This window comes from Caretta caretta, chromosome 3 (assembly GCF_965140235.1).
Source record: "Caretta caretta isolate rCarCar2 chromosome 3, rCarCar1.hap1, whole genome shotgun sequence".
NCBI lineage: Eukaryota > Metazoa > Chordata > Testudines > Cheloniidae > Caretta > Caretta caretta.
In genome coordinates, this window is record NC_134208.1 from 130,176,848 (window position 1) to 131,300,598 (window position 1,123,751).

General features: G+C 42.7%; 16 protein-coding genes and 2 long non-coding RNA genes across 54 annotated transcripts; 9 read left to right on the forward strand and 9 right to left on the reverse strand.

Moving 5' to 3' along the window:
* The first annotated feature begins 171,085 nt into the window (after positions 1 to 171,085).
* Positions 171,086 to 224,098, forward strand: LOC142071589 (uncharacterized). 2 transcript variants are annotated; one of them, XR_012667712.1, is made up of 3 exons: positions 171,086 to 171,316; positions 207,973 to 208,070; positions 222,180 to 224,098. It is a non-coding gene; the product is annotated as an uncharacterized LOC142071589 (long non-coding RNA). The 2 variants fall into 2 exon arrangements; XR_012667711.1 differs by lacking the exon at positions 222,180 to 224,098 and adding an exon at positions 216,517 to 216,854.
* A 25,953-nt stretch (positions 224,099 to 250,051) lies between these two features.
* Positions 250,052 to 260,053, reverse strand: DLL1 (delta like canonical Notch ligand 1). The gene is made up of 11 exons (XM_048843955.2): positions 258,977 to 260,053; positions 258,323 to 258,637; positions 257,421 to 257,481; positions 256,763 to 257,020; positions 254,179 to 254,239; positions 253,553 to 253,683; positions 253,244 to 253,413; positions 252,916 to 253,132; positions 251,320 to 252,112; positions 251,084 to 251,198; positions 250,052 to 250,658 (listed from the first exon to the last, which is right to left on the reverse strand). The coding sequence occupies exons 1-11, from the start codon at positions 259,034 to 259,036 to the stop codon at positions 250,653 to 250,655; spliced, it is 2,187 nt and encodes a 728-aa protein (XP_048699912.1). The 5' UTR covers positions 259,037 to 260,053; the 3' UTR covers positions 250,052 to 250,652.
* Positions 260,054 to 269,159: 9,106 nt separating this feature from the next.
* On the forward strand, positions 269,160 to 461,888 carry FAM120B (family with sequence similarity 120 member B). 18 transcript variants are annotated; one of them, XM_075126882.1, is made up of 11 exons: positions 269,160 to 269,230; positions 277,557 to 278,612; positions 281,562 to 281,742; positions 290,118 to 290,219; positions 299,075 to 299,247; positions 305,198 to 305,290; positions 342,501 to 342,707; positions 347,399 to 347,507; positions 348,881 to 349,021; positions 353,743 to 353,806; positions 452,805 to 452,823. In XM_075126882.1, exons 2-11 carry the CDS (start codon positions 277,593 to 277,595, stop codon positions 452,806 to 452,808), a joined length of 2,094 nt encoding a protein of 697 aa, XP_074982983.1. In that variant the 5' UTR covers positions 269,160 to 269,230; positions 277,557 to 277,592; the 3' UTR covers positions 452,809 to 452,823. The 18 variants fall into 18 exon arrangements, with proteins under 18 accessions (XP_074982983.1, XP_074982982.1, XP_074982975.1 ...); XM_075126881.1 differs by lacking the exon at positions 452,805 to 452,823 and adding an exon at positions 394,150 to 394,171; XM_075126874.1 differs by lacking the exon at positions 452,805 to 452,823 and adding an exon at positions 378,903 to 379,069.
* A 6,040-nt stretch (positions 461,889 to 467,928) lies between these two features.
* Positions 467,929 to 474,258, reverse strand: PSMB1 (proteasome 20S subunit beta 1). The gene is made up of 6 exons (XM_048843943.2): positions 474,086 to 474,258; positions 472,242 to 472,349; positions 470,800 to 470,881; positions 470,121 to 470,250; positions 468,946 to 469,052; positions 467,929 to 468,230 (listed from the first exon to the last, which is right to left on the reverse strand). The coding sequence occupies exons 1-6, from the start codon at positions 474,184 to 474,186 to the stop codon at positions 468,045 to 468,047; spliced, it is 714 nt and encodes a 237-aa protein (XP_048699900.1). The 5' UTR covers positions 474,187 to 474,258; the 3' UTR covers positions 467,929 to 468,044.
* A 105-nt stretch (positions 474,259 to 474,363) lies between these two features.
* Positions 474,364 to 504,813, forward strand: TBP (TATA-box binding protein). 4 transcript variants are annotated; one of them, XM_048843938.2, is made up of 9 exons: positions 474,364 to 474,539; positions 475,271 to 475,385; positions 490,456 to 490,698; positions 492,568 to 492,893; positions 494,307 to 494,394; positions 500,284 to 500,375; positions 502,768 to 502,935; positions 503,282 to 503,376; positions 503,943 to 504,813. In XM_048843938.2, the coding sequence occupies exons 3-9, from the start codon at positions 490,645 to 490,647 to the stop codon at positions 504,020 to 504,022; spliced, it is 903 nt and encodes a 300-aa protein (XP_048699895.1). In that variant the 5' UTR covers positions 474,364 to 474,539; positions 475,271 to 475,385; positions 490,456 to 490,644; the 3' UTR covers positions 504,023 to 504,813. The 4 variants fall into 4 exon arrangements, with proteins under 4 accessions (XP_048699895.1, XP_074982995.1, XP_048699896.1 ...); XM_075126894.1 differs by lacking the exons at positions 474,364 to 474,539; positions 475,271 to 475,385 and adding an exon at positions 486,433 to 486,454; XM_048843939.2 differs by lacking the exons at positions 474,364 to 474,539; positions 475,271 to 475,385 and adding an exon at positions 487,660 to 487,748.
* A 2,733-nt stretch (positions 504,814 to 507,546) lies between these two features.
* PDCD2 (programmed cell death 2) lies at positions 507,547 to 523,902 on the reverse strand. Of its 2 annotated transcripts, none has more exons than XM_048843936.2 (6): positions 523,272 to 523,902; positions 522,636 to 522,878; positions 519,473 to 519,634; positions 512,662 to 512,777; positions 510,577 to 510,693; positions 507,547 to 507,899 (listed from the first exon to the last, which is right to left on the reverse strand). In XM_048843936.2, exons 1-6 carry the CDS (start codon positions 523,888 to 523,890, stop codon positions 507,738 to 507,740), a joined length of 1,419 nt encoding a protein of 472 aa, XP_048699893.2. In that variant the 5' UTR covers positions 523,891 to 523,902; the 3' UTR covers positions 507,547 to 507,737. The 2 variants fall into 2 exon arrangements, with proteins under 2 accessions (XP_048699893.2, XP_048699894.2); XM_048843937.2 differs by having other exon boundaries at positions 522,636 to 522,871; positions 523,272 to 523,681.
* A 1,319-nt stretch (positions 523,903 to 525,221) lies between these two features.
* Positions 525,222 to 563,892, reverse strand: GNPAT (glyceronephosphate O-acyltransferase). Of its 2 annotated transcripts, none has more exons than XM_048843935.2 (16): positions 563,203 to 563,892; positions 553,495 to 553,683; positions 549,260 to 549,436; positions 547,573 to 547,702; positions 545,027 to 545,154; positions 544,661 to 544,736; positions 543,698 to 543,849; positions 543,475 to 543,605; positions 541,194 to 541,417; positions 534,643 to 534,888; positions 533,515 to 533,594; positions 530,811 to 530,951; positions 528,167 to 528,266; positions 527,970 to 528,063; positions 526,239 to 526,300; positions 525,222 to 525,972 (listed from the first exon to the last, which is right to left on the reverse strand). In XM_048843935.2, exons 1-16 carry the CDS (start codon positions 563,785 to 563,787, stop codon positions 525,929 to 525,931), a joined length of 2,559 nt encoding a protein of 852 aa, XP_048699892.2. In that variant the 5' UTR covers positions 563,788 to 563,892; the 3' UTR covers positions 525,222 to 525,928. The 2 variants fall into 2 exon arrangements, with proteins under 2 accessions (XP_048699892.2, XP_048699891.2); XM_048843934.2 differs by having other exon boundaries at positions 553,495 to 553,686.
* FSAF1 (40S small subunit processome assembly factor 1) lies at positions 563,503 to 578,557 on the forward strand. The gene is made up of 7 exons (XM_048843942.2): positions 563,503 to 563,615; positions 564,700 to 565,057; positions 572,741 to 572,797; positions 573,399 to 573,494; positions 574,786 to 574,872; positions 577,106 to 577,158; positions 578,154 to 578,557. Exons 2-7 carry the CDS (start codon positions 564,767 to 564,769, stop codon positions 578,281 to 578,283), a joined length of 714 nt encoding a protein of 237 aa, XP_048699899.2. The 5' UTR covers positions 563,503 to 563,615; positions 564,700 to 564,766; the 3' UTR covers positions 578,284 to 578,557.
* A 478-nt stretch (positions 578,558 to 579,035) lies between these two features.
* On the forward strand, positions 579,036 to 589,173 carry LOC142071590 (endogenous retroviral envelope protein HEMO-like). The gene is made up of 2 exons (XM_075126896.1): positions 579,036 to 579,906; positions 587,139 to 589,173. Exons 1-2 carry the CDS (start codon positions 579,896 to 579,898, stop codon positions 588,040 to 588,042), a joined length of 915 nt encoding a protein of 304 aa, XP_074982997.1. The 5' UTR covers positions 579,036 to 579,895; the 3' UTR covers positions 588,043 to 589,173.
* A 3,842-nt stretch (positions 589,174 to 593,015) lies between these two features.
* Positions 593,016 to 652,822, reverse strand: TRIM67 (tripartite motif containing 67). 7 transcript variants are annotated; one of them, XM_048843926.2, is made up of 11 exons: positions 651,830 to 652,822; positions 643,870 to 643,965; positions 633,923 to 634,045; positions 632,430 to 632,540; positions 627,201 to 627,354; positions 618,092 to 618,237; positions 614,454 to 614,592; positions 612,629 to 612,932; positions 602,771 to 602,933; positions 599,489 to 599,524; positions 593,016 to 598,716 (listed from the first exon to the last, which is right to left on the reverse strand). In XM_048843926.2, the coding sequence occupies exons 1-11, from the start codon at positions 652,688 to 652,690 to the stop codon at positions 598,645 to 598,647; spliced, it is 2,205 nt and encodes a 734-aa protein (XP_048699883.1). In that variant the 5' UTR covers positions 652,691 to 652,822; the 3' UTR covers positions 593,016 to 598,644. The 7 variants fall into 7 exon arrangements, with proteins under 7 accessions (XP_048699883.1, XP_048699881.1, XP_048699882.1 ...); XM_048843924.2 differs by having other exon boundaries at positions 618,092 to 618,249; XM_048843925.2 differs by having other exon boundaries at positions 627,195 to 627,354.
* On the forward strand, positions 651,834 to 705,140 carry LOC125633931 (protein FAM89A). 5 transcript variants are annotated; one of them, XR_012667715.1, is made up of 5 exons: positions 651,834 to 651,968; positions 655,594 to 655,741; positions 660,292 to 660,575; positions 675,446 to 675,562; positions 702,591 to 702,709. XR_012667715.1 is itself a non-coding variant. In XM_048843932.2 (2 exons), the coding sequence occupies exons 1-2, from the start codon at positions 695,947 to 695,949 to the stop codon at positions 702,747 to 702,749; spliced, it is 399 nt and encodes a 132-aa protein (XP_048699889.1). In that variant the 5' UTR covers positions 695,775 to 695,946; the 3' UTR covers positions 702,750 to 705,140. The 5 variants fall into 5 exon arrangements, 1 of the variants encoding a protein (XP_048699889.1); XR_012667714.1 differs by lacking the exon at positions 651,834 to 651,968 and adding an exon at positions 652,842 to 652,994; XR_012667716.1 differs by lacking the exon at positions 651,834 to 651,968 and adding an exon at positions 654,762 to 654,902.
* On the reverse strand, positions 663,502 to 695,709 carry LOC142071591 (uncharacterized). Its single transcript, XR_012667717.1, has 3 exons — positions 695,503 to 695,709; positions 671,688 to 671,786; positions 663,502 to 664,011 (listed from the first exon to the last, which is right to left on the reverse strand). It is a non-coding gene; the product is annotated as an uncharacterized LOC142071591 (long non-coding RNA).
* A 14,211-nt stretch (positions 705,141 to 719,351) lies between the features above and the next one.
* ARV1 (ARV1 fatty acid homeostasis modulator) lies at positions 719,352 to 732,969 on the reverse strand. Its single transcript, XM_048843931.2, has 5 exons — positions 732,794 to 732,969; positions 726,233 to 726,352; positions 722,784 to 722,937; positions 720,681 to 720,905; positions 719,352 to 720,106 (listed from the first exon to the last, which is right to left on the reverse strand). The coding sequence occupies exons 1-5, from the start codon at positions 732,899 to 732,901 to the stop codon at positions 720,000 to 720,002; spliced, it is 714 nt and encodes a 237-aa protein (XP_048699888.1). The 5' UTR covers positions 732,902 to 732,969; the 3' UTR covers positions 719,352 to 719,999.
* Positions 732,970 to 733,108: 139 nt separating this feature from the next.
* Positions 733,109 to 828,372, forward strand: TTC13 (tetratricopeptide repeat domain 13). Of its 3 annotated transcripts, none has more exons than XM_048843919.2 (23): positions 733,109 to 733,390; positions 739,962 to 740,056; positions 753,262 to 753,337; positions 757,836 to 757,906; positions 759,878 to 759,943; positions 762,887 to 762,979; positions 772,292 to 772,408; positions 774,068 to 774,178; positions 776,291 to 776,373; positions 781,722 to 781,863; positions 783,367 to 783,541; positions 783,964 to 784,120; positions 785,320 to 785,450; positions 786,054 to 786,186; positions 794,872 to 794,964; positions 799,649 to 799,732; positions 813,945 to 814,029; positions 816,206 to 816,315; positions 819,651 to 819,786; positions 820,853 to 820,932; positions 821,399 to 821,477; positions 826,492 to 826,571; positions 827,664 to 828,372. In XM_048843919.2, exons 1-23 carry the CDS (start codon positions 733,180 to 733,182, stop codon positions 827,785 to 827,787), a joined length of 2,532 nt encoding a protein of 843 aa, XP_048699876.2. In that variant the 5' UTR covers positions 733,109 to 733,179; the 3' UTR covers positions 827,788 to 828,372. The 3 variants fall into 3 exon arrangements, 2 of the variants coding, with proteins under 2 accessions (XP_048699876.2, XP_048699877.2); XM_048843920.2 differs by having other exon boundaries at positions 816,209 to 816,315; XR_007355731.2 differs by lacking the exon at positions 821,399 to 821,477 and having other exon boundaries at positions 827,664 to 827,816.
* Positions 828,373 to 834,544: 6,172 nt separating this feature from the next.
* On the forward strand, positions 834,545 to 866,200 carry C3H1orf198 (chromosome 3 C1orf198 homolog). Its single transcript, XM_048843918.2, has 4 exons — positions 834,545 to 835,000; positions 842,769 to 842,819; positions 859,813 to 860,355; positions 863,545 to 866,200. The coding sequence occupies exons 1-4, from the start codon at positions 834,656 to 834,658 to the stop codon at positions 863,599 to 863,601; spliced, it is 996 nt and encodes a 331-aa protein (XP_048699875.1). The 5' UTR covers positions 834,545 to 834,655; the 3' UTR covers positions 863,602 to 866,200.
* A 43,551-nt stretch (positions 866,201 to 909,751) lies between these two features.
* CAPN9 (calpain 9) lies at positions 909,752 to 958,306 on the reverse strand. Its single transcript, XM_048843916.2, has 20 exons — positions 957,967 to 958,306; positions 945,061 to 945,130; positions 942,560 to 942,678; positions 940,294 to 940,427; positions 939,315 to 939,483; positions 938,039 to 938,122; positions 936,982 to 937,067; positions 934,935 to 935,012; positions 930,136 to 930,296; positions 929,240 to 929,397; positions 928,545 to 928,753; positions 927,477 to 927,513; positions 925,631 to 925,711; positions 924,438 to 924,495; positions 920,957 to 921,021; positions 917,935 to 918,003; positions 914,860 to 914,938; positions 914,393 to 914,509; positions 912,167 to 912,225; positions 909,752 to 911,033 (listed from the first exon to the last, which is right to left on the reverse strand). The coding sequence occupies exons 1-20, from the start codon at positions 958,177 to 958,179 to the stop codon at positions 911,007 to 911,009; spliced, it is 2,073 nt and encodes a 690-aa protein (XP_048699873.2). The 5' UTR covers positions 958,180 to 958,306; the 3' UTR covers positions 909,752 to 911,006.
* A 19,842-nt stretch (positions 958,307 to 978,148) lies between these two features.
* On the forward strand, positions 978,149 to 993,941 carry AGT (angiotensinogen). The gene is made up of 5 exons (XM_048843914.2): positions 978,149 to 978,283; positions 981,720 to 982,536; positions 990,418 to 990,685; positions 991,451 to 991,595; positions 993,353 to 993,941. Exons 2-5 carry the CDS (start codon positions 981,744 to 981,746, stop codon positions 993,539 to 993,541), a joined length of 1,395 nt encoding a protein of 464 aa, XP_048699871.2. The 5' UTR covers positions 978,149 to 978,283; positions 981,720 to 981,743; the 3' UTR covers positions 993,542 to 993,941.
* A 9,869-nt stretch (positions 993,942 to 1,003,810) lies between these two features.
* Positions 1,003,811 to 1,048,501, reverse strand: COG2 (component of oligomeric golgi complex 2). Of its 2 annotated transcripts, XM_048843907.2 has the most exons (18): positions 1,048,325 to 1,048,500; positions 1,041,953 to 1,042,114; positions 1,040,995 to 1,041,060; positions 1,038,678 to 1,038,758; positions 1,036,563 to 1,036,666; positions 1,035,065 to 1,035,173; positions 1,032,988 to 1,033,167; positions 1,027,864 to 1,027,988; positions 1,025,627 to 1,025,753; positions 1,019,426 to 1,019,565; positions 1,017,539 to 1,017,600; positions 1,015,997 to 1,016,148; positions 1,014,928 to 1,015,125; positions 1,013,987 to 1,014,059; positions 1,013,310 to 1,013,452; positions 1,009,556 to 1,009,695; positions 1,008,706 to 1,008,886; positions 1,003,811 to 1,004,255 (listed from the first exon to the last, which is right to left on the reverse strand). In XM_048843907.2, the coding sequence occupies exons 1-18, from the start codon at positions 1,048,490 to 1,048,492 to the stop codon at positions 1,004,154 to 1,004,156; spliced, it is 2,313 nt and encodes a 770-aa protein (XP_048699864.1). In that variant the 5' UTR covers positions 1,048,493 to 1,048,500; the 3' UTR covers positions 1,003,811 to 1,004,153. The 2 variants fall into 2 exon arrangements, with proteins under 2 accessions (XP_048699864.1, XP_048699865.1); XM_048843908.2 differs by lacking the exon at positions 1,032,988 to 1,033,167 and having other exon boundaries at positions 1,048,325 to 1,048,501.
* Between the last annotated feature and the right edge of the window lie 75,250 nt (positions 1,048,502 to 1,123,751).

The following is a 1,123,751-nucleotide window of genomic DNA, read 5'->3' on the forward strand; positions in this document are numbered from 1 at the left end:
TGCAGTCTGTGGAACAAATAAATACCACAGAACAACCTCTCAATAAAGGGAAGTGAACTTGCCAGCACAATTGCTTAAATGTGAAAGTCACGTACTTTTGAGGACGGTGTGAATCAGGGGAGGGGTAAAGTTAAAAAAATTTTGCTCAGGGAATTTTTTTTTTCATTCCTGTGGAGAATTATCTTGTTTTGAAATATGACTAAGCTGTCACGTTCTCCTGGCATCTCAACAGGAGAACTACCACTTCCCTTTGAACAGGAAACTGACATTGCCATCTGAAAAATATGCCCTGGAAATTGAAATTTCAAAATGTAGCCTTGTCAATTCATCCAAAAATTCCTCCAAGCCACTGTCAAGTAGAAGCCCTTGAGAAAGTCTTCTCATAGCTTAATGCCATTACTGTTTAGCCAGCTGTCAGCACAGGATGGTATTGGTTTCCTTAAACCCTTATTTTTGATACTGTTGACATAAGAATTCAGATGATAAAACATTTCTCGTTAAATCAACTAAAAAATGGACTAGAAAGCTCATTTACCCTCACCCTAACCTATAGACAGGAGCCATTGCTTCAATGTCTGTTTCTTCTTTCTGGCCAAAAGATGTATACTGGGAAATCCATACTCCATACATCAGAGATAAACAGTTTAGACCAGGGGTGGGCAAACTTTTTGGCCCGAGGGCCATATCTGGGTATGGAAATTGTATGGCAGGCCATGAATGCTCATGAAATTGGGGGTTGAGGTGTGGGAGGGGGTGAGGGCTCTGGCTGGGGGTGTGGGTTCTGGGGTGGGGCCAGAAATGAGGAGTTCAGGGTGCAGGAGGGTACTTCGGGTTGGGACTGAGGGATCAGGGCTGGGGGTTGGGGCACGGGACGATGTCGGGGTGCAGGCTCCAGGTGGTGCTTACCTCAAGCAGCTCCCAGAAGCAGCAGAATGTCCCCCCTCTGGCTCCTACGCGGAGGTACAGCCAGGTGGCTCTGCGTGCTGCCCTGTCCGCAGGCACCACCCCTGCAGCTCCCGTTGTCTGTGGTTCCCAGCCAGTGGGAGCTGCGGGGGCAGCGCTTGGGGTGGGGACAGCATGTGGAGCCCCCTGGCTGCCCCTATGCGTAGGAGCTGGAGGAGGGACATGCCACTGCTTTCGGGAGCCACGCATAGTCAGGCAAGCCCCTGACCCCACTCCCCGGCGGGAGCTCAAGGGCTGGATTAAAATGTCTGGAGAGCCGGATGCGGCCCCCAGACCGTAGTTTGCCCACCTCTGGTTTAGACAAACACCTATCAGAGGTGGTCTAGATAATACTTAATCCTGCCTTATTGCAGGGGACTGGACTAGATTACCTATCAAGGTTCCTTCCAGGCCTATGATTCTATGATTCAGTGGTTGTATTTCAAATAACTTTTATTCTACTCCATACTAGACATTTTCCAAATCTGATGTCTTCTCAGAATAAATAAATAATCAGAAGTGGTTCAAAATTAACAGAAGACTAACCTAGGATATTGTTGTTATCTTAGTACCCTCATCACTCACTGTGGACATACCTTAGCTGTAGTAGAGGCTTAAAAGGAATTGTGTAGTGGTCTGATGATAAAGCCACTGGAGTTGTGCAATTTAATGGGGGGATGAAGAGCAGGTGAACATAAATGAGAAACGTATAGAGGTTGTTGGGTGAGGGTTTGCAGGTGAAGTAAAAGCTGAAATTGGAAACAGAGACAAGCTGATCTTTATTTCTTTGTTCTGCAATCCGCCTTGCCCACAAACTGCCTGCTTAGATGGCCAGCACAAAGAGCTATGAGAAGAGGACCTGCACTACTTACCATTAAGCACCTTTTCAGACTCCCAACTATTTTAGAAGAAACATTAATCAGAGCTTGTGTCTGAGACCTCAAAGCCCATAGCCACAGGCATGTGTGTGTGTGTGTGTGTCAGAGAGAGAGAGAGGTAAGTTTCAGGTCCTTTTCCTTGAAAAGATACTCTGAGAAACAGTCATATAAACCAATGTAGACTGACTGCCAGAGTGAAAGGAACACTGCATATTCTCAAATGACCATTTTCACGGGCCAGCACTATACTTGGGCAAGCATTCAGAAGACCTGCACTAGAGCCGTGCTATCAGCAGAGTAAACTAGTAATCCCAAAGTTATTACAATAGTTCGATTTCCCCATGAGTATTAAAAGATATGTAAGTTGTTCCTGTCTTGTGCTGAGACATGTTCTCACAGCTCATCACGCAGGAGTTCCTTCTGTGAGGGTGACTGTCTGAAGAGCCTGCCCAGAGGCTCTGGTTCACAGAGTTCAGCTGGGGCACACAGAGCTCATGGCCTGGGGCTCTCACCTGCAATCTTGCCATGAATTAAGTCTCAGATACAAAAGCCTTTCTCAAAATCCCCAGTTTACCTCTATTCAATCATCCATCTAAAGATGCCTATATTTCTTAAGGAGAAGAATGATGGGGGAAAAAAATAAACTTTTTTCAAGCAAGGTGAACTCATCAATTGAAGTCTTCTAATGGGCTTGTCTACACTGGCAAATTGCTTTCTGTCATTGTATCCCACTACGGTACCATACCACATAGCAGATACAAAGGGAGACGATGTAAGGTTTTGGGGGCTAGAAGGTCTGGCTAAAGGTAAACAAACTTTCTGTGTCTGCCACAGTTTATATTTAACAGAATGGCTGTTCTGTTGTAACTCTACAGTTAAAGTACTTTGCACTGTATTGTCTGGAGCATGCTGTTGGACAGATTATACATGAAGAGTGACTGGAAAAGGCTTGTAACATGGCCTTAGGCAGATTTAAAACTGTTACCTTCCACCCCAAGCCAACCCACTCCCAGAGAAATTTAACTTAAATAAACATCCTTGTGCAACTCAATCCTTCCTCCTTCCAAGGAAGAAAAAATGAGTTTCATGCAGTTTGTCACAAGTGGGTGTTTTGAATGGACTTTAATAATTAGAGCTTTTTTGTAAGAGAAGAGAGAGAGAAGAGGTTTGCACTGGTGTCCAAGGCTAACAATTTATTTTTATGCCCTAATCCAGTGCAGGCTTTTGTGTGTCGTTTGGTTGATGTTCTCCATCCCAGAGGAGGCTGCATTTTAGAGCTGTTGTAAACAGATCTCAGAGTAACAGCCGTGTTAGTCTGTCTTCGCAAAAAGAAAAGGAGTACTTGTGGCACCTTAGAGACTAACCAATTTATTTGAGCATGAACTTTCGTGAGCTACAGTTCACTTCATAGGATGCATACCGTGGAAACTGCAGAAGACATTATATACACACAGAGACCATGAAACAATACCTCCTCCCACCCCACTGTCCTGCTGGTAATAGCTTATCTAAAGTGATCATCAAGTTGGGCCATTTCCAGCACAAATCCAGGTTTTCTCACCCTCCGCCCCAAACTCACTCTCCTGCTGGTAATAACCCATCCAAAGTGACCACTCTCTTCACAATGTGTGTGATAATCAATGTGTGTGATAAACAATGTGTGTGATAATGCTGAATTGGAATTCATTTGCAAATTGGATACTATTAATTTAGGCTTAAATAGAGACTGGGAGTGGCTAAGTCATTATGCAAGGTAGCCTATTTCCCCCTGTTTTTTCCTACCCCCTCCCCCCAGACGTTCTGGTTAAACTTGGATTTAAACTTAGAGAGTGGTCAGTTTGGATGAGCTATTGCCAGCAGGAGTGTGAGTTTGTGTGTTTCCGGGGGGGGGGGGGTGAGAAAGCCTGGATTTGTGCTGGAAATGGCCCAACTTGATGATCACTTTAGATAAGCTATTACCAGCAGGAGAGTGAGTGAGTGTGTGTATGTATGGGGGCGGGGGTGAGAAAACCTGGATTTGTGCTGGAAATGGCCCACCTTGATTATCATGCACATTGTAGGGAGAGTGGTCACTTTGGATAAGCTATTACCAGCAGGAGAGTGAGTTTGTGTGTGTGGTTTTTGGAGGGGGGTGAGGGAGTGAGAGAACCTGGATTTGTGCAGGAAATGGCCCACCTTGGTTATCACACACATTGTGAAGAGAGTGGTCACTTTGGATGGGCTATTACCAGCAGGAGAGTGAGTTTGTGTGGGGGGGGGGGCGGAGGGTGAGAAAACCTGGATTTGTGCTGGAAATGGCCCAACTTGATGATCACTTTAGATAAGCTATTACCAGCAGGAGAGTGGGGTGGGAGGAGGTATTGTTTCATGGTCTCTGTGTGTATATAATGTCTTCTGCAGTTTCCACGGTATGCATCCGATGAAGTGAGCTGTAGCTCACGAAAGCTCATGCTCAAATAAATTGGTTAGTCTCTAAGGTGCCACAAGTACTCCTTTTCTTTTTGTAAACAGATTGTTTGCAAGTTATTTAGGGGTCATATGGAGTGAGAGGTGCTACGTAATTATAAAACATTCTTTTAAACTTTTAGTTCATGTGTTGTCCAGATCGCTCTCAGTTTAGATTCTGTCAACAAGCACAAGTAAGAAATGAGTCTTTCTCTCTCTCCCTTTTTCATCTGTCAGGCTAAACTAGATCTCTGTGCTGCAACCAGGCTATAAAAGGCGCTCCAATTCAGGCAGGGCAGGTGACTCAAAACAAAAGGCCTTGATTGAAGTGGCTACAATACACAGAACCACTAATGTTATTCTGGGGGTATTCAGCATGGTTTAGAGCATTGTACAACAACAAACAAAGATGAAACTAAACGTGTTCAGCGATTCACGCTTTATTTATTTATTTATGTATTATTTTCTCTCACTTCACATTTAAAGAATATATTTTAAAGGTTTAGAACATTTCTTTGACTTGTGTTTCCCTGGACCATTTTTCTCTCCCCAAAGCCCCCTTTATCAAAGATATCTTTGTAAATAATCTCTTTCTTTCTGTGTGCTTGGTTATCCTGCCAAATTAGCTGTGCTGCCATGGAGACGTGGCATCAGCAATCCGTGTTTTTTTTCTATAGGATTTCACTAGGCCCTTGTCTCAGGCCTTGAGTGACTTAGGAAAATAATGAGATATTGAATGTAAATGTTATACAATTAGCATTGTTGGTGATGGTGACATAAATGTCATAAGATTTTATTTGTAATATTTATTTTATTTTATTTTATGGAATGTTTCTTAGTTTTTCTTTGAATACATATGTCTGTTTTGGTTCACCCCACATTATATATATATATATATATATATATATATTTTCATCCAAACAAAAAGACAGGAAAATAGTTAAACCCTTTTAGGTAGTCTTTATGATTCCTTGATTTAATGTTCTCTTTAAAGCAGGAAAGCTAATATGTCTGTTCTATCTACTAATTGAAAGGATATGCTCATAAGACTAGCTAACTGCACCTGTTAGCTAAATATGCAAGAAAAGAGGATATTTTAATATTTGCAAAACCAATCTTTGCTTTATGATGATATTATTTAATATTAAGTGTGTGCATACCCCAGAAATAAATGAATAAATAATAATAATTAATAATAGCTACAATTGTGGCATCTTGAATGTCCGAGTAACATCAATACAGTCCCAGAAATACCCAGGCAAGTAGAGACTTAACCAATTATAATGGTTCCAGTGTGGTGTCAGGGGTTCACTATTGTGCACCTTGCACATTACCACAGCTCAGAGTTTCTGCTTAAGAACTATGAGCTTTCAGGTAAGGCAAAAAATCCCTTTCCTCTAGATTTGTCAATAGACCCTGGCATGTGGGAAGCTTGTCTTATCTGGCAATTTCTGTCTCTTGCCATGTTTTATACAAGTTGTTCATACTTAGCCTAACTCAGCTGTTTTGTGCAGTGTGACAGGGTGTACAGGTTTGTTTGGCAACTCCTAGAAGGGACCCTGAAGTCCTGCTCCACCCAACCCCAGTGACATACCTAGAAGGAGATCTCATCAAGTCAGCCAATTGCCTAGTAATTCAGGAATTAATTCCTATGCAGGGTTCAGAGGCAGCTCAGGGATGCATTCCTAGCTGAAAGCTAATTAGGCGTTGCTGGGTTATTTATGCTCAACCACTCAAAAGAAGAGAATGCACTTCTCAAAAGAGGTAGACAAGAAAATTCTATTAAATGGAAGCCAGGGCAGGGAGTTCTGGGGAAATGGAGCTACCCTGTATTTGTAGTTTTAAAAGTATATATTTATTTTTTGTTTTGTTTTATTGTATTTTTGAGTTTATTGCTGGTTAACAACACAGAAGGAAATGCTGATAGACACTTTAACCAAGTAGATGTCAATCTGGATTAAATCAGAACCCCGAAGTAAAACTCAGCCCAGAAAGAGAGACGTGTTCAAACCTGAGTCTCTAGTGTAGATTCTCTCTTACCATTCCATCCCTCTCTCTGCTATTACTTGAAACCAGTGAAGAGGGAAGAGAGAGGGGTCTCAATAGCAGCCGAGCAGCAGTTTCAGCAGGTTCAGAAAACACAAGAATAGCAGGTGCTGTTCCAAGAGCTATTGCTTCAGAGACATATCACCCAATGCCCAAATCACAGCTCCAATTGTGAGTCCGAGCTCCACGCCATATAAGCTGAGGCCTAAGTGGCACCTTTCTTGATAAGTGAAGCCCAAGCTGCCCAGAAGGCCCTAGATAATCAATCTGCCAAGAATTAGGCATGGCTGGAGGCAGTAGTATTGGATCAACTAGGGTTATCCCCTGAGAGCTCTTCACACAAATCCTGGTCAAAACTCTTCCTACCCAGGTCCTCAACCCAGGCCATAGGTTAGTGTTTCAAAGGATGAGCTCCTTGGTCTCCAGCCTGAGACTCATGCAGTTAAAGACTTATTAGACTACTTTATCCTGGAAAAAGTATCTGGATGTCCTGCCACCCACTTTGCACTGATGTCAGTGACTGCACAAGGTACACAGCAAGGGGGAATCAGGCCCTGAGGAGAAAGATGGAGGAACTGCAGATTAGTGGATTCCTTTGAAATTTAGGCCTTGCCTTCCCTGTGTCTTCACCTTATCCCTCTGTGAAATTTATATACGGCAACCGTTATAGATTTCCTACAGCACTTATCACCATAGTATCTAAGTGCTTCCCAGGTAAATTACACTTGCATGGGCAGAACTCCAGTAGACTTCATAAAGTTTTATGCACTTCTCCCTCTCTGGTTAAGGTGGTTCTCCTCAGAGATCCCATATCTGTAATGAAATTATCATGATCATTCCCACGATGGTGGGAATGCTTTCTCAAAGTGGACGGTCCTGTAGCATGCCCATCATGCGGTCAGACTCTGGGTTAGTCTGACGCTGATGGGCATATTACCCATTTCACAAGGATGTTGTAAGGCTTACTTTATTAGTGAGAAAAACTTCAAGATTGTCAGATGAAAGGTGTAAAGCATCAATGCATCAGTTTTAATACACATGTGGAAAGTCCCAGAGCACCAAGAGATTGGGCAGTTTATTCAGCTACTGAAAAAGACAACATTTCACTTTCAGTGTTGAAATGCAGGAGTGTTTGACTATAACTCAAAATGAGACTGATCCTGGCAGAAGATCACTTGGGGATCCAGGAAATGCAACTAAGAAATTATTTGTGTAAGTGAATTTGACATGGTAAATGCATAATTCATCAAGTTCTAGGAATGAGGAAGATGGAGTCTAGAGACCTTGGGAAATTTCAAGGCACAGAGACCATTCATTGAACTTGTTACAACATTGTCTTTCAAAGAAGTGATGCATATTAGGAAGATTTTCTGATTGTATTCAGATTTTTTGCTACATTGTACAACAGACAATGAAAATTAACTTGCAAATCAAATAACAGAGCAGTCTGCAGGATTGTTATAATGTTTTTTAGTTTTTAACCATTAGTGAATCTCCCTTGTGTGACCCCCTCTGTTTGTGCTAACACAAAGGAGAACTAAATTATACACACATATCTTTAACATCTTTTTTGAATGCTGATGAAATGCTTAGTGCTTGGGAGAATGCTTAGTGCTTAGAATCTAAATAAGTGGAATCAGAATTAAGATAATTATGGGCTGGGTTTTGGAAAGAAATGAGTATATCAAGTTTCTTCTAAAGATGGTTTCTTCTAAAGATGGAGGTGATTACTTATTATCGACAAGTTACCTAGCATCCAGTTACCTAGAGTTCTTATCCAACCTCCAAAGTGCGGGGAACTTTAATTACTAGTATCTGAACCTGCCATAGAAGATTAATCACAGCTTTTCATAAGGGGGAGCATTTCTGTTTTAGTAAATTAATTCCCTGGTATCTATTTGTTACTCTGTCACTCGCCTAGCACCCAAAATGCCTCATTAGTCCATTTGGATTTTAATGACGTTGATGCCTAGTAGTCACTGAATGAGCTTCCTGTTCTGGGGAGGATGGATGATTTAATTGCAGGAAGGGGGGTCACTTGATGAGGTCTCAAGAGACCTGGGTTCAGTTCTCAGCTCAGCCACAGAGTTCCCATATGTCCTTAGTCAAGTCACTTCATCTACTTATCTCTAAAATGGGGCTAATATTTCCCTGTGCCACAGGGTTTTTGTGAGGATAAAATCTCTTAATGATTGTGAGGCAGCTGGTACCATGGTGTCGGTGAGGCCTATGTAAGGAGTGTTTCTCCTAAATATATCTAATTGGTATGTCTACACAACAAAGAAAAACCCGCAGCTGAGCTGGGCTCGTGAGGCTCGGGTGACAGGGCTGTTCCATTGCTGTGTAGACTTCCAGGCTTGGACTAGAACCCAGTGTCCCAGAGCCCGAGCTCCACTCTGAGCCCCAAAGTATATACAGCAATGAAACAGCCCCTCAGCTGGCTGGCACAGGCCAGCCACAGGGTTTTCTTTGCTGTGTAGACATACCCATTGTTGGAGTGCCCTGTCACTTTAAGACCACCGCATCATGCAGGACATGCTTCCCCTACAGCGTATGGGTACGGTTAAAGAAGGGCCTTGTGCAAGATTTCATTCCCACATTAGTGTGGTAGCCAAATAGTCCCCTCGGCTACATATTTTAAAGATTCGGACATCCCAGCTTTAGGCGGGCAGCAATTATTATTTGTCATGTTCTTCCATGTGCTTTGTTTTCTGTGTGTAATTTGTACATCTACACTGCATGCCACTAAGAACGTTTAAGTTACCCCAGTGCATTATTTGACTTTACCTCTTCATGGGACCATCTCCTATGAAGAGTTCAGTACACTTGACTCCCAGTGAAATCCTAGCGGATCTTAAACATAAAAAAGAAGCTTACAAGAAGTGGAAGATTGGACATATGACCAGGGAAGAGTATAAAAATATTGCTCGGGCATGTAGGAATGAAATCAGGAGGGCCAAATCGCACCTGGAGCTGCAGCTAGCGAAAGATGTCAAGAGTAACAAGAAGGGTTTCTTCAGGTATGTTGGCAACAAGAAGAAAGCCAAGGAAAGTGTGGGCCCCTTAATGAATGAGGGAGGCAACCTAGTGACAGAGGATGTGGAAAAAGCTAATGTACTCAATGCTTTTTTTGCTCTGTCTTCACTAACAAGGTCAGCTCCCAGACTGCTGCGCTGGGCATCACAACATGGGGAATAGATGGCCAGCCCTCTGTGGAGAAAGAGGTGGTTAGGGACTATTTAGAAAAGCTGGACATGCACAAGTCCATGGGGCCGGACGAGTTGCATCCGAGAGTGCTAAAGGAATTGGCGGCTGTGATTGCAGAGCCATTGGCCATTATCTTTGAAAACTCGTGGCGAACGGGGGAAGTCCCGGATGACTGGAAAAAGGCTAATGTAGTGCCAATCTTTAAAAAAGGGAAGAAGGAGGATCCTGGGAACTACAGGCCAGTCTGCCTCACCTCAGTCCCTGGAAAAATCATGGAGCAGGTCCTCAAAGAATCAATCCTGAAGCACTTACATGAGAGGAAAGTGATCAGGAACAGTCAGCATGGATTCACCAAAGGAAGGTCATGCCTGACTAATCTAATCGCCTTCTGTGATGAGATTACTGGTTCTGTGGATGAAGGGAAATCAGTGGATGTATTGTTTCTTGACTTTAGCAAAGCTTTTGACACGGTCTCCCACAGTATTCTTGTCAGCAAGTTAAAGAAGTATGGGCTGGATGAATGCACTATAAGGTGGGTAGAAAGTTGGCTAGATTGTCGGGCTCAACGGGTAGTGATCAATGGCTCCATGTCTAGTTGGCAGCCGGTGTCAAGTGGAGAATGAGGGGGGATTTGATAGCTGCTTTCAACTACCTGAGAGGGGGTTCCAAAGAAGATGGCTCTAGACTGTTCTCAATGGTAGCAGATGACAGAACGAGGAGTAATGGTCTCAAGTTGCAGTGGGGGAGGTTTAGGTTGGATATTAGGAAAAACTTTTTCACTAGGAGGGTGGTGAAACACTGGAATGCGTTACCTAGGGAGGTGGTAGAATCTCCTTCCTTAGAAGTTTTTAAGGTCAGGCTTGACAAAGCCCTGGCTGGGACGATTTAATTGGGGATTGGTCCTGCTTTGAGCAGGGGGTTGGACTAGATGACCTCCTGAGGTCCCTTCCAACCCTGATATTCTATGATTCTATGATTCTAAATCAATGGAAATTGAAGGCACTCAGGGTCAGATTTTTAAAGATCAATGGGAGTTAGGCACCTACGCCCCTTTTGAAAATCCCACTAGGTGCCTATCTGTATCATTAGGTGCCTAAATACCTTTGGTATTGGTGGTAAGTGTGGCTTATTTTAGTTGCACCACTATTTTTATATGCACTGCTTGATGAGAGTTTGTATGTTTCATGCGTCTGTTTTCATGAAAAGACACAATATTGGTAACAACAACTTACATCCATATACATATATTTTACATCTTAAAATCCCAAAGCACTTTAGAGACTGGGAATGAAACCTTGGCCTCACTGAAGGCAATGGCAAAACTCCTATTCACTTAAGTGGGGCCAGGATTTCACCCTGTCTGTCTATGTCTGGGTCTAACTTTATACCAGCAGCCTTACCACCTTGAGCTACAAGCCTAACAGATCTCAATACCTAAATCAAGTATTACTAATAGTCTCTAGGAGGCCTCATGATGGACCAGAACACCATTGCACTAGATGCTGTAAAAACATAGAATAAAAAGATAATCCCTGCCCCCAAAGAGCTTACAATCCAAACTGAGGCTATCTAGTACAGGAAACTCTCTGTTATCTGGCCCTGTACCAATCAGAAAACTCTATAAATCAGCATTTCTAATCTTCATAGAAAGTCTGGTTTATAGTCTGGTTGGTGGAGGTCGGCAGGCTCCCTACGTGGCTCTGTGTGGCTCCCCGGAAGCGGCGACCTGTCCCTGCTGCTCCTAGGCAAGGCATGGCTAGGCGGCTCTGCGCACTGCCTCCACCAACAGGCACCACCCCTGCAGCTCCCATTGGCTGGGAATCATGGCCAAAGGGAGCTGCGGGGGTGGCACCCGGGGGCGGAGGCAGCTCGCAGAGTCACCTAACCGTGCCTCTGCCTAGGAGCAGCAGGGACCGGTCGCCAGTTGCGGGAAGTCATCCGAGGTGAGCGCTGCCTGGATCTGATACCCCGAAACCCCTCAAACCCCACAAAGCTGAAAACAATTATGAGCCAGATCAGCTGGGGTGGGGGAGAATTTACTCAGAGAAATGTGAATGATAATTGGGAATTGTTTAAGAACATTTTACTAGATACACCAAAAGCCACAATCCCACAATTGAGGAAGAAGGCTGTGTTTGTTAAAAAACTGACCTGCTTTAGACAGGAACTGAAGGCAGTTATTATATATTTATATGAGTAACAAATGGAACAAATAGGAAGTTCATAGTAATGAATGTAAATGAGAAGCTGGGATTTTAGAAAATGCATAAAGGGAAGCAAGGGGACATAAATAAAAGTCTATGGCCAAATGAGTTAAGGACAGTAAGAAGGAGGTTTTTAAGTATATTAGGGACAAAAAGAATCCTGACAATGGTACTGGTTCATTATTAGATGGAAATAGTAGAATTATTATTAATAATAATAATGCAGAAAATGCTGAAGTGTTCAATAAATATTTCTGATCTGTATTTGGCAAAAACAGATGATGTTGTCTTATCACATGATGATACTAACATTCTTTCCATTCCGCTAATATCTAAAAAGGATGTTAAACAGCTGCTACTAAAATCAGCAGGTCCAGATTACTTGCATCCAAGAGTTTTAAAAGAGCTGACTGAGGACATCACTGGACTGCTAATATTGATTTTCATTAAGGCTATGTCTACACAATCGCTCTTGTCGGTATAACTTATGTCACTCAGGGGTGTGAAATAAACACCCCTTGAGCAACATAAGTTACATCGACAGAAGCTCCGGTGTGGAGCTTCTCCCACTGACATAACTACTGCCGCTTGTGGTGGTGGTTTCATTATGTTGATGGGAGAACTCTCTCCCATCAGCATAGAGTGACTACGTGAGTGATCTTACAGCAGCGCAACTGCATCGGTACAGCTGTGCCACTATAAGCTCGCAAGTGTAGACATGGCCTAAGGCTTGGAACAGTGGGGCTTTTCTAGAAGACTGGAAGAAAGCTATGTTGTGCTAATATTTAAAAAGGATAAGCAGGATGACCCAGGTAATTACATCTGTGTCATGATGACATTGATCCTGGGCAAGATAATGGAATGGCTCCTATAGGATTTAATCAATAGAGAAATAAAGGCGGGTAATGTAATTCATGAAAATCAGAATGGGTTTATGGAGAATATCTCCTATCAAATTAACTTGATGTATCTTTTAAGATGTGATTAAAAGGTTGGTTGATAAAGGTAATAGTGTTGATGTAATATACTTAAACTTCTTTAAGGCGTTTGAATTGGTACCACATGACATTTTGATTAAAAAACTAATAGACTGATATAAAATTAACATGGCACATATTAAATGGATGAAAAGTTGGCTAACTGACAGGTCTCAGATGTAACTGTAAACAGGGAATCATCATCAAGCAGATGTGTTTCTAGTGGCATCCCACAGGGATTGGTTCTTGGCCCTACGCTATTTAACATTTTTATTAATGACTTGGAAGAAAACCTAAAATCATCATTTATGACATCTGCACATGACACAAAAATTGATAAATAATGAAGAGGATAGGTCACTGCTATAGAGCGATTTGTAAGCTGGGAGCAAGCCAACAACACATTGTAACACAGCTAAATATAAATGAATACATCTAGGAACAAAAAATGTAGGTCATACTTACAGGCTGGGAGAACTCTATTTTGGAAGCAGTGACTCTGAAAAAGATTTGGGGGTCGTGGTGGATAACCAACTGAACCTGAGCTCCGAGTGTGACATTGTGGCCAACAGGGCTAATGAGATCCTTGGATGCACATACAGTGAATCTTGAGTAAGAGTAGAAAGATTATTTTACAGCTGGGTTTGGCACTGGTGTGACTGCTGCTGGACTACTGTGTCCAGCTGTGGTGCCCACAATTCAAGAAGGATGTTAAAAAATTAGAGAGAATTCAGAAAAGAGCCACAAGAATTATTAAAGGATTAGACAACCTACCTTACAGTTATAGACTCAAGCAGCTCAATCTATTTAGCTTAACAAAAAGAAGGTTAAGGAGTGATTTGATTACAGATTGTAAGTACCTAAATGGAGAACATATATTTAATAATGGGTTCTTCAGTCTAACAATAAAAGTATAACACAACCCAATGGTGGAAGTTGAAGCTAGACAAATTCAGACTGGAAATAAGGTGTAAATTTTTAACAGTCAGAGTAATTAACCATTGGAACAATTTGCCAAGGGTCTTGGTGAATTCATCATCACTGGTAATTTTTAAATCAAGTTTGGATATTTCTCTATACTCTAGGAAAAATTCTGGGCGGGGGGAAGTTCTATGGCCAGTATTGTACAGGAGGTCAGACTCGATGATCACAGTGGTCCCTTCTGGCCTTGGAATCTATGAATCTATGGACCATTGCAGGTGGGTGTAGTTGGGAGGGTGCAAGGAGACTTTCCCCTTCGTTGCATATTCTGCACAAGGACCAGGAATAATCACAGTCTATTTCCTCCCTGTGCCCCAAAGAGGATGCAGCCATGTCCCCGAGCCCCTGTGCCAGCCAGCAAAGTTGACTGACTGCAGAGAGGGGAGCACACTGCTCCATCCCAAGGGGTGGGTTTGTGTATGCCCTGCATGTCAGGGAATTTGGGGAGGGATTGTGCCTTCTGGCTTTATTGCTTTTTGAACAACTCCCTTTGGAGCAGTGTGACTCTTCCTCAGTGGCCTATTGTCAGTAAAGATCTCATGGCACTTTTGGCCGGAATAGATGGATTAGTCTGGTGACCTGGACAAATTCTTTCTCAAGTACTCGCAGAGGCAGCCTGTTTCTTGGATGGGTCACAGGACGGGGAGGCAGGAGACCTCCAAGCTCCTCCTCTGCCTTGCTGTGTGACCTTCAGCAAACTAACCTCTCTCTGCCTTATTTTCCCATAGGTGAAATGAAGATGATGATACTCAAAGTGCTTTGACACTTACTGATGCAAATGCTATAAGTGCTACGTGATATTAGCCTGCCTACCTCAACATTGTCATGGTGGTGTCACTCATAAAAGCTTTTCTTCCCCCAGGTGTTCCTTAGGGCTCTCTCTCTGAAGTCCAGTGAGATACCAGGGCCAACTCTGCTCACTTTGAGCTCTCACATGATCACAACCTCAGGTGGTATTAGGAGGTTGAGGTGTTAAATTAAAGTCTTAGCTAGCATATACTGTGGCTCTCTTTGTCACAGAAAGAGAAATGATATAATGTGTCGGTGCTTCAGGCCAAACTTATCCCTGGTCATTCATCCTTTCATAGACTTCAATGAAATTTCTTCAGGGGTGAATTTAGCTCCCAAATCTCCACTGTCCTCTATCCAGACTTTTCTCCTAGGATCAATTCAGTGCATGCTTCCCATTTTACCCTATTCATACTATTTAGTTTTATACAACTTTATGAAGAAATTCTCACTGCATTTTGCCCAGTAATTTTGTTGTCTTTTGGATAACGTTTGTGTATGCATGTGTTGTTTTTACCTATTCATGAAAACAAATCCAACCTAAACTACTCTGTTTGGGGGCCAACTTTTTGATTTACAGACAAAATAATTTCAAAATGTATTTTTAAACCACAGCTCCAAATGGTCCATAAATATGAGATAAACAGTTGTATCTAAACAGAGGGCAGAAGAAAAAGAGCATGAATGAATTAAAACACAGGTTAGTGAACACATCACTTTGATGTGCTCTCTTGATCCATAAAGATACCTTCTCTTTTCCTCAAATGGTAAAATTGGCTGCCAAATTAGGCAACCAGCTAATCTGATAACCTCTCTTTAGCAGGGTCTCTTTTTCCATGCAGCTGGCCATGTCAGGATGACATCTTCTGCAGTACTTGTTTCTAAACGTTAGCATGCCACAAAAAGAACATGAAAAGAGAGAAAAGATGTCTAAGAGACTGTGACTTAGGAGATCTGGATTTGATTCCAGACTCTGTAACAGATTTTCCATGAGACTTTGGCCAAGTCACTTGGTGTCTCTGTGCCCCAATTCCTCACCTGTAATATGGGAATAATAACACTTCTTTTCACCTACCTTGTGTATTTAGATGATAAGCTCTCTGGGGCACAGACAGCCTCTTACTATGTATTTACACAATGCCTAGCACAATGGAGCCCCAATCTCAGTTGGAGAATTTGACCACTACTTTAATACAAAGAATAAATTATAATAATAAGGAAGAGTGATGCACACAATTTGGGAAAAGACTCTACTATTTTTTCCTTTAAAGTCCCTCACTGTTGGCAGGGCATTTTAATCCTGCCAGGAAATTTTACAAATGTCGGTGTCTGCAATTCTGCACAACATGAGTTAACTCCCAAATGGACACACATATCCCTGGCAATTCTGCACAGCATGAGTTAACTCCCAAATGGACACACATATCCCTGGCATACTTCTGAGTGGCTGGATGGCAACAAGGACTGAAAAGTAATCCTAGGAAGTAGTCATTTACAGAACTTGAAAGACTTGTTTATGTTTTTAGCCAGGACTGCCATTCTGCCAATCCACCTGGCTATCATCCATCAGCTACAGACAGTCAATCAACTTTGGATGAGAAACTTCTTTGGCATTGCTTACTACGTTGCTTTGGAGTGCCTCAGACCTATTTTGTTTTTATTAATCTTGTCAAAATGTCAAAGTCAGGTTCCCTGTTTACAAGCTCTGAATTGCTCAAAGTACATCGTCCATACAGTCTCTCACCCGTCCAGTGTTGGCAATGCAAATGCAACAGCCTGTACTTTTCCCCTTAAACATGGTCCTTCAACACAAGAAGTTAGATGAGTTGGTTATGAGTCCCCCAGGGGTTCGGAGGGATTAGGAGATGGAGATGCCTGTGTTTTATATGGCTTTGATAAATGTTCTAAGTGAAAGAAGTTTGTCAGAAGTGAGCTAGTTTTGCAATCTAAATACCCGTGACCCTTTAAACATGAAAGTTTATAGCGTCAGTTTTTCCCTAGATGCTACAGTATATCTGGTGCTTTCCAAATAACCTTGTTTTGGGTTGACAGGCCCAATCCTGCATGGTGTTTATCACCTTAAATTCCCATGGGATGCTCCAGATCTTAAAATATCAGATCCTAAGACTGATCTTTGCATCTTTTTTTTTCTTGATTAAAAAATACAATTTCTGGTTCCAGCAAAGCAATACAGCTTAATTATCTGTGATATTAGTCTTCTCAGCTTACAAGAGATGTTCTATATCCATGAAAGGGCCACTTTTTCTTGCTTAGGAATGCCACACTCCATCATGTTTGGGGACTAATTGATGGCGGCACAGAGTCATGTCAATCATTCTCACAGAAAATCTTGCAGAAGGGAAAAACTCATTTTGCAAAACTTGACATGTTTCAACTGTCCTCTGTCCTGGGAAGCTGTGACTCTGAAAAAGATCGGGGGGTCATGGTGGATAATCAGCTGAACATGAGCTTCCAGTGTGACGCTGTGGCCACAAGAGCTAATGTGATCCTGGGACGCATAAACAGGGGGATCTGGCTTAGAGGGGTTATTTTACCTCTGTATCTGGCACTGGAATACTGTGTCCAGCTCTGGTGCCAACAATTCAAAAAGCTGTTAATAAATTGGATAGGGTTTAAAGAAGAACTATGAGAATGATTAAAGGGATGGAAAACCTGCCTTATAGTAATAGACTCAAGGAGCTCAATCTATTTACCTTAATAAGAGATGGTTAAGGGGCGGACTTGATTATAGTCTGTAAGTACCTATATGGGGAACAAATATTTAATATTGGGCTCTTCAATCTAGCAAGAAAGGTATAACACAATTCAATGGCTAGAAGCTAAAGCTAGACAAATTCAGACTGGAAATAAGGTGTAAATATTTTAGCAGTGAGAGTTAACCACTGGAACAATTTGCCCAGGGTCATGGTGGATTCCCAATCAGGTGACAATTTTTAAATCAAGATTGAATGTTTTTCTAATAGATCTTCTCTGGGAATTATTTTTGGGAAGTTCTATGGCCTGTGCTATACAGGAGGTCAGACTAGATGATCACAGTGGTCTCTTCTGGCCACAGAATCTATAAATCCATGAACATGTGGAAAACATGGTGTGACCAGATATTTGGAAAGCAAACCCTGAGATACCTGCCACCATAAATGGGATTGAAGTGAGAGCTGGGGGTGGGCAAGTATTTTTCTTCTACCATAATGTCCCAGTCTTTTTTCCCAAATCCAAACTTTTCTTCTCCATCTCACTCTCCCAGTTACTTCTCCGTCCCACATAACGTACCTATTCCCCACTCCTCCCACCTTAAAAGACTACTAGGCTAGCTACTGGCTTCAGAGTGGTAGCCATGTTAGTCTGTATCAGCAAAAAGGACGAGGAGTACTTGCGGCACCTTAGAGACTAACAAATTTACTTAAGGTGCCACAAGTACTCCTCGTTCTTTAGGCTAGCTACTGTGGCTGTTTTGCTATGGTTTTTGCTGATGTCATTGCAACATCTCACTCATTTTCTGCTGTTTCTGGGGCTGGCTGGGCCTATGCTGGGCCCCAATGAACTGTCAATCTGCCTGCTGCTTTTTCTTTACACTTACAACTCTGCCATGCTCTGCATTGCTGGGCCTCCCAGGTTGCACTAGTAATCCGCAGTATGCGAGCCAGCCCAGTGCAGTGAAGAAGAGGTCAACAGGGAGAGAAGCAGAGCATTCAGACTCAATCCAGGCATAGCTGGTACCAAAATACGCAGAGAATTAATGGAAAGTTACAGCTGCAACAGAAGTGGGTGAGTGAAGGATGGAGTAGGGCATATGCAGAGGGTAACCAGACACCTCACCAGATCTACTGAAACTGAAACAAGTCCCTGGTGTCATTAAAACAATCAGATGCACTGAAACTATCCCCCAAAAGTGGGACATCATGGTTGCACCAGGAAAACCTAAGACATTACCATGTTGTTTGTGTGTGTGTGCCAGGAAACTGTTGATATAATTGAATAGTCACTGTCAAGAATACACCCAAATATTAATAGGGTATTGTCCTATTAAACCAATATGTTTCTACTCCCAGGCACTAGGCAAGAAAAATAAATTCAGCTGTTCCAGTTGTCAAAAATGTCAATGCTCCCAAAATCCACCCCTATTTGGGGGTGGGGGGTAGAGGGGTTATTATCCCACTTTTTTCCTTTTAAATCCATTTTTATACAAAGAATGATGTGCCTATTTTTTCGCTACACTACGGGAAGGAGGGAAGATTGCTAACAAAGTGTCCAAGAAACTCTGCCTTTAGAATGAGAGTTTGAAATAAAAACCCCAAAACAAAAGGCCAAATGCATTATATGTCTTTAGTTCTACTTTTTTATTTTTAAAAAAGTGTGTCTGGCCTTTTATGTGTTTTCTCAATTCTGTGTACGTACTTTAAACAGATGGTCTGAGCACAGTCAAAGTAGAAGATGCTTTAATGAGTTGTAGCCTGCCGATTATATATAATGGAAACAGGGCATATTTCTTTGCAAAAGTTACCTAGACTACCTTCAGGTTGGTTTCTCTTTGCCATATTAGAATGGCTATAAGATGAAAAGCTTTAAAAGCTGCCTTCAAATTATCATGACAAAGGAACAATAAACATAGGGCATATTTCATATCTCTCCCTGCCTGTTTTTCATTAGGCAGAGAAGATTTTTTCAACAGTCATTTTGCAAACCTTTGCTTTTCCTTGTAACCAAGCAGCAAGGGCAAAATACATGTAGTTTGTAATGTTTCACCCAGGCAACTTTAAATCTTGTTCACATGAGACCTGTATGTAGAAACATGAGTCAAGTAGATCCTTTTCTTAAAAAGATAATGAACTGCTATCATTCAGCCTTTGTATTTCCCTGATTACTGCTTATTATGCTTTAGTGAGAGCCTGAGTTCTTCCTCAATATTTTTATCTCATAATAATGTGAATGTTAGGCATACTGGGCTGGATCTACCTGAGCACCTGCAACTCCCATTGACTTCACTGGGAACTGCAGATGCTCAGCACCTCTCAGGCCTGTTATGATAGAAATACGAATACTCATTTTAGCTAAAATAAAATCCCTGACTGTGCAGGCAGACACCATGCTGCAGCAGCAACATCCACAGGCTGGGAACCAGGGAAAACGCCTGCTGCCGGGGAAACCCACTTCTGATCAACCTGCAGGGGTCTTTGCCGTGTTGCAAATGTTACGTCCTGCCCCAAGGCTCCAAGGTTTTCCCTAGAGGTCCTATCTGGCTGTAAGATAGGAAACTGAGGCATGACTTCACCCAATTGAGCCTTAATCAGTTTTCACCTTTATTTATTAATTTTCACTCACAATCATTGTCACTTACAGTTTCTGATTATATACATATGATAGATAATAAAATAGATAAGATGGAACAGATAGAGGCCCAAGTTACCTTATTCCAGGATAGTGGGAAGCTTTTCTCCACTTCATGATGGTTGTCTCCAGACAGGTATTCTCCAACTCTAGTCCAGCAGTTCCTTGAGACTGACACGAGGAGTCTGAGGACTTGAGACTGGCTAGGTGATGAGAGTGAGACTGGGATGGGGAGTTGGGGTGGAGAAAATACAGGCTTGGAGTGGACCAGGGACAGGTTGAAGCAGAAGAGGTCACTTGGAGAGGTGGGGGAAATGGGCAGAAGAGTCTGTGCCCATTACAGAACATTTCCATCCAGCACCTGGAATAGAACCCAAGATTGCTGAGTCTCGCCATTCCTCTACTGTCTGCAAGTATCTGTGAAACCCACAGGCAAATCGAGTGTCTCTTTCCCCTCTAGTGCTGGTCCGCAAACAAAGATGACAACCGACTAGTGCTATCACGTGCCACTCCATTAGCTTAGGTGGTAGAAGTCTGTGTGATGGATCTAAAGGTTACAGTCTTTAATTCCATGATCATATATTATTTTCTTTCACAGGGTCCCTGCTTCGTTCAGTGCACTAGATGGACCTGCTATGAGGGAGAATCACAATTAAGTAGCACAAGAGATTTGTGTGTAGGATCCCTGTTGCAGAAGCTAAAAGACATGTAATGAATGAGGCAGGGAACTGCAGGAAGAGAAAGGATGGATTCATCATTAAGGCAGTTGAACACTGTCCTGGAGAATGAGATTCTATCCCTGCCTCTGCCACAGAATTCCTATGTGTTGCTAGTCAAGTCACCTAACCAGAGTTTTCATACATGGTCATTAATTATGTATACCTTGTTTTCTGGGTGCCTGATTTGAGATTGTGGGGTCCGAATTGCAGAAGTGCTGAGCACTCACAACCACAACTGAAGTCAATGGGAGCAGTGCTTTACACCCCTGAAGTAGTATATAATGCTAAGTACTCTGAAAAATCAGTTTGTGGGCATCTTACATTGGACACACAACATGAGTGAATATTTTTTACCTTAATTTTTCTGTGCCTCAGTTCCTCATCTGTAAAATGGGGATATCACCCCCTCATCTCACAGAGGCCTTGTGAAAATAAGTTAATGAATGCTTGAGAAGCTTTCAGATACTATCATGATGATCTCCATAGAAAAGTCCACAAGGAACTTAATTCTGTCTTCAGGGCAGGGCTGGAATAGTGTGCAGTGAATAAGGCCTGGGGCCACACATTGAACAATGAGGAGAAGACAAAATATTGAATAGCTGCTCATTCAGTGAGCATGGTCCATTCTGTACACTGAATGAGGCAGGGTGCTGTGGACAAAATACTATATGACCATATAATAATAATGTATATGGCACAAGAGCATCAAATTAAGGTTATACAGGCAACCTTAATTCTGCATTTCCTAACTTTTGAGTGCTTGCTTGACTTTGCAACATTAATAATGACCGTTTAATGTTATTTTTTGTGTGTGGCAAATAGATATTATATATTCTAGTTAAAGTCTCCTTACAATATTGCTTTGATTAACTATCTCAACCATGATGTTTGTAGCTATGTAGTTAACTATGACAGCAGGACTGAAATCAGGTAACTTTTAGGAGGTGCTCTAGAATCTGAAACTTCTCAGGTTTGGGGTCCATTTAAAAGAAAGAAAGAAGTCTTGAAACTTCTACAAATTTACTCCTACTCTTCTTTCCACCACTCACTAGGTCCCCTCACTCCCCCCACCCCACCCCCACCCCCACCCCCACTCCCACTCCATGTAAGGCTATTCATGGTGTTTCCCATATATTTCCCATACACTTCTCATTTGAGGCTTGATCGTGCACCATGCAGGCATGGTGCTGCACATGAGTACAAACTGAAAAGTGATGAGCGGGTAAAGAGGTACAGGGGAACCCAATTCTGCATCAGTGAGAATGCTTCTCTGCAGCAGTCAAGTTACTTCTGCCTAGTGGAAATAGGAGTAAGCCTGAAGCATGGAACACAAAGCTTAATTCCTCATTAGCATGATCAGGATTGCACTTAAGCACTCATCTCCTCAGACATGCCCATTATCCACTCATACTCTCCTCTCTAGAGCTGTTCAGAGTTTTTCCTTGATGGTACTAGATGCCTCACCTCTGAATGATGGGAAGCACCCTCCTCTCACCTTGACCACAGAGCCGAGAGCTCTAGTTCCAGTGCTCTCTTAACACCTGTCAGCCTAGAAAGTGATAGACGAGATTCCAGAACAAGAACTACGAGGAGCCTGAGATCATTTCCCTATTTAAGCCTACCTAGAGTTTGGAAAAAATTATATGAAAAGCTGCAACTGTATCTCAGTGAGGCAGCCAAGCAACCTTTTGAAAACATCTGTACTTCAAACTAATGTAACATGTTCATTTCATCATCATTTTTCAAGTCTCCACAACAAACTACAAGGCCTTTCCTTTATTTCCCCAATTCCTTCCCTCGCAGCAAACAGACTAGTGCCAAGACATTTGGCCGGACGAACACCGCAGCTGAGTAGAAAAATTGAGACAATCATTTTAGACTCGGACAATTTACCTCAGTGTCACTGGTGTAATCTCAAAGAGAGTGGGATTTAATCTATTCTTCAGTATCGCCTCTTTCCAGATTACCTTAAAAGGCAAAGATATCTGCACATACTTGAGTCAGATCACAAAGTCCAGTTAACGCACAGTGAAGAGCCAGAATGTCACAAGCTACCATACAAATTACTTTAAGCTCTACAGGAACAGCTATCGACTATCATGCTATAGACATCACCTTAAATAAACTCCCTCTGCATTTGGCTAATTCCAAATAAAAATCATCTAAATGTAGGCTCTCCTGCTTGATTCTAGTAGCAGATAAATGGAATTCATCTGAGCTCAGTGCTGTTCACATTTTGCAGATGGAGGTACGGCACCAGTAGTGTCTCTAAACCTTACAGTAGGGGTTGTCTCCCACTGTTAAAGCCTTCCTTAAATATAACCATATTTAGAGATAGAGTAATTACACTGCAAAACTTCCCTTGTACCTTAACTGGCTACATGATTCCTAACTCCATGTCCATTACAGTGTGCTGTCCAACAGTTAGGGTGCTTGACCTCACCCCGGAGAAGGATGTATGTGAGTGATGCTTGTAGCAAGTTGTAGGTACATAGTTATAAAATACACCCCATGTTGTGCGAAAATTTTATCAGCATGAGTTGTGAATATTTGCAGTGCACATGATTTTGGATCAAAGTTGGTATTTAAATGTAAATCATTATCAGCAGATTCAATTCTCACTTTTAATTGGGGAAAGAAATTGTTTCTTTTCACACATTAGTTCCTGCCAATCTGCAGCAAAGACAGGTGATTGATTCCCTTGCTACCCGGTTCCTGCCCACTTTGGATGATTCAGATGAGGGATGCTATCAACAGCTGTTGATGGACAATTATGTGAATCGGAAAAAATGAAATATCAGGGCAGAGACAGGCACTCTGAGTAATAAAAGAGGTTTCCCTTGCTGAGGAAATTACTCCCTTTCCATGCACATCTTTGGAACGGACATTGTTAATTTGTCACTGCCTGAGGAACAAGGAGTACATCCCCCCTCTCCCCATGCCAATAGGAAAAAGCAGGTGGATAGTATCCAAAGGAGAAGCATAATGTTCTATTTCAAACTGAAGAGAAAAGAACACTATTTACAGGGAGGTTTCTCCACAATTTTTGTCAGGATGTGTTTTTAACTTGATCCAGCTGTCCAGCTACTTTGGACTTTAGAGAGCTGAGGAGAGTAAAGAAATAAGAATTTTGTTTTTAGGCTCTTAAGGGCCAAATTCTTTTTGTTTTTTTGCTTCTTAAGGGCCCTGACTCTTCCTGTGTTGGGCTACCGAGGCAGCACAAAGCAGGCAGAAAAGGTGCCTTAAAGGGGCAGCCACGTATTCCCCCGACAGAGGGCAATCATTAGGTAGAGCTGGTTAGGTTGGCTCACCTAAGTTTGCTTAAAAGAAAACTTTCCCCTATTGTGTTTACTCCAAAAGCCTGAACATCCAGAAGATAATTGAACCATCTCTTACTGTGTCCAGTATGAACAGAAAAGGGGATCTGAAATCTTAATTATATTGGGATTTCTGAGCCTCTTGCTGGAGGCAGACATATTGGTGGGAAGGCAGACATATTGGCACCATATTTGACATCAACAGGAGGTCTGAAGACCCTATAGCAGGGAAGGGGCAGCGGCTAACTCACCATGACATTAGGGTAAACATTAACATAAAAACCTCAGTACTTAAGGAAAGCATTTAAACTGGAAATGTTTAAACTGACCTTATTAGGACTGTTAACCCTTTGGAGACAGTGGGCCGAATTCAGTCCTGAATAAGAAGAAAGCCAGCCAGAATGTTTTAAGCACCTAGCCAGAGACCGATCCAGGTGGCACTCACTCTGCAAGGAGGCTACGTCCATTTGGGTTTTGCCTCGATGATAAGAAGGCATGCCCCTTCGGTGGAGCTACACTTATTTACATCACGGCTGAATGTGAGTGTGCGGGTGTCTGTCTAACTAATTTATCCCTATTCAGTCATCTGGCTGATAGCTTGGGAAGAACCAGCAGTGCAAGAGTTAAGCCAGTATTAAAAGGACTGGGACTTTCTTACAGTCCCTCACTATCCTGTGGACTCCCCAGAGAGTTGGATGATGTCACTCTTTTGGCAACTCCGCAACTTGCACTGCACAAGGGGGATCCAGCCAGCAGCTCTCCTATTTATACCTTGCGTGGGCTCCCCAGCTGCTTTCTGCATGGGAGTTAGATAACCATGCAGTACAAAAGGAATCTAAAAAGGGAATTCTCAACGTCACTGTTGAGCTAAGGGATGAAGTCAGAGGGCCCAGGACAGTACAACAGCAGCCCCTACCCTCACTAGCCCTGCTACAGTTACACAGCTGCCCGGATATCCAGCAGGGGAGTTGGCCAAGAGAGCTACGGTAGATGAACTTAACAAAGATGTACAGCAGTAGTGAACCCAGGTGTACAATGACCATCTGTTGCAATGACACTCTCTAGTCTTGCAGTTGCCAGTCGCACTCTAACAGAGTTTGCAATTGAGAATGATGCATCCGGGCACATGACCCTGTCCCTTATTGCCAATTATACTAACTGACAACCTGTTCATGTACAATTGCACTGCTAGTTAGAACAGCCAAAAAAGCATCTGGAGCAGCTTAAAGGAAAATTGCACCTCTCTGTTTCTGTGCCATATTCTGACCATTTACTGGTAAAATGCATTTCTGGCTCTATGACAACTGGAATTCTTTTCATTCAAAAATGCAAAATATAGATTTGAACTTTCAGTCTGTATGGGTAAAAAGACTGTACTGATAGCACTGAAAATTGAAGTAGAGTTTATCATTTAAAAGAAGAGGTTGCCCGGACACAAGGATTGGCCATCAGGAAATCCCGTTTCAATGCCTAGCTTTGCTACATATTTGCTGTGTGACCTTGGGCAAATCACTTAGCCCCAGCTTCTGACCTGGGAAGTAGGGATAATGATCCTTTGTAGAGTACTTTTGAGGTTAACAGCTGGATAAGTACTAAGAATTATAATTATGACTCTCTCTGGCTAAGCCCTCTATACATAACAGCCAGCATGGCAGCATGCTGTTATTCTCTATTATTTCTCTCCTGATGAGCAACTACAAGGACTAATACTAGTGTTCCCTAAAAGTTCTTAGGTGTCTCTTTTATCTCCTGCAGCTTCTGTTGTGCACGCTCCACTTTTGGAACGTAGACCTGTTTGGAAGAGCGTTTGCATTTTGCTCTGATTGTTTGACTGACAGTCCTGGAGACTGAAGTCCTCTCTCCACAGAACAGGTATTCCCCAGCAGTAACAGGGCAGGTTTCCCTATACTGCCTTGCCAGCTTGTCTCCACCCCTGATGTGGAGGGGTCACCTTTACAAATGGCAGCGTAGTTAGTCCAGCCTCCATGTCCATTGCCTATTCCATCCTGCACCTCTGCTGAGATTGCCAGCAATATTGCCAGTTGAGATAATAGTTTCTGTGCTGTGGAAACCGGTCCACTGGACTGAGTTAGCCTAAGGATTTTGGGTCACTACTGGATTTGGCCAAGTGACTTAAATGTAAAAGACTCTGTCACTCCTTACCAATTCCCTCAGCCATTCAGAGGTCCGTATTTACTGCTTATGTGGGTTTTCAAGTGGTGGATTGATAACTTACCATATATCGTGCACACAGGCACAGCAGTGGTTTTTATGCTTCCTGCAATAGGACTAGTGCTGTTCCCTTGCTCTAGCAATATTTTGGCTATTTATTGCCTATATAATAACACAAAGCACCCAGAAGAACAGAGCTTGCTGGATTTAGCCTCCTCTGATTTAACCCTGCCAGGGGAGACAGGCTTGGTGAGCAGAGCTCCTCAGACCTATGCTTTTGTCTTCTTTAAAATAAGGTTTCTGTCACCATTCAACACAGTGAACAGCAGAACACTGACTTATGCACTGCAGGCCTGTTTTCCTTGAGTTGGAATAATGGGTGAGCCATTAATGAATACTAACAGCAGGGCTGTTCTGTTTATACAGTTGGCAGAGCTGTGACTTGTGAGTGACAGAGCCCTACCTCAAATGGAAATTACCTACATTCTGCAGTTGAAATACTGCATTATGTGCGAAGGCTGCAGTGCTTGTTCCATGTCTCAAAACAAACAAACTGCTGAACAATGACTCATGTGCTGGGTTGCGAATGGCTGGCTTCTTAGGGGGGCTATTTTTTGGGCAGCACACAGTATGGGAAAGCAGGATCACAGGATTTGCCATGCCAGGTAAGACCATTGGCCTATCAATTTAAGTATCCTGGGCCAGATCATCAGCTGGTGTAAAGTGGTATTGTTGACTTGGAATGGAATTATGCTAGCTGCGGAGATGAAGCCTTGCTTCCCATAGTGGCCAGTACTTTAGGGGAAGTCAAAATAACTCCATAATGCACCTAACTAATTATGCGGTGCTGCATATGGAAGAAAATTACAGTCACTAAGGCTACATCTGCACTATGCACCACTGGCGATGGCAAGTAAGGTATATGTAGCTTCATGCTGCAGTAAAAAGCAGGCTGCATCCTCACTGTGGTGTGTAGCTACATATCAGTGACAGACTCCAGTGGCTGGGAGGCAGCAGGAAGAGTCTTCTGCAGCTCCCTGCTGCTAGAGCCTTTCACTGCAGTGAGGAAAGGCTCTGGCAGTGGTGAGGCTGTGGGGAAATCTCCCTGCCAGAGCTTTTCCCCACTGCCATAGACTTTCCCTGCTGTGTGGGGATAGGCTCTGCAGTAGGGAACTACCCAAGCTTTTCCCATTGCCACCCGCCTGCCAGAGCCTTTCCCTGCTCCAGCAGCAGGGAGCTGGTAGAAACTTTCCCTACTGCCTGGGTCTTTCCCTATGGTGGAGCTAGGCTCTGCAGCAGGGAGCTACCCATGATTTTCCCATTGCCACCCCCTTGCCAGAGCCTTTCCCCACTGAGGGAGTCTTTTCCTACAGCAGGGAAAAGCTCCAGCAGCAGGGAGGCAGTGGAACACTGTACTGCTAAACACAGCAGTGTAGACTGGGGTGATTTAACTGATGATTTAACTGGGATTTGGTCCTGCTTCGAGCAGGGGGTTGGACTAGATGACCTTCTGGGGTCCCTTCCAACCCTTATATTCTATGATTCTATGATTCTATGAGACGGGGAGACATGGCTTGGGCGAGAAGAGAGCCGTGTAGGGTCTGTACTCAGGTGCATACATACAAAGGTGGCCATAGTCTAAGCCATCTATTCACTTTCTCAGATCATGGAGCTGAACCAGCCCCTGGCTCAGTTTAGAGCTGCTTAGTGCCTGTTCTAATTTCTGCTGGCTTTAATGGTGTCCCAAGGGCAATTACACTGATGAGGAGAGCAGAACGCACTGTGTCAGGCACTGCCTCCTTATAATCAGGCCTAGCGGTTGGAACGTGGGTCACGGCGAGGTGTAGGGTTGGGCCTGGCCCAAGGGAATCAAGATCCAGGAGTAGGCCAAGGTCAAAACTGAGATCAGAGTTCATAGACAGGGGAATCCTTAGCTGCCCTGATAGGTAGCGTCAAGGCAACGTGCGGCTCTCTGCTGACAGTGCCCATTTCAGTAGGCCTTAGCAAAAAACAATTCATACCAGTGTTCTGACAGCACATTGAATTACAACATATTCAACCAATGAAACACGAGACAGACTCCTCACATCATCAAAACAAATAACCTTTGGTTAATCAGAGCCCAGGAGCACCAGACACATACCTGACACTGTGACTTTTTCACCTTTTTTTTTCCTGTGGAAAACTTTCATAGAATCATAGGGTTAGAAGGGACCTCAAGGGAATCTTGACCCATTTATCTCATAACACTTTAAAATCCCACCTCTGGTTTCATCTTGGGGACCAAAAGGAAGGACTCCAGGGACCACCTGTGTTCCATGGACATTAGTTTGAAAATGACTAGTCTAGCAATTCTTCCTTTGTGGCTTTTACAAATTAAGCCTTTCTTGGTGTCACATAAGCTATAGCAGGGAATCTCTTCCATACCTGTGATGAACAGCAGAGGAAGGATGCTGTCCTATGGTCCTGGTTTCAACAATGAGGAGCCCTCTGCTACCCTTACGGAGTACGGGAGGGTGGGGGTGGAGCGCAGAAGTTCCCTGAGAATGGGAGTGACTCCTTGCAAACACATAAATATTGTGTATTATTATTATTATTCTAGTCCTAGGTCTGTGGTGACTTCCAGAGGCTGTGTAACTTGAATGGGGGAGAGACATACCAGTTTAGTATTGATCTTTAATATTTGGATGCAAACTTTTTTTTCAAGTTTAACACTTGGGTTTTCTGTTCTTTTGCTTTAAACTTGGCCCAACCTTTCCTACAATCCCAAAAGGCAACTCCAAGAAACATCACTGAACTATGATATCATATGGAAGCCCTGTGGCCTTGCTTCTTTATATGTGAATTTTTGGGATCCAACCAATTTAGTGTGGCATAAAAAAGTCCTGTAGGTTGTGGTGATATTTCTTTTCTGATAGGTTAACTAACATAAAGCAACCAAACAAACAGGATGTGTTCTTCAACAGATTACAAGGGAAACTTGCCCACAGGGGAAGTTTTGTCCTAACCCCCTATTGGCTAGAGGTGGTTTTATGCCCCAAAGCACCAGGGTTTCTCCCTTCCAAACTTTAAACAAGCAAAAAGTGCTGCTAGAAATAACTTGGATTACAACACCACCATACCAAGTGAAAAGCTCAGGGCACTCTTTCCCCAGTACCTAAAGAAAAGAAGAAGAAGAAAAATCCTGTCTGGATGCAAGGTCACAAATTCAAAATTCTGATTTCAGGATGATTAAACCTGTACCTAATCAAAAGCCCTTAAGTCAGATATGAAAGCAACATGTAGCTCGCTTTTCCTGTACAATACTGTAGCTGCCTTTTGATGCTGTTTTCGGGAACTTGCCAGTTCATTTTTGAATGTATTTGTGAGGCATCAACAGCCTCAAATTACAGCAGTCTGAACAGCACAGTAAATATTTACACAAACCTGCTTGTGATGGTTTGAGCTGACATGCGTTACCTTTTGTGCTGGAAAGGGAGTCTGTATTTACAGCCAACCAGCTAATGAACATGATCCCAGCCATGCCTTAATACAGACGGCTCTTTCAATGTTTGTGGCTTTCAAGTTACAGGGAGCATAAACTTTAATAGCCTTTGTTAGGAGGGTCACCTTCAATCCCCTCGATTTTGTTTACAATCAGTCTGTCTTTGAGCAGTAAATGGTCAACTAGCATTCAGCTGTTTGGCCTCCAGAAATGTGTCCTTGTAGGTTGTTTTGTTTTTGTTTTAAACAGCCATTTTTATTTTAAGTTTACAGTAAAGGCAATTCTGTGATATGGATTTTTTTAGTTCGGGTGACATTTCTCTAGCCCCCCCAGCCCTTCCAGCTACCTGACTGGCCTGTAGTCTGAGGTGCAGCTGACATGAAGACAGGCAAGAATGAAGAAGCACTGTAGTGGAATGAGAACAGCAGAGATGCTGTTGAGGACAGGAGTCACTCTGTAGACTAATGAAAAGGCACTGGTCCAAATGCAGCACAGACCAACCTTAAGACCAGGTTTCCAGTCTGATTGATAGATCTGACTGGATTCCAGTTACTCAAAGGAAGAATACTGTAGAACTGGTGAATATTTTACAGATAGCCTTGTAGACCATTATGCAAATCTTCTGTGCTTAGCCAACAGTTAAATAGCTTCTAGTTGCCCCCCTCCTTTTGTGTGCTAACCTTGGCATACAAATAACTTGTGATAAATGAAGCTGAAGTGGACAAGTTAGAACATCAGTGGTTAAAATTTTGCTGATCAGTTATAACATGGAGAATTTTTGAAGTCCTGTGTCATGGCTGTAGTGGAAGCCTAGAAAGCTTTTTTCTTCTCCATCATAGCAACTATGAACTCCCAATTAGAGGTAACGCTCCAAGTTATAAGCAGCCTGGTGAATCATAGAATCATAGAATCATAGAATCTAAGGGTTGGAAGGGACCCCAGAAGGTCATCTAGTCCAACCCCCTGCTCAAAGCAGGACCAATTCCCAGTTAAATCATCCCAGCCAAGGCTTTGTCAAGCCTGACCTTAAAAACCTCTAAGGAAGGAGATTCTACCACCTCCCTAGGTAATGCATTCCAGTGTTTCACCACCCTCCTAGTGAAAAAGTTTTTCCTAATATCCAATTTAAACCTCCCCCACTGTAACTTGAGACCATTACTCCTCGTTCTGTCATCTGATACCATTGAGAACAGTCTAGAGCCATCCTCTTTGGAACCCCCTTTCAGGTAGTTGAAAACAGCTATCAAATCCCCCCTCATTCTTCTCTTCTGCAGGCTAAACAATCCCAGCTCCCTCAGCCTCTCCTCATAACTCATATGTTCCAGACCCCTAATCATTTTTGTTGCCCTTCGCTGGACTCTCTCCAATTTATCCACATCCTTCTTGAAGTGTGGGGCCCAAAACTGGACACAGTACTCCAGATGAGGCCTCACCAATGTCGAATAGAGGGGAACGATCACGTCCCTCGATCTGCTGGCTATGCCCCTACTTATACATCCCAAAATGCCATTGGCCTTCTTGGCAACAAGGGCACACTGCTGACTCATATCCAGCTTCTCGTCCACTGTCACCCCTAGGTCCTTTTCCGCAGAACTGCTGCCTAGCCATTCGGTCCCTAGTCTGTAGCTGTGCATTGGGTTCTTCCGTCCTAAGTGCAGGACCCTGCACTTATCCTTATTGAACCTCATCAGATTTCTTTTGGCCCAATCCTCCAATTTGTCTAGGTCCTTCTGTATCCTATCCCTCCCCTCCAGCGTATCTACCACTCCTCCCAGTTTAGTATCATCCGCAAATCAGGACTACCTCTACTCAGAGACAGAATCCACACTTTCTCACTGTGAGCAATATTTCCCCTCCATCACGGATGCAAAGGTCAGGTTTAGATTAGATTGTGCAGCTCCATGGTAGTAAAGCCTGTGTCAGGTGGAACCAAACACTGCATCTTTCCTAGATACATTTTCTATGGTTTTCTTCACTGAGATTCTGAAGATATTAGGAGTTCTGGGGCCTAGAGCCTTTGAGGTAGACCCATCTCCCTCACAACTAGTAAAATCCAGGCAGGTTTGTGTGTGGCTGGGCTAGGGGCAGTGATGGAAATTATTGACTTCCTACAAAAGGCAAAGTTGCCAGGTACTCAGGCTGTTCTTCGTCTCCTCAAGAAACAATCTCCTGACACTGAAAATCTCACCATTTACCGCCTTTTGTACTAGGCATTATACAAACTAGAGCTAAAAGACAATCCCTGCCCCATGTCTAACCTTCCATTTTGGGGAAGGGTATAAATATGTTTGCGACAACGCAGGTCTGGTATGAATTTAATTTCTCTGATTTCCTTAGTCTTTTTCAACCTGGCTTTTGGTCTGCGTATGCTCAGGGGACTGTGAGGGTCTAGCTGGTTGAAGATCTACTGATGGACTAAAGTCAGGTATCCATGTTGATTTATTTGCTCCTTCCAATCTCTCCCCAAGTTCCACATCTGCTGTAATGGCTATGAGGTGTCACTGGCAGAGCGGAGAGGTTGAGGTGGCAGAAGGGGACTATATGGCAAGATATTTTTTTTTTCCTTTTTCTAAATGACTCTCTTTATGTTGGGGGGTTTCCTTTGGTTCACCTTGAAAACTTGCAACTGACTTTTATTTTTGAAGGCCCAGTTTGCGAAATCCCTGATATCTCAGCCTTCTCCGACTCTTGTTATTTTATGAGACTTTAGCGGAAGTTCAGTGGTGATCGAAAGATCAGAAAACATCAACTCTCCCTGCCATGGAATGCTTGTCAGTAACCCAGGCAGGCCCAGGCAGGCCTGCAGACATGTACCTGGGAGTTCTCCAAAGCTCTACTCAGCCCCCTTGCTCAGCCTCTCCCTCAGATTCATTCTTTTTTTATAGTTGTAGCGAGAGACATAAAAGGACCTCCCTGTTAATAGGAAATTCCCTTCCTGCCTCTATATAGAGTTATTACCCATGCACTGCTCTTACTGTTCCTGGCCTGTGGCTAAACAGAGATTTCCGTTTTTGTTTTTTTTTTTTTTAGACCATTCTAAAAGGAGATCTAGTTATAGAGATATTGGGCCCAATTCTGATTTATACTCAGGCCCCTTTATGCCACTCTGGCAATGTTAAAGGTCTTTAAAAGGGACAGATATTACCCTCTGAAAATGCTCCCTGTGTAGGGACCCCTGAGTTAGTGTAGAACTGGCCTAGCAGCTCTATACCAGCTCTGCTCCCAGCCCCCCAAGTTGGGGGGCAGGGAATGAGGTCTGAGCATGCTACATCATGTTATTCTGTTGTCCAGGGCCCATAATGGGTCATGGGAAGCTGACCATAAGTTAAAGCAGCCCTGAAGCTGCTCTCATTTACACCAGATGCCAGGCAGGGGCCTTGCTGCCCCAGATTATAAAGAGCAAAAAGGTGGAGAATCAGGTTAATATTTATTTACTAATTATTAAGATATGAGCTAGGTATTATTATTATTATTGCTATTACTTCTTAATATAATTGTTCAATGTATTACAAGCACTGGGAAGGAATCTACGTTAGGGCTGGGTTCTGCTTTCATTTAAGATAGTGTAAATTGGAAATAACTCAAGTACAATCAATGTTAAACTAGACAAGAGAGATAAGAATTGGTCTCAAATATCATGGACTCTTAAAACACTAGCCCAACTTTGAAGAAGATCAAGTTTTTTGGACTCCTTTAAATAATCTTCTGTATAAATCAGGAAAGAATTGCTCACAGAGTTTCTCCTACCCTTCTATCCAGCATCACCATGAAATTAGAAATTAGCCCCAATGGAGTAAACATTCTGAATCACTACAATGAAAATGCTGTGTTGATAGAGGTAGATTAGATAACATTCATGTCCCAATGTCTACTGCAGTTTCCACGGTATGCATCTGATGAAGTGAGCTGTAGCTCACGAAAGCTCATGCTCAAATAAATTGGTTAGTCTCTAACTATTGGTTAGTGCCACAAATACTCCTTTTCTTTATTCATGTCCCAGATGGCTTCAGATAAAAATAATATATTCTGATTAAGGCGCAATGAGACCATTTTTTGGACATTTGGATAACTTTTGTAGATTTACAATGTAGATGCTCTTCCTTAAAAGCATCTGCTACTCAATTCCATATTTTATATATATAATCATACAGCCTGGATAGAGTGGTGGAGCTTGTATAATGCTATAAAACAATCACTCCCTTTTGGTTTTATGCAAACTTTGTGCCTAATTCTGCCTCTTTACATTGAATAGTACTTGTGCTGTGGAGGTTAGAGAGGGTCAGAGTGCAATCCTCATTCCCCTGAAGATCTGGAAGAGAGAAGATGTCACTGAGTCCCCTTTCTTTAGAAAGGGTGGATGGATTTCTCTCACTACTGTAAACAGTAGCGGGCTTAGGATGAGGAGCTCAACTATGTCCGGGAGAGAGAGACCTCATAATACTGTACCTGGATAGGCCATCTGTGTCTTGTCTCTGAAGGACCCCTGAGGAGGTATAAGAATTGAAACACTTTTGGTGCTCAGTCTCTGACAGGATTAGGCCCTCGACTGCCATTACAGTCAATGGAAGTTAAGAGCACTCTGCAGCTCACTGTGGGGGTCAGCAGCATCTCACACGATTGGGCTCATCAGCACATAAGGTTTAAGAAATCAAAAAAACCCAGATCTTATGTGCTTGGTGAGAACCCCAAAATGACCAAGTTTAGAGATCAGCACTTTAAATTATCAAATCAAACTGGAGACCTAAGTGGAGACCTGAATTTTCTTGATTTTCAGCTATTTGAAAGAAGTCAAGAGAACCCCACACTGAGAATACTTCTGAACACAGAGCTGGGAAAAACATGAGTAAAGGGGGTAAATTGAACTCAGGACTGCACTTCAGAACAGCCGCTTGCAGCCATGCTGAATTATGTAACTCCAGGAAGGGATGTCACTTAAAATGGTGTTTTGGAGAGTGTTGTCACAGCAGTTCCATCACTTCTGAATGGCTGATGCACTGATACTATGTATGTAATATGACTTTTACAAAGCACTGATTTTATAATACCTTGGGCAACAAGGGTGCTACATAATATCAACATTTATTCCATGCCATTCCTGGGATTATTACCATTGTAGAGGCCATTCTTCATGCATTGCCATTACAACATAGCAGCTCCTCTGTGTCTGGTTGGCATGCAAGTTAGCCAAGTATTGGGGGAACCAACAGGTAACCAGGCAACTCAAATATTTCAATATCTTGGCAATAATGCTTATCTGTTACATAGCACTTCTCATTCGTAGATCTCAAAGAATTTTAGAAAGACAGGTAAATGTTGTCTTACCTCTTTTGGAGAAGAGGCAAATGACTTACCTTGTCCCTGTCCCAGCTCTAGCTCTACATGGAGTACTAGTACCCACACAACAGTAAATGATGTCTAAGTCAGCTTGCTGCTTCTCTCCCTGGCATAGGAGCAAGGGCTTGTGTTTAAGATGCTTGTCTGAACCTTAGAGAAGCTGGATTCAGTTCCCAGCTCCTCTGTGGACTTCTTCTATGATGCTATGCAAATCACATAGGGCCTGATTCTGCCAGCTCTACGTGAGGGTGATCATGCAGCAGATCAGTTCCACAGCTCCTGGTGGGGGTCCTGGGCTGACCACAGTGGCCTGGGCTCCCTGGACAGCTCTCAATACTGCCCAATTCTGGCTTCGCCAGGGGGCAGGGACGCAGGGGACAGAGAAGGAGCAGGGGACAGGGCCATGTAGCAAGGAGGGGAGGCTTAAGTGCCACCCCTTAAGTGCTGCCCCTGAGCCTTGGGCAGGTGCAAAGCAGTGCTGCAGGGAAGTCATTCAGCCCAGCATGAGGACTTGAACTCTGCATTTCAGGATTGTCCCACCCAATTTGGGGTGGTGGTCATACAAGTTTGAGGTGGATCCTCCTACCACACATGGTCATATGAAAGACCATATCCATGTATTTAAAATTGCCATAGTATGTTGCTTATCTTAAGAGAAGAAATATTAACAATATTAGTCCCTTTGCTGTAAGAGTCACACAGAAAACCATGCCAGCAGCTGTATTCAATCAGCTCATCAGTCTGACAGGCTGATTTTTTAAAAAAAATCCCTACAGTGAATATTATTGCATTGCCTGAAAATCATTCAGATGATCAAACAATGTATATTTAATGCAAGTGCAGAGATCAAATGGTACCCAATTCCACAGTATAATTGGAGCCTGGGAAGATTCAGTGTTATTCCTCCAAAAACACTGTTTGTCCCTGTCCCAGTTCTAGCTCTACATGGAGTACTAGTACCCACACAACAGTAAATGATGTCTAAGTCAGCTTGCTGCTTCTCTCCCTGGCATAGGAGGAAGGGCTTGTGTTTAAGATGCTTGTCTGAACCTTAGAGAAGCTGGATTCAGTTCCCAGCTCCTCTGTGGACTTCTTCTATGATGCTATGCAAATCACGTAGGGCCTGATTCTGCCAGCCCTACGGCTGAGTAGTTGATTACTCTGTGCGTAACTCTACCGACAGCAGAGAGCGTTCCTGCAGAGCAAAGTACTATTCAGTATGAGTGAGGGTGACCAAACTGGCCCTAAACCTCATTGGTCCTTAGCTGTAAAATTGGATCACTAATACTTCCCTATCTACAAGTGTCACTGAGGATAAACTGATTCATATTTTGGAGGTGATGTGCACTGTTGAAAAGCCATTAGCTTCCCCAGCTCCAGGTCCTTGCAACCCCACCTGTTACAGCTCATGTGATCATTCAAATGGTGCCTGACTACTCAACCCAAAAAACTAGATGGATACTACTTTTAGAAGGCAGCATCTTATAGACCGTGGAACCTGCAGATAGGTGTTAGGGAGGAGGATTTTCCAGACGTGAGTGCATACTGGCAGCTGGGGCCACTGAGGGTATGTCTACACTGCAATTAAACACCCCTGGCTGGCCTGTGTCAGCTGGCTTGGGCTTGCACTGATGGGCTGTTTAACTGAGGTGTAGACATTTGGGCTGGAGCCAAGTTCTGGGACCTTCCCACCTCACAGGGTCCCAGAGCCCAGGCTCCAGCCCAAGTCTGAATGTCTACACCACAGTTAAGCAGCCCTTGAGCCCAAGCCTTGTGAGCCCAAGTCAACTGACACGGGCCAGCCGTGGATTTTTAATTTCAGTGTAGACATGAAGGGCCAGGGCAGTTGCAACCCATTGCTTGTGCCAAGAATGGCCTTGTGAGAGTTTATAGTTAGAGCTGTGCTTACCCTTTCCTCTCCCAGGCTGCAGGAGTTTGGTTTGTTTGGGGTATTTGAAGCAGCTCTTGCAGTATTTTCCCAGGTATTTGAATTAGGGGTGCTTAGACCAGGAAAGTTAATCTCCATAGTATTTCATTTGTTGGTTTGTGAAACTGAGAGCTTCTGACCATTGGCTTGGTCTCCTTTCAGTTGTTTTATTAAAGGGATGGTCTCCCTAGGATGCAGGGGATTGGTGAGGAGGAGAAGAATAATCTTGTGGGTAAGGCACTAGAGGGGGGCTTAAGTGATCTGCATTTAGTTCCTGACTCCTTGTGTGACTTCAGCAAAGTCATTTAACCTGCCTGTGCCTCAGTTTGCAGTCTGTGAGATAGGAATAATGATACTTCCTTTGTCCTGTCATGTCTATGTAGACTGGGGTAAGCTCTTTGGGGCACAAATGGTCTCTTACTGTTTGTGCAGCATCTGGCACAATGGAGGACAATGTCAGAGGGGCTGTCTGGGTGCTATTGCAACACAAATAATTAATAACTGGCTCAGTGTGGCAGACCTTTGCCCGGAGAATGATACTGCCTGAACTCCAGTATTGTAGTGCAGTGAACCACTCTGAGTTATAGATGAAAGGAGCAATCCAGTTCCCACTAAAGTTAATGGGATTATTTCCATTGACTTCAATGGAAGTGGGATCAGGAACTTGCTGAGCACAGGGGATTCCCTTCCTTTCCTGTCCCTCCCTCCCCCTTTTGACTTAGCCAGCAAAAATGCATTTTTATGATTTGGAAAAGTCCCAAGGCAGCACACTCTCCAGCTCTCCTACTGCCCTTGTAGCTCAGTGTACCATACTGGGGGAGGAAGAGGTCACTGTGCTGAGGGTGCCCTGGGCTGCTGACACATAAACCTCTGCAAATTTCCATCTGCACTCAGATCACAGAAAGGAACTTTGTAAAACAGGAAGTTAAGCAATGTGTGGAAATCTGCTTCCCCCACCCTCCTCCTCTACGGCTCTGGATAGTTTTGTTTCATTTATTCTCTGTGACCTCTCATTATTTCCTCAGAGAAACAACAGTATATGTGAAAATCCTTATGTTGGCCAGATGATATTCTGCCCTCAAATGGGAAGCAACAATGTGAGAGAGATGGTGGGCTTGATTCACATCTCACACCAGTTTTACGTTGTTGTAGTTGCATTCGTTCAGTGGAGTTACTCCCAGTTTACACTGGGGTAGGTGCCAGCAGAATCTAGTGCAGGCTTTTTCTTTAACTCATTGCCACTCCCCCTTGTACAGGCCTGTGAAGTCACCCACTCTTTTAGGGTCTATTTAGGGCCGGAATGTGACCCGAGGGCAGGCAGAGGGGACGGGAGAGTCCCGCCCTGCTCATTGTAGAGCCATGTTCACACTTCCTGCATCATGGTTGTGGTGCTGGGGGAGATCAGGGACTGCATGCCCAGTACTCCCACCAAAGCAAGTGGCCAGAAAGGGCTGGGAAATGAGGGGAGCCTTGGCTCTGAATCCCTAGTATGCTGGTCAGAAGAGTAAACTGCACCTGGAAAAGGACATAAATAAGTTACTTATCTCTGGGAGCAAAGAAAGAAACACTCTCTGAGGGTATGTCTACACTGCAATTAGACAACCGCAGCCAGCCCATGCCAGCTGACAGGCTAAGGGACTCAGGTTGAGGGGCTGCTTAATTGCAGTGTAGATGTTTGGGCTCGGGCTGAAACCTGGGCTCTAGGATCCTGTGAGGTGGGAGGATCCCAGAGCTCAGGCTGCAGCCTGAGCCTGAATGTCTACATCGCAATTAAACAGCCCTGCAAGTCTGAACCCCATGAGCCCAAATTAGCTGGCACAGGCCAGCCGCAGTGTCTAATTGCAGTGTAGACACCCTGAGTTCCCTCTCCATGATCCTCCTAGGGCAGCACAGCTGTGCACTATCCCATGTATAAGCTAACTCCAAAGGTGCCTGCTAGTTTTTGGTGTCTGGATGGATGCCCTGTGTCTGGCCCTGGTTTGGATTTATAGTTGAGCACTCGTTGAGATTGAGTTGGAAGTTTGGGTGCAGAGTAAATTTGAGGCCTGTTCAGATAAGGTCTTTTTTTAAACTGAACCAGTTCCCCCATTTTTCCTGTATACCCATAAAAGAAAGAGGGAATGGAAGGGAAAGCATCTCCCTGTAGCTGTCTCTGGATACAGATAACTTACTTGATGAGTTAAAGATACCGTAGGGGTTTGATTCCCCCACTGCCTTGCCCCTGGTGTGGTCATTCATACCTGTGCAGGGTGTAAAACGGTATACGTGACTGGAGAATTCTGATCTGATGGCAATTTATCTCAACTCTGAAGGAGGACCAATCACTACACAAGGTGCAAGTCAGACTTTAGATCTCCTAGCTAGAATGCGAAGTCATAGAAGCCCCTCTCCAGAGGACCAGTGACCGGGATCACTCAATGCCACTCTCACAGAGGGGATCGGGACTTCGAAGGTGAATCAGCCAGTTAGAAATCAGAAAATGTTTTCAGGAGCATTAGCTAAAGGGAGATGAAAGCTATTGTGAACATTGCCCTAGCTAGGAATACTGATAACCTCTTCTGGCCTTAAGAGAGCTCATCTCCATCCTAAAACATTCCTAGCAACAACTGAGTTTTTTCCATAGAGAGAGTCAGAGGATGACACACAAGAGGAAAGCAAACAAAAGATCAGGAAATGCTACATGTTAAATCAGGGATGTAGGAAAGGTGAGTCTAGAAAGGAAATAACTGAAGGGAAGAGGGACAAGCATCGAACTGTACGGACAGGGATAGACTGAACAGAAGAAGCAAAGAATGAAAGGGACAAAATAGGAAGAGCAAGAAATAAAATACAAGAGGGGGAAACATGATGAGAGCTTTGAGCAGCTGCACTGGAGCAGTAGAGGATTGTTTGGGAACAGTGATAAAATGCCAGGTGTGATGTCTGTGGGGAAACAGATGAAGCTGCTCAACATAAATACGGGTTTAATATAAATGATAACGCTAGCAGTTAGCAGAGTTATTAGTCAAATGTGCAAGACAACTAGTCCATTGGGGGGAAGATTCAGGTTGTGTGTCTGGTAGTGGGTATAGAGAGGACAGCATCAGCTTCAGCAGAGGGTATCATTGGCTAAACCATTGGTTATAATAGGCGTGTTATTTCTGAAAGTTTGCTTTCCAAATTCTATCCCACTTTAACTGTCAGTGCAGCAGGATTATTAGTTCACACCTAGACTAAGGCAGCTTTTCAAAATATTGAAGATGGGATGCTAATCAGAACCCAGTGCACAGGGCCCTGTTGGAACTGGAGGCTTGTGTATCCATGAAAGGAGAAAGGCACGAAAACAAAACACAAGACAGCCTCATTCTCTAGTGCCCTGCACCTTGTGTGGTCATTTGCACCAGGGCAAAATAAGTGTAAAACTCTACCATGCTGATTCAGCTGTGTTTTACACCCACTGTTCACTCACTTTGCACTGGTGTAAATTACTGCACTAGAAGCAGAATAGTGGAGAATCAGACCCACATATCCTTTATTTTTAAAGCCTAGTGTCTCCTTCACGAATCCCAAATACATATCCTCATGCTGCTGGTATCCTCAGTAGAATCTTCCACTAGAGATTTTCCTCATGCTCTCTTAATCCCATAGCAAATATTTTGCTAGCTAATCATTGCACACAGAACTACTGCCTAATATTTTGTAACTAATAAAACTCATTTTCACAGCTGTGCAACAGATGGGATTTAAATGAAGAGCGCAATTGCAGCATATGGCCACAGCCCTATGTTGGAGACAGAGCCCAGACCCACCATGCCGACGGGAGTTCTGGGAAACATTATGTTCCAGGCAGTGTTGAGATCCGTGTGCTCTGCTGTCTTTGGAGAGGATGCAGCATCTGCTCCCTGCTGCACCCGCCAGTTCTGATGGCCAAGGGGTGTGTGTGCATTTGGAAGGAGCAGCAGCTCATGTAGTCCATAACAGCAGCAGCACATTCACCACGGTCTGACATTGGTCAGAAGTGAGGAGCTATGAAATCTGCTTTCCTGCTCAACACTGACTGTTATCTCACCCTCCCAACACACCACTGCGCCATTTGTCTGCTTCATCCACTTGTCACATCCTGCCTGACGCAAAGAGTCAGCTCCTCAGCTGGTGCAAATCACCACAGCTGCATTGAAGTCAATTGAGCTAAGTCAATTTGCACTAGCTGAGGATCAGACCCCCCTCCCAACGGGATTGTCTCTGAGACTTGCAGGGGCCACTTTAGCTACATGCAGGCCTAGGCGGAGGGCAGCAGATTGGTGGTGGCAATGTTGGATGAGGTCGGGGAGGGGCGGGGCTGCCCAAAGAAGGGGAAGGCTGCCAGCTAGAGCTATCAGAACCAGGAAACATCCTCCTGGGCTGCCAGGGAAGTCCTTCTACCCCTTCCCCAGTTGCTCCCACCCCTGCTGCAAATACGTTTGCGGCCACAGCTTAGGCACTGAGCGGCTCAGGGCTGCTCCTGGCAGCACCACAAGCGCTGCGCCCCACCCGCTCCATGTCATCGCCCAGCCTGCACCTGCTGCTCTGTGCCCAGCCCCCACAGCCCGGATGTCTGGGCAGCCCTTGGCCCCTGCCCTGGCTGCTACATCACTGCTGCCACTTCCACTCCACCGTGTCTGGGCCCGGGACGCAGTGCCATTATGTGAGCTCCGAGCCTGACAACGAGGCGCTCGTTCAGAATGGTGCGAGGGTTGCTGGGGGGCCAGGCTGGAGGAGCAGAGTGTGGGGGGCTGGGTGGTGAGTGGGTGGGCTGGTATTGCTTAGTGCGGGGGGATGGTCATGTGGCGTGGGCTGTGGGTGCTGAGTGCAAGGGGCTGGGCAGGGGTTGTGGGCTGGGATGGGCTGGAGTTGCTTAGCGTGGGGGGCTGAGCAGGGGGTGCAGACTGTGGCTGCTGAATTCGGAGCCTGGCAAGGGGTGTGACCTGGGCTGAACTGGGGGTGCAGAGTGGGGAGGGTGGAGAGCAGGGAGCTGGGCAGGGGACAGGTGACGTGTGGCTGGACTGGGGGAGCCACATATATGGCTAGGCCAGGGATGCAGGGACTGAAGAGACCACACCCCACACACACTCTGTCCAGTGGGAAGCCTGCCACTCCCTGAGTGAAGGGGATCAGCCCCCACCCCCTGCAGCCCAAGTGACTTCATGCAGGGCATCAGGGGACCAGTCTGTCATTGAATCCACCATCCCACTGGTGGGAAGCTGAGTATGGGAACCACTACAGTCTCATATTCAGGGCCTGAGTCTGTGGTCTTTACCTCACGCAAAAACCCTTTTGACTCTTATGCAAGGTTTGCAACCTTTTGTGCTAGGACTGCAACATTGTAGCCTCACTACTATTTTTAATTAAGTGCCTTTCACACTTTGGGTATGTCTACACTAAAAACGTAAGTCGACCTACCCTCCTTGGGTAAGTGGAGTGCGTCCTCACCAAGAGCTGTAGTATAGACACTGACATAGACAAGCAGCCTTACGTTGACCTAACTGTGAAGTGGAGACCAGGCCTTAGACGAAAGTGATGTAAATTTCCTAGCAGAGATGTGTCCAAGCCACAAAGTTCAGATCTGGATCCAAATTTTCAACAAGGTCAGTGTGTTTGAATTTGGGGTTGTGGGCCAGACCCAGTCCTATTTCACTTACAACTAATAATAGCCACTGATTACTTTCTTATGCTAAAGGCCAGACTGGGGGCTATTATTTAATCTCATTTTTCACAGTCTTAGGCCTGGTCTACACTGGCGGGGGGGGGGAGCGATCTAAGATACGCAACTTCAGCTACGAGAATAGCATAGCTGAAGGCAACGTATCTCAGATCGACTTAGAATCACTTACTTTGCATCCTCGCAGCGTGGGATCAACGGCCGCTGCTGCCCCGTCGATTCTGCTTCTGCCTCTCACCTTGGTGGAGTTCTAGAGTCGACAGCAGAGTGATCGGGGATCAATTTATCGTGTCTACACTAGACACGATAAATCGATCCCTGATAGATCGAGCAATACCCGCCGATCCGGTGGGTAGTGTAGACGTGGCCTTAGTTCCCTCTGATCTTTGTAGCTTTTCAGTGGGTGAAGTTGCAGAGCCATTAGGCTCTTACTCCATTGAAGCCCCCAGTGTCTCGCGCATCACAACATTGTGATTCAAATCTTACAACACAAACATAACTTTAATTTATGCTCCCAAACAGGCTTAATCCATCCCAGACATAGTTCATTGCTTACTTGCGCAGATCTCTGTGGACCACCCATTATGTGCCACTGTTTGCATGCAGTCTAAGCTATGCGTCAGTGTGGAAGTTTAATCAGAACTTCAGTAACATGGGCAGATCAAGAAGAACTAGCTGGAAGCTTCTTTCTGTCTTTCCAGAAGAGTTGCCAAGTGTTGAATTTTGTATTAATAGTAACTACCTCCTTGACACTTGAACTCAGCCTGCTTTACACTGTACTTGTTTTAAACTGAAAGGCTGTATCTGTTTCCGGCCCAAGGCCCACAAGGTCTGTTAGGGTATGTCTACACTATGAAATTATGTCAAATTTATAGAAGTTGGTTTTTTAGAAATCATTTTTATATACTCGATTGTGTGTGTCCCCACACAAAATGCTCTAAGTGCATTCAGTGCATTAACTCGGCGGAGTGCTTCCACAGTACCGAGGCTAGCATCGACTTCCAGAGTGTTGCACTGTGGGTAGCTATCCCACAGTTCCCGCAGTCTCCGCTGCCTATTGGAATTCTGGGTTGAGATCCCAATGTCTGATGGGGCAAAAAACATTGTCACGGGTGGTTCTGCGTACATGTCATCAGGCCCTCCCTCCCTCTCTCCCTCTGTGAAAGCAACAGCAGACAATCGTTTCACACCTTTTTCCCTGAGTTACCTGTGCAGACGCCACACCATGGCAAGCATGGAGCCTGCTCAGATCACTTTGCCAATTAGGAGCACATTAAACACCACGTGCATTATCCAGCAGTATATGCAGCACCAGAACCTGGCAAAGTGAAACCGGGCGAGTAGGCGACGTCAGTGCAGTGATGAGAGTGATGAGGACATGGACACAGACTTCTCTCAAAGCACGGGCCCTGGCAATGTGGGCATCATGGTGCTAATAGGGCAGGTTCATGTGGTGGAACGCTGATTCTGGGCCCGGGAAAGAAGCACAGACTGGTGGGACCGCATAGTGTTGCAGGTCTGGGACGATTCCCAGTGGCTGCAAAACTTTCACATGCGTAAGGGCACTTTCATGGAACTTTGTGACTCGCTTTCCCCTGCCCTGAAGTGCATAAATACCAAGATGAGAGCAGCCCTCACAGTTGAGAAGCGAGTGGCGATAGCCCTGTGGAAGCTTGCAATGCCAGACAGCTACCGGTCAGTCGGGAATCAATTTGGAGTGGGCAAATCTACTGTGGGGGCTGCTGTGATGCAAGTAGCCCACGCAATCAAAGATCTGCTGCTATCAAGGGTAGTGACCCTGGGAAATGTGCAGGTCATAGTGGATGGCTTTGCTGCAATGGGATTCCCTAACTGTGGTGGGGCCATAGACGGAACCCATATCCCTATCTTGGCACCGCAGCACCAAGCCGGCGAATACATAAACCGCAAGGGGTACTTTTCAATAGTGCTGCAAGCTCTGGTGGATCACAAGGGGTGTTTCACCAACATCAACGTGGGATGGCCGGGAAAGGTACACGACGCTCGCATCTTCAGGAACTCTGGTCTGTTTCAAAAGCTGCAGGAAGGGACTTTATTCCCAGACCAGAAAATAACTGTTGGGGATGTTGAAATGCCTATATGTATTCTTGGGGACCCAGCCTACCCCTTAATGCCATGGCTCATGAAGCCGTACACAGGCAGCCTGGACAGTGGTCAGGAGCTGTTCAACTATAGGCTGAGCAAGTGCAGAATGGTGGTAGAATGTGCATTTGGACCTTTAAAGGGTCGCTGGCACAGTTTACTGACTCGGTTAGACCTCAGCGAAACCAATATTCCGATGAAGTGAGCTGTAGCTCACGAAAGCTCATGCTCAAATAAATTGGTTAGTCTCTAAGGTGCCACAAGTACTCCTTTTCTTTTTGCAATATTCCCATTGTTATTACTGCTTGCTGTGTGCTCCAGAATATCTGAGAGTAAGACATAGACAAGCAGCCTTATGTTGAGAAGTAAGGGAGACGTTTATGGCGGGGTGGGAGGTTGAGGCAAAATCGCCTGGCCACTGGTTACGTACAGCCAGACACCAGGGCAGTTAGAAGAGCACAGGAGGGCGCGGTGTGCGTCAGAGAAGCTTTGAAAACCAGTTTCATGACTGGCCAGGGTACTGTGTGACACTTTTGTTTATTTCTCCTTGATGAAACCCCTCGCCCCTTGGTTCACTCTGCTTCCCTGTAAGCTAACCACCCTCCCCTCCTCCCTTCGATCACCGTTTGCAGAGGCAATGAAGTCATTGTTGCTTCACATTCATGCATTCTTTATTAATTCATCACACAAATAGGGGGATAACTGCCAAGGTAACCCGGGAGGGGTGGTGAAGGAGAGAAGCACCAGGTGGGGTGGTAGAGGAGGGAAGGACAAGGCCACACAGCACTTTAAAAGTTTAAAACTTTAAAACTTATTGAACGCCGGCCTTCTGTTGCTTGGGCAATCCTCTAGGGTGGAGTGGCTGGAGGCCCCCCCACCGCGTTCTTGGGCGTCTGGGTGAGGAGGCCATGGGACTTGGGGAGGAGGGCGGTTGGTTACACAGGGGCTGTAGCGGCGGTCTGTGCTCATGCTGCCTTTCCTGCAGCTCAACCATATGCTGGAGCGTATGAGTTTGATCCTCCAGCAGCCTCAGCATTGAATCCTGCCTCCTCTCATCACGCTGCCGCCACCTTTCAGCTTCAGCCCTCTCTTCAGCCCGCCACTTACTCTCCTCAGCCCGCCACCTCTCCTCCCTGTCATTTTGTGCTTTCCTGCACTCTGACATTGTCTGCCTCCATGCATTCGTCTGTGCTCTGTCAGTGTGGGAGGACAGCATGAGCTCAGAGAACATTTCATCGCAAGTGCATTTTTTCGCCTTCTAATCTTCACTAGCCTCTGGGAAGAAGAAGATCCTGTGATCCTTGAAACACATGCAGCTGGTGGAGAAAGAAAAAGGGACAGTGGTATTTAAAAAGACACATTTTACAGAACAATGGGTACACTCTTTCATGGTAAACCTTGCTGTTAACATTACATACATAGCACATGTGCTTTCGCTCCAAGGTCGCATTTTGCCTCCCCCCACCACATGGCTAGCCCCTCACCTCTCCGCCCTCCCCGTGGCTAACAGGGGGGAACATTTCTGTTCAGCCACAGGCAAACAGCCCAGCAGGAACGGGCACCTCTGAATGTCCCCTTAAGAAAAGCACCCTATTTCAACCAGGTGACCATGAATGATATCACTCTCCTGAGGATAACACAGAGAGATAAAGAACGATGTTGTTTGAATGCCAGCAAACATACACTGCAATGCTTTGTTGTACAATGATTCCTGAGTACGTGCTACTGGCCTGGTGTGGTAAAGTGTCCTACCATCGTGGACGGAATAAGGCTGCCCTCCCCAGAAACCTTTTTGGGAGTACATCCAGGAGAGCCGCAAATGCCAGGGCAAATTAATCATTAAACATGCTTGCTTTTAAACCATGTATAGTATTTTAAAAGGTACACTCCCCAGAGGTCCCTTCTCCACCTGGCGGGTCCGGGAGGCAGCCTTGGGTGGGTTCGGGGGGTACTGGCTCCAGGTCCAGGGTGAGAAACAGCTCCTGGCTGTCGGGAAAACAGGTTTCTCCGCTTGCTTGCTGTGAGCTATCTACAACTTCATCATCATCATCTTCCTCATCCCCAAAACTTGCTTTCGTGTTGCCTCCATCTTCATTGAAGGAGTCAAACAACACGGCTCGGGTAGTGGTGGCTGAACCCCCTAAAATGGCATGCAGCTCATCATAGAAGTAGCATGTTTGGGGCTCTGACCTGGAGCAGTCGTTTGCCTCTCTGGTTTTCCGGTAGGCTTGCCTCAGCTCCTTAAGTTTCACACGGCACTGCTTCGGGTCCCTGTTATGGCCTCTGTCCTTCATGCCCTGGGAGATTTTGACAAATGTTTTGGCATTTCGAAAACTGGAACGGAGTTCTGATAGCACGGATTCCTCTTCCCATCCAGCGATCAGATCCTGTACCTCCCGTTCGGTCCATGCTGGAGCTCTTTTGCGATTCTGGGACTCCATCATGGTCACCTCTGCTGATGAGCTCTGCACTCACCTGCAGCTTGACACGCTGGCCAAATTTAAATTCAAAAGTTCGCTGACCTTTTCCTGTCTACCTGGCCAGTGCATCTGATTTGAGAGTGCTGTCCAGAGCGGTCACAATGGAGCACTCTGGGATAGCCCCCAGAGTCCAATACTGTCTAATTGCGTCCACGGTACCCCAAATTCGACCTGGCAAGGCCAATTTCAGCGCTAATCCCTTTGTCGGGGGTGGAGTAAGGAAATCGATTTTAAGAGCCCTTTAAGTCGAAAAAGGGCTTCGTCGTGCGGACGGGTGCAGGGTTAAATCGATTTAACACTGCTAAATTCGACCTCAACTCCTAGTGTAGACCAGGGCTTAGTCACACTGGTCAGTCCAAAACTGACCACTGGCAAAGGTGTCACTGTCTTTGTTCCTAGGCTCCTAGGGGTCAGCTCATGTCAATGACGTTCCTTGCTGCATTGAAAAATTATTTCAAAGTTGAACTGGGGAATCATTATTGGGTGTCAGGGAGCCAAAGGCATAATTAGTAGGCTTCAAATTCTGAGCTGAGATCCCTGGTATGAGTGACTGACAGTACAGAACAACAGTACAGCCCATGATGGGACAGCACAGTACAGTGACGCAACAGTACAGCAGTAAGCCAGTGATGGGACACTAGATGGGGAGGGCTCTGAGTTACTACAGAGAATTCTTTCCCAGGTGTCTAGCTGGTGGGTCTTGTGGACATGCTCAGGGTCTAACTTGCCATATTTGGGGTCGGGAAGGAGTTTTCCCCAGGTCAGATTGGCAGAGATCCTGGGTGTTTTATGCCTTCCTCTGCAAGATGGGGCACTTGCTCGTTTAAACTAGAATGGTGAAACTCTGTAACTGGACATTTTTAAATCATGATTTGAAGACTTCAGGAATTTAGCCAGAGGTTAGGGGTCTATTACAGGAAGGAGTTGGTCAGGTTCTGTGGCAGGAGGTCAGACTAGATGGTCTTAAAATCTACGAGAATGTATCTCACGAGTAATGAATAACCTTTAAAACATAAGTGAGGGCAAGTATCTGTTATTTTAATCCATTGTTTCAATCCCTTCCCAGCAGGGTATGTGGTTCCAGGCAGAACAGTGTTTTAGAAGTAAGTATTTATCCTTCACCCCACACTTCTTTTGTTGTTTGTCCTTTGTGCTAATTACAAATAAAATCATTAAGATCAGTCCTCCTATCCATACTCTTGTGCACTGCCCATTCCATTTGTGGGGAGAGGCAGAAATCAGATTACACAGTAAAGATCACAAAGATCAGATTAACAGGGAATCTATCTCTGCTAATATTTAAATCAACAAGCATTACAAAGCAAGTAATTAAAAACACAGAAAACCCTTCCAGCCATCTTAATCACAGCAGCTATAAAAGTCATTCTGCAGGACTGGAAGGATTCCTCCCAACTAAATATTGATCCCTGGACACATTCCATACTTAAGGCATTCAAATTTGAAAAAGTATATGGTTTGAAAAAACAAGAAGCCGAACATTTTTATACATTTCGACTACATGGTGGTCTGATTATGACTTTTTGAATGAAACAATATCCACTTCATACTGCAAGTATATGTTGTAGTATACGGCTGTGTGGCCCAATCCTATCTGGTGTGTATGTGTAGTACACATATTAAACAGGCAATAGATGATGGGAAGGTAATAAAGGTTTTATTGGTGAGTCTGGAAGGGCCACATTACCCTAGAGAGGCTGTGACATGACACCCTACAAATATTGTCCTGTAAATATGTTGTTTCGTCTACAACAGAAACAAAAAATGTGTTTCAACAACAAAGTGCTGGCACACTGCGGGCTGTATTATTCAGACTAAGTAATTGTAGCACAGTAGCACCTAGAAGTCCCCGACCCATTTTGCTGGGCACCTTCCACACACATAAGAAAAAGACAGTCCCTGCCCCAAAGAACCTGTGTATATGGACCCTTAGGTCTGTGGATGATCTGGGCAAAAACAGGCTGAGGAGTAGTTTTGCATAGATCATTAAAAAAAATTCTGTTTCACACAGTTTTGCAGCTAAACAAGCTAAAACTCAGGGGTTCTGACTGAGTTTTGTTCTGAGATCAAATATCAGTAGAATAACAATATTTAATCTCAAAACTTAATTGTCTATTCAGTAAATTTGTGTTTAAGTCTTAGGGGTCATCTTGTGAACAATATGTTTGAGTGCTGCAAAGCTACCAATGACATAGATTGGTTAATTTTACTTCAATAATAGGTTTGTGCAGGTAAAGCACTCTCTCTGCATATAAAAGCATGAATGATTTCAATGTATCCATTCAGTACAAGTGCTCAGGACATTCATTAAGGAAATCCTAAGAGCTGCACTGACAGTGGGAATTGAAGAATGTGATTATGGGCCTCCAGGAATATCTGGTGTTTGATTTGACATCAGCATTTGGGATTGCCAATGTTAGTTTGTATGTGCAATTGCCTATGGAGATGGAAGAATGTCAATGTCAATGTTCTTGGGCAATCATTGAATCACAGAAATGTAGGGCTGGAAGGGATCTTGAGGGGTCATCTAGTCCAGCCCCCCTGCACTGAGGCAGGACCAAGTATGTAGACAATGCCTGGCAAGTGTTCTTAAAAACTTCCAATGATGTGGATACTACAACCTCCCTTGGAAACCTGTTCCAGTGATTAGCTATCCTTATAGTTAGAAAACGTTTCCTAATATCTAACCTAAATCTCCTTTGCTGCAGATTAAGCCCATTACTTTTTGTCCTACCTTCGGTGGCCAGGGAGAATAATTGACCACCATCCTCTTCATAACAGCCCTTAATATATTTGAAGACTGTCATCAAGTCACCTCTCAGTCTTCTTTTCTCAAGACTACACATGACCAATTTTTAAACCTTTCCTCACAGGTCAGGTTTTCTAAATTTTTATCATTTGTGTAGCTCTCCTCTGGACACTCTCCAAGCTGTCCACATCTTTCTTAAAGTGTGGCGAACAGAACGGGACACTACTCCAGCTGACACCTCACCGGTGCTGAGTACAGTGAGACAATTACCTCACGTATCTGAGGCCTGGTCTACACTACGAGGTTAGGTCGAATTTAGCCGTGTTAGGTCAATTTTATAATGAATGCATCTACACAACCAACACCATTCCGCTGACCTAAAGGGCTCTTAAAATTGACTGCTGTACTCCTCCCCGATGAGGGGAGTAGCACTAAAATCGACCTTCCTGAGTCAAATTTGGGATAGTGTAGATGCAGCGCTGTGCAATTCGATGGTATTGGCCTATGTGACCGCTCTGGACAGCACTTTCAACTCCGATGCACTAGCCAGGTACACAGGAAAAACCCTAGGAACTTTTGAATTTCATTTCCTGTTTGGTCAGCGTGCTGAGCTCAGCAGCACAGGTGACCATGCAGTCCCCCCAGAATTGCAAACGGGAGACACTGGATCGGATTGCTGTGTGGGGAGAAGAATCAGTGCAGGCAGAACTCCGATCCAACAGAAAAAATGCTGATATATATGCCAAAATCGCACAGGACATGGGTGGAGAGAGGCTACACCAGGGACACACAGCAGTGCCACGTGGAAGTCAAGGAGCTGAGGCAAGCCTACCAAAAGACAAAGGAGGCAAACGGTCACTCCGGATCAGAGCCCCATACATGCCGCTTCTATGATCAGCTACATGGCATTCTACGGAGGCACCCGACCACTACCCCACCACTGTCTGTGAACACCTGCAAGGGGGGAGTCTCACACAACACGGAGGAGGATTTTGTGAATGAGGAAGAGGAGAGGAGGAGGAGGAAGAGGAGAATGCTCAGCAGGCAAGCGGGGAATCCGTTCTCCCCAGCAGCCAGGACCTTTTCCTCATCCCAGAGATAATACCCTCCCAGGGCCTAGTGTTCCCTGACCCTGAAGGCAGAGAAGGCACCTCTGGTGAGTGCACATTTGCAATGACACTACAGCAATGGTGTTAAATGTTTAATTTACCCTGAACAATTGGGATGCATTCGCGGCCAGTACAGCTAATGGAAAAGTCTGTTAACGTGTCTGGGGATGGAGCAGGAATCCTCCAGGGACCTCTCCGTGAAGCTCTCCTGGAGGTACTCTGAAAGCCTTTGCAGAAGGTTTCTGGGGAGGGCTGCCTTATTTCGTCCTCCAGGGTAGGACACTTTACCACGCCAAGCCAGTAGCAAGTGGTCTGGAATCATTGCAGCATGAAGCATAGCAGCAAATGGTCCTGGGTTTTGGTCGCTTTCATGCAACATTCAGTCTTTATCTTTCTGTGTCAGCCTCAGGAGAGTGATATCATTCATGGTCACCTGGTTGAAACAGGGAAAGTTTTGTAACGGAACAGTAATCCCCTCTGTTTGGTGATCCCCGACACATTAGACCACGGGCATGCTGGGCTGTTTTCACTTGGCTAAAAGGGATCATCCTGGAGAATAGCCACGCGGGGGAGGTAGGGGTGTGTTACATATCCACCCCAAAACCGCAGCCCCTCCTTTTAAATGGCAAACACAACCGGCATTGGTTGCTAGGGGAAAGGAGGGCACTGCAGTTTGAAACCATTCCCACATGCTGTTGTGCCTTTAATAATGTCTCTTTGAGAAACTGTTAATGCTCCTGAACTCCTTTTCTCCTAGATATTCTTCCGATGGGACCTTACCTACTAGTTTTCTGTGTTTGCTAAAGTCTGTTTTTTCAAAAATCCATTGTCCTTATTCTGCTGCTCTCGTTCCTTCCTTTAATTAGAATAATTAAATCTAGTATTTCATGTTCACTTTCACCCAAATTGCCTTCAACTCCTGTTAGTCAGAATCAAGTTTAAATGGCTGTTCCCCTGGTTACTGCCACACCTTTTGACACAGCAATTCTTGCTGGAATCACATTGCATGGTCAAGGAAACCAAAGCCCTCCCATCAATGTTATCTGCAGAGCTATGCATTCATCTCCAGGATGCGTGTGTTCCTGCTTGGATCCTTACCTTCAACAGGGAAATTCCACCAGTTGGTTATCTTTTACTATTCAGATTGTCTTTCCTCTCACATTTATAAACTCTTCTTCCCAATTTAGGCCCGCTGGCTTGTCTGAACTGATATTGCAAAGGAATTCTAGTAGAACTGGGTTTACAATCCCTCTTGCATGAAATCACATTTTTCAGTGCTCAACCCTAAAATTGTAGTCCTTGCTAATAAATACATGGATCTATCTTAATTATTTGTGTATGCAAAATCCAATTCCTTTGGCCTTATGCTTGATAATTCCTCATACGAATGCCAAAGTTGGAGGTGGTATCAACCAAAACCAAGACCTGAAAAAAAAATTTCAGGAAGTTTGGATCCAGGTTTGGTTCTAAAATATTTGACTTGGATCCTCTCTATTGACCGTTGTTTGAGCTGATCATTACTGAGGGTCAAAGATAGTAACTGCATTGCCACTGATGACCTACAATAGGCATTGTTCAATTCTCTCTTAGTGGCACAATGACTAGCTGAATGTTCCAATGCCTCTTTTTGAAAGAAAGATGTTGCTTCAAGCCAAAGTGATAAAGATCCCTCCATTGCTGTTGGTAAAGGGAAACATCTTTGATTATTTTTCAGATTAAGCCTTTATAAAAATGTAATGTCTCCATAGCCTGGATAAGCCCTTGCAAATGTTTAGATACTTATAATCAGAACTGTATTTGAAAATACCTGACTCTTCTAAGGTCTTCTATCTTACTTCTGTTCCCCTATTTACCATGTCCCATCTTTCCAGCTAGAGTGCTCTCCCTTTTCCCAACCCCATTTACTACAACACTCTTTCATCCAAAATAGTACAGGACCTCAAAATCAGGTTTGGGATAAAGGGGAGTGTTACTGGGTATGTGATTCACATCGAACAATGTTTTAGAGGGAGTTGACCATTGAAATAGTTTGGATACACATGTGTTTTTCTGCATTTCTCTTCCTCAGCTCCCCAATCTGCTCCTCACATCCATTCCCCTGTCTTCTACAAGTATTGCTAGATGGATCCTCCTGGTGAGGAGTGGGTATCTTCCATTTGCCATTCCTCCACCTATTCTGCTTCCCTTTCTCCTTCCCACAACAATCTTCCCCCTCCTCAGCTGTTAATGGAAAGAATTACCTGTGTATAAGGTACTCTTCAAATCTCACCCTCTCTGTCTTCCTTCCTTCTGGAACATTTGTTTTTCCTGCCCTTAGCAATCAGGCTCCCTACATGCAGAACAGGGTTTTATAAATATTTAGCAGGTGATGTGTTAGAGTGCAGTGTATTTACCAACCTAGGAGCTAGCAGTGAATTTGTAATAGTCACTGCTGCAGGTGCTATGTAGGAGCAGGTTCACAGTATTGAATTCCAGCACAACTCTCTTCTAGGGGGTTTGCTTGTTCTCCTCAAATCTGTTTGTATGAGAAAAAGGCCATCTGTGAATTTTGGCACATATTGAGTTCAGGCCTTGATTCCTTTCTGCATGGAGGTTTTATCCAACCCAACGCAATAAATAACTGTCAGATTAAGCACGGCCGTGCAAATGTTACTGTACTTGCATTGTAAAAGCTCCCTTTTATGTGGGCGTCCTCTGAAATAAGGCAACCATTCCTTGGCCCTCAGTTACGCTCAGCCCTGTTCTAATCACCCTGTTTCGGATGTACAGCTTGCTGTGAAAAACAAATGACTGGAGCTATTAAATGAAGTCGTCTTGTGAGTGTGCCCAGCGGTCATATTGTAATAGCTATTACATTACACACAGTGGTTTGCCATAGACTGAGGAGGCAGGAACAGCAGATTTTTGACAAAAACACAAGCCCTGCACCTGCAACTCAGCCTAATATCATTTGTAGCTAGGAAATTCTTTCAAAAATGTTTGTAATGGTCTCCCAGGTGACTAGGCCCAGATTACCAGCTATGTGTGTGTGTGTCACCTTCCCCTGGGACATTAGAGGTCTGAAAATATTTCAGCGGCTTCTAATGCTGGAACAATCACTCAGTTCATACAGATGAGTCAGGGTGCAGCTGGTACACACGTGCACCAACCAAAATGTAGTCCTCTTGTTCCTCTGAGTATATCTACAGCCATCCTAGGAAGTTACATACAATTGGATCACTAAATTGGATGTTACATACAATGTGATCACTAAAAAGGCAGGCACAGTTAGACATCTATGAGTTATACTGGCATATTTTCACGTATAAGTGAGCCTGTCTAAACTGCATGCTTTGGTTCTGTGCACCAGTCACTGTAATGGTGAATGTAGATGTGCCTTGTAAATGGTCACCTCCATACATGGCTGGTGTGATTTTGTGTACAACTTAGACGCACAAATCTGTGTGCAATTTATGTGCATTCCTAAAGCTGAGATTTGCAAAGAAGCCCAAGGAATTTGGACACATAGCTCCTGTTAAATTCCTTAGTCAGGTCTGAAAATCTTACCCTTGCATTTCTGAAAATCAATCCCACAGTGTCTGGCAAGGTGTTAGTCGGAAGCCTTACTGGGGAGCAAAGAATCCCTGCCAATAACCCTTAGAAATGATGATAAGAAATCCAATGGAGCGGGTATTCACCCATGAAAGCTTGTGCTCCAATACCTCTGTTAGTCTATAAGGTGCCACAGGACTCGTTGCCGCTTTTACAGACCCAGACTAACACGGCTACCCCTCTGATACAAGAAATTAGATGTTGCACAGGCTCACCAACCCCCCCGATCTGAGTAATCGCAAGCTGATGCCCCCATCCCAGCTCAGATAAAAAACAATAAACCAAAATACCTGTGTTGCAACTCAGGCGCAGCTTGAATTAGGTTGTAAATAACGTTCTAGTCATAATCCGTCATGGGTGGCTAGAGAGGCAAGCTGGTGCGACTCCCGGGGCATTACAATGAAAGCTACATTGCTTATTGCTGTGAGCCGGATCCTGCAAGTTGCTGAGCACGTCCTGAGGGTGCTGAGCACGTCCTCAGCTTCCTTTGAGACTTCAGTGTGCTCAGCACCAGGCCTCATCTCTGCACCATACAACATCAAGTTCATTTTAGGGTCATCATAGGAACCCAGAGATTTAATCTCAGGAAGCCCGTGGCCCCTGGCTGTCTTGTGTAGCAAGGCTGCTGCTGTCACAGAGCTAAATAAATGAACAACCAAAGCAATGGTACCACATTAGGGAATAAAATTATGAAAATCCAGTGTCTGTAAAATAAAGAAAAATAAACTGTTGTCTAGATTTTAAAGAGGTCATAGATTTGTAACAGTGTTGTCTTCAAAATGGCTACAAATGCCTTGCTAATCATTCAATAGGGTTTTGAATGGGAAATGAATTAAATTGTTATCAGCCAAATTCTGATCTAGGTTAAACTGGTGTAAGTCTGGAGTAACTCCATTGCTTTCAGTGCAGTTACTCTGAACTCACATTTTCATAACAGAAACACAAGAAATGTAACATGTTCATCTCGGTTTGTATAATACATAGTTAAGAACATAAGAACAGTCATACTACATCAGACCAAAGGTCCATCTAGCCCAGTATTCTGTCATCCAACAGTGGCCAGTGCCAGGTGCCCCAGAGGGATTGAACAGAACAGGTAATCATCAAGTGATCCATCCCCTCTTGCCCATTCCCAGCTTCTGGCAAACAGAGGCTAGGGACACCGTCCCTCTCCATCCTGACTAATAGCCATTAATGGACCTATCCTCCATGAACTTATCTATTTCTTTTTTTAACACTATTATAGTCGTGGCCATCACAACATCCTCTGGCAAGGAGTTCCACAGATTGCCTGTGATTGTATGAAAAAAATACTTCCTTTTGTTTGTTTTAAACCTGCTGCCTATTAATTTCATTTGGTGACCCCTAGTTCTTGTGTTATGAGTCTGTTAGTTGTCTGTACATAGTTCACGAAACTGTGTTGCAATTGGTTATTAACAAGGTGTTGTGTTTTATTTTTGTGATTTATGGTCAATTTCTCAGATGGAATAAATTGGGGGTAGCACCATTGCAGTCAATGGGACTACGTCAATTTATACCAGCTGAGAATCTGCCCTTCTGATTGGCTGTTCTGATAAAAAAGAATTTGTTACTTTAAAACAATCTGCCTCAGTGTCTCCTATTTTAAAAAAGACACTTTCATACGTATACAGCAAGAGAGATGATGTAAATACCTACAAAGACAGATGGCTGTTATAAAGAGGACAGTGATTAATTGTTCCCCATGTCCACTGGAGATAGGACAAGAAGTAATGGGCTTGAGCTCCAGTGCTAAAATAGGGATATGCGTTCCGTCTATGGCCCCACCACAGTTAGGGAATCCCATTGCAGCAAAGCCATCCACTATGACCTGCACATTTCCCAGGGTCACTACCCTTGATAGCAGCAGATCTTTGATTGCGTGGGCTACTTGCATCACAGCAGCCCCCACAGTAGATTTGCCCACTCCAAATTGATTCCCGACTGACCGGTAGCTGTCTGGCATTGCAAGCTTCCACAGGGCTATTGCCACTCGCTTCTCAACTGTGAGGGCTGCTCTCATCTTGGTATTTATGCACTTCAGGGCAGGGGAAAGCGAGTCACAAAGTTCCATGAAAGTGCACTTACGTATGCGAAAGTTTCGCAGCCACTGGAAATCGTCCCAGACCTGCAACACTATGCGGTCCCACCAGTCTGTGTTTCTTTCCCGGGCCCAGAATCGGCGTTCCACCGCATGAACCTGCCCCATTAGCACCATGATGCCCACATTGCCAGGGCCCGTGCTTTGAGAGAAGTCTGTGTCCATGTCCTCATCACTCTCGTCACCGCGCTGACGTCGCCTACTCGCCCGGTATCGCTTTGCCAGGTTCTGGTGCTGCATATACTGCTGGATAATGCGTGTAGTGTTTAATGTGCTCCTAATTGCCAAAGTGATCTGAGCGGGCTCCATGCTTGCCATGGTATGGCGTCTGCACAGAAAAAAGGCGCGGAACAATTGTCTGCCGTTGCCCTGACGGAGGGAGGGGCGACTGACGACATGGCTTGCAGGGTTGGCTTACAGGGAATTAAAATCAACAAAGGGGGTGGCTTTACATCAAGGAGAAACAAAAACAACTGTCACACAGAATGGCCCTCTCAAGGATTGCACTCAAAACTCTGGGTTTAGCAGGCTAATGCTCAACCCACTAAGCTATCCCTCCCTCTTGTATTTCAGGCAGAACTTCATGGGGGGGGGGGGGTGAGCAAATGAATACAAAACAAATCTGATCTATATCTTGTTTTGATCCACTCCCTCTATTTTTTACATCTTTGGCTGGCAGCAGATGGTGCAGAAGGACTGCAAGCCAACCACATCTCTTGGCTGCTCGGCAGAAGATGGTACAATAGGACTGCTAGCCATCCTCATCTCCTGCCTGCCTGGCAAAAAATGGTACAATAGGACTGCTAGCCATCCACATCTCCTGCCTGCTCACCATAAAATGGTACAATAGGACTGCCTGCAGGACTAAAGAGAGTGACCTGGTCGAGTCACTCCTAATGTAGTCCCTGCACCCATGTCTGCCCAGGCGCTCCTGACCGATGCGGCCAGGAGCACCTCGGACATGACGATGACGGCTACCAGTCCTATTGTACCGTCTGCTGCCACAAGGCAATGGGTTGCTGCTGCTGTGTAGCAATGCAGTACCACGTCTGCCAGCACCCAAGAGACATACGGTAACAGTGAGCTGAGCGGGCTCCAGCCTTGCCGTGGTATGGTGTCTGCACAGGTAACTCAGGAAAAAAGGCGCGAAATGATTGTCTGCCGTTGCTTTCACAGAGGGAGGGAGAGAGGGAGGGAGGGCCTGATGACATGTACCCAGAACCACCCGCGACAATGTTTTTTGCCCCATCAGGCATTGGGATCTCAACCCAGAATTCCAATGGGCAGCGGAGACTGCGGGAACTGTGGGATAGCTACCCACAGTGCAACACTCCAGAAGTCGACGCTAGCCTCGGTACTGTGGAAGCACCCTGCCGAGTTAATGCACTTAATGCACTTAGAGCATTTTGTGTGGGGACACACACAATCGACTATTTAAAAACGATTTCTGCAAAACCGACTTCTATAAATTTGACCTAATTTCGTAGTGTAGACATACCTTAAGACACTCCAACCGGTCAGCTTTTTAGAAGCACGTACTTTATTGGCGTTACCCAGCACTGACTGATTTATAAGTGACACCAAGTAAAAGAGATAAACATAGAGATACTTACAAGCAAATACAAGTGAAAACACGCTTATAAAAATCTAAAATTTAATCTAGCAAGATACAGTCATTGTTCAAGATAGTTTCTCTCTCCTACAGTCTCCTTTCCAGCTTTTACTGGCCAGGACCCATCACAGAGATGAAATCACTTGTTTTCTTTGTCTCCTAAGGTGAAGAATAAAGATGGAGTCTTTCTCTGTTCCTTATATCCCCAAAGGGATGCCTTTGTCTTTCAAGTCAGGAAGGCCTCCTGGGGATTCAGTCTCCTGTGTCTCTCTGGGGTGCAGGAGCCATGTTACTTCTTTGTCTCTGGAGTTCAGTACCAGGATAACCCCTGCTGGTTGAGCTCAGTGGCTTTGCTTACTGCTAATATGTAAATTGAGGTAAATCTGTATTCCTTTGTCAAGGACAGACATGTTTATCACCTTTACCTAAGCTAGGCTGTCTTGTCTTAAACGTGTTCCAGCAACGTCATACAGAGGGAATTCATAACTTCACATATAAGGTTAACACATGCATTTTATAATGATACTAATAACCAGCATGGTATTAGCTTTCATACGATACCTTACACACTGACTTTTGGATAAATAATGTGACAACAGAGTGTTGGGTGCAGTCACTGGTGGATTAGCCAGTGGGCCAATGGGGCCTGTGCACAGGGGCCCCAGCCAATTAGGGACCCCCAGAAAAATGGGCGCTCCCTCGCCTGGACGTGTTCTGCCCACATGCCTGGTGCTCCTACCAGAGGGTTGCCCCACTCCGCGTGCCCAGCTCTCCTGCTGAGGAGCGGAGGAAGCCCCCACGCCCTAACCCAGCTCCCCGGCAGGAGTGCCGTGGGGAGCGGGGGGGAAGCTCCTGCACCCTGACCCCATTTCCCCGGCAGGAGTGCCAGGTGGGTGGGAGAAGCCCCCACATCCCAATCCTACTCCCCAGCAGGAGTGCTGGGCAGGTGGATCTGTGTGGGGCAAGCCCCCATGCCCCAACCCCATTTCCTCGGCAGGAGTACTGCGGGGGAGGCGGCAGGGGGACTACAGGCAGAAGGGGTGGGAAGGGGTCCCACTTGCTCTGGTCCAGGGCCCCAGAAACCCCTAATTCCCCTCAGGGTGCAGTAAATTGGTTGGGTCGGATAAGAGACAATGTACCCTATGCCAGTGGGCATTAGGGTTCTTGGGATCAAAGGGAGCTCATTTCCAAAGCATTGGCTATTGGAGCTTTTAGGTTGCTAATTCTGATCTCAGTGGATCATCAAAGATGCATGGGACAGATTCTGCCACTCTTATATGGGATACCGCCTTACTCCTATAGTAGTTCTGTTGTAATGAATTAGACTACTTTAGGCAGAAAGTGCTACTCACTGCGAGTAAGCGTGGCAGAATCTGGTCTAAAGTTATTTTAAATGCTATCTGACGTCAAGAACTAGGACTAGCAAGTATCTTAAAAGTACCTAGTCAAACTTTTAACATTTAAAGAGAATTTGATTGTAATCGAATATGCATCTTAAAACAGGCGTGATGTGTTCAGTCTTTTAGGTCCTGCTGTAAGAATATGGGTGGCTGCATTCTCCAAAAAATATAATTAACCCTGCATTATGATCATCGAGCTATTGACAAATAAAAGCATTTATAAGTCATTCCAAGGACTTCTTGTTAAGCGAAAGCTTGCAGTCTGACAATATTTTAGGACATGGAAGAAAGATGTCAATATACTTGGTCAATGGTCAATTTATATTTTATATTAGGAGACCTATTCAAGGAAATTCTCTTTCTTTTTCTCTATCATCTGCTTATATGACCTCCTCAATGAGCACTTTGAACCACCTGGCAGAATGTGTTTTATTTGGATTTAATATCAAGAAATTATGTGACACTTAAAACCAGATGTCCTGGGCCAGATTCTTAGCTGGCAGAAATCACCAGAGCGCAGTTTCTGCCAGCTGAAGATCTGGCTCTGTTTAATCAGTTAATCAGTGCAATCGTTTTGATGGAAATGTGAGGTGGATTTGGGTTTTGCAAGTATGAGGCATTTAGCTTGGATGCCTGGCTACATGATTTAATGGTGACATGTAAATGAAGGATAAAGGTATTTGTAGTGTCTTGAAGTAATCACATGATTCAGGATATATACTGGTTTCCCAAATGTGTCAGGGAAGAATCTTTTTTCCTCCACGTACATCATTGCATAATTGGTAAAAAGCATTTTAGAAGATTTTCATCTCTTTGAAGCATTGGGTATTGTCCCTAAATTCTTAATCATGTGGCTGTGTAACCAAGACACAATCTGGGTTTCTTGCAGGAGCAGCAATGGCTTCATCAGAAGAGCTATAGAGGAAATCTTTACTGCTGGTCAGGTTCTGCTTTTTCTCAGCTAGAAGCTGCTTTTCCAAGATCACTGTCTTTCTCTATCAAACCACCAAGAGCTCCAAATCCTGACTTAAGAGTGACCTACGTAGCAAAACACCAAACACAAATGGTTTGTGCCCTGTCTTACATATACATGAGGTATAAAGATGGACTCACACATTTTTTAAACACTCACCTGCTTATCCTTACTGGAGGAACTTGGCAAGATCTTTGGAGGGCTTGATAGTGTAGCCCGAGCTGTAGCTTTACTTCCTTTCGATTATGGTAAGTAGGGCGAGTAGGGGATGTTGATTCGTAGGTTATGTAGACTTTGATGGTGTCTTGGCTATGCTGGTAGATACACAGGAAATGCAGGGTATCCAGTCACATGATTAGGGCTTTGTCAGTTGGCTAATGCCCAGATTTCACAAAGCACTTGAGGATGTGCTTAACTTTAAGTATGTTTCCTTCTCAATGACTTCATGTGCAATCCAGGTTTCCTCTGGTCACACTTTCCCAGTCTCTAGATGATGCCTGAGTCAAATCCAGGAGTAGAGTCTCCGATGGAGCTTCCCTCACATAAATTGCCTCTCTTTACCAAAGGGCCTCTGGAAGGATGTGGTAGGGATAAGCTGGGGTATGAGGCCACCCTGAGGCATCCATCATAGAGTAGCCACCAGACTACAGATCTTGGACAAAGGCTTCTGAAGGGGAACCAATGTACAGGATCCTCAGGCCTACACCCGCATGTCCGGTTCTAATTGACCCCTGCCTAACCAATGCTGCAACCACTTTGTCACATTTAGGGGAGCTGGCTCCAGTTTGTTTAAGTTACTGATGATTTATTTAATTTGTTGATTATATATGGCTTAGCCGAATTTTAATAAAGTGCCACATCATTCAAGAAACAGTCTGGCAACTACATTCTGTCACAGTTCTGCACTGGTCAGAGATATCATTTATTTCCTAGAGTTTCCAGGTGGTGGCACCAGGCACTAATTGAACTCAGGGACACCAAGGCCATAGTTCTAGTCCCTGTAATGTTTGGTTTCAGAGTAGCAGCCGTGTTACCCTGTAATGTCATACCTTGGATTTGAGGGTGGTTAGTTACACATGACTCCCTGGGGCTTAAGTACTGTGTTGAGTAGGGATGATCTTAAGCATGCACTGAAAGTTAAGTGTGTGCTTAAATGCTTTGGTGAATTAGGGTCTAAATCCACAACCCTTGGTTGATAGGCACCACAGTGCAAATCTTAACAGAATAAAGCACATATACAAAGATAAACAGACAGTTGAAGGATCAGCATCCCCTCTGCCATACTCCTGATTATAGCCTAATGCAACATCTCTATTCAAGTCTTCCAAAGATTTTGCCAAAGTCCTCCTGCAAAGAAGGAAGTGAGATCCTGGTACTTCTAATGTAAAAAAAATAAGCCAAAAAGCTGTATTATTCATTATGTGTTTAAAATATTGAGACTCCTTATACATAAAAAGATACAGTGATGCAGACAAAATATTTGTGGTTGGCAGTTCACTTTTCAGGGTGTGTTTACATTGCAATCAGAGGTGTCACTGCAGTACATGTAGACCTACCCAACCTAGCTTTAATCTAGGTAGCTCCAATAATAATAGTAGTAGTGAAGCTACAGTTACACTGCTATTGTTAGGTTTCAGAGTAGCAGACGTGTTAGTCTGTATTCGCAAAAAGAAAAGGAGTACTTGTGGCACCTTAGAGACTAACCAATTTATTTGAGCATAAGCTTTCGTGAGCTACAGCTCACTTCATCGGATGCATACTGTGGAAAGTGTAGAAGATCTTTTTATATACACACAAAGCATAGATAAGCTATTACCAGCAGGAGAGTGGGGTGGGAGGAGGTATTTTTTCATGCTTTGTGTGTATATAAAAAGATCTTCTACACTTTCCACAGTATGCATCCGATGAAGTGAGCTGTAGCTCACGAAAGCTTATGCTCAAATAAATTGGTTAGTCTCTAAGGTGCCACAAGTACTCCTTTTCTTACTGCTATTGTTGTTCAGACTAACTGGATGAATGTGGTTACAAGTGCCACAGTCGCACCTATGATTGCAGGGTAGACATCATCCTGAGCGTATGTCTATCTAGCACCTAGACACCCACGGCTGGCCCATGCCAGCTGATTCAGGCTCGCGGGGCTCAGGTTCCGGGGCTGTTTCACTGCTGTGTAGACTTTAGGGCTTGGACTGGAGGCCGAGCTCTGGGGTCCTCCCACCTCACAAGGTCCTAGAGCCCGAGCTCCAGCCCAAGCCTGAAAATCTACACAGCAGTGAAACAGCCCGACAGCGCAAACTCCATGAATCTGAGTCGGCTGGCACGGGCCAGCCACAGGCTTTTCTTTGCTGTGTAGACATACCCTAAGAATGCAATATTGATCCCGACACACCCTATTTTACCTGGGTTTTACAAAGGTATCAACAAAGAGAGAGATCTTACATTCCAAATCATATGTCCTGCATTAACTCGGCATAATATGGTGAGTGAAGGATAGAATAGTAAGCTCAGGGCTTACCTGTATCCCCATGCTTTTCGTCAGACCTTGAATATTGTCTGAATGTAGCATTTTATGGAACAATTTCTTTGTGCATATGTGTGCGAGAGAGAGAAATCATGGAAAAGGGTGTTAAAAGGAAGAACGTAAACTGCAGTGGCTATTACAGGTCCTTAGTGCGTAATGTGTAAATTGATCCTTATAATAATATTTAAAATTATTATTTACCAATTACTTACATGATGATGGTGTTTATAATATAAGCGATGCATTCAGCTGTTGTTGTACATAAACCCTTACGGATTAAAATAATTTATCTAAGATTAACAATGGAGGTTCAGGCCTCTGCCTACTGATTAATAACCATCTGAGAGGAGCTGATGGCCCAAGGTGCAGCCAAGGACCATTAACCTCGGATTGTCATTAATCGCAGGAAGAATGTCCTGTACCAAGGTCATTATTGCTGTTATAAGATGCAAATGAAAAATAACATAGGTGTATGGATTTTTTTTTTTTTTTTTTTGGTTATAGCTGATGCACATTCAATCGATGTGCATGGGGCATGACTAGAGAATTAATGACCTGTCCTGCATACGAACCAATCAGCTGGAGATTAAATCATCTTTCAACATTCCATTTAGTTTACACTCTAAATTAAATGAATGCTTGAGGCACTTTAAATAAAGTGCTTCTGTAATATCCAAACAAAACAGACAAGTGTTAATATTGTGTCAAGTAAATTTGACTTTCAGTGTTGAATTTGAGAAGTTTCTCAGTATTTCTTATGGAAAATATCAAATTTAAAAGTTATTTTATTTCTTTGCAGACTCTTGTGTCTCAATTTAAAAGTTGCCCTGTTTGCTTAGCATCATAAGGTACATGTAACCAGGAAGGATAAGATAGACACACCTAGCCAGCAAAATATAAACCAGCATAAGAGGGAAAACTAAATTTAAGAAATAACGGATATGTTTTTTTAAAAGACAGGATATACGCAAACAAACAGAAAAACGTTTCAAAAGCAGCTTCAAATATTAAAGAGGAGGTAAGAGATTCCACATCATTCTTACAAGATTATCCCACGGGAACGATATGCAATATATATGGGTGTGTATATATGTTAAAGTCTGGAGTGCATCTACTGACTGGTATTTTATAAAGGTGTTGTTAGCCACTCCCTAGTTAAAGCTGCATTCATTATTTAGTCAAAATAGGGGTTAAATTCCTTTCTTAGGCATGAAAAGAAATGTTGATTAAAACCAAAATTCACCATTTATTCTCGACAGTAAAAGTTTAATTTTGTGGAAACTACAAATTTGTAGTTTAGGAGTCCAAAGGATCTTAAAATTCCTCCTCTTTGAAATTCAGGACAGGAGTCTAACATATGAAATGTACTATTTCATGTTCAACTTACTGTAATACTGAGATGGACTACTTATTCTTTTACAGTGTTCACACAACCTTATAATGCTCCAGAATGTTTGCAGACAATGTGGAATAGACACTTTTCATAGAATCATAGAATATAAGGGTTGGAAGGGACCCCAGAAGGTCATCTAGTCCAACCCCCTGCTCAAAGCAGGACCAATTCCCAGTTAAATCATCCCAGCCAGGGCTTTGTCAAGCCTGACCTTAAAAACCTCTAAGGAAGGAGATTCTACCACCTCCCTAGGTAACGCATTCCAGTGTTTCACCACCCTCATAGTGAAAAAGTTTTTCCTAATATCCAATCTAAACCTCCCCCACTGCAGCTTGAGACCATTACTCCTCGTTCTGTCATCTGATACCATTGAGAACAGTCTAGAGCCATCCTCTTTGGAACCCCCTTTCAGGTAGTTGAAAACAGCTATCAAATCCCCCCTCATTCTTCTCTTCTGCAGGCTAAACAATCCCAGCTCCCTCAGCCTCTCCTCATAACTCATGTGTTCCAGACCCCTAATCATTTTTGTTGCCCTTCGCTGGACTCTCTCCAATTTATCCACATCCTTCTTGAAGTGTGGGGCCCAAAACTGGACACAGTACTCCAGATGAGGCCTCACCAATGTCGAATAGAGGGGAACGATCACGTCCCTCGATCTGCTCGCTATGCCCCTACTTATACATCCCAAAATGCCATTGGCCTTCTTGGCAACAAGGGCACACTGCTGACTCATATCCAGCTTCTCGTCCACTGTCACCCCTAGGTCCTTTTCCGCAGTGTGTGTCTGTCTTGTCTGCTTATCTGCTTCATAAGTGTGTGTCTGTCTTGTCTGCTTATCTGCTTCTACCTGAATCAGAGGCTGGCAGCTGGAGAGACTGCCTCATCTCCAGAAGTGGGGCCCCTGAGTCCCTGATTTTCCTGTGTGTTTCTCTAGATTATGAACTAGATGCTAGAAGTTACAACAAGCAGAATCAGGTGACCATCCAGCACCTCAGTATGTACCCACTGAAGGTGTGTAAATGAGAGCTGAGGACTGTCCAACACTACAGGGTCCATGGGTATAGACCAAATAATTCTCCACGCAGACAGACTAGCTTCTCAACCTTCTATTGTCCTGAGGGTCATCCGGGCACTGCTTTTCTCCATCAGCTGCTCCCACACAACTGCTAGAGAGGTTCCTTATATTTGGGAAACAATATCTGCAGGAGCCTTGAATGCTGAGCTAGCCTCTTTCCCAGTCCCAGCGGGGTGCTGTTGTGTCACCCCAGCCTGACAATCTCATCCTGCAAAGGGGTCCTGCAGTTTCAAAGCTGGTGCTGCTGCCACAAATCTCAAACTACCTCTCTGCACCCACCCACCCACCCCCCACCTTTTCTTTAGTTGACAAGAGTAAATGAATATTTCTGACGGTTTTTGGATTCTTTAAGATCTATGCCAGGCTGGGTCCACATCTGGACCACCCCTGGGATCTCTATGACATGCAGCACCTCTAACTTTGTCTTTAGTTCTCCCTCACAGAAACCAACATGACTATGTAAAAAATGTGACTATGTAAAAAATGTGCTAGCAACTGACTTCCATGGACCTATCTCTGCCCTTGAGCTGCAGAATGGGACCCAGTTTCTTAGCCAGGCACCCCTATTATATTTTTACCCTTTGGCCCCATCAATTCTGACCCACATTTGTTGACCAGGTCCAAATACTCACCAGGGTCAAGCAGCCTATCTAGCCTACACTGCTACAGTTTCAATAGCCTGTGGTGAACCAATTGCCTCTTCCCTACTGCAATATCGCTCTGTTGATTGGCACTCTATAAATATGACACACAGACCAGGAAGCTCTGTACTTGAAGCTACAAGCAGCAATGAGTAGTACCCTCCCCAGATCCTTGATGTTGGCCATGTAGTAGGTGCATAAAACTAAAGAAATACTCTGATTATGCATCCAGAGGAGATGTAGCGCAATCAGTACTTACACTGTTGGGATAAACTTCATTGCACCAGCTACATAAAATCACGATGGAAGGCAGTGTTTTCCCAGAAGACTTGTCTACATAATTTATTTTCTTTGATTGTATTTATTTTTACAATCCAGTAACTTTAAGTAGTGGGGTCACTCTCCTGCACTGCTCTCATAGAATCATAGAATATCAGGGTTGGAAGGGACCTCAGGAGGTCATCTAGTCCAACCCCCTGCTCAAAGCAGGACCAATCCCCAGCTTTTTGGCCCAGATCCCTAAATGGCCCCCTTAAGGATTCGACTCACAACCCTGGGTTTAGCAAGCCAATGCACAAACCACTGAGTTATCCCTCCCTGAGGGATGTGAATGGTGTTCTGGTTAGGTTACAGATAAAATTTTCAAAAGCATATGAGTGACTTAGGAGCTGATGTCCCATTTTCAAAAGTGACTGAGGCACTTAGGAGCTTAGGTCTATGAAAGTCAATGGGAGTAGGCTCCCACATAACTTAGGCACTTTGGAAATATTTACCATATGATGTTACTCTACGTACAAGACAAAGTCATTGTAGAATTTAGAACAGCCTAGTACTGCCTTCTGAAGGATAAATGAGATAAGATTTAAGAATGGTCTGACTGGCGTAAAAAGGAAAAACATTGTCCTTTCACCTCTGATATTCCCTCCCAGCTTGATTCCAACTTATAGTTCTACATGAAATACTGTAGGTTAAGTGGTTTCAAATCCATCTCTTGTCAGCAGTAAAGGCCACACCACAAATCAACCACATGCTTCTCTTACACAGCTTCTCTTACACATCTGCTCCCAGTCGTTTGAACGCCAGTCTGAGTTTACAATCCCCATTTTTGGAGGCAGGGAGAGTGGGATTGTTTCTTAGGGCTCAGAATTAGTAGGTTAGTTACTGAACAAACTATTGCAACTGTAATGTGACCCATGTACAATATTTTTAGATCTCTATAGGTCTCCCCAGGAAGCTTTTTGTTTGAGGTCACCTTCTTATAGTTTTATATGTTGTGTTTCCTGGTTTGGTGGATGAATGGTGGACTGGGCGCTGGTGGTAGATTAAGCTTTTATAATTTACTGTGATGGTGGGTCCAAATAGAATTTGTGTCAAAGTTATCAGTGCCAGCTTTATAGAGCGTAACTGAGACAGAAGCTCACAATCCATCTCTTATTGTTCACATATGTTATAGAACTAAATCCAGGTCCATTCCTCTGGTGTGATTTCAAGTGGTCTGATCCTTTGCATCACAGCTATACGGTAAAGATCTGGAGTCCATACATATCAATATAAGACTACCTGAAATTTTTAGTCAAATACATTCCAGTTTTCAAATGTCTGCTTAAGTTTCAGTATTCCATATTGGAAGGTTCAGACCAATACACATGGTAGGCACTGAAATACCTATTTTAAATAAATACCCAAATGAATGGCAGGTATGCAAGTGCGTGGGCACCTCAATGCATTTCAGATCAGTCTACATAATTAAAAAAAAATCTGAACGACCAAAGGCAGAGGTGGGCCCCTGAGTTTGAAAACTGACTCACAAGACCAAATTCTGCCCTAATATGCATGCATGCAGCTCACATTGCACATGAAATGGAGGGCAGAATCTGGTCCATCATGTCTGACGGGGTATGTGTGTGTCTCTGTGTGTGTGTGTGTGTGTATATGTGTGTCTGTGTGTGTGTTAGTCCTGTTACTTGACTTATAACTAAGACCTGGTTCCATTAAAAAGTCTTAGATTATGCCCCAGTTGTCTTTTATTATTACAGTGATGATCTGCTAAACAGGGGACTACAACTCCCATCAGGCCCCTCCTCACCACATTCTCCTTTCCTCTGGCCAGGTAATGGGAAGGTCCTAAGTACCAGGAAGTAGCTAGGCTCTACTTGTGAGGCAGCAGCTGCATGGCAAGCTAGGAGCTGCAGATAAGCTGGAAGCAAAGAGGAATCGCACCCCCACCCCACCCCTGAAACCGTATGTAAAGCAGCGTGTGGAACAGGCTGTGGCTACTGGACGTTACAGATGGGTGCAGGTCTGCACGGAGCTTATGGGGGAACACCAGCAGTTGCGCAGGGAGCTAGAGCAGAGGGGCCCCAAAGAGAGACACTAACTGAACCTGGCGTGGAAATCTGCAAGTGCCTATTTACTTAAATAGAGACTAGACTAGAGAAGGCATCACGGGCATGAGCCCTTTAAAAGCCGTGACACTCAGTTAGACTGTTCCAGGGGCCCAAATGGAACTGCTTTGCTCACGTGAACTGTAATTGTTTAAGCCTCTGTGCCCAGGGTATCTGCCACCTTTCCTTCCCCTGCCACCCTAATAATATATCCTTTCACTTAGCCATGTGTCTGAGTGGTTATTGGGACCCACCAGGGCCTGTGCCTACAAGCCCTAGGCATGCTACTGGCACCTTAGGGCTTTCGTGTACTCCAGTCCAGAGCAACCCCAACAGTTACATTATTATTATTAAAATACATTACCTGCAAACATTCTGGAGCATTATAAGGTTGTGTGAACACAAAAAATGCATTGAGATGAGGCACCAGTTATCACATGTATCTCAGATATACAAACCAACATAGGGACAAATTCCCTGCTGGTGTAAATTGTCAGCACTCCGATGGAGTCAATGGAGCTGAGCCAATTTACACTAGCAGAGAATTTAGCTCATAGTATTTCAACATATGTTTATATTACAAGCATTATTAACTAAGCATCACACCTCCCTTTAAGGCAGATAATGGATATACTGAGATTGCATCCCCCGCTGCTGAAACTCAGCCATATCTGGCGCTGAACACAGCAGCTGTTCAATAGTGCACAGCAAAATTCCTCAAGAGCTGGTAGGGAAAAAAATCAATTTTTTAAAATTTCAACAAAAATTCTTAATAAAAACATGTTGCTGGTTTTTTCAGCAAGCTTATAGATGGTTGAAATGTTTTGAAAATTCAAAAAATTTCATTACAATTTTTCAGCATTTGTTGACCAAAGGCTGCTAAAGACTAATGTTCGGGTTCTGAATTACATACTTCCATGCCCAAGGTGAATTTTACCCATTCTAAAACAAGCGTTTGATATTGTTTTGTGAATTTGAGAAGATCAAAGACTTTTTACACTACAAGTATACAGAGTATTGCCTGTAACAGTGTGTGTGGGGGGGGGGGGGGGGCGGTAATTTTAATTGTCTGTTTACTGGGTTTTTTTCTATATCAAGTACAGAATATAAAAATAATACTTTGACTTCTATAGTGCATGTGCCTAACAACACCTGTATGAGATGTGTAAATATTTATTATCCCTGTGTGAGACAATGTAGACCCTGCCAGAGGTTGATATGGGTGAATCCTCTCCATCTGGCTAGAAGAAAGACCATTGCTGCCTACCCTGAATACAAGGATTTACAGGGGAGTTGCACTGGCACAGCTGTGGGAAATTAATTTCCCCATCGTACCATGAGAGGACTGTACTGGTAAGAGTCATGGTTGAGTCTGGCAGTGAGAATCAGGCTCTCTAAGAAAGGGGCTAGGATGAGCCATGTGAGCCTTGAAACAAGCCACTCTTTAGACTTTCATTTTGAGCTTTGCCTAAGGGAAGAAACCCTGTTGTGTCTCATCCATAAAGAGGCAGGATGTTCTCTACCGTCAGAGACATGCAGAATCCGTTCCTGGTCTGTTTAGCTTGTCACAATCCTTGTTTGGAAAATTGAGTCACAGAGAGGCTAAGTGACTTATCCTTTGTTACACTGCCAGTCAGGGATGGACATGGGGATTCCGACTCTCCATTACCCTGTCCTCATGGAGTCCTTTACACTGGTGCAAAGTGGGTGTAGGATGCTACCATTCTGATGTGCACTTAGCTCTCCTTTTTTGCTTGTGTAAATAACCACCTGAGGTGCAAGGCAATGGAGAATCAGGCCAACAATCTCCTGGCTCGCACTCATTTCTGTAAGCACTAGAAGAAGCTATCTTCAATGACCCATAGAACTCTTGTATATAAATTACTTAAAATTGTATATGTAGCTATCTACAGGCATAGTCCAAAGCCTACTGAAGTCAGGAGGCATCCTTCCATTGATTTCAATGACCTTTGGATCAGGCCCTAACTGTATGGTATGAAGATGCAAACTCTCTGTTAACAAAAAGAAAAGGAGTACTTGTGGCACCTTAGAGACTAACCAATTTATTTGAGCACTAAAGCAACCTAATATATAACATTTGTGTGAGCTCTCTGAGTGTAATCTTTGTTTGTTACAATAGTCCATGCTCAGTTTGTCCTGGTAGGTGGGCAGAGCACAAGGCATTCAACTCTCCTAAATGTTTCTTTCACATTAAGGCACCATTTTTTAACTCAGCACTGTTCTTGTTTTACAGGATTTTCCTCTTCTAAATATTTGGCTGCACTTTTTCATGAACAGAAAGATATCTCCTTTTTTTAACCAAGTTAAAAAAAGTCTGATTCGTTCAGCAAAACTCGTCTTTCCCCTGTCGCTCCCTCCAGCCACATGCCCCACCCCCACTAATTAAATATCTCAGCTCCCAGAGCCTTAGGACCTCAATGGTTCAATAACAGCCTGAGTCAATGTGTTACAAAGCTGCTTTTTAATTCATTCTTCATGCAAATGATATACAATTAGACCTGGTTAATCTGCATTCCTTTTGCAAACTCTATTGTTAATAGGATTTAAAAAAAAAAAAAAGACCTTCAGATTAGCAAATCAATGGTACATACATGCTATCAGATCGGTTACTGCTTAAACCTTTTGGACGGCCAGACATATGGCTGAAGCAAGCAGGGATTATAACAAGGCTTTGAGAAGTGTACATTTTGATTCTTGGGACAACTGACTTTAGAAGCTTTTCACCCTGTTTTCCTACTGGCATTGCTTGCACCTCCTTAGAAAAAGAAGGGGGGGAATTTCAGCTTGGGCCTCTTCGGCAGTGTAGGGGAAGGATGAAGACTTTAGGCTTTTGTGAGAGTGGTGGTGGGAGAGGGGGTTACACATGGGCATTCTTTCTGAGCTGAACTGGATTTTTAAACAAGTGAATGGACTGAAAATGGCAGATTGGAATGGGTAAAAATAAAGAACACGAATGAGATACATGGAAAAACAAATTCCCTGCTCAGGAATGCAGGACTTAATGGTGTACTACTATCTTCTGTATCACGAAGCAAACTAGAGTATATTGAAACAGATGTTTAAGCTTTGTTTCTCAGTAATGTGCTATGATAAGTCTTTTAGGGAAAAATGCTCTTCCTGATTCTTAAGAGTGAATGGAATAGAAGGGCTCTGAGGCGTCCAGCTTCTTGGAGTGGTGGGAGAGAGGACCACATGGCATCCTTTTGAAGATTCCTCATGCTAGATTACTAAGAAAAGGTTGATGGGATTCTCCCTCCAGTTGGTACCACGAGAGGCTGTGGCAACTCCTTGGGAGATTCTTACCACTGGGTGGCGACAGTGTTAGAGTAATGAGACCATGGAAAGATCGATCAGAGGAAGGAGTATCATCCATGTACCCACATTCACTGTTGTCCTTCCTCTTTGATTTTCCAGTGCCCATTGTTTGTGAGAGGTGCCAGATTGACAAAGCTGGGGTTTGAAATCCTTTATCCACAGGACAGCAGCAAGGCAAGGTACTTCGACCTTTCCCTCTGTTCATTCAATGTGAGTCCATGCTCCCTGGCCACTTAGCTTTTAGCCCTTTTGTCAACAAGGGTGCCAGTTGTGGTGATGGCTTTTGTCCACTAGGAACTGGAATGAGATCACCAACTCTGTTCATTTGGGCCACCAGATGATATTGACTTTCAATCACTGCCAACCATGGCTAAATTTGCACCAGTGGCCAGGAGGCAAAACAGGTTCTGTATCCCAGTGTGAATGGCGCTGAGCAGTCCAGTCCCATTTTGCCACACCCGTCCAAATAAATACCCATGATTTAAGCACTAGCATATAACAGCCTTCTGCAGTTGAAAAGTGTTCTCTTAAAACAGGCATGGACCTTCCAGTGCTACATGACGGCTGCTGAGATGCCTTGACAGCTCCTCTCGCTTTGCCATTCCCCTGGTGTGATGCATAGCGATGAGAAGCACGCTCACAGGGAAGAGTTTGCATAAAATGTGATAACATGGAAATATGCCGGCATTCCTGAAAAGCATTCAGGCTGCATCAGCCAACAGAAATGGCTGCAGGCTTAGAAAGAGCACGCAGTGCTTCTCAGGTCTCATGGATTTGGCAGTCGTGTCTCGATCACACAGGGAGAACTCTGCTGTCTTGTGAATTGCTTGGTTTTCCCTTTTCCCCCCTTCCTTCTTTTAGCTCTCCGGTTAAAAGGTATAAAAGGGGTAGGACTGACAGTGTGTTTCTGTTGATATGATCCCTTAATTATATGGAAAGATGTTAAGTTTAAAAATACAGCCATCTTAAGAACATAAGAACAGCCATACTGCTCAGACCAATAGTCCCATCTAGTCCAGTATCCTGTCTTCCAACAGTGGACAGTGCCGGATGGTTCAGAAGGAATGAACAGAACAGGGCAATTATTGAGTGATCCATCCCCTGTGGTCCAGTCCCAGTATCTGGTAGTCAGAGGCTTAGGGTCACCCAGAGTGTGGAATTACATCCCTGACTTACTGCTTTAAGTACAGGGGTGAGTTTCCATCCCACCAAGCGTACCCTGGTTGCTGCTTAATGCTGCACGGCACTGCCAGCCACTGAAATGACACACCAGCCTGGGGCAGAGCCAGAGACCAGCCTATCACCTCGGACATCACAGCAGTATTATTAGCAGCGGTAACAGAATTAACAGCAGCACCTACATGGCCCAACCAAGATCAGGACTCATTATGCTTGGTACTGTATAAATGTCCCTGCCCTGGAGAATTTACAGCCTAAATAGGAAACACAGACAAAGGATGGGGAAAGGAACAGAGGCACCTAGAGAGCAAGTGATTTACCCAAGCTTACAATAGGATAGCGACAGAACTAGGAATAGAGCCCATGTTTCCTGACTCCCCATGTTGTACCCTAACCACTAGACAATGCTACCGCTCAGTGGGCCCCATGGCTTCCCCCCCTCCATCTCAGGCAGCACCTTTCCCTGCCCATTCACTCCCCATACTGTTCATTTTTGCATGAAATACAGCATGCTGGATTTATTTTTTAAAATGTAATTTCTTAAGCCATGTATACCCTTGAAGCCCAATCCTGCTGCCTTTGGAGTCAGTGGGAAAACTGCCCTTCATAGACAGAGTACCAAAGTCTGAAGAACATAAAAACGGCCAGACTGGGTCAGCCCAATGGTCCATCTAGCCCATATCCTGTCCCACCTATTTCCCCCACATGAAACAATGATATTTAAAGCACATGGCAGGAACCAGCACATTTTACATACATATCTATTAATATACTCAGCATAAATCTTGAGTCATCAAGGCCAGCACAGGAAACTTGATAGGAGCCCCAGGTCCACATCTAACTTCCTTATAAAATTACATTGTTCTAACATAGATAGATAGATAGATAGATAGATTAGATAGATAGAGCACACAAACATTAACATATTTTAAAAATTATTAGAAACTGATAGTTTGACTAGCTGCATTTGATCAGCCTTGTGCTCGTGTTGCAGTTATAACATGAAAGTGTCAGGTCCTCAGTTGGTGTCTGTGCTGATATATACCCGATGAGACTCTGGCCCCAAAGCTGTATTTTAAGACTCCCCAGACTCATCTAATGCTCAGGCTGCCATTTTGATACCTCAGGTACAAGTGTATTACATCATATGATGTATTAAAATAATGAACATTTTACACTTTGATAACGTGTAAAACGTATCACGCACACAGTCAGCTAGACACCTGGGTGCTTCGATCCTGCACTAATAGTGCCTGAGGCATGCCACTGATAGATAAATAGGGGCTGTTTCTTCCTGTGAGTCTGCACAGGTCATAGCCCAGTGCAGCCCTAAGCTCAGGTGGGACCTCTAGATGCTATTGTAATACGAAGAATGAATAGTAAAAGAACTCTACTTTAAATATATGTGGGTCTGGAATCTCATCCTGTATCTCAGCTCCTACAGGTGTATCCTTAGACTGTGGGCTGCATTGGCTGCAACTTGTACAGGAGTCAAAAGTGTGATGGCAGAATTCAGCCCAGCCAGATATACCGTATGTAGTTCCAATAACTAGTAATTGCAAGGTCAAAAAATTTCTGCCCTAAATTACAAACCTTATGTATAAATCCAGAGTAATTCCACTAAAAAAAAGTGGAACTACTTTTGATTGTAACTGGAAGCAGAATCTGACTTATTCGTTCTAGTTACAATCAATAACATCAGCCACACTATCAGAGGCTCGTTCACCTGCACATCCACCAATGTGATATATGCCATCATGTGCCAGCAATGCCCCTCTGCCATGTACATTGGTCAAACTGGACAGTCTCTACGTAAAAGAATAAATGGACACAAATCAGATGTCAAGAATTATAACATTCATAAACCAGTCGGAGAACACTTCAATCTCTCTGGTCACGCAATCACAGACATGAAGGTCGCTATCTTAAAACAAAAAAACTTCAAATCCAGACTCCAGCGAGAAACTGCTGAATTGGAATTCATTTGCAAATTGGATACTATTAATTTAGGCTTAAATAGAGACTGGGAGTGGCTAAGTCATTATGCAAGGTAGCCTGTTTCCTCTTGTTTTTTCCTACCCCCCCCCCCCCAGATGTTCTGGTTTAACTTGGATTTAAACTTGGAGAGTGGTCAGTTTAGATGAGCTATTACCAGCAGGAGAGTGAGTTTGTGTGTGTATGCGGGTGGGGGGGATGTGAGAAAACCTTGATCTATGCAGGAAATAGCCCGACTTGATTATGCAAAGAGTTGTCACTTTGGATGGGCTAGCACCAGCAGGAGAGTGAATTTGTGTGGGGGGTGGAGGGTGAGAAAACCTGGATTTGTGCTGGAAATGGCCCACCTGTTGATCACTTTAGATAAGCTATTACCAGCAGGACAGTGGGGTGGGAGGAGGTATTGTTTCATATTCTCTGTGTGTATATAAAGTCTGCTGCAGTTTCCACGGTAAACATCTGATGAAGTGAGCTGTAGCTCACGAAAGCTCATGCTCAAATAAATTGGTTAGTCTCTAAGGTGCCACAAGTACTCCTTTTCTTTTTGCGAATACAGACTAACACGGCTGTTCCTCTGAAACCAATCACAAAGTTGATTCTCTAGATGTCCTAACCTTGTAACAAGACAGTGAAGCCTGAGGGTGCATGAGCAGAGATCTGAACTGTTTGAAATGTATTAATGCAAAGGTCAAGTAGGGTTATCTGAGGAGCTCAGAGGAATCAAGGATGTGTGAGGGCTTACATTACCTGGGGTGTGAATATTCCAGTATTCATAAAACCTGATTAACTTCTCGTCCACACCAGTTTTACATGAGTATAACTCCATTGCCTTTACTAGAGCTACTCCTGATCTATTGGTGTGAGAGGAGAATCAGGCCAATAAGGGTTATTTAAAAAACCCTTCAGATATAGAGAAAGGAGAATCCCATTATAGGTCTCTCCACCTCTCACTGCTTCTTGGGCCACATTTATGGCACTTAATGTCATTTTGGCTCGGAAATGCCAATCCACGATTTTCATTATGTTACATGCATTTTCAGTGCCATGGTTGTTAGGGAATGATGGGAAAGCTGTGTCCTCTCTCACTTCCTCTATAATATCAGATGGGCAGTGCAGTTCATGAAGTTGAGATAATTGGTAACAAAAATACAAAAGCTTTATGTATAATGATGGTGAAAGAGTAGTAATAATAGATAGCCTGGATTAGTGGTGGCAGAACCTCAAAAGGTTCGGAGGTTCAGTTCAGATTACTTAGCATTTCACGAGCTTGACTAAGTATCTCAGGTCTGCAAGCTTTGCTTGGGTATCTCATGTGAACAGGTTTTCTTCTGAGATGTTCATTATTTCTACAATAATTAATTCAAGCTCCTTTTCTTCACTTGCAACACTCTGTACAACTCTGTCCGAGTTCACATCTGGTTTTATTTCTGCATATTTATCCCTCCTCCTGAACATCTCTCCTCCTGGAAGTCAATTGGATTAGTTATGGGAGTAACTTATTAGTATGTTTATGTCACTTCCACTCTTGCCACATGCACATGCTTAGGTCTTTAATAATAATAATAATAATAATAATAATTAATAATATTTAATACATTTTTTACCTATTTTAGTTCCAGGTAGAAATGTTGCAAAACAGTCCTTGTTAAGAAATCTCAACCGTCCCAGCCAGAACCCCCAAGTGCAGAAACAGACAAAAATAGCAAATAATTATTTGGAAAAAGTACGACAAACTTTGTAGACCCTCAGAAAAGGTTGGGTTTGGGTTTGAATTTGGGGTGAAGTTTCAGATTGATGTTTGGCTTTATCTATATCAATTCACCAGTCCCTATTGAGGAAGGCTTTCCAGAGTCCAGAATGCCTGTTTTTATGAAGGTGGCACTTAGAAATGACTTTCCAGTATAATTCCAGATCAAGTTAGAAAATACCCATTTGGAGTCCAAATCTCCCTGCTGCAGATGCTGTGCTCCTCTTGCACCTCTGGTCTCTCTTTTGTCCTTATCTTTATTTACCACTGATCCTGCAATCCTTGACTCCAAACTCCAAAACTCTCATTGACCTTTATAAGATTTTTGCCTGAGCAAGGACATCAGGATCTGGCCCATACTGTGACAAAACAGAGCTGCTCAGTTCGCAACATAAAGAATGGGAGGGCTGGAAATGGATCATTAGTGGAAACCAATCTTGCAGCCAGACGCGACCTGAAATCATTCTTGCATGGGAATGTCTCCCAGAGCCCATCTCCTGCAATGTGTGCGCCATGCATGTCATCAGCTCTGTCACTTTTCTGCAGGGAATTACTAATGGGCTGGGATCTCTTCTTCTCCCCTCACTGCCCTTTCAAGCTGGTCACGGCCATCCTCATAAATCTGCCAGGATGCTGACAGCCAGACTGCAGGCTCACAGGGGCTCAGGGGACTTTGAGTGATATTCCTTCTGTTTCAGCTCTTCGCGAGACAGCCATTGATTTAGGAGGAAGAGTTTCCTTTTACTTGCTTGAATTAAACAAAACAAAAAAGGGGCAAGGGAGGAGGTCGGACAGTGCCACCATCGTCTTCTGTGTTGAAACTTCGGCAAGTGCAGGAGGCTTCCCTGGAGAACGATACATTCTCTACACTGAAAGGAGCAAGCAAAGACCAAAGGGAGAAATATACCAGAGCACTCCACTATTTTCCCCTGGATTTGATGGCATGTGACACTGACTAAAAGCTTTGCCTTCATACAATGTCTTGCAAGGGAAGAACAATGTATTTAATTCAGACACATGTCCATAATGAACAGTCATAGCAGGTAAAGAAGTCTCAAGTCAAAACAAATTTTCTGTTGACCTTGGTCCTCTGAGGTTAATTTCAGCTAGGAATATCTGTAGCACTCTTACTGCACCATTGAGCCCTAATCGTTCAAGCATCCATAAGACATTATATCCGTTATATGGATGTTTTTAATGGCACTGTCTTATGCCGAAGGAAGGCAGCTTGATCTTATCTGAGGAACTATGGTAGGGCTGCTACGATAAAGCTGGGCTGAGCAAAAATGTTATGTACTGTTGAACACACATTACCTGGAAATCATAAATTGGGGTATCTGTAGGTGCTCCTTAACTCATTTCAGCTTGGAGATCCAAATATATTAATCCTAAGGGAAGCTGAGAAGATCAGTGGAATTGCAATGAGCTGTAGCTCACGAAAGCTTATGCTCAAATAAATTGGTTAGTCTCTAAGGTGCCACAAGTACTCCTTTTCTTTTTGCGAATACAGACTAACACGGCTGCTACTCTGAAACATATCCTGCTTTGTCATTCATAATAAGGGAGAGACAAAGTAGGTGAGGTATCGGAGTAGCAGCCATGTTAGTCTGTATTCGCAAAAAGAAAAGGAGTACTTGTGGCACCTTAGAGACTAACCAATTTATTTGAGCATAAGCTTTCGTGCTGTAGCTCATGCAAGCTTATGCTCAAATAAATTGGTTAGTCTCTAAGGTGCCACAAGTACTCCTTTTCTTTAGGTGAGGTAGTATCTTTTACTGGACCAACTTCTGTTGGTGGAAGGTACAAGCTTTCAAGCTACCCAGAACTCTTCTTCAGGTCTGGGGAACGAAGCAGAGCATCTGAGCTAAATACAAGTTGGAACAGACTGTTAAGCAGAAGAGGTAACCCATGTTGGAGGTAGTCACTTGACATGAAGTGGGCAATTGGGGGTTAGATTGTTATGCACAAAGTGTTTGAAGTGGGCAGTTAAGGGTAGCAGGCAGTGTCATATGTTACAAATTATTGTAATGAACCATAAAACTAGCGTCCCTGTTAAGTCCATGGTTTTGGTATCTAGCAGAGTTATGAATTTAAGTCCCCAGGCTCTGCTTTGGAAAGTATTGTACAGGTTTCCTTTGAGGAGAAGTACTGAAAGATCAGATAGGGAGTGAAGCATCAGAGGGGTAACCGTGTTCATCTGGATCTGTAAAAGCGGCAAAGAGTCCTGTGGCACCTTACAGACTAACAGACGAAGTGGGTATTCACCCACGAAAGCTCATGCTCTAATACGTCTGTTAGTCTATAAGGTGCCACAGGACTCTTCGCTGCTTTTACAGATAGGGAGTGATCGCTTTATGAAAAGTGTTGTCAACAGGTAATAGGGTGTTTTTGTCTTTTATCAGTTTTCTATGTCAGTTCATTTGAGAGCATAGTGAGTGCCTGGTTTCATGCACACAGTTGTGTGTACTAGATGAGTGCACTAGATGTAGTGCACTAGATGAGGTACATCACACATTCTGATAGGCATGTGCAGGACCCAGGGATCTTGAAAGGTGTGTTGTAGAGGGTATTGATCATTGTAGCAGTGGAGATATTTCTGCAGGTTTTGCATCTGTTGTTCTGGCAGGGTCTGGTTCTGCTTTGAGTTGGTGTGTCCTGGTCTGTGAGGAGCTGACATCAGATGATGAAATTAGCAAGGTTGGGGGTGTGAGGGGACTGTTTGAAGGCCAGAAGAGGAAGTTTGGGGGAAATTTCTTTTAGGATGTGGTTCCCATTAAATATAGATTGTAATTGTTTGATGTTACACTGTATGGATTCCAGTGTGGGGTGGTAGGTGACAACAAGAGGTGTGTGGTCAGTGTGTTGGGGGTTGGGTTTTTTTCAAATATTGAAGCAGGTTCTCCTGGGGTATTTGGGTGGCCCATTCCATGATGTGATCTACTTCTCTGGTGAAATGTCCTTGTTTCGTGAAGGCAGTTTTAAGTGTGTTTAAGTGAGTATTCTGGACTTTCTGTTTGGAGCAAATTCTGTGGTATCTGAGTGTTTGGCTGTAATTAGCAGATGTTCTCGTGTGTCTGGGGTAGTTGCTGGATCGGTGGAGGTAAGTGTGGGTTTCTTGTATATAGCTGTTTATAGGGTTTCATTGTTTAAGCTAATCATGGTGTCCAGGAAGTTGATGCTGGTATGGGAGTACTCTAAAGAAAGTTTGATGGATGGGTGGTAGTTGCTGAAATTGTGATAGAAATCCATGAGGGAGTTTAAATCTTCTGTCCAGAAGATGAAAATATCATCAATGTCTCTCAGGTATATAATTGGTTTGGTGGTGTATTTTTCCAGAAATTCTTCAAGGTGGCTGACGAAGAAGTTGGCATATTGAGGAGATATCCTAGTACCCATGGTTGTTCCCATGGTTTGGACAAAGTGTTTGTTATTAAATGTGAAGTTGTAGTAGGTGAGGATGAAATGGTTGAGTTTGGGGATCTGTTTTGGATGGATTTCCAGGAGTTGTGGATTATCTAGTATCTATTTGAGGCATGCAGCCATACTGTCATGGTGAAGGATGTTGATTTATAGGGAGGTGACATCCATGGTGCCCAAGATGGCGTTCTGGGGGAGGTTACTAATGTTGTGGCGGTTCTGAAGGAAGTTGGTATTGTCTTGGAGGAAGCTGGCCCTTTGTGTGGTGAGTGGTTTAATGGTGGTTTCTATGAATCCTGATATTCCTTCAATAAAATTGTTGTGGCCAGACATTATGGGTCTGCTTGGGTTCCCTTGTTTGTGTATCTGGGGAAGTATGCTGAAGAGCCCTGGGGTGGCTTCATGGGGGTTGAAGTTCTAGAGTTTTTTGGGAAAGGTATCTTTAAATTCTTGTGTGAATTTTGGTATATGGTCTTCTTTGACTTCTTTATAGTAGGTGGTGTCAGAAAGTTGTGTGTTGGCTTCACTGATGTAGTCATCATGATTAAGGACTACAATAGTGCTCCCTTTGTCTGCAGGCTTGGTCACTATCTGGTAATTGGATTTCAGGGACTATATAGCTATCCTCTCAGTGGTAGAGAGATTGTGGTGGATTAAGTGTTTATTCAGGATTTCATAGTCAATTTTTTCCTGAAGCAATCTATGTAATGATCCAGTGCGTAGTTTCATCCACTGGGGGGTGTCCAGTCAGATTATTCTTTTTTTCTTATGACTGTTGGTGGGGATGTGATGGCTGTGCGTGGTATTGTCTTTGTTGTACAAGAATTCCCGGAGGCGAAGTTGGCGGAAGAATTCATCTAGTTCTCCACATGTTAGTATGGTATCAGGTTCTGTGGTGCAGCAGAAGTTCAGTTCCTTGGAGATACAGACACTTCAGTTCTGGTCAGGTCTAGTTTTGATAGGTTGAGGACACTGGCATGTCTTGTAGTGTCTGTGTGGTGGCTGAGGGTGTCTTGGTTTCTCCTGGGGGTAGTGTTCTGTTGGTTGTGGAGCTGTTGTAGTTGGTTCCACTTTTTATTTTTGTGTTGGATGGCTGTCATCAGGCATTTTTTATAGGTTTTTGAGTTTCCTGAATGATCTCTAGATAGGTTTCTTAATTTTTTTCCAGTGTGTGGAGCATGTGGTGATCTCTTGTTTGAGTATATAAGGTGTGGGAGACTGTTCCTCAGGTTTTCTGAGGTCCTTCTGCAGAGCTGTTCAGCATAGTATGAATTGTATGTAGTGGTCAGAGGGTTATAGATGGTAAGTCCTCTGGGGATGATGTTGTGTTTCTTGTATTTGCTCAGGAAGTAGATGTCACTGTTCAGTCTGGCTTCCTTCTTCTTCATGTTGTGAAGTTTGCATTCATAATAAGGGACATGCTGGATGAATCTCAGAAGGTTTGGAGGTTCCATTTGGATGGATGCTATCTGAATATCTCTCGGAATGCAAAATTTGGATGGAAATTGTGCAACAACTTGATGATAGAAAATACCTTAGAAACTGCCTATACCGCAGTGCTGAGAGCTTGAGTAATAAACAAGGGGAGTTGGAATTGTTCATTTATGGTCATAGATTGGACCAGGTTGATCTAACAGGAAACTATTAGGAAGATTCACATGAATGGAATGTTAAAATCAATGGCTCTAATCTATTTAGGAAGGATCCCTCACAAAAAGGGAGGGGAAAGGGCACTCTATGTCAAAAATGGCTTTATCTGTTTCCAAAGTACTGACAGCTCAGAAACAAGTGATTTTGAATGCTTAGGGATCAATTTCCTAATAGATAAAGCCCATTATGGGGTACTAATGGATGTCTGCTATAGACCACCACAGCACACTTGAGAACAGGAGGACCGCCTCCTTAAGTATCTGTCTATAATGGGTAGGAAAAAGAGTTGTGAGATCATGGGGAACTTCTATCTAAATGACATATGCTGGAGGTCTCTTGCTGTCAGTACTAAAACATACTCAAAATTTCTAAATATTATAGATGACAATTTCCTAACTCAAAAGTGTTACATTCAACATGTGGGTGGGAATTCTTCATTAGGCCTTGTCTTGACAGATAAGAGGAATTGATCATAGCACTAAAAATAAGTAGTTGTTTAGGTGCAAGTGATCATGACTTGTTACATACAAACGGAATAAAGTCCAAACCAGTTTATACGCACACAGAGAGAGAGAGAGAGAGAGTTTTAAAAGGGGCAGTTCCACCAGGCTGAAAACAATTATCATCCAAATAATCTGGGAGGAGCAATTTAAACAGAAAAATGTGAATGACTGTTGGGAACTGTTTAAGAATATGTTACTAACTGCCCAGAAAGCCACAATCAAGAAAGAAAGCTACATTGTTTCGTAATCCAACCTGGTTTAGAGGAGATGGGAAAGCAACTATAACATTTAAAAAAAAAACGTATTTAACTGTAACAGGGTGACCTGTCCCTTCAAGGGCCAGAGGCCTGAAGTTGGCCAGCTCCCTCCAATTAGCCCTACCTGCCACACCTGGGATGGAGCTTGCAGGTTTCATTAGTAGAATAAACTGGATATGGAGAAGCTAATTCCGCTATAAAGAGCAGCAGGAAGCTGCAGAGAGGGAGAGAGAGGCAGCCAGAGTGAAGCTGAAGTGAGAGACTTTAGCAGGGAATGGCTGCTGGGAGTGAGTAGGCTCCAGCAGGGAATCCCGAGTCTTCAGGGGAAAGGGCTGCAGACAGGGAAGGCCTGGAGGACCCCCACCAGGAAAGACAGGGAGTTTGGATTTGATGAACATTTAGGAACTTTATTTTAGGAATAATTTTGTTATTTTAATTAATCCAGTCCCAAGGAGGGGTGTTGCTGAACCAGAGAAGAGTTTGTGTTGGTAGTTTGATTGAGAAAGCATTGAAAAGTGGGGAAACTGAGGTAGGGCACCTGCAGAACAACCTCAGGCTAAGAGGGATGCTCAGGTGGTGACTGACCTGTTACAGTAACAAATGGGAAAACGACAACTTGATAGTGGTTAACATAAATTACAAGTTTGGAAGAAGATTGATAAGGGAAGCAAGAGGATACTCCTGGAATATTTTGTCCAGTTCTGGTGTTCACAAATCAAGAAGGATGAAAAAAAGGAGAGGGTTGAAAGAAGAGCAAGGAGAATTATTAGAAGTTGGAAAATATGCCTTATAGCCAGGGGTGCTGGAGCAATCTGTATAGTGGGGGTGCTGAGAACGATTGAACCAAACTGTAAACCCTGTATATGATGGAAACCACTTCAAGCTGGTGGAATGCCAGCACCTATGCTTATAGCAAAAGACTCAAGGAACTCAATCTATTTAGCTTATCAAAGAGAAGATTAAGGAGTGACTTGATCACAGTCTATAATTACCTACATCAGGAACAGAAATTGAAAATAGAGGGGGTCTTCAATCTAGCAGACAAAGGTATAACAAGATCCAATGGCTGGAAGTTGAACTAGACAAATGCAAATTCAAAATAGATTTTTAACAGTGAGGGTACTTAAAGTAACCATTTGAACAACTTTCCAAGGTTGTGGTGAATTCTCCATAACTGGAAATCTTTAAATCATAGTGGATGTTTTTCTAAAAGATATGCTCCAGTTCAAACAGAAATTAATTCAGCGAAGTCCTATGGCCTATAAAGGAAGTCAGACTAGATGATCACAATGGTTCCTTCTGGCCTTGGGATTTTGTAATCTCTAAAATATGCTGATTGATCAAGAGATTGATGTCTGGTACCTCCTGCTTCTTGTTAGACTGAAAATACAGTGAGAAAAGCCTGAGCTCAAGAATTGCAAAAATAAATAAAAATGAAAAAGAATGGCATAGGATTTAGAGGAAGGACAGTCTTGTGATTAAGGCCCTGGACTGGAAGTCAAAAGATTTGGGTTCAATTTTTACAGATTTAGGTAAGTCACCTAAATCGTCTCTGCCTCAGTTCTCCATTGTTAAAATGTCAATAATAACACTGCCTTTGTCTTTCTTTCTTAACGAGACCATAGTCTATTTTGGGCAGGAATGCTCTCCTACTATGTGTTTGTACAGCACCAAGCACAATGAGGTCCTGCTCATGGTTGGGCCCTATAGGTGCTCTGTAATACTGCTACTACTAATAAAGTCTTTCCCTCCAGCCATGTGATGTTAAGATAGAAGTGGAAGAAAACACCCCGTGGGAATTTCAGTAGTTATTGAACAGATCCAAGATTATGACTTACGGGTTTGCAAAACTCTTGTAGTTGCAACTGAAGAAAGGGTTAAGTAATATAAAATGTGTCACAACACATAAAGCTTCATGACTTCATTTTGCTTCATTGTGCAGTTTGACTGCAGGTGGATACAAACTTCAGTTTTAGCAAGAATGCAAGGAAGTTAAACGTTTTCACCAAATTCTGACAATCCTGGCTTTTGGGAAAATATGTGAAATTCCATTACACTCAGTAATTTACAGGGACATAACTTTTAAAGACGTTTATTTTCTTGGTTGTGGAAGAGAAAGTGTGTGGGAATTCCTGACACTCACTAACATCCATTACATGGGAACACAACTGGAAGGATGCCACATTATATCAGCTTGCGGGGGTTCTACATGAGCAAAAGAGTTAACACAAATAGTTGCTGGAAAAGAAAATTAAAGGTAACCACTGTGTTTTGAGTGTGATACGTGCTCTTAGGCTAAATTCTATCACCCTCACACATGTTGAAAGGTAGTTTACTCTGTCCCATTGACACCAATAGGTCTACTCATGGAGTAAGTTACTGTTCAACATGAGCAGAGGAAAAGTGGCAAAGGCTGACCCTTAGAATCAAAGAATTGTTTTGGCTGGAAAGGGCTGCAGTTATATGATGGTCCAAGGGTTAAAGTTCCATGCAAGTGCAGCACGAAAGGAAAGGAAACTGGGGAAAGGCCAGCAACAGCACAATCCAAAACAGCAGCTTTTTATAAGGGTGTGCGCAAAACACCCAGGAAGGGCAGAATCTGGGTGTCCCTCCTTTTGATCCTATTCTCAAATGACAACATGATTAAAGACAAGAGTGAAAGAAAAGCCCTCCTGCAGGGGGCAAAGGGGAATCAAGCCACTAATGGAAACTGTCACAGAGGAGATAGAAAGTTTAAAGAAAACATGCCCCGCTCTCCCACGGGGGGTAGGGACTGCTGGTGAACCCAGTGCCAACAGAGACTGAACACAAAAACAGAGCTATAAAACAAGAAATAGAACAGAAGTTAAAAATAAGTGACACCTCCTCCTTTCGTAGCCATATGTACTGGGAAACCAAATAATACAAATCGGCAGCTCTGGGTAGGATTGTCACCAAAACCCCACAGGATTCTCCCAGGGATGATCCTGATTTTCATGGGTTAAAGAACCCTCAACTTATTTTAGGTATCATGTCATCGTAATATCATGGTGAAGCCACTGGAAGTAAGGCATGATTCTATCACCCTTACACTGAGCTGTGCCTCACTCTGAGAGAAGTCACATTAACTGCAGTGAGAGTATTTGCAGAGTACAGTATTATTGAATATGAGTAAGGGTAGTAGAATCACTAAGGTCCATACTGATGTGTCTTCACTCTGGGCTAGAGTCTGCCACACTCACTCACACTGAGTAGTATCTTACTCCATGATTATTGCAGTTGATTCCAGTGTTATTCGTCATGGAGCAAGGAACTACTGAGTGCGTGTGAATGTGATGGAAGCTTAACCTTCACAATTTCATTGCCGCAGTATGGAATAATATTGCAGCGCAAAGTGAGGATTCAACATCAGGGCAGGAAGATACAAATGTTGTGTTATGCCATGACATCATTGTGCCATGACACGACCACACAGGGGGAATATAAAGACATGGTAGACTAAGATCTGGAAGACCCTACAGTACAAAGCTTCTCCTTTTAGATATTTTGAGTATAGGGGGTCTATATCAGCTTCTGTCTTCTCTTTCAGAGATGGGTGACATGATAAAAGCACCTTAATGCTATATATAATGGCAGTAACATTAGCAATGCCTTCCACAGTAACAGCACTTACTCTCCTCTTTACCTCTCTTAGCACATAGGGCTGATGCTGAGATATGAAAAGAAGGACAAGTTTGGTGTGTTAGCCAGAGAAAGCGATAGGGAGGGAACACTGCTGTTAAAATATACAAGCTGTAATTACTTAATACTTCTTTTCTGTGTCCATAACTTCTCTTTATCGTATGTTCTCTTTTCCTTTTCTCATCTCCCATTTCCTTCTCTGTCCTTTCCTTCTGTTCTCCATCTCCACATTTGCTCTCTCTTCTTTTCCTTCCATACTCAACACACTTCACTATTTCCCCTCCCTCCTTTGCTTATCCCTTCAATACCCAAAATGTTTCATTGATTTTAGGTCTTCTTGATGTTGGATCCGACATCAAGACGTTGCAGTAGTTGCAATGACTTGAAAAAATCCTTTCCATTTCCCTGAACAGGACTTTTGAACAGCTGAGATACAGAAAACCACTGAAGGATCCATCTCAGGTTCTACACAAGAACAAATGTGTCCTGGGACATGATATTTAGGCCAATATTTCCAAGTGTCTACTAATTTGGGGTCTCCAACTTGACACACCTTAAAGTGTCTCAAAGTGGGCACCTAAAAATGAAGGTACCCAAATGTAATAGACACTTGAAAATGTTGGGCTTGGAGTATTTTTCAGTTCTGTGTACATCTCCAGTAGAACTGGATGTATTTGTTGAAGTTACTAGAACTGAATTTCAGAGCCAAATTCTTCCCAGTTATACTCCACTGAGCCCAATCGCAATGAATGTAAACTAGGGCCTAGGACCTTAGAGTGTTAGTCTCCCAGTATTGGAGGCCCAGTTCTCTGATAATGCAATGCTATGCTAACTTGTTTTTTTCTTCAGTGGCTGGAAGGATCAGCTTGACCCAGATATCAGTGACAGCAGCAGCAATGACTAATACAGTGTGTTGATTTAAAAATCAGAGGAAATCTTCATTAAAGATGGAAGCAGTTTAAGATGGGAAATCAATACTTATGTTTATAAATTTAACAACATTCTCACCTGTTGGGTCCCTATGGCTGCCTCGTCCTGCTCTTTCCCTTTCTGTAGAAGCAGGTTTGGAGAAGGAGGGGAAGGAGGTCATTTTGTAGCTCCTATATTTGATCTCTCTTTGCTGCTCTCCCTTTTTTCTCTTCTTACACTCTTCTTACCCTGGTCTCCCCCACACTCCACTTTACTGTCCCTTAGCATTCCTCCTCCTTCAACAAAAAGAAGGAATGTCCAGCTTTTTAATCACAGTATATAATATATGTATCAGCTGAGATTTCCAGAGCTATCTAAGGGATTTGGACATCCAGTTCCCATTAATTCAGTGTGTCCAAACCCCTAGGCAGCATTGAAAATAACTATTATTCTTACTTTATATCATAGCATCTAGGAGCCTGTCATAGACCAGGACCCCAGCACAGGGCACTGCACAAACAGAACAAAAAGACAGTCTCTGGCCCAAAGAGCTTGCAATCTAAGTTTTAGCCTCACAGTATAAAATATAAGGAGGACAATCGATTAGAATGGCCAAACAGTTTTTGGCCATCCTTAGAGAATGCCTATTTCATTTTTTGTTCTGGGCTGCCTGTGCAACCTCCATAATAGCTCGGTTCTTTCCGTGCATTTCTCAGAGAAGTCTCCACACATCACAGAGCCCTTAGCATCATTTCCATAAAACGTAGCAGTCTCAGTGCATATGACAAGCACTGAGTGACTGCAGAGGCTGACCTATGCTCTCACCACTGGAATGGTCTGTCTGATCAAGTTTGAGGCATACTGGCAGGGGGCTGCGTGAGAATTCCTGAGCTTCCTAACCTGTGGGCTAGCAGGATTAAACAGAGGACTTCTGTCTCCTGAGCTGTCAGCCCGGCACTTTTTACAAGCACCAAAGTCAGAGTTTAAAAAAAACAACTAAAAAGATGCTGCAATAAGCTGAATTTGAACTTTGACTGCTCTTACTCACGATACACCTCTCTCGCCTGTGATGCAGCACACCCCTCTATTTTTCAGCCAGGAGAAAGCAGCTTTCTGTGGTGAAAAAAGCACTCTGGGGTTGGTTCTCTCCTTTTCAGAGCTCTTACACCACTCTCGAATTTTCAGGCCCTCTGTATTTACAACTCTTCTCCAAACCCCTTTGTGACAGCCTTCTCAGACCTGCCTCTCACAGCAGTTTCCATAGAGACTCTCGAGATCTTTTGCCAAAGGGATTTAAATAGTGTCAACAAGTTGTCTTTTATTTTTAAGGCACTTTAGAAATGGAAGAAATATGGACCCACGAAAACAGGTATTTCTAGAATACCCAGTGTAGGTGGATAGATTTCCTGGCATTGTCTCTCAGATAGAAGTGTCAGTTCTTCCAACTGCAGAACACAGGAAAGTGTAAAGGTCTCATTTTGACTGGTGTTTCCTTCCATAAGGTGCTGTGAATAGGATTCTCTAGTTTCTAGCACACATTGAGTACTTGTGGCATTGGAGTTTGGCATCAACACCGAGCTATATGAAGTGATATTTGCCTCACTAATACCTTTTGGAGGTTGTTTTATTATTTCCTAAGCTCTTCAGTGAGAGCTTGCCTCTAAGGACATATGCATCAGAACCCACCCACCCCCTCTGGTAAATAATGAGACCTTCCATTGACAGGTGTGACCCTGTGGGTTGCTTTAACATATTTTTCAGCAATACAAAGAAGGGTGCGGCTGACTTGATGACAAAGGGGCAGGAGCAGTACATTGCATAAAGCCTGGGGAGCAAATTTGGACTTGCTCAGCAATTCACTAGTTGCACTTCAGAGCCATCTTACATGGTGCAGCCCTGTGTGCTCATGGTGAGAAGTTGCATAGGTATTAGACTAACCCCTCCACATACCCTCAGTTGTTTCATAGAAGAGACATGATGACCGCTAGAGTTGAGCAAATTTGTTTTAGTAAACAATGTATTTGACACATTTCGCTTTTATTTCTCTTCAATTGTTCCTGCACCCACTTTGTGTTTTATGACTGTGTCTGTTATTCAAAGTTACCTGGTGAATGTTTCAGGCAAACAAATTTCAGCCCTTACATGGCTGGGAACTATATTCATTGCATGTATTCACTGTTGGTTGGTTGTTATAACTGCTTGCATGATTGGCTGCTACAGTCACACAGTATATTCCCAAATTGGATGAATGTATTAGTAATAAATAAGGAAGTGTGTGGTCAAATTAGTGGATCTTCCATTCTCTCAGGTAAGAGGATAGGAGCAGTCTGGGGTGTTAGGAGGAGCAAGGCTAGCAGACCATGCTGGGGATATCGTAGGCTAGTGGGACATTGTAGGCCGAAGTCAGAATTAAAATTAATTTTCCCTCATCACATTCACACTGATGTGGCATGTGCATACATGGTCCCAAAGACAAAAGATTCAGCCATATCCTTGTCTGGCTTTTAAAATTGTCACTGTAGCAGAGATCTGGCCAGAGGGCTTGCACAGACTTAGCTGCAAAGGGTGGGGTCACATACCTTTGGTCATTTTATTTACCTGCACCAGTATCAGGACTGTGGCCTGGGGCTTGGGAACACAGTCCCTCCCTTTGGTGCTGTACTATTGTTAAGCAGGGTACAAATGTATTTCAGATGTCTACAAAGTGCATTTATTGAATGTACTGGTCTTGGCAGTTTTTTTCCACCCATGAACATTCCCCCATCATTATTGTAGATGATTATTGTAGAATAAATTCCTTTTAGATACACATATGTTACAATTATCTAAGTCACAAAGCAGAAACGAAAACCCTTTAGGTCTGATTTTTTTTTTTAGAGGGATCTTGATCAGTGTTTCTTTTTAATAACTGTGTCCGCATGTTTGCACCTACTGTTAATTGTGGACAACTGGGATTGAACTTGAAAGGTACCTTAGCAAAACCCCCAATTCCTTCATGCAAGATTGGCCAGGAAAAAACTCCACTGAATAAAATTATTTTTAAAGTACAGATTATTGCAAAATCCTACAAAAACCTGTTAATTCATCTTGTTTTCATTCTTCTTTCTGCCCTTCTCTTGAACTTTACATGGCTTTTTTTCCTCCACTTTTGTCAGTGATGGGAAATTTCTAATCTAGCATGCTGGATTCATCCCTATTTGAAAATGAAAAGGAAACACATTTGCACTGAGATACACTTAGAGGCATTTGTTACAGCCAAGACAGAGTATCAAAGTTCATCCCCCAGCAGAGAGACTTGTGGCGAGAGGTAACTGCATTTGTCCCCTTTCTCCTGGCTGCTAATTATGGCTGAGCAGGTCAAAGCTGTCAAATGTTGCCACATTTGCTTGAGCGGGAGCTACAAAAAACACCCCATACTTGGATTCAAGGGCAGCGCATCCCTTGTGTATTGTCTGAGTTGACCCTTTCACAAAATAACAGACATTGTGAAGTGAGGTCAGAAAGGTATCGAGCCAGCTGCTAGACACCCTTTAAACTGTGTAATGCTGTCTGGAGAAAGAGAAGTTATTTAAAGAATATGATAACATTTCAAATAAAGCTTCAAAATCTGGGCCGTCTTCTGGTCTGAGATCAGTTTTTCTGCTACTGTAACTCCATTGACTTCAATGAAATTGTTCCTGATTTTCATTTGAGCAAGTGAGAGCAAAATCAGACTTGGTGCATTTAGATTGAGTGTGCCGGATCTCCACTGGTGTTAATCAGCACAGCTCCATTGATTTCAATCAGAATATTCCTCAGAATAACTGTCTTGTTGAATTTGCATTTCATGCATGTTTGAGAAACTTAATTTGAAGTGTTGCTGAAGTGAACTTTGGGGGGCAAATTGTGTCTAGTGGCGCTAGCCTGTTCAAAGAAGGCACAGAAGATATAGGGCCGTGGTCCTGCCCTTTTCTGCACCAACCAGCCGGACGGGACCCTCTTTAAGGGCGGTATGGTAACTGTACTGACTGGGAGTTCTCAAGGGCAAGGTGCCTCATGTGTAGGACTCTGCCTCTTGGCTACCAGCTGGCTCTTCCAGAGCTCCTGCAAGGCGGTAAGAGGTGTGCACTTATAGACAGCATCCAATGTGAGCCTTTGGCTACAGGTCACAATTACTCCCTTTGATGGCAGAACTTGGTAAATGTGAAATTAGTGTGATAAGAATATACAACAAGGTGAAAAACTACTGAAAGAGCAGCTTTCAGAAGGAGATTGTGCTACTTGTATATTAGCTGGTCTTGCAAGGTTTCAGGATTCTTCCTCCAGCATTTTGTAAACCAGCCTTCCTAGTTCCAAATCCCAAAGTCCTTTGCAGAAATCCCATTTCTGTTGGCAGGGCAGGGGAGTGTTTTATTAATTTACCTTATCCTCTTTAGTTTTGCTGAACTAGTGAGGGACCTGAGACAAAGAGCACCACAAATCCTGCCCCATGTACATGGTATGGTGTCATTTATGTCATGTCAAAAATCTAATGTTGGAATTTAGGATGCAGCTCCATTCCACTACCTTAGATTCCAGTAGAGAGGCAGCGAGAAGGCAAGTGCTGTGCTAAGTATACAGCAGTTATTTCTATAGGTTTTCGCCTTTTGGTGTTAAAAATGCCTGGAAGTTTTCCATATAAGCATAGCAGATAAGGGATTAAACTATATTTTACTCACATGCACACCACATAGAATCAGAGAACATAGAAGATTAGGATTGGAAGAGACCTCAGGAGGTCATCTAGTTCAACCCCCTGCTCAAAGCAGGACCAACCCCAACTAAATCATCCCAGCCAGGACTTTGTCAAGCTGGGCCTTAAAAACTCCTAAGGATGGAGATTCCACCTCCTCCCTAGGTAACACATTCCAGTGCTTCATCACCCTCCTAGTGAAATAGTTTTTCCTAATATCCAACCTAGACCTCCCCTACTGCAACCTGAGAACATTGCTCCTTGTTCTGTCGTCTGCCACCACTGAGAACAGCCAAGCTCCATCCTCTTTGGAACCCTCCTTCAGGAAGTTGAAGGCTGCTATCAAATCCCACCTCACTCTTCTCTTCTGCAGACTAAATAACTCCAGTTCCCTCGGCCTCTCCTCATAAGTCATGTTCCCCAGACCCCTAATCATTTTTGTTGCCCTCCACTGGACTCTCTCCAATTTATCCACATCCTTTCTGTAGTGGGGGTACCAAAACTGGACACAATACTCCAGATGTGGCCTCACCAGTGCTGAAAAGAGCGGAATAATCACTTCCCTCCATCTGTTGGCAATACTCCTACTAATGCAGCCTGTAGTGGGGCAGCTGCCTCACTCCAGTAAAACAGGGGTTAAAAGCAGCCATGCTAGGCTGATTGGGGAAGTTGCCACAGTTGTGGCCAGCTTAATTAGGGCCCAGTTGGCCCTGATAAGAGGGCTGTGGGCCAGAAGTTGGCGGAGTCTCCCTCTAGCCCTGGAGTGGGAAGGGCTAGCTGCCTGAGAGGAAGGTACCTGACCTAGAGCAGTGTTGGGGAATAGGGCAAGGGAGCTGGAGAGCTCCAGCCTGGTAAAATCCTTGGTGAAGGCCTAAAGAAGGTAATGGGGCTGCAGAGGTACAGTCTGGGGTTAGGCAGAGGAAGCTGGTCCGACCCCCTTGCCAGTGATGAGGGGCCATTACACTGCAGTTTGTCCCAGTGAGCGGGGGCTAGATGACGACTGGCAATAGCCACTGAGGCAATGTGGGGGTAGAGGGTTGGGGGTTCCCTTGGGAGGGGAGACCCAGACTGTGGGGTACTGCGGTGGGCACAACCCCAGGGTAAGGGGCACCGGGGTCCGGGAGGGACACGGGGGCTGTAAGGCAGGCAAGACACTGGCCTGTAGAGGGCGCGCTGGGCTGGAAGAGCTAATTCCCAAGATGACCGGCAGGAGGCGCCGCACCGCGGAGTCTCACTTCACTACACAGCCTAATACACCGTAAGCCTTCTTGGCAACAAGGGCACACTGTTGACTCATATCCAGCTTCTCATCCACTGTCACCCCTAGGTCCTTTTCTGCAGTGCTGCCACTTAGCCAGTCGGTCCCCAGCCTGTAGCGGTGCATGGGATTCTTCTGTCCTAAGTGCAGGACTCTGCACTTGTCTTTGTTGAACCTCATCAGATTTCTTTTGGCTCAATCCTCCAATTTGTCTAGGTCACTCTGGACCTTATCCCTACCCTCCAGCATATCTACCTCTCTCCCCAGCTTAGTATCATCTGCAAACTTGCTGAGGGTGAAATCCATCCCATCATCCAGATCATTCATGAAGATGTTGAACAAAACCGGCCCCAGGACAGACCCCTGGGGCACTCTGCTTGATACTGGCTGCCAACTAGACATTGAACCATTGATCACTACCCGTTGAGCCCGACGATCTAGCCAGCTTTCTATCCACCTTATAGTGCATTCATCCAGCCCATACTACTTTAACTGGCTGGCAAGAATACTGTGGGAGACCATATCAAAAGCTTTGCTAAAGTCAAGGTATATCACATCCAGCACTTTCCCCATATCCACAGAGCCAGTTATCTCATCATCAGGGTCGGCTCCAGGCACCAGCTTTCCAAGCAGGTGCCTGGGGCAGCATTCAGAACGAGGCGGCAGTCCGTGTCCCGCGGCGGCTTTTGGGCGGCAGCTCCGCCACTCTTCTGGGGGCGGCGGCAATTCGGTGGTGCTCCAGTGCTGTTGCGGTGGTGGCAATTCAGCGGTGACTGCTTGGGGCGGCAAAATTGGTAGAGCCGCCCCTGCTCATCGTAGAAGGCAATCAGGTTGGTCATGCGTGACTTGCCCTTGGTGAATCCATTTTGACTGTTCTTGATCACCTTCCTCTCCTCCAAGTGCTTCAAAATGGATTCCTTGAGGACCTGCTCCATGATTTTTCTGGGGACTGAGGTGAGGATGACCAGTCTGTAGTTCCCCAGATTCTCCTTCTTCTCTTTTTTTAAAGATGGGCACTACATTAGCCTTTTTCCAGTCATCTGGAACCTCCCCCGATCACCACGAGTTGTCAAAGATAATGGCCAATGGTTCTGCAATCACATCAGCCAGTTCCCTCAGCACCCTCGGATACATTAGATCTGGACCCATGGACTTGTGCATGTCCAGCTTTTCTAAACAGTCCTTAACCTGTTCTTTCACCACTGAGGGCTGCTCACCTCCTCCCCAAACTGTGCTGCCCCCCAGTGCAGCAGTCTGGGAGCTGACCTTTTCTGTGAAGACTGAGGCAAAAAAAGCATTGAGTACATCAGCTTTTTCCACATCATCTGTCACTAGGTTGCCTCCCCCATTCAGTAAGGGGCCCACACTTTCTCTGACCACCTTCTTGTTGCTAACATACCTGTAGAAACCCTTCTTCTTACCCTTCACATCCCTTGCTAGCTCCAATGCCAATTGTGCTTTGGCCTTCATGCTTACACCCCTGCATGCTCAAGCAATATTTTTGTACTCTTCCCTAGTCATCTGTCCGAATTGCCACTTCTTGTAAGCTTCCTTTTTGTGTTTAAACTCACCAAAGATTTCTCTGTTAAGCCAAGTTGGTCACCTGCCATATTTGCTATTCTTTCTGCACATCGGGATGGTTTGTTCCTGTGCCTTCAATAAGGCTTCTTTAAAATACAGCCAGCTCTCCTGGACTCCTTTCCCCCCCTCATATTAGCCTCCCAGGGGATCCCGCCCATCAGTTCCCTGAGGGAGTCAAAGTTTGCTTTTTCTGAAGTCCAGGGTCCGTATTCTGCTGCTCTTCTTTCTTCCTTTTGTCACGATCCTGAACTAGACCATCTCATGGTCACATACACACACTTTTCAGTGGCAGATATCACCATGGCATTCGTGACCACAAATGATACACTTTGACCAGTCAGCGGGCTAAGCTATGTACCATTAAATGTATATTGAGTCTTTCATCCATTGGTGGGAATTCGATACAAAGTTGTTTTGTTAACTAACAAGAATAAGGAATTTTAAACATGTTTTATTGTCAGCAGAAATAATGGATCTTTTAGTAAGGAAAAATATTTTGTAAAGAACTATTCAAACTGGATTTTGGAGCCATGTGGACCTCTTGCAATGGAACCACTTGAAGCATGGCCCAGGCTCACCAGGCTTGCAAAGCATTCACAATAAACACATATAATAAACATGAATGCTTGGTAAGGGTTCTGACTCCACGCCCTGCTAAGGCAGGTGAATTCGGCCAAGTTGTACAGTCAATCCTGATAATAATGTGGAAAACGTTAGCCCTAATCTCTCCCTATCCCCCACCTCACTATTTGCATCTCCCATCTGATCCCAATATATGAGGAACAAAGTTCTGGAGTGTAATTGATTACAGTCTTTTGCCAGATTAAATGATACACAGGAGCCTCTTGCAATGGGATGTTAATAGGGAAGTGACTTCCCATATGCGATGGCACATAAAGCTTTTAACTAAATCAGTGACTGAACTGCAAAAGCTGTCATTTAGAGATACCAAGTGGATTTGGGACACTCCCAGGAGGATTTAGGGACTACACACTAATTAAGGGATGGATTTTGCTGGCCATTGTGAGGGTGTGCAATGGGAGCCTACCGTTTTGCCTCACCCCTACCCTCCATGTAAAGGCCAGACAGAACTGCAGGTGAGCACAGGACTATTCTGTCCCTGTGCTCCCCTGTCATTTGGGATTGGGGCAGAGATGGAGCCATGGCTCCAAGACCCCTATACCAGCAGACTGACAGACAGCTGCACAAGAAAGGGGACATTTACCCCAAGCCTAGCAGTTCTAAACTCATCTAAGCCTCTTTGATCAAGAAATCTTGTCAGATGTGCTTTTGTATGCGATTTCCAGTTCTTCCTGGCATTGATGAGGGTCAGTAATAATGCAAGTATAGCCTTTGACATAGTATGTCACTGCTTCCACTTCCCTGGCTGAGACCAGAAAGTCTGAAGACTTATTGAAAAAAGTCAATGAACTTTTTCAGACCTCATCAAAAGTTCTGTTCAAGTCTGTTCCAAAGTTTGGGAGGAGGTTTGGGTTGGTTTTCATTTTATCTGAACCAATTGGGGAATCCGTAGTTAGACAAACTCAATATCTGACAAGTTACTTGGGTTTGTTTCTGTCCAGTGCCAGGAAATCCTATGAGATGATGGTGTGGGGGGTGTTCTCTTGGTGTTTTCCACTTACCCTTGCACAGCTCTTTCTGTTTTTCTATATGAATTGGGTGACAGTAACAGAGAAAATAGCTTGAGAACTCCCATGAGATTTCCCAAGGCAATCACATCTGTCGCTAAACACTCGGTGCCATTCTCTACAGGGATCTGCAGGGGAGGCTAAAGCAGCATGACTGGTCTGAGAAGTTGGCCTGGAAAGTTCCCAGACCTCAGTATATCTTTTTTTCAAAAGTAGCTTCTCTCCTTGATAAGAAAGGACATTCCCTTTGCTCTGGACTGCTGCTCAGATACTGCAGGTGACTTGCAGGTATTGGAGAACTCAGCAGCTGCAACAGGGCTTTCAAAACAGGATCCGATCAGATATTCACCTCGCTGGATCTTGTCATCTAAAGGGCCCAACTGTAAGCCGCTTTGAACATGTGTTTACCTTTCTAGTCAAGCTATGTTCACACAGGGCCAATTCCAGAGGTGCCAAGCTTTTTACATTGCGTAAAACTTTCAAAAACACTTCAGTGCCTGAAGAGCCTAAAGTCCCATTTTCTACAGAGACTTGGGCACTTTGGAAGAGAAAGAGAGGCTATTTCAGTCTCCTCAGAAGAATAAGTTCAAAGAGCCAAATCCTCAGGTCTTTTCTCAGTTTCTACTCAGGCCTTCTGCACTTTTGCTTAATTGAGAAAGGCCTCAGGATTTTCTCCCTTCAGCATCTGTATCTCTTCCAAAGTTAAAAACAAAATCCCAGGCTGCAGATTCCTTCATTGTTTTCTGACCAGCTTCTATTTTGCCTACCCAATTATACAACCAGCAGGGCTGAAGCGTATTTTAAAAAACATCCTCAGCTGTTTATGCTCACAGATTCCATCCTGTGCAAATAAAGTTTTCTTTGGCCTGGTTTTTAATTTGTTGTGTTTCTTTCTCCCTTTGGAAGGAATGAGGCACAAAAATGAGTTGTCTGTGTGTAGCGGAGAGCAGAATGCAGGCAGCCTATTTTTTTAAAAAAAGTCCTATTGGGGAGGCCCCATTGGTTAAAGGCTACGGCACAGTCACTCTGAAGTGAGGGTTTAATGAAGTAGCCTGTGAGAGAATGGAGGGGATGGTCCCCGCTGCACAGATGGCTCTTTGTCACCGCTGACACCTGCCATCTGCTTGTTTGTCTAAATGATGTCGGAGGGGGCATCGTGAGCTCCCAATCTGCTACACTGCCTCCACCAGCTTCCAGTGACCCCCTGACCCCTGTGTCAGACAGGTCCAGAGAGTTTGTTCTTTCAGCTCAGTGGGTTCTTCCTTCTCCATGTTTACAGCCTCTTCCCAGCCGCTGACATTCACAGCAGCACAGTTCTGCCAGTAACAGCAGCAGCTGCCTTTGGCCTGCACTAGTTTGGTTTCCCCATACACCAGGGTCCAGTTTATAGATCGCTGATCTATAAATCTCATCTTCATGCATATGAAAAGAGCGGGACAGAGAGAGATTAACCTTTACAGACAAGAAAGAGGTACAGAAGTTTACATTGCCAAACAGCAAATTAAATCTTTAAGGAATATTATTTACAAGCCTATTTTCCCTCCCAAGTTTACAGCTTTTTCCAATGAAATTAGAAAGCCAAATTATCTCTGGTGTAATTCCACTGATATCAATAGAGTTAGACCAGGGATGATTTTGGCCTCAGATACTTAACACTGGTTTTGAATTTCATCTGGTGTGAATGTGGGTGGCTTTTTAACGATATATCAGCTGTAGTATTAGGAGAGCTAAGAGAGAGATTTTTTTAAAGGCACAAATAGGAGTTCAGGATCTAACTCTCAGTGATATGGGTGCCTAATGGCCTTTTGTCCCTTTAAAATCACCCTCTTAAATAAAACATAGTAATATTTGTAATGGCGTTTTTCAAAATATCTTTGCACAGGACTATCTTTTTAATATCTGATAAGCCGTTGGATTTGCATACATCTGTGAACGATATTCTACCTTTCAGATAATTTTTGGAACAATAAACATACCCTATATATTTAACACAGTTCTGTAATACATAAAAGAACGTCACAGTTTAGCATCAGATGAACAAATCTTTGTTGGCTGATAATCATATTTTCCTGAGTTTACAAAAAAGTGATATGCTTTTTATTTTCACCTCAAATAGTTTGAACAAGTCAGAGGCAGAATTTACAGAAAGAACAACATTGTTTTGCCCTGGAAATGTCCTGTTTCTGGTTTGGACAAATTCACCCACATTTATGATTTTGCCCTACGGAAAAAAATGAAGTTTTATTGCTTCTCATTCAAAAGAAACTAAGTTTGCTGTTATAAATGTTGAGAGTTTGGGAAGAGAAATAATACATCATAACCGCAATAATTAATATTCATTATGTGCTTAAGGGGACTTACGCACATAACCGTATGTTACACATGAACACTCATGAAGTGAAAAAATAGTCATTTTGCACAGCTTTAATGAAGTCAAGAACAGAGATGCAAAGTACTGTAGGTTCAAAGTGGTCCTGAATGAGAGGAGTTTAGAATGGGATTGGGGGCTGATGTTTCTATGTGCTTTACTTGGCCCCCTGTTTTTAATTCCTCTTTAAAACTACAAATGGCTTTCCCTCAGGTGTGTAGTTTTTGCAGGTCACCTTTGTTTTCTGTTCTGGGAGCTGGTAGAAAAAATGCATGGTAACAAAACAAAACAAAAAAGGCTGACAAAAACTACTGCAGTCAATTTCTAAATCTGTTCTAAAAAAATCAAAGTCTAAATTTCAAGAGGTTTCAGATCACAAAAAAGATTAAAGACCTGAAAGATTTAAAGTTAACAAAATGTTTCTAGTCAGTTTGGTGCTGATGAAAAGTATCAGATGGGCAGCTCTGGAGACTGTCCCCACCCCCCACTATCTATAGATACATTTATTCCCAAGGCACATTACCCTGTCACTGTGCCTCACTCCTGGCACAACAACAGCAATGGGCCAGAGGATATTTCACTCTCCAAGCCAGTTTTAGATCTTGGCCTCTCTGCCAACAAATTTGCCAATTAGTGCCAGCTGTGATGGAGTTTTTGTGATGCAGACACCTGTTCACTGGGAACGGGACTGAGATGAAACGTTTGACTTGTAAAATTAAGTCAAATCCAAGGTGCCATTGAATTTAGCATTAAAAAGCATCTAAATCTTATAAAAATCTGCATTGTGATGCCCTCTCTCTCTTAGAAACAAATTAACTGATTTGATTATTTTTAGGGGCGGGGGAATGATGAGCCCTGTCCTGTAGGCCTTATTCTAGCCGAACTTCTATTAATTTGACTTTGAAATTTGCCGGAGTAAAATGCAAAAGTAACTTAATGGTTTCTGGGATTCTGTAAACCAGTATCAGACCGAGGTAACGGAGAAAAAGCTGAGGTATAGATCCTTAGCACTAGGGGCTTATCGTGCAAATGCCAACAGACCCTTAACCAGAGCAGTGCTATACAGGACAGGAGCTGCTAAAATATTGGACTGTTTTCTACTTTTTTTCCACTAGGTGCTACATATGTATGTCACTGGCCTTTGACCCTCTCTCCCCCTGCCCCCTTTATAACTTCACGGCTTGAGAGCTCCCAAAGCACAGTCACTACAATTCCTGACAAAGGACAGCATAGCATTCCCTTCAGAAGCCACTGGTGCCACAGTCATACTCTGCCTAAGGGAGTCACAGTTGAGCAAAGTGAGATGCTCCCAGCTCTTCCCCCAGAGAAGCTGAGCACACTGTCTCCTCAGTGTCTTTAATAACACTGAAAGGTAGTGGGCTATGCAAGAGCAAACAGAGCATGGGGAATCCTAAGCAGCCTGGGAAATTTTCCAAAGGCCATCAGAGATACATGGGATGAAATCCTCTCCTCAGTGAAGTCAGTGGGAGTTTGGCCACAGACTTCAATGGGGGCAGGATTTCACCCACACTGTATCGTTGTAAAAGGGAAACATTACCTGACAGGACATTGGTGAGTCAGTGCATGAAGAAACTCCTTTTTCATGTATGTATTTTGTTCAACTGTCAGGGCTGTAGCTAGCCATTTAAAATCTATACATCCTCAGGCTGATCTGTCATCTCACTCTGCAATGGATCTGTACTCTTCTAATGTAGGCAAACAGTCTGATCACTCTTATAGCTAACACAGCAGGTGCAGCTAGCCAGAGAGAGCTAGCACTGGGCTAATAAAAGGCCTGTTGTAAAACAAAAGAAACCCATAAGTGTTGTATCTTTTATTTTTTCCTCTGGACGCTAACATTTTTGTGTCATGATGTAGCTGACATCTGCCTGCCTAAACCAAACCTGCAAGGCAGCAAAGGGACTCAGAACTGTGTGGCAATGCAAGGACCCTTCAAACAAATGCTGTCCTAGCACCAGAGGAATAAGTTGCACTTACCATGCACAGTAAGTGACAGTAAATTCCAGCTACCTCTGCCTCAGTGGGGTGAAGTATACCTTCCCTTAATTCTTCTCTAACAGAACCTGTGTTCGTTGTCGAATTGCATGCTGTTTTGTTTCTTATGATTTCTTGGCCAAAGAATGGCTTTTAATCTTTTCACTGTAAGTGGGAAAACTACAGAAAGATAAATCCCCCTATCTTGCATCCAGCAGCAGGCCGCTGTGGTTTCCCATTTAAGAGTTGAGAGGTTTGAAAAATATAATGCCAATCTTATGGTAATGGAGCTGGCATTTGAAAATCAGTTATATCATCTAGCCAGCATCCATTTTGGCCGGCATGAAAAATCAGCTGTAGGACAGGTGTCAGTCAAACACTAATGGAACATGCTCTCTCACCCCCCAAATCACGGTTAAGCCCAAGGAAGTGAAATAAACAAATATTCTGGAATCAGAGACCACCCACTGACAGGGCACGTGATGACAAGTCACACGATTTTTCTACATCAACCAAAGTAATAGTTCACACTGAGAGATTTTGGGTCCAACTTAACACTGCTATGTGCCTTATGTAGTCATTCATACCGACGCCAAGCAGCTGTGAATTACTACCTAACTGGAAGGATGGTGTTTTCCACCCACTTTGCTGTGCTGTAATTGACTACCCAAGGAGCAGGGCAATGGTGAATCAGGCCCCTTTTGGTCAAATTCCGGCCTGGAACTCAGGAGACTTGCATTCAATTCCTAGCTCTGTCACAGAAGGGCTGTGGCCATATTGCCAACCCCAACATTCAAAAATCATGAGATTGGTCCCAAAAAACTCATGAGATTGACTTGAAACAACCTAAACAATTTTAAAATGACCAAGTTGAGATTCTTTTTGTCTTTTGGATTTTGAAACTTGGGCCACTTTTTCAAGCTTTTCTCCACAACCATAAGGGCTAGAAATTTTGTTTCAAAATGAAAACTGAGATTCTCAACAGAATCTCTTCTCTCCAGGAGTTGGGGCTTTAATTAAAACACCAAATATCATGAAACAGGAGACAACACTATGAGAAATGGCAACACTAAGTGTGACCTTCAGTAAGTCACATGGAGCCAGCTGTTCAAAAGAGATCAGAACCCAGCCTCTCCCATGTAAGCGCCTAAATGAAAGGGCCAGGTTTTCAAAAGTGCTTCACACTCAGTGCTCTCTGTGTAATAATATTGTCAGTGGCAGTAGATAGGTTGCTGAGCACCCTGAAAGCCCAGCAGTTTCACTTAGGTGCCTAAATGGGAGATACTGAGTGCTGAATTCTTTTGAAAATCTGGCCTTTTCATCTTACTGTGTCTCAGTTTCCTAAAACCAGTAGCACAAAGCTGCCATAGGTGGTCTGAGGTGGGAGGAGGGGCCACACTGTATGTATGTAAGTAAAAAGCCTCCTTACTTATTAAAGTATACATGAAGTCTATTGTATCAATAGCTTAGAGTGCCAATCCTGCCAATGTGATGCACTAGGATACATATTCCTGTGCTTGTACTGAGCACCACTGATTGTGCTCAGTACAAGCACAGGAATATGTATCCTAGTGCACAGAGGTTACTACATATGTCCTATGAAACTGTCTACCCTATAGTGCCTGATGATTCAGCTAATCTGTGTGGGCCATGATAGAGTCTCTTCTTATTTTTGTTTTACAGAGCAGAACAGTTCATGTGCCCATCCCTCTCTGTCCCTCTCACCACTTCTTGCACTGTGCTCACCAGGATATGTTTAAATTTAAAAAGGAATTGAATACATATTTTAAGCCCTTTTCAGTCTTGCTAAGATGATAAGAAGTGAATTACAGAAGTATCTTGTGATAGCATGAAATACTTCATGACTGGGAATTTTTGTGAACCTGAACTCACAAAGCCATGTGATTTCCCCGTGAAATGATTTGATGGGGATTTTTGCTGTTGTTGTTGTTCTTTAGAGTGACACCCTTTCTGAGCTTGATTTGAAAATGTTTAGAATAAAAAATTAAAGGAAACTGAAGATGCTAACATAAGTGGGGAGGTTTCATTATGGTTAATGTCAGTTAGTAAAGGCTCACCACCACTGTTAGTAAAGACTCACCAACACTTTACAATCAGTTAATTTCTTTAGCCACTCCTCTAGCTCTGTCTCCACCGCTCCACCCAGGACTCATTGACGCTGAATGAAAAGGCATTGTAACAAACCATTGGTCAGTACTATTGTTACTGCTATTATTACTATTAGTTTCAAAAGTGCTTAAGTAACTTAGGAGCCCACGTCTTATTTTTAAAAATGATTTAAGTACTTAGGAGCCTACGTCTCATTAAAAGTCAATGGGATTTAGGCTCCTAAGTAACAGGTGTTTTTGAAAATTATGCACGTCTTTCAACACTCTAATAATCTCCTTTGATTGATGGCCCTTAAGGAAAAAATACTGTCCCTTAATTTAATTATGTCACATTGTTCTCATATTATAGAATTATAGAAATGTAGGGTGGGAAGGGACCTCAAGAGGTCAGCTAATCCTACCCCCGCCCCCCCACACACTGAGGCAGGACCAAGTAAACCTAGCTCATCCCTGACAAATGTTTGTCTAACCTGCCCTTAAAAACCGCCAGTGATGGGGATTCCACAACTGCCCTAAGTAACTTGTTCCAGTGTTTATGAGACAGGGTAAAAAAAATAAGGATTGATGAGTTTTCACAGTGCCCTTCATAATTTTGGTAATTAAAGAGACTCAAGTCTCTTTAATCTTTTCCTAAATACTCTTAGCTTTTGCAAACAGTGTTTAGCTATTTTTGAAAATGGAAAACATTTTGATTTCCTGGATAGTGTCCAATTTTTGATGAAGATGTTTCTCTCATTTTCCATACATCAAGCTTTGGATTTTATTTATCATTTTTACTTGTTGGGGTTTTTTTCTCCCCTTCTTTGGTTTTGTTTGTCACTTTTTGGAGGGTTGGGGGTTTTTTCCTCTGCCAGTTGTGATTGGTTTCTCTTTGTCATCCGCTGGTATTTTTTCAAAACTGGATGTTTTTGAAAATGAAATGTTCTAATTTTGAAATGAACCAGTTTCATTTTCTGAAAAGGAAAAAAGTCAATTAAAAAACTTCAGCAGAAAAATCAGACCATTTAATCCACGAGAATAACAAAATCATCTTCAAAAATTTTATTAAAATAATGTTTTAAAAGATCAACCAGCTCTAATCATTTGTACATTGGTCGAGTTGTGTGTTGGTTAGATATGGTCCAGTAGTTAGGCTCCTATCCTGGGACTTAGGAGAGCTGCATTCAATTTCACGCTCTGCCACACATTTCCTGGGTGACCTTAGGCAAGTCAGTAAATTTCTCTGGCCCAAATTTTCAAAGGTATGCAAGTGCCTAAAGATGCAGATAGGTGCCTTGAAATCACTGGGAGTGAGGTATCTAACCGTCTTATGTGCTTTTGAAAATCCTAGTAGGCACCTATCTGTATCTCTAGGCCCCTACATGCCTTTGAAAATCTGGTCCTTTATGGCTCAGTTCCCCATCTGTCACCTCACAGAATGTAAGTAACCTTCAGAGATTGTGAAATGCTCAGATACTATGGCAATGAGGGCCATACACATACCTGAAAGTCAATTTCCATCTCAATTAATATGTGCTTTCATCTATGCATTGGTAGGTTTACATTGTAGCAGATCTTGAATTTAGGTTTACTGATAATTTGTTAATCCGCAGGATTTGTGGGGATTTTTATTATTTAATTGTTTTCTTTTTAAATTAACATAAAACAAACAATAGTTACTATGATATTTTTTTTTATCCGAGCTAATCTCAGAGCCAATGACATGAGTTTACTGCATTATGAATATGTCAAATATACAACATATTTGTGTGGTTTATTCAAAAATCAATGACAGGGTAAATTGTAGGTTGTATTATTCTACCTTTCTTAGAATATATTTTTGCACTAAAAAATACTACTTTAAGAAACATATTGCTGAGTTGTGTTTGTATCACTACTACGTTAGTGCCTCTCCCTGAATTCCCAAAGCGAAACCAGACCATTGTGAAAGAAACACACTGGGCCATATGTTCCACAAATTCTAATGCACAATGGCATCTAAAATGCTGTGGATGCGGGAGTAAAATTTCATTGTTATTGGGATAGATCGTCTCTTGGAGATCTGTGTGCAGAGACGTCCTCTGTGCAAGGATGTCCCATTTCCACGCCAATCTCTGAGGCACAACGAGGCTCTAAGTTATTGGGGCAGACCCTCTGCTGGTATAAACTGGTGCCGCGCTATCGGCTTCAATGGAATTACATCAGTTTATATCTGTTAAGAATCTGGCTCATTATTTTTATTATCTGTTTTATCACAGGCATTTTTGCAGCACCCATCACTAGAGTAAGTTGTTATTATTTATTTTTCATTTGTATTACTATGATGCCCGGGAGCCTTAGTCAAGGACCAGGATCTCCTAGTGCTCCGTGCTGCACAAACGGCTGATCCCTGCCCCAAAAGACTTACAATCTAAATATAAGACAATAGACAACAGAGGGATACACACAGACAGAAGAGCAAAAGGAAACTAAGAGACAATGTTGGTCAGCATGATAAATAGTGGTCTCAACACACAACAGCCTAATTGTTGTCAAGTCGTTTGTAGGCATCACGACAAAGGAGAGTTTTAAGGAGGGCATTGAAGGAGAAAAATGAAGTGGCTTTGGGGAAGTTTATGAGGCGCTCCTTCCTCCCAAGTGTACAAGGCAATGTGGAAGAAAGCATAAAGGTGCTTATTTGAAAATTTAACCAGTGGCCAATGGAAGCTGGCATCATGGGCTGATTGGAGGTGGGAGACGACATCTCAACAGTGAATGAAAGATGATAGGTGGAGTTGGGATAGGCTATGAAATGCCTTGAAGGTGACCACAAGAGGCTTATGTTTGATGTGATAGAGAAGGGGGAGCCAGGGAGGGATGAAAAGAGAGGGGTGACATGGTCAAAGCAACGGGCCAGGAAAACGACGTTTGCAGCACTATTCTGAATGGCTGAGAGTGGGGCAAGACGGCATTTGTCAAAGCTGGAGAAAAGGATAATTGAAACGCAGGATGATCAGAGCCTGAACAAGAGATTCAGCAATGTAGATGGATAGGAAGGTGCTCTGCAGGGAGAATGTGCAAGAGATAGACAAAGTCTGAATGTGAAGGCATAGAGAGAGGTCTGAGCTGAAGATGATGCCCAGGTTTTGGGTCTGAGCAACAGGCAGGATGGCAGTGTTGTCCACAGTGATCCAGAAAGGAGGTAAATACAGAAGTGCACGTCACATAGTTTAAGTTACAAATGCCCTAAAACAAGATTTCCCAAGCTTAGGGCCATATTGTGAACCCTGTGCTCACACTTTGTAGCTTACTCCACAACTAGGTCCATTCCCTTCAGTGGGACTAGTCCTGTAAATACTATTCTAATGTAAGAGAGAGGGAAATCCTCATAATGCCTGAAGCCCCGGCAACTTTAGAGGACAGAGAAGAGAAAAATATTGCAATTAGGCAGGCTGGCCCTAGAGCCAAAAGTCAGTTACAGACAATGAAGTGCAACTTATCGTACTTTGTGCATATGGCCAGCCAGGTGCCCAGACATATTTCTGGTGGGAGGAATTCCAGGGGTGAGCACTTGCGACTGAGAACACCCTGCCCTCGTCTCCAGCAAGTCCTGCCTTTGGGGAAGTTAGCTTATGTGGTCTGGACAAATGTAGTTCCTGTAGTGGGTCAGAAGGAAAGAGAAATGGTCTCTGAAGTAGCTTGGCCATTCTGAGCCTGGTAGCTGGTTGGCAGCCTACACAGAGTAGAAATCACTGATATAATTTAATGTCTCTGGCATTAAAATTAATGTCTGCTGGCCCACAGCAGAAGGTGTAATTTAAGTTCTCTGCAGAAGCCTGTCCACAAAATGTGGTGTTTTCAGATGAAGCCACTAAGCTCCTTATTAATTAGCACTTTTCCTCCATTGAGCTCAAAGCACGTCCCAAAGGCAGGCAAACCCAAATTCCCCCTTTTTACAGATGTGGAAACTGAAGTACAGAGGGGTGAAGTGTGTCTTGACTCCTGCTCCCATGCCTTATCTTCTAGCCCACCCACCCAGCCTCATCGTAAGGGCTTAATACAACAAGTCACTTGGCAACTGCCTGGCACATGAAAAATGTGACATCCACCCATGATTTGCCTCATCTTTCTCATGCCGTCTTCTCGTTGAGTTCTGTTATAAATCTTTCCCACATTTCCCTCATCGCCAAGGTTGGAGTTGCCATCCTGGACCGTTAATTGGCTAGGATTTCAGTCATGTGGCGAGGCACACACATATGTCCTATAACATGAACCATCTGCACATGCTTAATTAACAGATCTCAAGCGTCTCTTGCTTCCATTGAATAGAACTTCCCCCACCCTCCTCAGCAAGCCTGTCCTATACAACTCTTATGGCTCCCCTCCCACCCTGAAATTCTTAACCACAGCTATAAAGTGTAGACCCCCCAGCTCTTCACAGCAGCATTGGTGCAGGCCTCTGTAGTGAGCGAAAAAGCAGCTGAACAGGGCTCCTTCCAAATGTTTATGGCAATAAGGACCTACAGGATAGGTTCCATTTGCAATATATAACAGGGGCTTGTTTTTGCATAGACCAGATTTTATTGTCTTTCATGTTATAGCATCTGAAACAATCTCGTAGAATCTTTCTATCTATCTGCACAGAGATACATACACACAAGCAAGTACCTATCTACACTGCAGCAAGACCTGCTCCTTCCTGAGCCTTGCTTAGTTCTCTAGCTGCATGCATGTTTCCCCTTTCACTACTTGAAGGCCAAAGGCATTCTGTTCCCTGTCTTCCCCAAACATTTTCACTGAGAAACATGCTACTTTAAACCAGAAGTTGGCTGTAGGGGTAGCACTTCAGCGAAGCTACACGGATTGACACTAGCTGAGAATTTGGCCTAATGCGATTGCACTAGCATAAAACTGGTGTACCACAGGGGTAAGCCAGGCCTTATATTCTCATTGCTCTCCTAGGGTATGATTCTCCTCTCGCACTAGTTTTATATTTGAATGGAGTTGCTCTTTCAGTGGCATTATTTGAATTAACTCCTGTTGTAGGAGGGGAATGAGACACCTAACATCGAAAAAAAAAAATTGGGATCTAGATGAAGGTGAGCTGTGTTTGCTAACACAAGATGGCATCTGGAAGAATGGATTAAAGTGGTGTCTGCACCAGCTATTGTTTGTGGGTGTAAAACTCATTTTCAGCAAAACTGTACGCTGCCCACCAGCTGGCCTAGAGGAGGGACGTTTGCACTGGTGTCTCGACATCAGTGTAGTAACACATGTGCTCCATACTGTACCAGCACAAAACAGGGCTCTTACCGGTGTGACTTACCTTGTTCTAAGTTGCTTAAGGTAAGTTGCACCAGTGAAGGCATTTCCAGTCAAACTTTATGTGCCAGAGCCTCAGCTGGTGTAAATGACCATAGCTCCACTGAATTCATTTACTCTGGTTTACAGCAGGTGAGATCTGACCCTCTGTGCCAGTTTCTGCTTCCAGTTATGGTGGTGTAAATCTGGAGTAGATGACGTTACCCTGAATTTTGACTTGTGTAAATTAGAGCAGAATTTGGCCTTCCGTGCCCGGGGAAGGACTTTCTCACTGGAAGGCATACACCTTTGGAACTCACTCCCCTGTAGAGCCCAAGACTAGTGGCCTACAGGACATGATGCAAGAGGCAGTTCTTAGCTTTTTACTAACAGTTTTATTGTGTTTCTATTTTTATGTTTTAAAATCTCTCTCTAAAGTGCCCACTTTACCAGGCAATAGACCTTATTCCTCTTATGTTTAATTTGCCTTGCTTTACAATGGGTGTATAATTAATTGTTTGGTGCTAAAGGGGCACCCAGTCCTTCCCACCACTAGCAATGGAGCATGCCCCATAAAAACCCTAGTTGTCATGCAATAGACTAACACAACCCTTGTTCTATAGTTATAGGAAAACTGATAGAATCCACTGCAAAGCTTCATGCAAAGGCACACTTATACCATTTTAAAGGTTGGATCCTGCAGACCTTTTTTGTGTAAAAATCCCACTGACTTCAATGCACAAAAGAACTACAGGATGGGGTCCAAGACTGTATAAATCTGTATTTTGACTGGGTTTTGAGTTTTATTTTATTTTACAAGTGGATTTTTTTAACCTCATAAACCATAATGCATTGATCTTGAGTGTAATGCCTCAGATGTTCAGATGCAGATCTTTAAATTGTAACCAGGCTTAATTCCAGATGTGCAGCTTCAAATTGCAAATTGCAAAAGGCGCTACTTGCAAGATGCTTCTTCTGCAAACCATGGTGACCCTGCAAGTAAGTCAGCTTGTGAGTGAAATGTACCATTGCGCAGCTGCTTCCTATCCCCCCCCGCCCCGACATCACAACCAACAAAATTCACTTCTTACTGCATTTCATGTACATTATATACATGTTTTTATCACATGTTCCTAGCTACAGGAACTGCTACAGAATTTTGATTCTGTAGGCCAACACATCCTATCCCTATGGAAGGTTAGGTGGACTAGAGTATTGTACCATTTCCTATGGCTATAATATAATTAAATCCTGTACAGACTAAACATGAACCTCTGTGTTGAATTTATTTTCCTGCCATACCAGGAATGGAAATGTGACTCTGCATTGAAATACTTAGGACCTCATTCTGCTTTCCCAGTGGTTTTACCCAGGAGTAACTCCATTGACTTGAACAGAGTTACTTCTGATTTGCATCAGTTTCAGATCAGGATCAGGACCTTAATAAGCATGAGCATAAGACCTGATACCTCAGCATAATGCCATTCTTTATATAGGTCACACTTTAGCTGGATGTTATCATCCAAATATAGATGTGTATTTTTAACAACTGAGAAGCAGGGCTCAGTGGCGCAGTGGATTAATACACAGTTTAACTACTCGTGACTTTGGGCCTCACATAAGAGTTGGCACAAGTGCCAATGCAGGGACAGAGCTAACCCTATTCAGGGGTTGCTAGTTTGGCCCATGGCTCAGGATAAGGCAGCCCCACGCACACATGCCCATCGCAGAATGCCTCCCTGGCTGGGAACTCCTGTGGGGGAGGAGAGAGCAGAAGGAACGCTGTGTTGCTTGCAGAGGGCCAGGATATTCCCAGGGGGACCCAATAGATTGTTTTGTGATGGTCCTCATCAAATGATCAGAGCTTTCCCACTCTTCAGGAAAACTCGCATCTGGTGGTTGGGATTTGGGTGCACCCCTACTCTGCAGCTCTTCGGTCCGATAACCGTAGTGTTGCCAGCTCCTGCAAATTTTATCAGGAGTCTATCAATATTTGGTGTTTTTCATAAAGCCCCAGCTCCTGGAGTCCTGTGATTAGATGAGTATCTCAGCTTTCAAAGAAAAGTATGTTTATAGCCCTACCAATTGCAGAGAAAAGCTTGAAAATGTGTCCCAAGTGCACCCCAAAGGTGCAGAAACCAGACAGCAAATAAAAAGATCCCCAAAATATTACTTTTTAAAAAAAAAACTCATGATTTGTAAACCAACCTCAGAATTTGGGATAAGGGGCTGATATATGATTTTTGAATGCTTGGAGCTGACAATACTGAAAGTGGTCTAGAAATCTCTTGAAAACAAGCTCCTTCAAGGTGTGTCCAGTAGAGAAGAACCTCAGTAATTCACTTGACTGAGAGGGAGGCCTGTTGCAAAGGCACTGGTGTTTGCAAATTAACTTTGAAGCAAAGAAACCCAGCTGAAACAGCAATCATCAAGCATCCCAGAATGTGCTTCACACATTAGCTTAGTTCTGATTATTCATGATAATCCTTTATAGGCTAATAAGAAATGCTCCATAATATCTATGTTGATAGAAATCATGAAATCTCAGTAAGACTGAGCCCTCACCTGAGCACAGTGAGATTAAACCTCTGCAGAGTTGGAGGGAGAGACTCTCCTTTTGTGTGTGTGGGGGGGAGAAGTTGGGCTGGGTTGGGTGAGCAAAGTGCAAAGGAGTGGGCTTCTCCTGAACGCCCTGTTTTACTCTGTGGCTGAAATACCGCAGCATTTCTGCTTCCAGCACTCACTGAAGCCAGGAGCCACTGACAATAAAGTGGGAGGAGGGGAAAGCCTGTAAACTCAAAGAAGCCTGGGACTTTAGAGTTAGTTCAGTGAGTTTTCGGTGAAGATCTGCTCCACTTCGCCTATCCCTACCTCAAAAGCTGCAACGCCTGGCAACACTGATGCAATTGCCCAACAATTGTTGTACACAAAGCCATCTGAGAGGGGCCAGCGTCCTCAGCTCCCATTGACTTCAGTGGGAGAGGAGAGCGCTCAGCACCTGGCAGGATCAGACCCTGTCATGTTGTGATTGTCTACCATCATTATACAGCACAAACAGCTGGCGCTTTACCAGATGAGCTGGGGTGCCAAGCAAATGCTTTCAGCTGGTTAAACCTGCTGTAAAAAGAGTCCCTTTGAAATTTACTGTAGCATTAAAAGGGGGTTTAGTCTAGCATGCCTTTGGAAACTGCTCAGCTGCAGAGTTTATGCTTTTCAGCAGCTCCCTGGCATTTAAACAGGAATGAACTCTTGAAAGAAGAAGAGTCAATAATTTGCCAACTTTCATCACAGGAGTTACACTTATATATCTCCACACTCCTGCCCCATGCGTGTAGGCACCTGCCTGCTTGGCACTGCGCCATTGCTTACAATGGATCTAGGTGCAGCTACAGAAAAGATCCTTGAAATAACAAGTGGCTTTAACCCCTAAAGGAAGCTAAGCTAAGACGCAAAGGTAGATGGTTCATTTGCCGATTAATTCCACACATCCTCTCTCCATGCAGCATATCACTCCAGTTGGTGCTTTTAAACTAAATTCTCCTGTTGGATGCATTTGCAGGGCTGAAGTCAATGAGAGCCCTGCACTCATTTTGCCCTAATTAATGTATAAACATTCTACTCAGAAACCTGAGTCCCTAGGTCCCGGTCTGGTAAACACAGGATACATTCTGAAAATCACCATTTACAGTCATCCTGCAGCTGAGTTTTTGTGTCTAGTGCTCTCTCTCCAGTGAGGTTTCAAGGGCGACACAGAAATCTGGAGTGAAGCAGAAGATTTGTTTTAAAATAAATGCTTTGTTTTGCTCGGTGTTCCTTGTAATTCCCCAATCTGCATGCGCAGAAGCTGTGCCTTATTGTCAAAGGTGCCTCTGATTTATAACCCCTACTGAAAACTAGAGCAACTCAGCATCATGGTTCCCCATGTCAGCCTGTATGTTGGGAGAGATTCATTGGATTGAGAACATGAGTCTGGTAATCCCTCGTGTCCGCTCTCCATTTTATTTGGATGTTTTTTGTCATATTTGACCCTGGTGTTGGCTCTAGGGTTTTTATAGGTTTGTGCAAACTGAGCTAACCCAGGAGATAATTATTGAGGCACACAGCTGAGCAGGATTCTAACCAGGAATAGACATTGATATGCATAATAAAAATATCCTCAATTCCACTAGCCAGGATAAAAGCTTATGAAGATCGTATGCTAATTATAGCACTGAGCTGCAGCCCAAAGATCTAGTTCTGTGGGCTGTACATCCCCTGAAAATGCTCACTGGGGGCACCAGTTCAGCAAACTGGGAAGCACAGGTTTAGCTTTAGGCATATGCTTAGGTCCCATTGAGTGGCACCTGCTTGAAGTTAAGCATATGCTTAAGTGCTCTGCTGAATGAAGGGTTTGGAACAATGCTGGGAGCTAGCAATGAATGTGTTCTAATTTAAGCACAGTTCCAATTGATCATTGCCTAGCTTATAATTTAAGGCACAGCCCCAGTTAAGGAGCAATACTGAGTCACGCCGTGCCAGAGGACACTGGGGAGTCTTCCAGAACTCCCCAGCATGCAAGAGCTTGCCTGCTACTATACTCCAGTATGGGTTACCACTTATTCCTCCTGCCACACTGGTCCTGCTCCATGGGCTGGTGAGGATAGCAGCAGGTCTGTGCGCCCAATTCTTCCCTTCCCCTTTTGGGATACCATGCACAACTGAGGGAGCAGTTTGTGCTGGGACTGCAGTTCTCTCAGGCCTGTAGGCAGGCTGGACAAAGTGTGTGCAAGGACACTTCTTTTAGCCATCCCCTGTGGTGCACAGGCAGAATCAGGACCATTAATGGCCCTCAAAGGGCATTTGCTAGGGGTTCCTAGCTCAGATGGCACTGAGTGTGGTGAAGGGTAGATATGGCCCCAAGGAATCTCAACTTTTACCCTAATCAGTAATTCAGCACCGAGAGGGAATGTACCTGCCTGATCTAGAATGAAACAGTTAACAGCAAATAGATGAGAAACCCACCAAGGCAGGACACAGTGTTATTTATTTCTACTGGAAGGAACAGGGCATAATTTTGGCCATGGTAAAATAATAAAGAATAATACTTGTGACATTTTGTTATTTCAATACGCAATATGTGTTATGTAGCAGAAAACACAAAAAATAGCAGCAGAGCCAAATATTAGCTGATGTATTAAACTACAAAACCAGCAAGAACATTACATGTACAAGATGGGCTTGTCCTAAGGCATGAATTCATCTCTCTTATAAGCTCACTGAAGTCAGTGAAGATACAATGTAGAAAACTTGGCCCTAATTATCCCAGACTTTTTGTAATATGAAAGATAATGTGTCCTAGTGAATTGTGCCTGCATCTGAAAGCCAGGAAACTGGTATTCTCATGCCAGGTTGGCCACTGACATTGGCTTTCAGCAAGTCACTTAACTGCTCAGTTTCTTCATCTGTAAACACAGAATTAAGGTACTTGCATCCCAAGGGCCAAATCCTCAGCTAGCATAAACTAGCATAGGTCCAATGGAGCTACGCTAATTTGCACCAGGTGAAGATTGCTGCCTGTGAGGCTTCATTAGTTTATGTTTGCAGAGTGCTAGGGAGCATTGTTACATGGGAGAAATCTGAAGAGCTCTGTGAAAATGTGTCCACATATTTGTCCTCCAAAGTTCTCACTGAATGTCCGTCAGCTTCTCTGCCTTGTCCTTCCTCAGGAAAACATCTTCCTCGTAATAAATCATGTAAAGGTTTAGCCCTTCCCTCCACACTCCTGTTCCAACTTTCACCCTCCCTTCCCATTCCTCAAAAAAAAAAAAAACCTGCCGGAAACATTAAAACCCATTTTAAATCATTATTTACTTTCCCAAGCAAGAGAAACACGATCAAATTAAGAGGACAGGAACAGAAAGGCAGGACAGGAGCCCCAAAGGAAATAATTTTCTTACTCTTTGCCTCTCCCGGATCTCTCCAAAAAGCACTGCATAAACTTTCAATCTAAGCAGCCAGCTTTCCTCTCTGATGCATATGCCATTCAGGTTTATTCTATACAGGAATTACAGTATTTAGATAGAGAGATACACAGAGAGAAATATAAACAATTTGTGACAGACAGATAGATATTTAACAATAGGAATTTCATTTCATTTCATTGTACACATTTAATTTCATTATATAATTAATTAAGCCAGTCAAATATTTGAAAACTATGTAATTCATGCAAAGGAGCCACATCTGTTTAACAAAACAACCCTGACACACCACCAGTTATTGCTCTGTTACAAAACCCTTTTGATTTTTTTTATGCTGATGTGCAAATGACCCAGCAGCACCCAGTAGCTAATTATAGTTATCACAAGATGAAACTGTGATTAGCTCAAAGTACCTTTTTTTGTCAATCCCAAAGGGGACAGGGACACATTTGCAGTAGAAATGATGCCCCTGGAGTGACAAGAGTGGTTGGTGTAATTCAACTGAGCATGCTCCTAGAAAACACTTGCTGTCAGTACATCGCTCTCATGCACACACCAGCTGTCTCCATTTGGAAAGGACAGTCCTCATTTTTTAAAAGCAAAATATTGACAAGTGTTCCAATCTGTCCCCCCCAAAAAGCTCTCCTCTGCCTGTGTGCTTTAATGCCACTAAAATGTGTGACTCTGATGCTCCCTCCAAATGTCTCCGTGAATAGCTGTCAAATGTTGGCATGTATTGCTGTCTATGCTCTAAGAAGCAGACTAACACCAGGCACTTCCATTGATTGACTTTAAAGTCAAACACACATGGTTCCGTATTAGGGTTTTGCTGGAGGCCTGTCTCGCACAGCTCAGCATCCAACAACTTGGATGTGCTGTCTGAAGCTTCTTGGAACTACGCAGTTTTCTTGAAGAAATAAAAATGTACATCTCAAGAGAACAGGCTTCCCAGCCCTTCTTGGTGTCTGTCAAGGCCAACATCCTTGCTCTGGGTATTAGGATGCAATAGTCCTGACTCTTTGCTTTTTTCCCATGGATGTGATTCCAGTGACTTCAGCAGAGTTACTCTTGGGTTATACTCATGCACAGGAGGGGAGAACTGGACCCACTGAGTTTCACTTCTGGCTGGATACCAATTAAAACCACAACTTATACCAAACATTTCAGAGCTTTAAAAAGTTTCCTTTGAAATTCAAGTTCTGGAAACGAGGAAAGGATTTGGGAGCAAGAGGATTTCTCCTAATCAGTTTGCCCAGTCCTTGTTTCAAATACAAGTGCCTATGCTTTACCAAGAATTTCCTGGCAATGACTCATGATGCTTATAACCTGCTCTATCAATTTGCTTCTGTTCTGTCCTCAGGCCATTTGTGGCTGACTCCCACTTTTCCATGTCTTGCATAAACTGTCATTGTTATTTGTTATTTTCCTATTTACAAAAAGTTTCACTCATCTATTCAGGGAGCAGACACAATGCTATGTTGACCAATCATGTACCACAAACAATGAACTGTTTCAGAGTAGCAGCCATGTTAGTCTGTATCCTCAAAAAGAACAGGAGAACTTGTGGCACCTCAGAGACTAACAAATTTATTTGAGCATAAGCTTTCGTAGGCTAAAACCCACTTCATCAGATGCATGCAGTGGAAAATACAGTAGGAAGATATATATATATATATATATATATATATACAGAGAACATGAAACAATGAGTGTTATCATACACACTATAATGACAGTGATCAGTTAAGGTGAGCTATTACCAGCAGGAGAGAGAGAGAAAAAAACAAAAAAAACCCAACCTTTTGTAGTAATAATCAAGATGGGCCATTTCCAACAGTTGACAAGAACGTGTGAGGAACAGTAGGGGAAAAAATAAACATGGGGAAATAGTTTTACTTTGTGTAATGACACATCCACTCCCAGTCTTTATTCAAGCCTAAGTTAATGGTGTCCAGTTTGCAAATTAATTCCAATTCAGCAGTCTCTTGCTGGAGTCTGTTTTTGAAGGGGTTTTTTTGTAATATTGCCACTTTTAGGTCTGTAATCGAGTGACCAGGGAGGCTGAAGTGTTCTCCGACTGGTTTTTGAATGTTATAATTCTTGACGTCTGATTTGTGTCCATTTATTCTTTTACGTAGAGACTGTCCGGTTTGGCCAATGTACATGGCAGAGGGGCATGCTAATCCTGAAGTGGCTAAGAGATCAAGTTGCATCTATGCCATAAACTGAAATGTTGTCACATAATCTGCTTAGGTGAGAACTTGCAAATAATGAACACATGAGCAGAAATCAGGATTGGCTGGTGAACGAGTCACAAACATAAAAAATAAACAAAAATGTCCCTAGATATTTGCAGTGAATAATTTGACCAGCCCCACTGTCATCTGCAATAAGGAAGGTGCTTCTGTCTTGCTGGAGCTGTACATTCTCAGATTCGCCCCTTACTGCTAGCAAAAAAGGAAACCCAGAGAGAGGAGAATTTGACAATGTTGAATGAGCACATATGACAGTGCATTGTTATGTGTAAGGAAAGGCTGAATTGTAGACCCCACACTGAATCTGGCAGGCATGAGCTGCTCTATTTGCATTGCAAAAGCTGCCAGGATTTCAGGGAAATGGAGCCCATTTGAGTATATGACTACCCACAAGCTACTGACAAAAGCCAGTGGTTCACCAACATCGCTATAGAGGAATACAAATAAGCCTTTTCTCCTTCAAGATGGAATATAAACCCAGACCAGTAAGGACCTCAGAGAGAGAAGAGGAGCTGAAGAGGAACAAATGGGGGTATCCTCCTTTGCTCTGTATGGGGAACATGTCTGCAGAAGGCTCTTTTGTACTTTGAGTTCAGGCTGCCCAAGGAAAACCTTTCAATGGCAGTTTGGAGAGTGAAAGGGTCTGAAGAAGTGCAGGACATTTTTTATATCTAAATATTGGCCTGAACCAGAGCCTACAGTCTCTGGACATTTTGGATCACGTTTTTTGATCCAGGATCATTTCTTGTTTTATTGTAATCTGGTAGAAATGGCGCACACCTCCCTGGCACCTGAACTGCTCCCTAGCTGTGCATACTCCTTTGTCCAGCTACCATTGCTAAGTACTGTCCCAGTACTTTGTAATTTTATGGTGGTCTGTGTTCTGGTCTCCTGGTGGCATAAACAGGCTGGAAAACAGCCATTTCTGGCCAGTTTAGCATTCCCCCAGCATGGGAGTGAGCTTAGTTCACATAAAGCTGTCAAACTGGCTTTTATGCCAGCCCTTCCCACACAGCATCAGGTGCATGTCAGGGGCAAGAAGGGGGTGTGGCTGCACTTTGGCAGTAGCTCCAGCTGGTGGACAACTCCTTCGGGACTGTGGCCAGGTGGCATAATTTAGAACAGCCCCAAGGTCTTCAAACCTACACCACACCAGAACTCGGGCTGAGGCCAGTGTCGATGTACAGTGATAATACAGGAATCATAACCAGCTTCTTTACACCTCTCCTGCTCTCCTGTGCCAACCAGATCTCCACACAGATGGGAATTTGGGCCTTCATTACTGCATTTTTATAAAAGATCAACAGAATTGTTGACAGAAACAATTATTGTCTTACAAAACTATTACAAAGAGTGTGAAAAATACAGACACTACAGGAATAGAGCAGAACCGGGCCCTGAAATAACTCTGATGTTCGTTTTTTAACCTCAGATCAGAAGCGTTTCAACTAAACTAACAAATCATCCCAGGGGCTTGGAACAATATAATGCTGGTCAGAATGGGGCAGCTCCTCAGCTGGCAGGAACTGACATCGTTCTGTGGAAGTAGGTGGAGCTCTGACAATTGACGCCAGCTAAAGGTCTTCCCCCAGTGAGCAATCCAAGGTCCCCTCAGGGTGGAGAATCCTAGAGGAAAATTGCGACTAGCAATTTTTGCACACCAGTCTCGCAAAACAAAAGAGACACAAAATTCACAGCGAGATGCCGGCAGCGAAGTCATGCACAGAGCATCCTCTTCACAGCTTTGTAATTTTATATGCGATATGGTGACTTGGAGAGGAAAAGCAAGTAAGTGGGATACTCTTCCCTTCCCCCATGTATACGAAGCTCCCATTAGCAGGGATAAGGCTCTCTGTGTCCATGCAAAGGAGAAGAATGGAGCCTATAAAAGCATATTGTGTAACTACTGAACTTACTGGTTTTCACATGCAAAGTGAAATGAGACAGAATTTGCTTCATAAATCTGAAATGAATTTTCTATTCTATTTTATTTTAATCATGCCACCAGGAAGAACTCTTGCTGGCTTGCTCGCTCACTGTCTTTTCAGAGGTGTCCCAGATGCAAGCAGACAGCATAAGAAGTCTTCACGATAAGGCTGTCAATCATAACATCACCACACGCATACATAAAAAAAAGTTACAGTATTTCTTCCAATAACTACTCATGGAAGAGTAGTTACTGGAAGAAGATCCTTTATATACCCTCAAGGCACCACCCTTTATTAAATTAATTTTGTCCCTTTGTATCTCTTTTTTTATTACCCTTTTAAAAAAACAAATCCTAATTATTCTTTAGTGCTAAAAGGACTAAACTAGTTCTTGCCAGTTCTTTTACAAGAAGGTCTAAGCTTTAATTTTTTGACAATTATGATAGTTCCCCATAACACTTAGGCCCTGACTGTAACTTGCAATTTAGCACATGGCATTTGTCTCAGATCGTAGGCTGTATGTCAGACAGGATTCTATCTAAATATATTCCATACAAAATGTATTATATACATAGCTCTATATAAAGACATCTACAGTACAGACAGTTCACTATATCTGCTGAATTGTGTATATATGTAAAGTCCTTGGTCAGGAATTAATCAGCTTCTTTCAGAGAGGACAGAATGATCTAAATGTACCTTCCTGATCTTCAGAAAGGAAGCCCTGGGTGGAGACTTAATCACATGTCATTGTATGTTATGCATTCATAAAAAAGATGAACAATTATGGCACTTGAAGGAAACCTATCATCAACTGAGAGGAAAAGACTATTTTTCTGAAGCATTTTAATTCAGTCTTTTATAACTAAATGACTACTTAAATCTTAAAACTCTAATCATTGCCATTTGCTTCCTAAAATACCCTTCTCCCTTTATCCATATTTAGAACAGAAAACATGATGCTCTCGAAATGTTTCTGGTTCTCTGCAAGGGTAAAGGTATTTTTTCCCCTTATATCCCAAGTGTACACTGTGAATGTAAAACAGCTCCTCTCCTCTTTTAACTCCTTCAGGGCTGCCAGCCCACATGTCCTACATTCATTTTCATCCAGTTTATTCATTTATTTTTTATTTATTGTCTTTGGACCAATGCCACCAATCATCTTACACAACCTGATCTCAAAAATGGGAAGACCCTGTCCCTGCTGGGGATCAGGGAGTAATGAGATAGGGGTTGTCAAGAGTAAGAAAGCAGGAAATTAGGAAATCTAGGGAAATTACTTCTTTTTTTTTCTTCCTATCTTTGTTTCGATAGGGTGGGTGAAACCCCTCTTTAAGGGCTGCAGCTGTACTATGCCATCCAAATCATTATCCCTTCCCAATAGCATTGTCTTCTTCCTGTCTACATTGCGCATCAGCCACTCAATCTGATCCGAAGCCTAGTCTCAGCTAGGAAGAGGGCAAGCTGAGATGCCACATCTTTTCATTCTAATGAAAAAGTGAGACATACATCTGAGTATCGTCCGCATCAAGGTGACACCACAGCCAAGTCACCTCACTTTCTCACCTCGCTATCTTTTCATTCATGCTGAATAGGACGGATGAGTCTGACAAAGCAGAGTCTTGGGGAATTCTGCACAAGACATCCCTCCAGCAAATAAGCAATTGCTCAGAACAGCCCTTTGTAATCTCAGAAGAAAGAACAGAACAGCAATGACATCCATTCTGCTAGGGACCTTAGGCAAGACGCCAAAACCGTGCAATCAACAGATTATAGATGTGTCTAAACACAGGCACATCTTTAAAGACATGCACCCTACGTTATTCTTACGTATCTGTATTGTGGTAGAGCCTAGAGGATCCAACTGAGAAAGGGCCCCATTGTGCAAGGCAGCGTCAGAGACAGTCCCCCCTGCCCCAAAGAGTGCACAGTCTAAATTGAGAACACAGACAATGGGTGCAAAGGGAAAGAGAGTCCCAGTGAGATGAAGTGACTTGCCTGAGTAGATATACCCGTATCAATCTATTAGAAATAAACATTCGGGGCTAGATTCACCAGGGGTACTGGGATGTCTAACTGCCCCTTTACGTACCAAAGGCCAATATTTAGGCAATACTGGCTCTCCCAAAACCACTGCTCAGTTGCCCCTTTACCCTAGGCACCGACATTCCATAAGTGCTTACATTTCCTCCAATAAAGTCCCCAGGCACCTACCTTTCTGCTGGAGGGCATGTGCAAATCCACCTAAGTCTTGACGATGAGGACAAGCTACTCAGCACCTAACTCACACCTACGCCATGGCTGGTTTCACAAGCTAGGCACTTCCCTGCTGATCTCACCCCTGGGACCTGATCTGGGGATTCACCTAACTCCAGGAGAGGGTTCGTGGCTGCGAATCCCAAGAGGAAGGGGGGGACTCACTCCCACGGAAGGGCGGTGCTTAGGCCGCACCCCACTCCGCAGCATTTCCTATTGGCTAGCTTAGCAGGTTGGTTCCTGCAAATCCATTTTTAGGCCCCTAACTCTACCCACGCATTGTACATTGAGCCTGGGTTCCTAACCTGGAGCTGTGAATTTCTCTAGGCAGTAGGGCGTATAGATGTTAGACACTGCAACATCTAAGGGTATGTCTACACTGCAGTTAAAAACTCGCAGCTGGCCCGTGCCAGCTGACTCAGGCTCGTGGGGTTCAAGATAAGGGGCTGTTTAATTGTGGTGTAGACGTTCAGAGCTAGGCTGGAGCCAGGGCTCTAGGATCGTGAGAGATGGGAGGGTCCCAGAGTTCAGACTACAGCTTGAGCCCAAATGTCTACACCGTAATTAAACAGCTCCTTAGCCCAAGACCCGTGAGCCCGGCACAGGCCAGCTGTGGATGTCTAATTGCAGTGTAGACAAACCCCAATCCCCCTTGAATCCAGCCCAAGGTGCAAAATGCTAATCCTTCTCTGGATTTTTAATAGCCCAAATTTCAGGGATGTTTGGGCATGTAGTGCTGGTTTGGCACATTCTGAGAGAGAGAGAGACCACTTGCAAAATTCAGGTCCAGATTTCAAACACCCTGGAAGTTCAGAGGTCTTGGCATCTGGAGTTTTGTTTGGAACCGTTTATTATACATACACATGTTCATAGTGGGAAGAAGCTACCACTGCAGCCAGTCATGGACTCAGCATAATGTCTGAATAGAGAAACTAGCTGCCCCTTACTCCTGAAGAATGTGACAGAATTCCTGACTTGTGTGAAAGACCCCATCAAGATAATGTAAAAGATTCTGCAGTAGCTAAACATTGGTTGAATCTGAATTTAAGGAACGAGGTTTACTGCTTCACGTCCGTCTTTGCTTCACCCCCTGGCCCTGTGCCATGGGATTTCTCCTGGGGGACAGGAGGACAGTATGTGCCATGGAACAACTCGGTGCCAACCAGACGGAAAAGGCTGCTCTGCTGAACTCAGGCCTGAGGGCACTCATGATGAGACTCTGTTGGCTTTAGGACACTGAAACAACAGCTCTGTCCAGAACCCAAGCTTCCCACTCACCCCCGGCACCAAACCATCAAAAACAACTTCTGTATCCTTTGATCAGTCTCCCGCTTTGATGTAAAGGGCCAGATCTTCAGTCCTGGCCCTGCTGCATGAAGTGCTGCTAAGGTACGGAGAGGGGAGGAGAGTGTGTGAAAGCAGCTTTTATGAGTCCCCAGGGTTGCCAGATCCCAGGCTGACAATGAGGCACAAATTAAAGCAGCCTCAGTGCTGCATTAGACCTGCATCAGCCAGGGATTGCTACTCCCCCCAACACCAGTCTTATGCCTCCTAGAGATCTCCCATGCCAGGGGAGTCCTCAGGTAGCAGAGAAAGCCAGCTTTCCAGCTGCATCATGCTGCCAGAGTAGCACAACGTATCCACCGCAGGGGCTAGGACTTGGCCCATAGACTGTGGCTTATGAAAGATTTTGGTAGCATTAAGTTAAAACAACAACTGCAGCTACAGCAAACTTTAATGCACAGCGTGTGAATGAACAGATCCCATGTACAAGAATGGGGTCTCCTTTGATGTGAATTCAGTTCATAAAATGAAGGGGCTTTGATCCATATCTCTGTATGGATCTGTTCACTGGCCAGCTTAAGGAGCAGTATTGCTGAGCATAAGAACCTCTCTCTCCACACACTCCAGCTAATAGTTTGGATCCTCTATGTGCCACAGACCCTGCAGTTCAAAACACAGAGAAATCAAAATGAGCTCTGTCTTCTTGCCCATCTAAGGTTGTTTTTTCATCCAGGTTAAGGTTCCCCTTCTGGTCTGGCACAGCCAAAGCTAACCTGACGACCACCTTCCCAGCTGAGCAAGGGGAAAATGTCTCTCCCAGCCTGTCCCTGAAGAGTTAATGCTCAGTTTAAGATTGGAAGGCAGGGCTCAGGAGGATATGGGTGGGATACCGTGGCAGTGAGGAAACCCTTGGTCGCAGCTTATTCAAAGAGGAAATGGGCACAGATTCTAAGGAAATTGGTTTGTGTTCCTGAGTAATGGGGGAGCGGGGGACACCACTGACGGTCCAGCCCTTTCCCATGGTTACAAGCCACCTTTGCTGCTGCAGCAGCTAAATCAGGAGAGAGAAGCAGTGACTGAGCTATTTCCAGGTTCCATCATTTCTAAATCTTCATATTTATTGAAATCAAAACTAAAATGGAGCTGGGACATTTCCTGTTAGGGGAAGGGAGGTTCAGGAAATCCATCACACTCACTGGAAGCTGTTTGGGGCAGGGAGTGCTGGCCAAAACTACTGACTTTTAGCAATTTGAGGCAACAACTATTTAGGGAAGGGGGCAAGGAGATTTTTAAAAAGTACGACTACTACTTGACCCTTTTCATTTCAGATCACTTTACAAAGGAAAATGTTGCTGACTCCATTTTACACACAGGTAAACTGAGGCACCGGTCTTGGAAGCCAAGCCTCCTGACTGGCCTCATGAGCAACCTAGCCACTGACCAAAGTACACAATCTGGCCCTATGTGATGATTGCATATTCTTAATGGATATGTCTGACTCATTTTAAGGGATTAAATGTAACCTGCAAATTCTTGGAACAGGGCAGGGAAGAGGCCTGGAGCTCCCAAGGAAATATTTTGCTGAAAACAAAACTCTCAAAGCCTTTCAAGTGCAGAGCACTGAAAATAGATTTCAGCCCCAAAGGGAGGGGAATGAGAAGAGTTGGGAGGTGGGAGAGAGAGAGATCAAACAATTGACAACAGCCCTGGGGAGAAAGGGGGCACAAAGGTTGCCAAAGATTTTTCAAATCCATTTCCTGCAGGAACAGGAGAGCCAATTTGTTGCAGCGGAGTCTGAGCAGGGAGCTCTGCTCTGCAAGAGATACTCCAAACACAGCCCTTCGTTACCTACTGCTGCAGCCTTCAAAACAGGAAGTGTTGCCAGAGCATTAATGTATCTCTTAATTGCTGTCCTTCGGTTGCCATGAAAAATGTTTAGGACTAGATTTAATTCTCCCCACCCCCACCACCTCTGTTTGCAAACGAGATTTGGGGTTGATTTGTTTTTTAACTTTCAGATCAGTTAACTCCTTCCCTACTTTAATGAAAGATCTGTGTGCTGCCGAAAGGGCCCTGCCTCTGGCCCAGAGTGGGAGTGGAATTCTTTGGGATTTCTCCTTGTCGTTATTCTCCCTTGCTCTCGTTATTGTGTTCAGTGTCTCAAGTTCTCCTCCCCACCCTCAGTTTACTTTAACCAGATGTCTTTCTTGTTCATAACAAGCTGCATGTTTGCCCTGGCAGAGGGATCTTGTATTGTATTTTGTTTTGCCTTTTTGTAAAAAAAATGTGTTTTAAAATTTTTTAAAGAGCCTGAGAAACAATAGCAGATGTGATGAAGTTACAATTAACTGGATAATTCATTTAATTCACGTATTGCATTTTAGTTTTGAATTTCTTTGCAATGCATCGTGTGCATATGTGAGCAGGATGGGTATGAACTGAGGGAAAGATGCTGAGAAAGCAAAATACCAGTTTGAGGCGGGATGACAGGGAATGTCAAGCAATACAAGGACAAAGCTTGTGAAATGTTAGCGGATCTCCTGGCCAGTAGGGTGGGAGGGTAAGAGGGGCTAGCTTGTTTTAGCCAGGGCAAACTGTGCACGGTGATTTATACAGCAGTTAGGGTTAATCACTGCCGTGGGATTCTCTTTCACTGAGTGCAGTAGAAGATGGAGGCTTTTGAGGCTTTGGGATAGGACACTGGGTGGGAAGCCAGGAGACTTGGTTCTTCTCCTGGCTTTGCTGTGTGGCCTCAGGAAAGTCACTTCACCTTTTTGTGCCTATATTTCCCCTCCCATCCTTTGTCAGCCTTGTCTATTTGAGGCCAGACTGTGATGGCCCGTTTTTCACTGGCTACCCCTCTACAGAATTGCTGTGTTTTCCCTGCCTTGGCAAAACCTCAAAACCTGCCCCCTGTGCTGGAGCTGTGGAGGAGGACATCCCCAGCATCACTCCTCAGGAACCTCACTGCTATATACTGGGTCTTAGACGTTGCCATCACAACCCAGGCAAACCTGCCATTTCTGGCTGTGATTATTGTGCCATGGGCATGGAGCCCATCCAAGCTGCAAAATACTGGCAGAGCTCTGTGCCCACTGAGCAGGAGGGTCAGAATCAGGCCCTTACTGTTTACAGTACTCTGCCTCTGAGCTAAACAGGGCCTGAAGGTCTTCTGGTTTATAACAGCCCTGGCTGTTATCATTTTTGTGTGAAGAAGCTCCCCCCTGTCTTCAGTGGAAGTTCAGCTTGCAGACCAATGATGTGATATGGGCCATTTAAAATATATGTTGCATGTATATATGGCGTCTTCCGTCTAGGCATTTCAAAGGATTTTGCAAAGGCTAGTGAACTGAGCTCCCCAACACCCTCAAAACAGGTACAGACCATCAAAGGCTTGTCTACATGATGCCTTGGTATGCACTGGAGGGGTGTAAATTCTAATGTGCTGTAGCCTGTCATTCGGTAACTGGCCCATGTATGTGGACCCAGCTGGCACGTTCTGTGCATGTTAATGTAGAACTGTTTGAAATGGGACTACGTTAAAGCACACCATCGAACTTGTAGTGAGTGCCAGCAGGGTCTGCATGGGCCAATTAGTGCACAACACACGAGAGTGCTTAAGAATTTACACCCCTGCTAGTGCAGACTAAGGAACCATGTAGATAAGCCCTTAGTGAACAAAATATTAAGAACAGCAAAATATTTAGGGATGATTTTCATAAACTGGCTTTATTTTTGATCAGAGCAAATAACTTCCGGGGTAATTTTATGCCTGTATTTATGTGTTTTTATGAGCTTGGTTTGCACATTTAACTGAGGATTTAGGTGTCTAAAAGACCTTAATTGTGGGCTCAAATAAATGTGGATGCACAACTGTTTGTTCCTGCAATTTTCCACCCACAAAAATGGAGTTACTGTTAAAGCTAATTGAGAATCTGGCTCCTAGCAGCTTTTTGACCCACCACCACAGACATAAATAAACCTTAGAGCAGGTTGGAAACTCTGGGACAAGTTGGACCTGATGCAGTTGGGAGTTCCATGCAGGCAGTCCCCTGCATCTGCATCAAGCCCCATTGACTTCTGTACTAGGCCAGGAGGCTGCCCACAGAGAGCTCCGGATCGGGGCCTTGGCTCTCAATTGTTCCAATGTAAACAAGAGCAGGATTTGGCTGTCTATTCTGAAGGCATTTTGGAAGAAACGTGAGCTGAATTGCCTTTAGTGAATTCCTACCAGGAGAGCTGCTTATCTTTTGTGCACCGTGGTTCCTAGCTATTTAAAACACGTCCAAAAATCTTTGCATGGTAAAAATGGAGGTTTTGCTTTAAATCTGCACTTCAAATCCATACTCCCAAATCATTAATCCAACACTTCCATTCCCCAAGAATTAGAATAAATGATATTGCTAATTACAGTGTACTGCAGAGTATATTTTAACTCTAAAACTATTCTAAACTGAAATGTCATCTGGAATGACACAGTCAGTCATCATCACCCAAGGCAAGGTTTTGAAGCCAGACTTAGAAGGATCCAAATTTCCTACTTTTTTCTTTTCTTTTCTTTTTCTTTAGCAGCAGCAGAGGGGAGAGAATTGAACTATTTAGTCTTGAAGACTGCTGGGGATGGGAACCCACGGAGATTCTGGTTCATGCTTGACTAAAAGATTATGGTCAAAATGCAACATCACTAGTAGAACTCCATGAAGGAAATTAAACCAATAATAAAGTCTTTAAAAAGATGTTTAAAAGAAAAATGCATCAAATCTAAAAACCAAATGAAGATTAACACCACATTCTTCTGTTTATTTCTCTTCCCTTTTCATCAGTATTCAGTTTCTTTTCTCATTTTCTCCCAAATTGGGGACCACAGTGCTGCCAAATTTTGCGATTTTTATCATAAATCTTGAAACATTTGGAGCATTTCTTGATACCACAGCCCCTAGAGTCATGTGATTAGTGGAGAATATCTGCATGTATTTTTTTAAAAAGTAAGTTTCTAGCCCTCAGGATTGTGGAGAAAAGCTTGGAGACATGAATTGAGGGCACCCTACAGGTTCAAAACCCAAAGGAAAGTTATTTTTTAAAGATCTCATGATTTTTAAGCCAATCTCTTGATTTTGGGGACCTGACTCAGGATTTTTGAATGATTGGGGTTGGCAATACTGGGATCATTAGACTTAGCCAGAATTGAGTTACTTAATCTTCTGATATGTGTGCAAGGTGTCTCTCAACCGAATATAGGATTCAACTAGAAGCAGGGCCCACTCTAGGCACCAGCAAAACAAGCAGGTGTTTGGGGCAGTACATTTCTAGGGGCAGCATTCCGGCGCCGGCCATGCCGCCCCTAGGAATGTGCCCCCGCTGCCCCAGCTCGCCTCCGCCTGCTCCCCTGAGTGCACTGCCGCCTCTCCACTTCTCCCTCCCTGCCTCCCAGGCTTGCCGCACGCCAAACAGTTGTTTGGCGTGGCAAGCCTGAGAGGGAGGGAGGGAGGAGAAGCCGAGTGGCGGTGCGCTCGGGGGAGGCGGCAGTGGTGGAGCGGAGGTGAGGTGGGGCGGGGAGCAGTTCCTCTACCCCCCCCCAGTTACTTCCTGTGCCTTCCCTCCCTGCTCACCTCCGCTCCGCCTGCTCCCCTGAACGCGCTGCCTCTCCCTCGCCTGAGAGGGAGGGGGGAGAAGCCAAGCGGCGGCATGTTCAGGGGAGCAGGCGGAGTGGAGGTGAGGTAGGGCTGGGGGTTGCGAGGGGGGGAGCCACAGGAACCAGTGTGGCGGGGGAAATGCAGCACACAGAGGGAAGGAGGCGGGGCCGGGGATTTGGGGAAAGGGCACGGAAAAAAAAGCGGGCGCGGCCCAAAAAATTTTTGCTTGGGGCGGCAAAAATCCTAGAATGGGCCCTGACTAGAAGCCAATGTAACACTAAGATTAGGGGTATTGTGTTTACAAAACACCCAGAAGTATCACTTTGAAAACAGCAGTGCTCTTGGGAGAGTGGCACTGCATTACGAGTAATCGATACTGACCAATGCTAGGTGGTCAATCCCCCAAACTGCTGCTTTGGACAAGAGTGTTTTCAGGAACTGATATTATTGTAGCTAACACAATGTAGGGCTCTGAGTATAAAAAATGTGTCCTACCCTGAAGTCCGTAGTCGAAACAATGGCACCTGAACATTTCCAAACTGGTTTTCTTCATCTCTATGGACAACCTTCCTTAAATGTTAAAAAGGCCACAGGGTACCAGTAGAACAAGCATCCATTCCTCTAGTATTTACAGACAGGCCGAGTAAAACCATTCTTAAGTGACCTAGGGAAGGAGAAAAAGCAGTTGCCTAATTGAGGTGGCTTTCTAATAAAGGAGCAGGTGTGTACTCGGTGCATTTGAGGATACTTTGTGATGGTTTCTTAAGGTGGAAGGGTGTCTAATGTTACTAAGATAACAGACTTTAAAATCATGATGTTTTAGGTACAGAAAAGTTATTTTAGATCATTTATAGAGCTTTTATGGCTTCCCCTGAGCCCCATACAATTAGACTTGTGGTAACTGTGGGTATGTCTACACTGCAATTAAACACCCACAGGTGGCCCATGTCAGCTGACTCGGGCTTGAGCTACTGGGTTGTAAAATTTCAGATTAGACATTTTGTCTCATTTCCGCAAGGGGGGGAAGATCCATGAGCCCAGGCTTCAGCCTGAGCCCAAATGTTTACACTGCAATTTTACAGCCCCGCAGCCGAAGCCCCACGAGCCTGAGTCAGCTGACACAAGCCAACTGCAGGTGTTTAATTGCAGTGTGGACATACCCTAAAGCACCTGGCTTTACAGTCAGAAGGATATGAAAAATAGTCCCCAAATGTTTTTTCAAAAACCTCTCTAAACATCTCTAAATTAGTTTTTCTGTCAAATCTGTAGCATATGTAGAATACACAATAATGGGGCATAAGGGTTTTATTGGCATGGATTTGGTATGGCTGCATTACTGAAAAGTTGCAAAGGTTTCAGACCTTAAACCTGTCCCTGTTCCAGGACTGAATACTGCCCCTCTGACAACCCAAGCTGGCGAAATTCCATGCTTGGGAAGAAAGAAGGAAACATTTCCTCTGACAGGTTGATTTACAAAAAAAAAATAAAAGAATGGCAGCTGTTTGAAGATGAGCAGAGTTTTGGACTGTTCAAAGCAGTCCTATTAGAAATGCCTAAGCAAGTAGAGTGCAGCTAATGCTGGCCAAAGATGCATTATAGATGCAATCATCACAAGGTTATCACTTTCACATATATGCTGTGTATATGTATGAGATGTCACACACAAATACAAAGGGGCCAAATTTTACTCTCATTTACATGCTTTTGGAGCCCCACTGATAGAGCCCTGCAAATCTGCGGATATCCGCGGACCACGTTTGGGGATCGCAGATCAGATATGAATACAAATTTCGTATCTGCGCAGGGCTCTACCCTTTGAAATCATTAGTGCTATGCACATGTAACTGCAAGAAAAAATGACCTGGTATGCATCTATTTCAAAATTTAAACTCTTGGGTGTAGGGACCAAGTCTTCTTTTGTACAGCTTGGAGAACCCAGTTGGCACTCAATAAATAATAAGTAACAACATATTCTATATATTTATAATGTGCACAGATAACCAGATATGATTATTTCATGGATACAGCAATATATTTAATTTCTTGTCTGGGTATTTTTTTTACTTTCCAGACAGTCTGAATTCTCTCAGGCATTTTCCTCTCTAAGCCCTGCTGTGTTGAGGATGTTTCAGTGAGCTGAGTCAATAAGGATGGTACCATCAGAAAGGATGGCAATGTCCCAGAAACCCCCCTCTCTAAAATGAAATCTCTATTTATTATCATTGCCAGTTAAATATTCCTGTTTTCCATCAGCAAGTGATAGCAGCATGAGGTTCCCTTTGAGCTCTGGGACAAAACCGTCATGGGAAGTGTCAACCTGGGACAAGGCAGTGATCTAAGATGGCTGGTTTTCCTTCCTTCTCCTCCCCCTTGCCCTGAAAAATCATTCTAGTCTCATCTCACAAAAGCTTTGCAGCTGTGAGCTGTCCTAGAGTTTGCTTGAATTTTCAGGGACAGTCAATCCACTTCTTAAACAATTTTTCAGGTTCCCAGGACCTCCTTGTTTTATTTAAAAGGCTGCTTTTTATTACTTGAAAGAAAATAAAAATCGTTTCAAATCCCCTGACCTGTGAAGTTAAGAAAAAGGTTAAAACCTACTGTTCCTCCATCCTCTATTTCAATCCATTAGAGGAGGAGGGGGTCCATGGCTATTTGACCTTTCAGGAAATTGAAGTATCTTTTCTGCCGACTCTTTCATTGGTCCCAGAGGGTCATTGATGAGATCAGGCTTAAAACAAGGGAGCAAAGAAAAGTTATGATTTTTTTATAGGAGGAGATGGGGGAGGGAGACAGAAAACAGAACAGCAGTATCTTGGAGCTCTAGGATTGCCAGCATTAATATAACCTATACTGATGTATCCTCTGAAGGCCAATGGGGCAAGATCCTCAGCCAGTGCAAATCAGGGCATCTCCACTGAAGTTGATGGATCTATGTCAATTTAGCTGACAATCCAGCCCTAAACATGAAGATCTGGTCTTTTTTTGTGGGGCGGGGGGGGGAATATTACCTGCAAAAGGCAGGATCGAGGCAAAGACAGGAAGCAAAATAATAAAGATGTGGCAATATTCTTTGAGGACCAGATTCTTTACTCAGACTGAATAGCATCTTGCTTGGGGTTTGACTGTGACTTTAGGTACAGCCTTGAGCAAGGGGTGGTGCATCAACTGCACCAACCAGGAGCAGCCCCAGGAGGCATTTTGACACACCTGATTTATAGTTTCTTCCCTGAGTCTTCCTTGTACCAGCAGGGTGATAACTTACTTCTGGACTATACCATCGATACATTACTCCTTACCCAGTACTACCTCAGCTATTCTTAGCCAGTGAGAAGGCGGTGGAGCCAACGCTCTGCCTATTTGCTGCCCCTCCCTCTCCACTCCTCACCCACTTTCTCCAAGAGGAGAAGAAGTAATTGTCTACGGGTCTGCTCCTAAGATCGATGCAGTCCATGCAGAGATCAAGGGGAATTCTTGTCCCCTCTTTTCCCTAGCATGGGTGTGTAATCTGAGTCCTAATCTAACCCCCCAGGACTAGTGCCATTGGTCTCAAAGGGCTGTTCCTGAAAGAAGATATTATTCAGAGTGAGGAAGGGGTTTTCCATCTGGCCCCACAATAGTAAAAAATAGGGGTCAGATTTTCCCAATGTTTCAGGGGTAGTCCCATTTTCTCCCAGGGAACGATTGCCATGGTAAGGTCCTACACACCAGGAGAAAAGAGTATCAAAATTTGACCATCAGTAACGTGTGGGTCAGAAATGTGTAAAGATGCCACCTAATCTGGTGAAATAAGTACTACCACTGAGACCAGAGAGATACAGGGGAAGACTCTGTTCAAAGAGCGACAATACCTGAAGCATTATTAAATATTATTATTATGAAATGTTGAGAAAGTCTCTGCCCCCAAAGAACTTATAGTCTGTATAACAACACCTAATCTGCCAAGTGCATTCCTGTAGCATCTAAACCATCTCACTTTAATGTTGCAGTTCTTCTTCTCCCATGATCTTTCCTCTTGTCTAGACTTTACAAATATTGTGGCTCTGACTCTGGACTATGATTGCCTTCTACTGGCTGAGTGGGCCTGATAAATCAATTTTGATGGCCCAGTGAGAACCACCATTGATTTGGAGTCTTTTAGTTTCTGGGATGATGGGCATGGGAGTGGTTGGTAATGGTTTGTCCCCCTCTTCTCCTTTGTCAGTTGAATACAAGAATTTCTCTCCAGTCACAGCATGATCATGAAGGTGGCTACTTGAAGCAGACGGGTAAATGGCTATGGTTATATAACCAGACAGGATGTTTTTTAGCTGCATTTGACAGTCTTCTTTAAATGGAAGAATCTTAACAGCCCAATTGACTTGGAATTCCTAACAACAGCTCCTCCTCCGCCTTCTCCTAGGTAAAGATTGAATCCAAAAGCAAGTGTAATTAGCAATGGCCATGGCAGTTCTGTGGATTTATTTATTGGGGAGTGTCAAGCTGATGTACAAGTCCTTGTGCTGGAGTCACATCATTTTTAATCTACTCAATTCACTGTAATTTCCACTGGCCTGGATCCCAGGGACATAACTCCATTCCGGAAATCAGGCTTCCTGGAGCTACAGCCTTTTGTAGCGCTACCATGTTCCTGCACCATTAATAAAGGCCTCTTTTTTGAGAAAATGTAACAGAAATACAGAGGGGTAACCTTACAATTCTGCTGGCCACCTGTGGGGCATGATTGTTTGCAAAATGGTGATGCTAGCCGTGTGGAAATGAGTTGTCTTGGGCAAATATTTTGGGAGGAGCATGTCTGTTGTGAAGGACTGGCTAGCAATGAAAATGGAAACATTTGAAATTGTGCACATTCCAAAGCAAATTGCACTTCCATCTGCACTTGTGCACTATGCTTCCCTGCATTCACACGACTAGATATGCACACGCCCATACCCAGTTGGCTAGTTTATCCGTATTATTGCGTGTCCAAACAGTATCTTTTTGGGTGGTTTTTTTCCTTCAACTTAATTTGATTTTTTCCTCCAAAATCCAAACCAGAAATCCAGCGAGCAATGCACACCACACTACTGCTGGGATGGAAATGTGTTTGCCCATCCTGTGAGAATATTCAAGATTAAAAAAAAAATCCTTCCCAAATGGGAACAAAAAGTCAAACTTTTGGAAATGTTCATGAACCAACAAAATGAAAAAGAAATCATTTGGGTAAATGAAAATGTTTGTTTTTTTTTTCATTATTTGGAAACATTTTGTTTCAATTTTGACCTTTTAAATCCTTTTTTTAGTCTTCACTTACTAAAATTTCCAAATGAAAAACCATTTTAACTTGAATATTCAAATCTTTCCGGTTTGAAAATGTTGAAATGGAATGTTTTCATGATCTCCAGACTTTTTTCCCAAGACATTTTCCAGCTCAGGAGATTTGTCTAAGCCAAATCTGTTTCACAAATAGTTTTGGTTTCAACAAATTGGCAAAAGAACAGTTTGTCTGAAAATTTCCGACCCACCCTAGTACACAATAACATGTCAAACACAGAGGCACGTTAGAAAAAAATGAGCTGCAATTCCCTGGGAAGTCACTAGGTGGCGTGTGGCTATGAACTATAAGGATGTTCTAGTTGGAATGAATACAATAGAGAGAAGTCAATACCAAAGAAATAATAACATTTATCTATTGCCAGTATAACATTTCATTCTACTAATCCATTTGAGTGGACACCACAGAAAGAATTAGGACTCTGTAAAATTCTTTCCACCCTGCAAAGTGAATTCAATTGAATAACAATGAGTTCCTGTAAAAAGGACCCTCCCTTTTTTGCGGGACAGAAGGATTTTAAAGAGCCAGGACTGTTCATCACACACCTTGATCTGTAAGACTGTCTGAAAAAAAACTGTTTACTTCTCCTGCTCTCCCAGTTAGGAGCTCAGTACTCTTGTTTTTCCTTGGCATCCCTCTCCACAACTTAGAACTCACTTCAGATCTTCCAATAAAAAAGGTCCTCTGCCACCCACCAGTGCAACATTATCAGTGCAGGTAGAAAAATGTCTGTCAAAAATATATTTGGCGTAAAAACAGAAAAACACAGTTTGCAAAAATGTTTGCAATTTGTCTTGCATGTTTTGGTCAGCTCTAACCATGGCACGGTGTGGTGCCGTCCACTGAAGTGAATGGTAAAACTCCCACTGACGTCAGTGCAAGCAGAGTTAGGCCACAGTAATTATTATGAAAATTCCACACTATAAATACAGTAGGAGAGGTGAGTTACTAAGAGTGAGAGACAAACTTATTTACTCCAGCTGTATCATTAAAAAGTTGTTCAGGCCTGGTACCAAGCACATTAATAACTATCCCAGATTCCCAAAGCCTTCTGTCCTCTCGCTGTCTCCCCCTCTAGCCTGCTCCCCTGCCTGAACTCTTCTGTCAGCAATTGCCCCACCCCGCATATTTAAAGCTCCTTTCCCCAGATATGACAAGGCACTATGGGGCACACAAAAACCTGGAGTGTCCCAGGATCATGTTATCTGATGTGCAGAGCAATTCTCTATTTCTCTCCCTCTCTCAAACATATGAGTGGATTTTAATGTCCAAAGAGTCAGCAGTTCACAGACAGTCTGAATGGTGCTTATGTGAATTTATGGGAACCTCTCTGGTTTGGAAATTTTGCTGGGCCAGGCTTTCTCATGAGTATACCACACTTTCAGTTTAGTTGAAAATACCACAAGAATAACCTTTCTCATGGTATTTCAGTATTTATATTCTGGTTCCTGTCCAACCCTAAATCAGGAAGTGCAGAAGCGTGAGAAAATTTTATAAAAAGAAAAAAAAAGTTTAATGATGGTTTTTGCTTCTCAGAAAAGTTTCTGTTCGGTTCAAGCCTGAGGCAAAGATTTGGGCCTGTTTCTAGTTATTCCAACAGGTTCACCCATTCTTAGTTACTACCAGGTGGAAGTGCCATACAGTTGCTAGAGCACAAGTGTGCAAGTCAGGAGAACGCTTGCTGTTGACTCCTGCTCTGCCAATACTTGTGCGACTTTGGTTAAGTCTCTTAACGACTCTGTGCCTCAGTGTGTAAATGAATATAATACTATTTACCCTCCTTTGGAAAAAGCTTTGAGATTCTATTTACCCTCCTTTGGAAAAAGCTTTGAGAAAGATGCCGTGCAAGAGCAAAGTATTGTAGTAATTAGTACACAATACAATGTATTTTGACACTAAAAAGTGAGTGTAAGTTCGTGTATATGTGTTTCTTTAAACAGCGGAACACATTTTCAGTGATTTAGGATCTGATGTAATGACCACGCAGTGTTAACAGGAATAAAACACTTTAATCAGTAGAATGAAGCAATGTAACTCATAACACACACGGCAAGAAGATCTGTTGCATGAGACGGTGCCATTTTGGGGTACCACAACCACAGTTTTAACTACAGAAATTAAATCACAAATGCTTTAAAAATACAGCATTTCAACTTTTCAAATTGGTTACACCAGTGAACATGCAGTGGAAGGGAACAGACGTGCATGGGTGTCCCTGAGAGCATAAAGTGTCCTGCAGTACCAATATCACAGGGGATAATATGGGAGAAGACAAAAGCCTAGGCTGAGTTCGCATGGCTGGCAGATAGAAAAAATAGCTTTTTACTTGTGACCCAAACACATCGGAGATGGAAATTATTGAGAGACAATAAGCATGGAGCCCCATAATGCTATTTTTACAGCCCAGTGTTAGAGTACAGCCACACTTTAAAAGACGCAGTCATCTATCTAAACGTTTGAGAGTATCTGATCTAAATGACTTTTTATAAAGGGGACTTGAGCAGGGTAGTATACTGTTCTCAGAACTCCAAGGCACTGCGTTTACAACTCAGTGGGCCAGATACCCCAGTCTGCTACCCCGATTGTGCTACTACACAGTGACCCACTCAAATGAATGTGCCTTGCTTGCACTCCAGGGTATGTCTGCACTGCAATCAGAGGGGTGACTGCAGCACACGTAGAGAGACTCAAGCTAGCTTTGATCTAACTAGCTCAAATAAGAATAGCAGCACAAGTGGCAGCATGGGCTGTACAGTCCTGTCCAGGACCCTGGATATGTATTCAAGCAGCTAGACCATGCTGCCACAGCTTTGCTGCTATTATTACTCAAGCTAGCTAGATCAAAGCTAACTGGGGTATGTCTATATGTGCTGCGGTCACATTACTGACTGCAGTGTAGACGTAACTCCAGGGCCTGTACCTTGCCATGATGTTGTTTAATTACAAGCCTAATTAAACAGGTGCATTAAAAAGTTATGGTCTTTTTGTTCCTCGTTGCCTTATTTTCTATGGCAGTTTGTAAAAAGTCGCTTGTAAAAAGAAATGTAACTTGTTACAGTAACCTCATGCCATTCAGTACGTTATTGCACAAATTTCTTACAATTGGAGATTTGCTCCCTGACATGCATAGGTAAGGATTGCAATACAACATGTGCCTATGTCCAGCTAAAAGCTTGTTTCTTAGATATAGGATTCACAAACCCCATATGAAGAATTTGGGGGGGGGGTGGAATTAATTTAGCATAAATTAATTAATTACAAATAATAAAGGAAAGTTGTCAATCTTTTATGTGCACTTTAATGGGAAGACCTACCCATTCAGGTGGCTAGCCTAGATGAATACAATTCTTCTCATTCTAGCTGGTGAACTAAATGCTGATTCACTTGAAAGAGAACTTGCTTAACTTTCTACTGTTTACATAGCAGTGGACTGACAGGTTGAACGTGCTTCCAAATCCCTTCTGTAGAAAACCATGTTGAACAAACTACTAAGGACTGACAGCCACGAGAGTGACTTCTTCTACGTGTTATTTATTATTTGTATTTCAGTACAGCCTAGAGTCCAGTGCCCCAGGGTGCAAAGCACTGTACAAACACCTAACAGAGATGATCCCTGATGAGCTTTCTATCTTAGAAAGAAAAGGAGTACTTGTGGCACCTTAGAGACTAACCAATTTATTTGAGCATAAGCTTTCGTGAGCTACAGCTCACTTCATTGGATGCACTGAAAAAAGGAAAGGGTGCTGCAAAAACTGATACTCAAGCTAGCCAGCTTATGCTCAAATAAATTGGTTAGTCTCTAAGGTGCCACAAGTACTCCTTTTCTTTTTGCGAATACAAACTAACACGGCTGTTACTCTGAAACCTTTCTATCTTAGATGTGATTAGTTCAGTTCTCTTCATCCCCCACTCCCAGTTCAGCAAAGCATTTAAGCACATGCTTAACTTCAAACAAGTGCTTGAGTTCCAAGGACTTCAAAGGAATTTATGCACATGCTCAAAGTTAAGCATGTGATTCAGTGCTTTGCTGAATAAGGATGGACTGCTGAACAGGGGGCCATCATCAGTTCTGTGTCCCACAGCCACTTAACTTTTCAAACATCCACTTGAACTGCAAGATTTGGCCCAACATTTGAAAACCAACGAGGGTTCTGCGTACAAAGTGGTGACTTGTTCTGGTTAGCTTTCTCTTTCCCCGTTACATTTCATTTTACCCACTTCCGCTTTCCTTGTTTCAGCCAGTTCTGGAAATAGAAGTGCTGGAGCACCCTGAGAGAGGCTGTATTCTACCCCAACCCAGCTGGCAGCAGTAACGACTGAAAAACCTCACAAAAAGGGTGGCTTTGGAGCAGTTTCCAGTGAATGTCTCAGACTCACGAGGTTCCAATATTACAGAGAAGCACCTATTTTGGATGCCTATCTGAACTGAACATCAGCATTTTTTGAATGCCTCATTAAGATCAGCTGGCTAGCTTGAGTATCACAGTTTTTGCAGCACCCTTTCCTTTTTTCAGTTCATTTGGGGCCAGCTAGAGGAGATTTTACACTGGTGAGTTGACTTCAAAGGGACTATTCCCATGAGTAAATGCTCACCAGCATGGACGCTACAATTTGGCCCTTGTTGTTTCCTGGGTGTTTCATTAGGACTTGTTAAATCACAGTAGAAACACTAAGTTTGCCAACATTCTAATTTCTGAAAACCAGACCCTGCCTCCACCCCCTCTTTCCTGAGGCCCTGTCCCTCCTCTTTCCCCGAGGCCCATCCCCTGCTCCGCCTCCTTCCTGGAGGTCAGGCCCCCCCACTCACTCTTCTTCCCCATTTCCCCCATTGCTCCCTGCTCTCCCCCCTTCCTCATTACTCAATCCTTTCCACCTCCTTCCCCGCCAGCTGGGCTCCCTCTGCTCCGGGGCTCGGATGCGAACTACTGCCTGACATGCAGCCTGCTGCCAGCCTGCCCAAGAGATCCAGGTAGTAGGTTGCCCTGGCTGAGCAGGGTCTGGCACAGGGTTGATGACTCAGCACCTTTCCTCCCTCTCCCGCCGCCTGTGGTAACCCGATTTTTTGTGTCCAGTTTCCCTTTCAACCAGACTTTCTAGTCGAAAACCAGACACCTGGCAACCCTAAGAAACACTCAGGACAAAACAATGTGGGACCAGTCAAATATTTTCTTTTTTATGAAGAACATTTCCCAATAAGGGAGACCAAGGATCTTCACAACAGTGAGACCCTTAACCTCGTAACACTTTATTTTCGGTAGTAGCTTTAAATGTCTTTTCTCACAACTTCTTACCAATGCTTTGTAGAGCAATAGGAAACTAACAAGCCATAAGGAATGCGTAAGGCCAGTCCTTGGCCCATCCTGTACCCTAACAATACAGCCTGATTCCTGCAGTGGTTATTTTAGTACCAGACGATGAACTACTTCCTCAAGATGAAAAGACTCAAATACCAGTACCCTCATAAACAGGATCTTGGTATATGGAGAATAATCAGACAATTTAGACTGCATGAGGCTCATGCAGACACAGACAAAAACACACACAAACACGTCGGCTAGTGAGATAAACAACACAGTTCTTAAGAGAAATTACCCAATTGAGATTTTTCTTTCATGGAAAAAAAAGGTGACGATTTCCTCTGGGCTTCTTGCTCTGTACTGTATTCGCAAAATACTCTGTACTGTATTTCCACGGTATGCATCCGATGAAGTGAGCTGTAGCTCACGAAAGCTCATGCTCAAATAAATTGGTTAGTCTCTAAGGTGCCACAAGTCCTCCTTTTCTTTTTGCTCTGTACTGTCACCAGCTTTATCAGTTGGAACATGTCCTACCAACCTTTCTAACCTGCAGAGTAAAGGTATATCTACACTGCAATTAAAAACCCACATCTGGCCCCGTGCCAGCTGACTCAGGCTTATTGGGCTCCGGCTAAGGGGCTGTTTAACTGCTGTGTAGAACATTCGCACTCAGACTGGAGCCCAGTCTCTAGAGGACTCTGCGAGGTGCGGGGGTCCCAGAGCTCAGGCTACAGCCTGAACTGGAACATCTTCACTGCAATTAAACAGCCCCTTAACCTGAGCCTTGTAAGCCCAAGTCAGCTGGCATGGGCCAGCCCCAGGTTTTTAATGTAGATATATCCTAAGAATGCAGATAAACATGGCAAGAGATTATGTAGCTTCTGACGTCAGCACCTGATGCTTTGCTTGCTTTGTACCTTGAAGGTTGGTCTGCCTTATATATAAAGGTGGGGGGCGGGGTGGAGGGGGACACAGAGAGAGAAGGAGTGTGAGTCACAAAGAAGTGCAATGATGCATGTTTGAATAGTGAAAAGGATAAAATGTGTACTTTTTAGGAATTTAGACATTACTTCTTAAACATTCCCTTTGCTGCTGCCTAGAGTCAGTGCTCCACTCTCTTTATTATACCCAGTGATTACTAGAAATATTTTTAGACATATAGGTCCAGCTCCTCAAAAGTATTTAGGTGCCTAACTGCCACAATAAAAGTTATAAGAGTGGGTCCCAGCTCCCTACAAGTATGTAGTCTGGATTTTGAATGGCCGAATTTGTATGCAACAGGGACCCAAACAAATTTGAAATCTGTGGCAAATCACCATCTGAGAGCTCATTTCACTGATCAGGGTGTCCTGATCTGACAGTAATATCACAGACACCCGCTCTTTCAACAGGCCCTGTGCCTGGCCCTTCAAAACTGACTGCTTCCAGATCTCTGTTAGATGTGACGCAGTGCTAAAACTGCTTACTAACTGGGCAAATGACACCTTGGCCATCCCTAGTTCTTGTGGCATTGACGTACTCTGCTAAGTTCAACTTTTGAGAGCCTAGAAATGACATCAGAAAACATCAAGAATCTTAAATTATACCTAAAGATGAGGGAAAATACAGAACTATAGGACTGCACTCTCTGGAGAAGAGACTGTAAGAGGCCTGGTGCTTATCAAGATACAAAAGGGGACAGTGAGAGTTCCCACATGAACACTCTCTTTTAGCCATTTAAGACACCCCAGCACTCAGGGCCCCCTAGGAAGAAGTCCCAGTTAATAAGAGAATCTGGAGGAGCAGAACATGCAGTTGTTTTTATTCATAACTAAGGGCAGCAGTAGAGGCAAATAGCAAAGCCATATTACAAGCAGAAAATGGAGCCAAATTCATCTGTGGTTTAACACCACTGGAGTCATTTGAGATACTCCAAGAATGAATTTGGCCCAAGATCTGTGTCAGAAAGGGAAATTATTACTGGTGGGTATAGCCATGACTTTGGTGTTGGGTTGGATAATGCTCTTCTCATTAGTCATGGACAAAGCTCAAAAGCTTTGGAGATTTGGATCAGTTTGGATAAGCACCCAAAACCTAGGAACTAGCCACACCACTTCAGTTTGCAGAATTGGGTTGGAAATCTCCCAGGACCATTCTTTCTTGTGTTTACTTAGGTATTTTAGCCTTTCTGATTCTAGGGCAGAGAAACAATCATGAAAATAACAAAAAAAAACAAACCAACAAACAAAAGACATTTTCAGTGCTTTCTCAAGCCTCAGGAAAGGGTCAGGTCAAGTTTATTTTGTGCTTTGGCTGAAGGTTTGAGTTGGGCAGGGATGGGGACTTATTTCTTATTTTATCCAAACAATTTTTTTTCTGGACTTCTTTTTCATGTGCCTGTTGTCTTTAGAGTGCTATCATTCCATCCTGATGTATTTCTCATTGACCAAGGGGTCATCACACCAGACTTCCTCCAAGTTACAATTGCCATTCACGCTACAACCCGTCCTCAATGAGAGCTAGCTTGATCAATTATCAGTAATCAACCATTCTTTGAAGCGTTCCCCCCCACCACCACCACCCAGATCCAAACTATGTATGAGAAGCTGGAAAACTAATGGATGTGGTCTAGCTATCGCAGTTCTTGGTTGTGTTTTTCCCATAAATGCAAAGCAAAAATTTAATTCTTACGCTATGGAACTTTTTTCAGAAGAAAGAAAGAAAGAATAGGATGTCCACATGACACAGAACAGAGACTCACTGTGACAGTCTGCATGTGAATTAAAACATGGAAAGGCAGCTGCCCCTGTAGTAGGCAGAAAGGGCCAGATTCATTGTCGCCCTGTGTCCCCTGGCATCCTCCCTCGTTGAACGACACCTGCACAGGGTGTCTTTGCACCACCCCTACAGAAGCCCGTAGCACAGCCGGCATTCTATGGAGAGCCAGGAGCATGCAGAAATGTGACTGGAGCAGTCCTGGGCTTTGGCAATTCCCTACCACCACAAAGGCACATGGGGGCTATAGTAGTGGAGGTTGGGGCACAACTAGCCTCCAACGAAGGCTGAACTGACCCACACCAGTCCTGGAAGTTAGAGGCACAAGCCATCTCCCCACAGTCCCAGCACCAGCCCTAGCATTGGTTCAGGGAAGAATTCCCAAGAGGGACTCTGCATTTAACAGTGCAGCGCATGCAAAACAAAATGGCATTTCTTTCAGTTACATAACTGCATACACCACAAATATAGGAAACAAACCGTCCGTGGTGCCACTCTGGTAACCAAGCAAAAGCTTAGATGCCTTTATCCAGAGACAACCCATACCTGCTGATAGTGTGGGGGGGGACAGAGTAAGGGCAGTGGCTTCAGCAGATGTTACTGAGCATGCTCAGTCCGTGTGAGCATGCTCAGTCCAAGCCAAGCAGCAAACCGAGGGAGGGCATGTCACCCCCGCATACCACTCCCACCGCATCACCTCTGCCTTTATCATTCTCCTGAGCTTGATTTCTCACCGTGTTGACTAGAAAATGCCTGCCATGTTCTAAAGATTTCATTTGATCTGAATATAGCCTGGCATTGCCAGCAGTATTTGTGTGCAAGCTGCTAGCCTACCATATGCAACCTCACTCTGTCATCAATAACAGCAGTGGCCCTGTGGATAAAATAATATGTGATCCATGTAATTAAGGACTATATTATAATGCATCTCACAAAGGGCCCAAATTAATGTTGCACAGTCAACATCAATTCTGGCATTTTCTAACTTCTGAGTGCTTGATTTTGCAACCTTAATAGTGTTTGTTGCTGTAGCATGTTGTGTATATTATATATAACTTATTATTTCAGAGGAAGCTTCTAACTAGGCTGGTAAAAAATACATTCCTGCATATGCAGTGTTGTTTTGTAAGAGCAAGACACAGTCAGCTCCCATTCTGCAGAATGTCCTACAAGCCTCCCTCTGTCTTGTGTATGTTTGAGCTGGATAGCTTGCCCTTGCCCTTCCCTGCCAGCAAAAACTCTGTTCTCCACTTCTGTGTTCTCTCACTCTCTGTGTCTTAGCCAATAATTAGCAAAGAAAAACAATAAAAATATAGAGAGTGCTTTTCTGATTCTTCCAACAGCCCCTGGCAGCCACACTCCCAGCTTACACACTAGACACTCCCCATGGTGCCACCCAAACCACGCATCTTGGCTTCTCCTTCTGCTCCCCCACCCACTCTCCATGCACAACTCTGATGAAACAAAGCTAAAGGCAGGAGCACATGCAACTTTCCTCTCCTGCGATATGTGTGAAGCTTATAAACTGGGTAGTGCTGCATTTCCCTCTTGGCAGAGACAGGAAGTCTGCAAACCGTCCGTGGTGTCACAGTGTCTAACAACATAGGAGCCTGCCTAGCAGGATTTATGACTTTGTTTGCCCTCTCCAGAAGAGTTGCAAGTCAGTGAAGACTGGAAATGTTCATCAATTTATGTTTTCTTCTTTGTGGGTTGTTAGGGCAGGGTTTGATGGGGGATTTTGCAGTAAATTTAGTGCTTGTGAATGAAGCAACTTTAATAACCCTGAAGGTTCAAGGACTTTGGCCACAGAACAGATATGACATGGGCAGCGGCAGTATAAGCTTCTTCACTGCCCCACACATGACCTGGAAGGACCAGTTCTAGAGTTAAGAAGGTAGCTCAGTCTCTATCTTCTCTCAGTCCTTTGCCTCTCTGGTGAGACTGACTACAAAGGGGTCAATGGGTGCAATTATAACGGTGGCTACAGAGATCCTGTCCAAGAAGAACCAGCTGAGACATCAATTCACTGTACATATATTACCAAGCAACAATCAGCTGGTAATGACTTTTGGTCAGTCCTCAGCTAGGCCAGATATAAACCAGTGCTCCAAGTGGCCCTAGAGAGAAAGGCTCCATACTATATTACCAACCTGTGAACACTGAGCCCTCTGATTGGATGGTTTTACTGATGTTATATGCCTCTTGTGTATAATGTCCCTGCCCCATGACATCAGAAGGCAAATATGTGTAATGCGTGAGAAGTCATAATAGGAAAACATGTCTAGATGTCAAGCCTGCATTTTCATGAGGACAGGATTTATGGAACCTCCTGGTTATAGACAGGTTAGAGATAGTATCACCATGAGAATTGCTTTTATTATTATTATTATTATTAATAATAATAATAATATTTGTGTTACTGTACAGCCTAGGAGCCCTAGTCATGGACCAGGACCCCATTGTGCAAGGTGCTGTACAAACTTAGCAGCATTTTATTTCAGCTTCTGGTCCTGGCCAGGGTTTGTGAGCATTGATAGCTGTGCCGGGGGAGGGAAATAGTTACCAAACTTTCTGGAACTCCAGAAAGATTCAGCTACAGTTTTGCAAGAAGGCTTGGATCATTCCTTATTTTATCTAAACTGCTTTGCCATCCCTAATGTACAATATAGCATACCTTCACCAAGCTGCTACGCATTTCTCTCATGTTACTGCCATATCCTTATCAGATTAGCAAGATCAAACTTGCTTGAGAGCTGCATTGCAACTCAGCTACTCTCACCGTGAACACTGGTAATATTAACCCCTCAAATGCCATCCACTTGATTCTTCACTTCATTGTTTTGCTTCCATTCTGGGGGAGGCAGGGATAGATCTCTGCTTTGAAATACAGTTTTAAATTATTTGTTCTTTCCTACTTCTTATTTTTGAAACAGAACATTTATCAGTAAAAAATGGAAGAATCTGTCCACGCCATCAGGAAGCTCAGTGTCTCCTGCTAGTTGTTTTTAGGATTTTAAAACACTCATCTCTAGAATCCTTATAATGGTTCTTGCACAATATGTCCAAGTATGAATTGAATTCTTAACAAACTAAGGGACAAACCCACACACCAGTGCTCAACTTGAATACCTGGGTTGAGTGATGGGGGAGGAACTCTCCCCATGCTGCAGAATAGCTGAAGAACTCTGTGAAGGCTGCTTTGGCCTGCTGGCTGACCTAGCTCTCTGTACCCCCACCACAGCGTGGAAGACAGGAATATCCATGCAGTGATGGATCCTCTGGCATCACGCTGGTCCATTCTCCCGCCCTATTGACCTCTTAAGCAATGCTGCACAGGGAGACAATGTGGAATAGAGTTCTGTATTATGCAAGGAGCACATGTCCCCTCCAGCCCACCCTTGGCCACTGAAACCAAACTAGCTCTGCTGCCAGCCAACCCTCCACAGCTCTTTCAGCAGGGACAGAATTTGCCTTGATATGACGTTTCAAAGACAACTGTCCAGGGACAATGGCTCTCAGACTGTGGGCCATAGGCCAGTAGGAGTTCACAGGGCCTTTTCTAGTAATCCACAAGACCATGAGAATAAGCACAGACCACCACATGGAAGGGGGAGGACTGGGAGATGGGAAGGTGAGCTGTTCAACTAGAGATCTCTTTCCAATAAATGATCCAGTAAATGCAGTGTCTGAGGACCAGTGACCTGGTCATCATCTGGTGAAAATCAACAAAACACCAGTGAACCTACACTGATTTACACCAACTCAAGATTTGGCCCTCAGGTTTAGGAGAATAAATGTTTACTTTACATTCAAATTTTGGAGTGTATTACAACTACAGAAGGGAGAATAAACCAGCAGCCATACGTACCCACAGGGGGAACAAATATTTGATAACGGGCTCTTCATTCTAGCAGACAAAGGTATAACAAGACCCAATGGTTAGAAGCTGAAGCTAGACAAATTCAAACTGGAAATAAGGCATACATTTTTAACAGGGAGGTAATTAACCACCAGAACAATTTGCAAAGTATCATGGTGGATTCTCTATCACTGGCAATTTTTAAATCAAGATTCAATGTTTTTCTAAAAGACATGCTGTAGGAATGATTTGTGGGGAAGCTCTCTGGCCTGTGCTAAGCAGGAGCTAAGACTGGATGATCACAATGGTCACTCCTGGCCATGGAATCCATGAATCTAGATGTTGCCTTCCATAACTACACCCCAAGAGGCGTCACTCGGAGTTCCATGCTTGAAGTAGGGCATATTAAGGTTTGGTTGCATCTCTTTATCTTGGTTGCAGAACAGCACTGAGCAGAAAAGGTAAGTGGGGGGACTAGTTCTGATAAGTAAGAACTGACCCAAATTTTCACCTGAACTCAAACTCATTCTTTTCTGTGGTCCAGAAAAATTCCTTTATTATTTCATTTCAGTATTTTTGTCTTCTCCTGCACATCCTGGTTTCAACAGGGACAGGAAATGAAGTACCAAAACACCGCAACAGAGGCTATTCTCATGGTCCTGTATTTCCAATCTGGCCAGAACCAGGGACTATTGGGATTCCTGTCCTCACGTGATTTCTGACCTGGTTTCAAGCAGATTCACCTAATATGCTTTAGATGGTTTATTTAAACGCTCCTGAGGTTTGCTCATCACTAGCTATGAGCTGGCGTGACTCTCCCTAGATGACTTAAAGCACCTCAAAGCCAGAAAGGTCATATTTGCTGTGTACTATTTAATACAGTCCTGCTTGGTTTCTCATGACTGTATTCTAAATTGCCAGAATGAAAGAAATCTGGAGTGAAATGAAAGGACACGTTTATTTTTTATATTTATGACAGCAATAAATTCCCCTAAGGTAATGCCCTTTGCAATTAATATAGAGAGTACCAAGTGTGGCCGGGTAATGGATATTTTATGAATGCAGCTTGCCTTGAGCGACTGATTGCTTAATTATGATGTAAAAGATTGAAGCATATAAAGGAGTTATGGTAAGAAAGTACAGAAATCATTAAGGGCCATGAGCGGTGTATGATTATATGTCCGTTTCAATAAGCTAGCAGCTAAACGATAATGGCTTGCATCTTCTGTGCACAGCCTCTTGCTTAAAAGCACAATTCCATAAAATTTCTTATTGTATCACATTTTCTGCTTATCCAGGACAAAAGGAGCCCTGTGCGCTACTTTGTAGTTTATCTTTAGGCCAGACCAGGGGTTTTTTTTGGTCTTTGTATATTTCTGTTTCCGCGGATAATATTTTTCTTGCTGGAAGAAGGTAAAGGGTGTATGCAGGGAACTGTTTCCTCTAGGTCCTAGTGCACTTCCGATGTTAACCTCCTGTCGGCCTTTCAGCCATGAGAAAAAGGCAGTCGAGCTGCAATTTCACAATGGGAAAGTGCCAACACCGTGTTTTCTTTCTCCTGCTACTTTCCAGCCCTGCCTTGCTTTGTCTGATTCAGTGTGACCACATATCTTAAATGAAAGGAATTAATAAACAAGAAGCAAAAAGAAAATGAAATGGATGGGTCAGTTACTACTTAGTGATGTTTCCCTGGGTGTTCATATTTAGCTACTCACTCCACTGTTATCAATAATAAATGTACACATCATCTCAGTGCTTCAAGGAAAATGTTCTCACGCTGGCCTGTTGTGTGCCCGATCCTTAAACAGCCAAAACTCCCATGGAGAACTGGGACTAAAAGGCTAAATTCATCCTTGGTGTAAACAGTACTGAAATCAATGAAGTCATACAAGGGATGACTCTGAGCGCAGGCACGAGATCCTCAACTTGTGTAAATAGACATAGCTCCATTTAATTTCTGGGCCTGCATGGTTTTCTCCATGAAAGATACCATGGTTAGCCTCTTCAATCAAGGAAACTAATAATTTACTCACAGATACTATAGGCCTCATTCTTATTTACTTTAAGGCTATTTTACACCCCTCTGGCAATGATATGGGGCCTCGAAGTGGGTGTAAATGTCATTTGTACCCACCTGAGGGCCTCTTTACACTGCCAAAGAGACATAAAGTGGCCTTAGTGAAAATGAGAATCAGGCTCCAAGAAATAACAGTCGGGGGAAATTGTATCCTTGAAACATTCTTTATATTATAGGGAAAGTACCTACCCCTTTGCCCATATATACCATGTTTCTGACATGCTTTGCATGGATGGTAATCGCTAGTATTTGCAGCTTGATTTTAAGACAGCGCTGTTGATACTTAAAACCCTTATCATAGAGGGACATGACAGTATGGAAAATCTTATTGGGTCTGGGTCTCTGCTGCCTTGCCCTTATGTAGCCATTTAAACTAGCATGTAGTGGGCATATAATGCTGCCATGATCCGGCAGCATTTTACATCTATTTTGCACTCCCTTTGCACAGTTGCAAATGACTGCATAAGATCCAGGGTCACGGGAATCATAGAATTTTAGGACAGGAAGGAACCCCATTCCCTTTCAACCTGGCAGACATCTACTTTCCGATGCCAGCCACCAGGAGTGGGGAAGAGGCAGGACTGGGTCATGGATAGATTGGACCAGGAGTGGTGGAAGCTCCCTAAAAGTGTGGGGGGGGTCACCGGCACCTCCCCGCCCCCACACTGCCCCTTCCCCCTGAGGCCCTGCCCTCACGCCACCCCTTCTCCGCGAGGCCTCGCCCTCATACCGCACATTCCCACCGAGGCCCCACCCCCAGTCACTCCTCTCCGCCTCCTCCCCACATCGCTTGCCCTGTTCTGGCGCCCCTGGGCCGGGAGGTGACAGTGTTATACAGACAAAACAGCACAATATTGTTTCAGGGGACAAGACAAGATGTCACATTTATTATAACACAATTTGATTTATGACCAATAACTAATATCTAATACCTATGCATATACACACACACACACCAAATGTTCTGCAGCTGCTGTATAGTTACCAGTCCTGAAAGTAGCTTGAGTTCGTGGCTTGGGTTCGTAGCTTGTGGTGGCTAACTGGCCAGGAAAGCCGGGCACAAGGAAGAGCTGGGTCTCTGTTGGGCATGCACCGATGCGCTTCCATGTTGGCAGCAGAATGCTACCTTTCAGAGTCTTCCATCTCACCCATCCTTTTTGTAGGCTTTAGTTTGAATCCAGAGTCTGTAGGTCTTGCTGTTTCACGCTGCCTCTGGGTCCGGTGTGATTGATCACCCTTCCATTGCATACATGACTTTCAGCCTGGGACCTGGCTTTGATGTTTCTTCAATTGTACTTTTGTTCTTTTCTTTTTAGGGTGGACTCTTCTTGCTTTGTCCAGGCTGTTGTCTGCATCTTCAGCCGTTGGTGTTTACACTTTATTTCATCAGGACAGGCTGGGGCTGGACGTTGATTCCATCATCCATGCATACCTCATTCACAAATCTAAACTAACCTAATAAGATTACAGCAGGATTTTGCAAAACTGAAGGTTGCAGCAAGCTTTTACAAAATGGAGTGAGCATTTTAAAATGGAGTTTGGAACAAGTTAAAATGGAGTTTGAGTTACAATATGGACAAGTGTAAGGAATGACAAACAGTGAGCAGAAGTTACAATGTTGAAACAGTGTAAATTTCAGCCATTTAAGCAGGAATTGGATTGAAAGTGAAACTCAATTAGCCAGTTATTGGGGTAACCGGTTTTATGAATGAATGTTGTTTCATTCATAAAATTTTGCTTTTGAAGTTATATTGATAAAGTGAACAATTATAAACCATTTCATTGATCAGTTCTACAACAGAAGGGTCACACTTGAGGGGAATGGTCAGGGGAGTCTGTGTCCGCTACAGCACATTCCTCTCCTGAGCCTGGACTGGAACCCAAGATTCCTGGGTCTCACCATTCTTCTGGTGTCAGCAAATATCACACTAGCTATGTGTGGGTCTCATCCCACTCTAGTGCGAGTCTACCACTACTGCTATGAGTTACTCCATTAGGTCAAGTGGCAGAGGGCTGTGTGTGGATCTAAAGGTTGAGGTCTCAGCATGATGCCACATGAGGGAATTTCTGTTTATCTGTTTGCTTTTTAGAGCCCTAGGAAATTACACTCCAATAAAACTACATGGGAAGAAAATTATTAATGTTGCAAAGTCAAGCCCTTAGAAGTCCGGAAATGCAGAATTAAGGTTGCCTGTGCAACCTTTATCCAGCCTGTTTGTGCATCTTTAATTACATGATCACATCCTATTTATCTTATTAATTGTTCAGCCCTGCTGCATCATGGCAAATATGATTGTGACAGAGTCCAGAAGACCTCCTTGTTTTCCAGCCAGCAAGGAGTCAATTCCCTGCTTAGACCTCAAGATGTGTACATGGTGGAGTAACAAGTCGGGGCAGAGGATTGATGGCTAGTTGGACTCTCAGAGAGGAAACTATAATAATCACTCTCTAGAAAGGAAGAAGGCCTTGATAAAGGTTTGCTCTGCATGCAGGTAGCAAAGAGCTGATCTATACACCATTCTGGGAATTTCTGTCTGCTTTCTACCTGTTATGTAGAACCATTCTTTTGATTTTCTTACAATCAATGCACTCTAAAATCTCAAGAATCCAACCTAGAAGAGGGCAGCTTGCTGAGTGGAAAGCTCTTCCTTCGCTATTGAACCAGTTGATCCATTACACCCACTTATACTGTTTGTTTTTATTTTTATATCTCCCTAGTATTTATTTTTCTTGAGGCAAGATTTTGGTGGGGATTTGTTTCATTACACTCCCATTGTAGCAAAGTCATAGTCAACCTCAAACCCTTATGGCATCTAATATTATATTATCAGGTTGTCAGAAATAGATGATACATGTCTCTGTTGACATTACTGGTGTCCACTCCATTAAGCTGTCTCTTTTCTGTCTAGCTTTTTGCATGGCCATACAAAGGAGCAGATGGCAGTGGGCATTCCCCTTTTTGTGGCTATGTCTCATTATATGCTCTCTTAATACCCAAGGGTGTAGGTGAGTGATGCGCACAGAGGCATTGGAACGTGTAAATGTATGACTCATCCAGAACCCCTTATCTGGGCTAGCACCTCCCAAGAAGACTCATGTTTCCAATCATTTCACTGGTCTCACTGAGATGAGACGAGCATTCGTTCAACATAACATAAGACCATAAGCATGGCCACACTGGGTCAGACCAAAGGTCCATCTAGCCCAGTATCCTGTCTTCTGACAGTGGCCAATGCCAGGTGCCCCAGAGGGAATGAACAGAACAGGTGATCATCAAATTATCCATCCCCTGTGAATGCTTCATCTAGGTCTTCTATGGGTGACCTAGATAAAGCTGCGGGACTAAAATCTTTCCAAATATTGCTAGATATATTACACAGACTTCTTTCAGCGACATTTGCCAGAGGTGTTTATATCTGTGACACTGTATTAGATGAGTCTTATGTCCAGAAGGGAGTTCTCCCTGTCCCACTGAACTGCAGTCTGCTCGAGATGTTTTCTAGGATCCCAGGTACAGCAACATTTCACTAAAGTTGTGACAACTGGGCCAAAGTTTATTCAACTAAAGAAGAGGCAGAAGCATGCTGTTCCCAGACAGGGGATGGGAGAAATATGGCACTACTGTACTAAGGAATAAATGGTGAGAGGCAGCAATGCATGCTTGATTTGTTTTAAAATAGTACACAGGACTTACTTGACCTTGTGTCAATTTCTAAAAATGGGTCTGGCTGATGCTGCAGATTTCCGGAGTGGATGTGGAAATAAAGGAACTGTCCTATACACATTATCAGGGTTTCCAAAGGCTCAGGACTGATTTATTTATTTTGGGCTAAGCGTTCAATTTTGTAAATCTAGTGGTAATGAAAGAGATCACAGAAATTCCAGTGTTTGCTCCCTGGGTGTAGACAGAGGAGCTGTCAGTTCTGCAGCGGGGAAAAAATAGCTAGACTTTGCAACTTTATCTGAATCCTGTTGAGAGACACTGAGAGGTTAGATAGATGGGCAGCTATTTAAGGAATGGAAGAGCTTATGGCCGCAAATGTTATATCTAAAAGGCTAATTTACAGGGACAAGAGACAGGCTGACGGATCCAGTGAAATATGGGATCCATTTCTAAGAAAGATGAAGGGTACATAGTATAAAACCATTTAGGGGGACAGAACAGTTTATTTAGGGAGAGTAATCATATGTTAGTAAGAAACAGGCACCATCAAAGTCTCAGTCACATTAACTGTGGCCAGCCAAGTTGCGTACAAAAATGAACTGAATGCTGACCTGTTACAAACTTATAACTTGCATTGTGAACAGATCTGAATATAGGGAGCCAATTTCTAGTCTTAAGGTATCTCTACACTGCAAAGTAAGACCAGGGTTAGTGGGGCTTGAGTCAGCTGACTGGTGTTAGAGAACCTGGGGCTTGAGCCTCTACACAAATTCTAAACTCTACATTAACAGTTTTCTAACCTGGACTTGAACCTGGGGCTTTGGCACCCACACTGTTGCATGCAGACCCAAGTCAAACCAACCATACTGCCCTCCTGAAATGTGGTTGCTCTAGCCCTTTGAACATGATGCACTGTGGGAAAACTTTACTGCCCACTCTGCACGTTAGAGGAAGTTTGAACTGCCTGCCAACACAGCTGGCCGGGGAGTCATTTAAGTCTGCGCACTTCCAGCTACTGGAGCCAGCAACATGGAGGAGGTGCCTTTTGAAGAACTTGCTTGCACTTTCACACTTGTGTCAGAAAATGGACAGCGCTTCCGTGAGACGTTGAGCTCTGTTCTCCTCCCTTAGCCACTGTTCCTGTTCCAAGTGCCAGTTCCCTCACTGAAACCCTGTCCTCCAGCTGTGTGCCACGTGCCAGCCTTTCCTCCTGCCTCTCAGCATGCCATTGCTCCAGCCTTATATCCCTCTGCTGCTGGTACTGAACGTGCTGGTCTGCTCTGGACCACAACTTCTTCACCGAAATGCTTCCTCTTGGAATGGTCTGGGAAGATACGTTGGGGCAGGGGTCAAGTTCTGGATGTACAGCAGCCAGTGGAGGTCGAGGGGCCTGCAGTAGGAAAAGAAACAGGATTATTGTCCAAAATAGCTCAGTGGAGGAGCACAGAATTAATTCTTGTGGAATCTCAAGGACATAAAACATTACATTTCAAAACTGAACCAAAATATATTGTGATAGGGATGCTTCAGTCCAGAGAGGGCCCCTGGACGCAGCCTGGTTAATCACAGCTATAGAAGTGCAGAAACAATGGTAAGTTTAAAATTATAAGCTTTTTCTGTTTTATAAAAATTGCGTAACTACTTGGGGCGGGAGTGGTGGGGGAGCGGTGAGTGCTACAAGAGGCTTTTTCTATCATTTCAGGCCTTTCACATTTTGGAGGACATAACTGTTCTGCTGGTGCCCTATTGGCAAAGGGGGGTGTTACTCCAAGCTGCCATGGGAAACCTCCAGTGTATGCAACTGAAGCATTCCAATGGATAGTGACTGCACAGCACATCTATGAGTGGAGTGGGCTGGTCAGCTACCGAAGTGGCCCCGGAAAATATACCCTTCCCTGCAATGTGACTACCTATCTGGAGTTCCAGCTTCAGGAAAAGTTTGCAGCTATCACCTGGGATTGGAAATGAACAGGATGTTGTGTTAGCATCCACATGGTTTACCCTGTTATGGCCACATGCAAACACGCGGAAATCCAGAGCCTTCCTGCTCCCCACCCACAGCACATTTCTGGACAAAAGCTGACATCCCAGTCATACTTGGGACAAATGATTTTGTCACCTGTGGACTGTCTGGACTACCTGTAACTGAAAGAGACCAGATTTGGAAATGGAACACATTTTCCCAAATACACACACTGAGTTCACTCCATGGACTGTTGAGTGATTACAGAGCGGCAAACTGAAAGCCATTTTATTTGAGCATAAGCTTTCGTGAGCTACAGCTCACTTCATCGGATGCATAAATTGGTTAGTCTCTAAGGTGCCACAAGTACTCCTTTTCTATTTGCGAATACAGACTAACACGGCTGCCACTCTGAAAACTGAAAGCCATTATTACTTTAAGGAAAACAGGAATGACTCTAGCAAACATCTGTGCCTTGTCAGTAAAAATATTCTTTAAAACTGTTCTTTATTGTTTGCAATTCTCCATCACCATCTTGAACTTGACGTGGTGAAGAAGAGAGGGGATGCCACAATCCACCATTAGCTGATGCATGCAGGTAGCCGGGGTTTCTCATAACTTTTGCATTGGTTCTTAAAGCGGAAACCCCTCCTATTACTGTAGTAACAAACTTTACACTGGAGACAGAAACTTACCGGGCTCAGAGGAGGTTTCTGGTTGGGTTTTTTGCAGGCTTGGTGCAGAGTGTTCCTTGGGCAGGGCATCAAACAACTCCTCTGAGTATGGACCCAGGATTTGCTGTTGATCCTGTTCCACAACATGCTCTAGGACCAATTTTGGAAGCAGAGTCACTTCATACTCCTCATGTGCAGCCTGCTGCTGGCTCCCATCATTCCTCATTCTGGATTCAGGGGACAGCAGGGCACCATCCCAGCTGACCAGGTCGTCATGCATCATGGATGGCTCTGTGCTGGGTGCAGTGCCTGGCACCTGGTCAAACTCCTCATAAAACGGGCATGAAGTCAGCCCAAGATGCAGTTCTGGTCCCTGGTCTTCCAGTACTTGTTTTTCAGCCTCCTATTCCACTCCCTGCACAGGTCACCAGTCAAGAAAATTTGCAGCACTGCCAGCTATCTACTGGTACACATAGTCATCCTGGGTACTTTTGCTAAAGTCCACAGTTCTACTGGTTTTGCACCAGAGAGTCACCAAAACTTGGCTGTGCTTCTGTGACCATGAAGAAGCACACTTTGCCAAAAGCGTGTTCTCTTTGGTCTTGATTTCAACCACAGGAGGCTCTCTGATGTGCGTTTGCAGATCAATAGTCAGAAGACACAGGAAGGATTAACGCTGGCTCACTGAGCTGCTGCTGTACACCAACGGGGAGATAGGAGGTTTCCGTTTTTAGTTGAGTAGATTGGAGATTTTTGGGAGAGAGAGACAAAGGATGTTGGCCCATGGGATGGTGGGATACTTTTGGTGGACTCCCAGGACATGAGTTAAGTAGGGCTGTGTCTATACTACTGTGTCTACACTGTATATACAGCATAGTGTATATTTGCAGTGTCTCTACTGCAAAGCAATATAGTACGGCAACATCAGCACTCTGCTGGCAAGAAGAAAAGGCTGTGGTGGCTTGTGTACAGATCAAACCACCAATGAGAACTCTTGACATGTGTATAGTCTTCCTCACGCCACTGGCTCATTTCAACCAATAGAGATGAAGCATGCAAATTAACTGGAGAGGAAGGGTAATGATTGGTTGAGTTATCAGATGTCACAATGATGCAGCTTCAACCTTAATGATTACTCTTAAGAGCTACCTGAGCTAATGACATGGCCCTGACTCTAATCATAACAGTTAGGTAGAGCAGTCATTGATAGTTTATTTTAACTATAATCTAATTTATTCAGATGCAGCCTACGTGTGAGATTACACTGAGATTCAATTATATATGGGAAGTGTAAAGAGTCTGTGCAATTTTTTTATTAAGATCAAGGCACAATAAATGATGAGACATGTGCTGAATTCAGAAAGCGATCATTTGCAAATGTTTATTCGGGAAAAGTAAGAAAGTATTTCATCCAGCAAATGACCTAGAAAATCCGTTTGTCCCCTGAAGAACAGTTGATAAATTGGTTAGTCTCTAAGGTGCCACAAGTACTCCTTTTCTTTACAGGAAGTTTAGTCCTCCTGCCCGAAGTGCAAATCTCAACTCAGCCTCAACTGTGGAGGTACCACTGGCCAAATACACCACTTCATTGAGTTGAAATATTACTTTGGGGGAGGATGCTTCCTTTAAGATCCTTTGGTTTTGACTGTTTTCCTGCTGTTGTGCCCCTTTCCCCACATCACCAAGCAAGGGCCCCACATCTCAGCAAACAATCTTATGGCAAGGAACTCCAGAGGAACTCTCTCAGAAGCCTGCCACTGCCTCTCGCTCATGTAGCCAGAAGTTATTACTTGATTCATTACAGGAAATTTCTTTCCCTTTGGGCTGTTCCTGCTGGATCCACAGCCCTTCCTGCCCGTGCTAGTCCTGCAAGCAAAGAACTGATTTTAAGATTAAAACTCAGACGTTCACGAATGGCAGCCATGTCGTGCCACAGCTTCTGAGGTCTGCCAAGTTCATATACTCTGACATGAAGTATATAGTTAGGAATTCTTCATTCAAGCCGTGTCTACACTATGGGGACTAGAGCTGCATACCTTTGGCACCGTAGCTCTGCTGGCATCACACCGTAGTGCAGATGCAGTCTACAGCAACGGAAGGGGTTTTTTTCTGCCAGCATAGGAACACCTCCACAAGCAACAGTAGCTAGGTCAATGGACACATTCGGCCGCCAGCCTAGCTGTGTCTACACTGGGCGTTAGTTGGGAATAGCTACCGCGCTTGAGGTGAAGATTATGTTGACCTAAATGTTAAGCGCACACCAGGTCTAAGTCGCCTTCACGGATGACTCGTTGACATAGCCTTGCCATGGATATAACATGGCTGTGCCTCAAAGCTTAGAAGGGCTGAAATATGTGATGGTTTGAAGGCAGGATTGGAGAAAGTGCTGGCAGTTCAAGATATTACTCTACAAGACTCACACGATCCACTTCAGCTACCTTACCACTGTGTTTCAGTGCAGAAAGAGCTCTCCCACATGAAGCAGGAGTTGAGGATTGCAATGTGCCCAAGGATGGCAGATGGAACCTCCAACAGACTAACGCGAATGCCTGGCTCACCGGCAGAGTTCTGCTGATGTTGTGTGCAGATGAATTACAAGCACCCACATGAATTTCCTTAACAAACAGACACCCTTTTTATCAAATGTAGAAGAGATTTCACAGTGTGAGCAATCCAAACAGCAGCCAACATGCCTCTCATTAGCTGCTCAAAGACTGCTCTATTACATAGCACTAAATCTAGCTGATTTGACTGAAGTCGGGCGCAGGCTGGAATATTAGTTGCCACAAATGTATCATCTTTTACTGATCCCAGACTCGGCCATTCAGAACACAGCCACTCACCTGGACTGCAGTTTAGCCCATATACTGTGATGCAATTAACCCTTTAATTGCTGCGACTCACCCATCTAAATCCTTCCCCAATCAGGATTGCAGCAAGAAGTTTTAAAAGCTCTCCATTTAGGGTACAAAACAGCCTAAACATCAATGATTATATTCTTCCCAGAAGGACATTCTGGCTATTTCTGAATGGCTGCCTTAGCAGCATGAGGTGAAACCATAGTAGAAATGTGGGCACAACTGCCTGATGTTATTGATTCCAGTCAACAAACGGAGCAGTGTAATCTGTCTGCTTTTGTTCCGTTCACTTGGTGGTGTGTTCTCATTAGCCCCCCATGGATAGTCAACCTGTCAGGAGGTCTGCACTCCAACTGCCTGACCTCTGACTTCAACTCATTCTTCCACAAATTAATTTCCCAAATTGACAAATTAAAGTGCACAGAATGCCCAAGGTCGCTAAATCACACTGGGTTCTGGTAAATGTCAACCAGCATTGGAAGAAAAAGAGGAGGGTCTGGGGTCGAGGAGGGGGGGTAGAAAGAAAAACAAAATGCATTAATTGGAAAGAAATGAAAGAAAAATTGACATCTATATCTCTGATTTGAAGACCTCACTGTTGGTTTGTCTCATTAAAAATAGATTTTGACAAATCAAAGCAAATGGACCAGGACAAAGCTAATTCCCGCTTGGGAAGGATGTCTTGAGAAGTGGGCATGACTGTGCAGTTTACCTTGTCCTTGGACAATGATGGGCCCTATGCGTAAGGGCTGAAGCACTAGGGAACAAATGCTTCTCCTAGGGCCCCTGCTTCTATGTGGTTGGTTAGGGTTTATAGATTGGAAGAGTTAAGTGAGAAAATTTGGACTAGATTCTTGTACAGTTCCTCACACTGCCTAGTATCTTACTTCTGTGAATACACCATTTGAGATCAATGGGACTACTTATAGAGTGAGATACTACACAGCCAGAGTATCAGGATCTAGTCACAGAATCATACGGTTGGAAGGGACCTCAGGAGGTCATCTAGTCCCACCCCCTGCTCAAAGCAGGACCAAGCCCCAATTTTTGCCCCAGACCCCTAAATGGCCCCCTCAAGGATCGAACTCACAACCCTGGGTTTAGCAGGCCAATGCTCAAACCACTGAGCTATCCCTCCCCCAGAAGTCCCAGAGCACACTACAGGGTGGCATATAGCTGTAACACCCCAGGAGCACCCCCCAGAAGGTATGGTGGCTCTGTGAACCACAGTTCTCTCTCTGCTTCCCCTTTGCCTCAAGTCAGTTATAATATACTTCTGGGCTAGACCAGCAGTAAATTGGTACTTCTGTGCTCTGGCCAGTGAATGGGGGGAGGTAGAGTCAAGGCTCTGCCCATTCCCCACCTCTCTCCAATCACCTGCTCTGGGGAAGGAGCTAGTAAATGAGCAGCTCCATCTATTCCTTCAGAGCCAAATGTAGTAGGAAGAGAGCCTAGGACGTAAGCCCTTGTATCAGAGGCCTGGTATGAGATGGGACCTGCTCACAGAATCTGGCAAGAACAGGGCTGATATTGCAGAAATACACATTCCTAAGAAGTGCTAAGCACAGAGGACTCACACAAACACATCCTGATATTAAGTGGTGCCAGAACATCCCAAAATCAAGGATGGTACAAAAACATTCCCCAAGGAACACACTGACCCCTCCTAAAAGATAAGGTCAGGATGTCAGTACGTAATAGAGATGTTTTGATTGAACTGACATGTACAAGGTGATAACTAGCCATGTCAGGGGGCAGTAACTAACTATGTCAGAGGCAGTACATAACTTGTTTGTATCAGGGTATAAAGATATATCTCAGAGAGAGTATCTTTGTCCAGCTGAGGGGGGAATGGAAAGTCCCACCATTAGAACATAAGACTGGCCATACTGGGTCAGACCAAAGGTCCATCCAGCCCAGTATCCTGTGTACCGACAGTGGCCAATGCCAGGTGCCCCAGAGGGAGTGAACCTATCAGGTAATGATCAAGAGATCTCTCTCCTGCCATCCATCTCCACCCTCTGACAAACAGAGGCTAGGGATACCATTCCTTACCCATCCTGGCTAATAACCATTAAAGGACTTAACCTCCATGAATTTATCCAGTTCTCTTTTAAACCCTGTTATAGTCCTAGCCTTCACAACCTCCTCAGGCAAGCAGTTCCACAGGTTGACTGTGTGCTATGTGAAGAAGAACTTCCTTTTATTTGTTTTAAACCTGCTGCCCATTAATTTCATTTGGTGACCCCTAGTTCTTATATTATGGGAACAAGTAAATAACTTTTCCTTATTCACTTTCTCCACACCACTCATGATTTTATATACCTCTATCATATTCCGCCTTAGTCTCCACTTTTCCAAACTGAAAAGTCCTAGCCTCTTTAATCTCTCCTCATATGTGACCGGTTCCAAACCCCTAATCATTTTAGTTGCTCGTCTCTGAACCTTTTCTAATGCCAGTATATCTTTTTTGAGATGAGGAGACCACATCTGTACACAGTATTCAAGATGTGGGCATATCATGGATTTATATAATGGTAATAAGATATTCTTCATCTTATTCTCTATCCCTTTTTTCTTTTCACAGAGCTGCGTCCATTGTCATGGGCATACATGTCTTACTGTCCTCGTAGAGTCTGCCAGATGCTATTACTGTGCTTTGTCGACAATAAACCTGGCCTGACGCCTTCGTACCTTAACAGATCTTGTGGTCAATGGGCAGTTCACTCGAGGTCTGCTGTGCCAGCTGTCTGCACAGAGCTGGGGCAGCACACAGGGAGAACACACACATGCAGCCAAACATCTGACCACACCAAGATCCAGATGGCACATGTAGGAGTGTGAGGAAGTGGGGATTTGTGCTCCCCAGACAGATGTGTAATGCAAGTAACAGTGTAGCACAGGGGATCAAATTCTGCCACCCTTATGCATGTACTCAGCATGAGTAAGGGTCATAAAATCTGACCCAGAATTGATGAAGACGACACAAGCAATGGAGATGGAAACCCCTGGACAGGCATGGTTGTACAATGATCAGCTCAATATGGGACTTTTTTAAAATTGTGAAATTCATTTCCATGCAACTGATTAGTTTTACATAGTGTTAGCTGGCACTATGGGGCCAGACTGGGTTCAATATAATATCATTTACCCACTGGCACTTCCTGGTGTCACAAAATACCCCCACAGGAAATCATGTATCCTGAGCTGCCTGATGTCACAGAAAGTGCAAGGACCTGATTCTTATCTCCGTTACATACATATAAATCAGAAGTAAATAGTGTAACACACAAGTGTACTGACAGTGCAAGTGAGATCAGATTCAGGTCCCAAAATTCAGAGATGCATAGGTTTTAAGGCCAGAAGAAACCGTTACGATCATCTCCTGAATCATGCAGGCCATGGAATTTCACCCAGTGATTCCTGCATCAAGCCCATAACTTCTGGCTCAACAAGTGTGGATGGTGGGTTCAATATATGGACTAATTTAATTTAAAATGTCTTGTCAAGGCTGGACAACATGGGTGATGCTCATCCCTCATTTACTCCCACTGGCTTTAACTGAATTGCACCAAGGATTAATTTTGCCCTACATAGCTTATTAATACTCTGCATCAGTAACACTGCATAAAAGCAAAGCACATCTGGGACATCAGAAAGATAAAGATGAACAAGAGCAATGGGAATTTAAAAATGCACTGAGACAGAACTTGGTTTTATATTGTAATGATGATACTCAGGGTATCACAAGGGTATTTAATATAGCACTGAATCATGATGGAAGTGCAATGACTGCTGACACACATGAAAGTGCAGTGTTATCTGCTAAGCAGTACCTTTTGCCTGGGCAGCCGCCACAGAGGGAAAGTCTTAGTTTATGCCTTTTTGAAGGAGTAGCATGGTACAGTATCATCAGTCTTCCCACACTCCTGCCCCCCGTGCAGTTCTGAAGTGACAGCATTTGACACAATATGGGTCCAAGCCCAAGAATGGTACTGTGATGTTGCACTCTATATGATTTTATAAAACTATGCCTATGAGTGTGAATATAATGTAACTAGAATATGCTTCATGCAAAAGGTCTCTTGTAAGGTATCATTACAAAGCTTATAATCTACTGAGTGTGGTCATCCTATTTGTATAAATGTATCACTCTTGTATCTGAAACTAGAAATATGAAATAAAACTCTGAGGTCCTATCGTAGTTATGCAAAGTGTGGGCCATTAATGGTGGTTTGGACCCCATTGGGAGTTGGGCATCTGAGTGTCAAAGGCAGGAACACTTCTTCAGTTACTTTCAGCTAAGTCTGCAGCTTTGGGGCACATGGTTCAGACCCCGGGTCTGTGTTGGAACAGGCTGGTGTGTCTGGCTGAGCAAGACAGGGTGCTGGAGTCCCAGGCTGGCAGGGAAAGCAGGGGCAGAAGTAGTCTTGGCACATCAGTTGGCAGTCCCAAGGGGGTTTCTGTGAGCCAACCCGTCACAGGTACCTGGTCTTGAACTGACAGGGCTATTAACTACTGGTGTCTACTGTTTCTTAATTAAGGGCTAGAATGTGGCTTTGCCACAAACTCTCTATATGTAGCAATGCCACCCCAGAGGAAGCACAGGGAAAGTGTCTAAAAGGCATAATTCCCTCTCTGCTTCCCTTTTGCTCCAGGAAAGTAGTAATCTGCTGCTTATCTATATCAACAGCACCTCTGTACCTGCTTATCTGTACTGGCGGGTGCCTAGTGGATGAACCCAAGGGATGATGCCCACATACCTTGTGCAGGGGGAGGAGCAGTCTATGTACAATGCTCACCTTACTCCTGTGCACCCAGATCCAAGGACAGGGTGGCCTCCACATTACCATAAGAGGGATTCTTCCTGACAGCAGATTGAGTCATAGGTAGTCAGGCCCAGTGGTTGGAGTGGGAGTCAGGCCCAGTGGTTGGCGTGGGAATCATGCCTAGTAGTTGGAATCCAAATGCCAGAGCCAAGAGTTGAGGCAGAGTCTGAGTCAGGAGTCAGAGCTGAAGGTTGGAACCAAAATATGGGGTGGATCTTCAGGGACTTCGGTAATTGCAATGTTACCAGGTTGATTCATTTCTCAGTCTTGAAAGGGCCCAGATATTGGTGGTCCAGTATGGCCAAGAGGTGAGTAGATTTCAGATTATGGGTGGACAGCCAGACATTGTCTCCTATGGCAAGGTCGAGGGCAGCCTGGTGGTCCCAGTCAGAATGACGTTTATACACTTCCTTGGCTGCTTGTAAGTGCTCTTCGAGTTCCTGGTGAACCTGGTGGAGATGGGTAGCTATGTCAGTGACAACTGGTACTGGATAGTTTGTGAGGATATCCGGAAGAAAGCAAGGGTAAAAACTGTAGTTGGCAAAAACTGGCATTGCTGGGTAGAGACAATTGTGAATGAGTAGAGGCAATGAGTGGCATTATTGTAAGCAAATGGAACACATGGGAGCAGAGACAACCAGTTGTCCTGGTAATAGTTCAAGAAGCAGTGCAAATATTGTTCAAGAATCCGGTTGACCTGCTCCGCCTCTCCATTAGTGTGTGGATGGTAGGCAGTTGAGAGGAGGGGCTCAATCTTCAGAAGTTTTACAAATGCCTGCCAGAACCGGGAAACAAACTGACACCACGGTCTGACAAGATGCCTGATGGCAATCCCTGGAGCTGAAAAATGTTTTCCAGAAAGAGACAAGCCATTTCCTGAGCAGTAGGGATGGTACGGCAGGGAACAAAGTGTGACATTTTGGTTAAGAGGTCAACCACAACTAGGATTGTTGTATATCCCTGGGAAGGCAGCAGCTCCACAGTAAAGTTAATGGAAATGGTAGCCGATGGTTGAGGTGGAATGGGCATGGGCTGGAGAAGGCCAAACAGTTTTGAGCAGAGACATTTGGTCCAGGCACACGAGTCACAGGATCTTATGTAGCTCCTAACTGAAGTGCGCAAGCCTGACCACCAGAAACTTCTTGTGATTAGGCTCCAGGTCTTGAGGTGGCCAAAGTTCAGCCTTGGTTACCCCTTTGGGACATAGATACAGTCCTTATGGTAGAGGACTCCTCTTGGAACCTACACCTGGGGGCATCAGGGTTCTCCAGAGTCTGGTGGATCTGAGCAGCTAAGGGGTCATTGGGTCCATTAGGCTGTTGTCTATTGTCCCTGTAGGGGAGCGACCTGTACCTGCAGTGTAATGACCGATATTGATGGCAGGGGAATATTGGCTGGGGAGGAATCCATACTAGCCACTGATCTGGACCCCTTGTCAGCCTAGTTCCCCTCTGTTTACTTTGGGCTGCTCAAACTGTCAGTGGACTGGGTCATAGACAGTCAAGCTAGTGGCTGGAGTGGGAGTCAGACCTAGAGGCCGGAGTCCAAGGCTGAGTCAGAGTCAGGAGTCAGAGCCAAGGATTGGAACTAGATTACCAGGAGTGAGGAAAGGCAGAAGTAGGGCTGGTTCTGAGGCAGGGGCAAGGCTGGAACAGGATGGGAACAAGGCTGGGTGCAGGGCAGAATCTGAGCTAGAGCAGTGGAAGAGCAGAGCAGGAGCAGGGTTTGGAGAGATGAGCACAAGGAGGCAGAGTCTGTGGGCATGTGTATTGAGCAGCCAGCAAGCTATTGCTGCTGTAAGGTTTAAAAACCAGCCTGCTGGCTTCTTCAGCCAGTCAGGCAGGGGATCCATCAGGCGGCCTCGCTGGCTGCTTAGGGCACCAGAAGTACTCAGCAGGCACAGCTGAGGGCCTTACTCCTGACACTTCCTTCCCTTTATTCCCGCCTCGCACATATAGCTCAAATCAGAATTTAATCCTCAACTGGGAAGGAGAGAGGTGAGGACTGTAACATTAGCTTTAATAGGGTGTGGCCAGATTCTGTCACTTTTACTCACACTAAGTCACACCTTACTCTCCCAATAGCCCCATTGAAAAGAATGGCATTATTCATGGAGTGAGGTGCTACTCCTGGTTAAAGTTGCAGAACTGGGTTTAGTGGTTGCAATCTGCAATTGGATTACAGATCTGAGCTTGTTATTTTATCAATATAACATTATATCACCATGTAACACATACATGACAGAGGCCTACAAATAGGAAAAGTTAATCTACCTTTGTTGCTTATAAGAACATCCTTCCAATGAGTTATGTCTTCACTGGATTGCAATGTAGTGCTATTCTCTAGTCATTGGCAAGCAGGGAATTGAAGTTTAACTCCTTCCTGCATTAAGATAAAAATATACTTTTGTTTAATGTGGGTTTGTATTCCCACTAATCTTCTCAGTCCTACTTTATCACAGAAGAGCTAGGGAAGGTACTTACTAGCTAAGGGGACTAGAAATGAGATAGAGTCTTGTATCTTTAGGTTCCCGGTTTATATTTAACCCAGGTTTGTAGTTACCCAAAAGTTACCATCTGATGGCTGTGGTGTGACATTTGTTTGGTGGTCCAGCTCAGCCTGAAGCGAACAGATGTCTACATCATGAAAAAGCATAGCACACTTGGCTATGTTGACACGTTGTCAGTCTAAGCAGGGAGGCCGAAGAGACCGTCTGAGCTGCCTTCTCTCTCTCCTCAAGATACTCATCACAGGTCAGGGTTCAGGTAGCACACTGGAGAAATTAGCATTGTCCCGCTGCACACTATACCTCTGTTGTGGCTAAATGCAGGCCTTAAGCCTCCAAGATAGCACCATTCACCAGTGTTAAAATCACTTTGGACCACACTCTGTAGCTTTATTCACACAACTCATGCAGAATAGTACCTTACTCCACAAATAGCCCCATTGAAGTCAATGGGAGCACTCAAGGAGTGTGGTGCTAAGAAACCACAGTAAAGGTGTCAGAATGTGGGCCTTTAAATCATAACTGACTAGATTATGATATTAAGCCCAGCCCTGAGCAAAGGGTGGTGCATCAGCTGTGCCAACCCAAGGGTGGCTCAAGGAGTCACTGTGACCCACAGACATACCTCTGGGTCACTATTCCTCCTTGGCTGCCTTCTTGCTCACAGAGGAGTAGTTATTTATTGCTGCCCTATACCAACAGTAAATTACTACACCACCCACTCCACCGTACTGACTCAGCTACTCTGGCCAGCGAGTAAGGGGATGGAGCCAAGACACCACCCATTCCCTGCCCGTCCCCCACTCCAGGGAAGTAGTAAAACAGGGAAATAGTCCCTCTTACTCTTATATGCCTGGACCTAAGCTCTGGGTAGCCCACGTAGTCACATAAGGGGAATTCTTACTCCCTTTCACAGGCATGTAGTCTGAGTCACGATCGAGTCCAAAGTAAATATCTAGGTAACCCTTTGTGGTAGGATAATTTAGATATGAAATGGTGCATATCTCCTTTAAACCGTTTGCTTTATTTTCCCTCCCTGTTCCCAATAGGTAGAATACAGCACTACAGCAAAGTATTGTTCTGAGTGTTTTCTTATTTTTTTCCACCTAACATTTCGTGTTATACCCTGCATTAATTATCCAGTACCTCCAACATCCAGCATTTCAGCTCACAAAATTTGCTCCTCCAAAATAATCATGTCAACAAAAATGTCTTAATGTTACTTTTTAGACCACTAATTGATTCTGCTACCCTGATATCCACTTGCAAGGCATTCCAGAGCCTAGGAACATTAACAAGCAAATGCTCTGGCACCAGCTGTCTTAAGCCTAACTCTAGTCTCCACCAAAAGGCTGGCATTAGATGTCTTCTCATTTTACATGTTTTCATTTTTACAACATTCCATAGTTTTGAAGCTACTGTAGGTCGGGTAAAGAGTGGATCTGGTGACCTAAAAATTGAATCTTACTTCAGTCTCTTCTTTTTGGGAGAAGGCGGGAGGTGACAATGATGGAGAAAAATTCTTTAATATGAAATTATATGCATAAGCTTCTGTAGAGTACAATGGGTACATGACATGGATTCATCTCACAAGATGTGTATGAATCACTGGGGTAACAAGATTTATTTCCTTCCCCCAGGACTCTGTCTAAACTAGGAAAATAAGGTATGTTTAGCTAACATAGTAGCTAAAATATATTAATTAACATTTATAAACACTACTTAGCACCGAGTATAGACAAAGACAGAGGTGTTTAAAAACATGATAGCTAAAGTTGATTAGACCAGATAACATGTTTTTAAGCACCACTTTCTTCATCATAAGTGTTAATCAGTGTCTAATCATATTAGCTAGCACATTTGCTAAACTCGTCTAATTGTCCCAGGCTAGAAGGGCCCAAGAGGGCCTAGAATAGCAGTGCAATTTTTAAAGCATTGCACTGACCATTCTGAAACATGCATTCAAAACACTAACCCTTAATTTTAACATGTAATTCTTCCACGGTTTCCTTGCTGTGTTAGGTTGTAGCAGTAGTCTCATGAGTGCCAGTGTTCCCTCGGAGTGTACCTGATACATTGGTAAGGATTTCAGATGAGTGTTTTGCACCAAGTATTTGGTATGTTACCAAAGTTGTTAAACAAACACAATTGAAACTCCCAGTGCCACTATCTAGCACTCACATGTAATTCCTCATTACATTCAGTGACTTCAAATAGAAATTCGTCCCCACTCTACAACCCTGTGTTTTTTTATGTAAAGCATGTAGTTTTCACATTAAGGTAAATACTACAAACCACAAAGAGAAATAAGAAAAATTCCCTAGTTCACATTATTGGCTAGATCCTAGATACTGTAATTTATACCAATATAAATCTGGCGTAACCCCATTAGCTTCTGGGTGCTACTCCAGATTTTATACTGGTGTAAATGAGATCAGAATCACTTTAGAGCAGACTGCCAGTCACAATCTCTAATGTATGTTACATGTGGGATATACTGTTTTCAGGGCCATAAACTAAACAATAAAAATCAAGTCAAAAAAAAAAAAAAAAAACCACCAGAAAGTTAGAAAAGAAGGAAACGTCATTTACATTAACCAAAGATTTGTACTTCAAGTAACCCAGCAAATTTGTCAGTCTTACATGCATAGCCAAGAAAATCAACCGTAGACCCCAGAAATTATGCTACATATCATATAACCCACTGGCATGTTAATACCCTTTCCTTTTTAAATCTTTGGTCTCCCTTTGGAGTCTACCCTTTAAGTGAGGATCAGACTGACATGTTGCAGGCTCAGCTTTCTTTCGGAGCTGGCAAGTCATCCAGGAAGGAATGGGTAGGATGTCAATCTTAGGGGGATATGCAGAAAATCCCAAACCGGAATCTGCACATCGTCTCTTTACAGTGAGATATAATAAATTAATATCTCACACTCACAGGGCAAGATCCTCATTGATTTCAGTGGCGATATGCTAAAGAGCTATGTTGATTTATATGAGGCGAGGTTCTAGTCCATAATACTGAAGACTTAGGCCCTGACTAACTCTGGACCAGATTCTTTCTTTCTTTCTTTCTTTCTTTCTTTCTTTCTTTCTTTCTTTCTTTCTTTCTTTCTTTCAGCAGCGATCATCATAGTACCTAAGTGCCAAAGTCAACAGTATTACTCTGGGTTTACACCAGTATAACAGATCACAATCTGCCCTATATGCACAGCAATTAGTACTGAACAACCTCTTCATACTCTTTGCAAAAGTGCAAACCCAGAGAAACTTGCTAAAGGGACAGTCACTTCCAGACATGACTATTTCTCTGTCCCCCTGAGTCCATTGTGTACCTGTTTGTAAATCGTAAGTACGTGAATTATTTCACATGAATCCAGTAACGGCAAATAACTTCTTAAAAGACAATCTGCAAAAACCTCACTGTAAAATTCAGTGGAGAAAAATAATCAGAAATCAACAGAACATGGGAAAGGAGGTGGCTGCTTCAATGGACATGTTAGGGCTGGTCTAAACAGGGAAATTTACCAGTATAATTATACCACTGTAGTTATAGAGGTATAATTCCCCATGGGGACACTTATGGGCTTTGGAAATGGTATAAGCTAAACTGGAAAAAGGCATTCTTAGTCCAGAATCAGAGCATCCACACAGGGAGTTATACCCTTATAACTATAGTGGTATAATTGTGTTGGTATAATTATGCTGGTAAATTCTCCTGTGTAGACCAACCCTTAGCACAGAAGCCTGGGACTGGAGGGGTTTGAAGAATTAATTACCCTCTCCCATCTAGAAGTGGTTGGTCTAGCTCAGAGCTGAGACATACTGGTAGTGCAGTATGGAGAACCTTGCACCATCACTTGACCATGCTATTGTTGTTCTGTAGATGAATACAGAGCTTTGATCTTCAGTCCTGTATCACTGACATGCACTAAATTCATTCAAGAAAAACTACCAATAAGTTAACAGGGTCTGATTAAACTGAATCAGGCTATTAGGAGTTGACCCGGCAGTCCTTCATTACCCAAAACCTCTATCATAACATATCAATTACATTGAGTTTGCCATTAGTCCTAAGCTTAAGCCACTATCATGGCCTGAATAGCCACAGCAGTACTAGAGGGATGTGAAGTGCACAGCAAGAATGGCAGCGGCTGGAGACATTCTGCCTGCAGAGGGAGGCAGAATGTCTCCTGCCGTGGAGGGGAACATCTTTTGCACCTCTTGAGTTTGAGGTGTAGCATACACTGCAATCTGGGTTGATTGCTTTCCATAAAGTGGTGCAGAAAGGGATGGGGGCATGGCTTTGTCATGCTCCAAACCCCTCTGGATTTTTTGTCCCACTGATGACACAAGCATGTTAACACCCCTCTTCCCACCCTCACACTTCCCCATAAAGCCTGCCACAATATGGATCTTAGTGACTTACACAGCAATGATGTAATTGCAATGACAAATGCTAGTTTTGCAAGGGGTTAACCTTATAAGGTTAATAAAAAGTGGAGAATCTGGGAAACTACCTACCTCCTATGTTTATGTCATGATCTGTTTATACATGCATCCAAGCTCTTTTCACTGTAAACTGACAGGAAAAGTAGCCTATCGCTGACACTTTGCTGGAAAGGAACACAAGCACTACGAACTGTGGATAGCTTTAAATTAACAGGGCAGACAAGGGGGTGTGGAAAATTGTGTGGGACAGGCTCTTCTCTCTTCCCCAAATCTTGGCTGACAAAAGTCATTTCTCTTAAATAACTGTCTGCATCACTTACTCTATTTGGGTATTTTACTCGGACACTGAGGGCCTCGTTGTCCCATTTGGGGAGCAATGCACATGTGTTCATCACAGTACAAGGGTGCACCCAGCCTTCTCAAAGCCGAAGGTCAAACTTACACAAAGATATACTCCTGTGCTTCCATTATGAACAAGGCAGTGGTGGAAGAAAAGGTGTGAAGATCCATGGGCGGAGTTGTTGACTTTTTTACTCCACAGAAGAAATGGAGGTGGCCTCTTATCAATGAGACATGACCAAAGCCTAATCCCTTCCTCAGTATCCTCCCCTCCAGAAAGCAGAAAGTGAGCAGTTATAACTCTGATACGTGACTTTAACTTGTACCTTTTCCCCTCTAAGCATGGGGCCATGAGGTATTTTCCAACAAGCCCAGTCTCTTGCTAAATGATGGAGAGCTCTGCTGCTTCCAATCAACAAGTCCCAAAGGCCCTGTCAATATCAGGTCTCAAAGTGTATTTGCTGAAGAGGGTTGAAACACTTTTATGTCACAGGTATTGTTTCATATTCTCTGTGTGTATATAAAGTCTGCTGCAGTTTCCACGGTATGCATCTGATGAAGTGAGCTGTAGCTCATGAAAGCTCATGCTCAAATAAATTGGTTAGTCTCTAAGGTGCCACAGGTACTCCTTTTCTTTTTGCGAATACAGACTAACACGGCTGTTACTCTGAGACATCTATCCCTGCCACCTTACCAGGGTTGGACCTGTGTTAGCCTGAACCATTTTAAAGCCACATATAAAACCACTTCAGCAACCATAGCCCACCGCTACCACAGTGATTAAAAACAATAGATAGATAGATAGATAGATAGATAGATAGATAGATAGATAGATAGATAGATAGATAGATAGATAGATTCAAGCAACGGTTGAAATGTCTTCTTCCATTCACTAGAGGTTTCTTCATCAAACACACACAACCCCCCTGTACTTGAAATCTCATTAAAGGATTATGTTTTTCCAAATAACACATAAATGAATACTAAAAATGTTTACCTAAACCTCTTCTACTTGTGACTTGGGCCCACATTGTCCTTTCCCTTTACAGACACAGAGGGATGCTGACCAGGCAGATTTAACTAGGGGGCACAAAAGATTATGAGGAATCCCCACATCCATAGCATTGTTTCCCCACTCCATGGATCTCTGGAAGATCTTCTGAGGGAGGAAGCTTGTGGAGTTCACTTGTAAAGTGAGGTACCACTTTGGTCGCAGCTTAGATGGCGTGGAGCTAGGACTCACAAGCGGAGCAACAATTGGAACAGGAGGTGATAAGCCTCTGAAGCACTAGCTCTTGGAACAGCAGCTGCTGTTGTATTTTCTAAGACAGCTGAAACAGCTGGTAAGCTGTGAACTGGGCTTGTTGCTATTAAAACAGCCATATCAAGAAGACCCCTATCTTCCCTCTCTTGTGCAGAAGTGGCCACCAGTGATTTCAAGTTTTAGCAGAACCAGGGAGGAATGGTAAGAGAGAAAAAGCTTTGAGAAATTGCACTTCTGTGGGTTTCAGGGTGGATGAACCAAGAGTGGAGCCATTTTCTGAGGTATACGCTGCTCCCTGAGAAGCATGCTTCAGTTATTGTTGACTGAAAAGCTCTCAAGAGCCATTTTGCCATTGATAAGTCACCCCATGCCTGCAGAAAATCTGCCTGTTTGAAAGGTACACTGGATATATAGTTCCTGCTAGGGAGGCGCTCCTGATGTGAGGGTGTACAGAGAAGTTGCATTGTGGGGTAATCCTGCCATGGGACAGGAGAGTCCCTCACATCAAATTGCACCCTGCTTCTTCCATCCCTCTCCAAATTCCTTCCTCTTGAGAAGATTGTCAGGAGACATGAGATCCGCCGGTAGTTTCCTGGGCTCCATGCACCCTTTCTTGGGGTGTTTTCACTGGGGGGAGGGCGACGGACAATCTGGTCCATGGTACTTTTTTGTGCTGTGAGCCCAATCAGTGTTGATTTGTGTTTGTGAAGAGCTTCAGATTTCAATCAGGAAATTTTCATTTTCAGAGTTTATTAGGGATGGCTCTGGGACACATGCCTCATCGTAAAAAGAAAAGAAAAGCTTGGGGTGGGGTGGAGATGAGTCCCCCCGATGCTTAGAAATCTGCACTGTTTTGATTTTTAAAACAAATGTTTAACAAATGTAACTGTGATAATTAGGAACATGTCAAATGCTCATGTTTCCTGTTCAAATTTCCGTTTTTATTTCTGAAGTTCAAGTACATCTTGATTGCAGTAGATAAAAGTAAGCAAGTACAAAAGAGGTGTAAGGAGGAGAGATGGGGAGAGCACAGAACAGAACTGAAAACTAGCATCACTGCAAAACGTAGTGGGGCTCTGTTAAATAATGGGGCTGACTCGACAGCTCCCCCTTCCCCAGGAGAAACTGATTACGTTTAAGAACCTGGTTCCCATTTACACTATCAGGCCATTTTGCACTGCTCTGGCAGCCCCAGGTTGCAGTCACTTTTTAATGGATTAATTTCTGATTGCTAGGAGGATGATGAGTATTTTCATGGCCCTGCCTCAACTCTCCACTTCCCTCCCCCTCCCCAGTTGTACTTAACAAGGATATTATTTTTATTCAAGCATTAAATAATACAAAAACTAGAGCTTGCTGTAAGTCACAGCTTGCAAATGTCTGCTTTGCCCCCTGGCCTGCAGGTCTCTGCAGCCACATGCCACTATGACAACTGCTCCACACAGGGGCTGCGAGAGGCAGCTAATCAGTCCTGCCTCTCCCCTCTCTTCTATTCACAAAGGAGGAAGTTTGTGTGTGGAAGCGAACTACTTGCACACAAAGTGGTGTGTGCACAACACCCTAACACACCAGCTTCGCCACCACTCACAGCGACATAATTACACGTGTAGGAGGATGTCGTTCTAACCCCTTCGCACCCTGTCGGAAATGGCAAGCCACAATACAGTTAGTTGCAGTTTGTCAATCCGGGGTTTGTTCAGCTGTTCCTCTGTGTAGCTGAGAGTAGCCAGCCATATGGAACGAAAGGAACATACTGACTAGTTAATCTAATGTTATTTTATTCCCTGGAAAGCAACTGGAGTTTGTGAATTGGTTCAATTAACCCAACCTGACTATCCAGAGAGAGCCTGTTTGTTTGTTTGTTTGTTTATGGGGGTTGTGAACATGTTTAACCTGAGAGAGAGAGACCATCTCTGCAAAATGTAAGTATAGAAATTATGAGAAACATAAAAATCCCCCAAAAGAGAAGTTAATTATCTAGTGTTACAAGATACCACTTTAGAGGTTTCAGAAATGTGGCTACCTTTCTTTCTGTGATGACTGGTATGTGTGTTGCATTCCTGATTATTGCTTCCTGCTCCCTGTTCCTTCCTGGTTCCTGCTCCCTGAACTCAGTGGTCCAGTTCCTGTGTGTATGTGTACACAGGGTTGGGTGTTTGCAGTTACTCAGGGTGTGCTTTTACATACCTGCCATTTGGACTGTTTTGTTCAGTCTGTTGCTGATTTAACTGGTTCATGGTTATTACACGTTTTGATTGACCACCTACCTGCATTTCTGCCTTTGAATTTCCTTGTGTTTTGGGATTGCTGTTCTGGGAGGCATTGGAGTGTAACATTATAGCAATGAGTGCTTCGATTCTGTACCCCATGCTGACTTCATATCCTTCAGCTGTTGACTGACAATATTTGATTCAGAATTTTCAGAAATATGTACAGATCATGCAACTCTCTGATGCTGCTAGGTTACCCTTGCTGCTGAACTGCTTGGGCTGTGATGGCATTGATATTTGTGATGGCCTTCAGTAGCCCAAGTCCTTCTTTGTTGGAGCTGTGCAGCACCTCATCAAGTATTTTGGGACTGGAGTTTCTCTTCTGCTTAAGAGGAAAACATTTTTTCAAGCTTGCCATCAGTCCAACAAAGCCATGAGTTTGCATGTCGTTTTCAGCAGCTGGCCCAGGACTGTGAATTTGGGGATGGAATGATGATCATGCTCAGGGATGTTTTTGTGACTGGCATAGCCAATGACCACCTGGGCGAACGGTTACTGGCTGAAGTTGCTAGAACTCTAACTTCGGGTGCCGCGGTTGCTAAGAGTGAGGCATTTGCGAGGGCTCGGCTGAAAGGGGTTCTGTATCCCAGACTGCTGCTACCTTTGTAGCTACACTTACACTGTCAATTACTGCTCCTGCTTCCATCACCCAGAGTCACGTGACACAACCTACTCCCGCTCTACAGCCTCAGCAGCAAAAGTTGCCAGCTCCTCACTCTTTCCGCTGTGGTAGTTTGGGTCACTGTCTACCCAACTAGAACTGTAAGGTACCAAGCTTGTGGGAAGGAAGAACCCTTGAAGTTAGTGGGCCACAGTACACTGGTTCACCATGATGAGAGGCCTGAATGTTAAGCCTTTAAATGTGGAGCCGCATGAGATTACCCTTAGATGCTGATGTTTCCTTTAGTACAATAGTCTCATGTGGCGAGATGCTGGAACTGGTATCCTGTATCGTAGACATTAATGGTACACTGCTGAAATGCATGGTAGATACATGTGCTGAGGGTAACGTTCTCCCTTCTGGGTTTGTTCATAATCTGGACATTTGCCCAGCTGCAGTGATTATACAAGATTGGAATTTGTAAGCTTTGCAGACAGTGGGTGAAGCTGTATGCTCTTTGCTCTACAAAGGCATAGCCTTGACTACAAAGTTTGACATTGTTAAAGGTGCCGCTGCGAATGCTGTTCCATTATTGTCCTACAATCTGTGCTTACAGCTTGATATTATGCATGAATTCACACCAGATACCTCAGATGTGATTATGTCAACAGATCATTCGGAGACACCATTATTTATTTAATGGTGATGGTGTCTGCACATGAAATGTGTATACTCTCTGCAATTGGATTCAAACACCAAACTCTTTGCACTGTCTGCCTGTTGTGTACCTCCTGCATCAGTGGATAAGATCCAAGAAGAACTGGTATCATTTGGGTGGTGGAAGAGTATCATTGGGTGGATAATGGTATCATCTGGGTGGTGGAAGGGCCTACATATTGGAGCTCTCCCCCCGCCCACTGATCATACACAAGACGAATGGTGACATTTGGCTGTGCACAGATTTTAGAGCACTGAATAAATATGTGAAATGTGAGCAGTTTCAGTTGCCAACCTTCAAAGAGGTGACATGCCAGGTAAGTGGAGCCCAGCTTTTCTGTGTGTTGGATTACCGATCCGGTTATTGGCAAATACCTGTGGCAGAAAGTTCTCTGTTTTTACTGACTTTCAGCTAGCCATTTGGGAGGTACTGCTATCAATGACTCCCCTTTGGGTTAGTTTCTGCTCCTGAGGTATTTCAGAGGGTGATCTCTCAGCTCCTTGATAATATCCAGGGTGCATTTTGCTATTTGGGTGACATTCTGATCTTTGCAAGGACCCTTCCTGAGCATAATACTATTCTGGACCAGATGCCAACCTGACTCTAACAAGCTGGCATAAAGTTGAATGCAGCCAAGTGCAGTTTTGCAAAAGATGTTGTAGCATTTCTAGGGCATTCTCTGTTGGTTGATAGTATGAAACTGACACCTGAATTACGATCGCCTCTCCATCCTCCACACAGAGGTTGGCGCACATAGCTCAGAGGGATTCTATGGTGAACATAGGAACTGGCGTAATGGATCAGACTAATGGTTCCTTTAACCCTGATTTCACTGGGGCTGTGAGTGCTCGGCATCTCTGAAAATCAAGCCACTTGTATATGTCTAAATATGGATTTAGATACCTAACCCAAGTTTGGAAATTTTATCCCTTCGGGGTACGTCTACATTGTGAAGAAAAACGCATGGTGCCGAGTCTCAGAGCCCAGGTCAATTGACTTGGGTTCATGGGGCTCAGGCTGTGGGGCTAAAAATAGCAGTGTAGACATTCAGGTTCAGGCGGGAGCCTGGACTCTGAAACTGGGCAAAGGGGGAGGGTCTTGGAGCTCAGGCTTCAGCCCATGAAGGAACATCTACACTGCTATTTTAAGCCCCACAGCCCAAGACTCGAGAGTCTAACTCTGCGACTCAGTTCTGTGGGTTTGTCTGTGCGGTGCAGACATACTCTAAGATGCAAACATTTAAACTGTCTAAAAAACCCCCAAAACCTTGGAATAATCTTATCCTACAAGGCACGACAAAACATTTTCTCCAGGATATCCTAATACTATATGGTAAATAACTAAAGAGAGCACTCAGGTGTTCCCCAGAGAATGACTTGAAAAACTGACTCCATATTGAGCTAGAAGAAGGACTAAAGAGAACTGGTCCTGAAACAAAACTGTGGAATCACAACAATGGGCCATTAAAACCTGGAATCTAATTTTGTGACTTGAGCCTATCACCATTAAAAATGGATTTTTCCTTGTCAACTCTTTTAAACCTACAATATTACTACTAATGATAATTGATTAATGTACTAATGACAATAAATTTAATAATAATCTAGCAAGGTTTTTCTGGGAAAAAAAAGGAAGGGAAAGGTAGAAAAATGTCAGAAAATATCAATTTCCAAGAGTGAGAATAATGCAGATTTGTTATTCATTTTATTCTAGAAAGCTCAGTTCAGATGCTGCAGCATTTGGTTTTCAGTGGAGACGCCTGCTGCTTGTTGCCTAAAATTGAGCTGACAGGAGATCAAGTGTCTCGCCCAAGAGCACCCAACAAGCCAGTGGCTCAGATGGGATTACAGCAATTCAAGATACTTTGTGGCTCATAGTCCATTCTTGTAAGCACCAGACCACATGGCTCCCCATCAAAATATGATCTGGTGGGATAAAAATATCCACTATTATTTAATTCTAGACCAACTGGAATACGGTCTACTAATAACTAAGGCTGTTTTTGCCATATCCACTGCAGTAGGTCATACAGGCCTTCTGTCATGCCATTGATAAATTTCTACATGCTGATTCTAGAAAACATTGGAGCTGTTGCTATACAAAATAGTTAAAGATCAAAACTTGCAGGGTAAGCAAACGCTTAGATAACCCTACATCACCATGCAATCAGCACATTCAATAATGTGAAACAGACCAATCATTCCAGTTCTAATCATACAACTAATCTTCTACTCTACAAACATTATGAGCAAATGTACACAACTCTAACGAGCTTGATGTATTCTGGGATTACATTCCTTAAAAACAAATTTTATACAAATTTAATAAACAATATATGAAATCAACAGTGTGCATTCAGTAGTGTGTTTTTATTGCAGAACAAAGCAAGTGGGTAAAGTTAAGTTTGGGTAGATGACATAAACTGAGTGAGAATGAAGGAGGATTTTAAGGCACTTGCAAACCAATCAGTTCCTTTAACTAGAATTTTTAAAATGTGTGTACATGGGGTGGTCTTTTGTTTTGTTTTGCCTTGTTTTTCTTAATACATAGAACTTTAGTAAAGGAATTGTCTTTGTTGTTGTTGAAGTAGACTTCACTAACACATATTTTTAGACTGAACTCTTCCATAAAGTCTTTTGTCTGGAACTAAAATATTAAATGCCATGAAGGACTAGTGAGGTATTCATTAACTTTACAATGCAGTTACTGCATCTTCAGCAAGCAGTCTTCATTGTTGATGTGCCATTGTTTAATATCCAGGGTTCAGTAGCATTCGGATTTAAAGGAAAGCAAAAGTCTAGGGACAGAACTCTGGTGTGCCGAAAGTACTGTGTCCTCAGTACTTGACCACAGAAACAACTGATGTCATGACGTTTATATATATTTCACAAAGATCTTTAAAATGTGCATTGATCATAACTGTAATGCACCCCACATATCACGGCAGTGACTTTCTGGAAATCATGGATAGTCATGTCAACAAGAAGGTTAAAAAAATTAAAAAGGTATCATCCTGTCCAGAGGGATTTTACAGGAAATGTGCATTATGGAAGCAGGAATGAGTGAACCTCCTTCACTGGAGCTGAGGGTGCTCATGATCTCTGAAAATCAAGCCACTTACTTAGCTGCCCGAATATGGATTTATGAATGGAATTTTCAAAGGTGCCTAGGGGAATTAGGAGCAAACGGCCACTTGACTTTCAGCTTTCTTAGGCACTTTTGAAAATGCCACACTAGGAGCCCAACTTTAGGTGTCCCCTTTTCTCTCTGTGCTTCAATTTCCTTGTCCAAAGAGGAACGACAATACTTGCATGCTTCACAGGGGTTGTTGGGAGGGTAGCTTCAAGTTTGTAAAGAAATTTGAGATCCTCAGATGGAAGGTGATATAGAAGCGCAAAGCATTATTAATTATTATTATTATTCCTGGGGTGAGGGTATTGTCCATCACATGAATAAAATCCTGCACTTTTCAGGTGTCGCTGCTTGAACATATTATGCAATTTGGGATTGTCCGTTCTTTCGGATTTAAGTTAAGGTATTATTGATGAGGTTTTCAAAGGCATTCTCATCATGGAAGAATTACATACAACACATACACACATTAACAGAAGCTGTGATTGCATATAGTGCCCTGCACGCCAGGAAGAAAATCTACCTTATTATGTCATCACCTTAGACATGAGATTAAAGTAGTTTGGTGTTCAAACATGGAAGCCATCGATTTCTTTCGCCCCATCAAAGTTCCACACACTCCAGTGACAGGGAAGATATGTGATGTGCAAAATGTCATAACTGGGCCTTCATTAGCTTCATTTTGCTGACAGCACTCCCTGGGCTTTCGTGTTCGATGCAGTTTGGAAGTTGTTGTTGCTAACATAACAAAGTGGTATAAGCATATAAATAAAATATATGCACAAACTAAATGTGCACAGAAACAGTGGGGAATATGTACACATACAGAAGGGACATTGAATGATTCAGACACTAGGGCATTCAAGAAAGCGAAATGTAGTGTGTTGGGTGAAGGACACTGCTGGGAACTTTGCTACACAAAAATGTCATGTACCGTTACATACCCTTCCAGTACCTTCAAACCCTATGATGTCATTCGTAGGTGTTCTAGCAAAGTTCTGGGTTCCTACGTGCCTGAAAACAGGTTGGGGTGTAGTATTGCTAACAGAATGCAGGCAGCAATATCTGTTAAAGTGTAGGTGTCTTGGCATTTAACCACCAATCCCATGAGGCGGTGTGCCTCAGTTTCCTCTTCCACACAGCAGTGTATGACTGTTATGCTTTTGCTGCTGTGCCAAGCTCTAAGCCTGTTTACAGGTATTAGCTGAGAAGCATCAAGTTTGTGGTACTGTCTTGTTACCACCACGAGCGTGTACAAAAGTTTTTTTCACAAATCAGGTATGTCACACATCTTCAAAGCATTTGTTATTAACATCAACTCCTTTGTCTTGACCCATAGATGAAGCAGCAAAAGACACAAGAGTAACAGCCAACAGGGAGACTACAGCGGGTCATACTGAAAGGTGAACTGTCAGGCTGGAGGGAGGTTACCAGTGGAGTTCCTCAGGGATCGGTTTATGGGACCAATCTTATTTAATCTTTCTATTACTGACCTCGGCACAAAAAGTGGGAGTGTGCTAATAAAGTTTGCGGATGATACAAAGCTGGGAGTTATTGCCAATTTAGAGAAGGACCGGGATATCATACAGGAGGATCTGGATGACCTTGTAAACTGGAGTAATAGTAACAGGATGAGAAGTGTAAGGTCATGCATTTAGGGATTAATAACAAGAATTTTAGTTATAAACTGGGGACGCATCAATTATAAGTAACAGAGGAGGAGAAGGACCTTGGAGTATTGGTTGATCACAGGTTTCAGAGGAACAGCCGTGTTAGTCTGTATTCGCAAAAAGAAAAGGAGTACTTGTGGCACCTTAGAGACTAACCAATTTATTTGAGCATATGCTCAAATAAATTGATTAGTCTCTAAGGTGCCACAAGTACTCCTTTTCTTTTTGGTTGATCACAGGATGACGATATCTGGCTGGTGAGTCTTGCCCATATGCTCAGCATTCAGCTGATTGCCATATTTGGAGTCAGGAAGGAATTTTCCTCCAGGGCAGATTGGAAGAGGCCCTGGGGGTTTTTCTCCTTCCTCTGCAGCGTGGGGCACGGGTCACTTGCTGGAGGATTCTCTGCACCTTGAAGCAGTGATGAGCTGCCAAAATCTTAACAACGGGTTCCCTCCTCACTCCACGAGGGGATCGTTGCCCACTCCCACCCCCCAGGACTCCTGCCCCATCCAACCCCCTGAGTTCCTTTAAGCCCCCCTCCAAGATCCCTGCCCCATCCACCCCCCTCCCCTGTCCCCTGACTGCCCCCAGAACCGGGCAGGAGGGTCTCGTGGGCCACCGTAGTGGGTGCCCACCCCACCCCTAAGAGCCAGAGGCACCTGCTGGGGGGCAAGGTGGGGAGTCCCGGCGGTGCTTACCTGGGGCAGCTCCCAGGAAGCATCCGGCAAGTCCCTCTGGCTCCTAGGGGCGGGGGAGCATAGCTGGGGGGGAGCAGGGGAGCAGCCGCTCCCCCACTGATCACATCAAAAGTGGCACCTTAGGTGCCGACTCCCTGGGTGATCCTGGGCTAGAGCACCCATGGGGAAAATTTGGTGGGTGCAGAGCACCCACAGGCAGCTCCCTCAGCCCGGCCCCAGCTCACCTCCACTCCGCCTCCTCCCCTGAACCCATCACCCCGCTCTGCTTCTCTGCACCCCCCTCCCCCGGCTTCCTGCAAATCAGCTGTTCAGCAGGAAGCCTGGGAGGGCTAAAAAGCAGGCTGCGGCTTCCCGCTCAGGCCAAGGGTGGCGGAGGTGAGCTGGGGCGGGGAGCGGTTCCTCTGCACGCCCCCTCCCCCCCCCCCGGGTTATCTGCTGCCGCACGGGCGGCCCTCCTCGCGCCCCAGCTCACCTCCGCCTCCCTGGGCCTGAGTGGGAAGCCGTCGCTTGCTTCTCAGCCTGGCCCGGCTTCCCGTGCGAACAGCTGATTCGCAGGAAGCCGGAGGGGGACAGGGGGGCAGAGAAGCAGGGTGGGGCGGCGCGTTCAGGGGAGGAGGCGGAGGCGGACCGGAAGCGAGCTGGGGCTGGGGGTGGGGCGGAGAGCTGCCGATGGTGCTCTGCACCCACCAAATTTTCCCCTTGGGTGCTCCAGGGCTGGAGCACCCATGGAGTCGGCGCCTAAGGCATCACTTTTGGCCAGTTAAATTTAGAAGCCCTTTTAGAACTGGTTCTCCCTCGCGGAACAACTGGTTCTAAAAGGGCTTCTAAATTTAACAACCGGTTCTAGCCAACTGGCTCCAGCTCACCACTGCCTTGAAGTCTTTAAACCATGATTTGAGGACTTCAGTAGCTCAGACATAGGGGAGAGGTTTATCGCAGGAGTGGGTGGGTGAGATTCTGTGGCCTGCGTTGTGCAGGAGGTCGGACTAGATGATCATGATGGTCCCTTCTGACCTTAGAATCTATGAATCACGGACAGACTTTGTTCACACAGCCTGGCTTGCCCAGTGTCCACTGCATTTCCCAGTCCCTTTGTGTACCATGGTAGGTGCTCAGACACAGGTTCTTCTGCCTTTTTGGAGCAGGCTCTCAATTCAGGCATGTGCTTGAGGATTTGGCGAGGAACGGGTGCTCTACAACCATGCCTGCCCTCGGCCCCTCCCTCTGGACTCTCTTTGTATTGGGCCCCACTCGCTTGCGAAGCTTCCCAAATGCAAAGTTTTTCTTCCTGCTGCCTTGAAAAGAGAGTTTTATCGCTTACAAGCATAGCGGGAACAACATCTTTTAATGGAGTGCCTTGGACTGGTAAAACCCCCTCGGCCACCCCACTCTCTGTTTCCAAAAGGTCAGCTAGGTGGACTCTCCCCTCCAGGAGATCTGATCCCCAGTCTTCCCTTAAAACCTGATCCACAGGTGAGGGGTCTGGCATTTCAGATGCAGATCCTTCACTCTCCTCCTGGGGAAAAGCCTTCCTACAAAAGGTGGGCAGACCCTCCTGTCCCCCCTCACCTTCCGCCTGGACTTCCCTCTCTGGGCTTCCCTTTGAGGCAGACACTCCTATGTCCTCCAAAAGGGAATGTGACCCTGATCTAGTTGTGGGCTCACAGCTACCAGCTATGACAGACCCTTCACTGGCCGGCAAAATCCCCCTGCTTTCCCTCAGGTTGGGCTTGCTTCCAGCTACAGAGTCCTTGGGGTCTGTTCCCACCACAGCAGTTACCAGGACCCCAACTTCCACCTTCAGGATACACGTCTCTGTGCACCTCTTCCACTCCATTACAGCCAGTTCATGCTTTTGAGTCTCAATCTGTGCTTGTCCCTGGGCCTCAATTTCTTTGTCTTTTAAGTCCAAGGTTTGCTGGTGGGCAGCCTTTTGTGGTTCAATTTGAGCCTGTTTCTGGGCCTCAAGTTCTTTGTTTTTTAAGTCCAGGGCTTGCTGGCTCCCTCTTTCCTTCTTAGCAATTTGCAACCTGTGCAGTTCTAGCTTCTTTTGAGCTTCACTCTCACCTATTTTGCTAATTTTCTGCCTCCATTTTTCTTACCCAAAATAAGCAAAAAGAAAATAACAAACCAGTAACCACTTTGTCTGTTCTCCAGCCACCACACTCAAAACTCACTTAAAATCATTACCAGTGTTTCAAAGCAAACAGCTGTTCACAGATCCTGCCAACTATGGCACTGTGACAGCTTTGGACACAGAGACCCCCTTGGGACTGTCACCTGATGTGCTGGAATTACCTCTGAGCCCGTTTTCCACTGCCAGCTTGGGACTCTAGAACACAGCCTTGTTGAGCCAGACACACTAGCCTGCTACAACACAGACCCTGGTCTGGTCCACGCCCCCAAAGCTGCAGGCTTTAACCAAAAACTGCTCAGCAAGTTACTTATTTCCAGCACCCAGACACCCAATTCCCAATGGGATCCAAATCCCAAATAAATCCATTTTACTCTGTATAAAGCTTATACAGGGTAAACTCAAACTGTCTGCCCTCTATAACACTGATAGAGAGATATGCACAGCTGTTTGCCCCCCCCCCCCCAGGTATTAATCACTTACTCTGGGTTTGTTAATAAACAAAAGTGATTTTATTAAGTATAAAAAGTAGGATTTAAGTGGTTTCAAGTGATAACAGACAGAACAAAGTAAGTTATCAAGCAAAATAAAACAAAACACGCAAGTCTAAGCCTAATACATTTAAGAAACTGAATACAGGTAAATCTCACCCTCAGAGATGTTCCAATAAAGTTCTTTCACAGACTAGACTCTTTCTTAGCCTGGGCCCAATCCTTTCCCCTGTTACAGTCCTTGTGAGTTCCAGCTCAGGTGGTAAGTAGGGGATATCTCATGACTGGGAGCCCCCTTTGTTCTGTTCCACCCCCCTTTTATATCTTTAGCACAAGGCGTGAATCCTTTGTCTTTCTCTGGGTTCACACCCTTCCTTCTAAATGGAAAAGCACCAGGCTTAAAATGGATTCCAGTATTATGTGACATGTTCACATATTCTGTGAGACTTCTTTACTCACTGGCTGGCACCCACATATACAGGAAGGTTTACAAGTAAACAGAGCCATTTACAACCAATTGTCCTAATTAATGGGAGCCATCAAGATTCCAAGCCACTATTAATGGCCCACACTTTGCATAGTTACAATAGGACTTCAGAGTAATACTTCATATTTCTAGCTTCAGATACAATAATTATACATTCATACAAATAGCATGAACACACTCAGTAGATTATAAGCTTTGTAATGGTACCTTACAAGAGACCTTTTCCATAAAGCATATTCCAGTTACATTATTATTTACACTCATAAGCATATTTCCATAAACATATGGAGTGCAACATCACAACAGTATTGTTGTATTAAAGCAAGTTCCATTAAAGAAAAGTCTGGCTCAAAGACTTTAATGGCAATGAGAACCACTTTAATTCCTAGAGTAGGGCTTGGGAAAGTGGGCACCAGATATCTGAGCCAGATCCTTAGCTGCTGGAAATCAGTGTTGCTCTCTCTAAGTCAGCTGATTTACACCAGCCGAGGATGCCACCAGGATTTCAAACCACCCTCCTCACTTCAACCACAAAAGGTCAGAACCGGCAGGACTACAGAGAGCCTCTCTCCAGTCCCCATGCTTTCCCTGATGATAAAGTCATCCTTTTTTTATGTATTTCAGGAACCCATTAAGTAATTATAGACACACTCTGATGTTAAACTAAACAAATGGCCATTAACTGCCTTTTCTGAATACCAAGAAAAATAAGGGTTGGGGAACAATTGACGGAAGTGCACCAAACAGAAACTCTTGCATTAATTATCATCATTCATTCTGGGGTAGACGAAGAGAGGGGAACAACTACACTTTAAAAATGGACACCCTCCCTCCTTCCCCTCCTCCCCCACACACACACTTTAAGGTCTTATCCTACTGCTATTGTTCTCATTGGGAGCTTTGCCATTGACTTCAGTTGGAGCAGGATCGGGCCTTTAATTCCCATTTCCTCTTGGCTGAATGAACTGCAGCATATGCCAATGAGAGCTAAATGAAGGACTCCTGTTTCCAGAGCACTGGCAGCAGCTTTTAACTCATAAACTCGAGGTAATTGACATTACAAACAGGCTTTGCCCACGGGGACCCTGAATTAGTCAATGATTGTGCTTTAATGAGTAGGAAGAGAGGAAAAAATCCTTCAAAACTGCTGTAGAACAGTCTCAGAAAAGCTCTTTCCCTTTTCCAGGCAGGCAGTGATTAAAGTCTATGCACGAAAAACAGCAAGGAAGGATGTCTTGCTGAAAATGCTTTTCTTCCTGACTTTGCGGTGAAAAAGATAAGCAGAAAGAAAAACAAAATGGTCATTGACACCTGCAAAGGATGGCACCAGCCGAATTACAGATTTTCCCAATAAAAAGCGAAGCCACTCTTCAGTGAAATAGGTTAAGATTCCATATTTGTTAAGTGTTTATGTACACAAAAAACACATGTATAGCCAACTGGGGGCCTGAGGGCGAGCGTTTAATGCAACCGAGGGGCAGGGACTGCAGTAAATGTTCGAGCGCTAATGTTATATAAGGGAAGATTGATGAGGTTGGGGGTTCATTTGACATAGTCTCACCCCTCCTACTCCTTCTCCCAGCATACATGAGAGAAGAAATGCAGATTTCCAAAGGGATTCTGATTGGGCAGGTCCTTCTTTTGAAAACCAAATAGAGGGCTGCAGACCCTGAAATCAGTTGGATTTGTGCACATGCATTGGATGGGGAAATAAGACTTTTAGCCATATATTGAGAGGAGAATAGAGCCATTTAAAAATAAGCTTGTGTTCATTTTTATAAAGAGCTAGTTTATTTATTTATTTGTTTGTATTGCTGTAGCCTAGAAGCCCCAGTCTTGGACCAGCACCCCATTGTGCTAGGTGCTGTACAAGCACAATAAAACGACAGTCTCTGTCCCAAAGAGTTTACGTTATAAGACAGGAGACAACGGGTGGATACAGACAGTCAGTCCGTATTGGTCTGACTGATAAGCTGAGGTCTCAGCGCACCTGCAATCTAACTGTTGTCAAGTTTGTCTATTTAGATCATAAACTCTTTGGCTGGAGACTGTCTCTTGGTACATGTTGGTACAGCACCTAACACAATGGGGCCCTGATCTTGTCTGAGACATATGGGTGCTATACTAACAATAAATAATACCATCAAAGAAGGAGAAGACCAGTGAGAGCCTGGAATAAAGCTGGAAAAGGAATGTGGGTGAGTGCGTGAAAGAGAGAGAAGCAGTGCAATGAATCTCATGTCACAGTTATAAAGTGCAACACTGTAATGGTATGGTATAATGCTATATAGCTATTCCTAACCATTTTTATCTTGAATAATCCCTGCCATATCTCAGTGCATCTCATTCATGGTGACGGCGACACTGGCTGGGAGAAACACGCTTGTATGTGCCTCAGGCACTCTCATAACTGATGCCTGTCTAATGATGGCTCCTGATCAATAGCATGCGGAAAGTCAGTGAGGCCAGGGTTACATCTAATCTAGCTTTCCTGTCTGGTGGGGTTTAACAGTTCTCATCACTGAGGGCAAGCCCTTGGCCAAATCAGGCCAGAGCCAGAAGTCACATCATCAATTTGAGTCTCTAACGCTACATAACCTGGCCACATTGGGGGCAGGAGAACATTAAAACATTGTGCCCTAGTGTTCCAAGGTATTGCACAAACTGCCCTGGGATTCACACTGTTTGCTGTTCATGGTGAAACAGTGAAAAACATTTAAGTACATGGGGCCCTATCCTGCACCCATTGAAATTAATAGCAAAATTCACATTGACTTCAATAGGAAGAGAATCAGCCCCATCTTTTTAGGGTAGTCGTTGAGCTCGTATAGAAGTATAGCTATTCTGCGGCACTGGAAACAGAAGGCCTCTATTGTACACACAAGACAGTCACTGAGTGTAGTCGGTCACAGTGCCAACTCTAGACTTTGTGGCAGAACTGCCCTGTTCATTTGAGGTAATAGGGACCAATTTAACATCATATCCTTGGTAGCATTGTTCAGATTCTGAGAAGTGTGTTGAACTTGCGTGTGGCAAGGAAGGGGAGAATTTAACAAATCATGGAATATTGTCTGCTAAATATTGCACTTGCTTGAACAGAAACCTTAACATCATTTTGCTTGGGACCACAAGCTGACCTCAGACCTTATTCCTAAATGTGAAAAATCAATGCCTTAACCACTAAGCCACCCAGCTGACTAGAATATCTTCTCCATCTTAATGCAAAAGGAAAGCTAAAACCAGACTGCTCTGGGAGATATGCCAGATCAGAACATACCACATGTATTCCACAACGGGCAGGGTAACGTGCCACACCGGTGACTGGCAGTTACAGGCAGGCACTGATATTTACAAACTATGCTTCAGTGACAGGAGTCTTTGTGCTGACAGCATTTTTGGAGGGTAAACTGAAGGTGTGTTTCCAGCATTGTTACTTGTCACACAGCCGGTGCCTTTATGCTCCCTATTGAGAGGGGAAGGCAGAGACTAAGAATTTCCAGTCTAAATTATTTTGCAGCAGAAGCATTTGTAAGTCAGCCACTGAAATGTTGGACACCCATCTTGTTGATTTACTCTCCCTTATTTTTCACCAAGAGCTGTGTCATTAGAGAAGTAAACTGAAAATGACAGCCATACAGACACAGATTTTTTTCCAATCGTATTTCTATTGCTCTCTTCAGAGTCTATGATCACTGCAGTCCCATGAGAAGCGGTGAAATTGCATGTGTTCTGAGATAGGAGTTTTCAGTTAGTTGATGCCAGAATCCACACACTGGAAGTCTTCACTAGCACATTCTATCCAAGGATCTAGCAGGGGGTTGTGCTAAGGCTTCATTGTCTTGTTCCTGAACAAGCCATGGGGCCATGTCCTGCCCTTAATCTGAAAACTCCCCATTGATCTCAACAGGAATTGTGTCACTGTCTGGCTGTAGTATACTGCAAGTAGGATGTTGTCAGTGGTACTAATTCTTTTGGTTATTGGCTGAAAGTCTGCACAATTTTTGAGAGAAATGGCTTATTGAGAGGACAGGAAGGATGGTCTCATGCTTAACACTCAGGCTGGAAACTTAGGAGACCTGTGTTCTATTTCTGGTTCTGCCATGGATTTACAACGTGAGGGTTGGCAAATCATATGGTAACTCCTCTGAGTCTCAGGTTCCTAATCTGTAAAATGGGGTTAATAATGTTTATCTACCTCAGTGTTAGGTCTTGTGAGGATTAATTCCCTTAATGTATGCATAGTGGTTTGAGACCCTCACATGACTAATAGACATGGAAAGTAGCATTACTAAGGGGGAAATATTAGGCCCTCCCCCCAGTGCAACATAAGTAGGGTGACCAGATGTCCCGATTTTATAGGGACAGTCCCGATATTTGGGGCTTTTTTCTTATATAGGCACCTATTACCCCCCACCCCTGTCCCAACTTTCACACTTTCTATCTGGTCACGCTAAACATAAGGATCACATGACAGTAGGCAAAAGTCAGCAGCCATCTTACCTTTGGTGACTAGCTGGGGAACAGTCTGAAAAGTTGTGATTCATTAAAAATGTGTTTCAGAAAGACTATGTGGTCCTCTGCTTAAAGATGACTGAGCACATCAAAGAAGCCGTCTCTATGGGCGTGAGTCTCCCAAACTCCTGTTTCAGAAGAGACAGACTGGTGCAGTTCTAAGCTATATCTGCAAGCACCCCAAAGTTAAATAATCATAGAGCTGAAGTGTTATCATGCCTGAATGTCCTTGTGCCCATAAGCATAGCATAACGCTTGGCTAAGGATAGGGGGCCCAGCTGAAAATGAGCTCCTCACTTGTTGCATCAGGGCCCATCAGGTGGGTGCTGTGACCGAACGGTCAGAGCCCAGAGTAAAGTCCGGGTCATGGTAATGAATTGAGCCAAGGGCCACAGCCAGAGTCGGAGTCAGACGCCTCACCAAGGGTACACCAGTGCTGGAGTCAGAGTTGTGCTAGTGATCAGGCCACAGTCAGAGCTAGAAGCTACTCCAAGAGCTAAACCGGAGTCAGAGCCAGAAGTCACAACGGAGTCAGAGTCGATAACTGGAGTTTAGGGCATGGGAGCAGGAACAAGGCATCACAGCAGGAATGAGGAGCAAGCACCTGGTGAGGAGGCAGGAGCTTGGTCTCAAAGGTCTGGCCAGCAACAGGTCTAGTAACTAGTTACTCAGACAGGGAGTGTGGCGAGAACAGAAAGTTTTGTGCTAAAAGGCATCCAATCAACAATCTGCTGCTAGTCAGCTGATCCTGCTGAGTCAGTGGGTGTAGCCCTTGTTTAAGGGATCTCAGTAGGTGCAGTTTCCTTGCCTGATCTTGCAGCTTGGCAACACAGACGGTAATACTCTTTGTTGGCAACCCTGTGGGCCTGGGTTTGGGAGCAGTGGCCTCTGAGAGGTCATACAGTTCTTTCTCTGGGGATTTGTGCATCAGCAAACGATTACATCAGCAAATTTTTAAAAATGAAATGAGCCACCCAATAAGAAGGAGGGAGGCCACCAGCAGTAGGCCGAAAGGCACAGAATGGAGCAGTTAGCTTTCTGATTCCACAGTCCCGGGAATGTTGTAAATACCTACCTAGATAACATGAGAGAAAGAGACCAGGTCAGATTGCAGAGAATACTATAGTGCTGTTATGTTTGCATATAATAAATCAGTTTTATATTTATATAGTGCCATTCATCCCAGAGTACTTGAAAGTTATACACAGTACCAGACACAGCACATCTGGAATTGCAGCTGCCCCCCACCTACACACACACAAGGTGGAGAGCAGCAGCCAAATTGTGCACACCACACCACACAAGTTCAGGGAAAGGGAAATCTGACCAGAAACAAACATCTATTTTTGATAAGACGTGCCATGGGATCTTTGACTGCACTGCAGACAGCACCTGTAGGGTCTCTTCTGAAAAACCTGCAACATTCTCAGAATAATGAATGGCAAGAGTCAACTTTGCCAGGATGTGGCACCAGGGTACACCGAACTAACCCATCCCCTAACCCTAACCCATCCCCTCAGCTGATTACTAGGTTTCTGGGTTTTTTTAAACCATTAAGCACAAATGATTAGAGGAAAAATGAGGGCACTAACTGAAAGGACAGAAAAGTAAACTTTCAGAGACAGTTAAAAGGAAAAACCACTAAGTGGTTAGTGTCATTACTCTAATATTTATGGGTTATATGAAAATGTAAAGGTCACAAATCTAGGCTAGAATTTCTAAACATGGGAAGCTAAAGTTAGGCACCAAAAGCCATATTTAGTCACCTAAAGAATAGTCGGATTTTCCAGAGCTACCATGTGACCTCAGCCTCAGCTGAAGTCAATGGGAGGTGTATGGGCTCAGCACCTCTGAAAATCAGGCAATTTATTTCATATGGTTTTAGGCCTGAGTATGGTTTTAGGTGCCCAGCTTTAGACATCCAAGTTTGGAAATGTTATTTTTCCCCTGGTATTCAGAGAACTAAAAGGAGAGGCAAATAGAAAGTAAGAGGGAGTTTGAGCGGTTTGACCCTTGGTTCCCGGCCTGGAGATGGTTTATCAGTAATACAGAGTGTAAAAAAATGATACAGACACTAGAGAAAAAGAGAGCAGCTTAAACAAAGAACCTTCTGCTCAATTAGCCAAGCCAATGTGACCATATTATCCAGCCGTTACATCAGCCAGGACATGCATGTGCTGCCTGCTAAAATAACTACTGTTCTGAAAGATGAAATGAATAATTCCTTTGTCCATAACAAAAGGCCAAGTGTCTATTTTTTTTAAACAAAGTGACCTGTTGAGAGTTTAGGATTCACCTCTGAACACTCCGGGGAAAGGGAGTTGGATTTAACCAAACCAGCTAACGAATAGAATTATCCCCAAAAAAGGGTTTAGGCTTATTTTGTCAAACACAGTGGTTTGAATGATTTTTCGTCTTGGCATAAGGACATGGGCAGCTTGGAGAGTGCTGGTGTAACCCACATACCTCCTGGGTGTGTGGTGCTCTGTCCCCTCTAGTGGCACTGAGACCAGTTAGAGCTTAATAAATCTGCTACAGCCTTACCTAAGAGTCATGTGCTCTTTAGCTCATGCAGTAGAAGCTCGCTGCATTGAGGCCTCGGGTTCAATCCTGCCTGCCACCAACTAGGGTCTGTTGGCATTACACTGGTGCTAAAAAACAGTATAACACCGGCTTTTCATTGGTTCCACAGAAAGTAAACAATACAAATTGTGTTTCAGGAACTTGACAATATCAAGTTGCTGTTTTACACTAGGATCAAACTTTGGTTAGTTAATTAATTACTCATATTTATTTGTAATGTCCAAGGTGGTGCAGGAGACAGACAGACATGTACAAGCAATCCTATATCTGAGAGCATTGTTCACTTTCTAATTTTCACTCTGTACCTCTCTAAACACAATCTGTATGAAACATACTATATAAAAAAGGGGCCCAGCCTTGCAGCTCTTACACATGGGAGCAGATTATGTGTAATAGTTAGGGCTACACAAACTGTATATTTATATCTAAGGATATTTTATTAGTTTGTTATTATCTGCTTGTATTACGGTAGCACCTAGAGACTTCAACCAAGTTCAAAGTCCCATTGTGCTATACACTGTACAAATGCAGTAAGAGACCGTCCTAACCCCAAAGCACAAGCTAAGCAGACAAAGGAAGTGTCATTATCCTTTTACAGATAGAGATCTGATGCCCAGGGCTAGTATGTGACTTACCCAAGGTTGTATAGGAAGTCTGTGGCACAGCCAGGAAGTGATCCAGGATATCTTGACTCCCAGTCCAGTGCCTTAATTACAAGACCATCCTTCCTTTTATGAGGATTCTTCTAATGTTACCCAAACCATATTGTGCTGAGTGCCTTCCACTCCTGTGCCTCCTGTGGGAGTTGGTGGGTGCTCAGAACCCCGCAGGATTGGGCCCCTGGATTTAATCCTCCTCTTCCTCCACCCAGGGCAAACACACACATTTCTGTCTGACGGCATTCAAGCCAGAAAGCTTTGAAGTGTTCTCTTGTGATCAGTTTCATTTTTAGTTCTGCTCTAGGACAGCACAAGCAGAATCTTTCCCAGGAACCCTCAGTGGGAGATGCAGGATTGACGCAGCGTGACAGTGAACAGTTCCAGGAGCGGCATACCTTCATCTTGTCTCAGAAAGAAATAATCCCTCACACATTGACAAGCCATTAAGATTTCTTTTACTTTCAACTCTTTTTCTTACTCCAAAAATATTAGAGTGCTAAAAGGGGCCTTCTAATTAATTGTTCTACACATTACTATGGTCTGCAATTTTCAAAAGAGCCTAAGGGAGTTAGATACCTAAATACCTTTGAAATGGAATGGAAAGTAGGAACTTATCTCCTTTGGAGCCTTTGTGAATCCCAGCCATGGGGCTTGTGATGTAAAAAGCTGAATGAAAATTTGGGTAGATCAATCAGCTCACTGAGTTCTACCCTCAGTAAAGCTAGAGCAGATACAAGGGATTTGCTTTTAAGTGTTGGACATTTGTTTGGTAGGGTTTAGGGAAGATTCCTAGGGTCCATGGATATTAGATTTCCCTAGATTTTCCCATATACTTTTACAGCATAAGTCCCATGCCCCCAGTTGTAGCTCTGGCCCAGGGGTGGACTGCCATGCTGTATTTGGTGTTCCTCTCCTGTCACTGGGAAAGTTACAATTGTTGCACTATTTAGGAGGCTGTCCTTGGTTTGCGGTCACAGCAGTTCTGAGGGGAGAATAGTGACCAGTTCTGGAGAAGGTTTCTACCAGCATGACCAGTGCTGAGCCAGTCTTCCCACTGGAGATGCAGGGCTGTTATCTTTACTAGTGCTTCTTCTTGTCAGAAGCCCTGGCTGCCATTGAGCAGAGGCTTGTTATCATGGCCTCAGGAACTGTTGTTCAGAATTTGACTGGTGCTGGTGCTTTACTTTGTGACATTCTGTTTCTCCCCCAAATTCCCTATTGGGACACTGCTCTTCAGAGGTGTTCCCGTGTTTTCCTGAGGTAGAGAATTGGTCTCAGGGAAATGGGGAAGAAATGCTTTCTAACGCATGGCACTTGTGTCTGCCTTGACCATCCAACTCTGAGTGGATGTAGAAGAGCAGAGCCCAGTAGCACAAATATCCCACGCAGTATATATCTGTGACACTGGAGAAGATGGAAATGGGAACCACTTCAGTGACCAAAGCTTTCAACGTAAAATGATTTTCTTCTCCCCTGATTCTCATGTCTAGCAGTGAACATTAAGGGGTATTTACCTTAAAGCATAGGTACTGGTCGTTCACAGAGAGCAGATACCAGAGTTACGAGATTACATGGATTAATGGTCTCAGGCAGCATGGCAAATGGTGTCTTCCCCCATGGCAGTAACAAAAGCTAAGGCAGGGTGGTTGTTCTCAGATCAGGGAAAGGTCACATACGGTCTGACCCTGCCAGGTGCTGAGCTTCCTCAACTCCCATTGAAGTTAAATACTTTGCCACTTCAGACCACACTGAGCCAGCACCACTTTTCACCAGGCAAATTGAAACTTTTCTAAAATGAAATGTTTCACAGTATCTTCTCAGATATAATGTTTGAGTATTGCTCCTTATGGTTCCTACAGTGCTACACCTGCTTCTTATTTACATGATTTAATCTTTTAAATACTTCTGATTTACTGTGATCACATGATGTTCAATTCATAATTTGTTGCTTCATCATGCCTTTCTTTTTGTGTTTTCTCGTGCCTTTGCCCTTGCAGCCCCTCTCGGGTGGAGTGGTGCCTCTCCAGACGAATATTCACGTGGCCAGCTCTGTGCATGTTGTTTTAAATTCAAACTGAAGACTTAGCCCTTTGATCGTTAAATTTGTTTTGGCTTTGTTACCCTGCCACCTGATTTTAGACTCAGCTCTCCTTGCACAGTGCTCAGCTAAGTAAGGAATGGAGCTCTGTACATAACTACATTAAAAATGAGAATCGTGCATGTCATTTAAAGTTTTGAAACAGAGATAATTCAGAGAAATAAATAATTAGAAGGGAAAAAAATCAGTCCAGACATAATGCCAAAGGGAAAAGACACAAAAATAATTGTCCTTCGAGCTGAGCTGGAATTTGGCAAACGTCATCTTTCAAGCCGGCTGCGCTTTGTCTTCTCTTAAGATCTCTGTTAAGGTCTGATTGTCAACTTCCTAATTCCCTTGTCATTTCTCATAATTTATTATGACAAGCTGGGGGGGTTAAACTGGACACCAAGCTATGATGAATTAAGTTTGCATCTTTCAAGCCTTAGTGGAAGAAAATGGAGACTAATTGGTGCTCCTTCGCAATATACTCTGTAGCTCCCAGCAGTCTAAGTATGATGTAACACACTAATCCACCCACCCACCCGCCCCCTGCAATGCATGTCTGTGCAATATCAATGCTATCACGTATTTGGTTTTCACAGCTGCTTGACTATGCTGAATAACAGCACTCCAATGATTATACCGTGTATGGTAACATCAGACTCTCGAAAATTAAAGTAGAAACTATTCATAGCAGAAGTCCTTTTTTCATTGAGTTCCAAAGTATCGTCTATTGTAGCTTGCCCTCTTGAATGGTTGGAATGGCAAAGGAAAAGCAAGTATCATGATAGTTTGGTGCAGTAGTTTAATGAGTGTGCCCAAGTTGGTCAGATTTTCAAAAGTGTTCAGTACTCATCAGCTCCCACTGAGAACAATGGGAATTGGTGGGTGCTAAGCACTTCTTGGAAATCCTATTATATTTATGCAGAACTAATCACTGGAGTAGCTAGGCACTGAGATATGGACTACTTTCTTAGCTATAAGGCTTCGTAACTCTCAGGTCAGGTACTTGAAACTCCTCTACAAAATATCCAAGCAAAGGGTTGGCTTAATTGATTGGAACTCTGCGTTTCCTCTTTGCAGAAAAGACAGGCGTGTCTATGCAGTCGAAGGGTGAATAGGACCATTCAAGGGTTCCACTGTCAGTCTGAGTCGGTAGGGAGTTATTTTCAACACTAATTAAATTAAATATTTATTTTGGTGGAAAGACAGTAAAGAATAAAAAAAATGCGGAGAGGCTTTCTATCACACCGCATGGCATGTGGACCAACTGCACCTGTCTCTGGGTGGCTGCTCATCACTCAGAGATAAAAAGTTTTACAAACTGATTTCCTCCAGTCAGAAACCAGCTGGCTATCAAACTATGATACAGGCTAAATTATACAGTGCAATCAATCCGACCCCCACTGAAGCCACTGTTCACTTAGGGATAGATTTTTAAAGGTATTTAGGCACCTAAAGATCCAGATACATTCCTCATGGGATTTTCAAAAGCACTGACATGCTTAACTCCTATTGAAACCAATGGGAATGATGTACTTAGGTGCCTATTGGGATTTTCAAAAGCCTCTCTCTGCATCTTCAGGTGCTTAAATACCTTTAAAAATCTGGTCCCTAGGGCCTGATGTAAAGCCCAAGGAAGTCAATGGAAAGACTTCCAACTCCCATTGACTTCCATGTGCTTTGGATTGGGACCTTAATGAGAGCACAACTGATCCCAGTTAAGAATAACCATAGATCAAAATATTCCCTTTGTTACTCTTGTGCACCCCTTTGAAGTCAGTGTGGTTGCAGGTCTGTAACGGAGGACCATCACAAATCTATCTTCTAAATGAGTCAGAATACAGCCAGTCAGTAATGATGGGAAAGCCAGTTTTTAGATTGGGATAACCAGAGTGTCCTCAAACCAACTCTTAGATTAGTAAAATGCATATTTAGTTACTTAATTGCCCGCGTGTCCAAATATAGCATTTGGGCATCTGACACAGTACCCACATTTGAAAATTGGGCCCACAGTGAGCAACTATGGCTCTCTTGAACCAGAATCCCTCAGTTTACTTTGCACCTATTATAGTCTATTATAACTACTTTTAAATCCACTATAATCTTCCAGAAAGTGATGCAACAGAACTTTGCCACAGGGTTAATGTCTTGTGAAGCAAAAAATACACAGGACCTCTCTAACTGAAAAGCCAATCCCAAACTGCAGGGTTATATTTATGGACATATACTGATTGGCTGGAGGATTTTTCTAGTAAAAAGAACTCATGTCTCTTTATGTGTTGAATAATTCCCAGGTCCAGTAGCTGAATGATGCTGGGGCAGGGTGCACCAGCATTACTTGGTCCCCAGTACACAAAAAATTAACATCTTAATTCTGTCCTCATGTACAACTTCACTTGCACAGGTACTCAGGAAAAATATTATATGAAGGGCTGCTGGACAGATATATGGAGGTGAGGGCAATACCTATGGAAAGGCAGGGCTTAGTGCTCAAGTGCTCAGGGCTCGGTGAATATATTTTTTATATCAGTTTTGATTATGGTCACTCATTTTAATTTATGCTGGTTGGGACTTGCTCTTGCGGATTGCTGTGCTGTTATTTCTGATGAGTTACCCCAGAATCTTATAGACTTGCCCTCATTCTACAAAAGCTTATATTGTATATTTATTTAGATTCATAAACCACAGAAAACAGAAACTCAGACCTCAAGCTCCGGGTGTCCTTTATAAAAACTGAAATTCACAAAAATCACATTAACTTGCTTGGATCTCCTGCCCAGACAATCATCCTCAGATCTGGCCCCAAAGTTATATTATACCATGCCAATAAATAACTACAGCCAAGCCTCATCTCAATCTTCTCCCAAAGGCCTGAGAAAATGGATGAGATTTTCAACAGATGTCCAGAAGGTTAACAAACCTGGACTCTGTGGGTACATCTACACAGCAAAAAGAACCCCGTGGCTGCAAATCTTAGCGCCTGGGACAAGTTACTCAGGCTTGCAGGGTGCAAGCTGCAAGGCTGAAAATAGCAGTGTAGATGCTCAGGCTGGAGCCCAGGCTCTGAAACTTGGCAAGGTGGGAAGGTCTTGGAGCCTGAAGTCCAGCTCTGGCCTAAATGTCTACACTGATATTTTTAGCCCTGCAGCTCAAGCCATGCAAGCCCAAGTCAGTTGACCAGGGCTCTGAGACTTGCTGTCACAGGGTTTTTGTTTTTGTTTTTTTGCTGTGTAGACATACCCTGGCAGACCAAGGTGAGGAAAGCAAATTTCAGAGTCAAGAGACCTTCATGGGAAACACTCTGGACTAGGTTAGGCTTCTGAATGGTCTCAAGGCATGCTACCGATTTAGGCCATTGCAGGGATTTACCCTGGGGATGACAGAGACCTGAATAAACAAAGCAAAGACCACATCTGACACAAAAGGGCACAGTCTCCTAACTGAGCACAAAGGGCAAAGAGTGCTCTTCAACACAGTTGCTCCCTGGGAATTCAATAGTGCCCTGGTGTCTAATAACATCTTTCAAACCTCATTCACAAACAATGGCTGCATGCACACCATAACTGGTGGAAGTGATATAATTCTACCCTATTCCTCTGATTGTGACCTGCAACCTGTTGTCATCATCTCTGTTTTGTCTGGAGTGAGCCTCAGCCAGACAGCCCTCATCCAAGCCCAAGTCTCATGAAGACATTAGGTCATCTATTCCACTGTACTAGCAGGATTGGCTGCAGTGGAAATACACAGCTATCACCTATATCTCCTGACTAACCCTCCTATCAAACAAGAGAGGGGACAGAGTGGAACTTTGTGGTACCCAGCATGAGAGACCTGGGAGTGGATAAACAGTTGCCCATAATCGTGCTCTGGTCCATGGTTTCAGGTTTCCTCATGAACATTTTGCATGGCCCTAGTTCTTATAGCTTGTTTTTATTAAAAATCCCACTGCTAAAAATCACAGTAGGGCTGTTAGCCTCAGTGCCTAGGCCATATTTCAATGTGGGTTATTATTATTCTGCCTATGTGTCCACTAACTGTCGGGGCACCTTTTTGTGGCTGCATCTGGGGATTAGCTGCACTCAGGTCCAGCGCTCCTTTCCACACCCCTTGTGTCTCTCTCTCTCTTTCTGCAACTCAGGGTGCTCTATGTTCGTGACTTGGCCCTCCAGCCAGGTCACTATAGTCCTCCCCTTCCGGGGTCCCAAAGTTACACTGGACGACCATCCTAGGCACGCCTCTGCTCCACTGCCAGGTCTGTGCCACTTCTCCCAGTGGCTGGTGGAGGAACCTGGGCCTATCCACTACTCTCAGTTCCAGCCCAGGAATCCTACAACCAGCAGCCAAGAATTGCACAGTCCCAAACCTTGCTGCAGTTTCCCTGAACTGCTCCTATTTTGTCTCAATCAGGCTCTTTCTCCACCCTCCTCTGGATGTGCCCTTTCCTCAAGGCCAGGAGCCCAGGGTTTCCATTCTACCCCTGGTTTCTTCCTGTCCCTCTCTACAGCTACAGAGTGAAGGCAGGCCTCCATTCTGCATCCCCCTTCTGCTACCAGCTTCCTGGCTTTATCATAGCCCTGCCTGTTCCTTTTCAGCAGGGATCTATTCCCAGTCAGGGTTTGCCAAGAGGCCTTTTGCTGATTTCATAGCCCACTGGATCTGCCAGTTGGTCTCACTCTTACCATTAATTATATTTTGTAAAATTTATCTTTAAAGTTTCCATTTTCTACTTCTCAACAAAACCTAACTTTTCTGCTTTGGAGGTGGCAGTCAGGGAGTGGGTTGTAGCTCCTTGACTCTCAGGATCTATTCCATTCTAAACCCCATCGCTGGTTACAGTAGCCTGGGGACTTCTCTAATTTACACCAGCAAACTATGGTACCTAAAGAGCCATACACCAACTGAGCACAGCATGCTCCACCCATGCCTCTTCCTACCCTGATATGCCCCATATACCAGGGCCTAGTGGGGGTGACATAGAGCCCAGCTATGCCTGAGGAATTCTCATCTGGTCAGATCAGGATGTTTTCCAGCTCACCATGTACATTTCTAATGAATATTGGAAAATAGAAATAAATAAATACCCCTTAACTGGTCACAAAGAGAGGCAGCTAAGAGGGGAGTTTTAAAGCTAAATAAATGTTAACAGTGAGGGTAATTAACCAATGCAACAACTGCCAAGGGTTGTGGTAGAGTCTCCATCAGTGGCAACATTTAAATCAAGATGGGATGTTTTTCTAAAAGATCTGCTCTAGCTCAAACAGGAATTATTCTGGGGATGTTCTCTGGCCTATGTAATACAGAAGGTCAGACTAGATAATCACATTGGTCCCTTCTGGCCTTGAACTCTATGAATCAATGAACTGTATAGAACATGTAATACTTAGTCTTTCATGTTTTTTAACCTTATGGCTCTATATAAAATGTTATTGCCCACCTATTTCATTTTCCTTTTTTATTTCTTCTTCTTTTTTTTTTTTTTTAATTTTTGCTATTGCATTAGCTTCTCCCTTTAAAAAAAACCTCTGGAACCTGACCAAACTCCTTCAAAGTGTTTATAGCATTAGAAACCAGGAGGATGAGTTCAGTTTTAGAAACTCATGTGCTCAAAGCAGGTAATGTATGTATGTGTTTGTGTGTGTGTGTGTGTGTGTGTGAGAGAGAGAGAGAAAGAGAATGTGTGTGTCCTTAGTTTAATTAGAAAATTTAATTGGATGGAGGTTGGGTCATTTTTTCCCCCGTTAGAGCTGGCTGCAATAAACAGACTTTTCTCTTTCCCTTTCATCCTTCACTAGTTTGTAGTTCTGCATCTGCTCTGCTGGCATTGTCTCCACTAACGGCCATACTGATCAGGAAGCCAGAGCCAGGAGGCAAATGAAGGGACTGCATTGATACCACTGATCACTCAGCCCCGCATAACTGGCAACTGTTTCTTTCTTTTACCTCTGGAGATGAGCTGAACAGATTGTGTAAAATTTGGTTGCTTCCAATAAACAAGGATACTGTACCATTGTGAGCCTTTTGCTACCTGATACCAATGGGGTAGATTAGGATTACATATTTACCACACCAAACAAAGGCAAAAATTTCCATGGAAGCGAACAAATTCATTTATTTCAAGGAACATTTGTGTGAGAGAACTACAGATTAAATACACTATTCCTCTCTCTCTCTCTCTCTCTCTCTCTCTCTCTCTCTCTGAGGGTGGGGATAGCAGGCATACGTACCAGTACTGTACATCTCCCAACCTATTGTCCAGTGTTCCAGGTGGCAAGAGAGTGGTCAAATCTATGTAAATTGCACAATTCCCCTAGGACAATCCTTACATTGGAAGCTCCTCAGAACAGAGACCATTCCGCTTCCGTGTTTGGAAAGTGCACGACTGTTAATAATAATAAGTCAGACATTCCGAAGACAGGGAGACGGGATGCTTCTCCTGCGCCTGTTGCCCCGAGCCCAGTGCTGTGTCTCCGATGCTCCCAGCACACAAGCCACTGTAATGAAGGAGGCATAGACACCCACATCCAGGAAGAGTGGCCAGAAGGAAACTGACCTCAGTTGGCTAATCCCCTCCAAAAAGCATGAGTGCTGAGTGAGCATACGTTAAAGCATCTCCCAGCAGTTTTAACTTAAAGTGCACAACAGTGCATTGTGTCCAGACCCCTTATCAAGGAAATGGTACATTCCGGGGTGGGGGGGAGGTGCCTGTGGGTGTGTGAGCTTGCACATACGTGTGTGCATCAATGTGCATGCACTTACAGGAGATGGGTGTAGAGGAGAGTATCTGCGGAATACTTCTGCACATCATTCCACCTTGCTGATGATTTGTTATTCTCCTGAGATGTGCCAGTCACCTACTGGTGACATTTGTCATATCCACAATACAATGTTATGCATCTTTTCCTTTCTGGATTAGCACAGGGTGCTGTGGTGCCTTCCTCAATAGGCCTTGTTACTGAGTTCTGTACTATTTCCTCCTGTAACCACTGAGTCTGCCCCGTTTGCATAGCCTTTTAGAATGTTTCCGATATCATCCATATACTCCTATATAGGTGAGCTAAACACTGGGGATGATGAAAAAGTGAACACTACATCCCTGCACATTCTAATATAAATTATTTCCCTATGTGAATTTTTAAGGTGAAGGGGACAACTAGGCCCCCAACATATAATTTTTCTTGCACCCAGGTGGATCAGATACAGGCACAAGCATTTCATGCTCAGCATATCCTTCAATCTCTCTCTCTCTCCCTTACAACATTACAGAGTCAGCCTGCGATCAAGTTCAGCTAACTTGAATGTATATCATTTCCAAGTTGAAGTCTAATCCACAGCCTTGTCCCCAGTGAGATGCTCAGTTTACCAACCCTGTAACTAAAGCTCATTGTTACAGCCATAATAATCAAATGTATCATTATTCTAATGGATACTTTTGGTCAACATTTCCCATTTTTGAAAAAGCCCTTCCTAAACCAGGGCTTAAATGCAGCTGGAGCTGCCAGGAGCAGAGCGCCAGTAAATATTTTCAAACCCACAGGGCAGAATGCCCAAGCCCCAGTGCCACCCATGGGGCTGAAGTCCCAAGCCCTGGCACCCCCAGGGGGACTGAAGCCATGAACTTTGGTGCCTCCTGCAGGGCAGAAACCCTGAGCCCCTGGACTCTGCGGAATACTGTGGAGAATTTAAGACCTGCCTTAAACCTTCTGTATTTGTTAGGTGACAATCAGGCTTCCTATGCCATTCAGCCTTTATTAGAGCTTTTTGGGCTCCATACAGATGTGGGGGCAATTGAATTATATTTCCCCTGGCAAGATTAAAAACCTGTGCACGTCTATGAAAGAGTAATATCCTGAATGGTGAACTAAAGATCAATGTTATCCAGATCAGCATTTACATGGAAAATGCTTCACATGAAAAATCTACTGTCCTTTCTACAGATAATGGGAACATCCTGTTACATTTGATAGAACAATTTATGTCGATAGATATACAGCTATATAGGTAGATATACACATGGGATATAAACCCTCATGGTTCAGGCATAAGACAGCTACTGACTAACGTGATTTAAGAAGCTTCCTCTGTGGATAGTTATTCCATAATTGTCCATTATGAGGTTTCTAACACCTTCCTCTGAAGCATTGGACACTGGCCATTGTCAGAAACAGGATACTGGATTAGATGGACCACCAGTCTGATCCAATGTGGCAACTCCTATGTTCTTTTAGTAACAGTTTTAACCTAATTGTTTAGTAGTAATAATGTCCCATACCATCCTGTGGCCTCATCATTCTCTTAGTTTTACCCCTGACTGAAATGTTGGGCCTGATTCTCCATTGCCCTGCGCTTTGTGGAGTCATTTACACCTGTGCAAAGTGAGTACAAAACATTACCATTCTGATCCGGTAGCATTTCAGACATAGTTGGCACTCACTTTGCAGTGATAGAAATGACTCCACAAGGTTCAGGGCAATGGAGAGAATCAGGCCCACTGTTTCTGTCTCTTCAGCCACATTTATTTAATTGGCATTATAGAGATTTTTCTATAGTGAGGGACAGATACAGTCTTCAAAGCCATGGCGGACTCAGCTCCCATTAACATCAATAATAATATTTTCCCACTCACCTTATGTACCTGCACAGGGAAGCAAGCTTCTGGGATACTGCACACAGTCATAATTCCTGTGCCAGCCCCATCAATCTTTCCAGAAGTGGACCAAATGGGGAGATAACTTGTCACCCAACCTCCCCTCCTAGCACCTTGGTGCCTGGTCCTCCATTTAGTGTTTGAAATTCCACCAGAATTTTCCACATCGTGAAAGAAGGGCTAAGTCACTGGATGGGGACTCAGGAGACATGTGGTTTAATACCTGGCTAAGCCACAGGCTTCTAAGTGACTTTGACTGAGTCATTTAATCTCTCTGTGCCTCAGCTTCCAATTCTGTAAAATCGGGCTAACAACATTTCTGTCCGTGTCGCCCATCATTATAGCATCTGAGCACCTCACAGTCTTTAAGGGATTTACTTTCACAATACCCAGGAGAGGTAGGGAAGTGTTATTATCTCCATTGTATAGATAGGGAAGTGAGACACGGGCCGATTGTATGACTTGCCCGCACAGGAAGTCTGCGGTCGAGCAGGAAATTGAGCCCTGATCCCTGGAAGCCCAGGCTGGTGCCCAAACTACTGCCTGATGCTTCCTCTCTTCCCAAGCTCACAGGCATGTAGTGAGACTGAATTCATAAATGTGCACCTGGTGCTAAAATACTGTGGTTCTGGGGGCCACAGAAGCAGGGGCTTCATTTGCTATTGGGCAAGGGGAGCAGTTGCCTTGGTTCCCTTCACCAGCCTTTTCATAGGTCTGTATGCTCCACTTCTGCCACACCCCGACTTTGCAGGACATAACATGATCACATATAATGTTCTATCTGCTGACACACCTTGCCCTCCCCCCACTGAGAATTTTTCTGAAATAATGCCCCTGCATAGAGATACACCGCATTTGTATCACTGTCAGATTTTGCACACGAGGATGTTCCTCACAAGAGCATTTATTTAACAGCCAGTGTGGCATCATCACTGCATGTGCACTCATTAAATTTTCAAAAAGGATACTATGTTACTTGCAGGTCACTGGCATAATTGCAGTAAAAGCTTTCCCCTGGACTCCACTCACAAATAGTTCTGCTTCATTTGTCATTGCTCCATAGACAGAATGAGCCCCCTGTTTCAACCTACAGGATGATAACCAGCCATATCCGTGTATTACAGTTGGAGGATTCTCTCCTTCCCTCCTCAAAGGACCTACATGGCAACTTGCAACTTTCACTCTGGTTAGCAGGAATGGCTGAGGGTGCCTCTCCTGTTCCTTCAATCAGCCAAAATAATGACAATGCATGGCTGTTCTAGGGGCTGAGGCTGCACCGCTTATTTGAATCAAGCCTTTAAAAAAATTTGTATATAGCTCTCAAAGCACTTTACAAATAATGTAAATTTTACAGAGGGAGAAAAGATCACACAGCAACTCAATAGCAGAACACTGGTCTCCTGATTCTCTGTCCACTGCTTCATTCAGTGCACCACATTTCCTGCTTCCAATTATGCTTACAGCAATAAGACAACGTGGTAGTAAATACAGCTGAGTTCTGTCTACACTACTGCTCCTCCGTTGCTACCACAGGTGGGAGGGGCCCTCCATAGGTGCTACCACAGGTGGTAAATTGCAGGTTCTCATTCTGCACCTGAAAAGGCAGGTATGTAGTGCTCTCCAAGATCTCAAAGCAAGACCAGGAGTTCAGATACAATGCCTGAGAGCTGAAGCTTTTGGGGGGTTGATCCAAAGCCTGATGAAGTCAATGGAAATCTTTCCATTGACTTCAATGGGCTTTGGATTGGGTCCTTGGAAAATAAACAGGGAACTTCTATCTCTGAAGCTGTCAATCCAACACCTTTCATCAGCACTAAATTAATTTAAACCTAATTTACTAAGGAAACATTGATCTAACCTTGTACCGATTATTTAGTTTACACAACACTGTATATATAGTGTCATGTTAGTTAGCATTTACAGGCACACAATATAGGTGCTAGAATGTACACGGTGATTGTTACACAGATAACAGGTCACACTTTATATTCAGGTTCACAATTTATAAATAGTTAATAAATGACTAGAAGACGTACTGATAAATGGTTACTCAGTTGTTATAGATTAGCATAGAGTGCAATGGTTCAACAAGTTGCTTATAACCTTAAGTTATAAACATCAATTACACCTTCTACTGATGTGCTTGTAACTCGTACTATTCATGTGTGGAGCATACACATAACATTTCTTAACTATTTATAAAGCATTCATAAGTGGAACCTTAATATACATAGTGTAACTCCTTAAAATCCATATCTGCTTTCCTCTTTCATTTAATCTAGTCAAGGCAGTCTTGATTCTGTCACTGTATCCATGATTTTGATGGGGTTTTCTATAGATATTAAAATGCCATCTAGAGTTTGGAGTCGTTAATTAATTTAGCTCTACAACCTGAGGTTCCTATTGGTCCATGCTTTTTCTCTTTTAAACTATTGTTTGGTTGCAAGATTTGTTAACATCGCACACTGCCAAAAGAGTGGAGTCACATGACTGATTGATTTATTTTCCTAGACTTCTTGAGCAGGTCTTTAATAGCTGCCCATGATTCAGAATGCAGCTAGCAGAGGACTTGCTTTCTCCAGATGTTTCTAAAGTCAGCCAAAATGGCAACACAGGGCCAGATGCTAGGTAGCTGAAGTCAGTGTGAGTCTTTTCTTTGACTTCAGCAGGCTTTGGATCAAGTCCACGGTCCCCTGACTCCACTGGTTGAGGAACTCACTACCAATTGCAATGAAGAGTAGTCCAGTGTTTGAGTCTCTGTAATGCAGAATTAAAAGTTGCTCATTCTGTAAAGCAATTTTTAAATTTCATTTAGAAACTTGCTAGTTTTGATTTGTAACAACAGTAAAGCAGTCTCGGCTGCTTGCAAGAAGAGTGCTATAGAAAATAAAGATTATATTGTATTGCTTCTATGACATATTTACCTTCATTACAAGTGTGAAATGCTCATTATCACAATTATTTTAAGTTTGAATGAAAGATGTGCCAAAATGCTTGGCAGACAGTAAGCTAACGTGTATATGAGCATAGGCCACCTGTTCACTCTAAGGGGAGCAGGTATTTGGAACCTGAATGTTAATTAAGTGCAACATTTCAGGTACTTCACCTTCAAGTTTTTGTGAGCCAGTAAGTTTCCTCCATATCTTTTGTTCTTTAAGGAAAGTAGGGCAACTTTGCCATGTTATGTTGCAGACCTGAGTTTAAAAAGGATCTCTCAGAAACTCCTGCTCCCTTATACAATGAGGACCAAAGGAAAGATGTGGAAATGAAAATATTAGTCTCCAGAAAGGAGAATCCCAGCATGCAGCCTGCTCTGCCCATATATTAGGAAGGGCACAGAGAAATAAGAAAGGTATAGCATATGTTGCTGCTAACAACGGGGCATGAGATGGTGGGTGAAGATGGGGGCTGGAGACGGAGAAAAACAATCTAAAAGGAAGAAAGGACTTACGAAAGGTTTTTAGATATGCATCAGACATTTTCCAAGTGGACTGGTATCGGCATTATGGATTGGACACCGAAACTGTCTTATTACCTAGAAACAGAAATGAACAGAAGGTATTCAAACTCAGCAATCCATAAACAGAAATGGATAAAACTTGAGGTTTTATTTCTCTCTAAAGCTTAGGAAAAAATTGAACAGCTCAGTAGTATTGTATTTAAATTATTCAAATTATTGAAATTTTCTCTCATGTTTTTATTAGTAGTAGTAGTAGTAGTAGTAGTATTTACTTAAAGGCTTGGATGAAAACTGAGATCCAATTAACTGAGGAATATTTATCAGAACTATTTTATTAATTTTTCTGATCAGATTACTTGGCCACTTTACCTATGTTTCAGTTAATATTGATTGATGTTTAAGTTAATTCAGCTTCAATACTTTGCATTAAAAATGTGTGGCACCAGAGTTTAATGTAATTTCCATTTTCAACACAGAGCTTAACCTTTTTGTATCCACTGAGTCCTTTAATCTTTGTCGTCTCAAAAGTAATAACTATCTAGTCTATCAAACTAGAGTCCTTGATATTGTTTACCTAAAGCAAAGGGACATTTTATATTTAAGAGTATGAAATCTTTCCGCATTGCACACACAATTTTAAACACTCAAATAAGGAAATTAAATATTGAGTGGTATAGAATAGATTTAACCTTATTAATCTAACAGCAATTGAAATACAGGACTTCCCCTGAGGCCCTGGATTAATGACAAGCTAGGTGGAGCTGGTGACATAAAGCACAGCCAAATGCCATTAACCCCAGCCAGTCATTATTTAATCCTGTAGGAAATGTCCTGTGCAAAATTCGTTACTGCTTTTACAAAATGAAAAGAAATAACAGACATATGGAGTTGGTGTGTGGATTACACCATGTCAGCTGGTATGTGTAGGGTATTTTTAAAGAATTAATGCCCTGTATATTAGCCAATCAGATTGCCTGCATCACCTCACAACATTCCACTCATCTTACAACCTCTCCTACAATCGAAGCTGACCGGTGGACACATAATTAAAATGAATTAATGATCTGAAGCAGAAACTGTGTTTAATGAAGCCTCTCTCAGGCTTCTGAGCTGATGCCAAGGCTGTTTGCCTACAAACATTTACCAACCTTTTGTGCATAAAGGGCTTGGCCACCTGTTCTGTCCTCTCTTTAATTTCCCCTTCGCCCCCCACTCCCTCAACCCAAGCCTAAAGGTAGCAATATCAGGTTAGACCTGCAGTTTCTGCACTGCTCAGACTTCTTGAAAGGGTTGCTTAGTTCTAACAGAGATTAGACCGATCTGCCAGTTAGTATTTGTTTCAAGCTCTCTCTTTTTTAACTTCAGCAGTTGTTCACTTCCTGGATGTAAACTCATAACTAAAGCCTGCTGCCCTTTTTATCATGAGAAGTAATTTCCCAGTTCAAGTTTCCCGCCAAAACCCTTTCCATTTGTTCAGTCAAAAACTGTAGATCCTGTAAGCCACCTATATTGCTTTCAGCTACAAATAGATGCTCCAAAAACCCCAGGAATGAGCAATAATAATAATAATAATAATAACAACAACAATAATTAATAAAGTAAGGGACTTCTTGTGCTCTCATTGAAGTCAATGGGAGTTTTTTGATTTACTTCAGTGGAGACAGGGTAAGACCTTAAAAAGACAAGTGTTAGCATAAAAAAGAGAGAAAATAAAGGAAAATAGGGAAAGATTGCAGAGCTATAAAGGAAATCAACAGGCAAAGGTTAAATAGCAAACAAACACATGCACACACAAATATAGCACCAGTTTGTGGAGCCCTTACTCACACTGGTAGTCCCAATGCCTCTACTCCTATGAGTAAGTGTTCGCCAATGTGAGTAAGGGCTCCAAAATCTGGCCCTTTGGAAAGAATGAAGAAAATGCCTCACATTTCATCTCCCCCCACTCCGTTGTTTATACCTTATCTAATACTGAACCTAGTCCCGTGAGGTGCTGAGCATCCCATGCTAGGTGCCTCTCCCTTCCCAGCCCTACATGCCCATTCCCCACGAATGAATCTTGGACCCTCTGGGATTCTGGGAAGGAAAGGATGGTGCTAAGTATGTGAGTGAGTCCTCTCCTCCACAAGGTCTGGTGCAGTTATGCATGGAGGGCCCCTCAGTGGGCAAATTTGGAAGAACTACTGTGGCTTTAACATGTGATTCTCTAATTTGTAGTAGGTGGAGTTTAAGTTAATGGAACATATAGTTGTAACATTTGATATGCCACGAAAGTTCCTATATAAGGACCCAGTTCTGCAATCCGTGGGATGTATTTGCACTACAGAGACTATACCAGCATAGGTACATTGTTGTAGCTATGCCAGCATAACCCCATAGTGAAGACACAGCCTACACTCACAGAAGGGATTTTTCCGTCACTGTAGGAATGCCACCTCCCTGAGCAATGGTTGCTATGTCAACAGAAGCATTCTTCCATTGACTCAGCTGAGTCTACATGAGGGGTTAGGATGGGATAGCTACATCTGTCGGGGTGAGGGTTTTTCACTTTTCACTGCCAAGCCTTACACTGAGTAGCAGTTGGTACTTGATATGCAAGTAAGGCCTGCTGGAGCAGGTCCTGTAACTGACATACATGAATTCTGCATTGCTGGTGATGGAGGAGGCCCTAAAACAGGCCCAATTGCTCTTTTCTATCTCTGCCTTCTATGATTCTACAGTCAGCTGTAAAGCATTTAGTTGTACTTTTCTGGGAATGGCATGACACAAAGCAAAACGGCATGGTATTACAAGGTTAAAACATGCCCATCTAACCGTACCCAAACATTCACAACTGATTGTTCTTTTGTAGATAGACTGCTTCTTCTGACTCTGACATGTACAATGTTTTTTGGCCTCCCACCCAATGAAGCACAGGGTGAGATAGGGTGACCAGACAGCAAATGTGAAAATTGGGACAGGGGTGGGGGGTAATAGGAGCCTATATAAGAAAAAGCCCCAAATTTCGGGACTGTCCCTATAAAATCAGAACATCTGATCACCCTAGGGTGAGAGGATGTACATCCAAAAGCTAGAATACATTTGAAAATCTCAGTTACAGGCTGTAATAGAGCTGAACTGAATATCAACATGTACAGGAAAGAATCGTGTACAACTGAACTAGGGGGAAGGTGGGTGGGTAACATAAACATTCACGCGTGAACATATTAGATGACTCTCTCATTTCACAGTGTCTTGAATGCAAAGTATTTATACGATCATTTCCATTTATTTTCCCAAGAGGGTGCTGGGACTGGCATGGTTGTCAGAGGAGTGTGAGAAGATGCCAGCACAGGCAAGCAGTTTCCAAGGCAGAACTACAGCAATGCTTAATATTGTATTAATGTGAGTGCTGGCCATCTGGCCATTAGGGAAAAGCTGCTGCCAGGGTGTCTCTCTTTTTCCATCTCATTTCAGGAGCTCTGGAGCCTAGGACAGAGACCCCCAGGGAGATTCTGGCTAAAGATCACTCCAGCATCCACTCAGATGTCTTAGAGAAAAGGACACAGAACTGATAAGGAAGGAGAATGTGCTCACACCCACACAGAGAAAAACAAGAGAGAGCATAACACTCAAACAGGGGGTTAGAGACAGAAAGAAAATGAGAGCAGCTGAATAAGGGAATGGTTTAAATAAATAAGGGGGAGGAAATGGGCAAAGAAAAAGAAAAACAAGAGACACAGCACATGATTCAAAGAAGTAAAGAGGCTGAATTGAGAAGGAACAGGGAAAAAAAGGAGAGACAATAAAGGCTTCAGTGAGAATAAACTATGAAAATTAAGGATGAGTGTCAAAGACAAGAGGCTGAATTCGTTAAGAGAGGATTGTGGTAGACTGTGAACCTTACTCTGTGAATATTACTCATGTTGAATAGCACCTTATACTATGCGTCCACTGAAGTCAAAAGGTTTACATATGAAGTAAGGTACTACTCAATGTGAGTAAGGGTGCCACAATCTGACCCTTGCTAATTAAACGCCATTCCTTTTTCATTATTCATAAAGGATGTTTAGCATAATGCCTGGGATTTTTTTTTAATCTATAGAAAACTCATAGAAGGTATAAAAATAGAGTCACACTTTTGTGTAGTTATGAGCAGCTTTCCAGAAATACCGGCAAATGTAAAAGTTCACTGATCTATCTGAAAACTGGAAAGAAGACAGAGGGTTTCCAATTTTTCTGTAAAGGAAATATAAACTATCTACCTATTATTCTGTTCCTAAATCTAGTCTAATGAGGAAGAAAATCTCAGGGGAGAGAGAGAGAGTTTTAACAAAATCACAGCTCTTGTGATCTCATTCCCTGTGTAAATTGCTCAAGAACTGGCACAACATAATACATTGCATAAACATTATTATTTTCCCATATTCTGACTACAATGCTTTCCTGCACAGGCCAGCTTCCCACTGGTGCAAATTACTTCAGCCACCTCAGGATGCCAATATGCCTTGAGGCACAGCCTTGCCATGGGTTTAGGAAAAATCAGAATCAGGTAAGAAAACTGACCCCATGGCAGAGTGAGTATGTTGGTAGTTTGGGTGTACATCTATGTACATTGGGCGTCCAGAATTTGGAGCATTATCTAAATGATGACTGGTGTTAGGTGAACCTCAACAGGTTAGGAGTCTCATTTCAGTTTAGATAAAGTTTCAATATTTACATATAGCTTATCTGGACTTGGATGAACCTTTTTGATCTGCAAACTGATCTGGAAGTCTAATGAGAATAGGATTTCTCTGTATATTTCTCAGACTTCCTGGTTTTACCTAATGTGTGTCTGATTATAGTTGAGCATTGTTTTAGAAAGAGATGGGTCTGAAACAAAACACTGGACCTTCACCTCAAACTTAACAGTCCAGCCCATTTCTGTACCAGGCCAAACTGGAAGTCCAAGCCTGAATACCACTGAAATTTGGGGAATTTCAGATTTGGATGGCGAAACTTGTCTGAACTCCATAGGTTGCACTCATCTCTATCTTCAAACCATGTGGATTCCAAAACTCTTTCCATAAACTGATCTGTGCAACCACACATTTTATAATACCAAATGGCAGACTAATGGGAAATCTCAGCATCCATCTTTACACAATGATACTTACTAAAACAGGCAATACGTGTACAGAAGGCCAAACGACCAGAATATATGGAGGAACCTTTAAGCAATAGTGCCAGAGAAACCAATTATTCTAAGCTTTATCAGCGGGTGGAGGTGGAGAGAATTCTGTTTATATCCCAAGTACCAATTAAATATAGGACAGCAGAAATGTCTAATGTCCGTAATTAATTACATCCAACTGCTAATTAAGAAATGTCATAGAGTTACTCTGGATATACTCCATTGTAACCAAGATCAGAAGCTAGGGTTGAATCCTGCATTTGTCACACAAGTAGACCTTATTCACTCTAGCAGTCTCATTGAAGTCAATGGGGTTGCTTGCACAAATAAGAGTGACTTCCCTGGGCAGGGCTCTGTAGGATTGTGTCCCTAATGATGTTCTTTGTGGTTTTTTAGAAACGATTTTAGCTATTCCTAGAAAAGCGGCACTATCATAGCTCTCCATAACAGTGATGTTGTCTGCATATAACACGTACTGTATTATGCAAAAGAATGCTGAAGCATTACAAAGTCTGGGGCAGGCAGCAGGACAGGTCATCTCTCAGGGATATCCAAGAGTTACTGAACCTAGGGAGATGGTCTGACAAATCCCAAACTATGTGGGGGAGGAGAGCTGTGATGGTGAGTAACCCTCTGGTGTACATGAAGTGCACATATGTGCTGTATCACACTTTTTTTTTCATCCTTACATTTAAATGAGATTGTGTTACACTTTGCTTCCAAGAATCAGTGTGCACATTCTTTAAAAATACCCAGTCAAGTAGTGAAACTGAGGTTTCACTGAGAAAAAAATACCAAAACATGATAATACCTATATTAATGTGGTTATGAGCTTAATAATTTCAGCGGAAAGAGGTTTATTTGTATTTAAACAGTCCCCTTGCTGTGTTGGGAACTGCAGCACAGTAACATTGTGCTGGTGCTTGAGAACAAGAAAGTGAAGCATGCATAGGCATTCAGATACTACAGAGATGAGTGTGCCATGAAATCGTAGACAGATAAGAGAAGAGAGAGAGAGAAACTGACAAAGGCAAAATTAATCAGTCTGGTTTCACTGTGCTGGAATAATAATTTTTTTAATGATGAAAAGGAAATTAGAATTTTTCAAGCTTTAATAATCTAAAGTGGGATTGGTAACATTGGTGAAGATTTGTATTAAATCTATATGATTTCTGTTATGAAAGAGTTTCTATAAGACTAGTTAGGCAAAGCAAGTGAGAAAATACTGTAGGAAGGGGAACAATCCTGCATTCTCTCCTCAGGGAAGAACAAGATTACCTAAAATGTCTTTTCAATTTCTGATTTCTAAGATTCATCCTCTCTTTCTTACATCTTTCAAGCAGAGCTGGCCCCAAAATTGAATAGAAATGTGTATTGAAATGTTTTTTGAAATAATTGTAGAAAGCTTATGTTTACCAAAAAAATAGTTTTAAGTAATAAACAGTTTTTAGTAAATAAAAAAAATTCAAAAACAATTTGGGTAAAAATATTAGAGAACATTTGGCAAAATAATAGAAAATTTGAATAGTGATACATTTTTGCAAAAAAAATTTTTTTTATTTTAAAAAAGGCCATTTTTAATTAAATTAACTTTTAGTGTGAACATTTTTGACCTGCCCTTAGGGTTTTGGTTTGGGGCAGGAAATGTCTGTCTTAGCTGCATCTTCATGCAAGGATTTGACAGCTCATATATGATGACATCTTAGTTCCCTGCTATCTCAAACAACCATGTATCAGGAAACAATTTGCTAAGGGGGAGGGATATTAGTTATGAACTAGGTGTCAGCATGTCTTTTTGAGTGTTCTCACCACATTGGATTACAGAGACCAGGGAAGCTGTTTCATATACTGATGTATGAGACATTAGAGTTCTTAGAAGAATACCCTGTGCAAGAGGCCAGCACAAGGCCTATGTTACCACTTGAGCTCTCAGAATAGAGTGTAAGTGGGAATCAAATGGTGCAAGGACCTTGTGTGCTGGGCCCTCTGCACAGGGAGGAATTTCACCCAATGAGACTAGAGGTGGCAGAATTAAGTCCAAAAGAAATGATCAAATTAAATAACATAGGGTCAAATTCAGGCCAGCCCCTACTCAGATGGATAAGGGAAGAGAAGGCAAAGTGTTTCTTTCTCAATGCTGTGCAGAGACCGATCAGGATCATGTAAGGGATTACAGTTTGTTTTCCCTCATGGTGCCCCCGTGTATGCTAGCTCTTCAAAAAAGGGATGGAGCTGGCAGAGTCATGACCCTACCCCCACCCTCTCACCTCCATATTGCACCCCAGAGCAGGCCTGGAGCAGAGAGCACACTGCACTGCACCCTCTCCTTGAGTGGCAGACTACTGCTCTGGAGTGCACACCCCAGGAGGAATTCTCATTATCCAGTCAGAATTCTTCCCGAGGGCTCCAGCCACAATACAGTCCCCACTGCATTCTCTCCAGCACGTCTGAGGGCACCACGGGTAGAGTGTGGCTCATGAAATGTAAGAACTCAATCACGCAGTTGTCTCCAATATATAGTTACTTTCATCATACAGCAGCTTGTGTTCTCTTAGATTAGATGGGTAGATACATCTCCTACAATATTTGAAGTTTAGCCTAAAGAAAAAAGGCATTGAGGTGAAAGCACAAGAAGTAGAACAGAGAGGAGGAAGCAGGGGGTTAAATAAGGGCATGAGCCTGCTTCTGTAGAAATGGACGGTTTGCAACTTTCTGTGTAGGTTCCTTGACACAGAAGTTAAAACAAAAGAACTTCCTATTGGGTGGAAAGATTGATCCTAGACCTAGCAGGAAAACAAATGTAGGGGATTTAAAAGTCACCTTCTGTAGCTGGAAATTACTGGCTTGCCCTGAAGACATTACTCAGGAGGACAGTGAAGTCAATAGGACTTTTCCATGAATAAGCACTGTAGCATTTGGCCCCAAATAGAAACCAAGAGCCCAGTCCTGCTCCCAGTGAAATCAGTGGCAAAGCTCCCTTTGATTTCAGTGATGCCAGGTCAGGCTCACGACTTCTGGGACAATTCTGGATAATTTCTGCAGTAAACTTTCACATTGAAATCCGTACCAAGGCTACCACTCTCTAGATTCACTCTATGTACTCTGTGATTCTGATTTCCACTGTTCAGAAAAAGAAGAAAAGAGGAGAGATGGATGATAGAGGCAGACACATCATTTTGTGTTCTTTTGTTAAGGAGGAAAGGTATTCTTATTGGATTTAGTGTCATATAATATGTTTTGTACCAAAAAAAATCAATCCAAGATTTAAACATAAATAAGACCTTATATGTAAAATGCGCTTTGATAGTAGGGGCCCAATTTTGTCATGTGATGAGTGTTTTCTGAGAGTCTGAGTTCAATGGGAGCTGAAGGTTCTCATTACCTTGCTAGATCAGCCTTTGCCTAGGTTTCTGCTTAAAGTTACTAGGGAGCTTTCTCCCCTTTTAGGTTTGTTTTTGTTTTTTAACCAAGTGCCAATTAGACGGGTTTTAAGTAAGGCTGGAGTACTTTTTGTTCAAATGAGAAATTTTTAGTCCCTTGAAGTGTAATGGATTTTAAACAGAAATTCTCTCCTGCTGTGCATTGATCAGCTATTGATTAGTGAGGGTTTGAACTAAATTATCACTCCAAATAAAAGGCCTTCAGGATGAAGGAACTGAGCTGAGTGCAGTGTTATATGAAAAGTAAGCCAACCTTTTGTGGTGGGATCGAAAGGCCCTGGTCACTCTTGAGGGAAAAAAATGTTAATTGAAAAATTCCTTAAATAGGTAACAGCTCTGGAAGTCTGCTTTACATAAAAGGTATGAAATCCCAATCAGCCGATAGGAGAGAAAAGGAACCTTCAGTTCAAGTGGGAGTTTTCTCTCTCTAATGGTGCTGATTAATTTCCCATTCATGGATGACATAGAGTGATGGAAAGGAGTCTGTTCAGAAGAAAGGACTAATGACAACTGGACCTGTGTAACCTGAGGGAAGTTTGAATTAATTGGCTCCTTGACACAGAAAGTTAAAACAAAAGAACTTCCTATTGGGTGGAAAGATTTATCCCAGACCTAGCAGGAAAACAAATATATTGGCTTGATTCAGCTTCAAAAGCCTGGCTCATTTTTTATTTTACACTTTCAGATCACTGCTCCAAACTCTACAAAATGGGCAGTGCAACATAACTGAAATATGTTGACCACATTCCAAAAGCTATTAATAAAAAAAAATAAATGTTCTCAAACAATTCTTTTTCTTTCCAACCTGGAAATGAAAACTATGGTTGATGTTTTATTTTCAGAGGAGGGCCTAATACAGGTGCCCCAGTCCATATTTAAGAATTTAAATCAGTGGCCTGATCTGTGGAGGTGCTGAGCACCTGCAGGTATCATTGACTTCAATGTGAGTTGCAGTTGCTTAGTACCTCTGAAAATCAGGCCAGAGCTTTTAGGTGACTGACTTTAGACGACCACGTTTGAAAAGTTTGGCCCATGTCTAATACAAATAGTGATTAAATGCCCAGGAAATAAATTTGAAAGTGAGATGATTGAAGTGTGTAAGGACTTTCATGGGGAGAAAATACTGGGTACTAAAGGACTCTTTAATCTAGCCCAGTGGCTCCCAGATTTAACAACGTGTGAATCCCTTTCACTAAAATGTCAAGTCTCGCGAATCCCCACCTCAAAATGAATATTTCCAGGGATTTTCTCCTTTACCTGAATATAAATTATAACAGCAGTGATCTTGGAAATATAAAATGTGTTTTATGACATGCTTATTACCCACTATTAATTATTATTTATCATGACCGTATTTTTATTACATCATGAAAACAGCAACACGCTTCCAAGATCTCACTTCCGTAGCTTGTATCACTTTGAATAAGCCTGTTCTAAGACAAGGCTCTTACGTTTCATCAAGGAGTATCAGATGTGAAACAGCATGAAGGTTTTTAAGAAGCCAACTCAAAGAGTCCCTCCTACACAAGCATTCAGGTCTTGAGCAGTCCAGGCAAACAACGCATGTTACAACAAAGCTTAAACTTGTTCTTCATAATAATTTTAAAAACAATGCTAGCTGCCTATTTAATTTTAAAAACAGCAAAAAATATCCACCTCCCTTTCCATTTCTTATAAGGAGTCTTGAATTTAAATCTCCTCAGTCTGCTAGATATGCTTGCTTTGATCAGCTTAACTCTTGGAAGTCCAGGGGCTCTGGGCTGCTGGCCCCGTGCTGCCTGGGGTCCCTAGGAACAGCTCTGTCCGCCATTAGGGAATTTTTTCCCTGAGAACCCCCTGTAACATTTTGTGAACACCCAGGAGTTCACGAACCCCAGTTTGGGAACCACTGATCTAGCATAAAAAGGCCTAGTAAGAATCAATGGCTGGAAGTTACAGACAGACAAATTCAAATTTGAAATAAGGCACACATTTTTATCAGTGAGGGTGATTAACCATTGGAACAAATTACTGAGGGAGGTGCTGAATTATCCATCTCTTGATGTCTTCAGATCAAGGCTGGATGCCTTTCTGGAAGACATGCTCCAGTCAAACACAAATTATTGAACTCAACTTGGGATAACTGGGTGCAATTTAATGGCCTGTATTATACAGGAGATTAGATTAGATGATTGAATGGTCCCTTCTGGCCTTAAATGCTAAGAATCTGTGTTGTTTAAAGAAGCATGTCCTTTCATTTATTTTAGGCTTTTTGCCTTTTAGTTTAGAGTATCCCTCCTTTAATGTATTCTGAGCAGGGTAAATATTTAGGAGCATTAAACTGGTGTATTCTCCTTTTGAAGCACATGCATCTATTTCTGTTAGATCATTACGTACAAGAATAAACTGGAGAAGAGCAGCCCAATCTTGCTCCCACTAAAGTCAATAGGAATCAATTGGGTTGTATCAGGCCCTGGACCCTGAAAACTATGACTCTGACAGTGCAGAAGATAACAATCTGGAAAAAAAAGAAAATAAACACTCGAAAAAGGACTGACAATACTTTTCACCCACTCCCAAAATATCTGCTTCATTTCTGCCTGTCGAGGTTTATTTCTCCAACAAGCAGATTAACAAATTAGCTACTGTATTTCTAATCTCTAGTTTATCCTTGGAGTACGATAAACCCAAAATCTTTAGTCAGTGATGACAAGGACCAATTTTAGAATAAGAACCAAAAGAAAAAGCTCCTAGAGTTGGTTTAAAACTCTGTCAGCCACACAGCAAATTAAGAGTCAAGAAACTACTATCTGAGATCATGTCTACTGCTGTGATTATGGAATGTGGTTTTAAAGATAAAAATTGGACTAGTGTGTGGGATTTCCTGCCAGCTCTGTAGCCAACCAGGATTTTGTGGGGCAGAGAGGTCTACTCCTCCTGTCTGCCCATCCCCTAACCACTCAGGTCTCTGGGACAGTGCTGGCCTTCACATCACTGCTGATGACATGAGGAATGGGGCTCCATGCAAAGTCTAAGAGCAGAGTCTGAAGAAAGACTGAGTGCAAGGTAGACAGGCTGGTCTGAGTCCATGACTAGAGGGCGAGAAGCAGGAGAAGCTGTCTGTAGCGGGCTATCTTTTGGGTAGTGGATGAGCAACAACGGCATCTTCTGCAAAGAGGTGCAAACAACCTAACAAACCTTTCCGTAGGAACTTCCCCAGGACACAAAATAAGAAGCTGCATTATAAATAATATTGTGTGTTAGCTAATGATAACTTAGGTACCAAGCCACGCTTACATCATATATGAGGACATATGAGAAGTGCCTATCAGGACATGAATTGATCAGGAGAGCAGCCACCAAACAATCGATTTATAAGAAGAACAAGGGATGCAAGAAGTTGTGCCATGCAAAGGCACGTGTTTAATAGGGATATGGCCAGCTCTACTTAGTTATTTTAAATGGTCCCCAAGACACTTGGGCAGAATACTTTTCCCCCTTGAGGAGAGGGGAAGTCCCCTGTGTCCCTTTCAGAGCCCTAACAGGCCCTATATCTTATATATCAAAGCCTACATCGTGACCACCTTCCCTTCAAACTTCAGAGCCTGTCAACTTCACTCCTCACTGCGCAACTAGTGGAGAGATTCAAAGCACTTTCCAAACAAGCAGAGCACAATTTCGCCCAGACTGTTTATGCCTCACAACACCCATGTGAGGTAGGTATGGTAACACTATCTCTATTTTACAGATGGCGAACCTAAGGCACAGAGAGGGTAAATAACCTGCCCAAGGTCAGCAAGTCAGTGTCACAACCAAGACTAGAAGCCAGGCCCCCAATTCCCATTCCATTGTCCCACCCACCAGAAAATGCTGCCTCTCTAGGATCAGTAAAAAGAAAAGGAGTACTAGTGGCACCTTAGAGACTAACCAATTTATTTGAGCATAAGCTTTCGTGAGCTACAGCTCACTTCATTGGTTAGTCTCCAAGGTGCCACTAGTACTCCTTTTCCTTTTGCGAATATAGACTAACACGGCTGCCACTCTGAAATCTAGGATCAGTATTATTGCACTTTGATGATGATCCCTTCTACCAAATATGCTGGCATTTTAGAAATGGCAATGAGAATGTCTTTTTCATTTTTGAAAAATGAAAGCGAGAATATTGAAGTGTCCTCCCACAAAAGGATCTTTGTCTAACTGGAGCCAAAGATTTGGTCCCACTCAAGACAAAATGAAGGACCCTCACACAAAACACACGTCTGAAAAGGAGTAGGTTATGTCACTCTTTAAAATATATTGTTCATTTATGTCCCTTAATGGTTTTATTGAATTAGACCAAATTCACTGTGTAATGTACATAAGAGAGCTCATTCTAGCTTTTTTTTTTTTTTTTTTTAATCCAGGGGAGCAGTTTTATTCACATCAGGATTTCCTTCTGGGCCCTTAAGATGGCATAAAGATGGGAACTATAAGATAAATGTCCTAAGCAATAAATGGAAGATGAAAGGTGACAAAATATGTTCAAGCCAATAATAAACAGAGAGCATTTGTCTAGTAAGTGAAAACAACCCACTGGGCACAATTGTGTGACAGAGTCTGCAGTCATTTTCAACTGAGACTTTCTAAATTTCCTGTTCAGGATTGGCTGGCTTATTAATTATTTAAACACAAATTTAATTAACAAAATATTCAACATATGTCCTTTTAAAGTCTCTTAAATCTAACAGCATCACACGGGAGATCTGTGCGGCCGTGTTCTTTGAAGTGGGAAGGGGAGGGGAGGTATTGGGATGACTGGGTAAGTAAAACATAACCTGAAGGTGGTCGATTTAAAGCTGTGTTAGTGGCCTGAACTTTCAATTCCCAAAGGGAAAGGATGATTAATGCCACTACCAAATGTATACCCATACCTGACCCTGATCTCATCAAATCCTGCTGCCACCATCTGCTGTTTTTAATTCCTCTGCAATATTTGTATTTGCTACCTCCCTCCTACAAAGAAAGGGAGAAAAATGTCCCCTTCTTATGAATGGTGTGATCTGGTTGTACTGGCTGAACACTGGCCAGGAGGCATCTGTTGCTTATAGTCCTGACAGCATCTGCTACTATTTCTCACTTTTCCCAGCATGCTGTGAGATATGGTTTCTCCCAAAGGTGGCCTTTGTATGCACCATTGTCAATTCCATCATTGTCTGCCACAGCCTGTTCCCACGATGCAGTGGTAGTTATTACCACACTGCAAAACCTTTCTTGCTGGCTATCCGTAATCTAAGATATTGTGTGATTGAGTTATGCAGTTAACCCTTTGCCTATGCATCAAGCCACTAAAATAAAAAAGAAATTGGACAGACCATTTTGGAAAGAAAATTTGGGGGGCTGACGATTGATGGAAACATGAAACAGATTTTGTTTTTAAAATAATGATGGTTTGGCATTAGTAAAGTCCATGTTTTAAAATAAATAAATAAATAAATAAAGCAAAAATGTTCTAACTAGCTGTTTTAATTCATTAAAAAAAAATCCTATAAAGGATGCATTGTTTTTTTTTTTTACTGATTCCTGATACGGCTATTAAGCATTGTAACAAAATGTGTGTGAATGCTATTATTTATGTGTCTGATCTTTAAATACCCTCTGCTAGTGGGATACAGACTGAGGCTTCTGATGGACATAGGCGTCCCAAGCTGTCATCTTGCCTTGTCCTTCTGTCAAACAGTTAGTGTGTCAAGCGCTTCTCCTGGGAACTTTTAGACTAAGAGACTGTAAGTGCAGAAAGGCCCAGTCTCCAGAGAGCTACTTTTAACTCATGACAATATCCTTGGTGTCAGCTCAGAATAGCCCACTATGGGGCAGGAAGAAAGAAGGCACAACAGATGTTACTAGTAAAACCACATTCACAGATCTGTAAAGTTATTGCCCCTATGCACCTACTGACCAAAAAGCTACTGAAAAGATGACCAGATTCCTAGAACTTCAATTTTAGTCAATTTTGTTCACATAAATCTCATTACATAGAATCAGTACAATTAAAATTGACATCACATCTTTCACATGGGTATGCCCCTCCCACTCCTTCTGGTTCAGTTGTTATAGTTTGTCCTTTGAAGAGATATATCATTCCCTTTAAAAATATTTATTCCTAAAATAGGAAGTACATAAGAGTGAGGTTTGACCTCCCCAAACTCTATCTTATGCCCTCTCTCCTTTTTTTAAAAAAAGTAATTACACAGGGCCAGACTGTGAGCCACTTATAGACTCATACCTTCCTTCACAAATACTCCCAGAGATTTCAATTAGAACTACTTGTGCAATAAAATACTACTTAGAGTGAGCAAGGGGTTGATGCTATGGTGCCTAATTATTGTTGGGTGATTTTCTCCACTCTATAAAATCCTTAAACAGGAAATATCATGGGGCATGTCTAAAATGCTTCAGAACCAACAAAAAGAAATATAAGAGTTGTGAGAAATGTTACAAAATTAAACCCTCCTTGAACTTGCACTGGGACCCAGTTCATCCCTTCTCATGCTTGATTTCTGATTGTCACTGAGGAGCATCAAAAGGTGCACGCAGGGCACAGTCTGAAAGGAGAAAAGTCACCACAGGATTCAAAATACCTCATCTTGCTACAATATACATAGGACAGGACCCCGGGTATTTCCACTGCTGGTCTCATCTGAGGTATATATATTTGGTTCCTTGGGAAAGGACCTGAGGTTTTTGGTTGCAACTTGCTTCATGTCTTGTGATTCCTGTTTTCAGCAGGAACCTGTATTTTTTTTATTTTTTTTTTACTGTGTTTTCATCCCCAGATGACAACAGCAGTGCAGCCACTTTGGAAACCTGATGAGGACCAAGGGCGAGAATGCATGAGACCTGCAGCCAAACTGAGGGTGACATAAACAGGGTAGTAAAGAGTTGGGGGTGGAAGTAGGCTTCCTTCACTCTCATAATGCCTGCACTGGTGTCACAATAAAAGGTGTATGTGTGGGCAAAGATTATAAAGGAGAGTTACTGTACAAACACACTATACTCTTTGGTTCTGATTCTTCATTACCTCACATCATGGACAGTCATTTAAACCTGTGCAAAGTGAGTGTAAAACATTACCACCGACGTAAGCAAGTGGGGAATTCTAATTTGGTACCATTTTACACTCAAGCTGCACAGCTGTAAGGCTGTGGAAAATCAGGCCCTTCATAGACTGAATTGAATATACAGAGACAAGTTCCTCTCATGATATTAGATAAAAATTCTTCTATTGAGCTGCTATTGGTTCAGGCCAGTAATGTTAAATTACTAAATCTCAGAGTGGGTTCCCTCTCTGTTCTCCAAAACCATCCCTGAGGTGTTGCCAGAGACAGTGGCTCGTAGGAGGGAAACCGATAGTAGTATGGCTCAGTTGAAGCCATACTACCATTGAGGCATGGTGGGATGGGAAAATTAGGATGCAACACAGAGTCCAAGGAGTCAGTCCTCTGGGCAGGAGACCCTCAGCCCCTTGTAGATACCTAAGATTCATGTAGAGATTGAGTGGGATCCACAAATTCCAAGAAACTGAGCACCTGGGCAAGAGTGTAAACAGTGCCTCAGTAGAATTGTAGAAACGTGGTAACGTAACCCACTTTTGTAAAACACCTAAGGCTCCAGGTGAAAAGTGGATTCACAGACAAAAAGGTGCTAGGTGCTAAGATTAACCCACCCAGGGGACAAACTGACCCTTGACAGATCTCTTGAGGTGGGTCAGGCTGTCCAAATGACCCAAGCTGTTGCGTTGAAGCTGAAGATTCCTCTGGAGTTTGGTGTGCAGATCCAATTGCTAACAACCTGCCTGCTTTTTCTGAGATGACTGCTCACTGATGCCACACAGAGTGCACTGAATCAATTTCCACTCTAGTGTGGATAGTATTCCTGGGTTTTTATATTGACATTTTTTCATAGACAATACTGACCTTTTCCTATCCATTTTGTATGCAGTGAGGCAGAGGCCAGATAAATGAATGCTACTGCGAAAGGGTTTGTTTGGTTACTGAACTATCATTGAGGATACAATTGATGGGCCAGACTCAGACCTGGAGTAAGGAAGCACAACTGCACTGACTTCAATAGAGAGATGTATGCTCACACCAGGTCTGAATTTTTCCCTTTGAGTGGTGACAGCCTCTACTAGACAGTTTTTCTTTAGTCCATCTCAGACTAATATTCTAAGCATTATGGGCCAGATTCTGCTACCTTTCCTCACTTTGAATAGCACTCATTTCCCCATGTAGTCCTACTGAAGTCAATGGAACAGCTCATGGAGTTCATAGTAGGCAGGATTTGGCCCTATGATGGTAACAGGCCCAATCCACAAAAGCATTTAAGCACATAATTAACTTTCAGTATGTGAGTAGCCTCACTGAAATCAATGGAGCTATTCATATGCTCAGTGCTAAGCACATGCACAAATGTTTTGCTCAATCAGGGCCTACAAGAGTATATTTCACAGCAAGCAGCAATGTAATATTTTTGTGTTTTGTTTGGCAGTAGAAACAGATATAGACAAGATACTGTTGACACAGGTTACACCTTTCTTTCAAGGCAATTTGGACCGAGGTCTGCTGAGTATTCCTCTCACTCGGACATTGTTTTCAGCAGCTCCATGCTCTAGCCAGACAAAAATCCTACAAACGTGTGCATGTAGCGTTCAGTTACAAATGTGACCGGGAGCTGTTTTAGATCAAGCATTGCACTGAAAAGAAAAGGATGTACAAAGAGCTTTTCGCAAAATTGTTAAGGCTCCCATTGTACAAAAGTGAAATTACCATAAAACTACATTGCGGCGTGAGTGGCGTTTATTTCCGTCAGGAAGCTAGTTCAGCCACACACACAAGAGAAGGCTGAGCATGATGGCTGAAGGCAAAGTGTTATGGTTTACCCAGGGTCAGGCCAGGGGAGAGAGTCTGCATGAAGGACAGTGAAACGTCACCAGACTAATTCAACAGTATTATCTTCTTTTTTTTTGCTGCAGAAGTCGACCATTACTAAGTACGCTCTCTTTCTCTCTTTCTCTCGTTAACAGGAAACTTTAACCTGATCGTGTGCCATGATGGTTTTCCCCCAACTGGGGAATTTTCACAAGACAATGCTGGGTGTCAGGCATTGTTAGCAAGCCAAGCACTGTTTGCGGAACAAAAACAGACTCTTCGGGATTTAGTGAATTTTTGTCCTTTGGCAGTTTTCTTTACCTCTGAGAACTTTTTATTATTATTGTTCTGTTTCCTGCTAAGGAAGCAGCATGTGGTCTTCATCAGACCTGGCCTCAGGTCCTTAGCACTGCAGTGACCCTCCTTTGTCATTCCTTTGCATTTTTAATTGTGCTGATTTTCTCTCCCACCCCGCACACACTTCCCCCACCATCCCCCTTCAGGGGTGGGGGTGCTGGGAGAAGAGAAAGAGTTTTGCTAGGTTGTTGTTTTTCCCAGGGCTTCCCCGGCAACAACTCAAACATGGTCTCAGCCAATCAGAAAGGTTTTCAAAGGTCAGGTTGAATCAGGAAAGGAGGGGGTGGGGCTCATGCATTGTGCTCTATGGCAGGTGACCACTATGTGAGAACAAAGAATGGGTCAGGGCTGGAGCCAGATCCCTTTTCTCAGGCCCATGTTCTCCACTCCTCACAATCTGTCTAAATTTAACTTGCCATTGAGTGCCTCGGCTGCAGAAAACAGCTTTATGTCGACTAATCCAGGCAGAAGTAAGAGTAGACACAGAGACAGGTTTGAAGGCGGGGAAACTGCTATTCTGCTCCTTTTTTTTTTTTTTTTTTTTAGTTCCCCTCTGCCTCCAATGAAAAGTTTTCTGAACAAAAAAAAATTGGTGACAAGATTAATCAGCCCGTGGAGCTGAAACACATGCTTGACTTAAACAACCTCTTTGCTGTTATTAACAACTGCTCTAGCTTTTCTCTTGTTATGCTAATGTTACAGATTAGAGTAAAATCTATTCCTTCTCTGCTGAACAGGCCGATTGATAGAGGCTGATCTATTTTTTTCTCCCCTTTTAATTCTTTTTTCTTTTTTTCCTCCAGGCGCAAGTGTTTTCGGCAGCAAGAACAACAGAAGGTGTAAAAACAAAACTGCACACAAAAGTGACTAGCCCTCACGTACACCAAAATCCCTAATACATACAAATATATATCAGGCTCAGCTATTGCCTTGAAATAATGTTCTGGGTGTTGTAACACAGGCTGGCAACAAAAGACAGGAAATGCAGAGTAGCAGCCAATGTCCTACCTTTAACTCATTTATTTAACCTGCAGACACACAACAGTAAATGGGTTAAAGGAAACCTGCCGGGATTCGCTTTAATAACTCAGCTGAATGAAAACGTGTTGAAGAACTCAGCATTGTTTTAGGGCTCTATCTAGTGCAATGTACTAGAGACCAACATATGTTTCCGGGCTCTTAAGAGTTAGGGATGAAGGAGCTGATCCGGCTCCCAATTAAATCAATAGGACATTCTGCTCACTGGGAGCAGGATTGGTCCCAAAGCCAGGGCTTTGAATTTTGTCTTTTGTTAGTTTCTGTCACAACCCTGATGTTATTTAAATGTTACTTTTTTATTTAATTTCCTCTGTCTTTTCCTTCAACCAAAAAGGAAAGGAAAGAGAGAAATATTTTATGGATAGCTACGAAACTTGGATTTTTTTTTAACCTAAGAGACCATAACATTGAGTAGTATTTTGTAGTGTTGCCAACCCTCCAGGATGGGCCTGGAGTCTCCAGGAATTAAAGATTAACCTTTCATTAAAGATTATGTTATGTGATGAAATCTCCGGAATACATCCAACCAAAATTGGCAACCCTCGTATTTTGGCTTTTTCAAAACCATGATGTGTGTGACACGTTTATTAATTTATATGTACAGCATGCATACATTTGCACTTTCACATACCCTCCACACCAGAATTGCTCTGACAGAAATAAGTGGAAACATAAAGGGCCCGATCCTGCAAACACTTTCTTACATAAGGAGCCCATAATCAAACACATTCTCAGCCTGCTCCTGTTGACTTCTAAGTGAATATGTTTCAGTAGAGCAGGAGCAGGTCCAATCATATAATCTCAATGACATCAGTGGGACTGAGTAAGAATACTCATAAAAGGGTTGCACTCATCTAGCCCTGTATTACCAAGCATACCATACCATTAAAATGCCTATAATGTACTGCAATTGGTTATATTATACGTACTATATTATTCAGCTATGTGGCTGTCAAGATAACATTGATTGATTTATGTCAATGGACTTTAAGCACATGTTTCAATTTGACCATATGCACGCACACACACACACAAAAGAGCTTTGAAAGTCAGGAAGGTCATGATCAGGTTGCACAAATAATCTTAATCCTGAGCCTATGATAATGCCCAGTGATATACCTATAATTCCTTTCCATCCAAGTACTGTATCGCCAAACTACCTTTCCTCACCCACATCCAGATGAGGCTATAGAACCTCAGCTACCAAACCCAATATAAAGAATCATAGCTACCTCCATGTCAGAAGTACATTGTTTTGGCTTTAGATGATCCTGAAAATACCATCAAACTACCATATGCAGCTCTATAAATCTCATCTCCGTTACATATGGGCCACGAATCCCAGCACAAATTCTCCTGTTGATCGCAAAAATAAATCAACAGTTAGCCTTATGACCCTGCACACACAGACTGAAATAGACCCATAGCAAGTTAAGCATCTCGACATGGCACTCCTTAAAGGAAAATTGCATTTATTAGTTAAAATATTTTAGTTGGCTAAATAAATAGTTATCAGATAGCATAGCTCTCAACATCCTAAACAGCCACTGTGATACAATGCAGAAAAAATGTCTAAAATGTGTGACACATTTTGTGTATAAAATGAAGCCTTATTTGTCAATCAAACTACCTAGGTTCTTATAACTGTTGTAGCAGAGTGCCTAATAAAGTGATTAACTTCCCATGTCTCCTGGTTTTTCTTCTGTATTTCCCCTCCTCTTTTTCCTTGTATATAGGAACATAGGACTTGCCAGACTGGGTCAAACCCAAGGTCCATCTAGCCCAAAAACCTGTCTCTGATATTGGCTTCCACCAGATGTTTCAGAGGATGGTGCACAAGACCATGAAGTAGGCAGTCATGACACAATCTGTCGTCCCCCCATGACATCTCCTCCTAACCCCCAATAACTGGAAATTAGTTTAAGACATGACACATGGTGGTTTATATAGAAGTGTGGTGACTTAGCCCTCTGCTACATTTGTTCCCAACAGCTGGTACATATACCAATCATTTGTAACTGGCATCCTAGGCTTCTCTTTACCTTAACAATGATCCCTTTCGCTGGGTCACATTACAATACATCATAATGGCTAGGCCACTTCAACCTGCTCCAGTCTTGCAATTCTCAACACTGGAGAAGCTTAGATTGCAATGACTTTTGGAGCACACACAGTTAAATGGGTGTCAATAATGGAGGGTAGGACAGCCTGGATCTTAGGGCTGGTCTACCCTTAACAATTAGATCACCTAGCTATGTTTGCTCAGGGCTGTGAAAATATTCATGCCCTGAGCTCTGTAGTTAGTTCAACTTAACCCCTGGTGTAGATGTGGCTAGGTCAATGAAGAATTCTTCTGTCAACCTAGCTACCACCTCTTGGAGAGATGGACTAACTACAACCATGGAAAAACCCCTTCTGTCAATGCAGGAGGGATCTAACTACAGGTGTTTCAGATAAATTGGTTGCCCAAAAATGATTGGGAGCAACTCTTCCACAATATCTATGACTTCATTAATGAGCAGTGGGAGTGCTGTCACATTATAGACTGATCAGTTGCTCAGATGCCACTCCCATGCACAGACACAAGAGTGCCCTTGGACTCGGTCAGATGTCATCAGCATAGGCCACTTTCCCTACATGGCACATGTAAGATGGCATTACTTCTTGTACCAGTTTAGCCATGGGGATGGAGGATGTTGGAAGATGTTGCCAAATCTCTGAGTCTAAACTCTGTGAGAACAGTGCCCCAAGATCAGGATTAGGTGCTGTGGGAACCAATATCGATAAAACCCTACAGAGATTTGGTGCCAAAAGATTTAGTGAAAATACTGCCCAAACAGATGAACCAATGAGTTTTTAAAGAGAGTCACCACATTATTTGATAACCACTAATGTTGACAATTAATCCAATAACTATAATACCTAAAGGAGTGTAGTACAAAGGGCAGAAGCCAACTATTCTCATAAGCCAAGGATGATAGAACAAAAAATGGATTTACAATGCATCAGAGAATATCAAAAACTATTTAGACAAAATATTAATAAAATTTTTGTGGACCTGACCTACTGCAATTCACTGCTGTGTTACTCCAGTGTTACGTGGTGTAACTACTGAACTGAATGGTGTTACATCATTGTACAACTGGAATAGTGTAGTAGTGAATCAGGGCCATTAGGCATCAGAATATTTAAGCAACAGAACAGATTATTAAAGGAGATAATGAAATCATTTAATTAGTGATATGCAAGCTGGCTGATTGAGACTCTTGTTTCAGTTCCCAAGGATTAATAAGATTCTTTTTTCTTTTCTTTTTTTTTGGTTCATATAATGTTTTGACATCATGTAGTGTCTTTGTTTTGTGTAGGTATAGCCTTAGGCAGCAGTTACACCTAAGAAATGACTCAGTCAGAGAGACTTAACGCAAACATAAACCGATTTTGCTGATGATATGAGCAGTTTCTGAGAAGACTTGCACCACACCTAACAATAAGCCTTTCTCCAAGTTTTAACTAATAACACACTGGCCTTACTGTCATGCTCTGCCTCTGCTGTCACCCCTCTACTAAGTGTTGGTAGATTTTTGGGTCCTTCCAAGTCAATTTCCTGTTGGTGGAGAAATCAATGACAGAGAGTCTGGATATTTTTGTAGTGTAGCTTGTTTCATTTACACTATATACACCAGTCCTTAAACAGAGGTGCTCAAGCAGCACGGAGGCAAACCCTCTTTCAGGAGTCTCAGCAAAAACATCATTGCCCAATTCCCAGGGAGTAATTCTGTCTCAAGAGTTGACTTTAGTTAGGCAGATTAAAGCAGAGAACAAATTCTCTTGATGCTTGCAGTAGCTCTCCCCAGTAAGATATCCATCACAGAAAAAACACTGCAGTATTTCTTCAGAGACTAAATAGTGCTCACATACTAAGGAAAAGGACTTGTAATATTATGTCTAAGAACACCTTCCGGAAACCCTGACCATAACCATATTAAAGAATCTAACCTATGAGAAAAAACAGTATGAGCTAGCAGTCCCAGAACAGAGTGGGAGTCAGGAACTCCTAATTTCTGATACCAGTTGTAACAAGGACTTTCTTCATGGTATCAGGCACCCATACCCAACTAATCTCCCCTCCTTTACAGCACAGTTGTAATGATTGTTTAGAAAGGGCTAGATCATGACTGGTTCTACCTTGAAGCACAAGAATATGGGCAACCACAGCACCGGAGCAGGCCTGTAAAATATTGTCGGCCAGAAAGACCAATTATTGTTCACCACCCTTGTGCACAGGGCCTGCCTAAGGATCTGGGGGAAGGTTCATGAGATGATTTTATGGGATACACCCCAAGCTTAACTGACTTATTCTACAGAGAGAGTGTGGAAGCGGAGTTCAGACGCTTGTCCCTTTCAACCCTAAAGTATGCTGGTTTGGGTTATCGAGGATATCAACATAAGGAAAAGAGCTAAAAGCCTATTTCCTCTTAAAATGAAAGCTCATAGGGCCCAAAGGCTGTCTCTGGTAGCAATGTGCCCACCATAGCCTATTCCAGCTCTTCTGTGGTAAGAGCTGTAGGATCAGGCCTTGTATCTGCAGTCTTTGAAGGGTTAAATGAAAGACTCATATTGTTAAGATGCACTGTATATAGATCTGATTGCAGATTTGGTTCCTCCCACTGGCTGCTTCTGATCTTCCACCATAGCCCATGCGTTGGCAGTGCAACTCTGGCCGACATTACAAAGAAGCAATTATCTCAAAGAAATTAGTTATTACTAGCAATTCATATGGTAATGATAGTGGTGAGGATGATGATGACACCCAAGTGTATTACCGTTCTAACTGTAGTAATAATGATACTAATCTATGTTTCAGGGGAAGGATTACAGGTTTAATCATAATGAAACGTTTATCATGGATAATGAATTTCCAAAATTGTGTCTGAAGGAGAATACAGTCCCTTGGAAAATGCATTATTCTGAATGTTTGACAATTACATTGATTTAAGTGGTTGAGCACCATATTTGCACTATTCATCTAGGAGCAGGGGGAAATGTACCACTTTTATTTAAAGAACAGGAGTACTTGTGGCACCTTAGAGACTACGGTGCCACAAGTATTCCTGTTCTTTTTGCGGATACAGACTAACACGGCTGCTACTCTGAAACCACTTTTATTTAGATATTCTTTAATACCTTTAAAAAAAATGGGGTGGATTTAGCAGTCCTGAAAGTGAGAGACATCACAGAGTCCTCAATAGTTTTTAACCTGTGAAAGGACATAAGAGGTTACTCCTGGATTTAATTAGTTTAATTTTAGTTTTGCTTGTGAGAGAAAAAAGGGAAAATGTCCTGTTATTAAAGAGGAACTAAAGGAACTAAAGTCATCTTGGCAAACTAATTCAGGATAGCACTTAAACACATGCTTAACTTTAACCTTATGTTTAAGTCCCATTGACTTCCATTGGATTTAACCACAAATGCAAATGCTGTGCAGAATAGGGAGGCTTCAATGAATAAAAGCCCAAATGAAGATGACCTGGTATAGTATGTTATCACTAAAACGTTCATGAAACGTAGTACATTTTTCTAAGCAAGAGTTAAAAGTTTAATTTAATTCTTATAGAGACAGGCTGGAAAAAAAAGGAGAAGGGATGTGATGGGGGAGAGGAAATAGAAGAGCTGCCCAGATGGGTATAGAAATTTTAATATTTTGAAGTCTGAAAAATATAGCATCCCCAAAAGAAGAAATAGGTAAGTGCTACAAATATATCTCTACTACTATGCTTAAAACTTTTCCTTCTGTTCATTGAGTGTTCAAATACCAGTGAGACATTCCTGGTCTTGTTGATGCTCATATGCTTTTTGGATTGATTTAAAAGCAGACTCTGCTTTGCTTCACAAGGTCCCCTCCAAAATCTATCAGGCTGCAGAAAGGCTGAAGTCAATACATGCCGTTGAAAGATAAATCTTTTGTAACACAAAGGAGAGAGTGACTAATAGATTACTGGGGCCATAACAAAAACTCAACTGACCCCCATATGGTGCATTGCAATTAAAAGAGCAGGGGATGGATTGATAATTTTTTGGGAGGGGGAAAAAGAACAAGAACTTTAGACAAGGAAATGAGTAAAGTGGAGACAGAAGTGATGTGTGACCATACACAAAATAGAACTCATCCCCTCTGAGCCATTAATCTCTGGGTCACTGTTTCCAGTAACCCAGGTGGACTGTGAACAAAAATCATTTTCACCCAATAGCTGTTTGCTGGCCTATGTGAAATGAGCTGGTCATATTAGTCCACTTCCCAGTTAATAACTGTCCCCATCATCCAGACCATCACTACAAGTGGCAATTACCAAACTACCCTCTCATCCTCTTGAACTGATACCTCTAGTTATGTGTTGAGGGACCAATGTAAGGACACTATGGGGAATCTTGCACTGTCATTGCCCATGCTATATCTGCTCTGTGGACAATCAAAGAACTTCAGAGGTCCAAAGAAGTCAGTCTAGAACCTCTCATAGCAAAATGCTGGCAAATGTCTTGCAGAAAAAATAAAACCTAAGACCTCAATCCTGCCATTGGCTTGGTGAGAGTGGACTCTTATGCCTGTTTGCACTCCCATTGGTCAATGGAGCTCTATGTAAGCACAGAAGTCTGTCTATATAAAGTAACTTGTGGGATCAGGGCCTACCATTATAATTCTGCCTATAAAATATGAGCAAAGAGGACCAAATCCAACTTCTATTAAAGTCAATGGAATGACTCCCATCCAAGCTAAAAAAAAAAAAGAACATTTAATAGTATTTTCAGCCAGTTTCATTTTTAATGAAACAGGCTCATGGGGGGAAAAAAGGCCACTGCCTGAGAAAGCAAGTAGAGTCTAGATGTTCATATAATAGAGGAAGAAATAAAAGATGCGTTTGGAGAGGTTAATAAAGGTTGATGCCCTGGAGAGGACAGCTTTAATTATGAATTTTATCAAAGTTTCCAGAAGCAGCTGATACCTTCCCTATTAGAGACTCTCCATTATTTGTTAAGAGTCAGGCACCCTGCCCCCATCAACAGACACATAGGAGTGTAGATATTGCCATGCTGGGTCAAGCCAAAGGTTCATCTAGCCTAGTATCCTGTCTTTGACAGTAGTCAGTACCAGATGCCTCAGCCAAAGGTGCAAGAACCTAGGCTCAGTCTTAACCCTATAGCTGAAAACAACAAGGAAAGGGCCACTGTTGGGTGAAAGCTATAGGATCCAGATGGGTAACTGTGGAGTGGCATCTCACAAGCTGGGAAATTTCAGCCATTCTGGGATGCACCTGGAAGTGCAACTGAGTAACATCCTATCAAGGAGTCACAAAACTGAGAAACCTATGCAGCAACTGGATCTCCTGACACTGGGTGGGTGCAGATAGCTCCAGCATTTACATGAAAAAGCCTCTTTCCACAGCCCAACCCAAGTAAACCTAAAGTTTGGGAGATGGGGTGTTATGGGCTACAGCTTGAGCACCTCCCTTCTCATTGGGGCCTAGAGGCAGAGGCAAGGAAAAAACAAGTGGTTCTGTGAAACAGCAGATCCTTGATCCCACCCATAAGTGCTTAAATTGGTCTGAAAAAAGGTGGGGTGGTGGAGTCTATAATAATCGGGAAGCAGATGCTTTGGTAAAACAGTGCTTAAAGTCCACCCCTCAATGTCCCAGGTCAGTTTTGGGGGGTCAGGTCTGCAGTCCCCACCCCTACCCTGACCACCACCACACACCGCACACCACACTTTAAGCACTGTCCAGCCATTCCTTTCATTATTATTATTATTTGTCTTATGGTAGCACCTAGCGGCCCCAGCTGAGCTCAGGGGCCCTGTGTGCTAGGCAGCACCATACAAAGACACAGTAAAAGGCAGTCACAGCCCCAAACTGCTTACAATCTAAATAGACAAGACAGTCTAATGGTAAGAGGGGAAACAGAAGCACAGAGAGGGGAAGTGAATTAACAAGGTCACACAACAGGTCAAGAACCAAGGACAGAACCCTAATTGCCTTAGTCCCAGTTCATTGCCTAGCCACTGGACCATAGACCCTCTCTCTTGGCCCATTTCTCTAAGCTACTAAATTTGGGGGGAAATCTGATATTTCTATATAGAAGAAACATCGTTTAGATTTCCTTTGACAAGGGTGATCACCCAGCTCATTGTCAGGGGAAGGATTTCTGTATCTACTTGGAAACCTTGAGTAGCTTTTATACAGACCTTAACTAGTACCAGTGTTAGATTCGTGCTTTGTGAAGACAAGATTACATTTTAGCCCAGTATCTGAAGGGACAATAAATGTTCAGAATATATTCAAATCTTTAAATCTGGAGGGGAGTTGCCATGTTCCCACTGGCTAAAAAGGCCAGTAAACAGATACAGAGGTATACACTGTTGCAAGTAAGGTTCCAGCCTAGACCTGAGTTTAAGTATTCAGGTGAGCGGACAGAACTGTACAGAAGAGCAGTTTGAAAACTGCTAGTGAGAAACATTATGACCAATAGACTGGTTAGGATTTTGTTTGTCTTTCTCACTCTTTGAAATCTTCCTTCTATATTTAATCAGAGGGAAGCATTTTTAAGGTGCTCCAAATGGGTACTTGCTTGCAATTCTTCAGTACACAGCACTCCTATGGAAGTGAATGTCAAATGCAAGTCCTTTCTCTCCTTTTATGTGCGGCTCTCTTAAAAGTTCCAAACAAATCCTGAGCCAGTATTTCGGGCTAACTAATGTTCCTGTTCTTCTGTAGGTGACTGTGCTGCTTACTGTGATTCCTTCTTGTTCAGAAAGATACTTTGATTCAGTATCATATCTAACACCAATATGAAACACAGGGCTGTTAATGATCAATAGACAGAAAGTCACAATCAGGAAAACCCACTGAAATTAAAATGCCACAAATGTAAAAGTGATAAAAAGAAAAACTTTTTACACCAATATGAAATTGGTCTGTGGAACTCACTGCCACATGATTTTATGGAACAAAAATCTTAGGAGTCAGGGAAGGATTATAAATTCTATTAATAATAGGAATAGCATTCATGTGAATAATAAGAATATCATCTGTGATTACAGTAACTAAGATACAGATTTATAAGATATATCAACCTTCATCCTTTAGGATACAAGTCAAAAACTGATTACCCAGATCAGGCAGAAACCATCACCAGATGAGAGTAAATGTCCATTATTACAGTATTATTATCATTGTTGTTGTAGTAGTGCGTAGGAGCCCTAGTCAAGGACCAAGACCATATTGTGCTGGGTGCTGTACAAACATAGAACAAAAGGACAGTCCCTGCCCCAAAATGATTACAAGCATTTTGGAGATTTTACACCATCTTCTGAATCATTGGTATTGGTCCCTGTCAGTGATGCCTGGACCACAGGCAGAAGTGCCCAGTCTCAGTTAGAAACAGAAGAATTTCCATACTGGATCAGACTGATGATCCATCTAATCCAGTATCCCATCTCCAACAGGGGTCACTACCAGATGATTTAGAGGAAGGCGTGAAGCCCTCATAAAAGATAATTATGCAGTAACATGTCTAGAGAGGATTTTTTTTCCCCAGCCACTGGTAATTACTGTGACACTTTGAACTGTACAGAATTTGAGTGAGTCACAATAAATTTTTGTGACTTTTAAGTTACAGCTTTTTTCTAATTAGGATTTACATGAGACCACCTAGTTCATTAAAACAAAACGAAAGCCAGATTCAAACCCAGGCTTTCCGAGGAAACAATGCATGAATTCACTGTCTCTATACTTAAAGTCTTCAAAGACTTTTACGTAAAATCCTTTTCCGCTCTGGAGCTCAGCATGAGTCTGGCTGCAGGGAGCTTTTGTGTGGTGGCCTGTCAGCTTACATCTCAAACAGTGATATTCAACTAATTGTAAGTGTGCATTCCTCCAGTTGTATGCTGTGCACTGCTACTCAGGCAATGCACACTTCACACTGGCTGCATGATTCCGCCCACCTATTACAAAATACAATATCTATTTTTGGTTACTTGCAATTTTTGAGAAATGACAGACCAGGGCAAGGAGGCTTACCTCTATTCCTGATGCATCTAGGAGGACTTTGGTACAAAAAGTTTTAGTTCACCCTCACCTACTGCATATGTGCCAGAAATAGCAGAAATCATTTGACTGTACCTCCTTCAATAAAGAGAACTAATCTGAGAGCGCAGTATGAGGAATATATTTGCCTGCTGACTTTGATTTTATGTGCTGTAGATAACTATGCCATCAAGCCATGTTATGTGCATCTGAATATCAGAATCAGCTAGAAAAAAAGGAATAGGAACAAAAAAGAGGAATAACTCATATTTAAAGGCCCTATCTGACCCAAAATAGCCTCTGTTAGTGCTAATCCTCAGAAGCTTGTTGGGCTTTGAAAGGTCAATAGCCAGGCAAGCTTAATGTATTCATTATGCAAAACTGTTTGACTTACACTTTTCATGATTGTATTTGAACTACAAATTGTTGTTCATAGCAAGTATTCAACTGATTATTCAGAAGTCACAATCTGAGCTTTATGACTGTTCAACATCGCATGATTTATCTTCTGTTCCCTGATTGGATGAGCAAGCCTTATCAATTACTTCTGTTTCCACCCAAAATGAATTTTGTTTTATCACTAAATTGAATTAGTTTCTTTGTTAAACTAACATTGGTTAAGCTCAACTGTCTGTCCGTACAAACATTTGTATGAGCAAAATATCGGTTGCATGAATGTTTGCAAATATGTTGAATCAAAAATCATATTCTAATTCAGTGAACTGTTCATGAACACGCTTATAAGCTTTTCAGATAGCATTGATGCAAAGCACTGCAGCTCCAGAGCTGCAGTACAAAGGCAGCACAGGTTGTAATGCTTGAAATCATTGCCACCTGAAAGTGGTTTGGTTGGCCTATGTGACAAGAGACCATATCCCAATCCATCTTCAAAAACAGCATCTCTGTTGGCTATCTAAACAGAGAGACTAATGATGTGATGGCTATAGAGACTAAACTGCCCTCTTTTGGAGGTAATCCCTCTAGTACAGGGTTAGCCTCTACTTAGATCACCAACAAGGATGCAAATTGTGAAGGTAGTGAGGGAGAAGACTTCGGTCTCAGGGCTGTGATTCTGTCATGCTTAAAAATTCAGAGAAAAAAAAACCCTGAACTTATCAGTTCATAATTTCATATTGATCCCTTTGAACTTCAAATCCCTCCTTAAGACTCACCTCTACCATAATACCTACAAAATAATGACATCAGACGATGGCTAGGCAGATGGTGATCTGAGACGTCTATTATAATTCAGAAAAAACATGCTCATTCTGTCATCTGCCCACACCCAACCCCATCCTCTTCCCCCACTCCCCAGCATTTGTCATCTACCTATTGTGTCTTCTCACAACTGTAGACTGAAAGCTCTTTGCAGCAGAGACTAACTCACCAGTACTTGCAGTCTGGGGTTTTCTCTCTCCTTTCAGGACTCACAATATGGCCAGCCCCAAAAAGACAAAATCATAAGTCAGACCTCAAAAAATCATGAAATTGGCTTAAAAATCACAAGATTTTTTTTAAATAAAAAAATGTCATCTCTTTTTATTTGCCTTCTGACTTCTGAATCTTTAGGATTTATGTTTTCAACCTTTTATCTGTAACCATGAGGGCTAGAAATTAATTCTTTTTTTTTTTAATGGAAGCTGAGATTCTCACATAATCACATGACTCCAAGAATGGGACTTTGTGAAAACCATCAAATATTACAAATCTTGCAATAAAGTTGTAACAGTAGGCTACACTAGATTTTCCCACTGTTCTGTGACCAGAAATTCAACATACTCCATTTGCTTAAGCAGAGAACTGAACTAGAGACTGACCTCCTACCTGGAAGTCACACACTCTTACTCCTATAACATATCCTGGTCCACTCTGGGAACTGGCTGACCTATGTGTTTAACTTATCTCCAAAGAGACTATGTTTTTACTGTGTATTTGTACAGTGCTTTGCACAATGTGGCCCTGATCCTTGATGGGGATTTGTAGGTGCTACCGTTATGTAAATAATATCAATGAAAATAATAATTGGTTAGTCACTAGCACATCTGTCAGACTGGTATTCACCTACAGAGTCTGCAGTCTCCAGCTAACTAGATGGATATTGAATAGGGTGACCAGATGTCCCGTTTTTAAAGGGACAGTCCCGGTTTTGGGGACTTTTTCTTATATAGGTGCCTATTACCCCACCCCCAACCCCCCACCCCCTCTCTTGTTTTTCCACAGTTGCTATCTGGTCACCCTAATACTGAATAACCTTCTAGTGGTGACCAACCTGTTTTTAAGAACTCCCGTGCAGGCAGAAATGTTTCTGTTCCTTCAGATCCACTGCTGGCCCTCCTTGCGGATTCAGCCAGTATCGCCCAGTGTATCAACAACTAAGGTGCCACAAGTCCTCCTTTTCTTTCTGCGAATACAGACTAACACGGCTGCTACTCTGAAACCTGGTATCAACAGTGTTTCAATAAGGTGGAAATCATACTGGAAGAGAACAACAATTTAAATAAACAGTTCTGCCTGCTCCCAAAGAATTCATTGCCCATAAGACTTTTAAGCTCCCTGGAAACAGACCCTGCAACTTACTCTGCCCTGATCATGCAACACATTTTTTCAAAGCCCCTTCATTTGAAGTCACTGACCATGCTGGATGTTGTAGATTGTGTGATCCCTTAAGTAGGGTGCGTAACATGGATTAAGTTTCCACTCTCAAGAGCTCAGAGTGTAACTGTGATCCTGCTACTACAACCATATAGTAGGTTTTGGAGGCAGTGGTGTTTGGGATTCAAAAACAGAAACAGTTCCAGGACTAAATGTGGTCCTCATTCCTGGCCCCCATTTTGACCCCAGTCCAAAGTCCACTGAAGTCAATGGAAAGACTCCCCTTGATTCCAGTGGGCTTTGGATCAGGTCTTCTCTGTGGGAGGAAAGTGTCACCTGAACTGCTGCCCTTCACTCCATAATTCTAACTTGCCAATCCATGGTGGTAGTATCCAAACTATACTTGCAGGAGAATTTGATGGAAGGAGGCCCAGTTGCCCCTGTTAAATAAAAAAATGAAATATATATCTCTGAGAGAGGGTGAGTATTGGAAGAGCACAGAATGGAAGTATTGTTAAGAATACTTTGCACTTACATGGGACCTTTCATCAAAGGATCTGAAAGCAATATACAGATATTGATTAATTAAGCATCACAACAGCCCACAAAGTAGGAAAGTGTTATTAAACCTATTTTACAGATGGGGAAACTGTAGTTAAGCAAGATACCCAAAATCTCACAGTCATTCATTGACAACACTGGGAATGGAATCCAGGAGTCTCAGCTCCCAGTCCCCTGCTCTAACTACTAGACCACATTTCCCTATTGGTAAATGTTTATAGTTTGTACCCAGAGTAAACTTTTACTGTAGCTATTTTAGGCATTGATATGATACAAGTAAGAGTAGTCCTCATAACTATCTACAGAAATGATCATAGAGTAGAAATTCTTTTTCACTGAATGAAACATTATCATCGATCTTCAGCCTAGCTGATTAAGGAGGGAAGGGACAGAAAGATGCTATATCTTCTGTCCTTTCATAGTAGCCGTGTAACAGTCTCATGAGTTTTGCTGCTACATTAAATTATATACTTTATTGTATGGTGTTTTTATAAATTAAGGGATTGATCCAAAGCCCATTGAAGACAAGGAGACCATGGCTAGGCCCTTCTGATGTTGTTTCAAAATGTATTGAACTTTTCTGATCAGGTAAATATCCCCTTTGTGCAGAGGGCCAGTACAATCTCAATGCACCACTTCAGTGCCAATGAAGCCCTGTTTTGAGGACTCAAATGGTACATCGGCCTTGTGCTAGTCTTCTGCAAGGGGATGATACCCACCTTTACAAAGGTATGTGCAATGCTGTAGCAAATTGAAGATGACTAGGGTAAAGACACCTTCAGCTCTCCTACATTTGCCTTGAACAGCTCAGCCTTTTTTACATTCCCATTTCCTAGTAAAGATTATTAAAATTAGCTAATGCTAGATTACAGCGACTCAGATGGATCCTGACCCTGTGTTCTGGAGAGGGTTTGTGTTTCTGAAAATGGCATCTTCAGGAAAGGTAAGGCCCCCTTGCTTCAGCAGAGAGTCTAGGCTTATTCTACCTTAGGTGGTGGTCCCATCGCACCCTGTGCATCAAGAAACCTCATGTGCATGCAGCCAGTCTCTAATAGCACTGCCATATGAACCATGATGGTTTGGTGGGAGGGAATTACGAGTGGAGAAGGAACTGAAGGGCGTCAATACTGAGTGATAAGGGAAATGGATGGGTTCTCCCATCTTTCTTTACATAGGGTCTCATTAAACCTAAGGCGGGCCTGCAGTTCTTCCAAATTTCTAGCAGCTGCCATACCTTAGTCCTGTTCCAATGCATAGGAAGGCCCAAGTTTCAAACCACTGCCACCACACAGACCTCTACTTCAATGCAAAGGAACCCCAAATTTTTGACTGCCAACAACCTCTAGCATGAAAGGCTCTTCAATCTTCTGGCTACCTGCAGCTGTACTGATGCTCTGAAGTGAAGGACTCCCCAAATTTCTGACTTTAACCATTACTACCATCTGTCTCCATGACCAAAGACCTGTATTTCTCCTTGATCACAGCCACAACTAGCTTCAGAACATTCTTGATAATAGGACAAAGTAATATCTCCAAGAAGGCTATTTACCTTGTCTATACCCCCCGTGCAGTAATTGAAATCTACTATAAGTGCACAGCAGAAAAAAGTAATATTCTATATAAGTTCACAACACCAAGGGACTGATTTTCCTGTCATTTACACCTGTTTATCTCAGGAGTTGAGTTACATGATGTAAAGCTAGCACGACTAGAGAATCATGCTCCAAATATCTACCTGTGCACTCAAACTGTACATGCTTAAGTAACATGCTCTATAGGCCGGATTCTCAGGTGGGGCGAAGTGGCGTAACTCTATGAGTTATAACAATTTAAGAACAAAAAAACTGCCATGCTGGGTCAGACCAATGGTCCATCAAGCCCAGTATCCTGTCTCTGACAGTAGCCAATACCAGAGCTTCGGAGGAAGTGTACAGAACGGGGCAATTTTGGAGAGATCCACCCTTGTCTTCCCCTCTTGGGTTCTGGCAGTCAGAAGTTTAGGATCACCCCAAGCATGAAGTTTTGTCCCTGACCATCTTGGCTAATAGCTGTTGATGAACCTATCCTCCATCACAGGTTAAATGTGCATTGTGTGACAAAGTACTTCCTCTTGTTTGTATTAAACTGCTGCCTACTAATTTCATCAGGTGACCCCAGTTCTTGTATTCTGAGAAAGGGTAGATAACACTTCTCTATTCACTTTCTCCACACCATTCATGATTTCATAGCGCTCTATCATATCCCCCCTTAATCATCTCTTTTCTAAGATGAACAGCCCTAGCGGTTTAGTCCTCTCATATGGAAGTCATTCTATACCCTTGATCACCTTTGTTCCCCTTCTTTGAACTTTTTCCAGTTCCACTGTATCCTTTTTGAGATGGGGTGACCAGAACTGAACACAGTATTCAAGGTGTGGGTGCAGCATGGATTTGCATAGTGGCATTATAATATTTTCTGCCTTATTTTCTATCCCTTTCCTAATAGTTCCTAACATTCTGTTAGCCTTTCTGACTACTGCTGCACACTGAGGTAAAGTTTTCAGAGAACTATCCACGAAGACTCTAAGATCTCTTTCTTGAGTGGTTACAGCTAATTTAGAACCCATCATTATATATGGTTTTTAATATATTTTATATGTTTTAGGATATATTGGTTTTTCCAATGTGCATTATTTTGCACCCTCATCTTCCTCCCTGCAGTGCCTGAGGCACTGCACAAGCACATTAAAACACAGTACAGTTAAAAACAACAGTGATTAATAAAGCAATGCAATATTATTAGCAAATGCACAAAAAGTACAATAAAGATGGGAAAAGTTGAAAATATAAAATAGGGAGATTAAACAGAGATGTATAAGTCAAAAAAGAAAAAAATAGCTAAAGGGCTTAGGTAGGCATCACACATTTTAGCAATTTAATAGCCTCAGGGTCAGCAGTATGGAGCCTGGAAAGTCCTCCTGACTGATGATCACAAGATGAGCAGCCATTTCAGTAGGTGTGCAGCATCCTCATCCACACTGCAGCTACACAGAGGGCTGCAGGAGCTATTAGTCTGAGGTGCAGCACAAGGCCATTAACCCTCAGCCCCTCCTTAATCGCCCAGAAATGACCTCGCTGAGGTCATTATTGCTATTAAGATGGAAAGCGTTGTGTAAGAGCTAAGTATTATTATGAGATGAGAACTAAAAGAGGGAAAGTGTGAAGATTTTTTTGGTTGTAAATAGGTGACTCTGTTTGATCTATTTCTTAAAGATTCCACATTCCAGGTGAATGAACACTGAGTTGTTTTAAACCACTTCTCCCCCTGCTACAATCAGAAGTCGCTGATTTTGCAACTTGATTTGCACAGGGATTTTTTTTTTCTTTCTGAATACTGTTTATTTAAGTAATTGTCGGCTCTTTTCCTGTCCTTTTTTGACCCCAGGAAACAACTTTTTTTTTTTTTTTTTTTTTTTTAATATGTTTCCATTCTGGGACTTCTATTATCTACTGAATAGAGCTGCATGTACTTCCGTGGAAAGACCCAGAAGAGAGAGAGTTGAATTTACTCTTGAACTAAAGTCAACTTACCTTCCATTATAGACCCCAAAAAGTCAGCTCTTAAAGCAACGCATTTAAAAGACAGTTAAAAAATCTTCCCTTAAACCATCGGAATAAAACCAGAATGGAATTAATTAAATTAAAGGAAGGGATTTTACAATTTGGAGGAAAGAATTCATGCCATTGTTTTCTGACATTTACTCAACATGATTTACCTAAAAAAGGAAGGAGGGGGAAAGGAAGAGAGGAGGGCAAACCAGAGCAGAAGGGAAAAAATCTTTAGGGGCAGTAAAACACTGCTGCGCAGGATGAAGGAACAAAAGGAGGGCTTTATGCCTGTCTTTTGATATTTTCCGACTCAGCAAAAAAATCCATTGTGTGGCATGAAAAAAAATAAGTTAGAGGCTTCGTGTGTGAAAGCAACTGCTTATCCATTGTTTAATAGGGGCTAATGAAATGTCACCATTTCCCCATTATGTAAGGTGTCATTTTTGTTACAGTCACCTTGGTCAAAGTTCTCATTTTCACTTTTCAAAAGAGGGGAATACTGGTAGATGGTGTTTCTCGTTACCCCCACTGTCTACCCATACCGAAACAAATACTTCTGTTAGGAAATATCAGTGCTGACCAGATGTCACTGACTTTTTTTCTTGTCCTACTGCATGTGTCCCTTAACAGCTGGCAAGAATATCAGCTCAAATTATTCCCCACAAGCACAGTCTTTCTGTTTGTCTCCAGATAAAGGGATTTGAAATCCTCCTTGTCAGAAAGGGATGCTGAAAACTGTGGAATGGATTGCCGCTGACAAAAGAAATACTTCTTTAATATAATTAACTAATCTGCAATAATCGCCATAGTGATCAGAAGTAATTAATGGCAAAAACAGCCAGGGGATCGGTTTGACATCTAATGTCCCCAGGAAATTTCTTAGCCAAGAACATTCTCTTAGATCCACTGTTGAGGGGCTCACTAATAGAGCTAACAAATCCTTAATCATACAAATACTTTTGATTTTGGTCACGTCACCTGAAAAGAAAAATCTTGGACGCGCTTACAGATAAGGGATGTTGTGGAAGCAGTGGTGAGGATAGAATGCATTGGCATAAGTCATGATCTTCTGTTGCTATGGTGCTTACCCATGTGTTTATACCCCCTTGTGCTGTAATCTCTTTAGATATCACAGGTGAAGCAAGGTCAGGCCTACTCTATACTTGAATAGAAGCCCTCCAAGGAAAGCCCAGGTGTTACAGGCTGCCTGACGTGACACTGGTGATTGAATATGTGGCACTGTTCCCACTGAGCCAATGTTGGAACTGAGCTGCTGGAGATACCATCTTATGCATTATGCATAACAGAATCCCTGGCTGTTTGTGGTTATTAAAGATCTTATAGTTCTTGTCACAAATTTCAGCTTCAGTCATTAAATTCTGCCTACCTATATTCCCACTGTACTTACAATTATATATGTTGTTCTCCACTTCCTCTCCTCCAAACTGTTGTGTAATACTAGTGGTGCAGAATGACAGCTGTGTTCTTCCCCAGAGACAGCTGCATTTCAATGGTGGGTACGTTATCCTTCTACAGACAAAGAGTTTTGGGAGGTCTCTTTGGTTATTACTACTATTATTATCATATTAATGAAAAATTAAGATTCATCTAGAGATGGGCTTGGATCTGAAAACTCCCAGTCTTTGGGGAAGTCAGCCTGAAGTCTTCTGCTCAGTCCTATCTCGGAGTGGTATCAGATCAATGGTTCATCTAATACAATATCCTGTCTTTGACAATGGTCAGTATTAGATGCTTCAGAGGAAGGTGCAAGGAACTCCATTATGAATTACTATGTAGTAACCTACCCATGGTATATAAATTAACACATATAACATGCTCCACGTAGTCAGTGGCTGGTTTATGTCCTGACATAGGAAGGTCTACATTCCTTTATATTTTTTTTATCCTCACTAATGTAACTGTAGCCATGCTCATTATCAATATAAACATCTAATCCTTTTATAAACCCTGCTAAGGTCTTAGAATTATATCCATGATATTCTGAGGCAGTAAATGGCCCAGGTTAGTTAATAACGCATTGTGTAAAGAACTATTTCCACTTTAAAAGAATTGCCTTTCAATTTTATTTAATTTCCCCTTATTTTTTGTACAGTATTATGAGACGATAAATAGGAGCACCCTATTCTCTGTACCATTCATTGTTTAATTTACCATTACCATGTTCCCTCTTATTTGTGACCTCTCAGTACCAAGCAGTCCCAGTCTTTTCAATTTCTATTCATACAGAAGTCTTTCCACACCTGTGTTCATTTGCATTGCCCACCTCTCGACCTCTTCAGCTAGATATTTTTTGAAATGCAGAAAGCAGAACTGACAATGGTATGCCACCAATTTAGAGAGGTAGAACAGTGTAGTGGATAAGACTCTGAACTAAGAGCCGGGAGACCTCTGCTCTGTGTGACTTTGAGCAAGTTACCTAACCTCTCCGGGTATGGCTAGATTATAATCAGAAGTGTGATTGCAGCTTGGCTAGGCAGACTAGTGCTAGCTTTAATCCAACCAGCATAGCTAAAAATCTCAGTGAAGACAGTGGCACGAGTAGCACATGAATACCTATCCTGGGTACTAAAGCTTGTACCACTACATCTTCGCTGCTATTTTTAGCCACATGACCTAAACTAAAGCTTGATCACATTTTCGATTGCACTGTTGACATGCCCTCTGGATGAATTCCTGGACCCACTGAAGTCAGTCAGAGTTTTGACATTGATTTCAGTAGGGCTAGGATTTCACCCTCTGTGTCTCAGTTTTTCCACTCGTAAAAAAATGGTGATGGTGATACTTGCCCTCTTTTGTAAAGTAGTTTAAGCTTTATATATAGATGAAAAGTGCTAGATAAAGACTAATTTGAATTATTATCCTATTTTCAGTATTATTTTCTGTTCCATTCTTTATACACACCACCATTTTGTTTGCTTCTTTGCCATCTTCTGGACACTGAGTAGATATTTTTACTGAGCTGTCCTAGATTAATTATTAAAAATGAATAAATCACTGAAAAACAGCACTGGTTCACTGCATTGCCAGCTTTTTACCCTGATATTTAATCTTGTCATTTTTGCACCCACACCTGCATGTTGGGTCGCTAGTTGTATCACAACCAATATGTCATAATAGAACCTCTAAAGGAGGTGAGATGGAATACTGTTTCTTTAAAATCCAAAGAAACATGGTCATGTGCATAAAATCTGAGTTCAGAACATTTAGATTTTGCTAAAGTTTTGCTGCCCTGAACCCCAAATGTTAATTCGGCATAGCAATTTTGACTTAGAAATACTAACTGATTTCTTCATTAAAAAACTAGTAAAACACATTCCCTGAATATCTGACAATGGAACACTACTGAAAACTTTTTGATTCCCCCAACAGAAAACCTACTTAAAAAAAGAAGAGTCATGAATCAGTAACAGCTGCTCCCAGCACCTGTTATTTATTCCCGTCACTAACACTTCCTATAACATTTCTGAAAGAAATGGGTATCTTTCCCATATGAATGCACCAAGTTCTTTGGTACATCAATGGCATTTGGTGGTTAAATTTGATCTACAAGGTGCATTTACAGACTGCCACTTGGTGGAATTTTGCAGTTATTTTGCAAATAAGATTCCTTCCCTCTCATCCCTGGATTATTTTTCTCTTCATCTAAAAACACCTTTAAAACAAGGAGACACCATACCTCTTGTTATACATGTATAATGTACCTATTTCTGAATGTGTACTTGCAACTAAGTCTTAAAGACATACACACTAATTGTATATAGAATATACATGAGTCTAAAAGGCCTTGCAATGTGTCAGATTAAGAGAAGGAGGGCGGTCCAGTGGTTAGAGAACTATCCTGGGACATGGGAGACCCACATATAATTACTGGTGCTGCCACAGACCCTGTGTGGGACCATAAGTAATTCATTTAGGGCCAGATTTGTTTAATCTATTTATTTATTTAGGAAGTGTTAGCAGATCATTGCAACAGGGAGCATAAATTTATCAGAGCTTGAGCTTTCGTGAGCTACAGCTCACTTCATCGGATGCATGTAGTGTTGCACGTAGTATAGTACATTAATATAATCCTCAGATCTCACTATTTAACAGAGAGTCACCATATTGCAGAGGGAGCCTCTTTACACTACCCAGGATATGCTGAAAGGTTTTTAGGCACCTCACCTCTGTGAGATAGCAGAGTGCTGTTATCTCCATTGTTCAGATAGGAATCTGAGGCACAGAGAGACTAAGGGACAGGTTTTTTTAAAGGATGCAGAGAGTTGCCTAGTGAAATTTTCAAAAGTTCCTAGCATCTAAGGTTCTTCTGGAAATCTCACTGGGCACCTCTCTGTGCCTTTAGGCACAAAGGACCTTTAAAAATATGGCCCTTTGTCTCACTATGCCTCAATTCCCTAACTGTAAAATGAAGATAATAGCACTTTGCTACCTCACAGGGGATTTGTGAGGATAAATACATTAAAGATATTGAGGTGCTCAGATACTATAGTGATGGTGGCCATAAAATTACCTTAGAGAGATAGATATCACATGCTGATAAGTGTGCGGGAGAGGTTATATCCATGTGATAAATTGCAGGGCCATGAGCTAAATGTATAATGTGCGATTGATTGCCTCAGCAACACTAATTCATCACTCCCCACCCTGCCCCTTCTGAGAGATATTCTAATTTTCTAAACCTATTAGCAACTTCTGATAACGACCAGCTTTTATATTCAGCCTGTCACAAGAATGTTTCATTCTTTTGTCCCAATGAGGAATTCCACCCCCTCCAAAATAATAATATAATAATAATGTTATTATGCTGGTCAGAGGCATAGGGAGCTAACATTCAGTCCTAGACCAGTCCTAGGTTTAAGGTCTGATAGCTTGTCACCAGGATGGGTCAGGAATGAGAGCTTTATACCCTTAAGAAAGAGAGACTCACAGCTTTCAATGGGACACAAAGTATTTTCTTCTAGCCCCGGAAGGTCATGAGATATAAGATTTAAAAGCTGTGAGATAAAATCATAGAATCATAGAACTCGAAAGAACCTCGAGACGTCATCTAGTCCAGTCCCCTGCATTCATAGCAAGACTAAGTATTATCTAGACCATTCCTGACAGGTATTTGTCTAACCTGCTCTTAATGTTCATGTCTAGAAAAACTATAGGTCATTTCTAGAGGTTTTTTTAATGTGCTTGTTATTTTGCCTTCCCTCTGACCCCCATAGTGTTCAGTTCATGCTAACTACCTATATAACTCAAGGTTAAACAAAGTAATCTGAAAACCTGGGGAATACTTTAAAGTGATTGCCTATTGGAGATGGTCCTTGTTCAAGTTTCACTGTATATATATCATTTTTATATGTAAGCCTACATTTCAGAAACACATGAATCTGCTCAACTCTTAACAATCTTGTGTCTGTCATTTGAATTCATTCCAATTTGATTAAACAGATGCTGCCAACTTAAACGTCGTATGTCGCAAACAAATATCTTTACATATATTACTAATGAAATGCTAGATTATTAAAAGTGAGAGAATTTTAAACAGTCAGTATCTTGTCATTATTTATGTACTTCATTTACTTTTTCCATTTCTCTGAGCTTGGATAATGGATCAAGGCTGTGTTTATTGTCAGTTTCACTTTCAGATCTGGAGTCGGTTTCAAACATTGCAAGGTAATGTTTATTTATTTTAAAACAACTGTTTTCACTGATATTTTTTTAAGCTTGTGGAAACATTTCCTCTAGTCTTAGGTTTTATAAAAACTTGTTTTTACAAAATATTTACCTCAGGCCAAATTTAAGAGGACATTGTGCCTTTAATATAGACAGTTAAACAATGCTATGTAGGGCATTTATCAGAAGGAAATGTCAGCAAAACTTGATAGTATGGTAATTAGATAACCCAGATAAATCTGCTGAGTTCTGGATGCTCACAACTGCTAGCCTAGATAACACTTCCTGAAGAGAATTAGAAGGACCCTTACACAGCATGATACATTTGGTATAATTCAGGTTCCATTGCTTTTGCTTTCCTTGGACTTGCAGAGGGAAGGGAAACTAAGATCCAGGCTAGCACAAGCATTCTGTGAAGTGTTTCCCTATTGCTTGCTGCTCTGAACAGAGCAGCTAATTTTCACTGAGAACATCGGCTATCCACTTTTTTCAAAGAAGCTCAGAATCAGATCAGCAGCTGTGCCAAATTGTCACAGTTACTGGACAATGAACAATTCCACAATCACTTTGATTTAAAATAAATTAAGGTAAAAGCAGTCTGTAACAAAAAGTCTGAGGGGATAACATCTGTCAGTCAGGTGACCTTTGTAAACAGATGTATTGTATATAGGAGCAATCTCTTAAAGGAGTCTCGAAAAGGAAAATATTGAAGTGAGAGCCAGGTTATTTTGTGATAAGTAGCTTTAAGGCCTGATTCTCAGTTTGACTAAAGCCCCTCTACACAGTTCTGGCAAGAGTTTTAGTGTAAATGAGAATCAGGCCCTTTGACTTTCATGGTTGCTGAAGAAGACCTGAAGGGGTTGTTAATAATAAAACATGGGCCTGGTTCAAGGGGTCTGATTCTCTATGGCCTTGGTAATCATTTATACCAGTGCAAAGTGGATATAAAACATTACCGGTTAGTTGCACCCATTTTGCACAAGTATAAATAGAGCTGGTCAAAACAAGGAACACATTTTTCTTGAAATTTGTGTGAAAAAATGTGTCCTTTTTTCATCCAAAAATTTTGAAACTGGAAATGTTTTGACCAATTTTAGGTGTAAATGATTGCACGAGGTGCAAGGTAAGGGAGAATCAGAAACAAGGACAACTCTGCTGCTAGGGAAGAATAAAAAAATATGGCATTATTGGCCACAGTGTTTGGCTCAAATGGCAGCCTATGCTGGAGGGTGGCCCTTGCCACTGGGTTTGAGGAAATTGGCTAGAAAGTTGATATTACCAGTGCTCACTAAGCGTGACCTATGGGTAAAGTGGAGACAATTCAGTATTGCCAGCTTTTGTGATTTCATCATGAGTCTCACAAGATTGGTGAGGGGCAGGGAAGGTTAATGTTTCATGATGACCTCCCTATTCCTGGCTTCAAAACTCATGAAATTTCTCTTATTCAAAATGGCCACCATCTCTCATTACTTTCAATATGTCTGAAACCAACCTTCCCTCAGCCAATATGATCACCATTCCCTACAAGCTTTGCATGTAGATCTGAGACTGCCCCTAGCAAAGAGGGTGCAAGTGATTAGGAGATGATAATGAAAGCAGCCAGTGAGGATGCCCTCATTTTTGCAGATGCATTTCAGGTTGAACTTGGAACCTGAAATTCTCACACACAATGAAAGTAGGCAGCTTCCCCCAAAGGCTCAAAAAACAAAAGGTAATTTATTAGATAGATAGATAGATAGATAGATAGATAGATAGATAGATAGATAGATAGATCAGTGCAATTTGTACCAATATAACTGCTCCCACAGTAGAGGTTGTACCAGCATAACTGTTAGTAAAAACTCACACCTCTAACTAACACTAATGCTGGTACAAATACTGCATAAACCGCACCTTCATGTAGACAATAACATGTGTTTTGCATAGCTCCTCCCAGTTGGCAGGATGATAAATACTATAGGCCTTGCCTACACTAGATTGTGTTTAAATTGTGCTAGTTAAGGCATTGTGACAATACAAGATTTGCTAATGCAGACAAACAATCAGTGGGATTGCCAGTGTCTTTCAGTTTAGAATTAATGTTTGTGTACTTTCCGAATCTTTTACTTTTTCTTTCACTTTTTGTCCCAAACCAAGATCAGTCTGTATCTCTGCCTGCAGGATGCATTCTAAATAGAACAACAGTATTCTTGGAGGGGAGTCTGCTATAATCACATTGTGCACTTATTTGACAGTATATTGTATGTATATCCTCTGCAGAATGATGTATGCTTCCATTTTGTCATGGAATGTTATTCCATCCAAGAACCATGAAGTGATTTGCAAAGGCAGGTTGTCATCTTGCAGATGGGCAAATTGAAATACAGGGCTTTTTTTATGTTCCCCCACACCATAGCATCAGAGCACCTCCCAAACATCCATACAACTATCCTCACAACACTACTATGAGGTAGGGAAGTATTATTATCCCCCATTTTACTGAGGCAGAGCGAGATTAAGTGACACAGGTCCAAGGTCCCTCAGGAAGTCTGAGGGGAGAGCTGGAAATAGAATGCAGTTCTTCTGAATCCCACTGCAGTGCCTTCACCACACGACCATACTTCCCCTCCCAAGGTTGCACATGAAGTCTGTGGTAGAGCCAAGAATAGAACCCCAGTTTCCTGACGCCCAGACCATCCTCCCTCCCTGTGTGCAACGTAAACACAATCCCTCTTTAAACAACTTTTAAAACTATTTTTTGCAATTAAAACTAGGACACACTCTCCATGCCCAAGACTTAATATATTTTCTATTGCTGTTGATGCTCACTGTTTACAAAATCTCTTAAACTAACAAGGTGGTGCATACTTCTCTGCTAATTAATCATATTGTGTCAGTGCCCTTCACTTTTGAACACTTTTGAACTTATTAGTACTAACCCTGTTAAATATGTAGGGGGGTGAGGCCCCTGAATATCACCATGTCTCATAAAGAAATTGCATCTAGAGTCACCCAAGCTGGTACATAAAGTAAAATATACCTTCCTGCACTAACTAATCCCTCAGGGGAAATTAATCCTGAGAGAGGGCAGTTAAACTTGCTTCCACTTATCTCTCCTTTCAGCTTTGTCACCTGGCGGGAGCAGCTTTATGTTGTTGTGGTCCATAGGCGCCATGCAGATGGAGGCAGATCAGTCGATATGCTGATTAAGGAGGGTCTTGATTCTATGCCACATTAAAATCAATTTCTATCAATTTCAATGGGCATTGGATCAGGCCCTGAATTCCCAGCTGTTCTAGCTACATATCGTTCTTGAGCCTGTGCCTCTCACCTTGTAGGCAGAAGTGAGCCCTTTGAACCCCAAGTGGAGAGGAGGTTTCTCCCACTTTCTGGAAAAGGAACTTTATGTTTTATCAATAGGGCACATAAAGATACATTAAAATAATTCTCATCAGCCTCCCTTTAAGGACGTATGGTTTATCACTCCACCAGCAATGATGGTAAGAAATGATGACACTTCTTTTTGTGAGCATTCATTAATTATTACTATTGGTATTAAGATAGCACCTAGAGGCCCCAACAGTTTGAGGCCCCTGCTCTCAGTGTGTTTGGTGCTATACAAACCCACAGTGAGAGAGACAATTCCCATCCTAAAGATCTTAGGGTGGGAAGGGAAACAGAGGCACAAAGAGGTGAAGTGACTGGCCCAAGGTCTTACAGAAGGATAGCTGTGACTAGAACCCAGGTTTTCTAATTGCCAGTTCAGCGTCTGAGCCATGAGACTACACTGCCTCGAGCCAGCCTGTCTCCATACATTCAGTCAGTGGTGAGTCAAATTAATAACAGATTAATTTTGTCATTAGTAGAGTTCCATGTATGTTATTGCTTTAGTAGAAGCCATGTTCCTCACACTGACATTTGCAGACTGCTTTTCTGTTGTGATATATTACTCATCTCAGGAAAAACTCCAATGAAATGGATTATATGTGGGAATCAATCTACTTAAAGTTAAGTCAAAGTATTTCATTTAATGATAGGTTTGGAGAGGAGGCTTCATAATTTAGTGTTACAGATCACCACTTGCAATGATACTTTGACTATTTGTGTTCTGGACATGTTCTTATTTGCAGATAGGGCCTGATCCGATCCCATTGAAGTCAATGGGAGTATCTCCATTGTCTTCAGTGGACTTTGTATCAGGCCAGTAATGATCAGCCACATTCTGTTATAAAAGATCGGAATGGAAATGGTTTCTTAGATTTTTCAAAAGTACATTGCAGCTTGTAGGCATGCCAGTTAGTACAAACTGTAACTCAGTTAAGATGCCTTGGCATTAAAGGCCAAATTCACCACTGGCACAATGTGGGTTTGACGCCACTGTGCTCAGATATCATAGTGATAGGTATAGTGCAAGTATTTTGAGACAATAATAGATTTGATAGGTAGACATACATTAAAGTCATTGGCGTAGCAATTACGTATACCATCAATGGATTTAGTCTCATATGCCTAATAGGACTCCCTCTTCTTCTAAGATAGAAGTTTTGCTTTTATTCAGGTTTAATTTGGGAAGCTCACTTTTTATGGCTACACATGAAGGATTTGGCCACAGATGCCCATTCTGGCATGCCTGGTACACCCAAAATTCCCATTGACTCCAAGGAGAATTTGGGGATGTAAGAAATGACAACCTGAGTCCTTAAAGGTTCCATGTATCAAACAGGAGGATGCTTGAATTGATCCTTCTAAGAGAATTACACAGTATTTTTTTATATACACTACAAAATGACTGTACAGATATTACTCAGACATTCCAGAGAAGTTCACTTTTGGGATAAGACAAGCATATGTTGTGTCAACCCCGAAGGTCAATCATTCAGAAAGTTAAGAGGGAATGAAAAGTGTAAGGAGGGATTTACATCAGAGAAGTTCTTTTCCATCCTTTCTTGCAACTTTGAGCCCTATTCCTGCTCCCCCTAATTGCCTACTGAAGTATGTCAGATTTTTGATTGGCCATTGATGGCAAAATTGGATCATATTGTTTTGGAGAGTAAAGATATCTTTTTCATTATCATTAATAATATTTATTTTGGAAAAATATTTTAAAAATGAATTTCTTCATTAACAAAACAGTAAAAAAAACTCAAATAACATTTGCACAATATTCCATAAATACATTTATATACAAAAAAATATAGTCACATAGACCCGAAGTGCCTTTGTACATATTTACCAAAAAAATTAAATTATAAAAAAATGAACGTCACAAAATACTCAAGCTTTACAATTATCATGAAAATATTTTTACAGATTCAAAAAAATAACACACTTTTTTTCACCTAGTAAAAACACATTTTAGTATCAAAAAAGACATGAAAGGCAGTGTTTGTGTCTCTAATTCAAGAAAAGACTGGCTCGTAAGAATCCAAAATATACACTTCACGCAGTGCATGCTTCTTATGTAGTAATTAAGTCCCTTCATTTAAATATATATAGAAAAGCAACTGACCATAGTGCAATGATAAAATTCATAAAGGCAGTGCAACAGTTATTCTTGAACACAGATCCTTGCCTCGTGTCCATCTTGTTTTTTTTGCAGTCACTTTGCTAACTTCAGTAGAGAACCAGCTCAGCCTGAATTTAGTTTCTCAGCAGCAGTCAGTGAAGGAATCTATCTCCCTTTCCTCTTTCAGCAGCATTCATTGGGGCATATCTCCTTTGAAATTGTTTTGAACAACAACTTTGTCATATCACTTCCGTTTTACACCTGTAGAGAGTTGAGAGAAGCCAAGAACAGACAGAAGCAGAATTTAGTAAAACATATAGAGGGTCTCAGTGATTAAGAGATGGACAGAGATCAAGGAGTCCATCGGTGTGCTAGGGCAGAAGAGACTCCACAAATAAGGAATAACGCATAAATTACAATGATACTACAGCTGTGTCCCAATCCTGCCAGCTCTCTGTGTGTGGAACTCCCATTGAAGCGAATCATTTGCAGGATTGGGCTTTATCTCAAAAAAAGCTATCAGTTTTACAACCTCCACATGAAAATAAACCTACAGGGCCAGATCTCACCGAGTGTAAATTGGTATAGCTCCATGAAAGGCAGCGGTGCTGTGCTGATCTACACTAGCTCAAGATCTGGCTCAATTATTTTTATTTTCTTTTACAACCATTAGGCACTGTACTAACCTCAGTTGCTATAATGCATTCATCTTTCTCCTCTGATATGACATACACCGACTGGTACTTTGTGTCCTTTGAAGTGGAATACACTGATTCTGGTCGTTTTCTTTCAGAAGTATCACTATTGAAGATAAAACCAACAAAAATAAAAACAAATCAGATGGCTGATACTAGTACCAACAAGGAAACATATACACCCTTTACAGTAAACTGTTCCCCCAGAGCTATTATCTGAACCGTACCTCTTTAGTGGTACTGCACTTTTCTCCTCTGCCTCTGAATTGTATGTTTCACACTTGGCTTCGCATTTGCTGTGTTCCTCTTTAACAGAGTCCTCATTCTTAAGTTCATGCACCAAATTGTAATCCACTGATAGGTATCTAACTTTGTAGCCATTTTTATCAGAGTTATCACTGTGAAAGTCTACTTTCTTATTTGTGTTTTTAATCTGAGTGGCACCAATGACACTTATTGAAATGTCCTTTTCGCGTTGGCAGTTGGCCAAGTTGTTCATGGTCTCTGTTTCACTCCTGCATGCATCAGGCTGATGGTGCCTCTTTTGCATTTTGAGTCTGACACAAACAACAATAGCAGCGCACCCCAGCAATAGCATCAGGACCAGAATAATCCCAGCACATACTGCAATCCAAGGAAACTGTGCATTCTGACCTTCGGTGTACTTCTCAGTGAAGTCAACAATTACAGGTCCCTGAGACTGTTCAGGGAGCAAAAACTGACAGTTGAGTCCACCATATCCCCGAGCACACTCACACACATAACGGTTGTTTCTTTCATGGCAAGTAGCCCCATTGTGACAAGGGTTGTGTTCACATTTGCTGACTGGAGCACTACAGTTCTTTCCATTGTATCCTGGGGGGCAGGTGCAAGAAAAGTCATTAATTCCATCTTGGCAGGTTCCACCATTCAAACAAGGAAAGGAGGCACAGTCATCCACATTATCATCACAGTGTCTTCCAGTAAAACCAGCCTGGCATTGGCATATGTAGGAATTTCCAAGATCAACACACTGGGCTCCTGCAACATTAAATATGACAAATAATAGGTAAGTGTTTTTATAATATCAAGTAACAACTCTTCAGCTTCACAGTGTACTTAAAATGATGAAAATCAAGGCCAAGACTTTCAAAAACTGGATGCCTAGAGACAAATATGGAATTAGAATCCCATTTCTGAAAATCCTAGCTCACTCTTAAAGTTTTTATCTCTGTTACCAGTAGCAAAACTTTCATTAATTTTCTAAACCTTATTTACTTTTCACCACTTATTCTGTTTACTTTTTTGTGTTTTACTCAGCTTCATTGGTGAAACTAGACTGAATCAATTTCACACCTTGGTTTTTACGCATTGGCACAATGTTGTGGAGTTTGGATTGCAACCAGCGTGGAGGAATGTTTTTAAAAAACACTTTTTTTAAATGAAGACAGCTTTACTACTGCTAAATAATAAAAAATATTTAGCATTTTGATGGCATATTTCATCCATAGAGCTCAAAGCAATTTTATAAAGGCATTTTTAAAGGATTGCTATCCCCATTTTACAAATGTGGAACAAGGAGGCCAAATGCCAGACCCAAGGTCACATTGAAAGACAATACTATTGATATTGTGGAGCCATATCATGCCATCACCTTTTAAGCAGAACTCCTCAGTTTAGTCAATGGGGGAGTTCTAGATAAAAACTAATGACACAACTCGGCAGGGAGTTCTGATTAAAAATAATGGATTGACCTGGCCTATGCTTTGTAATTTTATTTTATACAAACCCTCAATTACATGACAGCGTCCCTTTAAGAGACAAAGGTATATAGTTTGCCTTACCGTTAGCACAAGGACTGGAGCTGCAATAATCAATTTTCTTTTCACAGTTAAACCCAGAGTAACCCAATGGGCAACGACAGCTGTATCCACCATCAGGGTTGTCTGTGCATCGCCCTCCATTGAAGCATGGGCCATCAGCGCAAGTCATAGCACTCAGCTCACAGTTTTTACCATAGAAGCCAGGTGGACAGGTACAGGAATAGCTGTTTTCAAGATCCTGTCGAAAAGAAAAGATTTAGTCAACTTAAATTATTTAAAAATCAAAATAACTGTAAAACTGTCTTTAGGTGATCAGATTTTTAAAATGTCATTAACTCCTTTAACTTACGGTGCAGCTTCCACCATTCTTGCAGGGGTTGGCATCACATTCATTGATTTCAATCTCACAGTTGGAACCAGTGTACCCAGGACGGCAAGAACAAGTGTAGCTGCCCTGGCCAGTATTGGTGCAAGTGGCACCATTCTTGCAAGGCTTATGATGGGTACAGTAATTAAGATCTGAAAAAGATTTAAAAGGAGAGACAGATCCATAAAGATATGTGCTAGTTTCCAATTGTTGCATGGCTTGAATGGGGGGTACTCTAGAAAATGGTGTTATTTTCTAAAAGACAATCATAAGCAATGATAGACAACTTACCTTGGTTACAGAAAAGGCCACCCCAGCCTTCCTGACAGTTGCATTGCCACGGTTGTTGACAGGTACCATGAAGGCAGCCTGGGTATCGGATGCACTCATCACAATAACGCCCTTGCCACCCAACCCTACATCTGAAAAACAAACAAAGGATTGTAAGATTTGTACTTCCAACAATTAGAAATCCTATCTCAAACTCTGCAAACACACTGAAGCAAAAACCAGGAATCAAGTTTCCTAAAAAGCCTTCCGTGATCCTTCATGTGGGAAAGTCACTGAGTCTAACTGAAGCATCAGCTTTCATCAGTCCCAGCTACCTCTTTCATTGCCTTAAACAGAGCTATTGTTCTAGGTACTTATTTTGTTTACTATCATAACAAACCGCTAACCTTCCATATACTACTGGAAACTCATTAAGTTAATATTAATGACACTGATGTTTGACTTCTAGATTAATACTTTTGATCTGGTATTATCTGGATTTCTCAGGTTACCATCTCCTATGAGGAAAAACACTTAAACTAACCCTCAAATGACAAATGTTTTATCTAAGTCTAGAGCATCAATTTGACATTACGGACCAAAAAGAAAAAAGAAAAAAAAAATAGGAAAAACCTCTGAAAACTTACTTGCATTCTCCAGGTTTGTCACAAAACCCATGTTGTTCATCACATCCAGGCAAGCAAATTGCTGCAGACAAATAAAAGATATAGATACATAAGCTCCTGGGTCAAATACATCCCTTCTGAAAATACAGTTTTGAAGTGTCTTCTGGGTTGGGACAAACCCTCTTTCACTAGTTCAGTCAGTTAATAGCAGCTGAGTTAATCTCTGAAGGCTGGTGGAGTATTGATCTTGCTTAGTAACTGGGTATTTTACTTATCACTAGGGATGAGCATTCTTCTTAATACAGTTGCACACAGACAAAAGAGGACTCACAATTGCTCCCTTCCCTACAGCCCCTCACCCCCCTTTCCTTCCCAGTGAGGGTCAGAAGTCCTTTTTTCCAATTCTATGCACACAGCTCCACCTCTTAATATCCCCAGAAAGTGTGTGTGTAGATAAGAGTGGACAGCTGGTGTGCAGGGTGCCAGTGCAGGACAGCTGCTCTATTGTCTATTCTCTCCCAGCAGCTGCCCCACTGCAACAATACCCCCAACCCCTTGCAGCCAATTGGGGCTAAGACATGCTTCCCCAGCAGCCTATCCCTGCCCAGATCTAATCTATGGCACGCGCGTGATTTCTCTGCAAAAACTTTTTTTCTTATTCAAATAAATAAGTCTAAAGTTCTTCCTCCCCCCTGCAAAAAAAGGGGGCGGGTGGGCACAAACATAGTAAAGAGGTAAGCGGGCCAGAAGGAGGGAGGGTGGGGAAAAAAGAGACTTCTGCTCATTATTTCGCCTGGTTATGGAACTCATTAAGCAGGCACTGCAAAGTTTTAATTCAACAAAGCTAGCTGGAGACAATGACATGCGAAAGAAAGAAAGAAAGAAAGAAAGAAAGAAAGAAAGAAAGAAAGAAAGAAAGAAAGAAAGAAAGAAAGAAAGAAAGAAAGTGCTGATAATCAGATTGTCTCACAACTGGAATGAAAGGAGATGAGAAAGGGTATAAGGGAAGCAATCTGGAGCATGGAAACCTCGCTTGCTAACCAGAAAACATTCTTTTGCATAAGCACACACAGCCTACTGCCTAATAAACATATTATTTCATATATTTTAGCTGATTTTTCATAAGACTCGAAGTACACTGTACTGCATGCACACACAATGATTCAGAAAAGAGGGGAAATATTCTGCTTGGTTACTGAAGAAGCAGCAATATACAAATATCAAAAGGTGCTGACATCCCTAAACAGTTCATCAAAGAAATGTTTCCTCTCCCTCCACCCCCTAACATGTCTGCAATAGAAACCTTTAATCCAGGGGCACTACAACCATTTAAAGCCTTTACAGGGGAAATTCAAGCCCCCAGTTTACTATGCAAAATTGTGTCACATAGGGCTGTAATCACCTTACTAGTCCCTAACAATAAGAATAAACTGGGGCTGTTTAATATTAGTCCGTTTGAATTCACAATTTAGCTCATTTGTTTTTACAAGGCAAACAGATAGGCTGCCTTGCACACTACAACATTCAAATTGTTTTCTTCCTGTTACTCATCTTGATTTGTGAGGTTTGGAGGGGGATATTCAGATGGTGAGTTATCTGCCAATATATTATTATAGACATACACACAAATTAGAATATTAGTATATACTAGAGTGTATAGTAGAGTGGGGGGTGCACTAAATTAATCTTCAATTTATCTGATTTCTTTGACCACCTCAGCTGCAATCTGCTCCATCTCTGCCAGGACTATGTCTAACATTCCAAATCTGGCAGTAGGGTCAAGCTCAGCCCTCATTTAAAGCTTTCATGTAATACAAAACAAAACCACAGCCTGCCTCCATAATGTTTCCTAGTTTCCCACTAATGTGTTTTTTTCTCCTCACAGATTACACTGATCTGGGGTACAGGGAGGGCAATGTTCAGACCTCAACCTGTGTCAGATTTAGGATCAAGTATCTCATGATCTTCCAGGATTAGAAATATGTTCTTTATATCACTAAAGAGTATCTTGGACTCCTCCTTTCCAATGGGTGACACCACTTGTTTCAAGCCCTGTTAGGTTACAAGATTGCAAGATATCAAACCGTACAATCTTGATTTTATGATTGATGGATAAGCTATTTCAGCATTGTAGAAGTTCTATTAGTTATAATTCCTCTTTCTAAGGCCTGTACCTCTTGACTCATGGTGTGAAGATACCCTGACTTCCTGGTAGAAGGATACCATAAATAGCCCCCATATGTTTTCTTTTAAACTTCCTAAAACATTTCTAGAATAATTTTTCTATATAATTTTTGGTGTAAACAAAATATGTGATGGTATAATATGGCATCAAGATGTCATTGGTGTAAGATTTCAGGTAACTCACTTATGGTTTTGGTACTTCTGAGTAATGAGGTCATCCCATGGTTCATGCCAATAAAACCTTTACACAGCAGCACCATACCATCATATATTCCTTCTACGTTGGTTTTTATTCTCATCTGGGACCTGAATCAATGCACAGTGAAATCAATGGAATGTCTTCCATTGACTTCAGTGGCCATCATAATGCATGTGACTGTAGCCAGGAGAGATTCAATAGTCTTTCTTTGTGGACACTCACGTTCGGTGCAGTACTGGCCCTTCCAGCCTGCATTGCAGACCTTCTCTCCACGCTCTCCGCAAGTGAAGTGGCCAAAGGCATCATCCCTGGGCCGGCAGAAGACAGAGCATCCCTCTCCATAGTAGTGTTCATCACACACAAAGCGGTAGGAGTACTTGAGGTCAGTGCGGCCACTGCTGTGCAGGTCCTGGGACCACTCCTCCCCCACTGTCAAATGCCTCTGTGTGGCCAGCCGACTGATAAGGCGCTCTGGGTTCTCTGAAAGGAGAGGGAAGGAAGAAATGCAATTAACTAACTGTGAGTCATGAGGGTGCAATGGGAATAAATGCAATAGATTACCTAGAGGAGTTCACAGGAGGGGAGAATTGTAAGTGCAGAAATGTTAAAGCCATGGGCTGACAGGGCTCTCTTTCTTATAACACTTATGAAGAACAGTAGAGTGAGAAAGGGCAGGGAGTGGCTACATTAACTGAGAAATTGTTTCAGAGTAGCAGCCGTGTTAGTCTGTATTCGCAACAAGAAAAGGAGTACTTTTTAGTCTCTAAGGTGCCACAAGTACTCCTTTTCTTTTTATTAATTGAGAGAGTAAGGAAAGTGAGCCTGAGAAGTAGCAGGTTTGGATTTAATCCTGGGAAAGGATTTGCACCAGGGTATTTACCTGGGTTGAGGTCATCAGGAGAATCTGTATGAAGAGCTTCAATGATGAGAGAGAAAGTGCCCTGGAAAATTAAAATAAAAAAAATGCACACAAAATGAGAATGAAAATCTAAAGTCAGCAAAAAATGTGATCACAGGCAGCAAAGCAGCACCAGGAATATATGTGCCCAGTCAGTGCAACCCTCTAACCCCTCACTTCAGCCTGTTTTCACTTTTCTCAAGGGATTGGAAGAGTTTTTGAAGAGTTGTTTCCTGGCCTGTTTTTTCAGCCTGTTAGTACAGGATATGGTGTAAAAAAGGGGAGAGTCAGGGTAGGATGTGAGGGCAGTTGCCATTAATCTTCACACTTAATTTCCCCAGTTTCACACATTGGGAGGATGGCTGGAAGGTCCTTTGGGAATTTCACGCAGGGCTGACGGTTTCTACAGCCCGCTCCGGGGCACAGAAGCGGGCAATCGGGCGGGGGGGGGGGGGGAGAATCAGGACTTCCCCCACACTGCGGGGACCATAGGTATGTTGGCAAGAGACGGGAGCGGGGGAACCGCACAAAATCAAAACACACTCAACCTCTCCCACCGCCGTCCGTGCATCTGCCCGGCTCACCGGATCCACAGCGAGACACAATCCCGCTGCAGCACGAGCCTCCCTCCGACCCGCCGTCCAGAGGCAGGCAGTACCTGCTGCCCCCGCCCCAGCCCGCTGCCTGCGCTCCGGGCACCCCACCCCTGAGCCGCACCCCCCCCCTCCCGTGCTGCTGTGGCGCACCCAGGCCAGCCCGTCCTTTGGCCACAGACCCTTAGCCGCGCCGCACCCCCCTCCCAGCCACGCGCGCGCTCCTCCGCGCTCCCCGGGTCCCTGGCGCGTGGCGGGGCCGGCGCGGGAGCCGCCCGCGGTGGAACTTACTGGCCAGGTGAAGCCGAAGGGGAAGCGGATGGGGTTGCTGAAGGCGGGCTCGGCGCCGCCGGCGCTGTCGGGCACGCTGAAGGAGTTGGCTCCCAGCACCGGGGTGATGGCGCTGCCGTAGGTGCAGGGCGGCTCGGGGGACACGCTGGCCTGATAGTGCTTGAGGCACACGCGGAAGAAGGTCTTGCAGTCGCACTGCTGCAGCCCGGCGCCGGGGCCGCCGCTCCCCCCGCCGCAGCAGTTGCGGTTCCCCAGCAGCCCCTTCTTATTGACAAACTCCTGCAGCTTCAGCTCGAAGACCCCGGAGCACCGCACCTGCGGGGGACAAGGAGCCATTCAAAAGGCGCCCGCCAACCCGGGGGGGGGGGCAAAGCGGGTGCAGCAGCTGCCCTGCTGGGCCAAGCCCGGAGACCCCACACGCTCCGGCTCAGCTCCCCTAGGAGCCACGCGCCCAGAGCCAGGGCCAGCTGCCCCCGGGGCTGGAGGACAAGCCTCCGCCAGAGAGGAGGCTCAACAGTTTGCCTGTCTTTGCAGCATCTCTCCCAGCGTTTCCCTTTGCAACAGAGCCCCCCCCCCCCCCCCAGGTTAGCTTGGCAGTTGTTATTAGCAGTTGCACTGAACAGCGCCTGGAATACAGACCCCAGATCCACTTACCTGGCAATGGCAAAGCAGCACAGAGAGGATGGCAAGGGCCAGCATGGACTGACCTCCCATTTTGAAGAGTAGGGTTTCTTTTCTTCTTGCCACTTTTTTCCTTTCTTTCTTTCACAGGCAAAAAAAAAAAGTGTCTCTCAAGAAGCCTGGGCAGGAGAAGCCTCTTCTCCTAGTGGAGTTAGTGTTAAAGTTTACCTCTTTCAAGAGTCTCTCTCTCTCTCTTTTCTGGTGCTGCTTTTAGGGACGCCCTTCGGGGGACTGACAGCTCTTCTGGGTGGCAAAAAAGGGGACAGACTGTTTTTCAGACTGATATTCTAAACAACTTTTTTCTCCCTGTCTCTTCCAATCCACGATTTTTCTCCTTTCGCCTAAAGCTTCTTCCCCCAGCAGCCAAAACGGAAAAAAAGCCACTTAATTCCCAACAGAGGCAGAGAAAAGGCTTCCCGTGGAAGATTAAAAATCAGCGATCTGGAAATCCCTGTAGACTAGGAGGAGGAAGCGATAATTCCCGTTACCTTCGAATGAGCAGAGCGAGAGAGGGGGTTTGTGTGTTATCTGCGTGTGTGGAGCTGGCCCCTCGCAGATCAGGAGCTGGGAAGTGTCAAACAGCAGCAGCAATTTGCAGATCACGTTGGACTCTTATCCCCTTCTCGCAAGATGCAAAGATCGGTCTCGTTATTTCTCGTGGTCTTTTTTTTTAAGGAATCCAAGCCAATAATAATAATAATAATAATAATAGTAATAAACAGATAATGTCTTAGTGGAAGCGAACTGAGCGCGCCCGTGTGTGCTCCTGGGTCTCTCCGTGCGCGTGTATGATCTTTGCTGTGCCTCTCTCCGATTGTAAAGCACTATGGATCTGCCTCTCATCAGGCGCCTGCCTCCCTTATATCCCGCCGGCCGCCTGCATGGCTAATGAGATGCAAATGAGCAGCCCCCCAATCTGGCTAGAGCTGTCACAAAGGAGCCACTTTTCCAAACCCTCCTCTCAATGGATCGCCAAATGGTCAGTGAGCTGTAAAATGTGCAATCCTCCTCCTCCTTCTCTACCCCTTTCCCCTCCTGCTCTCACCAAACGCGCTCATTTACATTCCTGCAAATTTGGTAACCGCAAGAATCCCCCTTCTGCTCTGGGGAGATGGTAACACCCTCTCGCAACATGCACAGAAAGAGAGAGAGCAACACACCCCAGCAAGAAAACGAGCTCCACGCACTGAGATCTATAATTACCTCTTGAAATGTGTAAAGCACCACTCTGCCCCCAAAAAGTAAGTTGTTGGTGATAATGTACATTTCCAGGGATATCCTTTAGCTTAAAGGGGGAAGAGGGGGCAGCTTGACACACACGAGAAATCTGATCCCTTTAAATTCACACCATCTTCCCCATGGATCATTTATTTTAAAAAAAAAAAAAAAAAAAAAAAAAAGCTCACGAATATATTTGTGGGACCAGAGAAGGGCTTTGGTGTTTTCCTTCCGGTTTCTTAAAACCAGGCTACATTCGGGGAATATGTTAAAGGTGCTAAAATAATCCTACCGGAGCAGGGGGAGAGAATCTGGCGTTTCAGAGTTGGCAAACTGCAAGGGGCAGGATGCTTACGGACTGATCATTATTCTGGATACACGACAGAGATTTCGTAGCGAAGAAAAACTGGAAGAGCCATGCGTTAAGTTTCAGGGGGTGGGGAGACATTTGGGCTTTTTAAAAAAATATGTATCTCCTCGCTGAGAACGGTTTGCGAACTGCTGAAGGAAGCAGTTAGCAAAGCCCATTTGAGTCCCATATCCTTATATTATTATGATCAGCCTCCTCATCAGCCTCTCTCCCTTTTTTCCCCCCTCCTTCAGCTTAGTAAAAAGTGAGTTTGGTGTGTGTCGTTCGCGTGGCTGTCATTAAGGCCGTTTGTTATTGTGTGAGGGCTGAATCAGTTGGCTCTTTGTGCTCTCAGCTGTATGGTAATGTAGACAGCACCTGCTCGCTGCACAATGCAAGGGAGAGAAAGAGCTCCCCTCGGCGCACGCTACTGCCTCTACAACAATGTCCGCACATTTTTAAAAAAGAAATCCCGTCCAGCACCGCCCCCCCCCATTCAAAAAAACAACAACTTTACACCAACAGCCAACTCCTTGTTTTTTTACACATCCATCGGACACTAGAACTTTTGTTTCGATTTTAAAAACACGGCCAGGAGTTTACTGGGGGTAGAAGGGCCTCTCACTGAGAAATTTCTTAATTATGGCTGAAAGTGGAAGATAAAAAGTTTGCAGGCGACTTTGGGATATAACTTGGAGATGGGTTTTCACTTTGTTTTGGGCCCTTTTCAAGCACCTAGATAGGCGCAGGCGGATTTATTAGGATGCAAGGTGTAACTGTCTGTGTAAATGTCATTTTAATTGTAACACAGCATTTCAGCGCAGATTAAGCTTGTGTGCAAAAGAGAGGATTTGGCTACAATAACCTCACTGTAGGTATGCCGTGCTAAAAGCCTTATTATGGCTACTTCATTGGGTTGAAACGTGCATTTGCATGGCAAAATGTGACTTCCATTGAAGCAGATGTCTTGATCACAAATTATCTTACAATGCACTGGAAAAAAATTCTCAAACACTTCTTAAAGCAAAATCACTAGTTAATACCAATTAAAAGAAAATCACTAATGAGTCCATTCAGCCTCGCACATCCTGGCTATGACACGACTGTAACTGTATCCTTCCCGGTGCAGCATAGCCTTTTTTCCTCTGCTGGCACCAAAACTTTCCAAGTATCTGTGTCATTTAAACAAGTATCAAAATATTCGCACCCTTTCACCTTTTAAAGCTCCTTTGTTTAAATATAACTTTGGTCAAACATATCATTTTTACCCAAATATTCCTCCCCCCCCCCCCCGATTATAAAATCTTATGTCCACAGGAATGTTTGCTTTTAAACTACAGGTACTTCTGGGATAATCAGTTTTAAAGGTAGGGTCTCATCCTGCAGCCTCCCATTAACATCCGTGGAAATTTTGCCTGAGTAAAGACGGCCGGATCGGGCCCATTAAGCATGTTCATGCCTAAAGACTAAAAATCCACCTACACTTTCACCTCCTTTAAGTAAGGAACATGTGGCTATCTTAACAGAGGATATCGGAGAGCAGCGCTAGATTTAACTTGTAAATTACTCTTGCCACCTAGCGTCAACATATTTTTTAATGACTTGCCACTGCTTCTGAAACTTTACTGCAGCCTCTTTTCCCTCGGAAAGCAAATCTGGTTTATACAAGTTTTCTGGGCACGTGGGAGGGGAAAATATGTTTAAAGTTGGGGTCGTCTATAGACTGAGGTTAGAAGTGATATATCACCACAAATCTTTTAATCTGGGAGAGATAGAAAGTTCTTTCATTTGCATCGCTGTTTAAAAAACTGTAAATAAAAAGTTACACGCGCAAGGGCTTAAACCTACAAAAAAAAAACTTGCCCCAAATCTTTAACATCACCCTTCAGTATCAAGTATTTGTTAAATTGACGTGGCACAGATTTCTCGATTACTGCTGCAAAGCGTAACTGAAAGGCGTCGTAAAATCCATCAGAATCCTGACCAATGCACTTATTCTTTTCCAACTTAATTTATGCCACGCGATTCTGTGTTGGGGAAATCAAGCAGAAAGCTCCTTTTTTGCTTTTTTCCCCCCTCTCCCTCTCTCTTTCAGATGCTGGGCTAACGGGGAGACTGTTTAACTTAAGTGTTTCTATAGGAGGCTGTTGTAGTTTAACTCCTGCCCACCAGTAGCTGGGACGAACAAAGGAGGGACTCGAGGTCTAGCTATTCATCCTTTCTCTGCACTTTAATTTTCATTGATTTTAAAGACAAGGGGAGCCCTTAGGGATTCGAGCTGAAGGGGGATGACACGCCTTTAGACGCGATCAACCCCCTAGCCAGCCATCTGCTCCTAACCAAATGGCGTTTTTTCACTCCTAACTGCATGTCTCTATACTCCTCTCACACTTACATACCCGAACCAGAGCCCCCCAAATGCAGAGGCAGCTTACGTTGAAGTATGTTAAGCAGACTATCGGTGGCATGGCCACAGCAGCCAAAGTCCTGAGGTTGGAGGGAGGTAATAAATCCTCACCTTTCTCGTTAAGAAAATGCTGAAACCCGCTTTTAAATACTTTTTGATAACTCAGCAAATATACAGTACAAAGTCAGGCTCATTAAGGAGCGGAAGACAGCCCAGACACTGGCAATGGGGATGGAAGGAAAAATTTCCCTGAGAACAGGATTTTGGTAATTCAAGAGAATCACGTGTAGGCACCTTGCTTTTTCGAATGACTTGTTCGAAATCAAATTCAATAAGGGAGAGAACAGAATGCATTTACGCGGTCTAAACATGTAGGACTAAAAGGTTGAGCCTTATCGTTAAACAATTCTCTAGAGCGGAGATCTTGCACTGTCTCAGGCGGACTGAATACTGTATATTTTAATTTATAGCATCCTGTAATGCCAGGCTCCCTCTTCCCTTGCAAGAATTACAGCCCAACCACAGAACAAAAAAGCTGAAAACTTCCAATCAGTCAAATCATCTTTTATTTATAACCATGCCAGATTATAGATATAGTCATTACATGATGTCTATTAATTAGGGTTAGTAACACGCATTAGTTTCTACAAGATACTGCTTATTCACCCTCTACTGGCTTGTATTTTTCTATAAATGTATAAAGCATAGCCATCTGGTGCATGTCGACAGATGCATGCATACGTGTATGTGTGTAGTTATGTGACGCTGATTGGGTATAATATTTTAATTGGGTATATATTATTTACCTAAGTGTGTGTCACTGATATCCGCTGCCATGCTAATACACAGAAATATTTAACATGCAAGTATATTTATAATGCATCTGAAGGTCTAGAATGGTTAGGTGCGGTGAAGCAGATGATCGTATTCATACTTTATGGCAACGGGGGTAAGGGTAAGTGAATGTGATTGGAAATAGTCCCACATAAACCACTGGCCTCAAAGTAGTTCGATGGTGCCTTTTCTGACACGGTAATCAGGACGTGATGAGTATTATATCTATCCTTCTACTGTACACTTTTCTGATCTGGAAAACTTAAACTCAGCCGCCTCCTCACTAGGAAGTGGCAGACCAAGCGCTGGTGTGGGAAAAGATTGTTTTCCCCCTGAGTGTTACGCAATGTAAGCTTTTCCTGTAACCCAGTCCTGTATAAAAAATAGGGCTGGTGGTGAGAGGGGAGGCGAAGGAGGGAATGTATTACAATAAAGCAATTATGGGGGTAATATGATTGCTCTGTATTTTCTGATGGATATTCGCATGTTTTTATGTGTGAGGGGGATTAAGAAGTTTAGCATGAAGGTTTGTAGAAAGTTGCAAAGGCATGTGCTGATTAGAATAAGAAAGGGCAGTCGCGTGGCTCAGCTGGCACACAGAGAAGCCAGATGATAGATAAGCAGCTCGGTGGCTTCTCCCCCTCCTCCCCCATCCCCCTTTTTCAAATCGCAAATCATCTGCTCTAGCCCTACCCTAGCCCCTCATTTTCATAACAAAGGTTGTGTGTTTACCTGTGATCCTAGAACCGACGGGGCATTCCTTTGTCTCCAGATCAGATTACTGCAGCCAGCTGCTCTTCAGCCCTTTCCTGTGAAAATCTGAAAGTGGCCCCTACATATGTTTTACTGACTGAACATGGGGGAAAACCTTTTCCCTTTGCTCTGGCTGTTTGTTTGGTTGTTGGCTTGCGTCCGACTCTATTTTGGCTGTGGGAAACTGTGATGAGGAAAGTTGATGACTATTCTTTGTGTGTGTGTGTGTGTGTGTGTGTGTGTGTGTGTGTGTGTGTGTGTGTGTGTGTGTGCGTGCGTGCTGTTGCTGTTATTTCAAAATGGAAAGGATTATTGGTTGAATATTCTTGCAAGGGTTGAGGTCAGTCGCGTGCCGATGTCTGCCACGGGAACATCTGCCCGTTCCTGAGGGCAAATTTAGCAAATGTGGTGTGCTCAGGATTACAGATACCTCCAGGCCATAGAAGGAACAAAACCAAACACACACAAAAAGGCACGACAATGGACTGGCCCATCTCCCCCACCAACAGATTGCCATCGATCCCCCAAAAAGAGAAGCCAGTGTGACCTGCTCCGACCATCTAACTCTCTCTCTCTCTCTCTCTCTCTCTCTCTCTCTCTCTCTCTCTCTCTCTCTCTCTCTCTCTCTCTGTGAGAGAGAGCGTAGCTGCACATTCCATATCTTTTGAGGCTAAACTCCAGAATCTCATAATCGTTTTAGATCTCAGATTGCCTTTCTAAATTAAAAATAAAATGTAAAATGTACCCAAAGGCGTCTGTGTATATTATATATGCATCCCAATATAACTATATAAAGCACACATGCTCTTATAGAATACATCTCTTACATTTTCCTTTGTAAAAAAAGAAAAGAAAAAAAAAGGAATACTTGTGGCACCTTAGAGACTAACCAATTTATTTGAGCATAAGCTTTCGTGAGCTACAGCTCACTTCATCGGATGCTTATGCTCAAATAAATTTGTTAGTCTCTATTGTGCCACAAGTCCTCCTTTTCTTTTTGTGAATACAGACTAACTCGGCTGCTATCTGAAACCTGTCATTTTCCTTTGTGTCCATGTATTTTATGCAATTTTAGTAAAAATTCTAGTTGTTAATGATAACTCAATACCAGATGAGAGAGAATTTTACTGGGAAAGACAAATATGGACACAAATTCTTTTTGGCAATTCAATTATATTGTTGTTTTGGTTTGGTTTTGCTTAGCGCCTTTTCTTTTGATTTCTTTTTTAAACGACTAGGTCAATGGTTACAAATTATGTAAAAGGATTCTACAAAAAAGTTTGATAACTTCAGTGACCCATAATACTTATCAATAATGGCCCAAGTTTTACAGTCCTTACTCAGGAAATCATAGGGAGTTTTGACGAAGTAAAAGACTCTAAAGTTTGATCCATCGGATAGTTCTCCAATTCTTCTTTCGAGAGACTACAAGAAAGAGGAAAAGGTTAAAAGTTTCTCCTCCCCCTCCCTACTTCTTTTTAATTGACTCTAAAAATCTCATCTATTTTACTCTCTAAGGCTTACTGTAAATAAAAAAACTTTATGAAAGTAGTTTCATCTTGGAAGAACTGCGGGTGGGCTCATTTTATCTGATTATAACATTGGTAGGCTGTATGCACCAAAATCTCCAGTTACAGATCAAGTAGCCTACAAGAAACGCTTGGTAATTACAAATGTCATGGTTTTAGCGCTATTTTTGGGTGGACTCAAACCATTAAAATAATTGAAATTATGTTTTCCCTTTCCGTTTTAGCTCCGCATTTGACTTCATGAGCACGATCATTACTTAACAAATTCTGATAGAAATAGCCTCTATTCTCGGACAAATCTTGCTCTCCTTACTCATGCAACACTCCCATTCACTTGAAAGGGAGTTCTGCGTGAATAAAAAGAGCAAAGTTAGGATTCCTATCAATGACTTTTTTGCCATAGATCTCAGTGTGAAGTCATGGAATGTGTTAAATCCTAAAGTGGTCATGATTATGGACCGGACACTGCATGCCCAGTGGCATCGACTTCAGTAGGTACATGAATGTGAATCTAGACATTCTAGTAAGATAAGACCATTCTCTTTTTCTATCACAGTGGCTGGATCCATGGAGGGAGAGTCAGGAAAACCTTCTGTTCCTGTTTGTTTGTTTGTTTGTTTGTTTGTTTGTTTGTTTTTTGCTTGAGCAAAAAGTGCAAAATCCAGCCCATACTTACTTCAGTCTAATCTGTCTACTTGGCACATGAAGAAATCCAGAGATTGTGGCTACTTGTTAGTTTCAATATGTTCTAGAAAAATATGAGTTATTCACTGGTTATGAATTTTCAGAGAGTGGATATAAATATTCCCATCACTGTAACCCAGATTTTAGTAACAATGTCATCTGTGTTCACTCGCTACTATAGGGAAAGTGACCTCTTCCATGTTCCAAGTTTAATTATTCACTGGCATAAACCCCAACATTTTAAACTCCAAATAATAGCTTCATATATTATTTCTTTATTACTGTAATTATAGCAGTTTATACTATACTATACTAAGCTTGAGAATAGTCTTTTCCTGTTATACGTATGGCCTAGTAAAACAACCAGTTTTACACTGCAGTTTCAAAACCTAGAAATTATAATGCTTTGGGGTTTGGGGCTGGTTTGTTTTCTTTGCACTTGGGCTTTCAAAACTTCCTCCAGTTTCCATGAGGTTATTTTTATTTTCTTTGTGGATCTCTATACGTATCTCATACACACACACACACACACACACACACAAAGCAACTACTTTGCAGAAGGTGATTGTGAAAAGAGGATGGATTTGGACGGGGTGGATCGGAGCTTTTGGAAATGCTCTCCCCTTTTCTGTGAGCATCTGCCTGGAGAAGAACAGATGTGGGCACCTGCGGTGACAGGCTGCATATGTTCCATCCTATTCACAGGCATTCAGACGTGGCCACAATGGTAAGCCTTTGTGTATGCAGAGTCACTAAATATATTAATCTGTACTCCCTCGAGCACTGCTCTGTTTAATTTTTCACTGGCAATAACATCTGATCTAATCCTGAAATCGGTTTCCCGAAGTCCCTTCTTCCCCCCTGAAAACATGTGAAGTTATTTAAGCTTCCACCTGTTGCCTATGGGATGGAGTAGGTTATGTGAGCATCTTGTGGTTGAGAGAGGAGAGCATTAGTGTTAGTATGCTGTTTGCACACACAAAGAGGGCCCTGGCATTTTTATAACAATGATATTATGTGTGGTGACTGCTAGGAGAATAACCTGATAGAAACATATGAAATATGGAATGTATATGTAAAATGTATGCAAGCACAAAACAATAACTATTAAATAAAACAACCAATACCCCACCATTTCTACTCAGTGTCTTTAAAAATGGCACATAAAGTTCCCATGTATCGCTTTGTTTATTAAACTCTAGTGGTTATTATAAACATCGGTCAATAGGCCACGCAGCCAATAGGTAACATAAATCTCAAATGTAAGACTTAGATTTTTTGAACAATTTTGTTGCATGACTCTTTTATCTTATCATCTCTTATTCTATTTTGATTTGTTTTCGACCACAATGAGTCCTTTAGTCCCATTGTAGCCAGCACAATACGCATGGATATCAGGCTGTGAATGAAGACAGAAGCAGTTTAAACAAACCAGGCTCTTTCTTTCCTCTCTGCCCATTGTAATATGAATGGGCCTTCTGCATTCTGCTGCTAGGAAACGCTTTTTTTAAAGCCCAAGTCCAATAAATGGACATAGAAAAAGAGACCCCAATAAAAAACCTAAAGTGTTAGTAAAGGGGGAAGACATGTTTAAGCAAGTCCTTTTCACTTCAGCAGATTCTGAAATCCTAAAATGTCCAAGAAAACAAATACATCTTTTATAACGTTACCCCTTCCCTCTGCACCACTCATGTGAGGGGTACAGCAAGCAAACAGGATCAGTAGTAAGAACTGTTTTGAAACACAGTGCTGCCTTTCAGAAGAAAGAGAGACGTGCACACTGGGGTTTTATAATTTGGGGATAACAGTAAGATATATTTGGGGGGGTACAATTGGGGATAACAGTGGGACAACAGAAAAATAATTAAAGATATCTTTATGATACGGTTACCGCGAGAAGGTAATGTACCGATCTGGGGTAATAGACATACTGGCAGTGGGACGCAGTGGGACGCAGTATATATATAACTGGGGAGGACATAGTGAGATGTAACAGATTAGCGCTAAGAGGTATACTGTATCGGAGTACCATGTATATACGAAATAACACAGACACTGCGATGTACCGTAAACACCCCAGGGCAGGTGCTCTGGCATGTCTGAACAGCACCAGGTGCAATGATGCTATATATGCATAAATATTGGCGTCACATGGTAGCAATAGGTGGGATTTACACTGGGGGAGGAGGTGCCTTGCGCTTTACAAAGCGTGTCTGGCTGTTTCTCCGCATGCGTGTGGGAGCCCCCGGACTATCTGCGGCTCTGGGGAGGCGGGGCCCGAGCACCTGGCTGGTGGGAGAGTCACGTGCCGCTCCGCTGCACTTTCCTCTGTCAATCAGCGGCGAGGTACGTGCAAGCGGCGCGGCGGAGGCAGTGCGCGTGCGCAGTCCCGCCTTCTGGGCGGAAGCGGAAGCTCGTGTGGTGCGCGGTGGGGGTCGCCGGTGTGTCGCTAGGTAGGGCCTTGGGCGCAGGTGTCCCTCCTCCTCCCCCTCTCCCACCCCGTCCTAGCGGGCCTCTCCACAGCCGGCGGGGGGCGGGGGAGAGTCCGTCCTGCCGCTGTAGGGGGCAGGGACCCCATCCCCGGAGCGGGCAGGGAGCCGTACCGGCGGCGGCGGGGGGGTCTCCCACCGCCCCCGGGGCCAGCCAGGGCCAAGAACCCCACCACACACACACACACAGTCTCTCTTACGGCCCGTGCTCTCGCCGCGGAGAGGGCTGGCAGCGCTTCCACCCTGCCCCCGCCTGCCCCCATAGCGCCCCGCCAGCCCCGCCCGCGCGGAGGACAGAGAAACGCTCGCTACCTGGTGCGCGTTTCCTGGCCGCTGCGCCCGGGGACCAGCCCCAGGCACCTGGCGACAGGTGTGTTTAGATACAGTGATGCGGGTCCGTGTGTAGACGCTCTCATTTCAGGGGTTCATCGTGGTTTGGCTTTGGCTGGAACAAGACTGTCTACGTACAGGCTCGCACCGGCTCAGCTAGACTGGTGTAAAAACACATACTTTGCGTGAAACCAGTGCCAGTGTGAGCACTGCTGATACCACAGTTCAGGGAACAGCAAGAAACAGCTGGGGCCTGATTCTCTGTTTTGCTGCGTCTGACTAGTCATTAATTAAGTGCAAACTGAAGTAAGAATGGTTATGGTTTACACCTATTTTTTGCTAGTGTAAATGACCACACAATGCGCAGGACAGCGTAGACCGGCTGCCTATTCCCTCAGGCCTAATCTGCGCTTAAAATGTAGATCAACATAAGTGTCACTCCGCGGCTGGTGGGGGAGTGAAAGATTCATGCTTCCAAGTGCTCTGGCTATCCCAACCTAACCGCTGGTGTCGATGTGGTTAGGTTGATGGAAGACCACTCGGACCTGGGTTACCTACAGCAGTGGTTCTCAGCTTTTCCAGACTACTGCATCCCTTTCAGGAGTCTGATTTGTCTTACATACCGCAAGTTTCACTTCACTGAAAAACTTGGGCTTTGGCTTCGGCTTCAGCCCCATGCTGCAAGGCTCAGGCTTCAGCTTTCTGCCCTGGGCTCCAGTGAATCTAACACTGGCCCTGAGGACCCCATTAAAACAAACTTGCCCACAGTTTGAGAACTGCTGATACAGTATATAGAACAGTATAAACAAATCATTGTCCATATGACATTTTAGTTTGTACTGAAAAAAGAAAAGGAGTACTTGTGGCACCATAGAGACTAACAAATGTGTTTGACCATAAGCTTTCATGAACTACAGTTCACTTCATCGGATGCATACAGTGGAAAATACAGTAGGGGGATTTTATATATACAGAGAACATGAAACAATGGGTGTTACCATAATCATTGTAAAGAGAGTGATCAGGTAAGGTGAGCTATTACCAGCAGGAGAGAAAAAAAACCTTTTGTGATTATCAAGGTGGACCATTTCCAGCAGTTGACAAGAAGGTGTGAGGAACAGTATGGGAGGGGGAGGGGGGGAATAAACATGGGGAAATATGTAATGACACATCCACTCCCAGTCTTTATTCAAGCATAATTTAATGGTGTCCAGTTTGCCAATTAACTCCAATTCAGCAGTCTCTCGTTGGAGTCTGTTTATGAAGGGTTTTTTTGGTAATATTGCCACTTTTAGGTCTGTAATCGAGTGACCAGACAGATTGAAGTGTTTTGCGACTGGTTTTTGAATGTTATAATTCTTGACATCTGATTTGTGTCCATTTATTCTTTTACGTAGAGACTGTCCAGTTTGGCCAATGTATATGGCAGAGGGGCATTGCTGGCACATGATGGCATATATCACATTGGTAGATGTGCAGGTGAACAAGCCTCTGATAGTGTGGCTGATGTTATTAGGTCCTGTGATGGTGTCCCCTGAATAGATATGTGGACAGAGTTGGCAACGGGCTTTGTTGCAAGGATAGGTTCCTGGGTTAGTGTTTTTGTTGTGTGATGTGTGGTTGCTGGTGAGTATTTGCTTCAGGTTGGGGGGCTGTCCGTAAGCAAGAACTGGCCTGTCTCCCAAGATCTGTGAGAGTGATGGGTCGTCCTTCAGGATAGGTTGTAGATCCTTGATGATGCGCTGGAGAGGTTTTAGTTGGGGGCTGAAGGTGGCAGCTACTGGCGTTCTGTTATTTTCTTTGTTAGGCCTGTCCTATAGTAGGTAACTTCTGGGTACACTTCTGGCTCTGTCAGTCTGTTTCTTCATTTCAGCAGGTGGGTATTGTAGTTGTAAGAACGCTTGATAGAGATCTTGTAGGTGTTTGTCTCTGTCTGAGAGGTTGGAGCAAATGCGGTTGTATCGCAGAGCTTGGCTGTAGACAATGGATCGTGTGGTGTGGTCTGGACGAAAGCTGGAGGCATGTAGGTAGGTATAGCGATCAGTAGGTTTCCGGTATAGGGTGGTGTTTATGTGACCATCCCTTATTAGCACTGTAGTGTCCAGGAAGTGGATTTCTTGTGTGGACTGGTCCAGGCTGAGGTTGATGGTGGGATGGAAATTGTTGAAATCGTGGTGGAATTCCTCAAGGGCTTCTTTTCCATGGGTCCAGATGATGATGATGATGTCATCAATGTAGTGCAAGTAGAGTAGGGATATTGGGGGACGAGAGCTGAGGAAGCGTTGTTCTAAGTCAGCCATAAAAATGTTAGCATACTGTGGGGCCATGCGGGTACCCATAGCAGTGCCGCTGATTTGAAGGTATACATTGTCCCCAAATGTAAAACAGTTAGGGGTGAGGACAAAGTCCAGCCACCAGGTCTGCTGTGACATTATCGGGGATACTGTTTCTAATGGCTTGTAGTCCATCTTTGTCTGGAATGTGTAGAGGGCTTCTACAGCCATAGTTGCTAGGATGGTGTTTTCAGTAGGTCACTGATGGATTGTAGTTTCCTCAGGAAGTCAGTGGTGTCTCGAAGATAGCTGGGAGTGCTGGTAGCGTAGGGCCTGAGGAGGGAGTCTACATAGCCAGACAATCCTGCTGTCAAGGTGCCAATGCCTGAGATAATGGGGCGTCCAGGATTTCCAGGTTTATGGATCTTGGGTAGCAGATAGAATACCTCTGCTCGGCGTTCTAGGGGTGTCTCTGTGCGGATTTGCTCTTGTGCTTTTTCAGGGAGTTTCTTGAGCAGATGGTGTAGTTTCTTTTGGTAACCCTGAGTGGGATCAGAGGGTAATGGCTTGTGGAATGTGGTGTTGGAGAGCTGCCTAGCAGCCTCTTGTTCACATTCTGACCTATTCATGATGACGACAGCACCTCCTTTGTCAGCCTTTTTGATTATGATGTCAAAGTTGTTTCTGAGGCAGTGGATGGCACTGTGTTCTGCACGGCTGAGGTTATGTGGCAAGTGGTGTTGCTTTTCCACAATTTCAGCCCATGCACGTCAGCGGAAGCATTCTATGTAGAAGTCCAGTCTGTTGTTTCGACCTTCAGGAGGAGTCCACCCAGAATCCTTCTTCTTGGAGTGTTGGTAGGAAGGTCTCTGTGCTGTTCAGAGGTGTGTTGGAAATATTCCTTGAGTCGGAGACGTTGAAAATATTATTCTAGGTCACCACAGAACTGTATCATGTTTGTGGGGGTGGAGGGACAGAAGGAGAGGCCCCGAGATACGACAGATTTTTCTGCTGGGTTTAGAGTATAGCTATAGCTGGATAGATTAACAATATTGCTGGGTGGGTTAAGGGAACCACTGTTGTGGCCCCTTGTGGCATGTAATAGTTTAGAAAGTTTAGTGTCCTTTTTCTTTTGTAGAGAAGCAAAGTGTGTGTTGTAAATGGCTTGTCTAGTTTTTGTATGGAAGGTTGGTTTTTTATGAGAGTATCCGGTTTTGAGAACTCATTCTTAATCTTTCCCTGTTTGCTGTATAGGATGTTGATCAGGTAGTTCCGCAGTTTCTTTGAGAGAGTGTGGCAGAATCTGTCAGCATAGTCTGTGTGGTATGTAGATTGTAATGGATTTTTTACCTTCAGTCCTTTTGGTATGATCTCCATCTGTTTGCATTTGGAAGGGAAGATGAGTTCGCTAGTGCTTTTTATGTAGCCTGTTGTAAAGAACGGCAAATATCTAGATGAGTTGATGTATCCCCTGGAAGACCTCTGCGAACTCCCAGGGGCACATATACCCCTGGTTCAGAACCACTGACCTACAGTGGTGGAAAAACCCATTCCATCACTGTAAGAAGAGTCTATGCTGTGAGACTATAAAGGCATAGCTGCCGTAGTGCCCATAGTGTAGACAAGGCTTCATTCTGTGTGCCTTGAATGGAGGAGTCTGATGGGGGCTGGAAATACTTATTTTAAATATTTTTGCCATCTAGCGGCATAATGTCTAGTTGTTGAATGGCAGGCTTTTCTCAGCTACTGACAGACTGCACTTTAGCTATGAGTCTAATAAAATTTGCGTAATGATAGGTTTGCTGTTTGGTGCTGACATACATGTAAGTTATATCTGACTGATGATTTGCCACCATTCCAAAATAAGGGTGGGCCATGCACATCTGTATCTATATACAAAACATGAAGCAAAAAATAGTTCTGATTATATTGCTCCTTGGAGAATAGGAGAGCTTCCATGCAGGTGTACACACTTGATATTTTGGTATTCAGGACACCATGATAGGCTGAACGTTGTATTTTCTATAGCAGTTAACTTGTTAATTACCTGAGGAAATAATGTTAAAAATAAATGTTTAGATTTATTTTGTGTTCGATGTAAACAAATGATATTTGTGTATGTATTTTCTGTTGTTGAGGATGAAAAGGCTGTTAGAAATCTACCCAGAATTTTAGAACAAAGCATTTGTGGCCCAATTTTGCTACATTTATTCAGGTTAAGTAGTCTTGAAATCAATGGGTCTGCTTGTATAATAATCTGCTACTGAACCTGAATAACTGACAGATTCAGGATCCGTTTTCTTGTTTTTTAGGGGGACTAGTGGCTCACAAGATTGGCTATAGAATATAGAAACATTCATCTCTTAGTTGTAAGTTAGCCTAGGTCATTAATGTTCAAAAATTATTTAAAAGTGAGGGCCATCTGAACCACATAAAGTAATTTAGTGGTCTCAGCCCAGATCCCACAAGCCTCAGAAAAAACCATCATATTTAACACTTAAGTTTTTTGTCTACATTACAAAATGTTACATTTAAACATGATTGTAAATGATTGAGTTAGATTTTGACTATAATTTAGTGTTTAATGTAGCCCAGGAAAAAACAGGTTCAGTATCTTCTTATTTGACATGAAGCTGAGCATGATTTGTCCTGGTCTACACTGATGACTTAGTCATGGTCATTATCATATCTTATTTTATCGTTCACAGTTGTGTTTAAACATGATCAGATTTTGTTATGTGGACCATCGCTTCTCAACCAGGGGTCTGCGAGGCCCCATGACTGAAGCCCGGAGCTGTGGGGCTGAAGCCCGGAAACATGAGCCCTGGTGCTCCTGTGGGGCAGAAGCCTGGAGCCACGAGGCTGAAACCCAGAGTCCCAAGCCCCAGAATCCTCCCCCTCCCCCCAAAAGCCAGAAGCTCTGAGCCTCATTGCCCCCTGTGGGGCTGAAATCCAGAGCCACAAGCCCTGGTGTCCTACAGGTCAGAAGCCCTGAGCTCTGGTGAGAATCTCTGATGTAGACAACCCCAAATTGGTACCCTTGTCAGTCTCAGCAGGGAGTTTGAGGACTGAATGCACCTGGAGACTGAACTGTCTTACCTCTTAGAGGTTTCAGAGTAGCAGCCATGTTAGTCTGTATTCGCAAAAAGAAAAGGAGTATTTGTGGCACCTTAGAGACTAACAGATTTATTAGAGGTGATCTGTCAGGTCATGGTTAAGGCCCATTGTAGAGGTGGGGCAATGCAGGAAGCTTGCACTGCTGCTGTTGCTCAGGCTGTGTCTGTTCTGTGGTTAAAAAGAAGACTTAAACCTCCGGTACTGTCTGTTATCTTTCAACAGCACTAAAATTAATGCACAAAAATAGCATTGTGTTGATTACATCTGCTTTGAGTATGGTTAAATGATAGTGCTGAAAATACTGATGACAGCCAGCAGTCTGTCTACACTAGGTTCCCAAGCATTGCTGTTATTGATGTTACTGAACTAGTACAGGCAATAGTGGGAAGTTTTGTGAAAATGTCCCTAGTATAGTTTGGCCTTAGTTATGTGAGAGAATGTTTCAGATATTGATATAGCCATGAAGGCTGGAGAGTATTTGCATCACCTTTAGATAGTGCTGCTTCTAAATTATTTAGTGCAGCTTCTTCCTTCAGCACCTGATTGGGGAGAGAGTGTCTCCTTTTACTGGATCTTCATAGCTAAAACTGTTGCTTGGACCCAGTGCATTTCTGCAGAAACCATGTGGGTTCCTTTCAAAAACCCTGTGGCAGACCTCACCACATCACTTGGTGTAACTGCAAACAACAGTACCTAGGTGGTGGAGGGGTTCTCTCAGTTCACAAGTCCAACTGTTGCTGGGTCTCCATAGAAATGTGATAACTTCCTTTTAAGGAACTCTTTATGGTGCATTTGTATACACCAGTCCTCAATCTAAAGAGATGTGTGACTCCTCTCGTGATCACAGGTGCAACGGAGTGAAAACCTCTGGTTTATGACACAAACAGCTGGAATTTGAAGGACACCCACATGGCCCTAGAAATAGTGCTTGGGAAAGCAACCCTGTACCATATACACCTGTGTGGTAGTGACGGGGATAATATTTCTATTTTTACAAAAGGTAATATCCACAGTGTAGTTCTAGATTGCTTTAAACATTTCATCTCACTTCACACTGAAGAAGGTGTTTGAAAACTGCATGTGAAGGGTGTTACAACTCTGAGGAGGAAGAAAGGCTCATAGGCACCTTTCAGAGTTGTAAATTCATGATACTTTTCGTATTCAATTCCTTTTTTTAAACACTCCTGAGGTAGTTTGTAATTAAAATGTGAGAAATGAGCAGTGTGAAAGACAGGAATACTTGTACTTGCTTAATTAAAACAGGCAGTGAATTTCCTCACTGTTTGTGTGAGAAAGGAGGGGACAATTTTGAATAAAGTCAAAGTAAAAAGAAAAACGAGCTTGTCTCGCTGCATAAAAAATTCTGTATTGCCACCAGCAGGTTTTGGTAGAAAATCCTTTGAAATAAAAAGCCTTTGTATTAGTAGAAAAAGACAGCTATCATTAAAGCTATGTAAATCATTTAATATGAGCAGGGATTTCTGTCAACAAAAATGGAGGTGGTTGAAGGTTTTAATTTTAACTCTTCTCCCATACTTATTTTCACAATATATAACTTGGGTTCCTTTGCATGTTTTTAAACACAGAAAATGATGGGGGAATTCATATTTCTATTATCATTTGGCAGTTTTTTAATACAGAAAAATCTGATTTAATCCCTTCCTTGTATTAAGATTGTAGTCAGTATGTATCATTTTTTCTATTTAGATTAATTGATTCAAAATGACCACGCACTATAGTGACCACTTAAAAGTGTTAATCCTTTTAACAGTCAAGTTATCATAAACTTACTACATATAACTAGGGACATAATTATTTAAATGTGTTCTGAAATTTAGCTTTTGAGTCTTGAAAATACATGATAGTAAAATGCATAAGATTTTAAAATCAAAATACAATGGAAGCAACTAAAACAGCATGCAAAAATATGGGTCTCAGTCTTGCAGTTGGATTCATGAGGATGGACCATTGACTATACTGAAGCTTCAAGTAGGCATGGAGGATTGCCTGCGTGGATCCAATTGCAGGATCAAGGCTGTGGGCTGATTTTAATAGTTGTTGAGCCCCTGTTTCCACTGACTTCAGTTAGAGTTGTGAGTGCTGAGGGCCCCTGAAAGTTAAGCTAGTAGTCTCTATGTTGTAAACCCCCTTGGCACGGGAAAAGTTACACACTTTTTACTCTCAATATCTGTTTGAGTCCCTATAAACAAACACACTGAATTTTTAAAGTAGACTTTGTGTTTTTGTATTAAAAATAAATCCGTTTATTTGAGCTTTGTTCATCTTGATTTTTTAAAATAATACTTTTAGCATAGATTATAATGTTTTGTGCTGATATAGTGAGAACTAAAGATGGAAGGCAGAATGCATCACAAAGTTTTTATCCCGAGTTTAAAGATGGAAAAACAGGTTCAGAGAGCTAAGGCCTAAGATAACACAAGGAATCATGAGCAAAACTAGAAACAGAACCCCATTCGTTGAACTCCCAGTTCCCTTGTCTAACCATTGAACATTGCTTCTCTCTTAATATTGTGGTTTAGAACATTTTTGTTTTGTTTTTCCTTTTTCAGATTGCTCAGAGAATTCGGCTTAAAAAGAGATCAACTATGGGCATTAAAGGTTTGCAGTGGTTTGTGGCAAACACTTGCCCTGATGCATGTACAATGGTAAATCTGAAGGAAATGGCAGAAAAACATCACATCAATCATCCTGACTCCCCTCCTGTAATTGTGGTAGATGCCATGGGCTGTATTCGACACTGGTACACACCAGAATCCTGGGTCTGTGGTGGCCAGTGGCAAGAGTACCTTGCTAATTTGCAGGATTTTATTAAAGCTTTTATGGCAGCTGATATCAAGCTGGTGTTCTGCTTTGATGGTGTGGTAGAGCAGAAAAAGAGAGATGAATGGGTCAAACGAAGATTGAAGAACAACAAAGAAATAGCCAGAATCTTCCAGTTCCTCAAGTCCTATAGACAACAACCAGGGAGAGGGATGTTCTTTATTCCTTCAGGGTTGGCAACTTTTACACGCTTTGCCTTAAAGTCTCTTGGTCAAGAAACAATATGTTCATTGCAAGAGGCGGACTATGAGGTGGCCTCTTATGGGCTGCAAAATAATTGCATGGGAATTCTTGGACAAGATACCGACTACCTCATCTATAACACCTCTTCCTATTTTTCTATTGATAAGCTCTCCTTGGACAGGATGGTCACTGTTATGTACTCTAGAGAGAACCTCTGTCATGCACTGGGCCTCAACATAACAGACCTCCCTCTTTTTGCTTGCCTGCTTGGGAATGATATAGTTCCAGAAGACATTTTGGAGGGTTTCTGGCAGAAATGTGTAGCTTCATGTCCTCCAAAGAGCCAGAGCTATGACAAAAGGGCTAACACAATTCTAGCTGTAGCAAGCTACATATCAAGAGTTCCATGCTGTTATGGTAGCCTGAAAGACTTGGAAGAAATGCTACCTTTGGCATCTGACAAGAAATTGCTTTATAGGGGAGTGGAGTCCTATATCTTGCCTGGCCAACAGTCTCCATGGCTTCCTCCCGGTGTATCAAATTCTCAAATACACCTGGTCAAGCAAGAAACAGCCATATGTCCAGATCAGGAGATCTTTCAGGTATCTCATCTCTTAAAGCTTCGCCATCACCCTTTTGCTGTAAACGTTTACTGACACATGATAATGAGTGGACTCATGTATGTCTTTTTTTTCCGAGCAAAATATTATTTTCCTTACTGAATGTTAAGGCTGATCCTGAAATGGTTTGGAATTTTACAGGCAATGGTACTTCAGGATCAAGCTAAGAATAGTCTTTTACCTTGAATGAACCAAGTCTTTTTTTTTTTGGTAACCAGAAACACAGAGATTTGTTAATTCTCTAATATATTTTGTAAGACTTTTCATTTACATGACAATGTTAAATCTATGACAATGTATTAAGAGAGAACTTTGAGACTTCAAGAAAATGCCCCTTTAGAAATTGTGTGTAGGATCTAATTTAAGAGCCATATTTTGTTAGGTGCCCATAGGCTTTGAACATAGGATCTCTCTTTCTACCTCTCTTAGTTATCTTAAAAAAAGTCTCTCTGAGTATAATTTGAAAGTATATTTATATTTACATTATGATTTCCATCTCAAAAGATTCCAAACTTACAAACTGAAATAAAAACTACACAGTATTCACTTAGTCCACCTTTAAAATGCAGCCATCACTGAGTTAAAATATAGCAACTGTTTAAAGATACACATCCACATATAATTGATTGTAATGACTCCTGTTAGAGTGGTAAAGTCAAAATGAAGAAGAATACTGTTTCTGATTGAAAACGTGAAGGAAATTTAGGTAGGTAAAATTTAATTATCTAGGGCTATGTCTACACTGCAACCTATGTCGACAATACTTATGTCGCTCAGATGGTGTGAATATTCCACCCCTCTGAGCGACATAAGTTACACCGATATAAAGCATTCATGTGCACAGTGCTATTTTGGCAGGAGAATCTCTCTCCCGCTTGCGGAGGTGATTTTTTTTTATGCCAGCAGGAGAGCTCTTTCCCATCAGCATAGAACGTCTTCACCAGATGCGCTGCAGCGGCGCAGCTGCATTGATACATCTGTGCCTCTGTAGTGCTGTACATATAGACATACCCTAAGTTGGAATATGGCCAGGACATCAGAGTTAACATTCCTTCTCTTATGGAACATACCGTGAATCATAGAAGTGTAGGGCTGGAAGGGACCTTGAGATGTCATCATGATCATTACCTCGGTTTGATCTTTAATGCGAAAGGATGTAGTTTCCTAAGATGATGAGGTAATGTAATAAAATCAGTTAATAAATGATAATGTCTGGAAGCTCAGCTTAAGATTGTGGCCCTGTTGTACTTGTTTCTTTATAAACCCTAAGTAAAGAAGTCCCTGCCCCAAAAAAACGTACCGTCTAATTTGTAGATAAATGGTTTGTTTTTCCATGCTTGAACATTGACAAAGCAAATACAACTGTTCACATTTTGGAATGAACAGAACTCTGCTATCTTAAATGCAAACAAGTCCACATAAACAAGTCCACTTCAATTCCAGCCTGGGTACATTGTCTCCCAATGCTGCTTGTCTTGAAAAGTTTGCACCTCTTGTGTCTGCCTATTTATATACAGTGGAAACATTTTTCAGGATGCAGTGTCAATTACACTTGTGTCCATGGTTAGTATGGAGCCCAGCTTGTGTTTTTACTTTTCAGTGTATTGTAAATCATGGATTTCTGGTACATTGTGGCAACCAAACTTGCAATTTCACAAAATTTGTGAACTCATGTCTATGCAAACTATATGCCTAAAATGAAATGAAGTATATTATTAGTGTAGCATATTTTGTATCCATTAGTGTGCCAATTTTGTAGCATCTAAAATGGGCTATTGGAATAAAATTTATTACTTCATTGAGGATATAAATTGGTAAAATAGCTGTAAACACCTCTTCTGGAGTAGCCATCAGCACTATGCTAATGAGTGCTGCAGCTAACTGCTAGAGCAATGAGTGCTATAAAAAACCTGATACAAGCCCTTCATTTATTGACTTAATATAGAGTTGATTTTGTAAACTGAAGCCCTGTTTACTTTATTTGGACAGTAAAGATTTTTATGTCCTTTTATGCTTAGCCAAAATTTTTCCTTCCCCACTGTTGTGCCGCGTGCTCTGCACTGATTGATTGCCAGGGTGTTCCCTTTAGATAGCTGCATTTCAGTGGTGGTATGTGGATCCTTTGGGATGAAAGATGCTATATAAATGTGAAATATTGCTACTGATATTGTGGCATCTATGGCCTTGTAATTTACATAGCTATTTTCTGAGTGTACAAATCAGGGAAAAACCTGAAATGGTTTTTGTAAAACAAGCTATGCTCGTCCCTTAGTCTAGCATCAGCAAAGCTTGCTTCCAAATGTGGGTCCCTGAGCTCCTAGGCTTTTAGAGATTGGAAGTGTTGCAGTGTTGCTTGGCCCCTTGTAGTATGTTGCTTTCCAGTGACAGTCTTTAGGCCTTGTCTTCTCTGCTAAAAAAGGTGAGGTCAGTACTGTTCCCCTGCCTGGGGTTGACCTCACCCAGTTTACTGCACAGTAAAACTAAAGTGCTTTGTCTTCTCTGAGTTTTCACCTTGGGATAGCTCACACATTAGTTCCCCCAAATTAAAAAAATACACATTTTTAGCAGTGAAGACAAGGCCTCAGCTGACGAAAGAGTGGTACTGATTTTCTCTGATGGGAGTTACTGGTAGCAAAGACATTGGCACTAATTGCCATGGAGAGTGGGGGAATAATAGGAAGAGAATGACGGAATTTTTGTGGACTCGTCCTCTCCACAAAAAAATGACACACCAATGAGATTATATTATTTCCTTTTTCCTTAAAGCAAAATGTAGGATTCTGATATTTTGAAATATCAGTTGTTTCCTTCTTGGGCATCATTTTACCGAGATCAGAGGAAATATTTATTTCATAAATAAGTTAATTTTGCCATTTTTTGTTTTCTTAATTTTAAAGTAGAAAATAAATGACTTCTTCCCCATTTGAACAGCTAGCTAAAGAACAACACGTCAGAGCTGAAAATTATATGGTGTACAATGTCCTCAGTAATGGAGAGGTTGAATGCAGCAATACATTGGAAGATGAACTTGATACAGAACTTCCTGGACAGGCACTTATCTACCGTCCTGTTCGACAACATATTTATTCTGTTCTGCTGGAGTCCGGAAAAGGTAAGGGTTATCCCTGCATTCATTGCACAGTGTCAGAGACAGGTAATTTTAGAGCATGCAGGTTGGACCACATACTTGAATTATTTAAGAGACATGGTGAGTGAGATAATATCTTTTATTGGACCAACTTCTGTTGGTGAGAGGGTCAAGCTTTTGAGCCACAGAGAGCTCTTCTTCAGGTCTGGGAAAGGTGCTTCCAGACTCACAGCAAAATGCAAGGCGGAACAGATTGTTTAGCATAAGTAGTTCGCACATATTGTAAGGGACTATTCAAAGTAGAGTGGCTTATTAACACCTCTGCAGTTATAGAACAAAAAGAGCGGGTTAGTGGGTTACAGATTGTTGTAATAAGTCATAAATTTAGTGTCGCTGTTCAGTCCATGATTTTTAGTGTCTAGCAGAGTTATGAATTTAAGCTCCCAGGCGTGTGTTTTGAAAATGTTGTGCAGATTTCCTTTGAGGATGAGGACTGATCGGTCAGAAACAGCGTGATTGCTTTGCAAGAAGTGTTCACCCACAGATGATAGGGTGTTTTTGTCTTTTATCATTTTCCTGTGTATGTTCATTTCAGAGCGTAGTGACAGTTGTTATTGTTATTGTTATCTCTAGTGAAGTGTCCTTGTTTGGTGAAGGCAGTTTTGAGTATGCTAAGGTGTATATCCCGGACTTTCATCTTGGAGCATATTCTGTGGTGTGTGAGTGCCTGGATGTAGATAACAGATTTCTTGATGAGTTTGGGCAGATTACTGGACCTATGAAGGTAGGTGTGGTGATCCGTGGGTTTCTTTTATATGGTTTTATATAAGCTTATGCTCAAATAAATTGGTTAGTCTCTAAGGTGCCACAAGTACTCCTTTTCTTTTTATATGGTTGCCTCTAGGGTTCCATTGTTGAAGCTGATCGTGATGTCTAGGAAGTTGATGCTAGTGTGGGAATGTTCCAGAGAGAGTTTGATGGACAGGTGGTAGTTGTTGAAGTTGTGGTGGAAATCTATGAGGAATTTAAAGCTGTCTGTCCAGAGAATGAAAATATCATCCATGTATCTCGGGTTTTGTGGTGCATTAGTCCAGCAGTTCTTCTTTAGGGTGACTCATGAAGAGGCTGGTATATTGGGCAGCCAATTGATTAATTAAATTAAATTAACAAGCAGCAGGTTTAAAGCAAAAAGAAGAAGTACTTCTTCACAGAATGTACAGTCAACCTGTGGAACTTGTTGCTGGGGATGTTGTGAAGGCCAAAACTATAATGGGTTTCAAAAAGAACAGGGGGACAGGTCCACCAATGACTATTAACCAAGATGAAGAGTGATGCAACCTCATTCTCGAGTGTCCCTAAGCTCAGATTGCCAGAAGCTGGGAGTGGGTGACAGAGGATCACTCGATGATTGCCTGTTCTGTTCATTCCTTCTGAAGTATCTGGCATTGGCCACTGTCGTAAGACAGGATACTGGGCTAGATGGACCACTGGTCTGACCTAGTATGGCCATTCTTATATTCTTATGTTCTTATTAATACCTTTCCCAGACGTGAAGAAAAGCTCTGTGTGGTTTGAATGCTTCTCTCTCCCACCAACAGAAGTTGGTCCAATAAAAGATGTTATCTCACCCACTTTGTCTTTCTAATGTCCTGGGACCGACAATGCTACAACTACACTTAATTATTTGAGGACATTTAAAATTATATTTTGGAAATCTAAATTCTTTAATTCCAAGTTTCAGTGGCTCACATCTGTATCACATTTAGGATAAATACTGTGGGCAATATACATGTAATTAGTGAGGAATCAATCAGAAATCATGAAAATTAGAATGTTGTAATGTTTCTACATACTGTTGAATTTTAGTACCTTTTACGTTTTTTAAGTTTAAAAAAATAACTGAATGTTTTTTCGTTTATTGTTAAAAGAATACATGTGAAAGTTATTAGTGATCAGAAGACGAAGCAATACCATTTAAGTTTTGAATGTTCTGGTTAAGAAATATGGGAACGTTCTTTTGCTTCCACGACAGTCCTAGGTCTTAATACAAGGCTTCTTCAGAGGTTAAAGTAACTATCATTTATGTACTTTTAAAAAAATAAGTTATAAAATTGAATAATTTTACTGTGATTTTTTGTTTGCAAATAAAAGGAAGGTTTAGGCAATTCTTGTTATTGAGCTAACTATAAATAAAAATAAATGGAAGCACTTTTGAGAATTGTATTTCTTTTATCCAGTTGTGAGTAAGAAAATATCATTTCTTTCCCCCCTGATTTGGACCCAATTCTGTAACTGGATTTGCTTATGTGGAATCCAGTTGAACTCAGTGAGACTCTGCACGAGTGCAAGAGTCTATTTGTACAGATCTGAGTGGAAAATTCATGATCTTAAGTCTTCTGTTTCATAACTGTTGTATTTTTATGTGTCTTTTGCCTCAAGCTTCAAAAGGTTTTTAGACAATGGATTGAAAATGAAAAACTGTTGTTGCACTTTTATTATGTTTTGTAATATGTTTTCTCGTCCTATTTACTTTGTATGGTTAGCCATGAAAGTTCGACATCAATTAAACGAATGTTTTTATTACAGACTGAGAAATCGCGTAATTGGGCACCTGACTTCCTTTGTCTAGTAAAGATTGAAGTCTTACAGTAAAAGGGAAAAAAATAGGAAAAAGAGACTCAGAGTTTAAAAGGCATATGGAGAGAACAACATAGGTTTCAGCAAAAATAATGCGCAACAGCCATTTTTCAGCCCATCATTTCTCAGTTTTTGAGGACAACAGCCTGGTTGGCTTTTGTTTACTCCTCTGAGGAGCAGGACTTCAGTGATGTCTGCAGGATCACACACAATTAAGGTCTTGTCTACACTGGCACTTTACAGCGCTGCAACTTTCTCGTTCAGGGGTGTGAAAAAACACACCCCTGAGCGCTGCAAGTTTCAGCGCTGTAACGTGCCAGTCTTGGATCTCTTTCCCCAAACCCCTGCCCCAGCCCTGCCTCTTCCCCGAGCACGCCACGTTCCCCCTCCTCCCCCCTCCCTCCCAGCCACCCGAAACAGCTGTTTTGCAGCGCAAGCACTGGGAGCTAGGGGGATAAAGTGGGCACGTGGCGCACTCAGGGGAGGAGGCAAGGCGGAGGTGAGTTGGGGGGGGAGCGGCGGGGAGCTGCCGGTGGGTGCAGAGCACCAACCAATTTTTCCCCGTGGATGCTCCAGCCCTTGAGCACCCATGGAGTTGGCGCCTATGGTGAAACCTATGTTGCTCTGAGGGGTGTTTTTTCACACCTCTGAGGGACAAGTTTTGCTGACAAAAGTGGTAGTGTAAACAAGGCCTAAGTCAAGTCCTATTGAACCAAAATAAAAATTTTAAAGGGGTATGTCTTCTGAGGTTCTTAAGCATATGCCTACTACTAACTACTTTGGGCAAGTAATTCCATGTTTGTTTGTTAAAGTTTTCTTGCATCTTCTGCTAATATATCTGGTTCTAGCTTTTGTTGTAGATGGGATACTAGACAAGATAGACCACTCGTCAAATTTGAGGCTAATCTACACTAGAAGCTCTACATTGGCACAGTTGCACTGTGCTGCTGCAGTGTGTCTGGTGAAGACTGTTTATGCTGATGAGAGAGTTTTCTCCTATCAGTGTAATAAATCCATCTCCCACTGACATACCACTGTCCACACCAGCGCTTCGGTCGCCGGTGTAACTTACGTTGCTCAGGGGCGTGGCTTATTCACACCACTGGTTGACATAAGTTTTACCAATATAAGTCATAACTGTGTACAAGCTGTTGGTGTGGCAATTCATAATTAAAATAAGAATATAAGCACGGCTATAGTGGGTCAGACCAAAGGTATATCTAGCCCAATATCCTGTCTTTCAACAGTGACCGGTGCCCCAGGGGGAATGAACAGAACAGGTAATCATCAAGTGATCCATCCCCTGTTGCCCATTCCCAGCTTCTGGCAAACAGAGGCTAGGGACACCATCCCTGTCCATCCAGGCTAATAGCCATTGATGGACCTATCATCCATGAATTTATCTAGTTCTTTTTTGAACCTTGTTATAGACAGTACTGCATTGTTTTTCCAGAAATTATTTTTAGAGTTTTAAGGAGGATTGTTGGTGTTCATCACTTTCCAATTTCTCCCTCAAACAATGCCGTCAGGTGGCCTGTTCTGTTCTGTAATCATGATTTTTCTTAAAACCTCTCAGTTTAAAAAGAGAATTGGGAGGGGAGCAAGTGAAATCATTTAGCTAGTGTTATATTGTTTTATTAAATATTGTACTTAATTTTTTTGAATCCTTAAAGTCCATCAGTTTGACGTTCCTGTTGTAGAAATTGGCCTCTTCTTTTTGCAGTCATCTGACATACCCTGGTTTCTTTTAGTTGCTTGAAGAAAAGGAGTATTTGTGCCACAAGTACTCCTTTTCTTTTTGTGGATACAGACTAACACAGCTACTACTCTGAAACCTTTTTGTTGCTTGATATTTTTTTAAAAAACAGTTAGCTCAGAATAGATGAAAATGTCACACAAACTGCTGCCTCAGGGTCCCTCCCCCCCAGAAGCTCCTCAGGATTGAGAATTTAGGCTGTTTTTTTCAAAGGTGCCTAAGGGAATTGAGAATTCAGTAGGCGTTGGGGGCCTAGCTACCTTTAGATCCTTTAATCTCCACCATAGTAAACCATGATGTTTTTCCCTCAGGCTCTGATCTTGCAAACACTTAAGCATGTGTGCACCTTTACTAATGTGGCTGCTCATGAGTAAAGTCAGTCACACAAGTCCTGACGTGTTTGCAAGATAGAGGCCATATTTTGAGACTCATTAAAAAGTACAGGCTTGATTGTGGTCTTGCCCATGACAGCAGGTACTGGCTAAATTTTTAAAATAAAGGTAGTTCATTTGGCTTCATTAGTTACTTAAATATAATTTAGCAGACATACTACCTATACAGCATTGAGCTTCTATCATCTTTCTTTTAATAATACTACTGGTAAAAGTATTTTAGATAGAGAAAAAGTTAATAGTGGATAATGCTTCTGTTAACCCCACCTCGATAACCCAAACAGATTATTTTTTGTAATAATTCTGAACAAAGCTGGCAGTTATGTTTTAGAATTCACTCATTACATGGAAACGTCTGCACCTGTATTGCTGTTGCTAATTTAAAAAGTATGTAATGTATCATAAATACTTGGCTGACTCCTAGAGATCATGGAATTACTCCCAGTTCTAAGATTAGCCTGCCAAACTGCTTTGACACTGCCAAAAGACATCCTGTGTGGAGGATTCTGTGCTCCTTGTCACCAGTGTGCACTCTGTAGAGCTGAAGTGTTCACAGATGTGGAGGAGTATATGTAACATAACATAATTTATAGAAGTCTAAAGTTATGCATGTTGCTGCACACAGGGGTCCTATCCAATTTGGAATTTTTGTTTATACTAATAGACAACAGTAATTCACAGATCGTTCACAAAAATGTTTATTTTTTTTTTAAAATAGCTGCCATTTTCCACTCCAGATGTGTCTGGATTTCAGTATACATAGTGCAGAAGCATTTTGAAAATGTAGTCTGGGATTATCAAAAGTTTCTAAGGGAGTTAGGAATTTAATGGGATCCCTCAGGATCAAAGGTGCAGCCATTTTAGATTATGGTATAAGATTTGGGGTGAATATGAGGTCACCCAATATTCACATTAAGTTTTTCCAAGAAAATCTCTTTTTATTAATTCTTAACTTGGTGTATTTTGGAATCATACCCAAAAGAGAAGCACTAATGCACAATTTCAGTGGACATTTTACTTGATCAAAGAGAAATCAGCAGGGTGGTTTTTTCCTTCAAATGTCACTCAGGTGTTACATTTTGATCTTTGAATGGTAAAGAATTTAAAATATATTCCTTTGAATGGCTCACTTCCTGGCACCCTGGGAGTCATGCTGCTTAAAAAGATTTGTCATCAATGTTTTGCCAGGATATGTAGTGGATGTGAACAAAGGTAATACGAATGTCTTGTTGGCAAGCAGAGGCTTTCAGTCTTGTGGCATTTAAGGAGTTTCAGTCTAATTAGTGCAGCAGGTTTTATTATGCCACCGGAGCAGTAGCCAGGATGAACCCTTATTTCCAGTACTGGGGAGAGACTGAATTCAGCGTTCACATCCCTGTCCTGTTCTTGTTGCATTTCTGTGTTGTCAGTTGTGCAGAATCGTGCTTTTAACAGTCATTGTTTGTTTGACTACCTCACTTGAATAATCGTGTATTTATATAATTGATGGATTATCATCACCAAGATGTTTGATGTTTTGTAAATATATATAAACACATACACATGTATACATAAATATAATAATAATAAAGGTTTACTATGACTACTCTCTCCTTTTTGGTATGTTAGTGCTTGAGCAGCATAAGTACCAGAAAAATGTTCAGTGTAAAAATGGTTTTTTACCCAAATTTAGAACCCAATGACAGTTTATAATCTTAATTATAACATTTTTATAACCCAGCATCTCATTTTTTATTGAAGTATCCTGACTTGCTCATAAGTCTTTTTTTTAAAGATAAATACAAATTGCAGAACTCTTTTCAAAAAGTGACACTAGAATTCTAAGTTAGACATTCCTGTTAATGAAAGATTATCAATCCAATAATTATCAATTATTATTCCAAAACAAGATGTTAGACTGTTCAGCAATTCAATTGCTATACAATCTCAGGGTATCTTTTTAATGTAGGATTTTTTTTATCCTCTAGCATCTGCTTGGAGATTGACAAATCTGTTTTCTTCATATTGCAACACAGAAGTGAAAATTCAGGACATGCTCCACTGAGCTGTATGAGATGGTTGTGATGCAAGCAGATTCTGGACCGAAAGGGAGAGTACCATGTACAAGGGGAATAATACTAATTTTAGTATTTTTTCACAATGATGGGAGGTGATCCGGAAAAGTTTCTATAAATCAAATTACAACATGAAGATGATGTGTTGAATACACCAAATAGAATTAGGATACTTTTCTAAATACCTAGTTATTGTATTGTTTTTAAAAAAAAAACTTCAAGTAGCTAGAACATAAAAATAGCAAATGTAACATTTAAATACTTTTAGGGAAAAAATGGTTATAACTATTTCCATATCAGAAAAAAAGGGCAAGCCTGTCAGGTAATAATAACTAATAAATCTAGTTAAATATGTAGGAATGTGTGCTGAGCAAAAGAGGTTTCTGCGACCTCCAACAACATCAGGAAAGCATGGACATGCCCAATACTACTAAGGTAAAAAATAAGGAAGAAAAAAAACTTTATTTTGGGGGGACCAGGAGACTTTTCAGACCTTCTTTATACAACATAATTTAAAAAGGACAAATGGCCATTTTCCTCCCTTCCCCCCCCCCCCCCCCCCGTCACAAATGGTTTGCCTTTAAACTGGGATTTGCAAAGGATCCTGAGAGAATTAGGCACCCAGCTCCCATTAGATTTCAATGGGAGCTGGGCATGAAAGTCAATGGGAAATGGGGGCCCTAATTCCCTTAGCCCATTTTTGAAAATCTCAGCCTAAATTGCTAGCTACCTCAATCATCACATCAAGCATTTTTCAAAAATATACTTTGGGATGAGATCCGCAGCCCCCATGCTGGTTCCTTTACACCAGGTGAGAGGGCTGGAGTGGTGTAAAGGGGCCCTAAAAGACCCGGTTCTAGCCATAGGAGGATTCCACTGGTGCAGATAGCTGTATAGGCTGCCCTGTAATGACCCCTTGCAAGACCTGACACAGCATGTGTGCCACGGTCAGGTCTGGGAGCAGGCAGGGAACATTAGGGGCAGGGCTGGAGCATGCAGCACTGTGGAGAGTCTGGGCTGCGTTGTGGTCTTTCAGGCAGCCTCGGGAGGCTGACATAACATAAAAAGAAAAGGAGTACTTGTGGCACCTCAGAGACTAACAAATTTATTTGAGCATAAGCTTTCGTGAGCTACAGCTCACTTCATCGGATGCTTTTTGCAGATACAGAGTAACACGGCTGCTACTCTGAAACCTGACACAACATAGGTTCCAAAGACTGGCTAAGTTACACCGAAGGGCAGCCCAGGATGAGAAGGGCACAAAAAGCTAACTTAGCCCTTCCTCCTCATTGCCACATGCACAGCTCAAAATTTTGCCTTGAGTTTTCAGTTGCGATTCCAACACTGAACTCTTGTCATAATGTATAACTAAACCTGTAGCCATTTGTTCTGATCATTTGTGAAAAGATGCTCTAAACTGTTTCTTGTATTTTTAAAGGATCTGAGCAACCAGCTTGTAATCTAGTGCTTACTAATGCTTTGCAGTCCCCTCCCACCACTCTTCTTAACCCTTATGTAAACTTGTACTTCGTTTATTGATCAAATTGTCTATTCCTTTAGACACCTGCGGAGCCTATCCTATAGTAAAGGAATGGTTTGTGTACTTTGGGAATCCAATGGAGCAACCAGACCTCGTACAACCTATGCAGCTTGACATCCCAGGTAGAATAAAATCTCATCTTTATATTTAATTCCCAACCGATTAATGATATTATTTGAATATTTGGTTACAAATCTGTTTAGAAAATCTTTCATCAGATATTTGGTGGTGCAGTCAAAGAGGACTATGAAAGACCACTTGTTAAAATGTTAGTGCTGTATCTCCATAGCTGCTTGGAATTGCACTGTGTGTTTAACAGTTTTAATCTCAGAATTTCATATTAATACTGTATTAAATTAAAATCTCACACCGTTTTTGAGAAATTGACATTTGAAGCAGATGTGAACAATTATTTAAAGAGTTTGAAAGGTATATTGCATTTGAGGACAAGGAAGTGAAAAGAGGCTGGTTTACCAAACCATACATAAATCCAAAAATTGTCCCATTTTTCAAAAAAATATAATTGGACTTCCTATGTGGTGCGTGTGAATTCTTTTCTACTATTTGTGGCCCATACACTGTCTGCTTTCGATGTTTGCACTACTTTGTTTCTTCTCTGTCTTTATTTTGCTTTAAGAAAAGGGAGACATTGCACCACCAGCATTTCAGCTATCTCATTGTGATTGTAATATTAAGAGAACCGTTTTACATTTATAACACATTTTTCACTACATGATTGGTCACACTGTATATGAATTGCCTGTCTACCACTGCAGTGCAGTCACCCCTGGGATTGAGTGTGACATCTTTTTAATGGCACACAGCTGCACTCTGATAGTTTAGGATAGGAAGTGAACAATACCATATCCAGTTGCACTCTCAAAGGGAATTCAGATTGGCCAAAAGCAGTTACCTAGCTGAAATTTATCCAAAATATTTTTAGTGTAACACCTTTACCCTTATCACAAGTGTGTCAGGAGCTCAATTTTATCTCTCACTCAAAATATGGCATCTCCATTAGCGCAGCACCCCCTAATAAAATACCAAACTTTGGTCCCAACCTCCAATCCTTTGGCACTGAGCTATGTACAAAGGGACCCCTGCAGAGCTCATTACATGGCTGGGGCCTTTGTTGTAACAATAAAGTTGTGACAAAAATGACCAGATACTAGTAAATTGGCCTTTTGGTCCAGTTTCCAACCTGGAATGAGCAGGTGGAATTCCCATTGACTTTAATGGGAGTTGTGTCTGCTTACCTCATGGATAATTTGGTCCTTAATTTTTAGTTCACATAGTGGAGGGAAAAAATGCACAGCCATCATGAGTTAAAGGGGGATTATGAGTCATTGACTAACCTGCCATTTTTTTCTACTTGTGTCATTATTTTAAAACACAGAATATTTATAATAGTTATCCTGCCTTGCCTCTTTCTGGAAGTAGCAAGTGCTCCCATGAACTGTTTGGCACCAAATACTGCTGTTACTTTTCTTACTGCATATATGTAATTGGTTGTGTTTATTTTTTCTATTTTGGTTCTTTTTAAAATAAATAGGATATAGAAATGTGCCTCTGAGCTTACTTGACTATCACACAATCCAGTAAAGGAAATAACTGGTAAGACCTACCTTCTTCCTTGACCCCTCAAGTCTTTTAAGATGAAATAAGAAGATGCCCATTAAAGCTGGTGACCTTTCTACTTGTTCCAGCACCCCTAGTCCCAAATTCACATTTTCCCTACTGTCAGTGCACTCCAAAACATGCAGAATTTGAAAAGCATGTGCTACTTATATGCCCTTCTTCTTCACAGTATCTGGGCACCTCAAAATCATGAATGTATTTTATTCTTGCAAAACACTAGTGAGGTAGCAACATATCCCAATTTACAGGTGGGTAATTGAGGCAAAGGATATTAAATGACTTGCCCAAGGTCATAAAGGAAGTTTGTAGTTAAGCTATGAACTGAACCCAGGTTTCCTGAGCCCAAATCCAGTATTCTGTCCCAGAGACTGTCCTTCCTTCTCTAGGAATCTAGTGATGTAATGATTGCACATTCAAATACAGATGTTAGGGGAATTCAGGAGACAGGCAGCTGGCTGGGGAATGAGATGGATCTGGAGATGCTTAGGATAATATGAAGCCATGGTATAAAAATCTGTTGGTCTGTCTTATACAGCTTTCACTTTATTTCATTTGAGTATGCATTTACAGAGCACCACACCTTCATGTATTGTTTTTTTTTAATTTTTTTTTTAAAGTTGGGGGAGGTAAAATCTTAGCCCCAAATCTGCCCTGAACACTCAGTCTGAGTACTATGGTTAAATCTTCCCTTCCAGGTGGTAGAGTCGGAGAAGGACTTACATAAATGGCAGGTGCTCTGGCTACACCATTTATCTTCGTGTTGAGAATAACCATGAAGAATTCAAGTCCAAAATATAGTTTTAAAAGTATGTGCAACCTAAAAGTGGAAGTTTATTCATCCCTAATAAGTACTAACTCAGTAATAAAAAGCTGATCTACTCACAGAGCAGACTATTACAGAAAGGGAGGATGACTTCTGGTGTTTATTTTTAGTGCTCTGTTTTCATTCCTTCAGAGAACAAATATTTTTCTGAATTTTTTGCTGTCCATATTTGTATGACTTAAATTCCCTCATGCAGCTTTTATTTTCCACTGCATGACTCTGATTCACCAAATAAGGATGTCAGCAGCACATCACAGTTTTCAAATGGGAATCTTATTTGGAGATAAATTTAAAGATGATGTTATAGGAAGTTAGAATTCAAATCTGTCAGTCAAAGTCAGACCAACAAAAAAGAGGAATCTTGATAGAAGGTATTATTTGAACCACAGGCATTTGTAATATGTGTGATGGGTTTTTGTTTTTTGTTTGTGTGGCTTTGGTTTTCTGCTGCAGATTCTGATAAAAATATGTGTCTTTTTGGAAAATTTTATATTATATAAACATTTCATCACTTTCTCTCAAAGAAGAGTACTAAGAGATTATGGATGAAATCATGGCCCTGTTGAAATCGGTGTGAGTTTTGCTATTGACTTCACTAGGTATAAGTTTTCACCTATATCTTTTCAGGTTTCTTAATTTGTTGAAGTGGTTAAAGAAAAAGCTAATATTTTGACATATGTTTTAAACTTTAATCTGGATCATTGCAGATATCAGAAATCTTAAAAAAAAAAAAAAAAAACAAACCAAAAACAAAAAAAAAACACCCAGGAAAAAGACTACTAAAATATACTTGTTATAGGACATAAGACAGTAAGATTATCTGAAAATCTTACAGCTGATGGAAGATGCAATATTAGGTTATAAAATAACTGGTGTTAAGGCTTCAAGAACAATAATTTAAGATATAGTGTGTGTGCCTGTATACATACGTATCCTTATATGACCCAGCCCTCTGAAGGAGTCCCGTCTGAAATTTTGGAGTTTTCCCTTCCATTTGAATGACTAGGGTATGGATTTTCCCTTACTCTCCCGCACACATCTTAACAGACCAAAATTAAATTTAAACCCTTAGATGACTTTTGTTTTCTTTAATTTAATGGTTGAGCAAAGATGGCCATAAAAACGTAAAAGACCTATTAGGCTATCTTGTCCATCCCCCATGCTATTGATGGGGATATACTAGGGTGACCAGGTGTCCAGTTTTCGACCGGAACACCACTGACTGGGCCGTTGACTGTCCAGTTGGCGGTGCCTCGCAGTGGGGCTGGCAGCTCCCTGCTAGCCTCTGCACCGTGCTGCTCCCAGGAAGCAGCCGTCATGTCCCCCTTCCGGCTCCTATGCGTAGGGGCAGCCAGTGGGGCCCCACATGTTGCCCCTGGCCCAAATGCTGCCCCTACAGTTCCATTGGCTGGGAACTATGGCCAATAGAAGCTGGGGGGGGGGGAGGCGGTGCCTGTTGACGGAGCAGCACACATAGCCTCCTGGTTGCGCCTCCACGTAGGAGCTGGATGGGGCACATGCCACTGCTTCCGGGAGCTGCTTGAGGTAAGCACCCCCTGGAGGCTGCATCCCTGACTCCATCCCACACTGCAACCCTCTGCCCCAGCCCTGATCCCCATCCTGCCCTCGAACCCCTCGATCCCAGCCCGGAGCACCCCAAAGCCCTCATCCCTAGCGCCACCCCAGAGCCTGCATCCCCCAGCTGGAGCCCTCACTCCCCCCTGTACCCCAACCCCCTGCCCCAGCCCTGATCCCCCTCCCGCCCTCCGAACCCCTCGGTCACAGCCTGGAGTCTGCATCCCAGCCAGAGCCCTCACCCCCCTCCTGCACCCCAGCCCCCTGAGCCAGCCTGGTGAAAAAGAGTGAGTAAGGGTGGGGAGAGTGAGTGACAGAGGGAGGGGGGATGGAGTGAGTGGGGGACAGGGCCTTGGAGGAGGGGCAGGGCAAGGGTGTTCGGTTTTGTGCAAGTAGAAAGTTGGCAACCCTAGGATACATAATTCTGTTTAAGGAAAATGCATGTAGATTTAATCAATATGTTCTGTCTTCCAGAAATAATCTAGCAAATAAAATGCTGATAAAATATTTCTAAAGGAAATTAGATTTGATAACAGAAACGTGAAGTGTATTAGGAATGTACCATTTAATGAGTTTGAAAACGTTCTTATCTCCTAAAGATAGCCGATCCATTTGCTGTATTCAGGGTCTGTATTTTACTACTGATTAAAGAGATATTTGGCAGCCTCAGCTGTCACAAACATATTCTGATACTGCTTTTCATTTTGTTGCCAAAAGTATCTCAGATACTGTTGGTGAATTTAAATATCAGTCACTTCGTATTGGAGGAGTCTGGATGTACTTTCATTGTTCCAATCATTGGTTACTACAGGCATATGTAATGGATATAGCTGGTTTCAGAAGAGGGTAATTGAAAGATTTATTTTTAAGAGTCATATTTAACAAGTGTTCTGGCTTGCAGTAGTAAACCTTTGAAAGTGGCCAAGACTATTGACAGGTTAATGTTAAGCATTCCTGATAAGCAGTCTTCTAAAACCCTTCTTATAGTTGTTTTTTCATATACATGTAAAAGAGCTAAAATGTTTGTTTTATTATATTTTTATAATTTTATTTATTTCATTCTTTACTATAAAGCCACATCTCAGCTCTCATTATTTATTTCTTCAGGTTGGGAAGCTGTATTTTTTATTTTAAACTGTGCGGCTTGTATATTACACATGCAGTGCATGTACCATGTGGTGACCTGACTTAGGTTGGTGTAAATTTATACAGCAGCTTCATGTAAACCTAGAGTTTAATGACACTGAGGTGTTAATGCATTCCACCAGTTTGTGTCTGAATGCATTACTTGCTTATTATAAATCAATTATTGAAGCTCAGCCAACCAAAATAAAGACTTACTATGCATGTGAGGTTGTCTTGTTTTTTATTCATACATGATCACATTTCAATACAACATTTATTCTAGCACATGAATTAAAAGGAAAAATTAATTTGATCAATGATCTTTTCACAATATTGACTAAAAGGTATCTTTCTTGTTAGATTTCAGAGGAACAGCCGTGTTAGTCTGTATTCGCAAAAAGAAAAGGAGTACTTGTGGCACCTTAGAGACTAACCAATTTATTTGAGCATGAGCTTTCGTGAGCTACAGCTCACTGATGAAGTGAGCTGTAGCTCACGAAAGCTCATGCTCAAATAAATTGGTTAGTCTCTAAGGTGCCACAAGTACTCTTTTTCTTGTTAGAAACATATCAACTCATATCCCTGAGGTGACCAGGCCACTCATCTTGGTGATAGTCTCACTCTAGGAATGCACAAGGAGTATAAGCATGAGTACTCCTAAATTTAGCTCTTCACACAATTTTATTGCATAATAAAGGAAGACTGAAAATGACAAAAATCATGTAAAGTTATAGGGCATCTTTCTTTGATTTACATAAACTTGTAATTGTTAAATCTCGGATAGGACCGTTAATTTTCCCTTGAATAATCCTTCTAGTAGCAACTGCTCAAGCAGCAATTATGAATTTTTTCCCATTTTGTTTCTTAAATATTTTTTTCAAAAGTGAATCAGCGGATTTGTCTACATGGCACTGCAGTCTGAATTACAGGAGTGTGAATTGTAGAGCTCTCTATATGTTGAATTCTAACTGTCCAATCTGGATCCTGCTGGCACAAACTGAAAGGTACCTAGTTCGTGTTGCTGTAGTCCCATTTCTAACATGTTGGGCTCTAAGTGCCCCAAGTAGATCCTGCTGGGACAGATTAAAAGGTACCTCGTGCACACTAATGTAGTCCTTTTTCAAATGGGACGACATCAACGCAAACTAGATACCATTTAGTTCACACTAGCAGGGTCTACATGGGGCAGTTGGAGCATAATACGTTAGAGTGCACTATAGTTCACACTCTTGTAATTCAGACTGTGGTGCCGTGTAGATAAGCCCTAAATAAGAATATCCAGAAGTATTAGAAGAAAAATGTATTTTTCTTTCATATCCAAGTAAACCCCTCTCTTTCCTCAGGAATGTATTATAGTTATTGTTAAATCTAGCAGAGAGACAGTGTAGTTTAGTGGTTAGAACAAAGAACTGAAAATCAGGACTTCAATGTACTAATCTTGGCTTTGCCATAAACTGTTGGTGAGACCTTGGGTAAGTCATTAAACTTTGCTGCATTTCAATTTACTTGTCTGTCAAATGAGGGTTATATAATAGCTAACTCCTAAGACCATTGTGAGTTTAATTACTTGTAAAATGCTTGGAGATCCTTGGATGGAAGTGTTGTTATTGGTTGGTAGGTTCAATTAGAAGATAGAATTATGTTTCCTTTACAAGTACAAATAATTTGTAATTCACAAGTCCATCTTCTTCCCACTGCACATGTGGATTTTAATTAACGATGGAATCAGCAATCTTTTACAGGGGAGATCTATTGATTTTTCTGCTGAGATTTTTCAGCACACCTGCATGCTTGTACATTGTACTTGTTCAAGGAGTGTATTTTGGAGGAATCAATCCTTGGATCTTCATTTCTGTTTCATATAACATGATTTCCATTATCACTGCAGTTGTTAAGCAGTGTTGTTTTGAAGATAGTAAAATATTATCTACGCTCTTGAAATAAAATTCACTTATAAAATCTTAGAAATTAGAGATGAAAGAGATTATTTTCTAACAACTGACTCTTGGAGTGTATCTGCCTATCCAGAGGCCAGCTGCATAACTATTTTATCTTTATTTCCCCCCCACACACCCAAGTTACTCTCTCTGGTTGCTCTTCTGAACTCTTTCCAGTTTGTTGACTTTTTTCTGATGCAGCGATTCCCATAATTGGATTCAATATTCTAGGTCTCATCAGTACTGTATAAAGTGACACTATCACTTCTGTTGTCTGTGGTGGTATTAGTCTGTATTTTTAGCAGAAATTATTCTTTTTGCTAATTAATGTCAAATGATTAATGTTTTCCTGAAGAGTATGCATATTTTTCCTGCAAAGTGATTTGAAGACTGAAAAATCACCATTTATTTGGTATGGTAAAAGCAAAGAACTTTGTCAGGGTTGCATGAACAGTTATTGTTGCTATGATTGACATCTGTTGATGGGAACCATAGTCTTGAGAATATTAAAGTAAACATTCTGGAGGGTGAGGGAGGAAAATATTTAAGGATTTGCTTTTTAACTTCTCTCTCTCTAGGCACAGTACCATTTGGTTAATGGCTTTCTTTGCTAAATAAACACGTCAGCCATCTAGATCTCAGCACCTTGACACTTTAATCACTTGTTGTTGCCAAGTGGCTCTAATTGTAGAATGCAGCTGCTGCTCATCATAAAGGAAGATGTGTTACCAAATGTAGCTTTGTCCAGTCTTAAAACTAGCACCTCTCTGCTTATTCAACAACAAAAGCAACATTGCTTTACAGTAGGTGTGTATCTTTAATTGGGATTTTTCGGTGCAGATGTCTAGATATCCACCTGGCATTTCACTCACAATATTTATGTTGACAGTGGATTAAATATAATGTAAGTGGAGAGCTTCAAAGTTCCATTGAAAATAATAGGAGTTAGGAGCCTAACTACCTTTGTGGATCTCCCTAGTTACCATACTGAAGAGTCCACTAAAAATGCCTAGATTGATATAACATGAAACATAGTTAGTCTCATAACGCGTGTGTGTTCATTAGTAGTGACATTATCATACTGTAGTCTAGGAGAATAAATAGGCCTTGGTGGGTTTGATTTAGCTCTGGACTATGCCACTGGACTTAATGTAGGGGGCTGACAGTAGTGGGGTGCTCAAGAGGAGTTGCCGTGACAGAAGTTACCTGCAACCACTACTCTGCCAGGGGAATACCAGTGTCATTCCTAAAAGTAGGTGCTGGCCCAGAGAGGGGCATGACCACGGTTCCCAAGGACGCACTGATTTACCACCTGGGGGATATGCTGATTCCTATCAAACCTCTGTTTCAGGTTAATATTGACCTCTCCTTGTACACTGGAGCTCTTGCGGGAAGGGCAGTAGTGAAGACAAAGCCTGCTGTCTCAAGGGATGAATCCCCTTTGTCTCAGAGTTGCCTACACTAGCCCCGGTATAAAAGTGTAGCTCTCTTCAATGAAACTTGTTTAGATTGCAGCCTTTTTGTTTGTTTGTTTTTTTCAAAACCAAACTTTGCTACAAATGTAAATTCAGTTAATTTTCACATTTTGTTCCTTGCAAACTTAAAGGGCAGAACAAGTGTTTCCTCTTAAAGTTTAATTCAGTGGTTCTCAGCCCATGGGCCACTTGCGGCACAGTCAGCACACAGCTGCGGCCCATGTGACATCTTCAGGCTCATATGGGTAGTATATATATTGTGTGGACGTGGTCCACATAGCACACAGAGAGCTGCATATGTGTCCCACAGTGGTAAATAGATTGAGAACCACTGGTTTAATTTAATAGGCAAAACTTGTCTTGTCTTCCTATTGCAAAGATAAAATAATGGATTTCTTTTGTAGGTGGAACACCTAGTTTGAGAACATTGTGGCTCACTAAAGGACAAGAGGTGCAAACACTGCGGTATAGGACATTTCTGGCATGCTTTCACCTTCAGGACATGGTGGAGGAGTTCCAGTTACTGGACCCATCTGTTGCGGCTGTCTGCTGTCTGCTGATTTACCTTACTCTGCAGGTAAAGTGAATGGTTACTATGTAACCAGCTCTTGCAGCTCACACTTGTGTCAATGTATCTCTTCATCTTTAGCTCAAGCATAGTTGATTACATTAATAGTACTATATTACAGTATTTTTTATTACTCCAGTTAACTCGTGTCATCCTGTCTGAGAAAATACTGTGTTTCCTAAATTATACATCTTAATTTTTGAATGCCTCTGGCAAAAGACCTTTGCGCATCTTAACAAAAAATAACTAACTAAAAATGTAATCTTAGGATTTTCCCCCTGTACCTGGCTCATTTGTAAATTGTGGCTGTTCTTTTTGTGTTTCTTTCATGTCATGATTTTTGAAAAAAGGAAAAGAAAAAAACCCTCTCTGCTAACAGAGACTGTCTGTTCCTATGGCTACTCTAGGCCTTCTCATCAGCTCCCATGACTTCTTCACACCACCCCTTGTCAGCTCCCCCAGTTCAAAGCCACGATGAGTGGCCATAGCAATTCTCACATTCAAATACGAATTCTTATCTGACTGTAATAAGAAGTCATGTACGTATTTCTGCTGTTACTCTAAAATATTCACTGCTTATGTACCTAAAACAATGAAAACCAAAAGAAATTTAGGACTGAATATGATATTAATTAATTGGTTCCATTTCTAAGAGATTTTTAACACATTCTTCACAATTTTAGTCACCTTTTAAAAGAGTGAACTCACAAATATATCTTGTTTTATTAGTGCAACGAAAAAATATTTCCTTCATCTAATTTGATTAGCTTTTTGTATTTCCTGTTTCTATGAACTCTTTTTTGATTAAAATATAATTTGTTTTCTCTGACTCTTGTTTTCTCAGTAGTGGGTTTTTATTTGTATGTGAAAATAGGATCTTCCTAATTTTCTCTTACTCTTCTTAGCCACGTGAATTAACCCAAACTAAGATTTCTGTGCTTGGAAAGTACATGTGGGAATTGTACAACTGTGTACAGTAATCACTTTTTCCCTCCCTTTAAGTGGTTGCATTTACAGCACAGATTCTTAATGAGAAAGTACAAAGGCACATGCTTAAGTGCTTTGCTGAATTGTGGCTGACATGATTTTGACAGTGTTAACTATGTATCACTTTATCCTGGATACCCTTCATACATTGCATACTAATATCTGTAGGGTTTTTGGGGGGGTAGGACTGAGGGAAGGGATAGCAAAATAATCTCTGAAGAAACTTGGGCTCCCCTCCCGCTTGGTCAGGAAACACAATTAAAAAAAAAATCCTGTGTCACAATTTCGGTGTTAACTGCACCTTTGAGCCCACCCCACCTCTGGGTCTTCTTTGAGGGCAGCCTCTTTAGGTTTCCAGGTCCCAGCTGTTCACCTCTTTTGGGCAGAGACCTGTGTCTCCTTCCCTCCAGACTGAAGGTTTAGGCTTATAGTCATTCTGCACTTCACTATGGTTTCCCCACCAGGTGTAACTGAGGCCTGGCACCTGTGGTTAACCTCTCTCCAGGGGCTAGAACAGTATATACAGTTTATCAAAAAACCTTCAGAAAGCAAGCACATTTATTCTTAAAGTAAAAGTATTACAGAGAAAACACCAAAAAAAAAGTTCCCATGCACATGCTAAAAACTTATCAGAGGTCATCTGTCATTTATGGGGCCCTACTAGACCAAAGTCTAAGGGTTGGGGCCCTTGGATAGGAGGTCCTGTCCGTTTGCTGGATCAGAAAGAAGCCCTGAGTCAGTGTTAACCCAGCTTTTTATCCAAAAGTCTTTTCTTTGTCTGATGGTCTCTAGGCAGTTCAGTTTGAACCAGTATATGTGAACCTCCCCAGATGGTGGTATCTCTCTGGAGGTGTTATAACCTGAGTGATTTATCTTAATCACCTCCCAGTGTTTTTGGTTTCTGGAGAAGTTGTAACCTTCTCCCCATAGTTGCATACACATACAATCCCTAACTCATAGTGATACATAAACGTAAGAGGTTTCAGAGTAGCAGCCATGTTAGTTTGTATTTGCAAAAAGAAAAGGAGGACTTGTGGCACCTTAGAGACTAACCAATTTATTTGAGCATAAGCTTTTGTGAGCTACTGCTCACTTATAGAATAGAATCATAGAATATCAGGGGTGGAAGGGACCCCAGAAGGTCATCTAGTCCAACCCCCTGCTCGAAGCAGGACCAATTCCCAGTTAAATCATCCCAGCCAGGGCTTTGTCAAGCCTGACCTTAAAAATCTCTAAGGAAGGAGATTCTACCACCTCCCTAGGTAACGCATTCCAGTGTTTCACCACCCTCATAGTGAAAAAGTTTTTCCTAATATCCAATCTAAACCTCCCCCACTGCAACTTGAGACCATTACTCCTCGTTCTGTCATCTGCTACCATTGAGAACAGTCTAGAGCCATCCTCTTTGGAACCCCCTTTCAGGTAGTTGAAAGCAGCTATCAAATCCCCCCTCATTCTTCTCTTCTGCAGACTAAACAATCCCAGCTCCCTCAGCCTCTCCTCATAAGTCATGTGTTCTAGACCCCTAATCATTTTTGTTGCCTTTCGCTGGACTCTCTCCAATTTATCCACATCCTTCTTGTAGTGTGGGGCCCAAAACTGGACACAGTACTCCAGATGAGGCCTCACCAATGTCGAATGGGGGGAACGATCACGTCCCTCGATCTGCTGGCAATGCCCCTACTTATACATCCCAAAATGCCATTGGCCTTCTTGGCAACAAGGGCACACTGCTGACTTCATCGGATGCAGTGAGCTGTAGCTCACGAAAGCTTATGCTCAAATAAATTGGTTAGTCGCTAAGGTGCCACAAGTCCTCCTTTTCTTTTTATAAACTTAATAGAATGTTGTGTGCCTCTGGGTTTGCAATATCTGTCACATCTCCCTTATAAGAGGTTTGTGTAACTGGGCTGCTTGACCAGCATCCTAGGGAAACACATGGACTTATTCCTTGGATGGCATTTCTGCCATTACCTTGCCTAATTTCATTTTTCAACTATTCATATAATAAACATTCTGCTGACAAGCCAGTATACATCATTCATAAATCTATGTAGTCATTTGACAACCATATCATATATTTTGTTTCTTTGGAACCTATGGGGCAGTTCTATAGGTGGAACTCTCTCACACACCTGTTTACCTCTGTCACCCCAAAACCTGGTCCTCCCACTCCCACCTCCTGTCTGGTTTCTAGGGGGTAGCTCCCATAAAAGGGAGCTCTTCCCCCCTACCCCCCCCACCACTTCATTTAACACACAGACAAAAACACCATATCACTTGTGGGTGAACACGGTTCTCAGAACATTCACTCCAAATCTGACCTCTCAGTCCTCACCCTCAAAGAAAATTTGCACAACACCTTCAAAAGACAAGCCTGGGAACTTAAATTCGTAACTTTGCTAGACACTAAAAATCATGGACTCAATAAAGACACTGGATTTAAGGCTCATTACAAAAATCTGTAATCCACTAACCCCTCCCGCCTTCGTCCTAGGACTGCAGAGGTGTTAACCGCCCATTTCACCTTGAATGGTTTATTGCAACATGTATTAACTCATTATGCTAAACAATCTGTTCCACCTTGTATTTAGCTGTGACACTAGTACCTTTCCCAAATCTGAAGAGCTCTGTGTAAACTCAAAAGTTTGTCTCTTTCACCAACAAAAGTTGGCCCAATAAAATATATTACGTGACCCACCTTGTCTCTCTAAATCAATGGAACCAGTTTAGAAAGCAAAATGCAGCACTCCTCTGAGTGTGAGCATCAATTAAATGTCTCTGAATTAAGAATAAAATGTTAAAAGATAAAGATCCAAGTGATAAATCTACTCTTAAAAATCTGAATAGGACAAATGGGATGAAGTCATGAACGGTCTTTGGGGTAGGTGAAGCCAGACTTATCTTTTGAGGCTATTAAGAAATTATAAATGCTCTGATAATGGGTGTGTGATAAATGCTTGATCAAATCAGGAAGAAATGCTAAATAAAGTGTTTCTTAGAAATGAGTATTTTGACATTTTAATAAGCTCTTAAATTCTTTGGATGATTGTGTGTAGCACAATAAAAAATACAGACACCAAAAAGCAAAATATAGAGGTTTGCTGAGGAGGCTCCGTCTTTTAGAACAAAATTCTGGAAACATTAATAAATGTTCTGAGGTTAAAATCACTCTTTTTGTTGGCCACACATACTAGGGTTTTCAGGTTTAGTAATTTTCTCTTGCTGCCATTTACACAAAGGTATCACCTGCCTTGAAAATAAAAATAGGGGAGGGTGAATTTGAGGTTGGTAAGATTATTGTCAAATTTTAGCAGGCAATCAATAATTCATGCTTCGGTGGAGTTAATGAATGGCAGGAGTACTTTGCAATGTTACACTATTCTGATATCTATTACCCAATCCTGCTTTGTGCAAAGTTTAAAAGACCTTCCAAAGAAAGAGGGTTTTCAACGAGGGAAAGGGGGGTTGAGCAGAAGTCCCTAATGTAAAGTCTTCCAGTTTTATGATGGTGTCATTTTTATCTAGGGTGGGTGGATTAAATGTTTTTTTTATCATCTAAGAAGAGTAAATGAAGTTACAGTAGATGGCTTCTCTCTGTGTTTCTCCTCTTCCCTGGTTCTTTCCCATTGACCTACCTGCCTTTTTCCCCTCCTCCACTTCGCTCTGAAATTTAATAAAACAGTGTTAATTCCATAAACAAACTCTTTGTTTAAAATGGATTGTGGTTGGATAAGTGTAACATCCCCTCGCCCCCAAAGAAAACCCTTAAAAGCAAGGAAATGCCAAATTGTGGAACACCTCTTAACTGTACCTGAACCCCTACACAACATGTTTGCATTGACAATGCAGATTCCATATATTCACAAAACACTTCCTTCTGTTTCCAGCTGATAAGGAAACACACTGTACACACTGCATGGATCTCCTTCAGAGTATAATTCAAAACCTTATTACAATCTCAGCAATATTAGCAAATATTCAGCATTGACATATATGCACAGGTTAAGTGTGCAGTCTTTTTGGGGGAGAAGTAAGAGATCATAACTTAGTTGGATCCATGCTGCAGAAAGAGCACAGAGGGTGTGGGGGAGCAGTTGCTGGTGCAAAAACATAGGTCTGCCACACAGATGTCCCTTTTTCTCTGTCAGATCCCAGAGACCCATGGATTTCAGGGAGTCAGACCGTCTGTTTCTTCCACAGGGGCAGACCCCATCTCTCGTTCCCTTACAGAAGCATCTGAAGAAAACAATTAGATGAAACTCAGAGTTTTCCTCTGTCGTTTGGGTTGTTCTTCATAAGAGGGTGATTTTCCCCAATTTTCTTCAAAAATTTAAATTCCTCCCACAAAAAAAGAGCCAACCCTGCCCCTCCCTCCCCACAAAAACAACAACCAAGTATTAATGTAATCTGGAAATTTACTTTGAAGTAAGAAATTTTTGTTCTAAATTATCTTGTCATTTTTACTGACACACCCATTTTTTAATGATGTAGCTAATTTTTTATATCTTTCTACTGATGGTCAGTAGAGCATTTGTACTGGAGATAAATCATAATAGCCATCAACTATGGCTGCTTCAATTAGTCTTCATTTTGGGACCATAGTTGTAGATTGATTTTTTTACTGTAAAGATATTTTATACCTCTGAAGTAGCCTTCATATTGTGGTTACTGATAGATATCCTGTTGGTACTACTTATAAAGGTCCTAAAAGAGAAAGAAGAGGGAGAATGTGAAAGTTAGCTGTTGGGGAGAGTGGAGTTAATACAAAGCTACACAAATGGAGTTGTGAAATTAAGTACCATGTTCTTTTTCTTTATCCAGATTCTTTATCTAAGTTGTTGGAATGTCACTCCTTCACCACTGCCATACTCATTTTGTATGTATGTCTTCACACAGTGATAAAGACCAATTTGCAGAAAGGTTTTTCTTCCATAGCTCCTAGCTCAGATTTTTTTTATCTCTGTTTCAGGTGGACAGTCTCTCTCTGGAGGACTTGAATGCGTTTGTGGCTCACACTCTGTGCCTTCAGGGGAAGTCAGCTGCTCAGCTAGCAGGTTTGCAGGTAAAGACATGACTGATCTGCTAACATAAGGCTGATAACTAGGGTAAACAAAGTTTGGCTTTCTTTTTGAGCATTCTGCTCTTACAGTTACTCACTCAAGGTTTGGGAATTGAGCGTCAGTGTAACGTTTATGACAGGTTTCAGAGTAACAGCCGTGTTAGTCTGTATTCGCAAAAAGAAAAGGAGTACTTGTGGCTCCTTAGAGACTAACCAATTTATTTGAGCATAAGCTTTCGTGAGCTACAGCTCACTTCATCGGATGCAACAAAGCTTATGCTCAAATAAATTGGTTAGTCTCTAAGGTGCCACAAGTACTCCTTTTCTTTTTAGTGTAACATTTACAGGCATTTCATTTTCTATAATTTGTCTGGTTCATTTGTGTTCATTAATGACATACAGTGTTAAACGTAAAAGGGGGCATTTTCTCGAGATTTGAAACCAGGACTGGGCATCTGAAGATCTAGATTTTGTTCCTGGCTCTGCCACTGATTTGCCATTTGATCTTAGGCACGTGACTTAACCTCTTTTAATTTACCCATCTTAGGCCTTGTCTGCACTACAGAGTTTTGTTGACAGAAGTTATTTCAACACTCAAAAAGCGCTGTAATAAAAATCGGTAATGCATGTTCACACTCCCTCCCTCAGTCAGCAGAGCATGTCCACACTTGGGGCACTAACATCGACAGTGTGAGCAATGCACTGTGGGTACCTATCCCACAGTCCAGCTCGACACCTTCTGTCACTAGGTGTTGTGAGAAGGTGGAGCAGATCGCGACGCATCTTGGGACAGGGCTCAATGTCCCATGATGCATTCATAGAATCATAGAATATCAGGGTTGGAAGGGACCTCAGGAGGTCATCTAGTCCAACCCCCTGCTCCAAGCAGGACCAGTCCCCAACTAAATCATCCCAGCCAGGGCTTTGTCAAGTCTGACATTGAAAATATCTAAGGAAGGAGATTCCACCACCTCCCTAGGTAACGCATTCCAGTGTTTCACCACCCTCCTAGTGAAAAAGTTTTTCCTAATATCCAACCTAAACCTCCCCCACTGCAACTTGAGACCATTACTCCTTGTTCTATCATCAGCTACCACTGAGAACAGTCTAGATCCATCGTCTTTGGAACCCCCTTTCAGGTAGTTGAAAGCAGCTATCAAATCCCCCCTCATTCTTCTCTTCCGCAGACTAAACAATCCCAGTTCCCTCAGCCTCTCCTCATAAATCATGTGTTATCATTTTTGTAGCCCTCTGCTGGACTCTTTCCAATTTTTCCACATCCTTCTTGTAGTGTGAGGACCAAAACTGGACACAGTACTCAAGATGAGGCCTCACCAATGTCTAGTAGCGGGGAACGATCACGTCCCTCGATCTGCTGGCAATGCCCCTACATATACATCCCAAAATGCCATTGGCCTTCTTGGCAACAAGGGCACACTGTTGACTTATATCCAGCTTCTCATCCACTGTAACCCCTAGGTCCTTTTCCACAGAACTGCTGCCTAGCCATTCGGTCCCTAGTCTGTAGCGGTGCCTGGGATTCTTCCGTCCTAAGTGCAGGACACTGCACTTGTCCTTGTTGAACCTCATCAGATTTCTTTTGGCCCAATCCTCCAATTTGTCTAGGTCCCTCTGTATCCTATCCCTATCCTCCAGCATATCTACCTCTCCTCCCAGTTTAGTGTCATCTGCAAACTTGCTGAGAGTGCAATCCACACCATCCTCCAGATCATTTATGAAGATATTGAACAAAACCGGCCAGAGGACCGACCCTTGGGGCACTCCACTTGATACCGGCTGCCAACTAGACATGGAGCCATTGATCACTACCCGTTGAGCCCGACAATCTAGCCAACTTTCTATCCACCTTATAGTCCATTCATCCAGCCCATCCTTCTTTAACTTGCTGGCAAGAATACTGTGGGAGACCGTGTCAAAAGCTTTGCTAAAGTCAAGGAATAACACGTCCACTGCTTTCCCGTCATCCACAGAGACAGTTATCTCGTCATAGAAGGCAATTAGATTAGTCAGGCATGACTTGCCCTTGGTGAATCCATGCTGACTGTTCCTGATCACTTTCCTCTCCTCTAAGTGCTTCAGAATTGATTCCTTGAGGACCTGATACATGATTTTTCCAGGGACTAAGGTGAGGCTGACTGGCCTGTAGTTCCCAGGATCTTCCTTCTTCCCTTTTTTAAAGATGGGCACTACATTAGCCTTTTTCCAGTTATCTGGGACTTCCCCCGATCGCCATGAGTTTTCAAAGATGATGGCCAATGGCTCTGCCAACCATATCCGCCAACTCCTTTAGCACTCTCGGATGCAGCGCATCTGGCCTCATGGACTTGTGCTCGTCCAGCTTTTCTAAATAGTCCCGAACCACTTCTTTCTCCACAGAGGGCTGGTCACCTCCTCCCCATGATGTGCTGCCCAGTGCAGTAGTCTGGGAGCTGACCTTGTTCGTAAAGACAGAGGCAAAAAAAGCATTGAGTACATTAGCTTTTTCCACATCCTCTGTCACTAGGTTGCCTCCCTCATTCAGTAAGGGGCCCACGCTTTCCTTGACTTTCTTCTTGTTGCTAACATACCTGAAGAAACCCTTCTTGTTACTCTTAACATCTCTTGCTAGGTGCAACTCCAGGTGTGATTTGGCTTTCTGTCTCAGCATTCTATGGGCTTCTGGCTTGCTGTCGTGGCATTTTTTGATGCCCCTTCTTTGCTGTGCGCACTGGCATTTTTATGAGAGGGAATGGCTCCTGCTCTGCTATCCAGTGCTCTAACTGTCATGAAGACATCGCGGATGACAGTGCAGTTAATTGCGAAGTTCCTAACTGAAGAAGACTCCCAGTTGCTTGACATGCTGTGTGATATGGATAGGAGCAACTTTAAATTGCTTTTGGCATTCACAGAAGAGCTGCAGAGAGTGGACTGTTGCTTTTGGGCTTGGGAAACAGGCACTGAATTGTGGGATGGTATCGTCATGCAGGTTACAGGAATACATCAAAAGGAAGGGGTACTTCTCCATGGTGTTGCAGGTGTTTATATATCACCATAGATGTTTCACTGACGTCAACGCGGGGTGGTCCAGGAAGGTGCATGATGCACGCATCTTCAGGAACACTCGCTTATATTGAAAGCTACAAGCAGGAACTTTCTTTCCAGACCAGAAGATTACAGTGGGGGATGTTGAAATGCACATAGTGATTCTGGGAGACCCAGCATACCCCTTATAGCTGTGGCTCATGAAACCTTACACGGGAAACCTGGACGGCAGATTAAAGGCACGCTGGTGATGCCTTTATGGCAGGTTAGACCTCAGTGAGGATAATATTCCCATGGTCATATGCACATGTTGTACATTGCGTAATCTTTGTGAAGCTAAGGGTGAAAGGTTTGCTCAGGGTGGAGTGTTGAGGCAGACCGCTTGTTTTCTGATTTTGAGCAGCCAGATTCCAGGGCTAATAGAGGGGCACCCAGATGAGGGTAATTCAAATCAGGAAGGCTTTGAGGCAACACTTTGAAAATGAGAACCAGTAATGTATATCACTGTGTTTGGTCCTGCAATGTTACATTACATGTAGTTTTCCTAGGACGCAATGGTGACATTTGGGGCCTTATATTCCAGTAAGCAAATTATTAAACTTCCTGTGTATGTACTGGTAATGCCTGTTATCTCAATTTGTAGGAAACAAATAAAGATGAGTTACTGTTCAAAAACTTTGCTTTTATTGCACAAGAAACCACACACACACACGCTTGCTGGGAAAGGAGGTACCAGGGAAGGGCAGGCTTTCAGAGCTGTGTGTAGGTTCAGCTATCATTTTGAAAGTTGTCCGAGGGAGTGGAGTGAAGGGGAAACTGAGAAGTCCCGGAAAGCGGAAAGGAATGTGTGGGTGGAGTTTGGTGGGGGGCCTGGAAAAGAGTTCTGAATGTGCTGTAGGAGAGGGTGGGCACACATTTGCTCAGTCTGCAGCATTATTAAGGACTTTGGTATCTGCGTTTGCTCCTCCACGACTGTAATCATCCATTCAGTAGCATCCTTAACAAACTCCTGATTTTCTTTTCTGTCCTGCCTTTCGTCTTCCTTCCACTCCTTAAATTCCCTTTTCTCTGCATTGGAGAAATGCAGTACTTCCCGGAACATGTCGTCTTTGCTCCATCTTGGACGCTTTTTTATCTGGTGGAAACTCTTGGCTGGTGTGTGTGGGGTGTTCCTGAAGTCCACATCTGTCGAAGCAGAGGCATGATTATTAAATTCATGAACAGCATTGAAACATTTCAGTAAAATACACCTCTGGTAACACAACAATCACTTTCTCACTGACCCTTGGCAAGCACACATCTCTGCGAACACCCAAAGCAAGGTGAGTGTTGGCTGGGAGGATGGGGGGCGCTCTACATGATGGAAAAGAGCACTCTGCAAGGGTTGCGGTGCAGCCGACTAGGGAAAAAATTATAAAATTCTCCCACACTTTTCGACAGGCAGGGGTCATTGTAGCAGATATCTCACTGCTGAGGGTAAGCAGGGAAGCGAGGGTACATCTACTACACACTTGTGGCTTCTTCTCTGGTCCCTGTGCTACTCACCTCTGTGCCGCTTTGGTACCTGCACAAGTGATTGCTGAATGGTGTGGGAAAGTTTTTCTTACAATGGGGGGAGGAACAAAACAGCTCTGCCAAGGAACCTTCGGCAGAGGATTGCAGAGTACCTCCAGGAAACGTTCCTAGAGATCTCTCTGGAAGATTCCTGTGAGATTTGGCGTGCATCAACACTTTGTTCTGCCATACTGATTAGCTACACAGGGAAATGTCCAGCATACAGAAACACAGCCAGCCTTGTACATTTCTTACCCTGAACCCACCTCTGCACTACACAAACTGCAGCCACTTACCAGGCATCTCCTCTCCTGCTTCTTGCTCACCAGAGAGTAACTTCTGAGACTGGCTAGACACCTCTGGACTGGTGAACAGTTCCTGGCTGCCTGCCCCACCGGGTGACCCTGCTGGGAGCTCCACATCATTGTCCACCTCTTCTTCAGTGACTTCATCCTCTGGGTTAGGTCCTTTTTCTGCCATCCCCAGGCCTTCTGAAGTATCCACGGGGCTCTTGGTGGTGGAGGTGGGGTCACCACCGAGGATCGCATCCAGCTCCTTATAAAATTGGCAGGTCTTAGGTGCAGCACCAGAGCGACGGTTTGCCTCCCTCGCCTTGTGGTCCGCCTGCCTCAGCTCCTTTATCTTCTCTTTGCAGCGTGTTCCAATCACAGCCCTTTTCACACAAGCCTCAAGAAATCTGCCCGTAGGTATCAAAATTCCTACGGCTCAAGCACAGCTGGTACCGTACAGCCTCCTCTCCCCATATCCTGAGTAGCTCCAGCGGCTCCGCAGTCATCCAAGCTGGAGATCATTTGCTCTGATAGCCTGCCATGGTCACCTGGGAAGATGTGATGAGACCTCTCCACACCGAGCAAACAAGAAATGGAATTTCAAACATTCCCTGGGCTTCTAAGGGGGGAGGGGCGGATGGTTGTTTACCTGGCTGCAGGGCAGTGGAGTTCAAACTGCTGACCAGGGTGGTCACGATTGGCATTGTGAGACACCTCCTGGAGGCCAATTAAAGTGATAAAATCAAGTATGGTGTCTACACTGGCACTTTGTCGACAAAAATTTTGCACAAAAAGACTTGTCTCTCGTTGGGCTGATTTTATTTTGTCTCCAAAACAAATTTTTGCTGCCAAAAGTTGCATTGCAGTGTGTACGCTGTTTTGATGACAAAAAACTTTGTAGTGTAGACAAGGCCTAAAAGATAGTGCTAATACATATCTGTTTCACATGGATGTTGCAAGGGTACTGTAATTAAATAACAATGGCAAAATAGTTGGAGATAATTGGATGAAAGGTATTAGATAAGTGCCAAGTATCATCATAGCCAGTGCTGCAGTTAAGATTGAATTGTTTCCATAATAGTCCCACTTTTCCAGTTGCTCATAGCTTTCTCAAAAAAGTTCCTTTCAGGTTGAAATTTTCCATGCTGGGTCTAAGTATAAAGATGAATTTGGTTGACTAGTGCAGGAGGAGGGGTGAACATGTGCAGTCAGTTGCAGGATTGGGGGCCTTTGTATGGAATTTTGAAAAAAATCAGCTGAGTTTTTATGAGATACTCGAGATGAAAAATAAAATCACTCTTCCCATAAGTTCCAGTCAGAAATTGGTAAGTTCCCTTTCTATACTTTGAATTGGGGATGATAGTGTCTAGTCTATTTCAGATCATGTTAGACAGAAACTTGTTTAATTCCACATGCCATGTTCAAAAATTATTTTTTTAATGTGTAAAGGAAATGTTTGAATGTACATTCCTGTCTAACGAGAGAGTCTATTTTTCTGAGAACTCTTAACACATTTGAGAATACAAATTGTTTGAAAGACACAGTACAAAATAATGCGTCGTTACACCATTTGTACTAAAGTGTTAGCCTACTTGTAAAGAATCACATGTTGTTTTACATTTTCCAGTGTTGTAAAGACCCTCTTTGGGGATCCAATACTGCAGTATCTAGGGACACAAGACAGTGTTTAAGGTGTTGTGGAATCCTTTAGACACAAGTTCTCTTTTTGTGATATGTGGGCAAGGCCTTTAATATAATCAGAAAGATCCACAAAAGTGGTTTACAGTACTTGTTTGACTTTATTATTTAAAATTTGGAAGAGAGAATGAAAGTATAAACTAAATAACATTGAAAATATGTCCTGTAATGATGGATTTTTTTATGGAATCAGCCTGAGATGTAGATTGTGTCTGTATGGAACAGTTAACCAATGTTAGATGAAGTACTGAGGTCAAATAGTCTATTATTAGCAGAGTAATAGCAGTTCCTATAGTTAAGATTTCCTAATATTTATAGAGGTGACTGTCAGGATCAGAGGCCTGTTATGCTAAGCACTACAAACATATGAAGTATGGATGATAGTCTAGAATTTTGTGTTGAAATATTGGTTTGATATCATGTGGTAGGATGATCAAATAGGAAAAACAGTCAGTCATATACAGTATATATTGCAAGGAACTGGGTGGGAAATGTATGGATTTTCGGGTTCCTTTCTCAGCTGTGCCACTGATTACTTGTGCCATTTCTGTATTGTATCAACCATGGCTTGTCTTCACTTTCAAGGCCCTTCATAGCCTGTCCCCACTCTGCCTATCATCTCTCATTTAGTAGTGAAAGGTTGAGACCTGCCTCCAGTTGGTCAGTTGGCCTGTGATGTCAGCCTCTATCACCCTCTTGTTAAATTTTCAAACAAGCACCTTTGTGCTGTCTATAGTGCTGTCCCTTACACTTGGGAGGGTACTCCCTGTAAACATCTGCAAAGCCATTTCATTGTTTTCCTTCAGATCCCTCCTTTAAACTCCTTTGCAGTGATGTCTACAAAAAATTTGACAGAAGTTAGACTGCTGGTTTGTTAAGACCACAGCTTATCTTGCTGACCAATATTATCTCATTGTTTCCTTGTACTAGTCTGCCTGTCTATCCCTCTTTGTTTCTCATACTGTACTTAAACTGTAAGTTTTTTGGTGCAGGGACCAACCTTTTGTTCTATGTTTGTACAGCACCTTGCACATGGTGGTGTCCTGGCTTATAGACCCTATGGTAACAGAAATAATAAATAATTTTGTGCAAGTCATTTAATGGCTCTATGCCTCAGTTTCCCCATTTGCAAAATGATTGTCACAATATTTATTTAACTGAGAATTACCAAAAGAAACTACACCATCTGCTCAAGAATCTCCCTGAAAAAGCAAAGGAACAAATCTGCACAGACATACCCCTAGAACCGCAACCAGGGATATTCTGTCTGTTACCCAAGATCTATAAACCTGGAAATCCTGGGCGCCCCATCATCTCAGGCATTGGCACCTTGACAGCAGGATTGTCTGGCTATGTAGACTCTCTCCTCAGGCCCTACGCTACCAGCGCTCCTAGCTATCTTCGAGACACCACTGACTTCCTGAGGAAACTACAATCCATTGGTAATCTTCCAGAAAACACCACCCTGGCCAATATGGATGTAGAAGCTCTCTACACCAACATTCCACACAAAGATGGACTACAAGCCATCAGGAACAGTATCCCCAATAATGTCATGGCAAACCTGGTGGCTGAACTTTGTGACTTTGTCCTTACCCACAACTATTTCACATTTGGGGACAACGTATACCTTCAAGTCAGCTGCACTGCTATGGGTACCCACATGGCCCCACAGTATGCCAACATTTTTATGGCTGACTTAGAACAACGCTTCCTCAGGTCTTGTCCCCTAATGCCCCTACTCGTGCTACATTGATGACATCTTCACCATCTGGACCCTTGTTGAATTCCACCATGATTTCAACAATTTCCATCCCACCATCAACCTCAGCCTGGTCCAGTCCACACAAGAGATCCACTTCCTGGACACTACAGTGCTAATAAGCGATGGTCACATAAACACCACCCTATACCGGAAACCTACTGACCGTTACAGTTACCTACATGCCTCCAGCTTTCATCCAAACCACACCACACGATCCATTGTCTACGGCCAAGCTCTAAGATACAATCACTTTTGCTCCAACCCCTCAGACAGAGACAAACACCTACAAGATCTCTATCAAGCGTTCTTACAACTACAATACCCATTGACTGAAGTGAAGAAACAGATTGACAGAGCCAGAAGAGTACCCAGAAGTCACCTACTACAAGACAGGCCTGACAAAGAAAGTAACAGAACACCACTAGCTGTCACCTTCAGCCCCCAACTAAAACCTCTCCAGCGCATCATCAAGGATCTACAACCTATCCTGAAGGACGACCCATCACTCTCACAGATCTTGGGAGACAGGCCAGTCCTTGCTTACAGACAGCCCCCCAACCTGAAGCAAGTACTCACCAGCTACCACACACAATGCAACAAAAACGCTAACCCAGAAACCTATCCTTGCAACAAACCCCGTTGCCAACTGTGTCCACATATCTATTCATGGGACACCATCATAGGGCCTAATCACATCAGTCACCCTATCAGAGGCTCATTCACCTGCACATCTACCAATGTGATATATGCCATCATGTGCCAGCAGTGCCCGTCTGCCAAGTACATTGGCCAAACTGGACAGTTTCTACGTAAAAGAATAAATGGACACAAATCAGATGTCAAGTATTATAACATTCAAAAACCAGTTGGAGAACATTTCAACCTCCCTGGACACTCAATTACAGACCTAAAAGTCACACTTCTTCAACAAAAAAACTTCAAAAACAGTCTCCAACGAGAAACTGCAGAACTGAAATTAATTTGCAAACTGGACACCATTAAATTAGGCTTGAATAAAGATTGGGAGTGGATGTGTCATTACACAAACTAAAAACTATTTCCCCATGCTAATTTTTCCCTGCTGTTACTCATACCTTCTTATCAGCTGTTTGAAATGGGCCATCCTGATTATCACTACAAACATTTTTTCCACTTGCTGATAATAGTTCACCTTAATTGATTAGTCTCGTTAGAGTTGGTATGGCAACACCCATTTTTTCATGTTCTCTCTCTCTCTCTATATATATATATACTGTATTTTCCACTGCATGCATCTGATGAAGTGGGTTTTAGGCCACAAAAGCTTATGCCCAGATAAATTTGTTAGTCTCTAAGGTGCCACAAGTACTCCTTGTTCTTTTTGCTGATACAGACTAACATGGCTACCACTCTGAAACTGAGTTTTGGTGGCTCAAGTGAGCTGTTAAGAATCGAATCAATAACACTTATGAAACCTGTAACTTGGATTCACTGTGACATTCTTTATAAAAGCAAATATGTAACTTTTATTCTTTCTCATATTTTTGAATCAACGTATAAAAACAATTTACCAGATGTTAACCTTTGATATATTGTAATAGAGGAACATGAACTATGCCTCTTTCATATGTGAGATACAAGGTGGGTGAGGTAATATCTTTTATAGGACTAGCTTCTGTTGGTGAAGGAGACATCCATTTGAGCTACACAGAGTTCTTCTTCAGGTCTCTTTCATTTGTGATAATGTAAGAACTTTAAAGCTAATTATAATGCCACAAGTACTCCTTTTTTTTTTTTTTTAAAGAATTTTAAAGGTACTTGATGTTGTAACATGCCCTGTGGCACAGTCAGAATATATGTGTCTGTTATTTTCTAATCACTCTGGAGTCTGGGTTTTATTTAGAGGTAAACAGGGTGTGTATTGGGTCTGCCTATTTATTTAACCTATTTAAGAGGTTTGGATACAGATAAAATGCAAGGGGAGGAGGCATGGGAGTGGGTGGAGCCTTATTCCAGATCCTGATAATCTATTCACACACCTGTGGAATGCTTTGTTACTTAGAACAGGCCAGGGCACACTTTTGAAAACACCTTCTCTTGATAACAAAGTAAATGAGCCACTTGTGTGTAGTGTTCCTTGTGTCATTGCCCATTGATCACTGGTGTATTTGAATTGGAATTCCAAAAATGCTCAGTTTGCCCTGTATCCTGTCATTTCTTGTCTTGTCCTAACTGCTGAAATCCAAACTTTAAAAAATTTATTTCTGCTGAGTTCATCAAGGAATTGTTGTATTGTAGAGCAAACATTAAATCTGCATAACGTAAGAGAGAAAGCATACATTGAGTTGAAAGCAATGTGGCTCCTAGCAAAAATAAAGCGTTTACTCCCATACAGAAATCCTGTTACATATAGTATAGTACTTAACATCTGGAATTTTTATGTGCTCTGAAGCCTAATATTATCTATCACAGTCATTCAATAAAAACATAAAGCAAATAGAGCATGAACATAAAGTGTTGAGTTTTTCATGTTTATGAGGATGCTTAGGTGTACTTTTATGTACTTTTGTAAACTGCTGTCACATTACTTCCGTTTGAATTAGATGTTACTTTGTGTAAGCAGTTTAATCTTTTGGGACAAATACTGCTCTTGGATGTTGTACATGGCTCCCATTGTGGTCAGGACACAGGGAAGAATTTTGTCATTTTGCTATGGAACCACACAGTGCAGCAGCACCGTTCTATCTTGATGTTTGGAGCCATGACTGAGAAAATCTTAATTCCTACAGAGACTGAACATGGGACGAGTTTATAAATGTATTGTCTTGTGCTCCTACAAGTGTACTTAAAAATATATACTTGATCAGTAGTAATAAGTCAGCACTATGTCCCAATTCTTTCTTTTCTTTCCCTTCCCCCATCTTAATACAGAGAATGGTCTGTGGTTACAAACATTGTTCCACTGTGAGAGGCACCCTCTGCTCAAAATAAGAGGGGTCTGGAATTTTCATCTGGAATTTGATTATGGAAGAGTTTTTTCCTCTTCCCTTGGGAACTGCAGAGCTGAACAGAATCCGGAAAACCCTGCCAACTCTGAGGCCTGGTCTACACTAGGAAATTATATCAACATCCCTCAGGGTGTGAAAAACCCACATCCCTGAGCAACTCAATTAAGCTGACCTAACTCCCAGTGTAAACAGAGCTAGGTCCACAGGACAGTTCTATTGACCTAGCTACTGCCTCTTGGAGAGGTGGATTATCTATTCCAATGGGAGAATCCCTCCCATCAGCATCGGTAGCGTCTTCACTGAAGCACTACGGCAGCACACCACTGCCGCGTTTCACTGTAGACAGGCCCTGAGCATTGTGACATTGAAATTAAATTTTTCTCCTACATATGTGAGTCCTTAACCAACAGTCTTGCTGTTAGACAAATGGCTGAAGTCTTGAGCACTAATGATATACAGTCCTCCTTTATTAGCAGCTACCATATACAGATATGTTGCCTTGCATGTTTAAATCCTTGCCAGACTAACAGCCAATTAATAGTTCTCATGTATCATTTTAAAACAGTGTCCTTTTGCCCTAATCTTGTGCTGGACTTGGACTTTTCTTAAATTGGAAGCTGCTGGAATGTTCCTCCATTTCTTCTAGCATCCTCAGGCTCTGCATATTCCTGCTTGTGGGATGCACCAGCCATTGCAGCTTCAATGATGTGACCATCTCAAAGCAGTGCCTGTTAGAGTACTTACTCATCCCTCCTACCTCTACCCTCTGTGTTCCTGAATGTTCTGAAGGTGAGGGTGTAAAAGGTGGAGCCACTGCTGTCTCAGTTCTTTGTTCTAACCATAGCAGCAGCTGGCTGTAAATCTCTCTCTCTCTCTCTCTCTCTCTCTCTCTGGTTCTTCCTTGATAATCCTGCCATCCTTTTTTCCTTTAATACCGTCCCCCCTCACAGACTGTAACTCTCTCCGTCAATCACAAACCTCTTACAGAAAAAACCCTCTTTTTACGTATGATTGTGTCGCATTATACTGGATGAATGTGGTCTTGGTCTTTGTGTGTTTAGATGCCAGACCTGCTTAGCCTTGCTTTACTAAATCTTCTATTTAAAATACTCATGAAATAACATTCTTTTTCACTCAGGTGGACCACAGCTATAGCGTAATTGTTAAAAGTGGTACTTCTGACATAAAGTCATAATCTATGGATTGACGTGTGAGAGAGGAAGTGTAGTATTGTGCACTGTATTGGGACTCAGGTGATCTGGGTTCAGTTCCTGACTGTCCCAAATTTCCTGTGTGAACTTAGGAATGTCAGTTAATCTCCCTGTGCCTCAATTCTCTATCTGTAAAATGAGGCTACAAATACAAAGCTGGTGTGAAGATAAACTCATTAATTTTTGTGAATTGCTCAAATACTGTGGTGATGGAGGCCATGTTCGTACCAAGATAGATAGAATAATTTAGAATCAGTTTTGAAGTATTCATAATTGTCGGTAACATGAGCATTCTGGGAATTGTAGTTCAAGTGACTTTCATGTTAAAAGAAAAGGAGTACTTGTGGCACCTTAGAGACTAAGCAATTTATTTGAGCATAAACTTTCGTGAGCTACAGCTCACTTCATCGGATGCATACGATGAAGTGAGCTGTAGCTCATGAAAGCTTATGCTCAAATAAATTGGCTAGTCTCTAAGGTGCCACAAGTACTCCTTTTCTTTTTGCGAATACAGACTAACACGGCTGTTACTCTGAAACCTTTCATGTTAAAGCACTTTACTTTGAGAGTAACTGCAATTGTTTTTCTAATATATTAATGTAATAGTTTCACTACATTTTAATGTAGCTCTTGCACTAATAAGTTAATTTTAAATATTTTATAAATTAAAATCAGGTGGTGGCTTCAAAAGCAATGAATATACCACACTGTCTAAAATGGAAGTAATTTGAATTTAAGGTTTTGGTAACAAGATACACCATGGGAGCAGAGCTCAAGTGTTTTATCATAGTGACATAACTTCAGTGGAAAAGCAAAAGTTAAATATGGACTCTAGAACACAACGAAGAGCCTTCTAAGAACTGAAGCCAAACTTAACTTCCTTCAGCTCATAGGAAATTTTATGAGAATGCTATAGAATCATTTAGTACAGCGTTTCTCAAACTGGGGTCCGTGGACCCCTGGGAGTCTGCGAGGGTACTCCTGGGGGTCTGCAGGCCCTGCTGATCAACTCCTCGCCTTCCCTCCCATTGCCTCCTGCAGGCTGGGGAACATTTTCCCCAGCCTGCAGGAGGCGCTGGAAGGGAGGGAGAGGAGTGGGGATGAGGCGTGCTCAGGGGAGGGGGTAGAATTGTGTCTGGGGCCACTGGCCCCAGTGATCAACTCCTTTCCCTCCCTCCCAGTGCCTCCTGCATGCCAGGGAGCAGCTGTTAAGTGGTGTGATGGAGGAGCTGGAGAAGGGATGGGGCATGCTCGGGGGAGGGGGCAGAAAGAGGAGGGGCAGGGATGGGGTGGGGGTGGAGCCTGCGCTGAGCATGGGAGGGGGGCTTGGGGATCCGGGAAAATTTTAAAATCAAAATGGGGGTCCTCGGGTTGCTGAAGTTTGAGAACCGTTGATTTAGGGCTTGTCTACACTGGCAGTTTAAAGCACTGCAACTTTCTCACTTAGGGGTGTGAAAAAACACCCCCCTGAGTGCAGCAAGTTTCAGCGCTATAACCCCGAGCCAATGTAAACAGTGCACCAGCGCTGGTAGCTACGCCTCTCGTGGAGGTGGTTTATTTAGAGCGCTGGGAGAGCTCTCTCCCAGCGCTCTGCCGTGACTACACACGCCACGTTAAAGCACTGCCAGTGTAGACTAGTCCTAAGTATGTCAAAGCTTTATATCTGTGATGCCAGTATTTTAATACACATTTTTGTGACTAATCACATGTATTTAATTCATCAAAATCATTTACCTGGGGATTAGTTTATGAGCAACTTGTATCCTCTGTACAAAATCATTTGGCCCAATTCTGAAGGCTCAGAAGTGCAAGAGTCTCAGTCCATTATTTGTAGTAGAAGAAAACCCTTTGTTAAGCACTGGAGTAAGTAAGCAGGCTACATCTTTGATATGATAAATATATGTTCTCAACTCCCACCCTGAATTTGCTTATTATGCTAATAGGTCATCTATATTTAATTAGAGTAATAACGCTATAGATTTATGTAATGTAGCTGTGGTTTGAATAAAATAAGTTAAATCCAGTCAAAATATAGTTTGTCTGAAGTTGAGAGAAACCAGGCTGTGGATACGGAACTAACACACACATTAAATTGTTACTTTCTTAGAACTAATGGAATGTTTATAAGTGCTCATTTGATTATTTTTCGTGATTGATGGCTTCAAAATACTGAAAAGTGCTCTTTATATGCAGGATTTTTTTATTCATTCTTTTTCCATAAGATTGTTCCAGCTTCCCCCTTTCCCCTTTTATGGTATATAAACATTATGTTTTGCGCAGGCCTCCCATGGAGCTGTACATAAGGTCAGAATTAAGATTTTGGACCCCAGGTTGCCTATTTCCATTCTTTCTATTTTAATCTGATGTGTGGTTTTGGCAAAGAGCCCAGAGAGCCAACATCACAAGTTTGCAGGCATTGCAGAGAAAGAGAGGCACCAGCAGTCATGTTTGCAGTGTCCTTTCTAACACTGTGCCATTCACAGTTGTTTTGCAGTAAGTGCAGCCATAATTTATCTTTCACACAATGTATGTAGAATACTGTCCAAACAATAGTGGCTGTAATAAGTTGTAAAAAGGGGCACCCTATAATACTGTCCCTTCAAGCTGAAAGGCAGTTCTTGTAAGATTTCTGTAAAGTACAGGAGTGGAAAGATTCACACTGGAGACAAAAAGCTTCTTAAAGTTGAGGTTAAAAATCAGTAGAGGAAATCTAGTACTATGTTCAAAGTAAATATGCTTGGGCTGACATTTGAGTCCTATGCAATGTGCAGAATGTGTTTTAAAGTGAACAGCATGCAAGCAAGTATGAATTAGATTTGACAGACGAATCTCAGCACTCTCTTGTGTTCTGCTTTTTTCTCACTTTTAGAGCAAGTTTGTTTTAGTACAATGTCTGATTTCTTGCAGAAATATACAACAATTGGGATGAATTTAAGTATTATAACAGGAGCAGATGGCATATGTAGAAATACACAGTACTTATAGTGGCACCATTTCCAACATTAATATTTTTCAGAGCTTTATAACTGTTGTTAAAAAAAAAATCCCATCAAATTATCTGCTTTGGAACAATATGCCTTTTTTGACCAATGTTAAAATGCTCAGTTTGGCTATTTAGATGTACAAGCAAGTAAAACACTGAAATGTACTTGTTTGAATATACTTTTGTTTTGAGAGCTCTTGTTGAAAACAATTACATATTGACATGAAATAATTCAATTTGGTACAGTTATTTTAGAATATTATGCTAAAAAGTGTGAAAAAATAAATACAACAAATGGAATTATAAAAGCTGCTTTCAGCTCAGCTCCATAGGTAGTCAGATAAAAACTCTTTTTTAGCAAATAATTAATTGCTTTATCACCTCTTGGAAGAGAATATTTTCTTACATGATAAGAAAATGTAATCACAACAACAGTTGCAATTTATCTGGGTGTTCCCAGAATTCTGTACCATACAGAGCCATGGATGTTGTTAAATGAATTTGTGTACTTGTGATAGGTTGGTAATACCATAACATCAACTTAAAACCACATTTTTTTTTCTGTGAATCTATTTCTAGGACATGCCTTGTTGATCCTACCAATATCCACATAAATCAAGTGATATGTAACAGCTTGTAGTGTGTGTGTTTGTAGATGAGAAAAGTGGCCTGAGTTAGGTGATTGGCTTCAAATATCAGGCAAGGCAAAATACTGTAGAGTACAGAATACTCTCCTTTTGAGCTCCACTACATTTCCCCCCCTACATTCAACCAGAAAAGGAAGGAAAAAATAGCTAATTCTGAACATACCAGAACTTCAGAGTCCTTTGACCCGTTTGGCAAATCAAAACTTCATCTGTCAATTCTCTTAGACGTAATGTTTTTCTGACAGATTCCAAGCAGCCTCTGTGAACTAGCTACATTATTCAAAATAAAATTAATTGCGGTTCAAAAATTTACTCCCCACCCATGGAAAATAAACAAAGCTCTTTGTTGACTCTGCCTATGTGACTCTTCTTGTTACTAATAAAATTTTGCCTGAAGCCTGAACAAAACAAAAAAAATAAAATAAAATGCAAAGAAAAATGTAAGATTTCCTGGGTAAGCTTTTATTGCTCACTTAGGACCTGGTTCAGTAAAGCACTTAAGCATTGACTGCAATGGGATTTAAGCATATTCTTATGCTCCAGCTAGGTTTGGTTCTGCCAAAAATCTTCTAAAACCTGTGAGCAAAACTGCAAATATGAGGGAGCAGGAAGGATTTAGTGGTCTTGTGATCCTTGCCCCTCAGTCTGTTCTCTCATCTGTGGTCTTTAGTCTTTCTCAATGCTTTGAACTAACTGGACCAAAAGTGGTGATAACACCCCATGGGGGTGAGATAGCTTCACACCGCTCCATGTCCTCAGAAGCTTAGATGTCTCTACCTTTTCTTGAGATGGCCCAAAGTGAATTACAGTATCCCCCAAATTGTCCAAGTCCTAATGGATATAAAGTAAGAATAAAAAAGTGAGTCAAACCAACCTTAAATTATTTATGAAGAATAAATTATATCAACACATTTAGTTCTGAGGGCATTTGGTCTTGCCAAAGTAGGTCTAAACCTTTGGAGTTACACTGCAGAAAACCAGAGAATTAAAAGGATTCTCTTTAGGTATCCTGATTAATAGCCTGGTAGATTTAATATATATAATGTCAGTTTCTGTCTCTCTGACAAGCTGTGTCTCTCAATTCAGCATGCCCACTTCCATGTGTCTCTTTTGTACTGCAGGACTGTTTATATTCTAGTCTGGGGACTTTTAAGTGGTCAGGTATGATGTCCCTATGTCATTATTAGCCATGGCATCCTGTGTTGTACTTACATAGATAAAATGATGTTTGCACAGGTGCCATAGCTTAGGAACTGAAATTACCTATTGTTTACTATATTTAACAACGAAAACCTTCTAGAACTGTAGCCATTTTTCTGATTTTATCTTTTGCCCCCTAGTATTTAAAAATCTCCTTTGATCCTGTTGCATAGACAATCACTTGCCTTCCCCAAACAGCACCTTCCCCAGCTGACAATGGCCCATTAACATGTAAATATTCTTTAGCCCAATCTGATACATCAATCTTTAAAGGTAGATTAGCATTCTCTCTCTCCACCTTGTTGCTTTCTGTCAGATGCCTCTGCATTTTCTGATTTAATTATTAGTGTAATCAGAGTATGTCATCTCCACACATTCTTATATAATTTATTTATAGATATAAAATATTGTAATTTCTTGATAGACAGTATTCATTCTGTTATAGGTCCAGATATCAGCACTGAAATATTTATATTCCCGGGAAGCACAGGTACAAATCTTAGCAGGGTGGACTCAGCCATTCATCATTTTGAGGTAGATGCATTTAGTTCTGTGCAGTGTACTAGTGTGCAAATTTTTCGAGCAAGTCCTTAAAAGTGAGGATTTGGCTTCCCTTTGTGGACCTTAAATATATTTTTGTATTTTTCATAGGGGAATGAGTTTTCCCTGAAATCATGGGCCAAAATATTTTCTTCCTCTGCTATGGTATAGCTGCTTGTTTACTGATTGTTCACCTGGCTAATAGCAGCAGCATTTCAGTTGTGAGGTATTTCCATTCTGTGAATAATTTGGTAAATGCTTTTTAGGATCTTTCAGGATAAAGGACATGGAAATGTTAGATAGGATAATTATTGCTACTTTCACGTGGATGCAAGCCATAATCTATAACAGTATGGAAGGTTTTATATATAGGAAAAGCCTTCCTGATTCCTGCTGGCAAAGCAGCAGAGAAAGGAGAATAAAACCCCTCCCAAAAGGTTGATTAACAGAAACTGACAACTATAGAAGTGACAAAGTGGGTGAGGTAATATTTTTTATTGGACCAGCTTCTGTTTGTGAGAGAGATTAGCTTTTGAGCTTACACAGAGCTGCTCTTGTCTTAGAAGAAGAGCTCTGTATCATCTTGAAAGCTTGTCTCTCTTACCAGCAAAAGTTGGTCCAATAAAAGATATTACTTCACCCACCTTGTGTCTCTCATATCCTGCACCAACATGGCTACAACGTCACCGAATACAACTGTAAAAGAATCAGGGGTAATTTTTAACATGCAAGGGAAATACTAATTTCTAGTGTGGACTGACATGATCCAGCCAGTTTTATGTTGATCATAGTCTACATTTGTTCATAATAAGAAAGAGTTCTCCTTTCTGTTGTTGTCTTGAAAGGTGATTGTTAAAGGAGAGGATAAATGTATGAAGGTTGGAGATAACGTGTTTGCCTGGCTGAGATGTGGCTGCACTCCATCACGTGTAAGAGCTGACCTGTGTCCTTAAGTGGCACGTGTTGCCCAGAGGGCGGGGCCTCTCAAGGAGAAGGGAGCCTGTGTTAAGTAAGCAGTGGCATGCGCACCTGCCTGTCATCTGCTTTTCCTTGCACCCGTCAGCATGTCCATTGTTTTGCATGACCAGGAGTGCTAGTTTCACATCTGCCCAGGATTTCACTGCAAAAGCAGGTGGTTGTGTGAAGCTGAAGAGAGCTAAAAATGTTTTGCGTAATCATCCTAACAAGTCATTTGTAGGTGGATGGCAAAGATAAAATAAACCTTCAGGCATACGGTTGCAGTGCTTTGTAGGATGTGCTGGAATGTGTTTAATGGAATTGTTACCTTAAAGATGTCAAAAGACAGCCAGGATAACAATGAACATCTTTGCTCACCTTTTCTCTGTGAAAAATGTTGCTAGTTGGGAGTATTGTTTACTAGGTAAGAGTACAGAACTGGGAGACAAAACTTTTATGTTCTGTTCCTGTTTTTGACTTGATTTGTGACTTTGGGGAAGTCATTTAACTTCTCTTTTCCTCTGTTTGCCCATTTGAAATGGTTAAAATATTTATTGGTATTATTTATTAATTAATAATAATGTGATCTTGGACTTGAAAGATGCCATTAAATGCGAAGTATTATTAATATTAAATTAATAAATTTTAAAGGGGTTTTCTTTACATTGCTATTTTCCCGCTCTTTATTTTCTGACTGTTTTGTTTGATGTTTGCCTGTACTATGGCACTTTGGTTTTGCAAAAAGAGTAAAATGGTTCTTTTCATATACGAGTATGAAAACTGAAATTGTCTATCTATTTTACATACTTATATGCTCCCCCCCTTGCCATAGTATCTGAGTCCCTGACAATCTTTAATGTATTTATCCCCACACGACTTCTGGGAGATAGGGAAATAGTATTATGAGGCACAGAGAGAATAAGGGCATGGCTACACTGGAGACTTCAAAGCGCTGTCGGGGGAGTGCTCCTGTGGCAGAGCTTTGAAGTGCGAGCTCTCCCAGAGCTCGGAACCTGTTTACACAAGCGCTTTAAAGTGCTTTGATTGCTGCTCTCAGGGGGGTGATTTTTCACACCCCTGAGCCTGCAGGTTAGAGTGCGATAAAATGTAAGTGTAGACAAGCCCTAAGTTACTTGTCCAAGATCACACAGGAAATCTGTGTCAGAGAAGGGACTCAAACCTTGGTCTCCCAAGTCTTAGGCTAGTGCTCTAACCACTGGGCCATCCTTCTTAGGGGTGTCGTCTCTTCCAATGATCCATGGCCACATCTACATTACAGTTAACAGCTTAATTGAGCTTGACATTGGTTTTTTTTATCAGACATCATTACAGTGAACACAATTCAGCACCTCCACATAATGATGCATTTTTAAGTTATAGCAAGGTCACCTAATGTGTGGATAGGCATTCTTTCTAGCATATGTTATAAATATATAACAGTTTCCCCAGGACACCTGTGTATAATCAGTCAAGCAATTCCTTAGGCTTGAATGTAGGTGAGACACCTAGATTTTAGGTGTACACCAACCCTAGGTCAACCTAGCTAAGTCACTCAGTTAAGCCAACCCTGTACCCCAGTATAGACACCGCTGCAGCGATGGAAGAATTCTTCCATCAACTTGGCTACCACCTCTTGCGTGGGTAGATTTACTATAGTGGTAGAAAAACCCCTTCTGTTGCTATAGCAAGTGTCTACACTACAGTGCTAGAGTGGTATAGCTGCAGCGCAACTGTAGTGCGTCTATAGTACTTGTAGTGTGGACATAGCCTTATTTCCTCAGCAAAGTTCCTAAGGAGCCAAACACTGGCTCAAAATTCCACCCATTGCCGTGTGGTTTTGCTTTGAAGAGCCATCCCAGTCCATGTTAAGGTAAGTCTTTAAAATTGTGAATGAGGAAGAAGTCCAAGTTAACCTCTTTCCTATTTGCACTTGTATTTTCAGCTCATACTAACATACTGGTGACATTGCAGAACATTAAAAAAATGCCACATTTAAATCACAGCATTAATTTCCTTGCATTTTCTGTTTATGGTCACTCCTCTGAGAGCTGATGTAGTCTTCCTTACTCCAAACATCCTATGTGGAGTTTTTTTCTCCAGTTCCTTGCCCCAAAGAGGTGAGGGTTTGCCAATATGATTGTTTTAGATGTTTAATTGAAGTATATACATAAACACACACACACAGACCAATATTCATTCCTAAATTTGCTACTTTTCCATCAATATTGGGCTGTATAGCATATGTATCATACATTCAATATAATTCATTTTTGTAGAAGGCACACATGAATCATTTTACACTGAGAATAAACTAGAGAGTGAACTCTGTATTGAGTAAGGTACAGCAATTTATACATGCACAAAAGGACAATAAGTACAGAGACAGAGAAAAAGAAGAGACATTTTACAATGGCAGTATTATAAGTAAGCAATAGTTCATGCTACTTCCAGGAAGAAAAGAATGAATGGAAGCAGTAAATATTTGCTTCAAGATTTGCATAGAGAGAGTGATTCATGGGGCAGCAGAGAGTTCATTACAGAGCAACACAAGAGAGGCAACAACTTCTAGCTATAGGAAATATCTGAGGAGATGATGTTGTAGAGGAGAAAGTGGTATATGAGGTCAGCAATGTAGGTGGAAGCAAGACTGTGGAGAAATAATAAAAACTAAGATGCAGTTATGAATTGAATTCAGCAACAGGAATTCAGAGCATAGAGGTGCTGTAGCTCTTTTGCCAAAAGGTAGGAGATTTTGCAAGTAGGTTTCCCTTTGGAGGAGAAATTGGTGATATGGAGTCAGGTGTTTTCTGTTGTAATTTGTTTATTTACAAAAAGTACACAAGTCTTGATTTCTTGAACAGAGGTGGCCAAAAGCTGTACACAGGCAACTTCCTTTTGCAGACACCAGTGCCCTGTCTCAAGGAGGAGTTGTCTTGGGCCTCTAGACTCTCCTGGAATCTGGGATCTCACAGCATGAACACAACTCATGGACATGTCTTCTGGGAAATCAGCTAGCCCAAAGCTGCTAATTTTGGACAACAGAGCCTAGAAAGGTGAGCCTGGGTGTCAACGCTCCTTTTGTGTAGCTGCTTTGCAATACAAACAAACTTCAGAAAAAGTTTGACATCCTAGGCAAGGGGTGCGTTACCTCATACAATCCCTTTCACAACTGGTTGGGTGCAAGGAGGGTTTCAGCTTGAGAGCTTATACATCAGCCATTTCATAACACACATGACATTAACACCAGTTGCCAAACAATATGGTTCAGTTTTCTGGAGCTGTAGATCTTTCTGGATGTCCAGTTAGTGTTTGATCCAGCTCCCTTTGAAGTCAAGTGGTGCTGCAGCCTTAGAAAGTAGATCTTTAAAAGCATAGAAAAGAGAATTGTAATCTGTTGAGACACTTAATCATAAGCATAAGTAGGCATGAGAGAAACTATAGCTTGCTAGGTTCCAGTCTTGATTACATATTATTACCTGATCTAAACTTGAAAGTTTTATCAGCAAATCCCAAACTCCCACAATTCCCTGAAAGCACTGATGGCATCCCACAATGCATGGCAGCAGCCCCACTATGCACTGCAAAAATTTCCCACAACTAGGTGCACCAGATAGTGGTCCTGGGGGACACTTGGGATGCATACCCACAGGGCCATGTTTTTTCCCAATATGATGATGTAAGGTCATACTGTACCATTAAAAACAGCCAAGTTTGAACATCCAAATAGCTATGCCAATAGAACTGCTGCTGGTAAAATATTCTAGTGTAGACAAGGCCTATGATTGAGCAAGACAAAAACTGTTAAAATAAGGCATGAATAAGAATTTCAGAAGGGGAGGAAGGGTCAAGATACAATACTGGCACGTGCAGCCTCTAATTTTAGAGGTGATGAGATACAGTCTTGAATACAAGGGAGATGATGAAGAAAACAAAATTTTCAGTATAAAAGATGACTGCAGGGTCTCCAAGGCCTTTATGATGAAAGTTGTGGTTTGAATTAAGGAGTGTGATACCTGTGTTTGGAAGGTATAGCAAAGAAAATACTTTACTTTGAGAGAAGAATGTTAGTCTTTGAAGCATGTAGTAGGAAGTTATTGGAACTGAAAAAAGAGGAGATAGTAGATGTTTTTATAGTAGGAAAAGGAGTGTAGTGTTTTGTTTTTGTTTCTCCCGTGTTTTCATGGCTCAGAAAGGGACAAATGAATTTTTTTGCAGTTAAAACAAAACAGAACCAAACTTTGGGCTGAAACCAAGCATTGAAAAAGGAAAAAAAATAATAACATATAGAACATGGCGTGGGGATGGTTATAATGAAAGCCCCAGTAAAATATCAACTGTAATTTTTATTAGCAAGCAGGTGTAATAAAGTGAGTATAGTGGGTGAGAGTGTTCCATGACAAGCTGTCAGAAGGTACAGAAGAGTGCCCATTGAGAGAGTGAGTAAAACTAAATACAGAGTGAATCTGCTTTTTTATGGGTTTTATGGGTATAGCTGTGACAGTTAAACAGATGGTTTGCCTATTTAAGTTATCTGTGAAAGTTTATGCAAATATTATGTAGATGTGTTTTGAACTGTCACTAACCCAATACAAATTCTGGATCAGAGCTGAGCAAGATTTGATTCTACAATTGTAATAAAGTGGAAAAGGAAAAGAAAAAGAACCCGTACTTATATCTTTTCTGATATAAGCTCTGAAAGCAATGATATTTTCCATTTCATTACATAACTATATTATCACTTTGAGTTTCTAGAGTTGAACTGGGTACTAGCAAACATCTGCCTTTTTCAACTGCAGTAAATCCTATTTATAATAAGTACTTATGGTCTATCTGAGAGGGAGCTCTCTGAGGAAGATGCATTTTTGAGCATGAAATCAGAAACTACAAGCAAACTTTTTTTGAACTCTAGAAGTAATTTTAACTGGTTGTTTTTAATAAACAGTACCATATTTGTAGTGTGTTTCTTGCTTTGTTTTGATATTCATTTTTTATAGAACACCCAAAGGTAAAGCAATATTTGAAGCTTTGTTTAGGTTCACTTCTGTGTTTTTTTGGCTTAATGTAAATAGCAGTTTTACTCAACAGAAGTATCCGTTTATACCAACCTGCCAGTAAAACCCAGTAAATAAACCTTCCTTAGCATATAAACACCAAACAGTTGGGCTGTTTACTGTTAAATATTTACTGGGAAGTATTAGGAACATTTAAGAACTGGTTTTTCTAGTTTTCTGTCCTACCAGATGCCTGCACAGGGACCTCCTTCTCTTTTCAGTCACATTGCCTTTGCACCCACCTTGTCTAAGCAGGAAGAGCTTAGCTTAATCTGACGCTGTAGTCCTTTATCAGAGTACACCATAAGCGTGTTTTCAAAATACTGACTTTTTTCACTCAGACAAGCCAAGGAAGCAGGTGAAATATAACTCTTTCAACAAGCTGTTGCATCAAGCTGATTGATGCCAACTAAAGTTACCACCTTGATTAAGCTGTCTGTACACTAAAATTTCCCGCCATTGCTATCCCTAGTTCAGTGCTCCCACTGGTATAGACTCGGCTCCAGGCAGCTATTGGTGTTTAAAGTGCCATGGGCTAGATCCTCAGCTGATGTAATTCCATTGAATTCAATGGAATGATGCCAGTTTACATCAGTTGAGGACTTGGCCTTGGGTCATCAGACTCTGCTCAGACTAGCTTTACATGTCATGGTATTTTAAGTTCTGGTGGCCACCAGAGTCTTGTCTGCATCTAGTGCTCCTACTGTGGAGCTGATCCAATGGAAACAACAGTTGGATATCTTAACCAAAAATAAATAAATAAAATAAACAACCTTGTGTAGATAAGGCCCTAGATACTTAGATCTGAAGTTCCCTTGTGCCATCTTTATCTCCATTACCAAGGGATTTGCAGTTTGCAGTAGAATTCTTTCAGGTGGAGGGTGTCTTCTTGACTCTCTCTCATCCCTGTCTATGTGGAATTTCAGCCATAGGTTGCCAGCCAGTAGTGTAACACAGCATTGATGCAAACCCCTAGTGTAGATAGGGCAAACCGCCATACACACCATTGTAGCTTATCTCTGCTTGAAAACAAGGTGAGTTGCCCCACCACAGGTGTTGGTTATTTCAGCTATGCCAGTCTACACTAGGGATTTGTGATGATGGAAACTAGGATGAATTCCAAGTGCAAATAAAGCCTCTGTCAGGGGAAGATTAACTTCATATTGACACTCATAAAATTTGTTCTCTGTGGTGTTTTCCAGTGTTGAGACTTTAACTATAGTAAGGGTTGTCTCTTTGGTATCAGTTGGTAGAGTTTGTGTATCTGTACTTCAAACACGATTTGTGTTTATCCCTCCCAGCAATTTCCATGAAGAGTGAAGCTAAGGTTTGCTTTTCTTTAATGCAAGCTTTAAGATATGATCTACTTCGGTGTATTTGCCTAAGCATATTTTCACTACAGTTAATATAGAATGACTTAATATAGAATGACTTATGTTCGAGATGGGAAACGTAGGATATGTGGTAATCTTTCATAAGTGGCAAAATAGAATGAAAACTCTAGTACAGTGGTTTTCAGCCTTGTTTCATTTGTGGAACAATTTCATTTTTTAATTTCTAAAAAAAATTTGAATGGAAATTCAGACCCCTTTGGAAATCTTAGACATAGTCTGTGGATCCCCAGGGGTCCACAGACCACAAGTTGAAAATCAGTGCTCTAATAGTATACTGGTCCAGCTCAGATTAATCTAAAAGAACCAGTTTGTTTAGAAAAGCGATAGCTTCAGATTCTGATCACCATCATTTGGTTTGAGTTCCAGCAGTTTAAGTTACTTGGATCAGATTTCATTTGTTTTAATTACTTCTCTTGCATTGATTGAGTGAATCAGGAATTAGCAAGTACTAACCTGTCCTGGAATCTTTTTGAATGATGTCTTTTGTTGAATTTTGTTCTATATATAGACAGAAGCATGCTGCTTTATGGGCAATGCTTTCATGTCCGTAAAAATGTGAATAAAAACTATAGACTATTCAGGTAATTTTGTAATCTCTTGTTTATTTAAGTGTATATTTAATTTTAAAAATTAAAGCCAAGAGGAAGAAAACACAAAGATAAGGAAAAGATAAATGCACAAGATCAAATGCTACACCTCTGCTTGTTGCAGTGTAGAAAATAAACCATAATTTATTTTTATACCACCATGATGGGTATAGTATAAACCTGAATAGAATAAAATGTTAAAACCCCATTAAAGTAGCCAATCAACATGCACAATTGCATAATATTAATATGTATGCAATGAAGTTCTGTTAAACAGTTAATTAAGTCAGGTAAATGAATGTAAAATCATTAAATATTCCCATCATATCTTCTTGGTCTCAGCTAGGACTCTATCTAGCCTCCACTTGCGTGATCATACATGCAGCCACATTGTGCATGTTCAAACACTTGCCCTTGCACTATAAAAATGCTAAAATCTGCACACGCATGTGTTAGAATTTGCATCCACAGAACCCATTAAAGTAAATGCTTTTTGTGAGTTCATATTCTGTCACTTGAATGCACACGTATAGTACAGTTTTTGAACTGCATGGGCAAGAATATGGTTGCGTATGTCCATGTAAGAAGAAGCTGAGAGCTGAAAATCTGGCCCTAAAAATCTTAAGACATGTTTGCATCCTCAAAATCTGAACAAGAAAATATTGACTACCATCTAAAAATTACTTTTAACTTGGCTGGATGAAAATATTGCTATGTCTGCACTAAATTTAATAAACTTAATTCTGTTTTGTTCCTTAATTGAGTTGATCTAGACATGTCAGTCACAGATGGATGAATTTCCCTACACATGTGACTATTTTTTCTGAGCTAGAACTTGAAAAGTAATGAGTTCCACATTGATCAACAGATTTCGGTCCCCTCCCCCAGACAATCTCGTTATCAGTAGTTACCTCTGTGACACTAGTACTTGGTTCAGGAATTCAATAGTCTGATACAGTTTGAATTGGAAGTATACATTCCGAATCAAAGACTCTCCCTTCCTCCCCAAACAGATTGGGCAAATCAGCCAAAAAATTTTTAGAATAACTTCAGAAAGATCTACAATCGATGGCTCTCCTCCCACAAACTGCTCAATGTGAGCGCCCCTGCTCCTAGGCAGATCCCAATTCTGAGGTCAGTGGTGCTCCAGGTGGACACAGGTATCTGCCCACACCAACAATTTGCAGGATCAAGGCTTGTGTCTGTAGAGCAGAAAAAGATCTGAGATGGCGACAGAGATCAGATTTCTCAAGTTGACCAAATGAGTGTTCCATCTTACTGATTCTGGATACCATAATATTTTTGTATCTCTTTTTAAAATTAGATTATATATACAGCATGGCTCAGGAGTAGGCCTCCTAAGAGTAGTGTCAACAACCTCAATTACAGTGATAAAAAAAGTGAGTGAACTCTAAGTTCACTTTTAAATCTTCAATTAATGTTGGTAAATTGGGAAAATAATCTTTTCCCCAAAATGTTAAGGGTTGGGAACGTGCTGTTGGTAAGAGCAGTGACAAGAGTACAGCACAAGCAGGTGGAACGGTTCTCACACACTTCCCCTCTTCTTCCTACAAATGTTATCAGTTGGTGGTAGGCGCAGCAGCAGAATCCTAGTACTCTATCTCACATCATGTGTGGGAGTCCTGTGTTTATAAAAATAATAAAAAGGACAAATGCAATTTCCAATAAGAAGTAATCTGTAGGGTGTAATGCCCTCAAAGGCAAGCCTGTCTTTTCTTTTGGAATTTTCCGTTTATCCTCGTTGTGACATCTTTGCATTGCTGACACCAAGCAGCTGTGAGCTTTCCCATGGGTTTGCCATGTGTGTTGACTCATTGCAGGCTCACTGTGCTTTCATTTTATTTGTTAGTTTCCAGACATGGGGGAAAAAAACCCTACTCTTCAGCGAATGCATTTCCTGCTTATTAAAATAAAGGACTCACTGTGCTAACTGTAGTCCTCATTCTTATCAATAGTGATTTCCATTTGTAATTTAAAAACAAAAAAAAGCCGCAAACAATTATTTTTAACGTGCAAGAAAGGTACTGGATTGGCATCCCTTGAGAGTGAAGTCCTTTACCTTCAAAACAGGAGCACCAGCATCAACAGCAGCATGAACTTCCTTTAACCTTTCCAACAGTGTGTCTGAGCCATGGTGAGGACGGGTTCAGCTAGGTTACAAGGTAGTTCTGTCATTCTTAGATTCCAAGGCCAGGAGGGACCTTTGTGATAATCTAGTCTGACGTCTTGTGTAACATAAGCCATAGAATTTCCCCAAAATAATTTCTAGAGAAGATCTTTTAGAAAAACATCCAATCTTGATTTTAAAATTGCTGGTGATGGAGAATCCACCAACACCCTTGGTAACTTGTTCCAATGATTAATTACTCTCTCTGTTAAAAATGTGTGCCTTATTTCCCGTCTAAATTTGCCTAACTTCAGCTTCCAGACATTGGATGATGTTATAGCTAGACTGAAGAGCCCATTATTTAATATTGTTTCTCATGTAGGTACTTATAGACTGTAATCAAATCACCCCTTAACCATCCTCCTTTGCTAAGCTAAATAGATTGAGCTAATTAAGTCTATCACTCTAAGACATGTTTTCTAATCCTTTAATCATTCTCGTGGCGTTTTGCTGGACCCTTTCCAATTTATCAACATCCTTCTTGAATTTTGGACACCCAAACTGGATACAGTATCCAGCAGTGGTCGCACCAGTGCCAAATACAAAAATAACCTCTCTACTCCTACTTGAGATTCATCTGTTTGTGTATCCAAAGATTGCATTAATCCTTTTGGCCACAGCATCACACTGGGAGCTCATGTCCAGCTGATTATCCACCAGGACCCCCAAATCTTTTTCAGTCCCTACTTCCCAGGATAAAGTCCCCCATCGTGTGAGTATGGCCAACTTTCTTTGTTCCTACATACATACATTTACTTTTATCCATATTAAAACCCATATGATTTGCTTGAGTCCATCTTGTGAAGCAGTGCAGATTGCTTTGTATCAGTGATCTGTCCTCTTCACTGTTTACCACTCCTCCAATTTTGTGTCATCTGCAAACTTGATACTTGTGCAGTCCTTGGTGCCTCTCTGAGACTGTCAACACTGCTGTCAGTAATGATGATGGTTCTCCGTTCCCAAACTGATGACACAATAAGTCTCTTTACTTGTTGTCCTCTATGTACAGTGACGTCCAAGATTTATACTATTGAGAAATAAATTTAAAACTGAAGGGTTTTTTTCCTGACATAATCTGGTGGTCTGCTTTCTACCTTGACTGAGACCCAAAATCTTAGTTATTAGTTATTAATCTTTTAAATATTGAAAGCCAATCTGTAGTTTTATCAAATAGGTAATATTGCAGCACCATTAATTCAGGGATCTGAAAGCATTTTACAGACACTGATTCTCACAACATCCTTCTGAGAAGGATGCGTAGTAGTTGTATACATTTTGCAGATGGGTTAACTGAAGCACAGCATGACTTGCTATATGTCACAGTGGCAGAATTGGAAATAGAATTCAGAAGTCTGAATATCAAGAGCAGGGGGCTTAGGAGCCAACAAACAGAGCTGAAAACAGAGGAGTTTGGGTGGAGAGCTGTTGGAGGAGAAGGGAGCAAGCCCCTGTTCCTTAGGGACAGTAAACAGGAGCTGAGGATGGAAGGCTATGACAGCTACAGAGGCAGCAGTGGTTGTGACCTGAGGAATGGAAGAGACAATGAAGATGACTGGACGCGGAAGCTGCAGGATGTACGTTATTCTGGAGAGATTGCCTGACAGGTACTTCATTTGTCTGAAGTGTCGCCTGATAGATCTGATGGAAGAGAAGATCCAAGATTTGGAGAGGCAGCTACAAATTACAGTTGAGTTATGATGGGGATTTGAGTGGATGATAGCAGGGGAGGCGAAGGGAAACCTCAAGACTTGCAGAAACATGCCTTAAAGTAATCCAAGCTTCCTTCACAGTCATATCCTTGAGTTCTTCAGTTCAGTCCACTTCCCTAACTAATTCCCTTAATTTCTTAAAGTTTGACCTTTTGAAATTAAGGACTTTAGTTGTAGGCCTATTTTTGTTTATCCTTCCCTTAGTTTAAACCGAATTAACTCATGATCACTTGAGCCAAGGTTGTCCTCTACAACCAGATATTCTATGAGGTCCTTCTGCTTACAAATACTAAATCTAAAATGGCATCACCTCTTGCTGGTTTGGTGACTTTGGCAAAGGAATTTATGCGCTATCACATCCAGAAATATCTGAGCTCTACCCTTATTGTCTTCCAATCTGTATCTAGGAAATGAAAGTCCACCACAAATCACACAATTCCCAGTAGTATTTATTTCATTAAAATATTAAAAAGAGGTCTCTAGCCATATGCAGATCAGACCATGGGGGTCTGCAGTAGACCCCAAACACTATCCCAGTGGAGCCTTTGTAACCTTTCTTCCCAGAAGTGATTTTGACTGAAATAGATTTCCTTGTATTCATTCCATCACTTCTAATTTGCAGTCAACCTTGTTATTAATATACAGTGCTACCCCACTACCTTTACCTTTATTTCTGTCTTTCCTGAAAGCAAATACCATTCAATATCTGTATTTCAGTCATGACTACTATTCCAACATGTTTCTGTTATCCCTGTAATATCTGGTTTCACTTCCTGCACCAGTAGTTTTAGTGCCTCCATTTTGTTCCCCGGGTACCTTTACACTGGTGTGCAAAGATCTTTGATTCTACTTGGCTTCACCCAGCTTCCTCGCCCAGTTAGGTACTGTCATTTTACTGCCACTGTCACATACCTGACTGTTAGTGTCATTAGTATTGGCACTACCTTTCCTCTTGATGTCCATTCTCCTATCCTCTGTTGTTACTTTCTCCATTGTTGTATCTTCTCTTACTTGATTTTCCTCCCACCTAATATTAGAATTACATGAGACTCTCCCCACCATCTACCCTGGATTCCTAGTTTAAAGTTCTTTCAATCAATTGTGCCATCCTCCATCTCAGAAGTCTATTTCCCTGCCCTCTCAGGTGGAGTCCATCCCATGACAACAGTGCTTTGTCCGTGAATGCCTCCGAAAGCCCTACTTATAGCACCATAGCCTGACCCACCTGTTGATCACCATAATACTGTCTCACCTTCACTCTTCTCCTCTAGGGAGGTATAGAATCCCACTGAAGATCATCTGTGCTTACAATCTGTGCAGAAACAATCTGAAGCCTACATCCCAAGAAAGGGGGGGAAATTGTAGGGAACTGCAGACCAAACTGAATGAACAAGCATCTCAAACAGGTTATTAAGAGAAAGGAGAAAGCCTACAAGGAATGGAAGAAGGGATGGATCAGCAAGGAATGCTACCTCTTTGAGGTCAGAAGGTGTAGGGAGAAAAGTGAGAATTGCCAAAAGCCAAGCAGAATTGGATCTTCCAAAGGAAATTGAAACTAATGGTAAAAGGTTCTTTAGCCATATAAATAAAAATAAAACAAAGAAAGAAGAAGTGGGACCACTAAGCATTGAGGATGGATGGAGATTAAAGATAATCTAGATATGGCCCAACATGTAAATGAATGCTTTGCCTCAGTTGTTAAGAAGGGTAATGATGAGCCTGGGGTCATTGGTAGGGTAGCTAATGGGAAGAAGGATATGGAAGTAGAAGGTGGAAGCCAAAGTCAAACAGCTTAATGGGACCAAATCAACAAGCCTGGATAATCTCCATCTAAAAATCTTAAGAACCAGCACATGAAATTGCAAGCCCACTGGCAAGGATTTTTAATGAATCCATAAACTTGAGGGTTGTACCCTATGAACTGGAGAATTGCAAATATAATACCTGTATTTAAGAATGGAGGGAAAAAAAGTGATCCAAGAAAGTACGGTTTGACCTACAGTTTGACTCCATTAATTTGACCTCTGCTGTATTCAAGGTCTTAGAACAAGTTTTGAAAGAGAAAGTAGTTGAGGACATAGAGGTAAACAATAATTAGAATAAAATACAACATGGTTTTACAAAAGGCAGATTTTTCCTCCTGATCTCTTCCTTTGAGACGATAACCGATTTTCTCGAAAAAGGAAATGCAGTCAGTATAGTCGACCTGGATTTCAGTAAAGAATTTGATACAGTTCCACATGGAAAATTATTAGTTAAATTGGAGAAAGTGAGGATTAATAAATGAACTGAAAGGTGGGTAAGGAACTGGTTAATGCGGAAACTTCAATGGGTCATGCTGAAGGATGAACTGTCAGGCTGAAGGGAGATTATTAGTAGAATTCCTTAAGAATCAGTCTTGGGACCAGTCTTATTTAACGTTTTCATTAATGATCTTGGTACAAAAAGTGGGAGTGTGCTAATAAAATTTGTGGATGGCATAAAGTTGGGAGGTACTGCTACTATGGAGAAAGACTGGAATATTATACAAGACGATTTGTGCAACCTTAAAAACGAGTTACAGAAATGGGATGGAATTTAATAGTGCCAAGTGCAGGGTCATGCACTTAGGGACTAACAAGAAGAATTTTTGTTATAAACTGGGAACATATCAGTTGGAAGTGACAGAAGAGGAGAAAGACCTAAGTGTGTTGGTTGATCACAAGATGTCTGTGAACTGCAAATGTGATGTGGCCATGTAAAAGGCTAATGCAATCCTAGGATGCATCAGCTGAGGTATTTCCAGTAGAGATATGGAAGTTTTACTACCATTTTACAAGGCACTGGTGAGATCTCATTTGGAATATTGAGTGCAGTTCCAGTCCCCCATTTTAAGAAAGATTAATTCAAACTGGAATGGGAGAACGGCAACGAGGATGATCAGAACCTACAGTACGAGAGGAGACACAAGGAGCTTGACTTGTTTCACCTAACAAAATGAAGGATGAGGGGAGAGATGATTGCTTTCTATAAGTACATCAGAGGGGGAAAACACCAGGGAGCGAGAGGAGTTATTTAAGTTAAGGACAGTGTAGGCACAAGAAGAAATGGATACAAATTGGTCATCAATAAGTTTAGACTTGAAATTAGATGACGGTTTCTAGCCATCAGAGGAGTGAAGTTCTGGAACAGCCTTCCAAGGGGAGCAGTGGGGGTGAAAAACCTAACTTATTTTAAGACTGACCTTGTTAAGTTTATGGAGGGGATGGTGTGATGAGATTGTCTTCTATGGCATATGGCCTATCAGTGACTTAGCAAATCTATCCAATGGCCAGAGATGGAACACTAACTGGGGAGGGCTCTGAGTTTCCCAGGTGTCTGGCTGGTGGGTCTTGCCCACATGCTCAGGATCTAACTGATTGCCATATTTGGGGTCAAGAAGGAATTTGGCAGAGGTCCTAGGGGTTTTTTGCCTTCCTCTGCAGCATAAGGCATTGGTCACTTGCTGATTTGAACATGAATAAATGGTGGATTCTGTGTAATATAAAGTTTTAAAATCAAGATTTGAGGACTTCAGTAACTCAGCCAGAGGTTAGGGGGTCTATTACAGGAGTGGGTAGGTGAGATTCTATGGCCTGCAGTGTACAGGAGGTCAGACTAGATGATTGTGATGGTCCGTTCTGACCTTAAAATCTCTGAGTCTATCTATCCTAATCACTAGATTTAGATTGTAAGCGCTTTGGTGAAGGGCAGTCTTTTAGTTATGCACAATGGGATTCTGGTCCATGACTGAGATAATACAAATAACTAATAATAATTATTAATCATAATAATTAATGATTCACTGCTTCTGGTGCAATAAATACATTATAAACATTTGCTCAGTCTTCAGGTTAGTGAAGTTCTAATTTTATTCTCCTCTCCGTGTCTGTAAAACGGACAAAATAGGAGAGTTGGATTAGGAAGGGAAAAGAGAGTTCTTTGAGAGCAATGGATGTGAATGAATCACACTAGAAAAACAGTAAGTATGCTGCAGGTACCCCATTTTAGTTCAGAAAATGAACTAAGAAAATCTCAGACGTAAAATCCTCATACAATAAAGATCACATTTACTTTAATATAGGATACTTTCTTATTACTAAGATTGTAAACTGCTGGTTTAGAGTGAGAATCATGGACAGGTATTAAAGGCAGGGGAAGGTTAAGCCTCCCCAAACAGTCTTGCATGGTCCTGCCCAGGCCCATGCATGCTTCCCGGCGCTGTTCTATGCGGGGCTCTTCCCCCTGTGGCTGGGGCCCCAGGCTGGGGCTGGGGCTAATGGGGGCCAGCCTGCAGTTGTGGGAGGGCGAGCCTACACTGCCTGCCCACCCACTGCTCGGGGGAAAGGGGTTGTGCTGCCCGCCCAGCACACTTGGGGTGGAGCCTGCTCGATGCTCCAGGGCACACCACCCACTCACCCACATGGAGCTAGGGGAGGAGAGCCATGCCCAGCACTCTGGGGCTTCTGGGCTTTGGTGGGAGGGGTGGGGCCTCAGGCAGAAGGGGCAGGGCCAGGGGTGAGAACAATGGGCAAATTGTAGATCAGTTCTGCTTTTGGTATGGCGAAATTTGTGTACCAGTGATGGTGGAGACATGTCCCCAGTTCTTGATTACAAAAGTGTGGTTATACTCTGGAAAATGAACATACATACACACAGAATTGTGGGGTGAAGATTTTTATTCTAACAGTGAGTGCTAAAAACTCAGCCTGGGACCTCAAAGTCAGTCTGTGCTCTTTCTGACTTGTGCATCATCAACAGTCATAAAGAATCTCCAATTTAAGTTTATGCTCCAATCCTGCAAACATTTAAACATGTGCTTAACTTTTAGTCACATAGGTAGTTACATTGAACTCCCACATGCCTAAAAGATAACACATGCTTAAAACTTTGTGGGATCAAGACCTTAAATATGTATTCTGTCAATGAAACATGAGCCAAAATGGAATCCAGCTCTCATACTGTACTAATAATATTCCCTAGTAGCTGTTCTAGCTCTTCAGTGCTAATAGGAGTAAAAATCAATAACAGTATATTTTGATAAGTAAATTAAGCAGATATGAATCAGAATCCACACAGGAGCAGATCTGTTGAGTAAGAAGATGACAGATTGTCCCTCACATATGACAGTGTTTACTATTATTATTTTGAGTTGAGCCAAGTTAAACCTGTCCTGCTTGGGTCTAAACAAGAAGTTTACTTCTTTGATCTGTTTAGTTTATTGAAGGCTATTTTCATGTGTTCTACAATTAAATTCCTGAACATTAGTACTGGGAAGTCCTCTAGGGAAGATGGCATTTCAGAATCTGTCTGAAATATACTGTCTTTTTTTTTCCCCCCCCTCATTAATCTAAAATTAATAGAACAACAGTGAAGGGCATGCATCATTATAAATTTTGGTAATGCTATTGTAGTTGGTTGGAGTATAGTGTATTACAATGTTAGCCTTTGGGATTCTGCTAATTTGGTTCAATATTCCCATTCTGTTTATAACTCGGATGCTAGGAACTTGATTTATGCTCACACATCGCATACTGTAATACAAAATAATTGTATTTAAGGGGCTTAAAAGCTTGTTGAAGGATGGTAGAATTCTGAGAGGTTCCCCCAGCAGGAATTATGTTGACCCCAGAGGGAGTCCTGAAGATTCCCATCAATGTTTTTGCTCTGTTTGTACTCCCTCTTACTAAATCTTATTTCATAATCACAAACCAAGCAGATTTCATTTTGAAGATGACAAGATGCATCTTATTAAGTACAATTACTGTATATATCATTCAAAAAAATTACAAGGAGCTATACTCATTTCCTTGGCATGTCACTGAGACAACTTTAGTTCTAAATGATACAGGTTTGTTTGTATGTTTGTTTGTTTTTCTTCATCTTGAGTACGGTATTAGAATGGGGTAAACTTCTATTTCATCTAAATGAATTACACAACATCCTTCAGTTTAGTGAAGAATAATAATAGGGATTACTTAGAAATCCTTCACCCTAGGGAGCTAGATACATTATGTTCCTTATACTTTACTGTGTGTTGATCCTTTGGATGAGACCTTAAAATCTGAGGCCTGGTTTGCCCCAAGTGACCGGTAAAGAGTCCATGCCTCTTTGGTTTTGCTATGCTGTCCCTTGGCAAAAATCGAATGTGGTTCAGTGTGCTGTATACTGTTTTCTTCACTCTGTAGGTGTTTTTCAGAGGTGTTGTATGTACATAGTTTCTGAATCTCTAGTCTTTGGGATCCTTCAAGCTGTAAGCTGCTATTATTGTTAGTGATAATGACTGAGATTCTGTGTTGCACCTTAAGCAGAGAACTCGCAGCCGTGTGGAATAGAAGGTAGACAAAAGGGGCTTTAAGCCACCTTTCTGCCCTCCGTAATATGGGCTACTCTCAGAGCCAGTGCAGCCCCTGATTTAACTTATGCAGCCGGGGCAATTGCTTTAAGTTATGGCAACCTCCAGGGGCTGTTCTGTCAATGGTGGCATTGCCAAGAATGAAGCCCTCCTGCCCCTGGCAGACTCCTGTGCCAGTGCCTGTGGAGGTGGCATTACTCAGAAGGCAGCCTCCACCTGCCCATCCAACGCCTACGTCAGGGAAATTGTCCCCTTGCTGGCTCCAGAGCTTTTATGGCTTTTGTACTCTGGCACAGCAGCTGGTTAAATCCCTCACCACAACTTTATCCTGGCTGCAAGGTTTTAGGTTAATTTTGTATTTCTTAGATGATGTCGCTACCATTCCAGTATTTCTTCTGAATAAATCCACATTGAAGAGAAATTATTTGATCTTTTGACTGCTGGCAGAGGAAGTCTTACAGTGTTTAAAATATTTCTACAGTTTGAACACAATTAACCCTGTTCCTTCAAATCTTATAGCTTGTATGGTCTCCATCAAGTGTGGTAACATTTCTCATTTGACCCAATTATGAAAAATTTATGAATCAATTAATCATTTCAGTTAAAGTTTTAAATTACACTAAAAGAATCCCTGGGGGAACTGCTAGTATTTAAGGAGTATTGTAGAGATTATAATTAACTTTACTCATTTCTTTGGTCTTTCACTGAGCCAATTTTTAGTTTTAAGTGTATCAAGTTTTTAAACTTGAGTGTGGTATTGAACTCCTAATTTCTTGTAAACAAATCTCACAAATTCCTTTATTTCAGTGAATTAAAACCTCAATATACTAATAAACATGATGATGCTACAAAGCTCTTTAGCACCTGTGGGGGTAGAGGACCGCAATATCAGAGTTCCCCTGGCCTAGAGCCAGCATCAAGAGTCATTGTTATTGTTTGGTGCAGAAGTGGCCTCTGCCTGGTATAGTCTGTGTTATGGTGGAATCATCACTCAGTTCATTTGGATCCTCTGTTGTCTGTGTTTTTAATTTCAACAGCTTGCCCAGGTTGATTCCAGAGCTGTACAGCTTGGTTCTCTCTTCATTCGTGGGCTTACAACTTTGATTATGGCCAATAGTTCCCTTGGCTTTCCAATGAATATGAATGATTTGATGCCCTGGAAGGTGTTTGATGGAAAACTTTTTCAAGAGAAATATCAGCAGTCACACAGAGGCTGTTCTTTGGAGGAGCTTTTGGAGGGCAATGTGAGTATATACGTCCCTTGCAAAAGTCATACATTCTTACCTGAAAAACTGTAACCATCAACTACAAACATTGTTTTATTTTAAAATAGAGGGTTTCACTGGTCTCATTTCATCCTTTTCCCTGCCCCTCCCTTCCCCAGCTGACCTCCCCTGCCTGTGGCCCCCCATACAAGTAAAATTAATGTTGAGGCTATTGGGGAGGTTACAGTTTTACTGTTATAGTTTTTTGCTGCTTCAAAAACAATAACAAATACAAAATTGGTCATCTGTTTAAAAAAAATGAGAATTACAAAATGTGTTGCCGTTTCTAATATTAAAGTGTTTCTGAGAACTTCTGCCATAAACATTTCAGAGGAATTCATAAAGGTTCCTTAAAGTAACATAGTGGATAAAATTTTGAAAACGCCTTTTGGCCAGATTTTTAAAGGTATTTAGGTGCCTAAAGATGCAGATAGGCATCTAGTAGGATTTCCAAAAGGCATCTAGGCACCCAACTTCCATTGAAATCCATGGGAGTTAGACACCAGGTGCTTTTGAAAATCCCAGTAGGTGCCTATCTGCATCTTTAGGCACATTGTAAATCTGACCCTAAGTAATTTAAGAGCCCAAATCACATTTTCAGAAGTGATTTGGGCACTTGGGAGGCTGTCTCAGTGAAAGTTAGTGTAATTTAGGCTCCTAATTGCCTGTCACTTTTGAATGTGGGACTTACATTTCTAAATCACTTAGGAGCTTTTGAAAATATTACCCATCATCCACTTAAAAATCACACTTCTATTTGAAATGTTTTACCTGATGTTATTGCAAGTATCACGTAAGATCACAATAACTAAAAGATATTAGAGAAATTATTTTACTGCTTTTTCAGTTTGCTGACTTAGTACATTTGACAGGATTTTGTGTATAATTCATAGAATCATAGAATATCAGGGTTGGAAGGGACCTCAGGAGGTCATCTAGTCCAACCCCCTGCTCAAAAGCAGGACCAATCCCCAATTAAATCATCCCAGCCAGTGCTTTGTCAAGCCTGACCTTAAAAACTTCTAAGGAAGGAGATTCCACCACCTCCCTAGGCAACGCATTCCAGTGTTTCACCACCCTCCTAGTGAAAAAGTTTTTCCTAATATCCAACCTAAACCTCCCCCACTGCAACTTGAGACCATTACTCCTTGTCCTGTCCTCTTCTACCACTGAGAATCGTCTAGAACCATCCTCTCTGGAACCACCTCTCAGGTAGTTGAAAGCAGCTATCAAATCCCCCCTCATTCTTCTCTTCTGCAGATTAAACAATCCCAGTTCCCTCAGCCTCTCCTCATAAGTCATGTGTTCCAGACCCCTAATCATTTTTGTTGCCCTTCGCTGGACTCTTTCCAATTTATCCACATCCTTCTTGTAGTGTGGGGCCCAAAACTCGACACAGTACTCCAGATGAGGCCTCACCAATGTCGAATAGGGGGGAACGATCACGTCCCTCGATCTGCTCGCTATGCCCCTATTTATACATCCCAAAATGCCATTGGCCTTCTTGGCAACAAGGGCACACTGCTGACTCATATCCAGCTTCTCGTCCACTGTCACCCCTAGGTCCTTTTCCGCAGAACTGCTGCCTAGCCATTCGGTCCCTAGTCTGTAGCTGTGCATTGGGTTCTTCCATGCTAAGTGCAGGACCCTGCACTTATCTTTATTGAACCTCATCAGATTTCTTTTGGCCCAGTTGGTTTCATTGTTTTTCCTTTGTAGCCAATTAGGCCCCAATCCTGGAATTTATTATGTGGGTGGACCCCCATGGGCATGATCCCATACAGGCGTAGGGATTTGCCCAAGCTGAGTCAGTTGCAGGTTGGGTCTACACAGCCTTATCCAAATCGGCCACTGAAGTCAATGAGAATTGTTCTTTTTATTTCAATGGGTTTTGGATTAGGCTGATAGTTTCTCCTGTTGTTTGCATGCACCTTTCCCACAGCAACAGGGGAGATTAAAAAAATACATTTATATTTTCCTGTTTAATTTAAAACCACAAAAAATTGGCAAGAGGTCACAGACAGGTGGTGGATCTGAAACTACTTGTTAACTAATGTTTTTCTTTTGGGAAACTTAGTAGATTCCAAGTTGCTGATGACTCTTGCAAACAATATCTAGACTAGGATAAAGGGTTGGGGTTTTGTTTTGTGTTTTTAAAACATGTTAGGTAACATGTTTTAACTAACATTTTAAACCCCTAGTGTAGATAGGGCAAGTTGTATTTTAACAAGTTTAACTGAGTCAACCCGAGAAGGGAGTTCAAGGTTCACCTTGGCCAACTAACATATCTACAGTAGGGCTTTTTTTTTTTAAGCCACCCTTTATCATAGTCTAAACCTTCCCTAAGTGAACAGTTCTGTTGTAGAAAAATAGTCAGTCTAGACTCTTGAATATTTAGAGTAGTTTGAATATCTTTTTCTTTTTTTAGTTAGGGTTTTATGCTACATATATGGCAGAAAGAGCTCCCAGACTAATGAAATAGTTTTCCAACTTTTCAGTTTGAAAGGCAAGGATCTGTTTTCAGATGCATTCCCTAGAGATGCCAGTTTAGCTGCGGACATTGGCAACGCAACAAACTTATGTGATTGGTTGTTGCTGCTATTAGAAAGTTAGCTTTATAGATACAATTGGTACTTATTTCCTGGCACAACTTGATGTAGTGCTGGGAGCCAAGATCTTTCAGTATTTATTTCTTAGCAGTCTTCCTATAAACATCGTAAATATGATCTACTGAGAGCTACCATATTGTATTCAGAAAAGTTACTCTATGGATGATGATCTGCTATTGAAAAGTTGAAAAAATTGCTCTTTTCACTGTTGCTCTCTATCTCTACACTCTTAGGTATCACTTCTCTACTGGTGCTTTGGAGTGGGTCCATGTAACTTCAGTGAGTTAGGAGATGCAGTCTCAGAGTTGTTTTAATCATAAAGATATAATTAAGTACAAGAAACAGCTTTAAGTAAACTATAATAGAGGTACTTTATCTGGTCCAGTCATAGCACAGGTTAGCAACTTTCTGCACATTCTAAGGGCCAGTCCACACAGAGACGTGCACCAAAACAGAAAAAGGTAGGAATTAAAACCAGTTTAGTTATTTTAGTGCAATTTTGTGTAGACCAGCTGTAAATGATATCAACAGCCACTATGGATAGCAATGGAAGGACAAGACTTGGGCTTCTGTTACAGATGAAAACAGTTATTGATTTTTTTTATAAATTAAACTTATGTTGGGCCTCTGTTTTCTTTAGCAGTAATCCAGTTAGTTTGTTTATCCACACAGAAACTGGATATAATAACTTCATAAAACAGAGAAGCGATGATATTATCATTTAATTGACTTTTTATTGTTTCTCTCACTAATAAAATATGTTCATGCTTTATTTTTAAATTAAAAATAAGTTAACTGACAGACTCAACGTAAATTATATGTTTTGTCCTCTTTTGTGTTGCTGCCTTTCAATCTGTCTTCTTCATAAGTACTTTCTGAGCGTCTTCTCCCAAGAATGCAAGGGGAGTATTTTAGTATTAATGGGATCTATCCACAGAAACTTGTCAGCATAGATAGAAAAATAAAGCTACAAATTGTGAACAAAACTGTATTGATAATCAGGTTTGCCAAATTAGAAACGTTGTTAGGAAAATTCACTGAAACTTTGAGTGAGTTGAACTCCACCAGGAGCTAGTTAAACCTCTCTAGTTAGTTAGTGGCTATCTTGTCAACCTTTCAACTTTATCAAGTAGCCATTTGGGTCTCCTCTTAGTTACTGACGGAATTGTTGTCCCAATGAAAATCAGTTCGGCTTTGTGAAAATCAGCAGACTAGCTTGTAGTCAGGCAGAGAATCCCCAGCCTTGCATACTCGCCTAACCTCTACCAGCATTCCAAAAATAAAAAAAAATGGATAAGTTATTGGGACCTGATCATGTCAAGGTAATTAGTGTCTGCAAATCCCATTTGAATCAGTGGAAGTTCAGGAAATGCAGCACCTTGCTGTATTGGGACCTTAGTTAAATTAGTTCTATTTGTCCTCTGGACAACTGGATTTTTCCATCAAAACAGGATTCCATAGGATCAAAACAAATCAAGTCTTTTGTCTTATATCCCTCCTTTCATCTTTAGTCTAGGTTATATTCTATCAATCAACAAATATCTAAAATATGGCTGAAGTTATTCTGCCAAGTGTTTCTTGGGGTATATGAAGTAAAATGTGCAGACTTGTTTCTCACTGATTCAGTTTCCATCACTGTAATACTGTAATAAACACAGGCATCTATGCATCAGTCCTTATCAAGTTGCCTTAGCCATCATTGCCTAAGGTAATGGTTAGGTAGGTCTAGTCAGGTCTGTTTGTAGCGGCAGGTCAGTGTAATAGAAAGCAAGGGGTGCAAAGCAATTTACAGAGATGAATGGAGCAAGAAAAGCAAACTTTATCAAGAAAGGAGGAGGAACAAATACCCCATCTCCTCCCCTCCTCTCCCCTCCCCCCCCCGAATCCTCTTTCATTATGGAATATTTTTAGCTTTGGGTCTTGAGGAAGACAAACCAAAAGATACTATGAGGCAGGACTTGCCAAATTCTTTTGATTGCTATTTAGGTGTTATAGTGGTGCTACTCTTGAAAAGAGAAAAAGAACGTACAACAGTCATTGATTTAAGCCCACTGTCTGCAGGGATCTTTGCACATGCAGTTCCAGAATCTGAAGTCATTCATTTGCGAGGCTTGCATGGTAAAGAAAAGAACAATTCAGAGCAGACGGCGAGGGAACGGATTTATCACAGGTTGGCATCATGTTAATTTTACAGTAAAGCCACTATATTGATGATATCTATTACCTTTCAACAATTCCCCCAGGGAATTTGTCAATTAAGTAAATCCTGGGAGAACTTGCTGACACTAACTGAAGGAAGAATTTGAGTCAAAGCTTCCTGATTTTAGAAAATTTAATGATTTCCCAAACTTAGGTGAAATAATATTTCCCTCCAGTTACGCAGCTAATAAAATGTATGTATGCAATAAATACAATAATGATTACTGTCAGACTAATAACTCTTCTTGTACTTAGTGACTAAAGCTATTTTTGTTCCTTAGCAATTAGATGACTCAGGATTTCCCATTCTGCTTTCAGGAAGTGTTCTTCAGGGTTAACAACATTGAAGGGGTTTGAACACACATTTATATTTTTTCACAGCTCAGTCTGTGAATGCTGATGCTTCAAAATCCTTTGTAATTATTCTCAATTTAAAGCTTGAGTCAGCATGAGTTCTAATGACAATTGATGCATTTTAAAATACTGTTACTGCACAATTACTTAGCCTTTGTGCCTATTTGTTGATGAAATGCAGATAATAGAAATGGGCATGGTTCTCTTAATCTTATATGTTATCCAGACAGCAAGAGGAAAGATTTAATCAAGTCTCAGGCTTTTGATCATATTTATACACAAATGTAAGAAGAATCCTTTCTTTCCCTCCCCACTCTTTGTTTTGTGTTGTTTATATAAGTGGATGGAAGCTTCTTGATAACCTTGATAAGTGTATGGAGTCTTAAGATATATGTCATGTCCTCTGTATTCGGTACTTTGGTTTTTTTATTGGTACATCTCTTTTTTCCATTGCCACATTGTTTGGCATTTGGGGGTACATGCTTTTTGAAGAACTGATACTAGATATACAAAAAAAGATGCATAAAAATGGAGTAAGGTGTCCCTATAAGATCCTCTCATCAATGGCACATCAAACCACATTAGCATCTACCATGACTTGTGGATTCATGTTTAACTGTTTCCAGTATGATTTAAGGCTCCAATGTGGACAAAGATTTTTTTTTTAAACATAGCTGTGTTAACCAAAACTGTACCATTGACTACCACCATAATAGAGTTTCAGCATGGTTTCTAAGCACTCTTATACGGCTTGTAACCATGATGAGTGTGGATAGAAACTGAGCTATAAGCACATGCACAGATCCGTAGTTAATTATGTTACCTGTGAGAGGGAGGGTGCTAATTAGTTTGGAGGAATCAAAGTCGCACATGAATACTGTGGCACTTGTCTTATAAAATGTTATTTCCAAAAAATGCAGAATATGATTTATCTTTTGTTCATAAAATTGTGTATATAATCAATATCAACTGATAAATATTGTTCCTTAGAAATGCAAGAAGGAGGAAGGGAACGTAGCTTCCAGCAAGCATACACAACTTCTTTTGTTCCACCATATCATAGTCAGAACAGGGGATTCCAGTGGAGAGGCTCTCAACCTTACTTTTATGGGTCTGAGGCACAACCTTCAGGTAAAAAATCAATATAAAAAAATAGATTTGACACTGCCAAAGGTATATGACTGTGTCTGTGCCTAAACGTACATCATGTATTTGTACATTATGGTTATGATCTTGCACCCATAGTCATAAATGGCAAAACTCCATTGCATCAGTGAGATTTGTGTATTAGTATTAGCTGAAGCTAAACCTGCAAGTTACATATAGAGCTCCATTATGACCCAGTGTTTTCACTCATTTGTAACTTTTGGAAAAATTCTTCGGTGGGTCTGAAAATTCTCATTTTGGTCTCAGTTGAATAGTTTTAGAAAGTTTTAGTAGTTTTCAATTACCACAGTAGCATAGAAATGTCTAGCTAATGCCTTTAGTTTCAGATCCTAACTCATACCACAATCGAGAAAAGCACTTGAGCACATGCTTAATGTTAAGATTTAAAGGCAAGCTGTGCTCTTTCTTGGTGAGAGTTGACCATAAATCACTCACCAGCAACACCTGTTGGTAGAACAGAAGAGACATTTAAAGGAAGCTAAGGTCAATGCCCCTGGTAGGAAACAGGTTGTGGTGACATTACAAGAAGGAGGGAAAATGTTGCCAGGGTCAGGAGGCATCTGTGTGGAGTTTAGAGGAACCAAGCATAGGAAGAAGGAGAATCATCCAAAACAGACTAAATATTTTCTTGGGGCTGCAGTACAGCAATGTAACCCTGAGTTTCTTCTACATTTTTAGTTTTGCTTTCTAAAGAAGTTTGGTGAAGTGATTGGTTAAAAAAAAAAAAACGTTTAAAACGTTTGTGGGCACAGGATAGACAATGTGATACCTATTATTAGACCCACAAGTAAAATTGTTTGGCATGGCCTGTGTGGATGAGGCCAAAACATACGACCTTGCTGAGTAACTTGGTTATAAACAGAGTCAAAACTGACCCTCTGTCTTAATGATTCTGTTCTAGGAAGCATCTAGTTCAGGGTCCAGCCACACAGAGATCTTATTGCAAAATGTATTCTTAATAACAGCACTGGGTCATGTAAAAACATGATGCAGTAGTTTTATTAAAACCCAGTTTGGCCTTTTCTATAGAGGTGAAACCAAACCATGTTCTAACACTCCCAGGAGACTGTAATAACATGATTTTCCAATGTGATCAAATTTCCTATGTATATATAAAATAGGTTTACTAGAGAAATGAGTGAGGGGTCCTATGGAAAAAATGGTTTGAGATCATGTAAATAAAGACTCAAAATGCATGTTCAAAGGTGGGGTGGTGGGAGCAGAATTAAGGTTGCATATTTCCTGACTTTCAAGTTTGCAACTTTTAGAGTGTGTGTATGTGTGTGTGTCATGTCATAGTTTTTTTAAAAAACTGCAAACAACAAAAATTCCATCATGTGGCATCATATAGACACCCACATGGGTCATCAGCAGAGTTGGAACCTTTAGTTCCACCACTCACACCCCTGCCTCTTGAGCTAATGGAATATCTGATAGCAAGAGGAAGTTGTCATTCTCTGTGTGGAACAGCACTAGGGGGATGAGGTATACATTTTGCCAGTGGGTTTCACAGATGTTTGCTGACAGCAGGGAAATGGTGAGACTCAGGAGTGTTGGGTGCCATTCCAGGCTCTGGAGGGAAGGGAGAGTGCTCCTGTTCCTTCTCCATCCAGGCTGCTTGTCCCATTCGCCTTACCTACCCAGTCCCAGTCCTCAGGTTCTTTTCCCTGTCTTTTTGCCTAGCCAGTTCTAGTCTTCCTCTTCAAGCTCTGTATCTGAGTCCATATCTCCCCCTCACTTCCAGTCTTTTCACCTCCCATTACCATGGAGCCTGGGTTTGAACCCAGATCTCCCAAAGGCACAGGCTAGCATCCAAACCACAGTACCATCTTTCCTCTATATAATACCTAATGAATCCATTCAGGCTCTCTTCCTACACGTGTAGGGGTTTTCCCTACAGTACATGTTCTGTTGTATTGTCCAGTCTAGTTTTAAATCCCATATTTGCAAATTTGTTTTGGCCATACAGTTATACAATATGTATAATTCAGGTGCATCTCACAGGATATGTCTACACAGCAATTAAGCATCCGCAGTTGGCCTGTGCCAGCTGACTCAGGATCACAGGACTTGGGCTTCAGAGATGTTTCATTGCTGTGTAGACTTCTGTGCCTGGGCTGGAGCCCAAGCTCTGGGACCGTCCGACCTCAAAGGATCCTATAGCCTGGGCTCTAGTCAGAGCCCAAAGGTTACACAGCAATGAAACAGCCCCACAGCCTCAGTCCCACAAGCCCAAGTTGGCTGACATGGGCCAGCAGCCAGTGTCTAATTGCAGTGTAGACATACCCATAGAGTCCTGAACTGAAGGTAGCTTTCTAGCCTCCTCTTTAATTTAGAGATGTAGCTAATGGAGACTATGGGTCCCAGCAAGCAATGCGCCAGCCTGATCTGAGGGCAATCACTCAGATTAAGACAGAATGTTGCATGATGGTAGTAATAGTCTCGGTGGGTCACACCTCCATACTAAAGTCAGCCACAGGTTTTTCACATATTTGGTGTGAGCTGCAGGCTCCCAAGGTGTACACAAAGCAGTACTTAGTTGAACAAATCTTGGGCACCCTAGATATGGTCTCCATCTACTCTTGGTTGGGAATTGTGCTACCTATATTGTGTTGTTGTTGTTGTTTACTGTTTAAAAAACACACCATTTAAAACTGAAGCTGTTGCTAAATTTGCTTTAAACATAGTTTGACCCCATTCAACTAAGTTAGCATAAACCAGTTTAGGTAACAGAGTTGCTAGCTTTATGTAGACAGGGCCACATGGCATATTTCCAAACAAAACTTCATTAATTGTTAAGATTGCAAATGTGATTCAAAACAGGACACGCTGTACCTTTCCACACATCACTAAAAATAAACAAAACACTGAGAACTATAGAAATCACAAGCGAAGGATACATCAACAATTCTGTCATTAACCTCAGTACTCACACTAATAAACAGAAAAATTCTCATTGATCAGTATACAAACCACTTTCCAAACAACCTTAATTCTATCCCTGTGCAAAACACAATTAACAAAATCTAAATCAAACTTATCCGTCCATTACTCAACTCTTTTATAACAGCATATAAAATCTTCAGTAGCTTCCTTTTATTCATATGAGGGTTATACACAGTCTGATCTTTTATGCAGTCACAACAGTTTTCTGTGTTGTTTGTGTCTGGCCCTGACTATACAATTTCATTATGTATAGTGACTCTTGCGCTGGTATTGGGAAGCTTGTCTAAAGAAACAGAAAAGGCCAGTGCCTCAGTGAGCCAAAGATGTGGGAAAGGGAATTGAGAGTAGAGCTGGCCAACATTTTTCGCCTCAATAGTTTATTCTCTAAAAATGTAGTTTCAGGTCAACCAAAGGAATTCTTTGCAAATTTGTCTTAAGTTCATCAAATAGTTTTGACCTAACCAAAAACATCAAAACTTTTTGTTAATGTTGAAAAATTTTGCTGTGACTGTCGGATGTTTTGACAAAAGCAAGCCAAGGATCACAAAATGAGGAAGTGCCCACTTCCCTCATAAGCTTTAGCCCAGTGGTTATTAACCAGCACTCACCTGGGATGTGGGAGACCCAGGTACAGTTCCCCCCTCTGCCTGCTGTGGAGAAGGAATTTGAACTTGGGTCTTTCCCCATTGTAGGAGAATGTTGTAACCACTGAGCTATGGGATATTCTGGCATGGACCTTTCTCATTCTCTCCTCTTGAAGCTGTTCCACTTTTTATAAATAATTAAGTAGTCTTTGGAGCAGGGACTTGAACTGGGGTCTACCACATCCTAGGTGAATGACTGAATTGTTACTGTGAACGACAGTGGATCGTCATTGGGCCAGGGAAAAAGAGTGAGAATGAGTCTATAGCCTGGTAGTTAAGATACTCACCTGTGCAAACTCAACAAATCACATTCCAGAACATGCAACAGCTGTACTGCAGGGCCTTAGTTTATAGCATGATTTTGTAAAATGTTTTATGACATAGTTAGATCTTGTCAACACAGCCAAGGCCACCACCATGGTAATGTCTTGCTCACAAGAATTATTTAAACATTGTTCTGGCTAACACAGGTTGAACTGTAGTGTTGACCAGATCTGATTATGCTTCATTATTGAAGTAAGGGCTGGTCTTCACATTGTTTTTATACTGTTTTGCCTATAGAAACCTATATAGTTAAAGCAGTACAATCCCCTACAGTGAATGCAGTTGTACTGATATAAGGGTGCTTCTTATGTCACTATTACTCACATTTAGGATAAAATTAAGATGTAGATTAAAGGAATACAAAAAATAGTGTAGATAAGTCCTAAGTATCACATTGTCCTTTCCCTAACTGGTACAACCTGGTCTGCGGACCATACTGTATGTCCATCAGCTGCAAGTAATTGGCTGTACTAGTATTAAAAGTGAAGATTTATGCAGATAGCTGGCATAGTGTCTTTAAGAAGAGCAAGTCCACCATTAACTTTAGCCACCTAAATTTAAAAAATATTGGCCTTCATTGAATACCAACTGAATTATTTTGAAATGGATGTAGAATAAGAAATAGTGAGGGGTTGTGGCAGTAACAAAGGGGAAATGTTCTTTTTTCAAAATACACCTCAGTGGGTTGTTTCTTAAATACTATCATCAATAAGTTATTCTCCTGTTTGAATGTTAAGAGGAAAATATTTTATTTCCCCTTCCACACTCCAGGTAAAGGACATCGAGACCAGAGGAGACATCAAGGTCAGAGGAGAAGGTTCCAGCTTGCTCCCCGGTAAATAATAGAACTACAAAGATTACAGGAGGTCTACAATGGGTTTGAATGAAAGGATAATATTCCTCCCACAGATAGCATCTTTACTTACAAAAGCCAGGATTCAAGGGGCAGGGGTGGCAGGTTTGTAGAAATTTTGGTGGTGCCCAGAACCCTCCCCCTCCCAAACTCTACCCCTCAACTCCGCCCCCCACCTGCCTAAGACTCTGGGAGGGAGTTTGGGTGAGGGGAGGAGGTCTGGGGTGCAGGCCCTGGGCTGGGGCAGGGGATTGGGGTTGAGGAGGGGAGCAGGCTCGGGGAGGGAGTTTGGGTGCAGAAGGGGTGAGAGGTTGGGCTCTGGGAGGGAGTTTGGGGGTGGGAGGTGGTGTGTGGGAAGAGGGAGGGGGTCCAGGCTCTGGGAGGGAGTTTGGGGATGGGAGGGGGTGCAGGGGTGAAGGCTGTGGAATGGAGGATGAGGGGTTTGGTGTGTGGGAGGGGGGAGGCTGGGGGTGCAGGATCTGGGGTGGGGTGGGACTGGGGATGAGGAGTGTGGGGTGCAGGCAGGCTGCCCCGGGGCTGGGGCTAGAGAGGAGGACTCCCCCCAGCCCTCTCCCCGCTGGCAGCAGTGAGTTCTGGGGGAAGGGCCCCCTTCTCGCCCCGGCAGCACACTCACCCCCACCACTGTCACTCCATGTGCTCCTAGGGCCCCTCTCAGGTCCAGGAAGCCCCCTCACCTGCCCTGTGGTGGGTGCCGGGAGAGGGGGGGGCTCCATCAGATGCATGCCTCCTCCCCTGCTGCTGCCCCTCACTGTAGCCTCACTGGGGGTGGGGGATGGGCTGCCCCTTGCCCAGCGTGGGGCAGGAGCGGTGACTGTGGGTGGGGGGGCCCCTGTGCTGGTGGAGGATCCTGCTGGAAAAGGGAAGGGTCTGAGGGGGAAGGGCAGGGTCAGGGCAGCCTGCCCTGGCAGTAATGGTTGGGGCACTAGGACCCTGCAGCGGCAGTTGATGCTGAAAGCCAGCAGAGCGGAGTCAGCGTGGAGCTGCAGGGGAGAGGCAGGGTCCCTCTGCTCCAGCAGGCTGGGGAGGTGCGTGGGGGCAGGAGGAACACTCAGTGGAGGTGTGGGGGGGCGGCAGGCAGGGCTGGGGGAGAGACCGGCCCCAAACATTGGTGGAGCTGGGCCCCCAGGCCCTGAATATTCCTGGAGCCTGGGCACCACAGGCCCATACAACTCGCCACTCTTGTCAAGGGGCTTTATTATTTCATGTAGCTTCCAATTATTTCATGCAGAGCTGTTGGTGCTCAGCCCATTATGTCCTTTCCACACTAAGATTGAGCTAACTTTATGTGGGGAATGGTTTCACTAACTGCTGTAAAACCAGTGTCGGGGGATCTGGTTACTGCTTGGCACTATCCAGTTATGGTTAAAAAAACACACATTCCCATTTATACAGGAAAGTCCAAATCAAGTTTTAACGGTGCTAGAGCACTCATATAATGTAACTAGAACTTCCCAATATTGTTTTACATTGCAGACGAGAACTTAGTGTGCCCATTAAAAACAGTGTACAGTACATATGCTGTGTCAGTTCTTGAATTAGGAGGCTACTGTTGGTTATGCCATACTCTTCTTACTGTAGCCTGATGAAAAAATTGGAAGATGACATCACTTTTTTTTAAACTTCACTTACCAGTGAAACATTGGTACTTCCCTGCTGGAATGCAGTGCTGATTTATAAGTGCCAACAGCACTTCATTGCAGTTTAGGAGGGGAATAACTCTGCACATCGAGGCTATTTCTAAATCTTATCATGTCTCCCTCCTAAGTATTTCTGAGATCTAACTTATTAAAATATTCTCTAACGTGTTCTTTCCCTGTTCTGGCTTGTGTTCCTTCCCCATTGTTGTTGTTAATTGTGTTAGGCGTCCGGTCACAATTAACCTTTTTAGTAAACATTGAAGCAAAATAGGCTTTAAACACCTCAACCTCCTTGGATTTGTTAGCTCTCCTTCCACTAAATAATGCTCCTTCACTTTCCTTTATCTTTTTTTTGCTCCTTATGTACTTAAAGAACCTCTTCAGATTGCCTTTTATGTCCCTTGCCAGGTGCAACTCATTTTGTACCTTAACCTTTCTGATTTTGTCCTTTTGTGTTCTTTTTTCCTCATCTTTAGCAATTTGTCCATGTCTTCAATTTTTATAGGATTCCTTTTTCATTTTCAGGTCATTAAAGAGCTACTGATAGAGCTATATTGGCCTCTTCTTCCCATCTTTCCTTTGCTTTGGGATAGTTTGCTGTTGTGTCTTTACTAATGTCTCTTGGGAAGCTGCCTGAACTCCTTTTCCCCTTAGATTTTCTTCCCATAGGACCTTACCTACCAGTTCTCTGAATTTGTTAGACTGTTTTTTTGAAGTTCATTGTACTTATTCTACTGCTCTCACTCCTTCATTTCTTTAGAATAATAAAATCTGTAGTTTCATGATCACTTTCAGCCAAATGGCCTTCAATCATCAGATCCTCAACCAATTCCTCTGTTAGACAGAATCAAGTCTAAAATGGCTGTCCCCCAGTTACTTCCTCACTCTTCTAAAACATGACGTTGTCCCCAGCACATTCCAAAAATTCGTGTATTACTGTATGTTTTCCAACAGAACTCTGGTTAGTCAAAATTCTCCATTACTACAAGGTCTTGTGTTTTGGATATTTCTGTTACTTGTTCTAGAAATGCCTCAGCCACCTCCTGATTGGATGGTCTGCAGTAGACCCCCCCTACCATGACATTGCCCCCATTTTTCCCCCTTTTATCTTGACCCAGAGACTTTCAACGGGTCTGTTTTAAAGCAAAAGAAATGATAATATCCAGCAAGTATGATAGCAATGAGAGCAACATTTTCCTACGGATGTTTGAAAAATCTTTGGGAAGTTATAGAACATCCTGAATCCTTTGTTGTTGTTGTTTGTTGTTAATAATATTATTTATATTTTAAGTCCCATAGACTGTCACTAAAATCCAGGCAATAATTCCATAAAACTGATTACCTAACATGACTTTTACATTAGTCATATAATGCTTGTTGGTACTGGAGAGACTTATGCTTCTCTTTTCCTTTCTCCAAATATACTAGTTTATTTAAAACAGTTTGAGGGAATCAAGGTAAATACTATTCAGCCATTAGATGCTTTTCTGATTACATGTGGCCTTGTCATCTTCTTTTATGAAAACCTCTCTATATAATGTCATCACTGAAGGATGAGTAAAAATATTAAACTCATAGTCAGACTAATGATTCTATCATAGATGTCAGTAAAAACTGCCGCAAGGAATCTTACATTCATCCACTCCAGTCTGTAAATACTGTAGATGGTATTTCAAGGAAACGGCCCAGCTGCGTGCTAAAGGCCACCCAGTCACCTATCCAGAGCTCTGCGCCTGGGCCCACTCTATGGAGGGGTCTCTGGGTGGGAGGTGTTGGGTATAAGGGTCTGGGGGGCAGCGGGGGGGGAGTTAGAGGGGAACGTGCTGTGGTTTTCAACCTGCGGCCCAGGTAACAGTTGAGAACCACTGCACTAGTGGGATTTTTAAATCCTATATGCTTCTTTAAGCACCTAAGTACCTTTGAAAATCTGGGTCCAAAACCCTTTATGCTACAGCTGTGCCACTGTAGCGCTTCACTGTAGACACTACCTATGCCAATGGGAGGGATTCTCCCATTGACAGAGAGGTGATAGGTAGGTCGGTGAAAGAAGTCTTCAGTCAACCTAGCCCTGGCTACACGTGGATTTAGGTTGGCTTAACAACGCAACTCAGTGGGGTGGGTTTTTCATACCCATGACTGACTTAGTTAAACTACCTAATTTTCTTGTATAGACCAGGCCTTGAGCTCCTAAGCCTTTTTGAAAAATTTACCCTAAATACTCTTTGAAGTTTTAAACACACTTTTATTCATTTTGTATGGCCACAGGAGCCATTTGTCTGCTATATCTTTTCACAGGGATTTTTATTATTTGAAATTGTTTACATGTTGATACTTGAGTGTCTTGCTTAGCCCATCACAGGCTGTTTGTATTTTAGATGGCCCAGATGACTTTGTCCTTGACTGGAACTGAATGAAAAGTGATAAGAAGGCAAGATATGTTTTTATAAAGTACTATACATTGAATATAATAAAAATCATTTCAGTATTTCTATTGTACCATCAAGAAAATGTCAAATTGAATACACATTTTAAAATTGGTGGTGGGAAGGATTTAGTTACAAACACATTACCCTGACTTCACTCGGTATTTCCAATCCCATTTCATTTTGTACCTCTGATACTTCTTTTTCATTGCTAATGTAATGTTTATAAGAGTATGTGTTTGTTCTGAGGCAAATTTTGAATTATTTACCACAGTGATGGCACTTTACAAAAGCCTAAGGCAGACAGTTATGAAATCTAATAGTAAAGGAAATGTGTACAGAAACAGAGGACACTTTTATGTGGTGAAGGAGATAGAGGAAATCTAAAGTGGTAAAGACGTGAGTGAGCTTAAGAGTATGTCTACACTGCACTTAGACACCTGCAGCTGGCCTTTGCCAGCTGACTTGGGCATGGGCTAAGGGCTGTTTAACTGTGCTCTAGACATGTGGACTTCCACCTCACAGGCTCAATCCCAAGCCCAAACGTCCACACTGCTATTAAACAGCCCTTAGCCCAAGCCTTGTGAGCCCACATCACCTGGCACGGGCCAGCTGTGGGGTTTTAATTGCAGTGTAGACATACCCTAAGAAGTCATCCCAATCAAGTGCAGATAAACCTTTATGCCACATATACACACATTCTATGTAATGCCACATCTTTTACAGAAAAAGTATTTTAGAAGTATTTCAGATAGCTTTAAATACAAAAGCTGTGTTTTTTAAGTATCTACCTGTAAAGTCAGGTGGCTTAGTTACATGAGACCATCTATGCAAGGCTCAAAGGAAGAAGAAAAGTATAGCTAAAACATTTTAGAAATCTTTAAAAATACCCTTAAGCTCACTTATGTTTTTTCTAGACGCAAAACTGCTCACAGCTTTAAAGTCTCATTCTTAGATCTTCCAGAGCAAAAGGAGAGCTGTGTTCCCTATTGGGAAACCAAGTATTTCCCTTTTCAGTAGTGTAATGGTCCCATTTCTAGCCCTTTGCAGTATTATACATCAAACCTTAAACCGGTCATTGGCTGAGAAGAAAATATTGCTCATCCTGGGCCTTGGGCCTCTGTAGTTTGGGGGGACATTCCAAATGGGGGTAAGGAGACAAAACAAATATTTCTCTCATAAATTCATTTTTTTTTGTCAGCAATTTGAAGCACAACAGTTGAAATGATTGTACCACGTGTGTAGAATGCTCAAAATGATACAGATTAGTGGACAGTGCACAGGTGTGGCAACCAATCATGTACCATAAATTAATTTCTCACAGGCCTACAATTTGTCATACGGATTTCCCTATTACATGTAGGGTAGTGTGTATAGAATGTGTGGGCATATATTGTAGATTAAATCTGTGTGTACAAATTTTTGGCATGAAGAAAATACATAAATTCTTCTTGTGTCTCAAAGAATAGGTTTATTTCTAATGTTAAGGATTATTAACAAATGAATTCCATAGCCACTGTAGAAGCTTGATTTATCGTTATGGTACAATGATTACATATTAGTAGTTGCTGGTTTTTCATTAATTCTGGTACTAGTTAGCTCGGTTGCTCTCACGCCTTAGGTCTTGTGCAGATGTCCACTTTTGAGCCAACTATCCATCGAGTTTTTCCCATCTAATCTCTGAATTCTCTAAACATAAACATGCTGTCATTTGTACATAATGTGGTACTATGATTTTCTCATATGTATTTTTATTGTCTGAAATACAATACATGTACTGTGACATAAATACAAAGCTACAACGCAGCTAAATAAATAATTGACAGTAGCCCAGCATTTTTAATTCTATTAAAAAAAAAACTGGTGCTGATTTCACTTTGTTTAAATAGGACACTATTTTTGTCTGATTTGCTTTCTGAGGATGATACGAGTATGGGTGGGGTAGTCCTGCCATATTTTCCTACCAGCTATTCACTTTATGTGTAAATGTACTAGCTGCTATTTATTCAAACTTTTTGGGAGAACGTAGAAATGTGGGCTTATTCAAAGACCACTAGTTTCAGAAACCTCATTATATGCAATGGTGCTTTAAAAAAATTCTAATTGTGCGTCAGCATTTTGTAGCTTGTCTAACATCAGGGTCTTCCGGGACTTCTCGTGGCCTCAATACATGAAGTGGTAGTAAACTAAAATTAAATATGAATTTAGTGGGAGCTTTTGCTGTGCTAGGATTGGGCACTTTTTAAGAATTGCCAATGAGATGTAAAGGCACTCTCTGTTGACATTTTTCATAGGTTCATAGATATTTAGGTCAGACATTTTTCTTCTTATGCTGGACCATAGCCAGAAGCTGCTAATTATCCAGACTTCTAAGCAAAAAATTATTTTCTCCTTAGAAATCATGGGTTTGGATCAGGAGTTCCATGCAGGTGCTGTGCTCCTGTCCAAAGAGTATTAGCTTGTGTTAGAGTGCTTTGTTTCTGTCCTCCTGGCCAAGGCTAGTCATAGCTATGTGAGGCCTATGGACAAGAAAAGGTAATCACACAAGGAAAAAATGGCCTTCCTGAAGATGCACATTCGACTGGGCCCCTCAGTGCCTGGATTTTGTAACCTGACAGTGTTGCCCCACCTGGGATGCCTTGAGCCTTGGGAGGAAGAAGGAGCTGTACCACAGGTGAAAGACATAGAATCGAAGAAATATAGGACTGGAAGGGACCTCAGTAGGTCATCTAATCCAGTGCCCTGCCCTGACACAAGACTAAATATTGTCTAGACCATCCCTGACATAGCAGTTTTGAGCTGGAATTGAGGAGGCGTAATTCTGGAGGAGAAAAATATAAGGAAAAAAATTCTTATTCCACAAACTGTTAAATTGCTAATTACTTCAACAAGTCTAAAATATGCAGCTGTATTTTAAGAAATAAACAAATCATTCACTGATATTGTTTTCTTATATGTCTACTGTACTTTTAGTGGTAAATGGGAGAAGAATATACTACTGATCATCAGTGATTGAGTCAGCTTGTACCTGTGTAATCTTTAATAGAGAGGAGGTCTTGTCATTGATAATGACAGACAGACAAACTGTCATGAATTCATTGGCCATCGCTTACTTTACCTAGGTGATTTCTATTTTATTACATTACTTTGCACATGTATAGCACCGTCAAAGTAGGAATCTGAGTGTTGTAAAACATTGAGTTAGCCCTCACCCCACCATTGTCCATTTTACAAATTGTGAAACTCCCACTCAGAGATATGAAGCACCTATGGTAACACTGGAAAAGAGCTAAGAATAGACCCAGATCTGATTCCCAGTCACACAATTCAGCACCAAGTTCATCTTAACTTGAGGTTGCTCAACTTATTAACGTTACTGCTGTTAAGGAGGTAAATAACTAAATAGTTACCATAATTTACCTTCACTCAAAATACAAGCATTTTAAAAGCTTTTGTTTGTTGGTGGCCCATCATAAACTATTGGCATTTGAATATTCTTAAGCACCAGCAGATGGCACCCAGTTTATTTGTGTGTCAGGGGTTCTCAAACTTCATTGCACTGTGACCCCCTTTTGACAACAAAAATTACTACACAACCCTGGGAGGGGGGGATCGAAGCCTGAGCCCCGCTACCCTGGGCCTGGGGGCGCCTGAGCCCAGCTACCCTGGGCCCAGCGGGTGCCCAAGCCCCACTGCCCTGGGCAGGGGGGGGCAAAGCTGAAGCCCAAGGGCTTCAGCTCTAGGCAGGGGGCCTGTAACCTGAGCCCTGCCACCCAGATCTGAAGCTCTTGGGCTCTGGCCCCAGTCAGTGTGGCTTGGGCTTCGGCTTCAGCCCTGGTTGTGGGGCTTCGGTTTTGGCCCCAGGTGCCCGCAAGTCTAATGCCAGCCCTGGCAACATGTTATTGAGAAGGGTCCATTTTTAAAATTAATTTTTCATCTTGACTTCAAGCAGTTTAAGATTTTTTTCATCATAATGAAGATTCTGTGATCTGTAAGGCTTCCTACTCCTCTCTCTCACTCCTCTGTGTAGCAAATTGGATAGATTGGGCCTGATGCACCAAAGCTTTTCTCCAGTTTTATACCAGTTCAGTGGAGTTATACCAGCATAAAAATGGTCTAACCCAGTGGTGACTTGGGTCCATTAGGTATAAGGAGAGTAGGCATTTAGGACCCAATTCTGCAACTGATAGCATGTGTGTGGACTGCTGCACTAGTGCTATATCAATTGCACAGTAAGAGCCCTGGTTTTGCTGGGTAGGTTCGCCTTCTTTAAGGCAGTGTTGCCTAGTAGATAGGGCACTAGGCTGTGACTCAGGAGATTTGGGTTCAATTCCTGGCTCTGCCACTACTTTGCTAGATGACCTTAGGCAAGTCACTTTCCTCCTAGTGCCTATTTCCCCATCTGTAAAATGTGGATAATGAATCTGTCCACCTTTGTAAAGCACTTTGAGATTGATGGATGAAAACACTATAGAAGAGCTAGATACTACTGTCATGCTGTCTCTGTATTTATTCATCAACAATTTCTGCTGCCTCTAAAACCATGGAAGGTTTTTTGTCACAGATGGCCACTCGTACCTCATCAGTTACTATCCACAGCAAGTGTTCTTGCACCTTCATATCAAGCAGTTTTTCATAGTTACCTTCAGCCCCACCCCTATTAGTCATTTACTCATAAAATTATACATCTTATGCACATATTCAACAAGAGTGATTTTGTCAAACTTCTTAAGATTTTTATACTTCAATCAATAGGACTTGGGTAATCTTAAACCTTTTCAGTACATTTCCTTTAACTATCTTGTACACCTTAGCATCACTCTCCACCATATCATTAAAAACTTGTCTTGCCTTCCCAGTTAATCTGGTCAGAAGGATTCACATCCACTTATCCTCTGGAATCTTGTAGCCCCCACATGGTCTCTCAAAGGTCTCTTACAATACAATCAGTCTCTTGATAAATGGGGCAAGCTTTCTCCCACTCCCTTGTGCTGGGTGGGGGTGGACTCACTGGTTGAGGCTGCTGCAGTATTTGAGCTGCAATGCGTGATTTCTCTCATCAGCCACTAGTTGTTCCATGCATCTTTGGTGCTGTGGGCTTTCTCCTCCATGTCAGCCTTGGCTTTGACTGCTGCCATATGTTCCATGCATCATTGGTTGGCTCTCTCCTCAGCCTCAGTTCCCAGAACCACAGCTGCACCATCATTATTTCACGTTCACATTCTTTCTGGGCTTCCAGGTGTTCCAGTCTGGCCAGTTTCCTTGCAATGTCTGGGGCTGCAGGGCCTTTGGATGCTTGGTCAAAGCTTATGAGCAAAGCTCTCAGTTCCTGATCTGGGGTTTGCCTTTTAAAGGATAGTCCCCTGTGTGAGCACAAATGCTCCAGGTCTTTTGTATCAAGACCCTCATATGATTGTGATTCACTCATTGGGACTAACATTTAACCCTTAAAAACGTTCACTATCAAATCTCTGCTTTAACAGCTCTGGGGTTATGCAGTATAAACCCAACTGACCGTGAATCCTGCCAAGGCTACATCAATTGTCTGGAATGGCTTTATGACAGTGAGTGCCTACCTCAGGGCAGACTATCAGAAACATGCCAGACACCCCAAACTGGTGGTATGTACTGTAATTAGATTTCACCAAGCCAATAACAATGTGAACTCCTGGATCACTATAACAGTCTTACCATGGAGTCACAGACAGTTCCCTTAGATTCTCCAGTCTATCTTGCTACCTAGGCAAGCTGTTCTTAGTGACAAATGGTCCCTTACACCAAAAAATCACAAAATATTCAGGTTGCTTCCAGTCCCAAGAGATCAGTTTACTTATCCCAGATCAATTGGTGCCATAGTTCTTAGCATCATAGAATATCAGGGTTGGAAGGGACCTCAGGAGATCATCTAGTCCAACCCCCTGCTCAAAGAAGGACCAATCCCCAATTTTTGCCCCCGATCTTACACCAAAGACTACGCCTGTAGCCAGTCCTGGCTAAACATTCATATGCCCCTTCATGCTTCATCCGCCATTCCAGAGGACATGCTAATGACGCTCGTTTAAAAAATAATATGTTAATTACATTTGTGACTGAACTCCTTGGGGGAAAATTCTGTGTCTCCTGCTCTGTGGTTTTACCCACATTCTGCCATGTATTTTGTGTTAGGACAGTCTCAGATGACGATCCAGCACATGTTGTTCAATTTAAGAACATTTTCACTGCAGATTTGACAAAATGCAAAGAAGGTACCAATATGAGATTTCTAAAGATTGCTACAGCACTTGACCCAAGGTTTAAGAATCTGAAGTGCCTTCCAAAATCTGAGAGGGACGAGGTTTGGAACATGCTGTCAGAAGTCTTAAAAGAGCAATACTCTGATGCAGAAACTACAGAACCTAAACCACCAAAAAAGAAAATCATCTGTTGGTGGCATCTGACCCAGATGTTGAAAATGAACGTGCGTCGGTCCGCACTGCTTTGGATCGTTATCAAGCAGAACCCGTCATCAGCATGGATGCATGTCCTCTGGAATGGTGGTCGAAGCATGAAGTGACATACAAATGTTTAGCATATCTGGCACGTAAATATCTTGCAACACCAGCTACAACAGTGCTGTGCGAACACCTGTTTTCACTTTCAAGTGACATAAATAAGAAGAGGGCAGCATTATCTCCTGCAAATGTAAACAAACTTGGTTGTCTTAGTAATTGTCTGAACAAGAAGTAGGACTGAGTGGACTTGTAGGCTCTTTGAGTGCAGTTATATAAAAAAAATTAATAATTCTACAATTGTAATTTGCACTTTCATGATAGAGATTACACTACAGTACTTGTATGAGGTGAATTGAAAAATACTATTTCTTTTGTTTATCTTTTTACAGTCAAAATATTTGTAATAAAAATAATATAAAGTGAACACTGTACACTTTATATTCTGTGTTGTAACTGAAATCAATATATTTGAAAATGGAGAAAACATCCAAAAATATTTAAATAAATGGTATTCTATTATTGTTTAACAGTGCGATTAAAATGGCCATTAATTGTGATTAACTTGTGACTAATTGTAATTTTTTAAAATTGTTTGACAGTCCTAATTTCAAAAATTATGTTTAGAAAGATACAGTGCTGTTAGTTTATTGCTAATATTTCCCCAAGCCCTGAAAAAGGTCCATTGCATCTAAATCTCACTGCAATTGAACCTGTTAACTATGACTGTCTCTAAACTCTTGGATTTATTCAATTTTACATAAATAAGATTTCTTTGAATAAGACAAACTTTTCTCTTGCTCTCTAATATCACTCCCTGTGTTTGGAATGAGCTTCCCTGCCATTGGTGGAGCAGGTGTGCAATCTAAGAGACTGGTTGGACTCGCAGCTACAGATAGATCAGTTTTTTTTCCTCTCTGTATGGCCAGGAGATTGCATTTATCTCTTTCAGATATGGAGTGTGCAGCTGTCATCCACATCTTTGTCACCTCCAGATTAGGCTACTGAAGTGCACTCTATGTGGGGTTACACTTTAAATCTATCGAGAAACTGAAGGAACTGAAATGTTACAGGGTACATCTTTTGGAGATACCATTAAACTAGTGCTTTTGGTTCTGTACTGGCTGCCTATTAATTCTCAGGCCTGCTCTACACCTAAAACTTAGGTCAACCTAACTAAGTCAAATTCACACTCACACCCCTCGAGAGATGTGGTTAAACCGACCTAAGCTGGGGTGTAGGCACCACTAGGTCTATCAGAGAATTCTTCCGTTGACTTAGCTACAACCTCTTGAGGGGATGGATTAACTACAGCAATGGAAAACCCCTTTCCAGCACTGTAGCAAGCATCTACACTACAGTACAGGGGTGCTGGAACAATTTATATAGTAGGGGTGTGCTGAAAGCCATTGAACCAAACAGTAAATCCTGTATATGATGGAAACCACTTCAAGCCAGGAGGTGCTGCTGCACCCCCAGTACCCCTAGTTCCAGCCTCTGTGCTACAATAACGTGGTTGTAATGCTGTAGCTGTGATGCAGTAGCATAGACATACTTTCAGGATATGTCTACGCTACGGACTTTGCAGACACAAGTTACATGGGTATAAAACCTCCACAGTGAGTATGTCACGTGTGTGCGTGTATACTTTGTTCCTTGCTTTGGTGCTGTACCAGTAGTGCTTGTTTTGATGCACAGTGCAGTGCACCATGGATAAGTATCCCAGTGTGCAACTCATCACCATCCAGCATACTGCCTTTTTGGAAATTTTGGCAATGTGTGATGGGGCAGAAATGAGTTGTGCTGGGACTGTGAGGTCAAGTTACCATCATGCAACTTTCTCCACCCCATAATGCCATCCCTACCCCATAATTTTTGCACCTATTTTTAAAATCCCATGAACTCATGCAAGACATGTTGCTGTCTGCCATCTCTGACAAAAGCATGGAACCCACACAGCTATGCATTATTGTCATGAGCATTGCAAGCACAGGACACACAGTCCTCTAGTATGTGCAGAGCTGCAAGAAGAGCCGTGGGGAATATGACGATTTCCTGGAGGGAGATTGCTGTGGGACATAGGGAGAAACAATTCAAGTTGTTGGTGGTGTTTCCGGAGCAGCTGCAAATGGTAGAGCTCTGCTTCTGGGCCCGGGAAATGACCACTGAGTGGTGGGATCACATTGTAATGCAAGGTTGGGATGACGAGCAGTGTATGCAGAACTTTTGGATGCACAAGGCCATGTTCCTGGATCTGTGTACGTAGCTCTCCCTAGCCCTCCAGCACAGGGACAACAAAATGATTGCTGCATGATTGCATGACAGTGGAAAAGCAAGTGGCAATTATACTGTGGAAACTTGCAACACCAGATTGCTACTGGTTATTTTGGAGTTGAAAAATCCACTGTGGGAGTCATTATCATGCAAGTGTGCAGGGTCAGTAATCGTTTCCTGTTATGCAGGACTTGTGACTCTCAGCAATGTGCCAGACATAATGGATAGATTTGCAGCAATGGGGTTCCTAAGATATGGTGGAGCAATAGATAGCACGCATAGCTCTATTTTGGCACCAGACCACCTCGCCACAGAGTACGTCAACAGAAATAACTACTTTTCTATATTTGTGAAGCGTTGGTGACTCAGAGGGAATGCTGGCCAACATCAGTGTTGGCTGCTCAGGGAAAGTGCATGACGTGCATCTTTAAGAACACAGGACTGTTTAGAAAGCTGCAAGCAGGGACTTTCTTTCCCAGCCGGCAGATTACCACTGGCAATGTTGACATGCCAGTAGTGACCCTGGGGCACCCAGCCTACCCCTTGCTCCCTTGGCTCATGAAGCCGTACAACAATCAGCTCGACAGCACCAAGGAAAGATTCAACTACTGTCTGAGCAGGTGCAGAATGACAGTTGAATGTGCTTTTGATAGATTGAAGGGATGCTGCTGGCGTTGTTTACTCACAAGATTGGAGTTCTGAACCAAAGCTGCCCAGGCCCATATCTTGCTAGCCTGGGTACTGTAATGGTACCTGCTGAAGTTATTGCTGACTGGCATGGGAAATTGTCTTACCACAGAGGAAGAAATAAGGCTGTCATCCATAGAAACCTTTGGGAGAGGACTACAGAGTACTTCCATGAAAGTTTCATCAAGATCTCTCAGAAGCATTCAAGGGACAGCCCTGTGTACATAAATATACTGCTCCATATGCCCATCCGCCCCCCCACCCTGCCCCCTCCAGCCTAACTCCACAGGGGAATGAAAAGCAGATAACACTACCTCTCTTTGTTGTACAGCTACCTCTTCTAGTACAAGTAAAGTAATGAAAACTGTCCTGCAGGCATCATCAGTACATCACTGTAATGGGAAATACAATAACACACTTACCAGAGGGACCTTCCCCTGCATCAGGCTCTCCCATGCTCGACAGCTGGGACTGACTGGACTGCACTGGAATCTCAAACAAGTCTGGGATCATGGCATAGCTGCAGTCCACAGTCGCATGTCCCCCATCCTCCTCCTTGCTGTTCACGGCAAGGGCCTGAGACTCTGACTCCTCAGAGGTATCGATGGTGGTCTGTGGGGTGGTGGGGCCTCTGCCAAGTACGGTATGCAGCTGTTTGTAACAGCGGCAGGTCTGCGGCTTGGCGGTGGATCGACCGTTGGCCTCCCTGGCCTTCTTTGCTTTTATGCGGCACTGCTGCTGATCCCTGTCATACCCCTTCTCCTGCATACTCTGTGCAATCTGCTCACAGGTACCCATGTTGCTGTGGCTGGTCCATAGCTGCTCTTGCACTGCCTCTTCTCCCCACAGGCCCAGGAGATCCAATATGTCCTGTCCAGGCTGGAGAGCATCTGGAACATGTAGCCACCATGGTGAGCTGGGTAGTTGTACACAACAGTGGAGAGCTGCTAGGTGTGCTCCCCAACATGGACAATCGGGAAAAAGCATTTCAAAAATTCACAGGAGGTTTTAAAGTTGGGGTTTGCTTCCTGTCTCCGTGACCCATGGGCAGTGGAATTCACAATTGTGACCAGAGCTGTCACTGTCGGGCATTGTGGGACAGCTGCTGTTAAGGTAGCCATAGGTAGGATCTTCTACATTTGCACCTCAGTACATCAACCATGGCTCAATGCTGCTCTGGGAAGCGGTGTTACTATGTCAGTGTAGTGGAGAGCTTACATCAAATTTAAGTGTAGATACATGCATAACTAGGTCAATGCAAGGCAGCTTACATCGACCTACGTTGGTAGTGTTGACCAGAACCCAGGTAGAACATAAGGTGTTGGTTTTGACCTATATCCCTAAACAGCCTGGAACCTACTTATCTAGAAGACTACCTGTCTTCCTGGACCCTACTGCCACAATTATTATCAGCAGGGGGATGTGTGCTGGAGTCCCACTTGTATAAGAGAGGGTGGCCGCTACCAGGACATTCTCTGTGAGCTTTGGAGACTAAATTGGTTAGTCTCTAAGGTGCCACAAGTACTCCTTTTCTTTTTGCGAATACAGATTAGCACGGCTGCTACTCTGAAATCTGTGAGCTTTGTAACTCGCTCCCTGCTGGTGTGAAATAGTCCTGCCTTACTGACTTTCAGGGCATATTGCAAGGCCTGTTTGTTTTCCCTGGCTGTGTGGGATTATGAGGACTCTGGTGAGAGGCCATAAAGATCTTCAGTACGCGTTTTGCTCTATGTAAATAATTGAGCAAAGTGCTGTTATTGGAGTAGTTTGTTTTTATAACTGTATTTTTTAATTTTTTAATTATAACTGTATTTTATAACTGTATTTTTTAATTATTTTTTAATGAGTGAAGGAATACCCAGAGTAAAGGACAGGTGGTTTCTTTTTATGAAATGAGAGTATACATCAAAGTAAATGAATGAGCAATAAATATATCTTTGTCTAGTTTACACAGGTAAAACCAGATGCTTGCTCTGATCCTGCAGTGAGCTCCACATGAGTGCAGGGATCTGCCTGCACAGAACTCATTGCGAGAGTAGAGTCTGTGTTATAACATGGTTAGAGCACAACAGTGTTATGACTAGGTACTCTAACATGATTGCAGTTGTAGTGTGGAGAGGACCTCAATTGTAGTAATCTCAACTTCTGTTTTATGCTTTGTTTATATCAATATGCTACAAACATTGCAGGAAATGGGAAGATAGTGTGTTCCCCTGTACAGGATTGAGTATCTCTGATGGTAAAGCTAGAACCTAAACTGACTATTTAGGTTTGGTATTAGTCACGTTTCACTAGTCGGCAAGATGCGTTTTGTATAAACATCATCAATAAAATCTCATCTCCTCTTTTACTGTTAGCATATAATACTTGTTTTGCAGTACCACCTGAAGGTGCCATCAGGGCTGGAGACTCATTGTGCTAGGCCTGTACACATATAGAAGGGTATGGTCCCTGATCTGAAGAGCATACAGTTTAAAGAGAAAAGAGGAATTCAAAGGGGATGAGGGTAGGGATACATACAATTTTTATGTACATTTCCTCTTTTGTATTGTTGTCAGTTATTTCCATCTGCCCATAATTAGCAATTACCCCATTAATTGGCTGATTTTGTATTAAAGCTATCAGTACTACATCCGATGAAGTGAGCTGTAGCTCACGAAAGCTTGTGCTCAAATAAATTGGTTAGTCTCTAAGGTGCCACAAGTACTCCTTTTCTTTTTGCGAATACAGACTAACACGGCTGTTACTCTGAAAACTGTTCACAAAGGAGCAGAGCAAATAAAATACCATTTTAAGGGAGTCTGATTCAGTATGTTAGTACTGAATAGGTGTGAATCATCACATAAAATACAGTTGGTTTTATTTCCAGACCAGCCATTTGAACTTCAGTCAAAGTTGATATTTAAAATGTATGGATCTCCATTTCTCTCTGCTAGGTTACACAGGAAACACCCCTCTGGCTTGTGAAAAATGTAAAACACAAAAAGCAGCTTGGATACATGCCATTTGGCAATGCACAGTGATCAAACGCTTTTGGATGTCTAGAAGATTATGGAGGCAGCACCCAGCATCCAACTGCTGACTGACCTTTTGACTCTTTTACTAGGAGATCAAAACTGGAATGTAAAAGCAGCGTTACCCCCAGTTGTGACTTTAAAATATTATGTTATAGGTGGCTCAGCACTGCATAATATCTTAATATTTTGGTAAAATCATCCCTAATTTTTAAAACTCTGCTATGAAATGTTGCTGCTCTTTATCCCCTTTTGAACACTGATGGTTGAACTCAAAGTAACCGGGGGGGAGTTAAGTTTATCAGATCTGAACTCCTTTTATTCAGGAGTCCCAGCTGGCTCTGTATTTACATTGAGGACATTTAATTTTCATTTGTGTTTAAGATGCAGCTCATCTAGTAGGATTTAAATGTAGACGATGATGTCTTTTGATATTCATCGTTGCCTTCTGGTTTAATTGCCCATTGATTCCTTTCTTTATCATCTGATCTACATTCCACTCTGGGTGGGGGGGAGGTGTTGTTTTTTGTAAAGTTTATTCAGTGTTTGAGGTATGCCTATATTACAACTGTACCTACATTGTATATTTATACAGAAAAAACATCAGGTATAATTAAACAGCTTGCTGAGCACAATAATAAGACTGACACAGTCTGACCATCTTGAGGAAATGTTGCATGGCCTTCCCCTCTGAGAAAGCCTTTCCACCCTGAGTGACACTTGCAATTAAAACACTCCTTTTACTCCCTACCTGCCTCCCCAAAAAATCCCCCCCAGCCTACGCAGAGTTTTCATCCCATAAAGCAATGCCAGAGACTCTGAAATCCACTAGGAACTTTGTTATTGTATTTATTTTATATGGAAGGCATCAGATAGTATGGTGATGAGCAGCAGTATACAACTTTAAGACAGATAAATAATAAGCTTAGGCCAAGGTTTCCATATTTCAAAAATAATTCAGGAATCTTTCAAGATCTACTGACTATCAGAAGTTTTACAATATATTTGCTCCAATCATTCTTTCTGTGTTGACCCTTAGGTTTATTAAATATGATTTCACAAGTAAAACTAGAACATTAAATGATATTATGTGTTTAACTCCTTTGCTAAGTTTTGCTTGCTTTCCTAAAGTGGCTGCTTTAGTTTACACTTTTCACTGAAGTTACATTTTGATTATTTCTACAGATGGCCAAACAAACAAACAAACTATTGGAGCATTTTTAGAACATGAGGGAAATAAAATCCTCCAAATTCACCAGGCTTAGCAAGGCTCAGACAGGCTTCTATTGCGTTCCATCATTGAGTGATGTATCAGTTTCTGGCTTTGGATATGGTGGTGTGAAACTACTGCTTCTGGTAAGTTTAAAAAAAAAATCAAAGAGAAAAAATATTAAGTACTTATAAGAGCCATCGTGAGTTTCATAAAACTGGCTAAGTGAGAACAGAAAAATATTCACCAATTTGTGGTCATGGATTTATAGATATGAATATTTTACTGCTTTCTGAATGTACCTCTCTTTCTCCCTGTCTGGTGATCATCTTCATCTCCATCTTCTCTGATATTTTATGGTCTCATCCAAAGCCCAAGGGAGTCTTTTTGTTGACTTCAGTGGCCTTTGGGAAAGGAAGAAAGGCAACTTGAGCTTCAGTAAATTCGTGCGGAATAGAAATCAGTTGGAAAAGCGTTTCAATTGTTATGCAAGAAAGGGAATGAGAGGACATAGGGCCATGGTCATATAGAAAATAGAAATCAGGAGCTCTATATTTTGCACGATGGTAGGGGAGTTATCTGCAAAACTCTAATGTTAACCACTTCCTTCATACTAGCAATGAGGAGCTAGAAAATGAACCCAGGCCTCCTGACTTCCAGTCAGTTCCCTACCTGCCAGACCACAGATGTCCTGACACAATGTATCTAGCACGCTAGGCAGCAGAAAATGATTAATGGAAAATCTTTTGCTTGACCTCTGATGTTCACCTCATCTGCTCCTTTACTTCCTGCACAGGCCAAACACCTACGACTTCCATATAGGGTTGCCAACAGTCCCTTACTACAAGGAACGTCCCTTATTTTTTCATCTCTGCACATAGGTGCTGGAACTAAGGGTGCTGCCACGCCCCCTGGCTTGAAGTGGTTTCCATCATATATAGGGTTTACAGTTGAGTTCAATGGCTCTCAGCACCCCCACTATAAAAATTCTTCCAGCACCCCTATGACTCTGTACAACAAGATTGGGAGGAGTTGAGTGCTGCAAAAAGCTGCAATAAATATCCCTGGCAACTGTAGGTCGGTACTGTGTATTATTATTAATATTAATAATGATAATAATAATAATGGGAGGTGGGGTGGGATGGGAGTTCTAAGAAAAGAGTCCCTTCTATTTTAAATACAGTTTTGGCAACCCTAGGAGTTTCCCTTTCTAAAGACTTGAGAGATTCCTATATTTCTACACTTGTTTTCTGAAATGTATGTTGCTTCATTCCTACATTCAGCATAAATATCTTTCAAGTGACACCAGGCCAAGTTTTTTGAATTGAGTTGTGATTTTGGGTACCTAAACTGAGATGCCTTAAAAGGGGGTCGTAGTTCTTAAAAATTGCTGAGCATCTGCCCCCTGAAAATCAGGCACCTTTAAAGCATTTCAAGTTGGGCACCCCAAAATTGAGCAACCCAAAATTACTAGTGCCTTTTGAAAACCTCAGCCCCAGTTTTCAGGGAGGTGCTGAAGCAGTGCACCTTAGAAAGCAGGCTTTAAAAATCAGCACATACAGTAACATAATCAGCTGAGATTAGAAATCTTAACAATGACCTGTTAATTTCTGACTGCTTAAAAGCAGGCCTGGGGAAGTGCTCTGCTTAGAAATTCTGAAATCCCTTTTGCAGCCCTGGAAAGTGCAGCTGGCCCTTGGGCTTTATTTTGAAAAGCAAAGGATCATTCCCATTTTGCAGTAACTCTGCCATTTACTGGGCCCTTCCAGTAGCAATTTGCAACAATGGTGGGAGGGGCTACCATTTGACCTAGAATGCAATTTTCAACTAATTAATAAAGTGACCATTAGTGCCTGAGGGGATAATAACAGGAATAAGAACAAATTACTGTGGGGTGCGAAGGAGACACAGGCATTGTATTGCAAATTTCTTATGCCACTATTCTTTTTTTCACTGATACTTTTAAAGTACCCCTACTCAACACTTGCTTCTTCTAGGATCCTTGCAAGCCACATAAGAATTAGCCCTTCAAAGATCAATCAGGATCTGATTGTTGTTAACAAAGTGCCACCTGGAGAGAAATGTTACAATATACCTTCATTACAAAGCATTCAATCTCTCTCATGCTCACAAGCCCTGCCTACACTAGAGGGGAAAAAAGCAGTTGTCAGCACTGGGCCAGGCACCTGCAATTGCTTATAAAACTCTCCATCTCCATGCACAAATGTGCTCCTAATAATTTCAGGGGACAACAAATGAAAAACAGGGATGGGAGTGAGGGTCACAGGTATAAAGTCAAGGGATTCAGAGCGGGACACTGAGCAGAGAATCCTGGACAGTGCCCACTGTCCTCGAAAGTGTACAGGGAATGCATCCGATGAAGTGAGCTGTAGCTCACGAAAGCTTATGCTCAAATAAATTGGTTAGTCTCTAAGGTGCCACTAGTAGTCCTTTTCTTTCAGAGAAGCAGTGGACATGGCCCAGAGGAACTCTGCCCGGAGATGTAACTTGAGGGAGGATCAGAAATAGGCCCTGCAGTTGCAGAGCACTCCCCCTACCCCCATCCAGCTTCCTCCTCTTGATACGGTGGAAGGCTACCTTGTGCTCCTAATGTTGCATGTGCATCCCTAGTTCCATTATGATTGTGCTGTGTCCAAGCACATCTTGACAGTGCCCCCACTCACAGGAGTTTGATTAATACCATTACAGCTGTAATAGTGATAGGGGTTGCAGGCAAAGCAGCTGCACCAATGCAGTGAGCTCTCCCAGCTTGGTCCTGTCGTGCTTCAGGAACTGCTCTGAACAAGGATCCCACTCTGTTTTCTACCCTCTGCCCTTAGAAGCCCATGGGGCAAATGCTCAGGAAGTCCCTGAATTGTCTTTACTAATTATGGCTGTATCTGTGCTGGGATTTTATCCCATGGTGTAGCTGCACTGGTGTAAATTGTTCTGCCTGATGTAAATCATATCTACGCAAGGTCTGTACATCAGTTCAGCTGCACTGGCTACAATCCTTCTGCAAACAAGGCCTGTGTCTCCCGGTCACCGACATCAATTTCCATGAGATCGTTGAGATAACCCTCCAAACGTGAATGAAGCACTATTTGCCAGCATACAGAGTCAGTCGGCAGGGTCATCATTGTCAGCATTGCCATTGCCAGCTGCATCATTGGCAAAGTAATAGCAGAGGGCATGCTGCTAATGCTAGCTTACCTAGTAGTGGCAGCAGCTGAGATATACTGGACCCCGAAAGTTTCTGTTTGCTAATATGTTCCCTTCTGCACTCACTCTACAAGCAAGCAGAACACTGGAACAACACATTGAACTGATGTTCATCGCTATTGGTGTATAGACACAGCCTCTGGGGCAGATGAAGGAGGTGTTTCCTGCTCAATTATTTCCAGAGTCTCAGTGAGGACAGACACCCCTTTAATATATACTGAACTTTGCCCATTCCCTTCACTGATTCTGTGAGGCCAGGGATTCAGTCAGATATTTGGTTTCATTAGTAGATCTCGGAGTGCTTTACAAAGGAATTCAGTATCATTATCCCCATTTTACAGATGGGGAAACTGAGGGACAGTGGTGACATGACCTGCCCAACGTCATGTAAAATGGTGGCAATTCCTGGGGGATTCTAGGATAGTCACAGCCATCTCACAGAACACTCTTCTAATCCCGCAATACTGTGCAAAATTTCCTATAAGCCCCACACTGAATAGATGTGCTGAGAAATGTAGAATCGGTGCCTCAATCACATGTCCCACAACATGCTAGCACAGCAGTGGCTGGTGGGAGTGCACGAATATTGGTCAGATTTGCAGAAGTGGAAAAGGTGGTGTGCCAGCTCTACCGGCTCCCTTCAAGCTCTGCTAATATGAATAGTTCATATATATATGTAAGGTGGGCCCAAGCAAATGTGTTGTGAGAACTATAACTTTGTATTTCCTGACATTTTTGTGTGTCAGCCATAACATATCATGAAGTAGCTTATTGCATTTTGGAGGGATAAATCTTAGTTTCTCAGAGTTGGAACCATAGGAAAGAGTCCCCTCCTCCCCCTGACCTGGTAGCTCAAGATACCCCCACAGTGAGCAGACGTGGACCTAAGATACAAAACACAGTTCAGGATCACTGCAGCCAATGGGAGCTGCAGGGGCGGTGCCTGCAGGCAGGGGTGGTGCCTGCAGGCAGGGGCAGTACGTGGAGCCCCTCCCCCACCCAGGGGCCGCAGGGATGTGCTGGCTGCTTCTGGGAGTGGCATGGGGCTAGGGCAGGCAGGGAGCCTGTCTTAGCCCTGCTGCGCCGCTGCCCGAGGTAAATGCTGCCTTGCCAGAGCCCGCACCCCTTACCCCCTCCTTTGCCCCAACCCCCTGCCCCAGCCTGAGCCCCATCCCACACCCAGTCTCCCTCCCAGAGCCCGCAACCCCTCCTGCATCCCAACCCCCTACCCCAGTCCTGAGTCCCCTCCTGCACCCAATCTCCCTCCCAGAGCCTGCACCCCTCACCCCCTCCCACACCCCAATGCCTTGCCCCAGCCCTGAGCCAACTCCCAGAGCCCACACCCCCTCCAACACCCCAACCCTCTGTCCCAGCCCTGAGCCCCCTCTAGCATCCAAACTCCCTCCCAGAGTTTGCACCCCACACCCCCTCCTGCACCCCAACTCCCTGCCCCAGGCTGAGCCTGGAGCCTCCTCCCATACTCCAAACACCTCAGCCCAGAGCCTGCACCCCTGCCCCAGCCCAGTGAAAGTGAGTGTGGGTGGGGGGATGGAATGAGTGGGGCAGGGCCTCGGAAAAAGGGAAGAACAGAGGTGGGGTAAGGGTGTTTGGGTTTGTGTGATTAGACAGTTGACAACCCTAGCCATGCACCACCTACCTCCCTCCCCCAGCACCAGCTGCAGTCCTGGGCCATGCTCCACTGCCACTCCAGCGGTGCCCCCAGGCTGCCCCTTGCCTCAGAGCACTCACGGTGCCCTCAGAGCTCCCCCTCCAGAGCACCCATAGCACCCCCAGAGCCCACCCTGCATAGCACCCAAGATTCAATCAGGGGTATATAGTACAAGTCATGGACAGGTCACAGCTGTGAATTTTTGTTTACTGCTCGTGACCTGTCCATGACTTTTACTAAAAATACCCATGACTAAATCTTAGCCTTACCCATCAGTTCCTTCTACACCAGTGGTTTTCAACCTTTTTTCATTTGTGGACCTCTAAAAAATTTCAAATGGAAGTGCAGGCCCCTTTGGAAATCTCAGACATAGTCTGCGGACCCCCAGAGATCTGTGGACCACACTGCGCTAGACCACAAAAGCAATATGTGTGTGGCTGAACATGAAGCTGTGGAGTGTGAGGAAGGCTGCTGTTTAAAAGATAAATGTTTATTGGAACCTTCAAACTCCCCTGTGGTTTAAACAAAGCTTGGAAAATGGTCATGAAAATGTATCAGCCTGGACACAAATCTCCTTGTCTGTTCTTTACTATGGCCTGGTCTACAGTACGAGTTTATGTGGGATTTAGCAGCGTTAAATCCGAATTAACCCTGCACCCATCCACACCACAAAATCATTTTTTCTACATAAAGGGCTCTTAAAACCGATATCTGTACTCCTCCCCAACGAGGGGCTTAGTGCTGAAATCGACATCACCATTTCGAATTAGGATTAGTGTGGACGCAATTTGAAAGTATTGGCCTCCGGGAGCTATCCCACAGTGCACCATTGTGACCTCTGGACAGCACTCTGAATTCGGATGCACTGGCCAGGTGTACAGGAAAAGCCCTGGGAACTTTTGAATCTCATTTCCTGTTTGGCCAGGCAAGCTCATCAGCACACGTCACCATGAAGTCCCAGAATCGAAAAAGAGCTCCAGCATGGACTGAACGGGAGGTACTGGATCTGATCACTGTATGGGGAGAGGAATCCGTGCTATCAGAACTACGTTCCAAAAGACAAAATACCAAAACATTTCAAAAAATCTCAGAGGCCATGAGGGACAGAGACTACATCAGGGACACAACACAGTGCCGCGTGAAACTTAAGGAGCTCAGATGAGCGTACCAGAAAACCAAAGAATCAAACAGACGCTCTGGGACAGAGCCCCAGATATGCCGCTTCTACGCTGAGCTGCATGCAATTCTGGGGGGGCCGCCACCACTACCCCACCTCTGTCTGTGGACTCCGATGATGGGGTACTCTCTGCCATGCCTGAGGATTTTGCGGATGGGGAAGATGAGGAGGAGGAGGACGAGCTTGGGGAGTGCACACAATACACCGTTCTCCCCGACAGCCAGGATCTTTTTATCACCCTGATTGAAATACCCTCCCAACCTAACGAAGCCGGAGAAGGGCCCTCTGGTGTGTGTACCTTTTTAATATAATACATGTTATAAAAGCAAGCGTTTTTAATGATTAAGTAGCCCTGAGGACTTGGGATGCATTTGTGGCCGGTACAGCTACTGGAAATGTCTGTTAACGTGTCTCGGGATGGAGCGGAAATCCTCCAGGGACATCTCCATGAAGCTCTCCTGGAGGTACTCTAAAAGCCTTTGCAGAAGGTTTCTGGGGCGAGCAGCCTTATTCCGTCCTTCATGGTAGGACACTTTACCACGCCATGCTAGTAGCAAGTAATCTGGTGTCATTGTATGACAAAGCCTGGCAGCGTATGGTCCCAGTGTTTGCTGGCATTCAAGCAACATCCATTCTTTATCTCTCTGTGTTAGCCTCAGGAGAGTGATATCGTTCATAGTATCATGGTTGAAATAGGGGAATTTAATTACGGGGACATTCAGAGGTGGCCGTTCCTACTGGGCTGTTTGCCTGTGGCTGAAAAGAAATCCTCCCCGCAGTTAGCCACGCGGGGAGTGGGGGGGGCATTGGTGCTGAGCTGTTCACATCTGGCTAGCAGGGATCTTCCCTGATACCAGTCAGGCGGTGGGGGGAGGGGAAAATCGATCATCCCAGAGAATTGGGTGGTGGGAGGGGGTTAGTTTGGTTTCTGCTGCTGCATGTTAACAGGAAAACTGCAGCAGTAAATGGCCAACTCAACGGGCTTTGCTTGGTATGGGAAAGGTTATGAAGATTGCAGAAGCCGAAAGACTATGGCTTAGCATGGCCGCCTGCAAGCCGAATTCTATTGCCCGGCCCTGCGTTTGTGATTTCTAACACTAAAGCTGCAGGCACTCACTATAAGATGTAAAATGCGACCTTGTACCGAAATCACATGTGCTATGTAATGTGAATAGTGTTGTTCACCGTGAAAGAGTATAGCCATTACTCTGTAAAATGTATCTTTTAAAATACTTCACTCCCTTTTTTTCTTCCAGCAGCTTCAAATGTTTCAAGCCTCCCTCCTCCATCCCATAGGCTATCTCAGATAAGGTGGCGAAAAAAACGCATGCGCAATGACATGTTCTCTGAGCTCATGCAGTCGTCCAGCACTGACAGAGCTGTGTGGAGGGACACAATAGCAGAGTACAGGACAGTAGCCGAGGTGGTGGCAGGAAGAGCAGAGGAGGCATGAGGCAATGCTGGGGCTACTGCGGGATCAAACGGACATGCTCCGGCGTCTGGTGGAGGTTCATGAACAGTAGCAGGATCACAGACTGCAGCTGCAGCCCCTGCTTAACTGCCCTCCATCCTCCCCAAGTTCCATAGCCTCCTCACCCAGACGCCCAAGAACGCGGGGTGGGAGGCTCCGGGCACCCAACCACTCCACCCCAGTGGACAGCCCCAGCAACAGAAGGCTGGCATTCAACAAGTTTTAAAGTCGCCTTTTCCTTCCCTCCTACCCACTTCCCACACCTCACCCGGGCTACCTTGTGAGTTATCTCCCTATTTTTATAATCAATTAATAAAGAATACATGTTTTTTAAACAATAGTGTCTTTATTTTCTTTGCAAGCAAGCTGTGATCAAAGGGGGGAGGGCCGGTGGCTTACAGGGCAATTAGAGGCAACCAAGGGGGTGGGTTTTCATCAAGGAGAAACAAAGAGAAGTGTCACACAGTACCCTGGCCAGTCATGAAACTGGTTTTCAAAGCTTCTCTGATGCGCAGTGCTTCCTGCTGTGCTCTTCTAACTGCCTTGTTGTCTGGCTGCGCGTAACCAGAGGCCAGGCGATTTGCATCAACCTCCCAACCCACCATAAACGTCTCCCCCTTACTCTCATAGAGATTGTGAAGCACGCAGCAAGGAGCAATAACAATGGGAATATTGGTTTCGCTGAGGTCTGAGCGCGTCTGTATACTGCACCAGCGACCCTTTAAACATCCAAATGCACACTCTACCACCATTCTGCATTTGCTCAGCCTATAGTTGAGCTCCTTACTACTGTCCAGGTGCCTGTGTACGGCTTCATGAGCCAGGGCATTAAGGGGTAGGCTGGGTCCCCAAGGATAACTATAGGCATTTCAACAACCCTAACAGTTATTTTCTGGTCTGGGAAGTAAATCCCTTCCTGCAGCCGTTTAAACAGACCAGAGTTCCTAAAGACGTGAGCGTCATGAACCTTTCCCAGCCATCCCACGTTGATGTTGGTGAAACGTCCCTTGTGATCCACCAGTGCTTGCAGCACCATTGAGAAGTACCCCTTGTGGTTTATGTACTGGCTGCCCTGGTGGTCCAGTCCCAAGATAGGGATATGCGTTCCGTCTATTGCCCCACCACAGTTAGGGAGTCTCATTGCAGCAAAGCCATCCACTATGACCTGCACATTTCCCAGAGTCACTACCTTTGATAGCAGCAGCTCAATGATTGCGTTGGCTACTTGCATCACAGCAACCCCCACAGTAGATTTGCCCACTCCAATTTGATTACTGACTGACCAGTAGCTGTCTGGCGTTGCAAGCTTCCACAAGGCTATTGCCACTCGCTTGTGAACTGTGAGGGCTGCTCTCATCTTGCTATTCTTGCGCTTCAGGGCAGGGGAAAGCAAGTCACAAAGTTCCATGAAAGTGCCCTTACGCATGCAAAAGTTTTGCAGCCACTGGGAATCATCCCAGACCTGCAACACTATGCGGTCCCACCAGTCTGTGCTTGTTTCCCGAGCCCAGAATCGGCATTCCACAGCATGAGCCTCCCTCATTAACACCATGATCTCCAAATTGCGGGGGAACGCGGTTTTAGAGAAAAGTGTGTTTATGTCCTCATCACCGCACTGTCGTCGCCTCCTCACCTGGTTTTTCAGGTGCTAGTTCTGCTTATACTGCGCAATAATGCGCGAGGTATTTACAATGGTCATAACTGCTGCGGTGAGCTGAATGGGCTCCATGCTTGCTGTGCTATGGCGTCTGCTCCTGCTCGGGCAATCCAGGGAAAAGGGCGAGAAACGATTGTTTGACGCTGCTCTGACAGAGGTTGGGGCGACCGAAAACATGGCTTACAGGTGACTTACAGGGAATTAAAATCAGCAAAGGGGGTGGCTTTGCGAGAAACAGAATGGCCCCCTCAAGGATAGAACTCAAAACCTCAAGGATAGAACTCAAAACTGGGTTTAGCAGGCCTTGATTTCACAGAGGGAGGGAGGAGAAAATGAATACAAAACAAATCTGGTCTATTTCTTGTTTTGATCCACTTCATCTATCTTTATACATCTTGCTGGCAGCAGACTGTCCAGTACGACTGCTAGCCATCATCATCTCCTGGGTGCTCTGCAGAAGACGATGCAGTATGACTGCTGGCCATCATCTTCTCCTTGCCGGTAGGACTGAATCACCATGAGACAAAACTTAAAAGGGAAATGACCTGGCTGAGTCACACACATGTTTGCTCAGGTACCCCTGACCTCATCGAGGTCGGTTAAAAGAGCACCCTGGACTACGTCGACGATGGCTACCAGTCATACTGCACTGTCTGCTGCCAAAAGGCAATAAGCTGCTGCTGCGTAGCAATGCAGTAGCGCATCTGCCAGCATCCAGGAGACATATGGTGATAGTGAGCTGAGCGGGCTCCATGCTTGCCGTGGTATGGCGTCTGCACGGGTAACCCAGGAAAAAAGGCACGAAACAATTGTCTGCCATTGCTTTCACGGAGGGAGGGAGGGAAGGGAGGCCTGATGATATGTACCCAGAACCACCCGTGACAATGTTTTAGCCCCATCAGGCATTGGGATTTCTAACCAGAATTCAAATGGGTGGTGGAGACTGCGGGAACTGTGGGATAGCTACCCACAGTGCAATGCTCCGGAAGTCGATGGTTGCCTCGGTACTGTGGACACACTCCGCTGACTACATGCACTTAGAGCATTTTTGTGGGGACACACACAATCGACTGTATAAAAACGCTTTCTACAAAACCGACTTCTATAAATTCAACCTAATTTCGTAGTATAGACAAGGCCTATGAATGATGATGATAAAATTACCATTTTGCAAAGCTGCTTTATACCATTTATCCCAAATCCATGTGTACCTAGGGAAAGAAGATTAATTTTTGTTAATGGGGTGACTTGTGCTAAGAGCCGGAGGGATGACTGTAAAAAACAAAAACAAACCAACCAGCGGTGACTAATATGAGAAGAGGGTCAGGGAAATCATTTTGGCTTTTGGCAAAGATGCATGTGCTTGTTTTCTGCTTTCACAGTGAGGAACTGGAAGTCAGGTTTGTGGGGTAGGGACAGGATAGAAGGAGGAAAATTGCTTGGATAGGTCATAGCACATGGCTGATCTGGGGAGGGAATCAGGGGAGAAAGAAGGGAAGAAAGAGAAGAAAGAATCATTTATTCCGCTCCCTAGGAAATGAAGGAAATATTGAAATTAGGCCAGTTAAAGTAATTAGTACTGCACATAATACTGTTAAGTATGGATATGATAATCTGATGGAAAACTATGCACCAGCTTCAAGATACTTACTGTAGATTCCATTGAAGAAGTCCATCTCTGTTCAGATTTAAGGCTCACTGCTTGTCCCACTGGCTAGCTTGTCTCCTATGAAAATAAGTATTTGGTACACAAATTGTGCAAATATGCACACAAAAGATGTTTTTCAGATACAGCGTACATTATACAAAACCAATAGGCTAGACCAGTTCTCTTGGGTGCTAAAGAGTCTGCCTAGTAGACATCACTATGAAATGTGTTTGACTGAAAGATGCCTACTGCATATAGACAGCAACTGTTTTATAGGCAAATTCACTTTGTTGTTATAGTAATCCAGCCCTTCAATTTTTAAATTCAAATCATTATTGCTGAGCTTGAAATGCCTGAAAACAAAAGGGACGAGATCCTCAGCTGGTGTCTACCAACACAGCTACTTTGATGGCAATGGAGCAACACTGATTTACATCAGGTGATAATTTGACCCACAGGGTTTAATGTGATGCAGCTTTAAGCATATACCAATCAGCATAATCAGTGTATAATCGGTGCAGCTACAATGCATGTTCTGTACCGAAAGCGTATTTCCACAGAGGGTTTGCTCGTAACTGTTCATTGATTGTTACATGGACATTGGTGGAAAGGAGAAAGATGTCTCTAATGACTGGAGGAAAGGCTTGAATTCTAAAGCCCCAAAGATTAACACTGAAGGAGGCAGTTCCTGACATGTGTCCCCATGTTCACTTTATGTTTCTGGGTAAAATTCAAGGTATTGGTTTTAACCTTAAGGGTGTGTCTACATTACAGCTGGGAGCGGGCCTCCCAGCCTGGGTAGATAGACACATGCTAGCTTTCCTCAAGCTAGGATGCTAAAAATAGTGTGGATAGTGTGGCTCTGGCTACCCACCTGAGCTCAGGCTCAGGGGGTTGCATGGGCCTGAGAATCTGAGCTGCCGCCCCAGCCACAGTGTCCACACTGCTATTTTTAGCACGCTAGCTGCAGCAGAATTAGTGCAAGTCTGTCTCCATCCTTGGGCTAGAAGGCTCACTCCCAGCTGCAGTGTAGACATCCCCTTCAAGTCCTAAATGGTTCAGGCCATAGTTCCCTATTCCGTAAATGTTTGAAGAGGAGAATGCAATGTTAAAAAATTGTCAGGAAGCCCAGAGCATGGACTGGGCACTTTTTAAGTGATTGACATCAATTTATAAGTCAAAATAAATCATAAATAATTCAGCCACGCGCAAGCAGTCCTCCGCTGCTGTGTCCCCAGAAGTCTTTCCTCTCATTCTAATGCTTGCACGTGTGGTCTAGCAGTTAGAGCAATGGCGTGGGAGTCCTGGGATTCAGGCTGTGCCACTGATTTGAAGTTAACCTCAGACAAGTCCCGGAGGGAAAAGTTTTCAAACTTGAATGCCTAAAGTTGGGCACTTAAGGCCCCAAAATTATAAAATGTCCACAAATTTGGGTTGGCCCAGTGATTAGGTGCTCAACTTGAGACACTTAGGGTATGTCTACACTATGAAATTAGGTCGATTTTATAGAAGTCAATTTTTAGAAATAGATTTTATACAGTCGATTGTATATGTCCCCACTAAGTCCCCCACAAGAAGAAAGCCAAGGAAAGTGTGGGCCCCTTACTGAATGAGGGAGGCAACCTAGTGACAGAGGATGTGGAAAAAGCTAATGTACTCAATGCTTTTTTTGCCTCTGTTTTCACTAACAAGGTCAGCTCCCAGACTGCTGCGCTGGGCATCACAAAATGGGGAAGAGATGGCCAGCCCTCGGTGGAGATAGAGGTGGTTAGGGACTATTTAGAAAAGCTGGACGTGCACAAGTCCATGGGGCCGGACGAGTTGCATCCGAGAGTGCTGAAGGAATTGGCGGCTGTGATTGCAGAGCCATTGGCCATTATCTTTGAAAACTCGTGGCGAACGGGGGAAGTCCCGGATGACTGGAAAAAGGCTAATGTAGTGCCAATCTTTAAAAAAGGGAAGAAGGAGGATCCTGGGAACTACAGGCCAGTCAGCCTCACCTCAGTCCCTGGAAAAATCATGGAGCAGGTCCTCAAAGAATCAATCCTGAAGCACTTGCATGAGAGGAAAGTGATCAGGAACAGCCAGCATGGATTCACCAAGGGAAGGTCATGCCTGACTAATCTAATCGCCTTTTATGATGAGATTACTGGTTCTGTGGATGAAGGGAAAGCAGTGGATGTATTGTTTCTTGACTTTAGCAAAGCTTTTGACACAGTCTCCCACAGTATTCTTGTCAGCAAGTTAAGGAAGTATGGGCTGGATGAATGCACTATAAGGTGGGTAGAAAGCTGGCTAGATTGTCGGGCTCAACGGGTAGTGATCAATGGCTCCATGTCTAGTTGGCAGCCGGTATCAAGTGGAGTGCCCCAAGGGTCGGTCCTGGGGCCGGTTTTGTTCAATATCTTTGTCATAAATATAAAGGGAAGGGTAAACCCCTTTGAAATCCTTCCTGGCCAGGGGAAAGCTCCTCTCACCTGTAAAGGGTTAAGAAGCTAAAGGTAACCTCGCTGGCACCTGACCAAAATGACCAATGAGGAGACAAGATACTTTCAAAAGCTGGGAGGAGGGAGAGAAACAAGGGGTCTGTGTGTCTGTCTATATGCTGGTCTTTACCGGGGATAGACCAGGAATGGAGTCTTAGAACTTTTAGTAAGTAATCTAGCTAGGTATGTGTTAGATTATGATTTCTTTAAATGGCTGAGAAAAGAATTGTGCTGAATAGAATAACTATTTCTGTCTGTGTATCTTTTTTGTAACTTAAGGTTTTGCCTAGAGGGGTTCTCTATGTTTTTGAAGCTAATTACCCTGTAAGATATCTACCATCCTGATTTTACAGGGGGGATTTCTTCATTTCTATTTACTTCTATTTTTATTAAAAGTCTTCTTGTAAGAAACTGAATGCTTTTTCATTGTTCTTAGATCCAAGGGTTTGGGTCTGTGGTCACCTATGCAAATTGGTGAGGCTTTTTATCCAACATTTCCCAGGAAAGGAGGGGTGCAAGTGTTGGGAGGATTGTTCATTGTTCTTAAGATCCAAAGGTCTGGGTCTGTAGTCACCTAGGCAAATTGGTGAGGCTTTTTACCAAACCTTGTCCAGGAAGTGGGGTGCAAGGTTTTGGGAAGTATTTTGGGGGGAAGGACTCGTCCAAACAGCTCTTCCCCAGTAACCAGTATTAGTTTGGTGGTGGTAGCGGCCAGTCCAAGGACAACGGGTGGAATATTTTGTACCTTGGGGAAGTTTTGACCTAAGCTGGTAAAGATAAGCTTAGGAGGTTTTTCATGCAGGTCCCCACATCTGTACCCTAGAGTTCAGAGTGGGGGAGGAACCTTGACAATCTTCATAAATGATCTGGAGGATGGTGTGGATTGCACTCTCAGCAAATTTGCGGATGATACTAAACTGGGAGGAGTGGTAGATACGCTGGAGGGGAGGGATAGGATACAGAAGGACCTAGACAAATTGGAGGATTAAACCAAAAGAAATCTGATGAGGTTCAATAAGGATAAGTGCAGGGTCCTGCACTTCGGACGGAAGAATCCAATGCACCGCTACAGACTAGGGACCGAATGGCTAGGCAGCAGTTCTGCGGAAAAGGACCTAGGGGTGACAGTGGACGAGAAGCTGGATATGAGTCAGCAGTGTGCCCTTGTTGCCAAGAAGGCCAATGGCATTTTGGGATGTATAAGTAGGGGCATAGCGAGCAGATCGAGGGACGTGATCGTCCCCCTCTATTCGACATTGGTGAGGCCTCATCTGGAGTACTGTGTCGAGTTTTGGGCCCCACACTACAAGAAGGATGTGGATAAATTGGAGAGAGTCCAGCGAAAGGCAACAAAAATGATTAGGGGTCTAGAACACATGACTTATGAGGAGAGGCTGAGGGAGCTGGGATTGTTTAGCCTGCAGAAGAGAAGAATGAGGGGGGATTTGATAGCTGCTTTCAACTACCTGAAAGGGGGTTCCAAAGAGGATGGCTCTAGACTGTTCTCAATGGTAGCAGATGACAGAACGAGGAGTAATGGTCTCAAGTTGCAGTGGGGGAGGTTTAGATTGGATATTAGGAAAAACTTTTTCACTAAGAGGGTGGTGAAACACTGGAATGCGTTACCTAGGGAGGTGGTAGAATCTCCTTCCCTAGAGGTTTTTAAGGTCAGGCTTGACAAAGCCCTGGCTGGGATGATTTAACTGGGAATTGGTCCTGCTTCGAGCAGGGGGTTGGACTAGATGACCTTCTGGGGTCCCTTCCAACCCTGATATTCTATGATTCTATGATTCTAAGTTCATTAAGTTGGCAGAGTGTGTCCTCAATATCGTGGCTAGCATCGACTTATGGAGTGGTGCACTGTGGGTAGCTATCCCACAGTTCCCACAGTCTCTGCTGCCCATTGGAATTCTGGGTTAAGCTCCCAATGCCTGATGGGGCAAAAACATTGTCGAGGGTGGTTTTGGGTACATGTCGTCAGTCGCCCCTCCCTCCGTGAAAGCAACGGGAGGCAACGGGAGACAATCGTTTTGTGCCTTTTTTCCTGGGTTACCTGTGCAGACGCCATATCACGGCAAGCATGGAGCCTGCTCAGCTCACTGCTGCTGTTATGAGCATCGTAAACACCTCGCACATTATCCTGGAGTATGTGCAGAACTGGGCTAAGAGACGCCAGCACGAGGACGATTGTGATGAGGACATAGACACAGATGTTCCTGAAAGCACGGGCTGTGGCAATTGGGACATCATGGCAGCAGTGGGGCTGGTTCATACAGTGGAACGCCGATTCTGGGCCTGGCAAACAAGCACAGACTGGTGGGACCGCATAGTGTTGCAGGTATGGGATGATTCACAGTGGCTGTGAACCTTTCGTATGCATAAGGCCACTTTCCTTGAACTTTATGAGTTGCTTTCCCCTGCCCTGAAGCGCAGGAATACCAAGATGAGAGCTGCCCTGACAGTTGAGAAGCGAGTGGCGATAACTCTGTGGAAGCTTGCAACACCTGACTGCTACCGGTCAGTCAGGAATCAATTTGGAGTGGGCAAGTGTACTGTGGGGTCTGCTCTGATCCAAGTAGCCAATGCAATCACTGACGTTCTGCTATCAAGGGTAGTGACTCTGGGAAATGTGCAGGTCATACTGAATGGCTTTGCTGCAATGGTGTTCCCTAACTGTGGTGGGGCAATAGATGGAACACATATCCCTATCTTGGCACCGGACCACCTTACCAACCAGTACATAAACCACAAGGGGTACTTCTCAATGGTGCTGCAAGCACTGGTGGATCACAAGGGATGTTTCACCAACATCAACATGGGATGGCTGGGAAAGGTGCATGACGCTCGCGTATTTAGGAACTCCGGGCTGTTTGAGCAGTTGCAAGAAGGGACTTACTTCCCAGACCAGAAAATTATCGTTGGGGATGTTGAAATGCCAATAGTTATCCTTGGGGACCCAGCCTATCCCTTGCTCCCATGGCTCATGAAGCCGTACACAGGCACCCTGGACAGTAGTAAGGAGTAGTTCAACTATAGGCTGAGCAAGTGCAGAATGGTGGTAGAATGTGCCTTTGGACATTTAAAAGCTCGCTGGCGCTGTTTGCTGACTAGGTTACACCTCAGTGCAACCAACATTCCCATTGTTATTGCTGCTTGCTGTGTGCTCCATAATATCTGTGAGAGTAAGGGGGAGACGTTTATGGTGGGGTGGGAGGTTGAGGCAAATCGCCTGGTGGCCGATTTTGAGCAGCCAGACACCAGGGCGATTAGAAGAGCACAGCTAGGCACGCCGCGCATCAGAGAGGCTTTGAAAACCAGTTTCATGATTGATCAGGCTATGGTGTGACAGCTGGGTGTGTTTCTCCTTGCTGCAAACCTGCCCCCTTTGTTGATTTTAATTCCCTGTAAGCCAACCACCCTCCCCACTTCGATCACAGCTGGCAAAGGAAATAAAGTAACTATTGTTTTGAAACCATGCATTCTTTCTTTATTAATTAAAAAAAAAAGTGAGATAACTGACAAGGTAGACTGGGTAGGGTGGGGTGCTGGAGGAGGAAAGGACAAGGCCACATTGCTTACTGTAGCCACACTACAAATCAAAACTGAATGACAGCCTTCTGTTGCTTGGGCCATCCTCTGGAGTGGACCGGCTGGGTGCCCGGAGCCTTGCCCCCCCCCCCCCCCAATTGCTTTCTTGGGCATCTGGGTGAGGAGAATATGGAACTTGGGGAGGAGGGCAGGCGGTTATACAATGGATGCAGCAGGGATCTATGCTCTTGTTGGCTTTCCTGCAGCTCCCACAGACGCTTCATGTCCGTTTGCTCCCCCATTAGTCTCTGCATCGCCTCCTGCCTCTGCTCTTCGCACTCACTTAATGCTTTTCTGGCCTCTGCCACTGAATGCCTCCATGCATTAAGCTGTGCTCTATCAGTGCGGGAGGACTGCATGAGCTCAGAAAACGTTATTGCGAGTGCGTGTTTTTCACCTTCTAATCTGCGATAACCTCAGGGACGGAGATGATAGGGAGAGCATAGAAACATTTGCACCTGGGGGGAGATAAAAAGGGAGAGTAAAATTTAAGATGATACATTTCTGAGAACAAAAGGGAGACTCTTTCACAATAAATCAAGCAATTCACAGCAGACAGCACATGTGCTTTAGGTACAAGGTCGCATTTTGCCTTTTGTATTGAGTGCCTATCAGTATGGTGACACATCACATACGGCTGGGCAACAGAATTTGGTTTACAGGCAGCCATGGTAAGCCTTTTGGTACATGGGGTTGGCTTCTTCCGCCTTCATAACATGTGGGAATGGTTTCAAACTGCAGCACCATCCTTTCCCATAGCGAGCAATGCAGCTTGGGTTTCACATTTAAAAGGAGGGGCTGCGGTTTTTGGGTGGATGTGCAGCACACACTTCCCCCCACCCCACTGCATGGCTATTCTCCGGGATGATCCCTTTTAGCCAAGCGCAAACAACCCAGCATGAATGGGGTCCTTTTACTGTTCCTTACAAAAATTCCCCTATTTCAATGAGGTGACCATGAATGACATCACTCTTCTGAGGCTAACACAAGATAAAGACCAAATGTTGCTTGAATGCGACCAAAACCCAGGACCATTCGCTGCCATGCTTTGTGCTGCAATGATTCCAGACTGCTTGCTACTGAATTGGCTTGGTAAAGTGTCCTACCATGGAGGACAAAATAAGGCAGCCCTCCCCAGAAACCTTCTGCAAAGGCTTTCAGACTACCTCCAGGAGAGCTTCATGGAGATGTCCCTGGAGGATTCCCGCTCCATCCCCAGACACGTTAACAGACATTTCCAGTAGCTGTATTGGCCGCAAATGCATCCCAATTCTTCAGGGCAAATCAAACATTAAACACTATTGCTTTTAAACCCTGTACTGTAGTTACACATGTGTACTCACCAGAGCTGCCTTCTCCGGCTTCAGGGTCAGGGATCCCGCCTTCGGAGGGTATTGGCTCCAAGGTGATGAAAAGGTCCTGGCTGCCAGGGAGAACGGATCCACCACTTGCCTGCTGCGCATTCTCCTGCTCGTCCTCCTCCTCTTCCTCATCCACAAAATCCTCCTCCCTGTTGCGTGAGACTCCCCCCTTGCAGGTGTCGATGGACACTGGTGGTGTAGTGGTAGGGTCCCCCGCTAGAATGCCATGCAGCTGATCATAGAAGCGGCATGTATGGGGCTCTGACCCGGAGCAACCGTTTGCCTCCTTCGTCTTTTGGTAGGCTTGCCTAAGCTCCTTGACTTTCATGTGGCACTGCTGTGTGTCCCTGGTGTAGCCTCTCTCCACCTTGCCCTGTGCGATTTTGGCATATATATTAGCATTTCTTCTTTTTGATTGGAGTTCAGCCTGCACAGATTCTTCTCCCCATACAGCAATCAGATCCAGTGTCTCCCTTTCGGTTCATGCTGGAGCTTGTTTGCGATTCTGGGGGGACTGCATGGTCACCTGTTCTGCTGAGCTCGCCATGCTGACCAAACAGGAAATGAAATTCAAAAGTTCCCGGGGCTTTTCCTGTGCACCTGGCTAGTGCATCGGAGTTCAAAGTGCTGTCGAGAGCGGTTACATTGGAGCACTCTGGGATAGCTCCTGGAGGCCAATACCGTCAAATTGCATCTGCACTACCCCAAATTCTACCCAGCAAGGTCAATTTTAGTGCTACTCCCCTCGCCAGGGAGGAGTACAGAAGTCGATTTTAAGAGCCCTTTAGGTCGACGGAATGGGGTTGGTTGTGTAGATGCATTCATTTTAAAATTGACCTAACCCAGCTAAATTCGACCTAACCCCATAGTGTAGACCAGGGCTAAGGGTCTCATTTTCAGTGAGCACTAATAACTCCACTTGGAGTCCAGGGGGACTGCAGGAACTCAGCACTTCTAAAAACAAGGCCCCCTGGGTATAGGGCTGGATTTCCAATTCGGCACAGTAGGCACGTGCCTGGGGGTGCTGGTGTTCTAGGGGTGCCTAAAAGTGGGTTAAAAGTTAAAAAGTTAATACCTACAGCTCCGCTGTGGGTGACCGGGCTCCTGTTGCAGGTTGGTGGCCGGCCAGCTTGTGGGGCTAAAGCAGGGTGAGCGTCCAAGTCAGCCCGCCTGGGGGTGCTGTGGGCTGTGGCTGGGCAGGATGGCTGCTGAAGGTGCTGGGAGCGTCCCAGCCCCTTCCCAATCTCGGTCGCCCTGCTGCCTCTGTCTCTTGCTAGAGAGGGAGAAGAAGGGGCGTGGCCAGCACCCCATTCACTTGCCCAGGCAGAGCTGGAGCACAGCTGCTGCATGGGCTTCAGGAGGGACAGAAGACACCCGGGGACAGCTCTTTGTGGGGAAAGGTACAGTCCCCCCTGTATGCCTCTCCTGGGGCTGGTGGGCTGTGCCCTGGCTCAGGCTGGGAGCACCGTGCGTGGCAGAGGGTCTTGTGACTTCCAGGGGAAGCTGTGTTTATATTTATTTTTGTTTCATTTTTTATGGAAAACATGAAAGTCAGCGGCAGGTAGGCAGGGCACTGAAGATGCTGTGCTTAGAGGCGCATAAAGTGTAAATCTGGCCCTGCCTGGGTGGTGGTCCAGTGCGTAGGGGCACTGGACTAGACGTCAGGAAACCTGAGTTTTATTCGCAGCTCTGCCAGTGACCTGCTGTGTGACCTTGGGGAAGTCACCTCATTTCCTTGGGATTCAGCTTCCTCTTACACCCTTTGCCATTCTTGTCTATTTATACTGTAAGCTCTTGGGGCAGGGACTGTCTCTCACTAGGTGTTTGTACAGTGCCTGGCACAATAGGCTCCTGCTCTCAGTTTGGGCATCTAGTTATTACTGTAATATACAAAATAACAATAGCAGTCTAAAACTGAGATTAAAATATTGAGACAACAAAATTAGAGGCCCCTTTTGAAAATGTGAGCCTTAGACTCCCTGAGCTGCTCTCTCCTCATCTGTAAAATGGGATTCAGCAATGTCTACCTCCGAGAGGTGTTGTGAGAATTAATTAATGTTGAAAAAGAGGCTTGAGGAGCCTCAGATGAAAAGTGCTGTAGAAATGCTAAGTATTTTGATTTACTCCCATAAAGCTTCAAAGGAGCTGCCACAGGACTTGGTATTGGGGTTTCTGGGGCTGTCTTGGCATCTGAGGGGGACAGTTACCAGTGCCTGAGCAAATATACTTCAGCAAAAGACCTGCAACTGGGAACAGGCTGGTGGGACACGACATCCCTAAAACAGCTTGGCAGCCCACTTGGGGTTTGCAATCCACAGGTGAAGAATGGCTGCACTGAAGGGTCTATTCTCCTACTGACACAAGAGATGGATGTACAGACAAGTCCTATTAGCATTAAAGGGAGGCGCCTGTGAAAATCTCCCACACATCAGTGGAAGAAGGGCTCCCTAAAGCTATTATGACATATCAGAAGACTTCTGTTCATGATCAGTTTATGTATTTATTATTTGTACACATTTTAGCCATCTGTATACAAAACTCTCCTCTTCATGAGGCACAATCTAGTCACCACCTTGCCATCTGTCGTGCAAAGGTGTTTGGGAGCTAAGGATGAAGGCAGAAGGGGGCATCCTCACACAACCTGCCAGCTGACCCAGGCATAAGTACATAAATATAAAATGGGATCCCTGCCTATAACTTATTTACTTACTGATTCTTGAGTACTTTAGTCCCACTAGAAGCCCAGCTTTGCCTGAGCTCTCACCAGCAGGGATATGTGCATGATTTTCTTCTGTGACAATAGGCTTTTTGTCTTTTGTAGCAATCTTTAAACTGTATTTGTGTGGTGAGTAAAGTTATATCCTTCTCACAATGTGTTTGTGGGGTTTTGTGTAATCCTGTGGGGGTTTTGGTTGCACTTGGGGTTTTTTGGGGTTTTTTTTTAAAGCTGAAATAATCAATAGAACTGGAGATCTAGACACCTAGAAGGTGGCAATCCCTGTTAATTAGTGTTCTTGGGAAAACCTGCCTGTGATGAAAATAAAGCCCCTGTCGTTAAAACCCACTGCATTTTCCTTTTGTGCCACTGAATGTTGTTAACAATGTTGCACTCTGGTTAAGTAAAAACCTAAAACTGCAGTGAAGTGTTAGTAATCGGTTCTTGAGCAGATTCCCTAATGCTATTCACTTTTCCCTGCTAATCTTCCTGTGTGAGCTATAACAATGCAGCACCAAATGAGAAGGAAATGTCAGGTTATGTTTCAGGGCCAGCCTCCTGCCCACCCTCCATCTGTGCTGATGTCAGTGCTTATTGGAACATATGCTGCCTGTTGCTCACTAGCCATCTGTTAGCTGAGCTGATGAAGTGTTCCTGTTACTGTGGCAACGGAAACCTTGATTGCCAGTGGCACCACAAACGTTTTCTGCTCAAATTTCACTTTTATCTGTGCTCTGGAATGGCAGCCCAGGGGTGGTGTGGGTTAGGCTGCCAGAGCCTTTCTTTGAGCTTTCAGGTCAAAGTGGTTATGGTGAGAATTCACGTTACAAATCTTAGGCCAAATGTAAAAGACTGTAGCCTTGTTAATGGGCGCGTGATAGCCATGTTAAACTGTCCAAATTAAAAGGCTGGCTTCTACGATCTAAGGATGGGCACTCTTAGTCATAGGCAAGAGTTCAGATTATCAACGGTGGCAGTGGGGTTGTAGTGCCAGAAAACTAGAGGGACATTTTTGAAGTTGGGGCAGGGCTTAGAAGAGGGCAGCCTTCCCTGTAGAAGAGATTAATTTTTTCTGTAGTCACTATATCTTGGGGAAGGAAGATCTGGTCAATCGCAAACATTTCAGGGACAGTTACATTATTTATTTCACTTAATTATTCTCTACCTTTTTATATTCACTTGTGGAATGATGGCGATTTCAAGCAGTAGTAACGATAATAGTGTCTCTCTTATGCAGAACTTTCTCTCTTTAAAACTCTCAACAAACATTAATCAGTCAACTTCCCCGTCAGGTTGGCAGGTGTTATTCACATTTTACAGGCTGAGAAACTGAGGCGGTTACATCTGCCCACGACTGCAGAGAGAGTCGGTGTCAGAGCTTGGATTAGAACCCAAAAGTTCCTTGCTTCCCACCTGCAAAGACCTGTGCTGAAATCACAAGACCACATCTCCCCCTCCTCACCTGGAGAGCCCCCACTGACACCAACAGGAGTTGCACACTCTGAATGATGTTGATTAGACTATGTCCTGTAGTTACTTTATTATTATTATTTATTGTGTGTTTGTATCACCGTAGTGCCTAGGAGCGTCAGTCATGGACCTGGAATCCATTGTGCTGGGAGCTGCACAAACACAGAACAAAAAGACAGTCCATGTGAGAAGAGAGAGATGTGTCTGATTAATGAGGCTAAGCTGTTAATGTGTGGTGGCTGTTGTGCTCAATACATGGATAACTGAGTGAACTTTAAGGGCCTGTGATATACATGTGGTCACACTAGATGCTCTAATGGTCCCTTCTGGCCTTACGCTCCATGAATCTCTGAGGTATCCAGGGCCTTCTGTAAGAAGCAGATACTCAAAGTTCACCCTCTGTGTTGGTGTTCCTCGGGGCCTTCAGTCCCTTCCCTTTCCACCCTTCCTCTTTTGCCCATGGCTGACTTAATTTGCTCTCATACCACCTTTATACTGATGCATCTCAATGTCTCTCTCCACCCCTGGCCTCTCCCCCTGTGTCCAGACTTGCATCTCTTCCTGTTTTTCCATTATCTCCTCCTGGATGTCCCCTTGCTTTTTCAATCTACAGATTGCTACAGGTGAACTTCTGTCCTTCCTATTTCCTCCACGACAGCTGACAGCTCCGCTATCCTCCCGGTCAGCCGTACTCAAAACCTTGGGCTTAACTCTCATTGGGCACCTTTTCTTCTCTCCACACTTCCAGGTTCCCACCAAATCTTGTCACTTCTCCCTGTAACACATTTCTAAACTTCAACTCTTCCATTTATTTCTGCCACTAAAACCCTGGTTCAAGCTATAGTTCTCTCTCTCTCTCAGACCATGATTTCAGCCTTCACCATCTTCTTCACCACCAGCTCTGTAGGCACAAAAGATAGAAAGTCAAATTCAGCCCCAGCAAACAAATACAATCGAGTTATGCCTGCAATACTGAGGCCGAATTTGGTGCGTATTTCCTAACTGCGCTACTTGAAGATTGTGCTCATAAACTTGCTTTGTTTCACTACACACTTTACTTTCAGCCTGGGTTCATACAGGATTTTGCAGACTTGGGCCAGTTTATGGTTTCAAGTCACAATTGTGCAAAACTCAACATTTTGCTTTGAGAGTTAGGGTTCAATTGGATCAAAAATATGAAGTAAAAACTTAGTGTGAGAATCAACTTGTACCCAAACCAAAGGGAAGATTTGCAGGACAAAATTGAAAACACAGAGTTTTGCACACAGGACTCCATGCCTTGCATGAGACCTAAATTAAACACTTGTACTGACCTCTTCGTTTGGTTGAAATGTTAAATTATCCAAAGTCATTGAAAGAAAACACAGGATGGAATTAACGAATGGCATTTGAACTAAAGGAATTGTTGATTAGAAGTTTTGGTGAGACTACAAAACTTTCTTAACATTAGATGAAGCCTCTATATGTGGATTATCAGAAACTTGGACTACAAAACTTTCTTAACATTAGATGAAACCTCTATATGCGGATTATCAGAAACTTGTTTTGATTGGACATTTCTGGGAGCATCTGGCAGTTTATGCAGGGTGGCATCAAAGCTTTGTGCAGCATTATCCTCCCTGCATTGATCAGCATCATTAAAATGGTTGTCACCACCACCATATGCTGGTGTTGCTCTCTAGCCATGTCCTCTGGGCATGGTGGCCCTCTGAAGAACTGTAGGTCAAGCTGCACAGATTTTCTCAGAACATACTCATACAAACGTGATGTGGGAGGTGTGGAAACAGACTTAGCTGATGGTTGTATAAAGCTGCTGGGTGGACATAAATCAATGATGTTCATTGTTAACTGGATCAGATGAGAGTGTCACAACCTGGTTACAAAAATACACTTGTACTTGTGGGGCCAGATCCGTAGCTTTGTAAGTCAGCATTGCTGTATTAGCTCCATTGGGGAAGCACTGTTTTACATGAGCTAAGAATCTGGCCTCTAGTGAAGGTGGGGCCTTCGAGGCTGGGTTAGTTGGAGCTATATTTAAATGTAGTTTTAAAACAATTCCTGAACTGGTATAGTTGGAGTCTTTAAAAAATACACAACCCACAAGAAGCATAAGAGCAAATAAGCAATATTTATAAAGTATGGCTATTGTGTATGCTTTTGTGGAATAATCCTGGCCTCCCTGCAGTCCATGGGAATTTACCACGAACTTCAATGAAACCAGGGTTTGCCCCATACTGCCTATATATTGGAGCTTCCCCCAACACACAAATTAATTAGAAGGTACTTTGGGTAGGTGTGCAGGAGGCATAAAAGAACCCAGCTCTCTTTTACAATTCTTCAGTCCCCAGTTTTCCAGCTGTCACGATGTAATACGGTCTCCCCTCACGTAATTCCCTCCTATGTGCCAATAGAAGTCCCTTAAAAAAAAAAGAGGAGCAACAAGCAAGTAATCCTGTCATATGATCTGCGCCAGTAGTTTGGGGCCTGCTTCTTTTTCAGGGGCTGTGAGCATGCTTTGAGGTGCACAATAGAGATGCCTTCTCCATTGACGATAGAGCTCATTGAGCTAGACTCAGCAACAGCCCCAGGAACCGCAGCAGCAGTAGCAGCAGCACAGTAACGGGCCCAACTGTTAACTGATTTAACACTCTGCCAGCTGCAGTCCCTGAGTTCAGCGAGAAGCAGCGGGCCTGTGTCTCTTTTGAATATTACCTTTCAGCCAATTAGACATATGTCACTTCCACAAAATGTTTCACATTCGCTCCCATCGGGGAGAGGGTTCTCATGGAGGGCTCAGAGGGGTTTATGTTACCTGCCTTGCTCCCTGATAAGAGTAAAGTTTAGTTTTGGTGGAGTCAGTAGCATTATTATGTGTTCACATAAAAGATGTTGATGAATCTGCTTGGAGAAAATACAGAGCACCTTCCAGGCTCCAGAGAGCTTTCGATCAGCATAACAAAGGGTGCAGTTTGGCATTTGCTGTTTGGGACGGTTTTGCTTTTGTTTAGTTTTTTAACTAAAGATGGGACAGAAACACAAGCACCCATCAAAACAGTGCTCCCTCTCCTCTCCTGAACTTTGGGCAGGTTTAGATTCAGATCTGAATTGGCTTGAGCTGGAATCCCACATTTCAACACCCCCAAACTATGGGAGAGTTTGGACTTGGATCCAAATCCCGATCTGAGACCAAATTCTCAGCTGGTGTAAATCAGCATCACTTCATTGACTTCAGTAGAGCAATGCTGACTTACACCATCAGAGGATGTAGTCCCAGATCTGGATTTCGATACGAGTCCAAACACTGAATTTGCCCTCACAGTTTAAAAACTTGGGCCCATCATTAGGTTTTATAAGGAAGTGAAAAGCAGAATCTTTATAAAAGGAACAAGAGCCCAGATAAACCCTTTGGAAGGTTTAGTTCATCTGGTGGATCAGCAGCAGCCTGATATAAACTGACTGAGGCTCATCAGGTCTGAAGTATCACTCAGTTGGTCCAGAGCCAATTTTTAGAGGCAGTACTAGAGCTGATCTAAAACTGGAATTTCCATTCTGCAGGAAATTCCATAAATTTCAGTTGGAACCAAAAAAAAAAAAAAGACATGTTGAAATTTCCTGCAGAATAGAAATTCTCAAAAACTTTCATTCTGAGCTATCAAATCATTTAATTGTGATAATGTCAACATGTTTCATTTAAAGTCAATTAATTTTGTTTCAATTATATGTAATATAAAAGTTGAATTTAAATTAATCAAAATGATAATGTTGAAACAAAACATTTTACCTTATCAGAATGAAACAAGAAAGATAAAATAAAACTTATTCCCATCAAAAATGTTGTCGGAATCGACATGATCCTGTGAAACGTTTAGATTTCAATCAAACTGTATTTTTGAGTGGAAAACTTTCAACCAGCTCTAGGCAGGCTATGGAGTGATAATATTTAAGCTGAAATGAAGAAATGTTTGGATGATCTCAGAGTCAGTCAGGAGACCTTGCCTGAGACTACGAAGCTGTCTTTAGTAATGAGACGGAACATCAGCAAAAGATGGGGCACTCAGGCAGTCCCTGCACAGTACAAATGAGTGCTGTTGTCCAGTCAGAGGGGAAAGTATTCTGCATCCCTTCTTTAGCAAAAAGAAAAGGAGTACTTGTGGCACCTTAGAGACCAACCAATTTATTTGAGCATAAGCTTTCGTGAGCTACAGCTCACTTCATCAGATGCTCACGAAAGCTCATGCTCAAATAAATTGGTTAGTCTCTAAGGCGCCACAAGTACTCCTTTTGTTTTTGCGAATACAGACTAACATGGCTGTTACTCTGAAACCTTCTTTAGCAAGTACCCAAACAGTAATGGGAGAGGAAGGGCAGGTATTCCTCATGCTATCCCAGCCTCCTGTTAGCCAAGAGAAAGCTAAAAGAACACGGGTCAGGTGAACAAGGTCACCTGAAGAAGAGCTCTGTGTAAGCTTGAAAGCTTGTCTCTTTCACAAATAGAAATTGGTTCAATAAAAGATATTACCTCCCCATCTTGTCTCTCTAAGGATCAGGTGAGTAATTTGAGATGGAGGGCAGAAATAAACAGCTCAGTAGGACACAGAGAAGGACTCCTCTATAGACAAGTAAAATTCAAAAAACAATTTGTGTAACCTGACCCATATAAATCATTGATTTACCAATAAGTACATGAGCACCTTGCTTCCTTCAGGCCCAAATGGACATTTCATTTGGCACAAAAGAGATTCTGTTGGCTGCAAATGAAGAAGGAAAATGATCATTCTCTCAGGAACGGAGCTGGCTGGAAGACGACATTTCATTTCACAGCAACTTTCAAGCTTTCAAAATTTGTTTTCATTCCTTGGAACAAAACCACAATCATTCAAATGTTTTCAGTAAATGGAATTGTGTCAAAGCATCTATTTTCATATTAAAAAATTGAGATTTTTTTATTCGTAACCCACACCCTCACTAATCAGAACTGAGCAGAGAGCCCTGAACCAAAAAGAACCTTCACAATGAAGATTTTGTCAAAATCAGTATGTCTCAGTGAAACATTTCAGCTTTGACAAAATGGCATATTTAAGTGAAATTTCATTTCCGCTCCAGTCAGCAGTGTTTGTCTGTGTGTTAAATGAAATAGACCTACTATTCAGAAATTAATCACCCTTGTAGAACATTACTACCATGACCCATGCATCTGAGTGATCACTTGCATTTAGACAGTGGGAGGGAAGGGCTGTGAATATGTTTTAGTAGTGGAAATAGACCACTTCACTAGCTTTTCACAGCTCTACCCAACAACCAGTAAAACAGGCAGATCAGCTGCTGATAAAATATTCAGAGAATTTATTCTCTGCTTTGGATTTTCTAAAATGCTCCATCATGACCAGGGTAGGGAATCTGAGAATCAACTGCTCAAGAGAATTTGTCCAAGATTTTTAAAAATGGGTGCCAAAAGTAAGGGTCTTAAGTCCAAGTACTAAGTATTCAGGAACTCTCATTGACTTTAGGGTGAGAACTTTGTCTTCAATGCTTTTGAAAATCTGGCTACTGATTTATATTCCTAAATATTAATTTAGTAACCTAATTTTTAGATACCCATTTTTTAACATCTTGGCCTTTGTGAATATAGTGAGATGCAAAGTTCTGTACTAATCCCTACCATCTGCAAGGAAACCCAGCTGAAAGATTCAGCAGACCACGATCAGCTATGTTATGAACACTGACTGAGGAACAAAAGTCAAATTGAAGAAGCTATTTAAACCACGTAGTGCATGCTTACAACTGCACCAATCAGAAAACCAATAGTCTCCAGTTTTCCTGCTGCATAGGCCATCTTCAAATTCACGCACAGATAACCTTTTTTTCACTTTGTACAGAACAACCAGGGTAATTAGTCCAGCTGACTACACAGACCAATGGAAAGAAGAGCTAAAAGAACCTATGAAATTGCTGTGGAAAATTGCTAGGTGTAAGTAAATACTTGAAGTAATTACCTAACTCTTAGTGGTTGCGTTGCAACTGATAATTTAGCTGGAATACCAACCCAAAGGGACAAAGCTTAAGCACAGGGACAAGGACAAGAAAGTACTAGGACCATGGAATCCAGTATAGAGATCAGATGAAGGCCCCTGTACCTGGATATAGACACAGCCTTTAGGAGATTGTCCTATAAATCAATTACAGTTGCCATCAGAGAGCAGAACTGCCTAGCACACAGGTTAATAACAGTTCCAATGCCCAGGAGATGAACTACAAATACCACCCCCGTCTGGATCCAGCAATCGCAGTGAGTGAAATGAGCAAGGGATGTATTCACCTGTGGCTATGTAGATTATCAGTCATGATGCTCCCAAACGGGAACAGCAGCTATAGGACATCTACCACCAGTGACTTGCACCTCCACATATGAGATTTTGTCTGCCAATGGAGAATACAAACAGCACTGAAAACAAGTTGCCTTGAGTATTTAAAAATAAGTGGATAAAGTGCCTGAGATATTTAACTTTGAAAAGAGGCTATGGCAACAGTAAAGAGTAACTAAGGCAAAGATAAAAACCCCAGGTCAGTATAGTTGCTCAGCCAAACTGTCTCTCCTAGTCCTGTGTTTAATGTATTTATTATTAATTATTTTTATTTATTTATCTGTTTGTTTGTATTGTAGTAGCATCTAGAGGCCCCAGGCTGGGATCAGGGTCCCATTGTGCTAGATGTTGTTCACACACATTTTGTTGCCCTTCAATTTAAGGAACACTGGAAATTCCACTTTGCACTTAGGTTGTCAACCATTCAAGGTATTCACATTTGCTGTCCCATACTCTGGCTTCTGGGACTCCCTGGCTTTGTCAATGATGTGCTGTTAATACCTTATGAAAGGTCTCAACCTGTGAGAATCTCCTTGTTCTAGAGGTGCATGTGCTTGCAGGTGGGGAGAGGGGAGAAGTAGTGATTGTTTTCCCATTGGAACACAAGAACATAAGAATGGCCATACTAGGTCAGACCAAAGGTCCATCTAACCTAATCTTCTGACAGGGGCCAATGTCAGGTGCCCCAAAGGGAATGAACAGAACAAGTAATCATCAAGTGATCCATTCCCTGTCACTCATTCCCAGTTTTTGGTTATGCCTTCTCATAACCACAATCAAGGGGAGGAGGTGACAAACCTATATGAAGCCCCTTGCTGGAAATGTGTACACTTTGGTCCTGAAAAATATACTGATATATTGGTAGTGCAGCACTGTGGCCAGTTTATGTAATCTGAAAAAGGGGGTTGGAATGAAGACCCTGGAGGGAGGGATTGACAAGACATATTATATCCCTGGGAATTTTTTGAAAATATCTGGCATTCAGTGCAATCTTGCCCATTTGATAGGCAAAACAGGGTTCTTCTTGTAACTCATCTGATGCTCAGATGATTTCATATTATTTGGGAGGCTGGCTGAACATCATCAGAACTAGATGATCCCAACTTTCCCTTGAGCTGGGGGGCAGATTTTTTTTTATTAACTGTTTACTTAGGAAGTTTTAACAAGTTTACAAATCCTTGCCCTGTAAATATCAGAAACAAAACAATCATTACAACAGTTACCTTTTGTTTAAAGAGATATTATACAGGATTATAGTTATCAGATCTTTCTATTTCACAGGCCATTACCATATTATAGAATAAGCATCATTACAACACCTATGTCATTTCTAGTGATTTTATTAAATTCAGGGAAATCTCGATATCCACATTTAACAGACCAGGCATGTCTTTCAAATGTTATTATTTTAAAAAATTGGACAGGTGTGCTGAGTTTGTGGTGGGTTAATGTACTTTGAGTATTGAATAAAAGGTAACCAAATATCTATCTATCCGTCCTCTGTCTATTTTGCTGGGTAAGTAATTGGTGTGTCAATTTTTCCATAACCACAACATCCCATATTTTTCTGAACCATTCCTCTATGGTTGGGCTGTTTTCCTTTTTCTAAAGAGTGGCTACCAATAGCCAAGCAGCTACTAGCAGATGAGAGATTGATTCTTCATCTCCTTTTGTGTGACCATTTCCACTAGGAAACAGTGGGAGGATTACCAAAGGATGATTTGGTAATAAATATCCAACCATTTGTGATATTTGGTTACGGACCGCATTCCAATACCCTCTAACATCCACCAGATGTGCATAAAATCTCCTCTTTCACCACAATTTCACCAACATTTACTGGGGGGCAGAATTTTAACAAGGGACTCCTGGGAGCCCCTTGCATCAAACCAGTGCATGTTCTGTACCTGAAATGAGCCTCCTCACCCATCTTTGCACATAGACTCAGGAATAGGGTGACCAGATGTCCCGATTTTATAGAGACAGTCCCGATATTCAGGGTTTTTTCTTATATAGGCGCCTATTACCTCCCACCCCCGTCCCGATTTTTCACATTTGCTATCTGGTTACCCTACTTAGTAAGCAGAGGCGGTCTAGACTTTTGATTCCCATAACTTGTTTCTCCCCTGATAACTGTGTATGTGTTTCAGCTTAGGAATGGTTATTATTGATCCGCAGTGTCCCTCTCTGACTAATTCTTCAGGAAAGCAAAGATCCTGACCATTTGATATTATTAAAGGCTGCATGGCACTTTTCACAACTGTCAAGGTGTTAGCTCTGGTGTCATAGTCAAATTTCAACTTCAGGTCATTAGAATTTACTCCCCTATATTCCCACAGCAGTTTAAATCCCTCCTTCACTTCCTGTTCTAACCTGTTGAGTAATATTGCTATTGAATTGCTACCCTGTGTCATTCTGGACAGAGATGGCCACATCTCAATGGTGAGTGTAGCATATACAGATTGACTGTCAGTTTATGGGCCAAATCCTGCAGTGGGTATGCAGGCCATAACTCCCCTTGAGTTCAATGGGAGTTTTGCCTAAGAAGACTTGAGTAAGAACTGCAGAATTTGGCCCGAGGGCCTCGATCCTGGAACTGGATCCATGCAGTGGATGCTTGTGCCGGTACAGAACTTTATTGACTTTAGTTTGCCTCCATGTGGGTGAAAGTGTCTGTCTGTGTAGAGCCATATCCAGAATTGGGGTTTGAGTTTGTAAGTCTTTCTTGGTAAAAGGGGCTATATAGTGGACCCTTTTAAAGGATTCCATTTATTATCATCATCCTGTTCTGTCTGCAAAAATGACTATGTGTGTCACTACTGGATACAACTTTAATAGGCTAGTAACAACACCAGTGATTATTAATGACCAATAAATCAATTTTTACAATTCTTTCTTTTGTTTTGAGAGATGTCAGTAAAAGTCCCAAAAGACACTGGAGACAGAGAAACTTCTGAGGATTCCTAGGCATCAAGCCCATAAGATTTTAATATGCTGAAGAAGAATCTTACACACTTGGGAATTTGTCTCTTATGAAGCTACCTTGTAAATGTCATTGCAAATGGAACAAGAGTTCAAAAAAGCCAACCGGTCAGCACTGTCTGTCTGTGTCTAGTTTTTTGGTTAATAACATACTCTAGATGCAGATTTATTATTTACCTAGTGAAAGGCTCATATAATAAGAATGCAGAAAACATACACAAGAGAGCTATTTGAAACGCACAGAGGTCACGTGGCAGAGTTTAGTATCATAATAGTATTACTTCTTCCTACCATACATCTCAAATTATCTTGGGGAACATCAAAAATATCTGCCTAAATGAGGGTTGGGTAATTAAAGAAGTTACTAAGTAAAGTTGTTATTATGAGTCATGACAGAGGACACAACTGAGATTTAGGTAAGAAAAAGTTTCCAGTGAAAAGTGATGGTCTGAATGAAAATTTAAATAATTTGATTGGGAAATTTCTTTTTGTTCTTAAAAATCACTGTCATATATTAACCATATGAGAAAGGGAAAGCAATCCAAACTGGTGTTTTTACTAACACATTTTATTAGTTTGGTTAGCAACTTTTTGAAAAGTGTATTTTTACAGTTGTATTACCATTTTGCCATAAGATGTTACATCATGTAGGATATTTATTAAGCTTAATAAGTGTCGTATATGATGTAACATCTTATGGCACAATACAGCTGACATGATTTATGGACACTATCATACAAAAGGTGATAGAGACTGTGGATATATGTAAATGAATTTGGGGATAATAAGGTCCCTGCATTAAAGAGCTGGGGATCTCAGGGCATGTCTACACTTACCTCCAGAGCGATCAATCCAGTGGGGGTCGATTTATCATGTCTAGTGAAGACGTGATAAATCGACCGCCGAGCGCTCTGCTGTCAACTCCGGTACTCACTGGAGCTAGAAGCGTAGACAGAGTCAATAGGGGAGTGTCAGCAGTCGACCTACCACAGTGTAGACACGGCGGTAAGTAGCTCTAAGTACATTGACTTCAGCTGTGCTATTTTCGTAGCTGAAGTTGCGTAACTTAGACATACTAAGCTCTCCCCCCGCCCCCCTCCAGTGTAGACCAGGCCTAAAAAGATGAGCAACAAACAGAGTGTGTGAGAGAGAAGGCACGTATCTCTGAGAAAGGGGCAGGGCATAGCATATACCCCTTGCCTTGGCATGTTTCATTAGCTAACTTAGGCCAAGTCTACACTACCAGTTACTTCAGTATAACTTACGTCACTCAGGACTGTGAATAAGCCACCCCCTGAGTGATGTAAGTTACACTGACCTAAGCACCAGTGTGGATAGCACTATGTCTCGCGGAGGTGGATTTATTATGCCAATGGGGGCACTCTAGTGGCACAGCTACATCAGTGTAGCTGTGCCGATGTAGCACTTCTAATGTAGACTAGCCCCTAGGCAGGAAGCCACTTAGCATGCTGGCTTTTGTGAATCCCATTGTGAGATACCTATCTCTCTCCATTCATTGTGTAGAGAGCCTAAATTCCTAACCCAGACTTTGTGAATTCCAATGATTCTTTAGGCACCTAAAAGTTGAGCGTGGTGAGAATCAGTGTTGACACAGTTAAGTTTCTTTGTGAATCTATCCTTTGGTCTTTTTCAGTATATCAGCCCACTCCCAAATCCCAAAATCAAATGGAGCCTGAAACCCCCAAATGCACTGAAAACATCTCACAATGCCAACACAAAGAAGCAAGCAGTCCAGCACTGCCTTTCCGTGAAAAACCAATCAAATAAAACAGAGCTGTTACTGACTCCCTTCTTCTCTAATCTTTTAGCAGTGTGAGATCCGATGAAGTGAGCTGTAGCTCACGAAAGCTTATGCTCAAATAAATTGGTTAGTCTCTAAGGTGCCACAAGTACTCCTTTTCTTTTTCCTTGGGGCAGTAGCTCAGATTGCAATGAGCCAATCATTTAATTACAGCCCCAGACTCTGGAGAACGTGGACTCAACTATCACAGGGCTGCTTTTCAAGAAGGCATCTGTGCTTAGCATATGGCAACTATTTATTATAGCTGTTGCACTGCGAAACAACAATTCCCATGATAATTATTTCTCGTATAGCAAGATGCTTCAATCTCTGTTTCCCACAACATTCTGCTTGTCTGGTATTTCTGTGCCAATGTCACCACAGTCCTAGCAGACAGTTGTCTACATTTTGTCATTACCGAGGGTAAACAGACATGACTTGTGTCGGGGGAGGGGAGCTGCTAATTTAGCCTGTCTTTAATACTGAACCGTGAAAGGAGTATTGAATAATTTGTGGGCAATATTTACAACTCTCCCTCCCCCTGCAATCCTTTTCTTCAAACACACATTGTTTCAGAGCATTAATGCCTATTATTTGCCAAAATGTGTTACAGACCATCCTCTGTTTTGCTGGAGAGAACGTTTCATTCTTGTTATTTTAGCAATTAATTTTGCATTGATTTTTCCAAAAGGAAGAATCTGTGTATTTATTTACAGAATGATACTGACCTCCTTTGGAAAGTGCTTTGAGACCTATGGTTGAAAAGCACTATATAAGAGCTAGGTATTATCTATATCTATAGATTTCCCCCACCCCACCCCACCCCACCCCGCATATATATTGATATAGATAGCAATCAAGGATTCTAGCAATAGTTTTGTATCGTAAAATGAAGCCTTAAAATACCCATATGTAGTTTCACACAGATTGAGAAATGTAAGGGCTGCCAGACCTTTGATAAAGAAAACCTGAATAGTAAGAATATTACTAAAGACAAAACAAATGAAGAACCAAATAAGAAAAAATCAACCCACTCCCAATGCAGCTTCCCATTCTACTGCAGGAAAGCCTGTAAAATGAAATTAGCTCTGGCAGGACATCCACTTTACCCTGTTTTATTTGAGTGATGCTCAGTTGCTTGGTTTCAAATTTTAGAGAATATTTTGGATCTATTTTCTTTACCATAATTGTGTTTACAACCATGAAAAGGCTAGATTCTCAGCTGATGTAAATCAGTGTAGCTCCATTGACTTCAGTGGAAAAACTTTGGTTTACACCAGCAGGGGATGAGGCTCACAATGTCAAATGGTGTATTTTCCCAAGCCATTCCCATGAGAGCCTGTGTACTCTTCTTTCTGGCCACCTTTAATATAATACGTGGAGGCAGGTGACATCTGAAAGTGAAAAAGAAAACCATCCCATAAAGAGTGATGCTTAGAGCAGGATGTAAAGATTACACTCTTTGATTCAACAAGTCAAAGCTTCTCCTGAAAAGCCATAGGAATTAAAAATTAATACGATTTAATCTAAATGCAGCAACCAAAGCTGAAATAGGGAAGGTGTTAACCTTTTACCATGGTCAGTATCGTCACTGAGGCTGTGCTACTAAAAATGTACTTAGGCAAAAGCAAGAATTTCTCTTACTGAGCCCCTCTTGCAGCTCACTCTGTATGCACTAAGTGGGTTTTAACTTTCCAAGGCAGAGGGGAAAATCTACTACTCTTTGAAAAAATTGATTCATTTTGAAATATAGGGCCAGATCCTCAACTGGTGTAAATTGGGAGAGCTCCCAGTGGAACTTTGCTGATTTATACCAGTTGAGGATCTGACTCTTATGGGCTTTTGTTTAGCACATTTGTTTGTACATCTCTAAACACACAGAGCACCATAGTAAATGTAAGCTAGACTGATCTTCGCTTTCTAGCTAATATTGTGCTAATTTAATACTGCATATGGGCCAAATTCAGCCCTGGAGCAAGCAGGCACAACTCCCATTGACTTCATGAAAGCAACACCTCCTTTACTCCATGGCTGAATTTGGTCCCATATTTGCACTTAAAAGTTGAGTTTCATAATATTGCTTTTATATTTGACTTTATGCAAACAGTTTCCAGTTGAATCAGTAGTAAAACTGCTCCTTAAGGCAGATGAATATGTAATTAGTAGAAATAATGGAGCAGTAGTCAGTCAGCTGCAAAGCTGATGTTTCATCTAAATGTGTGTGAGGCACTTTATTTAGCTGGCATTTTGCTAAAGTCTATTAAATTAAATTATGAGAAGTGTTTTGAGGCTTTCACACAGAATGAAAGCTTTTTATTCCTTATTTACATATGAGAATGTATATGCATGAAAGATTTTCAACCCATGAATTAACTCCAGAGGAAAACAAACCACCAGATAGACACAAAACCTGGGTTTGTGTTTGTGTTTATGTTTTTTGAAAGCAAAGAAACAAAATTTTCTGATTAATTTATTCAAAGAACTTAATTGATGTATCACAACACAGTGGTATAATTTACATGGCATTAGATGATGGAAGTGCTGAGTTTTTCACACTGACAGGCAGCCAGCTGAGAGAGCGTCAAACAAGTCAACCCTGCTGGTCATTTTTGTGAAGCAGAAACGTGCTGTTATTTAAATCTCACCCCATACTGTTATTTTTAATAGTATAAGTAAACATGAAGCAGTGTTTGAATAGAATATAATGTTTCATTATGTATTATATCTTGATCTAGAGAGAGATAAATATCTCCAAATCCTGTCATCAATCACAAAACTCCCATTGGCTTTTGCAAAACAACTGCTCGATGGGGCAAATTGTTACTAATCAGAAACTGGTTTTGTTTTTAAATGCATTTCACTTCTGGGGGGCAAGTGTGGAAAGAAGCACTTGATCCCAAGATCAAAAATCCTAACTGAATAAGTAGTGCCTGGTGCTCTATGTATGAACAGTGTCACTAGTGGACATTCTATGTGGATGTTTTCAGCCTGAGCCCAGTTGGCCAGCAAGGTTTTTGAACAGGACAGTGTGATTTATAAGTTCTTAGGGCTATGTGTTACGTTGTCCATTCACAACAAGCAAAACAAGCACATTCAACCTGGATATGTGACTTTTACTTTAGATTAAGGAAAACAACAAAACCAAAAATGAATGAATGTAAAATCTCCATGAAAGAGAAAGCAGAATGTGCCTTTCACCCTGGAAGAGCCTCCATCCTGAGTCCTCTCACAGCCCTGCCCTCTACCAGATAGGTACAAAGACTTCTTATGTACCTAGAAAGCAAGAGTCACACTGCTGATTCTGGAGGTTATAATATTGGTTCTCCAAGCAAAACCAACAGAGGCAAGCTGAAGGATTTTAAAAGTGTCGACTGGAATTTCCCCTAGCAATACTATGTAAGTACAGTGAAACCCATTTATAATTAACTCAGGTATAGTGGAACTCCATTTATCAATGATTCTCAAACTTTTGTACTGGTGACTCCTTTCACATAGCAAGCCTCCGAGTGCGATCCCCCCCCATACATTAAAACCACTTTTTTATATATTGAACACCATTATAAATGCTGGAGGCAAAGCGGGGTTTGGGGTGGAGGCTTGACAGCTCGTGACCACCCATGTAGTAACCTCACAACCCCCTGAGGGGTCCCAACCCCCAGTCTGAGATCCCCGATTTCACTGCATTTCAATGTGCAAATTGTAATTCCAGTTATAGTGAAACTCTGCTTCACCCCTCACTTTCCCCAACCACCCACAAAGCTAGTCTTACAAAGATTGAACAGGGCATGGGAGAACTACCTCCGAGTGGATTCTTCCCCCAATTCAAACCCATAGGAGAGCTCATGCTTACAGGACTAGCTTCACCTCAGTCCCCTTTCTGGCCTCTCTGAGTGCATTCATCTGATATCAGGCCTCAAGCCTTTGCAAGGCAGAATTCTGTAGTTCTCCCACTCCTAGGCTGAGCTCTGGGCTACAACACCCTGTATATCAACTGTGCTTATCCAAGAGGTCAAAATGGGTTCAACCTCTGTGGTCCTTTCCTTCAGCAGTCTGTGACCAGGGATCAGACAGCCTTCTTAAACCAAAGTATTGGTTATTTTGCAGTAGGAACAAAGCTTTGATAGAAAAAGGGATTTTAAAACAACAGTCTACATACATGTCTATATTACCTAAAGGCATTTTACCCTGACGATAATCTGTCTACTTCAGCCCAGCCAGTGGATGCCTGCCTTTTAGTCTGATTCCCCTGAACAACTCCATCTCTCTTGACAGAAAGTCCGTTTGATCTTCTGTTTCCCAGGCCTTTTCCTTTCCTGGCATTTTCTCTTAACAACCCTCAAGTGGTTGCCAAGAAGTGTCTTATTTTGAGTCATTCTTTTTCCTTCCTGCTTGCTTTTCCATACAGCCCCCAATTAAACTAAGTCAGCATATTCATATAGTAAACATCCCTATAACCAGGTGAACATACAGTATTCATGAATTAGTATAGAGCATATCCAGTTGCATCACAAGCTCCATAAATCCTCCACAGCAGCTGTTAGAGCACTCAGCTGGAATCGGGACCATAATCTCTGCATACTTCCTATGCAAAGGTTTGTAGGTACGTGATCCTTCAAGCTGTAGATACAGTGGCCACATACCCTTAACCCTACCATCTCTGGGGCATTGACACAGAGCAATGTTCTGACCCACAAAGGAGTTGTGAAGTCACACCTTCCCTCCAACAGCAGATCCACCAGGTTCCACAGCCTGGAAACCTATACTGATGGGTAAATTTTACCTACTGTGAAGTTGCTCTTTGAGGGAAAAAAACTCCATCATGTATAAGAGTATTCCTTTGCTTGTTAGCATAAAAACACAACTGTTAGAGATGGAAAAGGTGTTAGATTATATGGTCTCTCTCCCTACAAATATAAAGTACCTTATCATAGACTCTTATAAAGATTCATTCTTCTTTCTTCAACAAATCTTCTTTGTTCTTAAAAGAACAAGAATTACAGATAGATAGTGGGAATTCCCTTAGCCAAGTTTTGTATTTTTAGTTCATTTTAGAAAACCACAGACTCTGAAATGGACACGGGGTTATGTGAATGTTCTTTTTAAGTATTTATTTTTTTAACAAGAAGTAATCAAATAAAGCATTGTCTGGCTAGCAGACTTTTTACTTTATGTCCAGCATTCCTGGAACTTGGTTGGATTTTGATGAAGAACCTTATTTCGTGTGCTCCATTAGACGCAACTACTTAATACAAAATGGCAAAGTAGAGTCTGGTTTTGTGCTCGAGAATTGAATTGGGCTCCATTTGATTCTTGGTTGGCATCAATTCCTTTGCAGTGTTGCCAAAGATGCTCGTGAAATCTGGTTATGTCTGGTATATGTGAGGCAAGCAGATTTTCATTTTTACAATTATATATTAAAAATTTAGTTGATTGGGTAGTAGACCATTTAGTGCACTGCCCTCATGTTAGCATTTCCCAGTCCCACCTGGGTAACGATCTGATTTTGACCTTTTTCCAATGTTGACTTCTTTTTTAGGATGATGATGATTATTTCAAGCTAAAATGAAACAGATGCCTCTCACTAAATGTCTGAGAATCCTCTATCCTATTGTAAATGATCATAAACATGGCTAAACATGCTACTGTAACAGAGAAAACAGATGCAGTGATAATTATCCCAGTGCCTTGCATATCAAACACTAACCAGTGGTGCTGAAAAAAAGGGGATGAAATGCAGACTAAGTAGGATTGGCTGTACCAGTTCAGACCACTGGATAATGGAGTCTGATGTTATCCCTTCAGCCATGGCCCATGCTTTGTGCTTCAGAGGAAGTAAAGAAGCCTTCTTAAGAGTGTTGCAAGTAGGATGCATTCCTGAGGCCCAGTTATCCCATCAGTTTTACACATGTGACTCTTGCTGACTGTAGTGAAACTTGAATGCAAGTAACTAATGGGATAAGCTGTGCCCTGAATGGTTTTTTTAATCAGCTACCTGAGTTACTTGGACAATTATGCTCCCATTGAAATCAATAGCAAAACAACTACTGACCTCTGATTCTGTAGTCCAGCTTGGATTCTCAGCACATTCATTAGGTCCCCTGTTTCTCAGGAGTTTGTGCAGAATTGTGACCATTATAATTGGCTCCACTCTGTTACTATCATGGAACATAAGCTACTCCCCATGCACGCACAAGCCCAGTAGCTGATGTTCCAAGACCCTCATGAGCTGTATCAGGTAGGGTAGAGTGACTGGTATGCGCAAGATCTTAGACCAGAGTCGGGGATGAATCCTTTGGCCAAAATCACTCAGCTGTTTCTGACTGCTCCTGTTTTTCCCTTGTGTAACTCTGCAGATGATTCAATTTCAAAAATGCAATTTGGCCAGATAATAAACCCTTAATATGGTCTAATCTCTTCTGCTGTTTTACTTTAATTCATTTAAAAAGGGTCGAGATGCTGAAGTTAAAAATCGTCTACTGGGCGTACACAGAATGTTATCCAGCAAACTTTTTTGGAGGGAAGAGAGGGTGCACCTGAGCCCTGAGAGATTGGTTATTGCCCCCAATAACTTTCCACCTTTGGAATGCCCTCTCTTGTGCCAGCCATTCCTCTCACTGAGGAAGGCTGTAAGCTGTACCCACTGCATCACACAAACACTACTCCTGACTTGGCCAGAGGGTTTCCTTATGGAGTTGTGGTAAATGCTTCGCTGATGGGCTAGGCAGCCTGCTGTAAAATCAAGGCAGTGGATATTCACATGCAGGAATAAAAAAAGCAGGCACATGTTCGTTTTGAAAATTAAAAGGTAGGTATAACATTCCACATATACCCACATATTTCCCCTTCCCCTGGCCTCCCCACAACAGCCCTAGGCACATTTATGCTACTTAGAGTTTTATAGTATAGTTTTGTGCAGAGACGACAACCCTACCCACCAATATTGGGGGAGGGAGCAGAGTGAGGGCAGCGGCTTCAGCAGATGTTTCAGAACATGCTCAGTACAAGCCAAGTGCATTCTCTCCCTCCTCCCAGCATTGCTTCTGGTTTTGTGGTTAAGGCACTGAATTGGCGTTCAGAAAATCTGGGCTCAACTCCCAGTTCTGCTACAAGCTTCCTGTGTGACCTTGGGCAAGTCACTTATGTCCTCATCCTCAAAGTTATTTAGGTGCCTACCTCCAATTGAAATCAATGTGCCTCCATCCCCCCATCTGTAAAACAGAGATCCTAAGCCTTCCTTCTCCCACCTTTGTCTGTCTTGTCTACTTAGACTGTAACCTGTATGAGGATGGGACTGTCTGTCTTTCTGTGTGTTTGTACAGCACCTGGCACAATGGGGCTCTGATCTCAGTGGTGGCCTCTCAGCACTACCGTAATACAAATAGTAGAAGTAATAGGGTAACTTATAGAGCTGCAGTTCTACGAGCAAAATTTTAGTCACTCATCAGCCTGTTTGTCTCCTTTGTCTTCCCAAAATGCTGAGCATTTATACTGCAATAGGTAGGCAGTTAATTGAAATCAGGTTTCCTTACTACAGAAGACAACTTGCCTCTTACACAAATTGATTCTTCATGAAATGTTTTCTCTTCAGTTGGATCAGAAACATACACATGAGGTGCACTCAGGGATTTGAGGTGCTAAAGTGTAAGCATCTTAGAGGAGATGGTCAGACAAAATTGGTTCACTAAACCATGATAACAATACATGGCTTATCATCATTATAAACTCTGGAAGATAGCCAATAACTAGTGTTTGACTAAAACCTAAGTACAGGAGTAACTGGGTGAAATTCTCTGACCTGTGATATAGAGGAGGTCAGATTAGATGATCTAATGGTCTCTTCTGGCCTTATGAGTCTTTGAATCTAATGCTGCTCTTATTATATTCAGCTGTTGTCTGCTTAGGACTACTAGGCTGTGGAACAGTCTTCCAAGGGCAGAGGTGAAGTCCTGTCTTTTGCATCATTTTAAAATTAGACTGGACAAAACATTTGGAAATATTCTCCAGGCAACAATTTACCCTGACAGGGAGATTAATCCAACAGGTCTTTTATCTCTCTAATTTCTGTTAGCTGTATGATGCCATTCGGGGGAGGGGGGAAGGATCCTGCCAAGAAGCATATTTGTGCAGAAATAACTGCACAGCAGGCCATGTGAAAAGCAATGCCATATCCACAAGAGGGCATGATGAAAAGAACAAGATGGCAGAACCCCAAATCTGCACAGATCCTGTCAGAACAGATACCTAGAGGTGTATAAGGTGCTGTGACTCTTGTGCCTACCACAGGAGAAGGGAACCAGTTCTGAACATGGTGTAACCCATGATGAGCCCTACGCAGCCAGACCAGATCTAGATAGTCCATATGTAGTCCCAAAGTGCATTGGTGGACCAATGATGTGCACTGCACAGTGAGATATCAATTTATTGCTCCTCAGGGCGATCATATTTTCCTTCTCTTTTCTGGAGGTATGTGGTTTAACTGGAAGCACTCTTGACTCCTCCCACGTTTGAAAACCATGCCTCCTGATGAGGAACAAAATAGTCTCCCTGATGATCACCATAAGAATAAGATGATCACCATCCGATGAAGTGAGCTGTAGCTCACGAAAGCTCATGCTCAAATAAATTGGTTAGTCTCTAAGGTGCCACAAGTCCTCCTTTTCTTTTTGCGAATACAGACTAACATGGCTGTTACTCTGAAACCCACCATAAAAAATGTTGCCCCCAGAAAATTCAAAAATTAGAAACCATGTGTGATAGGGTGTATAAACCCCACACTGGCAGTGACAGGGTTAAGGAGAGTCAGAGAGCCCAATTAGCTCAATCTGTGGTACCTGGAGGGGAGACAGGTAATTATGAATTAGACCCAGCTGGGGAGAACTAGGCTTGGTGGTTTCTATAAAAGAAGGACTGCCAGGCCAGCAGGGAAGGACTGAGAGTGGAGTTCTGTAGTAGGAATCTTAGACCCTAGGAATAGCCTTGTAGAGAGAGATTAGCAGCTGTGAAGAGGCCCTTCTAGCCTAGGGGTTCCTAAACTTGGTTTGCGGCTTGTTCAGGGTAAGCCCCTGGCGGGCTGTGAGATGCTTTGTTTACCTAAGCATCCACAGGTACAGCCGCTTGCAGCTCCTAATGGCCACGGTTTGCCATTCCCAGCCAATGGGAGCTGTGCTCAGGTTGCGTAGCTCTGTAGAGAAGTGGTGAGGCTTTAAGTGTCCTGGTAGGAGGTCTGAGTCATGAGCAGTAACAGGCCACTGAGTGTCTGCTGACAGAGACAGAAAGGCTATTATGCTACACACAGCCATGAGGGGGCACATCAGCCAGTGACTGAACCTTCTAGAAGACCCTGGTGTTTATGGCATGTGCCACATACATCCATGTCCATTATAGTGCTAAACTTCTCTTGCCATAGACACTAGAGATGAGGGGAAATTTGTTTGGCTGTCTAGCAAATCTCACAGCCAATAAAGGAATGTTCTTTACAATTTATTGCAATGAACCTGCTGGCTTCTTGCTAGGTGCTCTGTTAATACCAAGTACAACATTGAGCCCTGAGAGGGCTCCATAATCCCTCCAGCACAGGAAAGGAGAGCACTGCTTGAGGTTAGAGGGTCCTTGCTCAAGAGGGGAGGGAGTCCTAGGTTGGAGGTAGCAGTCTGGGAGCTAGTTGTAGGACAAGAAGTAATGGGCTTAAGCTGTAGCAAGGGCAGTTTAGGTTGGACATTAGGAAAAACTTCCCGTCAGTACTGGAATAAATTGCCTAGGGAGGTTATGGAATCTTCATCACTGGGGATTTTTAAGAGCAGGTTGGACAAACCCTGTCAGGGATGGTCTAGATAATACTTAGCCCTGCCAGGAGTGCAGGGGACTGTACTAGATGACCTCTTGAGGTCCCCTCCAGTCCTATGATTCTATGGAGAAGTAGGTGGCCGGGCAGCTGGGTGTACCCCAGCACTTTGGGAGCTGAGCTGGGAAGCAGCTTGTTGTTGGCACGGGCACTTGGGTGTACCCCAGCACTCACAGCAACTCCCGGCTGGGGTTTGGTTAAAATATTTTGCTGTGCTTTGCCCAGTTGTGAATAGGCTAGATCCCCTTCTAAATGACATAAGAAATTACCCTTACCAGTTGTGAGCCAAGCAGTCTGATGATAATGTTGTTAAAACAGTAGTTCTCAAACTTTTGTACTGGTGACCTCTTTCACACTGCAAGCTTCTGAGTGTAACCCCCCTTATGAATTAAAAACACTTTTTTTATATTTAGCACTATTATAAATGCTGGAGGCAAAGTGGGGTTTGGGGTGGAGGCTGACAGCTTGTGACACGCCCCCATGTAATAACCTCACAATCCCCTGAGGGGTCCCAACCCCCAGTTTGAGAACCCCTGTGTTAAAATGTCATATTTTTTTCATCATGGGGTGAGGGGGGGACTGGACCACTTTGAAACATAGTAATGAGAGAGAGAGAGAGCACTTCACATTAAGAGTCACCTGTTCATATCCAGCCCTGGAGAGCTATTACAATCATTTGTGTGTGGTTCATTCTCCACCCCCCAGTAGTTTATGTGAAAGGGATTAGTTAGTTTTCCCATTGGACAGAGGTCCATATCCCCAAACCCACCACCACAACTGAAATTAATCAGCAGTCTCTATAGCTGCCTCAGCATAGAAGCCAATGACTGAATGAACTGCAGAAACCATTTCTCTCATGCCCCTCTGGCAGCTGCCTGGAAAGCTTGTATAGCCCAACACTGTGGTGTTGTCTTTGTTTTCCCCTTGGTGTAACAGCCATGGAGGCTTTTGCAGCCTTGAAGGGGCAACCAGTCATAGCTGCAGAGTGGCCTTGGGTGGACCTCGACCCTGGCACAACTAACACAGACCACCAGGGGACAGGGTATGAGCCTAAGAAACTTCTCTGCATTCTTCTACACGGCAGTAACAGCAGCAGGGTTGGTTCAGCAGTAATTGCCTTCCTAGTCTTTTATTATCATTTGACACTAATTAATACACCATGTGCTCTTTTAAGAGCACAAGATAAGCACATGCAGCTTTCACTAGCCAGATGGTAACTTATATTACTTAGGCCACATTTACTGATCTCATGTTAGACATTTTTCTCTCTTGCACAGCTCTGTGGTGAAGCATCCTGACAAGGCATTATACTCTCTGCTATTAAAAACAAACAAACAAAAATCCTGCTTGAATGTAATAAATTTCTCAAGAGCCACCATTTGTGTGAAATTCTCCTGTCCTTACTCAGGCTAAACTTCCACTGACCTCAACAGGAGTCTGACCTGAGTAAGGACAGAGAAAAGCCTGCAGGATTAGGCTCATTGTGAGCAGCTAATTCTCTCCATCATAAAAGAGTTTTGTTTTTCCAGGACTCAGCTGCATCTTGTTCTTAGTCAGGAGAGGAATGCAGGTTGTAAACTTTTTTTACATGTCCTCCTTTCACACTTCTAGGAGTGAAAATAATATGGTGGCCAGCTAAGCCAGTCTCTGAATAAACACTTATGCTGCTGACTCTCATTATTGCAAAGGTGTCAGGATAACATTCTCATGCTGATGACTCTCTGTCCTTCAGCATCTCAGTGCTGGAGGTTCACTTCCGGGCCTTTGAAATGTTCATGCTCTCACCTAGTCTCATACACATGGAAATCAAATCACTGAAGGTGGAAAGGGAAAGACAGTGAATCAGTGTGAGAAAATAGATAGGGCAGAAGAGGGAATCACACTTTTAAATAAATGATGAGTTGATTGTGTAGTTCTATGCTGCCAAACAATAAAAGTTTAGGGGGTGTGGTGTCTGGATAGGTCAGGGGATGGGGTTTGGGTCTGATCCTGCTTCCAATGAAATCCATGGGACCCTTTAACTCCATGGAAGCAGGTTCTTGCCACATAGGGTATATCTTTGTGGCAAGTCCAGTATTCCACAGATATGAGCCTCCCAGCCTGGGTTAATGGGGTTCGCAGTAGTGCTCCAAAAATAGCTATGTAGATGACAGATTGGATCCAGAGTTTTGATTTGACCTGAGTTAGGATCAGCTGCAAAGCTCAGGTCCAGATCTAGATTTGAACTTCCCCAGAGTTCAGGAGGGGACATTTGGATCTGGGACTTTATTTCAGGCCCATCTCTAACATAATGCAATAAAATCTGTATTATCAGTCATTCATGGGACCAATATAAAACATATGTCTAAGAGGTGGATTTTAACCAAAGTTGTGCTGGAAACCTTAGGATAACATTAATGTGATCTCTCAAAATGGTGAGAAGTCTGTTGGAGATGGTTTTTAGTGCAGGTGTCTCTGTAGATATTAGAAAGAAACAGAAGAACAAGCCCTGCAGTTCTGCACAGACCACCTGCTCTTTGAAACCAGTGCACTATTTGGAATTCTCCCTTCACCAGTCAACTTGCACCCTGTGTTCCAAGCCATGCACATGGACTCTAGCAAAGTGTTTTATTACTGTTTACTCGTTATATTAGAGTGGCACCCATAGGTCCCAACCGCTTATACTAGAAATTATACAAACACACAGTGTTTAATTTGTGTCAGTGCTTGCCAGAGCTGAGCCCCCTGGCACCTCTAGGCTTGCTGAATCAGTTATGAAAATAAAAATATTGTGTGATCCCTGCCACCTCTTTCAATCCAAATTGCAAACCCATAGTAAGACACTTCCCACTTACCAGAGCAGTGAAAATGGAGTAGGGATGGTCATTTTAGGTCTCCTAATGTACTCATTCCAAGGGGGGTCAGATCTACACTGAGGGTTGGGATGTTTTTAGTATTTTTAGAGCTGTCTAGCATCAGAAAGACTGAACACAAACAAAAGGAAACAAGGCCCCGAAAACACTTCCTCATTAGGCTGGTGGTGGTGATGGCATGTTCACTGCAGTGCATGGTGAGAACTGTTGAATGTTGGCACATAAATGCCATTGTAGGGATCATCTGTGCCTTCCAGTGGTTCTGAAGTTTGATAGGTTGTCTGAATAGAACAGTCTGGCAGGTAACTCTCGCCATGTATGCAGAAGAGGATAGCAGACAAATAGGAAGGCAGGCAAATGGAGGGCGTGGATTCAAGAGGAAAAGAGACTGAGGAGGACTTAGGAACAAGGTAAGAGGGTCTCGACATTCTTAATGTCTTCTGGTTCCAGACAACATCTTGTTGGCTTCATCTGAATCAGGGCTAGAAAGTAGTTCCTTGACATAGCTAATAAATGGCCATGCAGGCAAGATTAAACCCTGTTATAGCATAGTTGGGCCAGTCCTGTGATTAGCATGATGCTTATGCAAGACTGATTTTGTAATGTAGAAAAGAGGATTATTTTCACGGCTGAGCATTGTGGTAGAGGTCTGTATCCGGTGCTTAAACCCTGCTGTTTTTACAGTGTAGGTGGGGACCTTAGATGGAATTTACTATGCTCCACTAGGATTCATAAGTGCTCAGATGTGTTACTGTCTGGCATTTATAGCAGATGAGAAAGAACCAGGAATCCTGGATTCTATCCCCAATTTTGCAATGGACTCATTGGGATTGTCACTGGAACAAGCTGTTCTTCCTATCCCCCATCTGTAGAATAGGGATGATAATGCCCACCTACTACACAAAGGGTTTATGAGAACTAATGTTGTTAAATTGCTTGGATGGTGAATCAGACAATTATCAGCATGTGGATACTGAGGCAATAAGCACCTGAGATATCTCTGCACTAAATAGAGAGAAAAGATGGACTTGTTAAGACATTATTGGACTGGCACTATGTAGACTTGGGTTCTGTTCTTGGCTCTGTCACACATTTCATGTGTGACTTGGGGCAAGTTACTTTTTCTGTACCTTTGTCCATCTGTAAAATAGAGATAATAGTTCCCTGCCTCATGGAGGTGTTGTGCAGGTAAATTCACTCAAGGTGCTCTAGTGATGGGGGTAATATAAGTACTCAGAACTAGATGAAAGGTGATATATATGTTTAGGTTTTTAATAGGTAAAAAGCTGGTCCTGTGGAAGAACTCTCTGTGCACATCATATTTTGTAAAGCACACAGATTCCACCACAAAGAAAGCTGCATGAGAGCTGAGATAGATGATAGTAAAATGGCCCTGAAACACTGAATACTGCAGTGCTATAGAATAGTGAAGTGTGAAGCAGAGTAAATTTAAAGGAAGCAGAACTATGTTGGCATCATAAGGGCAGCCCAGCTGCAGCCCCATCAATATGTAATGAGGCTAACATAGGTTAATCATGTCTTGTTTAAGTGAAATTAGAGGCTGGGAAGGAGGGTGTTGGTGCATTATAACTTTATCACACATTTCTAAAGAGGCCTGAAAGAAGCTGACTCCCTGCTGTGGGGTTCTTCTCATATCGGTGTGAATAAGCATCACTCTATCACCTGCAAAGCCTTTAAGTGAGAGACTGACACTTTACTATTCACAGCCTGCCTTTGAAAACCCAAAGGGAAGGAAAAGAAGGCTGAAAACCATGCAAGTCAAAAGGGTGCTGTTTCCATTGTTCTGTTTTCTTGACTCATCATGGGTTGCTCTCGGAGACACATCTGAGAAATTTTCAATGATGCACAAATTCCCAGATCATATGTTTCAGATCTTGTTAATCAATAAAATACACCATGAAATCTCATTTGATTTAATCCCTCTGACACATCTTTGGTGAAACAGATGAAAAACATGATTTTTTAAAAAACACAATTAAAAAAAAAACCAAGCTGATGACGATTAGATTCTTCTTCTACACGGGAGGAAATCTTTTCTGTATGTGGATTCTTAGGGCCTATCTACACTAGAAAATGAAACCATGTTTTAACAGTGTCTGGGGAACAAGCAGGTAATGTGGTCCCTTTTGCAGAGTAGACAGGCCTTAAACTATTAGTTGCAGTGTTTGCTTGAAATGAATGTGCCACTCAGACAATATCTGTACATGAGACAGGCCCTGGTTCCACAATGAGTGGCTAGCAACAGTACAATCAACTGCTGCAAAGTGCAGCTTTCTTTCTCTGTGCATAGGGTTTGCACTAGTGCAACTATACTGGTTGCTGGCCACTGATTGCTAAATCCCAACCACAGCCAGGGCTTCAGGTAACTGTAGGTAGGTCTGCACTGCATAGTAAACCTGGGTCCAGGTTTCCTGTGCTTGCAAACCTGTTCTTTCCAAGCTTACCTTTTAGGTGACTACTTCTACCAATCAGTGCATTGCCAAAGGCTGACTTAGTTTAAATATAGCCATTAGGTTAAGGGCTGGGGAAAGCTGACAGGTATAGAAGACCAAACAGTTCAGACAGACGCATCTCTTAATGGAGAATTTATTAAAGGGGATACTCTATATCCTAGTAAAGAGGGGAGGATAGACGTTGATAAAGTATAGGTGGGAGCTGAAGAGAAACAGCCAAACAAAAGAATCCCATTCAATTACATCACATGAAGGCAGACAATTAAATATTGACAAATTTCATAAATGCTTGTAGATAAATGCAAGAAGTCTAAATACTAAGATGGGTAAACTTGTGTGCCTGATATTAAACAGGCATCAGAGAAACAGGGTGGAATGAGCCTTCTGTCTCTTGTGGAGGTAGAGTTATTATGTCACTGTAGTAGTGTGCTTACAGCAGTGGGAAGCTGCCTTATGTCGACCTCTCTGTGTAGTGTAGACCAGCCCTCAGCCTCCTCTGTCCTACGTAATTAAACAATGTATTGGGCTAGAGAAAGCACGACTTACTGTACACTTCAGAGTTGGCAATCCTTGTTAAATCCCATCTCCTCACAGGCACAATGGGACTTAAACCAGGGGCTCCCACATCCTAGGTGAGCACCCTCACCACTGGGCTAAGTCTGAAGGTTACGAGGCATGTGATCCCTCTCTTCCCTTCCTCCTCCCACCATTTTGTGTGGAGCTAGGCAGGTGGCTAATTCATTCTCTCAAGAAATGACTAGGGGGCTTAAGGTGCCTGATTCTGGGAGAGGGGCTTTTGGCTATGGATTGCTAGCAGAGATAGGTATCTCCCTGCAGCCTGGACTTGGGCCAAATTCTGTGAGAGGGGTAGACTCTCCATTTGTGTCAGCATCTCCCACTGGCTAGTTTAGGCAGCTTCCTACCTAATGGGTTGGCTTTTGTGGATTGCATTCTAAGGTGCCTTTCTCTCCCCATTCGTTGTGTAGGAGCCTTGGCGCCTAACTCAGGTTTGCTGGATCCCAGTGACTATCTAGGTGCCAAGTCCCTCTGTAGATCTGGACCTCTGTGGACGGTTTTAGTAGTTCCTCATGTGTTATTCCTGGTTTAGATAAGCTTATTTGTTCGGTATCTGAGCTTAAAAAGGAACCTGAATAAGGATACAAGAATACATAATGTTCTATGTACCCACTACAGCCATTCTTCTTCATTAAGACTAAGCAACTCTGAAAAAACTGTTTACATACTTGATGCATTATTAGGAAAAATATACTGTAGTGTCACTGACAAAACAAACAAAATGCTCTTGCTTTCATTCCTTTTAACCCACCCAATCAGGGAAGTCATTTCTGTACTCAAGTAAAATGGTGTTGCTGTCTGCTGTAACCCAAGCTGAATAGCTCAGCAGCTGATCTGCATTTTAAAACTAATTAGTAAAATTAATTCCTATTTTCTTTAATGGAAATTCTCGATTTCTTTCCCTCTCCTTTTGTCATTTATTTCTCATGCCTTCCTCCTCCTCTGCTAACTGTGGGAAAAATCTTCCCTTTATCAGGGTATGCCATGCATTGTAAAAGTAATTCAATTTTATACCATAGCAATGACATGATCAAGGGAACTCTTAGAAGGCTTTGTGGCCAAGAGCATTTAATAAGTATGTGAAAAGCTTCCAAAGAACCTCCACGGAAGATAGATTATGACAATAGGACAGATAGTTTGATAGTGGCAAATTGAGTCATGGTAGTGACTCAAGCCAAGTTAGACAGAGAAAGAGCAACACTTTGCTATTCTCCCTGCAGGGCTGGCTCTGTGGGCCTGCTCACACCAAGAATTGTTGAATGAAGCGTTGGAAAAATGTAATGATCCATATGTCATGGAAGGCCTGATTCTTGTCCGATTTAAAATCAATGGGAGCAGGAACAGGCCCTGTGAGACTAAAGAATGTGTAATAAAAAGGACAAATGTGGTTAGATTTGGATTTGGTAGCTTCAAAATGTAAGGCTGATCCATTAATCACTAAGCAACAATGTTGTAGTTAACATCTGGGCAAACTTACAGGTGTTGAATTAGCTACAGGTAATCTTGCATTTCGTTCCCTGTATGTAATGGCAACCTTTTGAAAATTTACAATGTAAGAAATATCGGATTGCAGATGTGTAACTGAGAGTAGGAATATTCTGGCCCCACTGAAGTCAATAGCAAAACTTCCACTGACTACAGTGGGGCTAGAATTTCTCCTATATGTGCAAAAAGTCATGCACACTGCACGTAATTTATTGCAGTGTGTGCATGTGATTGAGTGTGTGCAAAAACACTAACCCATCTCTAACATGCGAACAAGTTTAAAAGGAGAGTTTAACTTTTATTTTTTTTTAAAGTAACATCTATTCAAACAGCTATGTTAGAAAAATGTCTCTTAAACAGCCACATGAAACAAGGTACAATTAGGGCTCGGTTTGTGGGGGGGAGACTGTGCAGCGTTTTATAACTTGGCTCTTTTTCACATATGAAGTATTTTGGACCTGAATCTCTGCAATCGAGCAAAATCTACAGGAAGAGAAAATTAACACAGTGGCATATTGGCTGTTTTCTGCTTTATTTGCTCACAGCTTGAGTCTATTACCTAATAGAGATACTAGAAAATAGCCCATCTGTCCATGGTGGATAAATGTGCAAGGATTACTATACGGGGCTGGCTGGATGAAGGGTTGCCTTTAAAGGACACCTCCTCTTTTTTCTCCCCTGTATGTTTTCTCAACAGTATGTATAACTTGATACTAAAAGGCTAATTTGCCTAAGAAAACCAAATGTGACTTCTATACTTAACTGATTATAGACAACCTGTGGGGACTGCATGCAGTCTGCATGGATTACTGAGTATGGCAACTAAAGCCAGAATGAGCCCAGATGCATCATTGGCTCAGAGGCAGAGCAGTAGCTCAGCAAACAGCTGATTAGCTCTCAGCCTACTTGCCCTCCTGGCTAGGTTTCAGTACTGGGGTGGGAATAAGGATAAAGGTCAAAAATAACCAGCATGGTTTTTGTTTGAACTTCACTGTGGGACAAAGCCCCGACAAAGCACTGAAAATATCAGACCTATTTCCTAACATTATGAGCATCTGGAAACAGGGTTACAATGGGGGAAAATATGTTCTGCACAACTGAAGAGGAGGTAACATTTGCTGGGCCCATTACTGCTAAAGCCCTACTTGAATCAAGGGACGATTGTCAAATAATTGCAGCTGAGTTGCAGACAAGACATGGAAAATTGCAGAAAAGTCATAATGGCTTTTATTAATTGCTGTAATTTGGAAAACCAGCCATGCGTGGGGCTGCTGGCGGGGCTGACTATTAAAATGTAACATACACCTGAATTCAGCATCAAAATTGTGGTAGAAACCTAATGTTGTGGGATCCACAATATAGTGAATTAAGTAGGGCCTTAATTATTGCCAATCCCAACTCTTCAGAAACAAGCAGTCTGGCCCCAAAACATGAGTGGCTTAAAAATCAGGAAGTTGGGGGCATGGGGTTTTTTTGGGGTGAAGGGGGTTAATAATATATGTTGTCTCTTGATCTTGCCTCTGGGTTTTTGAGCCTTTAAGCTTCTAATTTTGAAGCCAAGCTTTTCTGCACAGCTATAAGGGCTAAAAACTTTTTTTTAATTAAAAAGCTCTAGGAGCTGAAGCTTTAACTCCCCTGCCTCAAAAAAAATCACAAGACTGGTGAGAGTTGGTAACACTGCCAGAGCCAAAGACCTCAGTCTAATAAAGTTGTCCCAAAAGGTTGAGAACAACTTGTTTAGAGGAAAGATGCTCTTATCCATCCACATGTGTTGCCATTTTTGCTAATGATCAAACTTCAATCAGTTTTGCACAGGAGGGGTGGGTGCGTATGAGTTTGAAGAAAACAATGTAACAATAAGGCTTGCACGGATTCTGTTAAATTTTCTATATGCTTAACCTAGGTTGTTAGCTCCATGAGGCAGGGACTGCGGACAAGATATTTCAAATGTGACTAGTTATGTGGGGTGCTTCAATTTTTGGTTAGACATCTTGACACCTTAAAGAAGCCTGACTTTCAGAAAGTGCGGATCACTTGCCCTATGGTCCCTTTAAGATATCACAAGTTGGGCACCCAAAAATGAAGGCATCCAAAATCACAGGCCAAGACTTTCAAAATATATTAGCCTGTGTCTACACTAACACTCTTGTCGGTCAGGGGTGTGAAAAAACACACCCTGACTGACATAAGTTTCACCAACAAAAGCGCCGATGTGGACAGTGCTATGTTGGCGGGAGATGCTCTCCTGCTGACATAGCTACAGCTGCTCATTGATGGTGGTTTAATTATGCCAATGGGAGAGCTCTCTCCCATCTGCAGAGCGCAGCTACATGGGAGACCTTACAGCAGTGCAGCTGTACCTCAAGGTCTGTAGTGTAGACATTGCCTTAGTCTGTTTATTGCATGTCTGTATAGTGGTTCTGCTGTGCCAAGCCTGATCCTTGATTCATTCTCCTACATGCTAATGCAAATATAATAATAATGTGATTTTTTTTATTGCACAAAATTTATGTGCCTTTTTATCAGCCTCTATAACAACTGCCTCTGTGCCTTCTTCCATGTGACCCCTTATGCATGGTTCATCCTCCCTGAATTGATCTCCAAGCTCACTATCCTCTCCACTTTTAAGTCCCTCTTGAAAACCCACTCCTGCCATATTATCTATAATGAGTCTTGGTGATTTGTATAGAAAAGCCTTTACTGATCTTTGTCTGTCAGTCTAGACTGGAGTCCTTGGGATAGGGATCATCCTTCATGTATGTCTGGAAAGTGCCTAAAACACATGGTGGGAGCTACCATACACAAATAATAATCTAAGCCACATGCAAAGTATCCAGAGACTGAAGTCATACAAATGGCTGTAATAAATAAGCAAACAGTGCCACCTCTCTATCTGTAGAGAGCCATGACTTATATCTTGTGCAGTGTATGTATTTACACACACACATTAATTCCATCAGCTCGTTAACAATTTTAACAATGCTCTTTGTTTGATAAACACTTCTTCTACTACTACGTCTCCAATAAGCTGGAGGCCATCAACACTTTGCTGATGATGAACTGGGAACTTTTATCTTCTTCCATCCTCACCTTTGAAATGACCCATGAAACAGGCCTTGAAGATCAAAGGACTCTCCTGTACTCCCCACGCCTCTGACTCAGATATTGAAGGTATTTAGCACCCATGTGGGAATATGGATACTGGTATTCAGAGGACAGAACAAGGTGGGGGGGAGAGGGTAGCCAAGGAGATGAATTACCTGGGGAGGGGGTTGTCCTAAACTTTCCAATTGGGGTCTCAGTAACTGTCACAGCAAGGTGAGAAGTCAAAAGAGAAACTACTTCCTCTGTAGCAAATAAAGCAGTGGTTCTCAACCAGGGGTCTGTGGCCCCTTTGGGGGGGCGGGGCGAGGCGAGGCGAGTTGAGTTGAGTTGAGTTGAGTTGGTTTCAGGGGTCGAGCATGGCTGACATTAGACTTGTTAGGGCCCAGGGCAGAAAGCTGAAGCCCCACCATAAAGGACTGGAGGCTGGGGCCCTGAGCTCCAGCACCTGGGGCTGAAGCTGAATCTTGAGCAACTTAGTTTCACGGTGCTCCTTGTGGCATGGGGCCCCAGGCAATTACCCTGCTTCCTATCCCTTAATGCCAGCTGTAGCTTTTATATGGAGAAAAATAGTTGCGGCACAGGTGGGCCGTGGAGTTTTTATAGCATGGTGGGGGGGCCTCAGAAAGAAAAAGGTTGTGAACCCCTGAAATAAAGTGTGTGTTGCATTTGCATTCAAGTGCGTTAGTTTTTCACATATTTCCTCATTCATTTTTTACTTGCAATATTAGCTAATTAATTGCTCTGTGAATTCTTGTCTTGCAGAGAGTATATCTAGAGGGCTTTTTCAATAGTTAAGTATAGACACATGTCCAGATGCTCTGTGTTTCACTGTCCAAACAAAGTGAAAAGAAAAAAGTGATTAAACAGCATATATTGAAGGGGAGGAGGGAGTATGAGGATTTTAATAATTCCTGTCTTTTTAATCATCTAGGATGTAACAGATTTGTCATTATTTCTATGCTAAGAGGGGCACAGGAAAGAACAAGGGATTAGGAGTACTGCCTCTTGTGAGTTCTACTCCCATTCTGCCACTGATTTGATGAGTACGTTGGGCAAGTCACGTTGTTCGCCATACCTGTGTCTACCCTACATTTATTCTCCTAAAATGTCCTCCTGTTGCCACCGCTCACTGGTGATGTCAGCAAGAGCACTGGTGTAGACATTTTATCCTAACTCTGTCCAGGATAGACAACACAGTGGCTAAAATGCAGACAACAGCTGGCACCCTGTCCATGCTAACACTCCCTCCATTCCTACCAGTGGTAGGAACAGCAGGAAATTTTAGGGGTGGGGGAGTGTAGGCCAAAAACAGGAGAATTATGTTTGCAACCATGTTTAAGCTTGTCTGTAAGCCTTGCTGAAAGGCTTGTGTAGATAGGGTCTTAGATTGTCTTCACTTCAAAAATAGGTATATGTTTACATAGTGATAGCTCTCTCAATGTAAAATTCTAGTGGAGACAAAGCATTGTAATTTTTACCTCAAGGTAGGTAGTGGAGATAAACCCCAACTTGTGGATCGGATAGAGTTGACCTTGACTAGGGTTACCATATTTCTGGGTTTTCCAGACGTTGCCTCTTTTTTGATCCTCTGTCTGGACGGATTTTTCAAATAACGGGCAATGTCTGGGTTTTTTGTAGAGCAGATGTTGCAACTCAGAAAGATTCCTGATTGGTCCCTTCCCTGCATGTGATTGGTCCCTCGCAGCTGCCAGATCCCACCCACCCAGGCCCCAGCCCTGGGGGTGGGGAGAGTCCAGCAGCGAGGCACTGACTGGCGGCTTTTGCTGCGTCCCAGGTCTGTATCTGCCACCATGACAGAGAGCGACACTGCCCCCCTCCCCACCTCAACAATGATGCCCCACGTATGCCCTCCAGCACCCCTCAAATACCCCCCAGTACACACACGCCAGCATCGCCCAACTATACCTCCTGCCTCCCCTCCCAGCAGTATCCTCTTCGTGAGAACCTGAAAAGTGGACCCTAACCGTGACTAGCCTTGTATCCACTAGAATTTTACAGTTATGACCTCAGTGTAGCTAGTCCCGGTCAACTCTATCCCACCCACATGCTGTGGGTTTTCTCCACTACCTATCTGGAGATACACATTACAGTACTCTGTAGGATTTTGCATTGAGAGTTTAGGTATCTCAATGTAAAAAGACACTTAGCCATAGGCTACCAATAAATATTGTTAACATACTTCTCTAACCCTGCCCACACAGGTCAGGGAAAACATTCTAGGATCCTGTTGGCAAACTATTGTGTAACAGTGTTTAAACAAGGTTGAAGCTAGGACATGTCCCTACTTCCTTTGAGATGCTTGGATAAAAGGTGATAGAGAAATGCCAATATTATTATCTTGACTATTCATTTAATAAATAGAATGCGTCTTCTAGAAACTGCTCCTGTAAGTAAACTCATAACATCAACAGATTTTTTTTAAAAAGAGTATACAGGGAAAAGAAACCTCATTGTTATGAACAAGGAGAAATACACGGCAAGTTCTGCCTGGTCATTGCGATGTACTACTAGAGCTAAACAACTGGAATGGTAAATAAGTGTTAGTCATTATTTGTCTGTTTCAGTAACCTCAAGCTCTATCTTGCGACACAGGCAAGCTAAGCAACCCGAGTGCCCCCTTCACAGCACCCTAAAAAAGATAGATTAGAACTAAGAATAATCCATGATGAAGCAGCCGTTATCATGAGATAACAAGGACTTCAGACTGCCACTGTGCACAAAATGGGGGGTGGGGAGGGGCAGTTGTGCCTAGAATGCACCATCAGTGGGTTTTGGTTTTTTATTAGGTTTGCAGAAAGAAGGAGAGAGAACCTCTTGGCCAGGTCTCACTGTCACCAATAGCAAAGTAGTGTAATTTTTTAATAAAACACCTTTGTGATTAACAAATAGGCCACTGTCCATCTCATAGGCATCTTCTGCAAATGATAAATCATCCGTAACCAGAGTTATTTTGGGTGGGGTTAATGTTTTAAATGTGATTACTACCCAAATGATCTACATGTTGTCAGAGCAGAGTGGTGCTTTCTTGTCTCTCTATTTTAATGTTACTTTTTAAAGGGTGGATTAATTAGCTAAGGTATTTATCCCATTCTGTACCACTTATCAATAATTCAATCCTCCAAAAGAATAATGCAATATGAAATTTATACATAATAGTGGTATCCTCTAGTTCAACCACAAGTTACTGGACATGGTGCAGGAATCACCGGGTGAATTTATTGGCTTGTGCTATGCAAGAGGTCAGACTAGATGATCATAATGGTCCCTTCTGGCCTTACTGTATATCAGAAGAACAAGAACATTTCTTAAAAATAAGAACACTTTATGGATTAAAAACTGCTTAACTGATTCAAAAGTAATAATAAATGGGGAAACATTCACCCATGGGGGTATTGCTGGTGGGATCCTGAAGGGATCTCTTCTTGGCCTAATGCTATTCGATATCTTTATCAATGATCTGGAAGAGGAGGAGGAGAGGAAGGTGATCAGTAATAGTCAACATGGATTCACCAAGGGCAAGTCATGCCTGACCAACCTGATTGCCTTCTATGATGAGATAACTGGCTCTGCGGATATGGGGAAAGTGGTGTAAGTGATAATCTTGACTTTAGCAAAGCTTTTGATACGGGCTCCCACAGTATTCTTGCCAGCAAGTTAAAGAAGTATGGATTGAATGAATGGACTATATGGTGGATAGAAAGCTGACTAGATTGTTGGGCTCAATGGGTAGTGATCAAGGGCTTGATGTCTAGTTGGCAGCCAGTATCAAGCAGAGTACCCCAGAGGTCGGTCCTGGGGCCGGTTTTGTTCAACATCTTTACTAATGATTTGGATAATGGGATGGATTGCACCCTCAGCAAGTTCGCAGGTGACACTAAGCTGGGGGGAGAGGTAGATATGCTGGAGGGTAGGGATAGGGTCCAGAGTGACCTAGACAAATTGCAGGATTGGGCCAAAAGAAATCTGATGAGGTTCAGCAAGGACAAGTGCAGTGTCCTGCACTTAGGATGGAAGAATCCCATGCACCGCTACAGGCTGGGGACCGACTGGCTAAGCAGCAGTTCTGCAGAAAAGGACGTAGGGGTTACAGTGGACGAGAAGCTGGATATGAGTCAGCAGTGTGCCCTTGTTACCAAGAAGGCTAACGGCATATTGGGCTGCATTTAGGGTGACCAGACAGCAAGTGTGAAAAATCGGGACTGCGGGTGGGGGGTAATAGGAGCCTATATAAGAAAAAGACCCAAAAATCGGGACTGTCCCTATAAAATTGGGACATCTGGTCACTATAGCTGCATTAGTGAGAGCATTGCCAGCAGATCGAGGGAAGTGATCATTCCCCTCCATTTGGCACTGGTGAGGCCACATCTGGAGTATTGCATCCAGTTTTGGGCCCCCCACTACAGAAAGGATGAGGACAAATTGGAGAGAGTCCAATGGAGGGCAGTGAAAATGATCAGGGGGCTGGGGCACATGACTTATGAGGAGAGGCTGAGGGAATTGGGTTTGTTTAGTCTGCAGAAGAGAAGAGTGAGGTGGGATTTGATAGCAGCCTTCAACTACTGAAGGGGAATTCCAAAGAGGATGGAGCTCAGCTGTTCTCAGTGGTGGCAGATGACAGAACAAGGAGCAATGGTCTCAAGTTGCAGTGGAGGAGGTCTAGGTTGTATATTAGGAAACGCTATTTTACTAAGAGGGTGGTGAAGCACTGGAATGGGTTACCTAGGCAGGTGGTGGAATCTCCATCCTTAGAGGTTTTAAAGGCCCAGCTTGACAAAGCCCCGGCTAGGATGATTTAGTTGGTGTTGGTCCTGCCTTGAGCAGGGGTTTGGACTAGATGACCTCCTGAGGTCTCTTCCAATCCTAATCTTCTATGATTCTATTATTCTAAGAAAATATAAAATAATTACTGGTGAAATTTGCCCGTTACACACACATTTGGGGGAGTGATTAAATAATGGAGTGGTAAATAATGATGGACAGGTCAGTTATACAGGCCAACCTGGCTCACACAGGCTTTTTAATACAGCCAAAGGCAAGATTATAGTCTAGTGTAGTGAGGTGGCTGCCCCACTCCCCAGAACAGGGGTTAAAAGCAGCCCTGGAGAGGGCTGCAGCTGGGAGAAAGAGTGAGAGCAGCTGAGTGAGTAGCTGACCACAAGTGTGGCCAGCTCAAGCAGGGCCCAGCTGGCCCTTATAAGAGAGCTGCAGGGCCAGGATGGAGGAGTCTCACTCTAGCCCTGGAGTGGGAAGGGCTAGCTGCCTGAGAGCAAGGTACCTGAAGCGAAGCAGGGGAATAGGGCTGGGGAGCTCTAGCCTGGTAAAACCCCAGGCTGAAGGCCTATGAAAGGGTACCAGGGCTGCAGAGGGGCAGCCTGGGGATAGGTAAAGGCAGCAGGTCCTAACCCCTTGCCAATGATAAGTGGCCTTTACAGACTGCAGTCTGCCCCAGTGAGTGGGGGCTAGCTGATGACTGGCACAGTAGCCACTGAGGCAAGGTGGGTTTACAGGGTTGGGGTTTCCCCTGGGAGGGGAGACCCAGCGTAAGGGGATACTGCTGGGGTAGAACCCTGAGGTAAAGGGCACTGGGGTCTGGAATGGACACAGGGCCTGAGGCAGGCGAGACACTCCCTCTGCCTTCTCTCCAGTAGGTTTTTCTGGCTAAATGTTTCCCATTTCTGCTACCAGAGGTTCTGCTTCACTAGTGCTATAAGCAGTGAGAGCACTAGTGGAGACACAATGCAAGCAGTCACCGGAGGCGAGTTAAAGGATGATTCGGACACTAGCTGCCAGTTGGACTCCTGTCTACACTAGTAACTAGTGCTCCACCATTGCTGTCTCCCATGAAGCTGAACTGGCAGCAGCAATGGTAGAAAGTCTGGGGGGGTTGGGGAGTAGCCTTAGATACTGCCTAATTTCCAATCCATGACTTTTTCTCCACTGTACTGGTTAAAAACTGCCACACTTCTTCCTTTAGTCTTTGTTGCAAGCCTTGATAATCAAAACATTAGCAAGCATCAGGCAAAAGTTCATTACATGTAACCAAAGCTTCACCAGCTGGTTCCTTGCCACTGAGAAATAATGGACTTGATGTTTTTCTTCACACTGAAAGTCATTTAAATTAAAACTCCTTGTCGCTCAGGTTTAGGAAATTATTTACATTTTTTCACAAACACCAATTGTAAGTAAATAATCCATGAGTCAAAATTTAAAAATTCTTTTGACAAATTAAGTGACTTCCTTCGACAACTTACTTTGTTGTGTGGCACTGCTGGAAAGGTACTTGATGTCTTCACCAAAAAAGAAAGTCCCAATCCTGCAACTGGCTCCATGTTGGATGTACCTTTGAGCTCATCAAGCGCCAGATGCAGGAGCCACACCTAACTGTGTAGACAGTAATGGTGGTCGTCATTGTTCTTTGTCCTTTTTTAAAAATTAGTTGAAAGGAAAAATGTCTCCATCCTCACCACCAGAAAGTTTCATGTGGCAATTCTGTCTTAAGGCAAAGTCAAAAGGCAATCAGCCTGATGAACACCAGCTTAACTGTTTCATTAGTGCTCCTGTTATCATAGGTTTTCATGAAAGAAAATTCAGAACAGAGGACCTGTTTGTTAGGTTTTTTTGTTTGGGGTTTGTTTGTTTTTTTTTACGGATACATACAACCATGAAAGCCTTTCCATCACGTACTATATCTCTTTCCTCCACTCTACCTAACCTAATATCAATTTTTATTAGGGATATCAAACCATTAAAAAATTAATCACAATTAATTGTGAGATAAAAATAATTGCAGTTTTAATCGCACTGTTAAAAATAATAGAATACCAATTTAAATTTATTATAAATATTTTTGGATGTTTTTCTACATTTTCAAATATATTGATTTCAGTTACAATGGCAAATACAGAGTGTAGAGTGCAGACTTTATATTTTGATTACAAATATTTGCACTGCAAAAAAAATCTGTCAAAGCATGAAGGGGCATAGAAATGGTTAGCATATCTGGCACGTAAATACCTTGCAACACCAGGTATGACAGTGCCATGTGAATGCTTGTTCTCACTTTCAGGTGACACTGTAAATAAGTAGCGGGCAGCATTATCTCCCATAAATGTAAACAAACTTGTTTGTCTTTGTGATTGGCTGAACAAGAAGTAGGACTGAATAGACTTGTAGACTCTAAAGTTGTATATGGTTTTGTTTTAGAGTGCAGTTACATTAAAAAAAATTAATGATAGAGATTGGACTATAGTATTTGTATTAGGTGAATTGAAAAATGTGATTTCTTTTTTACAGTGTGAATATTTGTAATAAAAACAATATAGTGAGCACGCCGCGCTTTGATTTCCGTTCCAACACAGAATACAGTATATTTGAAAATTTAGAAAAACATCCAAAAATATTTATAATTTTAAATTGGTATTCTATTATTAGTACAATTAAAACTGCGATTAATCACGATTAATTTTTTAATCTAGTTAAATTGTTTTGAGTTAATCGTTTCAGTTAACTGCAATTGACAGCCCTAATTTTTATGCTTGCTTTTGGTCTCCTGCCTTTCCACCCATGCAATATAAAAATTCTCCCATTTCAGAAGTTTTCAGTTACATACTCCTGCCTTAAAAAAAAATAAAAAAATTGGCCAGATCCTCGGCTGATGTAAATAGGCACAGTTATTTAGGTCAAAGGAACTATACCAGTTTATGTCAGCTGAGGATCTGATCCCACAACATGTGGGGTTAGACAACTGCAGGACCAAACTTGCCTTTGTAATTTATAGACTTTTCTCTGGACTTTATCACACACAAATATCAATGGATTTTATCCTTCATACAAAATGAGGGGATCTGAATTAGCTGTTACCACTCAAGACAGAGATCTTGGAGTCATTGTGGATAGGTCTCTGAAAACATCCACTCAATGTGCAGCGGCAGTCAAAAAAGCTCACAGTGTTAGATGATAAAACAGACAATTTCATAATCCCATTATATAAATCCACGCTACATGCACACCTTGAATACTGCATGCAGTTCTGGTCACCCCATCTCCAAAAAGATATTAGAATTGGAAAAGGTACGCAGAAGGGCAACAAGAACAATTAGGGGTATGGAACAGCTCCCATAGGAGGGGAGATTAAAAAGACTGGGACTGTTCAGCTTGGAAAAGAGATGACTGGGGAGGGGGATGTAGGTCTATAAAATCATGAATAATGTGGAGAAAGTGACCAAGGCAGTGTTATTTACTCCTTCACATAACACAAGAACCAGGGGTCACCCAATGAACTTAATAGGCAGCAGGCTTAAAACAAACAAAAGGAAGTACTTTTCCAGGCGATGTCGTGCAGGCCAAAACTATAATGGGGTTCAAAAAAGAACTAGATAAATTCATGGAGGATAGCTCCATCAATGTCTATTAGCCAAGACAATCAGGAATGCAACCCCATGCTCTAGATGTCCCTAGCTTCTGACTGCCAGATGCCGAGAGTGGACACCAGGGGATGGATCACTTGATTGCCTGTTCTGTTCACTCCTTCTGAAGCACCTGGCGTTGGCCACTGTCAGAACCCAGGATACTGAGCGAGATGAACCACTGGTCTGACTCAGTATGGTCATTCTTATGTGGAACCTATAGTTCTCTCCACTCCACACTTCTGCACTAAAGATGGCTGCAGCTCATAGGTGGCACTACAGATTTGTCTGCAGGGTTTTGGCCCACACTTCCATCATAGAATCATAGAATATAAGGGTTGGAAGGGACCCCAGAAGGTAATCTAGTCCAACCCCCTGCTCGAAGCAGGACCAATTCCCAGTTAAATCATCCCAGCCAGGGCTTTGTCAAGCCTGACCTTAAAAACCTCTAAGGAAGGAGATTCTACCACCTCCCTAGGTAACGCATTCCAGTGTTTCACCACCCTCTTAGTGAAAAAGTTTTTCCTAATATCCAATCTAAACCTCCCCCACTGCAGTTTGAGACCATTACTCCTCGTTCTGTCATCTGCTACCATTGAGAACAGTCTAGAGCCATCCTCTTTGGAACCCCCTTTCAGGTAGTTGAAAGCAGCTATCAAATCCCCCCTCATTCTTCTCTTCTGCAGGCTAAACAATCCCAGCTCCCTCAGCCTCTCCTCATAACTCATGTGTTCCAGACCCCTAATCATTTTTGTTGCCCTTCGCTGGACTCTCTCCAATTTATCCACATCCTTCTTGAAGTGTGGGGCCCAAAACTGGACACAGTACTCCAGATGAGGCCTCACCAATGTCGAATAGAGGGGAACGATCACGTCCCTCGATCTGCTCGCTATGCTCCTACCTATACATCCCAAAATGCCATTGGCCTTCTTGGCAACAAGGGCACACTGCTGACTCATATCCAGCTTCTCGTCCACTGTCACCCCTAGGTCCTTTTCCGCAGAACTGCTGCCTAGCCATTCGGTCCCTAGTCTGTAGCTGTGCATTGGGTTCTTCCGTCCTAAGTGCAGGACCCTGCACTTATCCTTATTGAACCGCATCAGATTTCTTTTGGCCCAATCCTCCAATTTGTCTAGGTCCTTCTGTATCCTATCCCTCCCCTCCAGCGTATCTACCACTCCTCCCAGTTTAGTATCATCCGCAAATTTGCTGAGAGTGCAATCCACACCATCCTCCAGATCATTTATGAAGATATTGAACAAAACCGGCCCCAGGACCGACCCTTGGGGCACTCCACTTGATACCGGCTGCCAACTAGACATGGAGCCATTGATAACTACCCGTTGAGCCCGACAATCTAGCCAGCTTTCTACCCACCTTATAGTGCATTCTTCCAGCCCATACTTCCTTAACTTGCTGACAAGAATACTGTGGGAGACCGTGTCAAAAGCTTTGCTAAAGTCAAGAAACAATACATCCACTGCTTTCCCTTCATCCACAGAACCAGTAATCTCATCATGAATGGCGATTAGATTAGTCAGGCATGACCTTCCCTTGGTGAATCCATGCTGGCTGTTCCTGATCACTTTCCTCTCATGCAAGTGCTTCAGGATTGATTCTTTGAGGACCTGCTCCATGATTTTTCCAGGGACTGAGGTGAGGCTGACTGGCCTGTAGTTCCCAGGATCCTCCTTCTTCCCTTTTTTAAAGATTGGCACTACATTAGCCTTTTTCCAGTCATCCGGGACTTCCCCCGTTCGCCACGAGTTTTCAAAGATAATGGCCAATGGCTCTGCAATCACAGCCGCCAATTCCTTCAGCACTCTCGGATGCAACTCGTCCGGCCCCATGGACTTGTGCACGTCCAGCTTTTCTAAATAGTCCCTAACCACCTCTATCTCCACCGAGGGCTGGCCATCTCTTCCCCATTTTGCGATGCCCAGCGCAGCAGTCTGGGAGCTGACCTTGTTAGTGAAAACAGAGGCAAAAAAAGCATTGAGTACATTAGCTTTTTCCACATCCTCTGTCACTAGGTTGCCTCCCTCATTCAGTAAGGGGCCCACACTTTCCTTGGCTTTCTTCTTGTTGCCAACATACCTGAAGAAACCCTTCTTGTTACTCTTGACATCTCTGGCTAGCTGCAGCTCTAGGTGCGATTTGGCCCTCCTGATATCATTCCTACATGCCCGAGCAATATTTTTATATTCTTCCCTGGTCATATGTCCAACCTTCCACTTCTTGTAAGCCTCTTTTTTATGTTTAAGATCCGCTAGGATTTCACCATTAAGCCAAGCTGGTCGCCTGCCATATTTACTCTTCTTTCGACTCATCGGGATGGTTTGTCCCTGTAACCTCAACAGGGATTCCTTGAAATACAGCCAGCTCTCCTGGACTCCTTTCCCCTTCAAGTTAGTCCCCCAGGGGATCCTGGCCATCCGTTCCCTGAGGGAGTCGAAGTCTGCTTTCCTGAAGTCCAGGGTCCGTATCCTGCTGCTTACCTTTCTTCCCTGCGTCAGGATCCTGAACTCAACCAACTCATGGTCACTGCCTCCCAGATTCCCATCCACTTTTGCTTCCCCCACTAATTCTACCCGGTTTGTGAGCAGCAGGTCAAGAAAAGCGCCCCCCCTAGTTGGCTCCTCTAGCACTTGCGCCAGGAAATTGTCCCCTACGCTTTCCAAAAACTTCCTGGATTGTCTATGCACCGCTGTATTGCTCTCCCAGCAGATATCAGGAAAATTAAAGTCACCCATGAGAATCAGGGCATGCGATCTAGTAGCTTCCGTGAGCTGCCGGAAGAAAGCCTCATCTACCTCATCCCCCTGGTCCGGTGGTCTATAGCAGACTCCCACCACTACATCACTCTTGTTGCACACACTTCTAAACTTAATCCAGAGACACTCAGGTTTTTCTGCAGTTTCGTACCAGAGCTCTGAGCAGTCATACTGCTCCCTTACATACAGTGCTACTCCCCCACCTTTTCTGCCCTGCCTGTCCTTCCTGAACAGTTTATAACCATCCATGACAGTACTCCAGTCATGTGAGTTATCCCACCAAGTCTCTGTTATTCCGATCACGTCATAGTTCCTTGACATCACCAGGACCTCCAGTTCTCCCTGCTTGTTTCCAAGGCTTTGTGCATTTGTATATAAGCACTTGAGATAACCTGTTGATCGCCCCTCATTCCCAGTATGAGGCAGGAGCCCTCCCCTCACAGACATTCCTGCCTGTGCTTCCTCCCGGTATCCCGCTTTCCCACTTACCTCAGGGCTTTGGTCTCCTTCCCCCGGTGAACCTAGTTTAAAGCCCTCCTCACTAGGTTAGCCAGCCTGCTGGCAAAGATGCTCTTCCCTCTCTTCGTAAGATGGAGCCCGTCTCTGCCCAGCACTCCTCCTTCATGGAACACTATCCCATGGTCAAAGAATCCAAAGCCTTCTCTCCGACACCACCTGCGTAGCCATTCGTTGACTTCCACGATTCGACGGTCCCTACCTAGGCCTTTTCCTTCCACGGGGAGGATGGACGAGAACACCACTTGCGCCTCCAACTCCTTTATCCTTCTTCCTAGAGCCACATAGTCCGCAGTGATCCGCTCAAGGTCATTCTTGGCAGTATCATTGGTGCCCACGTGGAGAAGCAGGAAGGGGTAGCGATCCGAGGGCTTGATGAGTCTCGGCAGTCTCTCCGTCACATCGCGAATCTTAGCCCCCGGCAAGCAGCAGACTTCTCGGTTTTCCCAGTCAGGGCGGCAGATAGATGACTCAGTCCCCCGGAGGAGAGAGTCCCCGACCACCACCACCCGCCTTCTCCTCTTGGGAGTGGTGGTCGTGGAACTCCCAACCTCAGGACATCGCATCTCATGCCTTCCAACCAGCGGAGTCTCCTTCTGCTTTTTCGCCCCAGACATATCATCTGGTCCACTCTCCGCAACGATACCTGTGGAGAGAACATCAACTTGATGTATCTATTAATCTTTTTTATTCATTATGCTGTAGCTTTAATGAACTGAAATATAGTAACCAATTTTTTAGAAGATACATCTGCATAGGTGGTCATTTCACCAGAATACCAGACTTGACAGACTGCTGACAGGATATTCATTCTCCGTGAACTGTCTCAACTCAATTTATAGTGTTCTATTGGTTTTTAATAGAGAAATGCAAGTGAGAGAGCACAGCAGTTATGTTCCTAACCCAGCTTGTCACTTTTGTGCATTTCCCCATCCCCAGCAGAGTACAATAGTTTCTCTAGCTGTGAAAATCCATGGGAAGCTGGTGGCTGACAATACTGTCCCAAAGTTGCTTTTTTTTTAAACTGATTAAGTTAGGAGTCACCCTTTTTTTTTTTTTTAAATCCCCTCTACTTTTTTACCACTTTCCTCCTTCCCTTCTCCATACTTATGTATGTATTTTACTTGTTAGCACAGCATTGCCACCTACCAGCTGTTGACAATTCCTTCACCCCTTCCACTTTTCAGCACCACACCACCATGAAACACACTTAAGGGAAATTGCTTCCACTCCAGCAGGCCCCTGCCCATTAAGCTGATTTAATAAAAACGCTTTTCTCTGTCTTGCTCTCTCTCAAGCTGCCTTCTTGAAAAGCTCTTTCCTACTTCTGGAGGGAAAGTTATTATATTTGCCATCCCAGGGCAATTCAGATTTGCCAGTCTGTCATCCTTTAATTGATATAGATTGATCTGGTGACTGTTTCTCACAGTCTGGGACTATTTGTCCTCTTCTCCTTCTCTCTCTAGTGAGCTGACCTCACTCACAAAGTGAACATTTGATTTTTTTTTAAAAAAAAAAGGTTTCTCTCATCAATTCATAAATTCAGTCATCATTTTTCCATGATGAAATTCTACCAATTACATGCATTCCCACATCTCCAGTTAATTGTACGCAGATGAAGGCAAATCAGAGTTAAAAGAAAAGAGCTAATCAACCAATTGCACTTTCCCATAGACACAATAATATTGTCTACTGAAGACAGATAGACATCTGTGAAGAGCTAATGGCCTGATGCAGAGCAACCCTATCTCCCACTGAAGCTGATGGTAGTGGAGGTTGCTCGGTTCCTCCAAAGAACGTGCCCTTTGTTTTTTATCTGGGTTGTTTATTCACTTTTTAAAGAAATTACCCCATGGTTTAATCCCTTCTCTTTCATTCTACTTCTTTAAACTGCCTCAAGCTAGTGAGATTACTTGTTTTATCTCCTTTGAGTACAAGAGACTTTTGCCAGGCCCAACCCACACCTCACCAGATAACATACTTAGTCTGCATCCTTTACCCTGGATCTGTCTCTTCCTTGCCCTTCCTTTATGTCTGAAGCAACCTCATATATACCCAGAGAAATGAGTTATCTCAGCAACCAGCATAGATTCCCTTCCTCATTTATCATGTCAAGTTTCATGTCAATCTTTAGAGAACCTAAGGCTTTTAATCCAGAACCTTTTAAGAACACCAAATTCACTTAAAAACCATTAGATTTGGGGGCTTATACTCACCCTCCCCTCTGGTCTACCTACCAATGATACCACTTTTTTCTTTTCCTATAGCTAAGGACCAAAACTAAGCATTGAAGGTTTGGTAGGCCTAAAGGTGAATGGAAAGATCATTCAGAAGATATCTATGGTCAGGATAGAGCCAGTACTTTTACTGTCTTCCTTTGAAGTTATGGTCAATATCCATCATCTGGAGATGGTCCTAGAATAGTAAACTGTACAACTGAGACATCTCTGTCAATTACTACTATAGCGTACCCTTTCCATAGGCTCTTAGATAAAAAGATACTACTCGTGTCAAGTAGTTTAATCTCCCAGTTCCTCTATAAATTAACACCTTTAAATCATTCCTCTTGCTAAAACAGTTTTGGGGTTTTTTTGCTTTCTTTGTTTTAAAATAAAACAACACCTTGGCTCCAAAGAGCAGCTTTGTAGAATTGCATTATTATTAGAAAGGGAGCTGGAAATGCTACCAGCATTCCCCAAACCATACATGACCTATAAAAGGAATATTATAATAACTATAAGATATAGAAGTTAGAGATAGAAAAGACTTATTGACACAGCTATACCAAGGAGAATTTGAGATCACATGAAACTCAGAAATTTTGCCCAAATTTTGTGTAACAAAGTAAAACTGAGAAGGAAGGGGAACCCAGACAAGCTAAAAATAAAGGTGTGGTTTTTGGGGGTTTTTTGTGTGTTTTTTTCTCGAAATCCCTGGCAAATAAAAACTCATGAGTTTCATACAGCTCAACCGATCAGGTCATTTAGTTCAGTGGCTCTCAACCTTTCGAGACTACTGTACTCCTTTCAGGAGCCTGATTTGTCTTACATACCCCCAAGTTTCACCTCACTTAAAATCTATTTGCTTACAAAATCAGAAACAAAAATACACAATTACTGAAAAATTGCTTCCTTTCTCATTTTTACCATATAATAAAATAAATCAATTAGAATATAAATATTGTCCTTACATTTCAGTGTATGGTATATAGAGCAATAGAAACCAGTCATTGTATGAAACTTTAGTTTGTATTGTCTTCGCTCATGCTTTTTATGTAGCCTGTTGTAAAACTAGGCAAATATCTACATGAGTGAATGTACCCCCCTTGAAGACCTCTGCATGTCCCCAAAGGATACCGCTGGTTGAGGACCACTGGCTTATGCAGGATTGTTCTCTACAAAATATGTGAGTGCTTTGTCTGTGAGGATGTGTGTTTTTGTTTCTTTAAAAATGCAGAAGGAGGTAGGCCAGGAAGATGCTGGTGAAAGTTCTAACCAGAATTTTCTCTGGTGAAGCACAGAGAGAGTTGCAAGGTTAATATGGTTTTCTTTAGTCTATTAATGTTTCTTGTTCAGTGTTAGTCGAAAGTGACTCTTTCTGAGTTTCTTTACCCAGTATTACCAACCAAGAGCACTTTACAAAAAAAAAAAAAAAAACATGCATCAAGCCCCCAAAATCAGGACATTGGCTTAAAAGTCATGAGATTTTAAAAACAGAATATGTTTTGGGTTCTTTTATTTCCATTCTGATTTTTGAGCCTTTAGGGCATTATACTTTCAGACTTTTCTCCACAACCATGAGGGCTAGACGCTTAAACTTCTTCTTTTAATAGAAGTTTAGATTCTCAAGTAATATGTGATCTTTGGAGCTGGGGCTTGAACAAAAATAGTGAGTATCACAAGGGTTGGCAACACTACAACTGGGATATAAAAGGGTGATGGCATGTCTGTCTGAGAGGCAATGGAAACTGGCATTTGGCTGGAGAGGATCGGCAAGGCAGTGGAAAAAACTTAGAAACAAGAAAATTTAGGCTGAGATTTTTATTTTTTCCACAGTTACTAATAAAGCTACTACTGGGGTAAGCTGGGACTCTCTCCAGAGTGCATGTATATCTGTTTGTTTGGAACAGAGTGGAAAGGTTCCCTTGCTTTCAAGCATTTGTAGTCAAAGTGACACTGCAACTAGACCACTCAAGTTTATTGTATTGTGCCCTGCATTAGGATGGAGTCTTCTTCCCTGTCTTGCTGCACTGCTTTTCTGGGACAGGTGTAGCATAGCTTCCTGGAGCAAGCTCTGTCCTTACATTTTCCCATAAGGAGGAGAGAGTTAAACAAGCCTTAAGCTGTTGGATTTTTTCCTAGCCTGGGAGGCTTCGCTTCCTCCTCCCATCCTATGAAAAGTATAACCCGCCAGCCTGCTCCCACCCACAACCCTCCTAGTAAACAGCATGTCCCCTGGGTGTAGGGGATCCTCAGAGGCCTCTCCTGCAGTCCTGCTCCTTGAGGGAGAGGAGAGCAGGGGCCCAGAGCTACAGGAGTTAGCAGCAACAGCAAGGAACTGCTTGGGGACAAGAACAATGGGGCCCAGCAGACAGATATGACTGGGCCTAAAATAAGTATTTTAGGGAAGGACAACTTCCTAAAAGTAAGCTCTGAGAAAAGCATTTCCTCTTCTTATAGGGGTAAGAGGGAAGGGAAACTGAGGCTTCCAGGAGGGAGCCGCATGCCTCATAGGCAGAAGGATAACATCAAAAATTTGGAAGCCAAATAGGATTTGCCCCACAGACTCTACTGGCAGTTTGTGTTTTTGCTGGAGATAGTTCAAAAATTGGCGTTGTGTGACAGGGATCTGATAAAATGTGCAGATGCTGGATGCTATTTAATCCAAAGAGCATGAGTTTTTCGTATTTCTATTACAATGTAGCTTGTTGTCAGTTATATTGCAATCTCTTGGAATGTTCTCAGAATATTTGGTGGTGGTTTTCTTAAAGTCCCAGTTCTGGGAGCCATATGATGGTGAGAATCTCAACTTGGATTTAAAAAACAAAAGTTTTACTCCCATGGTTGTGGTGAAAAGCTTGAAAACATGAACCCTAAAGGCTCAAACCAGTAGGGAAATAAAAAGGAACCCCAAATGTATTTATTTTAAAATCTCACAATCTGGGACGCCTGACTCATAATTCTGAACACTTGGGGTTGGCAAAAGTGTATCAGACCGAGAGAAGACTATTTTAATCAAACTCATAATTCTTCTGTAGGGCCATTTCTATGAGGACTTCATGTGCTTTACAAACATTAATCAATTTATCCTTACAGCATCCCAAAAATAAGCTTTGATTTTCGTTGGAGCTATCCCACATTCTATAAAATGGGGCCACAATTCAGGAAAGCACTAAGTACATGCTTAACTTTAAGCATGTGCTTATGTCTCCATTGACTTCAACAGAATTTACACATGTGCTTAAGTGTATCCCTGAACTGAGGGTTGGGTTTGGAAAACAAGTATCTTCAGGAATTGGTGTAACATCGTATTATGAACTGTGTTTGCACTAAAGCTGGAGTACTGCCCCCCCCCCCCCCAATCTGTTTTCTTGCATTTAAAAATGAATTTGCTTCATCTGGGCTTCTGCCCCCTTTGTGTTAACTTCCTCCAAACATTTGAATGATTGAGCTAAGGCTGTGTCTTCACTGCCAAAAAAGTGTGTGTTTACTGCAAGATAGCTAACTTGAGCTAATCCCAGAAAAGACACAGCTCAGGTAGTTTTTACCTCAGTGTAGCTAGTCAAGATCAACTCTAGATGGCAGATTAGGAGCTCACTTACTCAAATAATCACACCGGAAATGGTATAGTTTAGCTCTTTGGGGCAGGGTCCATCTTTTTGTTCTGTTTGCACAATGCCTAGCACAGTGGGGTCCTGGTCTCTAATTGTGGGTTTTTTGGTAGCTACTACCACAAATACAAAGTATTAATAATATATGTTCTCTGAGATTGGACACTGCTTGAGAAAGCAGAAGACTTCTAAAGCTGCTCCCCAGGGCCCTGGCACAGAGGCATTTTAAAATAATGTTATATTGCCAGTTCCAAGAGCTCAAAAATCATGAGTTGAGAACACTGTAATGCAGACTAGGACCTAAGTGCACTCTTCAGAGCTAGGATCACACACAAACGCATAGTATTGTTTGTGAACATGAGGTGAGGCAATTATGTTCAAGTTCTACTTCCAGAGAATAATAAATCTTACAGTAGCTTGATTCTACTAGGAACAATGCTACAGTAAAGATCTTGGACAAACAGCGCTAAGCACAAAGTATGAGGGATTTTTTTTTTTCAGTAAGTGTTGAAGGAAATTAACGAATGCATCCCAATCTCAAAATACTTCTATTTCCACTAGTGAATACAACTAGTGTGATGCCAAAACTCTATCCTATTAAAATGAATTGCAATAGTTGTATTAAGACCAAGTTTAAAAAAGTCACTAGCAAACAGCAACACTTTTGCATTGAAACTGCAGAGTTTTGGCCCTTGAATGAGCTTAAAGGGATTTTTTTTTATGGTAGAATATGATTTGAAGTAAGGAGCAAGAAAAAGAAAATGCTCCCTTTCAAAAGAGGGGAACATTTTGAAGTTGAAAGCATGTTTGATTTTACTCTGCAGGTTTGACTGTGAGGCCACTGATGGGTCTCTTGGTTTTTGTTCTTTGCACCTGGTTCTAGAAAGGAAATCAAATGCTGTTTAGATGGGACAGCTGTTTCTGAGCAAGAGGGCTGAAAAATAGCCTGCCCATTTGCTAAGGTAAAAATGGGGTATCGAGGAGAGACGTAGAAGATTATTTTGGAGCTGATCCCGAATTCTTCACACAGCCACAACTCTCATTGGCATGTAGAGCAATTTCGAGTCCTTCCGAGTAAAAAGTGTCTCATAGGTGCAGTATCTACTTCACAGAGGTCTTGGGACCAGATTGTGTCCCTTTTGCTCATGTAGGTGAGCAGCTAGTCATAACTCAAGTGAGTAATCCACAATGTGAGTAAGGAGTTTACAATCTGGCCCTGAATGTTTGTGCATTGCTTTGAACACTAGCATTTATTACATGTGTGATATAAAAGTAAGATGATTTCTAAAATATTTTGATATGCTAGAGTGAAGATTTGTCATAGACTTCTTTAGTGCACTCCAGTTTCTCCTCTCCCTCTATCCCCCACTATCTGACTGTAGAATGTTCTGAATTTTCCATATCTACTTTTTTCTTTTTGCCCCTTTTGTCTTTCGGTAACAGCGTTTGGCATTTCCCAGACAGTCCATACTCCATAAGGCCTCAGTGTTTGAATGCTAGGACGGCTTGAACATTGCCTGCTGAGACTGAAGAAGAACTTGAGTGAAAATAATCCTCTCCTTTGTTCCGCTTGGTTTGCTTTTTGTTTGCCTGACAGATGTTCAGCCCCTGTGCGTGTGCACGGAACGGCTCCTCCGAAGAGTCGCCAGGCTCTGTGATCAGTCAGCTTATTGATTTCTGCATATCCGTGTTGCTTATCATCACTTACACATGCAAGGGCTCCGAGGCTGAAACCTTTCTCCCTTGCACACAAATGGGGAGAGCTCCTATTGTGAAGATACTGAGGAAAGCAGATCTCTCTCCCCCTCTTGTACTATTGTGCCAAATCTAAACAAGCTTAGAAAAAAAGGGGAACAGGATAGGAGGACGTTCTGTCAAACAAGCAGATGTGATGCAGCATTTTGATGTGCCATGACACGTAATGTCACACAGGTGAATGAGTATAAGGGAAGGCAATGTCCTGGAGTCCAAAAGGCCTGTGTGCCTTTCGACTCTTACATTTTATTTCAAGTTTAGATTTATTTCACTTGATTGATGGGTGTATGGGTCAAAGACATAGCTCGGGATAACCTCATAACCCATGGTGCTGGTATCCTTGTATGTTTTCCATTGTTGCTTCCCATTTTTATGATTGGCCATTGCTTCTGGTTTGTAATGACATGAATGCTACTGATTTACTGCACTGCTAACTTGCACTTTGAAGTTAACCAACACTAACCTACCTGTATCCTTTCCTTTCCGCTGTGTTCATGAACGGCTTGCTTAACTGTGCCACCATTGCTGGCTCTGGATTGAGACTTTTCTCTTGTCGCTGATGGCACACTGAATCCAGAGTTAAACAGTGAACAGAGTACATCTGATCGCCTTGTGTAGATACACACTGCAGGCAGTTCTAGTTGGGACCCCCTTGCAAAGTTTCCTCTAGGGAATATCCTGTTTCTCTGTGTGTGTGTGTGTGTGTATGGGGGGGCTGGGGAGGTTTTTTTGGTTGGTTGGTTTTGTTTTTTTCCTTGTCTCTATAGAAGCTCAAACGCATTCAGACTTTTGTATAATCTATGGAGGAATAAAATCTAACACCTTTGCTTCAGCACTCTGACCTTCTCACATGGGATAGACAAATGCTGTCTGGCCTGTAAGTAGCAATCACTTACCCTGCTCTTTAGGCACTTAAAACAATCACAACTATTCATCAGTGCCCAAGACTGTCTGTCTCCATTCTGGGTGGACTGTCACTGGACAAAGTATGTCCAATCCCAAGGGAGTGGAACTGGGGACTACTCTGTACTGTGCATAGGGCTAGAAATACGGCTCACTGCACCTTTTGCCTTGCATTTTTCCTGTAGTAGAGGTTAGGTGCAAGTTGCTGCTTAGAGTTGGGGTATGTTTGCCACTTCACTGCCAACCCCTTAAAACTTTTTGCCATCGACAATGAGCATTTGCTCCATAGACCAGCTTCTCCTTGAAGGAATATCACATTCCATTTACCTTTTTCCCTACAGCATATCATTTATCATAAAGCTTTTAGGAGCCCCAGGATTATGATTATTTTGAAGTGGAGGAGGAGGAGGAGGGTTTCCTTTGAATTTCATTAATGTGATTAGCATTTTATGGTCATTTAATACTGTAGTAGCTCACCATTAGTTATGAAAACTGAGTAAGGTTTGTATTATTGACCTGTTGCTTTACAAGATCTCGTATGCCATAGAAGTAAATGCAAACATGTCTGGTGCTTTGAAGTTCATCCATTTTCTGACTGAAATGTTGTTGTTATGCCAAAGCCTGAGTTCCATACTCAACTTTCACTCAGTCCTTTTTCAGGCAAACCTGCCACTGGCCTCAGCAGGAGTTTGCCTGACTTCGCTGAGAGCTGGCCTGAGTATGCTGCCTGGTGGATTAGGGATTACATCTAAAGTGATGTGTATGTGTACATTGGTGTGGCATTGGCCTGGTTTGTGGTGCTGCCTGGTGGCAACTGGGTCTGATGTAAACCATTAGTGGTGCCAAACTCTAGCTTTTGGTAGGTGTTATTCTGCCTCCAAAAACAAATACCAAAGTGCAATATATCTTACCTTGTAGCAGTGGTCTTGTCAGCACTTAGAGCGGCCACCAGGACAGCCATCTGTTCTTCAAGATTCTGGAGCTGCTTCTTGAGTAGTCACTGGATCCTTGAGTTCTGGCACAGACATAGCCCCAGATAGTAGGCACATGGCAGATATTCCCAAGGCCTCATGGGTTTTCCTCTTCCTGGATTTCTGCCAGAAACGAAGATGATGTCAGGCATTTCCCTTCACTCTTGTAAGCAAAACTGGGCCAGCAGAAGTGCTCCTCTCAAAGCCTGGTCTGGTTTTGAGATTTTCCTCACCATTACTGTAAGTGCCGAGGGGACTTGAGCAGGTCAGGGGATGTTAAAGAAAACAGCTGGTGGTGCCACTTGGTTTTGGAGGTGACACCAGCTTTCATTTACCTATAGGTTATCAGGTTTTGGTCCTCACTGAGCCATGTTGAAAACGAGCAAGGGAGGCGCACTTTAAAAGAATAATAGAGGCCTAAAAGGTTCTCTACGAGAACTGAATGGTGCTTCACTGAACATGTAGGACCAGGTGACAAATCTTTTTAGAACCTGGATCTCCAAGAAATGGACATAGTCATTGCTATAGACTGCTGTAATGAGAGCTACATAAATTGCTGTCATGCAGTTTATACATTGAGGCCATTCCAACATTAAAGCCACTGGTTGTGCAGAATGAGACAACCTGCTTATTAAGTGGAATCTTACTCTGGGAGCATGTTACACTAGTGCTTTGTGAACTGCCCTGGCTGCCAGTACATTTCTGTGTGGAGTTCAAAGTGTTGATTTCAACCTATAAAGTCTTGAATGAAGCTGAAATCGTGAGCTGAAATCTCTTGGTTCCCCAGAGGCCAGATTTGTTAATCTGCCGGAGGCTGTGAAATGCCCACCTCTTTTTCTTAGCCTTTTAGGCAGAAGATGGGTTAAGAATTTGTAGGAGTCATTCTTTTATGGGTTTATTTTAGTATGTAGCTGCTGGTGGATAGATATCTATGCTTTAAGATAGGATGCGCACCCTTAAAATTCTTCATTGCATGACTGAACCATATAAGTGGGATTTTCAAAAGGCTGTGAGCCCAGATTTTTTTTAAAGATACTTAGGTGTTGCTGCACTCAGCATTGCCCTGCATGAGTCTCCTTTTCAAAATGCATTTCGGCACTTTGGAACCTAAATCTCTTTTTAAAAGGTTTCACTCCTAGTTCAGTTAGGTGTTACAATGCTGAGTGTAGCAGTGCTTAAATACCTTTAAAAATCTGGGCCATGGTCTAACGCTGCTCCAACTGAAATCAGTGGGAATTTTACCACTGACTTCAATGGGAGCAGAGTTAGGCCAGCACTTAGTGCTTTTTGAAAATCCCACCACATATATGTGCCTGGGGGGTAAGCTGACACACACTGAGTGTTATGAGCTGAAATAAAACACATAAATCAGACACTGAATTAAACTCCCTTTTTGTGTTTAAATAGTTCAAGGAGGAAGGAAGGCTAGTAAAGGAAAGAAAATATCCTCTACAAATCTAGAGGATATGTTTTGGTGGTTTTTAACTTTACATAAATCTGCAATATGGTTTAGTGACTGATAGAATTCTATGACTTTCAGTGGTTCTTTGAAAAACTGTAATAGAAACAGAAGAATGTGGACTCTTTTGTGTAGCTGTTGTGGTGTTTCACCAAGTAATTTGATAGGGTTATTTCAGTAAATGGGTGAACTAATAGAGGTGCGTCATCCTGTGGCCCACTCCTGCAATTAGATCTTTGTGGGCAAACCTCTGTGCTGGTCAGGAGCAACAGAAACGCCCTAAATGTGGGAGGGAGGATACTGGTGCCGGAACAGTGGCCCCACCCCCTTGTACCACCTCTTTCCCCCAAGACCCATCCCCCCCACTCGCTCTTCTCTGCGCTTAGCCCCCCCCATTGCTTGCCCTTATGGCGAGTAAAAGTGATGGGGCCATGGCCCCATTGGCCCTCCATTCCAGCACCCCTGGTGCTGGTCCAGAGCCGCACTGGCTTCTCTGGGGCTCAGTGTAGGTGCCATGGAACTGCTGGAAGGCACTAGTTGATTATACTTGTAAATTCATTCCATCTTGCTGACGTCTGTGACTCCAGGCGTAAATGGACCAATCCTGGCCTCTCACCAACTTTCAATTGGAAGGCGATATCCAGCCTGTGAGACCGCAGAGCAGTGGAAAGCACAAAAGTAAACAGACAGGTCAGTCCTGGTGTCATGCAAAGCAGTGCGGGACAGCAGTTGGCGGATTGCTAGTGCAAATGAGTGGTGTGTGCAGACAAACTTTAGTCTGCACTAACTCAATATGCAATAAGAAAAGGAGGACTTGTGGCACCTTAGAGACTAACCAATTTATTTGAGCATAAGCTTTCGTGAGCTACAGCTCACTTCATCGGATGCATTCGATGAAGTGAGCTGTAGAGGAATGCATCCGATGAAGTGAGCTGTAGCTCACGAAAGCTTATGCTCAAATAAATTGGTTAGTCTCTAAGGTGCCACAAGTACTCCTTTTCTTTTTGCTAATACAGACTAACACGGCTGCTACTCTGAAACCTGTCAATATGCAATGAAGTTAATTCAATTTCAAAGTAGAATATAGAACATTAACTGGCCAGTTGGTCCACTTTAAGCTTTTGGGACATGTAGATGCAGGTTATTGGAGTGCAGACTAACTAAAGCTAGCCCAGACTCTGCCCACTATGTAGACAAGCCCTAACACTATTAAGTAGACAAGATATTTTGACTTTATTTTAAATTGCCTGGATGTTGCCAGTAATGAGAACTACTAGCATACTGATACAATACAATTTAAAAAGGGCGGGGGGGGGGGATATTCAATTTGAAATAAAGGCTAAAGGCCAAGATTTTCAACAGATGCCTTTCTGAAAATCAGGCCTCTTTAAGTGCTGAGCACAGCCCTCTGAGAATAAGGCTCCTGCGGATGTCCAACCTGACAGGCCTTAAAGAATGAGGTGCCCTTTAATCACTGCTGAAAATCTTGGCCTAAGTTTTAAAACTTTAAGGAAAAGAGGCCACAAGAAATGGGCTAGTTTGGGCATTTACTAATCCAATTCAAATTAATGGGGTAACTCCAAACTGAAAGCCATCTATTAAAAAGGCCAATTCATGGCATAGATCAAAATGTTAGGACTTTTCTGTAGGTAACATTACAACAGTTTAAGTTCAGGTATGATTTTTTTTTTTTTAAACAAACGTAGTTAAACTGGTGCAAAAGGTCGCATGGACACTTCAATTTCAGTTTAAACCAGGCTTATTTCAGTTTGGTGTAAGTTAGTTATGAATAGGTTACAATAAGTAAGCCAGTCTTATTTTGATATGTGTCCACCTGGAAGTTTGCACTGGTTTAGTTAAAGCAGTGGAAGTTTGCCTTAGTCACTGACGGCTCAGAATATAGTGCCATGGCTTCCAAGGTCTGGTCTACGTTACAGACCTATCTAGGTATAATTATGTCGCTCGGGGGCATGAAAAATCCATACCCCGAAATGACATTGCTATACCAACCTAACCCCCATGTAGACGGTGCTATGCCGACAGCAGAGCTTCTCCTGTCAACATAGCTACCACCTCTGAGGGAGATGGATTAAGTATGCCAATGGGAGCATCTTCATTTAAGCACTACAGTGGCGCAGCTGCATCGGTGCAGCTGCGATGATGCAGCGTTTTAAGTGTAGACCTGCTGTGAGTGACCAAACAACTTTGGAATAGGTTATTTCCTTGTTGGGAGAGAAATGTGTTAACACAGCCAGAGAGCACCATGTCCTAATCTAATTTATTTACAACTATGTAAGCTCATGAACTGGGCTATTAGATGACAAAGCACTATCCAGCTTGGTTCTTGTAGCCATGTACTACATTTGAGTTACAACAGTCGGGGCTAGATTAAGCATTTTACAAGCTGTGCTGAGGGTGAATGAGAGGAGGGCCGGCCCATCAGCAGTGTTCTCCTGCACTGCAGCCCATTGAATTGCTTATGAGTCAGGAGCCCTGTGGGCAATATGACAAGGTGAGTGGTTGAGGACCATGGGCTATAGGTGGTGGGCTGCTGGCCAGAATGCCTGGTATGTGCTAAAACAATTCCCTGTTGAGTGTTTAATGGATGCAGCTAAACCAATGTACAATGCAATTTAACTGCAGGTGGAGCCAGGGTCAAACTATGTCCAGCATTGATTTATGTAATTGGTCCTTAGCTACATTTGCACCTAAACTCTGAGCACCATTTCAGCTGCATCCATTGCTAATGGTGTGAGTAATTTTGCTAGGGTTAGACAAAGCTTTCCTGGTCCTGTACATTAGCAGGGCAATTCTTAAACAAGGGTTTTCACTGAATTTTTTTTTCAATTAAATCTGACATAAAACCCCATCTAAATGATGAGCCTAAACCATTCACCAGTGTTCCTTCAAATACTGTTTTCACCCCAATTTTGTGAATTACACCAAGGGAGAAGTCTCTCTGCCTTTGTGAAGCATCACAAAAAAGCCAGAAGTTTTTGTGGCTTCCTTAAACTTAGTGAATATACACATTCTGCAGAAACTCCCTTTTAAAAAAAAAAAAAAAGTCCCTCTAATTCTGACAGGTTTCAGAGTCGCAGCCATGTTAGTCTGTATTCACAAAAAGAAAAGGAGGACTTGTGGCACCTTAGACTAACCAATTTATTTGAGCATAAGCTTTCGTGAGCTACAGCTCACTTCATCAGATGCATTCAGTCTAATTCTGGTTAGTCAAGCAGCTCCTAAGTACACAAGAGGCGAGAGAAATGGAACATTTTGCCTTGAACAGCTGTTAAACCTGTCAATCAGTTTCAAAATACTTGGCAAAAGTTGTAAATATAGCACAACTAGGAACTATACATAGTTGTAACTACAGCACGACGACCTTCAATACCAAAAGGTTTGTTGCCGTGCGTCCTGATGGAGACTGTATTAACTCTTCGGCTCTTAATCTTCTATTCCATTATAACAGGTTTCAGAGTAACAGCCGTGTTAGTCTGTATTCGCAAAAAGAAAAGGAGTACTTGTGGCACCTTAAAGACTAACCAATTATGCTCAAATAAATTGGTTAGTCTCTAAGGTGCCACAAGTACTCCTTTTCTTTATTCCATTATACTATATTTTAAAGGACATGTTAACATGAACAAATCAAGTGTAAGGGCTGCCAACCAATGCGATCCAAAATGCAGCTTCACTTACAATACTGCTTGTCTAAAACCTCAGAAGAATAAACATCTTGTAATGTTTTTTTGTAACTTAATGAAAGCTTCTTTTTTATTTAAAAAGTGTTATTAACCCAAATGGAAGAGTGGTGTGCATGGCAAAAAGAGGGAGATAAAGATCAACAGAGTGACATGCACCAGTTTAGTTTCACTAATCAAGCTGGCTGAAGTGTAAAAAAACAAAGCACAAATCCAATTAAACTATAAGGCCTTCGGGCCAGTGGATTGCATTACACCACCTAGCCCAATGGGGCCAAAATTGTGGTTTAACTTTTGGGGACTAACACAATACCAAGGGAAAAAAAGGGTGAAAACAGAGTCAGATTGTGTCCAACAGATCCAGGTGTGTATCTCCCAGGTTTTGGATGGAATAGATGGAGCATAGCTATTCCTGCAACACCCCCCGCAAGTCTACCCTTCTCCCCTAACCCTTACACCAGATCCTTGTGGAAGGATCTCTGTGGGATGGGAGGATCAATCTTGCAGGGATTCCACCAAAAAGTTTGGGCAGCTTGAATCTGCATGCATTTTCCAGCGGAGCACACGCTGTACTGTGGAACCTCTCCTACCTTAGGGCAGATTCTAGGAGCAGTAGTAGACCACAATGCTGCTAGCGAACAGGTGCAGAGGAGCAAAGGGTTACAAAATAGAAAAAGCTACTCCAGTGATCTTGCGGAATCCCCAGACCTCAAGGATCCATGGGCTTGGTTAAGCCAAATCCCTTTATTTTCAAGAAGGCAAATTCTCCCCTCCCGCTGCTGGAACAATATATATGGGAAATTGTTTTCCACCTCCTGCCCCTTTCCCACATCTTCCTCACCATAGGGGGCATTCAAATCAGACATTTTATATGTACAGTTCTGTTATCTTTAATAAATGTGAATAACAAAAACTAACATAGATTTATTTTTGTGCTATAATTCTTTGCAGATGATGCACAAATTGGGGGAGTGGTAAATAATGAAGAGGACATGTCACTGTTGCAGAGCAATCTGGATCAGTAGGTAAACTGGGCTCAAGCAAACAATGTGTTTTAATATGGCTAAATGTAAATGAATACATCTAGGAACAAAGAACATGGGGCATACTTACAGGATGGGGGATTCTATCCTGGGAAGCAGTGACTCTGAAAAAAGATTTGGGGGTTGTGGTGGATAATCAGCTGAACATGAGCTCCCAGTGTGATGGTGTGGCAAAAAATGGCTGATGTGATCCTTGGATGCATAAATGGGGATTTTGAATAGAAGTAGAGAGGCTAACCTCTGTATTTGGCACTGGTACAACTTCTGCTGGAATACTGTGTCCAGTTCTGGTGTCCACAATTCAAGGATGTTGATAAATTGGAGAGGGTTCAAAGAAGAGCCACAAGAATGATTAAAAGGTTAGAAAGTATGCCTTACAGTGATAGACTCACGGAGCTCAATCTATTTAGTGTAATGAAGAGGGCAATGGCTGACTTGATTACACTCTAGAAGTACCTACATGGGCAACAAATATTTAATAAGGAGCTCTTCAACCTAGCAGAGAAAGGTATAGCATGACCCAGTGACTGGAAGTTGAAGCAAATTTAGACTGGAAATAAGGTGTAATTTTAATGGTGAGAGTAATTAACCATTGGAACAACTTACTGAGCATTGTGGTGGATTCTGTGTCTCTGACAAGTTGTAAATCCCAACTGGATGTTTTTCTCACGGAAAAACTCTAGGAATTATTTTGGAAGTTCTGTGGCCTATTATATGACATGGTCAGAATAGATGATCACAGTGATGGTTCCTTCTAGTCTTAGAATCTCTGAATCTTGGCCCTGTTCCTTTAACCTTTCTCTTTTGGCTGAAGAGTTAATTATCATAAGTTACAGTGATGGGCTCCTTTTAGGAGTCCCTCTCTCTCCCCTGTTCCTACTCCTCTGAAATGATCAGCATTGGATCTGAGACTTGCCAGCAAAGGGCCAGGAGCAGCCTAACAAGAAAGACACTATGTTATTTACCAAAAAACCCAACTTTTTTAAACCCCATGAATGTTTTATTGCAGTGTCACACAACAGTGCCTACAATAAAATGACAACTTCGCATTGCAGTAGGAGAATGCAAAGCGTTGCCCAATCCTGCCGCCCTTACTCAATTAAAACTGCCTAGCCCACGTCCATGGGAGTTGGGCCTGAAAAAGGAGTTCAGGACACAAGGCTCTGTTAATATCAGGCCCATACATGCCATCTTGTCTGGTTTATGACTGCCCCAAATAGCCTGAAAGCAAAGGACTCTTGCACTATACAAAGCAACCGATGAAGGAAGGAAAGAAGCGGGGTGGGGGAGAGGAAAGGGATTTTTTTTTTTCCATCTCCAAGTCCCAACAGTTCATGGTCACTCACACTTACAAGGCCTGGTCCTGAGCAGTGCTCAGCATCTCACAGGAGCAGGCCAAGAATAAGAAAGACTCAGTTTGTTTCTTAAATTGACTTTTGTTTAGATCTGGGGGAAATGTGACTTTCATTTTGCAGGGGTTTGTTCTGCATTGGTTCTTGCCCCCTCAGTTTTAGGTGTAAACAAACTCCAAATCTCAAAGGTCAAACTGAGTTGCCCCCACTGAATTTCCCTGGCTTGGTGACCGTTGAGCTTCTGAAACCTTTTGATAAATTTGGGGATTTCAAGTTTGTAACTCACTTGGTAGCAGGTTGTTTCATCCAGTTTCAGTGGGAATGTTTCAAACAGCTTTATTTTTAATAACATTTGACAATTTCTGAGCATCTAATTAATCCCAGGAAATCATAAGAGAATGGAAGCAGTCCACTCATATGTCCCTGTCCCACAGCAGCTACAGCATGGGCACAGGCACTGATTCCGGTAACTGTAGAAGAAAAGGAAAAACGAATATGGGGACTGCTTAGTATTGTTCTCACCTTAAAAAATAAACACCTCAAAATTCATCCCAGGAAAATCTTGGTCTTTGTTAAAATAATTAGATCGGCTGCATGGTGTTGTCTTTTCAAAGGACAAGGCAGAGAAAGATCTGTTGCGGGGGGGGGGTGGGGGGGAATAGGACATACATATAGAGATCTCAATCCTGCAAGGTGCTGTGTACTTTCACCTCTCACAATTTCAACCCCACAGTATGCAAAGTATACAGTGTTTCCCAAATGCCTGTTCAAATCAGTCAAGTCTGTTCGTAATGAAAATTTTATAGTAAACAAACATAGTCTTTGGGCCTTGAGGCTGATCTCACGCAAATATTTATCAGTTGCTGCTGTACAAGCTATGCAGCAATATGCACCCATATGTCTGAGATCAAAATAAGGCCTTCAAAATTAGTAAGGCAAAGCCTATCACAGTAGGGAAGCCAGTAAAATACTCAATGGCTATTTTTACAGACACAACATAATTGTTTTGAAGCCTGTGATGGCAGCTAAATATTGCCATCTGATGGTTCCTCTTAGCACTGCCCCAGATACAACCAGTTCAACTCCATCTCCGAGAGCAGCTTCCCAAAACACATCTCTGCAATTTGCAGGCTCTGAGCAATGTGGCTAGAACCTGGGGGGCTGCTGGAAGTATTTGGACCCAGCAGAGTGATCAGCTCAAAGAGCACTCACTATCCAAAAAGTTAAAGCACATACCTTAAAAATAAATAAAAGTTGTTCCAGTCTTTCTGTAGGAAGGGAGGCCTAGGTAAAACAGGAATTCTGCAAGATAGGGAGGAAACAAATTTCCCCCTCTATTCATTTTGGTAGACGAATCTAATCCCCCAGCTCAAGTAGATAAATCTAACCCAGTCCTCTGCTACCAGCAAGAACTAGCCATATTCTGGTGCTTGATATGTCTTATCTTATTGTTACTCCTTTGAGTACTTGTATTACAATAGTGCCCCTCAGCCTCCATTGCCTCCGTAATTCAAGGTGCTAGTCAAAGCACTTTATAAACATTAAATGCTTAACCAGCACCACCATTATGTAGCTGACAAGTATCATCCCTTTTCTTGTAGACTGAGGGAGGCCACAGAGGGCCACGTCAGGGCCAGAGCTGCTACTGGAACCTTCTAGCCCTGTGCTCAGACCATGGTTTTGTGTTTTGTTTTTTTATTGTAGCTACTTGGAGCACGACTGTCATATAAAGGCCCCAGGGAGGATTGGAGAGCCAGTGTGTTGGGATGGTACATAAACAAAAGCCTGTCCTGGGAGATGTAAAATCTAAAGATAACTGTGTAACCTTATGAACAAATTTGTTTTATTCAGCAATAAAAAGTGTGTGGGGTGGCTGGGGTGTGTGTGTGTTGGAAAACGTACTTCCTAACTGTGAGGAAATCGCTCCAGTGTTTATCTATCCTAGGATGAGTGTTTAAATACAAGCAATTCAGACAATATAGCTGTTTATCAACCAGCTTTGTTTAAAAAGCAAAGTAAGCTGGTGCAGTAGCTAGCCCCTTTAAGGGGTTTATGATGAGGGGATTATATATTGTAAATTCTTCTCTTGCTTTAGTGTGTGCTTACTTGTACAGTACACATGCAATCTAAAAACACCATAAAAATAATTGGAATCCAACAAGGTAACCAGCTCACTTTTCTGGCTGAAGAGTAACCTATGGAGTCTTTTCATTTACTTTTTCCTGGCAAACCTGTAAAGGCTTGAGCATGAGTGGTGATGTCATCAGGGCAGGGCTTGAACAGGGAAGCCTGACTTGATAATGTGATAAGGCCTTTCTAGGTACTGGATCAAATACTTCCTGTAGTGGGAACAAATGCAGTGTTAAGGTTTCCTGGCCGCTCAGTAAGCGGCATATGTGAAATGAGTTTGGTCGTCTCAGTCCAGTTACCAGTGGATAAGCACCCACCATAACTGGTATCAATTGGTCCTTGGATTGGGCATTCTCAGGAGACTGGCTAAGGATTGAATGTGCCTAGTTATTTCTAGAGAGGAAGGAAATTAGATGTTCCCTGCTGGTGGCAGGGGAATACAGTGAAGCTTCTACTACCACTATCTCTTATTGTATCTGTTCTGACTCTAAGCAGAACTTTAGGCCTTCTTTAGATCGGCTGTTCTCAACCATGGGTCCGAGCCCCACTGGTGGGCTGCAAGCAGGTTTCAGCTGGTCTGCCAAGCAGGGCTGGTATTAGCTCCCTGGGGCCCAGGGCAGAAAGCTAAAGCCCCACCTCCCTGAGCCCTGCCACCCAGGCCTGTAGCCAAAGCCTGAGTAGCTTAGCTACATGGGGCCCCCTGTGGCGTGGGGCCCTGGGCAATTGCCCTGCTTGCTACCCCCTAATGCCGGCCCTGGTTTTTATATGCAGAAAAACCGTTGTGGCACAGGTGGGCCATGGCGTTTTTATGGCATGTTGCCTGGGGGGTGGGGGGGAGCGCTCAGAAAGAAAAAGGTTGAGAACCCCATGTCTAGATGACAAAGTTGCACTGATATAATTTACGGTGCAAACTTAAATGTTTGTGCCAGTTTCCCTATATCAGTTTATTTTAGTGTGAGTGCCTTATTGCAGTTCTGCTTAAGTCTATTGCATACAAGTTTTAAATTAATCCAGAATAAAAGTGTAAACAGAGTGGTTGCACAGTTTTTAATATATTAATTTACAAACCCATTTCAGTTAAACCAGTGCAACTTTCCCAGGTAGACAAGGTCTTAGTCCCCAAGGCTGACAATCGGACATCTTTAATGTTCACTAAGTTCATTAATATATCATTTAAACAAAGGGAAACATTCCTTTCCTTCTGTCCTCACCTGCTTTTATTAAATTATTTCAATATCTTAACCAAGGAAACAGACTTCTAGGTTACTAGTCATAGCAGGGTGTGACCCTTTCAACATGAAACCCAGGTGCATATGAAACTCACCTGGTTTTGTTACAAACCGAGGATCCATCCAGCCCAAAATCATCAGTGTTCACTAAACTTTAAGTGAATCTTTTGTGATTTATGGTTTCATGTGAAAATTACTCAACTCACGGTTGCAAATGGATTAATATGAAACCTCATAATGCTCAGCTGCTTCAATTGAATTGCACGTGGGTATTGTAGTTTGAACTTGAAACTCGGGAGGGTCAAAAAAACCACACTAATGATTGGTGCAAAACCCTGCAAACAAATTGTTACAGCTCTCTCCTACCCAGCTGCACACATCAAAAATTATTGCAGTAACTTTAAATATGTATCAAATCCTTTCAGATGACTTTATCAGAATTAACTTTAAGAACCCTATTAACTTGCTTTATCAAAAGCTAAACACCTATGTTCCAATGAATAAATACTTGAAAGAATGTTTCTAATTCTGTGTCCGTCAGTCCCCCCCACCCCCAAAAAAAAAAAAAAAAAACACATATTTGGCTGTGGTAACATCAAGTGACCTCTAATCTCTAGTATATTAGTCAGGTTGGTTCTCCTCCAGCCATAATATCCATGGATGTGAAATCTCTGCTGCTTACAAGGAACAAGAGTGGCACCCAGTGGTCAAGTGTTTTAATGAATTCCTTGAAAGATCACCCTATTAGTCAGACTTTGTCATTCACTAGACCAGGGGTCGGCAACCTTTCAGAAGTGGTGTGCCAAGTCTTCATTTATTCACTGGTTTCAGAGTAACAGCCGTGTTAGTCTGTATTCGCAAAAAGAAAAGGAGTACTTGTGGCACCTTAGAGACTAACCAATTTATTTGAGCATAAGCTTTCGTGAGCTACAGCTCACTTCATTGGATGCATACAGAGATCACCCCAACTCAACAAGGTCTCTGGTAGAAGTCAGTCCTTCAAACCCCATACAAGGGTTTTTTCTACAGTTACAAATTCATAACGTCCTTTGGTTCTTGTACTGAGCAAATGACGTTATGAATTTGTAACTGTAGAAAAAACCCTTGTATGGGGTTTGAAGGACTGACTTCTACCAGAGACCTTGTTGAGTTGGGGTGATCTCTGTATGCATCCGATGAAGTGAGCTGTAGCTCACGAAAGCTCATGCTCAAATAAATTGGTTAGTCTCTAAGGTGCCACAAGTACTCCTTTTCTTTTTGCATTTATTCACTGTAATTTAAGGTTTCGCGTGCCAGTAATACATTTTAATGTTTTTAGAAGGCCTTTCTCTAAGTCTATATTATATAACTAAACTATTGTATGTAAAGTAAAGGTTTTTAAAATGTTTAAGAAGCTTCATTTAAAATTAAATTAAAATGCAGATCTTATCAGTTTAGTGTGATCCTTGCCCTTGCTTTTCCTTGCTGAGTTTTCCAATGTCTGGCATGTATTTGGATACTTTAAGCTGTACACAGGCTTCTGAGTGATCAGTTAACTGGTTCCAAGAGGGACAGAGGACAGATTTCATGTGTGAAAATACCTGTTCACGCAGGTATGTGGAACCAAATGCTGAAAGCATTGCAAACGCAATTTTCTTCAAACAGTTAAATTTCACTGGCAGGGATGTCCAGCAGGTCAGAATAGAGGCTCCACGATCTCTTGGTAGCTTCAAGTGCACTCCGCAGATCTCCAAACGTTGATGCCCACAATTTTGAGCTTTTTAACTGAATGAGCTTCATTCTGAAATCTTCAACACCCATCAACTGAAATACAGACAAATCCAAGTCGCTTACGTTGAACTTTTCAGGTTTAATTAGAAAAGAAATCATTGGGCCAAATCGCTGGAAATCTTGAAATCTGTCAGAAAATTCTGATTCCAGTTCTTGCATGTACATTCCAGTCTCATCGACCCTGACAGTGCAACATGTTGATAGCTTTTTTTTGTGTGTGTGTTGGAAGTAGCGGAAAGTCGAAGTTTGAATATCCCAAGGGAAAAACTGCTAGTTTTACAACAAATGCCTTCCAGGCTTCATAAAGATCCAGAACCGTTTGTCCTGCACCCTGGAGACAGAGGTTGAGTTTGTTTAGGTGAGCGGTGATGTCCGTTAGAAACATGAGCTTGAACAGCCATTTATCATCATCCAGTTCGGGGTAGTTGTATTGGTTTTCATAACCATTTGTCCCCATAACGAGTGGCACTGGTGGTGGGAAACTGGGGTGTCTAAGGGAATTGCTTGTGTGACTTGTGGTTAGCCAGTGGGGTAAAACCAAAGTCTTCTCTATTCGGCTGGTTTGGTTTGCCTTAGTGTGCACAGAAACACCAGCCTTGGGCTGTAACTGCCCTGCTTTAAGCAATTTGTCCTGAATTGGCACTCAGTTGGATCCTGCCAGAACTAGCATCGTCACAGTGGCGTAGTCGAGCAGGATCTGTGCACAGCTGATTGCTTTGAGATACTGGTAGTGATTTTAAGCGGGTCTTAAGTGTGGTGGCTGGAGAACAGACAAAGTGGTTACTGGTTTGTTATTTTCTGTTTGCTTATCTCGGGTAAGGGAAGTAGGGACAGAAAAGGAAGCAAAATAAGTAAGAGGGAAGATCAGAAGCTAAAACCGCACAGGTTGCAAATTGCCCAGAAAGGCTGAACGCTGGGCACTGGGAAAGTCTCTGTTAACTAAGGTTTCAGAGTAGCAGCCATGTTAGTCTGTATTCGCAGAAGAAAAGGAGTACTTGTGGCACCTTAGAGACTAACCAATTTATTTGAGCATAAGCTTTCGTGAGCTCACTTCATCGAATGCATTCATGAAACAATGGGTGTTACCATACACACTGTAACGAGAGTGATTAGGTAAGGTGAGCTATTACCAGCAGGAGAGGAAAAAAAACTTTTTGTAGTGATAATCAAGGTGGGCCATTCCCAGCAGTTGACAAGAATGTGTGAGGAACAGTAGGGGGGAAAAATAAACATGGGGAAATAGTTTTACTTTGTGTCATGACACATCCACTCCCAGTCTTTATTCAATCTCTCTGGTCACTCGATTACAGACCTAAAAGTGGCAATATTACAACAAAAAAACTTCAAAAACAGACTCCAACAAGAGACTGCTGAATTGGAATTAATTTGCAAACTGGACACCATTAACTTAGGCTTGAATAAAGACTGGGAGTGGATGTGTCATTACACAAAGTAAAACTATTTCCCCATGTTTATTCCCCCCCACCCACCCACACACTCTGTTCCTCACACGTTCTTGTCAACTTCTGGAAATGGCCCACCTTGATTATCACTACAAAAAGTTTTTTTTCCTCTCCTGCTGGTAATAGCTCATCTTACCTAATCACTCTCGTTACAGTGTGTATGGTAACACCCATTGTCTCATGTTTTCTGTGTATATAAAATCTCCCCACTGTATTTTCCACAGAATGCATCTGATGAAGTGAGCTGTAGCTCACGAAAGCTTATGCTCAAATAAATGTGTTAGTCTCTAAGGTGCCACAAGTACTCTATATATAGAGTGTGAATATAATGTAACTGGAATATGCTTCATGCAAAGGTCTCTTCTAAGGTATAATTACAAAGTTTATAATCTACTGAGTGTGGTCATCCTATTTGTATAAATGTATCGCTCTTGTATCTGAAACTAGAAATATGAAATAACCCTGAGAGCCTATTGTAGTTATGCAAAGTGTGGGCCATTAATGGTGGTTTGGAATCTTGATGGCTCCCATCAACCAGGACAATTGACTGTGGACGGCTCTGTTTGCAGGCAGACCTTCCTGTGAGTCAGTGTGGGAGGAATGAAGGCTTGGAGTCTCACAGGACATGTGATCATGTCACCTGAACTGGAAGCCATCTTTAACCTGGTGTTTTTCCACTGAGAAGGAAGGGTAGGAACCCAGAGGGACAAAGGATTCCCACCTTATGCAAAAGATATATAAGTGGGTGGAACAGAACAAGGAGGGAGCCATCATGAGAAATCCCCTAGCTACCACCTGAGCTGGAACAAGAGCTGTACCAGGGGAAAGGATTGTGTCCAGACTAGGAAGGCATCCACTCTGTGAAAGAAACTTATTGAAACATCTCTAAGGGTGAGATTTTAACTGTATTCAGCTTCTTACTGTATTAGCATAGATTTGCGGGTTTTATTTTGTTTTGATTGGTAATTCACTTTGTTCTGTCTGTACTTGGAACCACTTAAATCCTACTTTCTGTATTTAATAAAATCACTTTTTACTTATTAATTAACCCAGAGTATGTGTTAATACTTGGGGGTGCAAAAAGCTGTGCATATCTCTCTATCAGTGTTTATAGAGGGCAAACAATTTATGAGTTTACCTTGTATAAGCTTTATACAGGGTAAAACAGATTTATTTAGGGTTTGGACCCCATTTGGAGTTGGGTATCGGAGTGTTAAAGACAGGCACACTTCTGTAAGCTGCTTTCAGTTAAGCCTACAGCTTTTAGGGGACGTGGTTCAGCCCTGGGTCTGGGTTTGCAGCAGGCTAGCGGGTCTGGCTCCAACCAGGCAGGGCACTGAAGTCCTAAGCTGTCTAGGCAGGAAAGCAGGGGCAGAAGTAGTTTTGGCACATCAGGTGGCAGCTCCCAGGCGGGTTCTGTAATCCAACCCGTCACAGTAGTTTTGTGCTTTTTCCAACAAAAGCCTTAATTGCATCAAAACACAATTTACAAAACACACCAAAACCTTGCCATGACATAGCCACTGAATGTTGCTGTGAAGTGGAATGTCATTATAAGCACTGTCCATCTTTTCTAGCAGTGCTTGAAACTTGCTGTGAGTCAAAGCAGATCGAGCAACAAGGAAATTCACAATTTGCACCACTGTATTCATCACATTATTAAGCTCTGAATTAGAAATTTTAGCACACAGGTTTTCTTGATGGATGAAAGTGAAATTTGACTATCAGGCGGCCAATTTGATCTTCAAGTAACTTTACAAATCCTTTCTGTTTTCCGACCATGGCAGGAGCACCATTTGTTGTCTCTCAAAATATTTTTCTGATGTCAACTCCTCGTTCTTCAAAATGGTTTACAAAACTTTCCACTATATCTTCCCTCTTTGTTGTGCCATGCAGAGGTTTTTTGGTAACAAAGTTCCTCTTGGATTTCATTGGAAGCACAATATCTTGCAGCAACTGCCAAATGTGGAATGTTGTTTATATCCACGCTCTCATCAACTGCAACGCTAAACACTGCTGTGTCTTTTAATGCAGTCGTCTGCTTTTCGTTAATGTTTTCTACCATTTCACTCACTCTCAACTGTTCTGGCAGAGATAGGCAGTTCTTTAATTCTGGATACGATCGTATCTTTATTTGGCAAATCATTGAACAAAATCTCCGAACTGCTGAGAAACTTCTTTTAAATTCCCCATCTGTAGACAGCTTTCCATTTTTTGCAGTGCACTGTGCAGTCTTGTAACTTCCTTGTGTAGCTTGATTTTTACTTACACTTAAGCATTTAAAAACGCTGCTTTGCTTCTCATATCCTGCTACTGCGTTTTTGATCGATTCAGTCTTGTCTGGTCATCAAAGGTTTTCTCGTGCTTCGTTTCAAAATGTTGTTGAACACTTGATGTGCGACAAACAACACTCTCACAACAGAAAGCACAAAGAGCACGGTTCTTCTTTTGAATAAATCCAAATGCCTGTCCAAAAAGGCTGAAATGAATGGACATCTAACTTTGCTTTCTTAGGAGCTGACATTTTGTCAAATGTACCCCTCAGCTCAGTGAGGGAAAAAAATTGCTACAGACAGCGTGCATGTCAAACGCTGTGCGCTGTTCCATGTGGCGTGGTATAAGCAGCAAATCAGGACTTAAAAATATCCCAGTGGCACTGGAACAATTTTTAAGGTGGGGGTGCTGAGTTGCACCCCTATCTGAACCCCTCACTGCCTCAGGCTGGGGCCAGTGGGCCAAAGCTAGGGGCAGCTGCAGAGCACCAGGCCAAGGCCAGGAGCAGAGCCCTGGGCCAGTGGCCAGTACCCCAGGCCAGCAGCGGGCTGAGCAGAGCCAACGGCCAGGACCCCGGCTGGCAAGGGGCTGGCAGATGGAACCCCAGACCGGCAGCAGCGTGCCACTGAAAATTGGCTCACGTGCTACCTTTGGTACCCGTGCCATAGGTTGCTGACCCCTGCACTAGACTTAACTATATAGCATGGCCGTGTAACAATTGTGGCTGTGGGACAAGCCCAACATTCAGACTGTGACTTGAGGAGGCTGATAATGGAAATGGGTAAAATGAGTTTCAACGAACAGGAGTGAGTCAACATCCAGAGCGGTACACTGGGAGAACCGAGGTGTTTTTCTCTGTAAGGGCAGAGATGTGCTGGCACTGTGTATATTGGACAGAGCACAGCAGTGGGAGGAAATGAGAAGGGCTAGAGAGGGCAGGAAGCAGAGAAGTGTCATTGCTTTAGTGTTATTACTTTGGGTGGGTGTCTACCGTTCATGGAACAGTCACAGCAGTGATATGAAGGCTGAGAAGAAACAAACTAATTAAAACTTAAATACTCAAGGCACTCACTTGAAAATCATTAATTTTGTAGAAAAATGGCCATGTCAGAGAAAGGAAAGTCAGGCTCTAGCTTAATGGGATGTAGCTTTCTGTAGGAATGTGATATAGTACCCATGCGTTCTTTTTTTGCAGTCATTCATCTGTATTTGTCTGTCTAGTACTTCACAAAAAAGCCAAAAGAATTGTGGAACTGCTCCCTGCTGGGGTGATGTGACAATCTGATCCTAGTAGTGCTAGTCTCACTTCATGGGGGGGAAGAGTACAGCTAATAGTCAGTCCTGCTACATTTGGCAAGAAACCTCCATTTTTAATTTAGAGGCAAGACATATGCAAAAAAGTGAGACTGGTCTCCGCATATCTCCATAAAAGCACAGTCCATGGCCTGGAAAAGCTGGAAGAGGTGTTTGCAAAGGCACAAGTTTTCATATTAAGCTAGTCTGAAATTACTGCTTTGCTGACTCATATAATTCACATCTGCTATTGTTTACCTAAGACCTAGCAGCAGGTAAATGAAGAAACACATTTCTGCCTGAAATGAAATGCTTCAGGCCAAACTACTGCACTGAATGTGTTGATGTAAAGCATGTATGGATTGTGAAAGCATCTAAGAACATGCATAGTACACCAGGCTATATTTTGCCACTAAATATGCAACCTTCCACTGGAGGACAGAAGATTGAACTGCTCAGCCTTCAAACCAAATCATACAATTCCAGCAAAGGTTTTTGTCCCAGTAGTCCTTCCTAGGGGCTTTCACTTGCTTGAAAGTATTAGTGAGACCACATCTGTGTCTTGAACTGCTGATTCATGGAGTCAGGAATGCAACAATCCTTCCTTAACCTACATCTACACTTGGAGCTAGGGGTATGATTCCCAGCTCATTAAGAAACACGCTAGCACAGTGAACTAAAATTGGTGGTGTATCCACAGTAGCATGGACAGCAGCAAGTGGCAGCACAGGCTAACCACCCTGAGCATGTGCCCACAGGGTCCAAGCAGGTCTGTACTTGGTGCAGCTAGCCTGAGCCACCATTGCCTGCGCTTATTGAGCTAGCGTATGTCTCTGCAAGGTGCAAATCACACCCCTAGCTCCAAATGCAGATGCAGTCTTTGTTTCAATCTCTATACTGGATTGACCACAGAAGAGAGGTTATGAGACTCTCTGCTGTAAAAATTATTGCAATTTTAAATACTTTTCTGAAAAGACTGAAAAATTGGAGCATGAGCTCCCAAATAGGTAAATGTTTACAACAAATTTTTTTTACATTGCACTAGCTTTTACAATACTACTCAAACACTCTCTATTTACTAAATGTTTGTAGTTAGTCCGAGGAACCAAGCATGGCACCTCCACTCATTTAACCCAGTAAGGTTTCACGAGGTGGAACACAATTTATATGTTCAAACTTATTGAAAACAAGAACACTGACTCCTGCATACTGGAATATTGATGAGTTTGTCTAGTGCAGTGGTTCTAAACCTTTCCAGACTACTGTACCCGTTTTCAGGAGTCTGATTGGTCTTGCATCCCCACAAGTTTCACCTCACAAACTACTTGCTTACAAAATCGGACATAAAAATACAGAGGTGGCACAGCACACTATTACTGAAAAACTGCTTCCTTTCTCATTTTGTCTGTATGAAATTTTAGTTTGTACTGACTTTGCTAGTGGTTTTTATGTGGCCTGTTGTAAAATGAGGCAAATATCTAGATGAGTTGATATACCCCCCCTTGGAAAACCTCTGCATACCCCTTGTTGAGAATTGCTGGTCTAGTGAAGCCACTTGATTGGAAAGACTAATGCTGATCAAACCTATATCTCACTTGTGTATTCTTTGAAAATACATTTGGAAACCAAAGTTGCAGCTAAAATGTTTTTTTAATTATAGCATGCAATAATAAATATTTATTATGGACCCAGACCAACATCCATAGAACTCAACTGACAAATTCCTATTAACTAAAATTAGCATTGGGTTGGGTTACCATAGGTGAGTTTGGAAATGAATAATCATTTTAAACATATATGGATGCTGATCTAGCTATAAAATGTTCTTAACCCTAACAAGGAGAACACTTCAATCTCTTTGGTCACTCGATTCACAGACCTAAAAGAAGCAATTCAACAAAAAAACTTCAAAAACAGACTCCAAGGAGAGACTGCTGAATTGGAATTAATTTGCAAACTGGATACAATTAACTTAGGCTTGAATAAAGACTGGGAGTGGATGTGTCATTACACAAAGTAAAACTATTTCTCCATGTTTATCTCCCCCCTCTTCTCCCCCCCCCCCCCCCCGACGTTGTCAGATGCTGGAAATGGCCCACCTAGATTATCACTACAAAAGGTCGTCCCCCCTCCCCCCCTCCCGGCTGGTAATAGCTCACCTTACCTGATCACTCTGGTTACAGTGTGTATGGTAACACCCATTGTTTCATGTTCTCTGTGTATATAAATCTCCCCACTGTATTTTCCACTGTATGCATCCGATGACGTGAGCTGTAGCTCACGAAAGCTTACGTTCAAATAAATTTGTTAGTCTCTAAGGTGCCACAAGTACTCCTTTTCTTTTTTTTAAGTGAGAAGATGGTAATTCTTTATTTATGCTTTCTAGTTTATATAGAAATATTCTAAATTATACCAATCACGTAGTAAATTAACAATTTACTTTAAAGCACTACTAAAATATCTGATTTTGTGACTAGAGACACAAATCTTGAAAAATCCACTCACTCCTGAAAAGTAGGATTCTTTCCCAGGCTAGTGCCATCAACATCTTTAGAATCTAGTTTTTGTTTCCATTTCCAGGCCCTAGCAGCTGTGAAGAGAACCTTCCAAACATGGACTTATTGTAAAACAATACAGTGCCATCTTCCAAATTCTGCAGACAGTTGAAGTGCCTCTACTGATGCTCAGAGTTTCCCAAGCTGCTGCAGAGTGAACACTAAACAGCTCCCCTGATGCTATTCAGCAGGTAACTCAGTTGCTCCTTGGGAAAGCTCTGAGCAGCAGTAGGTGGCAAATGGAGCTACTTATGAGATAGAGTTTAGGACATATGTATGGTTGTAGAGACATTCCCAACACAGCAGCCACATGATATTGTGGTGGTCACTGGTGGGCTTCACATTTGAATACTAACTAGTTGGCAACAGATGTGAAAGATGAGCCCCTGAGCAGGGTTCAAAGAAAACACTGTTAGGAATCCCTGCACCCTTCTGTTTCCAAGGGGAACTGGCTTCTCACTCAAAACTGGCTTCTGGCTAACAGGTTTACTCCTCTAGCTATCAGGTAAGGTTTCTAAGCCCTATATGGTTGAGGATGAGCAGGAGAGATAAATTAGAAGAGTAGCACAGATTTTGGAGAAAGAGCAAGTTATATGGGCTACAAAGAAGGGGAACACTGAAACCAATCCAACAAAGAATGTCATGATAGAACAGAGGAGGAAGAAAGTGGATTGATTTTTTTTTCCTTCATCCTGAGTAGTACGCTTACTACTCTTACACACAACTGCAAAGTTAGCTCACAAAGAGTAAAACTGGCAGCTGTAAACTGAAGGGTAATTCAATCTATTATGTGCTGTCAGTCACACGCTGGTTGATCTACTATGCAGCATTCTTTCTGGTTTTCCCATTTATCAAAACAAACCCATATCCCAACCAGTGAATGAATGGGTTGCCCCAATTTAATCAGGAAACACCATCACTTTTCAAACTCCATCAGTAATGTCTGAAGATAGCAAACGTTCAACATTTTGATAACTTTTGTTAAATTCTTTTAATAAGACAAATATCACCACATAACAAGTAAATCAGACTGGTTACAAATTAGATTACATAATGCAGATTTAATTGACAAGTATTCTGAATTAGTCTTTCCGTAATTGAAGTGTCTCCTCCTTAATACCATCTTTTGTGACAATGGAGATCTTAAGTGCATCTCCAGTGTATACATCTCTCTCAGCTGCAGAAATAAAGACATCTTTAACTAGTTGCATAGCCTTTTCCAGGGACAAAGGTACGTGCTCCACATTTTGCATATTCTTGAAGCCAACCTAGGAAAGAAAGTGACACGATTACGTTTTGTTTCACAGGTTTTTAAAAATTCAAGTAAAAAGAAACTAAAATTAGTTTAGTCAGACATCAGAATTGCTAGGCTTAAGTGTGAACAGAAATTCTAAAACATAGATCAATCTCTTCTGAACACCAAACACTTGCAAAGGGATTTGGTTCAACAATTTAAACTGATGTAAGACTGCTCAAAAGCTGGTGCATAAAGGGAGGTGTGCTAGTAATTCTATTATACCTACTGAGTAGAGAGAGCAGGAAATTGGACTCCGGATAAGGCAAGTATGGTTTTTCTCCTCTTCAATATATAGAGAGTAGTTTTATTAAAAACCACAATGAACATTCAAACTGAACCAGTTCATACAGAGGCTTCCCATTCTAGCATTGCTTGAGAGCTACCACACTCAGCATTATGCCAGATCATCCCGTAGAGCACAATCCATTTACACATTGCTTTGCAGTACTCTAAGAACATTAAGAATTTGCACAAGTGTGAACATTCAAGTTTCTAAAGATTGTCCAAGACTTTCACTCACGTTTGCCCTTAACAGAATGGTGCAGGGAAAGAACCACCGTTCCACAGCCTAACTATGTTACAGCCCTATTACACATGAGCCATGGTAAAATTGTTCGGAAAGAATGAGACACATAAGGTTACCAAGATGTAAAATATTTTTGACACAAAAATCAAGACTACTTTACCTGGTTGTCAAGTAGGGGCTGTAGCATGGCACTTGCTGAACCACCAGCTTTGAAGGCATCTCTCTGGTATGAACCTACTGGGTCAAAGCTGTACACTGCTCCCTTCCCTTGAAAAGAAAAATGTATATTAAATCTACATGCCAGAAAACTATTTTCTTAATGATATACAAGACCTACTTCAAAAACACTACATATACTAGTTTCCAAGCCATCCTGAGACAAGATTAATAACTTGACCTCTGAAGAAAAGGTGACTGGAGGTTTGAGGATAAAGACCAGCTCTGATTCTTGGTCAAAGCCATAGAATAGAGGATCCTAATGGTATTCTAGCTGGAGCTCAACTAAATAATTGGAAAAGCTTAAAAGCCAGAGATAAGAACATGCTTCTGAGGTGCTAAAAGTGATAGTTACTTTCCAAGTTTTATTGACCTACAGCTTTTATATAATCCATATCTCCAAAAGTTTTGATTTGAAAACAGTATATTTGTTAATTTCACAGGCCATTCAGAAAAGGAATATGCTGCTGGAACAGCCCTGCCTACCAATAAAAATAAAGGATCTGAAGGTAAAGTTAGCATTAAGATGGGAGTTAGTAAAACATTTCATCTTTAAACTAGATGTATATGCTTGACCCCCAATACAGGCAAAGTCCTGTGAACAGAACACTGGCAACCCATGCCACTGGCATTCCAGGGTTCTGTATGGTTTCTTTTCCAAACAGCTTGAAAGACAAGCAGTGTATTCCAATCCACCTTTAAAAAATTAAAACATGAAAAGATAGAAAGGTAGTGTTTTTAGCAAAGATGTTATTTCAGCTGTAAGTCATTTGAAAAAATAGGATTTAGCCATCTTTAGATTTTGGAGTTCATACAGACTCTTCAGAGACTGACAGTAGTAATATATCGAGATGTTGGTGAAAACTATAAGATTGGTCATATAAACTATGCATCAGTTTACCTACTTAAAGGGATTGTAATACTTACCAAAGCTATTATAAAGTGCTTTGAGAGCCTCAAACAAATGTAAGTGAAGAGCAACATTTCACGTAAGAGAAGCAAGCATACAAGCTTCTTCAAACTGCACCACCAGTCTGCTTCTGCTGAAATGATTGCCCTTCACCTGTAGAAATCAGCCACCGCTTCCTTTGCTCTCCACAAGAAAGTCTAAGTCTTTACCTTCTTCATCAAGCCCACCAATGATGTTGTAAACGTAGTAAGGAAAGAAGCGTCGAGAATACAGGATTGTCGACAGCATTGCTGCAATAGCCCCAGTAGTCATGATCTTGTTATTGGAATGCTTGTACATCTGTGGTGCAGCACACACAAAGGTGGGGTAAACAGTAATATTAGAATAGTAAGTGGACATAACCACTATTTTTATAACAAGTAAATTTCAAACTACATCTCACCAAGAAGAGTGCATAGCAGGAGTATAATTCAAATACATTTAATGATATGAAAATTCAATTAGTAATCTAAAAAATTATCATGATTAAATGTTGGTGTACACATTGGGTTTCTTAAAGTAGTTTAAGCGCAAAATTTAGGTTTCATACAGAAGCTTTCATAAAACCACTGATATTGCTCTTCACAATTTGTGTTCTAATTGCCTTTGCATTTTACTCAGTAAATCCATGTAAGTACACTTTCACTTTCTAGTTCTTTCACTAGCAGTGCTACAATGTTTGGGGTATAAATATTTCAGGGGAATGTTTGAAACAAAACAGCCAACTTTACTTTGTTACATTTTTATTTCAGCTTCTTCACCTGATCTAATTATTGCTCACTTCTCTAATATTTTAATAAGGTTTTTATTACTTTCATTTATACATAAAAATATCAAACATCTAGCTACCTTTAGTCTTGCTTCGATAATTTTAGTCAGTGTAAGGCAGTCTCCATGAAAACCACTGCATCCAATGACTGTTTGATCTGTTCTGTAAAATGCAAAATTTGATATTTCAGTAAGCACTAAAAACATGAACCATCAACTCCACCAGTTTCTTACATTGATGAGCAACACTAGGAAAGTACTGAACATATTCTTAGCATTTTTTAATGCAATGCATCAGCTGGTAACAATGATCAGCTAATTCTCTATAGACTATTAGGAAGGGATTTGCAAATCAATATGGCTCTGTATACCAGTTTGGGAACCACTTATCTAGTGGTTAAGTGCAAGACTGTGAGAAAGGAGAAACAGATTCTATTCCCAGTCCTGTCAGCTAAATTTTGTAATACCACGGGTATGTGATTTAACCTCTGTGCCTCAAACTGCCAATCGAAGATTGGAACAACAGCATTTACATACCTTATAGGGCTATTGAGAGGCTATTTACATACCTTATAGGGCTATTTAATTAACATTTTATAAAGTGTGATCAGAGTGAAGGAGCTATAGAAATGCAAATCATCAAAATATTAAACTTTTATTTAAAAATTAATGAGGGTCGATAGTCATTTCAAGCTTAACTATTTACAAACTGTGCCATCTAAAAATTGACAATATATTTTATATAAAGCTGTTAAATTTGTTATTAACTTTAACAGCCTAAAGTGACAGTTTTTTCTCTTACTATAAGGCTACATCAATGATAGGCAGCCACCACATTTCAGCAGACTGAAATGGTACCAAGATAACTCACCACTGGGCATTACCAAGAAGTTACTGATATGTTAAGGAGTTAGCTGGGAGAAACTTGAACTCACGTGAACAGTCAAAGACAACAGAGGGTTTGCATCTGTAGCTGGTGGCAGTTGGGAGTGTGAGTGAGGCATTTGCCACATTTAAAAGCATGTAATGATAAACTTTTTAAAAGGGACACTATCCACGTGCACTGAAGGAAGTATAGGAGAAACATGAAAGAAGATTGAAAAAGGAATTGCTGACAGGTTCACTGCTGATCTCTGCTAGGGAGCTATTGGAAGTGCCACATGATCTACTGTAATAATGGACTACTGATGTACCTACTGGGTGTCAGGAACAGGCAAAGCTATTCACAACAGCAACTCTAAATGCTGCTACAATTAGCTGAGCACTCTTAGGGGTGCCCATCAAAAAAAGTAGATATACTTACCTTGTGTTTAGGAAATCAAAAACCATCAGGTCTCAGTGAAATTCAAGCAGCAAAACACAAACTAAGAAACTTGATCTCATTTATAGCATCACAAGAGAGCCCAAATTAAACCCTTACAAATTTGCTTCCTGTCTTACTGGAATATTTTTTCTGGGACAGCAAATTAAAATGCTGGTCATTCAATCTCCCCAAGATGCCATACTACAAGATTAAAACTTACAGTTTATAGCATTTTGGACTGTCCCGGCTGTGAATTGCATAACCTTCACTCAGTCGCGTGTCTGAGGCAACAATAGAAAAGTCTTCTCCAGCAATTGCCAGCACCGTCCTTAAAGAAAACAAAGACTAATGTATAATCATGATTTCTAACAAACACTCACTTAGGTGATAGGGAAATATAACTACTGCATGGTTCTCAAACTGATCTGAGAAGCTCTGTCACAATGATGGAGCTTTTTAGTTTTTAAGCAGTTATGCTTCCTGCTAGATGTCATACTGTCCAGTACTCAAGATTTCCAGAAGGGTTTTAAAAAAAAAAATTCATACATTCACCATAAGTGGCTGCTTCATGTCTATATACTTTGGGTGGCAGTGGGCGTTATCTGTGTAAATTCAGTCACAATCAAATTTATAGACAACATGAAGAAGAGCAATACACAGGTAGGATAGTAAAAACTTTATTGTGACCTGTGCAAAGGGGCTGAGGATGAGTGGAGAATCAGTCCTCATAAAGGTAAAGTCTTACACAAAGGAAGTGAAAACTGCTCAGACACATATGATGGGAAGATACAACTAAGCACCAATACCTTCACATTTGAGAGTTTCATTTTCATCTTATCTTAATACTATCCTAGTTTTTTCAAATAACCAACTGCAATAGTTGCCACAAGTAAGTTACAGAATCAGAAGACTGGGATAGGTGGTGGGACACCCAACGATCTCTTTTTAGAAGTGGTCCAACATTATGAAAAATTCTGTGAACCAACAAACTAGTGTATCTGTGTGCCCAGATCCCACAGTCACCTCAGAAAAGTTTATTAATAAAATGTCTAATCCACTGGTAACAGTTATCCCCAGGTAGCTTTCAACACAGCAGTTACAACTTTTACAGGACGATGTTGCCATTGGGCTTTCTGAACAATTAAAGGTGGTTTACCTTACGAATATTGAGGATAACAGAGTCTAAGATGCATACGTTCTAGAAAGAAAGTCATAAAAATCTGCCAGGATAATTTGCCATTACAGTTTCAGAGAAGGGGATGAGATCACAAACACAAGCCAGGAGATCACTACACCTTGCTTTAGATTTAAATTAGACCCTTTTGTTGGATGCTCCCTTCTAAGCGTAATGGTGCTCCTAAAAGCTGGACGCAACACAGGGATTCTTCATCAGACTAAAACCTGCCTTTCAACGTCCCTCTGCCATGAAAGCTGCTGCACGGCCCAGCTTCAATATAGAAAAGCAGTTTCCTCCAGTCTTTCAAACAACATTCAGCTGCACAGACGGCATTCGTACGCCCTAGCATTGTGTGCGGCACCTAGAGATCGGGGCAGGTGCTCAACTACTAGTGAAAACAGTAAGCTACTCGCTGCCACTGAGACATTACAGCCACGGGTCCTCTTTACATGAGGGTCTTTTCATCACGTTGTTCGCCTCCCTTCTCTGCAGGCAAATGGGGGTCCCTCCAGTGTAGAGGAGCAAGAGGTGAGGCAAAACCCCACACTGAGCAGCTCGGAGCGGGGAAGCTGCTGCGGGGCTCCGAAGGCACCAGGGTTTCTGTGAATTCCCCTTCGGGGTGGTTCGCGGCCAGGCTACGGGCGGGCAGCGGGAGCCGTGGCTGTGACCCGGGCGTGGCCTCCGCGCCCTGGTCCCCGAGCCCGGCGCCGCGCTCGCCGGCTTGGGGGGTGGGGTGGGAGGGGACATAGCGGGGGGCGCCGGCCGGGCTCGGGGATCTACCGGGAACAGAAAGTGAAAGCGCCGGGCCCCGCAGCGCCACGAGCGCCCGGGGGGAGCGACGAGATCGCGGGGCTGCGGGTCCCAGCGGCGAGGGCCCGGCTCTTTACCCTCCGTTGAAGGTGTAGGGGGAGAACCGGTGCTGCACGGGGGCGCCGAGCTGATGCCCCATCCCGGGCCTGGGCTCCGCGTAGCCGGCTGTCGACAACATCCTGTCGCGGGTTGGGAGCCGGTGCGCGGCTGCTGTCTCACGGCAAAATGGCGGCGCCGGAAGCGGAACTCCTTCCCTTACCAGCGGCGTCCGCTCTAGGCTCACGCTGGCCTGATCTCCTCTGCTCCGGGTTCTCCCAGCGCCGGCAGCGCCGCCTGCAGGCGGGAGGAGCGAACGCCGCGCGCCTGCCTGCAAGGTTCGGCCTCAGCAATGAATGCTCCCCAGTAGGGGCGAGGCGGGGGCGTCCACAGAGGGCGCGCTGCCTGCACCGACCCAGGGGTCTCCTCACACTCACCAGAGGCCGAAAGAAGATGAACTGGCACAACTTGAAGAGCGGCTGCGGGGACATTCAGGTCAGCCAGCCCCAGCGCTGCTCTCTAAGGCTCTCGCCCTTTCACTGGGCTGGGTTGGTTGGGGGAGAGTTTGTCTGGGCAACAGCCCCTCAGTCAGGTGGCATGCTGAAGTTAAAGGGTCCATGGCTGCTGAGAGTGAATGTTGGTCAGCTATGGGACAGCTGAGGAGAACCCCCTGCTCCTCCCCGCCCCCACCCAAAAAAACACCCCCAAACAAACCCACCCTTGTATTTGGGAAAGTAAAAGCTTTCAGGGTTATGATGTGGCTTCACACTGCTCATACCGTGCTTTTAAGCAGGACAACTGCATGTAGGTGATATTGCTGCCTGTCTGTATATTTGATACAATCTCTTCTCAAAACCCTACCACACCCCAATGAAGTAAACAAGCATCTCATCAGTCACTCTCTCCCCCTGCACAGAGCACACAGCCACTAAAGTCACTAGAATCAAATTATCCTTTTCTTATTGGGTGCTATGATAGTGTTTGCCACTCTTTTAAAGGATTCATCAACAGCAGACAAATTTATTTTACGTATATTTCTAATTTGCCAATTGCCACCATGTCTGGATGCATTCTCCAAGGCCCCAGTCTTGCAAAAATTTACAAATGTGCTTAAGTGTAGGCTGTATGTAGGCTCGTTGATTTCAATAGGAGTACTCACCAGGCATAAAGTTATTAAATTAAGCATGTGCAAGCTTTATGTGTCTAATCTGATTTTCTCTCTTTAGGGTATTGCCAGGACACTCTGCAATAGGTTACAGTGGTGTTAGTGATATGGAATAAATAAAAATTTTGATAGCAGCCTTGGTTTGATTTGGGCTGCGCCAAGATGATTAACAAAAGGTAATCTTTAACAGTTGCTTTCTGCATTACTGTGATAACAAAACCAAACTGCACTAGCTGTTGGCTGACACCTCAATTAGAAAAGACAACGTTGTTAGCTGTGTAGTTAGGTAAAACAACTTCAACATTTTTTGCAAGGAAGTTTAGTTGACTATCAGGCCTTGCTGGATAAATTTGGCATGGTGACCACTGTGGTGCACCCCAGCAAAATGGTAACAGAACACATTTCAAGACCAAATTGCTCCCGGTAGTGCACAGACTATCACAAGTCTATTTTGAGTAGACTTGTTCCAAACAAACCATCTCCTGTAGGGACACCATGGGGCGGAAAATATGGACAAAACTAATGTTGTTAAAAATAAATTTAATCTAATCTTGGACCACAAACACCAGAACACCCTAATCATAGTTGTACAGCTATTGTATGACATCAGAGTTGAGGACTAAGTGCCCTAACTCTGCATTCCACTACCATAATTTGTTAGTCTCTAAGGTGTCACAAGTACTCCTTTTCTTTTTGCGGATACAGACTAACACGGCTGCTCTGTGAAACCTGTCATAATATATATATAGATTTCTTTTAAATTTAAACTGAACTCTGAATTTCCTGAGTTTGTAGTGCTTGCTCTTTGGATAATTACAACATCCTGATAATGTTTTTTACTCTTAATTTTTACTTCATTTATGTACTTTCAATCTTAATTTTATCTTTACTTAGCTTTTGTCTGGAGATTTATGAATTGGCATGTGTGAATAAGACTACTGAACATTAGTTTCTAGCTTTAATAACATAAAAATTACTCTATAAATCCATCTTATTTTCTCCCTTCCTCCTGAAATTTGTATTTGCTTGAAAAAAGACTAGGGAGTGTGTGGTGGGGAGACAGAAAGTTAATGAAGCTAAAGGGGGATAAACATGGGATTATATATATATTTCAGAGGGTAAAGGCCTGTCTAGGTGGAGATGAAAGGCCAACTGGATAAAAGCCATCAGGAAGCATGGCTTTAGCTAGGTGCGGTAAAGGATATCTAACCAAGGTTTTTAAGACAGTGACACTGAATCATGGCCAGTCTGTGGATTAGAGGAAAAGCAACCACCCAAAGCAGCATCAGTTGGATCAGTTTACACTCAGGGTGAAACCTGTATCTACATGATCCTTAAATTGAAAACAAAAATAATCTCGAGTGTTGAGTTTCCACCAGGGCCGGCTCCAGCTTTTTTGCCGCCCCAAGCGGCGAAGGAAACAAAAAACAAAAAAACCAAGCCTGGCTGAGCTGCCGCCGAAGAGGAAGAGAGGGACTGCAGGGCCCGCCGCCGCCGAAGACCCGGATGTGCCGCCCCGATGACGAACGGAGTGCCACCCCTTTCTATTAGCTGCCACACGCACCTGCTTCCTTCGCTGGTGCCTGGAGCCGGCCCTGGTTTCCACAGTAAGGCACTGCTCCTGAAAATTGCTCAGCGCATGCAGTAACTGGAGTCTGCCTGGAGCGCAGGTAATTTTGAAAAGGAGCATAAAAGTGAAATCTTCGGTAAGCTTAAACACAAAATGGAAGCTTACAAGAAGTGGAAACTCGGACAGATGACTAGGGAAGAGTATAAAAATATTGCTCGAGCGTGCAGGGGTGTAATCAGGAAGGCCAAAACACAACTGGAGTTGCAGTTAGCAAGGGATGTAAGGGTAACAAGAAGGGTTTCTACAGGTATGTTAGCAACAAGAAAAAGGTCAGGGAAAGTGTGAGACCCTTAATGATTGGGGGAGACAACCTAGTGACATGATGTGGAAGAAGCTGAAGTACTCAATGCTTTTTTTGTCTCGATCTTCACAGACAAGGTCAGCTCCCACACTGCTGTCCTGGGCAACACAGTATGGGGAGGAGGTGAGCAGCCCTCAGTGATGAAAGAACAGGTTAAGTACTATTTAGAGAAGCTGGATATGCACAAGTCCATGGGTCCATATCTAATGCATCTGAGGGTGCTGAGGGAATTGGTTGATGTGATTGCAGAGCCATTGGCCTGTTATACCAACAAAATAAAAACCAGCAGGATCTTATTAAAGGGGAAAAGGCAAAATGCCACATTTATTGTGAATAGAGAAAGAATCATAGTAAGCAGTTAGTTATAGCTATAACATTCCATTCAGTTTCATATTTATTCACACGTTCATTCATACACACACACACACACAGGTTCTGCAAGGTTATTATCATAGTTACCAGTCTTAGAGTTGCTCATGCCAAGCCACTGGCCAGATGGCCTGGACATGAGGAGGGAGCAGCGCCTCGTCAGATGCATATCTGATGTTCCTGGAAGTTGGTTTGCAGAATCAGACCCCAAAGTTCTCACTTTCTAGAGTCCATTTTTATAGGAATTTCTTCATCATGCTGTTGCTGAATCAATCAGCAGATGGCACATTCCTGACGGCTCCGTGCTGCCAGATGTTATCTTGTTCTTTGGTTCTCCCATTCTTGAAGCTGTTGGGTGGATTCCAGTCTGCCCTCCGGGGATCCTCTGGTTATTTCCACTTGACACCTTCTTCAGCCAATGGACACTGAATTCTTAGGTTGGCACCTCCCTGATCATTCAGTTATTATCCACATCAAGCATCCATCCACATACATCTGTTATACCAATAAAATAAAAACCAGCAGGATCTTATTAAAGGGAAAAAGGCAAAATACCACATTTATTGTGAATACAGAAAGAATCATAGTAAGCAGTTAGTTATAGCTATAATATGCCATTCAATCTCATATTTATTCACACATTCATTCATACAAACACACACACACAGGTTCTGCAAGGTTGTTATCATAGTTACCAGCCTTAGAGTTGCTCATGCCAAGCCACTGGCCAGGTGGCCTGGACATGAGGAGGGAGCAGGGCCTTGTCAGATGCTCATCTGATGCTCCTGGAAGTTGGTTTTCAGAATCAGACCCCAAAGTTCTCACTTTTTAGAGTCTATTTTTATAGGAATTTCTTCCTATGCCAGTCTATGGGAATTGCTTCATCATGCTGTTGCTGAATCAATCAGCAGATAGCACATTCCTGACGGCTCCAAGATGTTATCTTGTTCTTTGGTTCTCCCATTCTTGAGGCTGTTGGGTGGATTCCAGTCTGCCCTCCGGGTGGGGTCCTCTGGTTATTTCCACTTGACGCCTTCTTCAGCCAATGGACACTGGATTCTTAGGCTGGCACCTCCCTGATCATTCAGTTATTATCCACACCAAGCATCCATCCACATACATCCTCTATCTCTATTTTAATCACAATTGTTAATACAACAAAAGGGTGGGGAGTCTCTGCGTGCTGTTTCTGTTGTTAGAGTATTGCTTTGAGTCTCTCTCTCTGTGAATTGCTTTGAGAACAGACTCTGTCTTAGAATGTACTAACACAATTAGCAGCTTGCAAGTTTCATACATAGAGGGAGAGAAACAGTACCAAAAACCAAGAGACCTCTTAATTAGTAATACCCTGGAATTTAAACTCTGGGGAATCAAACTCATTTGTGATTTTAATACAGAACTTCTTTAATATGATCCAACATAATCCCCCTTTTGACACTAAGATTTATAATCGTCAGTGTCACTTTCTATGTAGCCTATTCAAGAGAAAGTACTGTGAGGCAATTTGAGTTTGTGATTCCAATTCATGCCACATACATGATCCTAGTGATGTATCTTTACTACAAGGTTCTGGGGCAACAGGCAAGGTGAGGCACACCCACTTTTGAGGAGTCCATTCGGTACAACCTCTAGTGTCCAATAGCTTCCCTCCCTCCCCAGCCCACTGGCTCAAGGTCCAGGGTAGCCAAAGGGATCCCATGTGTAATATGAGGAGTGGGTTAACCTTCAATACCTTTGCCTCCAGGGACTGTTGGTGTGCAATTTTGACAACAATTTCTCCCATTAACAAGTCTGGTTTACAGTACTGGAAACATATTGCATCCATTCATATTGATAAGTGTCAAACGATCTCTCTTTTTTTTTTTTTTAACAAATGCATCAAACCCTTAATATTTCCCAATATGACCCAGAACATTTTGTGTTCCAAAGTAGCTAGTGCAAGTATCTGCATTTCAGTGCATCCCATAGCTATGGCTGTATAGTTTCCTATTTCTAATATTTTTTTTTTCTTATGGATAAGCCATGTGGTAGTATTAAGCCATTACTAAAGATTCCATCGGCCTTTTAGGTTACCCAGACCAATTTGGACCAAGTCTACATTGGCATGTACTTGTTTTTGTATCAGGCTGTCCTGTAGCTGGGACAGAAAGCTTAATTTATTTTTAAGTTCCTGCAGGTCTTCAGTATTTTTTTTTAAACACACAACAGTGCTAGCAACAAGACAAAACACAAGACAAAACATAGAACACAGAACACAATTTCTGTTGTGACAGTAGATTCATGGTATTGGGTTGCTTTTCAGCTGGCATCAGCTTTTCCTGATTTTCTGAAAGACAAAAAGAACATGTTTCTACCCCTTTTGGGGTGGCAGATTATTGCTTAAAATATTTCTTTTACAAATACCCTTGCTGATTGCAGGTAAACAGAGAAATTGCCCCCATATTTTCCTGTTTTTGTTCTATAGGCAGGCCAGGTTTCAATGGCTTTTATCTTTTAAGGGTTATGGGGAAATTATCCCACTGTTTAGTCATTAAATCCCTGAGTTTTCCTTCTTATACAGTAGACCAAGTTTATAATGTTTTTCCTGCTGTGTTAAGCTTTAAGTTTTATTTACAGGTAATAACTGAGAAGCATCATTACCATACAACCTTAAAGGATTTTTCCAAAAATCATACACACTATACGTTGTTACAGGGATACTTATTATCATTAAATTTATTAAAATTATCTTGTTATCCCATGCCTTTTATTTAGACAATTTGTTTGCTGACCAGGTATGTCCTTTATCTGCAGCTCCTTTGTGCTGCTAGTTCTTTCCTTCCTTTATCATTTAGGTAATTTGCATTTTCACAGAAACTTCCTGCTTTTGGATTTAAAGCCATCAGCAGCTCAGAGACTCTATCTTAAAAGGGACACAATCAACTTTCACCAGAGTTTTGATTACTTTTAACTTCTGCTTCCAAAACACACAGCAATCTGAAAAAGAAAACCCAACCTATTGTGGCTCCCTTTGGAGCCCTAATAGCATTTTAATTAAGTAGCATGGTATGTTTGCATTTCTTTTGCCCCTTCTACAATATACCCTGCACATGTTCTGGGGCAAATGCACATTCCTTCCATAGTTTAACTTCTATAACATTATCCAGATCCATTTTTACATAAGGTGTCACTATTTCTTTTTTTGCTTACAGAGTTTTCATGTACCTTTATCAAAGTGAAAAGGAGTACTTGTGGCACCTTAGAGACTAACCAATTTATTTGAGCATGAGCTTTCGTGAGCCACAGCTCACTTCATGTGAGCTGTGGCTCACGAAAGCTCATGCTCAAATAAATTGGTTAGTCTCTAAGGTGCCACAAGTACTCCTTTTCTTTTTGCGAATACAGACTAACACGGCTGTTCCTCTGAAACCTAACTTTATCAAAGTGACAGTCTGATTACTCAGAGCCATTTTAAGACTCAGTGTTTCTAACATTGCTTCTTTTTGTTTTGTGCACCTCACCCCTGCTGTTGCTTCAGAGAGGCACTGTCTTTTTTTAATTTTTTTTTTTTACTACAACTCTCATCTGCTATTTTGTTACAAAAACAAACAAACAAAAAACAAACAAACAAAAAGAATCCAAATTTATTTTTTTTTAATATTCTCCTGATTTTGACTGCCCTGCTGCAGCCACAACCTAAAAACATTTTAAATTTTGTAAAGCATTGAGTTACCTTTTAAGGGTTAAATGCCAAATCCCAAAGCCAAACAACACTAATTACCTGTGTCTAGCAAAAAGGTCTGTCAGTTTTGCAACTTTGAATTAAAGAGTCAAATGGATTTTTAGTGGCATTATTTAAAACAAAAACAAAACTAACTGGTCCTTAGAACTTTACATATTTACACACACACAGACAGATACATACACGTTTTCTTTTCCTTAACATCCCTTCCACACTGCTCTGTTTTTTACATCTTACATTCCCTTTATACATTTGAGGCAGTTAAGTTCCAATAGAACCCTCTTATGTTCTTTTATCAAATTTGACTAAATTGTCCAGTCAAATGATTTTAATCAGATAGTTTATTTTTGCCTGGCTAATTTACAGACATTCCTTTGGAAAAGGGCCCATTTTTCTTTCAGAATGGCTGCAAAGAAACCAAGAATGCTCTTTCTCTAACACTTTTCCTTTTTAACATTTTCGGTTAAAAGTTGTTTGGGTGAAATACAAAGTTTAACTGCTTAATTCCCTCCAGCCTCTGCAGAGTTAACTTTTTTTTTTTTTTTACTCTCTTTTCTCTTTGTAATTATGCCTGGGGGTGCCGTACATAGGACCTTCTCCCCCTTTACCTGCCTCCCTCCAGCCTCTGCAGAGTTAACTTTTTCACTCTTTTTGTATTCCTGGAGTGCCTCTTTCACTATTTTCAGCTGGCTTTGGGTATTTGTAGCCAGCACCTTCCAATTGTCTGCTCCCTTTTCCGTTTGTGCCTTTTCCTCTTTACACGAAGACAAGCGGAGGGAAGAATCCTTACATGCCTCCCACAACAACCAAATTGCTGCTGCATCTCTTTTGGCAGCACTAGAAGGTTTGTATATGAGGATATACTGAGCCAATCTATCCTCTAGGTCCAAAATAGTGCAGACATCAGCTAGGGCTTGTTTAGTCCAAGGACTGTGCCCACATTTTTGAAGGATTTGTTTAAAAGGTGTAATTTCTTTAACAAAAGGTGAGGATGGAGTTCCTTCTGACTCCATTCCTCCCTCTGGTACTGGCTTACCCTGTTTTCTTTTAAACATCTTAACATGGATATTTCAATCTCTTTGTCACTGCTGGTATTACTTAGCAAGTGACACAGCCTAGATTCTGAAATCATAGCTTAATCTATGCGTTTTTCCCCTGCTACCTTCCCGGAGGCCAGCAGGTCCCCTGCTACCTTCCCAGAGGCCAGCAGGTCCAGTTAACCTATTTCTCCCTGCTACCTTCTCGGAGGCCAGCAGGTCCGGTTAACCTGTTCTTCCCTGCTACCTTCTCGGAGGCCAGCAGGTCCCCTGCTACCTTCCCGGAGGCCAGCAGGTCTAGTTTAATCTGTTTTCCCTGCTACCTTCTCGGAGGCCAGCAGGTCCCCTGCTACCTTCTCGGAGGCCAGCAGGTCTGGTTTAATCTGTTTTTTCCTGCTACCTTCTCGGAGGCCAGCAGGTTCCCTGCTACCTTCTCGGAGGCCAGCAGGTCTGGTTTAATCTGTTTTTTCCTGCTACCTTCTCGGAGGCCAGCAGGTCCCCTGCTACCTTCTCGGAGGCCAGCAGGTCCCCTGCTACCTTCTCGGAGGCCAGCAGGTCCCCTGCTACCTTCTCGGAGGCCAGCAGGTCTGGTTTAATCTGTTTTTCCTGCTACCTTCTCGGAGGCCAGCAGGTCTGGTTAACCTAATAGAAATGCCTAGCTCACTAGAGCTGGCGGTGTGCACACCAATATTTACAATAACTGAGGTTTTTTACCAATATTCCCCCTTTCACAATTCTCCACCAAAATGTTGTACCAATAAAATAAAAACCAGCAGGATCTTATTAAAGGGAAAAAGGCAAAATACCACATTTATTGTGAATACAGAAAGAATCATAGTAAGCAGTTAGTTATAGCTATAACATGCCATTCAATCTCATATTTATTCACACATTCATTCATACAAACACACACACACAGGTTCTGCAAGGTTGTTATCATAGTTACCAGCCTTAGAGTTGCTCATGCCAAGCCACTGGCCAGGTGGCCTGGACATGAGGAGGGAGCAGGGCCTTGTCAGATGCTCATCTGATGCTCCTGGAAGTTGGTTTTCAGAATCAGACCCCAAAGTTCTCACTTTTTAGAGTCTATTTTTATAGGAATTTCTTCCTATGCCAGTCTATGGGAATTGCTTCATCATGCTGTTGCTGAATCAATCAGCAGATAGCACATTCCTGACGGCTCCAAGATGTTATCTTGTTCTTTGGTTCTCCCATTCTTGAGGCTGTTGGGTGGATTCCAGTCTGCCCTCCGGGTGGGGTCCTCTGGTTATTTCCACTTGACGCCTTCTTCAGCCAATGGACACTGGATTCTTAGGCTGGCACCTCCCTGATCATTCAGTTATTATCCACACCAAGCATCCATCCACATACATCCTCTATCTCTATTTTAATCACAATTGTTAATACAACAAAAGGGTGGGGAGTCTCTGCGTGCTGTTTCTGTTGTTAGAGTATTGCTTTGAGTCTCTCTCTCTGTGAATTGCTTTGAGAACAGACTCTGTCTTAGAATGTACTAACACAATTAGCAGCTTGCAAGTTTCATACATAGAGGGAGAGAAACAGTACCAAAAACCAAGAGACCTCTTAATTAGTAATACCCTGGAATTTAAACTCTGGGGAATCAAACTCATTTGTGATTTTAATACAGAACTTCTTTAATATGATCCAACACATCCTCTATCTCTATTTTAATCACAATTGTTAACAAAGCAAGATGAATACAACAAAAGGGCGGGGAGTCTCTGGGTGCTGTTTCTATTGTTACAGAGTATTGCTTTGAGGTCCCCCACTCCTCCCCCCAGACGTTCTTGTTAAACCCTGGATTTGTGCTGGAAATGGCCCACTTTGATTATCATACACATTGTAAGGAGAGTGATCACTTTAGATAAGCTATTACCAGCAGGAGAGTGGGGTGGGGGGAGAGAAAACCTTTTGTAGTGGTAAACACCCATTTTTTCATGCTTTGTTTGTATAAAAAAGATCTTCTATACTTTCCATAGTATGCATCCGATGAAGTGAACTGTAGCTCACGAAAGCTTATGCTCAAATAAATTGGTTAGTCTCTAAGGTTCCACAAGTACTCCTTTTCTTTTTGCTTTGAGTCTCTCTCTGTGTGAGTAGTTGTTGTTACAAAGAATTGCTTTGAGAACAGACTCTGTCTTAGAATGTACTAACACAATTAGCAGCTTACAAGTTTCACACAGAGGGAGAGAAACAGTACCAAAAACCAAGAGACCTCTTAATTAGTAATACCCTGGAATTTAAACTGTGGGGTGTTAGGATATAGATATTCAGGCCTGTCGGTAAAGGCCTGTACTCGAAGAATTTAGGTGTATTCTTATTACTTGGCTAGTTATAGAGGTATAAAAGAAAGAATCAAAATCACTGTCTGCCGGTGTAAGGTCCTTCTCTTACTGTGACAGTCTGAGGCCTGTTCTTAGGCTAAGGCCTTTGGCTAAGCAGCAGAGGCAGCCATGAAGTGGGAAGCCAACGGTCACATCCTTACATTCCAAACTAGTCACATTGAAATAAGGTGCTATTGGGCTGTTAGGAATACAATCCTGTCCTGATAGTGCCCATCACCTTCAGAGAAAGGGAAGTGCCTAGAAAATGTAACAGGAAACTTAGTTTGATAGCATCCTGTTTGGCAAGAACTTGCTTATCAATAGCTGGGATGCGAAATCCTCACTTCTGTATTGTTTTGTCATTATAGTTCCCACTTTGCTATTGTTTGTCTATATAATCTCTGTCTGGTTCTGTGATTGTTCCTGTCTGCTGTATAATTAATTTTGCTGGGTGTAAACTAATTAAGGTGGTGGGATATAATTGGTTACATAATCATGTTACAATATGTTAGGATTGGTTAGTTAAATTTCAGGAAAATGATTGGTTAAGGTATAGCTAAGCAGAACTCAAGTTTTACTATATAGTCTGCAGTCAATCAGGAAGTGAGGGGGTGGGGGAGATGGGAACAAGGAATGGGGGTAAGGAAATTGTAATCATGTTTGGCTAAGGGCAGGAATGGGAACAGGGACACAGGTGTAAAGCTCTGTGGTGTCAGAGCTGGGAAGGGGGACACTAAGGAAGAAAACTGGAATCATGCTTGCTGGAAGTTCACCCCAATAAACATTAAATTGTTTGCGAGAAGGACCAGGGAAGTAAGTGCGTGAAGGAATAAGCCCCCTAACATGGGGAATCAAACTCATTTGTGATTTTAATACAGAACTACTTTAATATGATCCAACAGGCCACTATCTCTGGAAACATGTGGTGATCAGGGGAGGTCCCGGACGATTGGAAAAGGCAAATATAGTGCCCATCTATTACAAAGCGAAGAAGGAGAACCCAGGGAACTACAGACTAGTCAGCCTCATCTCAGTCCCTGGAAAAATCATGGAGCAGGTCCTCACGGAAACCATTTTGAAGCTCTTGGAGGAGAGGAAGGTGATCAGGAACAGTCAACATGGATTCACCAAGGGCAAGTCACGCCAGACCAACCAGATTGCCTTCTATGTTGAGATAACTGTGGCTCTGTGGATATGCAGAAAGCAGTGGACGTGATATATCTTGACTTTAGCAAAGCTTTCAATACAGTCTCCCACGGTATTCTTGCCAGCGAGTTAAAAAAGTATGGATTGGACGAATGGACGATAAGGTGGCTAGAAAGCTAGCTAGATTGTCGGGCTCAACGGGTAGTGATCAACAGCTCAATGTCTAGTTGGCAGGCGGTATCAAGCGGAGTACCCCAGGAGTCAGTCCTGGGGCCGCTTTTGTTCAACATCTTTATTAATGATCTGGATGATGGGATGGATTGCACCCTCAGCAAATTTGCAGATGACACTAAGCTGGGGGAGAGGTAGATATGCTGGAGGGCAGGGATAGAGTCCAGAGTGACCTAGACAAATTGGAGGATTGGGCCAAAAGAAATCTGATGAGGTTCAACAAGGACAAGGTGCAGAGTCCTGCACTTAGGACAGAAGAATCCCATGCACTGCTACAAGCTGGGGACTGACTGGCTAAGCAGCAGTTCTGCAGAAAAGGACCTGGGGATTACAGTGGATGAGAAGCTGGATATGAGGCAGCAGTGTGCCCTTGTTGCCAAGAAAGCTAACAGCATATTGGGCTGCATTAGTAGGAGCACTGTCAACAGATGAAGAGAAGTGATTATTCTCCTCCATTTCGCACTGGTGAGGCCACATCTGGAGTATTGCACCCAGTTTTGGGCCGCCCACTACAGAAAGGATGTGGACAAATTGGAGAGAGTCCAGCAGAGGGCAATGAAAATTATCAGGGGTCTGGGGCACATGACTTATGAGGAGAAGCTGAGGGAATTGGGCTTGTTTAGTCTGCAGAAGAGAAGAGTGAGGGGGGATTTGATAGCAGCCTTCAACTACCTGAAGGCGAGTTCCAAAGAGGATGGAGCTCAGCTGTTCACAGTGGTGGCAGATGACAGAACAAGGAGTAATGGTCTCAAGTTGCAGTGGGGGATATAAGGAAACACTGTTTCACTAGAAGGGTGGTGAAGCACTGGAATGGGTTACCTAGGGAGGTGGGGGAATCTCCATCCTTAGGAGTTTTTAAGGCCCGTCTTGACAAAGCCTGGCTGGGATGATTTAGTTGGTGTTGGTCCTGTTTTGAGCAGGGGATTGGACTAGATGACCTCCTGAGGTCTCTTCCAACCCTAATCACCTACGAAAGGACACCATCTTGCATGCTGCCCTGCTGGAGGGCCTGTACAGAGTAGTGTGGCATCAAGGACTGTGATTTTTATTGTTTTTCAAATCCTTTATGGAGCCATTTATAGAGACAAAATAACACTGAAGGAGACTTCTCTTCTACCCCACCCAGGAACCAAATCTACAAAGTTCAGATTCGTATCATTTTGGCTCCCCCTCATAAGATTGCCACCTGTCCAGGTTTTCCCAGGATCGTAGCTGTGCCAGGGGATCTGTAGGGTGCTCAGGACACACTGCCAGCTGTCCAGATTCGTGGGCTAAGGATCATCCCGCATTGCCCCCGTTGTTGGTCCCGCAGAGGTGGCAACTCTGCCCACAGCCGGCTCTGCGGGGCAGTGGGAGCTGGCGGTGAAATGCAATAAGCCAAATACAGACATGGCGGGGGCTGTGACCGCTGGGGGGGCTGCGGCCCGGGGCTGCTCGCAGCGGGTGGTTTTGGGGGTGTGTTTTATTTGCGGGCGCTGGGTTCTCTGGCAGTAAACATCCCCCAGTGGGGGCCCCGCGCTGGGGCGGGCGGGCGGCCGGGGCTCACTCGCCCGCGCGGCGCAGCGGAGGCGGGATCGGGGCCTCTCCCGGGGCTTCGCCCTCGCTCGGGGTGGCCAGCGCGGGAAAGGGCCCGGGCGGCTGCGGGCGGAAGTGACGCGTTATGCGCGCGCCGGAGGAGGGCGCGGGGGCGGGCTGCAGCAGGTGGGGTTCAGCGCCGCCGCTGGGTCTGTGCAGCGCCTGGGGGGAGCTGGAGCGGCAGGTACCGAACCCCCCCCCCGGCCCCGGGCAGAGCCCGCGGGGTCCCGAGGCAGCGGCGGGGCGCGTGTCTCTCCCGGGGCCGGCAGCCGCCGCCGCCTGGTGCGAGGCTCCCCGGTCCCGAACCTGCCCCCATAGCCCCGGCTTCCTCCGGGACGGGACTGGGCAGCGCCCGCCGACCCCGGTCCGACCCCGCGGCCGCTTCTCCCCGCGGCCGCTTCTCCCCGCGGGCTACACCGGCCACGCTTCGCGCGGGGCGGCCCGGGCCCGGGCTCAGGCTCAGTCTCGGCCCCTTCCCGCCGCCCGGGAGCGATCCCGGCCGTGCCGCGCGGAGGCCGCGGTGCCTTTGCCCGAGGCCAGACAGTGAGAGGTGGGTTCCCAGCCCCGAGCTGAGCGCGGCCTTTCTGGGGCTTTCCTCGCACAGGCTTGTCGGGGGGGCGCCGTCTTGTAAAACCTCTTGTGTGCAGAAAAGAGACGCTGCGCTTCTTTCTGTACGTCTGTTATCTAGCCCCTCTGGTGCTCTGGCCTTCCTGGGCCTGTTGGCGTGACTAGGAGGGTTGGAGACAGGATTGGGGGGCACTGATGAGTTCAGTGTCGTCCCGATAAGCCCATCACTGTAGTATGCCGGCAACAGTAATTCGGATTTGGCCCGTGAGACTGACTCCCTTGGTGTGATGTTGGACAAGTCACTAAGCTGCCTTGTCTCTTTCCCCATCTGCAAAATGGGAACAAGGCAGTATTGGCAAATCAGCCCTCACCCAGCCGCCTGAGGAGATTAGTTATTTGTTAGCCAAATAATATATCCTGAGGTGTTTATGATCACCCTCATAGTGAAAGGGAGGGTAAATCAGGTTTCATTACAGTATTTTGGGGTAACATAATTATGTACAATATTAGATTATTATGAAGCTTATTGTTAAGTGCTTTGAAGATGAAACATGCTATGCAATTACTAAGTATTATTACATAGTCAAACCTCCTGTTGAAGTGAGTGGGATATTCTTCCATCAGAAGTATTGGTTCAGGCTATCCATAAGTACACAAGTCCCATTCATGTTTAAAGAGTTCCTCTTGCTATAACTTCATATGCATTATTTTGTGTTAATGCTTAGTACTAAGGGGGGAAGCTCAGTGGCGCTGAAGGCAGGATATCCTCAGAAGTCCCTTGCCTGTGGAATTTGTTCCTTGCACAAATGTAGCTAAACTCAAAACAGGCCTTATTTACGCTGTGTTGCAAGACCTTTGTCTAGTCTTTCTACTAACGGTGGGTTAAGGAATCCCTGGTAAAAATAAGCAGCTGAACAGGTTTTCTTCAAACTTTCAGAACATTTACCTCAGGGCTGGAAGTGAGTCTGAGATTTCAGCCCAACAGGTAATTGTTTTAGGAAGCTGAAAGTTACTAGAAGTGTTTGATAGGGGGGTATTCTATTTTAAGCTTCTAACTGCCCTGTTGTTAGTGCAGCAGTGTAATTCAGGAAAATCAGAAGATTGCTGTGTGCATTAAAAAGATATGCATATATGTCAATTGGAAAACCCCAATTTTTTTCTAACTTTTTTTCTACTCTGTACGGTGCATGTAATTCTTTGGTGAAATGTCTCAGTGCTTCATTTTTTTATCTGGAGTTGGAAAACGAGATTCTTTTTTCTTTCTGATTTTAATAATGTTTTGTTGTTAAATCATTTCCAGCAGCTCAGGCTTCAAGAACAATCCCACAACAACAAATGAATGTACAAGCACAAGGACTAGAAATCTTGGTTTCAAACTAGTGAAGTTACTGTAGATTACCAAAATAATTTAAAAAACATATGGAAGTACTTTGGTGCCATTTCGAAAAAATCAGACCAAATTCTACCCTCGGTTGTACCAGGGCACTGTGACTGAAATCAGTTGAGTCGAACTGGTGCAGTTGAGAATAGAGTTGGGTCTGCTGTGTTTTGGAAGCACTAATCAATATATGATGAGCTATAAATATCAAATTCACTTTATTTAGTATCTTGGTAAAATTTGTGCAACATTTGAGTATCTCGTATTAATTTTAATGCGAAGATGTAATCTTTTAGTGAAATATTAAGACACAATAATTTTAATATTATATGAATGAATCTACAAACATAGATTTCTGCTACATTATGTTTAAAACTTAAGTGAAATATATTACGTGTGTTTTGGTGGCAAAGTTTGAAATCATTATAACTAAAGGCTCAGCCCTGCGAGCACTTAGGGTATGTCTACATTAGAAATGCTACAGTGGCACAGGTGCGCTGCTGTAGCATAGACACTAACTACAGCAATGGAAGGGGGGTTTTTCCATCTCTCGTAAATCCATCTCTCCGAGAGGCAGTAGGTAGGTTGATGGAAGAATCCTCCCACTGACCTACAGCTTTCTACATCAGGGATAGGTGTAGAAAAGGGGAACTGTGTGTCTCAGATGTGAATTTTTCAGACCCCTGAACAATGTAGCTAGGTCAGTCCAACTTTCTACTGTAGACTAGCCCTTAGACATGTGTGTAGTCCCACTGACTCCAATGGGCCTGTTCGTATGTGTAAAGTCACACACCTACATAAGTTCTTGGTGGGAGTGAGGTTTCAAAGGCAGTATAATGTGCACAAAGAAACATATTTAAGGACTGCTATGTTAAATGGCAGCTGGATGTAATCGTACAAGTTTTTTAAACATACGGTTATCAAGAGACTACTTTTTCCCTTTCAGGTTTTGGCTTGTATTTTAGACTTACTACACAGACTTTTCTGGAGCTGATGTTTTCATAACGTTTCAAGAGTGGCTGAGAAACTAATTGCTGGAATGCTTTAGGGGGGAAAAAACCCGTGAGGGTGTGGAATTATTTTTTATTGAATTGGTGGAATTATTTCTATCCCGACCAAAGAAGTAACTGGAATCATGGATCAGAACAACAGCTTACCGCCCTACGCCCAGGGGTTAGCATCCCCTCAGGTAAAAAAACCCCACAAATTATTTCAAATTTACTCATGAGATTAATTTCTTTGTAAAAGAGATTTCAGTTTCTTGCATGTAACCTGTCTTGAGTAACAATATGGATGCTTATGGATAGGAAAGATTGTTTAGAACCTAGCAATATGAACATGCTTATTTGCTAGAGAAGAGTTTAACATTTGTTGCTTCTGGAATTACTTTATAGGATAACTGGTACTAAGATAAAAAGTAGTTAGTTGTAATCTCTGGAGTATTTTCCTCCATTTCATCTTCAAACATGTAGATTACTATTTTTTTTGTTTTAAATTAAACTACAATTTCATTGCAATTGGGTTTTTAACAGTATTCTCATTTTCCAGATGTTAAAGTACAATTGTTCTGCAAATATCAAATTTTCTTGTGTGAATTGCTTATCTAAAACAGAAGAATATTAATAGGGCACTAAAAAAAAATCCAGTTGACAATTAACTAATTAAAAAAAATAAATCCACTTTGTAGTAAAGCCCTCTTTCACATGCACACACACACAAGAAAATTCTTAAGGGTTTTTCTACTTCCCTGTAATGTTTATAAGGATCTCTTCAGTATGGGAGAAACATTCATCCTTGATGTAATTCCATTGACTTTAATGTAAACACGTTATGTAGTGGAAAGGGAGAAACTGATTATTCAGATGCACAGTGTAAGCAAATTAATTAAATAGAAAAATACGTTTTTGTAAACTTAAGGTTTACATGAATGGAGATTTCAGAAATATACAAATATATGGAATTCTCATTCTTTCTCTGTTTACATTTAAGTAAAACGAATGTTAAGTCCATTTTAGTGGTAACATCTGAAATATTTGAATTTCAAAAATTTGAGCCTGGAGTGCCCATCACCCCCAAATATCACTGCCATTGGCACCCCAATTAGTTTCTTTGGTCAGACAACTGAGCATTAAATTGACATGAGCCTGAATTCCCTTTTAATTTCTGGAGGTTCTCTCCTGCTCACGTTTTGAAGCATACCTACAAGGTGATATAAGGAAGCTGCCACTGCTAATGCTGTATCTCTTCTTTTTATAAAAGGACAACTTCAATCTTCTGGGCTTTTAAGTAGGCATTTTCCACAAGCACCAAATTAACTGGGTTTGTTTTTGTTTTTTTTAAGTGAGAGCTGTTAGATATTAGCATATTCATCAGGAAAACAAAGCCCTGGAGTATACACTGAAGAGAATAATGCTTCACTGGCTAGTGGAGAGGAGTACTTGACTGGATAATTTAATGGAGATAAAAATAATTCTAAGTACTGTCCAGTAAAATGAGCTTCTAAGGCCTGGCCTACGCTACAGAATTAGGTTGACACAAGGCAGCTTATGTCGACCTAACTATGCAAGTGTCTACTCTAAAATTTCCACTCCTGCTGACATAACTGCCCTGCTAGGCTGACTTAACTCCACCTCCATGAGAGGCATAGAATTAACGTTGATGTAGTTCGGTCGACGCAGTGTCAGTGTAGATACAGTGTTGCTTACGTTGACTGTTACTGCCCTTCAGAAGCTGTCCCATAATGCCCCACACTGACTGTACAATCAGTACAAGCGCTCCTGGTGAGGATGCTCGCCGCTGACTCCAGGAGTGTGGTGTGTACAAGCAAAAGTGATTTAATTACTGTGGCAACAGTATGCCAGCGTATGTTAGGTCGACATAATTTTGCAGTGTAGACATGCCCTAAGAGTATTAATATCTAACAAATCCCCACTCAGGCTGGACATGTACAAACCACCATTCTTGTTCTTAACCTCATGCAACAAATGTTTGATTTTTCTCATAAAAGTAAATGGACTCGACTGAACTCATGCTTTATTCTTTATACTCTCTTCTTTAGGGTGCCATGACTCCTGGAATTCCAATTTTTAGCCCAATGATGCCCTATGGCACTGGACTGACACCACAGCCTGTCCAAAGCAGCAACAGTCTGTCTATTCTGGAGGAACAGCAGAGGCAGCAGCAGCAAGCAGCACAACAGTCCACATCGCAGCAAGCCACACAGGGAACATCCAGTCAAACGCCACAGCTCTTCCATTCACAGACGCTTACGACAGCTCCTTTACCAGGAACCACGCCACTCTATTCCTCTCCCATGACGCCTATGACCCCGATAACGCCTGCAACACCTGCATCTGAGAGCTCTGGGATTGTGCCACAGCTGCAGTGAGTGTGCTTCATATATTTTTATTATATATTCTCTTCCTCCCATACAATGAGCCTTTTAAAGATTTAGTGACTCTGATGATTTTAAACTTCTGTTAGTGTGGTGGTTCAGTAGTAGAAGTGGGACTTCTGCTGGTCTTTGTTAGCCGTATATCTAATATGCACTGGGTTGGGCCGCTTAATGTCATCCTATGTCTTCATGTGGTAGCTTTATAATGCTGTAACTGTTTTCGGCTATATTCGGTTTCCAAAGTCCCAACAAACCTGGCGTAAAATGTAATCCGAATTGACAATCTAATATTCCAAAATACATATAGCCTTAAATGTATTCTCAGCTGTAACCTATTGAAAGCTTGCATATTGTGTGTTTTTAAAATAACTTCTGTCTCCTGGTTATACTAGTTTGTTAATGAGAGGCTTATTAAAATTGAAAATATATATCTACGGTGGAAAGAGAATTAAAAGGGGGAAAAAACCCTGTTAGTCAACTATAGATGGAATCGTCTCTAATATTTTGTCTTGTTTTCTAGTTGACTACGGAGTATGAATTTATGTTCAGGGAAGAAAAATATAGAATTAGTTCAAGGCATTGGATCTGAAAATCTTTTTCACTGTACTTAGCAATAAAGGGAAAACACTAATTAAACTCTTTTTCTTTTATGGCAACTTATAGAAAAAGTGCCAGTGGGCATTTTGTACTCAACTTTATTTTTGAGTGCAGATGACATTCTAATATGCAAGGGGTCGGCAACCTTTGGCACCTGGACTGTCAGGGTAAAGCCGTTGGCAGGCTAGGCCGGTTTGTTTATCTGGCGCATCCGCAGGCATGGAGCCCCGCAGCTCCCACTGGCCGCGGTTCGCTGTTCCTGGCCAATGGGAGCTGCGGGAAGTGGCATGGGCCAAGGGACGTGCTAACCACTGCTTCCCGCAGCTCCCATTGGCCAGGAACAGCGAACCGCGGCCAGTGGGAGCTGCAGGGCTCCGTGCCTGCAGATGCTCCAGATAAACAAACCGGCCTGACCCGCCAGCAGCTTTACCCTGACGGGCCGGGTGCCAAAGGTTGCCGACCCCTATAATGTGCTGTGATATAAACTCAAATTAGCTCTCTAAATTAACAAAAATCCTTTGTTTTTAACTATTGAGAAAGAAGGGAACCTTGTGATATGTGGGGAAAATTGAGAGAACTTTAATGTAAATCAGTTTGATCGTTGCTACCACCCATGTGCTAAACTAATCCTCGGTGTAACTCCATCACAGTCAATAGTGTTAAACTACAGATGTATCTGACCCAATCAAACCTGCTTGAACAGCAAAATCTCAGTATCTAGTCATGTAACGTTTAAAAAGAGAGAGATCCCAGGAATCCTTCATTAAATCTAGCCTTACCAACTAATCTCTCTAACTTGTCTTCAGGAATATTGTATCCACTGTGAATCTTGGTTGCAAACTTGACCTAAAAACCATTGCGCTTCGAGCCCGAAATGCTGAATACAATCCCAAGGTAAGAGAGATGTATTAGATTTGAATGGGGGACAGACTTTTCACTAGCCATCAATGAAACAAGTCTTAAGCGTAGTCTGTTTTTAAAAATTTTAGAGCTTATAGATAGAGCTATACCAGCAAAATCTACCTATTGTCAATGTTTATATGAGAAAAAAGACCTTATAAAAAGAGATTGTCAGTAGAGCTTATATTGGTTCAGGAAGTGAAATGAGTTGTACTGGAAAAAGCATTTCTTTACTGGTATTTCTGTGTCTACACTGGGGCTTTTGCTGGTGTAGAAAAATCACACCCCTAACCAATGTTGCTAGATTGGCAAAAGCTTCTTCTGTAGACCTGTCTGTAGTAGTTTAAACAGAGAGTCATGTGCTTCCTGCTCTCAGGGGCTCCTACCTCCCACTTCTTTACCATCTCCATCCTCAAGTGTAATTGTAGAGTCAAATTTATTTGTTTCCATTGTGGGTCTGTGTAGTTCAAAGCCAAGAGCCGTGGCTTTTTAGAGCCTCTACGCCAGCGGTTCTCAAATTGTGGGTCATGACCCCATTTTAATGGGGTTGTCAGGGCTGGCTCAGACTTGCTGGGGCCCGGGGCCAAACCCGCACCACCCGGGATGGAAGCTGAAGCCCGAGCGCCACTGCCCAGGGTTGAAGCCAAAGCCTGAGGGTTTCAGCCCTGGGTGGCAGGGCTCAGGTTACAGGCCTCCTGCCTGGGGCTGAAGTGCTTAGGCTTTTCTCCTCCCCTCTCACCCCAAGAGTGGTGGGGCTCGGGCTTCAGTCCCCCCTCCTGGGGTCATGTAATAATTTTTGTTGTCATAAGGGGGTCGCGGTGCAATGAAGTTTGAGAACCCCTGCTCTGCACTATGAATTGACGGTGTTTGAGCACAGTTGTTAACATGGCTGGCAACCAGTCCCTCCCAAGATTCACTTCTCTTTTTGGTTCTATGATATTCAACTGAGATTTGCATTATCGTAGCAGTCAAAGGACCAAATCAGGGCCCCATGGTGCTAGGTGCTATGTGAACCTATAAGAAGACAGGTGTCAGTTTCAGGGCAACTGCACCTGTATTTCCCCCTTCCATGGTCCACCAAGGGCACTGATTTACAGGTTTCCAGTGCCCAGCCATCAGGCCTCCTGGGCAGAGACCCACATCTCAGTGCATTCTGACAAGGGTTTTTAAGGCTGCACAGCTCCCTGATTTACACTGATATCCCCAGCAAGCCAGACTGCCTTTTTGCCATCTCTTTGATCAAGGATGTTTCAGGAAATTGCTGTATCCGTTACAACAGGGTCCCTGCTACGAAGGCCTTGTCCTCACTAGTGTGAGGCAGGGAGAGTGTCTAAAAATGTGTATTAGCTAATACACAAAAATGGCCATACTAGGTCAGACCAATGGTCCATCTAGCGCAGTATTTTGTCTTCCAACAGTGGCCAGTTTCAGATGCTTCAGAGGGAATGAACAGAACAGGGCAATTATCAGGTGATCCATTCTCTGTCATCCAGTCCCAGCTTCTGGCAGTATGGGGTTGTGTCCCTGACCATCTTGACTAAGAGTTATTGATGGAGCTATCCTCATGAACTTGTCTAGTTCTTCTGTGAACCCAGTTATAGTTTTGGCCTTCACAGCATTTCCTAGCAAGAAGTTCTATAGCTTGACTGTGTGTTGTGTGAAGTACTGCCAGATGTTAGTTTTAAACATGGTGCCCCTTAATTTCTTTGAGTGACCCCTTGTTCTTATGTTATGTGAAAGGGTAAATAACACTTCCTTATTCACTGTCTCCCTGCCATTCATGATTTTATAGCCTCTCTCTAAACTGAACAGTCCCAGTCTTCTTAATCTCTCCTCATATGGAAGTTGTTCCTAATAATTTTTCTTCCCTTTTCTGTATCTTTTTTGAGATGGGGCAACCAAAACTGCAACCAAGACTCAGTGTGGGCGTAGCATGGATATATTGATGATATTTTCTATCTTTCCTAATGGTTCCTAACATTGTTAGCTCTTTTAACATGTGTTAACAGGGCAATTAGAATACTAACATGTTAGCTGGTAGAGGTCAATCATAGGTGCTTTCCTATTGTTTACCCTCTATCAAATAACTCAGGTTAAAATACAAATTTCCCTGTTTACACTAGGGAGTTGGTGTGTGTGTATATACACTCCTTCTTTCCTAATGTATGCATATCTGAAGGATATACAGTCTAATTAAAGATGGGATATGTGAGTGATTTTTAACAAACATCAAGAGGGAGGGAGGCAGGCTGATGGGACAAGAGTGACTGTAAAAGACATCTGATGAAGTGAGCTGTAGCTCACGAAAGCTCATGCTCAAATAAATTGGTTAGTCTCTAAGGTGCCACAAGTACTCCTTTTCTTTTTGCGAATACAGACTAACACGGCTGTTCCTCTGAAACCTGTAAAAGACCAGTTTTCAGACTAACAGCCGTGTTAGTCTGTATTCGCAAAAAGAAAAGGAGTACTTGTGGCACCTTAGAGACTAACCAATTTATTTGAGCATGAGCTTTTTACCTGGATTTGTGCTGGAAATGGCCCAACTTGATGATCACTTTAGATAAGCTATTACCAGCAGGACAGTGGGGTGGGAGGAGGTATTGTTTCATGGTCTCTGTGTGTATATAATGTCTGCTGCAGTTTCCACGGTATGCATCCGATGAAGTGAGCTGTAGCTCACGAAAGCTCATACTCAAATAAATTGGTTAGTCTCTAAGGTGCCACAAGTACTCCTTTTCTTTTTGTAAAAGACCAGATTACTCAAGTTATATACACACTTAAGGTTTCTATAATGGTGTGGTGGAAACTCTCTCCCTCCATATTTCAAAATGCTGGACAGCGGGGTTTGCTGTTCCTGGACAATGATCGGGAGTTCCATCTTTCATATCATTACATATCTGTACTTCAGTCCCTCTGCTGGAGAAGAAGCAATGCTTTTTCTGTGCTGCATTGCCACCCCAGAGACTTAGGGATGCGCAGGGGTCAGCCCCTCCCTCAGCATGGAGTCACTTCACCTCTCCTCCAACCTCCATTTTTGGGCCTTCTTACCTCGTAGCGCCAGTGTCTTTCTGAGCTGATAGTTTTGCTGCTTCATCAGAAACCTCTAACCGACAGTACCCTGATTATTTTTTTTGGTCCATTTTGCTCTTGTCCACAAGATTCTAAATATCAGCAGTAAAAATGGATGGCTGTAGTTTACTTTCTCTTTTCTACAGCTTGGGAAGCTCTGAACAGCAAGTAGAGGACCTGGAGCTGTCCTTTAACTGGATCAGGGAAATGTCATTGCTTCAGCTTTTGTACTCCTTTCTTGTTAGGAAGGTTCTTTGCAACTAATTTTTTTTCAAATGAAAGCTTTAATGTTGCAGAATTGATGTCTCTTGCCTTCGGGAAAAGTTCCTACTTAGTAGTGGGGGTGTGGATTTTTTTTTTAAGGCCCTGGACAAGGGAAGTGCTAGTTTAAACTCTAGTCATAGAACAATAAAAGCACATGCTTATGTAAATTTGAGATGGTAGCCATAGTTGTACTATAGCTTATTTCCATAAAGGCAAAACATTAGTTACACAACCACATGTAAGTGGGATGTGACTTCAGCAAGAGTAGTTTGGGGCAACAGCATGATGCTATTGTTGTTTTTAAGGTAGGTAGGCTATGTAAAGTTTGAACTTGGATAATCAAGATGACGGATTTGTTATACACTCTGTTTTGATGATAATTCAATGTTTATCAACCTTTATTGTTTAATCTAAAAACCTTTTAAGGAATTTATAGTATCTCTAGCTTTCAAGCCATTCATCTGCATTTACAAGGAAGTGTAGTGTGGTTGTAGGATAATAGCTCCACATTAGATCGGGTGAATGATGATTTTAAATTGAGTTGGGATATTCGCATGAACAATAGGCCCCAAGGCATGTGACCAAAAAGAATGAGCCTGGGAGAAAGAAGAGTTGTTGTGTTAAATTTGTAGTGATCCTTCAAAATAAGGGTGTTCTCTTATTTAAGGTTTGGGTTGAAGTACTGCATGCATCCGATGAAGTGAGCTGTAGCTCACGAAAGCTCATGCTCAAATAAATTGGTTAGTCTCTAAGGTGCCACAAGTACTCCTTTTCTTTTTGCGAATACAGACTAACACGGCTGTTACTCTGAAACCGGTAATAGAAATAAAACATGGTTAATTGGGTGCCAGGTGCAGGAAATTAACTATATAAGAAACTGCTTCATTTTGCCTTAGCTAAGGTCTGATCATTGGCAGTGACATCACTTGTTTGTTAAAGGGTATAAAAAAGTAAACTCTTAAAGGGGTTCATATGTTAATACCTGCCTGATCAAGTTGGAGCTGACCAATATGGATCTAAGCACCCCTGGGTTTAGTCTGTTTGTAAGTATCTTGATCACATGTTTTGTTACTGCTTGGATGAAGTAAATTGCTTGGTATTTAAGCATGTTTAGAGCAATTTGTATAAATACCATTTGGCCTTTGGATTTAATAAAGGAATTTATGGTTAAATTAGTGTTGTGGTACCCTGCATAAATAAAAATTAAGCAGCAGTGTTGGAAATAATTTTATTAAGGTTTACCACAAGTCATTTTCCACACAAGCATTCCTTTATGAGTCAAAAGGCCACATGGTGCTAGTTACAACCAAAATACAAACATAAGCATATCTACACACCTATATTCTATACCCTACCACGATACAGTTATAAGTATTGTCTAAATATACTCTCAATCGGATCACGCCTGGAAGACCCCTTCCCTTCATGGCATGGTTCCAGAGGGCTAGGGAAAAGCTCTGACAAAACACATAGGAAGCCTTGTTTTTTTTAATACATTATAACTAACAAGTGACATCATTGTTGGTTATTGGGCCTTAGCTGAAGTTAGCTGAAGCAGTTGAGGGCTGCACTTTACTTTATTCAGGGATATTTCCCTTCTCTCACTCACTTCCCATATTTTTTCCAACTACTGGACTAAGCATTTCTAACCAATAATTTACTGCACCTGGTGCCCAGTTAACCATGTTTTCTTTATTTCCCAAATGTTAAATAAGAGAACTCTGGTAATTTGCAAAGGGTCAATACAAGTTTAACATACACAATCCTTCTCATGAGTTCATTCTTTTTGGTCACATGCTTTGGGCCTATTACTCATGCCAATATCCAAACACAATTTAAAACCGTAGTTCACTCAAATGTGGGCTTAAATTTCTACACATAGAGATTACAGCCTGGAACTATGAGTAATGATGCTACTGGTGTGTGTTTGAAGTAATTCAGCTGACTTCCATTGACAAGAATTTGGCTTCTGGTTTCTACCCATAACATAACCAACATTCTGAGGTTGGACAATCCTTCAATTTCCCTGTTTTAGTTTCTCATCAGTAAAATGAAGATCTAAGAGTTTTGTACCTTGCAAGGGTGTTGAGGCTTAAAGGGACAAAATCAAACTTCTGTCTGGAAATTGATTGTCACAAGCAATGTTAATATAACTGAAAGATTGCAGAGAGTCTGTTCCTTTTTTCAAATAATTTGGTGCATTTAACAACACACGATACAGAATAATTTGTTCCCTTTTTATAGTAAGATTTCTTCTTGTCTATATCGGTCTTTCACACAGTAAAAGAAACATTTTAATAAAAGGAAAATGTGATTGTAAAAGCACATTTTTGCAGGGGGAGTCAGGCATAGTATTTAAAGCTACTTTTCATTCATTTTTTAAAATGGTTTAGATCTCAAGTTGACAGCGCTTTCAGAATTAAGAAGGCTGCGTAAGTGGAAAGTATAGTACTAAGTTGGTTAATACTGTTTAAAATTTAGTAATGCATTTATTTGTATAGAATTCTTCTAGCAATAATATCACTAACAGCTTCAAGTTATGCATTTCAGCGTTTTGCTGCTGTCATCATGAGAATAAGAGAACCACGAACTACTGCACTTATATTCAGCTCCGGAAAAATGGTGTGCACAGGGGCAAAAAGGTTTGTGTAACTAACTTGTAACTGCTCATTAATCAGCTTGTAATTCAGGATCAATTGACCATTCCAGTCTACAGTGTTTACTGGCATTGGCTATATCTTGACCTACAAGCAAGCTTGGCAGCCCAGACACTTCTTTCCAAATAACTGATTAAGTTAGAACAGCATTTTTGGTGTATGTGCCATCGTCCAAATGGGGTACAGGCTTTAGAAACTTCTGTGGTTTCACCTATTCTCATTAAAACAAAGCCCTCATTTTAAAAATGGAATGTTACAGGCACAGAATTGTAGGTGTGCACTAATGCCTCTGAGAAATGTCTGAGCGGGTGGAGGAGAGTGATCTGACTTCTCAGTAATTTCCCTCATCCATCCCAAATCATCATGATGACCCCCACAGGTTCCCATGTTCAGAGGCCCCTCCTCCTGGAGCTTGTCAGTGCTTCTGCACTGGCCAAAGGGGATCCTGTAGAGTGAAGCAAGATATACTCACTTCATATGCAATCTGGGCAGAGCATGATACCTGAACAGTGTTCCCAGTGCTACCCTCTGATTTTCCATTAGTATGAATGCATGGCTTAACAAAACACATGATACATTAAATCCAAGCAGTGAAGTTATTACATTTTTCCACCAGCCAATAACTACAACACACAGTGTAATACTGATAGCTATGTGATTTCCTAGAGAGAGTATTGGGGTTCTTCATGGAATAAGAAAGCATTGAAAGTATTTTTATAACTTTCAAATGCCAATGCACATATTGTTGAATATTAAAAATCCATTAAAAGGAAAAGCCTAGTTTAAAGAAAAAGCTGAAGAAAATCCCTAAACTCCTTGACTTTAATGTTTAGCTTTAACAATATGGTTTACCTATGTTGTGTTTTGGTGAATGTCTAGCTAGAGATGTGCAGTGTTGTGATAGCTGTGTCAGTACCAGAATATTAGAGAAACAAGGTGGGTGAGGTAATATCTGTTGTTGGACCAACTTCTGTTTGTGAGGGAGACAAGCTTTCGAGCTTATACAGAGCTCTTCTTATTGGACAAAAGTCCAATTAAAAGATATTAACCTCACCCACCTGGTTTCTCTAGTTACAAACATAACATTTCCCCCTTTTTACTGTAAAAATTAAAGACTGAAGGAATTTAATTGACTAAGCCCAGTCACCATTTGAATAAGGCATATATGTGTTGTCCAACTTTTGTGACAGGCTACCTTTCATTTGAAGAGATCAAGGGGATTACCAAAATGTTTGGGCTTTACTACTAATGACCGAGTGCATCTTTTTAGTTTTAATTTTTTACACAAATTTAGTTTAATTCTAATGAAGCATTTTTTACTATTGACTTTAAATCATGTTTGAAGTCATTTAAATCTTGAATGAAAACAATCCATCCTGTCTGGTTTCTACACTGACTGGTCACTGATTTATGTGATCTTAGGTACTTAACCAGTATGCCTCAGATTCCCCATTTGTAAAATTATATTTGCCTTACAGAGGTGCGAGGAGTTAATGTACTGTGCACTTGATGGTGAAGAGTTATAGTAGGGTTTGTTTATTTGCTTGTATCAGAGATACTCAGACTGAGGCTTGTGAGCTGCAAGAGGCTCTTTAATGTGTCTTCTGTGGCTCTTTGCAGCACATGATATTAAAACAGGGTGTGATTTAATTAACAACCAATCAGGATGCTTTTACTATGTTAACCAATTGTAGTTGATAAAATAAGTCATTTTGCTGTGAGTATATATGTATATAAAAACTAAATATTTCCCTTCATATTGTTTAAATATGACTATATAGTACTATAGTAAATGAATTCACCTACTGTGGCTCTTTTGGGTAATGCTGATTTGGCCCATCAAGCACTGAGGTCTGAGTATCACTGGCTTATATAATGCTCCTCACTGCAGCTGGATGCTTTACAGAGATTTAAAAATAATTAAAATAGACCTAGACCCAGTGGCCAAGAAAGAAGCTTTACTCTGTGAAAAGAAGAGCAGAGAGCAACCATCCAAAAAGGAAGGACAAAATAATCAGACTAACGAATTCAGTTACAACGTTTTACTAGGCCTTGTAGACTAAGGGTGGATAGGGGAGAATAGGACTCTGGTAGCATATTGAGAGGGGGATTTGTAGAGAATGAATACTTCTATTGTTAATTTCATAAACTGTAAGGGCCAAAATGTGAAATAATTATTTTGAGGCTGCTGAAAGGATATTAACAAGATAGAAAGCACTGTTAGTAGTTGCTAACAATGTATACAAGTATTTTGGCATACAGCTTTACACTCCTCATTCCCTTCAGTTTTTCCACATATATATATTTGCTTTTTAAAGTTGGTCACTTCAGTGATACTTACATGAGGGAATACAATGAATGTCTTTTCTCCCTTCAGCGAGGAGCAGTCCAGATTGGCAGCAAGGAAATATGCCAGAGTTGTTCAAAAATTGGGCTTTCCAGCAAAATTCTTGGATTTTAAGATTCAGAATATGGTGGGAAGCTGTGATGTGAAATTTCCTATCAGATTAGAGGGATTGGTACTTACACATCAACAGTTTAGCAGGTAAATAAAAAAGCTTAGTATGATTCATTATTGCTGAACACTTGATCTAGTGATCTCAAAGGGTGTACTGTACTGGTTAGATTGTTCCGTTGCAGATTGGGAGTATCCTACACCTTGATTCCTCTTGTTCCTTTGCCTCTGGTTTTGTCAGCCAGATGCTAATCCTTCCCCACTAAACCTTTGTGGAGCCTTCTCTTCTCCCCCCCACCCCCCCCCCCCCCCCAAAAAAAAGTGAAGGTGGGATAGCTGTTTTCTGTTGCTAAACATGGGGAGAGTGAATCTGATCAGCTAACATCACTTTCAGATTAGTTTGTGCATTTGCTTGACCTTCTCTCTTTCCTTTCAGTTATGAGCCAGAGTTGTTTCCTGGCTTAATCTACCGAATGATCAAGCCAAGAATTGTCCTGCTTATTTTTGTTTCTGGAAAGGTGGTTTTAACTGGTAAGTAACCAAGCCAACACTGATGCTTTTAACAGTCTAGGGTTAGGCTACAAAACCAGGAACATACATCTTTCTTACTCAGAGTGTCTTTAGAATGCTAAACTACACTTTTCAGAATTTAAAACCTTTCCAAATCAGAGGTTTCATTTGTGTATTATTTACTACTCAGTTTGTTGGTGTGGTGGACATGCTGAGAGCAAAAATGGGTTATAGGCTATAGTTATTTTTACACTATGTTCTAAAAGCCATTCTTCTGAATAAAATTATATGAAGTTATAACAAGGAAATGCTTACAGGAAATCTATAAACTACAAGTATTCAACACTCAGGTATAAATACAATTATACTCTATTAGACGTATGAAACTATTCAATCATGATAATAGAAAACAAGCCAACAAAAATTGCAAATCTAAAGCAATCCCAATAGTGTAGGGAAACAGGGAAGAGATAGTGTAAGTGTGATTGGAAGCTGCCTCATCTGTACAGTATCTGGATCATAACTAATTGTGAAATATAAGTATGTTATAACTGTCACAATGTACTTTCTAATTTTTTTGTTTCTAGGTGCTAAAGTCAGAGCAGAAATTTATGAAGCATTTGAAAATATATATCCAATTTTAAAGGGATTCAGAAAGACAACGTAACAGTTTTTACATACTTTCAAAGAAATTTTTGGGGTACATTTTAAAAGGTATGGAGTATGGCACAGTAGTAACAAGAGATGGACTTTCAGTTACAAACTGCAACACCAAGACTCAGTGTTTTCCAGTTAGTGCCTACTTCCCTGATACTCATGGGAAACTATTATTTTTATGGATTATGTCTACTGAGTTACGGTGAATTGCTTTATTGAGCTGTTCTTGGAGCACCTCTTCCAAGTTTTATTTATATTTTAGCTTTTGATTGATTTTAATGTCAATGGTTTTAGGCACCCACAAATATTGGTAAGTTGGTTTGAGACAAATGCAACCATGCCACCCCAAATGTGTAAACCACTTCAATTGCTGTAAGTTTTATCTTTTTCATAAATGTTTTTATAATCTTACTTCTAAAGTTACTTTTAAGTTTTTTGTTCTCCATTTGTAGATTTTTTTTTTTTTGGTGCCAGACATTCCCTCTTTCCAGGGTTCAGCAGGACAGAATAAATTTATTAATGAAAATGGCTAGCTGTATATATTTTTTTTGGGGGGGGGGGAGGGGGGAGGGGGGAAACAAATGTCATGTTTTTTCAGCTCTATATGTACATTAATACTGTTTATAAAACTCTATGGGAAGACCCTTAATGACTTTTAAAAAGTAACCCTGCTTGACCTTTGCTGCTGTTAATGTGGTAAGTGCATGCTGTAGAAATATGTAATGTACTGAATACTTGAGTCTCTTTTATATGACTTTCTTAATAACATGCCAGTATTAAAGCAGTGCATTTGCCATGTGATTTTTGACCCTATTTTCTCAAAATAGTGATCCTCCCAATCTGGTTTGGTTATAAGCAGTTGGGTATTTTAGACATCAGTATTAACATTCTGATTTCACTGGGGTTCTTGAATATCTTTACTTTTACAGTATCTTCTCTTCTGCTTGGTGTTATTCAAGACTTCTAGTATGAAGTTCTGTTTCATCTGAATGACAAGTAGTGATTTGTGCAGATCAAATATATAGCTAATGTTTTGCTGAAAATGTGAATTGAAATCTTTAAGTGGTGGTGGTGGTAAAGATATTCTGCTATTTTGAGAATAGTGGACAACCAACCCTTAAGTGACATGCACTATTTTAAGATGAGTTTCAGTAGCGCGATGGACTTGTAATTCCTAACTGCTACATCTCCTTCAGTGGATGCTGAAGACAGAACTTGAGCTGCATCCTTTGGGAACTACAGGCCTGAGAATAGCAGACAAAGCCACAGTAAGTAAACCTGAATGGATTTACATTCAAAGGGAATGTCAGAACATTTGGTTAAAGTGACAAATGTTTTGACCTGACTAAAGCAAGGGCTAGAGACTTCAGGGATGCTACAGCTTCTTTAGCAGTAGTAGCATTCCTGAATCCTCTGTGTGGCTAATCGTTTACTTCTGCAGAGCTTTTAAAGAACTGTTGGGCCATACTTGCAGGATGGCAGACTATCTTTTTCAGCCACTGCTTCCAGGACTCCTGAGTAAGAATAGAGAGGTTATTTTACCTTTGTATTTGGCACTGATGTGACTGCTGCTGGAATACAGTGTCTAATTCTGGTGCAATTCAAGAAGGATGTTGACAAATTGGAGAGGGTTCAGAAGGGAGCCCTGAGAATTATTAGAGGATTAGAAAACATGCCTTAGTGATAGACCCAAGGAGCTCAATCTGTTTAACTTAACAAAGAGAAGGTTAAGGGGTGATTTGATTACAGGTTGTAAGTACCTACCTGGGCAACAAATATTTAAGAAAGGTATAACATTGTCCAATGGTTGCAATTTGAAGCTAGCCAACTTCAGCCTGGAAATAAGGTGTAAAGTTTTAATGATGAGTAATTTATCATTGTGGTGGATTCTTCACTGACCATTTTGAAAATCAACACTGGATAGGAAAGATCTGACATGTTCTCCAGGAGGTCAGACTCCCTACATGATCACAGTGGTCCCATCTGGCCTTGGAATCTGTTTGTGAAACTAGGTCAGGAAGATTTCTTTTATGAAAATTGCCTAATGGATGTCAAACATTTAAGCCAGGGAGCTTTGGTAGGATTGCAAGGTTGCTGGTGAAATTGTACCAGAACTTGAAGTTTCTAAACACTAGTATGTTGTAAAGTAACTGACCAAATATCTTACCCTGTTCAAACACTTTTTCTGGACACCAGAACTGGACTCTAGTTGTACTTCACTGGGAACGCTCTGAATGATTCAGCTCTAGTCATTGATTTGTGGGTGGGCTGGTTATCAAGTAGTAAGTGTTGATGTGGTAGCAATATCCACCTCTTCAAGAGGAGGATTAGGTAGCCATTTGTTTAGTTTTAAGCCCCACGGGTGTGTACTATGCTATCATGAAATTAGTCTCAATAACTTGTAGACATAAAAGTATAATTCCATATGACACATCAATTTTTAAATAAAGCTGGGGGTAGGACAGGATTGTACACAAGACAGAAGTAAATATGAAACTGATACCTCTTGTGTATATGGGTGCTATTTTCAAGGGGACACCTCTTTCTATGAGCCAAGGTACTGTAGAGGGGAATTTGTTCTGAGATATTAATATACCAAGACAACCTGACAGTTAATTACTTCCAGCAGAGAACTAACATGTGTGGTGGGATTCAGTTTCTTTTAAATAACCACCTGAACTGGGGGAAACTACATTTGCATAGCACCATTAAGCACTCTCAAAAAAAAATATCAGATAATCTTTTTAAAGCTACTGTAACATGTAGAATAAATGTGTCAATTTACTTTGACAGCAAATTCAATAATTAAGCTACCCACTGCTGTGGAGTGTCTTCACAGCAATGGAATATTTCTGGATTTGGTGTAAAAATAGGCAAAGAGGAATCTAACTGCCAGAGCTAAAACACTGACCTAGTGATACCACTTCATATAGCTGGAAGCCCCATTAACTTATTTAATATTTTTGAAAAACTGTACAAACCAACATGTGCCATGCAGTTTGCAAGAGGTTCACTTCCACAATGCTATGCACAGATTGTAACCGTTGGGCAGGGACTAAGTTTCCCACACCCCTGTTCAACCAACTGGACTATATCCCCTGCAGCAAGAACTGCAAAACATTGAGAGGTCAAGAAGCACCAGTAATTAAAGTAAATGCACACTAAGTACATTAACTCAACTGGCAGGTCACAAAGTAAATCATGCAGTAGGTGATCGGGTTTCAGATCAACCACAGTCAGCATTTTAACAATGGAGATAAGCAGACACATCACTGACTTAAAGGAAACAATGTCTGAACGAGCCTGAAATTGAGTATAACAGACAAGTTACTGAATCTAGGCACACTAGAAGTGTTTGAGTGAAACTAAAGATTACTTTTTAAAAAAATGTTAAGAGAAACAATTGCATGGGAAAGTGAAACTTTCAACCATGTAGTTTCACTGTCCAAGCTGAAGTAAAAGCTAAAAACAATGAGCAGAAAAACTTAAATGCTCAAGCTCATGTACTGGCACACAAAAAAAATTTCAACCGAGTCTGTTTTAATGACTTACCTTTAATGTGTATATTGTAATTAAATGATAACCGATACAACTCTGGGCTAGTTCCTCAGTATGAAATATTAGTTCATTTACCTTTTTTTCCTTCTTGCAATGTGTAACACTTCAGTACATGTGTATAAACTCAATTCATTTCTTTACAGAAACTAACAATAGATTTATAGTAGTTAAGTCGAGTTTGCGGGAATGTCCTGCTTCCAGATGAACTCCTCCATATATCCATTTGCTTGGTTACAGTTTTCAGCACATGTGTAGACTACTAGTGTTCCCCAGTCAATACTTTCTCCTAGGCTATCAGCCTTCAGGTGGTTCAGGAGCTGAGGCATAACCTTAGGAACACAAGACATGATTTGTCATTAGAATGCATAATGTAGAATATGGCTGTCTATTCCACTCAATGTTTTAATCAAAGGATGTTATCCCACCCAGAAAAGGTAATAGCTGCAATAAATAGAATCAAATTATTTCAGTAACTGAAAAGAAAAACCGCTGACAAACAAAAATAAATTCATTAAGACAGGTCAAGAACATGGCTCTGGCTATTTTGTTTTGGAGTGGGAGAAGAGATATGGTGAGTGATGCACTGTTTGAAATGCTACCTCCAGTAGAAGTATAAATCAATTTTAAATAAAAATGTCTTTGTTTGCTAACCTGGGTGGTTCTCTTGCGTTATTTGTTATCTTTCTTTTGTTTCACAAGGCCTCCACTACTACATGTCAACACACACCTCTCGGGGATGGTCTAGATATACCTAATCCTTTAATTCTGAGGGAGCAGGAGGGGTGAGGGTGGAGGGATGCACTAAATTACCTCTTAAAGTCCCTTCCAGCCCTACTTTTCTGTGATTAATAGATTTCCCATCTTTGAGTGGTTTCTGGTGCAAGAGTGCCACCTTTTAGTCTGAGGATGGAAAAACCATGATCAAGCTATTACAGATGCATAAGGAGACATAATTAACTAGAACATCCATTGATATTTTATAATTAGAGCAGGTCAAATTTTCAAAAGGAATTATTTTGTTGGGAAATGTTGATTCAATAATCAAAACATTCATAGATATTTAGGTCAGAAGGGACCATTATGATCATCTAGTCTGACCTGCACAAGGTAGGCCACAGAATTTCACCCACCACTCCTGCAAAAAACCTCACACCTATGTCTGTGCTATTGAAGTCCTCACATCATAGTTTAAAGACTTCAAGGAGCATTCCACTGCAATGTTCTGATTTGGTCAAAAATTTTGATGGAAGTCAGGCAGGGTACTCTGCCTGCTTTGTGGGAAACTCAGACTCCTAAGCACCTCACCAGGCAGGCTGCAGCAGAGCTGAGACTGGAAATGTTCAACAACAAAAACAACCCATTTTGGTTCTTCCAAAAAAGTGTTGCCTTTTTTTAGTTTATTTGGTTTAGTTTGGAAGGGTTTTAAAGCCACTCTTATACCAAAATAAGCATGTCCACACAGGGAGTTATACATGTACAGTAGTTTCTGCTTATGAGCAACCCCTTTATTGCCAGCAAAAAGTTGCTGTTATCCAACAGTTGCTGAGAAGCAGAAAGAAGGTTTGGGAGGCAGGAGCCAGAGAAGGAAGTGCCAGGACATACCTTCCTCAGGGTAGGGCAGCAGCAGGGAGGGGAAGCTGCAGCACAAATGTCAGGGCCTTGAAGCTGAACAGTCGCTCTCCACAGGTCGCAGTTTGGCATTTCCTCGTGCACAGCCCGCTGCGGGCAGTGAGGTATCGTACAGCTCCAGAATGCAGGCTGCAACCTCTCTCCCAGCTACTGCTCTGCCCACCCCCCCGTGTCTGTGCAGGCAGGTATGCCAGGCTGCAGCCCCAGAAGGAAGCGCTGAGACAGACTAGCACCGGACACAGGCAGGCCTGTCCCAGCACTTATCTTCCCTGGCTACAGGCAGGGCCTTTCTTAAAAACAAAACAAACAAACAAAAAGTTGCTACCAAGCAGCACACCATTGCTAATAACTGAATTTCATTAACAGTGATACGAACGGAAAGGGATTGATTCCCCGCAATATGTTGCCACTAACCGGAAGTTGCAGGATTGCTTTTAAGTGGAATCTACTATACAATTACACTAATCTAACTGGTAAAACTTTGTAGAGAAGTCCCTAAGGGACTGTAGAGAAGTAAAGTATAATATAGACAGAATTAATGTAATGATGTGAGCTGGTGAAATGAAAGGACTTTCCACTTCCATCCTGCAGGCAACCTGTTCACTTATGATTTCTTCAGAATGTTTACCAAGTGACACTGTTTTAAATGGAATGTCAAGTTTCTTATCTTGTATATTAAAGATTTTGATAAAAAAACAGTTGTACTCAGTGAACAACATTGTGTATTTCAGTACCAGGAAAGACTGTTTTTCATTCCAGCATTCCCTCACATTTGGGTTCTACCACTGCTGACAGGAAGAGATTTTCCCGAACAGCTGACTGGGCACATCAGCTGCAATGAAACCTAACACCAGATTCCCCTTTCCCTCAGTTTGTCAGCAATGTGGCAGAACACTTCCTCACACAAACTCTCCCCTCTTCCACAAGGAAGGCTGGGGGAGCACAAGCTGTTTGAACTTCATGGTGAAGGCGGCCATAACTGAAGTCTAGTAGTCCACATTAGAACATTTTTCTCTTTAAACAATACAGTAGTGTCAGAAACAAATTCTGAAAGAGTCCCCCTTCACCCATTACTTTTTTCCATAGAATTCCACGTTTAGAAGACGTTCATCTGACCCTCAACTGGATAGAAAAAGTACTATTTTGTTGGCTGCAAACAGATCGGAAGGAAAAAAGGGCGATTTACTGCGTGATAAAATCTCGTAAGAAAGGACTGTTAAACTTGTAATTGAGGCTTCTACACTTTAGCACAGCTATCCTGTGAATTGAAATATAACTCCTTTCGTTCTAGCCATACGCAAATACTTCTATTTCAGACTTAAAATAGGTTTTTAATTATACACCAAAAATACCATATCTGTGGACCAATTCACATACTTGGAATTCAAACATCCTTTGGGCACCACATGAACAATTTGGGATATCTTTCATCTGAGGAATGTTTTCACCTGAGATCCATACGGGGCCTTCTCCTCCTCGACAGTATCTGAGAATCTGAAATTGAATAGAAGTATTAAGTAACTGACAGTCTTTTCAGTTATATAATTAATAATCAACCACAGATAGCTATGTTTAAATGGACATTGATCAAGGTTGTTTCTTCCCCACTAAAACTTCTTAGCAAAGTCCATTGTAATTGGGTATGGGTTTTCTTAAATAAAACAAACAAACAAAGAGAGTCTTTTATTTAGTTTGACTACTTGAGGAAACAAAATGCCAGAATTTCCCCACCTCATCTAGCATCAGTCCAGCAATAACAGCAATATTTTGTATTCCATAACAGATCATCTCAGAAGTCCTATAACAATAATTTTAGACTCAAAACTTCGGTTTGGGAGCAGGGGAAGTAGACTAATTCATCCAAGGTAACATATGAAATCTGTATCAGGTACCAGAAAAGAACCCAGGTCTCCCAATTCACAGTTCTGTCTCTAACAACAAGACCCCCCCCCGACTCTCATGCTTGAGTGATAGTGATCCAGTTTTACCTTGTAATTTCAACACTGGTTAGAAGGAAAAAAGAGAAAACAGGAAGGGAACCTGCAGGTGAAGGGGAAAAAAGTGATGACGCCACTCTGCTTGTGTCATAAATATAAAGGGAAGGGTAAACCCCTTTGAAATCCCTCCTGGCCAGGGGAAAGCTCCTCTCACCTGTAAAGGGTTAAGAAGCTAAAGGCAACCTCACTGGCACCTGACCAAAATGACCAATGAGGAGACAAGATACTTTCAAAAACTGGGAGGAGGGAGAGAAACAAAGGGTCTGTGGGTCTGTCTATAGTCTGTCTTTGTCGGGGATAGACCAGGAATGGAGTCTTAGAACTTTTAGTAAGTAATCTAGCTAGGTACGTGTTAGATTATGATTTCTTTAAATGGCTGAGAAAAGAACTGTGCTGAATAGAATAACTATTTCTGTCTGTGTATCTTTTTTGTAACTTAAGGTTTTGCCTAGAGGGGTTCTCTATGTTTTGAATCTAATTAGCCTGTAAGGTATCTACCATCCTGATTTTACAGGGGGGATTTCTTTATTTCTATTTACTTCTATTTTTATTAAAAGTCTTCTTGTAAGAAAACTGAATGCTTTTTCATTGTTCTCAGATCCAAGGGTTTGGGTCTGTGGTCACCTATGCAAATTGGTGAGGCTTTTTATCCAACATTTCCCAGGAAAGGGGGGGTGCAAGTGTTGGGAGGATTGTTCATTGTTCTTAAGATCCAAGGGTCTGGGTCTGTAGTCACCTAGGCAAATTGGTAAGGCTTTTTACCAAACCTTGTCCAGGAAGTGGGGTGCAAGGTTTTGGGAAGTATTTTGGGGGGAAAGACGCGTCCAAACAGTTCTTCCCCAGTAACCAGTATTAGTTTGGTGGTGGTAGCGGCCAATCCAAGGACAAAGGGTGGAATATTTTGTACCTTGGGGAAGTTTTGACCTAAGCTGGCAAAGATAAGCTTAGGAGGTTTTTCATGCAGGTCCCCACATCTGTACCCTAGAGTTCAGAGTGGGGGAGGAACCTTGACAGCTTGCTTTCTCCCTTTCCACAGAAGGGCAGCAGATCGCCCTCTCCCTGTGGCTCCCAGCTCCACTCAACCCTCCCACCTTAGCTAAATTTCTGCTTGCCTTGGTTAAGTAGATTTTTCCAAGCCCTAGATGAGTATCTTAATTTGCCAAGCTTTAACAAAACTGGTCTAAGTACAACAAAGGCTGGCTCCTTGCGGTAATATCAGGCATCTTGTATCTGGGGACTTTTATTCTATATTGGTGGACATGTGGACTGGATGATCTAGTGAAATTTCTCTCTCTCTTTGACCTCAATTATTTAAGATATTTGTGCTAAAGAAGCACAATTTATAGAAACACAATCAGGATGCTATGTAAGCATCAAGGCTGCAATATATGCTTTAAAAATAAAGCAGGCATCCATCTTTTGACCATTAGGTGATTAGTATTTTAAAAGATACTTTTCTTTTTACCTGTTCTGGCTCCGCAGCTATTCGATTTTTAAACTTTTGGAAAATCTTGTCTTCTCGAGTCTCATATTTTGCCATTGCCTCCAATACCTCCTCATCTAGTGACTCAAAACCTTCACCTAAGGGAAAAAAGACAACACAGGTTAACACAATATGGCCAAAGTTAAAGCTTACAATATAATGTCTCTACCATCCTCTAAAATCAGTTCAAGCATCCAATGTTCAGGAAAGCAAACTGCTACATCAGAGAGAAGCTTCAGCCTGTTTGGAAAGCCAACAGATTTAGCCAGTTGTGTGACCGATTAGTTCTGTACTATTTTAAGCATACATTTCAAGATTAGAGCATTGGAGAGAAGTATGCAAGGAAGACAGGCAGAATTCATCTAGGAAAGTGTGTCTGAAACATGGAGCACAAACCTGATGTACTTTCTGAATTTGACACTAAAAAAAGACCAATGAAGTATGCACATGTGGAAATCAGTAAATTCACAACTTTAAAAATTTAACAATGGAAAAGACCTATGTGTTCGCATCCCTTATACAATGCTCACCACCCATGCTCAGTGTGGTTGTATCATCCTGTATCTTTAATAAGCCCCAGCCACAAAGTTTTAGACAATGTTAAATCACAAATTTAAAAATGGGTAGCATTGTGTCTTATCACAAACTTCAAACCATGCTATATCTGAAGTCCAGTCCAGTCAAGTGGGTATAGTTTCACATGATTCACTCACCCTTCATGGTAAGGATCTAGGGTTTCCTGTTTTTCATTCAGCGTTAAGGATACTCCTGGGGGAATTCTACACCAACAAATTAAAAATTCTACACGATGTTTTAAAATTCTGTAAAATGCTGCATATTCTATTTGCTAAAATAACACTATGTAATCACACCAGTTTCAATTATTTTAGTAATTTATTTCAAAATACTTGTCAGCCACTATGTCTGTAATAATATAGACAAAAATTCCCCCCCCCAGGAGTAGAGCGTTAAAGAAAGGCCTATGACTTGCGAACCAGCTGAGCAGCGAACAGCAGAGCAGCTAACAAAAAGGAGTTTGCCTGGGATCTGCCTGAGAGGAGGTACGCTAAGGGCTGCATTAAGGAGGCTGTGTTGGTGAGTATCTGAGTGTTTGTTGTGAGGACAGTGTGACTGTGTGCTGTGTGCTTGATTGGTTGTTTGAAAAGGGCGGGAACTGGGTGTGCTTTGTTCCAGGTGAGCCTTAAGTGGGCCTACTGCATAAAAAGCCGGTCAGTTGCAAACCAGCTGAGCAGCGAACAGCAGAGCAGCTAACAAAAGGAGTTTGCCTGGGGAGAGCCCACTGAGGCTTACATCTTGCCGGATTCTCTGAGTAATTACAACAACTCCTGAGGAAGCTCGTAGAAGGAAGGTAATATGGATGGGGGATGTTCAGCTGTTGTGACCTGCACTGGATGTGCTATGTTTGTCTTTGTTCCACAGGACAGATGCAACTTTGTCCGTACAAAGTGCAAGCTGGTCTCCATACTGGAAGAGAAGGTTCAAGGTCTGGAGCAACAGGTATTGACCCTGCATTGCATAAGAGAAACTGAAGATTTCCTGGACAGATGTCAGGATAGGCTTCTATGGGCACAAGGTTCTGAAGATTCAGAGCAGGCTGCACATCGGGGACAGAAGGATGATGAAGAAATTTGGCATCATGTGACCTCCAGAAGAAAAAAGGGGAACGTCCATGTACCAGCAGGGCAGACAGGTAAGTAACCGTTTTCATGTTCTCTCCACAGGTACTAATGCGGAGAGTGGACCAGATGATACGTCTGAGGGAAGGGAGCAGAAGGAGACTCCGCTGATTGGAAGGCATGGGATGCACCGTCCTAGGGTTGGGGGTTCCACGACCAACACTCCCAAGGGAAGGAGGCGGGTGATGGTGGTCGGGGACTCTCTCCTCAGGGGGACTGAGTCATCTATCTCCCTCCCCGACCGGGAAAACCGAGAAGTCTACTGCTTGCCAGGAGCTAAGATTCATGATGTGACGGAGAGACTGCCGAGACTCATCAAGCCCTCAGATCGCTACCCCTTCCTGCTTCTTCACGTGGGCACCAATGATACTGCCAAGAATGACCTTGAGCGGATCACTGCAGACTACATGGCTCTGGGAAGAAGGATAAAGGAGTTTAAGGCGCAAGTGGTGTTCTCGTCCATCCTCCCCATGGAAGGAAAAGGCCTGGATAGAGACCGTCGAATCGTGGAAGTCAACAAATGGCTACGCAGGTGGTGTCGGAGAGAAGGCTTTGGATTCTTTGACCATAGGATGGTGTTCCAAGAAGGAATGCTAGGCAGAGACGGGCTCCACCTAACGAAGAGAGGGAAGAGCATCTTCGCAAGCAGGCTGGCTAACCTAGTGAGGAGGGCTTTAAACTAGGTTCACCGGGGGAAGGAGACCAAAGCCCTGAGGTAAGTGGGGAAGTGGGAGACCGGGAGGAGGCACGAGCAGGAGCACGTGAGAAGGGAGGGCTCCTGCCTCATACTGAGAAAGAGGGGCGATCAGCAGGTTACCTCAAGTGCCTATATACAAATGCACGAAGCCTGGGAAACAAGCAGGGAGAACTGGAAGTCCTGGCACAGTCAAGGAATTATGATGTGATTGGAATAACAGAGACTTGGTGGAATAACTCACATGACTGGAGTACTGTCATGGATGGATATAAGCTGTTCAGGAAGGACAGGCAGGGCAGAAAAGGTGGGGAAGTTGCACTGTATGTAAGAGAGCAGTATGACTGCTCAGAGCTCAAGTATGAAACTGCAGAAAAACCTGAGTCTCTGGATTAAGTTTAGAAGCGTGAGCAACAAGGGTGATGTCGTGGTGGGAGTCTACTATAGACCACCAGACCAGGGGGATGAGGTGGACGAGGCTTTCTTCCAGCAACTCGCAGAAGTTACTAGATCGCACGCCCTGGTTCTCATGGGAGACTTCAGTCACCGTGATATCTGCTGAGAGAGCAATACAGTGGTGCACAGGCAATCCAGGAAGTTTTTGGAAAATGTAGGGGACAATTTCCTGGTGCAAGTGCTGGAGGAACCAACTAGGGGCAGAGCTCTTCTTGACCTGCTGCTCACAAACCAGGAAGAATTAGTAGGGAAAGCAAAAGTGGATGGGAACCTGGGAGGCAGTGACCATGAAATGGTTGAGTTCAGGATCCTAACACAAGGAAGAAAGGAGAGCAGCAGAATACAGACCCTGGACTTCAGAAAAGCAGACTTTGACTCCCTCAGGGAACTGATGGGCAAGATCCCCTGGGAGAATAACATGAGGGGGAAAGGAGTCCAGGAGAGCTGGCTGTATTTTAAAGAATCCTTATTGAGGTTACAGGGACAAACCATCCCGATGTGTAGAAAGAATAGTAAATATGGCAGGCGACCAGCTTGGCTTAACAGTGAAATCCTTGCTGCTCTTAAATGCAAAAAAGAAGCTTACAAGAAGTGGAAGATTGGACAAATGACCAGGGATGAGTATAAAGATATTGCTCGGGCTTGCAGGAGTGAAATCAGGAAGGCCAAATCACACCTGGAGTTGCAGCTAGCAAGAGATGTTAAGAGTAACAAGAAGGGTTTCTTCAGGTATGTTAGCAACAAGAAGAAAGTCAAGGAAAGTGTGGGCCCCTTACTGAATGAGGGAGGCAACCTAGTGACAGAGGATGTGGAAAAAACTAACGTACTCAATGCTTTTTTTGCCTCTGTCTTCACGAACAAGGTCAGCTCCCAGACTACTGCACTGGGCAGCACAGTATGGGGAGAAGGTGACCAGCCCTCTGTGGAGAAAGAAGTGGTTCGGGACTATTTAGAAAAGCTGGACAAGCACAAGTCCATGGGGCCGGATGCGCTGCATCCGAGAGTGCTAAAGGAGTTGGCGGATGTGACTGCAGAGCCATTGGCCATTATCTTTGAAAACTCATGGCAATCGGGGGAGGTCCCAGATGACTAGAAAAAGGCTAATGTAGTGCCCATCTTTAAAAAAGGGAAGGAGGAGGATCCTTGGAACTACAGGCCAGTCAGCCTCACCTCAGACCCTGGAAAAATCACGGAGCAGGTCCTCAAGGAATCAATTCTGAAGCACTCAGAGGAGAGGAAAGTGATCAGGAAAAGTCAGCATGGATTCACCAAGGGCAAGTCATGCCTGACTAATCTAATTCCTTCTATGATGAGATAACTGGCTCTGTGGATGAAGGGAAAGCAGTGGACATGTTGTTCCTTGACTTTAGCAAAGCTTTTGACACAGTTTCCCACAGTATTCTTGCCAGCAAGTTAAAGAAGTATGGGCTGGATGAATGGACTATAAAGTGGATAGAAAGCTGGCTAGATTGTCGGGCTCAACGGGTAGTGATCAATGGCTCCATGTCTAGTTGGCAGCCGCTATCAAGTGGCGTGCCCCAGGGGTCGGTCCTGGGGCCGGTTTTGTTCAATATCTTCATAAATGATCTGGAGGATGGTGTGGATTGCACCTTCAGCAAGTTTGCAGATGACACTAAACTGAGAGGAGTGGTAGATACGCTGGAGGGTAGGGATAGGATACAGAGGGACCTAGACAAATTGGAGGATTGGGCCAAAAGAAATCTGATGAGGTTCAACAAGGACAAGTGCAGAGTCCTGCACTTAGGACGGAAGAATCCAATGTACGGCTACAGACTAGGGACCGAATGGCTCGGCAGCAGTTCTGCAGAAAAGGACCTAGGGGTTACAGTGGACGAGAAGTTGGATATGAGTCAACAGTGTGCCCTTGTTGCCAAGAAGGCCAATGGCATTTTGGGATGTATAAATAGGGGCACTGCCAGCAGATCGAGGGATGTGATCGTTCCCCTCTACTCCAGATGAGGCCTCACCAATGTCGAATACTGTGTCCACTTTTGGGCCCCACTCTACAAGAAGGACGTGGAAAAATTGGAAAGAGTCCAGTGGAGGGCAACAAAAATGATTAGGGGACTGGAACACATGACTTATGAGGAGAGGCTGAGGGAACTGGGATTGTTTAGTCTTCAGAAGAGAAGAATGAGGGGGGATTTGATAGCTGCTTTCAACTACCTGAAAGGGGGTTCCAAAGAGGATGGCTCTAGACTGTTCTCCGTGGTAGCAGATGACAGAACAAGGAGTAATGGTCTCAAGTTGCAATGGGGGAAATTTAGGTTGGATATTAGGAAAAACTTTTTCACGAGGAGGGTGGTGAAACACTGGAATGCATTACCTAGGGAGGTGGTAGAATCTCCTTCCTTAGATATTTTTAAGGTCAGGCTTGACAAAGCCCTGGCTGGGATGATTTAGTTGGGGATTGGTCCTGCTTGGAGCAGGGGGTTGGACTAGATGACCTCCTGAGGTCCCTTCCAACTCTGATAGTCTATGATTCTATGACAACACAGTTCCTGTTTCTCTGCTCCGTAGCCCCCCCAGCCCAGATACTTGCACTACCTCCTCCCCTAGAGCCCAGCCACAGCCTGCTCCCCTCTCCCGCAACAGCCCAGACACTCGCACCCCCTAAGCCCCAGAGCCTAGTTGCAGCGTGCCCCCCCAGGCCACACGCTCAGACGTACCCCCTACTCTCCCAGAGCCCAGGGACCTAGAGGGAGAAACAGCCTGATCCTGGGCTTGTCTGGAGTTTCCTGCATGCCGCCTCCTTCCTTTAGCGCATGCAGAAAACTGTAGCTGCCCAGACCCCTCCAGCTTGCTTCAGTATTGAGCAATAACCCTCCCCCGGCTCCCGGTTGTGGGGTTTTTAACTTATTTCACTGTTCATAAGCACACCGGGGGGGGGGGAGGGGGGGGTGCGTGGCGCTACCGCCAGCAGGGCTCCCCCCCATTCCTGCTAAAAGCCCAGGGGATGAGGAAGCACCAGCACTAGAGGGGTTAAGCCCCCCCCCGCAGTGCTTTCAGGGTTGTACACAGGTGCCCATGGGGCAGGGACACATGCCCACCTGGCACATAGGGTGTTTTCTTACCCAGAGACACTTGGGGGGCAAAAAGTTGCTCCTCCTCCATGGTTTTGTGCAGATTATTTTTGTTTTCGGAGAAAGAAAAATATTTGTTGGGATGTGGCAAAACCTGTATATAAAAACTTCCTTTTCACAAAAAACCCCAAACAAACCAAAAACCCTTCCAGCTTTGTCCCCTTCTCCCCCCCACCGCACTCTTTTATTTGTGAGCTGGCCTCTGCTGGATCCAGCGACCCCTAGTGGTGGCCAGCAGCTCAGCAGCCCATTTCCATGCGGGACCAAAAAAAGGAAATTCTGCGCAGAACATTAATTTCTGCACATACGCTGCATTGTGCAGTGGTGCAGCATTCCCCCAGGAGCATATAGAGAGTTAGCAAACCCATTTTCAAAACAGGTTAAAGCTTTCTTTTAGCACAGGCCAGATTTTAGGTACAGCTGGGTAAGTATTTTAACAGCTACTAACTACAAGTTGTCTCCAAAAGTAAACCTAGAGACTAAGAAAAGTCTTCAAGAAATCCCCCTACCAAACCTGAACACTGGCACCATGCTAAGAATCTAGTCACTAGTTACCCCATTAGCATGCTTTCAATAAAATTTAAAAATGGTAATTTAAATGAATCATATATACTTTTACATGCGTCATAAATGACATGCACATGGTGATGAACTGTAGTTAACAGAAGCAGTAGCTACAGTGGGTTTTTTCCATTTGCCTCAATGATGATTTGTAGACTAATCCTTTGTAATATGTAGTTTATGGTTAACACATGATTTAAAATCACTGAATATTTCAATTTGTGAAGCAACACACAATGCATATAGAAAACTCTCTCTTGGAAGCCCATTTTATTTCTTACTTGCACTGCCTGCAGCCTCCAATTCTTCATGTTTCTCTAAGTCCTTTTGTGTATCTGCATCTGTTTGACTGTCACCAGGAGTTTCCATTTCCTCAGATTCTATTACAATTTCATACTCTGGAAAAAGGAACTTGTGATCTGGAATTGCAGTGTCCAATTGAGCTGCAACACACAAGAGAACTACTGTTTTTATCATTTCACTGCTTTATGCTATATTTCACGTTCTCTCCTGCTTAAAACTGCACAGTCAAGGTTGGCAAGGCAAATATGATTATTTATATAGTGTTAGTGCCTTGAGGCTCCAATCAGGATTGAGGCCCCACAGTGCTAAGCACTGCACAAATGAGTAAAACAAGAACAGTCCCCCCCAATAAAATAAATCACTGTTCAGGAGTAATGACAAGATGCAACAGGTAGATGAAGAGACAGATTGGGGGTATGATGGACTGGAACACAAAATATAGAGAGTCAACACAGACATGTTTGCCTAAGTAAGTTGTCTTAGTGGTCAAAGTATGAAAACATTCTTTCACTTTACAGTGATTTGTTCTAGTAGTTTATTTTTTAAAATATCAGTTATCTGGGCTAAGAGAGCAGAAGTAGATTTATTAAAAAACAGATAGCACATTGCAGAGATCTGTAAAATTAAAAGTCTTCCTTCTGACTGGTGTACTCACATGATGCAAGCACACAACACCTAATACTTCTCCAATAAATGCTTATTTGTTGTGAGTAGGACACAGGAAAAAATGCAGGCATGCCACTGTGTGCACCAGAGCCCACATAACTAAGAGGACCACAGTAAATGATGAGAAGACGAAAGAACATATTCAATAAAAATGATATGAAATATATAAGAAATCTACTCTCTGCAGCATTCAGTTCTTGTGTCACTTTAACTACCCACAAACAAGAACTTACGAGAAAAGCATACAAGTAGGGGAAGAGTACAAAAGAAAATGTACCAAGTGCACCAATACCTGCTAGCACATTTTCTGTCTACTAACTTTGACAGTATCCCTTTAAGAATCAACTTTAGATGTTCCTTTACACTTTTTAATTAAAACACCTTAAAAATGAACTGCAAAGGGGAAAAAAAAGTTTTTGGCCATTTTGTTATTTATGACATGAAGGCTAGAAAGCTGTCATTGAGACTGGCGGTTTTTTACTTTAGGAATATAAAAAAAAAAAAACTTATAATCCTTGTTTTCACTAAAAAACTCTGGATATGGATTGGGACTTTGTAGCCCTTAGTTGAAAGATGATGGCGTTCAATCTTTAATTGAAAAAATCTTTTCTCCCAAGTGTCTGAGTTAGATAGGAGTTATATATATTTCCTATGTATATATTTTTTTAAACGGTCAATAAAAGAAGCCAATCTTCCTCAGTTGCTTTTCTGGATTACATAAATTTACTGATTTTCAGGAGAGGCAAAGTAGACAAGATCTTAATTTCTTAAGTGTAAATCTAGCAATAGAAGAACTTCTGGAAAAAATCTGCAGCAAGGGAGATTTAGGTCAGATGTTAGGAAAAACTTTCTAACTATAAGGGTAGTTAAGGTCTGGAATAGGCTTCCAAAGGAGGCTGTGGAACCCCCTTCATTGGAGGTTTTTAAGAACATGTTGAACAAACGCGTATCAGAGATGGTCTAGGGTTACTTGGTCCTACCTCAGCTCAGGGGGCTGGACTTGACCTGTCGAGTTCCCTTCCAGCCCTACATTTCTAGGATTCTATTCATGCCTTCTTTATAAGTCATAAAGCAGCACTTATTTTCTTTCCTTTGCAAGTCATTAAACCACCAACCAAGACATTTTGATGAGTTGAAAAAAGTTTAGTTTTTGTTTTTTCTGCAACAATAATACTGACTTCTTGAACAGTTCTATATTATTTTGGTTGCAGTACCCTATTTTGCATATTTTCTTTAACAAATGGTACAATTTATGCAAGGCCAAGCAAGTTAAAAATAAATCTTTAGCTGAATTTGTTAGTCTTTGTTTGCAGTATTGTTGTTTATCGTTTTGTCATACCCTATATCATTTATTACAATTAAAACGAACCAATTCAGATAAGCCATGCTCTATTGTTACACCCAGGTTTCACAAAGCTCCCTTTCCACATTACAAATTACCTGCTTATAACTGCAAGGATTATTCTGGACCACCAACCATGCCCACAGGTCACCTTGCAAAGCAAATATAACAATATCTATGGCCAAATATAAGATTCCTCACTACATACTAGGTTATATAATGTGTTTATTTATTAGCAACAAAACAATCTTAATATTTAACAGGGACTTTGGGGACTTCCTTGTTTATCTTGATTATATTTGGTTGGGGAAATTGTGACACTTCATCCTTGTTCTGTACCCAAATACCAGGAACATTTCAAGAAGTGAAATAACAGGATATTTAGTAAGCCAAAAATATTGTTCTGCATTTCTTTCCCCAAAAAGGGTTATTCAACGGTCTAATGAACCAAACTAAACTAGGCCTATATCCAAACTGATTATGCACTTGCTTATATAGATTACTAACTACTGTTATATATATATTATATAGACCTGATTCATTAAATACACTTAGGCCCTTTCCATTTTATAAGAGGTAAGTTCATTTGACTCTCTCATCTCCTTACATTAACAATCACTTCCCAACATGGTTAATGCAGTTCTATTTTGGACCACAGAAGGAACTTAACCCTTGGGTTTTAACCATGAATCAATCATGTTGAAGCCACAGACACCCCATCTGTGGGGTGGTTGAAGTTGTCCTACAAATAGAATCAAAACTTAGTATTCTCTTTAAAACAATACAGTCTTTGATTTTCCGAACTGTTTGCAGAGATTTATGGCATAATAAAGATGTGGACATGATCTTCTAGTCAATTTAGAAGGAAATACAGATTAGTGTTATTTCTCCCGTGCAATGTACTGTGTCTAGCAAAAAGAACAAGAACAATGGTCGACTCTTCCCCTGCTAGATTATTAAGATTGTAAGTAATTCTTGTTGGACTTGCATCATACTTTTGTTCTATACTGCACTACATCTTGAGAAGTTCTCTTCAAAATATAAACGGCAAAGAAGAAAACAAGCAGCAGCAGCATTGCATTATCTTCCAGACAGAATCTTCCCAGGTTTATTTTAAATTCCACTTAACTCACCTGACTGCACACAAGATAGTTTGTGTCCCAATTTCCAATCGACAGTCTGATGATCTTTACTACAGTAATGGGCCCTGTGACATTTGGAACATGTCTTTGGCCCTAAACAGCCACAGACTCTACATAGATGAGCTCCACATTGAAGCTGCAGGCTCATAGGGGGATGCCCTTCCGGAGGGGGCGTTTCAGGTGGCGGATCATAGGAATAGGTGTCATTCTTCCTAGGAAGCTGGTTCCTAAAAACTTAAAAGAAACACAGGAGTGAAGGGACCAAATGCCATTTGTCCAAAGAGCAGCAGCATGGGGCACTTCCAAAAACCTGCCAGTGATGGTTTGGGTTTTTATTTTTTGCACGTAGGAAACCCATCCACGGGCCAGGCCCACCCCCACCGGTGTTAGGCGCTGTACAAAGGCAGCACAGACGTTGCCCCAGAGAGTTTACACATCACTGGGGGGCCGAGGGGGGGAAGTCCACCTGTGGAGGGAGAGGTAGGGCGGGAAGGAGGCGCCCCGCGTGGAGGGAAGGTGGGTGCCGCGCGGAGCGGGAGGGGTAGGGCCCCCCTGACAGGTCTCAGCCCGGGGGGGGGGGCGGCTCTCAGCGGTGGCGCGGAGCGGGACGGGGGGCGGGTCTCTCACCTCGCAGCGGGCCCTGGGCCCCGGGCCGGTAGCAGGCGGGCCCGCGGCAGCAGAACACGAAGAGGCCGCGGTGGAAGGCGTCGGGGCGGCCGGGGAGCGGCGCGTAGAGCTGCAGCAGGAAGGCGCAGGGCCGCCCGCAGCGCCCGCAGCGCAGCTCGGCGGGGCCCGGCAGCCCGGACTCGCCCAGCCACGCCGGCCGCCCCCCCACCTTGCTGGGGAACTGGGCGCTGCGCAGGCGCCACGGGGCCGCCTCCTCCGCGAACCCCAGCTCCACGCGCGAGCCCATCCCCGCGGCACAACACGCGTGCACCGGAAGTGGACACTGCCACAAGTCGTCCGACCGGCTCCCGTACCGGAAGTGCGCGCTGCCGAAACGCGTCCCCCCGGGCTCCCATACCGGAAGTGCGAGCTGTTGCAATGAGCCCGGACCCCTGTCAAGCTCCGGAAGCGCGGGCCGCGGCAGACTTGCTCCATCGTGTCCAGCTGGCCGAGGGAGGCTCGGGGGGAAGCTCGTGTTGTTTCTTTGCTCCCCTGTCAGACCCGGTCGCGGAGCCGCCTCTGCGCCCTCTAGGGCCGGGGCCGGGGCCCTGCCCATATTCCAGCCCATGGAAACCATCATCAAACCAAGCCGTGCCCCAGGAAGGAGGGGGGAGGGGTGGTGGTTGTTGCCACCAGGCCCAGAGCCTGGCAGGGGAGGGCTGATTTGAGGGAGAGTTGAAGAAAAAGGTTTAGAACCCCTGTTCCTGTAGTTTTCAGAGAGTAGCAGCCGTGTTAGGCTGTATTGGCAAAAAGAAAAGGAGGACTGGAGACACCTTAGAGCCTAACCAATTTATTGGAGCATAAGCTTAGTGAGCTGCAGGTCACGAAAGCTTATGCTCAAATAAACTGGTTAGTCTCTAAGGTGCCACAAGTCCTCCTTTTCTTGTTCCTATAGTAACTTCCATGTACACATCCTACCCCTTTTACACATTAGTTACCGGCTACATACGTGGGTGTTTATGCGGTTAGTTTTACATTTACCGTGTTCTTCATTTAAAAACCCACCTCTTACACTACAGGCTCAACTCCCCCCAGTGACATGCAGTTAACTCAAGGCTAGCAGTCAGCTGATGATGCACAACACCTGTAGCAGAGGAAATTTTACATAAAGATATAGTAAAGCTCACTACACACACACACAAACACTCAAAAGTTAGGAAATGCCAGAATTAAGGTGGCTAGTGCCTCCCCCCCCCCCCTAATTTGAGTGTTTGTGCAGCATTAATGTTCTGAGGTGGGGGTAGGTGTAATTTCCTAGGATGTTAAAAAAATATATTTGATCATCCATCATATTGTCACCCCGAATGGTCATCAGCTGGGTTGGAACCCACTGAGCTAATGGAGTGTTGTCATACCCTCTGTGGACCTAGAGAGGGATACAACGTTTTAGCAGTGAGTTGCACAGATGTTTACTGACAGAAGACTTAGGATCTTGGTTACATTCCAGGTTTTTTGTCCCAATCTACTCCCCTACTCCTGGTCCACCTCTTGTCCCGTCTGAATTCAAATAAGGCACCTTCCTCCTTTACACTGCCAGGCCCAGTAAGGAAAAGAAATCTCCATCCTTTCCACTCTGGTGCCTAGACCCAGAACCAATGTGGCCCAGAGCAGCCCAGAACTAAAACTGCAGAGAAAGTTCTGCTTAGCTCTGGCTGCAGCATGCACAGAATGTTTAGGGAACTTAGCTAAGAAACTGTAGCAAGTCTGTATTGAGCATGTATGAACCCCCCCCCCCCCCCCCCAAAAAAAAAAAACAAAACTTAAAACTAAGCAAAATTTAGGCAGATTTTCATGGGACAGCAAGACACATCCCTGATACAAGTACCACCTTCACAGGTGGTAGTGGTACCAGAATATACATACCTATTTATACAGTATACACACAGATCACACGGTAGTTGAGAAGGGCAATAACACTGACAAAATGCGTTTATAAAACCTCATTCACAAAGAAACAACAAGGCATTGCACAATAACTATTGATGTAAATATTTTAACAATTGAAAACAGCACAAACTGCTTTAAACTCAGTTTTAAATGCTAAGGCAGATTTTGTGCAGAAGCTAAATACTTAGTAGTTCCAGCTGCACATAAAATAAATACAAAAAAGTGATAAGATAGAAGCAGAATTTTGGCAGTTACAGGACATTTATTCTATGAAAGAAGACCTCAATGGCAATATCATAGATATGACAACCAGCAACATTTTTGTCTAAATATTATGTTTAATGTTAAGTCTTTAGTTCTCAGTTACAGTTTCACATTGATGAAATAACCTATTTGAAACAAAACATTTCCTTGTAACAAAACTACAAAAGTATTTAAAGTAGATGTTTCTGTGCATTTTTTCCTTAAATATGTATCCAAAAAGATGTTTACATTTAGTTTAAAAAGGAACACAGTAAACATCAGTGCTGACAAAGTTCAGTACTGGTAATGAAAATATTCCAATTGAACATCCTTTGCCCGCCATCTAGTATAATACATATGAAAATTCCCAAATGGAAAAGGCAAGGTTTATACTTCTGTACCTATCCATACTCCAGTTGAGTACTTGTCAGTGTTCCTTGCGGATTATAGTGCACACGGTCAAGTAATTCAAAGCCTTTTGATTAATATTAAAGTCTTGAGGTCACAAGTTTCCTTATGGGTATCTGAGAATCTAAGGATGAAAGAAAAGCACATACATTGATTAGAAGTCTACCTTCAATGCCAAGCTGGAGTTTATCATGCAAGCAAGAACATTTTAAAAACTGCTTATTTTTCATTCAGCTCTCACATTGGTATCGCATTACAACATATGCAGTAAAAAAAACTAGACATAATGTGACTTTCAATGGGAATTAGGTATCTAACGGTTCTTTGTGACTTTGAAAGTCTCCCCATAAATACATGTTTAATTAGTATACCAATAAGAAATACACTTACCAAACATTTCTGCTGTTTTACTGAGTGCCTCTTTGTTTACAGTGTAAGTAAATCCATTGGTCCTAGATATGGAGAAAAAAACACAGTAATAGGCTGTTATTCTTTTGGGATGGAAAAATGAATATTTAAGAAAAGGATACTACTTCAAGTTATCTGGAGCAAATAATATTTTCGTTATTCTTCCTCCATCAATTTTACCCACATAATCAACTTTGAAAGATCTGCTGACATCACAGATGCTCTTTGAAAAAGCCATACTACAGAGGGATAGATATGCTTCTAGAACATTTATTTTTTCCCTTCCCCTGTTGTTTTATTATATGATTTTTAACTACCCATCTGAAATCAAGTTAGATCTTGAGCTAGTGTAAATCATCATAGCACCATTGACTTCCATGGAGCTACACCAATTTACCTCAGCTGAGGATGTGCCTCAAAAGTTTTTTTCTGTATCACAGCTAGGTGCTGCGGAAAGGATGATACCACAATAGCAACAGTACCTTGCACTGACATATTCAAAGTGCTCTACAAGTCTTAACTAATTCATCCTCACAACACCCCAGTCATGTAGGAAAGCATCCCTATTTTACAGTAGCGTCCCCACCAGAAGTAGTCTGTTGGCAGTCTTGATTGAAATCTGAGTGTTTGAGCTAGAAGGTCACACAATCAAAGAACTAAGATAGAACACAACTAAGATCACAGAACAAAGACCAAATATTCACAATAAATTGGATACATCATTTGGTCAACTGAGACTAGTATGTAAGTTTGTAAAAATGTGTCTATTAACAGACTATTCATAAAAGGGAAAAGGGCTAAATTTGCCAGGTAATTTGCTCGCTACAAACTGTTTGCCCCACTAACTAATACCATAGGAAGATCCATAATATATTATAGAATTTATAAAATATGAACACATTTGTGTGTATACACACAATATTTTTATAGCATTAGTTGGTCTCATATTTTATCAGTTAACCCAAGTATTTATTCACAATTAGAAAATGTTAGTGTAGCTTCAATTCATTTAACTTGCAATGCTAAAGCAAAAGTCAACACAATGGTACAGTCAGAATGAGCAGTTTACTATATTGCCTGTAACAGTCATTTGTGTCTCCGTTTTAATAAAAAGGAGATTAAAAAAACCTAGCTATTTTTAAGTGTGTTACAAACAGTCTATGCAAACAGAGCAGAATCCTGTTTATCCAAAGATCTTGGGGGGAAACACCTCATACCTCAAGATAAAAAAGAAATGGGGTCCAGAGATTTAAAAGCCAGCTAGTGAAATCTGTAAATTCTGTATTTCAGATCGCATAATCCTAGTATAGAATGAAGAGATGCCATATTTGGGGAACTGGCGCATACAAAGAAGGTGCCAACTTTGTGACTCAGTATGACACTGGGGGGTATATAATCAAACTGTAGTTGGCTCAAGTTCAGAAAATCAGGGTTGTAATATATTGTTTAGTATTTTATAGGTCAACCATTAAGATATCAGATAAAAGAGCCCTATGGTTCTGTATGTGAATAATGGTATACTAACGGAAGTATCTCCAAAGTACAACCACTCATTGCAATTGATAATTACGTTAGATCTCATCCTTGGATCTAGTTAGACTCATAATGACAACACATTGTCTGCATTTACCTCCAACTTTTGTGTCCAGACCTCAGCAAAATTTTTTTACTAATAATATTCTTGCAAACCTGAGGGCCTCTTATATTACTTACGTTTTCATCTTCTTCACTACATCTAGGCGCACAAAAGCTGCCAAGGCATTTTTCTGCAAATCAGAAGACAAAACTTCATAACATGGAGTGCTTCCTACAGAGAAAGCATAGGGGGCAATTAAAAGTCCATTAATTACTCAAACTATTACACATGTAAGGAATCACAGCACCAACATCATCATACAAAGCAAACATACCTGTCTCAAGAAGCTGAAAAGCAAAGTTACGGATTCCAAGTATAAACTGCTTCTCGGTAAAGGCCTCTTTTATTTCTTTTGAAAGATATCTGCCGATTATCTAAAAAATAAAAGTTTTTAAAAAAGTATTTGAGCTTTTCCTCTTATTCTGTAACTTGAATTGGTCTTTAATTACAAACAAATATTTTTAAAGGAATAACATATCCTAATAATCATCAATTTGGAAGACACATTTTTAGTAGGCTAACAAATATAACATTATGCAAAGCATTAGAAAATTTTAATATTGTTTGGGTAATCATAACAAGAATCTTAGTATTTAAAACAATACTGACCGAATAATAAATCATATTAGAAACTGGTTTATGGTCCTTGTCTTTGAAAAAGTTGCCTTGCTGTCAAAAGTGACATTCCTTTTCAGCAACACCCATTTCACAGATGGGGAAAGTGAGATCCAGAAGTGAAGTAACCTGTCCTAGGTCAACAGTGAGTCAGTGGAAGAGCCAGCAATAGACCAACAAGCATGTGGACAAGGGGAATCCAGTGGACATAGTGTATTTAGATTTTCAGAAAGCCTTTGACAAGGTCCCTCACCAAAGGCTCTTAAGCAAAGTAAGCAGTCATGGGATAAGAGGGAAGGTTCTCCCATGGATTGGTAACTGATTAAAAGATTGGAAACAAAGGGTAGGAATAAATGATTAGTTTTCAGAATGGAGAGAGGTAAATAGCGGTGTCCCTAAGGGGTCTGTACTGGGCCCAGTCCTATTTAACATAATCATAAATGATCTGGAAAATGGGGTAAACAGTGAGGTGGCAAAATTTGCAGATGATACAAAACTACTTAAGATAGTTAAGTCCCAGGCAGACTGCGAAGAGCTACAAAAGGATCTCTCAGAACCAGGTGACTGGGCAAAAAAACGGCAGATTAAATTCAATGTTGATAAATGCAAAGTAATGCACAGTGGAAAACATAATCCCAACTGTACATATAAAATGATGGGTCTAAATTAGCTGTTACTATTCAAGAAAGATAGATCTTGGAATCATTGTGGATAGTTTTCTGAAAACATCCACTCACTGTGCAGCGGCAGTCAAAAAAGCAAACAGAATGTTGGGAATCATTTGGAAAGGGATAGATAAGAAGACAGAAAATATCATATTGCCCCTTTATAAATCCATGGTACGCCCACATCTCGAATACTGCATGCAGATGTGATCGCCCCATCTCAAAAAAGATATATTGGAATTGGAAAAGGTTCAGAAAAGGGCAACAAAAATTATTAGGCATTTTGGAACGACCGCCGTATGAGGTGAGATGAATAAGATTGGGACTTTTCAGCTTGGAAAAGAGATAACTAAGGGGGGATATGATCAAGGTCTACAAAATCATGACTGGTGCAGAGAAAGTAAATAAGGAAGTGTTATTTACTCCTTCTCATAACACAAGAGCTAGGGGTCACCAAATGAAATTAATAGGCAGCAGGTTTAAAAACAAACAAAAGGAAGTATTTTTTCACACAACGCACAGTCAACCTGTGGAACTCCTTGCCAGAGGATGTTGTGAAGGCCAAGACTATAACAGGGTTCAAAAAAGAACTAGATAAATTCATGCAGGATAGGTCCATCAATGGCTATTAGCCAGGATGGGCAGGGATGGTGTTCCTCGCCTCTGTTTGCTAGAAGCTGGGAATGGACGACAGGGAATGGATCACTTAATGATTACCTGTTCTGTTCATTCCCACTGGGGAACCTGGCATTGGCCACTGTGGAAAGACAGGATACGGGGCTAGATGGACCTTTGGTCTGACCCCAGTATGGACGTTCTTTGACCCTGACCGCTATGATCTAACCAATAACTGACACAGTTTCACAGTGGTGGGAATTTGCTATCCTCTTCTAGCATATTTATTTTATTTAAGAAGTGTAAAGAGTTATTTAGTTTTGGTAGGCTTCGGCGGGGGGAGAGAATTAAAATAAACACTGACAGGGCGAAGAATTCCCACACAGGCTTTGGCCAAACATACAACCAACTTCTGCAGTTTGCATACTATCCACTTACATATGCTAAAGAAGTCCTCCTTTTAAGGACTGGCAATTAGCCCATTAACAACAGATTCCCTGAGAAGTGGGCTTTATAAATCCAGAGGGAATTATTTTCAAGGGAGAGGGCTAGAGCTAAGGGAACCAGGTAGCCTACCCTTCCTCTTTTGGCTGAAAACCTCATTTATTTTTGACTTGGGCACTTTTTGTGCTGGGACCTAAATAGGACAAGGTGTTTGTTGCTCTGGATTTCTCTTCTTAAATAAACTGCCCTTCACAGGGCCAGAACACCAACCCTCACATGCAGATTCAATTGTATAAGATACCACAGCTCCAACTAGCCTGTCATAAGACCCTTAGCACTACCACATAAAGTTAATTACCCTGTCATTTTTTTTTTAAATCTGTGTCATGAGAGGGAACCAATCTCTTCACATCATTGGATAAAACTTACTACTACTATGTATCTTCTCCCTTCCACTCCCACCCACGCTAATACTTAGTGTTTGTACCACAGAAGAACTATGACTCATGTCATTCCCCATGGAAATTATGAGTTGGAGACGGGAGAGAGTAGGTGCAAACTTTGTGAAGAACTGTGTACCTGGTAACCTTCCATAAAAGGCCTGAACAGAGCTGCCAAAAAAGCTGCTACAGAATTTCCTTTCTCTGTAAAGAAGATTTCCTGGGGAGTCACTTGAATTACATCACATTTTGTAAGCAGAAAACATCCTTCTTCAAAGTCCTGTAGGACAAAGGAAAAACAGTGTAATTGGTACTTTTCCCAACTAGGACAAGTGCAGCTAAGTCTCCTCATGAAAATAAAGCACACAGCTACCATCAGCCTGCCACTGAAGTTTCTGAAAGAAGAAGTTTTCTAGACACTCTCAGATATACCAAGAATCAATTTCTAAACAGGTATTGAGTTCATATTTTCACCAAGTTTATATTCTCAAACTGTGAGCCTCATAATAGAATGGCCTCTCTATCTTCACAGGAAGGCCTCTGGAACCTTGTCTTGTCTAGGAAAGAAGTTGGCATTACATTAGCCTACATCACTTAATCTAGGACTTTGTCCCAGTATGATGGGTGTTAGCTGGTCGTGGTCAACCCGAGGCTCTCCGCTAGCATCAATGACAACCATCTAACATAAAACATGTTAAAAGCTCTCTGGAGTAGGGACCATGCCATGGTTGAAGTGGAGTTAGTTATCATAAGGTCAAACAAAACTGGTTTTCCTACTTAAGATAAGGCAGGAGATTTTCAAAGACATAAATGACGTTTAGGCACCTAACGCCTATGGAAAGTCAATGGGAATTCAGTGCCTAAATTTCTGCCAAGGTCTGTAAAAGTTCTATTTCTGAAGTAGTGCTTTGGCACCAGCTTATTTTGGCTCAAAAAAGACTGGTTACGTTAATCTTCCAGTTCCTGGTTTGCTTCTGGAGGTGAGCATTGTCTCTGAACTTTTCCAGTTAGAAATAATCATTACATTAAATTTGATATTTCCAATCAGCAAACGGAGCAAAAAAAGTTAATGTACATAAAATATTCTAGTAGTGCTGTCAAGCGATTAAAAAAATTTAATTGCAATTAATCGTGCTGTTAAACAATAGAATACCATTTCTTTAAATATTTTTGTCTTCTACATTTTCAGATATACTGATTTCAGTTACAATACAGACTACAAAGTGTACAGTGCTCACTTTATATTTATTTTTATTACAAATATTTGCCCTGTAAAAAACCAAGAAAAAGAGTATTTTTCAATTCCCACATTACGAGTACTGGAGTGCAATCTCTCGATCATGAAAGTTGAACTTACAAATGTAGAATTCTGTACAAAAAAATAACTGCATTCAAAAATAAAATAATGTAAAACTTTAGAGCCCACAAGTCCACCCAGTCCTATTTCAGTCAGTCACTCAGACAAACAAGTTTGGTTACAATTGGCAGGAGATAATGCTGCCCACTTCTTGTTTACAATGTCACCTGAAAGTGAGAACAGACATTCGCATGGCACTGTTGTAGCCAGCGTCGCAAGATATTTACATGCCAGATGTGCTAAAGATTCATATGTCCCTTCATGCTTCAGCCACCCTTCCAGGGGAAGTACGTCCATGCTGATGATGGGTTCTGCTCAACAATGATCCAAAGCAGAGCAGACTGATGCATGTTCATTTTCATCATGAGAGTCGGATGCCACCAGCAGAAGGTTGATTTTTCTTTTTCGGTGTTTCAGGTTCTGTAGTTTCCACACCTGAGTGTTGCTCTTTTAAGACTTCTCAAAGCATGCTCTACACCTTGTCCTTCTCAGATTTTGGATGGCACTTCAGATTCTTAAACCTTGGGTCGAATGCTGTAGCTATTTTTAGAAATCTCACATTGGTAAGTTCTTTGCGTTTTGTCAAATCTGCTGTGAAAGTGGTCTTAAGATGAACATGTGCTGGGTCATCATCCTAGACTGCTATAACATGAAATATATGGCAGAATGTGGGTAAAACAGAGCAGGGGACATAGAATTCTCCCACAAGGAGTTCAGTCACAAATTTAATTAACACATTTTTTTAACGATCATCATCAGCATGGAAGCATGTCCTCTGGAATGGTGGCCGAAGCATGAAGGGGCATACGAACGTTTAGCATATCTGGAACGTAAATACCTTGCAACACCAGCTACAAAAGTGCCATGCGAACACCTGTTGTCACTTTCAGGTGACATTGTAAATAAGAAGCAGGCAGCAGTATCTCCCGTCAACGTAAACAAATTTGTTTGTCTTAGCGATTGGCTGAACAAGAAGGAGGACTGAGTGGGCTTGTAGATGCTAAAGCAGGGATCGGCAACCTTCGGAACGCGGCCTGTCAGGGAAATCCACTGGTGGGCCAGGACGGTTTGTTTACCTACAGCATCCACAGGTTCGGCCAATTGCAGCTCCCACTGGCCGCGGTTCACCGTTCCAAGCCAACGGGGGCTGCGGGAAGCGGTGTGGGCCAAGGGGTAGTAGTTTTATATCTCACCTGAAAGACTCTTCTTTCAGCAGCACAAGCCCTTTAATGCTATATGGAGAAACTGCTGCAAATTTTACTCATGGTAGAACTTGGCATTTACTGAATGACCTACACTTGGTTTTCCTTTGAGATGTTCTTCCCATGTACTGATCAGGCTCACTCCTGCTTAGCGGAGATCTGACAGATCTCAGGCTCAAAGAATTTGACACAGAACTCCCATTACGGAGACTCCTAAAGCTAATCCATTATGTACCCAGATAAAATTACATGTACCCTTATTTATTTACACAGGATGGTTTTACCTTCAATGCAATGCCAGGGAAGAAGATGAACTCATCAGAAAAAATGTCTCGCAAGAAGTTGAAGCAGCTATAGATTTCCTCTGGGTGGGCGGGAAGGAAAAGATAAGGTTAAGGATATAACATTGTTCATTTAAGTCATTTGTAAAATAAAGGGGGGGAGCCTTCAGTGTAAGAGGAAAATTTTTAACAGGGCACAATTAGCACAAAATATTTTGACAAAAAAATATAAGCATGTGCACAGAGACTGATTCAACTTGAAATAGTATCACCTATATACTTTATGCAACTAATCTTAAAAAAAAGGGAAGAAGTTGGTTGTATTTGTGCAACCTCCCTGAACATACAGGAAATACTGTAGATGTTTAAAATTAATCTTTGCCAAATCAAACATTTTCTGTTTAAAAAAATGTATCGCAAGTACTGAACAAGGGAAAGTACTGACTGCTACAATATTTCACTGAAACAAGCAAGGAGATGGAGAGACAAACTGCACTCTATGGGAATAAATCTAGGATGCAGGTAGTGTCAGAATATGTGTACACACACTCAAACACCTGAACAGTCAGAGCAAGGCCACGTCCACACTAAACTATTCCACAACCCTATCAAACAGCATTCAGACCTTACTAAAGGAAGTAGCGTGTATCAAATACTGCTCCGTATACCACAACTGGAGCGTGGAAAGCTATTTACACTGTCTGTTTGCAGGAGTTGGTCCTCCCAGGCAAGCTCCCAGTGCAAATCAGAAGCCAACAAGAGAAAGGCCTGCAGACTATCTACTTTCAAATCAGTAATATGTCACAGATAAGTACTGTCAGGAATCATGAGAGTCACATTAACTTGTCCCATGACTTAATACATTGCATAAACATCTGTCGTGGTTCCCAGAGGAATGCTGTAACATGGCTGTGAAAATGGGTTAGCTTTGTGCTAGTGTGAAGAGGGCATTAAAAAAGCTGGGGAAAAAAAAGAAAACCCCTCAAAATCTGATGCCAGTGGGCCTCACTCTGAATGTTGGTGTAAATATTCAATTTGGTTAGCACCCCGTGACATCAGCAGGCACTCCAGGTGCCCAACACCTCTGACCAGGTCAACCTCCCTTAGAATATGTTAATATTATGAAGTTACCTTTTCTGAAACTTTGCGTCATCTGCAATGCTACAGCCACCAGAGACGGGCGCACAAACACATTTAGCAACTGGTTCCTGTAGGCTCCACACATGAGGATGGAGAGCGCCTGTTTAAAAACAAGCTCCTCTGTAGCTGCAGCCTCCATTCCCATGTCATTTAAAACCACTTGGCCATTGACAAGGCTCACAATGTTGGAGTGCAGGGCAACGCTGGACGTGATTGCTTTATTGGCACATAGATTATCTAGTAAAAGGACATAACACTCAGGCACATGCTAAAGGAAAAAGTATGTACAGAATGTATATTACATTATATTTTAAAACCCAGAACAATTTTTACCTCTAGGAACACTTAGAAACCTGTTCCAGGATGATCCATGTTGGAAAGAGGCAGGAAAAAACATAGGGTGAGGTGGAGACAATAATTACAGCCATTGCTGGAACTACAACCTAGACCTTACCAGTAGGGCCCTACCAAATTCACGGTCCATTTTGGTCAATTTCATAGTCACAGGATTTTAAAAATCATAAATTTCATGATTTCAGCTATTTAAATCTGAAATTTCAGCGTTGTAATTGTAGGAGTCCTGACCCAAAACGGAGTTGTGGGTGGATCACAAGGTTATTGTAGTTGGGGTTGTGGTATTGACACTTTTACACTTCTGCGCTGCTGCCTGCAGAGCTGGGCCATCAGTCAGCAGCTGCCACTCTCTGGCTGCCCTGCACTGCTGCCTTCAGAACTGGGCAGCCAGAAGGCAGCAGTGCAGGGCCGCCAGAGCGTGGCAGCTGCTGACTGAGGGTCCAGCTCTGCAGGCAGCAGCACAGAAGGAAGGATGGCCTGGTATGGTGTTGCCACCCTTACATCTGCGCTGCTGCTGGTGGGGTGCTGCCTTCACAGCTGGGACCCTGGCCAATAGCTGCCGCCCTCCGGCCGCCCAGCTCTGACGGCGGTGCAGAAGGAAGGGTGGCAATACCCCCCTAAAATAACCTTGTGACCCCCCCACACTCCCTTTTGGGTCAGGACCCCCAATTTGAGATACGCTGGTCTCCCCCGTGAAATCTGTATAGCATAGGGTAAAAACACACACAAAAAAGCAGATTTCACAGGGGGAGTCCAGCTTTCATGGTCCATGACGTGTTTTTCAGGGCCGTGAATTTGGGAAATAGGAAGTAGTCTCCTTCCTTCTCTGCAACCAAAAGTGGGTAACCGCTGTTCTGAACCTCTCAATGGAGAACACAGATCTACACTATTAGACAGGTACACTGCATAGCTCTGTTCACCACATTTATTTTAGATCTGCAAACGTACATTTTTAATTCTCATCTACCCTTCTGTCAAGGTAAAAGCAAATTCCCACAAACCAAAGATCCCTCACACTCACCTTAAACTAAAAGTAGTAAAAATGGGACCATCATGCATAACACACCTGCTTACAGAGATAACAGACTGTACCCAAGCTCAAAGTTCCACTTGCTTCATAAGACATATCCCTGGCACACTTTTTCAAGAACAGTTTTACTGAGAACGCTATTCAAAGATGTAAGTGAGTGTTTGCAAAGAGGAGCGTATAGCAGATAAAAAAAAATTAAGAAAAGCACATCCCAGAATTGTGGTATGAGATCAAAAATATACAGCATATGCACAGCCTCTTCCACTCAAAAAGCTTAGCTTGAGTTATTCTACTTTGACTGATTCAGATATTTTAATTTATTTAAACTAATTGTTTCAAAACATTCTCAGTGTAGAATATGAGACAATATTCTTTGTCTGACCAGAATATACTAACATGCAAGGGAATAGACAATAACCTTAAACTGAACATGAAGAGGTAAAACATATGATCATAGGATTGTGTGCATGCCAATCTACAGGACATTGAAGGGGTACATTTGTTTCTTTTAAAAATCAATTTTAACATAACCTTCATCCCCAAGCAGCTAGTGGCTTATCTGCTGCTTCAACGTGTCATCCTATCTTTGCCAGTGCATTAAAGTTGCTCAACTGGGTGAGAAGTGGTGAGGCAGACAGGTTGTTTTGCAATCCTTTAATATAGTTTTCTTACACATAAGTACATTTCAACAGTAGATAAATAAGCCCAATGTATTACAAACAGCTACTAACTACTTCAAATTAATAACTCAAAGTAAAAAAAACCCAAATGTGTAATCATACCCAGGGCTTGTCTATGCTATGGGGGACTATACCAGCATAGCTACATCACCATGGCTATGCTGGCATAAGCTTGTAATAGAAATGGAGCCTACACTCACGGAAGGGGTTTCTCTGTTACTGTAGGAACATCATCTCCCAGAGTAACAATGGCTACATTGATGGAAGCATTCTTCCATTAGCCTAGCTGCATCTATGCTAGGGGTTAGCTTAGCATAGTTAGGTCACTCTGGGATGAGGATTTTTCATACCTTTAAGCAACATAGCTATATCAACTTACAATTTAAGTATAAACCAGGCCCCATAAAATGGCCAGCGCAAAATAGTGGAATCTGCTCTATCATCAGTCTTTTGTCTTGCATTTTGACAATATAGGTTGCTTATTTTAACAGTAAATGGAGGTGATTCTGCCATTTAGTTTTACAGAACATGGAGGGCCAAAGAGACCACTGCTAGCAGACATGGTCTAGGAGATGAGTACCGTGGGCCAAGCTAGGACCACAGTTTTTGACTGCTGGGATGCTACCGCTGCTGATCTGTTAAAAAAAAAAACTGCTGATGTGCCACACAAATGCTGCTTAAATGCCTGGATCCCTTCAATGCATCATGAGTAATATACCTGCAAGTATATATCAGTCATATCATATATTTAAAAAAATCTGGTTGCTGAGTGTTCCAGATCACAGAATTTCAGACCACATCTGGAGGTCTGAAAACTTCTGTAAAGCAACCAAGGGCTCCAAAGATACAAACACCTAGTGGAAGAACTTTTCAGAATCCAGAATACCACATCATCAAGTTTAAGGATAAACTCACGGGGAAGGAAAAAAAAAAAAGAAGGAAATTGAGAATCTGTGGTTTGACATTTTACAGCAATTTAGATTAGCTGTTTTATTCCTGATGAACTACAGCCCTCAGAGGGAGGGAAGGACCATCAGCAGAGATTGTCATTGCTTATAATTTACATTACTGTAGTATCTAGTGGCGCCAAGTGATATCAGATAAGATATCAAAGCTTCACTTTGCAGAAGTGCAACAACATTTTAATGCGGGGTGGGCAAACCTTTTGGTCCGAGGGCCACATCTGGGTGAGGAAATTGCATGCAGGGCTATGAATGTAGGGCTGGGGCAGGGGTGCAGGAGGGGGCTCAAGGCAGGGAGTTGGGGTGTGGGGTGCAGGAGGGGTTCAGGGTGAGGGCTCTGGCCCAGCACCGCTTACCTGGAGCGGCTCCGGAGTGGCAGAGGCACACACCGGGGCCAGGGCAGGCTCCCTGCCTGCCTGCCTGCCCTGGCCCCAGCACCGTGCTGCTCCAGAAAGCGGCCAGCACCGCATCCCTGCGGCCCCTGGGGAAGTGGGGGCAGACGGCTGAGCGCGCTGCCCTTGCCTGTGGGTACCTCCCCCGAAGCTCCCATTTGCTGCGGTTCCCCATTCCCAGCCAATGGGAGCTCTGGGGGAAGATACCCACAGGCAAGGGCAGTGTGCTCAGCCCTCTACCCCCCGTCCCCCAGGGATGTGGTGCCGGCCACTTCCTGGAGCTGTGTGGGGCCCGCGGTGCCACAGGGGTGGCAATCCCGCGGGCCGGATCCAAAGCGGGTCATAGTTTGCCCACCCCCGTTTTAATGGAAGCAAAAATTATTAGAGAGCTCATTTACAAGAAAATGTCTATGTTCCAGTGCCCAGATTATACTTATAACTAAGGTTAAGATTATGTATTTTTTAGTAAAAGTCAGGGACAGATCACAGACAAACAAAAATTCTCAGAAGCTCGTGACCTGTCCCTGATTTTTACTAAAAATACCCTGGGGGTTGGGGAAGGACAAACAGTCAGATCGCTGCCGAGGGCCTGCGGCTGCTCCAGTCCCACCACTGCTCCTGCAGCACTGGCTGACTGCTGCTGCTCCAGCTCCAAGGGGGCTGACCCAACCCCAGCCACTGCTCTGGCATGCTGGGGACCATGGCTCCGGCAGCCTTGGGGCTGGTGGCCGTCCCAGCAGTCGCTGCTCCCGCAGCCATGGAGCTGACACTGCAGTGGCCCTGCCAAGAAGTCACAGAGGTCCCAGAAAGTCATGGAATCCATGACAGAATCATCTCCTTATTTATAACTAAGGTCCTACTTAAACTGCGATATTGCAGAAATTGCGGATCCCACAATATTAGGCTTCCACCACAATTTTGTTAGCCCCAGGCAGCTGACAGTGGGAGTTCCCTCTGTCAGTCCCATGCATTCATGACCGTAATACAGTTGCAGCTAAATGTCTGCTTATAAAAAAAAAAAATTAACAGCATAATATTGAGTGTTCATATAGTTCCAGCAAATTTTTCTTAAACAAATAGGTCTACTCTGGCTTTTCCAAACTACCACAAAATAATGAAAGGTCCATTATTACTTTTCCACAATTTTCCATGTCTTGTCTGCAACTCAATCACAATTATTTGACAGTCATACCGCAGTTCAAGTAGGGTCTTACTTATAAACATAATTTTTTGTTTTAGTAGGATTGTTTAAAAAAAACAAAACAAAACCCTGCAAAATGCCTACATTTGGAGTATTCTTTAATTCACTTTGCAATAAGGCTGTTGATTCGGGACATATATCATTTGGGTAGTTATTTTTACTGGGCTTCCAAAGGCAGAGCTTTCCTTCAGTCAAAAAACTGAAGTATCCGGAGGGAAGAGAGATGGGTTGTTCTTTTGTGATGGACAGAGTTCTGTTACAGTGTAGTATGTCTATTTTTGCCCTGCAGTTAGGGCTGGATTAATGCAGGGATTTAGGGGCTGCAGCCCAGGGCCCTGGGGTAAAGGGGGCCCCAGCACAGCAGGGCTCAGGCAGGCTGCCTGCATGCCGTGGCCCCACACCACTCCCAGAAGCAGCCGGCTGCTGGCATGTCTCTGCAGCCCCTGGCAGGGTGGGGTGGGGGAGGCCGCTCTGTGCACTGCTCACGCCCCCAGCAGCGTCCCCACAGCTCCCATTGGCTGGTTCCTGTCCAATGGGAACTGTGGGGGCTGCATTTGCGGGCACAGGCAGCACACGGAGACACACTGTCCCCCTCCCTGCCAGGGGCAGCAGAAACGTGCCAGCAGCCAGCTGCTTCTGGGAGCAGCATGGGGCTATGGCAGGCAGCCTGCCTGAACCCTGCTGCACCACTAGCCAGGAGCTGCCTGTGGTAAGTGCCTCCTAGCTGGAGTCTACACCTCGCACTCCCTCCTGCACCCCAGCCTCCTGCCCCAAATCAGAATCCCCTCCTGCACCAAACCCCTTCCCAGAGCCCACACCCCTCAGCTGCACCCCAACACTCTGCCCTAGCCTGGAGCCCCCTCCTGCACCCAAACTCCCTCCCAGAAAGAAACTAATATAACAGCTGTTCTAAGGTAAGAAGTAGGCTATTTTGAATTAATTTAATTATATTCTACATGTTAAGACTGAAATGTAACCACAGAACGGCTTAATGTTAATTAAAAGACAAGTTTAGTATAGCATTAATAGCCTCGATGCTATAATTGTGATAATTTTGTTTTAAATTAGGAAAAAGACTTGTATACAGGGGTGCCACAAAATCTAATAGCCCCAGACCCACAGGAGAGTTAATCCAGCCCTGCCTGCACTGTGTAAAAATATTCCCCCTTTTGATTATGTACAAATGAGCACTAGAGTAAAGACCTGCTTGGACTATAGTTTATATATTTGAGAGACTTTGAAGAAAAACTGTCATCTTAATCATATATAGTGTAAACTAAGTTCTTTATGTATGTTACTACTTATACACTGAAGCATGAGACTGGATTACGCTCATCGTTTTGGCTTGCATAACTCTCAGTGGCTCCCCATATGAAGTATCACGAGCCACTTTAAGGAGAGGTTAAATATAAAGAATGCTTAAATTAAAGAATTGGGCAGGAGAGCGAACCCTGAGGCAGGAATAAACACTCTCAAACTATGGAATAGAAGAAAAAAATAAAAATCAAAGTTGTAATGTGACTTTCTGTGCATGTGTTCGGGAGAGTTCTTGATTACAGGGGCAGTTTACATTACACTGGATATCAAACTTTAGACTTAGTACTGTACTGAGCTCCTGTTGCAGCTCAGATAATGTTCTGTGACCCATGCTTTCAAAAGTTAGGGTTTGGATAAAGAAACAATATTAGGCAAATCTCAGTACTGTTTTAATATAATTATACTGGAGTTTCTCCCCCTTTACCGCTTCACACCTCAAAAAAGTAGCATATCTGTTCTGTCTCCATATGACTGGATTTTCAGTCAAAATTTTTTGATCAGGACTAAAACTCCTAAGCTCGGCTTTTAGTACTGCTTCAACATAAATAAAACTCACTTCACAGTGTAACTTTCCTTAGCAAAAGAAATATAACTTTCTCTGCGTACCAGGCCACTCGAGGAATCCTCCAAAAGCCTGCGTTAAGCCTTTCAGCCAAAGTGTCTTTTCAACCAGAAGTTCAAAATCTATGGCTGGCAAATTCTGGAGCAGGACAGAAGCAATTAATACCCAGGGGCTCAGAACCATGTTTTCTATCTGTAGAAGCTCTATTTTGTAGGCTATATCAGTAACAAATTCCTGGATATCCTCAGATAGCCTTTGGGGAAGATGCCTGAAAGGAAAAGTCGAAATAACATAATACATTACAACCAAGAAGAAGCTCTACATCCTAGGATATAATTTATATCCTAATCCCATTAGTCCTGTACTGTACCCATATATGTATGTTCTCTCACATAGATACTCTTCTGCCCATTGTACCCACAGTACAGCACCTAACACATTTGGGCAATTATGCAAGTACACGAGACCTAAATTATGAAGCAAGGCTTCCAGATCTAAGCAAGACTTATGTTAACTGATTACAAAAAATCATTCAAAACCTTCCACTTTATTGAAAAGATTCCAAAAATACCATATAATGTGAAAATATATTGCTAATGCATATTGTCTGTTTGCATTATAGCAAAGAAATATCACACCTGCCAGGATAAAGCAGCTCAAAAGGAGGGTAGCCTTTCTGGATTCTATGTCCAGCTTAGGGAGAATGGTTGTTTTTGTGGATTTATGCAATATAAACACATATTTGCAACTCCGTGGGAAAAGGTAAATTTTGCAGCTAACAACATGGTTACATATTTGCATTATGTATGGGGCTTTGATTTTGGGTGTTAAACAATGGTAAACCCTTCACTCTCTCCAGAATGCTCTATTACACAAACATTCTCTCACACACTTAACTCCTTAACTACATTAACCTCCAATCACACCACCTCTTTTAGACACTGAAAATGATTGAAAGCCAAAGTTGGTTTGTAAAGAGAATGTAGTAAATTTCCAGAGTTGGCCTGAGGTTCCTTCTGCCCCGTGCAAAGTCGAAAAATCTTTCCTTCCCACAGCTGTAGTGTCTGCCTTACCTGTGTTGGAGGCAGAGACTTAGATGAATATAAGCTGGAGGAAGCAGAGTCCAGACAAGACAGAGGCGATGATAGCATGCAAGGGGAAAAGCATCTAGATGATCAGGGTAGTGCCGATGAATCCCCACAATAGTGGGGAATACAAATCCTTTGCCAAGAGGTTTGCAGTTAAGAGGTGCTTTTAAATATCCATTTTCTGTCTTCCTGGGAGCTCATCATCTCGGACAGATGGATCTTGAAAGTTGTATCCACAGGTTACTCTATCCAGTTCAGCTTCTTTCTGCTCCCTCGCCTCCTCCCGCCCCTTCTACAGGGACCCCTCTCACAAGAGTCTTCTGAGGCAGGAGGTACAATCCCCCTAACACTGGGGCCGATCAAACCTGTTCCACGGGACTTCATTGGGAAAGGATTCAATGTGATTCCTGGTCCCAAAGAAAAATGGGGTGGAGACCAATTCTGGATGTCAGTATACTCAACACCTTTGTTCACACCCAGTGGTACAGAATGGTAATCCTAGCAGCGATCACTCCTTCTCTGGGCCTGGGAGATTGGTTTGTCTCCTTTGACCCCCACGATGCTTATTTCCATTTAGCCATGAATCCTTCACCGAGACATATCCTATGCTTTGTGGTGGGCAGAGACCACTCTCGATACCACATCCTACACTTCAGCTTTTTCACCGCTCCAGGAGCTTGGGGCTATAACATCTGCTATCCTCACACAAAAGCCATGAAAATCTTAAATTCCAGATATCAAATTGGGAAACCATTCATCCCGTCAGAAAATTACCACTTCCTGGCACAAGGACACACGCTGTCTGCAATGAAGAAGGTGACAGTGGTGGGGGAAGAGGAAGACCTGAAATGGTGAAACAACTGAGATACTTCAATTACTGACAACACTCGATGGTAGAGCTCTGCATTTGAGAGCCTAGCATGGCACAGACATACATCACCATAATCTTGAATAGGGTACTCAGTGACACTCACAAAACAAGTAACAAAGAATGAGCTTCTTCAGAAATACTTGATCACTGGAATCACACTAGTGCCTGATTTTTAGAGAAACACGGCTGAGCTGCCTGAATGGTCAGATCAAGTAGAGGGGAGAAGAAAGAAATAACCTGACCTGCTCCCAGCATGGAGATGAAAAGAAAAATGCTACTCTCCAGCCTTCGCTGTTTCACATGAGTCAGAAACAAACAAATTATAGATTTGAACCCAAACTATTGGGAGATCAGATGTTCTGGTACCTTGGGACCAAGTTATGAGGACACCAATTGATTCTGCCAGATGCCAATGTTCTGAGTGATACAGGCTGCCCAAAATACACATGTATGCTTCCAAAATTGTCGCTGAGGATTTTTCTGGCTTTCAACAACCCCTGAAGTGAGGAGAGGGAAAAATGTGAGTTGATATTGCAGGGATATACAGAGAGGCAAATACATTGTATTATTATTGAATATATTTACATACAGATGTAGACTCTTTGGGCTTAGGGACTCCTAAAAGTTCATATGCATAGAGGGATTCTTCTAATGTCCTGTCATAGCTGATGCTGACTGGAACAAGGTAGGTGTCAAAAACCTCTCGTTTAAAAAATGGCTCCATCACAATACTGAGAAGACCTGTAAATAGGTGGGTGAAGGGGGAAAAAAAAAAAACATTCTGAGGCTTCTGGAAAGGAAATTAAGCTGAATTGCAATTGAAAGGAGGCATCTGGTTGTGTACCAATAGACAAAAACTATGTTAGAAGATACGCTTTGTGCTCACACGATGCAGATGCAAGCATAAGCCAAAGTTGCTGTCTGTGCTTTAAAACAATGCAAATGAAAAAAGTGTTACATTTGATCAAATACCTGTGCTGAATTTACACAACAATACTACTGCTTTGCATTCACATAGCATCTTCCATCCAGAAATCTCTCAGCACTTCTGTGATGATAAATAACTGTTGTTACACCCATTGCAGATGGGAAGCAGGGAGAGGTTAAGTGATTTGCATCAGGCCACACAGGGAGGCAGTGTGAGAATCAGGAATCTTGTATGTTTCTATTATTTGTATTGTGGTACCATCTAGCAGCCCCGGCCACGGAACAGGAGCCCCTTGTGCTCGGACGTATACAACACAACGCTAACCAGTACAGTAGGCTGGTCTGGAGGCCTACAGGACCATTCCATACAGCTCCTGAATTTGTCCACCCCACGACAGACTTGCTCTACAAAATGGTGTGTGAGGTCACACTGCACGGAGGACACACCTCATGTGTGATGTTATGCCATTTGGTGCCACACAACTACACATGGTCACTGAATACGTTGGACCACCTTGCTACTCTCCCACATTCTATTGTTTTGGTTCCCCCCAGCAACCCAGTAAGGTACTCTAGTGAAAATCCCCAAATTCAATGAAGATTTTAACTTTTTCAACCAACGTACCAAACTTTGGAGTCAAAGTCTTCGCGGTGCGGCTTCTGGTCCCCTCGAGAAAAAATTCAATTGGGGCATAGCCATTCTTCAAAACAAAACAAAAAAATAAGTTGATTGGGGGAAAAAAATCAATATGATAATGTTTAATCTTCTCTCTCCACATAGTAAAAAGGCTTATTTTAAGCTGGGAGTCACGCAAGTCTAACATCAGGCATCACTACACCTACATTCATCCATCACCTCCAAAGCAGCATATAGTTAAATTAACCAAATAAAGTTTTTTGCATTAATGTATCTTTCATAGAACACGTGCCAGTAAGGTCAACTAATGCTTTAAAACGTACTTTTAAAAAAATTGTTCAGTAGTTTATTTACCCTTATCATTGTTTTTACATATTCAGCAAAAACTGCCCAATAGAGTCTGTTCCCACTGAACGTACGTCGCATAAAAAAAGCGCCTGACCTTCGTAGCAGCTCACCAACTATTTTCATTCCTAGGAAATCTGTGGGGAAAAAAACAAACACAAAACTTATTGATTGACTGTGCCACCGAATATTAATCAGTTTCCCTGAAGCTCTGACCTCAGCTGTTGCCATAAAGGACTAATCCTTTGGGGATGTAATGTAAATAGCCATTGTTATACTGACACAAAGTCCATAGTAATTTCAGGCTTGGTCTACACCGCCAACTTATGTCGGTATAACTAAGTCGCTCAGGGGTGTGGACTTTTCACACTCCTGAGCAACAGTTATACTGACCGAACGCCCACACAGCGCTATGTTGACAGGAGGGCTCCTCCTGTTGACATAGCTACCGCCTTTGGGGAGTACCTATGCCAATAGGAAGAGCTTCTCCCTTCGGTGTAGGTAGCGTCGTCATTAAGCATTGCAGTGCTGTAAAATGTAGACAAGCCCTCAGTAATCCTGAGAGGGAGCAACACATCCATTTAAATATATTCTAATGGATCCAGAGCTGATGTAAGTTGGCCTAGCTCTATTCAAGTCAATGAAACCAGGCCCATTTACAATAGTTGATGTCTGGCTCGCCAACTTTATGAGGCATGGAAAATAGGAACTTGAAAGTACAGCTGTTATGCGTTTCCTAGTCTTGAGGAATCAGGATTACTCCTTTCTGGGTTTTGGCAAGTTATTTAGATCACTTGCGTTATAACAACGAATTGTTTGGGGAGTCACATAATGCAGGAGAGTTTGAAAACAGTTTGACCTGTTAGATTCTTGGATCTTCTTCTGATGCACTATATTTGGGAACCTTTTAAGGTTGCACAGTGAATGTCAAAGTCAGTAAACACAAAAGTTACAGTTCCAACAGCAACATGAACTTGGTTGCCATGAATATCTTGTATAACTTTATAGTGCAGTACAGAGTAAATGATAACACACATATTAAGATACACATCTCACTAGAAAGAGAGGAATAGAACATATACACGTGCAATACAGTGAGCTCAAAGTTTCAACCTTAATTTCTGGTGACTAATCTTAACATATTAAAAATATATTTGGGATTTAATGTCTTATATTGAAAAAGAATAAAGAATAAAATCTGTAATCACCATTAGTGCCTAACACACCTTAAATCCATAGTGTGTTGTAAGGCACAGTAAGTTCTGAATATAGCTGAGGAACTAACGTATATTGCAGTGCCATAAATGACTTAGGGTGCATTCATTTTGGTCTAATTCTGCGCCCATTAACTTCAATGGGAGGAAAGTTAAGCTAATACAGAGTACTTCTGAAAACTTTGTAGGATAGTACCACTACTATCATACAACGATAGGTGTATACCTAATATATAAAGTAATTGCCACATCTGCAGCACCTTGAATGTGAAGAGCACAAAGTTAAGTCCCTAAGACTGAGCGCTACCTACTGACATACTGAAAAGTGCATAATAAGGTCTCAGCTAAAGCTGGTTGAAAGTTTTCTCATGCAATATTTTTTCTGCTGGAAAATGCTAATTCATCAAAAGCAAAACGTTCTGTGAGAATGTGTTGATTTTGACAAGTCTTAACAGAAATCAGAACAGGTTTTCAATTAAATCTTACATGGTTCCCTGCCAGCGCACCTGCTCCCTCCCACCTCCCAAACAGCCTGCTTGGTGGGCTACCAGGGAACCCAAGCTCCCAGTTCTCCAGTTTGCTTGTTGCAGAGCCATGGCTCCCACGACTTCCAAGCTCCTGTGTCCTCCTCCACAGCTTGCCTGCTTCCCGGGGCTTCCCAGACTCCCAGCAACGCACCTATAGCTACTCGGGAGTCCCATGGTCTAAGCTCCCTGGCTCGCTGCTGTGGAGCCAGGGCTCCCAGGCAGCTTGGCATTTCATTTGCACAAAAAATTTTCAAGATTTTGGATTTTCATCACGGGAGATGAAATTTTTTCCAAAACCTCACTTTTCTCAGGAGCAGTCAGAACCTTTTTCACAAGATCAGATGCTTACAGGGGCACTTAAAAAAAGCCACGCACAGCACAACAGATATATGAAAATGTTCTACTGCACATATGCAGCTGCCAGTATTCAATCATACCAAATCATCCTCCTCCAAACCAATTTCCCCTCCCGCCCAACTTGCTCAAGTGGATACTCTTCAATAAGTAATAGTCACATAACAAGTTTCAGAATCCAGCTTCAATTATCTGCATGTATAGGAAAAAACATGGCAACTTTTTAAAGTGACATAAGTATTTTCCCCCACCATTACTGAGAAGTGCAGTTAGTGGGATTTTGCTCAAACGTGCTATAAAAAAAAAATCACCAATGAAGCTTGTCAGAATGTTTTAACCATATGAAAATGGGGGGTTATTACAGAAGTTATTTCAACTTTAATGCTGGTAGCTAGTACCAGGCACCTGCTATAATATCATCTCTGCATCTTGAAAATGGATTGTTAAAAGAAATACTTGCCCATTCCTGCAGCAATGACGGGCAGAGCCAAGTCATATGTGTATAACAAATAAGATAGCATCAGAAAATCTATATAGCTTCGGTGACTGGGCAGCAGGACAACTGGATGCTCCTGAATGGCCTGTTGTAACTAAGAACAAACACAAACAATATTTATGGGAACCCCTTTCATGGAAGCTATCACTGCAAATTCCAACAAGATCTCAGAATAGAATGGATTTTGTTTCAAGATGACATTATAGTGAATTTCATTAGAGGGTGGTCCTTGTGTTTATCAGTAGTCTGTAATTCTTTCAGTTTTTGCTGACATACAACTTGGAGCTACAGTAACACTAGCACTGGACCCCATATCAATCTAGAGTTTCTCAAAGGAGAACTCCCCTTTAATCATATATCTAGCAGGACCACTCGATAGTGAGAGATGGGTCATGGAAGACTGCTGACATTTAACATGTGTTCTGATTGTCTTAATGAGTCACTACATTTCAGTATTTTATTTTGGGGGCATTCATACAACATATGGAGAAACATGATCTTTACTTTCTATTCCTTCCAACACCCCTCTGAAGTGCTTTAATATATTTTGGATATTTACTGAGTTAGATATAACGGATATAGATTATAGTGAAATTCTTTGAAATACATATTGATAAGCTAGCTTCTTATTCTCTCAGGCATACCATATACCCATCACCATGGTGTAACTCCAACCAGGTTCCCATGTTTCTATTAGTCACCAATCCCATTCTTCAGTGCTTATGACCATATCCCACTTCATCATGGGTCCAAACTTTACTTCTAGAACCTTTCTTTATCAGCGCCTACTACTAAACATAAATTAAAGAAAAAAAAATGGGCTTATGCCTTTTAGAAACAAAACTTCTTTCATAAAGTTTCCCCAAACACCATAGAGAAGTTACTCTTATGCAATTTTATTTTAATTTAATTAGGAATTCAGGCCCTGTTCAGTGAGACTCTATACTGACCAAAGAACTAATAAAATGGTAACATCATAAGAGAGTGAAAACTGAATGAATGAGAGGAGGAAAATATTTAGACAGACTGTGTCTTTGTTTTGTTAACTATTTAACTTCAAAGACTAATTAATATTCTGGAGAAAGGAAATCTTCAATAAAGATTACTCCCACCATTTCAATAAATGCATGCAAAAGCTCACACGCAGCTTCTGAGCCTGCCAACAAGTCCTTGGTGGGGGGGATGGGGGAGGGGAAGCAAAGATCAGACTTGACATTCTTGATATTTCCAAGGGAAACACCAAGAAAAAACCTTGTTAGGCCTCTCTTTATACAGAATCAAGGGTACAAGCACAAATAAAAAAAATTCTTTGTAGGTCATCTTTAGGAGTTACTGTTTTCTCAGTTTCAAAATTTGTCCCAGTCACAAGCCTATCTAATAGCTCTGCACAATGGGATAAAATGCATGAATTATTTAAATCTGCTGATACTTGTGTACTGAAATTAGGAGTTTAGATTCTCCTTTGAATTCTTTATTCACATCTAGGTTTCTCCCTTTTTAATTGTTGAAAAGGATAATCCTAGTTAACACAGGCCTTGCCACTTTTATTCTTTAAAACTTTTGAATCTATGAATTTGGGTGAAGATTGAGCGTCTATGCCTGAGTGAGTAGTATAACCACCAGTTATGTCAGCCTTTATACCAATACTTACTTTCTGAATTCCTTCTTCATTCACACAAACCCTCTGGAAAAGGCGTTTAAATATTTTGCTCAAACTAAAAGCAAAAAATCGAATAGCTCCTATGTGTAAATTGTGACCCATCTCATCCAGGATTTCAATGGCTTCTTCTTGAATAATATCAGTGGACTCACCCATCTCTTTTGATAGCTAAATAAAAAGCAACAATAAGATCAAAAGTCATTTCCCATAATTTTTTTTTAAAAGGCTGTTCCACAAACTATACCTATTATTCTGTCAAACTAAGAGAAAGATATTAAAGCCAATGAAATGTAATACATTCTAAATGTTTCAAACATTATTTTGGGGAAATGTGGGTTCTGCTTTATAGGACAGGCATAAACCTAATGTTACCGATTCCGTTTTATTTCAACAACAAAAAAAAGGAAAGCGTGAACTCCTCTGAAACACAGTAACTTAAGTGATTACCTTCTGAAACATAAGTTTCATACAAAGGCTGTATTTATATTTATAATAAGCCATTAGGATGCACTGGCATATATACACGTTATACTAGATTTGTATTTCTTTTAGGAAGCTTACATTTTAGAAGAGGATTTATTAAATTGCCTTTCTGACAAATGCATGCTTTGGTCTTCTTTCACTGATTAATAAAAAGTTAATTTTAAAAAGCCAGTATTCTTAAGACACATTTGTAGAAAAGTTTTAAAATGCTTTTGGGGTAAGATTTTAGTTACCCGGGGATATCCACTCCATTACTCATGCACTTCTTTGTAATGTATCCTTTTGGCAATGGCTAGTTGAAATGCATACAAAGAACCATCACTACAAATGTTGCATATTGATGTTCAGTTTTAATTCTTGCAAATCTTTCATTTGGGAGATTGTTACTATGGAATTAAAGAGTGGGAATCTCCTTATTCAGTATATTGACTCAAAAAACATTTAACCTAAAAGATACTCTTTATGATTAAACAACTAAATAAGGAACATGCATGTTATAAAGGCATGGAGGATGCAGTGAACATCAGTGAATTAACCATGTCTCTTTAGAGAGGTGTACACTATTTACCTTATTAGTAATGTTTTCACTTCTATAACGGTCAAGAAATTTCTCTTCTCCCACCCTCCTCCATCCCAATCAAGTGGCCATTTCATTATCAAATCGATGCATTCAAACTTCCTTCTCTACATAATTTATTTCATCCTGAATAGTTTCAAGTCTAGCACAGCCCGATTATTTTAGCAACACAGAAGAAACCAGCGACTACCTTCTCTAACCCCACCAAACAAAAATCAATATTTAACAGGAAGTAGATTTTTATTATTTATTCAGGGCAGGCACTTTGTTCTCCTTCATTCGGAAATTGCTTACCAGCACACCTATCATTCATGAATAATTATTAATTTATAGAGTGCATATCTCCTACAGCAGCTAATTACTTATGCCATAAAACTAGGAAACAAGAAACCCATATAAACCACAAAAAAAAAAAAAAAAAAAATCAAACAAATGCAACTCAGCTCATACCCTGAAATTTTCTAGACCAGTTCCAGCAAATTGCCAAGGAAGAAAATTCCAAAGATGGTGGGTGGTTCACTCAAGTGAGTACGTTTTCCCCACTCAGACAGCAGACTGTTGTGCTCTACACCAGCTGTAGCTGGCAGATATATTCCCAAGACAGCCCCAAGTAGAGCATCTTGCAATAGTCTGAAGAAGAAATGTTTGAGACTGGACTGTAACTGGCAAGATCATTAACCTCCAAGGATGAGTCTACATTGCAGCTGGGAGTATGCCTCCTAGCCCGGATAGACAGACTCATGCCACCTCTACTCAAGCTAGCATGCTAAAATAGCAACGTGGATGTTGCAGCAGGGGTAGCAGCTCGGGATAGCCACACAAGTCCAAGCCTGCCGATCCCCAGGTCTGAGCTTGGATGGCTAGCCCAAGCCACCACCTCCATATTGATATTTTTCATTCACTAGTTCAAACAGAGCTAGCGTGAGTCTGTCTCCCGGGGCTGGAAGGCTCGCTCTCAGCTGCAGTGTAGACATACCAAGTGCGTGGGGGATTTCTGAGTAAGGGCTTAACCACCACTTGTTTCAGCATTGCTGGCAGCTTGCCCTGCTGAAGGGATGGTACTGAAATTAGAGGAGGAGCTGGTAAGTAACCCTTATGTTTCAGCTGCTAAAACGCTTTCCACTATAAAAACAGTCACAAGAACCTTTTAAAAAGAAACTAACAGCTCCATGGTTTGCAGCAGCTTTTAAAATGCAGCTGGGAGAAAGCCATTGGGCTAGAGAAGAGCATTTTCTTTGTCTCATGAAATTCCATGCAGGGTTAACATAAAAACAGCCATACTGGGCCAGACCAACGGTCCAGCTAGCCCAGTATCCTGTCTCTAACAGCGGCCAGTGCCAGATGCTTCAAAGTGAACGAACTGAACAAAGTGAGTGATCCATCCCGTCATCCAATCCCAGCTTCTGGCAGTTGGAGGTTTACGTACACGTGGTGCATGAGGTTGTGTCACTGACCATCTTGGCTAATAGCCATTGATGGACCTATCCCCATGAATTTATTTAATTCTCTTTTGAACCCAGTTATACTTTTGGCCTTCACAACATCCCTTGGCAACAAGTTCCACAAGTTGACTGTACATTGTGTGAAGTACTTCTTTTTGTTTGTTTTAAACTGCTGCCTATTAATTTCATCAGGTGACCACTAGTTCTTGTGTTACATGAAGGGGTAAATAACACTATCCTGTTAACTTTCTCCATGCCATTCATGATTTTATAAACCTGTTTCATAACCCACTTTAGTCATCTCTTCTCTAAAATGATCAACCCCAATCTTTTTAGTCTTTCTTCATATGGAAGCTATTCCATACCCCTAACCATTTTTGTTGCCCTTCTCAGAAAATAATATATTAGAAATGGAAAAAGTATAGAGATGAGGTAACCAGAACCGCATGCAGTATTCAAGATGTGGGCATATCATGGATTTATAGAGTGGCATTAGATATTTTCCTGTTTTATTATCTATCCCTTTCCTAATGGTTCCTAACATTCCATTAGCATTTTTGACTGCTGCTGCTGCCTATTGAGTGGATGTTTTCAGGGAACTATCCAAGATGACTCCAAGAATCTCTTTCTTGAGTGAGAACACCTAATTTAGACTCCATCATTTTGTACATATAGTTGGGATTATTTTTCCAATGTACATTACTTTGCACTTATCAGCATTGAATTTCATCTGCCATTTTTTTTGCCCAGTTTAGTGAGATCTCTTTATAACTCTTCACAATCAACTTTGAATTTATCTACCTGGTGTAATTTTGTATCATCTACAAATTTTGCCATCTCACTGTTCACCCCCTTTTCCAGATTTTATAAAGCTGTTAAACAGCACAGATCCCAATATAGATCCTTGGGAGACCCTACTATTTATCTCTCTCCACTGTGAAGTGACCATTTATTCCTACCCTTTGTTTGGTTAGCAGTTATAAAGTGTTAAAAACTGTCATTTCCCCTACATTGCCATTTGTCCCCATCGCCATCCCCTCCGTGGACCTAATACATCATCCGTGTCCTACCCCATCCGGGAGCACCAGACAGGGCAGGAATTCCTTTAACTTCTCGGGAGGGGCGGAAGGAAGGCAGCCAAGCCAGGTTCCCACTGACAACCTCCTGGATCCAGCAGCCCACCTGAGTCTGGGATAACGGCCTTCTCTTGCTGCCAGCTAATGCAGTGAGTCCTGTAGCTCAAGCAGTAGCAGGCTGTGCTGAAATGCTGAAAGTTCAGGCTTCAAAACCTGATGATGATGCATGAGGGGAAGGAGTTGTTACAGTTGTTTTTACTAATTGTTTCCAATTTGTTTTTACCATTCTCCTTTAAAGAAAGCTAGGAAATTTCATTAAAATGTATGCTTATGTATTTTATAATGTTGCTTTCTTTCAAGACCCATAAAAAAAGTCAAGCAGGGTGGATAAACTGTGCAACATACTGGCATGCTTGTAAAATCAAAACACTGCTTGGAGATCATCTACCATAACCCTGTGGGTAAAACAGTGTATTTATTCTGCCTGCTAGCAAAGGGTGGTGTTCAAGTTCTTGATTTACTGGTCTTTCCAACAACAAATAAATAACCTGTCTGACAGAGATTAGAAAAAGGATTCTCCCCTCCTCCCACACAATGTCTATCTGAATTTCACCTACTACGAATTAGAGACTCGATGTTTGGTCTCACCTGTTTGATAACATACTGAACTTGCTCAGACTGCACAACACTATTTTTAATGGCACTTGGTTTGCAAGCTGAAAGTCCTTTGTAAATGACAGGAGTGTAACATTTCATTGCATATCGCAGGTCACTGGACTGCCGCCTCTCCTCCAAGATATCTTCAAACTCATCCCTTTTCTTTGATGTGAGTTCTTTCTGCTGGGAATATGCAAACACAGAATGAGACCATATCTTAAACCAGCCAATGGTATTCTTAGATATATCAGTTAAGCTTTATTCTGCTGTCATGTAATACTTTTGCAATGTTTGTTTATTGAATTCTTAAACAAATTTCCCATGCATAAACAAATATTACATAGACGTAACCTTCCCCACCAAAAAGAGCTTGGCAGAACAAATGGGCTTTGAAAGGCAACAGGGACCACAGAGAAAGTGCCTTGCCTCCAGCATCTTCTTAATTAAACTAATGGGTTGTGACTTAAGCACTTCTGATTTCAACTGTTGCAATTACATGCAAGGAATGAGGTGATCTCTGAGATATCCAAGATGCAACCCATCTAAGGCTAAGGATAAATCAAACTGGAAGACAGTGCAAATCAGGGAACACAAGTGTAAAAAGGGTCCTTGAATGAAACACCCTTTACCCAGTGCAAAATGCAACGGCCAGTTTGTTAAAGTTTCTGGATCCAATTGCTCTGGCTAGTCCCCTTAGTCTTGCTGGGGCTGTGTTTCAGCCATCTTGCACCCATCAAAACTCAAGCAGCAGCAGCACCAAACTCTAGGCAAATCAATTAACTGCACTGGCTGGACTCAAATGAAATGGAAACAAAACTGACAGTCATCTGCACATTGGAGATATAAGACCTCACGTTGCCTCAATGTATCCCACAGAAACCTCACAAATATGTTGAGCAAGAAGCATAATGAGATAGAAGCCTGCAGCAACCAACACAAGAGGACCCTTGAGGCAGACAGGCACCACCTTCTGTGCTCTCTTGGCCAGAAAAGAAAAGAAGTCACTCATCCCTGCCAGTGACCACAACAATACCTTGCGGTCAACACAATCAAAGGTAGCTCACAGACCTAGAAAGGCATGGGTCCAACTCAAGTGGTGGCCTGAAGAAGAGAGATATAAATGTTCCCATGTTGCATTTAGGAACTAAAATAGTATATCTATTCATACTACAAAACTCATCATATAGCCTGCACCCAACTTTTCTGCCTGTATCAGGTATGTGGGAATTTCAAACTCATCTGACAGAGGTGGGTATACTGTAAACTCTTTGTTCCAGGGAGAAAAAAAGCTATATTTTCTACCAACACCACTGGGCATATGAGATAGCAAAGGGCACAGTAGTCTCCTGCATGCATCACAGACTCACAGCTATCTCAGTACTGCAGTAAAAACCCCAGCTGCTACTGAAATAGGGCTTGATTCAAGTCCACTGAAATCAAATGGAGTCTTTCCAAGACTTTAGTGGTCATGGACGTGGCCCATAGTCCCCAGGACTTTGTTCATAATTGAAAACCATGTGTGAGGGGCATGCAAATGGCAGGGGAAGTCCCAATTATATTGAGATTGCTGGCAGCTACTATCTAAAAAGTAATAAAAAAATACTGTATGTGTGATGTGGCTAAGTTAACCTTGCTATTAGAACCTTTACTCTTACATTTTCCTTATTTGCATTCCAAGTTGCAACTAATTTAGCACTACTGTAGTTTTTTGCATTTTGTTTCTCTCTTTTTTTTTTTTTAACATAAAAGAAAAATAAAGCAAAGTGCCTTAGGCTATGGCACTATAGAGATGCACAACTCCACAAGTCTTAAACTGCACCAAATGATAGTTACACAAAAATCTGCAACAGCAGCATTATACAGCTATTGCATAACTCAGATCTGTGCAACATTAAAGTGTTGCAGATAATTATGAAACTAAAAGCCTAATAAAATTGTTTTACTGTGCTTACAATGAAAGCAAGTTTACAGTTGTTTACTACTATGTTATTTTAAAATCCGTTTGATCATGCTTGCCAAACAATTCCTGCACATAAAGGTGAAGTTCTGGGTGATTTTAAAATTCAGCCATTCAAGTTACCTGTACACAAAAACAAAAATTTTGATTTTTTTACTTAAATGAAACAGAAGTATACTTTTTTTACTTGCTTATCTCACTTAAAAAAAACAACAACAGATTTTACACAAACTATCCAAAGCAACTCGTATTTGTGTAAAGACCAAACACCAAAAGAACAAATTGAGAGGAGAGAATTTACAGGAAAGGGAAAACAGTAGATTAAGGCTATGTCTACCCTGCGCACCTTACAACGGCGTGGCCGCTCTTTATCACTGGGAGAGAGCTCTCCAGGTGACAAAATAAAACCACTTCAGACAAGGGGCAGTAGCTTCATTACCGGGAGCAGAGGGCCTGCTGCTGATGTTCTGTCCACACCGGTGCTTTCATCGTCAAAACTTTTGTCGTTCGGGGGGGAGGGGGCGCAGAGGATTTCCTCACCCTTAAGTGACAAAAGTTAACACGACAAAAGTGCCAGTGTAGACATAGCCTAAATCTCTACCAGTTGTTAAATACAGATGTGGCCATTTAAAGTTCCTTACACTCGATTTTTTCAGTGAAATTTAAAAGGATTATAAAACTTTCAATCTTTGCTTCTCTCTCCAGTCTCCAATTGATCAGTGTGCTACAATACCTAAGTAATCTAAGAACATATGTGCTATGACTGGTATTAGTGTGTGAAGTGTGTCAGCTGTTGCCACTGATCTCTCTGCATCAATCCTCCTGCTCAAAAATAAAGCAGGAAAAGAAGAATCTATAAAAGGGGCTCCAAGACCTAAAATGAGATCAGCGGCTGGGAAAAAAGGGCACAGAATAGTGCTAGTTCATAAATTAAGTACATATAACATATACATATATTAAGTACATATAACATAAAATATATTGGTACATAAATATAAGTTAAAGCCTTTATTTCAGCTAGAAAACGTTAAACAAAGCCCTGAAAATTTGGTAATCTGCAGCTATGTAGAAATGAAAAAATGCAATACTCAGCTTTGGCATTATCACATCCATTACCCACTGCATTGCCAATGCCACCACAGAAAGCTTATCTGGTGACAGCAGATTTTAAAAGGACACTGTCAAGCTAAGAGTTACATTTCTATCTGACTGAATAGCCAGACCACAGAAACATCCCGCCTTTCTCAGTTTGGTTACATCGTGCAATTTGACAGTGCTTTTCCTACAGCCAAACAATGTAGCTGGCCCAATGGTTATTTTTGCTTCCTGGCCTCAAGCACTGCTCGGGGAGCCCCTGTTCACACTCTCTTCCCCAAACACTAAAAGCAGGGTGGTTTTACAGAACAGCAAAGCTACTGTTTCAGATTGGCTGGATGCTGCTATAGAACTCCCTCATTTAGAAAATTATATTAAAATGTTTTAAAATGCACATATTAACAGTTGTCATGAGAAATGTACAGGTATTGCAGGATACTGGAAAAGACAAGCAGCCACAAGCCTGGAATTCCCCAAACTCCACAGAGCTGTCCCCCTGCTCCCAGGATACCAGTATGGAGCCAGGGAGAGGCGTAAAGAAGAATTCAGGAGGCTGTTCCCAGACACTGGAACTGGGAATTTCCTCCTCCTCTCCCCCATACCTTTTCAGAATCCAGGCAGGAGAATGGTTGAGCATCCCCCCCTCTCAAATTCTCTGCATGAAACAGGGAGAAGAAATCCATGAAAAGTAGGGCTAGGCATGTTCTCTCCCTCCCCCCTCTTCCCCAGAGCCAGGAGAGAGATGAAGGGGAAACAGCCAGGGCAAATGGGGTCCCCTAGACTCATCCCTGGATCCTGCCAGAGGAAAGAGGGTACAGTGAAGTGTGGCAGCACCCCTAGGAACTCTCTACAGTGCTGTGGAGTGGCCCTGGCCAAGAGGGTAACCACAGGGATGAGAAAATCTTCACTTGTTCTTGTACTCAGAGCCAGGAAGTAACGGCAGGTGCCCGGGCATATTGGATGAGAGAATCTCCCTGAGCACAAAGAGCAGTGAGATGGCTTTTGCTGCTGTTATAGAAGGGCAGGAGATAGGAGAGAAGGGGCCTTGCATGGGGACTTTTGTGCTGGGAGTGGGGAAGAGCAGTCTTCGCTTCACATGCCAGACTCTGATGGTACCAGGGAGTGCTAGGCACAGATGATACAGAAATCTCCTGCATTCACAAGGGCCATCCTTGAGGCCAGGAGAAAACTCCCATCTCTTCCATAAAGCCAGAGAGCAGCTGCTGGGTGCCTGAGATGGTCTCCCTCCCAATAGCCTGGGAGGTGAGAAGCAGCTGCAGGAGCCAAACAGGTGCAGAGGAGCAGCAGGAGGTTCTTCTCTGAATCCTTACACGGGCCTAGATGGCTGAGGATTGATTGCAGTGGGAGTCAAGTGAGAAGCAATGGAAGGCTAGGGAGGTTCCCCTTTACTCTTCTTCAGGACTAGGAGAGGTGAGGAGCTCACTTTTTCTCCCTTCTCTCCTCCTTCCCCCCCCCAAGAGCATTTGTTTCAGTCCAGAAGGTGCTCCATGCTCATTCACAGCACTACAGCGTAGTCCTCACCAGCTGTGAGCTTCAGGTCCACACACACTTCTGTAACTCACATACAAAAATCTTCACTAACAGGGATTTAAGGTCATAGGCCTTTAGTACTGCCCTGTGCTAACACAGCCACCCAGTCTTGGCTCTCACCTCTTTGATCCCTTCCTTAAGGAGCTCATAGGGCAGACACAGTACCTTACCTCCCTCAGCATCTGCCAATCAGCAGCAATACATCCCAGACCAATAGGTCTGCAAACAGCATGGTGATAGTCCATGGAACTGCATGACTACGATTGCTGATTTGGAGTTGCGCTGGGCACAGTGTAAGTGGTAGGTTTGTTTATGGAGGGCTATGGTACAGTTATATTCCTAGTGCCAAGTTAAGGTTGTGCTGTGGGGGAAGTGCCATATTAACTCTGCATTTCCTGGTTTTCTAATGTCTGAGTTTTGGGAACTCTTACACTCTGTCAGGGCATGAGGAGCAAAAGGCAGTGCTGAGCGCCTACAAGCTCAACTTCATGTTAAGGATGATGTGTGTGTGTGTGTGTACATTCCTTGTTTTTTTGGGGAAAGTAGGAGACAGTGAGGAGGCCATAATTAAGTAGGGGCAACTGCAGTATTACTAACTCTTCTGAGTTTATCACAAGTCACACTACTTGGTGTCTCTCAAAGCCACAGCTTCTGGATTCATGTGAGGTCAGAAGCTCATATTTCATTTTTTAAAACATTAGTTTCTAGCACTAATGTTTGCAGAGAAAAACTTTGAAAATGTCAATGCTAAAGGCTCCAACAGCAGAAGATAAATGAAAAAAATCCAAATTGTTTCACTTTTGGTCTCATGATTTTTAAGCCACTTGTGATTTTTGGACATTTGACTCATGAGATTTGAACACCTCGGTTTGGAAATACTGCAACAGGAGAACATAAGAACTGCCATACTGGTCCACATAGCCCAGTCTCCTGTCTCTGACAGTGGCCAGTCCCTCAAGCTTCAGAGGGAACGAACAGGGCAATTTTGAATGCTCCATCCCTGATCCAGTCCCAGCTTCTGGTAGTTGGAGGTTTAGGGATTCCTGGAGCATGGGGCCACATCCCTGACCATCTTGGCCAACAGCCATTGTTGGACCTATCCTCCATGAACTTATTCTGTTTTTAATCCAGTTATAGTTTTGGCTTTCACAATATCCCCTGGTAATGAGTTCCACAGGTTGACTGTGATTGTGTGAAGAAGTACTTCCTTATGTTTGTTTTAAATCTGCTGCCTATTAATTTAATTAACCCCTAGTTCTTGTGTTATGTGAAGGGGTAATTAACACTACCCTATTCACTTTCTCCACACCATTCATGATTTTATAGACCAGTATCAGATCCTCCTCTTAGTGATCTCTTTTCTAAGATGAACAGGCCCAGTCTTTTTAGCCTCTCCCCGTACTGGAGCTGTTCCATCCCCCTAATCAGGAGGAAGGGAGGGTGCTATAAGGAGATTTCCTGGGCACTTCTTACAGTCCCTCAGATCATAGACACGGACTCCGTGGACTGGAGCACCCACAGGGAAAAATTAGTGGGTGCTCTGCACCCACCAGCAGCCAAGCTGCCCTCCCCCCCGCCCTACCCCCAAGCGTGCCACATCCCCACTCCTCCGCCTACCTCCCAGCACTTCCCACCGCCAAACAGTTGTTTGGCGGCACTTAGGACTTTTCAGAAGGGGGAGGGGAGGAGTGGGGATGCAGCGCACGCAGGGGAGGAGGCGGAGAAGAGGCGGGGCAGGGGTGGGGACTTGGGGGAAGGGGGTGGAATGGGGGCAGGAAGGGGTCAGGGACTTTGGGAAAGGGGCGGAATGGGGGCGGTACAGGGGCGGGGCCAGGGTGGGCTTGAGCGCCCACCAGGAACAGTGGAAGTTGGCGCCTATGCCTCAGATATCACTGAGGAAATGTTCCTGAGAGGTAAGAGGAAAGCAGATGAGAAACCTCCATTTCAGTGGCAAGAAAACAGGACAAAAGGGTGACTGCGAGAAATCTCATCAAAGGATTAGAAGTAAGAGGGAGGGACCCTGCAGTGGGTAAGAAGGGTAAAGAAGTCAAGGGGTCAACAACTGAGCTGAAAAAGGAAAGGGAGGACAGAGATGTTAAGTCTTGAACATGAATGGATTGGGAAAAACTGAAGGAGCAGATGGCAGTGCAGAGCAAAGGAAGCAGATGGGCGATGCAGTAGTAATGAGAAGGAGCGATCCTTGGTGAAGCTGAAGTCAAGCAAGCGACTGTTTGGAAAAATGGAGATCCAGACCTGAAGGTATAACAAGATGGTGAGGAGAGGAAGGAAGCTAAGGGGCGGACAGGATGTCAACTTGGAAGCTGAAGTTATTGAAGATGAGGGTGGAGGACTGCAACGATAAATCACTGCAGCATGAAGGGGAGAGCCTCTCTCTGTGCTGTGGAGCCCTACTGAATACAGTGGGACTCCACAAGGGCATATGAGTGTACAGATCAAGTTACAGTCATCACAGACTCAAGAAGCCATTCTGCTTTAAAATAGAGTTCCAATCTCCTTTCTAGATTCCACACATGCACACATCTTTCAGCTGTTCCTACATTTCTCAAACAAATTCCTGTTAGTCTGAAGTTCATGATTCTGTGTGTAGGAAGGAAGAGAAGAGATGGAGTAGATTTTTAAAAGGTTGAACAAATTTTGCTCAGCTATTTGAATGGAGAGCAGTTTATCCATATGTTCTAAATAATAAAAAATTGCATTAATTTAGGTCCCTCAAAAATTGGCTGATGCTAGAAATGTCAAACTGCACTTGTTTTGTGGAATCCTCACTAGGAAAGGGGGAACAAAAATCAAGTTTTACAACAAACAGTTCTACAGTAAAAAATGCTGAAGCTGGGAATTTTACACATGTTATTTGTGTAACTGAGCTGGAGAAGCAGGGCAGATTCCACAGTTAAAAGATATACTGCTTAACTGATCCACTTAGAACCACCCTAGTACTGCTATCCCACTAGACAGGCACAAGGTATCTAAAGCATTGTGGGCCTGATCCAAAGCCCAGTGAAATCAACCAGAGTCTTTCAGTGGGCATGAATCAAATTCTTTGACAACAAAGACATCTAATAAATTAGTTAAAAGAAAAGGAGTACTTGTGGCACCTTAGATACTAACCAATTTATTTGAGCATGAGCTTTCGTGAGCTACAGCTCACTTCATCGGATGCATACCGTGGAAACTGCAGCAGACTTTATATACACACAGAGAATATGAAACAATACCTCCTCCCACCCCACTGTCCTGCTGGTAATAGCTTATCTAAAGTGATCATCAGGTTGGGCCATTTCCAGCACAAATCCAGGTTTTCTCACCCTCCACCCCCCCACACAAATTCACTCTCCTGCTGGTGATAGCCCATCCAAAGTGACAACTCTCTACACAATGTGCATGATAATCAAGTTGGGCCATTTCCTGCACAAATCCAGGTGGGAGGAGGTATTGTTTCATATTCTCTGTGTGTATATAAAGTCTGCTGCAGTTTCCACGATATGCATCCGATGAAGTGAGCTGTAGCTCACGAAAGCTCATGCTCAAATAAATTGGTTAGTCTCTAAGGTGCCACAAGTACTCCTTTTCTTTTTGCGAATACAGGCTAACACGGCTGCTACTCTGAATCTATCTTTAGTCTTGGTGCTTTCCCCCCCGCCCCCATTCTCCTTCAAACAGACAGGATTAAGTGCAAAAACTAGCATTATTGTAATATTAGATCTGAGAAGTCAAACACTCAAAAGTCAGGTCATTACAAAAGCTAGAGTTGCAATCATAACATCTTGTACATATCACAATATTGATTAAACAAGTAATACTGTAGGTTTCCATTTAAAAAGGAGGTGTTTGTGTATCTGCAATAGAAACCTTTTTGTTGGTGATAGGGAATTTAATTACTATTTCTTTCCAACTATATAATTTTTTTTTAAAGAATTCAGATGGAAAATAAGTCTCCTGTAAAGGGAAAGGAACTGAAATAAGTAGCCACCTTCAGATTTAGGAGCCTATAGAGATGTAGTTGATGGCTTCTGGACAGAACCCACACAGAACCACAAATTTAGTGAATGTTAATTAACAGACATTGAGATGATAGTAAATTAGTGTTATTTATTGTCAGTTTAAACAGCAATCATACTTGCAAATCTCTCTCTTGTTTGAGCCTATTTTCTTCCATTACTAAGTAATTCCCACTAGTGTGTGGGAGGTGAGATTAGTTTATAACAACATACAGCCATCATCACACCAGCATCATGTCTTGTCATTTATAAGGGTGCATTTATTACCTCATCCCAAGTGTTTTCCCCCTAGGCTATTAATTGTAAGATATTATAGTTACATTTTATGGGTTTTATTTGTACTAGACATTTCATATTCTGCCTGGGAAGCTGAAGCAAAAAGAAAAACCTACAGTGACTAAAAGGAACAGGGGGAAGATTTCAAACAATCCTGAATGAGAGTGTCAAACCAGAATGTGAAACACACAGCAACACCATCAGAACAGAAGGCAGCAAGTTACACGCAATAGTAAGATCCCTCGGGTGGGGCGGGAGAGAAAGAGAACGACTAATTTCCACCTTTCCTAGGGGGGACACCGAATGAAGAGTTTATAATACACAGCAAAATCCCTCCCGCTCCAGGACAGAGAGGGCCCCAGCTCCCCACTCTGCTGCACCTGAGGGTTGGCGAATATGACCACGGTGGGTGCAACCACCCTCTACTAGAGGGGAACCGGCAGCGCACTGAGGGCTGGTAGCAGGCACAGCACCGCGGCTGAGCAGCCCCACGGGAGCGCGGCCATTTCGCGGGGAATCGTTAGGGTTCGGAGTGAACGGCGGCGACAGGGGTCCCCTCGCCTGCGGTCTGCGCGGCGCCTCCGGAGCAGTCCTACTCGCCCCCAGAGTCCGGGGACCGGACCGGACCAGACCGGACTAGCCAGCCCCACCCCGCCAGGCGGCCCCGCAGCGCCCTCTGCCGCTCCCCAGGGGGAGGAGACCCGATACCCGCCCCCCAAGTGGCTGTCGGCGGCGGCGCTCCGGAGCCTGGCCGAGCCCAGACGCGTGGGGAAGGGGCCGCGCCGCGCCCCCGGCACCTACCGAGTACATAGGAGCCCCGAGCCGGGAGCGTCCCGCCGCCGTCGCCATCCTGCCCGCGCTGCCGCCGGACTGAGCCCGCCCCGCCTTATCGGGCTCCGTCTCCACCTGGAGCGCCCATTCCCCCGCCCGCCTCGCTCTGCCTAGCGGGCGGCTCCGCGCGGGGGCGGGGAGAAGCGACCCGTGGGCGCCGCCATGTTGGATACGACGGCGGCCGCGTGCGGCCAAAGCCGCGCGTGCGTGCGCGCGCTCGTTCTTCCGCGCCGCGGGCGGGTCGGGGGAGATCGTGGCCCCGGGGATGAAGCGGCGCCCGGGCAGGTGCCCGCAGGAGGAGGAGGAGGAGGAAGTGGCGGCGGCGGCGGCGGCTGCGCGCTGCTGTCTGCTGGACGCGGTGCTCGGCTCCCTGTATGATCTCGGTGGGTGAGAGCGGGAGCCGCGCGTGTAGGGCCGGGCGCTGCAGTCCCTGAGGCAGGGCTCGGGGCGGCTCGCTCCAGGGGCCCCTCGCAGGCACTGTGCCCCCGGTGGAAGGGTGCAGGGCAGCTCCTGCGGTTCCAGTGAGCCCAGGAAGTTTGTCCGTAAGCCCTTCATCCCCCTTCCCCTAGCGACCCTCGAGCCCCCGTAGGCTTCCCTCGAGCAGTGCTAAGGTAGCAATCGATTCCTCCCCGGATCAGGAGCTCGGTCTCTCCTTTGGCTGTAAATTTCATGGGCTCCTCAAAACAGCTCTGTTACCTCCTTCCCTGCCCCGGTTAACTCTGCTTAGCCTTTAGCCTTTACTAGGCTAGCAGTCTTTTACTATGTGCCTATCATCACTGTGTGGTACATAGACACCCAGTGGTCCCTTGCGCAAGTAAACCTGCGTTGATCGGGGCTATACCGGTGGCTCTCAACCTTTCCAGACTACTGTACGCCTTCCACCGGTGTGATTTGTCTTGCGTACCCCAAGTGTCGCATCACTTAAAAATTGCTTGCTTACAAAATCAGACATAAAAATACAAGTGTCACAGCACACTGTTACTGAAAAATTGGTTTCAGAGTAGCAGCCGTGTTAGTCTGTATTCACAGAAAGAAAAGGAGTACTTGTGGCACCTTAGAGACTAACCAATTTATTTGAGCATAAGCTGATGAAGTGAGCTGTAGCTTTTCTTTCTACTGAAAAATTGCTTGCTTTTCCATTTTTACCATATAATTATAAATAAATAAACTGGAATGTAAATATTGTACTTACATTTCAGTGTATAGTATATAGAGCAGTCTAAACAAGTCAAATTTTAGTTTGTACTGACTTCACTACTGCTTTTTATGTAGCCAGTTGTAAAACTAGGCAAATATCTAGATGAGTTTGATGTACCCCTGGAAGACCTATGCATACCCCTGGTTGAGAACCACTGGGCTATACAAAAGAGAGTGAAAGGTTGTGAGGGGAAAACAAACAAACACTACATGTGTTAAAGTCTGATTATTGGGTACCTGAGAAAGAAAGCTGAAATGTTTGTTTTGAAGCACAGGAGAAGAGCCGTTAGTTAAAAATGAAAAGAAAAAGATCCAGAACAAAAATGTGGAGAGCAAGATGGGGTCAGAACCTTCCAGAACAGCAATGGAAAATAGAGCTGCGTGTCCTGATTCAGCAATCCCAGGCAAAAGGAAAAGTGCTTCCAGTTTCTTTGAAAAACTGAAAAATGAGATGCATCATAACTCTGTTGATTCAAAACGATCAACCCCAGAAACCAGCGGTTCTAATGCTGTGTCACCCGAACCTACGCAACAGGGAAAGACCACAGAGGTGGAAGTTGTGACATTTCATGGTCGGAATAAAAAGAAGAAACCTAAAGTGGAACTCACTCAGGACAGTGTTTCAAAGGTAATGAATGGGTCATTCATTCAGATCAAAGGAGGTGGGCCAGGGCTCCAAGGTGGTACAGAGTATTCTCTCTTTCATGTGATTGACTTGCTGATTCTTGTTCACATGCTCAGGGTTGAAGTGATTGCCATATGTAGAGTCAGGAAGGAATTTCCCCCCAGGTCAGATTGGCAATGACCTTGGGGGGATTTCTCCTTCCTCTGCAGCATGAGGTCTGGGTCACTTGGCTCATCTGAGTACATCTCAGTTAATCAATTTCCTGCCATGTCAGGAGCCTCCGGCAGTGGTGCACCTCGGTAGCTCCTAGTCTCTCTGCCTGTCAGGTAATAGTTTAGTCTCCTGAGGAGTATAATACCTTTTTCTAATTTCAGTGGTTGGGTTGAGTGTGCGGATGCTGGGTGATGTTGGTGACTGTGATATACAGGAGATAAGAGTAGATGATCTGGTGGTCCCTTCTGGCCTTAAGTTGTACGACTTTCTGAAGTCTTGAAACGGCAGAGACTATGCTAGGCCAACCCCGCCCCTGGCAAACTCCATTGACATAAAACTAGATGAATTTGATGTTTTTTGTCATAAAAAATTGGCAGTATTTGTAGACTGTGTTTTGTCCATTATTTATATTATAATAACACAGTAGGCTAGCCTTTTTTCTTGCACATTGCTGACAGAGTGGCTACTTCTTAACATGCCACAAATTTGCTATTTGTTGCTGTAATACTTTATAAACACATTTCCTTACAAATGTAAGATTTTCGTCCATATTTGCCTTGACATTCAAATATATAATGTAGTGATTTCAATTACCTCAGTTAAATCTATTAACTAAGGGTTGTTTGGATGGAAAGTGCATTAAGGATGAGATTTTCATAGCCATCTAGGAGACTAAAAGGGCAACAAAAATGATTAGGGGTATGGAACGGCTTCCATATGAGGAGAGATTAATAAGACTGGGACTTTTCAGCTTGGAAAAGAGATGACTAAGGGGGGGATATGATAGAGGTCTATAAAATCATGACTGCTGTGGAGAAAGTAAATAAGGAAGTGTTGTTTACTCCTCATAACACAAGAACTAGGGGTCACCAAATGAAATTAATAGGCAGCAAGTTTAAAACAAACAAAAAGAAGTATTTTTTTCACACAACACACAGTAAACCTGTGGAACTCTTTGCCAGAGGATGTTGTGAAGGCCAAGAATATAACAGAGTTCAAAAAAGAACTAGAGAAGTTTATGGAGGATAGGTCCATCAGTGGCTATTAACCAGGGTGGGCAGGGATGGTGTTTCTCGCCTCTGTTTGCCAGAATCTGGGAATGGGCGACAGGGGATGGATCCCTTGATGATTACCTGTTCTGTTCATTTCCGCTGGGGCACCTGGCATTGGCCACTGTGGAAAGACAGGATACTGGGCTGGATGGACCTTTGGTCTGACCCAGTATGGCCGTTCTTATGTTTTTAAGTTCAATGTCTAGTTTTTGTTAAAGTTAAAAGGAACTGGACATCCAAACCCCTTAGATGGCTCTGAAAATACCACCATAGAAGTAAAAGGTATTATTATTAATTTGTTGTCTGTCTGGGCAATGAGCTTATTTTGTAATTTGCCACTGTGGATCATCAGACAGACACACACATGCTCTCTATGCCTTCACCAAGTGTGCTTTTAGTAGGGCTGCCAATTAATCGGAGTTAACTCACGCGATAAACTCAAAAAAATTAATCGCGATTAATCGAAGTTTTAATCGCACTGTTAAACAGTAGAATAAAGAATACCAATTGAAATTTATTAAATATTTTGGATGTTTTTCTACATTTTCATATATATTGTATTCTGTATTATAATAGAAATCAAAGTGTATGTTATTTTTATTATAAATATTTGCACTGTAAAAATGATAAACAAAAGAAAGTATTTTTCAGTTCACCTCATACAAGTACTGTAGTGCAATCTCTTTATCATGGAAGTGCAACTTACAAATGTAGATTTTTGTTGTTACATAACTGCACTCAAAAACAAAACAATGTAAAACTTTAGAGCCTACAAGTCCATTCAGTCCTACTTGTTCAGCCAATCGCTAAGACAAACAAGTTTGTTTACATTTACAGGAGATAATGCTGCCCTCTTCTTATTTACAATGTCACCAGAAAGTGAGAACAGGCATTTGCATGGCACTTTTGTAGCCAGCATTGCAAGGTATTTATGTGTCAGATATGCTAAACATTCGTATGCCCCTTCATGCTTTGGCCACCATTCCAGAGGACGTGCTTCCATGCTGCTGATGTTCATTAAAAAAATAATGGGTTAATTAAATTTGTGACTGAACTCCTTGTGGGAGAATTGTATGTCCCCTGCTCTGTTTTATCTGCATTCTGCAATATATTTCATGTTATAGCAGTCTCGGATAATGACCCAGCACATGTTGTTCATTTTAAGAACACTTTCACTGCAGATTTGACAAAATGCAAAGAAGGTACCAATGTGAGATTTCTAAAGATAGCTACAGCACTCGACCCAAGGTTTAAGAAAAATCTGATGTGCTTTCGAAAATCTGAGAGGGATTAGGTGTGGAGCATGCTTTCAGAAGTCTTAAAAGAGCAACATTCCGATGCAGAAGTTACAGAACCTGAACCAACAAAAAAGAAAATCAGCTGTCTGCTGGTGGCCTCTGACTCAGATGATGAAAATTAACATGTGTCAGTCTGCACTGCTTTGGATTGTTATTGAGCAGAACCTGTCATCAGCATGGACGCATGTCTTCTGGAATGGTGGTTGAAGCATGAACAGACCTATGAATCTTTAGCATTTCTGGCATGTAAACATCTTGCGATGCTGTGCCATGAGAATGCCTGTTCTCGATTTCAGTTGACATTGTAAACAAGAAGCAGGCAGCATTATCTCCTGAAAATGTAAACAGACTTGCTTGTCTGAGTGATTGGCTGAACAAGAAGTAGGACTGAGTGGACTAAAATTTTACATTGTGTTATTTTTGAATGGAGTTTTTTTGTACATAATTCTACATTTGTAAGTTCAACTTTCATGATAAAGAGATTGAACTACAGTACTTTTATTAGGTGAATTGAAAAATACTATTTCTTTTGTTGTTTTTACAGTGCAAATACTTGTAATCAAAAATAAATATACAGTGAGCACTGTACACTGTGTTCTGTATTGTAATTGAAATCAATATCTTGATTGAAAATGTAGAAAACATCCAAAAATAATTAAATAAATGGTATTCTATTATTGTTTAACAGTGCATTTAATCACGATTAATTTTTTTTAATCACTTGACAGCCCTAGTTTTTAGTTATACATGAAAAAATATGGTTACCTCTAAGGCCCCAGTTCTGCAAAGATTTATGCATGTGCTTAACTTTATGAATAGTTCCATCGATTTTAATGGGACAACTCATAGTAGTAAAGTTAAGCACGTGTGTTTGTAGGCTTGAGGTCCAATTTCCCAGTTTAAGGGAGATGTTTAAACAGATTTATTCAAATTTATATTGCTGGTGGAATACTTCAGGCACTTTGCACAGACTAACTATTTACAACAAAAATTTAAATAATAATCAGTGTATAGAACTTCCAATACTACAATAAAAACAAGCCTGCCAAGTGATAGATAAAACAATGAGTCATACCCCTTGTATTCCCAGGCCCCTTATACAAATAGCATGAGTTAAGCTTTTATAAGGGACTTGTTCAATAGAAATATGTTTGTTGCTTCAGGTCAGAAGTAAAGCTTTGCATAGTCTTCAACAAGCAACAGCAAAGATGGGTCTAGTGTCCTAGAGACAAAAAAGACAAAAGTCTGCCTCTCAGATTCTTTGTACACGTTTTGTGTTGTCACTGAGCCACCAGCTGCTCTGCTCTGATCTTGTGAGCTGGCATAGAAATGACATCCATAAGGATTCTTCCCTTTCTCTGGAATCACAGTCTTGTACAGTTAGTACTGTGTCTGCTCATATACAAGTTTGGAGAAGCAGATAGCTCAGGGAATTGGGGATGAGATAATGGAGCCTGTTAGGTGGTTGGCTCAAATCCAGACCTGGTCTGTAGTTGTTTGGTCTCAGTCCATTTCTTAATGCTGTTGAGATCCCAAAAATCACCATCATAACTGGCTGTAACTGGCCCACTTGTTGACAGAGTGAGCAGACAAGGACTGACAGAGCCTGGCAGCTGAACTACCTCCCATGCCTAGAAGAGGTTCCCTTCAGTTATTAATTAGTTACAGAGTCTTGGGATAGCTGGGGAGGGATAGCTCAGTGGGGGTTTGAGCATTGGCCTGCTAAACCCAGGGTTATGAGTTCAATCCTTGAGGAGGCCATTTAGGGATCTGGGGCAAAAATTGGGGATTGATCCTGCTTTGAGCAAGGGGGTTGGACTAGATGATCTCCCTTCCAACCCTGATATTCTACGTCTATTTCAAAAGTAGTGTTTATTGCCGTAATCTCTAAGGTCCTGATGCTACAATGGGCTTCGCCTGGGTAGATCCCTGTGCCTCCACTGCCTGTAGGTCTGCTGAGGTGGAGCTCATTGTAGGATTTGGACCTTAGTCACGAACAGCTTGTGAGAGCTGCAAACCATACGATGGGTTCTGCTGTTCATCCCTCTGTTTCTAGGAATCTCTTTACGTTGTTTTTCTCCTCCCCAACACACTCTTCTCCCTCTTCTTCGTGTTTGTGGTTTTTGCTTATGGAAGGTTTTGGCAAATAGCATGTTACAGAGTGTTCTGGAAATTACAAGCAATCAGATGGTTGAGTTGTGATGTTTCATATCTGAATTTTGCCAAAGTTTAGAGGTATTTGGGTTTGATGAGTTGAGTTGACTTGATACATAGGGGAGCTGCAGCATGAAATTCAGGTTTGATAGGAAAGGGGGTTGAATTCAGTGTTCGAGTGCAGATTGAGCTCTAGTTTGAATAGCTATATATGATGCTCCTACTTCCTCTGGGGAGAAGGTGGGAAGGAGAAAAATGCTTTTGCATTTAGACAGTAAAAGTTGAGTGGACGAAACAGTGAAATGGCCTGAATTTTCCAATCCAGAGTGCCACCATACCGCATCAGCCTGCTTAGGAGCTGGCTGTGTATTGGCCTAGAGAGTGCAGTTTGATGTGACTGCTCCCTGATTGCCAAACTCAAGAACTTTAAAAAAAATAAAAATAAAAAGACAAACTGAAATAACTCAATGAGATTTATTACCAATCTGAAATGCACAGAGAAACTTTCAGGGTCCCTCAGGAATGCATTACACACCTTTGCAAGTAGTACTGTATCCTGAAAAGAGCAGAAATCTTACATGAAAATAGCCTGTGTAGAGACAGGTGGTGCCCTGTTCCCAATTTGTCAATTCGTGCTGCTTCATACCCTGCCATGACATCTCCTTCCTCCAGCAACTGAACCATCTCCGAGTTGTGGGATTTTTGATTAAGTCTGCAACTGTAGAACCTCATGCAGCACAGCCTTGCGGTCACAGCTGAGGCATGTTGGCCAGGTGATGTGGAGAAGCTTGCATTACTGCTGTGCCAGTTCTTTGGTTAAACCAAGTTATTCATTTTCCAGGACTGTCCACCCAAACTACTTTCACCAGCATGAACTTTACCTTTTGAGGGAAAAAAAACAAAACACACCAAGCCAAGGAGACATAGGGCTCTGAAATGATCTAAGCTTTGGGTGCATGAGTTGTTTAGCAGAAAAGATGTAGTTTGTACTTTTCTCATTGTGGGCAACTGATAGTAGATTTCTTTATTTTTTTTAAATAGTGCTTTTATTGGCCTGCCACTGTTGACTGTGCTCCTGCATAAGATTTTTTTCTTGTATCCATCATTTAAGATGGCTATATACATTAATACATTTGTTTCTGTAAACAACTATAAATTGAGCATTGTCCTGCAGATTACCACAAATTGTCAGGCAGATACTGGTACCACTGTTCCCTCGAGGAATACACAGATTTTCCATGGCTGATGTACAGTTTGTTTTGACCACTCTGTGTGTCCCATATTTAATGTGCGAAATAAGTGATTTCAAGCTTATATCCTCTTCTTATTCTTTCTTGGTGACCTTATTACAAATTAGTAATAGAAATACTGTTCTATCAATAAAATAAAAACCAGCAGGATCTTATTAAAGGGGATAAGACAAAATGTCACATTTATTGTGAATACAAAAAGAATCGTAGTAGGCAGTCAGTTATAGCTATAACATTTCATTCAGTTTCACATTCATTCACACATTCGTTCATACACACACACAGGTTCTGCAGCTGCTGTATAGTTACCAGTCCTGAATGTAGCTTGAGTTCGTGGCTTGGGTTCGTAGCTTGTGGCGGCTAACTGGCCAGGAAAGCCGGGCACAAGGAAGAGCTGGGTCTCTGTTGGGCATGCACCGATGCGCTTCCATGTTGGCAGCAGAATGCTACCTTTCAGAGTCTTCCATCTCACCCATCCTTTTTGTAGGCTTTAGTTTGAATCCAGAGTCTGTAGGTCTTGCTAAAAGAAAAGAGAGTCTGTATCCGCAAAAAGAAAAGGAGGACTTGTGGCACAGCATCTAAGGTGCCACAAGTCCCCCTTTTCTTTTTGTGGATACAGACTAACACGGCTGCTACTCTGAAACCTGTCGTTTTGGTCTTGCTGTGTCACGCTGCCTCTGGGTCCGTTGCAGACTTTCAGCCTAGGACCTGGCTTTGATGTTTCTTCAGTTGTACTTTTGTTCTTTTTTTTTTTTTTTTTTTTGAGGGTGGACTCCTCTTACTTTGTCAGGGCTGTTTACACTTCATTTCATCAGGACAGGCTGGGGCTGGAGGCTGATTCCATCATCCATACATACCTCATTCAAACATCTAAACTAAACTAATAAGATTACAGCCGAATTTTTCAAAACTGAAGGTTGCAGCAAGCATTTACAAAATGGACTGAGCATTTTAAAATGGAGTTTGGAACAAGTTAAAATGGAGTTTGAGTTACAATATGGACAAGTGTAAGGAATGGCAAACAGTGAACAGAAGTTACAATGTTGAAACAGTGTAAGTTTCAGCAATTTAAGCAGCAATTGGATTGAAAGTGAAACTTAATTAGCCAGTTATTGGGGTAACCGGTTTTACGAATGAATGTTGTTTCATTCATAAAACTTTGCTTATGAAGTTATATTAATAAAGTGAACAATTAAAAACAATTTCATTGATCAGTTCTACAGTATGTGAGGTAAAGATGTATTTTGCAGGCAGTATTTTTTTTTTCTTTCTGACAAACTGCAAATTAAATTTGAATTTTTAAACCAAGTCTACATTGCAGTTGTTATGCAGAATGTGGCCTGTATATTGTTAAAGAGTGAGTAATTGTGGAATACCAGTGTCCACACAAGACGAACAGAGTCTGCTTTTAAAATGGATTATTTTTCTTGTGTGACATTTGCGGGGGTAAAAGACTATCAAACAGAAATACACACACACACACAGAGGATAAAGAAATATGCATTTTTAGAGTCCATACTCTGGACACGATACAAAATTGTTCCATATAAAAGTCTAAAATGTTTATGTATTGTAACAGAGACACAAGAGGTTCCTGCTGAAAGGCTCTAAGCTCTTTCTAGCATTTTATTGCCATTCAAAAAACTCTCGCTGTTGGCACACATTTTACATCGCGGCTAGTTGTCAGATTGAAATGGAAACACTTTCTTTTCTTTATAGACAAAGATGGCTATTCCAGAGAAAAATGTGGCTGGACAAGAATTTAACTTAGAAAAAGTAAGTTACTCTGGCTCATCTAATCATGATGGTTGCTTAGAGTGTGTGTGTGTGTGTGTGTGAGATTGGGAAAGTTAAAGTGGAGACCAATTTGGAATGTTCTTAGATAAATTTATCTTTTGCAAACAGAGCATTCCAGAATATATTGTTTGGTGCAGGCATGTCAGAGGACTGCTAGAGCTGTTGCATAGGGTATCCTTTGAAGATAGATGCATCACAGTTGTTCCATGTCGTCTTCTTTCTAACATATTTGTAGCCACTAATGAATGGTCACTGGCTCACTCTGTGTGAGCTTCTTATAGCTCCTCTCCCTCTATTTGTTCTTCAGTTATATTATTAAACTAAAGTAAAAATCTGTGTCTTTACTAATTCCCCCTCTGAATGTGTATCCAGAGACTGGGGTGAAAAAAAAATTAAATAGGTAATGATCGATGTTCCACAGTAGTACCAAATTTTATTAGTCTTATTTTATAACTATGTTGATTTGCCAAACATTTGTTAAGCATTCTCTGGAATGGATTTCCTTTGTGGTGTGCCGACCATTTTTTTGTGATAGCTCATACCTTTTCTGAAATGGTTTCAAATTTCTGTAACGTTTTAGGCCCGTCTGGAAGTACACAGGTTTGGAATCACTGGATATGAAAAGAAAGAACAGCGGATATTGGAACAAGAACGTGCCATCATGCTGGGAGCCAAGGTATATAAAGATCATAGAATATCAGGGTTGGAAGGGACCTCAGGAGGTCATCTAGTCCAACCCCCTGTTCAAAGCAGGACCAATCCCCAATTAAATCATCCCAGCCAGGGCTTTGTCAAGCCTGACCTTAAAAACTTCTAAGGAAGGAGATTCTACCACCTCCCTAGATAACGCATTCCAGTGTTTCACCACCCTCCTAGTGAAAAAGTTTTTCCTAATATCCAACCTAAACCTCCCCCACTGTAACTTGAGACCATTACTCCTTGTCCTGTCCTCTTCTACCACTGAGAATAGTCTAGAACCATCCTCTCTGGAACCACCTCTCAGGTAGTTGAAAGCAGCTATCAAATCCCCCCTCATTCTTCTCTTCTGCAGACTAAACAATCCCAGTTCCCTCAGCCTCTCCTCATAAGTCATGTGTTCCAGACCCCTAATTATTTCTGTTGCCCTTCGCTGGACTCTCTCCAATTTATCCACATCCTTCTTGTAGTGTGGGGCCCAAAACTGGACACAGTACTCCAAATGAGGCCTCACCAATGTCGAATAGAGGGGGACGATCACGTCCCTCGATCTGCTCGCTATGCCCCTACTTATACATCCCAAAATGCCATTGGCCTTCTTGGTAACAAGGGCACACTGCTGACTCATATCCAGCTTCTCGTCCACTGTCACCCTTAGGTCCTTTTCCGCAGAACTGCTGCCTAGCCAAGATGGTACAAAATGTTGGTTTTTGTCTCTTTCTAAAACGATTTTTTAAATCACACCCCTGCTTTTGTCTATGTTGGAAGAGTCTTTGGCTGACTGGAGAATTAGTAGGTGTATGACATCAGAAATACCCAGGAAGTGAAAATATGATTGAGAGGGAAAGTGATTTCTATTGAGGCCATTTGAAATTTCGTCTGTGAATTTTGTGCATGTTTTTAACCCTTACTGAACTTAGTTTTTCTCCCAGTGTTTCAGTTAAGGCCCTAGAGAGCTTTCCATCTACATTTCCGAGTGGTCCAAGAAACTACCACCAAAAAAGGAAAGAAAACAACAAGCAGAAACCCTTTTTCTTTTAGGGTTTGTTTGATTTTGGGGGTTCTTTTATTGGGGAGGAGAGTGTGGAAACCTTTCAGACTTTCTTAACAAGCCCCCCGTGTCCACTCCCCAAAAAGGACACACAACCTATTTATTCTGTTTCCCTTTGCAGTCGCTCATGGAAGCTGATTCTATGTAGAAACATGTAGATTTTTAGAATATGTTTGAATCTTTCTTGCAATGATAGCTTTACTCATCTTTTTCACTGCAGCCTCCCAAAAAGGAATATTTGAACTACAAGATTTATCAACAGAAAATTAAAGAGAAGAAAACAGTGAAGAAAGAGGATCATAGTATGGTTTGTATGCAATGTTTCCCATAAAATAACAAGGCGCAGGTCGCAACTAGTCCAGTAGCTTAATGGGATAATGACCCAGATTTCATTACCAGTTCCAGTCTCTTATTACTTGGGCTGGTGCTCTGCCTTGAAGATGGGAGGATATTGTTCCAGTCAGCCTCAACCCGTTAGATCAGGGGTCGGCAACCTATGGCATGCGTGCCGATTTTTAATGGCATGCTGCTGTCTGCCTATCCCAGCAGACAGCAGCCTGCCATTAAAAATCCTGCCCTGACCGGCCTGCTCTTCTCTGCCCCCTGCCCACTGCTCTCTCCTTGCAGGGCAGGCAAGCTTCCCCCTCCCCCCACCTCTTCCCCCAGCATGCTGGGTTCCTGCCCCTTCTCCTTCTCCTCCTCCTCCTCCTCTCCCTCCCTGTGGCAGATCAGCTGACGGCCCTTGCTACGGAGGGGAGAGGGAAAAGCGGAGGGGAGAGGGAAAAGCGGAACCGCAGCGCACTCTTTGCTCCGGGGACCTTGGGGAAGTGGGTGGAATTGGCATATCTCCTCCAGCCCCCTGCCGTGAGCCGCTCAGGGCAGGGGGCTGGGAGCACCCCCACGACCCCAGCCCACCGCCCTGACCCCTGCACCCCCCCACACACCCTAGCCCTCTGCCCTGACCCCTGAATCCCCACCCCAACCCCAGCCCTGACTCCTGCACCCCCCACATCCCCACCCCGAGCACCAAACTGGAGCCCACACACTCTCCCTTCCTCCCTCCCTCCCCCCCCACCTGCACCCCTCGCACCAAATGGGAGCTGCCCAGGTAAGCGCTCCACACCCAAACCTCCTGCCCCAACCCTGAGACCCCTCCCTCATTCTAGCTCCTGGCCAGACCCCGCACCCCAACCCCCAGCTTGCTCCTTCCTCCCCAGCCCTGTTCTCAGCGCACTCCCACCCTCATCTCAGTGCAGAGAGAGGAAGAGAACGGCTAGAACCAGGGAGAAGATAGGTACCTACTTTATGTGGACAGGGCCAGGACCCTAGCTGGCAAGAGCCCGCGGGCGGAACCCCAGACTGGCAGCGGGCTGAGCCGCTCAGCCCACTGCCGGTCTGGGGTCCTGGCTGCCGGCCCCTTGCCAGTCAGGGTCCCGGCCACAGGTGCTGCTCAGTCCACTGCCGACCTAGGTGAATGGAACCCCAAGCCAGCAGCGGGCTGAGCGGGCCAGCGCTGTAAGATCAGCATTTTAATTTAATTTTAAATGAAGCTTAAACATTTTGAAAACCTTGTTTACATACAACAACAGTTTAGTTATATAATATATAGACTTATAGAGAGAGACCTTCTAAAAAACGTTAAAATGTATTATTGGCACGCAAAACCTTAAATTAAAGTGAATAAATGAAGATTCGGCACACCACTTCTGAAAGGTTGCCGACCCCTGCGTTAGATTATACTGTGGTATTGATGATCTTCTACAGAGCGTCCCAGTCTATCAGAAGGACAGTAGCCGTTATATCTAGCCTCGAGAGAGGAGGATTCTAACAGGAATAGCGAGGCCATTCTATGGGACAGGGAGCATGTATCTCGCCCCTCTCCCCCTACTCCTTTCCCCCCAAGGTTTTGTGGCAGGGTTGGGAGATCCACTGAGGTTTGTAGCAAGCTTTACAGAGATTATATTTGTAAATTGCAAGAGGTGTGGGAGGACTTTCTGATAACTTAGTGGAGCGGCCGTTGATGCCGATCAAATCCTTTTCCTTGGTCTTTCCAAACTGCCTTATCCATTTGTGGAATTGTGAAACAGATCACCTTATTAGGAGGGGAGCCTAGAGCTCATTACTCCATTTATTCCCATGAGTTATTTGTTCTGATTCTAGCAGGGCTGTTCCCATCAGTGAGGATTGTTCACATGATTATGGAGGATGCAGACTTAGGATAATATGTTTCGTTTAATTTCCTGCCTGCCAGCCCACCCTTGTTTAAATCAAGCCAGCAGTATCACTTTCACCTTTCAAAAGAAACAGAATTAACTTTAGTGGATTTTTACTGCATGTTGCCTAATTACATTTGGCCGGATCCTCAGCAGATGTAAATCTGCATAGCACCATCAAGGATCCAACCCATTATTTAAGCCACCCTGAAACAGTCCGCTCCCTAGACACACAATATGCAGGAGCCTTTATGTTCTGGACTGCTGTTCAGCCAGGAGCATCTGTTCGTTTTCCACTGAAATATTTATCTTTAAATCTGACATCAGGAATATAAATCTGATTCTATCAAGAAAAAGAAGAAAAAAGGTCAGGAGCAGAGGTGAGACATTTTAACTAAGTATTGATAGCAAACTTGCTTTTGCTTACGCTTTCCTGGTGAATTGCCTGTAAATAAAAATGCAGTCTTAGGCCAAAAGCTGTGCATATCAAAATGGAGTCTATTTTTTCGTATACATTCTAGAAACTCCTCACTGCAACAGTGTGATCTTGTTTGTCTAACCTTTTAAACTTGCTAATTTAAGCATTCTCAATTAAACTGCCTTAATTCTGCCCTGACTTGTCAAAAGGTTTGGAAATAGTGGTTTGAGAGTAAGGTGAGGCACTTGATGTGAAATCTAGTGCCTTCCGCCCCATCTTACAAAACAGGGCATTGGTTTTGTCCCTGAGGAAGTGTTCTGCAGGATAAATTTTAAAAACCACATGACATGCTCAGAAGGTGTGATTGCATTTTTAATTACAATGTAGTTGGTTCACTGGAACGATTTCTGTATTTCTCTAAAAGCCTTTATGCTTTCTGATTTTATTTATCCAAATATCTGTGTATGGTTAAGCTAGTAAGTCAAAAATTAATCACATGCATAAGTGTTTGCAGGATTGGGCTATATATTTGTAAAACTTTTCAAAACATATTCATGGCATAACTAGGACCATAAAAATAAGGGAAAAGGCTACTTTTGACCTAAACTGAAATAATGTACTTCTAATATTTTTCTGATTTTTGTATATGTTGTTTTAGGGGTGGTTGATTTAAAGTTATAACTGACTTTAGGGAAGCGATAACCTTCTAATTTTAATTTTGTTGTTTTTAAAATTTGTATCCTATTTTTGGAGTTTGTGTCCATTTAAAATTTGTGTTTATTTAATGTATTAGATGGTTTGGCCTGTAGCTAAGACTCTATATTAATAAACTTCAAACTACTACTATTGCATTATTATAGGTTATGAAACAGGTGTATTTTCACCTTAAATATAGCATTTTTTGCAAATGCTTTGGATGATGACTTTTCTTTATCCTCATTTTTTCTTTAAACCTAGGAAATCCAAAAAGAAAAACTCAGCAGCCAGTATTTTGCCAACAGGACAGGTTGGAAAATTTACAAATGGGACCTTGGTTCTTAGAGGTAGTGACCTAAAGAAAATTAAATCATCAAAAGCGGTTAAATGAAGTTGGTACACCACATCAAACCTGAAAATGAGCTAGAATTAATTTCTTAACTAAAAAATGTCTACATAGCCAATGTTTCTTCGCTGTATTTTAATACCTGTTGCAATACTCTGGGGTTTTTTGGTTTTTTTACCTCAACATCACCCAGTTTCCACTCTGGGGAGAACATAAAATGCATACATCATAAATTCTGAGTAAGAAAAAATAAGTTTTTTTTTTTTCCCCCCTAATGGCAAGTAACCTAATTAAACGATTATTTTCATTGGCTAACAAAGGTGTTGTACTTTATTAGTCTGAGAACTGTTCACTTTGCGAGCTGAAAATTACTTGGGTGTTGTCTCAATGAAAAAGTGACTTATGTTTGTTTGGGATTTTTTTAACTGAAGAAAAAAAGTTTAGCTTTTTGTGAGTATGAGGACAGTGAGGAAATAGCCCACGCTTTCCTATTTAAAAATAACATTCTTTGGATGTTTGCACTTTTTTTTTTAAACAGCTCTTGCACTGAAACACAATCATAGATGGGCAACTCAAGTTTAGCAGGGAGAATAACCCTCACTGTGGATTTCAGAGTAACAGCCGTGTTAGTCTGTATTCGCAAAAAGAACAGGAGTACTTGTGGCACCTTAGAGACTAACCAATTTATTTGAGCATGAGCTTTCGTGAGCTACAGCTCACTTCATCGGAGGCATACTGTGGAAACTGCAGAATGTCTTCACATCCGATGAAGTGAGCTGTAGTTCACGAAAGCTCATGCTCAAATAAATTGGTTAGTCTCTAAGGTGCCACAAGTACTCCTTTTCTCCTCACTGTGGAGTCCATGCTTCTGAATGTCCTGGTGGCAACTGGCAAGCAGTTGGCCCAGTAATGACAGTTCAGAAAGCACACTTCATACGTGCACAGCACCAGGGATGGATTAAGGCAGTCTCGGGCCATGTGGAAGCATGTCAGAGCTCTCCAGTGTGGCTCTTCTCTTTCTGAAGCAGGAGCATCAGCATGGGATTCCCTTCTCCCCAGGAGTGGCTGTAGCCAGACACCCAGCCCCCCTCTCTCAGACCAGCATTGCTGGGAACACAAGGGAGCCAAAACAACAGGGCACTTAACATCAATTCCAGCACAGCCTTTGAAGCTATGAGAAGCACAGGTGTGCTGCTACAATGTGCCTCTGGGAACATATACAACGATTAGGCTCACAGCAGACAGAGAAGCTGTGACAGACATGGCTCTTAGCCCCTACTAAATAGCGTGATGCACACACCCCAACATCCTAGGTGGGAAAATATTTACCCTAATAAAAGGAATGTCCAGTAGTCAAAACTTATTGTTTCTCTCCCTTGCAAGTGTAAACTACTCTTGCGAGAGCTGGCGTCGCCCAGACAGACCAGCCCCAATTTGGCATAAGAAAGGAGAAAGAGAATAAAGGAGTACAGAGGTATAAGTATGGGACCTACAGCACCATAATTTTTTGAGTGCTTTTCACTATCTATCTGCTGGTCAGATAAGTGACAGCCTCCCAAGGCTTCTGCAACTAAGAGGGTCCCTAAGCCTTGTCCCTTATTTGTCTTTCCGCGGAATTGAGTGACCGATCCTGGCTTGGCACCGCTGGAATCGAGAGATGCAAGGAGGGTAAGAAGCACCCACACCTGATCTCCTATCTTTAGTGTACACATATTTTGAAATAGAGCTCTATACTTTGTTTTCTTTCTTTGGGATTGTGGCTTCAGTTTTGTAACTTGTTTGTGTGTGTAACATCTCTACATTTAAATAAGTAGGCACTAGCAATTTTGTAACCACATGATTAGAATCTAGCTTAATAAATTTTGGTAACCATTTGTGCATAAGCCTGACTTATTTCTCTGGTTTACTGTAAAGCAGCCAACACAATTAAAGAACCTCAGCCGTTTTGGCTCTAAAGCCTGGCCATTAGGTGAGAGTACTAAGAGCCTAGCGTTGAGTTGTGCCGCCTCCACGGGGCAAACTCTTGGGGCGCCTGTCAGTCAATCCTGACTGCCCGCTGCGAAGGAGCTCTAAGCTCTAGCAGTTAAAGTCACGGGTGTTTAGGACCTTGGGGCATCCGTCAGCCTAGCCCGGGCTGCCCGCCGTGAAGGGACAGTGCGTCCTAGCGGTTAAAGTCACGGATGGTATAAAACGGGCATAGCTGGCACCTCACCAAACATCCTTGGCCATCGACTAACAGATTTGGCGTCACGAACAGGATTGTGATATAGGCTGCACTACAGTAACACAATGAAACCAGTCATGATAAACACCACAGAATTCCCTGAGCTAGAGAAAAGTTTGACCCAAGAGGGATGGGGAAATCCTCTGTGGAGCAAAGAACTGCTGGAGAAATATTGGGGAAAACCAGCAGAGATCTGGCAGCATTTCTGTAACTGGAGAACTGCCTGCAAGATGAAGAAAGGGAAAGGAAAAGGTGCTTGTATAGGGCTGCTTACTAACATTTGGCAAGCTGCCTGTAAGGATTATCATAGTCTGGCAATAGAATTTAATAGGCTACAACAGGAAGGGGACACACTGCGCAAGGAATGCCAGAATTTAGATACCAGAGTAAGAACACTGAATAGGGATATGGAACATCTTCAGAAAAGATTACTTCCCTTAATTGAGAAAGAAGGGATAGAACGAAGGGAAAAGCTGGAGACTAAAACACGCAGAATCAACCGGGCTAAAGTTGAGACTGCTCTCTGGCTAGACCCTGAGGAATGGGATGGAGACATTTGGGATTCAGCAGATGAGTCCCCCTCCTCTGAGGAGGAAGGTCCCTCTGAAAAATTAAGACCAGCTATCACACATCACAAATCAGAAGAATATGAGGGAAATTTGAGTGGAGCAGAGCTGGATGAAGAAGGGGATGACAATGATCCATCCACCTCTTCAAAAACAAAGAAGGGAGGTAAAAAGGGAAAAGGGAGTAAAGCTCCAACACACTTTACCAAAATTACCACCCACCAATATACTCTCATGGAGTTAAAAACAATCCAGGGAGATTTTGCTAAAAAGCCCGAGGAAGGTATAATAGAGTGGCTGGTCCGTCTCTGGGACACTGGGGGTGGATATATACGCCTGACAGCCCAAGAAACTGAGCGCCTTAACTTAGGTGCAGGAATATTCCTGGAACATTCAGAGGGGAACACCCCTAAAACACTTTGGTCTCTGGCTTGTCGATGGGCAAGAGGAATTTACCCAGCAGACCGAGATGAACCCACAGTAATGCACTGGACCAACATAGATGAGGTAAAAACAGCTCTATTAACTGTGGCTGTCATTAGCATGCTTGGCCAAAACCCTCAAGAGTTAGCCTATGAAAGTCCATGGGAGGGTCAGGTAGATGTAGATGATCTCAGACCCCTGCTTAAGGGAGCTCTGAGTAACCATAGGGTTATGGCACTGTCCCTTAGATCAGAAGCTGCAGCACATAACAGAACCTTTCGGGCACTGCTAAACCGTCTGGTGTCATACTTTAGAGAATTCGGAGACATCAGAACACTGACAGGCAAAGCTAAGATGCGTTCCCTTCAGGGAAACAAGGGGGCACCATCTAAAGAACATAAAAACAAGCGAGAGCCAACCCAGGAGGAAAAGGAGCTTAGAGCCAAGTTGTGGAGACAATGTCTGGCTTTAGGTTATCCCAGAGATGTGATAAATGGACTGCCCACAGAGCGGCTAAAATTATTAACCACCTTTAAAAGAGCTGACTGGGAGACAACTAATGCTACTCCCGGTGCACCTCTGCAGCTCTCTCCTCCTCCCCCACCTGCAGCCACCCTGTATACTCCGGTTTCAGAGGAACAGCCGTGTTAGTCTGTATTCGCAAAAAGAAAAGGAGGACTTGTGGCACCTTAGAGACTAACCAATTTATTTGAGCATGAGCTTTCGTGAGCTACAGCTCACTTCATCAGATGTATACCGTGGAAACTGCAGCAGACTTTATATACACACAGAGAATATGAAACAATACCTCCTCCCACCCCACTGTCCTGCTGGTAATAGCTTATCTAAAGTGATCAACAGGTGGGCCATTTCCAGCACAAATCCAGGTTTTCTCACCCTCCACCCCCCCACACAAATTCACTCTCCTGCTGGTGCTAGCCCATCCAAAGTGACAACTCTTTACATAATCAACTCGGGCTATTTCCTGCATAGATCCAGGTTTTCTCACATCCCCCCCACCCCCATACACACACAAACTCATTCTCCTGCTGGTAATAGCTCATCTAAACTGACCACTCTCCAAGTTTAAATCCACGTTAAACCAGAACATCGGGGGGAGGGGGGTAGGAAAAAACAAGAGGAAACAGGCTACCTTGCATAATGACTTAGCCACTCCCAGTCTCTATTTAAGCCTAAATTAATAGTATCCAATTTGCAAATGAATTCCAATTCAGCAGTTTCTCGCTGGCGTCTGGATTTGAAGTTTTTTTGTTTTAAGATAGCGACCTTCATGTCTGTGATTGCGTGACCAGAGAGATTGAAGTGTTCTCCGACTGGTTTATGAATGTTATAATTCTTGACATCTGATTTGTGTCCATTTATTCTTTTACGTAGAGACTGTCCAGTTTGACCAATGTACATGGCAGAGGGGCATTGCTGGCACATGATGGCATATATCACATTGGTGGATGTGCAGGTGAACGAGCCTCTGATAGTGTGGCTGATGTTATTAGGCCCTGTGATGGTGTCCCCTGAATAGATATGTGGGCACAATTGGCAACGGGCTTTGTTGCAAGGATAAGTTCCTGGGTTAGTGGTTCTGTTGTGTGGTATGTGGTTGTTGGTGAGTATTTGCTTCAGGTTGCGGGGCTGTCTGTAGGCAAGGACTGGCCTGTCTCCCAAGACTTGTGAGAGTGTTGGGTCATCCTTTAGGATAGGTTGTAGATCCTTAATAATGCGTTGGAGGGGTTTTAGTTGGGGGCTGAAGGTGACCGCTAGTGGCGTTCTGTTATTTTCTTTGTTAGGCCTGTCCTGTAGTAGGTAACTTCTGGGAACTCTTCTGGCTCTATCAATCTGTTTCTTTACTTCTGCAGGTGGGTATTGTAGTTGTAAGAAAGCTTGACAGAGATCTTGTAGGTGTTTGTCTCTGTCTGAGGGGTTGGAGCAAATGCGGTTGTATCGCAGAGCTTGGCTGTAGACGATGGATCGTGTGGTGTGGTCAGGGTGAAAGCTGGAGGCATGCAGGTAGGAATAGCGGTCAGTAGGTTTCCGGTATAGGGTGGTGTTTATGTGGCCATTGTTTATTAGCACTGTAGTGTCCAGGAAGTGGATCTCTTGTGTGGACTGGACCAGGCTGAGGTTGGTGGTGGGATGGAAATGGTTGAAATCATGGTGGAATTCCTCAAGGGCTTCTTTTCTATGGGTCCAGATGATGAAGATGTCATCAATATAGCGCAAGTAGAGTAGAGGCTTTAGGGGACGAGAGCTGAGGAAGCGTTGTTCTAAATCAGCCATAAAAATGTTGGCATACTGTGGGGCCATGCGGGTACCCATAGCAGTGCCGCTGATCTGAAGGTATACATTGTCCCCAAATGTGAAATAGTTATGGGTAAGGACAAAGTCACAAAGTTCAGCCACCAGGTTAGCCGTGACATTATCGGGGATAGTGTTCTTGACGGCTTGTAGTCCATCTTTGTGTGGAATGTTGGTGTAGAGGGCTTCTACATCCATAGTAGCCATTGTATACTCCATTGCTGCAGTATACTGCAAGAGTTACCAGAGCAGGGAAACTAGCTTGCGGGGGTCAATCTCCTCTCCTAATAAACCAGCTTAAATCCAAAGAGGAGAAAACAACAGCAAAAGACCCCCGGATACGTGTAACTGTAAATGATAAACACATTATTCCTTTCTTAATGGACACAGGGGCTCAAATGTCCATGATTAAGCGAGAAAGTTTTCAGGGCTCGCCACCTACTGGCGGAAAGCAGGTACTTGTTACAGGAGTAAATGGCAGTACCATAACTTACCCATTAGTTAAGATAAAACTGGATATCCCCTTGCAACCCCACCATCAGCCCCGAAAATATGAGGTGATTTTGGGCAATGCCAACATACTGGGCATGGACGTTTTAAGAGGAAAGAAGGGAGTAAAGCTCCCACACTTTACCAAAATTACCACCCACCTGGAAGAGGAAAGCCCTCCCCACTATTCTGTAAACTTACTTAGCAGCGCGCCTGCTCTCCCGCCCTCAACAGTAACAAACATAAAGCAGTATAATGTCCCAGCTGAGGCCATAAGCCCTGTTACTGACCTGATCAAAGATTTGGAACAGCGAGGAATTTTAATTCGTACCCACTCTCGCTTTAATTCTCCTGTGTGGCCCATCAAGAAACCAAATGGCACATGGAGACTCACTATAGACTATAGGAAGCTAAACAGTAACACTGGACCATTAACTGCAGCAGTCCCTAGCATAACAGATATTGTAAACACCATACAAACCTGGGATAAACCCTGGCTAGCAGTATTAGATGTAAAGGACATGTTATTCATGGTCCCTTTGCAACCAGCTGACCAAGAAAGATTTGCTTTTACTTGGAGAGGTGTACAATACACTTTTACCCGAATGCCACAAGGGTTTAAACACTCACCCACTATTTGCCATGGGGCACTGGCAAAGGTCCTAGATGACCTTATACTGCCACCCAATGTACAAACTGTGCAATACATTGATGACATCTTAATAGGTGGGAAAACCTCAGAAGAGGTACAGGAGGCTATGAATCAAATCAAAGGAGCACTAGAAGCCCTTAATTTAGAGTTACCAGCTGAGAAATGCCAAGGTCCCTCCAAAGAGATAAAATTCTTAGGTACTGTATGGATGGGAGGTAGGAGGTCTGTGCCTAATGACACTGTGCAAGAGCTAAATCAGGCACCCTCCCCTGAAAGTAAAGATCAATTGAGACAGATTTTGGGAACCCTGGGGTTTTGGAGAAAACATGTACCTGGCTTTGCCATTATAGCCAGACCATTGTACAATTTGTTAAAGAAAAGTGCTGCCTGGGAATGGGCTTCTGCCCATGAGGAAGCCCTCAGGCAACTGATAGGGGAGATACACACCTATCAGGCTCTGGGTCCCATACATCCTGAAGCCCCATTCCATTTGTACCTAACTGTGGGAGCCACTGGAATGTCTTATGCTCTCTGGCAAGACAGTGACACTGCTCCCAGACGACCAATTCAGTTTGGTTCCAAGTCATGGCAAGGGTCACAGGCTAACTACACGCCTTATGAGAAGGTGCTTCTGGCAGCTTACACAGCCTTGAGAGAAACAGAGGAATTAACTCAGGATAAGGACATCACAATTCACACTCCTCTTCCAATCATTAAACCTATATTGGAAGGGAAAGAGTTACCACCTGGTGTAGCACAAAAGATGACTATCCAAAGATGGGCACTTTACATACACCACAGGGTAGGTAGTGCAGACACTGCACAAAACCCCACTATGATTCAGGAATCCCTATGGAAAGTAGGAATGCCTGATGAATACCGCCTACCTCCACAGCAGTCTCCCATTAAGGATGCTGCCCCATTTGATCCTTCTAAGCCTGAGGGAGTATGGTTCACTGATGGCAGTGCCAGGCTGGTTAAAGGAAAATGGAAGGGAAAAGCTGCAGCAGTGCCTGCAGACCCCTCTGCAGCACCCCTAACTGCTGAAATTGATGGGTCAGCACAACTTGCAGAATTGGCTGCAATTAAACTGGCCTGTGAAGCAGGAGCCACTGCAGTATATACGGACTCCTATGCGGTATGGGCAGGTGCCACTCAGTGGATCACTAACTGGAAAAATAACCACTGGGAAATAGGAGGTAAACCAGTCTGGGGACTGGAATACTGGAAGTGGTTATATCAGCATGCCCTGCAACAACCCCTGGCTATAGGACATGTCTCAGCTCATCAGAGGAATAATACCCCAGCTGCACAGTTAAACAATTTAGCCGATGCAGCTGCCCAGCTCTTTACCACACAAGTAGAATGGGAACGCTTATATTCATGGTTACATGATAATTTAGGACACACAGGAAGTGATGAGTTAGTGCGGCAAGCACATATCAGGGGGTGGCCTATCACCCACAGACAGGCTAGAGACCTGGTGCAAGCCTGCGCTATTTGTGCTGAGACTAGAAAACATACAGCAGAAGGACAAAGGTTTGCCAGGCTAAGTGATGGAAAAACACTATGGGCAACCTGGCAGGTCGACTATGTCGGACCACTGCCCCTACAAGGCAGAGGTGGAAATACATCTTGACTGGGGTAGAAATTGTTTCAGGGATTGGTTTTGCATATCCAACCCGATTGGCAACAGGGTTGTCCACAGTTATGCGACTAAACCGCTTAACAGCAATTGTCCCAATGCCTCAAGAAATCCAATCAGATAATGGTTCGCATTTTAAGAATAAACTTGTAGGGAATGGACCCTTAACCATGGAGTCCAATGGACATTCCACCTTCCATATCGACCTCAATCTAATGGCATGGTCGAGCGCTGGAATGGGTTGCTAAAGAATCACTTGAAGCCTACTGATGGCACATGGGGAGACAGACTGGATGCAGTGGTGCAGAGATTAAACAACAGACAGACTCCTACAGGAAGTCCAATCAGCAGTGGATTCTTCCCTACAGGGAAAGCTATCTCCCCTGCCAGAACACCACTGCACAGTTCCAAGTATGCTCCCGGAGATACTGTTGTGATTAAACACCCAGCCCTGGGAACCTTTACCTGCGTTTTGCACGCATATAAAGAGAAAGGTGTATGGAGTGCCTTAAATGCTGATAAAAGGCTAATAACCATTACAGAGGCTTGGATCGCATCCAAGACCGGCTGCCATGTGATTTATTGCAGGAATGGTCCCATGGTTCCGAGCAACCTGCCAGCTAACCTGTCAGCAAAATGGACCATGCAGCAGACCTGTTTGATCACTAGAGACTACTATGGACTGTTGATATATTTGCCATTACGTATAATAGCAGGTGTAACTTTTGCTTTTGGTTTTAAAATAAGTTTTTTAGCTAGAACACGACCCACCAGAGATATGTTCCTGCAAGCCCTCATGATCCTTCTGTTGGCTCCAGTCACCTTGGCAATACCAGAACATCCTCTTCGGGGAGCAATCCAAACCATCGCCTCAGCTGCTGGTGCTACAAATTGCTGGATGTGCACCTTGCTAAATTCAACCAATGGACTGGGAATTGAATTTGTACCACTCAGCCTAAATGATTGGTGGAACAAAAGCGACATCTTTTGGTGGGGACCAGCATGGTACACCAACAACCCTCGCATTGACTCGGGGGGGGGGGGGGTTGGACAATGGCATCGCACTGTTTGGGGATGGCCTGTGGAATATGTAACGGGATCATCTAAAGAAGTATACCCTATTTGTTTTGAAACTCAGGGTGACATACAAATGGGTAGTCTAGATAAGCAGCAACGTGCCCATACAATTGTATTTGATAAAAGAAGTGGGGATTGGACTACCTACCCACCCATAAACGACAAAAGGACTTTAAAATGTTGGAAAGGTCCCATCAACGGCACACTTGAACATAGACCCCTTTTTAGAATATATAATGCCACAATTGTTCCCCTGAATATGAGTAGATACCCTGAAAGCAGAGATTGGTATGACCAATCACTGTTCTTTATTCCCAGTTCCGGACACATTTATAACCCATTGCTAATCAAATCTATTAACTCCTTATTAGATCAGTGGCTGAGAATGGACAAACCTCATGGATGCAATGGTTAGCTCAACACTTGGGATTTTCCCTCTCCCCGTTTTTACATTCGGTTGTAAATACTGTTTTAACCATTTTAATTATTGTAATTGTTTTTTGTGTAACTTTATGTATTATGAAGCGTTTGATTCAAACTGCTCTTTCCTCCACACAAATCAGATACCTAGAGCTAAAAAGGGATCCTAACCAATTCCGCGAACCCTCATCCTCTAATTTGTTTGTTGGGTATTTCTAGATTTCCCCAAGGAGGGCAAGAGGTGCTGGCATCACCGCCACCTTGCAATCTGGGATGTAGTGTGGTGCATCAGGGGGTGGAATGTAGCCAGACAGCCAGCCCCCCCCCCACCCACCCTCAGACCAGCATTGCTGGGAACACAAGGGAGCCAAAACAACAGGGCACTTAACATCAATTCCAGCACAGCCTTTGAAGCTGTGAGAAGCACAGGTGTGCCGCTACAATGTGCCTCTGGGAGCAGATACAACGATTAAGCTCACAGCAGGCAGAGGCCCTGTGACAGACATGGCTCTTAGCCCCTACTAAATAGCGTGATGCACACACCCCAACATCCTAGGTGGGAAAATATTTACCCTAATAAAAGGAATGTCCAGTAGTCAAAACTTATTGTTTCTCTCCCTTGCAAGTGTAAACTACTCTTGCGAGAGCTGGCGTCGCCCAGACAGACCAGCCCCAATTTGGCATAAGAAAGGAGAAAGAGAATAAAGGAGTACAGAGGTATAAGTATGGGACCTACAGCACCATGATTTTTTGAGTGCTTTTCACTATCTATCTGCTGGTCAGATAAGTGACAGCCTCCCAAGGCTTCTGCAGCTAAGAGGGTCCCTAAGCCTTGTCCCTTATTTGTCTTTCCGTGGAATTGAGTGACCGATCCTGGCTTGGCACCGCTGGAATCGAGAGATGCAAGGAGGGTAAGAAGCACCCACACCTGATCTCCTATCTTTAGTGTACACATATTTTGAAATAGAGCTCTATACTTTGTTTTCTTTCTTTGGGATTGTGGCTTCAGTTTTGTAACTTGTTTGTGTGTGTAACATCTCTACATTTAAATAAGTAGGCACTAGCAATTTTGTAACCACATGATTAGAATCTAGTTTAATAAATTTTGGTAACCATTTGTGCATAAGCCTGACTTATTTCTCTGGTTTACTGTAAAGCAGCCAACACAATTAAAGAACCTCAGCCGTTTTGGCTCTAAAGCCTGGCCATTAGGTGAGAGTACTAAGAGCCTAGCGTTGAGTTGTGCCGCCTCCACGGGGCAAACTCTTGGGGCGCCTGTCAGTCAATCCTGACTGCCCACTGCGAAGGAGCTCTGAGTTCTAGCAGTTAAAGTCACGGGTGTTTAAGACCTTGGGGCATCCGTCAGCCTAGCCTGGGCTGCCCGCCGCGAAGGGACAGTGCGTCCTAGCGGTTAAAGTCACGGATGGTATAAAACGGGCATAGCTGGCACCTCACCAAACATCCTTGGCCATCGGCTAACAGTGGCGTTGTATGTTGTCCTCTCCTCAGCAGAGGCAGAAGGGGTGCACCCACTTCTGCCTCCCCACAGAAAGGACAGCAGCTGGGCTCCCCAGTACTTCATCCCAACAGCCAGGGCATATTTATTAAGGGGTTGTCCTCTGCAGGGGTGGTGTTGGGACAGTCCCCCAAAGTAGGCTCTTGGCTTTAATGCCCCATTGGAACACAAGGGGCAGTTCATACCTCTTGTAGCTACTGCTTAGGGTTCTCAACTAACTCAGGCAAACATAAGAATGGCCATACTGGGTCAGACCAAAGGTCCATCTAGTGCAGTATCCTGTCTTCTGACAGTGGCCAATGCCAGGCGCCCCAGAGGGAATGAACAGAACAGGTAATCATCAACTGATCCATCCCCTGTCACGCATTTCCCAGCTTCTGGCAAACAGAAGCTAGGGACACTATCCCTGCCCATTCTGGCTAATAGCTATTGATGGACCTATCCTCCATGAATTTATCTAGTTCTTTTTTGAAACTCTGTTATAGTCTTGGCCTTCACAACATCCTCTGGCAAAGAGTTCCACAGATTGACTGTACATTGTGAGAAGAGCATCACTGCATTAGTTACTCTGTTCATGTTTTCAAGGGCTATTTTGCAACCCTAAGGGCTAGACACTTTTTCTTTTTTTATTTTAAAATGAGAGTTCTGATGCTAACAATTGCCTGACTTCTGAGGTGGGGGTCACAGGCACATGCTTATGCTTTAATCAAACCCTGCACAGTCCTTGAGCAGAGATTTCTTTAGCCAGTTTCACCACCATTCTAAACAAAGGCTAAATTGCATATCTGTTTGGGCTAACTTGGGTATGCAGCAAATGAGTCGTTTTTGCATATTGAGCATTGTCCACTGAGCATGCTTGGTAGAAAATGTTAAATTGACATTATATGCTGAGATGAGTTCACTGCAGAGCCAAGTGCTTGTGTTTCAAAACTGGTTAAGGCAGCAGTTGGGTTTCGCTTCCCTGCTACGTTATAACTTGAATTTTCGCATTCACTGCCAAACGCTCCAGCCCACTTCTTCTCTGCTCCACCTTTGAGTTAAGGTAGCTCAAGCTTTTTTCCTTGGCTTCAGTTGCTTAGATCCCTTGAACTTTATGGATGCTTAGACCCTAGTGAGCTTAGGAAGCTTATAGGGGTGGAGCCATCTTAAAATTTATGCAGGAGCAAAGCTTCAGTTATACGGAGCTCCTAACCTTTGCAGAACTGGAGTGCAGACCTTGTGGGATCTGTTAAGGAGCTGGGCAGCAGGGATGCAACTTTTTTTCTTTATATAATCCCTCTCCTCCCTACAGAAAAAACCCTAGAAAATTAAGTGCCAAAACCAACAATGTTATAGTTGCTCATAAAAGCATTACACTCAGGAAATGCAAAAGGTTGAACACACAAGCCTAATTCTTCCTCTTGTATTATGACTGAAAGCTCTCATATACTCATACTGTTTGTCAGTATAACGTTTCAACAGCAACTCTTCAGGTAGTTATATTTCACATATGTAGAACTTGGTGTTTTTGGTTAAATACAGTATGTAGTTTTAATTGCTGTTAAGTAAAAATGGTGAAACTTATGTAATGCGCAATGCCACCGAGTAAACATTGCTGTGAAACCTTAACTTTTTTATGCATTTCATATTGTATTGAGAAAACATGTAACTAATGCATGGATGCAAGGGGGCAGTGGGTGGTTGCATGTTCATCCTGTACTTTGCATGTAATGTTGTAGCTATGTCGGTCTTAGGATATTAGACAAAGAGGAGGTAATTTCTTTTATTGGACCAACTTCTGTTGGTGAGAGAGAAGCTTCCGAGCTACACAGAGCACTTCTTGACTTGAAGAAGAGCTCTGTGTAAACTCAAAAGCTTGTGTCTCTCACCAACAGACCCTGGTCCAATAAAAGAGATTACCTCACCTGTCCTTTGTCATATGCTGACTTGAATGTTTCACTGTGCAACTTGAACAGTGCATTTATTGTTTTCTTTGATTTCCTATATGGCTGTAATTTTCAAACTGTATGTATGGCAGGGGGTGGGGTAGGCTCTTGCAATGGAACAGCAGTAGAGACAGTGTTGGTGGTAGAAAACACAATATGTGAGCGGTGTACAACCAGTACTGACCGGACTAGTAGCAAAAGAAAGGTGATAACTTATTTTATTCTGCCTTCTTCCTGGGTGAGGGAGGGGGAATCTCTGCATCCTGCTAGAATTGAGAGGTTCCCTTTCCTTAACTGCTCTACCTTACAGCCCTCACATCCTAACCACAAGCTCTCTGACAATCCCCAGAAAGGCTGCAGCCATCACTATTGAGTCTTCCCTCTTCCAACACCTGTTTCTTCCCCACCCACCTTTTGCTAGCCTGTGGAGCCAGGGAGTGGGGCATCAAACCTAGGTCTCCTACAGAACACTACGCCGATGCTGTGATTACCCCGTCTTTATGCTTGAGTCCAGCCACCATCTCCCGCCAAGGTGTTCCCACCAGAGCTCGTTGCTTAATAATATTAATAACTGTTTCAGAGGAACAGCCGTGTTAGTCTGTATTCGCAAAAAGAAAAGGAGTACTTGTGGCACCTTAGAGACTGAAAGCTCATGCTCAAATAAATTGGTTAGTCTCTAAGGTGCCACAAGTACTCCTTTTCTTTTTATTAATAACTGTGGCAGCCTCACAAGCAATGTGAGGTACTTTCCTTTCCCCAGGGGCTAAGTTTGCTGCCTCCACAGCATTTCTCAGTCCCTTGCTGGCCTGAATATGCAGTTTCATGTACTTTATCTGTGGCAGCAGGCTTAGTACACCCTACAGTATAAACCACTTCTCTTCTTAAGGAACTGTACAGTTCCTGCACACACAAGACCTCTTGCATGTGCTATGACTTCTGTAGAGCCCAAAGGTGTTAAGAACATAAGCATGGCCATACTGTGTCAGATCAAAGGCATGGCCATACTGTGTCATCTAGTGCAGTATTCTGTCTTCTGACAGTGGCCAATACCAGGTGCTTCAGAGGGAGTGAATAGAACAGGTAATCAAATGATCCATCCCCTGTCTTCCACTCCCAGCTTCTGGCAATCAGGTCACCTACTTTCATAGTATTACAATTACTATTGTACCCTGCCTATTTCAATAATTTATTTGAGAAATTCTGGAGAGTAGGAAACCATCCAAAAGTCTTAGCCATAGACTGAGCTAAATAACATGTTTGAATACACTTCACAAATGTTCAATGCAAACCATACAAAAATACACAGCTGACTGGAGGATTCATTCCCTGCCTTGGAAGTTAATAAGCGTTCTAAACCAGGAAATGAATAATTGTGTGATGAAGATGAATTTCCTCAGCTTTCCCCTATCATTAAATCAGCAGGTTCTTCTGCTAACTTTCCCAAATTGTTGGTTGCATTGTACGAGTGCAACTTGAACTTTATAACAGCCATTTATCTGTAACAGTAAACCAGGCACCATCAATGAATTTGTTGGCAGTGTATTAAGAATTTATTTAAAAACTGTAAAACAGCATAAACTCATACGTCACGTTTTCCAAAAAGGATATTAATACAGTCAGACTTAGACCAAAAGACAAAAAAAGTTTTGTTTCCAGTTCAAAAAATACAAACTTTTGCTACAGGTACAAAATTATAAAAAGTTTATTTTTTCCTCTTGATCTGGTGATGTACATATACAGAAGTGATGTATATTCCACCAGCTACAATTGATGGAAACTATGGGAAATTATAAAAGTAAAAATGTCATGGCTAGGAAGAAAACAGGAAACAAGTTTTGTCTTTTATTTAACCAGATGTGAACACTATGTTATTTTGTTCCTTTGCACTTTTTTTTGCCAACATTTAAATTAATGTCTTTCATGCTTCATATCACAATTGGAGAAAAAACAGCAGTCCTACCTCATGCATTAATTCTAACATTTCATCACATTGTGTCTCCTGGCTGTGCTTCATTTATTAGTTAGAAAGCTTTATATTTTTATTGACAGCATTTATGCAATGGTGTATTGGGTTAACATCATGATTTCTGTATTGAGAGAGTGCAGTCTGGACCCATAAAAGTTTACATACAGATCCACTATATAAAACTGGAGATTCTCCAAGTGGCATGGAATTTAGTTTTGCATCTTGTTTTACTTGGATTTGCTTGCAGTAGTATAGCTGTCAGATGAGCTCATTTGACCCAGAAATGCTATTGAACACCTGTTTCAGTAAAAAACACATCCATTTTCTATATTGTGCAAGGATGCAGAAGCCCTGGGACATCTATTCTCTGTGGTTTGCATGGGCTTCTGCACCTAAGAAGCCTGTATGTATTTTAAACAGATTTGTGCTTGAAGTTCCCCTTCTGTTTCATGTGGATAACCAGCATTACTGGTCAGAGGAATTCCAAACAAGTGCTGTCAATAAAAATGAGAAACAGCTCATTTCCTTTAAAACAAAACAAAAAGACAGAGAATTTTATTTTCAGTGACCAGTGAGGTCTTTTACATGTGAACATATAATTTTGTAATGTTTGATATATTACTTTAACCTGCTGAAGGACTCACTGAGTTTGTAATCTCTCTTCCATCAATGAGCTGGCCAAGATGTTTTATCACTACTCTACAGCAACGTTAATGCTTTGCTTTGCTATTAAAAAGGACACTGCAAAGGTGGCAAAGCCTGAGATTAGGCCTAACAGTTTTGCTTTATTAACTATCTGTTTTGGAATGCAGGACTCCAGTACTTTTCAGCATTTTACCTTCTCATGGGACCAGATAGGCATAGCAGATCTGTAGTCTGGTAAACACCCCTAGATCATAATCTCAGACACAGTCCCTTGCATTTGTTTGTGGTGGATTAGCCTTGATCTTATCTCTTTAACCTTGTTTATTCAATATTATCCTTATTAAAGTAAGAAGACAAAAAAACTGTATATCACATTTCTTCTTGCTCTATAACGTCTAAGAAACTAGGGTATCTGGTGCTCTTTGCTATCTTTTTTAATTAGACTTTAAAAAAAAAAACAACCACCAAACAAACCTCACAACACCTACAGTACTACAACAGATTACCAGCCAAAAACCAACTACAGCAATACATTACTATGTTCCTATTTACAATATGATGGAATATTATGTATATGATAAATTACATTAATACTTTTCCTCTTAAACTCTGATATACGTAATCATGAATTTTTTCTTTCATTCCAATATAAGTACATTTGTCCTCTATAGCTCTCTTTAATTATATAGGCTATAATGGGAGACGACACTGGTTTCACCTGTCTTTTCTAAATTTAAGAAGCCAAATTGCACTACAAATTCTGGATAAATCACAGCTCTCTTCACTAACATTTACATTTTAAAGATATATATTATGTGCTTTCTGTGTACCTTTTATAATGAGAAATAACAAGGGATTGTCTGACAGGCCCACATCCAAACTGATCAGGTTGTAGTAACACTTTTGTGTGCGCTTCTTTTGAACTGATCTGATTAAAAGAAGCCAATAGTGGGTGCATAGGTCTACAACAGTGACAATGGTGTGTGGCCCTGTAGAGCTGGTACCCAAAGAGGTTCTGGGGGTAGTGGAGGGGAAAAGAGTATGGTCCTGAGGTGAAATTCCCCATTCTCCTCTCCCTCCACTTTCTACAGCCACACAAGTTTTCTAATCTGTTTTACTGAACATATAGGGGAAATCTGTAGAGGAAAGAACTGAGAGGAAGGTTTACAAGGGGTAATGTTCTGGATCACACAGCAGTATGATGGAAATCAAGGAACCCTCATTATTCTCTAAACAGTAGTGTTTTTCTTTCACAGTGGTAGAGACAATCCAGGTGTGTGGGTTCAGGAGTCAATGCCTTAATTTTTTTCATTTAAACAGAATTTAAACTCTCCGAGGTCAAGATTTTTTAACTCTGTAAATCAGTTTACCCCTGTCTTGTGGAGTCTGCACCCAGGCAGGCAAACTGTAATAGGTAAGATTTATTCCAATGCCTAAGGCCTTGCTCACCCTCACCTGGGATAATCTGTCCCAGGGGAGTAGAGGAAACTCCATGAGAGAACTTTTATGCTTGTCCAGCTAGCCAGGAGGCAGAGTTTCACACACACACACAAGAAGCTGGAAGCTCAATCTCCCATGATCCCCAGAGATCTACACAGATCTCAAGGAAGCAAGGGGCATCCCAAATGGACTCCCTTGTCCCTGCTCTACCATCCAGCCCCATTGGTCCTTCCTGGCCCATCAACAGCCCAACTTCTGCGAGAACCATACTCCCATGGGCTTCCTGCTAAAGAAGGGGTTGGGGGTAGTGGCAATATGAGTTAATTCAGCGAAAGACTGTTTTACTTTTAAATTGTAGGCCCCACAGCTTGTGTGAGGAGAAGCTGGAGGAGCCCCTGAAGGCCTGCAGAGCTGCAGCCCCAAGGAGGTGCTTGGGGGAAGTGGAAGGGAAAGGAATATGCACCTGAGGTGAGATTGCTCTTCCTCCCCCGACTTTCTACAGACACAGGCTCCCCTCTGTGCACAGATGTTGAATAGAGGAACACAGAGCCGGCAGGGCTTTGTGGATGGAAGGGCCTTGTGTTAGTGATCTACAGTGGAGTGAATTACTTCCAGCCTAAACAGAGGAGTTAATTGCTTTCATTCCTCATGCAGTGCTGGTCTTAAAGGGACAAATTTTGCCCTCACATACACACATGAGATTCCCACTAAAGTCCATGGGAGCTCTGCATGTGTATTCAAATGCAGAACTAGTCTCATAGTCTGTTTCTAATTATTTTTTCATTACCCCATTAGACAAGCGACCAAAATGCATGCAGCTTAAGTCATTAAAATTTTCTTCATAAGGGCAACTTGGTCTAGTTTCAAATATAAGTCCTTAAAATAAACACATACGCAACCAAAAATAGACTCATCCTCTATAGACTTAGTCTAATTAAAATTGACAATGTTAATACAGGATATATGTTTCTAACTGCTCCATTTTGCAGTTTCTCTAGGTTGGAAGGGAACTGCAGTTTAAACTAGTCTGCATCACACTTTTACCCGTGCTGGAATATGTAGAGAACAGCAATGGAGAGGTCCATGTGTTTCTGCACAAATTTGGAGCCTGCCCCACCACATTTCATTAGCTCTTTGAAACCTGTAACAGTCTGTAATTTTTCATTAATAAAAAGAAAAATAAACTTCAACTGCAACCTGCACCCTGAGGAGTGACACACAAGGAATGATACAGAAGCACTTATGAAAAACAAAAACAACATAGATATCAAAAGCAATTCCAAAACCCTTTCAGAATTCACTTTAAACATCTGGCAGTGGTTGTGGATTGGAAGGATTTAAATTCATGTGAATTTTACTTCACAGATATTCGGAGTAAAGATAAAAGTTCAGTCCTTATACCCTATACAAGCAGTGCTCTTGTTTTTAATAAGAAAAGTAAAAGTGGAGTGCTTTCTCGTATCAAAAATTGTCACCGGATGTTACGTAGTATAAAAATCCATATGCAACTTAAAACACACCATTCCCATGTGCTGCTCTGTAAAGCTGTACTCAAAGCCAAGGCTACTGTTACAACTTCTGTGTTAGCAGAAGACAACTTCACAGCGAGCACACACAAGAGGAAATTCAGGGTCCTGTAGCATTCTAGCTGAGGTAGGCTTAAAACAGACCCACTGAATTAAAAAATCCTGCACAGGGTCAGATGATATTTAAAAACAACAGACAAGAAAAACCAAAAAACAGTTGGTCTCTGTTAAACGTTTAACAAACTGAAATTAGTACACCACAGTTATTTCCGTGTCTGAAAATGCACTAATAGAACATATAGCTGTCTTGGAGGAAAGTATATCTGCTCTTCCACTTAAGAGTTTGAGGGTTTTTTTTTTTTTTTTTCTGTTATGCTTTCTAGTTCAGTTGTGATATAAAAGAAGCTACATTTCTGTTCTGTAAGGGGAGGCTGGGTAAAGCGAATGGGTGGCAATAAGCATCCTGCACAGATGGTTATAGATTACTTTTAACTTACTACTTCATTCTGGCTTGCTCTAATACCCCATTTTTCATCCCTCCCCAATGGCTGTTCATTATGATGGCATCTTTCCTGTAACCAGAAGTGCAAGACCCTCTGTCACATTGGAATCTGCCATCACTTGGTATTACCTGTAGTGGGGAATGCACTTAAGCTGGAGATCATACATGCGCCCGCAGCAATGTGCCTTATTTCCAGCATCCCATCCATGAAGAACTCCTTGGATAGACCTGTGCCTAAAGTTTTACACAAGGCAGTGAGCTGGTTTAAAAATTACTTTTCAGGTTTACTGACCACACAACATATTAAAATCTGTGTGCCATTATATATATATAAAGGGCATGGTCATACACATGTGTATGTGTACGGATATGTGTGTGTGTAGGAAGCATGATTACAAAGGAAATAGTATAACAATAGTATGCAGCGGGCTCTGGTGTTTCTGTCTATTAGCACCACGTTTAGGCTGGATCATGAGGGCAGAATTCTAGGTGCAGTGTCATGATGCAATCTGTTGGGACTGGCTACTATAAATTAACTCAGTTAACCACTCTTCCCTCAGCAAAATACACACATGCACACATTATTTTGTTGCGAGAGAGAAAGAAATTGAAAATCAAAATATTTACTGCTGACTGCATGCTGGCAAAGGTGCTGCCTAGTTTTGCCATGGATTGAAACCGTCAGTAGCCAATCAGTCACTTACTTTTGTGGACGCCATTTGACAAGGCGTCTCATTTTCATATGTTTCAGATGACCACAAAATTCCTGAGGTGCAGGACAAAGTCAAAACCTACCAGATTCTTAGGCCCCAGTTCAGCAAAGCATTTGAGCATGTGCTTAAGTGCTTTGCTGGATCAGGGCTTTAATTAGTTCATCCCAGCTGAGTAGAAAATTAAGACCTTTGATCCCAAGAGATGTTGCCCATCCACAACTCCCAGTGAAATCTACGGGCACTGCAGGTGCTCAGCACCTACCAGGATCAAGGCTATCACTCCTCTTCCCAACACAGTCTATTTTGTGTATACCATTTTCAAAGAAACATCTGTGATTTCACTGGACTCTCCTCTGCTCCCTTTTCAGAAGACGATTGTTGCAGGTAACTGAAATGAGTTCTCCCATTTGTGAGACCAAAAGCCACTGCAGTCACACTGAAATGAGAAGCACTAAGGTTTACTGAGCAGTTTTAACCCTCACTAGGTATATATCCTAGTGCTAACTAAAATGAGCACTAATTTTGTATAAAAGTACCTAGGGCCTAATCTTGTTGCCACTGAAGTCAGTGGGAGCATAATTCATAAATGCATTTGAGGTCAGAAGGGACCATTATGATCACATAGTCTGACCTCCTGCATAACACAGGGCAATGAATCTCCCCCAGTAATTTCTGCTTCAAGCCCATAACTTCTGTTTGAACTATAGCATAGCTATTAAAAGATAACCAGTCTTGATTTAAAGAACTCAAGTGATGGAGAATCCATCACCTCCCTAGATAAATTATTCTAATGGTTAATTGCCCTCACTATTAATCATCCATTCACAATAATCATGTGAAGCGCAGATCCAATTATGAAAGGGAAAATGTGCTCATTTTAGCTGTCACTATGTGTCTGTAGTGTGCTGTATATATGTGCTTTTGTACTAAAATGCAGGAATGCACACCCATTGTAATAAAACACCCCATTCTAGAAGCATTCTTGTTACCAGTGTAAAACTAAAAATGGATGTGGATTAATATTAATTATCAGATCACACAGTGCTAATTAGCAATGTTCTGCATAAGTGTTAGTCTAATTTAGGGATGACACTGCTTTTCTACTGACAGCGAATAATGACAAATTGTATTTAGAAAGATTACAAAATCCAGCATAGGGTTAGGCAGCAGGAGCTCAGTTAGTTACTGGGCAGCTTTGGCTGTCTTACACTCTGTGGTACTTCCAGTCCTGTGTGCAGAGTCACCTGTGCAGAAAAGAAATAACTGCTTAGTTAAAATACAAAGTGGGACATCCTTAGTATAGAGAGTTTGTGAAGGCCAAGAATATGTGGTTAATGGTGAAAAGCTAATGTCACCAGGGGAGGACCAACGTACAAATGATTCTTCCCCTGAGGTCAGGTCTACACTACAAACTTACATTGGTATAACTATGTCGCTCAGGGGGGTGAACAATCCACGAAGTAAACAGAGCGTCTCCCGCCGCCATAGCTACTGCCTCTCGCAGAGGTGGATTAACTACGCTGACAGGAGAAGCTCTCCCGTCGGTGTAGTAGCGTGGTATCTTCACTAAAGCAATACAGTGGCGCAGCTGCACTGGTAAGCGTAGAGCTGCCCTGAGTCTAGCTGCCAGGTGTTTGTGACTCTTCCCAAGGCTAGCAACCATTTATCAGCCACCGCTGAGCCAGCTGCTTCTTGTCAGCAGGAAGGGTGACCCCAGATGGAATGGGTGCCCAAGGGGTTATGAGGCAGGTGGAAAGTGGACTGGGGAGAGGGTCTCCTCAGGTATACAAAGCAGAGTCTTGTAGACCTTTCCCTGCGACCCTGTCAGTGTAGGACACAGGAGGTTTTACAGGTCTCACCATAGCCTGACACCGCTGTCGTCTACCAGGGTTCTGACAATGGCATCCATCACTGTAGGATCTGAGCGCCTCCCAGGAGCTCTCACAAGCTTAAACTCACAAAAGGGTTCTAGCAGACTGGCTGGGGCACCTGGGCAATGGGGGGAATTGGACTGCAGCACTAGAACTGCCAGAAAGGCCCTAACAAGCCACGTAACATCAGTGTCATTTTCCTAGTACCCTGTGTCTGTCTGGTCTATTTAGATTGTATCATCTGTGGGGGAAGAACTATGGGTTAGATTTTTAAAGGAATTTAGATGCCTAAAGACACAGATAGGTGCCTAGTGGGATTTTCACGTGGAAAATGGGAGTTAGGCACTTTTGAAAATACCAATAGGTGCCTATCTGCATCTTGAGGTGTCTCAGAACCTTTGAAAATCTGACCTGTGTCTTTCTGTGTTTTAGTATACCACCTAGTACACAGATTCATAGATTCCAAGGCCAGAAGGGACCATTGTGATCATTTAGCCCGATCTCCTGTATAACACAGGCCACAGAAGTTCCCCACAATAGTTCCTGCTTGAACTAGATCATATCTTTAAAAAAAAATCCAGTGGAATCTCGATCTTGATTGGCATATTTGGGCACCATTAATAACAAATTATTAAAATGTTATTAATATAATAAGCAGCACATGCAGAGTCATTGTGATAGTTTGGAGTATTTTGAATTATTATTAATAAAGTCTGGGTGTCTAATCTCTTTGTTAACTTGGTGTGACTGGCTGTAAATACCTACCTACTCTGCAACATGCCATACGGAGTCCCTTGCAGTTATTTCTGAAAGGCTGTGTAATTCTTAGAATTTTGTATTACCTTTATTACAGTCGTGCCTAGAGCCCCTAATCAGAGATCAGGGCCCCACTGTACTGGGTGCTCTACTCCACTCCACTCACAGAACACCTGCTGGGTGCCTGAGTCCATATTTAGGCACTTAGAAAGTGACCCAATTTTCAAAAAAGCTGAGCACTGCAGCTCCGAATGGGAAATTCAACGCAGGCCCAGGGTGTAAAGCTGCTGCACAGACTCCAGAAATTACTACTACCCTGTCTATGGGCTGGACTAGCAGCCACAGCCCCTCCATGCCAGTTGCGCAGGGTATTGGGGCCAATGGATTCACATCACCTGGATCTGCAGCCTCACCCCAGCCCCGCTCCAATGTAATCTTCCAAGCCTACGTATAGCCTGTTCAGAGATCTTTCCTGTGGCACGTAGGACATGCACAAGAACTTCTGTACAGCCAGTGGACTCACAGAGTAGCTCCTCTGAAGGGAGTAAGTGATGGGGAGGGTCTTGCACTAGCTCTTCCCACCACAGGTGAATTTCACCCTGTCTGAACAAACTGCAGTGCAGTCCAGGGCCCACCTGCTCACTACCAGTGGGAGGTCCAGTACACGGGGATCCTAGTGCACCCCATAGGAGGTGGCCACTGGGAAGAAGAAAAGGCTATTGCTCCTTTGTACAAGGGCCTTTGTGGAAGGGGGAGACACAAGGACTTCAGAGGGAACAGCCAAGAGAGGCTACCAGCTTCAAGGAACAACGCTGAACTGAGACACTGCTAATAAACAGATTATAAGAATACAGCTACCAGTCATTGACCTTTTTAACTTCAATTCCCAGACCACTATTAGTGCAACTTCTAAGTCCTTCCTTCCTTCCTTCAGTGAACAGTACCTAGTATAAACGTAGCTGTAATTGGGCCTGGACAGTGGGAGTTTATTGCTGTCATGCGACATCCCTTGAATGAAGGATTCTCTACCCTTGCAGAAAAAGAGGAACAAACTGGGGTTAAGCCAACATGCAGGCAACTCAAGTCAGAGGAAAGAGACTTATGGGGTGCAGCAGTCTCTACCCACACAGGTACCACACTTGGTTATTGTGGATTCAGGCTGGTGTAACATGAACCCTCCAGCCTTTCAGGTGCTAGGGCACATATAGGATCTAATTCTCAGTTACATTAAGGCCCCATTCTAGCAGTACAAAGGAGCCTTAACTTGGGTTATCATAAATTACATTTACACCATTAATCCCAGAGAATATATAAGTGTTTCCAAATGTCATGAATTAAAGAGTGTGAATGAATTGCTTACTGGGTCTTCTCTTTCGAACTAGACATTCTTTGACCTACATTTTCTTCGCTTTATTTACCATCATGCTGCTGAAATTGTACTTACTCAGCAGTTAATTATCTCCAAACATAAGAGATCTAAGAGTATTTAGATATCAATACTTTTACTAGAGGCTGGCCTTAGAACATTGCTGCTTCCTGGATGGTGGAGCAGCAACAAAGCAATCCTGGGGTTGTGTGTGTGCGTATGTACCTATTTATTATTTCTAAAGCATCATTTCCCTATATCTGGGATGTGATACAAAAAGGTTAAATCCAACTATTTTCTTTTAAAAAGTGGTACTAGCCCAGATATAGTCAGCAAACAAAACTAGACAAAGTGGGGGGGGAAAATCCATATTTACACCTAAGAACTGCATCTCAATCTCTTCTCTCTGGCAATCATGCAATAACTTTTGACAGGCAGTAGAATTTCTCCTTTGGTTGACATGCAGAACGAGTTAGACGGAACTGAAAAGGATTTACCTGTACATTTCGGTTGAGGCTTAATGCAGGCATGAAGACACCCTCCACATTTTCAAATGCTGGAGGTCCTTGCTGCTGCCCATTTATGTAAAAGGCCAGGCTGTGCTTGTTTAGGTCCAGGAGAACGCCCACAGTGGCACCTTTAGAAACACCCCCTTCTGTCCTAAGAAACAAAGTGACCATATTGTCCATCTTAGAGGAGGCAGATTGTTACATTCCAGCCTCTCTCTATTTCAGCCAGTCTTACTAAAGTGAAAGGAAAGTGGAGCAGCATGGTAAAATCAGTATTAGTTGGAGGACATCTGCTAAAGGCCTTTTCTCCATGTGTAGTTCCCATTTTCCACTAAATGCAGGCAGCCTTGAGAAATGAGGCCCCATAAGGTCATATCCACCCAGTGGGTACATTTTGGCACAGCTGTAAAAGCTCAAAGGGCTTGACAGAGAAAGGGGGAGTTCAATTAACAGGATAGAGCAAAGACGTTGGGGACGGAAAAGTTATGGTTTGAAACCAGTACTCTTCATACCTCACATTCTGGAGGGAATATGTTAATATTGATAAAGAACTGATCCTAAGAGCTTTCCATCAGCTTCATTGAAATCCACAGGATTGTTCACATAAGTAAAGGCTGCAGGAACTAGCCTAAATGTTAATGTGCATTTGAGGTCTCAGATAGGGCGGCACATTAAACTCTTTATAAGATAGACTGTAAGAACAGACAGTCGCTTATGACTGATGAAATCCCTTTTGCCTGAACCAAATACACAACATTCATTCTATTTTAATTTGGTTATCACAGCTAGCAATTGGGATCTACTCTGCTCTAGTCAGAGGTGCTGAGTTTCTGATTTCTCCAGGGGTGCTGGACACCCACTCCACCCCAGGCCGTGCCCGCACTCCACTCCTTCCCCCAAGGGCCCAACTGCACCCTACCTCTTCCCACCCCCACTCTGACTCTGAGTGTGCCCCATCCTCGCTCCTCCCCCTATCCCCCCCCAGCGCCTCCTGCATGCCACTGAACAGCTGATCACCGGTGGGCCAGAGGCACTGGGGAGAAGTGGGAGGAGCTGATCAGCGGGGCTGCTGGCGGGTGAGCACCCACTATTTTTTTCCCCGTAGGTGCCTATGGCTCTAATTGCAGGGAAGGACGCAAAAATTATGTCCAAAAATAGCAGACACCTTAGGCTGCCCCCAGATTCGGGGTGTGGTGGGGTTTGTTTTGGTGGTGGTGGTGATAATCAGTTGTGTCAGGAGTAGCTGTTGAGAGCTACTGTAGCATCAGAGTCCTACCATGACGACAGATTCAGCCAACTCTTATACGCAAGAATAATCTGACATTCATGCACTTGTCCTTTAAGGACTAGGCTAGCTCAATACCATACTACTTGAAAGAGCACTGAGCTAGAAAACCACTAGATACGTGGATTGGCCCTAGGCACTGATGCTTTTAATGTCATTGGAATTGTGCAAGGGAATTATAGCCTGACGTGCGTGGATTCAGTGTTTATAATATTTTTTAAAATTTACAGCAGAAGAGAAAACAACTCCCCCACAATTCACAGTATAAACACAATTTTAATGTAATATTCATCAGAATGTCTAGTGATCAACAATAACATGCATGCCAACCAGAAAAAAACGATTAAGGCCAAATATGTGGAGCAGGGAATTGATATTATTGGTAATGGCTGTTTTAGTTTTAAGAAAAGGAGTACTTGTGGCACCTTAGAGACTAACAAATTTATTTGAGCAAAGCTTTTGTGAGCTACAGCTCACTTCATCGGATGCATTCAGTGGAAAATACAGTGGGGAGATTTATATACATAGGGAACATGAAACAATGGGTGTTACCATACACACTGTAACCAGAGTGATCACTTAAGGTGAGCTATTACCAGCAGGAGAGCTAGGGGGGTGGGGAGATTTATATACATAGGGAACATGAAACAATGGGTGTTACCATAAACACTGTAACCAGAGTGATCACTTAAGGTGAGCTATTACCAGCAGGAGAGCTGGGGGGGTGGGGGTGGGGAGATTTATATACATAGGGAACATGAAACAATGGGTGTTACCATACACACTGTAACCAGAGTGATCACTTAAGGTGGGCCATTTCCAGCAGTTGACAAGAACGTCTGAGGAACGGGGGTGGGGGGTGGGGGGGGGGAAATAACATGGGGAAGTTTTACTTTGTGTAATGACCCATCCACTCCCAGTCTCTATTCAAGCCTAAGTTAATTGTATCCAGTTTGCAAATTAATTCCAATTCAGCAGTCTCTTGTTGGAGTCTGTTTTTGAAGTTTTTTTGAATTATTGCCACTTTTAGGCCTGTAATCGAGTGACCAGAGAGATTGAAGTGTTCTCCAACTGGTTTTTGAATGTTATAATTCTTGACGTCTGATTTGTGTCCATTTATTCTTTTACGTAGAGACTGTCCAGTTTGACCAATGTACATGGCAGAGGGGCATTGCTGGCACATGGTGGCATATATCACATATATCACATTGGTAGATGTGCAGGTGAACGAGCCTCTGATATTGTGGCTGATGTGATTAGGCCCTATGACTGGGAGTGGATGGGTCATTACACAAAGTAAAACTATTTCCCCATAAAAAGAAAAGGAGTACTTGTGGCACCTTAGAAACTAACAAATTTATTTGAGCATAAGCTTTCGTGAGCTACAGCTCACTTCATCGGAACTGTAGCTCATGAAAGCTTATGCTCAAATAAATATGTTAGTCTCTAAGGTGCCACAAGTACTCCTTTTCTTTTTGCGAATACAGACTAACACGGCTGCTACTCTGAAACCTGTTTTAGTTTTGTCCACCAGGTGGCACAAGGTGGTTTTCTTTAGATTAGACCAGTGATTTAAAACTTTTTTTCATTTGCGGACCCCTACAAAATTTCAACTGGAGGTGCAGAACCCTTTGGAAATCTTAGATATATTCTGTGGCCCATCCTCGGTCCACGGACCACAGGTTGAAAACCATGGTTCTGTGGCAATGACAACCTTTCATGGACCCACTTAAGCACAGTGTGTGGACCCCCAGGAGTTCTCAGACCACAGGTTGAAAACCACGATTAGACCATTGCGTGGCTCAGCCCAGCTCCCCATGAACTCAAAAAGTGTTTTCCTACTGACTTCAGTGGAAATAGGATTGTATCCTTTATTGGGCTGATAATGAGAATATGGCAGATTCTTTCCCCAATGAAATCTCTTTAGACAATACCAGTATTCCACTCAAAACTTATGAGTTGGGTCCCCCACCTAATCATGAGATCTGTTTTAAAAAACCCCACAAGATGATAACTATGGGATTCTTTTTTTTGCCTCCCAGTGTAATAGTCACTTGGGATTGTGTTTTCAAGATTTGCTCTATAACTGTAAGGGCTAGGAACCTAATTTTTTTTAAAATGAAAGATGAGATTCTCATAACCTAATTACATGAATCCAGGATCTGGGGCTTAAAAAAAACACACACACACACCCCAAATATCACAAGATTCATGATAAAAATGGCAAGAACTGGCAACACTGAGATAACAGAGATATTTTTCTGATGGACTTTATTTTTTCCCCTCTTAGTACCTGATTTGATTACAAATTTTGTCCTGCTTTACATGCTGCAGCATACAGCTGAGTTTTTAAATATACTTTTTCATCTTTTAAAATGTCACTTAGCAGAAACATTGATCCTCTCCAAAAGCAGAAATTTAAACTTCACCCTTTTTGATGGTATTATGCTCCTACCTATCTAAGAAGTTAGTTAATTCTCTGAAGCTAATGAATTGTGTGGTAAACCAGTGGTTCTCAACCAAGGGTCTGGGGTCCTCTGGGGTGCCACGAGCAGGTTTCAGGGGGGCTGCCAGCAAGGGCCAGCATTAGACTTGCTGGGGCCCAGGCCAGAAAGCTGAAGCCCCACCACATGGGGCTGAAGCCCAGGGCCCTGTGCCCCTCTACCTTGGGCTGAAGCCTGAGCAACTTAGCTTCACAGAGCCCCCTATAGTGTGGGGCCCTGGGCAGCTGCCCGGCTTGCTACCCACTAACACTAGTCCTGGCTTTTATATGCAGAAAAACAGTTGCTGGGGCACTGGTGGGCCGTGGTGTTTTTATAGCATGCTGGGGTGGTCTCAGAAAGAAAAAGGCTAAGAACCCTTGTGCTAAACAATGACACAGAGCCATAGGTCCCTGCCCCTCCACAGGCTGAGGGTATGAGAGCCCAGCAAAGCCCTGCTTGCAGGCTGGAACCGAGGACTGCTGCCTCTGCAGTAGTGTTCCCCCAGCCCATACCTGAACAGAAACCCCTCCCTGAGATCTATCATATGGAAAGGGGCAGAGTTGGAGGTATACCCACTTTCCAGCATCATCCTCCCACCAAACCCACAGGTCTCGAGCAGGTAAGTTACTAATACTCTGTCAGCATTAACCACTTCCTCACTGTAATTTGGAACAATTTCTCTAGGGGTGTTATGGGGCAAAGGCAGAGAGGGGATTCTCTAACACCGTGGCTGAGGGCTGCAGGAAAGAGGGAGCCACTGCAAAGGCAAAGGGTCTCAGTGCAGATTGCCCTGTGTTTCTGATGGTTCCCACAAAAGCTACACACCTCTTGGTGGTCCACTGCTTTTGGGACCAATCTCCCAGTCACTCTAATGATGGGGAACGGTGGGAAAGTGAAAGTTGCATGGACAAACTTTACCAAGGCATTTCCTGACTTCTAAGTGCTTTATTTTGCAGTTTTAACATTTAGTTTTTTTCTGATTGAATGCTTTGGATATAACTTAGAAACCAATTGGCTGAACAGACTTTGAACTCATGTAATTATGGTCTTAAATAATACACACCACAGAACTACCATGCCTTTTCATTAATCAGATCACCATGCCACATCCAAAATATTTCTTGTTAAGCAGCATCCACATACAAAACACAGTTACATAGGTTCTCCCATCGGCATAGTTAATCCACTTCCCCAAGAGGTGGTACCTAGTTTAACTACACCAGGGGTTAGGTCGTCTTAAGTACATCGCTCAGTGGTGTGGCTTTTTCACATCCCTGAGTGACATAGCTGGGTTGATCTAATTTTCGAGAAGACCAGCTAATAATTCTAGTGTAATTCCTTTTTATAACTTCATACTTGTTTTAAATATTATATATAAGATAATGCATGTTACATTTTATGTGAAGCCACTTAGTGTCTTAACAATCTGCATGACCACTTAAACGGAAACAACAGCAATTTGTTATAATACTTTAGGCAGTTAAATAAATATTTACTGGATAAGAATCTTTCTTTGTAGAGATATCCACCAATTTTTCAGTATTTCCATATAAGTCCCAATTCCGCCACCCTTACTCACATTGACTCTGGTCCTGTTGGATTATTTCATCACATGTGTAAAGTTAAGTATCTGTATGAGCGTTTGCAGATTTAGGACCACTGAGTAGTACCTTACTCCATGAGAAACCCCAGAAGGCACTACTGCTTGTGAGTAAAGATGGAGGAATCTGGCCCTCCATGAATAATGCTGTTGTCTCTCAATAGAGCCTGCCACTTTAGAATATTTCCCAGCAGGGGATTGACCAAATTGATGATGCAAAATAGGTCAGAAAGAATTGGCTATATCATTAGAAAATGGCAAAAAGTTTCAAAGTTCCTGTAACACAGGTCCTAACATTTTAAAAACACCTTTTAGTTAATGTAAATATTGGTTTAACAACTAAGTTGATATTTGTCTTATAAACCTACCCTACAATAATTTGAATACCTTCTGATTTCTAATGGCAAGGCTGATTCCTTTCACTCCTACTTTGCTTCTTCAACAGCCTGACAAAAGCCCATTGAAATCAATGACGAGACTCCTACTGATTTCTGTCCCAAGTTCTCAAGGTGCAGCTTTTCCCATCTGATGGTTAATTATTCATTTTTAGGATGCTCCAGACACAAACTCTTCTTAGTGATTTTTTTCTTCTTCTTTGCGATTTGTTGCAGTGGTTGGGATTTTATATACATTGCAATGTATACATTCCTCGCCAGAGAACAGCTCCACTACCATGAACTCCAGTGGCTCTAGACAAGGGACACATTGCACACCTGGTGTGTCTGTGCACCTATTCCCAGCAGTTAACAAATGTGAATTGATACTTGCTAGCCTAAGTTTTTTGTGCCTCTTTTTCTGCACTTCTTTTGCTTCATGAAAGACTGATTCCCTGCGCTGCTACGGCTACTAACATTAATCAGCCATCTTCTGATGTTTTTTTAAAAAAAATTTTAGGGCCCAGTTATGCAAGATGCTGAATCAATGAGAGCTGAGGGTGCTGCCAACTTGCAAAAGGAATTTAGCAATTTCCATGATTAGGACTTTTGACTATGTTTATTTTCAGACTCACCTATAAAATTTGTGAAAGCTGAAACAATTGGTCTCTAGATATCTATAATTATAGTGGCCCCCATAGCATCTGCAACCCTCATAGGCTTTAATAGATTTGTTAAATATATGATCACTCAGAGGTATATTTCTATTTCCACTGGGGAGTGATAGTTAAGCAGATTCTACTGTTTTTAAAAGACTGTTGAAACTAGTGGGTTAACCAAGTGACCTAACTGGTTGCCGTGGTTAAAAATATAATGCCTAGCACTAATACCATTAAAGCGCATGTACGTTAAAAAAATGTGCACTCCACAGTTATGCTTCACTCTAGTGAATAATCCATCAGTCTGTCCCTTTTTAAGCTATCCCTGTAACAGCTGGCAATTCACCATCCATGGAAGCGGTTTTGTTCTTCCGTTTAGGCAGAGTGATCAGAAAGCCAAAATGTGTCTACTGTTTGCTGTCCATGGAAAAAAAGCTTTTGCTAAGCTCTTGAGCGGCCAAGCAATACAGAGTGCTTGCCCGTAACAACACTCCAAGGCTGTTACTCTGAAATCTGACTCCAAGGCTTGAATCCATTAAATAGGTTTCTAGGACAGCGTCACACAGACTATTTGCCAGCATTTTTTCAGAAAGCATCAGCTATTTCATGGACCACTAATTTATTTACTGCTTAAAATTACTTCTGCCCTAAATCCAAAGGCACTAAAGGGACAGAGACAAATATCTTTTCATATAATTTATCACATTTTGTTATTTTATTCTATGTTGGTTTAGGGCCTGAGCCAAAACCCACTGAAGTCAATGGAAAAATTTCCACCGACTTCAGTACACTTTGGCTCAGCCCTTAAATTCTTTTGCCAATCTATAATGGCCCAGATGCCAAGATGGCTTTTTAAAAAATACTTCTTTGTTGTTGTCATGCATGTCGTTTGTGATGTTGCCTATAACATGGTGATGGCTGCATTATAAATTAGAACAGAGACAAATATACAGATTTCAGAGTAGCAGCCGTGTTAGTCTGTATTCACAAAAAGAAAAGGAGTACTTGTAGCACCTTAGAGACTAACCAATTTATTTGATCATAAGCTTTCGTGAGCTACAGCTCACTTCACTGAATGCATCCGATGAAGTGAGCTGTAACTCATGAAAGCTTATGCTCAAATAAATTTGTTAGTCTCTAAGGTGCCACAAGTACTCCTTTTCTTTTTGTAAATATACAGACGATATTCACAAAAGAAATGGTCAAGAATTGTTTGACAAATCACTTTGTTGGAAAATGATGATTCATCAAAACTGAAACTTTTTGCAGGAACATATCTGTTTCAACAAAACTTTCTCAGGTCGTGGATAGAACACCTGGGATGTGAGAGACCCAGGCTCAAGTCCCTGCTTCACCTGATTTGTCTCAGGAATTGAATCTACGTCTTCCACATCCCGGGTGAGCACCCTAACCACTGGGCCACTGGCTATTCTTGGAGGAAGAGGGGGTCCTCTCACCCCCAATTCTTTTTTTAAATGTCTAGTATTCATTCCAATGGGTAACAAAACCAAATGTTGAAAATTCAAAAATTTTCACAGAAAAATAAAAATAAAAATCTAACTCTTGTTTTCTGGCCAGCCCTAATCCACTGTTTTGGGAACAGGGTTTGCTGGATAACTTTGCAGCAGTTTTGCTAGGTCATGTTCTGGCAGTGGCCTTCGCTTTAAAAAATTTTCAGCAACTGTGGTATATTTTAAAACATAAATACATATTAGAATATACAGTGGTGCTACAGGAGATATAGAAACCAACTTTAAGGTAATGTGACTATGAGGTAAATATCCCTTTAATATCTAAAAAAAAGGGAACATTATAAACAAGCCTTTTCAAGATCATTGCAAGACTCTCTTCATTATTGGTTTTAAGGAACAAATATTCAAGATAGTGGGGTAAGGAGGGGCAGTGTGGTCCAGAAAATAGGATACCGAACCAGATTCTATTCCTGGTTCTGCCATAGACCTGCTATGTGACCTTGGGTAAGTCACATAATCTCTCTGTGTGTCCATTTCCCATACCTGTAAAATAGGGTTAATAATACTTAGGTAAGCTTTTCAAAAGCAACAAAGTGCCATAGACGCCGCCTACATCCCATTGACACCCCCGATTGACTTTCATGACCCCCATATGGGTCATGACCCACTCGTTGAGAAACACTGGTATAGATAGAATGGCCCAAATTCACTCCACTACACGCTGTTGTAATATTGTGGGAATAATATGTCAGTTCAGAGAAGAAGGTCCTGGCTGTGTAGTTAGAATATAAAGTTAGAAATCAAAGATGTGGGCAACCAAATAAAAATCATCAGAAGACTCAAAATAAGCAGAAGAAGCAGAAGAAGAAGATGATTACTTTTCTTAGTCTTACAAATGTTATAACTAAATAAAATTCTCGATAATACTTACTCCTGCCTTGAATGCAGGGGACTGGACTAGAAGACCTCTCGAGGTCCCTTCCAGTCCTTCAATTCTATGGTTCTACGAAAAACAGCATTATCCAGTGATTCAATCAAGTCAAACATCATGACATGAATGGCGAACCCTAATCATGCCACTTGGTTAGAAATATTTCTTGTGACCCATGACTGAGCAGTCGTGTCTGCAATTTACCCTAACAACACTTACATGAACCATCATAGCATTCCTGAGAGTTACCTGATACTCCTAGACCCAAATTCAACCCTCATGTAAAACTCTACTGACTGCAATTGTAAATCTTTTAATTATTATTATTTGGTTGCTCACACTTTTGATTACTAACTCTATTCCAACTACACAACATTCTTCCCAGCCATGCCTCCATTTCTGAAGGCACATATTATTTCCAGAAATTACAGTATTGTGATATTGGCTGTTACACGCTGGCTGATGCTGGGAAAATCTTCCTGATAAAACCAGGGTGCAGAATACATAAATGCCGATCTCCACAGTGGTAGGAAGGGGAGTTAAGTATTTCAGCCTTAGCCTGTCTCCAGCCCCCAACTGCCCAATTCCCAGATAAGGACCCCCAAATTTTCTCCACTTTGTGCCTTCAGTCCTAGCAAGCTTCCATTACAACCACTAGTCTTCCTGCTGAAGAAGACTGACACGCTTTGCAAAGAATCCCATTCAATACCTCTGTTTAATACGGCAGATTGGTCACTCTTCATCAGTGTAAGGCATTCCCTCCTCTGTCCTTGTCCTCAAATCACCCCTGGGCGTAGCCTATCACTAGGTTTAATCAGCTTTCAGTACTGACAGTAAATATCTTCATTTTGAACAAATTGTTATTGGTGCTAGTGTTTGCCTAATTGCTATACTGCCCTGGGACCACAAAGAATCCTAGGGAATGGAATGAAATCACCTTTCCCACTGCTTCAATGAAAAGGAATGCATAATCTTTAAACTGTGTCGTACTTAAAGGGGGGGAAAAATAAAGCCACGAGAAAAGTCCATGATCAGAGCTTACCGACTTGTATGAGAATTGCAATGCATGAACCAGCTGCGGTTGTTGTCAACATACATGGCCCATGCCTTGTCATCCTTTCCTAGCATCATGTCCTTGATCACATTAATTCTGGCAATTCCAAAAGCCGGATCTGGATGGTTATCATAACGATCCACATGTAGTTCCCAGTAATGTACACCCTTGGAGAAGGCCGCCGTGCCCAGAACAACACGATCGTCGTAACTACTACAAGTGGCAGTCTGGTTGTCATTCGATAGGACTATGTCCCGATGGGCTGAAGAGGGGTCGAAGGTAAACCAGGCCACTGTGCAGGAAGAATAAAGGCAGCTTAATAGCAGGAAAGGATGCAATAAAATTTAACTGTGCTTTATTTTAAGTAAGTTTCTTCCCTCCTAAATTCCCACCATACTTTCAAGTGGAGAAGATATTCTTTCCTTGTTATGCTAGACTACAGCACTATGCACTGTTTCACCTCAGAGATGATTGCATTTAAGTTGGGGAGAAAATAAGAATGCTTTATGTCATTTACATAATCAGTAAAATTTGCAATGCATTTTTCCAATCTGTTTGGATTAAAGGTGCTATATAACTGTAAACCAGGCAATGTGTTTTGTCCTATCTGGGCCTGCCTTTCAGGATGTAAGCTCCCTGGAGAAGAGAGTATCTCTGCTTGGGTCAGGTACATTCTTGAGCAAATTACTGCTGCACAAATAAGAGAGAAAAATAATTTGGCTCTGGACTTCCCCAAAGTCTGGGGCTGTTCAGATATGGGATTTGGTTCAGGCCTGTGTCTACTGGAATTACTGTTTCATTGTGTGTCCAAGTTCATCACAACTGGGTTTCACTCGCTTATTTTAAAAAATTCTTTACACCTAAATATTTTATTCTGCCATATTTTGAAAACACTATATAAATACGGAGCACGATTATGGTATTTGCTTCAGGATTAATTTACAGTATTTTTAATCAAGATGAACTTCTTGTGGTGCCCATATGGATGTCAAATGTAATTACACGGAAACACAGCATGAATTACCACCCAGGTCTTATCAAACACTCTTGTGAAATTAGTATCAGTAGTTAAGAAAACACTGAAACACCAAAGACACAGAGAGAGAGGTGGAGACAAGGAGTGGCATATAGATATTCACAGTGTGTGGTGTAAATGACTACGTACTCTAGAGCAAACACCATTTTAATTAAACCCAAAGCTTCGACAGGCAAATGCACTTGTATCATTTGAAACCTGGAGAGCTGCCAATAACTAAAACATGCCAAAAGTCTAAAGAGCTGGATTTTATTTTTCTTTTATCATTTTTGAGTATTTGGGGCAGGGGAAAGTGCTGGATTGACAACCTCAGAGACTGCAGGCTTGATTTTCAATGAGGGCACAACATAGCTGCACAAGTACTTTCCCAGCACTAAATCCTGTGCATGTACCCAACTGATCCTAACGCTGTGTGCAAGTGTTAGACTCCACAAATGTGCACACACATACTACTGCTGGAAAGTATGCACATGTACACTCATCAAGGCCAAGGTCTGCTAAAGGGGATCTTATATCTTCTATTTAGCCACAGAAGGAGCAGCAGGAGTGTGGGCATCCCCATCCTGCCCCACTAACCTACATCAGTCCTGACCTGGAGTCACAGCATAGAGGGCTGAGAGCAAAGCTCAGTCTATAGGCACGTTCAGTCCTGGGGCCCCTTTCTGAAGGTTATCAAAACTCATAATGCCAAGTATATTGGTGGATGTGATGGAACGTGAATACCTGGCCGCTAGAAACTGGGGCTCTTTATTTTTTAATGATCTAAAACAAACTCACCGTCAGATGTCTGTAAAACAACTGTCTTGCTATAAGGGCCAACTCCTGATGAATTAAAAGCTTTGACTCTTGCATTGTAGGTACTGTTGAAATGAAGGCCATCAATTGTGCATAGGGTCTCCTTGCCAACATACACTTCCTGAGCATTCAAAAAGACAGGAACATAGCTCACCACCTTCTTCCCAACACAGGGTCTCACAGTCAGACTTTTAAACATAAGCTACAAGTAAATATTGTTCAATGTTTAGGGAAATTTAGAATTTACATTATTATAGTAGGGATACTTACGTCCAGTGAGGCTCAACGTGGAGAAGAGAAGTCAAGAAAGAAAGGTGAAGGCAGCAAGAGTGAGACAAAGATTAAAAAGGGAAGTCTAAAATGTATAGTTTTGTTATTTCAAGAGGGCTGTCTCAATCCTCCTATGGGTACTGTTAATATACAGCAATGTAGTTTTGGAACCTAGATCCAAACCATGAATACAGAGTCTGAAGAGGCTTATTTCTGAAGATAAAAAGAACTTTGTATGTATCGTTTGGGTATACAACAACTAAGGGGGTGGAGGGAATGTGATAAATGGCTGCAAGAATCTGACTGGTGCAAACACCAAGCAGGATGAGTCGTCATTTGGGCACAAAGGGGATGGCCAGGAGTAATGGCATGAAATTATGAAAGAGAAAAATCTAAGCAAAATATAAGTGAGATCTGTCAGGCAATGGAAGAGTCTATCGGGATGAGGAAGAAACCACATTTTTAATTGGAGACTAGATAAAGCATTAGATAATCTCCAATAGGTGAAATTCTTTAATTTTTTGTTTTATTTTTTGGAAATTTTGCATTATTTCATGTCATCCAGCCCCAGGAAAAGTGGAAGCCCTGGGGTGGGATGGGGTCCAGCTTAGGGGGCAGTAATGGAGAATGAGCCTGCCCCACACTCACCCCTCAGTGGTAGTTCTTGTCCCGTAGGGCTGGACCCGGCTCCAGGTGTTGTGACCTGTCCCATGGGATCGCAGCACTGCTCAGCCTTGACCCAGCAGCACTCCCATCATCATGATGGAGGGGTGGCTGGGCCAAACATGAGCAGCACTGCAACCCTGTAGGCCAGGTCGCAATGCCCGGAGCAGGGAGCCAGGCCCAGACCTGTGGGACAGGCAATCCCACTTTTCCTTTTATAACTTTTTATACTATCTTTTTTGTTTTATTTCGTGTTATTTCACATTTGCAAAAAACGCGGGGCTCTAGAAATAATCCCGCATTGGCAGGACGATGGAATACATGACTTCTGGAACATTCCACATCCAATGTCTATGATACTGTGAACTACTTAGATTTATAGTAGCTAATGCCCTAACACAGAGCTTATGGCCCAGATTCAGCGCAGCACTTGTGCCCCAATTCTGTAAAGCACTTAAGAACCTGAGTAGTCCCACTGAAGTCAGCAAGCCTTAAGTATACATTTAAGTTCACTGCTGAATAGAGAAGGGATTACTTGTGCTTTCAGTAACACGATAAAAAGTCTAAGGCCTTGACTTCTCCTCCAGTCTTTTGATCAGAGACACAAAGGTTATTGTGAAGTGGTTTATTGAGCCCCATATTATAAAATACATTTTGTGCGAGCTAGATTGTGATTTTTGGACAATTCTTGCTTTCTTGTATGTTTTCACCATTGTTCACCGACTGTTTGTGCTCATTCAGAGTATGGCACTTTGCAGTGATATGAACTAAAGCTTCTTGTTAAATCCACAGGCCAGATGCGGATAAAGTCTTGGGGGAAATCCAGTTGGTATTATTGATTTAGACATCAAATATCACATACAAAATGTAGGCATATTTTTATTGGAATGGCCTTTCCTGAGAAGCAGGCACTTTGTTTTAAAACAGCTAAAGCAGATGATATTTATATCACAGCAGTGCAGGCAATATTATCCTTTTAGAGGCATGTCAAAAATTGGGATCTTTCTTGTTATATTCTAAATCCACAACTTTGAAATTTTGGGATTCACAAAATCAATCAGAAAGATAGATCTGAATGTGTCCCTGCTTTGGGTATAAGTAAAGGCTGTACTGACCTGAGATCTTATAAATTATTTATACTGGGGATGACATTTGTTTTTAGTTATTTAGATGTAAATGCTAATTTTAAACATGCCTATCAAAGACTCTAGGAGCCCTAACATATCATTACTACTACAATAAACTCCAAGAATCATTAAAGTATTAGATAAGTTAAAAAAAGAACTAGGTAAGTTCATGGAGGATAGGTCCATCAATGGCTATTAGCCAGGATGGGCAGGGATGGTGTCCTTAGCCTCTGTTCGCCAGAAGTTGGGAATGGGTGACAGGGGATGGATCACTTGCTGATTACCTGTTCTGTTCATTCCCTCTGGGGCACCTGGTATTGGCCACAGTCAGAAGACTGGATACTGGGCTAGATGGACCTTTGGTCTGACCCAGTATGGCTGTTCTTAAAGTAATCATTTCAACAGGCACTCAGCCATACACCTCCAACAGGCACTCAGCCATACACCTTCCTTCCACCCTTTCTTTGTTGTGGAAGCACACCCTCAGCCCTCTCCAAAACCCTAGCAAACAGATGGCTTTTACAGCATGCCCAGAAGGCCACCTATTTTGGGATATTTCAGATCAAGGAGGTGGGGGAGCAAGTTCCCAAAGTCCTGCAGCCTGCACAGAGAACCACCCTGCCAGCCACTCTCTCTATTTTATAATCAGCGGGTTCCTACCCTTGCTGGCCACAGCTGCGGCAGTACGGCACAGGGAAAGAGAATATCCCTCAGGTAGGCCAGTCTCAGGTCAGAGCCATCACCTAAACTCCACCCAGTGACCAATGGCCAGTCAGTGCAGATCCCAGAGCACCGGTGTCATGCGCTCCCAGCATGACGACCTGCTCAGTAAGTGATTTGATGTGTTCTGCACAAGCATTAAGTCACTGAATGGTTTTAAGGTGCAGCCCCAGGTAGAGCACATTGCAACTGTCTAATCTTGAGATAACAAAAGCCTAGATAATGGTGGCACAGTCCACACCTGAGAGGAAACACTTCAGCCTCCAAACCAGATCCAGATGATAAAAAGTTGGTCGGGTCACTCCTATGACTGTCAAGCAGAAGGAGGGGTTTTAGATCACCTCTACACTGCAAAAATTTGTAACTAATGGCAGACATACTCCTTCAAAGGGACTCACATAACCTCTGCCATCTACTGCTGCTTCCCCCAGCCCACCATCACCACTTCAGTCTTGTCCGAGTTGAGCTTCAGCCACTCACCCTCTTCCATGACCATAGAAAGGATTTTGAGAACCTCAGATAAAGGCCAAAATTTACCCAGAAAACCGGGCATAATAGAATTGTTCCATGACTGCATTTCTTGATCTGGGTCATTGTTTGCTGGGTGCAGCTGACAGTGAAATCTGCAAAGGAACCTCCCCAATTCCTGGGCCATTTATACAATGGCTTCAACCCCAGCACACATTAGAGCAACCTTGGGGCGTCTCTATTCCACTCCAGTTGACTATATCCTGCAAGGGGCTATCATCCAGCTGTGTACTGCAGTAGTGCCCTGAAATCCCACCTTCCACCCTCACAAGCCCAGAGAGAACCCAAATAAATACTGAATGAAGTCCTCACTCGGAATTGGCCACCATCTCCATCATCAAGTTCCAAGATATACCCTTCCACTGGATTGTGGGTAAAGGGTGGCATCCTCCAGGCCAATGTCACACTGTTGTTTCGGGTACAACACTTCTCCAGCTGCAGTAACGGGACTGGTGGCACTGTAATGGGAACTGAGTACAGATTAGTGTAATTCTGTCCTTACCCATCAGACTCTGTTGTCAGCAATATGATGAGCCATCACTTCCCTCACCTCGCTTTTAATCTCCCTCATCCTACAAAGCAGCCAAAGTTACTTGGAGATACAGCTGGTCAGAAAATGTGTTTTCCCCATGGAAAATTTCAATTTTTCACCAAAAATTCTGTACCAAAAATTTTATCTGAAAACTGAAAAAAATTCAGCTGATACCAAAATATTTAGGCCAAAAAATAAAATTTTGATTTAGAAAATGCTGCCACAGTGCCTCATGGAAATTGCAGTTCAGGTACCACAGACTTCCATTCTCCTCAGTAAGCCAGACTCCCTGCCAGACTACATCTCCCATGATGCATAACAGTCTCCCCCCCTTACAGAGGGGAAGTGCTGCCTGGGATTGGGTGTCTCATGCCATTATGCATCATGGGACTTGTAGTGTGGCCAGGGAGCTCAGCCCATAGAGAAGACTGGAGACATGAAACAACCCAACTTCAACACCCCTGAGGCACTGTGGCACCCTATCCAAACTGAAATATTTCTGTATGGGGTTATTTTGTTTTTCAATGAAAAATTGAAATTTCTCACAGAAAGCAAATTTCACAACATTTTCTGTGTAGTCAAAAACCCCATTTTTTGTTTAAAAAAAGTTTCAGGAGAAACGTAAGAATACTATTAAAGAAAAAAAATTTCATTTGAATCTTATCTGAATCACTGTGTTCAGGTAGAAAAAAAGGTCATTTTTAGGTTACAGGAGTCTGATGTTGGCTTCATCCATTTGGAAACTATAGAAGTGAGGGTGAGGTTGTGGATGAGGGTATTGTCTGTACTGACTGGGCCAGGAAAATGTTACTGTGCCATTGACCGGGCTGATATTTCAATAATAAAAATAAGCAAAGTGGAACATTCAGCCATGCTTCTGTGAGGAAGGATCATGTATGTTATCTCTCTGTGCCACTAAACCCAACTTACCTCTCTTGCCTAGCATCACAGCATCTTTCCGTTCTCCCTTCGCTCGAATTAGTCAGCAAGAATCCTAATTTAGAGTGAATTTCATCCTTGTACAGAAGACTAGTACAAGGTTTATGCACCACTTAAATCCCAGGGCTTTAGTGGGGTACAGTGGCATGGAGGCCTTGGACTGGCCTTCTGCATGGTTCTGAATTTTACTATTAGGGCTCAGTTCTGCAAAGTGCTGGGTGCTTCCTGCAAGATGCTGAGCACTTTCAGCAGGGGTGGATGTAGCCTCCCAGTTCAACGGGTGCACTAAACTAAACTGCTGAGGGGGTAGCAACTGCTAGCAGTAGTACTCTCCTCCCTAGCACTGCAACCCTAATCCTGGCCTGGAGAGGAGGAGAGGCCCAGGGAGGGGTGGGTGCTGAAGAGCAAGCCTGCCCCACACTCATATCACAATGACAGCTCTGGTCCTGTGGGTGTGGGTCCAGCTCCATACTCAGGGTGTTGTGACCTGGAGCATGGAATCACAGAACCACTCAGATTTGGCCCAGCCACTCCTCTGCCATGATGGCTGGGCCAAACCTGAATGGTGGTGCAACCCTGCAAGCCAGGTTGCAAGACCACTCAATGAAATTTGGCCCAGCCACCCTCCAACCCTGAGTGGCGCTGAGACCCTATGTGATAGGTCACAACACCGAGAGCGGGGATCTAGGACAGGAGCTGCTAGTGCGGGGTGATTTCTGTGTGTGCAAATGACCCCATAAGCTCATGCTAAAGCCACCCCTGGCTCTCAGCTCCCATGGACTTAGCTGTTAAAAATGTCAATTTGCTCTTCTTTTGTAGTTTGTTTTCCTCATTTGCCTGTATGAGAGCCAGACCTTTGTACTGTTCTTTCTATTCTCTCTCTCGCTGGTATACTGTGCAAAGAACACTGTGTAAAAATTACTGGGATTGTGTTACGTAGCCACTCACGAGCTGACAAAATATCAATATTGCACTTGCAATAAACAATACAAAAGTTATAGTGGCCTTCTGACGGCATCAGCAAGCGTTGCAGTGAATGCTGGTACTACGGAGCCCGGAAGAATGTGTGGCTGACAGCTTTTAAAACAAACTATTAAAGGTGACCCCCTCCCCCAAGTTGTGACCTTTTTTGCTTCTTTATGATATTCAGTGAAGACTTTAATGATAATAAATAAAAATCTGCTTGGTTTTTTTTTTTTTTTTTTTTTTACATTCGAGCTTGGGTCTGGTCTTCCCTAGAAGATGATATGGTAACTGGAGTACTAGTGAAATTGTGATATCACAACAGTCAAGAAACTAAGTGCTTTGTAACTAGGAGGTGAAGGGAGTTTTAGTTGGACTGTTTAAAACTTCTGGGTTTTTTTTGTTTGTTCTTGTTAACACAGATGTAATGTCAGTGACTAATGAACGCGTTGGAGAAAAGATGTTTTTGTTAAAAAGTCACACTCCTGCCACTGTAGTTAAAATGTAAAGTTCACAATACACATCCAATGAGACCCTCTCCAAGATCCCCTTCACAAAACAAGGGGAAGATCAGATTCCTGACATTTCTAAGGTTTAAATCTAAGCAAAAAAATCCCAAAACTTTAAAAGAAAGTTTTCAGGTTTTGTCCATCATAAAGAAGTGAAAAAAGCCACAAGCCCAATTTAAAAAAATTCCTTTGAAGATCATCTTTAAGAAGCAGTAATGTCATGTAGTTTTGCTATGTACTGTTAAATATGTGAGACAATTCTCATTCCTTCCCCTCACCCCCCAACCCTTTTCGCCCAGGACACCTAGACTTCAATGTATATAACTCATATCTTTTGAGGCAAAGAATTGGGGATCTGCTGTGCTACATCCCAGAAGTGGATGCACTTCAGAATTTGTGAAGTGATCCTTGTGCACCTCCGACCTACCACACATGGATATTGTGAAACTTAGGGCCACAGTGTTCTGGAGGACTGCATGGTCACACAGTACTGCAAGGGGGAGTAAGACCCACAACCTACCTCTCTACCCCTAACTAGGCCCCTGCACAGCCTCCCTGGATTTTGGGTCCACGCATAAAAGAGTAAGCAGTTGCTGCATGCCTGCTGCTAATCTCCTCCTCCCACCACATGTAGGTAGGTGGGGAGTAAGTAGGAATGGGCAGAGCTTTGGCTCCACCCCCAACCCTAGCTGGCCTGGGTGGAGGGGGCAATCTGCTACTGATAAGAGCCAGTAGCAGACTGCCAGTCTCCTGGGGAAAGGTGTGGGGGGGGGGGGGGGGGAAGGAATTGTGCCTCTCGGTCTACAAATACATAAAAGGGAAATGAATTGTTTTGGGCAGTACACTGGGCTGTACCTAGGAGCAATAACACACACTTCAAAAAAAGGTAAATGTAGGCTAAGTATCAGGTGGGGGGAGGAGATGGAATAGAACACTTAGCTGTTAAATTACAGAACTATCCCATTGTTTGTGCCCTTTAAAACTATACTGTAGAAAGCACTAAAAAAATGCTGTACGGAACAATGCTGCCTTGGCAGGGAGATGGAGCTGATAACCAAACCCGTTTTTTCCATCTGTAAATGCTGTGCTGTGCTTCTACAAATGATGCAGGCAGGACATCCTTTGGGTACTAGATCAACACTGTGTCACTGATGTCTCATGTCAAGTTAGAAGCTTAGTCACACACAATTCAATTCATCCCATTGCCCCTCCCTCTGTAGGGACAGAGCTGGATGTTCAAAGGTTCTGTTCTGCCGTTTGTCAACCTGACCGGCGAGTTGTACAATGACTTTTCCCCTAGGCTAGACAGTCGGGGGGATTATATTCAGCAAGACAACAGTCCAATGAGAAATTCTGTAAGCTTTAGGTCCCCCTAAATTAAACAGAGATAAAACTAGGGATGAAGCCACACCTTTGGATTTTCCAAATACCCAATAATTTCTTTGTGATGAGTCTGAGTTGTGAGAGACTTGTCAAGTTGTGGGGGGGGGGGTCAGGAGGGAGTACCCATAGCAAGATGTGAGCGGGGTGATCATGGGGGCTGGGTAGGGATGATAGGAGGGAGGTATACTCCTCAGAGAGAACCAGACAGGTTGATATTTGGAGCCATCAGGGTGGAAAGAGGTGGTTGGTTTTTAAAGCTGTGTCAGGCTGGCAGAGAAGACCGCAGTGGGTGTGAGTCTTTCGAAAGCAGGGCTGGATATTGGACAGGAGCTACAGCAGAGGCAGTGAAAGTATGGGGGTTATCTCTGAATCATGCCACATGGCAGGAAGTGGCTGGAGCGGGTGAAAGGGAATGGGGAAAAAGATGGACCACCACATGCCAAAAGTTATTTTAAGCATTTGTATCCATTCTCCATTTTGCAAACAAACACACACACACTAATCCCATCAATATTCCAGCATTCAAGAACAAATCAAACCTGGATTAGATCTCCGTCCATGTCTTTAGTGAAAACAGAGAGAATGTGATGTACAGACACAGCTAGTCATGGAGAAGGGTAGGGATTTCAGACCATGGCAATCAGAAAATATAATGGAGGGAAGAGGACGGAGGTGAAGGAAAGAGGTGTGGGCTAGATCAAAATGCCACCACATATTAGACACTGCGCAGGTTTTTCAGTGGATCAACCTATCCCCTGGAGTACTGAGCGATTGCTAACAGGCTAGCAAAGAGTCACTCCTGTCACTCATCATTACAGTACCACCCTTGTGCTTTCTGTGCAATTGATTACATTTCTCAATATTAAAGAAACTCTGCCTGATCATTATTTACTGAGATTAGTTTTGGATCTGAGGCTTATCCTTAAACCATGAGTAAGATATATGCACAAGTCATCACTAAGGCTAATTTAATACAATCCGATCTCATTTTCATTATGCTTTGTCTAACGCAGTGAATCAGTGTTTGTTTATGAGCAGGCATTCACCTCCCACTGACCTGTGCAAACTCAGTGATGTTGAATGAGGCGAGGCCAGAGATTTGAAAAAAGATTTCAGAAATTCAGGCATCAACAAGGGCTGATGACAATATTCCATTCCTCTGGGGTGAAGTTACCCCTTGCAGTTCTCCCCTTCCTCTCTACCCCACCTCTCATCTTCCTTATTTAACCATGGACAGCTTCCTCCAGTTTCCAATCTTCAGGCAACAGAGTGAAAATAAACATATAGGAAAAAACAACTTGCAGTTAAAAGGGTCGGTCTGGTACTTTTCCCCTTGGGACTGTACCGGATCTCCCATTGTGATTTAGCTCTGAATGTCATTAAAGCTCATTCTGAATCTGCTGTTTCCAGACCAAACACAGAGAGTTGATAAAATTTCCATATTACACCAAAACACTTGGCAAAGATTGATTGCTCTCTGGGGCAATGTAGTGAATGGGACTGGAAAAAGAGGAGCTGGTTTCAGGAGGGGCATATATTTTTGTGAGACTACTGGTTCAGGAATGCAAGCTTAGGGGTTGCTCTGTATTTAGTTTATAGATAAATAGCAAAGCCTCAACATGTTATGCTGGCTTGCCAGTTATTTATAAAGCTCTGTTTCTTACCACTCTGATTTTTGGCTAGTGAAACATGGCCACTTATTTTGAAATAATTCCTTCCATTTCTATATGCAGGGCCATCTAGATAGGGGGTACTTCAGATTCTCAATATGTGAATGAGATGATATTGTAAAGTTGGTTTTAAATTTTTTAGGTACTAAGGAATTGGTGGGGAAGGGAGAGACTTTACAGAAGGAACGGGAGTCCACGTTAGCACAAGCTTGCTGACACAGAAAAGTTTTTTGGGGCAAGCCAACACATACTGGGGCAGGTGGACACAGACAGATGTCAGGAATACAAAGATACCTTTCCGTCTAGTATAGAATGGAAATGAACTGGGGGAGAAAAGGGTTGAGATCACAAAAATAAAGTCCAGTAAATACCAACACGTCTATACCTCGATCAGAGGGTGTGGCTGCAGCTCAAGTGCACATACTTGAACTAGCTTTAATCTAGTTATCTTGGGACCTGGAGAGCCTGCAGTAGGGTGCATTTCAGTGCTGGCTAGCACTGAGACTAATTATCCAGGGTGCAGTGTGGGCCTGTTCAGCCCATGTTGAAGTGCACTCTGCAAAGATTCACTGCTCAGAACCCGAGGTAGCTAGATTATAGCTAGTTTGGGTATGTCTACTTGAGCCGAGTCACACCCCGTGACTGCAATATATATATACCCTGTAAGGTTAAATAGAAATAGGCACACAGCCAAAAATTTTATTTATTTGTTATTTATTTATATATTTATTTTTTATATTTATTTTATTGTTATTATATATTTTTTATATTTATTTTATTTATTTATTAATTTTATTTATTTATATATATGTGTCTCTCTATGTCAAGCAACTCCTATCTTCCTGTGATTGTATATTTATTTAGAACTAGAATATGGCTTGTACTACTTGATCAAACAGCATAAGGGGAAGTAAGAGCCTTCCCTATGCCCCTGAAAGGGCTACCCTGGTCTTTGGGTACATTTCCCCAGGAGAAAGCAGGTGCTACAAGCCCACTACTCCCCACCAAGGCAGGTATGCAGAGAATGGGCACAGCCTTGGTCCTACCCTCCAAATGCACAAGTGAGTGGAGGTGACATGGCCTAGGGTGGGAGGGGAGGGAGAGTGATTTTCTGCAGGTTGTAAATTAAATCTAAAGTGTTCCCATCTCAGGTACTCTGTGGGTTGCTTAGCTATTTGGAATGCATCAGTGGCTTAGTTAAATTCATTACTAGCTGTTCAGGAGGGACTATAATCCACTCTATTTACATTTAGATTGATTAAAACACCAGTCTAAGTTGACAACTGACTCCTTGGCAGACAACACTCAGAGAGGCTCTCTCAGTTACATGTTAAATCTCATGCCTTGTGCTCTTGCTTCTATTTTTCTCTCTGTTATGTTTTAAAGGGGTAATTTACTGATGTTTTTAGAGTGGCTTCATTAATATATCCCATTTATGCTGAGATGCAATCCCCTCTCAATGATCTTATTTTGGCCTTTAACTATTTATCTGAATTCAACAATTTCCATTGTTTCTCCAAGGATTTATCTGTCAAATTAGCCACTCTGTTTCAGTTCAGGACTAAGCCTACAGAGAACAGATAAATTACTAAACATGAGGATTCATGTTCATCTATGGAATGGTCTTGTGGAATCAGAGAAAAACAAAATTATCTTCAGCCCATCCAGTACTTTCTGGTAGACTCTTCCGTGTCTTCCACATGTATCTGTAGGTCTGGATTCAAAGCCTATTGAACTCAATCGAAATACTCCCACTGATCTAGAAGGACTTTAGATCAGGCCCCTACAGAATGTCTATCTGTCCATACATCCAGTTTGGATGTGCCCGTCTCCCTAGTATCTAAGTTCCAAGCACAACATTTAAAACTGCATTACATTTTTTTTTTTTTTTTGCACATGGCACCCTATTCCCTACCAACTCCTACTTTCAGGCATTTTTAGCTTAACTTCCCCCCGCCCTTCCTTTTGTTCTCCTCTTCCCTGACCACAGGAAACATCACTAGGCTACTCTTCTGTCATTTGTATTGAAGGAGGCCTTGTACAAAACGATTGGTTTTGCAATTTGTCCTACAGACAGTCAGGACTTATCCCGATCTTTGGTGTTAAGGAATTCCATAGCCAATGACATTCCATGGTAATTTCTTGCCCATACCTCCAAAACTTTATCTTGGGCTCTGGCAACTGCAGTATCCCCACTGAGCATAATTATCATGGTGGTTCTGCCTTACTGAGGGTTTGTCTTTATTACCACATTAAATCAGTGCCAGTAGCGCATCTGATGACAACACATTACGCTGACAGGAAAGCGCTCTCCCATCGACATAATTACGTCACCTCAACAAGAGGCAAAAGCTATGACACCACTGTAAGTCGATTTAAGTTACATTACTCAGGGGAGTGGTTTTTTCACGCCCCTGAGCAATGTAACTTACATTGACTTAAGCGGTAACACAGACAAGCCCTGAGCATAAGAAGTGACTCATTTGCCACTGATGATACTCTTGCTGACACACAGAAAAATTTTCAAGCAACTCTAATTACCAATGAAACTGTTTTCTGTCAAAAAAAAATGCTGTTTTGTCAAAACCTAAAACGTTTTGTGGAAACGGATCAGGTTTGACAAAAGTTTGAGGGTGGGAGGAAGAGAGAGAGCACATGAGCAAGTTCACTTACAGTAGCCAATAGCATGGTGGTTAGGGCACTCATCTAGGATATGGGAGACTGCGGTTCAAGTCAATGTACTAATCACTGAGCTATATAGTCAGTCTTGTGCTTTCTCTCCTATTGAAATTGTTCCACCTTGTATGAATCATTCAATATCAATTGCTCCAAAGTGATACTGACTATATAGCCCAGTGGGTGGGGCACTGACCCAGTTGTGACTCAGACAGAGCAGGGACTTGAACCTGAGTCTCCCAAATGCCAGCTGAGTGACCTAACCACCAGCCTACTGGCTCTTCAGGGCTGGCTTCTTGCCCATGTTTTCACAATAAAATTTTGAAACCTCAACATTTTCCATAAAAGGCAATTGTGGTTTTTCATCCAGCCCTATCGGCAACTCATTTTTAATTAAGTGTATTAAACTTGTTAATGCTACACAAAGGAGCTAAGTTGTTTTCAAGTTCACATTGACACCAATGTCTTCACCACCTTCAAAACAGACAGATGGTCTTTGTTTGAAACTTTTATCTTTTCAAATCTTTAACTTCACCTAATTTCACTGTCTGAGCTTGTCCGGTCACTTGAGGTGAGGTGAAAGCACTCCTTGGTAAATTCATGTTTGACTAAGAGAAGACAAAAATAACTATCCATAAATTGCAAGTAGTTTCTCTTTCTCCCCACCTTCCTTCACCTCTCCCTCTACAGCACTGTTTCAAAACAGACACACACAAAATAAAAATCAAATCACAAAAGCTCACCCCTACATTTCATTTGAATAAAATCCAGCTGGTGAATTGACTGTAGTAAAGGTTCACTATCCAGAGTCAGGTCAAATTCAGCTGATACTTTTGGTTCCAAGGCTCCTTTGACCCACTGTTCCTGAGACACCTGAACACGTTTGATTAAAGCATCTGAAATCTTAAAAAGAACATTAGGCTTTTAGTGAAACTGCAAATGCAAAAATAGATCAGAATAAATTAGAAGTGACAGACATGAATGACTATGCTATATCATACAAGGTGACTGAGAGCCTCATGGTCTAACTGAAGCAGGGCAAGTGGCAATTTTGCTGTGAGTTCCCATGTGTGTTGCATCTTCCCATGTTGTCTTTTCAAAGCAAATCCCCTGTGAGAGTTGGAAAAGTTAGTTTTCTTTGAAAAGAAGCTTTGTGGAACAGGGCTAGGGAGCTATCTTAACTGCTTGAGAGCCACACAGAAAGCGGACTTTCCTTTCTGATCTGCACAGCAGCTGTCTTGATGTCTCATTTCATCTCCATGAATAGAAGGGAGAAGATATCTGACACTAGAAAGCTTTTTAATTTAGCAAAGTCTAGCAGACAGAAATTGAAGCTAGAACAATTCAAACTGGAAAGAAGGTGCCCATTTTTAATAGTTAGGGGAATTAACCATTGGGAACAGATCTCCCCAAAGGATGCGGTTGATTCTCCATTAAATTAAGATTGGATGCCATTCTTAAAGCTCTGCTCTAGTTCAACCACAAGCTATTAGGACTTGACAAATACTGCCAAGATAAGTATTCACCCCCTTCTGTTGGGTTTGAAATGGTAACCATGAAACGATCTTAGAATTTTCAGAAACAACTTAATAAATCCATATTGAATGGCAAACTAGAGAAAGTCAGAAGAAAGCATGTCAATACGGGGATTTCATTGTAATAGCTGAGCCTAAATGATCAGATAGTAAGTCTTTACACTTGGCAAAGGGAGGAAGAAGACACCTGCTGGTCACCATGTTTTCTTTTGTAATTGACTCAGGATCATCCCCAAAATCCTTATTCAGCTATTATTAGTTCTTGCAGAGGCAAAACTCCAATAGGCCAAATCCTGAGACAAGGGAACTGCAGATGTTCAGAGCCTCTCAGAGTTTGGTACATAGCTTCATTGAAGACTGAGTAAGGACTTCAGATTTAGCTCTATTAAAATACCATGGTAAATGGCAGTTTGGATCAAAGAAACTATTTAGACTTTGCCATGTGTTAATTTGGGGTTAGACTGTGCTTTGGACTAATTGCCCATGTGGGGGTACCTGTAGACCCCCTCCCTTATATCCCAGCACAGATTTCCTGGCAGCAGAACTAAGAATAAACTGAGGTTTCTGATATTGGAGACAAAAATATTAGCCACTCAATCATATTGCCTTTCATGCAGAATGCACCAACCAGGTGCTTTGGTTTTCCTGTCTCCAAACGTTACATTGTGTTTCTCTCCCAGAGTAAGGAATAGAACTAAGCATCCTCATCTCCAATATTAACTGCTATCTAGCGAAGAATTGTGTAACTCACTGTCAAGGCCACATTTAGAGGCTAGTCGACAGAGATAACAGTAATTCCATCTGTAGTTCAAGTGGTAAAGGTCTGTGCCGAGGATTTAGAACTCCAGGGTTCAATCCCGATAATGCCTCACATTAGGGGACTTTTTTCAGAGTAACAGCCGTGTTAGTCTGTATTCGCAAAAAGAAAAGGAGTACTTGTGGCACCTTAGAGACTAACCAATTTATTTGAGCATAAGCTTTTGTGAGCTACAGCTCACTTCATTGGATGCGTACTGTGGAAAGTATAGAAGATCTTTTTATACACACAAAGCATGAAAAAATGGGTGTTTACCACTACAAAAGGTTTTCTCTCCCCCCACCTCACTCTCCTGCTGGTAATAGCTTTTCTAAAGTGATCACTCTCCTTACAATGTGTATGATAATCAAGGTGGGCCATTTCCAACACAAATCCAGGGTTTAACAAGAACGTCTGGGGGGGTGGGGGGGATAGAAAAAAACAAGGGGAAATAGGTTACCTTGCATGACGACTTAGCCACTCCCAGTCTCTATTCAAGCCTAAGTTAATTGTATCCAATTTGCAAATGAATTCCAATTCAACAGTCTCTCGCTGGAGTCTGGTTTTGAAGTTTTTTTGTTGTAATATCGCAACTTTCATGTCTGTAATCGCGTGACCAGAGAGATTGAAGTGTTCTCCGACTGGTTTATGAATGTTATAATTCTTGACATCTGATTTGTGTCCATTTATTCTTTTATGTATAGATTGTCCAGTATGACCAATGTACATGGCAGAGGAGCATTGCTGGCACATGATGGCATATATCACATTGGTGATGTGCAGGTGAACGACTTCCTCTTCAGGCCCTACACTACCAGCACTCCCAGCTACCTTCGAGACACCACTGACTTCCTGAGGAAACTACAATCCATCGGTGATCTTCCTGATAACACCATCCTGGCCACTATGGATGTAGAAGCCCTCTACACCAACATTCCACACAAAGATGGACTACAAGCCATCAAGAACACTATCCCCGATAATGTCACGGCTAACCTGGTGGCTGAACTTTGTGACTTTGTCCTTACCCATTTTACATTTGGGGACAATGTATACCTTCAAATCAGCGGCACTGCTATGGGTACCCGCATGGCCCCACAATATGCCAACATTTTTATGGCTGACTTAGAACAACGCTTCCTCAGCTCTCGTCCCCTAATGCTCCTACTCTACTTGTGCTATATTGATGACATCTTCATCATCTGGACACATGGAAAGGAAGCTCTTGAGGAATTCCACCATGATTTCAACAATTTCCATCCCACCATCAACCTCAGCCTGGTCCAGTCCACACAAGAGATCTACTTCCTGGACACTACAGTGCTAATAAACGATGGTCACATAAACACCATCCTATACCGGAAACCTATTGACCGCTATTCCTACCTACATGCCTCCAGCTTTCACCCTGACCACACCACACGATCCATCGTCTACAGCCAAGCTCTGCGATACAACCGCATTTGCTCCAACCCCTCAGACAGAGACAAACACCTACAAGATCTCTATCAAGCATTATTACAACTACAATACCCATCTGCGGAAGTGAAGAAACAGATTGATAGAGCCAGAAGAGTTCCCAGAAGTCACCTACTACAGGACAGGCCTAACAAAGAAAATAACAGAATGCCACTAGCCGTCACCTTCAGCCCCCAACTAAAACCTCCAACGCATTATTAAGGATCTACAACCTATCCTGAAGGATGACCCAACACTCTCACAAATCTTGGGAGACAGGCCAGTCCTTGCCTACAGACAGCCCCGCAACTTGAAATACTCACCAGCAACCACATACCACACAACAGAACCACTAACCCAGGAACCTATCCTTGCAACAAAGCCCGTTGCCAACTGTGCCCACATATCTATTCAGGGGACACCATCACAGGGCCTAATAACATCAGCCACACTATCAGAGGCTCGTTCACCTGCACATCCACCAATGTGATATATGCCATCATGTGCCAGCAATGCTCCTCTGCCATGTACATTGGTCAAACTGGACAGTCTCTACATAAAAGAATAAATGGACACAAATCAGATGTCAAGAATTATAACATTCATAAACCAGTCGGAGAACACTTCAATCTCTCTGGTCACGCGATTACAGACATGAAAGTTGCGATATTACAACAAAAAAACTTCAAAACCAGACTCCAGTGAGAGACTGTTGAATTGGAATTCATTTACAAATTGGATACAATTAACTTAGGCTTGAATAGAGACTGGGAGTGGCTAAGTCATTATGCAAGGTAACCTATTTCCCCTTGTTTTTTCCTACCCCCGCCCCCAGACGTTCTTGTTAAACCCTGACTTTGTGCTGGAAATGGCCCACCTTGATTATCATACACATTGTAAGGAGAGTGATCACTTTAGATAAGCTATTACCAGCAGGAGAGTGGGTGGGGCAAGAGAAAACCTTTTGTAGTGGTAAACACCCATTTTTTCATGCTTTGTATGTGTAAAAAGATCTTCTATACTTTCCACAGTATGCATCCGATGAAGTGAGCTGTAGCTCACGGAAGCTTATGCTCAAATAAATTGGTTAGTCTCTAAGGTGCCACAAGTACTCCTTTTCTTTTTAGGAGACTTTATGGCTGCATGTGACAAGAATCTGATTTCCCAGTTTGCATTTTAAAAAGTGGTTTAATTAATTCACATATTGAGAAAATAATCCTTTAAACCAGTGGTTCTCAAACTTTAGCAACCGGAGGACCCCCATTTTGATTTAAAATTTTTCACAAAACCTGAGTCCCCCACTCAACCCCTTCCCCTAAGGCCCCCTCTTCTTCCCTCCCCCACTCCACCCGTGCCTCTTCCTGCCCCCTCTCCCAAGCTTGCCCCCTCTCCACTCCTCCCCCTCCCTCCCAGTGCCTTCTGCATGCCGCTGAACAGCTATTCCCCTGCGTGCAGGAAGCACTGGGAGGGAGGGGGAAGAGGTGAACAGCAGGGCTGGTGGACCCCCTGGAGTACCCTCAGAGACCCCAGTTTGAGAAACGCTGGTTTAAACGAAGTCTCAATCTAGAAAACATTATCATCTGTAAATTAGGTTTGACACGCAACAAGATAGGTGTTCCATATCTGCATCAAAATTGGCACTCATTTTGCACTCACACACTGGCAGGTATGAAGGTTGAGAGGTATGGTGCCAGGAAGGGGACATATCAGAAGCAAGCTGGAGACTTGGTGGTATCAATGGAGTAAGGTCTCTAGGTTGCTCTAACTAACCAACACTGGGACTGGGTTGGTGCAAAAATCAGGAAGCCATAACCAGTCCCCTGATGGTCTCTTACCCCATTCCCCTGCAAATAGAGCAGGCTGGGCAAAGGGGAGAATTGAATCTTCTAGACCATTCAAATCTTGGCCTCTACTTAGACTACCAACAAGAGTACCAATTATGTTGGAGGCTTTTTTGGTGATGCAGACCCTTGTCTATTGGTAAACGCATAGATGCCACCAAAATCATTTAATATTAGCTACCAAACTGTAATAATTTCTAAGTATTATTGACAAGGACAGAATGTGAAACTGCAGCTGAAAGACTCCATAGCCCATTTCCAAGCCATTAAGCCAAACACTCCACCATAGCAAGTTTTACATTCCAGTATAATCTTTTTGTTTCTTCACAAGAGTAGAAAAGAAAATACCTGTAAAAAACCAGAGGGATCATTTTCTTTGATTACTTCCAGACAGTATTCCATAAGCCCTGTTGACTGACGTAGCTTCAACGTACAGTGATTTATCTGGTCCCAAACAACCTGCAAATGAAAACCTCAGTACATTTCTCATAATCCTCTCAGTTTTCACTGAATCAAGTAAATTATTTCAGAAGCAGCAGCAGTGAATGGAAGAGAGTGTTAAACCTATGTTTGTTTTAGCTGCCATATGGGTATTACCCCATCTGCAACAGCTACACTTCTTTACTCTGTATTGTAAATACTGATAATTAGTTTGGCAAAATGTCATGTACAGGGAATCTCAATTATCAGAGCAGATAAAGTGTTGAATACCCAGGTCTGCTCATGGCTGAAGGAGTTAGGATCTAATAAGTGTAGAATTTGTTCACTGCACATGCAACCACACTTCCATTAAAATTTGAGCTTTAAATAACAAAATAACTGAAACCTAATATATTAAACAGAATAACTATGAGGACTACTGGGCAGTTTATATTCTATCATTCCCTTCACAATTTACAGTAGACCCTTGTTCATCCAGAGGAAAAGAATAAGAAAAGCACACCTCTCATTTTTCCCCAACTTTGGACTTGTTTCTGCTCTCATACTGCTGTAAATCAGGAGTAAGTCCACTGCAGTCTATGGAGTTATTCAAGGTAAAAATGGTCTAAGTGAGAGGAGAATCAGGCCTTTTAGTGGCACATCACAAATTTAGGAAGTTGTGAGAGTGGGGTTCCCAGAACATTGAGCTGAAGCAGTTTGTCCATTCCCTCTACATTGTGTTAATCAGACAATAGAAAAAAAATCTAAAATATTTATAATGCACCCAGAACTTGTAATATTTTCAAATACAGAGCTATGAGCTGCATGAAATTTCACCACAAAGAACCCTACTGATCACCACTCCAATCAGCCAGTTACATTTTCTCTTTCCTTCCCCTTTCTCTTATTTCTCTTGAGAAGAGAGTAAAAGAGGATCCCAGGATGTGTCTCACTGACACTTGAGATTCTGAAGGTTTAAAGAATGGACTAAATCCTGAAGTTTTTATTCAGTCCTTTCTCAAACAAGATGGCTTCTACAAGGTCAAAACCAGAGATGTAATAAGTGCTTGAACTGCCCACTGATTTCAGTGGGAGTTGTGATTACTTAGCACCTGTCAGGATTTGACCCATAAACGTCAATAAGAGTATTGCCTAAAGACTGAAGCACCAATTCAGCAAGTTACTTAAGCACATGCCTAACTTTAAACACATGAATAATTCCATTACAGTTATGCTTATGTACCTTGTTAAACTGGGGCCTGAATAAGGACTTCAAGATTTGGTCAATGGGAATTTTAACTGAGTAAGGACTTCAGGACTTGGCGTCATGTGCATTAACTCTAGGCTAAAGAGTCACTTCAATAGAAATATTTGTAGCCACACTCTCTAAAATGCTTACAACTCATAATAGTTGTACTCACCTTTAATTTGTGCTCACGGTCTTTGGTAACTTTTGTGAGCAGTTTTGCCTTTTGACGAGTTAATGCATCAACCAGGGCATCACACTGAGCAACCAGACAAGCTTCATAGTCCAACCCATTCTCCTAGAAGAAGGTGACAACCATATTCATCTATGAAAATGAATTTTTTACAGTAAAAGCTGTTATTTACCCAAACCAATATACGTGTTTTACATTTAGAAAATGTTTCCTTTCAAGAGTTTGGCACGTCATGTTTCCTTTGTGATTCCATTACATATTGCACTGTTAACAACTGCTAGCTATAATATGCCTTAAGGGACACTGTCAAGATGATCATGCTACAAAATTAATTTATTGTAACCCCTTAATATACTAGCATTTTCCAGACAAATAAATGCTTAGGAGTCTCTATGTATTATTAAAATATTGTTCCAAATTCTGCTCTCAGTTACCTCACTGAAATGCCTCTGAAATCAGGGGGGTCGCACCATAGTAACTAACGCAGAATGTAGTCCACAGACTGATCCCAAGGGGAATAAACCAAGAATAAATATAATTCTTGAGATTGTGGTATATTGCCTCAAAGGAACAATTTTAACCTAAGCACTTTTTTTTGAGCTTCTTGTAGTTAGCACATGCTTACATCTTCCCTGGAAACATGAATTTGGTTAGCCTTTTAAAAATAATACACTGTAGATTTTAGTCCCGTAGCACTGGAATTCACCTCTATACAGAGTACCAGCAGAAGGCATATGCAGAACTTTAGTCAGAGCTTAAGTGGGATTTAAATAGTACTAGGCTTTGGTCTGGCCCTCTGCACACAGGTGAATTTCACTCCTATGGAATTCACAACATAAAACTGGTTTAAATGGAAGTCATCATACAAGCTAAGCAGCTGCTCTTGAGGAGGGAAGGAAGCCTTCATGCGCCTGTTTCCAGGAGACACTGGGCTGACTAACTAGCTTCTCCCCAAACCCCAGTTCAGCACTTAAGCTTTAGTGTGCTTAACTTTAAGCATGTGTTTAAATCCTATTTAAGTCAATGTCTCTCTCTATTTCCCCCTTGGATTATATATTACTAATCTGATTTATCCATTTGGCCAAAATTAGATTTGTCCTATTGCCTTCCTAAAGGTTGGAGGACAATTCTTTACATTTGATATAGCCACTGATATCCACTTCTAACAGGCTGGCCACTGTGGTAGTCAGTTTTCCCAGGACAAGTATAGGTGGCAAAGTTCTCCATTGTCTTCTGCTTAGAACCCCAATTCAGAAAAACACTTAAGCATGTGCTTAACTTTAAGATTAAATCCCACTGAATCAATAGAGAGTCTCAGAGAAGAACTCATCTGTCAACAGATATAAACACTGATTCACCTCATGTGGGCATTTACACCTGTGCAAAGTGGGTGTGAAATACTACCAGTCTGATGGGGAGAGTTTTACATGCACTTTGCATTGGAGTAAATGACTCTAAAGAGAAAAGCAGTGGAAAATTAGGCCCAGTGATGATAAAGAGATAAAGTTACCAAAGGGTTTACAGTATTTTTAGACCATTAACCTATCCATTTCTCTGACAAGGGTCTCTTTCAAATCAGTTATTAAAATCACAAGTGTTAGTTTTACAGGAATTAATTCCTGAATGCTTTTAGGTTTTAAATATAAATTAATCTATGAATATCCACAATTTGGTGCCCCAATATGTATGGGTTATAAACACTGCTTTGTTTATGTTAGGACTACATATATGTCTTTTTATCTCTGGAAAAAAAATCAGTTTTAGAAAAAAACGGTTTGCCAATTTTACTTCAGTATTCTGGATCCATTGCCAAGCTAAATTAGGTTTAAATGGGCATCTTGTCTTAAGATGCAAGTGCCATCTCTTCTACAAAGTATCCCTACTTTGGGATATCAATGAACATTGGTACCAAATTCCTCTATTCTTGATCTTCCCTGTTGAATTGATTCAAGTGATAGAAGGGACATCTAGATAGGAAAGGAAAATGAAATTTAGTTCTATAGTCAATGGACCCAATTCTCTTCTTTCTTATATCACTTTTGCACCAGTGTAACTCCCTTGACTTTGACAGTTTCTTCTGATTTACACCAACATTAGAGCAGCATCAAGCCTATGCTCTCATTTACACTGCCACAAATCAGGAATATCTCTACTGAAGTCATTGGAGTTACCTTACAGTAAAAATAGCGTGAGAGGAGAATCAGGCTTTGCATAGCTATCCCTTACACACGCGTTACTTATTCCCGTCTTTTTCCCTTTGTTTCGGCTTTTCTCTTCCCCACTATTTATTTCAATCTACCTCCGGTTTTAGATTAAATTTTTTTACCTTCATCCTTACACCCTAAGCCATGATTCATGCAGCCCTCTCTCTGATTAAGGAGAGATAGAACATTCTTCCCCTTGGAGCTGAATGCTCTGCCTCTTTGGCTATGTCTATACTGTAGGCACAGGCTCAGTGTAGCTCAAGCTGACATACCCAAGAGAGCTATGTTCCAGAACAGTGAAGTTGCAGTGGTGTATGCTTCAGTGCAGATTAGTCCTGTGAATAGTCACCCATGGTTCTCTGCTAGCATGGGGAGCAAGGGACCAAGCTTGGCCTGAACTTAGATGAGCTACAACGAGACCACGGGTTAGCCCCAGCTCCTTTCCACTTGTATCTGTCCCTCCTCTACTTGGGTTACACCCCCTGTACCTTCACTTTGTCTCTCACAAGATGATAGGGAAATGTTAGTTTCTGCACAGAGCTCGAGTCAGAATGAGTGCTCTTGTGGGTAACCCTGTCATGGGGACTACAACCCCCCCCACACACACATACAAACACAGTACTTGTTGCAGCAGATGGGAGAAGACTGAGGATCTTATAGTAAGAGCAACAAGGCCCCTTAGAGAGTCAGGGAAGAGGTAGTGAGGGCAATCGGGCAGGTTGTGAAGAGTGTGAGAAGAATAGTGTAAGGGACTTGAAAGTGACCTAAGAAGAGAAAAAGGAGAGAAGAAAAGCAGAAATCCACAGTCAGGGAAAAAAATAAAGAGCAGAGAAAGAAAAAGGAGGCTGTGAACCCAAGAGTAAGCCCTGGTCTACATTATGAGTTTAGGTCGAATTTAGCAGCGTTAGATCAATTTAACCCTGCACCCATCCACACGACGGAGCCATTTTTGTCGACTTAAAGGGCTCTTAAACTCAATTTCTGTACCCCTCCCAGACGAGGGGATTAGCACTGAAATCGACATCGCCGGGTGGAATTTGGGGTCATGTGGACGCAATTTGACAGTATTGGCCTCCAGGAGCTATCCCAGAGTGCTCTATTGTGACTGCTCTGGACAGTACTTTCAACTCAGATGCACTAGCCAGGTACACAGGAAAAGCACCGGGAACTTTTGAATTTCATTTCCTGTTTGGCCACGTGGCATGACCATACAGAGCTCATCAGCAGAGGTGACCATGCAGTCCCAGAATCGCAAAAGAGCTCCAGCATGGACTGAACGGGAGGTACTGGATCGCTGTATGGGGAGACGAATCCGTGCTATCAGAACTCCATTCCAAAAGACGAAATGTCAAAATATTTGAAAAAAAATCTCCAAGGGCATGAAGGACAGAAGCTATATCAGGGACACACAGCAGTGCCGTGTGAAACTTAAGGAGCTCAGGCAAGGCTACCAAAAAACCAGAGAGGCAAACAGCCACTCCAGATCAGAACCCCAGACATGCCGCTTCTATGAGGAGCTGCATGCAATTCTAGGTGATACCTCTACCACTACCCCATCCCTGTACGTGGAGTCTCACACAACAGGGATGAGGATTTTGGGGATGAGGCTGATGATGATGAGGTGGAAGATGACACCATTCTCCCTGACAGCCAGGAACTGTTTATCACCCTGGAGACCCTCCCAACGTGGACTCCCAGACTTTGAAGGCGGAGAAGGCACCTCTGGTGAGTGTACCTTTGTAAATATAACACATGGTTTAAAAGCAAGCGTGTTTAATGATTAATTTTCCCGGAAGACTGGGGATGCATTCACGGCCAGTACAGCTACTGGAAAAGTCTGTTAATGTGCCTGGGGATGGAGCGGAAATCCTCCAGGGAAATCTCCATGAAGCTCTCCTGGATGTACTCCCAAAGCCTTTGCAAAAGGTTTCAGGGGAGCGCAGCCTTATTTCGTCCTCCATGGTAGGACAATTTACCATGCCAGGCCAGTAGCACGTAGTCTGGAATCACTGCATAACAAAGCATGGCAGCGTATGGTCCTGGTGTTTGCTGGCATTCAAACAACATCTGTTCTTTATCTCTCTGTGTTATCCTCAGGAGAGTGATATCATTCATGGTCATCTGGTTGAAATAGGGGAATTTTATTAAGGGGACATTCAGAGTTGGCTGTTCCTGTTGGGCTGTTTGCCTGGGACTGAAAAGAAATCATCCCCGCTTTTAGCTACGCAGTGTGTGTGTGTGGGGGGGGCAGGGGGAAGCATTCATGCTGAGCTGTTCACGTTTGGCTGGCAGGGATCTTCCCTGATACTAGTCATGCAGTGGGAGGAGGGGTGAAGCGATCATCCCAGAGAATTGGGGGAGGGGTTTAGTTGGATTTGTGCTGCACGTTAACCCGAAAACTGCAGCCCCTCCTTTTAAATGGCCAACCCAATGAGTGCTTGAAATGGGAAAGGAGGGTGCTGGTGTTTGAAACCATTCACCATGAAAGAGTCTACCCATTGTTCTCTAAAATGTGTCTTTTTAAATACTACTCTCCCTTTTTTTCCTCCCGCAGCTGCAAATGTTTCAATGCTCCCCCTATCATCTCCATCCCAGAGGCTAGCGCAGATAAGAAGGCAAAAAAAACGCACTCGCGATGAAATGTTTTCTGAGCTCATGCAGTCCTCCTGCACTGAAAGAGCTCAGCAGAATGCTTGGAGGCAGACAATTGCAGAGTCCAGGAAAGCAGAAAATGAATGCGAGGAGTGGTGGCGGGAGCAAGATGATAGGTGGCGGCAGCAGCATGGTGAGAGGAGGCAGGAGGCAATGCTGAGGCTATTGGAGGATCAAACTGATATGCTCCGGCGTATGGTTGAGCTGCAGGAAAGGCAGCATGAGCACAGACCGCCGCTGCAGCAGCTGTGTAACCGCCCGCCCTCCTCCCCAAGTTCCATAGCCTCCTCACTCAGACGCCCAAGAACGTGGAGGGTGGGGGGGGGGCGCCTCCAGGCACCCAATCACTCCACCCCAGAGGACTGCCCAAGCAACAGAACACTGGCATTCAATAAGTTTTGAAGTGCAGTGTGGCCTTGTCCTGTCCTCCTCCCCCACCCCACCCGGTGCTTCCCTCTTCCCCCACCCCTCCTGGGCTACCTTGGCAGTTATCTCCCTATTTGTGTGATGAATTAATAAAGAATGTATGAATTTGAAACAACAATGACTTTATTGCCTCTGCAAGCGGTGATCGAAGGGAGGAGGGCGGTTGGCTTACAGGGAAGTAGAGTGAACCAAGGGGGCGGGTTTTCATCAAGGAGAAACAAACAGAACTCTCACACCGTAGCCTGGCCAGTCATGAAACTGTTTTTCAAAGCTTCTCTGATGCGCAGCATGCCCTGCTGTGCTCTTCTAACTGCCCTAGTGTCTGGCTATGCGTAATCAGCGGCCAGGCGATTTGCCTCAACCTCCCGCCCCAACATAAACATCTCCCCCTTACTCTCACAGATATTGTGGAGCACAAAGCAAGCAGTAATAACAATGGGAATATTGGTTTTGCTGAGGTCTAACCAAGTCAGTAAACTGTGCCAGCATGCTTTTAAATGTCCAAATGAACACTCTACCACTATTCTGCACTTGCTCAGCCTATAGTTGAATAGCTCCTGACTACTGTCCAGAGTGCCTGTGTATGGCTTCAAAAGCCATGGCATTAAGGGGTAGGCTGGGTCCCCAAGGATAACTATAGGCATTTCAACATCCCCAACAGTTATTTTCTGGTCTGGGAATAAAGTCCCTTCCTGCAGCTGTTCAAACAGACCAGAGTTCCTGAAGATGTGAGCATCATGTACCTTTCCCGGCCATCCTGCACTGATGTCCCTTGTGATCCACCAGTGCTTGCAGCACCATTGAAAAGTACCACTTTCGGTTTATGTACTGGCTGCCAAGGTGCTCCGGTTCCAAGATAGGGATATGCGTTCCGTCTATTGCCCCACCAAAGTTAGGGAAACCCATTGCAGCAAAGCCATCCACTATGACCTGCACATTTCCCAGAGTCACTACCCTTGTTAGCAGCAGCTCAGTGATTGTATTGGCTACTTGGATCACAGCCGCCCCCACAGTCGATTTGCCCACTCCAAATTGATTCCCAACTGACCAGTAGCTGTCTGGCGTTGCAAGCTTCCCAAGGGCTATCACCACTCGCTTGTGAACTGTGAGGGCTGTTCTCATCTCAGTATTCTTGTGCTTCAAGGCAGCGGAAAGCAAGTCACAAAGTTCCATGAAAGTGCCCTTACGCACACGAAAGTTTCGCAGCCACTGGGAGTCATCCCAGACCTGCAACACTATGCGGTCCCACCAGTCTGTGCTTGTTTCCTGGGCCCAGAATTGGCATTCCACTCCATGAGCCTGCCCCACTGCCACTAGGATGTCCAAATAGTCAGGGCCCGTACTTTGAGAGAAGTCTGTGTCCATGTCCTCATCAATCTCATCACCGTGCTGCTATCGCCTCCTTGCCTGGTTTTGCAGATTCTGGTTCTGAACATACTGCAGAATAATGCGCGAGGTGTTTACAATGCTCATAACTGCCGCAATGATCCGAGCGGGCTCCATGCTTGCCGTGGTATGGCGTCTGAGGAGAGCAGAGTTGCAGCTCTGGAAGTGGTGGATGATGATGGTTAGCAGGCCTCCTGCACCGTCTGCTGAAAGCAGTATGGCATCCACACGGAAAAAAGGCGCAAAATGATTGTCTGCCATTGCTTTCACGGAGGGAGGGGCGACTGACGACATGTACTCAAAACCACCAGTGACAATGTTTTTGCCCCATCAGGCATTAGGAGCTTAACCCAGAATTCCAATGGGCAGCGGAGACTGCAGGGATAGCTACCCACAGTGCAACGCTCCGAAAGTCGACACTAGCCACTGTACTGTGGATGCACTCCGCCGACTTAATGCGTTTAGTGGGGACACACACAATCGACTGTATAAAATCGCTTCTATAAAAATCGACTTCTATAAATTTGACATAATTTTGTAGTGTAGACATATCCTAAGAGCACAGCTCTCTCTCACTCAGCAAGGGAGTAAAGGGTTTAATTTGCTACCTGACTTGTATGGTGTTTAAATACAATGATAAAAACTACACATCTTTTATTCCACTGAGCAAATGTTTGTGTGTAAGACAGTTCTGCTGAGGGGTGAAAGTGGGAGGCTGTCAGTACTGAGGTATTTATTGGAGACAACCAGAATCATGCTTCTCAGTTCAAGCCATGGATCTGAATCCAAATATTCCCAGTGTTCTGACTTGGTCAGATTTTGTGTTCCGGTTCAGACCCATTATAGAGATGGGCCCATGAAGTGGAGTTCAGTCCAACTCCACATTCAAATTTTCTCAAAACTCAGAGGGTGGGGTGTCATAACCATAGGGCTAGCCTAAATTCCTCCTTACCTGTAAGGGGTTAAGAAGCTCAAGTAACCTGGTTGGCACCTGACCAAAGGAACCAATGGGGACAAAAGATAATTTCAAATCTGGGAGGGGAGAGGTTTTGTTTTGGGTTCTTTGTTTGTGTGGCTGTTCGCTCTTGGGACTAAGAGGGACCAGACATCAATCCATGTTCTCCAAATCTTCCTCAAGAAGTCTCTCAAATTTCAAACTTGTAAGTAACAGCCAGGCAAGGTGTATTAGTTTACCTTTGTTTTCTCAATTTGTAAATTTTCCCTTTGCTAGAGGGAGGTTTATCCCTGTTTTGTTATAACTTTGAAACTAAGGCCAGAGGGGGTTCCTCTGTGCTCTTTGAATTTTCTGATACTCTGTAAGGCTAACTACCAGCCTAAGTTTACAGAGGTGATTCTTTTACCTTTTTCTTTTTAAATAAAATCCTTCTTTTTAAGAACCTGACTGATTTTTCCATTGTTCTAAGACCCAGGGGTTTGGGTCTGTAGTCCCTTTGTAACCAATTGGTGAGGATATATGCTCAAGCCTTCCCCAGGAAAGAGGGTGTAGGCTCGGGGGAATATTTTGGGGGGAATAGGACTCCAAGTGGTCCTTTCCCTGATTGTTTGTTAAATCATTTGGTGGTGGCAGCAATCCCAAGGGAAGAAAGAAATCTGTGCCCTGGGGAAGTTTTAACCTAAGCTGGTAAGAATAAGCTTTGGGGGTCTTTCATGTGGGTCCCCACATCTGTACCCCAGAGTTCAGAGTGGGGAAGAAACCCTGACATGGGGATTAGCTGCAGGTTTCCACTTTGCGTTCACCTCTAGGATTTTAGTAACATGGGGTGGAGATTCAGGGGGTCACAGTCAAGAATACCAGAACAGACAATTCCTGGTCATTCGCCTCTAACTACAACAGTACCATTATGCATAACAATTTTCCACTGTTTCTGTTCTTATGCATTAAGGGATTTTACAGCACAGTTTTAAATATCTTTAGGTTTCAAGAGGGCAAAAGTAGCTACTAACGGGGGCTAGGTGACCCAGTGGATCAGTGATGGACTATGGAGTCCTTCAACTGCAGCTCACTGCTTCAAAGCTGTCCAATGTGTATAGTGAGTGGCTGAAGTTCATTACCACCTGACAGTTGTTTGGTGGCCTAAGGGACATGGGTTGGTGGTTCAGGCCAGTTCCTATCAGTCAGTTATCCATATCACCTAAAAAAAAAAAAAGTTAATCTCCCTTATTGGCACTTCTAGCAGAGCAAAAAAGGAACATGAAAGGTGGCGGATACAACATTCTGTGACACTTCACATATGTTGGCAGCATTTGTGGTATAAACTCAATTTGGGTTTTTTTAAATAATTTAATTTTAGATCAAATTTGTATTTCTCAAACTCCTGCCTTCCCTTTCTGTGCAAAGCAGGAACTGGGGATTGCTCACTGATGACAAAAGGGCCAGAAGTAAAGCAGAAAGCACACAGTGGGTATACCATAGAAGCTATGCTAGAAAAGATCACTAGTTAGAATAATAATAATCCTCCCCTAGCGCCCTGCTAAATCAGTATAGGGAAGCAGGCACTCCTGCTGCATGTCCCAGACCTGTTCTATGGGTAGAGAGAGAGATGTAAATTCCCCAATATCCAGCAACTTTCATAAGCCTACATTCACTTGAAAAAAACAATTGAGTTTCCCACTAGTTTTGTGCTCTTGTCGTGCAAATATAAATTTATGTTTTAAAAGACATTAATTAGCCTTTTGCCCAATGTAATGAGTCAAAATCCAATTATCAGAGCTGAACATACACAACAATAATTTCCACACAATCCCCCCCCAATTCATTTTGGCAGTGTTTGGGCCCTTTTTGTATTTTGACTTTCCACAAATATCCGAACTATTAAAATATAAGAATGTTCTCAGAAACAGCATAATTTAAGCAAATGTTGAACTATTCACGGGTAGTAAGTTTTGAATTTGTAAAAATGAGAATTTGTACCAAAACCCTAACTCTAAGAATTACATTCATCCAGTCAGTGAACAGAAGCATACCATACAACCAATGAGTCCAATCAGAAATTAAACAACACAGTTCAAACTTCCAATTTTGAATATCAACTTCTTGCAACAAATGGCATACAATCTATAGGCCAACAAATATTTGTAGACATTAGCTGATGAATAATTTTGCCTAACAAATACATTCAAGAAAAGAGTATGTTATTCCAGGCAATTTATGAACAGCAAGAGACTAAAGTCATCAAATAAATTATGCACTCAGCTCTAATGATTACTGTATTATCAAAACAACAAGTAGTATACAATTACCTGTATCTGCTGTAATATATTTTTCAGCTGAACCAAAAATTCTTTAGCTTCCTTTGCTTTATCTGAAACACCATTTAAAGCCTGAGACAGCTGTGTCTGTAAGAAACAGAATTTAAAATGAAAAATTAGAGATAAAATGCAAATGAATTCTTACTAATCCTTACTTCTTACAATTAAATGTTAAAAGGCTTACTTGGCATCACATGTATTCTTACTTGCATAGAGGATTTGTGCTAGAAAAGAGCAAGTTAGAATTTCAATTGTAATAGATTTAGTAAGGGTGAATCTCTGTGTGGGTAGTCAGTTATTGTCTCCATTTTCCAATTAAATGTAATGACTAGTTAAGTCACAACACTTACAAAAGCCTAAAACTGCTCACATATGCATGGAAATGATAGTATCTTATATTTACATAGTGTCAGTCATGCTGAAAAATCCCCAAATGATCTCAACTAGCAATTTCTTAACTCTAAGCCTGAAATTTTTACCAACTTTGTAGAGTCAGCTACAATTAAAATATATTAGAACTTTCATTACAAACCCTGTTTGTATAGTCTTGTAACATTGTATAAAAATTTCTTTTGGGGCTGAAAGCATCCATTCTTCAACTTAACCCAGAGGTAAATATTTCTGGAAAGACTGAGAAAAATTCCTTTACCCATTTTGAGTTATGAGAGGGTGAAAAAAATATATGAACTTTCACCATTGTTCGACAACTTTAAGCTAATGTTTTGTTTATGAATAATTTAAATGGCAGAATTTTACAACATGATATTTGAACTACAATTCTAGCCACAAGACTAAGCAACTTTAACTCCACCCCTTTGTGCGTATGAACTACAATTATCTTTACATGACCACATATTAGTGCTCAAAGTATAAAACATGGCATTTGATAACTTTGTATTTAGCTGTGATACTCTGAACACCTTTCCCAGAGCTGAAGAAGAGCTCTGTGTAAGGTCAAAAGCTTGTCTGTTTCACCAACAGAAGTTGGTCCAATAATAGATATTACCTCAGCCACCTTGTTTACTTGATAATAACTTTAGACACGTGCAGTATCTTGCACAACCATATTCATGTAACACACACAAAAATGCATTAAATTATTTCTCTGAAAAGTACACATGAAGGCCCTGCTCCTGTAATTGCATCCATGGAAGCAGACCCTTGCCCCTGCATAGAGCTTCAATTACCTTTGCCCCCTCACAGATGAGATTGCAAGATCAGGCTCTAAAGTATATTTAAACAACATACTACAGATGCAGAATAGCAAAACTGTCTAATTGTCAACTGCACTATGTTTTGTGTTATGTTATCGCAGATGTAACTTAAGGAACTCTTTCAATACTATATCAACCAGCAGTGCTTCATTAAAATAACTTGTGGAAAATATACTATGAGCCACATCCTCTGCTGCTGTTAATTGATGTAGCTGCATTGAAGCACATGGAGCTATGCCAATTTACACTAGCTGAGGATCTTGCCATTGGTCTCTTACTACAGTGTTAGCTCTTAGGCCCAGAGCCACAAAGGTACTTAGGTATTCTCTCTCTCTCTCTTTCTACCTCAATAACCGTTTAAATATTTATCTACAGTAAAATGTTAGATTACTCTGAAATCTTAGGTGCCAAGTGAGTTCAGGGACCTACAGAGTTCGGCAGGAGTTTTGTGGCTTGCAATGGAGTGAAAACTGGGACTTAGATACCTAACTTTGTTGTTTAGGCACTTACGTATCTTTGTAGATGTGGGCCAAAGTCACCATTTATTCTCTGCTTGCTCCTTGAGGGAAGTGATTTACAGCTACCCTGACAAGAGCACAGCTCACTTCCCCCTTGTGCCAGCTCAGCTCTACCCAACCCCTCCCCTGCTCTACCCGTCCTTCACCCCTTCCTCCCTATGCACCTGCTCAACTGGGAGAGGGAAGACATTGGGTGCGCTACTCCTCCTGCTCTATTTCCTATGCTTTGACCAATGCGGTAGGAAGCTCTAACACAACCACAGGAGGGTCTTACCTTATGTAGCCACATTAGGGGTAGGCACAAATTGGCCCTTAATGGGACATAGCATTGAAGACTTCAGGAAGAATCAACCCTAATGTTTACCCTTCTGTTCATGGGAATGTTCCATATTAAGCCCAGTTATATGTATTGTACTGGTACCAAATTTGAAAATAGAATATCCTCTACTACAATTAACTTGTAACTAATCTAATAGGAAGAGCTATAATAATTATATTATTGCTGTCAGTACCTATGTATGTGTTTTTACAACTTCCTATTAAAATTCTTGGCATCTCACAAAATTTGAAGTAACAATGTCTGGTACAAAAGTTTACCAGGCTCATTGGGCCAAATTCTTATCCCTTGATAAGGTCCCTATAATGCCACCAGAGCACCACAAAGGGGCTGGTGAAGATTCCCCCAGTTTTACATGCCTTTTGGTTACATGCCTGTACCCCACCACAGGACATATTTTTGCCAGCACCAGGTGGGAATGTGATGGAATGGTGTGACAAAGTATGGAGAGAGTGGGGCTGGAGTGTGATGTGCTCTGCCAATCAGTGGCTAGTGGAATGGTCCCAACAGGACAAGTGTGCCTCAGTCACAAAACAAAGACAACTATAATTAGTCCATGACAAAAATATAATTGCCACCACTCCAACGTCTAATCCCATCCCCAACATCAGAGCACAGTGCATCCCACAGTATGGATGGGGCCAAAAACTAGGGTTTGTCCCATAGGTATCATGGCAACCATTAAATTCTGAGTCAATCCAGATCAATCATCAACTACATGGATATTAATGTAACTGAGCACATTCAGTCTCAGCTCCTCATATATAGCCACCATGAAGACCCTGTATATAAACTTGACAAAGACTGATCAAATAACTTGACCAAACTTTTCCACTCATTAAACCATTGCAGTTGTGCTACTGCAAGTAGAATATGAAAGCCAGTTCTCTGAGCACTAAATCCATTTAGAGATAATAGCCTTGTTTATTAAAACATTTATAGGGTAGTTTTTAAAGCAAATGGATTTAGCCATGTACTTTCCATTAAAACAAAATGGATTCAGATGCCTAAAACCTCCATAAGCCACTATAAAAAGCACCCTGTACATTCAAAGCTTTCTTTCAAACAGTGGAAGGATTTGCTTGAAGCTGAACAGCAAGTTACAAGCTCTATTAATTATGACAATTAATAATTCCTGACGAATGTTGTTCTATCCACATTGATCTTAATTTTAATATCTGGGTCCAGCAATGAAATAAGGATTCTGTAGATGGGTAAAAAAGTTATACTCTTATCAAATATAGTAATAGACAAATAACGAGGAGGACAAGTAATCAAATCTAGCTAGGCATAGAAGACTGATGTTTTCCCTGATTTTAGAAAATGAGACTGATAATTCTATCATTCTTTTTCAAAAGAAGAGTTCATTGCTCATTTACCTTTCTTTTTCTCCATCTATCATCATAGCAAATTAACTACTGATTACATCATATGATCCAGGCACTGAATTCTTAAAGAGCTTCCAAGTTTCTGGGAATGGAGGGTAGGGGTTTGGGGGCAATTCTGGGCTACCTTCTAAAGAGGCATCCATACTCCAATATTTGCCCTCAACTACTTGCTCATCTCCCTATGCATCAGTGTCCTAAACAGACCCCTGTCCAACTAAAATTCCTGATGCCATCTCAACTACAAGATCACACATACACAACAGTTATATTTTTGATGTACATGGCGGGACTCAACAGAAGCTGCAGAGCTGAGACTTGTTCACCATGCTTCCCCATACCTGTGAGTCAAAGGGCCCACAAGTTGAAATCTATCATTAGTAATATTATTAATATTTTTGTATTACAGTAGAGCCTAGAGATCCCAAATGTGATCATGGCTCTATCATACTAGGTGCTGTCCAAACACAAAGTACAATATCCTTCCCTCCGACAATAGGAGCACACAATTTTGATCAATCCCTTTAAAGCCTTCCTACCAGAGCCTCAGCTGATATAAATCAATGATCCCCCACTGATTTATACCAACTGAGGATCTAGCTCCGTGTCTGTATATTACATAATTTCTAACTTCTCCAAAATAATTTACTTATGGCAGATTCCTACATATATTTCTAGGGGAAAGTATCTTTATTAAACTAATATGACTACAAAATGCTCATGGTGGATGAGCTAGATTATCTAGCAATAACATGTACAAACAATTAAATGTGTCATATAATTCTAAATACAATACTTTAATTTATGGTTGGCCAAAGTTACAGGACCCAGGAGGCAGTAAGTGTAAATTACTGCATCTGAAAACTTACTAAGGTCCAACTACAAATATCCAATTCCAAAATCCAACTATCTGAAAATAAACATGAAATGAGGGGTTAGACTGGCTCCTGTTGGCAGTTTCAATATTTTTATTTCCTGCCAAGTATATTGTTCTAGGATAATTAACACTTACAAGACATGAAAAGATTACTATCACAAAATTAGTTAATTTTAGGTTATTTTACTGTTCTCTTTAGAACCTTTATCATAACATTCAAGCTACATATAACAAGGGAAAATCACATTCTGTGAGAACAAACTCTCAGGAGGAAAAGTGCAGTGAAAACACAAAACAACAGAATTTAGTTCATTCCTCTGACAAAGTCTGTAAGAAGAATGAGAAATGATTTAAAATGTATCTTGATCAGCACCACAGTTTATCACATCATTTCAAAAGGCGTTAATCAGTTGTAGCACAAGTAGACTCTAGTAGAATACAAACTGGCTTCACAATCTATAAAACACTAAACACTTATGCATACTGAAGTCAATCATTGTTCATCAGGGGTTTGGCAGGCTCCTTGATGAAGACTTTCCACCAAAAAATCAGATCTGCAATTAGCATAAATGGCAAAAGCTGTGAATTCATGACCTGAGGCTTATGAGTCAAGTGAATTTAACTCCTGAACACAAAAAAATCAAGTTATTCAGGAGATGGTTTAATGGTCTAAGTAAATCCTTAGCTGGAAGTACTTTGACTCTGTTGAAACACAGATTGAAGTACTGCCAGGGCTGATTCACCCATTCATTCTTCTGATCAATAAACAAAGTTCTGTGCAGTGGATGCCATGTGGGATCTTTTCATGAGTCTTTACAAATTGAAGTCCAGTGCGTTCTGCATCAGCACTACTGTGTGGGGGAGCCAGGGATCAGGGCACAAGAAGTGATCCATTTTTTACCCCTATGCAGAAGCCAGAAATTATCACAGACCCTCTCATTACCTCCACAGGTGCTAATCATACCAAAGAGAACAGGGAGGAGGTGAGCCTTTCCTCTGCAGTAACCAACAGAAGGAAGCAAGCTGCCCCACCTGAAGGGTTGTAGCAGTTGGGTGTTCACCCTCCATGAGGGAGGGACCCGCCTCAGTGCTGCTGTATGGATAGTTGTAATGTGCTGAGGATGACAAGCACTCTATAAATGTAAAATATCAATCATTAATTCTTAATCGAGTCAGTGTCCAGGCTTCCTGGTGAGTCTGACAAGCTTCAAATCAATTTTAAGACAATCATCTCTTGGTCTCTATCCAAAAAATATATGAAACAATCTCAGCTCCATCTTGCACACAAATATCAGCAAACTTATGTGAAAGTACTATCTCCCAAAACCCCCACACAGGTTCAAATTATAATGAGTATTAATACTAGGGATGAGTGAACCAGACTGGAACAATCTGTGAACTGGCCAAGCCTTCATCTGTCCCATAACCAAACACTACCATCACTAGTTTTTGGATCAGTGTGGATAAGACCCTCATCTCCTCCATCCTTAACTGCCATCATGACTGTGGATCACAGCCACCATACAACCCTCTAAAAGACCCTAGCATGACTTGCAAATAAACCTCTACACACCTTCCCTCTCTCCAGCCCTCCAGTGGGTCCCGGGCAACCTTCTGTCACTGATACATTTATAGCAAAGTGACAGATAAAGATGCTATCGAAGGCCCAACAACTGTCTGCCTCTCTAATTTAATTTGGATTGGGAAGAAAGCAGATTTGGTTTGAGATTTGGAAGTTGAGATGTTATGGCCTAATGCAAGATCACAGAGAGGGAGCGTTTCGGTTACTAGAAGGTCATGAGAAGGGAATATGCTGCCCAGGGTCTAATAGAGGGTCAACAAGAAGGGAGGAAGGACCAGGGGCCTATTGGAGAGTTGCGTGAAGGGAAAGGAGAGCGGAAGGCTATCAGAGAATTATGGAAATGAGGTAGCCTCAATGTTCAGATAAACATCAAGACACTAGGGTGAGTTACCCAGAATCTCCCTCTTATCTCACCCGCCTCAACAAGAACTGTCACTGACATAGAATACTTCTTCCTCATTGTGGGGCTAGATCCCTGGCCCCATTAAAGATACATTTGTGTTACTCTGGTGGCATAAAGTGTACCGCTGCCCTGAAGGGGTAACAGGATTCCACCAATAGGGGGGAATCTTGGGTGGGGTATATCTGGTGTAGCCAGGTTTATATCAGCCCCCTTTCACAGAAGGTGTATTGGGGCTGGCTGGAGTTGGGAGGGGACATTCTGAGAATGTCCCTGTTGGATCATATTAAAGAAGTTCTGTATTCAAATCATAAATGAGTTTGATTCCCCATAGTTTAAATTCCAGGGTATTACTAATAAAGAGGTCTCTTGGCTTTTGGTCTCTTGTTTTTACTGTTTCTCTCCCTCTCTGTGTGAAACTTGCAAGCTGCTAATTGTGTTAGTACATCCTAAGACAGAGCCTGTTCTCAAAGCAATACTTTGTAACAACTACTTACACAGAGAGAGACTCAAAGCAATACTTTTTAACAACAGAAACAGCACCCAGAGATTCCCCGCCCTTTTGTTGTATTCATCTCGTTTGTTAACAATTGTGATTAAAATAGAGATAGAGAATGTATGTGGATGGATGCTTGGTGTGGATAATAACTGAATGATCAGGGAGGTGACAGCCTAAGAATCCAGTGTCCATCAGCCAAAGAAGGCATCAAGTGGAAACAACGAGAGGACCCCCGGAGGGCAGACTGAACAACAAACAACAGTCTCAAGGATGGGAGAACCAAAGAACAACAGGGAGCCATCAGGAATGTGCCATCTGCTGATTGATTCAGCAACAGCATGATAAAGCAATTCCCATAGACTAGCATAGGAATAAATCCCTAAAAAATGGACTGTAGAAAGTGAGAACTTTGAGGTCTGATTCTGCAAACCAACTTCCAGAAGCATCAGATGTGCATCTAACAAGGCCCTGCTCCCTCCCTGTGTCCAGGCCACCTGGCCAGTGGCTTGGCATGAGCAACTCTAAGGCTGGTAACTATGATAACAACCTTGCAGAACCTCTGTGTGTGTGTGTGTGTGTGTGTGTGTGTATGAATGAATGAATGTGTGAATAAATATGAAACTGAATGGAATGTTATAGCTATAACTAACTGCTTACTTTCTGTATTTCTTTCTGTATTCACAATAAATGTGGCATTTTGCCTTTTCTCCTCTAGTAAGATCCTGCTGGTTTTTATTTTATTTGCATAACATCCCAGGGGTGTGCTGGGGGCATTCCAGGACTAACCTTGTCTAGGGGACTCTTATAGACAGCATAAATTGCAGCAGTCCTGGGGCTGCTCTAATTTGAGCGAAGGGCCATTTTAACCCCCTGCCTGCTACAGGAGTGGGGGAGGAGTAAAGGTAACTGACAGCCACTTTTATCTCCTCCCACCTCAGCATGATTTTGGGCAGAAGAGGACTGCAGAAGCCAAAACAGAGCCCCAGTCTGGGGAAAGTGCTTGGAGGTCCAGAGCTGGAGGGTGTTGAAGAAGAGGGGAGTGGAGCTAATGATCAGAGACCTTCCCCCCCCTCCCCGTCATGAAGGCAGGGCCGTGCTGCTTGGGCTGGGGGGGGGCACCCCCACGCCCCCGAGCTTACCTTGTGCTGTTTCCACATAGCCCCCAGGGCTTTCACCTCGTGCTGGCCATGCTTGCCCTCCTCCAGGCACTGGTAGCAGACGGGGGTGCCGCAGCTCACGCAGTACATGCTGTAGTTCTCCAGCTCGTGATCGGCGCAGGTGGGCAACTTGCGGGCGCCCCCCGCCGCCTTGCCGCCGCCGGGCCCGCCCGGGAGGCTGGGCGGGGGCAGCAGACGGTGCTTGGCGAAGGGCCCCCGGGTCGGGTGGCACTTGAGCTGGCAGGCGGCGCAGTACAGCACCTCGCACTGCTCGCACGCCACGGCGGCCGCCTCGGGCGGGCTGCGGTCGCAGAGCTGGCACTTGGCGGCGGCCCGGCCTTCCTGGTAGCGCTGCACGATGGCCTCCAGCAGCCGGTTGCGCGGGAAGCCGCGGAGGCCGCGCGGGTCCAGGGAGGCGCTGCGGTGGCATTGCGGGCAGGTGAGGGACGAGCTGGGGCCCGCCCCGCGGGGAGCCGCCGCCGAGGAGGAGCCGGCCGGGGCCGGCCCCAGGGGCAGCACCCGCACCCCGTTGGGGGACTTGAGGCTGGGGGTGTAGGAGCCGTAGCCGCTGTCGCTCTCGCTGTGCAGGCTCAGCTTGTCCGCGTGCTCCCCGCCGCCGCCGCCGCCCCCCGCGGCGCCCTCAGCCTCCGAGCCCGCCGCCGGCCCGGCTGCCGCGGCCCCTGGGGCCCGGGGCTGCAGCAAGGCGGGCAGCTGCTGCTCGCGCTCGGGCGTCTGCACGGCGATGGTGCGGGCGCAGGGCAGGCAGACGTTGTGCGAGCAGGGCAGGATGATGGGCTCCCGGAACAGCGAGCCGCACACCGGGCACTTCAGCTCCTCTTCCATGGCCGCGGCGCCGGGCCGGCCGGGTCAGCGGACAGGCCCGCCGAGGCGGGGCTCGCTGCCGCCTTCCCTGCCCATGCCCCAGCGTGGCCCCCGGCGCTGGGGCTCAGCACCCCGGGGGAGGGACAGCGGCTGGCTGGGCGGAGGCGGCGGAGCTCCGCACGGCGGGCTGCACACAGAGCCGCTGCTCCCGTGGCGCGCGCCCGGCGGGGCTGGACAGCTCCTGAGGGGCTGAGCTGGAGAGGAGGCGCCGGCGCTGCAGCGGCAGGAGGCTATTGTTTATGGCCAGGCGATTTCCTCGCCCGTGGTGTGTGTGCAGCGCGCGGAGCGGAGCGGGCTGGGTCTCCACTGCGGCGAGTAGTACGGGGGGGGCGGGGTGGGGGGGGGGGAGGAACAAAGGGCGGGAGTAGGCAGTGCCGCAAATAAGGGATGGCTCGCTGGCTGGCCGAGTCTGGAGCCAGCGACTCCTTCAAAGGGACTGTGCTGTGATGGCTTTATCGGTTTAAAAATTCCATTATTAATGGAAATAGACAGAGGAGAGGAGGAAGCTTGAAAGCGAATAACAAAGCAAAAAAAAATATGTTTCTTTCGATACATTTCTTATCATGCTCCAACCCAAATGCGAGCCACAAAACGTTCAAGCATTGTTAGAGAGAATGCAAGGGGCGGGGGGGGGAGTTTGCTATTATAGGCATGAATCTTGGTTGGCTGCTCCATGCACAAGCAGTGGGAGTGGGAATCATGAGTAAAGAAATGCACCAGAGCTAAAAGAAAAGGAGGACTTGTGCCACCTTAGAGACTAACCAATTTATTTGAGCATGAGCTTTCGTGAGCTACAGCTCACTTCATCGGATGCATACCGTGGAAACTGCAGCAGACTTTATATACACACAGAGAATATGAAACAATACCTCCTCCCACCCCACTGTCCTGCTGGTAAGGAGGTATTGTTTCATATTCTCTGTGTATATATAAAGTCTGCTGCAGTTTCCACGGTATGCATCCGATGAAGTGAGCTGTAGCTCACGAAAGCTCATGCTCAAATAAATTGGTTAGTCTCTAAGGTGCCACAAGTACTCCTTTTCTTTTTGCGAATACAGACTAACACGGCTGTTACTCTGGCACCAGAGCTAGTAGCAATGTAACCCAAACCGACATTTGCTGAGAAAATAAATCAGAGATGCCAGCTGAGAGTTTTGTGAATTGAAAATAAGCATCATTATAAGAAAGGAACCAGTGGTGGGAAATCCCCCATCTTTTTTGTTTGCGCTCCATATGTTTAGAGGGGATGTAAGGGTGGTTTATTAAGGGAATGAAGAGATTATAAATAGAAATGATTTCACTACTTTGGGTAGATTACACAGTTTTGTGAGTCCCATCATGATTTAATATATAGTTTGGTTAAAAGCCACATTCATATTAAATTCCATCCCACCAGCAGACTTACTGTTTTTGTATTTAAATGTTTGTGGGTTGTCTTAAAAGAGAAGGTTACACACCCTGTGCAGTAACTGAGGTTTGTTTGATATGTGTGTCCCTGGGAGTGCTCCACTTCAGGTGTCGGTGCATCCCGGTGCCATTAATCGGAGATCTTCAGTAGCAGGGCCCGGTCGGGACACACGTGCACAGTTGGTGTCTCGCAGCATCATTGGAGTCTTTGGCACGTGCATGCGTTCCGACCCCCTCAGTTCCTTCTCCGCCACAGAGTCCTTTAAGTCGAATTCCAAAGCAGAGGGGAGGAGGGTGGGTAGTGGAGCACCCACAGGGACACATACATCTTGAAGAACCTCAGTTACTGCACAGGGTGAGTAACCTTCTCTACTTCTTCGAGTGGTCTCCCTGTGGGTGCTCCACTTCAGGTGAATGTACAGCAGTACCTGCTATGGTTGGGGGGACTTTGGAGTTGCGGATTTGGCAGTGGCAGATAGTACTGTATGACCTACTATAATGTCCGCTCTGGCATCTTGTGTGATGGTGTAGTGTTTGGCAAACATATGGTCTGACAACCATGTAGCGGCTTTGCATATGTCAATAATGGGTACGTTGTGTAGGAACTCTACCGATGTTGACGTAGCTCGAGTGGAATGAGTTCTGATGCCATCAGGAGGTTCAACGTCATGGATCTGGTAGCAGGACCTAATACAGTCGGAGATCCACTTGGAGAGCACTGTTGTGAAATAGCAGCTCCTTTCAGCAGTAGATACGAAGAGTCTAGGTGATTTACAAAATGATTTTGTTCTGTCCAAGTAGAAGGCAATCGCCCTTCTAACATCCAGGGTATGAAGTGCCGCTTCCTGTGGGTTTTTGTGGGGTTTGGGGTAAAAAGTGGGGAAGTGTATCAGCTGGTTAAGATGGAAAGAGAACACCACCTTTGGCAGAAATTTAGGATGGGGTTGCATCGTGATCTTGTCCTTAAATAAATTAGTGTATGGGGAGTGGGCCATCAGTGCCCTTATTTCTCTGCCCCACCTGGCTGACGTGATGGCCACCTTCATGGACATGTGGAATAAGGAGGAGGTGGCTATTGGTTCAGAGGGAGGTTTCATTAGGCCTCTGGGGGTGAGGTTCAAATTCCAGGTGGGTGTGGGGTGGGGTGGACCTCAGGATAGAGGTTTTGGAATCCAGTAAGGAAACATTTTGTAGTAGGGCGTGTGGAGACAGAGGAGCTGTCCAGTTTCTCATGGAAGGCATTGATTGCCACAAGATGAACTCTGATGGAACTGAGTGATAGACCTTTGTTTTTGAGTTCTAAAATTTAGTCTAGGATATCAGGAAAGGATATGGTGCAGGGTGTGAGGGTTTTCTGTAAGGACCACATTGAGAATTGTTTCCACTTTTGGAGGTAACTATTGTGAGTGGAGTCGCATTTACTGTGTAATAACACGTGTCTGACTTACTCCGAACAGGCGAGTTCATGCAATTGGAACCAAGGAGGAGCCTCTGAGGAGGATGAAGTTTCTCCAGTTGTGGATGGAAGATGCAACTGTCGCTCTGGGAGAGGAGGTGCGGTCTCATCGGGAGAGTTCTTGGAGGGCAGATTAACATGCGAAGCAGGTAAGGATACCAAGTCTGTCTAGCCCGTGCCGAGGCGATAAGCATGACCTTGGCCTTGTCGTCCCTGATCTTGCGGAGAACTCTGTGTATTAGAGGAATTGGAGGGAATGCATACGTAACTGTCCAGTTCCATGAGAGTAGGTATGCGTCTCTCAGGGAGCCTTTCCCGAGTCCCACTCTGGAGCAAAATAATTGGCATTTGCGGTTCTTTGCTGTGCCAAATAGATCTACCAAAGGAGAGCCCCAAAGGGAGACTAGGTGGGATGCGATCATAGAAATTAGTTCCCATTCATGTTTTTGTGAAAAGTGTCTGCCTCGGGTGTTGGCGGTGGTGTTCTGACACCACAGCAGGAATGAGGCCGTGATGTCTATGCGATGTCGTATGCACCAGTTCCAAAGTTTGATGGCTTCTATGCACAGGGAGTGTGATCTTGCTCCCTCTTGTCTGTTGATGTAGAACATACATGCAATGTTGTCCGTGAGTACTCAAATAGATTTGTTTCGAATGAGTGGGAGGAAGTGAAAGCAGGCATACCTGCCTGCTCTGAGTTCTAGGAGGTTTATATGCAGATGGGCCTCCAGTGCAGACCATCTGCCCTGTGTCATGTGGTGTTGCAGGTGTGCCCCCCCCTCGCGTATCAGGGAGGCGTCTGTGGTGAGCATAAGCGCGGGGGGATTTTGGCAAAAGGGAACTCCTGCACATATATTCTCCCTTTCCGTCCACCAGTGCAGTGAGTTCAGCACATTTGTGGGTGGAGTTACCATCATGTGGAGGCTGTGCTTGGCAGGTTTGTACTCAGCCAGCCCTGTAAGGCCTCATGTGTAGTCTGGCGTGTTTCACCACGAACGTGATAGCTGCCATGTGGCCCAGAAGTTGCAGGCACTTTCTGGCTTCGACCCTTGGGCAGGTGGACACTGTATGTATGAGGTGTTTGACGGCGAGGAACATGGCCTGCGGGAGGAAGGCTCTGAGGAGGGTCGAGTCCAGGTAAGCCCCATTGAACTCTATTTTCTCTATTTTGACTTTTGGAAGTTTATTTGCAATCCAAGCCTTTGGAAAAGAGCGATGGTTGACTGGGTGACCGTATGCATTTCTTCATACGATCGGTCCTTGATGAGGCAGACGTCCAGGTATGAGAAAAATATGATCCCTCGTTTACGTAGGTAGGCTGCCACCACCACGAGAGTCTTGGAAAACATCCGTGGTGCAGTGGAGAGACCGAATGGGAGCACTCTGTATTGGAAGTGGTCGTGTCCCACTGTGAACCATAGGAATAGTCTGTGTGCTGGGTGTATTGAGGTATGCGTCTTGGAGGTCAAGGGCTGAGAACCAGTTCCCTCATTCCAGCACCGGTATTATCGTGCCCAACACGACCATTCTGAATTGGGAGCGGACAAATTTGTTGAGTCATTGCAGGTCTAGAATGGGTCATATCCTCCGCTTTTCTTCTGGGTCAAGAAATAGTGGGAGTAAAATCCCTTTCCTCTGTGCTGTGTTGGAACTCATTCCACTGCACTTAAGAGGAGTAGGTGAGTTACTTCTTCCCGAAGTAGATGTTTGTGAAAGGGGTCCCTGAAGAGGGACAGGGAAGGGGTAGGGGGGCATGAAATAAAAAGGATGGAATAGCCCAACTGCACTATTTCCAAGACTCAGTGATCCTGTGTGATGTTTCACCAAGCGTGGTGAAAGCATTGGAGGCAATGGTCAAAAGGGCAAGTAGGCACTGGTGGTAAGGAGTGGTCACTTAGAACCTCGACCAAGACTTCAAAATTGCGGTTTGTGGCCCGATGGGTGGGACGTAGGTTGTTCTGACTGGGTTTGTCAATGTCTGTTAGACCTGCCGCGGGACCTCCCAGTGTCATAGAATCATAGAATATCAGGGTTGGAAGGGACTTCAGGAGGTCATCTAGTCCAAGCCCCTGCTCAAAGCAGGACCAATCCCCAATTTTTGCCCCAGATTCCCTAAATGGCCCCCTCAAGGATTGAACTCACAACCCTGGGTTTAGCAGGCCAATGCTCAAACCACGGAGCTATCCCTCCCCATACTGCTTGGACTGTGGGCAGTTGTATTGCTGCAGGTGAGACCTCTGGTAAGGCTGGTATCTCTTTCTCTTGGAAGGAGGGGTGTAGATCCCTAGTGTTTGGAGGGCACTGGAATCTTTCATTGTGTGAAGGACTTCATTGGTTTTTCTGGAAAAAAGTTTATCTTTGTTGAACGGTAAATCCTTCACTTTGGTCTGCAGCTCTTTAGGGATGCCAGATGAGGAGAGCCAGGAGGCCCCACACATCACCACCATAGTAGCTGTGGTGCAAGCTGCTGTGTCGGCCATGTCCAGAGATTCTTGAAGCGCTGTTCTGGATACTAGCTGTCCCTCTACCAGGAACAATTTAAAATCTGCTCTTCGGTCCTCTGGGATGTGGGAAGTAAATTCAGAAAGTTTGTTGTAATTATCAAAGTCATAGCTAGCAAGAAAAGCGGTATAGTTGGCAATTCTAAATTGGAGAGTAGAGGATGTGTAAATCTTGCCACCTAAGAGGTCAAGGTGTTTGAGGTCTATTTCTGGGGTGTGGACCGCTAATGAGGTTGTTTAGCCCTGTGGTTAGCAGCTTCAATCACAAGGGAGTTGGGCTGCAGGTTTGAGAATAAAAAGTCCACGCCCTTAGCTGGAACATAATATTTCCGGCCAGCCCTTTTGCAGGTTGGCGGGACGGAAGCTGGTGTCTGCCAGATAGTGTCGGCCAGTTCCAATATGGCGTTGTTTATGGGGCATGCAATCTTTGAGGATGCCAAGGGTTGGAGGATCTTCAAGAGTTTATGTTGATTCTCCTGTACTTCCTCCAATGGAATGTCCTGGCTGATTGCAACCCTCTTAAATAATTCCTGAAATTGCTTAAAGTCATCTGCTATAGTTGGTGGGGATAGCATGACGGCTTCATCAGGTGAAGAAGAGGAGTTGTGTTAGGGCAATTCCATGTCAGGTGCGGGCTCTTCCTTCACTTCCTCATGTAGATCCTCAAAGGCTCTAGACGCAGATGGTGTTGGGGATCCAGGTGGAGAGTGGATCTGCACTCTATGAAGCGAGGAGGTGTGGGAGTAGTGGGCCTTATAGGGTGCCCATGAGTCCCAAGGTGCCCATTGCATGGGATATGATAGTTGAGGTCCCATCCATGGTGGAGCAAACCATGGGAATTGGGGTTGGTCCTTGTGATGCACGTTCCTGTCAGGTGGTCTTTGTTGTGGTGGAGGAGAGTCAGGTGGAGAAAAGACTGCATCTCCGTGGTCGTCATCATTGCTGTCTGTGAAGACAGAGCGTTCAGTAGAGCGTTCATCCATTATTGGGAGTAGACCACATCCACCCTGACTGAATTGGCCTTGTCAACACTGGTTCTCCACTTGTAAGGTAACTCCCTTGTCTTCATGTGCCAGTATATTTATTCTTGTACCTCTAATTTTCACTTCATGCATCTGAAGAAGTGGGTTTTTTACTCACAAAAGCTTATACCCAAATAAATCTGTTAGTCTTTAAGGTGCCACCGGATTCCTCATTGTTTCAGTAAGAGAGGGTGCCTGGATCACAGGTGAGCCCTTGGTACCGAGTGGCGGTGAATCCAGCACCAGCGCCACTGAGATGTCTCGAGGCATTAGAAATTGCATCTGTGCCGGAGAGTGCGACACCGTGGATTTAGAGTCAGAAGCCATTGGTTTAAGCAGTTTGCCTTTGGTCTTGGCTGGTGCAGTAGCCCCATGGTGGCACTGTCAGCCGCTGCCGGATGGTGTGTCGGTGGGGTCGCCGGTGCCAACGGCGTTGTCGGTGCCAGGGCTATGTGCACAGATGGCGCCAACTCCGGCACAGGCGTCAGCGCCTTCGGTGCCGAGGAGGAGACCTGGCCATGACGCCGTCTTGACTCCTTACTTTTCTGCACCATATGCCCGGTGCCAGAGGTGCTGGGAATGTCACAGATGCTGACCCTTGAGGCAGTTGGCACCGCTGGCAAGGAGCTCACTGGGAAACATTTCTTTTTGCCCGGTTCTCTGTGGGGGGAGGTCAAGGCTCTCTTCCTCTTCTCATGAGAGGGTGGAGCCCTGCTCGTGGTCAGTTCTGACCTGGTCGGAGAGCACCTAGGAGAGTTGTTCCTCCCGTCTCCAAATCAGGTTGGAGGGATTTCTCCATAAGACCCATCTTTAAACCCCAGTCTCTGTCTTGGCTAGCTCTGGCTTTTAGATTATTGCAGTGGACGCACTTATCTGGGACATGAGTCTCACCGAGGCATTTGACACACCAGCAATATCCTTCCGAGTGTGGTATGGGGTCCTTGCAAGAGTTGCATTTTGTAAAACCGGGAGACCCCAGCATCTTGAATGTGGCCCACTCAAGAAAGTCTAAGAATGAGACCTTAGCGGGGTTCACTCCCAAAGTGGGAAAAGGGGTTAAGAAAAAACTAGGGTTTTTTTGTTTGTTTTTAAAACGAACTGTATGCAACTATCTAAAGGTAGGGTAGTAACTGGGGAGTTTTTATCTAACTAAAACTAATTTTCCTCTCAAAATAGAGGAAGAGGTTCAGCAATGCCCTGAGTTCTGTCTTCAGCCAAGGAGGGTTCAGAAGGAACTGAGGGGGGTCAGAACGCACGTGCACCAAACAGACTCCAACAACAATTCGAGACACCAACTGCGCACACACGTCCCGACCAGGCACTGCTACCGAAGATCTCTCATCAATGGTGCCGGGATGCACCGACACCTGAAGTGAAGCACCCACAGGGATACCACTCAAAGAAGAACTTTTGTTTTCAAACAAAAGGCTAGCATTAACTTTTGGTAGCTGAAAAGCATAGTGAGTAGAAAAGCTTAATCCTCTTTCATGATTCATTACAAGGATTTTAGCATTTTATTTGTGTCACTGGAAAGGAGGGCATACATTGGTTTTGGCCTTTGCCTTTGTCCTACTTGTAACATTATAGCTGTACATTAAGTGGGAAGTTTTAATACCAGTTATGCAGAAATGGACTAAATCGATAATGAGATAGCATTTGACAGAGCTAGACCTGAGTAGGCTGACCATCTATGTGGCATCGTAAGGATATTAAAAACTCCCACTATTTTCATTCTATTCACTTGCCCCATTTCTCAGGTCTGGCCAATGCAGGCCCCAAGAGGAAGGGACAAAGTGGCTTTATATCTTTGTAGCTTCCCAACTCTGGGCTGAACAGGGCTGTTTTGGGCCCCTGTTACAATTTAGGAAAGCCTCGGGGCTGCTATAAATCACATGTGGCTGCCTTGGCCATCAGGTGGTAGGGTGATTAGATGTCCCTATTTTATAGAGACCGTTGCAGTTTTGGGGTGTTTTTCTTATATAGGCTCCTATTACCCCCCACCCCCCGTCCTGATTTTTCACACTTGCTGTCTGGTCATCCTATCTGGTGGGGACCAGGATATGGATGGTGTAGATCTGCTGTGCTCAATCAGAGATACCATTAATGCAAGGGGATTTCCCAGGTAGCAGGTCACACTGATTTTTCCAGATGTTTTATGCCATCAGATCTTACGGAAAAACTGTGACCAGTATCCAGAGGTGAAAGTAAGCCAGCACGGTCCGGTCTGGCATACCGGCAAGAGCCGGTATGCCGTGCCGGACCAGACCAGCTTCCCCAGGCTGGCGATTTAAAGGGCCCGGGGCTCCCCGCAGCGGCCGGAGCCCCAGGCCCTTTAAATTACCACCAGAGTCCCGCTGCCAGAGCCCCTGCGTAGTGGAGGCAGCTTGGGCGGTGATTTAAAGAGCCCTTTAAATCACTACCAGAGTCCCCGGCTCCCGCTGCTACCCCAGGGACTCCGGCAGCAGGGCTCAGATGGCGATTTAAAGGGCCCATGGCAGTAGCGGTAGTTGGAGCCCTGAGCCCTTTAAAACGCCACCCTAGCCCCACCGCTGGAGCCCTGGGGTGGCAGCGGCCCGGGGCTCTGGAAGTGATTTAAAGGGCCAGGGGCTCCCAGCCGCCGCTACCACAGTGTAGCCCCAGGCCCTTTAAATCTCTGCCAGAGCCCCGAGCCCTGGAGTAGCGGCAGCAGCCGGGAGGCCCCGGGGCTCTGTCGGCAATTTAAAGGGCCTGGGGCTCTGCTGCAGTAGCGGCGGCTGGAGCCCTGGGCCCTTTAAATCTCCACCGAGCCCCGGGGCTCCCAGCCACCTCTGCAGCTGGTAGCTCAGGGGGTGATTTAAAGGGCCCTGGGCTCCCAGCCACTGCTACTGCAGCCGGGGATTTAAAGGCCCCACCTCTTCCGGTTGAGGACACGCCCTGCTCAGGACTCCGGCGTACCGGTAAATCCTTTAAGTTACTTATACCCCTCCCAGTATCTCTTATATGGTGGTTAAAATATTTGTATCATCTAGATAGTCTAAAGTGGACCTCCCCAACTATGGGACTAGATGTACAATGAATATTTCTGGTATGGATATATGTCACACATGTTATGATATATATAATTTCCTAGAAGCAACAATTCTTATGGAGGTCTTTTGGGTTCTTTTTGGCCTTTTGCTAGATTGCTGTCACTTTTAGTGATCATGTGGGGTGTAATGGCATATCTTCTCTGAGAGATTATTGGTACGGTGGGAGCAGAAGTAAAGAGATTGGTCAAAGTGTGCACAAAGTTTGACTACTACAGTGTCATGCTGGTTGCCAGATTTGGCAGGAGCTGATGGTACTTGAAAGTAGGCCATGGGCTTTGCAATATTTCCTTGAAGCAGGAGCACTGGTCAAACACATCTGGTGATGAGATACAGCATTCTGTTTTAGACTGAGCTTTATCTGTGTCATGCACAAATCTGGTTTTGCCTCACTATTTATTTTTGTAATGTATTATTAACCTTGAAACGGAGATTATAGAACAAGTACTAGATGTTTAAAAAAATCAATCCACATCATTTCAAGATTCTTTTTCTACTATTTTGTGTCATGTCTTTTATTCAAGGTCTTTGCCATCCAGTTTAAAAGGTCATTGTCATACATTTAGGTCTTGGGAGGGTGACAGCTAAGCCTCAGAGGAGTAGTAATTTAATATGATGCACTTGTTCACATATGCTAGTCGCCTCAAAGGGTCTTGTTTCAAAATAATTCTAGAGGCTGATTGCATGCTCAGTCAACAAAGTGACACTATGGGCTAGTGCTGGAAGAGTCAATGCTGTGATAGGGAGCAGAACTAGTTTTTACCTTATGCCAAATGTACACATAATTGTAATTGCATTAGAGATGTGGATGTGAAGGATTATAATGAGACTGTCATTTTTGCTGCTCTGAGGGCAGAAAAGAAACTAATATAGACAGTGAAAAATGACACTTAGATTACATAAGAAAATACAGCCTGTAATCCCTATGGACCAGATTCTGACACCTTACTCCTATTAAGTAACAACTTACTCTGAAGAGTCCCATTGATTTCCCATTGATACTTGTGTAGTAAGGTGCTATTCAATGTGAGCAAGGGTGTCAGAATCTGGCTTGAACATGTTTTGTATCTACATTATTCTTATAAAAGTTGAAGCCTCTTATATTTCCTGCTCTTTTCTGTCTTCAGAAGAATCTGAGAGAAATGGGACTGGACATGGATAACCTGGAGACCCCTGTTCTGGCAGTTATGGCTTTGATTCTGAATGTCTTTGCCTTGTTATGTAAATACCTCAGTTTTATAACTAATATCCCCTTAAATCATTTACCTTCTATCAGTACTCATTCATTCATATCTTATAATTGAGTATTTATGCACTGGAGCAAAATGAATAGATTTTATTTTTATAATTAAAAAACATAAGTCAGATAGCAATTCAAACCATGAAATGAGAGAGAGAACAACAACCAGGAGCTCATTTATTTTGTTGGGTGGATTTTTGTGTGAGTATATTCTTTCTGTATTCCTACTTTCTCCATGTGTCAGGTGGTTTCCTCTTTTGTTCTCTTCCTTTCCCTAACTCTTTTCTTTTATGTCTTACACTATTTTCCTCTCACACTTTACCCTCTTTCCTATTCATTTTTCCCTCACTTTTTCCTCAGGTTCTTTTCTTCAAAAAGCTGCTGCTGAGATCACTGTAGGTAGTTTTCTTCTTTTTTACATTTCCCTGATCCAATTGCCTTCTCCTAGCCTTTATGGAAAGCTGGGGTTCCAGTAGTCCATCCCTTTTCCAATTAAAGGGACATCACTCAAAACATACTGCTTGCTGTTCGAATGGCAGCAGAGAAGAAAAGGATATCACGCCAGAGATCATCACTCCATTGCAGAAGCAGCTACAAGAAAGGGTTCATAAGTTAAAAAAGACAAAGTGCACCTGGACCAATTCTAGAGGCCTACACTGCAATGTGATTTTTTTTTTTTTTTGCACCATTGAAAATGTGTAGCCTGACTATCAGAGCTGCTGAGCACTCACAGGTGCCTGCTACTGAAGTTAATGGGATCTGCAAATGCTCAGCACCTCAATATCAGGTTACTAGTCTAAACTAGTGTATGTTTGTCACACACACACACACACACACACACACACACACCCATATACAACAGATTGCATTCACACTACAACCTTAACTCTGCCCTCTCATCACTTCCTGCACACAGCCTTTAAACCAAACTCTCCCTCCAAACACTATTGTGGATGTTTGGTTTTTTTTGAACAGGATGGTTTGGCTGACAGGGTGCTGAAAATGTGGTATCCATAGTGGGGCAGAGTTAAAGTTGTTGTGTATGATCTGTGACGTATGGTAGCTGTGGTGATGGTAAGGTGTGTACCTGTGGCTGGAGGAGTAGATGACAGGTACTGTTAAGTGGCTTGACTCTTCATTTCCTTTCTTTTGTGGGTGTGTGTCATGTATGTTATACAACCAAGTTTTTGTGTGTATTAAGTTATGTGTTCAATGAAGCAATGGGGACAGAGATAGGCAGGATACTAGAGCTGTGCCACAGAAAAATAGTTGCTGATAAAGATTTTACCTGCCTGCTGACAGAGAAGATTGTATCTGTCAGAGAAATGCAGCTGTGCATAAAATCTTCTCCATGAGAGGATAAAATCTGCCAGAAGAACGTAAGTGCTGACAGAGAAGATTTCTATCCAGTAGAGAAGATTTTATTTATTGACTACTTGTTGAACACAAGGTTTCATTATCATTAATAATGGCAAAAAATGATCCTTATCCAAACATTTATTTTCAAGAATTACCTAATCTGCTTCTGATTCACCTGTGTACCGATTTTGGTGTAAACATACAATGTTGTTTTAAAAATACATGCCAACCAAAGAGGCTGGCAGACAAATTTCAAACAAGAAGCCAGCTTCAAATATTTCCTGTCAAAAATTTATGCAAAGCCAAATTACTTTGAAAACACAAAGCGCACAACAATGAATGCTGTGTGAAGTTTCACTCTGACAAACCACCTACATAAAGAGAAGAACAAGAATTTAGGCCCCATTTTAAGATTATTTCAGCATGCACCATCACTATGATGTCATAATCAGCACCTCCGTAATATCAGAAGCTCTCTTAACATCTGCCACCCTTTCAAAGGATGCAGCATGTATTTCCTTTGAAGCTGACCCAGCTTCGCTAATTGGTATAGCAGGGATGGGGCGATGATAGCTCTTCACTTTCTCCTCCCTATCTCCAGCAATGGCATTAGACTCAATCAGTCTTTATGCTCAGTGAGCACAAGGACTGGGATTGTGACTGGTTGCTGAATAGGAGGGAGGAATGCTCCTTGCACCTCATTCTCCATGTCTGCCATTCATCCTCCCTTCCCCACAGCTGCACAGGGCTAAACATAATCTGGCCTTTATTATACCAAGTCAATATAATTTTCTTTTAAGGCAGAACCATTGAGAAGAGACACCGAAAAAGTAAGGAAAATGTAAGCAGTGGGGGAAAAAATAAAATTTCTGAACAGAAGGAAAGACACAGGAGATAATATGTCTGTAACACTGAAAAACTGGTTCCATCTAAGCAAGAGTGCCTGAAACAACAGACAACTACAAACACTAGAAAAGAAGCTTGGTTCACCATTGCCTTGCACCTTGTATAATTATTTACACAAGGTGGGTGTAAATTGCTACCACTTTAATCTGGTTGCATTTTATACTCCCTTGGCATTCACTGTGCCTGAGTATAAATGATTAAACCCTGGTCTACACTTAAAATTTTGGTCCACCTACCTGCATTACTTAGAAGAACAACACATACCCATAGTGCCGTAGTTAAGATGACCCAACACCTGCTGTTGATATGGCCAGGTTGACACAGGAATTCTTCCGTCAACCTAGCAACCACCACTCTGGGAGGTGGATTAACTACAGCAACACAAAAACCCCTTCCATTGATATAGGAAGTGTCTATACTGTGGCACTACAGAGTGAAAACAGTGGTTTATTTGGCCCCTGAAGTTTAGGACATCTGAAAGGGGAAGTAATATTCAGTGAACTGAGCCATACAACTGATCTGTCTGTGACTCCCAGAGAACAGGTCTTACCAAGCAGGGAGCAAAAGGAAGGGAATTCAGCTGAATCAAAAAGGATTGATAAATACCCTAGATGTGGGCTTTGCTTGTCTATTCCTAAGGAAGCTAGAGATCAGTTCCTGTCACAAGGGCTCAACAAAGCCATTATCGGAGATGCTCTATTTGAAAAACCTGCCAGACCTATGAAGCAAGTAAGCATTTGAAGCAGACAAGCCTGACCTGGCTACAAAGACTTGGACAAAACCAGAGGGAGGACACAGTGGATTTCACTGACCACTCATCCAATCAATCACAAGCTCTCTCATGGTTGGCCAAGCAAAGTAACCATAATGTAGAGCAGTCATAAGTTGTGCTGCAAGCTCTTGGACAAGTCCAGAATCCAGAGGGCACAAAGATGATTGTGTCTCCTGTGAGGCCCAGCATAGAATCTGGCTCACCAGGCCTGATTCTTTTCTTACTTACACCAGTTTTACACTCTTGTAACTCTACTGATTTCAATACAGTTATCTTCTAATTTATAATGGTATGAGTGAAGAATCAGATATATGGAAGGGCCAGTTCCTTCTCACGCTGCTGCTACTGCCTTCTAAGGATAAGCAAGATGAATAATGAACAGGCTAACATAATAAAAACTCAATAGTTAGTCTACTGTAATCCAGCGTTTCCATTTCTTCATAAAAAACCATGAGCAATTTGAGTTTCAAGTTTGGGTATTTGGTACCCACACATAAACAAAGCAGGAAGATTCTGGTGAAATAAGGAATCAAGTGTACTTGTGACTTTAAGAAGAAAAAAAATATGATAGTATATTAGACCAGATGCTGGTCAAGCTTCTCCAGTGTAAATCTTTTGTTACTTCATTGAAATCAATGGATTTAGTCCAGCTTTACACTGAATTGTCTGAAATCAGAATCTTGCCCCCTAATGTTTCCTTCTTAGGTGTCTTGCTGGGTCCCTGCCAATAAGTCTGTACCACTTTTAATTTTATGCTTACTATGAATAACAGAGAACTAAAACATCTGAAGGGGACAGATAAGAGACTTAAACCAAAGTAACCACTGTCCCAGTCCAAATTGGATTGACTGGTTTGGTGCCCAGAAATCCCCCCAAATCTCTATGGATATGCAATTTAATAGAATGGAAAACATCTTTTCACAGAAAAAAATAAGAATAATAAAGCACTCTTGTGGAATAGAATATCTTCAGTAATGTGTGTATATATGTATGTATACACATATGGCAATAATAATGTATATATGTATGTACACACATAATACAAACATATTATATATCACACACATGCACTTACATTACCCTACCCTGAAAACAGCTAGTCATCTGTGACATTGATGAACACTTATTCGTGCAAGTAGTCCCACTGTGAAGACAAGGGCAGTGCTTATATGTGTAAGTGCTCACCAGTGCACATGAGGGTTCCACAATTTGGCTCTCTGGGCCTGATATAAGCAGTAACTATTGCAGTGACAGAGCACTGGATGCCTGTACAACAGTTAACACATTTTTCTTAAATATCTGAAAATATTTCCCACAAGATTATATCAGTTCTGAAGGCAAGTCAAATGCTGGAATCCTCAAAATATTTGTCTCTCTCTTCTTAACAACTCAATAGATTTTGAAGGTTAAGATTAAAATTCTGCTAAATTCCTTTCCCACAATTCAGGCAGATCCCTGCCCTGGATGTATGCTGTATTGCTGTAATCTCTCTCTCTCCTTCCTGTTCCCTCTCTATTTAATCTATTCCACTTTACTTCACAAAGTGTCTTCCTTTGCTCCCACAATAGGATAGCGACCGGGTGATTTAATTCTCATTTGACCCTTTGATCTCTTTTTGGTATTTCTGCCTGCAACATAACCTTTTCTGTCAAACTTTGATTTTCTCCTCATTTTCTTCCCCCTCTGCCACCACTTTCATCTTTCTCTACATCTTGATCCCTTGGTTTCGTTATTCTTTTCTGCCTGGAAAATGCAGTTTAACCTGCTCGCTGCTGATCCACCACTGCAACTGCTGTGAACAACGAAGTCAGTGGAATGTTACAATGGAGCTGGCTCATTCAGCATCACAGCAGGTGTTTCCTACCAAGAAAGGTAGAGAGATGGACAGAAAGCTTTTCAAGTCGTGGCGGCATTCAGTCACCATATTTGGCCTGTGTTAAACTGAGGACAGCAAGTGGGAGTGGAGGAATCTAGAGATTTCTGCCCTTACAATGATATAAATGGCTGGGAGCCAGGTTTGCATTAGAGACAGGAATGGGACAACAGAGGCAGCAAGAGTATAGTGGGGATAAGAGGAGTTAAGATTCAAGAGGGCAATTCTATCGTGTGGCCAAGGAAGAGCAACACAGTTGACAATTCCATACTCTGGTCACCAGAGAATCAGGGTACTTCTGGCCTCACTTGCAGTCATTTTTGTATTTAGGATGATAATGCCATCTCTGAGATTCGGCATAAATCAACCCACATCCCGTATGGTACGCATGGTAAACAAAAGAAAATACACAACAAATAAATTAAATAGGACAAACTACCTTGCGTGGAGAGTCTTCATCTCTCAGTAGGTCATCTTGACCCATCATTGCCATCCTCCTCTAATTCTAGGTTTCTAATGCATATCCCTCTTGCTCTTTGGTCTATTCATTCTTATCAGAAATTGTTTGTAACTGTGACATACCAGGGTACAATCCAGAATAATGAGCAGCTGTGTCACCCCTTCAACCTTGGCTGCCTTACAATGCCTTGCTGAAGTAGCTCCCACATGCGCCGCTCACAAACAGCCTTCCATCGTGCAAGCCACATTCTGAGTATAACTGGAGCCTGCCAGCCACCTTTGGGTTATACTTTTCCTCTCACCAGGCTTGGTTATACTGCAAGGTGACCCCGACACACCCCCAATCCCATATTTTCCCCCAGAAACGTATCTCCTGTACTGCCCAGCCTGCTTGTTATCTGGTTTCAAGGTTTGGTAGTCTACAGGGTCAAAAACTGCTGCCTTTTTCCTTGACAAAGACGATTGGCCCACCAGCCAGCAAGGGTGGATGATGAATCCTCTGGCTGGTTTTCCTGGAAGTATTCATGCAGCACAGGCAGATTGGGTTCTGACATGGCATAAATCCATCTGAACTTTATTTTTGCTCCAGCTCTATGGGGTAGTCCCAGTGCAGAGGGAGGTTTCCCTCATGTTCTTCTTTTCAGACCCTTCAGCATATTAATGATATTTAAGGGGGATTCTGATGTAGGTTCAGAGGGTGTCCCTGCCTGGGTGATCACCTCCCCCTGAGCCCTCCAGGACCTGGGTGTTGGGCCATCATCAGTTTGCTCCTGACAATACTGGTGACAGAATTCTGAAGGGAAACTGACCTCCTGTTCTTGCCAATGAATGAGGGGATTTTGAAGGGTGATCTAGGAGATGCTCAGAATCAGAGGGAAGTGTGGGGATTGAACTGCATTGAATCATAGTATTTCTCAGTGCCCCTGAATAACTGTTTCCTGGGGGACTGTCTCCTTGATCACTGGACCCGAAGACAGAGGGGAGCAGTCCACAGTTTTTATTAGGTGCTGAGTGGCCTTGCATTGCAAAGTAAGTTGCCAGGCCTGGGCTGCCACTGCATCTATGAAATTGTTGGCTGCTCCTGAATTGATGAGAGCCAGCTGTGTGGAAATCCATGGGGGCCTCTCAGGGATGCACAGCCAGATATGCACCTGCAAGTATAAAGCACCCAAACAGAGCAGGGTGCATGTCCCAGTCAGGACTAAGGTGTGGGGAAATTCTCAGAGCCCAGGCCGGTCCCCCTTACCAAACCTGAGTCAACTTGTTTCCCAGGTCCCGTGGGGCTCGTGCAGGACAGGCAGAAATGGCATGACCGGGTTTGCTTCAATAGAAGCATTGGTGGTGCAACAGCATTGTTTTCTTTGGCGGTGAGCTGTCAATGAGCCAGATTCACCTGCATCAGTTGAGTGGATGGAATGGGCACCCATGCAATAGTGGTCAGACACAGGGGCTGCAGGGAACTTCTCTTTTCCTTCCTCTATTCCGGTAACTGATTATCTATGTGGATGGCAAGGTTGATGAAGACATCCAGACCCATGGGTGTCTCTACACAGGCCAGTTCATCTTTGATTTCCTCCTACAGACCCCACCGGAACTGATACCACTGCATCACCTTGTTCCTTGCTGTGTCTGCAGGGAGATGGCAGAAAAGCACTGCCTAGGAAGCAATGATACCCTGCCCCTGCCAGAGTTTCCTTACAGCAGCCTCGGCCAAGCGGGCACAATGCAGGTCATCAAAGATTGTGGATATAGATTGGAGGAAGGCATTCAAATTTGAAGGCACTAGGCTGTTAATATACAGCAAGAGGGAGGCCCAGTGCAACACCTCTCCCATCAGCAGGCTGATTATCAAACCCACCTTGGCTGGGTCAGAAGCCTAAATTTGGGCATGCAACATGAATAGGAGGCAGGATTGGTTCATGAAGCCCCAGAACCACTAGCAACTCCCACTGAATGGTTCTGGCAGAGGTGTTGCAGATCCCCGTTCAGGACAGGGCACGGTGGGTTGTATCTGGAATACAGCATTCTCCACACAATGCTGGTTTACTCGATCCAACAGCAAACGGTTCTCTGAGCTTAGCTGCATGACTTGGGCCTGCAGTGCTTGGTTATCGGCCTGGAGGCGGACAGTCCATTTGGGCAAATCCAGTACCTCTGGAGGCAGCAGTTGGGCTGCTAGTACCATACCTCTCACCCTGGGCCCACCCTCTTGAGGATTACTGTGTGGTCCGTACAAACTGTCAGGGTCAGGATGCAGGTGGCCATGCCTAGAGGTTAGTGTTAGGATAGGGGGCCGGGTCCTCACGCCAGGCAGGGTTCTGAACCAGGAGGTCAGAAGTTGAGGTCAGGGACCTAGAGTCAGATTGCAGGAATCAGGCCAAGTCAGGACACCAGGGAGGCTGGGGCAGGAGGCAAGAGCAGGTAGCGCTGAGTGAGCAATCCGAAGCAGTGTGGAGCCCAGTTATATAGACAAATTCCTATTCCTCCCTGTGGCTTAAGTAAGGGGAGCAGACCAACCAGGAACTCTGGTGTTCCGCCAATCAGGGCCCAGGGTGGAGCCTACTGTCTGAGCTGGGCTTCAAGGAGCCCTGGTTCTAGGTGATACCAGGAAGCTGTTGGGTGGAGGATTAGAGTTTGATGCCCCCACCCTCCTCCAGGAAGCCTGTAGACCCAGGTTTGAGACTCCTGGGGTCATGACAGGTGGGTTTCCATAAACAATGACACTCTCTAAATAAGAGGATTCATTGACTAGGGCCGCCAGGAATAAGAAGTGCAAACAATCCTAGGCATGCTCACTTTACACTTACAGCAAATGAACAAAACAACAGTTCCTAATCCAGCCCCAGGGCCAGACCACTACAGGGGTGAGTCTAAAGGTAACTGTAGTTGTAACCTTACCCCAGCATTCTGCTGCCTTCTCTCTGCAACTACTGCTGGCCTCTTGTCAGCAACAGGGGGAGTCTCTGTCCACCTCTCAGGTTGCCTGATATCAGGGTACTATAAAGAGAATTGGAAAATATCTTTATCCTTGAAAATTGTCCATTCTATATCTGTATTCAAAAAGTAAAGATGCATGTGTCTGGAATGTGCAGAAGAGCAAAGAAACTGCTGGTCACACTCAAACAATACAATTAGTGTGACATACCATTAGACAGAAGCTGTCATGCACATATGTCAATAAACATATTTTACATTAAACCAGTAACACAATTAGGAAGGTTAGGGACGAGTTAAATCACCTTGATTAAGAGGCAATGCATTCCCTATATCAAAAGGAACTCCTTTGATCACAAAAGAGACAGTGGTGATTAAAGCAAGCAAATGTCCTGTGGAAGTGTTTGAAGCAAACTGCAGACTCTTGATCAAAGCCTAGGTAATTTAATTATTTGTCTTCCTGACTGAAGTCCTTTGATGTGACACTGACTAACAGTATATGGGGATATTTTATGTTCCTGATCAGCCTAATCTGAAAACCCAATGCCCAAAAGGGATTGTCCTATTACCAAAATAGAGCTCCTTAAGAGAAAAGTGAAAGCAGAAGCTTAAAGAAGAGCCTTGTCCACAGAGCAACAGTCTTTTGGTATAACCATGCCAGATAATCACGTTCTAACTTGGCCAAATGGGTCTGTAGAGCAACACTGTTTGATACTAGCCTGTTTCAAAAGTGTTGTATCTCTGTCTGTCAACCCTATGTGTACTGCATTATGGCAATTCTTAACAGCTATCCTAGAGTTCTTCATCCACTGATGCTCAGAGCAGGGGATCCTGGCAATTTTCCAATATGGTTCCTCCCCACGATGCATTGCACTCTGGAGATTTTGCACCAGTTTGAGAATCCCCTGGGTGATGTTGCACACTGATAGGCATTGTGAGAATTTTCTAGGTAGAGGCCTCTAAACTAGGAGTTTTCGCCTCTTCCTTCATAAAACACAGAACAAAGTATTTGGAGGAACAGATGTGCACAAATGCTGGTGATAGTTGGATAAATATGAGAAAAGTACAAATCCACAGACCCATCTAGTCTCTGGCTTTGAAGACCTTTTAGTCAGATTCTGGCTTTCCAGTTCTGTCTCCTGCTCTCTTGGCTGTACTCTGCCATGTCTGGCTGCCTCACTGCCAAATTAAAAAACAAAAACAACAAATCTGTGCCTCATACCTACACAAGGGCTCTGCTCTTCCAAGCGCTGCAAGGCAGGCAAGAGGCCCATCTGAGATCAAAAAGAAACAAGGAAAGCCCCATGCCTTTAGGGGTCTCTCTGCCTGCCAGCTCCTCCCCATCACTGTGGAGCTCGTGTGGCAGAGCAGCAGCTGGAAAACTCTGCACAGCACGGCCTGGCCAGCAGCGGCCCCTCCTCTCCCTGACGAGCTGTGATCTCAGACGGGAAGGAGGCCAGGCTGTTGTGCAGAGGAGCCTGATCCCCATGTGGTACCAGATGGCACTGTGATTCTATGTATTATGGAGGTGGGAGAGGACGGATTGATTTTTGTAAGAGTGGAATAAATTTTGAAAAGGGGAATTGATTTGGAGGAGGCACTGAATTTTGGGTGGGCTAAGAAACTTGAATTTATGTTCTGAGGTGTGTGATGGGCAGCGCTTACGGGCACTGCCACTTAGTGGTCAGAGGGCGAAGGGAGACCTAGTACCATCACCAGCGTCCATCACTGGCCCCGGTCACATCCGTGGCAGTCTGCCTTTCGGTGCGTGTGTGTTGACCCAACCTCCAATCTGTTCTCCAAGTAGCTCTAGCCCCCTCTGGGATAACAGTCTGAAGGAAGATATCAGGCCCCATGCTCTCCCAAAGGTGGGCAGGAGGAGGACCTTCCCTCTGTTTACCAACCCCTGCAGGTGTTCAGCCCCATCCATGGGCTTTGCAAAGTCTTTACCCTCTCTGTATTTCCCCGGGGTGAGTTTGGAAGAGAGGGTTTTTGTGCCCTCCATATGAAGATGATTGGTATGAGAGTCCAGGTCCTCTCACTCCACTGGGTTCCAGCCCAGAGCTCTGTAAGAAGCAACAATGTCCAGCACCTGGAAGTGCCTAAAGGATCCCCCCCATGTCACATCTTACCACTTGCTACCCCACCAAAGTCTTACAGTTTGACACAGTAGCAAAGTGTAACGGGGTGGCACCCACCTCTCGTGAGTGCCCCGGTCGAGTGTGTGTGCCTGCAGCTCTCTCAGTTTGTGGTGACCCCTGTTCGTGGTTTCTCAGGCAGGTTTTCAATGACTCAGCCGTCCAGCTGAGTCTCACACACAGAGTCTGTATTTGAAACTGTACAGACCCCTTCCAGGGTATATAGTCCAACAGGAGCCAATCCCAGTACTCCTCTGTTGGTATCTCTGTAGCCCTCCCCAGCCTCAGTCTTTAAATAGTCCTGGCCCTACTATGGGGCTGTATCTCCAGGGCTTCCTCCCTGGAGACACTGTCTTCCTGCAGACCTCCATGGGCTCAGTCCTTAATCAGTCCCACAGCCCGTTCTGGGCAAGCTATCAAATAGTCTCTGACCCTGGTATGGGGGCCATACCCCCAGGACTTCCTCCCTGGAGATTCTTCACCGTTTCTGGACCCACCTCTCCAGCTGACCACTTAACAGTTCAGTTTCTCTTCCAGGGATGTATCTCAGTTCAATATTCAGGCCAATTCTGTAGTGGCAGGGGAGGGACTGGGCGCGCTCACTACTCCAGGTCCCAGACCAGGGACCCTATGAATAGCAGCCGCCTACTGCATCTCTTTAACTAAACTGTGTTTCTGTTCCCTGAGCCACTTCCCTGCAGCTCCAGCACATTCTCAAATGCTTCACCCTTACCATAGGGCTGAAGTCTTGTACTCAGTCCCAGCAGCTCCCTCTTGCTCCTCCAATCCCTGCCAGCAATTGATCTGTCCATGGTCCTGCTGCTCCTTCAGCCAGCCAGCCAGCCAGCCAGCCAGCCAGCCAGGAACACAGTCCTCACTCCTCCAGCTCCAGGCAACAACTAACTCTCTCTAGTACTGCAGCTCATTTTATATGGCCCTGTTGGGTCCTGATTGGCTACTCCCCGCAGCTTCTTTCTAATTGACTGCTTCCCCCACAGCCACTCCAGGCACCCTGGAGGACTTCTGTACTGCTCCTTTCTGGGACAGGGTGTAGTGGGACTCTGAGACCTCCAGCAGGGGGTCTTTGGGCCTATTCCACCCCATCACAAAAGGAAAAGGAGAATAACTGAATCTTCAGCCCCTCTGGGCTCAGCAGGCAGGCTCTTTCCCCTGGGAAAGGTTTCTATAGCATCCTTCTTCAGAAGCTCCCAGAGTAGGTCTCACTACCTTCCCTGTCTGGCTCTCTTTTAAACTTCATCTCCAGCTGCACACTGCAGGTGGGGATAGGTAGGGCTGCCTGGGCCCAGAGCTGCTCCTTAACTGGAACCATTCTGGTGTGGAGTTTATTCAGCCCACCACAAGGTGGCATATTGATTTTTATGAGGTGGCAAAGAATTGATATGTGGGAGGAAATTTGTTTTGCTGGAGGAGAAGAGATCTGACTCTGTGTGTGGTGGTGGCAGGGGGAGGTTGAATACTTGATGGATTGTGGGAAGGGGGATTTGCAGAGAGGAAGAGAAGGAGTTGTGCAAGGACAGTGTCTTACTTGTGAGGAGCTAATCTCAACTTGTCTCTCCCTTGTAGTGGCACACCAAAGGGTTCATTTCAGCAGAGGGAGGAAGGACAGACACCAAGAGGGAAGAAGTGAAGCAGAGGAGGAAAGAGCAAGAGCCAGAGTTGTGATGGTAGAGCTAATAAATGGTATGCAATATTAATGTAAATGTTTTTCAAATTTATCCTCCATCTTTGATGGGCCGGTGTTGGTAGATGTGGGAGGATCCTGTTGCAGAAATCCCTTTGGTGCTACATCTCCCAAATATCCTGTGAAGAGATGAAAATTTGCACCAGAGTCTATTGTACTCCTTGGTGAACTGGGAATATTCTGCAAAGAAGAATCACACTGAACGGCTGACTAACTTGCAGATGACCAGGGCTGCCTTTAACTTTCTCTGTCTAGCCCAACATTTCATCAGCAGTCTGTCCATTTGTGAGCTGCAGGCCTGTAGAGAAGGGAATTATTATTACTTAATGGATTCTGCCTCTAAACTTTGAATACCACTCCCTGACAGGTTCTGAAGTCCTGTCACAAAGAAATCTCTGAGGAATGTATCTTCATCTGTTTCTTTGGCAAGTACTTTCTTCCATTTGCATAGTATTTTATAAAAAGCAAGTGGAGACTCCTGTGCATGTGTCAGCTGCACTTTCCTTCTCTGGGCAGAGTTGAGCTCTCATTACACACACTGGGGTTTTAGAGTGTCATTACATGTACTGCATTACATTTATTTTTAGAATGATAAAATGTACCCTATCCAAGTTGCCTCAGAAAGCATATGCATAATGTAGTAAGAATACGTGTACAAATGTATCTCTTATGAAAGGCAAAAAGAAAGAAGGACAAGCTCTCAGACCAAGTACTTCCCCCTCGCAACCAGCTTACCCAACCTCCCTGAGGCAAATGCCTGAAAAAAGAGAGGGGCCTTGAGCTGAGTCCTAACTGTCAAAACCATGGCCACTGCCTGATCAGCTAAAGGAACACATTTCAGAGTTCCAGGCTGTCTACTAAGAATGCCCTTCCTCTGTCCCTGATATTTAAATGTGGGGATGGGCATGCGCACCCCAGTTCATCTCTACTTCCATGGTGGTTCACAAGGAGAAAGGTGATCTCTGAGTTAGCCAAAAATTGATACTTGAAATACACCCAGAATTAATAGGAAGCTACTGCAACCGCTGAAAAGACTGGTGTAATATATGCCCATTAACTACCATAACCTAAGAGGCTGGTGTGACATAACAGAGAGTCAATCCAGACTAATAAGCAGCTGTGTCACCCCTGCAACCTTCATAGAATCATTGAATATCAGGGTTGGAAGGGACCTCAGGAGGTCATCTAGTCTAACGCCCTGCTCAACCTTGGCTGCCTCACAATGCTTTGCTGAAGTAGCTCCCACCAGGCACACTCATAAACAGCCTTCCACCATGCAAGACACACACACACACTCACTCAGGGTGTGACTTGCAACTGCCAGCCACAAATGGGTTATACTCTGGATCTCACCAGGCTTGGTTATACTGCAGGGTGACCCCAACTCCCCACCCCAATCCCAGATTTTCACCCAGAAACATATCTCCTGTATTGCCCTGGACAGTACAGATTATATTAAGTCTGTTATTCCTTTAAGATAATAATATGCACACAACTTGTCACAGAGTTACTCAAACACTTCAATTTAAACACACTGGATTAGATAAAACAAGTTTATTGACTACAAAGAGATAGATTTTAAGTGAGTACAGGTAATGAGGCATAAAAGTCAGAAATGGTTACAAGAAAAATATAGACAAGACATTTATTATTACCTAACTTAAACTATATCAGATTCAAGCAAAGTTTTTCACCACTTGCTTTCAGCAACCTTACTGACCAACACCTATAGGTCAGGACCCATTCTCCCTGAGTCCAACAAATGCTTCCTTTGTTGCTTCAGGTGTAGCGAATGTGATGGGCAGGAAGAGGGGCGGGGTACCTTGGGGATGTTTGTCCCTCCTTTTAATAGTTTCAGTCCCCCGCTTGAAAAACATTTCCAGCTGGGCACCAGGAGACAGTCTATGGGGAAGGATGTTCCCTGCTGCTTTTTTCTGACCTCTTTGAGCTTTCTTTGTTTCCCTCTCTGCTTGATTACTGTGCTTACTGCTTAAATGATAATTAAGTGAAGCACACATTCCTTTGTTTAGGACTGACCTGTCTGCCAAATTCTGTTTGGGCAGAGCTGTGGGGTTTGAAACATGTGTTAATAACACCATACAGTGGAATCATATAGCTTTGCATACAATGTTGCCACACAAATTTTACCAGGACAATACTGACCAGCAAATTATGAGTTTTCAAATGATACCTTACAAGGCATACTGTGTACAAAGATCATTATAGTCGTGTGTAGGGGGTTTGGATACAGGGGTGTTTTCTGTCACAGTAATATGTGCCCATCAACTACCATGACCTAAGAGGTTGGACAGCCATATTCTGCATCAGCAGTAGTTCCTGAGTGGTGTTAAGGTGTAGCCTAAAGTAGAGTGCAAAGCAGTAACCTGGTCTAGAAGTCACATATTCATGGGTCACTGTGGAGAGGCCAAATCCAAAAGAATAGGATGCAAATGACTAACCAGATGTTGATGGGGAAAAAAAGCTTTTGGTCTCTGATGCTAGTTGGAATCCAAGAAGCAATCAGAGATCCAAGAGTACCCTTGAGTAAATTGCAAACCTCTTAGACAAAGAATGCACAAGCACATTCAATAATAGCAGCAAAAATCTGTCACATCTTCAGAATCATCCCTCAGGACACTAGCATCAGAGTTGGGTGAGAAATGGTTTTTCTGTCCCATAAAAATTTTCACGATTTCAAAAAAAGTCCTGTTCTGCATGGGGATGAAACCAAGACTGTTTGAAATTTTTAATGAAAAGCCAGAAAGAGAGAGAGAGAGAGTTAGAGACAGTGTCAGTCAGTCTCTGGCTTCCTTTCTCAATCTCTCCTGTTGGAGCTAGCCCACTTTGTATAATCAAGAAATATTCACTGAGCCAAATTAGGAGACACTGACTTGATAGCCTGGTGGTTAGAGCACTCAGCTGGAATGTAGAAGACATGGGTTCAAGAGGGCCTGTGTCTCAGGCTTCTTGGCCATATTCATTATGGCCCATTGGGTGAGGGTAGGGTCTCCGATAAGTATGGCATGCAGCTCTTTGTAAAAGCAGCAAATCTGCAGATCAGCATCAGATTGACTGCTTGCCTCTCTGGCCTTATGGTATGCCTGACACAGTTCCCTCGCTTTCATGTCGCATATACCTATTCCCCTGCATTCCCCTGTGCAATCTGGCCATAAATGTCCATATTTCAATGGCTGGTCCGTAGCTGTGCTTGCACAGCTTCTTCTCCCCCCAGGCATAGGAGATCCAATATCTCTGGATATCTCTAGCCCACAAAAGCTTATGCCCAAATAAATTTGTTAGTCTCTAAGGTGCCACAAGGACTCCTTGTTGTTTTTGTTGATACAGACTAACACAGCTACCACTCTCAAATTTCTCAATTTATGAGTTGTAAGAATTTATTTTTAACATGGGCAAAGCATATTTTCCCCCTAACTTTGTTCTAGGAAACAGGTAACTGCCTTTCCTGAAATTCAAAGAGAAAAAAAAAGCCTGAGGCAGACATTTGGCATGGAAAATTTCAGCCCAACTGGTTAAAGTTTAGCAAAATTATAAGCCACTAGAAACAGGATTTTCTAATGGCAAGTGTTAGCTAACCTTAACTAGAGGCACTGCAACCAGCACTGCTCATAACAACAGAGATTCATTGTGAAGGGTGCTTTTTAAATGAAGGTGCAGTTGCACTCTGGCTAGGAAAGATTATAATGTACTAAACTATTTGTGTTTTTAAGGGGACCTACAAATACAAAAATAATAATTTTCTCCCATTGTTTCTTTATGATGCAAAGAGAAGTCATGAAAGGTTCAGATTTAATTTTTTCCCATTTATTTTGAGTCTTAGAAATATTGGGAATGTTGAGTCTAGTCTTCCCCAGTGAGTCCATTAACAACAATAGTGATCTCATGTGTGTATTGGGAGCTTTTCATAGAATCATAGAATATCAGGGTTGGAAGGGACCTCAGGAGGTCATCTAGTCCAACCCCCTGCTCAAAGCAGGACCGATCCCCGACTAAATCATCCCAGCCAGGGCTTTGTCAAGCCTGATCTTAAAAACTTCTAGGGAAGGAGATTCCACCAACTCCCTAGGTAACGCATTCCAGAGTTTCAACACCCTTGTCGTGAAAAAGTTTTTCCTAATATCCAACCTAAATCTCCCCCACTGCAACTTGAGACCATTACTCCTTGTTCTGTCATCTGCTACCACTGAGAACAGTCTAGAGCCATCCTCTTTGGAACCCCCTTTCAGGTAGTTGAAAGCAGCTATCAAATCCCCCCTCATTCTTCTCTTCTAAAGACTAAACATCCCCAGTTCCCTCAGCCTCTCCTCATAACTCATGTGTTCCAGTCCCCTAATCATTTTTGTTGCCCTCGGCTGGACTCTTTCCAATTTTTCCACATCCTTCTTGTAGTGTGGGGCCCAAAACTGGACACAGTACTCCAGATGAGGCCTCACCAATGTCGAATAGAGGGGAACGATCACGTCCCTCGATCTGCTGGCAATGCCCCTACTTATACATCCCAAAATGCCATTGGCCTTCTTGGCAACAAGGGCACACTGTTGACTCATATCCAGCTTCTCATCCACTGTAACCCCTAGGTCCTTTTCTGCAGAACTGCTGCCGAGACCTTAACTTTCTCAGACCTTAACTAAAAGTGGGAGGTAGTAAATCTTTAAGGAACAGATCTTTTCTTCCAACTGTTTACTGAACATTTGAATTAAACAGATTACTCACAGCAATGCAAAACAGAGTTTCAAACAGTTTGAATAAGTCACTTTCCCTTTCAATAATCAGATTTCATTTCTTGATATCTGATGTAATGATTTCACTAATTCTCCAGATGCATAGAATCTTCTAGCAAAAACATTATCAATAGCTCCTAGATTCTAATGTAAAATTCATGTATGCAAAAAAAAAAAATAAAAATACAGATAAAAAAAACTATTCAGACCTTCATACAGCATAAAAAAGCAAAACAAAAAAGTTGGGGGGACACAAATATTTAGGGAGAGAAAGGGAAAAGAGAAAATATGTGGGGAGATGGGATGAACATAAGAACAGCCATACTGCATCAGACCAATGGTCTATCTAGGCAAGTATCCTGTTTCCAACAGTGGCCAATGCCAGGTGCTTTATACGAAATGAACAGAACAGGGCAATCATTGAGTGATCCATCCTTTGTCAAACACTCCCCGCTTCTGTCCGTCAGAGACTCGGGATACTCTCAGCATGGGGTTGCACCCCTGACCATCTACACTAATAGCCATTGATGGACCTATCCTCCATGAATTTATCTAGTACTTTGTTGAATCTTGTTATAGTTTTGGCTTTTACAATATCCCCTAGCAACAAGTTCCACAGGTTGACTATGCGTTGTGTGAAGAAATACTTCCTTTTGTTTGTTTTAAACCTGCTGCCTATTAATTTGATTGGGTTATCCCTAGTTCTTATGTTACGTGATGGATAATGGGGAGGGAGGATTGGGATCGTGTCAGACAAGGGAGTACGTGTAAAAGGAAAACGGGTGTGGGAGAGTAGGTTAAATTTAGGGGGTAAAGAGTAGAATTCTGTATATGTGTGAGAAGAGGCAGCAAAGGGTAGCACATTGCAGTCAATAATCATGTGCATGTGTCCTTTCATTTTGTTCATGTCAACTATACAAACCAGGCCTCCTTTCTTCCTCTCTTGGAGCATGACCTCTTGGTGGCAGTGAGCATGATATGATGGAGGGTTCAACACAGGAGTTATATCATCTTTCTCCATTTTGTGACTCATAATTTATGCCTGAGGAAATGTAGCAGGTTGATTTCCACACTGCCCATGAGCACAGTATATAATAAATAGCCAGGTATATTTCTGCAATGATTATGGACCTGATTTTCCTTTTGCTTACACTGGTTTTCAGTTGGAATTGATGGCATTATTCCTATTTTATACTGCTGAGAGAAGAGAATCAGGCCCTATGCCTTCTTACCAGCTCTGCTGGTGTAGGATTGTAGTCAGAGTCATGACCAGAACCAACAGAGATTTGGTCTGGAAAACTTGGTAAAATTGATGGTGATTGATGAATGTTGTGAACTGTAACAGGGTTCACTCATCACAGGAGCTCCTCCTTGTGACCAGACATAGCATAGCATAGCAGCTGTCTCCTCTGCTGATGGTCCCTCCATTACTGCAGTGGTCTCTTTCCCTGCAACTTGGCCCTCTAACCCCTTACACATTAGTCCACCCCTTCCCAGGTAACAGGGAGTCTGACCCAGCTACAGTCCAATGACCTTACAGCAGATCTTCCACCTGTCTCTAGACAGGTGCAGTTCACCTCAGAGAAAAGCATAAACCTCCCCTGTAGTGCATCTCACTGCACAATGCAATATTAGGTTGAAATTCACCTATTCTGTCTTTGTATCTTATTTAAAAGGATATAATAGTGCCCCTCCCCTCTCCCCACCTACCCATTCCCATAGATTCTCCCTCATTTCATGAGCTCTGGGAAAGAGTCTGTCAGGCAGAACAGATCAAATTCATAACTGGTGCAGTACTGTAGTCACAGTTATGCCCGTGATGAACCAGGCTCATCTGTGTCAGCCTTGCATGCCAGCTGGTAAAAATAAATCACCCAATTAAGAGAGAGTGTGCAGTGTAGGAGTGAATAATTTCAGTAATACACAAAAATTAATGGGCCTGAAAGAAATAGACATAATTTTGTGAGAGGATTTAAAATAAAGTATTGTCACACACACACACCCAGTTCTTAGTAGCTTTGTCAGTCTTCACTTAGACTTCTTTTGTTGCCTCACAAAAAAAGAAAATAGCACTTCAAAGTGCTAATGGAATTTTTTCCCACCTAATAAGTGTCTGATAAAGCCTTGAGTGAGAACCGTTTGCCTCTTCAAAATGACAGTTGAAGGGGGCAGTTAGCACTGCTTCTCTGCAATTCAATTCTATGTTTGTTAGTCTTGCAACAACCAGCTTCTGACTCTTAGCAGTGCAAGCTCAATTTACAGTAGCAGCCTTGCAGAATCTGATTACTGAAAGCTAACTGGTGAAATTAGAGCTATAGGCTTTAAAGGTATTTGTCTTATTATCCCAGTGACACTGAACCAGGGCTGGCTCTACAGTTTTTGCTGCCCCAAGCAGTGAAAAAAACTGCTGCTCTGGACGGCAAAGGGGAGAAGCTGCCGCCGAATTGCCGCCATGGCAGAAACACTGCCGCCCCTTTCTAACTGCCGCCCTAAGCACCTGCTTGGAACGCTGGTGCCTGGAGCCGGCCCTGCACTGAACAGACCTTTCTCTTTGGAGAGATCTGTGGTGGGGTCAGCTCTTACGGGGGTGCTCTCCTGGTTGTGCTGAGGTCATCTGAGGTGGAATTTATGAAAGTTCTTACTCTGCACATAAATTAAATGGCAGAAATGAAGTGCTACCGAAATGTAACAGACAGGAGAAGTGAGGATGATTGGTGCTCACAGTATGTGCAGTGTTTCAGATTCTCCAGCCATCTGATCTCTGCCTTGATGCGCTTCAGAGGGGGAGCAAATGATATTTTAAAACAAAACTAATTCTCTATTTATTTTATGTGACATGTGTATAAAGCACATTTTAAGCATATATAGCAGTTTCTACGTAGCATTATATTCAATTTATTAAAACAGGGATAATTTTTCTCTCTTCCTCCCCCAGCCCCCAAAATAAGTTATGCATAATTTTTTTTTATTTTACAAAAGCAAGTCTACATACCAGGCAAAGCTTTAAAATAGTAATATTACAAATATTTAAAGTTTCAACATGCATCATACAGCAAGAATAATTGTTGAAAATAATGTTTTGGCATGAGTGCATATAACATCAGATTCTGACCTGAAATGAACCTGAGACAGAAATGTAACCAAGGTCATTTAAATTATAGTCTCTCAGTCAGAGAAGAAAATGCAAATTCCTTTCTCTTCTTCCTCTGTCAGGAAGACATGACAAGACCCTTCTGAAGCCTAGTCTAAACTACAAAGTTAAGTCTATGGAAGCTGCCTTACGTCAACATAGTTATACATGTGTCTACACTTAAATTTGTCTCCCACTGATGTGAGTGCCCCATTAGAGTGACACAATAACACCACCTCCCCAAGCAGCGTTGAGCCATGGTCAATGTACTGAGGTCAATGCATTGTGAATATAGACACTGTGTTACCTATGTCAACTCTTCTCCAGCAGCTCTCCCACAATGCCCAACAATGACTGCTCTGGTCACAACCGAGAACTCCAGTGCCCAGGGGTCACAGAGACTGGCCAAACCGGACAGTCTCTAAGCAAAAGAATAAATGGACACAAATCAGATGTCAAGAATTATAACATTCAAAAACCAGTAGGAGAACACTTCAATCTCCCTGGTCACTCAATAACAGATGTAGAAGTGGCAATTCTTCAACAAAAAAACTTCAAAAACAGACTCCAACCTGAAACTGCAGAATTGGAATTAATTTGCAAACTAAACACCATCACATTAGGCCTGAATAAAGACCGGGAGTGGCTGGGTCATTACAAAACCTAAACCTAATTTCCTCCTACTGTTACTCACACCTTCCTGTCAACTGTATGAAATGGGCCTCTCTCATTACCACTACAAAAGTTATTTTCCCTCCCTTGGTATCCTACTGTTAATTGAATTGTCTCGTTAGACTGACCTCACACTCGGTAAGGTAACGCCCATCTTTTTATGTATTTATACCTGCTCCTGTATTTTCCACTCCATGCATCTGATGAAGTGGGTTTTAGCCCACGAAAGCTTATGCCCAAATAAATTTGTTAGTCTCTCAGGTGCCACAAGGTCTCCTCACTGTTTTTGAGAAATTTTAGTGTCTCCATTTTGGAGCAGGGACTTGAAACACCAAGGTGACCCCCTGCCAAATTTCAGGGATGCTCCTTTTGCCATTCCCATGGAAATCTGCTCAAATTTGCCCAAGTTATAAGTCTCTGAAAAACTACAGTTTGCACATGCTCACTAGAGTTTTGTTAGAGGTTGGCAGCATTATTTTCTGAAGATTTCATCTACACTGAGCATGCTCCATCCCCACACAGTTCCTATGTGCTTACTGGATTGTGCATGCACCATCTCAACTCAGTGACCAAGCATATTCAAGACTGGTCAGGGGCTGAGCAGGAATTGTCCTGGATCTACTTCTCCAGGCTGCGAAAGGCTGCTGTGGCATGAGGTTCCGGAAGTGAAAGGACCTTAATCTCTCTGTGTCCTAGGCCATGTCTACACTACAGTGGCACAGCTATGATACTGCAACTGTGCAGCTATAGTGTAAATGCTTGCTGCAGCAGAGGAAGGGAGTTTTCCATAGATGTAGGTAATCCATCTCTCCGACAGGCGGTAGCTAGATCAACAGAAGAATTCTAGCTGTACCTACAGTGGGACTTAGGTCCAGCTAACATAGCTCAGAGCTCTGAGTGAGGGAGCTAGGTCAACGTAAGTTTTAGGTGTACATCAGGCCCTAGTTTTAGGTGTACATAATTCCACTCTGTAAAACAGGGATAATAATGCCATCTTATATCACAGGAGTGTTGTAAAGAGAAATTAAAAAATGTTGTGAACCAGTCAGACACTGCAGTGTAGAACATCATAGAAAAGCTGTTACGAAATCAATACATTAATTCAGTGAAGGGTTCACATGATTTGTAGTAATTAAGGCATAGTGCTATATACTGACTGATGACGGGAAAAAGAAATATTGAATGACTACCTGTCAGTGACCACTGTCCATCCCATGCACTGAACAGGGCAGTGTTTTGTGGAAAAAACAGTATGTGATCATGTAATTAAAGACTGTATCAGAATGCATATGCACAAGGAGGCCAAATTAAGATTATATAGGCAGCCTCGATTCTGTCATTTCCCAGCTTTTGAAAACTTAATATTTTAATGTATTTTTTTCTGTGTATTTTCTATCAAGAAGCATTAATTAAAGAAAAGTTAGCAGCAGTAACACCTGTCTCTAGTCTAGTTCTAAAAACCAAAAAAGGCTGAGGGCTAGACCCACAAGGGACGTAGGCCTGGCATACACTACACATGCTTTGCCAGTCTAGCTCTTCTAGTATAGCTGTACTGACAGAGCCCTCTAGTGTAGATGCAGCATATGCTGTCAAGTTTTTCTGCTGGCATAGTACCATAGGTGGTATGTCGTTAGCATAGCGACACTGGGTGTTTTGCTGGCACAGCTATGTCAGCGGAGAGCAGGGGTTCACATCCCTGACTACCATAGCTATGCAGACAAAACTTTTTTTGTAGAGAACCAGCCTTTGGGGTTGCAAAGCTCAAGGTTGCAATGCCTACCATCTAGGCACCTGGCCACCTCATGGAATCCACAGCCCTGAGTTAGGTCCCCTAAATCAGCGCTTCTCAAGCTATCTGATGTGGGGGACTGGCATTTTTTTTTCCCCAATGTGCACGCAGACCGGCAACCGATGGCTCGCGGGCGAGCACCGGTCCGCGGACCACCACTTTGAGTAGCACTGCCCTAAACAATGCATGGGGAGATCTAGGCACCTAAGAATGTGATCTACAGAAGCCAACAGGCTGAGTGGGGAATTGCCCAAACTAGCCAATAGGAAATGCCAAGGGGAGGGGTGTGGCCTAAGCCCAGCACTTCTCAGGCAGTTAGGCTCCCAAAATCTGGGCCAGAGGGAGACACCTGTCTTTGCTTGGGATTCTCAGCTGTGAACCCTCTCCTAGAGTTGGGTGTCTAACCTGTTTTTTGCAAGAAACGTGGGAGGGAAAAGAGGCTTCCCTTATAACCTTTAGCCCAGTGGTTAGAGCACTCACCCAAGATGTGAGAATCAGTTCCCCCCACTGCCTGATGTAGAGCTGAACATGGCTTCCCTACCTTTCAGATGTGTGTCCTAATGACTGGACTATAGACCCATTCACATGTTCTATCTGGCCCAATGCACATTTAGTAATTTATACACAGCAGAACAGCGTTAACACAAGAGATGGAGAGAGATTCACACCAGACTACATCATAATCCAGTGGATAGGGCACCTCTCCTGAGAGTCGAGTATCCAGGTCCTGCTCCACATCAGACAAAGAGCGGACTGGAACCTGGCTGAGTGTAAAGGTTAAAACCCCAACTGTTTTGTGTGGGTTTAGACATGCTCTGAGAATGCCCAATGGGCAGGTCCCGCTGGCAAGGTAGGTGGGGAACGCCTCGTCTGAGGATCCCACTGGGCCTTGGGCATGAGATGTGCCCTGATGCCTAGACTCAGAGGCGCCGACTTACAGATTTCCCCAGAGGTGCTCAACCCCCACTCTGCCCCCCCAGCCTCTTTCTGCCCCCTTCCAAGCATGCCCCACCCTCCCTCTGCCTCTTCCTGCCACACTCCTCCACCACCCCCCAGTGCCTCCTGCGTGCCACTGAACAGCTGACCACCGGTGGGCAGGAGACACTGGCGGGGAGGAGCTGATCAGCTATTTTTTTCCTGTGAGTGCTCCAGCCCCAGAGCACCCATGGCGCTGGCGACTATGCCTAGACTGAGGCAACAGTGTACATGCTGACTGGCAGAAATGTAGGTGCTTAGGGCAACTTTAACAGTGGAAACTCAGGTGCCCAGGCATTTTAGGCACCTTCAGGATTAGGTGGCAGGTGAGCGGAAATTTGAGGACCTCAGGGGCACCTAAATGTTGGACTTAAGTGCCTAAAATGGCAGTTAGACACCTAAGTCCTTTTGTGGATCTAGCCCTGAGTGTGTTATATAATTAAAGGAATTACATTCATAACAGAGAGGCATAATTGCCGAAGACTCCAGCTTCCATTATCACCATGTTACAACTGGGTCAGAGTAGATAAACAGCTAATTTAGACTTAAAAAAATAGGTTAACTTTGCATGAGTGGAGCCATTTAGAGCCTGAAAGTCAATAGACAAACTTCACAATTGATATGAACCTGTACTGTAAGCCAGTGTAAAATTTTTTTTGTTAAATAGAAGTAAAGATATAAGTGCAGGATGCCTAGAAGATAAAATGAGAATATTCAAAAGAGGTTCCAAATGGCTTTCATTTAGCAAAAATGATCTTTGGTAACAGAGCAAAGAAATAAGTCCATTAATAAACTGAAGGATAACACAATGCCTAGATCCTAATACTTGAAGAGTCAATAGTACTGTCATCAAACATACTTGACATAGAGGGAACATGGCTCTGTTGATGCATTTAGCCTACATTAAGAATGGTTTTAGTTGGATTTAATTTCATAAAATAACGTGATAGCCAATATGTGACTCACCATTGGTGCCAACAAGCAAAAGGTTCATGGTTCTTTACAAGCAACTCCTGTCTCAGAGCTGACAAACTCACTGCACCTAATATACCACTTTCAGGTATTTATCCATGAAGAGTAGCATGTGAGTTTTCTACTGAAAGCTTGTAACTTATCAATACTTGTAATCATTGTAAGATGTATGTAAGGGTAATATTTAAGGAATAATGTAACTATATTGAAAACTATGCCTTATGGTCATAGAATAAAGTTAGTCACCTGAGAATCATATTTCTCAGTAATGGCTCATTGAAGCGGGAGGGAGTTGTTATCCCGCCCTGGTCACATGGTGATGTAATGCAGTTGCCCTTGCTCCATTCCAGAGCAGTCAATGGAAAACCATCAATGGCAATTGCAAACAATCTAAACCACTTAGAGATAAAAAGGAACATTATAACAGACAGGGGAGTGTCCTGTCTGTGAATAAAGACAAAAGAAAAGGAGTACTTGTGGCACCTTAGAGACTAACCAATTTATTTGAGCATGAGCTTTCGTGAGCTACAGCTCACTTCATCGGATGCATACCGTGGAAACTGCAGCAGACTTTATATACACACAGGGAATATGAAACAATACCTCCTCCCACCCCACTGTCCTGCTGGTAATAGCTTATCTAAAGTGATCATCAAGTTGGGCCATTTCCAGCACAAATCCAGGTTTTCTCACCCTCCACCCCCCCACACAAATTCACTCTCCTGCTGGTGATAGCCCATCCAAAGTGACAACTCTCTACACAATGTGCATGATAATCAAGTTGGGCCATTTCCAGCACAAATCCAGGTTTTCTCACCCCCCCACCCCCATACACACACAAACTCACTCTCCTGCTGGTAATAGCTCATCCAAACTGACCACTCTCCAAGATTAAATCCAAGTTAAACCAGAACATCTGGGGGGGGGGGTAGGAAAAAACAAGGGGAAATAGGCTACCTTGCATAATGACTTAGCCACTCCCAGTCTCTATTTAAGCCTAAATTAATAGTATCCAATTTGCAAATGAATTCCAATTCAGCAGTTTCTCGCTGGAGTCTGGATTTGAAGTTTTTTTATTTTAAGATAGCGACCTTCATGTCTGTGATTGCGTGACCAGAGAGATTGAAGTGTTCTCCGACTGGTTTATGAATGTTATAATTCTTGACATCTGATTTGTGTCCATTTATTCTTTTACGTAGAGACTGTCCAGTTTGACCAATGTACATGGCAGAGGGGCATTGCTGGCACATGATGGCATATATCACATTGGTGGATGTGCAGGTGAACGAGCCTCTGATAGTGTGGCTGATGTTATTAGGCCCTGTGATGGTGTCCCCTGAATAGATATGTGGGCACAGTTGGCAACGGGCTTTGTTGCAAGGATAAGTTCCTGGGTTAGTGGTTCTGTTGTGTGGTATGTGGTTGTTGGTGAGTATTTGCTTCAGGTTGCGGGGCTGTCTGTAGGCAAGGACTGGCCTGTCTCCCAAGATTTGTGAGAGTGTTGGGTCATCCTTTAGGATAGGTTGTAGATCCTTAATAATGCGTTGGAGGGGTTTTAGTTGGGGGCTGAAGGGCCTGTCCTGTAGTAGGTGACTTCTGGGAACTCTTCTGGCTCTATCAATCTGTTTCTTCACTGCCGCAGGTGGGTATTGTAGTTGTAAGAATGCTTGATAGAGGTCTTGTAGGTGTTTGTCTCTGTCTGAGGGGTTGGAGCAAATGCGGTTGTATCGCAGAGCTTGGCTGTAGACGATGGATCGTGTGGTGTGGTCAGGGTGAAAGCTGGAGGCATGCAGGTAGGAATAGCGGTCAGTAGGTTTCCGGTATAGGGTGGTGTTTATGTGACCATTGTTTATTAGCACTGTAGTGTCCAGGAAGTGGATCTCTTGTGTGGACTGGACCAGGCTGAGGTTGATGGTGGGATGGAAATTGTTGAAATCATGGTGGAATTCCTCAAGGGCTTCTTTTCCATGGGTCCAGATGATGAAGATGTCATCAATATAGCGCAAGTAGAGTAGGGGCGTTAGGGGACGAGAGCTGAGGAAGCGTTGTTCTAAGTCAGCCATAAAATGTTGGCATACTGTGGGGCCATGCGGGTACTCATAGCAGTGCCGCTGATCTGAAGGTATACATTGTCCCCAAATGTAAAATAGTTATGGGTAAGGACAAAGTCACAAAGTTCAGCCACCAGGTTAGCCGTGACATTATCGGGGATAGTGTTCTTGACGGCTTGTAGTCCATCTTTGTGTGGAATGTTGGTGTAGAGGGCTTCTACATCCATAGTGGCCAGGATGGTGTTATCAGGAAGATCACCGATGGACTGAAGTTTCCTCAGGAAGTCAGTGGTGTCTCGAAGGTAGCTGGGAGTGCTGGTAGCGTAGGGCCTGAGGAGGGAGTCTACATAGCCAGACAATCCTGCTGTCAGGGTGCCAATGCCTGAGATGATGGGGCGCCCAGGATTTCCAGGTTTATGGATCTTGGGTAGTAGATAGAATATCCCAGGTCGGGGTTCCAGGGGTGTGTCTGTATGGATTTGATCTTGTGCTTTTTCAGGAAGTTTCTTGAGCAAATGCTGTAGTTGCTTTTGGTAACTCTCAGTGGGATCATAGGGTAAAGACAAAAGACTAATTCAGTAGATCCAAGGTGCAGAAAGACACTCTACATTCATTCATTGAGGAGACATCTTGTTGAGGGGAAGTGTTTTATGAAAGATTGGATCCTGGCTTTTGGGAAGCCAGCCAACTCTGCCTCAGACTGATCTGGGGGGGAGAGGGGAACCTACTTTATTAGATAGGAAAGGTAACTATTAAGTGTAGGCCCTCCTTTGTATTTTGTTTTATACTGTTGTTGCCCTGGAATGGAGGGGTGTGTTACCGCAGAAGCTGATCAAGCTAATTGCAACCATATTGTGTGCATTTAGCTACCATGAATTAATAAAATAGAACACCACATAGTTAAGGGTTAATTTGAACAAGCAGAGCTTCTGGAGGCCAGGTCAAATGCTAGCTGCATGTTTGCAGTTTCTGCTAATCAGAATGAGAAGAGGGGGAAAAAGGAGTCAAGACAAAAACTGAGACTGAAATAAACTAAGTGGATGGAGATCTTGAGTTTGGGTGTCTTTGCTATGGAAGCTTATTAGACTAAGATTGTTATGAATGTTATGTTGATAAGTAGTTGATTGAAGTTAGGAGAAGTGATGACCCAGTAGGGGTCACTATGAGTTATGTGTTTTGTAAAAATTAGTTATAAAAAGACTAGATAATAGAGTGTACTTTAGAGCAGTTCTCTAATGCTATCCTGAGAGACTGTTTTCTGACACCATACTCCCTGGCACAGAAGTGATCAGCTATCGCTGACCTGCTGCTAATTATTCAATACCATCTCAGATTCTAGGTAATTGTTTGGGATGTTTTAAACCTATAGCTTATGCCTGTCTGTGCTCAAATCTAAAAAATTGTAGTTTTAGATAAGAGCATGCTTACTTGCATCAATCTGTCATCAGCCGCAAGTACTGTGTTCCTATTGTTTATACCTGACGCTGCCTGGAGTGAAACAGTTAAGTTATGACTGTTTTGGGTTCTGAAAACCATGAGTAACATTGTAATAATTGTTTCTATCAATGATTCTCTTTTGCTTCTAGTGGACCCAGTATTCTTTTTTAACATTATTTTATTATAAGTGCTGTGTTATACAGAAGTGGGTAAAGTAAAACTGGGGTACAAACAGCACCTTTGGGTGCAGAGGATCTGAGGTTTCTGTGAGTTGCCAGTGTGAGGGGCTGGATATCACAGGGGAACGCTTCAAGGGACTTAGGGAATGGGGTGCACCTCCTGTTAACCTCCAAGGCAAAGACAGGGCTGGCATAGCCCAGAAGAGAGTGTCTGAGTGGCTAAAAGGCTGGTGGTGTTAGTGAGCTATTTTATCTTTCACAATTAGTTAGGAATGAAGTTGCCTCATGACAAATGGAAAGGATAACTCTTCTTGACTATGATCTGCATTATAATCCGCTTATAACTGATCTCTGAAGAAGCACATAGAAAACATAGGTTGGTAAAAAATCCGTATTAAACTGATTTAATGAAACTATTGTCAAAGACAGCAATGATATTTAAACCATGTGAAAGCCATACGAGTCAGAAAGAAAACTGGGTGAAGTTCATGCCACCTTTCGTCAGGGGAAAATGGGAAATCACTTAGAGGCTTAAGTTACACACTAAGAAGGAAATGATCTGGTCAGTTCTTGAACAGGAAACATTGAAAGACAATCTACGGTTGTTGCTGTGAGTGATGTTGGTGATTCAGCAGATGGCAACCTTCCTGCTGAACCAATGTCATAGCATGGTATGGGGGGCTACTGTAATACTGAACGTTTGCAAATGAGACAGACAAGCAAGGTCCTGACCATTTGTGTCATTCTAGATCATAAAGTAACTTTTGCAGGAGTAGTAATAATAGCACTGATGTCCTGGACAAATGCCAATTTTGTAAAAGTACATACTGTCTCCTTAAATTTCTCTGCATGGTTACAATGAGCTACCCTGTTATAGAGAATCCAACATACCAAAATCTGTAGAAGGTCCATCAAGGCCAGTATCCTGCCTCTTGCTATAGCCTGCCAGATTTGATGCCACAGAAGGTGCAGAGCCCCTTAGTAAAGTACCTAGCCAATTACACAATGCATATTCGGGGAGGAAAGAAATTCCTTCTTGACTCCTTAGCTAATTAGTTTACATCCTGATGCATAAGATATGAAATGCCGTTAGGATGCAGAACTCAAATGTTATTAGTAATATATTACCCTGTTGTTCTAGACTGTTGTGCAGTGGTACTGTGTGCTCTTAAACAGCCGCAGAGTTCTATAGTATAAGTGGCTGCATTTCAGTGAATGGTGAAGTGGTTCATCCATATGTTTCTTATGTGTCCATCTACATATGTAGTGATTTCATTCCTGTCAATTGGTGGAAAGACATTGAGAACTGGTGGTGCAATAATCTATAACCTTGCATCAGATAAACAGGTATGAATTGGCGTACACGCAGTCCCAATGATCATTGTCTTCTAAGTGGTTCCGAGGATTGTACCGCTAAACTGCATGCTCCCAAGAGTCTGGATCTGCAGTGGCAATGTGTTCTGACAACTCCAGTTTTGTACCCTTCCTTGATTTTTTATTTTTCAGTCTCTCAACTCTGTTGCTTAGCACAAAGAACTCTATGAGTATCAAAAGAAGAACTTCAAAGCTCTGTTTTTTCTAGAGAGTGACAGAGACTATGGAGATCCAAGATATAGAGTGATTGAGTGTGTTTGTGTGCGCATGCATGGGTGTAGACTTAAAGAATGAGGAAACATTATAGTTGGTTCACGTTTTTCTTTTGTTGCTGTTTGGAGAAAATAAGAGCCTGTGGTCCTGGTAATAAATCTGATGGATGTCATTAACTTGTCACAATTTGCTATCATCACTAGTTCTGGCATAACAGGCAGCAAATTCTGATGAGTAACTCTCACTCCTAAAAGTTTGCTACCCAGGATAGAAGTATACAGGTTTAACAAGCTTTTTGTGGTAGCAATTTTTTATGGGGTAGCCTAAACTGATGGATTAAAACCACTGATGTCTGTGAGAGAGGAATCCACGCAAAAACCTCCAAGCTGGAGACTGAGGTAAATAGTGGTCACAATATATGCAACAAATGGGCAAGGATATTCCAGGAAGATATACAGAGCAGCTATACATTATTTGGCTCGGAAGGTATTAAGTGTTTTGGGATTTCTCTAGTTTCAATCCCTACAAATTAAACATTGGATAAGAATATCAAATTTTACCATTGGATATTTTGATACATTTTGTGACATTCCAACTGGAAATGGAAATTTTCTTTTAAGTGAGATGCATGGCAGTTGTACAGACTTACAGATCAGACAAACAAGATAATGCTACACATTTTCAAAGAGGCAGAATTTAGCCCTTCTCTTTCTCAGTTCCTAAGACTTGTATAGCTTTTAATAGTCTCTTGTGTGTGTTGTCACTTCATTTGACCAAGGACGGAAAATATTTTGACGATACTAGCCATACCCGTCCACAATCTATTTTGTCCTTAAGAACAACCCCCAGGCTAGAAAAAAAATCCTATTCTCAGACTGCCTAAGACAACCAAAAATCTCATCCAAACCTAAGACAGAAAATATCATATTGCCGCTATATAAATCCATGGTATGTCTACTATTGAATACTATGTGCAGATGTGGTTGCCCAGTCTTAAAAGAGATATATTGGAATTTGTAAAGGTACAAAAAAGGGCAACAAAAACAATTAGGGGTGTGGAACAACTTCCATATAAGGAGAGAGATTAATAAGACTGGAACTTTTCAGCTTGGAAAAGAGACGACTAAGGGGGGGGATATGATAGAGGTCTATAAAATCATGACTAGCATGGAGAAAGTAAATAAGGAAGTGTTATTTACTCCTTCTCATAACACAAGAACTAGGGGTCACCAAATGAAATTAATAGGCAGCAGATTTAAAACAAATAAAAAGAAGTATTTCTTCACAAAACACGCAGGAACTGGTAGCCAGGGGATGTTGTGAAGGCCAAGACTATAAAAGGGTTCAAAAGAGAAATAGAGAAATTCATGGAGGATAGTTCCACCAATGGCTATTAGCCAGGATAGGCAGGGATGGTGTTCCTAGCTTCTGTTTACCAGAAGCTGGGAATGGGTGACAGGGGATGGATCACTTGATGATTCCTGTTCTGTTCATTCCCTCTGGGGCACTGGCATTGGCCACTGTCGGAAGACCGGATACTGGGCTAGACGGACCAGGCAGCTCATTTTCATTTCTACATCCCTTTTGCTGTCTCCACTCTATGCCACCGTCTCCCTTATACACATTCATGTTTCAGAGTAGCAGCCATGTTAGTCTGTATTCGCAAAAAGAAAAGAAGGACTTGTGGCACCTTAGAGACTAACACATTTATTTGAGCATAAGCTTTTGTGAGCTACATGCATCCAATGAAGTGAGCTGTAGCTCATGAAAGCTTATGCTCAAATAAATGTGTTAGTCTCTAAGGTGCCACAAGTACTCCTTTTTCTTTATACACACTCAGACTCCTTTCTTCTATCTCACACCTATGTCACATACTCCGTTCTGCTCTCATACCCTACCCTTCTTCTCACTCACATATACCCGTATCACTTTCTTCCCATTCACACACACAAAAAACCCCAATTATGTAAATCTAGATCTTTATAAAGGCCCCATTGCCTTATGAGCGGAGGTCTCACAAGGATTTAAAAAAAAAATCACAAAAGCAGTCTCACTATTCTCCCACCTATAGGGGAAACAGTTTGATTAATGTATAGACTTGTACGTGTCTTGTGTGTCAATATGGGTGTAGTGTGAAAGAAAAACCTATTGTAGAAAAGCTAAGTTAAAGTTTTGCATCCAGTCCTAAATACAGTGAGGTGCCAGGTCATTCTTATCTTTGCTGGGATGAGGCCCAGAGCAGGGTGACCAGATAACAAATGTGAAAAATCAGGACACTTTTTTTTGTTCGGAGGAAGGGAGAGGGATAGGTGCATATATAAGACAAAGCCCCTATTGTCTTTGTCCCGATATTACTGGGATGCCTGGTCACCCCTAGGCCCAGCTCTCCCGGGGGTTCTGTCCCTTACCCGTGCGCTCCTGGGCCTCCTCATCGCTGGGAAGCTGCACAGGCCCAGTGGAGTGGAGCTGTGCGGGAAGGAATCGCTGGCCAGGGAGAACTGAGCTCTCAGGTAGCCGGGGAGGCCTTTCAACGTCAGTGCAGCAAACGTGCATTGTGTTGGCACCCCGTGCAGCAAAAGGAGGGGGTGGGCCGGGCGCTGCTAACTGCCCGGCGGCTAAACTTGCTCCCAGGCGGAGCTTCCTCCCACCCGCCCCAGCCCCCTTCTCCTCCCACGCTTCCCCCGATCACCCCCCGCCCCCTTTCCTCTCTGGTCGCAGGCACCCCGCCTCTGTCCGTCTGACTCCCCGCTCCAGCCCGGAGGAGGGCCGGGCCGCAGGGGCGGGCTCCAGCGCTGGGACTGGGAGCCGCTCGGAACCAAAGGGGGCGGCGGCTCCTTCTCGGCAGCGGCAGCATGAGCGGGCCGGGAAGTGGCGGGGAACCGGGGCTGCCGCCGCTGCCCAAGAGCCTGAGCGGGCTGCTGAACTCCTCCTCGGGCGGCGGCGGCGGGCGCTGGCGGGACCTGGAGCGGCTCTACGCGCAGAAATCCCGCATCCAGGACGAGCTGAGCCGGGGGCGGGCGAGCGGCGTCGGCCGAGGCTCCCCCCGGCCGCCCAACCTGGACGCGGCGCTGGCCCTGCTCCGCAAAGAGATGGTGAGTGGTGGCGGGCGTCAGGGCTGCAGGGGCTTGTCCCCCAGCGCAGGGCCGCGGGCGCCCCCCGGGGGAGCCGGCAGCGCGCCGCTGCCCCGTGACACCTGGCGCCCCACGCAGCTGCCGCCCTGGCTGGAGCCGGCCCGCTGGGGAAGGAAACCACGAGCCGCCGGTTAGAAAGCGCCACTCTCGGAACTGCGAGTGAGGCGGCCCCGCTGGTCTAGCCGCGGCCGTGTTGGGGTGGGGCCGGAGTTTGTTTGCACGAAGGAGGCAGGGATGGGGGAGCGCCTGGTCTGAGGCTCGCACTAGGGGGAAGGTTTGGGGCTGAGATTTGAGAGCTGAGACCATGGGTTGTTGCCGCACCCCCGGATGGAAGTGGTTTCCATCATAGCTGGGCTTTGATGCTTCGATGGCTCTCAGCGCCCCCGATACAAGTTCCAGCACCTCTGGCCGGCACAACTGCTGGTTGGATCAGACCCTTCCCCTGCTCGGGGGCGGCCACGTCCAGCGTCATCCTCGCCCCTTCCCTCTCCCCCTCCCCGCATAGATGGTGTTTTAAAAGCCATAGCACGAAAAATAGGAATTACAGCGAAGCTGTTCAACAGGGCCCAAGCAGCTCAAGCTTTTAAGGCTCGTGGTGGCTAAAGTACCCAGATCAGTTTTGAAAATGAGAGGTCGGCTTCTAAATCACTGATAGTCTTCTGAAAATATTACCGTGTGCTCTCCAAGTAGCATAAGTAAAGTGTAAATCAAGCAACTTAAGTAGTTTTTACAGAGGCATAATAGTAATACTAAAAAAAAGTTATGAACACCCATAATAGTTACTTTGTGGGATAAATTAAGGCTGTAAATATTTAACATCTCCATCCCTAGGACAGACCAAGGGATTGTGAAGAAAGTATGCTTTTTGTGGTGTATCACAATTAAAGGGTTAATATACTTTTGCCTGAATGAAAATGACCCACCAAGCCAAAGAAATTACTAGGCTTCCTTTAGCTACAGATAAAATACACCCCTAGTTCAGTCTTTTTTTTCCAGTTTGGGCCCCTTTACGTGCCCCTCTCCTTCCTCCTGCTCTATTGAAAATATTAATATTTTTAAAATACTTTTTTTTTCCTGTGCTTAAAGTTGATTTAGGAAACACTCTTGCTGAAATTCTTTTCTCCTCCCGTTAAGTAAGATTTATTTTTGAAAATGCTTGATACAGTGATCAAGGCTTAAAAAAAAAATTGTCTTTGAGTATTTGAATGATAAAAGTTTCTTGTGCTGTTTCAGTAGGGGGAAATCTGTTTATGTAGCAGATAGAGGTGTACTAAGCCTGCTCAAGCTGCCTTGCTAACAATAGCATCATCACTGGGGATAGTATGGGTGATGGCTTGGGCTAGCTGCCTGAGTATGTTCCCTGGAGCATCTGGTTGGATTTGTATTTGGGTGGCTAGGCCAAGCCCCGTCCATGCTACCCTGGCTATGCTGATATTTTTAGTGTGATAGCTTGAGCGGAGTTAGCACACATCTGTCTACTGGAGCTGGGAAGCATGCTCCCAAGTGCTGAGTATACATATTCTTAATATGACTTTCTTCTCTGAGAATGGGTTATGTTAAGAGTGTTATGAGCTCTTGCTGCTTTGCAAAGGGCTGTAGACAGGGCAAAATCCATGACTGATCATTGGTTTAAACAGAGTTGCACCAGTGTTAGAATTATTAATATTTGAAATTATTAATATTATTAATATTGATGTGGGAAACCACCAAACATGAACTTTATCATAAATTCCTTTATTAAATCCAAAGGCCAAATAGTATTTATACAATTGCTCTAAACATGCCTAAAAAGCCTAACTAATAAGCAATTTACTACATCCAAACAGTAACAAACCACTTATAAGCATTTGATCAAGATACTTACAAATGGGCTAAACCCAGGGGTGCTTAGACCCATATTGGTCAGTTCTAATGTGCCCCATCAAGAATTAGCAATGAATCCTTTAAGAGTTTATACCTTTTTGACAAACAAGTGATGTCATTGCCAAATTACTGACTTCAGCTAAAAATCAATTTGAGACAATTTGCTTTTATTTCCAGTCTTAATCCAAAAAAGGTTTACAGCGTCCTCTCTTCCCAAGGCCTTTCCTTTCTTCTCTTCTCCCCCCACTCTTTGTTTACCAGCAGAACAGTGGGAAGATTTGAGCTTGTTTCTTTTAAGACAGTTTTTCTTTGTCTTGTTACTGCAGGTCTTTAGTTATTTTGGAACCATACATCCTTTCTACACTACAAGTAATACTACTTTATAAAAAACTTTAACTTTATAAAAAGAACAGGAGTACTTGTGGCACCTTAGAGACTAACAAATTTATTAGAGCATAAGCTTTTGTGGGCTACAGCCCACTTCATCGGTTGCATAGAATGGAACGTATAGTAAGAAAAAAAAAAAAATATATATATACACATACACACACACACACATGTACAGAGAAGTTGGAAGTTGTATATACATACAACTTCTCTGTGTGTGTGTATGTATATGTATGTGTGTGTATATATATACACACACACATACAACTTCTCTGTGTGTGTATATATATATTCTTACTATATGTTCCATTCTATGCAACTGATGAAGTGAGCTGTAGCCCACGAAAGCATATGCTCTAATAAATTTGTTAGTCTCTAAGGTGCCACAAGTACTCCTGTTCTTTTTGCTGATACAGACTAACATGGCTGGTGCTCTGAAACCTTTAATTTTATACTTATCCTACAATCAGTGTTGTGTTTGTTTTGTCTGATAAGGTGTTGCTGCCAACCTGTAGAATGCTCCTCCTCAATATACTAAGAAGACATTTTAAATGCTAAAATCTTATTCTGTCACAACAAAAGTGTTTCAACAACTAGACAGTTGTATTAGTGTCTTCAATTTCATGTTGGAGATATCAATTTGCATTGACATCGAGCAATCATTTTTAGGTGGTTGTCAGATGCAGTGTATCTCTATGGACTGCAAACTCTGTTTCAGCAATGTTCTAAAGGGCAACAGGAAAAAAATCTCAGTTTTTCATAATATGTATCATCACTGATTTCAGGAAGTGTTAGAAATTTGAATGTCTTTGGATGGAAAAACAAGTGAGAAATGCACATCAAATGGCTTAAGTTAGAATATCTCTTTGATGCTATAGATGAAATATCCTTAGTGATAATCTGGTTAAATAAATCTTTTGAGGAGTAAATATTTTACCCACTGGAACAGATCTCCAGTTTAGGTGCAGTTGTTAACAGACAAATGCAGGAGTCTCTAACGTTTTAGTAATAGGTCACCTATTTTCTCTTGGACAGGTAGTACTATAATATAACTAATATACTGCAAACTTAATTTTTTTACATTATACTAAATTAAAATAATATTGAGCATGTTTTTGATGCTTAAACAGTAGAAAACAGCTTGTGATAAGATTCTAATGTCAATATGGGGGGGGGATATGTACCAGCATTCTTCCCTCCGTACCCAAATGAAGTTCTCTGCATTGATTTTGAAGGGGACAGTAGTAGATTTAGAAAGGAGTAAGGTTTTTGTCTTTTGCAGGGGAGGGAACCCTCTCTGAACTGTCATTCGTGTAAGGAGTAGGTACAGTGACAACTTATACTATGCCTTTTGCGGTGTCTACGGTGAACACTTTGAGTGAGCGAACTTTTTCACCATACAAGATCAATTCGCTAAAGTCTGAAAAAATGCAGTACCAGTAGTCTTATCAGCAACATGCCAAGAGCCAGAGACTGTATTTTTATCTTTCTTGATAGATCTGTTTCCTTTGTTTGTCTGAGATATGGAACAAATACAGAAAAACAAGATATTAGCAATTGTTAGTACATATTAGTAAAGACATATTAGCCCTTTGTGTTTAAGACGTTCTCTCTGTCTATAGTGGTTCTAGAAAATATAGCACAAAATCAAGGACTACATACTGGCGTTGTCTCTGCACATAGGTTCTACTGAACATGAAAGATGCTGAGTGTCTGGGTCTGAGCCATAACTTGAAAATAAGATACTGCTTATATCAGATTGTACTACATTAAAATTGAACCTGCCTTTACCTTGTTGAACAAAACAAACAGTGAAAAACAATAATTATTAGGATGTCTATTCTAGTCCATTTCCCAGCTAGTGCAGAATTTGTCTTCACAGAATGTTCCCAAATGTGTTTAGCTGAAACTCTTGTTCCATTGGTAAGAACTCCATTACTTCCAATAAGACATAGACCTGAGTGTCTAGAATCTTTTTCTGTTCTCCAGCCTAAAGGTTTCCTTGCTCAACTTCAACTCGCTACCTCTAATTATTCTTCCCTGAACAATTCTTAACCTCAATATTGATGCCCTTTAAATATTTGTAGATACTATTCACCTCTGAGGTAAGATTGCGTAACCTTTCCTCTGTATGTGTGTGTGTACATGTCAGTAGTACAACATGCTGCTCGCATGCTTGCTTGGGGTGAGTAATTTGTTTTGATCGCTAGTTGCCATCTTAAGGATGTAGACTTTGCCTGGGCTGCTAAATATTCATTAGCCCTTTCAAGGCTGAATATGATCTTTTATCCTGTGATTTGAGCGGAGTAGGGGTTTAAATTCAGCCACGGGTATCCCATTTTTCTTTTCTCTGTCACGCTCATTCCCTGGAGGGGAGTTGCATTAGTGCTGCTTTGCCAAGGCTGAGAGAAACAGAGGAGAGAGAGCAAATGATGTGCTCCTGATCCTGCTTCACTTTTTGATGGGAGAAAAGTTTGGTGCTGGGGTAGCAGCACATGGACAGCACTGGGGAGAGGAGGAGGAGGAGGGGGCAACAGCTAGAGGAAATCATGAAGATGGAAAGAAAAACAACAGATGTGAGGGTTATGAGGGAGTTGTGGCAGTGGTCTAGTGACATCTAACTTGACAACTGATGTCCAGCTTTCTTTAACTAGAGGGAGGCAGTTTGTGGGACATTAATGTATCCCTTCCTTCACCTCAGAAATGGAGGACCCCAAACAAAAAGCTAAGTGTGTGTTGCTTTTATCTTGTTTACCCATGTGTTGTATCTACCTGTCCTCTCTTCAGGTATTTGAATCCTAAGATCTCTGGGGCAGGCACTGTCTTTTTGTTTAGTGTGGTCTTGATTTCTGATTTGGGCCTCTATGTGCTACCACAGTACAAATAATAAAAATAATAAATATTTTTTCCCTTTCTCCAATTGTTGGTTATGGTAAATTTCTTCCCTGGGACTAACCCTGATTAGGTACTATGTGTCAAACTAATTTTTGTTCTCAGAAATTGGTACGTATGGCAGTTCACTTAAGTTTTAGCTGTGCAGCATTTTTAACATATCTCAAATAAAGGAGATGTTTGGTTTGAGCATTTCCTTTGGTCAGCTGAATACTCTTAAAGGTATATTGGCCCTTCAGTGCTAGAGTGAGGAAATTCTTTCATATTAAATGGCTAGCTCTGTTTTTCTCCCCTCTGGTCTCTGCCTGCTTTGTACCTACAGGGGCGTGTGTACGCTTGCCCACACACGGATTCATGTAATTCTGGTGCCCTCGCTACATGGAGAAAGGTCAGCTCCTCCCACTGCTCAAGTCTAATCTGTCCAGGTTGTCTAGGGTAAAATTTTCAAAAGTACATAAATCACTTGTTTAAAATGGAACTTCAACTCCTAAACCACTTAAATGCTTTTGAAAATTTTACCCTTAGTCCTGGACTCAAGAAGTTGGGACATGAGGCAGCTGACTTATGTTGTAGCCCTGTGTCGGGGCAAACAAATCAATGTAACACAGTCCAGCAGGCTACTTGAAGGCAACTAATAGCTACAATCTCCTGAACAGTGGGATAAAGGTATACACCATAGCTTCCAGTCCTGCAAATTTCTAGAATGCTTTGATGTGGGCACTCAGTAGCTTGATCTTTATGCTCCCTGGGTTATACAGATTTGATAACTTTTTAGTTACACTCTAACCTCATTGGACCTGGATTTCTGAAACAGAATAGCATCTTGAACACAGTCTGTGTAAGGAAGATGAGTAAATGGGACAGATGTGGTCGCACCTGTAAATCTATCTTGGGCATCACAGGGCGTACAAAGTGTTTGAGTTCTCTTACATTGCAGCACACCGGCCTCGGATTGCACAGCTTTTTGCCCAGTAAACAGGGCATGGTAACATGACTGAATCATGAGGAACGTTTTGCCACATTTTATACCATGGAACACCGCTTTCTCCACAGCTGTTTCATCTGGCTTCTTCAGTGGGGTGGATATGGCCTTTCTTTCAAAGTGACACACAACTCATCCTCTGAACCTGAGTAGCTGTGGGGGAAAGTGTGCAAGTGCCACCATATTGCAATCAAATCACATTTGAAATACCAACGTGTCTTTATTTTTTTCCCCCCAATAGGTTGGCCTTCGGCAGCTGGATATGTCATTGCTATGTCAACTATACTCTCTTTATGAATCAATACAAGAATACAAAGGGGCATGCCAAGCTGTATCTAATGCAGACTGCACATATGCTTTGGAAAATGGCTTTTTTGATGAAGAGGAGGAATATTTCTAGGAACAACACAGCAGGGACAAAAGTGCATGGATCAGTCTTTCACCCTGCGTAACTCCCATTTCCAAGAAAGATTCCAGTCTATCTAGATGTCTCTTCTTGGGGGGGTACACCCCTGCTACCTTACCTGTTGTTAAATTCATTTATTTCTGGCAGACTGTCAATACAAGTTACACGTGCATAAGCTACGTCAGGAAAGTGATGTGCTACACGTGTTTTGAAAAGTCCTCCAGCATGTTTGACAGGTGGTATCATTTTTAATTTGCAGGCTAGGTGTTTCCAACTTACTAATTTTTGGCAAGTAACTTACAGCTATAATTTTGATCATACAAGAGGGCGATAACATCCTGAGTGTTCTCATAACTCTTTTGTAATTGTGGTGTGAATAACTATGGATGGTATGCGTTTGTCAACAGTACAGATAGATACTGTTTGAAGAAATGATTTGATACACACGTTCCAAGCTGTACTAAGCTAGTCTGCTCTTATTAGCCATCTCACTTAACTCCAGTTCTGTACTGGGTGGATTGTTTACACAATTTCTCAGATATTTGTCTTTCTCCCTCTCTCCATATAAAACCATATTTTGCCATGTTCTTTTCCTCCTAGCCCAAAAGCTACATGTATGCTAGTGAATGTTATCAATACCTTTTTTTTTTCCTGCTGATCTAATTCACTTTGTTAGTGCTACCAAGGGGCTATAACTTTTACATTGACTTCTAGAGATGTCTTGCATAAACACAGTTCTGTGAGTGCTAACATCTGTTTCAAAATGGTTTACTCAGCTTTTACTGTATTGAATAGTAAAAGCACAGGTTTAATCAGTCTGTCAGCCACTGTGTGGCTTGTAATAAGCCAAACTCTTATGCAAGTGTTTTCAATCGCATGAAGATGAAGTATCAGGAGACCTTTAATACAAGATACTGGGACAAACTGCAATATTTTGTACTGGGTGAACTTTGTTTTTGGAAGGTAACTTTCAACTTTTTAGAAAAACCTACAAAATAAGTACGTTGGGAGTATAGTTCGCATATGTTAACGCTTTTGAAACTACAATATTTGCTTACAACTAAGCTTGAAGTAATTTTTTTTTTTGTTTTCAGAGCTTTTTAAAGCCTTAAACTAAGTTTATTATGATTTAGTAGTGCAAGTGTGTATGTGTGCACATGTGTGTAATATTGAATGTGTTCAAAATGTATCTGGGAGTAGCCAGCTCTTTGCACCATTTTAAAATAAAATGGCAGTGTTCAACGTGGCTAATTCCCTTTACATTTAGAAATTTAAAAACTGCTGTAAAATTCTGACATCAGACTTTGATACAAGCTAATAATTTGGACTGCCTTGAGAAGAAAAGGAGAGAACAACTAATTTAAGTAGTTTATATATTATAAACTTTCTAGTTTCCATCAGTGAAAGGACTAACATGCAGGAATCAGTGGTTTATTAAGGTGTTCACTTGGCTATCTCAAATTACACTTTTAGAGAAGCTGTCCTGAATTTAGGATTTGTAAAATGCTTACCTTGGAGTATCACACTTCACTAGCTATGCTGAAGGCTGGTTGTAAAGGAAAATGGCGTTGTACACTTAGGCAGTATACAGTGTCTTTAAAGCAATTATTGTAGATGTAGTAACTGTGAACCTTCATAAGACAAATACCCACATTGTAGCTACATTTTTGATCTCTGAACTAAGTCTTGTGTTGCATCAGTATAGCGATGCCTTAATTGGCCACAGTTTCTGTTTTAAAAAGAGAGTGACCTTAAGGGCTTATTCTTCAAAGGATGTTTGCCTGGTTTATGTGTCTGGCACACATTCAGTTTACACCCAGGATCACATCCAGTTCTGCAGGTAGTTCCCTCCTTTAACTGTCAACAAAAGCTAATAGCATACAATGTGTTGCATTGACATAAGTGAAGATAGTTTGGGTTGCTGTTTGTGTGTATTCTCCTTTAAACTGTGATAGCAATGGAATCTAAACTCAACAAAAGTAAAGCTTCTGGATAGGAAAAAGCTATTTCATGTGAAGTAATTTGTATTTTTACCTCTTTAAATGTGTACTACAGAGTGCTGACGTTTAAAAAAATAATTTCTGACTTAATTCACTCAGTAAGGCATAAGTGAAAAATGAAACAATGGAGTTCGATAAGTTTCATATAGCAAATGTAGTAATCAAAAAGACAACTTCTGTATTTAGGCAATTCTCATGTTTTGTGTGTATATTCAGCAATTGTACCCTTGTCACCATGGTTAGTGTTTCCAATGTATTAAATGTAATCATTTGGATACAACTTGCTATACTCCTGGCATTAAAAAGGCTTGTCCTATTCTATTTACATCTCCCTCTTTTCCTGACCCATCCCCAAAATAAAAATGTGTGTGGCATAAAATGTAAAGTTGCATGAATGTTAGTTCATTGTACTGAATTTCAGAAATACTCAGTTCTAGGAACAGTGTTTTCCTCCTATATACTGAAGAAAAGCCATGTTTTGGTCATAATGGAAAGGAAATTATATGAAAATAGAATACCTGTATTTATTTGCAATAGGAATGCCCCAGTATTCTGGTTAAGTTGTTTTTGTGTTTTCAAATTAAAACAGACATAGATTTTTTTTACCTGTAATTTAAGGGTCCAATCCTGCAAACACATGTAAATAGTTTACTGATGGATGAAGTCCTAATGACTTCACTGGGACTGTGCTCGTGAGCAAGATCACTCCTGCATGTATTTGCGTGACTTGCCCTAATAGAGCAACTTCCTCCACAGGAGCAATTTGGCTTATGAGCAAATGATGGCTTGATGATGGTTTTTAAATCCCTGATGGTCTTTCTACCTCTCAAAGCATAACAAGTTTTCAGTAGAGCCCTGCAGCAGGACTGGGATCCTGTGGGTCCCAGATGGACCCGCTGCCATAATACAGTAGTGGGAGTGGGATAAAAAAAAATCAAGAAACAATGTGTGAGCAGGTACGAGTGAGTATTGCAGGGTGAGACAGGAGCAGGATTTAAAAAAATAGTTCCACGTAGGGCTCTAGTTTTGAGTACAAATGAATTTTTGGACTGTATTCTTCTTGTCTCTCAAAGTTCACTTTAGAAAAAATTTGAAACTATTAGATAAGTCTTAGAGCACCTTCAATTCTAAAGTATCCAAAAGTGTTTTACAAACTGGAGTAGTATAGCTAAACACAACTGAAATGCAGTCACAGCTGGAGCAGAAGTCAGTAGCCAGCTAGTGCACTGCACAATAACAGGAAGAGCGGAATTTGGCCATGTCTTTTGAAAAGTGCCATGCAATCTCTGATGTCTGCCCAGAGCAGCCGGGACCTTGTTTTTAAGGTTCCACTGGAATGGCACCACTTCATGATATAATTTTATCTACATTGGAAGGCACTTTTGAACTTAGAAAGCAGGGTCCTTTATAGAGATTTCAGAACAGTTGTGGTCCCTGCTCCTAAGGCTTTCAAATGCAGAACTGTAAGCTAGACAAAAACGGATAGAGAGCAGGTTGAAGGTTAAAACCAAATATTTGTATTTATATAGTGAGCATATATATATATATATATATAGTGTTCCAGGGATTTCCACACCTGATATATTTAGATCACTAAGTCATACCTCTCTCCCAAGTTATCTGACTAGATAAACTCAACTTGTGGAGTAACTTGTGTGAGAGATGCTGCCAGCTCAAACCACACAGCAAAGCTTTTCCCATTCATCTTCCTATTTCCAGCTTTAATTATATATTCCCTTTTTAAGGACATTCTTGAGGAAACTCATAAATTCTCTGTAATACCCTCACATATCCCTATCAGGCTTTTAGCAGATGGATTTGTTGCAGCCCTCAATTTTTTCTCCCTACATACCAAAAAATAAAGCTGAGATGAACATAGCTGACTTGCAGCTACTTGTAGAATGTCTTGTTATGGCATACTTAAGTCACAAAGGAGAACTTTTCAGAAACTCATGAATGACTGAGAGGAAGGGATTATAGTTGAAACACTTTACAACCTTACTAACAGCGTTTCCTACTGAGTGAACACTAAAGTTATAACTATTTGTCCTGTCCAATTAGTGCTGTGGTGTTAGCTAGTAACCTGGTAATGTCAAAAGGGCCAAGTTCTTTTTACTAACTTATTCTGGCATATGCCTTCTGATAGTACAAGCAGTGAGTTGGATGTTGAGTAAATGATCTAGCCCCTATTACGGCTGTGTCATCCAGAGCTGTTTTAAGCACATCCATTCACCATCAAGAGGATAAAAAGGGCAGTTCATAAGTATAACTTGAGATCCGCAGGGGCAGGGTAGGGAGCTCAAGAAGCCTCAGCAGTAGTTAACCCCCCCCCCCCCCCCCCCGATGACCACAATAGAGCCTGTTGTAACAAAGAAGGATCTTTTGGTTCATCAAGTTGTTCTCTGGGGGCATACAAGAGCCAAGCCAGAGAGATGAGGGGACTCAGACCTGAGTTGTCTATCTGCCAAGAAATGCACCACTGATCCAAAATATAATCCTGCACCACTTGTTGCTGCTGTTCGGATGTACTGTCGGAGAGGCTCAACTTTTTCAGAAAAGGAGTATCTTGACTTTAACTGGGATTTTGATGTGGCTTTGAGATGAAATTATGAAGTAAGCTGTCTTGATAGTTTACCACATATAATAATGTAGCCAGGGCCCTGCCTTCACACCTGACTTCCAGGGGAGCATGGAAGTCAGGACCAGAAGGTTGGAAATGAGTTGTCTGGGTTGCACCGATGATGATATGAAGGGCAGAGTTGATCACTGAGTCCAGCTTTCCACAATGATGTCTGGAGCCCCATGCGGCTGCACAGTTTTTGGCAGGTGCAATAATTAGGGCATTGGTAGATGTCTATAAGGTTGCAGCTCTTCCACCCCATGAGTTGCCAGCAAGAGGAGCGTGACACTCGACTGGATTTTAGGGAGTGTCTTCTTTGAAAAGTACTTAGCCAAGATGTCAAGATCAGGTAACAGACAGGACTCCAGTGCCTCAAGCTCCTTCTGACTCTTGCCAAGTAGATGCCTTTAGTGTACACAAACTTAGCTGCCGAGGTGGGCGGCAGGTCAGCTGTATATATATTAAAGAGCATCAGCACTAGTACAGATCCCTGGGGAAGTCTGTTGTTCATACAATATGGGTTCCTTGAAGCGTCTCCACACTTGATGATCACTGTTCTGTTATAAATGAGCTGCAAAATAAAATCTACACGTTTCTTGGCCAGGACAATAAAGTATAATTTTAGCTTATTAGCAGCTTGTTTTACTAACTGAATAAGGTAAAAGCAATTTATATTTCCAAGACTTCAAGAAAGGGAAAAGTATAAATGTTTAACCTCTTACTACCCAGAGGTGGACAGTTTTTCCTGCATTAGTAAAATATCTTGAGGGTAATATTCCATTGCCGAATCTCCACCTTTAAAAGAAAAAAGATCCCCCCCACTTAGCAGTTTTACAGATTCATCAGCTATATTTACACTGGTTAAAAATGAAAAGAGAGTAAGTAAGGCTTCTGTTACTAAGGCCATGTCTACACTTCCAAGCTTACAGCAGCTCAGCTGTACCAATACAGCTGTGCTGCTGTACCGGTGCTCATGTAGCCTCGTCATGCTGATGGGAGAGAGCTCTCCCATCAACATAAAACCAGCTCAATGAGCGGCGGTAGCTGTGTTGGCGGGAAAGCGTCTCTTGCCGACATAACACTCTGCACACAAACACTTATGCCAGCAAGACTTACGTCGTTCACACCCCTGTGCGACAAAAGTTTTGCTGATATAAGTGCTAATGTAGACGTGGCCTAAGTTACTTTTTGATTTTATGAAGTGTACAAAAATAACAGTAGAAGCCAGAAATGCCACATGGTTAATTTGCTATTTAGTTGCTTTGAAATGTTCTCTGCCTCCAAAAGGAGAAAAAAATCACTCTTATGGGCATTCTGCTGCTATCTCCCCTCCCTCGATGAATCAAAGTCAAAATTCCCAGGAGCCAATGGCTCATCAGGCTGAAGTGGGTAAGGCACAAGGTGTCATACCTAATGGAACAGAAAGGGAGCAATGTGGCCAACATCACAACCAACTGCCTTTGACTGCCCTAACCTGCTGGATCAGGTACCCAGGTTGGCCTTTCAGTGTGAGATCAAGCAAGACTCAAACCCACACCTTTCAGGATTGTGGTCAAGCACTGTAACCACCCAGCTATCCATGGCAGCCCCATAAAGAGATGGATGGCTGCAGGTCTTACAGCTATGGTGGATGGGTTTTTAGGACCAGATCCAGCTTCTTTTGAAGTCAATGGAAGTTTTACCATGGTTTTTAATGGAGCTGGATCAAACCCTTAGTAAAGGAGCTCAAAACTAAAGCTAAATCAAGTTAGATTATTTCCAGGACTATGAATGATTAACATGAAATGACATTTTAACACTACCACATAGTAGGTGCTTAGTTAAAACCTTAAAATCCTCACTGTACATACTATTTACTGTGTAACAATGAAATCTGTCTTAAACCATTCAAATGACTAATGAAACGTGGTTGCTTAACAGAAGTAGCTTTCTAACAAAGGTGGGGTAGAATTGTACTCTATATGTTTGGGATACTTTGGGCCAGTCTCTTAAGACAAGAGGTTGCCTAATAAGGGTGGTGTCTCTTACAAGTTTCACTGTAGACATTGTAAAGTGGAAAAACCAGGTGTCCTAGGACTGTGTCCTTGCATATCTACTGGGAAACAGATGTACAAGGGTCAACACTTGAGCAACAGTGACAGGCATGCTCTTGTCAAGTGTCTAGCCATGCCTTATAGCTGCAGATTACTTTGAACTGTACGTGGTATAGATTACACATCCTACCCCATGCTTAATTACAAATTACTAGTCAAGATTCCGAATAATGGACACTCATATTCTTCCACACTTTGGAGGGGAAAAGCCATGTCACGCTTAACAGCAGTGCACATTTTTGTCTGTCGAGTAAAACAGAACAGATTCAGTCTTTTCTCTATGAAATGGAGAGCCATCTGTTTTCAGTTCACCAGAGCTAATATATTTGTCATTTCATACTTGACAAATCATTTACAGCCCTGACCTGCTTTCAGTGAACACCATGGGAGACTCTTCAGGGCCTGTAGTGCGTGTTAGATTGGGCTTTTATCAGTATGATAACAAATAAAAGATAATGCAATTCTGAATTGTAATCGAGAATTACTTAGATATAATGTTAATTCTGAGGCCATAGAAAAAAGATTAATGCTGATATCTGTATTTAAAGCCATTGAGATTAAAGCTTTCTTTCCCACCAAACTGTGAGATTTGTTGATGAGAAGAAATTCATATTTTGACATTGCCAAAGCTTTTTGAACAGGTTAATTAGGTGATAGGAATGTTTGAGTGCAGAAGAACTGGATAATTTTGATCATGGCCCTGATCCTACAACGTGTTCCATGTGAGTGCCCCTTGAGCCTGCACAAATCTATATTGACAGGAGTCTGTCCATATGGAAAAAGTTGCAGGATTGAGGACTGGATGGGTAACGTTACTGGTTCCCGAATAGTCTTTTAATATGTTGCGTGGCATTGCTTTTTATAAGCAACAAAATGTATCTATAAGCAGCTGAGTTTTTAATTCCTATTTGCTTTATTCCTGGCTCTGGTTTTTGGGGAATGGATGTTTGTTTGAATTGCTCAAGTTGTTTTTCAGGACTTACAACTTTATTTTTCAGGACTTTTTGAATCATCTTTTTGTTTTTATTAAGATAGCCTCCAATGAATTAAGTCTGCAAAATTATAAATAAAATGGAGAAGGGGAGTGAAAGTTCCAAAATCCTTACATAGTAATAGCTCTACTGCTTACTGCCCACTTTTTTAACGTGGATCCCAACCCCTTTTCTTTTTCCGTGTTCTTTTTCACTGTGGTTTAAAGGCTAGATAACTATACTTTGCTGGTTGTCATATTAATGAAAAGGTGAGTTACATACAGTTGTTGCAGGGATGCCACTTTGCTTAATTGGCACATACATGCTGTATTTATCTTGTTACGTAGCAAAACCAATACAATTTTATTTAAAAAATTAGGTAATACTAAGATTAATGTAGCCCCTTCAGTGAACTAATTCCCCCCAGCCCCTGGAATTCAGCTAATTGTAAGGTGAGAAACCTGAAACAGGTGGACTAACAGGTAGGTGTTATAGCCTCAACTGTTTGTCAAAACATGTCTGTTTTCATATTTGGCATTTAGTGTTGTCTGCAAGCTATTACCAAATCATTTACATATAGTTTCTTGGTGCCTGCCATTTGAGGTCACATTGAGAAACCTGTTTAAGGCTCATAGTCCTTGTCATATCCTGCATGCATTTTCTAAAAGGATGATTAATTTAATTTGAATGCTAGATAATGCAAGACTAAAGAGACTCATTTAAAAAGATTTCATGTGTCAGTTGACTCTTACAGTAACGTACATAGAAGTAATTTCCGAGCCAAACCATTGCCTTACTCACCAGATACTTGGTTTTCTGGTGTGCTTAAATCCCACAGGCTCCACATTGGGTGGGCCGACAAGGACAATCTATTCTGGGACCAGATTGCCTGGAAAAACAGCCAAAGCCTACAGTTTGTGGAGGTGCTCAAGCGTAAATATAATAGATTAAACTGTGTAGCTAGGCTTGATTTGTGCTCTGTTGGGGTCTATAGCTTGTAGGCAAATAAAATTGATCTAAGAGTACTCAGTGTTCTGTGATCTTATTGATTCACCCTACAAAGATACAGATTCAGTAACAGCACACTGGACTGAGGTACATAGAAAATACCCTTTGAGAATAAGCTAATAATTTTGGACCAAGTTCTCAGCTGGGGTAACTCAGTTGACCAGCAGAGAATTTGGCTCTTTGGTTTTTTTTAAATGACAAAATTCAATATTTTTGGATGACACTGTCATATCCACAGCAGGAGCCCATTTCCGCTGCTTCCTTGGCTTCCTATTGACCCTGCTAATCAGGAAACTGCACCAGAGAATGTGGAAATAGCAAGCGTTGCACAATCTGAAACTGATCTAATTTCAGAGGAATGTGCTTTTAGCAAAAGAATTTGTATTTTATAGATAAAGTTGGTAAGTAATTTAAAGAGATTAATCCATTTGTTTTTTAAACACAGCACTATTTCAGTAGTCAACTGAACTTCATTATTACTATTATTGAAAATTAATCACTATTGTGTTTAGACTTTAAAAAAAAACAACTTTTCCTGGACCCCTCAATTTAAAATCAGCACAGGAAGTTTCCCCAAATACTGTATTATACACAGTCTGGAAGCATGGCAGCCACTGACTACAGTCTGCTGTTCATTATTGTATTGTGGCATATTGTGGTGAAGTTTAGCTGTCAAACTATAGTCTTAAATTCATAGTGGGAAAGCGTTTTCTTCATTCTTGCAGCACTGTGTGTGCTCCTCTTTCAGAAACCAGGAACATTTCTCGCATGGGTCATAAATCTCTCTTTGTGATTATCCTGGTAGACAGAAATAATAATTCTAGAGCTCATTTTGGCTCTTGGAACTCAACCCTGTCACAAACAATAATTATGCCTGTCTGAGTCCTAGCCATTATCGCTTAAACTGTTCTGACTGGTCAAACAGCAATGCCATTTGAATCATTTAAAAAAAAAAAAAGCCAGTGTGTTAAGGTCATTATTTCTTCTGTAAAAGTACCAATACAATACATGGTTCTTTTTACAAGCTTCCAGGGGGAGGTTGGTATTTTGTTAATATTCATCTAATCTTGACCCTTTATAGTGCCTTCACCATAAATGAATCAACATGTCATTTTAACCAAAGCCTCTATCACAAATCATTTAGATTAAAAAATAACATATTCAGATTTTTATTGTGAAGAGTTTTGGTACTGGAATGGTTAGAGGGTAAAAATAAGAGATGATCCAAAGATTTGAATGAGAAGACAAAGCTCAAATAAGACCCATTTTAGTAAAAGATGCCAATTATAAGTTGTTAAGCTTTTAACATCATCGCTGTATGTTGTCCATGTGATGGAATGAACCCCATTTTATAGACACTATGTTATACTGAATATAAACCATTTCTCTGAATCCAAGCGATAACATACTTGTTTGAAATAAGATGAAGTACTACTGTCTTATCAGAATCAGCTCATGATGAAAAATTTACTTCAAATGTGGCAGACAACTATATTTTCTCACACACAGTTTGAATTTCAAAAACCTCTTTTGTCCTTCAGCTACAGCTATTTTGTCTTTTAACCACAGCACTTCTACATTTCCTTTAAGGTCTGATTTTAAAAGTCCTGGAGTGCTTTCTTTCTTCTGTGTGATATTCATCATGGAGTCTCAGATCTCTTCCTATCATAAGGGGGCTTTACCAGTATCAGCAGATTGTCTTTGTTCTTTCCATACATTTAATCACATCTTTCAGCTTGGAAAAGTTTATTTCTTCCTCTTGCAAGGCCATTATAGCACATCATTTACTTGTGGTGAGAAAGAAAATATAATATCCATTCAGAATATTATTATTATTACCATCTCTATACATTTATAAAGGAGAAGAGACATTCATGGGCAAAGATCTAATGTATTATGGGAACTGTAATTGGACTAATAAAGGATTAAATTTTAATGATTAACCATTTGGGGTAGAATAGGATAGAGCACAACTGAGAGGAAAGGTCAGCTTCCCCATTTGTTTCCTTTACTGCTTCTCTCATATCCTCTTTCATGTCCAGAGGGGGTTTTCTTTAGATCTAGGCTGATCATATATAGATCTAAGATAATAGCAAAATATTGACTCTTGCCCTGGCACAAATGCTGTTTTATGATTATGCAATTAGACATTTTCTCTCATGCTTTGTCGCTAGCCATTCATGCAAAAAGTCCTTTTTATTTATGCTTTACATGCATACCTTTTCCACAACTTTAAATATTATACATTCCTATGGCTAAACAGTCCTCCTCCGTATCATTACATTCTTGTGTATATATACAAAACTAGTCCATCAGCCAGTCCTACAGAGGTCAAGGGTATATCACCATTCCTATAGAGACACTAATTTGGTAGTGCATTACTCAAAGTAGGCTAAGTGCAACAATATAGGCTGCAAAATATTTCTGTTATAAGCAAAAAGAGAGATCATGCACAGCTGTGTTTATTATCCTAGAACAGGGGTTACAACTAATGGGTCATCCCCATCCACCTTTTCTTCCATTTTAAAATCATTTAAAAAAAATGTCCCTAGCTCTTAGGGTTGCAGCGATCACATTTGTTGTTGTTGTTGGTGGTGGTGGTTTGCCATGGGTATCCTAACACAGGGGTGCCTTCCAGGATCTGAAGACAGCCTGAAATAATAGTTCTGAGAGGTGTGAGCTGCCCTAGTCAAGTGCATATGGACTCTGAAATTCTGCAGGCGTGGAATCTGACATTTTTCCAATATGCCACAGATTGCAGCAGTAGCTGGCAAAGGATTATGGGGCATGAATATGCTCACTAAAAGGACGGGGTACTGACCAATTTGTAGACCACACCTCTATCTTTACACAAAACACTTCACTTTAAATCTTATACATTTATAAACTCAGCAGACTGTTTAATTAAATGGCAATACTGTAAACATGAGACCCTCTGAGTGTCATATTAAGTGTCACTACACATAGCCAAAGCTGCCATGCCTCATAACAGGGAAAACTCTGATTGGGAGCCTATAGTTTGGGTGCTGAGATTTGTTGCTGCCAATCAAGTCAAAACAAAACAATTCCCCTCTCCAAGAGAACAGGCAGCTAACAAATTCATGATCTAGCTCCAGGTGTTCAGGAACAGCTGTTCAGAAGAGTTCAGGAGAGCCAGTATTTCTTAATACAGTACAACTGAATGAAATTACAGCTGTGTCATCATCTGTCCACCTTTTATTTTCCATGCTGAGAGGGAAGGCTTCATACATAATGACTTCCTGTTTTGCTGTGCTCTGACATGATGTATTAGAGAAAAAAAAGTATTTGAAGCTTTCTACAAATCAGCTCCTGCAGCTGAGTTGGATTGGTATCACTGTGTTGGTATTTGCAATGACAGAGACCAAGCAATGAGATGAAAGCCTGGTCTACACCCATTTTTGTACCGTTTATGTTGGTACAGTCCCCCGTGTAGACGCATTTATACCAGTGTAAAAATACCTTATACCCATATAGCTTATTTGCCTTTCTGTGCAGGCCTAGCTATACTGGAATGAGCATCTTTCAACTGATATAATTGTGTCCACACTGTGGGGAAGAGGTTATACAATTTTTGTTGTAGACAAGCCTGAAACTACAGAGGCTGATCGACTAGGCTTATACCCCAAGCTATTTGGGCTCATTGTTCAATTCACCAGGAAGCTTTCGCAGAAAAGAGGCTGCCAGTGGAAACTAGAAGTACTTGAAAAGGCTGCTAAAGATGTGAACTTTAATAGATCCAAGCCTCTTCCCTATTTTATGTGAAGAATGGGGAACCCAACATTGGCAGCTCCTCTGCCACAATGAAGTTTGTTAGTTTTCACATGGTGAAAATTTGAAGCTCTTGCTTGAGTGGAGAGACATACCAAGGGTTTTCTTTACTGAATGTGGCTCTGCCCCTGCTGAATACTTCACTGATCAGCAGTGGCTTACATTGAATGCTTCTCTTGAGGGGCAGAAAGTGACATGGGTTTTGAGCCTGGGAGTTGTAAGTCACCTGCCCTTCCCATATTGTTAAGTGGAAGGGAGGGAAAAGGTTGAGACCCATTGTCCTAGAAATTATTATATTCACTTCTCACACTCTCTATCCTGCACATCCCCAGACATTTTTCCTAATATAGGTACAGTGTTGGTACTGGGTCTTTGCTATTTTCAGTCCCTTCTGTACCTCATTCAACATTAGTATAAATTTCCACTCTAGTTAGCTGTGATCATTTTATTTTAGCATAGGATTTTATACTGCTATTTGTATTATTTGAGCACATTCCTGATTTAAAAAATTAGCAAAGGCCATAGTGGGCTTCATGGAGTCTCTGCCCCCCGCAACCTCCCCCTTTTTTTTTTAAGGATAGAAAGCTCTGCTTGGGATAGGATTTTTTTTTTGTTAGGTTTTTTTTGAGGTGGGGAGCAGCAGGGAGCCAGGGTTGACTTGACAGGGGAATGGCTGATATTGTGAATGTTTTTCTGGTTATGTAGAAAAGCTTTAACAAAGCAAGAATGTTGCACAGAATTTCCTAAAGGTTAGTGAGATTCTGGATTAGTTTGTTCTGCGGCAGTTCATTGCACCTGTGATCACCTCAGTTGATAATATTTTGCCGTCAGTTTAAATGTGCATGATTCTGGACTTTGTGAATGGTATTGTTTCAGCAGAGTACAGCAGACCCAGTAATGTGTAGAGAAAAATGCTCTCTCTAAGGTAGCTGGGGTTTGAGCCATTATTTGCTTTGAAGATTAGGACCAATGCCTGAAAGAACATAGGCTTGATGAATTTATGGCAGCCTAATCTGAGAAGGAGGCAGGCAACTAATAGGCACGAATAGCACAGGTAGAAACAGCAATATGAAAGTGATAACCATCGTGGCTTAGAACTAAAGTGAAATACTAACTCTGGGAAAAGTGCTGAAGGTGATTAGAAGCACTGCTGAGTTTTTTTTTAAATGCAGACTACAACATAGATCAGATATTGGATTAATTGTTCATCAGAATTGTTCATCATTAATTGTTCATCATTATTTGTTCTCCTTAAGATCAGTTAACTTTCACCCACCATTTCCCAAACTAATTTCACGCTTATTTGGTACAGGGCAAGTGGGATAACATCTAGAACTTCACATTAAGGAAAGCAGAGCTTTCTGTATGCATTGTGAAGAGTCTGCAGCTACCTCTGCCATAGAACTGTATGTTAGGAAGAGTCAAAATCAATGCTTCACTTAACGTAACTAAGGAGGATTCTTTAAACATGCCATCTTGAATAATTTCATATTCTCAGGTTCTTGGCTTGTCAGTTTTAATATCAGAGTTCAGAGTACTTACTGACTTCCAACCTGCAGCTAGGAGAAAAAACCTCTTATCCTTCTCATCTTCAGACAGACATTAGCCATTTAATCCTCTCATTACTCTTGTAAGGCAGGTATTGTTACCCTCATGTTACACATGGAGGAACAGCAGTAAATGACTTGGCCAAGGCCACAGAAGACATCAGCCTCGGAGCTGGAAGAGAATTCAGAGGATCTTGTTTCCGATTCGTTTGTTCAATTAAACCAGGACCCTCTTGCTCTAGTTTATGCACAACAATCCTATCAGCTAAAAATGGTTTCAGAGTTCTAGCCCTGTGTGATTAAGGTTCTGTGGGTCATCTAGATTTAGGAATTTCAGCTAAATCGTACCCAGAAAAACAAAACAAACATTATCCTTTCATAAATAACAATGTATTGAGACTATACCTGGTCATTGCACCCTTTTCCCAAATTTTCTGCTTTTTTATATAGTACCCAAACGTGTGCTAGGGCTTTAGAAATTTAAACCAACAGGTCATGTTTGAACTTTTTTTTAAAATGCTACCCTTCTTGGTTCCTCCTCCTAGCCAGTCCCAAAAATGCAGTATCACTAGAAATGCTGAAAAAGTCAGTTCAGCACTTTAAAAGCATGAGTGAAAAACACAAGTCACGTTTGTGACCTTCTTGCAAAAGCCTCATGACCGTATCTGGGAATGATCCTATTCCCAATTAACTCAATGACAAAACTCCTGTTGATCTCCCTTGTAAAGGAGCAGCCTCATACAGCTAGCATATGTAGGCTCACTGAACGTAATGGTACTACTTGTGATAATCAGAGCTTGCACCATTTTGTAATCTTATAAAATAGATGTCCACTGCAAAGTAACTAGCATTAAACAGGTTTCATTGGTGACTGTATAATGTTATGTGCCTTTATCTTTCAAGTAATCACAAAACCAGTTATTTTACGTATGTTACCATGAGCATTATCACCACTTATTTTTAACACTTCTACAAAGTAGAAAAAAACTTTTAATTTAAAAAAAATTGAATTTGTAAAGTTTACATAAATTTAAAGTGTTAGGCCAAAATATTTAGTTTCTACAGAACTGTAATGAAATTTAAAAGGAAAAAAGCATATATCAACTTCAGAACACACTTTTCTACTGGACAGTTTTGAAAGCAAAACTAAGTCCCTTTCATTTTGGACTTCAGGTGGCACTGTAGGCACTAGTATTGCTTGGTTGGGAGAGCAGAGATTAAGCACTCAGAAAACACATGGCTTTCTTGACAGACAATTGCTTTCTTTTTGGTCTCTGGAGCAGCCTCAGAGATACAAATCACTGTGCGGGGAGGGGGCTGGGTGTGCATGCTTGGGGGGGGGGGGAGATGTTGATCACTGTCAGGGGGTGGGGCTGGCCAACAAGTGAGAGAGACTGTCCCTCTCACTTGCTACTGGGGCTTGCCGAGCAAGAAGTGGGGTATGCCTTTTTATTATGTACGAGGAAGGCTCTGGCCCCGAGGTAGAAATGTAGCAGCCTGCATGCCTAGTAACAGGTCTATAAATTAAAAACACACCCAATTAAGTATTAGTACTATGTTACTGAAACTTGTTGTTTTTTAAATTAACAAAAATAGCTTTTGTAAAAAAAACAAAAAACACAACAAAACCCACTTTTTTTTAATATTGCTGTTGATGGTTAAGTGATCTCATTCCGAGACAGAAATGTAGCAGCCTGCCTCAGTCAATTCCCCCAGGAGCATAACACATGTAAAAGTTTTAAGGCCCCTACCTTGCCAGAGTGATGTAAAGCCCTATAAATGACAGTAAGGGAATCAGCTAGGAAAATCTATGTGCTTTTTCTCTTTTTTCCTGTGTGAAAGTGGCACAATGGGGTTAGATTACAGTTCAGGATTTATTTTACTTCCCCTACAAAACAAAAACGACAAAGGGCAAATAAAACATTTACCAAACAGCCAATAAAACATAAGGACAACCAGAACCAGGTCTAGGACAATGATTAGCAAAACTGTAGGACTTTCATGTGTGAAAGTCTGAGCAATTTGAAATGACATTCTATCTTTTTTTTGGCTCCTTAGTGTTCTGTAATGTAATTTAAATGAAAATCCAGGATTATAGCTGGAATGCAGGGTATTCGTTACCAAGTGTTTGTAACTTAACTTTCATATGTTTAGGAAATGCTGACTAGTTAGTGAATTTTTTCTGTAGTGTAGTTTAAACAACTTACCAAAACAATTGAAACTGTTGTTGCTACAGGTGTATTATTTTGACAAATAAAATTTTCAGATTTTTTAATTTTTTTGGCACAGAATCCTCCCAGGAGTAGTTTCTGAAGCATTGTAAAGTATTTTTTCTTAAAGGCATAGGCCAGATTTCAGCTGGCCTATTTACAGCAAGTTAGGATCTTACCTATATTATGTGTTAGACCACTTCAAATCAATTTTACCACACAGGTTGGTTTGTTGTTGATGTCCCCTTTTAACCCCATCAAATAGCGAAGGTGGAATTTTAAATTAAACCTAAACCGATTTTAAATGAAACAATAGGAAGCCTTTCTAAATAATTTTCAAGAAAGAAAGACAGACACATTTAGGGTTTTCAACAGTCCTTTAAAACAGTCACAAATATTAAATTTTGTAGATTAAAATAGCTCCTTTATTGTTTTGCTTGTTTCGAAAACATCCAAGAGTGAAGCTTAGTCTGTCTGTTGTCCATTGTAATTGTACCGTATAACAGAACAGTTGATTCTGGCCGTACTTAGTTCTTTATCTGTTCATGACTCTTTTAGAAAGTACTGGTTTTGTTTTCCCGTTTCAATTTTTGCAGTTACTCCTTTTCCCTTCTAAGGAAAATCTCTCATCCAGCTCCTTCTGAAAAAACATCCGAAGTAGCAATTGGTGGTAGTACTGAAATTTTTAGCATCCATTTTCCTGTTACAGCTGGATCTATGAAAGCTGTGAGGGTAGCAGCACACTCATATTTTTGGTGGGAACGTAAGCAAGTTCAGACTGAAGTTTTCTGGTATAACACATTGTAGCCAGACTACAGGAGTTTCTCATTTTAAATCATATAACTGTTTCCAGTCAATCATCATGGAAAGTTTTTGTTCATATAAACTATTTGAGGCCGATTTGAGGCTTGCTGCAGGAGGATTATCTTTGAGAATGTACCATGTTGGTTTTTCTTTAGATTTTTAACGTAATCCAAGATTTAGAAAATGGACACTGGGCTGCTTTTCAAACATTCCATCCCATTCTCTGGAAGAAGTAGACTACACCATTTTCCAAAATGAATCCACTCAAGATGGCCAGCAAAGTGAGCTTTTGGCTTAAATTCACGGTAACTACAAAAGAAAAAACAAAATGCTCAGTATGTCCAATAATTGAAGTTGATGGAAAGTTTGTGTGAAGTTTTATATCAATATGTACATTTAAACAGGTCACACAGAAAAGATTCTTTTAAGATTCTATGCACAGCTGGGAAGAAAATGCCTCCTTAAAAGCTAACATACAATTTTCAACTTCAGTAAAAATGTAACATATTTAGTTTGATTTTCATCAATGTTACACAAATCATGAATTCTACTTTCTTTCTATGTGTGAGTGACCCACACTGCGTGCCTCAATTTGTAACTGATTTGCATCTACAGAGATAATTATTCTGAGATAAGTTTAAAGTTTTCTACACACATTTTCTGCTTCATTCACTTTTTATGAAAGGTCCAGTGTCAAAATTTTGGGCTTAAAAAAAAACCACACCAAACAAGCCACCCCTATTTCAACAATACTTCAGAAATTAAACAGATTGGTTTTTTAAATCACTGAAAATATAAGTAGAACAATGTGTATTGGTAACTTGTAACAGTATCTCTTACATTTAACAGATATTATACTAATAAAACAGAAGCAGAAAAGTACCTCTAATCGCTTGAGAGTTTGATGTCAGGACAAATACTTTTATGAGTTTGAGGCACAAAGGCGTATAGTCATGTTCCCAAATAACAGCAGGAATCAGTAGAAGTTTTCCATAGCTAGACAACAACAGGGCTTTCAGAAGAAAGATGAAGTCTGACTTTGTTTTCAGGCTCTCAGGTCTTGCTAGCCAAAGGGCAGTAAAGATGCCAACCAAAAATGCCGTTTGTTCTGAGTGGAAAATGGGAGAAAAAAACAGCATGACACACCAAATCAAAACCTTTCTTGATTAATCTTTGTGAAAATGACAAGTGCCAAATACAATTGAGCTTCTGACTATTTAAATAAAATTTTATAATCAGTCATGAACAAAACATCCTCTCATTGCCTCCACACCCACCATACATCTTTATTAGCCTAACCAAGCATGACTCATTCTACCAGTAACCCAAACCAGCCCAATCTCCATCAAAAGGATTCAGTCACTTTTATCTATATGACTGCACACATCACAGGAAAATTAACGTGCAAACTTTCCTCTATTTCTATTTTTCCTTCCTAAATACAGCCTGTCTTTTCAGCTAGTCTTTACCCTGTAAGCCAATGTCATCATTACTTATATTCCCTGAAAGCTTAGCAACAAAGAATCTCTTGGCTCAGGGAAGAACACAAAGGCTCAAGGTGTTACTGAATTACTAGGCCTTCCCTACACTAGTACACCATCAGTTAATTCACCATCAGTGCCGCTCCAGCAATGGTAGCATTGGAGAAAGTGCTAGCGAAGACCGAGCTCAGAGGCACTTTTACCACCCTTTAATAAAAACCTGCTTGGAGCAAGGTTAGATACAGCAATATGAACATCAATTCTCATCTACAGTAGCACTTTTTGCTGAGGATGTGCACAGGTGATGAATTACAATTTAGTTTTTGGTAGCATAGCTACACCCCTAGATTGAAGGTATTAAACTTCAAAGTTGAGAAAATCCTTATGGTTCTATTAGATGTGTCTGAATTACACAGCAGTACCACAAGGATTTAAATATACTTTAAAAAAAAAGTTAAATTTTTATTTTTTCCCTTCTGTTGTTTCAAATACACTCTTAGAAGCTTGGAAACAACATCTCTTCCCTAGCTACCAGGTTTGTCATTATTCAATTTGGCAAACTTTTTTAAAAATTTGTTTAAGGTTCAGAAGTCAAATTTTTTTTTCCTGGTTACTGTTTATTTTCATAATCATCATTGTCAATATCACTCCAACTCTAGGAATAAGCTTTGCAGGGAATCAATATGTAAGGAATTTATGTTTCCAGTTGCTAGTTGCCTCCCCAGCAAAAGAATAAAAATAACATTTGGCCAGTCACAAGAAGTGGTTTTAGTTCTCTTTCCTTTTTCAATGGCATGTAAAATAAACTAGCAATGGAGAATCCATACAACATTTCCTAAAGTTTCTTAACATTTTTAGAATAGGACAAATGAGAAACTTGAACTAAATATAACCTGTTTAATGCACCCTATTAGTAGAAGTAATATATTTGGGACTGATCTGTCTTCAACATGTGGAAAGGCAACTGGCATTAAAATGTTATGGTGGGCAACCTAAAATAAGACACAGCACGTGGCAGAACCTGTTTATTAACTGATATTTGAATCAATTAAATCTTACATAAAATGCAGCATGCTGCTAATATCCTAGAAGTTCAGTCTTTGGAATAAGGCATAGCTGTCCATTACCCCTTATAAACAACACCATGTAAATGGATGCCTATTCAGACTTAATATTCTGAAATACTGTCATCTTCTGGTATGGATATTTAATGCTGATCACACCAGACTGCACTGTAATCAGGTGATTGCCATGTACAGTGGCATTAAAGGAATACAGGAAACAGTATATGAATAAATGAAGTAACTTATGTAGTGCTATTTTTCCCTGAAGGACCACAGAAATGTTTTAGACTGTCTATATATAAATCTATCACAGATCACTCAGCCACCTCTAGGGTGGAATATGGCATGCATTTTGTGCTAGCAAATTCTTCAATGTATTGATCTTTAAGATTTAATATAAAAGATCATTTGAAAGTGATATGAAATAATCATAGTTCTCACCTAAAGAAGCAATTCCAAACATTCTATAAAAATCCCATTCTTTAGCATATCTGATTAAGTCATCAGGGTCTGTGTTTTGGCTTGAATCCTGTAGCTGCAGCCACCTGAGATAAGCTTCACAAAGCAAACAAAATATGCAAAGCTTCCCATGAATCTGATATGAAAGAATGTTGACAGCATCAGTATCAAATATTTTTAATTCAAGGTCATCTCCTAGCATCTCTAGGCACACAGCTGAGGTAGCTTTATTACTTTTGCTCAGGAATAGAAACAAATGACTTTGGTTCAGTTCTACTAGATTAGCACACGTTTTAATAACAATTAGCTGCTTTAACATATTAGCCCGATTGGAGAGGTTGGGCGTGGCAAGTCATATGAGCAGCTCTGGGCAGAAGAAAGCATAAAGTTGTGGTACGTGAGTGTGTTTGGATGTGGAGGGGGAAAAGGGGGCTCAATACAAGCATAATTCGGTGTCTCAAACAGAGCTTAAAGTATCACCTGAAAAATGTGACTTAAAAAAAAAACAAAAACAAAAAAAAACACAGACCAGGGCATGTGTCCAAAACAAATGTGTATCCATATCTAATGTGCCTGGTTTATAAATAAAGTGAGCTTCCACCACTAGCAATAAGAAAACTCAACTAGGGAGGTGACTATCAGCCCAGTTCAGGGGTATTCCATTTTTTGTCAAGTTCCAAATTTCTTGGTCAAAGTATAGTCAAGGTCCAGACCTCCAGCCACCTCCCTCCCTACCCCCCCCCTCCCCAATTGCCAGCCAGCAAAGTTAGGGGACCGTATTTCCCTAATCTGAAAACAGGATGCATGGGGCTGGTCTGAGCCACCTGGCATTGCTGCTTGCCCCCCACCCCCCCGTTTCTCCATGCCCCCAATTGAGCCAAGTGGCAGAGATGGAGGAATGGGTATGGGTTGGGATCTGGGCAGCAAAACAGGGTGTGAATGTGTACTTTTGAGCTCGGAGCCAGGATGTGGGATGTGAAGCTATTGGACTATGGTCCAGCTAGTGGTGTGAAGCCCCTTTGGAGACTGGGATAGCAGAGGGGCAGGAAGGAGGCTCTGGGTTGTGGGAGGGACCAAGGAGACTTCAGATAGCAGCCCTGGGGGAAGATAGAGGGAGGCCGGGATGTGGCAGAAGAAGGTAACTGGAGGTGGACTGGGGAGGGAAAGAAGCCAGAAAGGGCTCCAGGGACTGGCACCGAAGGATGGGGTGGGGAGGACATGAGACCGGGGAGTGGGCTCTGGGGCAGAGAGCACGAGGCCAGGTGGGGCAGTGGGCTCTGGGGACCACTGGGAGCACAAAGCATAGCTCTGCATGGCTCCAGCCCCACCCCCAGCTCAGCCCACACGCAGAGGTGACGTATAGTTGTGGTTAGTGCAGGGAGGAGGGACGAACAGATGAAAGGTTTTTGGGGGGGGTCACATCCCCCCCCCCCCCGATTTTTCAGGATGCCCAGAAACAAGGAGAGCACACCCTCCCGCCCCAGCAGTGGCTCTCTGTGTCCCTGCAGCACAGGGAGCAGGAAGCAGCAGGGCGGCTGGCTGAGCTCCTCCTCCTCCCCCCTCCATGGGGCTGCTTCACCTTTCCTGCTGCTGGAGTCCCATGCATTCATTGCCTCTGCTTCCACGCCCCACCCCAAACCTTGGTGGATGATCTGCAAAGCAGGCAGCAGCACTGGGACTCCAGTGGCAGGAAAGGCAAAGCAGCCCCGTGGGGAGAAGAGCTCAGTGGGATGCCCTGCTATCTCCCCATGCTGCATGGACTCTTTGCTGAGCAGTATTGGAATTTGAGGTCTTGCAAGTCTGTTTCCCATTCAGAGCCGAAATCAGAGAGATAAGAGTCAGATATTTTCTTAGCGTGGTCAGTTGGTTTACAAGTCCTGCTTCCTTGGGCGGAGATATTCATAGACAAATCCCTCTTAGGCCTGATCTGCACACAAAGCTGTGCCAGCATAACTAAAAGTGTGATAAACTGGTGCAACTTTTGTGTGGATTCTCTTATATCAGTTAAAAACCAGTTGTATAATTTTACAGGTGCAAGCAAAACTGCTACAAGCCAGGTTTAAGTCATATAAGAGTCCACACAAGAGTTACACCAGTTTAACTAAACCAATTTCAGTTACATTGGTGCAATTTCTGAATGTAGATAAGCCCTTCCAGAAGCCTCAGGTAAGACATCTCTATCCTGTTTCCAGAAGCAGGTATTTTGCTAATCTCATAAGTCTTATTGCTTAAACTCCATGCTCCTTTTCACCCTTCAGCTCCTGCACTTCTCACCTGGGAAACCACTAATCCACAATTGCTCACCAAGATCACATGGCCTAGAAAGAGTGACTAACTTTCCTGAGTGACCTGGACCCTGAGTGACTAACTTTCCTTTCGTGCAGCTGCTCTGCAGCACAAAGGGCTTCTCTACATGATGCGATAATGTGTACTAAAAAGGGTGTGAATTCTAAAGTTCACACAAAGTGTTGTGCATTAACTGGCCTATGTAAACCCTGCTGGTGTGCATTAAAAGTTTTAGCGGGAACTTTTAGGCGCGCCAGCAGGGTTTACACTGGCCAGTTAGCATGCAACACTTTGGTGCACTTTACAATTCACACCCTTCCTGTATGCATTGTTGTACTGTGTAGACCTGCACATAGGATCTTCAGAATTTCAACTGCCAGACACACGAAAGTGCTTTAACCCACACGAAGTGCTTTAAACCTCTCAACAGCTCTCTGGGTCCAGTCATTTTGCATGACAGCTTTAGCTCTTTCTAGGGCATTTCACCCTGGGTACTTATGCATCAGTGATTCTTAACATGCAAGCCATCATCATCTTTCGCCATAATAATTTTTGTAACTTATTTTACTACAGCAGAGGAAGCCTGTAAGAGGGTAATACTAGTCTTTTCTAGTATAGTAATATGTTAGTATGTACCTTATACTACTGCTGAATTTAAAGAGACATTTCCAGTAGAGATTGTAATTAGCAATTTACAGCAGAAGTGGACCTCTTCCAATGGCTCTGGTCAGAAAACTGACTACTGAAATATGGCCCCTTCTTGTTCAACAGCTCTGCTCCTTGTGTGTATTCCAAATCACGTGTGATCACTCTTCTGACAAAAATAAGTTTTTAACTCTTGTAAGCAATATCTTTAATACGATAGCTGTGTTTGCTAACTCTACCTGGACTGTAGCTCTCCTAGCATCAGCTACAAAGTTTGGTATTCCACTTGCTTTGTTTATAGCATTAGACCCTTAACTTGGGCAGAGAACAAAATAGTAGTTAAACTTTCTTGGACTTGTGGAGGGGCAGGAGAAAAAAAAACAAACAACATCTTAGAGCAGCTACTAAATCTTGTTTTCACTGTGATTCTTATTTACTTGTCATTAGTCTCATACACCTTGTACAAAGCCAAAGAGGGGAAAAAAAATCCAGCAACTTACATTTATCTGTGTATTGAAAAGAATATGCCTGTAAGCCTGTGTTTTGCATAAGATGGCATTAATCAAGATGATAACAGGATCATACTCAATGTACTTGTCCACAGGTTTCTGGCAGGATTTCTGAAATTAACAAAGTTACAAGTTGTAAAAACAAGCAAACTAGAATGAGTTTATTTAAAAATCTGCTGTTCTTACTTGTTTAGCACAGCAACACTATAGTGGCATCCAAGTATTTCTTAAAGTTATGTCAGGATTTCTGTGATGAAGCCCTTATTTTCAATGGATTTTAATTCAGGCAAAAAAAGTTACCTCCATTTTTTTATCCTGGCGTTCAAGCTTTCAGTTGGTTTCCCATCCCAACCAAATAAAAGATATCAGCTATTTTTATATGTTCTAAAATAAAGTTTTGATTTATATACATAACAATAAATTACACCTGGGTGCACTACATGGTATTGTGTGCCATCTCAGGCAGAGACAACTAAGTGCTTTCAAACATCTAAGGAATGCACCAGCAGCTTGCTAAGGCTTGTTATTTGAGCATGGCCGATTTTTAGAAAAACCTAACCTTACATTGCAATAATTTCTGTAACGTAAATAAAGACAGCTTTCTACTCTGAACTAAGAGACAATGCTGGGGAAAAGAACCCTTTTCTTTGCTGTGCAGCCCTTTCACAATATAGTAAGTGTTGTGTTATTCGGCCCTGTCCCAGCTGGAAAGCTCTGTAAACTAGCATTTATAATCTTCATAGAAAGTCTGATTTATAGTCTGGTTGGCAGGGGGCCGGTAGGCTCCCTATGTGGCTTCCCGGAAGCGGCAACATGTCCATGCTGCTCCTAGGCAGAGGAACAGCCACGAGGGGTTCAGAGTGGGTGTGTGGGGGAGGAGGGGTGCAGGGCTGAGGGTTGGGGTGTGGAGCACAGGCTCTGAGAGGCTTTTGGGTGCAGCTGGGGGTGCGGGGCAGGGGGTTGGGGCATGAGAGGGAATGCAGGTTGCCGAATCCAGGAGGTGCTCACCTCAGGCAGTTCCCCACAAGCAGCGACCAGTCCCTGTGGCCCCTAGGCGGAGGCGTGGCAGGCAGCTCTGTGTGCTGCCTCCACAGCTCCCATTGGCCAGGAACCTCCATTTTTAATCCTGTTATTGCTGAAGAGTTTAAGAATCCAAAAACAGTTAATGAAATGTACCAGAAACCTGTCCCCATCAGTAGTGAAGCCACCATCAGGAGCAACGAATCACAAGACTTTGTGTTATAGGTATGGTCCCCCCCCCCAGCCAGTATATTTTGGCCAGGTTCTAAGGGAACAGCATTTTGGATCAGAGAAGAGAATGTTATATGGGATTATGTAGTAGGACAGAGTTAGAGGTATTGGATTCAAAAACTGACTCAATTAACGAGCAGTTTGATAGGCTTGAAATTAAAAAGTCAGAGAGATGGAAGAAAGGATACAATTAATTAACGAATGTAACGACCATTTAATAGAGTGTGAAATCTACCATGGAACAGATTACAGTTCTAATTAAATGCAATGTCTCATTTCATTTTTTTTTCTTCTAAAGACGAATCATGAAAGAACATTTTGAAAAGGCATTAATTTACACAGGCTTCAGGCTGGTGTAGCACAAGAAACTTATAAAGAACTGTTTGGAGTGGTGTTCACAGAAACTCTGGACAGTCAGAAGCAAAATGAACTCACCTCTGAGCACAAGGGATTAGTGTAGGTGCTTGATGGAGAGACATGCCAGGTGCCCCCAGGTTCGCATTAAAAGCACAAAACTTTAGAACATGGATGATTAAGTGGAAATCTAGGAGAGACTTCTCTATTTGGAGCCAACAAAGAAGAAAAGGATGACAGAGCCAAAGTAAGGGGACACGCAGAAAGACTCTACACTGAAGAAGGTCAACTAAGCAAATGCCTGGGTCAAGGATACAGGCAGCCTGGTGTTAGTGAATGATTTGCACGCAGTTTAGAAATACCATCCGATCCCACCCTACCCAGACTGGGGACCCAGAAATCCCAACAGGGATTCCTGTGAGAAGGCTGCTGTGAACATGCACCAATAAATAGCAATTTTGATGACAACTGTGGGTTTTCTACTTTGCAGCTTCTGGAAACGATATACACACACAAAACATATGAAACAGCCAATGTAGCATCATGATGAGGAATTCTAGTCTGTCACTACCAACACATGCTATACATAGAACACAACAGAAAGAGGATTAGCAGGAACAAAAAACTTGTCACATCACAAAACCATGGCTGGGTGTTTTGACAAATTAAATAGTCTGCAATAACCGCTGAAGTATGTAAATTAATCACCCTTCCTCAGCCATCTTGCACAGATAAGATGCATTATAAAAAGGGAATTGCTTATTATTAAATTAGACTATTTGAGTCTTAGATTGTATTGAAGTTAAATCCTCTGCCTTTATCCTGCTAGAGGCCCGATTTGCATGAACTCCCTCAGACTAATTGTAGAAAAACACTTCTACTACCACATAAATCTGCTGAATTACGTAAATAAGAATGATAACACAACCTATTTTATTTTCAGTTTTCAGAGTAGCAGCCGTGTTAGTCTGTGTCCGCAAAAAGAAAAGGAGGATTTGTGGCACCTTAGAGACTAACAAATGTATCTGAGCATAAGCTTTCATGAGGTACGGCTCACTTCATCGGATGCATTCAGTGAAGTGAGCTGTAGCTCACGAAAGCTTTTGCTCAGATAAATTCGTTAGTCTCCAAGGTGCCACAAGTCCTCCTTTTCTTTTATTTTCAGTGTTGCTTTTGGATTCCTGACAGCTTCTTTGCCCCAGCTCCACCAAATGAATACTTAGCCCTCATTCCTGCTTTTTCTCTCCTCCTTGCTGCTTAAAAAAAATGGCTTTTCAATTAAATTTTAACTGCATAAAAACTAACTGCAGATTGTGTGTGTATTGCTCAATTAATCCAGCTGTTTTATTTTAAAGTGTGAGGGAGAGACTGGTTGAATTACATAAAAGTGCCTTGAATTGCTTATGCGGTGCCACCTAGGATTGTGATTTTTACCCCACTGAAGCCCTCCTTTTAAATGTGGCTAGGAGTTTCCCTACCTTTTCTTTCCTTCCTTCCAAAGAGGTATGTTTACAAAAACAGAAATTTTCTCTCAATTTTTGGGCATTGTCAAACCTTAACAACTTTCCTTTACTTTCTTTGCAGTATGTCTCCAGGATGGGAAGCAGGATCACCCTTTAACTATGGACACCCAAGATAAAGGAAATCATATATCCTCTATCTTCACTGGGGCCAATGAGGTATAGAGAAGACTTCTACATATTGCAAAAAGAAAAGGAGTACTTGTGGCACCTTAGAGACTAACCAATTTATTTGAGCATGAGCTTTCGTGAGCCACAGCTCACTTCATCAGATGTGTACCGTGGAAACTGCCACTACATATTGGTTATCAATTGCCATTTTTCAGTAGAATTTGGTGCATTTATCTATGGATGGTCACATGGCCAGTAGATCTCAATAGTGGAGACACGACTTCTTTGTCCTTAACTGTGCTCTTACAGTGTGAGCCATGATGCTTGATGGAAGGAAGACTATTTCTTGAATTTACTTTGTGACTAAATGTTATGACAGTTGTGAGGACTACCTCTCCGAACAACAATACAATAGTGGGTCTCATCCAAGAAGGCTCCCAACTTCAAAAGCTCCTTTGATGAGAGATAATTATTATAAAACCTGCCTTAATAGATAGAAAGTATAATGACACCTGCCATAGGGATTCAAGTCAATTCTTTTAGGACCAGAATGAAATTCTAAGGTTGTGCTGTATAGTCTTTTGGGGCTAGAAATAGGGTAGTTGCCTTAAGGAAGCATGTCCGGGTTTGATAAAACTTCCTCTTTTTGAACATGCTGAGACCTTACAACACAGACACTTGATCTTTTGCTTGGACAATCTCATACACCAACATTAAACCCTTGCTGGAGGAATTCAAAGCTATGTTGCATTTGGTTAATGTGGTAATTAAACCATTGACTTTGCTTCGGTCTGTAGAACAAGTTCTATTTGTTGACTACTTTCCAGGCTCTGTAAATGTGATATTTACCTCATCCAAGTATCCATTTTGAACCTATTTGGTGTGGGATGGAGGATAAGTTTTGGCAACAGCTGACATTCTCTGTGAGGTAGACACATTGGCTGGTCCAACTCTATGTTAATCAGGCAACAGAGAAATAGACTCTTCTAGCATAAACAGAATCACTGCGGCTTTCTCCATGCCATCTTTTGCATGATTCTTGGGATCAGTGAAAAAGGCATATTGCAGAGACCTTGCCCTGCTTTGCAGAGATTATCTAACACCTTGTATCCTGGGTCCTGATGCACAGAGAGGCCACCGGGCACTTGATTGAACTTTTTGCATCTGGATACAGCAATCACCAATCCATCAAACTGATTTACAATGAATAAGGATACTTCTGGGTGCAGGTTTCAACTTCTGCAATGTAAGATCAGGCAAATCCACAGTCTGACCATCTTTAGGAAACACTAAAACCAAGGGAGGGAAGGGAAATGTCAATCTGTCATTGCAATGTGCATTTTTAAGACCTGCAGAAATCTCAGTTATAATGCCTTGTCTTTGCTCTGAGAGATCTACTGAACTGTGCACATTTCTAATGAGTCTGGAGAGATTCTGAGCATGCTTGCAGCTGTTTGATCATTAATTGATTGCTCTAGTGGGAGAAGAAGAGGATGGGAATGTCAACTTTCTCCATCATAATAAATAATTTATCTCTGCCTAGCGTTCAGCCTCTTCTAGGTCAAGAAAGAGGCTCTCTCTCTGTTCTATCTCAGCTTATGTTAACCACTACTTTTTAAAACCCAGAACTAATCGAAGACCTTCACAAAACAGGTGTTTACTGTATATGCTGTTTACTATTAATATCAGAAATTGCCAAGCATAAAACTGAAGTGACAGAACACTTAAAGTTATTGTACATTTTGTCCAAATTCCCTGCTCAACTATTTTGTGTTGTGTGCCCATCATTTGGAGTTTAGTTACAAATTTAGGGGTTGGCAGGTGGCAAGTTACATTGCTTTATTTCTCCTCAAGTTGCCAAGAGCCCAAATATCATGCAAAAATATATGAGCTATATACCCAGTAATAACAATGAAATTCCAACAAGGGTAATTTTTTAGCATAAACATTTTTCTACAGAATGTGCCACCAGCAATTTTTTCTGATTTGCAAGGAACAGACAAGTTCAGGGGCTGTACTGGGACATAACATAAACATGGATGAAAAACAAGGGGTAATTGAGGCACACTTCCAGGTACTTCCATTTCAAAACCAAAAATCAAAATCAAAGTCTTTCATACAATTCTGTAAGTGACCCTATTTTTCACCCACTACTAGAAATACCCATAAACAAACCATTGGCAACAAGAACACAGGTAAGTACTACCAAAAACTGAAAGCTATAAATAAGGAAAGGTCTAAAACAGTCCTTAAAACAGAAAGGATATTTCAACTTTAACTATGAAGTCATTAAGAACATTTGGGAACATCTGAGTAAGCCTTTTAATGCCAATGAAATGCACTGGACAAAGTGAGGAGTTTTGGAGGCAAATTGCCAAGAAAAAAGGTTAAATATTCATAATAGTAAAAAAAGAAATACTCCTCAAATAGGTACTGCTTGGTATGTACGGCCTCTAATGCAGACATTAAAGACTGGGATATGAAGAAGTAATTATAACAGTTCTCAAATGCACATAAAAGTGACCACCATTCTAACCCTGGTACTGAGGCAGGCTGCCTCCCAATCTCATTCAAGGCACTACTGAGTAACCTTCAGGTCTAGGTTTTGAAACACATGAAACCCAGACGTGAGGGATGGGCCCACTTCGCAAGATAGTCCTGACTTTAGTATGAGACTGTGAGGTCTGGTGGCATGAGAATACCCTGAACTAGGCACAGCCAGCCAGCACTTAGGACCCAATCTATTAGAATCTGCTCTTTGAAAACACCTGTTACTAAAACTGACTGGCCACCAAGCTGAGGGGAAGAGGAAAGATCCACTCCAAAACACAGGGCCTGCCTATTGGGGGCTGGAGGGGATTGCAGGAGGACGAGGAGGAACTAGACAGAAAACAAAACACAATTTAGACTGAGGGGATTTGGTGGGTTTGTGGGAATGAGAGATTAAAGAGATGCGGGACCAAGAATAACCACACTGCACGACCTCCTGGAGCAACCTGTATTTAGTAAGGGGGCAGGGGGAAGAGAGGAGGACAAGGGACAGAGCGCCGGTGCCGGGTTACTCAGCCGGGGGGATCCCGGCCACAGCGCCGCTCCCACAGGGGCTGCCCCGGGGGAGCTGGAAGGCTGCCCGTGCTGCGGACGCGGCGAAAGGGTGCGTGTTTGTACGTACAATGCAGAAAGCAAAGGGGCCGGTCGCTAAAATACCCGTCCCGGAGAGCGCTCAGGGGGCCGGACGCCTAGCCCCCGAACCGAGACAGGGCCCGGGCGACCCCCACCCCCCGGCCCGCCCCCCGGCCCGGCCCGGCCCACTCACGCAGATGGCGATGCGCAGCACCCCGCGTTGATAGTCCCTGTAGAGCTCAGGAGCCTCCTGGCTGCACTCGACGCACTTGTAGCCGCCGCCGCCGCCGGGCTCCCCCATCGCTGGCGAGGGCCCGTTGCAGGAGGAACCGTCCGCTTCCAATTGCCTCGCTTCCCAGGTCAGGCTAATGGGGAGGAAAGGCGCCGCGCAGGGCATCATGGGAGCTGTAGTTTTCAGACTGTGCTCGCTCAAGGGGCGCAACGACCGGAAACTACAAGTCCCATAAGGGAGCGAGGCCGCAGTTTCCCTTCCCCCCCCCCACCTGTCGCTGCGGGGGGCGCGGCAGCAAGGCACCACCTTGGACATGCAAGGGCGGGAGGCGCACGCGCGCTGAGACGATGGCATCTGCCAGCGGGACCTGCTGCCGCTGTTGCTGGGGCACCGTTGCGCTGGGGCTGCTCGTGCTGCTGGGGGCGGCGCTGGACCTGAGCGAGCAGTACCCGGCCCTGTCGTTGCTCAAGCAGGAGCGGCACCGGCAGCAGCGGCAGGGCCAGGCTGGGGGCTGCCCCCAGGCGCCGGACTGGGGCGAACAATCCTCGGCCGAGTGCGGTAAGTCGGGTCCGGCAGCGCCACGTCCTGCCCCGCTGCCTGCTGGGGGAGCCGCCGGGCAAGGACCCGCGGAGGGGGCGCCCCAGGCAGGCGGCAAGGAGTTCACAGACTCTCAGGGTTGGAAGGGACCTCAGGAGGTCATCTCGTCCAACCCCCTGCTCAAAGCAGGACCAATCCCCAATTAACTCATCCAAGACATTTTTGCCCCAGATCCCGAAATGGCCCCCTCAAGGATTGAACTCACCACCCTGGGTTTAGCAGGCCAATGCTCAAACCACTGAGCTATCCCTCCTGGGAGGGGTTCCCTCTTGTCCCAGGACCCCTCTATGTGAGGGTGACGTGTCACCTGGAGTGAGTGCGCGTGGGAGGCGCGTGGCGTGTTGTTGGCCGTGGCAGGGGGAGGCGCGTGGCATGTGCTCAAGTGTGAGTGCACGCGCAGCGTGTCCTTCCTTGTCCACGCCTCTTGTGAGGCGGTGGCTGTCAGTCATTCTTTGCTGCTCTCTGCCCCCGGGGTCCTTTCTTCCAGCCCTGGAAGGGGCTTACTTACCCCTGTAGTCACCTAGCTTACGAGTGGTGGATTTGCCCTGTTTTGCTTGGCCAGCGCTGGCCTCCCTGCCATACCCCTGTGTCCGCCGTGCCATGAGCCTGGCAAGCGTATGAGGTGAGAGGTGGACGGTAAATACTTGTGTTAGGTACCTGTCACCTGAAGGCAGTGGGATGATGTGGACTTCTCCTCTTCTTTGACTGTATGTTGCACAAGGAAGGGTTGTGAGTGATAAATGCATTTCTAGTGAAAATTCACTTCTTTTCTGTGCTTTGTGGGGCTAGGATGACCCTGGAGGTGACTGAAAGTAAAACAGGAAAAACAAAGCACAGGTTCTTCTCTTGTCATAGGGACACTGATCAATTTTAGAACTTTGGCTCAGATCCTCTCAGCTGCTTTGTTTGGGCATAACTCCATGAGCATGAAGAAATGTGTAGGCTCTGGCCCTTTAATTTTAAGAAATGCTGTTGATACAGCCCTGTTTTCTTGGATAACTGAGCTTCAGATAATCAAGATTTAAATGTGCAACGTAACTTATTGTTACAGCATCTTTTGTATAAACTGTATTCCCAGCGAACACTTTAGAGTTGTATCGTACATTAAAAATAATCAATGATGATACCAAATCATGACTTTGTCTGTTGCAATAAGCTTACACGAAGAAAAAAGTTTTCAGTTTTCAGAAGGCCGACAGAAAGTGCGAGTCCTCTTGCCTGATGTTGTTGGTTCTAATCCAAAATGAATGAAAAGAGAGCTGGCAGGTTTGCAGTGTGCAAATACAGAGCCTGTGCAAGCCTGAATTGTGTATTTGGTGGTATGGAGACTTGCCAGCTCCTTATTCTTTAGTGTGTTGAATAGGATTCAGTTTAAAAAAAAAGTTGTCTTGCTGGTAAAGTTAATAATTGTTTCACTGGGTCTGTTTGTTTTGTTTGTTAATAAAGAATCTGCTTAATTTAGACCCTAATTTTGCAAAGGTTTAAGCATGTGCATAACATTAATCACATGAGAAGCCATCAGTGGGACTAAAGTTCTGCATACACTTAAGTTTTTGTAGGACATTCAATATAACATTTGATCATAAGCGTCTATTTGTTCATCCTTTCTGACTTAGATATAATGCATCACTTACAGGCAATACATGTAAACAAAACCAAATGAATATAGCAATATGAAAAATAGAAAAAACAAAATCCAATGTAATAGAGAAACTGCCAGATTTATTTATGTAACTCTAGCTTGTGACTTCCATAGTTTCCCGTGTTGTTGTTTTGTGATGTGTGTACTGGTATATCCTGTTAAGGTTGTTTAGAGAAGTTTAAAACAAGTTTAGCAAAGACTTGTGAAATAAATATTTTTGTCCGTATGTGTAAATATATATATTTGGATATGCTCTTAAGACTGCTGCCCTTTAAATTGTTTTTGTAAAGCATCCACCTTATAGCAAATGGAAACGATTAGATGTTTGTATTACTGTAGCATCTAGGACCCTTAGTCAGGGACCACATCCCCATTTTGCTAGGTGCTGTAAAAACACAGTACAAAATTGGTCCCTGCTTCGAAGAGTATAAAACACAAAATTCTTAGCACTGTTTGTTTGTTCTATGTAGCCTGCAGGCGAGACAGGTCGGTACTTTTGTATGTTTACAGGTTGGATCCTAATAAATATAAGGTCGCTTATCAGTGGCTTGCTGTTTCTTATGTTTATAATGAAATAGGTACTTATATGACAGGCTGAGTTAGAATTCTCCAATGGAGAGATGTTTGGAAGACAAAAATTTCGATGTACTGATTGGGATACAGCTTGTATGAAAGATGCTGTGCAAAATAAAACATGTAAAATGGTAGTTCATGATTAGTTGAACTAATAATATCAGGTACATTAACATTAAGTTGAAAGTTTTTCTTCCTTATGACTGCATTCATCATACAGCGACTCCTTATTGATTTAACTATGAAACAATATCCATGCTAGTTTTAAAACCAGTGGCACATCAATCCATTCTCAGCTGTTTAGAAATCTTTCAGTTGTGGTTAAATGAATCAATTATTGAAAAAACTGCCCTTTTGGCTGAGAGGATCTGGTTGCCTCAAACTTCCCTACTGCTGTCATGCTCTCAGTCAGTTCCTGTCTATATTGTAGATCCAGGATGGCTTCTCCTCTGGTTGGATTCTCTACTTTATGGTTCGTAAAGTTGTCTTCTTAGTAACCAAGGAAACAATTTGATGCAAGTTTGACTGTATTTATTAACCTATAGATGTATGGGTAGTGAAATTCCTCTGTGAGTACAGTAATGTTAGAGTTTTGAGAATCTTGTAAATTGGTCCAGGATTTTTTTTTAAATGTCCTCTCTATCCTGTGGTTTGTAACAGATAGTCCATTCTATTTTTTCCCCTTGTATCCTAGGGGTTCTCAAACTGGGGGTCACAAAGTTATTACATGGTGTGGTCACGAGCTTTCAGCCTCCACCCCAAACCCCGCTTTGCATCCAGCATTTATAATGGTGTTAAATATATAAAAAAGTATTTTTAATTTATAAAGGGGGTCTCACTCAGAGGCTTGCTATGTGAAAGGGGTCACCAGTACAAAGGTTTGAGAACTACTGTTGTATCCTTACGCAAATAACTTAATCACTAAATGACAAGTAGTTGAATTGTAGCTCGCTGGCATAATAAATACTTCTGATGTAATGGCACGGCACCCCACCCCTCCACCTTGATTCTTTATGCAGATTGGGCATGTTGCAGGAATTACCAGATGAAACTTTATAGCATGCATTAGGGAGAAGGTCACACTAGGTGATCGCTGTAGTCCCTTCTGGTCTTAAAATCTGTGAATCTTGGACTCCTCAAACAGTATAATTCCTGGTTTCAGAGTAACAGCCCTGTTAGTCTGTGTCTGCAAAAAGAACAGGAGGACTTGTGGCACCTTAGAGACTAACACATTTATTTGAGCATAAGCTTTCGTGAGCTACAGCTCATTTCATCGGATGCATACTGTGGAAAGGACAGAAGATCTTTTTATACACACAAAGCATGAAAAAATGGGTGTTTACCAGTACAAAAGGTTTTCTCTCCCCCCACCCCACTCTCCTGCTGGTAATAGCTTATCTAAAGTGATCACTCTCCTTACAATGTGTATGATAATCAAGGTGGGCCATTTCCAGTACAAATCCAGGGTTTAACAAGAACTTCTGAGGCGGGGGGGAGTGGTTAGGAAAAAACAAGGGGAAATAGGTTACCTTGCATAATGACTTAGCCACTCCCAGTCTCTATTCAAGCCTAAGTTAATTGTATCCAATTTGCAAATGAATTCCAATTCAACAGTCTCTCGCTGGAGTCTGGTTTTGAAGTTTTTTTGTTGCAATATTGCAACTTTCATGTCTAATCGCGTGACCAGAGAGATTGAAGTGTTCTCCGACTGGTTTATGAATGTTAGAATTCTTGACATCTGATTTGTGTCCATTTATTCTTTTACGTAGAGACTGTCCAGTTTGACCAATGTACATGGCAGAGGGGCATTGCTGGCACATGATGACATGTATCACATTGGTGGATGTGCAGGTGAACGAGCCTCTGATAGTGTGGCTGATGTTATTAGGCCCTGTGATGGTGTCCCCTGAATAGATATGTGGGCACAGTTGGCAACAGGCTTTGTTGCAAGGATAGGTTCCTGGGTTATTGGTTCTGTTGTGGTTAGTGGTTCTGCTATTACCAGCAGGAGAGTGGGGTGGGCGGAGAGAAGTGGTAAACACCCATTTTTTGTAGTGGTAAACACCCATTTTTTCATGCTTTGTGTGTATAAAAAGATCTTTTATACTTTCCACAGTATGCATCCAATGAAGTGAGCTGTAGCTCACGAAAGCTTATGCTCAAATAAATTGGTTAGTCTCTAAGGTGCCACAAGTATTCCTTTTCTTTTTTAATATAATTCTTGTTATGAGAATCATCCCTTTTGTGGTTCATTTAGAACTATAACTTCATTTTCTACTTGCAGTGACTAATTTTTAGTTGCTGTTCCAACTTGTATTTTATAAATAGATTGTGTTGCTTTTTGTTCTGTCGATCTTTTTTTTTTTTAAATTCAGTGTCAGTAAGTGCAAAGAGCAGAGAATTATCTGGTTATACCATTTTTGTTTCCGTTTTATAATACGGACACACAAGTAAGATGTTTCCTACAATAGTAAAGTGGAGGAGCAACAGCTTAACAATTGAATCAAGAAGGCTCGTATAGAGTTTTTTGCATTTCCACTGTTAAATGTTTTTTAAATCATTGCTATTTGCAGTAGATAAGCAAAGGATTAATTTTGCTTCTTGCACATGTGGTAGAAGTCTTTTGCCTTCTTCAATATTTCAAACTGGTTGTCAAGTTTCCTTCCCCACTCGGAACTCTAGGGTACAGATGTGGGGACCTGCATGAAAACCTCCTAAGCTTATTTTTACCAACTTAGGTTAAAACTTCCCCAAGGTCCAAACTATTTTCCTTTTTCCCTTGGACTTTATTGCTGCCACCACCAAGCGTATAACAGATATATAACTGGGAAAGAGCCCGCTTGGAAACGTTTTTCCCCCTAAAATCCTCCCAAACCCTACACCCTCTTTCCTGGGAAAGGCTTGATAAAAATCCTCACCAATTTGCATAGGTGAACACAGACCCAAACCCTTGGATCTTAAGAACAATGAAAAAGCAATCAGGTTCTTAAAAGAAGAATTTTAATAGAAAAAGTAAAAGAATCACCTCTGTAAAATCAGGATGGTAAATACCTTACAGGGTAATTAGATTCAAAACATAGAGAATCCCTCTAGGCAAAACCTTAAGTTACAAAAAGACACAAAAACAGGAATCTACATTCCATTCAGCACAGCTTATTTTCTCAGCCATTTAAAGAAACAGAATCTGACGCATATCTAGCTAGATTACTTACTAAATTCTAAGACTCCATTCCTGTTCTGTACCCGGCAAAAGCATCACAGAGACAGACAGAGAGAGACTTTGTTTCTCCCTCCCTCCAGCTTTTGAAAGTATCTTGTCTCCTCATTGGTCATTTTGGTCAGGTGCCAGCGAGGTTATCCTAGCTTCTTAACCCTTTACACGTGAAAGGGTTTTTCCTCTGGCCAGGAGGGATTTTAACGGTGTTTACCCTTCCCTTTATATTTATGACACTGGTGAAGAAGATTTTTTATTTCAGAGTTTCTTGTATCTGTAGTCATTAAACTCTGTAATGCCTGAGATTCTATTTTGATTTCTTCAATTAAGCAATGTATTATTTTTTTCTTCCCTTTGCTCTCCCCCACTTCCCCACCCCATTTACATACTCTTTCTGGGTGTATCCCATTTTTGGATTTCTATTCATGTTAGACTTTCTATAGTGCCTTTCACTGTAACATGTTAACTACTGCTTTTTCATGTGTTTGTGTCCCATCCCTTATTTTTACCATTCTTTCTACTTTTGTCTCCTTAATCTTTCTCATCTATCCCTTTCCAGTCTTCACCCCACTCTTTGCTGGCCAGCATACCAGCCACCTTTCCTCTATCTGAAGGCTGGACATAGACCCATCCAGTGGTTCTCCCTAGGACCTAAATGTGCTGGCTCAAGGAATGAGGGACCAAATAGTCTCAAACTGACATACACTGTTTTCCCCAATCACTTTCACACTTCTTTCTCCTTAAGTTTTTTTTTCCTTCTCTCCCTCATCTCCTCCTGGTTTTCTTCCCATATAGCTTTTCTGTGCTACTACTCTTGCACACAAATTTTGGTCAGCTCCATAGGCAGAAATAGTAGTGAAACTAACTGTATAATAAGGTTCATGTCAGCTATTGCACTTCTTGTCATCACCTCTGGACCAAACATGATGTATGGAACATATCAACAGTCCTACTTTATGGGACTGCCCTGTAGAGGAATTTTTAAAAGGTGGGGTTGGCATTAGGAAACATGGCATTTGCATGATCTTGTACATTTATACCCTGCTTAAGTATAACAGTTCAAGTAGACTATCCAGAGATAATTCAAATATTTGTTTTTGCAGATTCACCACTTTTGCATTTCCATGAGTCAGACTGTGAACTAAGAGGGTCTTCATCCTGTGAATCTCTGCTTTCTCTCAATACTGAAAAAATTCTGGTACGGTGTATACTATTTTATTATGTACAATAAGAATGCCAATTGGTTGTAGATGTGAGAGAAATGGGTTTGTGTATTTATTTGCTAGATGTTGGAATTATTAATAATATTAGAAATTATTAATATTATGGGAGACCATAAGACACTCATTTTACCAAAACCTCCTTTTTTGAAGTCCAAAGGCCAAATGGTATTTTATAGCATTGCTCTAAACGTGCCTAACAGCTTAAAAATAAGCAGTCAGTTTAACCAGTACAATAACAAATTTCAGAGTAGTAGCCGTGTTAGTCTGTATTCGCAAAAGAAAAGGAGTACTTGTGGCACCTTAGAGACTAACCAATTTATTTGAGCATAAGCTTTCGTGAGCTACAGTTCACTTCATCGGTAGCTCACGGAAGCTTATGCTCAAATAAATTGGTTAGTCTCTAAGGTGCCACAAGTACTCCTTTTCTTTTACAATAACAAAGTATTCATAAGCATGTGATCAGTATACTTACTAAATAGGCTTGACCAAGGGAAAACCATCTCATTGTGGTGTGCTCCAACATGATCAGGTAGGGTCTGACAAAGAAACCTCAGATTCATAATGTGACGTGTCATTCCATATTCTTTATGAAAATATGCTTATGATATGAATATGACATAACTGAGCTATACTCTATGCCAGATGGCTCGTGAGATATCATTAGAAAGGTTATGATATACAAATTAGATAATCACATTCAGTAAACCTGTATCATTTCTGTATCTGAAGTTAGGAATATTGACTATGTATCTGTATTTCAACTATGCTACTTTGGATGATGCCCACTGCTAACACTTCAGGTACAACAATGGAAAAGCCAGACAGGGCGGATGGCCCATCAGCGAGGACAATGAGCTGTGAAAAGCTTGGCCTTCCTGTGGATACTCCATAGTGCTACTGTACTATAGGGTCAGGTGGTCTTGTCACCTGGTACTAAACATTACCTGGGACTTCTTGTAACTTTCCAGTGTAAGGGAAGGGGGGTCAAGTTTAGGAAACAAAGGATTCTCGCCTTATGTAAATCCTATTTAAGGGTGGGGAGAAAGGCAAACAGGACTCCTCCTCTCCCTGGCCTGTCTGCCCAAGAAGAAACACTGCAAAAGGGAAGGCAAGGGGGGGAGTCCAGACTGAGACAGAGGTCCAGTCTGAAAAGGAATATAACTGGAACTCTGAACCACAGAAACTTTGCAAGCTGCCTGCAACAATAGCTAGGGTGAGAAATACTATCTGTAACCAATTTCTTTAGTGAAACTAGCTTAATTTGCGTGTTTGATTTCATTTGCTCAGTAATCTGCTTTGTTCTGTTTGTTTTCCCCTTTTACCACTTAAAATCTGCCTTTTATAGTTAATAAAATGTATTTTGTTTATTATTAAACCTAGTTTCTGTAATTTCTAACTGGGGTGGGGAAGAAGTGTGCACACTTATCTCCACATTGAGGGAAGGGGCGAATTTCATAATAGACCTTTGGTCTGCACTCCAAGGAAGGTGGACATCTGAGTGCTGGAGCAAGTACCTTAAGCTGAGTCTTCCCAGGGCTGATCTGCAGGTAGGTGTAGCCCTGCCTGTGTGTGTTAGAGGAGGTTTTAAGAGCCTGGCTCAGCAAGACAGGTTTAAGGGGACCTATACTGGCAGAACAGGTAGACTCAGTGGTATCTTAGCATATCAGGTGGTTTCCCAAGGGTTCCAACCCATCACACACAACTCTTTTTATACCCTTTAACAAACAAATGATGTCATTGCCAATTATTGACTTCATCTAAAAAACAATTTGAGACAATTCACCCTTCATTCCAGTCTTAATCCAAATAAGATTTTATTCCCAAGGCCTTTCCTCTCCTCCTCCTTGCTGACCAACAGATTTTCCATTGCAGCTGGGTCCACATAGGCTTTACTTTTAAGATAACACTGGTATGTGGGGTGGGAAGGTTTATGTTGGCTCCTTTTAAGACAGATTCCTTTTGTCTTATTTAATACCATGTGAAGTCACACCTGTTGGTCAGAGTCCTCCTTTTTAGAAACTTCCCTGTATCATATTAGGTATTCTTTGAATGAGACATCCTCCCTACTTCATTCCTTCTGGCCTTATAACTCATTATTTTCAAGGCCTTCCTTCTACTTGCTAGTCAGGGCCTGTCTTTACAACACGTATATTTTCTTAACCAAACTTAAGCTAATTTAAAATTCTTTAATTTCATATTTATCCTACACTACAAATTAGTTCAGTTTGGCTTTGTAGAGGGAATTTGTACAAATTGTTTTCTTCTATGGCCACCTGCTCTTGGATCAATACATTACACAAGAAAAGTGCTCATGAAAGATTGACAACTTTGGATACTTAGGACTTCTACCCTTGGAACTAATGCCATCACCAAGCCCGTGCACTCTGCTTATTTGCACTCTGTTAGTATGTCTCAACTCCTTTCAAGAAATGCTGCCTCTGGAAGTGATAGATTAGTGCACATTCTTCATAGTGAATCTTCTGAGACTGCCAAAGGTGCCAGGACTCTATCAGTAACTAATTTAAGTTACTACAGAATGGCCACTATGAACTGGTTTTGTAAAAGGAAGAAGTTTTGTATCCCATTACCTGTCTCCGATTCAGTTCAGTCACTGTACATCACATTTTGTTACATCGCAAGTGTCATCATCTACTATAGATGTATACACTAATAAGGAAAAGGAGTACTTGTGGCACCTTAGAGACTAACCAATTTATTTGAGCATGAGCTTTCGTGAGCCACAGCTCACTTCATCAGATGTGTACCGTGGAAACTGCAGCAGACTTTATATACACACAGAGAATATGAAACAATACCTCCTCCCACCCCACTGTCCTGCTGGTAATAGCTTATCTAAAGTGATCAACAGGTGGGCCATTTCCAGCACAAAGCCAGGTTTCCTCACCCTCCACCCCCCCACACAAATTCACTCTCCTGCTGGTGCTAGCCCATCCAAAGTGACAACTCTTTACATAATCAAGTCGGGCTATTTCCTGCATAGATCCAGGTTTTCTCACTTCCCCCCCACCCCCATACACACACAAACTCACTCTCCTGCTGGTAATAGCTCATCTAAACTGACCACTCTCCAAGTTTAAATCCAAGTTAAACCAGAATATCTGGGGGAGGAGGGGGTAGGAAAAAACAAGAGGAAACAGGCTACCTTGCATAATGACTTAGCCGACGTGCACGGGCTGAAATTGTGGAAAAGCAGCATCACTTGCCCCATAACCTCAGCCATGCGGAACGCAATGCCATCCACAGCCTCAGAAACAACTCTGACATCATAATCAAAAAGGCTGACAAAGGAGGTGCTGTTGTCATCATGAATAGGTCGGAATATGAACAAGAGGCTGCTCGGCAGCTCTCCAACACGAGTTTCTACAAGCCATTACCCTATGATCCCACTGAGAGTTACCAAAAGCAACTACAGCATTTGCTCAAGAAACTTCCTGAAAAAGCACAAGATCAAATCCGCACAGACACACCCCTGGAACCCCGACCTGGGATATTCTATCTACTACCCAAGATCCATAAACGTGGAAATCCTGGGCGCCCCATCATCTCAGGCATTGGCACCCTGACAGCAGGATTGTCTGGCTATGTAGACTCCCTCCTCAGGCCCTATGCTACCAGCACTCCCAGCTACCTTCGAGACACCACTGACTTCCTGAGGAAACTTCAGTCCATCGGTGATCTTCCTGATAACACCATCCTGGCTACTATGGATGTAGAGGCCCTCTACACCAACATTCCACACAAAGATGGACTACAGGCCGTCAGGAACACTATCCCCGATAATGTCACGGCTAACCTGGTGGCTGAACTTTGTGACTTTGTCCTTACCCATAACTATTTCACATTTGGGGACAATGTATACCTTCAGATCAGCGGCACTGCTATGGGTACCCGCATGGCCCCACAGTATGCCAACATTTTTATGGCTGATTTAGAACAACGCTTCCTCAGCTCTCGTCCCCTAAAGCCCCTACTCTACTTGCGCTATATTGATGACATCTTCATCATCTGGACCCATGGAAAAGAAGCCCTTGAGGAATTCCACCATGATTTCAACCATTTCCATCCCACCACCAACCTCAGCCTGGTCCAGTCCACACAAGAGATCCACTTCCTGGACACTACAGTGCTAATAAACAATGGCCACATAAACACCACCCTATACCGGAAACCTACTGACCGCTATTCCTACCTGCATGCCTCCAGCTTTCACCCTGACCACACCACACGATCCATCGTCTACAGCCAAGCTCTGCGATACAACCGCATTTGCTCCAACCCCTCAGACAGAGACAAACACCTACAAGATCTCTGTCAAGCTTTCTTACAACTACAATACCCACCTGCAGAAGTAAAGAAACAGATTGATAGAGCCAGAAGAGTTCCCAGAAGTTACCTACTACAGGACAGGCCTAACAAAGAAAATAACAGAACGCCACTAGCGGTCACCTTCAGCCCCCAACTAAAACCCCTCCAACGCATTATTAAGGATCTACAACCTATCCTAAAGGATGACCCAACACTCTCACAAGTCTTGGGAGACAGGCCAGTCCTTGCCTACAGACAGCCCCGCAACCTGAAGCAAATACTCACCAACAACCACATACCACACAACAGAACCACTAACCCAGGAACTTATCCTTGCAACAAAGCCCGTTGCCAATTGTGCCCACATATCTATTCAGGGGACACCATCACAGGGCCTAATAACATCAGCCACACTATCAGAGGCTCGTTCACCTGCACATCCACCAATGTGATATATGCCATCATGTGCCAGCAATGCCCCTCTGCCATGTACATTGGTCAAACTGGACAGTCTCTACGTAAAAGAATAAATGGACACAAATCAGATGTCAAGAATTATAACATTCATAAACCAGTCGGAGAACACTTCAATCTCTCTGGTCACGCAAACACAGACATGAAGGTCGCTATCTTAAAACAAAAAAACTTCAAATCCAGACTCCAGCGAGAAACTGCTGAATTGGAATTCATTTGCAAATTGGATACTATTAATTTAGGCTTAAATAGAGACTGGGAGTGGCTAAGTCATTATGCAAGGTAGCCTGTTTCCTCTTGTTTTTTCCTACCCCCTCCTCCCCCAGATATTCTGGTTTAACTTGGATTTAAACTTGGAGAGTGGTCAGTTTAGATGAGCTATTACCAGCAGGAGAATGAGTTTGTGTGTGTATGGGGGTGGGGGGGAAGTGAGAAAACCTGGATCTATGCAGGAAATAGCCCGACTTGATTATGTAAAGAGTTGTCACTTTGGATGGGCTAGCACCAGCAGGAGAGTGAATTTGTGTGGGGGGGTGGAGGGTGAGAAAACCTGGCTTTGTGCTGGAAATGGCCCACCTGTTGATCACTTTAGATAAGCTATTACCAGCAGGACAGTGGGGTGGGAGGAGGTATTGTTTCATATTCTCTGTGTGTATATAAAGTCTGCTGCAGTTTCCACGGTACACATCTGATGAAGTGAGCTGTGGCTCACGAAAGCTCATGCTCAAATAAATTGGTTAGTCTCTAAGGTGCCACAAGTACTCCTTTTCTTTTTGCGAATACAGACTAACACGGCTGTTCCTCTGACACTAATAAAGGCAGATTATCATTGCATAGAGAATTCTGAAGGGACAGTTTCAAGATAAAAAAAAAATCATAGTGTTTTATAACAATAATGCTGGCTACCCAACTTATTTTATTAAAGATCAGAGTAGTTTAGAGGATATATGGTCTCAGTGCTGTATAATGGCCACGACTTTGTATAATCTCTTATTTCTGTAGTATGTCAGTGAGAAAGAGAGTCGTGGTGTGTGTGTTCGCAGGGGAAACTGTTTTAAAAAATAATTGGTCATAGCCTGTGTAAACATGCACTGTGAGAAAACTATCCCAGTTGGAGGCAATCACTTTTGGGGTAATTTAAAAACAAAAAAACCCTAACTCTCCTATGTAGTGCAAATCAGCCATTGCAGTTCTCAGACTTAATTCTTTGTTCTGTCACCACAGCAGTTATTTATTTGGCCATGTCTACCAAATCTCCTGATTGACCTAGTTGTGACATTATTGACATAAACTCTGACCGTATAGATCATTGTTGCAACCAGGGTCCTATGGTTGCGCCATTTCTTGTACAGAGGAGGCTAAGTGGGGTGTCTATGGAAAGGTTGTAGTTTGCTTTTATGATTATACTGTCTGTATGTGTGTATCATTTTTGTATTTGAAGTTATGAATATTGGCTATGTATTTGTTTGATTCTAAGTAGTCTCAATGAAGCATTTGGTCAACTTCTTGAGAAAGGACTATTCTCAGGAAGTGCCCCATCAAGAAATACTTAACTGACAGTGGACTTTGGGAGACGCCAATCCACATCTGAGCTTTCCTGGGAACGTTCAAACTAACATGTAAACAATGGTGTCGGCCTGCAAAACGCTGAATCATTCAGACATGTGGCTTGTCCAGGTGGCTACAGACTCCATCTTGTTGCTGTGATTCTGAACAGGAGAACAAAGGGGTTTCTGCCCATAAGAGAGAAAATATAAAAGACCCTGGAAACCCCTCCATTTTATCTTCAGCTGGCTCAAAAGATAGCCTCTCCACCCCAAAGAGATGCCTGAAAGAAACTGGAACAAAGGACAGTAACTACAGGGCTGTGAGTGATTGCTGGACCCAGACTAGGAAGGAGTCTAGTCTGTGAAAGAAGCTTATTGGAACATCTCTGAGGGTGATATTTACCTGCATTTAGTTTCCTACTGTATTAAGCTTAGACTTGCGTGTTTTTGTTTTATTTTGCTTGGTAATTTACTTTGTTCTGACTGTTATTACTTGGAACCACTTAAATCCTACCTTTTATACTTCAGTCACTTTTTGCTTATTATTGAACCCGGGGTTAGTGACTAATACCTGGGGGAGCAAACAGCTGTGCATATCTCTCTATCTATAGAGGGCAAACAGTTTATGAGTTTACCCTGTATAAGCTTTATACAGAGTAAAATGGATTTATTTGGGGTTTGGATCCCATTGGGAACTGGGTGTCTGGGTGGTAGAGACAGGAGCACTTCTTAAGCTGTTTTCAGTTAAGTCTGCAACTTATGGGGGACGTGGTTCAGACCTAGATCTGTGTTTGTAGCAGGCTAGGCTCAACAAGACAGGTTACTGAAGTCCCAAGCTGCCAGGGAAAATGGGCTCAGAGGTGGTCTCAGCACATCAGGTGGCAGTCCCAAGGGCATTTCTGTGACCCAACTCATCACACTAGTAATCCCAGGGTGTTCACTCCATACTAATGAAATATACTTACACGTCTATACGTTTCCCTGTAGTTCAAGACCATAAACTTCCTGAAATCTAGAACAAAAAATATTAAAGAAAACAGTGCTGTTCTAACAGTTTCACTTTCCAGGGAACTGGATGGATATTGGATAAAGCACCTTATTTTCCCATATCCCAAGCAAATAAAAACAAGCTAATGATGGAACTAGTCAATAATATTTGAGATTATTAATTTGAGAGGCCACCAAGTACTAATTTAACCATAAATTCCTTTAAGTCCAAAGGTCAAATGCTATTTTATACAATTGCTCTCAACATGTCTTACAGCCTAAAAATAAGCAATTATACCTAATATTGTAACATACTAATCACATGCTTATGAATACTTTATGTACAAACAGGCTATACCTAGGGAAAACCAAACTTAAGATAACGCTAATTCTTTAATTTCATACTTATTCTACAACCAATCTCTCTAATCCTGGACCCTGTTAATTTAAACTGCCCAGGAAAATTAAAACGGAAACACCATTCTATTATCACAGCTGGGAATTTTTTTCTGACTTCACTGATAAAACTCTGTATCCCAGCTCGTTGGTGTCATCACCAGGTCCTGTGATTTGCCCCTATTATCAACAGTCGTGCAAGGTCCTTTTGATTGAAATTTATTTTCCACTTGAAATCTTGAGCAGAATGCTAGTTCCAACAACATTTCATGTCAGATGTATGTTTTGGTTCCTAGACATATGGTGAAAGGTGCATTATAAAGATGTGCAGTAGGGAGGAGGCAGGTCATGATTATTCATATCTTAATTTTAATAACAGATTTTATAAGATTAATCTACAGATGTGAACTACAAGATCTTGTATGATGGATTTTCTATGAACAAAACCTTTTAGTTCATTCACTAATACCTTTTAATTACCTTTGACACTTAGCCCTGCAAAGTATTCTTTTGTAAATGTACCTTAAACATAGTAGTGAAATCCAAAAATGATTACCAGGAGTCTGGATTTCTAACTGTATCAGGGTGTTTAGTGTAGCTCTAATTTCCTAGTTGAGACGACAACTGAAATATTATTACACTTTATCCTGTTGTTCATTCCAATCTTGTATAACAAAGAAACCATGCCCCTCCCATCATATTTGAGGCATCAGATTCCAGAAACTGAAACAATAATACGGAGACGATATGAGAATTATGGCCTTTTTAATAAGAAATGCCAGTGTCAGTGGATAGGGAAATTATAATTAGGATTTATTGCATAGTAATAAAGAAACTGATATTCCTGTCGATAAAATCCCAATTAAATATCAGTCACTATTGATTTGCTTTCTCCCGAAGATTTTTTTTTTTTTTAATCAAAGATCACAGGTATGTATTGGCATTTGAATAATGCTAACAGTTTCTGTAAAAGGTTTTTCTTCCAGCCTGTAGTATAGCTTTAGCATGTATTGGGCAGTGGCTTTCTTGTGCAGCTTAGGCAATGTTTGTTCTAGGGTGTGATCATTCCATTAGTAAGGCTAAGATTCAGTCACAGGTATTTTTAGTAAAAGTCATGGACAATTTACAGGCAGTAAACAAACATTCATGGCCCGTGACCTATCCATGACTTTTACTATATAAATATCCCTTATTAAAACTTAGTAGGTCCTGGAGCCCCGGGCACTGCTGCTCTGGGAGCCCCAGGACACTGCCACTGTGGGTCCTCAGCCACCCCTGCTCCAATGTCCTGGGGACCACTGCTCAGATGCTCCCCAGGGCCGCCCCGGGACAGCTGCTCCGGTGCTTCCCCCAGGCTAGCCATGCGAGCAGCGACTGGTGCAGCTTGCCCCGAGAGTGCCCCCGGGACAGCTGCTCAGACCCTCCTCAGGGTTAGCTGTCTGAGCAGCGGCTGATGCAGCTGGCCCTGGGACAGCCCCCGGGACTGCTGCTCAGACCCTCTCAGGGCCAGCCACCCAAGCAGTGGCTGATGCAGCTGGCCCTGGGACAGCCCCCAGAACTGCTGCTCGGACCCTCCTCAAGGCTGCCCCTGGGACCGCTGCTCAGGTGCTCCCTAGGGCCAGCTGCCCTGAGCTGTCTGAGCAGTGGTCGGTGCTGTTGGTGGTACCGCTGCTCGGGGGCTCCCTGGGGCTGCCCCCAGGACCGCTGCTCGGGCACTCCCTGGGACCAGCTGTCCCGGGACCGCCTGAGCAGCACCCGGTGCTGCTGGGCCCAGGGCTGCTCCAGCAGCACCTGGTGTGGCTTGCCCCGAGATCAGCCGCACTGGCCATTGCAGCTGCGAAAGTCACAGAGGTTGCGGAATGTCATAGAATCTGTGACTTCCACGACCTGCATGACAGAATTGCAGCCTTATCCATTAGTGCCCATTACTGAGATGCACTATAGAGTGAAACTTTTTAATGTAACAATTTTGTGCTTGTCTTGAAGGGGACAATGGCCTGTGATGGGATGTTAGGTGGGGTGGGATCTGAGTTATCCAGGAAAGAATTTTCTGTACTATCTGGCTGGTGAATCTTGCCCATATGCTCAGGGTTTAGCTGATCGCCATATTTAGGGTCGGGAAGGAATTTTCCTCCAGGGCAGATTGGAAGAGGCCCTGGAGGTTTTTCGCCTTCCTCTGTAGTATGGGGCACGGGTCACTTGCTGGAGGATTCTCTGCTCCTTGAAGTCTCTAAACCACTATTTGAGGACTTCAATAGCTCAGACATAGGTGAGGTTTTTCGCAGGAGTGGGTGGGTGAGATTCTGTGGCCTGCGTTGTGCAGGAGGTCGGACTAGATGATCATAATGGTCCCTTCTGACCTTAGTATCTATGAATCTATAAGAACAAGGCTGAAACCTTTTGGTGGGGAGGAGAAAAACAGGAATGAAGTTGAAGACATGGGTGAGGGAGGGACATCTAAAGCAAAAGAAGAAAACTGAAGTGAGAGAGGAATAAGGAAGACCAGACCTGTCTTTCGCTTGCTTCTTGACATAATTCACTTTTGGAAAGTCTTTCTCAAATGAGCTGTGTCATAAATATAAAGGGAACCTTTAAATCCCTCCTGGCCAGAGGAAAAACCCTTTCACCTGTAAAGGGTTAAGAAGCTAAGATAACCTCGCTGGCACCTGACCAAAATGACAAATGAGGAGACAAGATACTTTCAAAACTGGAGGGCGGGGGGAAACACAGGGTTCTCTCTGTCTGTGTGATGCTTTTGCCGGGACCAGAGCAGGAATGCAGGTCAGAACTTCTGTAAAAAGTCAATAAGCAATCTAGTTATATATGCGTTAGATTCTGTTTTGTTTAAATGGCTGATAAAATAAGTTGTGCTGAATGGAATGTATACTCCTGTTTTTGTATCTTTTTGTAACTTATGGTTTTGCCTAGAGGGATTCTCTATGTTTTGAATCTGATTACCCTGTAAGGTATTTACCATCCTGATTTTACAGAGGTGATTCTTTTACTTTTTCTTCAATTAAAATTCTTCTTTTAAGAACCTGATTGCTTTTCATTGTTCTTAAGATTCAAGGGTTTGGGTCTGTGTTCACCTATGTAAATTGGTGAGGATTTTTATCAAGCCTTCCCCAGGAAAGGGGGTGTAGTGCTTGGGGGAATTTTGGAGGGGAAGACGTTTCCAAGTGGGCACTTCCCCTGTTGTTATTGTTAGACACTTTGGTGGTGTCAGCGTTTAACCTAAGCTGGTAAGAATAAGCTTAGGGGGTCTTTCATGCAGGTCCCCACATCTGTACCCTAGAGTTCAGAGTGGGGAAGGAACCTTGACAAGCTGTTATATTTAAATTCTTGAATGCATGCAGTCTGTGATACTTCCCTTAGAATAATTTAGATGAGCAGTAATCTAAATATGGGTAGCATTGACTTCAGTAGCAAAAATCTTTCACCCAACTTTGGTTAAATTCATCAGATTTTTTTTTAATTGTAAGTTTTAAAATTTATTAATGTAAATGTGATTACAAATAAGTAAAACATTAATCTTGTGGTAATGTCCAAAGGCCCCAGTCAGGATCAGACTCCATTGTGCTAGGTGCTGTACAAGCATGCAGGACAGACCAAAAGAGTCGAACTGATCAAGAGCTTCAGGATTGTGTTCCCATGTACAGTGGGATATTTGCTTTTGGTACTAAAAATGTTGCCCACGTTTATTTGATTCTTTTAGAATTAATATGCCTTAAATTTCTCTCAGCCAAAGGTTTAGCTTCATTGACTTCAACAAGAAAAATTGGAGACAGTAGTACAAAGTCTTTTTGATTGGTTGTTCAGCTACAGCTACTTCTGTCTACAATTTTGCTCCTATAATCCACTCTAATGCCTTTGGTTGTTTTGTGTGGTGTTTACTGCACTGTATACTTACGTTGTGGCAAAACTTGGCAGATTTATCCTTGAAGTTCTGGCAACTGGCATAATGTGAGCATATCTTGATGCTGGGAAGAGTTGGGACTCCTTGGTGTATACAGTTTTTGTCGGCAGAGAGACAAAGACTTTTATAATAGACATTTAAAGATCGAAAATAGAGTTGGTAACTTTGGAGATCCATCTCTTTTGTTCATTTGATAGCAATTGTTTAGTTCTTTTTGAAAATGTAACCAATTATTACATGACAATGGACGTAATCCATCTCAAAATAAAGGATTCTGATATATCTGCAGCGAGATCCAACTCTGGGTCTATGTTGGAACAGTTCAGTCAGCAGTGTTCTGTCATTTACCATTTCTGTTTTCAAGGTGGCCAGACATGACCCGTTGACTAGACATATGTTGCTCTGAATGGTGTGCGAGGGATATAATATGTACAACTCCTAAATAATGAGGTAGCTGACATATTAAGGAAGCTGTATAATAACTTCTATGATCTACATTTGGGGGAAAAAACATGGGACCAGATCCACAGCTGATGTAAATTGACTTAGCTGATTGAACTCAGTTATGCCAGTTTAGTCCAGCAAGGATCTGGTACAGAATCTTTAGATCATTTGGAGCCCTCTTTCTTCTCTATAGCTTTGACAAAAAAGGAACTCAACCACTTAAAAATGTACTTGAATTAAATTAGTAAAGATTACTAGCCCAGACACCACATCCTTCATTTAAACTTGATCCATAAGAGGTATGTTTGCATCATGGTTTGAGAAAAGCATCTTTGTGACCCTAAACTGCAATGGGAGCTCTAGGCAAGACTCAAGGAGTCAGTGGGAGTTCTCTGTATGAATCAAAGGTGTTTATAATTGTTTGGATGTCTCCATGTACACTTCATTTTCATGTTATCATGTTCTGCAGATACATTTTCTGGACAGAGATTTTTCCAGGCAATTCTGCTTTTGTGGTCCCTACTTTCTCTATAATTCCAGTATATATGCTTTAATTGTAAAGGCATGCAGTAGTGAAGAGATTAACAATGCCAGATTTAAAAAAAAAACTTAATGAAACTTCTGTCTTTTATTATTAGGTCTATTTTCTTATGTATTTGTTTTATAGTCCTTCACTCTTCTCACTGGACAAAGGGTAAAACTTCCCTCCCACTATGTAATACATTGCTTAGGGACATTTCCATAATTCAAGTTAAAATGGGATGTATACTACAGTAAGAACATTGTTTTATATTTTTTGGTTGTCCTAGGTGTATATTCTTTCATCTGGTATGTTAAGTTGGCTGTAGTATCAGAGGATAGCAGTGACATCTGAAAAGCAGTTTATCCCCTCACGAAAGGTTAGGAATAAATGTTAGTGCCTTTCTTCAGTTTTGTTATATCATGCATTGTGCTTTAATACTAGTAGTTACTTTGATGTCAGATGTTCTTTTAAGGATTTAAGCCTTAAATTGTCCAATGCTAAATTCTGATTTTGTAGGATTTTTTTTTGCTATTGTCAGCTAAACGTTAAAACCATAATGTTTTACAGAGCCAAGCAAAGTCACTTGCGGAACAAAAACGATTCCCATTTGCCACTGATAATGACAACACAAATGAAGATTTGGGTAAGATAATTATATAATGTTTATTGGGGTGATTCTGGATGCCACTCACAGGCACAAAGTTTTGATACTGTAAAATTATAGTTGGTAATTCTGATGGATGCTTTAGGATCACTTTTATCACTCCTTGAGCAATAAAATTTCAGCCTTTTGTTTTTAATTATGTGGAAAGAACATCATTTACCTTTTTTTCCCCATAGTACTTCTTTCTACTCTGCACAGTGGGACATTTCACCATTCATTTGGTCATGCAAATGTGAAGAAAATATTTTCCCAAACCCTGTTAAACACTCATGAACTCTTCCTACTCTCTCTTTCCTGTCATTGCTGATAACTGAAGATTTTCTGGATATTTGAGAGGAGCTTTCTGTCAGGTGAAATTGCTGCTTCATCGAGCTTGGAACTGCTGTTTTTCCTACCTTTTCCAAGTCTGAAAGGGGGGTGGAAGGTTCTTGTGGATTTCTTTCTCTGTGCACTTGTTGGCACACTAGAAGTGCACCTGGTGAACTGCTGTGACGTTGCTCTACGGTCTTCTGCTTCTGTGCTGAGAGGCAGGTGTCTTCTAAACAGGTCTCTGAGGGAACCCTGTGCTGCTGAGGGGTTTTTTATTATTTATTTATTTTTTTAAATTGTTTGCCATTTTCTCTCTCTTGCTTCAGCTTGGTCTCTGTCTGGTAGGGGGAAAGTTCTTGGAAGAATTTTGAGGAAGGTTGGAGACTCCCTTATTCTAGCAGTAAATCTTCAGCCCCCTCCAGTGGTTCAGCATTTGCCACATGGGAGCCCAGGTAGCAACATCAAAGGAACCCCATTCCTATGTTTGGCTCCAGGGCCTGTCACCCTACCTGCCCTACTCCTCTTTCAGATACATCTTTTCTGGAGCATGTTCTTAGGAGTTTCCTAGTTGTCTGGCATTTTTCTGAGCTTAGGTCCTTATATTTGTGCTTCTCCTGCTCTAGTAAACCTTAGGGGAAGAAATGTGAATTGTGTGGGGACTCCTCAAAGTGTGGCCTGCTCATATCGCCTACAACATTGTAGGCAGTGTCTTTTCACTGTTTTGCTCCTTGCACCAATCCTTCTCTTTTCCATAAAACTAGTGTATTCAGTTATCAGTCTGCCCTTATGTTACAATAGTTTATTACCTTGGGAATGATTGTGATATCATATGACTGATGGCTAATGAAGTAGATTTAAGAATTTGGCAGAGAAGAAAGACAAATGAAGAAAATGCAAGGAGCCTCTCTAGCTGCCATTGGCTCTCTTTCACTCCTCATACTGCATCAATACTGTGTGCAGCCTCACCTCCTGACTGGTTCTCAAGAGGTGTATGCATAGTGAAGTTTTTTGTATGTATACAAAGACATATCCTTACATAGTATAAACAAACACTTCACTCTGCCCAGTGCAGACATGTTAAATAGTGGTGCAGGTTGGGCTAGGCCCTCTCCTAAACCAATGTCCAGGACAAAATTAAGAACTGTCTCCCCACAATGACAGCACTGTCCACCTGGATGTGTATTTTTTCTTTCCTTTACATCAGCAATGGTTTGCAACAATGCCATCAGAATGTGTTTGCTTTGCAAAAGACAGGTTCACATGACGGAAAAACATTGCAATTGCTGTTAATTAGCACCTTTGTTGGCAATCTCAGCTGAGATGCCAAGGATTGAATAGGCTGAAGAATGGCTCCCTTGTCCCTAGAAATGATCCCTCCAAATCAGGGTTGGGAAATATTGGCATGTGAAAATCTGTACTCAATCTCTACCTGTTCTGTGGATAAATGGATCATTGTTCCCTAGGGTTATATATCCAGCATCTTTTCACAAACACTAAACTCACTGAAAAATATACTACATATTCTAAGTATTTCTGTCATGGTGCTAGATGAACATGTTAGAAAAACGAGTTTTGTGATGAATGTAGATAACCTTAACAAAACTATTGCTTTCATCTTGCTTACTAAAGAGTTATTTAGAAAGTGAGAAGTAGCCTGAATTCCTACTGTCTTTTTCTGATAACTCCTCTGACAAACTTAGCTGGGCTGTCACCAAAAACAAATATTTTGACACCTCTTCACCAAGTACTGCATCCTAAAATAAACGTAACATGTTGAGTTTCTACTAATAACTCTTCTGATGCTTGAAAAATAAAGCCTTGGTAACTCCTCTTAGCAATACAGTTGTCAAGGTAAACTAACAAAAAAAAAAAGTTTGATAACTTTAGCTGTCTTAATATCTGCAGTTATAAGATGTTCTGAACAAACAAACTTGTATCTTGGGCTGCTACAGCCAAATTCTGCAATTCGATGGGCACATGCAGTTCCCATTATCTTCACTAGAAGTTGCATCTGTGTATCCAAGAGCAGATTTTGGCTCTTCAATAAAGTTTAAGAGCTTACTGCCAGACCTATTTAGAAGACCTACTAAAAGCGTTTTATCATAAATGTGTAAAATTTTCATCCCTGACACTTACAACGTAAATACTGCCATAGGTTGAGACTTTTCTCCAGTATAACTGTAAAAGGTAAGTTATCTAAACCGTTCTAAGAAGTTTGGCAATCTTCTACAAAAAACATGTACCATTGCTGAGTAAACAAGTGAAAAAAACACAGTAGCCTCTCACGTGAAGTATTTTTTAAGTTAAGTATTTTCAGTTGAAATACTGTGGATTACTCTTTATACCAGACAGTAAGCTGTGGAGGGCAGATATTGCTTTTCAAAAAGAAAAATAACATTGTCCAAATGCCCCAACATTATATAAGTGCAGAAGACAGGATTAGGAAAAGCCACAACAAAAGACCTCTACATTCTAACCTATCATCATCTGTCTCTCCCAGTGTTGACCTGTCTTGTCTATCTTCTAGACTCCAAGCTCCTTAGCACAGGATCTGTCTTTGTGTCTTATTCTGCACTGACCACATCAACACTTAATAATATGCAAAAATTAAACTAATCCATTGTAATAATGTCTACCATCTGAGGATTTCAAACTGTTCTATGATCACTAATATATTTAGCCTTACTGTCTTTTATGATATGGAGAACATTTTACACATAAGGAAACTGAAATAGGAAGGCTAGGTGCCTGATTTTCAGATGTTCTGAGCACCCACATCTACATTTGTGGAGCTGCAGGCACTCAGAACCTTTCAAAAATAATCCCTAAGTGACTTCCCTATTATACATAATAAACCTGTGACGGAGATGGAATAGAAACCAGGTCTACTGACTCCCTATACTGTGCTTTAACCACAATACCATCCTATTATTTATATTACTCACTCGCTTGCTGGAACATTAAGGTTTCAAAGTCAAGCACTCTGAAGTTAGGAAATGACAAAATTAGGGTTACTTCAATCCTAGTCTCCTGGTTCCTTATCCCAGACTCTTTCCCTAACCCACAGGCAATCAATCATTTTTTGTGATGGTATAGAAAAGGTCCAGACGCTAGAGAAAGTAATACAAAAATAGATTATAATAAGTAAAAAAAAAAAAAAATTTTTTTTTACAGTCTGTTCAAAAGCATCTGGCTGTTCTGATTTGGTCCCCATTCTGCCTGTTGAGTACTCCTGCCCTAACCAGTCCCAGTTCTCCTTCTGCACCCCAGTTTGTTGTCAGCTCATCTCCAATTCCCCTGGTGCTGGTTCCTAGTTCCAGTTTTTGTCCAGACAGTCCCAGTCTCTTCTGGCTCCTCATCTGATCTGTATTCCCCCCTCCCCCCATTTCCCTCACCGGCTCCCATCCTCCTTGCTCAGTCAGTACCAGCCTCCCTCTCTCTTACGCTCCAGCTATCCTTGCTCAGTTAGTCCTAGTTCCTCTTCTCTGCCCCCAACCTAGGGTTGCCAACCCTTCTGGATTGGCTGGGACTCTACCCGAATCTGCATCGATCTCCCAGTGGGTATTGAAAGCAATCTGGGAGATATTAATAGGCCGCTAAAAGTCCAGTGGCAGTGCAGCGGGGCTAAGGCAGGCTGCCTACCTGCCCTGGCTTTGTGCAGCTCCCAGAAGCAACTAGCATGTCCCTCTGGCTCCTAGGCTACTAGCCCTGCCTATAACTATGATAGCATCAAGTGGCTATATTTGGGATTGGGATCTCCTTGTGCTAAGTGATTTATAGTAAGATACACTGGTATACACTGGGGTGGGAGGATCAATCTAAGTAACACAACTTCAGCTATGTGAATAACATAGCTGAAGTCGACGTACTTAGATCGACTTACTGTGGTCTCTTCACCGCGGTGAGTCGACTGCTGCTGCTCCCCCGTCGACTCCGCCTGCACCTCTTGCGGTGGTGGAGTACAGGAGTTGATTGATGGGAGAGCGCTTGGGGGTCGATTTATCACGTCTAGACTAGACATGATAAATTGACCCCAGCTGGACCCGTAGTGTAGATATATCCTTAGTTTACATTTTGTTAAATGTGACCAAATTTTAGAATATTTGAAAAACTGACACATTATCTATGTTGTTTTTATTTTAATGTGTTTGTAATCTTGCTTTGCCAGCAATTGCCTACGTGTTGATTGGCAGCGGCCTATATGATGAAGCAATAAGACATTTTTCAACAATGCTACAGGTAACTGTTCGCTTGTTCTATTTTTGTAATTTTAAATGTAAAGATGATGAATCTTGAAATCAATCATTGAGGAAATAGATTTGTATAAAATACAGATTGTTATAAAATTCTAGCTTAGAACCATTATAGCATTTGAGGCTGACAAAGCAGATAAAATATTTAACTCTTAATAAATCCCAGGACTTAAATTGGAGAGATTCTGCTATCAGATGTGAAAATGAATACAATGGATAAATGTGGTTTTTAAAAAAATCTCATGATCCCAGTCTCCTAATAAACTACTAAAATATAAGCCAATTTATTTAACTGTTTTAGAAGGAATAGCTTCAAAAGAACAAAAACCATACCTCATTTTGCACAGTTCAGTCTCCTAAAAGTTCACTTGATTAGGACTTCGTACCGTATTAGATTGAGATTTTTTTTACTACATATTGCCAGTAACTTACTGGCAGAATAACCTCATATGTGGCACTGGCATTATGGGAGCTCCACGTTGTTATAAACCAGACTCCATCCCAGGTTAATACTGGGTTGTCAGTTAGGAACTTGGCTGCTGTAATATTTAAGCAAAATTTTATTTATTCTCTAGTATAAATTTCTTTTCTGATTGGATGGCGTGGAATCCATATTATTTTATCATTCAGATTGTTTCATGGCAGGCTGACAATTTTTTAAAAAGGGTATCATAGCTTAGTCAAACTTGATTTATAAATATGTATCCTTATGGACAAGACGGTCTAATTGACTGAAGCATAGGCCTGCTTTTTAAGCCAATACAGATATAAAATACAACAGTGGTAGGCTATAAAATGCCATTTAAAAAGTTCTGCTTTGTAATGTAATAGCATCCTTCTATGTTTTTTAACTTTTTCTAATGGCATATGTGTTTATTTGTACACTGAGGGTATGTTTGCACTGCAGCTATGCCTCTGTAGTGTAGACAGTTTCCACATCAACAGAAGGGTTTCTTTCATCCATGTAGGTAATGCACCTCTCTGACAGATGGTAGCTGAAGTTCTTTTGTCGACTGGGAGTTAGGTTGACCTAGCTGTGGTGCTCGGGGTTCAAAATTTTTCACATCCCTGAGTGACGTAGCTAGATCAACTTAATTTTTAGGTGTGGACTGGGCCACCTTAGGGAGGGGGCAGCTCCCACCCAGGGCAGTAGCAGGACCTGGCTGGCTCCATCTTTGGAGGAACCCGTGGCATGGATCAGCCCAGGGCTCCTTGCCTCCTTCCTCCTGCCCAGAGCCTCTTGCTCCTGCAGGCTCTAGAAGATCTAAAATATTGAACGCTGCAACTGACCAGGTATCCAGGGCAGCAGCTGGGAGAGCAAGCAGGGAGTCCCCAGCGATCAGGGAGGGGAGAAGGGGAAGACCACCAGGCTGTTGCCAGGGTGGGGCTGTGCTTCTTCCCGGCCCCTGCAACCACTGGAGACTCCGTGCACGCTTTCGTCTCTGTTGCCTGGCCTTGGGTTGGGCACTTGGCTGGCCACAGCCCTATACCCCCTACGGTGTGGGAACCTCTGAAATAGGAAAAAATTAGCACAAAAGTTACTTATGTGTAGATTTGCTGATGACTGCCCATGCCACATTTTAATATCCGGCATTTTTGCTATAGTTTTCATTTAAAAAAAACCTTTGTGGTTAGAATTATTTTTACCACGGGAAAAGGGGTTTCTCTTCACTCACTCTACTTAGATTTGGTGAAGAGATTTTGCTCATTTTCCAAGTAATTCCCCTGTAGGCAGAGATGAAACATGGACATTTTTAGCTCATAAATTGCAAGTTATGAGCTTGTGATGATGATGGGTTATAATAATCTCTCTTGTGTCTTTACCTGGAGACCATGACTGAGGCCTGTTAATATTAAACACTGAGCATTAAGTAAAAGTAAGCAGCTGAAGAAAGATACCTTCGATTCACTTTAATTTTTTTTAAAGATGGTTTTACATGTGTTTTGCTCTGAATAGGAAGATCCAGAGCTGGTTAGTGCTATTTATGGACGAGGGATAGCATATGGGAAAAAAGGACTTCATGTGAGTATTTAATAATTTAAATGATTGTCAGACATACTTTCCTACAAACTGTAAGAGATTACAGGAACTATATCAACTAGAATTTATTAAACATATGTACAGTCCCAAAGGCTTTCAGTGTGTATTGTCATGCTATTAATGTTTTCTCTGAAACATCCTCTTCTTCTTATCTGAAGATGCTATATGACTGGGGACCATACCTGTCAGACATCAAAATCTTGGTGTGTGTGTGTGTGTGTGTGTATAATCTCATGAAGATCCCTAAAGACTGATAGGAAGTGGTAGAGGGGGACCAGCTACTTTGTTTAGCAAACATACAGTGAGATGCTCATGATGGCATTACTGTTTGGGCTGTTTCAAGCAGCTTCTATTTTGTACTCTTTGAATTGTCTTATTCATACTCTGTAGTGTTTGTTGCTACCCCTCCTCGTGGGGGGGGGTCATCCCTAAATACATACCCCATTCTTGGATTCAAGTCTTCAGTGGCACTAACATGAATAATTTTTGTTTAACTAATAAGTATCTGAACTGTACTTTTGTTTAACACAATAGCACCTAATTGAACCATTTTCAAAGCCGTTTGTAATATAAAGATCAATAGGTAAAGACCAACACAATGATCTAGCGTTTGAAGAGTTGGATATTAATGATTTAAAAAAAATTAGTAAGGAAAAATGGATTTAAAAAAAATAGCCTTTTGTTTTATATAGTATAATTAAGCATCCAGATCCTGTCAGGAAGCTGCAGTTGGCTTTTAGAATTCTGACTTCCTCCAGTCCAGATTAATTGGATGACTCAGTGGAAAATCCCATTATGCAGAACCACTGTGTGCTAGAGAATGTTGACAGGTACTCACTTTCTGTGATCTTCATATTCATTTCTATCTCAGCAAAGAGTTCTCTGGTTCTCTGCACAGCTGATTTAAAAAAAAAAAAAAAAGGTCCACTCCACAAAAGATGGCTTCTGTGAGAAATATTTTGAAGTTTTTTTTTCCTGACTTGATTCTAAAGATGGGCAAAAGGTTCAGGCAAAAGCTCGAGGTTACTTAAAATTCCTTCCCTTCCCCAAAACCCAAACAAACAAATGAACCAACCAACAAAAACAAAACTCTTATCTCAAGTGGAGTTTCTCTAGCCCAAAACAACAGAAGAACCAAAGAAGCTATAAAGTCTAATGTGGACTTTGCCAATCTATTTAATGTGTAGTTACTCCAGTACTAGGATAATACGTGGCAGTACTGCAAAACCTTTAGATAGGTAGGGGAAGTATTGGGAATGCCACCATATTTTCTAACCGAGATCATCAAAAGGTCTAGATGACACTGGTTTAAAGCACTAGTGCTCCGCACGGTTCCAATCGTTGTTGCAGGTGAATCAGTAGTGATAATGGTGGTAAACTTTAGGGAAAAGTTTAATATAGACAAGGCCTAAGGAAATATTTTCTTCAGAGACTTGGATAAAAAGAGGAGGCCTTATGAACCAGATATAATATTATCTGTGTAGACTCTGCAGCTAGTTTTGTCATGGTTCAGCTAGGTTATTGGAGATACAGATGTCTTTGAGTTAACTTGATTTTTGAAAGTCCTTGAAACTATGAAACACAGCACTGGCCTTTCTGGCCGATGCAGCTAATGAATTGCTAATTTGTTCTTCCGGATAAAGCTTTCCTCCATTCATGGGAAGTAGTGTCAGGAGGAGCTTGTGATGTCACAGAAGGGAAGGAACTCCGATCACATTTATTTAGCTGTAGCTGTCTCTGCTGGGACTGCTTTACTCAGCAAGAAAAAACAGTTAGTGTACACTGAATCAGACTAAACTGTTTTATGGTACACATTGTAGATCGAGGCGGGAAAACATTTTGGCCTGAGGGCCACATCAGGTTTCTGAAATTGTATGGAGGGCCAGTTAGGGGAGGCTGTGCCTCCCCAAACAGCCAGATGTGGCCTGGCCCCTATCTGACCTCCCCTGCTTCTTGCTCCCTGACAGCCCCCCCACCCCATCCACCCCTCCCTGTCCCCTGACTACCCCAAGTTGCCTCATCCAACCCCTCCTCTCATTCCTGACTGCCCCTCTGGGACCCTTGTCCCATCCAACCACCGCTTCTCCCTGACTGCCCCCCCGCCACCCCATACAATCCCCTCTTCCTGATTGCCCCCCTGGAACCCCTGCCCCCATTCAACCTCCCCGTCAGGGTTCCCTCCCCACTTTGAATTCTAGGATACACATGTGGGGACCCGCATGAAAGATCCCCTAAGTTTATTTTTACCACCTTAGGTTAAAACTTTCCCAAGGTACAAATTTTGCCTTGTCCTTGAACAGTATGCCGTATTGCGTCAGTGGCGCAGTGAGCTGAGGTTGCGGGAAAGGGGGAACAGCAGGGGAAGGGCCGGGGGCTAGCCTCCCAGGCCAGGAGCTCAGGGGCTGGGTAGAAGGGTCCCGTGGGCCGGATGTGGCCCGCAGGCTGTAGTTTGCCCACCTCTGTTGTAGAGCCTCATATTTTTTGATTATAAGGGAGAGTGACGATGACTTTATATTAGTTGACAAAATACACTTCATAGTACCACGATTCTTGGTGGAGAGATTTTGAGCACTAAAACATAATGCTTATTGTATAAGGAATATTTGCAGTGCAACCCCAGTAGGTGAACATGAAACACTGAGGAGTCTGTTTGCAAAATATTGCAGATGATGCATATGGATAAAAGGAGTCCCTTTTAGTTATTAAGTTTTGGTATACAAACAGCTTGTTCTGTTAATACTTGCACTATAAAGCATCTTGTTCCTATTAGAAATGACAGTGAAGTACTTTGATGTCTGGAGGTTACTGTTTATTGATTGTTTTTTGACCTTTGTCCTTAAAAATTATTAGTGTAACTCTAAGATCACTTAGTATAATAAGAAACCATGCACTGACTGCTTATATAGTTTAATTTATCTTTTTAAGGACATAAACAATGCTGAGCTTGCCCTATATGAGCTGAGCAGAGTAATTAGTCTGGAACCAGATCGCCCTGAAGTATTTGAACAGCGAGCAGAGGTGAGATTTTTCTTTCTCAGACTTTTCAATTGCAACTCTTTCAAATATTTAAAAGTATTTCTTCTGGCTTCATTCACCTTTTTAATGGTTAAAACTCTTGCTTTCTCCACTAAATATATCTCCCTGTTTAAATGCTTTTAAAGTATACGTATTTGCTACAAGAAAAGTACATATTTCATGGTATTTGTGAAAACTTGTACAGAATGTTTAGTGACTAGAGCCAAATAGATTGCAGGTAATTGACATAAACAAGTGTTTAGCTTTGTATATATTGAATAACGCAGAATCATACTTTTCTTTGTAACTCATTGTAATGAATCAAAATAGTGCATAAAAACCCTCTTCAGTTATGGTGATTGTACTACAAAAAATTCCTAAGTTCAATCATACTGCATTAAGGCTGCCAGTTAAACCATCCAACATTCAAATTGTGTGTTAATATAGCACTTTTGTGCTCAGAAACATAAATGTGATTAATCAAGAATTCCGTAACTTTTAACTGAAGATAATGTTCTATGTAGTCAATTACAAAAATGTGCACAATTTCTGCAGCCCAGCATCTCCCACAATTCTGGATGTCTGGGCTGCTCCCCTCCTCTCTGCAGTTATCGAAGGTGGAACAAAGTCCTGGTGCCTTGTGCTCTGGCCGCTCTCCCATTCTCCCACTTGCTGCCAGATTCTCTGCCTCCACCGCAACATGTGGACAGTAGTTCTGTCTCTCCTGCCTATTTTCTTCAGTGAGCTTTTTGGCACTTCGGGTGATGGCGAGCAATGTTCTCCCTTTCCTTCTCCCTGGTTCGGTTTACAGTCTGCGACTTAACCCACCCTGCTCCTCTGCTGCAGTGTCTTTCTGCTGCCTCCTCTGCACCTCTCAGGCATGACAGAGCAGCCTGAAAAGCACCAAACAAAATCTAAACGGTTCTCCATTTGTGAGACAGCCTTCCTGGGCTTGGCAGATGGTGAGTTATGCCCAGGCTGTACCCAGTCTTCTGTCCGTAATTCAGTTAGGTCTTGGGGCTATGACTTGGAAAAGCGTGTGGTATCCCCTACTCACCAGAGCAGTTGCCTCTCCAACTTGGAAAAAATGGATGAGGAATCTCTGAGCAGAACAGGGAGAGGAAGACCCAGCCAGCCAATTTAGGGGATAAGCCCAATGGGCCCCTAGAGACCGCTCCCTTTTCCACTGAGGACAGTGAATTGTCAGATTCTGAATCCGAGCAGGAGTAGGTTAACACTCAGCAAATATTTTTTTTCCCCCTGAGAAATTTGAGGCCAGGCGTTGAAAGGTTGTCTCCACTGTTCACATTCAACATGAATAGACACTACATTTCTACCCTCAAAATCCTCTTGTGAGGTTTCGATTCCCGAACAATCTTTTGAAGAAGTGATTCGGGATGAATGGGACAAGCCCAATATGGGCAAGCACACTGACAAAGATGACCTCAGGTTTTATAAGATTCAGGAATCAAAAGCTCCTATTGCAGAGATAGTGAAGGTTGACACCACTGTAAGGTCCTGAGCAAGAGATACGGTTATCCCCTCAGAAGGGGAATTCTACCCTAAGGGCTCCACAGATAGTAAGATGGAGGCCACTCAAAGACTTTTGAGGATCCTCAGCCACCTTTAGGGCATCCCCAGCAGCTATCTGCTTTGCAAGGGCATCTCTCTCCTGGCTGGAAGATCTCAGGGCCATAAAGGGTAGAGATCACCCTGACTTGGCTCTATTTTAAATAGTTTCCCTGTCAACAGCATTCATAGGTGAGGCCTCAAGGCGTGCAATGAGGTTCTCAGCCAGAGCCATGGATTCCAGTTCAGTAACCAGCAACCACCTACGGCTCCATCCCTGGAAGATGGATACCCACTCAAAGCATGTTCTGTGCTCTGCCAAGTTTAAAGACTCCATTCTTTTCAGGGAAAAGCTACACAGGGTAGTGGCGGACCCAATGTGGAAAAATCTAGTTGGGCTTTTCTGGTGCGACTTACTGCCTTCAGAGAAAGTACAGACCGGCCTTCAGACAGAGAGGATCCTTTTGGCCTTCATCCTCTCAGATACACCAGTGAAGGCAGAGCAGGTTCTTCAAAGGAGAGCTGTGGGACCAGGCTTCGGGGGAAAGCCCAGAAGGAACACCACCCTTCCCAAAGCCTCTTTATGACAAAGACCACGTAAGCCTCTGCCCAGAGCTGAAGCTAGAGGGTAGGCAGAATTTCCTGTTTCCTGGAGGAGTGGATTGCATTGCCAACAGACAGGTGGGTCAGGGAGATAGTGAGTCCAGGATTTTCCCTCAAGCAATGGGCTCCCCCATCCATTATTCATCCATTCCCCCATCTCCCACAACCCTATAAAGTGTAATCTGATCCAGAATGAGATGTCTTGTCTTTTAAATATGGGAGCAATTGAGAGTATTCCCTTAGAAGCACATGATGGGAATCTAAGCCATTCTTGTCCTCAAAAAGCTCAACAAGTGGATGAAGAAAACAAAGTTTTGGATGGAGACCCTGGCATCGATAGTGTCGTCCCTGTCTTGGGGAATTTTCTGACTTCAGTGGACCTGGCGGATACATGCTTCCATATTTCTATCAGATTTTTAAGGTTTGCTTATGGCAGGAACCATTATCAGTACAGGATGTTCCCATTTGGCCTGTCCTCAGCCCTCAGGGTCTTTGCCATCAATTTCTTTGTAATCAGCCAGACTCAGGTCACAGGGTATCCAATGACATCCCTTCCTGGAATCCTGGATGACATCTTGATCAGAGCTCCATCTCTGTCATTAACACACACAGCCAAGTCTTTGACATTTAATCTCCTGTAGCTACGCTTCTTTGTTACCAATGTCAAGAAAAGCCTCTTGACTCCATCCACCAAAAATACCTTACTTAGGAGTGGACATGGGCAAATCTTTGCTATCAAGGTATCTATCTCTAGAAAGGTTCCAGAAGATTCAGGACCTTCTTCCATTATTCTGGAGCCACAGGAGGCCTACTGTAGCACTGGGCCTTCTACTTTAGGCCTCCTACTGTTGTGCACAGGGGTCACTCCATGGGTGCAATCACACATCAGGTGCCTTCAAGGCTCCATCTTAAATGTGTGGGACCACTCCCCAAAACACATTAAGTATCATCAAAAGTCCTGATGCAGGTGCTTATCTTAAAATGGTGGTCAGCCCAGGGCAATGTCCATGAAGATATGCCCATATGTCTTCCAAATTCTCTGGTTCTCACAACCTAATCCCAGCCTGGAGGACTGGGGAGCACACCTGGGGATGCAAACAGCTCAAGGCATCTGAAGCCTGGAGGAAATGGCTCATAGTGTAAACCACTTAGTACTAATAGCAATCAAGCTGGCACTGTGATGGTTCCAATCCAGTATAGTGGGGAACCACACCCTAATTCATTATCACGTATGTGAACAACCCAGGGGAAGCAAGGAGTCCAGTGCTACACGTAAAAGAATGGAAATTATGCGGTGGGTGGAGCACTTCTCCTATCCCTGAGAGTGATTCATGTAAAAGGGAGACCTGAATCAAAGGTGGACTGGTTCGACTTTGGATGGTGCCTGAATCACGAGGTCTTTGAGTTAATCGGCCAGCCTTCCTTCAGCTGACCTCATTAGAGAATCATATGAATGTGAAGAAACCAAAATACTTCACCAGGGGTGGTGGATCCCAGAGCCATGTGGAGAGATGCCCTATGCAAAGATGACTGGAGAGTCTTCTCTGTGCATTTCCACCTTTCCCATTACTAGGGAAATTGGTCCAAATACAAAGTGAGAGCAGGTGCCAGTAATACTGATAACCCCACATTAGCCGAGGAGACCCTGGTTTTCAGACCTGATAGAGCTGAAAATTGGACCTTCACCACCACTTCCAAAGAGACAGGACATTCTCTTGCAAGGTCCTCTTCATCATCTGAACCTGAACTGGCTGCATTTAAGAGCCTGGCTATTGAAAGGGAAGTGCTAGTATTGCTGGGTCTGTCCTCTCAAAGTCATCAATACACTACTTACATCTAGAAAAATATCCACACTAAAAGCATAGTCCACTGTCTGGGCCAGGTTCTGTGGCTAGGGCCAGGAACATGAGGCATATCTCAGGAATTTTGGCCATTTTGAACTTTCTCCAAGAAGGCTTCGACAAAGGTCTCCAACTGAACATTATAGCGTAAGAACATAAGAATGGGCATACTGGGTCATACCAAAGGTCCATCCAGCCCAGTATCCTGTCTGCCGACAGTGGCCAATGCCAGGCGCCCCAGAGGGAGTGAACCTAACAGGTGATGATCAAGTGATCTCTCTCCTGCCATCCATCTCCACCCTCTGCAAACAGAGGCCAGGGACACCAATCCTTCCCCATCCTGGCTAATAGCCATTAATGGACTTAACCTCCATGAATTTGTCCAGTTCTCTTTTAAACCCTGTTATAGTCCTAGCCTTCACAAGCTCCTCAGGCAAGGAGTTCCACAGGTTGACTGTGAGCTGAGTGAAGAAGAACTTCCTTTTATTTGTTTTAAACCTGCTACCCATTAGTCTCATTTGGTGGTCCCTCGTTCTTATATTATGGGAACAAGTAAATAACTTTTCCTTTTTCACTTTCTCCACACCACTCATGATTTTATGTACCTTGATCATATCCGTCCTTTAGTCTCCTCTTTTCCAAGCTGAAAAGTCCTAGCCTCTTTAATCTCTCCTCATATGGGACCTGTTCCAAATCCCTAATCCTTTTAGTTGCCTTTTTCTGGACCTTTTCTAATGCCAGTATATCTTTTTTGAGATGAGGGGGCCACATCTGGACGCAGTGTTCAATATGTGGGCGTACCATGGATTTATATAAGGGCAATAAAATATTCTCCGTCTTATTCTCTATCCCTTTTTTAATTATTCTTAACATCCCGTTTGCTTTTTTGACTGCTGCTGCACGCTGCGTGGATGTCTTCAGATAACTATCCACGATGCATGTCAGGTGTTTGTCCTTAGTAGTGTGATGTTTTCAGGATCCACGGGTTTGCTGGTGCGACAAAGTGGGAATTTTCTGTAATATTTTTATGAAGCCTGGACATGCCTCAGTTTCCATTGCTTTGCATTACTTTGCATTGCTATCCAATGGGCATAAATGGGTTAATGCTGCTCTTGGAGCAGAGCAAGTGATATGAAGTAGTTGGGTCACCTAGTTGTCTGGGGTGGAAGGAATGGGTCATTAAAGGCCTGACTGAAACCAGCCTCTGTCAGTGACAAATCTGGAAGGACAACAGAATTCCTAATAACTGAACAATTGACACCCAACATCAAGAAACTCCAGCAGGTGGGCATGTGAATTCAGCACGTCTCTGCCTGAGGATAAAGAACCGAAAGGTGTCAGGTAGCTGAAATAAGGCTTACCCTTGCGGGTGAGACAGAGCACTCACTTTGGACTGACAGAGACCGAAGTAAAGAGCCAGCATGGACCCCACGTGTGCTTGGCGCTGGAATGCTGGCTTGGCCTGAATGGGGACTGTGTCTTAGCCTTTATTTCTGTGTGCTAACCTAAGGACTTCCCAGTGCTGTGTTCCAGTTGACTAATAAACCCTACTCTGTTTTGAAAAGACAGCCTGCCGCAAATGCTTGCTGAGGTGCTTTGATCCCTGAAGAGTGTAAAAGTCTATGACCAGGAGTCTTTCAGTGAGACTCCATGGGCAGAGTTCATGGTGTCAAACAGGAGTGCTGGAGCTCAGAGGTTCAGTCTCAGGAATTGAGGCTGCATGACCTACTCCTAAGAAGGAGTGGGATCCCTTAGGGGTCTGCCACACAGAAGGGGTTCCTCCAAGGGACTATTTAAAAGTTTGCTCGTAGCACAGAGCCTGTGGCCTGGTAGAGAACCCACAGGTAGGCAGATTTCTTAAAGTAATCTGATTAGCCAAGTCAGTGGTCAGGCTGCTTTTTCCAAGAACCTGTTGCTTGTGCTGAGAGCCCTGACAAGTCATCTCTTTGAACTACTAACACCAGCATCAGCATTCCATTTCAGGTTTCAGAGTAACAGCCGTGTTAGTCTGTATTCGCAAAAAGAAAAGGAGTACTTGTGGCACCTTAGAGACTAACCAATTTATTTGAGCATGAGCTTTCGTGAGCTACAGCTCACTACATCGGATGCATACTGTGAAAACTGCAGAAGACATTATATATACACAGAGACCATGAAACAATACCTCCTCCCACCCCACTCTCCTGCTGGTAATAGCTTATCTAAAGTGATCATCAAGTTGGGCCATTTCCAGCACAAATCCAGGTTTTCTCACCCTCCGCACCCCCCCTCTCTGGTAATTGCGTGACCAGAGAGATTGAAGTGTTCTCCGACTGGTTTATGAATGTTATAACTCTTGACATCTGATTTGTGTCCATTTATTCTTTTACGTAGAGATTGTCCAGTTTGACCAATGTACATGGCAGAGGGGCATTGCTGGCACATGATGGCATATATCACATTGGTGGATGTGCAGGTGAACGAGCCTATGATAGTGTGGCTGATGTGATTAGTCCCTTTGATGGTGTCCCCTGAATAGATATGTGGGCACAGTTGGCAACGGGCTTTGTTGCAAGGATAGGTTCCTGGGTTAGTGGTTCTGTTGTGTGGTATGTGGTTGTTGGTGAGTATTTGCTTCAGGTTGGGGGGCTGTCTGTAGGCAAGGACTGGCCTGTCTCCCAAGATTTGTGAGAGTGTTGGGTCATCCTTTAGGATAGGTTGTAGATCCTTAATAATGCGTTGGAGGGGTTTTAGTTGGGAGCTGAAGGTGACGGCTAGTGGCGTTCTGTTATTTTCTTTGTTAGGCCTGTCCTGTAGTAGGTGACTTCTGGGAACTCTTCTGGCTCTATCAATCTGTTTCTTCACTGCCGCAGGTGGGTATTGTAGTTGTAAGAATGCTTGATAGAGGTCTTGTAGGTGTTTGTCTCTGTCTGAGGGGTTGGAGCAAATGCGGTTGTATCGCAGAGCTTGGCTGTAGACGATGGATCGTGTGGTGTGGTCAGGGTGAAACCTGGAGGCATGTAGGTAGGAATAGCGGTCAGTAGGTTTCCGGTATAGGGTGGTGTTTATGTGACCATCGTTTATTAGCACTGTAGTGTCCAGGAAGTGGATCTCTTGTGTGGACTGGACCAGGCTGAGGTTGATGGTGGGATGGAAATTGTTGAAATCATGGTGGAATTCCTCAAGGGCTTCTTTTCCATGGGTCCAGATGATGAAGATGTCATCAATATAGCGCAAGTAGAGTAGGGGCGTTAGGGGACGAGAGCTGAGGAAGCGTTGTTCTAAGTCAGCCATAAAAATGTTGGCATACTGTGGGGCCATGCGGGTACTCATAGCAGTGCTGCTGATCTGAAGGTATACATTGTCCCCAAATGTAAAATAGTTATGGGCAAGGACAAAGTCACAAAGTTCAGCCACCAGGTTAGCCGTGACATTATCGGGGATAGTGTTCTTGACGGCTTGTAGTCCATCTTTGTGTGGAATGTTGGTGTAGAGGGCTTCTACATCCATAGTGGCCAGGATGGTGTTATCAGGAAGATCACCGATGGATTGTAGCATTCCATTTGTCTATCATAACCTGCTTTCTGATAGCCATAATGTTTGCCACATGAGTGTCTGAGCTGGTGGCCTTATCTATGCAGGAGCCTTACTGCTTGTTCCACGAGGACACAGTGGTGCTTAGAACTCTGGAATAGTTTATTCCATGCTTCCCAAGAGGAGGTTCTTCCCTCATTCTATCTGAGGTCACAATATCCTACCGAGAAGAGGGAGTGCACCTTTGATGTCAGAAGAGCCTGAAAATCTACTTCAAACATACAGAATCCTTGAGAAGGTTGGGTGCCCTATTCATGTCTTTCCATCCAAAATGCAAAGGACCCAGAGCTTCCAAGCCTCCATTGCTAGATGGATTAGTCTGTGCATTATGGAGGCATACAAGGCACCAGAGTCTGATCCTAGAAGGGTTCAGGGCATGCTCTCAGCTATCCCTGGCTAACTCATAGGCAGAAAGAGCAAATGCACCCACACAAGCAATTGGCAAGGCAGCCACCTGGTCAACGGCTGCTACCTTTATCAAGCACTATAAGGTGGCCTTCCTGTCATCTGCAGAAGCTCCATTTGGCAGGAAGGTGCTGGAGGCAGTAGCCCAGATATAAATCTTTTAAATGGGGAGGGATACCTTTTTTCCTCCCCTCTCTTCTTTCTGACCTTTTCTACAACCCTCCCTACATCTCTTCACCTCTTGCTACTTCCCAGACATCCAGACTTGTGGGAAATGCTGGACTGCAGAACCGAAAATTTCTTACCGACGGTTTCCTTTCTGCAGGTAGAGGCTCCCACAATTCTACCCACCCCAAATGGTTTTTATAAGACAAAAAATCAGATGCTGGCATGGGATTTTTACCATGTGAACGTTTTATGGTTCACTGTACATAGTTGGTCTAGTTACCTCTGGGACTGTTTTTACTAATACTGTTTATACAAGCTTTTATGGCTTTGGAATAACTCATCAGATAGTAAGTGGAATCAAAGGGGGAATGACCCAGAGCTCATAACTCCAAGACTTTGATTTGCATCAGTGAGCTGCAGAAGGAAGGGGAGCTGCCCAGACATCCAAGTTTGTGGGAGACAATACTAGCAGAAAGGAAATGATGAGTAAGAAACTTTCAGTTCTTTTTGCAGTCCAAATATCAAGAAAATGAACATCTGTCAAAATACGACATAATGTGTATACGACTTTTTCTAATAAAAAGTTCTGATTCACAGTTTTTCATGCTATTTTAGGTATGGTGGTTCTGCAATACTCTCTTAATTTGTATCTAGGGGCGTATATTCTAGAGCTGGTCAAAAAAATTTCGATGGAACAGTTTTTTCTGTTGGAAAATACCATTTTGTTTGCAATCAGAAAGTTGATTGCGTCAACTTCAAGTATTTTGACAGAAGTTTTAAAGTGAATTAAAATTAGAATAGACTATTTCAACTCATTTTGTTCTGACGTAGGATATTGTATTGACGTTATCAAAACGAAAGTATATTTCCAAATATTTTGTTCTTTGAAATATTTTGAGATTTTGACTTGGTCCTGAATCAGGAGGAAAAACAAATGTCAAAATGTCAGAATTTTCAGTGGGATGAAAATTCTGTTTTCTGACTAGCTCTAGTAAATACCCAAATTAAACTACATGTATACTTGAGAACAAGATTAATTGTACGGGCATGAAAGCGAAAGCATGTTGCAAGATAAAACAGTTTTAAGATTGCTCACCATGCACTAGGACAACTCAGTGTACTCTTTCTAGGTTAATTGCTTACTTTGGATTTACAGATATTGTCCCCCCTGGGCCGAATTAGTGAGGCACTGGCTGATCTCACCAAAGCTATTCAGCTGCAGCCATCGGCACGACTTTACAGGCACAGAGGTACTCTTTACTTCATATCTGAGGTTAGTTTTTGCCATTAGATGTTACTTTCATGAAAGAATAAGGATTTCTCCCCTCCCCATTGAAAACTGATCTTCAAATAGTTGTGATTGACCAGCAGTTTACTTGCCTTTTTAGAGAATTGTGATCCGAGGAGGCCTTAAAGTATTTTGTTTTCATGAATAACTTAGTGGAGTGGAGCAAAGTGGAGATACATTGTATAAAAATTAATGCAGACAATCTGTAATCTCATAACTACTTTTGTGCCTTCTGGGGTCTGTGGGGGTGCGCAGAGAAACTTGCTTTGGTAGTGAATACCATAATTGCCAATGGGGATTATGGTTGGATACTCATTTTTAAAAAGGAAAAATATACAGAACTACTGCTCTGTGTGTGTGTACACACACCCCAGACCAGCAATATAAAACAATCTCTTATCCTTGCAAAATGCTGAAATCCTATCTTCTTGCGATGAAAATAATTATTACAGTAAAAGCTGTTTTATCCGGCACTTCTCCAGCCAGAAAGCTCTATAAATTAGCATTTCTGATCTTTATTGAAATTCCAGTTATAGTGCAGTTGGTGCAGGGCCAGCTGGGGGTTGGGGCATGGGAGGAGGTGTGGCGCACGGGCTCTGGGAGGGAATTTGGGTGCAGGAGGGGGCATGGGCTCTCGGGTGGGGTGAGGGCAGGAGGCTGGGGTGCAGGAGGTGGTGCGGGGTGACAGATCCAGGGGGCACTCATCTTGGGTGGTTCCCCACAAGTCGTGGCTGCTCCTAGGCAGAGGCATGACGAGCAGCTCTGCACGCTGCTTCTGCCCACAGGCACTGCCCCCGCAGCTCCCATTGACTGCGGTTCCCAGCCAATGGAAGCTGCGGAGCTAGCGCTCGGGGTGGAGTCGGGGCAGTGTGCAGAGTCGCCTCCTGTGCCTCCGCCTAGGAACAGCCGGGATAGGTTGTTGCTTGCGGGGAGCCGCCCGAGATGAGTGCGCCCTGGATCCGGCATCCTGGATCTGGCATCCTGCACCCCCTCACCCCAAACCTCTGCCCTGAGCCCCCTCCCTCTAAGTTAAGCAGCATTTTTCACTTACCAGCACTCCCTCTCCCCCTTCCCCCAGCATGCCGAATGAAACAGCTTTTACTATATTATTATTATTTTGGCATTTTTAAGGACATGGCTTCAGGTTAGTTTAGATATTGTTACCTCAGAAATGGTATGCACATTGAATAGCTGATATCCCAAGGGGATGATGTGAAATCAATTTATTCAGTTGACTTCACTCAGCCTATTTTCAACCCATTTCTCCATTCAATTAATCCAATTTTTTTCTTGCAACAGTTGCTATGAGAGGAAAGATGGAAATAAATTGTGCTGTACATTCCCTTTAGTTTGCCATTCTGACTGACATTTGGCTATCTCTGCTGCTTTTATATGATGCTGGAGCTGAATGCCTTCTATTTTCCTTCTTAAGGATATTTGCTTTCCTTGTTCCTTCTAAAGAAGAGGCATTTTATGTCAGCGCTGTTGAGATTGAGTCAGCATCTTAGTATAAACCTAGAACTCCAGATCACTCCGTTGGAGTAAAATGCATACATGTAACCATAAGAGGGTTTGTCTGTATTCCTCTTTATCAGCTAGATCTAGCAATTTCTGTGTCCTCTGAAAGCTGTTTTTGTCCAACAGGACTATGCAACAGCTCATGAAGACTTTCAGCGCTCCTTGGAACTGAACAAAAACCAGCCTGTAGCTATTCTATACAAAGGCTTAACCTTTTTCCATAGAGGACTTCTGAAGGTAAATTTGTTTTTAAATATCCACTTACAGAACAATGCCTTTAATATTAAAGTTACTTCTATAAAATATTCTAGCTATTGTAGAAATTCTGTAGGTGTCCTTGTTTTTTCTCATGCCTGAGATAAATCATCATACCAAACCTTTTTAGGCTCTGTTAAATCCAGTGGCACTTCTTGGTTCACTGAAAATATATCTGATGCATCATAGTGACATGTAGATATCAGATACTCTCACTGGAACGCATGTGAATGATGGAATATATGATGTCAAATAGGGACAGATTTTCAAAAGTGCTTGACACCCAGGGGCTGACACTGAAAATGTGTCCAGTTAAGTCCAAAATTTCTTTCTATCAAATGAAAAAGAATGCCTAGGAATATTGGCAAGGAAGGGGGCTGGAGAGGAAAACAGTGGTAGCTTCCTTACCTCATGGATTAGGAGAGGGTAAGGAGGGATCCTCTCCAGGTAGCCAGTGCGGATTTTTACATGTGCATTTCATGTATGTCAAACTTGAAACTCTCACGCATACATTATGGAAGGGAAAAGCCATGTGCCTCCAAAGACTCGAAACAGAAGGCAAATAACTCCCCTTCACACAAAATGGATTTTCTAAAAATCACATGATTTTGGAAGTCTGACTCAGATTTTTGAGTGTTTGAGGTTAACAATACTGGATCTGTTCCTAACTTACTGGAGTGGGGGGGAGCTGCTGGTGCTTTTTTCTCAGGGTTCCTCCCTTCCCAGTCCATCTCCCGGCTGCTGCTTGTTTTCCCCTATACTTTTTCCATTCCTGAACTTTCAATCAAAAATCAGGAAAGAGAAGGTTAAGGACCTTAAGTGATCAGGCTGTCTATTGTAAATCTTATCTTAAAGTAGCACGGGGGCCCTTGGTAGTGAACTAGATCCCCAGTGTAGTGCTGACGTGAGAGAAATGTGCTACCTACTGAATCAGCGGCACACTGGGTTACCATTGGTGCACTTCTATCCAAATTGTGATCTAAACTCACCCTGATTAATTTGAGACTTGATGAGATAGATCCTGGAGTGGATGCATGATTGTAATTAGTGCAGTAACTGAATTCTTAACACACTCAAACTAGAATTGAAATACTGTAATTTGCTGGTTCTGTCGTTTACCTGTTCTCTAATTCAGAACACCTATATTCATTTGTTTAAATCCCACCCTTGCCTCAGGGCTTAGTGGGCCTTAAGTTCTTCTACTGACTAAAGTCCTGCCTGTGCTGTTTGTCATTTAGTAAAGCATTAAACTAAGAAGTATCAAGAGAATTAATTTGAGTCCTAGTTAATGAGCTGTGAGTCTGAGGTTTAGGTTAATGAAGTCTGGACCATATAAAGTAATTTGAACTCCAACTGACATGGCTCTGCCAGCAAAAACCCTGCTGTAGATCAGCAAAAAAGATTATTTTGCCAATGTAGCTTATTTCATTTGGGCAATTAGTTTAAGCTATACCAGCGGTAGAACTCTTTTGCCAGTATAAGTTGCATCTCCATGAGTGCAATATACTGGTATATCTATCCTGGCAGACTGGTTTAAGTGTAGACTAGGCATTAATTCCCTCTGTAGGGCTTTGAGCCAGAATCTGTAACCACTTGAAGGGCTTTGAGCAGGAATCTGTAACCACTTGAACGTAGGGCAGAATACATCAGAACAATAAGAGGGGCAGGGCTGTGAAGTGAGTCTGCCTGTAAAAGTTAAAAGGGGTGTTGTAAATGATGTGGGGAGGGGGGGTCTGGAGAAAGGAAGGATGGCTTTGTAGTTAAGGCATTGGACTGAATGAAGAGTTCTGTCCCTTGCTCCATGTGGTACTGGGAGAGTCACTTACTTCATAGCTTAGTATAGCCATAAAAAGGATTATAGCTTTTTTTAGTTTTGTGATTTGTAGCACAAACTACTATAATATTTTACTTGTACATTTTTGGATTTTGTAATGTATAATGCCTTGGTCAAACTTTCCATAGGTCTTACGTAACAGCACAAAATCGTTAGTAATTATTGAATTACTGTATTTTAAATTCAAAGTTATAGAATTTAACTTTAGACAGGGATAATTAATGACAGCTAATTATGATGTCTACTTTTGTTTTATGTAGGAAGCTATTGAATCATTCAAAGAAGCCCTGAAGCAGAAAGCTGATTTCATAGATGCATATAAGAGTCTGGGACAGGCCTATAGGTAAGCACGTTCAGAAATAGCTTTTTAATAGCACAGGCTTAAAGCCTCTAGCACACTTTCAACACTACATATCAATAAAAATAACACAATAGTCTTTAATCATCGATTTGTTTCTCTATATTTTGATGTGTTATTGTTGATCGTTATCAGTAGCATGGACTTCAGGGTTGAGCTCAATATAAATAATACAAAGGCAAAGAGGTTTTAATATAAATCCAAAGTAAACAGGTCTCTTAAGGTATATCTACACTGCAGTCAGAGATTTGATTGCAGCTTGGGTAGGTATACCCCTGCTAGCTTTAATCTAGCGAGCACAGCTAAAAATAGCAGTGAAGATGTGGTGCTGGGGTCCCTGAATGAGCTAGCAATGCAAGCATGTACCCAGGAGGGCTTGCACAGTCCATGCTTCCATGTCTTCACTGCTATTTTAGCCCTTGCTAGCTAGATTAAAGCTGACACGAGTATATCTACCCAAGCTGCAATCACACTTCCAATTGCCATGTACACATACGCCTTAGGCCCTCATTTACCTGATCTTTGGCTTCTATCAGTACCATAGTTGAAACATATCCTCAAGTGATATTGTATGAAAGGGGGGTAAACATTATGAACCACAGTTTACTATTTTACTCTCATAATAAGAACTTGCTAGATAGTTTCTGAAATAATAATATTTAGACAGCAATGAGTGGTTTTTGCACGTTTAGGTTTTGACTTAATTATATAGTGCCACAAGTGTGATAGATGCTATATTAAATAATATAAACACAGGGTCTCTGCCCTTAAGTATTTGCAATCTAAATACTTACACTAAAACTGGGAAGTAATTATTTTTAAAAACCAACCTGTTGTTTTTTGCTTTAAGTATCGGCAAAATAAATTCTTTTTGAAAAACCTAATGTATTTAAATTGCACTCTTATTCAGGAGTTAGGTAATGGGTCACTCTTTAGTTTTGCTTTTAATAATGATATTGAAATGACAAGAAGAGAACTTGACTTTGTTTATTAAGGCTTTGAATGTGTGTCTTTAAAAAGGTGATCTACAGATAATAACTAGGAAGAAAAGCAGTTGTGGATAGGTTATATATTTTAAAAAATGAATAATACATAAACCAGTCATCACCCTGACTACTATGCCTGTATACTGTATTCCTTCTCTTCCCCACAGCCCTCTGTACTTCGTCAGTTTTTTCTTTCATATTTTGGACTATTATGTTTGGAAAACACCTACATTATGTGATTGGTGCTGCTGCAATATAAATTGTTGCCTGTAATCTAAATTTGGCCCCCTGGCAATATGTATTATAATATAGTCTTGAATAACATGATCACCTACTATTTTTTTCTACAGGACCCCTGCCTCATATTGTGCACAGGATGGACTGTGCTTGTTGACTGTGTACCTATTCACAAGTTTTTATCCTTATAATTCAGTCTGTTATTTGCCTATGCCTTATTTACCACAGCATCTAAACCTTGCACTGAGTATGCAATTATTAATTCTTCAAGGGTTTTCTGTGACACTCATCACTGTAGTATGGATGCTTCACAGATGTGAATTCATTGATCTTCACAACATTCCTTTGAAGGAAGAAGTGGGGATTTTTATTCCTGTTCTATACATGGAGAATGGAAGCAAAAATTGTCAAATGTCTCGTATGTTTGGGTGCCCAGTTTAAGGATCCTAGGGCCTGACTTTTTCAGAGAATTCACAGTTGCCAACCCCAAAAATCATGAGTCAAACCCCCCAAAATCATGAGATTATTTTTTAAAAGATTATGTTGTGATTTTGATCTGTCATTTTTGAACTCACTGCCCAATGTGTGGGTGTGACAGTTAGCATTGCCAGCTTTCTCTGATTTGAGAGAGGTGATTTTGGCCACCACTGCAGGAGCTTTTACTGTTTCCCTGATGCTGGAAGCTCTGCACGATCTCCCTAATCCCAAAACTCTAATTTAACTGTCCCTCCATCTGTCTACCCCCCATCCCTCCCAGCCCAGCAATTCATTATCCAACCCTCTCAGCCCTCGCATCAGTTCTGTCTTTTCCCATCTCCTACATCTACTGCTCCTGCAGGTTCATGATTCTTCTCTGCCTGGAGTGGGGGCAGGTCCTGGGGCTCTCTCCCTTCCCAGTCCTTGTGTTGTAGGGATAGAGAGGGGAAGGAGGAGGAGGAGCAGAGGGAAGATTGATCCATCTTTCACCACAGGGAGGAGGAAGCAGAGCCCTTGCACTGCTGGTCTGTGTGCCCTCCTGTGAGAAAGGTGTAGACTGCTCCCTCTCCCTTCTCTCTGCTCGTGTGAGCGGAGCAGAGAGAGATCTGCGTTCTCCTATAGCTGTTTCCCAAGAGGTAGGTAGCCAATAAGAGGATGTGGGGGCCCTTGCACTAGGCAGGGTTGAAATTCAGGAGAGGGATGGAGCTTCTTGCATCATTGTGAGGCTGGTTCAACCCCCAGCCAGAATTGTGTTACGTGTGAAGAAATTGCAAGAGTTGGTGACACTGGAATATTTAACATTTCATAGCCCTTTTAAATGTTCATAACACAGGTCCCATTGACTTAATTTACATTTATTAATGCTTAGCACAGGTACAAATCAGACCCCAGGGCCTCAAGTTGGGAACCCAGAAAATGAGGAACACACAATTAGTGACCACCTGTGAAAAGCTTGGTGTATGTGATTTCTTCAGAGTCACGTTGGAATTCTGTGGCAGAGTAGGGATAGAATCCTGTTCTCCAGGATGGCCTTCAGCTGTCTTCACCATGAGATGCTTCTTTCTCTTCCTACCGTCCCTGCCTCATTCATTACACATCTTCCAACTTCTGCAACAAATGTGGCAAGGATCGTACAGAAAAAAGCCTCCTTCATTGTGCACTCTTGCTTCATTCCCTGAGCGCCATTCATCCTGTCCACTGAATAAATAAGGCAGAAGTGCTGCAGGGAAAAAAGTATGATTATCATGTAATTCAAGACTGTATGCGCAAGGGGGCAGAATTAACAATCGCACAAGCAACCTTATAATAGCATATTTTAAAAAAATAGCCTATTAAGGTTATGTCGTGGATGTCTCAAAATGGACAAGGTAGGGTGGTATTTCAGCACATTAAGTTCATACTTTTGTCTTTTGCCAAGCACAGACCCAATGCAATCACCAGTGCCTTGGTGCACATCTAATCATGCACTTTCCTGGTAACATCATACCCACCATGCCTGAGTGCTGGAGCCTGCCTATAAGGCAAGTCCTGTTTTATTTTCCCCAGTAGTGTATGTGTAAATCTGAATCCATTAAGATACACAATATTAACTTTTTGAAAAGTAACCTCTTTATTCTTGAGGAGGTTTTTAAGCACAAATATTGCTTTCTTTTCTAATATAGGCAGGCTCCGTCAATGGGGGGTTTGGCAACTGTTAGCAAAATGGATGTTGGGATATGTAAGTGACGGGAGCTGGCAGTCATGGGTATGCGGCAGTGTTGTTTCATTTCTTATTCAGGTCTGCTAATTTAAAGTTTAGCAAATTTTAAAAACACGCCAAATGTGTCTCTCAAGTCACTTGGAAAACAAAGCTTTATTTGCCAACATTTTTCAAACAGTATTTGCAGATCACCTTTTAAGCTAAAGATTAGATCATAAATGTATAGAATATTTTTAAGGACAGAAGGGGTTCATTGTGATGATCTAATCTGACTGCCTACATAACACAAATCTTAAAATATCACCCAGTAATTCCTGCATCAAGTTCAATAACTTGTGGTTGAAATAGACCGTATCTTTTTTCAGATCATCTGCTTTTGAAAAGGCTTTTGAATATGAACATTAATCAGTTAATGAACCAGCTTAAAAAACATAAACTAGTTCTTCTGCTTGGTAATTGCATGTGCTTTGATTCTTTATTTTTAGTGCTGCTATCTTAAATGTGCGTGGTTGATTGGAACTCATTTAATATATTAAAATTGGATACTGTAAACGTAATTCAGAATCTTTGGTTTTACATGCCAGTTTTATCAAAAGGATATTAATTTTATTTTTAAAACTATATCATGTTCTATTGGCTGTATCTACTTCTGAAATTAAATAATTCTAAACATAATGATCAGTTTGGCCACTAACTGAAAATTGGCACGTTTTTTCAATTGGCAGCTTCTGAAAGACATAAAATTTACCTACACTTCTGAATCCGTCCTTATAAATAGCTTTTTTTGAGGGGGAGGGATATCAGCTGGACTGCTTCAGTTGTATCTTATTCAAGGGTGCTCATTGTAGGAGGCTTTCATTCTTGTTTTTTCTGAGGAAGTACTGTTCAGGAAATGCATGAAGTTTCATAGTCAGTCAGTGGTTAATGCCCACAAAATTGTGTGAATCCAGGGTCTAGTGCAGGGGTCTCAAACTCAAATGACCACGAGGGCCACATGAGGACTAGTACATTGGCCCAAGGGCTGCACCACTGACCCCCTGCCCCCTGCTGCCCCGCCCCTACTCCATCCCTTCCGTGAGGCCCCATCCCTGCCCCACCTCTTCCCATCCCTTCCCTGAAATCCCCACCCCAACTCCACCCCCTCCCTGTCCCGAGGGCTGCGGCAGGGGAGCTCAGGGCAGGGAGTTGGGGTGCAGGAGTGGTGTGGGGTGCGGCAGGGGGTTCAGCTGCAGGAGGGTTTCGGGGGGTGGGTCTGGCGTGGCGCGCATCGGGGGCAGGGCAGGCTCCCTGCCTGCCTGTCTGCCTGCCCGCCCTGCCCCCACGCCGCTTCGGGAAGCAGCCAGGACCTGGGGGGCATAGGGGCCTGTGTGTTGCCCTGGCCGCTCCTCCAGGTACCTCCCCCGAAGCTCCCATTGGCCACGGTTCCCCATTCCCGGCCAATGGGAGTTTTGGGGGAGGTACCTGGAGGAGCGGCCAGGGCAACACACAGACCCTTGTGCCTCCCCTCCCCCAGGTCCCAGCTGCTTCCCGGAGCGGTGTGGGGGCAGGGCAGGCAGGCAGGGAGCCTGCCCTGCCCCTGGTGCGCACCGGGCCGGAGCTGCTCTAGGTAAATGCTGGGGGGGCAGGGGTGCAGAAAATAATCGTGTTTGAGACCCCTGGTCTAGTGGGATTCTATATCCAAGAGTAGATTCTTTAAGTGAAGAATTGTTAACAATAGTTTGGTTGTCACTGCTCAATAAGTTGCAGAGCTCTTACCTTAGTCAAAGAAATTGTCCCTAATGTGATTTAAAAAAAAAAAAACAGCCCTAGCTATATCATATCTTTTCTTAATATCTTCATTTGGACTGCATTAAAATTATTTGGTAAAAAGGTAAGTTTGTATGTTCACCACTGCTTTTTATGTTCCTCACTTATGACTTTATGGAATTACCTAGGGAACTTGGTAACTTTGATGCTGCCACAGAGAGTTTCCAGAAGGCTTTGTTGCTAAATCAAAATCATGTTCAGACGTTACAGCTCAGGGGAATGATGCTTTACCATCATGGTAGCCTAGACGAGGCACTGAAGAATTTTAAGGTAAGTACAGGTAGACCTTAAAGATCCATACTAAATTAAGGATTGATATTTTTTAATTAGACCTAATGCTTATCAAATTACAGTTAAAATGAAACACAATAATATTATCTTCCACATTCTGAATATGAATGAAAATTTGTATTGCAAGTAAAATACAATTCTGTATACAATCTCTGTTTTGTAAGTATGATTTGTAGTCTTACAATTAGTGAATGATGAACCAGTTCTGGCATGGGAGGGAAGTGAGACATTTCCCCCCAGATTTACCAATTGTTAATACTAGACTCCTAAATGGTATTTTATAAGGTTCTGAAATACTCATATTGGTCTTATTCACTAATATTTTGGTCAGAAGTGGTACCCAAAGTTTTGAAATTCCATAAGGGGTTGGAGGGTTGTTCTCATAAGACAAGTAGCCAGTTCTGTAATCTCAAGGGTCAGATAAGCATCTGAACTTTTGGATGCTTATCTGAATCTTTTTAGTTTTCTCCATCATGAACAGTAACAGCTAACACTTGTGTAGAGTGATCCATCTGAAATTGTAAAAGCAGGTGCCTGCCCATGAGGTAGATAAATTATATTCTAATTTTGCAGATCCAGAAACTAAGGCACAGATGTTAAATGACTTGCCCAAAGTCACACAGTGAAACATTGGCAGAGCAAGGAACAGAGCCAAGTCTAAGAATCCCTACTTCCCTATCTTAACAGGCACACTTTCCTTCTTGTTTATTTAGAACATTGTATATCTTTATGTAAATTACCATGTGTCCCTGTTTTGTAACTCAGTTTGTAGATCTTATTGTATTTAAAAAACAGCTTAAGTTTAAATAGCAAGTGCTGTATGAAGAGATGCAGATAACCCATGGGTGTTTAATATATCCATATAATCAGAGAATTTTGTTTTGGTGTACCAAATTCTAAAGTATGCAGTTGTCTAGCATTATGCTAAAACTATCATGATGTAGTGCAGAATTGACTGTAAGGTCAATAGTAGTGCAGTGTGAATTTCAGACTATGATGCTTGGTGGAAAAGAAGAACTGATGGTGGATACATTGTATAAAGTTGCATCTTAAGAAAAATGTCTCCTATTTTTAGGGTCTGTTTGCACTAGGAAATGACGTGTTACGACAATCCTGATCAACGGTGGGTTCCTTGTAGCCTCACTCATCTGGTGCTGAAAACTGTTTAGCTGCAAGTGCAGCTTCAACAAAATCACTTGGTTACCGAAAGTGTGATCAAGATCAAGTTTCATGAGCACTGTTACATTTTGTGTAATGGTGCTGAAAATATTTTTCTCCACCTTAGCTAGCAATTAATTAAAGTGTTTTTAACATCAGTTGAAGAAAAGTCATTGGGAAAACAGTTGCTGACAACTTTTGAAAGTAAAAGACCATTCCCTGGTGTCGACCTTTCGAATAAAGAGCTTAGTAATGTATATTAGACTGTTCCAAGATATCCAGGTTAATTTTTGTATTTATTGACTTATTTCTTTAATCTTCTAGAGATGTCTTCAGCTAGAGCCATACAATGAAGTATGCCAGTATATGAAAGGTCTCAGTCATGTTGCAATGGGGCAATTTTATGAAGGCATAAAAGCTCAGACTAAAGTTATGTTAAATGATCCACTACCAGGCCAGAAGGCTAGCCCAGAGTACCTAAAAGTGAAATACCTCCGAGGTAAGTTACGGTTACGCAGGGCTGGGGGGAATCCTTTGACACAGGATTAAAATTGCCTAAGTGTTAGTCATTCATGGAAAACTATTGTTAAATAAGATGTATTTATTCACCTGAGTGCTGTGTTGAGTGAGCTGTCTTCACAAGTGTCTTGGTGCTTGTTTGTTCAGAGCTAAAACCCAGGACCAGAAATCAAACTTGGGTCTTGGTTAAGTAGTGAAAGTAACTATGGTACCACTTAACTGGCCTAGACTTTTAACAATTTAGCTAGGATCAAGTTTAATATTGATTAATTTAGTAAAGTATTTATCTTAAATCTCTTAACAAATATATAATCCTGTTTTAAATTCTTATTTGGGGGTAAATAACTGTTGGCCAAGAACAAAAATGACACTTATTTGTATTGTTTTTCTTTACCTCTGCAGAATATTCTCGATATTTGCATGCACATCTTGATACCCCTCTTACTGAATATAACGTAGATACAGATCTTCCTGGAAACTTTAAGGACCATTGGGCCAAAAACCTTCCCTTTTTAATAGAAGACTATGAAGAACAGCCAGGATTGCAGCCACATATAAAGTGAGTGGTTTTTAGACAGACCATTTAGAGTATTCCTGGTAGGATTTTTTTCAAAAAGGGGCACCTGAGGGTTAATTTATCACACATGGTTGACTTAGCCTGTCTGAAGCCCACAGAAAATGCCTGGAGCCCACAGAAAATGTTTGGCACTTTTTAAGTTCAGAGTGGCTGCAAATGCTTGATTTAGCTCACTAAAAAAGAGGCAGAATCAGAACTTGGTCAAAATGATCTTCTGTAGTTCCAAGTAATTCAGTAAAGATAATTCAGGTTACACAGCCATGTTAACTGTTTTGTTCTTTATTTTGTCTTGGAACCTGGATTAGTAATTAGATTATAGATCACTTTAGTTTTAGAGAAACTCAGGATAGACTTCCATCTGGACATCCATCTTTAGTGTAGAAACCTCAACTTGGAGTTTCCTTACTGTTGAGTATTTAAGTTTTTTTTTAAAAAGGGTATAGTTTCTCAGACATTAAATATATTAATTGTAACTCTAACTTAATGAAATTGTGTCTTAGCATAATTTATGTTACATTCCACTCTAGAGTGGTAGTAATCAGTCACAGAAGCAAAGGCTTTGTCAGAATAGGATTTAAAAGTTTAACTATCAGGGAAGTAGACCTTTTCCCCATATGAGATTTTCTTTCTCTGAAAACTAGCCTTCAGTTTTATGGTCATTTGACACAACATGGTTTAGAAACTTGTCATTTTGTAGGTATGTGCTCAAACCTACATTTCTTATGCATGCAAAACATCTACTGACTTCAGTGGGAGTTTTAGAGAAGGAATTACAGAATCCGACCACTAGTCTGTGTTACTCCTCATGTTTTCTTCCATGCCATAGCTCTGATCCCTATGAAATTCAGGATTAATATACACTGAGGAGATGACTCACTATAGAGCCTTGCAATTTATTAGATATCTGTTGGAAATCACTTATTCTAATAATTGAATCTGATGGTGAAATATTGTTCCTGTTGAGATGAATGAGTTTTGCTATTGACTTCATTGGGGTCAGAATTTCACCTCGATTGTTTTGTGAGTGTATCTACAGTACGTGTGTTCTTTGGTACTGCTTTTAATTGTTTTCTGGGCTTGTGTTACTGACCACCACAAATACAGATTGTTTTTAAGCTGTTTTCAGGAGCCATCATGGCACGTGGTGGTTGATATTTACTTTGTGACATTTTTTCTTCAAGGGATGTGCTATTTCAGAATTTTGAAAGCTATAAACCTGAAGTGCAAGAACTTGTATGTGTGGCTGATCGTCTGGGTTCACTGATGCAATATGAGACGCCAGGATTCCTTCCAAATAAGAGAATGCACAGAGGTATGCGGGGGGACTCTGCATCTGGGAATGGAAATGAAAAATGTCGAGTCTTGCTTTGATAGCACTATGAGCTAATAAACTTAAGGTTGTTCTACACCGGGTACTTACATCGGCATAGCGACTTCTCTCAGGGGTGTGCAAAATCCACATCCCTGAAGGATGTAGCTTTGCCAACTAACTCCTGGTGTAGACAGCACTAGGTCGATGAAGAATTCTTCCGTAGCTACAACTTATATGGGAGGTGCGTTACCTACAGTGATAAAGCTTTAGCAGTTTAAGTAAAAACATACCCTTAAAGTGATATGCAGTTGTAAAACTTTTTTCTTTACATTTCCATTCACCTGAAATGTATTAACCAAAAATGTGTAGATGTAAAATTTACAAATACCCACACTTTGTATCTTAACATGTACATATTTTCAGAGGCATCATGGTCTAGCTCTGGACTGGAAACCATGAACTACTGGATCTTTATACCAGCATTAACATTAACTGCTTCTGTTCCCTTGAACAGGTTCCTTAACTTGGCTGCTTCAGTTCCCTCCTCAAAAATGGAGAGTCTCTGATTGGACTAACTGGTTCTATATATTCTTTGTTGTTCAGCAATGGGGCTGGCTGCGTTGGAAGTAATGCAAGCTGTACAGCGGACATGGGCAAACTCAAAAGTTCGAATGAATGGGAAAACCAGATTGATGCAGTGGAGAGATATGTTTGACATTGCTGTGAAATGGCGAAGGTAATGCTTAAGAGAAGAGAACTACTAAGCCTTACCTTGTGATATTGATGCAAATTCCTGTTAGTGGAATTTAAGACCGACTGGAACAACTGCAGGCTTTGTACTAGATGTGGAGGCAGATCTCTTCAGAATCTTAGTCCCTACTGCTTTAACTGCATCCTCACTTATGGGCTGGTCCACTGTGCAGTGTTTGCAAAGATTTTCATAAAGGGATGTTTAACAACTCTTCATCCAAAGGAGGAATACTCTTGCAGGTTGAGGTCTCCTTGGTCTGCACTTGGCAGAGATTAGAGGCACTGCACTTTTTCACAAGATGAATTTGAAGAGCTAAAATAAATAAGTATTTTAAAGGAGACAGAGGGTAGTGGAATACAAATCCATCTAGCAGAACAGAGGTTGGTTATTGTAAAGTAGTTTAGACTTTTTTCACATGCAGAGGACACTTGCATTGTATTTTTTTTTCCCCATCAGTTAATCCATTTGGACAGGGAAGTTCATTAAATAGTATAAATGCTACTGAGTTAATTGTAGGAATCAAAAAGATTTGGTATGCAGCGCATGCTTTAAAGTTCCTTTTTATAAAGAAATTTTGGGCTTTTTGTCTGAACTTTGCAAGGAAGAATAGAAACAAGTTGATAGCTTGTGATGGCACTCATTGTTTTTAAATGGGAGCCTGGATCTAACCATCTTTCTAGCCTCTGCTTTCAATTTTACTTGTTCTCAATAAGGTAAAAATAACTTGAATAGTAAGACTATTTTTGTTGTAAAAATTTTTTTAAAAAAATGTGTACACTACATTTACTGAGTTATTTACAAAAATCTTACATTTTTTTCACCACTTTCTCCAACATACTGCCCCTTCCTGGGAGTTGCAATTCAGTTTGAAGAACTTTGCTCTAGATTACTGTTTCAAATGCAATCCAACTGATGACCAAAAGTTTCTGAGAAATGCACAAGGCACAGTAATTAGCACCCTTAGTGACAGTCACAGCAGAGATATAAATGAGAATCAACTATTTCATTCTTCTTTGAGTGATTGGCCACATGGATGTCACTCTTGGCACATATGTGTGTGAGATTGGATTATTTTAGTTCTTAGTGTCTATTGGGGCCATGCCTGTGCTGTAGATGGCTTTAAGCTGCCCCCCCCCCCACCTGAGGGCAGAGGGCCCAACTGTCCCTCAGTTCCTTCTTACAGCCTGTGGCAGCGAAATGAAACCCTTGTAACGTCCACTCTTTGCTTTGGTTTCAGAGTAACAGCCGTGTTAGTCTGTATTCGCAAAAAGAAAAGGAGTACTTGTGGCACCTTAGAGACTAACCAATTTATTTGAGCATAAGCTTTCGTGAGCTACAGCTCACTTCATTGGATGCATACTGTGGAAACTGCAGAAGACATTATATACACAGAGACCATGAAACAATACCTCCTCCCACCCCGCTCTCCTGCTGGTAATAGTCCATCCAAAGTGATCACTCTCCTTACAATGTGTATGATAATCAAGTTGGGCCATTTCCAGCACAAATCCAGGTTTTCTCACCCCACCCCCCTTCCAAAAACCACACACACAAACTCACTCTCCTGCAGGTAATAGCTCATCCAAACTGACCACTCTCCTTACAATGTGTATGATAATGAAGGTGGGCCATTTCCAGCATAAATCCAAGTTTAACCAGAACGTCTGGGGGGGGGGCGGTAGGAAAAAACAAGGGGAAATAGGCTACCTTGCATAATGACTTAGCCACTCCCAGTCTCTATTTAAGCCTAAATTAATAGTATCCAATTTGCAAATGAATTCCAATTCAGCAGTTTCTCGCTGGAGTCTGGATTTGAAGTTTTTTTTATTGTAAGATAGCGACCTTCATGTCTGTAATTGCGTGACCAGAGAGATTGAAGTGTTCTCCGACTGGTTTATGAATGTTATAATTCTTGACATCTGATTTGTGTCCATTTATTCTTCTACGTAGAGACTGTCCAGTTTGACCAATGTACATGGCAGAGGGGCATTGCTGGCAGAGGGGCATTGCTGGCACATGATGGCATATATCACACTGGTGGATGTGCAGGTGAACGAGCCTCTGATAGTGTGGCTGATGTGATTAGTCCCTTTGATGGTGTCCCCTGAATAGATATGTGGGCACAGTTGGCCAATACAGACTAACACGGCTGTTACTCTGAAACCTGTCATTATGCAAGGCACTGCATGTAGCCGTATGGAGTGGAAATCTATCAACTGCGTGAAAAAACTTGTACAGATACAGACAGACATCATCTTCCTTTCCAAATGCAAACAGATGGACATCGTACCAAAAGGACTGAAGGTAAAAAATCCATTACAATCTACATATCACACAGACTATGCTGACAGCTTGTGCCACACGCTCTCAAAGAAACTGCGGAATCACCTGATCAACATCCTCTACAGCAAACAGGGAAAGATTAAGAATGAGCTCTCAAAAATGGATACTCTCATAAAAAACCAACCTTCCACACAAACTTCCTCGTGGCTGGAATTTACTAAAACTAGACAAGCCATTTACAACGCACACTTTGCTTCTCTACAAAAGAAAAAGGACACTAAACTTTCTAAACTACTACATGCTACAAGGGGCCACAGCAATGGTTCCCTCAACCACCCAGCAATATTGTTAACCTATCCAACTATACTCTCAGCCCAGCAGAAGCAGCTGTCCTATCTCGGTGCCTCTCCTTCTGCCCCTCTACCCCCACGAACATGATACAGTTCTGTTTTGACCTAGAATCCTATTTTCGACGTCTCTGACTCAAGGAATATTTCCAAAATACCTCTGAACAACATACTAATCCACAGAGGCCTCCCTACCAACATTACAAAAAGAAGGATTCTAGGTGGACTCCTCCTGAAGGTCGAAACAGCAGACTGGACTTCTACATAGAGTGCTTCCGCCGACGTGCACGGGCTGAAATTGTGGAAAAGCAGCATCACTTGCCCCATAACCTCAGCCGTGCAGAACACAATGCCATCCACAGCCTCAGAAACAACTGACATCATAATCAAAAAGGCTGACAAAGGAGGTGCTGTTGTCATCATGAATAGGTCGGAATATGAACAAGAGGCTGCTCGGCCGCTCTCCAACACCATATTCTACAAGCCATTACCCTATGATCCCACTGAGAGTTACCAAAAGCAACTACAGCATTTGCTCAAGAAACTTCCTGAAAAAGCACAAGATCAAATCCGCACAGACACACCCCTGGAACCCCGACCTGGGATATTCTATCGACTACCCAAGATCCATAAACCTGGAAATCCTGGACGCCCCATCATCTCAGGCATTGGCACCCTGACAGCAGGATTGTCTGGCTATGTAGACTCCCTCCTCAGGCCCTACGCTACCAGCACTCTCAGCTACCTTCGAGACACCACTGACTTCCTGAGGAAACTACAATCCATCGGTGATCTTCCTGATAACACCATCCTGGCCACTATGGATGTAGAAGCCCTCTACACCAACATTCCACACAAAGATGGACTACAAGCCGTCAAGAACACTATCCCCGATAATGTCACGGCTAACCTGGTGGCTGAACTTTGTGACTTTGTCCTTACCCATAACTATTTTACATTTGGGGACAATGTATACCTTCAGATCAGCGGCACTGCTATGAGTACCCGCATGGCCCCACAGTATGCCAACATTTTTATGGCTGATTTAGAACAACGCTTCCTCAGCTCTCGTCCCCTAACGCCCCTACTCTACTTGCGCTATATTGATGACATCTTCATCATCTGGACCCATGGAAAAGAAGCCCTTGAGGAATTCCACCATGATTTCAACCATTTCCATCCCACCATCAACCTCAGCCTGGTCCAGTCCACACAAGAGATCCACTTCCTGGACACTACAGTGCTAATAAACGATGGTCACATAAACACCACCCTATACCGGAAACCTACTGACCGCTATTCCTACCTACATGCCTCCAGGTTTCACCCTGACCACACCACACGATCCATCGTCTACAGCCAAGCTCTGCGATACAACCGCATTTGCTCCAACCCCTCAGACAGAGACAAACACCTACAAGATCTCTATCAAGCATTCTTACAGCTACAATACCCACCTGCGGCAGTGAAGAAACAGATTGATAGAGTCAGAAGAGTTCCCAGAAGTCACCTACTACAGGACAGGCCTAACAAAGAAAATAACAGAATGCCACTAGCCGTCACCTTCAGCCCCCAACTAAAACCCCTCCAACGCATTATTAAGGATCTACAACCTATCCTGAAGGATGACCCAACACTCTCACAAATCTTGGGAGACAGGCCAGTCCTTGCCTACAGACAGCCCCCCAACCTGAAGCAAATACTCACCAACAACCACATACCACACAACAGAACCACTAACCCAGGAACCTATCCTTGCAACAAAGCCCGTTGCCAACTGTGCCCACATATCTATTCAGGGGACACCATCACAGGACCTAATAACATCAGCCACATTATCAGAGGCTCGTTCACCTGCACATCCACCAATGTGATATATGCCATCATGTGCCAGCAATGCCCCTCTGCCATGTACATTGGTCAAACTGGACAGTCTCTACGTAAAAGAATAAATGGACACAAATCAGATGTCAAGAATTATAACATTCATAAACCAGTCGGAGAACACTTCAATCTCTCTGGTCATGCAATTACAGACATGAAGGTCGCTATCTTACAACAAAAAAACTTCAAATCCAGACTCCAGCGAGAAACTGCTGAATTGGAATTCATTTGCAAATTGGATACTATTAATTTAGGCTTAAATAGAGACTGGGAGTGGCTAAGTCATTATGCAAGGTAGCCTATTTCCCCTTGTTTTTTCCTACCCCCCCCCCCCAGACGTTCTGGTTAACCTTGGATTTATGCTGGAAATGGCCCACCTTGATTATCATACACATTGTAAGGAGAGTGGTCAGTTTGGATGAGCTATTACCAGCAGGAGAGTGAGTTTGTGTGTGTGGTTTTTGGAAGGGGAGGGGGTGAGAGAACCTGGATTTGTGCTGGAAATGGCCCAACTTGATTATCATACACATTGTAAGGAGAGTGATCACTTTAGATAAGCTATTACCAGCAGGAGAGTGGGGTGGGAGGAGGTATTGTTTCATGGTCTCTGTGTATATAATGTCTTCTGCAGTTTCCACAGTATGCATCCGATGAAGTGAGCTGGAGCTCACGAAAGCTTATGCTCAAATAAATTGGTTAGTCTCTCAGGTGCCACAAGTACTCCTACTCTTTGCTCTGTGCATTGCTAGTGTGAATTGGGATTATAGTTGGTAAAATGCATGTTGATAAAAAGAAATTGCTTTGTTAGGTAGTCCACATAGACTAGACACACCAACACCCAATGCAGGGTTGCTAGCAACACAGCAGAAACTAAATCACCAGAATTCATTGCTTATCTCTTGTGTGATGCTTTGATGTCTATGAATGATGAGTATTCTCAGTGCCTACTCTGCCTAGAAGAGGAACCCATCCCTGGGTGATGATCTGTATGTTGCTCCTTCTGTGTATGCACTTAGAGCTAGAGCAGCCTGCTGGAAGCTGTTCCTCCTTGGGAAATTGATACAAGCCTCCTCTGACTCAGAGAGGAAAGCTACTGCCCAGCCTCAGACATCTGGTAAGTCTTGCTCCATTAGTGCCCTGATGAGCCAAGATTTCAGTCCGAGTTTTCAGGCCACATCTACTGAAAGGCCCCATTTGTCTGCCATTATTCCAGCATTGACGTCCTCTGATGGGCAGGAGAGAGCATGGTTTTAGGGATGAGCAAAGCACAGGTCACCATCTCTGGTGCCTAGTAAGTTGAGACTTCTCATTTGTGTTGGGCTCCATCTAAGAGCCAGAAGCCTGTTAAGGCCCCTTCTGCTTCCCCGGTACTGACCACTAAGAGAACAGAAGTGGTACGTACTAAATATGTGGACTCCACTTCTCTTGGTACCAACCTTACCACTGAGCACCTTGGTACGCAGAGTCTTGGCACCAAGTGCATCAGTACTAAAAGCCTAGTAGTACCTTCCACCTCAGTCCTGGTTGCCTTGAAACAGTGTCCAGCAGTATCTACTACCTTGCTACCAGCTATCTTTTAGTACTAAAGCATACATGGTGCCAAATGGATTTGGTGCTGGAGTCACCTTTCTTTAAGAGATTTAAATCACCAGCTTCAGAGTTACCAGAATATCAGGCTAAGGAGGTATTCCTGGTACTGGCCTCTCCTTCAGAGGCAGGGCACTCCCAGTAGAATGGCCCCTTCCCTTGGAGGAAATATATTACTACTACTACTACTACTACTCCACCTCTGAGCATTGTAGGGACTCATCTCCCACCCATCTGCTCTCAACTCCCTGGATAGCACAGTGAGAAGTAGCAGAAAGAGGCCTGGGAGTCATAGGGAACATCCCTCCTGGAACCCCTCCAAGTGTTGTTTACACCGCAGTGCATACTATGGCTAATGCAACAGCAATGAGAAAGGTTGTCATAGCTTCACTACTTGAGGGTTCCTAGGGAGTTCCAAACAACAAGCAAGGACTTACCATTTGAGGGCAACAAACTTTGGCCCTCCACTCCTTTAAAGACCTCCACTCCTTTAAAGACAGGTAACTCTACTCTCTGGGCCTCTTTTTTCCACCCCAAAAAGAAGTTAAACAAGTCAGCAACCCTTATTCAGACAGCACTTCTCTGTCCAATATTATCATCGGCCACAGAGGACTTCAGAGCTACAGAGGAAGAGAGAGATTCCACTGGAGATGGCCCTCTGTCTAGTCTTCTGCTGCCCCTCAATCTGAGGCTTCCACCAGGCAATTTCAAAAGCATGGTAGAACCACCAGAGGATATTTTGTGCTTTAGACCCCCTCCCTGCCCTTTCCACATCAACATGGCAACTGCCTCTTTTATTTCCAGGAAGGTTGGGCTAGAATCATCTTGGACCAGTTGGTCCTACAACTGGAAGCAGTGGAGGAAGTGCCCTTAGAATTTAGGGGCAGACATTTTTATTCCCGTTTCTTTTTCATTCCAAAGAACCAGTAGTTGGCGACCCATCCTGGATTTTCAACATCCCAACAACTTCATTTGCTGGTTCAAGTTCAGGATGTTCACTTTGGCCTCCATAATTTTCTTGTTAGATCCTCAACGTTGGTTTGCAGCTCTTGACATGGAAAATGTGTTTCCATACATCCGTTCATCCAGCCAGCTAGATATACCTGAGATTCCTGGTAGAAACATCTAACTAAATGACCATTGTGGCCCCCTCATCGCTGTGGTATCTGAACATGTCAGTCTTTAATGTATTTATCCTCACAACACCCACAGGAGGTAGGGAAGTGCTATAATCTCAGTTTTACAGACGAGGAACCGAGGTACAGAGAGACTAATTGACTTGTCCAAGGTCACACAGGAAATCTGGCAGAGCAGGGAGTTATTCCTAGGCTACAGCCCTAAACATTGGACCATCTATCAGTGAGTCCATCACTACCAGTACAGAGTCCTGCATTTTAGTTTTCCACAGCAGTGAGGATACTCATCAAGGACTACTACAGACTCTGGCAAAAGAACTGAGAGACAATGGGGAGGGAAGTGTGAGGACATCTAGGGCACTGACATGACCCCAATCGATATTGCTGGCCAGAACAATCTAGTCTTATGTGCATGCACACCAAAAGCTGGAAGTCATGTGGACAATACATCCTGAAGAACCAGTTAGTGTATGTTTGTAACAGTTTAGGCTAATGGTTTATACTAAAGTATTGCCTAGAGGCCTTAACCAAGTCAGGACCCCATTGTGGTAGACTCTGTACAGACATAAAATAAAAAGACAGTACCTGTCCAAGAGAAGTTAGTCTAAAAGACAAGATATAACATGGGTGAAACAAGTGGAAGAGGGGGGATGTGGTAACAATAATATGAAAAGTTTTTATCCTAAACCGGCAGTGTGCACAATTATTAGGTATAACAAGCTAATCAGTAACAGTAATCTGTTACTGTTCTTAAAGGTAAATCTACCCCAAATAATATCTGAAGCATATCTGTCAGGCAATATTGAGGAAGCTTTTCCTCCCATCACCTGTGCTCCACCTGTTCTTTGGATAAATGGAGGACTTCGCTCTTGAGCTAGTGCCCCCATTTTAGCAGCCCTATGTGAGAAAAGATAGGGAAGTGACGTTACTGCCCTCTTTTTCTTATGGGAAATGGTTCTTAGATACCAGAGGAGGATGCAAGTTGCTAGGTTATGGCATGTGTTTAAAAGTTTCTGTGGGTTCATTTTTTCCTGAAAATACTCTTGTTTTCCCTTTTGTATTAGGTAGTTAAAAAAGAGCTGTGAAAGATTGTAGGATACTTTGCAGCGATATACTCTGCTAGCATAGAGTTAACTATTTCAAACTGCCTAGCTGCATTAGTGAGAATTTTATTAACTGCTTTCTTCCTGTTACAGAGGCTGATACACGTTTCAGTAAAAAAAAATTCAGCATCTTGTTTTATGATCTCTGAATTCAAGCTTTGCCTAAAGCCACTGATGCATGAACCAGCTTTTCAGAGCCACAGGTTGGCAGTTATGTTTAAGATGGAACTTTAGAAATTTTCACAACTGATATTTTCTCGATTTTTAAAATATGACCTGTAGTAAGACTTCTTTAGAGGCACCAATTTTAACGAGGGTATTTCTTTGTAGGATAGCTGATCCAGACCAGCCCGTGCTTTGGTTAGACCAAATGCCAGCTCGAAGTCTTAGTAGAGGCTTTAATAACCACATCAATCTAATCAGGTATGACGTTTTTGCCAAAACTTGTTTGCATTAGGAATTGTGCTAAAATATGTAGGCTGCTCATGAACTGTTATAGCTGACCGTGTTCAGTGTGTGCATACTATGTTAATTTATAACATTTTGTTTTTAATTCTAGTAGAGCTTTTGTTTGTTTTTCCACTCATTAAAAACAAATGATCATCTCTTGTGATTTTTTTTCACCCCCTTCTTTTTTCTGAATCTAATGTTTTATGTTATCTTTATTTTGGGGAGAGATAACTAGGTCCCAAAAGATAACTTTTCATTCTAGTTTTTAATTCCCAAATTAAAATACCTACTTCATATACCTAAGATTAAACCCATTGTGGTTGATGTATTTTCCACAAATGCTACTCCCAGAAGGCAATACTTCCGGCTGTAATTGCACAGTACTAGGCCATCTGTGTTTCCTACTTTGTAACCATCATCCATTAGTAGTATTTAGAGGAAATGTTTCAGCATGGAAAGGTTAAAGACACAGGTGTCAAAATACCTAAGAAGCTGAAAGGTAACTGCAGTTTCAGAAAAAGGTTTGAACTTGAAAAATTCAAATCATTGTTGTACGTTCCTTCTTCTTCATACCATAAAACAAGTTTCTGTATAGCAAGCATTACAGCTCCACCTACCACGAAGCAATGGAGAAAGGAGAGAGACATGTGGCAAAATCACTGTCAATCATGGATGGAGAGTGTGTGTACACCCGCAAATATGTAGCTATGCTCCCATCTTCCTTTATGGGAAGCAGAATCCTTGTTTAGTCCTGCTACTTTTATTTCTAACCCTGTTTTTCAGTGTTACTCAAAAAGGAAAAAATTAGAAAAAGATCTTTCTAAAAATATTTTACAGAAAGAATCACTGATGTTTAAAGCCCGCAGTACACAGGATGATAGTATTCATTCTCTCTCTCACTCCCTCACTGCAACTCCTACCATTTCTCATTCCACAGATTGTAGCTCAACAATTGCCTTGTAGGGCCAGATACATTAGCTGTTCCCAGCTCTTCAGGGACACTGTTCTGCTCAGACTTCTGTATTCTTCCTCTCAAATTAAATTCTGCTTCCTGGGCCCCAGTCTTCTCTTAACTTTTGCTTTATCCTCCTCTCTCTCCCATTAAAAGTGCAGCAGAATCCAAATACTCTTCATTCTTAAGGTGTGGAGGGCAACCCCTACCTCAGGCCATAACTCATTACCTGTTTTTTTCCCCCCAATATGGGAGATAGAGGGAGAAGCAGAGCTTGAACCTCCAGCGTTGGCTTGTGTCGTCAGCATTAAAAAAAAGAACTCTAAGGAATGCATTACTCTTGCAAGGGTTATTAATAGTGAGGAAAGAGTGCCTACTTTGCAAAGGGATTTCTCTGTCTCTGACCTCCAGTTCAGTAACCCTGTTTGTCTCTCAGTAGTCTAAATATTTTTTATGCCTGTCATCAGATAACACCAGCAATCCTATAGTTTGATGTTCCAACAAGTCTAGTGAGTTCCTGTGAGATGTCGAGTGAAATGGGTTACTGTATCTTCATAAGGTGCAGGACCAGACTGAATCAATTTATGACCTTTCCTTTTGGCCTGACCTGTGCTCCCGGGGTTTGTACCATGGCTTGAATAATACTGATAGTGCTTTCTTGACAGAAAGATTGATTAATATACCTACCTGGATTACAGTTTGCAAGGGCCTAAATCTTCTCAGACTAATGAACCTTCCTGTTTCCCCATCACAAGTTTTGACTGCATCCTTTCTGAGTCCAAGAGCCCACTTTCTCCTTTGCACATTATTGAATTCCTTTCTGAGAAAAACCATTTAATCTGGGATTGAATGAGGCAGATGGAGAGAGGAGTAGGTAGTAGTACTCTCCCAAGCTCTGCCTTCCATCCACTCATGACCATCAAAATGAGATATCACTTGCAATAGATTATGCAGTACTGCTGATCTGTTGCACAAATCTGCACAAATAGGATAATCCTTTCTTGTGTGCTTTAATCAGCCATGAAATAGTTTTGCAATACTGCTAATTCATATATCATAACTAGGCTTCAGATGAAAACCTTGTTGAGATTAATGGGATCATTTCATACCCCTGGGCTGTTGTTTCAGGCAGATTTAGGCATTGGTTTATGTTCAGTTTATATTTTGAAGGTTATTTTCACAACCATAAAGGCTAGAGGCTTAATCTTTATCAAACTTGGATTCTTGAGCACAAGATAGCAGCCTCAAAAAAGTAGTACTAATTTTCAGAGCTGCACGAACTAGCCCAATTTGATTTCTATATATAGTAGTTAGATTGAACCAAAAAGTTGTGTAGGTTGTTTCAAGGAGTACCAAGAGCAGTAAGTTTGATTGCTTGCAGTAGAGCCCATAGTAGACTGCTGGGAGGCTGGAGGTGAACCAAAATAACCTCTTTCTTTTTCCCACACTTCGACTTGCAGGATAAAGTACGTGTTCTCCTGGGAGTGGGGAAAAGGGTTTGGAAACTTGTTACCTTCACTCACCTGATTTCCTTGCATAGTTATGAAAGATCAGGTCAGACGGTGCTCAGCCTAGTCTCATAGGATCCCTTTGGCCCATACTGTCACCATTGTTTCTGTACATAATAGTCCTTTTGTTAGGTCCATACTAACAATACCTTCTTTGTCTGGGACTCCTTTATGCAGGGTCCAATTCCATTCAACAGTTCTTACTACCTCAGTCTGGCATCTTGGAGGATGATAAATGATGGTTTCTGCATTCGATTTTTTCCTTGTAGAGGCTTAACCGCTGGAGAGTCCCAGAAAACTTTTCACCGTAGTCTTTTAGTCACTTGAATATGGAACATTTCTGTTGGGTGGTCCTTTGGGAACGCCTCACAAGTGTTTACAAAGTCTTTTCACTTGATTTTCTTAGGGTTCTGTACGGGTCTAGGGCTTAGCATTCTTAAGCTGCCATTTCTGCTCTTTTGAGACCGTATAAGAGTGCCTTAGGCTCATCTCCGTCTGGTTATAAGTTATCAAATCTTTCTTTGCCTTTTTGAAAGTCTAAACTTTTGTTTTTATGGGCAAAACAAGGATTTGAGACCTGTTCTCAGTGATGAAAGCTGTCAGTATTCCTCCAAGTATATGTTGAGACACCCACTACAACTATCTGTTCTTGGGCATTCTGAAGAGGTGGCAGCGCCTATCAAGTAGAGGGAGTTGAGGAACAACAAATAACTCTTGAGCCTCTACCTGATGTCTTTCTTTATTCATTACCACTTCTCACTGGCTAGATCCAGCATCCTTTTAGGCTGACTTTGGTATCTGAGTTCTCCAAGCTATCATTCAGTTAAATGCTGTTTTCTTATTTTTACTCCTTCATACTTCTGCCTGTTGTACAGAAAGCTTTTGTGTAGGATGAAATAAGATGGGACGTACAACAAGGGCAAATCTTATCAGTAATTGTTTATCATCCATTCTCTTTCCCTTTCTTTTCTAACATACACACTTGAGTATTCTAATTCTGATCAGTGTTTATTCCCACTGAGGTAAATGAAAATCAGTAGGACTGTGTGAGTAGTAAGGAGTGCAGCACAAAAATGAGTTAAGGTGCTATAATCAAGCCCTGAATAATTATAGAAAGAGGCTAGAGACTGGCTATAAACATATCTCCTATGATTGACAGTGATTTTAGCCTCCTGGTATATGTAGCTGTAACGTTTGCTATATAAAATCTTATTTTGTAGACTGGAGAACATGAAGGATTCCTACAAATGCAATAATGGTACGTAATGTTCCCGTTCAAGGCATTATGTATGGCTACAATTCTGACAGGACTCTTTTGAGAGTTTACAGGCTCATACCTAATGTTCAAGGAAGAAGGCGCCAAGTCAGCTGTTTGTTTGCTTGTGGACTGCTGATTAAATATTTAATTTCCTGGAAGAGCAGTAGAGTGCAGTATTTAGATAATATCTAGAACTGAAAATCTTCTTGAAAATGTCCTGGAGTTGGAAACATCTGGTGTCTTTATAGATGGAAATGTGTTTTAAAGTTATTGCACTCCACTCATTCTCCCCCACCCCTTTAAAAAAAAATGTGCATACTTGATATTTTGCAGTGTCCTTAAGATATTCCCCTACTCTGAATCTGGATTCAGTGAATCATCCCAGAAAACTTTGATTTAAAACAAAAAATAATTACAATTTTATGTGTGGGATTTAGGGACAGTTAATACAAACACATCCATGAGAAGAGGATACTTAAGTTGTTTAGAACAGACATCACAATCACATACCAGTGCTCAAAGTAAACCAGTTACGGTTAGGATTATCAGTCCCTGCATTTTTCTTCACAGATAAACACATACAGCTTTCTAGTATACAAAAAATATTTGCAAATCCAAATTGGTAATTGTGGTACTGATTTTTTTTTTTTTTAACTGTACACAAGAACACTGGTGGTAGTGCGAGAGCACACATGAAAAGTAGCTTGTTGAAAAGCAGCAAGAGCAGTGAGACCTTGAAGATTCTATAAGCCCCTATTGAAAATACATGGCTTACTTATTTATTCAGACAAACCTCTGATTAAGCTTCCACTACTCTTCCATACACTACTGTATGGAAACCACATATCATGCTTTTATGAACAGCATACGTGTTAGTTATGAAGTGGACTATCCTAGAAGACATTTTAAAAGACATTTTTGTTTATCTTCTCTCTATAGGGGACAAGTCATTAACATGAGGTACCTGGAATATTTTGAAAAAATACTTCATTTTATCAAAGACAGGATCCTTGTTTATCATGGGTAAATGGTTTATTTAATATTTTTTCCTTCCACCTTCAATATCAATTCAAAATTGTATTATATTCATAGACCATACAGAAAGTCTGGGGAAATATTTTCATAAAGTTCCAGTACATCCATAACTGTGTCCTCTTACCAATGGGAGAAGAAATGCCATATGAAAGAAAGCAAAGTAATCTTCTCTTTTACATATGAATGATAATAGTAATTCAAGTAATTAATTTTTAAGAGTACCTGTACCCATCCTTCTGGCCTATATCAGGCATAGGTGGATCTTAGCCCTGTCTTACAAGGGAGGGTGTTCAAAGTGGTCATGGAAAATGTTGTTGATCCATACTCCAGATTACGGGAATATGAAATAATTAATTTTTCTGAACAATATTGGTGATTGATGTGTGCAGCCTATAGCAGGGTGGGAGACGTGGGCATGGCTTTGTATGGATCATCTGTGGAGGGTAATATGTAGGAAATTGTTATCTTTGACAGGTATTATGAAGGCTGGGGATCAGAGTGTTTTCAGCCCTTATAAGTGAGTGTGATCTGTAATTTAAAAAGCCACCCTAAAGGCTTTTCTCTGGAATAGTGAAGTTTGGAGAAAGTTTGATGGGAGGTGATTAAGGACAAAAGGAAGATACTTAATATTGCTGTTGGACTATAGAGGATATTTTCTGACTTCCTCACAAGTGAATTACAACCTTCTAATGTCTCTAATTTTGTTGAAGAATTGCGACTTTTAGGTCTGTAATTGAGTGCCCAGGGAGGTTGAAGTGTTTTCCGACTGGTTTTTGGATGTTATAATTCTTGACGTCTGATTTGTGTCCATTTATTCTTTTGCTTAGAGACTGTCTGGTATGGCCAATGTACATGGCAGAGGGGCATTGCTGGCACATGATGGCATATATCACATTGGTAGATGAGCAGGTGAACGAGCCTCTGATACTGTGGCTGATGTGATTAGGTCCTATGATGGTGTCCCTTGAATAGATATGCGGACATATCTACATAGGAATGTAAGATGTTCACTGGTTAACCGGTTAGCATTAATCTTACCTGTTAACCACCTTAACTGTTAACCTCAGGCTGGCCTGCTGGTCAGCCCCAACAGCCCCACACCGGTTGGCCCAGCAGCCCCACATTGTCCAGAGTGGGCCCTGCTGCGCTGCCCGGCCAGCCCGCCAACCCCAGCTCCCCAACCCTGCCCCCCACCAGCCAGGTCGGCCCCAACAGATCAATCAGTTAACAGTTTAAACAATTAAAATATATTTAGTTTAAACGGTTAACTTTTTAAATGGTATTTACATCCCTAGTTCTTCTAGATCAAGTGGCAAAGCACGGTGTGGAAAGTTTGTGATATTGCCGCCGATGTTGTACATACCCTGTGTGCAAACAGTATATTTCAGTAGCTAGGGGGTGTTGATTTGCATCTTCCATAAACAGCAGATTTACTTTTGGAAAATTAAATTATTCTCCTATTTAGGAATAGATAAACTTCTGTGCTTTATTAAAACGTATTGCTCAGAGTGGTCCTGCATGCTCTTGTTTACTGGGCGCTAGGGGAATACAATTTATACTCCCATATGATGTCTGAGAGCAGAAAGCTTTTTTTGCAAAGCCTAGCTATTGTTTCCTGACCCTGACCATGACTCCCGTCCCCTCCCCCCAAGTCTAAGGCATTTGGGCTGCAATATTAGAAATAGTTTCGACATGTCCACTGGGCTCTGGGGCTTGACCATGCTCTTTTTCTTTGTGCCAGATTCTCCCATCAGCAGCACAGACAGAGCAGTGGATTTAGCATTCCCACTTCACCCATTGCAATCTGAGATTTAAATGCTGATTTTGGTGGGTGGGGGGCAGCAGGGAGTTAACTCTTGCAACCCAGTGTCTCCCACAGTTCTGGACGTCTGGGCTGCTCTTCTCACCTTTCACCTCACAAAGACAGATCAGTGATTTTGGTGCCATGCAGTCTGGCCACTCCCCCTGTGTTCCAGCTTGCTGCCAGATTCTCTGCCTCTGCAGACAGAGAGTAGCAGTTTCTTTTGCTCCTGCCCTAACTCCTTCTATTTTAACTTTTCTGCTCAGTTTTTTGGGCAGTGTTGAGCAGTGTTTCCTCCTTTGCATTCCTCCTCCTCCTCCTGGGTTGGTTATCCCTTGGGAGGTTTAACCCTCCCTGAGCCTCTGTTGCAGCATCTCCCTGCTGGCTCCTCTTCCCCTTGCAGGCATGGCAGAGCAGCCAAGAAAGCACTGGGTCAAATCCAAGTGATGCTCTATTTGTGAAGTATCCTTCCCTGGCTTGGCAGACAGTAAGGAGTGCCCAACCTCCGTCCGTAATCTGTTAGGTCCCAGTGCTGCAAGTTGGATAGGCAGTTGGGATCCCTTGCCCATCAGGGCAGCCACAGCTCCTATGGGGCAAAATGAACTGGGACCAGTCCTATTCAACATATTCATAAATGATCTGGAAAAAGGGCTAAATAGAGAGGTGGCAAAGTTTGCAGACAATACAAAATTACTCAAGATAGTTAACTCTTCACAGTCAGCTTTGGATTTACAGAGGGATCTCACAAAATTGGATGACTGGGCAACAAAGTGGCAGATGAAATTCGATGTTGATATAAGGAAAGTAATGCACATTGGAAAACATAATCCCAACTATAGATACAAAATGATGGTTTCTAAATTAGCTGCTACCACTCAAGAAAGAGAACTTGGAATCACTGTGGATAATTCTCTTAAAAACATCTGCTCAATGTGCAGCAGCAGTTGAAAAAGCTAACAGTGTTAGGAACCATTAGGAAAGGGCTAGATAATAAGATAGAAAATATCATAATGCCTCTATATAAATCCATGGTACACTCACATCTTGAATACTATGTGCAGTTCTGGTCACCCCATGTCAACAAGTATGTATTAGAATTGGAAAAGGTACAGAGAAGGGAAACAAAAATTATTAGGGGAATGGAACAGTTTTCATATGAGGAGAGATTAGTAAGACTGGGACTTTTCAGCTTGGAAAAGAGATAACTAGGTGGATATGATCGAGACCTACAAAATCATGACAAGTGTGGAGAAAGTATGTAAGGAAGTGTTATTTACTCCTTATACCACAAGAACTAGGGGTCACCAAATGAAATGAACAGTCAGCAGGTTTAAAACAAAAGGAAGTATTTTTTCACACAACGCACAGTCAATCTGTGAAACTCATTGCCAGGGGATGTTGTGAAGGCCAAAACTATAACAGGGTTCAAAAAAGAACTAGATAAATTCATAGCCAAGATGGTTAGGGATGGAACGCCATACTCTGAGTGTCCCTAGCCTCTGTTTGCCAGAAGCTGGGAGTGGATGACAGGGAATGGATCACTCGATGATTGCCTGTTCTGTTCATTCACTCTGAAGCATCTGGCATTGGCCACCGTCACAAGACAGGATATTGGGCTAAGATGGACCATTGGTCTGACCCAGTATGGCTGTTCTTATGTTCTTAAGCCTTCATACTAAAGGTATGGGACCATTGCCCAGAAGACATGAAAGATCAGGTATGGGTTCTGACAGATGTTCAACTCCTTACAGTGATGATCAGCCCACAACATCCAGAAAGACCTACCCATCTGCCTTCCAGATCCTTTAGTCCTTGTAGCAGGCACAAGCCTGGAGACCCAAACAGTCCATGGCCTCTGGAGTGAGGAGGAAAAGGCTGATAGTATAAACCATATTTATGAGGGGACTGGGAGCTTTTTTACTTTACAAGTTAATTAGATCAGGGAGTTTCAGGGATCAGACCAAAATTCCCTCTGTCGAATACTTGATCAATGAAGATGGTCCAATTCACTGTGTCTCAAGAACTGAACAGGATTCAAGGGTCCTCATGGAGGTATTGCCAAAGAAGTATCCGCTGGTGTTTTGCCTGACAAAGAATATAGCATTGTTTCTGACTTCATCCCAAGAGTGAGACCTGGACTTTCTTTAGGATGTTTCTTTGCACTGCCTCTCCCATTATGTCTGAAGATGAGGAAGCACTGGAGCTCAGGATCTCCACAACAGGCTAAAACCAAAAAGGGAACACCAAGCAAGGGGAGGTTGTAGGGATGACCAATCTTACCAATGCTAAAGAAGCCCAAATATAGGAACAGTGCTCCAGATCCTAATCTCTTTCCACAAACTCTAGCTTCCCTTCTGAAGAAGGGGAATTCTTGGCTTTGGATAATAGACAGGAGTCAAAGGTGCAGGAGAGAGGTTCTATTTGTCCCCTAGATGTGTGTGAAGCAGTGAAGATAGCTTACCAAATCATGAGCTGGATTCTCCGTCACTTGAAATTTTTAAATCAAAATTGGATGATTTTGTAATGTATGCTCCATCTTCATCCAAATTATTGGTTTTCCTATAGGAATCACTGGGTGAAACTTGATGGCTTGTGTGATGCAGGAGATCAGACTAGATGACCATAATGCTCCCTTCTGGCCTTAAAATATATGAAACCATAGAGAGGAAGGGGGTGACTACCATTGAGATCTAGCCAGAGAGAGGATGAGTAGACTAAAGCCAAGGACATGTATCTCCAATCCCAAATTCAGATAGAATTTGCTATCCTCCTTGATTCATCTTTTGAAGAGATCTATAGGAAGAAGTAAGAACGCCCAACAAATGGAAGAGACTTAGTTGGCAGGTCCTGAAATTCTACAATCCTATAACTAAAGGATTCTCTGTTCACAATCCACAGGATTGGAGCAGTGGCATCTTGGAAAAACACAACATAAAATACGAAGATGTCATTCCCAAAGATCTTATAGAAAGGGGAGTCAAGGCTTTCAGAGTATTATACTTGTGGGAGAAGAGACCTCAATGGTGATACAAAATTATATTAATAAGTATTATAACTTATTTTAAAAGCCATTAAAAGCTTGTTTGCACGTTTTCTGAATATTGATATAGCTACAAGAATGTTAGAGCCAGGATGCTTGGAAATAAAACAATTCACATTTGGCTAATTATATTACAAAATGTTAAAACTAGTCAAAGGTATTCCAGAAGGTTTCTGCTTCTATCTCCCAAAGACAAGCAAACCTCAAGCAGACACAAACCATGTAAACACTTTTTGGAAGAAACCTGATTGTGAAAGGAGTGTAGGTTTGTGTTATCAGAATAAGAAATCTAGGTAAAGTGGGCTCTACCAACCCCACTCTCTGGCAAAGAAATCTGCTTGTGCTCTTAAAAATTTAGAGGAAAATGTGTAGTTGGAAATGTTTTAAATGTTCTTTTATTTTTTAAATATGGGAATGATAAACACCTTTGTGAAACGCAGACTTGCAAATATGTTAGCTAAATGCAAAGCTCCTAATGCCATTGCTGTGTAAATGGTAAAATGCTTTATGTTCCACCATGGAATCTAATGACTTTGCTAAACTAGTGAGAAACAATTAGAGCTGGCCTAGCACTTCTTGTTCTTTAAACTAAATATTTTTAATAACTTTTAAAAGAGATTTGGCATCCAACAATTTAAAACTACCCCTTGCTCCCCCACCCCCACTGAGCCCTGGTCTACACTAGGACTTTAGGTCGAATTTAGCAGCGTTAAATCGATGTAAACCTGCACCCGTCCACACAATGAAGCCCTTTATTTCGACTTAAAGGGCTCTTAAAATCGATTTCCTTACTCCACCCCTGACAAGTGGATTAGCGCTTAAATCGACGTTGCCGGCTCGAATTTGGGGTACTGTGGACACAATTCGATGGTATTGGCCTCCGGGAGCTATCCCAGAGTGCTCCATTGTGACCGCTCTGGACAGCACTCTCAACTCAGATGCACTGGCCAGGTAGACAGGAAAAGAACCGCGAACTTTTGAATCTCATTTCCTGTTTGGCCAGCGTGGCAAGCTGCAGGTGACCATGCAGAGCTCATCAGCACAGGTGACCATGATGGAGTCCCAGAATCGCAAAAGAGCTCCAGTATGGACCGAACGGGAGGTACGGGATCTGATCGCTGTTTGGGGAGAGGAATCCGTGCTATCAGAACTCCGTTCCAGTTTTCGAAATGCCAAAACCTTTGTGAAAATCTCCCAGGGCATGAAGGACAGAGGCCATAACAGGGACCCGAAGCAGTGCCGCGTGAAACTGAAGGAGCTGAGGCAAGCCTACCAGAAAACCAGAGAGGCGAACAGCCGCTCTGGGTCAGAGCCCCAAACATGCCGCTTCTATGATGAGCTGCATGCCATTTTAGGGGGTTCAGCCACCACTACCCCAGCCGTGTTGTTTGACTCCTTCAATGGAGATGGAGGCAATACGGAAGCAGGTTTTGGGGACGAAGAAGATGAGGAGGAGGAGGAGGAGGTTGTAGATAGCTCACAGCAAGCAAGCGGAGAAACCGGTTTTCCTGACAGCCAGGAACTGTTTCTCACCCTAGACCTGGAGCCAGTACCCCCCGAACCCACCCAAGGCTGCCTCCTGGACCCAGCAGGCAGAGAAGGGACCTCTGGTGAGTGTACCTTTTAAAATACTATACATGGTTTAAAAGCAAGCATGTGAAAGGATTACTTTGCCCTGGCATTTGCGGTTCTCCTAGATGTAGTCCTAAAGCCTTTGCAAAAGGTTTCTGGGGGAGGGCAGCCTTATTGCGTCCTTCATGGTAGGACACTTTACCACTCCAGGCCAGTAACACGTACTCGGGAATCATTGTAGAACAAAGCATTGCAGTGTATGTTTGCTGGCATTCAAACAACATCTGTTCTTTATCTCTCTGTGTTATCCTCAGGAGAGTGAGATATAATTCATGGTCACCTGGTTGAAATAGAGTGCTTTTCTTCAGGGGACACTCAGAGGAGCCCATTCCTGCTGGGCTGTTTGCCTGTGGCTAAACAGAAATGTTCCCCGCTGTTAGCCACAGGGAGGGGGGAAGGTTGAGGGGGTAGTCACGCGGTGGGAGGAGGCAAAATGCGACCTTGTAACGAAAGCACATGTGCTATGTATGTAATGTTAACAGCAAGGTTTACCCTGAAAGAGTGTAGCCACTGTTTTATAAAATGTGTCTTTTCAAATACCGCTGTCCCTTTTTTTTTCTCCACCAGCTGCATGTGTTTCAATGATCACAGGATCTTCTCCTTCCCAGAGGCTAGTGAAGCTTAGAAAGAAAAAAAAACGCACTCGTGATGAAATGTTCTCTGAGCTCATGCTGTCCTCCCACACTGACAGAGCACAGACGAATGCGTGGAGGCAAATAATGTCAGAGTGCAGGAAAGCACAAAATGACCGGGAGGAGAGGTGGCGGGCTGAAGAGAGTAAGTGGCGGGCTGAAGACAGGGCTAAAGCTCAAATGTGGCGGCAGCGTGATGAGAGGAGGCAGGATTCAATGCTGAGGCTGCTGCAGGACCAAACCAGTATGCTCCAGTGTATGGTTGCGCTGCAGCAAAGGCAGCTCGAGCACAGACTGCCACTGCTGCCCCTCTGTAACCAACCGCCCTCCTCCCCAAGTTCCATAGCCTCCACACCCAGACGCCCAAGAACGCGGTGGGGGGGCCTCCGGCCAACCAGCCACTCCACCACAGAGGATTGCCCAAAAAAAAGAAGGCTGTCATTCAATAAATTTTAAAGTTGTAAACTTTTAAAGTGCTGTGCTTAAAGTGCTGTGTGGCATTTTCCTTCCCTCCTCCACCACCCCTCCTGGGATACCTTGGTAGTCATCCCCCTATTTGTGTGATGAATGAATAAAGAATGCATGAATGTGAAGCAACAATGACTTTATTGCCTCTGCAAGCAGTGATTGAAGGGAGGAGGGGCGGGTGGTTAGCTTACAGGGAAGTAGAGTGAACCAAGGGGCGGGGGGTTTCATCAACGAGAAACAAACAGAACTTTCACACCGTAGCCTGGCCAGTCATGAAACTGGTTTTCAAAGCTTCTCTGATGCGTACCGCGCCCTCCTGTGCTCTTCTAACCGCCCTGGTGTCTGGCTGCGCGTAACCAGCAGCCAGGCGATTTGCCTCAACCTCCCACCCCACCATAAACGTCTCCCCCTTACTCTCACAGATATTGTGGAGCACACAGCAAGCAGTAATAACAGTGGGAATATTGGTTTCGCTGAGGTCTAAGCGAGTCAGTAAACTGCGCCAGCATGCCTTTAAACGTCCAAATGCACATTCTACCACCATTCTGCACTTGCTCAGCCTGTAGTTGAACAGCTCCTGACTACTGTCCAGGCTGCCTGTGTATGGCTTCATGAGCCATGGCATTAAGGGGTAGGCTGGATCCCCAAGAATACATATAGGCATTTCAACATCCCCAACAGTTATTTTCTGGTCTGGGAATAAAGTCCCTTCCTGCAGCTTTTGAAACAGACCAGAGTTCCTGAAGATGCGAGCGTCATGTACCTTTCCCGGCCATCCCATGTTGATGTTGGTGAAACATCCCTTGTGATCCACCAGAGCTTGCCGCACTATTGAAAAGTACCCCTTGCGGTTTATGTACTCGGCGGCTTGGTGCTCCGGTGCCAAGATAGGGATATGGGTTCCGTCTATAGCCCCACCACAGTTAGGGAATCCCATTGCAGCAAAGCCATCCACTATGACCTGCACATTTCCCAGGGTCACTACCCTTGATATCAGCAGATCTTTGATTGCGTGGGCTACTTGCATCACAGCAGCCCCCACAGTAGATTTGCCCACTCCAAATTGATTCCCAACTGACCGGTAGCTGTCTGGCGTTGCAAGCTTCCACAGGGCTATCGCCACTCGCTTCTCAACTGTGAGGGCTGCTCTCATCTTGGTATTCATGCGCCTCAGGGCAGGGGAAAGCAAGTCACAAAGTTCCATGAAAGTGCCCTTACGCATGCGAAAGTTTTGCAGCCACTGGGAATCGTCCCAGACCTGCAACACTATGCGGTCCCACCAGTCTGTGCTTGTTTCCCGAGCCCAGAATCGGCGTTCCACAGCATGAACCTGCCCCATTAGCACCATGATGCATGCATTGTCAGGGCCCATGCTTTCAGAGAAATCTGTGTCCATGTCCTGATCACTCACGTGACCACGCTGACGTCGCCTCCTCGCCCGGTATCGCTTTGCCAGGTTCTGGTGCTGCATATACTGCTGGATAATGCATGTGGTGTTTAATGTGCTCCTAATTGCCAAAGTGAGCTGAGCGGCCTCCATGCTTGCCTTGGTATGGCGTCCGCACAGAAAAAAGGCGCGGAACGATTGTCTGCCGTTGCTCTGACGGAGGGAGGGGCGACTGACGACACGGCTTACAGGGTTGGCTTCAGGGAGCTAAAATCAACAAAGGGGGTGCCTGTACATCAAGGAGTATTTCAGGCAGGACTTCACGGAGGGTTCCAATAAGAAATGGTGCACCTAAGTTATCGTTCTTATTGGAACAAGGAGGTTAGCCTGGCCTCTGACTGATACATGCCTAGATTTACCTCGTTGCACCTTCTCTGTGAGTGACTGCAGTGTGACCTAGAGGAATGAGTACCTAGAGGATGGTACAGTACGACTGCTAGCCATCCCCATATAGAATCATAGAATATAAGGGTTGGAAGAGACCCCAGAAGGTCATCTAGTCCAACCCCCTGCTCGAAGCAGGACCAATTCCCAGTTAAATCATCCCAGCCAGGGCTTTGTCAAGCCTGACCTTAAAAACCTCTAAGGAAGGAGATTCTACCACCTCCCTAGGTAACGCATTCCAGTGTTTCACCACCCTCTTAGTGAAAAAGTTTTTCCTAATATCCAATCTAAACCTCCCCCACTGCAACTTGAGACCATTACTCCTCGTTCTGTCATCTGCTACCATTGAGAACAGTCTAGAGCCATCCTCTTTGGAACCCCCTTTCAGGTAGTTGAAAGCAGCTATCAAATCCCCCCTCATTCTTCTCTTCTGCAGGCTAAACAATCCCAGCTCCCTCAGCCTCTCCTCATAAGTCATGTGTTCCAGACCCCTAATCATTTTTGTTGCCCTTCGCTGGACTCTCTCCAATTTATCCACATCCTTCTTGAAGTGTGGGGCCCAAAATTGGACACAGTACTCCAGATGAGGCCTCACCAATGTCTCTTGCCTGCCTGGCAGAAGATGGTACAATACGACTGCTAGCCATCCCCATCTCTTGCCTGCCTGGCAGAAGATGGTACAATACGACTGCTAGCAATCCTCATCTCTTGCCTGCCTGGCAGGACTTCACGGAGGGTTCCAATAAGAAATGGTGCACCTAAGTTATCATTCTTATTGGAACAAGGAGGTTAGCCTGGCCTCTGACTGATAGATGCCTAGATTTACCTCGCTGCACCTTCTCTGTGAGTGACTGCAGTGTGACCTAGAGGAATGAGTACCTAGAGGATGGTACAGTATGACTGCTAGCCATCCCCATCTCTTGCCTGCCTAGCAGAAGATGGTACAATACGACTGCTAGCAATCCTCATCTCTTGCCTGCCTGGCAGAAGATGGTACAGTACGACTGCTAGCAGTCCATATCGCCTGCCCGCTCACCATAAGATGGTTCAATAGGACTGACTGCAGGACTAAAGAGAATGACCTGGTCAAGTCACTCCAAATTTAGTCCCTGCACCCATGTCTGCCCAGGCGCTCCCAGCCGACGTGGCCAGGAGCACCTCGGACACGACGAGGACGACTACCAATCGTATTGCACCGTCTGCTGCCAGAAGGCAATGGGTTGCTGCTACTGTGCAGCAAAGCCGTACCGCGTCTGCCAGCACCCAGGAGACATAGGGTGACGGTTACCTGAGCGGGCTCCATGCTTGCCGTGGTATGGCGTCTGCACAGGTAACTCAGGAAAAAAGGCGCGAAATGATTGTCTGCCCTTGCTTTCACGGAGGGAGGGAGGGAACGGGGGCCTGACGATACGTACCCAGAACCACCCGCGACAATGTTTTAGCCCCATCAGAGTGCTCCATTGTGACTGCTCTGGACAGCACTCTCAGATGCCCGATTGTTTGCCGTTGCTCTGACACCGGGAGGGGCGCTTACATGGTTGGCTTCAGGAAGCTAAAATCAACAAAGGGGGTGGCTTTACATCTAGGAGTATTTCAGGCAGGACTTCACGGAGGGTTCCAATAAGAAATGGTGCACCTAAGTTATTGTCCTTATTGGAACAAGAAGGTTAGCCTGGCCTCTGACAGATACATGGCTAGATTTACCTTGCTGCACCTTCTCTGTGAGTGACTGCAGTGTGATCTAGAAGAATGAGTCCCCTAGACAGGGGAGGGGGGGAAGCAAATGAGTACAAAACAAATCTGGTCTATTTCTTGTTTTGATCCACTCCATCTATCTTTTACATCTTTGGCTGGCAGCAGACGGTGCAGAAGGACTGCATGCCATCCACATCTCATGGCTGCTCGGCAGAAGATGGTACAGTACGACTGCTAGCAGTCTGTATCGCCTGCCTGCTCACCATAAGATGGTTCAATGGGACTGACTGCAGGCAGGACTAAAGAGAATGACCTGGTCAAGTCACTCCAAATTTAGTCCCTGCACCCATGTCTGCCCAGGCGCTCCCAGCCGACGTGGCCAGGAGCACCTCGGACATGACGATGACAGCTACCAGTCGTACTGTACCGTCTGCTGCCACAAGGCAAGGGGTTGCTGCTACTGTGTAGCAATGCCGTACCGCGTCTGCCAGCACCCAGGAGACCTAGGGTGACGGTTACCTGAGCGGGCTCCATGCTTGCAGTGGTATGGCGTCTGCACAGGTAACTCAGGAAAAAAGGCGCGAAATGATTGTCTGCCCTTGCTTTCACGGAGGGAGGGAGGGAATGGGGGCCTGACGATATGTACCCAGAACCACCCGCGACAATGTTTTAGCCCCATCAGGCATTGGGATCTCAACCCAGAATTCCAATGGGCAGCGGAGACTGCGGGAACTGTGGGATAGCTACCCACAGTGCAACGCTCCGAAAGTCGACTCTAGCCTCGGTACTGTGGAAGCGCTCCGCCGAGTTAATGCACTTAATGCACTTAGAGCATTTTCTGTGGGGACACACACACTCGAATATATAAAACCGATTTCTAAAAAACCGACTTCTATAAATTCGACCTTATTCCGTAGTGTAGACATACCCTGAAATATTGTGACTTTAGTGAAGCATGCACCTGTAAGCAAGGCTTTATGAGCTGCTGAAGAATCTTCCAAGTTCCTTCAAAAGGTGGCTTCTCCTCCACTCGCAAAAGGGTGTACCCCTCTATCCCAGTCAAGGGTACTTGAGCCTCACAGCTTAGATACTGAGAGTACATGGGATACTGTGTGTGTGTGTATTGTGATTGCATCTACATAGACGATCAAGTCAAGCATGTGTAGTCTGTGTCTTAACCTTTCAGTAGCTGAAGGAAGGGCCTTTAAGTCCATGAGGGAACCATAAAGTCTTTGCCAATGCGTGCAGCCTGTAAGTATATGACCAACATTGTCAAACTGGCCACAGTGGCAAAATGCGGAATCAAAAAGGCCCCACTGATGATCATTAATAGCACATCTGGTCACTCTGCATCAGAAGCAATTAGGCTTTACTCAGAGATGATGTGAAAGGTCAAAATTAAGGGGCTGGACTGTTGGATCTGTCATGATATAGGCATTCGCTATGTTTTGAAGCTTGATCATGACACCTAGTATGCAACCTGGAGGTGTAGTTCTCTTCTTTTCAGCTTGTTTGTCCCAAATGTCTGAGTGCGTGAGAGATCAGGCTCCAGAATGGAAGATTTGCCATCTTATTACTTGATTTCCTTTCTGTGAGTGACCTCTGTTTCCAGTTTGCCCTACCTAACCAGCTTTTTTGGGTGTCTGTGGGTCTTTTGTGGATCCAGGTAAATGGTTAATATTGTTGAATAAGTCTTTATCATCATGTATGTGTTTAATTTCCTAATCAGAATTTAGCATTTCCTCACAGCTTTGAAAGTATGAATCTGGGGAAATGGTAAGAAGGGGTGTGGTGAAGTCTGAAGGCCAGTCTGAATGTTCACAGAAGAGGTGCAATCTGAATGTCTAATCTGTGGTGAATTCAGTTTAGGGTTGCCAACTGTCTAATCACACAAACCCAAATACCCTGGCCTGGCACGGCCCCTTCCCTCAGGCCCTGCCCCACTCACTCCATCAGCCCTCCCTTGGTTGCTCACTCTCCCACACCCTCACTCACTTTCACCAGGCTGGGGCAGGAGGTTGGGTTGTGGGAGGGGGTGCGGGCTCTGGGCTGGGGCCGAGGGGTGCGGAGTGTGGGAGGGGGCTCTGGGCTGAGTCTGGAGCAGGGGGTTGGGGTACAGAAGGTGGTGTGGGATACAAGCTCTGGGAGGGAATTTGGGTGCAGGAGGGGCTCAGGGCTAGGGCAGGGGATTTTGGGTGTGGGTGGGAGTTTGGGTGCAGGAGGGTGCTCCAGGCTGGGGCAGGAGATTGGGGTGTGATAGGGGGTTTGGGGTACTGGCTCCGGGATGGGGCTCAGGGTTTGGGGTGTGGGCTCTGGGAGGGAGTTTGGGTGTAGGAGGGGCTCCGGGCTGGGGTTGGGGTGTAGAAGGGGCTGAGGGGTGAGGGCTCTGGCTGGGCAGCGCTTACCTCAGGTGGCTTCTGGGTGGCAGCACAGCAGGGCTAAAGCAGGCTCCCTGCCTGCCCTGGCCCCGCCCTGTGCCGCTTGTGGAAGCAGCCAGCACGAGGGGGATAGGAGGCTCTGTGCACTGCCCTGCCTGCAAGCACCGCCCCTGCAGCTTCCATTGGCTGCAGTTCCTGGCCAATGGGAACTGTGGGGGAGGTGCTTGCAGGCAGGGGCAGCGTGGAGACTCCCTACCCCCTCACACACACTCCCCTGGGCCACAGGGACTTGCTGGTTGCTTCCCGGAGCGACACAGGGCCAGGGCAAGCAGGCAGGGAGCCTGCCTTAGCCCTGCTCGCCGCTAGACTTTAAGCAAGCTAAAATCTCCCGGATTGGCTTCAGTAGCCTCCGGGAGATAGAGCCCGATTCCGGGAGACTCCTGGCAAAACTGGGAGGGTTGGCAACCCTAATTCAGTCATAGAAAGAAAATCATTAGGTAAAAAATGTCTTATTGTATTGTTTAATTTTCACCCCCTGACCAAATGGGAAGAGCGGGGAAATTTGCCAAGGGAAATGCAATAGAATATAATGTAGTAGTTCACTCCATTGACCATCATAAATGGTTGGTTACAGTAACACTAGATGGATGTTCTGAAAAATGCTAGATTTGTTTGACGGTTGTGTTTCGGTATGTTAAAATTGTTGCATATGTTTTATTATAGTGCTAATAATCCTAAAGGTTTGCTAGAAGTTAGAGAAGCACTGGAAAATGTACATAAAGTAGAAGACCTTCTCCCCATAATGAAGGTAAGTTTTGCAACAACCTTCAGCTCGTGGGTAACAATTTAAATGGACAGTTGTATGTCTAATTTAAAATGAACAACTGTAGGAACTTTGGCTGTATTCTAAAGAATTAACATACTAATCAAAATAACTGCAAATCTGCTCATCTAAGGCTTGATCCTTCCCTTAGATGCGTGTGATGTGTACCTGAGAAGACTTAATCCAATAATTATTTTTAATTAGTAAAAGAAAAATATGCCTGTAAAAGGGAGGAAAAAATTCTGTGTGTACTGGTTCCTTGAAGCCAGGCTTCCTAGTGATGAGGATTTTTATTTAGAACCTGAATGACTGGTTCAGCTTAACTGTGTAAAACATAATTGAACAAACTGAAGAAAAGAGTTTATGGAATTGGAGTTTGTGGAGTATGGAACATTTTTTTTCAGTTCAGGGCCACTGATTTGAATGTGGCCCAGAGCAGCAATGAGCAAAAGTAGTTGCCTGTTAATGGCTGATGACCAACGTGGAATGAACTGGTGATCTACTCTGATCTAGTGGAAAAGTGCCAGAATCACCAAACCCAGCTCCCCCCTTCCAATTATTAGCACCCTGTTGGTAGCCTCCATAAAAAGGCTTTGGATTATGTGGCATGGAGACTGAGTTACTCTTTCATCCCTACTAACCATTAGGTCCTTCCAGCTCAGGGTTTAGTTCTAAGATTTTTCAAATAAATCTAATGTTAGTTGAGTATTTAAATCTTTGGGAATATGGCAAGAAGGGCTTGATTTAAAAAAAATATCTCTAAAATGAACAGAATATAAATAAAATATTCAGACTTGAATAGTTCGGAAAGGAACATTCACACCAATCAAAGCAGGGTAATTCAAACTGATCAGGTATAGATGTCTTCACAGAAGCTTAAACACTGCTACCTAGGTTTTCTGTGTGGTTCTCTGATAAGTGGCGCAAATGTCACCTCCAAGTTACTTTCTTAAAGCATATATTAAGGATTGTCTGAGGGTTAGGGCAGTTTAAGACCATACCTTTACAGCCCTGTCAGCTCTCAGTCTCCAACCCGGTGCTCACCTTTTTTTGGAGTGAATTCCAGTAAAACTAAACAAAAGGCTGGGAAGGAAAAATTGAAAGATATTTGATTGTCCTGTACAACACATTATGATATTGGAAATCATAATGTAAGGCCCTCTAAAGCAAAATGGATGCCACTTTTTGCGGAGGTACTTGACAAAGGGAAATGTTATCAGCTGATTTGAAAACACAGATTAGTACAGAGATGACAAAAATATACAACTATTTAAGGAACTGTGAATGATTTAGCTAGAAATAAAGATCTCTTCCTAAGAATTGGCAGCAAATATTCCTGGTCTTCAAAAAACAATGATTTTGATCTGATTTGGATTGCATGTGTACCCTTCTCAATTGTACATATCACATTGGAATGCTATTTCTCAATAAAAGCTTTTAATTTTTTTAAATAATGAAATCCTTGGCCAAAACATAATTCCATTGATCATACTATTGTATTTTAAAAGACATGGTTGCAAAAGCCATTCACTCAACAATGGAAATGGAGCAATTGTCTTTAATGTTGCATGGATAAATTGAGAGAGCCAGTTAGTATTTAAGTGGTCTGGTTGTTCAAATAGGTGGGTAACTTTGAATAGAACTTGACTCTTAGCTTTATTTGAATAAAGTTATTGTGGTTTATAATTGTCACATTAGTTATGGCTTTTGGCTTCAATTTTAAATTTAAATCACTATTTTTTGGCTTTGCAAAATTTGAAAAAGCGTTTTGTTTTGTTTTTCCTTCTGGTGAGGAGAAAACTATGCAAAGGATGTTGAATGAGATTGGCTAACAGTAAAAAATTGTGAGCTATGTTCTGGAATGCAATTTAGAGTAATTCATTTAATTACAAAGTATAAACGTAAAATACAGACTCTACAACTTATATTACTGTTTTCACATTAATATGCCAAATGATGAGTATCATACTGGGGCTTGGGAAAAACATTTGTCTGTATAGTTCTAGCTTAGTCTTTTTTATTTAAATTTTTTATTTAGAAGACCATAGCTGCACTAGCTATCTCTTGTTAAAACTGTCCTCTAGAAATCAGTGTTACAGAACAGTGGCTAGAAAGCTTATCCTACTATATTTATTCTAATATATTTCCTTTTTTCTGAAAGCAGTTTAACAGTAAAACAAGAGATGGGTTTACTGTAAACACAAAAGTCCCTAGCCTCAAAGATCAAGGGAAGGAATATGACGGATTCACAATTACAATAACAGGAGACAAGTACGTTTGCTTTAAAAATTCATATTTTTAATATTCTGATCTTTAAGGAAATGGCAATGAAGAAATGTTGAAGTATGAATTATCAATAGCAATTAATTTCTTGTTCTAGTGGCATTTTGTACTTGTGTGATTGGGCCCTTTGTGTAGATGACTTAGTCTCACTGAGTCTGGAAGTGGTTCTCAAGTGTGCAGCATCTCAGCCGACAGTGACCCTATTATTCAACTCATGCTGTTGAATGCACTTTGAAAAGTTTTATCCTTCATAATGGTATCCACAAAATTCTGATCAGCAGACCTGTATGGCTGACAGTTTTGATTCATCAAGCCATCTCCACATGTATAGAGTAAAATGTTTTCTGCTTTGAGGACTTTTCAGTCTACTTCATAGACCATAAAAACAGATCTGAGTGCTCTGAATCAGAATGGATTAGAAATCACCATCATAGTGGATCCATTCTAAAAGTAGGGATGGACAGAACAGGGATTTTTGGCCTTCTTATTTTACTGAGATTTTTGAGTGTTTTGTGGCGCTTCAGGCAATACCCTACTAGTTAGACTCATGTAATTCCTAGTTGGTAAATTGTAGTGAGGAGGCATTGGGTCCATTACTGGTTGAGATAGTAAATACCCCCTTTGAGAAGCAAGAAGCCAGCACTCCTAAAGAGTGATTTTTAAGCCCATGTTCAAAAGATCTTTGTGGTCTGACTACAACAATTGATAATGGGAATTGATAATTTTCTTAGACGTTCTTTCCATTCAGATTACTTAGGGAATCTAAATTCTACACTATCATTTAAAGTGTTCTACAACCTACTGCAGGCATCTTTAGTGTGGAAGGTAGACATTTTACTGAACCCCAGTGGATTTTTCCCTTTTGAATTTTAATCTCTAGACCTTCTGCACATTCATAATGGGATGATGCACAAGATAGTTTCATTATATTAGGAAAGTATTTATCTCTGTGAAACTGTCACAACTATGAAAATTAAATTACAAGTGTAAAATTTTGGTAAGAATCTGAATAGTTCCACATAAAGACCAAATTTGTAGTAATTAGCACTAATTAGGAAACAATTTCATTTCTGGAGTTTCAAAGTTAACAAAACAAACATGCTGTGGATTCTAAACATATAAAACAGACTGAAATAGAAGGTACCGTGAGAGAACATAAGCACGGCCATACTGGGTCAGACCAAAGGTCCATCTAGTCCAGTATCCTGTCTTCCAACAGTGGCTAATGCCTGGTGCCCCAGAGGGAATGAACAGAATAGGTAATCAAGTGATCCATTCCCAGCTTCTGGCAAACAGAGGCTAGGAACACCATCCCTGCCCATCCTGGCTAATAGGTCCATCGGTGGCTATCTTCCATGAATTTATCTAGTTCTTTTTTGAATCCTGTTATAATCTTGGCCTTCACAACATCCTCTGGCAAGAAGTTCCACAGGTTGACTGTGAGTTGTGTAAAAAAAATACTTCCTTTGTTTGTTTTAAACCTGCTGCCTATTAATTTCATTTGGTGGCCCCTAGTTCTTATGTTGGGAGAAGGAGTGAATAATACTTCCTTATTTACCTTCTCCACATCAGTTATGATTTTATAGACCTCTATTATATTCCCCCCTTAGTTGTCTCTTTTCCAAGCTGAAAAGTCCCAGTCTTATTAATCTCTCCTCGTAAGGCAGTCGTTCCATACCCGTAATCATTTTTGTTGCCCTTTTCTGAACCTTTTCGAAGTCCAATATATCTTTTTTGAGATGGGACGACTACATCTGCACACAGTATTCAAGCTGTGGGCGTACCATGGATGTATATAGAGGTAATATGATATTTTCTGTCTTATTATCTATACCTTTCTTAATGATTTCAAACATTCTGTTCACTTTTTTGTCTGCTGGTGCACATTGAGTGGATGTTTTCAGAGAACTATCCACAATGACTCCAAGATTTCTTTCTTGAGTGGTAACAGCTAATTTAGACCCCATCATTCTATATATACAGTTGGGATTATGTTTTCCAATGTGCATTACTTTGCTTTTATCAACATTGAATTTCATCTGCCATTTTTTTGCCCAGTCACCCAGTTTTGAGAGATCCTTTTGTAGCTCTTCGCAGTCTGCCTGGGACTTAACTATCTTGAGTAGTTTTGTATGATCTGCAAATTTTGCCGCCTCACTGTTTACCCCTTTCTCCAGATCATTTTAAATTTCTTGTTTTCATATTGTGTGGATAAATTTTTTTTTTCTGAGTAACACCTCTGAAAAGTTACAAAGACAGACAACTTGGCAAAAATAGTAGGCTGAGTAGGGCTCAAATTTAGTTATGGTAAAACAAACATCCTTGAAACTCAGACATTAAGCAGTAACATCCCATTTGAAGGCAAAAATATTGAGAGTAGAACAGTTCATATACCTGTGCTGCACCATATTAGCCAACAGAGACCTCAAGAAGGAAGTGAGATTAGGGATAGGAAAGGCATCCATTGCATTTACTAAACTCAACAGCATATGGAAATCAAAGATATACGGCACCTAAACAAAACTAAGAATTTTCAATTCAAACCTAATCTCATTGCTATCATACAGCTGTGAGAGCTGGAGATCTACTAACATATCAAACAGAAATCTAGACACATTTTAAAATAAATGCCAACAAAAGACTCTGGGAATTGGTTGGAAAGACTTAGTCACCAACGAAGAGACCTGAGAAATCACCAACCAGCAGCTCATTGCTACCAGAACCAGAAAGCGTTAGACATATTTGGGGCATCTACTTGTGGTGCCAGCACACACGCTCCGCCATGAAGCTGTTAAGTGGAAACCAACTGGTATGAGGAAATGCGTGCACCCAAGAGAAACCTTAAAAAGAGCCCCTAGCAGGGAGGGCAGGCTAGTCTATCTCAATACCACAGAGCAAATGGAAGGAGCAGCAAATAATGGTGGTTAATGGAAGAGGCTGGTTTCCACCCTGTCTGCAAACATTGGTGCAGGAAGGGTGTAAATGTAAAAATAAAACTTTAATGCTCTGTCTAAAAAAATCCCCAAAGCCTCTAGACTTCCGTCCATCAAAATATTAGCAGTTATTTGCAATTAAAAATTGCAGATAGCACCTACCACTTTGTCAGTAAGAATATTAAAATATATTCTCTGATGTTTCTATTTCAACCTCAGTGCTTCTCATTTGAGTGGGCAGCAGATTTGTTTTCTTGCTTTAAGTAGGTGATATGGGAGAAGGTTTTGGCAGAAGGAAGAAATATTAGCCTTAACTATCTTGCATTTTTGCACCTCTTTTAAGTATTTGATTAGCGTCTTGACATTTATTCAAATAATCTTTTGTATTAGAGTTGGGAACATATTATTTTCAGTGGAAACTCAGACAACAGAAGAAAGAACACAATTGTATCATGCAGAAATAGATGCACTATATAAGGATCTAACAGCCAAAGGAAAAGTACTAATTCTATCTGCAGAACTTGGGGTAAGGTTTTTATGGAAGCAATTAATTTGATTGAAGCTAGCATGAATTTTGACCTGATTTAAGGGGCAAATTTTTAACAGTGAGGGTAATTAACCATTGGAATCTTACCAAGGGTTGTGATGGATTTTCCATCACTGGCGATTTTAAAATCAAGATTGGATGTTTTTTTTCTAAAAGATATTCTCTGGTTCAAACAGGAATTAATTAGGGAAGTTCTGTGGCCTGTATTATGCTGGAAGTCAGACTGGATGATAACAGTGGTCTCTTCAAGCTGTGTAATCCATGAATCCTCTATATAATTAATTTTTAATATCTATACTATCATTTTTTATTTTTGTCAAAATACATTCCAGTTTACTGTGCATTCAGATTGTTTGGCACAGTTCCTAAATAAGTAATAAAATTCACCTCTTATTGAAATGCTACTAGTAAGAAGAAATTAAGTGAAAGATTACCCTTAAACAATGGAAACCTATTAAGTTGCTCTGCTTTGCTAAGTAATAGTTTAATTCCAAACACACAGCATGAAATGTTCCATAATAAAAATGCCATTATTTTTTTTATCCTGGCTTGCAACCACAGCATATTATTACCATGATGAGCACTATTTAATGTTGTTCATAGACTGGTTCTTGACAGCTAGTTGTAAAATGAGAATTGACATAAATACATGATAAAACAATAGAATTGTTTTCAAGTTGATTGCATTCTACCTGAGAAGCTCGCTGTGCTTTAGATTTATCAGGATCTTTAACATAGCATAATGCCTTAATGCTGGATGAAATACAATGCTAGTTTGTTGTTCAAGCTAGTTCCTTAGCTTGACCTTTTTGAGTTACTTGATCTTCCAATGTTCACGATAGGGATGGTTCAATTTTATTGAAACTTATGAAATATTTTTCTTAAAAAAAAAAACAAAAAAACAACCCACCGTATTGTTGAGTATATTGTATAATTACTTAATGGAGGGTATTACAAAGTACACTAACATTCTTATATGTTTCTTCATCTCATATCTGTACACTAAAGTATTTTTTGAGCCCCTGCTTGCATTTTTTTTACCTAGGAGGCAGATGCTGTGTGCAACCTAATCCTGTCTTTAGTTTATTACTTCTATAACTTAATGCCACTCTCAAGAGGATCCAGGTTAGTGACTGATTTTGTGCATTATCTGTCCATCTGCTATTCTATTTTAGTGAATGTGGGATTGTTTATCTGCTTAGTGGATTTGTTAATAAAGGGACTTGTGATAAACTGCAGTTTCTCATGTGTTTCTAGGGTCTCTTATTCTAATGATACTGATAACATTCCTGATGCTGTAGCCCTCAGGAGGCCAAACCTTTATTGACCACTGTGATTAATCAATATTAACTAATTAATCAGTCAGTAACCAGTCCATCAATAAGGCTATAGAACTACAGCTCCTCAGTACCTGAATCCCTGATTTTTACTAAGGTGTCAGATGTCCGTTTTTATCTCTAATTAAAAAAAAAATACCTTGAAGTGCTTTTTTAATTTTTAACTAACAAGTAAGAAGTTGAATTTGTGTAATGTAAAATAATTCCAACTGAAAAATATTACGGAAAGAGACTTGTTGCTCTTTATTTTTTAGCGTGATAGCTTATTCGGTGATCATGGGAGCACTGATGGCAAGTGGGAAAGAAGTAGCAGGAAAAATACCAAAAGGAAAGGCAAGTTCTACATAAAAATACACTGGCTCAACGTAGATAACAGAAGTGATAGTTCTAAGTATGGAGAAGCAGCAGAAGGAATAAGCAAGGACTTGGTGTGTGTATCAGGTGTTTGTCCATGCTTTACCATGGTGGCTTACAATTTTACAGTGTTTTTTTAGGATTCATTGCTTTTTGTGTTTTTGTGGATTCTCAGATGACAACTGTGATATAAAGTATATTTCAGCATCTAGGGTTAGCCCTGAGGCTGCAGCTGTTCCCCTCTGATGTGGACCTTCCCACAGTAATCCATGCCTTTATAACTTTGAGGCCAGATCCCAGTGGTGACCTCCTACTTGTGGTTCCCCTTGAAGAAGTCTCTGAAGATTCGGCTTGAGCAGAATGCAAATTTTATCTCTGGAGTGCAGTGGGCTCTTATGGGCACGCAATAGTAGTGTTTTCTCTTTGCTTGCAGATGAAGTTCAATGTGGTTGCAATTTACAGAGTTCTAAATGATCTGAAACACATTTATATGAAAGAGCATCTCATCCCATCTTCTGCCACAGGAGTTATATATGAACTGCTGAATTACCTTTGCTGTTGGTTCTGGAGTTTAAAGTGAAGTTCTGGTCTGAAAAGTGACTATGTAAAAATGATACCACCTCACTCATCAGATATGTTCCTTTTGTTTAGTTAGTCATAGCTGCTGACTTTACTGACAAAAATAAGCTGTTTCTTTGAGGAGTATCTCTTAGGGGCCACACTCCAGGTGAACATGCACCTCTCGAGGCTTTGATCTGAAATTTTTCCACTAGCAGTGCCTGGGACCTCAATCTGGTACTCAATTACAGTAGAACCTCAGACTTACGAAAACCTCAGGAATGGAGGTTGTTCGTAACTCTGAAATGTTTGTAACTCTGAACAAAACATTATGGTTGTTCTTTCAAAAATTTACAACTGAACATTTACTTAATACAGCTTTGAAACTTTACTATGCAGAAGAAAAATGCTGCTTTTAACCATCTTCATTTAAATGAAACGAGCACAGAAACAGTTTCCTTACCTTGTCAAATCTTTTTTTTAAACTTTCCCTTTTTTTAGTAGTTTACGTTTAACACAGTACTGTACTTGCTTTTTGGGGGAGGTGGGAGGTCTCTGCTGCTGCCTGATTGCATACTTCTGGTTCCAAATGAGGTGTGTGGTTGACTGGTCAGTTCGAAACTCTGGTGTTCACAACTCTGAGATTCTATTGTACCTTATGAAACATCCATTCGAACCTATGGCAGCCTGTTCTCTGTTCCATTTATCTATGAAGATGGCCTTTTTAGTAGCCATCATGTTTAGTAGCCATGGCTTGTAGAGTTGGGGAGATTGGTGCCTTGCTGATAGCAGATCCTCCCTTTACAGTATTCTTCAAGGATAAGGTTTCTTTACATATACATCCTAAATTCTTATCTAAGGTTCTCTTGGAGGTTCCTTCTTTGCCAATCCGTTCATTTTACCAGTGTTTTTTCCCAAAGCCACACAACTCTCTGCAGGGGCCTCTTTTAATACCCTGGGTCTTAGAATGGCTGTGGCCTTCTACTTGGATAGGATAAAGCAATTTTGAAGGTTACCCAGGCTGTTCATCTCCTTCACAAATAGATCCAAGGGATCCACGATTTCTGCTCAGAGACTATCAGGATGGATATCTGGATGTATCACATGTTATGAGACTGCAGGCTTTCATCCTCTTCAAAGGATGACAGCACATTCTACCAGGTCACAAGCAACATCCACTGCTTTGCTTAAGAACATACCAGTGTCTGAGATGTGTAGGGCTGCTGCGTGGGTTTCAGTACATACATTTTGGAAGCTCTACTCTTTAATCCATGTCATCAAATCCAATGCAGCTCTGGCTGCTGCAGTACTATCTTCAGTTCTGAGCTCAGTTCCAAAGCTCGCTCATCCCTCTGGAAGTCACCTGAAGTGGAGCACTCTGAGACACTACTCGAAGGAGAGGAAGAGGTTACTCACCTTGTGCCATAACTGTAGTTTTTTGAGATGTAGATCTCTATAGATGCTCCGCTACCAGCCCTTCCTTCACCTCTGCTTTGGATTGTTCTCTGTAGACACATTTGTGTGGAGAAGGAACTGCGGGTGGTTTGTCCACTTCTCCCTACGTTGCCTCGGTGTCCAGCATGAGGAGGCATAGGGCATGTGTGCAGGCTGAAGGGGCACTGCTAGTGTACAAATCTCTAATCAAGGACTCAAGAGGTGCATGCGCAATGGAAATTGAGCACCATACGAGGACACATCTTGAACAAACTGCAGTTACTGCACAAGATGAGTAACCTCTTTTTTTATTGTTAGCACTGCAGAACCAATTCAGCTAAGGGAGAATGAGCTGGTTTCTGTTCCTCCTTATGGCTCACCAACAGAATTGTTGACTAAGCTCCAATGAGTTAAAAAAAACATTGAAGAAAATATTATGCAGGTGTAACCGATAAGAGTTTGGCTTGCAATACCCTTTACTGGCGATGAAGCATGAAAAAGGAAGTACAGAACCTAGCTTCTCTCTTCACTATTGATGAGTTTAGAAGACTGATAGCAAGAAAAATTGAGCTAATTCAATATTGAAAATTAAGACAATAAGCAGAGAACAAATAAGAATGGCCATGCTGTGTCAGACCAGTGGTCCATCTAGCCCAGTATCCTGTCTTTTTATGGTGGCCTGTGCCAGATGCTTCAGGGGGAGTGAACAGAACAGGGTAATTTTGAGCAATCCATATCTTTTCATCCAGTCCCAGCTTTTGGCAGTTCACAGTTTAGGGACACCTGGACAAAGGGGTTGCATCCTTGACCGTCTTTTGAACCCCCAATTATACTTGTGGCCATAATGTGCCATGGCAATGAGTTCCACGGGTTAATTTTGCGTTGTGTGAAGAAGTACTTCCTTATGTTGTTTTAAACCTACTGCCTATTAATTTCACTGGGTGACCCCTAAGTATTGTGTTTATGTGAATGGGTAAATAACACTTTCTCCACACCATTCATGTTTTTATAGACCTGCCATATCCCCTTTTAGCCGTCTCTTTTCCAAGCTGAAAGGTCCCAGTCTTATTAATCTCTCCTCATATGGAAACTGTTCCATATCCCTTCTCTGTACCTTTTCCAATTCTAATATATCCTTTTTCAGGTGGGTGACCAGAATTGCACACAGTATTCAAGGTGTGGGCATACCATGGGTTTATATATTGGCATTTTGATATTTTCTGTTATCTATCGCTTTCCTAATGGTTCATAACTTTGTTAGCTTTTTTTGATTGCTGCCTCACATTGAGCAGATGTTTTCAGAAAATTATCCACAATGACTCCAAGATCTCTTTCTGGAGTAGTAACAGCTAATTTAGACCCCGTCATTTTGTATGTATAGTTGGGATTAGGTTTTCAAGTGTGCATTTCTTTACACTTATCAACGCTGAATTTCATCTGCCATTTTGTCGCCCAGTCATCCAGTTTACTGAGATCCCTTTGTAACTTTCGCAATCAGCTTTGGACTTAACTGTCTTGAGTCACTTTGTATTGTCTTTAGATTTTGCCACCTCACTGGTCATCTCCTTTTCCAGATCATTTATGAACATATTGAACAGCATAGGTCCCAGTACAGAGTCTTGGGGGACCTTGCTATTTACCTCTCTCCACTGTGCAAACTGACAATTCATTCCTACCCTTTGTTTCCTATCTTTTACTTATCCATGAGAGGACCTTCCCTCTTATCCCTGACTCCTTAGTTTGCTAAAGAGCCTTTGGTGAGGGACCTTGTCAAGGGCTTTCTGAAAATCCAAGTATACTGTATCAGCTGGATTACCCTTGTCCACATGCTTGACACCCTCAAAGAATTCTAATAGAATCTCACTGCCAATTCTAGTCACTTCAAAGTGAACTGCACTTTGAATTTTCCATGTCCAGGAGCAAGTTTTTCTCAGTGGAGGGCCAATTACTAACCTGTTCTTTCCAGCAATCCGCCGGAGCATGAATTTGGTAAGCTTCAGGGCAGAGTGCCAAATGTATTTTTCTGAATAGTTTTTTGATTGACCTTTATGAGATGAAATAGGGCCGTGGTGGACAACCTGCGGCCCGTGGGCCTCACGCAGCCCATCAGGGTAATCGCTGGCCGGCTGCAAGACACTTGTTTACATATAAGTCCACAGGCACAGCCGCCCGCAGCTTCCAGTGGCTGCGGTTTGCCGTTCCCGGCCAATGGGAGTTTCGGGAAGCTGTGTGGGCCACAGGGACATGCTGGCCGCCACTTCCTGCAGCTCCCATTGGCCGGGAACGGTGAACTGTGGCCACTGGGAGCTGCGGGCGGCCGTGCCTGCAGACAGTCAATGTAAACAAACTGTCTCACGGCCCACCAGCAGATTACTCTGATGGGCTGTGTGCGGCCCGCAGGTTGCCCACCACTGAAATAGGGTGTTGCACTTTGACTGGCTTTTACTGATGTTGCCCAGATGTCTTGGCTATGTTTAGTAGTATACATGTCAAAATTACGAAAAAACCCACCCTTAAATCATAGTTCTTACTAATGCTAAACTGGCGTTCAGAAATACATAATGGGAAGAATTAGATTGATACAAAATGCTAGAAAAGCCCAATATTATCCCAGATTTCTGGCATTACTGAATTTCTTCAGTAGGCCATCCACTAATACTACAGAACAAACATCCAGCCTTCCAATTTTTATTTATTAATGGGGAATGCAATCTATTGTTTTAAAACCACCCTTGATTTCATAATGTTATGGCATTTAATCACTTGTGTCCATTAATTCTGATTAAGACATCAGAAGATATGCTAGATTCCACTGCAAAAGGATGAGAACGTTGGTGACAACACAGGTACGTCTCTAATTCCATGGGTTTAGTCTTTTTTAATAGATTAGGAAAGGCACTGGTCATTCTCATGGATGTACTAACAATAAGTTAGCACTTTTCAAAATGCCATACTTTCTTACTCCTTTGTAATTATTTGTTGATGATCTGTTTTGTTTCAGTTGGTTGATTTTGAAGCCATGACAGCACCTGGTTCTGAGGCCTTTAGCAAAATAGCCAGAAGCTGGATGAATCTCCAAAGGTAAATGTCTTGTCAAAGAAAAAAAATTCAAAATTCTTATATGCAGACTTAAACAAAATGTATACGTGTATATAAAACAAATATGACCTGTGATAGTCCTTAGTAAACCATAAATGTTAAGATGATCATGCTTCCTCTGAGCCAGTTTATTGTACTACAGCCTGTCATGATAAAATTCATTCTAGTGCACAGGGCATGCACAAGGCCATATGTACCAATGAAAATCCACTTAATGCCTATGCTAAAGGTTAATGTGGTACATTTAGCCTTGCATAGACCCTCTGTACTGCGGTGAATTTCACCGTTGGTTATCAGCAGGATATTAGAATTGTTAAATTGTTTAAACTGTAAATTAATACAGATTTTTTTAAAAAATTGCCACCAGCTAAATACCATATAGCACTTGTCAACCTGCTAACTTTCACAAGAACTATATTCTATTTAAATGAAGGAAAGCATAAACATTCAGGTACATTAATTTGAATCTGAGACTGATTGCACTTTCAGATAATAAATGTACTTGTAAGTCAAACAATTTCAGTTTCCTTATATAAACAACACTATATAAAGGAAAGGAATACATTAAATATACTGCATTGATGCAACATTGAAGCAGACCATATTTTGTTGTATTTTTTTAATTGAAACCACACAAACTGACTTTATCGTCTTGTATACATATTATGGTATTAAAATTAATACTCATGTGCAAACTGTAAATGTTCATTTTGCAATTTTTAATCTCTCACACATTTCATTAATGTATTATTAAAGTATTAAAACAAGTGTTGACACCACCTTCACTATGAAGAGTAATGCAATGGTATATCAGTTTGGAGTGGTTATTTTACAAAATGAATAATGGTTGTTAGAGAAGTAAATCATAGTTCATCCTAATTATTGCAATCCCAGACGGCTCCTTTATGTTGTGATTAGCTCATTCTACTTGCTGAGGTGTGAGTCATGGTGAGCAAAAGATCTGAGCAGCAAACTCCTGACCAAGATTGGGCCCTAAATCAGTACAGACTGAAACTTTGTCCTTGAAGTAAATTTTTAAACTCTATTGCAGTTTAATTTTGTTCTCTTTTTCAGTATTTCTCCTTCTTACAAGAGTCTTCCATCAGTATCAGAGAGTTTTCCAACGTTAAGAACAATGATTGAGGTGCTAAATGCAGATTCTTCTCGTTGTCTTAAAAGAACTATAGTTGCTGTGTAATTTATACAAATAAAGGGCCAAGACCTCTTGTTTTGTAAATTATTTTTGAAAAGGAAAAATTATGAATAAACTGGGTCCTTTGTTACTTTTGATACAATTTTTGATAAATGTAATGCTTGAACCATTTTCTTTACCTTAGGGGCTCTAAACAAACAGGAAAATCTTTGTTTGATTGAAAATATATGATGAATGTTTCCATGCCACTGCTTTCCAAATAGAAAATTTATTTCAGTGACCAAACCTAAGGGTGATATAATATAATTGAATGGGAACTATTTTGAACCTGCTGCAGATATGGATTTTGTTCTTAAAGAATGTTTTCCTTAATGCACTTTGAAAATCCCATATCTGCTCCGTCTTTCAGTCATATGTCTTCAGGTTCTTCAAAACAAAAAATTTAACTGTGAAAACTTTATGAACCATACCTATGTGTATAATGCATAAATACACACGTTACATAATGTTGTCTTCTGAAGAAGTGTTTCAAATACCTGTTTGACAAATAATGTCAGGAACACTTGTAAAGAAATTGGTTTCAGGAAAACAAACTTTGGAAATAAAAATAAACAAATGATATGCTTAAAATGAGCCTTTTCTGGTGAGCAAATGACAGACTTATACTGGTGGGCGTTGTTACTTGCAAGCGAGGCTGGCATGCTGCTGTTGGGTTTCTTGATGGGGAGGGCACCAATAGATTGTGAATGTACTGGGAGAGCCACCTGGAATGGTACTGAGGCTGGTTTGTCAGATGGTGGTAGGGAGGGACAGCATCCTGGGGAAACTCAGAGCTAGTTGGTAGCCCATCAGGCTGGCCTGGCTCAACTCAGGCAGTGAGGGTGACACCACAAACTGTATTCTATTGAAAGAGGTGGATTTTCTTTCAGGCAGCAACAAAAGTGACCACCACCATTTGCAGGGAGTCCCAGTAAATTGTGGCTTATCTTCAGAATCAGGGGGACCGATGTAGCCTATGCAGATTCTGTCTCCTGAGTGATCTTGGCAGCTTTTGTGAAGTAGGTCGTTTCAGCCACAAAATCTCCAGTAGACTAGGGTGGGTTAGATGTTTTTTTCCCTCAATGTGTCCATTTTCTCAATTACTTAATCTGACTAGTTTTTTGGTCTTTAATGTTCTCCTGCACCTCAAAAACAGTAAACAAAAAAACCCCACTTCTGTTTCTAGGATCATGACTTTCAGAAGTCTTTTTTTACAATATCACTCTACAAAATTCACTCTTTGTTGTCACAAGCACTTTGTGAGCACAGTATTCCCTCTGCTAGTCTCCGTTAACTATGTCCTTTGTTTTATGTACTCTGACTTTTCCAGAGCTCAAGGTTATGTGGGCCACTGCAAGGCTGTCCCCTAATCAGAGCAAGTGTGAGAAATATCTGAGGGAGCAACTTCTTTGCAAGGGATGTAAAAATGATATACCTGCAACCATTTGGAGCTTGAATGTGACAGGTGCAGAGAGATCATTTAGCAGCAGGGGGCAGGCAATCCCTAACACCCTGATTAGCAGACACTGCCCAGAAGAAAATAGATACACGTCTTTACGTAACCCTTCCTCCTCCAGGCAGTGGGTGTTGCAGCTCCCTGATGAACTCTCGCTACTCAGGATACACCCAGCTTCCCCTCTCTAACACCCTACTGCCACAAGAGGTGGCTTTTTGAATTTTTGAGGATGTACATGAGGAATAAATAATGTCCCCCTAAAGAAAGTGGCAAAGAACCAAGAATGCCCATGTCTATGTGACTGAAAGGAGGGGCCTCTGAGAATGTAATTTGTGGTGCAGTGGAGTTAGGATAGGAAGGAGAGTTTAAACATTGCACCCCCGAAGAGGAGTTAAGTATTAAAAAACAATACTGTGCTGTCACCAGTAGACTATATTACAGAGTGACTGCCATCACTCCATACTTAAAGTTGCATTTCAGTTTCCATTCTAAGCTCAGTGTTCCCCTGTCCCTAAAATCCAGTCACACTGGTTTCAAATCAGTAAGTTAGATCTGGGGCTGTAACAAAATCTTTCAACAAAGTTTGAAGTTACCTGAACAGGAGGGTTCCTAATTTGACATCCTAAAGATAGTGTACAAAAGGTTTAGTTTTCTAAAAAAGTCACTATAGCAAAGAACAGAAAACGAGAGAAATCAAAACATAGTTTATGGGGCTCCCTCAGCAGATCTAGAGTAGAGGTTCTCAATCAGGGGTATGTGTACTCCTGGGGGTACCAGACGTCTTCCAGGGGGGTATTCAACTCATCTAGATCAGTAGATCTAGATTTCTCAACCTCGGGGGGGGTCACAGGATGGGTTTAGGGGGGTCGCAAGTACAGGGCCAGCATTAGGGGTGGCAAGCATGGCAATTGCCCAGGACCCCACACCACAAGGGGCCCTATGAAGCTATGTTGCATGCTTCAGCTCTGGGCGGTGGGGCTTGGGCTTCAGACAATGTTCACAAGTGAAAAACAGCCTCAAGAATCACACTGAAATGTAAGTACATAAATGTATGTAATTTATATTCCAATTGATTTATTTTATAATTATATGGTAAAAATAAGAAAGTAAGCAATTTTTCAGTAATAGTGTGCTGTGACACTTACTTGTATTTTTATGTCTGATTTTATAAGCAAGTAGTGTTTAAGTGAGGTGAAACTTAGGGTACACAAGACAAATCAGATTTCTGAATGGATACAGTAGTCTGGAAAGATTGATAACCACTGATATAGAGACTACACTAAAATTTTTGTGGATTTACAACCCCATTTCAGTTGTTAACTAGGATCATTGGCTCAAGCCACCTTAAAAAAGGACATCACTTGATAACTGGAGACCTAAACTTTCACTTGTATGAAAAGCATCTCTTGCCCATTTCTTTGGGGGGAGAGAGACTTCAATGTAACCTCAAAAAATGGATGTGGTTGGAGCCCCTGTTCGCTTTGAACATTATAGTTCATAGTGCACACCAAAGCTACATGAGAAGGGTAGTGAAAACATCCATCTCCTTCCACTTATCTCTTACTCCTCCCATACATCACTGAAACAAATCATACTTGGTTCCACATTAGCTACCCCCCTGTGTAATGCAAGTGCTGTTAGAATATTTTTTTCCATTGTGCATTTGTAACTCCCATTTAATGATAATGGAGCTGCAAGTGCAGCAAGAGTGGTCCTTTGGAGAGAAGAGCTTATTTAAGTTAGGATTAGATTTTAAAGCTGTTTGAATCTTGGTACATTATTGGTGTACATGCACTCACCAGACAACATGTTTAATATCTGTTGGGTGACTAGGTCCAGACAGTGCTTGAAGACCTCGTATGCAAGCAGACCCAGGGCTGCAAGAATAGTCAGTCATGTCTGACTGGAAAGTTCTGTGACTTCGCCCAGCCAAGAGTTACACCAGTAACAGTGGTTCAGCAGGAAGTATACTGATTATTCCTTTCACCTCCCTTCCCCAATTATTTTTGTTTTTCCTCCTGCGATGCTGCAGAAATGGACAGACCTTGCCCAAAGGTCAGAAAAGCAGACAGTTATGAGCAGGGGTTGGGGTACAGGAAGTTTTCCCTAGAGCCATGCTCTCTACCCACTCCTGCGTATGTGCAACAGGAACATTTCTGAGTTGGATATTGAAAGAGCAGAGTTCACTTGAGGGAGCTTATTTCTATAAAACAATTTTTGGGACCAATAAATGTGACTTTAGAGTACTGAACTTTAGCACCCTAAACTCTAGAATCCCCCAGGAAGTCTAGAATAATGGAAAAATATCTCATGGAAATTTGGTGTATGGTATATTTACTAGGGAGTATTTGTCTAACTCACAAAATTGTCACAGCATTTGGGATGATTGGCATTACTTGCTCAAGAGAGGGAAGCGTGTGACGGAACAGCAGCAGAAGTTAAAAGTGCAGACCCTAGGTCCATTGGCCAAGCTTGTATTATGGGAAAAATTGCACACAGCCTTCCTCCACTGTCTGGCTCTAACTAGTGCTAATGATCATTCTCTTCAAAGTCTTATGATCAAAAGGGAGTACGTTTAAAAGCCTAAAATAAGTGTGGTGTTCCCCATAAGAGAAATGAGAGATGGGAACTGTTACAGTAATTTGCAGCCAAATTGTGATCTTGGAGTCTTATCTTGTTCACCCTCCTGCTTGGACATCTTCCTATAAATAAGTACTACCCATTTCTATTGTACCTTCTATCTAAGGATCTCAAACTTTTTACAAACAATAATAAATAGAATATCTCTGTGATAAAAGTAATTGTCTTTAGCCTGGTGGAAAAATGGAGGTAAAGCAGCTTTGCAGTTGTCAGGAATAGAACCCAGATCTCAGGACGGGCTTTATAATAGCCATAAGACATCTTTCCTTCCAGATTTTAAGTTTTCCTATGATTGTATCATTTAGGCAGAAGGGGGAAACATACTAGGGTGGGCTGGCTGGCTAGGAAGATACCTTTGTGCTTTCTCTTATACTATCCCTCATGCCTAGGAGGAACTCCCCATAAAATGTCTGCAAAGCGACGTCCATATCCTTCAAATCCCTCTTTAAAACACTTCTCTGTTGTGATGCCTACAAAAAGCTTGACAACTTGGTTACTGGTGGGCTGACCAATACTGTCTTAACATTTCCTTATATTCACATGGCTGTCTTTGTGTCCATCAGTTGTCTCTTGTCTGATACTTAGTCCCTGCCCCCCAAAGTGCTTACAGTCTGTCTTTTTATTCTGTGTTTGTACAGTGCCTACCATAATGGGATCCTGGTCCTTAGTAAGGGCTACTAGGTGCTATGATGATAATAAAGTCAAAGGAAAAAGTTTTTTGAGGTGGGAGGGGGCAGGAACATTTCCCTGGCCTCCTCCACAAACAAATCCTTGCTGTAGGTATTTTTATGTACCATTCTTTCTTCCACTCTTCTGAGTTTATGCGCACCTACCCTTTCTTTCAAAATAAAGACATCTCAAAGAAAAATATTAATTGAAAATGAATAGACAGGTGTGGTTGGTGTGTGACAACTTGTTTCTCTGGATGTGATATACAGAGGCGGATTACTGAAGAGTGAGCTTGAGTCAGCTGCTTCTAAACTAGTTTAACAAATACAATGGGTGGGCTAATGGAAGATGAATGGGAGAAGCCTATTGTATGGTAAGAAGTTAACCTTCATCCTTTTCCCCCATCAGTCCAGACATGGTGGGTTTTGCGGCAATACCCTTTTCAGCTCTGAGATGGGTACATTTGGATATGACAGCCCACACCCAGGCAGCATCAGAGACTCCTCAGCCTGTAATCTTCAACCATAGGCATGAACCCATATGGATACTGGTTAGAATTCATGTGTTTACCTTGCAATCAGTACCTATAGCAGATAGAGCTCTAGTCATCTGTGCTTCTATCCTGGCACCTCGTACTTCTCTTCTTTTTGATGAAATAGAATTCTTCTTCTGCACTTCTTTTAACCCTTAGGACTTTGTGCTATTGGAAACATTCCTCCTGTACCACACCAACCAGAGCAAAAGTTTTATTTATTGTATTTGTTTATAGAAAAATCAATCGTTTATTCATTGCTCTGGGTACTTTCACCTTAATAGAAATACTACCCAATACTTCTATATATTTATGCAATAAAATGTAATTATTCTAACAGGCTGCCCAGTTACAGTCAAGCTCCTGAACTTCCACTTATCTTAAAAAAAAATCCAACCACTACTACTGAGCCTGTTTTAATATGTTGAGGGAACCAACTCCACACAGCATAATTCAGCTAGTAAGAGCTTGCTAAATATCTCTACTGTTGGGGGGACAAAGTGAGAAGGGTAAATTGATTAGGAGTCAGAAAATGTAGATTCTATTTCTTGCTCTGTCACTGACCTGCTGGGTGACCTTAGGCAAGAAATTGCCCCATGCCTCAATTTCCCCATCAGTAATTACCTCCTTTGGAAAGCACTGGGTATTATTAATAATTACTGTGGAAAAAGCAGCAGCAGCAAGACTATCTGATTCAGGATGATACCTCCTCTATGAGTCATGGGGTTTCCTCCAATATGTTTATTACACTGAATAAAATACTGAAATAGAAAGAATCAGGAAAATCACCAAGCCAGCAGTACATACGAGACATGCTCAGAAGTGCCTGACTAAAACCACGCCAAACAAGTCACTGTGGATGAGATAAAGAAGCTAGCTAGCCACATAACCCCCTGAACACGCTGCCAAAATGAAATGTGGAAAACTAATGTAAAGTCCCACTAAATAGAGAAGTAGAGACCATAAATATGAGGGTAAATTGTAAGGGTGGGGGGTGACCAGTGTGACAGAGAAGTCAAAAAAGAAAGACAGTGTATACTCCAAAATTCAAAGGACGTGCAAGAAACATTTCCCCAGATGATCAGAAATGGTCACATTTACTAGTAACAATTTATGAGTGAAAAACTGCATAAAAGAAAGGAAAGAGACCTGCCACTGAACCAACACAAGGGCAATGATGGCAAAGATGAATAGGGGCTCACACCCAAACAGGCTGGGAAGCCCTGGGGTAGGGCTCGATGCAACCATGCTCTGCCAGAGAGATGAGACCAGAGATTTCTGCGTTTTATTTTTGCAGGGCTTGTCATGCCGACACAAACCACTTTGCCTTGGCGGCGGCAGCACCAGCAGCTAGGAGGTGAGTGAAGGGAGGAGAAAGGAGGGGTGAGAGAAAGGGGGAGTGTCCGGAGAGGGGGGGTGCGGGGAAAGGGGGAGTGTTGAGGGAGGAGTGCGGGACGAAGCAGGGGGGAAAGGGCAGCAGAGGGTGTTGAGCAGGAGGAGGGCGCTGCTGGGGCCGGAGGAGGCGGTTCTTCCCGGCGTCGCTCCGGTCTCAGCGTCGTGTGCGGGGCAGGGGCACGATGGCCTCCATGGCTGCGGCGATCGCCGCCTCCCGCACCGCGGTGCTGAACGGGAACCGGCCGCTGGACGAGCGGGAGCGCAAGCGCTTCAGCTACTTCTCCTCGCTGAGCCCGATGGCGCGCAAGATCATGGCGGAGAAGGAGCGGATCCGCGAGCGCTACGGGCCCGACTGGGAGCGGCTGCCGCCCCGCCAGCAGGACGAGATCATCGACAAGTGCCTGGTGGAGCCGCACATCCAGGCCCGCTACGCGGCGCATCGCGGGGCCGCCCGCGCCGCGCCCCCCGCCTGCTACCCCGGCCTGCGCCTCAACACCGGCCAGAAGGTGGTGCGCTTCGGGGACGAGGTAACGGCGTCGGCCCGGGGAGAGCCTGCGGGCGGGATGGCAGCCTGCGGGGGAGGAGTGGGGGCGGTGGCTGGGGGGAGAGGGGCAGGGTGGGGGGCCTGGGGGTGAAGGGTGGGGGCGGTGGCTGGGGGGAGAGGGGCAGGGTGGGGGGCCTGGGGGTGAAGGGTGGGGGCGGTGGCTGGGGGGAGAGGGGCAGGTGGGGGGCCTGGGGGTGAAGGGTGGGGGGCGGTGGCTGGGGGGAGAGGGGCAGGGTGGGGGGCCTGGGGGTGAAGGGTGAGGGGCAGGGCATGGGAGGCATAGGGGTGAAGGGTGGGGGGCGGTGGCTGGGGGGAGAGGGGCAGGGTGGGGGGCCTGGGGCGAAGGGTGAGGGGCAGGGTGGGGGGCTTGGGGGGGAGGAAGGGCAGGGTGGGGGCATTGAGAGAATGGGGCAAAGAATGAGGAGCAGGGGCATTACGGGGAGAATGGTGGTATGGAGGGCAAAGAGTGTGGTGAGGTGCGGTAGGGTAGAACAGTGGTGTCGGGGGAATGGGGGCAAAGAGTGAGGGCATTGTGGGGGGGAAGGATGGTGTGCAGGTATTGGGAGGTACAGTGGGAGACAAGGTTGGGGACATTGGAAGCTATGGGGGTTGTGGAAAGGGGGCTCTAGGGGGAGGGAGCCTTGTGGAGATTATTAATAAAGCAATGTCAGCAGGTAGTGGCCAAAGCTGTGGTGTTGTCAATTTTCAGCATAGTTGTGAGATGGTCTTTCAACACTTCATGCTGTTGCCAAAGCTGAAGACTGTGCTAAATGCAGTTATGAGTGCTCTCCCTATACTTCGGGGACCTTTGGCCTTGTCTGCTCTAAGAGAATGGAGACCTGTGACTCTCCGCTGGTGGCAGCAATGGTAGAAGTTGTGGAACTAGCCAGGGCACAGGTGTTCTTACCAATGTGTTCTGCAACACTACACTGAATAGGGTTAGCCAACATAGTCGTGACAAATTCCTGATCCTTGTCAACACAATGGCTACCATCAGCGGAGCTGCGCTGGTGGTGAGTTATGGATCCCAGTTTCCTAGTGTAGATGCAGTATGGAGGAATGTCAGTTTGTGAATGAATGACAAAATATGTGACCGCAATTAGTAATAACTGGAAAAGTGGAAAAGTTCATCTTTGCAAGTAGCGTGGATTACAAAGAGGATTTTGTGGACACTAATTTTTAAAATAATTGAATGGTAGTGGAGAAATAATCACTAAAAGTAGAATTGAGGCAGTGTTTACATTGCATCAAATCTTTTCCTTTTTCTGCTCATAAGAACAATATTGAAAATATTCCCCAGTTCTGGTCCTTTTTTTAGATACCTTTTTAAAAATTCTTGTTCAGTCTTTTCCACACCTAATACGGTGCCAGGAAAAGACAAGGATGTGGAAAGTTAGACAGTTGAAAATATAGGTATTGAAGCTTTTGATGTTCTTGACTTTAACACTAAAATGTGTTTGGAGAGAATCATAGGTACTTGGATAGTAGAGTATGGAGTATGTGCCTTTCAAATTAAAGTCCCGTAAACAAATATGTGTAAACCTCTGAAGCTCTCCTTTATTTGACTACATTCTTTATCTCTCCTTGCATATGAGGGTCTACTCTATTTAGTTTTTAAATGAATGCAAAAAACCACAGCCATACAATTTTTTAAAAAAGTCTCAGGCTATGAAAGCACACACAATGCACAACATCAATATAATTTGTTATCATGATTTAAATTCTTAAGGCAAACTACTGTCAAATTATTTTTTTGGTTCTCTAGACACATGACAAATTAATCTGCTTCTGAACTTGTAACCACCAATTTAATTTGAAGTGGCTAGGGCTTGTGTTAACCCCTACTAATATCCATACATAGGATTTGTAAGCACTGCTTGCAGACTTAGATAATCACCATAGTGTTTCAGAGCTGGCTGTATTATAGAAGACCCTCATTCTGCATCTGCTGTGTAAGGGAAATGTCTGGTTAAGCAGCATACATGTTTCATACCTGGAGTTTGATGCAGAAACATAGGGTCAACTTGACTCTTAGGCAGTGCTGATGGAAATCCTGAACGTTTAGTCTTCATCAGTAAACAGACCATCAGTTTTTGGGGGGCGGTGGAGATGATTGAAATTGAAAACTGTTTATCTTGGGCATTTTAGTCTTCCCCGTTCTTAGACTACATGTTTTACTTTCACTGTTTTGAGATTGTGAGGGCTTGCTGTTTTGAATTGTTTTGGGGCCAGAAGAAAAGTGCCAGGGGTTGTTCTGTTGCAGCATATGGACAAAATCTTTTCCCACTTCACAAAGTGACAGGCAAAATGCCTCTGAGGTTTGGCAAATTCGTTCCCTCATTTGGCAAAAAAAGCAACAAATAGGAATGGTACTGTTTTTATCCCTTGTGTATTCTTTAACTGAGGATAAATGCAGTTAATCAAATGACTTGGTATAGAGAGTTAAATTTAGGTTATAAAGCATATGCATCAACTGACTTCCTTTTTCACTTTCCAGCCAAGGTTTATATAAACTATCTTCCTGAAAAAGAGGTCGTGCTCTCTTCTGGCATTCTCCTGTTCCATTTTAGTCTTCCAACTGCACTACCAAGCCTTAGGGGCCTTTCCTGGCTCATCGTTCCTTGGCTCTCTCTCTCTCAGCCTCCCTTTCTGGTGCCAAAGCTGAGTCCTGGACATCTTCCATGGCTCCCTAATTTCTCTTTCTTCTCCTGTTACCACAGAGCCACTTTGTTCTGCTTGGGACAGTCTGTTGCTGTTGCAGTTCAACTTTCTAGGTCTATGAAAGCCTCACCTACTGGGCTTTCGTGTTATCTCTTGACCTGACACTTGCTCAGCTGTACTACTGCAACTCTGCATTGACAGCACAACAGATCCCTAAGATGCTCTACACCTGGCACCTCTCTTTCCCTTCGTCTCTCTCACTCCCAACAGGCACAAAATGAAGGGATTTTTCCCTTCCATTTGCCAGCTAGCATGCATCTGCGAACGCTTGAAAACTGTCATGGAGTGCAGAGAGAATGAACAGTGTGAATTTGCATAGCAGAATTTTTCTAATAAGCCTCTTTTAAAGAAAAGAAAAATGAAACAGGGCTATTGTTTTAATGAGTGCAGCATTCAGTTCTGTTTCTTCCACAGTAGATAGGAAGATTTAATGCAATAATTTCGTCTTGGTGCGGAAGATTTTAATAGTGTACTTATGTGAAAATTATGCTGTCTAGGTAACTGGAAAAAAACAAACCCCATCCTTCTTACCACGTCTAAATTCACTGTCTCCCTTTTAGCTCTAGTACCAGGGTTCCATCTCTATCTATCTACCCAAGCTATCCCTTGTCTGTAGGAAAATAATAGGATAGTGAAATTTTCCTCTCTAGCATTTCATTTGAAGTTTTAATTTTAAATGAAACACAAAACAATTACTTTAGCTGTTTTCATAGTAGTCCTGCAAAAAGACATTGTGCAATTCTACGGGTGAGGAATTCTTTAGAGATTTATAGTGGCCTCAAAGATTTTCAGTGTTTACATTCATTCTGAAACTTGCCCAAGAGTTAAATCATTAGCATTAAATCTCAATTGAACTGCAGAAGTGTTTCTCCAATTATGGAAACTTTCTATTTAAACAGGGCTAATATATTGCAGTAGGTTTTTGTTTAAAAAAGCAAATTGTCCCTAAAAGGAGGCATTGTGTATGAAGAATCTAGTCTTCATCATTCCAGTTCCTTTTGCCTACCATTCACTCCTGCCTCATATAAAACAAATCAAACATATTTTTCCTTTACAAATGCACAGTGGCTCTATATGACCCTTTGTTTTATGCAAATAAAATGAGCTTTTGAATCTGGAACTGGAAATTCTGTAGCATTTTGGGATGCAATTGACATTACAAGAATAAAACATTTCAAAGGGTTACTCCAGGATTTTAGGGAAGGTTGGGGATAAACCAAAAAGTGAAGGAAACAAAGACTGTTTTTGTTGCACAAATTGGGAGTTAGAATCTCTGATTTCTATTCCCTGCATTACCATAAAGTTGCTGTATGATGTAGAACAGCGATCATCAATAGGTGGACTGCGGGCTAAATCCATACTGTCAGACACCTTTGAACAGACCCTGAAATCTTGTTGTTTACTTAGTGTCGTTGTTTTTTATTATTTTGCTCTGGAGTCTGGACCTTGAGTATACCTTGACCAAGAAATTTGGACCTTAACGAAAAATAATTGACTTCCCCTGAGAATGTCACTTGTATTCTTTGTGGTTCAGTATCTCCATCTGTAAAATGGGAATAAATAATACCTCTAAGACTGAATTAAGTGAAGCTTAATTCATTAGTCTGGGATTTTCAAAAGAGCCTATCAGTGGAGTTAGATTTCCAAATCACTTAGAATTTTCACAGAAGCTTTAACGTGGATAACACCTTTGTGCTCTTCAAATGGAAATCACTATAGAAGGATATGTTAAACTAGCTCACATTGTACAATATATCACCAAAGAGAAAGTAATTTGGAATTGAAAGTAATGCATCTTGCATTGGTTATTTTGGAATGAATTTAGATCAAATTAAAGGAGAGCTGGTTTTCAGGAACGGCAGTGTGTGGTGGTACTAGCATCCTTTAGGGAAGTCTTGATTTCTGCTAGAGTCATCTTGCACTCTGTCAAATGTTTAGGGCCTGCTCCGACTCCTGTGACATTAGTGGAGTCTTTCCATTTACTTCAATGGGAGTTGGTTCAGGCCTTTTATTATTATGTTTTAGGTGAAAACTTAACTTTTTTTTTTTTTTTAAAGCTAACAAAAACGTGACTCACATAAGACATGATTTTAAAAGGGGTTGGGCAGCTCCTGGGAGCTGAGCACGTTGCTGGATTGGACTCATAATAACCAAACGTATGTTTCAGATATATCATCATCATGTAACTTGGAAAATGTTAAATTTGGGTTAAGGGGAACAGCTGAGATGTCCAGTTGGCTTGGTGATATGATGAGCATTTAACATGCAAGTCTAATTTTTCCAAAGATGCCTGCAATATTTTCTGTTTTGTATCCGCTTCAGCTTGGTGATGTGAAGCAATTGAACACCTGATCCTTTTCTTTTTCACTTACAAGTAACTATTGTAATAAACATTTTCTGCTTTAAAAGCTTTTTAAGTTGAACTGCTATAGATTTCTGTTATCAGGAGCACTGAAAATGCACTGCAGATTTTCACCAGAGTTAACCCCCTCCCCCTGACTCCAACCCTTTTCCCTCAATAATACTTATAAAAGATGTAATGTTGCTGTTCATTTTTGCTGCAGTAAGATATTCAGTTACCAGCACAGGAGCCCTTTTGTTGTGGGTTTGTGACTGAACAGTTGCTATCAGATGCTCTGAACAATGTTTATATCATGTACAGAGAACAAGGAGCACAGAAGAAAGATACTAGTATGTCTTCCATTTTGAACAGCAGATGCCATTTTGCAACAAGCTGCCTGAATGTAGCAACTTTGTTGCATGCTTCTCTTTTGTCTTTGATATTTTGCAGCTGGCTGCTGAAGACAACTATGTGACTGAGTTCTTGTTTATTTTTAATATTTTTTGTCTTGGGCTGAGAATTTCCACAAGCCAGAGTATTCATCTCTTACATCAGTTATCTAGTAGGAGGAACAAAAGGCTATTTACCTCTTTTTGGGAGAGAGCTCCATTTGTTACCTGTTGAAAACACAAGTTGATCAAATGTGGATCGATGCTAATTGATGTTGATGATGAATAACCTCGAAGCTTTTGTTCTCCTTTAATATTCTTTAAAGCACTATTATGAGCATAATTTTATTCCCCTTTCCTTTTCCCTTACCGGTGACAGGCATACAAGAATGTAGTGATCATATAGGAAAGACAAGGTTACTTAACTGGTGTATTTCCAGTATAGTAAGTAGCTTGGGGGCTGAGGACATATTTCAGAAAAATAGTTTCAGTTCTGAGATTGTCACAGAGCTTTGAGTTTACCATTTAGCTTCTAAGCTTTCTTCATTTTAAACCTCTGTTGTGGCTCTTGGCCAAAAATTATGTTGGCCTAGGGTGGGGTGAAAAGGGGATTATGAGAAGAACATAGTGCGGTGAGTTTATAGCATAAAAGTATCTGCCAAACAGGAGAGTTTCCCAGACTTAAAAAGTACAAAATGTGAGGAGCATTATTTGTCTAGTACAAAAGCCATTCACTTTAATGTATTTAATATAAAATGGGACTGATCAGTTGCTAGCACCACATATGCCCAACATAAGCCTTATTTGTCATTAATTCATTATTTGTAAATATTGTTTATTTTCCAAAACATCAAAATGAATTAACAAATTTGGAAAATATTTTGTTTATGGTATAGGAAAAACATACTTTCTCATTTTGCACCTCCTGTCTTGGTGTGTGGTACATGTTTGTGCCAGGTATGCTAGCAATTGCATGTACAAATGTAGATTACGCAGGTAGCAACCCTATTAAAGTGGAGTTATACTCAAAACAGTAATTGTTTAAAAATGGCACGTTACTCTGGAGAGTGTTTCATGTAGCTCACGAAAGCTTATGCTCAAATAAATTGGTTAGTCTCTAAGGTGCCACAAGTACTCCTTTTCTTTTTGCGAATACAGACTAACATGGCTGTTACTCTGAAACCTGTGTTTTGAGTGATCTCAGCTTTCTTTAAATAAATATAAATCTGTCAATATATATAGTGGCAAAGAGTATTCACCCACGAAAGCTTATGCTCCAGTACGTCTGTTAGTCTATAAGGAGCCACAGGACTCTTTGCCGCTTTTATAGATCCAGACTAACACGGCTACCCCTCTTGATACTTGACTACATATATATAAATATTCCTGTTAGCACTGAAGAGCCAGCACAAGTATAGGAAAGGAAGACAGATTCTGCTGCATCAACATCAGAATTAGGGTGACCAGATGTTCCGATTTTATAGGGACAGTTCCTATTTTTGGGTCTTTTTCTTATATAGGCTCCTATTACTCCCCTCCCCTCCCCCCCTCCCCCCCCCCCAACCCCGTCCCGATTTTTCACATTTGCTGTTTGGTCACCCTAGTCAGAATTGATAACTAACTTCCAAATGGAAAATATTTGTTCTTGTTCATGGAATGTGAGCCGGAAAGAGCCTAGTTTGACTGTCAGACCCCAGGTTGAGTCTGCAGGACTTACAGTTGAAAAAACATTTTTATTTCTAAACTGAGCAAATTAAAAATGGAGTTCCTAAGTAGCAATAACTGTGGAACTCCCCTTGCAGTTTTTGGTATAATTTTTCAGAATATAATCGCCATTTAACTTTTGACATAATGTGGTTCCTTACACTGCATAGGATATTGATCTCGGTTTGATCATCATTAAAGTAGATATAAATATTTGGTTATTGTGTCTCAAATAACGTAATTGGTGAAGATCAGACATACAGTACATTTTTAATATTCTTCTTTGTATAGCAATGGCATGTAGAGGTCTAGACCAGGTTAATACCCCCATGTTGCTGGGCAGTGTACAAAAATAGAATAAATGACAGTCCTTGTCCCTAAGAATTTACACTCTAAAAGAGAGCTTTCATTCACTCAGTGAGTGCTACTGTTTGTCTCTCTCTCTCTCATTCTTTGGCTGGTTCTAATTTAATTTTGTTACTATTTTACTATTTTGTTACACTTCAAGTGATGCAATATAAGTGTACCTCTTTGATATTTTTATTAAATAAGAATGCTTTTTTGATTTTTAGAGAGATTCTTGAATTTCATTTCAGGACATAACTTGGCAAGATGAACACTCGGCCCCTTTCTCTTGGGAAACCAAGGTAAGTTTGCTACTTTTTTATTTAATGTCAGTTTCCCTTGGAGTTGATCCTGCTCCATTTGAGAATTGATATATTAAGGTAAGCAGTGTAAAGTGACCCATAGAATAAATAAAAATTAGACTAAGTATGTTTTCGTTGACTTAAATAGAAGCAGGATCAGGTGCTTCGTTAGCTAATACTTAATTTTCAAATGTAAGTGTAAAACTGTTGTTATGCAATCAGATTTTCATAGTTTAGAAAATTACTAATCAAATCTGGACAGAAAATCAAATTTCCCTGTTTAGTGAAGAAAAGAAACGAAAGGATTAAATAATTATGAATTACCTACCTCACAGGTAAAGAGGTGGGTCCTATTTAAAATATGTTTCTATGACAGATGTAAGTGGTTTGGGGTGAGGAGAGAAGCATGCAAGTAGTTGGTAACCCAAGTTAATTTTATAAAGCCTGTTTTAGACTTCATCTGGTGTCCTGTGCACCAGGCTGTGGTGAAACCTGTTGAACTTGCTGCTTCTGTGTGAAGCCCAGGTTGTTTCCCTTCTTCCCAAAAAGGAGGAGTGCATAGATAAGTATCTTACACTCTGTTGGATTTGTTCTGCTTATTGAAGATGTCAAAATTGTGGCAAAAGTACTAGCTACAGTGCGTTTCCCACAATACTAAAATAAAGCTAGTGATCAACTTCTCTGTGTAACTGCAGAGTGAGGACACAATTCAGAAATATCATGTTTGTCAGGGTTTTTTGGTTGTAGTTTCTGATGGTGAACTCTTAACAGCAAGCTATTTTAATTTCTCATAATGCAAAATGCAAGTACAAACACATCGACTGTGTATCTCTTTCGTGTTTTAAAAAAAAAAAAAGTAAAGTTAGTCACAGATTCAGACTTCTGTCCTCTGGCTGCTGGTAGATTGCGGGCGGGGTCCACATTTCACAAATGCTGGGGGCCCTGGAGCTACCCAGAGGGAAGACATCATGATAAGCTTAAAATGCAATATTGATCAAGTACTGCAGGAGTTATATGGGGATGGCAGGGAACAGTTGCCTCAGATTAACTTACTCTAGTTGGCCCACTCTAGGAAGAAACCACTAACTTTAGTTTGGATGGGCCTAGATCAGGGGTAGCCAACCTGAGCCTGAAAAGGAGCCAGAATTTACTAATGTACATGGCTAAAGAGCCACAGTAATACATCACCAACACCCCCCGCTGCCACCTTCAGCGCTTCCTGCCCGCCTGCAGTCCTGCTGATCAGCACCTCCCGCTCCCTCCCCATGCCTCCTGCCCACTGCGATCAGCTGTTTTGCAGTATACAGGAAGCTCTGGGATGGAGGGGGGAGGAGCAAGGGTGCAGCAGGCTCAGGGGAGGGGGCAGGAAGGGGCGGGGGCCTAGGGGTAAGGGATGGAGTGGGGGCAGGGCTTGGGGTTGAGCCGTGGAAAGTTGGCACCTGTAGCTCCAGCCCCGGAGTCAGCACCTATGCAAGGAGCCGCATATTAACTTCTGAAGAGCCGCATGCGGCTCCGGAGCCACAGGTTGGCCGCCCCTGGCCTAGATGGTGGGCATTATGCATAAATTGGGGTGTGGTTGTCAAGAAAAGAGTAGCAGTGATACAGAGAATGCTGAACTCTTCTCCTTACTGATAATCAGTAATAAATTGTACTGCCATTGGCCTTTACCTTTGGTGGTACAATCACAAACAGCAGAAATAAGGAGTGAATGTGGTCTTCATGGAGTTATGTTACATTTACAGTTTCATAAGATAATGTTTGTAGGTTCTATCTTGATACCTCTTAGTATATCCTTTATATCTATGACCAACCTCCTGGAAAATATTACATCTCGTGGTAGCTGGTCTGCTTTTAAAGTCAAGATAATTAATAAACCATGATGGTTGCACAGTACATCTAGGGAAGAGAATCTTAGTTTAAAAGTTTTTGTTTTGTTCTGTCTGTTCCTGTATAGCTAGTGATTAAAGTTTACTCCAGCCCAATCGATTATCCACTGATGAAACTACTAAAATGTCGGGAGGTTGGCAACAATAAACTAGTGAGGCTGCGTGAATGTGCCAACTTAACTAAAATAAAGTGTTTATCTAAGTTACTGTATCTATTTACAGTGTTGCCTGTTGGCATCCTTCATCTTTTTCTTTAAGAAACTTCTGTCTCTGGCAAAAGGAAGATCCGAGAATGAAGTGAAAATCCCTATTTCTGCGGGATAGGAGTAAGAGAGGAGAGGTTGTCATCTACCAAACTTTAAGGAATACTAGTTTGCTTCAGCTAACCAGAGTGATGGCACATTGGGTGGCCTTTCTTGCACATTTATATGCAGCAGGTTAAAATGTTAGAATACAGTGTAGATTGTAAGCTCCTTGGGGAAGAGACCATCTTTTTGGTTTGTGTTTATATAGCACCTAGCACAATAGGGCCTGGTCCATGACTAGGGGTCCTAAGCACTATGATAATACAAGTAAAGCAATTACTGGGCTACAAGTTGCTTTGAAAAAATTAATCTGAACTGAATCAAAACTTTCCCCCCACTTTGTAACAGCAGCTCCTAAACTGTTTTTGCTAGTCTGTTTTTTGAGTTTTGTCAAGATTTAGTTAAATTGTTATCAAACAGAGCTGGTTTAGGGAAAAAAAAGAGCAGGGGAAATTCTTTTCATGAAAATTTTCAAGAAAAACTTGTTCTCTCTCTGCCCCACCCCCATCAACATTTTTCTAAATTTAAGATTTTTCGACCTGCTCTATAGCTGATCAAAAATGGATGAATTTTACACAGAAATTTCAAAATCATCGCACTTCAAAAAAATCTTTTTATCCACTATATTATCAAATACTACATTTTTATTTTTTAGTTTATGAGGAAAGCAGATTGCTCTTAAGTGAAAAATTGAATGAAGCATCAAATCAGAGTCCCTTTCTTCCAACTCTGGGATTTTTTGTTTTCCCCTCTTATGCTACATTTTCCCCACACGTTGCATTTTGTCAGGTTCCTTCCTTCGGCTGACTCATTAGACTTTTTTGAGTTTGGGCCATTCTGAGGAATATACCATATTTAGTGTTTAGTCTTTCATCTGCAAATAGTTTATATTTAAAAACGGACATAAAAGGGTATTTTTAATTCTGTCAGAAGGATTTACGTATAAAATTAAATGAGGACATAGGGATACAGCGATATTCCTATGTACATCTAGAATCAGACACTATATAAAAACAGTATTCTTGTTCCACTAGGAGTAATATATGCAGGAAAATCCAATTAAAATCCACACAAGACTATCTAGCTCCTTCTTAGCCTGTAATATAATATGAAAGATACATATTTCCTTGCCTTTGAATTTTAGGAGGCATGTTGGGGAACCAGCACTCCTACCATGTGTGATGGGTGAAATTCTCCATTATTACCAAATCCTAGTTAAATTCTCCCCCCACCCCCTAGAGTTTCAATTGTATGGAGTCATTTTATTGCCTCTCTAACCAATTCCGTCATTAGTTATTACTGAGATGCAGTTTTCCATTTTACTGTAACTGAAGACACTGTAAGTGTGTTGCTTATCTGTGCAATAGTGGAAGGTTTATACCTGGAGAGCAGAGTAACAGTGTGAGTTCCACTTCATATATATTTGAATCTAGCTTCTTGTGACTCAGTCCTGCTTTCTTAGCTGGTTTAAACTGTGACTTATTTATGTGATTAGTTCTCTCTCAGTCTGAGTTGCTTGTGTTTAAAAAAAAAAAAATCCATATTTCATCTTGCATTCCTCATTTCTATTCAGTCTTCCCCCTGCCTGCTCATTCCTGTAGCAGTTATTTTTATAGCTTTGTGGTGAATGGTATTCTTAAATCTTTTCTCCTTTATGTGAGTGGGCCTTGGTTTATGTGAGGAGAATAATGTGATAAACTTAAAGATTGACATTTAAATGTAAGGGGGGAAAGTCCTGAGCTTTCTTTTAAGCATATACTATACAAATCATACAAACCGTGAGAGAAATTATAAAGTAGCCTTATCAACAGTCATCCATAACCTTTATTAATAAACTTGGAAGGATTAGTTTTTTATCTGTAAATGTTGATAAACTTTGAGTTTGTACACACACAAACTGATGGGAAAAGTACTTCCACCGATGATGATAGAAATTTACAGATTGGTAAAGTAAGAAAAATGCTGCCTGAGAATTTATTAGAGTTAAGGATATTTATTTTGTATATTTTGATATGTGATGTAGACAGTTTGTGTTGTAACAGTTATAAAGCTTTAGCTCTTTGAATCTCAACATCTCCTGTCATCAAATAATTAACTGACCCTCACATAATTTCCTGCAACAGTAAAAATTTAAGACCATAAAAAAATTAATTGAAATAATATTTTAAAAATGATTTTTTTCAAGCTTGTTTATTATGAAAGATACTAAGAGAGTAGGGAGAAAGTTGGAAAGAATTGCTTTATCTCACAGGGAGTTGGAGTAAACGGTGATTTCCCTTAGGTTACAGCATGATGTTTCCAAGTGTGAAACATGGTTGAAGGCAAGCAAATAACCATAATAGTTCATTTAACTTTGAGGCCAGTGTATATAACGATTTGGAAACTTTTAAAGACCCTTTCTATTTCTAGATCTCTCTATCTAACTGTACCTAGTAATTTAGCAATCATTTTATAGGCTTAGTCCAGGAGGCTATGAGGATACTGTAGGTAGCGTATGGTGGAACAAAAGCTTACCCAGTATCCACGGAAATTTCATTGCTAGCTACGCCCTTGTTTGTGAGAACAGAAAGCTTTTTTCCCTGTCAGTTCTGTGGTCTGAACACAGGCTTGGGAAGTAGAAATTCAACAGATTAAATCCAGGCTCTGACATAGGCTTCCTTTTGTGGTTTTGGGAAAGTCACTAAGCCAGTATTTTCAAGCGTGGGTGCTAAACCAGGTATTTGAATCCATATTTAGGCACTTAAATATGTAGCTTGATTATTTTTTTTCCACGGGCATGTGGCACAGCCAGCTGAAGTGCACAAATATGGAGTTGGGTGCCTGTCTTTAGGAATTAACATTTGAAAATCTTGTCCTTCTGTTTTCTCAAAGGTTTTTGTGAGGCTTGACTAACATTTGTAAAGCACTTTGAAAACAAACAAACCCTTCTTAGAGCATGATGATTATTATCAAGGCATTGGAAATGGTGAGGAAGTTTTTAATCATATAATCATCCTTTCCTGTCACTTATATTTTGCCTTTACATGATTTTTCTGGTTTTATTTAATTGTCTTTCAAAACTTCAGTAGAGGGTACCAAAATCGATTAAAAGTTCTCAGCATTTCAGATATGGAAACTTGTGCTCCAAATCAAAGATTTAAACCAGTGAGGACTGGAACACAAGTTTAGTAGGGACTAGGTGGACACTATCTCTGAAGTTATGTAATGTGCATCTCATGTATTTTATTTTGGACATGGACTCAAAGTATTTTTAGTCTTGAATGGCTGGTTGCTTGGTTGTTTTGTTTTTTTCTGTGGAGTCTTTTTAAAACCTGTTGATGGTTCTTTGTTGGTTTAGAGGTTTTAATCCTTATCCTTGTTATATCACTGTTCTTGTGCATGGCTGTGCTATTTTGGAATGTATGTTTGTTCTGTTCCTTTGTTCAGCAAGTTGAGGTCCTTATTTTAATTAATTTTAATATTTTTGTCCTTTGAGTAAACTGGGCTTTATTTTGTTGCTTAATATACTAGGCACTGCTTAAAATGAGCTTTCTTTGACAGTGTTTCTGAAGCCTTTGTCTCAACAACTTAGATATCTTGAGACTGCCAAGCCAAGCAGTTTATTTTGGCTGTGTGCGCTCATCTGTTCAGTAAAATCCTACACATTCCTGGTAAGTGAATAAGATGTAAAAAATAGCTCTTAGGTGTCTTTTAGTCTTTCTGTTTTTAGTATAGACTTTATGAACCAAGACCTAGTTTTATACAGTAAGATTATCTCAGGCTCTGAGGGTATGGTGCACTCTTAACATGCACACTATGTGCCTGATAATCTCACCACCAAATCTGGTGTTTATCACCTTGTGCTTATGGCTGCGTTGTGCTTATGTGGATTCTCGCCTGCCTTCCTTCCTTCCTTCTTTCCAAACCTCTAACTTAAAATCCATGCATTTTGTACTAATACTGAGCACTTTTATTGCCTTTCATGCAAGGATTAAAAAATGTTTTACAAGTATTAATCTTTGCCATACTCTTGGGAAATAAAAGATGGAATTCAGTTATACCCAAGAAAATGAGGCCTGGATAGGTTGACTGGTATTAAGTCACATAGTGATTTGGCAGTGGAAATAGGAATAAAGTGAAGGAATCTTGACTTCCAGTCTCCTGCCCTAGCTGCTGTAAAGCCACTGCTTCCCATATGTGGCCATGTTTTATACTTTCCTTTTAATACGAATTAATTGTAACATCTTTGCTTCAGTCCTTTTTCTCTTATTCTTACACTTGTTGACATTAAGCTTTCCATTGTCACATCTATGCATGCATAAGATTATTTATTATTATTATTTGAATGATGATAGCAACCAGAGTCCCCAGCTTGAGATTGGGATGCCATTGTGTTAGGCATTGTACAAACATGTAGCAAGAGACGGTCCCCAGGCAGAGGAGCTTACAAAAATAAGCAAAACGGACAAAGGATGGGAGAAAGGAAGGATTTTTTCCATTTTACTGATGAGGAACTGAGACTGACTTGCTCAAGGTCACACAGAATCTGTGGCAGAGCTGGGGAATGAATCCAGGCTTCCTGAGATCTAGTCCTGTGCCTTAAGCATAACACTTTCTTCTCTGAAGCCAGATCTCCTAATATCCTGCATTGTTTACTAGAAGAAAGAAAGATGGCCATTAGCATAATGACTTTACTTATGCCAGTCCTTCATTGTAAAAACATCTTGTTGAGAATAGCTTGGCCTCCAAAGTGTTTAACACAAACCTAAATGCACAGTAGGTCTGTCTTGCAAAATTAAGAAAGGCAAACATACAGTGTCCCCTTTTACAGATTACCTCAATCAAGTTTCCTGTAGTAGATAGGTAAGAGCTATCTGTCATGATTAAGGCTGTGATTCTTTCATGGAGGTTGTGGAAGTCACGGATTCTGTGACTTCCACAACCTCCGTGACTTCTGTAGCAGCTGGTGCGGCTGACTTCAGGGCCCCCGGAGCAAATGGCCCTCGGACCAGCTGTTCGGGTGCCCCACAGCCAGCCACACCGGCCGCTGCTGGAGCAACCCGGGGCCAGCCGCACCAGCTGCTGCTCAGGAGGCCACAGGCAGCTGGCTCTGGGGACTGCCCTAGCAGTGGCTGGTCCTGCGGACTGCCCGAGCAGTGGTCCTGGGGGCGGCCTCGGGGAGCATCTGAGCAGCGGCCCCAGGGCCAGCCACAACGGCCACTGCTGGGTGGCCCCAAGCAGCTGGCTCTGGGGCGCCCAGCTCCGGGGACTGCCCAAGCAGCGGTGTTCCCTGGGGACCACCTGGAGGCTGTCCGGAGAGCGGTCCCTGGGAGCACCAGCCAGGGGGCAGTCAACCCCCAGCACTGGAGAAGGGGCCCCCCAGTAGGGGTCCCCCTGAGCAACGGGACCCCAGAGGTAGAGTTTTAGTCACTGGTGTTTTTGGTAAAAGTCATGGGCTGTGAATTTTTATTTATTGCCCGTGACCTGTCCATGACTTTTACCAAAAAAACCCCCAATCACTAAATATTAGCCTTAGTCATGATTAGAGCCCTACCAGATTCACAGCTGTGAAGAATGCGTCATGGACCGTAAAAATCTGATCTCCCCCAAGACCAGATTTTACAGAGTTGGGCAGCTGGAGAGCAGTGGCTGCTGGTGAGAAGTCCAGCCCTGAAGGCAGCATTGCTGCCAGGAGCAGCACAGAAGTGAGGGTGGCATGGGATGGGGGAGGGCAGGGATGGCCTGGCAAGTGGGCGACCGCCAGTGCCCCATGGTCAGTGTGATGCTGTGGTCAATCTCACACACACACACACACACACACACAACCAGCCCAAGTCCCCTTTAATTACCAAGCGCTGGGTCTGGAGCCGAGGAGGGGCAGGGCTAAGGGCGCCCCAGCTGGTGGCTCCTACTGCGTGCCGGGCTCCAGCTGCTAGTCCCAGATGGGATGGGGAGGGACAGGACTTCCTCTTCCTCTGCACGGGCTGCTCCCGAGGCTGGTTCAGACCCATTTCTGGGAACCTCCCTCGACTGCTAGCTGGGATCCCAGCTCTGAAGGCAGCTCTGCCACCACCAGCAGCACAGAAGTAAGGGTGGCAGTACCACAGCCCCCTTACAATAGCCTTGCGACCCCCGCCCAACCCCACTTTGGGTCAGGACCCCCATGGTTACAGTACTATGGAATTTAAGATTGAAATATCTGAAACAGTGAAATTTATTAGTTTTTAAAATCCCATGACCATGAAATTGACCAAAATGGACCCTGAATTTGGTAGGGCCCTAGTCATGATGTTTGCATTACAGGATTGGCAGGGCTAGATTATCCTGGCCACCAGTTTAGTTGATGCCTCTGACTCAGTGTTCAGAGATGGCTAAATTGCAAAATGCATAGTTGGAAAATAGTCTTGTTTTTTGTTTTTTTATCCTTCTATAACCTTTGTTCTGGTTTTCAAAGTGATGGGTTTTGAACCAGAAACCTGATCTCCTGAAACTTGAAAGAAGAAGAGTGTGACAGTTCTTGGGGTATGCAGGACTGTGTGTCATGTTGTTACTTCCTGCCTCCAGCATGAGGGGGTCTTGCCTGTGAATCAGCTCCCTAACACCACCATCCTTATAGCCATTCAAGTGCTCTCCTCTGGGCTATGCCAGCCCTGTCTTCACCTTGCAGCTTTACAATAGGTGCAACCCGGTCCCCGAGTCTCATTGAATTGGTCCCCTGTGATATCCAACTCCTGACACAGGTTACTCACTGAAATTGCAGATCCTCTGCCCTCAGTGCAGTGTACCTCAGTTTACTAGTTTTACCTTAAATCACCACTCCTGTAAAGTCTCACAGCACTTGTGAGTACTTATGGCAAAACAAAAGTAGGTTTAATTAAGAAAGAATGGAGAGTTAACTAGAAACAAGAGTATGTGGTGGAAACAAATTATTACTATACAAAACAAAATCATAAAGCATGAACCTGGGATTCAGGATTGTAAAATCTCTCCAGGACAGTATTCCTAAGTGTCTTTGTAGTGGCACACAAGGTGAATATCCTCAGTGCTATAGCAGTAACAATCTGCTTCTGCAGCTTTTACCTTTACTAGTAATGGAGGGAAATCTTTTACTAATAACACACTGATGTGCCACAGATCACTCCATACATTAATCGTGGAACTACAAGACTCAGGCTATCAGTTACGTGTTGCTCTCCTGCATATAAATTATGTAGGATGTGTAAAGCCACTAAATTAATCCAATTCTCTGGAGAGTTCAGATGCTAATCCATGAATCAGTTGTGTAGCAGACTGCTGACCAGTGCAAGGCAAAATGTGCACTATGACAATTAGCTCCAAAGTTAAGATTCACACTTCTAATTTTACATATATCTGAAAAATAGGAGTTGGGTGTGCAAGAAATGCAAGATCAAGTCTCCCTTGGAACTCCAGGAAAGTTTCGTGTGTACAAGGAGTGCAAAATTGGGTCCCAACACATTTCCAGTGAAAATGAGATCTTATGGGATTATATTTGTGCCCGAGGACACCATCTCATGTATTTAAAAAGATGGACTGACAAGTAAAGTGAAATGGGAATAATGTTAATGCATATAATCTTTAGTGAGCTTTAACTATTTTTAGTTAAATTTAATTGAAATAGCTGCTCAGTGCTGTGGTACACCAAACCTTTAGGTCAGGAGTGGGCAAACTTTTTGGCCTGAGGGCCACATCAGGGTTCCGAAACTGTATGGAGGGCTGGGTAGGGAAGGCTGTGCGTCCCCAAACAGCCTGGCCACTGCCCCCTATCCGGCCACTGCCACTTCCCACCTCCTGACTGCCCCCCTCAGAACCCCCTCAACTCCCCCTTCTCCTTGTCCCCTAACCGACCCCCCCCAGAACCCTCCCCATCCAACCCCCCCCTACTGCCTGTCCCCTGACTGCTCTGATCCCTATCCACACCCCTGCCCCCTAGGACTCCCTTCCCCTTATCCAACCCCCCCACTCCCCACGCTGCCAGGCAGTCTCGAGCACCTGGGCAGGCCGTCGGCTCTCACAGCCATGCTGCCTGGCAGGAGCTTGCAGCCTGCCACCCAGAGCGCTGACGGTACGGTGAGCTGAGGCTGCAGGGGAAGGGCTGGGAGCTCAGGGGCCAGGCAGGATGATCCCGTGAGCCAGATATGGCCCACGGGCCATAGTTTGCCCATCTCTGCTTTAGGTTATCAGTAGTGTGCCAGGTGTAAAGGGCTGAAGGCACTTCAGCTGCTACTCTTGTACCTTGTAGGCACTAGCCCTGATGGATCGCAGTAAGCACTGCAGTTAGTATATCACTCATGCATGTGAATTCTTGGCAGGCTGTGTGGGTGCTGTGTGTATTCACCGGCAGTGCTTGTGTTGATGCACAGTGCGATGTACCATCAGTGTGCAACTCGCCATCATCAAGCACACTGTATTTTGGGAAATGTTGGCAATGTGTGGTGGGGCAGAAACGAGTCATGCAGGTATGACTGGGAGCAAGGGGACAACTTCCTAGCACGTAACAGTTTCCACCCCGTAATTTTTGTCTTTTTTTAAAATCCCACAAACCTGCATGGCACTGTTTCCTGTCTGCCATCTCTGACAGAAGCATTGAGCCCGCACAACTCTGCACTGTTGTCATGAGTGTTGCAAACACAGGACACACAATCCTCCAGTCTTTGCAAAGCCGTAGGAAGAGCCACAGGACAATTTTGTGGAGGACATATTGCTGTGGAACATAGTGAGAACCAGTTCGAAGTGGTTGTCAGTGTTCACGGAGCAGCTGCAGATGATGGAGCATCACTTCTGGGCCTAAGAAAGAAGCACTGACTGGTGGGATCGACTGTAATGCATGGTTGAGATGAAGAGCAGCAGCTCTAGAGCTTTTGGATGCGCAAGGCCACGTTCCTGGATCTGTGCACTTAGCTCACCCCAGCTGCCCAGGGCAGGGAAAACGAGAATGAGAGCTGCACGGAGGGTTGAAGAGTGGGGGGTGATTACTCTGGGGAACTTGCAGTGTTGGATTGCTACCTGTCAGTGGGAAATCATTTTGGAGTTGGAAAATCCATTGTGTAGTCCATTGTCATGCAATTGTGCAGAGCCTTAACTGTCTCCTGCTATGCAGGACTGTGACTCTCAGCAATGTGCAGGACATGCTGGATGGATTTTCAGCAACTGCAGTGGAGCAGTAGATGCCTTATTACTTGCAACCACTTGAATCCTACTTCTTACACTTAATAAAATCACTTTTGTTTATTAATGAACCCAGAATAAATGATTAATACCTGGGGAGCAAACAGCTGTGCATATCTCTCTATCAGTGTTATAGAGGGTGGATAATTTATGAGTTTACCCTGTATAAGGATTAGACGGAGTAAAACAGATTTATTTGGGGTTTGGATCCCATTGAGAGCTGGGTTTCTGGGTGCTGGAGTCAGGTCACCTGCAGAGCTGTTTTCATTTAAAGCCTGCAGCTTTGGGGGTGTGGCCCAGACCCTGGGTCTGTATTGCAGCAGGCTAGCGTGTCTGGCTCAACAAGGCAGGGTTCTGGAAGTCCCAAGCTGGCAGGGAAAACGGACTTGGGGGTAATTTCAGCATGCCAGGTGACAGTCTCAAGAGGATCTCTGTGACTGAACCTGTCAGTTACAAATATTCTTATTTTGACACCAGCCCATCTTGCCACAGTACATCAACAAAAAGGGCTACTTTTCTGTGGTTATGCAAGTGTGGCTCACTGGGGACACTTCACCAGCATCAGTGTTGGCTGTGTGACACTCCCATCTTTAAGAACACAGGACTGTTTAGAAAGCTGCAAGCAGTGACTTACTTTCCCAACTGGTGGATTACTGTTGGGGATGTTGAAATGCCAGTAATGATCCTGGGGCACCTAGGATACCCCTTGCTCACCTGGCTCATGAAGCTGTATGCTTGCCACTTTGACAGCACCAAGGAAAGATTCAACTACCAGCTCAGCAGCTGCAGAATAACAGTTGAATACACTTTTGGTAGATTAGATTGAAGGGAAGCTGGTGTTGTTTACTTACAAGATTGGATCTCAGTGAGAAAAATACCCCAGTGGTTATAGCTACCTGCTGTATCCTACATCAAAGGAGGAAAAGCTGCTGTCAGAGTGTAAGGCAGAGGTCAAATGGCTGTCTGAGTTCAAAAAGCCAGACACAAGGGCGATTAGAAGGGCTCAACATGGAGCTATGTGGCTGAGGGAGGCCTTAAAAGAGAACTTTAACAATCAGAAACAGTGATATGGTGTGATGGACTGTGTTCTATGTGCCCAAAAGTTTTGGGGGCTTTTAGGAATTGTGTGGTGCTTGGTGCACATCTATGAATATAACACTATCAATGCACCTATTAATTTTTCAGTGCTTGCTGTACATCTATGATGATTACACTGTTTGCCCACAGAACTCATAGGATCAGTGACACTTTCAGTAGCGCTAGGCATTCTGCACATATGTTTTGAAGTAATAAAGATGAATTGTGTACCAAAACCAGTGCAATAAACAATAAAAACTCAGAAATAAATTAATGAACGGAATTTAAGGGGAAAGAACATTCATGTCCATTTCCGTTCATTTTGGCTGCAGATACAGCAAGTGTGGCTTTCACAGGTCAGTGTAAGTGAAGATGTGGTTGTATCCTTACTGTCCTGAATGTGGCGTGGTAGGGATAGGCATGCTGCCCTGATGCCACATGGTATGTTGGGTGTATAGGGAATGGTAAAATTGAGCTCTCCGTTGACTGCAAAGGGAGGTGAGCCCGTGATTGTTAAACCTATAGATCAGCAAGAGTCTGTAGCATCTGTGCTGCTGGAGAAGCTTCATTTACGTTTCCCTTTCCTTTTCTTTCAAGGCCTCCTTGGCCTCTCTCTTTTCCACTCTTTTTCCTTCTCCATACTGTCCGTAGTATTCACTCTCCAGGTGAATCTGCTCACTGTCTGATGCAGCACTGGCTTGCACTGAACATATCCTCCCATGTCCTCATCCTTCTCCTTATCTGGCTCAGGTGTTCTGCATGTGAGGAGGGGGAACCCCAGAAAGCCACAGCAGTGGCAGCTACAGATAAAACACACAGAGGTATCATATTTATAGTCACAACGGAAAGCAAAAGTTAAGATTCGGAACTCCCTTGCCTTGCTCCCCTGAGGTTTTAAACAAGACATGCTTTCTGACATTTCAACTTTGGAGCACCTGTGCACAGTGCAGCTCTCCAGTCCTAGCCGTAGTGAATATGGCCTAGCAGGAGGTATTTGGGGGCAGGGCGGGGGGGAGGGATTGTTCAACTGCATGAAAGAGTCAAATTTCAGCCCCTACTTCCATGGGGTACAAGTACAGGGCAGTGGCTCTGAATATTGGCACTGTTTTCCACAGGCAGTGCTGATTTTAAGTAACAAAGACACAGAGCACAGCTGCTTGTGGCATCCTGAAGCCACTCTGGCCCGTATGCTGCTAGTCCATTAGCTTCGTCAGGCACCATTGCAGTTATCGCTGACTGGCATGGGGAAGTGTCCTACCATGGAGGAAGAAAAAAGGCTTTCACCCCTAGAAACCATGATTGCAGAGTTCCTCCATGAAAATTTCATCAAGATCTCTCAAGAGGATTCAAGGGACATCGCTGTGTACATAAACAAACTACTCTGCACGGCCCCCCTCCCTAACTCTACAGGGGAATGAAAAGCAGATACCAACTCTACCTCTTCTAGTACAAGTAAATTAATGAAAAGTTGCTACCTGTGTCCTGCTGTGTTGGGGTCTGGCACCATCTGTACATCTAAACATTGTAATGGGAAATGTATTCACACGCTCTCTGAAGTTCCTTCCTGTGCATCGGGCTTGCTCGTGCTCAGCTTTTGGGACTGACTGGACTGCTGTGGAGTCTGGAACAGATCCTGGCTCGCAGCATAGCTAGACTCCTCTTTCCCCCGGTCACATGTCACCCATCCTCGTCCACCACTGCCTCACTATTCATGGCAGAATATTTCAAGCTCCACCAAGGTATCCCCATTGGTCTGTAGGGTGCTGGTTGGGGTGTCTGCCAAGTATGGCATGCAGCTCATTGTAGAATCTTCAGGTCTGCAACTTGGCGTCAAATTGAATGTTGGCCTCCCTGGCCTTCTGGTATGCCTGTTGTAGTTCCTTTGCTTTTACTTGGCACTGCTGCTGGTCCCTGTCATGCCCGTTTGCCTGCGTCCCCCACACAGTCTGCTCATAGACATTCCCATTTCTACAGCTGCTCCGTGGCTGTGCCTGTACAACCTCTTCTCCTCACAGGCCCAAGAGATCCAATATCTCTCCTTTCTACTGCAGCAAGAGCATGTATGCAGCATGGTAGGTTGGGCAATTGCATGCAACAATGAAGAGCTACTAAGCGTGCTCACCAGTCAGGGAAGGGCATTTCAAAAATTTGTAGGGTTTTTAAAGCAGAGGAGTGGGCCTTCCCATCTCTGTGACACCCTGGGCAGTGGAGGTCACAATTGTGACCAGAGTGTTCAATGTTGGGCATTATGGGACAGTTGCTGGAGGGTGTTAGGGTCAATACAGGTCACGCAGTGTCTATCCCTGCACTTTGCCAAGCATGACTCAACATTGTTTGGGGAGGTGATGTTACTACATTGCCATAACTGGGCACTGACAATGGTAGGAGACAAATTTGAACGCAGACCCATGCACAACTAGATCAGTGCAAAGTGACTATGTCAGCCTGTCTTTGTTGTGTAGACCAGGCCTTACTCTGGCTGTAGTTCCCTCTGAGTTTCACCCTGTATGTCTGTTCCCTGCAGCTCATGGATAGCCATGCTGCTGCTGCTTCCCAAAAATGTCCAGTCACTTCCTGGTTCATGGTCTTTTCATGGAGTTTCTGAATCTGCTTTCTCTACCTATCTGGCCAGAAGGCAGCAAATGTGCAGTGGGGCAGGGGTTGGTAGAAATCTTAGTCTAATGCTTAGCAGATTTGTCACAGAAGGTTCGTGTTGGAAGAGGGCTCTTCTAAAAACTCATTTTACAAAACTCCTTACATTTCCCCTTAAGACCATGTAGTGTTAGGTTTGTAATGATTTTATAAATCTAATTTACTTTTCACCGTTTTTGCTGTTTGTTTACTGTTTGCATTTGGAAAATGTAACTAGACTTGCTTCCCTTTCTGACACTCATTACAGTACTATTGTGTTCTGGATCATAGCACTGCAAAGAAATATTTAAGTAAAAACATGTTCACTGAAACATGACATGAAAACATTTTAATGTGTAAGTTTTGTAAAACCAGCTTTCTACAAAATATAAATTGTCTGTCTCAAATTATTTGTGCCCTCTGGAGTACTGTCAGGGTACCAGCAACATATTATAGTAATAACAAACTACTCGTAAGTAAAGTAACTAATGCGGTTGTTGCTTTTCAAAGTCAAATCACTACTGACAATCTTTACACTATTTTTGAAAGATCACTGGTCACAACAACTATAGCTGTGTTTTCTTTATCCATTGATACAATGATATGTGCCCTTGTTGCCAAGAAGGCCAATGGCATTTTGGGATGTATAAGTAGGGGCATAGCGAGCAGATCGAGGGACGTGATCGTTCCCCTCTATTCGACATTGGTGAGGCCTCATCTGGAGTACTGTGTCCAGTTTTGGGCCCCACACTACAAGAAGGATGTGGATAAATTGGAGAGAGTCCAGCGAAGGGCAACAAAAATGATTAGGGGTCTAGAACACATGACTTATGAGGAGAGGCTGAGGGAGCTGGGATTGTTTAGCCTGCAGAAGAGAAGAATGAGGGGGGATTTGATAGCTGCTTTCAACTACCTGAAAGGGGGTTCCAAAGAGGATGGCTCTAGACTGTTCTCAATGGTAGCAGATGACAGAACGAGGAGTAATGGTCTCAAGTTGCAGTGGGGGAGGTTTAGATTGGATATTAGGAAAAACTTTTTCACTAAGAGGGTGGTGAAACACTGGAATGCGTTACCTAGGGAGGTGGTAGAATCTCCTTCCTTAGAGGTTTTTAAGGTCAGGCTTGACAAAGCCCTGGCTGGGATGATTTAACTGGGAATTGGTCCTGCTTCGAGCAGGGGGTTGGACTAGATGACCTTCTGGGGTCCCTTCCAACCCTGATATTCTATGATTCTATGAGATCTCTTGGGAATTAATTACACTGAGGGTAGTAGTACAAAACAATATAACCACAAAGTTACAAAATGTTGTAACTCTGAAAAAAGTGTACATTTGTTGTTTTTTTTTAAAGCTGTTGCTCTTAATTTTAAAAACAGATAATGAACTGATAGAATGCCTGTTACTAATTAATTAGCATGTATAGTTAAATAAATATGTCCCACTGTTTCTGAATTAGATGAAGTTGTAATGTCTAACCCATTATTGGACCTTCAAAGAAGGTAATGGAAACTTGTTTGCCTGATACACATTATAAAGTTTCTCACCTTAGAAGTCCTATTAAAGGTACTTCCTATGCCTTTCTAAACATATCCATTAGCCACTGTCTATTGTTGGACAGAATCAGATTGCTCAAATATATGTGATTACCTCTCCTCTAGTGTGTGGTCTGCAAAGGAGTTATAAGACTTAATTCTGTCAGATTCTTCATTCAGTAGTTCAGGGTGTAGAAGCTTGGAAGAAAACTGCCTTTCTCTTGGTTGGTCCTATCCTAAAAGCCCTTTGGCATAGGTGCAAATGTTAACGTATACGCACCATCCTTGTAGTAACTTAAATCACCAATTACACACCTTTGATCTCAATCATAATGTAATTATTTTTGCCTTTGTGAAGAGATTTGAAATACATTGCTTTTTTCCCTTTAATCCCTACAGAGTCAGATGGAATTCAGTGTTGCATCTCTGTCTATACAAGAACAAGGTTCACAAAATGAACAGAGGCAACTAGTCAAAGCAGCTCCCAGTGTCCAGGCCCCCAAATCTTCTCAGGGTAATAAGGTACCTAGCTCCGATGGGCTAATGTCAGCAAGGAAGGAAGAAGAGTCATCTTTCTGGAAGATACATGCAGAGCGCTCAAAGGTTGAAGGCGAACAGTCTGAGTTCCAGTCGTTGACCCCCAGCCAGATCAAATCCATGGAGAAAGGAGAGAAGTCCCTTCCAGCATATTACAGGCAAGAGTCTGCTCCAAAAGAGACAACTAAAGCTGAGAAGTCCAGTATAGCTAAACAAGAAAAGTTTGTCACCCCAAGCCTTCCTGCCACATCCCTAGAATGGGAGAAACCTCGACCCAGTCAGCCCTCCACTAGCACTCTAGATGACATCTTTCTTCCTGAACAACCGGAGCAACTTGCATCTGCAGGATCAAAAAATGAAGATGCCAGTGGAACGATGCTTTCAGACCCACAGACATTTGGACAGGTAAGGACCACTGTTTAATCCATTGTCTTTAATTTTTGAGAGTATGTAACACAAGTCCAACGAGGTCACTCAAGAAGATTAGGGATTCTGTGGAGCACTAAACGCTAGCTAAGCTTGTTGTCTTTTTTTTTTTTTATGCTGCAGATTGAAGAAATCCATTCAACCAAATGCACTAATTTGTCTATTTCTGGAATGTGTATTTTTAATATAGAATACGTAATATCGTATAGTTACATAAAGCCTCTTATCCAGTAAACACTCAAAACCAATTCACCTCTGAAATGGCAATCCTTTCTGATTTGAACACAGCAGCTGATTAAAGACAAACTACACAACAGTTAGGACAGTAAATGAGAGTATACCATACTCAGTTGAAACTAAGGAACATTTAGGGTTATTTTTCACTTGGAATAGCAAGTCTCACGCTCATTTGATACTCCTGTAGTTTAAAGCTTTTCCAATTGAAACTAGAAATTAGAGGTACTTGGGTGAACAAGGGAAGTTCTCTAAACGAAAGGCAGCATAATCGAGAGATGAGTTGAAGCAGCTAGATTTGTTTTTAAAGCTTTCCCCCTCTTGGTGCTGCCCAGCAGTCACTTCCCCAGTGGGGCTGCTTTCAAATGTGTTCTGTTGAAAAGGCTAAAGCAGGAGTAGAGCAAGGTCATAACAGCCTTTTCAACTCAAAAGCCATCTTGAAAGCAACTCAGCTGCCTGATAGGAACTATTGGAAAAGCAGCTGCTCATCTGAGAAAAGGAAAGGCACAACAGGATATGATTTTGGTCAGCATCCAACCTAAGTAATGGGGAGAGGAAGGAAAGAAATATGTAGTTTAAAAACCAAATACTAGGAAAGGCCTCCCCTTTTTCACTGTTACCTCTTCCTGCTTGTGTAGCGTGTGGTGGTGTCTCCTGGAGGTAGTTACTTTATGAACATATATACAAGTTCCACTGTACAGGAATCACTTCAACCACCATTGTAATGGATTTTGAATCCTTTAAGGCAGAAGGCCCTCAGATAAATATTACATACAAAATTTTATATAACAAATACTGTAGCAAATTATTTTGGCACTGAAAAGTTTTCTTTAAAAACCACACTAAGGAAGTATTAGTAACAATTCAGTAATTAAGGTTGCATTGAGATTTGCACTTAAAGCAGGATTAAAACTGCCATTTTGCGTTTATAATTGACTGTAGTAGACTCTTAATTTGACACACTAACTTTTTAGAAGACAATTGAATTTTCTGTGTAAAAACCCTCACTTCTTGAAATTTCACCCTGTTTTCTCTTGTTTGTTTAGGGTTTTTTTTTTTTTTTTTTTTGGCTAAAACAACCACAGTTCCCACAAACTCCAAACTTCATAACCTTGCATTCTGATAATAGCTCAGATGTAGGCCACTTTTGAAGCTTTACATTTAAACAGCTATTTTGGAGAGCCAAAATTAGATAACTGCTCAGGTCTGTCAGCTACTACAGTTTTTTGATGCAACCGGCCTGGCTCACTGACTTACAGCAAGTCTGAAAAACGAGATGGGGAAATTCATGAATTTTTGTGGGGGTCTATTTGCCAAATGTGACTCACTTGCTGTGCTCTGCATATGACCCTGGAGAGCCAGGGAGGCAGGCTGGGCAAACAGGAGTTATGGGGGTATGCTCTGGGGAAGAGATGGCGTTTTAAGAGGTCATGGGGGAGGCATGCAGGGAGGCTGGGAGAGAAGAAGCTCATGGGCAAATGCTTGGGTGATGGGAACCAGGGCTGTGCTCAGAAGCTGGTTTGAGAGAGGAGCCTATTGTGTCTGCATCAAGGTATTGGAGGAGCTCCTCTGACACTGCTGCCTTTTCTCCTGGGTGCACAAAGGCAGCAGTGTTGGAAAAGCCAAGTGTCTCTGCTGAGGTGTCTGCATTAAGGGCTCTTCATGGCACTGTTGGTGCAGAGACACTGAGTTCTGAGACCTTGCACATGGCCTAAGTCCACCTCATCCCCATCCCCTGCTCTTCCAGATGGCCATCCACCATCGGTCTGTAATCCCAAAGATGTGTATGCTATGGGTGGCAGAGGAGACTTACATGAGGTTGAGAAGGCAAACTGGAGTGTAAATGTGGTAATGAATGTCTTAACTGCTTATTTCATTGCTTGCTACAGCTTGCCTCAAGGGGCTATGCACTAATACATTCTAGTGTTTGTTTGTGGTGTATCACTATATACCTCAAGTAGTTAAGGTACTTGGTTTACAGTCTCATTCCTTACAACAGATCAGAGATAAGCCATTTTATTTGTGAAATTTGTAGGGAGCTGATGTGAGGCCACTGAAGTCAAAGTTGCACACCGTGCTCAATATTTATCAAACTGTCAAAACTTAAGAAAAATGTTTAGGAAGCTATTTCTTTTTTTGAAAAGGGGGGTGGGGGAGTTTCTTGGCTTCTCCCTGCAAATAAATACTGGCGGAAGTGTGTATTAATGGCCAGTAATATACCCTGTCATAGTAACTTGTGTTGAATTTTAATGTATTTTTTTCTAATTGGTTCAAATATGATTGTCTTGACCCCAAAGTGATTCTTCTTGGTCAAAATTTCAGTGCGTCAACAGGGAAGTCAGTGTGGGGAATCTTGTGTTGCACCTGTTTTGTAAAAAGATGACATCTTCAGGGTAATTGACTTTCATAAACCCTAAATTCATTTTATGATGGCATACTCCAGCGGTATGAAAGTGTGTAAGATTTCAATTAAATTTCTTAGTAGTGACCTTCTGAACTTGGAAGCATGTGGGTAGATAATGTTGTTCTTACATAATAAGTAATCTGTTTGAATCAGAATGTACAGTTGATGAGTTATGTATGTCCCTCCCCTCCCCCCGTCCTGAAAAATAATCATAATGTGAGTTAGCAAGAAGGAATAAAGAAATCCTTTGACCAGTAGAACACACAGTATTACTCTGATAATTGGAAACACCTTTTTGCTCCTCAATCATATGTGGGTTACATATGTCTAGTATTTTCCAGTGCAGATGCTTTTCAAGCATGCAGGAGTACAGGGGAAGAAAGTTAAATGGTGGTAGACTCTCTGCCTTAATTTATGGGCTTTAAAAATTTTATTTACACTCTTTTAGATCTAAGGGCCAGTCAGTTCATTTGATCCTGTTGATTTAAAGAAAATGCTAAAATTATCTAAATTTTGTGTTTCTCTTACAGATTAATACAAGCAATGTTATCTTGAAGACTGGCTTTGATTTTCTAGACAACTGGTAAAGATACTCCAAAATAGTTCAGAGCAATTTTTGGAAAGAAAAAGGGGCATCTTTCTCTTTATATATTAAGTTACTAGCATCTGTGTTTTTTAATAAAAAGTTTCAAACTCAGTGTTGGCTTTGTATAAACATTTTTATAAGACCAGATGCAATTTTGTATTTTAAAATGATCCAGTGATAGAAGTGTGCTCTCATTTTGGATTTTTTTAATGTCTGTTACAAGTTAAATAGTTATTGTATTGGGGGGAATAATTTTCTACCAATTTATGTATTAAGGACCAAAAAAACCCAAACCCCTAATCAAAACCTCTATATTTAAAAAGTGAATCTATGAAGAACAGGTTTCTATTTTCAGTAGCAACCTAGCCAGCATGGCTCAAACAATTCCATAGGTCACTACAAAAATCAAAATGTGGTATTACTCTAAATAAGCTACCAAAACAACAGTCATGCCTCCTTCAGGTAACTGTATAATGAAAAAAGGCATGGAAAAATAAGCATATTAAAAATTGTATTAACTTTGTATATTTAGTTTGTCAGTAATTTCTCTACCACTAGTTTTTGAGAGGGGGCAAGGGTTTTGCCACAAGAATTGGTCTAAAGTAGCAGTGCAGCTGTACTCAAGAAGTGGAATAAAGTCTGTTTTGGGGGAAATATTTGTAAAACATAAGGGAATATTGCTTGTTTTGGGTTATAAAGTAAAAAAAAAACAATCTTCAGGGAAATGCAAACCTACAAAGGCCACTGCTTCCCTTGGTACGGTACATAACTGCTAGCAGAAATGCTGGAATAAAACACCAGTATCTCCAGGAGTAGAGACTACCACCTAAGTTTGTTACAGTAAACTGATATAATTTGTGGCAAAGCAGAGCAATAAGGCTGTTTGTACCCTTTTAAAACAGGCATTCCTCTGGAGGACAAATCAATCTTGTTTCTGGTGCTCTTTTCCCTTGTGGATACGTTCTCCGTGATGTCCAACACTCAGATGATGTTTGCTCCTAAGATAGAAATAGAATTGGGGTGGGGGGGAGATGGGGCACTTGGAAAGCTGGTTTCCCATTCTGTTTTTGAATGATCCTTAGCTGGTGTTCAGTATAGAAAACTGAGACTATAGCTGTCATTTGAACTGCCATCTCTGAAATGCAGCATGATTTACACACTGACTCCAACTGTGTTTACCTTGCCTTGAAGCCTTAATTCCCCTTACGCACAACCAGTGAATGGTCTCTTTGATGCCGAAGGCTTATGACCTTTCACTTTTACCTCAGTAAGTGGTTCCCAGAATGTTTGTTTGCGATAGCTGGCAAAACGTGACTCATTTTATTTAGAGTCCATGCCAAAGCTATATGAAGGCCAATTGATGGGTAGTCTCTACCAGCTAGATTATAATTCCTCTAGGTCTCCCTTGGGATGACATTTGACAGTTTGTAATCTTTAACAGTGGCAGTTACACTGTGAAATGTGCTGGTTCTTTCTGGGGAATGTTGTCCTATATGATCTAAGTCTGTTTAGGTACTGGAAGAGTTGGAATTTTTTTTAGTCTACAGATTGATGCAGTCCTGTATTGCTTGCTTTGTAGACAGACATAGGCTGGTATCAACAGCAGTAAAAAGATATTCAGTAGAGCCTAATGGAATACTAATTTCAAAATCTAGCCTCGTTCAAAACAAAAATACCCACTTCTAGTAATAAAATGAACTTAAGCTGAAACCTCATTCAAGTTTGTTTAAATGCTAAATTGCCACACATACTTAGGTTAAGTGTATTTAGTAGCATAGCCTTATAATATTTTAGAATTTTCTTTCTTTCATTCCTCCTTGATATGTACCCCTTTCCCCCCCACCCCCACCCCCAAAAAAAGCTATAAAATGGGTCTTGTATTAGTACTCTGCAGTTCAGGAGAAAACTTGAGAAGTTTGCTCCTTTTATTTTTGCCAGATTTCTATGAGCCTGGATATTTACAACTTTTGCTGTTCAGTTTAATGTTTCTAAATGACTCTTGTTGGAGCCGTTACACTCATCTGGCATTAAAATTATAACTTGAGCACAAATTCTACCGATGTAGTAAATGGTGCAGATTTGTACTTTTTTTTGTTGTAGACTAAGTCCTTGGAAAAAATTTTTAAACTGATGAATGACACTAACATGCATTTCACAGGTACTAATAGAACTTCAGGTCTAAGTGCTTTCTATTCGTTGGAATATTTGGCTACACAATAAATGCTTTAAATCCAAGCAGGAGGCATAAACTTTAACTTTACTTCAATAGTTGTAGCTCCTTAAGAAATTTTCCACAATGTTGGGAGGAGCATTCTTATACATCTCTGCTAAAAAGACTAAAAATGTATAATCTGCTTTGATCTGTGCTCTTTCTTTCCTTCCTCCTTTGGTGTAGTGCATATTGTACACTTTGGGACTAGCTGGTAGAACATGCTGCAAAAAATTTGCTCATCACAATAGGTTTTTCCTTGCTGTGCTCTGATGAGAGTTAGTGCTCCTCCCTTTCTTTGATATGTTTTTTTTATTAAAAATTCTTACAGAAAAATTGTACTTGGTCACATTTTCTATTAATAAACCTTTAATAAATCCACTTTAAACAATGTTTTTATTGCTTATTTTACTGTACCTTGCTGGCTCCTTACCTCCCCTCCAGCAGAGTTGTAGACTATATTTAGTAACCATATATTGTATTGTAGGGGGAAGATGACTTGACTTGAACAATTCTGAACTTTCAAAATATAGGTATTTTATCCTGCCATCTTTCTGATCATTGTATGTATTTAATACTACAGAAATGTAATAAAAAATTAGAAAAAGCAGTAAAGTTTTTTATTTTTAACTTTAGAATGATCTCATTTTAGGAACAGCTGTGATGTTATCCAGTAGGATGAGGAAGGAAGAGAATTAAATTCAGAGCTTAGTACAGACCACCATCTAGTTTAATTATAATGTGGACTGAAATACTAATGAAAAGATTAGAATTTGATACTTATGCAGCCTTCCAAAGCAAGTTTAAAAAAAAAACACCCAAACCTGCAGCTATTCTATCCATTTAAATCAGCAGCCTGAACGAAGATATTGCAGCTGCAATATGGAAAAACAGAAAATATTGAATAAAGATGGATTAAAAAATAACTTACTTTATCCATAAGCATCAGTATCATAAATGGCTAAATACAGACTCAGGTATGTCCCATAAAATGGAGGCATCACTTACGCCCCTTAATTGTTTTCATTATGAGCAGTAGCAATGAATTGCAATAAATCATCTTGGACACAGTTTTGCCTGCAGCTGCTAATTTAACATTTCCGCAAAAACTCCTTTACCAGAAATACGCCTATTCTGAGCTGGATTACTTAACTACAAAACAAATGAATGTCTGAATTTTTACCAACATCAGAAGGGTTCTAGAAATCATTTTAAGGAACCGAATTTTAAGTTAGCAGCAGAAAAAAAAAATCTGAGATGGAGAGACAACATGAACAAGCAGGATCTGTCCTAACTGCATCTGTATTAGGCAGGATGTGGGGAAACCTAGGGAGCTGGCATGTTCTTTCCACAGTTACAGGAGGCAGAGCCTCAGCTGGCATAAATTGTTTTAGGTCCATTGCAGTCAACGGGTCTAGGACAATTTACACCTGCTGAAGATCCAACCTCTGACATAGAAGAGAATAACTTGTTTTTGGTAGGATGGATGTCATACATGAGGGCTGTTCCACTTTTTTTTTAAAAAAAGGAAAAAATGGATAAATACTTGTTGGTAACTCATCATAGACCCTCCAATTCCTACTTTGCTTTTGCAGAGGGCATGATGGCTGTACCAGTCAGAAAGGAGACCAAGATTTGTCAAACAGATCCTTGGCCACATGGAAAAAACACATAGCTTGGACCAGATGCTTTCTACTGTATTATTCTATCAGGGGTTAAACAAACCCCCTATTTCAAAATACATGGGATTCAGACCTCAATACTCAGATTTGGGGAGATGCATACCAAGGACCAGGGTAGTTTGCATGGAAGTCCTGTGGCTTGGCTCAGTTCATGGTGTCACAGTGGTAGGGCCTCTTAATGCTGTCTCAAAAGGCCACCTTGGGGTTCCAGAGCATGAGGCAGATACTATACAAAAGTGAGTGCTGGGGTGATCTGTATTCATGTGGGGAGGGGAGAGGGATGTGTTGGTTCATTCCTTGTCCATCTCTAGATTTCAAGCCATAAGAGGGGCCACTGCAGGAGCAGAGAGGACAATGGGCCCTTACTCCACTTAGGCTTTGTCTACAAAACGCTGGCACTTCATTGGCAAAACTTTTATCATTCGGGGTGTTTAAAAAAAAACAACAACACACGCACAACACCCCCTGCCCCCTCCCAAATGACAAAAAGTGCCTGTGTGAACAGTGCTTTGTCGGCAGGAGAGCTCTCTCCTGACAACAAACAGCAGCTACACTGTGGGCCTTGTTGCGGTACAGTCGTGTCGCTAAAAGCCTTGTAGTGTAGCCATACCCTTAGTGTTTGAGGTTATGCCTCTCTCTTCTCCTGTAGGTTGCCCAGCTGGGATATTTCATGTTCCCTTTTTTCAAAGAGATGCCAGGATCAAGAGTACAAGAGAGGACAGGACAAGTTTAAAAAAAAAACAAAAAAAAAAACAGGATAAACACAAATGACCCAGCTACATTTCAGTCCTACACAGAATTACCAACTTATTCCCTAACCCTACTTCCCCTTCACAGGGCACAAAGAGGGAGGTGTAGCAGGAATTAGTGGTTACTGATCTCTGCTGTGTGACAGGGGTATTAACTGTTTGTAACCTTGGCCCATGTCATGTGACTGGGGCCAGGAAATCATACGGTTGGAAGGGACCTCAGGAGGTCATCTAGTCCAACCCCCTGCTCAAAGCAGGACCAATCCCCATATCCTTAAGTGGCCCCATCAGGAATTGAACTCACAACCCTGGGTTTAGCAGGCCAATGCTCAAACCACTGAGCTATCCCTCTCCCAAGATCAAATGCCCAACATGGGGCTTGAACCCACAAACCTGAGATTAAGACTCATGCTCTACCAACTGAGCTAGCCAGCCTGTCTTCAAAGTTTAGTGGCTTGCTACTGCATCACCACTTTGTTAGAGAAAGATCAGAGCCCACATTTCTCCTGACTTCCCTCTCCTAACCATCTAACGCAACTGGGAACTGTACAAAATAAGACCATTCCTGTGCAACGCCCAGAACAACTTCCCAGTCGGAACAGGCATCACTGAAGCATCTGGCTGAGCGTAAGGTATTGTTGAATGCACATAATTATCTCTGGTCAGTCTGACACAATGCTTTATATAAAGACCTTTGAGATGCCTGCAAAGCAAAAGGTACTAAGCAAAACTTAAAAGTGTTGTAGAACAAACACATGAAAGGATTTACAGAACACATTTAAAATTTAACACTACCACAGCTTAATAGCTGTGAACCCAAGCCATATTTTGGAGCAAAGGTAAAAGGAAAAATTCAGCATGGTGAATTTATGTATTTGCAATGACAGTAAGTCAGTAATTGATTGTGGCTGCTATGAAAGTAAGGCAGGGAGCTGTGCAGCCTTGAAACCCCCCAGTCAGGTGGGTCTCCATCCAATAGAAGTGATGGCTGCGAGTTAGAAACCTCAAGTGAATGCCCTCGAGGGATCACGGAGGAGAAATACAGGTGTAGTTGTCCTGAAATAGGCAGAACCTTGAGATTCGGTAAATCTGCACAGCTATACGCAGATGAGGCAAAGAAGTCTGTACACGTACACTGTTGGCTTGTAAATTATTTTGACAACAGAAGATCAAAGGTAAAAGCCTGGCCCATTGATGGCAAAGGAAGTTTTGCCATTAACTTCAAGGGGGCTATGATTTCACCCCTTGTAATTCAGAATGCTCACTTAAGAGAAAAACCTCCTTTCTTAACTTCCCCCACTCTGCTTTTTTTTTTTAATTTATTCCCCAGCTTTTCTTTTCATCTTAAATATTTTTGTGCCAAAAGGAAAAAAACTCTTACTATATTTTGTTACAGTATTCATAACATTTTGTATTTTACAGTAGTACAAGTATAAACTTTCAATATTGCTTACAACTACCTGTATTAATACTTTTGGCAGAATTTCAGAGTCTGGTCTCCCTTTTCACATACACAATTCTTTGCAGGCACAGGTGAGATAATTTTCACATCTCAGGCCATGTCTACACTACAAAGTTAAATCGACTTTATGTAAGTCGACATCGAGCCTCCAATTTAAGCAAGTCAGTCTTGCATGTCCACGCTATGCTCATTGTGTCGGCGGAGTGCATCCTCATGAGCTGGGCTTGCATCGATGCACGCAGCACTGCACTGTGGGTAGCTTATCCCATAGTGCATATAGCTGAGTGGAATGTTGGGTTGGGCTTGCAATGCCTTATGGGACAAAAACATGGGCACAGGTGGTTATGGGAATATTGCATTAGCCTCCCATGATGCACTTTCCTCCCTGAAATCAAACAAACCAAGCATTTTCCGCACTTTGTTTCATAAACCTGGGTTACCTGTGCAGATGCCACAGCACGATAAGCATGGACCCCGCTCTGCTGTACACTGACCTCACACCTTATCCTGCAGTATTTACGCAGTCAATATAGGAGCTGCCGCACAGCGCAATGTGATGCCATGAGTTGCTGGCGACAGTCACGCATCACCTTGACCATAACTCGTGCTGAATGAACTTTGTAGTGCAGTCTTTCCCGCTTGCCTCCCCCTACCAGAGCTTCTCTCTCCTGTGTGTAGCTACATGCTGCAGCATGGGTGCAGCCTGCTTTTCACTATGGCTTGTAGCTACACAAACCTTACACACCATCAGCACTGTCACAGGCGCCGACTTTCCAAAGTGCCGGGAGGTGCTCGACACCTGTCTCTGCCCCAAGTCCCGCCCCCACTCCACCCCTTCCCCCCAAGGCTCCACCCCACCCTGCCCCCGCTCCAACCCCACCTCGCCTCTTCTCGCCCTGTCCCACCCCCGCCCCCCGAGCATGCAACATCCTCAATCCTCCCCCCCCCCACCAGAGCCTCCTGAACACTGTGAAACAGCTGATTGCAGTTGGGGGGAGGCGCTGACTCACGGGTGGGCAGGAGGCGTGCGGAGGAGGGGGAAGTTCTGATGCAGGGGCTGCTAGTGGGGGCTCAGCACCCACCATTTTTTCCTCATAAAGTGCTCCAGCCCCAGAGAACTCACAGAATCAGCACCTATAACCGCTGTAGCCAAGGCCTTAGTCCAGGCCCTCAGCCACGGCACCCTGTGCATCAACCCTGCTTACCTGGAAGGCCAGACTGAGTTGGATGCCATCATTTCTTCCCTTCAGGAACCTGACCAGTGGTTTTACGCAGGGTTCCAGCTGCCAGCCCCAGCCTCGTCCCCGGAGACATGGTCCCGGTCCCGGCCACAGCTCAGGGAGGTGGGGGGTTATGGACGGGGTTATGGGGCTGGGTTTCAGCACCTCCGCTATTTAACGTGTTCCAGTGTCACTGGATAGGAACAAAGCAGATAGAGGAATAAAAAGGATTTTAAAACAGTCTGTGCACGCCCCTGGATAGTAACCTAAGCAGGCCTAGCTTCATCAGACACCAACAGTGGGTTTCTGGTGTCTCTGTCTGGCTCCCCTAAAACAACTCTCCTTTTTCTTTTTAAACCTTGCTGTAGTTCTTTTGATCTCCCGTGTGTACAGGCCTTTTCCCCTGTCCTGGCATTGTCTCTTAACAACCCTCAGGTGTTCGCAGAAAAATGTTTATCTTGAGCCTTTCTTGCTTTTCCCTGACAGCCCCCTATTAAACTCAAACAACCTATTCAGACAGTGAACATCCCAATCATCAGGTCAACATACAGTATTAATAAATTATTATAGCACAGTTCTAAATAGATCACTAATAGGTTTGGTTTGATTACAGCTTTCATAAAACCTCTCAGGCGTGCTTGAAAACGAACACTTTAGAATGCTCATGATAAAGGCTGTTCTTTACAAATAAATTGCATTAGTTATTATTTATTATTTTTATAGCTGTCAAACACTTGATTTTTACAGGACAGATTCTGCTCATATATCACTTTACATAGGGTCCGATTCTGCAATCTCTCTCCATACATAACTCCTATTGACTTTCATGGGAGCGCTGCACAGAGGAAGCTGACAGGATCAGGCACATAATGCTTTTGTATAATCTTTGGCCCTAATTCTTTGTTCACTTGCCTCAGCATAAATCAGGAGTAAGTCCACTGAAGTGAGTGGATTTATATCATTGTACAGCCAGAATAAGCGAGACAAAAAGGAGGCCATTTTTGGCTACTGTCCTATTAAAGAAATTACTCCATGGCCAACAATTGATTGAAAAGCAATCTCACGTTCTAGCTTCACATTTTCCTTTCACCAAATCATTAATGGCTGGAGTCATAAAGGTTTAGTATCATTGACGCTCCCGCAGATATAGCAGTTCATTGAATATTCATGAAAATAATAGCACTGGATCATTAGTTCATTTTCTATCAATTCTGATCTCTGTTGTGTTTTCCTAGAAGTTCCATTAGCATTTATGATTAAGTGCAATGACAAAGTGTTTCCTTTTTTAATCATATGACCCTCGTAATGCTTCCTCCAGCACTCTCCTAAGAGGGAAAAAAGATGTGTACAGGGTGCTGAATAGCAAAACTATAGGATCCCAACACGAACAGTGCCAGAGTATTACAGTTACCAACAAAAACCACACACGTGCCTTCCCACCTAGTCTAAACAGCTGACTTGGAATGTTATTATTCAGGATTTTGATTTCCACAGGAATGTAATAAACATGACAAGTATATTTGTCTAGGCAAGCTAATTTTAGATGTTGTTAGTTAGCTAGTAGGAATGCTAAAACTATGACTAAACCTTCATTTTAAAAAATATTTTTGTCGGACACAATGCATCTAGGGTTTCATAACTGCAGCACTTCATATACCAGCCACTCAAGAAACTTGGAACCATCCGCTTCAATGGCTGCATGTTAGCAGCTGTGCATAAGTAGCACAGTGTATTATCCGAGACAGCGTATATTGTTATTTCTATTATGGTAACACCGAGAGACCACAACTGAGATCAGGACCTCAGTGGACTAGGTACTTACAAAAAAAAAAATAGTATCCCAGTCCCAAAGAGTTTACAATCTAAATAGTCAAAGAGCATGGGTCGTGGAAACTGAGGCAGAGAGGGGAAGTTGGTGGGAGTCTTAGAAATAGGTCTCTTGACTGCCAGTGCAGTGCCCTGCCTAGTAGGCTAAGTTTCCCCTACTTTAAGGGACTTCTAGCTCATGCTGAACTCATAGCCCTTCCCTCACGTTTTTCCAGTTCCACCAAAAGCAGGATGGTGCTGCCAAGCATGACTGGCTGGATAACAAACTCTCCCCTCTAAAACTGGATGTGATCTCCCCAGTGTCCCTTATAGCAAGACACAGGCCAAGTTAGTGCAATCTACTCAGTTGACTCAAATAGCCAAGAGAACGCCCTCATTGTTTAGGCACCTGTCAAATTCCACAGCCAAGCCTCACCCTTGTAAACTCAAACTTCAGCTTTGTTACGTTTAAAAACCAGGCAGGAGATGAGTTACCTTCTGTCAAGAGGGGTAGGTTTTGCAAGGGTTTTCTTTTTGTACAGTCGGGCTGTACAAGCTCATCTAGGAAACACACTTTTAGTTTACACCATTAAAATCAGTCTAGCAACTCCAGCAATGGCAACCTTACTCCATAGCTTACTCCACAGGAGATGGGGCTTAATAGACATTTTAGATTTGTTGGCATTTGCAGTGTAGCAATCCTAAAGCCAGACTCTCCAAAGCCCTTAGCTGAGTAAATTATGTTATGTAAACACCAAATTACATTCCTTAAGCCTCCCCATAAGGGACTGAATAGGGAATTAGAGAATGTTCTGTTTATCCCAACTGATGAAAGACATTGGCTACACTCCATTATTGCAGCTGAGGAGTATACAGGGCACTCTGGAGGTCATGTTTGTGCTTAGGAGACTTGAAGCCATTTTACCATTCCCTTGAGCCCACACCAGTTGTATGCTGTGCTGCTCCCTGGAATATGTTAGAGGGACTGGAGTGCTGCTCTGATTTACACCTTTTGCCATTGGCCTCAAAAGGCTGTTACCACAGCTAGAGAACACCAGGAGACCGGACAGTCCTGGCTCTGCCCCCTTTCCACAGCCATGACACTTACCCTGTCCACAGGAAGAGATGGCATAGGAACTGCTATGGTGGTTCTTTGCCACTAGCACAGTTGTTCTCAAACTGTGGGTCAGGACCTCAAAATGGGCTCTCCAGGGCTGACATTAGACTTGCTGGGGCCCAAAGCTGAAGCCAAAGTCTGAGCCCCACCACCCAGGACCAAAGCCACAGCCTGAGGGCATCAGCCCTAGATGGCGGGGCTCAGGTTACAGGCCCCCCAGCTGAAGCCCCTGGGGTTCAGTTTTGGCCCTCCCTCCCCCCACCTGGGGCAATGTGGCTCAGGCCCCCCATCTGGGGCAGAGAGGCTTGGGCAGGCTCAGGCTTCGGTCCCCTCTCCCGGGGTCACGCAGTAATTTTTGTTGTCGGAAGGGGGTCAAGGTGCAATGAAGTATGAGCATAGTTTTAGCATTCCTACTAGCCAATTAATTGTTGTTTAGCTGGATCAGCTGGTTCCCAGCACCTGCCTGCTGGGCTTCTCCTTAGGCCAGGGCTTGCTGCTCCCTGGCTCTGCAGACAGATCGCCCTGCTACATGTTCTCCTCCCTCCCACCCAAAGAGTGGAGTCAGAGATGCACTTTGTCTTCCTAGTTCCCTGCTTCTCATGAAAAACATCCACACAGAAACTGGCTAGATAGTGGACCATAAATGCATTAGGCTGCAGAGCTGAGTACCACTGGCTCAGGCTTGGATTTGTTTCTCTCATGATATGCAGCCATTTTAGAGGGGTCTGGGCTGAGAGGGGAGTAAAAGGTGCCTCACGTAAATGGTATCTAGGAGCCTCAACGGTCCACTTTATACCAAGTCACCCAAATCAACCGCTGCACATTCTTGTACTCAGGACAGCAACTTCTTACTCAGGTACAAAATGGGGTGCTCTCCATCCTCAAATTCTTGCAAGAAGACAGATCCCAGGCCCCGTTCCAATGTCAGATGAACTCTTTATTAAAGTCTGAGTGCCAGGGCACTGCTGAGGATTTGTGTTATTACACCAAATGCATCTGCACATATGAAAGTCCATCACACTTTTTGGGGTGCCTGGTTTCACAACAGGTCTGTTAGTGGGGCCATAATCATACAAAAGTGGGGTATGAAGCACTGATAGCACCTGGCCAGCCTGAGGAAAGATTTGATTGCTGCTTTGTGGTGGCGATAGGGCATTCTACCAGGGTTTTTACCTCATCTATCAAGGGTCTGATCCTCCCATTCCCCAGCATAGAGCCTAGGTACTTCATCTCTGTGCAACCAACCTGACACTTGGCTGGGATGGCTGTGAGACCCACTGCCCTAGGGGACTGGAGTACTACTCTGACATGTTGGCGGTACTCCACCTAGGTGGTGGAGTAGACCACTCCATTGTACACTCTGTGGGGCAGGAGTACTTAGTCCAGGAGTCTCTGAAATGTCACAGGAGTGCCATAGAATCCAGACAGAAGGGTCTGGAAGTGATACAGCTCATAGGGCATGGAAAATGCAGTTAACTCCTTAGAATCAGGTGCCAAGAGGATATGCCAGTAGCTCTTCATACGATCGAGAGTGGTGATGTACTCAGCCTCCCCCAGGCCTTCTAGTATCTTGTTGATCGGGGTATAGAGTAGGCAGCAAACCTACCCTTCCCTGCTCAGTGACTATAAAAGATATCTGGCCTTTCAAAATCATATTGGGAAACAAAAACACATTTGCCTACAACCTTTGGGGAGACCAAGTATCAGCTGGATGCAATTTGGAGTTGCTACATTATTTAAAAAAAATTAAAATCCCAGAAATCAGGATTTAGAGTGGAAATGCCAACTCTCTTTTAAGAATACAGCCAAATCTGCTGCCACTTCCACTTTAGAAAAACTCTTAGGGACATGGACAGCTCCATCTGTCACTCACTATTTTCAGAATAGATTGTAGCATTGGTTGCTTGTTTCTGTGGTTGGGGTCAGAGCGTGTGTATTTGTCTCCATGCTAGGTCATGAACAGCTGGGTACCCTTGGATAAAGCACAAGTTCTGTCTTGACTTACATTTACGGCTGGGGGGTGGCAAAGGGTATAAGCAAAGGCAGAATTTAGCCCAGAAAAGAGGAGAGGAAGGATGATAGAGTGGTTAGGGCATTAACCTGGGACTCAGGAGAGCTGTGTTCAGTTCTATATTTTGCCACTGACTTCCCATGTGAACTTAGGCAAATCACTTGGTCTCTCTGTACCTTAGCTCCCCATCTGTTAAAGGGAGGCGATAGTGCTTCCCTTCCTCATAGCAGCGTTATGCAAATAATCACATTAACAATTATGATGTGCTCAGATACCATAGCACCAGGGTCCATAAAAGTATCTATTAGACAGACAAACTACCGGCTGTATACTTCCCGCTGCAGCTTAGTTTAGATAAGGGTTACCTTATTTCTTTAATATTTATATTACACTAGCACCTAAAGGCCCACGTAAGAATTGAGGCCCATTTCATGGTAAGCACTGTACAAACACTCATGAAGAGACACGATCACTACCACAGTCTAAGGACTTGATCCTACACCCAGATCAGCATGAGCAGTCTTATGCCCATACAGCACTTCACGGAAGTCAATGGGGCTCCTTGCAGTCACAGGGCCATCTGTGTGTGTCATCTGCTTGAAGGATTGAGACTTCGGGTTGAGTAACATAAGCACAGGAAGGAACGGAGGGACACGGTCAAATACAGCACAATATGTATAAATGCATATCAATTCAGTATTTTGTTATGAATAGAAAAGGTTAAAAGGACCAGTTCTCCCCATCTGCCCTGCTAATTTCTTACTGGCATCGTAGGAAGTTGGGTTTCGAGGAGAGATTTGAACTGGTTGGTGGAATCGTGGTGCTGGGAGGGAGAAGTGGCCTTACAGAGGAGTTTAGAGAAGGCGTTCCATGCATAGGGTGCAGCAATACACTCAAGTTTTCATGTAAGTACTCATAGGGTACATCTGTACAGCCAAGAAAAACCCACGCCTGGGCCAGCTGAGTACTGTCCAGCTGTAAAATTCACTTCATTTCCACCATGCAGCTCACACTGAGATAATATTTATACAAGAGGGGGGCTTTGCTTTGCATGTGCCATATTTTATCAAATGCAAGTCTTGGTTCCCAGTTCTTTAGTGTGCCATTTTTTCCCTCTTAGCATTCATAGCTTGATATTAACATTTGTAATTAATTGATCTTTTATAACTGAGAGACAATCTCATTCTGATGAACAAGGCTAGCAACAGCAGTTTCCCTTTATACTTTTATTTAATACCATAGTATTTATTAACATACATGTGTATTTATGTGGCTTTGCTGTTGAGATGTAACCTATGAAGAATTGAATGGGATGCATGGATGCTTCTCCAAGATAATCTGTCTTGTTGTCTGGTTAAAATGGAAATATCTAGTTGTGATTGTGAGTCTAGTTATTACAAAAGGTTCAGCATCCAAGTGAGAGTGGCAGACTGCTGTCTTGCTATCATAGGACAAAAATCATCCTAGTGCAGAAGGCCTGGATGTAGCTCAATGCATGATTTTAAGTCTCACTTAATCCCTTGAAATGTAGTTTTCCTCTGTGTAAAAAAGCAGCAGCTGGAGTTAGTGGAGACTGACCTTTCCTTGTGTCACTGGTGCGGGAACGGGGGGGGGGGGGGAGGGAGAGGGGGGAGGCATAGCCCCCACATTTTAACAAAAGAAACCTCTGCGCCTTCTGCAAGATATTGAACTATTAATTCCTCCCCCACTTTGGCCCTGCCCCCCGCGCCCCTGCCTTCTACAAAGGTTCTGGCGCTTGAAGGGCCATTGCACCCCCCCCCTCCTTTTTAAAACCTGTCTGGGAGGGAGCATGCTGTGACCTGGACTGGTTGGCCAGCACCTGGGTCCCACTCTGCATTGAGCCACATAGTGGCAGCTGGGCCCTCACCTGTTGACTATCAACTCTTGGTGCCGGGGACCCACCAGTTCTAGGAAGCATGAAGGACCTGTCACCCAAGGACTTCAGGGTGGTCAGCAGAGAGAGTAAGATAAGGCGTGTGTGTGAGTGCGCTCCAAAAGGGTGGGGCAAGTCTTGGCCCCCCATTCTTGCAGTCCTTCTCATGCCCATGCCATGTGTGGAAAAAGTATTAGCCTTTTGAAACCTTGACCTATGTCAGGGAGATACAGTTCAGTCTGTTATACCAGCACTCCCATTGATCAGACATTTCACTATATCAGAAGTAAACTAAATCTGCAAAAGAGAGCAAATTAACAAAAAAGAGAGCAATTAAACCATTAGTCTGGAAGGGATCTTCACAGAGAACTGGAGCAGATTGTCATAATGCATCCAAATTGTCGTGAAAACAAATGGAGAAATTGGAAAGGTTGAAATCCTGCGTGTGTCAGGGATGCATAGGAGACCTTCAGTATATTCCTTTGGGAGTGTGACTGCAAATTGCTAGACAAAGACATTTGGAACTTTCAAGAATACTTTGTTCCTTGCAAGAATGTCACTTGAGGAAGACACATTTTCTTTACAACAAACAAGTTTGTAGGTGTGACCATTATGTTATAGAACTGCATAGTAAAGCTAAGTCATGGGAGTAAGAACAGCTAATAGATGGACTAGTTAGACACCGCACCATGTGTGGGATAACTGATAACCAAGTTGGAGCAAGTGTAAGCAGTGTCAGGATGAGCTCCACCCTGACATCTGGTGGTGAGGTGTGGCAAGTTGTGGAAAAGAACTTCAGGGGCTGATCTCATTTGCATAGGCACACCCACCCTGCCTAGAATGAGGCCATAGCTGCCCAAATGGTCACTTTGGCTGCTGTGGGATCCCCAGTGTCTCTGTTATTGGGGCAGGAAGAATAAATTGTTATTACCCTGATTATGGGAACTATGCTTGGAACTGTACTTGGCCTTTTGTTATGCTGGAGGGACTCACCATCAACTAAGTAGCACTCGCTAGGCAAAGGTCATGGGTTCCAAAACTCTGTGAATTGAGAGAGGTTGGGGACAAGTGTTAATACTTAGTGGCATGGGCCTCTTGGTGAGGGCCTTACATGCTAACTGCACTTCCTCCTCTCTCTACTGTGGAATATCAGAGCTAATTTTGATTCTATTAAGAGTCTAGTTACAGGCTGCTGAGCTCACTTTGGGCTAATGGTGCACCAGCACGGAGGCTCCTCTACTACAAGCTGAATTCACCTAAGAGCTGAAATCACTGAGCGTTGTGTTAAGTAGTGGGGGAGCCTGAAGATATACTGTGGAGAAGTTTGGGGGATGGCTGGAGTGCCTTGTGGACAGGCTGGTGGAGCAGTTCATGGGATGGCGGGAGCTGCTGGTGGGATGTGGAGTGGAGCAGTTCATGGACCGGCTGGTGGAGTAGTTCGTGGGACGATGGGAGCTGCTTGTGGGCCGTGGAGTGGAGCTGAGCGAAGCAGTTTGTGGGGCGGCTGGTGGAGCGGAGCGGAGCAGAGGCCTATGGAGCTGTGGGGCGGTCAGCTTCAGATCATGTAAGGTGCCTTTTACCCCCGCCCTCATCTCTACCCAGGTTCGGAGGTAAAGCTCTGCAGATAAACTTTTGAACTCTGGGGCTGCCCTGACCAGGTCATTGGACTTTTGAGACTTTGGGTGATTTGGGGTTGCTGGACTCAAGAACCAAAGGGAAAGGACATGCCCCAATTTGCTTGGGGTGGGTTTTTTTTGCTCATGGGTTGCGTTATGAATTCTTTTGGTGGTGTTTCCCCAACACAATGCCACATTGTTTCTCTTTGTTATTAAAAGGCTTTTTGCTACACTCAGACTATGTGCGAGAGGGGAAGTATTGCCTCTGGGAGGCATCCAGCAGGGGTGGTATATATTTGTCCCAGGTCACTGGGTGGGGGCTTGAGCCGGTTTGCGCTGTGTTATTGGAATGGATCCCCTAGATATTGAACCCGGCCCTTGTTGCTGCCAACTCTGACGGGCAGAAGAGTTACACAAGGTTACTGGGAGAAATAGACTTGACTTTGCAAAGAATGGTCGATATATGCAGGACTAGTGAAAATTGAACTTTCCAAATGAAAGTGTAAGCAGTGAAGGAATTGACATGAATCTTGTTAAAATGCATGGCAAGGCATAAAAGCAGAATGCAAGGGTAACCAAACTGCAGACATCAGTTTCGAGTGAAATAAGCAAGGAAGCAATCACAACATGACACCAAGGTCTCCAGCACAAGGTGTGCAGTGTCATGCATAGAAGAAAAACAAACTGTTAGGCAAAAGTGAGCCACTGGGAGAATACTTTGCAAATAAACATAAGAGCAAAATACATGTATAAACATAGAGGTAGAGGACTAAGTACTAGTTAAATGCCTGGTAAGGAGTTTCCTGTAGTGGACAGTCTTTCAAGGTCAGTGACAGTGAGCTGCAGAAAGAGAAATTAGAATTCACCCTGACTCAAGGTCCACCCATTTCCCAAACAAAACTTGGCAAGAAGAAACATGAAAGTGCTTGAAAACGTAACCTTGAAAAAGATCTCCCCTTCATCTGTCCAGCTGCAAAGCAAATGGGAGGAAGAGAAAGTGGAGGTCTGCAAACAGTTCACTCTCCCTGCCAGAGAGAGGTGGGAGCAGTGGCCATTTTACACCTCTCAGTGACCATGAGCTGGCGAGGATCAGTTTCCTTTCCCTGCCCCATTCCCCCAATAAAGCGGAGGTGAAAATAGGAAACAAAATCAGGGATAACCAACCAAAATACCCCTTTTCCCACCCCATCCCTCCTGCTTGCAGGCCTAGCCAGTGCTATTTATGGCAGGCCACCCTGGCAGGAGCCTGGAGAAATGCTGAAGGCCGGGAAAGCTCTCCACATGTGGCATGTTCCAGCAACATACTGGATGGCAATTACTTCTCCTGAAAGACAAGCGGAGTGCGAGTCAGTTGGGTGGTGAATAGCTGTTGTGGACAAAGCAAACAAACTATAGCTCTTGTTGATAGCACAAGGGCCAGATAATGGCTTAAAGTCAGAGCTGGTAGTGGAGGGGATTTCCACTCTTATCCAAACTAATCCCTCAGGTGAGGGCTGGGCACAGCAGCAGCAGCTCCACCAGCCTGAGAGAGGGAGGGTGTGTAACACACCGACAGACCCCGGGAGCTTAGTGCATGAGCCTCTACTGCATGAGCTAAAAGACAATTGGCCCTTAGCTAAGGCTGGAGCAGACTCGTTAATCCCTAAGGGGTCTCGGTGCCAGTGGAGGGGACAGAACACCACACCCAGGAGCTGTGTGGGTTACAGGCACACAGTGTGCGTTCTGCTCCCTTCCCCCCAGACAGCTCCTCATCCCACCCCTCCCCTTTCAGAGAGGCTGACACCCCCGATGCCATATGCACAGCAGCTTCATTCCCTGGCCATGTCCTGGCTCCTTTAGCCATCCCTAGCTCTAATATAGCACTTATCTGTCAAATATTTTGGGGAAGTCCTATGGCCTGTGTTCCACAGGAGGGCAGACTGGATGGTCACAGTGGTCCCTTCTGAGTCTCAAAGTACTTTCCTCAGGAGGTCGGAGAGGGGAAGTGACTTGCCAAGGCCATACACAGACCCGGTGGCAGAGATGTGCCAGGTCTCCTGAGTCCCAGTGCAGTGCTCTGCCACCCACCAGGCCACACTGTTCTCAAAAAGAAACACAAAGTCAGTGTTACTCAGTGAAATTCACCCTGGGATTCAGAAGTCCCCCCCCAGAGCAGGAGGAAATGTAAAGTGGCCAGGACTCAAGGTTTCCCCAGAATAATGTTGAAAAATAAAGCAATTGAGAGGTCACACTGCAGCTGGCCAGCAGAGAAGATACACACTTTTGCAAACAAGCTTTTTCCGCCCGCACCACAGAAAGCCAATGAGTCACAGTATCTCAGGTCAAAAAAAAGAAAAAAAAAAAAAAAAAGAGGGTTCCTTCCCACACAATAGGATACAGATACTGCCAAGTGGAAATCAGTGACTGGGAGGGTGTACAGTTTGTAACTAAATACCACAAGTCCTGTTCCCTTGAACAGGGTAGGTAACAAATGGCACACAGAATGGCACCGTCCCCCGGAAACCCCATTCACAGGAGTCAAGTCAGGCACCTCTGCCCTGTGCAAGGAAACTGTACCCCTGCCATTCCCCTCCCCAGTCCCTGGTCTTCTCACCTGGGAGACCCGCTAGCCCAAGGTTGTTCACAAGACCACATGGCCGAGGAAGGTGAACCTGGGCATGTACCCTCCAGTTTTACAGCTACACTGCAACGTGAAAGAACATCAGCGCTTTAGTTGCCAGACACAGGAGAGAGCTCTGAGCCACACAGTGCCCTTAAAGGCCCTCTGGATGCAATCACTGCATGGCAGCTTCAGCTTTTCCTATGGGACATTTAATCCTGAGTGCTCATACCTCAATTAGCATCTGTCACATACAGTATTCTTTCCTTACCCCCAGCAAGGAAATGATACTTCTGGCCCCAAATAGGCAGATGAGCTTCCGCGAAGCTGCCAGTGGATAAATATCTGTGCTGTAGTCCAATAAAATCAGAAGCAGATTGCTTGGTATGAAACAGTTAAAGGTAGCACCAAAGGAACCAACCACTACTCGACATAACCTATTGGAGAGGGAAGGGATTGACACCACATCTCCAGCAGAGGGGAGTTTTCCAGGGCTCTGCACCATGAGGATGATATACTTTACACTCCAAAAGCATATTCTGTCCAAGAATCTCAGTGTGCTTTACAAACAATAATGGATTAAAGCCTTTATCCCTGGGGGATTAGGCAAACCACTGTTATTCTCCTTTTGCTGATGGGGAAACCAATGCACAGAGATTTGCTCAAGGTGACACTGCAAGGCCAGGGCAGAGTGAACCCCACCCCCAAAACTGGACATTTGAGGCCTGGCTCATCACTGTGTTTTATGCCAGTGTAACACCATGGATTTCAGTGGAGAATCAGGCCTTTAATTTCCTGACTCCTATTCCAATGCATTAACCACAAGCTTATCCTTCCTCTTAGCAGTGCAGACACAAAACAAAGAAGAGAGAGGGTGCAGAAACACACGTCTCATACTGTCAAACAGACAAAGGGCATATGGACAAAGGTCCCATTCCCCTGAAGGCAGACACTTGGCTCTTGCAGGAGATACATTTTAATTCTCCTTCCAGGATTTCCACAAATGACACCTTTCTCCCTTTAGGGCAGGGAATAAAAAGAGTTCATCTTTAGCGAATGTGAGGGCACGTCTACACTTGCCATTTAAAGCGGAAAAAGTCCCTTTTGCACAAAAACCGTGGGAGCGTCTACACTTGCCAATGACTTTTTGTGCTGAAACTCAGAAGTTTCACCACAAAAAGAAAACCACCTCCACGAGAGGCACACAGCTCTTATCGGTGATGTGCAAGTGAAGACACATTCTTCCTGTTTACAGAGCTTTTAGCCTCCGGAGAATATCCCACAGTACCTAGGTGACCGCTCTGGCCAGCAGCTCTGATGCCAGGTAAACAGACGTCCATCCCTCCCCCTGTAAAGCCCGAGGAACTTTGAAACTCCCCTTCCTGTTTTCTGGGCAAGTGTGCACTTATCTGGCCAGGTGACAATGCTCCACGGAGCAAATCATCCCCTGCTTGGAGCAATGCTAAGCTACTGAAGCTGGTCAGTGTTTGGGGAGAGGAGGCTGTGCAGGGACCCAGGATGCCCCACGATCACCCTCCTCCCCCAAGACCTATTGTCAAAATGGAAAGAGTTGCACTGTGGGATAGCTGCCCTTGGTTTACTGCTCTCAAATGTGAACATGATCTGACGCCTGTGGAAGCAAGTGAGTACACAAACCAGTGATTTTCTTTCACCGGTTCACTATCACCGGTGAAACTGACAGCGCAAAAACTCTGCAAGTGTAGACATCGCCTGAGGTGAATTCCTGTGCTATGGGAGACAAGGCCCAGTTGGTCTACTCAAGCCAGGTTATGTGAGACAACTCCTCACTCAGCTATGATCCACCCAGCATCGACCATCCTCCAAGATACTTCAGTTTTCAGATCCACCTTTTACCGCATTTGTGCTAGTGGCCAGATCTCCAGAAAAGCAATGGGGGGCATTTCCAAAATTCTTAAGATCGCCACATGCTAGTATCTTTTGGAAATCAGTTTTGGACCCATAAAAGTTACAACTGGCTTTTGATTTTGTAATGTTTTACTCTGAGCCCCCTTCGTTCATTGAGGGTGATTCCACTCCGGTCAAGTCAGCACAAGGACTATGCACTGCTGACATCTCACTTAAGCCCCATTTTGGGGGGCTTGAAAATCGTTGTGGGGGCAGATTTCATCCTTCAACAATAAGAAGCTATCTGCCTACCTGAGTCACCCCCTTAAAGCTGAAAGTCTGGGCATGGGGTTCCTGCCCAATAGCAAATCCCAAGTACTGCTAGGTTTCTCTGTTATCCCTGGTCTGTATCAAGGCTATGAGTGAAATCCTGGCCCCATGGAGTAAAATCAATGTAAGTTTTGCTGTTGACTTCAGTGGAGTCAATTTCAGCTACCATATCATTCCTATGCTCTGCCGGTCTGCTCAGAGAGCAGAATTTTTGTATATTTCAGTATCCTTCTTGCTCAACAGCAGCATAAGCCAGGCAGAGCAGAGGAATGGCCCGAAATGCCACATGTGCATTTGCTCCCAAGCCAAAACACAGCTGGTGGCTCTAATTTTAGCCCAAGAGTCTTGAAAGTGCCTCTAAAGCTACTGCATATCTCGATAAATCTTCTAAATTGACGCCGGTGGGCTAACGCTGGTTTTCAAAAGGAAGAGGCCTAGTGCCGAATTTTAAATGTTACTTCGAACAGTGGTGAAGCGCTTTGCCTTCCACATACTGTTACACAATGCACCTAAGGACTATGGCAGCAGATGTTGAGAGGTGCAAGCAAGAGCCAGAATGGAGCCTCCTGTCACTGTAGTTAATCCACATCCCCGAGAGGTGATTGCTAGGTCAACAAAAGAATTCGTCCATCTACCCAGCACTGACAACACCAGGGGTTAGGTCAGCTTAACTACGTCACTCAAACAACAAGGAGTCCGGTGGCACCTTAAAGACTAACAGATTTATTTGGGCATAAGCTTTTGTGGGTAAAAAACCCCACTTCTTACCCACAAAAGCTTATGCCCAAATAAATCCATTAGTCTTTAAGGTTCCACCGGACTCCTTGTTGTTTTTGTGGATACAGACGAACACGGCTACCCCAGGATACATCACTCAGTCTCTGTGCAGATAGTACTAGGTGGATGGAGAATTCTTCCATCAATGTAGCTACTGTCTCTTGGGGAGATGGATTACCCGTGCTGATGGGAGAACCCCTCCTGTCGGTGTAGGCAGGGTCTACACTGAAGTGGTCCTATGGCACTGCGGCAGAAGTACAGTTGTGCTGCTGAAGCTTTTTAAGTTTAGACAAGCCCCTAGAAGTGTCACATCCATGCTAGTGGAGCAGTGTGAGAAACTACTGTAAAATCTTTCAGGAAGGGAGTCATAGGTGCAGCCATTGAGGAATGAGGGGGAATCTGCCTGCTAGCTTTTTACTATTCTGTTGATGTCCTCTCTCTCTCAGTGCAGTTGCAGGACTAATGTGTTCTCTCACCTGGTCCTCTGTACGCCTTCTTTTAGCATGTTTTGTATCACACAATGAAGGTTTTTTTTGTTTTGGGGTTTAAACAGGGATTTATGATTATTATTCAGTGGAATTTCCCCTGCAGGACCTGGGTAATTTAAAGCTCCAGGATTATATCAGTTCTGTGGCCTATGTACCTCATTCCCCAGGGCTTTTACTATACCCACCTTACATGAGCTCTGACTTGATATTGATTTTTCTTTCATAACAATATGCCACTTCTCCCCAGCATGCACACACACGGGAGAGAAAATGTAGAGATAATGGGGAGAAATTGAATATTGCTCACTGCAATTGGGGTCTGTTACTCACCTCTTAGCAGCACCTCCTCATGGTTCATTTGAGGAATTAGCATGTCACTATCCACACCCCATCCTGTGGTCACTCAGCCAGTTGCATCAGTCACTCACTCTGCAGCCCCTTTACTGATAGTCAGGAGCTGTTCCTCCTCTCCTTCATTGCCTAGCCCTCCAGCCAAGTCACAATCATCCTCCCCTTCCAGGGGGTCTCATCAGAGTCTCTTTCCACAAAGTCTCAAGTACTGTAGTCTCCATATCCACCGTTCTAACTGTGCCGCATCCACAGTGGCTGGAAAAGGAATCTGGGCCAGCCCTCTACTCTGGGTTCCAGTCCAGGGACCCTAGAACCAGCAGTTCAGGTCCATACTCTCTCAGACTTCACTGCTCCATCCCTGAACTGCTTCCTAGGCACCTACTCTCCTCCTTGTAACAGGAAGCCCCTACAACCCCTTTCCAGGCTCAGCTCCTAGGCTTTAGAGAAGCCCTGCCTGTTCCTGACCAGGTGATTTTCATTCTCAATTAGTATCATAGCCTTTTAGCTCCCCAGCAGGGTGTCTCTTGCTACCTTAACCCCTTCAGGGCTGGTGTGGGGTGAGCACCCCAACACGTGAATGTAAAAAAGATCCAACCCAATAGCAAATGAGCGCTCATGTAGGGTGCTAAGTTAACAGCTCTGGAGCCTGAATTGTCCAAAGGAAAGAAATTCAATTTAATTTTATTACTCATGTGGGGGGATAGTCAGCCCTGTGCAGAGGGTCAACAAAGGTCCTATCCCCTCCATAAGCAGTACTGCCAACCCCAGGTGTTCAAAAACCAGGAGTCAGGCTGCCCCAAAATCATGAGAGTGGCTTAAAATCACGATACTTTAAAAATAACAAATTGTGGGTTCTTTCATTTGCATTCTAGTTTTTGGACCTTTAGGGTGCACTCGGGTCACTTTTTCTAGCTTTTTTTCCTACAATTGTGAGGGCTCGAAACTTACTTTTTAAAAAAATAAAAATGGAGATTCTCACATCATCACGACTCCAAGATCTGAGGCGTTAAGAAAAACACCAACTATCATGACACTCACGAGACAAGTGCAAGAACTGGCACCACTGCGTGACATCCCCAACGAGGGATTTAGTAGGATTTAACTGATGCCTTCTGCACCAGAGTGAATTTCACCCTAGGTGAGCCATTGAAGGTCCATCAAAACTGCATCTGAGAGCAAGTCTCCCAGCCCAAGTCCCCAGACTTACGCTAGTGCGTGAAAAATAGATGTGTAGATGTTATGCCTCAGGCTGGAATTTGGGCTCTGAAAGCTATGGGAGGATATGGGCTTGAAAGCACAAGCTCCAGCCCGAGTCACAATGACAAGGCAAAGTCTACACAGCCATTTTTAGTGCACTAGTTCGAGTCCCGTTAGCACAAGTCCATGGAGCCAGGATGGGAGGCTTGCTGCTGGATGCAGTGTGTACAAAGCCTTTGTGAAAGATCATCTTTCCAGCCTGCAGACTAGTCCCAAGTCCTGGGCAGTGTCTGCTGATAGCAACTAGGGGAGTTCCCATGCATGGTACGCTTTGGCTTCCAGGCTCTGTGCAGCAGTGGCATGCCCCACTGTAGAATGGGTTTATTGTACATCTCTCAAGACCAGAGCAAGCAAGATTATCTAAAAAGAAAAGGAGTACTTGTGGCACCTTAGAGACTAACCAATTTATTTGAGCATGAGCTTTCATGAGCTACAGCTCGTGAGCTGTAGCTCACGAAAGCTCATGCTCAAATAAATTGGTTAGTTTCTAAGGTGCCACAAGTACTCCTTTTCTTTTTGCGAATACAGACTAACACGGCTGTTACTCTGAAACCAAGATTATCTAATCTAACCGATCTATGGTACTTACATAGCTCCTGTTACCATCAGACCTGGGTGCCTTTTTCTCACTTTTGCTGTGAAGGGTAACTCATTTTTCTTGTTATTACTCTATTAAAACCCCTTAGCTAAAGTATGGAAGTTGGGCAGGTGAGGGAACCAGCTGGACCAGGTGTCTGCTTCCCAGCATGGAGCCTGGCAGCACTGAGAGCCCCAGCTTGAGCAAGGGTTCTCAGGGCTTCCATCTTGCAGCTTGGAAGCACTGAACGCCCCAACCCAGGGGCAGTCCACCTAGGAGGGCAGCCCCAGAGCCTGGAATCCAGGCTCTGCAGCAGGGAAGCCTGAACCCATTGGACCCCTGCCTGTGGTTCAGTGAAGATTTGTCAAACCTTATACATTCCTGCAAAACTCTTCAAGTTCAAGGGATTGACATTTCCTGATGAAACCTGCTAGTTAGTTTGTGTTACATGCCCCTCTTTGTGCCCAATCCACAGAGGATGTGGTACAGCCACCAGTTACAAAGCTTCTCTCTCCTTCACTCAAACCGTATTGTTCTATTTTCAGCTCTGTTGGTCCCCAGTGTCTCAGGTCATGTCTACACTACAGACTTAGGTTGACACAAGTTACATTGGCGCACAACTGCTGAAGTTTGTATATCACTGGTGACTGCTTCTGTCGGTGCTGCACGTACTCACCAGGAGTGCTTGTGTTGATGCAAAGTGCTGGGTGTGATGTTACACTGCATATTCTTCATAGAAATATTGTTATGATATGAATATGGCCTAACTAAGATACGTTTTATGCAAGATGGGTCATGTGAGATATCATTGGAAAGGTTATGATTTTCTGAATGTGTTTATCCAATTTGTATGCATGTATCATTTCTGTATCTGAAGTTAGGAATATTGACTATGTAACCATTACAACTGTGCGTGTATTTGGGGGAACACCCACCAGACAGTAAGCAATCAGCCTTAATGGGCCATTAGGAAAAGACAATGAATCTTCGAAGATGTGGATCTCCCATCTTCGCTGGAGTTCCTTCCTGTGGACATTGCAAATAAACCTTGTTTCATGGTTGCTTTGACACTGCAAGTTCAGGTGATAAGGTCACCTGGTAAAAAATACCACCTTGGACACTGCTGGTATTTTTCCACTGGGAACAAAGGATTCCCACCTTTTGTAGTTAATAAACTTATTTCTTGCTTATATCATAACCCAGTTTGTGCAACTCATATTTGGGGGGCCAGAAGCTGTGCATATCTTTCTTCACATTGAGGGAAAGGGTGATTTTTATAAGCTTGCGTTGTGCAGATTTTTCTATATAGCGCAAAACAACATTATTTTGGGTTTACTCCCCAAAGGAGGTGTGCACATGAGTGCTGAGTAAATCTATGATCTGATTCTTCCCACACAGTGTTGGTTTCAGTCTGTGTCTTCAGCTGAGTGTGGCCATACCTGTGTGTGTGCTGGAGAAGATTTCAGAGCCTGGCACAGCAAGAACAGGGTGAGGGAGCCCAGGCTGGTGGAACGAGCAGAACCAGTGAGACCCCAGCACATCAGCACTCATCCTGCAGGCTTCTCTGAGTAGTTACTACAACACCTGAGGAAGCTCTTAGAAGGAAGGTAATATGGATGGTGAGCATTCAGCTGTTGTCACCTGCACAGGATGTGCCATGTTTGTCTTTCTTCCACAGGACAGAAGCGACTTTGTCTGTACAAAGTGCAAGCTGTTCTCCAATTTGGAAGAGAAGGTTCAAGGTCTGGAGAAACAAGTATCGACCCTGCGTTGCATAAGAGAAACTGAAGATTTCCTGGACAGACATCAGGATATGCTTCTATGGGCACAACATTATGAAGATTCAGAGCAGGCTGCGCAGCGGGGACAGAAGGACGGTGAAGAAATTTGGCAGCATGTGACCTCCAGAAGAAGAAAGGGGAGCGCCCATGTACTAGCAATGCAGATACAGGTAAGCAACTGTTTTCATGTTCCCTCCACAGGTACGAATGCAGAGAGTGGACTAGATGCTACATCTGAGGGAAGGGAGCAGAAGGAGACTCCACCGATTGGAAGGCATGAGATGCACTGTCTTAGGGAAGGGATTTCCATGACCACCGCTCCCAAGAGAAGGAGGCAGGTGGTGGTGGTTGGTGGTGGTGGTGGACTGAGTCATCTATCTGCCACCCTGACCGGGAAAACTGAGAAGTCTGCTGCTTTCCAGGAGCTAGGATTCATGATGTGACAGAGAGACTGCCGAGACTCATCAAGCCATCGGATCGCTACCCCTTCCTACTTCTCCATGTGGGCACCAATGATATTGCCAAGAATGACTTTGAGACAATCACTGCAGACTACGTGGCTCTGGGAAGAAGGATAAAGGAGCTTGAGGCGCAAGTGGTGTTCTTGTCCATCCTCCCTGTGGAGGGAAAAGGCCTGGGTAGAGACGATCGAATCATGGAAGTAAACGAATGGCTACGCAGGTGGTGTTGGAGAGAAGGCTTTGGATTCTTTGACCATGGGATGCTGTTCCAAGAAGGAGGAGTGCTAAGCAGAGACGGGCTCCACCTATTGAAGAGAGGGAAGAGCAGCTTCGCAAGCAGGCTGGCTAACCTAGTGAGAAGGGCTTTAAACTATGAAACTTCAGAAAAACCTGAGAGTCTCTGGATTTAGTTGAGAAGTGTGAGCAACAAGAGTGATGTCATGGTGGGAGTCTGCTATAGACCACTATAGACCACCAGACCAGGGGGATGAGGTGGACAAGGCTTTCTTCTGGCAACTAACGGAAGTTACTAGATCACAGGCCCTGGTTCTCATGGGAGACTTCAATCACCCCGATATCTGCTGGGAGATCAATACAGCTGTGTACAGACAATCCAAAAAGTTTTTGGAAAGTGTAGGGGACAATTTCCTGGTGCAAGTGCTGGAGGAACTAACTAGGGGCAGGGCTCTTCTTGACCTGCTGCTCAGAAACCGGGAAGAATTAGTAGCGGAAGCAAAAGTGGATGGGAACCTGGGAGGCAGTGACCATGAGAAGATCGAGTTCAGGATCCTGACACAAGGAAGAAAGGAGAGCAGCAGAATACGGACCCTGGACTTCAGAAAAGCAGACTTTGACTCCCTCAGGGAACTGATGGGCAGGATCCCCTAGGAGAATAACATGAGGGGAAAAGGAGTTCAGGAGAGCTGGCTGTATTTTAAGGAATCCTTATTGAGGTTACAGGAACAATGTGTAGGAACAATCCCAATGTGTAGAAAGAATAGTAAAAAAGAAGCTTACAAGAAATGGAAGATTGGACAAATGACCATGGAGGAGTATAAAAATATTGCTCAGGCATGCAGGAGTGAAATCAGGAAGGCCAAATCACACTTGGAGTTGCAGCTAGCAAGAGATGTTAAGAGTAACAAGAAGGGTTTCTTCAGGTATGTTAGCAACAAGAAGAAAGTCAAGGAAAGTGTGGGCTCCGTACTGAATGAGGGAGGCAACCTAGTGACAGAGGATGTGGAAAAAACTAATGTACTCAATGCTTTTTTTGCCTTTGACTTCACGAACAAGGTGAGCTCCCAGACTACTGCACTGGGTAGCACAGCATGGGAAGGAGGTGACCAGCCCTTTGTGGAGAAGAAGTGGTTCGGGACTATTTAGAAAAGCTGGATGAGCACAAGTCCATGCTTTCGGGGGGATGGGCTTGGATGCGCTGCATCCAAGAGCGCTAAAGGAGTTGGTGGATGTGATTGCAGAGCCATTGGCCATTATCTTTGAAAACTCATGGTGATCGGGGAAGTCCCGGACCACTGGAAAAAGGCTAATGTAGTACCCATCTTTAAAAAAGGGAAGAAGGAGGATCCAGGGAACTACAGGTCAGTCAGCCTCATCTCAGTCCCTGAAAAAATCATGGCGCAGGTCCTCAAAGAATTAATTCTGAAACACTTAGAGGAGAGGAAAGTGATCAGGAACAGTCAGCATGGATTCACCAAGGGCAAGTCATGACTGACTAATCTAATTGCCCTCTATGACGAGATAACTGGCTCTGTGGATGAGGGGAAAGCAGTGGACATGTTATTCCTTGACTTTAGAAAAACTTTGATACGGTCTCCCACAGTATTCTTGCCAGCAAGTTAAAGAAGTATGGGCTGGATGAATGGATAGAAAGCTGGCTAGATTGTCGGGCTCAACGGGTAGTGATCAATGGCTCCATGTCCAGTTGGCAGCCGGTATCAAGCGGAGTGCCCCAAGGGTCGGTCCTGGGGCCGGTTTTGTTCAATATCTTCATTAATGATCTGGAGGATGGTGTGGATTGCACCCTCAGCAAGTTTGCTGATGACACTAAACTGGGAGGAGAGGTAAATACGCTGGAGGGTAGGGATAGGGTACAGAGGGCCCTAGACAAATTAGAGGATTGGGCCAAAAGAAATCTGATGAGGTTCAACAAGGAGAAGTGCAGAGTCCTGCACTTAGGACCTAAGAATCCCATGCAGTGCTACAGACTAGGGACTGAATGGCTAGGCAGCAGTTCTGTGGAAAAGGACCCAGGGGTTACAGTGGATGAGAAGCTGGATAGGAGTCAAAAGTGTGTCCTTGTTGCCAAGAAGGCTAATGGCATTTTGGGCTGTGTAAGTAGGAGCATAGCCAGCAGATCGAGGGACGTGATCATTCCCTTCTATTTGACATTGGTGAGGCCTCATCTGGAGTACTGTGTCCAGTTTTGGGCCCCACACTACAAGAAGGATGTGGAAAAATTGGAAAGCATCCAGCGGAGGGCAACAAAAATGATTAGGGGCCTGGAACACATGACTTAAGAGGAGAGACTGAGGGACCTGGGATTATTTAGTCTGCAGAAAAGAAGAATGAGTGGGGATTTGATAGCAGCTTTCAAGTACCTAAAAGGGGGTTTCTAAGAGGATGGATCTAGACTGTTCTCAGTGGTAGCAGATGCAGATGACAGAACAAGGAGTAATGGTCTCAAGTTGCAGTGGGGGGGGTTTAGGTTGGATATTAGGAAAAACTTTTTCACTAGGAGGGTGGTGAAGCACTGGAATGCGTTACCTAGGGAGGTGGTAGAATCTCCTTCATATGAGGTTTTTAAGTTCAGGCTTGACAAAGCCCTGGCTGGGATAATTTAGTTGGGGATTGGTCCTGCTTTGAGCAGGGGGTTGGACTAGATGACTGCCTGAGGTCCCTTCCAACCCTGATATTCTAGGATTCTATGATTCTATGATCAGGTGGCATACCAGATGGGGGGGTCCAATCCAACACACAGGGCTCCATGGGTAGGTATCCCAGGGTTCCATGCACCACTGCCTGGTGCAATGCCTTTCGGGGAATTTTTGCAATGTGTTGTGGGGTAGAAATGAATCATGCAGGTATCTCTGGGAGCCAGGAGTGAAGTTCCCAGCATGCATCATTCTGCATCCCATAATACCATCCATATCCCATATATTTTTAAAAATCCTACAAACTCCTGTTACACTTTTCGGTCTCTGCCATCTCTGACAGAAGCTTGGAGCCCACAGAGCTCTGGACTATTCGCATGAACGATGCAAATACAGGACACACAAGTCTGTATTGGCAGACCTGCAGGAGGCATTGCTCCAGTGGGGGACATGAGGCTTTCTTCTGGGACAGATTGCTGAGGGACGTAGTGAGAAGCAATTCAAAACTGGTGGCATTCATGGAGCAGCTGCTGCCGGTGGAGTACTAGTTCTGGGCCCAGAAATGAGCACTGACTGGTGGGATCGCACTGTGATCAGACTTGGGATGACCAGCAGGGGCTGTAGAACCTTTGGATGCAGAAGGGAACGTTCCTAGATCTGTGCGCCACGCTTACCCCAGCCCTCCCGCACAGGGATTCCAGAATGAGAGCTGCACGGACAGTGGAGAAGAGAGTGGGGCAATCACATTCTGGAAGCTTGTAGTGCCAGTTTGTTGCCAGTTAATGAGAAATCATTTTAGAGTTGGAAAATGCACAGTGCGGGGGCTGTTAATTCTCTTCTGCTTCTCAGGACTGTGACTCTTGGTAATGTTCAGGATGTAGTGGATAGATTTGAAGCAATGGGGCTCCCGAACTGCGAGGGGACGACAGATGGCACACACATTGCTATTTTGGCACCAGCTCACCTCGCCACAGAGTGCATCACCAGAAAGGGCTGCTTTTCTCTGGTTATGCAAGTGTTGGTGGGTCACTGAAGACACTTCATCAGTAACAGTGTGGGTTGGTCAGGGAAGGTGCATGATGCTCATATCTTTAAGGACACAGGACTGTTCAGAAAGCTTCAAGCAGGAACTTTCTTTCCTGACCAGTGGATTACCATTGGTGATGTTGAAATGCCAATAGTGAAACTGGGGGACCCAGCCTACCCCTTGCTCCCCTGGGTCACAAAGCCATACACTAGCCACCTCAACAGCACTAAGGAAAGATTAAGCTACTGACTCAGCAGCTGCAGAATGACATTTGAATGGGCTTTTGGTAGACTGAAAGGGCGCTGGTGATGTTTACTCACTAGATTGGATTTCAATGAAAACAACATCCCAATGGTTATAGCTGTGTGGTGTGTCCTATGTAATATCTGTGAGGCAAAGGGAGGAAAGCTGCCATCAGGGTGAAGGTGAAGTGGCTGTCTGCTGAGCTTGAGCAGCCCGACACAAGGGTTAGCACAAGAGCTCAGTGTGGAGTTATGCAGTTAAGGCACGCTTTGAAAGAGCACTTGAATGGTCAGCCTCAGTCATTTTCTCTGCTGGACGGTTCGCTGGGCCTGAAGCTTTAGTGCTGCTAGAAATGGTGTGATGCTTGCTGTACATTTATGACTGCGTGTTTTACTGAAGCTATGAATTATGCAGTTCTTGTTGTATATTCATAAATATTAGATGGTGTATTTTACTGGAGCTATGATTTATGTGGTGCTTGCTGTACATTTATAAATATTACTGTGTGTGTTACTGAAGCTATGAATTATGTGGTGCTTGCTATACATTGATAAACATTAGCCAAGGCTGTGAATTACATGGTTCTTGCTGTACATTGATAAATATGACTGGGTCCTTTCCTGAACCTAACAGTCCTGTGGTGCTGTACAGTTACAAGTAGTGGGTGCGTTAAGTACTGCTATGCATCTTGCACTATGTGTTGTGAACTAACAAAGATACTTTTATTTTCAAAATATTGAAATGTATTGAGTGGCAAAACCAGTGCAGGAAAACAATGTGCATAAAACAACAGGCAATGCAATATTAACTTTTAATGTAGCTGAATGGAATGGAACTTTAAAATTGGAAAGGCATCAAACATTTATGCCCAGTGCACATTTCAGTGCTCATTTCAGTGCACAAATGTAGGCCGTTGTGGTTACACATACACCAGCCATGGTTCTCATAGGGCAGGGTATGTGAAGGTGTGGTTTTCCTTTCTGTCCCCCGGCATAGCATGGTGGGGGTAAAGGATGCTGCTGGTGATGCCACATACTATCTTGGGAGGTGGCGGGAGCTGCTACCATGGAGTTCTCAGAGGGTGGGACATATGGGATTTTTGGACCTGTAGGTCAGCCAAGGTCTGCAGCCTGAGAAGACCCATTATGTTCTAGCCAATCTTCCTCTCCTTGTCCTCCCTCTCCTTGTCCTCTCCTTGTCCTCTCCTGTCCTGCCTCTCTCCTATCAGCTTTCCTTTTCCGTATTGTCTGCCATATTGGCCCTCTAGGCCCTTTTTTACAGTCTGATGCAGCCCTGGCTTGCAGGAGCTCAGCGAACATGTCCTCCCTTGTCCTCTTCTTTCTCCGCCTCTTCAGGGTCTGGTTCTCTGCAGGTGTAGAGGGGGCACCCCTCAATGCCACACCAGCATCAGCTGCTGATAAAAACAGACAGAGGTACCATTGTATTTACAGTCCCACTGGCAAGGGAAAGATAAGGCTCAAAACGCTTTTCCTTATTCCCATAAACACTTTTAATAAGAAATGCTTATTGAGTCTTCAGTTTAGGAGCACTGCTTCTCAGCACAGCTCTCCCGCCACAGCCTGGTGAGTATGGCCCACCACAGGCAAGGGAGGGAGGAATTTCTGTTGCACGAAACAGTAAAATGTCATGCCCTATTTCCATGGGTACGCGTGCAGGGCAATGGCACTGAATACTGGCACTGTTTTCCATGGGCGGTGGTCATGTTAGCTGATACCTCACACCTGCTGCTGGTGTCTCAAAGCCACCCAGGCCCATGCGCCCCTAATTTGCTTACTGCAATGGTGCCTGTCACACTCATTGCAGATTAGCTTGGGAAATTCCTCTACCGCAGAGGAAGCAATAAGGCTGCTGTGACGCTGGCAGACCAGGTGCCAGCTCATGCCAAGGTCCCCACGCCTCGGCTGAACACTGACAACTACAGAGCTGGCAGCAGCCTGGCTCACTTGCGTGTTAGTGTTGGTAAAATAGATATTAGGATATGTAAGAATGTGTGTAGACTTTACTGAATGCTTGCGAGTCGCTGCAGGCATTAATCTCACTTCTAGCATCTCTATCCCATGTTATAAGGTAATATCTGAGCATTTGTATTGTAAGCCTCTTTGGCGGTGGGCTTGTCTACACTTGAAATGCTGCAGCTGCACTGCCGTAACACTTCAGTGTAGACCCTCACTACAGTGAGGGGAGGGGTCTCCCAGCGCTGTTGGTAATCCACCTCCCCAAGAGGCGGGAGCTAGGTGAACGGAAGAATTCTTCTGCTGGCCTAGTGCGGTCTACACTGGGGTTTAGGCACAGCTCCAATCCAGCTACAGGAACTTGCTTGGGGCATGGAGGGGAAGGGCTATGACAGGGACACAGGCCGCAGTGCTGTGTCTAACTCAAAGAGCTGCAGTGGGCGTAGCAGAAGGCTAGGGAGGCAAATAGTTGCCTCTGGTGAGGAGCCGCGAACATGCCACTTCTACAAGGAGGGGGCTGGGTCAAGGTGATGGTGAATAGCCTCCCTACCCCCACATTGAGTTCTTCTTATCAGGGCCGGCTCCAGACACCAGCTTTCCAAGTAGGTGCTTGGGGCGGCATTCAGAATGGGGCGGCAGTCCATGTCCCGTGGCGGTTTTTGGGCAGCAGCTCCGCCGCTCTTCTGGGCACGGCGGCAATTCGGCTGTGACTGCTTGGGGGCGGCAAAATTGGTAGAGCCGCCCCTGCTTCTTATAGCCTTGTGTTCAGAACAGAAGAGCGGTGCAGGATCCATGCTTTCGGACAGAGATGGCAGGCTTGCACCTTGCCAGGGCAGTTGAAAAGCAGCTGGAAACTAGTGGGATGCCCATGGAATGATGGGATTGAGAAACCTGCATCATGTGATGCTGAACTTGCCCCCATGAGGCATTGCAACCCTTTCCCAAAACACCCCGCAGCCAGCTGCACAGTGGGATAGCTGCCCACCGCGCACTGCTCTCTGTGTCGCTGCAAGAGCTGCTACTGTGGAGGTGCTCTGCTGACAAAGGAGCATAACGTGGCCATGCAACAGCGATTTAATTACAGCAATGGTTGTATGTCGCCGTAACTCAAGTCAGCTTAACTTTGTAGTGTAGACACAGCCTTAGACAAGTACAATGTCTTCAAGTCAGCAGGGCCTGATGACATACATCCTAGAATACTTAAGGAAGTGCCCGAAGAGACCTCTGAGTCATTAGTAATTATGTTTGAGAACTCCAGCAGCCCCCCAGGCCAGCTGCTGCTCAGGCGGCCCCGAGCAGCGGCCGGTACGGTTGGCCCTGGGGCTGCTCCAGCTGCTCAGGGTGAATTTCACTCATAGCATCTTCATTAACACACTGTACCTGCTTATGAGGGCCACCTGGGGCTTGGCTATATTACATGATATTATCCTGATCAAACACGACTGTAAAGAGTGGAGTTAGCAGACACGCTGTTCATCACATCTTAATGGTCAGACTAGACCCAGGCTAATTGTATTCAGTTTTGTGTCAGCTGTTAAACCTCAACCCGAGTCTACATCGATTGCTAGCATTGTGTTAGCTGACTTGACTCTTCACAATCATCATGTTCAAACACAATCAAATATTGTAATGTAGCCAAGTCTTTGGAGATGTCAGCTGGTGCCCACCATCAAAGGGATACTAAGAATTCATTACTGCTTTAAAAGCCACGAAGGCACTATAAAGGTGGGTGAAATTCTAGCTTCATGGACGCCAGCAGCAAAACTCACAATGATTTCAATGGGGATAGAATTTCAAACAAATTATTGTTCATCCAGACATTGATGGACTGGAAAAAACACCCACTCATTGATTTTGCTAACGTTGTCAATGTCCTACACAATTTACATTTAATGTAACTTTTTTCCAGGTAACAGGCCAAGTGTTTAAATGTCTGTGCCTAACAACCATATTTAGGCACGTACATATAAATGCCCAATTTTTCCATAGGTACTTACCATCCACAACTCCCTTTGGCTTCAGTGGGACCTCTGGATGCTCAAGGGCTTGGAAAAATCAGGCCTCATATACTTAGGTGCTTAGATATGCATGTATGTACTTTAGGCACCCAAATTGAACACTTTTTGCTATTGTGGCTATTTATGATTTGCACTTAGTCAATATAACTACATAATAAAGCCCAGTGTATGACACTGTCGAGGCTATACTTCCACACAGCCAATCCAGACTTGTAAAGACATATTTGCGGAGTTTAGGTTGCTGAGGGAACTATAACTCTGAATTGGCCGGTTTCTTATGGGTTTAAAATGTCAGACTTAGCTCTGTACTAATCTGGTTCTGCATTGAACATATATATATATACACACTCCCCATCCCCACTCCCACCCCCTCCTGGGGTTTGTGCAAACTGTACAATAACTCTTTTGTTCAGTCAGCCAGTCATGAACCTGTTTTTGATCAGCAATTTTTACCACAGCTCTTGTTGGCTCAGAAAAGGGCTCATATGTGCTTGAAATGTCCTGTATCTGGAAGGAATAATCACATCTCTGTAGTACAGTACAGTAGATTCTGGCTGAGAGATGTTAACGGTTTCATGTCTAAGCCCTTTGGGAAGTTGGACTCCTGACTAAGGAGAGTTATTGGCTATTGTGACAGCATCGAGAATGTTCTATTTCTCCCCTTTCTCAATGGGATTTTCAGTGTCAGTGAAAGATGTGGGTATGGTTTTGGTCATCCTCCTTCTGGATTAATTTTAAGGGAACTTTTAAATCTCCCCCTCTTGTGAGGAAGGGTTTTGCCACACATTTCTATGAATCATTGCAAATCTGCTTTAGTCATTTATTACTTAGCAATCGTCCTCATCTAACTTGTCACACAGCCGGAGACCCCTGCAGAGGCAGCAGCCTCTGTCACAGGCTTCAACCATAACCAAATCAGCTGACAAAATACCAAACCAATCAAATCCTGCCTTAAAACCCACTTCTGGGAAGCCCACAAACATCAACCATGCCATTAAAAATGTTTCTAGCAACCCATTGTTAAAATGCAGAACAACCAAACAGAAAGAAATGCCAAGTTAGCCCCATCCTGTGGGATTCCTGGTGTGTTTTGTCACCAGTCTTTGTCTAGCTGTTCAGGTTTCAGAGTAGCAGCCGTGTTAGTCTGTATCCGCAAAAAGAAAAGGAGGACTAGTGGCTCCTTAGAGACTAACCAATGTATTTGAGCGTGAGCTTTCGTGAGCTACAGCTCACTGCATCGGCTGCACCTGTTTAGATTGTGAGGGACCGCAGGGCAGGAGCTGTATCTTCCAATGTGTCTTTCACCCCCCCCCCTTTTTCACTGGATCACTTGCAAGCTTCTCATGCTTATTTTCAAAGCCTCTCACAATTCAGCTCCCCTTGACTGATCCACTGTTACCAGCGTGCATTGTCAGCCTTCCCCATTGGCTCCTCCAGCCTTGATTGACTGCACGACCCCTTCTCCCTCAAATACCATCACTGTGTTGCCCATATCACCCATGTGTGGCACACCCTTGAAACAAAAAATCTGTCAGTCCACTATTGTCTGAGCCTTCAAATCCCTTATTTAGATTTAGAACTATCGATTCACACACATTTTGGACCAGACATCCAAACACTGTAGGAATATTAGCCTCCGTAAAGAACACTCTCAATTCTGAAAGAGGCCATGCCTAGTTACTTCTGTTCTAACTGGCCTGGGAATTGTGACCTGCTAGAATTTCAATAAGTTCTTTTCCAGAGGATAAACATGTAAACCGTCCATCCGCCATGTCAACATATGGTGACTGTGACTGAGAGCTGCCCGGTTAATCACTGACCCATTTCTATTTCAGTCACACAACATGCTCCAGGCTATGAAGTGACATGACAAATCCATTGCACTGTGGCACCAGACAATCTGTTTTCAAGCTGGAATGGCCCCAGAAGCCACCCTTCTGTCTGTGCACTGCAGGACAAATAATCAAGTTGCAATGTCAGCCTGACCCAGGAACCTCTTTGTGCCAACTGGCAGAGAGCACAGGGGGCACAGCATTATATTATATATATTATATCCTGGGGGGCACAGGATTCCCCCAGGTCCAGTATATGGACAATAATTCACCAGAAGGTGGAATAGAAGGGCTCTACTGAGAGCCAATAGCCCACTGTCCATCATAATACTTTCAAAATACATGTATGGATCATATTTACTGTATCTATACTGGAAATTATGGTCTTAAAGCCTGGAAGTTAAAGGTAGGTCACCAGAGGGTGACATGCCTGGGACAGGCTCTGTTCAGGCAGGGGGCGGTAGATGCTTCTCTCTCTGGTCATTGTGAATTGTGTGTGTCACACTACAAGTCTATTTGCATAAGTACAAAATTGAGATGAGACTGTGAAATCTGCTGACAGGCACACACAGCAGGACAGGTGTGTGTGTGTTCCAGTTTATGAGTAAAGTTCAAATGATTGTTTGGATATATCTGGGGTTGAGAGGAGACTGTGAGCAGCCAGTGGTACAGAGGATGCTCCAAGGAGACGCTCGGAGGGCTGGCGTGTGCCTAACATTAACCTGCAGAGGGACAGTGGAGCCTGGATAGGCTGAGAGGAAATGCTTGTGTTGCCTATGGCTGGTGGAGCTGGGGAGCTGACCCACAGACAAGCTAAGGGCAGGTGGGAGCGAGGTGCCACAAACTCCTCAGTACCCCGGAGAAACATCATAATCCGGGGGGACCTTCCAACAGTTTAATTTTGCATCAGCACAGCACAGATGACATTGCTGTGTCATACCACAGAGATGCCATCAATGCAATCAGTGCATTTTGGACAGGAGAGCTTGCATGGGTTGGGACTGACTTCCTCCCCCTGACCAATCAGGCTACGCCTGTGAAATCTGGGATGGGTGGCAACCCAAGCAGAGCCTCCACCTGCCTGAGTGACGGAAAGAGGGACAGGATGTAAAACGCATCAGGCTGTAAATTTCCAGTTCATTGTTTTGAAGAGGGGTTTCTTTTCCCCTCGGTCAACTAATTTTCAGCATATTTGTGCTTTTGGCCATGTTGCTTACCCACTGGACAGACCTGTCACAAAATAGCTGGCAATTCCCTTGCTGATAGGGTGGTGGCGATGAAACGTCCCCCTATTGACTCTTTGCCAACCAGGATGCCAATAGGACTGTTGCTAGTTCTATCACTCAGGCCAGTTCTATCACATATGGGTGTTCAGAAGCCGTCTATTTGGAATGGCAGCAACAGTCGAGAAGCCATTGTTCCTATCATGGCCATTCAGGTAGGCTAGCTAAAGGTCTGTGCTAATTTCTCTCTGTCATACTTTGCAAATATGGAGATTGTGCCTTTTTATGGGCAGGGAGGGACATGGGGAGAGGGAAAGGGTCTTTTGTTTTTGTGTACAATGTTTAAAGTGTTAAATAGGCCTCATTCCTACAATCTGACCTATGCAAGCAGAGCCCTGCACCTATGCAAAGTTGACTTCACTGGAAGGCTCACATAAGGATCAGCCAGTGAAAATCGGTATTACTTTCTTGGTATGGAGTTATAACACACTCATAAAGTGAGTTACCCAGGACAGCCCACAAGGGTCAGCTAGCTGGCCACTACCACTGCTAGCCGACGGATTTAGAGCTATTGATAGGCATCGGTATTTCATTTCCATAGGTCCTGCATTCAGCCCTTGCTGGGTGTCATTGCAAAGCACCTTTTGCTCTTTGGTGTGCTTCCAGAAGAAGAGAGGTTATTTATTTTCAAACAACAGCACGATTCTACTTCTTTTTAGCTATGAGTGTAGTTAAAGACCATTGTGATCTCATTCTCTCTTTCTCTCTAAGCATTTCAATTACTGGAAATAACGGCCGACAACTACAGTGTTCAATTTCAATGTAATTTCTGGCCTCTCTTTTATAATACCTGGAGGTCTCATAAAGAAGCACTGTCAACTTTAAAGTCATACTTCGGTCTGGCATTTTTTAATGCGCGGTTCTTGCTGACTGCAAAATTAGAAGAAACAAATTATGCTTCTCCGTTTTTCCAGTTTGTTACTTTTTGCATTAGAGCGCACTTCAGTATAGTCAGTTTCACTGTTTCCTCTGTACTGTCCTTTTAGCTAGCCAGTTTCTCCTGCTATTTGTGTGGTGCTTTCACACACCAACTGGGGAGGGACAAAGCATTTTAAAAGTGAAGACACTGTACTCGTAATGCCTCAAAAATTGGGAGAGGGACTCGAGGGCATGCATAAAATGATCCTCCTTTTAATTTTTTTTTTTTATTCATTGCTTGTCATTCCAGTTGATACTGTGCCTTTCAGCTTAGAAGCCTGCTTTGCTTAAAAACCACTTATAGCAAATGCTGTAGGAACGGAGGCATTTTCCTTGAGAGCCTTGATAGGACCACATAGCTCAGCTCATGAGAAGTCAGGTGACAGGACATTTCGTGGGCAGTGGGCAGCTCAGCTATCATCCAGCAGTCTGAGGTTTTATAAACAGGTTCGGTCTGGGGCTCTCTGCAGGGGGAGGAAGGCTGAGGGTATGTCTACACTACGAAATTAGGTCGAATTTATAGAAGTCGGTTTTGCAGAAATCGTTTTTATATAGTCAATTGTGTGTGTCCCCACACAAAATGCTCTAAGTGCATTAACTCAGCGGAGTGTGTCCACAGTACCGAGGCTAGCGTCGACTTCCAGAGTGTTGCACTGTGGGTAGCTATCCCACAGTTCCCGCAATCTCTACTGCCCATTGGAATTCTGGGTTGAGATCCCAATGCCCGATGGGGCAAAAAACATTGTCGCGTGTGGTTCTGGGTACATGTCATCAGGCCCTCCCTCCCTCTGTGAAAGCCACGGCAGACAATCATTTCATGCCTTTTTTCCTGAGTTACCTGTGCAGACGCCATACCATGGCAAGCATGGAGCCCGCTCAGCTCACTGTCACCCTATGTCTCCTGGGTGCTGGCAGTCGCAGTACTGCATTGCTACACAGCGGCAACAACCCATTGCCTTGTGGCAGCAGACAGTACAATAGGCCTGAAAACCATCCTCATCATGTCCGAGGTGCTCCTGGCTGCCTCGGTAAGGTCGGTCAGGAGTGCCTGGGCAGATATGGGTGCAGGGTCTAAATTAGGAGTGACTCAACCAGGTCATTCGCTTTAGTTCTGCAGGCAATCCTACTGTACCATTTTATGGTGAGCAGGCAGGAGATGTGGATGGCTAGCAGTCCTATTGTACCATCTTCTACCGGGCAGGCAGGAGATGAGGATGGCTAGCAGTCCTTCTGCACCGTCTGCTGCCAGCCAAAGATGTAAAAGATAGATGGAGTGGATCAAAACAAGAAATAGACCAGACTTGTTTTGTATTCATTTGCTCCCCCCTCCCTGCCTCTCTCTGTGAAGTCCTGCCTAAAATACCAGAGGGTGGGATAGCTTAGTAGGTTGAGCATTGGCCTGCTAAACCCAGGGTTTTGAGTTCAATCCTTGAGGGGCCATTCTGTGTGACAGTTGTTTTGTTTCTCCTTGATATAAAGCCACCTCCTTTGTTGATTTTAATTCCCTGTAAGCCAACCCTGTAAGCCACGTCGTCAGTCGCCCCTCCCTCCGTCAGAGCAATGGCAGACAATCGTTCCGCGCCTTTTTTCTGTGCAGACGCCATATCATGGCAAGAATGGAGCCTGCTCAGATCACTTTGGCAATTAGGAGCGCATTAAACCACCACCATTATCCAGCAGCATATGCAGCACCAGAACCTGGCAAAGTGAAACTGGGCGAGTAGGCGATGTCAGCGTGGTGACGAGAGTGATGAGGACATGGACACAGACTTCTCTCAAAGCATGGGCCCTGGCAATGTGGGCATCATGGTACTAGTGCATGCCGTGGAACGCTGATTCTGGGCCCGGGAAACAAGCACAGACTGGTGGGACCGCATAGTGTTGCAGGTCTGGGACAATTCCCAGTGGCTGCGAAACTTTCGCATGTGTAAGGGCACTTTCATGGAACTTTGTGACTTGCTTTCCCCTGCCCTGAAGCGCATGAATACCAAGATGAGAGCAGCCCTCACAGTTGAGAAGCGAGTGGCAATAGCCCTGTGGAAGCTTGCAACGCCAGACAGCTACCGGTTAGTCAGGAATCAGTTTGGAGTGGGCAAATCTACTGTGGGGGTTGCTGTGATGCAAGTAGCCAACGCAATCAAAGATCTGCTGATATTAAGGGGAGTGACCCTAGGAAACATGCAGGTCATAGTGGATGGCTTTGCTGCAATGGGATTCCCTAACTGTGGTGGGGCGATAGACGGAATCCATATCCCTATCTTTGCACTGGAGCACCAAGCCAGCAAGTACATAAACCGCAAGGGGTACTTTTCAATAGTGCTGCAAGCACTGGTGGATCACAAGGGATGTTTCACCATCAGCATCAACGTGGGATGGCTGGGAAAGGTACATGACGCTCGCATCATCAGGAACTCCGGTCTGTTTCAAAAGCTGCAGGAAGGGACTTTATTCCCAGACCAGAAAATTACCGTTGGGGATGTTGAAATGCCTATAGTTATCCTTGGGGACCCAGCCTACTCCTTAATGCCATGGCTCATGAAGCCGTACACAGACAGCCTGGACAGTAGTCAGGAGCTGTTCAACTACAGGCTGAGCAAGTGCAGAATGGTGGTAGAATGTGCATTTGGACGTTTAAAAGCACGCTGGTGCAGTTTACTGACTCGGTTAGACCTCAGCGAAACCAATATTCCCACTGTTATTACTGCTTGCTGTGCGCTCCACAATATCTATGAGAGTAAGGGGGAGACATTTATGGTGAGGTGGGAGGTTGAGGCAAATCGCCTAGCTGCTGGTTATGCGTAGCCAGACACCAGGGCAGTTAGAAGAGCACAGGAGGGCGCGGTGTGCATCAGAGAAGCTTTGAAAACCAGTTTCATGACTGGCCAGGCTACGGTGTGAAAGTTCTGTTTGTTTCTCATTGATGAAACCCCCCGCCCCTTGGTTCACTCTACTTCCCTGGAAGCTAACCACCATCCCCTCCTCCCTTCGATCACCGCTTGCAGAGGCAATAAAGTCATTGTTGCTTCACATTCATGCATTCTTTATTAATTCATCACACAAATAGGGGGATAACTGCCAAGGTAGCCCAGGAGGGGTGGTGGAGGAGGGAAGGACAAGGCCACACAGCACTTTAAAAGTTTAAAATTTTAAAACTTATTGAATGCCATGAATGTCTGTTGCTTGGGCAATCCTTTGGGGTGGAGTGGCTGGGTGGCCAGAGGACCCCCCACCGCGTTCTTGGGCAACTGGGTGAGGAGGCTATGGAACTTGGGGAGGAGGGTGGTTGGTTACACAGGGGCTGTAGCGACTGTCTGTGCTCCAGCTGCCTTTTCTGCAGATCAATCATATGCTGGCACGTATGAGTTTGATCCTCCAGCAGCCTCAGCATTGAATCCTGCCTCCTCTCATCATGCTGCCGCCACCTTTAAGCATCATCCCTCTCTTCAGACCGCCAATTACTCTCCTCAGCCCACCACCGCTCCTCCCGGTCATTTTGTGCTTTCCTCCACTCTGACATTGTCTGCCTCCACGCATTTGTCTGTGCTCTGTCAGTGTGGGAGGACAGCATGAGCTCAGAGAACATTTCATCACGAGTGTTTTTTTCGCTGTCTAATCTTCACTAGGAAGGAGAAGATCCTGTGATCCTTGAAACGCATGCAGCTGGTGGAGAAAAAAAAAGGGACAGTGGTATTTAAAAAGACACATTTTATAGAACAATGGGTACACTCTTTCACGGTAAACCTTGTTGTTAACATTACATACATAGCACATGTGCTTTTCGTTCCAAGGTCGCATTTTGCCTCCCCCGACCATGTGGCTAGCTCCTCCCCCCTCCCCATGGCTAACAGCAGGGAACATTTCTGTTCAGCCACAGGCACACAGCCGAGCAGCAATGGGCACCTCTGAATGTCCCCTTAAGAAAAGCACCCTATTTCAACCAGGTGACCATGAATGATATCACTCTCCTGAGGATAACACAGAGAGATAAAGAACGGATGTTGTTTGAATGCCAGCAAACATACACTGCTTTGTTCTACAATGATTCCCGAGTACATGCTACTGGCCTGGAGTGGTAAAGTGTCCTACCATGGTGGATGGAATAAGGCTGCCCTCCCCAGAAACCTTTTGCATAGGCTTTGGGAGTACATCCAGGAGAGCCACGAATGCCAGGGAAAATTAATCATTAAACATGCTTGCTTTTAAACCATGTATAGTATTTTAAAAGGTACACTCACCAGAGGTCCCTTCTCCGCCTGACGGGTCCGGGAGGCAGCCTTGGGTGGGTTCGGGGGGTACTGGCTCCAAGTCCAGGGTGAGAAACAATTCCTGGCTGTCGGGAAAACCGGTTTCTCCGCTTGCTTGCTGTGAGCGATCTACAACTTCATCATCATCACCTTCCTCGTCCCCAAAACCTGATTCCGTGTTGTCTCCATCTCCATTGAAGGAGTCAAACAACACGGCTGGGGTAGTGGTGGCTGAACCCCCTAAAATGGCATGCAGCTCATCATAGAAGAGGCATGTTTGGAGCTCTGACCCAGAGCGGCCATTTGCCTCTCTGGTTTTCTGGTAGGCTTGCCTCAGCTGCTTAAGTTTCATGTGGCACTGCTTTGGGTCCCTGTGATGGCCTCTGTCCTTCATGCCCTGGGAGATTTTCACAAAGGTTTTGGCATTTTGAAAACGGGAACGGAGTTCTGATAGCACGGATTCCTCTCCTCATACAGCAATCAGATCCTGTACCTCCCGTTCGGTCCATGCTGGAGCTCTTTTGCAATTCTGGGACTCCATCATGGTCACCTCTCCTGATGAGCTCTGCACTCACCTGCAGCTTGCCATGCCGGCCAAACAGGAAATTGAAATTCAAAAGTTTGTGGGCCTTTTCCTGTCTACCTGGCCAGTGCATCTGAGTTGAGAGTGCTGTCCAGAGCGGTCACAATGGAAAACTCTGGGATAGCTCCCACAGGCCAATACCATCTAATTGCGTCCACAGTACCCCAAATTCGACCCAGCAAGGCCAATTTCAGCACTAATCCCCTTGTCGGGGGTGGAGTAAAGAAATCGATTTTAAGAGCCCTTAAAGTCGAAAAAAAGGGCTTCGTCGTGTGGACGGGTGCAGGGTTAAATCGATTTAACGCTGCTAAATTTGACCTCAACTCCTAGTGTAGACCAGGGCTTAGTGATCTGACTAACCCCTGCAGCGATGTGAATATTGTTAAGCAAATAATTATAAAAAATATCTCTGTCATGAGCTCCAATAGCACCTCCCTCCGCAGACAGGCTGGGCCACCAGAATGAGACAGTGGTTGCTGAAAGGTTGGGTGTATGACATATTAGAAACTGAGATAATCAAATGATCTTCAGAGCTATGCAAAGTAGTTTGACAGAGCCAGAGCTGTGTGCTTACACCGCCTTTCAGAAAAGCCAGCACAGTCAAGAGCTGGACTCACAATCTCCCTCTCTCTCACTCACAGCTCAGGTGACAATAAGAACTGTGGGGAACTACAAAATTTGCCGTGCTCAGCAGCTTTACGTGTGAGGTCACTTCTCCCTTCTGAGAATGGGCCTCATTCTCATGCAGAGAGGATGATAGTCCAATGCTTAGGGCAGTAGTCTGGGACTTGGCAGAGCTGGATTGAATTCCCTGCTCCGTCACAGGCTTCTTGGGTGACGTTGGGCCCAGAACCTCCAAGGTACTTAGGTGCTGCTCTGCTGAGCCTTGCAGTGCCTTTGCCCAGGAGCTCCAATGGCCAGCGGCAGTCTCAGCTCCGAGTTAGGCACCCAGGCTCCCCGTACTGAGATAGGCATCTCCCTCTGCTCAGGATCCTCTGTGGTGAACCCTCTCCAGGAGCGAGGCACCTAAGCCAGCTCAGTCGCTGAGGCAGCCCACACCCTAGCAGCCAAAACTGCCTGACTCCTGCTCAATACCTCTCTCACACACACCCTACATTGCCCTGTACTCCTGTGTGTCTTTTGTGGGGGTGCTCTGCTGCCCCTCCACCTATCAGTGACATGCCTCCAGTCCTCCTGATACAGAGGCTGGCAGATAGCAGGTGTGCTTTCAGCACGCCTATGGAATCAGGCCCTGCTGATGAGACAGGTGTGTGTATGAGGGGGCACCTAGTTTGAGAATCCTGATTTGACATCTGATTTGTTGTCAAGAATTATAACATTCATAAACCAGTCGGAGAACACTTCAATCTCTCTGGTCACGCAATCACAGACATGAAGGTCGCTATCTTAAAACAAAAAAACTTCAAATCCAGACTCCAGCGAGAAACTGCTGAATTGGAATTAATTTGCAAATTGGATACTATTAATTTAGGCTTAAGTAGAGACTGGGAGTGGCTAAGTCATTATGCAAGGTAGCCTGTTTCCTCTTGTTTTTTCCTACCCCCTCCCCCGATGTTCTGGTTTAACTTGGATTTAAACTTGGAGAGTGGTCAGTTTAGATGAGCTATTACCAGCAGGAGAATGAGTTTGTGTGTGTATGGGGGTGGGGGGGGATGTGAGAAAACCTGGATCTATGCAGGAAATAGCCCGACTTGATTATGTAAAGAGTTGTCACTTTGGATGGGCTAGCACTAGCAGGAGAGTGAATTTGTGTGGGGGGGTGGAGGGTGAGAAAACCTGGATTTGTGCTGGAAATGGCCCACCTGTTGATCACTTTAGATAAGCTATTACCAGCAGGACAGTGGGGTGGGAGGAGGTATTGTTTCATATTCTCTGTGTGTATATAAAGTCTGCTGCAGTTTCCACGGTATACATCTGATGAAGTGAGCTGTAGCTCACGAAAGCTCATGCTCAAATAAATTGGTTAGTCTCTAAGGTGCCACAAGTACTCCTTTTCTTTTTGTTTACTTTGCCATTTTTTTCTTTTTAACTGCAGAGACAGATGTTTTTAAAGCCACCCCTGGTTCTTCCCTGAGATGTCTCACTCTCTCATATCAGGCCTGTTTTCCCCAAGACACTCCTGGCTCCGGGAAGACAAAAAGCCAAATATAGTGAAGATAAGATACCACTCAGTGCGACTTCTCCCTACTCTGCATCATTTGATAATACTGTGGCAGTAACAATGTTATACAAGACAGTAATAAATATGAACAAAGCCCTGATCCTACATATAGGTTTGCTAGCCAGCCATGTAGTTGTAGGTTTGATTTTAACTGTGGGGGTAAATGGATGTTGGCTAGAGTTGGGCCTGAACTGAAGCCCCATATTAGAATTCCAGATCCAAGTGTCCTGTCTCTGTAGTGGGCAGAATTAAAACCACAGATCTGAAAAATGCTGAAACTGAGATTGAATTCTAGATCCCAATTCAATTTTTTTTCAAAGTTAGAGGACTTCCTCCCAGGGCTGCCAGAGAGGCACAAAGTCTTACAATTTGAACAATGAACACACTCTGGGGGCTGCATACCTTGGTTTACCGAATTCCGTAAGTGTCCCCAGAGGAATCTTCTACCCAGACACAGGATAATTTATTGAAAGTCAGAGAAGTGGCTGTTTTAGCCATCACCACTCCTAGTGATTTTATTGTTTTAGCCTCGTGCTTGTTAAAGCTTGATTTCCCTTTCCGAACAGTTTGTGGGATCCACAGTTCCAAAAATAAACCCATAGCTACGTCAGTGTGACAAAACTTGGACGTTCAGAAATGAGAAGCTGCTCTACAGACATTTCTTTTGCTGCGAGAAATGATTTGCAAAACAAACCCAGCAGAGATTATTTATTACAAAACAAATACAAGTTATGGATATTCTAGAGGGAACCAACCTGAACGGGCAGATGGAGACTTGCTCGGCCTTTGACTTTATTATTTTCTAATTAACACTGAACACCAAAGCTATCTGAACACTACTGCACAGCACCCTGAAACTGACTGACACGGTATGTCTACACAGCAATCTGGAGCGAGTGGGAACGAGCCTCCACGCCCAGGTTGACAGACTTGGGCTAGAGGAGCTCATGCTATCGCTGTAAGAATAGCTGTGTAGAGAACACTTTGAAGTTGCGGCTCGGGCTGGAGCAGAGACTTGCAAGGCTAGGAAATGGCACTTGCCACTGACTAGACCTAGTTTGCCTAAAATGGAGCAGAATGCAGCCACTTATCTTCCTGGGTGGAACACGGCTCCTAGCTGCTCAGGTCAAACTGGAGCGGCACCTGTGGTCTCAGAGGGCCACACATTTATACTGAAGATGAACACAGCCATTGGCTGCATTGTAGAATGGTGTGAAACTTATTTGCCTTGTGGGATACACTTTGGTCCACCTGGTATTAGGGGATGGAACAGAGGAGAGTCAGAGGAAATAATCTGCATCTCAGTTAGCTCTGTAGACAGGGCCAGCTAATGGATAAACATCATTCTGAGCAAGCCAGAATCACAGCCCCCTTTGTATAAATGTTCCAGGATGAATGTGAATAATAAATCTATCACTCCACTAGTGCTCCCTGATTTGCAACACTCTGGGATGCTCTTCTATAATGCTGGCCCAGCGTTTGTTGGGAAAAATCCACTTGGAAGCCAATACCACTTTGATGAAGTTCTGCAGGCTACTGTACCTTCAAAAGCACTTTGCTAACCTGTAGACAAGCAATCATGAGGATTCTTAATGAGTGGGTTTCCATGGTGCAACAAATAAGTATGTTGGGACTGAACGTGATTATATTTCATAAAAGGCTTTGGTCACTCATCACTGTCAGTTTCAGGCTGCTTGAAATGTGCACATGCCTCATTCAAAGGCATATATACACTGTAGCAATCAATATAAATCTTTAAACGAAATAAAACAAATTTCATCCCATAAAGATCTAATTCATTAATATAATGGGGGTGGAGGAGAGAAAGGGTGGGAAGAATAAGTGCTCCCCTTGCACCACAGCGCCTGTATACATTTGCATGGAAAGGGTAACAGCTCTTTGGTAGGAGGTTTGAGTGTCACAATCATGAGATCCTGCTGAAATCCAGGTTGGACATCTTCAAATGTTCATTGTCAGGGTGATAAACTAGTAGAGAAATAAAGATCAACGGTTATGACTGATAATCCCAGCTACCACCATCAAACCCCGGGTGCAGGAGGAAAGGCCCTTGTAACAGCACCATCTTGTTGGTGCCGTACAATGCAGGGGAATTCTGATTTTTGTGCCAATGAGCTAGTTCCCTAGTTTAGTTGTAGTCAATACAAATATTTGTCAGCAAAGATAATGGCGAGATTCAAGCACTTAGTCATGACTAAGAGAAAGGCAACCAGACAAATTCTTCTCTCACCTACACCTGTAAATCTGAAGTAACTCAGTGGACTTTGCTGGAGTCACTCTGAATTTACAACAGTGTAAATAAGAGTAACATTTTAGTCCAATTATTACAAGGAAAGAAATCTTGGGATGCCAAAAAAGAAAATTTAATAATTCCCAGTAGCAGGGACAGAAGTTGAACCTCCACCTCCCCCTGACTCTCTCACACGGAACATGTTCAACATTAAGCTCGTTAGTTAAAAAAGGAATGCATTGTAGATCTCTAAGAATTAGTTTATTTATAATTATTTATTATTATACTGTGGTAGCACCTAAAGGCTTCCATTCCCATTGTGCTAGGAAATGTATCACCATCTAACAGCCAGATGGACCCTGCCCCAAAGAGCTCCTAATAATTGAAGTGTGGAATGAGAGGGAATAGATGGGCACAACAGAGAGATGGGGGAGCACAAGGAAACAATGAGAAGATACGGATCACCACAGTAACAAGAGGACAAAGTGCAGCAGCTGCCTGTCAGGCACGGCCTACAGTAAAGGGTGGTACGGATCCACAATGACTTAGAAAGAACCAGGAGGCATTTTTCTCCAATCAGCTGCACCCATTTGCCCCAGCAGTGAAGTGGGCCCAGAGAGAGTAAGGAGGAGAGACCCCAGAAAGAGGAGAGAAAGGGAGCAGTGACTATGAAATGGGGCGAGAAGGTGAAAAATCAGCTTGGAGGAGACAGAGTTATGTAGTAATGGTGAAATCCTGGCTCCCCTAAAGTCAATGGCAAAACCCCCCGCTGAATTCACTAGGGCTGGGATTATTCCCAATTTTTAAAAAGTGACAAAGTTCTAGAGCAGATTTCCAGGTTGTCAGTTTTAAAATGAAGTTATGATCATACCTCATTTATATTCAGGTTAATGAAGTCTCTGTTTTTCTTACTTAGTGCCAGGAATACCCCTGAAATAAACATCAGGACATCACAGTTATAAAGACTCCCCATTCACATTCATACACATAAGCAACCTGTCCTACTGTGAAGCACTATTTGTGACTGTTCCATAGAGAGGAAGGAGCTGGCTCTCTATAAAGGCTTAGATCACAAGTGACTGGTGAACCCTTAGAATGGGTTTGAGAACTGAAGTCCTTGTGAAGGCAAAATGGCCATTGACTTCACTGGGACTTTTGCCTGAGTATGGACTTCAGAAATGAATCCAAAGCTGGTGGTTTGGATGTGAGACACACCCAGATGTTTGGATACATGTCTTACTCCTGAGGGCATTCAGTGCCAAAAAATTAAAAATTCTGCACCAAAAAAATTAAAATTCTGTGCACAATATTTTAAAATTCTGCAAATTTTATTTGTCAAATAAATGTGGAGGCTCCAGCATGGTATTGGGGACCACAGCCCACTGGTGGCACAGAGGTGGGAGATCACTGTGCAGCTCTCCCTCACCACCCCCACCTGGGACACAGACTCAGCGGTGAGGCTGCACCCAACCCTGACAGTGCAAGGAGCAGGCCCTCCCCAGAAACACCCCAGAGCCCTGCTCCTCCATGCCAGGTGCACCAATTATGGGAGACAGGCTCAGCAAGGCAAGATCCAAATATGGAGGGGCTTAGTGTGGGGGGGAATCCAGGTGTGGGTTGAGAGGGTTCTGTGTGGAGCAATCTGGGTGTGGGTGGCTCAGTGGTGTAACCGGGTGCAGAGGGGATCTGGATGCACAGCGGCTTATTACGGGGTTCAGGGTGCAACGGTGATGGGACTCTGCAGGGGGTCCAGGTGAAGGTGGTTGGGGCTCAGCAGGGGGGGTCTGGGTGTGGGAGGGCTTGGGGGGTCCAGATGCTGGGGGAGTGGGGCTCAGTGGGGTGGGTATCCACGTGCAACTGGTTGGGGCTCAGTGGGGTGGGGATCTGGGAGTGGGTGGCTTGTCAGGGTGGTCCAGGTGCAGGGGGAATGGGGCTCATCGAAGGGGTTCTGAGTGCAGGGGGTGAGGCTCAGCGGGAGGGTCTGGGTATGAGAGGGTCTGGATGCACGGGGGTTGGGTGGATGGGGGAGCTCCCTATATAGGGATCCCTCCCCCTGCAGCTGAGGCGCAATGGATGCAGGAAGGGCAGGGGGGAGTTTGCAGAGCTTCCTGCAGCCAGGGAAGAAATCTGGAGGTGGGTCTGATCTAGCCCCGGATGCCGTGCAGGGGAAGAGGAAGTCCTATCCTCCCCAGCCCAGCGTAGCCCGGACTAGCAGCTGAGCTTGGTGCAAGGTAGGAACCACCAGCCGGCTCTTCCCCAGTCCCGCTTCCTGCCCCACAGTGATTTACCTCTCTGACAGCTGCCCTGGGCACACAAAACATACTGCTGGTGAGGGTCATATGACCACTCTTGTGGTTTCCCTTTGCTTCCCCATCAGAAAGTCATTTTTCTGCAGGAAGCAAAGAAATCTGCAGGGGACATAATTCTGCGCATGCACAGTGGCGCAGAATTCCCCCAGTAGTAACGTCTGAATTTTATCCAGACTATCTGCATTTCCTGATTCTAAAAAGTGATGGTGGGAATATAGCAGGAATACAGCAGAAATACGTACTCCCTCTCTGTGTTTTGACCCTTCAATTTCCAGCACAGGCTGGAACCACAAAGGAAAAAGGAGCAAAAAACTTAATAATATGGTTTAAGAAAGTTAACTAAACCGTTTTTGATCCTCATAAAGTGGTTGGGTTTGGTCTAAGGTTTGAGCAAGGGTCAGAGGATCACTTTAATTTAGGCTGATTTACCCATCCCTATTAATTGCTATTAGTCTGGACAGAGAAAGACCCCTGCATGCAAATGAATCAAGAACCAGAATTCATAGCTGTATTGTGGGTTATATTTTTCAGTCAAAAACCCAAACAAATAGTTTAAAAGTGTGCAATGTCAACACATGTGCATGTCTAACAATCCCTTACTTGACAGCATTTGAAACTGGGGCCTTCAAGATCGTAAGGCAGACCTCCAGTACTTGAGCTTGAGAAGTAACTCCACTAGTTGGTTGCGGCAGTAGACTTATCTTTTAGTGGACCAGCCTTTACCAGGGATATAACCCAAACTTTGTGAGTGTGTTACACATATGATTTCAGCAAAAGTGGATACTCACGGTTTGCATTCTCTAGGCGAATTAAGCAGTTTAGGAAGTCATCAAAATCAATATGGAACTGGTCATCAGCATATCTGAGGACAATCAGCTGCAGCAGGTAATTATTGAGTTGAAATCCTTTAAAAAACAAACAAACAAATACATAAATAAATAAAGAAGCAGCAGCAACAACCTAACTGACCTGAAAAGAAATCTGTGAGACTTTAATAAATAATCTAGTTATTCGTTGGAAATTTGTTCGTGGGCAAGTACTCTATGAACTGATTCCCTGTCTCTAGCAGAAACTGAGCTGACTGCAAACTGGTTTTCATTTAAAATCGATGTAGAATTCAGAAATAAGAATTTTTGAAATTTTGCAGTTTTCACTCTACAAATTGTTGTCTGTGTGAGTGAAAGTTCAGTCCCTGGTCAAGGATCTGCCCCATAGTATTTCTGTTTTCCCAACATAAATCAAATATTTCTTTTACCTGCAGCTGTTAGGGCACTACGAAGCTCATAGGAGGACATGGTGCCAGATTTATCAGAATCAAACTTAAGGTAGACATGCTGCATGGGGGAAAACATAGACATTCAGCATTTAGTACGTTAACAAATCTCATGTATTTGTAGCACATAAAGCAATGGAGTTTCATGTTCTAGATGCTTATCTTTAAAACTCTTGATGTAGCGCAAACTTTTAAGGAAGTTGAGAGGACTTTGATCTGGATCCAATCTGGTTGTGTAACTGAGGGTATATTTGGGATCAAGCTGTCTCTATCATATTTGTTATGAGCTGAGTGAAAGTTGTTATGGGTTGAGTTAAAACCTCATTGAGATCGGTAGGTGTGAACTCACTCTTCAATTAACATAACTGTAAGGGTGAGCCCCCACCTAAGACAAAAGGAGTATGTGAAACCGTCCAAAACTTTTTGCTGAGTATTTTGTGTGTGTGTACCTGTATGTGTGAGAGAGGCAGTGCTTAAAGTGGTCTGAAAGAAGTAATGGGGGTGGGGGGGTCTGTCACAACCTTAGCCTAATTTAATTTTCATGCACTTGATACAGACAGCTCACAATTTTTGCATACATATAATACACAACACATAAAATTTTTAGCTCAGTAAGGTATGTATACCTATTTGTGTAATGCAAATTACTAAAACAAAATATATCCTGAGAGTTTGAGGGGGGAAGGTCTGGGGGCTTTGTGAAATTCAGTGGGGTCTATTTGGGGATAGGGGGCTGGTGTGCAGTGAGATTCAATGGCGTTGGGGGTCTCTTTGGGAATAGGGACTGGGGAGGCATTAAGAGTGGGGTTGAGGGGGTTGCAGTGACAGTGGAGTTGGGGGATCTCTTGGAGGTGGGGGTGCAGTGAAAGTCAGTAGGATTGGGGGGTGTCTCGAGGGGGAGAGTGTGCAGTGACATTCAGTAGGGTCTGGGTCTCTCAGAGCATGGGGGTGCAGTGACAGTGGGGATCGGGGTTCTGTGAGATTCAATGGGCTTGGGGGGATCTCAGGAGTGGGGGTGCAATGACCCTGAGGTTGGGGGTCTCTGAGAGGATGGGATACAATGTGATTCAGTGGGGTTGGGGGCCTTATGGATGGGTGTGCAGTGAGTGTGGTTGGGGGTCTCTCAGGGTGCAGTAAAAGTGAAGTTTGGGGTCTCTCTTGAGGATGGGGGTCTAGTGATGGTGGGGTTGGGCGGGTCTCTCTGGGGCTAGAGAGTCTCCTTTGGGGGCCTGTTCTCTGCCTCCCATTCTTGCTGCTCCACACCCCATCCCTCTCTGCTGGCCTGGCTCTGAGCCTGCTCCTGCAAGGTGGTGGGGAGCTGGAGGGGTAGGGTCTGAAGCCCCCGTGGATTCTCCCAGCCCCATCCTGGCTTCTGGGCTGTGCCAGAGCTGGTCTCCCTATCTGAGCTGCTACATCTGCTGCTCCCCTGTCTCCTGTAGTTCCCAGCCCAAGGCTCTGCTCCTTCAGGGACACAGGCCCCCATCTGCATGATCGGCAGGCGAAGGAGCCAGGAAATGGGCACTACCTGTGGCCGAGCCCTGTGCTGTATGAGGAAGCAGCAGGAGCCTAGGGAGCTTATGAGGCAGGAGCTCTGGTAGATGCTCTGTGCCCCACATTAACCCCGCCGGAGCTTTACATTTCCCCACGTAGATCTGCAACCCCCTGTGATCACCCCCACTTTAATAAGGGAGAACATGTATGAGAGACACTCAGAGAGACAGCTGAAAGCAGTGGCTGACCCTGGAAGAAAGCTAAGGAGTGTTTTTTGGGTTAGGGTGCTGGCTGAAAAGAGCACTCTTGGTGCTATGAGCAAAAGAAGCTGTTTCCTGCTATTTGTTTCCTTCTGCCATCAGGGACACAGAGCTTTGCATGTTCTTTGTAAATAAACAAAACGGCATCAAAGAAACACCTGACTACCACCTGTTCCTACTCCTAACTGGAACAACTTACTAGACCCTGAATTTCTGGCTAGCCGCTTGGGTCAAAAGGGGAATTAGGAAGCATGCTGAGATGAAAATCAAACAGCACTGTTTATCAAGCTGAAGTAAAGTTCCACATTTTCCTTGTGGGACAGGATATATCGATGGTCACTCAATTCTGAATTAGTTATATCCATTGTTATATTCACTCTGAATGTTTTAATCAGAAATATCTGGAAATCTCTCCATTGGGGGCATGCATTTCTTAAGTGTACCAGTTTAAAAAAAATATCAAACATTTGTATTAAAGGACTGACAAAGTGAAGTGATCCAGAAAAACAATTGAGATTTTGGATGAAAAATCCAGGAAGCAGAAAATTGCAATGATCACATCTTGGATGTAGCATAAATTCAGAAAAGATTATTAATGACCCATGAGGAAACAATTATTGTGCCTTGAGATGCAATCCTGCAAACATATACTCACATGCTTAACTTTACTACCATAATAGTGTCATTGATTTCAAAGGGATTACTCATGGTAGTAAAGGTAAGTAAAGTGTGTAAGTGTTTGCAGAATTGGAGCCTAACCAGCTAACATTGTTCCAGACCCTCAGTATTGCTTACTGCTGAGGAGATAAACAATGGAACAAAATAACTCATCACATGACTATTTTCCACTAATCACAAGTCAGCATTTTCTTCTTGTGTGAAACAATAGGAACAGAATCCTCAAATGTTATTTTGATTAGCCTCCTATTAAAGCACATTTCTGAAATTCATTATCCCAAACATAGTTTCTTAGCTTACCAAAATTACTGATATTTCCAGTAAACCATTCTGGTTTGGGACAATGGAAAACTAAAAATTGGTCATACTTCCCAGAAGAAAAAACATTTTGAAGAGCTTGTGTTTTTAATCAATATTTTATGCTTTTGAAGATGTATGCCATTAGATTTTTGTCTCTGAAAATCATAGAAATAGAGGGCTGGAAGGGACCTTAAGAAGTCGTCTAGTAGTTCATCCTGTGCTGTGGCAGAATCAAGTATATCTAGACCATCTCTGAAGCGTGTTTGTCTGACATTTTCCTAAAAAACTCCAATGATAAAGACTCAAAATAACGAATACAGTCACATACCAGCCACTTCTTTAGTTTGTCCCAGAAAACCTTGAACTCATTAAATTCCAGTTTCCCATTACCACTGGACTAGTATAACCCACATTAAGGAAAAATACTGGTTAAGTGAAATCCCATGTTATGTCAATATCTACCAGTCATTCCTTTACTCAGATAACAATAGCTGCACTAGGAAGCCTATGATGCTGTTGAGAGCAAACAATTGCAATGATTGCTGTTGGAAACCTAGAACGTTGGGTGATAGCTCTGCTGAGTAACGTAGGGAGAACACTGTCCCAAAGCAAGAGCAGCTTTGGATTCCAATTAGATAGGAACGATTCAGAGAATTAAATAGATATGTGGCACAGTTGGCAACGGGCTTTGTTGCAAGGATAGGTTCCTGGATTAGTGGTTCTGTTGTGTGGTGTGTGGTTGCTGGTGAGTATTTGCTTCAGGTTGGAGGGCTGTCTGTAGGCAAGGACTGGCCTGTCTCCCAAGATTTGTGAGAGTGATGGGTCGTCCTTCAGGATAGGTTGTAGATCCTTGATGATGCGTTGGAGAGGTTTTAGTTGGGGGCTGAAGGTGACGGCTAGTGGCGTTCTGTTATTTTATTTGTTGGGCCTGTCCTGTAGTAGGTGACTTCTGGGTACTCTTCTGGCTCTGTCAATCTGTTTCTTCACTTCAGCAGGTGGGTATTGTAGTTGTAAGAATGCTTGATAGAGATCTTGTAGGTGTTTGTCTCTGTCTGAGGTGTTGGAGCAAATGCGGTGTGCCCACATATCTATTCAGGGGACACCATCATAGGGCCTAATCACATCAGCCACACTATCAGAGGCTCGTTCACCTGCACATCTATCAATGTGATATATGCCATCATGTGCCAGCAATGCCCTCTGCCATGTACATTGGGCAAACTGGACAGTCTCTACGTAAAAGAATAAATGGACACAAATCAGATGTCAAGAATTATAACATTCATAAACCAGTTGGAGAACACTTCAATCTCTCTGGTCACTCGATTTCTGATCTCAAAGTGACTATCCTTCAACAAAAAAAACTTCGAAAACAGACTCCAACAAGAGACTGCTGAATTGGAATTAATTTGCAAATTGGATACAATTAACTTAGGCTTGAATAGAGACTGGGAGTGGTTGAGTCATTACACTAAGTGAAACTATTTCCCCTTGTTTCAGAGTAACAGCCGTGTTAGTCTGTATTCGCAAAAAGAAAAGGAGTACTTGTGGCACCTTAGAGAATAACCAATTTATTTGAGCATAAGCTTTCGTGAGCCACAGCTCACTTCATCGGATGCATACTGTGGAAAGTGTAGAAGATCTTTTTATACACACAAAGCATGAACAAATACCTCCCCCCACCCCACTCTCCTGCTGGTAATAGCTTATCTAAAGTGATCACTCTCCTTACAATATGTATGATAATCAAGTTGGGCCATTTCCAGCACAAATCCAGGTTTTGGAAATGGCCCAACTTGATTATCATACACATTGTAAGGAGAGTGATCACTTTAGATAAGCTATTACCAGCAGGAGAGTGGGGTGGGGGGAGGTATTTTTTCATGCTTTGTGTGTATAAAAAGATCTTCTACACTTTCCACAGTATGCATCCGATGAAGTGAGCTGTAGCTCACGAAAGCTTATGCTCAAATAAATTGGTTAGTCTCTAAGGTGCCACAAGTACTCCTTTTCTTATTTCCCCTTGTTTATTCCTTCCCCACCCACCCCACACTGTTTCTCAGATGTTCTTGTTAACTCCTGGAAATGTGCTGGAAATGGCACACCTTGATTATCACTTCAAAAGGTCTTCTCTCCCCCCACTCCACTCTCCTGCTGGTAATAGCTCATTTTAAGTGATCACTCTCCTTACAAAGTATATTTTTTCATGGTCTGTGTGTATATATAAAATCTGCTCACTGTACTTTCCACTTTATGCATCCGATGAAGTGAGCTGTAGCTCACGAAAGCTTATGCTAAATAAATTGGTTAGTCTCTAAGGTGCCACAAGTACTCCTTTTCTTTTTGCGAATACAGACTAACACGGCTGCTACTCTGAAACAATAGGATTGTAAAGGTGCTCAAGCACTTCTGAAAATCAGACCACTTACTTGGATGCCTAAGCGTGGATTTAGGTGCTGAACTTCACACACTCAGGTTTGAAAACTTAGGCCAGAGTAGTTTTAGAAGCAGCCATCTTCTATAGAGTGGCACTTCCCACTATTCAGCAAAAGAATAAATGGTCTCCGGTTTTATTAAAAACTGGGCAGATTTGCTTGAGAGCCTCACAAATCTTAACCATTTTTAACCAGCCTGGGCTGAGTTTTGAGTTGGTAGCTGTGACTCAAACCAGAGGCAGTTTTGTTTTGTTTGGGCTTTTATTGCAAGTATTTGTGAGGAGGTGCCACAAATAACAAGGGCTGGAGAAACAAAAACAAAAGAGGAGAACTTAGTAGCTGGATAGGAGATGGATACAGCAAGCAGCAGCCAGCTGCTATGTTAGGGCTGTGGCTGCTTGGTCTGCAATATTAAATGGCCAGCTATCAGGGGAGCAGGCTCAGCAAAAGTACCTATGAAAGGGAAGAAGCTATTCTAGGAAGCTTCAGTAGTGATCAGGCAGCTCTAAGACAGCTGTTTCTTGGGAAGGAACTGGATTTCCACTTTTTCGAATGCAAGGATCTGGTTGACAGTTATTTCCAGATTTTTCAGATTTCTGCCCAGTAGTTGAAATAACAACATCTTTTATATAAATAAAATGAGTGAGATTTTCAGAAGAGCTCAGACATGGACTACACTGAAGTCTTTGATATAACCTGAATGCTTTTGAAAAGTCCCACTTTAAGTTTCTATAATAAAAGCTGGAATACAATTTTGACACCATCAGTTTGTTGTGCTTAGTGTACCTCCACTATTTCACAATATTGCACTCATGTCTAGCATCGGGGATGAAAAAGCTCTCTCAGGGCACTTGCATACATTCAGTGCCAGTGTGGCCCCAGAGAATTCACATCAGCATTTATGTGAAAGGATACATCCATGAGAGAGATGATGTTTCTACATGTCATGAGGCTTACGTTCTCGAATGCGATGGTGTTTGCTGAAAAAGCATAACAATCAAGTTAAATAAGAAATAAAGTCATTGGGCATAAACTTAAAGTCTCAAAAATTAACAATGGACAAAAGTGGAACAATGCACTTCATAAAGAAAGATATAGTTCCAAAGATACTCCTATGACCACTACCAACTCTGCTGCCTCTATTCACATGAGGAACCTCCAGCGACTTCAGTTAAAATCTCATTCAATAGGACTACTCAAAAGAGTAAGAGTTGCAGGACTAGCTTTGTAAAAATCCTTTAAAAATCTTAAATATAATGACATTATTAACAGTCAAGCAGGGATTGACCATCTCATCAATCTGATGATTCAGAGTAGAGCTGATAGAATCACAGTTTCAAAACCATATGTCTATATATTTTATGCATTTATTGTTGTCTTAAGGGGTGTTACACACACTTTTGAATTAGCCACTAAAAAATAATTGCCTGATCCAAAGCTCAATGCAGTCACTGGGAGTCTAATGGGACCCACCATTATTGACTTCACTGGGTGTTGGATCAGTCCCTTAGAATTTACTTTAGGTAACATTTTCAGAAACGCCTATGGACTTAGGCACTTCTGAACATTTTACCTTTTAACACAACTATTAAACATTTTGATTTCCTGTGTTTTCATGATGAGGGGGAGAGAACCAACCAACCAGAATCGGAGTAGTATAATAGTGCAACAGGATGCACCTGCCATTTAAGATTTGAGAGACCTGTAAGCCAGCACTTCCCTCTCCCAATTGTGACTTTTTAAAATATCTATGGAGCAGAAAATGTGGTCAGTGAAGGGAGGAAGTTGTCTTGGGGAGGTGAGCTGGGATCTGTAGAACACCACACTGCTGACTCAGCACATAGGCCCTGAGACAGGAGCCTTATAAGCAGGGTGCTCCAGACCTCTCCTCTCCTTTGGTGGTAAGAACAGACTGGGGTAGTTCCCAACTGGCCTTGCTCTGGGATCCAGGGGTGTGGAATTGCTGGGAAATGTCATTTCCCTAGCAACTAATTTGGAATCCTGATCTGGGCAATGCATGCTGTACGCAGCTGAACCCATTTTGTTTCTGAGGCAAACTCTTTTGAGGAGCATCTACAATTTCTAAAGTAACTGGAGGTCCTTTGTGCTGCTTGTTTGATGAGTCAAACCAAAGCCCTGGGCAGGGGGAGGGTTTTTTTTCTTCTGTTTCTAATCTTTGGCCTGCCACAGATAGCGACAGGCCCAGATCTGCAAAAGTATTTGGGTTCATAACTCCCATTAATTCAGTGGGAGTTGAGTGCCTAAGTATTTTGAGGCTCTGGGCTGTATGGACTCAATCCTGAGTTAAGTGGAAGGGGAAATCTGCTGAACTACACCTATAACTGCAGAGCGTGGTAAGATGTTCACCAACCTCAACGCAACAAGCCCTTGCCACCTCCCCATATCCTGCATGACTACATAGTTCCCAAAAGGAGCACAGCTGGAGGTTGAGGATGGGCTGTTCCTGAAAGTGCTGAGCCCAGATTCATAGGATGATAACAAAGTGCTCAGCAGCAGATGCACCAGAACAACCGGAGACCAGAGAAATGGGTGACGCATTGCTAAGCATGCTTCATCAAAGTATCCCACAGTGCTCAACAAACCTGAGGAGATGATTAACAAACTAAGCGAAATAGGTCTTTGTAATCCACACTGCATATTTCTTAACTGTCTATGGCCAAATACTGTTCTTGGTTACTGTGGTGTAAATTTGGAGTGATTCCACTGACTTCAAGTGAGTCCATCAGGATTCACATCAGTGTAACTGGGAGCAGAATTTATCCCTTCTTATACAGAGGCCACTTAGAACATAAGAACAGCCATACTGGGTCAGACCAAAGGTCCATCAAGCCCAGTATCCTGTCCTCTGACAGTTGGCAAAAGTAAACTGGACAAATGCCCAGTTTTGCCAAAAAAGCGGGTGCGACCCTTAGTGGGGTGCGACCCCTATCAGGGTGCAGAGGAATGGGGGGGAGGGAGCAAGTGGCAATGCCAGCCCTGTGTGGGAGGGAGGTCTTGGGAGAGTGGCTTGGGCCAGGCCATCCCCACATGGGTTGGTGGCAGGGGGTCTTGGGTCAGCCCCACATGCAGGAGTTGGGGGGCCTCGGGCTGGTCCCAAATGGGCAGGGGTAGGGAGGGACTTCAGGCCAGCCCCAAGCAGACAGGTGGCAGAGGGGGCTCGGGCTGGCCCCATGTGTGTGGGGGAGAGAGGGGTGCCTCGGGCCAGCTCCACATGAGCAAGAGGCAGGGAGGGCTGGGCGAGGGGACTTGCGGGGGGGCAGGGAGCGGGTCTTGGGCTGGCCCAGTGTGGTGTCCCGTTTTCCCTTTAGGAAAATATGGTCATCCTACTGAAGTGAAGCCACTTCAGGGTTGAAACCAAACAACTGTGTAAGAACACTCTGCAGAGCTACAGAACAGCTGAGGATGGAAAGTGAAGAACACTGTGTCACACTGGAAGCTACAGGGTAATTACAGGTAGGAATTAAATAACAGCAGCTGTGTTTATGTTCTCATTTTGTGGACCTAGTGTGCCTTGTGCATGAGCAGATATTTAGTGGGCATTGATGCTATTCAGTGAATGGAGCACTTGCTGAGATGAGCACACACAGACTTCCTGCATACTCCCATCAAATGTAAACACAAGCTGCTGTTTGTATTGTGGAGAATGGCTTGGAGTTTCCTTTTCCTTGACTATTTTAAGAATCAGAAATCCAAATGAAATTTAGATACCCCAGAAAACCAGAGAACATTAGTTCTGCTCCCAGTAACTCACTGAATCTCATATTCTTCAGGAGGATAAAAAATAGACTTTTTACTTTTCACAATTTCTTCTTTGGTTTTGTCACTATTTCGTTACTATTATCATCATTTGTTTGTTTTATGGTACTGCCTAGAGACCCTGTCCAACATGGAGGCCATATTGTGCTAGGCACTGAACATACACATAACAAGAGACAGTCCTTGTCTCAAAGAGATTACAATCTAAATAGACAAGACAGATGAAGGGTGGATGAAAGGAAATATGATCCCCATTTTACAGATGGGGAACTGAGAGATTAAATGATTTTGCCTAGGTTATGGTATAGGTAGTATCTCCTGAATCTCAGTCCACTGCCTTAGCCATAAGTCAATCCTCTTTCTCCAGAGCCGGGAACTGGCATCACTGACCTGAAATGGATTTTGTTGGGACACAGCGTAGGCTAGGGGTTACGTCAGGGAACTTGGGTTCTGTAACCCGACTCTGCCACTGACTTGCTGTGTGACATTATGCAAGTTACTAGGCAGTGCCTCGGTTTTCCCACCTGTAAAGTGGGGATAATATCCACTTTTATAAAGCCCTTTGAAGTCCTTGGATGAAAGCCGCTATATAAGTGCAAATAAAGTTGTTAACACTTACTTTTTTTTAATACAGCATTCAGAACGTATTCAAGTTCTTCTGCAGTTATCTCCATGTCCTAGAGTTGAGAAATTAAAGCAGCTGTTACTTTTGTGTGTCTAGATTCAGACATATTGAAAGCCTAACAGAATGCAAATAGCATCCATCTGACAACCACAAAACTCTACTGCACTACTGTCACTGGGTTTACAGCTTGCCGCTGAAATCCAAGAAATAGTGAATCACACAAACAACAGAAGGACTTAAAAAAAAGGAGGAGATGGCAAAATACAACTGAGCTGCTCACTGACATGCTACATGGAATCACAGTTCTTCTCAAACAGGAGGTGTTTATTTAAACAAAATGACTGCAGCTTCAGACACAAACAGGCTCCCTCACAGCTTGTGTTCTAGTGTTGTCTCCTTTGTTTACCAGGGACCACGCCATCAGGAACTTTATAAAGGACACAGAGACATCTAGAGGCTGAATATATACTGCAAGTAAACTTATTACATATGGAACCCTGAATTTTTACTTCACATGGAATTATGTGACAACAGACTTATATTTTCCAGCTACATAGAGTTGTTCCCATCCCAGTTTTTTCAAGACATTCATGATTTTTATAGTTTCATAAAGTATAAAGCTAGATGGGATCATCAGACCTCCTGCATTTCACAGGCCATTGAACTTCATCCAATACCCCTATGTTGAGCCCAATGATGTCAGCTAAACTAAAGCATTTTAGTCCCCAGGAGACAAAACTATTGTGTGCCACAAGCAGAGAACAGGAAAGACCACTGCCCACGGCCCCTGTGATGCCAGTGAATTGATTGGCTTTGATGAACCTGGCAAGTGATACATGGCCCATGCAGCAGAGGAGGCAACCCTCTCCCCCAGTTTCCTTGCTAATCTGACCTGGGAGAAAATTCCTTCCTGACCCAAAATCTGGTGATCACACGAACAAGACTCACCAGCCTGATTGCACCACCTCAGAGCACCAGCCCACCCCAGCTGGAATCACGTCTCTACCTGTGGCATATCTCCGCTGTGTCAGAGGAAGGTGAGGCCTCCTCCCCGAAGATTACAAGTGTGTATTGGGGAAAAACTTCCTTACTGACCTCCTCAGGGGACCACCTAAAGCCCTGAAGCATGACCAGTAACCAGTCATGACCATAAGACAAAGCTAAAAGCATTCTGAGTACGCACTCACCTCTCCTGCAACCTGTTTAAACAATGCCCGGAACTGTTTTTCTTCTTCTGTTTCTTGTTGTGGTGTGGTTGGTTTAGGGGGCTACAAGAACAGGGATAATTAAACGTATCAGAGAGCTAACATTCATTCTTGCACACAGATTATGAGTAACAGTCACAGTAACACACTTTAAGGTAGAAGGGAGCACCAGACCATCTAGTCTGGCCTCCTGTATATCATAGGGCAGTGACACAGCCAGCACCCGCCCACTAAACCCAACCACTGAAACGAGACCTAAGTATTACAGTCCATAGGTAACTAAATTATGATGTGTCACAGGCAGAGAACAGGAGGAACTGAGATGCACCAATGCTTGAGGCCCCTGCAATTGCAGGGTAACAATTAAGCAAGCCAGCCATTCTTTCAGCGCATTTAGGAGAGCTATGCATTTTGAAACAGATACACCTTTCAGATTTTATCATCTTTTGTATGAAAAACTTAACCCTCCCTGGCACTCAATGTCTCAGAAATGTTCACCTTTCATTTCCGATAGCCCATGCTATTGTGTACTCTTAAGGTGTAGGCAGAGCACTGGAGCTGAACAGCTGATCAATGGTGGCCTCCAATGCTACACTGTCTCAAAACTATCAGTTTTCCATTTTATAACCACTTTCAGCCAAGTGAAGCCTGGGATAAACAGGTGCAACTGTCATGGACGTCTCCGGGCCAAATTCAGTGGTGATATTAACTGCTGTGTGAAATACAAGGCTGGGTGTAAGTTGATTGTAAAATAGATGTGGGCAGCAAAGTAGTGTAACTTGCCCTGCTTTGGCACTCAGTGGCTGTGCAAAATGAATGCAACTTGCATTCCAATGCACTGGAAAGGTATGCGCCGAAGGAAAATCAATTAAGTGAGGAAGGTCCCACACTGTGCCCAACACTGCCATAAAATAAGTAGTATAAGTTACTGTATAGCCACTGAATGCCAACATGGTGGAAATTACATTGATTTGACACACTCATTTTTCTGACCAATATACCCCCGACATGACACTCAGCCCACCATTTATCTACTACCATTCAGATGCCAGATGGCAGGCACTTTAATAGCTAGGCTAGATGAATAGATGTATATCACTAATGACTGTGACCTTGAGAATCTGGAAATGTGAAGCTCAATTTGTTACCCAGTCTCTGGAAGCAAGGGAAAACTGAGTGAAATATTGCCAAAGAGATGCAAAGCTGAATCTTGGCTTACTTTCCTTCCGCAAGCATTTCCACTGAAACCAGTGGGACTATTTGCAGGAATAAGGTGAACAAGATCTAGCTCAGTCAATACCCAAACATAGTGACTACAAAGTGGTTCAAGGGCTGCCTGTCAGATTTTTTTTAAGCATAAACATCAGTTTAATGTTCAGCAGCAAAAATTGTCTAATCATTTTTATGAAAATGCAATATCAAGCTTCTGACCCCAAAATGTTCTGAGAATGTGTATGCATGTTTGAGTGTGAATAGGTTCTGTGGCCCGAACTGTGTAATACTGCATAGTATGGCTAATGGGCAGATCCTCAGCTGGTGCACATTGGCTCAGGTCCATTGATTTCAGTAGCTATGCTGATTTATACCAGCTGAAGAGCCAGTCCTTAATTTCTTTCTGGTTTCAGCTGCCTAACAGCAAACAATTGGAAGAATTATTAATTATTATGATTGTATTATTAGGGTTGTTTTACTAAGCCCAACACAACTGTATATTTCACATACACAAGGTTGACATTTTCATAACATTCACTTGAAATGAAAAAGTACAAATAGAGCATAATGGATTATGCTGACTTATCCAGTCCTTATTTTAGCTCTGTAGATTTACCTCTGGGAGATTAATGTCAATGTTTCCATCCACATTCCTGAGGAAAACAAAAACGTACTCAATAACAAAAGACTTTGCTGGGGATCCTTTCTGTTTAAATTTTCCAGGAGTAAAAGCAAATACGGTATTTTTACTGAACAAATTATTCACTTTGGTGAAATTCATCCCCATGCAGCGGGTCAGGTCTTTGCATCACATAAGCTCAAAACAGAGCTTAAGTGGTTCCTAGGCCTAGTCTGAGCCATCTCTACAGGGGCTGATTTCAATTTTTATACGTTGTGCAAATGCTTTTTAAAAATAACATATTCTTTACTAAACATGGTCATTCACACAGGAAACAAACAGGAATATTATTACATTTGCAGAACAATATATACTATGGAGCAGCTACTAACTCTTCACAGTTAAGGTTGCAATTGAGTTTTCATTACAAGTCTGATTTCCCCACCTCCTAATACCCACAAAAATAGTCAGAGTGGGCTAAAAATTGGGAAATTAAGTCTGGAGCTATGGTAGAAATTTTCTACCACATCTTAAATGCATTGAAAAAGGGGTTTCTGATTTAAGCCCTCCTGAAATAGGAGCGTTCACCAGAGTTCAAAAACTCATCAAATTCTTTCTTCCCCACTTTGTAGCAAAAAACTTGCCAATCCTCTCCCACAAAAAAAACAAAACAAAAAACAAACAAAAAAAACCCAACCAAACAAAAACAACACACCCAACAACAACAAACAAAAAGAAAAGGGGAAAAGCCTAGATTACTAGATTCCCCTGGCTGAGATCTAATGCACAGCACCACGGGTTAACTTTTGTTAATTACAAGAGTTGCTTTGGCAATGAACTCCATTTAGTTCATTGGGAGCCTCACATAGCAGGCAAGGGCATGCAGGAAGTGGACGGGAGGGATGCTTCTTCATCTCTGGGGTCTCTTGTCTGGAGCAAGATGGGGAGAATGCCCTCAGGAATCTCTCATGGTTCTTAAAAAAGCCAATTAACATGGCTGGTGTGTGAGAGTTTTGGAAGTTGCAGGAGGCCTGTTTGACTGACCACCCTCCACTGATTACTTACTCTGTGATGGCTTTTTTCTCAGAGAAGATTCTCAGGCAGAAGTCAGCTTCCTGGTGTGGCTCAAAAGTAGTAGGAACAATAACATAATCCCCAGGTGGCAGCTTGACTCGGTCAGAGACTTCCCTTAAGTTAATGTAGGTTTTGCTCCTTGCCTTGGAAGGGTTGTATCTGAAAAAGTCTTTGTTCAAGTGTCCATCTTTGCTAGGGCTCTGCAATGGAATTTGAAGCAGGGATTTCAGTTTTATTCATTATTGTGTGCAAAGTAACTGATGTGCATGGTTCAGATATGTCAGATTCCCACCTCCCTTCTTGATCTAGAATCATAGGGCCAGATACATGCATGATTCACTGGCTCCAGGATCAGGAAGTCACCATTAGCCACGGGCACTCCTCTCACCTTATTCTCCTGTGCTGAATGGAGCTTGGATACCAGGGGAATCTAGCTCTCAGACTTTAAGGCATTTTATGCAGGGGCTCTAGGATGGAGAAACTCCATTTTAGCAAAGCCCTTCTGCACCAATATAAGGACATTTTAAAGGAAAAGCTACCATTCTCATCATTATTTAAAGAACGTAGGTGATTAGATACCACAGCAATGGGTGTGATGCAGAAATCTTGACTGACACACAGAGAGATACAAGGGGGGAGAGAGAGAAAGAGCAAACATGGCTACTACATCGTAAAATACCAAGTACCTCATAAATAGCATAGCCAATTGTCAGCATTTCAGCACCTAGTTTCCTGAGTTTACGTCGATTCTTTTGCATCAGAGCTGCTATAAATGTGCATTCATCTTTCCCATCATCTTTCTCTGTCAAATGCAGCTTGATCTGTGGATTTGTCCAAAAGGTGTCTGCCAAAGCAAAGAACACAGATGTTTTTCCCCTCCAAAAAAAAAAAAAAAAAATTTAAACTGAGCCAAACAAGGACAATAGAGTAATTTGAGGTTTGGGGGTTTTATGTTTGTTTTATTTTTCCATTTTCCATTATGTACCTTGATGATTTCAATGCAATTCTGCACACAAAGAGCCAAATCCGGAGGGACTTGGGTTTTAGTATAAACAATAGCAGAATTTAGCCCCAATATCTCATTAAATGGCAATGGTTTAAATTGGAGATGAAAGTTACAAGACAATTAATTGGGGTTTTGTTGAAAATATAAAAGCACAAAAGGTCAACTTCTGATCTCATTCATATTGGTGTAAATCTGGCATAACTCCATTCAATCAGTGGAGTGGCTTCCAGTCTACACCAGCATGATCAGAATGTGATGGTAAGGGCTGGATTCTCCTCTCACTTACAGTCCTTTGACAAGGGTGTAACTTAACTGATCTCAGTGGAGTTACTCCTAGTTTGCACAAATGTACATGATAGGAGAAAGAGGTGCACAAAACTGAAAGGCAAAGAAAATTATTTCTCTCAAGTGGAATCTTGTGACTGTTTTGATATTTTGCTGGGTTTCAGCTAGTTGAGACTCCGCCAGCTTTATTCAGCACATGGTTGTGGAAGTTACAAAGGGGTGAAGAATTCTGTGTCTCTAATGGATGCTTCCATGGGCGTGTGAATTTTTTCTAAAGGAATCTCTGTTCACCTAAAAAATTTCTGCACCCTCCAGCAGTGGAACCTCTGACCCAGCTCCCTTGATGTACTGTCACCTCCCACTTGTTGGTAGCATTGGCCCCAAGAGCATCTGGGGTGAGGTTGCAGATCTCAACTTTATCAAAATGTGTTTTGAAGTCTTCAAAGTTCATCCTAAATGAAAGGAAGGGAAAACAGTCAGTGCATCACATTAGTGACCGAACAGAAGCAACAGCCTAGGCAGAAACTACTCCCAGAGACCAATTCAAAATGCAGAGTATCAGAACATAGGGCCGGATCATGAGTTTCTGTAAATCAGTGTAGTTTCATTGACTTCATTGGAGCTATGCTGATTTACACCAGTTGAAGAGCTCTCTCCATAGACCTGATTCTCCTCTCCTTTACACGAGTGTAATCACAAGTAACTCCATTGACCCCAATGGGCCTGATTCTGATCTCTCTTATACCAATCTTAAAATAGTGAGACTCCACTGACTTCATCTGAGTTACTCCTGATTTACACCAGCATCAGGGACAGAGCAGAATCAACCCAATGGAGTGATACTAGTGTAAAAACTGGTGTGAGAAGGGAGGCTCTAGTCTTCTAGCCTCACAGCTCCTGGGCCCAGTGATCCTTTTTAGTGCAAAAACAGGACTGAGGGGTTAAAGTTCTGCCAATATTGAACTATAACCAAGTGTGATACGCTGCGTACAACCATTCCTACTCACATACCAAGAAGCGTACAGACAGCCCAATGTGCAGCAAGACATAGGAAGGGTCCACTGGCACTTCACTTGCTGTGAACGGGTCTGCTTTCAGACCTGAACCAAACTGGAGTAAGAACCAGTAGGGAAAGTATTTACCAAATCAGAGACTGGTGTGCAATACAGCAGCTGCTGCTGGATAGCATGGGAAATAGAGCAGGAAAACAGTGTAGCAGAAACCAGTTATAGCAGGGCGGTCTGCTCTGGCTCAGAAAAGGTTAAAAGCCAGTCCTTGGAGAGGGCTGGGGCTGAGAGCCAATAAGAGAAGGCTGATTGGGAACACAGCCATAGCTGGGGCCATGCCCAATTAGGAGACAGCAGGCCCTATAAAAGGGCTGTGAACCAGTAGCTGAGTCAGTCTCTCTAGCTCTTGAGAGAGAAGGAGCTGGCTGCCTGCCTGGGAGAGAAGGGTATTTGAGACAGAGCAGTGCTGGGGAAAGGGAGGGGGAGCTCCAGCCTGGCAACTCCCCAGGCTGCAGGCCTTGATAGAGGCCTATGCAGGTACGGGGTCTGGGAGGAGCAGCCTGTGGTTAGGTAGAGGCAGCTGGTCTGACCCCCTTGCCAATGATGAGTGGCCATGACAGATTGCAGTTTGCCCCAGTGAGTGGGGGCTAGATGATGACTGACAGTAGCCACTGAAAGAAAAGGAGCACTTGTGGCACCTTAGAGACTAACCAATTTATTTGAGCATGTTAGTAGTCTCTAAGGTGCCACAAGTACTCCTTTTCTTTTTGCAAATACAGACTAACACGGCTGTTACTCTGAAACCTGTCAAAGTAGCCACTGAGGCAAGGTGGGGATAGAGGGTTGGGGGTTCCCCTGGGAGGGGAGACCTAGACTGTGGGGTACTGCTGGGGGCAGAACCCTGAGGTAAAGGGCACTGGGGTCCAGGAGGGACACCGGCCTGCAGAGGGCATGCTGTATGCTGGAAAAGAGCTAATTCCCAGACAACCAGCAGGAGGTGCTGCGCCAGGGAGTCTTGCTTTGCTACACCAGGTATCCAGTTGGGGAGCTAGGCCCAGATCCTCAAAGATATTTAGTCTCCTAACATCTATTGAAATCAACCTTTGAAGATCTGGGCCTTAGTGACTGAATGACACAAATGAACAATAGCAGGAAAAAGCCAGTGAGCTCCAGGCAATGTGTATGGGTGGGTGTTGACAGGATGCGATCCTCACAATAGCACACAGGGGTAGCAACATCACAGTCCCACCAGCTATAATAGATTCCATATTCTGCTGAATAAGTAATAGGTGCCTAGGGTTACTTTAACTTACACTGTCCTAGAAAGTTTTCATCGCACACTTTTGATAGGGGAGCAAATGGCAGAGTTTGATTTCACTGTCTGCATCTCCCTTTTTGTGTTGTCTCCCTTCAATGTATTGCTAGCTCTGCAAGCCAGGTGCACTCCAGCTTCTTGCTTCTCTTCTTGGTACACTGAGAATAAGGGCTGAATAACAACCCCTTTTGCTTCTGTGTACCTAGCACAAATATCCTGGCCGTGTAGCACAATTTATGTCTTTTGGGCCAAGTGCTGCAAATTCTGCTCTTTGTTACACAGATGTACATGTGAAGTACTTACGAGCACGTCATTGGGGTTGCTCTGGATTTACACTGGTGTGACTGAGAGCAGAATTTGGCCCTACATCTTTGAAAGAGAGGGAGGGAGACAGAGAGATTTAGAAGCTGATTTGCTAACTAGCCCCAGGGTTAATCTTTCCCCTCTGGCAGAAGCACAATAATGAATGTGGAATTTGCCTCTCCTCTCTACCCTCCCTTAACAAGGCTGACCTTAGTTACTCTTGGTGTAAATCCAGAGTAACTCACTGTAAGTTACTGAGATCAGAATCTAGCCCTGAACATGTTACCCTTAAGGTCTTGCTAGTTCCTAGTTAACAGGAACCCAAAGGGTAAAAGAGACAAATTCTTATCAAAAACGTATTTCCCATTTGAAACGTCTTAAAATTTATGTTTAAAACAGTTAACGCAGCCTTCTGTAGTTTGCTTCATGCCACTCTGATCTGAATGCATGAGAATAAACTGGTAAAACATGACAGAAAAAAACACCACATGTAGGTGCTATTATTTAAAATGTAGCACATAATCCGTGTGCCCTGAGAAATGCATGAAAGCTAGCCATATCCAGAAGCTATAGTATAGCACTGGTTTTTAAACTGTTAGTGAGCTGTTTGTTTAATTTTCAGGTGCAGTATGTAATAGCTTACAAAGTAAATATCTGTTGGGATCCTTGAAATTAAGACTTAACCATTATTATTTATTATTACGATGTCTACTGCAGTAGAATCTAAGGACCCCCCTCAACTCCATTGTGCTTGGTGCTGTAAACATAACACAAAGATAGTCCATGCCCCAGAGAACTCACAATCTGAACATTCAAGATGTTGAATAGAATTGTAGGGGAACTTGAGAAGTCATCAAGTCCAGCTCCCTGTGCTGAGGCAGGACCAAATAAACCCAGACTATCCCTGGCAGGTGTCCAGTGATGAGGATTCCATGACCTCCCTTAGAAGCCTATTTCACAGCTTAGCTACCCCTTATAGTTAGAAAGTTTTTCCTAATATTTAACCTAAATTTTCCTTGCAGCAGATTAAGCCCATTACTTCTTGGCCTACCTTCAGTGAATATTGAGAACAATTGATCACAGTCCTTTCTGTAACAGCCCTTAACAGATCTGAAGACAGTTATGAGGTCCCCCGTCAGTCTTCTTTTCTAGACTTTTCAAAACAGGCCCAGTTTTTTTAACCTTTGCTTATAGGTCAGATTTTATAAATCTTTTATCATTTTTGTTGCTCTTCTCTGGACTCTCTCCACATTTTCCATGTCTATCTTAAAGTGTGGTGCTCAGAACTGGACACAGTACTCCAGCTGAGGCCCCATCAATGCCAAGCAGAGTGGGACAATCACCTCACATGCCTTACAGACAACACTCCTGTTAACAAACCCAAGAATATTAGCCTTTTTTTCCCACTGCATCACATTGTTGACTCATTCTCATATTGTGATCCACTATAACCCCACATCCTTTTCAGCAGTACTACCCTGCTAGCCAGTTATTCCCCATTTTATAGCTGTGCATTTGATTTTCCGTCTGAAGTAGAGAACTTTGCACTTATCTCTACTGAATTTCATCTTGTTAAATTCAGACTAATTCTCCAATGTGTCAAGACTGTTTTGAATTCTAAATAGTACTTAACTCTTATATAGCATTTTTCACCACTAGATCTCAAATCACTTTACAAAGGAGGTCAGCATCCTTTTTCAGATGGGGAAACTGAGGCACAGAGGGGCCATTTCTTGCTCAAGGTCATTCAGCAGGCCAGTGGCAGAGCTGGGAATAATCCATGGGTCCTCTGAGTCTCAGTCAAGTGCTCTATCTACAAGATCACACTGCTCTAAATGACAGCAAAATATGAGAAAAAAACAGCTGAAAACTCTTCAGAAGTTGTTAGGCTGCTCTGTGCTGATTTCACTACTTTCATGTCCTTAAGGATGCACAGCATTTGTGTAGCCTCTGACATGCAACATTGAAACTCATGAGTCATTCTTTCACCTGGTGTGGCACATGCTGCATTGGGAGAATCACCCAATTCAAATGGCATTAGTAAGTTGAAATGTGATGTACAGGAGTGGAGTATTTAGATAATACAAAACTTGACAGACTTGTTTTTGAAGCATTCCTTACATTGTGCAAATAACCTGTGTCTGAATAACCTTTCAGGAAACAAGTCCATTACAGTGTCATTCATTTTAATCTTGAGAACTTTCGAATGCACAGTGTTTTAAATATATTAATTACAGTTGCTAAGTATGGCATTTTAAACATCGTAAAGATATTTAAAGATAGATACTCTGCTATTAAGACTATGTAAATTGAGAGTGGCTTAAATGGAGAGAGTTGTATTGTACCAGTCCTCTTTGGATTAAAGCACTAATTCCCCAGTTCAGAGCTAGTCTCCTCTGCGTCACTTGGCCTGCCTGCTCACTGCATTCTCATCAGCATATTTATTTTTCAAAAGGGTACCATACCAGAATTCTCCGTCATCTAGCACTGTCTGACACAGGCGTTTTTGCTCCGATGGGCTGACTGACTGCCATTCAGGAGAACTACAAGAAAACAAAGTCAGGCTTTACAAGGCTATCAAGCACTTCATTTCCCTTGGCTCAAAGACACCAGCTGGATATATTAGCAGATTACACCACTTTCAGATTGATTTTATTTGAGCAGTAGCCACAACAGGTGCCTTTAAGGAGCCTGATTCTGCTGCTGTTAAAACCAATGGCAAACCTTCCATTGACTTAGACAGAAGCAGGATCAGGTCTTAAATCTTGAGGTTACAGTACTGCTGTACTGACCAGTACCACTGTGTTTGCAATGATCCCCACAGTGAGAATAGGGAATGCTACAAAAAACCAAGGTAAATTTAAGTACTGCGAGTGGTATATCTCTAGACGGTACATCCACTGTACTGTAAACCTTGCTGTGTATCTGTATCGTTATTGCCATGAAGTTTGTTGCTAGTATAGAACCATCCGGTGCTCCCAGATGAAGTCAGTGGGAGCAGGATGGTGCTCTAATTGTACAGATGAGTGGAGAGAGAAACGGAAATACCTGATGTCCCAACTGAAAATCTATTTTTTCATTTCCATTCACTGCTGCCATTCCTGGTTCTAGCAGGGATGGAAGCAGAAAAGCCTAGACGTTTAATGAAAGCCTGCTCTTACAGCAGTGTATATTTCAAACCTGATTCTAAGCAGGAAGTACCAGAAGTCTCTAATGAGATTACTAACCTAAGCCCTGAGCCTGCAAGTCAACGTGTTAGTGTAGACTCCCAGGCCCACATGGAGTCCCACTGGCTTCAGTAGGACTCTGTGTGGACGCTGTGATCTGCATTAGCAGTTCCACATGCAGGATCAGAGTCCCTTTTGGCAGATACAGCACTTTGGCTAAAAATCTCAAATGGCTGGATACCTATTCTAAATTGAACTACTAAATCTTTTGAGATTTAATAATCTCTAATTATACTGCTAAACTATTCTCACATTTTTGGAATTTACAAAGGATCATAACTACACTTGGAAATGTAAATATCTGGGATTGATTTGTTGATCGTTTTAAGAGAAGGGACATTTGATAAATTTCCAGCGCTGATTCAAATCTGCTAATTATTTCACTGTTTTTAAAGGGGCTGTCAGGATGTATTATGGAACTGTCTCCTCTCATTTATACCAGCGTAAATCAGGAAAAACTCAGTTGAAGATAATGGAGGTAAAGCAATGTAAGTGATCTCAGAAACAGGCCATGTATAAATGTATTCAAACATGAAAAATCCAGCATTGATTCAAATGTCCCTTCTCTTAAAACTAGTAGGAATTTCCAGAATAGAGTCTACTGTTCATCATTTATGCTGTTTGCTTTTTAAATGACTATTTGCATTTCATCCAGCTTGGATAATGAAAGAGGCTAGGGAGCTTCACAATTTTTCCCAGTTGGCATTTGTTGGGTCTTTTGCTCTTTACACAGCCAATGTAATATGAAGGAACCACACAGGCAAGTGTGGTCCAAATAACTGTCTTTAATAACTACACAACATGCAAGGCCTACCTACAATATATACCTTGGAGCTCTGGCTTCAGAAACATAGAACACAGTAAGTGCCATTAGAGGGCTCACAAAATATTTAAAGAGATACTGTCCAATTCCTACACACTACCTCAGCACTTTCCAGCTCTCCTGTAATAGCACAGTGTTTGGATGTTTGTGTTGCAAATACTGCAGGGGAATGTTTAAATAATACAAATTATACATTTTCCATTGGAATTATCTTAAAAATAATGACATTTATATTAATAGTGGATTTTGTTTCTATTTTTAACAGTACCTACATTTTGGGACTAAACAATCTTGACAGTGCCTCTTTAAATGGTAGCTGAGCAGTCTTGACAATACTGAAGTCAGGATGTTAGGATGACAACAGCACTGTTCTGCATGTGTAGGCTGTTAATTAGACTTGACTTCCCTCCTCGGCAGTCTGACCTCTATTCAATACAAATAGTTATTATACATAAAACTAACTTGTCACTCCAACGGCCATTCCACTCCACTTGCCCCCATGGATTTCTTGGCCGTATGAGTTGCACCTTTCGGCCTCGGGAGCTCACCTAAATAGGAAGACCAAAAATAGAGAAATTCTTGAGTGGCCTTAAAATATAATGGGACTATTGCTATTGTAGTAATCCCTGGCTGGCTGCTGTCATTAACTAAGAGACAATTTTCCAGAGTGCCTAGGCTAGATAACACTTCTGGGCACTGGGGAACTCTGCTGGAGCAAATGTGCAGAGGGTAGAAGGGATGGTGGAGAGGAAGGCTGTGTTAGAGTTTCACTTCACAGGGGAGAAGAGTGGTGCTGGGTGAATAATGGAGTTTTTAGTTTGCTGTAAATTAAAAAAAAAAAAAATTCAGGCCAAACTGAAAATTAAATTGTCTAATATTTCTGGCAAACCCCCAAAAGTTGGAAAAAAAAATTTCAGGTTGAACAAATCACTTTGTTTGACCCAAAATGAACCATGCCCGTTTCAATTTCGTGCATCTGAAAATATTTTTAATTTCTAAAAAATGAAAGGACATTTCAAAATAAAAAGTGGTTTTGAATCAAAAATCCACATGCTTCAAAAATGTCAACACTAAATGTTTTGGTTTTTACAGAATTCTTTTTCCCAACCGAATCGGTTTGGTGAAATCAGCACAAATTCATAAGATATTTAGTGTCACAGAATCAACATTTTTTGTCCCCCCCAAAAAAAGTTTTAGTTGAAAACTTTCACTCAGTTCTAGGGAAGAACCAGAAGATACATACAGTCCTCTGGCTCCCAGGCCTCACCCCCTAAGTTCCTTTAGGCACAAGAAGCTGGGCACAAAACCTTAGACTGGGGGAGAAGGGGCATGCCGTGTGGCCTGCCAAAATCCAGTCCCCTCCTCATACACTGCAGCCACCCCAATTCGCCAGTCAAACTGCATCCAGGAGATGTGAAGAACAGGATTTATGATCTTTCACTTTCCAGCTCTAGGTTTGCACCTCTTGCCAGCTCACTCTTCACCACATACTGTCAACATAGCAACAATTGGGACGTACCTCGTCAATGCCAGTTACTGAATAAGCATGACCCTTTATGAGGCCGAAAGGGGTTCGAGCTTCTGACTCAGCTGCGCTGCTGGTCTGAAATATGAAAATACACTTTGACATACCCTTCCTTGAGAGGACATTGTACGTGGTGACACTCTGTCAGTATCCGGGCCCGTCACAGCTAGATACACTGAGAAGTAAGTGGCTGTACTAAAAGGTACTGTGAATGACAGTATAGCTTTTCCTCTTCCTACAATACTGCACCCTGGCACAGCCTTTTAGGGAAGACACTTTCGCAACAGAAAAAATGATTTTATTTGTTTCACATATTAGAAAAATATGGGACTTTCTACTAAGATTGTCATCAATAGGAATGCTCTCAGCATTCCAGGGGGAAAAGACCAAGCATCTAGTGGGGATGGTGAGTGAATTATCTTCTCTTACCCCTATGGCAGGTTCCTCTAGGTCAGGGATAAGACACACTGGCAGAGTAGTGTAAGGAAGCTTACAGCTGCTGCCCATGTGGTATCTCTTCTATGGATAAATCCAGTGTTGTAACTAGGGTTGCCAACCCTCCAGGATTGTCCTAAATCTGGTATCTTTCATGAACAACAACATTAATTTACAAACTCAGGCACTGACTCTGCAAACCCCCCTGTGCCTACATAGAGTTTACTTCAGGATTGCAGACAAAAATAATAATAGCACAAAAATTGTAACATTGTAAAATTGGGGGGAGGGATAGCTCAGTGGTTTGAGCTTTGGCCTGCTAAACCCAGGGTTGTGTGTTCAATCCTTGAGGGGGCCATTTGGGATCTGGGGCAAAAATTGGGGATTGGTCCTGCTTTGAGCAGGGGGTTGGACTAGATGACCTCCTGAGGTCCCTTCCAACCGTGGTATTCTATGATTCGATGAACAGCAATCACTGAAGCCAGTAGACACTGACTCCTGCCCTGTGACAGGGGCTGTGAACAGCTTTACCTCTGACCCAGGTCAGGTGAAGGGAGCCAGGAAGTAAAATTCACTGTTATTACACACATTACATACATACATAAATTGCACATACAAAGCTGAAATCCAATGACTCTCTTCTTCCAAACAGCTGCCATAATGACTAAACTGGTATTGTATGTACGTTAGATTACAGCTATTGGTTATAAATGATTGCAGTGCTTATTTGCTACTATTGCAAATTATTCGCTATTAATTTCAGTGGGATTTTTTAAAATTTTTTACTTAAAAAATACCCCCCACAAAACTAAACCCTCTCTAGTCTTTTACTTACATCAATAGAACAGCCCACCAATGAACCTCTTTCAAGAGCTTTTCCCAAGATTTCATAGAAATTTTCTGGAGCCTTTTTGACTTCGTACATTTCTCCAACTCCTCCAGTGAAATCTTCCATGGCTTCTAGTGTACTGCCTCCTTTTAGGGCTTCATAACTCCCATTCAGTCTGAAAGTTACACATCCATAGTGAGAAATGTTTTTAAAACCTTTTGTTTTTAGGTTACACTGAGCCGGATTCTCACCTATTTACACTGGTGTAAACCAGCAGTAACTCAGTTGAAATTAATGGAGTAAAAACTGGGTTCAGTGACAGGAGAATCTCAGTCTCGTTAATTACATTGTAAACTCTCCCCCCTCCCCCACCTCCTCATTCTAATTTCCAATTCATTATTGGTTCAAATCCAGCACAGGCTGGCAGTGACCATACTGTAAGTCTGGTTCTCAAACTTTTGTAGTGGTGACCCCTTTCACATAGCAAGCTTCTGAGTGTGACCCCCCCCTTATAAATTAAAAACATTTTTTAATATATTTAACACCACTGTAAATGCTGGAGGCAAAGCGGGGTTTGGTGTGGAGGCTGACAGCTCGTGACCCCCCATGTAATAACCTTGCAACCCCCTGAGGGGTCCCAACCCCCAGTTTGAGAACCCCTGCTGTAAGTTGTTCAGTGACCTGCTGGATGCAAAACCAGTAGATAGTCTTATTCCAGTTTTTAGCCATAACAGTTGGCATCATTATTAGCACTCTCAGCAGAAAAACAGAGAGCAGGTTTTAGGTCTTGATCCAGTTCTCACTGAAGCCAACTGGAGTCTCTCCATTGACATTACTGGAAGTTGGATCAATCCATCGGGGATTAATTTAGGACATAGTATCTCCAGGTCAAGGCTGAGGAAACTGCAATGAACAAATAAAAGCTGACGATTTTCATTGTATGACAAACTGAGCAATGCATGCACCAAAGGCAGACAGTACTTACTTGGCATAGGCTTTTTCCAGTAAGGCGCTCCAGAATTCATTGTGTTCAGACGAGTGTAGAAAAACCAAGCGGTCTTTAAAGGTGGGTAATCGATCATCAATAACAATATCCAGCCACTCATTGTGCTGCCAAAACTGTGTTGAATGGAGGATGAGAGAATTGTTCGATAACTTGTAATATTTCATAAGGCGAGCACGCCTCTCTAACTACCATATTCCCATGCTCCAAAGGGTCTCAGTAACATTTGGGGGCCGTTATAAGATTAAAATCTCGCCGCTTTTGTGAGGCAGGTGAAATCTGACCCAAAGTAAGCACCACATTTCCCCCACTAAGCCTCTTCTCAATCAAGTCAATAAAGAAACTGGTGGGCTTCTATTTTCTAAACCTGACACAAAGACACAGCTGCTGTGAAACCTCCATAGACACAAACTGCCATACCTGGAACTGCAACAATATTCTGATCCTGAGCCACTTTATATATGCTGTAGCGTCAAACTGTAGTAAATTATTTAAACTACACTGAATTCATATGAGAGCTGTGTCTTGGGACAGACTTTCAATTAACATATACATTACAAACTGAAGGATACTGAGTGCTATGGGACAAAATAGTAAGTAACAGACTGAATTCATAGCAGGCAGGAATTTTGTACATCCCCCCACAATTTCTCTGAGTCCTTATGATAAACTCCAATAGAGTTTTACAGAAATTAAGTAAGGTTCTATATAAATTATTCTAAAAATCTAACATTTAGCAGAATATACAATTTATATAGAATTTTTAAACCAACCTAAGGAATTCTATAGCAGAGATCTATTCTATTCGATCCATGTTCTTACATCATGCCCACCACCATGGTGTCTGAGCACCTATAGTTATATATTAAATTCTAGAAGTTTGTTTTAAAAATGTATATAATTATCACTCTCTATTACATTATATTGGACTATTTAGAGCAGGAGTGGGCAAACTTTTTGGCCCGAGGGCCACATCAGAGAATAGAAATTGTATGGCGGGCCATGAATGCTCACAAAATTGGGGTTGGGATGAGGGAGGGGGTGCAGGCTCTGGGGATGAGGAGTTTGGGGTGTAGGAGAGTGTTCTGGGCTGGGGCCGAGGGGTTCAGAGGGCGGGAGGGGGATCAGGGTTGGGGCAAGGGTGCGGGAAGGGATGCATGTTCCCCGGCTGGAGCGGGGCCGAGCCACATGGTGCGGCCCCTGACCCAGTGCCCCAGCCACAGTGGGGCTGAGCCGTGTGGTGCGGCTTGTGGGCTGGCTTAAAATGGCTCACAGGCCGAATCCGTCTTGCGGGCTGTAGTTTGCCCACCCCTGATTTAGAAGAAGCAGGAATCTGAACTAAGTCAGATACACTGATATTAAAAGTCATTAGGAATTGTATTATATTTCTTGATCTGAACTAGATATAAAATGTCATGTGACTCAAGCCATCTTAAAAACCTACATATACTGTAGGGGCAAGTCTTCCTCTTGATTATGACTATGTAACCCCTTTGACTTCCTGGCAGTGGGGTTGGACACATGTAATTGAGTGTAGAATTTGGCCCTGGGTATTTAAACCTTTCTGGGATGATGCCATGATTTCTAACACTGTACTTCCCTTTATAATAGAAAAACAGCGTGGGACGGTGAAAAATTAATTTTTTTTCTAGGTTTCTTCTCAAGACTCTCACTTAAGGTGAGTTTAGCAAGTACTGCTTTGAATAACTCAGACATCATTCAGAGGTCAGACTAGATCAGTGGTTCTCAACTAGGGATCTGGGCCCCCCTAGGGGCTGCGAGCAGGTTTCAGGGGGTCCACCAAGCAGGGCCAGCATTAGACTCGCTGGGGGCCAGGGCAGAAAGCTAAAGCTCGATTGCATGGGGCTGAAGCCCAGGGGCTCTGAGCCCCACCACTCAGGGCTGGGGCTGAAGCTGAAGCCTAAGAAATGTAGCTTTGCAGGGCCCCCTATGGGTGGGGCCTTGGGTAATTGCCCTGCTTGCTACCCCCTAATGCCAGCCCTGGCTTTTATAGGCAGAAAAACAATTGTTGCGACACAGGTGTGCTGTGGGGTTTTTATATCATGTTGGGGGGGGGCCTTTAAAAGAAAAAGATTGAGAACCTCTGGACTAGATGATTTAATGGTCTCTTCTTGCCTTAAACACTATGAAATCCAATTCTACAGTAAACAGACAACCCTGCCACTAAATGGACCAATGCATTTAGCTACCCAGCCCCTAGAAGTGTTTGCATTTTATGCTGTTTTACCTGAAAGTGAAATATTCCAGCATAACCCGGTCCAAAATTTTGATCTTGAGGTACAACTCTGGCTAATGTTTTTTCATTCAGTGTAAGAGAAGCTATAGCTGCCAATAGCCAGCAGTCACCTGCCAATTGAAAAGACCAATACACAGATCACCAATAATATATCGTGAACATATACACAATCTACAGGACAAAGATACTGCAGCAGCCTTGTCTCAAACTGTATGGGTAAGATTCTGACTTCAGTTACGTTGGTGTAACTGAAGTCAATGGAATTATTCTGGATTTATGCCACTGTAACAAAGATCACAGTCCTGCCCTACATGTACTACAGGTTCTGCATTTAATTATGTATTAAGAGTTCTCATTGGGTGGAGTAAACTCACATTGATTTCATTTATTTGTATCTTATTTCCTGTGCAATGTGAGATGCTACACAAACCAGCCATAACTGACTATGAACACAACTACTGTCAGCTGTTTTCCTCCATGCAGTGGGCTAAGTTTGCTCTTATTTACTATTTCATTGTAAATCCAGATGAATTCCACTGAAGTCCGTTGTTATTTGGGTTACCACTGATGTTACTGTAAAGCAGACTTTAGCTCATTGTAGTGAAAGTTCACAAAGTCTGGGAAGTACTTTTTGCCATTGGGGGAAAAAAAGGTGTGATGGGGCTTCATTTGCTGACTCTACATGTGACATTTCACATGACTTCCTATTATAAGCTGGGAGTATGATGGCTGGTTGCCCACCACCCAGCAACACATCAATATCCTGTTTAACTTAAAACTTCAGGAGAAGACTGGCTGGCTACCTGGCACCAACCAGGCAAGATGCCACATGGAACCATTCAATTCTCAGCTTCCTTGGAAGTCTTATAGCATCTGAGCCAAGACCTGATCTCACTAAAATAAAGAACAAAGTTTCTATTGGCCTCAACAGGACCAGACTTTAACCTTTTTTGTGTGTTTTTCTACCTCAAGATGAAGGCAAGAACTTGGCTTTGTGTTAGAGACTCACAGGAAGGGAAACTGCTTACGAATGAAACAGAACAAAAATGAGTCATGTGAACTTTTTCCAAACCAGCAGGTCTGCTGCAAGCTCTGTGTTGTTTGCACAGAGTGAAGGGAGTAATGAGTGTCTCACAGGAGGCGGGAACTGCACAAAGGTCTGAAAAATCCCTATAAGCCATTTTGGAAGAGTATTAGGAAACCATCCAACTTGCAATGTACACCTTATGGAAATGTCCTGTGGAATTCCGCTGGGATTAAATGAATAAGTTTCTATGGAAATGTAATAGGACTGCACAGAAATTACTCTAAAACCTATAGAATTCAATAGAAAATTATAAACCTTCTTCGGAGAGACAAGGTGGGTGAAGTAATATCTTTGATTTATTCACCCACCTTGTCTCTGACCAACACAGCTACAACACCACTGCAAACTTTCTTTATGTTTTTTGGATGATCTTATAGTGTTGTATAGCAAAAATATAATTCTCTGAAATTCTGTACCATTCTATAGCTGTGACACTTTTTGAGTGTAGTGCAATTCAATCCAAAGCACCCATTGTTTAGAGTGGGGTGAGCGAGAAGCTAAAACCAATTTAGAAGTTAGTCACATAACACCATGTGCCTGTACTAATGACCTTCATCTTTTTAAAATGAATTTTTGTATTCTTATTTGCTCTTTCTCCGAGGGTAACCACTTTCCAGATTTTATCTTGCAGGACCAAGTAGATATGTCATGGCATTACTACCCAGTCAAGTTGCATCAGTGCATAATATTGCATCATCATGTCAAACACAACATTGGCATCAGCCTGTGGTGTTGCATTGATATGGTGGCACACAACATCAGTATGTGTCTGTGCAGTGCCCTGCCATGAGGATAGCTTCATCGTGATTTTAAGACTGCCCCAAAAGTATTTGACACTCTAAATTGCTGTAGATGCTATTATGTGCTTACAGGACGCAATCCTGGGACTCGCCTGTGAATTTCATGACGGATGGCAGCTGGCAGCACTAACTTCTCCCTAGCTTTTCACAGCTCTCTCTCTTTAATTTGGAGGGAAGAAAGTGAGCGAGCGCCTCCACAGCAACCAATACTTTATCGAGGCATCCAGAAATGGGTATGGGGTTAGAATGAGAACACGTGACTTCTGAGTTTCACTTCTTCCACCAATTTAGGGAACAAGAGACTGGAGAGGCAGTTTTGCCTACTGGATAGAGCACTTGACTGGGCTCTAGACACAGCTCTGCTGCTAGGTGACCTTGGGAAAATCACTTCCCTACTCTGTGGCTCAGTTTCCCCACCTGTAGAATGGGGGTATTGATACTAAACTCCTTTGTGAAGGACTTTGAGATCCACTGATCAGAAGTGCTACATAAGAGCTAGGAATTACTATTCGATAATAACCATCCTCCCCCACCCCCTTCTAGAATCTTCTGCACCACAGCACTTGGATAAGTGTGGAATAATTCTGTAAAGGGAAAACACTCACCAAGATCCCCTTGACAAATGTCAGTTCTTGTGGCTCCTCCAGTTATAAACTGTGGGTCTTTAACAATTTCCTGAGAGAGTAAGAGAGAAAAAAATAATTTAAAATATGCCTGGAAAAATATAGCATCATTTAGGGGATGAACCTGTCACCAATATGCTACATGCATTACTGCAAGCCTTGAGGAACTGGCTACCACACAATAGTACAGACACTGTGATACACTGTGTTGAGCCTTTGTTGCTAATTATTGCGTGTCACAATGAAATGATCATTTGTTCTCATTTTTTTTAATTAACGTCGTGCTGATGAAAGGTACTGGATTGACAACCCTGAGAGAGCGAAGTCCTGTGTTCACTTGCAGAGCATTTATAGCATAGGCAGTGGTTAGCAACCACAACATCTTCCCTTAAAGAGAAAAAGGCTGATCCCAACCTTTGTTTGCCTTACCAAGTAATGTCAGTTTTAAGTGGGAGCTGGAGCAAGTGTGACACTCCACACCCTTGAGCGTCCAAAGGTTGAGAGGGGCTGAGCCAATAAGACACTTGTAGAAAGGAAAGCAATGTTGACTGGCATTTCTTTGATTATTTTAAGTTCAATTAAAAATTTCACAGATGTTCTGCATTGGATAGAAAATTAGGTTTGTAAAACAATGAGTCTGTTAGGGATTTCCCCCCTTGAAATCTAACTTAAAGTTGTCACTTCAAGAGAAAGCAATCACTTTTGCCGCTGGTTCTCTACTGCACTTGTGGCTCGTTGAATGGAGCCGTTGGAGTATGATGGGTAAGGCTGCAATTTAGTCACAGAGGTCACGGAAGTCACAGAATCCGTGACTTCCAAAGACCTCCGTCACTTCAGCCAGTGCAGGCTAGGAGCTGCAAGGTCCCCTGCCGCCTGTGGCAGCAGGGAGCTGTGGGGTACCCACATAGTTCCCAGCCACCACGGGTGGCAGGGAGGAGCACCGCACCTCCCCGTCGCCACCGCTCCTGGCCACCATGGGTGGCAGGGGGAATCCGCCACTCCCCCCTGTCGCAGGCGGCAAGAGGGACCCATGGGTGGCAGGAGAGATCTGGCTTCCGGCAGCACGGGGGGATCCCTGCTGCTCCCACCCACCATGGGTGGCAAAAGGGACCCACAGAGCTCCCAGCTGTGGCGGGCAGCAGGGAGGATCCCCAGAGTTCTTGGCCACCACGGAGGAAGGGGAGACCCCCCGCTGCTTGGAACCACCAGTGGAGGGGGAACTTGGAGCTCCCACCCCCCGCAGCTGCCCAGGCTACCCATTTTGTCGTGGTTATTTTTAGTGAAAATCAGGGAGAGGTCACAGGCTTCTGTGAATTTTTCCTTATTGCCCATGACCTGGCCATGACTTTTATTAAAAATATTCATGACAGAATCTTAGCCTTTAATGATGGGCCCCTATTGATCTTTGTCCTTGAAGTACCCCTTTTATCGAAATATCTTAGGTATTTCTATGGCTCTCTGACTATAGTGCCTCAGTCTTTGATGTAGTTATCTTTGCAATACCTCTGTGAGCTAGGGAACTACTCTTATCCCGTTTTACAGATGGAAAACTGAGGCATAGAGAAGTTTGCCCAAGATCGCACAGGAAGTCTGTGGTGAGCACTGACTGAACCCACTCCTTTAAAATGGCAGGCGAGTGCCCTACCCCTGGATCATCTTTCTTTCAATGGATAGGCCTCCCTCTCCTTTTCTACCCTCACAGACTCCCTGGCACACCTAAGAGATCTCCCCGCAGTTCCACCTTTGTGCTGGAATACATGTAGCTACAAATACCTTCTCTTGTCTCCCTCAAGAATGAAGACAGATGCTAGTCCCCATCTGTGAATGGAACCAGCCAGTATTCATTCAGGACAACCAGAAAGCAATCACCTCAATATTCTATAACAATGGGATCTACTATAGTGACAAAGAGAAACTTTTTTAATATAAAGGACACACAGAAAATATGATAGTATAAACATCTAGCTTGCCTTCCAGAGCAATAAAGATAAGCTGGCAGAATTGATTGTTACAGAATGAAGGCCTGATCCAAAGCCCATTGAAGCCAATGGAAACCCTCTCATTGCCTTCACTGGGCTTTGGATCAGGCCCTAGGGAAAGAAAAGAAATAACATGGACAAAATGTTCTCTCATACATTTTGTGACCTATCTCCGTTTCTCTCTAGAAAGCCACCCTGCCTCTCATGACTACCTAGGGAATACTGCGTGTCATCAGGAGGGCTGCAGATGCACACTACCTTGATGTACCTAAGTCAGTAGTCAAGTTATACCTGCACAATCCCACAGAAATCACAATGGGTCAGGGGTGCTGGAACAATTTGTATAGTGGGGATGCTGAGAGCCACTGTAAACCCTGAATATGATGGAAACCACTTCAAGCCAGGGGTGCGGTAGCCCCCCCAGCACCTATGCTAGGGGTCCAAACCTGTACAATGCTAAGCTCCTAAAAGTTAATTGGATTGTGGGGGTGTAAGTGAGAGCATAATTCAGCCCTCTATCTCTATACAGTAGCAGTTTCAATACCATAAGAATAAACACCTTTCAGTGACGCCATGTCATCTTCTGAGGCATTTCAACACAATGGCAAATGAAACTCAATGTCAATCCCTGCAAAGTAATGCACACTGGAGGGGATAATGTAAACCACTAAAACACTTCACAGCATTCTAAATTACTGGATCAACTCAGGAAAGGGACATGGGCATAAGTATGGCTAGCTCAATTAAGACCTCTCTGCTCAATATGCAGCTGTGGTAAAAAAGCAGCAAAGATGTTACGTCGCATAAGGAGTGGTGTGCGAATAGTATGGAGAATATTAGAATGCAGTTATATAAATCAATGGGGTTCAGAGAAGGGCAATGAGAATGATCCTAGGCCTGGAAATAGTCTCTTGTGAAGAGGGATTGATAAGATTGGGACTGTTTACCTTAGGAAGGAGATGAATAAGTGGGGACATGATAAAAATATACAATAATCATCAACGGTCTAGGCAAGGTAGATTGGGAGCTCTGTTCTCCTACCACATAACACAAGAACAAGGGGACAGTCAATTAAATGAATAGGTGGGAAATTCAAAACTGATTAAAAGGATATTTTTTCACATAATGTGTAATTAAACTGTGGAACTGATCCTTGGTGCTGGAACTAAGGGTACACCCTCACCCTCTGGCTTGAAGTGGTTTCCATCATATATAGGGTTTACAGTTTGGTTCAATGGCTTTTAGCACCCCCACTATACAAATTGTTCCAGCACCCCTGGAATTCATTAAACTTGAAGTTTTTGATGCCAAGAACTTATGAAATCATTGGACATTTATATGGATCTCAAGAATGTCTAGAGTTAATATAATTAATGACAATACAAAATTGTGGCAGGGATATTAAATCTCATGTTTCAGGATTTAAGCCAATATCTAATTACTAGAGATTGGGATGAGATGTGCCTAGTGCAGGGATGTTATACTTTCCTCTGAAGCATATGGCACTGGTCACCATCAGACACAGGATATTGGACTAGATGGACCTTGTCTGAGGCAGTATGGCAATTCCTCTGTTCTTAGGGAAAGAAAATAATTCTGAAGCACTGGGGAACGCAGCTTCTGCATGATTTACACCTGCTGTGGCCATTAAATATCACCCAACTGTCCTGTTTCTATTCCAGGCTGAACACTATGGGATAAATTCATCCTATGACTGTGCCAGCTTCCACTCAGACACAGGGTCCCTGAGATGGAAAATCCACCAAGTGATGATATGGTGATACACAGTAGCCGTCTGTAATTTCCTTCCACCAGGGGGCCCTAGAGGAGACTAGCACAGTCCAAAAAGTGGCTGGTGCTGGTTCCGGAGGAGACAGGGTCCAGGTGCATTGATTCAGCACCTCACAGCAGTAGCTGGCAGTGGAGCAGCTTCTGTGGATCTCTGGAAGAATTTTAAGCTGCTTCCACCCAAAGGACAGTCCAATGGAAAAGAGGCAGCCACCTCTGATTAAATATCCCCCTGGTTGCACCGGCAAGAGTGATTCTTGCTCAGTGAATTCTGGTTCACGTTGTACCAGAATTCGGTTGTTTGTTGCCTGATGAAACCTTTCATGAGGCAAATGGACACAGGGGATGAGACCCTAAGCACTGTACATAACCCTACCCTGGGGATGCTGTACACGCCTTTGACACATACCTATGTTGTCTGCTTTATCTTACGTTTTGGCAACATTTGTATAGCTTGTCATGCCAATAAAGTCTCATGGAATTCAACTGAACAAAATGGTTTAAGTCCTGTGCATCCAGTTAGTCAATCTGTCCTAAAATCCTGTTGCAGAACTGGTTGTATAAGTGATAGAACAGTTTCAAGGCTCCCTCCTCTGTGGCACATACTAGGAGTGCCCAGTTAGGTCTCAGGTCTCTAGCTGTCACCTATCTCTGGGCAGGGACCCTTGTCCCATGCCATGTGACTGGAGGTTTTAAGACTGCTCAGCCTCTTGCCTTGCCATGCGATGTCCCCAGCCACCCAGTCTGCCTAATGGCCAGTGCTTGTGCTTTTTTCTTTCTTTCCGAGGGCTATGAACAGTGTATTGCCAGCAGTAACAAGTTACTGCACTGCCCTTTCTAAGCAAGCACAATAATTGAAAAGATTCCAGAGAAAACATAATGAACAACAAAAGAACCGAGACATGCTAAAAGCTAACCAGAGATCCACCCATCAGTCTTAGGGGCCCTGGTAGGCCAAAGTCCTTCCAACCCAGGAGCCCCCTTGGACAGAAGGTCCTGTCCATTTGCTGGATCAGAAAGCAGGCCCTCAGTCAGTTGAAACCCAGCCTCGTTATAGCAAAAGCCCTTTTTTTATTTGGTGGTCTCTGGAAAACCCAGTTTCAACCAGTATCTGCAACCCCTCCACCCGCACATTGGGAGTAGTATATCTCTGGAGGTGTTTACAACCTATATGGTTCCTTAATCACCCCTCAACTGTTTTTGGTTCTTGGAGGAGCTGTGATTAGCCTGCCCCCTGGAGTTGCATAGGATCCCTGGCCAATAGTGATCCATAAACTGAATACGGTATGGTCCCTAAAAATATTGCATACAATTGCAATATCTGTCACAAGTGGGGCCACACTATTTCAGTTAAACAGTTGAGCAAGAAGCCGCTTTATTGATGCCTTTGCAGAAGGATGAAGTTCAATAGAAAAACAATAACAGGGGAACAAATGTAATCCTTCAAACACAGCAGTTCCCTAGAAGGAAAATGAGTTGGTTTGTATTTGTTTTAGTGTATTTAATAGTCGTAATTCTGTAGTGTCAAAAGATTCTGATTCCTTCATAGCTAACCAAGGCCCAGGTCCAGGTCCGGGCAATGAAATCTGGCAATATCCCAAAATTAGTAAGTTAAACAGCCTGCAGTTTTAGACTTTCAGGGCACACTATAAAGTGAATCTGTTTTGCCAGGCTTTTATACATGGGGCAGATGGCTGGGGATTAATACGCTCAGCAAGGGTGGGGTATTATTTACAGTGTGTGATTATTTTGTTATGTTGGGGTGGGGAATAGGGATAAATTGCTGAAGTTGTATATGTATTATACTGTGTACATTTTTGGTTCTAGGCACCTAGGAAGTGGGAGAGATGCTTTAAAAAAATATCTACACATCTAAATAAGTTTAAAAATACACCAACACATAAGGGTGCATGTTCAGAGCAATTTATAGCAGCAGCTATATGTAAAGATCATATGTAGTGTACCTGACTCCACACAGGATAAAACACGGACAATCTCCACAGGAAAATAAAGGTCAGCAGCACCGTTTGGTTTTCTCATGCCTATTGAACAAGCTTTATAGCAACTCATGTTTTTAAAAAGTGGGTATTTGTCAAAGTGGGTAGTCAACATCACATAAAACCCTATAACGTGGCAAGCCCTTCACTTTGCTATCTACATGAGCCAGTTTGCTACGCCCAGACCTGCTGCCATGAAATATTGCCAAGTTCTGGAGTTACCCCCTTTGCAGATAATCCCCGCTGCATACGGCAGCATCCCTATGAATCCATTTGAATGCTGACTTGTTAAAGACCTAGTAGTGGACCTGGCAAATGGGGTAGCCCTGGAGGTGCATTTTGACCAAAGTTCCCAATTCAGGAGGCAGCAGCCAAGTGATTAAAAAAGCGACCCACCCTCTCAATGATCAGACTGCATGTCCCAACCCATGTTGAGTGCCCCACCTGCAATGTGCTGAGCATATTGCAGCCAGTTCTGTTCCATCCTGGTCTCTTTATGCTAGTTTGGTGGCAAAGGGAGGGTAGAATTGGCCTCAAGAATAAGGGTTTTGCTGAGTGGCATAAAGCCAGAGAAAATGGCTCTGTGCCAGATCCCCCTTGCAGCACCGTGATAGAGTGTGCTGGGGTTATGGCTGGGGGAAGGGTTCAGATTATCCCTGTTCTGCAGCTATTTTCATCTGAGGAATAGCCCCAAGAGACTTGATACTGGCTGAGTACAAGCTAAAGCAACCATGAGACTGCTCTAATTTACACAAGGTGCCCAGGTAAGAATACAGTGAGGCACAAAGGTGGTTTAAAGCCACCTTCCCCCCAGGCCCTGTTTCTGCAGTGAGCAGAGCAGCGATCTGGTCCTTTAGATATCACTGAAAACTGAGGGAGCTTAGTCTCACTTGGAAAGCATTCAACACCTTTCAGCCTTTATGGAGCATAATACTGCATCTTTGTAACGAAAAGGCTCAATCCTGCTCCTATTGAAGTAAACACAAACATGCCAAAAGAGCACAGTCTTACAGAGGAGGAGAAGAAAGACATTAACATCTGCACAGCAGGTAAAAATGAGAAACGTCCATGGGCGATTAAAGTCATTAGCCCGAGCTGCAAGTCACACATTAAATCAGCATAATTTATGCTCATGTAGGGATGAGGATGGCACCTTTAGAGTGTTTCCTGGATTCAAAGGAAGTGGCAGAGGGCAAGTGACCTGCCCACATTCCTTCAAGCCAAATGCCTTTCATCAAGAAGCAGTAGTGAGTTTGATGTGTCACAGTTACAGAAAACACTGGCAAGTCAAACCAGAACTTGTCATGACCTGACCCACCTGCTTGTTAAATACACCCTGACATGCGACCTGTAACTAAATGATTTTAAAAAAAAACAACATTCATAGTCCTAACAACATTACCGTGGAGGAAAAAGTGAGGGGGATTTTTATTTTAATAATAGGCATTGTATTAGAATTGCTGCTTAAAGGGAACTTAAGTATACTGCTTAAGTATGAAGCGATTAAGAAACTCACATTTTAAGAGAGAGATGATTAACTCAATCTGTCCCCAAACGCCCTAAAACTTTGTGTACCTCCCTCAATAACCTTTACTCCCTATGTATCGGGTGCAAAGATCTACCACCGTACTCTTTCTGTGCACAACCTCCCGAGGCCAGGACATTGGTAACCAACACCATCTAGCTCTGGATGATAGCATGGTATTGAGGTATCCCAGCTCATTTTTACAAATGATAGTTCATATCCTACTTGTATAAAATACCCTTCCCACCAGACTAAATGACTTGTCGTAGTAATGAGATAAGGAGCCTTTCAAGTCCAGGCCACTAGTGGGAATCTGTCTTAGATTAATAGTAACCAAACCATATTACTGTCTGATAATTGTTTGGTAGCCTCTGTAAAATGAGTTGGTGGTCACAGGGCAGCTCCTAGAGAACTATCTCTGTATCATAATTAGCACCCTTGTGGCCATTCTTGTGAGAGACGTAGACCTCAATTCTCCTTTTGCTTACCACAGTGTAAATCGGGGGTAATGTTCCTGAATGTCCCTTATGACAATAAGAAAAGGAGTACTTGTGGCACCTTAGAGACTAACCAATTTATTTGAGCATGAGCTTTCGTGAGCTACAGCTCACTAGCTCACGAAAGCTCATGCTCAAATAAATTGGTTAGTCTCTAAGGTGCCACAAGTACTCCTTTTCTTTTTGCGAATACAGACTAACACGGCTGTTACTCTGAAACCTGTCCTTATGACAATGTAACCCAGAGGAGAATCAGGTCCCAAGGAACGAATGGGCATGAAATCTGAACCATGGGCGGCCCTTGTCTGCTTTAACAGATTTCAGTTTCCAGGGCTACCAAGCCTACACCTTTCAGGAGCACTAAATTTTAAAATCACTTCTCCTTGTGATTTTGCATAGCAGTCTCCACACTTTGGGAATGTGACTTTACAGGTGCTCTTGTTCTGCTTATATACAGCCCTACCATATTACATTGTTAGAATTGTGAGTGTGTTGTTACTACGCAGTATCCAGGAGTCACCTTGAAGGAAGGCCCTGATCCCTGTCATTTTAATCCAGTACGAATGGTGGTGCAAGGGCTAGGTGAGAGGCGAGTTGCAGTGGTTCAAAGTAGTGGCAGCTGCATTTACAAAGGGGAGATGGGAGGTCATAAGGAGCCCAACTCAACCCCCAAAGTGGGAGGTATTGGGTGAAACAGGGACAATGACCAGGGCAGGCAGGCAATCCACTGATGGAATGACTTTCAGAGATTCCCATCAGCAGAGTTTGCGCAACCCCCCCTGTCCTCCACAGAGGGGAATTCCACTGTTGGGTGCAATAGTATTCCATGATACAGGAAGGAGAATGTCACAGCTCTCCATGGCAAATTTGCTGATTTGGCTATGTACCTGACTGCATATTCAATAATTATTGAACAAAAGGCTATTTACAAACTAAACATGGAATGCAGTTTCAAGACACACCTTCATGTTTCTTACTAATGGAATGCAGATACAGGTGCATGGCAATGCCTTACTATGTAATATGATTTCATTCCAACACCAACACTCCTCCAAAATCTGGGAATTGACATTATATTACACTACAGAATATGATACATACCTGGGGAAACTGACTGGAATAGCTGTTGTGGAATGGATTGTTCTGCAATAACTATTCAGGTCACTTTTCCCCATGTAGACATTCCCTAAGTAGATGTAACTTACATACCAAAGAGATGAAAGAAGGTGATACTCACAGTAGTCCAAACACTACTTTAATTTATAGTTTCTTCTGGCTCAAGAGAGGGTAAATTACAATAACTTGGTCTCCCTTCCATATTGAGAGTGTGTGTGTAAGCCGGTGTGAGAGAGTCTGAACTGGTGTAAAGAAATCTCACTTTCATGATCTTACATTTCACCTCTGCCCCCAAACTGACTGCAACATTCAGCTCCAGTTCTGGAGGTTGGTGGGGGTTGTTCAGATCAGGAGAGTTTTGGTTCAAGTCCATTTCTAGACCGCAAATTCATTTGCATTGGCAAGCGATGGGGAAAAAATTCTTTAGTTTTTTTCATTCCGTAATTTAAATGCCTGTGACATTCCCAGGCACTGACTATTACAGAACATGTGATATTTATGCTGGGCTAGCCACTAACAATCTAAATAATACATCAGGGTATAGAGAAAAGAGAGGTGGATCATGCCAAGAGGAAAATAATGAGGAAGGGGTCACATGTTCTCCAACATTAATAAAAAAGTATCTGTTGGAAGATATAGTTTTAAAGGTTTTCTTTTCCAATAAGAAAGAGAAAGCAGGACAGTATTGCTAAATAGCTTTTATTATTTTACAGCATTTGGGATTTGGCATATAGGTCCATATCCTCAGCCTTTGTAAATCAGCAGGGCTCCATTGACTTCAGTGAGGTTATGCGAATGTACACCAGCTGGCCTATACTGTGTGTACACACACACACACACACACCCCTTTGACAAATTAGAAAGTCCTTCTTATACTGAATAAAGGAGATAAAGCTATTTTTGGGTGCAAATCTGAGAGCTGGCAATGCAGTTACTCCATTTATTTTAATATTCTTTACACAAACTACTATATAGAGGGTTTATTATCTGACTTCTAATAATATTTGAGGTTTTTTTAAATTCCACAGATGATTATTTCTTCAAGTTTTAAAAATGCCAGGTCAATTTGGCAGATGAGAGAGACAGCATTAGTCAGTCTCCCTTACACAAACAGAGAGAGACAAGATGGGTGTGGGAATATCTTTTATTGGACCAACTTTTACGTTGGTCCAATAAAATATATTATTACCTCACCCACCTTGTCTCTCTAATATCCTGGGACCAACACAGCTACAATTACACTGCATACACAAAACTCCGTGACACTTAGCCTCTGTTATTCCCACTTACTGATATGAAAGGGAGACTAAACTGGCTTGATTTACATGCTGAAGAGCCAGAAGAAGGTGAAACTCAAAGTAGGGTATGGGCTGCTGTAACTTATACCTTCTTATCTCCTCCTGTTAGCTGCTTTTCTTGCTACACTGCTCACACGCACACACAGCAGAAATCACAGCCTAAAGGCACATCCCATGTCAAGTCACTTATTTGGCTTGAAATTCTTCCAAATTCAGCTTGCAAAAACTAGTGACAGCTGGATCTGGAAGAGACGCTGAAGACAGACCACTCTCCATTGCTCCAAATAATGACTTGTAACAATTATGATACTAATGGACCCCTGGTAGAAAAAAAAACATTATTGACTACTTGATAGTCACTGTGTGTTTCAGAGGGAAAGGTAAACAGGACTTTTGCAAATATTTGCAGTTGGTACCAGATACAGTATGTAAGAATCACACAACCACATCATTTCACTATGACCACACCTTCAAATTTATAGCTTATCTTCAGAATATATGTTCCACAATTGGATGTAGTCAATGGACTTTATGCCATCTCACACCTAGCACCTGCAGGAAGCCACCCTGTCCCTGGGACAGCAGTAGAGACAGCACCTGGGCGACCTCAGTCCCATGTGGGTTAGGCAGCCTGGGGAGTAGGACCTGATGTGAGAAGTGTCTGTAGCAATGCCATAGTTAAGTTTGAATTTTTCCCTTAAAGCGGGGATTCAGCCTCTTTGTTATGTATGAAAACTAGAGAGCATCCTTCCCATAATTACAGCACATACACTTTGGATACAAAATGAATTTTCTGAGACTTTACCAGTAAATCTGTTAATTAGTTTAGGAACTATAATTAACTAAGAATGGATCTTTTGAGAAATATAGCACCCGCTGGCAGACCCTTGCTTTGCCCTTAAAATCTCAGTAACAGAGTAACACAGGCTCTTTAATTAAAACTCACTAAAATCTTGTGCAAAGGCTACACTTGACTATTTTTTTTATCAGTGATAATTTCCCTCCATTTTTCTTCCTAGCTGAAAGACAGAAGTCTTAACTCTGCACTGCAGTGACGCCATGCCACACCTGTATGATTAGGATCAAAGCATTTTATGGTCTGTGGCCACAGCTTGGATTAAAATCAATTTTTAAAGACAAGTTTGTTTTTATTTTTCCATTCTCTTCCCCCTTCAAGGTGTCATTACTGGGCTGAGTTAAAGTTCCTGTTGAAGGAGAAACTTTCAGTTGTGAAGTATGGCAGGAAAAGATGAGCATTAATCCTTAACAAATATTTCAAATGTAACCTGTGCACCAGACTTCAGCCAGTTTTTACTGACGGAAAAGTGTATGGCAGACAGGGCACAGCTAAGGTTGCTTGAGTGGCCCATCTGCATTTCCAGACCTTAACATGTTTGAATTTCTTTTAAATTTAACCTTAACTGTGGATTTCCTAGTTTTATAACAGAAAGAAAAGGAGGACTTGTGGCACCTTAGGTGCCACAAGTCCTCCTTTTCTTTTTGCAGATACAGACTAACACGGCTGCTACTCTGAAACCTAGTTTATAACAGTAGGTTTTGGGATCATTATAATGTACCCGGAATGTCTTTTACTCTAAATGATTCATATGTACTCTCAACCTTAGCTCTATCTTAACATAGCGTTTGTCTAGGAATAATGCTAGGCAGCAGGCTTGTTGGAGGTAGTCTATATGGACTACTACTCAGCATGCTACTATACAGACTACAGAAGGGGGCACCAAAGAACAAAACTAACTAAATGCAAAATTCTAAAGTGAATAAGTCAGGTTTTCTGACAGGGTAGAGGTGATGAGAAGGGGTTACAGGAGTTATGGTTTGATATGGAATTTTTAAATGTCATTTAAAAAAATGTTTCAAAACCACCACATTGTACACATTGTGTGCATGGTATGATCTGATTACGGTTACCATCATTTTTCTTCTGCCCCTTCAATCGTTGGCTACACATTTATGCAGCTGGTCTTACATTAGGCCCGATTCTGCAAAGATTAAGGCAGGTGCTTAACTTTAAACATGTGAGTAGCACCACTGAATTCAACAACATTCAATCTGCTGTGGATACGAACTACCACAGCCCTTACTGAGGATGGAAAATATGGCCCTTACAAATTGACTAAAAATCATGGACTCAGTTCACTCTGGATTACACAGGCACAAACCAGGAATAATTCTATTGAATACAATGGAGTTACACTGCTGTAAAAACCACCAGAGGAGGGTCAGACCAAAAATAAGTAAGACATACAGCATGCACATGTATATTGCTTATATGTAAAGCTACAAGAGATCTAATTTACACCTGTATTTATCTATCCATCTATACGTGTACTTCTATCTCTCTCCACACACAGACCATGTCAAAATTCTCTCTCTTATTCCACATGAGCAGATCCTGATTCATACTGAAATTCTTTGGGGCAGAGACTATGGGTGAAATCTGTGAGACTATGGCCCCACTGAGAGAAAAGGCAGAACTCCCATTGCCTTCGACAGGGCCAGGATTTCACCCCTTGTGTCTATAAAGCTCCATATACACGTATGGCGCTCTGCCCCTCTTATGTTCCTTTTTGTTTTGGTTTATCATTAAGAAGTCCAGTGTCATCTGACTCTTGGCAGGAGAGTTGGAGATATGACGCATAGCAAATGTGAGAACAACCTCATACTCACCCCAGGCCTTTTCCATACAAAGGGGATGGGGGGCTTCTCACTGTAGAAGAGAGAGGAGATATTGGCTGGGAAGTCGCAGTCCTCAAATAGGGTCCCCTTCTGCTGGCAGTGGCACTTCAGCTCCTCATATGTCTGGCCAGAGGAGTGTGTGGCATGAGCACTCTGAGGTAGACGGGGAGACCGCGGTCTCGCGTCCCGGTATGTGTAAGGCATTGTTCTGCTCCACGGGCAGTAGCAAAAGCTCCAGTGATCACAGAGATAAACGGGAGGTGGAGGATCAAGGGAAGGGGGGAGAGAAAAATGCCAGCAAGCAAACAGAAGAGAAAAGAAACAAGATGCTCTCTACAAGAAAGAATGAAAAGAGCCTGTGTGCTGCGGGGAAGTGAAAAATGTGCCCAAGCACCTCCTCTTTTGCACCTGTTTGAATGACAGGGAGACCTCCCTGTCCACCTGAAACAACAATAGAAAGGAACGCCCTGAGAGCAAACAGAAAAACCCTGTTTGACCTTTTTAGGAGTTCCAGCTGCTTGGCATGCGCCCTCTGGTATACTATCTCAGGAACCGCAAACAGGAGTTAAGAGAGAACTCTATTTCGTTCATGTGACGTGAACCTGCTGCACCCAGGAAGAGACAGCAAGCATGTGAACACCCTCAAACCAACCCTTTCTTACTCTAATGATATGGCCAGGGTGTGGAACTATTTTCTTTGCTGGCTGAATAACTTTGAGAAACGCCACTGTGCATGAAAATCTCTCACAACTCCTGATAGAAAGTTACCTAATTATGGGCTCTCACCAGTTAGGTTCCTTTCACCACTCCCTATCCCTGATCAAAGGTCATGTGAGATAACCTCTGCAAGGAGGCCGCCAATGCCCCAATCCTCCTTCATATAACAGCAGAACCAGAAGGAACTCCAGAGCTTCTTCACAGACTAAGTGGCACAAGGGAGTCTCCTTCCTGCTATGTACTCCATGGGACAGGACAAGGATGGGAACTGCCCATAGGCCCAGGAATCTTCAGCATTGAGTATGATATCAAAATGAGGGAAAGTTATGTTGAAGGAGGGAGGGATGATGAGGGGTGTGGGTGGAATGCTCACAGGATGAATTGCCCAGGATGTTATGTGGAGTGCAGACACAGCATGGCTGGGTGGTGCGGGAAGGTATGTGTGTGGGGTTTGAATGGTGAGGGAAGGGGGCACTTTGCCCTGAAAGGGGATTTTAGTGGGTTGTGGGGAGGGAGATTTGTATACATTGTAGACCATGTTTTGGAGCAAGATGTGTATATAACAGCTACCTAACTAAGCAAACCTATTTTTGTGGCCCATGTCTATCCATCCTTCTATTTCATGAACTTTTGTTTGTAGCTTTCACAGCATGTCCATTAGATTGTAAAATCTTCATGCTAGAGAGTGTGTCCATCTATCTGATCTGCAAAGTGCCTAGCACAGTACGAGTGCTGTGAAGAAATAAAAGTAAAAAATACTATTTCAAAGCCAAAATTGGAATGGACATTCTTCCAGGCCTGTAAAGGTTGAAGATGCAGACTACTTGACAAAAAATATAGCTAATGTATTACAAAACACTGCCTTGTCATGCAAACACTGCTAGCTTTTCTTCCATTTTAATTGGTACTCTGCCAGCTCAGTCAATCTTGCTGCTAAGATACGATTTATGGAAATCAGTTAGGTGAATCAGAATGCATTCCTTTCTGTTCTGTTCTTTTCCATAACAATGTGGGAAGGAAACCCTTCACTTTCAGAGTGCGTATTTCCTTATTTACCTCCCAGAATTGTATTATTGCTATGACTGCCTAGATACCCCAACTGAGCTCAGGGCCCCACTGTGCTCAGCTCTGCATAAGCACATTGTAAGAGAGAACCCTTGTTCTAAAGAGCTTACAGTCTAACCAGACAGGACAGACACAAGAGGTCAGGGGAACAGAGCCATAGAGAGGGGAAATGAATTGCCCAAGCTTACACATCAGGTTAGTGGAGTGCAAGAAAATAATGAAATGATTTTGTGATCTTCATGCTCATGATGGGCGCAAGATTGATAATGCTGAAGATTCCTGATCTGAAGGAACCATCACCTGTATGGCTAAGTGGACAATTAAATCCATTCAATTTCTGGTGAAACTAACAACCAGGATGCAGATTACAGTGTTGATTATTGTGATACTCACATCTGGACAGAGTAACAACCCATTTCACGTAACTTGCTCACAGCTTTTGGATGCTGCTGGGCTGGATTTGAACTGGTGAGCTAGAAGCGAAAGGCCTTGTGTCTTATTATTCCTCTCTTGAGCAATAGAACACTGGTTTTTAGCATTGTGTCCTCCCTTCGAACTCTCAGAGCAAACACATGTTGCAAGAGGCAGTGTGATGTCAGTCTGTTCATAGCTAAATGTGACCATGTGAATGGACAGATGGTGACATTTAAAGGGAAGTAAATGTAGTGCTTGGGATAGCTGGGAATACCAAAGTCCTTTCTGTTCATCCACAGAACAGGTACAACATGGGTAGCAGCAGTGCACACTCCTCCACAGTGTCTCATTTAAAACCTCAAGATCCAAACTGACCACTCCAGGGATGAGAAGACAATTCAGTCCTTGGTCTCCGCTTCACCTGCCAGGAAGGGAGCTAAGCTGTGGTCAGCTGTGATGTGGATGGATTGAGATAAACTCACTTCCTGCAGGCCACTGAAAAACCTTTGATTTTGTAATTCATTTCTGTGGGGTGTAAATATCTTAATAGGAGCTACATGTCCAGACGTACTCTTCAAGGGCACAGCACGGCGACATGAGGGATGTAAAGGCTGGCAATTCATGCTAGGGCTGAATTCTTGTTCTTCTTTTCCTCCAGGCACCATTAAACATCTCTTCACAAGATACCTTGCAAACAGTTTTATATTTCCTACAGCCAAGGTTCTTATGCTTTCTCATAGTGTGGGCCACAGGCTAATAGAGATTGTCTCCTAGAAGCTGGTGATCACACGGATCCAACTCCCCTCCCCCTGGTGATCACCTGGACATGGCTGACCTTTCACTGGTGATGGCACAAATCTGTCCCCACTCCGGCTGGCGACTGCACAGACCCGCCTCCAGGCCCGTTGGGGATCATACAACACCCATATGAAGGGTAATATCAGGATAGCACTGTATTTTTTGTCTGTTAAAACAGTTTAACAGGTGGCCACAAGGAGGAGCGTCAGCACTATGTGCCCAGCCAGCTCTCCATAATCCATCAGCAAGTGCTCTGCTCACCACAGTCTGGGAACCACTAAACCACGCTAGGTTCTCTTCTCTATGCCTTCTTCCCTTGTGCTCTCTGATGATAATTCAGTGTTCTCGTTTTGTCTCTCTCTAATCCATCTAGCTATGGTCTTATAACACACCCATCGCGGCAGTAACTGAGCATCAGTGTCCCCATTGTATCTGAACAACTAAGCCCAGATTTTAAAAGGTATTTAGGTCCCTAACTCCCACTGCAATCTATGTTCAGTGGCTATTTCATGCCTTTAATAAAATCAAGTTTGCTACATGTCTCCTTGTGAAGTTTCCCTCCACTGCTCATTTCTGTCATTGCGTGTCATATTGGCAAACACTACCAGCTCTAATTTGCTTGGAGGTTTGTTGTTTTTTTTTTTAAAAGACTGCTATAAGTAAGCCCAATGCATAAAGACCCTGGCTCAGACCTGTAAATCTTATGCCTTTTCTCTGCCTTCCTTTGGGTGAGATTCTCACCCCCTCCTTCAGCCTCAGTATAGCTGGTAAAAGGGTCACGGCACCATAAAGGACCTTGAAAGCCTTGGGTCTGACCAGTGGAGAATTCCCCCAAATACAGGAACGGAGGACGCCATCCCGAGCCCTGGCATAGGGGTGTGCCAGAGGCAGGGCTGCAGCATGGACCACTGCTGAGATTCTGGACAGTCATGCTGCCCATAAGGAAGTAGAAACAAGCTGCCATAACTAAATTATACCGAGGTTTGTGTTGGACTCCGGAGCAGCCCAGAATCAGGAGGTAGAGCTTAAAGCCATTTTAGCCCCCACCTCCCAATGGCCTATGAGTAAAATTTTTGGTGGGGCTCAGGGTTGAAGCCGTCACAGGGGGCGTAGGAGCCAGATCCACCTATACTTGTGGATCTGGGAGGGGTGAAGCACCACAGGTAGGCATGGCATGACAGAGGGGAGGAGCCCCATGTGCCAGCTTGCAACACCACTCAAATTTGGGGTGGTGGGGCAGGTAACCTGGGCCACCTCCTTAACAAAATTCTCCTTGTGTCCCTGGATCAAACATTGGTGGGGCGCAGGGCCTGCAGGCCCATATGACCCGGTGCCTATGCCTGAGAGTTCTGCGCTCTGTCTAGGCACAGCACACAATCTCCTCCTTGGTCAGTAAACTTGTTGAGTGTGTTTTTCTTAGTCATATTTCTATTATTTCTCTGCTATCCAGACCTGACTGACTCTTACCATTCTGGGTTTAAAGCGGGTCACTCCAATGAAACAGACCTGATTATGGTCTTTAATAACCTTTCCGTTGTTAAATCTCTTGGTCTGTCGTCATTTTTAATTTTGCTGGATTTAGCCACAGCCTTTGACCTGCCTGATTTTGTAGGACTCTTGTTCATTGGTTATCCTCCACATAAGCTGAACTCGACTTGATTCATCCTACTCTAAAAGATTGTTGCAGGTTATATGAATTTATCCTCATCCCACTAACACTGCGAGTAGACAGTGTTTTGAGGGTCACTGCTGGGTTTTGTCTAGAGTATTTTATCATTTCCCTTGGGTCTGTAAGGATACAATTAAACATTTAAATAAATTACAAGGCTTTAAATACCACCCATATGCTGATGAAGCTCAATATCTGTTTCTTTCCTTCTTGGTATGATATTTAAACACTAGTCTCAGTTTATATTGGTAGATTACCTCTGAGTTTCACATTGAGGTTTAAGTTCAAATGCTCCAATCACAGTCATTAAATCACAAAGTTTCTTCTTGGCTCAAAGTTGCTCAACTGGGCCCAACGCTGTGTGAAACTCCAGCCAACCTCACTCATACCTTGGGTCAAGTTCACTGAAAGGATCACAAGCTGCAGCAAACCTTTCACGAATCAGGGTCATGTTTTGGGGTTTAACGACCGTTCAAGCCAGCTGAAATCATTTCCAGCATGGAGTTTTTGTGGAGAAAGTTTTGTTTGGTGTGGAGTCATAATATAACACTTAGTACACTTTTTCTGTTGATCACAAAGTAGTCTGGATAGATGGGTAAGCGTTTACAGAGGGGTGAACACCGATGCTCAGACAGGTTAAGTGATCAAGTGCACACAATGAGTCCATGGCTGGGTTGGCTCTCCTGTGCCCTATCCACTGGACCACCCTGTCTGTCTAGATGTCACTTGCTATACATTAGCCAAATGTGCTCAGAATGTTTCAGATTTACTATTCTGTCTGAAGAACAGAGAGAAAAAAGATTTTGAAGATCAAGGGTGAAAATCCCTCAAGCCAATAAAAAATGCATTAAAAACAATAGATACCAAAAATTCTAGTCCAATTAATGCTCATTGTTATTATTAAACAGTTATATTGGGGTAGTGACAAATGGTTGTAGCCATGTTGGGGCCCATGGTGGCAGGCACTGTCCAATCATCAAATAAAAGAAGTTTCAGTCTAAAATGTTTTGTCAGTATCTGCAGAGTACAGTACACAATTGGTCTTGGTCTGCACAGCACCTCGCATAATGGGTCCCTGGTCCATGACTAGGGCCCCTAAGCACTATGGTAACACAAATAATAAATAATAATAATCTTTACTCCAACTCTCTGTGTCCATCTTCATAGCCAAAACTTTGGGTTTGTTCTGTGGGATAACTGATGCACATTAGCTCTCTTGCTGCAAAACCCTAGTGAAGACAAGTGTGTTGTTTTTACCACGATGTAGCTAGGAGAGGTCAACACAATGCCCCTTGCCTGCTGTTAATCTCACTTAGCTGATCTCACAGCAAAACTACAGTGCTTTGTCTCCACTAGGATTTTACATCGAGATAGCTAACACGCGTTAGTTATCCTGTGGTAAAAAACACACCTTGTTTGTCACTGAAGACAATGCCTGTGGTTTAAGTACTTCATTGCAGGGGGAGCTGGTACTGTCCTCTATATTAGGTTGCCTTGCTTCACACTTCCCCTTATAAAAGAGACTTGAGACCTTGTTTGAGATACTTTTCCACCTTCACTGTTTGCAGCAGGCGTTTGAAAATCATTCCGGGGTGCGTGTGTGTGGGGGAGTGTGTTTCTATGAAATTCATTTAGGTTTTGCTGAGATACAAGCACTTGAAAATCACCATTTTCTTCTTGTTTGCATTGCTCAGGAAAACATTAGTAGCCTGACAAAATAACTAACCATGAACATTACTTCTATCCTCTTGTGCATAAGCATTATACAACAGTCTTTATTTACAAGGGAACATACTTATTTTTGACAGGACCCTTGCCTCAGCACAGGAAGGATGCATAAGGAGACAGAATTAAGGTTGCACAACTGTAACTGTAACTCAGGCATTCCATAACTTGCAAGTGCTTGAATTTGCAACATAAACAACATCTGTCTAATGTAGTTTTATATGTAATATTTACATACAAACCGCTTTTCATAGAATCATAGAATATCAGGGATGGAAGGGACCTCAGGAGGTCATCTAGTCCAACCCCCTGCTCAAAGCAGGACCAATCCCCAACTAAATCATCCCAGCCAGGGCTTTGTCAAGCCTGACCTTAAAAACTTCGAAGGAAGGAGATTCCACCACCTCCCTAGGTAACGCATTCCAGTGTTTCACCACCCTCCTAGTGAAAAAGTTTTTCCTAATATCCAACCTAAACCTCCCCCACTGCAACTTGAGACCATTAGTCCTTGTTCTGTCATCAGCTACCACTGAGAACAGTCTAGATCTGTTTTGTGCTTTAGTGATTTATATTGTCACCAAAAATCCTTAATTTAAAAAGCTGTATATTGTCAGTTTGAACAGAGTTTATTCTCCTGAACAGAGTTTATTCTCCTTAAAAGCAGTTATCAGTCCCAATAAGTACAATAAATTTCATGCAGAAATTTAGTACAATAGTTTTCTTGGACTTTCATTATTGGGTCCTTCAAAGTCCTGACAGGGAACAGAGAGGACTCTGGGAATTTCTTAATACCTTTTCCACTAAGAATACTTTAGGCCAAATGTATTCTTCCCTATCTTTATGCCTTGGATAAAATTTTCCACTATACAACAATCCTGATGTCACTCACTTTATTAGAAACCTAACTACTGAACCAAGGAAAGAACTAAGGTAACATTTTATTTCAGGTCTTTGATTCTTTACATTAAAAAAAAATCAAAACAGAATGAAAATGGATCCCAAACTGCAGCACAATAAATATTTGTTAAAGTATCCAGTAAAAAATGGAAGACCATGAAATTCTGATTTTCAGAACGACTGTTATGCTATTTAACTCTGAAATACAGAAAATTGACAAGTTATAGTTTTACTTCCTGTAAAACAATAGTAGATATAGCAAATATCTAAAGCTTGGTCTGCTTTTGTTTAAAAAATTATAGGCTTAATAAGGTAAAGGAATAACACTGTCCCCAGTGACTATTTGATAGCCACACCTACGAACATTGTATAGTGTAGTACACACAACACACATATATTATGCATTACAGATGATAGGGATCTAGCGGTATAGCTTCACAAGGGGGCAGAATCGGATAAGAAACTAGGCAGTGTAGTTCTAAGAGGACTTGTTAACACCCTTTTCTGTGGTGTGAATTTTCAATTACTTCAAAGCTTAGACCAGAAAATAGTTACACACAGGCATTTCTACTCCTATGCAGAGCAGCGTTCACTGTGAGCCTATGCTGACAGGATTGTAGCTAGCAAGTCATTGGCAGACATGTTGTCTTCTGCCTACAGAAGGTCCCTAATCTTCTGAGGCAGAGCTACCATCTTACAGAATAAGATCACATAGTGGAGGCAGCTAGACACAGAGCTCTACCAGTATGTTCATAAAAGACCTGATAAAGAACCAGAAAAACTGACAGGCCACTAAGATATATTGTCCCAGTAAAATAAAAATGGCATGCTATGTCATAAATAGTCTATGCATAGCCCTCACCTACTGTTTACCAAATGTACCTAAGTCCAGCTTCACAGTATTCCTTCTATTCCTTAATTTTGAAATATATGTACACATTATTAATGGTAATAGCTCACTCTCTCTACATATCTATCAGAGTGAAGCCAAGACTGGGATTTTGAATCAAATTGCTTGACATTTCAGAGAAGTTCAGATTCCCATCTGTAGATCCAAACCCAGTTTGGTTCTGGAGAGCATCTCAAACTGGAAGAGACCTAGTCAGTCAGTTCTGGTTCAGAGTGACCAAAATCTTGTGCGAGCAGCTGAGTAAGGGCCTGAGCCAAAGCCCAAAGGAATCTTCCCACTGATTCATTGGGCACCGGATCAGGGCCCTAATGAGGTTTTTGCCATTTGAGACTGAAATCTCACAAGAACTATTCAAAAGATTTCAGGGCTATTGAATGTGAACCCAAGTCCTACTTTAAAACTACCATGGATCTGAAAACCACCTACACAGCTCCCTTCTCCAAATCCTTATCTCTTAAAATGTTTCTGCCAGTTTGAGTAATACTTCCAGTTCTCCCAGTATTCCCCACTTTAAGAATGGGGAACCTCTCTCAAATTGGTAAATGTGGGAAACTTAAGTACAACCACTGTACATATATCTAGCACTTTTGACCCTAATGCATTTTACAAACTATACACCTATAGCACTGCTAAATTGCAGCCACTTCTGGGATGGAAGGTAGCAGCCAGCCAGTGCCCAGAATACTGCCCAGTGATGAGAGGGAACATTTTGTCTTGGAGTGAAAAACAAAAATAAAAATGCAATGATTTTTTTTTTAAACATCCCTGCAAAGCAGACCAGATTAAAGATCTCTCACACACAGTAAATTTGTATGGAACTTAATTTTTCACCTTGGAAAGTTAAAGAGATTAGGATATTTGCTTCCTGGGACTGTAGGAATTTAAATCCCAAGGCATACAACATTACGTCCCTGACAGCAATAGCCAAGCCTCTTCCCCCACACTTGTCTGTGATGCAATAATTAAATAAATTGACGGAGCTTATACTGCTGGTTTCCTCAGATGGAAAGCATTGGGGTGGGGTTGCGCTGCCTCCCTTGCACCAGGCAATGCCAGTGTAGCAACATTCAGCAAGTCTCACTATATAGTGTTCTCCTCTGGGCTCTCCCCAGGTAGAACACTCTTCAAGCACTGCCACTCAAGCGGTGTATTTCCTTTCCTTCCCTTGAGCAACGCTGACAGAGAAGCCCCAGGGTCTAGTAGATAAGGCATTGGGCTGGGAATCAGGAGATCTTGACTCTATTTCCAGAACTGCTACAGACTTGCTGTGTGACCTTGGGCAAATCACTTCCACATTGTGTCCGTGTTTCCCCTCCTATCCTTTGTCTGTCTTGTCTATTTACATTGTTAGACCTTTGGGGCAGGGACTCTCTTATGACGTATGTGTACTGTATCTAGCACAATGTCAAGATAGGCCTCTGTGTGTTACTGTAGTGATAACAACCATCTGTAAAGTACTGTGAGATACTTTAGGATGAAAAACTGTGCACACACACAGAGGAATATTAGTTATCCTTATATAGGAATCATTTAAAAAATGCTGTTAAAAACATTGCATCTTCCATGGGGAGTGGAGGGTGGGAAAAGAGAGAAATTTATACAAATGCAGAGAAACCTCTGTACCCTGGACCTGCAAACAGAAGTCTTATCAAACCAAACGTAATTATAAGATGGAACAAAGTGAGCTAGTGTTAATATAAACTCATTTGTAGGTAATAAATCATTAGATGAGCACCACAGATAGAATATCAATGCAGTGCAGATCTTCCTCAAGGGCAATATTCCTTTGGAAGCTTTCTACGCTCCGTGTACCAGTAGCCATGATGATATTTTGAGGAGGACTGAGTTAATTAAGTTAAGCAAAGAATAACTGTGTTCAAGAGCACGAAGGTACATTCTGAACAAATTGCTCAGCATGGTAATCTACAAAGCAACTGTTTACTTTGCTCATGACTGGGTGATTGGGGGAGCCTAATAGACTTACGGGAGGCTTATTTGGCTGTTTCCTTCTAGAGGAATTTGAATGACTCATTGGTGGATAAACTGGGAATAACTGCCAGAGTTTGGTATATCATTAAATTATATTAAAGAGTGGGATTATTCAGGAGCAGCAGGCATAGCAATTGGACATCAGATACTTACGGTAATACCAGGGTACAAAATATATAGGAATGACAGGATAGTCATGCAGGTGGGAGAATGGCATTAGATGTGAAAGAAAGCATAGAGTCAAACATAGCAAAAATCTTAAATGAATCAAACAGTACAATAGCATCTCTATAGATAGAAATTCCATGCTTGAATCATAAGAATATAGCAGTAGGAATATATTACCAACCACCTGACCAGGATGGTGATGGTGATTGTGAAATGCTCAGGGAGATTAGAGAGGCAGTAAAACAAAAAACTCAACAACAATGGGGAATTTCAACTATCCCAATCCTGACTGGACACATGTCACCTCAGGATGGGATGCAGAGATAAATTTTCTATACATAATCAATGACTGCTTCTTGGAGCAGCTAGTCCTGGAAGCCACAAAGGAAGCGGCAATTCTTGATTTAATCCTAAGTGGCGCACAAGATGTGGTCCGAGAAGTGAAATAGCTGAACTGCTCAGTAAGAGCGATCATAACGTAATTACATTTAACATTCCTCTCTTGTAGGAGAGAAAATACCAAAGAAACCCATCATAGTAGCATTTAACTTCTAAAATGGGAACTACACAAAAATGAGGAGCGTAGTTAAACAGAAATAAAAAGGAAGAGTGAAATTCCTGCAAGCTGCACGGAAACTTAAAACACACCATAATAGAGGCTCAAACTAAATGTAAACCCCAAATAACAATAATAAAAATAAAAACAAATAAATAATACTAAATAAAAAACAGTAAGAGGACCAAAAAATGCCACCATGTCAAAAAAGAGACATTAAAATTGGGAAAAGTACAGATAAGGAAAACAAAGATGATTGGGGGTATGGAACAGCTTCCATAGGAGGAGAGATTAAAAAGACTCGGACTGTTCGGGTTGGAAAAGAGATGACTGAGGGGAGATATGTTAGAGGTCTGAAAAATCATGACTGGTGTGGAGAAAGTAAGGAAGGAAGCGTGATTTACCCCTTCACATAATGCACAAACCAGGGGTCACCCAATTAAATTAATAGGCAGCAGGTTTAAAACAAACACAAGGAAAGTACTTCACAGTCAACCTGTGGAACTCGTTGCTAGGAGATGTTGCAAAGGCCAAAAATATAACAAGGTTCAAAAAAGAATTAGACAAGTTCATGGAGGATAGCTTCATCCATGGCTATTAGCCAATATGGTCAGGGATGCAATCCCATGCTCCGGATGTCCTTAAACCTCTGACTGCTAGAAGCTGGGACTGGATGACAGGGGATGGATCACTCAATAAAATACCCTGTTCTGTTCATTCCCTCTGAAGCATCCAGCACTAGCCACTGTCAGAAGACCAGACATTGGGTTAGATGGACCATTGGTCTGACTCAGTATGGCTGTTCTAGTGTTCTTATCTAAGGGACAAAGCTTTTATGATGCAGAGAGTCCCAGATCACTAGTGCTCTACCTTTTTAAACTAAGTAGCACAACCCCCCCCCAGAAAACCATGAAGCCTTTTGAAGGATCATTGCCTGAAATAGCTGCAGTGGCAAAGTCTATGCAGAGCCATGCTGGCAAACAGTTGTCTCCTCCTCTACATTCTACTCTATTTATCCTCGATCAGGAATTGTGCATTAGCCTCTTTGTGGCTAGCCCCATCCAGAATCTGTGCTGCAGAATCACTGCTGGACCACAACTATGAATTTTGCTTAACATACCTGGCACATCAGCAATGAAGCTGTTCAATGCATGAGCAGCTTCAGCTCAGGCATTTTCCCAACAAAGTGATAGCACTCTACATCCCAGGGGCTTGTATCCTTTTTTCATTGGACTTCTCACTTGTGATGGACTGGGGCTTAGATGCCCCCTTGTCAACGTCCTTCCATGCTGTGTGCTCTGATACAGGTACCTTGTCTCATCTTTTTTCCTGTACATTTGCTCTCCTGTTCTCCAGTTTCCCTCTCTCCTCTTTTTTGCTTTCTGTTGCTTAGTTTCTATTTTTGTTTTTCAAAAGAAGTTAGGAATCAGGAGATTCCCAGCTCTGCCACAGACTTCTGGGTGACCTGGGGCAAGTCACTTACTCTCTTACTCAGTTCCCAATTTTCTGCTTGTGGGTTCTCTCCTTTTCTCCCACCATTTGCCTGTCTTGTCTATTTAGACCAGGGGTCAACAACCTGCAGCACAGCATGCGAGCCGATTTTTAGTGGCACTCTGCTGCCAGCTGGGGTCCCAGCTGCTGGCCCCACACATCCCACTGCCAGCCTGGATGGACAGAACCCCAGGTTGGCAGTGGGCTGAGCGGCTCAGCCTGCTGCCGGTCTGGGGTTCAGTCTGCTGCCCGTGCTGCCGGTCTGGGGTTTAGTCTGCTGGCCTGGGGTTCAGTCTGCCGGCCCCTGTAAATGTACAATTTATTACTGGCACGCAAAACCTTAAATTAATGAAGACTTGGCACACCACTTCTCAAAGGTTGCTGACCCCTGATTTAGATGGTAAGCCCTTGAGGGCAGGGACTGCCTCTTGATATGCTACTATACATCCCCTAGCACAGTGGGGCCCTTTTGCTGTAGGTGCTACCTTAATACAAACTAAAACAGATAATAATGTTTTTGCTCTTCTCTTGTTTTCTCTTTCCCTGCCCCCTGTTTTCTCACACCCAGTTCGGTTTTCTCACACACAATAAATTCTCTTAAAATAGTGCTTTTTTAGCTCTTGTAGGAAGCAGTGAACTTCTGTTTCTTTGGAGATAGCCATGATAGGTGAGTCACAGGATTTGTGAAGATCTGGCCCTCTTCTGGGCAGTTATCCAAGACAAACTCCTGGAAGCCCTTACTCGGCTTTTCCTTGGCTTCAGTAGGCATTCTGAGTAAGAATTGAATGATACCCAGCTGAGGATTGGGCCCTATATTACTGAACACAAGGTGACAGTGACTGAAAAATCTCCTTCAACTTTAAACCTCGGAGCTATTAGACTTTCCTTCTTGTTTATTGTCTCCAATTAGTCACAAATTTTTCCACTGTTCTTCACCGTGAGAACTTGTAGCAAATGCTGAGGTATTCCATAACATCCCTGTTTCATCATATGTACTTTGAATGCTGTGATTCGATGTTTTTTTATGTGAAAATTGGGCAAGCCCTTCGAACAGCTCCATGCTCACCAGCTGCCTTCAGGGAATAGCATTTTCAGAGATTGAGGGCAGAAGTCATCATTGTATATAAATACAGAAAAAACAGGAAAAAAACATTTACCAAACTATTTCTTATCAAGTTTTCATTATAATAGTTAACAAAATCACTTTGTATAGTCTTTTGCCATCACAGATCACAAAAATAAATAAATTAGGCTCAAACCAGGGACAGTATTGCAACAGTTCTCAGAGGGTAAGGGGGAAATTGGTTTTTTACTTCTGTACATAAATCTATTTTTTAAACAAAACTTGCCCTCCTCACTCTGTTTACTTTAAAATAGGTCACTCATGTGCAGCAAAGTGAGCCTAGAGAACATAGGTTTTGTAGGGTATGCAGAAATTAAATTCAGGCCCCAATACAACATATATAACAGGGAGCAGGGTTCTCAAAATTATTCATAGTGCAGACTTCTTAAGAGAGAAAGGGGGAAATTTTCAAAAGCACCTAAGAGATGTAGGAGACCACATCTAATTTTTAAAGTGATTTAGGCACTTAGGTGTTTCCCAATGAGACTGACACCTAAGTGCCTGAATCACTTTTGAAAATAGGATGTGGGCTCCTATGTCATAGAATCATAGAATCATAGAATATAAGGGTTGGAAGGGACCCCAGAAGGTCATCTAGTCCAACCCCCTGCTCGAAGCAGGACCAATTCCCAGTTAAATCATCCCAGCCAGGGCTTTGTCAAGCCTGACCTTAAAAACCTCTAAGGAAGGAGATTCTACCACCTCCCTAGGTAACGCATTCCAGTGTTTCACCACCCTCTTAGTGAAAAAGTTTTTCCTAATATCCAATCTAAACCTCCCCCACTGCAGCTTGAGACCATTACTCCTCGTTCTGTCATCTGATACCATTGAGAACAGTCTAGAGCCATCCTCTTTGGAACCCCCTTTCAGGTAGTTGAAAGCAGCTATCAAATCCCCCCTCATTCTTCTCTTCTGCAGGCTAAACAATCCCAGCTCCCTCAGCCTCTCCTCATAACTCATGTGTTCCAGACCCCTAATCATTTTTGTTGCCCTTCGCTGGACTCTCTCCAATTTATCCACATCCTTCTTGAAGTGTGGGGCCCAAAACTGGAGACAGTACTCCAGATGAGGCCTCACCAATGTTGAATAGAGGGGAATGATCACGTCCCTCGATCTGCTCGCTATGCCCCTACTTATACATCCCAAAATGCCATTGGCCTTCTTGGCAACAAGGGCACACTGCTGACTCATATCCAGCTTCTCGTCCACTGTCACCCCTAGGTCCTTTTCCGCAGAACTGCTGCCTAGCCATTCGGTCCCTAGTCTGTAGCTGTGCATTGGGTTCTTCCGTCCTAAGTGCAGGACCCTGCACTTATCCTTATTGAACCTCATCAGATTTCTTTTGGCCCAATCCTCCAATTTGTCTAGGTCCTTCTGTATTCTGTCCCTCCCCTCCAGCGTATCTACCACTCCTCCCAGTTTAGTATCATCCGCAAATTTGCTGAGAGTGCAATCCACACCATCCTCCAGATCATTTATGAAGATATTGAACAAAACCGGCCCCAGGACCGACCCTTGGGGCACTCCACTTGATACCGGCTGCCAACTAGACATGGAGCCATTGATCACTACCCGTTGAGCCCGACAATCTAGCCAGCTTTCTACCCACCTTGTAGTGCATTCATCCAGCCCATACTTCCTTAACTTGCTGACAAGAATACTGTGGGAGACCGTGTCAAAAGCTTTGCTAAAGTCAAGAAACAGATGGTCATGGGGAAAAGAAATGTCACTTAGGAGTTTTTGAAAATATTACCCTAAGTGTCTCATGGACTGGTTCCCATACCACTGCCTGGCCTCCTTGTGACAACTACAGCTGCTGCTTCCATGGAAAGGGAAGTAGGAAAGCATCTAGGTATTTTTAACTGTCTTTAACACAATAAGTGTTTTGTCCTTTTTGGAAAAAAGGGTAATGACACTGTCCCCTTTCATTTCTTTTCCCCATGACCATCCTTTCTCTCTCCTGATCCTCCTGTACATCCTTCACTGTAACTATGTCAACTTTTCCTCCTCTATCCTTGCACATGCTTTCCTTTCCTCTGCCCCTTCCTTTCCCCCCGTACACGCTTCTCCTTTCCCCTTGATTCTCCCTGCACATGCGCTCCTAGACATCACTTTCCTTTCTGCAAACAAAGCAAACGAGACATGAATGGTTACAAGCATTCCTGGGAAACAAAAAGGCTCACAAATATGAAAGCAAATTAATTTTTGTCAGTAATTCAGTGCAGCATTTGCACAGCTCTATTCAAGGTGTATCCTATTCTTTAAAAAAAGAAAAGAAAAGAAAAGAAAAGAAAAGGGGAGAGAGAGAGAGAAAGAGAAAGACGACGAAGACAAATCCCCAAATCCAGTAGAATTCTATCACCTCTCTCTCTGGAGTCTGTATTGTTGGATATCTTAAATGAAAGAAAGTAAAGAGATTATTTTCTTTTGAAGCCAAAAGGTCTATCTTTAGGCATGTATTAATTAAAACCTGTACAGTGGAACCTCTTATAACGAAGCTTCTTATTCACAGAACAAAGCAGAGGTTCACTACACTCAGACTTGTTATTTGCATATTGCTACGCACTGAAAAAAAATTGAACACAGTCACTCTGCTTCATTATAAAGAGAAAAGGAGTACTTGTGGCACCTTAGAGACTAACCAATTTATTTGAGCATGAGCTTTCGTGAGCTACAGCTCACTTCATCAGATGTTTACCGTGGAAACTGCAGCAGACTTTATATACACACAGGGAATATGAAACAATACCTCCTCCCGCCCCACTGTCCTGCTGGTAATAGCTTATCTAAAGTGATCAACAGGTGGGCCATTTCCAGCACAAATCCAGGTTTTCTCACCCTCCACCCCCCACACAAATTCACTCTCCTGCTGGTGCTAGCCCATCCAAAGTGACAACTCTTTGCATAATCAAGTCGGGCTATTTCCTGCATAGATCAAGGTTTTCTCACATCCCCCCCACCCCCATACACACACAAACTCACTCTCCTGCTGGTAATAGCTCATCTAAACTGACCACTCTCCAAATTTAAATCCAAGTTAAACCAGAACATCTGGGGGGGGGGGGTAGGAAAAAACAAGAAGAAACAGGCTACCTTGCATAATGACTTAGCCACTCCCAGTCTCTATTTAAGCCTAAATTAATAGTATCCAATTTGCAAATGAATTCCAATTCAGCAGTTTCTCGCTGGAGTCTGGATTTGAAGTTTTTTTGTTTTAAGATAGCGACCTTCATGTCTGTGATTGCGTGACCAGAGAGATTGAAGTGTTCTCCGACTGGTTTATGAATGTTATAATTCTTGACATCTGATTTGTGTCCATTTATTCTTTTACGTAGAGACTGTCCAGTTTGACCAATGTACATGGCAGAGGGGCATTGCTAGCACATGATGGCATATATCACATTGGTGGATGTGCAGGTGAACGAGCCTCTGATAGTGTGGCTGATGTTATTAGGCCCTGTGATGGTGTCCCCTGAATAGATATGTGGGCACAATTGGCAACGGGCTTTGTTGCAAGGATAAGTTCCTGGGTTAGTGGTTCTGTTGTGTGGTATGTGGTTGTTGGTGAGTATTTGCTTCAGGTTGCGGGGCTGTCTGTACAGGACAGGCCTAACAAAGAAAATAACAGAACGCCACTAGCGGTCACCTTCAGCCCCCAACTAAAACCCCTCCAACGCATTATTAAGGATCTACAACCTATCCTAAAGGATGACCCAACACTCTCACAAGTCTTGGGAGACAGGCCAGTCCTTGCCTACAGACAGCCCCGCAACCTGAAGCAAATACTCACCAACAACCACATACCACACAACAGAACCACTAACCCAGGAACTTATCCTTGCAACAAAGCCCGTTGCCAATTGTGCCCACATATCTATTCAGGGGACACCATCACAGGGCCTAATAACATCAGCCACACTATCAGAGGCTCGTTCACCTGCACATCCACCAATGTGATATATGCCATCATGTGCCAGCAATGCCCCTCTGCCATGTACATTGGTCAAACTGGACAGTCTCTACGTAAAAGAATAAATGGACACAAATCAGATGTCAAGAATTATAACATTCATAAACCAGTCGGAGAACACTTCAATCTCTCTGGTCACGCAATCACAGACATGAAGGTCGCTATCTTAAAACAAAAAAACTTCAAATCCAGACTCCAGCGAGAAACTGCTGAATTGGAATTCATTTGCAAATTGGATACTATTAATTTAGGCTTAAATAGAGACTGGGAGTGGCTAAGTCATTATGCAAGGTAGCCTGTTTCTTCTTGTTTTTTCCTACCCCCCCCCCCCAGATGTTCTGGTTTAACTTGGATTTAAACTTGGAGAGTGGTCAGTTTAGATGAGCTATTACCAGCAGGAGAGTGAGTTTGTGTGTGTATGGGGGTGGGGGGGATGTGAGAAAACCTTGATCTATGCAGGAAATAGCCCGACTTGATTATGCAAAGAGTTGTCACTTTGGATGGGCTAGCACCAGCAGGAGAGTGAATTTGTGTGGGGGGTGGAGGGTGAGAAAACCTGGATTTGTGCTGGAAATGGCCCACCTGTTGATCACTTTAGATAAGCTATTACCAGCAGGACAGTGGGGTGGGAGGAGGTATTGTTTCATATTCCCTGTGTGTATATAAAGTCTGCTGCAGTTTCCACGGTAAACATCTGATGAAGTGAGCTGTAGCTCACGAAAGCTCATGCTCAAATAAATTGGTTAGTCTCTAAGGTGCCACAAGTACTCCTTTTCTTTTTGCGAATACAGACTAACACGGCTGTTCCTCTGAAACCTATTATAAAGAGAGTGTCACTACATCTGGGTTAACTATACATGGATCCATAGTCTCAGTAGGATCCATAGTATCATACATGGATCCATTAGTCTCTAACTCAGAAAAGTCTCAATGCAAAATTAGGGAGGGTGGGAAGCCAAATTGACCAAAACCGAATACATAATTTACATTTATTTCTGTGTAAAGGGAAAGTGCTTGAATTTCCCTCAGCCCTACCTAGAACTTTCCTCATCATTCCAGACACTTATTCAGAGCGCAGACTGTCCATAGCGAAGGAGTAGCCTAAAACCTCGGTCTGATCAGCAGATACAAGTGCCTGAACTAAAATGTCTTTGCATTCTCTGTATCTAATATTTACTCTTTAGCTAGCTGTCTGTTCAATATCTCTCTGTTAGGGTTAACATTTATGAAGAGTATTTGATAACGTTTGCACACTGAAATTGGTTCATCTGACAGCAACGATTCCATGTTGGCACGGCAGGGCAGTAAGAATACCTGGCAAGGACTGATTTAATTTCAATATTGCCAAAGAGATGAGAAAGTAGGACACAGTGGAAATAATGGCTATGATGCTGATGAAATCAGCTCTTCAGCCACTATTTGCTCTTCTTCACTGAAGGAGGCAATGAGGATTAATAACAGATGGAAAAACACAGCAACATATCCCAGAACATTTTGAACAGAAATCAGATAAGAGGGGAAAGCTAATGTGTAACCCAGATTAGGCAATGGTGGGAATAATATAGGAAGCAAATCATCATTTTGAAATCAGACACAAAGCATGGGAAACCAGACTGGGATCCTCTGCACGGACTTGTGAGCAGGTTTGAGAGGTGTGTGCTTTCTGTGTACCCTTCAAGTGGCTGTAGCCAGGTGGGATTAATTGGGAAACATGCCTATCCCTTTGTCTTTGCGTGTACAACCAGTGTCTTAGGGAGGAAAAAGCAAACAAACAACTTCCTAGAGTTCCTAATGGCTGCACAGGTGGCAGTCAAAAGTCTGCCTGAGGTAAACTTCTGCTACCTCTATCTCTGGAGTCTATATTGCTGGATAGCCTAAAACAAAAGATCGGAAAGAGATTCTTTTCTTCTGAAAGCTCAAGTTCTATCGCTAGGCCTGTATTAGTTTCCAAAACCATGGCAACCCTACTCTACTGCAGATAAAACCTGACAAAGGGCCCACACCTAATTATTAGAAGAATGCCTTTACAGGCTAGCTTTAAAAATGGTTTAAAAGTGAGGAGAGTGGTCACTTTGGATGGGCTATTACCAGCAGGAGAGTGAGTTTGTGTGTGTGTGGGGGGGGGAGGGGGCGGAGGGTGAGAAAACCTGGATTTGTACTGGAAATGGCCCAACTTGATGATCACTTTAGATAAGCTATTACCAGCAGGACAGTGGGGTGGGAGGAGGTATTGTTTCATGGTCTCTGTGTGTATATAATGTCTGCTGCAGTTTCCACGGTATGCATCCGATGAAGTGAGCTGTAGCTCACGAAAGCTCATGCTCAAATAAATTGGTTAGTCTCTAAGGTGCCACAAGTACTCCTTTTCTTTTTCCAGGAACAAATTTGCTCTTAAATGTAGCAGTGTATCTGTAGTAAGCAGGGAAGGGAAAGGGGTGAAAGGTTACAAGAACATGAGCTGGTTTTTTATCTGGCATTACTATGGGCCCATATGCATAACAGAAAGTCACAGTCCAGGCCAGTGAATGTGTAACAGAAGACCATGCTATGCTTGGTTAAAGGTTGTGTATTGATCTGTAAACCCACCAATGGGTCTAGTGTTCAGCCATGCTCATGTTTCATCTGGTCCCATCTGGTCTGATCTAGTCTCCACTCACCGCTCCACTTGGTGATGCAATGTAGCTCTGTGGAACAGCACTGGAAAGGGTCTTCCCTTTCAAAAAGGCATAAATGTGCCAGCAGTCATGGTAGAGTGCTTCAGATACAGCAGGTGCTGAGAGGAGCCGGGTTTGCGGAAGATACCATAAGAGAGCAAGGTGAGACGAAGGACAAAGACTAGCAAACCTGTTGATTGAATAGATGGTTTTGCTTTGAATGTTAATTTTTAAATGACTCTTTAGCGCTGGTGAAAGTTTCTGGACTGGCATCCGCAGAGAGTGAAATCTTCTCTTTCAGATACAGGCACAGCCTCAGTGCTCATCTGGAGGAAGTAATGCTATGGATTTGGCTGCACTAGGAAATGGTCTTACTGGTAACAAGGGTGGCCAGCAATGGATCTGTGACAAACTCGGAGAATGTCTGTACTGTTTTTTAATGAATATTGAGTGTGACCATCTCCCTGTTCAATTTGGTATAGTTACCTGCCTGAATGCAGAGTTAAATCAAAGAAGGCTGTAAAGGGGGGTGGTTAAGGAACCCAGGATATGTGAAACAACCCCTCAGAAAAGACATCCCCTCAGGGTATGTCTACTCAGTAAGTGAACACTCATGGCTGGCCTGGGTCAGCTGCCTTGGGTTTGGATCGCAGGGCTGTAAAACTGCTGTATAGACATCCAGGATGAGGCTGGAGCCCAGCCCCTGGGATCCCCCCCCTTGCGGGGTCCCAGAGCCCCAGCTCCAGCTTGAGCCCCAACGTGTACACAAGAATTTTACAGCCCCTGAGCCCCATAACCTGAATCAGCTGACTTGGGCCAGATGTGGCTTTGCTCAGGGGCTTTTATTCCAGTGTAGACATACCCTCAAGTATGCAACCTCAAAGGATTTAAGGTAACAATAGCTGGCTCCATTCAGGGTAAATTGGGGTATCTTCCCCAAGGCTAAGCCTGGATAAAAGGAGACCAAAGAAACCCTGAAAGGGATTAGAAAAGGGAGGGGGTTTGGATGAGTGAGAGGGGCTGGCTGGCTGGCCAGGATGTGCCAGTGAAAAGGCTCACAGGCTGACAGAGAGACAAAAGGAAGGCTGCAAGCAGCATAGGCTGCTTCTTCTAAGTCAGAGCCACCTAAGCTACAGGTAGAGAGAGAGGTTCAACTTAGGTAAGGACATATACGTCAGGACTCTATGTTGGTTTAAGCCTACTTCTTTAAGAGCTGTGTACTTTTGGGGCAAAATAAATCAGGCTTTGTTTTGAAGAAGTGTTTTCTATCTCACTGTAAGCACATGCTGGCACAGGCTCCCACTGATCTCAGAGTCCAAGGACAGCTGGACCTAGAATTAGACATGATTAGTACCAGGGCCTATAACTCAGGCCCTGTTCTGACAGTGGATGAATTGCAGAATTCCAGTCCGGGAGTAGCCTGCTGTGTGTGTGGGTGGGGGGCGCGGGGGTGCACCTGGAAAGACGAGGAGAAGGGACACAGTATAGCTAGCCTGGTAATCACATGCCCCAAGGCAGAAGACAGTTTTACTGCTGGTGTAGATGGGACAAAATTGTTTTCACCATGGGAAAGGATTCTTAAAACTTGGTTTCTAACGGGCCAAAGTCCTATTAGAAGTAAGGTCTAGAGATGGAATGGCAGTGCCCTTTAATTCTTGGCCTTTCTGTTGCAATTGCCTACTGATCACCTGGGAAATGCTAAGGAGATGATCTGGCTGGAAATACATTCAGCACAGCTGGAGAAGTAGCTATGCCTTTTATGAAAAGAAAAGCAGGAAAGCATCTTGTTCAGTTTAGTTGCAAGAAGTCTGCTACAATTTACTAAATAATCCCATAAATTTGATGCCCTAGAGATTTAGCTGTGTCTTGTTTGAAACTCTGGGATGGGAAGTTTGCTTTGAGCACCATCAACTGATTTAAACCAAAAGCTGATGCTGAAGGAAAGAAGGAAGGAAATGTTGCAGTTCTGAAGGCCATGACTGGACTAATAAAGGATGTAGTATGCTAGCTAAATAGGGAGAAAGAATAGATGTGTATTTTAGGCATAGAACTGGGAGTCAATAAAGCTGGGTTCTATTCCAGTCCTCTTCCCCAGACTTGTGTGACCTTGAGCAAGTCCCTTCGGGCCTGATTTTCAGTAAGTAGGCAGGCGTGAAAATTTCCAGCTACTCTATTGTGCATGAGCAAATCCCCAGCTTGCACACACGTAGCTAGAGAGGTGTACACAACTGGGGATTTAAATGAACTTGTTAGCGTGCAGGCAGACACGGTAGTGCATCTGTCTACTGGTGTGAATTTTAGTTTGTAGTTAGAAGAAAAGGAGTACTTGTTTTCTCATCTTGCACCATTCATGAGCCCTGCAGAGCCAGGAAAGGGCTAGAAGATGGACACAATTCTGAAACCCTTGCTCATGTTAAGTTGTATTATACCCCATAAGTGGTTCTACTGAAATCAGCAGAAACACTTACGGAGTAAGGCACTGCTTGTTGTGATGAAGGGTGTGAGAATCTAGCCCTAAATAAAAACATTTTGAAGTATGATGGATGTTACTATCTTGCAAATTCACAAATTATCACACGTTTTAATATGAAACATGCAAGTTTCCAATCCACAGCTTCAAATTTAAAGACGACGCTCCAAAAATTCAGAAACAGGCAAAATTTGGTATATGAGTAAAATTTGTAAGAACACATCAGTATTGGGTATGCATGTGTCTCTCTCTCTCCTATTCTTGAGCTCTCCTATTGTTGAGTTCTCCTATTCACAGAAATCCAGAGTGAACTCACACAGTGAAATTTGATTTCTAGTGAAGTAAAACGAGTCGAAAATTGTCTCAGTACAAGATGGAAATTGCTAATCCAGTATAGCAAAACATTGTTCATGACTTCTAGAACAGCAATTGTTAGAGGGAAGTAATGTGGAAAAAAATATCCCAACATCTGCTAATGCTGAAGTTTCCACGGAAGGAGAGAGAGAGAGAACACAACCCATGTCAGACACATGTGAGAATTACCGAGTGTGTGTACTGCATTTTGAAAATAAGTGCTAATTACTATGATGATTAGATACACAGAGGAGAAAGACGGTACAGTGCTGGGGGAGGGGAAGGGGAGCAGCAGGGTGGGAGTTCAGAGACCTGGCTTCAATTCCCTGCCTTGCCACAGACTTCCTGTATAAGCTTGGGCAAGTCACACTCTCTCTGTGCCTCAGTTGTCCATCTGTGAAAGGGGGTTAATAGCACTTCCTTACCTCACAGGAGTGTTGTGAAGATACAGACATTAAAATGAGATGCACTCAGATGCTACGTGCCTGGGGGCTATACGAGTACCAGTGACACACACTGGGGATGGGATCTTCAAGAGCACCCAGCATCTGCTCCCATTGAGCTCAATCGATATTTTACCATTGTTTTCAGTCACAGCAGAGTTAGGCCAATACTAAACTCTTTTGAAAACTCCCACCCATCTGATTTCCTGACCTGTGAGGAAAAGCAATATTAACATTTCACACTGCCTGTGAGAGGAACAAAGTAAATGGCATGTTAATTAGCTAACCCTTCCCCCACTTACTTACTTTTTTTTTTTTTTTTTCCAAACAGACTTTGCTGAAATTGTTCTTCAATATGAATCCAGGAGTGAGCCTCCTGTGTTTCTTCCTGTGCCTGAGCCCCGTCGTGTGTGACCGGGTGTACGTCCACCCCTTCCATTTGTTTTCCTACAACAAAAGCAGCTGCGAGAAGCTGGACAACTTGACACAGGAGGAGAAAATGTTTGTCCCCATTTCCATTGAGTCCCAAACCATCCCTGCCTATGAAGAGAATCTGAAAGACAAAACCAAGCTGGGAACACAAAGCTCGGATACCAAGCGTGACCAAAAGCTGAGCTACTTGAAAGACCTAGTGCATGTCCTTGGTATGCGCTTCTATGGGGCGCTGAAGGAAACACTGAAGGGTGAAAACATTCTCCTGTCACCTACCAATCTCTACAGGTCTTTGTTGTCATTCTACTTAGGGGCCTCCGAACACACAGCAGCTGATTTACAGAACTTCTTGGGGTTCGTTCCCCCCTCCGGTGACCCAGACTGCACCTCCAAAGTGGATGGACACAAAGTCCTTTTGACCCTGAAGACCATGGATGACCTGCTCCTCTCAAGCGGAGCTGATGATCTGCTTTTTACCAAGCTTTCCTGCCTCTTCTCTGCTCCCAGTGTGCGTTTATCCAAATCACTCGTGCACAGTCTGGCCCCTTCTGCCGATTATTTTTATGCCCGAGCTGTTGACTTTACGAACCCAAGTCAGGCAGCAGAACTAATCGAAAACTTTGTGAAGGGCAAAGATGCCAGCAGAACCCAGAATGTACTGACAAACATAGACCCGTCTACCACCCTGCTGTTTGTGACTTACATTCAGTTTAAAGGTAAGAACGACGAGAATTAATTTCAATGGCAATCTCAGGGGGGCAGCTAATAACCTCCAGATTCATTGGTTTCTGCAAGCCAGCACATTTTGTACCTCACAGCTCTCCCACCTTGGGCTTCGCTTTCTTAGGTTAAGCAGGATCAGGCCTGATCAGCAGCTAGATGGAAGACCTCAGCTGAAAACCTAGAGTGCTGCAAGATGTGGCCTTAGTATTACACTTAATAAATAATAATAGCCATACTGTTTGTATTGTTGGTAGAGCAAGTTCCTCTTTGTGCTTGGCGCTGTACAAAAACAGTCACTTTCCCCCAAAGAGCTTATGGTCTAAACTGACAAGAGAAAGGGTGGGAGAAAGAAAGTATTACAATCCCCATTACAGATGTGAAACCGCACTTAATGTGAATAAGTGACTTGCCCAGAGACACACAGGAAGTCTGTCTCAGAAACTGAGCCCAGATCTCCCAAGTCCCACTCCCGTTTCTTAACCACAAGGTCATCCTTTGCCCTGGTGCATATGCCATCAGTGCCTCATCTACAGACAGACCGTGATAGGCAACATCTGTCAGCCAGCCACAGAGTCATTGCTGTGCGTAAGGGGGACTGAGGGGAGAATGGAGGGAGATTTCCTCTGACCAGTTGTGTAGAGATCCACAGGTTTGGGTCCCCAGCCGATGAAACAAAGCAATCGTACCCACTGTCTGCCTGTTCTGCCTCTCTGTTGGCCCCAGGCAGGGCAAAGATACTACATCAGAAACCTCCCTGAGTATAAGTTCTAAGGTAAGGGTTCCACTCCTGCACATTTCACATGGCACAGGTGGAAAGAGCTCCTGATCCCCAAAAGTGCCAGCGTATTTTTCAGAAGAAGAGGAGTTTCACAAGAATAGGAGAACTCAACTCGATGTTCTGCCCAATTCCAACCAGGATAGTTCCTTTCTGCTTACTTAGAACTCCCCCTGTAGCTCCAGTTGGATAGTTAGCCTCCACATTCCCTTCTACAATACTGGGGTGGTGGACTGCTGCTGGCACACAGTAGCTGCCAGAGTCCATCCAAGAGGTGGCTGCTCTTCAGGGGTGGATGAGCAATGGCTACGCCTACAGTCTGTTAAGGCATGTTGGGATCCTTGAAATTGAAAGCCTCCACTTCCATACAGCCTCTCTCATGAGAGTCATGCATTACTACTGGGACAAAGGTCAGGAACCAAATAATATTAATATTTAATTAAGTGGTTATATTGTGGTCACTTTGGTGCTGATCTCCATTAATAGGCTTTTCAAAACAGGCTCGGGGATGGCCTACTCTGCTCCTGTTGAAGTTGACTGGAGTTTGACCTTGGCTTTCAATGGGAACAGAGTTAGCTCAGTGCTGAGTGCTTTGGAAAACCTCATCCTAAGTCTTTATTAAACAAGGGTAGAGAGCACACTTTTACAGTGATACCAAGGAGTCAAGTGGCTGCGACCACCAACTGTGATGACAAGAACTCTATTGCCAAATAAGTCACACAATGTATTAATGGCCAAAAGAGACCAGGGAGGAATTGTGGACCAGTCACTAAGCTAGACCCCTGGGAGTCAGAAGAACTGGGTCCCATTCCTGGATGTGTCACTGTCACATTGTGTGACCTTGGGTGAGTCACTTAAGCTCTGTGGGTAAAATTTTCAAAAAACCCTTAGTGACAGCAGCTTAAGTCCCCTTTTCAAAAGTGGCTTAGGCACGTAAGGGCCTAAATTCCAACTGACTTTCAATGAGACTTAGGCTCCTAATGGAACTTGGGTGCTTTTGTGCCTCAGTTTCCCCACCTGTAAGTTGGAGATCAGACTTCCCTCTCTCTCATCAGTGTGATGAGCTTCAATTTTTTAATGCTAGGGCTTGTCTACCAATGAAATGCTACAATGGTACAGCTGCTTCAATGTAGACTCTCTCTACGCCAATGGGAGGGGTTCTCACATCAGCATATGTAATCCACCTCCCTAAGAGGCAGTAGCCAGGTGGACAGAAGAATTAGACCTTGTGCTCTCTACACCAGGGCTTAGGTAAATTTAACTATGTTGCTCAGGGGTGTGGATTTTTCACATCCCTGAGCAACGTAGCGGAATGGACCTAACTTTTTAGGCTAAACCAGGCCTCAGTAAACTAAATTTGAAATCCTCAGATGAAAGGTGCTGGCTCTTCGAGGGAGTAAGCTTATCTTCAGACTGGTCTATGAGGTGCTTAGCTCAGTGTTGGTGCTGTAGAAATACCAGGTATTATTATAGGTTTCAGAGTAGCAGCTGTGTTAGTTTGTATTCGCAAAAAGAAAAGGAGTACTAGTGGCCCCTTAGAGACTAACCAATTTATTTGAGCATAAGCTTTCGTGAGCTACAGCTCACTTCATCGGATGCATTCAGTGGAAAATACAGTGAGGAGATTTATATACACACAGAACATGAAACAATGGGTGTTACCATACACACTGTAATAAGAGTGATCACTTAAGATGAGCTATTACCAGCAGGAGAGCGGGGAAGGGGGTCGGGGAGGGGGGGGAGAAAACCTTTTGTAGTGATAATCAAGGTGGGCCATTTCCAGCAGTTAACAGGAATGTCCAAGGAGCAGTGGGGGAAATAAACATGGGGAAATAGTTTTACTTTGTGTAATGACACACCCACTCCCAGTCTCTATTCAAGCCTAAGTTAATTGTATCCAGTTTGCAAATTAATTCCAATTCAGCAGTCTCTCGTTGGAGTCTGTTTTTGAAGTCTTTTTGTTTTAATATTGCGACCTTTAGGTCTGAGATCGAGTGACCAGAGACATTGAAGTGTTCTCCGACTGGTTTATGAATGTTATAATTCTTGACGTCTGATTTGTGTCCATTTATTCTTTTACGTAGAGACTGTCCAGTTTGACCAATGTACATTATGAGATGATTCTTACCTTTTAACTTTGCTGTCAGCTGGGCACAACCGGAGAGGGTAGAGTTTTTTATAACAAAGCTATTTCTTTGGATCGCCTTCCCCTGTGTTTGAAACTCACTATTTGATTTAGGAATGTACGTTTGTCATGTCTCTCTACTTCACCGGTCTAGCTCTATTTTGTCTGCTCTCTTAGGAGGAAGATGCGCACACATGTGCCACAGACTCCACATGGGGGCTAGAGAAAAGCAGTTCAGACATGGGTGAATTAGAAAATAACCATTGTTGCAGCCCTTCCCTACTGTTCAGCAGATCTTGCTTGGCTCTTCTGTTTACTGAAGAGCAGCCATGTTAACTTACACTTACAAGCTTCACATTTTCTCCCAGTAAACGCAAGAGAGGAAAATATATCAAATTCTTCTAGGCTATATTACATGATCATAAGATATTACCCATAGTCATGGGACTGTCTAGGTGGTAGTGATCCAATTAGAAACCAAGGTTTCACTATTCTAGACCTCCAAGTTGTAACCCACTCTTATATAGTTATTTTAAATAAAGACTGAGCCCCTCTCCACATTACAGAATGCATTGTGGTACAACCATCATGTTCATAAAGGGACCGTTAAGCATAGTACAGCCACAACAAAAGGGAACAAGAACCATTTTTGAAATTCCTTGCAAGCCACGCTTGATTAAACACACAATTTACTGGGGGGAGGAGGGGTTAGAAAATGTTTTTCAAAGTTGCAAAAATAAATAATTAAAAATCAATGCGAGAAGCTGGATCCTATAATAGCACAGTCAGATGGTAGTGCTGGGTGAAAATTTTCCACATCCAGACTGTTTTTCAGTAGAACATTTTCCACAGAAAGTTTAAATTTTCTGCAAAAACCTGACACTTAATTGTAAACCCCAAAACATTGGTTTTCAATGGAAAATGTTTGTTTTTTTGACAAAAGGTCAAAGTTTTCCACAGAATAGAAAGCCATTTTCTGACCAGCTCTACTAGATGGGTACAAAAAGTGTGTTACTAAGTATGCGAAATATTACTTGAAGCATAGATGAACAACGGTTCTCTCCTGGTGGTGGTGCGGTGTGTGTGTGTGTGTGTGTGTGTGTGTCCAGAGTCCTCTCCTAGCTTGTCAGGCTAGAGTTTCAGCATGTTTCTGCTAGCCTCTATGTCTTTCTCCCTCCCTTCTCTTGTCCTGCTTGATATAGGCTTCTTTCCTTTGATAAAGCAGTATAAAGCAGTATAAAGGTTACACAAAGCCAGTGACTTGACACTAGTTGACTCCCAGTAAAAAAGCATTTCTTTCAGTTGTCCAGCTAAGATGATCTTTTCCTATTATACAGGCACTCCCTTCTTTCTTTCTTTCTCTTTCATTTCCTATTACAAGAAAAACACACTTTAATATGGCTAAATGTAAACATATATAGAGGAACAAAAAACGTAGGCCAGACTTACAGGATGGGGGATTCTATCCTGAGAAGCCGTGACTCTGAAAAAGATTTGGGGGTCATGGTGGACAATCAGCTGAACATGAGCTCCCAGTGTGATGCTCTAGCCAAAAGCGCTAATTTGATCCTTGGATGCATAAACAGAAGAATCTTGAATAGGAGTAGAGAGATTATTTTATCTTTGTATTTGGCACTGGTACAACTGCTGCTGGAATACTGTGTCCACTTCTGGTACCCACAATTCAGGAAGGATGTTGATAAATTGAATAGGGTTCAGAGAAGAGCCACAAGAATGATGAAAGGATTAGAATACCTGACATAGTGATAGACTCGAGGAGCTCTATTTAATTTAACAAAGAAGGTTAAAGGGTGACTTAATCACACTCTAAGTACTGTGACAAAGTTCCTCCTCTACCTTGGTGGGTCTTGCGCTTATTGGCAGATTTGCTCGCCTCGGAGATTCATGTTAGCCTTCAGTTTGGCTGTTTTCATGAACCCACAGTCCAGGTCAACTCCTCCTGTGTCTGACCAGGAGCTGGGAGGTTTGGGGGGAATCTGAGCCCGCCCTCTACTCGGGGTTCCCCCATGGCCCTGTGGAATGCAGCTGGAACAGCTGTGCGACAGCTACAACGCCCTGGGCTACTTCCCCATAACCTCCTCTGAACACCTTCTTTATTCTCACCATAGGACCTTCCTCCTGGTGTCTGATAATGCTTGTACTCCTCAGTCCTCCAATAGTCCACGTTCTCACTCTCAGCTCCTAGTGCCTCTTGCTCCCAGCTCCTCACATGCGCCACAAACCGAAGTGAGGTCCTTTTTAAACCCAGGTGCCCTGATTAGCCTCCTTTAATTGATTCTAGCAGCTTCTTGATTGGCTGTAGGTGTTCTAATCAGCCTGTCTTAATTGTTTCCAGAAAGTTCCTGATTGTTCTGGAACCTTCCCTGTTACCTTACCCAGGGAAAGGGACCTACTTAACCTGGGGCTAATATATCTGCCTTCTATCACTCTCCTGTAGTCATCTGGCCCAACCCGGTCACAGTACCTAGGTGGGTAACAAGTATTTAACAATGGGCTCTTCAATCCATCAGAGAAAGGTAACATCATTCAATGGCTGAAAGTTGAAGCTAGCCAAATTCTGACTGGAAATAAGGAATAAGTTAGAACAGTGAATAATTAACTTACCAAGGGCTGTGCTGGATTCTCCATCGCTAACAATTTTTAAATCAAGATGGGATGTTTGTCTAAAAGATAAGCTCGAGGAATTGTTTTGGGGAAGTTCTATGGCCAGTGCTCTACAGGAGGTCAGACTAGATGATCACAGTAGTCCATTCTGGCCTTGGAATTTATGAATACTGTGTGTATTTAATTAAAGGTTCTTTCCCACTTACTTCTTCTGAACAATGATGCGACAAATGGGCTGGCAGAGTCTCAGTAGCTTGGGGATTGCCTTCAATATTTTTGGAGGGTGAGTATTTCATTACCAGGAAAATGGGGATAGCTCCCATCACACACTAATATTATACAAAAGACTTAATAGAAACATAGTATGATTTCCAAAACAGTTGGCCAGATACTGTTTCCTTAGCTGGGGAAATCCATGTAGTCAATGGAACTGTGCAGATTTACAGTTGCTGAGGATCTGGCCCACCAAATGGTAATGAGGTTGACCCTGCACCCAAAGTCCATGGCAAGCTCTTGGAGAGGTCAGTGATGCAAAAATCAGGCTCAAAATTCATTATAGCAACTAGTACTGATATTGCAGAGATAGCACACGGTCATAGTCATGCCAATTTGTTTGCCAAACCAAGGACTTTTCACTGGCAGTATTTAGCAAAATAACTATGACCAGCAAGTGAAGTTCCTCAACTGTGTTCAGGGTTCAAATTGCAGGCTTTTAGCAACCAAGGTTTGTGTTTAATAATCCCAGTGAGATTGAGTCACCTCACTCTGATCAGAGAGCTAAAGTGAGAGTTATGTTTATTTAATAGGATCGTAACAACTGTGCTGGAGCAGACCCGATGTCCAGCTTATCCAGTGTCCTGGCTCTGACAAAGGGCAGTACTAGCTGCCTCGGAAGAAGGAAAAAGAATCCACACGAGAGGCAGCTATGGGATAACCTGCCACCCCCTGCCCCCACCCGGGAAAATTTTCTCCTAACCCAAAATAGTTAGAGTTTGGCTTATGGTATGGCCTGAAGTGTGAGGGTTCCAGAACTCCTTAAAAACATATTTACTTTTACAATGCTGGATATGCTTGTTTTCCATATAAATGTCCAATTTGTTTTTGAATACTGCTGTAGTCTTGGCCTCTAATACCATGTGGCAATGAGTTCCACAGGCTATGCTTTTACCATGTATGAAAAAAAATATTTCCTTATTTTAAAGTTGCTTCCTTCTAATTTCAGTTTATGTCCCCTTATTCTTATATTATAAGAAGAGGTGAATAGCTGTGGCCAATATACCTTCTCTACCCTTCATTATTATGTACACTTCTTTCATGTATCTTCTTACCCGTTTCTTCTTTAAGGTGAAGTAATATTGTGCATAATACTCTTCTCATGCAAGCATGTTTCAGAGGCAAGAATTTCTGTACTGTAATGTACAGAGTGTGTACATTTATTTCATGTGCTAACAGTAGCCTCATTTTCCATATTTATTATTCATAACACATTTGACACTAAAAACATTGATACATCTAGGCTTGGAAGGACTAGATTGGTAAATGTCAAGTTCACCGTGCACTCACAAACTGATGAAAAAATTGTATAATAGATTATAAAAATTTACAGGTAGGCAAATTAAAAACAGGCTGCTTGAGAACTTAGTAGAATTTGATTTAAGGATATTTACTTTGTATATTTTGACACAATGTTGAAAATTTATGTTTTAATGGTTATAAAGCTGAAACTTTTTGAATCTCAACATCTACTGTCATTAAATTATTGTCTAACCACCACATAATTTTCTGCAACTATGAAAACTTAAATTTATAAAAAAAATTTTAAAAATGCTTAAAACCATAATTTTGTGCAACTGTGAAAATTTACATAAATCAAAATAGAAAAAACTGCTTAAAAATAAACATCGCTATTATTCATCTAAATTATTAAAAAAATTAAAATAAAATTCTGCCATGCCTAAATACATCTATTTGTCGATGGAGACTAGCTCTCAGGTTAGGACAAGTCCTACTTTCCACCAATATCGTATCAGTTTCTTTTTAATATTCACCAGATACAAAGCATTTGAAGACAACAATAGCAAACTGTTGAATGACCACAGGAGTCCCAATAACAGTCTGATGGTTCTTTTACATACGGTGCCGTAGGTACTGTAGCCTTTGCCTAAGGCCACCCCGGGTGCATTCAGCAGCGCAGCATGTACACTCACATAGTTAACATTCGGCATGTAATTCTCTTACACAATGTCACATTTGTATTCTCAAAAGAAAGAGAGACTCTGGTAATGATTAAATAGCGATAACACATAAATAAATTGGACCTTCTCCCTTTCTCACTCTGGTTTTCAGCCAATGTGAAGAAAGCCTCCCAACTGAAAGCGCTTCAGGAGTTCTGGACTGATTCAAGCACAAAGACCCTGGTGCCTATGATGTCCATAACTGGAACATTTCAGTACAAGAGGGACGACAGCAAGAATTTTTCAGTAATCAAAGTTCCTGTCAGCGAGAACGCTTTCCTTGTGCTGGTGCAGCCTGTCAACAGCAATGACCTGAACCCAATAGAGTCGGAACTTTCCTTGCATCCATCTTCGACTTGGCTGCAAAATCTGTCACCCAGGTATATTTAAATGTACAAACAAAATCTCACATAAGAATATAGGGATTACTAAACCAGAACAAGCCAATGGCCCATAGCTGGCCAGTTTCCTCTCTCTAACAGTGGCCAAATCCTTCCGAGGAAGGCATACCAACCCTTCTGAAACACAACACTGCAGTTGGTTGTGCAACACTGTTACACCAGGAGATTCCAGAGGATGATCAGTTGTCTAGAAGCATGAGGAAAGCTAGCCCTTGTATTGCTCCTCGCTTGTATAACTATGTGTGCTCTCAAGTCACAACCTTTCACCCTTATTTTGTCCCCTCCTTTTACGTGTTGATAACCTGGATTCTGGAGTTACATCCTGGCTCCACTGAAGTCAATTGGAGTTCGACTTCAGTGGGGCCAAGATTTTACCCCTGGTATTTTGCCTCTTCCCAAAAAAGCAAAAAACAAACAAAAGCCTTGCTAGAACTGGTAATACAGGGCCCACCAATGTGGCTACTCATGCTTAAATTTAAACACTTACCTAAATGCTTTACTGGATCGGGGCCATATTTCATCAGCACTCCACCCATAATAATGGGCAAGTTACCCCTCAGAAACAGCACACATAGCTTCTATTGTTCTGTGACACTGAAAAATGATTATTCTTGTGTGCCTATATGCACAACACTTCTGCTTAGCCTCCCACTGGTTTTAAAATCCAAGGTCACTTTCCCCCCATGGATATTGGTGGAACAATAATCATTCATACCTTTCTTTTTTTAAATATATTTTCTACAGACATATTAAATTATCTTTGCCAGAGTTAACAATACAAAGCGCATATGACCTTCAGGAACTGCTCACAAACATGAATTTGTCTGCACTGCTGGGGAAGAAAGCAAATCTTACTAAAATAAGTGATGCCAATCTTACCGTTGGAAAGGTACAGTACATGCCATCTGTATTAAGAAACACCTTCACCCATGTATCTTGTCCAACCAAATGTATATAAATCAGCTAAAAATATAACACAACAAAAGGCAAGGACAGTGGTGTTGGGGAGGGAGGGGAGGGATGGGGAAGGGCCATACTGAATGGCCATGAAGAACAAAAGGAACTGCTCTGGGAACAACCCCCAGGCTGAAGTTTGTTTGCATAAACAGTTCAGACATCATCACTACTACATGCATTAAAATAGCACCACTATCAAAAAGTCAGGTTTGAGGTCCCATTGCACAAGGCGCTTTACAAAAATATAGGGAGACATGGTCCTGTCAATCATAAATAATGTAATAGAGCTCCAAGTGTGTCCATGAGCAGGAGCATGGTTTGACAAATGTATTCTGCTATGAATATTTCGGCAAGCTCAAACTGTAACCTCTGTTGCTGAGGGAGGGCTGTAGGTATTCGGCTATTCAGTGCCCGCCCTGAATATTCCAGAGCCCATGGGGCACAGGAGCTGCTATCTTACCTGAAACCTGCATCTGGAACATGGACACGCTAGACCAGTTTCTCTCAACCTTTTTAGTGCTTGCAGTGCACCTTGGACTTAAAAAAAACTTTTTTTTTTGATCCTCCCCTCCCCAAGCCTGAGCCCTACTGTCCAGGACTGAAGCATGTAACTTAGCTTCATAGGGCCCTCTGTGGTGGGGGCAATTGCCCTGCTTGTCATCCCCTAATGCCAGTCCTGCACTTGCGAACCCCCCACCCACCCATTCCACGACCCCCACGTTGAGCAACATTACACTAGACTTTTAAGATGACAACTGTGCATCAAATTGGGATGGTCTATTTATTTTACCTTGTTTTTGTGTTCATTTTTCCAAGTGGCATCATTTGTATGGTTACTACAGTCACACGCTGCTTTTATATAGCGCTATTCATATTCAAAGCACGGTACAACATCAACATCAACTAATTTCCATATAATCAATGGCTGATTTAATGTGTTACTAATGAATCTTCTTTCAAACCTTTAAAAGAATGATCCTTTGCAAGTTAATACCCAGGTAGATAGCTTCTGAGGCCTAGCTGAATTTCCAAAGTTGAGAGATGGTCACTGAGCAATGGAAGGAAAACTTCTGAATGCTGGGGTAGGTTTTTGTTGCTCCAAAAGTGCCATCCTGACTTTATATAACTGCCCCTATCAAGAACCCTCTCTCACCCTGTTAACAGGTAGTCATCCGAAAGGAGGCAGCACCTGGAACTTAAGTCAGAGGTAAAGTAGTAAGTCTGTACAGGAAACCAGTGCAATGAGGTTGTCAAAAGTGAGAGACATTACCTATTTGGGGGCAGAGAACTAACATCCAGACCTGAGGGGGAAGACTAGGGAGATGGTCTTTATATTCATGAAAAGGAGAAAAGCTTTCTTGGAGACAGCGTGTGACTTTACTCCTGATTTTTCTACCTCGATGGACTGACTAGGGTGAAATCTCACCCCATTGAAGTGAATAGGATTTCTATATTTAACCCATAGAATCAGGCTGAGTGTTTGCCTGGTTGTCTAGCTTTCTTTTTTTGGTGGGCGCGCTTTATTGGAACACACACCTCAATTATCTATAAACTGCATCTTATGTGTTTACTGCTGATCTCCATGTCACTGGTTATTACAAGTAAATGAAAATACTTCATAGGCGTTCATTTATCATCTCAATTTCATGCTCTGGTGACTCCAGATTCACTTAAATATTTGCTTTCCAGGTTATAAATAAGGCCCTTTTCAAACTGAAGAACGGAGTAGATCTACCAGAAGATCTCTTAGAAGAAAATGGAGGCTTGCTGCCACTGGAAGTAACACTGAACAAACCGTTCCTACTAGCCGTTTATGAGAAGAATTCAAAGGCAATGGTTTTAATTGGCAGAGTAACAAACCCACTGAACGGTGTTTAAAGCCAAGGGCTGCAGGGTGGGGAGGGGGGAGTGTCTATGAGCAGCTGTAGTCAGCTTTGAAATGAAGCAGATGGTATTTCAAATACAACTTTTAAAAGATAATATGCTAGTGATAATTGTGTATTCCCCCCCCCATTAGTCATCCACTGAGAGGGAGGAAAATCCTTTGTCTGTCTGTTTGGAACATGATGATTCCAGTGTGAAATCTTTATGGCACGAACAGCAACATTACAAGCTGCAGTGTGAAGTTTGACTGCTTAACGTAACTGGTGTTTTATTGCAGACAAATATAAAGAAGGGGTAACTTCAGCTCTTTTATACATTTGAAAAGTTGGGTGGTTTTGTGGGAGCAGCACAGCTTGTATTACAGAAGTAGTATTAAAACAATACCATGTGAGCATGCTTTTGGGATGTTTCTCTTCTCCCCACCCCCCATCCGAATGGAAAATAATATGTATTTCCTAACTGTATTGGGAAACTAAAATAAGGTTGGTTTGCACTGATGAGCTGAAAGAGCAATATTATTATACACACCTCTTTGGAAAGCCTTATTTTTCCACTAGAAAAGTTCAGATTATTTTTAAAACCACAAATTATTTAGACATCTACACTGAGAGCCATTTATTATACACATTTATGACCTTAAAGAAAGAGACCACTACGATTTGGGGCCCAGTTCTGTAATTCTTAACTCTCAGACTAGCTCTAGCTCCAGCACATAGTCCCATTGGAAGTAATTTGGACTTGTGACATGAGTAAGTGCCACTACATACGAGGCAAGGTTGCAGAACCAAGTTCCTGGGGCCAAATCAGTCAAGTCACTGAAGTCAATAGATTCCCTGTTGGCTCTGAATGGAGTTTAATCAGGCTCTTCGATCGTAAACTTGTGGAGGTAGGGGCTGTGGATGAAATCCTGGACCTACTGAAGCGAACGGCAGTTTTACCATGGATGTCAAAGGAGCCCGGATTTCACTCCTTGTCTGGCAACCTGTATGTAAAGCACGCACCACACTGCTGGCACTCTACAAATAGTGCTAAAATGCTCCAGACTGCAACCTTTTACAGACTGTCCTGGATCAGAGTAACTAATACAGCCGAGCCTGGGAAGACTATGACGTCAAATGCAGAATCTATTTACGTTTATTTGATTTGCTGCACGTATTCCAGAAGGCACTATAACATTTAACTATTGCGCGTGCATTGTACACACAAGCAACTTGTATGTTAAATATTCAGAACAGGGAGAAATTCACAAATAAAACATTTACAAATGGCTTTGTCAGTACTATAGTTATCGTACAGTTTATAACTGGATCCCTCATTCATTCCCACTTTTGAGATTTGCTGTAACTCTTAGCCCCGGTCTACACTAGGAGTTAAATCGATTTAACGCTGCTAAATTCAACCTAACGCTGCACCCGTCCACACAACGAAGCCTTTTTTCCCGACTTAAAGGGATCTTAAAATGGATTTCCTTACTCCACCCCCGACAAGGGGATTAGCGCCGAAATCGGCCTTGCCAGGTCGAATTTGGGGTACTGTGGACACAATTAGACAGTATTGACCTCCGGGAGCTATCCCAGAGTGCTCTATTGTGACCGCTCTGGACAGCGCTCTCAACTCAGATGCACTGGCCAGATAGACAGGAAAAGGCCCGCAAACTTTTGAATTTCAATTTCCTGTTTGGCCAGCGTGGCAAGCTGCAGGTGACCATGCAGAGCTCATCAGCAGAGGTGACCATGATGGAGTCCCAGAATCGCAAAAGAGCTCCAGCATGGACCGAACGGGAGGTGCGGGATCTGATCGCTGTATGGGGAGAGGAATCTGTGCTATCAGAACTATGTTCCAGTTTTCGAAATGCCAAAACGTTTGTCAAAATCTCCCAGGGCATGAAGGACAGAGGCCATCACAAGGACCCGAAACAGTGCCACGTGAAACTTAAGGAGCTGAGACAAGCCTACCAGAAAACCAGAGAGGTGAACGGCCGCTCCGGGTCACAGCCCAAAACATGCCGCTTCGATGATGAGCTGCATGCTATTTTAGGGGGTTCAACCACCACTACCCAGCCCTGGTGTTTGACTCCTTCAATGGAGATGGAGGCAACACGGAAGCAGGTTTTGGGGATGAGGAAGATGATGATGATGAGGTTGTAGATTGCTCACAGCAAGCAAGCGGAGAAACCGGTTTTCCCGACAGCCAGGAACTGTTTCTCACCCTGGACCTGGAGCCAGTACCCCCCGAACCCACCCAAGGCTGCCTCCCGGGCCTGCCAGGCGGAGAAGGGACCGCTGGTGAGTGTACCTTTTAAAATACTATACATGGTTTAAAAGCAAGCAAGTTTAATGATTAATTTGCCCTGGCATTCGTGGCTCTCCTGGATGTACTCCCAAAGCCTATGCAAAAGGTTTCTGGGGAGGGCAGCCTTATTCCATCCACCATGGTAGGACACTTTACCACTCCAGGCCAGTAGCACGTACTCGGGAATCATTGTAGAACAAAGCAGTGCAGTGTACGTTTGCTGGCGTTCAAACAACATCCGTTCTTTATCTCTCTCTTTTATCCTCAGGAGAGTGATATCATTCATGGTCATCTGGTTGAAATAGGGTGCTTTTCTTAAGGGGACATTCAGAGGTGCCCGTTCCTGCTGGGCTGTTTGACTGTGGCTGAACAGAAATGTTCCCCCGTTAGCCACAGGGAGGGGGGAGGCAAAATGCGAACTTGGAACAAAAGCACATGTACTATGTTTGTAATGTTAACAACAAGGTTTACTGTGAAAGAGTGTACCCATTGTTCTATAAAATGTGTCTTTTTAAATACCACTGTCCCTTTTTTTTTTCTCCACCAGCTGCATGTGTTTCAAGGATCACAGGATCTTCTCCTTCCCAGAGGCTAGCGAAGATTAGAAGGCGAAAAAAACGCACTTGCAATGAAATGTTCTCTGAGCTCATGCTGTCCTCCCACACTGATAGAGCACAGACGAATGCATGGAGGCAGACAATCTCAGAATGCAGGAAAGCACAAAATGACAGGGAGGAGAGGTGGCGGGCTGAGGAGAGTAAGTGGTGGGCTGAAGAGAGGGCTGAAGCTGAAAGGTGGTGGCAGCATGATGAGAGGAGGCAAGATTCAATGCTGAGGCTGCTGGAGGATCAAACTAATATGCTCCAGCGTATGGTTGAGCTGCAGGAAAGGCAGCAGGAGCACAGACCGCCGCTACAGCCCTTGTGTAACCAACCGCCCTCCTCCCCAAGTTCCATGGCCTCCTCACCCAGACGTCCAAGAATGCGGTGGGGGGGCCTCCGACCACCTAGCCACTCCACCCCAGAGGATTGCCCAAGCAACAGAAGGCTGGCATTCAATAAGTTTTAAACTTCTAAAGGCTGTGTGCCATTTTCCTTCCCTCCTCCACCACCCCTCCTGGTGCCTCTCTGCTCCACCACCCCTCCCGGGTTACCTTGGCAGTTATCCCCCTATTTGTGTGATGAATTAATAAAGAATGCATGAATGTGAAGCAACAACGACTTTATTGCCTCTGCAAGTGGTGATCGAAGGGAGGAGAGGGTGGTTAGCTTACAGGGAAGTAGAGTGAACCAAGGGGCGGAGGGAGGGAGGGTTCATCAATGAGAAACAAACAGAACTTTCACACCGTAGCCTGGCCAGTATGAAACTGGTTTTCAAAGCTTCTCTGATGCGCACCACGCCCTCCTGTGCTCTTCTAATCGCCGTGGTGTCTGGCTGCGCTTAACCAGTGGCCAGGTGATTTGCCTCAACCTCCCACCCCGCCATAAACGTCTCCCCCTTACTCTCATAGATATTGTGGAGTGCACAGCGAGCAGTAATAACAGTGGGAATACTGGTTTTGCTGAGGTCTAACCCAGTCAGTAAACTGCGCCAGCGCGCCTTTAAACGTCCAAATGCACATTCTACCACCATTCTGCACTTGCTCAGCCTGTATCATAGAATCATAGAATATCAGGGTTGGAAGGGACCTCAGGAGGTCATCTAGTCCAACCCCCTGCTCAAAAGCAGGACCAATCCCCAATTAAATCATCCCAGTCAGGGCTTTGTCAAGCCTGACCTTAAAAACTTCTAAGGAAGGAGATTCCACCACCTCCCTAGGCAACGCATTCCAGTGTTTCACCCCCCTCCTAGTGAAAAAGTTTTTCCTAATATCCAACCTAAACCTACCCCACTGCAACTTGAGACCATTACTCCTTGTCCTGTCCTCTTCTACCACTGAGAATAGTCTAGAACCATCTTCTCTGGAACCACCTCTCAGGTAGTTGAAAGCAGCTATCAAATCCCCCCTCATTCTTCTCTTCTGCAGACTAAACAATCCCAGTTCCCTCAGCCTCTCCTCATAAGTCATGTGTTCCAGACCCCTAATCATTTTTGTTGCCCTTCACTGGACTCTCTCCAATTTATCCACATCCTTCTTGTAGTGTGGGGCCCAAAACTGGACACAGTACTCCAGATGAGGCCTCACCAATGTCAAATAGAGGGGGACGATCCCGTCCCTCGATCTGCTCGTTATGCCCCTACTTATACATCCCAAAATGCCATAATAACAGAGGTCGGTTACAAGAGCACCCTGGACTACGTTGACGATGGCTACCAGTCATACTGCACTGTTTGCTGCCAAAAGGCAATAAACTGCTGCTGTGTAGCAATGCAGCACTACGTCTGCCAGCACCCAGGAGACATACGGTGATGGTTAGCTGAGCGGGCTCCATGCTTGCCATGGTATGGTGTCTGCACAGGTAACTCAAGTAAAAGGAGCAAACCGATGGTCTGCCCTTGCTTTCACAGAAGGAGGGAGGGAAGGAGGGCCTGATGATATGTACCCAGAACCACCCGCGACAATGTTTTAGCCCCATCAGGCACTGGGATTTCTACCCAGAATTCAAATGGGCGGCAGAGACTGTGGGAACTGTGGGATAGCTACCCACAGCGCAACGCTCCGGAAGTTGACGGTTGCCTCGGTACTGTGGATACATTCCGCTGACTACATGCACTTAGAGCATTTATGTGGGGACACACACAATCGACTGTATAAAAATGCTTTCTACAAACCGACTTCTATACATTCAACCTAATTTCATAGTGTAGGCATACCCATAGATTCACATTTTACAACAGAAGTTAAGCTGCAATTTAGCGCACCATGCACACGGTCATAGTTGCCAGTGTAATATAGGCAACTGCCAAACTTTCAGAAATCTGTTATTGATTTTAAAATGTCCCTTATCATCAAAGCACAAGAGGTTTTATTTTCCTGGTGAAGATTGTATTATCCCACATGCATGACTCATTCAGCAAACAGAGAGCTCTCCTAGCCGTGCTGCTAGGGAGTTCCATAACAAGATAGCACTGTCCACAGACAAGGAATTCCATATTGTCTGACTTCCCTGCTCTGCCCAAGTAACAATTTTATTATGATAAAATAAAAAAAAGGGTGAGAGCACTTAGCAGAATGGGAGATGCATGTAGCAGTGGTCCCATGCAGTGGATGCTTAGTGAGTAGGAAAGGAGAGCACATGGAGGGCAGGAAAGGGATACACTGCTATGGACAAGGATGAGTAGATTATGAGTAATAGTGAAGACTAGGACGTGGTAAATGCTGGCTCAAGCACTGCAGCATTGTGAGGATGAGATGCAAGCTTACATGGCATTTAAAGACTCCGTGATTATATAAAAATGCACTGTACTTCGATTTGTTCCCATTGTCGGTTATGGGTTTTAAAAGTTTACTACTTTTTGCTCTCCTTTGCCCTACAGCCTCAATAAAGCCACATGAGAGAAAGATCACCTCCTCTCTGGCTCACCACCAGAATTGTTAAAGCTGCACAATCTTTCATACTGGGGATGATTCATAAGCCAGGAAAAACTCAGATTTTGATTTTCATGCCCAAGGGTGAATCTGCAAAGCTGGCATTTAGAAAAGCTCTCTAAACTGAAAATATTTGTGCAGGACTTATGGACAGAATGAATATGGAGTCATTGTGGATATTTCTCTGAAAACATCCACTCAATGTGCAGTGGCAGTCAAAAAAAGAGAACAGAATGTTGGGAATCATTAAGAAAGGGATAGATAATAAGACAGAAAATATATTTCTTCTATTAAATCCATGGCATGCCCACATCTTGAATACTGCATGGAGAGGTGGTCGCCCCATCTCAAAAGAGATTTATTGGAATTGGAAAAGGTTCAGAAAAGGGCAAGAAAAATAATGAGGGGGATGGAACAGCTGTCGTATGAGGCGAGATTAATAAGACTGGGACTTTTCAGTTTGGAAAAGAGATGACTAAGGGGGAATCTGATAGAGGTCTATAAAATCATAACTGGTGTGGAGAAAGTAAATAAGGAAGTGTTATTTACTCCTTCTCATAACATATGAACTAGGGGTCACCAAATGAAATTAATAGGCAGCAAGTTTAAAACAAACAGGAAGTATTTATTCACACAACACACAGTCAACCTGTGGAACTCCTTGCCAGAGGATGTTGTGAAGGCCAAGATTATAACAGGATTCAAAAAAGAACTAGATAAATTCATGGAGGACAGGTCCATCAATGGCTATTAGCCAGGATGGGCAGGGATGGTGTCCCAAGCCTCTGTTTTCCAGAAGCTGGGAATGGGCGACAGGGGATGGATCACCTGATGATTACCTGTTCTGTTTATTCCCTCTGAGGCACCTAGCACTGGCCACTGTCGAAAGACAGGATATTGGGCTAGATGGACCTTTGGTCTGACCCAGTATGGCCGTTCTTATGTTAATCTTATTTTACAGTGTACAGCTGCACTATAAATTTTATTTAGGCATACCACAAACAAAAACATCCCATTTAAGTCTGCCATTTCTCAACAAAACAAACATTTTATTTAAAAAGAAGGCTGGGGTATTAAGCTTTTCTATTACTCACAAGTACATTCTTTATCTATAATTTCCCATTCACATGTCAAGACTCAGGATACTGCCACATTACTTATCTCACATTTAATACCTTTTGATAGTACTGGTTTTTTTTTTATTAAATTCCTCAAAGCCTTTTGATTAGTAGAATAATGCCCTACTCTGTGGGGATTCCAGGCTTCTCAACTGAAATCTGTGGCTCACCAATAGTCCACAAAATGAAATATTCAGTGAACAATGATAGAGAAGTCTTCTCCCTTCTCTGCCATATCCCCTGACAATGGTCCATAGAATGAAGTAGTTAAACACTGAGCTAATTGATTAACTTAAGATATTAATGTTGATGTAAGCTATTTTCTATTTAAAACAAGACCATCTTTCTTCCCACCTGAAGAAAGTGTGGAACTGTGGTGATTGATGAAAGAGGAGAATGAGAAAACTGTACACTCAGTTGAGAGGATCTGGCTGTGGAATGAACTTCTGGAGGTCAGAAGAATCCAGACTTCAATCAACCTTTAGAAAAATACTACAAAAGCTTCTTTAATAAAGCTTTTCAGTCATAATCCATGATATTGATAGCAACCACCCTCGCACCAAAACAAACCCTACTTCAAGACCTTTCTGTAAACTAAAAAGGGAGAAAAGCCAGACTCTTCAAGAAGTCCATTAAGGCCTTTGAGACCACGAATCTACTTTATACAGAAAATGCTCAGTTACTAGGAATAGCCAGTTGTGTAAAAATCTATGTAGAAGAGGACTAAAGGTAGGGTGCAAAATCTGGATCTTTCAAAACTAGATGTTCCCTGAAAAATCCAATGAGTTTTTGAAGGAAGGAGGTAAACACTCCATCATCAAAATATTTACTGCAGAGACAAGATAGATTCTCCTGTTCCAGTTCCCCTACACTATTTGGAAAGCGTGCCTTGTTAAACAGCTTTCAAGGAGGGGACCACTTCACCTCTCATCTGGTATCTTGTAAGAGGTTATTACAAATCTCACCAAAAGGTACTGAAATACTACTCTCCTTTTTTTAAATCAAAAATAGCACAGACTAGGGACACTGATGTAGAAAACTAAGACGTAAATATACATTTGTATAACAGCCAAAAGACCCTTTAAGTCTTCACTTGTTTGCTATATGGTGGTTGCTTCCTCTTCTCAATTTAAAGCTGGTCTTCAGCAGAAAATAAATTGAACTATATACACAAAAGGGCATGGGGGTCCTGAAAAGAGGAAAGAACCTTGTGGTTTAGAGAAAAAGGTTTGGCAAATGAAACACAAAATATTCCATCTGCACCTAGTGGCCCATGCAGGCTTTGGAATTCACTATTATGTCAGGAATACAGTTGAATTTAAATCCATGCACATTCCACGAAGTAAAAAGTGGTTCCACGAATCTTAAAAAAAGTGTGTCCATCTTCCACAGCACTAACAAAGGCATGATTCCTGGCTTTCAGGAAGAGATGCTGACTGCAATTTAAATTACAATCAATGGCTACCAGTCAGACATGATTTCCCACTATTTTACAGAAATTGAGACAGTAATATTGTAAATCTAGAAAATGGAGGCCAGATTCTATTAAATTTAAATTAAAAGATGGATTCTTAACAGGTGAACAATTCTTACTGCAAACTGTATACTGAACACACTGCCAAAATAAGCTTCAATGTATTCTTTTGTTCAGTCAGGATGTTACATGCTGTATTTGAAACTCAGTGGGAAGCTGACAGTAATAGCTTGAGAATAGCAAACTTCAAACTGCATTTTATTAAAAAGATAGGAAGAGGACTCAATTATATTTGAGAAAAGTGACAAGCCTAGCAACCAGTCATGCACAGCCCACCTTACACACAAAATCCAGTGTTAGTTCAGTCCAAGGCATTACAAGTCCTCAATCCAGGGCAGTAAAGGTACTGACTTAAGTTATCAGTCTGCTTGTGAGGACAAGCACATCGTGGGTTCCACACAGTGCTATCACTTTTGACAACGTTCCGCATATCACATCTTTGCAAAACAAGCCACTGCTGCTACTACTATACAAAGTCCCATTCTCTTATCGCCTTTTACATGTAAAACAACTGGACCTAGCTAGGGCTTCAGGAAACACCCAAAGCCTGAGAAACCCTGAGAAAATGAAAGCTTTTCATAGTATATTTTTAATACAATACCATCTCCAAGTAATAGCCTCTGACAAAAACTAGACATGGCATGAAACACCACATAGACATTCTACCATCTCCAACTCCTTCACTGCAAGTCTTCAGCCTTCCTCGATGTCTGAAAAGAGGTGGGCTGTGCAGTGCTCCTGGAAGGTTAATAAATGCAGGCTCTGGACCAAGGAGAATCCCAGTGTCAAGACGCTAATGGGAAACCATCTTCCCCTCATTTATTTTGAGAGAGCTCTAACTTGAGTGTCACTGTTGATCTCAACTATGGCAGCACAGCCTGATTAGATGCAGTCCCTCATATAACCAGGCCCCATACTATTCAGGTCTTCATAGGTCAAAGCCAGCGCCTTGAGAGCCACTCAAACCATGCTCAGCAATTCTCGTAGTTCCTTCATCCAACTCATCAATATTAAGCCTGATTTCACAGAAGTACAGTAATATTTGCTCCACTGATGAAGCTAGGTCTCATGTGCTGGGATTATAGAGCAGAACACCATCTGCATACTGAATACACTGAAGCCAATGCTGCTGCTTAGAATTAAAGATCTACTACTCACTCACAATCAGTGAGTACCACTCGTTCTGGTGGCCTGATTAAATTCCAGACTGGGTAAGTTACTTTCAGCCTACTTAGAGTCTATCTGTGCAATTAACCAGTCTTCACCTCCTATTTTAAAATTTTGCAGTGGAGTGTTGGCTAAGCACTGTTAACACTATTTGCGTTTCACCCCAGATGTGGTTACATTTCATTGGTGGATAAAATGATTCATAGCATGTGAAGTGCTTCAGGATCCTTCCGGGTAAGAAGTGTCATAAAATAAACTCTGAGAAAAATTCAGCTAAAGGGACAATAAAAGCTTTCAGTTCTTTCACAGGACTCCACAAGATCCAACTCGGAGGGGAAAATACACAGTTGTGATAATTTTGCAACAACAAGAAATAAAGTGTTCTCATTCCAGTGAACACTATATTCCAGGAGAGTTTTCCCGTTGTATATGTATTCATTAGTTCTAGAGGTCTGAAAGTAGCCACGAGTGGCACATTTATATACTAGATGTCAGCACATAGGATCACCATTTGAAAATTAAGTTTAAACATGACTCAGGATTTAAACATTTTGATGAAAAACCCCTAAACCCATGGACTCCACTGCACGATTCCGTCCCCCACTCAATGACACAGTTAGGAAGACAATTTATTATATATTTATTTTAATCGTTAAGTCAGTTCTTCCACACTAAGATTTACAATAAAAATAAAAACATTTGCTTTGCTTTTAATCTAAAGTAGAAAGTTTAGAATGCTTTAAACTGCCTTCCATACAATGGAAAACTACATTGAATGCTCTCTTGTAATTTATTGTTGAAACAAGTCTTTGGGTATCTTGACAGAAGATGCATTGACTTGTTGCTGGAGACGCATTAGGAAGCACTTCATTGCTACATAGTGTTTGGTAAAAGAATGAAGAGGGAAATAATTCCCTCCCGTTTTTGGAGACCTGGTTCATCCTCATCACACGTTTTCAAATATATTTAAGATTGTTCCACTGTAGTCTGATCCTTGGCAGCGAGAACAAGCTCTAGAAGAGCTGAAAAGCTTTTTATGTTGCTTGTCTGCAATCCCATCTTTTGCATCTAAAAAAAACCCACGGAAGACAGGGTTAAATTGTTGTCTGACATTTTTTGTAGGATAAGGTAGACGCCTTATTTGTCTGCATTATTCTATTGTAAAAATCTAGAAAAGAAGCATATCATGTTTTGTTGTGTGCTGACAAAGCAAAGTCCATTATTATACGTGTTCATCTCTGTAAAGAGAGAACTATCCAACTTTTAAGAATTTTCATTTAATACGTTTTGCAGGCAAATATTTAGCAGTTTTCCAGGGTGCCTGTTGCTAATGATCCCTATAAAGTTTATCCAGCAAACTTACCACTTATGAGAATTAGCTCTCTGAGGACATATTTTTGACAAGTGTGCCTTGTGTGACAAGAAACTATTACTTAAATAAACTACTGAAATAATTTTAAGGTGTTTATTTTGTTCTACTGTAACAATGGATAATTTTCAAATTTATCTTCTCAGCAATTATAGAGGATCTGATCTAAAACATGCTATGTGTGCATGAACTGAACACTCCTAACTGAAGTCAGCTTGTGCTGACAGAGTTAAAACTGATAATAATGCAGTAACTAGGGCTGTTGATTAATCATAGTTAACTTACGCAATTAACTCAAAAAAATTAATTGCGATTAATCACTTTTAAACAGAATACCAATTGAAATTTATTAAATATTTTAAATGTTGTTCTACATTTTCAAATATATTGATTTCTATTGCAAAACAGTATACAAAGTGTATAGAGCTCACTTTATATTATCTTTATTACAAATATTTGCACTGTAAAAATGATAAAAGAAATAATATTTTTCAATTCACCTCATACAAGTACTGTAGTACATTCTCTTTATCATGAAAGTGTAACTTACAAACATAGATTTTTTGTTTTGTTACATAACTGCACTCAAAAAACAATGTAAAACTTTAGAGCAGTGGTGGGCAACCTGCGGCCCATCAGGGTAATCCTCTGGCGGGCCGCGAGACAGTTTGTGTACACTGACCATCCACAGGCACAGCCACCCTCAGCTCCCAGTGGCCGTGGTTCACCATTCACTGTCTTGCGGCCCACCAGAGGACTACCCTGACAGGCTGCATGCGGCCCATGAGCCGCAGGTTGACCACCACTGCTTTAGAGCCTACAAGTCCACTCAGTCCTACTTCTTGTTCAGCCAATCGCTAAGACAAACAAGTTAGTTTACATTTACAGGAGATACTGTTGCCTGCTTCTTATTTACAATGTCACCTGAAAGTGAGAACAAGTGTTTGCATGGCACTTTTGTAGCCGGCACTGCAAGGTATTTATATGTCAGATATGCTAAACATTCGTATGCTCCTTCATGATTCGGCCACCATTCCAGAGGACATGCTTCCATGCTGATGCTTGTTAAAAAAATAATGCATTAATTTAGTTTGTGACTGAACTCCTTGGGGGAGAATTGTGTGTCTCCTGCTCTGTTTTACCCACATTTTACCATATATTTCATGTTATAGCAGTCTCGGAGGATGGCCCAGCACATGTTCGTTTTAAGAATGCTTTCACTGCAGATTTGACAAAACGCAAAGACGATACCGATGTGAAATTTCTAAAAATAGCTACAGCACTCGACCCAAGGTTTAAGAATCTGAAGTGCCACCCAAACTCTGAGAGGGACAAGGTGTGGAGCATGCTTTTAGAAGTCTTAAAAGAGCAACACTCTGATGCAGAAACTACAGAACCCGAACCACCAAAAAAGGAGATCAACCTTCTGCTTGTGACATCTGATTCAGATGATGAAAATGAAAATGCGTCGGTCCCCTCTGCTTTGGATTGTTATCGAGCAGAACCTGTCATCAGCATGGATGTAAGTCCTCTGGAATGGTGGCTGAAGCATGAAGGGGTATATGAATCTTTAGTGCATCTGGCACATAAATATCTTGAGACCCTGGCTACAACAGTGCCATGTGAACACCTGTTTTCGCTTTCAGGTGACACTGAAGAGGGCAGCATTATCTCCTGCAAATTGTAACCAAACTTGTTTGTCAGAGCAATTAGCTGAAGAAGTAGGACTGAGTGGACTTGTAGGCTCTAAAGTTTTACATTGTTTTATTTTTGAATGCAGTTATTTTTTGTTCATAATTCTACATTTGTAAGTTCAACTTTCATGATAAAGAGATTGCATTACAGTACTTGTGTAACCCCTTGGGGTTTAGAGAGCATGGCCCCTTTAAATCTTTTTCCTAAGGAGGGGTGGGGGAGGGGGAAAAGGAGGGAAAATCCAGGTGGGGCTCTGGAGCAAGAGCAAGAGAGAGAAGGGCTGCAGCCCACAGGCCCTCGCAAAGTGAAGCAGCAGGGAACCTGCCTGAAGCGTGGAAAGGACAGTAGCCAGGAGGAGCAGTGTGCAAGGGAGGAATTGCCCGAGGACAGGCCGGAGCTGGACCCAGTATCACTGCTGCCCAGTGCTGCATGGGGCTGTGAGAACTGGGGCTTGTGACTCTGCATTGGGAATGAGGAGGGAGGCTGTAACTAGTTAAGTGGGGAGGTGGTCGCTCTGTGTGGCTTTGCAGAGAGCAGCAGAAGAGGGCACCGGCGGGGTTTGTTCGGGGAATTTTACTGGCGCTGAAGATGACCAGGAGCACCCAAGACTCAGCAGTGAACTGGAACTTTGCTCAGGCCTCCTGAACTCTGTGTGCAGACACATTTGCTTGGTGTCTGCCCTTTCAGACTGTGCTACCACTAGGCCTGTGGGGCCTTGGTTTGGATGCAACCCTGTTTTACTGCTCCTCTTATATTTCCCCTTGTTGTTTTTCTCCTCTCATCCCTCTGTAAATAAATATCTCCCTTTGTTATATCCATTGAACTTTTCCTGGGGTGGGTGGTGGGGTGTGTGTGTGTGTTCATTCACTCTGGGGGGTTTGGAACAGGTGCCCCTGGGATGGAAGGGATTTTTCCTGCTGCATTCCTGTGCACGCCTTCTCTTGGCCAGAGCTGCCTGCAAAGCAGACTCCATCTTGGCCATGAGGATGCTAAAGTTACACTTGTATTAGGTGAATTGAAAAATACTATTTCTATTTTTTCCAGTGCAAATATTTGTAATAAAAATATAAAGTGAGCACTGTACACTTTATATTTTGTGTTGTAATTGAAATCAATATATTTGAAAAATGTAGAAAACATCCACAAATATTTAAATAAATGGTGTTCTATTATTGTTCAACAGCGCAATTAATTGCAATTAATTTTTTTAATCGCTTGACAGCCCTAGCAGTAACAATATTTGCTACTTTTATTTTAACAAGAGGTTCCCACAAAGTCTTCTCCCTTAACCCCTGTGCTAAACCCCAGTACCAGGGAAGCATGTATTTACAGGAAGTTTGATGGACTAGAGGATCTATTTATTTATCATCACACTTAAATGCTTTTCCACAACCATAACCAAGGGAAAAAGCGACATTATTTGGTAACTAATGTTACGAAGCTGCACTTAGCTGGTAATATTTATGCTTTGCTTCTGAAAAATATACCAAGTATGTCCATAGTTCAGCATGAACGTTCAGTTTGCGTAATTTGAAGTGAGGAGTGTACACACACCCTACCTTGAGGAAACTTCATTTATTCTTTGAGCACCCTAAAGCATGCTAGATAATACAAGTAAATAACATCACACATTAAAGAGACAATCACTTCAGGGAAGTGACAAGTTAAGAGAAGACAGACAAGAGGATGGGGGGGAAGAGGGTTACAAATACAAAAACATGAAAAAGCTTAGTGATACTGCATGTCTTGTGCATTTTTTCTATTTGTATGTGTTTGTTAAGGTTTTGTTTTATATATGACATTATGATATTTCAAAAGTGAATCAAGTTTAAGCATTGTAATACTTATTGCTTTGCTGGCATTTTCACAGCCCTTCAAAAAGATTAACTACTCCTCACGTAGTAACTCAGGTAAGAATGCCAACACATGAGGAAATCAAGGCAGAGGCTGTTAAATGTTCTCAGGGCCACAAGAGTTGCTGGGTCAGAGCCAAAATTAGAATTAAGGAAATGCTTGCTCTGGCTCTAGACTCCGACCATAGAAGAGGCTTATATCTCTTCTTATGCTTCATTCTCACAACAGAAAGTTCTGAAGATCATTGAATTGAATTTTAACAAAGAAATGCAAGACTTCTAGCTGTTGCCGGCACCCAGTGCCGAGAGGCTGAACAACAGCTTGAGTTGGTTTGTTACCCGGGTGCCGGCAACATTCCCAACCCATATAATTAAATGAATAAAGCGGAAAAGTGTAAAATATTATTTTAGTTTTTATTTGTGGTAATTGAGAATTGCTTTATGCTTAGGAGATAGGCTTTAATGGAAGTCAGACTTATACAGGCATTTGCATGCAACCTTTTCTAGCAGACCTGAACAAAACTGTAAACAACTCAGACAGGTCCACAAGAAATAGCTAGTGATAACCCTTTAATAAGCAGACTTTTCTCTTCCAACTTACCTGGTCTCCAAAGTACTCAACATCCAGGGCCAACTGTAGTCTGATTTTGTTATCATCACTCATGCCCCCATTTGAACTAACATGGTTTGGAATTACAGTTTTTCTGGCCTGTTTGAGTCTTTTCAGGCTCTCTTCCATTTTCTTTACAGAGCTCAAAACATCTGATACAGTTTCATAATACCTGAGTAAAGAGAGGTTAATGGAATTTAAGTTCCTACGTAAGTAAGGATTTCAGGCAATACGCCATTCGATCCAAGAAAAAGGCAAAATAATATGGTATTCTTCTGAAGAATGAGACACTCTCATCAGGATATTTATAGGGGCAGGTTTGGACAAAAGAGCTCAGTGTTAAAGACAAGACATGTCTCTTTATTATCCAGCAGTCTTTCTACCCACCCACAGAATAAGTGTAATTTCTAGATTCAAACACTTTGAGGTGTCCAATATTTAAATGCCTTTTTATTTTCAACTATGAGTAATTACTGAAACAATAAAAATACTTAACTCCTATACAGAGCACCTGATTCATACATCTCAAAAGCTTTTTAAAAAAATGGGTAACCTATTACATGCATTTTAAAGAGGGGAAAAGTGCAGCAGAGGTTAAGTGCTTCACCCTAGGTCACACAGTCCGACAGTAGCAGAGCTGTGAACAGAACTTGGGTCTCCTGACTCCCAGTCCTGCATGTGGTATACACAAGACCACACCACCTCCCTATGAACATACCTTGCTAACAACGGAATATGCCTGCTTTGTTTTTGAAATAAAAAAAACTGACCGGTGAGTTAAGGTTACAGTTTTGGCAAACACTGAGATTGTTCTGTATGGTTCTATCATCTTTTCACTTACTTTTGTGTGCTTTCAGATAGGGCACTTTCCAACCATTGATGAATCCTGGGTTGCGTCAACATATCCTTGTACTCATTCTGCAGTCGGTAGAAAGGTTTAAGAGCACTGTCGACGTAAGGTGATGCTTTAGTTGGCACCTCCTGGTAAATCATGTAGGAAGCAAGGTGGAGAACAGAGCAGATAAATATCTTGTTATTTAAGAATGCCATGTCAAATATACCATACACGTGAAACGCAAAGCATAGTCAATGGCAAAAAGGATGTTAATGCTGCTTGGGCATATGTCATCTTCTTGCAGGATGTGGAGTTGAGCCAAACTCAAACTTCTGAAAATCAGCTCTAGGAGAACAGAGGGAAAAGTGGCATAGGCAACCTTTCCCTCCCTTCCCCTATTTGTCCTTTAATAGCATTAGACAGAATCCTGTGGGTGAGTGAATAGCTGGTAAAGGGAGGTGAAGTGTGTGTTCATTTCAGCAACTGTGGGGTGGTAGAATAAACGTGTCTGTTAATGGGGAGTACTGGGGCACTGCTGAAAGAGGCAGAGCTCAGACTGCAAATAACTCTGCATTTCCTGGTTTTCAGAAGTTTGAATTTTGCTCAACTCAGTGTTCTGCAAGGGGACGACATATCACCAAGCAAGCCTCACTTTGCCTTAGAGTTTTTGCCATTGAATCTCCTAGTTTTGAGAACAGGAAAAGATGTAACTGGCAGGAGTCAGCAGTCACCTAGGCAGTTGTATGTATATCCCGCAATTTGCGTATTGAGGCAAATCAGCCTGTTGTCAGCAATCCCCACATGATGGTGTACTCCGTGCAACTTCTGCAATCTTGTGACTCAGGAATTGTCCAGAAATTGCCATATATTTAACAGAATACTTCTTTTCCCTCATTGACGAAGGTATCTGTTCCACTATGTGTCTTTGGAAACACCACATTAATCTGCCCCGAGATCAGGAAGTAGCCATTTAATAAATTCTCTCATGTGGTATCATACCGACATGTACATGGATCTACTGTGCTTGACCACAGACCTCTGCCATTTGAGCTAATGGAGTGACAGGTAGCTGTAGTAGATAGTCATCCGCTATCTGGACCAGACTAGAGGGGGATGAGAGACGATGCCAGGGAATTTCAGAGATATTTCCTGAGAGCACAGTAATGGTGAGACTCAGGAATTTTGGTTCCATTCCAGTCTCTGGAGGGGAGTGTACTCGAATGGGCACAGAAGTTTGGGAGTTTCCCGAGGCTTGACCCCTTCTGCCCCATGCCCCCAACTTGTCCCAGTCTTGTCTCTTCCCTACCCCTGGCTCCTCATCCCAGTCCGACCCTCGTTGACCAGCCAGCCCTAGTCTTAGATACGTATATCGCCCCACTACCATAGCATCTGAGTCCCTGACACTTTTTAGTGCATTTATCCTTACACCACCTCTGGCAAAGACCCATTTTTCAGAGCGGCAACTGAGACAGACTAAATGTTTTGCCCAAGGTCACACAGGAAATAAAACCATGTCTCCTGAGTCTCCCACTAGCAAGGTGGATAAAAATAATTGATTTTTTTTTTAAATCGGATTTATTGAAATCAGATTTTTAAAAAGAAAACCTTATTATAATTTAAACATCAAAATAAAAAAATGTCAGATTTCATTTTAAACAGGTTTAATACAAAATCTGTTAAGGCCTAAAATTATCATCACCTCTTAAAACACTGAAATAAAAAATAGGTACGCTGAATCCATGTGCCTCTAGCAACAGCTTTAAGTTAAAGGCTGCTTTTCTATATAAAGACAGTATCGGGGGGAAAATATCTAACTTTTGAAGTCAAGCGTTAGAAAAAGGACACCACAGGCCATGTACTGTTTTAAAGGCCTGATCCTGTTGGGGACCAAGGGGTTATGCTTCTGGATGCAAGAGACTGGCCAAGATAATCACCGGCATTGAGACCAGGCCTCTGACTCCAGGAGACACCAACAAAGATCATTAGGATCATTCACCGAGCCCACCCGAGGTCTCGTAGGCATGTTTTATAGCTTCTCCTTACCTGAGCTCTGAGTGGCTCAGTTCTCATTTTAAAGAAAATCACATCACTGAACTGGGGGAAGTCACTAGCTAAGCACCTGGAACCTGGAAATGCTCAACCAGCTATTGACAAGAGTAGCTGCTTCTGAAGGCGCACACAGAATATTTTCTTCATTTGTGCAAATTCATTCAAAGTTGAAAAATCAATTGGGAGTTGAAAAAGCAGGAAAACTTGTCTCTTCCTTTCAGTCTATGAATAAAAATGAGGGGGGAGGGGATGAAATCTACTAGTTTTAAAAGTCTGAAGGACAATTAAGTAACTTAGGAGACTGTCTCATTTTCAAGAGTGAGTAGGAACTTATGCTCCATTCATTTTCATTTAGGCATATTCAAAAATTTTCCCAGGCTGACCTGAAATAATCAATGTAATTCACTGATTATAGTTAACCCCTCTATGTAATAAATTATTTACTTGTACATGAAATGTTTTGTTAAGAAGTTTATGTATCCAAAACATTTTACATAAATGTTTTTAATAAAAATACATTGTATATGCTGTTTTATGTTTAATTAAATTCCAGTTACCATCCTAATGCAGCTTGACAGAAATCATGAGCAAAAACTGAATTATCTGGAAAATAAGCAATATATGATTCACCATTTTCTAACATACTAAAAATGTACAATTAAAAAAATCTGAAAATAATAAGCTACATAAATGCTTAAATAAATGTACTTAGTTATAGAGTACCATCCTAGGTAGCAAAAAGATGTACCAAATATAGTGAAGGCTCTATTCAGTAGTAAATCAACAGAGGATGTTATGAAGACCAAGACACTAACAGGGATCCAAAAAGAACTAAATACTTTCATGGAAGATAGGTCCATCAATGGCTATTAGCCATGCTGGACAGGGATGGTGTCCCTAGCCTCTGTTTGACAGAAATTGGGAATGGCAACAGGGGATGGATCACTTGATTATCTGTTCATTCCCTCTGAAACACCTGCCATTGGCCACAGTCAGAAGACAGGATACTGGGCTAGATGGACCTTTGGTCTAACCCAGTATGGCCATTCTTATGTTTTAATGGTTATATCAACCATTGAGAATTCTTTAGAAAATAACTGAAGTACAAATGGAAAAACTGATTAAAATTGATTATTTAAATCAAGGCTTCCCCCCACCCAAAAGAAAATAAATTCATGAAATGAACAGCCTTGACAGCATCAGTGACTGACAGCATCAGTGACTAACAGACTAACGCTCTCTATTTGTCCACAAAACAGGTACGATCATACCTAGCCATTGTGCTTACAACTCGGACTTAGGACAAGACAGATGAGGGGTCTGTGGAGAACAGGACCAAATCTAAGGATGAGAGGACAGATCAATTTCCATATTGTTTCCAATCTGCCCTGACAACGGTGCCAACAACAGTTTTGCCTCAAGGGCACTTGCTATTTGAAACCAACTGTTCTTTAGGACACCTAAGGGTGACAGCAGGTTTTAGCAACTACTGTCACACTTTAAGAGCCAAGTATGATATTTTTCTTAAAGACCATATTAAAGTTCTCTTGAGCGTGGCAAGAATGAAATGGTGGCAGGAATTAAACAGTCACAAAGTAGGGATATTTGCAAGCAGCTATAGATAGGTGTGGTAGAAACCCTGAATACATCAGCTGGTTGTATTCACAGCCTTTCATGAGAGCATTTCTTTTCACATGAGATCAGCACTGACCTTATTGGTTCTTCTATAGTGTCTTGGTACTTCTAGTGCGCTTTTCAGATAACTGAAGCAGGATTCACTCAAATCCTGAATAATCTTATTATTCAAGGTAGGCATGGAGGCTGATAAAGACGCCTGAGAGTCTTCCAAGGCTCCTGTTGAATTACAAATGTGGAAGCTGAAACTAAGCTACACTGCCAAGCCCCAGACATAAGCAAACTTGTGCAACCCTTTCCATCCCCACTCCATACAATACATCTTGTTCTAGGATATGTAACAAAGACATTTCTGATATTATTTCTGCAATCAAATCCTATATTTAACATTACACAGCTTAGGAAATAGTTACTAAAAGTCCATGTCACAGCCAGAAAAAAAAAGGGGGGGATGGGGGAGATCATCAGATTAATTGCTTTCTAGTGTTGGTAATAGTAGAGATGAGGCACACTCAGGAAGTTCAGAATCAGATACAAACTCTCCCAAAGTTCAGTAGAATTTTTTCCAGCTCTGAAGCTCCCATTTAAGACTATTTCTAATTAACTGTTCTAGTCCAAATTAGATTTTAAAGAACTATCAAATGGTATAGTTTTTTTAAAAAACTCTTACTTGTAAATATTACAAGAATATACATACACATAATGTTTTCCCTTTGTTTCCCCAAATGACTAAAATCAAACTCCCAGTTTTACCTGTGATGCAGGATATATTCTTGAAGCCAATCATTTCAAGTTTTGGTTTGATAATTTCCAAGAGTTCAGGAAGCTGAACAAAAACAGATATGCATATAACCATTATTATGAACACATATGGGTTTGTTCTCTCAAGGTCTGAAAATCTCCCATGCATTAAAAGGAGAGACTGTGTTATGTTTAAATACTGGGTATATTTTTACTGACTATTAAATGGGAATCAACAAGACCAAAATACATGACATATCCGAGAAAATGGCATTAAGCATTTGGTGCCCTCCCCCCACCATGGCCCTTCAAGGCAAAACATTAGAATTAACGAAACACCATATTACTCATATTATTGTAACAAGCTGGCTCCTTCAAAGGTTTTAGGAAGTTCAGTTTAATCAAAAGCACAGGAAACCCTCCAAGCAGATCTGTACAACCCAACCATCTGTGAGATTTAGAATTTTGCTTTAAACTCATTGTTAACAGTAAAATCTTGCTGAGGCTCAAAGGTTAAAATAGTAAATATTTGTTTAGACCAGAAATAGCTCAAAACATGAAGCCTGATTTTGCACTGTGCCCCTGGACACCAGGTCCTTGCTGTTCATCATTCACACAAGGAGAGGTGCAGGACTGGGGCAGTGCTAACTGGTGCCAAAAGTGAACGGAAAAATCTGGTTTCAGCAGCCAGTGCAACAGCTGCTGAAAAATTCATTATACTGAAAAACTAGACTCCTTAATTACCTGTACCTGGACTGGTAGCTCTGTAACCAACCAGATCTGAATAAAAACAACAGCGCCTCCCTAAAGCTTTGCTGCTTGTGATACCTCCCTACTTCGACTATGCTAGTTTCAGCACTAGTAAATATTTAAGATGTTGTGAGCAATATGCCAAACAGTATTGACATGTGATCAGTGAAAATGTTCTTGTACATATAGTAGCATGTACTAACCTGCTCCTTAAGTCTATCCAAATCTGCAGCAATATATACCAACTGAGTATTGGATATAGAAGGTAAACGCTGTGTTTCTGGAGCGCCATTTCCCTGGTCCTCACTGGGATTTGGGTTTACAGAGGATTCCTTGCTACTGGTTGCCACCGATTTTTTGTTGTCCTTTGTACTTTCATTGGAGATGGGCCTGAGCAAAAGCTGTAGTAGCCAAGTGAGAAATGAACTTCAATCTTTGAGAAGATAGTTACAGCTGAGCTCAAAATTGCAGTGTATAAAGTCTTCTGCAAATTTTTCCCAACACAGTACAACATTTGCAGAAGTTATAAGCATCTAAGTTTCTATTCTGCCTCGTTGTACTTGGTTTACATAGGGTTGTTCTTTTTTTTTTTTTTTTTTTTTTAATATTAACAAAAGGCCGCAGAATATCTAACATTGTACAGCATCATCTCAAGACCCTGGTGTGTAAAAATCAATGTCTTTAAAGAGATCTATGTATTCTGTATCTGAATCTGTTCTTTGGGCCAAAGTTCATAAAATGAGGTGATGACAGTCAAACCACTGTCATTGGTTTAGATTGCAGAGACTGGGAGAAGGATGGAAATTGAGAACTTGACTATGCTTTTTCATTTCACAAAGGATGTTGCAATTTTCACACTCCTAAAAATGTTACCCCTGTGAACTTTAGGGGTTCCACTGGCTGATTTCCCCAGCAGTATAGTGACACTGTAAACAATACTGCCATTTTTCAGTTGCAACATAGAAGAACTGAAGCATGAGTATCAGTCCCATTGTAATGACTTGAGAGGAGACAACTCTGTGAATGGGTTGTCTCTCTATGGCACTTTTTCATATAAGTAATGATTCAAGATAGTTCCCAACAGTGACCATTAACATTCTTTTGCAATATCTTTTTTAGTTTTAAGGCTCTATTTAAACTGTACTTGATACACATTTCTTAGTCTAAAAGGTACTAATATATTAGAAATTATAGACTTAAACTGAACACATTTCATTTGGTACGTATAGGCCATCAATAAGTATCAATGGCATAAGCATGTCATTCTCTTACCTCATTAATAAACACAGAGTAGCGTGCTAAAATCTGCAGTGTAAATTTCCATAGGCGGTGTGCTAATAATGGTAAAAACATCTGATCTGACCAACACTTCAGAAGACTCACCCATACCAGGTGAGTGGCCAAAAGGCAATATGAGCTTCCAGCTAAAAAAATAATTAGGGGATAATGGTTATATTACTAATCATGATTTAAGATCTTGTTTTGAAAATTTATTTTTCAAAGCTTATGGAACTGTACTTTTACTGTTAATTTTTTTAAATCAAAATACTTTGAACTTTAAAAATGACTTCAAAATGGTTTTCAACATCACCAAGATAATTTACTGAAATTGTTTAAAGCCAAATTTTTAATATCAGACCTACTTTCCCCTGGATCAAGTGTCCATTAACATTGCATAAATGTGCAACACAAAGGTGACATAAGAATCTTGCCCTTCGTTCAACTACATTGTCTCTATATTTACTGACTATTCACCTAATAGGATAACTAAAACTAGTTCTGAAAATTTTATCTTATCAGGTTTCACAAGGTACATTAAAAAAGTTACTAAGTTGACTGAGTGCATGAAAGTTGCCAATCAGAGCAGCAACTGTTCTGTGTCCTGACAACACAATGCAATAAACAGCAGCTGTTATCACTGTTCGGTACCAAAGGAGTGTTAAGTTCAATAAGTAAAAGCTACAATTACATGAATACTTTTAAAGCAGTTTTGGCAATCGAGTTATACAGTTTGCAAATGAATAGTACTTAGCTCTCAGTCTGTAAATGCTTTTCATTTAGTTTCTAAGATTAATGCATAAATCCTAGAAACAAAGGCAACGTGTCCCATATCTCCAACTCTGCTGTCCTGTTTTCTCATAATCTTTAGTCCTATGCTTAGAAAATTTGTTTTATACAGATTAGAGAGACTAATTCCATTAAAAAAACCAAACACTTTCACTGCCTTTAATGTTTCTTTTAAAAGGCCCTGTACGTTTCTCTCCTGGCTCTTCCCACAGCACCAGTCCTTTTCCTCCATTCCCATTTAATATGTTCTGCCTCCTAATTCACTCAATAGATTATAAATTCACTTTTCCAGTCTCCTAATACACTAAATAGATATGAATTCATTGCTCCTGTCTAATTTCTGGCCAATGTAGCAGACAAATGACTCCTAGAGTTGATGCCTATACTGCTGAGATTAATAAGTGCATTTGCTGCTTAGAAATGGTCATTTCTTCCTCACTTTCATAACTGTAGTGTTCTGAATAGGAAAGATGTTCGCGCCAATAGCATGGCATAATTTTTTAATTGCATCTTCTAGGAGACCTACATTAATTTAGATCCCTCATCTCATTTGTGTAAACCAGGTACCACTATTTGTATCAATGAGTTGATCTAGCCCATTTAATTGACTTACCAGTAAAAAAAAGACTGACATGATTTTAAGATCTAAAGCTTTGTGTGACTGATTACTCTAACAATCACTGTCACTACCTGGAAACAGTTTTATTTACACAATAAAAACTACAAGTTTTAGTAAAGGAAGTTTACCTGGTGCCTCTTCTAGGCTATCTGAAAGTGCAGCTTCTAAGGCTCCTGCTACCTCTCTAAATCTGACAGAAAGAAACAAATATTGTTCAGTATTACAAGTTATGATTATTTAAACTGGTGTCTAAACATGCCTTATACTATCAGCTGTATAAAGAAGGTGTGGATTTTGTTTGGGGAGATTTTTTTTTGTTTTTTACTTAGTTTGATCCCTAACTGGAAAGCATTTAAAAGAGAAATAATGGAATTTTCCAAGCAGAAATGAAGTGGGACAAGTGGGAAAGAGATTCAAGTTATAATCTTAAACATCCTGTAAAAAGCAGCAAGTTTGAGGATGATTCAGTGTCTATACTTTTAGTAAGAAACACTAACTTGTTTACTTTATTGCTTTCACACTGAAAAAGTCAACACATTATCTCACTTCTTACATTTGCTTTAGTTAACCTTCAGGTAGGTCACATGATCATGGTGCCTGTAGCTTTCTGCATGTTTGCTAATGAACAGTGAGTGGCACAAGGTCCTGCAAACAGTTCTGTACCTGATAAAAATCAATAGTTCCTCCCTTGATTTGGATGCCCTGACCTCTTTTTTTTTTTTTTTTAAACTACAAAAAACTTTGGGGGTTAGTACTGAAAACTTTCAATTCTCATTTCAACATACATTACCTAAACAGTGTACACAGCCTAAAGATATGTATCTGTTCAATAGCTATCACAACACTGCATACAACAAAGGCTTTGGACAGGCACCCATAGATGGATATTTAAGAGATTATGCAAGGGCAATTCACACCTCTTACCATCTGAGCTCAATGGAGGGGAGGGTGTGTGTGTGTGTGGGTGGGTGTGTGTGTGTGTGAGAGAGAGAGAGAGAGGGGGGGGGGGGTATACCAAGTTGTAAATATAGGAGACAATCTGAGACAAAGAGCTTCTGGTGGGATGAAACTGACACTCTCAGGGAGGGGACACTGTTTGTTGGGAGACAGTAAGAGAGACCTGCCCAGGTTCTCTGCCAAGGGATGACAAGCCTCTAGGTAAGACAGATGTGTGTAGACCTTTATTTTACGAATTCCTTATCTCTTATGCTATACTTCATTCTTACTGTTAAGATTACACAACTATTTTTTTAAAGGCTCTTTTGATCCACTGTTTACACCTCTGATCATAAGCTCCAGAAGGGAAAACTACACATACTGAGTCCAACTGGATCAGCTGAATAACCATAGCTGGTACACAGGCTACTTTAGCCCAGGACCTGGTCTAAGAGTGGAGAATTGCAGGATTCCATCCCAGAAAAGGTAAAGTCATGAGACCTAACACCTATGGAGGTACACCCAGTAAAATGAGAGAAGGGATTAGAGGTACAGCTAACCCAGAACCATGGCAGATTAATTGATACGATATTCAACCCTTTATTTTAGAGCTTTTAAAAAACAGAACTCTACCATGATAGCAAGTTTATTAAGCATTCCACCAGCCTTGCAAAAACTCTATTAAATCTACATTCTTTCTAATTCCAGGAAGAAGATAAGCAGAGACTGAGCTATAGAAGATGCACAAGGTTTGAAAACTAGTCTAGACCAGTCCCTGGCAGTCTTATCAGCAGTGACACTCTGTACCAACTTCACCATAACTCTAACTGGTTTTCTGGCTTGTCTAACTCAGTGAAAGTTGTATAAAATAATTACATGCCCTGGTAACCAGTTGCAGTATCCATGCTTTTTCTTCAGATTTATTTACATTTTGGCTTCTCCATTTTAAGAAAGCTGCTTTTATGTGACAAGTACAGCTCCCAGGGACAGAGGAGCTTTGGTTGTGGGCTACATTCTTTTGCCATGGCTAAACTTCGCTTTTGCTTCCTTCCTTACAAGTAAATAAATCCAATACTGACCTTATTTGGAAATAAACAGGCAAATTCCACTTATTGTTAAAGCTGAGGTAGGCAGGATGTAATCTTAATCTTTTCACGCTGGCCTGCGATCCACACTGACGTTCAAATCTCTGTATAAAATCCATGCTTATAGTGTATCTCTGTATGAAGAAAAAACACATTCTGACTACTATAATTTAGTTTTTCCTATTAAATAGTCAAGACTGTATGCTGATTCTATTATGTGGTCTATAAAGATTATAGTTGTACTCATTTCTCAAAGTCAGTTGACACTACCCCAACTTTCTAATCTCCATAGGTATGTCTACACTGCAAAAACACCACTCATGGCAGTGATCTCAGAGCCCGAGTCTACAGACTTGAGCTGAAGCTTCAGTTCTAAAAATAGCCATGTAGATGTTACCACTGAGGCTGGAGCTTGGGCTCCTGAAACCCACCCCCTCCCTGGGTTTCAGAGCCCAAGCAGCAACATCTACATGGCCATTCTTAGTGCCATAGCATGAGCCCCATGAGTCTGAGTCTATAAATCTGGGCTCAGAGACACACTGCCACAGGATTTATTTTGTAGTGTAGACATACCACATAAGGCCAGAGCCTGGGTTGCAATGGAACTGAAGCAATCATCCAGTTTATTCCATGGTGAAGGGAAATGAGACTGACCATGAATTATGCCATGAGTGTGCAAGTTCCATAGCTACACCTCCCTTTCATTGGTGCTCTGTACTTGTCCAAGTATACTGAACTAACAACTCAGAGGTGCTCCAGGACTTGTGAGCTGACCCAGTGGTCTGGAAGTGGAAGAAGAGACGCTCCCATGTTGCTCAGTGTTAGGAGAAGAGGAAGGTGGGAGCAGGTGATTGTGGGATAGTGTCAATGCCAGGCATGTAGGGATAAAGCTGTGAAGTAGGAACGGAATGAACTGGTGTGGGAAGGGAAGGAGGAGAGAATTTGAAATCGATTCATAGTATGAGGTTTACTTTGCACTATAGGTGTAATAAATTAGGCCCTTATTTTAGATAGCTATCTTAGATGTTTTTGGTTGTATACAGATGTTTTACAAATAAATAATTCAGAATAACTATCTAGACTACTTCCTTTCAGAGTCGTGTACCTCAAGTGGGATGTTTACAAGTACCTCAAAGCCATTCTGCATGGCTTTGAGGTATGTGATTCATCAAGACATACATTCGGTGTTTTGCAAGGCACAAAGCTAACCACCACCTGAGGAAAAGGAGATGCATTCTGAGTAGTTCTTTGTTACTATACAACATTTATGCACCATTTTATTCAAAAAGAGTGACATTAATGTAATGTTAAGGGTGAGATATCTAACAGAAATTAGGAAATGCAGAGTTAAGGTTAAAATCTGTCCTTCTTGCTCATTCTTTAAAATATGGTCTCCATACCATATGTTTGCCAAAAAATATGTAACAGAATACAAATCTGAGTTTCTTAACAACCTTATATATATATAATAAATTCAAGTACAACACATAGTCTGAGACTTGATCTAATTTACACATCTCACTGAGATTATTAAAAACAGAGCTGATGAAAACTGCTTCAGCAGTTCTATGATGCTTAAAGTTGAATAAGTGTAACATTCTAAGCCACACTAGCTTTGAAGTCACCTAAAAAAACCTGAACAAACTTAAATGTAACTTAAAATACTGAACCAATTTTATATGAACTTGGCTTGGTTTGCATTAGACAGAATAAAATTAACATGAGTTAAAGACTCCAAGACATAAGGGGTATGTCCACACTGCAATTAAAAACCTGCAGCTGGCCCATGCCAGCTGACTCGAGCTCACGGGGCTTGGGCTAAAAGGCTATTTAAGTGTGGTGTAGACATTTGGGCTTGGGCTGCAGCCTGTGCTTCAGGCCCAAGTGAGGTGGGTGGAGCGAACAGGGGCAGCGGACATAAAAAAAGGTACCACCCGCTTGTACTCACCAGGCGGCGCTCTGGCTCCTCGGTGGCACTGAAGGCCCCCGCTGCCAAAATGCCGACGAGGACCCAGAGCAAGTGAAGGCCCCCCGCCACCAAGGACCCGGAGCGCCGTCGGGTGAGTAAAAATTAAAAAAGGCGTTTATAAATTAAAAAGGCGCCACTTATGCTCAGAGGGGGAGCGGCCGCTCCCCCCCGGCTACGCTACTGGTGGGAGAGTTCCAGAGCTCAGGCTGCAGCTCAAGCCCAAACATCTACACCACAATTAAACAGCCCCTTAGTGCTAGCCAGCTGGCACGGGTCAGCCATGGGTTTTTCATTGCAGTGTAGACACAGCTTAAATGCCATTTCTTAGGCTAACCGTAGGGCAATGTACAGCAGTGCCATAAAACAGTCAGCATACACAGAGTTAATGTGCCATAGTGGAATCTGAGATACTGCAGTATTTCCCTTAAAAAGGAAACTCTTGGATACTACCTGATAGCTGTTGAAAAATGCTGCCTTTATAATCACCACCACCGTGCAAGTAACACCATACACACCCTCACTGCTTCGGATACTGAAACTCCTGTATGTCCTTAACCCAGGGGTCGGCAACCTACGGCACACGTGCCAAAGACGGCATGTGAGCCAATTTTTAATGTCACGCTGCTGCCTGCCGAGTCCCAGCCACCGGCCCCGCTCAGCCCACTGCCGAACCCAGGCCGGGACCCTGGCAGGCAGCAGCGTGCCATTAAAAATCCTGCCCACCCCGTCCCACTCTTCTCTGTCCCGTCCCACCCCCCCATGGTGGCTCCTGCTGCAGAGCAGGCAAGCTCCCCCCTCCCCCAGCATGCTGGGTTCCTGCCCCTCCTCCTCTCCCTCCCTGCCATCAATCAGCTGATGGCCCTTGCAAGCTTGCTGCTCCGGGGAGGAGGTGGAAAAGAAGTGGGGAAGGGGGGTGGAATCAGGGCACATCCCCTCCAGCCCCCTGCTGTGAGCCGCTCTGAGCAGGGGGCTGGGAGCAACCCCACAACCCCAGGCCTCTGCCCTGACCCCTGCTCCCCCCTCTCACACCCCCAGCCTCCTGCCCTGACCCCTGCACCCCCCCCACACACCCCCAGCCTCCTGCCCTGACCCCTGCACCCCACCCACACACCCCAAGCCTCCTGCCCTAACCCCTGCACCCCCCCACGGCCCCAGCCCTGACTCCAGTGCCCCCACACATACCCAGCCCACTCACATCCCATGTCCTGACTCTCGCACCCCCCACATTCCCACCCCCACCCTGAGCACCAAACGGGAGCTCCTGCACCCCCTGCACCAAATGGGAGCTGCCCAGGTAAGCACCCCACACTCAAACCCCAACCCTGAGCCCCCTCCCTCATTCTACCTCCTAGCAGGACCCTACACACCAACCCCGAGCTTGCTCCTTCATCCCCAGCCCTGTGCTCAGTGCACTCCCACCCTCAGCTCAGTGCAGAGAGAGAGAGAGGAAGAGAATGGGCTAGAACCAAGGAGAAGGTAGGTACCCACTCTATGTGGGCAGGGCTGGGATCCCACACCGGCAGCGGGCTGAGCGGGGCCGGCAGCCGGAACTCTGGCTGACAGGAGCCGGCGGACTGAACCCCAGACGGGCAGCGGGCTAAGTGGCAGCAGACTGAGCTGCTCAGCCCACTGCCAGTCTGGGGTCCCAGCTGCCAGCCCCGCTCAGCCCGCTGCCGGTCTGGGGTTCTGGCTGCCAGCCCCTTGCCAGCCAGGGTCCCGGCCGCAGGCCCTGCTCAGCCTGCTGCCGGCCTAGGTGAACGGAACCCCAGGCTGGCAGTGGGCTGAGCAGGCCGGTGGCGTAAGATCAGCATTTTAATTTAATTTTAAATGAAGCTTCTTAAACATTTTGAAAACCTTGTTTACTTTACATACGACAATAGTTTAGTTATATGATATACAGACTTATAGAGACCTTCTAAAAACGTGAAAATGTATTACTGACACATGAAACCTTAAAGTGAATAAATGAAGACTCGGCACACCACTTCTGAAAGGCTGCCAACCTCTGCCTTAACCAATCCCTGGGGCTGGCCATTTATCCAGATCTGTCTAATAAGTAGTCGTTGGCTTTTTGGAATAAGCATCAATGAATCACACCACATTTCTGATTTGAACAGAGCATCTCTGCTGCAGTGCGTTTGTAATGGTAGGACCTTTACCACATACTGCAGCGTTGTGTGCAGTGGTGTGCAAAAATCTCTTATGAAGCACTAAAACATCTACAAAAAGAAGGCCTAAAGCTACTGTTAGGTAGCTTACTTTTTTAAATTCTCATTGGTCTTAGGACCTACAACAAGGATATTAAGCTCCTGGCCAGCCTTGAAACTGAAGAAACTATTAGAACTAGTCTTCAATGGCAACTTACAGTATGGTTTGCCCCGAGATGGTTAAAGCACAGTTCCATTTTGGCATGTGGAGAAGATCAGCAAAATTCTTAACCCATAAGTCATTTTGACACTTGAAATTTTAATTTCTTATTGATTTTAGGTTAAAATATTTTAATGACTCAGATTCAGAATTGCTAAATTCTCATTTAAGTAGTCAGTTGGAGAAGTACTCTATTTTGATTGCATGGTGTAACTGAAGGTCAAATTCTTTTAATCTGGATTATGGATCAATATCAGATTAATTTTAAAAGGTTTTTTTTTTTTTTTTTTTAACATGGAGATAAGCTTTCAATAAAGATACAAAGATTCCAATTTAACCTGAGCAGCATGAAGAACAAAAGCACTATGCAACTGATACACTGTCATACACAGGGCATTCAATGGAACATTGAAGAGCAGCTGATGCTTTATGGAAAACTGAAAAGCATTCTCTTTAGAAACAAACACACACATACACATTTGCTGTATTTCCTTATCCAAGACAGCTGCATGAAAACAGGATCTCTTTCTTTAACCTCCTTATGATGCTTGTCCCTTATTTAAGCCCCGAACCCGCAAGCACATGTGCTTAACTTTAGGCATGTGAGTAATTACATTGTGTGTTTACAGGAAGGAGACCTTAAATTCTAAGAGAAATTGATCTGTTTTTATTACAGATAGTTTTGCATGAAAATAGGGAGAACCACTTGACAGATACACCTACATATGCAAAGAGTTCAACATTTTCTTAAACAGTCCATTTGTACTGATGTACCTGGTATGCCTCCTCCCTCTCCCACCTTGAGATCGTTTGTTACAAATAGTCACTTCACCATCTTAAAAGGAGTAATGTAAGAATCCTTTTCAATAGAGCTAGTTACAAAGAGGATTCTATCAATTAAGAGAGTACAAGTAAGAAAAATAAACCACAAGAAAACTATTTTGACATTCTGGTTTAGATAAGGACACAGGCATCTCACCATCTGAACGCATGACAAAAGAGGAAGGCTTACCATTTCCTAGTTTGTCATCTGTTCAGATGGCAAGCTGCAGTCTCTATGCCCTACTCTACATCAGACTGAGCTTCCAGCTGACAAGTATCAGTAAAATGTCATCTCTCACAGATATACAGTAACATTGTTCACAATTATGAAAAAACTGTAGTGACAAGTATTTCCATACACTTCATAATCCATTTTTGAACACACATAGTAAATATTTATGACATTATAAAGCAGTTCTTTCAAGAGTCCATTTCTCCAAAGTCTTATTTACATACACATTCCCTCAAAATACTTGAATTATTCAAGCTGCCCTCTGAAACACCTTTAGTCACAGCATTGTTAGTGATGAAAAAGGCTAAAGGTTGAGAGAGAAAGATGGGATGTCAAAGAAGGTGGGTTTTTTTTGTTTTTTTTTAACCTTTCCACAGTAAAGGGCAAGTCACATTCAAATGCCAAGTTGCTTCCCAGATGTTTAACTAACACAACAGCGGTCTATTTCTAGTAGTTCCAGCCTTAAACATTCAGTTCTCCCTTTCCCTCCTTTATTTACATTGTGTTTTTCTATAAACTAGAGATATCTGCTGTCTTGCAAAGGTTAAGACCAAATTCACATGACCGTACAAGTCCCACTAACATCAAATGCGTGGGCAGAATGCATGCTGAAGGCAGAATTTGCTCCTAAAAAAGTTAAAATAGAGTTTAAACTATCACATGATCTCTACCACACTATCTTATTTGGAGGCGTGCAGCAACATGAATTTTCACAATAGAATCTGAAAAAACAAGCTAGAGAACATGACACACAAGTTCTTCCCCACATCAGAGTTATAGCAAATGTAAAAACATGTAAAATTACCTCATGAAATACATCGGGGTTTCCAGGGTTAAAAAGTGATTGTAATTTTTCTTCTAAGCCATGTACTATTTCTGGCCACACTGAATTCACTAAAAAATCATATCCAGGAACAATATTTGCTTTTTCACTGCAAGAGGATAAATATTTCATTTATTGCAAAAAAAATTTCATAAAAAGGTAAGTTTAACTCATGAAAGTTCAAATTTGGAAATAATGTTAACCAAAACTCAGGCACTGCATTACATAGGCATGTTATATAGGCATGTTTACTCAGCTAAACCAGTTCTTTCTTTCTATGTTCTTCACAATTTTCATATTTATTATGTCTACATTGGAGCACCATATTTGAGACAACCAAATTTGTTCCAATTTAATACATTTTTTAGAAAAACAATAGTTTTATGTAGAAGCACATTTTTAGTAAATTCTGAAAAAACACAAATATTTATCAGTAAAAAAAATTCCTACTCTAACATGTATGTTTTAAAGTTTCAACAGGTCCCTCATCAATCAGATGCCAAATGGAAATAGGATGTTGGGAAGAAAGGGAATTCCTCTCTTTGCTTCCTCTGAGTCTCATTTCTACATGCAGCAATTGGTGTTATGCTTCCAAGTGGAAGATTAAAAGTTTATCTTGAATTTCCAAATTCAAAAGCTGACAGAGCAGAAAAAGAAAGAAGCATTTATAATTCTGTAGGATACATCAGAGTAAATACTAAAAACATCCTCCTATAAAAATAAGGATTAAAAATGCTGAGGGAGTAACAGAATTGAGATGTTAGTAAAATCTAAAGACATGTAAAAAGCACAACAATAGATGGCTAAATAGAAAAGTAATTCTGCAATCTCTAGAGACTAAATTCTAAGCACTGCTAATTGTAGCAGTCTACTACATTAACCAGCCTCTGAATAGATAAATAAATGGATAAAGTTTAGTAGACTTGAATTCTGTAGGCTTCAAAACAGGCAGATTATTTGCAACAGGAATTAAGCGTTTTTGAGTAGACAGCAAAAAGAGGTATACAGATCAATCAAATCTGTAATTCCAGAACATATAATGAATTAGTCAAAACTATGGGGGAAAACTAATAATTTTTTTCTTTGTTATGCAGACAACCTAGTAACTTTGAAAACTGAATTTTCTAATAACTTCCTTGTGCCCCTCTCCTTGGATGGAGGACACAGTCAAGTTCCCTCGCATCAAAGAAAAATCTAACCCAACCATTAGTTTACAGATGATGACTGTGGCAACCACTCCTTCTGGGAGTACTATCAGAGGGGGATGGGGGTTAAATCCTCAGTAGGCCCAGTCTTCATTTTGTAATGAACCAATGCTCCAAGGGCTGACTGGGCACTAGATCCAGGAGTTTTGGTCATATTTCCACCTGTTTGTAGCTTGATGTGAAAGGCAGCGATTGCCCAGCTACTTGCACCTCTGGACAACCTACTAGACTTCCAACACAGCAGCACAGGGAAAGGACTCATCATATCAGGCATTCAGCAGATTGTTTCCTTGCCAGAGATATCAGTCACATGGACAAAAGTGTCATTGAATGAAATGAAGATATGACGGACACCTTCAGCAACCTGAGGTTCCAAGCTAATGACCTGCTCTTCCTTCTTCTTCTTAAATGTATAAGGTGCCATTTCCAGGCACCCTACAGACTGAGGGAAGCCACCCTAGGGTCAGGGTGCTTCAGAACCCTGACCCAGATCCATTGCCTGTATAATGGGAGCAAAGAGCAATCAAAACCTCTCACTGGCTTCTCTGAACAATGTCACTTTTCAACACAACTGGGCTTCTTGGCGACTCTAGCCCCTGGCTTCCCGGAGGCCTAGTGCCCTGCTCTGAGGGCTTTCCCTCTACTCTTCAAGGTGGCTGGGCCCAATTGATAACAGTAGGGAAGGTCCCAGACAGACTGGCTGCAGAAGGCCAGGGCTGCTGCAGGGTCAGGCCAAGCTGATGGACTATTGTAATGGTACTCAGTTTCATTATTGTAGTATACAGTTTCTCCCCCTTCTCAGGCCCAGTGCTACAGCATCAGGAAAACTTGTTCACATTTTTTTTTTTTTTTTTTTTTTTTTACACGTGCAGATTTAAAAGAGAAACAGTATCGATTTTAATCTTTAGGAAAGGACTGGCAAATCCTTTGTGTATTGTAGTTAAATATCATACAGGTCATTCAGAAGTATTGGATAATCAACCACTGGCACAACTATAGCTGACAACCAGTTACCTTGACATAGCTCCCCCTGTTACTTCACGCAAGAGACGGCAATGGTGAGGAACAAACTCCAGCAGTTTATTGTACATGGCCTGCAGGCCGTTGGGATGAGATTGAACATACTGTTCCACAATCACCTGCCAGGAAGATTTTAATATGAAACATCAGACAGGAGAACATGCAACGAAAAAACAATCAGATGTAAAACATACACACGCTGAATTCAATAAATATTACAACTGCTACAATGTAATGCCCATTTTGAGTTATATATTTTCTTTATCTTATGTAGCACTCTGGTTAGCTTAACCAGCCTCTGGAATCATTCAAATGTGATTAGCATAATGGTATTTAGGTGCTTCAATAACAAAACTTTAATAAGTGGACTAGAATAGGAATGTAGCAATACACAGAAAGCTCATGTTTCAGGAGTCCTAGTCTATCAACCTACTCTTACTTATTTATTGTAGCAATTTGTCCCCCATAAGATGCATAGGAATGGAGTTATTCTAAGGGACAATGTTAGATTAAAAATGATGTTAAAAGACATTTATGTAAAGCAATTTACCAAAAACATCTGAGATTATTAAAATCTAAGAACTTTAAAACTGAATTTAGTTTTCTACTTTCTATAACTTTTTTGCAGCTCTCAACATTGTTAAACAGTCAGTTTCTAATCAACTGTACTTTCAGGTTTGCATACACTGCCACAATAGCTGGACTGCAAACACCACAGTGGATTATTTCTTATAAACTTTTCCTTGGACTTAAAATAAAAAAAAAAAAAAAATCACAGAAAATTTTCTACTGGTTTTAGTTTTTGTAAGAACAAACTTTCCAAAACCTACAATTTGGACTTTGTTGGGCCTGATCAAAAGCCTACTGAAGTCAGCTGGAGTCTTTCCACTGACTTTAATGGACATAGGATTGGGTTCACAGTCCCTTTCAAATAGCTTTTTATTGTTAGTTTTCAAAATCAACCCAAGCAACAGTGAGCTTTTGTTACAGGGTATTTTACCCTTTTAAGTGAATTACTATTAATTACTTGTATTAGCGTAGCACATAGGAGCCCTAGTCATGGACCAGAACCGCACTGTACAAACACAGAACTAAAAGATAGATTGTAAGCTCTTTAGGGCAAGGACTAAGTACAAAACAATACAAAACAGATAGATGCAATACTGTCTGTTTTCAATGTTGTCCCACTGATTCCTTGTATTCCCCATCCATCCATCAGGATATTGTATATTTCCCCTTTTAGTCCTTTAGGATAGTAGGTGAGAGAAAGAAGGGATCTTGGGAACCTAACATAATAACGGACAGAATTTCTTGCCTTTCCTGTGGTTGTTTTGGTTTAACTAAGGATCTGAGAGCAGTACTCCTAATGAACAGGATGAGGGCTCTATTCTTTTCCTCTTTCAAGACGCAAAGGTTGTTCCTTAATTTTTAGTGGTTCTTCCCTGTGAATTTTTGCATACATGGGTGAGAGGTGAGTCAGAATGGTTCATAACAGTTTTCTCTCATTTATTCCAAAACTTTGCAGGTTCTGTCCCTCTCTCTGAGCAGAAAAAAAGAACACGTTCACTGTTGTCAGTGGAGCTGTGGCCACATTGCACATCAGAAGAGGAAACTACTCTTCAACAACAAGAGTGAAAGAACCATAGCTTAAAGGGGAAACGAAGCCAGCTATTAGCCTCCAGATGCAAAGGCATCTCTCATTACATAATGAAGACATCTCCCTAATATGATTCATAGAGTCAGCCACCCTGTAAACAACTGCTACACAGATCAGCCCCTGGGACTAACGTAAAGAATCACAGGTGTGGAAATCATCAGCTAAAAGGAACTGAAGCAGAACAACCTGAAGTAGTAGTTTAAGGACACATCTGCCTGGATCTTCAGGGAGACAGGCTAGGCTGAGGAAAGGCTACTGTACAGCCCCAGGAACAAGAGAGCACAATATGGGAATGTGCTCAAGTATCTGAGAAATAAAATCCCTTTGTTACTGATTTTGATAAAGAGATGTTGTTCTGCACCTTAAATATTTGTCATTTTTATCAATAAACCAGTCACAGCAGAGCATAAATAGGACTGTTACAAGAACAGTCTGCTCCATCCTAGGAGTAGAGAGAGAAAATGCAGTACCACTCAGCACCTCACACTGCTCAATAGCAGCCCCTTCAACTGAGAAGAGCTTTATTAAGTCTCTCTCAACTGAGAGAATGGTGGCCATAACAGTGTCTTAAGGGTAAAGTAGCGTGAGAATGAACAATTAAATTGACCCACAACCCAAACCACCAGATAAGGAGGAAAAATATTATGCAATACAGAGACCAACATGTGAGGGTAGGAGAGATTCCTTACTGTTCACAACAACACACAGGAGGAGCATACATTATGAATATTTTGTTCTTTAATAGAAAAATTTACATGTGTGTCATCAGGTATTATTGAGATGACTCTAGTATTATATAGGCTTTTCCCCCAAGCAGACATTGTATGAATTGGCCAGATCTTTCAGAACCATTAACAGTGTTCAAAGCTTTAAGATACTAATTTTGGTATAGCAATTTTATAATTCAATCAAAAAACAAGGAAAACACCCAAAGCAAGACAGTCAATTAACAGCCTTACTGAATATAATCTAAACTAGGGGTTTACTCAAATCCCAGCAGGGAGTGGGTGTCCTCCGAAACAATATGGAGGTGTTACCTGTTCCTGGAAAGAATTCCTAATTGGCTGTGAAGAAAAGTGTATAAAACTTAATATAGGGGGTTTAGCTCTTCAAGTTTCAATAGAAAAAAAACTATTTTAAATATGAGAACATGTAGAATAGCACTTCCTAACAACTTGGTAAATGATTTATATATACTTCTACCCCGATATAACGCTGTCCTCAGGAGCCAAAAAAATCTTACCGTGTTATAGGTGAAACCACGTTATATTGAGCTTGCTTTGATCTACCGGAGCACACAGCCCCGCCTCCCCAGAGCACTGCTTTACCGCGTTATATCCGAATTCGTGTTATATCGGGTTGCATTATAGCGGGGTAGAGGGGTGTGTGTGTGTGTAATATATATATGTATTTATGTACATGATTAACTGACAGTAACAACTGCTTGAGTGCATATAAATCAGACTAATCTGTGGAAGTGACAGGAAAAACTGACAGACACACACACACACGCTAGAACAATGTGCAGAATCTCAGAATAATAATTAACAGATAATTATACTTATAATATTTTTAAAAGCCAAGAAGAGAAACATAACTCAAACCTGAGTGATATGCCAATTTCACTTGATATATCCCCAATGCAAACTGAGAGGAAGTTACATCAGTTTGAGGATCAGGAACTTTATTAACACTACTGTAAACTTATTTTCTATGTCTATTTGAAAATGAGGAATGACCCAATGCCAGATATGCCAACAATGGGTTTTTATTACCATGACAGATATTGAAACCGCATGCAGTATCTCTGGGGGAAACACATTGGATTAAGTTTATGCATCACCCGGTATTGGATTCATGACTGTGGTCTACTCCACTTGGGAGGGTTACCACCACAGATCCTTCAGGAACTAGAGGAGTGGGGTATGATTAAGATGAATCAGTCCCACCTCCAGAGAAGGAGTACCCCGTGAGAAGGTTCTTGCATTCTGGTTCAAACTGGGTTTCCAGAGACTAGGAAGACAAAAAAAGGTGGGTTTGGTATAGAAAGGCTGCATTTAAACTGATTGCAGGCCTTTTTTCTGTACCAGCAACAAACAGGACCTTCTGTCAAAGGGGTCCTCAATCCCTGCAGGAGGGTTGGAAAGACTTTGGCCGACCAGGGCCCCTAAGACTGATGGGTGATCTCAGACAAACTTTTAGCATGTGTCTAGGACCTTTTGTTGTTTTTTATGTTTTTTCTGGAATCCTTTTACTTTAGGAATAACTGGGCTTGCTTATAAAGGGCGGTGTAGTAACTGCTGGCATAACACTGTTCATAGCCCTCAGAGAGAAAGAAAAGCACAAGCACTGGCCATTAGGCAGACTAGCTTGCTGGGAATATCACAGTGCATGGCAGGAAGCTGTGCAGTTTTAGAACTTTGACTGTCACTTGTCCCAATTTCTTCTGACCAGGAGAGACCTAAGACCTGACTGGGAACTCCTGGAGTAGACTATGAAGGGATGAATACAGGTTCAGTTACCCTGAAACTATTACACATCTCTTAGCATGATGCCCCAGGGAGAGCTTGAGGCCTTGTTTACCATGACCAACTAAATTTGCCCTTAAATTGAAGCAGCCGTAGTGATGGTGGGAATGCTAGTGTTGATAAGCTGGTAGAAGTGCCAGTGACCAGCTGATGCCAAGTATACATTAGTATTCTGACTATTGCGATTACTAATACAGATTTTTTTTTGTGGGGGGAGGGGAAGTTTCCAGTGTAAAAAAGGCCTACAAACACATCTGGGCAGCTAACAAAGGCTTTGTCCACACTGGCAATTTTAGGGAAGCCTTCCACCACTACGTAACCAACAGTGGGAACAGCAGTGCAGATTATTCACCAGCACTTTTAACTCCCAAATTGAATAATCCAGGCCAGAGCATGTCTCGACACTGTGGAAAAAACCCTGGCACCACTAACACTACTTCCACAATTGCCAGTAGAGCTGCATCAACACTCGTGCAATGGTGGAAGCCTTCCACCAGAACTGACAGTACAGGTAAGACCAGAGAGATCAGATACTTCCTGACCCTGGAGAAAGACTGTGAGATTGAAACAGAATGCATTGTCAAGAGCAGAATTTCTGAAATTTGAGATATTCAACTTGTTTAACCAATGTTCTGTAATTAAGAGGTCTGGCCTTACTAATTACAGTATTGTATTGTAGTCTAACATTAGTGATGATTATATTTTGCTTCGCTTCTGTTTTATTTTGATTTTCTATTGCTCATGCCAAATATATTTAAGACAACTGAAAATGGATACTGATATTAGGGGATACTATCGAGCAACCTGAAGCTGGAAATAGGAGCTTTGAAGGTGCTAACTACACTCAGAGGGAGCATGAGGGAAGCTAGGCATGTTCACAAGTAAACAAATTATTTTCCCAAGCAAGTTACTTTTCTCTGGCTCTTATCTTACCTCATCTACGTATGGTTTTACAAGAACCTGACCAACTAATGCCTCTGCATCTCGTGTTTTGTCTATTGTTGCATAGGTCCGTAAGCAATGACGTACTATGTCAACATTGAATGTTTGAAGGCCTTCCAAGAGCAGCCCTTCCAGAGACTGCTGCAACATAGCTGTTATTCCAGCTATACGCTACAAAAAAGAAGAGAGATAATAAAAACAGAGCACTGCCCTCTTTACAGGACTTATGTGCAAGAAGATTTACCAACTTCAACACACACTTTTAAAATTAAAATGTGTACATTCAGAATTGTAGTAACTGTATCCATTTAACATTAAAATCCAATGATTAAAATAAACCTATGTATTATCACTGTATATTTAACTCCATATCATGAAATTACTCAATTTAACAATGTTAAACTAGAGAAAAAGTCAACTATTTTCTTTCATATATTGAAAAATCAATCTGGTAAACAGTCTAGGATCTGATTGACATGGGAGAAATGATAAGTCAACAATTGTTCCTCCCCAATTAACTAACCTACACCTTGTGTCAACACACAAACCCATTTGAATCAATTGCAACATTTACCCCCTGGATTTTTTGAGAAAAGCAGTGACTGAGTCCCAAACATTTCAGGTCAAAGAACTGAGAGCCAATATGACTGCATCCTATTAGCACAAACGAAGGACTGTCATGGTAGGCAACTGCCAGGGCTAGCAGCTGCTTCAGCCAGCAAACTTCCTTTAAGTTTGTTGGAGGAGGGTCTCCCCCTGGCAACATCTCCTCCACGTAAGCCCCACTCATTCCCAACACTCTCCCCAGAAATACCCCCTTGGCCATGCCTTTCCAGGAGATTCCCCCAGTAAGCATCCCACTGTACAGCTAATGTCTCCCAATATGAAGCTGATGATTCAACTGTTGACCCCCAGTCTAGTCCCTTTTATGCCCCCTCTTAAAGTATCCCCCTAAAAAATAATCTCCTTGGAAATGCTCTCAGAATCCATCCTGAACATCCTAAAATGGCAATCAAATGTAGGTCACCAGCTGCAAGTAATCATTTGAAAACACACAACTGGGTCACTGGTCCAGGGGGAACTGTGTCTACACTGCAATGAACTGGAGTTTGAACCCTGGGTCCTGGTTTGACTCAAGCTCATGGGGTCTTGGGTCTGAGCTCTGGGTTAGTGCAATTTGTGTGTAGATGCCAGGGCGCTAAGCTTGAGGCTGAGTTCGAACCCTGGGCTTATACTGCAGTTGTCTACACAGCAATTAAAGACCAGTGGCTGGCCCACATCAGCTGACTCGGGCTCATGGGGCATGGGTCTGTTTAACAGCATGTACACATCTAAGCTCGAGCCCAAGCCTGAGATGTGGGACCCTGTGAGGTGGGAGGGTCTCAGAGCTCGAACTGCAGACTGAGCCTGAACATCTACACCTCAATCAAACAGCACCACAGCCCAAGCCAGCTACCACGGGCCAGCTCTAAGAGTCTAACTCAGTGTTGGGCAACCTGCGGCCCGTCAGGGTAATCCGCTGGAGGGCCGCGAGACAGTTTGTTTACATTGACCATCTGCAGGAGGCCACAGGTTGCCTAACTGCAATGCAGACATACCCTAAGAGGTGGTTCACTGGCTGAGGAAGCCATCAAAGATAATAGCCACTACACCTCAATTAGTTTAAGAAAGCATTGCTGTGGACACAAAGGCAAACCTTTAATCAATTCAGGGTAGTTACTCTGGACACACTCAATTGTTTATTCTTCAGTCTGTATAAGATAATCAGAGTTATTAAATCCCCTGAGTACCAAGGCCTAGATTTAGACTAAGGATAAGATGTTATGCTGACAAACATTTAATATAATTTCTTATTTTCTATTCCTATTCTCAGCTGTTCATCTAAAAGATGTTGGAAAATAACAGCATGAACACCCACAGAAGATACCATTGGTAAAGGATGGTTTTAAACTAGGAACCTGTTTTGCTCAGAACAAACTACTTAAAACATTACTGTTGATGTAATGTTCTGTACCTACTGCATATGTTAGATTTCATGGAGGTTAAGCAGGGTAACAGTGGTACTTACTGGTCTGACTTTGTCCAAAAGAGGCATTCCTTTGCTTTGTACTGCATGAAATTGTAATTGGTTAAATTCTGTGGCAATTCTCTCTAAAATCTGTCCAGTCAAAAGTGGGCTGAAAAAGAATGTGTGTTTGTTAGGTTAGAACTAGCAGTTCAATACATAATAAGGTCTCCACAAACAAAATCATGTCCACCTAATGGTCAGATGCACACTGCTCCCTGCCCAACTCTCAGCTCTAACATGGGGGAGGGAGGGTATGAGGTCAGAGTTACAATGTTTTCCCTGTGAATAATGGTAAGAGGCAGGCATACTGGGCACAAGATCCTGCCTCAGCGGCCCAGAACATTGGTCCATGCAATGACGATTCTGCTTGTTGTCACAGGGGAAGCCAGTTTTACAGAACTCAACAGCTCTGGAAAGGAACAAATCTGACTGATGAAGGAAACCCGCTCTTTGCCAATCCCCTGTGGCATGGCAGCACTAATGACGGCCATCTCTGAGGAAATAGCCATGCCTTCTTGATCCTAGCATGGCTCCACTAAACTTCCCCATTCCCTACAATTGAACTGCTACCCCTACACCCAGTCTCAGTTTTCACTGTGTCCCCTCTAAACAGTAGGAGAGGGTGTATCCAGGGCTCCTACATCCATTCTCCCTCCTAACCCTCCCATACTGACCGTGTCCCCCAGACATGCCCCCCGTACCACGACTGAAGAGCAGCGGAGCTGATCTCCTGCACCAAGAGGCGCACAAGACTAGCATTTCCCCTGCCTATGAACTACAGCTAGTTTGCAGGCAAGATGAGGTATGTGAGGATCACATCTGGTACTTCAGCTTCAAGGCAGCTGGAGAGAGAAGTCCCCCTGCATCTTTCCTTAGAGGAAGAGAGAAGGGAACTTGTCCCTGAAGTTATCTGAGAAGTCCAAGTACCAGTCTGGCTCTTCATGAAGCTCCCTCCACCACAGATACGACATCATCACATACACATCATGCTGTTGGCAATTTTCTTTTCAATTATATGAAAAGGTTGAGGAAACAGGAGAAGCTACTTTTTGTTTTACTCCCAACAGTACTGGAGTTAATGGTATATTTGCAGAAACATAGGAGGGATTTCAGAGCCAAAGGTGTTACAGATTATTGGCAAATGGATTCTGAAAAAAACAACACTACAAAATTTTTGAAATGTACCTTTTTAAAAATTGATTAATGAGCATGCAACAATCTACTTTTACTCAAAAAAACACTTTCAAAAATTCAGCGTTTATGAAAATGTTAAGTTCTATATTTAATTTACTGCCACTTTGCAGAACAATAACTGAGATTTTAAGAATCCTGTAAAATTTAGAACTATGGCACTATCTTAACTGTGGCCTTGCTGTCATTCCACTGTATTTAAAATTCTAAACATGTAATAAGGGTATCTGCAAATTCTGGTACAGTACAACAATGAAACCGCACTTGTTGGTTAGGACTATATCTTGAATGTTTGCACATTCCTTACCTGTTTGCTTCTAATAAGGACAATTCTTTAGAGCTTTGGGAGTGTAGAATTTTCTCAATTTTTTCAACTGATTGAATAACCTGAATAAGTCTCAAGACACACATCTGTAAATAAAGCATTATTTATCATCATCTTCATCTCCTGTTTCAGTCTCCATTTTCTAATTAACAACTCTGAGAATGGTACTGGGGCCACTCTTCACATTTTTGTTTGAAAGTTTCTTAAGAATCTGAATTGGTTTAGGAGAAAAAACAGACGACCCAGGAAATTATATACCAGTTCAGCCTAACTTTGATACTTTGAAAGATACTGGATCAAATTATTAAATAATCAATTTGTAAGTACCTAGAGGATACTAAGGTGACACGGAATAGCCACCATGCATTTGTCAAGAACAAATCATGCCAAACCAACCAAATTTCCTTCTCTGATTGTCCTAGTGGATAGAGGGGAAGCAACAGACTGGATATATCTTGATTTTAGTAAGCTTTTCATGCAGTCCCAGATGACAGTCTCATAAGCAAACCAGGGAAATGTGGTAAAAATGAAATTACTATAAAGTGGATCAAAACTGGTTGAAAGACCATACTCAAAAGCGTACCTATTAATGGTTCGCTGACAACCTAGGAGGGCGTATCTAATTTGGTCCTGCCAGGGTCAATGCTATTTCTGGTACTACTTAATATTTATATTAATTACTTGGATAATGGAGTGGACAGCATGCTCATAAAAATCTGTAGATGACACCAAGCTGGGAAGGGGTGCAAGCACTTTGGAGGACAGGATTAAAATTCAAAAGAACCTTGACATACTCAAATATTGGTCTGAAATCAACAAGATGCTATTCAATAAAGACAGCAAAGTACTATACTTAAGAAGGAAAAATCAAATGCACAACTACAAAATGGGGAATAACTGGCTAGGTAGCAGTACTACTGCAAAAGATTGGGGCGGACAGTGGATCACAAACTGAATACATTGTTAATGTGATGCAGTGGCAAAAAAGGCTAATATCATTCTGGGGTGTATTAACAGGAGTGTTGTACGTAAGACACAGAAGGTAATTTTCCCGCTCTGCTTGGCACTGGTGAGGCCTCAGCTGGAGTACTTTGTCCAGTTCTGAGTGCCACACTTTAAGACAGACTTGGACAAATTGGAAAGAGTCCACGGGAAAGCAACAAAAATTATCAATGGTTTAGAAAACCCCATCTATGAGCAAGGTTAAAAAAAATGGGCACGTTTAGTCTTGAGAAAAGACGACTGAAGGGGGACATGAGAACAGTCTTGAGATATGTTAACAGCTGTCATAAAGAGGACCATGATCAATTGTTTTCCACGTCCACTGAAGGTAGGACAAGAAGTTATGGGATTACTCTGCAGCAAGGGAGATTTAGTTTAGATATTAGGAAAAACTTTAACTCAAAGGATAGAAAAGATCTGGAATAAGATTCCAAGGGAGATTGTGGAATACCCATCACTGGAGTTTTTAAGAACAAGTTAGAAAAACACCTGTCAGGGATGGTCTAGGACTCTAGGCTTATTAGTCCTGCCCCAGTTGAGGGGCTGGACTTGATCATTTTGAGGTCCCTTCCAGCCTTTCATTTCTATGATTCTAATTAGATATAATGGTGTTAAGCACAGTAGGAACTACATTACATTTTAGTACATGTCCAAATAATTCTTGTTCTTCCACCTCAAAATAAATTAGATGTTTTTTGTGTAAGTCAAAAATTAAACATTTTTCTCTCCACGTTTATTATACTACATTTAAATTATGTGGAACTTTACACACCAGTATGAAATGGAAATAGTAGTGCAGTCTTTTTTATAGAGTGAAAAGTAAAGTAAGTGTTAATAGTAAAAATGGCTTGACCTAATGATAAAAGGAAATTTGGGATTATGATTGATTGACCATCACTCACCTTATACTACCAGTAGTCTCCAAACAATGGATGTCTAACCTTTACATGTATAAAAGCAGTGCACAGTATGATATGGACAGACACAGCCATCTCTCTAAATTTCTTGTTTTAACACAGTTATTTGAGAGGCGTGGGGAGAGATACATAACTCTAATTAGTGTATTTTCTTCCCCCAGCTATTTGTCTGTTGTACCTTTTTTCTTCTGATATCCTCTTGTTTAGACATACGTTCATCTACTGCCCGAATTCCTTCACTCACGCACGACTTAAGGCTCTGAAAGAGACATGAATTAATTTGGAAAATTTGGCTTAGTGATATGGAAAAATTTAAGCCTAAGAACACACCAACTTGTGTCAATTAAAAAAAAGAAGGGTTTGGCTGTCCTTAAGAACTGTTAATTTTTATGGGATTGCAATAATTTTCGTATTTAAAAAAAACACTGTCTCTTACATCATAACAGGAGAGAGAAAACAAACAATAGGGAAAACTGATTAACTGATATACAGAGGAAACAAGTTGAAATATACAGTACATGAACTGCTGTCAAATGCACAAAATAAATAAAACTGAAAATAGAGGAATAATATTTTCAATTATATTTAAGAACTTAAGAACTGCCATGCTGGGTCAGGCCAATTGTCCATTTAGCCCAGTATTTGGTCTACAACAGTAGCCAGTACCAGAGCTTCACGGGGAGTGTACAGAACAAGGCAGCTAGAGTGACCCACCCTGTCTTTCCTACCCAACATATGGCAATCAGAGGTTTAGGGTCATCCTGAGCATAGGGGTGCATCCCTGACCATCTTGGCTCATAGCCATTGATGGGCCTATTCTCCATGAACTTATCTAATCCTTTTTTTTAACCCAGTTATAGTTTTGGCCCTCAACATTCCACAGGCTAATTATGCGACGTGTGAAAATATACTTCCTCTTGTTTGTATTTAATCTGCTGCCTGTTAATTTCACTAGGTGACCTCTGCAGGAAAGGGTAAATCACACTTCTCTAGTCACTTTTTCCACACCAGTCACGATTTTACAGACCTATTAGATCTCCCTCCCTCCCCCCCCTTAGCGGTCTCTTCCCTAAGCTGAACAACCCTACCCTTTTTAGTCTCTCTTCACATGGAAGCTGTCCCATACCCTTGATCATCTCTGTTGCCCTTCTCTGAACCTTTTCCAGTTATATTATATCTTTTTGAGATGGGGCAACCAGAACTGAATACAGTATTCAAGATGTGGGTGCACCATGGATTTAATATAGTGATAGGATATTTTCTGTCTTATTTTCTATCTGTTTCCTAATAGTTCCTTACATTCTGTTTGCCTTTTTGACTGCTACTGTGCACTGAGTGGAAGTTTTCAGAGAACTATCCAGGGTGACTCCAAGATCTTTCTTGAGTGGTAACAGCTAATTTAGATCCCATCATTATACATGTGTAGTTGCGATTATTTTTCCCAAAGTGCATTATTTTACACTTAACACTGAATTTCATCTGCTATTTTGTTGCCCAGTTTTGAGAGATTCCTTTGTACCTCATGAAGTCAGCTTTGGACTTAACTATCTTGAATAATTTTTTGTCATCTGCAAACTTTGCCACTTCAACATATTCATTAATGGTCTGGAAAAGGGAGCAAACAGTGAACAGCACAGGTCCCAGTACAGATCTTTGCTTACCTCTCTTAAATTTACCTAAGTGTTACTTGAAACAAGCAGTAAGTTTTCAGACAGGAGTGTGATTTTTTTAAGTTGACTGTGTCTCTTTAACTTATGCTTTATTTAAAAAAGAAAATGAGTTAAATGTACTAACTTGCAAGCAGTACACAGATACCCTAATATGATTTTGTTTTTTGGAACTGAAGGTAATATGTGGATTTAAACATTTTTCCACCATGGAGGAAAGATAAGGTACTAGCACATGGGCATTTTCCACCTCAAAGAGATGAGGTTATAAGTCAAGTTTTCAACAAAAATCCTCTAGGAACATCTGTGAAGAAGATTTTTACCAATGTATTTCAGCTGCTAAATGCAATTCATGCTAGGTGAACTACTGTAACAAAGGTGTCAAAGGAGAAGGGGAGGAAAGATGTCTTTGTGAATAATGAATACAACTGGGAGGGAGGAGATGCATCCTCTATTTCTGGTTCTGCTGTAGACATCCTTAAGGGCTCTGTGCCTCAATTTCGGGTGTAAAATAGTGCTAATTCTTCACTACACAGTGGTTTCATGAGGCTTATTCATTTATGTCCTTAGATCACTTGAGGTCCTTGGATGGAAGGCATTACAGAAAATGCAAAATAAGAGTTATGTAGTAGCAGAAGTAATATCACACTGTCCTCTGAAACAATGAACAGGAAATGATGTCTTACATTTCTCATTTTCAAAGAGAAGACTCTGATAAACCATTATCAATTCGAGGAATATAAAAGGTAATTAATTTTCATAAGATATAGTAGGAGATCTAAGTTTACCGAGCTATTTTGACATATATATGGATTATTTCAAACATACCATGACTTCTTCTCGTAGCTGTCCCAAAGGCACTGAAAGCTGATTGAGGGCCTTATCCATGCCAACCTACAGAAATGATCAAAACATACAGTTGGGAAGCTATTTGATTATAATAATGTTTGTTTCACTTAACATGTGAATTAATTATTGACTGTATCCATTAGATACAGCACTGTTTTATAGACCTATACAATCCTCACAAAAAAGTCATCTCATCTTGATTCATACTTATTAGTGATGTGCCAGTATGGTCATTTAATACTACAAGGAAGGCGCAAAAAAATCAGCACTACTATTTGTCTTAGTGGTGCAGAACAGGAAGAAAAATGAAAAACTATGTAAGATAGATATTTGTACTATGCATTCCAATGCACACCATACAGAAATGCAATGACCAAAAATGTGCATAATTACACATAAATGTAATTTATTTTTCAATCAGGAAAATCATGTAAATTGGTGTAGAAGGGTAGCATTAGAGACATTTCCATTTGAAAAATGAAGTGTGGAGCTTGGTCAACTGGACTGAACAGTACTGACTTGTTACATAGTCTGCATGCTTATAAGCATGGCCATTTCTGAAGGATTCTTACGGGAATCTCAGATTTGTGTCACTCAGTTTTAATAATTCAGATATCTGGAGCTTTACATGTATTAGGGGCTTTTCACATTTTAAGGGGGTTGGGGAATTCTCAACATTTATTTACTACCTTCATACTAAATCCATTATCTATAAGAAATCGCAATTATTGCTTTTCATCTTACTGCAGACAAACAGCAGTTATATAGAAAGTACAGGTACAGTACGTAAGTGTTTTCCAGTATCTCTCAATTTGAAGGGCAACAATTCAAGGCTTCTTTACCTAACATGCCAGGAAAGAAAGACATTCACTATTTTGTGGTGTAACTAAATATCACACTAAAACACACACACATAAAATTAAACCTGAAGACTTACCAGATTTGTTGAAAGATTAACAAAATCTGCATAGTCCTTGTTTATGAGTTCTACCATAGAAGTTTTAAGGAGTTTGTAATAGAGCTCCAGATCATCTCTGAGCTCTTCCAACTGGACACGCTTTCTGCAGTCAGACACAAAGTGATCGACATCAAAGTCTGGCTGAAAATGAAACGAGCAAAAAGATACAGGGATGTAAATAAAAAACATACAAAAGAAATGGATCTTTCCTGCAATAGAGCATTCTACATGAAACTAAACTGTTGAGCCTACCTGAAGGGGGAAAAAAAAATGGTTTGCAGAAAATTGACAAACCATACTCTAGAGACAGATTTTAGCTTTCTGGGATCCTAGACTCATTGGGACAGACGATACTGTCTTCTAATGTGTATTGCAGTACTGTATTTACCAAACCCCTTTATTGCTGCTTTAAACTGCCCATGGATTTATCTGAAAATATGTTACAAGTATGAGCTCAACACTGAAGCTTTTTTTATAAAGCCCCATTGCACTTTGTAGCTAAGCATTCAGCAGGCATTGTTAAATGTTTGATTTTAGTCATGCTGCAGTGGAGAAGTTCAAAGCTTCTGTTAAGATTGCAGGAGGTGGAAAGGAAAAACGAAGCTATGTAGATCAACCAACAGATGACAATTTTCAAGACTACTAGACAACACTGAGAAATCAGATTGATGACCAGGAAAAAAAAAATCAATATCAAATTAAGATGTTTCAGTGGAAGGTGAGAGAGGACAATGGAAAAGAAGCTGAAGCTGCTTTTTCACAGTAAATTATGAAATCTCTAGGGAAGTGTCATGGAAATAGGAGTCTGCCTTTCAGGTTCATTCCATCCAGAGTCAAATGTATTCTCACTCACAGTCTAGAAAAAACAAATGATTAAAATGGACACAAAAACCTGTGCACACAAACAGACAAAAGAGGACACAAATAAACATTCTACAAAATGTTAATTACTGATGTTGATTGTGTTCTCTTCAGACTTCTTGATTCTTATAGAATCAACAAGAATGTAGTGAAAAGGAGTACTTGTGGCACCTTAGAAACTAACCAATTTATTTGAGCATAAGCTTTCGTGAGCTACAGCTCACTCACGAAAGCTTATGCTCAAATAAATTGGTTAGTCTCTAAGGTGCCACAAATACTCCTTTTCTTTTTGTGAATACAGACTAACATGGCTGCTACTCTGAAGAATGTAGTGATTCAACATATAGGCCTAATCTAAGCCTAAAAATTAGACTGACCTAACTACATCACTTAGGGCTGTGAAAAATTTTGTATCCTGAGCAACATAGTTAGGTCAACCTAACACTGCAAACATATTCTATTGAAATTGGATTTTTAAAATTTAAATTACACTTTAATTTAAATTAAATACAGGTTTATTTATTGTAAACAAACCTATTTAAAATTAAATTTGAAACTGAGACTCTGTGTTAATGCCTAAACTTATTTAAATTAAAAGACAAAACATAATATTAAGCAGCCCATATGTTTGCTGCCAAGTTTTAAAGGAAGTCAGACCACTGAACTGGTGGAAATCATTGGCTAAGCACCTGGAACCAGAGTTTGTGGAAGTGCTCAACCAGCTTTTGAAAGCAGTAGCCTCTTCTGCAGCTGAAGAGAGAATATTTTCTTCATTTCAATTTATTCAACTACTGTAGTTCAATTGAATGACTATCTCAAAGTTCAGAAACCAACTGGGAGTTGCAAGAACAGGAGAACTTGTTTTCTTCTTCCAATCTATGAATAAAAACTGCGCGCAAGAGACTGACATCTTTTAGTTCTAAAATCCTGAAATAATGGTGACCAGAAATCATCAAGTCAGTTCATTAGTACCGATATTATTTCCTTGGTTTAATAAAGCAATCAGTTCTAAATACAAAAGACGTTTTGATAAACTCCTTTTGATTATATATTGAGCACATTTAAGGTAGTCTTATTTAATAAAAAATAAAATGCTATTTTTGTGCATTAATTGAATTTGGATTTCCATTCAGATAAAGCTTGGCCCAAGGCACAAATAAAAAATTAATCATGTAGTAAAAAGTTAAACTATATAATTGCTTAAATAAATGTGTACAGAGATAGCGTATTCTCCTGGTTAGCAAAAAGAAGCACCAAATGTAGTGTAAAAACTATATTTAACTGCGAATCAACATGTTTTAATGTTTATCAACCAATGAGAATCAATCTTTCTTTGGGAAAATCACTAAAAAGTAAAAATGCAAAACATGACTAAAATCAATTATTTAGTCAATCCACCCTGAAAGAAAGAGAGGTACTGAAGTTGATAAGAATAATGTATGAGGAAATTGAGAAGCAGCACTGCAGGAATGTCATTTGGAAGCAGTTACAAGCACAAACATCAAAAACAGACAACAATCAAATGGACAAGAAAAGGAAAATCATTAAAACAGATTTATGTTTCAAGTTTCCCCTATTACAGATGAAAAATTAAAGCTTTTTCTTAAAACCTAGTTTATATTTCTTATGCTACACTATTTATTTACAGTTACACCCCCAAATCTAACATCTACCTGAAAATCTGTGATTTCTTCTCAGCTTCCCGTGTATTTCTCCTAGAAGTATATTCTTAAGTGTCATTTTGCAGTCATCCTAAGAAGGATTTTAATACCTTACATATCTTTATCCAAAGAATAACCAAATGCAAGTAGTCCGGAGTAGTGCACATATTCCAAACCATCACAGTAAAAGGATTTTCTGACAGCAGCAAATACTCTGGCTGATATACCCATCTGAGATGGATATAAGAAACTGTAAAGAGCCATGACTCTAATACACAGGCCTACCTCAGTCACAGAAACTGAAAAATCTGCTCAGAGACTAGCCCTATTAAATTTTTGCATATTTTCCAACAATCATACACTGCACAATCCTCCCTCCCTTCCACCCTAAGCAATTAAGTGCTGTGTCTGTGTTTTTACTGCAAAGTCTTTCAGCCACTCCTAGACAACTGACAGGCACAATTGGAAACAGAAAACAATACATAAATAGAAATCAAAGGAAAAAAAATTGCATCTAATCTAGAGACTTCAGATCTGAACAGAGCTATGCTAGAAGTGTCTTTCAGGACAAAAGTCAATATACACGAAGCAGACTGGTGCTTTACTCTCTCCTAATTATTACAATAAAATAATTAATCAATCATCTGAGACAGTGGGCTGTTAAACTCATGTTTTGCTTCTTTTGACAAGACTAAGCCATCCGTTGTAACAATCACAATCACTTTCATTTAACCCCTAGAAACTCAATTTCCTCTCTTTTCATTAATTTTTCAATAGCAGTAAAGTTCCATCACCAAATCTGATAGAAAAGCCAACCAAAACTCCCTCTTCCCTGTTACTGTCACTCTAAAACGAACAGAGCTGAAATGGTGGTAGAAGTTTTGTTGTAAAAGTCCCTAATATAGTCAAAGCTTACCAAACAAAAGTAGTAGATTCAGCTTAGTCTTTCCTTGACGCACTCATTTTAAAACAGGTTAGACAAAAATTGTCAATAATTTATATATTTCAAATCTACCTGTTCTAGTGGTTTACCAGCTTTTTCATTCTGCACACCACTTCATAGAAGAGCCCTACACACACCGACCTCATTGACCATTCATTTCTTGGGTTCTCAACATAATATTTTTGGACTACCCAAAGCCTTTAGTCTACACAGAAACAGAGAATCACCAGTGATCTATACTATAATTAATACAGATAGCTTTTTTTTAAGCTTAACAGTACTGCTAACCTCAAGGATTCAAAAATCATTTGATTGGCTTAAAAATATAAGATGTGAAAATAAATTATAAATTTTTGGTTCTTTTAATTTGTCTTCTGTGTCATTAAGGTACACCCAAGTTCACATTTTCAAGTTTGTCGCTGCAAAAATTAGGGCTAGAAACTTCCTTTCATTTTTTAAAATGGAAGCTGAGATTCTCACATAATCATGTACCCCCCAGAGCTGGAGTTTTATAAAAACCATCAAACACTGCAAGACTGGAAATACAATTGCAAACATTGGCAACACAGCAAACAAGCCCCCACAACAAAAAGTGCTTCAGCTATCCTCATGGGTGATTCCAGGGGCCTGTATTCAGAGAGCAAAACCCAAAGAGGGCACCTCAGTTATCCAAGTTATCCTGAAAACAAATTTCAAGATTTTCAAAAGTTCTGCTGCCTATCACCTCTCAACACTGCCCCCCCCCACATCGCCACAGAAAAGGTGAAGAATAAGTTGTCCCAAAGAAAAACAAGCAGCAACTATTGAGAAAAACAATAGTTTCTAACCTCCTACATAATACAAAATCAAGGGCTCAATTTTTATCTTCAAAACACCCAATGGGCTTTGTCCACTATCAACAAGATCGTGGTCAACAACTTCGCTCCTCTGCACAGTGGAACCTTCTACGATAAAGGGGAAGTTTGTGTCCGGGAGAAAAAGCTTTCCTAGGGGCCAGCCCAAGACTGTGGCATGAACTCCCACAGGAACTAAGGATCACCATAAATCTCACCACCTTAACATAACATAAAAATGTCCGTACTGAGTCATACCAATGGTCTCTCTATCCCAGTATCCTGTCTTCGAACAGTGGCCAATGCCAGGTGCCCCAGAGGGAATGAAAAGAACAAAAAGAAAAGGAGTACTTGTGGCACCTTAGAGACTAACCAATTTATTTGAGCATAAGCTTTCATGAGCTACAGCTCACTTCATCAGATGCATAAAGTGGAAAATGCAGTGAGGATTTTTTAGACACACACAGGCCATGAAAAAATGGGTGTTTATCACTTCAAAAGGTTTTCTCTCCCCACACCCCACTCTCCTGATGGTAATAGCTTATCTAAATGTACATGTACATTGGTCAAACTGGACATCTCTACGTAAAAAAATAAATGGACACAAATCAGATGTCAAGAATTATAACATTCATAAACCAGTCAGAGAACACTTCAATCTCTCTGGTCACACGATTACAGACATGAAAGTTGCGATATTACAACAGAAAAACTTCAAAACCAGACTCCAGGGAGAGACTGCTGAATTGGAATTCATTTGCAAATTGGATACAATTAACTTAGGCTTGAATAGAGACTGGGAGTGGCTAAGTCATTATGCAAGGTAACCTATTTCCCCTTGTTTTTTCCTACCCCCCCCCCCACTGTTCCTCAGACGTTCTTATTAAACCCTGGATTTGTGCTAGAAATGGCCCACCTTGATTATCATACACATTGTAAGGAGAGTGATCACTTTAGATAAGCTATTACCAGCAGGAGAGTGGGGTGTGGGGGAGAGAAAACCTTTTGAAGTGATAAACACCCATTTTTTCATGGTCTGTGTGTCTAAAAAATCCTCACTGCATTTTCCACTTTATGCATCCGATGAAGTGAACTGTAGCTCATGAAAGCTTATGCTCAAATAAATTGGTTAGTCTCTAAGGTGCCACAAGTACTCCTTTTCTTTTTGTGAATACAGACTAACAGGGCTGCTACTCTGAAACCTGAACAGAACAAGTAATCATCAAAAGATCCCTCCCGTCACCCATTTCCAGCTTCTGCTTCATGTGCAAAGTGTACTTATTTTATCCTGCCTTCTCTAATATAAACATATAGCAACATGGGTGTTGCCGGTGTGTGTATATATACGTAAACATGAATTTCAGAACACACATTTCCGCCCCAGGGGAGAGGATGAGAGAACAAACATGTGACAAACATTAGTCATGCTGCTCAAGGCACTAATGAAAAGCACTCAGGTGATGGTACAAAAACCTAATCAGAATAGGAGGAGGACAGCTGACGCCTATCTCAGTACTCAGACTACAGCTTTTGAGGTTAGTGCTCCAGGCTTCCACTGTCTACCTAACTGAGCCATCACCATACACCCAGCTTATTGCTCAGTTGTGTGAGTTTGGGCTGCTATGCTGATGAGGGGATTAGGGTTTGAAGCAGACCTTGCCCCATGGCGGGTTACAGAAGGGCACCCAAGGCAATGACACCGAAGCCAGGCTACAGTTCGAGCCTGGTGAACTAGTGCATAGCCCAAAGGGACGGAAATCCGCTCATTAATAACAAGCGTCCCCCGCTCAGCCCTAGGAAAGGAGTGTGGACCTGCCCCCCCTGCCAACCGCCCCAAGGGCCCCAGCCGAGATGAGCCCGCCCCACACATCGCCCTGCGCAGCCCGGCCAGCGGCAGGGGACCCGTCACTGCTCCGCTGGGGAGTCGGGCAGCCCCCGCCCAGCCCTGCTCCCCCGCAGCCAGCGCAGGGACGGGCCCCCCCGCGCCGCCCCACGGGCACCGCCTCGTCCACTGGCCCCGCGGTGACCCCTCCCCCCGTCCAGCTCCCCCCACCTTCATGAACTCGTCCTTGTCGAAGCAGAGGTTTCCGGGCCCGCGGGGCAGGCACATCCCCCCCCTCGCCTCCATCCCCGCGCGCGGGCCGGCCCCGGGCCCCTCCTCTCCGCCCCGGCTCCCGGCTCCCCGAGCTGCAGGCGGCCGCGGCGGCTCTTCCGCCAACATGGCAACGCGGCGGGCGCGACACGGGCGAGTCGCCGCCTCCGAGCTGGGAGAAGCCGCCACCGGCGAACGCGGCCCCTAGCGGCGCCAGGCGTCACTGCACCGCCCCCACCGCCCCGTCTACACGTTCGTAATCCGAATTCGGCGAAACTTGAGGAAACCGAGGAGGACCCTGCACCGTTCCCTGAAGGTCTAGATCGGCGCGGGACGCGACGGGTCTGAGTCAAGAGGCCCTAGGAGGAGCCCCCGAGCTGGGATGTTGCAGCCAGGCTTCCTCCACCCACGGCGGATTAACCACCCTGCGGCCCTGCCCCGCACCCGTCTCCTCCGCGGCGGTGCTGGGGTGGCTGCTGTGCCGTTCAAACGCTCCCCACAGGAGCGACTGCCTCTGGGAGCTGCAGTGAGCGCGGCGGGGCAGATACTTATGAGAGGTGTGAGGGCAGCGCTAGTGCCGACATGAGGGAGCGAAACTGCAACAGATCTGAACTCAGAGTAGCATGGCTGGTGTGAACATCCCCCTTCCCCCTCTCCCCCACACCCCTTCCGTGCTTAAGAGCTAATGAAAGAGGTGACTGGGGCTCAATTTTTTTTTACTTTAATAACTGATGCAGCAAGCCCAGAGGTGCCAGGGCTATGGACTGCCAAGCCTAGAGGTGCCAGGGCTCAGCCCTGGCACAAATTAAGCACTGCCCACCCCTGGTATTTAGCCTGGTGCCCTGACTCAGGGTCAGTTCTCTAACGTACATGAGGTTTCTGGTCCTAGACAATTTAGGGCAGTGATTTTGACCATATTCTACTACGGCAAAGATAAACAGGCTTTGCCTCAGCTTCTGAATATGACAAGATTTTCTAAGTGTCAGAGGGTGACTGGCCCCTTTAAGAGGCATAAAGTTTCCATGCATCCCAGTTAGACCCAACTTTCATAGGAGATGGGTATCTAGAGTCATATATTAAAGGTATATGTGCATTTCTGTTATATAAAGGGCTCTAAGGTTGGTGTTTGGCCCCTTTAAGAGAGAGCAGGTTCACTGCCCAACTGCCTTTAGGGAAGGCACCTGAGCCTTATAAAGAGGGAGACCACTGCAGCTGGTTGTTGGCTGATGCTTGTTCCTTTATAAAACACAGGTGCCTTCCCTCAAGACCAATTGGGCAGCAGATAATTAGTCCAAGTTCACTAGAACCTGCTCCTCATTATAGGAGCCATCTATTTAGCCTTTAACATATGACTCTGGGTACCTATCTCCCATAAAAATTGGGTCTAATTCCAGACTCTTGTGTAACATACTCAAGGCACAGTCCAATTATACAGTGGTTTTACCAGATTGGAATCCAAATCAAAAGATGTGTTCTGTATTTGCATCCCCATTTGTCATTAAAATGCTATGTGGGTAAGGAATGTATTTTTTTGTGTGCGTTTGTACATTGGTGAGGGCCTTGGTCCTGACTGAGGACCCGTGGAAAAGAAGCCCTTGAGGAATTCCACCATGATTTCAACAATTTCCATCCCACCACCAACCTCAGCCTGGTCCAGTCCACACAAGAGATCCACTTCCTGGACACTACAGTGCTAATAAACAATGGTCACATAAACACCACCCTATACCGGAAACCTACTGACCGCTATTCCTACCTGCATGCCTCCAGCTTTCACCCTGACCACACCACACGATCCATCGTCTACAGCCAAGCTCTGCGATACAACTGCATTTGCTCCAACCCCTCAGACAGAGACAAACACCTACAAGATCTCTGTCAAGCTTTCTTACAACTACAATACCCACCTGCTGAAGTAAAGAAACAGATTGATAGAGCCAGAAGAGTTCCCAGAAGTTACCTACTACAGGACAGGCCTAACAAAGAAAATAACAGAACGCCACTAGCCGTCACCTTCAGCCCCCAACTAAAACCCCTCCAACGCATTATTAAGGATCTACAACCTATCCTAAAGGATGACCCAACACTCTCACAAATCTTGGGAGACAGGCCAGTCCTTGCCTACAGACAGCCCCGCAACCTGAAGCAAATACTCACCAACAACCACATACCACACTACAGAACCACTAACCCAGGAACTTATCCTTGCAACAAAGCCCGTTGCCAATTGTGCCCACATATCTATTTAGGGGACACCATCACAGGGCCTAATAACATCAGCCACACTATCAGAGGCTCGTATACCTGCACATCCACCAATGTGATATATGCCATCATGTGCCAGCAATGCCCCTCTGCCATGTACATTGGCCAAACTGGACAGTCTCTACGTAAAAGAATAAATGGACACAAATCAGATGTCAAGAATTATAACATTCATAAACCAGTCGGAGAACACTTCAATCTCTCTGGTCACGCAATCACAGACATGAAGGTCGCTATCTTAAAACAAAAAAACTTCAAATCCAGACTCCAGTGAGAAACTGCTGAATTGGAATTCATTTGCAAATTGGATACTATTAATTTAGGCTTAAATAGAGACTGGGAGTGGCTAAGTCATTATGCAAGGTAGCCTGTTTCTTCTTGTTTTTTCCTACCCCCCCCCCCCCAGATGTTCTGGTTTAACTTGGATTTAAACTTGGAGAGTGGTCAGTTTAGATGAGCTATTACCAGCAGGAGAGTGAGTTTGTGTGTGTATGGGGGTGGGGGGGATGTGAGAAAACCTGGATTTGTGCTGGAAATGGCCCACCTTAATTATGCACATTGTAGGGAGAATGGTCACTTTGGATGAGCTATTACCAGCAGGATAGTGAGTTTGTGTGTGTGGTTTTTGGGAGGGGGGTGAGGGGGTGAGAGAACCTGGATTTGTGCAGGAAATGGCCCAACTTTATTATCATGCACATTGTGTAAAGAGTTGTCACTTTGGATGGGCTATCACCAGCAGGAGAGTGAATTTGTGTGGGGGGGTGGAGGGTGAGAAAACCTGGATTTGTGCTGGAAATGGCCCACCTGATGATCACTTTAGATAAGCTATTACCAGCAGGACAGTGGGGTGGGAGGAGGTATTTTTTCATATTCTCTGTGTATAAATAAAGTCTGCTGCAGTTTCCACGGCATGCATCCGATGAAGTGAGCTGTAGCTCACGAAAGCTCATGCTCAAATAAATTGGTTAGTCTCTAAGGTGCCACAAGTACTCCTTTTCTTTTTGCGAATACAGACTAACACGGCTGTTACTCTGAAACCTGTCAGTATAATATAAATATACACTAATAAACACTCCATGGGAACCTCACAATTTACCAATGAGAACTGAGGTAAAATAGTTAAGAGAGTCATAGTGAGCTGATTTCAGAACTCATAAGTACTGATATTGATTCTGCCCTAGTCCACTAAACTAGACAATAGACACCCAAAGTGGTGCTAGTCAATGGGAGTGGTGCGATGGAGTGGAGATATTACAAAAATATAGAAGAATGGTGAGGATAGACAGTCTTACCATAGAGGTGGATGAATCAGACATTACAATGAGTTGTCTGAAGGTATCTTTTCTGCCACTACTTTTTTACCATGACTACAGTACATTTCTGTTATAAGCCTCTGGTCCATCCCTCTTCCTTTTACCTTGGCTTTACTCATGTTGCTGTTCTCATTCTTTGATTTTCAATCATCTGCAGGTATGCTGGGCTTTTTTTAAAATGCCATTTCACACCATCCATTCCAAATAGTAGGGAAATGGTGCTTTTAATAAACTCTTGTGGAAACCTTCCAACTGTGTTTAATCTGCAGGCCTCGGTGACAAAGGATTAACATATGCCTCTCTTTCACGGGAGCCTTGGAGAGACTGAAGATGAGGCATCTGAAAGTCATTTAAATAACACTTCAGAATCAGCACAGTTGCAAGGATAAGCCCTTTGTCTGCAGCCATATTGTAAAGCCTAAGGCCTTCATCTGCAGCCAGATTAAAAGAGCAGCTGAACAGTAGCCATTAGCTGAGAAGCAGGAAGTCACATCTTCACATTCCATTTAAGTAACATTAAAACAATGTAATATCAGGCTGTTTAGAAGGAGACCCTGTCCTAATGGCACCCACTCTGCCACCAGATAAAGAAAAAGATCTTAATATGGTTAAAGAAAACTTAATTTAATAGCATTCTGTCAAGAAATCACTTATCAATAGTTGTAGTTGTGAAATCCTCATTTCTTTATTGTTTTGTCATTATGGTCCCCACTTCCCTATTGTTTATCTGTATGGTCTCTGGTTCTTTAATTGTTTCCATCTGTTACATAATTAATTTTGCAAGGTGTAAATTAAGGTGGTAGGATAGGATTGGTTAGAGAATTTTGTTACAATGTGTTAGGATTGGTTAGTAAAATTTTAGTATAATGATTGGTTAAGATAGAGCTAAAAAGGACTCAAATTTCACTATATAAACTGGAGTCCAAAAGGAAGTTCTTTGGGAACCAATTCCAGGACACAGCCCCAAAGATCAGAGCTGCCAGACCTCAACAATCTGTCAATGACACCATGTAGAAACTGGAGTCCCCCAGGTGGACCTGATCCTGACTGGCCAGCAGGGAAAAGTTAGTCTGTTTTATTGGGAGTGGTAAGCACTGTATGTGTAATGTGTGCACTCTGTTTTTGGTAATTGTTAATAAATAGAGGATAAGGATATTACTGTGTAAGGCACTTTCACTGGTAAAAGGTCCTGCAAACCTGTAGGGTTATGCCTGAGCCCTAGGAATGCCTCTAGAGTGTGAGAGTAACAGAGAATTTTGTGCAGGTAACACAGTTGCCAAAGTAGGAAGATTGGGGGGGGGAAGAGGTATTTACAGACTGCATGGAGGCTAATAGCTTTTAAAGATCCCAGTGTCACTTCACATTCCTGAGCAGAGGACACTTAAAGGGATGCACATTGATATTATAAATAATGTTTAGTATAATTGAATCATCACTTTCCTGAGGGCTGCCAATGACTAATCTACTATCTTGGAAATGGTTCCATTCTAGTGTACATTAGTTAAATGAGGAAGTAAAGAAACCATGTAACCTCCTGTCTCAGTCTTAAGGTTTCTTTGGGTGTTATTTTTATTAAAAAGCACTGCTTGCCAGGGACATAGCATACAATTTAGGATAAAGGGTAGAAGTACAAGAGCATGCTGCATGCAGAGATAGAGATACTAAAATTAATTCATGGGAGATGCGCAGGCTACCAAGAACCTCCAGGAAATGTAGATAACATTAAACAAAATGATGTACTTGGCGCTGATGCATTGCTTTGAGCGCATTCCCTTAATAAAATGGCATTTCTGCCACTGCAATGCTTGGCTGTCTGCCCACATTGTTAAAGGCAAATTCTATTTTGGCTACTTCCTGTAGATGTTTCAGACTGAACTCTAATTAAGAAACTTAAGTTCAAAGCAAAGGAAGATGTTTCTGACTAATACGTCACTTGCATCCATTGTTTTCTGTTGACTGCAAAGCACATGGCAGCGGGACTACTCATGTGAGTAAAGTGAGCAGGAGTTAGTTCTGTGGGTCCAAGCCTGCACATTGAGGTCAATGGGGATTTTTCCACTTACTTTAGTCACAGCAGGATAAGGCCCAAGACCCTGGTTCAGCAAGAATCTTAAGCATCCGTACCTAACTTTAGACACATGAGTAGTTCCACTGGGGCCAGTGAGATTCCACTCATGCTTAAAGTTAATATGTGCTTTAGCATCTTGATGAATCAGGGCCCATATGAGCCAGATGAAGAATTAAGGTTGCTGAATTCCCCAACTGATGTGCAATTTAAATCTGGACCATAGAATTGCACTGACATTGGTTTGGTCTGTTGTTTTGGGGGTGGTTTTGGTGGTGGTGGGTTTTTTGTTTTGTTTTTTTTTAAATAATTTATTACATATTTGATTTATGTAAAAGTTTTGCAACTTTTAAAACATGTTTTATGTGTAAAACACATTAAAATGTTGCAAAATTGGGCTTCTTTTCATCAAGGGTAATTCATGTGCGAGATTCTCTTCAGTGCCAGAAACAGTGCAGGCAGGAGTGAAGAGGGGGGGGCGTCAGGTTATAGCACATTGATTCTCAAGCTACCCTAGTCCTATCCCTGACAGAAATCACAGCAGACAAGGAGCTGCTCCCGATGACAGAGTGGGAGAGGTGTGCATAAGAACTACCTCTGCTAGCTTTATGCCAGTTGAGAATTCCCCTCTGTTGGGGAACAACTTAGCTGGCCAATTTTGTCCAAACTACATCCTCAGACAGCACAAAGTGGACAGAACCATGGCTGAGAAACTAGCCCTGTGTGCTTTAATATATTGTGTAGTACAGGAACAAGGCTACCCAAAAGATTGCTGCCTTCCATCTTTAGAAAACAGAAGGAAGGAGTAAATATATCTTCTAGTAAACATACTGGAAGTGAATACACAAATATTTGCATCTGCATAACTAGCCACTGGATGTCACCAATGCTTCACAGAAACAGAGAAGCATGCTCATTTTTGTGGCTGTAAATAATGTGACTCAAGAACAAGAAGTCTAAAAGAGAAGTAGTTATGTGTTTAGTATGACTCCAAGAGGAGCAGGTTAAAGCAATGTAAACATGGATCAAACTGGGACCAGTGACTTGTATTGAATTCTGATACACGAGGAGAGGAGAACAGGTACTCCATTAAACAGGTCAGGGGGGCTCTTCCTAGTGCTAAGCCTGCAATTATCCCTTGTGGAATTTCAGAAGGTCACAAGGCATGTACATAACCAAGCTGAAAGATAAACTTCTTATGGGATTCAATAACTATCCCATTCCAGAGTGCAATCCAGACCAGTGAGGGGTTGTGCCACCCCTGGCCTGCAACCTTGGGTGCTTCACAATGTCTTGCTGCTGTAGATCCCACCTGGGACATTCACAAACAGCCTGCCAGAAAGCAGGTAACACCCAGAGTGTCTGTGTATAGCTGCAGCATGCCAGCCACACATCAGTCACACTCTGGTTTTCACCAACCTTTGGTTACCATTTTCAGGGTGTCCCCAACACATGCCAAGCCCCAGATTTCCCCTCAAAACATGAGTTCTGCAAAGTCCAGCCTTCTCCTAGACAGCCCAGATATAATAGGTCCATTGTCCCCCCGTAAGGGGATCAACAGCTTGCTACCCTAAATGGAGATACCCACACAGTTCACAACACTGGGTTAGTTTTGGCTAAAGAATAAAACAAATGTATTTAACTACAAGGAGATACGTTTTAAGTGAATAGAAGTAATGAGGCATTAAAGTCAGAAATTAAATAAAGATAACACACTTCCTAGTACTAAAACTTAACAAACTAGACTTGGTTCAAGGTGAAGTCCCTTATCACATGTTTTCAGTAATATTGTTGACCAAACTCTGAGGCCAGGATCTGTTCCCAAAGTCCAAGGGCTGTTTCTTCAGTCTTCTTAGGTGAAAGAGAGAGATGGATAGGGAGAGAGAGCTTGGGGTGGTTTTGCCCCTCACTTTATAGTCCAGTCCCCCTTTGAAATGCCTTTTCCTGAGGGTTACCCCTGGATAAAGTTGATTCTCTCTGTGAGGAAGGAGTCATGCAGTTTCATGGTGAAAGAGGTTTCATGCTATTGTTTGCTAAGATGTCAATCTGTTTGTTCCTGCCTCCCTCTTTGCCAAAAATGGCCTCTTAATAGGTGATTGCCCATCAACTTTGATGACACTTGGCTAAAGATGTCAGCTTGTGATTTGTCTTTGAGAAACAGGTTGAAGGTGCCAGTGGCAAAACTAAGCAGGGTGTTTTCTAGTGCTACCTTTATGGGATCCAAAGAAAATATAACAAAGTCCAGTTTTGCTCTCAGTTACTTTGGTACAACCCTGATGATTTCAATGGACTGTACCAATGTAACAAAGAGCTTGACCTCCATAGACATTAGGTGACAAAGGCACAGTTGAATATAATGGGTAACAACTGAATCAAAGGTATCCAAGTGGAGAGAGAAATATTTTTAGATTTAAAGACCTAAACATTGGCAGGCATCATACTATAATTTTATTTTATTCAGTATTTAGGCCAAAAGCAAACACCTGTATGAGATCTGTTATCCTCTGAGCACGGTGAGACTTATATATTAAGATGATCTGCAAATACGAAATACAAAAAACCAAAACCATCGCAAAATATGCTGAATGCAGTATTGCCAACACCAACCACTCAAAAATCTTGAGTCAAGCTCCAAAAAATCATTACCTTAGCTTAAAAATCATGAGATTTTAAAATAATACATTTTAGGTTATTTTTATTTGCCTTCTGCTTTACAAGCCTTTTTCATTCTTTTCTTCAAAATCATGAGGGTAAGAAACTTACAAAAACTACTTGAGTCTGATTTAAATCACATGACTCCAGGAACTGGTGCTTCAAGAAACACAACATATATTGTGATATGCGTGATAATATCTCCAGAGTTGGCAACACAGCATGACAAAGAGGAGTCATTGGCTACACTGGGAATATTAGTGTTGCCATTTGTTTCTTTTTCAGGTTCCTGACCATTGCAGATTGTTGGCTCTTACTTCAAGCAATCACCAAGCATGTGCTATGCTGATGATGTCACAACTACCAGGGAACTCCATAGTGGTTTGATTACAGGTCTAGGAACTTGGAGTTCTGAAGCTTTAATCCCAACTCTGACACTAATTTCCTCTGTGGCTGTGGCCTGAGGCAATTTACTTAACGTCTACCTGTCTCTGTTTCCCCATCTATAAAATGGCAATAATGAAATTTACCAATCTCAAACATTTCTTGTGAATTGCAAAGATTATAAACACTTTGAAGATTAGATTGCAAGGTCTTTGGGGCAGGGACTGACTTCTTGTTCTGTGTTTGTACACTACCTATCACAATGGGGTCCCGTCCCATGGCTAGGGCTCCTAGGGGCTATGGTAATAATAATAACAATAACAATAAATAAAGATTGAAAGTGTTAAATAAATTACTAAGGATTATTATTATTTAGTTAGTTTGGATAAGAACCCCAAACTAACCAACTTTTGGAGTCTTTGAAACTGGGCTAAAACTCATGGGCATGCCAACTTTTTAGTGGTATTTTATCACAACCACTTCTGTTCCTATCTAGACCCAGTAATACAGATTGGCGTAGCCAAAAGTGTAAAAAGATGTGGGGAAAAAGAATTATTCAAACTCAACGTAGGTTTGGTTAAAGCTCTGTCTGGACTTCTGGGGCAGTTCTTACTTTGTGTATAATCCATATTTTATCTGAATAAATTTTGCCTAGTCCTACAAGAAAACTGAAAGGTTGCATGCAGTTTTTCTTCCAAGAAGAGTTTTTCCTCCTGATATGGATGGAAAGTAATAACAAATACCATCTGTTGTAAATTAAGTTACTCTCTTAGCAATCTGTTAGATCAGGCTACTGTTCAACCCGTACCCACTGGCAGCTCAGTCCACAACAGAGTGAGTGATCAGAAATGAAGTGGAAGAGAGAAATGTGCTGAGAGCAATTTCTGTTAGCTCAGGGATTGGTAGCGTTGCAGTGACCACAGTCTTGAGACCAGCATAAAGGTTCTGAAAACATTTTACTCTTCCCATCGCCAAAAATAGCAGCAAAAAATAGGTTATATTCAGCCCTCAAATTCTGCTGGTGCATCTGAATTGCAGGCCCTGTGGCACAAAGTCATCTCGGAGGGAAAGGAGCAACATCACAAAGTGCTTGCAACCACTCTCTGCTGGGAGCCAGCCCAGAGAGGAAGTAGAATCAGCAGGAGAGATGTCAACGTAAGATGAGCTGTAAATTAAAACTGTCTGCCCCTGACAGAACCTTTGTGGCAGAGAGGAAGTGATGCACTCCATTCACTACCTGAGCGCCCTCAGCAGTGAATATCCCAGCTTGTGCAGCTTCCCTGGGGGTGCAATTTTCTTCACCAGCCAGCCACTGACTTTTTTCCTTCATATTTCACTATTGCCTGATGATTACAATGTGTCAAATAGTTTAGAGCAGCAGGTGTCTGAGCAGACACAGTATAGAATCTTCTAATGCAAAGCTTTGACTGCTGGACAAAGGCAAGGCGATTTTCCAGTAGAAACAGGTATATTTCCTCTATTTGTGTAGAGGGCCAAAAGTAGAGCTGGTGGATCATTACTTATTATTTCTATTGCAGTAATGTCCAAGGGTCCTGATCATGATCAAATAACCATTGTGCTAGGTACTGTAGAAAGACATGATCCCTGCCCTGAAAACATTAAAGTATATTACATATAAAAATATATCACTCGATTACAGACCTAAAAGTGGCAATTCTTCAACAAAAAAAACTTCAAAAACAGACTCCAATGAGAGACTGCTGAATTGGAATTAATTTGCAAACTGGATACAATTAATTTAGGCTTGAATAAAGACTGGGAGTGGATGGGTCATTACACAAAGTAAAACTATTTCCCCATGTTTATTTTCCCCCACCCCCCACTGTTCTTCAGACATTCTTGTCAACTGCTGGAAATGGCCCACCTTGATTATCACTACAAAAGTTCCCCCCCCGCCCACCGCTAACCTGCTGGTAATAGCTCACCTTAAGTGATCACTCTCCTTACAGTGTGTATGGTAACACCCATTGTTTCATGTTCTCTGTGTATATAAATCTCCCCACTGTATTTTCCACTGAATGCATCTGATGAAGTGAGCTGTAGCTCACGACAGCTTATGCTCAAATAAATTGGTTAGTCTCTAAGGTGCCACAAGTACTCCTTTTCTTTTTGCGAATACAGACTAACACGGCTGCTACTCTGAAACCTTCAATCTACATGTAATTAATGGATTTTATCAAGACACTTATGTTGGCCATAGCTGAAGATCAGGCCCGTAGCATCTAGAGATGGTTGAATTTATAACCCACATTTCAAATTAAATCAAATGAGCCTTTCAGTGTTTGAAAACTCTCTCTCTCTCTCTCTCAGATCTCCTGCTATACTGCAATCACCTTGCTGAAATCTCTCTCAGCAGCACCTCTAGCATCCCTGTATGAGTGGGATAATTTTAGAAGTCTCATAAGTTCCAGAACTTTCCCAGAGTTAGACAGGGCAGTGTATACTGACAGGACCCTCTTGTCTCCTTATGGAAAAGTCAGATGGAGCATAACAGAAAATGATATCCCTGCTACCGGATTCTATGAGATGGCTCCACAGACCCATAGAAAGATTTGTATTCTCTAGTAAATTCTATGTGTAAGATTATCTTATTTATTTTGGCCCCTTTGTGTTGCTCTAGTTGCCCAAAGTTGCCAGAAAGCCACCAGACCTTGGATTTGGATTCCTCTAACACTGGGGAGTCCCATGGCCTAGAACCACCTATACCAGGGTCGGTTTCACTTTGCCCCAGCAAAGGGAAATGGTGGTGGTGGGAGTGTGTATGGCTACTCTCCAGCAACAGATGGCTCCTTGGGCATTATAGCCAGAAGACATACTGTAGAGTAGATGTGCTTTAGAGAACTATGGAGCCCAAGCCCACATACAACTGACCCCAGAATCAGGCAGCCACAATCAGTTCCCTCTGCGCCATACCCCAATGGATACAGGGTACAGCAGAGAATCTAGTTCTTTAGGTTTTCAGAATAATTTCTATAGAACCCTATTGGGGATAATTACTTTTAAATTCCAAAGGACTTTCCAATAAGGGTGGGGAACCCAGAAGCATAGAACATCCAGCTAGAGCCCAACAGAGAGAGAGAGAGAGTGAGCGAGCAAGCTCTGAGGTCAGCTCCAATTGAATAGCACTAAAGATACTGGTAGGACTAATAGGGGTTGGGTGTGGGATTTTGAAGTCTAGGATCTGTTAGGAGGTCATGGAGAGGAAGCTGGAAAGATTATGGGGCAGCTGCGAAGACTGAAGCGAGGGATGGCGCTCAAAGAAAGGAAAGGCCTCCACACTGTCCCTTATTCATAGGAAGAGCTAAAAAGCCACAGGTATTATTATCCTCCTTCAAACCTCCCCTTAAAGGCCACCTGTGCCAATGATGCCCACAAATTGCTTGACAATGGTGAGTCATTTGGTGTTCTGTGACTGCTGCTTATTACACTATTCATAACTTGGATCCTCATTACCATGTGCTCCATCCCCATCCCAAACTCCACCTGAATCTTCTCATAGTTAGATTATAAGCACTTTTTGGCAGTGACTGTCTTTTCATTATGTGTGAGTACAGTACCTACCACAATGGGTATATCATCCCTGATTAGGGACTCCAGGCCCTACTGTACACAAACAAACAACAATAATAATAATTAAAAGAAAAGAAAGAAGAACATAGAAGTAGGGAGACTTTCAAAAGCTCAGGTAAATTTGGGGTAGATAGAAACTTTCTGGAGCTTATCTAGAGCAAAACTTTTGATATTTCCCAATCACAAATGGGGAACATCATTGGGGAACATCATAAGTGGTATATACGGCAGGGAAGGGATAGTCAGAAGAGAAGGAGGACGGACAGTTGTAATGCTGGAGATGCTCAAGGTTTTGAACTGCTCACAGGCACTAAACTGTAACAGCTTTGCAAGGATTGTAACCTCAGCTGTGAATAAACTTTGAGTCATCTTCCTACCAATATGATTCACTGGCCCCTTATTTCATTGTCTTAGAAGCCATAGCAAGTTAGGTTTCAAATGCACTTTTATTACGGTTGGGGTAATTCGAGCTCTCATCTGTTGTAAAACACTGGTCCTCTGAAGTGTCTTCCTTATTCCTGTCTATAATTTGTTAAAGTTATCTAGTAGATATTTTTCTAAGAACACAGGAATAGCCATACAGGATCAGAGCAGTGGTTCAGCTTGTCCTACATTCTGTCTCTGACGGTGGGTAGGATCAGCACAAATAGCGTTTATTGAACCGACAAAAGGGATTTTATTTAAACATGGCCGTAGCTAATTCTTAGAAGTGCTCAGATGCCACAAGGGGACAGGCACCTTAAAGCAAATAGGCTACCTGAGATGCCACAGTCATCTTCTATCCTTAGTCCAACCACCAGCTGCATTGTCACCCTCAGAGAGCAAGGCAGTAATGGCATATATAGGCCACAGTTTATGCTGATAGTACAGGTATACTCTTTACCAGATAAGGAGGAGAGGTTTCCTCACAGCATGCAATGATGGCAGGATTGATTGAGTGGGGAGTGGAGGAGAAGAAGGGGTTTGAACCACCTTTACTATGACCTAAGGATCGTAACATACTCACTTGTCTCATCTAAGTCCCAGGAACCTAAGTAGTGAGTGAATGTTTCATTAAAGTCCCAATAGGGTTATGACTCTAGGCCAGTAATGTATACAGGTTTTTTCCACGATTCTCAGAAATGTTGTTTAAGATGGTGCACAGAGTATTCCACTTGTTCTAACAGCATGTGCAGCATGTTAACCTCGCACCTCATTTGGATTACGGCTTGAAGCTTCTGCTACTGTGAGAGGGAAGCTGCCTAACTGTTTTTGTTCATTTGTTAACCATAATTGTTTTCCCCCAGCCTCTCTTCTTCTCTTTTGATGTATGCTATATCACTTGGCCTCTAACAGATGTAGTTAGTGATTCCCGCAGTTTGGTCAGGTACGGGGCAGTTGCAATATTCAGTTCAAGATAAGTCTTTATTTCATGTTTCAGCTATTTGCATAAATTTTTATCCAGCAGAAAAGAAGTTCGAAGATGTACTGTCCTTTGAGAACTTTGCCCTAGTTTTTTCTGCCTCTCCACAACCTTAATGCAACTAGAGTATAGTCAAAAAATTGCCGTAGTGCGCATGAAAGTTGACTAATGCATGGGAAAGCAGAAAAAAATTGATCTAGAGCATGCGTCACAGGAAAGGAATTATGAACAGTTCTGTAATTCATTTTGGAAGGAAGAAGTTTCTGAAAGTCTCACATACTGAGCCATTGTCAGAACTGTACCTCATTCCAAAAATCTAAGTATCTTGGAAAACCCAGGCCCATCACTCAATAGACCTGTTACCTGAAGTCTTCTCTCTCCGCATATATTATCTCCCATGGGAATATGATTACTGTTATAACAAACTTTACAGATTTCAAGTGCTTTCCATCTGAAGGTCTCAAAGCACTTAACAATAATGAAGCCTCACTTCACCCCTATCATGTTTTATGCCCATCTTACTTTTGGGGAAACTGAGGTACAGAAAGTTTAAGGATACATGCCTAAGGTTATACAGAGAGTAAGTTGCAAAGAAAGGAACAGACTCCAGGAATCCTGATGCCAAAACTCATACCACTACATACTCTCCGCTCCTTCCCCTAGTATGTGGTTTGCCACAGGAGGAAAGAAGTCAGATAACATCCAGCTACAGTAAGAGAACTCAGAGTTTTACTTAGTAGCATTGGATCCTACCTTTTGATTTAGAGTAAGAAAATCCTGCCTGCTTCTTTCTTGTATATACCCAAGGTTGACACTTGAATTTTCCCTTCCCCAAAGTCACATTGCAACACTGTGACAAAGTTTAATGATATTTGCATTTGCAAATCCTAACACACCACCACAATGTCTATAGACACAATTTCAACAGGTGGCAATCCACCATCAGGATCATAATTTTGTGACAACCAAAATAAAATGTCATGGTGAGTGGCAACTGCACCCCAACTTCCTGTTCTCTTCTGTCCTCATCTCCTGAGGAAGAATAGATGGACAAAGGAGTAGCTCCCCTCCTCTCTAAACCACCAGATATTAAAACCATGCAACTACCTTGTGTGTGTACACACAAAAACACACACATAGACACACATGCACAAAAATAAAGAGCTTACTGCCCTTGCAAAATTCCTTATTAAAACCATGAACTGCCCTTGCAAAAGTAACTTTATTCTAAGCCCCACACCACCTCCCACTACACAATCAAGTCTCCTGACACATCCTGATGTGTCCCCAACATCAAACTTCTCCCAATAGTTCCAGACAACCTCTCTCATCTGTTTAGCTTAACAAAGAGAAGGTTAAGGGATGAGTTGGTCACAGCCTATAAGTATCTATGTGGGGAACAATTATTTAATAATGGGCTCTTCAATCTAGCAGAAAAAGGTATAACAGGATCCAGTGGTTGGAAGTTGAAGCTAGACAAATTCAGACAGGAAAGGCATAAATTTTTGTCCGTGAGAGTAATTAACCCCAGGAACCATTTACCCAGTGTTGTGGTGGATTCTCCATCACTGACCATTTAAAAATCAAGATTGGATGTTTTTCTAAAAGATCTGCTCTGGGAACTAGTTCAGGGAAGTTCTATGGCATGTGCTATACAGGAGCTCAGACTGGATGATCACAATTGTCCACAGGCACCAATTTTCTAACGTGCCAGATGGTGCTCGACCCCTGGCTCTGCCCAAGGCCCCAACCCCACTCCACCCTTTCCTCCAAGGCCCTGCCCCTGCCCCACCCCACCCCACTCCCACTGCACCCCGCCCTGCCTCTTCCTGCCCTTGCTCCACCCCCACCCCACCTCTTACCACCCCATTCCACCCCTTCCCCCAGCGCGCTGCACCCTTGCTCCTCCCCCTCTCTCCCCAAGTCTCCTGCAAGCCATAAAACAGCTGATCACGGCGGGCGGGAGGCACGGGGACAGAGGGGAAGGCGCTGATCAGCGGGGCCTGTCAGGGGGCAGCAAACACTGGAAGGCAGAGGGGGAGTTGATGAGGGGCTGCCGGTGGGTGCTCAGCACTCACCATTTTTTCCCCATGGGTGCGCCAACCCCGGAGCACCCGTGGAGTCGGCGGCTATGCAATGGTCCCTTCTGGTCTTGGACTCTATGAATCTCTAATCAGGCTCCTTGACCTTACTCCACCTCAGCCAGGCCCTCTTTTAGCCCTTACTCTGAATGCACCAGCATGCTTCCTTCTCCCACCCCACAAATGATTGTCAGCAGACTACTAACACCATGCTCTCTATCACTCCATGAGGGTTTCACTGCAAAGCATGCAGGAAGATGAACAGACATGCTTTCTCCTCTTCTACTGTTATATTCCTTACCCTACTTTCTCCCCTCCTCTGCCATGCTCGTTAATATTTTTTCTTTCTTTTTCTAATTATTTTCTTTCCTTTTCTGTGTTTTAAGTCATCCTTCCTCTCCTTTTCTTTCCATCTTCCATTCCCATCTTTCCTTCACTCCACCTGCAAAATCATACCTTCAATCCCAGTTGCCCCAAACCCATTCAATACATATAAGGTCTGATCCAAAGTCCACTGAAGTCTATGGTAGTCTTTCCATTGCCTTCAGATCAGGCCTATATATGCATAGTCAAATTCTCATGGGACAGGATGGTTACCCTTTTAACTTTAGGTGAAAAGTTTGCCACCACCAATTTATTACTGACATGGAGCTTGGGATATTTTCCATCCTCTTCTTGAGCAGAGACCGCATGCTGGGATATGGTAGACCTATCCCATGTGACTAATTTCCTTCAATTGCAGCGGTGGAGTAGTGATTGATGGATCTTGTGCCCGCCTTCCCATCTTCTATGGTCTGTAAATCTAATCCCTTTTAAGATTGTCTATTAAATGTGTGTCTTGGATTCGTGCAGTACCAGGATTTCTTTAAAGATAAAATCAGTTGTACTTTTGGCCTATTTGGACTAGGTATGCCCTGTACAAACCATTAAATCAATTTTGGAGGGTGTCATTTTCCACTGGATTTCAGATTTCTCTTATCTCTTGTAACCCACATTTAACCCAGCGCGCACACAGGGCCCAAGAGGCAGAGAAAGTACACTGTCCCTTCAGCATGATACATTCCAAGAATGCAGCCAGTTTTTATCTGGTATCTATCCCAGCCTCTTTGGGGATTTTCAGAGCTGTCAGAGCCTGGAAACTTTTGCCAGAGCAAAGTTAAAAAGGAAAGAGAAAAAGCCAGGATGAAGTCTCAGATTAAACTTGAAAACAGAACACTTTGCAGTGAGATACATAAAGAATAATGTCCTGCTGAGACAAATTAGAAGAGCCCCTACTCCATGCTGGATTACCTGGGACAGCTGCTAGTGTCAATAATGCAAGGATGTGGTGATGTGCAGGATGAATACTTGGCAAGTCCAGTTAGCACCAGATATCAAACCCTGCTAAAACACCGACTTGTGTCTGGCAGTGTGCAATATCTGTGATCTAGCTGAATACGACAGTATGTGAAAACCAGTCAAGGAGCGAGGAACTCAAATTGCTATTAAGCATCCTGCCTTCAAATTAGCATTGGAAGACACTGCCTTACAAACTAACCCCCAGTCATAAAGACACCCATCAGAAAGCTACTCCTATAAAAATAGCTGGATGTCAAATGTTTCAAAGCACAGCTCTGGGAATTACATGCCCCTTCATTACCAACAGAGCACTTTCTAATACTTATTTTTTGGTGATAATTTTACCATTAAAACAACCCGCTTCCCAGCACAAATACCACTCACACAACAATCTTGCTTGAATAGTGGCAGTGCTGAAAAAAATATAAGTCTCTTCGTTGCACAACACAATTCTGTGACTATTCTGTCAATTCTTGCCTGTGATATCCTCAGTTCAGAATCTAAATAGCCATCTAGCCTTAATCCTCCTTTATTGAGGGAAAGGGGTTTGCTAGTCTCCCAACAGTCTCTGTGTGCCTTTGTCTGGTCCAAACAGCACTAGTTCAGATGAGAGTTCCTAGAACTTTATTCTGGGCAAAATGATCTTTTGACATCATTTAATTGCTTCCTTTCACCTTCAAATGCACTAGCAGCGGGGTTCCTTCTGTCTGGTAGGAATAGCGAGTGATGAGTGGCACAAGTGACTAATCCTCTACAAAACTGCTAGCAGGAGGTGCTAACACAGTGACTGTACATCCATCATCATCACCCTTTCCCCCACCTTTCCAGAGCACAAGGACGTCACCTCCAGGATAAGGAAGCTTGACACAGCTCTGCCCTGAGACAAGCCTGAATCCATGTCTCTCTATGCTGCAGCGTGCCAAGCTCTGCAGCTACAGGACTCTGTCCCCACTACAGAACATCACAGCCAGACTGCTGCTAGAAATGACACCCTCTACAGTAACACAGCAGAGACATCTGTTGTTTTTTTAATTCCAGAAGGAACTCATAGTAATTTGGGGAATAATATTTCCATTCATCGAAAACTGCCATGACAGTGCATTATGTGACAACCCTAAGCATGACCGACTTCAAGGATTCGTTATAGCAGGGGTGGCCAAGCTTACTGGCTCTGAGCCGCATATGACAATCTTCAGAAGTTCGAGAGCCGCAGCGCACCTGCTGGGGCTCGGGGCTTCTGCCCTGCGGCAAGTTGGTGGGGCTAGGGGATTCTGCCCTGCAGGGTCAGGAGTCTCGGGGCTTCAGCCCTGCGGGGCACGCCTGCTGGAGCATGAGGCTTCAGCCCTGCTCCTGCTGAAGCCCCAAGCCCCAGAAGATGCCTCCCGCAGAGCTGAAGCCCAGAGACCCCCCCCTCCCTACTCAGCAGAAGCTCCTAGTCCCACCACCTCACTGCAGGGCAGAAGCTCTGACCTCTCCCAACCAATCTGGTAAGCAGAGAATGAGGGGGTGGGGGGCTCTGAGAGCTGCACTTTAACTAGAAAAGAGCCACATGTAGCTCATGAGCCCCAGTTTGACCACCCCTGCATTATAGTACCCTCACACCTTAATTTTTAATAAAGTGGTTTAGGAAAGTTCTAGCAATTAAATAATAGTTATTTTTATCTTCCCCGTGGCTTAAGTACTATGTCCTCTGCAGTTTTCTTACTTTAAAGAGGAACGTACATTTTCAGTTGTGCAGAATTGCATAGAAGAGACAGCCTTCAAAGCATTAGAAGGAAGCTAAGCAGAGAAATTGTACAGGAGAGTTGTCCACTGACTCTGCACGGATTTTTAAAGGATGCACGCTGGCTTGTCTGCAGAATATTTAGCATCTGAATAGTTGAAATGTGAACTTAGGAAAGGCCCTGGCATGACAGAAACATCATCCAGGGAAAAAGAAAAGGAGGACTTGTGGCACCTTAGAGACTAACCAATTTATTTGAGCATAAGCTTTCGTGAGCCACAAGTACTCCTTTTCTTTTTGCGAATACAGACTAACATGGCTGTTACTCTGAAACCTATCATCCAGGGAATAAGCCTGTCCAGGAAATAAGGCCATGGGTTCCCCTAGGATGCCGGTCAATCACCCTAGTTGTCATGTGTACCTTGTACATGGTATGTTGCAGGGCTGCTACTGGCAGGTCAGGCTCTTGTACCAGATATGGACTGGCTACCGAGCTTCCTTTCCAGAGAGATATGCCAGAGATGTGTTCACTATATGATCCTTTAATGTTCTGTCAGCTAGGGCTGAGGTTAGCTTAAATAAGGTATGTTACGCACGTGGTGCCACCTAGTGGCTGAACAGGATCATACAGTTTAGCATTCTATTACACTAGTTACACCCCCTTCTTTAGGGGAAATGTAACAGATATGGCAATTTTCTGCAATAGCCTTGAAAAACTGTATTGAATGAAGTTTAAATATCTTTGGAGCACATTGTATTATGTATTATTGTGGGCCTGGATGAGCAAAGGACTACATTGAACAATGTGACAGACCAGAATGGTCTATTGGGACAATATGTGCAAAGTGGAATTCTTGGGAAAAATCTGTGGGTGGGGGGGAAGGGGGGGAAAGGCAAATCCCTCCCCACCTGCCCACACTCACACACTGGTTGTGCAAAAACCCAGCCTTCTGCAGCCATGCACTGAGGAGGGGACCACTGTCTGCTGATCAGCTGTTCCCAGAATCGGAAGATCAAAGGCCCAAACTGTATAAAGGAATGGGCTGATCTGCATGGTCTATGTGCTTGTTCTGAGCTAAGGCTGCCATGAACTTGTAACCACAGAAAAGTCTCTTGGTCAGGAAGGTGAGAGTGACTGTTCTCCTCCCAAGAGAGGTGATGGCTGAGGAGCCAGAATCCTAAATGTGGGTGCCCCTGCTGGACCACAGAGGGGAAATACAGATGCAGTTGCCCTGAACTGTGACATATATACATGGGGGGCGGGGGGGGGTGTAGGTGAACCAAGGCAATTATTCCTGCAATACTCTCAAATTCTAGTCAAGGACCAAGAGTCCTGGGATTTGTTTCATCCCTATGTCTCTCCCTTATGATATGAAAGAACAAATTACATCAGGCATGATCCACCTAGCACATGCTTCCCTCAGCCTGCACTCCAAAGGGGTGCTCCTATTCTTTGGGGTAGTACAATATTTCATCCCTCTACCTGCATCTTGGGTTAAAGTGAATGCACCTGAAATCACATTCAGCCTGTTGTTACCTGTGACTGATCAATCCTTTCCATTGCTATAACCTTGTCCCCATCTAAGGGCAGCAAGTACAAAAAATTGCCCCCATAGTCCTGCAACCAGTAGGCTGCCTTGAATATTGGCACCAAATAGGAAAAACTTCAAGTACACATAAGCTTGCCTTGGATATCATTTCCAAGTGAGCAGAGAGCATCCAATGAGTCAGAGTGAGACACAACCAAGTGAAACCCAAATAAAAATGTAAAAAGTTTAGGAGGGATTGGTACACCCCCCCCCCCCCCCCGGTATGTCTACACAGCAAAAGCTGTGAAGGAACTAGCCTACCTGAGCTAGCTTGATTACAGATAGCACAGGTAACAAAAGCAGTGAATCCAGTGAAGTGCGAACTTTAGCCTGCGTTGGAATTAATATTATTTATGCAAGGTGTTACCACAACACTAATTTAACCATAAATTCCTTTATTAAATCCAAAGGCCAAATGGTATTTATACACTTACTCTAAATATGCCTAAAATGCCTAATTAATAACCAATTTACTACATCCAAACAGTAACAAAATATTTATAAGCATTTGATCAAGATACTTACAAACAAACTAAACCCAGGGGTGCTTAGGCCCCTATTGGTCAGCTCCAATCAAGCAGATATTAGCAATGAACCCTTTCAGAGTTTATTTTTTACACCCTTTAACAAACAAGTGATGTCATTGCCAATTATCGGACCTTAGCTAAGGTCAAATGAAGCAGTTTCTTATATAGCCAATTATTTGCTGCACCTGGTGCCCAATTAACTGTGTTTTATTTCTATTACTTCAGCTCAAACCTTAAGTAAGATAACAATGTTATTCTGAAAGGTCACTAACAAGTTTAACACAACAACTCTTCTTTCCCATGAGCTCATTCTTTTTGGTCACATGCTTTGGGCCTATTGCTCATGCTAATATCCCAACTTAATTTAAAACCATCGATCACCCAATCTAATGTGGGCCTGTATTCCTTCAGGGTGGGTAAGACAGGCCCAGCACAGAGCCTGGGTACATACTTAAGCTCCCTTGCTGATGGTGAGATGGGAGAGACTCCGGGCCACATCCTCCGCTGTTATAAGTAGAAGCAGCTCTGTTGCACATTTACACCAGCCAAGCATTTGACCTGCCATGTTTCCCTAGCTCAGTGAGTGGCAGCTGTTATTGTTTCATAGAATATCAGGGTTGGAAGGAACCTCAGGAGGTCATCTAGTCCAACCCCCTGCTCAAAGCAGGACCAATCCCCAACTAAATCATCCCAGCCAGGGCTTTGTCAAGCCTGACCTTAAAAACTTCTAAGGAAGGAGATTCCACCACCTCCCTAGGTAATGCATTCCAGTGTTTCACCACCGTCCTAGTGAAAAAGTTTTTCCTAATAGCCAACCTAAACCTCCCCCACTGCAACTTGAGACCATTACTCCTCATTCTGTCATCTGCTACCACGGAGAACATTCTAGATCCATCATCTTTGGAACCCCCTTTCAGATAGTTGAAAGCAGCTATCAAATCCCCTCCCCCCGCCCCCCTCCCCCGTTCTTTTCTTCCGCAGACTAAACAATCCCAGTTCCCTCAGTTTGTCTTAATAGTTAGTCTCAGTCACACCAATTATGTGACATTGTTTATTTAAAGTACTTCCATTTATTTATAGCTGCTCTAAAATCATCATCAGCTCATCATTTCAGTGCAATATTTTGGCATTGAAATGAGTTTCAAACATTCCACTGAGGTTTAAATCTATCTCAGAATAGATGGAACTTTCTCTCACACATTAATATTGCTTCCAAAAATAAAAAAGCAAGACCAGATCAGGTTCTTCTTTTTCTAGATTTCTCCTGGGATGCTTACTTGCAGATTTCTGTACCTGAAATATGTGATCTGCTCTTGCACACCCCATTTCACCCTTTGTTAATCTCTTTCTTCTTAGAAGAAGATACTGAATGGTTGTGAAGCAAATACATATCTTCCAAAAGGCCAAGCACAGAATTTTCATAATTAAGGATTGGGACAAATGATCCAGCTGGAAACTCAGCTGAATCAAATACTTAAAGGTTTGGATGAATTCAGATAAGTGAAATGCCCACCTGTAGGTCCACAACAAGACCCCTTCCTCACTACTTATGTATTTATGCATGTAGATAGTCAGGATAACACACTGGGCTCAGCGGCAATAGCAGCTTCTCTGTTAGGCCCTACGCACTTTTGATTAAAAGTCTTTTCCATGTTGGTATAACATGCTCTCTGGAGGGCCACTAAGGGGACAATTCCTGTAGCATGTGAATTTTGAAGCAGAATTACGGGGGTCAACAAAAAGGGGATGTTTTACAGCTGCAGGGGTCACCAGGACCCTTCTGGACAAAGCATTAAGGGGTTCTCAAATCAGGCCTGATAGAGGGAAGAGGGCAGACAGAATCTGAGTGCTGCCAAGGTCAACCTGCGCCAGACCTAGCTTAAAAAATTAATTCAGATTAAACTATATGCAAAGAGCGACACGAACATTATATCACCGAAAGGGGATAAGACAACTCTGGGGAGAGGCTTTGTATCCTGTTCATCTTCTCACTCACTGGTTTACATCCCGAACAGGTTGTTAGTGCTCAGAATCCATATCATCCCCTGGCTGATCTGGGTACGATTAAACAAGCTGGTTGTCCCATTGGTCCATAGTGAATAAATATCCACGTCACAGAGGGCAAGAGTGCCAGAAGGATCAAGCAATTTCCTCAGCAAGGCCAAGGAGTGAATAGGTTGGAGAGAGCACTACCTTCTTTCTCCAGTGCGGAGCCCTTCTGCTTAGGCTCAGACACGTTGGTGGGGTGTGGAAACTTACCCTCAGCCAATTAAGCTGCATGTAGATAACCATGTTTGCTGACCTGAATGTTTATACTACCACCACCATCTGGATCTCTGGCTGACAGGGGAGTTTGACTGATAGAAAATTATATAGATTTTGCTTGATTGACACAGGGCTCTGACCACATGATCATAAAATTAATTTCCTTTGGGTTTTTATATATCCAGTCATCAAAAGCATTATAGGGGAAATTGTCTCCATTCTTAGTGCTATTCCCTCTTCCCTCATTGCAAAACTATACCAATTTCATAATCTTGCAGATTTTTGTAGCTTGAAACCACCACATAATTAGGCAAAATCCAGCATAATAAATCTCCTCTCAGGACCAGTGAGGGCTTTTGTTATTTCCATACACAAAACAAATAATTTACTTTCAGTCGAGATTGCTTTCCTTAAACTAAAATAAAAGCAAAGAAAGAACAATTATCCAGTCCCTATGATAGACACAAAGAGTGAGACACAGACCTTCTATCTTGAATCCTTTCAGAGGCTTGACCCCAGCTGACAGACTTCTTCACTTACATTGCATCAGACACAGAAAACTGAATCATGGCTACCCACACCACAGCTTTAGGCACAGAAAGGCCAGGTGGTTTCACAAGGCATGACACCCTAGGAGATGGGCAGCCACCAATGCTGTCCCTAAAAGCAACCCACACTCTAAGTACAAACTGCCAATGTCTCTGATAGCAAAGGCAGACAGTACGGAAGCGAGGAATGGGGTGTGGCTGGCCCAGCATGGGACACGGCATTGCCTAAATGGAGATCAAGCAAAATATTTAGACAGCTGAGGGGTGGCAAGCACCTGACCCAGAGTTCCTCCTGTCCACTAGGAGCAGAGTAGTTGAATATTTACCACTGAAACCTCCGCCAAACAGCTGATTGGCAGGGGGCACTGGGTGGAGATAGGGAAAGGGGAGGAGCTGATCAGCAGGGCCCTCCAAACAGCTGGGTGGCTGGTGGTATAAGGGGTAACATTAAACTTGTCTCCACTAGAAATCAACAATTCCATATCTCACAATTTCTTCGATATCTCACAATTTCTTCCATCTACAGGAGGCGGCGCTAGAGGCAGAAACCAATACTGTCCCCATCACCGGCTGATGTGTCTGATACCACAGTGGATTCAGACCACGTTTTTCAAAAGTGGCAACTGATTTTGGATGCTGCCATCTCACGGTACCCAACTTCAGACACCTGCTGGCCTCCTGTTCAGAAGTGCTGAGCACCCAGGACTCCAAAAGAAGTCAAAGAGCGCAGTGGGTATGCATCAGCTTTGAAAGGCAGCCCCAGGTGTCCAAAGATGGGTCCCCCAAAGTCAATAGCCACTTTTGAGAAACTGGACCTAATCAACTAGCAGAGACCCCTAATATTAAAGACCCAGAAGGGTCAAAATGCTGACCATAATCAGAGCTGTCCCTAGGAGATGGCGAATCGGGGTGACCGCTCCAGGCCCCAGGCTTTGGGGTCCCCGCGGGCCGGCGCAATTGGCCAGTGCTGCATAGGCGGCAGGTGAACCCCTGGCTGGGGAAGGCTACCCCTCTCCCTACTCCTTCCCCCTGAGGGAGAGCACGCTGGGAGGGAAACCCAGCCTCAGAGCACTGGGAGGGAGAGCGTGTGGTGCTGCCACAGCCTCCCCAGCCTCGGGAAGGCGGGCGGCGTGGCTCCAGCTCCCTGGAGCCCAGCGGCACCGGCGAAGTGGGGCTCTGGGCGGGCGGAGTGTGGGCAAGAGGCTATGCCTGGCTGTTTGGGGAGGCACCAGCTCCCCCCGCCTCTCCTACCCGCCCCTGGCATGGTCAGTCCCGGAAGTGACGTCACTTCCAGCCTGGGCCCCGCACCCCGCTAGGGATGGCCCTGACAATAATCCTTCCTCCCCTCAACCATGTTTTAGGTTTCCTTTTGGATTCTTCATAGCAACTGCAAGAAAATGAAGTCTTCTACGGATTATCTGTTCTGAAAGAAACAATTCAAGCTTAATGCTTGATTGGGACTTTTGAAAAGGGTTGGGCCCAAACACCCCAACCTTTAGGGCGGTGATTTTCAACCATTTGCAGATCCCCAAAAAATTTCAAATGGAGGTGCAGACCCCTTTGGAAATCTTAAACATAGTCTGGGGACCCCCACGGGTCCACAGACCACAGGTTGAAAACCACTGCTTTAGGGTGTTCCGAATCCAAATCTTGCTGCTTGAGGCCCTTTTTTCTTTTGAAATTCTGAAAACATTTGTAGTTGGAAGCTGAGAAGCTCTTTTCCTGGAGAAAGCTCTCTGTTCTGCCTATGTAACTTTATGGTATCTCCTCAATGATTTCTTTGCAGGGACAAATAGTGTTGAGTGTTATCATAATGCTTCCTAAAAGCTCTGGTTGGTCACAGAGACCACTTTGGGGGTCCACGCCGTAGGTGCTGATTCTGTGGGTGATCCAGCCCTGGAGACCCACAGAAAAAAATTAGCAGGTGCTTAGCACCCACCAGTAGCCAGTTCTCTCCTCCCCCCCAGTACTTCCTGCCCGCCAAAATCAGCCATTCTGCAGTGTTCAGGATGCACTGGGGGGGGGGGGGGCGCACTCAGGGGAGGGGGGCAGAACTGGGCAGGGAGAGGCAGGGTGGGGGTGGGGTGGGAGCGGGAAGAGGCAGGGCAGGGGTGGGGCCTTGGGGGAAGGGGTGGAATAGGGGTGGGACCTGGGGCAGAGCGGAGGTGGGAAGGGGCAGGGCAGGGGTGGGAGCTTGGGGGAAGGGGTGGAATGTGGGTGGGGACTGGGGCTAAGTGGGGGTTGAACATCCCCAGGGAAAGGTGGAAGCCAGCACCTGTGGTCCTCACTGTCTTGTTTGGTAACCTTGTAAATGAAAGAAAAAAGTAGTGTAATATCAGAAGTCAGCTAACTCAGATAATTTCCTGTGTTAAATAAATATTTTAAATCATCCCTTTTAAATGATGGTCTTTTCTAAGAATATCGCGAACCTTTCATTAGTGTCTTCTGCTAATGCCTTTTCCTGACTGAGGTTGTTATCCTCAGTCATACTAATGGCAACATGAGAGACAGACCAGTAGTGACATAGCTGAGGTGGCATTCGCTTTCTGAGTTGTGCCAGCAGAAACAGAAGCAACCCAGCTTGCAGGTTTCAGCAAAGGTAAATCTGCCTGAAGCAGGGGTGAAGCTGCACAAGCCACCTGCAAGAGGTCTACTGTCAGCCAGAGCAGCTCTAAAAGTGGCTGGCTCAGGAGGGATTGGGACCAGGCAAGCTAGGAAATATGACGAAGCCATTACAAATTAGTACAATATGGAGTAGCCCTGGGGTTGCTCTGAGTTGTGCTGGGAGCTGAATTGGCCCAGAACAGTTCCAAGGATTGGGAGGAGGTGGGAGAAAGGGGGCAGAAAGCCACCTTCCCTCTCTGCTGCACCTGAGGATCTGGCCCAACATCTTTACAATTGCCTTTGCAATGAATTAATATGACCACAGTATTTGTATAATTCCTTACACTAAAAGTATAGGGATATCTAGGGTAATGTTCTCTATTTGCAAAGGGAGAAGAGTAAAGATGTATATGGTGACCCCTGTCATCTACATAGGATTCATATTTTCAGTTTCTTCCACATGAGAAGGCAAAATTCAGTCTATGTTCAGTATTGGTCCTGTTTCTCTTAGATTTTCCTGGTGCCTATTGGAAATGTAGGTATGTTTGTTTCTCCCTTGTGGCATCCATGATCCCCTTTTTGTGATCTTCTAAGGGGTACCTTTGTAACGTGGTCAGAATAGCTGCAGTTTGGGTATTGCTATTGATCCTGTGGGAGTACCAGCCTGTCTGTAATTAAGGTGTGTGATGGCTCAGGCAGCAGCTTTCCTACTATGCAACACACCAGGCCTGCCACAATATTCCAGCTCAGCCTGCGGCTGCACCCAAGGCTCACCCATTTGGCACTGAAGGATCCCAACTCTATTTTTGCACCCATAAACTCAACCAATTTACAGTTTCACTGCAGAGCTTAGCTCCACAGTGCTCAATGGCCAACTTACCTTGGATGATTATGGGGATAATATAGCTGCAGGGCGCAAAAGCTCATGTACATGCAAAAGCTCAAGCAACGTTTCCAGTTCATCAGCCAAACCAAATCCCCAGCAGCCACCCATGCACATGCCAATGACTGCCTGGTGTTGGACTGAGTGTCATATTGAGTCCATCTGTCTTATACACACACATTAAAGGGGAGTGTGTGAAGAAGCTACCTTGTTGTTTCTTTACTGTATTTGGGCCCGATTCAAAGTCCATTGAAAGCAAAGGACTTGGGATGAGCTTCTGGAAGGGAAGCTCTGTGACATGATGCTTATAAGAACAGCTGAATCATTTAATTCATCAGTGTGTGCAGGGGGGAAATGTGGTGCTCTCCCTAATATTTTTCAATGTTATAGCCATCACACAGGAAATTATAGAGGAACATCCTTAAATTAATACAAAACAAGAACTGTAGGTTTACATCTAGTCCCACTGTGCTTTTCCTGCATATGCTATATCAGTATCACGATGTTAACTAATTGGGTCAGAGGCTTTCTTTATAAGGGGATTTTTAATGTCAACATCTTTACTGGATTTTTCCAAAAGAAAAAAAATGGGTTTATAACTCAGAAGGGATCCTTGCATGACCTGCTTCTGTTGCCATCTTACAGTTCTTAGAACAGCTTAGATCTTTGCAGAGGTTGGACATCCTTGGCAACCTGACTTCCCTCCCCCTCTCCCCATTCTGATTAAACTTGCAGCTTCACAGAAGAAAGGTTGAGGAAGCAAAGACTTGATAGAAGTCACGCAACATGACGCGTGCTAGTGACTGAAATGTCTGAGCATCAAATTGAAGTGAAACCAGTTCTGCCTTTTAGTATTGCATTGCAAGGAGATGCTGAGATTTCTGATCCTTAAACTGAAAGTTATAAAATCCTGTTTTACCGACTCCAGATGACATTACACTGACAGATATTTCTGTGCAATCTCCCTTCCCCAAAAAATTCTTAGCATTAATGAAACATTAAGGATGAGAAATCAAGCATACAAATCAGAAAATGCAGAGTTCAGCCATAACTTTCTTCATGCATGTACCTCAAAATATAAGGCCTCATTGTGAGCTGGTATAAATCAGTATAGCTTCATTGAAGTCAAGGGGCTACACATGGGTGGCTGGGCCATTGGGGAGGCTAGACCCTGACCCCTCCCCTTCTGCCTGAGGCCCCACCCCTTGCCCTCCCCTTCTGCCCCCTCTCCCCCGCAGGAGCCCAGAGTACCCCCTAAGGGCCTCCCCCACCCCATCCATGGGCTGCCCAAGTGCCCCCAGCCCCAGAACTCTGGATGCCCAGGTGGTGCGGCCACCCCAAGCCCCGGAGATCCAGGTGGCAGCACACCCAGCCCTGGAGTACTGGGTGGCCAGACAGCACAGTCCCAGCACCCTGAGCACCGTTTGAGCAGCATGGCCCCAGCGCCAGTCGCCAAAAGTACCAGCGGCACACCGGCATACCCCAGCCCTAGCCAGCCTGGACTACAGAAGAGCAGGAACCAGGAAGGAACTTCAGGAAGGGGCCTAGGAGCAGAGTGTGAGCAAGGCCATGCCAGGTTGTTTGGGGATGCACAGCCACTCCCAGCCTATGATACCTGCTGCCCATGGGACTACACCAAATTACACCATCTGAGGATTTGGCCAATGGTCTTTTTCATAAATTGTTGAATACTATATTATATAATACAAGCTAGCATTGCTGTTACAACTTTAATACAGTGTGTGGTACAGTACATGGAGGTTGCAGCTTTGGTTTGATTAAGTCCCAAGGAGATCCATAAAACAAGCCAAGTCAGAAGAAATTCAGTTTAATGGTTTTACAATGATCAACTTTTACAGTAAAAAGCTCAGATTGGGCCTGAGTTTGAAAAAAATCACTGGCTCTGAATTGAGCTAAAGTACTGAATGGAAATGTTTTATCTTGCTGACTTTAAAATTACTGAATTGTTTTTCTTCAAACATCGCTTGTCCTTGACTGAAACACTCTTAGCTCTCCAGTGTTCTTAATCTGGACTTCACTAACTCATTTCACCTCATGACCATCGAATCATAGAATCGTAGGACTGGAAGGGACCTCGAGAGGTCATCTAGTCCAGTCCCCTGCACTCGTGGGAGGACTAAGTATTATCTAGACCATCCCTGACAGGTGTTTGTCTAACCTGCTCTTAAAAATCTCCAATGATGGAGATTCTACAACCTCTCTAGGCAATTTATTTCAGTGCTTAACCACCCTGACAGTTAAGAAGTTTTTCCTAATGTCCAATCTAAACCGCCCTTGCTGCAATTTAAGTCCATTGCTTCTTGACCTATCCTCAGAGGTTAAGAACAGTTTTTCTCCCTCCTCCTTGTAACAACCCTTTATGTACTTGAAAACTGTTATGTCTCCTCTCAGCCCTCTCATTTCCAGACTAAACAACCCCAATTCTTTCAATCTTCCCTCATCATGTTTTCTAGAACTTTAATCATTTTTGTTGCTCTTCTCTGGACTTTCTCCAGTTTGTCCACATCTTTCCTGAAATGTGGTGCCCAGAACTTGACACAATACTCCAGCTGAGGCCTAATCAGCGCAGAGTAGAGCAGAAGAATTACTTCTCGTGTCTTGCTTTCAACACTCCTGCTAATACATCCTAGAATGATGTTCCCTTTTTTTGCAACAGTGTTACACTATTGAATCATATTTAGCTTGTGATCCACTATGACCCCCCAGATCCCTTTCCGCTGTACTCCTTCCTAGGTAGTCATTTCCCATTTTGTATGTGTGCAACTGATTGTTCCTTCCTAAGTGGAGTACTTTGCATTTGTCCTTATTGAATTCCATCTTATTTACTTCATATAATTTCTCCAGACTGTCCAGATCATTTTGAATTATAATCCTATCCTCCAAAGCACTTGCAACCCTTCCCAGCTTGGTGTCGTCCTCAAACTTTATAAGTGTACTCCCTATGCCATTATCTAAATCACTGATGAAGATATTGAACAGAACTGGACCCAGAACTGATCCCTGCAGGACCCTACTCGTTATGCCTTTCCAGCATGACTGTGAACCACTGATAACTACTCTCTGGGACTGTTTTCCAACCAGTTATGCACCCATCTTATAGTAGCTCCATCTAGGTAGCTTTTCCATAGTTTGTTTATGAGAAGGTCATGTGAGACAGTATTAAAAGCTTTATTGAAGTCAAGATATAGCACGTCTACCACTCCCCCCCATCCAAGGCTTGTTACCCTGTCAAAGAAAGCTATCAAGTTGGTTTGACATGATTTGTTCTTGACAAATCTATGCTGACTGTTACTTATCACTGTATTAACTTCCAGGTGTTTGCAAATTGATTGCTTCATTTATTTTCTCCATTATCCTTCCAGGTACAGAAGTTAAGCTGACTGGTCTGTAATTCCCCGGGTTGTCCTTATTTCTCTTTTTATAAATGGGCGCTATATTTGCCCTTTTCCAGCCTTCTGGAATCTCTCCCATCTTCCATGACTTTTCAAAAAATAATCGCTAATGGCTCAGATATCTCCTCAGTCCACTCCTTGAGTATTCTAGGATGCATTTCATCAGGCCTTGGTAACTTGAAGACATCTAACTTGTCTAAGTAATTTTTAATTTGTTCTTTCCCTGTTTTAGCCTCTGATCCTACCTCATTTTCAATGGCATTCACTATGTTAAACGTCCAATCACCACCAACCTTAGTGGTGAAAACTGAAACAAAGAAGTCTTAAAGCACCTCTGCCATTTCCACATTTTCTGTTATTATTTCCCTTCCCCCCACCCCCTTTGACTAACAGGCCTACTCTGTCCTTGGTGTTTCTCTTGCTTCTAATGTATTTGCTGAATGTTTTCTTGTTACCCTTATGTCTCTAGCTAGTTTGATCTCGTTTTGTGCCTTGGCCTTTCTAATTTTGTCCCTACATACTTGTGTTATTTGTTTATATTAATCCTTTGTAATTTGACCTAGTTTCTACATTTTGTAGGACTCTTTTTTTGAGTTTTAGATCATTGAAAATCTCCTGATTAAGCCAGGGTGGTCTCTTGCAATACTTCCTATCTTTCCTATGCAGTGGGATAGTTTGCTCTTGTGCCCTTAATAATGTCTCTTTGAAAAACTGCCAACTCTCTACAACTGTTTTTCCCCTTAGACTTGCTTCCCATGGGATCTTACATACAAACTCTGAATTTGCTAAAGTCTGCCTTCTTCAAATCCATTGTCTTTATTTTGCTGTTCTCCCTCCTACCATTCCTTAGAATCATGAACTCTACCATTTCATAATTACTTTCACCCAAACTGTCTTCCATTTTCAAATTCTCAACCAGCTTCTCCCTATTTGTCAAAATCAAATCTAGAACAGAATCTCCCCAGTAGCTTTCTCCACCTTCTGAAATTAAAAATTGTCTCCAATACATTCCAAGAGCTTGTTGGATAATCTGTGTCCTGCTGTGTTATTTTCCCAGCAGATGTCAGGGTAGTTGAAGTCCCTCATCACCACCAAATCCTGTGCTTTGGATGATTTTGTTAGTTGTTTAAAAAAAGCCTCATCCCCTTTCTCTTCCTGGTTAGGTGGTCTGTAGTAGACCCCTATCATAACATCATCCTCGTTTTTTACCCCTTTTATCCTTACCCAGAGACTTTCAACAAGTCTCTAGTTCCATCTCAACCTCAGTCCAAGTGTATACATTTTTAATATATAAGGCAACACCTCCTCCCTTCTATACCAACATTTCAGTCATGCATATTATCCCACCAAGTCTGTTATGCCAACTACATCATAGTTATTTTTATTTACTAGCATTTCGAGTTCTTCCTGCTTATTCCCCATACTTCTCGCATTAGTATACAGACATCTAAGATACTGATTTGATTCCCTCCCCTGCAGTTCTGTCTTGTCTCTCCCTTATCCCGGCTATAACAGCCCATGCCCCCCCAAATTCCAACCCCCCTGCCAGGTCTCAATGTTTTTGACTTACCAGTGGGCTTTGGTCACCTGCCCCCTTCGAACCTAGTTTAAAGCCCTCCTCACTAGGTTAGTCTGTCTGTATCCAAATATGCTCTTCCCCTTCTTTGATAGGTGGACCCCATTTTTGCTTAGGAGTCCTTCTTCCTGGAACAGCATCCCATGGCCAAGGAAGCCAAAGCCCTCCTGGCAACACCATCCTCATGTCTCCAAGTGCTTTACAAACATTAATGAATAAATCACAGAGCCATTGAATGAAACATTCTCTGAGGCACAGAGAAGTTATATGACTTTCCTAATGTCACACAACATGTCAGCTGCATGCTTGGGAATAAAATCCAGGGATCAAATCATGGTTCGGCTGGAGTCAATGGAAATTTTGTCATTGATTTCAATGGCATCAGGATTTCCCCCCTGCCTCCCAAACTCCAGACTCTCACTGATGTATGTTATTCCACTAGATAATGTTTATTTTTTTTAACTCTGAGACATCCAGCATCTAAAAGCAAGATCAATTAAATTAAAGTGCTTTGCAGCCCAATACCCTAAATCATTCTAGGGTTGAAGACTTAAAACCCCCCCACCAAAGAAAAGGTTTCAATTGAAGATTATTAATAACTTCAAAATTACTGACCTAATTTCCTTCAAAATTGGCTTATCACCTTAAATCTTACAGAAATCTATAGAACGGACCAAGCACAAACAAAATCCGTTCATTGTTCTCCATTGCTGAGTTATGCATGCACATAATTTCCAAGTGCATTTTTTAAAATATACACTCTCTGGAAGAACTCAGATGACTAACCAATTCTGTTTACATTAAAAAAAATCATCCCATTGAGCTGAAATCAAGCAAGCAAATTTCCAGCTGAATGAGAATTTGCCAAAGTAATGAGCATCTGAAAAAGTGTGCAAGAGGGGGTTTAAACTGGAAGATGTCTTACTACCTTAAAAAGAGTCTAAACTGACTGAATTTATACATTTGTGAAAGGCACCATGCTTCAGTAAACTGTCCTCAAGACTTGTTGGGCCAAACTTACTCCTAGGGAATGATGGTACAATTCCTTTTAGCAAAGAGTTACACCATCTTATGCCAGTGATGAATTTGGTCCTTTAAATACATACTAGAGCTGATTGGGAAATTTTCTGAGACATTTTCCACTTGAAAAATGTGGATTCATTGAAACCAAAATTATCAGGGGGAAAGGGTCAGTTCTGATGAATTTCTTGCCTTGCAAAAAATGTTGAAATTATTTTTTAATTGTCAAAATATCCTGTTTTGACATTTTCAAAATTAAAAATTTCATTTTCCTGTCTCAAAATGACTTTTTGTTTCAAAATATAAGCTAATTGTAGTAAAACCAATTTACAAATAAAAAAATGGCCGAAACCAAATCAACTTCAAAATTATCAGAATGATCCAAACTTATTTTTTTCTCAGTTTGTCAGTTTACAAAAAAATTCAAGATTTCAACTTTTTGTCCCAATTCAGCTTGGGAAATTTCTTCAAAATCTCAAATCTTTTCCGAAAACAGGAAAACTGTTTCCCACGGGTTCTAGGTGCATACTTGAACCTGTACTGAAGAACAGATACTACAGCTGCACAACTATGAGGTATGTTGTATTTATCTGCTTTTCTTCAAAAAGTTGCCTTTAAGTTGTAAAGGAGATTTCTTATTAAGTTCCGCACTACCATGGCAGTTATATTATCAATGATGAACTATATCCATGAAGGAGAATTTAACAGTGGGGAATAGGTTTAGTGCTTATAAAGACACCATAAGTGTTCAAAAACCCCAAGTGTGAACCCTCTAGGCTGTTCTCATTTCTGCAGTAGTATAAGGCAATCTGGAAATATTTGCACAGGAACTGTTTCAGGACCAGCCCTTAATATTGGTGTTTGATTGATTTACTCAAATTGAATAGTACCTTACTCCACACTTAGTGATTAAAGGCTGTCACAATCTAAACACACTAAACTCATCAGGAGCTGGTTAACATAGTTTGTCTGTACCTATCTAAATGCATCTGCAACACAGACAAAAAGATTGTTTGGAAGATTTTCTCCCCCTTTAGACCTGAGGATGTTCACTTCAAAATCTAGACGTACACAGGACAGACTTGTGCTCCGGGTCTGAACCACAAGATGGTATTTATTTTTATCGGGCCAAAGACTGACCTCAGCTGCACCTGCGCAACTCCATTGACTTCACTGAGGAAGCAAAGGTGTAATCAAGGACAGAATTTGTCTCCATTTGTAATTCTTAACAGCCCAGCACCTCATGCAGCTATATTTTGTATTATGAACCTCTGCAAACAGCTTCTTTTCAAATAATGGGTGGTCTGAACTCCCTGGCCTGATAAGAGGGAAGATGATATAGAGGCAAGAAAAGACTGTCCTGCACATGAAAGGGACCTGCATTTTCTGAAGGACTTCAATCCATCTGAAGCATTCTATTAACCATACTGATTCTCTTGCTGCCCTCATGTGTTTAAATTCCATCAGGTATGAGAGATCCTTTCACAGTGGCCTTGTGCCAGTATTTGATTTTACTCCTTGAACAGACTGTGCAGCGAAAGAGAATCATAGAATATCAGGGTTGGAAGGGACCTCAGGAGGTCATCTAGTCCAACCCCCTGCAGGGCCAATCCCCAATTTTTGCCCCAGATCCCTAAATGGCCCCCTCAAGGATTGAACTCACAACCCTGGGTTTAGCAGGCCAATGCTCAAACCACTGAGCTATCCGTGGCTGGAATTTCCCCCACCTCTCCTCACTGTCCTCAGTGAGACAGAGGATTGATGGCTGCACACTTAGCATGCAGTGGTAAAATGCCCTCTCCACTCCCTCACTTTTCCTTGCCATCATCTGTTACTGTCCTTGGCTTTTAGTAATGTATTTTATAGTTGAAGCTGCTTCATTTGATCTTAATATTGCAGCCAAGCTGCTTTCTGGCATTATTCCAGCATAATCACCATAATTGCTTCAGCTTCCGATATAAGTTAAGTTATACCAGATTCAATAAAATATCATTTTAAAGTAAATGTTGTTAATCATATGGTACATTAGTCTGTTTCATTTTGATAATTGTTCTCCATTATTTTTGTTAGCTCTTCTTCCCCCCCCCCCCTTTTTTTCTCTGCTATTTAATTCAACATATGCTATGGATTAGTAAAAAGCTGAACCCCCCCACCCCCTTAAATGAGGTGGCTGTATACAAGTGTTTGCTTCATGGCTCAAATTACATTCTTTCAGGGTTCAATCCTCACAGTCTTCTAGAGCTGGGATGGGGATGTCAGAGGTGTCCTGGTTGCAGTGTTGACAAAAAGGAATGAAAGGGTCTGGTCATATCAGACTCTGAGACAGAACTCATTAGCAACTGAAAATATTAAAAAGCTGGATCAGTTGGGGACTGGATGGCTCAGGGGATTGGTAATCAGATATTTTTTTCAGAGTAGCAGCCGTGTTAGTCTGTATTCGCAAAAAGAAAAGGAGTACTTGTGGCACCTTAGAGACTAACCAATTTATTTGAGCATAAGCTTTCATGCATCCAATGAAGTGGGTTTTAGCCCACGAAAGCTTATGCTCAAATAAATTGGTTAGTCTCTAAGGTGCCACAAGTCCTCCTTTTCTTTTTGCAGATTTTTTTGTATGTGGCATATGATATCCTTTGGAAGAAGAAAAATATTCTTAAGACAAAAAAATTTCAGCTGATGTTTATGAGGTATAAGGCACCAATATGTACACTTGATTATACAGTAGAAACTCAGTAACGAACACCTCAGGAATGGAGGTTGTTCATAATTCTGAAATGTTCGTAACTCTGAACAAAATGTTATGGTTGTTCTTTCAAAAGTTTACAACTGAACATTGACTTAATACAGCTTTGAAAATTTACTATTTAGAAGAAAAATGCTGCTTTCCCCTTTTTTAGTAGTTTACATTTCATACGGCACTGCACTGTATTTGCTTTTCCCCCCGTTTTTTGGTGTCTCTGCTGCTGCCTGATTGTGTACTTCCAATTCCAAATGAGGTGTGTGTTGATTGGTTAGTTTGTAACTCTGGTGCTCATAACTCTGAGGTTCTACTGTACCTTCTATTTTATTAGAGATTGCCCGAAACCAAATCTCCAGAATTAAACACCTGGACTGGTGCAGGGGACTGGACTAGATGACCTATCCAGGTCCCTTCCAGTCCTACATTTCTATGATTCTATGAAATCAAGATTTAGAAGTTGCAGCTTGATCCCATGTCAGAATTTTGTAAATCCACCCTGTGGTTTGTAGAGGTGCACAACAGTGCAGTGAGTTACAGAAATCATTCAAAAAAAAATCACATGGCATTGAGAGGCTGCTTTTAGAAATTCTTGACTACAAAATAAAAGCAGCTTTGGTTTGTGCTGGCTTTCCTAGCATAAGTGGCTTTCTTCCTAATATGGGCTTCTTTGCTGGAAGGCTTGAACCTCTCACCAAGTGGGAAGCAATTGTAGAAACATATACAAAAGAACCAGTTTTCCAAAAGCTTAGGCATTCTCAGTACCAAGATAGAAAGAATAAATAAGACTCCCAACTAGAGATGGCTGAAAACTCCAATTTCTGTTCCCTGAGGAAATAACAAAATTTGGAGGGGAAGAGGAATTGTTCCAAATTGGAACAAAAATCCCAAATTTCAAGATTTCCTGTGGAACAAAAATGATAAATTTAAATTCAGAGTTATGAAAATGTCTAATTTTGATAAAGTTCAAATGTTTTGATAATACCAAAACACTATAATACAATATAAAACATTAACTATACCATATGATGCATAATATTTAATACACTGTATATACATATAGTATTAAAATAATTTACTAATATAAAAGTCAAAACTATTAATCAAAACAAAGTCAAAATGAAACATTTTCAACATTACCAAAATGACAAAGTCAAAATGCTTCATTTTGGCTTTTTCCATATAAAATTTCATTAACAAAAATCCAGGTGTTCCTGTGAAACATTGATTTCAATGAAACTGCATTTTCCAGTAGAAAACTGATCCATCAAAAATGTTTCAACCAGCTCTACTCACAATTAGTGTTTTTTAAATAGCATCCAGCAGGGGCGGCAGATTTGTAGAAATTTTGGTGGTGCCCAGAGCCCACCCCCACCCCCACACTTGCCTAAGGCTCTGGGAGGGAGTTTGGGTGGGGGGGAGGAGGTCTCAAGTGCAGGCCCTGGGCTGGGGCAGGGGATTGGGGGGCAGGGTGCAGGCTCTGGGAGGGAGTTAGGGGCAGGAGGGTGTGTGTCGGAAAGGGGAAGGGGTGCAGACTCGGGGAGGGGGTAGGGGTGTGTGGCGCTTACGTGGGGTTCCTAGGCAGGGCAGGTCGGGGGCCGCCACGTGCTGCTACCCCCAGGCACTGCTCCCGCAGCTTCCTATTGGCCACAGGGGCGCTTGGGGTGGGAGCAGCGTGCGTAGACATAGACCCATCCTGTCCAGGGGCCACAGGGAGGGGCCAGCAGCCACATGGAGCGAGCAAGCAGGAAGCTGCTCAGCTCTGCGGCTGGTGGGTGGGGGCCCCAGGCCATTTTAAATCTCCCGGGGGACGCGCGGGGGGAGCGCCCGGGGCAGAAGGCGGGGCCAAGGGAGAGACCTTGTCTCAAAGATTGCTGCAGCTGGGCCATGGGCCATGAATATTCCTGGTGCCCAGGCACCACGGGCCCATAGAACTCGCCGCCTATGGCATCCACTAACCTACCTGATGATAGACAGCGAAGGAAAGTTTAATGTTTGTCATGCAAATTAGTGAACACTCCAATTATACTCTCACCCACAGTATGCTAGGTGCTATAACAAACACAAAAAGAAAAGGCGTGCTTGTGGCACCGTAGAGACTAACCAATTTATTTGAGCATAAGCTTTCGTGAGCTACAGCTCACTTCATCGGATGCATACTGTGGAAAGTGTAGAAGATCTTTTTATACACACAAAGCATGAAAACATACCTCCCCCCACCCCACTCTCCTGCTGGTAATAGCTTATCTAAAGTGATCACTCTCCTTACAATGTGTATGATAATCAAGTTGGGCCATTTCCAGCACAAATCCAGGTTTTGGAAATGGCCCAACTTGATTATCATACACATTGTAAGGAGAGGTTTCAGAGTAACAGCCGTGTTAGTCTTTATTCGCAAAAAGAAAAGGAGTACTTGTGGCACCTTAGAGACTAACCAATTTATTTGAGCTCATGCTCAAATAAATTGGTTAGTCTCTAAGGTGCCACAAGTACTCCTTTTCTTATTGTAAGGAGAGTGATCACTTTAGATAAGCTATTACCAGCAGGAGAGTGGGGTGGGGGGAGGTATTTTTTCATGCTTTGTGTGTATAAAAAGATCTTCTACACTTTCCACAGTATGCATCCGATGAAGTGAGCTGTAGCTCACGAAAGCTTATGCTCCAATAAATTGGTTGGTCTCTAAGGTGCCACAAGTACTCCTTTTCTTTTTGCGAATACAGACTAACACGGCTGTTCCTCTGAAACATAACAAACACAAAAGCAGAATAGTTCCTGCCCTTAAATCTTACAGAAGGTAAAAACCCAACAACAACGACAATCACCTTAAAAGAAAAACATAAAAACCTTTGAGTTTTCTTTATACATTACAGAAAAGCAAGAGAGTGCATAGGCCCAATTAAAAAAATCTTTATCACATTTCATTTCATTACATTTCAGAGAAACTTGGAAGAAGAAAAAAACAAACAAAGCAGAGAACATAAATAAATCATTCATGTATTACCTCACTCTCCAACTAACCTTTTTCAGTGCTGAAAACGGTAAATGTTCGGGTCTGCTCCTTCTATAGAGCTGAAGGACCAAACCAATCTGTGTCTGCTCTAACACATCAGATCCCCAGAGGGAGAGAAAACTAGTAGAACAATCATTCAACTTTAACAGGCCACTTCCTAGAACACATGGAACTCATTGCCACAAGACACCATTGAGGCGGAGAGCTTAGGACTTAAAAAAAAAGGATAGGACAGTTAGATGGAATGAGAACATCCACAGTTATATAAAAAATATATCCTATCTAATATATTTGAGATAAAAATCCTTATGCTTCGGGCATAAGTCAGCCACTAAATGATAATGTTTGGAAGAAAATTCCCCTGTGGGTAGATTATTCCATAATTGTCCACAACAGGCTTCTTGCACCTTTGTCCAAGGCATTTGGAAGGGGGCATTGTTTCTGTTTCCTCTTGTCTATATAGGCCCTGGCTCAGCAAGGTGCTTAAGTGTGAGTGTAATTTTAAGCACATGAATAGTACCAATGACTTCTCTGGTCTATTTATGTGCTTAAAGTTACATATGTGCTTAACTATCATGCTGAATCAAGGCAACAGATTGGAAGCTGTTCAGAGCAAGGACAATATCTTACTGTGTTTGTACAGTGCCTAGCACAACGTGCCCAAATTGTGGCTAAGGCATGTAGTCAGAGCCAGCGCTAGGCATGAGCAGACTAAGCAATTCTTAGGGCTTCAAGCAGCTCCAGGGGGTCCTGTATTAATTATTAGTTTGTGTTGTGTGGGGTGGGGTCCCCAAAATATTCCTGCTTAGGGTCCTAATGCATGAGCACTGGCACTGACGATAATACAATAATAGCAAAGCCTGTCAAACACCTGCTCCTGGACTAATGGCTCACTGGTGTGAACCTGTCTGGCAACCCCTGTGTTCACATGCTAACTCATGCGGGCAACTTAATGCTCCTATCCAGCTATCTATCCCATCCAAAAGTATGGCTGGATGGCTATTACGTAACCTTGACTGGCAAAGAGTACACAGGAGGGAAGAGTGCCCATCTCAGTAGGCAGCCGAGAGAAAAAGGAAAGGAAATGTAGGATAAAGAAAAGAGCATCTCTACCTTTGGCTATGAATCTGTGCCTATCTGCATTCAGTTGTTAGTATAATTACATACACTGAAAGCACTTTGAGTGCTCAGCTGTGGGGGGCATTATGACTGAATTCTAATGATCAGCTAGCTGGCTGTCAGCTGCTCTTTTTCACATGGGCAGAGTGGCCAGCACAAGTTGTGGCCAGCGCGGGGTCTTCCAATAACTCCCGGGCATTGAAGACTCTTGGACCTTGTCTGCCCTAGAAAAATACATAAGTGTATTTAGTGGATGTGTAAGGTGGGTGCAATTCCAGCAGTTTTACCACTGTTTTAAGCTGCAGTAGATGCCTCCCTTATGTCACAACAAATGCTAGAAATGAAAGGATTGTAGCCCTTCATCCAATTCCAAACATTTGGGCAGCAGAAATTCTTGTCACGGATGATCAGCCTTTCCAACCATGGCTTGTTCCTGCCTGTGTATCATAAAAGCAACTTGGCTTGTCAACAGAGCTGACAGATCAGAAGAATAGTATTTTGCCACTCCTCCTACACATCTTAAGCAATTCCTGACCACCAGCTTCACGTCAGTGTGATTAGGGACAGCCTGCTGTAAGCTGCCAGGGCATGGGTGTCCTACCTAGTAGGTGGATCAGGACAGTGCCTGGTGGTTGTGGTGGCAGTTTGGGCAATGACAAGCATAGATCCAGGGATCAGGCACTAGTCTAAAGTTGAAGATAGAGTCAGGGTAAAGGTTTTAAGCCTAAGCCAAAGGAAAAGGCTGAGTCATAGTCAGAGCTTGGACCACAAGCTAAATGTGAGTCAACAGTGTCACGCTGTTGCAAAAAAAGCAAACATCCTTCTGGGATGTATTAGCAGGAGTGTTGTAAGCAAGACACGAGAAAAACTTCTTCCACTCTACTCCGCACTGATTAGGCCTCAACTGGACTAATGTGTCCAGTTCTGAGCGCCACATTTCAGGAAGGATGTGGACAAATTGGAGAAAATCCAAAGAAGAGCACCAAAAATGATTAAAGGTCTAGAAAACATGACCTGTGAGGGAAGATTGAAAACATTGGGTTTGTTTAGTTGGAAAAGAAAAGACTGAGAGGGGACATGATAATAGTTTTCAAGTACATAAAAGGTTGTTACAAGGAGGAGGGAGAAAAACTGTTCTTAACTGCTGAGGATAGGACAAGAAGCAATGGGCTTAAATTGCAGCAAGGGCGGTTTAGGTTGGCCATTAGGGAAAAAATTCCTGTCAGGGTGGTTAGACGCTGGAAAAATTGCCTAGGGAGGTTGTGGACAGGGCCGGCTCCAGGTTTTTTGCCGCCCCAAGTAAAAAATTTGCTGCCCCAATCTCCGAGAGCGCAACTGCCCAAGCAAAAAAAAAAAAAAAAAGAAAAAGGGTGGCCGGAACACCGCCCCTGGAATTGGGCCGCCCCAAGCACATGCTTGCTTTGCTGGTGCCTAGAGTGCAGGAAACTTTTGGTCCTGCCAGGAGTGCGAGGGACTGGACTAGATGACCTCTCAGGGTCCCCTCCAGTCCTATGATTCTAAGTAGCCCATGGGTCAAAGCTGGGAGTTAGAAGTCAAAGTCTAGGCCAAAAGTCTAAGCTGGAGTCCCAGTCAGGGACATAGCCAAGAATCAGAGCCAGGAGTAAGAAACCAGAGCAGAGAGATGGGAGTAGGGGCAAGGGCTAGAAGTAGGAAGCAGACATGAGAGCAGGGTATGCACCGTGGTGGGCCTGGTAAGCACTGAGCAGCTGCAGCTGCTGCAAGGCTCAAGTAGAAGACTGCTGGTTCCCAGAGGCGACACATGGTGGGGGGGCATGTCCCCCACCCCCTCCAGATTTCTACCAGGGTTTATATGCCCTGCCCTGAACCCAGATGCATACACCAGAACCTTTACATCATGCCTCCTTCCCACTATCAACAGTTACATGTCATCTCTGCTGGCTCCCCTGCCCAGTCAGGAAGTACAACCATTTGGAGGGGGCTTACCAGGCCCAGCTGAGCTTGCCTAGTGGTTAGGCTAGCAGCCAACTGAACACCTAACACCTGTGCATACCAGGGGGTGGGGGTGGGGATTATGGGTCATGCAGCGCTATGCTGACAGACATGAGAGGGGGTGGGAAAGGGTGAGCAGTTTCTATGTGTAACCCACACACCTTGGGAATGGAGGGGGAAAGAGAGAGAGAGAGAGAGAGAGAGAGAGGGATAGAAAGGAGTTTGCTTTACAGCCATAGCTAACAGCCATATGGCTTTTAGCTCATGCAGTAGAGGCTCAGGCATATAGCTCCAGGTGTGTATATCTGTATATATCTTTGCACATTTTGGCACCAAAGTTAAGGCTGGGGAGTGGAGTGATTGTGAGCGAGGAAGGTTTGCATGGCAGTGAGGAACAGGCTAGATCCCTTAACTGTTTGTGCTAGCATGAACACCGGTGGCAGAAGCCTCATCCTGAGTCTAATTAGTTGTTGAAGCACAATGATTTTTTTTAAAAATGCTTATGCTGTGGCTGTGCAGAAGGGAAAGAAAAAGTTATTTGTCTCGGCCATTAGCATCTGCAATATCTTGGAGAAGATTTGTTTTGGACTGTACACAGTGTGTGGACTGTCTCTGCTCGGCAGCTGGTCCAAGTGCCTCCCATTGTGAGGAAATTTCTTATTTTTCAGATAAGACTGATCATATTACAGATGGGCTGACTGTTTCTGTGGTGTGAGAAGAAGGTCTTGAGGGAACAAGGGCCTGGTCTTCTCTGCTAGACTTTCAGCCGGTGATGCTCAGTGGGATACTGGAGGTGTTGAGACAACTTTATCCCACAACCTGTGTTTTGGATTCATGTTCTTCCTGGCTGTTGATGGCCATCAGGGAAGTACTGGGACTTTTGCTTGTGGAGGTTGTCAATGACTCTCAGAGACACAAGGGAGGTGAGGTAATATCTTTTACTGTGCCAACTTCTATTGGTGAGAGAGACACCCTTTTGAGCTTACACAAGCTTTTGAGCTTCAAGTCTGACCTGAAGAAGAGCTTTAAGTGAGCACAAAAGCCCACATCACTGCCAGGAGACCGTAGAGCCACACCCAAGTATCACTCTGGAGATTAGGCACTGCAGGACATACCGCCCAAAGTATCTACAGCAACAGCACCCTGTGATCTTTTTATTGGTTCACACTCACTATTTAATCAAAATGGCTGCCCCAAGAAGTTGTCTGGGCAAGCACACAGACATCAGGGTGCTGTGACCCCTGGCCCCGGCCTATTGATGCCAGCTCTCGTGATTACTCTGATCCCTGCTTGCTGACTACTGCCTGGTGACAGCAGCCCAGCAGTGATGTTTAGGCCAGACGGCCTATGCCCTAGTCCCTTACAATGATCTCTTCCTGGGGATGGATGAAGATCAGGTGTCATGCTGATATATCATGCTGGTATATATAAATATATATCATATATTTATCATGCTGGTATAAATCTATCAGCTCCCTTTGATAACATTCATTGCAAGGTGTTGTTGACTCACGGACGGACCTGGGTGGACTTTGTTTTTTTCTCTCAGAGAGACCTCGGTGAGTAGTTGTGGGCCATTGCTCCTTTTCTTGGAGAGCACTCAGGTGTGGGTGTTGTGGCGTGCCATTCTCTCAACCCTCCTCTTCAGGGTGTACAGGGGGTCATAAGGAAGGTTAATAAAGAAGCATAGGTGTGATGTTTTCAGTCATGCTGATGACACCCAACTGTATGTCTCTATCACAATCAACTCAGACGCTTCATTTCAGTGCCTCAGCTGGCATCTGGATGGGACTGGGGCATGGAGGTGAGTGAGCTGGCTGACACTTAGCCCAGACAAAACTCACATGGTGATGGTGGGTTGGGAGAAGAAGCTGAAGGAGATGGCAGAGGTAATATCAGTCCCTTTGATTGAGGGAGTATGATTGAGGGAGTATGTTACTGGGGTTTCCAATTTAGGGATGATCCTAGACCCCTACCTTCTCTTTGACTATTCTGTTACAACAGTAACCCAGTCTGCTTTTTACCACCTGTATCTGGCTGGGAGGTTGTGATGGGATGGTCTTTGTTTTAGGATGCTGACCTTGTGACTGCTACCCATGCTTGTCTGACCTCAAGATTAGACTTTGCAATGTGCACTACATGGGACTACACCTTTAAACAACTCGAAGACTGCAGCTGGTGCAGAATGCAGCAGCTCACTTATTGAGGGGCATCTCGCTGGAACCACATGACACCAGTGCTCTGGAATCTGTACTGGCTGACCATTGGTCTTTGGGTGAAGTGTAAGATGTTGGTTATGACCTATACATTTCTCTATGGCCTGGGACTGGCCTACCTGAGGGATCTCCTGTGTCATCTGCCATACTGCCATAGCTCTCCCACCAGTGTAGAATCTCCTTGTACCAAGCCCGGCTACTCAGTCTTGTGTAGGGTGGGAGGGGGTTTGGTTTTGCACCCTTTTTAGCTCTCTTCTTTTGGCCTCAAAGAATACTGCCTCAAGAGAGACTTAAAATGAAATATTGGTGAAGTCTGTACTAGCTTTCTGCAATTATCATGTGGAATCAGTTCTCAAAGCTTTCCAAACCTCACCCCACCTTCCACAAGTAGCAACAACTCCTTGTCCTGACAGAGAGGCCCTCTGAATCCCAGGCACTTGAGGAGATGAAGAGTGGAGTACCTTTTTTTGATTCATCACCATTCACAGAGAGCGAGAGAGGGAGCAATCTCTCAGGTATCATAGTGAGAATGTCTGGCCTGCAGAGGGAAGCAATGGGTACCAGTGAAACTGGCTGGCTGAAGGTAAGGGAGTGGGGGAGTTTTGGAGACTCTCTCTTGGAGGAGTGAATACCACAGAGTCTTTCTGGGCTGTGGGAAAGGGATGGGTACCAGGAAGTCTGGTGGGGCTGAGAGCAGAAGGAAGGGTACCGAAGAATCTCACTGAGTTGCGTTTTGTGGCGAGGGAAGGGTGCTGGTCACATGGAGTCTGGTTTGTTGGGACAGGGTGATGGTAATAGTGAGTTCACTGTGAGAAGAAGACAGGGTACTGAGGAGTCCCAGGACTGGCTCTAGGCACCAGCAAACCAAACCATTCCAGTGGCGCTATTCCGGGTGGTTGGTTTTTTGTTTTTGTTTTTGTTTTGCTTCAGCAGTTGCGCTCTCAGAGGGGTTTTTTTGTTTGTTTTTTTGCTTCGGGTGGCAAAGGAGTCTGACTGGGTGTGGTGTTTAGATGCTGCTTGTAATTATTAGAACTGGGATAACTGGCTGTTGGGTATCTGAAAGGACAGGATACAGGGGGGTGGGGGGGAGTGAGAGCTACCGAGGGTGCGGCAGCAGCTTGGTAAAGAGGTTTCCACTTTAAAAATAAAATCCTGTTGAAGTTTGTTAGTACCTTGCCTGGTTGCTACAACATTTTGGCAACGTGGGTGGGATCTTCTGCCTCTGAACCCACCTGCACCCTTTCTGCAAAGCCCAGGTGAGCCTCCAATTGCTTTTACTGCCTGGATCCATATGTTTGAGACTTATCTGCTTGCAATCACTGCTACAGAGATTTCTGAAATAAGAAAGCGTGTTCTGCTTATCCAATGCCTTGGAGCAGAATGGCAGAGTATATTTTACACTTTTCCCCTTGCAGATGATAAATATGAGACTGCACTCACTGCATTAAAGAACTTTTTTGTGCCAAAAGTGAATGTAGTAGCTAATTGCTACAGATTTCGCCAGCGTGAGCAGAAAACGGGAGACTATAATGCAGTATATTGCTTCCCTGAGGAGTCTGATTGTAACTTGTGACTTTGGGAATATGGCAGATGAGATGATTAGAGACCAGCTCATTGAGAAAACAACCGTGCTACGTGTAAGAGAACGTTTACTTCTAGAACCACAACTTACACTAGAAAAAGCAATAACCATTGCTACTCAGATTGAGTCAGCTACAGCTGAAGCCAAAATAATGAGCATGGATACAGGAGGCACAGTCCAGGCTGCGACTCCTTTGCAGAAAAGTTCGCTATTGCTGCAGACAAACGATAACAAGAGGAAAACTAATGGAAAACCACCGAATCAGCAAATTCAAAATACAGTAAAAGCATGCTTTTGCTGTGGAGCCCCACAACACCTTGCAAGCTACACAGGATGTCTGGCAAAAGTAGCTCAGTGCAATCATTGCAAAAAGATTGGGCATTTTGCTAAAGTATGTCGCAGCAGCCAGTTCAATCAATAGGTGCATGCAGTTACAATACCAGATGTTACTGTGCTGAGCATGGACAAAATCACTACTGCACATATTCCAGAAAAAACAAAGCGCACTGTAAACATTTCTGCCATACCCTCAGGCAAATCACACTCTATTCAGCTAATGTTGGATACAGGCTCAGCAGTATCTATACTACCTGATTCCATCTATTTGCATTACTTTAAAAATGCGTCTCTTACTGAACCCAAACTTCACTTGGTGTGCTATTTGAAAAACCATATTCCAGTACATGGCTGCCTGCCAGCAATAGTTACTTTTGGTGATTGCTGTGTAACTGCAGAGTTCTACATTGTCCACAAAGGCACTCCTATCCTTGGCAGAGATTTATTCGCTGCTTTAAATCTCAGGGTAGTTAATGGACGAATTGATCTTGCTGAGCAAAGCACTCTTGCGGTACACACACCAGTTTCAGCTGGGACCCAACACCAGGTTGAGGAGAAACTCAGCTGGGCTTATGGGTTTTGTGCATAAAGTTAAAATGCGGAATAATGTTATGCCTGTACGACAGAAGTTACAGCACTTACCATTTTCAGTCAGGGAAGCTGTTTCAGAGGAACTTAGAAAACTTGTTCAAAAGGACATTATTGAAGAGATTGACTCCCCAGAATGGGTTTCACCTGTAGTAGAGACACAGAAGAAGGGTGGAGGCACTTGACTTTGTGTGGACTTAAGGGACCAAATAAAGCTATTGTGATTAACAGCCATCCTTTTCCCCACATAGAAGAAGTATTTGCAGAACTCCGTGGAGCAAAGATGTTTTCTACTCTTGATTTGCAGAGCACATACTACCAGGTGATGTTGCATGAAGATAGCAGCGACCTCACAGCATTCATTACACATGAGGGACTATTTTGTTTTAAACGTGTTCCATACGGTCTCGCATCTGCCCCAAGTGCCTTCCAAAAAATGATGTCATTGATTCTGAAGAATCAACATGGAGTTCAGTGCTATCTGGATGATATTATCGTATTTGGAAATACTTCTGAGGAGCATGACAATAACCTGCAGTCTATACTAAACTGCATCAGCAAAGCAGGCCTTAAGCTCAATATGTCCAAATGCACATTTAGACAAACTGAACTCTCCTTTCTGGGGCATACAATTTCACAGGCTGGACTAAAACCTGATCCAGATCATATCCTGGCAAATTCAAATGCTCCTCCTCCAACAGATTTACAAACCTTACGTTCCTTCTTGGGTCTTACCTCCTGGTATGCAAAATTCATTGCCAATTATGCTTCTGTCTTTGAACAGTTATGAGAATTACTACAGAGAAGTTCAACCTTAGTGTGGACAACGGATGCACAAGTTAGTTTCAAAATGGTGAAAGACTTGATTGTACACAGTCCAGTACTTGCACTATTCAGTCCTGCATTGCCCACAATTGTAACTACTGATGCTTCTGATTATGGACTTGGGGCTGTCCTCACACAACTTCATGAGGACAACACAGAGAGGACTGTTGCATTTGCTTCAAGGACACTAAGTAATGCTGAGAGGAAATATTCTACAGTCAAAAAAGAAGCACTTGCTTGTGTCTGGGCTACTGAAAAATGGAGAACTTACCTGTGGGGCCACACGTTCAAGTTGTGCACAGACCACAGCCCTTTGATGACGTTGCTCACCATGAAAGGACTGGGAAGAGCAGGATATTGTATTGCTAGATGGTCACAAGACTACTCTCTTTCAATTATGAACTGGAATATAAGCCTGGAAACCAAAATGTGGTAGCTGATTGCCTTTCTCGCCTGCCTTTGCCTTCACCAGATGGTCCACCGGAGGATGAGGATGTAGTAGTTGCGCTTATTACAAGCACTGTTACTGTAGTTACAAAAGAACAATTTCAAGCTGCTTGTTGAGCGTGTCCAATTAAACAAAAACTATGGGAATTTATGACAAAGAGATGGCCCAGTAACCCTGAAAACCTTGACCCAGTTTTGCTGCCTTATTTTAGAGTTTGGGATGAACTTTCTTTGCTTGATGGCTGTGTGCTATGAGGTACACACTGGCTACTTGTGCCAGAAGAATTACAGTCAAAACTCATACACCTGGCACATGATACTCATCAAGGAATTGTCAGAACCAAATAATGACTATGGGATCTGTATTGGGGGCTAGGGATGGACTCTCAAATGGAAGCACTCATAAAATCCTGTGTCACTTGCCAAATGCATGATAAGACAGCAATGACATGTACCCCTCCATTACAGCCTGTTCCTCTTCCTGAATCTGCATGGGAAAAAGTGGCGATTGACATTGTAGGACCCTTTGACACTGCTCCAAGTGACTGCCGTTAAGCCATCACTTTAATAAATTATTTCAGTAAATGGCCTGAGGTAGCGTTTACATAGCAAATCTATTCTGCTACAGTAATTAAGTTCCTCTCTTCAGTTTTTAGCAGGGAAGGTAACCCCAAAGAACTGGTTTCAGATAATGGTAGTTGTCATAAATATAAAGGGAAGGGTAAACCCCTTTAAAATCCCTCCTGGCGAGGGAAAAGCTCCTCTCACCTGTAAAGGGTTAAGAAGCTAAAGGTAACCTCACTGGCACCTGACCAAAATGACCAATGAGGAGACAAGATACTTTCAAAAGCTGGGAGGAGGGAGAGAAACAAGGGGTCTGTGTGTCTGTCTATATGTTGTTTCTGCCGGGGATAGATCAGGAATGGAGTCTTAGAACTTTTAGTAAGTAATCTAGCTAGGTATGTGTTAGATTATGATTTCTTTAAATGGCTGAGAAAAGAATTGTGCTGAATAGAATAACTATTTCTGTCTGTGTATCTTTTTTGTAACTTAAGGTTTTGCCTAGAGGGGTTCTCTATGTTTTGAATCTAATTACCCTGTAAGGTATCAACCATCCTGATTTTACAGGGGGGATTTCTTTATTTCTATTTACTTCTATTTTTATTAAAAGTCTTCTTGTAAGAAAACTGAATGCTTTTTCATTGTTCTCAGATCCAAGGATTTGGGTCTGTGGTCACCTATGCAAATTGGTGAGGCTTTTTATCCAACATTTCCCTGGAAAGGGGGGGTGCAAGTGTTGGGAGGATTGTTCATTGTTCTTAAGATCCACGGGTCTGGGTCTGTAGTCACCTAGGCAAATTGGTGAGGCTTTTTACCAAACCTTGTCCAGAAAGTGGGGTGCAAGGTTTTGGGAAGTATTTTGGGGGGAAAGACGTTTCCAAACAGCTCTTCCCCAGTAACCAGTATCTGTTTGGTGGTGGTAGCGGCCAATCCAAGGACAAAGGGTGGAATATTTTGTACCTTGGGGAAGTTTTGACCTAAGCTGGTAAAGATAAGCTTAGGAGGTTTTTCATGCAGGTCCCCACATCTGTACCCTAGAGTTCAGAGTGGGGGAGGAACCTTGACAGTAGTCAATTTACTTCCCTGGAGTTTGAAACTTTTCTAGCAGAGAGGAACATTTTACACAGAAGGTCATCCCTATATTACCCTCAAGCCAATGGAGAAATCGAACGGTTTAACAGAAGTTTGAAAGAGTTTGCAAACGACTAAACTGGAAGGGAGATTGTGGATAACCTTCACTACTGATTTCTTGCAAGCATACCGGGCTCCACGACATGCCACAATGCAAAGATCACGCACAGAGTTACTGCATGGGAAACAGATGAATACTAAACTGAACATTGCTGGATTGTTAAAGGCACGACCTGGTGCCCCAACCGAGGATGATGTGAGAAAAACAGTTGAACAGAACCAAGCAAAGTATAATGCTTTCACAGACAAGCGGCGGGGTGCTAAGGAACCAAAGTTTGAGTGTGGTTCCTTCGTTAGAATACGAAAACCTGGAATTTTACGCAAAGGGGACCATAAATTCACAGCTCCTCTTAAAATCATAGAGAAGAAGGGACCTTACACCTATCGACTTTCTGATGGGCGGGTATGGAATGCTTCTTATCTTACACCTGCCTATGCACCAAGAGGAGATTATGCCAGCACCCAGTCTGCATTGGATGACTTCACCATAGTATCAACACAACAAGACATTGCACCGGAACCGAGGCTTGAGAGATGGCCTGTCAGACCCAGACAACCACCTGTCTGGACTAGAGACTATGTTATATAGTATCTACAGTGTTTACAGTGCAATATTTCTGCCAACAGTATAGTATCTTTTTTCATATTTGTTCCTGTGGTTAGAAGAACAATGTTTATTTTAATTGGGAGAGTTTCTTAAGAGAGGAGGGAATGTGGTGTTAAGATGGTGCTTGTAATTATTAGAACTGGGAGCACTGGCTGTTGGGAGTCTGAAAGGAAGTGGGGGGGAAGTTGAGGAGGTGGAGTGAGAGCTACCGAGGGTGCAGCAGCAGCTTGGTAAAGAGGTTTCCACTTTAAAAATAAAGTCCTGTTGAAGTTTGTTAGTACCTTGCCTGGTTGCTACAACACTGCGGGTGGAGGGGAGCTGTGTTGAGAAGTTTTCCAGAATAGGGAAGAGAAACTACAGTGGAGTCTCGCAGTGCTTAGGGGAAACCAAGTGCAAGAAATCAGCTTCACTATTCCTGGCACGAAGAGGGGAAATCAGCAGCAAAGCATGATGCTTCCATCCTTTCTGAAGCTTTCCTCCAGAGAGCAGGAGCAGAGGAGCCAGAGGGAAGCTCAGCAGCTTGGTGAGCATGCCAGACCTTTACAAATCAGGTATGACTCACTGTGGGAGTCCTGGAGAAAGCCTACTGTGGTGGTCTCTCTCCTGTGGAGGTGGTAGCATGTGGTGACTTCCACCTGGAGAATGGGATAAGCCCCTCCCCCTCAGCCCCAGACTAGCACTGCCCTGTTTTGAGAAGAACAAAGCTGACCACTTTTAAAGGTGCTTTCTAATGCTCCAGCCACATTCCTCCAATCTTGGCCTCCTTTCTGTTAATTTCCGATTAGATTCCTTTATAGATATGGGTCACTCTTGCTTTCATTGTGACCTGCACTGGATGTGCTATGTTTGTCTTTCTTCCACAGGACAGAAGCGACTTTGTGTGTACGAAGTGCAAGCTGGTCTCCATATTGGAAGAGAAGGTTCAAGGTCTGGAGCAACAGGTATCGACCCTGCATTGCATAAGAGAAACTGAAGATTTCCTGGACAGACGTCAGGATATGCTTCTACGGGCACAAGGTTCTGAAGGTTCAGAGCAGGCTGTGCATCGGGGACAGGAGGACGGTGAAGAAATTTGGCATCCTCTGACCTCCAGAAGAAAAAAGGGGAACGTCCATGTACCAGCAACGCAGATACAGGTAAGTAACCGTTTTCATGTTCTCTCCACAGGTTCTAATGCGGAGAGTGGACCAGATGATACATCTGAGGGAAGGGAGCAGAAGGAGACTCCGCCAATTGGAAGGCATGAGATGCACTGTCCTAGGGTTGGGGGTTCCACGACCACCGCTCCCAAGAGAAGGAGGCGGGTGGTGGTGGTCGGGGACTCTCTCCTCAGGGGGACTGAGTAATCTATCTGCCGCCCTGACCGGGAAAACGGAGAAGTCTGCTGCTTGCCAGGAGCTAAGATTCGCGACGTGACGGAGAGACTGCCAAGACTCATAGAATCATAGAATATCAGGGTTGGAAGGGACCTCAGTAGGTCATCTAGTCCAACCCCCTGCTCAAAAGCAGGAGCCATCCCCAATTAAATCATCCCAGCCAAGGCTTTGTCAAGCCTGACCTTAAAAACTTCTAAGGAAGGAGATTCCACCACCTCCCTAGGCAACGCATTCCAGTGTTTCACCACCCTCGTAGTGAAAAAGTTTTTCCTAATATCCAACCTAAACCTCCCCCACTGCAACTTGAGACCATTACTCCTTGTCCTGTCCTCTTCCACCACTGAGAATAGTCTAGAACCATCCTCTCTGGAACTATCTCTCAGGTAGTTGAAAGCAGCTATCAAATCCCCCCTCATTCTTCTCTTCTGCAGGCTAAACAATCCCAGCTCCCTCAGCCTCTCCTCATAAGTCATGTGTTCCAGACCCCTAATCATTTTTGTTGCCCTTCGCTGGACTCTCTCCAATTTATCCACATCCTTCTTGTAGTGTGGGGCCCAAAACTGGACACAGTACTCCAGATGAGGCCTCACCAATGTCGAATAGAGGGGGACGATCCCGTCCCTCGATCTGCTCGCTATGCCCCTACTTATACATCCCAAAATGCCATTGGCCTTCTTGGCAACAAGGGCACACTGCTGACTCATATCCAGCTTCTCGTCCACTGTCACCCCTAGGTCCTTTTCCGCAGAACTGCTGCCTAGCCATTCTATGATTCTATGATTCATCAAGCCCTCGGATCGCTACCCCTTCCTGCTTCTCCACGTGGGCACCAATGATACTGCCAAGAATGACCTTGAGCGGATCACTGCAGACTACATGGCTCTGGGAAGAAGGATAAAGGAGTTTGAGGCGCAAGTGGTGTTCTCGTCCATCCTCCCCGTGGAAGGAAAAGGCCTGGGTAGAGACAGTTGAATCGTGGAAGTCAACGAATGGCTACGCAGGTGGTGTCAGAGAGAAGGCTTTGGATTCTTTGACCATGGGATGGTGTCCCAAGAAGGAGGAGTGCTAGGCAGAGACGGGCTCCACCTAACAAAGAGAAGGAAGAGCATCTTCGCAAGCAGGCTGGCTAACCTAGTGAGGAGGGCTTTAAACTAGGTTCACCGGGGGAAGGAGACCAAAGCTCTGAGGTAAGTGGGGAAGTAGGATACCGAGAGGAAGCACGAGCAGGAGCGCGTGAGAGGGGAGGGCTCCTGCCTCATACTGAGAAAGAGGGGCGATCAGCGGGTTATCTCAAGTGCCTATACACAAATGCACGAAGCCTGGGAGACAAGCAGGGAGAACTGGAAGTCCTGGCAAAGTCAAGGAATTATGGTGTGATTGGAATAACAGAGACTTGGTGGGATAACTCACATGACTGGAGTACTGTCATGGATGGATATAAGCTGTTCAGGAACGACAGGCATGGCAGAAAAGGTGGGGGAGTTGCACTGTATGAAAGAGAGCAGTATGACTGCTCAGAGCTCAAGTATGAAACTGCAGAAAAACCTGAGAGTCTCTGGATTAAGTTTAGAAGTGTGAGCAACAAGGGTGATGTCATGGTGGGAGTCTACTATAGACCACCGGACCAGGGGGATGAGGTGGATGAGGCTTTCTTCCGGCAACTTGCAGAAGTTACTAGATCGCACGCCCTGGTTCTCATGGGAGACTTCAGTCACCCTGATACCTGCTGGGAGATCAATACAGCAGTGCACAGACAATCCAGGAAGTTTTTGGAAAATGTAGGGGACAATTTCCTGGTGCAAGTGCTGGAGGAACCAACTAGGGGCAGAGCTCTTCTTGACCTGCTGCTCACAAACCGGGAAGAATTAGTAGGGGAAGTAAAAGTGGATGGGAACCTGGGAGGCAGTGATCATGAGATGGTCAAGTTCAGGATCCTGACACAAGGAAGAAAGGAAAGCAGCAGAATATGGACCCTGGACTTCAGAAAAGCAGACTTTGACTCCCTCAGGGAACTGATGGGCAAGATTCCCTGGGAGAATAACATGAGGGGAAAAGGAGTCCAGGAGAGCTGGCTGTATTTTAAAGAATCCTTATTGAGGTTACAGGGACAAACCATCCCGATGTGTAGAAAGAATAGTAAATATGGCAGGCGACCAGCTTGGCTTAACAGTGAAATCCTTGCTGCTCTTAAATACAAAAAAGAAGCTTACAAGAAGTGGAAGATTGGACAGATGACCAGGGATGAGTATAAAAATATTGCTCGGGCATGCAGGAGTGAAATCAGGAAGGCCAAATCACACCTGGAGTTGCAGCTAGCAAGAGATGTTAAGAGTAACAAGAAGGGTTTCTTCAGGTATGTTAGCAACAAGAAGAAAGTCAAGGAAAGTGTGGGCCCCTTACTGAATGAGGGAGGCAACCTAGTGACAGAGGATGTGGAAAAAGCTAATGTACTCAATACTTTTTTTGCCTCTGTCTTCACGAACAAGGTCAGCACCCAGACTACTGCACTGGGCAGCACAGCATGGGGAGGAGGTGACCAGCCCTCTGTGGAGAAAGAAGTGGTTCGGGACTATTTAGAAAAGCTGGACGTGCACAAGTCCATGGGGCCGGATGCGTTGCATCCGAGAGTGCTAAAGGAGTTGGTGGATGTAATTGCAGAGCCATTGGCCATTATCTTTGAAAACTCATGGCGATCGGGGGAAGTCCCGGACGACTGGAAAAAGGCTAATGTAGTGCCCATCTTTAAAAAAGGGACAAGGAGGATCCTCAGAACTACAAGCCACTCAGCCTCACCTCAGTCCCTGGAAAAATCATGGAGTAGGTCCTCAAGGAATCAATTCTGAAGCACTTAGAGGAGAGGAAAGTGATCAGGAACAGTCAGCATGGATTCACCAAGGGCAGGTCATGCCTGACTAATCTAATTGCCTTCTATGATGAGATAACTGGCTCTGTGGATGAGGGGAAAGCGGTGGACGTGTTGTTCCTTGACTTTAGCAAAGCTTTTGACACAGTTTCCCACAGTATTCTTGCCAGCAAGTTAAAGAAGTATGGGCTGGATGAATGAACTATAAAGTGGATAGAAAGCCGGCTAGATTGTCGGGCTCAACGGGTAGTGATCAATGGCTCCATGTCTAGTTGGCAGCCGGTATCAAGTGGAGTGCCCCAGGGGTCGGTCCTGGGGCCGGTTTTGTTCCATATCTTCATAAATGATCTGGAGGATGGTGTGGATTGCACCCTCAGCAAGTTTGCAGATGACACTAAACTAGGAGGAGAGGTAGATACACTGGAGGGTAGGGATAGGATACAGAGGGACCTAGACAAATTGGAGGATTGGGCCACAAGAAATCTGATGAGGTTCAGCAAGGACAAGTGTGGAGTCCTGCACTTAGGATGGAAGAATCCAATGCACCGCTACAGACTAGGGACCGAACGGCTCGGCAGCAGTTCTGCAGAAAAGGACCTAGAGCTTACAGTGGACAATAAGCTGGATCTGAGTCATAGAATCATAGAATATCAGGGTTGGAAGGGACCTCAGTAGGTCATCTAGTCCAATCCCCTGCTCAAAAGCAGGAGCCATCCCCAATTAAATCATCCCAGCCAGGGCTTTGTCAAGCCTGACCTTAAAAACTTCTAAGGAAGGAGATTCCACCACCTCCCTAGGCAACACATTCCAGTGTTTCACCACCCTCCTAGTGAAAAAGTTTTTCCTAATATCCAACCTAAACCTCCCCCACTGTAACTTGAGACCATTACTCCTTGTCCTGTCCTCTTCCACCACTGAGAATAGTCTAGAACCATCCTCTCTGGAACCACCTCTCAGGTAGTTGAAAGCAGCTATCAAATCCCCCCTCATTCTTCTCTTCCGCAGACTAAACAATCCCAGTTCCCTCAGCCTCTCCTCATAAGTCATGTGTTCCAGACCCCTAATCATTTTTGTTGCTCTTCGCTGGACTCTCTCCAATTTATCCACATCCTTCTTGTAGTGTGGGGCCCAAAACTGGACACAGTACTCCAGATGAGGCCTCACCAATGTCGAATAGAGGGGGATGATCCCGTCCCTCGATCTCCTCGCTATGCCCCTACTTATACATCCCAAAATGCCATTGGCCTTCTTGGCAACAAGGGCACACTGCTGACTCATATTCAGCTTCTCGTCCACTGTCACCCCTAGGTCCTTTTCCGCAGAACTGCTGCCTAGCCTTTCGGTCCCTAGTCTGTAGCTGTGCATTGGGTTCTTCCGTCCTAAGTGCAGGACCCTGCACTTATCCTTATTGAACCTCATCAGATTTCCTTTGGCCCAATCCTCCAATTTGTCTAGGTCCCTCTGTATCCTATCCCTGCCCTCCAGCGTATCTACCACTCCTCCCAGTTTAGTATCATCCGCAAATTTGCTGAGAGTGCAATCCACACCATCCTCCAGATCATTTATGAAGATATTGAACAAAACCGGCCCCAGGACCGACCCCTGGGGCACTCCACTTGACACCGGCTGCCAACTAGACATGGAGCCATTGATCACTACCCGTTGAGCCCGACAATCTAGCCAACTTTCTACCCACCTTATAGTGCATTCATCCAGCCCATACTTCTTTAACTTGCTGACAAGAATACTGTGGGAGACCGTGTCAAAAGCTTTGCTAAAGTCAAGATACAATACATCCACTGATTTCCCTTCATCCACAGAACCAGTAATCTCCTCATAGAAGGCGATTAGATTAGTCAGGCATGACTTTCCCTTGGTGAATCCATGCTGACTGTTCCTGATCACTTTCCTCTCATGTAAGTGCTTCAGGATTGATTCTTTGAGGACCTGCTCCATGATTTTTCCGGGAACTGAAGTGAGGCTAACTGGCCTGTAGTTCCGAGGATCCTCCTTGTTCCCTTTTTTAAAGATTGGCACTACATTAGCCTTTTTCCAGTCATCCGGGACTTCCCCCGTTCGCCACGAGTTTTCAAAGATAATGGCCAATGGCTCTGCAATCACAGCCGCCAGTTCCTTTAGCACTCTCGGATGCAACCCGTCCAGCCCCATGGACTTGTGCACGTCCAGCTTTTCTAAATAGTCCCTAACCACCTCTTTCTCCACAGAGGGCTGGCCATCTATTCCCCATGTTGTGATGCCCAGCGCAGCAGTCTGGGAGCTGACCTTGTTAGTGAAGACAGAGGCAAAAAAAAGCATTGAGTACATTAGCTTTTTCCACATCCTCTGTCACTAGGTTGCCTCCCACATTCATTAAGGGGCCCACACTTTCCTTGGCTTTCTTTTTGTTGCCAACATACCTGAAGAAACTCTTCTTGTTACTCTTAACATCTCTCGCTAACTGCAGCTCCAGGTGCGATTTAGCCCTCCTAATTTCATTCCTACATGCCCGAGCAATATTTTTATACTCATCCCTGGTCATATGTCCAACCTTCCACGTCTTGTAAGCTTCTTTTTTATGCTTAAGATCCGCTAGGATTTCACCGTTAAGCCAAGCTGGTCGCCTGCCATATTTACTATTCTTTCGACACATCGGGATGGTTTGTCCCTGTAACCTCAACAGGGATTCCTTGAAATACAGCCAGCTCTCCTGGACTCCTTTCCCCTTCATGTTAGTCCCCCAGGGGATCCTACCCATCCGTTCCCTGAGGGAGTTGAAGTCTGCTTTCCTGAAGTCCAGGGTCCGTATCCTGCTGCTTACCTTTCTTCCCTGTGTGAGGATCCTGAACTCAACCAACTCATGGTCACTGCCTCCCAGATTCCCATCCACTTTTGCTTCCCCTACTAATTCTTCCCGGTTTGTGAGCAGCAGGTCAAGAAAAGCTCCCCCCCTAGTTGGCTCCTCTAGCACTTGCACCAGGAAATTGTCCCCTACGCTTTCCAAAAACTTCCTGGATTGTCTATGCACCGCTGTATTGCTCTCCCAGCAGATATCAGGAAAATTAAAGTCACCCATGAGAACCAGGGCATGCGATCTAGTAGCTTCCACGAGCTGCCGGAAGAAAGCCTCATCCACCTCATCCCCCTGGTCCGGTGGTCTATAGCAGACTCCCACCACTACATCACTCCTGTTGTCCTGAGTCAACAGTGTGCCCTTGTTGCCAAGAAGGCCAATGGCATTTTGGGATGTATAAGTAGGGGCATTGCCAGCAGATCGAGGGACGTGATCGTTCCCCTCTATTCGACACTGGTGAGGCCTCGTCTGGAGTACTGTGTCCAGTTTTGGGCCCCACACTACAAGAAGGATGTGGAAAAATTGGAAAGAGTCCAGCGGAGGGCAACAAAAATGATTAGGGGGCTGGAGCACATGAGTTATGAGGAGAGGCTGAGGGAACTGGGATTGTTTAGTCTGCAGAAGAGAAGAATGAGGGGGGATTTGATAGCTGCTTTCAACTACCTGAAAGGGGGTTCCAAAGAGGATGGATCTAGACTGTTCTCAATGGTAGCAGACGGCAGAACAAGGAGTAATGGTCTCAAGTTGCAGTGGGGGAGGTTTAGGTTGGATATTAGGAAAAACTTTTTCACTACGAGGGTGGTGAAACACTGGAATGCGTTGCCTAGGGAGGTGGTGGAATCTCCTTCCTTAGAAGTTTTTAAGGTCAGGCTTGACAAAGCCTTGGCTGGGATGATTTAATTGGGGATGGCTCCTGCTTTTGAGCAGGGGGTTGGACTAGATGACCTACTGAGGTCCCTTCCAACCCTGATATTCTATGATTCAATGTCATTGCTGTCTGGAACTCCTCCCTCCCACCTTCTTATTTGCTGTTTCTCTTTGCGATGCTCTCTTTGCTCTAACCTACAGTTGACACTAACACTCAGTTCTCCTTTCTCATCTCCACACTTCATCCTTCCGTCCCCCTCTCACTGGAAGCAGTCTGCAGCAATACGCGAGTGCATTTTTATAGGTTGTTTATATTTTTCAAATGGTTCACACTTCCCCTCAAAATTCTAGTTGTGCCTGGCCAATAAACGCAAAAATACTTGTACTATGCAAAGTTATAAGGGAAACGATTACAGGGCTTGTAACAGAACCCTACATGCTGTCATTTTTTATTTGTATTGTGGTGTTACCTTTGTATTGTAGTGTCAACTAGGTTCACAACCTTGAAGTCTTATTCAAATCTTACCTCTCCTCATCAAGGCTCTCATAAATCCTGTTGTTTATTCATCTATAATATCTCTAAAAATCAGTCCATTCCTCTTCATCCCAAATGCTAAAACCCTGGCTGCTGTGGTCCATAGCTTGATTATCTTTTACCTCAGCTGCTGCAACTTTCTCCTCTCTGGCCTTCCTATATCTAAATTCTAGTCCCTCCTAAAGACTGGACTGAGAAAATTTTCCTCTTCCTTTGTTCTGATCTCATCATAATCTCCCCAATCCGTGAATCTTTTGCATAGCTTCCTTTCTAATTCCACATTAGATTTGAATACCTTGTCCTCAGGTTCAACGCTGTGCATGAATTAGCTCCCACCTATGTTTCTTCACTCATTTTCTCCTACTCTTCTGCCCACTCCTTATACTCTTCCCCATCCTCTCTCCTGACAGAATTCTTTATCTTCTCCTACATACAGCTTTGTGACTCCTTTCATGGCCCTGCCACTGCACACAGCCTCCCACTTCATGTGCACAAGTTCCCTCCTTTTCTCCTTTAAATTCGTCCTGACAACCCAGCTCTTTTGTGGACACCCCAATGTTGATCCATCTCAACTGTGTTTGTTTGATTCTTTCACTTAAACTTTTGACCTGTGTGTCCTAGCCATCTGAGGGACAGAGATGTTACTTTCTCGGCTTTTTACAAGTTTGTAAGTTGCTGAGTACACCTAAGGGGCTAAATAATAAAATGCAACCTTTTTCAGACTCCCAACATTATGCCTGCATTTCAAACCTCTTCTGTGTAAGCATGGATCACTGGCAAAGCTGAAAGAGAAGACAGCTGATGGATGGGCTTTTCAAAAACAGTCATCACTGGTCTAACTCCGCTTCCACTGAAGCTGATGGGAATTTTACCACTGACTTTAATGAGAGAATGCTAAGCCAACGCTGAGCACTTCTGAAAATCCCACCCTACAGTTTCACAGAAGGAAGAAACAATGAAATCATCTAGAAGAACTGGGATTCCTGCCCTTCTCCTGATTCTATGCATAGACGGATAAGCAGGCAGGTTGCAGACACAGGTATAGGCCAGTGAGGGGAAAAAATCTTCCAAACACCGGCAGGACACATCTTATGGCCAGATGGACTCTAACTGACCCAAAACATTATTTGAACCAGCCAGCTACAACTCCCGGCTTAGTCCCACTGGGTAACTGCCACAATCATACAACTCCTATGAAATAACAGCAAACCATTTTGTGTGGCCAGTGATAAATAAGGAACAGTCACAAGATGCTGTACTAGCTGGTTGCTTTTGTTAAAATCCCAACACTCTTACAACAATTACATTAAAGTAAGATTGCACAGGTTTATGTCCTTATTTTTGAAAAAGCAATTTTGTGTGGTCTGTTAATTTCTTTGCAGCCTTCAGCTATTCTTCTATCACAGTGGAATCAATGTCTCTTTATTTAAACTACCAGATGAAAGGTACCCACAGTTGGGCAGATCAGTTTAACAAGCTTTGCTGCATAGATCTTCCAGAAAATATGTTTGCAAGATGGATAAATGCTCATGATTCTTTTTTATCTTTCAGCCTGCTTTTGTGTGAATTCCAAGATCAGAGAGATATATGGGATTTGAGCTCATTGAACTAGCAGAAAAGGAACAGTATTATAGCCAACAGCTGATGATTTGTCCTCTGTTCATCTTCAGATAGCAGCTGCTTGGAAAAGGGAGTTGAAATGCAGCAAGGCTGACTTTAAAGTATAAATCCAAATATGTTCATTGTACGGTATGTTTGATGGCTGAAAATTGATTAAAAAACTAAAAAATAACCCTATCAAATGTCCAGCTATATCAAATTATTAATCTACACCAAATAAATTGGAATCACTTGTATTGCAGCTTGGACAGTTAACTACAGTTAATGACTATTTTACTTGAACTTTAAAGTTTGCAGAGAAATGTAATTAACATACTCATCTTTAAGGACAGATAACAGTAATTGTCTTTGGAGGAGAGATATGTCAGAGGCTGGCAGAGTTTGCCTGATACACCCAACCGACCATGTGAGCAAGTGTTGATAGTGCTGCAAAAGTCCATGGTATAAGGGAGGCGGGGATGTTTCTCTTGAGAAGACAGAACCTAGGATTTGGGCTGAGCAGAGAGGAAAGCTGGGAGCAGCCAGTGGGGGCAGGGAGAGCAAAAGCATGGGTTGGATTTTACATAGTTTCATTTTTTGTTTGTGAATAAAATCAAACTGTAGCCTGTGTCACCTGTGTTTAGAGCAGGATAGGTGGAGGATACCTACCAAGAACATAACATATTCACTGCAATGATTGCAATTCACCAATAGGAATAACAAGAGTGTAGAAATAAACCATGGTTACCTGTACCTTATTTGGAGGTGAGGGCTACCTATGAACCAGGAATCTGCAAGAAATGTTTATGATAAAGTGAATTAGACATAATGTACTGGTTTTGCTTTGATACAGTCTCATAATAGACAGCATGCTGCAATACTGATCAGCAATTTTATTGTATGTATATTGAGAGACAAAGGGAATTTGTAAAGAACACTGTACAGCACAACACTATGAGGAAAGAATCTTGGAAATGACAGTACACTCGTTGCACCCTTATAAAAGCAATGCTGGCCCTGAGCCTACTCTTAGTTAAGTGAATGACAAAACTCCCACTGACTTTAATGGAAACAGGATCGGTCTGAGTGAAATCAAGGAGAAATTTAGGGATTGTGTAAATGACATGAGTGCATGGAAAGGGATCTGAGGACTAAAGCAGTCAACTGTGCCTAAATTAGACCCCAGAGAGAAATGTGCTGTTTCCGGGGGTGTAAATAAACCTTGATGCAGACCTGGTGTAAATCATGATGGTGATGCTAAATTTGCATCCTACATCTACATAACCTCTTCCAGGGACTAGTCTTAGTGTATGGACTATGGAAAGGTGAGTGACCAAAGATAGAACACCTAAGAGGGCAGACTGCAGAGACCAAATGAGTGATCCCATGGCATGAGGCCAGAAAGTGATACATAATATTTATTTTAAACTCCAGTAAATTATTAGTTTGGGTCTCAAAAAAGATTGTTTTTGTTTTTTGAGAAGCTATATGTTATAGAGTAATTAACAGGCAGAAAATCTTAAATAATACCTGGTAAATGTCAATATAATTCCAGAATTTACCAAAGATCCATTGACTTTACACTCTAGCATTTTCTTGTTTACTTCATGGAAGCATGCAGACTGGCAAATGACATATGAAGCATCGTGTCAGATTTACAGTGGTAGCTAAGCTTGGGTCAGTTCTTCCATTATGCACTGCTATTTCCAGCATATATAACTTTGCCAAAAGAAATTCTGGGCAGCACAATACGTTCTAAAAGATTTTTGGCTCTATTTACACTACTGCCAGCTTAAAAATTAAAGAAACTCATTCTTGTTCCCTGTCTGGAGGGATCAGGTGGTTTGGGGGACTGGTAATAGGAAGTACAGGTAGCTGCCTGTTCAAATCCAGCCCAAGTTGGTGACAGCTGAATGTGGCTTCCATCTGATGGCTGTTTTGACTACCCCAGTGAAATCAGCTGGTGGTCTCAGTCCAGTTCCCAGTGGATAGGTGTCCATACCACAACCTGGAAGTCTTGGAAGAGAGGTCACTGGCAGTAGGGGCATCAAGACTGAAGTATCCCCTCACCCCAAAAATGATCTCTCCATATTTAGAAAGGGGAGGATTTACAAAACCTAATGGAAAAACTCCTGACCCTGAGCACAAGTGCCAAGGGTACACTGTTGAGGTCAGAGGATTGAATCCTCCACTATGAAACTTCAGTGATCAGCAAGTAGCTCCACAGCCACTAGGACAGGCCTTAACGTCTGGTAGCCATTGCCAGCTGAGATACAATAGCCGCTGTAATTGGCACATTCCTGCCTCCCCACCCCCATATGGAGGCTTTAATCAGTGGATCTACTTAGTTATGTGTCCACCATATGCAACAGTTCCCTCCTTGGTTTGCCTTCACACACACCCTCCCCAAATGGTGGTAGGAATGATCCCTCACACATCAGTACTCTGAGCTGTATGGAGGGTACAGTGTGCCCATCTGTGAGTTCCCTGCAGCCAGTCCCTCGCCCTGCACTGCTTCCAATGCCTCTCTGGCCACGTGCATCCGTGGATGCATGTGCAGGATCTGAGCCAATTAGAAATGTTTCCACTATTTTTTAATGTAGTAAAACAGCTTTTAAGGCAATTTTAACATTCTCCTTGAAATTCTAGCAACCCACATACAACAGAATCCCAGTGCAACAAAGCAACCCAACATGCTAGCTCCTGAAAAAGCAAAAGGAAACTGACTATAAATAAAAAGTGAAATTGAATTCATTGTCCAAGCTGAGTGAAGTACAAGAAAGGGTATAAATGGTGAAAAGTGCCTCTCATTTTTAAAATTCTTTCATTTTTAATGCAGAGAATAGAAACAACATGTATGGAACTCAATCCTTCTCTTCATACTATAGGATCGGGACCCCTGATGTATATCTTGACAGTGTCCCTGCAAAATATTGCTGTTGTGCATCCTGATTACAGGGTTTATTTTAAAAACACTTGGATTTATATAAATGATCTCCTCTAAAGAATCGCAGGAATTTACTTCCAGATGTCAGCTCTAAAATAGTATACTGCTTCCTTACAGCATTTCAAGCTCTTTAAATATCACAGCTCCAGGAATTTTGGTAGCTTCCTTTGGTTCATCTCAGAATAGAAATTGGTAAGCACGCTGAGTTAATAATCACTGAAATTCCCTGGAAGGGATTCATTCTATAGGACAAGCATCTATAGATGTTCAAGCATCTGCAGACCTCAGTCACTTCAATGAGAGCTGCAGATGTTCAATAATCCTCAAGAACTGACCCTATATTTTTGTGATGTTTCATCTTCTACTTGAAAATAACTGTACTTAGCCCCTCGGGGTTAAAACAAGGGCAAATTAGCACATAAAAGGCATTTCTGAGGCTAGCAATTATCTTCATTAATGGAAAGACACATTATCTCTCACATCACCCCTCACCCTCAGACATTTTCAATATTGCTCCTTTTTATGATCAAGTCTTGATATCTAAAGGACTTCTTCTGAGGGGAACTGATCTGGGGATTAGTATCTCCAGTGTCTGTACTGACTAAACAGAAGGGAGAAATTCTCTTTTGATGGTGACAAACAGTCATCTATCTGCCTTATGGGATGACTAACATTCATCCTCTTACATGGGGAAAATGTGATGCCATTTCAGATTCTTAAGCAACTGCCTTTTCTCCTACCACCCAGAATAGTGGGTAATTCTGTTTTTCAGACTCTTTTCCCATTCTCTGGAGAAGGGTCTGAGCCCCGAAAAGATGCAATGGAAAAGGCTGACATTGACCAAAATACAAACTGATTCACAGTTGATGAAATGTAGCAGAATCGAAGTTTCCTCTCTAACCTGTGCTGCTTTGCAAGGACTTGGCTGGCCTATCTATTTCAATAAGATTTAATTGCTTTATTAGCTGTTAAAGTAAAAAGGAAATATCTTTCTATGAGAAGGTTTAACAAAAATTGTTAATGGTCTGAAACATATTTAGATAAGGCAAACCAATATGTCCTTCTAACAACTACTAAATAGGATACCGCTCCCAATGGATTAAAGGCATATATTAGAAGGTAAAAAGATGCTCTAAAAAGACTTGCCTGAAGAGACAGATTTTGAAATGAACGCAGAAGGATGGAAGTTAAAGTCAGTGATGTGGCTGACAAAACCCAGGAAGTGCAAACTTTGCTGGCCCGGACACATACAGAGGATGAGTGAAGAGGACCTTGTGAGGAAAGCATGCCAAGAGATGGTGGTAGGAAAGAGGCCCAGAGGCAAGCAGGGGAAGCAATGGATGGATTGCATCAATGAAGATGGTAAGAGGGTGGACCTTTGTGCTGCCTCGGACAGATAAAGATGACAGATGCTTGCATGATACGGTGGCCCCAGGTAATGGGATAGGGGGAAGAAAAAGAAAACAAAATACTTAAAAGCAGTAGGAATTATAACAGGCAAAAGTGAAGGTAATGTTGGTTGACAAAGGGAAGCAACCTGAGGAACTGATGAGGGTTATGATTGCTCCATCTATTGAGGAACAATGTGAACCCCTTGAAAAAGACATTCACAATTTTGTGGTACTTTTGGACCCATTTAGCAGCAGTGGCTCATACCATTTAAAATTATTATTTATTTGCATTGTAGCATTAATTAGAGGCCCCCAGAGCAATCAGGGTCCCAGCAAGACTGGCTAGGAGGTTGCAGTCTTCCATGTATGGCATCCATCTTGCCATGGTCATCCTTGTTTTTATGACCTGCAGGGGCTGGGCTTGAAGACCATTAGAAAACCTCAGCTAGTGCACAGTGTGGCAGCCTGTGTGCTTAGTGGAGTGAGTTAATGTGAGCATATTCTGGACTATGTTCCACAAATTGTACTAACTTCCACTCTGCTTCTTGATACAATTCTAACTGTTAGAGAAAACATATAAAGCTGTACTTGATCTGAGACCTAGATACCTTGTGGATTGCTTCTCTCTCTGTTCCCTGCCAATGCAGCAGAGATCAGATGAGATGCTTTTGCTGACAGTCCCTAGATGTGAACATTTAAGGAAGGGAAGCTTTTCACTGGAGGGTCCCCAACTGTAGAACTGTGGTTCACCAGAGCCCAAATTTACTGACCTTAAGAACATAGTACAAGACACACCCTGAAATCATTCCTCATTCACTGCATATCACACAAGATGCACCTTACAAGGCTGTAGAAATAAACATATATTTTATTGTGTTGTTTTGAAAATAGCACATGATCATGTAATTAAAGGCTTTATTGTAGCTCAGACTTGCAAGGGGGTAGAGTCAATATCACTACCTTAACTTTGGCATTTCCTGACTTTTGAGCATTTAACCACACAATCTTAATGATCTTTTAATGCATTATTAATGGAATTTGCTAGTTTGGGAAAAAATAGAGAAAGTGCAGACACCACCAGAAAGCCCAATTCCCATGCACTTGAAAACTCCCATAGTAGAGACTCTGTTCCTATGTAACCTAAGAGCTGGATGGTTTTTACACCATATGGTACACAGAGATTGAGATACAGGCTCTTACAGAACCCTGACTCCATCACTGCACACTTCAAAAGAGTTGCACTGCACAAGATAAGTGATTCTCTAAAACTTTGCCTTATTGAACTTGAACCAAACAAGGTTTTCCATGAGTGAGGTGAGGTGTGCTCTACAAAAGGTGCATTTCAAAAATGTACACCTTTAAAATGCATAATAAATGGAACACGGGCTGATTCAATGCACACTAAACACAGAGTGTACTGCCCTTATGTATTCTCATGCCCTGGCTCGATGTTGACACTTTCTAAAGTATGTGTGATGCCCAAAGCATATGTACATATAGGACGCCCAGAGAATGAGGCAGAGAGCCTCCAGACCCCTACATTATTCACTACAAACACTCCATAACCACATGGCTAATTTTCCAGGCATGCATGAGCAATACACTCTGCCTTCCTCAGAAAGTTAGGCAAACATGGTTAATACTGCTGTGGTTAAAAATGTCCATTGCATGCATAAAATGTAATTTTTTTTATAACTCAACCAAATCAAAGCCATTTATAACTGAACTATTCCAAGGCACTTTGCCTCCAGGAGAACTATTTCTCAGACAAATTTTAACTTTCAGGCCACAGTTGTTTCAATGTTAGGTCTGTTTAAAAATTCACAGGATATATATATATTTTTACATAATGGTAAAGATGTATTTTTTCCTCTCTCCACTTACTTGAAAATGCTGACCTGTTTTTCCTCAAACATTCCAGTTAATGTTGCTTTTGGGCAACGATCAGACCTGTAAAATTTCAGCCCAAGAAATGAAAGGCTTGGAAAGTTATGCGTGACTGAAAATAGGGGTTTAGAATGGAAATATGTAGGCAGCTGTGATGAGGTATACAAACCCCACAATGAAGAGCAAGAGGTTAAGGAACGGCTCTGGGCCCAGGTGCCCCTGCCCCGCCACACCTGCAAAGCCTACACAAGTTGGAGGTGGGGCTTTAAAAAGACAAGCAGAGCAGCTCAGAGGAGGTAGCAGAAGGGAGCAGAGGGCTGTTCTGAGCTCTGAAGGGAAAATACTACCCAGGTGCTCCTTGGCTGGGACCTGGCAGTGCAGGCCTGTGTAAATCCATGAAGGAGAGGCAGGTCAGAGATTGCAGGCCAGAGACTTGATTAGAGTGAGTTACTCCAGGGAGCAAAAGGAGCTTAAGGTAGGAAGTGATCCAGGGAGGTGTAACATTCCCCTCTGGTGTTGTCTGGACCAGTGATCTGCTAGGCCACTCCAATCCTTGACTCTGGGACCAGCCTTACCCTGCTCTGCTGTGAGACCCCCCTTCCCCCCACTCCTGGGCTGTTCACACACAGCCTCTGGCATGTAAGCTGCTCCCAGCTACTTGCAAGCGAATGACGTTAGCCAATATCTCCAGTCCCAGAAACAACCCTAGGAACCTCCGGATTGCAGTGTCCAGTTATGCCCACTGGATGCTGCAAGCTTATATAAATTCATCCATTTAACAAAGAAATTGATATGCACCAAGTTTCTTCTCCCAAGGGGAGTTTCTGACACACTTCAAACCAAATGCACTGCTTCAGGTAGAATAAACAAACAGATTTATTAACTATAAAGGTAGATTTAAGTGATTGTACATCAAAGCATCACAAGTCAGATTTGGTCAAATGAAATAAAGGCAAAACGCATTCTAAGCTGATCTTAACACTTTCAATGTCCTTACAAATTTAGATGGTTCTCATGACAGGCTGGCTCTTCAGCCAGACTCTCCCCTTTGATCAATGCTTCAGTCACTTGTTGGTGGTGGTGCCTGTAGATGTAGATGGAAGAGAGAGAGCATGGCAAAATGTCTCTCCCTTTTATCATGTCCTTTCTTTCCTCCTGGCTTTCAGAGTCAGGTGAGCATTACCTAATCACAGTCCCAAACTGCCCAAAGGAAGGGGATGACTCCCTCGAGGGTCTAACAGATTCTTTTGTTGCTGCCTAAGCCAGTGTCCATTGTTCCTATGAGGCTGGGCTGGGTTTGTCCCATCCATGCCCTGACGAGGTGTGAACTGCCTCTCTGTTCTTGGAGAGTTTTTGCATGGGCTTGTTTTAAACCATGAGGATACATTTTCAGCCTCATAACTATATACATGAAATTATAACCTTATTGTAATAATTACTATAACAACACTATAACAACCATGCTCAGTGCATTATGAGCCTTCCGAAGACCTCCAGCATGACAAACTTTGCATTGGATTCCACACAATCATTTTATAAAGATGAACATGAGGGTGTAAGGTGTTCCTCCGAGGTACAGAGCATCACAGCAGGGTGGTGGCTTAGGACCCCAAGGTGTCAAGTGTGGCTGCCAGCCATTGGGCCCTAGATTGGAGCTCAGTGGAGAGGACGGGCCTGGGGTTCCCTACCTGCTCCGAAAGGCCATTAATCCACCAGGAGTTTCACCTAGGTGAGAGACCTGATGGAAAAAGCCTTGACTGTTCAAGGGCTCCACCCTGACAAAATCTCTGTGCTAAAGGGAATAACTGGAAACCCTTGGGGTAGGGGCACAGAAGGACCAGACTGTGCTTTCAGTGGGGACCCACCATGTCAAAACCTCGCCTTACCATGAAGCAGTATTGTTGGTAATTATGCACCTTCTACAGCAACCTTAGTTATGGTGGCCAAAAGCACTTCAACTAGATCAGTTTAACAAGTGGAGTTTCTAAAAGAAAAATATTTTCAACATCACTTTGTGACCCATGTTATGCAACTGTACAGGGCAACAGGGAGGTGTAAGGTGCCTCCAACTCTCCTGCATGGGCTAACTATAGCACACAGTGCAGCACAAGAAGGAAGAACAGCCTCTGCAAGCCTGGTATTCCCCATCCCATGCTGGTGGGCAGGCAGGGGAAGCCACCATAGCTGAGCCAGTATGGATGGGGATGTCACCGCATCAAGTACAGGGCTGAAACAGAGAATGCCCCCCTTAAGCAACAAAAGAACCAGGCATCCTGCTTTGACACTCTGAGTCACAGTACGGTCCTTAACCTCAGAGTTTGTGGTCTAACCACAGTGTAGTTCTATTTCTGTCTCAAGTGATCAGAAAAGTGAATGTGTAAAAATAGCACCTTCTGACTCAATGTATATTCCCTGTGTCTCTGAGTCATTGCTACTCATTTTACCGATAAAACATATTTTTGTTAGTTTTACAAGTGTCCCTGCAGAGACAATACAGCTAAGAAAGTGTGGACTGTAATCTGTTCTGCTCCATAAATCACCACCAACATTGTCTGTTAAATTCTGATTGCATAATCATTACTACTAGTGATTAGAGCCGGGTGGAAAATGGATTTCCCATCCCATGAAAATTTTTGGTATTTCAAAAATTGCCCTGTTCCACATCACGATGAAACTGAGCTCTTTCCAAGTGTTTTGATGAAAAACTAAAGAGTAAGAGAGGCCCCAGAATAGTGTGATGATTTGGGTATGCACCAGGAATGTAGGAGACCCAGTCTGAATCAGATACTTGAATCTGCAGGTTCAAGAAGAAACAACCTCAAGTCCCTGATTCAGACCTAGGTTTCCTGGATCCCACATGACTGCCCTAACCACCAGGCTATTGACTATTCTGGAGCGAGGCATCTTTCTGTGGCTGGAAATTCCATCCTAGACCTGAGCAATCTTTCCTGGTGAAAGTTTCATTAAAATACATGTTTCATTGTGTATATTCCTTAAAAATGTTTTGTTTTCAACAAGTTGGTATTTTCCAGCAAAAAATTCCCAGCCAGCATTGCTGGTGATGATTGGAGAAGCAGCAGGAATTCAGCTTGAAATTCAGATTCTCGGCTGGATTTGCAAATCTGAGAATTTAGACAAATAATATTTTGTAACCTCAGAAATATTATTATTTACTTTAAAGCACCCTGCATAGTTCGGTGTTGTAGAAACACGGAACAAAAAGAGAGCTGCCCCAAAGAAACTGCAACCTAAATATGAAATGGAAGTCACTGAGAGATGGTAAATACAGAGCTTTATTATGCATTTTTACAGAATCACTTTTCTAAGCATAATCAAGTATTAAAACCTTGTCTTATCTTGTGCATATCTTCATAGGTCCACATGATAATCTCTCTATCTTCCCTCCCATTCAGGATTGGATAACATCCCTGTGGCAGCAACAGTGTTTGGATACATGGGAAAATAATATTAGGAAAGTCCTGATATATTTTTAGTGGTCTTTAATGCTTCTTAGCAGATGGATACAAAGAGAATTACAAATATGTGGCCAGCCAGTTCTCTGTGGACCACCGGCTAATATTCTACAGATTGCTGGTAATCTATGGACGTCAGATGGAGAACCACTGCAGTAGCTAGAGAATAAACTGAAACAGATAATTGTAAGTGGTGCCTTTAACATAATGATGGTCATCTCTACACTACAAGCTAGGGGTGTAATTCCCCTGCTCATGTACACATACTTGTGCTAGCTCTCCTCGAGCTACCATGAGTATAAATACCAGAGTAGCCATGGTAGCATGGGTAGCAGACCAGAGGCATGACTGAGCCATACTGAGTACAAACCCACCTGAAACTGGTGGGAATGTACTCAGCATGACTCAGCCATGCGTCCACTGCTGCTACCCTTGCTTCTGTGGTGACACTGCAATTTATACTTGAGCTAGCTCGGTGGGAGCATGAGTACGTGTACACAAGTGCGGGCATCACACAGCTAGCTTGCAGTGTAGACATAGCCAAACTGAATAACAAAATAAGGGCCTGATCCCACTCCCATGGGAGTTTTGCCTTCAAAGAGAGTAGGATCAGGCCCCCACTGACTGTAATTGGAGCAGGATTAGGTCCTAAAATGTGCAAACTGAATATCTGAATGTAATGGAGTGTCTGATTTAACAGGTTTCAGAGTGGCAGCCGTGTTAGTCTGTATCCGTAAAAAGCAAAGGAGTACTTGTGGCACCTTAGAGACTAACGAATTGTGAGCTGTAGCTCACGAAAACTTATGCTCTAATAAATTTGTTAGTGATTTAACATACTGTCACTCTGCTCTGTGTACAGTACTCTGCTTTATATTGTCTGATGAAATAAGTGAGAGTCTCAAAAGATTTTATCATTTAATTTAAGGAGTATGTTGCCAGACTCGGGAGGTCACAGCGAAATTCCCAGACATTTAATGACTTGTTTAAAAAGGTGAGGGAAATTTTGGAAATGCAGCCAGAGATCATTATTGCTATTGTAATAAAAATAGAAGATTGTAAAATAAACCCTAATATTTTATTTGTGGGGAGTTAAAAGCTGAACTGTGGGTTGTCATGGATACAATGTTCAGTTTACTGGAGTGGTCTTTTCCTAGCAGCTAAACACCAGTATAAGTAACTCAGAGGAAAGCAGGACTTTATTTGCAATGTTCCATCGGACTTTTATATTTAGTTAGTTCAATTAAAGAAACCCCTGATGATTTTTTCTTCATTTTTTTTAAAAAAGCCTGACCTGATCTATTTTATCTATCTAACCTGCCTTTCCTTTTCTTTCCCCTCTCGGTGTGCGCGTGTGTGTATATATATATGAGCACACTACTACTAACACTTCAGACAACTCAGTTCAGATAGGTCTTTAAACTCGCCCATTTCAGGTCACAGTAATCTAGTTAGTGGTCTGCACATGTGATGAGACAGGAATGCAGAAAAGCTGTGTCAGGGCCCCATTAAGGCAAGCTAGAAGGCTAGACATCCCAACAGGGAAACCCCCTCAGGCAGCCTCAGAGCTGAGGCCCCACCCTCACACCTACTTGGAGTGGTAAGTGCAGGGGCCGCTCACACAAGAGCTGACTGCTCTGCTGGTGGGAAGGGCCCCCAAACACTCCTCTTTGGACAGGCTGGATTATCTCCTCTCCAAGGGCTACTATTTCCTGGTTTTAGGTGGGCTGGCATCTGTCCTGGAGGAGGGAAGGCCAGCAAAGAGCTCTGTATGTAAGTAGGAGTGGGTGGAGACTGTTGACATCACCCCAGCAGAATCATGATGGACTGGCAGTAGCAAGGGCCAGAGCCTCCCCAACCTCAATTATCTGCTGCAGAGGGGTGGGCCTTCTAGAACAGAGGGGTTCAGCATTAATAACCCATTGTCAGGAAAGAGTTAAAATTTAGCTAACAGCTAAGACAAAAACCGCAGAACAAGCAGGAATGTTTCAATAAGTATTCAGTAGCAAGGACACTGACAACTATAAACAATTGATAAGCTTATATGGTCAATGCCCACCCAGTAAGTCAGTTCTTATAACAGGACAAACCCTCCCTTCACAGCCCACCAGATATCTGTAAGCACTCATCCCAATCCCCACTCCTTCCCCTGCAAGGTAGCCATAGATGCTTGATGCAATAGGAGATCTCTATATGTACATACTGTTCTTATTTTTATCTTTATTTAGGGTTCTCTCTTGATTTGTAACAATGTCTGTCTCTGTTTGTACAGATAAATGCAAATGAATTGATTAGAGAATGTATATAACTGGCCACTATGGCACCATATCTCTGAAGCTGCTTGTCAGTCTTCCCAGTACCGTGAATAAACCCCCTTCAGCATTGTCTGTGCTTGCTTGACTCTTGGGGAAAAGAATCTTTTTGCCTAACACCAGTAAGGTAAATAGAGCAGTTTAGCCCTCTCAGAGCTAATGTGTGGGCTGTTGGCAAACTCATGCAGACCTCACTGCATTGTTTATGCTCTGCTCACATTCCCCTCCACAACCATGAGGCCTAAAAAGATACATTTTTAAAAAGAGAGCTAAAAATCTGACATCATCACAGCACTCTAGGAGCTGAGGCCCTATGCACTTGCCTATTGTGCCTATACTTTAATCCAGCTCTCACTGTGTGTAAGCTATTTGGGTGAAGTGGGCAAGGCTTGGGAGGCAAACTCCATCCTTAAACTTGCAGAGCAGCTCTTCTGTGGACATTACTCCATCCTGTGAGCTGCTGTCCTGCACCAGCTGCAGGGGGAGTCCACTATGGCTAGTAGACCTTCCCTTCCCCTGCCCTGGCATACCTTCCTGCTGACAAGTTCTACTAACAAGGAGGTGTGGTGACACCCCCCCATGCAGCCCCTTCAACACTCGTCTCTCCCAAATCCTGCAGAGACCATAAGCATACCCTCTTAACTGGGGAGTCTGTACTATATGTGCTGAGAATTCCATATTACTAACAAAACTCAGGGCTGGGTAACCTTCCCCGAGGCAGCAGCATTTGCCACTGAGTACATCCATGGGTTGTGTATAGGAGAACAGCATTCATATGCGAAGGCTAGGTCTGATATAAGCAGGGAGACCTGTTGAATAAGCAATCATGGACAATCTGATGCCAGTACTAACAGGGCATGGTGGAGCAGCAGATGAAATTGCTGCCCCTATAGAATACCACAAAAGCCCAAAGATGGTATTGGACATGGTGAACATAGGCCACCATTAAATAAACCAGCAGCCAATCCTAACCACTGACAGAAGGAATTCTGAAAAGACTTATGAACCCTAAAGGATCAATGGCATTTTCTCACAGAAGATAGTTGTGCGGTCAGTGTGAAACACTACTCCTAGTAACTCACCACCAGATGTGGAAATTTGCATAATTAAATCTACAAAGTAGCCTTGTAATCTGACTGGCAATCAGCACTGCCTTGTACTCAGGCAGGACAATGTAAAATAAACTAATGGGTGCAGTGATGTGGGTAACTGGGCATCCTGTATAATATCAGCTACTGGAAAATTGCACCGTTCCTTTAGATCCTAGGTAAGAGAATAACATCTTTCTGCAGACACATTGCTTTCTGATCATACAGCGACTTGATTCCAGAGCTCATACTATTAGTTAGGATTGCAGGCAAACCAGGAAGAGGAAGAAAAAGAGCCAGCTACCTCACAAACTCTGTCACAATTGCAAAAGATGGAAGGTAGTGGTCAACAACTTCCCTATCAGACTTGTCACTTGAAGAAGATGACTAACAAAACTATATTCCTAATTCCTTTAGTACGCAGAACCTGCCAACACCTTTAAAGTATGTTTTTACTATATAAAGTGATTCTGTATGAACAGCATCCAGAGGAACCATGTTTATTGTGGTTTGTGGATTCAATATATAATAGATTCAATTTGTAAAGAGAAATACACATTTTATTTCCTAACTGCCAGCTCAGCAAACTGGACTCTGCCGAATCAAGCTGCTCAGAAATCATCACCAGTAATAAAGTTTTTGCAGATCCAGTTATGCCCTCAGATATATCCGTGTGACTCTATAGTCTTCATATGATTATCTCAATTAAATTTATTTTCCTTCACTTTGTTTTATCTTATGCCATCATATTGCTTTTTAAATTGGTTGTAGGTGCGTATGTGCCTGTTGGAACAACGGCTACTTTATACAAGACTGTTCATTAAACACAAGAAAAGTATTCTAAAAGCTCAGTCCTGCAAGGTGCTGAACATTCTGGCCCTGATCCTGCAATTATGGAAGCAATCATGTGCTTAACTTTAAGTGTGTGCATAGTCTCACTGAAGTCAATGGATCTATTCACATGATTCAAAATAGACATCTGCTTAGGTGCTTTGCTGGATTGGGGCCAGAGTCTCCCAAACTCAAACCCACCCAACCCGCTACGCTTAATCTCAAGTGGCTAGCCCAAGTAGTCGCAAGAGACTCAATGTCCACACTACTATTTTAAATGTTCTAGTAGCCCTATTAGCTTGAGTCTGGCTACCCAGGCTGGGAGGCTTGCTCCCAGCTGCAGTGTAGACATACCCACAGAGTCAAACCCTTGCTTATAGGTTTACTTCTTCTTCAGTGGTCATTCTGTTGTGCAAGACAGCTAGTCACTGTGAACTCTTTAAATCTTAATCCCAGCTGGTTTTGGATCAGTGAAAAAATAAATTTACAGTGTTGCAAAATTGTTAACTGTGTGTACCCACATGATGGAGATCATGATGAGTTGGTTTTGAGTCACCATGGCCAGGATCCAAATCTCATTGGATTCAATGGGAAACCTTCCGTTAACTTCAATGAGAGGTGGATCAGGCCCCAAATATTGGTTATACATAGTGATCCTTTACATTCATTTGTTGTATTAGGCCTTGTTGTATTAGTTATAGCTAGTTTTGTAGTATTTGTTTTACTAGTGCCCAGCTCAGAATGCATTACTTGCTCTATTAAATTGTAACACAACAAGTATAGATTTTACTGTCATAATTATCCAGTAAGTCAGTGGGAAATATTCTACTACAGAATGGTATCTTTTAAACACCCCTAAAACGATCCCTGAGGTACCCACATGAGCACAATATAGATCAGGGGTTCTCAAACTGGGGGTCGGGACCCCTCAGGGGATCACAAGGT

Coding starts and splice junctions, on each gene's coding strand:
- DLL1 (XM_048843955.2), bottom strand. CDS start 259,036: ATGGGAGGTCAGTCCATGCTGGCCCTTGCCATCCTCTCTGTGCTGCTT. Junction 258,638..258,976: donor TGCTGCTTTGCCATTGCCAG/GTAAGTGGATCT, acceptor TGTCCCCCGCAG/GTGCGGTGCTCCGGGGTCTT. Junction 257,021..257,420: donor TCCTGATGACCTCAACCCAG/GTAAATACCCTG, acceptor CTCTCCTTTCAG/AGAACCCAGAGCGCCTTATC.
- FAM120B (XM_075126874.1), top strand. CDS start 277,593: ATGGGCATTAAAGGTTTGCAGTGGTTTGTGGCAAACACTTGCCCTGAT. Junction 281,743..290,117: donor TCTGCTGGAGTCCGGAAAAG/GTAAGGGTTATC, acceptor CTATTCCTTTAG/ACACCTGCGGAGCCTATCCT. Junction 342,708..347,398: donor AGGAGCTTTTGGAGGGCAAT/GTGAGTATATAC, acceptor CACTGTCTGCAG/GGATCTTTGCACATGCAGTT.
- PSMB1 (XM_048843943.2), bottom strand. CDS start 474,186: ATGTTGTCGACAGCCGGCTACGCGGAGCCCAGGCCCGGGATGGGGCAT. Junction 470,882..472,241: donor AGTCCAAAATGCTATAAACT/GTAAGTTTTAAT, acceptor TGCATTTTACAG/AACAGATCAAACAGTCATTG. Junction 470,251..470,799: donor TTATCGAAGCAAGACTAAAG/GTAGCTAGATGT, acceptor GCTGCACCACAG/ATGTACAAGCATTCCAATAA.
- TBP (XM_048843938.2), top strand. CDS start 490,645: ATGGATCAGAACAACAGCTTACCGCCCTACGCCCAGGGGTTAGCATCC. Junction 500,376..502,767: donor GTGTGCACAGGGGCAAAAAG/GTTTGTGTAACT, acceptor TTCTCCCTTCAG/CGAGGAGCAGTCCAGATTGG. Junction 503,377..503,942: donor TGGAAAGGTGGTTTTAACTG/GTAAGTAACCAA, acceptor TTTTGTTTCTAG/GTGCTAAAGTCAGAGCAGAA.
- PDCD2 (XM_048843936.2), bottom strand. CDS start 523,890: ATGATGGTTTCCATGGGCTGGAATATGGGCAGGGCCCCGGCCCCGGCC. Junction 512,778..519,472: donor GGAGGCTGCAGGCAGTGCAA/GTAAGAAATAAA, acceptor TTTTTCCCTTAG/GTGAAGGTTTTGAGTCACTA. Junction 510,694..512,661: donor TAGCTGCGGAGCCAGAACAG/GTAAAAAGAAAA, acceptor ATTCAATTTCAG/ATTCTCAGATACTGTCGAGG.
- GNPAT (XM_048843934.2), bottom strand. CDS start 563,787: ATGAAGGGCTTACGGACAAACTTCCTGGGCTCACTGGAACCGCAGGAG. Junction 545,155..547,572: donor CGTCATTGCTGCAGGAATGG/GCAAGTATTTCT, acceptor TTTTCCCCACAG/ATTTCCTAGGAATGAAAATA. Junction 533,595..534,642: donor GACGCAAAGTTTCAGAAAAG/GTAACTTCATAA, acceptor CCGCCCACCCAG/AGGAAATCTATAGCTGCTTC.
- FSAF1 (XM_048843942.2), top strand. CDS start 564,767: ATGGGGTCAGAACCTTCCAGAACAGCAATGGAAAATAGAGCTGCGTGT. Junction 565,058..572,740: donor CTCAGGACAGTGTTTCAAAG/GTAATGAATGGG, acceptor TTTTCTTTATAG/ACAAAGATGGCTATTCCAGA. Junction 577,159..578,153: donor AAAAAAGGTCAGGAGCAGAG/GTGAGACATTTT, acceptor CTTTAAACCTAG/GAAATCCAAAAAGAAAAACT.
- TRIM67 (XM_048843923.2), bottom strand. CDS start 652,690: ATGGAAGAGGAGCTGAAGTGCCCGGTGTGCGGCTCGCTGTTCCGGGAG. Junction 632,541..633,922: donor ACCGTGAGCACAAATTAAAG/GTGAGTACAACT, acceptor TTTCATTTGCAG/GTTGTTTGGGACCAGATAAA. Junction 618,250..627,194: donor TATTCAAATGAAATGTAGGG/GTGAGCTTTTGT, acceptor ATCTGTACTCAG/TTCCCATTACAGTGCCACCA.
- LOC125633931 (XM_048843932.2), top strand. CDS start 695,947: ATGAGCGGGCCGGGAAGTGGCGGGGAACCGGGGCTGCCGCCGCTGCCC. Junction 696,187..702,590: donor CCCTGCTCCGCAAAGAGATG/GTGAGTGGTGGC, acceptor TCCCCCCAATAG/GTTGGCCTTCGGCAGCTGGA.
- ARV1 (XM_048843931.2), bottom strand. CDS start 732,901: ATGGGGGAGCCCGGCGGCGGCGGCGGCTACAAGTGCGTCGAGTGCAGC. Junction 720,906..722,783: donor GTTTGGAATTGCTTCTTTAG/GTGAGAACTATG, acceptor TTTTCCACTCAG/AACAAACGGCATTTTTGGTT. Junction 720,107..720,680: donor AAACTCTCAAGCGATTAGAG/GTACTTTTCTGC, acceptor TTTCTTTTGTAG/TTACCGTGAATTTAAGCCAA.
- TTC13 (XM_048843919.2), top strand. CDS start 733,180: ATGGCATCTGCCAGCGGGACCTGCTGCCGCTGTTGCTGGGGCACCGTT. Junction 733,391..739,961: donor ACAATCCTCGGCCGAGTGCG/GTAAGTCGGGTC, acceptor TTGTTTTTGCAG/ATTCACCACTTTTGCATTTC. Junction 757,907..759,877: donor ATTTTTCAACAATGCTACAG/GTAACTGTTCGC, acceptor TGCTCTGAATAG/GAAGATCCAGAGCTGGTTAG.
- C3H1orf198 (XM_048843918.2), top strand. CDS start 834,656: ATGGCCTCCATGGCTGCGGCGATCGCCGCCTCCCGCACCGCGGTGCTG. Junction 842,820..859,812: donor CTTTCTCTTGGGAAACCAAG/GTAAGTTTGCTA, acceptor TAATCCCTACAG/AGTCAGATGGAATTCAGTGT. Junction 860,356..863,544: donor ACCCACAGACATTTGGACAG/GTAAGGACCACT, acceptor TTTCTCTTACAG/ATTAATACAAGCAATGTTAT.
- CAPN9 (XM_048843916.2), bottom strand. CDS start 958,179: ATGCCTTACACATACCGGGACGCGAGACCGCGGTCTCCCCGTCTACCT. Junction 942,679..945,060: donor CATTTGTCAAGGGGATCTTG/GTGAGTGTTTTC, acceptor TTCAATTGGCAG/GTGACTGCTGGCTATTGGCA. Junction 928,754..929,239: donor TTGGCTATGCTATTTATGAG/GTACTTGGTATT, acceptor ATTCCATTGCAG/AGCCCTAGCAAAGATGGACA.
- AGT (XM_048843914.2), top strand. CDS start 981,744: ATGAATCCAGGAGTGAGCCTCCTGTGTTTCTTCCTGTGCCTGAGCCCC. Junction 982,537..990,417: donor GACTTACATTCAGTTTAAAG/GTAAGAACGACG, acceptor TCTGGTTTTCAG/CCAATGTGAAGAAAGCCTCC. Junction 991,596..993,352: donor CCAATCTTACCGTTGGAAAG/GTACAGTACATG, acceptor TTTGCTTTCCAG/GTTATAAATAAGGCCCTTTT.
- COG2 (XM_048843907.2), bottom strand. CDS start 1,048,492: ATGTTGGCGGAAGAGCCGCCGCGGCCGCCTGCAGCTCGGGGAGCCGGG. Junction 1,041,061..1,041,952: donor TTAATCTTTCAACAAATCTG/GTAAGTCTTCAG, acceptor TCATTTCTGTAG/GTTGGCATGGATAAGGCCCT. Junction 1,014,060..1,014,927: donor TGGATAGACTTAAGGAGCAG/GTTAGTACATGC, acceptor GTTTTTGTTCAG/CTTCCTGAACTCTTGGAAAT.